The following is a 1,153,433-nucleotide window of genomic DNA, read 5'->3' as shown; positions in this document are numbered from 1 at the left end:
CCTTCTCCTACACGCCTTTCTCCCTCAGCTCCTTTCCCTTTTGTCCAGGGAAGAGGGAATCTTTTCTACTCCTCAGGGACGATCACTTGCCCCAGAGACAATCTTTCTCCTGCTATTGGCTTCAGAGGTATTGCCTGGAATTATCTTATGAATGGGTTTTGGGTTCCCAAAATAGGAAAACACACCCTTTTCTGCATTTTTTTTTCTCTCTTGTCCTCATCCTCCTGCCCCAGCTCTGCTTCAAGGAATACATCACAAGGAAACACCTTGTGTTCCTTGTTCACAAGGAACCCCTCCAGGAAGGAAATTGGTTAGTAACTTAAAATTTAATATTTCAAAATATTATTCCACCAAATACATTATCTCCTTCAATAACCCTAGGAGGTAAGTGTTCCTATCGTCCTCATACTACAGACCAGAGGCTGTCTTGCTTTTGGGCACATGGCTGGTAGGTAGCCCAATCAGGATTGAACTCCAAATTTGACTTGGAGCCTGTGCTCTTAACTTTCAGGCATCATCACCTCTTTATATCTGTTATTCCAATGTTATGATATTAGAATCTAATGAAAAGATGTGATCTGTGGAATCAGCGTATCCGCGGTAAACATAGCACTTAAAAAGAATCATTAATAAATATGAGTTCTAAGAAATATTTATTTATTCCAAGACAAGTCAAGTCAATGTCTACCCGTGTTTCCAACTTTTTTGTGGAGTAGGATAAAGTCCTTTCCCAGGCAAGCTCCTGGGTCTCATACAAAGCAGGGAATTTGGCTAAAAGTGTTCGTCACAGTTGGGGAGGTTCTCCGACGTTACCCCAGACCCAGCTGGGACCCTTGTAACACGTTCTCCTCCGTTCCCCAAAGCAGCTCTCTCACATGCCCTCTGCTCTCCCTGCCACCATGCCGGCCACCCACACATGTCACTTCCCCCTCCCCTCCTAACAAATGACTCAAAACCTGCTGATAGGGAAAGTACAAGCCACCCAACGACAACCAACTCAACTTCCCACCACCATTTCTAAACCCTGACCCCCCCACCACGCCTATCCCATCCTCCTGGGTAGAACCCAGGGTTTGGATTCCAAACCTGCTCACTTTCTCAGGAATCTTGAGCTATTGATATTTCCCCCTCTCTTCTGTGAACACCTTTCCCTCACTCACTAAATCCATTCATCGATATTAAAATGCTTAAATCTCTGGTTAATGGATACAAACAAACAAACAAAAAACCCAAACACCATCCCATGACCCCTGCTTTTTTTTTTCTTTTCCCCTTCTCTGCCACAAGTCTTAAGGAATTGTCTACACTCGGGGTCAATCCTTTTTACCTCCCACTCCGCACCCCACCACATCTAAGTTTACGCTACCAACACTTCTCTCAGTGTGGACATTAAGGACACCAATGACCTCCTAACTGCAAAATCCTGGGGACACTGCTCACTCCATTTATTTCTTCACCTCTCAGTATTTGACACTATTGTTAACTATTTCTTGAACTATTCTCTTTACTCAGCTGAATTTTCTTTTTACCTCTTTGGCTGTACTTTCTTCTTCTCCTTTTTTAAAGTTTATTTATTCATTTATTTTGAGAGAGAGAGAGAGAGAGAACACAAGGAGGGGAGGGGCAGAGAGAGAGAGGATTCCAGGCTGGGTCCACGCTACCAGTGCAGAGCCTGACATGGGGCTTGAACCCATGAACCATGAGATCATGACCTGAGCCGAAATCAAGAGTCAGACGCTTAACCGACTGAGCCACCCAGGTGCCCCGGTACTTTCTTCTTTTTAAGCTCCTCTTCTACTGGCTGTCCCTTTTCTTTGGGTTCTATCCTGAGGTCTCTGTATTTCTCGATTTAGACACTTCCCCGGGGTGGCCCCATCTTCTCCCTTGTCCTCAGTTACCGCTTATTTGCGTGGGACTTCCAAATCTCTAATTCTGGCCTGGATCTCCCTTCTGAGCCTTATACTGAAATACATATCAGTCTGTCTCCCCAACATTTCCACTTAGATATCCTACAGACACTTTACTTCATGCTCAAACTCAGCTGTTCCAAACTCACCTGCTTTTCCCTCCCAACCTGTTCTTCCTGCTGGTTTTCCCGTGCCAGCAAGGAATGGTCCTACCATTCAACCAGTTGCCTAAGGCAGAAATGTGGGTGTCATTCTCAGCTACTTCTTCCTTATTTGTACCCCATTTCCAATCAAGTCAGATAATTACACCTTTATTTTTTTTATTTAAAAAAATTTTTTTAACGTTTATTTATTTTTGAGACAGAGACAGACAGAGCATGAATGGGGGAGGGTCAGAGAGAGGGAGACACAGAATCTGAAACTGGCTCCAGGCTCTGAGCTGTCAGCACAGAGCCCGACGCGGGGCTCGAACTCACGGCCCCGCGAGATCATGACCTGAGCCGAAGTCGGCCGCTTAACCGACTGAGCCACCCAGGCGCCCCGATAATTACACCTTTAAAAGAAGATCTGCAAAAAACAATTCCCTTTTTTAAAAAGTTTATTTATTTTGAGAGAGAGAGAGGGAGAGAGAGAGCAAGTGGGGAAGGAGCAGAGAGAAAGGGAGAGAGAGAGAGAATTCCATTCAGGCTCCACACTGTCAGCATGGAGCCAGATGCAGGGTTCAAACCCACAAACCACAAGATCATGACCTGAGCCAAGATCAAGAGTGGGACACTTGACTGACTGAGCCACCCAGGCACTCCAAGTCTGAAAATTGTACCTTTAAATATCTCTGAGGGCACCTGGGTAGCTCAGTAGGTTAAGCGTCAGACTTTGGCTCAGGTCATGATCTGAATCCAACCCCACATCAGGCTTTCTACTGTCAGCACGAAGTCCACTTCAGATCCTTTGTCTCCCTTTCTCTCTGCCCCTCCCCTGCGCTCTCTCTCTCTCTCTCTCTCTGAAAAATAAACATATATATGTGGAATCCACTCTCTTATTTCCATTTCCACTATTGCTGCCTAGGCAAGCCCCAGCCTCCTCTGACCAGGATGACTGCAATCATCCCCTGATTGGTCTGTCTGCCTCCAGTCGTGTCCGTCTCTAATCCACTCTCTCTCCTGCAGCCAGAATAAGAGAAGACCCAAACTTCTTGGCATGGCATTCATGGCCTTTTGTGACCTGGCCATCTGTCACCAAGCACTCCTCGCTCCCACATCCCCCACACAGTCTTCTATCTGGCCTTGATGCACTGATAACTGGATTCCCTGCTAGAACTCTGTCCTTAGTCTCAATCTGACTAACTCCTCCTCTGGGACATCTCTCCTTCAATAACCTGTATGTCTGCATATGTTTCTACCAGCGTGGACTGGGCTGAAGTACTTTCTAGGCATGGTTTTCAGTCCCACACAAAGCTGGGAATTTGGTTAAAAATGTATGTCATGGTCATGTGTAGTGTGGATCAATATATCAAATACTGCCTGCTTTCCTACACTTCCTTTGATCATAGTACATTCGTCTGTTTTCTCTCTTTAGACCTAAGGCACTTGAGACCATGGCAATCAAGTACAAGGGTTGAGAACTCAGGCTCTGGAGCAAGATGGCCTGGATTCAAATTCAGACTCTGCAACATCCTGGGTCTGTGATGTTATACAGCTTGCTAACTTGTGCCTCAGTTTGGCCATCTGCAAAATGGAGATCCTAACAGTATCTATCTTCTGGAGCTGTTGTAAAGACTGAATGAGAAAAGCTACTAAAATATTCCAAGTAGTGTCTGGCATACAGCAAACGTCAAAAAGAAGGCTGTTGGGGCGCCTGGGTGGCTCAGTCGGTTGAGCGTCCGACTTCAGCTCAGGTCACGATCTCCCAGTCCGTGAGTTCGAGCCCCGTGTCGGGCTCTGGGCTGACGGCTCAGAGCCTGGAGCCTGCTTCCGATTCTGTGTCTCCCTCTCTCTCTGCCCCTTCCCCGTTCATGCTCTGTCTCTCTCTGTCTCAAAAATAAATAAAATGTTAAAAAAAAAAAACTAAAAAAAAAGAAAAGAAGGCTGTTATTATTTTGAAGGCAAGTACTGTATCATTTATCTCTATAGAGATATTCACTAAACATGTATGAAATGAATACATGAAGATGTTTGTATCTAAACTTGTCACCCAAGTTCTTAAGGTTAACCCAAAAGTGAATAGTAAATACATTACTCAGAGCACTCTGCATAAAAATTACACCAATATGGTCGCTGGTCTCTTGGAGCTTTTTGGAAATGAGGTCATTCTATTTCTACCCAAGCACTCAGGGAATTATACTCTCTTGAGAAGGGAGGGATGTAAGAATCAAACAGGACACCTCAAGGTTCCTGAAGGTGGCGTGACTGACTCTGAGGTAATGTCTTCTTTACATAAATGTGAGGCTTAAAAGCAAGGAAACATGAAGGAAACTGTTTTAACTTGTTTTCCAGTAATTTAAGATGCCTGGGCCCTCCGTTTTCCCAGTGTAACAGACACCTGTAATCTCCCTCATCCTGTTCAAGGAGAGGGCTGTGTTCTGCGGGTGCCTTTCCTTTTAGAGTCATACGAGTAGGCTTCCTTCGGGGCAAGCTTGCGTGACTTAAAAGTCGATTGTTTAGAGGCACTCGGGTGGCTCAGTCGGTTAAGCATCTGTCTCTTGATTTCGGCTCAGGTCATGATCTCATGGTCGTGAGACGGAACCCCGCGTCAGGCCCTGCGCTGACAGTGCAGAGCCTGCTTGGGATCCTCTCTCTCTCTCTCTCTCTCTCTCTCTCTCTCTCTCCCTCCCTGGCTTGCACGCATGCTTGTGCTCCCCCCACCCCCCACCAAAAATAAATACATAAACATTTTAAAATTAATTTTTAAAAAGTCAATTTTTTAGAAGTAGTGCCACCAGATGCTTAGTTCAGTCAGGCGTGAGACAGAAATAAAATTGTTTCACAGGATAGGTTTGTTTCCCCAAAAAATAGTCCCAGGGGGAATGGAGGTGACCGAAGAGAAGTTTTCAGAGTATGAGAAAACGCTGGACCAGATATATGTGTGGCTCCACGCTCCATATATATACATGTACATGTATATATATGTGTGTATATATATTTATGTATATATTTATACATTTATATATGTAAATAAATGAATACGCATCCCGCTCATCACTGCTTACCTTCCTCATTGGCTTGCCGCCTCTTCTAGGGATAGACAGACACTGACACAGTATTTCTGTCTTCATAAAGAAAGGCTAGCATCTAGGGAAATAACCTTGATAGACTGAGCTATAAATATAGTATTAATCAGAGCAATTTGCTCTTGAAGTGTGCCCCCTTTCTCAATATCCCAAAGCAACTCTAGGAGAGAGGTAAAAAAGCACAATCACTAGCCATTTAATGAGTGTGCAAGTAAAGGTCAAAAACCCCAACAGGGGGGAAATTGCCAGAGTCCTGTCTCCGGAGAAAGTGATTTCTCAAGATCCGCTAAATCCAAAGAGATCCGGCAGGCAGTGCCCCTTTGCCGAACAGTCCTAGTCTCCTAGAGCAAGGTACTAATGAAACAAGGTTAGCAGTTTAATCCACACATAACGAATCACCTCTGCTCTCTGCCAGAGTGATGGGCACCACCCTGACTCCTGGGCCAGCCGTCTTGCAAATGGCTGTCCTCCAGAATGTCTGGGGCAGGAGACTGGCTAAGGATAAGTACCAGCCTGTTGTCATTAACGGGAAAACAAAGTAGCAATTCACTGTGACGGGCCCGTTGACACGAAGAATGGCGTGTTGCATTGATTTGTTCTGTACTCTCATTGGACCTGAGCATTGTTTTTCAGGTCAAATGAATGCTCTGTCTCCTCCAACACGACCAGTCCTCTAAATGTCCCCACAATAAATGTCATCAAGTGGACATTCTACCCGGTGAAAAGACTATGTTGGGTGTGAAGGTTGAGCACAGAAAGGGGAGCCCCTTATTCCTCCTTGCAGAAGAAAGCGGCTCTACGGCCGGCCGGCCGATTTAGCTGCTATTTTACAAGTCAAAAGGTGGCCTTTCAACCGCCAGCACTGGTCCCTCCACGTGAGACTAAGAATTGAGCTGCTCTCTCTCCGCCTCTAGTGACCTGCTGAGTAATAAAGGTTTGTGGAGTTGCTTTGTTTCTTTCTCTTTTTTTTGTTTTTAAATGAGAACTAAGCTGACAGTCTTCCTGACGGTGGGGAGGGCGAGGGCAAGTTAAAATCCTCCTCCAGCTCTGCGGGGAAGGAAGACGATGAGGCTCATTCCTGTCAGCAGGTGTGAGTCAGACACACAGGGAGCAGCAAAACTGAGTAAGTAGGTGCCATTTTGTCGCCAATGTTCCCACCCCCACCACACAGAAATAAATAGTTTGAGAAAATGATCCAGGATGGCTGGGAGTCAGACTGAATAGAAGGTTCCCGTTGAATGCGGCTTCATTATGCAACTTTCCCTTTCATTGAGGGATTCCAACTCTTGGTGGAACCGATTATGATGAGGAAGGGCTGACAGCCCTGGGAACCAGCAAAGCTGGCCTTTGATTTGTCGCTTTGAGGCCCAGTTTTATCACTGAATTGTTAGTTGAGCGTAAGCATGCGAACTTGGCCCGCTTGAGTCTCAGTTTTTCAATCTAGAAACTGGCATCCGCAACCTTTACCATTAACGTTTATAAATAGTGCCTGAGGTGACGATATCATCATGCCATTTTTTAGTCAGCCCCCAAACCTCCCTGGAGATACTCTTGTCTCCCTGTTTATTTTACACCAAAGGCTTACCTTTCCCTCTGTCCTCCTGTGGTCACTGCAAGAAGGACGGTGCTTGGCTACATGTATGCATAGCCCACACTAGGTGAGCCTCAAAGGAGCCCACTCAGGACGCAGCTGTCCCATAACCAATCTTCTAGTGAGAGAGATTGGAATTGAACCTCGTAGCTTTTTTTTTTTTTTTTTTTTAATTTTTTTTTTTTTTCAACGTTTATTTTATTTTTGGGACAGAGAGAGACAGAGCATGAACGGGGGAGGGACAGAGAGAGAGGGAGACACAGAATCGGAAACAGGCTCCAGGCTCCGAGCCATCAGCCCAGAGCCCGACGCGGGGCTCGAACTCACGGACCGTGAGATCGTGACCTGGCTGAAGTCGGACGCTTAACCGACTGCGCCACCCAGGTGCCCCGAACCTCGTAGCTTTATTCTGTATCATCTATCATTTCTGCACGCTTAAGCGTTGTTTCATAAGCTATATGCAGTTCATTCTGAATAAGTTTTAGAAGGAGGAGTTGCAGTACCTAGTTCATCGCAGAGAGGGAGAGAATTGTCTATGAACCTTTTCACCCGTGGGGCGCCTGGGTGGCTCAGTCGGTTAAGTGTCTGACTTGGAATCAGGTCATGATCTCACAGTTAGTGAGTTCGGGCCCTGCGCCGGGCTTTCTGCAGTCAGTGTGGAGCCTGCTCGGGATCTTCTGTCCCCTCTCTCTGCACCGCTCCCCTCTCTCTCTCTAAACTAAATAAACACTGAAAAAAAAAAAAAAAAAAAAAAAAAAAAGCCCTTTCACATGTCTTATCATGAATTTCAGAATTTTAAGCACAGAATCACATCAGATATTATCTTACAATTCTGCGATTCTCAAAGTATACATCAAATACAGGGGCACCTGGGTGGCTCACTCGATTAAGCTTAAGCGTCTGACTTCGGCTCGGGTCATGATCTCACGGTTTGTGAGTTTGAGCCCCACTTTGGGCCAAGCCTGGAGCCTGCTTCCGATTCTGTGTCTCCTTCTCTCTCTGCCCCTCCCCTGCTCACACTCTGTCTCTCTGTCTCTCTCTCTCACAAAAATAAATAAGCATTAAAAAAAATTAATTTAAAAAGTGTACCTGAAGTACAGACTTTTGGGCCCCACTCCAAATCCCCTAAAGCAGAATCTCTGGGGCTCTTGGGCAAACGTAATTGGCAAATCTGCCACCATGTCATTCTGAAAGGCACACTTGGACAAGAACCACAGAAAACGTTACTTAGATTAAATCCCTCCCTCCCTGCCCCTGCCCAGGGGCCCTGGTGGAGCCTTCCCTTTTCTCAGGTAATGCTGATTTCCTTCTGCCAGCTATGCAGGCCCAAGGCCTCAGTATTGTCCTTGACTTAACTTTTATTCTCACACCCCATTTGGGATCTATCAGCCAATCTTGTAGGTTCTGTCTACTTCCAAAATAGATCCAAGAGACAAAATAGATGTTTACATACTTAGGATTCATCACTTTTGCTGATACTCTTATATGGTCTTTTTTTTTTTTTTTTTCTTCTCCATAGCAGCCAAGGTGACTCTGTTAAAACATTAAGTCTAATCATTTCATTCCTTGGCTACTCCTCCTGTGGTTTACTTCTTTCATTCAGAGTATCCTTAGCCCAGCGTTCGGGGCTCTTCAGACCTGCCACCTGTCTGCCCTCTCCTCCTGTACACACGCTCCTACTTCAGCCGCAGCAGCCTCTTTGCTCTTCTAGGCATGGTTTCACCTCAGGTCCTTTGCACGGGCTCTTCTCTCTTCCAGAAAGGCTGTCCTCCACTGACATCCACATGGCCAATTCCATCACCTCCCTCTAATTGTCCAATGGTCACCTTCTCAATGACCACCTCCTGACTACTCTGACCACCTATTGCAGCCCGCCTCCTTTACTCCCAACTCTCCCAATTGCTCTTTGATCTACTTTTTCTTTTTCCCCGAAGCACTTATCACCCTTTCATATCTTACATAATGTATGAATTGTATCTTCCCTGGCTAGAATATAAATAAGCCCACAAGCGCAGGAATCTGTGTTTGTTTCCTAATATATCCCAAGTACCCAGAACACTACCTAGCACATAGTAAATGCTCAATAAATATTTGTAGCAGTTCATGAATGAAGACTCTCGAATCCCAACAGTACAAACCAGGAAAGCCATCTACCTTCCAGAATGCTGTCTCAACAAAGTTTGATTCTAATTCTGTTTGCCACTGTGGCGACAATCAGAGCTTCTATGATATTTTAAGAACTTTACAGTGCAGTGTGAGACACTGTATAAGACACTATTCCTGTTTTTCAAATCAAGAACTGAGAGTTGTTGGACTCCTTCTATGATGACAACAAACAGCTAAATCAAAATAGTTGCTAGAGTGAACTATACTTCCATTAAAAATAAAAATAAAAATTTTTTTTAAATAGCTGCTAGAAATTTCACATTGGCCGCAGGCCTGCATGTTATTATGTGAGAAATGGGGTGAAACAGAATATGGCATTAGTCCCGTGACCTCCAGCTTGTACCAGCTAGGTAGGGGTTGAAAGCCAAACTGTTGCGGGGGTTGGGGGGGGGGGGCTCCTTCTCTGAAATGAGTTAGTAATAGAAAGTCAATTCGTTGCAGAGAAAATGCTAAGAAAGCCGAGAGAGATCCCACTTCACATATCTATTTTTATTTTATTGGACTGTATCACAATCTCCCTGCGGTTAGCTCTGCAGGCCAGAGAGATCGAGAACATCCCAACAGTGGTCCGAGACGGTGGCTTTGACCCCTGGTTGGAAGCCGTGTCTGGAACCTCCCCCATCACAGGACAATGCTCTTCATTAACCCCCTGCCACATTTCCCAGAGAACAAAAGCTCCCCACCCCGCACCGGAAAAGCTTTTCCAGGAGGTATCTCGTTGGGGAAGCGCCAGGCACACCATGGGGAGAGGAGAACATACAGGCTGTTCTGAGCTCTGCAAAGAGACACAAACTGTGGATTCTCTGGGGACTCGCAGAGGTTAGCGGCACATTTTATTTCCACGTGACAAGCGTGTGCTTCACACACGCTGAGGTGGCCAACTTCAGAGGGCCCCTTCCCTCCTCCCTCACCCTCAGCTGCTAGCTGGCCCGGGTTAGGAACCTTGGGGCAGAGGAAACTGGAATAATCTTTAGAACTGAGCATCGGCAGGAGCAGTAGGGAAGGAACGGGGAGTTTATTTCAGGTGACAGACATTGAGCAGGCCCCTGTTTTTTCCTGAGACTATAATAATATTTCTGGAATGGGGATGCTTGAATCATATGTCTCTTCACATCACTGTGTGGGAAGTCTCAGTTATGAGCCCAACAATTGAAGAGAGGGGGGGTGCTTTGTAGGACGTGGTGGGGGACCATGCAAAGAGTCCGGAAGCTGGGGGCGGGAGGGGAGCTGGGTGCCAGCAGAGAGGGCAGGTCAGGGGGAAGGTCTGCCTCACCTGAGCCTGTCTGGGGGAAGAAAAGTCTTCTCTTCACAACAACTTTGCTTCCCTTACCCTCCCCCCCACAACCTCCTCCATTAAATGTGTATTTTGAAAAACACAGAGGAAAAAAAATCTTGTTGAAGTGTCTCTTCCTGAGTAAGTCCACCGTCAGGAAAGGAAAATCCAAACGCTCCAATATTCTATTTTTGTGCCCAAGGCTCCAGGCCCTGCACACAGACCCTTCCTTACTCTGAAGGAGAGGAAACTGGGCGTGAGGCCTGCTGTCCTCACAGAGGCCGGAATTGAGGAACCTGTATTACTCGAAGGCCTGTTCTCCACAAGTCTCCGTTTTAGGAAATAAAGATAGAGTGCAGGATGCCTGGGACGGGCCTGAGGGTGGAGTTAGTAAGGAGAAAAAAAAAAAAAGTGCCACTCTGATTATTCTCTAGGTAAACAATTGTGGAGCTAGACTTTAATTGGAGCGTTCAATCAGCTGCATTAGCATTCTGCTTCTTTTGGTCATTTAGGTTTGCTGCCTTCACCTGCCTCTCCGCTACCATGTACATAAGGATGGGAGGCCTGCTTAAGGGTTCTACGGTTTGATGTGTGGGCCAAGTGAAAGTAATAAGTCAGTAATAAGAGCAATAAAACAGCAGTTACCCAGGCAGATAAGGCCTCTCTTTGTACATTTTGCATGAATTTTGTGCCTCGATTCACAGGTCTGTTGTTTCCCCCCTGGATTGCCTTGAACCAGCTCAACGGTGGTGCTTAGGGCGTCCAGCCTAGGCAATGGGGTTCAGACCACTCTTCCTTTCGGTCTGGTGTGGCCCTTCCCCCCTCCTCCACTTTGCCAGAGATCGCCTTTTGTGAGGACCATGGTGCATGCCGAGGATGACTGTCCAGTTTGTGACAGTCACGTCTTTTAGGTTATTTCTGCCTCCTCTATTATCTGGCATGTGAAGCAGACCTTAAAAAGAGACCTCCATGTTTCAAGGGTTTCCTGGGAAGCTGGCGATCGAGGATAGAGGAAGGAAACGAGAAAGTTCCAATTAAAGAAAGAGACTGATGCCTCTGGCTCTGTTAGCTTATTAATACACTGAGGTAGCCCTAACCCTGGCACAGGCACAGCCTCCTAAAAGGCAGATCTGGTCACGGCACTACCCTGCTCACAACCCCTCAGTGACTCCCCAGTGCCCTTAGGGTAATGTCTGGATGTCCCCATGAGGATTTACAAGGCTGTGCGTGAGCTGGCCCCTGTTTGCCCTGTGACCCAGCCCCCGCCCTTCTTCCCCACCACTCCGCCAGTTCTACTGAATTTCTTTCAGTTCCTCAAATGTGGTCTGCTTCCTCTCTTCCCTAACTCCCAAACACGCCTTTTCTTGCTGCTCCTAACTCATCCTTAACTTTTTACATTGAACATTTCTACCCCAGGGGAGCCATCCTTCACCCCGCTAGCTCTGGATTAGTTTTCTCTAGGAGCTTCCACAGACCTCCTACTTAACCTATCACTTACACACTACTTTGTAATTACGCGTTTGCTTGTCTGTCTCTCCTCCTGGATTGTAAACACCCGAGGGCAGTGCTAAGGCATCTGCCTTGCCCACTGCTGTCTTCCCAGTGCATGGCCAGTGCCCGGCACATGGTAGCACCCCACAAGTGTTTGTTAAATACATGGGCATTATGCCAGTATGACAATAGAAGTCCCAGTGGTCCTTCCCATGTTTGCATTGGCCATGTTTATTTTAGTTAAGTCCCTGCTGACACATAAGGAAGGGCCCTGAATTAGAAAGGCATGTTGTAGTTGGGCTGCCCGGACCTCCATTCTCCTTTCCTTCTCCCATCCCACCTTTTTTTCCATGGTGCCTTCCCAAGGATCCTTGGTCTTTCCAAGTTATCTCAGCTAGCTTAGGCCCCCTGTGGAGTTCCTTGTTCTCATATATACTGCCACCTGTCTCAGATTAAGTTATTAGCTATATTTTTTACTAATTTGAAAATTAATATATTTAAAATTTTTTTAATGTTTATTTTTATTTTTGAGAGAGACAGAGCACGAGTGGGGGAGGGGCAGAAAGAGAAGGGGACACAGAATCTGAAGGAGGCTCCAGGCTCTGAGCCGTCAGCACAGAGCCGGACATGGGGCTCGAACCCAAGAACGGGGAGATCATGACCTGAGCTGAAGTCAGACGCTCAACCAACTGAGCCACCCAGGCGAGCCAAAAATTAATATTAATTACAAATATTTTTAAGTGATTTCATATTTATGCCTCATCTTTCCCACATTTTTCTTGAGAGTAGGAAGAATGTCTTATCAATTCTTCCAATCCCTAATGTTGCGGTACACAATTTGTAAATATTTAATGAATAAATGTAGGATGATTGGAAGTCTAATTTTTCTCTACAAGTTGAATTTATTACAGCACCACTATGGAAACGCATGCTAGATGTGTTTGGTGATGTGGCAATTGGACTACAGTTTCTTAAAGGAAACTGTGGTTCCAGGATGGGCTTGGAAACTGTAGCCCAGAACTCTGTGGGCGCAGCAGCCCTGCTTGGTTGGCAGGAGCAGAGAGGCCACAGCCTGGGAAAAAAATGTTGTTCCAGGGTGCCCTCTAGTGATCCAAGGCACCACTAGGTCATAAGCCAGGGCCAGAGGCTCTTGAACTTCAGCAGGAAGCCAAATTATGGTGGGAGCTGATAAAGCTAGAGATGCCAGGATGCCAAGCCAGAAGGGAGACTAATCCTTTTAATCACCATCTTCAGGGACCTGATGCACAGTCTTCAGATCACACTGTGAAATACCGAATAGGTGATGCCCAGCAGAGAGAATGTTCCAGATAGGTAATCTGAGGACACCCAATCTCGTTCTTCTGCTTATAGGGATGTATCACAGACTCCTTGCTCACTGCTCAAGTGTGGCCTTCAGTGAGAAAGAGAGAGTACAGATACACAAGAGCAGGAAGCAGCATTTTTAGCTGGACCGTTGAGCAAATGTCCTAGAAAGGATTGTGTTACCTTCTTTTGATGTCTGTTCTCTAATCGAATAGAAGGAAGCCCCCCTTCCCTTTTTGTGCCCCCCTTTTGTGTGTGTGTGCCCTTTCTTTTTTCCTCTGTTGAACACATGTCCCATGGCCAACACTATGTCAGACTATTCACGCATATCGTCTTTGGAAATCCCTGGAATCATCACAAGTGAAGCATTCCTTATGCCACATAAGCAGAGGGAAGGATTGCCAGACAACTGGTTCAAGCATAGTCAACAGCTAGAATTTGCTTTCTTGTGTTCTGTACCTAGGCCCCATTGAGCAAACACCTAGAAAGATAAAGCAACAATCCCATCCTTTTCTCTATTGTAAAAAGAGCTAATTCCTGCTCAGAAACCCAGTAGACAATGTCTGTCAATGACTGAAAAAAAATTGTATCTCTGAATCACCACCCGTACTTCCTCCTGCTTGATAATTTCAGTTGAAGGCTGTTGCTTTAATTAGGGGCTGTTAGCACATTAAAATGTTTGTTGAACCTTGAAAGGTGAGAAATTACTCTGATTTGCAGTCTAATACTCAAGTCTAATTATTTTATGTGCTTTTTCACGTACTAATGGCACCTACTGAATTCAGTTAAATGGTAAAACCACGTTTATAGAGTGTCTACAATGTGTCTGGACACTGTGTTGGGCTGTGAAAATATAAAGGAGGCTAGGTAATGCTGAGGGCCTACCTCACTGGGGTCAGAGCTTAGAGGGGACACTACCTCTGATGCAATGTAACGAGTACCTTTCCAGAAACATGAACCCAGAGCTAAGACAGCACAGAACAATGATGTCTCTCCATGGGAACCAGTTGATAGAGAAATGCTATCACAGGTCCACCATAATATTCTAATAATTGATGAACATTAGTACTTGCATAAGGGATTGGTAAACCCATGTCATTCATTTTAAATTGTCTTGGGCAAAAGAGTTATCATATCTCTCTTTTCACAAATAACAATGTTTTCTTTCACACCCCACCCCCATGATTATATCTTTAAAACAAAACATGAGGTGCTGGCCTTACGCCATGAGATTTCAGCCCTGCTCATTTGCTTGCCTGGAAAACTTTAAGCATAGGCTCACAGAGCCCTTAATGAGAAAGCTCATTAAAAAGCCGTCTGAAATGGGGAAACAAATTGCATGCACAGCACAGTCCCCTCTTTCCTCTTCGTTTCCTTCTCCCCCTCCCAGTGTTATAAATGACAAGGCGAAGTGAGTCATCAGGTCAAAACAAAGCACTGCAGAATGGGTTTGTCTCTACCTTGTTGCTTTGATGACATTTATCTTGCTTCCCCGCAGCACTAAAATGTTGCCCAAACAGCAGGAGGGCCTCGTGCGTGTAATGATGGCCTTGGTAAAAGCCTTTGATTGTGTGTATTTGGGTGGAACTGGAGCTTGTAATTGGATGCACGCTTTGTCTGATTTCAGAGCCTCTCCCTAGAAAGCTTGTTTATTCCCCGTGAAGGGGGAGGGTTCCTTCCTTCCAGGTGTATCTGTGACTACCTTATGAAGGTTTCCTCAGGAGGCTCACTTCAGGATGGTAGTGATCGTATTCAGGACTGGCCCAGCTGCAAAATGTCGTATTAAGTCACTCCCTACCCCTTCTTAAATCAGGAGTTTCATGAGCGAGGAAAGACTTCCTGCCCTCCCGGCCCAAGCGGAAGTGATGATGATGACGGTCCACTGGGAGGAAGAAATGGGAGGTGGGTTTTTTTCCCCCTTCCTTCTTCTCTTATCCTGTAGTTTGCAAAAGGAAGGCTACAAACACCAAACAATCCTTCCACACCTGGTAGCAAGGCACTGTTTGTGGGGAAAAGGAAGTCCTTCCTGCCACCTTGCCTGTTGATTTATACAATTTGCTGGGGTTGAACATTTCCAGTTACATACTTACAACGTGGCTCTTTTCTGCTCTGAGGTAGAGAAACTGTCTCTTTTAAAGTCAGAAGACGGGGCGGCTGGGTGGCTCAGTCGGTTAAGCGTCCGACTTCAGCTCAGGTCACGATCTCGCGGTCCGTGAGTTCGAGCCCTGCGTCGGGCTCTGGGCTGATGGCTCAGAGCCTGGAGCCTGCTTCCCATTCTGTGTCTCCCTCTCTCTCTCTGCCCCGCCCCGTTCATGCTCTCTCTCTGTCTCAAAAATAAATAAACGTTAAAAAAAGAAAAATTAAAAAAAAAGCTTAAAAAAAAATAAAGTCAGAAGACTCGGGTTTATCACGTGTTAGCTGTTTGATTCTCGAGAATTTTGCAAAACTCCTCTAAACCCAAGGAGTTTACATGTCTACCATGTGCCAGGCCCTGGGCCAGGCCCTGAGAATGCAGAAATGGGGAAGTCACTGGCTCTGTCCTGAAGTTGCTCATAGTTTCCTGGGGAGCAGAGCCACACCAACAGTCCCAACAGTCCCAACACGACGTGATCTATGCTTTGCCGGAGCTTGGCTGGAGCCAAGAGAGCAAGGGGAGGGGACTATGCGTCTTTCTGAGGTGGGGGAGAAAACCAAGAAGGTGAGAGGTGGGGATACTGTGGTTAGGGAGGCCCCACAGATGGGAAGTTTGAGCAGGATCTTGAAGAAGAAAAGAGAGTTCACGTAGAGAGAGAGAGAGAAGGGTGGTGGGAGGTGGAAAGGGCATGACTGAGAAGGAGAGGGCTAAGTAGGAGGGAACTCACAGAGACCAAATGCTACTGGAGGCTGATGACTGGCATCCATTGGACTGACTGGGCATCAATAGTGACTGCAGCAAGAACTTCAGGGCACTTAGGGGAAGATCCCGGAGGAGACCGAATGCAAGGAGAGTAACGGGAGCTGCTTTCTTGACCGTGGGGAGGAGATTGAATAGGGTGTCGGCTGGAGGGGGATGAGGGATGAAGGAAGGTCATTGTTGTTTTTGTCTGTAATTGAACTTGGGCGTGGTTCTATACCCCAGGGCAGGAGGCAGTGGAGAGGGAGCAGTTAAAGGCGAGAGATGGGATTAAATAGAGTTAATTCCTACCAAGTAGAGTTCTTCTGAGGATTAAATGAGATCCCCCTAGGTGAACCCTTTTTGTAAAGAGATACACACGGTGAAATATGATTATCCTGCTATTGAAATAAAATCTCCACACATCACAAGGCTGCTGAGTTGGGCAAATCTCCCTTATCTCCCTTATCACTTGGAGGCTCTGATAGGCAAGTCTCCCTCTCCATAGCCTTTTTGTGCGTGTGCTGCTTTCTTACTTCCTCTTGCCACCGCTTTAGACTTAGAGCCCAGGGATGAATGAGCCCTCCTTGACATTTCTTCCTGCCAACAACACAACTCACCAGTCCTCCTGGATCACAACAGGAAGCCGGGGGCTGATAAGTGAGAAGCATTAAGGCAGGGGCACAAGCCTTCTTATTGTTAGGAGGTGGGGCTCACATCCAGACCTCTTGGAACCTTGCTTTGTCAGTTGATCAGCTTTTCATCAACCAGTGATGACCAGTGGCCCCCTTTTCCTTCTTCATTTATTATTATTATTGTTTTTTAAGTTTGTTTATTTGGGAGAGAGAGCAAGCGAACAGGGGAGGGGCAGAGAGAGAGGAACAGAGAGAATCCCAAGCAGGCTCTGTGCCGTCAGCACAGAACCCAATGTGGGGCTCAAACTCGAACAAACCTCGAGATGGTGACCTGAGCCGAAACCAAGAGTCAGACACTTAACTGACTGAGCCCCCCAGGCTCTCCTTCCTTCTTCATTTATGAGCTGCAAGTTCCACTAGGGCAGAGATTTTTGTCTGTTATGTTTAGTGCTGTATCCCCAGGGCCTAGAATAGTGTCTGACACATGGATGGTATCTAATAAATATGTATAAAGTGAATGAATTCGCCCATTCATTCATTCATCCTTTCATTGATTCAATCAAAATGAGGGTGTCCTTTGGACCAACCACCAAGTTCATTCTAGATAAATAGTGATAAGTAATACTTGCTATCACTTAAATGTATATTCTCAGTCGGGTACTTTACATACATTAGCTCATGTAATCACAATCACTTTTCAAATGGGGCAACAGAGACTTGGGTGAGGATATGTGGCTGGGAAGTGGGTGAAGCTGGGATTCCCGACTGCCCCACTCCAAAACCTATGCCCTTTCTACATCACTATCTGCTTCTGCAGCCTGGTCTCTCAACACTCACCAGCCAGCTCAAGCCATAACTTCAGTCATAGCTGACCACTTACAATTTCTTGAACATGCTACATTCTCTCTCCTGCACTCCTTTGCCTGGGACTCACTTAGCTGTGCCTACTGTCTGCTGAATTCTTCCTCATCTTTCCTCTGGGAGGTTCTCTTGAAATGATGGTCTCCAGCTGGGGGAGGTTGACCTTCCCCTGTGCTGTCCCAGCCCCCTTTGTAGCCCTCTGTCACAGGACCTATCACTGGCATCTCTGATGCCTAATTAAATGTGCCTCGCTCCATTAGATGGTGAGAGGTTCAAGGGCAGGGACTGTCTTCATAGTAGGAGCTGCCATTTATTGGGTGCTGCCATGTCCTCTCTTACCTTGTTTAATTCTCACAAGTACCACCTGAGGTAAGGATTACTATGCTCACTTTACACATGAGTGTATGGAAGCCCAGAGAGATGAAATAACTTGCCCAAGGTCACAATAAGTACATAGCTAAGCCAGGAATCACACGTAGGTACATGTGATTCCAAGGCCCAAATTATTTTTGCTCTGCTGGTCTCACAACCATCCACGATGCTCACAGCTTAGCTGCTGGAATAGAAAGACAAATACTACCCGAACAATGAAATTAGCAAGCTAATACAGGTTTCTACAAAGTTCTTTGGGAAGACATATGGAAGGGAAGAATTTGTTCTCTCTGGGGGAGGAGGGGTTGGAAAAGTTTCATAAAGTTGCCAGAATGCTTGGGAACTTGTAAACTGGTTCCATAATTATGGCTGAAGGTGGAAAATAGATCCCTGCATCAAGCACCAGTGGTTAGTTTGCGGGGCCATGGCAGCCATTGTCCACGTCATCACTGCTTCCAGATTGGCCCATCCGGGTGCCAGGAATTTAGCCCAAATGCCTGCTGGTACCTGCCTAAGCGATGGCAACCTAGTCAGCACATTGTTTCATTAAAATCCCGTGTGTGTGTGTGTGTGTGTGTGTGTGTGTGTGAGTAAAAACTATTTCACATAGTCACAGTTTTTATCTCACATGCTATAAATTTAAATGAAATCAATGCATTTTCAAGCTTATGGCTATGCGAAATAGGGTAGTAACTCCTAATTATATGTTCTCTTCCTGCTCTTGTCTCTTAACTCCAGGCATCCCTGGAGGCAGCTTTCTCTATATTCTCTCCCTCAGGGAATTCGTCCATTTTCTAGGCTGGAACTACTGTAAAATTCCTATACAATTAAGCTTAAAACTACAAGCAAAGCATGGCTTTAAAACGGATCGTACAAAACCTCCTTCGTCTGCTCTGGAGGGTGGTTGTGAGGGGAGGCACGGTGGGCGGCTGGATACCCGGATACCGTGTTGCAGCTCCAGCATCAGGCAATTAGGAGGCTTCTAAATGGCTCCATTTCCTAACTGCGTGGCCTTGGGCAAGTTACTTACTTAACCTCCTTAAGCCTACATTCCTGATCCATAAGAGAGGGAAAACAGTATACCAGTAGTAGGACTATTGTGAGAGCTAATGAAATAATGCAAAAGCACTTAGCGACTGGTTTGTAATGTTACCAGTTAAGAACGGCAGGGTGAAACAATTTGGGCGACAGTGATTCGCAACCTATGAAATGCTATGAAAATGTGAAATATTATTATGATGATGTATAACGCCAAGTGAATTCCAAAAAGCTCAGTAGAAAGAGAAGCAAACAGGAAATCAGGACAGCCAGATCCTGACACTACTCTTGCCACTAACTCGCAGCGTGACCTTGGACCAGTCTCTCCCTTAGCCTCCTCTTTCTCGCTTGTAAATGAAGCAGTTGGATTGAATTATCTCCAAGATCAATCCCAGCTCTGAAATTCTATGACTCCACGAATGTTGGAGCAAATAAGTGACATAGCAAATCTTACACAGTTCTTGGAATAGAAAGGAAGGTCAATATGTATTATGTGTATCAATAACCAAAGTTCATCTCTGTGGTTGATAAAAGTTAATCCCAACTGCAACAATCAGAAAGAACAATCTGCAGGAATTCAGTGAGAAGGCAAACTACTCCCACACACTTCAGGAATCTTGGAGGACGTACTTGTGGCAGAAGGTAACGATTTATATCTATTTAAAAAAAATTTTGGGGGGGGCACCTGGGTGGCTCAGTCAGTTGAGCGTCCGACTTCGGCTCAGGTCATGATCTCACAATTCATGAGTTCGAGCCCCGCGTCAGGTCCTGTGCTGACAGCTCAGAGGCTAGGGCCTGCTTCGGATTCTGTGTCTCCCTCTCTCTCTGCTCTTCCCCTGCTCACATGCTGTCTTTCTCTCAAAAATAAATAAAGATTTAAAAAAATTAAAAAAAATATATATTTTTTTTACCATTTGTTCATTTTTGAGAGACAGAGTGCGAGCAGGGGAGGAGCAGAGAGAGAAGGAGACACAGATTCTGAAGCAGGCTCCAGCCTCTGAGCTGTCAGCACAGGGCCCGACGCGGGGCTCGAACTCATGGCCTTCAAGATGATGGCCTGAGCCGAAGTCAGAGGCCTAACCAACTGAGCCACCCAGGTGCCCCTGGAGAAAGCATTTTAACTGTGGGGATACTTTTACATCTTCAGCATAGTCCTGTTCAGTGCTTTATATTGTTTGTATATCATTTGTCCATTATTCTGTGAAAATATAGCTGTTTGTGTATTCAGCTCTGGCTTTCTTCTCCGTCCTCTGTCCTCCAGCAGCTTCTGGATGTTAAATATTATCTCTTCATGTGAGTTGTACCAGAAGGAAGAGTCATCTGTTACTCTTTTACTTCCTAATGAGCCCCTCAAACTGGTTTGCAGGGCAGCTATGGATTTTTTCTTCTCAGAGGACCGATCAGCTCAGATATAGCTGCTCGGTCTTAGTCTTCCTCAGGGCTCAAATTTTATTCTTCCTGTCCACTCTTCCGCTGTACCCTCAATTAAAACAAAATAACCAGAAATGATAACAAAAACTAGACGGAATGGTGTGATGGCAGCACTTTGATGGATAGGCTAAATATTTCTTTTGCTACTATAGCAACTACTGTTGCTGCCCTGTCACTTACCTTTGAAGCTCTTTGGAAATGTGAAAGTGATTTTGCATATAAATGCTTCAAATCATCTCAATTAGTTAAGATACTTTCATCTCCCTTCAAGATTCTTCTTAAAGGGACTTTCACTATTTTCTTCAGATACAGTTAGAAATGTAGAAGGCAGTATTGATAGATTTTCCCAAAACTCACTGATTTTCATATTCTCTGAGAATGACAAGGATATCATGAAAAGCACAACAGAGAAAATCTCCATAAAAATACTTAATCGAAAAGAAAAGACTTGATGCTTAAAGATACTTTCAATTATCTGGAATATTGACACAAGATAATTGAACGCTCATCCAACAATTCATTAGATAAACATGTGTTAAATGCCTAAAAGGGTTGCGTGTGCAAAGTACTTCAAACATAAAGGATATGAAGAAACGGTTGCTGCTTTCAAGGAGTTCAACTAAAAATTGCTTGCTTTATATCTCATATAAATACCTAATATTTTACAAAACATTTTCCATATGTAACAACTCATTTTGTTCTCAGAACAATCGACGCTTGTTTCGCACTTCATAGACTTGAGATTTCTTGTTGCTCACTGTTATTTGGCAACCAGAATGTTTTCTCGTCTTCTCACTTTGTCGCCCTCGCTCCTCTTTGGCCTGAGTTTCCTCCTGAGGCGGTCAGAGTTAGCTAAAATGACTTTTCAAATTCTCTGTGAGTGCTCTTAAAATAACAGTGAGTCGCTACTCCATTAGGGATCTAGTTCTTGGATTCCTTTCCCACCAAAGCTTCTAGGCCATAATCTCAGAAGTTCATTGCTACTTCATTTTGCCTATTTTCCCTTTATTCCATTCCTGATCATTCCTTCCAGGTCATTTGCTATCTTGGACCATTATTTTCACCAAAACATAGAGGATTTAGGAATTTGGGAATTATCCGGTCCCATGCTTTCCCTTTGTAGCGGAGGATACTGGGGCCCACAGCCATCAGGTGTCCTACCAAAGGTGGCATGAGACCACAGACAGGTGCTAGAGCCGGGCTTGAAACTGAGAGGCTGTGTTCCTTGACCAGATCTCTTCTAAAGACATCGAGCTATGTTTAAAAGCCACCTGTCAAGTGAAATATTCTTCCCAGGAAAACGTGCTTCTCTTGCTATTTAGTTACTGTTAGAAATCTACCCAGTTTTATAATATTTCACTGATCATATTGTTAAGTTTTCAGTTTTTCCAGAGTATTCCTGTTCACTTAGGAATTCTGTAGTCACTGGGTCAATTATTGACCATCTATGTGCCAGGCATAATACAGGCATCAGGAACATAAAAAACGACCAGCTTTGGGCCTGACTTTAATCGAAAATATTTCTTGGATCTGTGTATGATCATTCAACAATGGATCAACTACTAACCATACAGTTTTATGTTAATAGTCGTGCAAGTGTGAGAAAATTAGTAACAAGAATTGAACTCCAGTAAAGTGCTGATGCAGACATTAAAGCCTTTACCTGCGCATTTAGGATTTCCCATGTGCAGAGGACCCAACAACCGCTATTTAAATGTCACCAAGTGTGCTTTTAAAAGTCTCCCAAATTTGCTAGCAAAATGTGAACGATAGCTTAAGGTCGGATGATCTATTGCTTTTACTGTTTTCTTTCCTCTCCAGCGGGCTCCACCACCAGGGAGCCAGGGGCCTTAGGGGCTCGGACGCCCCGGGGTCCGCGCACCCCGCTCAGACACTTGGGGACGCACGGCGCCCCGCGGGTGGGGTGGCCCAGGGGTGGCCCGGGCGCGGTTCCGGCCACAGGGGTCAGCCGGGTGGGACGCTCTCGCGCGATCCCGGGGGCCAGGGCGGGGCCGGCGCTGTCCCGCGCTTCCTGCCACCCCGGGCCACCGCTCCGCGCCTCTCCGCTCCGGGCCATGGCGGCCGTGGCTTGGGGACGGTGCCTCCCTCGGGTGTGGTTTCGCAGGTGGTGCCCCGACTTCCCCCTGCGCTCCGAAAGTCAGCCGGGGGCGGGGGGGCTGGGCAGTAACCGACCCTTGCTCTGTGTTGCAGGAGGGCCGGGCCTGGCTGCGGCCGCCACTACCGCGCCGCGTTCTGCGCCGAGCTGAAGCAGCCCCTGGCCATCGAGGAGGTCGCCTCCCGCCCCGTCCGGCCTCACGAGGTAGGATGGTGACTGGCCTGTCCCCGGGATGCCTGACACCCACTTTCGCTCTCCGCTTGGCAGCCACCACACGCTCCGCAGGCTTCCGTCCTGAACGGAGTTCCCAAGTGCTCAGCTAGGGGGAGGCCGGGAGACTGGAGCGCAACTCTGTCCTGGGCGGGAAGGGCCCTTTCAGGGTTCACAAAAAGGCCACAAGTGCTGAAGGAAGATTGCTCCCCCAAATTCAAACGCAGGCCTCTTTCTGAAGGCTCCAGAGCTGTTGCCTTAGAAAGAGACAATTCTGATTTGCACGCGACTTTTCATGACCGCATCAGGTTATTGGTTTAACAAACATAAATGGACCCCATCAATGGCTTCCTCTTCAGCGTTAAGCATTTCCTGATCTGTCCTTTCTCCTCCCCCAGACCAGTCCGGCAACATCTGTCCTATAATTCTTCCTAAACATGTGCCTTGTGCCCTCCTTCGGTGTAGCGCAGTGATTTGGGGTGGGGTTAGTTTAGGATTGTGGGCGTTTCCGGCGAAACGTGGAAGTCACTTTGGCCCTGCCGGGTGACCACGGTGACCACTCTGGTGACACAGCGTCATCTCTAATGGAGAATGAGAACCTCTGACAAGGTGGAGCAAACAGTGAGCCTTACTGTCAGGGATCCCTGGTGAGAGGCAGAAATGCGGCTGCAGCCCAGAAGCATCACTAACAGGGACCCTGTTGCCAAATGGATTATTTGGGCAGGTGTGTGATGGCAGCCTGCTCCCTGGGATTTGGGTGCTGAAAGACATTTATTCTTGACTCATCCCCGAAGCAAGGTGGAGTGGCTTGAGGACCTACGTGTGGCATGCATGTCAACAACTGATGTGTCATGCACGCAGTGTGGGCGGGCTGAAGGCTGGGCTCCTTTGTCCTGTTATTTGCCCAGACACTGCCTGGGAAGGAATTAGCTCATGAGAGTTGGGTCTATGTGAGTTTACTCACCGTTAAATCCTCATACTCTGGAATGGTGCCTGGCACACGGCAGGCGCTCAACACATTGTTGAATGGATGCATTTTGCCCGTAGAGACGCCTTCTCACCAACATGGCCACCTCTGCACTAAACTGGAAATGGAAGCAAGCACGTAGATGGATGTCAGCGATTCTGTCTTGCAGCCTTCGTTTCCTCCTGTTTCTTGGCCCTGTTCTCTAACTTCAGCCGGTGTCAAAATCACCTGGGACTTGTTAAAGCAGATTGCTAGGCTTTGTCCCCAGAGTTGCTGATTCCCTAGGTTGGGGTGAGGCCTGAGAATTTGAATTTCTAAGTTCCCAGGTAGCAGTAAAGCTGGTGGTTCTGGAACCAGACTTGGAGAACCGCCGGCTTACAAGAGTGTGGGCTACACTGCTTCAGGCCTGCCTCTGCTCTAGCACGGTCATGAAACACAGAAGCTGGGGATCTAGAACCAGCCTCCAGGGTAATTGCTGATCCCCACAACAGCTGGTCATGTTACCCTTCTGCTTCAAATCCTTTAATGGCTGCCCACTGCTCCTACTGTGAAGACTAAGATCCTCAGTAAAGACTGTGGACCCTTGGATGGTGTGTGTGGTCCCTGCTCTGTAGCCCCATCTCTTTCTCTTCTTTGTGCTCTAAGCTCACTGGTTTTTCTTTTGTTCCCATCACAGGGCCTTTGCACATGCCGTCGCTTTTGATCGTGTCAGGCTTTCCCTCTCCTCTTTTGAATGGTTAACTCTTAGCTGTTCCTAGTTCCAGCGTTACTTACTCAGAGATGTTTTTCCTGACGTCTCCAAAAGGTCAAACCACACCATGATGCATTTTCATAGCACCATATGTTTCTATAACATTTTTTTTTGTAGGAGTTGTAATTTAGCAAATAAATCATCACTATTATTTGTTTGATATCTGTCTTCTCTACCATACTCCTAGCTCCACGAAGGCAAGAACCTTGTCCGGGTTGTCTCATGATGGCACACTGGCACTTCGCATATATACTTGGCATACAGTAGACGTTCAGAAGATATTTTGGTGTAATTGACTGAACTCTGTCTCCATGGATGCACACCGCTCCACTTTGCCGCTGTGTTTCCTTTGTAGGTCAGAGTGGACGTCCATTTCTGTGGAGTTAATTTTGCTGATATTTTGGTCTGCCGTGGTCAGTATCAGGAAAAGCCTCAACTTCCCTTCACACCTGGTGAGTCTGAAGGGACCAAGTGACCGGTTGGGAAAGATGATACAGAGTTTTCAGAATCATGTGCTTCATCTCGGGTACGACCCCGGTGGTGCTTGCCTGATGGCAGTGATGCCTCTGATGTGTCAGCCTCACCACTAACTAAGAAGCTCTGGGGGCACTTGGGTGCCTCAGACGGTTAATAATCTGACTTTGGCTTGGGTCATGATCTCATTTGGTGAGTTTGAGCCCCGCATCGGGCTGTGCGCTGTCAGATCCTCTGTCCCTCTCTCTCTGCCCCTCCCGTGCATGTGCTCTCTCTCTTTCTCTCTCTCAAAAATAAATAAACATTAAAAAAAAAAAAAAGGAACTCTGGATAGTGAACTTCTTGAGGGAAGGTTCTATACCTGTTCTGCCCCCAGTTATATCCCTGTTTTTAGCATTGTGCCTGGCTCATTGTAGATCCTCAATAAAAACGTTAAAAATGAGGAAATGAACAAATGAAGTTTTACATACCATGTCCACCAGAATTCTGATCAGAATCCTCACTGGCCCTCATCATTCCCTTTCATTCCTTGTTAGTGCCTCTGTTTTTTCACTGAAGGATCATAAACATCTGTTTGCAACTAAAGCTCTCAGTCCTCACAAACACATTCCTAAAGAAATCTAGTATCAAAGAATCAGAAATAAGAAAAAGAGTTTATACATTTCTAGCAGTCCACTGTCTGATTTTAATTACGCCCAATCTGATTACATTTAGATCCTGAATATGTGGACAAATGACTGCTTTTTGTTGTTGAAATTTATTTAAAGAGATAGAAGTATAGCTCACTGTGTATAGAGTACATGTATATTTTATATAGACATATACTGTTAAGGATACAGCGATTGCAAAATAGTTGCTGTGTTTTGGCCTTGGGGTGTTTGGTTGTGTCTCAACATTTGGAACCATTTCCCTCTGTTTGCATTTGCTGACATGCTGGATGGGGGTGGGGAATGTCATACTCAACTGAGTTATTCCTCTTGAAGCTCAAGTGGGGAATATGTGATCATTAAATTCAGAAATTTTGGAGGTGGAAGAGGAAAGAGCAGACTACATCAGTTCATCCAAATTGAGCCAAGTACTTATGAATAAATATAGTTCATGTCCTCATAGCCCTCAAGAGAAGAACCGGAAACAGATAAATGCAATCTGATGAACATTGTAAGTGGGGTGCTGTAGGGAGCCCAAAGCCCCAGTGAGCAGGATCAAAAGTACTTGTGTGCTAGAGGCACCTGGGTGGCTCAGTCGGTTAGGTGTCCGACTTCAGCTCAGGTCATGATCTCACAGTTCATGGTTTCGAGCCCCGTGTTGGGTTCTGTGCTGACAGCTCAGAGCCTGGAGCCTGCTTTACATGCTGTGTCTCCCTCTCTCTCTGCCCCTCCCCCACTCACTCTGTCTCTCAAAAAATGAATAAATGTTAAAAAAATTTGTTTAAAGGTTTATTTGTTTTTTGAGAGACAGAGACAGAGCACTAGCCAGGGAGGGGCAGAGAGAGAGGGAGTCACAGATTCCAAAGCTGGCTCCAGGCTCCGAGGTGTCAGCATAGAGCCCGACGCGGGGCTTGAGCTCACAAACCGCAAGATCATGACCTGAGCCGAAGAAAACGCTTAACCGACTGAGCCACTAGGTGCCCCTAAATGTTAAAAAGAAAAAAAGTACTTGTGTACCTGTGATTCTCTGTGCTTTTGCCCATTCTTGAAATTTTCCTTTGTGTCTGGTAAGAATAGGACTGCCATAGCTTTTCAGGTTGTGATCATGAAATCTTAAGTTCACTTTCCTGTGCCTTGGGTATGAAGCTCTTCCCCTCTAGCCTGGGTGGTGGGGGAACACTTAAGCCCTCTCAGCTCTAGAAAGCTGACAGGATGGCCTGTTGATCACGCTTTTTTCATCTTCATGGTGCCAGGCTTTATAGATAACCTAGTGTTTAAACAATTTGTCTTAGGAATGGAGTTTTCGGGGACAGTATTGGAGACAGGCACAGATGTCAGCACAGTGAAAGAGGTAAATAAGTTGAAATCCAGGGAATTGATGTGTGTGTAGCTGTGAGAAACGTGCTAACCTCATTTGTAGCTGAAGGGTCTTGCTTCTCTTGGCCTTCGCCAACAGACACCAAAGCGAAAATGAGATGGAGGGGGAAGAAGCTAATTCTGAATTGGAGGCAGGAAGCCAGTGGAAGTTCCTGGCTTCGTAAAACTTTTTATTACTAAACAAGGCAGCACCTCAGCCTTCAGTTACTGAGAGGAGAGAAAATTCTCAAGTTTCAGCCTCTTGTGGAAAAAAAATAAATAACCCTGGGATTCTAATTCCTATCAACTTTTTCCTTACACTGTCCTGTCATTGTCCAAAATGTGCTCCTATTGTCTTGGCATCCTGGTGGGGATATTGAGGAGGTGGCTGAATTATTTACTAAACATTAACTCTGAATAGATGATTAAGGCAAATCTGTGTCTTATGGGGTCAGAAAGAAAGATTGTCTTTTTTGTTTTGGTGCATTTGGGAAAAGGTAAATGGCAAGGCCATGCATTTGAACGTACCCTTAATGGTATTTTCTCTTCAGGGAGATCAAGTTATTGGCGTGAGTGGCTTTAATGGTATGGCTGAAGAATGCATCATTGATCACAAGGTATCCCCACCTCTCAATATTCATGTTTGGAGATTTTTTTCCTCCTTTCTTCTCTTTAATTTCCACCTAGCTCTCATTTCTTGTTAGCCTTCTTTCCCTCTTTTTTGTATTTGTATTCTCTTTTGTATTTGTATTTGTTTCTCAGCCAAGCACTTCTTTCTTTCGAATGCTAAACCCGTTTTCTATATTGGTGTGACAACCCTTGCACAGAGCTTTGTTTGTGTGGAGTGGTGTAAGGAAGAAGGGCATTTTGTTTTCTGAGTCCTGCCTGGAGCAGCTGGTTGGCTGTCCAATCGGACCATAGGTAGTTTGGGTAGAAAAACTGGTTTGAGGCATTGAGCTTGATACAATAGCTTTCTCCCCTGCGTGAAGCTTGTGAAAGAGTCCTGGGCATGGAGCCAGCCAGGGTGGAGGGGTAGGGTTGTACAGGATGGGAACGGTGGCCCCTAGTGGTGAATAGCATACACTTTTTTTCACAGCTTTATTCAGGTAAAATTTGTATAGAACCTTCCAGTTCATCCCCATGACAGTGTGGTTCCATTCTTTGAAAGTGGGTTCCTTCCTGAGCCAGATGCCAGCCTTAGGATCTTCGAAGACTCGTACACCCAAGTTCTGAACTCTGTCACAGCTTGCTTGGTTTTAACTTCTACCCTGGGCATGGTTCCTGACAAGCTTGGTTTCCCTGCAGATCAGTCAGTCAATCAGATCATAATATTTACTGAGAAGCCTCTGTGAACAGGTACATGTGCTTAATCCCTAAGTTACTGTTATCTCTTTTTATAGACACTGTGGCAGATTCCAGAAGGGGTCCCCCTCCGAGAAGCTGCTACCTTGCCTGTGTCTTATGTCACTGCTATTTTGGCCTTGGAGCATCGGGCCTGTACTCAGCCTGGGTAAGAGACTACGTAGACAACAGAGGGCTAGGTGGTGTCTCTGTCTGATATGAGAAGTGCCCACCAAGGCCTTGCCCCTTCCTCTCTGCTCCCTGTCCAGTCTATGTGAGAAAGGGCCAAAGGAAGGTAGTGACCCAAGAGAAGGGTCTGTTGATAGTGGGGATATCCTTTTGTCTGAGATGGAATGGTAGACTATGAACTTGGCCAATAGGAATTGGGAGAAATCTGTCTTTCAAGCCTGGCCACTCTGGAGATCACCTCCTAGCAAACCTTAAATTTTAGAGTTCGTTTATGTAAACTCGCTCCAGTCTGGTTTTAACACAGTCCTGTGGCATTTGTTTCTGTGAAGCTTGGTTGTGTGTGCCTACCTGGGGTATTTCAAACTCAAATGTGCAGAATTTTCCCACTTTACCTGAAATAATATGCCTCTTGCCCTTTTTAGAGAGCCTGAGCATTGAATTGAGCAGTGACCATTACATGATCGATGCCTTCTAAAATTCAGCAACGTTTAACGTGAGAATGATTCTAGGGCAGAATTTCTGGAGCAGAAACCTCTAGAGAGATTAAGGAATATTTTTCCTGGGAAGTCTTCAACCAGACCAAATTCACACAGGTCAAGCAGTCACATACATAACCCATCTCCAAAGTCTGGAGAGTGGGTGTCCATGAAGGGTTGAGTGAAATGGCCTCGAAGTTCTCTTCTGGCTTTAAAATGTTCATGAAATCATACGGTTGCATGATTTTTGAAGCTTTCCGAAGTAATATTCATCTTTCTCTGGCAGAGAAACTGTTTTAGTGACAGCAGCAGCTGGAGCCACAGGCCTTGCAGTGATAGATGTGGCAACAAATGTTCTTCAGGCTAAGGTATTTGCATGTTAGATTCTCTGTTAAAAAAAAAAAAAAGTCATCCCTGGGGCGCCTGGGTGGCTCAGTCGGTTAAGTGTCCCAACTTCCACTCAGGTCACGATCTCGCGGTCCGTGAGTTCGAGCCCCGCGTCGGGCTCTGTGCTGACAGCTCAGAGCCTGGAGCCTGCTTCCGACTCTGTGTCTCCCTCTCTCTCTGCCACTCTCCTGCTTCCACTCTCTCTCTCAAGAAATGAATAAACATTAAAAAAAAAATCATTCCTCCAGTTTTCAAACCTACATAGAATATATTCATTCATTCATTCATGAGTATCACGCGCGAGGCACTGAGGAGATAAAGTAACCCAGATTAGGGTCTTGCCATCTGTTTGCCTGCAGACTGATGAGGGGACCTTGGAGTAGATCACTCTTCCTTCTGGTTACCAAAACCTGGCAAGGCCTGACTTGCCCTGTGGCTTCTGCAGATTCCATTTCCTCTACCTGTAATGCTCTTCTGAACTGTCTGCCCCCGCACTTCAAATTTAAACTCAGATGTCATATTTTCAGGGAAGTATTCTTTGTCCCTCAGGAGATGGTAATCTGTCCCCACATCCCAGCCCCTGGCTGTTTGTATATGGTCTCGTAGCATCCTGTACGTCTCTTTCATGGTACACTTCAGTGTGGTCTAGCCTTTGCTTTTGTCATTTTTGGATTAGTGCCTCCTTCCTACTTGACTGTAATCCCCATGAAGGCCGGAATAGTGTCTTTTTGGCTCATTTATTGTAGTCCTAGCACCTGGCATGGTACCTAGACCATAGCAGGCACTCAATAGCTATTTCTTACATACAATTTTTTTTTTTTTTGAGAGAGAGAGCAAGTGACCACATGAGTGCACATGGAAGGGTCAGAGAGAGAGAGGGAGAGAGAGAATCTTAAGCAGGCTTTACGCTTAGCACTGAGCCTGACGCAGGACTTGATCTTACCACCTTGAGATCAAGACCTGCACTGAAATGGAGAGTCAGCCACGTAATCAACTGAGCCACCCAGGCGCCCCGAATAACTTCTTAAATGAAAGAATAAACAAAGGAAAGAAAGACCCAAGTCCTTGTAGGGGTATCACTCTGAGGCTGTGGGTATCAGATAAGGAGGATTTCTTGGAGAGAGTAGACATTTAAGCTGACTTTTGAAGGACTGGTAGCAGTTGAACGGAGGAAGAAGGGAAGTGAGGGCCATTTTAGTGGTGGAAGGGCAGATCAGAGGACAGAGACATGGAATGTCACATGTTGCATTCAGGGAATTGCTGGTAGCATCTGTGGAACAAAGGGTCTGTGTGGGGAATGGTGGGAGGTGACTCCAGGGAGGTGGGCAGAGACCAGATCATGCACCGCTGAAGAATTTGAACATTTATTGGAAGCCATCGAGAGCTATTAAAGACTTTAAACTAGGAAGTACCGTGATTGTATTTGCATTTTGCAAAGTTCATTCTGGTAGCAGGGGGGATGAGGAATGCGGCAAAGTCAGGGGTGGTCTGGAGGCATGTAGAGCAGCCTCTTGGGGGTGATCCAAGCGACAGGTGATGATACTGGAACCGAGGCACTGGAAGCAATGAGTTGAGAGATATTGACGTAGAAAAGAATAGAGTTTGATGCCGGGAGAGCATTCCCTAATACAGTTGAGGGAACAAGGACTTTGAAATTAGTCTGACCTAGGTTCAAATTCCAACTCTGCCTCTCGCTTAATTGCTTCAGTTTCCTCATTGGTAAAATAAAGCTTTCCTCATAGGGTCGTTGTGGGAATATTGAAATTACACGTGCAGCACGCCTATTAGAGGGCACGGCGTGTCGGTGAGAATCTCTTAAAAAGGGATCCGGTTATTATTAGACATTGAGTGGGAAGGAGCAAACTAGGTTAACGTGTGGATTTGCCATTTATTGCAGTTGAGAAGACAGGAGGAACTGGTGAGCTCAGGTTTGGAGGCATTAAATGTGAGGTTTCTGTGGAACGTGCAGTTGGGGTATCCAGAAGGCACCAAGATACACAGGTTTGGAGATAACTGGATTGCCTTGGAATTTCTTCTGGTGGCCCCTCTCCTTTCTCGCATTAAGTTCTTTTGGGGAAGCACATGTGAGTTCTGAAAGCAATCTTAGGTACCAGGAGGCTCTCCATGGAATATTAACACATTTCATGTCAAAGCTAGGGCTTTTAGCACCTCTCAGTGGGGAGACCAAAATTAGTCTCATTGTCTAGAACCACTGACTATTTAACATTTCTTGCAAGATAAAATTGCACCATTTGTTTTAGATCATTATAGTAGGTTAAGTAGAGAGAAAAACTCATTTTGATTCAGATATTAAAATTAACCCAAGCTGTATTTTCTTTAGCAGCCATAACTGTTTTAAGCAAATGCAAACAACAGCAAAATAATAAAAACAACTTTAGAAATCTCATCAGGCCACCTACTTGTAACGGGTTGTTTTGAGAGCACCTTCCATTCACAGCATTTCACGTTGCTTTCAAAGTGCCTCCACACCAATTATCTTTCCTTGGATCCTAACACACCACTGGGAGATGGGTAATGTGTTTATTACCCCTATTTCACAGATAAAGAAGGTGAGCCACCAGGGGAGACCATGATTCGTGTCAGGCCTCCCTGGCACCTTGTGAGAAGCGAGATTGGCCTCAAGTCCCAGACCCTAGGCTGGTGTCAGCCCTCTGTGGCTCTGTGTGCTGATGACCGTCAGTGAATTTGCAGCTACTTGAGGGTTCCCCTGGGGAGTATCTGAGCGTAGCTTTTAGTTTCAAAGAGTGGTGGGTGAGTGTGACATATCTTAAGGGCATTGATGTCCTTGTGTGTTTGAATGCATGTTCTGGATGTCACCTTGGGGCCAAACTGCTCAGGCTGGTGGGTGCTATCCAGTGATGCGGCACTTTTAGGCGGTACTTACGTGTTAGAAGTACTTCTGGAGACTTCCAAACCCCAGCCTCCTCCCACTGTGGCCCATGGCCATCTTTGCCAGGCTTTCAGCAGGGCTTTCTCCCAGAGTGGTGGAGTGGAAAAGCGTGGGCTTTGGAGGCAGGCAGCATTGGGTTTGCATAATTGTTCTACCACTTAACTGCCTGGCTAATTCTGGGTTAATTACTCAACCTCTAGATCTGGGTCTCCATCTATAGAATGGGAGGAATTATACCTCCCCCATAATGTTCTTATGAGGTTTAAATAGAATAAGTGATTGTGTATGTGTAACAATAGAGTCAATTTATCTAACACTTTGTTTTCCAAGTGCTTTATGTACAGTATTCCATTTGATTAAAAATTCTTTTTAATGTTTATTTATTTTTGAGAGAGAGACGGAGCATGAGCAGGGGAGGGGCAGAGAGAGAGGGAGACAACAGAACTTGAAACAGGCTCCAGGCTCTGAGCTGTCAGCACAGAGCCTGATGTGGGGCTCAAACTCACGAGTCGTGAGATCATGACCTGAGCCGAAGTCGGACCCTTAACCGACTGAGCCCCTCAGGTGCCCCCCATTTGATTTTAAAAATAAATCTTGTTTTATAGATGGGGTAAGTTTAGGGAAGCTGGTGGACAGAATAGAGGTTAAAGCATGAACTCTGGAGATGGATTACTTGGGGTTGGATCCCAGTTCTGCCTCCCATTAACTCTGTGACCTTGGGCAAGTTACTGAACTTCTTTTGCCTTTGTTTCTTTATCTCTAAAATGGGAATGCTAACAGCGTGTATATCATTGGGCTATTAAGACTAAGTGAGTTATTAATATACATAAAGCATTTAGGATAGTACCTGGCACATAGTAACATTAAGTAAGTATTATTTCTTGCTAAGTAATTTGTCTTAGGTAACACTGCTAGTTAGTAGCAGAGTCAGGATTTGAATTCAGGTCTTTCCAACTTCAGGATCTTTCCACTGAGTCATGTTTTACTCTCTGGGAAGCCTTTCGTGATCTAGGTCTAGATTGGATACCTCTCCTCTGCACTTCTGAAGCTGTCTGTACTTCCCCATCATCATACTGCTTTATCTTGCTACCTTGACTCTAAGCTTGGGTATCTTTATTACTTGACTCATAGTAGGTATTCATTAAACGGTGGTTTAATTCATATTTGGAGAAGACTTTCAGACTTTTTTTTTTTTTTTTTTTTGAGATAGAGAGACAGAGCACATGAGGGCGGGTGGGGAGAGAGGGAGGGAGAGAGAGAATCCCAAGAAGGGTCCGCACTGTCAGCATGAGTCCAATATGGGGCTGCAACTCATGAACCGTGAGATCATGACCTGAGCTGAAATCAAGAGTTGGACGCTTAACCTACTGAGCCACCCAGGCGCCCCATTGGGTAAGACTTTCTGAGTGTCCCCTGAACCATCTCCTAGCCAGACTCATTGGCGTTCCAGGATTCCCGGAAATGTGGATCCCATGGCCAGTGGGGGTGGGGGGGACAGAGGGGCCAGCGTGATGGTGCTGTCTGTTGGCCCTGACGTGTGGGATTGAGGCTGATGCTAGGGCAGCAAGGTGACGTTGGCTTCCTTGTTTAGTACTCTTTGTGGTTGGAGGCTGGGTGCGTGGGGTGAACCCCTTTTGATACATATTCTGGATTGTCGAAAGCTTTGTATTCTTTCTGCAGGTAATAGCTGCAGCCGGAAGTGACGAGAAGTGCAGGCTGGCGATGCGGAAGGGTGCACAGTCCATCGTGAACTATAGTCAGGGCAGCCTGAAGGAGGCAGTGAGGAAGCTGGTGGGCAGTGATGGGGTGAACGTGGTCATCGACGCTGTGGGAGGAGATGTCTTCCTGGAGGCTCTCCGCAGGTGCATGTGGTGGTCTTCCCAGAGGGGGCTGGACCTGGGGATCTGCTGAAACCTTTCTAGACCCGTCTTCCTTCTGGCCTTGCTCCTCTTCCATTTTTGCTGCTCACTTTTCCTATAGGCATTGGCATCAACGAGAACAGCTGAGTGGGAGGGTGAAAAGCAATAGAAGCAGAGGGAAAATCAGGAAATGCTTAAATATAGAAAAACAAGATATCCAACTGGAAAATATCCAAAAAATGACTGTAGACTCTCTAGTTAGCAATATCGAATGCTTTAGAAATTATTCATGTGTTAAATTCAGCCATGCCGGCCCCCATTAACTACTTTATATACATAGTGTGGGTAATTCTTGAGATCATCGTTCCGATGTTAGAATGACTGGCGTGGCCGTTCCCTAGCTATCTGTGCACCCAAGTGTGGACTCTTTTGATCTCACTGGTTTCAGAAGCAGCCAGCAGTATAGGTGTCTCCTTGGCTTGTTTTTTTGTTTTTTTGTTTTTTTGTTTTTTGTTTTGTTTTGTTTTTGAGACAGAGAGAGACAGAGCATGAACAGGGGAGGGGCAGAGAGAGAGGGAGACACAGAATCTGAAACAGGCTCCAGGCTCTGAGCTGTCAGCACAGAGCCCGACGCGGGGCTTGAACTCACGGACCGCAAGATCATGACCTGAGCTGAAGTTGGCCGCTTAACCGACCGAGCCACCCAGGCGCCCCTTGGCTTGTTTTATTAAAAGAAAATCATTGGAGTTAAGGTGGGACTGTTGTATCTACACCAATTATCCTTCTGTTTTTATTTATTATTATTATTATTATTATTATTTTAATGTTTAATTTTGAGAGAGAGAGACAGAGTGTGAGCAGGGGAGGGACAGAGAGAGAGGGAGACACAGAATCCAAAGCAGGCTCCAGGCACTGAGCTGTCAGCACAGAGCCCGACGCAGGGCTCGAACTCACGGACTGTGAGATCACGACCTGAGCCTAAGTTGGACGCGCAACCAACTGAGGCACCCGGGCATTCCTGGTTTATCTCATTTTAAAGTTGAGGAAACAGAAGCAGAGAGAATACCTTACCCGCAGAAGGGACCCAGTTGGTTCTATAGCCCCTGAGCATCACTGCACTGTGCTGGGTACTGTGCTTACAGAAGCAAAGGAAGGGGTGTGTTGACTCAATGGAGAGCTAGGACAGAGAGCTCCTAACTCTTACCTTTCTCTTGCCTTCTAGGTAATGAGTAAAAGTGTTGTGCCAATGACTTCTTACTTCCCTCTAATGAAGAAAAGCAAAAAGCAAAAGCCAAACAAATATATATGCATTTTGGATCAAAGGTGTTTATAAAATGCATTTTTATAACTTCTTGCTTAGTGTGAAACTGTATCATGCTTCTCAGAATGGGCTGCAGGAAACTTGTGTGAATTTTCATAGATTATTCAAAATTCTCTGGAGAAGCACATAACTTTAAGGACTCCTAAAGTAAGTTTTCTTTTTACAAAGCAAATGATGTTTCATTAAGGTACCTATCTTCTTATTCCTGTTCCTAAGTTTAAAAATCTTCTGAGTTGTCTTTTTTATTTATTTATTTATTTATTTATTTATTTATTTATTTATTTATTTATATTTGAGAGAAAGCAAGCAAGCAGGGGAGAGGTAGAGAGGGAGGGAGAGAGAGAATCCCCAGCAGGCTCTGCGCTGACAGTGTAGAGCCAGAGGTGGGACTCGATCCCATGAACCGTGAGATCGTGACCTGAGCAGAAATCAAGAGTCAGACGCTTAGCTGACTGAGCCACCCAGACATCCCTGAGTTGTCTTGAAGTATAGCATATGGAATGTTTCCTTCTATGAAGTAGAGGAGTAGTTAAATAGATAGCCTTAATTCTTTCTTTCTTTCTTTCTTTATTTTTTTTGCAAGTTAGAGCATGAGCAGGGGAAGGACAGAAAGAGAGGGAAACACAGAATCAGAAGCAGGCTCCAGGCTCCGAGCTATCAGCACAGGGCCTGACGTAAGGCTCGAACCCAGGAACTGTGAGATCATGACTTGAGCTGAAGTCAGACCCTCAACTGACTGAGCCACCTACGTGCTCCCCTAGCCTTAATTCTAAAGTCGGTCCTCTTATAAAACTGGCTCATTCCTCTGGCCTCCTACTGTCTTGCTTATGACTTATTTTTATGGTTCCTACTGAAGAATGCAGAGTGATACAGGGCGGGTCACCTCTGCCAGTTTGTCAAGTTAAGAGGAATTCCTAGCTGGGGGTTTAATGCATGCTGCTTTTTTAAGTTGTGATAAAATATACATAACTTAGTACTTATCATTTTAAACACTTGTAAATGTACAATTCAGTGACATTAAGTATGCTCCCAATGTTGTGCAACTGTCCCCAACTGATACTCTATACCTGTTAAATAATAACTGCCCCTCTCCCCCTCCCCCCACCTCCCTGATAACTTCTACTTTTTATCTCTATGAATTAATGTAGATTGCTTTTTTTCATTCTACACTTTTTACTGTGGCTAAAAAAAAAAACATAACATAAAATTTGCTATAGTAGCTATTTTTTATATTAACCATTTTTAAGTATATAGTTCCATAGCGTAAAGTATATTTATATTGTTACGAGGTAGATCTCCACAATTTTTTTCATCTTGCAAATCTGAAATTCTTTACCCATTAAACAATTCCTATTTCTCCCTCCACCCAGCCCCTGGTAACCACCACTTTATTTTCTGTTTTTATGACTTTGACTACTTTAGATCCCTCAAAATAGTGGAAGCCTACAGTATTTGTCTTTCCGTAACTCACTTATCTCATTTAGCATGATGCCCTCAAGGTTCATCTATGACATAGCATGTGACAGGATTTCCTTCCTTTTTTTTAAAAATTTTTTTAATGTTTATTTATTTTTGAGAGAGAGAGAGAGAGACAGAGACAGAGTGTGAGTAGGGGAGGGGCAGAGAGAGAGGGAGACACAGAATCTGAAGCAGGTTCCAGGCTCTGAGCTGTCAGCACAGAGCCCGACACGGGGCTCGAACTCACAAACTGCGAGATCGTGACCTGAGCTGAAGTCGGATGCCCAACCGACTGAGCCACCCAGGTGCCCCAGGATTTCCTTCCTTTTTAAAGCTGAATAATACTCTGTTGTATGTATATAACACATTTTGTTTATCCATCCATCAGTTCAGGGACATTTGGGTTGTTTCTACCTCTTGGCTATTGTAGATAGTGCTGCTATGAACGTGGGAGTGAAACTATCTCTTCAAGATCCTATTTTCAAGGTGCCTGGTGGCTCAGTTAGTTAAGTGTCCAACTTCAATTCAGGTCATGATCTCGGGTTTCGTGAGTTCAAGCCCCGCGTCGGGCTCTGTGCTGACAGCTGAGAGCCTAGAGCCTGTTTTAGATTCTGCGTCTCCCTCTCTCTGTCCCTCTCCCCCGCTTGTGCTCTCTCTTTCTCTCTAGTAAATAACTAAACTTTAAAAAAACGTTTAAGAAAAAGACCCTGTTTTCGGTTATTTTGGATAGAGACCCAGAATGGCATTGCCTGATTGTATGGTAAGTTCCATTTTTAGTTATCTGAGGAACCTCCATACTGTTTTCCACTTGAACCATTTCACATTCCCACCCACAGTACATGAGGGTTCCAGTTTCTCTACATCCTTGCTAACTAGCCATTCCAATGAATGTGAATATACATTGCTTTGTATAATTTCTTCTTCTTCTCTTTTCTTCCCTCAGCCTGGCCTGGGAGGGCAGGATTGTGGTGGTGGGTTTTGCTGGAGGAACCATTGCTTCTGTGCCGGCTAACCTTCTGCTCCTGAAGAATGTCTCTGCTATGGGGCTGTACTGGGGCCGATACAAAGAGCAGAACTTTCCCGTCTTCTCCAGAATCCTGTCCTCTGCTCTTCAGTACTGCCAGCAAGGGCGCATCCAGCCACACATCGGAGCGGTTTTTAAGCTGGAGGAGGTGAGATGCTCTTAAGGGATGTGATGTGCCTAATGCCAGCACATAATCTGTGTCAAACGACTGGGTAGTTTCTGTCTGGAGCCCATAAATCCTCCTTTTATGCAATGAAAAGGTGAAAATGCAATGCAGAATAATGGAGTCTCACGGGCTGCAGGGCCACAGGATTTCTCCCCTGTCTTCTGGTTTGTATGGCCGTAGCCTCGGGCCTAGTGAGCCACCTGGGAAACCGAATTTGCGCAGGCCATGAAGAAGCTGGATATTGAGACTGTATGTATGTCATGGTTTTCTTAAACAGGGGGAAGTGATGGTGCTTTAGAAAATAATTTACCCATGTTTAAATGAACTCTGAACTCCACAACATACAAGTCTAAGAAGCAAGCATTTAACTTGACCTTTGATTTTAGAATACAGACGCTTTAAAGTACAACCAGATGATCTAAGCCGAGGTTCTGAGAACAAAACACTGTATCATACCCAGCATCATAAGACTGTAATTCATCCATTAGTCACTGTAGTTAATTTTGTTGGCTATTCACTCCCTTCTTTCATTCCCCCTCAGTCCCATTAATGTGGCTTAGACTTCCTCCCCTGTAATTGTGTGCATGCATATGCAATATAGTTGTAAATGTGAATCTGTTAGGTATTCACTGTGAATTCACTGCAAAACCTTTTCTTTTCCTTTTTTTTTTTTTTTTGGCTTAATTTGTTTTAACATTCAAAAAACTGTTTTGGTAGCTTGAGTCGGCCCTGGATGGGGCAGCGTTTTGTTCCCGTGCAGATTAGTTGAGCCCAAGCTGTCAGTGCCAGACTTTACTGCTCACCAGCCTTCCATTTTTATTTTTATTTTTTCCTATGCTGGGGCATATTCTTCTCAAACATGGTTTACTTTCTTCTTCTCCTTTTTGGTACGTCAGTCAAGAGGGTAGCATTTGGTGGTAAAAAGAGAACCTGACTGGCCATGGGAAAACTGGTCGGATTCTATTTCCACCTGTGCCTTCAGTTGCTCCTTCGGGGAAGTCTCCTCTGCCCTCCGACCATCAGTCTCCACGCCTCTGCAGCAGGTTATGTACTTCAGGGGCGGCAGTGTGCGGGGGTGGGCAGGTGACCCGAGCTGCCTGGCCTCTGGGACCCCATCTCTGCTGGGGTCTGAGTAGCTGCACATTTTTACCTTTTTGTTCATCTGTTTCTTGCGTTAAAAGGTTTTGTGGCTTAAAAAACTTGAAAACCACCAGTTTCCAAAATTGCTGAGTCCCCTTCCGTCTTGTGACTTTTATCATGTGCCTGTGAACCGAGGTTTGCTTTACCTAAAGCTCATGTATACCTGTCGATAGAAGATGAGGACAGTTAGGACAGGTACGGAAACACTTGCTAGTTTAAACAGTCTCTTCTCTCCACTGACGTGTTCTAAGTGCTGCTCAGGCATGGGAGAAAGCCAGAGTTGGATTATTGTTTTAATCACTCACACTGAAGTTCTCTGTTCTTTTTTTTAATTAAAAAAATTTTTTTTAATGTTTACTTATTTTTGGGAGATAGAGTGCGAGCAGGGAAGGGGCAGAGAGGGAGACACAGAATCCCAAGCAGGCTCCAGGCTCCAAGTTGTCAGCACAGAGCTCGACATGGGGCTCAAACCCACAAACTGTGAGATCGTGACCTGAGCTGAAGTCAGATGCTTAACCGAATGCGCCACCCACGTGCCCCTCTGTTCTCTCTTTTTTAAAAGTTTACTTATTTATTTTGAGAGAGACAGAGAGTGAGCAGGGGAGGCGCAGAGACAGGGGGAGAGAGAGAGAATCCCAAGCAGGCTCCACACTGTCAGCACAGAGCCAGATGTGGGGTTTGAAGCCACAAAACTTGAGATCATGACCTGAACTGAAACTGAGAATCAGACACTTAACTGACTGAGCCCCCCACGTGCCCGAAGTTCTCTCTTCTCTTAAACACAAATTAGCTATCTAATTACTACCCTCCTGTCAGCTTGTCCTCTCCTTTCCAATGAGGGCTCCACATGTAGGGTTTTTCTGATTCTTCCCACACTGCTGACCTTCCTGCTATCACCGGGCCCTCTGAGACCATTCTCCCTAACAATTTCAAACATTTCATTCACACACTGTCCCTTTACTATTTCTTCTCTTTCTCTGTCTCTTTTTTTCAAGATTCAAACCACATAGAGGAATAGTAATAATATAATAATGGCAGCTCCCGTAGGTTAGGTGTATACTATGGGTCAAGAACGGTGCTAAACACTTTTACATGTATTTTCTCATTTCATCTTTGTGATGCTCCCTTGACGTGTGAGCCATTTTTATCACGTTTTACAGATGAAGAAATCAAGACTTGTAGGGGCTAAGAAACCTGCTCGATATTATATAGTAAGTGACAGACCTGGAATCCAGTCCAGGTTGGTTTGAAGCCAGATTCTGGGCTCCTTATGGCTAAGGCAGACCCTCTCCTCATACAAACGAGGAAGTTGCTTCTTAGAAACCTATTCTATAAAGTTTGTTCATCTATCAGAGAATTATTACATGAAAGAGCTATCTTATAGTTAAAACAACCAGGAATCTTGGATTTTTCCAAGCAGTACCAGAATTTATAGATTTTAGGGTTTTTTTAATTTAATTTAATTTAATTTACTTTTTAAATTTATTTTGAGAGAGAGTGAAAGAATGTGAGTTGGGGAGAGGCAGAGAGAGGGAGAAAGAGAATCTCAATCAGGTTCTGCCCTGTCAGCACAGAGCCCAAATCAGGGCTCGATCCCACAAACTGGGAGATCACGACCTGAGCTGAAATCAAGAGTCAGACATTGAACCAACTGAGCCACCCAGGAACTCAGGTTTTATTCTTTTAAAATGAAGATGATTAAATAAATATATGTTGTTAATTTGACTTAACTGTAAAGCCTGGGTAATATTTTTTATGTAAATCAGTTAATGTATTAGAAAAAAATTATTTATCAGAACCTGTCTGGGCTTGGAAAATGACCTCTGTACGTATATATACCAGTATATACATATAATATCAGAGATGCTAGTGTTTCCTAGTTTGTGTTTTCTCCTGAATATGTGGACTTATAGATTTGACCTTGGTAGTTGATATTAATATGACCACATACTTTGTACCATAGTCTTTTTAGTAGGCATGGGTATGAACTTCTGTAGCCCTCTGTGCTTTTTGTTCATTTACTCGTAATTACTCGATACTTGTCATTCCTATAGACTATGAACTCCATGTGGGCAGGGGCCATGCATCTCTTTGTCTCCAGATTCTGGCAGGTACTCATGTATCTGTTGAATGACTGATTGAGAGGAGGGGGCTATAGGGTTAGACCACCTGGGTTTAGATCCTGGCCCTACCTCTTAACTGGCTATGGGCAAATTACTCACATCTCTGTGCCTTAGTTTCCTCATGTGTAATAGGGGCAGCAATATACTCTACATACTAAGGTGATTATGAAGATCACATAAGGTAACACGTGTAAAAGCACATAACAAACTCTTAATATATTGTTTAAGGCAAAATACCTCGCCATCATAAAATGGTTAGAGTTGAGCTTTTTCACTTCCCATGAACTATAACACATATGTTGACATTTCATGGGCAGGATTAAAGAAACAGCCTTTAGATTTTGAATTTTAACTAGAATGTATTATTTGCTGAAGGGTTGCACCCGTGCTGTGATGGGTGGGCCATGAATGTGTCCTGTGATCTGTTCAGAGGATGGCCTTATTTAGATGTGCCAAGTCTGTGTTCTGTAGGGAGAAGCTCACACACATCTCAACTAGACAATATTTAAACCCTAGAGATCTGAGCTTGATTATTATACTAAGGTCAGGTGAGGTCACTACATGAATAGATTTGATATATAGAAATTGTTTACTTGAAGTTTCCTGAGTGTATGTATGGAATATTCTTTTTTTTTTCCTAAGGTACACTTTCATGCCCAGCACAGATCCCAACATGAGGCTTGAACTCACGACCCTGAGATCAAGACCTGAGCTGAGATCAAGAGTTAGATGCTTAACAGACTGAGCCACCCAGACACTCCTATCTGTGGGCTATTCTCTTTTTTTTTATTTGTTAATTTTGAGAGAGAGAGAGAGAGAGGGAGAGAATGAGAGAGAGAGCATGAGCAGTGGAGGGCCAGAGCGAAAAGGAGAGAGAAAGAATCCTGAGCAGGCTCCACACCGCTGGTGTGATGTGGGGCTCGAACTCATGAACTGTGAGATCATGACCTGAGCTGAAACCAAGAGTTTTACACTTAACCAACTGAGCCCCCAGGTGCCCCATATCTGTGGAATATTCTTAAAAATTAAATTACTCTTTAAGTTTAAAAAAATTTTTTTAACGTTTCTTCATTTTTGAGAGACAGAGAGAGACAGAGTGCAACCAGGAGTGGGGCAGAGAGAGAGGGGGACACAGAAGCTGAAGCAGGCTCCAGGCTCTGAGCTGTCGGCACAGAGCCCGACACGGGGCTCGAACTCATGAACCGTGAGATCATGACCTGAACCGAAGTCAGATGCTTAACTGACTGCACCACCCAGGCTCCCCTATGTTTAACTTTTAATAAATGACCAACCGTTTATGAGAATGGTTGTATTCTTTTGCATTCCCACCAACAATATGGGAGAGTCGAGTTGTTTGCCATCTGCCAGAACTTTGTATTGTCACCTGTTTTCTTTAATGGTGGCCGTCCCAGTAGGTTTATAGTGGTATCTGACTGTGGGTTTAATTTGCATTGCTCTATTGATCTTGAGTATGTTTTCACATGCTCATTTGTCATCTACCTCTTTTTTGGTAAAATGTATCGGCTGACTCTTAAAAGAAGATTCAGATGAACATGTATTAGAGCAATGACATGAGGAGTATAATGCAACTCTGACGACATATCACTAACTAAGCATTTTTACCTTTTGAAAACAATCCCACTCAGTCCTAGATATGGTCATTCACTCATGAGTTTATTTTCTTCGTCAGCATTCACTGGGTACCGTGTGTATGCCAGTCAATAAAAACAGACTTTAGGCGTTTGTTTTGTTGGGAAGATCTCAGGACAGGGTTACAATAGGGGGAAAGAGTTGGATTCTAAGGAGGTATGAATCAGCATGATATATTTAGGGAACTATAGCTTATTTTGATTATTCCTGCTTGATAAGCTAATTAAAAATTCTAAGAGCAGAACCTAAGACAAAAGCAATATCCTCACCCTGCCCCCATATTATTCTGAGTTGCATATCTCCAGAGACAGATTTAATTATGGCTTCACCCTGTGCGAGGGAGGGTTCTGGGAACAGCCTGGGTGTCTATGTAGGGAGCAGTATGGAACAGCCTCCCTCTCTGGGGGCAGCCTGTAGAATACAGGGGGAAAATGTCCCCAGGCATCTGAATTAGCTATCAAAAGAGTCTGGTCTGATGCCATGCACTTTCCTTCTTACTTTCTCACTCAGAGCCTTATCACACTCTGAGCATCCAGTCCGGGACAGCACTGGTTGCCTGGATAGAAACCACAAGGTAGAAAGGAGACAGAGTTGGATTATTCTTAGAAGTAGCTACAATCACAGCAGAAGTGGCAAATGGACATAGAAGTCCAGAAAAACAGAAGGGAAAATCACAGATGTTCAAAATTATGAGATCCCCAAATCATGGAACAAAAAGTTTGTGTTTCCCACCAATATTATCTTTTAAAGAAGTTAGATAAATATGTATAGAACATACATATACATACATATGTATGTATGTACATATGTACACATATGTACATACATATGTATACATACATACATAAACCAAGTGATTAAAAACAAGCTTTCGCACTTAAACGGACAACTTTCTTTGTATGTCAACATTAATCTGTGGGAGATTCCTCATTTCTCTAGGAAGCCAGTAAAAGAGGTATCGCTATCTCGAATCGTGCTTGCTTTCGGAGTATTTCCTATCTTTGGGCTGAGACAGATCTCCAGGAACAGGCAGCTTCAAACTGACGGTGAGATACAGCTGTAAGTCGCCTGGAGCTGTACCTCTGAGTGATCAACAGGGCAGGGATGCATGTTTCAAAACACGTGTCTTAGACCTCTTCAACCTTTTCTACCTCCTTTGAGTATGTCTAAATTTACGTGGATTGGAAAGGTGTCTGTAAGGCACAAAGCCCTGCAAGACAGATGTTTTTGAAACCAGAGATTTCATGCTGCAGAGAATTGATTGTTTGATTGATTGATTTGTTTTTCTACTTATTTTTTTCTATGCTTTTTGGGAAGAGTTTCCATGGGAAGGTTGGCTATATTCATATTCCTCATTTCAAAGCCCAGTTTCTTTTTATTACTATTTTTATTTTTTTTACATTTTATTTTTTTAATGAATATGATTTATTTCCGAATTGGCTTACATACAACACCCAGTGCTCATCCCCAAAAAATCAAAGCACATTTTCATTGTTGGGCCGTCTTCTGCTTTTAGGTCTGTGTATTTCTGGATATCTGTATCTACTTATTCCCTTTATTCTCGTTGCCCACTACCGTTCACTACTCTTGTTTCCCTCCTCAGAGTCAGTCTCTATAATGTGTTTGATACGTATGCTTGGATTATGTTTCCTTGTAAAACATACAATTTTTTGTGTGTTAGTTGATTTTCAAGCGACACAAATACCTAACAGCATAAGGTTGTGTGGTAGACCTTGTTCCGTTTCTCCATTTTTCACTCAGTGCTGTCTTTTTAAGCGCCACTGATGTTGCTGGTGCTGTGCCCGGTTCATTGCTTCTCACTGCTGCCTAGAAGAGACCGGTGTGCACCTGCCATAGTTTACAGACCGGCTTCCTAGTGATGCGCTCTGGCCTTGACCTGATTCCCTGCCACCATAATCAGCACTATAATACACAGTCACACGGTCTCACAGTCGGGACTGTGCAATGTTGCTTTGGGAGCATTTTCCCAGGAGTAGGGTTGTTGGGTCATAGGATGTATGACAGCAAACCGCTCTCCAGGATGACTCAACTGGTTCACGCCCTCACCAGCAGTGCACGCGGATTCTTCTTTCGCCAGCCCATTGATATGTAGCATGGTCCTACTTTCTGATTTTTGCCAAACTGACGGGTGTAAAGTGGCATCTTATTATTTTAATTTGCATCTCCCTGATTTCTAATCAATGTAAGCATCTCTTTATAGATTTGGTAAACATTCAGGTTTCCACTTCTTTGAATAGCATTTTAAGCCCTTCATGCGATTTTCTGCAGGGCTTCCTGTCTCTTTCTTACTAATTTGCAAAATTTCCTTGTGTAATCTGCAGTTCTCAAATTTTAATGTGAGTATGAATCACCTGGGGATCTTGTTAAGATGCAGATTACGATTCAGTCAAGGTAGGAAAGGGCTCAAGATGGTGCATTTCTAATAAGCTCCCAGATGATACAGAAGCCTCAGGTCCTTGAACCACCCTGTGAGTAGCAAGGTTCTAGATGCTAATTTGAGACTTTGCAGAAGTCTGTCTCTCCAAATTTGTCATTGCTCTGTCATCTCTGTCTAGATTTAATGTAATCAAACACATCAATATTTTGCCTTGTGGGTTAGTGCTATTTGGGACATATTTAAAAAGTCCTTTGTTATATCTGGGTCACAGTGATCTTCTCTGTTTTTCTCTACTAACTTTGTACTTTTATTTCACACTATTTCGTGCTTTTAATCCATCTGAAGTCACCTCTGTATTGGGTATATGTTAGGTAAGCAATTTTTAGTTTTCTACTTACAGTGACCTAGTTTTCCCAGACCAAATAGTTCATTGTTTCTCCATTGATTTATGTTGCTACCTTCATCTTATTTCAAGTTCCCAGATACACTCTGTTTTCTCTTCTATTCCCTTGGTTCAGATACCTGTTCCTATAACAGTATCATACTGTTGTTGTCTTTATAGTTGTGAAGTATGTTTTCCTATCTGAAGGGCCACTATTCCAACCTTTGTTCTTTCTTAAACTCCTAAAGATTCTTTGTGACTCTTTATCCTTTTAGGTAAATTTTGGAATAGATTTGTTTAGTTCCTGAAAAATATCTGACTGACATTGGAGTTTCATTGACATTAGAGATTAATTTGGGGGAGGTACTGATGTTTTTACAATGTTGTCTCATTTGCGAAGAGGGATATATTGCCATTTATTCAGATGTTTCATGTTTGTAAATAGATTTCAAAGTTTTTCTCCATAAAGTCTGTGGGTCGTTCTTAATTATGTTAATTATAAGTACTTTACTGCTTTTGTTGCCTTTGAGAACACTATTTCATTTCTGTTTTATTTCCTACTTGATTATTTTTTATATAACTGGAGTTGGTGGGCGGGGCTGCAGTCAGCCCTGATGTCTGCCCCCAGCCCACCATTGGGGCCACAGTCAGACTGGTGTGTGCCTTCTCTTCCCCTCTCCTAGGGGCGGGATTCACTGTGGGGTGGTGTGGCCCGTCTGGGCTACTTGCACACTGCCAGGCTTGTGGTGCTGGGGATCTGGCGTATTAGGTGGGGTGGGTAGGCAAGGTGCATGGGGGCAGGGGGGCAGGCTTAGCTCCCTTCTCCTTAGGTGATCCACTTCAGGAGGGGCCCCTCTTCCGTGGGCCTCTCGTCTGCGCTTGGCTCCGGAGACTCCGTTCTGCTAATCCTCTGGCGGTTTTCTGGGTTATTTAGGCAGGTGTAGGTGGAATCTAAGTGATCAGCAGGACGCGCGGTGAGCCCAGCGTCCTCCTATGCCGCCATCTTCCAACCCCGGAGTCGATTATTTTTTATATAGATGTCAGTAATTTTTGTTAGCTGATCTCTATCTCACAATATGCTGGCCTTTCTCATTTGCTTATCTGTTGCTTTGATTAGCTTTTCTATGTAGATTATTACATTCTGTGCAAATAATGACACTTCTGTTATCTTCTACTGTTTGCTTTTTTCAATTTTAATTTTGTGCATTTGTTATTTATTTTATTAAAAATCAGTAGACTTTACTTACTTTTTCAGCAGTTTTAGGTTTACAGAAAAATTCCACAGAGAGTATGTAGCATTCACATATATTCCTTCTCCCACCACCCAGTTTCCACTAATATTAACATATTGCATTGGTGTGGTACATTTGTTACAAGTGATAAGCCGATGTTGATACATTATTATTAACTGAAGTCCATGGTTTACATTAGGGATCACTCTTGTGCTGTACAGGTTATACGTTTTACCAAAACGAATGTATACTGTCATGTATCCATCATTACAGTATCATACAGAACAGCTTCACTGCTCTAAAGAATCCCCTGGGCTCCATGTATTCACCCCTGCTCCCAACCCCAACCCCTGACAGCCACGGATCTTCTTACTGTCTCTACAGTTTTAGCTTTTACAGGATGTCATGTGGTTGGGATCGTATAGTATGCAGACTTTTGAGACTGGCTTCTCTTACTTAACAATATGCATTTAGGGGTGCCTGGGTGACTCAGTCAGTTAAGCATCCTACTCTGGTTCAGGTCATGATCTCACGGTGCGTGAGTTCGAGCCCTGCATCTGGCTCTGTGCTGACAACTCAGAGCCTGGAGTCTGCTTCGAGTTCTGTGTCTTCCTCTCTCTCTGCCCCTCCCCACCCCTGCTCACACTCTGTCTCTCTCTCTCTCTCTCTCAAAAATAAATAAACATTAAAAATTTTTTTGAAAAAAAACCCAATATGCATTTAATGTTCTCCCATGTCTTTTCGTGGCTTGATAGCTCATTTCTTCTTCTTAATTTTTTTAAATGTTTATTTATTTTTGAGAGGGAGAAGAAGAGAGAGACAGAGCAAGCATGAGGGAGGGTAGCAGAGGGAGAGTGAAGGGAAATCCCAAGCAGGCTCCTCACTGTCAGCACAGAGCCCGACGCGGGGCTTCATCCCACGGACCGCGAGATCATAACCTGAGCCAAAGGCGGACGCTTAACTGACGGAGCCACCCAGGCATCTTGCTCGTGCCATTTCTTGAAACAACCGTCCCCTCTGCACTGAGTTTGCCTTTGCTCCTTTGTTAAGGCTCAGTTGACTGTCTTCGTGTGGGCCTGTTTTGGGCTCTCGTGTGTTCCGTTGATGCACTTATTCTCTCTCCAGTATCGCACTGTTTTTATTACTGTGGCTGATTTTTAATTTATGTTTTATAGCCTTGTACTTCTAAAAAAAAATAGGATTTGAGATAGATTGCAATTTCGGTTACACTGGAAACAGGACAATTTTAATAAGAAGATAAAAATTGTAAAATATTAAAGTATTGATTCTTCTGGCAGTGGCTGCATTCTTTCAAGAGCTAGAACACACAGAAATATTACAATAGAGTATGGAGCGGCCTGAGGACTTTTTACCTGCTGTCACTTATCTGACGACGTTGAAAATTGTTAGTTTGGACAGAAAAATTCTGAAGTTGGGTTATTCTTAAATATTATTATTTTCCTTTCAGTTTATGGTGATTGTTCAGCTAGTATTGCATAGTTAGTTGTATACAGTTCATTGGAGACACGTCTTAATATTTTAGCTATTTTAAGACTCGGCCTACCAGAGAATGCTTATTGAAATGTGCAACTGTGTGGGGCGCCTGGGTGGCGCAGTCGGTTAAGCGTCTGACTTCAGCCAGGTCACGATCTCGCGGTCCGTGAGTTCGAGCCCCGCGTCAGGCTCTGGGCTGATGGCTCGGAGCCTGGAGCCTGTTTCCGATTCTGTGTCTCCCTCTCTCTCTGCCCCTCCCCCGTTCATGCTCTGTCTCTCTCTGTCCCAAAAATAAATAAAAAAACGTTGAAAAAAAAAATTAAAAAAAAAGAAATGTGCAACTGTGACCATATATTTTTGAATTTTTTTTTAGGTCAATGATGCCTTCCTTCATGTGATACAGCGCAAATCCATGGGCAAGGTGCTTATCTCCCTGAAATAAACCCTCACCTCAGCAGCAAATTCAGCAGGTCCAAATCTAAGCTCCTCATCTTTCCAAAAAACCTCCTTTGCCTCCAGTGTTTCTAAAGGTGTGACCGCTTTCCTGATTAATCCAGGTTCAGAATCTTTTAGAGGCATCTTCGATTCTGTTTTCTTATTCCTAGTAAATAGTGTGACACATACTGTATAGTCCTACTTTGTCTGTATTGGAGAGGGAAAGGAGGCTGTTAGTAATTACACCAGGCAAGCAAGGTGTCCCAGGCAAAGCAGGATGTATGGCCGTTCTGTTCACAATGCCTCAGTAGCCGGGTTCTGTGATCCCCACCTCTCAAGATATCTCTCACCTCCGTATCCTCTTTTCCATTCCAACCAATTATGTTTCATCTGCTAATTCCAGTAACTTTCTGACTGGCTTTCCAACCTTTAAACGTCCCCCACCCCTCCGTCCTTGTGGTTATACATTGTTGCCATGGTGACCTTCCTAAAGTACAGCTGTGACTGTGTCTCTTCTCAGAAAACCTGCAATGGCTCCCCTTGGTCTACATGGTGGAGTCCAGACTCCTCAAGCTAGCATTTCTTTGTGTCCATGACCTTGCCATGCTCTGCTCTGCAGCCTCAAGTTACACAATGCCTCTGGTCCCTCCATGTGTACTTAGATTTCCTGCCAACCCCCCTTTTCTCTGCTCAAGCAGTTTCCTCTGCTCCCTTGTCCCTGTCAAGCACGAACCTTTCTGACTTCCAAGACCGACCTCTGCCATGAGCCGGCCCCCTCAGGAGGCTGGTCATTTCTTCCCTTCCACCTTCCTGTAGCTTTTTCCTTGGGATTTGTCACATTCTGCCTGGCACCAGAGGGAGCAGCATGTCTAGTAGAATGAACACAGGATTCTGAATCTAAGATGTGGGTTCGCATCCTGGTCTTACCACTTCGGAGGTGGTTACTTAAGGTCTGTGAGCCTCCATTTTCTCATATTACAATATCTGCCTCACAACGTTGTCGTGGGCGACACATGCAGCAATTGGGCAAATTATCCGGTGCGTGGTGAGCTATTAGCAAATGCTGGTTACTTTTACTTCTTTCTTTCCTCCTTTCCCAAGGTAGCATAAGTTTTTTGAAAGAGGGTACCATGTCTGATTCACCTTTGTACCTCCCACAATTCCTATCACAATGAGTAGTAAATAACGCCATAAATGGAATTGATTTTAAATGGTCTCCAAGTCTTAAATTGTGGGAGTAAGTTAAGAATACGCCAGCCTGGAAACAAACCAAATGTCCATCGACAGATGAATGGGTGGAAAAAATGTGGTGTATACACACAACAGGAATATTATCCAGCCCTAAAAAGGAATGAAATTCTGACCCATGCTGCCACATGATGAACCTTGAAGACATAGGCTAAGTGACATAAGCCAGTCACAAGAGGACAGACATGGTGTGATTTCACTCCTAGGAAGTACCGAGGGTAGTCAAATTCATAGAGATAGGAAGTAGAATGGTGGTTGCCAGGGGCTGGGGGGAGGACAGACTGAGGGGGTTATTGTTTAGTGAGTACAGAGTTTCAGTTTGGGAAGATGAAAACGTTTGAGGGGTAGATAGTGGTGATGGTTGCCCAACAATGAAGAATATAATGTCACCGAACCGTACATGTAAAAATGGTTACAATGGTGAATTTTATGTTACGTATGTTTTACTACAACAAAAAATGTAAAAAAAAAAAAAAAAACCCACAAAAAACCCCACAACATATTGCCTCACATCTAAGTGAATCCAGGCAGAGAAGAGAGCAGAGTGTGAGTTGAGTGCCCAGCTTAGGTTGATGTGAGCTCCATTCTCTGCCCATGGCCGGTCTGCGGGGCGAGGTCCTCTACATTTGTTTGTTGTTCTCTACTCGTCCTACTCCATGAGTGATAATTCCCAAAAAAGTGAGTGGTGGGGTGGGGGTAAAACAGACGCCTGACACCACAGGGATGGGGGTACTTTTACTCATTCTTGAGGAGAATAAGTACTTTTATTTGTTCCAATAAATGCGGTAAGAGGCTTTGTTTTCTGATAAGTCCTTCAGGCCATTTGGAAACACCTATCTTCTCAGGATCTCCTCACCAAAAGAGCTCTTGCAAGGACTGAATTGTAAAATCGGGAGTGAACGTTTGGGGAAAGAATTGAAAACCGAGAAAGTAGCAGAAGGTGGGGGGGGGGGCGGGTGTCAGGGAAGCCACCCCTGTGTCTGTTGTGGGACCTTGTGGTGCTTCTGTGAGGGCCAGAGCCCACGCTTCACCTCTTCCTGCAAGCAGGGGAGGGATGGGAGTGGGGGGGGGCAGGACAGAGGATCTGAAGCAGGCTCTGTGCTGACAGCAGGGAGCCCGACGTGGGGCTAGAACTCACAAAACCGAGAGATCACAACCTGAGCCCAAGTCAGGCGCTCAACTGACTGAGCCACCCAGGCGCTCCCAACCTTACTTCTTCTTAACCTGAGCTGGTTTGTATTTAAATGGAAGTTGGTCTTCAAAAATATCAAGACACCAACTTTGAGGCTAATTAAAAAAATTTCCTGTCACCCCTTGGGATAATCAAAGACTTGCTTGGCAGAGAGAAGCACGAAAGATCAGGGTTGGGAAAAGTGTGCAAGCCCAGTGGGGAGCTACCTTTCCTTCGGTTCAGAGCTGATCAGTAGGTGTCACCAGTAATAAAGATCGATTGCCCTCAGCTCACTAACGTCAAAATGACTTAGATTGAAAGAGGCAGTCGTTAAAGAGAGCGAGTTTCTTCAGGTTGAACAAGTATTGGTTAGAAGCCCTAATGACCTGCTCCCTGCTCGCCGTGCTCCTGCTTCTTTGGGATGATTTGATTTGAGAGCATTTGACTCATATTTTAGTCACTGGCCGTTCCAGCGTCTGAACCATTAGCCTGAAAAAAGAACCAATGCAGCTCTGAGTGACCGTATTTATTCGATACTCAAGATTGTCCCCAGCTCTTCCCCGCCGGCTGGCTGCCGGAGAAATCGCTCCCACACACCTACCTCTTCTTTTTCACCAGCTGTGGGTCTGTCCACCTGCACACACTTGTCTCAACAACTCAAGCGAGGTATTAACTATGGGATGACCTTGTCTCTACATCGTCAGGATATTTGTCCCCGCTCCTTCCTCTGCAGCTGCGGCAAAGACCGCAAAAGATTTGTTACGTAGCAAGCGAAAGAAATAAACGTGTCCTCGCGCCATCGCTTGTGTTCAACAACAACAGCAACAAAATTAAATAAATGAGGAAAAATTTGCACTATTACTTCTCCCGCTTCATTTTTCTTCTTGGATTGTGTAAGTGAATCAAAGAGCAGTGAGTTTTCAAAATAGTTATTGTTTATAAAAGGCATGGGAAGGGAAGGCCCAAATTAAACAAATGCTGGCATGTCTAGTTGTTCTCTTCCCCTGGCTTCTTTGTCACAGCTTATTGCTAGATGGAAGCCCTGAGGTGGAAGGATGCCGACTTCTGGAACTTTGCTATTGTTGAGAAATCCTATACAGAGTGATTATTATTTTTAAAAAATTTTTGCTGTATGTAGAAATAGTTTCTTAAACTTCAGTGAATTGCCTCGTTATTTTAAAACCGGTGTTGTTAAAATGATCACAAAACAATCATTGAAAAAAATCAAAGCAGCAAAAAGTTTATGAGTAGAAGTTGTTATCCTATTTTTCTCTAACCTGCCTGCCTTTTTTTTTTTTTTTTTAATGCTTATTTATTTTTGAGAGAGAGAGAGAGAGAGAGAGACAGATTGCGAGCAGGGGAGGGGCAGAGAGAGAGGGAGACACAGAATCCGAAGCAGATTCCAGGCTCTGAGCTGTCAGCACAGAGCCCGATGTGGGGCTTAAACTCAGGAACTGTGAGATCATGACCTGAGCTGAAGTCAGATGCTCAACCAACTGAGCCACCAGGTGCCCCATCTAACCTGCCTGTCTTACTCCCTTTCTCCAGGGAAACCACAGTAAGCAGTTTGGTGCTGCTTTGGTAGATCCTTTAAACACGTACACACGATGCATACACACAGAGGTTTTGTTTTTGTTTTTTTTTTTAAATAAAGACATACATAGTTTTTAAAAATAACCAATCATCAGGGCACCTGGGTAGCTCAGTCGGTCAAGCGTCTGACTCTTGGTTTCAGCTCAGGCCATGATCTCCCAGTTTGTAAGTTTGAGCCCCACAACGGGCTATGTGCTGGAGTGTGGGGCCTGCCTGGGATTCTCTCCCTCCCTCCCTCTTTCTGCCACCCCCACCCCACTCATGCACACGTGTGCGCTCTCTGGCAAAATATATAAACGAATTAATTGATCATAGTATGCACACTGTTCTGTATTGTACTGTTTTTAATCAGTATGTCATAGACATCATTCCATATTAGTAAAATAGACATCTCGTTCTTTTTAACAGCTGTTTAGTGCTCCATAATGAGGATATGTATCATATGCAACCACTTCCTTATTAGTGGGCTTATTCATTTATTCACCTTGATGTGATACACGTGGCTGTGCCTCTGTGTGACAAGCTCAGCACAGCACAGGGAATATACACGATTCCCTGTGTATATTGGTGGGCAGAAGTTTACAAATTTAGCGGGGGAGATGGACGTGAATTAAAACCACAAAACCATGCCAAATTAGTGTCGCATAAAGTATAATGGGGGAATCTAACTCAGGCAGGTCAGGAAAGGTTTCCCTGAGGAGAGATCCTTGAAACTCTGAAGACGGAGGCTTCTGGAACATTGAATTCTAGGAATTTAAATAGGGAAGGAAGGGAGGAGTGTTCTAGGGCCCCATGGCAAATGAAAGTCTGTGAGTGAGAGGGGTTGAGAGAAGGAGAGAAGAGGAGTAGGGCTGGAGGGGGAGCAATGGAGGCAGGTGTTGTAACATGAGGCTGCAGACAGGCCCAGATCAGGCGGGGACCTGTGGGCCAGGTATGGTTTGTGCCCTTACCTTAAAAGGATGGGATGCCATGAGGTGCTCTAGGGAGGGGTGGGGTGGGGGCGGCATGAGCAGCACAGCATTTTTGGAAGAATCCTCCTAGCTATAGTGGGAGAAAGTTTTAGAGATGAACAGAACAACGAGGAGTCCATGAAAATCCCAATGGGAGAGGAGGGTATCTGGGACTAAGGTGGTGATGATGGGAAGGGAGAGAAATCGACAGGACAGAGAGCTCTTCGGGAGGTAAAAGCGAAAGAACAGGCAGGGTTGGTGGAGGGGGAGGGAGGGAAATGTCAGGATGTCTCCTAGCTTCCTGGATAGGTATTTGAGAGGAGGAACATCAGAAGAGAACCGAGTTTTGGTGGTGGCAGGGGATATGATGGGGTTAGATGCACAAGGTAAGGTTGTGCATATATTGAGACATCAAGGAGATGTGAGCTGTGCAGTTTTCTGTACCTGTCTCGTGCTCAGAAGAGAGGTGTGGCCTAGAGATACGAATTTGGGCATCATTTGCGTGGAGGTACCATTGGTACCTGTGATGAGATTGTAGAGACAGCACGGAGAGAGAAGGGAAGAGGGTCTAGACTGACTGTAAACATCTTTCCTCTCAGTAGGACTGTAGAATATCGTGACTGCTCTGTGGACCACTCAGAGAGACTTGGACGGGGATAGTTTGGTGATTTCACATGAACCACAAGAGGTTATCAGGAAGGCTGTATTGCACAGGGAATAAAGCACCATTCTCTCAGTAGAGGACCAGCGACTGGGCTCTTAAATCCAGCTGTTCGGCCTTGGGCTAGACTCCTCTTTTTAATTTTCTCAGGTAAAACAATGAAGATCATAATATGTTTTTTCTACCTTGCGTGGTTCCTGTGAGGGTCAAATGAGATAATGTATGATAATGCGTGAAAGCACTTTCTAATTGTCATTTTCGTAATAGATTATGAGGTCGTCTAGCACCAGTGTGTTCAAGTTCATTTCAGAGTGGAGCAAAAATGTGTATTTTTTTTTGGCATCTGCTGGGCTGATATGGAGCAAAGGAATTGTTTGATTTTTAAAAGTGTCTCTCAAGTATTTCTACACTCTATTGTAGCTGAAGTCATTGTGCTCTTTTATATGGAATAATGGACAAAGCGATGGGAGCCCCACGATCCGACGTACCTCAAAGACATACAGAACCAGACAAGGTCTAAAGAAGGACACCTAAATTGATCCAGAGGGCAGAGGGGGTTCTTTTGTGAGGGATGATGAAAGAATTGGGGCTCTTCATTCTGGAAAGACACAGGCTGAGAGGGGAATATGATTGAAATTTGGAAAATAATGAAAATCATAGGATAAAAATATGAACGTATTAAATCCCAGAGCACAAGAACTAGGGACAACTTCATCATTTTAAAGAAATAGCTTTAGGGCAAAGTAAAAATAGTACTTCTTTACACAGGAATACTAAGCACATGGAACTTACTACTCTCAAAGATTGCTAGGACCAAAATCAAATATTATAAGAGAAAGACATGTATTTCTGGAAGATAGATTCATAGATTATAAAATGAAATTAAAAACAGTTTGGGTAAGTCTCCCCAGTTTTGGACTATGGCACCATGGAGAGTGGCCATGAAGCTTTCCTGTTTCCATCTGGCATCCTTGTCCAGATCAAGATTCCCGAGTGGATGTGCCAGAGAGGACAGAGCACAGAATTTGAGCTCAGAGGGCCTGGCTGCAAGTGACTCTCGGGAATCACTTCTTTTTATTTACTTTATTTATTTGTATTTATTTATTTTTTTAACGTTTATTTATTATTGAGAGACAGGGAGACATAGAGCATGAGCAGGGGAGGGGCCGAGAGATGGAGAGACACAGAATCCGAAGCAGGCTCCAGGCTCTGAGCTGTCAGCACAGAGCCCGACGCGGGGCTCGCGGGGCTCAGACCCCCAAACTGCGAGATCGTGACCTGAGCCGAAGTCAGACGCTTAACCAACTGAGCCACCCAGGCGCCCCGGGAATCACTTCTTTTTTATGTACCTCCATTTCCTCATCTGCAAAAAAGAAGAAAAAAAGGTAATATCAACATTAAAACCTGCTGCACTATTGTAAGAGATTCAACTGAAGGGATGTCTGTGGCAGTGTTTTGTACTTGGTAAACGTAGTAGCCGCAGGGGCATGAGAATTGCCACTTTTATTGCTGAATTTCCAATTCTATTTCCTTTAGGTGGGTTGACCTTCACCTTGTCCTTCCTGATCCTGGCCTTGCTGGGGAGCAATATTTGCCAGCTCAGAAATGAAGGAGAACACTGAGGATAGGGACACTCCCTGGTCCTCTAGGGAGGGAGGTAGAGAGAATACAGACATCTCTTCTTTCATCCCTTGTTCTTCCTTGCGAAGGTAGAGAAATAAAGGTGAGGAGGTAAGCAGAGGGGTGCCTGGGTCAGTCAGTTGTGTCCGACTCTCTCTCTGTCTCTTTTTAATGTTTATTTATTTTGAGAGAGAGAGAAAATGAAGGGTGGGGGGGGAGGGGAGAGGCAGAGAGATGCTTAACTGACTGAACCACCCAGGTGCTCCTAGCATCTGACTCTCGATATCAGCTCAGGTTGTGATCTCATGATCTTGCAGTCATGGGATCCACCCTGAGTTGGGCTCCACACTGAATGTGGAGGCTGCTTGGGATTCTCTCTCCGCCCCTCCCCCGCTCACACATGCAAATGCGCGCTCTCTCTCTCTCTCTCAAACAAACAAACATTATTTAAAAAGATAAGAAGAACTTTGAAAGCATCTCTCTTCTTTGGATGTTTTGGGTGGTGAGATGCCACCCAAAACCTGGGGTATTCTGGTCTCTGGGCAACTTCAAGGGTTCTCACAGATCTTAGGAAAACTAAAAAAGGGGGGTAGAGGGCTGGAGGAGGAAAAACCATGGGGATTGGTTTCTTTTTTTTTTTTTTTAATGTTTATTTATTTTTGAGAGAGAGACAGAGACAGAGCATGAGCAGAAGAGCGCAGAAAGAGAGGGAGACCCAGAATCCGAAGCAGGCTCCAGGCTCTGAACTGTCAGCACAGAGCCCGATGCAGGGCTCAAACCCATGGACTGAGAGATCGTGACCTGAGCCGAAGTTGGACACTTAACTGACTGAGTCACCCAGGTGCCGCCCTGGGATTGGTTTCTTAATGGCATCTATAGGTTTGGGATTTAAGGGAGAGACAAAAATATGACTGAAATTTCCTTTCAAGATGGCCACTGCAGTTTGCTATGCTGGAAAGCCGATGGAGATCTGGAGGGAAAGAATGTGTCTTGCCTGGACACACTCTGAATATGACGTGTATCCCTAAGGAATCCAACTTCACCAGAGGAGATCCAGGAACAGCAGGAAGAGAGGACTGATGACAAATAGCTTTTTATTTCCTCCATAGCAAATATGAACGGCTTTGCCAGGCTTCCAAGCACCCCACCGTACAACTTGCCCTGACCTCATGTCCCATGGAGAAGAGTGAAAGGAGAATGGTCCACTAGCCAAGACAGCCAACGATTTGAATTGTGGCCTCGGCACTAATTAGCTGTGGGCTCTGCTTCTTGTCCATAAAATGGTGGTAATAGTAACCCCCTTGTCCTTGAGTTGTAATGAGGTCAAAACGAGGTTATATTTGTGAAGCACTTAGCATAGTGCCTGGCACTTCATGGGCCCTAAATAAATGTCGGCCTCTGTCATGACCCATTAGTACCTTCTACTCTAAGGAGATGGATTGCTAGATAATGAGCTCTGTGAATGCGGGAACCGGGTGTGCATTGTGAATTTCTCTGCACCAAGCATCGTCATTCCTTTTCTGTGCAAGTTATATCCATTCAGGGCCCGCTGAAGGCTCATTTCCTCTGTGAAACCAGCTCGGATTGATCTCGCTCTCGTAGGAATTCCCATAGCACACAGTTCAGCCCTTAGAGAGCCATGGATTTGCATAGTCGTCCTGTTGCATTTGTATATATTAGGCTTAGCCTTCAAAGACATTCAACAATTTAGTGAACATTTGCTATGATCATGGCCTTGGGTTAGAGATGCAACTAGGGAATAAGTTCCTTAGTCTCAGGACCTATATCTGACAGGGGACCCATTGTGGGACAGCATCCATCTTGCTGTTCTCATCTGCTGCTCTGGACACATGACACAGTGGGAACGCTTTGCAGGAACCTCTCCTTTTGAGGTCCTGGGAGGCATATTTTCTGGCAATTGCAGTTTCTTCATTCCTGGTATCTCGAGTTGATGGGAAAGCTGTGCAGGGGGTTTGGATTGCTGCTCATTTGTCTCAAAAAAACGTAAAGCGATACTCAGGATGTTTTTTTTCCTCTTGAGAACAGCATTCGCATGTCAATCGGTGCCAATTTCACATTGCAGGTGATTGAAAGATTCCTCTTCCTTTCCTTTTGTTCTGCAATATGCAAACGCCAGTGGCGGAAGCTGGACCAGGTCTACTGAGTTTCTTTCTCCATTACTTCTCTGAAGAAAGGATCAAGGGCGATGTCTTTTTGAAGGCAGGTGTGGGGAAGTAGCACTCGCGCGTCCTTGTCTCCTGTCTTCGGTTTCTGCTCACGTCTTAGGCTCACTTTCTGATGTAGATTCAGGCCACCTTTCTCGGTTCTGATGGAGTCAGGAACCACTGGGGTCCACCGGGGACCCCCTTGCTGCAGCTTCCAAGTGAGGGTCAGTAACCTAGCTGTTCCCATTGAATAGTTCCCTTTTGACTTCAGCTTGTAAAATTTCTGATATGTTTTCATTTTTATCCTCTCCTTTTCTTTAAAGGTTATTTTTAAGTTAAAAATAACCATAAGGAGACCTTGTGATCCTCTTCTCACTGACCCAGATATTTTAAGAGCTGGAGGACTGACAGCAGCCTCTCATCTGGGGACATAGGCTGGCTCTCAGGAGCCAATTAGCTAAATGTAATAATAAAATATTAATCCTATTTCCCACACATAAAACACTCTCCTTGTTTTTCCTTGCCTATCCAAACCCTACTCACCCTTCAAGGCACTGTACAAAAAGCCATGGACTTGAGGATAAAAGACTTGGGTTCAATTCCTAGCTTGGAAACCTACAAACCATCTGACCTTGGGCAGGTCACTTTATGTGTGTGGACCTTGGTTTCTTCCTCTGGAAAACCCAGATGCTAATGATCTCATAGAGGGAAAGTTGAAGGCTTCGGGCCCAGCTCAATGACTGTGGTACACAGAACAGGCCCCAAGGAAATACTTATCAAACTCCAGAAAGCCCATTTTGAGTAATCCTGGAATCATTAATCTCTCCTATTTTTGGATTTCTGTATTATTGACTCTATCTACACTATAGAATTCAACAGTTAACTATACCTTGTCTTTAATGTGTGTTTTCAATCCTCAACTGGTGGGTAGGTTCTTTGCAGGATGGTGCCTTTTTATTTTTCTCTTGTCAATGTTGCAATACTAGGCACTTAATCCCTGATAATTGATTGATAGAGTATATTACCCATCTTACTAAATTTGAGTTCTGTAGCACAATAGAGGTTATTTTCTTTGTCTTTATCTCTCCAGTTTCACTGCCTAATGCTAATGGTGAGAGAGTAGGAAATCTTTTAGGCTTTCATTATCTTGTCAATTTGTAGCTTCTCATCAAATATGTGCTATTCATGTGTTCAAGATATTGCTGACCTGCCATGAACACAAAGTTGATTTGAATTGCTTATCCACTGTAAGGATAGGTTTCCACTAAGTCAGCTTTGTTTTCTCACTTAGGCAGGATTGAGGACAGCCCACTATGTGCCTGGTGAGACCTCCCTTTCCCTGTCCTGGAACTGAGGTCTCTAAAGCAGGCCTATAGCTTGCCTTCTTCTGCAGTGACTGGCTTTCAGTGGATTTAATAGCAGTCCCAAATGCCTGTATTCTCTGGGTGACAACAGTGCCCTGGCTGTCACATCACCTCCACAGATTACCCCACGAATGGTTGTGGGTTGAGTTGTGTTTTCCAACAAAAAGGTATGTTGAAATCCTAGCTTTCAGTACCCACGACCGTGACCTTATTTGGAGCTGGGGTCTTTGTAAATGTAATCAAGTTAAGACGAGGTCAGACTGGATTAGGATGGCCCTAATCCAATGACTGTCACCCTAATAAGTAGAGAGAGATTTGGGCACAGAGGAGGACAAGTACATGTCAGCATGTGAAGACAGGCACAGAAATTGGGTTGATGCAGCACAAGCCAAAGGATGCCTGGGATGGAGGGAGCCACCAGGACCTGGGAAAAGGCAGGGAAGGATTCTCCCCTAGAGTCTTCAGAGGGTGCGTGGCCCTGCTCACAACTTGATTTCAGACTGCAGCCTTCAGAACTATGAGAAAATAAACTGTTACTTTTTTTTTTTTTAACGTTTATTTATTTTTGAGACAGGGAGAGACAGCATGAATGGGGGAGAGTCAGAGAGAGAAGGAGACAGAATCCGAAGCAGGCTCCAGAGCCTGACACGGGGCTCGAACTCAGGAAACTAACACACTGCCTTAGAGTCTAAATACAATACAGAAGGGAGGCTTTAATTACAATCAATTACGCATCTTCCCCTGAAAGGCCTTGGTACTAATCCCATCATGCCTTGTGATTACTCTTGTGACTCCCTCAGTTTAACACCCCTGGGCCTCCTCCTCCACACAGTGCTGTCCTATCCTTATTTGACTTTATCTCCCACCCTCTGTCCTCAGCCACTTCTCTAAATGCCCTCCACACCATTCTGCTCTGATACCTGACTCACTCCTGAGGATGGAGATACCCTGCAAGAGCTCCAGGGCCTGATGGCGGGGTAGGTGTCTGCTTTGCTCCTCATGGCCACTTTCAGCCCATTGTTCCTCCCTGACCCTTCCCCAGCAGCTCTGAAGGACAGGCCATCCATTCTCCATAAACCTCCCATGCTGGGTCAGCCACTGACAAGCAGTCACTCCTCCAGTGCAGCCCAGGACCCTGCTGGCTCACGTCCCGGCTTTTCACCACTCCTGTCCTCACTCTTGCTGGTTGGCCTGATTAGATCAGTCAGTCCCAGCCCTGGCTGCACTTTAAAATTATTCGGGGTGGGGCACCTGGGTGGCTCAGTTAAGCCTCTGACTTCGGCTCGGGTCATGATCTCATGGCTCGTGAGTTGGAGCCCTGGGTCAGGCTCTGTGCAGACAGCTCAGCCTGGAGCCTGCGTCAGATTCTGTGTCTCCCTCTCTCTCTGCCTCTCACCCGCTCGTGTTCTGTCTTTCTCTCTCAAAAATAAATAAACATTTTAAAAAATTTTAAAAATAAAATTATTTGGGAAACTTTTATGTTTAAATGTTTACTTAGAGAGAGAAAGAGAGTGCACAAGTGGGGGAGGGACAGAGAGATAGAGGGAGAGAGAGAATCCTTAGCAGGCTCTGTACCACCAGGGAAGAGCCTCTGACACGGGGCTCAAACCCACAAACCATGAGATCATGGCCCGAGCTGAAATCAAGAGTAGGATACCCAGCCAACTGAGCCACCCAGGTGCCCCTGGGAAACTTAAAAAGCTCAGGCACTTCTAACCCTTCCCCGTCCTCCCAACCCATTGAGCCTGAATGAGAGGATTGGAGGCTTGTGTGTGTTTTGATAGCTCCCCAGGTCATTCTCCCACCTCAGCCGACTAGCCTAACAGTAACGCCGTGTTCCTCATGATTAGCACTTGTAGTACTAATGATTAGTACTACAAGTGATTAGTACTTGTCGATTTCTGGCGCCCCTCTTTGGCCACTGCCTTCTCACTTCCGGCTCACTCCCGCCGGAACCCCACTCCAGCCATTGTTTGGTTTCACTAGGTCCACCAGGCCATCATCCCTGTACCTTGTCACTGTCCATCATGGCCCTCAAGGGCCTTGCCTTCCACCTCGCTCACCTGAGTCCATGGAGCAGGCTCCCTTGCCCCTCTCCCCTCTCCTGCCTTTACCTGGTGAGTCCCCAGATCTGACAACACTCTCTACTCACCTGCTCATGTCTGCATCCAAGCACCAAACCTCCAAAAGCGGCTGGATAAAAATACACAGCAGGCTTCCCGGTCTTAATTTTATGAACCCAGAGCTCAAGTGGACTCTCAGTGCTGCCCGGCAACCCTGCCCTCATTTCCCTAGTTAATTCGCTTCCCTGTTTTTAAGAGGCTCTTTTTTTTTTTTTTTTTTTTTTTTTTATTTTATTTTTGGGACAGAGAGAGACAGAGCATGAACGGGGGAGGGGCAGAGAGAGAGGGAGACACAGAATCGGAAACAGGCTCCAGGCTCCGAGCCGTCAGCCCAGAGCCTGACGCGGGGCTCGAACTCACGGGCCGCGAGATCGTGACCTGGCTGAAGTCGGACGCTTAACCGACTGCGCCACCCAGGCGCCCCCTTTAAGAGGCTCTTTTACACCTTCTGTCTCCAAACCAGCTCCCTCCAGTATCCAGCCTTCTCACTCTTTCTTTACCTGACCTTGTTCCTGTCTCAAGACATTTGCACTTACAGTTCACTGTGCCTTCCACACTTTTCCCCGGATCTTTCCATAGAACACCCCTCCCTGGATTTATCTTAGCTTCTCAGGGAGTATTCCCTGACTCATCTACCTAAAATATGCCTCCCACCTCCACCCTGACACTCCATTCTCTGATTCCTTCTTATTTTCTTTACAGCACTTACCACAGTCTGATATTAAATGATGGATTTATTTTTGTTTGCTTATCTGTCTCCCCCACAAGCACGCAGGCTTTATGAAGGCAGTTCCCTTCTGGTCTGCCTAGTTCACATCTGAATCCCCAACACCAGGTACAGTGCCTGGCGCACAGTAAGCTGACAGTGAATGAATGAGTGAATGAATGCATGAATGAATGAACAAAGGGATAGGTCTGTGTTGCGTATTTTTTTTTTTAATGTTTTATGTTTTGAGAGAGCAAGAGGGAGCATGAGTGGGGGACAGGCAGAGAGATGAGACAAAGGATCCAAAGCTGGCTCTGTGCTGAGATCAGTGAGCCCAATGTGGGACTCGAACTCGTGAACTATGAGATCATGACCTGAGCCGAAGTCAGACACTCAACCAACTGAGCCATACAAGTGTCTGATTTGACTCTTGCTAGCTGTGAGGTTTAAAGTGCATTACTCACTCTCTCTGAGCTTTGGTTTGCTTATTTGTAAAGAGGAGAGGATCTTCTTGGTTGGTGAACATGTAGAGATACAAGGAGAGTGGCATACAGGGAGAGGGCATGGAATAATAATAATAATAATAATAATAATAATAAATATTATTAGGGTACAGGTATAAACCATGGCCTGAAGCACTCTTCTAAGTGCTTTACCTGTAATGATTCAATTACAGTTGACTCTTGAACATGAGTTTGAACTGCATGAGTTCACTTGTATGTGGATTTTTAGATAAATACAGTACAGTACTATAAATGTATTTTCCTTATGAGTTTCTTTTTCTAGCTTACTTTATTGTAAGAGTACAGTATACAATACGTATACCATACAAAATACATGTTAATTGACTATGCTATCAGTAAGGTTTCTGGTCAATGGTAGCCTATTAGTAGTTAAGTATTTGGGGGGAGTCCAAAGTTACACAGGGATTTTCGACTACACGGGAGGCTGGGGAGTGGTTGCTACAACCCCCATCCATGTTCTTCAAAGTCCTACTGTACTCTTCACGACAATCCTGGAGGTAGTTACTGTTAACTCTGTTTTACAGGTATAGAAACTGAGGTCGAGGGAAGGGAGATTCAGTGATTTATCTGACATCAATGGATCCAGAGAATGGCCAAGCCAGGACCCCAGCCTGGTGGTGTGGTCCCAGAGCCCACACACATAACCGCTGTGATATGCCACCTCTGCTCAGTCTTTTTGCCCTGCGTGTCTCTTGGGGAATTCAAGATGCTTTTCCATCACTTGACTCAGTCTTCTGATGGGTCAACATGAGAATTTTGGTCTGCTGTTTGTAAGTAATTTAGTTGAAGGGGTGGAGCTTGTAATTCTTTCAAGGAGAAACATTTGTACTTGTCTTTGGCCATGAATTTTGGCTCAGCAAACTGAGCCAATACCTCCAATCTGCTGATGATATTTGAATGAATGTGCCTATGAGAGCCAGAAGGTCTGTATTTGGGAGCCTAACAATCTTTGCATTTTCCACTTTCTATTAGTTGTTTAGTTACATACAGGTAAGTCTAGAACTTCCCCAATTTCTCCAAGATGTCTGAGCTAGGCAAAATGCAGGTTTATGAATATATGGATGTATGCTTTTCGCACATTTTCCAAACGTGTCTTTTTTAAGTAAGGGAAAATGAGACTACAAGATTGTCTTTAGATCAGGGTCGTGAGTCCCATGTCAGTTAAGGCCCAATATTGTCAATAACAGCCTGAATAGTATAAGTATTCTCAAGTAAGAAGGCTTGTATTTTGAATATTTTCTTCCATCACTTTTACCATGGTAATTTTTCAAAATTACCATATTTGCCTCTTCCTCTCCTGATCTGTTATAACATTTATTACTGGCATTCCGCATTTGACATTTATTTGCATTCTGCTTTTTGTGGACGTTTATATGTATCCTTCATTTTGTCTAGTTGAGTGATTACTATCAAGATGAAAGAGAACAAACTAATCATCAGGCAAGATAGCAAATGCAGTTCATATTTAACTATTCTTTGCATAAATCTAAGGAGGTGATCTTTGCATACAAAGCAAGAGCATAATTAGGAGTGTCTTCTCTAGTTATTACAAGTCAATTAGGCAGGATCTATCCTTTTTTAAAATCTTTTTTTAATGTTTATTTATTTCGGAAAGAGAGAGAGAGAGAGAGAGAGAGACAGAGTGTGAGCAGGGGAGGGGTAGAGTGAGAATGGGAGACACAGAATCTGAAGCAGGCTCCAGACATGGGGCTTGAATTCATGAACCTGAGCCAAAGTCAGACGCTTAACCAACTGAGCCACCCAGGCAGGATCTAGTCTTAATATTTACAGCACAATGTTGTGGGATGGTCTCTGAGAGCCAAAGCCCTAAATTCTACCTGTAGGTCTTTGGGCAAGTTTTTTTAACCTCTCCAAATCTCTGTTTCTATCTAAAATGATGGGTTGAATTAAAAATCCTTTTAGAATTAAAAAATTTTGGACTTTACTTTGGATTATTTTTGTAGTTTTTCAACTAAAAGAACAACACTTCTTTTTAAAAAGTTGTTTTTAAGACAGTTCTATAATTCAGAAATTTTACCTAATCAGTCCTTTTCCTCATTTAAGTTTAAAATCAGGACCTTCCCCACTTCCAGGGTAATGAATAAACACATACAATATATGCCTTCTGATTAATACACATATCTGCTTGATACAGAGCCCTTATGGTGATGGGACGTCGTGAATTTTTTATGATTGCCCCAGTTCAAAAAAACTTCCATCTTGTTGTTTGCATAATTAAGATAAGTTAACGTCCAAGTGTATTCATCTATCTCACTTCATTTCAATTCAGAAAATGCAGTCAGGGAATACACAGTGACCTTTCCTGTGTTTTAATTATGTAGATTGTGTTGGTTACTTGGTCACTGATCAATGAGAGCTAATTTCCCAATTTTAGGCTCTGTTGCTGGAGTGTAGGGATTGGTTGGTGGCTTCCAACTTCTCTCTTTTCCCCGATTGGCATTTCCCCAAGTGATCTGTGGTCACCCTCAGGCGCCATCTGAGACACGATGGATTACTGCCCTCTTAGCAACACTGCTGTGGGGTCTTTCCTCTGCACATCACAGAAGGGTGAAGAAGTGACCCGCCTCTGATGCCAACCTCAAGGACAGGAGGGCTGTGTGAGGTCTGGGCTCGAAAAGTGTTTTACATTTCTCTTTGGCATGGCTTGTCTGTTCCACATAAGCCCGAGAACATCTTTAGAATTCTGAAGTGTTTTGGGAACACACAGAGGAAAAAATAAAATCTGTTTAAGATTCAGCACAGGGGTTCAGAAGCATAACAGTCCAGGCAAGTCACCACTTGTCAATAATTTTTACATAATAGAAACAGCTTTATTGTTTCTTTTGGTTACGTAAATAAAAATGTTTCCTTGAAAAAAGTTGAAGCATACATAAAATGATGGAGAATAAAAATCAAAGTCAGATGGCATTCCAGCACCTGGAGACATCTAATGAACACTTCGTAAACTTAACATGTGCTTCTCTTTAAGCACACACACCATTCGCATACAGATAATTTTAAAGGAATGGGATGTAACAAATGCTGCTTATTGTGAAGGCTTGCAAAAAGTTACTTGCGCCCTCATCCATTGCCCATGCAAATTCTCTCCCTCAAGCAAAGGAAATGTTTTAACTGCCCGGTATGTGTCTTTTATATACTTTTATCTATGCACATACACAAATACTCATATAATTACATATATATATATATATATGTGTGTGTGTGTGTGTGTGTGTGTGTGTGTGTATAAGGTCCCAGGAAGGGAGATTCAGTGATAGCATATTGGATAATATCATCTCAAAGATGTCATAACAACCCGAAATGGGATAATATATACTTTTTTTGCTTGGTTAAAATGCTATAGAAACCCCTCCAAGTCAACTGCTGTATCTCTAACTTATTTGTTACTAGATATCCTAATAGACCATGACATAAGTGTTTCATAATATATTCAACCATTTGCCTATTGATGAGCATTCACTTTTTCATTTTTTTGAAATGAAATTCACTTCACTCCAAGCTCATGATGTTTAAATGAACTAAACTCTATAATACTGATTCAAAGTCTCCAAATTTTACTTTTTCAGTTTCTAATCCTGATTTTTTTTTTTTTTTTTTGTCAGTGATGAACTCACTTTCATGAGTGTTTAGAAAGTCAACCTAATATTTAGACGCACGAAGGAGGACGTGCACTTTCTCTGATTTCAGGTAGTGGCGTCTTTTACGAAGACCTTCTCAATATGGTGGTCAGATCATGTTTCCAGCCTCAGGATCTACATAGAAAATCATTCCGTTGGGAAACTGCTGCTGAAGCAGAAAGGTTCTGGGCGGCTGACGTGGCATCAGTTCACACTGTCTGCCAGCTGTGAGTAACAGCAGGCTGTCTTGATGGGATATGGCAGAAGCAGCAACAGCAGCCGCTCCTGGTTTAGGGGCAAGAGATGTAAGTACTTATTTTCACCATTAACCAAACCAAACTCAAACTGAAGAATGCTAAGGGGGAATACAATTCCCACGAGAGACTCTTCTAGCAGATTCATTTGAGAAGCATTTGGTCTCAACCAGAGTAGAAAGGCATCAAGCTGGCACATGGTTTTCAGCAAAATGAAGAACCTCACAGGGTCTTGTCTTACAAAACAAACTTCAACTGTGGCTAATGCTGCTTTCAAACTCCTTAAAGTGCCTGCATACTGCCGCAGGGGCTGTCCCCTGTGGGATGGCATGCATTGCTAATGTGCAAAGAGAACGTGGGATTTCAACTTGCATAAAAATTTTAGGCAGGTCTGATTGTGGGGAGATGGAAGGAGCCCTCAGCAGTTACAGTGTTTGGGGCAGAGAAGGGAGCCTGTTAAATATTTTAAGGAGGATTCAGGTTGGTTAGGGTTGACTTGGACGCAATGTGGAAACCTCTGTTCTCAAGCTCTATAGATGACTTGGGGTGGGGTGTCTGCCAACCCAATGACAAATGAAACCCTGGCATGGACCCCTTAGCAAGAAGTGGCTCTACAGTTGCTGTTCCCAAGGCTTCCACCCTGGAAGGCGTGTCCAGAGTCTCTGGTATTTGCAGAGTTCATAAACCATGTGTTTATGGGTTGGTGATTTTTTTTTTCTTTCTGTTCTGTTGAGACCTTTTACTCTGACGTTTATCTCTGCATGACCTCTGCATATCTCACAGATGACCAACAGCGATCCACCCTGAGTGTGGCTAACTGACTAACACAGTTTTGCTTGTCACCTCTCTGCTGGGGACAGCTAAGTGAACTATGTGAAAGAGGTTCCTGGCCCTGCGGAGTTTGCTGCCCAGCAGGAGAAACAGATGTTAGGAGAGGACAAAAGAATAGTGGGTGGGGAGTCAGGAGACCTGGAATCGGGTCCTGGCCTCGATCCCAATTAACCATATGGCCCTCTGGGCTTCAGTTTGTGTACTATAAAATGAGTGGGCTGGAAAGGATAACCTCTTCAGTAACTGATTCCTCACCTAGTGTGAGTTTTCCCTTGCTGAACAGATTTTCACACGGCCTTAAATTTGCTCCACATCTAATTTGGGAACAGGGCTGGGAGGGCCTTTATTTATGAAACAGGCCTCACTTATCACCAACCAGGCTTTATCAGATTGTGATTGTTAGGTAATAGAAACTTGAAGGAGCCTCCTGGATGGGCCCACTTACAATGTGATATTGGTAGGAGGAAAGGTTGCTTCCAAGAAAGAAGTCCTAAAGGTAGCAATTCCATACAGATTCATCTTAAATATCTGAGTTTCTATTTTCAAATGGTTATTGATCGGGACCAGTTACCTTTTCAACTGCTGCTGATCTTTGAGGGGGAAAAGACACAAAAGCCTGACACGAAGGAAAACGTAAACTGCTTGAAATAGGTGTGATTCACAGGCTACAGCTTGAAAGAAATTAAACTGAGTGAAAAATAAGCCAGGCTGTGGTTTCAAATAAAATAGAAAAAATACCATTAAAAAAAAAGAAGAAAGAAAAAAATAGAAAATATCCACCATTGGTGACTATGCAGTGCATCCTCAGCTTCCTGAAATCTATCACCATCAGCTCAGTCAGTTTTGGCCTTGGAAATTGTGGGAGTTTCATTAACATGTTTTAATAGAATGATGGATCACATGAATTTCTTTTTTTAAAAAATCAATTTCTTTGATATAATTAGTATGCATACTTTCCCCCCTCCCCCCGCCCCCATCAGCTTTGCCTAGCCTCACTCACAAAATTAGCCACATGGTCATTCTTATGTCCCTCACTGCCCTCTCTCTCCTCAATGGCGTAAGTATACTTCCTGACCCCTGAGTAATCCCTTCTCTTGGGCTATGAACTCCATACCCATTGGCCTCCTGGGGGACCACATCCATCAGTCATTCCCTTTATTACCCCATCTCTTCTGTCTCTTGTCTAATTGGCTTTCCACTATAGTGTCTCCCATTTTATACCAACCATCCAACCAATCAGCCCAGTGAACAACCCCTCAGGGTTTCTCCTCACCGTCTACCCTTTTCAGACCATTCTGCCCACCCTATGGGATCCAGGGAATGCTTTCAAGTTCTTATAGAACTTGATCTCTTACTGCATTTTTTCTCTTTACCTCTTCCTCTTTCTTGACATGCTATCCTTCCTTGATTTTCTTGATGCTGTTCTAACTTATATCTTCTCAGTCCACACGGACTTCTTTTTCTCTGATTTTACCTTAAGTTATTATTATTATTATCATTATTATTTGAAATCTGTGCTCTTCCTCAACAGTCTCATCCATATCCATGATTTTAATTATGACTTGGGTGCTGATAACACCTAAATCAAAGCACATACAAATCTTTAGGAAAGAAGCAACATACAAACAAATCTCACCCACCACAAATGTGAGTTCCTGCAGACTTCTCTCAGGAGCTCCTGACTCATTCACTGCCTGAGACACCTTGAGGACATTGTCCGGCAGGCAGCTCCATTTGCCATGGCCACCTCAACTTTCCTTTCCACACAAAACCTGCTTCTTCCAGTTAAATACATTTCAGTCTTCATCAGGGACATCACCAAGCCAGAGCTGTGTAAATTCAACTAACCTAAAATTCATTTATTCTGCTTCCTCATTCTCTCTCGAATCTGACACCCACCCCTGCTCACACATGCCTTTCCACCAGCGCTTTAGTTTGGCTTGCATGGACTTTAAAAAGAAGGATGTTGGCAACTGCCTCTTAAGGCTCACCCTGCCTTCAGTCTGGCGCTCCCCAAACCATTCTTTACATTGTGACTTGTGTGATTTTTTAAAAATGCTCCTCATAGTATTCAGCAAAAAATCCCAGACCTTCATGACTCATTCCCAGCTTGGCCATACGGACTCTTTTCTCCCATTTTCCTGAATAGGCATTACCCTCTAGTCCAATTGAATATGGTGGGTCACCAGAGCCTGCCCAGCTGAACATCCCCTCCATGTCCTTGTACCTACTGATTCCTCTTCTGGAACAACCCCCATGCCCCAATTCACCCTGTTAAGTGCTAATTATCCAATAAGGTTTCGTGAATGTTTCTATCTCAGGAAGCCTTGCCTGAGTTGGCTGTCTTTCCCGGATCATATAATAACTTTTGTAACAATTATCATATTTTATTAAAGTGATTAATTTACTATATTTGCCTTTTCAGTTGATGGTAGAAATCTAAGAAATAGAATTGTGTCTTATTTCTGTATCCCTAATGCCTACAGCAGCATGAGGCACATAATTTTTCTTCAGTAAACTATTATTGAATGAATGAATGGTGGACAGATGGCTGTCTGTGGCTTTAGGCTGATATTCTATTATCTCAGTCAACTCAATGGGAAACACATTTCTTTCTCAATAGTCCAAGTGTAAGTTTGGGGAGGATGCTTCTTGGATGTTTCCCTGGGCATGTGCTAATTGCTGAATTAATCACTGTAGCCAGGGAGCTGCGAGACTCTTACTATCTAGGTATGAATTTTGCTCATTGTTAGAGAGAGGGATATGGTCAGTCCCATACATGCTATATAAACTGATAGAGGCAGGGAAGTTCATCACAGAAAAACTGATGATTTGTTACCAGAAGCCAGAGGATAGGATGCTCGGCAGCTACAGCCCATGTTCGCCATATTGTGTGCAGACAGTCTAGGTATTGGGGAGAGCTGGGGCTGCACTTTGCCTCATGTGGCTGGCTGAGGCAGCTAAGAGAGTCTCTTCAGTCTCAGCTCGTATCACTGCTGTCTTAGTCTGCTCCACCATTAGATGGTGGATTATAAACATATGGGTGGGTTATGAACAATGGGAAATTATTCCTCACAGTTTTGGAGGCTGGGAAAACTAAGATCAAGGTGCTGGCAGATTCGGTGTCCGGTGAGGGTCTGTTTCCTGGTTCATAGGCGACCTGGTTCCTCTGAGTCTTTGTGTGCACTGTGTCTTCACATGGCAGAAGGGGCCAGGGAGCTCTCTGGGGCTTCTTTTAGAAGAATCCTAATCCCATTCAAGAGAGCTTTATCCTGTGGCCTAATCACCTCCAAGGGTCTACTTCCTAATACCTTCTCACTGGGGATTAGATTTCAACATACGAATTTTGGGAAGACACAGGCATAGTCCTCAGCAACTTATTTTTGTATTCTAGGCTCCAACCACACTACACATAAAACCCACTGATGATATGCTGAAGACACAGGCCCTCCTTTGTCTCGGAGCCATTTTAATATCCGTCCTTCTGTGGGGAACACATTCTCTCTTGCTCTCCTTCCCCTACTTCCAGGCTAATGTACTCAGTTTCTCACCCATTTCCTGGTTATTAAATAGGAGCAGGGACTCTTTTGGGTTCCTTTGGCCTAGTCCTTCTGTTTTATTAGAGAAACTATGTAGAGTCAGCTGATATAGGAGAAAGCATTTTTATTACAATAAATAATGAACTCATATTTGTCTCACATATTATTTGTTGAATGATGGAAATAATTATTTTCACTCTAGGGGTAAGGCTATATACTCCAGTCAGTTTCATTTAATGACATCATTCATTCAACAAATGACACGGGGACCAGCATGAGGTCATGGTGTCATACTGTCAATGTCATGGTGCTTGCATCTTTAGCGAGAAAGGAAATATTCTCAGGAAGCTTGTACGGAAACTACATCACAGAAACAATGTCGGGAAAGGCAGTAAGTATTTACTCAGCATGCCAAGACTCTCTAATGCTCATTTATGGGATCCTCCCAGAAAATAATGAACTTTGGCCATCTCCCTTGTGATACCTGCAGACATTTATGCTTAGAAAAGAAACTTCTCCATCATCTTGACATGCCCTTCAGTGTCCTCCAGAAACTGAAGTTTGAACTTTGTTTTTTGGCATCATAAGTGGCTCCTCTGGAAATTGCCCTGATGTGCTAAATTGAGCATTAGAACAGCACTCCTGGGGATCTTTGCTATATCTGCAGTCACTTATTCCAAACTGAGAGAACAGGGACATGAGCGCCACCAAAATACGTGTGTGCACTCACGCTCTGCACAGGCAGAGGCTATTTCTGTCCATGGAACAGTGGGCAGAGGAGGAGAACCAGCAAAGTGTTATGCACCTTTGCTGACTAACAAATGGGACGAGGAGAAAATACAGGAATTAATCTTTGAGTTCTTATTTTTATGACTATATCTATAACAGGTTGAATGAACCTATTTACACGGATAGATAGCTTTGAAGATTGTAATCATTGTATTTCCATAGAATAGATTTCTGAATAATTGCATTTTTGTGTTAAATATGTCACAAGGCTATTCCTAACCAGAATGCTTTTCATTTAAAAAATGTTTATTTGTTTATTTAGAGAGAGAGCATGAGCAAGAATGAGCAGGGGAGGGGAAGAGAGGGAGGGAGAGACAGAATCCCAAGCAGAGGCTCTGCGCTCTCAGTGCAGATGTGGGCCTCGAACCCACAAACCATGAGATCATAACCTGAGCCGAAATCGAGAGTTGGATTCTTGACCAACTGAGCCACCCAGGCGCCCTCTAGCCAGTATGCTTCCCCGAGCAAAACTTTGACTAGAAGTCCTGTGGTTGATTTTCCTCCACTTGATGACGTACTCACACTATGTGAGTTTGGTGAAATCTCCTACACTTTCTGGTTTTGCTTTTATTGTCCTCAAACCAACACACTCTCTACTGATGCCACTGGGTAATGAAAACAATGAACCAAAGATGGGCATCTCTGGGGAAAACACGTTGTGAATGTAATGGATAATTACGGTGAGAGAGAGAGGGAGGAATACAAATAGAAACCAATAGTCTCAGATTCGATTCTAACCCAATAATAAAGAACAGTTAAGATAAAAAACTAAATATGAACTGCAGTAATGAAGACTCAGTAAGAACATATACCCTGAAGAGCGTAGAGACTAACTCTACTGCTGTTCTCTCTGAAACAATGACATTAACAACAAGCATTTGTTGAACGCTTCATACATGTAGGTGCTGCGCTAAGTGCTTTTCCTAGGTCATGCATGTATTTATTCATCAAATATTAATTGAACACCTATGACATACAATGGGCTGTACATTATCTCATTTATCCTGCCACAACCTTGTGAAGATATCTATTATTATGCAATCATTTAACAAACGAGGATGCTTAGCCTGAGAGGTTAAGTAATTGGCTTGATGTCTTCCAGCGAGTCATGGAGGTTTTGGGACTCAAACCCAACTCTGACCACAAAGCCTGAGCTCTTGACTGCACCATAGTCACAAGCATGGCATGTCACGCCTTTAACAAATGTAAGGAACTTGGAAAAGGGAACGGCAAAGATTTTTTGAAAACCCACTTCCCCCTTTAACAATCACTTTGGTGTCTGTCCATAGTTCATTTCATTTCATGCACATTACAGCCCTGTGATGTACTTTCTGGACTTCATTTTAAAGATGAGGAAACTGGGTCTCATAGATAATCAGTGATTTTTCCCCCCCTGAGACACATGGCTGGGAACTGGCATAATTAAACCTAAATCCAAATTTCAATTCCTATTTTCTTTCCGCTGGGCCTTTGCTACTCAAAATGATTGAGGGAAGGAAATGTAATCAGGAAACATCAGTGGGACTGGGGCTGTGTAACCTGGAGAGGAGAAGGGGGCTGAGCGGCATGACCGCTTTCCCCAGTTCAAAGAGTTCAAAGGAGAGCTTGAATCACACATGTGTGTTCTACATCAGGAAGGGCATCTTGACTCTAAAATATTGGGGTGGGTTTCCATAAGGAGCCCGAGGACTCACCTTCATTGGAGAGCCAACTCTTCCTGCCCCAGGTAAACCGAGAGAGTCGCAGAACTCCTGGGCACCCTATGGAGTCTTATGTGGTAGAGAATCTGAATCCAGCCACGGAGCTTGGGGGGGCCACGGAGCTTGGGGGGGCCAAGGGTCTGCGCTGTGAGCGAGGACTTGGCCTGAGTCTCCCTGGCGTGGATACTGCTTCACCTGCAGGGATGGATGCTTTTTAGAGATTCTTTCCAGCTCATCAGTATGTGTCTGGATGTCTGTTCTTGTTCAGAATGTGTCTCTCAAACGTTTCCAGTAAATGGCAGGGAGCGATCTGGGGGTGCAGGGCATGTGCATGGAAATGTGTGAGTGTGCGTGCATGTGTCTATTTGTCCTACTGCAAGTGTGAAATTTCTTTGGAGTCTCATGCTTCATAGTAAAAATTAATACAAATGTGAGTTTTATTCCTTGATATTCAATAATACAATATTTGTATTTGCTCAAACTTAAACTACACTTTATTTTATTAAAACATTTTTTTAATGTTTATTTATTTTTGAGAGAGAGAGACAGCGTGAGCGAGGGAGGTACAGAGAGAGAGAGGGAGACACAGAATCCGAAGCAGCCTCCAGGCTCCGAGCTGTCAGCACAGAGCCAGACGCGGGGCTCGAACCCACGAACTGTGAAATCATGATCTGAGCTGAAGTTGGATGCAACTGACTGAGCCACCCAGGTGCCTCTAAGATATATTTTAAAATTGCTTATAACTTAAAATTGGTGCTTATCCTGTGGCATCCTGCACCATCGCTGGGGCTGCACTTACTGTGCTGCGGTGTGAGAAGCACTGGGCTGTGCATTGTTGAAGTTTCTAATTCTGATGATCTTGCTTTAACTCATTCCTTTTGTCCTATGCAGTATTTGACATCATTTCTCTATTTTCCCCTGATCTCCTGGCTCAAAGGGGGGGGGGCACTGGATTAAGAACCTGTAGATTTCCCAGTGGTAATAGATACTCAATTAATCCCTTACTAATGATTTGTGCATAACAGTTCCTAGGCACTTTACAGCATTTCCAGGAAAATAACATTTATTGAGCATTTACTATACACCAAACATTTTGTAGGTTTTAATCTCATCAAACCCTTATAATACCTCTGTGAGATAGCTTCTGTTATTATCCCCGTCTCACAGATGATGAAAAGGAGACAGACTAACTTGCCGAGTTCACGCAGCCAGGAGGTAGGGGACCTGGAGCTGAGATTCACTTCCCAGGCAGGCTAGTTATTCTGGGGTCACCGGAATAAGTTGTCCTGCTCCTCTGGGGAATTCGGGTCCTATTAGCCTTGCTGGCTCGGAGAACACACTGAGCATATTACAGCCCTTTCTTCTCGTTAGTGGCTGTGTGAGTCACCTCAGCCTGTTGGCACTTGGTGTGAGGTCAGAAGTCACAGATCCATCTGCCCCCTGGGATTGGGGGCATCAACAAAACGGGGTGGAGGGTTGGAGAGAGGGGAAGGTGGACCACCTCCGCCAGCCCAGGCTCATAGGGAAGAATGGGGTCATTCTTTTTCTTGAGTGATGTACTTCTTGGCTCTTGGCAGTGGAGGTGGATGTAGGGAGGGCCAGTTTGCAGGCAGCCGGGCAGGTGGTATTTAAAGGAGCTCTTGTACACAGTGTTCCTCGCTCCTGTAGGAAATCTGCTTTGTGCCCAAACCTTCACTTCACTTGTGGTAAGAGCAACAGCAACAGTCCCGGGGTTGGCAGGTGGCTCACGGTGCCCGTGCCAGGCTAATTGTCTCTGGCCCTCGGACCACGCTTTCCTGGCACACGGTCTTCCTGGTAACTGGAACTGCTGACTGGCACGTGCTGTGCTGAGGGAAGGGGTCAAAGCCTTGGCAGCCAATGACCGGCTGCGGCCACAAGGCCCACATCTCCAAGGCTGGCTCCAGGTGGTAGCTTTGCCGCAGTCAGGGGGCTACTCTGTGTCCAACCTTCGCCCCTGGACTCATTCTTAGAGTCACAGCCAGGAGATGCCTGCGAGGAGAGCCTCGGCGTCTCAGATGTTGTTGGGGATGCAGGTGTGGACATTATCCAGTTATTCCCGCTGTTACGAAGAGGGTTTTTTGTTTGTTTTTATTATTGTGATTTAATGTTCTTTTTTTTTTTTTTTTCCACCTCCCCCTTGGAGCACGTCTCTTAAGCATCTGCGGGGACCTCATTTTAACAAGGTGTGCAGATGATTTGCATCGGTTTCTGTCTCCTTTGTGTCCCACATGCCATCCCTTTAACCACTCTCTGGTCAGTCCCCTTAACTCACTGCCTCAACGTTCTCTTTTCCTTTCTCTAGAAAGCCTGTCTCAGAGTTTAGTCCTCTATTCAGGAGGTGGAAACTGCTGGGTGGAATCTGACGGTTAGACTACTGCTGCCGTCGGCTTAAGGTGTCCACTCATATACAAAGAAACTCTTGACTGAGCTCGTGTCATGTGTCAGGCACCATGCTAGGCACGTGGATTGTCACGTGGAATGGAGCACAGCTGGTCAGTGTGCCCGTGGAGCTTCAGGTCTAATGACAGCTGCATTTCCAATGTGCTTGTTCCTCTGAGCCCATGTTCCTGTTAAAGCCCACTCCCACTTTCCACACTGGCTGATGCAAACCCTCCTAATGTTTCTCGAGTCTGTTACCAAATCCTCCCTGATCTCCAGCCAATGGAACTTGGCAGTCCATTCCACAGAGAATTCTCCATATCTGGTGCCTTTATGCACAAGCCTCTCCCCACGTGTGCCCATCTCCACCCCCATCCCTTTCTCAAGGAAGAGGTGTCCTTCCTTTTAGCGAGTTCACTTTGTGTTCCTATACTCTGGATCCCATATGAGCAGCCTCTTTGGGGATTTATTCCTTTAGAAAGCGTGTTTCCTTTCTCTGTCTCTATGGGAATCAGCATATAACTCTCTTTGGTCTTGTCCACACTACAACAGCTCTTCAGAGCTGAGTGCCCACAGCAGCCCCAGCTTTTGCCCCTTTTCTTCGCATCCAGTCTTCTACGTACACTGATTTGACTTTCAGTCTCCTTTTTCTTACTCTCCACTCTCTGTATGAGTGACTTCTGTGTCGAATACCTCACTCCCTTGACCAGAGTTCTACCGAAGTTGGCCGTGTTATGATCATCAAATCTCCTGGTTAAATCCACTGACGCCAAGAACACTTCCGCCTGTTGCCTTTTTCCACATTTCCCTGAAGTTTGGCATTGTCGACCGCTCTCCTACTTTTGAAGCCATCACCTCCCCTGGCTCCTGAGACACCATCTACCCCTGGCTGTCTGCCTACCGTTCTGACCCTCCTTATTCTTCTTCATGGGCTCCTCTTCTGTATCCAGCTGTGGGGGGTTGGTGTTCCTCAGAGCTCCTTTCTAGGACCTGTCTTCTAATTCTAAGCATTTTTAAGGCAATACTACCCATGCCTATGGCTTCAATCACCATGTCTCCCTCCTCAGACCTGTCTCTTGAGCTCTAGACTCTTAGTGTCTACTAGTTCTTGACCACTGATTACCTCTGCCCACGGGCCCCTCAGTTAGCAAGTCCGACACTGAAGTCATCATCTCCTTACCAAGCTGGCTCTTCTTCCAAGATTATTATCCCCCCAAAAAAGACAGTGTGGTCCCCTCTCTATGGCCTAGAAACTTGGAATCGTCCTTTACTTCTCTTTCTTCATTTCATATATTCAACAGAGTATCATTTCATGTCGATTCTATTTTATAAATATAAATACATATATATGTATATATATTGTATTTCTCTCCTCTTCTCCATGTTTGGATGTCTACTGCTCCACTGGACTGAAAGCTTCTATAGGGCAGGGATTATATGTTATTTATCTTTATCTCCTATGAATATGACAATGCTGGACATATAGTGGATGTTTAATAAACATTTGTGTAGTGAATGAATGACTTCTGGAATTTTCTTTCCAGAAGAGAAGACTGAGAACAGTTAACCAAACTTGGACACTGCCCCATTTTAGCGTAACTGTTGCATAGGGGTGCATAATTATTGCTGACATTACAATGACACATTTGGGCATAGCACTGATTAAAAATAACGTTAGTTGATTTTTTTCTTTAAAAATAACATGTTTATTGTAGAAAAGTTAGAAGAGAAAAAGAACATCATCCACAATTCCATTATCCAGACAAACAGTTACTGTTAATCTGTTGACATAGGACCTCTCAGTTTGTTTTCTAAATTTTCACTTTGAGTAAAGAAATTGGGTCAAGCCTGAGGCACGTCTCAGCCACTGAGTTGTCCCGTGCAAGAGTAAGCAGTAATTAAATCATAGTGCACACAGCTTCGTGGCAAATCTGACCTGGATCTAGGTGGGTGTTCACATCCACCAGCACTAATCTGGTGGGTAGAGATTAACAGCATTATTAGCAGTGATGATACTTTTGTTAGATGTCAAACCAGGGTAGTTATTCCTGTGAAAAGCAAGATTTTCATCAGTGGTCTGGCATTTGGAATGGGGAACAGAGACTGGGAAAGGAAATTCACATTAATTAGCAAGCAGCCCGGGCTCCAATTCCAGTGGATAGTAGGAATGAAGAGCAGGAATCAGACATGAGGACAGGACACGCAGGGAAGGGATAATGTGAAATCTGTAGCTGTTCTAGCATGAGGAAGACTACGGGATGATGCAAGGGCATTGCCAAGGACTTGGGGTGTCAGGACTAATTTTAGCCCACCTCCTGGTGGGGACGAGATGCTAATGTACTGTCAAGCTGGACAAATCTGGTTAGAAACCAGGAGGAATTGAGCAGCCAGGCTGAGAGACTTAGTAACTGTAGATATGTGGGGCTGGTAAAAGCAGGGATTGATAAATCCCAAACCTTTGGAGTGGTGAGATCTATTTCATTCTATGATCTATTTCATTCTATGACCCATATAGCTGTTATATGCCATATGTCGAGATAAAATAATTAAAGCTAATTAAAATTAATTTTGGTTGGTGAGTGTTTGAAGAGTTTCATAATAACTCTTGAGATAATTAGAGATGCTTTGGGATGTCACAAAAGGAGCATTTGGAATAACTGGGCTAGATGTTTAAACCGGAGATGTGCAGTGAAAGCTAGTAACAGAATGATAATTCTGTAGTTGGAAGAACACTGAATCAGGAAGGAGGACTTGGGGGCTGTTCTCCGTATGCTGTTAAACTGTCCCTCTGAAATCAACAGCAACCACCTTGCTTTGTAGCATTTGGGGGTTTCTGTGTAAAATTTCCCACCAGGGTGGATTCCAGATTACCAACGGTTTAACTACTGGCTCACACAATTCCTGAATATTTAAGAATCAGCTCTTGGAAGCCTGGTGCAAGGGAACTCCCAACAGACCATTGTAATCCTGACCGAGCGTCCAGTTAGCTTTGTGATCTTGGGTAAATCAGTTCACTTCTCAGGATCTTAGTTTTATTATCAGTAAAGTGAAGTCACTAAAATAACCTCAAGGTCCCTTCCAGAGTTGGCATTCCAGTAATGTAGCTGGTGTTAAGGGTAGGACTACCATCGTGTCATAAGCCAAAAGAGTTACATCAGATTTTCATGAATGCTATTGTGATGTGCTGGAACACATAATTTGATACCTGGGTCTGTGTCATAATCAAACCTCTTCCGCTTCCTGCTGTTAATGTGTATGTCCTTCGCTAGTATTTCTTTTTAGGAGGGTTAAAAATGGCAGTACAGCCAACAGCTCACCAGTGGGAGTAAGAAACCATTACCAGGGTCAGAGAATTCTACACCCAGTTCGTTGGCAGGCCCTAGGAGTCGGCTGAGGGTCTGAGACAAAATCGTATAGTTTAGGGACATCGCCTTATCTGACCATGAGATCCACCCGGGTGGTCTTCCCTAGACTAACAACAGGAGAGGGTAACCTGCTCTTGCTTTTTGAAGTCAAGGCCTGTGTCTTTCATAGTTAAGTGTCTCAAGTCCTGGTACATAACAGGGCCCCAGTAAGTATTTGTTGAAAGAAAGAATAAGTGATTTGAGGCTTTTAGAACAAATTCTGAATTTTTAAAAATTTTTCCCCAGCTTTATTGAGACGTAATTGAAATATAACACTACGTAACCTTAAGGTGTATAACATGATGATTTGCTGAATTTTAAAATAGTAATTCACAAGTGGACATGAGCTTCTCCGTGTCTGCCTGAAGAAATGCATTTTTTAAAGACAAAAAATTGTTTTCTTTTTGTAATAGAAAACTGACCGGTGCCTTCAGTTCGATACATTTTCCTTCCATCGGACAACACGAGTGATTACACAATCAGAACCCGACAGGGAGAAACATGAATGAGAAAAACCCAAACCAGACAAACCAGCTGTTTACTACCCACCAGTGAGTGTCTGCCTGCTTCAACCAGTGGAATTAGCTTATTTTTTTCATTAAAAAAATTTTTGTTTTTTAATTTTGGAGAGAGAGTGAGAGACCACGAGTGGGAGAGGAAGAGAGAGAGAATCGTAAACGGGTTCCACGCTCAGCACAGAGCCCAACGTGGGGCTCCACCCCACAACCCTGGGATCGTGGCCTGAGTCAAAATCAAGACTCGACACTCAACTGACTGAGCCACCCAGGTGCCCCAGCTCATGTGTTTTGAAAGGAAAAGATCATACTTATTTATAAAGCATATATATTTCTCTATCAGGTGCCACTTTACTAACATTTAATCCTCATAGTGACTCCCACAAGCTAAGTATGGTTATTTCCCTTTTAGAGAGGAAGAAACTGAGACTCCGAGAGGTTGAGCATTAGGGCCGACAGTTGCAGCGCCATGAGTCAATGCCCCAAAGGTGGTGCTCTTCTCACAGGCCAGGCGGCCTCAGGCTTTCTGGATTTCCTCTCCCTGCTTTCTCGGTTCCTTGTTTGCTCTGGGATTTGGATGTAAGTCAATCTGGCTCAGCCCATGACCAGGCAAACAGAAGCACCAGCCTCCGACAGGGTTCCGAGCAAATACGCCAAGTCAGGCCTGTCCCAGGCTGGGGTATCCGGGCTGTACTTTGCCCTAGTGAATCAGCTCCATGGAAGCCAGGCGGTTGCAACAGATAACTGACTGGCTGTAGGTCTGAAGGCCAGGTAAGTCTTGGTAGATGTGGCGCCTGGACTTTGACATTCTCCAAGAGGAGAGAGACACTTGTGGGCCTGGAGAGAGCTGAAGGAAGCCACGCTGACGGAAGGTGGGAAGCCGTCTGAGCAGGTGTGTGGGGATGCTCGCTCCCTTGCTTTCTTTCTCTTGGCTCAGCTGTACTGTCAGAATGGGAAAGTCAATATCACCCTTGCTGGGGCCAGGAGGGTCACTTATGTGAATGTGGAAGTGTGGCTTGTCACTGGAGATGTGATGCCTTCACTTTGAGAATCTTGGGTGCCTTTCATTTGGAGTCCTTTTTTTTTTTTTTTTTAATGTTTATTTTATTTTTGAGAAAGAGAGAGCATGAGCAGGGGAGGGGCAGAAAGAGAGGGAGGGAGACACAGAATCCGAAGCAGGCTCCAGGCTCTGAGCTGTCAGCACAGAGCCTGACGCGGGGTTCGAGCCCACGAACTGTGAGATCATGACGTGAGTCAAAGTCAGATGCCCAACTGACTGAGCCACCCAGGCGCCCCTCATTTGGTGTCCATAATTATAACCTGAGGTCTAACCTATGAGAGTTGATATCTCAATAATAGAATGATGTGATTTCAGTGAAGAGATTGGGTTTTGTGCCTTTGTGATTGGAGAAGGGCTGTCTAGTGGATATATCTGGGGACAAGACAGGCAAAAGAGGCTTTCTTCTTGTTGAGTTTACTTGTGTCCAAATAGTATTGAGTTCTATAGACCTTCAGGGAGGACCCAGGTGCCCTTTCACTGTGTTGGGGCACTTGGATTTTGCTGGGATTTTTTGGAAAAAGCTTTCATCGCACCTGACTGTTTTCAAGGGAGGGGGCTGACACTTTAGGAAGGAAGGTGGGAGTTTTTCTGAGCTGTGATAGATCTGAGGTGGAAGGCACTTCTGTGCCTTGCCCTTCTGGTATGTTCTGCTTACAGCTCTTGGCTCAGAGCTGTGGACCCTGGCTCCATGGCATTCAAGCAGAGTGATATCTTGATTTCAACATATACCCTTTGACCTTTTGTTCCGATATGATTTTTTTTTTTTTTATATTAGGCTGGGAGTTTCAGGAGTGGGAGCAAATTAACCATATTTGATCCAAGTCTTTCAACCTAAAACAGTTCCCAGGAGAGAAAAAATGAGGTCTGATTGAGGTAATATATCCTCCTGCCATAAGAGAATCCCCAAGTCACCAGTAAGGGCTGACACGTGCTTTCTCTTTGGAGGCAGCTGGATGCAGGTTCTTCTCCGTGACACGGGGTGGAGGAACTTGGAAGGCAGTATGTCTTCAGAGCTATTTCTCATTTTGAAGGATATGTTGGGAAAATTAGTTTGATGCTAGGAGACCTCCAGATTTAAAAGTCTCCAGCCAGGAAGATTAGTGAGACATGGCTTTCTGGCTTGCCATGAAAGCAATCCCAAACTTGTCTCCCCTAGAGGAAGGGCAGGCAGGGCCACATCATAGGGCCCAGTTCTTCTAAGAGGTTAATTTAAGGATTCAGAAAAGATGTCTCTTGAGATCCATTTAAGCTTCTTTTTGTTTAGGAAATGTCTGCATCCATTCATACTGCCCTAATGTTATCTCTGATATCAAACACTAGCTACTTGTTTCATTGAACAATTACTATATACGAGGCAGTGTGTTGGGTACTTTTCATAAGTTGTCACTGACTCTGACAGTAACCCTGCAAATGAGTCGTTATGGTCCCCATTCCATTTCTCAAGGAAACTGAAGCTTGAAAAAAATGAACTAGCTAATAGGTGGCAGAGTTAGGATTTAAACTCTGGCCTGTCTCTATGCGCACTTACTTCTCTGATAGCAGGGGACCTCCACGGTAATTGTTGAATGAATAATTGCTGGTGGGGATAAATGAACAAACATGTATTTAGTTGGGATACTTTGATGATGTTTTGGAGCTTAATCTATGACTGTTCTCTGTCTCTCCTGCCTCCTACACCTCTTGTTCCTCCAAATATTCTTTTTAATTTTTAAAGCATCATCAGTATAATTGTCTAGCCTGTTATTTATTTCATGTGTCTGCTTGAGATTTTCCCCCAGATATCTCTGTATCACTGCCCAGGTGTTTTGTTTCAGATAAAAGATTTTGAGGACTGTAGATGCTTTATTCAGAAAACCTAATCAATCATCATGTTTGGATATAAGCCTAAAATGATGTTTTTTTTGTTTTTTTGTTTTTTTTTTTTTTTTGTCTGCAGGAACAGAAAATAATTACATAACTGAATAAAAACACGAGGGAAATTCTGAGGGTCAAGGATGGAATTTTGGGCTCCTCAGTGGCCACCTCAGCCATGGGGGAGGCCCACAGCACCATCAAAGGATCCAGACCGAGGGCTTCAGAGAGATGGAAACCATCGGCCCGTTCCTCGCTCTTGGTACAATGGAGAGAGGTACCATCAATGGCAAGACACGCACAGGAGCCCCCAGCCGCAGCAGGACCCCAGGACGGACAACCAGCAGCCCCATTATGCATCCAGGCCTGGGGAAAGGCGTCAGCCTGTATTGGGAGTTGACTATTATGAAGGTGGTTATCCCCGTCAGTTGTATTCAAGGTATGGCTCTCACGCTTGGAGTTCACCCAGCTCTCCTACGTGCTTCTCAGTAGATCGTTCTCTTCCTTCTTCCTTTTCCTTTTACTCTTCCTCTTTTTCTTCTTTTTCCTTCTCCACCCTATTACATTGACTTAGCCAAACACTTTCCCCTCCCAAATTCGATTTAGGTAACTGAAAATAGTATTTCCCTCCTTTTTGTTCTCTGGTGGGGCTTCTTAAAGAGGCAATCACAGCGTGACTGGGTATTAGGGCCAGGGCAGAAAGTAGAAAGAATGATGGATCCAAGATAGCAGATGAGACCCTTTGACTCGGGGACGGCAAAAGGCAATATTGGCAGATTATGGAAAATTTGTCTTAGAGCTCCTTATAAAAACTTCTCAGTGTTGTTCACGCTGACACCACCAGCACCAAGAAGAGACTCAGTGCCTAGAACAGTACTCAGCGTGTGACTGGCATACAGAAAAAATATGCATGGGATGAGTAAATGGGAACATTTAAAAAAAAATGAAATTGACCTGAAAGAAAGCAGGTACAAGCTTGTAGTCTCCAGGTTCAGAATGAAGAGGTCTCCGTGAGGTAATGCTAGGAGAATCTGGAATTCCTGTTCGTGAATCCCGATTGATAACATAGGATTTAATATTTTATGGGATATTGGAAGTCATGTATGTTTTACTTCAGCTTTTCCAGGTGGAATGATATTTACCTGCCTACAGATTTCGGGTTGAAATTATGACGATTACTGTAAGCCTTTGCTCCATGAAATATTAAAGAATTCTTAGTTAATAAAAAGACTAACAACGTGACATTCTTTCCTCAATCTGTTTTGTATTGTTGACTTCTCAAAGAAGGTATGTCGAGGACAGAGGCAATGAAAGCAGTCAGATTTAAGAGAGTCCAATGTGACTTCTTCATCTCATTTCCATCTGTAATATGCATGGGACTTACAATGGAGTGTTGGGTACCTACACAGTCATCTCAGGAAAGGATATTCTTTTTTTTTTACATAGCATATTTATTTATTTTGAGAGAGAGAGAGAAAGAGACAGAGACAGATATATAGAGGGACAGAGAGAGAGAGAACACATGGGGAGGGGTGGAGAGAGAGAGAATCCCAAGCAGGCTCCGCACTGACAGCACAGAGCCTGACATGGGGCTCGAACTCAGGAACCGTGAGGTTGTGACCCAAGCAAAAATCAAGAGTCAGAGGCTTAACTGACTGAGCCACCCAGGTGCCCCAGGAAGGGGTATTCTAAGATAATTTCAGGGCAGGGTTTTCTAAAATAACATCATGTATTGTTGGATGTATGTATTTGAGGAGTAGGGGAAATCAAAGAGAATGAGACACTTGATTTTGCTCTAAAAATCCCAGCCTTGTTCTGAAATAAAGGCCCTCCTCCTGCTGATTCTGGATCTTCTGTTTATAGGATCTAGAATTAACTGCAATTTTAAAGCGGGTTCTAGACTGAGGTCACAGATTTGTCCTCTGAAGTTATTTAGTTTGTCAAGTCCTCCATTGGTTTCTCTTTTTACCATCCTTGAATGACTGACCTTTGTGATATTTTAGGCCAGGCATTGAGGATCCGTATCAGAGCTATCATTCTCCAACCCTGAGGGAAGAATATGCTTATGGAGATTATTACTACCACAGACCCCCGCAGCAGCTACAGGAAGAAAGAGGTATGGAATAATCTCCGAAGAGCCTTTGGGGTGGTGCAGCTGATCTGGTAGACAGGGCGTGCTCAGAGCCTCGTCTTGGCCATCCTACTTGGCTGAGGTAGAACCCCTGTCCCCACCCACTTCTTCCTTGGCCAGATGAGGCCACAGCAAAGACACTACTGCCAGATGTCTTGAGGGGAAGAGACAGAAAGGAGTCATTTTCCTTTGTATGTGTCAGTGATAGCCCTGAAACTATCATTATGTTACCAGTGTCATGGCTAGTTCGTACTTCGTCCACATTTTTTCCTCCACTCCACGTTACAGCCAAGATTACAGTCTCTGACCAAGTAACCGTGAAGTCAGTTCTTAACAATGAAGTTGTCAAGCGTGTGGCTGGGCTGTGATGAGTCTGACCGTCATTTACCTTGAGGGTGGCAGATATGCACCCACAGGAATTTATACTCTGCCAATACTGAGGCTTTAGGTATGTGTCGATGGCAGCTTCTGACCTGCCTGCAAAGAGAAATCTGTTTCAAAACTGAGAACGCACACCCATGATCCCCATGATTATACAATTGTATGGAGCCAAGGTGGTTGATTCAGGAAGGACTGAGGAGCGTTCTGTTGACTCCCATTGTTAGCGCTCACGTCTCAATTTTATTCAATTTGGCAAACATGTTTTTTTATCTCTGGTGCTCCGGTGACTCAGCCCCACAACTCGCTGCTGTCTTCCTAAACTTTTAGGAATGGGAAATGACCTGTCTTGATCTTGTTTTCTCTGAGGGTGCAGTGCCAAGGCGAGAGAGTCCTTATATGTGGCAGGAAGATCACCGAGATCAAAAGTACCTCAGTGAGCATCATCACGAAAACCAGAATAGTCTGTAAGTGTGAAAGGAGAGGCCAGCTCAACACGATCCAGCCAAACTCACACTCTGTTAGGCAAGTCTATGGAATCGGGTGCTCGTCTCTGTCTCCAGAACCCCCGTCTGCTTCTACTCTGGCCACGGGGTTGTGGGAGTAGCCCAGGGTGGCCCAGGCCAGCTGTCGGTGGAGTCTTAATTCTGAGAGGCAGCTCTCAAACTTGGGGTCAGCTGAGTCCTGTGAGGTTACTTGAGGTCCACCCTACACGAGAGCCTGGATTCCTTATTGGCCTCAGAACAGATGTGGCTTGGCCGAAGTTTGCAAAATCGGGTCCTGCCCGAGGCTGGGCTGTTTCTCCTCTGCCCACTCCTGTGCGCGGAGAATGGGATAGCCCCCGGGAAGGAGTGAGCAGAGAAGAGCATTTTACACAAACACCTGTTCTGGTGTCCTTCGGCCTGGTGCCTTGACCGTGTCTGACCGACTCACCAACCCAGCTGCTCTGATTTGAGTCATTACAGGGTGTGAGGCTGCAGAGACCAGCCCTTCTCCACAGCGTTTGGGTTACTTCCAGTAACTGCACTGTGGAACCCAGAAGCTCCCGTTTCTCTGGTATTGATAGATTGGGGTGGCCGAGGGAGGACAATGCTCTTCCCTATGGCACACAGGCCACCTGACACTGCCCACGCTCTGCAGCAGAAGTCTGCAGCTCACTCTGGCTGGCTTGCCCAGGACCCCCCTCACCTGCTCCTGTGATTTTGCTGTAGATCCAAGAGTCGGAACTCTTATAAAGACAGTCCTGCTTCTAACACTAGGCCGGAGAGGCCTGGGGACCTGTTTCCGGAGAGTCTGCTAACGGGAACCCAGAAGAATGAGGTAATCTGAAGGGACACGGGGGCTGGTGGACTGTGACAGTGCATCATACCAGACAATGAAATAGGGGCAGGGCAGGGCCCTTGGGAGTGGGGGTGGCCAGTGGCCAGAGGTCTGAGCGGTGACATCGTCCCCTTTCTATGGAGCCTCCACTCATACCTCCTCCTTTCCTTGCCTTCCTGGGGCCCTGATCTGGCCCTTTGGCATGCGTGTGTGTGTGTGTGTGTGTGTGGCTGGATCAGGAAATGTCACCCAGGTCACTCTGAGGTGCTGGCAAAGAGGAGAGGCTGTCACCGGTACCCCAGTGGACTGGCAATTTGGTTTACCCAGCAAGTGGGGAGTTGCTAGACTCTCTGAATTCCGGTCTGAAAAGCAGAGCTTGGAACCTCTCTTGACTCTTCCAGTGCTCGCTTCTGAAATCTTACCGCGTATACCAGCTGGGTCACACAATGGCGTTCTTATATATTTTAAAAATAAACTTTTAATTTTAGAATAATTTTAGATTTTTGGGAAAGTTGCAAAGATACTGCAGAGACAAGCTATTGATTTTTGACAGTCTTATACCAATTTTGTTTCCAAGATTAGATATGTATGATTTTTGAGAACATTTTCTCCTGTATACCTAAGGCTTAACAGTGCAGGGTACAGACTATGTGATATATGCCCATGGTATCATCAGAGAGCCTAAATCATTTGTCCAAGGTCACAGCAGCTAGGTATCGATAAAACTGGGATTTGAAGATTTATTTTTTAATTTTTTTAAATTTTTATTTATTTTTTTTAAAGAATTTTTTTTTTAACATTTATTTATTTTTGAGACAGAGAGAGACAGAGCATGAACGGGGGAGGGTCAGAGAGAGAGGGAGACACAGAATCTGAAACAGGCTCCAGGCTCTGAGCAGTCAACACAGAGCCCGACACGGGGCTCGAACTCACGGACTGCGAGATCTTGACCTGAGCCGAAGTCGGACGCTTAACCAACCGAGCCACCCAAGCGCCCCTATTTTTTTATTTTTAAGTAATCTGGACGCTGTGCAGAGTGTGGCTTGAACTCACAACCCCAAGATCAGGAGTCTTATGCTCTACCAACTGAACCAGCCAGGCGTCCCGACAAAACTGAGATTTGAATTCAGGTCCCGTGGCCTCAGGGCCTACACTCTTCCCACTAGGCCTTAATTCATTTTTTTTTAGCCAACACCTGTCAATTAAATGATCACTTTTTTTTTCTTTCAACACATCCACATGCAGTGTATTTATTTGAAAGTTTCAATTTTGTTGCTTTGAAGGAACACTCGAGAGGACCATTTCTCTGAAAGTGCTTCTGATCCTTCCTGTGTGTTTTTATTATCTTTAACTTCCAGCCATCGCTGGCCAATGAGTCCAGCCTTCTCCGGCAGCATGAGTCTGGTCTCAGCTCTAGTGCCTACGAGCTCAGTCAGTACATGGGAGCTGACTCGGAGCCCTACGATCCTGTGGCGTCGGCAGCTTGGAGTCCAATTCAGGCTGGTGGGTACTGCCATGATCTAAGCAACTGGTTGAGTCTTGTGAGAAGAGGGCTGGGTGACAACCTCTTGGAAAGTCACCCTTCCCCTGCACTTCCAAGAGTGGACTGCGGCTGCCCTGTTTACTGCCAGGAGTTTCTCCTGGGCAGAGAGGCCACTGAGGCTCCATTTCTCACCTTTTCTCTTGTACTGGAGATTGCATCATAGCTGATTCTTGGAAGGGAACCCGGCTTGTAGGCGTCAGGATCAGGCTGGGAGGGGAGGCGCCCGGATGTACTTTTGTATAACAGGTGAAGAGAGCGAAGGCAAGAGTCAGTTTGGTAAAGCAAGGGCAGGCCACAAAGCATAGTTGCTTTGTCTGGATGTAGGATACCTGTCATGAGTATTCGACTATGAGAGCCAGAGTCCCCAGCCTCTCGCCATCGCTGGGAGTCTGGGCCTGGTGTTTTGCCATTTGGACCAAACTAGCAGATTCTCACATTATATTCTGACATATTCTGAGAGGCTTAAATCTGACTTGTAGCATGGGCTGCTGCTGCTTCTTCTTCTTCTTCTTCTTCTTCTTCTTCTTCTTCTTCTTCTTCTTCTTTTAAGTAAATGTTTATTCATTTTTGAAAGAGAGAGTGTGAGTAGGGAGGGGCAGAGAGAGAGAGGGAGACAGAGGATCCAAAGCAGGCTCTGTGCTGACAGCAGACAGCTTTATGCAGGGCTTGAACTCATGACCTATGAGATCATGACCTGAGCTGAAGTCGGACGCTCAACCGACTGAGCCACCCAGATGCCCCTGCCTGGGCTTCTTCTAATTATGTCACCTGCCCTGAGTCTTATCCTGGCCCAGGTGGAATTTGGAGAGAAATATGTCAGTGGTGTACTTCTAAAGTAAAGAAAAGCAGCAGCAGTAATGCTAACAGTGTCCACGTGTCTGTCGGTCAGAGGATGTCTCAGCAGCTGGTCCCAAGGCACCCATGAAGTTCTACATCTTTCATGTGCCTGTGAGCTTTGGGCCAGGAGGTCAGCTGGTGCGTGTGGGTCCCAGCTCTCCCAGTGATGGACAGACGGCCCTTGTTGAACTGCACAGCATGGAGGTAAATGAGATTCTGTGTCCCGGAAAGCTGGCATTCTGCCTTCTGCTTTCCTTGACCTGAGTCTGGACATCTCCAGCAATGGGATGCCCTTGTGGGGAACTGAATCAGGCATTCCGTGGTTTGGGGTATGTTTTGTGAAAGAAAGGTAGGGATCTTCTCTCAAAGGAGTGATGCTAGATTTGTTTCTCCTGAGATGCTATTAGCTCATTTTCGACAACTGGAGAACTCACTTTTGTCCTCCTGTGTTCTCCACAAGGCACTGAGCCACAGCCCAGGGCCACAGCCATGGGTTCTGATATTGGACTTGACTGACAGGGGCTTTGGGTGGATATAGTCTGGGACACCAAATATGATTTTTTTTTGTTCCAGATTATTCTTAGTGACTCTGAAGAACAAGAAGAGATGAGGACTTTCTCAGGACCCCTGATCAGGTAAATTATCTTACGAGCTGCCAAGTAGGGCTTTTGAACTTACAAAATCTGCCTGCCCAGATCAGCACTTGGGGGATTTGTTCTTGGCTTCCTTAAAAGAAAATGTCTATCCCCCTTGGAGTAGAATACTCTGTGCAACAAGATTGAGACAAATGTGGCCTGGGCCATTTTGACAAACAATTTGCTAGCTGAAGGGCAGAAAGAAAAATTAAGATTAAAAATCTGAGAACAGTTCTGTTTTGCAGGAGCTACGTGGTAGGAGGTTTTAACATTCTCCGCACTTAACAGGTACTGGCAGAAAAGTGGAGCACAGCCTGGGAAATCATAGACAAGTGGATCACAGTGGAAAAAAAAATTCTTGCCTTTTTCTAGAGAGGACTAGCATAGTCTGTGTTGAGTTATTGGACAGTGTGCAAGTCTGCCCTCTGCAGGACTGAGCTAGAACTGCTTTTAAATTCTTAGTCAAGTTTCTGATAAATATTTAGGGCACTCTGGTGGAGAGAGTCCTGGCTGGAGTCAAGAGGAGCTGGGTCCTTGGCCCACTCATCCCACTAACTAGAGGTCTCAGGGCAGACAGATCAGCTAGTCTTCTTTGAGCCTTAGTTTTCTCTTTCAGAAATGATGTAACACTGGTTGTGCCTACTTTAAGTGGTGGCTTTGAGACGCAAGTGAGATAATGCATATGGAAGCCCTTTATGTATCATCATCGCTATTCTATAAACTTATCCTGAAGCTTCCCCCTCCAAGGAAAGCCCATAGTATTTTGACAGTTCCTTCAAGTAAAAGTGAGTGTCAAATCTATTTCTTACACACAGGTATACAGATGGGGGATAGAACGTTGAGCTGGCTGTGTGGACACTGGGGGTGCTGGTCCCAATTGGATTGATTTTATTTGAATGACCTGGAGCAAATAATATTGCCCATTTATTGAGCACTTAATATACGTTGTTAATTCCTTTTATATGGAGGTAGTTTTATAAGGTGAGACGTGGCAGGCTAGATTTAAACGCAAGGTGGTCTGACTCCAAAGTCTGTGCCCTTGCCTGCTACCCTGGGCAGGGTACCCTGTGGGTCTCAGTTTCCTCATCTGTAAGTCTGTGCCCTTGCCTGCTACCCTGGGCAGGTACCCTGTGGGCCTCAGTTTCCTCATCTGTAAAATGGGGAGGGTGTGTGAGAGAATTTCTGAAGTCCCTTTCTGTTCATCAAGGAAACTACGGACTCAGTGCCCCAGCCCTGGGTTGTCAGGCTTCTATCTCAGTCCCCCCACCCTCTACTAGCACCCTCCCTCTGTACAAGGAGCCTGCAGTGCTGTGAGGCGAAAGAGTCTGCCCCTCACCCTTTGCTCCCTGAAATCTCTCCATAGGGAAGATGTACACAAGGTGGACATCATGACATTTTGCCAGCAGAAAGCAGCTCAGAGCCAAAAATCTGAGACACAGAGGAGCAGAGACTCAGCTCTACTGTGGCAGTTGTTGGTTCTCCTTTGTCGACAGAATGGGGTAAAGTATTATCACTCCGATGGGTGAGCAGGTGCAGGCTGGATTGAAATTTAAGTCTTTCAGGGATAGAGAGGATTCGGCTTATGACATGATTATAAAAGATAATGTTAAAGAAGCAACAAATGGCCCTAAGTGGGAAAAAATTGCTCAGATGTCAACGCAGTTTGCTAAAGATGGTCTTTTCTCTGCCCTTCTCCCTGGCCTGGGGTTACTGTACCAACCACATAACACAACTGTAAGAGTGGGCCTATTTCTGGTAATCTTGGTGGCTCCTGACAGGCAGAAAATCACCATGAGAGAGTGAAGCTGAAGTGTGAAATACAATAGTCCAAGAAAGGGCTGTCTTGTGTTTGGAAGTTGACCTCCTCATGAAGACGGCAGGTGCTCTGGTGCCCTCCTTCTTCAGCAGGGGCTGCCGGCCCGAGGACAATAGGATTCTCCCTCAGGATGACCCTCTTTGCCTCGCAGTCCATGGTGGGATCTGACATCGCGGAGCTGCTGATGCAAGACTGTAAGAAGCTGGAGAAGTACAAGAGGCAGCCGCCAGTGGCCAACCTCATCAACCTGACCGACGAGGACTGGCCGGTGCTGAGCTCAGGGACCCCGAACCTGCTCACCGGGGAGATTCCCCCCAGCGTGGAGACGCCTGCACAGATCGTAGAGAAATTCACTAAACTGCTCTACTACGGCAGGAAGAAGGCAGGTGTGGCCCTTCCATGCTTGTTTTTAAAAAGTAACTACGCCCCCATCGCTCACCCCTCCTCCAATTATAGGAGTAATTTATACTCATTTTATAGCACCTAAGAAGCTCAGAAAGGTGTAAAGAAAAAAATTATATAGGCTTACCATTAAAAGCTAACATCTGGGGGCGCCTGGGTGGCTCAGTTGGTTAAGTGGTCGACTTCGGCTCAGGTCATGATCTCACAGGTCATGAGTTCAAGCCCCACATCTGGCTGTCTGCTCTGAGCACAGAGCCTGCTTTGGATCCTCTGTCCCCCTCTCTCCCTGCCCCTCCCTTGCTCTCTCTCAAAAGTAAATAAACATTAAAAAAAAATCTGTTAACATCTTGATATACTTAATTCTAGCATTTTTCTATGCACATATATTAAAGATAGAATTAAATTACATATGCAATTATTTCTATTTTTTCAGTTAAGATTTTATGGTGTAATATTCCCATGGTATTAAAACGTACCATTTTAACAAATGGACAATATTCTATGATATGAATTTTAAATATTTTATTGATCTAATACACTGTTTTTGAATATATAGGCTATTTATAATTTTGTCACCCATTATAAATTACACAATTTGAACATCTTGTCATATAAATCTTTGGATTATCTTCTTGTTTTTTTTAGGATAGATTCCTAGAATGGAACTATAAGTTAAAGGGTACGCACTTTTAAAAGCTTCTTCACATATACACTAAATTAGTTTCCAGAAAGTCTGTTTATAAATGTTATCCTCACCAGCTATATCTCAGGTATGCCTACCAATATTGAATACTTTAATTCAACAGATGAAGAGATGCCTTGTTTTTTTGATATGTAAATTAGATGATTTTTATTCTTATGTTATTTATTCAAAAAAATTTAATTGAGGTATATGTGACAAAATTGCAAGATATTTAAAGTGCACAATGCGATGATTTGATGTACAAATACATTGTAAAAGGATTTTCCCCATGGAGTTAATAACATTAATCACCTCATATACTTACCTATTTTTTTATGCCTTGTTTAATTTTGAAGTTGAACTCACATTTTACAGAAGTCTTAAAGAGAGTTTAAATACTGGAATATATAATTAAATCAATTTGAATCACTATGATTCAAAACTCAAAAGATAAAAGGCATGTAAGAGAAGAGATGATGCCCCCACCCTCTCAGCCTGTCTCTAAAACAGGCTGTCTCTAAAAGATCCAGAGATGTTTTCTGCATGTAAGATTATGTTCTCCTTTTGTTCCTTATAGCTTACCATATATTATTTCTTTTTTTAATATTTTAGTTTAAAAAATAAAAAAATAAAGATTTTTTTTTTAAGTAATCTCTACTCCCAGCATGGGGCTCAAACTTAACAATCCTGAGATCAAGAGTCAAACACTCTAGTGACTGAACCAGCCAGGCGCTCCCATATACCATTTCTTCACCTTCCTTTTTCCATTTAACAAAATATCCTAGAAAACACTCTATAACATGGTTGCGGTTGTTTTCTGTAAAAGGACAGACAGTAAGTACATTGGGTTTTGCAAGCCATGGGGTCTCTGTTGCCACTACTCATATCTGCTATTGTCTGATAAAAGCAGCCACAGACAATATGTAAATGAATGGGTGTGGCTGTGCTTTATTTATATACATAGACATTTGAGTTATACATAATTTTCATGTGTAATGAGGTGTTATCCTTTTTTTTAAGTTTATCTTCAGAGAGAGAGAGAGGGCACATGGGGGAGGGGCAGAGAGAGAGGGAGAGGGAGAGAATCGTAAGCAGGCTCTGTGCTAATGGCGGGGGGGGGGGGGGCTCAACTTACCAACCGTGAGATCATGACCTGATCTGAAATCAAGAATCTGACGCTTAACTGACTGAGCCATCCAAGTGCCCCAGTGTTATTATTTCTTTAATTTTTTACCAATCATTTAAAAATGTGAAAAGTTATTCTTAGTTTGTGGGCTGTACCAAAATGGGCAGTGGGCTGAATTTGGCCTTCAGGTCACATTTTTCTGAACCCTGTTCTTTATAATATATAAATATCTTCCTCCTTATTTTTATGGCTGCATAGATTTCTAAAGATAAATCATAATTTATTTAATAAAACCCTGATAGATTGACAGATTATTAACAGTCTTTTGCTACTACAAATAGCACTGTGATAAGGACCAATGTCGTTTGCTGTGTAGGAGAATATACATATGATTTCTAGAATAGCTTCTGGAAATGGAAGTGTTGAGTCAAAGGGTACATGGCTGGAAATTTTGAGAAGTATCAACAAATTCCCTTTTTTAGAGGTTGTACCAATTACTCAATGAACAATATATGAGAGTTCCTGTTTCCCTACTCTTACCAATTTGGTGTTTCCAAGCTTTTCATATGTGCCAATCTGAAAGGTTAAAAAAAAAAAAAAATATATATATATACATATATATATATATACATATATAAAATTTAGTGGAGTTGTTCTTTTCTCTTGTTATAAATGAAGTTGAATATCTTTTAATCTGTGAATTAAAATTTTTAAAAATATTTATTTTAGAGAGAGAGAGAGGGAGAGTGTGCATGTGCGCATGAGTGGGAGAGGGGCAGAGAGAGAGGGAGACACAGAATCTGAAGCAAGCTCCAGGTTCTGAGCTGTCAGCACAGACCCTGATGGGGGGCCCAAACCCATGAACTGTGAGATTATGACCTGAGCTGAAGTCGGACGCTTAACCGCTTAACTGCTTAACTGCTTAACTGACTGAGCCACCCAGGTGCCCCTAATCTGTGAATTATTTTGTCATGGATCTTCTATGTTGTTCTGTTGGGTGTTTGATCTCTATTTATTGATTTGTAAGAGCTCTTTACTTTTTAAGGACTTTCTGTACGAAATTACTTTTGTGGGGTGATATTTAGAAAGGCTTTCCTACTTTAAAACTAATTTATGAAAATAAGTTTCAAATACTTTTGTGACTTCACCTTTACATTTGAATATTTAATCTCTGTTTATCTGTACATGATGTTATATTTTATTTTATTTTTTTCCAAAATTTTATTTAAATTCTAGTCAGTTAGCATTCAGTGTAATATTGACTTCAGGAGTAGAACCCAGTAATTCATCACTTATACATATAACACCCTGCATTCATGTGATATTATATTTTAAATGAGTGGTAGACATGATATTCAGTGAAAATTAGTGGGATCATATGATAACCATCCTCCTGTTCACTATATAGTAGGGACCTGGAGTTTCACAATTTATTTATTCGGTAAACATTTGTCAAACAGCCACAACTTCTAAGGCATTGAATCCAGTGGGGGATACAGAAATAAATCAATAAAAATCTCTTTCCTTAAGAAAGATTAAGTAATGACCATAGCAATAACAATAACAAAAGCAAATATTTATTTATTTATCATTATTATTTGTTAATGTTTATTCATTTTTGAGAGAGAGAGACAGAGTGTGAATGGGGGAGGGGCAGAAAGAGAGGGAGACACAGAATCCGAAGCAGGCTCCAGGCTCTGAGCTGTCAGCACAGAGCCGGACGCGGGGCTCAAACCCACAAACCGCAAGATTGTGACCTGAGCTGAAGTCGGACACTTAACTGACTGAGCCACCCAGGCGCCCCAAAAGCAAATATTTAAAAAATGCTTTCTATGTACCAGGCACTTACTTAACATCTTACATGCATTGTCTCATTTATCTTCATAGAAGCCCTGTGGGTTAGGTTCTATTCTTGTTTTATGTACTGACAAATGAGGAGAGTTAGTAAGTAACAAAACCAGGGTTCAGATCTAGGCAGCCTGATGTCTGAACTTGGGCTTCTGACCATCCACTGCACCACCTGCCATACCTATAGCCCCAGAGGTGAGCAGGGGATAGAAGGAGTACTCTGGGGGCTCAGAGTGGTTCATGAGGAACTGGAGACCAAAATGTCTTTAAAACCTTTATTAATATTGACTGGGGTCTCATTTCTGGCACTGTGTCAGATTAATATCCTCAATGTAAGTTCTCAGTTCACTTATTCCTAAATTATATTTTTGGAGATGCAAATTTTTGAGCAAAGTGGTGATTCCCAACCAATTATTAGTAATTCCCTTAAAAAAATACTGTTGTGGGGGCACCTGGTGGCTCAGTAGGTTGAGTATCCGACTTCAGCTCAGGTCATGGTCTCACGGTTTGTGAGTTCGAGTCCCATATTGGGTGAGCTCGAGCCCTCTTTGGGGATTCTCTGTCTCGCCTTCTCTCTCCCTCTCTCTGCCCCTGTGGGATTCTCTCTCTTTCCCTCTGCCCCTTGCTCACTCACACTTTCTCTCTCTCAAAAATAAATTGAAAAAATAGAAAAGCTATATTTATAAAAAAAATACTGTTGTGAATTAGTTTAACCTATGTAAAGAGTAACTCAATGTCATTTTTGCTTGTAGTGGATATGAAGTTGAATTTCCTAATTGTGGTTGTTTAAATTTGTTCTCTCCCTTTTCAAATAAGATAGCATGGGAGATGTCAGGATGATCAAGGAAATTTGTGCTTGGAAGTGGAGTTACCTCATTAGTGACTTCCTGTCCAAAAAATCGCATTATTTGAGGGCACTAAAGAAATTATTAATACCAGGTCAAAACCTCAAATATATAATTCTGAAAATTGAATGAAAAGGTGAGTGTGAGTGTGTGTGTGTTAAAACTTACAGCCTCTAACCCATCTCACCAAGTTAATGGTGTCATTAATTTGGCATATGAAGTTGATAGATAACAAGCACTAGATAGTTAACAAGCAATTAGTTATAATATTAGGTGGGGCAGGTCGACTGCTATGCAAACTGGCTCAAACATGGTGGCAGCTACTTTCTATTCATGTGGGCATCCTGGGCAGGTGAGCAGAACGGTGGGTCAGCCCTTCTTCCCGGAGTAGTTCAAGGCATGTAGGAGGCTGTACCACCTGAGCATATAGTCTATATGGAATGAGAAGCCATCTTCATTCCAGCCAGCCAGATGAGGAAAAGGGCATGGGGGACCGGGCACAGGACTTCTATGCACCAGATCTGGATGCAATATGGCCATTTCTGTTGCCATTCTAGAGCCTGGAACTCAGTCACTTCTAGGTGCATGGGAGGCGGGAAAATGGGGTGCAGTTCTTTGCCCAGGAAGGGGACAATGGCTTTTGGTGGGGAGCTAACAGTCTCTGCCACAGTTGTTAAAAAAGAAACCGTTCCTGTAACACGCCCCCATGAATGTCATCTTGCTACCTGTACTTTGAGACTCAGTCCTTGGGGCGCGGTGCTTCTCTCGTGTTCGGTGCTTAGATTCGTAAAAGTATCATGTGACTTCTGCTAAAGAGATAAGGCTGACTGGAAGCTATGTTTGAGGGGCAGATGATGAAATAGCAGAATGTATTTGATAAAGTGAAGGCTGGAGAAGGGACATCTTAGAGAGAAATAGGCACCCGTTCTTCCTTTGTCCCTCTCACAGATGACGCTCCGAGCTGGGAGCCCAGCTTGTACAGCTCAAGGGCAGCAGTACCCAACCATCGACATTTGTTGTTTGTGGGAAGGTGAATAGGGCCATGCTGACTGTGACGTGCTTTTGTTTTCAGGAAGCCTTGGAGTGGGCCATGAAGAACCACTTGTGGGGCCACGCTTTGTTCCTCGCCAGCAAGATGGACCCAAGGACCTACAGCTGGGTTATGAGTGGGTGAGCAGGCCACTGGCAAAGAAGACCTAAGGAGCAGAGAGCAGAGAGAGGCCCGCCAAGGGAGGGAGTGTTGGGAGGCAAATGCAGGATGTGCTGGGAAGCCCCATGCACCAAGCATCCTTCCAGTTTTTCTCTTCTGACCTGGACCTAGCATATCGCTTCTCCAGATTCTTACAACCTAGACATGGACACATTCTTTCTACCTGCTATGTTAAATATTCAGTTTAGTAATATTTCTCAGGGTCTGAGTTTCCAAAAATTGCATGGGTTTCTGCAATCCGGTAGTTCTCTTTGGGAGGGGCTGTTCTAGATAGTTCCATCAGTGAGGGAATAGGTGACCACTTAGGGTTAACTGACAGAGCTTTGGGTCTGAGAGTTAGTAGCTGTCTACCACTGAGTCTTGCAGTGGGGGATGTGGGTGCTGAGAGGAAGGTCGGGATATGGGGGAGCAGGAGCTGTGCTAGGAACAGGCTTTATAGGACAGGGGATTACAAGCAGAAGTCTTCATCTAGGGCAGGGGACATGACGAGACTGAAGGAATGTGTTTAGTCAGAGATCATGCCAGCACACCGAGACCGGGAAGAATGCCCAAACCAGGATGAGACAGGAATGGAGGCTGACCACATAGCCAGGAGTTTGGAATAAGGGGAATTAAATGGGGGGGGGGGGTAGGGGTGCTGGAGAAGGGTTCCTGAGTAAGCCCCTCCAGCTGCAGCCAGATCTGTGGGTTGGCAGGGATAGACATGTGTTAGGGGTGGGGAGGGCCGGGGGGCCCTCCCATAAGGGGCAGGCTTGGATCAGACCGTGAGAAGGATGTTCCCTCAAAATGTTCTCTTCCTGTGTTAGTCGAAGCTGTGAAGCTGTGAACCTCTCAGCTTGACTTAAGTTTAAATTGGCCATAAATTGGCTGTCGGGCAGATGGCTGAGAAGATGGTACCTCCCTTCAAGGCTGCCACACTACCCTTCTCCACCACAGCCTCCGTGGAGTCTCTCTTCTACTCTAACCCTCAGTCTTCCCAGGGACTGGTAACACCTCTGTGCACTTCATTATGTTCAGGATGGTGAGGAACCCTGGAGTTTTATTATGATAAGCGCTCTGAGCTCCCGAGGCAAGGGTGCTATTAAATAAAAGACCGCGTTCTTCCCCCGTCCTATAAAGCCTGTTCTGAGCGACGATTTTCCTCTGGGCTTTGGAAATGAACATCCCACAATCCCACATTGTAGCATACATCTCTGCGACAGATTTTTGCCTTGGGCCATTGATTTTTGATGGGGCCCGGTGAATTGTGAAAAATATCTCTTACTGAGTATGCTTAAATCTCAAATCAGCTCTAGAGCTTATTATATCCTTGTTAAGCATATCCCACGGTTTGTCATCAGGAAGATCATTTCTGGTCCCTGTTCTACGCCTCTTTGGTTACTGAAAATGGCTATTTAGTGCATGTGAGTAAACGACCCAGGCTAGTCACGAGCCAGAAAACCAGCCCTGGAGGCTGTGGGCGTGGCACGAGGGGAACTGCTTCAGGGGACTAGAAGTTGAGGGTGACTGGGTAGGAGGGGCCCGCAGAGAAGATGTTTGGGTTAACTGCTGGGGCTCTCTAGGGATCTCTGAGATGTGCAGCATTTCCGTGACAAAGAAGACCTATAGAAATGGTTACTGGAGAGTTGGGGCATCAGTGCCAAAGTGCAGAAAACACCCCCCAACAGAGAGCCCCATCTGTGGTGGAATGAAGATCCTGCCGATCCCCCCAAAGTGGGAGCCAAGCAGAGGCACGGCAGAAAAGCAAAGAGAAGTTCATGTTCCGAAAGAAGCTGCTGAAGTCAAATAGAGAACTACGGGGGGTTTGCCCCGCTGGCAATGGGTCAAAGGCTCTCTCGGCTTGGTCCCCACTAACGGTCGTCTCTCTCTGCAGCTTTACCAGCACGCTGGCGTCCAATGACCCACTGCAGACCCTCTTCCAGTTCATGTCGGGGAGGATCCCACAGGCAGCCACGGTATTCTTTGTGACAGACCTCCTTCAATACCCCAGTGTCCTAAGGGTTTTGGGGGGGGGGTGGGGACAGCTCAGGAACGAGGTGATGACTTTAAAGATTAAAAATAAGTGGTAATTGCACCTGGCCCAATTCATTCATATGATTTCATTTAATACACAGAGGAAGGAATTCCTACCCCCGTTTTACAGAGGTGGGAACTAAGGTGCAAAGGTGTCTTATGACCATAGATCACTGAGCGAGGAGCAGTGGAGCCAGGATTGGCTCCGTCTGTCTGATTCCAAAAACCTTGTCATTTTCACAATACCATAGCTGCCTGCTCAGTGTGCGTGAATAGCAAGAGAGCCAGACTGTCCCCAGGCTTCCTGCAGTAAGGCCACCGTTCTTTCCCCCCCTGCACATCCATCCTGCAAAGTTGGACATATTTGGTCTTACATGCTGTCTAGAGTTGGAGATGGCTCAAGTCTGAGGCCAGCTTGATAGTTCCCTATGAAAGTATCTTTTTTCCCCAAAGTATCCTTCTTTACCTTTGAAATCTAGTAACTTTACCAGGATGTATTGGTGCTGTCAGAGCAGTTTTGTTTTTTTTTTTTCTTGGGACACAGCATACTGTTTTAATACGTGCATTCATATTTTACCTTTCAAGGAAGTTTTCTTGCGTTATATCCTTCGATATTTGTTTTGTTCCATTATTATTATTTTTTTTCAGGAATTCCATATGTGCACATTTCATATAGATATGAACTATTTACGTATACATGTACAGATTATATTCTCTTTAATTAAAATTTCTTTCTTTCCATCCTTCCTTCCTTTTCTTCTTTTTCTTCTTCCTCTTCTTCTTCTTCTTCTTTTTTTTTTTTTTTTTGCTCTTCTCATTGCCATCCTATGTGTCCCTTCCTGTGTTTCCATATTGATGAAAGAGACACTGTCTCTTAATTTTTGTGCCAGTTTTATCTTGATTTCTCGGATTTTTCTCTCACTTCTTCCCTGAGCTCTGCAGGTCACATTGGCCTCTTCCTGTTGTTGTCTTCTTCCTGAGCTCTTATCACTTAGCATTAGTGATAATGCCCTTGCTTCATAGAAGAAATTGTTTCGTGATTTTACTTAAATTCATGATGAAATGTTTGGTGATATCTCTTTGTTTTGTGGTAACATTTTTCCAGTGAATGTTCTTTCTACCTTCCATTAGTTTTTCATATTACTTCCTTTCTTCTATCTTTACAGTGTATTTGTACAGATTTTGTGCTTGTTCCTTGACAGGAGTTGAGTCTTCCCTGGGCCAGTAGTTTCTGGTAGGTTTGTGCTGGGGAGGGGCCAGGGCCACATTGCAAGCTATCTGGCATTTCCCACATGATCTGGGGTTTTCTGTGGGTATCTGTGTAGCCTTTCCTTCTCCTAAGTCGGCAGAGATGGCTGTGGGATCCTCTCCTTCTGGAATTCTCTCTCTGCTCCCTCCTGCACTCTGTTCAATTTCCACTACCTTTGGCAGCCTTTTCTTATATTTTGAAGTTTGGGTTTTTGCTGTCACCCAGTTTTAATGAAAATGGACTTCACATTTTTGCTTTTCTGTTCTTCTTATTGCTTGGGGACGATTCCTAGAAAGGAAAAGAGAGATGATGACTTTCATGCCCCATCATCAAACCCACTGGCTATACTGGAACATGGAGTGCTCACAGTTCAGCGGAATGCCATGCACCGCCATGACGGTGCATCATGTCACAAAGCACTAAATGCAGGAAATTATGTAATCAACATATGGTCCACTGGGTCTCACTGCAGTGGTAGAGTTAACTAAATGTTCCCTGTGTTTAGGTGAGAAAACTGAGGAACAGGAAGTGATGTGCCAAGGCGGTATTTGATCTCAGTGTTTGAGAGTGACCTAGCATCTGGCACCCAGGAAAAGGCTGGCTGTTAGTTACTTGGAATGAGTGGAAAAGACACGGCGGCCGGAAAACCCAGATGTAGGCTTCTATCACAAGTTTAACCAGAGCCTGCTCCTTGCTGCTCTGTGAGCTTGGCTTTGTTACCTAATCTCAGAGCCTCAGGTTTTCCTCTTTGTGGGCATTTTGATGCCTAAGCAAGAGAGTTATTGTGAAGAGTAAAGGAGAGAGAATATCTGAGCAGATCAACGACGATGCTTGACCCGTTGGAGTTAGTCAGGTGTATGCTCTCTCTTGCACACTCTTTCTCTCCATACGTCTGCTTTACAGTGATTTTTTTCAAATCACCTAGGGAAGAGATAGAAGAATGACTTCTAAATGTTTGTTCTTTTCAGCAAGGATTTTTCTTTTGCGCGTTCCTTTCGTTAGAGCGAGAAAGGGCCTGGCTTATGCGGGGATAATAATAGTACCCAATGCGTGTGACCGTTCTAGGAGAAACGCTTAGCAGCGGGTATGGTTCACGGTCAGAGTGCAGTAAGAACTGCTCTTCTTGTGATTTATCATCATCATCACCCTCATTTACACTGCATTGCCCAGATAAACAAAGAGTAACTATAAAATGGAGTTGGATAAAGCATCTTTTGTTCCTGGGGATAATTACAAAGACCAAATAATTAGGGATTGTTTTGACTTCCAAATCTTAGCTATCACTATCGATCTCTTGCTCTACCCATTCCAATAACAAACTGGAAGATGGACTGGTCTACAAATCACCTCCTTCCTTTTGCTGGGCTTCCGTGTGTGTGTGTGTGTGTGTGTGTGTGTGTGCGTGTGTGTGTGTGCGTGTACATCTGTGTATATGCACCTATGTATAATTTATAAAGGGCAAACAAACTAAGTGCAAAGCACTATGCTATGTGCTTTACCTAGCTATCTTATTTCATTATCAACAATAACTGTTATGTAGAATATAACTCATATTATGATCTCCACTTAAGAGATGAGGAAAAAAGGTTTTGAGAAACGTGCTCAAAGTCACACAGCTAGTAAAAAGGCGGGATGCCAGTTGAATCCAGGGCCTGGGTTGTTTCTGTGATGTTCTATTGCTTCTTTATAGATATTTCCTGTCCTAAAATTCCCCTTCATTCCGGAGAAGGGAAGCCCAAGCCCCACCATTTGTGTGGGGCATTTCCCCACTTCCAGGGTTCTGTGTGCACCCTGCTGCCCCCTGGTGGAGCTCTGCTGCCCTTGCATTGTCACCAGAGGGAGCGGGCAGAGCCCTCAGCTGGGAGCAAGATGAACGGGGACTGGGTGCGGGGCTGGGCCACTTGGCCTGCTTTTCTCCAGCCGTAGGAATTCAACTTAATAGGGCTGTGAAAATTAACTGAGGTCATGTGTGTGAAAGTCCTTTGTAAAACCAGAAAACACAAGCCATTTGGTAAGGTATTAAGGGGCCTAGGGTTGCCCTGACTTCTAACAGGCTGATGTGGATTCTGCATATGAACCAAGGATGTTTGGTCTTCCTTCTCCCACTGAAACATCAGGGTTTGTTTTGTTTTCTTTTTCTGGATTTGTCCCTAGCTGTTGGGGTCAGGGGTACCAGGAAGAAATTTGAAAATCAGTAAGTGATCAAAAGTGTCATTTTATTTACCTATAGCCTGAGGTTCCTACGAATGCATGTATGCGTCCGTGTCTGTCTGCCTGCCCATCCTTCCAGGAGTCTTGTCTTTTTGTTTGTTTGTTTGTTTGTTTTAAGTTTACTTATTTATTTATTTTGAGAGAGGGAGAGCAGAGGAGGGGCAGAGAGAGAGAGAGGGAGAGAGAATCCCAAGCAGGCTCTGCACTGTGAGTGCAGAACCCAAGCAGGGCTTGAACTCATGAACCGTGAGATCATGACCTGAGCTGAAGTCAGGAGTCAGATGCTTAACCGACTGAGCCACCCAGGAGCCCCAAGTCTTGCTTTTTAAAAGGAGATCTGGAAATCAGTGACTGGCAGCAATGCAGGTGGCAGAAGCCGGCCTTCCCCGAACTCCTCGAAACCAGGAGACAGACAACAACGTTCTTCATCCACGTTGTGGCCCGTGATCCTTCAGCCAGTAAATCTTCCATTTTGTCTGCTGCCTTCCAGTGCTGTGGGGACAAGCAGTGGGGAGACTGGAGGCCTCACTTGGCCGTGATTCTGTCAAATCAGAGTGGGGACCTGGAGCTGCATCAGCGCACAATTGTCACCATGGGGGACACTCTGGGTAAGCAGAAGCCAGCCCTGCCCCCTCCTCTCCTCTAGGCTGTGTCCAGGCCACTTTACACGTCTATCCTCAGGCTTTTAGGTTCTGTGCAGGGCCTGCGTCTGTGCCTCAGGCTTTCCTCTGACCCAGAGGCTCAGTGTTTGGGGGTCGGAAACTCCAGAGAAAGGAGTGTCATTCTTGTCTCTCCGTTTCCCAGATTTTCTGCTGCAATGCAGTCCAGACCCCTGAGACTCGGGCTGGGCTGCTGCGGAGGCTCCCCTCAGCAGCTGGTTTTCTATCCCTGGTCAGATTCCCCCCAGGATGGAGCTAACACACAGGGAACCTCGCCTCTTGTTATGGTTAGCCGCACGGCGACCCAGCTCAGCCAGAGAGGAACTTCTATTTTTGCCTGAACTACCCTGAGTAATTGCGTAGGCTTTACTTTTATTATCTCTCAGTGAACGTGTGCCTTATAAACACTTAGGGGTTACAGAATGTTCCAGACCGGAGGTTCTCAAATTTGGTCAAGGGGCTGAATGCCTAGAAATCATGATACTCTTTGTTAACTTTGTGAAATATTGCTCTGTTAAACGGAAAAGAGCGATGTGCAAGGTAGCACCAAGTCAGACAGCAGGTGGGTCAGCGGCCGATGGTTAGAAAGGGAGGCGGGTTTTGTTTAGTCCTTCCTGGGCACCTGGCCCTGTGCTGAGTACGTCACCTACTTGAATTAATTCAATTTTGAGGTAATGGAAAATGTATGGGAGAACATTCTGAAAATGGGAACAGGCTGGTCATTATTGGTAGTTTTTATGAGCCCTGCGAAAAGTTTTCTATTGTTTGATTTTAGCAGAGGAAGCATTAGTGCCCCCAAGGAGTCTAATTTAAAAAACAGCTACTTCTTTGCTCAGGTGTAGGCATCTGCTCTCTTTTCACCCTCAGGAAGGACTTAAAATGCTTAGAAAATTCCTGATCACGAATATACTAGGAAAACACGAATCAGTGATGTATTCTGGCTGAAAAGAATTGAAATGTAATGTCCGAAGCCAAAAATGCTGGTGGGAGGGGACAGTGGGGTTTGGGGCCAGCGACTCTGGCCTTCCCTCCCCCTAGGATTCTCCCCTCGGACCCCGAGCCCCCTCTGCCATCTCTCTCCCACCCGCCCCGATGGTGGGTCCCCACACAGTCATGTTCCGTGACTGGGCCTTGCTCTCCTCCTCCTGCAGCTGGGAAGGGGCTGGTGGAAGCAGCCCACTTCTGCTACCTCGTGGCTCACGTGCCCTTCGGCCACTACACCGTGAAGACAGATCATCTGGCCTTGCTTGGCAGTAGCCACAGGTAGGGTCTCCTCGGGGAAAGGGAATGGGAAGGACGGTTTCCAGGGAATTGTTTGAGGGAGGCCTTGTTGGGTCTCATGGCTCTACTTTCCATTTTCTTGTATGCATTTCACCTACTGCTGCTCCCCTCCTCTGGGGCTGTTCTGCACAGATCTGGGCAGGGAGGTGTGCCCGGTGGGAGCCGCATCACACCTCCAGGGGGCCTCAGGCCCCAGCCCTGCTCCCCAAAACTGCGTGTGGGTCTTTGAGGTGTATTGCCCCCTTCTGACCACTTGGTGGCGCCCTGGCTCCATGACCAGACATTATCTCTTAAGAACTGTCAGTGCGATCGATCGGGGTGGCTTGAGGTTCTGTATTAGGCAGCCCTGGGCTTGTCTCAGAGTCAGCTCTGGGCAGAATTGGAAATTGCAAGAAGTTTATGTTTACTCCTTACACCCCTACACTGACGGTGCACAAACTACTCAAAGTCCAGCCTGTTACTTATTCTTTGTTGGCCATAACGTTAGCGTTTTCACACAGAAGGATCTTTTTTTTTAAGTTTATTTATTTATTTTGAGAGAGAGTGCGAGTGGGGGAGGGGCAGAGAGAAAGGGAGCGTCTCAAGCAGGCTCCGCACCATCAACGCAGAGCCCGACGCAAGGCTCGAACTCACGGAACTGCGAGATCATGACCTGAGCTGAAGTAAGAGTTGGACGCTTAACCAGCTGAGCCTCCCAGACTCCCCTTCACACGGAAGGATCTTAATAAGCCTGTAGACAATGAGTAAATGGACAAAAAAGATCGGTTTGCTTCTTAGCAGTTCTCCATGTTCTGGATCTCTCTTCCCCGCCCCCCCCCCCCACCCCAGTCATTTTATTTGCACTATTTCCTTTAATCAGTACAAATTTATCCTATGAATAAAGTATATGTTTAATCTTAACTTTATAGAGGAGGGAAACCAAGGCACAGAGAGGTTAAATAACTTATCTAAGATAGCACAGCTAGTGTGCAGTCACGTGGGACTTGGAATTCAGGCTGTGAGGCTGTGAAGTCCTTTCAACTGTTGTGCAAAACTGCCTACCTCTGTGGAAATGTACAGCCGTGGCCAGCTCTCTCTGGGTCGTGGTCTCTGACAGCATATAGTGGGCTTGTCAGAGAAGACCACCTGTGCCAAATGTGACAGTACATGTGCACGGGTTAATTCGTCTCCCTCCTATGTTTATATGGTACAAGGACATTTCTGGAGATAACCTGTGGTGATCGAGATTTCACACAGCACGCCAAGCCGTCAGGGCCCGTGGAGGGGTCTGGTAGCCCCTGGGATCACATTTGGCCAGCCCACTTCCTCATTGCCTCATTGGCGGAATGAACAGCCAGCATAGGGACCGTCCTTTGATTTTTGGCTCAGCTGTTGTCCCCATTCTTGGCCATGCCTTCTTTTCTGGGTGCTCTCGAGAGCACCCTCTTATGCTGTTTTGTTGGGGCCAGGAGTGGCCTTGCATAGATGCACGTTCTAGGCCTTCAGGGCACTAAGGTGAGCTCTCAGCATGTTAAAGAGCAGGGCCTAGTGCCCTTCTGAGGAGGAGGAAGGTCAGTTTGCCTTAGGTGACCCTCCAGCAAAGAAGGTGGAGGACCCCCCTTTCTGCACTTCTGGTGCAGGGCTCTGCTCTGTTCCTTCCCCAGCCCCAAGGAGGAGAAAGAGGAGGCAAAACATTCACTCCGGAGGCCCCCAGTCTCTTTCCCATCTTGGAGTCACCCCAGGGATCAGCCCAGGGCAGGAACTCTATCTACCTTGTTCGGATGCAGCTGGTGCTTGTCTACTAGGATTTAAGTTCCTCCCAATCCCCCCTCAATTTCTTTTATTGTTATTCCCTGGCTGTAGTCAAGAGTTTTTGAAATTTGCAACAACTGAGGCTATCCAGAGGACGGAAATCTTCGAGTATTGTCAGATGCTGGGCCGCCCCAAATCCTTCATCCCTTCTTTCCAGGTAACTGAACCCACCCGAGGGCACCGCCTTAGCTGCGTCACATGGCCGCGAGCAGCTGGGTTTCCAGAGTTGCTATTTGGCACAGGGTAGCTGGGCGAAGTCATCTACAGCACTTTTCCTCGTTAGCCTGAGCGTGGGAAGAGTTAGGATTTCTTTCTAGGTCCCCTAAAAGTCTGCATTTCAAGATACGAAAGCAAATCAATGCAGCAGCCCCTGTTGCTGGAGGCTCCTGCCTTGCCCCCAAACAAATGGAAATTGGCCCGCGACCTGTCGCACCTGCTCGCAGCAAGTGCCGCTCTCCGCAAACAGCTCTCCCTTCTCCTCCTCCCCTCTGGCCATGCGGCCTGTGGGGGGGGGGGGGAGCGGGAAGGCCCAGCCCAGGGGGGTTTGCCCAGCCTGCTCCCTCCTTCCGACGTGCTCCTCCCATCTCTTTGAGTCTCCTGGCTGCAAGTTCCTTCCCACTCCGTCCCTGCCCTCACCCTTCTGTCTTCCCCTCGGGGCTTCCGCTGTGCGGGGGAGGGGGGGCGCGGGCCCTGCAGGTTCTACTCTTCTCTCAGCTTCTCTGCTTGATGACCTGATGTTACACCTCCAATTCATCAGGACTCCTTCAGTGCCCGTGTGGAGAGTGCGCCTGGCAACACAACACGCGCACGCACACTCACAGCCCACAACACAAAAAGCACAAAAATGCTCGAAAATGACGGCCTTCGTGTATAGTAGCTTCCTTCATAGTTTTACCGAAGACTCTCCCTCCCCAGCAAAGCCGAGCAGATGAGCTCCTTTGGGAACAGGTCTCTCTTCTCTCTCTCTCTTCTTTGGTCATCCCACCTTTCGGTCACCTTTGGGCAGACAGGAAGGAAGTCAGCTTTAGCGAGTGTGTTCTATGTGCCAGCAGGGCGCTATTGTGCTTTGAGTATTATTTCTAACCCCGCGAGTTGGGCATGACTCCCTTTTGCCAAACGGGAAACTGAAGAGAGGGGTCACATGCTGTGGGCTCCTATCTCTTGCCTGCCATTTGTTCTAAGAACTTTACATGGATTGTCTCATTTAATCTTTACAACAACCAAGGGGTGAACAGTATTATCCCCATGCTGTAGTGAGGAAACTGAGGCACAGGGAGGTGTGGTAACAGGCGCAATGTGGCACACCCAGTGTAGAGCTGGGATTTGAAGTTGGGCCTGTCTGATTTCCAAACCCTCATGGCTCTACCTTGCTGTGCCCCTCATGCTTCTGTAAATAGCTGTCTGCCTGCATCAGAGTCATTTCTTCTTCTTTCCTATGTCTCCCCTGGTGCCTAGTCCTATGCTCCACAAATGCCAGGCTTTCCAGATTACGTGGGCTTGTTTATCAGAAGTAACTAGTCTGGTGCATTCCCGTAGTGACTCGGTCTCCAGAGACTGAACTGATGTGACTCCCATCCCTTTCTCAGCGATGTGTGACCTGTAGGCTGGATTTGCAACTGTTCCCCTACGCAGACCGAGTAAACCAAATGGCACGAGGCCCTCCTTGATATTTTGGATGGCAGAGTTAGCTGAAGCTGGCAGTCAGCTGACTTATCTACATGTCTCTCCTTCTATCCTGCCCGGATGGACTAGTCACTGGCCCCGCTCCTCTCCACAGGTGTATAAGCTCCTTTATGCTTCCCGTCTGGCAGATTATGGCCTTGCGTCCCTGGCCTTGCATTACTGCGAAGCCATTGGCACGGCCCTCCTTAGCCAAGGAGAGAGCGATCACCCTGTGCTATTAGTGGAACTCATCAAGGTGAGTTTCTCAAAGGGTTCTCTGCAGGTGTTTTATCTTCAGTGTTCAGAGAAAGCTATTGTTAAAGCAGCTTAGACTCCACAGCCCATCTCCTTTGAACATGCTGGAAAATTGGAGCCCATGGCTGTCTTTGACCACGTACGCATGCCCAGGCATGATAAGCAGAGTCCTGACACCACACAAAGAAGCAGGCAGTGGGCGGGGGTTGTTGGGATCGGGGGGGCTGGAAAGCAGGCGTGTGCTGTGCCAGGAATTTATTCTTGCATCCGCTTTTCTGGGACAGTAAAACCACATGTTCCGGTCAGCCGTTCTAATTATAAATGCTGGACTTAGAGTATATATTTTAGTGATTAAAACAGGAAATGAGCCTTATTAAAATGCTTTTAAATGCATGGAATACTTTATCACATGTGGGGTACATTTAAAAACGACAACATAACATATCAACGTTTAGTTCCAGGGGAAGAAAATGATCGGGCAAATAGTGCCAATTAATTGAAGAAAAATCCATTAGCTGGAGAGTAAAAAGACAGCCTGTTGTCAATTTTTGCTTTGCTTTAGACAAGGTCCAACTGTTGGATTCAGCAGCCAGCAAAATCTGTGGTGCTGAGCCCCCTGCCCCTGAAAAATGTAGGGGGCTCAGGGACTCAGAATGGAGGGGCTGTCCCCGCCCCATGGAATTCTGGGATTGGAATTAGCATTTTAGCAACAGTCCAGGTGATTCCTAGGAGCACCCAAGTGCAGTACTTGAGAAGCAGTACTAGAGGAGACAACTTTGCAGAGACACAAAGCTGGGTAACAGTTTCTTCTTATATTTTATTGCATATCTAACACCAAGATGGGTTAATTGTTTATTTATGTTGCAGTTTCAGGAAGGTATCTGCTGGATTTGCTAATCAATTATTCTTGGTAATCTAATTTGCAAGGGAGTTAAGACTGTCTTTCTCCTATTCCCCTGTTGCCTCTTTCCCCATCATCTATGTCTGCTTTCCCCTCTCTTACCTTCGCCCCTGACCCGGTTGGGAACCGGGCACAGCTAGCGGAGAAACTGAAGCTGTCAGATCCCTTGGTTGTAGACAGACGCAGAGACCGGGACCTGGAGCCAGACTGGCTGGTGCAGCTTCGGAGGCGGCTCAAGGAGCTGGCGGTGAGCGGGGTTGGAGCCGGGATGGTGGTGAGACCTCTGTTTCTCTCTCCGTTCCCCTGGAACAGAGCACTGACCTTGGCAAGTCCCCGATCCCACGGAGGGCCATGAAGTCCCCCATCCGCGAGACACAGGTTGACCCGGGAGGGGGTGGCGCTCAGCCCCCCAGCTGTTGCCTGTCCCTCGGGCAGAGATGGTCTCCTGGGTTTGCCTGTGAGGCCCTGGGGCCCTCTTGCCAATCACCCTTGTCTTTGGTCCTAGAAGCTACATTTATGAGCATTAAAGCTTTCATCTCTCTGTTAGGAACAATGGATCACAGTGGACTCGTGTCACTTTCATGTAATGTAGGGCAATTGCTTAAAAGATTTCCGGACCTTTCCTTTTTGTTCTGACAACTGCAGAAGCTGCTGGTAGTAATTGTACCAGTAATTCGAACAGGCCTGCCTCCATTTTCTTTCTTCCAATCTCTATAACGACGGGAGAGGGTGGATTTTTCAAGGCACACACGTCCCTGACTCCCATGGGCTGCACGCACGGGGCCCTGGGGCCCTTCCAGTTGCCCCTTCTTTGGGGAGACGCTGGGAGATGCTGGTCTCCTGGTCCCTGCCTGCTCTGAGCACACCCAGGAGAGATGCAGGGCTGAGGCCTTGCCCTTGCCCCTCCCCCACCAGCCCTCAGCATCCGGTCCAGATTCTCATACCTCGTCACTCCGTCTGAAGTTTCTTTTTGACTTAATTTTTATTTTTTTATTTAAAAAATTTTTTTTAATGTTTATTTATTTTTGAGAGACAGAGAGTGAGCAGGGGAGGGGCAGAGAGAGAGAGAGGGAGACACAGTATTTGAAACAGGCTCCAGTCTCTGTGCTGTCAGCACGGAGCCCAATGCAGGGCTCAAACTCACAAACCTGAGCCAAAGTTGGACGTTTAACGGACTGAGCTACCCAGGAGCCCCTTGACTTAATTTTAAACCATTGTTCCCTGTTCTTGCTTTTCTTTGTGTAGTTTAAAAAGATGTTACTTTGTGTTTAATAGCAGAAGGTCACAGGAGACACTGGGGATCTTTGTCCTGCTCACTCAGATGCTTCTGGAGTCGGAGGACCATCAGGTACCTGTGCTGATGACCTGAGTGCAAATGGCTGACTCTCTGGGCCTGATCGTAGAGATAACAGAACTTAGAAAATATTCGCCTGGCCCTTCCTGGGGGGTACTTCCTTGCCTGTACAAATCTGACCTTGTCCCCACAGCTCTGTCTGGCCACAGCCATCCTGACACTTCTAAGTTCCCACATGTTTAGAGTTTCTGCCTCACATTCAGGTTTTAATACTCACCATGTTGTATCGTGATCTCATTGTTTCACCTGCCTCTGTACCTTCTCCCCAGCTGATGTGTTTCTTGAGGCCAGAGAGGGTGGATTGTCTGTGTTTCATGTAGGTGTTGGAAACATAGGAAGATTTTTTTGAGCTATCAGTTTTGATTTTTGAGCTAACAATTGCTATAGACATGTGACAAATGTTTCAAAATGTTGCCAGCACATGCCTCCTTTCCCCTCAGGATGCCCCTGAGTGCTGGGTCCAGCCAGCATTATTACCCCCAATTAGCTCTGGGCCCTTTCCCCAAGTGACCACACCCCTCTGCCCTGTGGTGGGGTCAGGACAGGGTGTCATCTCTTGATTTCCAGCCGTTTCCCACTCGCGGGCATCTTCCTCACGGAGGATGAGCTGGGGGAAGGCAAGGAAAGCGGGCCCTGCTTTCTGTTTCTCAGCTTTGCTGCTGTTTTCCAGCACCTTCCAGGCAGAGGCCTGGAGGGGAATCAGGCCAGGGCTTCTTGAATGCTGCTTCCACCGGCAAGCAGCCCTGTCCCTTGTCACCCAATTGAGCATGTGGGTCAGCAGCCCCACTGGCCCAGTGACCATCAGCCAGTCATCCACACCACAGCCCATCTCATTAGCAAAGTGGGAGAGCCAGAAGGAATCCCACCACACTCGCTTCCGGGGCCGATGCTCTGGTTCATTTCTGTGGTTCTGATTTGGGTTTTAATGGGAAATTTCTAAGCTTCAAACACCCAAGTCCATTAGGAAATCCTTAAAGGAGAAAGTTTACCCCCAAATAAAAAAGTGTGGAGTGAAACAAGGAAGGTAATTTCTATCCTCCTGATGTGCTGGTTCAAGGCTCAGAGATCATACAAGGCAGTGAGGGAAATAATTTTGTGAACTCTAAGTCACAAGCAGTGACAGGTGTTACAATCACTGCTGTGTTGTATTTGTCATCACATTAATGGCAGCCACATCAAGCGGCCTGTCCTTGTGACTGCTTTCCAAAGAGGACATGGCAGGAATGACCCTGGTGTGATGGGTCCACGCTAATGTCACCTTGCAGGTCTCAGTCTTTCTTCTTTGCCCTATGTCCTTAGGAAACACTTTCTACCATGATCTTTTAGGACGTCAGAGCCACTCAGAAGCCCTTGGGGACCGCAGAGCCTTGTGGCCAACACCGGAGCAGATGGGGCCAGGCCAGCCCAGCTCACAACACCCCATTCCCCACCAGCCCAGTTCCTGTCCAGGAGGAGGAGGTGTGGGGCAGATGGGGGTCCCCGTGCCTCTTTACTCGGTTCCTGAGGTCTGTCTGCCAGGGACTGGTGGCTGTATGGCCGTGACAGGCCCTTCTGGAGGAGAAGCCTGGGAAGAAGCCCAGCAGATATATCCACCTCCTGGTAAGACCTGCCAGCTAGTCTGGAAGCCTGGGGTGAGGAGTGTTGAAGGGGAGGAAGCAGATGATGGAGGTGGGCGGGGTCAGAGGTGGGGTCAGAGCTGATCAAGCCCTGAACAGTGGGTGTGCACCTGACTGAGGGCCTGCTCTGTGGTAGCCCTGGGGCTGGGACTCTGCGTGCCTCCGAGGGCTTGCCCTTCCATTGCAGCCTGCCTCTCTACTGGACAATCATAGTGAGGCTCACAGCGGTCACTCCTGCCCTCCTCTTGGATGCAGAGTTCCTAGGAGAGAGGCTGCAGGGTGGAGAAGGGAGGAAAATGCCACTTGCACCCAAGTGTGATGAGCAGTGCTGAGTCACCAAGCGAATGCTGGCAGCCAGACAGGGGGATTACATCGTAGACCTTCTAAGATAAGGTCCTGTCCAAAACAGGAGACTCAAATGGAGGGGAAGGTCAGGGAGGAACCCTGTGAGCTAGCTCCACGTGACCCAGGTTTCCAGGATTCCTAAGGAACAGCCTTGGTTCAGGGTAGAGGTCAGGTGACCAGCATGTCCTGGGGCAGCTGGAAGAGGGTTGTGCCCGTGGATTCACATTTATGCGATCCAATTGGTTTGGACTGGATAGGCTGGGACCTCCAGCTGCTTTGCAGTTAGAAAAGCCGACAGTAGCCACGTTCCTTCTTCAGATTAGATGGGAAAAGCACAAGTTCACATCACTGTGTTTGTGTTTTGTGCCATAACAGAGAGTATAGTATCTGAAGGAAGTTTCCAGCATCCGGATGGTCAAAAGGCTGTTTCCAAACCCCAGGTGAGAGGACAAAGCACAGCAGATGCTGACGGCTACCTCCTCTAATGCTTCTAATGCTTCAGGTTTTTTCCATTTGCCCAGATTTCTTAGCCATGTGCAAACTCCTTCTTCTGCCTGGCCCCAGCTCTCCCTTCCACAATGCAACTTGTTTCTTGCTATACCAAATCCTAGCGGTGGGAAGGAGGGCCGTGTTCTTGTTTCTGTTCAATCCTGCCAACCGGTGTCCATGGGGGGAGGGGTGGCAGGGCTGAGTTTAGTTTTGGCCTCTGAGATCTCTGACACCTCCCTCACTGTCCTGACACCTCTGACACCTCACTCACCACGCCCTGCCCTGTCATGGGAGACTCTGATGCTTATTTCTTTAAATTTTTTTTTTTTTAATGTTTATTTATTTTTGAGAGGGACAGAGACAGAATGCGAGTGGGGCAGGTTAGGGGCAGAGAGAGAGGGAGACACAGAATCCGAAGCAGGCTCCAGGCTCCAGGCTCCAGGCTCCGAGCTGTCAGCACAGAGTCCGACGCGGGGCTCGAACTCACAGACCGTGAGATCATGACCTGAGCCGAAGTCGGACGCTCAACCGACTGAGCCACCCAGGCGCCCCTGATGTTTATTTCTTTATTGTAATGTTTACCTTGCTTTTTTCCCCAAGAGGGACCTTTGTCAGCTGTGTCTTTTCTCCTCAGTTAGGCTGGGAGGTTTTGGAGGTGGCCATGTCTAATTGACCATTCTATCTAGCTGTCGAATGTGCCCTTCCCCCAACAATGGCCATTGCTGGTCCCAAACTTAAGATGTTCTTCAGCTTTGCCTGGTTGGAGGCTTACATTGTATACATTTGAGCACATATGTAGTGGTTATACCTAAAAATGTCTCAAGTAGGTACTTGGCCACAGGACTTAAAAACTTTTATGCTTTACTTTTTTTTTTCTGACTGAAAAAGTAGTACATTATTGTTACAGAAAACTTGAAAAGTAAAGAGAAAGTATCATATAAATAACCAAATATCGCTCATGTGTTCTTAAATGTGTATATGAAGTTTTATTTCCTATTTGTTATTTAATACTGTAAAATGAGGTTTTCCATGTCATTCATAAATGATTTTTAAAGTTTTATTTGTTTACTTATTTTGAGAGAGAGGGAAAGTGTGAGTGAGGGAGGGATTGAGAGAGAGGGAGAGAGAATCTCAAGCAGGCTCCACAATGTCAGCAGAGAGCCTGAGGCAGGGCTTGAACTCACGGTTCATGAGATCATAACCTGAGCCGCAATCAAGAGTCGGATGCTTAACCAACTCAAGCACCCATAAATGATTTCTAATATTGGTATGATAAAGTCCATTGTATGAAAGCACCATCGTTCATTGGTTCCTTCGTTCACAAATCCCGAGATTCTGTCGTATCTGTAGCACTATCACAGGGTTGGGGAGACGCAGGGAACCAGACAAATCCTACTTTCAGTTTAGTGGAGGTGACTGCAGATGAACGCTGTATGCATAATGGATTTTATCTGAGATGGGGTGTCAGTAAGCATACCTCTGGGGAGGCCTGGAGCACAGGTCAGAATGGGGGGCCGACCTGAGCCAGGGAGGTGTCTAAGGAATGATCCTTCAAGGCAGAGGGAGTAGCAAGTCAAATGGGACTCACTTGGTGGGTGAAGGAAGGAGCAAGGGACTCACTGTGTGTAGACAGTGGGGAGCAAGGGGCTGAGAAGCAAGGCCAGGGCAATAGAGACCAGACCAACAGGGCTTTGTAGGCCACAGGAAGGAGCCCCAAGTTTTGCTCACCACTCCCGCATTGTTAAACATTTGAAGTGTGTGTCTCTTCCTTTTCTTTCTTTCCTCCTCTCTCTCTCACTGCATATTGCCTTCCCTTCCCTTCACATATAAAACACAGCGGTGGACATTCTAGTGATGGACGTGTAAGCCTGGTCTATTTCTTGAATTATTCAGTCAGGAGAAATTTCTAGAAGGAGAGGCTGCTTAGGTTGGAATCCTTGCTCTGCCAATTGCTAGCTCTGTGGCCTTAGGTTGCTTAATCTTTCTGTGTCTTAGTTTTCTCCTATATAAATGGGATGATAACAATAGTACCCACCTCGTGGGACAATTGTAAGGATTAAATGAATCACTGTATGTAAAGTGTTTAGAAACAGTATTTACTACACAGTAAATTCTATGTTCAGAATTAAAAAATGAAGTTTTTTCTAGATTTGCCAAAGCATTTTCCAAAGGTTGTACCAGTTATGCCTTTTTTTGAATACGAAATGGAAACATAACACAAAGGGACAAACATTATATGGTTCTACTTATATGAGGTACTTAGAACAAGCAAATTAATGGACAAAAAGAGTAGAGGCTATTACCGGATTGGGGGAGGAGAGAGTGAGGAGTGTTTAATGGGCACGGAGTTTCTGTTGAGGTTGATCCGATGTTCTGGAAATGGATATTGGTGGTGGTTAGCCAACATTGTGAATGTACTAACGTCACTGAATTGTATGCTTAAAAATACTTAAATTGGTAAACTTCATGCTATGTATATTTTACCACGCACACAAATAGAAAGGCCCATGGACACATTTTGCTGCCCTCTGGTGCATTTGTTCACAGTTGATCTTGAGCAAGTCTGCCAGGAATGAGCTCTAGGATGAGTTAGGGCCAGTGTATTAGTCTCTGTCCTCTTGGGTGTGTGGGTCCCCACAGGCAGTTTCCTGTTCTCTTCATCTCCAGCGGTAGCATTCCATATCTTCTGCTCCAGGCCTCGGCATCGTTGTGGAAATCTGATGTGGGGAGGTAGCATGGCAGCCAAAAGCCCATCCAGTTAGGGATACCACGGGGACTGGGATTGGGCTTTGGCCTTGTCCTAAGACCTTCCGCAAACCATTTCTCAGCCCTGTGTGGTGTGTCCTCATCAGTCAGGTGTGATCCTGGAAGGCCTGCCTGCTGATGTACTGAGTGGGGCTGGTGATTTGCCTTTGTAGCCTGTCAAGTGCTATGAAAATATTAGTTCTTATCTTCTTTAATTCTAGGTGCCGCTGATTCCCAGATCACGAAACGTTTCTGAGAGTTCCACCGTTTCAGTCAAGGAGGATGAGGAGGAATCCTCCGATGAGGCAGATAAAAAATCCTCCCCAAATCCAGCACAGACGGAAAAGCTAGGAGATGTGAAAGAGAACACAAAGGTGGCAGTCTTTTCTGTTGCCATCATTCCCCCCACCCCCAACTGGGGGGCAGGGTTGGGAATCTGGGCTTTGGCCGGGCCTCTGACAACCCACCATCAGACTGGGGTCGGCTAATCTATTCGGCCAGAGGAGCGCACCACAGGCCTTAAATCTCCCCCCTTCCCTTCCAGAGCTCAGGGTTTGGCTGGTTCAGCTGGTTTCGCTCGAAGCCCAGAAGCGACGCATCCCCTTCTGGAGAAGACTCGTCCGACAGTCCCGACTCTGAGGTGAGCATGAGGGTGTGAGGGCAGGGACGCTTCCGCCCTTTGGAGGAAGTTTCCTCAGAACCTCTGAGGCCCGGAGGTCTCATCTGGCAATTGGCAAAGGCAGATGATGAAGGGTCTTAAAAATTAGGACGAAGAATATTAACTTTAGGGGGCCAGCGGTTGTCCGATCATTGAGCAGAGCAGTGGCAGGAAGAAAGTGGAGTTTTGGGGTGAGTGCCCGGCCACAGGTCACAGGTTGAGGCCGCTGTTGAGGGCATGGCGGGGATACAGCCGCCGGCATGAATTTGTTAACCACTGGCATCACCAACACTGCCTTTCTTTCTCCACTAAGCAGGAGACCTCCGGAGAATCTTCTCCCCCTCAGGCCGGGCCCGGCCTCTCACTGACATCTCTCCCAGAGCCCCAGTCTCTGCCAGGAGGCCCCTTCTCTGGGGCCACAGGTACCGCCAACCGCATGCCCTCTGGGCTGTCTGTGGGCTCTCTGCGCTCCTTGGCCATTGGGGGTGCCTCTGGGAGTGGGACTCCTCAGCCCTGGGCAGTGGACACAGCCCCCACTCGTTGTCTTCTAGGCGAGGGCGGAGTGCAAGGACCCGCGTCCGGTGAGGGAGCGGCCGAGGGCACAGGCAGTGGAGGCTTGTCTGGGCCTGAGGTGAGCCGTCTTGGGGCCGGAGCCTGGGGCCCCACCAGATGCCTGTGTGAGGACTGCACACTCGGGGTGGGCTGGAGGCGCCATCTTGTGAGGGTCTGACTCGGGGAATCAGAGAGAGCTTCTGCACCAGTTTGCTAGGGCCACCGTAACAAATGTCCCGGACTGAGCAGCTTAAACAGTTACTTCCTCACGGTTCTGGAGGCTGCAAGTCTGAGATGGAGGTGTGGGCAGAGGTGGTTTCTCCGGAGACCTCTTTCGTCGGCTTGTTAGATGGCAGTGGTGTCACATGGTGGCTCTTCTGTGTGTGTTGGTGTCCAGATTTTCCCTTCTTATAAGGACACCCGTCATACTGACTCAGGGCCCACCCTAATGACCTCATCTTACCTTAATCACCTATTTTTTAATTTTATTTTTAATTTTTTAAAGGTTTTATTAGAATTTTTTTAATGTTTCTTTATTTTTGAGACAGACACAGAGCATGAGTGGGGGAGGGGCAGAGAGCGAGGCAGACACACAGAATCCTTAGCAGGCTCCGCGAACCCACGAACCCACGAACCCATGAACTGTGAGATCATGACCTGAGCTGAAGGCAGACACTTAACCGACTGAGCCACCCAGGTGCCCCTTTAAAGGTTTTATTTATTAAAAAAAAAAAAAGTTAATGTTTATTTATTTTTGAGAGAGAGAGACAGAGTGTGAGTGGGGGAGGGGCAGAGAGAGAGGGAGACACAGAATCAGAAACAGGCTCCAGGCTCTGAGCTGTCAGCACAGAGCCTGATGCAAGGCTCGAACTTGCGAGCCATGAGATCATGACCTGAAGGTTAGACGCTTAACCAATGAGCCACCCAGGTCCCCTTTAAAGGTTTTATTTTTAAATAATCTCTACACCCATGGTGGGGCTTGAACCCACAACCCCAAGATCAAGAGTCAGATAATCTACCACCTGAGCCAGCCAGGCACTCCCTTAATCACCTCTTTAAAGACACTACCTCAGGGGCATCTGGGTAGCTCAGTCAGCTAAGCGTCTGATTCTTGATTTCGGCTCAGGTCACGATCTCATAGTTTTGTGGGTTTGAGCCCCTTGTTGGGGGCTCTGTGTTGACACGTGGAGTCTGCTTGGGATTTTCTCTCTCTGCCCCTCCTGCACTTGGACTCTGTCTCTCTCAAAGTAAACAAATAAATCTAAAAAAAAAAAAAAAAGACAGTGCTTCCAAATACATTCTGAAGTACTGGGAGGGTTAGAATTTCAACACACGAAGTTTCAAGGGGACACAATATCAACTTCCCATATCAACTTCCTCAGGTGAGATCTAGAGAACTGCCTCTTTCCCTTCCCCAGAGCTCATTAGTGTCTTTGGCAAGGGCTGTACACAATTCTTTTTTTTTAATGTTTATTTTTGAGAGAGAGAGAGAGGCTGAACACGAGCAAGGGAGGGGAAGAGAAAGAGGGAGACACAGAATCCAAAGCAGGATCCAGGCTCTGAGCTGTCAGCACAGAGCCCGATGCGGGGCTCAAACCCACGAACCACAAGATCATGACCTGAGCTGAAGTTGGATGGTTAACTGACTGAGCCACCCAGGTGCTCCCCCACCCCCTGCTTTTTTTTTTTTTTTTTTAATGAGGGCTGTAAATTCTTGATAAATCTTGCACACGGTACAAATTTCACGCTAATTGCCAGGAAAACATTTTTATTTCCTGTGGTTGGGTTAGAGCACTCTTGTAGTATTTTAGGCCTCTCAGAGAATATGACATTACATCCAGGGTTGGCTGTGCCCATGTGGGTGATGGCTGTTTGCTTGAATTACCTGAGTTCTAGCAAGAATCCCTTTCTATCTGCATCTCTTGACCAAAGTTGATGTGCAGGGAAGCCCTTGATTTTCTGGAATCAGAAATGGTGATTGATAGGATTTTCTATTGATTTCCATCACAGGGTGTTTCCTCTGAGTTTTTCTACAACCCTGGTGTTCTGCTCCCCCCACCCCCTTTGAAAGGAGGTGTTCCTCTCTACAACCCATCTCAGGTCCCCCAGGTAAGGAAGCTCCGAAGGAGACAGGTTAGGAGCACAAATTTTGGATGAAGGTGATCCAGGTTTATAATCCTAGTTTGCCACTTACCATGTGTGAGTTCTTGAGCAATGCCTTACTTGCCCTCTGTAAGCCTCAGTTTCTGCATCTATAAAGTGGGGTTGGTAGTAGCTACCTTGCAGGGTAGGTATGAAGATTAAATAGGAGCATGCATGTGAAGGACCGCACACAGAAAATGGTCAATCAGTGTCATTATTAGTAATACGACTCTTGACCTTTCACAGGTCTTGAGACTTTGAGAGACACATTGGTGTTGGTACCAGTGGTATGGAAATACCATTACTCCAACCGGGGGGTGAGGGGATCATTGCAACCTTTGAGAGAAGCTAAACTTCCTGCTCTTCAGGGACCTGGGGCAGACCCATCCTCTAATGTGCCGAGTTGGCCTCCCCCCCTTCATAAAATTGAATTTCTTCTGCCACATCCGAGAGGTATTGGGTGAAAGTAACTAATTAGATTATCACAAAAGGAAGCCACATACACCTCGCGTGTTCAGGATCCTCTAGCTCAGTCCTGCTAGCCAGCCCTGGATGGAGTCCTGCTTGGGGCTATAATCTCATGTGACCTTTATTCTTTTCCAGCTCTCCATGGCTACTAGCTTGAATCGGCCGAATCGCCTAGCCCAGCGCCGCTATCCAACCCAGCCGTGATGAAAACCACACCCGTTCCAAACTGGTCTCCTTCCTTGATCTCCAGCCCCTCTGCCATATTGGGGTCCCCAAGAGGGTTGTGCTGGCCTGTTGCCTCCCCTGTCACGAAGAAGGCAAGAGGACAGGGTCTTCTAGGACACAGCTCAGTCCAGTCTCTTAACATTGGCTTCAGAATGATGGAGAGTAGTCGGGTAGAATAGCAGACCGGAGGTGAGCAGAATGCCATGGGGGAGATTCAAGATGGTGGCTTCAGATCTTCAGGAAAGTCAAGCTTAAGAACCCCTTGGCTGGAATCAATGAGAACCCACTGGGCTCTGAGACAGGAAATTATTTGGGGGAGGCTCTCAGAACAATATTCACAACTAACTTTGGTTCCTCAGTCTTAGTTATGGACCAATTCGTGCCTCTAGTTAGCAGAGCTTTTATACTGAAACTTGATTATTGCTTCCTGTCATAATTCCCTCCACAGTGACATTTCAGCAGTTTCCCTCTTGGTCCTAGTTTTGTGCACATTTTTATGTGCTTCAGATTAATTATATTTCTCTCACTTTCTTAGCTGGTCCTATTTTTTCACATTCTGGCATCTGGCTATCAAGTTAGATTGCTATAGGCATCATATTGTCATGGTAACCGCTGAACCTAGTGATGCAGATGGATGGAACATCAGTATAATAAATGATGGGGGATGTTTCCTAAAAATGCACCCCTTCCCTGAGAGAGGAGAATGCGTGCCTGATAGTGTTAACCCCGCCCTTCCTACCTCGGGCCTCTGCGGATTGATGTTCGCAGGGTCACGGGAGCCAGAGGGAGGCGGGGAACATCTTGGAAGCTTCCAGTTCTCTTTTCAAACCCAAAATAGGAATGACTCTTGCTGTTTGTCAGATTTGCTGAAAATTGCTCCTCACAAAGAACGTTTTTTGTATGTGTAATTGTACATACAGGTTTTGTACTCTAATGCAGTACAGTTCTGATGTTGATAGCGATTAAACCAGATCATTTTATAGCAAATGCTTGTCTCTGGCTGATTTTTGCAGAGGGAGAGAGCATCCAGAGCACATTCATCCCTGAAGTGCTTCTAATAATGGTTTCCTTGTGTGATAAGGTGCGTATAGCTGGAAAGAGCCCTTTGTTAACAAAGAATCTGGGGACTGAGCCTCTTAACTTCCAAGTCTAGTGTTATTTTTTCAATTGAAAAAATATGGACAAAAGCGCCTCTGATGCAAATCAGTCACTCCACTAACTAAATATTGCATACTCTGTTCTCTAAAAAGTTTATTCATCTCTCAGATTAAATTAGGAAATGTCTGCATAAGTGTTTTCTAGACTGAGAAGGCCCTCAGTCAATGCTGTTTCCTTACTTCCCCTAAAAGACTGCTGCTCCTTCCCTCTGGTGTGCTGACACCCAGTGGCGGTACTATGGCAGTCGTGTGTGAGTTTCACAGGACCCAGACTCGGATCTCAAGGCATCTCAACCTTGTAAACTTGGGCAAGGTTATTTCACTGACTGGTGCTTCAGTTCCCTCAACTATAAAATGAGGATGAGAATTACGATAGTAGCTACCACATAGGGACATGCAAGAATGAGAACCAAAGTCTTAGAAAAGTACCTGAGGGGCGCCTGGGTGGCTCAGTCAGTTAAGCGTCCGACTTCGGCTCCGGTCATGATCTCACGGTCCGTGAGTTCGAGCCCCGCGTCGGGCTCTGTGCTGACAGCTCGGAGCCTGGAGCCTGCTTCGGATTCTGTGTCTTCCTCTCTCTCTGCCCCTCCCCTGTTCATGCTCTGTCTCTCTCTGTCTCAAAAATAAATAAAACGTTAAAAAAAAAAAAAAGTATCTGGAACAAACCAAGCACTCTATAAGTGTGGTTTAAAAAATTATTGGTAAATAATATAATAAGTAAAATCTAGACTGTCCTGTCGCCTACCAAGTTAAACTGTCATTTAATATATTTTTTTAATGTTTATTTTTGGGAGAGAGACAGAGCACGAACAGAGAAGGGGCAGAGAGAGGGAGACACAGAATCCGAAGCAGGCTCCAGGCTCTGAGCTGTCAGCACAGAGCCCGATTCAGGGCTCAAACTCACAAACCGTGAGATCATGACCTGAGCTGAACTTGGACACTTAACCGACTGAGCCACCCGGGTGCCCCTAAATGGTCAGTTTTTCATTCATGATATAGGTAATGGAACAGGAACTTAAAACTACTTTTCATTCAGTGTCCTTATTACTGAGTTTTTCTTCATGCACCTATCTGCCACCAATGCCAGATCCTGTGGCTTAGTGCCCCTGGGAACAAGGGCTTAAGGGAAGTCCTACCCCATAAAAAGAAGCTCTTGAGAGGAGGAGAGTGAGGGCTGAAGAGGAAGGCAGAGACAGCAGATGCTGGTGTGCTCACTTCCTCCTCCCGTTGGAGTTATTCATGGAAAGCCAGGAGTAAAGCATCAACAGAGCAAGCACTGAGCTGAGTTACTTCCTGGGCAGAGGGATACCCAGCAAGGGACTACTTTTCCGAGGGTAAGTCAAGGGGTTTTATGCACTAGAAAGGGAGGCCGTCATGCTATGTTTGCTAATTCATGATTGAAAGCTTGTGCTCTGCAAAGTCAGGTGCATCCATTAGTCTGTACATGGTTGGTTAAACCAAGTCCTGTTGTTCCTTGGGCAGGAAAGAGCCCTCAGCTGGGTCCAGTGAGGTCTGATGAACCGGGGTCACTCAGAGTTCTTGGTTGTTTATCAGCTCTTTTTACTCGTGGTGATGGTGGGGAGGTTGCTGAAGGTCATGATTCTTTTACAGCTTCAGCTGGCGGAAACCAGTTTTGGTGAAACAAAGCAAGTGCAGCTGTAAGAGGAAAGTATTTGTTTCCTTCTTTAGAAGGTGGAAGCTTTGGGGACCAGAGCAGGTTGTGATAGAAATCTGCTGCTAGGGGGCACCTGCGAGGCTCAGTCGGTTAAGCGTCCAACTTCAGCTCAGGTCATGATCTCACAGTTTGTGGGTTCGAGCCCCAGGTGGGGCTCTGTGCTGACAGCTCAGAGCCTGAGCCTGTTTCAGATTCTGTGTCTCCCTCTCCTTCTGCCCCTCCCCCCACTCACACTGTCTCTTTCTCAAAATAAAGGCATTAAAAAAAAAAAAAAAGATGCCTCCAGGGCTGGGGAGCCTGAGAGCTTGGGGCTTGTGGCCTCTTCCTTATCTGTAGCTTGGGAGAGGCTGCAGGGTCTGAGGGGAAGCTGGCTCTGGCCTAGCAACTTGTCCCACATGACTTGAGAGTCCTAACAGTTTGGCCTCAGGGACGGTCAAGGTCTGAGGCAGAGCTTCTAGCGCCCTGCAGCCTGGTGCCCGTGGACCCCAGCAGGGAAGGATGGCTCGGTGTCCCTGAAGGCCACAGGGGGCCGGCTGTGCCCCAGCCAGACACCTGCAGAGAAGAGGGCCCACTGTATCAGCCACAGGCCTGCCTTCCCGTCACCATGAGCCATGGCGGAGAGAGAGAGTAAGCAGAATTCTCTAAGGGAAAGCTTTACCCACAGACACTATTTCAAAGGGAAGAGCCTGAGACATCAACCTGCAAGTGTGTTTCCTCCCCTGTTCTTCAATGGGGTGTAGGCTCGGACAAAGAATACTTACAGGGAACAAAGATGCTACGTTTTCCTTAAAAAACTGAGCGGTGATGTGCAAATTTGCGATCCTGCAATATACATATAATTTAATATTTATATGAAAACATTTAAACTTAATGTTCAGTAATTTGGAAGAGAACAAACCGTTAAATTCCCATTTAAGTGTCTTTATCACATATCACCATTCCAGCCCTTCTGTCTAATCCCCTTACATGCCTATAAAACTGCAGACCAGCCGGGCTTCCTCAGTCACCTGCATCTACTCCCCTGTCAGCCTTAACTCAAGCTTCAGGTTGTGCAGGATCAAAGCCTCCTCGAGCTTTCCTTCCCCCCTAGAAATCTTTTTTTTTTTTTTTTTTTTCCTCTTTGGTCTCTTCCTCTGGGCAACCAAGAGGAAGGGCAAGAGACCGCCTCCACCTCTCCACAAAAATCGGAATATTTTCTTCCCAAGAGGAAATATGCAAAACAGTCTTCGGCTTGAAAAGAACAATAGGGGTGTAATTTGGGTCTGAGCGCTCTCTGGGGTTTCTCTGATACTTTCTTCCCACCCCTTCCCAGAGAGTGGAATGGAAGTGATGTTCGCCTCTTCTGTTTGCCAGCTGAAGCTGGAAATTGCACAGATCACGATCTGCACGCCACAGGGTGCTGGCCACTTACCTGAGGTTGCAGCCAAATGTGGTCCCCAACGCTGCCGGCTTCCCGTGAGCGCCTGAATCAGCCACTGCCCATTCAGGTCCTCCAGAAATGGTTTCTTTATGAGATGTAAAGTTATTTTGAATGAGGGTTAACAGCATAGTGAAATGTTCTCTTACAACCTCACTAAGTAGAGGAATCTGCTTCCCATGCTTTCGTCCTTTCTGTACGCATCTCTGGGTAACAGCTCTTCGCTGGAACTAGGTCAACGGCAGCATAACTTGACTGACCTGTACAAACTGCCTGTTACTTGAACGTGAGGCGTTGTCCTGGTCTTGATCCGCCTTAGAGCCGATTAAGTATCCAATTTTTAAAGAATCTCAAGAGAGGGGGATTCCTCGGCAGCCCAGACTTTCACACCCTCAACATTAGGAAGTTATTCCTAATACTTTATACCCAAATCACTCATGTGGCTCTTTAAGACTCTCAGCCGGTCCTCAGTGGAAATGGAGAACAGCTGCTTGCCGCCACCTGTGCCCAGAGTTCTTTCGCATTCTGGAAGGCCATTAAATCCTGCCTCAGCTTGTGAAATGAAGGTTCACAAAATGGGGTTTTCTTGATTAGAATTGGGGGTGAAACTACCTAAATGTTTGGAGTCTCCTGGTAGCTACAATGGCCAGACATTCCGAACTTCACTAATAGCAATAATACTTCTTGACTGTTTACTTTGCATCGGGTACCGTGAAATGCAGTCCGTGAAGTGCCCAGTATTATGCGACATTTTATAGAAAACTCCAGAGAGATTAAGCGATTTGTCCAAAGGCACACAGCTAGTAAGGAGGGAGCTGGGGTTAGAGTCCAGGTAGTCTGAATCCAGCCCTCAGAATCTGGGCTTGAAGCCACATTGCCCCTGGCCATACGTACATTCATTTGTTCAGTCATTCATCAAACAGTAATTGAATGAATGACGTTTCAGGCACTGTTCTGCGTTCCCAGCATGACAGCCTCGACAGTTAAAATACTCTTAGTCTAGTGAGGGAGACAGACATACAGACACAGCATTTACTACATAACATAAGAACTTTTAGACTTAAAAATGTGTTCGGGGGCACCTGGGTGGCTCAGTCGGTTGAGCGCCTGACTCTTGATTTCAGCTCAGGTCATGATCTCACGGTTCATGGGGGTTGAGCCCTGCGTCAGGCTGGGTGCTGACATCTCGGAGCCTGCTTGGGATTCTCTCTCTGCCTCTCCCCCGCTCGTGCTCTCTCTCTCTCTCTCAAAATAAATAAATAAACATTAAAAACCATGTTTGAGGAGCTTAGTACCTCGATACCCCTTAATAATATAGGGGTTTCATCTATTTATAGAGCTTGGGGGCTAATACGTAATATGTTCAAATTGCACCACCTCTCGTAGGCTAAGATCAAAGTTAAATTCACTGCTCGCGTATACAATAGTAAGTGTGTTGGTCAAAGTTTAGAGCGGCATCGAGGTGTGGGTGTGCGGGAAGTCTGAGGGAACAAGAGTAACAGTGCACTGTGATCACAAGTGCCGTGGAGCAATGGCATCGAAAGAGAGAGAATCTGATTCTGACCTGCCAGACTGCCCCAGAATCCCCTGTTGCTTCCTGCCCTTTGCACGATTCTGAGGCAGGAAAAGACTGACTATCACAGTGGCGCTTTCTGAAGGGCGGCGTGCGAGGTGGGGCCTGTGTGTGATTTTGTGTGTGTGCACACATGGGGTGGCCATCGCGTGAAGATGGCTTCTGAGTGTATCTCTTCACCTAAGTTCCACCTCTGCCTTACATTTCCTCTTCTTCACAATTACTGCTTACTCTCAAGAGAGGATTACTTAGAAGCCTCTTCATTAAGCGTCATCCAAGTGGCTGACACTATGTAGATATCCATGGAGTCTCACTGTACTAGAACAGGATGTAACAGATCATATGTCATTAACTCCGAACACTTGGCTAGGAAAGTTTAGATACTTTCTTGCTTTCCTGCCTACCGGGTTCTTGGAAATCAAAGGTCTTGACTTTGAAAACTTGTCTCTGCGTACCAGGGGCCCTTTTTGGAGTGTAAAAGATGATCACCAAGTGTTTTTTGTTTTGATTTTCCACTGTCCTTGCGTTCTACAATCATGATTTAGGGTCCCAAGGAGATCTCATTGTCCTGGAGCAGAAATAATTTTGAGTTTTGGGCTTCAAGATTTTATTGCCACTTTTGGGATAGTTAAATAAATACCTTGAATTAAGGAACAAATCGAAGCCCCATAGTCATGACTTCATGTTAGTTTTCAGCTTCTTCTCTTTGCAGACAGCCACAACTGCCCCCACCCCTCCCGCCACAGATGGTGTTAGCCATCCCAATAACGCACATCAGTTAATATCTTGAGTCAGGATCCAATTGAAGGAGCTTGTCTAACAGGTACATTGCCGACAACCTGAGATACATTGACACTTGCTAAATCGGTTTTTAAATGCACTAGAGTAGTTTGCAATTTAAAAGCAGTGGATGTGAGGCCCCTAACATAAAGAATTATTTGCAAAGAAAACAATCACTCCCAATTTAACACCCTGTAGAGGCTGACTTTGTAGTCTCAGGGAAGAAGATTAAGAAGATTTTCATTCTAGGTTCCCACCCCAGTAGCTGAACTGGTGACCTGAAGTAAGTTAATTGAATTTCTCAGTGTCCCCAAACTTGTCAGTCAAAAACTTGGATCCACTCATTCAACAAACATTTTTTAGGACCTTCCATGGGATAGAGAAATGAAAGTGACGTGCTAGCTCTCAGAGCGCACAGAGTTGTCCCAGGTGCTATTGATGTATTACACCCTGGTTCTGCCTACCTGGAAGGAGGCGGTTGGGAAGGTTCTGGAGGGGGTAACTTTATCCATGAAAAGACCATGGTCCAGAGAGGTTAATCAATTTTCCCAAATCCCCTTAGTTAAAGTTCTGATTTTCAGGCTGATGAGCTTTTCCTTTGAATATGAAAACACAATTTAAAATGCAAAGCTTTTTATTGTCGCAGTGAGGGTGTGGGGTTTATTTTTGTTCATTTTAGTTTTTTGTTTGTTTGTTTTGTTTTCTTTAAAGAGAGAGAGCATGCATGAGGGGGGAGGGGAAGAGGGAAAAAGAGAGAGAGAATCCCAAGCAGGCTCAATCCCCACCCTGGGATCATGACCTGAGCAGAAATCAAGAGTCAGTAGCTCAACAGACTGAGCCACCCAGGCGCCCTGCATGTGTGTGTGTGTGTGTGTGTGTGTGTGTGTGTGTGTGTGTGTGTGTGTAGTAATAAAAGCATTGACAACAATAATAACAATAGTATTATGTGCTAAGTATTGATACAAGAGTGTAAGTTTACATGTGTTCGTCATTAAATTCTTTTTTTTTAATTTTTTAATGTTTATTTATTTTTGAGAGAGACAGAGACAGAATGCGAGTGGGTTGGGGCAGAGAGAGAGGGAGGCACAGAATCCGAAGCAGGCTCCAGGCTCCGAGCTGTCAGCACAGAGCCTGACGCGGGGCTTGAACACACAAGCTGTGAGATCATGACCTGAGCCGAAGTCGGACGCTCAACCGACTGAGCCACCCTGGCGCCCCTGTCATTAAATTCTCTTAACAACGAAGTGGGTGTTCTGAAGAAACTGAGCACAGAGTTCAAGTAATTTGTATAACGTCACACAGTCAGTGATGGAGCTGGGAAAGCATTGTGGTAGGTGCCTCTTCTTTAATCTTTAAAACAACTCATCGAGGTGGATTTATTAGTCTCACTGCCCAGAAGAGGAAATAAAGGCACAGAGAGTTTAGTAACTTCCTCAAGATCACACAGTAAGTGGAGGAGCTGGGATTTGAACCTATGTACTCTGGCCCCAGAGCCAAGGCTCTTACCTCTTGTTCACCTAGTTTAAGGTGGTTGCACCTGTTCTGCAAACCCAAACAGGACCACTGACCCTCATTCCCAGCCTTCCAGTGCTGTCTCAGCCAGGGTAAAACTCTCTTCTTCTGTTTCCCATGTGCAGCTGAGGAATATTACTCATTATCTTGAGTGTTTATGCGTATGTCTGTTTTGTCCGTTAGACTTGTGACTTTTCAGGGACAGGGTGATGTAACTTACCCATCTTTGTATGTCCAGCACCTTGCACAATGCCGGTACCTAATACAGCCTCAAAATTCAAAATAGACCTGAATGAATCGTTTCTCGTCACGAGAACCTCAGAACTGTTTGTAAGGAAATGCCCACAAATTATGTCTGGCCTAGAGGTTGCCATATGGGGTCATCTTATTGTTAGAATTTGATCCATTTCTGCATCTTTAGAAGCTGGGACAGCTCTTGGTATATAATAAATGTGAAAAAAAAATCTGTGAATGAATGAATGGCTTTGTAAGGGAGGCCAAATGAGAGGATCGCCGCAGCTTTTGGGAAACTGTCTACAGGAGAGATGATAGATGTTTGGAAGGAGGAGCCCGGGGCCCCTTGCAGAGACCCCCCACGCAGGCAGCCTCTGTGGCAGCTGATGGAAGAAAGGTGCCCCCGTTTGAGGTCAAGGGAAGGGATGTCCTGCATTTACGACTCTTCATTTGACCCTCAGGGGTGCCTAATTTTGGCAGAAGAATGTCTTGGTTTTAAAAGGTACTTCACCCCTTTACAACCGGTATAATTGCTGTTGCAATGCTTTGCCCCAGCAGTGTCTTAATTAGGTCAGATTTCATACCCTGGGCTTTAACTTAATCCTCCCGTATCTGCAATTCTAAGGTTCCCTACTCTTGGCATTGCCAGGAAGCGTTCCCATTTTCTAGATGGGGTGGGGGGGACACTCTGCCCTAGAGCCTGTTTTTGCACTCTTCCGGGGGGTGCAGATGGGGTCCAGGGGAGCTAGGGGGAAGGAGATGAATGTGCCAAGCGAATCATCTAAATTCTTCTAAAAAAGAAAATCCCATTTCTTTAAAATTTATCTTAATGTTTTTATTTATTTTTGAGACAGAGAGAGAGCACGAGCAGGGGAGGGGCAGACACAGAATCTGAAGCAGGCTCTGAGCTGTCCGCACAGAGTCTGACGCGGGGCTCAAACTCATGGACTGTGAGATCATGCTCTGAGCCGAAGTCGGACGCTTAACCGACTGAGCCATCCAGGCACCCTAAGAAAAATCCCCTAAGTCGCCCTGTTCTAAGCACTGTTTGGATATTGCTTGGATAATTGCAGGATCCAAGGCTCTTCGTGTTTAGTTAAATTATATAGTTTGGCACTCTGTGCGTTAAAAAAAAAAAAAAGCCACCTTTTTATTACCCGCCTTTTATCAAGCAGAACACGCCCCTAGAGTTATATCCTTCCTCTCCCCACCATGCCACCCAATAATGAGAAGTAAGCCATTTGCCAAGAAAACAAACACAATATAAAAATGACACAAATGCATAATCCCCAACCCAGAAGGAAAAGAGCATCTGCCAGCTGGCGGTGTAATATTTATCCAGAAGAGAAGGTGCCCCAACAGACTGAAATTCCTCTGTGGGATGGGGGAGGCTGAGGGGAGGTCAGTGATGGAAATCACCTGTATGGGCCTGGCCCAAATGGGGACACGGTGGAAATCAATTCAGCGAGCTCCATGTGGCTGTCCCCTGTTATGGGTGCATTCAGGAAGCACCTGAAGAGGCCATCAATCGGTCATGTGAAAGGGGAGGGGTGGGGGGGAGAGAGGAGGTAATTGGAAGTCAGCTTGACTGGGGACTTCTCCTCCAGCGGGAAGTGTAGCTAGAGAAATACAGGACAGAGACATCCCCAGGTAAGGCAAACTGGAGCTTTAGCCCCGGCCTTGGGGAGCAGCGTGGTGAGAAAGGAAAATCCACTCTGGCTGTAGCATTTCAGACGAGCCTCTTTGCTAACTCATGGTCTGCTTCTGGGCTGGGACAAAATTTTACTCCTCCCGCCTGAGAAATGCACTTTCCGTGGCCTCAGCTGACTCAAAGCTCGCACTGATTTATATATAACTTGCATCTAATTCCTTAATCAAATGCTCTTCGAGTGAATAGAAATTCTGTTATTAGAAATTGTGCAATGCATGGAAGCTAGTCAATCTTCCGTTTTATTGATAAATTGGAATGTTAAAACAACTATGCTGGTCGGTATGACAGTTCTGTCTAAGAAAGAGGCAGTTAACAGAGCTGTGTAAATCAGAAGGGTCCTGAAACTGTGGTTGGGGAGACATGATATGGCAAAACGTCTACCAATAAAGTGGAGTATTACAGCAAATTACCCAGTTTATACATGCAGGCAAAGCTTCGCTTCTCATGCCATGTTTGAAAGCCAATAAAGCTTGCAAATGTGATGGGAGCCACTATTTCTGCCTCTGTGCAGCTGTTTATCAGCAGCTTTTTAACACATTTTCACATATTAATGAGGCAGCATAGCAGTTCCAGAATTAGAACAGTGGGATGTATCATTGTCTGCCTTATCTGAAGATACGCCTGCTGTCAGCGTCGTTACCAGGGTGTGCACAATGAGAATGGAGTTTTGGTGGGTGTTGCACGACCCCTCCTTTCCTGGGTCCCGAACCCCCTCATCTCTGAATCTGCTCATCTCTGCGCTGCTTTTGTGGCATTTGGGCATTTTGCAACTTTGCCTCCTTGTTTCATGATTTATGCGTCAGTAAGCCTTGAAAATTCCTCAGTTGCTTTCCCATGTGTTTCCTAAAATAGTCCCTGGCATTCAGTAGGTACTCCATAAATGTTGAATGAAGGAATGAATGAGTGGCCAGGTAGATGGATGAAAGTGTTCCTTCAACTATACTTCAAAAAAGAATAGAAAAGAAAGTGTTTGCTCAGTGGCTACCCTCTGCAGGCACCCATCACCTGTCACTGTGGCTTCAAGAAGCAAAATACATATAATGCGTGGCTTTCCTTGAATTTGCATACAGATGGCGCAATGGCAAATGAGATCTCTAAACCAAGAACTGTCAAGGACGTAGGAGCCTTTGACACAGAGATTCCCAAACACCGGTCTGTGTTTGCTGTGGCCAGAGCGTTGCAGTTTTAGCCCTTCTTCAGTGAAAAGAGAAAAAGAAGCAGTGATTTTTCATAGAGCTAACATGAATTCTCTTAGATTTCTGAGATCGGGTCCTTCTCTATTATTTGACATTGAAATGCCATTTCTTTTTTAAAATAATGGTAAGGGACTCTGGCATTTTAAAAAATGCTCTGGGGCGCCTGGGTGGCTCAGTCGGTTAAGCGTCCAACTTCAGCTCGGGTCACGATGTCGCGGTCCGTGAGTTCGAGCCCCGAGTCGGGCTCTGGGCTGATGGCTCAGAGCCTGGAGCCTGCTTCTGATTCTGTGTCTCCCTCTCTCTCTGCCCCTCCCCCATTCATGCTCTGTCTCTCTCTGTCTCAAAAATAAATAAAAAACGTTAAAAAAATTTAAAAAATGCCTTAACTTGGCAAAACAAAAACTTCCTGAGTCTCTCACTTTTTTTTGTTGTTGTTTTGTTTTTTTTTTTGGTTGGGGGAAAAACTGGCTCATTTCAGCGAATGCTAAGACCTGTCAAGTGCTAAAGTACGTCTCTGTCCTGTCTCTTCAGAGCAGGCATCCGGGCAGGATCACATGAATCTTGTGGGAATGCCATCACTAAGCTATGAGAGATTTCTGAAATCCAGGTCAGTCGCTCTAAGAGAGGAGCCAAGAGGTCAGTAGACTCATGTCTCATGCTTCCTTTTCTGCTGCACATGTAGTTGCTGCTTTGCCCTTAGGCGGGACATATATGTGCCCCGTAGTGAAAATACAGAGCACCTCTCTGAGCTCTGAGCATTCTAGCTGGTGTGAATTGTGGGAAAAGAAAGCGCTGCGTAGGCACACCTGCACAGTCACGCCTCCTTTCTCTGAATTCCCACGGCTCTTACCGTCTGCGCCACAAAGCACAGCCCTGGCTTTTTCATATTGTCGTCTGTGCCGTGTTTATTATTCTTACCTCCCCTAAAGGATAGGAACACACGACTTGAATCCTGTTCCTAATTGAGAAACCGGTTTGTTTGTTTGTTTCCTTTTCTTGAAAACACAATCTTTTCTGGAGGCTGTTGGCCACTCATGGTTCTACACATGTCGGAGAGATGTGAGATTCTGTTGACCCGGTTTCCCGCGCTGGCTCTGTGACTGATGGATGACACTGGACGAGTGAGTGCTGAATCTCACGGACTCCAGAGCCCTGTCGCTAAGAGGAAATGACAGTCCTGACCTGCCTCGCTGCGAGAAGTGTCCTATGCATTAACTGCCTAATGATGCTAATGCTCTTTGAGAATATAAATGTGAAACATTATCATTATGGGTAATACTAGTCTTCAGTTTTTAAATGTTTTTCCTCAAAGGGGAGAGGCAGAAGGATTATTTAAAGAAATAGTGAATAGAAGGCTACCGTTTGTGCTTCATTTATGACTGACTTTGATCAGGATGGCATAAGCAGTGGGAATGCGGTCTTGAAGTCCTGAAGGTAATTATTTCTACTTCGGGGCATGAAGTCTTTTCTTTCTCTTCCTCCCAACAGGGAAAAAAGAAAGAAAGAAAAAGCTAGGAAAGCTAATGCTCTTAAAAAAATAAGACGATTTCTCTATGTCAGGTCTGGAAATAGTGTTTGCTAAAGTTGCTGCTACAAAAGCAGCCCAGCTGAGTAGACAGGAATTGGCACAGAGCTGGCCTCTGCCTTTACCATCTTGCCATGGAAGGAGCCAGAAGCAGGAGAGGTCATAAGATTTTTTTTTTAAAGCTCCTTTAGGTTTTTAGAATTTTAAGAGTAAAAGGATTCTTGTAGATCCTGTAATCCTTGTCCAGTGTCCTTTCTACTTGTGACAGACATTTGTGGCTCCCTGGTGGTATGTTTCCTGTTGCCGCTGTAAAAAAATGATCACAAACCTAGTGGCTTGAACCAATACAAATCTATTATCTTACAGTTCTGGAAGCAGAAGCCTGCTGAGTCTTAGGGGGCTAAAATAAAATGTTAGCAGGGCTGGTTCCTTCTGGAGGCTCTAGGGAGACTCTGTTCCTTGTCTCTTCCAGGTTCTGGGGACAGCCCACTTTCCTTGGCTTGTGGCCACATTGCTCCAGCCTTGCTTCCATTATTGCATGGTCTTCTCTTCTCTGTCAAATCTCTCTCTCTCTCTGCCTCCGCCTTATAAGGAGTCTTTGATATATTGGCCGAGAAAATGCCAAGTGTAATGGTCCTGACGTAGAGCATGCTTGGTGTATGAGTAACAGTTGAGAAGTCAGGATGCTGAGGGTGATGCAAAGGGAAGGGGCAGTAGAAGAGCTCAGAGATGGGGGCAAGGGCAGGTCATATAGGACATAGAGGTCAGTGTAAGATCTTTGGCCTCTGTTCCACAGGAGAGGGAAACTCCTACTGGCTTTGAGCAGAGTGACTGACCTGATCTGACCTACATTTTCCGAGGACCACTCTGGATGCTGGGTGGAGACTGTGACCACTCAGGTAATAGAACATGGTGGCAGGATCGAGGTGGTGGCTGTGGGGATGGTGGTAGGAAGTGGTGGAATTCTGTATACGTGTTCAGGGTCGAACTATTAGAATTTGCTGATGGGTTGGCTATTGGGGTGTGAGAGAAACAAAGGCGTACAACCTAGATTTTTGGGTCTAGAAGGAGGAAACTGGGGGAAGGCCACAGGAAGAGCAGATGTGGGGAGAAGATCGAGTTTGGTCTGGACATATTCGGTCTGAGATGTGTGTGGGAATTACAAGTGAGGATGTGTCAAGTCTATGCAGCTAGATTTGCTAGTCCCAAGTTCAAGGGAGAAGTAGGTAAAAAGTCTTCAGAGAATACATACTTAAAACCTATCATGTCTGCTTATTTGTCAAAGGGCAAAGACCAAGTCCTTTAATATGACATTTAAGGTTTTCTATGGGCTGGGGTCACTTTCTTCTCTCATTGAGCTTCTCCTACACCCAATGCTTCAATCACTGATAATCTCCAAACCCTATTATGCTTTTCATGCTTCATAGTCTCCACTTGTGTTGTGCCCTTGACCTGGCCTGTGTTTCCCTTCCTTGCCTTCAAAATCCTGTTAATCCTGATTGCTTCTTCTGATTTCTTTAGCTGAAATCCACCATGCCCTCCCCTGTGTTCCCAGGTAGACTGTGTTCCCTGTCTACTTATATTTGACTACTCACATTTAAGTCTATATCCCCTCTAGATTGTAAGTTCCTTAATGGTAGAGAAGGACCATGGTTCACTGATCCTTATGTCTCTAAGACATCTCCATGATAGAGGTAGACGTGGGTGTGGGATCCTAAAAACCATAATCCCCAAGCAGTCACTCTTCACCACTACTGGTTTCGAGGCAGACTTGTGTGGAGGACATGGCCAGACAGTAGCACACTATTGATTCCTACAGGGGTTGGTCAAAATCCCCATGTGGAACTCATGGCCTGGGGGAGCTGGCTTCAACATGCGAGTCACAGTGTTGTCTTGGCCTCCTGAAAAGCTCAAAGGCTGGACTTCAAACTGGCTTCCTGGGTCCCTTTCCCTGATGCCCACCCACAAGTCTTGACCACTCTCTGTGAAGGTAAGAGGGCAAGGACAATTGAATCTCACAGGGAGAAGATCTAGGGAAATATAGCCCAGAGCACAGCTGGCTTGAGTCATGTCCATGAGAGACTTGGGAGAGGAGAGTTGGTAGGAAGCCAGAGGCATAACTCATCATGCTAACCAGATATGAGGACACGATCTGGAAATAAAATCAGGGACTAAATAAGGAGGAGCGAGAGTGGGTCGGGGATGCAAGGGCATCTAACTTCTTGCTCACTGCACGGGCCATTCCACTTTCCATGATTCTGTAGTGTCCCAAGCCATGTCCCGCATGAGCTGCAGTGAGGACAGCCCTGAGTCCCACCACCAGGTGGAGCCTGTCCTTGCATCTAACCCTGATTTTTCTCCTGGCAAACGCTGAATAAGGTTTCATTGGATTTGCTGAATTGGGTAAATCCTCAGAACACACGCATGTTCCCAAAGGAAAGAGCGGTTAGTCTGCGTCAATAATGGCAAGTGCGGTGAAAATGTAAGAGGCTTTCCCTGAGATCCTAATATAAGATATGGTATAATGTAGTGGGAAAGAGTGAGGGCTCTGGAGCTCTGTGATCTTGGACAAGTTAACCTTCCAGGGCCTCAGTTTGCTCATCCATAAATGGAAGTGATGCCATTTCTCACATCATAGGATCTGTTTTGTTTTGTTTTTTGTTTGTTTGTTTTTTTGTTTTTTTTTGCATTAAATGAGTTAACATTTCTCAATACTTAAAACAGTGCTGGGCACATAGTGACTAACCAATAGTCATAGCTATTCTAACTATTTCATAAAAGCGAGTTAGTTATAGAATGGCAGAGGGTAGCTATGTCAGAGGACCTCTCTAAATCTTTGTTTTAGGGAGGTTTGAAAGTTCTAAGGAAGAAAGATACTTTGTCACGTCGTCCATGTCTCTTACCTGAGTATTTCTCACTGCCATGCAGCCTATTTCTTGGCAGCTTGAATGACCCTTCTCATCCAGAGGGAAATCTTATTGGAGCTGGTTATGGGGCTGTTATTTAGACAGCTGCTTTTTGGCATGATCCCAAGTGAAATGTTTGAGCTGGCTCCTTCCTCAGGCTCAGAAGTCACCTGGTTAATGTGAACTTTGATGGTCGTGGGATGCTCAGCTGGCGTCTCTGGCTTGTGTCACACCAGGCAGGTGGTCTAGGACCAAGGGCACAGCAGTTGGCAGCAATGGGCGTTGGAAGGTTACCAAGGCCCGGGCACACTCTCATCAGTCTGTGTGTGTGGCCTCTCCAGATGGGTAAAAAAGGATCTTACCAGGAATCTCTGAAGCAGTATTTTCTTCCCAGTTTTTCTGGCTTTCATGGTTCAGAATTTCATTTCCATCTGGGTAGTTTGAGGGTCTTGTGCCATGCAGGCTTTTGGTCTTCTTCCTGTTAACATTTGTCTGGCCAATTAGAACTCTGATGTGGAAGTCCTACATGCCTTTCTGATGGTGTCCTTTGAATTCTTCTATTTACCTTTTTAAACCACACTTCCCCCCGTTTCTATGAGGATCATCGCTCATCGTAAGAGGCAGCTGGCAGGGGCAGAGGGACTCTTAAGTACATACAGATTTTTGTTTTGATACCTGATTAATTCAACCCCCCTCTCCCCATATTCCAGTGTCAATATCTCCTGTCACTTTCTGAATTCCAAGAGGGGGTTTAATTTTGGAATCAGAAAAACAAAATCAATGCTTAAAGGCTTCTCTTTTTTGAACCCTATTTAGGTGGATCAGTTATAATCTTTTATTTCTATGATATGTTTTACATAAGAATATTCATTCAACAAATATTTACTAACTGTTGGGGACGAGGCTGGTTTGAACACTGAAGGGGAATATCAGATGTATATTTCCATCTCTATGCCTACACATTTAATAGAGATTACGATCTAATAGGGAAGACACAATACATGCAAAAGTGGGGAGACCAGAGTGAAGAAAAGGCTGAGACATAGTGCTCGAGGACCTCGGGACTTTGGCTCAGTTTGTAATAAAGGGACATCTTTTCCTTTCCTCACAGGGAGGAAAGAATTCTGATGTCACTAAGATGTGTGAAGGCTCATTTCTCCTTCCTAGAGTGCTCGTTCAGAGGGGGTGGCCCATACGTAGACTCTGCCCGGGACATTGCTGCTTGCTGCCCGCCAGCCCTTTGGGGTGACCCTGTGGCCGCCTGCGGGGTCCCGTGCCATCTTCTCCCATGAGGCAGCTGAGCATGAGCAGATCTGGGTTCCACTCCCGGCTCTTCCACCTGCTGGGTACCCTTCTGGGTACCTTTGGGTGGGTTTCTCAGCTTTTGTGAACCCCGTTTCACTGCATGCAAACCCAAGATTGTGCACTTTCCTCGCGATGTAAACGTGAAAATGAGTCATCTGTACCATACATGGTACACAGAAGATGAGCGGTTCACGCGAGTTCTCTCTGCTCTTATACCAAGATTTCCTTTCTTCTTCTTCTTCTTTTTTCCCCCCTCTTTTACTCAGCGTGAATGTCAATGAGTTTTTTTTGGGGGGTTGCAGGCACATCTGAAATTAATATCAGCCAGAACTTGAGTATGGTTGCCAAACCGTGAGCTCCTTATGCTGACACGTGGACCCCAGGAAGGGACTTTTCTCAGTGCTAGGTGATGCTAATTGCCATCTGATCTGAAGCCAGAGTTGCTTTCCTTTGTTTAATAATTTACATCTTCTCTGAGAACACCGAGCTAAAGTTTAAAATTACAGAAAGGGATGATTTATCTAAATGCCAACAAAGCTAAACAGCAGTAAAATCACCCAAACCCCCCTCTGTGGGCTGCCACTCACTCACCACCCGAAATGCCAGGTGGCACTTGAGGGAGGGTGCACACGAGACCGAGAGAGAGTTAAGCCCCTGAGATGTTGGGTCTCCGTCAAGGCTCGCTCTGTGGGAGCCACGGGCTCGTGCTGGCGCAGGAGCCTGGTGGGGGCTCCTCGAAACAAGCCCGCGACAGCACTGTGCCCCATTGCATGTCAGTTCCTGCACTGTCATTTCCGTTTATTCTTTTATCAGGCATTTACTGAATTCCTACTAGTGGCAACCCTTTGCTGGGCATCATCACAAACTTGGAGATTGGTATGCTCAAGCTGCTCAAAGTCAGGTGCAGAAAACGTACATTAATGGCCAAGGATCCCTTTCCTCCCCCTCCCCACCCATGCTCCCAAGTAGCAACGGGGCAACAGCCTCCTCCAGTGTTTTTCCTTCTCTGTGGCATTTTGGAAGAGTGGGAGTTGAGGAAGTTGAGGGAATGAGATTGGAATAACAAGAATCAGCGTTTAAAGCAATTATAATGTGCCAGGTTTGGCACTAGGCTATATGTAAAAATATATATCAGTTAAATATGTATATATGGTATATCTGGAAGGAAAAAGAGATTTATGACCTGTAGGTGGAAACATCTGGAATTTTCAGGAGTGTCCCTTCCTCATCAGAGTGAGAAACCCTATTTCACTCTACAAAGACGCATTAGATAATAAAGGGCTCTTTGTATTTGTGCCTTGACTTAGCGGGAAAACTCCGTACCATAATCTGACTTTGATCACTCAGGCGCTGAACGAAACCCTCTCCACTTTCATTAGGACTGTGATAGCTGAGGCATCACCTGTCAGAACACGGTGACAATGAGCTGATCTTTGCACTTTCGGTTCCCTCTACCTGGAAGGCTGTTCCCCAGCATCCTCATGGCTGGCACATCCTTCCTTCCCTGGCTGACTGCAAGGATACCCCTCTCAGGTCTCCCCCGGGCACTATGGTTACACCGAATATCCCTGCTCCCCAACATTCTTGCCATTCAGTTTTTCTCCATAGTGTAGATCCACATCTAACGTGCTGCGTTTTACAAATTCATTTTGTGGTTTCATTTGTCTTCCCATAAGAGGCAAGCTTCATGAGGTCCAGGAGTCTTCTGATGTCTGTCCCCTGCTGTCTTTTCAGGACCCAGGATAGCGCCTGGCTCGGAGCCTGTGATCAATAATTATCTGTTGAATGAATTAACCTGATGCTATTAGGAAGCGAGGCCTCTGGGCTGCCTGAGGGTGGAGTGAGGCCTTTCCTACCATGGCAGGGTTAGGGCATGTACCACTCATTCATTGATTCGGGTCTTTATTGTGCCTGGCACCGTGCTGGGCTTTGGGGCCACAGATACAACGAGACCTGGCTCCTGCCTCCAGAGAACCCAGTCTGCTGAGGGAAAAAGACGCGTAAATCGTAGGAATATAGTAATAATGGTGATGGCTCACATTTAAGGGAGCACACAGCTGTGTGCCAGGTGCCGTTGAGGCACATTCACATACACAGCATTACCTCTCCTGCTCACAACAAAACGAGGCATTGCTCTTTTGTCCCTTTGGCAGATGAGGGAACAGAGGCACAAAGAGGCCACACCCCCAATTACAGAGCAGTGTGGGAAGTGTTGTGAGGTGTGAATGGGTGTGTGGAAACAGCTTACATTTTAAGGCATTCCCGGCGTGGGGAGGGGCAGCGGGCAGCTCTGAGAGACCTTGGGTGTAACCCCGCTCGGCTGCCCATCTCCACTGACCGGCTCCTTTAGTTGCTGGATGCTTCTCCCCTCCTGCTCCCCTGCACTCCCGTTCCTGCTGAGGGGCTGGGCGGGGGGGTGGGGGGGTGGAACCTGGTCTCCCCTGAGCTCATTAAATGCTCTACTCTGACCATCGTGACTCCCTGCTATTTTGATCTGAGTCTGGGGCCCCTCCGGGGCGTTAGAGCAGGCAGGATGATGGCTGAGCCCAGATATTCCAATTCCCCACTCTGTGCTCTCAAAGCTTGTGACCTTAGACACCCCGTACCGAGTCCTGGTATCCTCTGTGCGAGGGGAGAGACCATGAACGGCCCCACATTCCACAAGGGCTCGCTCTGCAGGGGCCCACCAAGGTCTGCATTTGCCCAAAGGGTCTTTTGGGAGTTTCCAAAATGAGAAAGTTGAACACCTTCAACCTTCTCACCTTGCCTGCGTTCTCCTCAATCCCTTCTGGGTCTTGGGTGACCACCCTTTGTGCTTCAAAACTATAGGAGGTCACTTGTCTTCCTCACCTAATGATGTGTTACAGAAAACAAGCTTCCGTTACTTGCAAAAGTGTGACGGGAACATGAATATTAATAACTCCCATGGGTTTCCTGCGAACATCCATCACCACGGCTTAGAAGGCTTGTTCTGACTTGCCTGGTATGGGGGTAACTGCTCAGCAGAACAATGATAAAGCATTCATGAACCCAGCTTATGCAGAGCTCTTTCTGGGGCTTTGAACTCCTGTGCTCCTGTGGGGCTGAGGTGCCGAATGTGCTCTCCTCCACCTGGGGTCCGGCATGAAGATGTTGGACTTCTGTCAGGGACAGGACCTGGCAGATGTGCCAGGACCCAGTGGAGCTGGAGCAGGGATTTCTCTTTATCAAAAAGAAAGTTCTCCTTGTTGACAGCATCTTGGAGAGCAGGTGCATTTGATCTAAACCGCCTCAGGTTGGAGTGATGCTGGAATCCAGAGCTGGAGAGCTGGTCCAGCACAGATTCAGAGAACAGCAAAGCTCAGAGACCATCATGTTGGGTCAACTGAGGCCACAGAAAGAAGAGGGAAATCAGTAGTAGGGCCAGGATTAGAGACTCTGGAGGTGACCGTTTTCCTTTGAGAACCCTAGGACAAGGGACATCAGGACAGTGTCACTCTTGACATTTATTCAGGGTTTCCATTGAAATTTGTTATATGTCTTCTCAGTGAAATTCCTTTTCTTCTGGAACTGCCCCAATACATGGCATTTTGTGCTCTCTGGGTCTCTGGATGCCTGTTGAGGATCGCATAGGGTTGATCCAGGCTGTAAAAGAGTTCATAGGATTTCCATCTCAGGCAGTGCTGTTCTAGTAAAAAGTGCTCCCCGGATCTGAAGGGAATTCCCAGAAGGGTTGTAGAATGGTTACAGTGCGAGGAGATTGGAGTCCCTGGGGTTGAGAAACATGACCGCCCTGTTTCTTGGGTTCTGTTGCCCCCAGGAACCCCATGTGATCTTTGGGGGTTGGGCTCCTGGTTTGATGGCTAGTCAAGAACACTACAGCTTGGGTCCCCTAGCTGAAAAGCCACTGTTGAAATTTATTTTAATGTGTATTGTGTGTGCTTTTTTAAGATTCAGGATTTAAAGATCATCCATATCTGTAGCTCAAAGAAATAAAATTTAAAACATCTTTTGGATTTTCTAGAGAAAAATGTCTTCTTAGGTAATTTCAATGTGATCAAGGCAGCATCTGTTTTGCTGAACTTTAGGTCACTCATCAAATCTATGGTATTAATGAAAATGCTCATTTTCTTGGGCAGAAGCATGCAAAATCTCTCTGCAGTACAATTAACAGTGGTGGGAAAATATCTGCCATTTCTTCTGTCAGATTTTCCTGTAGTTGGAGTTCCAATGTCTCGCATCAGAGCAGACCATACCAATGAAAGTCATGGAGACAGTCATGCTTTCTCTCTAAAAGACTTAATTGCAGGAGACCACTCCCCTTCAGAGTTCTGACACAGGTTGCTTTGGGTTACAGCCGTTTCTGCCTAGCAACGTTTACTTGGGAGTAAGTACCAAGTCTCACTTGTGTCACGGTGAAAGGAGTGAATGAGTTCGAGCCAGAAGATCTACAGAGTGAATCCTGGTTCTGAAAGTTGCCAGCTGTGTGATTCTGTTCTTTTTGACCTTCAGTCTTCCCATCTATAACATGAAAATGAAAATAATTTAGAGAATTGTCCTGAGGATAATATGAAACATCTGCATTGCTAAAGGGTTGTTGGTTTGCTGGATATTGTATAGAAATAGAGTTAGTCAGATTTCTTCTCAGGATCTCCAAGAACGTTCTTTGAACCACCCATAAAATGGTTACTGGGTATGTGCACTTAAAGCTTATAGTATAGGAAGGGTACTTTTCCAGTCAAAGGGGAAAAATTGCCTTGGTGATTATAGCAGATGGCTATCAATTCTTTGCCCCTTTCTCCTTGGCCAAAGAACCCTGATTTTGTTTACACATACACCCTCCTTCATCATAACCACAAGTTTCTAGGGAGGTGAGCTTTAAGAAGCAAACCTTGCTTGGTCTTAGCCAGTGGTTCCTAAACTTTAATGTGAACCAGAATCATCTGGAGGGATTGCTGAAACACCAGTTGCTGGGGTCTACCCTCAGGGTTTCTGCTTTAGTATGTCTGGATGGGATGAGAGAGAATTTGCATCACATGATGCTGATACGGCTGGTCTGAGAACCATACCTTGAGCGCTACTGTCTACATCAGTCATGGTGATCCCATTCTCCTTGCTAATCATTGGTTGGATACAGATACATGGTACAGTGCTAACCAATGAGGTGTGATAAGTCCACTGGGGGCTTACAGGAGAGGTTTCTCCACTCTTCAAACGCAATATGGGGAAGAGATGGCTTCCTTTTTACCTCTGGACCTTGTCTCTGGATGGAACACCTGGGACTACTAGATATTTGGGATTATGAAGGAAGCAACCCTAAGGACAAAGTGGGCACTCTGAGAATGATGAAGCAAAAAAGGTAGAAAGCTTCTGGGTCCTTAATAATGTCATTATGTTGCCCAAATAACTGGAGCTATACATTTCTTATTTGTTGAGACACTTTGAGTTGGAGTTATCTGTTCCTTTCAGTCAAAGGGAACTTAATGGAAAAAGTGATGATGTTATACTTTCTTTCCCTTCATGGGGACATCTGGGTAGGTTATGTGACAGGAGTGCTGAACCTTGTTAAAGGTGATGGGAGGTGCCTGGCACTAGCAATTGTAGTCATCTATGAGCCATGTACCTATGTCAAGTTCTAACAGGAGAAGAGTCAGGAAGGGAACGATTTTAGGGAGGGGAGGAGGTAGTGAGAGTGAAGGGCTCACAGGCTGTGAGATGTGACCGACCATATTAGAATAGCTTGGGGGCACATGGTAGGTGGAGAGGTGTGCTGGGTGCCTTAAGAACAACACACTTTTGAGGACTTCATGGTCTGAGTAGGCCATGACGGGTGGGAAGGGGAACCCAGAGTTGAAAACGACAGCTGAAGAAAGGCAGGCTAGGTGGGTCAGAAATGGAAAACAGAAAATGAAAACATGGCAAGGGGACTTGAGAGCTTGTGTGCTCAATGAGATGTTATGTCCCCAAATGATACATTATTTTCTGCTGTTTTGACACCAGTAAAGATTTTCTCAGTTAAAAGAGAGCATGGGGTCCTGAAGTGGCCTTTATCCAGTGGTATATATGTTATCTGAGGCAGCCAGTGATATCACAATAGTTACTAAGAATTCTGTTTTCCTCAAACTCTAGGACATGTTGCAAATGTGTCCTTCAGTCACCTGTAGGCTTGACCTGACATTTCTGGTTGTTTGTCCCACTCCCTTCCTCTTACTCTCCCGGGTGTCTTCTGTGGGCCAATTCCTGCCAACCGTACCTGGAAGCATTACCCACTGTGGGTCTGCCCCTGCCCCTCTGCCGCCTGCTGGGCCCTGGGGGGTCTCTGATCTCAGCAACATTGGTGTTGCAGCAATGGAAAGATGAGAGCCTTGTTCTCCAGGTGCTCCGTCTAGAGGCAGCACTATGCAGCATAAATACAATACAAGCCACAAATGCAAGCCACGTGTGTTATTCTAAGTTTCCTAGAAATGACGTTAAAAAAAGTCAAACGGAAAATAGATATTAATTTTAATAATATATTTTACTTATCCCAGTAGTTCTCATCCAGGGAAGATTTTCCCCCCCAGGGGGCACTTCCTAATATCTAGTAATGGCGCTTGACAATGTCATTAGGCAACTTTTGGTTGTCACAACTGGGAGGGTACTGATGGCCTCTAGTGGGGAGAAGCCCAGGATGTAGCTACATCTCCTGTGAGGCACAGGACAGCCTTTGTTGTGGCCCCAACTGTCAATAGTGCCAAGGTTGAGAAACCCTGATTTAACCCAATATATCCAAAATGTTTCATTTCAATATATCATCAAATATTTAAAAAATCATGAATCTGAGAGCTTGCCATTTTAAAGTCCTAAGTTGTAAAATCTGGCGTATATTTTATGCTTATAATACATCTCAGTGCAGGGCAGTCATGTTTCAACTGCTCAACCGTCACACGTACCTGGTGGCTAAGGCACAGGGGTAGGGGGTGCACAGTAAAACCCCGGCGCCTCTCCACGACTCTGGTTTCGTGGGCAGGGCAAATATGCCGAGACGCAAGGTCCTCTGGGTAAGATGCAAGGTTCTGCCCCCTGTGACAGAATCACACAGTGAGGAATTGAAATAAAAGGGTTGCGCGAGGTCTCTGATTATTAAGCTCGGTAGGCATGCAGGCATTGTTCAATATGTTTCCAACAGCATCTATCCGACTCCTGGCATTACTTCCCTGCAGAATGCCATCAAGAGGTTGTAGTTTCTCACTCTCCCGAGGCAAAGGTCAGCATACCCCATTGGGAGATGAGCATGAGGGCGAGTTCGTCTCGATGCAGCTTGGAGGATTTAGGTATTGATCACTAAGGCTTTCGTGTAGTTAAAACAAACAACCAGGCAACACCCTTTGGTTCCTCCAAAGTACTCTATAATTTTATCCATTTGAAAAATGAGAACTAAAGGTTTTCAGGTTAAAGAGAAGGCGATCGTGTAGTAATCAGAGCTTTAGAACAATCTCCGCCGACCTTGGCACAACACTTTGCACTCTGTAATCCCCAATTTGAGGGCTTTGCAGCATCTCATTAGCCTGGAGTAGCAGGACACATAATTCTGTATTGAGTGAGTAATTAAATGTGACATGGAAGCCGGTGAATGGATTAGCAATACACCCAGGGGTCCCCCAGAGGGGGCCTTTCCTGTTTCTGCCCATGAGGGAAGGCAGAGAGAAGCTTTGCCGAGCCCTGTAAGGTGGGGAAACGTGGTGCAAAGGCCAAGCAAGATTTCCTGCGTCATCCCTGGGCCAGGGCAGCGAGTCGGTAGGTATGGGGACAGGACCTCAGGGAAGGACCCTTATGGAAGCCAAACCCCACCTGTGAAGCAACAGGATCACCTCTGGGGTGCTGCTGATCCTTCCTGGGCTACTGGGAACCCATCCTCCGCTTTCCCAAGTAGGCTGCTCATCTGTCTTCAGTAGGGCAAGAGTCTGCTGTGTTTACTTGAAGTCAGAGTGAAGAATGCTGCCTGTTGTTCCAGAGCGCTTGGAAACCTAAGCATACCTAACAGGCCAGGCTTTGTCTAAAATGAAGGAAGACAAAAAGAGCATTTTCTCATTTTTGTAGTATCGATAGGACACTTATTTTCATAGAATTGAAGGCTTGGAGAAGGGCTCACATAGTTCACCTTTCTGTTTCCGGAAACCCTTCACTCAGCTTTCCCACACACCTAAAAATCTACCTTATTTTTCCAATCTGCCTGGGAAGGAGTTTATAAAAATCTCTTTGGAAGCAAATTCAATTTCTCATTAACGCTCAATGAACATATATCGAGCACAGACTTTGTGCAGGGAATTAGGAGCCAAGGAAAGAGGAGAAAACACAGCTTCTGCTTTTAAGGAGCTCGTGAGAGAGACATAAAAAGATAGAGTGACAAGTGCCAAACGAATATGGCACAGCCATGAAAGCCTGTAGGAGTTGGGAAGAGGATGCTGATTTGGGCCTCCTGGGTGGGGGCAGGAAGGGGAAGATTTCCCGTAGTGGTGAAATTCGAGTTGGTCTTCTGGGGTTGGGCAGAGGGGAGCATTGGTGTGTGGAAATCTCATCCTATGTCCTCCCTTCCCCTGTCCCCCACTTTTTAAAAAAATGTTTATCCATTTATTCTGAAAGAGAGAGCAAGGGGAGAGGCACAGAGAGAGAGAGAGAGAGAGAGAGAGAGAGAGAGGAAATCCCAAGTAGGCTCCACCCTGGCAGCATGGAGCTGAACCTCGAAATCATGACTTGTGCCAAAACCAAGAGCCAGATGCCCAACCAACTGAACCATCCACGTGGCCCCCAGCCCCCACATTTAAGTTGAGTTTCTCTAATGTTTTATAAGCAAGGCCAGGCACTGTAGTTACACAGTGGATCAGGCTCTGTCCCAGCCTCTAGGAACTCACAATGGACTGACGCAAATTCCCAGGAACTTGACCTTCCACAGAGATGGGACTCAGACTCACAAACTCATTCAGGTATTTTACTGAGCACCTGTTCTATTCCTGGTCCTGGGCTTGATACAAAGGATATAGTGGGAAACAAGACAGACACAAGCCCTGCTTTATAAAGCTCAAGGTCGAGTGGGGTGGGAGACGACAAATAATTACAAGAGTGCAAAGAGTTACAAAAAAGGAGAGAAACAGGTCCTATGGGTTGTATAGAGCAAGATATTCGACCTGATCTGGGAGAAAAAGGCTTCTCTTGGGAAGTCCTATTTAAGCCAGCAGGCGAATGCTGAACTGAGTAAGCCAGGTGAAGGCGGACAGGGGAACAAGGTGGGAAGAATGCGTCCCTCAGAAGGAGGAGACTGCACAGAGGACCAAAGTGGAAGGAATGTGGAGTTTTTGAAAGAAAACAAAAAACAAAAAACAAAAAATGGAAGTTGTCCATGACTCCTGCAGCCGGGATTGGATGAAGTCCGGCAGTAGTTTGGGCTTGGCCTTTTTGGGTTAGCAAGTGATCACATGTTCCCTTGGCACAAGGTCAAAACAAATCAGAGCTGAAATAAACATCCTGTCTTGTTTCTCAGGACTAGGTGTTGTGGAGGACCGGTGAAGACCACGTGTGCCACGTGTGTCCAGTCTAGTAGTGTCCCTGCCCTAGTCCCTGCTGCCTCTCCCTTCCTTCCCCATCAGCCTCTTAGCACAGGCCTCATGGATGCCCTTGACCTATAAGCTCCTCCTCCACTCCTCCTGGGTTAATTTTGACCATGAAGGAAGTGCTAGGAGACTAAGTTTTTCGAGAGCCTGGCATACAGGACACTCAGCAAGTGTGTGTTTCTGCGGCACCAGAAGGAGTGCCTGGCATTCAATTCTTTTAAACTTTTTTTTAATGTTTATTTATTTTTGAGAGAGACAGAGAAAGAGTGTGAGCAGGGGGAGAGGCAGAGAGAGAGGGAGACACAGAATCCAAAGCGGGGCTCCAGGCTCCGAGCCGTCAGCACAGAGCCCGACGCGGGGCTCGAACCCACAAACTGTGAGCTCATGACCTGAGCTGAGGTTGGACACTCAACCGATTGAGCCACCCAGGAGCCCCTGTGGCATTCGATTCTTTGTTGTGGTGGGCTGAGCTCTGAATACCTGAGAAAGCTCCAAGTGGAAGCCTTTCCAAATGCCGCTGAGTTCATAATTGGGCTCCTGCCTCAGTTTCCCTGCTTAATATTCCAGTTACCTGCTAAGGTTGGAGATTTGCCCAGAAACTCCAGTCCCTAGTGTTTATTGAGTACCTGCTGAGTGCACAGTGTCAGGATGTTGAGGGTGGCGGGCAGAATAAGAAATAATCACACCGGAAGACCTGGCCCGTGACCACGCACACTGAGTGTTTGTAACAATTTAATGTACTGGATTACCGTCAGTATTTGGAGAATGTGAAAATCGTCTTTTTCATTACTTCAAAGGAAAAGATGATTCTTAATATAACTTTTGAGTAATTTCACCATTTAAAAAAATCTGGTCTGTGTAGATGCCAACGATTTCTTCTTTGGTCTTTCTGTTGACAGCAGTTCTAACATTCATTATATTTTTGTGTTAACGGAGTTCACATGAGGTGGAAAGTGGCACCAACAGGAGATGGAATAGACTCCAACATTCTGGATTTGTAAAAAGTGTTTATTTATTTTTGAGAGACAGAGAGACAGAGAGACAGAGTGCTAGTGGGGGAGGGACAGAGAGAGAGGGAGACACAGAATCTGAAACAGGCTCCGGGCTCTGAGCTGTCAGCACAGAACCCGACGCGGGGCTCGAACTCACAGACCGTGAGATCGTGACCTGAGCCGAAGTCGGACGCTTAACTGACTGAGCCACCCCGGTGCCCCCCCGCCCCCCCCATTCTGGATTTGACATGCAAAGCTTTCACCATCCACCTCCAACCTCCTTCCGCAGATCCTTTTCATGATCTCTACTCTCTAGCTTTCTTCTCCCCATTTTCGGTCAACCAGCCCCCCCCCCCCCCCACCTGGAATGCCCTTCCCTTTATCTTCATGTGTCCACGTTCTCTTCCACGAAGTGCTCTTCTCTTCCATTTCCATTCACTTTCTCTCTTTTCCTTTGTCTCTGACTTCTTCCTGTACCCCAGGTTTCCACATTTTTTCTCATCTGTGACTTGGTCCTCTGCACAGACTCCTGTCCTCACAAATCACCTATATATAATAAACACTGATTTTTGAGGGCTACCCTGGAAAGCTGACAGACCATCTTCCTGATTGTACAATTTAAACTGTTCATTTTTAAATTTGGGAAATATGGAAGGCTGAAGAACACAAGGGTCTCCACTGACTATGGAGGAGTGCTCAAGAGCACGTAATGTTGGGCAAGTTCCTTAGCCTCTCTGAGCCTTAGTATTCTCATCTGTGAATGGAAAGGGTAAACTTCATGTTGTGGGCTTGCTGTCTCTCATGAATATTACATGGAAAAAGGTTAGCGCAGTTTCTTGCAAGTAAAAAGCCCTCAACATTTGGGGGACTATTGTTATTATGATAAACATGGTAACAATTTCAAACTCTTATTTATAACGTTACTTCTATTAAAAACACTTTGCAGATTCTAACCGACAATCTCGCAGGTCAAATTTGGATCCAACTTGTTATCGAGCCGTGGACTGCTTCTTCCCCCAGAATGGAGAAGGGGCTCGCCTTACATCACAGAAGCATTCACAGGTGACAGCAGGAAGGGGAACAAACATACTTGACTTTCTTGTCTGTGCCTTAGAATTGTGTCGAGCAGCTGAGCACAGTCATTTTGGTGTGAAACCAGCAGAAGGTGAGTACTGAGGGCTCAGTCACTTGATTCGGTAACAGGTGCTGTTTATAGCACCCAAGTTCTTTCCTGGAACCTCTTCGTATTTGCGACGCGGGCCATGTGCTAAGAGTGCAGCCATGCCATGTTTTGTCACCATGTGACACACCAGTGGCAGACACGGCCTTTGGTTTAGACATGATGGAATCATGGGTCCCTCCTCTGCCCACCCAACCTTCTGCCCTGAGCTACTAAGGCTGTCAGGGTAACTGGCTCACATCCTGTTAGGAGGAATTACCGTGATCACTAATGGGTAGTTAGGGGCGGTATTCCAGTTTCAGGGCTTTCATGAGCCTTGAAAACTAGTGAGAAAATATCCGTTTATCAGCCAGTCACTTAGAGGACACCACACAGAACGATGTTTCAAGACTTCCAAATGCATAGAAGTCATATATCATAATGGAGCATAAAAGTTACACGTGAATAGGTTGTAAAACTGAACAACTGTTTACCTCAGTGAAGGTTTTATTTACATGCCCTCCAGCAGATACTTAACTGTACTTGTTACGAACCTGCCGATCACAGGCTTCAAGCAGAGCCTGATTAAGTTGTGCCGGATTGGGTAGACGTCAATTGCAGTGTGATTTTAGGGGCTCAGAGAAGGCCTCTCTGGCTCCCTCCAAAACTCATTTTGCTTGCTTGATGCTTCACATTTCTTGAAAGGAAAGCTTTATTCTTATAATTACAGAAAATTCAATTTGACCAATTCAACACCGAAATCAACATGAAATACACAAATAGCTGCATTCTTTGCGGAGAGCTTGCAAACGTGGCCTCTTCTTTATCCTCAAACACTCCAATAAGTTGGATCATTGCCCTCAATTATGAGGAGGGTCCTGTGACTTGGAGAAGTTAAGTGGCTTTGTCTGAGGGCACATGAAGGGCATGGCAGAACTGCCTCCTTCGTGATGTTTCCACGAGAGCAAGCCTCTTGCGTTAAATACCTTACAGAAGGAAGTCCACGACTTAAACGCATACGAGCCTGAGAGCCAGTTGTGAAAGGTGGAGATGTGAACGGGAGCATTGGGTCAGCAGTCTTCCTGGGCCCTACTCAGCTTGGGCAGGCTCTGAGGTCCCCTCCTGTGCAGTGCCCCTTGCCCGTTCCCCTGTTGGCCCTGCCCAATGGCCCAGAGGACCATGAGTGTGCATATGCACTTCCTCCAAGCTTGCTGAGCTCACCTCATCCCATGTTCACAGTCCCTACTGGGACCAGAGCCCTGCTCCAACCCTCAGGTCCTTGGAAAAAGTCCTGGAAACCTGCCACTTCCTTGCCAGTTCTCTCCCCCAGGAAGCTAAGCTGCATTCCTTCTGCTCTCACCCTCAGCTGGGATTTCATTTCTCTGGACAAATCTGTCAGAATTGGATGCTGATTGTTGCCTTTTCCCTTTGACTCCTGCTTTTTCAGGAACTACCAGTTCCTTCATTCACTGAACGCATTTTTATGGAGTACCATAAATGGACACAGTCTGGAGTTGATTTCCCGTGGCTCTCAAGGTAATCCTACTGAAATAGGAGTTTGCCACCCACCTTTAGAAACTGTGCTGTGTGCTACTGTTGACTAGCTCACCAGATGCCCTAAGGCTGGGCCATGGGTCCCTCCATCTCCCATTCACTGTCAACCCACGGGGCCTGACAGCCTGGGGGGACACTGAGAAGGCTGGAGGTCGTGGTAGGTGATGGTTGGGGATGGAACATGGGAAATGGGTTCTAGGAGACCTTTAAGACAATATGGGGATTTCTTAATATTACCAAGGTCTGGCTGATTGTAACTCCAGGTGAGTCAGTGAGCAAGCCGCTCTGCTGGGTGACAGTCACTGAGCCAAAGAGGAAATGGGATAATTTACAGAAAAGGGTAATAAGGAATGACCTTCAGCCCCATTGTTTTATCATATTATTTCACAAGCTGCAACCCTTTAATTTCACAGATACCAGCGGCAAGACTTGAATGAATCTTATCTGAATTTCTACTTTTATTTATTTCCCCGCTAGCTTCATTTCCAAAATCACCTTTTCTGAATGACAACTCAATCAATTCAATAACATGTAATTTTACACAGTAGGAACCCATTCCCGTATCCCCCTTTATACTTGGAATTGTCGGCTGCTTTCCTGAATAGCCTGTGTGTGTTTCAAAGGCAAGTTATTTTCATCTCCAGACTCCCGAGACAGGATGTCACCATGGGATGGACACGATTCTGACTGAAGATTCTCTCCTCTTCCCCTCTTTTTTTCACATGCATCTCTCATTTGTCTCACCTAGAACTGCCAGCTCACGTTCAATTTCCCACCAGTCCAGTTGTGTTAAGGAATCAGTGGCTTGATCAGCTTCATTTTAGAAGCTTTCTGAGATGGTGGGGTGTTTTTCCTTCTTTCCCATGCTTTTGGAACCCTGCCAAAGCAAATGAAGGTAAAATTAACATGTATATCTTGGCTTTGTTTTTCGGAGCCGGGTAACGTGATGGACAGGATTGTATTACAAGAGGAATTAAGGAGGAGATGGGCTGCACACATTGGTTGATCCACAGAGTCTGTGGGTAATGAACTGGGAAAAAAAACTGCTGATTGAAAATTTGAATCATTAAGAGCTTTGAAATCAACAGCTTCTTTTAGAATTTCAATCTTCTGTGATTTGCTTCGAGTCAGTGCTACAGTGGTCTGAGCCACAGGCCAAATGGTCAATCAAAATGAGCAGGGTTTGCTCACGGCCTCTGTTGTTTCAGAAATTATATTAAACACTTAAAAAAAGCTGCAGTAACTCTTCCAGGGCACCCGAGTGGTCATGAAGGTATAGCACTCTCTGGACTTTCATTGATTTAGAATTTGCATTTCTCATTATTTGCAAATGACCCTCCAGGTTCAAAATATATTATGATTTGTATTTTTGTTGAAGCATGAATTAGAATTGCACTTGCTGGCCGGGATGCTGGACTGTAGTGTTGGTGAATGAGTCTAACACCCTGCCCCCAGCCGCTCAGAGAAAGTGTTTTTCCCCCATTGTATATGCATGTTATGGGGGAGCTTATGTGATATAGTGAATTGGGGAGATTTGTAAAGGTCTTGGAAAGAATTACGCTTGAGTGTCAGGCTATGTTGTGGGGTATATCTTACTCTAATGAAAACAAGTTCTGCGATGCCCTCCTTATCTGGACATTAAGAAATGACTTATTTTGTAATCAGTCTGTAAAAATAAAAGGGTGCTGCCGAGCAGATAATATAAGTGTTCCCACATCTATCCACACTAAAACTCATGCTGTTAGCTCAAAGGTAATTTCCTCAGGTCCTTGTTCAGAATTGCCCTCTGCCCTTTTCTCTTTAGTTTGGGCCTTAGATGCAAAGAATTGCAGCCATCATCCTGAGGAGCTCATGGCATGCACCTGTTCATGGTCTCTCACTTGGGTTAGTTTATTATAGTCTTTCTCCCCTTCATGCCCATCTGTACACCTATTGTCTCCTTCATGTATAGTAAACATGCATCCCAATGTGTTGACAATATGTCATTGAAATGTATGATCTTTAACAGTTTTTTTAATGTTTATTTATTTTTGAGAGAGAGAAACAGAGACAGAGAGTGAACAGGGGAGGGGCAGAGAGACAGGGAGACACAGATGCTGAGGCAGGCTCCAGGCTCCGAACTGTCAGCACAGAGCCTGACATGGGGCTTGAACTCATGAGCTGCGAGATCATGACCTGACCCGAAGCCAGACAGTTAACCAACTGAGCCACCCAGGCGCCCCGAAATGTCTGATCTTTAGATTTACATGAGGGTACTTTAGTATATGCCTTTTGGTTTTACTGCTCCTACTCTGTATAATTTTTCAGAGTTTATCCGCTTCGGTGAAGGTGCACCTGGATAATTGTTCTGCCGCATCATCTTCCACAGTGTGAGTCTGCCATGCTTTGCTTACAAGCCTGTTGTTGGCTCACTGCTTTGCTGTCACAAACAACACTGTAAGGACCGTTCTTTTCTACATACGGCCCTAGGTGAGTGTTCCTGGGGGGCTAGCCCTGGAGTGGGATCGCAGGTTACAGGTAAGTGCATGCTCCATGCCATGTGGTGCTTCCAGTTTGGTCCTCAGAATGGCTATTCCACTTTCCTCTCCCATCAGGTATGAGCTGGCTTTCCTACATCCCCACATAAATAAATAAATAAATGCCTATTCATATAAATATATTTCTTTGATGTAGTTTACCATGTTTCTGGTGATTAATGATGTAGAACATTCCTTCAGATATTATTAAGTCATTTGGATTTCCCCTTCTAGGAATTGTCTAGTCATATCCTTGTCTATTTTACTACGAGGTTGCCTGTCTTTTTCATTAATTTGCTGGGGTTCCATGTGTAATAATTTATTTTTCTTTGTAATTTTAGAGAGAGAGCTCATGAATAGCAGAAAGGGCAGAGAGAGAGAGAGAGAGAGAGAGAGAGAGAGAGAACTTCAAGCACGCTCCACACCTAGTGCAGAGCCTGACTCAGGGCTCAATGCCACAACCATGAGATTGGCTCACAACTGAGCCAAAATCAAGAGTCAGACCTTTAACCGACCGAGCACCCAGGCACCCCTAGAGTTCCATGTATATTTTAGACATTAATTTCTGTCACTTTTAGTTGATACGAGTTTACTCGGATAGCTTTCCTTGAAATTATTTTGTAAATGGCAAATGTTTTATTTTGGAATTATTTCAGGTTTACTAAAATTTGTAAAGACACTACAGAGAGTTCCCATGGCCCCTTAACCAAGCTTCTGCTAATGTTAACATCTTATATAACTTGGCACATCTGTCAAAACCAAGAAATTAACATTGGTATAATACTATTAACAAACCACAGATTTATTCAGATTGCACACATTTTTTCACCATTGATGTCCTTCTGCTGTTCCAGGATCTAGTCGGGATACCACATTGTGGTCAATTGCCTTCTCAGTCTCTCTCTTTTTTTCTTGGTCTCTTTTGATCTGTGACAATTTCTCAGTCTTTCCTCGTTTTTCATGACCTTCTTAGTTTTGAAGAGTACCGGTCAAACATTTTGTAGAACGTCTCTCAATTTGGGTTTGACTGCTATTTTCTTATGATCAGACTGGGCTTATGCATTTCTTGGGAGAACATCCCAGAAGTAAAGTGTGCTTCTCATCATGTAGCAATATCAGCATGACTTATCACTGGTAAATGTTAACCTTGAACACTCGGTGACATCTGCTAGTTTTCTCCATTGTAAGGTCAAAAGTTTTTCCTTTCCATATTCTATTCTTGGAAGTAAGTAAGTTCAGCTCACACTGAAGGGGAGAAGGAATTAAGCCTCACCTTCTAGACAGAGGAATATCTACATATATTATTAGGAAGTCCATAAGGAAGAAGGGATTGTTAATTTTAACGGAACCAAAATTGCCTATTTTTTACCGTATGGCTTGTCCTTTTTAGGTCTTGTCTAAGAAATCTTGCCACAAAGATATTCTATATCTTCTTTACACACATACTCACCTAATACATTATTCATCTTTAATCTTTAGGCTTTTAATTCATCTGGATTTTACCTTTGTGTAAGATGTGAAGTAGGGCCCAAATTAGAAGTATATCCATATAGTTTTTTTTTTTTTTAACTCTTTTCCTGAACTAATCCTTCCCCACTGATTTATCATGTCAACTGTCCCATATATTTAATTCTCAGCTTGGAACTCTTTCTGGGCTCTATTTTGTTCCATTGGTCCATGAATCCATTACTGTTCCAGGGCATGATAGGATCATACTGTGGCTTTACAGCACACCTCCATATCTGGTAGAAAGATCTATCTTCCAGAAAGATCTACAGCCAAATCTCCAGAACCTGTGAGTGTGACTTTACTTGGAACAAGAGTCTTTACAGACACCATAAAATTGAGGATCCTGAGATGAAATTTGCTGGGATTACCTGAATGGGTCCCAAATTCAATGACAAGTGTCCCTTCCCGGAGGCAGAAGAGGGAAAGATGCAGACATACAGAAGAGAAGGTCATGCAAAGACAGGGGCAGAGATGGGAGTGATGTAGCCACAAGCCAAGGAAAGCCAAAGTAATGCTGACATCCAGCAGAAGGTGGAAGAGGCCCGGAATGTGTTCTCCCCTTGAGCTGGCAGAGGGAGCTCAGCTCTGCCAATACCTTGGTTTTGGACTTCTAGCCTCCCAAACTGAGAGAATAGATTTCTGTTGTTTTAAGCCAGTTTGTGGTAATTTGTTAACAGCAGCCCTGGAAAACTATTCTAGATATTGATGGCTTCTGCCCCTTGGTTTTCAAAATTGTCTTCATTATTTTTTTTTAAGTTTATTTATATTTATTTTTGAGAGAGAGAACGTGCATGCAAGTGGGGGAGGGGCAGAGAGAGAGAGAGAGAGAGAGAGAGAGAGAATCCCAAGCGAACAGCACAGAGCCTGACGTGGGGCTCGAACCTGTGAACTGTGAGATCATGACCTGAACTGAAATCAAGAGTTGGGTGCTTAACCCACTCGGCCACTCAGGTGCCCCCAAATTGTTTTTATTTATTCATATGTTCTTCCATACTCATTTTAATTCTTTTTAAAATGTATATTTATTTATGTTGAGAGAGACAGAGTGTGCATGCACATGTACACACAAGCACATGAGCAGGGGAGGGACAGAGAGGGGGAGAGAATCCCAAGCAGAGTCCTTGCTGTCGCACAGAGCACGACAAGGGGCTCGATTTCATGAACCTTCAGATCATGACCTGAGCCAATATCTAGAATCAGATGCCTAACTGACAGAGCTACCTAGGCACCCGTTCCCTACTCATTATAGAATCAATTTGATGAAATGTTTAAAAAACCCTGCTGAAATTTTGTTTATAATTCCATTAAATTTATGAACTAATTTAGGTGGATAATTTACATCTTTACAGTGTTGAATAATCTCATTCAAGAGCATTGGGTTTTTCTCTACTAATGATTGACTGTGTGATTTTAATGGGTTTTAAAAGTTTCTCTATAAAATCCTGTGTATTCTTTGTTATCTGAAAACATTGACAGTTTTGCTGTTCCCTTACAATCTTCATGTCTCATTGCATTGGCCAAGACACTGAGGACTATGTAAAGCAGTGGCAATAATAGTAAGTACCTTTGTCTTATTCTGGTATTAACAGGAATGCATTTAGGGGCGCCTGGGTGGCTCAGTCGGTTAAACGTCCGACTTTGGCTCAGGTCACGATCTCGTGGTTCATGAGTTCGAGCCCTGCGTCAGACTCTGAGCTGTCAGAGCCTGGAGCCCGTTTCAGATTCTGTGTCCCCCTCTCTGTCTGCCCCTCCCCCGCTCATTATCTGTCTCTCTCTCAAAAATAAATAAAACATTAAACATTTAAAAAGAAATAAAAGGAATGCATTTAAAACACATTGATTATGATATTGTAATAGTGGGGACAGACGGTAGCTACACTTCCAGTGAGCATAGCACAAGGTAGAGAGAAGTTGAATCACTATGTTGTACTCCTGAAACAAATGTAATATTGTTTGTCAAAATACTCCAAAAAATTGGAAAAAAATGCATTGATTATGTGTGAGGCTTCCGGTGGGTTTTTTGGTATATCTCCTTTTTCCTTTATCAACTTAAGGGATTTTCATTTTCTTCTTGATTTAAGGGGATGGAAAAATAGACCCTACACTGTGATAGGAGTAGATGCAAAGTTACAGTTTGAAGGTCAAGGACATAGTGGCCAGTGGAAAATTGTGATCATTTTGCCCACTGTGACCATCTATGTACCACACCCCCACTAGGTAATTTATTAGCAATATTTGGCACAGTAAATTTCTGGGTGGAAAAAAGATGATGGGAGTGGCAGTTGTGGAGTCAGGGACTCCTTGGCCATGAGAGAAAGATCCATAGTTTAGAGATGGGCATCGGTGGAAGGTAACTAATTGCAACAGGGACGCCATAGGGGCAAAATACACTAGTGTGTTGTGAGGCTTTTGTTTTTCAGAGAGTAGATTTCCAGTAGGTAAAACCTTGTATACTGTGGAACTGGCCAACAACTTGAGCCCCAATCCATGAGCAAATATACTGGAGGCCAGGCACTATCCTAGTGTCGGGAGAAATACAAACAATAAGACAGTTTGCCCTCAAAACACTTCCTATCTGGGGGTGCTTGGGTAGTTCAGTCGGTTAAGCGTCTGACTCTTGAATTCGGCTCAGGTCATGATCTCAAGGGTGGTGAGATCAAGCTCCGTGTCTGGCTCCGTGCTGACAGCAAGGAGCCTGCTTGGGATTTCCTCTTTCCCTCTCTCTCTGCCCCTCCCCCACTCACATTCTCCCTTTCTCTTTCTCAAAATAAATAAACAAATATTAAAAAAAAACCAAACACTTCCTATCTGTTCGGGAGCCACAACAGTCCCCGGAAGAGGCCCAATGATACAAAGTGAAATGTAACAGATGTCAAAAGAGAGGTCCACAGAGATGGCAATAAAACATTCAGCTTTTAAGAGAGATTTAAAAAACTTGAATATATCTTCAATATAATGAAAACCAGTGGAGAGGGAGATTCACTTTTCATCACTAGGCCAGCAAAGTATTTAAATTCTAAAAAGCAAGGAACGTTTATATTAAAATTTTGTCACAAATGGCACCCTACTAAGTGAATGTCCTAGAGGTATGAGAGAATTATTGTGACTTTGAAAATAACTTCCCACAATTTGGTTCTGTGAATTTAATGCAAGAGACATGAACAAGTTTCCAAATCTTCTGTACTTGAATCTCTCTACTTGCAAACCCCTAATAAGAAAACTCAATGGATGTGTTGACATGAGAATTAGCTAATAGAAGCCATTGCAAAGCACTGTGGAAATCTTAAGTGCTGTGGAACTAGGTCAATAATGCATATTGGCTTTTCTCCAGTTGCCCCTGAAAGGGAGGAGTTCAATGACAGTTGAGTGACCATTTAACCTGCTAATCAGGCAACTGGCGGGATGCCTGGTGATAGATGGAAGAAGATAATTTGTGGAAGACAGAGATAGGGGCAGTGAAAGAGACCAGATCCCGTGCTTCTCGCCCAGGGCATTGTAGGCATTTTGGGCAGGACACGTCTTTGTACATGGCTTCTTAGCTTGTTGAGGATATTTGGCATTACTGACCTTTGTGGAAATAAACCCCAGTTTACCTACCTCTTGTGAACATAGCGACACCCTCGCTAAAAAATGCCAACTGATTTCCGAATCCTGTGCCCCTCCTCTGGTTGAAAATCATTGAGTCAAAGAGCTAGGAACCCTTAGGAAATAATATTTTCAGGGGAGTTAGAAAGACCAGAGTTTGAAGATGCAATTAATGGGGAAAGTGAAAGGTCTAATTAGAATGACAACAGTAATTCAGTATTTGAGTGGATTTCAAGTCAGTTCATTTTGTACAGTTGTGCCAGACTATTCTTCTTAAAAATTTGCTTTCATCTCATCATGGCTCTGCTCTAAAGCCTTCAATGGCTCCCTGTTGCTCACAAATGCAGACCACATCCCGAATCCTGACATTTGCCTGCCCTCCAAAGCTCATTTCCAACCCCCCATATTCCATTTTCTCATGTGGACCTTTCTGGTTCTAGTTAGGAGAGCCTGATGAAAGAAACTTGAACAATCCAGAAAGACTAAGATGGGACATGAACTGATGTCAGACTGTTTTGTGGTTGAAAATTTTAATGAAGAGTTTCAAATAGGGCCCATCTCAAGGCATAGTCCTTCGTCAGTCTGGTTTTAGTGCTTGTTAGCTGAAGCGCCCCCGAGTTGCAGCGGGTCGCTTTCTCACTTTCTCTAGTGTTCTGATCACATTCCCACCATCGGGACATCAGGCGTTTGTCTTGTACCTGTATGAGAGCCTTTGCTTCCATATGTATCCCCCCCACCCCCTTCCATCTGGTCTTTGTATAGGTTGTCATTTCCAGCAGACTGGACTTCAGTAGTAGATGTTTCAGTTGAATACAAGCTCTATTGCTGCCTGAAAAACTTGTCCATCTGAGGCTTCAGGGTCTAGAAAGGAAGTATTTGTTACCCATTTGGTATGATGAATGAATCTTCTATTTAGCATTGTCCGAAAATCGAGAATATCTGTAATATTGCCCACAGAGAAAGTATCATATAAATCTAAATACTCTTAGAATTTCTAACTCATAAATCAAAGCTTCACTTTTCATTGATGATAGAAATCTGGGACTCTTTCATCTCTGCTTCCTCCCTTCTCTTCCTAACCAGTGCCATATCCTGATGACCTTACCTCCTAAATAGTTCTGAAATAGCTTCACTTCTTTCGATCCTGCCAATAGGTCCTTAGTTCAGGTTCTTACCAGCTCTCACTTGGATTATTACAAATAATCACTAAATGATTTCTGCTTCTAAACATTCTCCCCTGTTTTCCCCCTCCAGAAAACTCTCTTGCTTTTATCCAAAGCCAACTTTTACCGTGTTACTCCCCTGCAAGAACTGTTCAATGTTTCCCCTTTCATCCCAGAGTAACATCTAAATGACTGTAGCCCTTTCATGATCTGCTACCTGCCCATCTTCTCAGTCTCTGAGAAGACCCTGTGCCCTCCAGTGCTGCAAAATGACTAGAGTTACAAAATCACCCTCTAGATTTTTTATGCCTGTGTTCTTTTTAAGAGCACCATTCTTTTGTTGATGACTACTCATCCTTTAAGACCCTTCTCTGGGGTCACCGCCTCCTGGAAGCCTTTCCTGATCTCCGTGCCTGGCTTGGATGCCTCTCTGTTCTCTGAAAGCTCCCTGTGCGTTGCTCTGATGCAGCACTTCACACACTGCATGGGAGTGATCTGTCCAGCTGCCTGCCTTCCCCTCTTGACTGTGACCTGGCAGCTAAAGTCTGTCTCTGATTCATCTCTACATCCACAGTCTCCAGCCAAGCGCCTGCCGTAACACTGATGGTTGGTGAATGTTTTCTGAAAGGTTGAATTCAAATTTGTAAACTTTCTGAGTGGGAGAGGCCAAAGACAAGTGTGAAGTTGAGAAACATCTGGCAATTCGAGGTGGTACGGACAATTTAGACATTTTGGGCCCCAAGTCACCAATGTTTATGATCTCTCAACAAAGGATCAATCCAGAAGATTCCATTGGACCTCTGACCTCTTTCCTGCCCACCTGGAGGAATTTGAGGCAGGTCCCGGAGCAGAGCAGATCTAGGATGCTTCTGAAGACCGACATAGCTTCATCAGGAGGAGCTGGTGAGCTGTGCTTGTTATCAAAGCCTCTAGGGAGTTAGTTGTCTCTTGTGTTGGGGGACTGCTGAGGGCTGTGTGTGTGTGTGTGTGTGTGTGTGAGTGTGTGTATCACATGTGTGCACATGGTGGTTTTGATGACAAATAGGGAGTTTTGAAGAAACGCCTGGGCAAACAGAGAACCATCTCAATCAGCCTGATGGCAAGGTTCCTGAGACCGTGATGATGGAGGCCTTTGTTCATTAATTCTCACAGCTAACACTCCCTGAGCACCCACTACCTTCCCGGCCGTATTCTAAGTGCTTCGTGTGTATGAAGGAATCTAATCTTCACAACAACCCCACGAAGCACGTACCCCTATTGTCTTCGTTGTACCGATGCGGAAACACAATGTTGAAACGATATGCTCACGATCACCCAGCTGGGAAATAGCGAAGGCAGGGGTGACCCCAGGCGGCATGACTTGGGAGCTCAGGTTCAGATTAACCTGCCTGGACCCTTCCTTCCTGCCTGTTGGTTGCCATCACAGTCCACAGTCAGTGCTGCTCACTTTCTAGGAGCCCCAGTTGACAACCGGTCACTAGGAGTGACAAGGGACATTGCCTTTCGAGGAGATGCAGGGAAGTCTCAGCAGGAGCACATGCAGAGCTGTGATCTGTGAAGAAAGAGCCGAGAGCACGGACGGGGTACCGGACTCTGGCTGTGCCCTCTCGCCCTAGTTAGGACTGTGAGGGGCTGGTGGAGTGAGCCCTCCATGTGAGGAGCCTTGGAGTGAACCCACCGAGGCTGGAGATGGCAGTGGAGTGATGTAACCCAGAGGGGGAGGCTAGGTGCGTTGGCTTTAGCTCTCACGCCCTGCGAGGTGATTACTAACCCTGTTTGCAGATAAGGAGGCAGCCTCAGTCAGGGAGGTTACCTGATGCGCTCAACCAATGCCAAGCATTGGTAGGTCTCTGAGCTGGGGTTTGAATCCAGTTCTCCTTGATTCCAGATCCCATCTTTTTAACCCATACTCACTGCCTTTCCTGTATCATGTCTTCTCTTTTCTTTCCTTTCCCTTTTTTTTTTGGATAGAATTTCCTCTGAATTCCTGAGGGCCGAGGGAGAACCATGGCCTATTTAGTGGACAATATGGTGGAAATATTTTCCCAGGATCTGGGGGGAGTGTCAGAATAAGGAGGATCATGATATGCACATATAAAAATAAGGTCGAATTTGCTTTTAACTCCTAGATGTCTTTACTGAGAATCACCACAAATACCGTCTTTCTTTCTCAGCTTTTCCACATGCCCGGGAAGTCGGTGTGTGGGCGGGAGGTGAGACTGCAGAGCCCAAGCTCCCCTGTGTGGCCGGAAGGAGGGTTCAGTGTGAAGCCCAGCTGGCGGTGGGAGGCCCAACAGCGGAGACCCTGCCGGTCAGCAGGTGTGGGCACGACATCCTGAAGGCAAAGGGCGCTCACACAGTATTGCTGATGAAGCAACGATGATGAAATTAATTCATATTTTATGTCGGTTATTCCGGACTCAGGTGCTCGGCGGGCGGGGTTGGGGAGACGCTAGGAGACAGGAAGGAGGCCCTTCAGGAATGGGGACAATGTGATATGGGTGGACACTGGAAGAGACAGTGGAAGAGACAGAGACGGCATTAAGATGCTACTAAGAGAGGAACAGGATTTGCTTGGTCGTGGGGGTGATGCTACCGTGAGATGAGAAGAATAAAGCATTGAAACAGAACTGGGGAAATCAGAAATGGGAACTCATTTGGGGAGAAAAAGAGCTTAACTTAAAACAGTATTTTGGGTTTTTTGGGGGGATTTTTAAAAGGATCGAGTTGGAAGTGTTTTCATTGCGGAGATCATCCCTTGCCTTTCAGAGACACCATAATTTGGGAAATGCGAATCTTTTGCCCATCTATTCAGGACTCGTGAAGACAGAGATGAGCCTTCTGCTTCCAGTGATCATGGGGCCCCCAGATGAAGCCAGCCTCAGGATAATAAACCAGGTAATTATCTCCATCCTTCCTGTGACAATAATGGTGTCGAAGCAGGCAAAAATTCATCAGAGGAGGCTTTGGAAGTCCCCGGGGAGACTCGCGATAAAGGGGCTGATTGTCAGAATCCGCCTCTGCAGCATTATACCCAGGCGGCATGATGACGGCCAAGGGCCACACGGTGCCCCCAGAGTAAAGCACTGTGGAGATGAAACTGAGACAGACACCTACATCCTAGCACGGCACCCCACCAAGTCTGCCTGGATGGTCCGGATCAGTAATTAGAAACACAGTGCAATAAATATTGAAAGAAACTTCTGTAAACATTCTAGAGGACAATGAAATTAGAAATAATAAGCAGATGGGCTTTTATTCAAAGCAAATCATGCCAGATGGACTCAGTACCTCTTTTCTTTCTTTTTCTTTTTCTTTTTTCTTTTTTTTTGGATAAAAGTACAAAGTTGGTGGATGAAGGGAAAATGGCACGTTTGATGTCATATGTTTGAAGAATGTTAAAACATTTGAGTCTTCCAAGAAGTCTGATTTGCAGAATTGGCTCAGAATGCCTGGAATAGAAGCACATACCTGACAAAAAGTTGGATAAATGCTGCTAATTGGACAATAGAAAGTGCTAGAACACTGGGCTGGTAGGATAGCCTCAGGAGGAGTCTTGCAAGTGACCACACACCTTTGGAACCTTAGAGATCTTTGGTCCCAACCCTCTCATTTAAGGATAAGGAAACTCAGTCAAAAGGAGACAATGACTTCGCACACCTGGGACTAGAACAAGGATTATCTTCAGTGTGGGTGAGAGCTCTCCTCTCTACCCAGCATCTCTCTTATCTAGGAAAGGAAATAAATGTGGTCAAGTACAATTCTTTTTTTTTTTTTTAATTCAAGTGTAACTTATAATACCATGTTACATTAGTTTCTGGTTAGGTACGATTAGGAAATAATTGGACTTGGAACAAATAAAGCTCAAGATATAGACCGTGTCCCCAGAAGAGGCGTCAGAGTGGAGATGGTGGTTGAGGAACCACTGGGAATGCTTCACTACAGGCCATGTTTCTGAGACCCGGGCAGTTTTCAAGCCGCCTTCAATGAGATTCATTCATCATTGCTGTGAAGCAAATAGTGCCCGTTTTGCAGGTGAGAAAATGGCAAAACTCGAGGAGATTCAGTGACCCCCTGACTAAGGGGGAGCAGCAGGCATACAGCACAGTGAGGACCGAAGGCAGCAGCCTGTGATTGTATTCAGGCTCGCTCTCACCCCTATTTGGCCTTTGGTAAAATCCTGATGAAGCCTGGCCTTCCTTCCTGCACTGTTCTTTCTCCAGAAGGCTCCTCTCTTCCTCTGCTTTCCCAGCTCACGTTGCTGCCTTTAGAAGTTCCCCAGATGCCAGGTGATCCTAACTTCACAGAGTTCTCAGGAACTTCTCCCATTCCCTCCCTGTTCCTCCTCCAGTGTCCGGGTCTCCTTTCCCACTCCTGCTAAGCTCTGTGCTCAGCCTTCTGTTACCCTAGAAGCATGAACTTTGTCTAAACTAATTTCCACCATGGCCTGTATAGGCCACAGTTTCACCTTCAGGAAATCACTTCACCTCCTCAGCCTGTTTCCACAGGTAAAAAAAATGAAACACAACAGTGACGCCTAGTTTGTGGCTCATGGCACATTGTGACTTGCAGTGAGGACCATGTGTGTACTCAGCTCGTCAATGCCAAATACAAAGTAGATGCCCAATGTGTATGTATTGGAGGGGGTTAGGTTGGGAACTTTCCTCAAGGTCCCGCCTTTTTTTTTTTTAAGTTTGTTTGTTTATTTAGAGAGAGCACACATGAGGGAGGGGCAGAGAGAGAGAGGGAGAGACAGAGAATCCCAAGCAGGCTCCAAACTGGCAGTGAAGAGGGGCTCTAACTCACAAGCTCATGAACCCAAGAGATCATGCCCTGAGCTGAAATTAAGAGTCAGAGACTTAACCTACACTGAGCCACCCAGGTGCCCCCTCAAGGTCCCTCTTCATAGTTCTTCCTTTTTTGTTGTTGTTTTGTTGTTTGGAATCTAATGTGTTAACTCTAAAAATCAGATTCCTCCCCTCCCTAGGGTTTACTGTTTTTGTTTTCGCTAAATTTTTGTTTGATTGTTGTCGGCTGCCTCTGCTGAGGACCAGCCTGAGCTGTGAACTTAGGATATTCTCAGGTGTTTTTTGAGCCTGTATCTTTCCCTGTGCACGTGCAGTGACTTTCTGATTTCCCCCATATACACAGTTGCTTTTGAATATCTTAGTCTTTGATGTCTGGCTCCAAAAAATTGGAAAAAGAGAAAAATAAAAGGAGAGAGAGAAGGGTGCCTGTCCTTTAAATCCCCTGGAAGTCACTTCTGCTGTAGGCCAGAGGCTCGCATCATTGGAGGGAGGCACAAAAACAATGACTGCCCGCCATTTTGTCTGCACCTCTGGGAGTAAAAGTAGCATTCAGTGATCAGAACACTGATTCACAATACCCAAAGGACAGGGTCAGTTTTGCCCAGCCTGGCTCCTGCAAGCTGTGTATACTGTGCAGCTGCTTGCCGTGGGAGTGGCTCTTTCTTTCCTATGCAGAATAATCTATTTCCCCTAACCCATATCTGAACACCCCTACTCTACCCATTAAACAGAGAACTTTCTGGCTATCAGGATCTAGTCCTTTGGGTGGGTGGCAGGTTGAAGCGGGAGGTAGAATGTTAATAAATGATTTTGTTCCTTTTACACATAAATTTTTCCCTGTCAGCGTATGGAAGAGTTTTTGCAACAGGCAATTCTTTTTTTTCTTTTTTTTTTTTTGAGAGAGAGGAATCATTGAAATGCAGGGGTGAAAATGGAAGGCTGCCTGCATTTCCTTCTACTGCTGAAATATAGCTCCTTGGTCTTTACTGGTCCAGGTTTTTAGCTCTGAGTGACCCATGAAGCAACACTGTTAAATAAAACTCGAACTTACTTTTTGCCTTTTTTGTAATAAGCCTCATTACATGCTTGGTAGGAAACACCCTGTCTGCCATCTGCTATGGACTGAATATTTGGTCCTCTCAATATTCATATGTTGAAATCCTAACTCCCAAGCTGGTATTAGGAAATGAGGTCTTTGAAAGGTGTTTGGGTCATAAGGGTAAAGCCGTCACGAATGGCATTAGTGCCCTTACAAAAGAGATCCCAGAGATATCCCTCTTTCCTTCTACCACATGAGGACACAGGGAAAAGATGGGTCTATGAACCAGAAAGTGGGTCTTTGTTAGATGCTCAGTCTGCTGGTGCCTTGATCTCGGACTTTTCAGTCTCCAGAAGCATGAGAGATAAATGTCTTACTGATAGCCAGCCAGTCTATGCTATTTTCTCAGAGCAGCCTGAGTGGTCTAAGATACCTCTGATGTAGTACTATTTTTTTCTTTTACTTACCTTCTACAGAGGGGGCATGGAAGCTGAAGGAATGCCCTTTCCCCTTCACCTGAAATGTAAGCCATTGGAAAGAGCAGTGTCTGGGAGTGACTAGACCCGTATTTGTGTCCCACTTCTGTCACCTGGGAGCCTCAGGCAAATGTCTCAGCCTCTCTGCTGCAGCTGGTCCTGGGTCAGTTGAAGTCCGTACACTATGACCTCCCCCAGGGTGGGAAATATAGCTTGTTTATAGTGCTTGACATAACGGGAGCAAATTTAGTAAGCATTTAGGACTTCATACCTTTAAATGTTGCTGAAACACATCCTCGTACACACACATCCATCACCAACAAATATCACTGCAGGGAGTGGCAAATATGTCTTGCATTACTTAATATAATCATTATAAGAACTCTGCAATGAAACTATTACTATCATCACTATTTTGCAAGATAAAACTGAACCAACACTGAAGCTAATGTAACATTACATGTCAACAATACTTCAACAAAACAAACTGAGGCACTGAGTTATTAAGCAAAGTCAGGATTTGAACTCAGGTCTATTTGCCTCTGTTCTTTTAATCTGTATTCAGGATCTAAGCTCCTATTTTATAACAACACTTCACAGTTGAAAAGGGCTTTTACTTTTTAAAGGTAACAGCCATGAGGCTTTTTTGCTTTAAGGTAGAGTAAGAAGGAGCCACAGATTTTTTTTTATTAAGTTTTAATTTTAATTCCAGTATAGTTAACATACAGCATTATATTAGTTTCAACTGTACGATATAGTGATTCTACACTTCATACAACATCCAGTGCTCATTATGGTGAATGTACCCCTTCATCCCCATTACCTATCTCACCCACCCCCCACTTCCCCTTTGGTAACCATCAATTTGTTCTCAAGAGTCTGTTTCTTGGTTTGTCTCGCTCTCTCTTTCTCTCTCTCATTTTTTCCCCTTTGCTTGTTTGTTGTTTCTTAAATTCCACATACAGATGAAATCATATGGTATTTGTCTTTCTCTGATTGGTTTATTTCACTTAGCATTATACTATCTAGCTCTATCCATGTCAATGAAAAAAATGGCAAAATTTCATTCTTTTTATGGCTGAGTAATATTCCAGTGTGTGTGTGTGTGTGTGTGTGTGTGTGTGTGTGCGCGCGTGTGTGTGTGTGTACACGTACCACATCATCTCTATCTATTCATCTATTGATTGACATTTGGGCTGCTTTCTTTATGTGGCTATTGAAAATAATGCTGCTATAAACTAGGGGTGCCTGTATCCCTTTGAATTAGTGGTTTTCTATTGTTTGGGTAAATATCCAGTGCTATGATTACGGGATTATAGGATAGTTCTATTTTTAACTTTTTGAAAAAACTCCATACTGTGTTCCACAGTGGCTGCACCAGTTGGCATTCCGACCAACAGTGCATGAAATTTCCTTTATCTCCACATCCTTACCGACATTTATTTTTTGTGTTGTTGATTTTAGCCATTCTGACAGGTGTAATCTGATAACCCATTGTGGTTTTGATTTGCATTTCCCTGATGATGAGTGATGTGGAGCATCTTTTCATGTGTCTGTTGGCCATCTGTACTGTCTTCTTTGGAAAAATGTCTGTTCATGTCTTCTGCCCATTTTTTAATTGGATTGCTTGTTTTGTGGGTGTTGAACTATATCAGTTATTTTTTTAAATTTTAATTCAAGTATAGTTAACATACAGTGTTATATTAATTTTGGGTAGATAATCTAGTGATTCAACAATTCCATACATCACCCAGTTCTCATAGAGTTGTATCAGTTCTTTATATATTTTGGACACTAACCCTTTATTGGATATGTCATTTGTAAATATCTTCTCCCATTCTGTATGTTGCCTTTAGTTTTGTTGTTTCCTTTGCTATGGAGGTTTTTAGTTTGATTTAGTCCCAATAGTTTAATTTTACTTTTATTTCCCTTGCCTCAGGAGACATATCTAGAAGCATATTGCTATGACTGATGTCAGAGACATTTCTGTGTGTGCTCTCCTCTAGGATTTTTGTGGTTTCAGGTCTCACATTTAGGTCTTTAATCTATTTCAAATTTATTTTTCTATATGGTGTAAGAGACTGGTCCAGTTTCATTTGTTTGCATGTAGCTGTCCAGTTTTCCTGACACCGTTTGTTGAGGAGACTGTCTTTTTCCCATTGCATATTCTTTCCTCCTTGCCAAAGATTAATTGACCATGCAATCGCAGGTTTATTTCTGGGCTCTCTATTCTGTTCTGTTGATCTATGTGTCTATTTTTGTGCCAGTATATACTGTTTTGATTACTACAGCATTGTAATATAACTTGAAGTCTGGAATTGTGATACCTCCAGTTTTGTTTTTCTTTTTTAAGATTGCTTTGGCTATTCAGGATCTTTTGTGGTTTTATAAAAATTTTAGGATTGTTTGTTCCAGTTCTGTGAAAAATGCTATTGGTATTTTGATAGAGATTGCATTAAATGTGAAGATTGCTTTTGAGTAGTATAGACATTTTAACAATATTTGTTCTTCTAATACATGAGCATGGAATATCTTCTCATTTCTTTGTGTCTTCTTCAGTTTCTTTCATCAATGTTTTATAGTTTTCAGAGTATAAGCCTTTCGCTTTTATGCTTAAGTTTAGTCCTAGGTATTTTATCATTTTTGGTGTAATTATAAGCAGGATTGTTTTCTTAATTTCTCTTTCTGCTGCTTCATTATCAGTATATAGAAACACAAATGATTTCTGTACATTGATTTCGTATCCTGTGATTTTACTGACTTCATCAGTTACTAGTTTTTTGGTGGAGTCTTTAGGGTTTTATACACAGAGTATCATGTCATCTGCAAATAGTGAGTTTTACTTCTTCCTTACCAATTTGGATGCCTTTTATTTTTTTGTTGTTGTCTGATTGCTGTGGCTAGGACTTCCAGTGCTATGATGAATAAAAGTGGTGAGTGGGCATCTTGTTCCTGACCTTAAGGGAAAAGCTCTCAAATTTTCCCCATTGAAGATCATGTTTGCTGTGGGTTTTTCATATGTTGAGGTATGTTGCCTCTAAACCTACTTTGTTGAGGGTTTTTATCATGAATGGATATTGTACTTCGTCAAATGCTTTTTCTGCATCTACTGAAATGATCATATGGTTTTTATCCTTTTTCTTATTGATGTGATGTATCATGTGGATTGATTTGTGAATAATGTACCATCCTTGCATCCCAGGAATAAATTTCACTTGGTTGTGGTGAATTGTTTTTTTAATGTAATGTTGGATTTGGTTTGCCAATATTTGGTTGAGGGTTTTTGCATCTATATTCATCAGAGATACTGGCCTGTAGTTCTCTTTTCTCATGGCGTCTTTATCTGGTTTTGGTATCAGGGTAATACTGGCCTCAAAGAATGTGTTCAGAAGTTTTCCTTACTCTTCTATTTTTTTTTTTTTGAAAAGTTTGAGAAGAATAGGTATTAACTCTCCTTTAAACGTTTGGTAGGATTGTCCTGTGAAACGTTTGGTAGGATGGCCCTGTGAAGCCATCTGGTCCTGGACTTTTGTTTGGTGGGAGTTTTTCACTTTACTTGCTAGTAATCAGTCTGTTCAAATTTTCTATTTCTTCTTGCTTCAGTTTTGGTAGGTTGTATTTTTCTGGGAATCTATCCATTTCTTCTAGTTTGTCTAATTTGTTGGCATATAATTTTTCATAATATTCTCTGACAGTTGTTTGTATTTCTGTGGTGTTTGTTGTTATTTCTCCTCTCTCATTTGTGACTTTATTTACTTTAGTCCTTTCTCTTTTTTCTTTTAAGAAAATCTTTTTCAATGTTTGTTTATTTTTGAGAGGGAGTGAGAGAGCATGTGTGTGAGCAGGGGAAGGACTGGGAGAGAGAGAGAGAGAAACAGAGGACCCAAAGCAAAGCAGGCTCTGTGCTGATGGCAGAAAGCCTGATGTGGGGCTTGAACCCACAAATCATGAGATCATGACCTGAGCTGAAGTCAGACACCTAACTGGTTGAGCTACCCAGGCACTCCTTCTCTTTTTTTCTTGATGAGGCTGGCTAGAGGGTTTCTTGATGAGGCTGGCTAGAGGATTTTTTTCAAAGAACCACCTCCTGATTTCATTGATCTGTTCTATTATTTTTTTTAGTTTCTATATAATCTATTTCTGCACTAATCTTTATTAATTCCTTCCTTCCTTCTGCTGGTTTGGGTTTGTTGTTGTTGTTGTTGTTGTTGTTCTTTTTCTGGCTCCTTTAGGTGTAGGGTTAGGTTGTTTATTTGAGATTTTTCTTGCTTTTGAAGTAAGCCTATATTGCTATAAACTTCCCTCTTAGAATCATCCTTTTGCTGCATCCCAAGGATTTTGGACCATTGTGTTTTCATTTTCATTTGTTTCTATGTAATTTTTTATTTCTTCCTTGATTTCTTGGTTGACCCATTCATTGTTTAGTAGCATGTTATTTAGCCTTCACAAATTTGTGCTCTTTCTGTGTTTTTTCTTGTGGTTGATTTGTAGTTTCACAGCATTATGGTCAGAAAAGATGTATGATGTGACTTTGATCTTTTTGAATTTGTTGACACTTGCTTTGTGGCCTAAATTGTGATCTATTGTAGAGAATGTTTCATATGCACTTGAAAAGAATGCGTATTCTGCTGTTTTAAGATGGAATGTTCTGACTGTATCTGTTAAGCCTATGGTCCAGTGTGCCATTCAAAGCCACTCTTTCCTGGGGCGCCTGGGTGGCTCAGTTGGTTGAACTTCCGACTTAGGCTCAGGTCATGATCTCACGGTCTGTGTGTTCGAGCCCCGCTTTCGGACTCTGTGCTGACAGCTCGGAGCCTGGGGCCTGCTTCGGATTCTGTGTCTCCCTCTCTCTCTGCCCCTCCCCCACTCATGCTCTGTCTCTCTCTGTCTCAAAAATAAATAAACATTAAAAAAAAATTTAAAAAAGCACAAAGCCACTCTTTCCTTATTAATTTTGTTTGGATAATCTGTCCATTGATGTAAGTGGGGTATTACAATTCCCTACTATTATTGTGTTACTATTGATTAGTTCCTTTATGTTTGTTATTAACTGTTTTATGTATTTGGGTGGACTCATGTTGGGTGCATAAATATTTACAATTGTTAGGTCTTCTTGTTGGATTGTCCCCTTTACTATTATATAGTATATGTCTTTGTCTCTTGTTACAGTCTTTGTTTTAAAGTCTATTTTGTCTGATATAAGCATTGCTACTCCAGCTTTCTTTTGACATCCATTTGCGTGATAAATGTTTCTCCATCCCCTCACTTTCAATCTGCTGGTGTCTTTAGGTCTGAAATAAGTCTCTTGTAGGCAGCATATAGATGGGTCTTGTTTTTTTATCCACTCTGTCACCCTGTGTCTTTTGACTGGAGCATTTAGTCCACTTACATTAAAAGTAAATATTGATAGATATGTATTTATTGCCATTTTTTTTTACTTGTTTTGTGGTTGTTTCTATAGTTTTTCTCTGAACTTTTCTTCTCTTGCTCTCTTTCATGGTTTGCTGTTTTTCTTTAGTGATATACTCAGATTCCTTTCTCCTTATTCTTTGCATATCTATTACTGGTTTTTCATTTGTGGCTACAATTAAGTTTGTATATACCATCTGCATATAATAGTCTATGATAAGTTGATGGTCACTCATGTTTGAATCCATTCTTTAAGGAGCCACAGATTCTTAAAAGGAAGCTCCAACAGACATTAATTGGCAAGGGGAAAAATCTCGTCCTTGAGATGTTTTTCTCTATAACCATCCCTCCAGAACCCCTCCAACCCCTAGTACTTGACCTGGTTTACCTTGGTACGTGGGCTATTTCAGGGTTTATTCCACTCCTGGGTTCAGATGCTCTGTTTTTCCCACTCAGCTAGAGACTTCAGTGAAGTTAGTACAGATATTAAGCCCCTTAAATACATGCTGTGTTGACCCTAAGGGTACCCCATGAATAAGATGTGGCTCTTCTGTTTCTTCTAGGGACATACAATCTAGCAGGGGAGATAAAGAAGTAAAGAGTTTCTATGAGGACATGATTATAGGGTGCTGGATAAGCACATGGTGGTGTCACAAAACTCAGCTTTGAGGAGCTGGGAGACTTGGGCTACAGGAAGTGGTGATTGTGCAAAGACCATAGGATATGTAGGCTAGCGTGGGGTAGGGCAGAAGGAACAACCTAAACAAAGCCCCAGAGAGCACAGAGAATATTTTAGATGTATTTTACTAAGATTTAAAAAAAATGTTTATTTACTTTTTGAGAGAGAGAGAGAGAGAGAGAGAGAGTGCACAATCTAGAGAAGGGCAGAGAGACATCCCAAACAGGCTCCATGACGTCAGTGCAGAGCCTGATGTGGGGTTCAAACTCAGGAACTGTGAGGTCATGACCTGAGCCGAAACCAAGAGTAAGATGCTTAACTGATTGAGCCACCCAGGGGCCCCTAGAATATTTTAGATTTAGAGACTGAAGTTTTCTCTTGATTCAGAGCTGCAATATTTCAGGGGAGAAAAACCCACCCTTTCCCCCACCACCATTCCTCAATTTCACTCAATAAGGCCACTGTACTTATTCTCTGGCCCTAAGATCAAATGTTCCACCCCACCCCCCACCACCCACACAGGTAGTGTTTCAGCCTCTCAGGCATCGACTCCTAATGAGATCAGTTAGTCCTCTAGTAACTGATGGGCTCTATGGCACACTTGCTCCCTATAGAATTCAGTCTCAAAACAGTAATACCACATGCAGGAACTGCCACTGTATTTACCTGACACATATTTTTACTCAGTGACAACTGAGTGCTCAGATACTCAATTAATATGTTGTGTGTGTGTGTGTGTGTGTGTGTGTGTGTGTGTGTGTATAAAACACATAAAGAACATCCCAGGTAGCTTCTACTCACTTAATTGTCATGTTTCCTCTTAACCTTCACATGGTTAATAGTAAGCAAATCCTATATAGTTTTTTCTCTTAAATCTTTCATTGCAATCCCCAGCTGAAAGGGTTTTTCCTTTGTACTTCTTTGGTAGGTTTGATTAATGTCTTCAGAAAAAGAAAAGATTAATTTTTCTCAGCCCATAATTAGCATTACTGCAGAGGGACACAGAAGCTGGAAGCCACGGAAGCAAGCCTGGGACAATGGCTTCAGCCTGTGTGTGACCTCCACACCCACGTGGAGCCAGCAATTAATGGGGCAGCCCCCCTTGCATTGAATCTTCAAGTCTGTCCTATTAACTATCTTTGCGGCTAATGACACAATTCCTTCTATTTTCCCATATGCTAGGAGAGGTCTCTCCAAATGTCCTGCCTATTGTCCCCAAAGCAAAAATATTCCTCACAATGTGAAATATTGCACACACAACTTTTTCTGCTTTGCTTTTTTTTTTTTTCCTTCTCCCCCTCAGGTTTTGCAGAGTAACTCTGAAACCAGCTTCTGCAGTGAAGTGAATCTGCCCAAGGGATATTTTTTACCCTGAAAAAACACTAACTCCCCTAAGAACTGAATAGTTTCTTTTTGCAGAGCTATCTTATTGTTATTTGGGACTGATGGACTGTCAGTCTTTTCTGCTGGAAACAGAAATGCTAATCAGGCCTTCAGCACGATGGGACTTGGGGCTCACACTTCTAATGCTTTTCTTAGGCCCACGTGGACAACGGTTTTGCTGAATCTTGTTTTTGTGGGTCCTTCTGGAGATGCAGTCTGTAAGAAATTTTGGCAATCAAGAGAATGTTGTTTTAACCGAGCTCATTGTAGTACATTTTTCACCAAATTACATTAGCATATAAAACTTGGATTATTGATTTCTTCTTTACTTGTTGTGAGTTCTGGGCAAAAGTCCAGTTTACAGAAGCAAAGAGAACATACACACACTTGAGTGGAGAGTCGATCCTTTATTTATTTCTTTATTTTCTTTATGTTAGAGACGGGATGAATGATCTACGAAGGTAATGTGACTTTGTACTCTGATTTTCTCCGCCTAACACCTTCATTAGGCTGTACTCAAGACTTCCATGGTTATGGGCATTCCAGTTTGAATCCAAAATAGGGAGGGACAGGCAGGGAACCATTTGCCAGGGGCAACAGAGTACTTACCGGTTATTAAGCACCTGACGAGTGTCAGTCAGTAGACGGCACTGTACTTACAATATCTCCTCTGGTAGACAATGCCCTCACTTTGCTGATGAGGAAATTGAGGCTTCATGAGGTTGCGGGATTTTGTTCCCAGTCACCTCAAGGCAAGTGCAAGATGAGTGACTATTCACTTTGGAAAATGGTCTGGCAGTTCCTCTAAAGGTTAAATATAGAGTTACCCAGCAATTTGACCGTATATACCCAAGTATAAATGAAAGTATATACCCAAGATAAATGAAACTTGTACAAAAACTTGTACACTCATGTTCCTAGCAGCGTTATTGATAATAGCCAAGAAGTAGCAGCCACCCCAATACCCATCAATTAGTGAAGGGATAAATACGATGGGGTCTACCCCCATAGTGGAATATTATTTGAAGTATTGATACACGCTGAGGCTGCGGGGACCTCAAAAACATTGTACTAAGTGAAGTAAGTCAGTCATAAAGGACCACATATTGCATGAGTCCATTTACATGAAATGTCCATAATATAGAGAAAATAGATTGGCTGCCAGGGGATGGTGGGGGGAGAGTTTGGGAGAAATGGCGAGTGACTACTAATGGTTACAGAGCTTCATTTTGGGGGATGAACCCCCCCCACCCCCCGATTGATTCTAAATTTGGTTCTAAGTTGATTCTAAAAGAGAATTGGTCTTAAAATTGATTGTGTTCATGGTCGTACAGTCCTGTGAATATACTAAAAACAACGGAATGGTATACTTTAAATGGGTGAATGGTATAGGATGTGACTTACATCTCAATAAAGTTATAAAAAGATTAGTGGCTACTGTCCACTGCTGGTGTAGAGAGGCAGTGCCACTCCACTTGTGGAATAGCCCAAGATGCTCCTAATGATGGAAAGCCACATACCCGTAGCAGCAGCCACGTCTAGCTTTAAAGTATTTACTGAATGCCTGGCACTGTGCTAAGCACTTTATATGCATTATCTAATTTCATCATCATGTAACCGCATGAGCTCAGCGTTACTCTCATTTTCTAGAAGAGGACACTGAGGCTTAGAGAGGCTTAGTAATTTTCTCAAGGTCATGTGTCTAATAATTACTACAGCTGCCTCCTACTGAATAAAAACCTTGGAAACAACTGTATGGGTTTTTTTCTTTGTTTTTTGTTTTGGGGGGTTTTTGTTTTTTGTTTTGTTTTTGTTTGTTTGTTTGTTTGTTTGTTTTTGGTCTAAGACCCAGTATTGTATAGTAATGACTAAGAGTTGGATCGGTAGGTAGATGGCCTGGGTTTGAATCAGAATTCTGACTCCTGGGTCCTGCACAAATGTGAGCAAGTTGCTTAAAACTCTGTACTCCATTGAGAAAGTATTCAACTCACAGAGGTGAAGATTAAGTAATATATGAAAAGCATGTAAGGCAGTGGCGGGCACATAGTGAGAGCTCGATATGTGTGAATTATTACCAGATGCAGTCTCTTTTGGAGGGTGGGGGTACAGCAGAAAATAAGTCACAGGTCGTGGGTCAGCTGTGGTCTAGGGGGGAAGACAGGCAGACCTACTGAAATAGGAAACAATGGTGAAAGCAGGCAGGAGGCAGAGCGGAAGCACAGAGGCGGAGGGACTCGTGATTAATGAGGGCCATTTGCGCTTGTGGTCCTAGATCTTCGGTCTTTTAGGCTCTGGTAGGAGTGTGTTTACAGCAGCAGGATTTTCTTTCCTTTCCCTCAGGTTGCAAGCATACACAAGAATTATGAAATCTGGTTGGGGAGTTTCATGATTGTGCTTTTCCTGACAGCATGGTAAACCCTTAGCCCTTTAAAGGGCGGAGGAGAGAGTAGAGCCCAGTCTTTTATTGGGGCTTCTCGAATATTTACCATTGGTTAGATCCGTAGGCTAATACATTAGAAACTTAATGCTTTATTTATTTTTGAGACAGAGACTGAGCATGAGCGAGGGAGAAGCAGAGAGAGAGAGAGACACAGAATCTTCTGAAGCAGGCTCCAGGCTCCGAACTGTCAGCACAGAGCCCCACACAGGGCTCAAACTCACAAACTGAGATCATGACCTGAGCCGAAGTTGGACACTTAACCAACTGGGCCACCCAGGCGCCCCTAATATATTAGAAATTTAATCAGGAGATGAGGTCGCTAAGGGAGTGTGAGGTGTGTTCATACTCTCGTGGGTGTTTTCTCACCTTCCAGTTTCATGGAACCTCAGGAGTGTGTTGGAGATTAGCTCTTGATTGATGAGCACGAACTGTAAGACTTAGAAGTAGATGTGTCTATGTTGATGTGTCAACATAGTTGAGAGGAAGCAGGAATTCATCACAGAAGGCTCGGCTTCTGGATACGAAGGGGCAGAGGAGAGGATAACACATGGTCCGAAACTGATGCTTATGCTCATGCCTTCATTCCCAGCAGTGCCCCTGTCTGGTGTGTGGCAGGCACTTAGCAAATGTTTGTTCACTCTGAATAAATAAATGGGGTATATTGTAGGTCACATGTTGAAGATAACCTCTATGACCTGCAGATTCTGGGTTTGTTTACCCTCTGAGGTTTTATCCAGGGCAGCAAGGAATCGGTGAGACCACCTTTGTCAGAAGTCCCTGAGAGCAGTCATCTATCCTTGCAAAGAGTAACCCAGAGGACTTGGAGGGGCATCTGGTAGCCCACCCTGGCTGCTGCTTAGAGTCACTTGGGAAGCTCTTGAAACGCATGGCTGCCAGGCTGGACCTCACTCCAGACCAATCAAATCAAAATCTCTGAGGGCAGGGCTTGGGTGTTGGCATTTTTCTTTACAAGGACTTCCCAGGCGATTCTAATGGGATCCAGGGGTGTGAAGCACCTGACAAGAGCATCCGGAGATGGGAAGGCTGGAGGCATCTGCCAGAAGCCCTGGTCTGTGGTTGGCCAGAGGTATACTGCAGGTCTCACCTGGATGAGGGTGGAAGTGGGTTGGCTACCCCTTAAGTTTCCAGGGTTTTTTCTTTTTTTTTTTTTAACTTGTTTTATTTTTTATTTTTTTAAATTTATATCCAAATTAGTTAGCATATAATGCAACAATGATTTCAGGAGTAGATTCCTTAGTGCCCCTTAGCCATCCCCCCACACCTCCTTTAGTAACCCTCAGTTTGTTCTCCATATTTATGAGTCTCTTCTCTTTTGTCCCCCTCCCTGTTTTTATATTATTTTTGTTTCCCTTCCCTTATGTTCATCTGTTTTGTCTCTTAAAGTCCTCATATGAGTGAAGTCATGTGATTTTTGTCTTTCTCTGACTGACTAATTTCACTTAGCGTAATACCCTCCAGTTCCATCCACGTAGTTGCAAATGGCAAGATTTCATTCTTTTTGATTGCCAAGGAATACTCCATTGTGTGTGTGTGTGTGTGTGTGTGTGTGTGTATACACATTTCTTTATCCATTCATCCACTGATGGACATTTGGGCTCTTTCCATACTTTGGCCATTGTTGATAGTGCTGCTATAAACATGGGGGTGCATGTGTCCCTTTGAAACAGCATGCTTGTATCCCATGGATAAATGCCTAGTAGTGCAATTGCTGGGTCGTAGGGTAGTTCTAATTTTAGTTTTTTGAGGAACCTCCATACTGTTTTCCAGAGTGGCTGCACCAGCTTGCATTCCCATCCAGGGTTATTTCTAAGAGACCTCTCTGAGGTTGGACTGAAGACAGCCCAGCATGGGGGCAGGGAAGGTGCTGGAAGGATGGCTGCAGAGAAAGGAGGTAAGCTTTAGTAATTGGAACGGGCACTGGGCTTTCAAATCCTTCACTGCTATGATTTTGAGATTTCTCTTAGCCTGAGATGAGGTACCTGGTGAAGGAGGTGGGGGTGTGGGGATGTAAGGAAGGGGAAGGGCACTGAGGTATCCTGGGACCCAGACCTTGTCTCATTGAAGGAGCTGGGCTGGGTCAGCAGAAGGTTCCACTGCCTCTTGGAAAGGCTGAAAAAGTTCCCTTGAGATCTGGCTCCCCTCAGCAGCTGCATCAGGACCTGGGACTCTTACTGTGAAGCCCATTAAGATGATCAAAGAGTCACTGGAGAGCTGTGAGAGCCTCTGAAGAGTTTGCAAAGTGTGACTGTGACCATAGGAACATATTTCATCTGGCCCTGAACCACACAGCTGAGGGATGATTCACTTGTATCTTTTCTTTTCTTTTCTTTTCTTTTCTTTTCTTTTCTTTTCTTTTCTTTTCTTTTCTTTTCTTTCTGAGGGTGAGAGAGAGAAAGAGAGAGAGAGAGAGAGAAAGAGAGAGAGAGAATCTTAAGCAGGCTCTACACTCAGTGTGGAGCCTGACATGGGGTTCGATCTCAAAACCATGAGATCATGACCTGAGCTGAAATCAAGAGTGAGTTGCTTAACCAGCTGAACCACCCAGGTGCCCCACTTGTATTTTCAACATTACTAAGGTATCGGTCAGCCACACAGCTCTGAGCACTCCTCTGGTTAGCAAACAGCATCCTAGAAAAGCTACCTGAAGTTTCTATGGGCAGCTTGTCTCCTTTGAGATGTAAACTCTCCCTCAGCGTAGGATGCTCTTGGATCCCTTACTGAGTTTGAGGATACCAGGGAAAATGTAGGCTCAGGGAAGGAAAATTTTCATTGTACTTGAAGCAGGAGAATTAGATTATCAACAAAAACCCTTCTCTACAATGCATTCTAGCAAACTCTGTGCTTCTTGCTGCTGCCTCCTTTTCTGGAATCTTTCTTCAACCCCGCCCCCACCCCACCCCCCCTTCCCATTACCTCTCTCCCACTCTCCTCCCTCTGGATGATTCCATCTCAGCCATATGCACTTGATAGAATCTCGCACACAGGCACATTTATTATTGACCAGCTTCTTTATCTTGGATAGTATGTCACAAGTAGTCAAGACTATAGCTTTTGAAGGTAGTTTCACAGATTTAAGATGAAGAAACAGTATCCATATAGTTCCAGAGTCAAGGAAGTCTGATAGCCAGCCGTTGGGGTGTGTGTGTGGGGAGGGGGATGTAAGACTATTGGAGAGTGGAATTTTACTCACTGGAGCCAGCTTGGACTTTAGATATGAAACGTTTGATTTATAGTTTCTATTTCACTCTGATAGAAAACTCTGCTTACCCTTATTGGAAGGTCGAATGTGTTGGGTTCTTTAGCTAAGGTAGCTGTTAAAATTTATTTCACATTCAAGGAAAGGGGCACTTGTTATTCACCATGTTCCCATTTTAATTATGATTTTCCTGGCATCATTTTTAACAAGAATAACCTAAGGCCTGCAAGGAGTGATTTCCCCTAATCAGTTCTTAAACCCGCCCTCCCCCCTCCAACTAACGGCTGCAGCTACGGCTACACAGACGAAATGAAATGGGGAATTGAGCAATTACCTGGTGAATCTGAACAGTGTAGAGTCAGCAGTCAATTAGAATAGTTCAATTACAAAAATCCTTTTTTCTCCCTTCTTCTTTTGCTCTGTAGAATTATCACCTTAACTCTTGCTTCTCCAACTGCCCCGTGTTGAACCTCGTTCTCATCATTCTAGCTCTGCTGACCCCAGAGCACTCTCAGCTAGATGCCCTGGGCTCCTCTGCACGCATCTCCACTCCTCCCCAGAAGAGGCCTCACGTTAGTCCTCCCCAGAGAGGGTGGGCTGAGAATTGAGAACCCCTTTCTGTCAGGCTGACCCCTGAACTGTCACCTCATTTCCCAGGTGGGAGCCCACATCCCCCCCAGGCCTCTCAGACTGTGAACCTGGGCTTCTGGAATGTTCCCTCATTCTGAGATTGCCTTTGCATACCCTGTTGGCTCTTCACTCTACACCTGGGGGGATGATGCTTATTCTTGCCAGCTTCCCTCACCAGGGCCTGGTTGGCGCCTCACCCTAGCCTGTTGTGACGAGGGTGCCTGCTTTCAGGCACAGACCTCACAGATGCAGGCCACAGACCTTCTTTGTATGTCCGTGTTCTCCTAACAGGTTAGGGCTTCCAAGAATTTCCTCTTCGCCACAGTGTCCAACACTCATCTGCCTCTTGACTAGTGACTTTCTTATGTGGTAGATCCCCACATATGGGTGTCAGCCACGTCTTCTTAACAGTGGCCTGGATATTGGCCTTAAATATGTCTCCTCTGGCATATCTTGCTGAGAATATGAGCCATAAGTGTCTATTTATTTACTTAGATATTTATTCATTTATTCCTTCACTTAATACATGTTTATTGAGCGCCTAGCATCTGCCAGGCCCTCAGCTGCTGGGGACTCAGAATTAAACAATATGTATTCCCCTCCCCCCATTTTATTGCTTTTGACTTTTTTAAAAATTGAAGTATAATTAACATACAGTCTTATATTAGTTTCGAGTGTACAATATAGCGATTCAACAAGTCTATATATTACTTGGTGCTCATCACCATATGTGTAATCTTAATCGTCTTTTATCTATGTCACCCATCCTCCCACCCACCTGCCTTCTGGTGGCCAACCGTTTGTTCTCTGTTTTTAAGAGTCTGGTTTTTGTCTCTTTTTTCTTTGTTCATTTGTTTCGTTTCTTAAGTTTCATATATGAGTGAAATCATATAGTATTTGTCTTTCTCTGAGTGACTGATTTCACCTAGTCTTATGCCCTCTAGGTCTATCCATGTTGCTGCAAATGGCAAGATCTCATTATTTTTAATGGTGGAGTAATATTCTATTCTATATATATGTATGTATATATAATGGGTGGACACTTGAGTTGCTTGCATACTTTGGCAATGGTAAATAATGCTGCAATACACATAGGGTTTCATATATATTTTCAAATTAGTGTTTTCATTTTTTAGGGGAGGGAGATACCCAGTAATGGAATTACTACATCATATGGTAATTGTATTTTGAATTTTTTGAGGAAACTCCACAGTTTTCCACAGTGGCTGTACCAATTTGTATTTCTACCAACAGTGCACAAGGGTTTCTTTTTCTTTACATCTTCACCAAGAACAGTTATTTCTTGTCTTTTTTATTTTAGCTATTCTAACAGTATGAGGTGAGGTGATATCTCATTGTGGTTTTAATTTGCATTTCCCTGATGATTAGTGATGTTGAGCATCTTTTTGTGTGTCTGTTGGCCATCTGTATATATGTCTTCTTTGGGAAAATGTCTATTTATGTCCTTTGCCCATTTTTAAATTAGATTGCTTTTGGTGTTGAGTTTTATAAGTTCTTTATATATTTTGGATACTAACCCCTTATTGGATATATCATTTACAAATATCTTCTCCCATTCAGTAGGCTGCCTTTTTGCTTTATTGATAGTTTCCTTCACTGCACAAAAGCTTTTTATTTTGGTGTAGTCCCAATAGTTTAATTTTGCTTTTGTTTCCCTTGCCTGAGGGAACGTATCTAGAAAAATGTTTCTGTGGCTAACATAAAAGAAATTACTGCCTATGTTTTTTTCTAGGGGTTGTATGGTTTCATGTCCCATATTTAGGTCTTTAATCCATTTTGAGTTTATTTTTGTGTATGGTGTAAGAAAGTGGCCTCATTTCATTCTTTTGCATGTTGCTGTCCAGTTTTCCCAGTGCCATTTGTTGAAGAGACTGTTTTTTCCCTATTGTATAATCTTGCTTCCTTTGTCATAGATTAATTGATCATATAAGTGTGGGTTTGTTTCTGGGCTCTATTCTGTTCCATTGATCTATGTGTCCTTTTTGTGTCAGTAACATACTGTTTTGATTACTGTAGCTTTGTAGTGATCTACAAAAATCTAGGATCATGATACCTCCACCTTTGTTCTTCTTTCTCAAGATTACTCTGTCTATTGGGGGTCTTTTGTGGTTCCATACAAATTTTAGGATTATTTGTTCTAATTCTTTGAAAAATGCTGTTGGTATTTTGACAGGGATTGCATTAAATCTGTAGGTTGCTTTGGGTAATATGGACATTTTAACAGTATTGGTTCTTGAGTGTAGAATATTTCTCCATTTATTTGGGTCATCCTCAATTTCTTTCACTGGTGTTTTATAGTTTTCAGAGTACAAGTCTCTCACCTCCTTGGCGACATTTATTCCTAAGTGACAATATATACATCTTACCCTTAAAGAATACGTATTTGTTTGCTAGGGCTTCCTTAATAAAGTACCATAAAATGGGTGAAATTTATTGTTTTTGCAGTTCTGGAGGCTAGAACTGTGAGATCAAGTAGTTGGTGGGACTTATTCCTTCTGAGGTCTGTAGGAAGGATCTGTTCCATGCTTCTTTCCTAGGCTTGTTGATAGCTGTCTTCTCCCAATGTTTTCATATTGTCTGCCTTATTTGCATGTCTATGTGTCCAAATTTCCTAATTTTTATAAGGACCCCAGTCATATTGGATTAGGGACCTACTCTGCTACAGTTTTAACTTATTATATCTACCCTGACCCTATTTCCAAATAAGATTCACATGCTGAGGTGCTGGGGTTAGGACTTCCACATATTGTTTTTTGGGGACACAGTTCAACCTATAACAATATGCATCCTTTTATGAAGGTGATAAAGATAGAGATGTATACATATATGTTCACTGTGGACCTAGTGTGGGGAATAGCTCCCTTTTCTTCACTTTTCAGGCTGACACACCCTCAAGACAGCCAGTATTTATCAAGCAATAACTATGTACCAGGAGCTATTTATTTTTTGAGCACTTTCTGTGTGTTGGACACTATTCAGTGATTTACAAGCATTGATACAATCCTTTGAAGAAACTGAGGCCCAGAGAGGTCAATTAACAGCCCAACTTCACATGATAAGGAAAGAGAAGCAGATCAGATATATTTTGTAGGAAATGAATTACTTAAACCTTCTATCCCTGGCTTCCTGCAACACCAGCCTCTCTATGGGGGATCTGTCCATTGTTTTAGAATCTACCCCTCTCAGGGCACGGTCGGCAGAGATTACTGCTATGTGCAGAAGCCCTATTGCTCTAGGCTTCTAATCCTTGTGGCTAGAGCCTCTTTCCCTATGTACTCTTAAAATAGGTACCTCCCATCTATTTTGGTCCTATTTATTGCCTTCACTGTATCTTTATATGATTCTTTTATTCATTTGCTAACCTGCTAAATGTCTGTCTTCCTGACAGAACGTAAGGTCCATTAGGGCGGGGATCAGCATTGATGGTGCCTAGCACCCTGCCTGGCCCGTAGAGGCATTCCAGAAATACCTTCGAGTAACTGGATTCTGCTACAGAGAAAGCAGATTTCTTTGGAGCCTTCTCAAAAACAAGATTTTTTTTTTAAAGCACAGGGGGGTGCAAAATGACTCTAGGAACACATATATTAAATAATTGAGTAAAAATGAGACATTTGGAGCATCATTGCTGGTCCCTAGCACAGTTGTGGAGGACATTGAAGACATAACTCTCTGCACTAAAGTCCTATTATGGCATTTTTAAAAATAATTATCATCACAACTGGAGCAAAGAATGCTTATATAGCTCTAGCAATGTAGTTGCAGGTTTGTTTTACTTAGAATGCTGACTTATCACCCAGGCCACCACAGCACTGTCTCTCCTCACAGTGACCCACTCCTGCCACTTGTGGCCAAGTCATCAAGGCAAAGTGACCAGTCTGAGGTCACTTTGGAGGAGCGTGTAATTCATATAATCTCTGTGCCACTGAAGTGGTGAAGCAAAGAGGGTGTAGCTGGCGGTTGGAAGGCCTGTGTTCTCACCTGTGAGTTCCCACAGGCAGCTCGCAATTTCTGTGGACATTGGGTGTCACCATTTGGAAAAGGGGGTAAATTATTCCTGTCCTGTCTGCCTCACAGACCATTGTGGGGTTCAATTAAGTTAATGCACAGAGAAGTGCTTCTGACCCAGCACATACACATATAAAGAATAATTACCTGGGAGCCACACGGCAGAGTGGAAAGAACGGGATTGTTGGTAGCTGACAGACCTGGGCTCAAATCCTAATTCTACTATTTATTAACTCTGACTTTAGCTATTTAAAAATCTCTGTGCTTCAGTTTGTCATCTGTGAAATGGGGAGACTAACACTAACTTTGCATGTTTATGAGGATTAAAGGGGATGATATTTGAGAAGCTCCACGTACATCGTAGGTGCGGTAATATTTTCCCATTCCTTTTACTTTGTCACTTAATCAGATCTTGCCACTGTATCAGTTTTCTAGTGCTGTCATAATGAATTGCCACAAATTTAGTGACTTTAAACAATACACATTTATTATCTTATAGATCCATAGGTCAGAAATCTAGTGGGCTCTGTTGGGTTCTCGCCTGTTTTGTGAGGCTGAAATCCAGGGGTTGGCAGCCGCTGGGGGATAATCTGCTTCTAGGCTCATTCATTATGTTGGCAGAATAGAGTTCCATGTGGTTGTAGGACTGAGGTCCCACTTCCTTGCTGGCTGCAGGCTGGGGAATTATTCTCAGCTGCTAGAGGCCACCCAACTCACTTGGCCTGTGGCCTCCCTCCTCCACCTTCAAAGCCAGCAACACCTGGGGGAGTCATTTCTCACACTGCATTGCTCTGTCCTCCTTTTCTGATGTGCTGGTCCCTTTTTAAGGGCCCATGTGATTTGATTATATTGAGCCTACCTGGATAATCTGGGCTAATCCATATCCCTGTCTGAAAAGTTAGTAACCTTAATTTCAACGGCAAAGCCCCTTTTGCATGTGACCATACTGTGCCAATGTAATATATTCACAAATTCCAGCAATAAGAACGTGGACATGTTTTTGGGTGCCATTACTCTTCCTACCACAGCCATATGTTGATAGCCTATTGTTCCATATATATTAATAATGTCTCCTCAACAAGATCTAATAATCTAAATACTTAACGTCTGGCATAGAGTAAGCTCTTGATCAATATTAGTTTCTGGTTTTGCTTTCGATAAACAGATGATAATAAGTCTCTTATTTTCTCCACAGGTCCTAGCAAGGTCAACTGGTTGAGGGATACCTCCCTTACTACCCCTCTTTAGGTTTTTCCAGAAGACCTTTCTGATCCCAGCCCTTGCCCACCAGCTGGACTCAGTGCCAAGCCTCTGTGTTCCTGTATCACAATACTTACCTGGCTTAATCTTTCATATCTCTTTCCTTGAACCTCTTCCACCAGATCCCGAGCTCTTTGAGGACAGAAACAAACACTTTTTTTTTCTGGTATCATTTAGTAGAGCGTCTGGTACATAGTAGGTACTCAATAAATGTTTATTAAATAAATGAATGATGAGAAAATCTGTTATTAAAAAGAATTGATCAGGTGATTACTGGTTGGAATGCATCCCTTAAACAACACAGATATTGAAACATTCATTTAAGAAGGGGACGATGCATGCCAATAGACACTGTACTTTCTAAGCGCGTTGTCTTTACATACAGGTCTCTTGAAAAATTAATATTGGCTGTGTTTTCGAGCCAGTTAGGCCCAGATCTTGTGGAGGAAGGCAATTCTAAAATTGCTGCAGGCTCCTGGTGACTATTGCCTTTGGAACTTATTGAATGATTCTGTCACTTTTTTTTTCCTCTGAATGCATCTGCGAACAAACACACACCGTATTGAAATGAAGCCACATCAGTTTGGCTTACTTCTCATTTGCTTCCTTACTGGGTCTTCTTGTATCTAACAGCAAAATTGGACCCTGGCGCTATTTCTTTCAGAAATTCACAAGTAGCTCCTCCTTCTGCTTCTTGGTTGGTGTTGTTTTCCTTCACATGTCGACTGCTCATTTTCTATCTATTCTGTGATGTGTCCTGATGATACTGCAAGGAGTTAGTGGTCAATAATGATCAAGTAAGAGTGACGTGCAAGGGCGGGGTGTTTGCCATTGCTGTGTATGTGTGTGTGTGTGTGTGTGTGTGTGTGTGTGTGTATTCTGTTTTAAAATTTTGTCTACTTTGCTTTGTCAACCTGCTCACGTTGACTCCAGATCAGCCTGGGCCAGGATCCCTTCACAGCTGTTTTGAGCTTGGCCAGTCCTTTTGCAATAATTGCTCCCACTCAGGGACTTTGGTCTTTTGATAGTTATTTTTAGGTTCAATATAGTCTCCATTATTTTAAAGGAACAGTTTTATTATCTGAAACAAACAGCCACAAATGAAAAATTGGAGCCAAATCACAGGCCTCAGGACCCAGATGAGGAATAAAGAAAAATTGTTTATAACCATAAATGCTTTCTTTGCAGTTTTCCTTCTGTCTATCGGGCTGGGGCACATTTCCTACTATCACAGACCAGTGATTAGGCATTAGATTATGTCTAGATGTTATAAATGTGCTGCCCTCTATTGGAAGTCTGGGAATCTTAATTTCCTTTGGATTCAGTGCTCCCTTTTGGAGTGACAGTCAGCTCAGGTGTGAGGCTCGCGTGGGCCATTGAACAGTTTTAGTGAAGCCCGTTCGCAATGGCTACTTTTGATTGACCACCCTCGCACAATTACTTGCAATGCTGCAAATGCTTATTGAACACCCACTGTGTGCCAGTCATCATGGGCGGTCCCTGATCGACTCACTGATGCCTACAACATGCTTTCTGATTTCCAAGAAGCATAAGACAGACTTATACACAAAGAAGAAGAATGGGAAGCTGACTCCATGAAATTCTACAACCCCAAGAACTTTTAAGTGCTATGTTAGCAGAGGCATGGCTAAAGAGTTAGGACTCAGTACTGGACCAGTTGTTGTCTCCATGTCTGGCATATGGTAGCTATTTCCTATGTGCAGCATGCATGATTTTCGGAAGGTGATGTAATTAGAACATGGTGGGGGGCGGGGATGGTGGGCATCAGGCATGGCTTCACAGGCAGGGATGCAGCCAGAACCTCACTGGTGTCTTCCTCTCCTACTTACACTCTGAGCATTAGTAGAAACATGGCGTGTGACTTCAGCTGCAGGAGAGAGGGTGGCAGCGTGATCAGGAGAAGTAACATACTGACTGAGTATCCAGTAAGACTTTGTCCATTAGCAGGCACAACAGACTCATGTGCCACCCATACCAGTGCAACATGAGCCTGTCCTATATATGTGTATGTGGTGGCCCAGCTCGCCGAGTATGAAGAGTGGGCACTAGGGACCCATGTGCACCAGCCACCTCAGTCCCTCGCCTGTCCTACAGTTCTTGCTCCCCTTGAGGAATTCACTCCTCCGTAGAGTGTCTGAACAAAGAAAAGTTTTAGCTGCCCTTGAGGCCAACTCTTGAGCAGGGCCTACAAGGCCTTTCTTTAACCTAGGCCTTGACTACCATCCCTGTCTCCTCTCCCAGAACCTTCTTCACTTTCCTCTGACTGATGTAAGCTGCTATTAGTTTCTTCTCACACCTCCATGCCTTTGCACTGCCTTTCTCTCTGCTTGGAATGACCCTCACAGAAAGTTTCTACTTTTAACATGTAGCCCAAAGGCCACCTCCTTTGGAAAGCATTCCTTGGCCTTTGTAGGCAGTGAAGCATTCCTCTGAATCTCCATAACATCTGGTCATATATCTGTTTTCATACTTACTCTAATTCTCCAAGTAGTTTATTCTCTGCCTCTCTCCCCAGAGGTCAAATACCAGGCTATATTAGTCATTTTAGCTCTTAGGGGCTGAACACATGCCTGGCACCTGGCATTTAGTGAATGATATTTTACTAAATGAAGTGGATTCAGTGAAAGACTCTAAGGAAGGAATAATGCAATGTTTTTCATCTTTTATATATAAATACCTACCATGGTAGGATAGGTCCATTCTCCATAATCTGCATTAGTGGACCTCAAGAACTGCCAAAGGAAGAACCCTTCGCAAGAGTGAGGGAGAGAAAAAGCCAAGTAGACAAAGCCATGGCCTCTTGAGCAGACCAGGAGACAGACAGGGTGCAGATGCTTGTTCATAAGGAATGCCCCATGAAAAAGAGATGTGTGTTAGAATTACAATTAGAATAGGTAGAATAATTTGGGGAAATGCTGTTTACTCTTTTCTATTAATTCATGATTACCTATTCATCCCTTCATTTAATGAATATATTTTAAATATCTACTATGTTCCAGGCATTGTTGTAGGCACTGGAGACACAACAGTGACCAGCAAATTTCAAAGTCCCTGTCTTCATGGAGCTTACATTCTACCTGGTGTGACAGACAGGCAACCAATAAAATGAGAAATTGAAGCATATAGTATTTTAGAGAAGAGTATTAACTCTTACAGAGGGAAAAATAAAGTGGGAAAGAAATATTGGAGGTGTGGGGGAGGGGAGTGTTGGGATTTTGAAAGGGAGGTCAAGGAAGTTCTTGCCAGATGTTATGTTTGAGGAGGGACCCGGAAAAAGAGAAGGAGTGAGGTGGGAGGTGGGTGTATCTCTGGCTAAAGAGCAATCAGAGGAGAGGGAGCTGTGAGTGCCCAGGGTTTACAGAGCCTGGGGGCCAGTGTGGCCACGGCCCAGGGAGGGAGGGGAGAAGATGTGAGATGTGGGGGGAAAGTCATGCAGGAGCAGTATTTAGGGTTTGGGGTCATAGGACTCTGGCTTCCATTCTGAGTAAAAGGGGAAGCAGCTGCAGGGTTTCAGGAAAGGGGTGTGGTGACCTCTTGAAGTCCATGAGACACTCCACCTAGGTGTTGGGTTGGGATTAGATGCCATCAGGGAAGGGCAGAAGCAAGCACGCTGGTTAGGAGGCTCTTCAGAGAATTCAGGTGAAGGATGATGGTGGCCTGAACCCAGGTGCAGAGTGGGCTATGAGAAGTGGTTGAATTCTGGAAATAGTTAGAATGTAGAGCTGATGGGATTTGCCAATGAACAAAATATGGGCGTGGGAGAAATAGAGGAATCAAGAATGGCATTAAGCTTTTGACCTGATTAACTTATGGAATGAAGTTGCTGTTAAGTGGGGTGGCAAGACTGAGGGAGGAGGTTGAAATGAGGTCAAGTTTCAGATGTTGCTCAGATATCTTGCGAGAGTTGGGAATAGGCAGTCTGGCGTTCAGAGCAGAGGTGTGAGCCAGCGATTCAAATTGAGTAGTTGTCAGCATATATGCAGTACTTAAGGCTAGGAGACTGGGTGAGGTCACCCAGGATATGAGTGTAGGTGAGCAAGAGAAGAGAGCCAGGACTAAGTCCTGGGAGTCATGGAGAGTCACCCTTAAATTCTCAACTCTGACAACCCCTGAAGAAACAAAACAGGTTGAACTTGCCTTTTCCCAATATATTTAACCATAGAACCCACATTCATCTTCATAATCATGGAAATGATATTCCATTGATCTCATTTTGAAGAAGGCCACTTTAGGCTTGGGAGGTAGCCTGGGGGCATAAGGCGAGGAACTTTCCTTGTTCTGCTAAAGGGTTTGGACTTTATCTTCCAGGTGGCAGGGGGCCACTGAGGGATGTTAAGAGAAGAACTATCAGGATTAGAAATGTTGGTGGCAGTGTGGAAGGTGGCTGACGGAGGGGAGTCTGAAGGAAGAAGACAAGAAAATAGGTGATTGCAATACCCCAGGTGAAAGATGAAGAAGCCCTGAGTGTAGTAATTGTCAATGGAGAGAAAAATTAGATAAACACATATTTAGGAAGTTTAGAATCTATAACATTTGAAGACCAATTAGTTATATAGTGGGTGATGAAAAGATTCTATGATAATTCTAAGGTAGGATGGGATTTTCTATCATTACATGAGTCCTTTAGAGAGGTCTATCAATGCAAGCTACAAGCTAACATTCCATGTAATTAACTTTTCAAAAATTTTAATGTTTATTAATTTTTGAGAAAGAGCGAGACAGAGACAGAGTACAAGTGGGGCAGGGACAGAGAGAGAGAGGGAGACACAGAATTAGAGGCAGGCTCCAGGCTCCAAGCTGTCAACACAGAGCCCGATGCAGGGCTCGAACTCACGAACCATGAGATCATGACCTGAGCTGAAGTTGGACGCTTAACCAACTGAGCCACCCAGGCGCCCCTACCTATGTAATTAGCTTTCTTTTTTAACATGGTAAAAACATATATCTCAAAAAACAAATGCGAATTAATGTCCAAATGATGTTGCCTTCGATTTTTGTTATTCGTAAAGTCGTATTAGTTTTTTTCGTTAGCACAAAAACATTTTAAAATGGTACTTAATGGAGTATGATAAACTGTATGTGCAGGGGATTTTAATGGTATTTTCTTTAACATTGATAGTTGTGTTTTGGTATTGGTGTGTTCTCATCTTTTATGTTTGCAGAGTACAGATTTAAAAAGAAAACAGGTTATATTGACTAGAAAAATGTTCCCAGTGACTGGGTTAACAACTTTTGTGTGTGTGTGTGTGTGTGTGTGTACACGTATATATATATTTATATACACCATGTTCTCCAACATTGAATAAAAGGTGGGAGACATTTCCAACATGGTTTATTTTGATTTTTCTGTGTTTAGAATGCTGGCTGGAAAGTGCTGACATTCCCCTGGCTACTCCATGAGCCCTGGAAAGAAAGGATGTTTCTGTCGTGCAGCTCTGGTATGTTTGCAGCTTGTTTACCTTTTTAAATAGCCTCTTGCCTGCAATAGTGACGTCTCTCAAATAACCTAAGTTCTGTATGCTGAATTGATAGGCAGAACCAAGTTGTTCAGGGTTTTATGAATGATGCATAATGTCACATCTTGATGGCTAATGAAGCAGAGAGGAAAGACTTTCAGTCTGACATCTAATTAATTCTTAAGAAAAAAAATGAACTTTTTTGGGGGGTAGTAAATATTGGTTCTGTTCACAAATGTTTCTGATTCTCTTCCCTCTAGGCACATTGTAGGATTGAGCTTTTCAGTCTGTGTGAGAAAAGACTCATCATATGACTGACTTCAGCCAATGAAGCATAAGTGGAAGTGACATGCATCACCTCTGGATGAAAGTCAGCAAGAGTCAGTTTATAATTTCCCACATTTCCTTGCCCTTGTCATGGTGACCATGAGGCTTCCAATGATGGAGGCTCTATTTGTTTTTGTTCCTGAGTGAGACAACGTGGGGACGAGTCTCTAGTGGACTTGCAAGGCTTTATTGTTTCAAGCGACTGAGTGTTGGGGTTTGTTACAAAGCCCATACTGACTAATGTGCTTTTAATTCTTTATTTACACATTTAAAACGCTGCTTACATTTTCTGATCAGCATATGCGCATTATGGGGAACTTTGAAAATACAGAAAAGTATCAAAAAGAAATAAACACGCACTGAAATTACCTATACAGAAATAATTTCTGTTAATATTTTGATGTATTTTCTTTCTCTCTTTTTCTCATAAAACTAAGATCACACTATGTATACACTATTGGTGTTTTTGGTTTATATTATATCAATAGTCTTTAAAATATATCATCTGTGGCACAATATTAGTGAAGGAATGTTGTAATCTATTTTTATATTTGTGTATTTCCTATTTATATTATATATTCAATAACAAAATAACATTTTACTTTTTTTTCTTTTTCTTGTTGTAAACAACATCCCAATGATACATTAGTACGTATCTTCACTCAGATGGCTGCTTATGTCCTTAGGGTAGAAGCTAGAAGGAGAATTACTGGGCCAAGAAATATAAATATTTTTAAGACTTTTGCTACCTATTACAAAAACTGCCCAGGAGAAAGGTTGTACCAATTAGCACTGCAGCAAGGAGACATGGGCCATCTCACCACCTCCGTTGACGGCTAGAATTCCTTTTAATCTCTGTTAATTTGGTAGGTGAAAACACTATCTTGTTGTTTTATATTTGCATTTCTTTGATTACAAGTGATGTCGAACATTTATTTCATATGTTTATGAGTCATTTGCATTTTTTCTTCTGGGAATTGTCTAAATGGATTTTCAAGTCCCCCAAACACCAAACTGTTAAACAGAGAGCAACGCGGGAAGCCAGCAGCGCTGTTCTGTTGCCACGGAGCCTCAGCACGTGTTTTTGAAGTGTGAGTGTTGAACAGGCTTCTCTTATTCCCTCTCATCTTCCTTGTTTTGATTATTTTCTCTCCAGTCATCTCCCTCCACAGCCTATGTCTCCCTCAAGCCTTGGTCTCGCTCCAAACATTTTATTGCACCAGGCGGCAGTCGTGACCGAACCTGAAATTTTGGAGAGAGAGGGACAAATGACATCAAAGTTGGTTTTCAGGGGGAACAGCATTGTTGTGGAAAAACCCACGAAGTGTCTTCCCTATGAAAATCCCTCCGTACCCAACTGATACGTTCCCATGACCATGACCAAAAGGTGGTGGGCACATCCTCTCTTCTACTGGGTCAGTGGTTAAGGGCCTGCTCCTCCGGCTTTAGGCTTGAATCTACCACCCCTGGCGATAAAGCTTAAATTACTCTTCCCGGAAGCGTTCTTGTTTATCTCATAGACATTGCATCACCCCAGATTGTCTATTTGGTGCTTTTAAGAAAGGAGAAGAAAGAGTCTGAATTTCCCCAAAGTGAGTGTTAATTTTTAGCCAGTGTGAGATAAAAGACAGATTGAAATGGAGCCAGAGGGACCTGCCCTTCACCCTCCATCTTCATTGGAGCTGGAAGCTCACATTGGTATGTCAGACAGCAGCTGGCAGGCTCTTTTATCATCATTAATTGTCCGCTGAGTTGTCACAAGGAGAGGGTAGAATTCAGGTTTAATTACATCTGTATCATCTCTGATAAAGTTCAGGAGATTCTGGTGGTACAAAACAGGCGTGGGCCATGATGTGCCAAGGATAGTCTGTGAGACAGAAGCCATGTGTATCCTTGAGGGGGAAAAGGTGAATTAACTGAATTCTGAGGGAAGGAAGGCTTATCAAGGCTGGAAAACTCTCATGAGACTTGGTGATGGGGATGAGGGGGAGGGCCAGCTGCTAGTGGCATTGAGCTGGCTGAGGGTAATTTGGTTTATTTGGGGCAGGGGTAGTGAGGCTTCACAGGGGATAAGCAAAGATCCGTTCAAGGAAATTTGCTGGTTTTTTATGGACAATAACCAACGGCCAGGCAGGGAGCAAGGAAATGCATTTAGTTTTAGGTAAAACAATAGCACCCCCCACTCCCATTTCCTTTATGAAATCAGTCTCTGGATGGTCTCAGATTTAATTCTGGAAATGCTGGTGCAGAGCAAGGCTTCAGTGACAAGGAAGCTGGCTTTGGCTGTAACAGGAACTAAAGTGCAGCTTACTGGGAACAGCAAGGGGCAGGTGGCAGGGAACTGAGTGTGTCAGTAGCTCATTGTTCCCCCAAATACATCAGTAGTTGCTAAAACCTGTACCACGGTTAGGACAATGTCCCTTCTGCCCGGCTTAGCCCACGAGGTCTCATTCAGATCCGATATGAAGCCCTGGGGACCTCCCTATCTGCTTCTGGTCCTCTCCTCATTGACTGCCATTTGAACTTTGTAGCTCAGAACAAAGCTTTGGCCCCTCATTTCCCTCCTTCGCCGCATAGATCTTGTGCTTAAGAATATTAGCCCTTGGTTTCATCTTCTCTCACTTCCTGAAAGAAAATCTGAGGCCATTTCATGAGCTCTCAGTGGTAGAATTAAGTGTTTTCAAAGAATTGTATACATTGGCCATCTGGTCCTCTGCTTTTCAAAAGGATAATTTCAGTGCTACTCCCATATCTTAGGAAGAGCAATTTATTTTAGTCCTTAGGCCCTTTTTCAGTATTTAGGGAAAAAAAGTAGATCACGTAAATGCAACCTGAAAAATCTAAATATAATAATTGTGTGTGTGTGCGTCTGTGTACTATACATAATAAAAGGGTTTTGCACATATTCTAAGCTCTACTAAAAGAAAAGTCTTCCTAATCTAAAGTTTGTGGTGTTTTATGTTAGCTTTCTCACTCAAACCACATAACTAGTCTTTGCTCTGATTTTTATAGTCGGGAACAGAGCTTACAGGGTTAAGTTTGGAAAAGTAAGTAAGTCAAATTCAGAGTTCTTAGAATTTAAAATATATGTTGACTAAGATACATAAGAGGATTAATACTGAATATAAGAAGATATTTATGACAGTTATATATTTCATATATATGAATATGTATTCCATATATATATATATATATATATATGTATGTATATTTACATGTGATTGCAAGTTTCTTGAAGTCAGAGCTCTGTATTTGTACCTCTATCCAGGAACACTAGGCACAGGCCAATGCTTGATGAATACGCACTGAATGTGTAAAGTATGTGTTGAATGCGTTCAACAGATTTTGCAGTTATATACCCTGAGGGCTAATCATGTTAACTGGGGTATGAGCAGAATTGATGCTGAGTGCCAAAATACCAAGTTGTGGCTGAGCTCATCCCAGGTCATGGAACCCACCTGAGCTGCCCCTGGAGTATGGAGAATAGAGGCATGTGCCCGGGCTCCAGGGCTGCAACTTTGCCCTGCAGGGGCTGGTAGCTGGGTGTAACTCAGGTGGACTTCCGACTAAGGAGAAGGACATGCATACACGTAAACAGGGAGGGAGGTCAGGTAGTCACCTGCATTTTTCTTCTACTGACTTCCGAAGTCCACTCTGTGGGACTGATTTCTTATCTTCACCCAGTGAAATATAGACATGCCCTATGACATTTCTGTCCAAGCCAGAGTAACTCAAATGGTTCCCTCATTGCTTCAAGGTGCCAGCATCATCTCCGGATGGAAATTAGTATTTCTGATCCTATGTTATAGTTAAAACTCAAATTTTGTTTTAAAATAAAAAGTTTTCTTGGGTCGCCTGGGTGGCTCAGTTGGTTGAGTGTCCAACTTCGGCTCAGGTCATGATCTCACAGTTTGTGGGTTCGAGCCCCACATTGGACTCTCTGCTGACAGCTGAGCCTGGAGGCTGCTTCTAATTCTGTGTCTCCCTCTCTCTCCTGCCCCCCCCCCTGACTCACACTCTGTCTCTCTCTCTCAAAAATAAATGAACTTAAAAAATAAAATAAATAAAATGAAATGACATGACATGACACGAAATGAAATAAAATAAAAAATTCTCCCTTTTGGGGCACCTGGGTGGCTCAGTCAGTTGGGCATCTCACTTCAGCTCAGGCCACGATCTTGCATTTCATGGGTTCAAGTCCCACGTCAGGCTCTGTGCTGACAGCTCAGAGCCTGGAGCCTGCTTCAGATTCTGTGTCTCCCTCTCCCTCTGCCCCTTCCCCGCTCGCTCTATCTCTCTCTTCCTCAAATATAAACATTAGAAAAAAAATTCTCCCTTTCTTTCACTTCAGGCTTATTCCAGGCAGGAGGCCATGGTCAGGGAAAAGGAGTGTTCTCAGACTTCTCTCTCTCCCCTCTCCTCCATGGCACTTCTAATCCTTTTTCCACATTCCTCCAACTCTTGGGTTTTGATGAAGAAGATCATGCATCCCAATTTACTCAGGCTGGTCCCAGTAGCTTGTTGTCTGGGCCTCGTTATTAACAGTTCCCTTTGTATCATGGCTTCCAAGAGAATTAGAACCAATAGGATACATATTTATCCATATATCTACGTTATACATACATACATACACATATACACACATATAGCTTACTTGTCTCTAATGGTGCAATCTTACACCTTGATGTGGGTGAAGGGATTAAGGGTTGAATAGATTTGTTTCCCTCCTTTGAAATTTGACACCATTGCAAAGTGATATCTGTGTTTCAAGACTTTAGCCTAAAGCCCCATTTTCTCATTCTGTACAGACACACACAAATGGACAGACGGATGTACATTTATCTATAAATATCATCAGTTGGCGGAATCCCCAGTAACAAAGAAAAAGTAGGTAAGGGGATTGTGCCTCACACTGCCCTTCTTTCTTTTCTCTTTAATATTGCCCTGGATGTGTGTTGTGATTTCATTTTACCAGCAGGTGTGTGTGCGTGTGTGCGTGTGTTTGGAGGTGGTGGGGAGAGGGGGGCAGGGTATGACTCCCCACAGCGTGGTTAGTCTGCACCTTCATATTCCCGTGAGTTCAACCCTGGGTCCCACATCAGACAGGCTGTCTGGATGCTCTTTAAACTAAGCAGCAGGATAGATGCTACTTCTGGCATCACCCTTTGCTACAAAGGCATTGAAAACAAGGCCTGAGGCAATTAGGACATCAAATAGTCCTGTGGCTCTTATAATACCTAAATATTAAATATTTAAAAAGGTAAGCAGGCTTGAAATTTGTAATGGAAGGAAAATTTCCCTTTAAGTCATTAAGGGGTATGAGTAGCCCCAAGCCTTTGAAAAATAGTTGGAAAAGTTTGAAGAATTCATAACTCAAAAGAACCTCGGTTACGTTCATAAATATGTAGAGCTTAGAGTAATAAAATAAGGGCCAATTCAGAGGTACATTTAGGAAGGTGACCAGAGCATAATTAAAGTAACTGGCTTCACAGCAAATTTGGAGTTCTGTCTCCAGGAAAGTGGTTACTATGAGACAGTCACAGACAACCCTGAGAAAACGAGCGCACAAACCCTCATCAAAGAAGAAAATAAGCTGAGGTGGTTAAGAGAGCAGATTCTATAGTGCGAGGGAACAGATCCTAATCTGCCTAAATAATTTACGATCTAGGTGGCCTTAGGAAACAAGTAGAACTTTTCTCTGCCTCCATTTTCTCACCTGTCAATTGGGACCTACCTCCTAGGGTGCTCGTGACAATGCTAGCAGTGTCTTTGATGCAAATAAATGCTTAGTAAGTATTACTAAATCTAGTGATAATTTTTTTTTTCTCCTAGAGGCACCAAGAGTCTGATACAAAGATGAGTATTTCAAATAAAGAGCATCTGTAAGAAAAAGCCAGTGGATCCAAGCTAATAACAGACAGCAGTTCAAATTTTTTATTGATTGGATTTGATTATACAGTCACAAAAATAAATAACTGACTCAGTTTCAGATACAAACAAGACAGAAGTGTGACAAAGAAAGTGTTTAGTTCTACAAAATAGAGGGAGTGACTTTCAGTTTGCTCTGTTTTGTGTGTGTGTGTGTGTGTGTGTGTGTGTAGTTTACTAAATCTCCTTTTTCTCCAGAAGAGAGAAAAAAATTCCACAAAGATTATTTCATCTTTTGATTATATTGTTTTGTATTGGTTGATAGATATGCCTATTATAGACTCAATTCTTGAGTCATGAAGATGTGACCCATATTAGTTAGCACAAACTGTGTGTTGTAACCAACACCCCCCACACCTCATTGTGGATTGTATTAGTGGAGGCATACTTCTCCCTTGTGCCGCGGCTTCCTGGAGATCAGATACATCTTCTGAGGGCTCTGCTCCAGTGTTGATATGGGGGTCTAGACCCATTTTGTCCTGTGGTTCCCATGTTTCCTATGGCTTTTCTGATGTTCTCCACTAGGGCTTCAGCTTTCCTCACTGATGAGCAAAGCTATAGAATGTGGATGATTGTGGAATATTTTACCTGGCTTGGAAGTGGCAATCATCATTTATTTTCATATTCCTTTGGACAGAACCTGGTCACATCGTCCCACCCTAACTGCAAGGGAATCTAGGAAACGTAGATTCCCTGTATTCCCATGAGGGGAAAAAGGGACTGGCGAGCATTTAGTTAGCCTCTGCTGCATGACTTTCGTTGATGTGAAATTAAAGAAGGGTGTTGTATGTAAGCAATGAATCATGGGAATCTACTCCCCAAAACCAAGAGCACACTGTGTATACTGTATGGTAGCCAACTTGACAATAAATTATATTGAAAAAATAAAAATAATAAAAAATAAAAAAATAAGAAAGAGTTTTTGTATTGGGTAAGGCTTTATAGAGTGGGTTGCAACAAGGGAAGTTTGGAGACCTTGGCCACTGACTGGATCAAGGCAAAAGCCCTTTGTACTTTAAAATGTGAATGTGCACATTAACATGCACAGCAGAGTGAGGACCTCTTTGAGTAGGATGCCCCCTGATCCACTGGGTAGGCGAAACTCATTTTTTGCTTCCTAAGGTCAAGATGCTGAGGAAGTGGTGGTAACCTTATGCTTTCTAGATGTTCTCATAGCATCAAGACCCTTCCTGATAAACTCCAGGGAACATTGAAACCCCTTTTCTCTGGCTAATCTAATTCAACTTGATGTTAATTGTTATTGCTTATCTCTTCTCTAGAATTTCCCCTTAATGTGAGTCTGTCTGGATCATCCAAATGGTTCTTGCCTTGCCCTCGTTCAATGATTCATCCATCAAACAGCTATTGGGCATCTACTGTGCAAAGACAATAAGAATAGTTTTTGGTTATATCTTCAGATAGTAAGATAGCTTTACAAAGGGGTAGAAACTTTCAGTTCAAGAAATAATCTATTCAATAATAGTAATTTGTAAAGGTACAACACAGTGTCCTATAGGAATAATTATGCTATATGGCTGCTAGCGTCACATTTGAGTTATTAGCTCCATGAGAAGGTGGGCAAATATGGCAGAGTGTTGATTAACTTTGAGAAGAAAAACTTGAGACTGCCCTCACAGAGGTTTCAAATGCCAATTGGGCTATATAATGTATGGCTGGGTACTATTTTGGTCAAGGCTGGATTGTCTTGGCCTTTCATATTTCTGTTCCTTTGTTTCTCAACCTCAGTCAACGAGAAGCTGGACTGGATAATCACTATAGTTCTTTGAGTTGGTCATTTGTTTTTTCTGCCATCTAGCACACTTAAGGAGCAGCTTTCCTTACTTCTTCCCTGCCCTGGTGTGAGCCCAAGAAAAAGGAAAAGCAATTTAATTTTAATGTTATCTGAAGTCAGACATAATTAGGAAGACAAATCTACTGGAAAAAAAAATCTGCATTCCAAAGCCAAATACTGTGGTGTTGGCAGTCAGATCAAGCACCAACCTAATGCATTAACTGTGCTCTATGAGGCTTTCACTGAAGGTAATAGTTATGTTTCAAGAGGGCATGATGTGACCCATGGTATTTCCAAATTCTCAAGAGTAACAAGCCATGAAAAAATAGGATTTATTTGTATGCATGAGTTCTAAAAATCATCCTTTGATTTTTCATGGTACGAAGAGTATCATGCTGAAGCAATGTTATCAGCGGGCCATCTAGGTTGTTCAAAATACCGATTTGTGAGCCCCATCCCACACTTTATTAAGTTCAAATTTCTGAGATAGAACCTTATAATCTGAATTTCTAACCAACTCCCCAGTTTGAGAGTTCATTAAAAGTTTGGTGACCATTAAACAAGTAGTCAAATCACAGAACTGTCCTCATCTACAGAAGGAGAATATTAACACTCTGCTGTCACACAGCGCTGTTGTACAGGTTAAAAGGAAATCATGCACCTGCAGCCCTCTGCCGAATGCAAATTCCCCTGCAAATATAGGCTTATGTTTTTATCCTCAGGGGCAAAAGTTGAGACAACTGACCATCGTTTGCTTTTGTATTTTCCACTTCCCTCCCCTTGGGAGTTTAGGCACAGAGAGTATCAGAATGTGATGCATTTATTCTGGACCCCTTGCTTTAGTTGAGTTTATGTCAACTGCAGTAGCTCCAAAGTGCATGTGAAGTTAAGTATAAGCAAAGTTCCATTTGTGCACTTTACGATTTTAAAGGGGACAAGCACAACGTTCTGTTGATCAGGGACACAAACAAAGCTATTAGCTCTAGGTCTAGGGAAAGGGAAAAAAAAATCACTTTTCATATTGTGCAACCAACCCTAAATCAGGTCAATCTCTCCTTCATTGCTGGCTAATATCCAAGTCACAGTGAAAAGCTGATGTTTTTGTTTAGAATGGATTTTTGCAGTGTTTATAAACCAAGACTCCTTGAAATTTTCATTAGGAGGATCATACAGTTCACCTCTTGTCCTGCCCTTTATCCTTTCTCCTGGAATAGTTGAGTGATTTTGAAAATTCTCACTAGTTTAATTGATTAGTAAGGAGAGTTATTTTTGAAAGTCACCTTCTGCAGAGCAGAACTGAGATTGACATACAGTCAAGATTCTACGACCTTGATTTATGCAGCATAGGGAGTGATGAGAATGTGACCTTCATTACAGCTTTGAATGTGTGAGGAAGGGAAGGGAAGGGAACTGTCACATATGAATTCATTGCCAGCCCTTTGCTTGGCACATAAGTCCTGTTATGTCATTGAATCCTAATGAGTTATAATCCTGTGACATAGGTATATCCATAAGTGAAGAAACTGAGGCGCAAAGTGGTTAACTTGCTGGTTGATGGTGGAGCTAGGATGATTTCTGTGTGACAGACCACCCCAAAACTTGATGGCTTACAAAGATAGCCATCTAGTAATGCTCACAAGTCTATGGCCAGTATTAGTTGTCAGGGCAGCTGGATAGTCCTGCTGATCTGAGTCAGGTTCAGCTAAATGTGGTTGAGCGTGCTTATGCATTTGCAGCCAGTTGGCCAGTTGGCTGATGTGTGTGTGTGTGTGTGTGTGTGTGTGTGTATCTGTGTCTGGTTCAGGATGGCCTCTTGTGTGTCTGGCAGTTGGTTAACTGTTGGTTAGAGTATGAAGGTATGGAAGACTGTATGTCCCAAAGATGGCCACTGCAATATATCCTGTGTTATATGTCCTTTTTATAGTGGGATATCATGGTTTTCTCCTTTATCCCTTTCCCTTGAATCTGGGAAGAGCTTTGTGACAACTTTGACCAATAGAATAGGCCAAAAGTAATGCTGGGCCAATTTCTAGGCTTAGCTTTGAGAAACTGACAGCTTCCATTTTCATCCTTTCATGACTTTACTCTTGGAGCCCACCTACAATGCTGTGAGGAAGTCCAGCAGCCACAAGGACTGTCCAGCCCACAGTCCCAGCCGAGATCCCAGCCGGCAGCCAGTATCAACCAGAAGACAGGTGAGTGAGTAACACCTAGATGACACTGGCTCCTAGATGAGTCACCCCCAGCCTTCGAGCTGCTCCAACAAATGCCATGTGAAGCAGAGATGAACGGTCTCTGCCAGGACCTGCCCAAAGTGCTCATTTGTAAGGAAAATGAATGATAATTGTTTGAAGCCACTGAGTTTGAGGTGGCTTGTTATGCAGCAATGGATAACTGGAATGGAGTTACAGTGTCACTCAGCAGGCTGGACGGGGCTTGTTTGCATGCAGGAACTAGCAGGGGTCCTGCAGATGCACAAAAGGTCTCTTGAGGCCTAGGCTCCAAACTAGCTCACTGTCACTTTCACTGTGTTCTGTTGTGTAGAGCACATGACAAGGCCAGACCAATTCAAGGGAAGGGGAAAAAGACCGCCTTTGGGTGGAAGGAGCTAAAAGTCACATTGAAAAGTGCTTGGAATAAAGGGAGAAATGAGGCCTTGTGGCCACGTTTGCAAGCTACTGCATTATGCAACCTCCTAACGTGGGCAATTCAGGTCAGTAAGAAAGGTGAAGTGACACTTTAAAAACCCAAGAAATCTTAATGATTGTGTTTCATATAACAATATATATAGACAATAGGGCCTGACTTCTGGCAAATTTGGCCATATAGACTATCACTCACATAAAAAAAAGTCAAGAAAATAGCTATCACAAAGGCCATCCATATACTTTACTGATAGCAGAGGCATGCTCTCTCCCCCCTAAGCCCCACTGAAGTAGCAAGGAACAGAGCTTGGAAGGAATGGGAACAATTTTATTCCTTTATGCTGCAGAATACATAGGGCCTGTGTCAAAACCTTATTTATATTCATTAATTGATTGATTTGAGAAACACACATTCAATGGGGCTGTCAAGAGGTTGAAGTGATGGTTTTAAGACTATTGTCAAGTCCCCTTCTGGGTCTAGGACCATGAACACCAACCTCCAAAGATGGATTATTTTGGAGAAGACAAGCCAGGTTCACTGGGGCAAACAACATATTTGGGCCAGCTTTGGAGTAAGTTTCATGACTTTTTGGAGAGGGCTGACTTATGGAAAGGCACCAGTCAGTCACCAACTTGCTGGGCTGGGGAATGCAGGCATGCCTCTGGAGTTGGGTAGAGTCAGAACAAGGCCTCTTTTGATTTCTTCAGACTAACCAAACCAGATCCACTTCAGTTCAGTGCCACCCAAATCAACAAAGAGTTATCAAACACCTCCTATGCTCAGTCACTTTTGTGGGTGCTCAACACACAGAACTGAAATAGGATCTGGGCCCTGCTTCAGAGGTGTTCATGGTCTTGAAATCTGTTGGCAAACCAATTCTTACCATTCAGTTTCTCCATACTTGATCCTGTCAACAGGGATGTGAACAGGAAGCACTGGAGAGGGTCTCTGAATTCACTCTGCGAGAATGGGATGGTTTTCTGGAAGCCGGGATGAGAAGAACTTACCTAGGGGAAGGGGGGAAAGGTGCCTATAGGCTGGGGGAAGAACATATGGAAAGACTCGGAAGCAAGACCGAAAAGTCTGGATGTGTGTGGGAGAAAGGCAAGAAATACATTCACAGAAGAAGGTGGGAGCCTGAGAGAAGGGATGAGATCAGATGTGGTTGTAGGAATCAAGAATGCGGAGAATGGATTTAAGGGAGAAAACAGGGAGCTTTGAGAGGGGATTGTGGTAATTCAGGCCAACAGAGGGCCCCACGTGTAGTCATGAGACTGGACATTTTAAAGACATTTACTGTCACTGGATTTGGATTAACTGGATCGGGGAATCCAGGGTGATGCCCAGATTTGGAACAATGGGTGGCTGGTCCTGCCATTGTCTGACACAGCGAACAGAAAAGGATGGGCAGGCTAGGGTTGGGAAAATGCTGAGTTTGGCCTAGGATATGCCATATTTGAGGATCCTTAGACATTTAGCCTGAAAAAGTGTACCCTGAAGTCGTTTTCTGGGTTGTTCCAATTCCTATATTCTCCCTCTCTCTCCTTGTCTGCTTTTATCCCTGCCTCCCTATCCCTGACAAAATCCAAATCTCCAAAACAAAATAGTGAAAAATGCGTTCGAAACAGTCTCTATGTTCACATGGAGTATTGTACATGTCTCTAGCACCTCCTACGTGGCATTATATCCTCCCTGGAAAGACCTGCATGTGTACAGCGCATATCCACAAATGACTACTTATAAAATGTTGCCAAACACAGGATGAGCACACTTGCATACACATCCTGCAGATTAGAGGCATGGGTTTGTCTGTATCTGCCTCCAAACCTGAAAGCTATTACATAGTTTTCCAGTTGTAGTGCAGGGAAATTTCCTTCTATGGCCTTATACATTTTATAATTTATAAATTACAACTCTGATTTGTATCTCACAACAGTCCACGAATATCCACGGGAAAGATACGAATTCCATTTTATTGATGAAGAAATTGAGGCTGAGAAAGCGTGTGACTTAACCACTACGGTAGATCCGGAACATGCAGCCAAGCCTGTTTGCCCAAGTCCAATGTTCCCTCTGTCCCAGTACCTTATCCTTCTTTGGGCAAGAACAGCCAAGAAACGGTGAGTTCCACAGGGATGAAATTGGGTCTTCTAAATAAGCATGTCGTGATTTGACCTAGGTGATGTCAGCCTCTCCTACCAAACTGAGCCTTCCCCATTGTATCCTTGGTTGTTTCACTGGGCAGAGGCTGCATCTGGGTGTTGCATTTGTCTGTTAGGCCCTTTACTAAGGCTGTCTGGGTAGAATGGAATCACTACAATTCTTTTGGGAGCACTAAATATAATATAATATAATATAATATAATATAATAATAATATAATATAATAATAATATAATATAATATAATATAATTACATCATATAAATTATATTAGCTATATATATATATGTATATGTGTGTGTATGTATATATGTGTGTATATATATATATATATATATACACACACACACACACACACACACATATATATGATAGCTTTCTGCTTTTATGCATAGGTACTATTTTTCCTTGCCACATATTTCTTTCCAGCTCAATAGCTAGTGAAACTCAAGTACCACCACTAACCCAAGGGCCAGACTCCATGTCTGAAACTGACAAAGCAGATGGGCAGCTTGGTAGCCCTTCACTTACAGCCTGAGTTAACAGGGCCAGGGGTCAGCAGGGGAAAAGGATGGGCTAAAAATATCTCACTTTCCTTGGTAACTTGCTTGATGAGCCTTGGTGTGCCACCTGCCTTGCACTTACAAACAGTTTCCAGGAGAGGGTATATTTATTATTTATTTATTTCAATGTTTGTTTATTTTTGAGAGAGAGAGTGAGTGGGGGAGGGGCAGAGAGAGGGGGAGACAGAGAATCCCAAGCAGGCTCTGTGCTGTCAGAGCAAAGCCTGACGTGGGGCAGGAACCCACGAATCGTGAGATCGTGACCTGAACCGAAGTCAGACGCCCAACTGACGGAACCACCCAGGCACTGCGAAAGGGTATATTTTAAAAGGATATGTTACAGGGGCACCTGGGTGGCTCAGTCAGTTAAGCATCTGACTTTTAGTTTCGTCTCAGGTCATGATCTCAATTTTGTGAGTGTGAGCCCCATGGCAGGCTCTGCCCCTTCCCCTACTCATGCTCTGTCTCTCTCAAAATAAATAAACTTAAAAAAATAAAATAAAAGGATATGTTACAAACATTTGCTGGCTGATTCCATGTCCTCAGTGATATAATGGGAATGGTATTATACAGTAGACAGTCTATTATGGTAGCAAGGAAGGGGAGAAGCTAATGAAATATAATTCTAGAGGACTTTAGTGATGTAAGATAAAGGATGTTCAATGTAAGTGTTGAGTGTATACAAAATATTTATAGTACACACACACACACACACACACACACACACACACACACATATATAGAGAGAAAACTGGTTCCCAAGAGGCATTCTTTGAATAACTGATGGTCATATTAAAGTCATTTGAAAAATACAACACCAAGTTCCAGCATGAACAAATGGGCATATTCTCATGAGAATAAGAACCATTCTTGTTATTTATTCTGGGGCAAGATCCTCTCCATTTTAAGAAATTGCCAAGTGATAGTGGCTTCCTGGGCTATATTTCCCTGCCCAGTGGTTCCCTCAGAGCCCTGGAGGTTGACTGTCACTAGACAGGTGGGGGACCACTGAGCCAGTAGTCAAAGAACCAGTATCTCGGTATTCTTTAGGCCATAGGCCTACTTTATGATCTCATCTCAATTTCTCAGTAGTTCACCCTTTCAAGCAGGGATGTCATTGGGATACCTGAGAACAGCCTGGGGGAGGGACATATGTGGGAGCCATGGCAGCTTCAAAGCCTTACCAAATGGTGTCCAAGAAGAGCCTCAAGGATGGAAGAAGCACAAAGCAGCCAGCTGGATTCCTGGTCACCTCGCCCTGAAGCCCTCTGGGTTTTCATGGACTGGGCAGCAGCAGGAGACAGGCCTATGGTTCTTCATAGCCCACGATCCATGGTCAGAAGCTCCTGCTCTAGTCTTTTGATGTTCCAAACCATGCACTCTTTTTAGCTTGGTCTGAAACAGTTGAAAAGCCATTCCTTTGTTGAGAGGCGGTGTGGCTTTGTGAAAAGAGCCCAAACTAGCATCAGAAGTCTCTTAGGTTCAGCTTCCTTTGCTGACTGAGTGACACTGAACAAACCAGTTTAACTGTCGAGAAGTAATTTCCTATCTAAGATAAGGAATGAAATAATTATATATGGAGAATGCCTACCTGAGTGATTGGCTATAATCAGAACTCAAAAACAGCAATCATTATACTTAATATTACTATGGTGGTCAGTGCGGCTGCATGAAGGTGAGGATGAGGGAAAACCCCACCCCTTGGTCCCCAGGCTCCAGAGCAGAGCTTGTTTTCTGACTGTCCCTGGGCTGTCCCCCGCCCTGCCCCGGTCCTTATCACACCCTCACTGCTGGACTTCCCTTGACAGTTCCTTGAGGAACTGTCCATTCTTGTCCCCTTGACGATCACTCAGCTCTCTGAATGCACTACAGTCTGCCTTGCCAGCCAGCTCCAGACACTCCCAAATGTGGATGCTTTTTCTCATTCCCTCCCACTCCTTCCCCAGGCTCAGTGTGAAGCAATAGAGTGTGGGATATTTGGTGTCCAGATAGAAGCCTTTTGGCCAGGCTGCAGATGGTTTTAGTAACAATAATGACAAAAATGTCGTAATAGATACCAATTACAGAAGATCTGCTGTGTTCTGGTGCTTTCCCTCATCAATTCATTAGGTTCTTATTCTAATCCTTTTGGACTCCAAGACCACGTCTGTTCCACTAAACCTTGACCAAATGTGGGGGCCCGATCACCACCCCCCTTCCTTATGCACCATTCATTCTTAAGGATTCCCAGGTCCTGGAGTTTCAGATCATTTATTCATTTGGAATCAGCTAAGGAGCCACAAGAAATTAGTCTCATTAACTGATAGTCACACCGGGTTTCCTTTCTACATCAATCAACACCTCACAGCCCAGTCCCATGGGGACTATTTCTGGAGTCTAGTCTGTCCCAGACCCCACTAGACCCTCTGGTGTCAGCGTTTGGTACAGAGCACGGGCCCATCTGTACAGCTGCCGGGTAGCTTCCTGTGGGGTGTGTTATCCAGGCAGAGGGCTTTTTCATGACAATGTGAGCTCCAAGGAGTCTGGGGAGACCCAGGGCTGCTCCAAGATTAGCATCTTTTCAAAGACAGAGTCTGTGTTCTGAGCACAGACTGTGACAAATGCCATAGCCTATAGCAAGGGTTAGTTTGAGGTATCAGCTGGCAGAAGACCCATGTCTCCATTAGTTCCCCTCTTTGAAGAAGGTGTGGGGGAGGAGAAGATGGGGAAGGGGAGTTTGAATGTGGTGGCCACCAGACATTGGACATTCTCACAAAGGCACACCAGACCGTTCTTGTCATTGGAGAGTCATAGTGTCATGCCACAATCTCTGCACACACACACACACACACACACACACACACACGTTCTGCTGGTTCAGCCATCCTCCAGAAAGCAAAGCGTATGGCTTGCTTTTCCCAAATTGCCTGGTGTCTCTTCTCATCTCCTTTAGATGTACAGATGCTGCAGACCTCCTTCTCCAGATTTCTCCTAGTGCTTATTTCTGTCCTGGTCCTGTGCCACGCCTGACTTTCCCCCCCCCCCACCCCTTTGCTTTGAAGAGTGGGGACCCTGCTTTGTAGGATAACAAATAGAAGTGTCAAACACATCAGCACTGCCGCCTGCAAAGATAAATGGGGTGACACATGGAGCAACCTCTGTGGATCCCGGGGCCCCAGCAGGAGCTGACATTGTGACAGATGGGGGGACAAGTGGCACTGACACAATCAGGTCATGTGAATGTCGAGGGGGTGAGGGTGGTGTCTGCTCCTCTGCTGGCTCCCCCTCCCTCTCTACCACGTACATAGCATGTTGCTGGAGATCATAAAGAGATAGCAGGCAGGTCACTGCTCCTCACCAGGCCTTATGAATCTTCCCTGTCAGTGGCACAGGGCAAGGAAGAAGGCTGTCTGCAGAGCTTCCTGCTGTCTCAGCAGTGACAACTGAGTTACCTCGCAAAGAAAGTTGGTCTTAGGTAAAGACCTAGGCAAAGTTTCACATTCAGCCTCATCTTTTTCCAGGCCTGCCTGTTCGATTAGACTGTCCCATCAGTCCTTCCACATACCCAGGAGGACCACCTCATCTCTCATGCAGAAACCCCTCCCAGGCCTTGCCAATCAGCCCAGGCAATGGATCTTTCCACTCCTTCCTCTTAAATTTGAGGTGGTAATGGTTCAGTTTCAATTTCCTTCTTCATTCTGCCTAAAGAGAAGTTTTCCTTTACTCATAGGTGTTATTCTGAGCTGAAATATTCTCTGGGTCTCTGCCTTTAATATCTATTGCTGATGGGCCACCTGGGGCCCAAACAGTCAATTCAACTCATTAAATGTGTAGTGAAGATCTACTTTCTGCAAAGCAATGTGCTGATGGCTATGGGGTGGGGGCAGGCAGAGAAATGGCTGCAGAGATGAATAAGCCATGGCATGTCACGTTTGGGGAATCACAGCTTAGCTGAGAAGATAGACATGCCTGAGTAGCTATAGTATAAGGCCAGCCATGAACAAGAGGTAAAGGGGTACAGTGAGAACAGAAGGAGGAAGATTAACCTTGACTTGGGAACAAGGACATCCTCGAGGAACAGGTGGAATTCGGCAGGGCCTTGAAGGCTGAAGAGGGTCTGGATGGGTTGAAATGTCAGGGAAAAGGCTGTAGAGGGGAAAGTAGGAATTCAACCAGAACAGAGATGCAGAGTGTTCTGGGGTCTGGACTTGGCTAGATATGACTGTGTGTGTGGTGTGGAGTAGGGAGGAAGTGGAAGAGGAAGAGAATGTCTGGCTGGGAGGAAAGATCGGGCACAGCCTTAGGAGTTTGAATTTCATTCCATATTCAGCTTTGGGTTGGGGGACAGGATGCTACTTCACATTCCATTTTGTCTCTCATTGCAGGTTTCTCAATGGAATTGGATACTTCCCTTAGAGATGAGTAAGGAAATAATCACATAGTTCTCTTAGACGCTTCAAAAACTGGGGGGGGGGTGGTGGTGATGAGCAAACAGTAGAGAAAGAGAGGACAGATGGGAGGACCCAGTGGATGGTGCCTTCGAGTGGAATGAATGGGCTTGGGCCAGCTACTTAAACTCTTTCATCCTGGTTTCCCTGTCTTAAATAGGGATAACATATAATACCTGGCCTCACAGGGGGATAATAATACTTCCGCCATAGGCTGTCGTGAGGCTTGTTTGAGAAAATGCATGTGAAGTGTTTGGCATAGTACGTCTCGATACCTGGTGGCTATTATCATGATTATCCCCTGCCTCTTGATCCGATTTAGTAAGCAAGGGCTCTCAGACACTGGGAATGGACAGCTGCATGGAAGCAGTGCCTGGTTTGCCCACAGGAATGATGTTGCAGAGGGATGCTCGAAGTCTAGATGATGAGGAGACTTAACAAGATCAATACCACTTTTGGAAAAGATTATATGCTATACTAGGCAGCAAATAGACCATTGAAACTGGATTTGAAAGCATTTATGGAGTCTATTAGAGATGGTTAAACATATCAACACAGAGAAAAATAAATAGTGTCTACGCATGTGCATGCACATATGCAGCCTACTGGCACTCTTTCTGTGTTCCTCTTTCCCTCCCTTCCTGCCTCTCCATTTGCAGGTTTAGGTAAGTAGGGCTGATCAAGTACCATCTTCTGAGAAAACTACTACCTCGTATTGTGGCTGCACAGGGCTAGCTGTTTAGAGTATGTGAGATTTCAGAAGCTGAATAGGAAGCGATGCCTCAATTTATAGTGGGCAGTGGATGAGTTCTCCCTGATTAATAGGCTGATGGGTTTTCCAGGAATAACTTAGACCTTTTGGTTAGCTTTTTAAAGTTACTGGCGAGCAATTTAGTGCACTGGAGCAATAATTTCATGTTCTCTGGTGGCTTGAAATAATTAGATTATTTTGCGGAATGAATAAATGAGAAGTTAACTCACTGGCATGGATCGCTGTGGTAACATGATTTATTTCTTGTAAAGGTGAATGCTCTAGGGTCTTGACCCTACAAATAATTGTTTTGACTTCCTCCCCTTTCTCATTTGTAATATGTTTGGGTCATTTTGTAGGGGAGGTTGCTCAGTAAAGTGAGAAGAGCATATGGACTTTGGGATCAGCCAAATCTTGAATCAGTTTTTACTGGGTGGGTGACCTTGGGCCAATCACTTAACATGCCAGACCCCACTTCCTAATCAGTGGTAATAATACTTTCCTTATATGACAGGTGTATGAATTAAGTCTGTTACTAAAAGGAAAGCCCCTAACGCAGCTCCTAGTCCACATTAGACATCTAAACAAAGAGTGGGTTTGTTTCAGTCTCTCTCCCTGCCATATTATTTTCAAATGATTAATGTTTATACCAAGGATAAACATCCAGCACATTAATTAACTATGGTTTTACTCATTTTTAGGTTAGAATAAACCTCTGTTTTGATAAAGTGCTTTAATGAAAATGTTTACTGAGCTTATGCTCTTGGATGAAATGAAAGGTGCTTGACCCATCCAAGGCAACACCTCTATCTCCAAACCAACCAAAGATTACCTCGATATATAGAGTTTAAACAGAATCTTGATTAGGGAATTGGCTTTGTATTGTCTTCTGTTATGGTGTTATATACAACAGACACTGTACAGCCCTTAGATAAAGTACGGCCCTTAGAAAAAAATCAGTAATCAAACTGCATTGGGAGGTTGTAGGGCCATTAGTGTTTTAGTCAGTTGGTGATAGAAGCAGACTTTGCTTTTCACAAATTTACTGGTTTGTGATACTAGCAGCCTACCCAGCCACAACAGGCCCAAATTAATTCAGTAGAGTGGGATGGGGATGTGTGCTCTTAGTTCCTGCTAGAACATTACAGCATTGGAATTCTTGTTACGATTTATTCCAAGCCTCGAATCTGTATGTCACTTATCCGCTGAATTGAACAAATTGAAAGTGATCACATTTAGGAACTATTGGTGGGAGGTTGGTGCTTCCTCTGCTTTAATAACATCTTGAGAGCTAACGGGGTTCACTGATGTTCCTCAAATCTATCCTACCTCCCTCTGCACAAATGAACTCAGTTGGAAGTCGAGTTTATTGATGTTTAAATGAGTATATTTGGCTCACTGTAGTGTCTATCTAAATGAATGCTGCTTTGGTGCATTGAAACTTAATGACTTACTCTGCATCCAGGTGAGAGAGGGAGATGTTGTGGCATTCAGGCAGGGGTGAGGACATATGGAACACATGTCTCCCAGCCAAGAATAGTTGCGATTTGAATTAATTTCTGAAATAAGGTTATTTTGATATTGGGATAAAGAAAGTTTAGGAATATCCTACTGAGGCTTGGAAAAGTAAAATAATAGCTGGGGGTGGGGGGAAGAAAGTAGGAGGAGTGCCCAGGATGGACTACTTACATATGTCAGTGTTTTCCTACAACTTCAAGCTTCCCCTTAGGGGACAAAAGATGTAAGCCATTTGGTGACTGAGCTTAGAATTTCTGAGGCAAATCATGGAAACCAAAGTTCACTTCCTATAAATACCAGTGATGTTATGACAGAACTCCTTCCTTGACTCCACATGCTCTCCAGCTACTGTCTCATTTCTCTGATATTCATACACAAAATTTTCAAGAGTTGTCTGTACACATTGTTTCCATGTCTTAACTTCCCAATCTCTCTTCAACTCACTCAAGTCAAACTTTTGACCCTACCAATTGATTGAACTCAGTTTTGCCAAGATAACCGGTGACCTTCAAGTTACTAAATACAATGGCATCTCTTCATTCTCACCTTGTTTGGACCTTCAACATCTTGGGACAATGTTGACTATTTTCTCCCTATTCTACTTTCCTGGCTTCCATAAAAATTATTTTCCTGACTCCTCTGACCTCACTGACCATGACCCCCCCAATCTCCTTGGCTGGCTCTTTCTCCTACACCCAACTTCTAAATACTGAGATTCTTTACAGCTTGGACTTGGCTCTTCTTCTCTTTTTCTTTCCAAAGTCTTGTCCTATCTGACCTACTCAAGTGCCATGTATTTAAATATGTTTACACTGATGTGCATAATACTTGTATCTTCTTTTTAAATTTTTTTTAACGTTTATTTATTTTTGAGAGAGAGAGAGAGCGAGTGGGAAAGGGGCAAAGAGAGAGGAGACACAGAATATGAAGCAGGCTCCAGGCTCCGCGCTGTCAGCATAGAGCCCAATGTGGGGCTTTAACCCACGAACTGTGAGATCATGACCCAAGCCAAAGTCGACTGAGCCACCCAGGCACCCCAATATTTATATCTTCTGTCTCACCTCTCCTGAGTTCTAGACTTATAAATCCTGTTGTCTACGTGACACTGTTGCCTATAGACATTTCTTACTGAGTAACACCAGAAAGGTACTCTTGGTGCCTCTTTCCCGACTCTTCACATGAGTTGCAATGTCCATTGCTATTCCTAGTCCCAGCCTACATCATCTTCCACCTGGACTAGTGCACCCACCTCCCAATTGGTTTTTCTTCTTCCAGTCTTCTTCTATATTACAGTCCACCCTACACACAGTGGCAACTCTAGAATAAAACCCAAGTTCCTGTCATATATACCAGACCTTCCTTGCTCTGGCCTTTACCTCTCTAATTTTTTCATACCATGTTTTCAATGTTTCCATCTTTATTAACCATGCTCCAGTCATGCCAGCCTTCTTTTAATCCATTGAACATATCATACTCCCTTACACATCAGGGATTTTGCACATGCTGTCCCCTTTGCCAGGAATGGTAATTTACGTCACTAATTTAATGGCATTTATTATGAGCCTAGTCAGTTCTAAGTGCTTTCCATGGATTAACACATTAAATTCTCCCATCACCCACGTAAGACAGGAACTGTTATTCTTTTATTTAACAGATGAGAAAATTGACTCATATTTAGTCATCTGAATGCTCTTTCCCCCTTTTCCTGTAACAACTTCCTCTTGTTCTTTTAGGTCTTAGCTGAAATATCACTCTTCAAGGATGCTTTCCTTGACTCCCCTATCCCAAGTGCTAATTTCATTCTCAGTACCTTGTTTTGGCTTTTATAGCATCAATTATTGCTTGCAATTTCCTTGTTTACTTGTGTTTTGTCTGCATGGGCTGGGGTTATGTCTTCCTCACTCACTGCTATATCCCCATAGCTCAGAATGGCACCTGACTCTTAAATCTTTGTTGAATGGATAAATGATGGAATGAATGACTTTTCATGGAACTTAATCAGTGAACTGGGGATAGGATAGGAATAGGATAGGGATAGGATAGGAAAGGGAAAGGCGTGGGTGGGTATATTGTATGGAGACACTAAATGAATCATAGATGTGATACTCTGGTCCACATGACTTGTTCCATTTCATTCTCTTCTTCCTGAAACAACAACAAAACTAAACAAACCAACAAAAATGAATGAGAAAGAGCTTAAAGGGAAGAGAGGTTACTCATCTGTATTTCTCTGATCATGGCATAAGCCCTGAAGTAACAAATACCTACCAGGCACACACTCCGTGGGAGACATGGCATAGACAAAAGTGCGGAGGCAGGAATCAAGTTTCAAGGGGTGACTATAGCAGTCTGTCTAGGGTAGAGGGTTTGAGTATGTGTGCAGTGAGAGATAACTTCAGGAAATTAGGTTGTAGCTCTGAATGCCGGCCTAGGGAGTGTGGATGTGAGTCACTGAAGGTGAAAAGCCACCAGAAACCTTTGTACAAGTTTAGGAATTACTGAGAATCATGAGACTCTCAATATATTACAGATATTAAATCTGTGGCCTAAAGGCCTTTCTGTTATGGCCTCAGCTTGTATTGAGGGAGGTTATAAGAAATGTATTTTCTCTATGCCATTTACTGTCCACCTCTATGAGAACCCACAGTTTCAGTGCCAGTAAAGCTATGTTAGATAAAGTTAGCATATATTTTCTTGTAGCTAATTGTGTTTCTGCCTTTGCTCGGGTTTATAGGAATCAGGACCTCAAATTTAAATGATTTAGATCATTGTGCATGTCTTTTAATCTTGCATTTTTCTCTCCTATCATTCCATGGCTTCATGTTACTGTTAGGTGTTATTTCTTTTTTTTAATGTTACTATTTTTGTTTTTATTTTTATTATGTATTTTGCATATTTTTATAACTTCCCATAAATCCTTTTTTGCTACAATGAGTTACCCTTTGAGTAATATATACACAAAAGAAAGGTTTCATAGGCTTAGACATGTTTTGGGGGTATATTATTCTTGTCTTCGCTAGTGTAAAGGTGACATTTATTTATTTGACATGGGATTGGTGTATGGGTAATTGATTGTACCTTTTCCTTTAAAACAACTTGCTTTATCCTTGTAAGTCATTTGGTCCTCAAGAGGATGAAACAGGATTAATGGAGGAGAAACACTGGTATAGCAATGACCCTGCCTTAAATTTCATGGGGCCTGATGTAAAGAGTATTAAATGTTCCTGGGGAGTTGCTGTCCAACCTTAAAAAAATAATTAAGTGGTTACGGGGGGAACCATGTTCCACCTTGACTCTCTATCCTAAATGGGCATCTGTTCAGAGGTTTAACACGCCCAGGTCCCTTAGCATTTTCCTTTCCCTTTTAACTTTCCAATTTCCCTCCTCCCCTCATCCCCAATTGAAAGGAGGATTAAATTGTCTTTGGGACAGTGGTTCTCTAAGTGTGGTCCAGGGATTTGGGGGATGTCCTTAAGACCACTTAGTGAGTCCCTGAGATTGAAACTATGTTCAAAACAATATTAAGGCATTGTTTATTGTTTCTACTTTCCATATTCTTAGTGTACCATGGAATTTTCCAAAGGCTACAAGACATGTGATGTCACAAGAGATGAAAGATAGAACCAGACATGAGAATCTAGTTCTTTTCTTTAAGCTAGGCATTAAAGATATTTGACAAAATGTAAAACATTGCCACTCTTTTTACTGAAATTATTTTTATTTGAAAAATATAATTTTTCAAAAAGAAAAATGATATTTATGTTAACATGTGGTGGGTTTACTATAGTCATATTTAAATGAATAAATCAATACATATATCAAAAATTTCTTAGTTTTACTTTTAAATATGGTAAATATTGTTAGCATTAACAGTTATTATGGAAGATGAACAAAAAAAACCCTACATTAAACAAAAGCCTTTTGGGGTCTACAATAATTGCTTAAGAATGTAAAAAGATCCAGAGGTCCCAAAGTGTGACAATTGCCACTTCATAACTACTGGCAAACCCATAGAAACATTTCATTTGTGAAGGGGAGGATGATTGAAGAATTAAAGAAATAGAATACAAAGGTGGTATTGGTGAGGAAGTTAGGCTGGTGAGGAGCTCACATTAGACCAGGGCTCTTGGAGGGCAGAGGCTGTGACCTGCCCAAGCCATCTTTCTCCTCCCCACGGTACAGCATTATATCTAGCACACAGGAGCAGCAAAATACAATTTGGATAATGACTGAATGGATGAATGAATGGGAAAACACAATTCATCCTAGGGAAAAGTGCATTTGACATGGTATACTAGGCCTAATTAGAACCAGTCCTGCCATCAGCTATTTGGGTGAGCATTCATTCATTCATTCATTCAGTTTGTAATTCATCCATTTATTCAATAGTTATTTATTGAGTACCTATTATGTGCCAGCTGCTATGTATAAGTCACATTATGCCTTCAATTTTCTCATCTCTAAAAAGGAAGCTCGAATAATCTGTGAAAACCCTTGTAGCAATGTCTTCCTCTGAATACCACCAGAACTCTATCTTTGTCTCTCTTGGATAAGCTAACACAAGAAGGAAGATAACTTTCCTCAGGCAAAAAGCATTGTCTGCTTTAAGTACTACTGCAGAAACTTAAGTGGCAGATGGTCTACTGCCTTGGTGTTTTACAGATGGAAACCATCAGGTTTGGATATGAAAAAAAAAAAAAAAACTTGAAGCACGAAATCAGCTAGCTCCATCTAACTTCCTAGATCTATTTGGTATTAGACTTTAATTGAATAATTTCAATTTAGAGAATTTGGAGACCCTACTAGTGTCTGTCTAGAAAGATGATGATCAAAGGTCTTTTGTGAGAAATCTGAGATTTTGTGCAGTGAATGCAAGAGAGGAAATGGTGTCATGTTTGAAATGGACTGTGACTTTGGGAGAATGAATGCCCCTTTTCCTTTAGTCATTTGTCCACAACTTTCATTCTGGTTGGCAGAGTTTTAAACATTAAAGCTTCATTTGCCTGTTTCTTGGAGCCTTGTGTTAGGCAGTTTCCATTAGATTAGGCTGCAGTAACAAGCAACCCCCACATGTCAGTGGCTTACAACAAAAGTTTATTTCTTGATCACATTTCAGATCATCTGTGGGTTGGAAGGGCACTGCTCCTACAACAAATATATTCTTCCTTTAACTAGGTTGAAGAAACAGCCACCATCTGGGATAACGGTTCTTATGGAAAATGAAAAAGAGACATGGCTGAATCACACAGTGGTTCTTCTGTAGAATGTGGCACGTGTCACTTTGGTTCACACTGAGTTGGCTAAAGCAAGTCTCATGTGGCCAGTGGTCAGTGGGGGCAAGGAATATATTTCTTTCACAAGGAGTCTTTGTAAATTGATGTTGTTTGGTGGTAGAAAGGGATGCATATTTCTTATAGAAAGGGAGAGGGAACAATTGAGAACAATAATAGAATCTAGCAGATCATTTTTTTAAATTGAGGTAAAACTGATGTGTAACATTATGTTAGTTTTAGGTGTACAACATAATTATGCCATATTTGTACACATTGTGAAATGATCACTATAATAAGTCTAGTTAACATTTGTAACCTTACATAATTACAATTATTTTTCTTGTGATGAGAACTTTTCAGATCTACTCTCTTAGCAACTTTCAAAAATGCAATACAGTGCTATTAACCATATTGTACATTATATCCTAAGACTTACTTATATTCTAACTGGAAGTTTGTATCTTTCACTTCCTTCACCTATTTCTCCCATCTGCCCACACCTCCAGCAACTACCAATATGTTCTCTATACCTACAAGCTTGGGTTTTTTTTATTTGTGGGTTTTTTCTCTTCTTTTTAAATTCCACATTTAAGTGAGATCATATAGTATTTGTCTTTCTCTGTATGACTTGTCTTTCTCTGAATGACTTATTTCACTTAGCATGATGCCCTTGAGTTTCATTATGCTGTTACAAATGGCAGGCTCTCATTATTTTTTAATGGACATATAATATTCTGTCTTCTTTACCTGTTCATTCACTGATGGAGACTTAGGTAATTTCCATATCTTGGCTATTGCAAATAATGCTGCAGTGAACATAGGGTGCACATATCTTTTCAAATTACTGTTTTTGTTTTCTTCAGATATATACCCAGAAGTAGAATTACTGGATCGTAGGGTACTTCTGTTTTTCCTTTTTTGAGGAAGCTTCTTACTGTTTTCTATAGCGGCTGCACCAATTTACATTTGCACCAACAACAAGGGTTTCCTTTTCTCCACATCATCACCAATAATTGTTATTTCTCATCTTTTTAATAATAACCATTCTAACAGGTGAGAAGCGATACCTCATTGTGGTTTAGATTTGCATTTCCCCGATGATTGGTGATGTTGAGCACTTTTTCACATACCCATTGGCCAATATGTATGTCTTCTTTGGAAAAATGTCTGCTCAGATCTTCTGGCTGCTAACAACCAAAGCAACAGTTTTGGGCCCCCTATCTACACCCCCATCATCCGTACCCACACTCTATGCTCCAGCTTTGACAAACTACACTCAGTTCTCTAATCAGCCATCCTGTTCTTCAGCTCCATGCCACTGGCCATGTGCCTTCTAGAATGCTTTTCCTCACTCAGTCTACTTGGGTCCTTCATGCTTAGCATGAATATGCATTTCAAGTTACTCAGTCTTGATGTTGTTCCTGGCCCTCCAGGAGAATAAACTGTCCCCTCTATGGGCACCCCTGAGTCACACTTCAAATACTAAGTTATGCTCTTTTCTTTTCATGTTTGTCTTTTCTGCTAGACTGTTAGTTTTCTATGGGCAAGAACTCTGTCTTAATTATCTCTCCATATGGTACATATTGCCTGGCCTGTAGTAGGGGCCCAAAAAGTGCTTTTTCAATCAATAATCGTGATAAATGATAGACTACAGGAAGGGGTTGAATAAAAGGTAAGATATGATAAGCAAAAGCCACACAAAGATTCTAGAATTTAAGCCTCAGGATGAGAAAACAGAGAGTAGGTCTGTACTCTGCACCGTGAGGGGGTCAACACTGCCTTGGGGAAAAGTGGCTTTAGTGTATATATGTCCTTAGGAAGATAAATTTATCGCACACACAAAAAATCCTGAGTTACAAAGACCTACAGATTGGTTTTTCCTTTATGTAGTAAATAGGTCCTTTACGGATGTGCTAATTAGGCTCCTAGATTCTGAGATGTCATGCTGTTCCTGGGGTAAGACAACCCCCTGAAACTGAGTAGGCATGCAAAGGTAAGATTAAACAAGTAATTCTCTTTGCCTGCTGCACACACCATTGTTTAGCTAGAAAAATTAAATTCTTATTCAAGCTTCTCAGTGGGTTTAATAAATGTTTCAGGTGCATAGAACCACGTGTGAGGCAGGAAGGAGCAAAGCCATTTGCTGGGAGTGACATATTTATTAACCTTGCTGAGGAATGTAGGACCTGCATCTGGGATGCTGGTCAGGAAGTAGGAGAACCTGGCAAAGAAGGATACAGAGGATTCCTGTAACACACTTGCTCTGTCCCCTGTAGCACAGTGTAGCTGGAAGGACAGTGCTTCTGTGATAGTATCAGGAGACCTGGGTTCAGATGCCAGCTCTGTGGTTTTGAAACTTGTTACCTTGGACACATCACTTGTTACACTTTGCCCCCCAGTCTTGTCAATAGTCGCCATTTTGGGAGAACCTTTTATGTACTATGCACTATAGTTTCTCTGCTTTAACCTTGTTAGGTTCTTCTTATTTTTATTTTTTTTTTATAGTGGTAAAATATACATAACATGAAATTTGTCATTCTAACCATTAAAATTTTTTTTTAAGTTTATTTATTTATTTTGAGAGACAGAAAGGGAGGAGCAGAGAAAGAGAGAGAGAATCCCAAGCAGGCTCCACACTACCAGTGCAGAGCCCAACACGGGGCTTGATCTAACGAATGATGAGATCATGATCTGAGCAGAAACCGAGTCAGATGCCTAACTGACTGAGCCACCCAGGTGCCCTAACCACTTTTGAATATAGAAGTCAGTGGCATTAAGTACAATCACAGCGCCTCTGCTTTAATCTGGCATCAACCCCGTGAGACCGTGTGATCATTCTCTTCCTTTCACAAATAGGGAAACTGAGGCTCTGAGAAGTAAGAAGATTCTTAGAAGATTCTTGATGCTAAATAAAGATTCTTGGTAGCTATTATTATTATTTTCCCTTCAGGACACAGCCCAGAGATCCTATTTAAAACCTTAGAAAAGGAAAGGAGAGAATGTAAGTTCTAGATTTATTAATTTTCCTGATGTATTAGCAGAGATACATGTAGCAGCCAATGGAGAAAGTGAAAATAGCCAGTACCCGAACAGTCTTGCCTTCCCTGCACCTGGCAGATGGGTGTCTAGGCTCCAGCTTCAGTGCTGATCTCCCAAGGCTGACCCATTCCAACCACTGCCCCTGGAGAAAGGAAATGAATTAAGCTTTTCTTCAGACACGTTTGTATTGATTCTGTCAGTATCGTGCTGCTTGCTGACAGGAGATAGATGGCTCATAACGCAGCTGGGCACAGCACATTACGTCCCCGTCTCGGGGCTCCTAAATCATTTCGAAATTTTAAATTCCCTAATCAATATTTTATGGTGAACACAAGACAGTGATCAGGCCTGCTTCTCTCCAGGGCATGTGCTCACACACAGGGACCAGTGGATGTGAGTGACTGGGGGGTCAGCCCCATCTGGGCAGGATTGAAGGCTGCATCCTCCTGAGGACAGTCACTCTGTCAAGCCAGGACCAGAAGAGCCTCAGAAGTCATGTGATCCCAGTGCACTCCTTTAGGGGCAAGAGACCTGAGGACTTCAGAGATGACGAGGCTGATCCTTGGTCACCTGACTCCTTGCAAAAGAGTCAGGTTGTATGACTTCTAGACCAAAGCTGTTTCTGTGAAACCGTGCCTAGCACAATGCCTGGCCCATAGTAGATATTCAACAAATATGCGTTTGGTGTGGAACAAATGCTAACATTCACAAAAAGCCAATGACTGGGCCAAATAAGGCCTTATGGTTCTTAAGCACTCACTAAGAATCAGCCTCTGCTCTTAATTCTTTACTTGTAAAATATCAGTCCGTACTCACCGGCCCATGAAGTAGGGACTATCATTATCTTTATTTTACATATGGCAAAACTGAGGCTCTGAGAGATGGCCTGCCTAAGGTCACATAGCTGGCAAGTGAGAAGGAACCTGTATTTGGGCTCAGACCCTGTGCCTTAACCACTGTGCTACATTGGCGCCCCCCTGACCCACCCCCCTCCCCTGGAGAGATTGAGTTTGTTCTTTCCTGGTTGTATTTGGACCTGTATCCACTCTGCACCTGTGTTTCATCACATGGAAAAGACAGATAAAAGAAGAAAAAGGATGTTGGTTCTGTAACCAGCTGGTGGATCAGAAAGTAAGCAGTTGGCTGTCAGATCCAAGTTTTTCAATGATACTTAGTGAAGAAAGATGCTGAAAGCAAAGGCCAGGCTCCTCGGTGTTTAGAGGAAGTAGCAGCTGGTTGGGGGAGGACAGGACCTTGGTTTCCTGAGGTTTGTAGCAGGAAGTAGGTGCTCAACAAAGAAATTTCAATGATGCTGGCAGTCAGCAGGGCTGTTTAAGTGCTGCAGTAGAGAAAGAAAAAACAAAAGAAAAACTCCTCCAAACCCCATACGCTGGCTAATAAGGCCTTCCATACAGGATCTGGTCTCTCCCTGCCTTCTCTTGGGGTTTGCCCCTACTGACTGTGCTCCAGGACTCCTGCATCAGGACCTGCTTTACACCAGGTGTTCCCTTGGTCCGATGTGCTCATCCACATAATTTCCCCACTTCTGGCTCTTGCTTGTGATCTAGATCTCAGCCTACAACATCACTTGTGCAGAGAGGCCTGCCTTGTTCACCTAGTCTAAACGGAGAGCAAGGCCCTTCATCCTGAGTGTGTAGGCCAGCGCCTGACTTGTGGTAGGTGATGAGCAAATACCAGCTGAATGAAAGAAGGGATTTAGGGATGTTTTGGAGAAGGCTTCTCAGGTATCAGGCAGAGCACACTGCTCCTAGACCTCGGTAAGAAGAAAAAGGATAAAATAGCCCCACCAAAGGGTCATTGGCCTGTGAGTGACCATCTCCTCGGTCAGGGATCTCACTTGCCACCTGCTAGGGAAGCTTAGGCCACTTTGGGGCAGCTCTGATCCCTGCAAAGTTCTTCCTTACTTGGGCATGAAACCCGACTCTTTGTAGCTTTTACCCACTTACTGGTCTTGATTCAAATCCTGGGGCTACCTGGAAGCTATCCTCCATCAGCAGAAAGCTCCCAAGGCACAGAAAGCCCCACCGTTGTGGGCCAGCTGTGCAGGCCAGAAACCAGAGGGAATAGCTGTCGGGTCTGAGCAGCAGGGATCTTATGATACACCGTGTAGCAGTTTTAGCTGTCAGAGTTAGCTTGCTTTTCCCAGGAAACATGCAGGGAATTCTGGGTCAATGTTCTTGCAATCCTCCTAGAGCAGTAGGAGGTTTTGCCAAGAGCAGGGGAAGGAAAGCCAAGGACTTGGCTGTTTTCCCTTTAAAAAACCCTATTACAAATGTGGCGATAAGAATCACAATCTCTTCCATGCTCATGTTGTTTGATGTGTTGCAAAACCCTTTCAGGCACATGATGGGGTGTTCTCATCAATCTTATCACTGCCTCTGGAGAAGAAAAGACTTGCATAAGATACTCTGCCAGCAAGAATTCAACACCCATGCCCCTCCCCCAGTGCTTTACTCACACACTATGGATGACTTCAGGCCTATCTGTGATCATGGAGTCATGCTTCTCAAACCTGGGTTCATAAAAGTCACCTGGAAAGTTTGTTAAGATACAGATTCCTGGAGATTCTGGTTCCATAGGTCTGGGGTGGAGCCCAGGTGTAACAAGCATCCTGGTGATGCTGATGCTGGCGAACACCTGTCTGGATGGCCGCGACCAGCTTCACACCATTGCCTCTCTCTGAACTCCAGTGAGTAGCAGGTAACTGTAAAAAGCATGCTGCATAAGGTGTCTCGTTTGATCTTATGAGGAGATAACTACATTTATTGTTTCCATTTCACAGACGAGAAAGTGATGGTGCAGAGAGGTCAAATAGCTTACCCGTAGTCCCTCATTTGGTAAGTGGCTGAGTCTGAATTTTGCTGGACATCAGAGCAATGGATTTAACCACAACGCCATACTCCTTCCTGGAAGTGAGAGGGATTTCTGGCTAACCGGGTCTCCTGTCCTCATTGGAAGAAGGACCCTGCTTCCCACTGGGCCCTAAGATGAAAGCTGAGGTCCCTTGAGTCTAGAAAAGAGACTAAACTTCTTTCCAGGTGTCCCAGCTAACCTGACATCTAGGTGATCTCTATACTGCCCTAGTGCAGGCATCAGACCATACTCACAGGATCATGTTAAACTTCTGCTAAGCTCCAAATGCTTTTGTACAGGGCGGAGCAACCCTGGGCAAGACTGCCAAGCAAGTTTGTTGTGAAAACCTCCGTCCCTATGCACTCCTGCCTGTGCCCCCTGCCTCCCCTCCCACCCCCCATTCTTCCCTCCATCTCTATGTGCTCCTGCCTGTGACCCCCTGCCTCCCCCCCCACTATTCCCCCTATTCCTCCCTCCATCCCCATCCCCGCAAACCCCCTGGGTTCCTCTGCAGTTTCCCCGGTGAGTGATCCTCCTACGTGTTCCTCCCCATATGCTGCCCACTTCCTGCTCCCAGCTACTACGGGGTCCCCACCGCTTGCTCCTCCCTACGGGGTCCCCTCCCGCTTGCTCCTATGTCCCCTACTAGACTTTTGGAGCCTTCCTCTTTTTGATCTTTTGAACAGAATGACAATTATTAAACTCTCAAAATGCAAAGGTTAGCAAGTTCACGAGCAACTCCTTCCACAAGTCTTTGGAGAAAATGATGGTGAACCAATAGAATTCATGTCTAGATGCTGAATTTCTGGCATCAAGATGGGCAGGCAGGAGGATTTGGGACAACGTTCTTCCTTTCCTCCTTTTACTTTCCCTTCATAGCACTGAGCACAACAGTTGTCTTGTATTTTATCTGTTGGATTGCCTGTTTAACCACTGCCTTCCCACTGAACTGTAGACTGCATAGGGGAGTACAGATTTGACCTGTTTTGCTCTTACTGTTGCCCAAAACCAAGACATGTAGTGGGTCTGAAACTTAGTCACAACTCAGATGTGCTAACTGTACTGTTATTTTCTTAAAACTGTCACTAGGCATCATTTTTTTTGCTATAGTGAAAATACTTATTCCTGACAATTAAAGGTAGCTTAGTCAAATTCTGTCTCGATTTGTAGTCTTTTTTCACTACCCAGACAGTAAAAAACGAACTTATTTATTTTACTTTTTTAAAAGTTTATTTATTTATTTATTTATTTTGAGAGAGTGAGAGTGAAGGAAGGGCAGAGAGGGAGGGAGAGGAAAAGAACCCTAAGCAGGCTCTGCACTGCCAGTGCAGAGCCTGATGCAGGGCTCAAACCCATGAACTGCAAGATCATGACCTGAGCTGAGATCAAGAGTTGGACCTTAACCTGACCTAGCCACCCAGGCACACCCAAACTCACTTATTTTAAATTCAAACTTTCTATCGGCATCCTTATCCCTCATCAAGTGTTCTCTCTTCTCCTACCTAGGGTGGCACTCCCTGCAGGAAGGAGTTATGGAATCATGTCAGCGAGAGGGAGGACGGTTCCTGTCTGGTTTGTGTTCGGGCTTCTGGTCCTGGCTGGCCTCTGAGGTGGAGCAGTTGGTCCATCCCGGTTTGGGAGCATTACCCTCTGTTCTCACTGCATTGGTGGCCTCCATATCTGCAGCCCGTGTAATGTGTGGCCTGTCCTTCTGGTTCAGAACAAGTGACCCTGACCAATGCCCTATGAACTCATGACAGGGGGCCTTTCTTTCCACTTGGAATTCTGTAAGCAACCACCTGGAGAGGTGCCCCAGAAGGGATAGGCTGAGTCCAATCAGGACACTCATGCCACAAAATTCTACTCCATGATTTTCCTTGAGCTTCTCCCCTTCCAGTGGAGGTAAACTGCTCCCACCTCATGTCTCCATCCTGCCTACTTTACAGAATTCAGAAAGACTCTTTCATCTTCTCAAGTGCCAAGTTCTCTCACTGGAAAACCAGGGCTCTCAAGATTATTGTCTTCTCTGTGAACTTAAAAAATTGAACTTGAATGTCAAAGTCTTCTTCTTGGAAAATTTAATTCCTTGTTCTCTCTTCTACTCCATCCTACCCCAAGTCATGGGTAACTCAGTCTATGAGGATGGAGGGCTGCTGGGCAACACAAGCCACCAAATCACCAGAAATGAAAAATGTGTAGAATAACATTGCCAAAAATTATTCTGCTTAGCTTTAGGCACAAATATTTATGGAATAAACAATAGTGTAGGCTCAGGGTATATTCTGGGCTAAAATTAGGGCTCATTTTGAGGTCCTGAGAGCCTTAGAATGTTGAATAGATGAGGACTGATTGGCACTCTTAAATACAACATGCCAGGGAGAGCCCAGGGTAACATGGTGATGATTATGATGGTAACATTTAATTTACAAGTGTTTTTCCTACAAACTATTTTATAATTTATCCTTCGTTTTATTAAGCAATACATTGTATGAAGCATAGTGCTAGGACATGTTCCTATGCAAGGAGACAAAATTTATTAAGTTTCCAGCATTGATAAATTTTCCTCTTTCTCTAGCCCATCAAAAATAATCTTCTTGGGGGGCGCCTGGGTAGCTCAGTCGGTTGAGTGGCCGACTTTGGCTCAGGTCATGATCTCGCGGTCTGTGAGTTTGAGTCCCGCGTCGGGCTCTGTGCTGGCAGCTCAGAGCCTGGAGCCTGTTTCAGATTCTGTGTCTCCCTCTCTCTGTTCCTCCCCCATTCATGCTCTGTCTCTCTCTGTCTCAAAAATAAATAAACGTTAAAAAAATTTTTTTTTTAAAAAATAATCTTCTTGGGATGCTTAGGTGGCTCACTCGGTTAACCATCTGACTCCTGATTTCATCTCAGGTCATGATCTCGTGGTCCTGGGATCGAACCCTGCATCAGGCTCTGTGCTGAGCATGGAACCTGCTTGGGATTCTCTCTTTCTCTGCCCCTCTCCACTCTCAAAATAAATAAACAAAGGAATGTTTATTATTAAAAATTTTTTTTAACATTTATTTATTTTTGAGACAGAGAGAGAGCATGAACAGGGGAGGGTCAGAGAAAGAGGGAGACACAGAATCTGAAACAGGCTCCAGGCTCTGAGCTGTCAGCACAGAGCCCGATGCGGGGCTCGAACCCACGGACCATGAGATCATGACCTGAGCTGAAGTCGGACGCTTAACCAACTGAGCCACCCAGGCGCCCCACAAATGAATGTTTAAAAAAGAACTGAAATTAGGAAGTACTTTAGGGGCACCTGGGTGGCTCAGTTGGTTAAGCATCTGACTTCGGCTCAGGTCATGACCTCATGGTCCGTGGGTTCGAGCCCCGCATTGGGCTCTGTGCTGACAGCTCAGAGACTGGAACCTGCTTCAGATTCTGTCTCCCTCTCTCTCTGCACCCCGCTATGAATAAGTGTTTAAAAAACCCAGCTTTATATATATGTGTGTGTGTGTGTGTGTGTGTGTGTATATATATATATAATATATATATATGAAAGTATTTAAAAAATTCTTGTTATCAAGCCCAATTTTCTCCTCTTGTAGAAATGCAGAGTCTCAGGCACCATCCCAGATTTGCTAAATACAAACCTGCATTTTAATGAGTGAATTATACACATCACTGAGAAGTTAGAAGCTCTACTATAAATAATATTCACTCATCTCCTACCTTCTGATGCTGTGTCAGGTGTCCACTCTGCCCCTGATTCTTTGCCTCCTGTCCTGTCCTCTATCCCTTCTCTCCAGGGAAGATGGGAGCTGGGGCTCCTTAGGTTTATCTACCTTATAAAAACTTGCTCTGCTCTGTGCTGACAAGACATTTGCATTTCAGAGGCTTGTTTAGCTTTGCACTACACTTCAGCACAGAACTTGAAGTTTCTCCAAGCAATGGTTTCTTGGGGGAATGTTGTCATGAAGGAGCGAGGCAGCTTTTCCTTGGTGACATTCTGTGCCTGAAGATCTGGATCTGGGCTTCATATTTGTTGCTCTCCAACTGTGCTGATGAGATCGTTGTGATCCTGTTATTCTCGCTGAACACAAACAGAGCTCATTGAACTTGGAAACTCCCCGACCTGGGTCTCCAGGTGGGGGTGGAGGAGTCTGTCCTGCCCCTCCCCAGGGAGTTATCCCTCTCCTTGCATGGATGTTCCCTGTAGTCTACCTACTGGGGACAGAGGTACTTGATAGTGGCTGGCTATTGTGCCCAGTTGCTGATTGAGATGAAGCATCATTTGTAACAGTTATTTTTTATTTAGCACCTTCTGTATGCCAGGCACTGTGCTAGGTTTACGATTTTCATTTTATAGCTGATGAAATTAATTCTGAGAAACATTAAGTGATGTCCTCAAGGCCAAATGGGTAGTAAGTGGCTGAGCTGTGATATAATTCCAGGTTCATACTCTGAACTCTGAAATTCATCCTTTTGCTAAGTCACTTTTTTTTTTTTTTAAAGAAATGTTTCTCTTTAACGGCGGGTGATTCCTAAGTTCTCTTAGGCAAAAAGGGACAGACTCTCACAATCTTGAGTTTTGGGACCTCTAATGCAGTGGCTCTTAAATTTTAGTGCACATCAGAATCAGTGGGCGGGCCCGTTAAAACACGTATTCAGCAGTTATGGGAGGGGGGTACAGCATTTGCATTTCTTACAAGTTTCCTGGTGATCCTGCTGCCACTGGCGCAGGCCACACTTTGAGAACCACTGTCTTAATGGTTTGGGGAAGTGTGGGAAGCAAGGCACCTGTTGTTCCCAGCCTCTCCAGCCCATGGTGCTGGTGGGGCAATGCTGCCTTAACACCTGTGGCTTGCTTAGTGCTTCCTGAACATTATTTCACAGGAGAGCAGAAGGATGGTTATTTGCATGTGTTTCAATGTAGTGTCTCACATCTGGGTTGTGTTTAGGCTGGTGCACTGCCCTCAACTCATGAGGGTCACCTGCTAACAAGCTGAGGACTTTAAAGGCATACAGTAACATAAGTAAAGTCCTGGAAACTGAAAGCATGTTGATTTATGGGCATTTCCCAGGAACTAGTGATCCAGTTCAGAGGGGAAAAAACCCTGGCTCATTCTCCCTAGATGGCTTCTCTGAAATTTATAAGATTTGTAGAAATGGGATTCACCATTTGCCTTTCCTTAGAGTTATTATTTTTTAATCTGCATAGCCAAGGTTCCAAACAGGGTCTGCTTTGAATTTTTATCATCAAGCATGTTTGGGTGGACCACTAGGGGTCCATCTACATGGCAACCCAATAGGCATCCGGTCAGAGAGAGTCCTAATGTATGGAACATTGGGGCTAATAGCACTGGGATGTGCAGTTAGATAAGGGCTGGTTATGAATGCTGGCTCTGCCATTTGACAGTTGAGGGTCTATAGGCATATTACTTAACTTGTCTGGGCCTCATTGTCTCCAGAATCAAGGCTGATATAAAAAATATTTAGCCAACAGATACGGCATGGGCATCAGCTTGTCAGAATGGATGGAGGCCAAATCAGAAGCAATGCCAGCTGTAAATAAGCCAGAGCCAGTGTGGACGACTGGCTTGCATTTTCAAATACGATGTGGGTTCCATCTGTGGTTTATCTCTGTGCAGGGGATATGGGTTTTTACTCAGTAAGGAGGAGGTTGGTGTTGTGTGTGTGTGTGTGTGTGTGTGTGTGCATGCATGCACGTGTGTGCTCTCAGAGAACAGCAGGAAACTTTCGTGGGACTGAGGCCACACATATTCTCTGTTGAGGGTCAGGAGGGATACCTCTTTTGGAGGCCTTGGAACATGGCCAGTTTGGCCTGTCCCACTCCCTTTCCACAATCTGGTAGCCCGCGGATATGAAGCCAAGAATGAGAGAGGATCCCATTGGTCAATCCATCTTACAGTGCTATCTTTGGAGAGAGGCAAGGCCAGAAGCTATTGAACATACAGAATATATTGAATTTATAGAAGCTATTGCCTGAGATATTGAAAAGTACAAAAGAGTGTGTAAAGGCCTCCTCCCCCAGAGTAGAGGACCGGAACGTTCTTTGTACTGTCATACAGTCATTGGCTGTTCTGCTTTACCTCTTCTAGGAAATAGGACAATGCTAGTACCTACCTCATTGGCATGAACTGAGAGGGAAAGGAGATAATTAATGTGAAATAATGGCACACAGTAGGAACTTAACAAAAGAAAACTTTGTGTTGGACCACGATCTCCTAGGCCATGTACTTAATGCAGCAGGAACTCTTTGAGACTTGGAGGGGGACTTAGTCTTACTGCCCAAGGGCCAGTAGAAGAGGGGGTTTTACCTGGGATGCCGTATGGACCTTGCTCATTGATACCTAAGCAGGTCCTTCTGGGAAACTTGTTCTAAGTTCTAAGACAGATGAGCCATTTATTATTCTGGGAGAGTAAGTCAAATAAAAGTGCTATTGAGTTCTAACAAGCAAGATGGAGGAGGTCTTCCTATTTGGGGCCTCATGAGAGAATATCAAGGTTGATGGCAATAGTGTCTGTCACCTCTGTACAAACAGCTTGGGCAGCTGCAGAGGCCACGGTGTGGCTGGCCATGGGGTGAGTGACTGGGTCAATGTCTGTGGAGATGAAGGAGGGTGGCCGTGGGGCAGTTGCACACCTCAGTGTCCTCCCCAACCTCAGATGTGGCCTCTGCTGGCCCTTGTGGGGGCACATGGCAGCCACGAAGGAGCAGGTGTAAAGAGGGGCTACTTTGCTCCGGTTCTAGGGACAATCAGTGATTCAGGCCCCCGGAGCCCTCTGAGAACCTGGGAGAGGCAGGCGTCCAGCCACGCGGCAGGTGGAGACGCAGAGCCAGAGCCTTTAACGTTCTTGTGCTCTTCTGGGCCGCCACTGCCTGGGAAACAGCCACCGACTACGTCTGCATCCTCAGACGTTTCACCCTCTGTCGCTCCCCTCAGCTATCTCAGATGCTGTAGTCTTTACCCTACCCCTGGATTAATTTACAAGTTTGGCTGCTCTATCCGCCCCCTGAAACTCTTTTGTCTCTGGAGTCATGTGATTTGCTCCTTTGATCATCCTCTCACCTCCAACCCCCCTCCTTGGAAGTCTCCTTCCTCCACCTACATCTTTGCCTCTGGTACCCATTCTCATTCTCACTCTGGGAAACTCTGGACTCAAGAGTTCAACTGCCACCTCATGGATGGGCCCCTAAATCTCCATCGCCATCTCCAGCCAGACACTCTTTCCTCAATATCTGGATGCCATCTGTATATTCTTCTTCGGTTCCTGCCAGGGCCATTGCACCAACCTCCTAACTTGGGTTCTCACTCCAGGCCCACTGTCTTCTAACCCACATGCTTCCTGCTGCCCAAGTGGTTTGTTTTGCTTTTTTCCAAAGTACCCATTAGATCCTATCCCCAAGCAGCTTCAACGACTCACCAATACGGACAGGATAACTGCCTCGTATGGTTTAAAAGCATCTTGCTCCTTGGGGTCTACTTCCTTGCCAGCTTCATTTCTTGTTACTCTCCCACCCCTATCTCCTACTCTCGCCTAACTGAACTTGTTCCATTTCTCAAATATGCTGTGTTTCCACCTCCTCCTGCCTTTAGACATGCTGTTATCTTTTTCCAGAATGTTCTTCCTCTCCTGTGTGCTGGTGAATTCTTTGTCATTCAGACTAGGCTGTAGAAGCACCTCCTTTGTGAACTGGAATGTGACAGACATGGACATAGCAGTCACACAGGACCCTACGCTCAGAAGATCCTCATATTTGGTTTAATGCTCTTCTGTCACCATGTTAAAATTCTGAGAATTTTTTTTTGACAGAGGCCCTGCATTTTTATTTGGCACCGAAGCCCATAAATTATGTATCTGGTCCTGCTGACACCCCCACAGCAACATATACACAGCACAGCCATGACACTTATTAGGTTGTATTGTGGTGGTTATTATCTGTCTGCTTCACCCACTGGCCTGTGGACTCCTTGGGGGCAGAGACTGTGTCTTGTTCATCTCTATTCCCCAGCCCACAGGACAATGGATGACAAACAGTAGGGGCTCAATAAATGCTTGCTGACAGAATTAATTCATGTCTGTGGGTCCTTTTTTCCCTGAGTCTGTGAGAACAGCCTTTCCCTTTTGAAAACATTTGCCATGTGAAAAGCAGGCACCAGAAACTGTGAGCTCCAGTTTCAATTTGCTTTTTTTTTTTTTTTTGAACTTGGCTTTATGATGTAACATAACTCCATTTACTTCTTGGAGCCCCAGTTTCCTTATCTGTAAAATGAAGGGTACGATGGAACAGCCCAACACATGAGGGGCCGCTGGGCTTCAGCTGGCTGGCTTCTCCACCTCCACCCCCTTCCCTAAAACTGGGTCTCTCAGGAAACTTGAGCGTCCTCACCCTTTGTCCTCATTTCTCCTCACCTTCTCTCTCACTCCCCTTCTTTTGTTTTTCATCAGGAAAGGCAAGGCCAGACTCTTCACTCAGCAGAAGCAGTGTTTGTTGACATTTGGAAAAAAAAATGAAGAGAAAAGTCAAAGATCCTTCAGAATCTTGGTGTTTGAATATTTAAAGGCGATGAATGCTAGAAACATTGACAGGTCTTGTGTCAGGCTTCATTCTGATCCCTCGGCCCATTATTTAGTCTCTAAACAACAAAAGTAGCTCCACTCACAGGGGCCCCGTGCAGAACAAATTTGCTGTTCCGCCTTCCCACCAGTCCGCTCCCTCCCCCAGCTGCCCTACTGCTCTTGGACTGTTCCTCACCCAGGGTGTCCAGTGTCTGGATGAGGGTGATGACATGGGAGGAGGACCAAGGAGAAAGACCTCGTAGATGGGCTCTGGGACCCCCGCCCCTGTCTCCACCACTTCCACTGCTTTTCCCTAATGGGTTTCTGTGTAAGAGGTCACTGGAAAAAAGGGGTTGTAATGCTAGAAAATGCATGAAAGCCTCTGTCTACTGACCCAGGATCAGATCTCAGTTTGAGTGTGGGGCCTTGGCAGGTTGTACTGACTCAGTGGCATGACTCTTGTCAATAAAAAAGAATCCAAATTACTTAGGCTTTCTGTCCTTACTCTCAGCCGAATTATCGTGGAGGAGTCGGGGTCCTGGGCTGGCCTCCTCAGCCATGTTTCCCTGGCCGTGGGCTGAGTTTGGGCTCAGGATCAGATGCCTTGGCAAAAGCTAGGACAGAGCTATTGGTAACATTGCCACAGACATTAAATGGCCTTAGACTCCACTTCTTGACTGAAGGGTTTGTGTACTTGCTAGGAGGCCATGCAGTGTGGGCCAGGGGGCAGGGGAGATCTGTTCTGAACACCCCTGTCCTCTTATCCCCAGATCCAATAATAATGATAATAATAATAATAACAACAACAACAACAATAAGAAAATAACTTTTCCCCAGAGGACCTTCTGGTCAGCCCAGCCATGAAAACCATGGAACAGAGGAAAGCATGTGATGTAGAGCAGAGATGTCTGAGTTTGAGTCCCTGCTTTGTCATTTAGCTAGCTCTCAAGCAACTAAATGGGCCTGGTGCTATGTTACCTCCTGCAGGCAATAAAAAGGAATTTGCATTCTAATTGGGGAGAAAAAAATCTTAACTTTCTGGGTAGCAAGACGGTTCTCTCTCTTCATCTTTAGCCCCTGAACAAGCCAGAGAGAAACCCAGAAATGGAGGAGGCGGACCTGGGCACAGTATCTTTCACCATGCAGGAAGGCTGGGAGGGGACAAAGGTAGAATGATCAGCTCAAAATTGCATTAATGGGAAAATTGCAATAATGGGATAAATGTGTGTCTTTCTAGCAGCCCTGGTGATGAGTTTTGGCAGGATGTGAATCCTTGCAGTTTGAGATGTGTCTGGTATATTTAGATATTTGGGGAAAGAGCAAACTACAAACTTGGATGATAAACCCTAAAGTCCTTCCTCCCCCCCATGGACCCAGAGCCCCCAAACACGTCCAACAGCAGAAACTGGGGGCAGAGTAGACCTATCGTTGACTTACCACAGACAGCAGAGCCTGAGCAATGGACGTCTTGGTGCTACATAATACGTGCAGGGAGGGAGTGGGTTCTGGGTGTGTGTGGGGAGGGTAAAGAAGGGAGAACGTCAGGAAAGGGTTAAATAAGATGGGGACTGAAGGAGGGGTGTCTGGGTGGCTGTCAGTTAAGCAGCTGACTCTTGACTTCAGCTCAGGTCATGATCTCACGGTTCATGGATTCGACCCTCGTGTTGGGCTCTGCACTGTGGATTGGGGACTGGCTGCTTGGGATTCTCTCTCTCACTCTCTTTCTCTCTACCCCTCCCATGCACTCTTTCTCTCAAAATAACTAAAGTTAAAATAATACGGGGACTGAAGGAAAAGGATGAAAAAGCAGCTTAGGAAAGAGGGCTTGGGATCCAGCGAGTGTCCATGTGCCAATTACAGGCATTATGGGAGTTCAACCTCAGAGAAGGGAGGGTTTCTTGAGGCACCAGGGATGCCTCAAGGAGCAGGCAGGATTTGAACTGAACCTAAAGGACCAGAAGATTCTGCAGACAGGCGGAGGGGATCGGTGAGGCCATTTCATGTGCGAGACTAATTTGGTGAAGCTGGCATGTTTTCAGTCCTAGCCTCTTTTGCATCCTCCGGTCTCCACCCTCCAACTGGGCCCATACATTTCACCTGGAGCTGGCAGGGGCCGTGGCTCCTTCTCACCAACAAGCCTGGAGCATTTACTCAGGCCTGGGATTGGCCTTTTCTGGGGTTTGGAGGAAACACAAACAAGCCACGCCACGCCTGGGAAGTCTAAACAGAGGAAGGCATATTTCACATTTCCAATTATGACACAATCTGGCCGGTGTAGAAGTGGGAGCCTGTTGACTTTAACGGCCCAGCTGCTCTCGTCTTCCTGACAGCAGTCGAAATATCCTCTAAGCAGAGGGGAGAACAGTGTGAAGTTCTGATGAGAGTCCTCCAGGATGGCCATACAAGAGCAGTGGTAATGTGGCCCTGGGGGCCTCTGTGCTCCCGTCCTGCACAATGCATTTATAAATGTCAGTATTTGCTGAGAGGAATAAGCCCCATATTTCTTACAATTCCCTAAGAAATGTAATTTATTTGAGCTTTCCATTGCTTTCTTTTCCTGACCCCTTCTCTCCCTCCTACCTTCCTTAAGAGGAGGCAGCTGGAAAAAACCTTTCTTTTTTTTAATTAAAATTAAAAGAAAATTTTTTACATTTATTTATTTTTTGAGAGACAGAGAAAGACAGAACCCAAGTGGGGGAGGGGCAGAGAGAAAAGGAGACACAGAATCCGAAACAGACTCCAGGCTCTGAGCTGACAGCACAGAGCCCGACGCGGGGCTCGAACTCACAAACCATGAGATCATGACCTGAGCCGAAGTCAGACACTTAACCGACTGAGCCACCCAGGCACCCTTATTAAAAATTTTTTAATGTTTATTTATTTTTGAGAGAGACAGAGTGTGAATGGGGGAGGGGCAGAGGGAGAGGGAGACAGGATCTGAAGCAGGCTCCAGGCTCTGACCTGTCAGCACAGAGTCCAATGCAGGGTTGGAACCCACGACTGACCTAGGCAGAAGTTGGATACTTAACTGAGCCACCCAGGTGCCCCTCAAAAGCCTTCTTTCTTTCTGACCATCACAAGCTGTGCCTGCCTGCTTTCCCCAACCCTCAGGCCTTTCCCTCTCTTCCTTAGATCTCTGTGCAAGGCATTTCTCTCTACCAAGAAGGGACAAACCCCTCTCCCATGGTTTTTCAGATAGGGCCACTGAACCTGCTTTTGTCTCATGGGTTTCTAACTTCTAATTACCTTTGAATGCCTCACCTTCTCCTTCCTATTCACCTTTTGAACCCCATTACTTGTTTCCTGCCTTATAAAAGAGGCCATACCACAACATTAATTGCAAAGCAATGGAAAATGTAAGTGTAGTAGAAAATAGGATTAATCTCTCTTCTAAAACAAGTGTATGGTTAAAATGGTTTATTCATTTGCAGTTCAATCCCTTGTTCCACCAACAGAAGAGCTGGTACAGCTGCTTGGGCTTCCTGGTGAGGGTTGGTATTAGCCACCAAACCCTCTTACCAGTGTTCATATTTGAGGTCTCACTGTAAAGCAGTTAAGTGTGATTTTTTTAAGCATAAATATACCAGTATCTTGTAAGATGAAAACTACCCTCTTCAAAGTTGTGAGCTTATAAGTACTCCACATGTGCCACTTGTGTGTTTAGAAATGATGATGCAGTTCTCTATCAAAGTTTCATCTGGTTCTGTTCATAAACCACCGAAATAGGTCAGAAAGTTCGGTAATTTTAGCATCTAAGTTATATTGGCAAGATAGCTTCTTCCACGTGAAAGTGGCTTAAAAAGTCGTTGTCAGGTCACGTGTCCCGATTTTTGGCTTCAGAAAGTATCACTCACCACAGTAACCATACCCTCAGGCCCACGGTGCTGCTGTTCCGTAAGAACACTCATCAGACTTCAGGATCAGTTTACACAGTAATCCCCCCCCCCCCCCCCCCCCCCTTATCTGCCGATTCGCCTTCCGCAGTTTCAACAATCCGCAGTTAACAGCGGTCTGTGGGTGCCTGGGCAGTTCAGTTGATATAAGCGTCGGACTCTTGATTGCGGCTCAGGTCATGATCTCACAGTTCATGAGATCCAGCCCTGTGTTGACACTTGTAGAGCCTGCTTGGGATTCTCTCTCTCCCTCTCTCCCAGCAGAGGATCCACCTCCTGATGAATCATCGAAAGGTCAATAGTAGCCTAACTTTACATCACAATGCTGCGTCATTCACCTCACTTCCCTTGGCATTTTCTCGGCTTGTGTCGTCACAAGGAGGGTGAATACAGTACAATAAGATATTTTGAAAGAGAGCCCACACTCCTGTAACTTTTATTGCATATATTGTGACAATCGTTCTATTTTCTTTTTATTGTTGTGAATCTCTTACTGTGCCTAATTTAGGGAAAACAGTATGGATAGGGTTCAGGACTCTTAATGGTTTGAGGCATCCACTGGGGGTCTTGGAATGTATCCGCCGCAGATAAGGGGGACTATTGTGTTCGTACAAGAACACCGCATTCCTCTTTCCACTGTCATCTTCATATTGGCCCCAAAGTTTTCTGCCTGCTTTATTCCAGTGATGTTTGAAGGTCTCCTGTCTGGAGATGAAACTTTACTGTAGCCAAAGGTATTCAAAGAATAGCTGTAGACTCTGAATAGGATTCCCGGAGAGCATTCTCAAAGTCTTCTGAACAGTTGTAGCATCAAAAAGAGAGACTTTTCCCCAGGGGTCCGCCTTGAAGGAGATGGTTATTGGGTTGGGGGGCAGAGGAGGCATTCTTGCTTTGACTACATGCACCTGTGTAGAGGGCTGTCCTCTAGAACAACACTGCTGACCATTCACCACCCTCTCCCTACCGCCTGCCCATTCCTCCTGGGGGCAAAGGATAACTGAATCTGACCTTGAGTTGGGGAGAAGGACCGGGTGAGGGTGGCTCAGCCTCTTCTGGGCTCTACTCTCCGATTTGCCAGTCTGCAGATCTCTTAGCCTGAGGCAAGATACCTGCCCTGGAGAAGTCTGTGGGTGGGTCTGATTAACTTGGAGGTAAAGTATTAGAAAGCCCTCTTGGCTGTAGATTCAAAACCTCATGGTCAATAATGTTGGCAATATTTTGAATTTTATCTGTGTGACTCCTGTGTATCTCTCTCATTCGGCTTTAATCTCCAGATGATAAAGAAAGAGGTGTTATTTATTAGCCTTTTAAAACACCATCAACTATGTTCATTTGGATGTATAAATTTCTGTTGCCTGTATTAGGAGACCAACTTCCTGTGTTATAGATACGTCTGATATAGTAAAAAGTAAGGAGCCACAAGAGGGAGAGTCTTCCTTGGCCCTATCCCTTTACTTTATTTTAAAAATTCCTCCAGGGGCACCTGGGTGGCTCAGTTGGCTGAGCATCCTACTTTGGCTCAGGTCATGATGTCGCGGTCTGTGAGCTCGAGCCCCGCGTTAGGCTCTGTGCTGACAGCTCAGAGCCTGGAGCCTGCTTAGGATTCTGCCTCTCCCTCTCTTTCTGCCCCTCCCCCGCTCATGCGCGGCGCGCGCGCGCGCGCGCGCGCTCTCTCTCTGTCAAAAGTAAGTAAACATTAAAAAATTTTTAAAAATTCCTCCAAAAATATGGAAAAAGAGAAAAATGTCCATTTCCTGCTATGGAAGTTTCCTGTGAGCAGCTTTACTTGGCCTTATAAAAGAAGATGATTTTCTCACGTTGGGTTATTTTTAGAATTGATGGAAATGCACGACTTTTGCTGTGATACTTATTTCCTCCTCGAATTAAGCTCCAACAGGGCAGGACTGTGTTGTTTAATTGATCACACCTTCTTTTGCTGCTGGTTGTGTTGCTGTCTCTCTTTGCCTCCTCACTGAGGCTCAGGTGTGCTTGCAGAACCTTAAGTGAAGGTATTCTGGAGAGAGGTCAAAGGATCTTTCCCCCTGAGGACTCGTGTTGCAGCTACACTCTAGGAAGACTTTCTTTTCTTCCACGGTGTCCTTGGGCCCTTTCAACCCCAAGAGCAGGGAGGACTTAGTTCACCTGTCCATGGGGGCTGGGAGAACAGGACCTTCACCCAGGATGGATGTAGACTTCCCCCCTAGCATTGTGTGTGTGTGTGTGTGTGTGTGTGTGTGTGTGTAGGGCAACTGTGTACATCGAGCTCTGCTAGGAGCTGCAGGTTCTGACCTGGGCACTCTGAAGTTGGGTCTCAGACTGGTGGAGAAAGTTCCACTAGCTTCTCCCACAGAGTCCCTCAAGGCTTCCCCCCATATTTGTCTTGGTGCTCCTTTGCTCAGGAAATAGAAGTAAGTTGGAGATGGAAGTGTGGGGGAACCATTGTGTGGTCAGCCCACCATCTTTCCAAAAATCTTCTGGATTCCAGCCTAATCAGGTATCTGGCCCTTGTCTGTCTCCAAGAAGCAAATACCGTTGTAGTTTATAGCAATCACCTTAGAATCCCCAGGCACTTGACAGCATGTTTGGCCCCAGTGGGGGGGGGGGGGAACCATATCAAACCCTCTAGCAAGGGCGGATTCGGTTGATATGCAGTATAATCTGACCCCTTCCTAGCCTGGTCCTGGTATTTGTCCTAGTGGCCCTCTTTTCTTGGTGGTCTTGGGAATCTCTTCTTATCTAGTCCAGTCTAATTTCCCTTTGGGCTTTCTCTACTCAGCTCTGTACTTCTGATTTCTTTGCCTCTGGTCCCTCTCATCTCTGGACTTGGGTTTGAAGCTCCTTTTCAGGGCAGGGTGGGGGGCTTTGTTGTGTTTGCCCCACTAGATCTAGTCTCCTGTAGAAAGTGCCTTTTTATAGACCCCAATCCCTGTCCTGGACCCTTGACTGGGGACCTGGGTGGAGCCAGCTCTGCCCTCTCTGGGTGGTAGAAATCAGGTGCCTGATAGTTAACGTGACAGAACTGGGGGCTGATGTGGGGGAGTTTTGCCTTGAATTATAAGCAGTCCCTTCTTATTGGTAGGTGGGGAATTGAGTGGCCACATTCTGTGACATTTTCAGAGTGAACATTTTCAGAGTGAGTTTGGTAATGGTTTTGGATACCCCAGGTTGTCTCCAGTATTTTTATAGCTTTCATGAAATTCTCAAAATAAAGTTGCTTTTACTTTTATTTTATTGAAAACAGAACAGTAAGGTGTAAAGCTGGATGAGCAAGAAAAGGATTATCAAACAAATCAGAGAAAACTTCTGTAAGATTCCTTTCTGTCCTACTGTCCTTGTGTCTATGGCATGTGAAAATTAGGCCAAAAGAAGCTTAAGTAGGGAAAAAAGATTTTAATAGTAGAGAAGCCTTGCCTCTTGATGTTTTATTTTTTCCCTCTTCAAATACCAAAACCAGACCCATAAGTCTGGGTGTTTAAGTTTTGTTTCTAGGACACACAAGGGAATCTAGAGTTTTTAGAGCTATAAGAAAGTTAGAAGTGATTTGACTCAAAATGCCCGTTCTGTACATGAAGTAACTGATAACCAAATTGGTGAGATGAGGCAGCCGAGTCTACACAGATGGTTCGTGGCAAGTGTGGAAGTGGGTGCCAATCTGCTGACTTCCCAGCTAGTTTCTTGTCCACTCGTGTCCCTTCATGACCAGAGGAGGGAAAGGAGGAGACAGGGGTCTCAATGTCCCTGTTCTCAAGTAGACACCAAGGAGGCTGAGTCAAAACTGAGAGATGGGAGAATGCAGAGGATGAAAGAAAGGCTTGGTACTTTAAATGTCAAGCTTAGGTCAGCTGGTTGAGAAAAATGCAGAATTCATATGTAAGCGCTCACTAGATTTCTCTAAATTTTGCAATATGAGGTGTGTAAGTCATGTGTTTAAAACAGTATCCAAAAACCTCACAGAAGCAGTTATGAAATATTTTGTTTTACTGGCAATGGGACAAAAAATAATTGGGCATTAAATCAAGGAAATGGGGAAAAGGGAGCTGCAAATCAAGGAAAATGGTGGAAAATTAGGTCTTAGTGGAAAGAAATGTGTACATATGAACTGCCTGATGCTTCAGGGAAAGAAATATGGTACTGTAAATCTCCTCTTTAACCCTTTAAACTCAAGGGCTGAGTTGTTCCTGCCTGCCTGCCAGTGTCTGGGGAGCCAGCCACTCTTGGGGGGGGGGGGAGAATTGGCTTCTCCCTGTCCCCTATTGTCAGAAATGGGGTGTAATGATTTAGACACAGCTCCTGTGTGAAACAGGAGTTAGAGATCCATGCTGTGATCATATTCCTAGGACTATCACAACATCCTCCTTCCTCTTGCCTCCAACTGGTGGAGGGGGGCTTCCTTCTGATGGCAGCCTGGACCCAGGGAGGAGACACTGCAAAGCCTTTCACTGGAGGGCACTAGGGCCCTGCCGATATGCCACCTGGCTTCATTAAATCCCGCTGAAAGCATGCGTTATTATTTGTCTACTATATACATAATTTCTATAAATTATATATTAAAAAATAAATAATAAACACCTTTTTAATTGCATATCCCCTTTTTCTCTTGTCAATTAAAGTGAACTTGCAAAGCTGCTTAACACAAAAAAGCTACACAGACATCAACTCTTGTTAGATGCCGTACAAGCTGTTATACTGATTTTCCCATAGCTGCGAGGATTAATCACAGATAATCATCACAAAAGGATCACACCCATATAAATAATATAAAAATAGCAAAATGCCCAAAGTGGAACTACTGAGAAAGAAGAAAATCACTTAAAAATGGATAGCTCTGAGTTACCACTTAGGGGTGAAGAAGAGGACAAGGACAGGGGTCAGTGCTTGCTTTTGAAAGAGCCCGGATCTTGTCCATTTGATTAGGGACTTTGGACCAGAAAAGTGGCTGAGTGACTGGCCCTGGGATGCAAGCAGGCTTTTAATCCCTTGGCCTTGATGATATTAATTTGTCAGAGAGCAGCCTTTAACTCCTGTTGCCTACATGTGAAATAAGTCATGAAACTTCGTAGAGACAGGGAATGTGCACAGCTGGGAGAAATGATTCAAAGCTTCAGCAGAGTTCAGGTTAGACATGAGGGAGAACTTGTTTAGAGAAGGCCAAATGGTGACTTGATGGCAGAGGAAAGAATGGAGTTCCCGTGCCCAGAAATGTCTAAAATGAAAGTCAGTTCCCTCACATGACTTAGGCTGGGTCTGGGCTGGTAAATGGACAAGATGGCACCTGGGAATCCCCATCAGCTTAAGTTCTGTTATGTCTTAATTTGGGGAGGTCATTGAAAGGGTGTGACCTCTGGCTGACCCATGAGATGGACCCCAACACTCAGAGGCCCCTCACCCCCTCCCTGTCCTTTGAATGTGGGTCCCATTTGCCTTTCCGACTCTCAAGGACAGAGCCCTGAGATGGTGATGTGATGTTAGGACCATCTGAATGGTGTGTGTGGTCGAACCCAGTTAAGGCCTCCATATGAACTGTGAAGATATGCAGGCAGTTGTGGAGATCTACTCATCTTGAGGTCCCCAGAGGCAAGCTTCTTATGTAAGTTCTCTTTGTGTATTAAACCTGCCATCTGCCAACCTACAGTGGCCGCCTCTTTCCTCCTTGCTGCAGGCCCTCTGAGTACAGGGGCTGGTTCCAGATTACACGCTCTGAGTACAGGGGCTCATTTCAAGAGTACACCTGCCTGGGATGCTCCCAAGTTTCCAAACTAATACTTGTGTCTTTTCAGGGCATGTGGCAGCACTTAGACTAAGTCCACATACAAGTTCATTAAAGAAACAGCTGTGGCATACTGCCCTCGACTGGCACTCTGTGGCAGATAGAAACCCACATGGCTGTCTGTGATGTGATGGTCCCAGTGAAAGGAGGGTAAGCATGATCGCCTGCAGGAAGGGAGAAGAGGTAGGAGCAGGATAGAACTCACCTTCTGCATGCTCACCGTGGGGCTTCAACACAAGGGACTAGTGTGCGTGATCTCCAGTGCTGGGAACCAGCAGGAGGCCTGACAGGTTGGGGCCATATCCCAGCCTGAAGAAATTCCTATAAAATTCCAGAGAAGGGCTTCATTCACCCTCATCTTTGCTTGAGACCCCCTCCTGCTGCAGATGCCCACCTGTTTTAGCAGGGAGCACATTACATGCTTTACTTTAGGGATACCTGGCTTAATCATATGGAGACTCTTTTTTTTTTTTTTAATTTTTTTTTTAACGTTTATTTATTTTTGAGACAGAGACAGAGCATGAACGGGGGAGGTTCAGAGAGAGGGAGACACAAAATCTGAAACAGGCTCCAGGCTCCGAGCTGTCAGCCCAGAGCCCGACGCGGGGCTCGAACTCACAGACCGCGAGATCATGACCTGAGCCGAAGTCGGCCACTCAACCGACTGAGCCACCCAAGCTCCCCTGGAGACTCTTAATCTGTATCACATACAAGATTATCCTCATTCCTTTTTGAGTGGGACACACGAGGAACAAGGATATATGGCACAGGGGTTGATAAGAAGAGGTATTCATCTTTCATTTTTTTTATTAAAAATTTTTTCTAATGTTTATTTTTGAGAGAGAGAGCGAGAGAGAGCACAGACAGGGGAGGGAGAGAGAGAAAGGGAGACACAGAATCTGAAGCATGCTCCAGGCTCTGAGCTGTCCAGCACATGGGGCTGGAACCCACAAACTGTGAGATTGTGACCTGAGCTGAAGTCGGCCACTTAATGGACCAAGCCACCCAGGCGACCTTGACTTCAAGGTTTTACAAAGCGATGGGAGTTTGAAGTCATTTTTTTAAAAAAAAAAGTTTATTTATTTATGTTGAGAGAGAGGTGGGGGGAAGAGCAGAGAGAGAGAGGGAGAGAGAGAGAAAGAGTAGAGGGAGGGGCAGAGAGAGAGAGAGAGAGAGAGAATCCCAAGTAGGCTCAGAGCTGTCAGTGCAGAGCTGGGTGTAGGCTCAAACTCACAAACCATGAGATCACTACCTGAGCCGAAACGAAGAGTAGGACACTTAACCAACTGAGCCACCTGGGCACCCCTGAAGTCATTTTTGAAGCTAGAAAGGGCAGGGAAGAGGGCCTGGGAGCAAGGGCGCATCATATGTGGAGAGTGAAGATATTGACATAATTATGCCATCTTAGAACCAGGCGCCGTGAGACAGGACCGGCAGGCTAAAACTCACGGCTGCCTGTTTGAATATTGCTGCACTGGTGTTTGAGGCTGTCGTGTGCCTTCTCTGTGTGGAGCAAATGAGAAGAAGCTCAGGTGAGATCTCCACAGGTAAGATCCAGTGAGGTCTGAAATGCTGCCCTTCCGATCACTGGCACGAACTGGGCTTGTACTCAGGCCAGACTGGCTCAACGTTGGACTGTACAAGGCTGGCAAAGCAGCATCTTCGTCAACACTTACAAGTTAAATTTTAAAAAGAAGAAACTTTGCCCCTGCATCTTGTTTTCTGGCAACCTGTATGGCTGGTCTTCCAGCATCTGGATATAGAGCTTTACCAGCGGCCTGTGTTGGGATTCGCTGATGCGCTGAGCCCTAGGCTGTCTCCCAGAGACCCCCGTGATCACCTGGTGCTCCCAAAAGCCGAGACTGGGGGTCTCTTCTCAAGCTGTCCTGCATGTTGCTTTCTGTTTTAACCTTCAGGTAGTTTTTCCCTTCCTCCTTCTAATTTCTTGATTTGCTTTGCTTTGGAATCATGTGGTTGTCAGTCCTGAAGACGGCGAGACAAGGCATCTGCGGGCTAATGAACAGCTGCGGGAAGATAATTAATGCTCTCCCACCTTCCTTGCAGCCTTTACCACCTCACCACGACAAAGCCTGCAACATCTGTGCTTCCCAGCAGCCGAGCTGTAAAACACCCTTCCCTGCTCCTCACAAAACAACCATCAGATGGGCCAGCGCCCACGTTAAGGGCAAAACTTACAAAATGCTACAAAAGATGAGCTGTGTTACTCCCGAGTCACAGATGTTGAGTCTTTCTGTGAGAGGACTGTAGAGAACTTGGTTTGGGATGGGCCTGGTTCTGGTGTGGTGTGGATGGGGAGGTAAGTGGGAGGGTGGGGGGAATAGCTTCTTTCAGGGAAGGTTGCTGAACCTGCAAACTTTTGAGCCGGTCAGGAACTGCTTTGACAGTCACTAGAGGAGAAGGCAGGGTCATCTCAGACTTCTTAGTGTCTTATCCAGGGGCAATATTGAAAACAACGAATGGAATAGCACAGACACCATCCAGAGCAGACTTTAGTGGTGAGCACTTGGCCACTGTGGTGTGTTCCAGCTGCATATCAGCCCTGTGCTCACATTCCACGATCCTGCTTCCTTTAAGTGTAATAACATTTACTGAGTACCTTATTTTTAAAAAATGTTTATTTATATTTATTTTTTTTAATTTTTTTAACATTTATTTATTTTTGATACAGAGAGAGACAGAGCATGAACAGGGGAGGGGCAGAGAGAGAGGGAGACACAGAATCTGAAACAGGCTCCAGGCTCTGAGCTGTCAGCACAGAGCCTGATGCGGGGCTCGAACCCACGGACCATGAGATCATGACCTGAGCCGAAGTCGGACGCTTAACCGACCAAGCCACCCAGGCGCCCCAGAAATGTTTGTTTATATTTAGAGAGAGAGAGAGAGCGGGGGAGAGAGAGAGGGAAGGAGAGAATCCCAAGCAGACTCTGTGCTGTCAGCACAGAACCCCATGTGAGGCTCGATCCCACAGACTGTGAGATTGCAATCTGAGCTGAAATGAAGAGTCAGATGCTTAACTGACTGAGCCACCCAGGCGCCCCCTGAGTACCTTTTTTGTGCCAGAAATGGTTTTAGGTGCGTTTGATAATTTTGCACATGAAAGGTATGACCAAAATTGCTTTAACAATAATGTTAATTTTGTTTCCTGGTTTATGAGTGCTAATTTGCATGTGTAAGACCTTAGCCCCAGCTGCATTTTCAGGATCGCAGCCTGTTTGAAGTCTTAACCATCACCACCCTCCATCTAGGTATTTCTGGGCATTTGCAGGAGGCATCTCATCATTGATCGTTAATGGGCCTTTCATATTCTCCTAGTTCTGGCTCCTTATGGTGTCCTTAACCCACAAGACACTGTAAGAGGGTACCCCATGGCTGGTACCCTCCATGGGAAATTACTTTCCTGACTGGGGTGCTGTCTTCTGATACTCTTACTTGCAAACTCTCCTGACATTACTATGCTAATAAAGTACATCAGGGTTGCACTTTGTCCTCTATGCCCTAGTGTGGCATGACTGTGCCTGAAGTATTACAAGTATTCCTATGAAAGCAGTGCCTTCGCTTCTGCTTGTGGGCCTGGCCACTATTAAGCAAAGCCCAACTGGAAATCTTACACCTAGGATCTTACTTCCTTATGTTCCTTATCTCTCCATAGCTGGAGCCCCAACTCTCTCTCCTCGTAGGCCATGTTCTCCCCATGCAAGCAAGTATCTGACATGAGGGCTGTGGATGTCTCTGGCCCCACGCAGGCCCTTTGTGGCCTGTGTGGTTACAATCACCTAGCATCAAGTAATTCAACTAATGTCAAGTCTCAAATTGCCTTGCCTAGGGGATATTTACTGGTGTGGCTCAGTAAATGATGTGGCATTATGCAAATGTCCAAATAAGTTTGAATAGGAGCAGGGAGACTCTTTCTACCAAACAGACTTTAAAATCACTGTCAGCTCAGAGGAATATGGAGGCTTCCCAGACAACCTACTGGTCAGAGCCATGGCAATGGAGCACAGCATGAGAATTTGGTGCTGTAGGGTTATAGAGGCACAGCCAGAATTTTGCAGAGAAGAGGAGAGCAGCACCTTTCTAGAAATTAACTGAAGTCAATTCCTAAAATATTATTTGTTGGCCAAGCGGCTAAGACAAAATTCACACTACAGTTCAACCTTGACGAAGCCATAAAGGCAGAACCATGTGGGGCCAGGAGAAGAGAGCCCAGGCCCAGGATAGTTGCTGCTCACTGTTCATCGCCGTTCTTCAGAGAGGAGGCATCAGAGGAGGATATCAGAAGTCTTTGCCTCTCTTTATAAATTCTCAATAAGTCCTTTTGTAAAAATATCCTTAATAAATTTCCATGTTAAAAAACTCTTTTGGGGCATCTGGGTAGCTCACTTAAGTGTCTGACTCTTGATTTCACCTCTGGTCATGATCTCACGATTCCTGAGATCGAGCCCCATGTCAGGCTCTGAGCTGACAGCACAGAGCCTGCTTGGGGTTCTTTCTCCCTTTCTCTCTGCCCCTCTCCCAACTCGTTCTCTCTCTTTCTCTCAAAATAAATAAACACTAAAAAAACAAACAAACAAAAAAACCACAAAACTCTTTTGAGTGTTGTTAAAATTCAGATATCTGACCAGAGAAGACACTATGCAACTAATAGAGTTTAGTCTCTGGTGCCTAGACTTTGCAAAACCATTATTTATTAAAAAAGTTTAATTCTTTCTGAATGTACTGAAGGGGAGCAGATTTGTCTACCCCAAGATATACCTCTCTGGCATAGCGATTATTATAAACTGGTTATTGTTAAGAAAAAAAACCTCTGAAACTGGTTTTTGTAAGAGATAGTTACATTTAAAAAATGAAATCTCCACTTACAATGGTGTCTCTCTCGCTGTACCAGGAAGAGGAGGCCGACTCAATCTCTAGAAGCTCTTATCAAAGGAGAAGGCAACAACTTAAATATGCATAACAACGTCCTTGTTTACTGTGCTCTTCCTGCTCACCTCCCATAACTGACTTTCCGCCTCCAACATCTTCTTTTCTCTTTAGCTGATTGTGGTATTTAACGGGATAGTTTCAGCCATTTGGGGAGTTAGTTTTTTTGGCTCTCTAGGAGGTATACATGTTATTAAACTTTTGCTTTTTTTCTCCTGTTGATCTGGCTTGTGTTGATTTAATTATTGGACCATCCAAAGAACTTAGAAGGGTAGAGAATTTTTTTCTCCCCAATAGGTCAAGTAATATTACTCTTCATTATCTTCATTATTTAACTTTCTTCCTTCTTTTTTTTCCCCTTGATCTATGGGTTCCATTCAGCTTGAGTCTGGCAAATGAACTCTTCATGATAATTGGCTCCAGAGAAAATGGAATGAAAGGCAAGCCCTGGCCCTCAAGCTGCTCATTGTCTAGTGGGGGAAGTGGACAAGTAAACAGTATAGGATGTGATTATACAGAAATACACTAGATGCAGTAAGAACATATGGAAGAGATGCCAAAACCAGATTTGGCAGGGGAGTGTTAGGGGTTAGATTAAGGAAGACTTCAGAATGGAGGTGACTCCAGGGGTGGGCTCAGTAAGTATGAGTTAGATGAAAGGGATTCTCTGAATGAACAACATATACAAAAGAATGAAGCCTTGGAGAGCACAGTGATCAAAGAATTGTCATTAATTTACTACAATTCAAAATTTTTATGTGAGTGTATCAGGGTTGAGTTATGAAACTTGGAGAGAGCCTTGTAAGTGAAGGATTTCATGTTAAGGAGACCATGGTTTGTTCAAAAAAAAAACAGGATACCACTGATCGATTTTAAGCAGGGGTTGACATGGTTAGAGTTGCTTTTTAGAATGCTCACTGCTCACATAGGCTCCAAGTTTAGTAGTAGCTGATGTGGGAAACAAAGGCAGAAGGAAACAGCAGACAGAATTAAATGTCCTTATAACCTGCAGCCCATTGGCAAATACTTGAGGCAGGCAGAATACTTGAGGCAGGCTGAATAAAATGTTTCTCCAGGAACTCCCTACTGTCTTAATGCTTTGCTAGAGGGAAAAACAACCTTAGCTTGACAATAGCTAGGCCTCCAGTATCTTATGAGTCTTCTTTAGCATATGAAAATCTTTTTGGAAACTTCCCCTTGACTATACCTCCCCCAACTCCCAAGTAAATAACGAGTCCGGAGGTGGATTTTCCTGCCCGTGGGTCTTGTCCCTGTGTTTTCATAAAGTCATCTTTTTGACACCAAAGACGTCTCAAGAATTCTTTCTTGGTCATTGTTTCCGGACCCTCACCACTACAAAAAACCTCATCAGTAGCTGCATCATTCAGTATTAGTTAGAGCTCAGACAGAACTCTGTTGGAGACTAAAATGAGTAGTTGCATTTCCTAGTTTCTCCATAGTTTTTCAAAACCCACAGAAGAGTAACACTGTACCATTTGTTGGAGCCATGAAGCCTACAGGATGGACACGTGAGAGGCCTTGATTGACCATTCTCAGTTTAAATGTTTAGACCAGCTCCAGCATGGAGAACTTTTAAGGTGCCCATTTCTGACAAAGTTAAGGATTGAAGAATAATGTCAAAGAGCCTCAATTCCTTGTCCTTAGAGAGCTGTCTTGGTCTTGGCTGAGGACAATATGTTGACATGGACTGGAGTTATCATTACGAGTGAAAAGATCAGGAAGCTGCTGGTTGGCTTAAGGAAGCTTCACTGGTTGGTCAGATAATACTGTTCTCAGCCATATGGATTTTAAGAGTTTTTATTATCCAGCACACCGTTATTTGGACAGAAATAATACTTTTTTTTTCCCCCTGCACTGTTATTTCTGAAAATGTGATGTATTCCTTCATTGCTCTACCTGCCTGGAAGATGTATTTCTAAAGTCAGGCAGAAGAAAAGTGGATGCCTGCTATTCACAATGCAATTACCATGACAAGTATTTCTAATTGCCACTTCCCTTCCTCCAAGCCATCTTTTCTCCAGACATTGTGGATTGCTGGTAATCTTGGGTTATTATCACCCTGAGCTGCTAACCTGAGTCTTGACAGTCCTCCTGGAGACCAATGTCAGAAATAATTACAGCTGAAGAGAGGTGATTCTTCCTTCGTTATTAGCAGTTGCTGGTGTTGGTGTCTAACATTGATTAGCAGTTTGAAGCAACGCATTCTTTGGGCTCCAACACCACATTTTGTTTCTTCTTCTGTGCCTTAGAGGACAGCATACATTGTTTTTCATTTCCTACCCTCCCTTTGCCCTTTGTGTCCGTCTGTGTGTCTTGAGAAGGTTCCTTTCATGCTCTAGTGATTTATTTACTTCTAATGTTATTCCCTCTTTCTTGTTTTTCAAACAATTTGCTGGTTGTATTGGTGAAGTAGAGAGAATTCGCCTCTTGGGATTGGATGCTGTGTGTGGTTGAGAGAGTTTTCCAAGAGCTGAGATGGCCATTTAGCACCCAGTAACCTAGGTCTTCAGCAACACAAGTAGGAGAAGACAGAGATGAGGCTGATTTGAACAGGAAGTAGAGGCAGGCAGGGGTGCTGCTTGCACAGATGCCTGATTCCAAGAAACCCACTTCTTTTCTTTTATACAACCTCTTACCCTGCTCATTAGCTGTTGGGAGACTGGGATTGCCATGGGGAGTGGGGGTGTGAGAGAAGTTTATAACTGTAGCTCTGGGAGGGGTTTGCTCAGCAGTTGTTTTTGTCTGCTCTGGATGGTGAGTGAAGGCATGTACCCTGCTCAACAGCTCATCATTAAATGTCACCCTGTTCTGATGGGGCTCTTACATATGGTTGTAGAAAGTCAAAAGAACTTCAGGAAGGCAGTATGAACATAGGGAAATTCCTTCTCGAAATTCCAGTTCTTCCTTCTTTCCTTCTTGAATGAGCTGGGCAGGAAAATGTCCTTAAATAGGAAATGGTCTTCTTTCCTGGTCTGTTCATTCTTCTCAGGATTCACCAAAAGCCAGAATCATAGTGCTCAAGTGTATTTTAGGTGTTTTGTGCTATAATGTGATTGCTGTGATTTATTGAGATTCTTCCATATTTTAGTCCTTGGATAGACACAACTTCCTTGACTGTGGCTCTAACTCTTTGAAAAGGCAACTGCCCTAGAGGTCCCCTGGTAATTGGATTTGTTATACCATGGGGTTGGATGGCCACTGGAAGCCCAAGTGGCTGTCTCAGTGTGAATTTATTTGCTCATTTATACATCCATTCAACAAACGTTTATGAAAATAGTGCGTCATACTGGGTGATAGTCTAGGCATTACTGGTATTTATTGATAATCTATTATGTTTCAGGAGCCTGAACACATGTTGACGGAGTGGCCGTGTTGCACAGAGGTTACTAACATGAGCTTTGAACTCAAACAGATCTGTTTGAAGTCCCAGTTCCATCAGTTGGTATGTGTGTGTTGTTAGACATGTCCACTATCTTTTCCAAGCCTCAACACACTTATCTATGAAATGGTGGTCATATTAATTCCTATTTGGAGAGGTTGCTGATAGAAATAAATGATTTGATGCATATTAAGTGTTTGTAATGCCTGGAGCATCATACATTTATGTTATCTGGTTTCATTTAATCTTAAGAGCCTGAAGAGTAGGTATGATTACGCTGCCATTCTACATAGAGAACCCAGTATTACAGAGTTAGGGGAATTTGTATCCTAGACTTTTAGAACATTAAATCACTATGTCCATACTTACTGCTTTATAGTGGAAACAGCTGAGGGCAAGAGAAGCCATGGACTTGGGTCCTCTGACTCCCAGGCGAGGTCTCCTTTGTTACTCAATGTTTCCCCTCACTTGCTTTACAATCTCCATAGCCATTTACAAGGAAACTCTGAACTGTCTGCAAATGTCTGTCTGACCACTACTGTTAGCATCGGCCCACCCTTATTTGAAGGTTGACTGCACAGTTTATATTTTCCAGACCATTTTCATCTCCTCTCTCTGTGCTCTTTGGGCCTTTCCATCCTCATTAACACCTCTACCAGAAAGGAAATGTAAAAGGAAATAAAACTTAAGCCACTCAGTTTTGCTCCTTATTAGCAGCTCTTTTTAAAAGATTTGGCGGATGGGGAGGCTGACTTTTAGCTACAGTGGGGTTTTTTGATTATAGCAATGGATTTAAATTAGCTGGGCTACCTTTCTTGCTGTTACCATGGATAGATGAGAGTCGATTGTCTGAGCCCCAGTGGGCCTGTGGCCAAAGAGACCCCCGTCAGCCCAGCCAGCAGCTCTGGCCCTTCAGGCTTGCTGCCCTCCCTGCTGTGCCTCCTTTACAGACCCTCCACTAGGGGCTCCTCATTCCATATTAGAAACAGACCTCTCTAAGGTCACTGTGCCCTTGGCCATGTTAGTTAGGACCGGCACATTGTGAGAGGAGCCCCCGGATTTGTGCAAGGTGGTGGCCCTGAGCTGACCTGAATTGGCAAAACACAAAGCTGGAAATCAGAACATGTCAGACATTTCCTTTCATTCCTGTTATGTTTTAAAACCTAGCTCCTTTTCGAGTTACACTTCACTCTTCCTTGGAGAGTGCCCTATTTCCTTTGCCAGCAGGTCCTTAGGGCCTCCCTGCTGCTTGTTACCTGGATTTCATTTGGCCAAGGGCTGGGAGGGGGGCCTGGCAGCCAAGCTTCTGTTAACCTTGCCAAGCAGACCTCCTTCTGTCAGGTTTTTATCCTGGGAGTGTCAGGAGGATACAGTCCCCAAATGATTGTGCTCTTTTGGCCTACTCCACTTCTTAATTCTTCTGCCCGGTTTAGCATAGACCTTCGACACCTCCTCTTGTCTTTTATTACCTAAAGGCTTTCTCTGTGATTTCCTGCAGCCAAGTATGGGCTGGATTTTAATGGTGGATGTGATATTGAGCAGCCACTTGGGAACTAGGGATGGCCACTAAATGGCCTCAATTTCCCTATTTGTAAAAGCATAGGGCTCTTCTAAAAGACACCTATGGTCCCTTGGCACTAACTTTCTATGACTCTGTAAATACTTGTTTCAGGAAGTTTCTCTTCAGATTTGTGGAACCGAAACAATATATAGGCAGGAAATCAGGCAACTGGTATGTAGGCTAATATTTTCATTAATCGTATGATTTCAAATTCTGTATCTCATTTTTTTCCTCATAGAGTCTTCTGTTAAAAGTCTTAGCAGTATTGTAAGAAGAAATGGGATGCCATCGGTGGAAACACTTTTGAGTGTTTCATGAAATAATAACATTATTATTATAAATCTAAGCTATAAGTACAAGTATTTTAAGATTTCTCTGATGTAACAAAAGAGTAGTTTCTTTGTTTTTAGAGTCTCTAGGAAATGCTCCACCAGAATTTAGGGATACTTTTTTCATGGTGTATATTTAGAGTTATAAATAATTGTTTTTGTAATTAAAAGGTTTTATGAAATGTTTGATAATTTTTGGCAAAATTAAAAATGGTTTCTTATTTATAGGTAAGGAGATCTAACTCAGGAAATGTTATGTCCTAGAGGAGAAAATACCAGCCTGGATCCTGGGTTCAAGTCCCAGCTCTGTCATAATTAGACTAGAAGCCCCTTAAGGGCAGGGCTCTCTTTCCCCAGCACCCAGGATGGCACCTAGACCGAATCCCTGCTGCCTGAGGTACTCATAAATATAATAAATACCTAATAATAATAATTAAAAGAAAGTATAATACATAAAATAATAAAAATAAATAACTGGGTGACCTTGGGCACCTTGGTTAAATTTCCCAGGTCTAATTTCATGAACTCAGAAAATTCAGGGGTAGCAAGAGCACACTGTATACACTGTGTGTTAGTTATCTTGCCAATGAATTTTATATATATAAAAAACTATATATTATATATTAATACATATGTAACTATATAACATGTATATAGTATATATAGTGTGTATATATATATATATATATATATATATATAAAACTTCCATGGATTTCCTCTTTTTGTCCTGTTTATTTCTGCATCACTATCCTCCATCACCACCAGGTAGAGTTCATCCTGCTGAAAAGGCCTGGGCCTTCCTTTCTTTGTAAATCCTCTGCAAACAACCACTTGTGACTGGGGTCCAAGATGCTGTAGGTACAGCAGTCCTGCTTATCTGCTGTTTCTCTTTCGTGGTTTCAGTTACTCACCTTCAACTGAGGTATGGAAGCAGATGATCCTCCCTCTGTGAATTGTCAGAAGGTCCATAGCAGCCTACCTAGGTCACAAGGTCTGGGTCATTCACCTGACTTTATCTCATCCTGCAGGCATTTTATCATCTCACATCATCACCAGAAGGATGAGTGCAGTACAGAGATTTTGAGAGAGAGACAAAGAGAAACCACATTCACATGACTTTTATTATAGCGTATTGTTCTAATTGTTCTTATTTAGTGTTATTGTTGTCAATCTCTTACCATACCTAACTTAGAAATTAAACTTTATTATAAGTGTGTACATACAAGGAAAAACATAGTATATATAGGGTTTAATACCATCTGTGTTTGGAGCATCCAGTGGGCATCCTGGAATGTGTTCCCCATGGATAAGTTGGCGGGGGGGGGGGACTACTGTATACAGAATATTTAAGAAGCTTCTGTGAACACAGCTGGCCTTAGTGGGGATATATAACCTGGCAGGATCTGATTTGCATGTCCATTTCCCCCCAACCCTCCCTTTCTCTTCAAAGAAATTTGAGTTCTTTTATTCTGGCCCTGGCTCCCACAGGGATTTGGAACCGAATAACATATTTAATAATTTCAGAAAGAGAGAATTTGGGAGCTGGGGGATGAGAGAGGCAAGTTGGTCGTCAGAAATGGAGCTTTTGGGGTTGAGCCTTGGGGAGAAAAAGAACACTGCTGTCTGTGTTTGGGGAGGAAGAAAAGAGTGGGGAGGAGGGAAGGGAAGGAGGGAGATAGGGAGTGAAGGCTGGGGATGTGGATGGGGGTGGGAGCATCAGGGGCTCAGAGCTGGCTGGATCTAGCTACTCCTCCATGGAGTTCCTGGGAGAGAGGCCTGGAGCCTATACCCTGTGAATTGGGGAAGGGGGTTGAAGACCCTCTGGTGAGCAGTGAGGGTCCTGCAGGGTGATGAGGGGGACCATGAATGTTATAAGTGGAACCCATGGCTTTTCCTATCAGGAGCATTTGATTTACTCCGTGACTCAAGAACCATAAATGTACTGGAAAAAGAAGTTAACAAACAGGTCCCTCTCTTCAATTCTGTGAGACAGCCATGCTGTATAAGCTTAACAGATATATTTTAAACTCTGCTGGGTTTCTGATTATAAAAGTCATGCTTGTTCATTGTAGAAAATACAAAGTGCATCTAGAAGAAAATAAAAATCACCTAGAACTCTCCTTCTGAGAGATGACCACTGTTAACATTCTGTGTGGAGCTGTGCAGTTCACACACATGCTTCTAACAGACAGGATTATGACACCTGTGTCATTTTGTAGCTTGCTTTTTTTACTTAACAGTAAGTTCTGAACTTTTTTATAGGTCTTCAATATTTGCTTTCAACATAATTTTTTAAAAGTTTATTTATCTTTTGAGAGAGAGAGAGAGAGAGACAGAGAGAGAGAATCCCAACCAGGCTCCATGCTGTCAGCATGGAGTCCAATGTGGGGCTCGATCCCACAAACCCTGAGATCATGACCTGAGCCGAAATCAAGAGTCGGGTGCTTACCTGACTGAGCCACCCAGGTGCTCCTGCTTTCAACATAATTTTTAATATATACCCTTCACTCTTAGCTGGTTGGTTCTTCATGGCTGTCGATGCCACTGACAAGCTTGGGGGCAGATAGGAGTTCAACAGCTCTGCTCTTCTCCGTGTGGAAACTACCTCCCTAGGCTTTGTCCCACCTCAGAGCTTGAAGAGCTCTGTTCCTTGTCAAGGCAAGTCATTGTTCTTGATTGTATTCCCGCCAAGAAACATGCCTGCACTGGCCTCCACCCCACACTGTTTCCTGTCCATGGGCGTGCCCCTTAGTTCATGCCTCTTAATTCCACCCACTTAGTAGATGTCAGAAGAGAGCTCTCAGTTATTTTCTCCCCTCTGGTGTCTCTCCTCCAACCTGTATTACATGTTATTGGCATATTAGTCATATTAAGTAACAGCCATGAACTCTCACTCCTCTCCTCAAAAACATTTAGTGTCTCCCTACTGCTTACCGTCTCAAGCCCAGACACCCTAGGCTGGCATGCAGGGACTCCCTCTCTCATGTATGGCCTCATTTCTCACACAAGGGAGGAAATTTTGGTGCTTCTCTGTCTTTTAACCAAATCCAGTTAGTCACAATCTCCTGTTGAATGTACCTTGTAGGTATGATTGGCCCTTCTGTCCACCTTCTTTGCTCCGGCCTTAGCTCACACCCTCATAATTACTGAATTATAAGAGACCTGTCCCTGGCTTTCCTGCCTCCAGTCCTTCCCCCTCTGCATTGCTCTTCACACTGCACACAGAATGCTCTTCTGAAGTGAAATACGACCATTGTACATTCCCTTAAAATGTGTAATGGCTTCTCATAGAATTTGGAAAAAGCCCTAATTTCTTAGCATAACCTAATAAAGGCTCTTCCTGATGGGGACCCTGCCTCATGTCCCTTTACTACTTCCTTGATGTTGGGCTTAAATCGCAGGAAGTGTCTCCAGTCCCTGTGTAACCCTGAGGCATTCTCCAGTCCCCTTCATACTGCCCCACCCCTCTTTTGTCTTCCCTGCCCTCCTTCGGAGATTCTGCCCCTGCCCCTGGGTTAAATGGCTATCTTAAGTACTTCTGCGGCAACTTGTTCTCCCTTTATTCTAGCTTCAGTCACATTGCTCTGAAGTTGTCCCTTGTCTGTGAAGTAAGGAAACTTAGGATCTTTGAGGGCAAAGATGGTGTTGAATTTGTCTTAGTATTTTCCCAACACTCGGTACAGGGGATACAGCATTGTGTATTCAATCGGTTTTGGTTTATGGATGAATGGGTGAGTCCTAATATTTTGCAGGAATGTATCAAGCATTCAGACACAGAGAATTGGCAGTGGGTACTTATGGTTCCTCATTGGCAATACAGGCAAAAGGACAATTGAATCTAACATGCAACTCCCATGATTGCTCTAAGTCTTCATCCTTATGTCTGTGCTTGAGGCTGTTGATATATGTTCTCTTTCTGGGCTTTTTATGTTCGGGGTTTCTTTAGGTGTTTGCGTATGCTTTGTGGCTGGGGCACGGTGCAGTTCGCTGTGATCCCAGAAGGGAGAATCCATGCCTAGGAGCCTGAGTGGGGTCATCACTAGCCCAGGACCACTTTGATCTTTGCCCGTGATTTGAGTGCTGTGTTCCTGGGATGTGACAAGCCTAGGGTCCTCCTACTCTATCACCATCTTCTCTCCAAAATCCACCCATGATTTACTAGTAATGATGACAGTGATGATGAAAAACATAAAAAAAAGTTTTATTTTTATCAAGTCCAGGCTGAGGATGTGAGTGATACCTTTATTCTATACTGGTCACAGGGTACTTCCCTCATCCATAATAAGCTTGGTGTGTCCCTGGTCCAAATCACTAAACATTATCACAGTTGGCTTCTAAGAATCCCCCATGCTTTCATTCTTGGCTCATGCCAGGGAAACATTCAGATCAGGTTGCCCTTCCTTTTAACACTCTCTAGTAGTTTCCAGCTGCATTTGGATCTGAGGTCTCTGTAATGACCTATGAGTTCTTGCCATGATCTGGATCCTGTTCTCCATTCCAGACAGATCCCACATCCCTTTCTTCCTTAATCACCCCATTCCAGCCAGGCCAGAACTTCTTCCAGCTTCTTCTTTCAGTTTCTGATCTCTTTCCCACTTGAGTATCTCCTTTATGCTGTTCTCTCTGCCTAGGATTCCCTCCCTCTGCTTTTTGCACAACTGATTGCTTCTCTCATTTCAAGTCTCAGCATGCAGTACCCTGACCACTTTCACTAGTGGGTCCTCCACTATATTCTATCACTGGATGCTTTGCATTGTCTTCATAGCGTTTCTTACCAGCTGTAATAATTATGAATTTATCTTTTGGTTCATTGCTACTCTTCAAATTTTAGGTCTAGCACTTACTGGCTGAATGACCTTGGGCAAATTATATAACCAACTTTCACCCACATCACCTCATCTGAAGATGGAGATAGTTTTCTTGAGAGCTATTACTTTATGCCAGGTACTGTACTCATTATTTAACATGGATTGAGTTAGGCCTCCCAGCAGAGGGGCACAGAGAGAGTGCCCAAATTGCCCAGGGTCACCCAGCTAGTTAATGGCATAGACGAAATTTGAACCCATTCAGTCTGGCTTCAGAGCCCATGCTCTTCCCTGCTCTGCCAGGCTACGTGCAAATGTTCATTGAATACATAAATGAAAAGCTTCCTCCTAAGCTTTCCTGATTTTTCTCTGAAAGTGTTCTGTATGATAGGAGTGTTTGCCAGCTCTCCAGATCCATGTAGAATGCCTGGATGCCCCCCACCTTGCCCCACTTACCCTACTTAGAAGGAAATGTGGCTTCTTTGGCCCCCTGAAGGCTGGATTCTGAGCCGCAGCCCCCAGGGTGGCCCTGATGAGGTGGAGGCAGGGGCCCCCCCGCCTTTGTGCAGCAGGAGCTGGTTTCAGACAAATACGCTGTGTGTGCTCCTGGCAGCATCTGCTGCCTACAAACATCCAGCTACAAGGAATTCACTCTGAGTTGATTCTTCTTTTCTTTTCCTTGACAAAAGGCGAGAACTATGCAGGAAGGGAAACCTTTACTCTGAAAAGAATTGTTAAGTGCCTAACCGGCTTCACTGTTCCACTGATCAATTCAGAGGACCCAGGAGCCTGGCAACTGGGGCAGGGGGCTTGGCTCAAGAGGGCCCAGGATTTGAAGCCCCACTTTCCCCAGCAGTCCTACCATATAAGCCCCTGACCTGGGGAGTGAGAGGTGCTGTGGAGACACGGGCTTTGCCTTCAGCTGCCAATGACAGATGTCATCACACACAGGTCCATATTTCCATTTCCAGTGCCTGCTTCTCCTTTAAAAAAAATTTTTTTTTATATTGACGACCTATAGGGGTTCCTTTGAGCATCTCTCCTAGTTGATGAACCCCACCTTTGGGGGTTTGACTACAAGTACTGCCCTCCTGCTCGATCCTTCATTTTACCAGATATATCTCTGTGTACCAGGCTTGTAGCAGGGATCTCGTGAGTGAACACACAACCCTCAGTGACTCTTGAATGACCCTGAGCAGGTCTCTCCTGCAGGGGAAAAGCATTGGGAAGAGAGGATGTGGTGTGAGCAAAGGCATAAGATCAGGAAATTGTGTACGTGATTAGGAAATCATGAGCTCATGCATTTGACTGCAGATAGGATACTAGTGAGGGAGTGTGTGGGTTATTCTCCAGATGCCCCTTATATCTATTTTTTGCCTTTCTCCTCCCTGCTCTGTGCTCCAGGAGGGAGACTCCCGTGGTTCCATCACATGGCCTTCCTTACCCTCAGCTTTCCTGTCGGAATTCAACAATGGGAGACATGGCCAGCTGGCAGAGGAAGGGGGAAGCAGAGGTGGGGTTATTTATTCCCTTTCTCCTCACCTCCCCCTCCTCCCACCCCCAAGCTGCTGGCGTTCTGGCAGAGCTACTGTCCACCAGTCCTTGAGCCACACTGCTGTCGCAGGCTCTTCCTTCACCTGCGGCTATCCCAAGGGACCGGGGCACACTGTTCCTAGCCTTCACCCCTTCAGGCCTAGCCACAGTATGGCCTTCCAGTGGTTGCTGGTTCCTGTGGGGTTCACCTCCGCTTGCTGTTCCTTAAACCCTACTTACAGCCCTATCTGGAAACGTGGAAATCATTCAGTGTTTCTGAACACAAGAAGGACTTGAGCAGAGGTATAAAGAATAAAGAGCAGTGAATGCGGGAGATGGTGTGCACGTGGAGAATGAACATAAGTGGGCAGCTGACCGGATATGTGGAAATGGAGAAGGAGCCTTTGAAGCTGGGTCCACATCCCTAGGGCCAGGCTGACTGAGAGCATGATGGTGCCACAAGCAGAACTGGGGGAGGGAGGGGAATTGCTGTTACCTTTGGTTTGAGAGAAGTTGAAAATACCTCCAACCTTCCTCTAAAAATTGTGGTCCTCATGGTTATCCCCTCCGAAGGGCTGGGTAGTATGAAGTATTTCATCAGCCTCCTCCAGGCCGGTCTTAGCTCAGGCAACACCACACACAGATGCTGCCCTTCTGTGGAGGGGGCTACTTAGTAGTCACCCAGTGCAGTTGGGGTACTTTAGAGGGTTAATCCACCATGAGCACCTGGGGGTAGCTGGACAACAAGGAGATCTCAAGTATTTTTTGTAGCAGAGGATTTTATTTAGCAATGAGTTGAAACAGCAAAACACATCACACGAGAACACTGTGAAGGAATACAGGCTACTTAGAAGGCTGAGAGGAGAAGGAGGTTCATTCTGTGTGACAGCAGAGGGCAGCTCTGAGAGTCACGAATGGAGGCGTCTGAGAGGTAGGCTACCACTTATAATGGAGACAGCCTTCTAAAGATTGATTCAGTCTGCCTATTGGTGGGATGAGCTCCTTACAGAGTGATGAATGCCTGGTCCCAAATGGGATTAAGTTGAAACTAAATGCTTGCTGGCCACTGACTGTAAAAAGACTTCCTGTATTGTGCTATAAATTGGGCTGAAGAAAGTCACATCATATTCTATTTCCCTCAGTTCCAGCCCAATGATTCTGTGATTTTCCTGTTGCCTAACTACAGGTGCAGAGGTGGGTCGATGTCCACAAGACTAAAACCAGCAGCTGTCCAGGTTCTTGGCCTTTCGTTACAGGTATGTTCTAGAGGGAATCAACAGCACAGAGAACAAACAGAAAATGCTTTGTGGGTCAGAAGCTGAATAATCTTACTTGTTTCTATTTCTCTGCTATGGTCATCTTTGTCTCCTTTAAATAATAGGCCATTTCCTATCGATTCAGATTAACAGCATGAGTTTGATTGGTCAACCATGTGGGGACTATGTGGAAGAGAGAACAAATATGCTTTGATTCCCTAGTGGTTCTACCAGCTGGGGAGTTTCAAAGATTTCCTTTTAAATCTCAATTGAAGATGGGATAAAGGAAATGTGCTATGATGAAAGCATGTCTGGAACATAGAAAGGTGGCAAATGAGGAATTTCCTGCTAAATGGGGGCAGAGAAGAATCTCTGTTTGGGGCTGAAGGGTGTTAAAAAGATACATGCTTATCTAGAAGCACAGTATCTTGAAGGAATTCAGATTTTTCTACTTCAGTCTTCCATTTGATAAGCCCTACATAATATTCATAAATTGACTTTAAGTTTATAGACTGTTTATGTGCATTATCTCGTTTTATCTTGTGAGGCAGATGTGCCAAATAATACTTGCCAGTTTACCAGTTGAGCAACTTGAGACTTGGAGATGCCAGGTTTCCGGTCCAACACCATACAGATCATTAGTGGATGAGCTAGACTTTGAACTTTAATCTTGTAGTCTTCCTATCACATCATAATGAGAGATTAGATTGTAAACTGATCCTAAACACTTATTGTGTATTTATCTTATGCCAGACAGTGGGCTAAGCACTTTATGTGGGTTACAACAATTCCCATTTTCCAGATGTGGAAGCTGAGAATGCTCCTTCCAGCTTCTGGCTCTACCAAAGCAGAGACTGTAGTTGAGTCTCAGTGTTGTTACAGGCTTACCTTATATTTAACACCAGGATGAAAAAAGAAATGTCAGTAACCTTCAGCTCAGTTGAGAATGTGCATGTCTGTGTGAGTGCTGGTACGTGTGTGCCAGGAGCCCTCCCAGAGCTCCACACTTGTGTCTGTAACTGCCTCCTGGCCATCTCCACTGGTTTATACTCCCAGAAACGGAAATGTTCATCTCTCTGAAATGTTCAGCTAACCTCCCTATCTCCTCTCCAACACTGTCCCTCCTTTTGCCTTCTCTGTCTTGGCCAGTGCCATGACTCAAGCTCAACACGTAGAGCAGGTGTTGGTGGTGAAGACCTCTAGATTTGACTTCAACAAAATTGCTCCTGACCATTCCAGCCTTTCCATTCCTACTGCTGTGCCTTAGGTTGGACCAACATTACCTGACTTTGGCAGTACCTGTCTAGTGGAGTCTCTCTACTCTTCTTCCATTCCTACAGATTATCTCAAGTTATATTTTCCAGAGACATAGGTTTTATCCAGTTGATCTCTTTCTCCAAATTCTGCATTAACTTCCGGTTTTAGTTATTCATTCCTCAGATGCTAATTGAGCAACTGCTAAGCGTCAAGCACTCTTCCAGGCTCTGGGAATACCAGAGTGAACAAAGCACAGAGCCCTGTCCCTGTGCCACTTCAAAAGTACACGCTCTTCAGCCTAACAATCAATGTCACCTACAGTTTGGCTCAACTCATTTTTCTGGCCGTTATCGTCTCTGCACAGCTGCAGGTAATATCCACATTCCTTGTCATCCAGTCATGCTGAGTATTCCTGGTGCCTAGAAATTTGTGCCTAGTTGGGTGATTACCTGCACCTGGAGCTCCACTCACCTGTCCAGATTTCCTGTGACGGCACTCACCCGCATCTCTTCCCTGAATTCTTTCCAGATCTAGTCAGAATTAATGTCACTGATACCTTGGGCACAATGTTTCTGTATGTTATGGTTATTATCACAGCCTGCATGATTTCTGTATGTGTCTGTTTCCTCCTTAGACTGAGTTCTTTGAGCAGAGGAGTGTGTTACCTGTATTTGTATTCTCAGCCCTTTGCTCAGTCCCTGGCACGTAGTAGGTGCGTAATAAATTTTAGCCACTTTGAAATATTATAGTCTTGATAGCACCCCTAGTCCCCCATCACCTACCTCCCCCTTTTCAAAGATCCTTAACAGACTTATTTCCACTGATAAATACATCTTGCGCGCGCTGGTGCACGAGTTCAGAAAGGCACTTTTTAGCCTCTAGGTGGCAGTGTTACTGTGCTCAAAGGGAAGGAGTGGAGCAGCAGGCCAGGAAATTGTATCAACCCCTTAGGGTACCTGCCTTCCTGTCTCCTCTTCCTCTGTCTTTCCCTCCTCCCTTTCACCCTCCCTCTCTCCTTTCTTCTTCCCCCCTCCCCGCTCCTCCCACCTCCATTTCTCTTCATCTATTAAATTTCTTCACAGTTTTTTTTGAAACACCAAAGCGTATTGTAAGCCCTGAAGAAAAGATACAGTGCCGGCCGGAGACCCTGTCTCCTCCCTCACACACTTTGTGTAGAATTGTAAATTTTAATATTTCTACTAGATTCCATTTAAATTTTGGAGGTGTGAGGGATTATGATCTTCGGAGAAGGGGAGATAGGAAGCAGTTGTTTTTAGAAGCAGCCAAGGAAATAATTCAAAATGGCCTCACGACATGTCTGGCTATCTACCTCCATTCCTGGATGTGTCCTAGGTGTTGAGGTAGAGCTGAACACTCAGCTTTTCCAGGCAAGTCTGAAAACTGACTTGTTGACCACATTTAAGGAGGGCATGAGGCTGTATCAACAGGGGATGTTTCCATTCAGTTCCAGAGGAAGGTGGCGGAGTTTGCTGGGAGCCCAACTCCAAGGGGGAGAGGGAGCAGGAGAGGGTGGGGGGCCAAGTAGGGTGGATGTGCAGGCTCCAACAAATCAAGGGAATGCAGCTGGGCTTTGCTGTCTGGTAACGAATCTAAATCTCTACCTGCCTATTTTTCCAGAGTGCCCACTGCTCTAACAATTCAGCATTTTAAAGGAAGATGGTGGAGGAGGGAATTGGTAATTTAAGCATGAAAAATGTCATTTTGCCTCAGAGCAAACTGCCTTTCTATGCCCTGGCTCCTTTTGTGTGGTTTGGATTTAGGCATATCTGGAAGATCATTTGCCCAATACTAATAGGAAGTCTCACTGTGCTCGTTTGTTATGAGATGTAATGGGACTTCCTCTCACTGTGGGAATAGCAGCCACCTAGTGCCACTGGTTTCTATTTTTCTGTCACCAAGAGAAACACTCTGTTTCTCTCTCTCTCTCTCACACACACACACACACACACACACACACCAAAGAACTCCTGGATTTTGCCTTTGCACGTTTCTCTTTGAGACAATTAAAATGCAACCATCTTCTTCCAAATCCCATACTTATATTCTTTCCCTGCTTTGGGTTTAAGGTCATTTGGTTTAGAAGGGAGGCCCTTTGACTTGCATGGAGTTAATTAATCAGACTCTTTCCTCCTGCTAAATTCCTCAGTATCTTTGCTTTCTAAAACAGGAGCCCTGTTTTCCTCTCCTTTCTCCTTCGAGTAGCATGTGTTTATCACTTTGGGACCATGCATTTATTGTTCAGTTCTTGCATTCACTGTTGTTACTTATCGTTTTTTTTTTAAAATACAGGGGCGCCTGGGTGGCTGGACTTCGGCTCAGGTCATGATCTCACAGTCTGTGGGTTCGAGCCCCGCGTCGGGTTCTGTGCTGACCGCTCAGAGCCTGGAGCCTGTTTCAGATTCTGTGTCTCCCTCTGTCTGTGATCCTCCCCCGTTCATGCTCTGTCTCTCTCTGTCTCAAAAATAAATAAACGTTAAAAAAAAATTTAAAATACAGATACAACTGTAAGAGGTTTAGAGCTTTACTTGACTTTTCTGTCTCCTTATAAAAGTATGTTTCTTTGGAGAAATCTTTTTTTTTTTTTCTATTCTGCCCCAAATTCTTTGATCAGTGCCATTGATCTCTGCCACCTCTGGGTATTTTGAGGCCCATGTGTGAGGTACCATGTTCTCCTGAAACTGACTAGGGCATGGCAGCCCTCACTGTTGGGCTCCCAGCAAATTCTGCCAGTTGTCTGTTGGCGAGTAAACTTCTTTCCTCTCTATCTTTAAATTGGGGGAGAATGACAAGAATGTCAGATAGTCAAAGTCTTTATAGTTCCCCAAAGCTCCTTGAACAAAATAATACCTTTCTTTTCTTTTTCTTGCCTTCTCAGATGGTTCCTCAATGAGGTTCAAGCTGCCTTATGCCTGGGCCACAGCTGGCACCCCCTGTCACTCATTGCCCTTGTGTTGAGTTTCCCTTGTGTTGTTGGAATGCTTGCAATTTGACTGGTGCTCCAGAGCCTCGAGAAACATAAGGAAACTCACCACCCACCCGTGGGAGGTATGCAAAGATTGCCTGCTGGGCCTCTCTGACAAAGGCTTTCTAACAGTTTTTAAAAAAATTGTCTGTGATGGGAAGTGAGGCTATTCAGAAGTGATGGCCCACAGGGTAGCCAACAGCCTGACATGTGGCTAAGGAAGAGGAATCAGACTGGCTCAGTGGTTGACAGTATGGGTTTCCAAGTCAGTTAAATTTGGGTTCCAATCCCCAGTCCATCATCACTGTGTGGTAGAAAATGCCCTTAGCCTCTCTAGGTCTCCTTTCTTATAGAAAATAGAGAAAGTCATGGTACCTCAAAAAGTTATTCTGAGAATCACCTAAGATAATGCAGGCAAAATTCTTAACACAGTGCCTGAAACACGCCAAGGGCTCAGTGAATGTCATTTGTAATCTACAACTAAAATGTTGACTCTTAAGGGTGGGAAGGCACCTTAGCGATCATCTGCCCACTCCATCGTCTTACAACTGAGCATGAGGCACCCTGGAGCTGTCCACAGTCACTCAGCCAGTGGATGACAGGCAGGTCTCCTGACTCCTAGCCCAGCATGCTTTCTCCCTCAGCTGCAGACCCTAGACCTCCCTTCCTGTTCTGATGGTGGTAGCGGGTGGCAACACACTGGTTATGATTACATACTCATTCGTTCAATAAATATTTATTGAGTGATGCAATGACAAGAATACACAGATCCTATATTGAGCAATCCTGCTGTATTATAGGGGGAATAAAATACTCACCAGTAACTAAAATTCAGAGCACTATAAGTACTCACTAAATAAGGATTTAAAAACGTACCACGGAGGGCAGAGAAAAGAGGCCCCATAAAGCTGAATGGGAAGGTAACAGTGAATACTTATTTGGCTCCTGTTACGTGTTAGGTGCAGTGGGCATCCAAACTCTAAGAGCAAGAACTGTCTCTTATTTATCTTTGCATGCCCAGCACCTAGCATGGTGCAAGTGTGTGGTAGGTGGGTAACAGATATTTCTAGGGGGATGAGTGACTCGAAGTTCTGTCTTCTATCTGTAGTCTAGAGGCCATCATGAGGACCTGAGGACTAGCTGGCAGCACCACTGCCTCTGCTTCTCCTTCCTCTGCTGCTTGTTGCTTTCTCGGTCTGTGCCCGTGGGTGCCCACAGCAGGAGAGCAGCCCTCAGAAGTCAGCCCTGTGGTAGGCACCATAGTTGCTCTGCCTTAGGGAGGACTCGGCTCATAAGTATCTGACTTCTCCCCAGGGGCCTCTCTCCTTTCTACCAAAGCCCTTGTGTCCTGCAACCCACGCCCACAGCTCTCAGCACTATGCTAATCTAATCAATGATTCCATTTTGTCATGTTATTGCCCAGCTTGGCTGCTCTGTTAGAAAGCAAGCTGAGAGCTGTGATCTGATTTCTAGTGGGTTCTGCTACTTTGGCTGGAGGATTGAGAGGAACTGTGTGGGTAGATTTATTTCTCAAATAATCTTCCCCAGAAACCTGTGTTGGCTGTCTTTGTGGAACAAATGGATATTGTCAGTGTTATTGATTTGACCTTTTCCCCTCTCCTGGTGGACAGTGTCTGTGTCCTCACTGCTCCATTTTCTTGGGTGCAGTGAGACAATTTAGAGCCATTTCTAGGAATCCTGCTCTTCCCTTTGGTATTTTGGAGGAAGAAAAACATTTTTTTTTAATTGAAGCATGATCAACATATGATATTCTATTAGTTTCATGTGTATAACATGGAAAAAATTTTTGACATAAGCACAATATAATGATGTTGCAACGCCCTAGACACAACTCTGGTTGTGTGGCATGCTGGAGTCCATGGAAAATACTTCGGTGGAATGATGTGGGCTTTTATTTCTAATGGTGGTTCCTTGTCTCCTGGGAACCCAGCTAACTGGTTGGGCTTTTCAGTGATTTGTGGGTGGTATGGGAAGGAAAACATTCTGATTTTTCTTCTTATTCTGCAACGAGAGAGGAATGCAGGCTCAGATAATATTCTTTTCACTCTAGTACTGAGGTTACTACTAACATTGGCACTGTATGTTCCTCATGTGGGAGGAACACGGGGAAGCAGAAAGTTCTCAGAAGCGTCAGGCTTGGGTAGCATAATCAATTTTAAAAGGAAGAGCCTTTATATTGTTTTGGATTTTTATCATGAAATTATACATGTTCATTAGAGAAAAAAAACATTAAGCAACCAGATAAACAAAATCAAGAAAGAATTATTAAAACACCACAGCGACGCTAACAGCTCACAGATACTTAGCTTTCCAGCCGTAGCATGGCCACCTTTCAGGGTCAGAGGACAGAAGAGGCATAACTACTTCTCCAACATCAATTAAAAATAACCAGGGCTGCTTTATGTGAACTGAAGTTAATAATGAAAATATCTTGTATTTGTGTACTTAATGTATTTATAAAACATATTTAAGTATATCATCTTATTGAATCTTGTAATGACCTTCTTCTGATTTATGTTGTGAATACTCTCATTTTGTAATTAAAAAAAAAACCCCAAAACTGAGATTCAGGAAGGTATAGTGACCTCCTCCAATTAAATAACAGATAAGTGGCAGATCTGGAACTTGAACTGAGGTCATTTGATTTCAGAACGAAAGTTCAATGTATTAGGTTCCAGCCACCTTATTGTTTTATGGGAATCCTGTGTATCGGTGATTGCTACAATAATGCTGTGTAATAAACCACCTCAAAATTCAGTAGGTCAAAATAAGTATTCATGCTGTTACTTGTTGGTCCACAGATTGACTGAAGTTAGCTGATCTAGCCTGGCCTCACCTGGGTGCTCTGCTTCAGACTTCAGGTTGGCTGGATTTGGCTTAAGCCTGTGCCTTGGGTTTACATCTGTTCCATGTGTATTTATTTTGAGGACCAGAGAAGAGGATGCTTTCTCATGGCAGATCACTGGAATACAAGATCTATGATGAACTATGTGAGCACATAGTAGGGAAACGCCCTATTCTTGCCATACCTGTTGATATTCCAGTGGTCAGAGCAAGTCACATGGTCATGCCCATGCAATGAGGAAGGATATACTACCCACAATGGGAAGGGAAGGGGGGTGAATAATAATACAAGCCATCATCACAATCTGGCTTTTTATTCATTGTTTTGTGCATGCAAAATATCCTTACTCCCATCCCAATACCCTTAAATATCATCTAGTTAATATCTAGCTTAATGTCTAAGATCTTGAAATTATACCAAATCTTCATATGGCTTCTATTGACTGATACTTCTGAAATAAAGAGATAAGTTATTTGCTTTCCAACCACCCAATATTCAATATTAAAAGGGACAGAATACCTGAAATAAATATGGCTAATTGCAAAATGGAAGAATAGTAGGCAGACTGAAGTCACTGACCGCAGTCATTCTGAAGTCCTGTTGTGCCAGTGTAGCCAGATTTCCTCTCATCATGTAGGTATAGAGTGTTCTTTTAGTAGGCCAGGGATTGGCAATGGTACAGGGCCACATAGTAAACATTTTAGGCTTTGCAAGCTGTACTTTATCAGTTGTAACATCTCAACTTTGTGTTATGGCAAAAGCATCAGTAGACAATATATAAATTTATGGGTGAGGTTGTGTTTCAATAAAACTTTATCTATTACATCAGGGGAGGTAAGGTTTGGTGTGTGGGACATGCTTCACTGAGCCTTGGACTAGACCCTCGTTCTGCTCGGGTGGCTCATGGCTCACCGGGCCACTGTTCTTCATGTCTTTGGCTCCAGTATTTTCAGACACCATGCATGGCCACCTCTGAAGAGAACTTTAAAGAATAAGCCGTTCTTTCTGGATCAGCAACTTTTTCAGCCTGCTCTCTGCTTATAGAAATTTGGGAGCTAGAGTTCTTTTTACAACTCAGACAGTTGTAGTCTCAGGTCGATGTCATTTTACCAGTACAGGTATCTCAAAAATTTTGAGTTTCCTCCATGTGATTTCAGTCAACTCCATGTTTGTTACACCTGTGGTTCGTTTGGAGACAGATCTCTTGAGACTTCGTTTTGGCTGCCTTGGGTTTATCAGGCCTCTGTGGGATCATGCCTTTTATATTTCTTGGAACTCTTTGTCCAGTTGAAAAGTACTGATAGGCACCACTTTTGTCCTTTCAGAAGTTGTAACAAAGGACATGACAATCATACACTTGATTTGTCCTGAGGCTGATAGGATGGCAAGATAAAGACCGTTTCACTTTTCAAACCTGCAAGTCCTGAAATTTCTGGGCTTTCTATATTTTCTCTCAGTATTGCTTGCACGCTGGTCAGTTTCCTTTATAAACTCAACATTGTCTTGCAATACCTCATCTAGCTAGTAACAACCAAATTACACTATCAACATTCTGCCTTGACACTTTCTTGTCCAATGCTTCAAGTTCATTAGGCAGATTTCTGTCCTCCATGCTATCACAGATGAGTTTTGCCAAGAGCTTCATCACTAAATAACGCGGATGGCATGTTTCCAGCTTTCCGTAACACTTTCCTCATCATCTGCCTAATCACCAAACCACAGTCACATATTTTAGGTTCTCATTGTGACAGTACTCCACTTCTGATAACAGTTTCTGTGTTGGCCAGTTATTGCTACAGTAATGCTGTGTAATAAACTACCCCAAAACTCATGACTTCCAATAACAAGCACTTAATCTCACATTTGCAGGTCTGCTGTTGAATTGTCATTCAGCTGATCTAGGGTGAGTTCAGCAAGGGGCCTTGTTTTAGGTTGCATATGACTGGGGTTGGCTCCAGGCTGTTCCGGGCTTGGGTCTTTTCCAGAGGAGTCTGCTTTCAGTTCAGGATTATGGTAGGGACAAACTCTTCCTACAGCATATCAGTGGAGCACTATAAGTTGAACCACACATTTATTATTATTTTTCTTTCTTTTTCTTTTTAAATTAATTATTTTTAAAATTTACATCCAAGACAGTTAGCATATAGTACAATAGTGATTTCAGGAGTAGATTCCAGTGATTCATCCCCTATGTACAACACCCGGTGCTGGTCCCAACAAGTGCCCTCCTTAATGCCCCTTGCCCATTTAGCCCATGCCCCCTCCCACAACCCTTCCAGCAACCCTCTGTTTGTTCTCTATATTTAAGAGTCTCTTCTGTTTTGTCCCCCTCCCTGTTTTTAAATTATTTTTGCTTCCCTTCCCTTATGTTCATCTGTTCTGTGTCTTAAAGTCCTCATATGAGTGAAGTCATATGACATTTGTCTTTCTCTGACTAATTTCACTTAGCATGATACCCTCTAGTTCCATCCACGTAGTTCCAAATGGCAAAATTTCATTCTTTTTGATTGCCAAGTAATACTCCATTGTGTGTATATATATATATATATATATATATATATACCACATAATCTTTATCCACTCACCCATCGATGAACCACACATTTAAAGTTTGTGCTTGCATCATATTTACTAACATTTTGGTGGACAGAGCATTTTATGTGCCAAGCCTAACATCAGTGGAGCAGGGAAGTTTACTCTGACCTCAGTGGGAAAGGGAAGGGAATGACTTGTTTTGCTAAATAACAATCAAATGATTAACTAGGATTCCCTTTCAAGATATTGACATCAAAAGGAGAAGGAAAGAAGTAGACATTTATCAAATGCCTTACTCAAGGCATCTGGTTTTTCAGTTGACTTCTTACCACAACCTTATGACCAAGTTCTGGCCAGTGAGATGCAAGTGATGTGTGCTTCTGGATTGTATCATTAAAATAAATGGGCTTGTCCTCCCACTGCTCCTTCCACCTGCTGCTGGATGGAATGTGACAGGGGGAGTCAAGGAGCCACTTTGATCCCCAAATGGAAGCCATGTGTTGGTGATGGCAGGCTGCCTTCCCAATCCTGGATTGTTATCTGGAAGAGAAATTGTGATCTTGTTTAAATCATGTTTTTTTCTATCCTGTTACAGCAGCTTAGAGAGTACGTAATACTTCTTCTAGATTGTCACACAATAGGGGGAAAACTATCATGTTTGAACCACTGCATTTTGGGTGTCTTTGTTGAAGGAACTTTGTTTGCTCCTTAAGAGAGATTATATTACTACTATTGATGGTTGTTGAAGGGATCAAGTGAGATAATATGAAAAAAACAAAAAAAGGAAACCAGCAGACTTTCTAAATAAATGGCACTTGTCACAATAATAATGTACTAGATTAGTGATATGGTTGGTATAAAATAGAAGCATATTTAATGTAATGTACAAAACACAATATAATATGGTAATGATTATTAGAACTACTACTAATCAAGTACTGGCCATATTCAGTGCACATTCGTGAGCTCTCTTGAACCGTCAATCTTAGTTCCTGGGGGACCTCCTCTTTCTTCTGCCTCCATCCCCCGCAATGTAGTAGTAGTTGTTTCTGTCATCTCCTTCAGTTGTGGCCCACTCATATTTCAACCAGTATGTCCATAAATAGTCCTGAGAATAGTGAAGAGTTAGAGGTGTTTGAGTGGGAGATCTTAGGCCTTAGTGAGATGTTTTGAGTACGGTTGGGGTATTGGTTTCCAAAATAAAGGTGAAGTGTTATGTATTCTGTCCCTTTGGCACCACATTTTCTGAACTTTTAAAATACAGCTCAGTGCCTGCCAGACCCCTCTCAAATGCATGTAGGTGGTTCAAGGAAAATTCATCACCATTTCTGGAAAAACAGCCTTACATTTAATAGCCTATGGACAGAAGATCGATAACCTTCTCTTTGCAGAGGAAGAATAGTATATTTTCATTATATATTCAGGGTTTATAGGGAGATGTCATGAGACTGGCAAAGAGTGACTCAAGTGCCTCAAAGAGAAGCCGTCCTGCATCCCTGCAGTGAGTACTTGCTGAGCATTCTCACAAGCCAGATGCTTCGCTGGGGATACAAAACTGAATGAGATGTGTTTTGTACCTACAAAGAGCTCACTGTCTAGCGGTTGCAAGTAATGTTTAAGAGAATGGACTATGGAGTCAGTCTAACTGGCTTCAAACCCTGGCTTTGATGCTCAGTGGCCTTATGACCTTGGGAAATTCACTGATTTGTGCCTCTGTTGCTTCTTCTGTCATACGGGGATACTGATGTTAATGCACTTCATAGGCTGGTTGTAAGTATTAAGTAGTTCATACGGGTAAAGCACTTAGAATGCTACCTGGCACATAGTTACTCTTATGTGTTGGCCACCATTATCCATTGGACTGTAAGCTCTGTGAGGTCAGGATGTCTTGTCTGCTTCTCTCACTGCTGTATCCTTGGCAGCTAGATTTAGAACTTGGAACGTGTAGGCATTCAATAAATAGTTGACTGAACTTGTAGATATTCAATAATATTTATTGAACGAGTAGATGATTGGCATCAGCTGTTTGTTTCTTGTAGATCCTCTACCCTCCAAAGAAAGGGTAATATTTACTGAACACTTAGTATCCTCCAGACTCAGTGCTAATTGATCATTCAATTCTCCACAAACTTCATGAGTTTGTTAACATCATCACATTTTACAGATGTGGAAACTGAGGCTCAGAGGGATAAAGTAACTGGCGGGAAGCCACAGAGATGCTAACTGGCAGATTCAGGATTTGAACACGGTGCATTTCTGTTCAGGTGCTTGTGCCGTTGAACCACCGTCCTGTCCTACCCCCTGATGTCCCTGTAGATGGCCGAGCTGATGGCTCCATCAGCACCCTCACACACACGAACCATGTCTCCTTGCATAGGTGCCACCTGCAGTGTGCAAAGGGAGCTGGATACTATGGAAAAGAAAACACACAGAAACCTACATGTGGCATCTTGGCTGCTGGGTACTCTTCACATGGTTTATCAGCTCAGAAATAGAGAGCAAGCTTTGGCTCTTGAGGGCTGAATGGCTCATTGCCTTGGCTGCTCCTGTCTTCCTTCATGTTCAGGAAACAGAAGATACAGTCGAACTTTGAGCTAATGGGTCTGTTCCATTCATTATTTACCCAGGACAGTGTTTTATCATAGAAGCTCCTAAGTGTTTGACAAGGAAGAAAGCATCTCACTAGTGCCTGGGAGGTTATGAGGTAAGCAGATGGTTACTGTTTTCTTCTTTTCTTGGACAGAAGCACAAATGTCTCAGAGAGCGTGGCAGAAGCCTAAATTCTGGGGACTCCAGCAAGCAAGTGGGGGTAATCCCTCTCCCTGTTTCTTTACCCTTTGATAAATGTAAAATAAACCCCTCTGTACCCTTCTGCTATAATGCAGGTGCTGTCAAGTTGGTATTTACATGCAGTACAGTCCTACAGGGGCAAGAGAGAGCACGAGTTCCTAAATGTACCTTGATATACGTTCTTGACTTAGCAGCTGCCCCCAGCCCTGTGCATGTTGGCAGAGTGAATGGGATAGCGATGGTGTCCATAGACGACCTGGCACCTTTAATCCTTGGCCAGTGGACCTGACCAGTTATGTGTACATAACAAGATGTAATATAGTGTTAGAAAACTCTAGTTAATTAGCGGGTGCCTGGGTGGCTCAGTCTGTTAAGCGTCCGACTTCAGCTCAGGTCATGATCTCTTTCTCAGTTCATGAGTTTGAGCCCTGTGTTGGGCTCTGTGCTGACAGCTCAGAGCCTGGAGCCTGCTTTGGATTCTGTGTCTCCCTCTCTCTTTGCGCCTCCCCCACTCAAGCTCTGTCTCTGTCTCTCTTTATATTATAATTATATAATTATACATATAATATATATATTATATAAATTATATATATTATATATTATATATATTATATAAATAATATAAATTATATTATTATATATAATATATATAATATATATTATATATATTTATTTATTTATATATATTTTATATATATTTATAATATATTATATATATATATAAAGAAAACTCTAGTTAATTAAATCTAGGCCTTTCATCTCTAGAACCAATGGCTGGAAGAACCATGACCTGATTAGTTAATAATATCCCTCCTGTTGAATGGGAAATAATAATCACAATAATAGTAACCACTATTGTAACAATAGATAATATTTACTGAATGCTTCTGTTGGCCTGCATAGAGCTAAGTGCTTGCATGCATTATCTGATTTAGTCATCAAAACAATCTTAGGAGGTTTTCATGTAACGAAAATTAAGCACCTGGTATATGCTCTTCAATGTTCTAGGCATTTGGGATAGATCAGTGAACAAAACAGCAGGAGAGAATAAACAATAGACGTAATAAATGAGTCATATGGTATGCTAGAGGTGATAAGTACTATGCAAAACGAAAAAGTAGAGCAGAGAAAGTGGTATTGGAATAAGCAGAGAGAGTTTGCAATTTTACATAGAAGGGTCATGGAGGAGGTTGGACAAAGGCTTGACAGAAGTGAAGGAGTGAACAGTAAAGAGAGCTGAAGGGGAGGGCACTACTAGCAAAGGCCAGAGATGAGAGCCTGCTGGGTACTTCCAAGGAACAACAGTGAGGGGTGGTGTGGAGGGCAGAGCACTGGGAAGTGAATTGCAGGAGGGGAGTAGGAGGTGCCATGGGAGAGGTAATGGAGGGCACCAATACTGGGGGAATGCAATGAGGAGCCATCGGAGGCTGTGAGCAAAAGCATGCTGTGATCTGACCTGCTTGGCTGCTAGGGGAGATTATTAGTTTATCATATTTATAGCTGAGGAAACTGGGATGTAGATGGGCCTGGTAACCTGTCCAGGATGACAGAGCTAGTTAAGTGGAAGGAAGAGCAGGATAGACTCCCAGGTCTGCTGGATTTCAAATCCCATGCCTTTAATGACTAGACTATCTTATCTGTATAACATGGTCAAAAACGCCCTTTCTTTCAAACAGATAATTTTCTTTTGATCCTCATGTTTTCTTTCTGCTACACCCACCCCTACTCTCCTTGCCCAGCCATGCTAGGACATGGTAATTTTCGGTTCAGTCTTGGAAAAAGCTTTAATCTCTTGCTATTAATGCATCCCCTCACCTGTTTTTTTAATTAAAAACTTTTTTATTATTGCAGTTGGCATGCAATATTATATTACTTTCAGGTGTATAGTATGGTGATTTGACAATTCTATACCATTACTCAATGCTCACTATGGTAAGTGTAATTACCAATACCTGGTTTTTTTATTTGCCAATTCATCTGATTCTAAGAGAGAATTCTGTAAGATTCTTTTGCTTTCTTTTGTTACCCCACAACGGGAGGAGTGAGTGTGTGCCCACTTTGGGACTAGAAGAATGATTCCAGGCATTGGACACTCTTAACATCCTCTTCAGTGGCCTGGGGAGTTGATGGCAGAGGGATCATAGCCACTCAGTGGGAAATTGGGGCTCTATTTCATTCCTTTTCCTGGAACTAGCACTTCTGTCTCAGTAGGGGCCCCTTTAATGAATCAATTAAGGAGGGTATTATTATTGGAAGCCGTTTTCAGCCCAATTAAGACCTTGCGACATGTCAGTTGGGATAATAAAAGTGAGTTAAGTCTCAATTTTTCTTTATTAGGGTGTTTATTAGAAGATTGAAATGTTCATTAGGTGGAGTAAAGTGATACAGGCATCCTTTGCTCATCAGAAGCACAGTGGAACCTGCACCGCACTCAGGGTTAATGCAGAGGTCTCTTCTTATACGTAGAGCTGAGTTCTAACTCTGCTTCTGCTGCAGGTAAAAATAAATTTGTGAGGTTCACACTCAGTTTAGAGAATTTTCTTTTGCTTCATGTGATCATGGAAAATTGGACTATGTCTACATGCGTAGGAGTAAGATAGTGGGTCAATATTTGGAATATTGATGAGCCAAACATGAGGTTTGGGAGGGTGGAAACTCAAGCCAGATCCCAGAATCAGCCCAGAGACTAAAATCACAAATTTTTGTAAAGTATATAATTTTTGGCCGTAACATTTTTCAATTATAGAGAAAAATATAAAGAGTAAATTGCTAACACTCATATATCCTCCCAGACATACAAATTTTAACATTTCCCCTATATTTACTTCCATTGTTTGCTTAACATTTTGGATATAATTGAAGCCTCTTATGTAATCCTCCCTGCCCCCATTACCTGCCTCTAACTCATTCTCATGAGTGAACTACTCTCCTGAATTTGGTATTTATCATCCCTTACAGGTTTTTATACCATTATTCTATATACTGTATGTGTGCATTTATAACAATACAAAATATTGCTTTACTGTCAAGCTTTGGGTAAATTTTAGCATATGGTCCATATATGTCTGCAGCTTTCTTTGATTCATGCAATATTTTGTTTTTGAGATTCATCCATGTTGACATAATCAGGTTTAGTTTATTTTCTTTGTTGCATGCATATTTACCTCAATTAACTTATCCATTCTCCTGTGGATGAATTTTCAAGGTATTTGCAATTTTTTTTTATTACAAATAATCCCACAGTGAACTTCCCTGTGTATGTTTTCTTGTGTATACTTGCAAAAATTTCTCTAGGCTAGGGTTTCTCCAATTTAAAATAAGAAAGGAAGATTAAATCATTGTTGCACTATATGCTAATTTGGATGTAAATTAAAAAAATAAAAAATGAAATTAAAAAAATAAAATAAGAAAGGAAGAGATGCATTTTATGTTGCAATTTAGTAACATGCACATTTGCATAATCATGAACACACACACCACAAATAAAAGTTTATAAAAACAATACATCCTTCTATCCATGAAGTACTGTGATATGTACATTGATATCTGTTCTGTCTTACCCCATCCTTTCTAATCCCCTCCTAATCTATTTATTCTTTTCCCTATTCTGTTTTATGTGAGTGTCTTACTAAAAATTGATTCCATAACCCAGGAATGGGTCACAGAATTCAGTTTGAAAAACACTGTTCTGTGATGTTTTATGAAGAAGTGAGAATTTTGGTCATCTTGGACTTTACCTAGATCTTGATAAATTGTTTTCCTAAGTGGTATATGCTTTATTTAAAATTTTCTGGGTGTTTTGCTCTAGGTGTGTCTGTTTTAAGCAATCATAGTTGTATTTAAAACAAATTCCAATGTGATATTCTCTGATGTTTTATTGAAAATCTAGTCTGTATACATGCATAGTGATATATTTGGACTTACTTTAATATTTTTATTTTGTGTTTTTATCATCTTTCCCCCTTCTTTTTTTTCTCTTCTTGCCTTCTGTGGATTAATCAATTTTCTGTATTTCCACCATCAACTTCTTACGTATTTTCTGTTGGCTTGGAAAATAAAGACTGTAGTACTGTTCTATTGGTAGCTTCCTCTACCCTTTAAAAAAATCACACTTGACTATAAGCATTTATAAATAATTTCAAGTTGTTAAGTAATTTTATTCTTCTTTTGAACATAATATGGACCTAGCACCCTTTTCCAACCCTTGCACCCTATCTTGTTACTGTCGTCTAATGTTTGGCTTTACCTGTTTTTTAAAAACAGAAAAATGTTACCAGTTTTTATGGCCAGCAGTTAACTAAATTTATTGACTTAAATTATTTTCTGTTCTCATTTTTAATTTCCTGTGTTGCCATGATTTCCTTCTGTATTCATTTCTCTTTTTGTTGAAGTATATCCTTTTGTGCATCTTTTAGTAAGGAGATATAGATAATATATTTTTTTGTCTTTTTTGTGACTAAAAATTGCCCTTGTTTTGTTCCCACTCGAACAAACTGGGTCTGTTTTAACTGGGTCTGTAATTCTAGGGTGACATTTTTTTTCCTCAGCTTTTCAGAGACACAACTCCATTGTCATCTATCCTCTTCGTCACTTGTGAGAAGTCTTCTGTCATCCCAAATGTCATTCCTTTGTAGATAATCTGGCTTTTCTTATGGTAGCTCTGAAGTATTTTTCTCTCTTTTCTCCCTGATGTTCTGCAGGTTTACTAGTGTCCGTTTTGGATTTATCTGTATTTTTCTTGCTTAGTAGTCAGAGAGTAGTCTTGATGTGGGGACTCTTGGATTACTCATTTTGTAAGATTCAAAGTCTTACCTGTTCTGGTACATCATTAGAAATCTCTCATTCCATTTTCTGTATTTATTAACTACTGTTTCACTTAATTTTTGTTGCCAAAATAAGTCCAGTTAACATCCATCACCACACATAGTTACAGATTCTTTTTCTTGCAATGAGAAATTTTCCTCTTAGAAACTTTCAGTATTATTAGCTATAGTCGTCATGCTATACATTACATCCTGAGGACTCATTTTATAACTGGAAGTTACACCTTTTGACCCCCTCATCCATTCCTCCCTCCTCGCCGCCCCTCTGCCTTACTGCCTCTGGCAACCTCCAGTCTGTTCTATGAGTTCTTTTTTTTTCTTTTAGATTCCACATACAAGTAAGATCATAGAGTATTTGTCTTGAGGTCCATCCATGTTGTCACAAATGGCAGGATTTCTTTCTTTTTATGGCTGAATAATATTCCATTTTATATATACATGTATCGCATTTCTTTATTCATTTACCTGTTGATGGATACTTAGGTCGTTTCCTTATTTGGCTATTATAAATAATGCTGCAATGAACATAGGGGTGCGTATATTTTCAAAATAGTGTTTTCATTTTCTGCAGATAAATACCCAGAAGTGGAACTGCTAGATCATATGGTAGTTCTATTTTTAATTTTTTGAGGAACCTCAAAACAATATAGCCATAGTGGCTGTACTAATTTACATTCCCACAAATAGTGTATAAGGGTTCCCTTTTCTCCACATCTTCACCAAAAATTGTTATTTCTTGTCTTTCTGATAATACTATCCTAATGGGTGTGAAGTGATACCTCATTGTGGTTTTGACTTGCATTTCCCTGATGATTAGTGATGTTGAGCATCTTCTCATGCACCTCTTGGCTACTATGTATGTCTTCAGAAAAATGTCTTTTCATATCCTCCGCCCCTTTTCAAAATTAGATTGTTTATTTGCTATTAAGTTACATGAGTTCTTCATATAATTTGGAGATTAGCTCCTCGTCAGATATATGACTTGCAAATATTTTATCCCACTTGTAGGTTGACTTTTCATTTTGTTGAAGGTTTCCTTTGTGTATAGAAGCTTTTTAGTTTGATGTAATCCGACTTGCTTATTTTTGTTTTTGTTGCCTTTGCTCTTGGTGTTAAATCCAGAAAATCATTACTGTCAAGACTGATGTCAAGGAGCTTACTGCTTATATTGTCTTGTAGGAGTTTTATGGTTTCAGGTCTTATGTTCAAGTCTTTAATACATCTTGAGTTATTTTTTGTGTATGATGTAAGATAGTGGTCCAGTTTTACTCTTTTACGTGTTGTCTGTTCAGTTTTCCCAACACTTATTGAAGGGACCGTCTTTCCCTTTCCCTATTGTATAATCTTGATTCCTCTGCCATAAATTAATTGACCATATATGCGTGGGTTTATTTCTGGGCTCCTTAATCTGTTCCATTAGCCTATGTGTCTGTTTTTATGCCAATACCATATTATTTTTATTATTATGCTTTGTAGTAATACAAAGTTTGAAAGCAGGAAGCATGATGCTTCTAGCTTTGTTCTTTCTCAAGATTGCTTTGGCTTTTTGGGGTCTTTTGTGATTGCATATTAACTTTAGGATTCAAATTATTGCTTAACACTTTAATATCATATTCATCCCATTTGTGAAATTCTGGTGTGGGTTTTATGTTACTTCTGAATGATCTGGCATGAGAGCTTCAGGGTTCTCTTGATTTGTCTAGGTTGGTTTAGTTGTGTGAACTCTGTGGTTTGACATGGGTCTGAATCTCTGGAATCATTAAATGGCTGTGAGATCTTGGGTAAGTTACATAAATTCTATGCCTTAGTTTTCTCATGTGTAAAATAGAGATACTAATTGAACTGATCTCAGGAGTTTATTATACAGATTAAATGAGATAAGGCCTATGAAGTGCTTAGTTTAGTTTCTTGACATGATAAGCACTAACTAAAAATAAGTGATGGCTAAATAAATAAATGATGGCTGTAATAACTATTCTTCCATCTACAGATGACTGTGGACATAGTCCATCTGGATGGGAAGATTGCTGGAGAACTATTATGAATGCAAGGTGGGGATAAGCAAGGGGCAATTGTGAGGAAACCAACAGAGTGAGGAAAATTTAGGGAAGACTAGAAAGTAATAAGGGAATGTCCTCTGATTCATTTGTCTCCTAAATTTTATTAATTCCTCTAATATGAGTGGCTTTTTCATATTCCAAATGTAGCAGTTAATAGGAAAAAAATGACATTCTAGTTCTATTGGACCAACACCAAGAGCTTAAATCTAAAGGCAACTGGCGGACAGTGGAAAGAGCACTATTCTTGGTAAAGGAAGATCTGGGTTTGAACGTGGCTCTACCTCCTTGAATCGGTTATGCTACTTCCCTAAGCTTCAGTTTCCTTATCTGTAAAATGTAAATGGTAATCCTGCTTCTAAGGGCCTTATTGAAGATGAAATGAGATAATGTGTGTGTAAATGCAGGATACCTAACAAGTACTCAGTGATTTTTTAAAAACAGAAAGTCAAAGAGATTTGATTTGATGACTTATGCCCAAAGCACTGCCTCCCTGGATCTCAACTTCAACTTGTATTTGTGTAACTCTGCCTGCAGGCTGGCTCCCCTCCACTTTCCCAAGATTTTTGCAGGCAGGAAGCAGTATAGGGACGTTGTAAGTTGGTAGAGAGGTGCTGTAGTAAAGGTGGTGGAGCCCCATTTCACATCTGAATGGTTGATACTGCTCTATTTTGTGTGTTCAGAGATGGGAGTGATCTACCAACATTCTGAAGACTTGTAGTTAGAATGCGGGGTCGAGACATGTGGTATGTCCTACTTCCTCTCTGAGTTTTCTCTCCCCCAATGTTAAACTCTACTTGGAGGCTTCTGAATGCTTTTCCTTACGGAATTCTTTTCCCTCCCTCCCCATACTCCTTTCTATCTTAGCCTCCCCCCATTTTTCTCTTTTAAGTCTCCTGTTTGATTTCCTTTGCACTGAAGAGTACACACAGGGCTAGGGAGAAGGGATAGACCCCTATCAACACCCAGGAAAGCGACACTTTCATGGTCTTTGAACAGGGAGCGTGCCAAGGTCTTATTCAAATATATTTTTTTCCCTTTCACTTTATTCTGGACTCAAGTGTGTTCTTACTGCAGTAGACCTGTCTGGTGTTATTTCCAAAGGGAGTTCTGTGATCTTAATTCAACCCTAACCCTAGCCCTAAACTTCTTTTCAGAATCTTCAACACAATTTTCTCTGTGAGAAGGACATGCTATAAACACTGTTAAGAGGGATGCTAGGGATGGGGTATCAACACAGTTCAAAGTTCGGGCACCATTTTGAAAGAAGATGACTGAAGGATACTACTGTAGAAACTAAGACATTCACATCTATTAATGCAAGAAGGAAATTGTCGAAATAAGTGGTTCCCAAACTAGCTATGTATCAGAATATTCTGGGGAACTTGTTTTAGCTTCAGATTTCTGGTCCCTACTTCAGACTTACTGAACCCGAATTTCTGTGAATGGGATCTGGTAATATGGAGTAACATGGGGCACTGAGCAGGGTGCAGGTGATTCTGATGCAGCCTAGAGTTGAGAAATACTGGACTAAATGACCCTGTCATCTGTCATAGTGTTACACTGAATTAGGAGTCTCAAAGAATCTTAGATTTCAGTTAATATTTCAAAAATATTTTTGACCTCTTTCATTTTGGTCAAAGGAGGGATGAGTTGGTTCATGTAATATCCTGACAGATCTCTGAAAGATAAAGATCATAATCCTCTAATTCACTGAAAAGCATCCCCCAAACTAATAATAATAAAAAAAACCACATCCCAGTCTACCCAAAGCTAGGCACATCATGATTAGAACTGGACTCTCACCCCATCAGAAGGTAGGAAAAGCCCATTGATGAGGGTAGAAAAATGGATGATAAATTTACTTCATACTTTAGAGCAGTTGTCCTCAATATGGCAGAATATTAGATACATTCTGCAGAGCAAGTCAAGTCAGAATCGCTGTGGTGGGCAGGTGTTGGTGTTTTCTTAAAGAGCACACCCAGGTGATTCTAATATGTAACTGGGCTGAGAACCACTGGGTTAGAGAAAGAGATGTGCTCTCAGGGGAAAGGATAGAAAGGCAGGTTGTTAGAGCAACACAAGTGAATCTCCCTGGCTAAGAATAGCAGCTCCTTTCTCATTTAAACAATCAAGGTGAGTGCGCTTGTTCTCCGATAACTCTGAGCGGACTAGGCAGGGACTGAGAGGTAGAAGAAATGAAACAGGACATGATTTGCACTTTAATTTGGAAGAAAGCTAGAAATGCTGATGAGCTCTTTCTCATGCCCTAAAATGTGTTCCTGTCCTTATTCACACCCAACATCCCCCCAAACTAGTAAGTTAGTCGCTCTGAAGTTTAACCTAACCTCCAAGAATCCAAAATAGGACAATATTTGTAATAATTATAGTGTGAAGCTCTTTTGATGAAGCTAACCTGTGAAGCAGGCAGACTGCAGGGAATGTTATCCTTACTTCTCCACCCCCGCCCTGCAAGAAGCCTTCTTGTTTCCATTTGGCCCACCGCTTGGGAGCCAGCTGCAGGCGCCCGGAGCGGTTCAGGCAGAAGCCCGGGCTCCGTGGGGGAGGCCAGCGGGGCCCCTCCGAGGCTCCTAGCGGGCCGGAGGGTGGGCCTTCGGAAGAGAACGCGCCGGCGCAGCCCGCAGCCTGCGGAGGTGAGTCGCGTGCCGGGCGTCTTGCGATGAGCCGCGCGGCCTCGTGCAGGAAGTGGCCGTCCGGAAGCCACCGAGCCGGGCGTCCGCGTGGCGGCTCCGGACCCGCAGGTCCGGGGGGCCTGGTTCGGCTCCGCTCGGGTCCCGCGGCGGTGGGACCCACGTCCTCGGGAGCCACCAGGTCTTGGCCGAGCGGCAGCTCCGAGACAGGTGGGGGCGAGGCCCGCAGGTGCCGGGGAGCGGGCCGTGGAGTCGTTCGGGTGAGCCCGGGAGCTCGTGGCCCACGGCGACGGGGCGTGAAGCTCAAATGTTGTGGCTGCTGGCCGGGGCAGAGGGTCGCGGAGAAGACGGTTCCGGAGGCTGCGGCTGGAGAGGAGGTTAGAGGCTGGTGGGAGGCCGGAAAAAAGGGGCGTCTCTGGCTCACTTGTGTCCAAACTCTGGGGACGCCAGAGACAGGTCCAGGGGATCACCAGCTGCTGCCTTATCCTTAGTTTTTAGGAAAAAAATATGGAAGCTAAGCCAAGTATGGAAGGCAGGAATTTGAATAGTGTTGAGGTCTGTTGAAATAAATTTCTGATTCAAGATGGAGCCGCTTCTGCCCAGGGTGACACCTTGGAAAATGGAAATTACATAACTTTCTTGTCCCTGCAGATGCTCTCCTTGACTAGAAAGGCAGTGTATCTGGTCAGTCAGTCCTCAAATACCAAGATGACTCTGGGCCTTCTGACTCCAAACGAGGTTGACTCTGTGGCGCCAGCCAATCATATTTTTTATATGTCTATTTAACTTGTCCTTGTTTTTTATTTTTTATCCTATAATAGCTTCTTATCCCCACACCCCCAGTTTTGCAGTTCCCCTAAAGGAGACTGTTCACTTTAGCAAGTGTTAAAGTTTGTATCACCTACATTGTTTACTCATTTTTTAACACTTTTTGTCCATGAGGAATGGGATCTGAAACTGGCCACTATTGGCTTTTGGGACAAAACATACAGGTGAGGTGCTGTCTGAACTCTTTGGGTTCGTTGTTCTCGTTACCAGGGCAGGGCTGCGGGCAAGTCACTCTCACATTTGAGATCACTCCCTAACGGGATGAAAACTTTTGAGGTCTAATCCCTTAGCACCTTTCAAGTATGTATCACAGCATTATTAACTATAGTTGCCATGCTGTACATGACATCCCCATGACTTATTTATTTATAACTGGAAATTTGTACTTTGACTCCCATCACACATTTCCCCTGCCCCTTTGGCAACCACCAATCTGTTCTCTGTATCTATGAGCTTGTTTTTTGTTTTGTTTGTTTTTAAGATTCCATATATAGGTGAGATCATATAGTATTTGTCTTTCTCTGTATGACTTAACATAGTTCCTTTGAGGTCCGTACATGTTGTTGTAAATGGCAAGATTTAATTCATTTTTATGGCTGAATAATATTCCATTGGGTATATATGCCGCATTTTCCTTATTCGCTTGTGCTTGTGATGGACACTTAGGTTGTTTCTGTATCTTGGTTATTGTAAATAATGCTGCAGTGAACATTGGAGGTACATATATCTTTTTGAGTTTGTGGTTTTTTTCCTTGGATAAATGCCCAGAAGTGGAATTACTGGATGATACGGTGGTTTTATTTTTAGTTTTTTGAGGAACCTCCATTCTGTTTCCCAGTAGTGGCTGGATCAGCATGCATTTCAACCAGCAGCGCACAAGGGTTCCCTTTTCTCCACATCTTCACCAAAAATTGTTATTTCTAGCCTTTTTGATACTAGCCAGTGTACTGGGTGTGAAGTGATAACTCATGGTGGTTTTGGTTTGTATTTCCCTGATGATTAGTAATGTTGGGCATGTTCTTATGTACCTGTTGGCCAATACGTTTGTCTTCTTTGGAAAAACGTCTCTTCAAATCCTCTGCCCCCTTTCTTAGTCAGATTGTTTATTTGCTATTGAATTTTAGAAGTTCTTTGTATAATTTGAATATTAGCCCTTCATCAGATATATTACTTGCAAATATTTTCTCCCATTCAGTAGTTTAACTTTTCATTTTGAGTTAATTTTTGTGGATGGTGTGAGACAGCAGTCCAGTTTCATTGTTTGGTACGTGGCTGAGTTCTCTGACTCTTCTTCGGAAACAGTTCTCCATTGATTCCAGCTGCACTCACCCATTTTTGCTGCTAATCCTAGTTTTTCAAGAAGCAGCAGAATGGAATGTCTACCATCCTTCCTTGGCCTAGCACGAGCCTCCGCTTCCAGGATTACAGAGCCCTTAATGAGAGCAGCACCACAGGACAGCTTGTCGGGAGGTGCTAATGGCGCCCTCCTCTCCATTAGCTCCATTTAGGCTGCAGCAAAGTAGAGCAGTGTGCTCGTGCCGGTGATGTGGCTGTGACACAAGCCACAGCCTATGTCCTCCCTCCGTGCTCCTACCATATAGACGTTCTGGAGCTTCTCCCTTCCTCTGCCACCCCCATTGCCTCTCAGGCACGCCACCGTATGAAGTCTACAGGACACAGTTTCATTCCCGTTAAATGCTGCCTGCTGTTGTATTGTCTTCTCCCTGCAATGGACTGCGCACGGAGGGCAGAGGACTTGCTCCCACCACTTTGTATCTGACCATAATCCCAGTGGGGGTCGGGGGACCGGGGGGCCGGGCATGCTTGCTGGTGGAATGGACTTCCCGCCAGTGTCCTGCCTTCTTCATTTCTCCCTTCCACCTCTTGCTTCTAGTCTACAGCAGCAGCCTGCTGGTAAAATGCTCCCTTCTAGCAACGCTGTTTCAACCCACGTTGGAGAGAAGAGATTTGACCCGAGGAACATTAAGACCTCGCTGAAGGGAAAACTTGACCAAAAAAATTCTAATGACCAGCCGAGTCACCATCACGATGTTGCAGTGTGGCTGCAGGAGGACTCCCATTGCGGGGTGGGGGTGGGGTGGGGTGCTGAAATAGCTTTCTTTTTGAAGGCACTGTGGGAAAGAGGGTGACTGAACTGAGGAGGTACCCTGGGATTGGGGCAAGCTGGTTGCAAAAGGCCAACCAGAAGTGCGCAGGAGCACTGAAGGCTGAAACCAAAGCACCCCTCCAAACTGGAGTTCCCTGAGTGTGTCTCAGAGAAAGGCTGTGCTGGCAGGTTTGGAGAGGAAGCAAAGATGCTAATGAAGCGTGAACTGGCTGCTTTCAGCAGAGCCTTCCGGGCACCACGCCACCATCTCGCTTTCTTTCCTACCCATTTATTTATTTATATTCTTAATTAATGGAAATTTCAACTCCCATTAGATCAAGAGAAGTCAGTAATAAACAGCCGCAGCTTTAAGCAGACAGAGCTACTGGGGAAGGGCAGAGGCTTCTCTTTATGCTCCTGGATTCCAGTCACATGGCTGGCCTGAGCTCAGGAGAGAAAATCCATATGCTAGTTCTGTGTAGGAGAGCCAGGAACCTGTGTCGATGAGCCTCTGACCTCCATGGGTCATTTGTGAATTTCTTTTTCTTTAAGCATCGTTGAGACTTTCCCTCTTAATTCCTCTCTTGGAATCAGACAGCCCAGGTGTGAATCCTGCCTGGCTGTGCAACCTTGGGCAAGTTAATTAACCTTTCTGTGTCTCAGCCTTTTCTGTTAAAGAAGGTAATAGTACCTAAATGAGGTAATGTGGGTGCAGCACTTGGCATGGTTCCTGGTCTGTAGTGAGTGCTCATTGGGTTTTAGCTATTCTCATCATCATCATCCAGAACCCATATGTGCACGTATGAACATTGCTCCTCTCTCAGGGGCCTCTGGCAGCCCAGCAGAAGCTCCTTTCAGGAGCAGGGCTGGTGAGCACCCACTTTCAGTATCCCTGATACTCCCTGCTCTGGGTTCTAGCATTTAATTTGGGAATAGCATTGTGAGTCAGGCTAAGGTGGGGTTTTGAATCCATAGCTTTCAACCTCAGAACTACTGGTGTCACTTATGAAGCCCCAGACCTCTGGGTATAATTCAGGGCTCAGATGTCAATGTGGGATTTTGGCCAGTGATGGGCTGAGACATGGTGGAGTGATGAGAGCTGGAAGAAATAATTGGTATCCCATAGTGAGAGAAAAACTCCCAGCCCAGCTTTAAAGGAAGGCTTCAGCGGGATGCCAGATACTAGGCTGAGCCTGCAGGGCAGGGTCAGGAGGGAGGGTGATCGCCACTGCAATCTGATGTCATGCCCTGCTGGTTTGACTCCTGGCTCCACAGCTTACTGGCTGTGGGACCTAGGACAAAGCTTGTAACCTTGCTAAGCCTCAGTGTCCTGACATGAAAAATGAGTATGAGAATAGCCGTGTTCTTCCCATAGTTGTGGGTAGGATGACATGAGATCTCATACGAAGTGATTCATAGAATGCCTGGCAAATTCCCAGAAACTGGTAGCTGTTATCTTTAGACCTGTCTTATCCATCCCTGTGTTTTCAATGCCCATGACGGTGTCTGCTTATAGTAAGTGCTCAAGAAATATTTAAATAGTCCAGTGGAGAATGTGAGACTTGGGACAACCTACTAACGTTTTTGGGCTTGGTAGCCCTAATGAGGGGTCCTGCTAGATGGCCTTAAATGCCACATACAGATCCAAATATAGGGATTCTTGCCAAGTGCACAGATGCCTTCTGGGGCTGGTATCCCTGGGCCTGAGGGTGGTATGGTGTGTTACTTCAAAGAACAAACTTCTCTCTTTCTTGGGAAGATGACGTTATGTATTGACAAAGGAGAAAGTAATGAAGGTCTCAGGTACCACTGGAGAGAGAAATTTAAACTGCGTTTCAGTCTTAAATTACTATCACCCTTTTGGATAAAAAGGATCTACTACTAGTTATCTTGAATACACTATTGGATTTCGTTTCTAAAGGGAAAAAGTAAGGCAAAAGGTGAGCAAGACATTAGTTGGCATTAAGAAAGAACCGGAGCACAATTGGGGAGGAATTGTTATTCCATCTGGTAAATGTGCACTCTCTCCTCACCTTGACCACCTCCTTCACTTTGCGGCTCACCTCATCTTGGATAGGACACAGCAGAAATAGAAAAGGTCCTTGGAAGGGCAGAACAGATGGATATGGGGGAAGGGGCGACTTCCACACCAAGAAAGATGAAACATTTCGTTCTGAAAGGAGCAGAGGAAAGGGGTGAGCACTCTCTGAGGTGGTGAGTGTAATGAATGGGGAGCAGCAAGCCAATTGCAGGCTCCCTCTTGCCCTTTCCCCTAATCGGAGAAAGAGGCAGCACTTGACAAAATTAAAAGGGAGCAAATTTAGAACTGATGAAAGGAAATGCTCTCCACTCAATGTGTAATTAACCTGTGAAGGAACCTAACCCGCTCGCTATTAACTGAGGCAGGCGGTGAGCTGGGCTCTCAGAAGGCTGGAAGAATAACAGCCGTTTGGGCAGTTAGGCTGGTGAAGCCTGCAGTTCCTGAGGTCATTCATCCTGTGCTGTAAGACATGACATGATGACCAAGTTGAGAAGAGGCAGGTCCCCTGGAATGCAAAAAAAGTGGAGGTGAATCGGGCCTTTAGACAGGGAGGACATTAGCATGAGGAGGCTGTGGAAATGGTCCAGGAAAAAGCTAGGAGACTTGGCTGGGGTCACACAGCCACTTCGCGGTAGAGCCCCGAGCCCTAGCTTCCTGTCCTGAGCCAGTGCCCTCTCCCACACAGTGTGTGGCCCCCAGAGGGCTTTCACCTTACTCTCCCACACAGTGTGTGGCCCCCAGAGGGCTGCTCCGTCTGTGCTCCCTGCAGGGTTAGTGGGCAGTGGCTCCCTCCTGAAGGGTATGGCTGGAATCTGGGCCTGGGAAATCAGGACAGTCGAGGTGGGCAGCTGTTCTGGGATGTGTTTGTTCTGGGCAGGAATTCTGACCCACTTCATATCTGAGAGATCTTGAGTCTCCTGGAAAGAGCAAGCAGGATGGTAATACAGAACAGAGTAAAAGCTTGTTTTTTGGGAGGACGTCAGTATTACTGCTGAAAATGCTGCCTTCGCCACTTCCTAGGTGTATGACCACGGGCGACTGGCTTTACCTCTCTGAATCTCAGTCTCATCAACTCACTACTGCCTTCTTCATACGCGTGTGGGGGTTCACTGAAAAGCAGGTAGCGTGCAGTGGCACACTAACCATTCAAAAACTGGCAGGCAGTATTCTGATTAGAACTGGAATTAGCACGGGCTTACCCTTTAGGAGAAAACCTTGCTTTCGTCTTTTAGATTTATTATCTCTAGCCTTTCATCTCTCATTCACTCAGCAACTACTCTTTGAACACCTAGTATGCGCTGTGTTAGATGCTAGATATCCAGTGGTGAGTGAAATATGGTGCCTGTGGTCTTGGAGTGCACAACGAAGTGGAGGAGACAATCGTGCCAAAAGATGAAAACAAAAACACCAAACACTGCAGTACTGTAGACATGTGCTGTATTGGAGGTGGAGATTTATAAAGCATTGTGGAGTCAAAGAAGGAGTTTTTGCCCGTTAGATAAATATTTATTAAGCACTGTGTGCTAAGCACTGTGATAGGCATTCACCAAATTACTTACTTGTCAAGTAAATCTCCCCCCTCCCCCCCCCCCCCCCCCAGGAAAAGTGACATCTTGGAAAGGCATTCTGTTACTTATTGGGAATTCCAGAAAACATTCCAAGAATCTGAGCCTACACTGACAGCGTCATCAAACATAGCTTCAAGGGAGCATTATTTATTACCAGAGGACATTCTGAATCACTCAAAAGTGGTTCAAGATAGTTTTTTGTTGTCTTGGTGAAAGATGCTGATCAGGAAGCCCCAGAAAATGATCAAGAAAGACTCTGGAAGAAGGTCTCTTGTAAGAATTTTGTAGGCCCTGGGCCCTCTTACATTTGAAGCCTCACCCTAGATCTTATCAAACATCTCAAGTATATGATGTGATATGATATGAAATGCCTCCATATCCCCAGTAAATTTATCTCTTTTTCTTTGCTATTAAATTTAAAATTATTTTCTAATTTTGCTTTTTAAAATTATTTATGATGAGTGATTTTTAGAAATTACATTCATATTCAAGAATTCTCATGGGATGAGAGATCTTAAATGATTTTCTAATATAATGACTTTTTTGATGAATACTAAATGGAACAATTAATGAAGTTGACATAGTATTACATCGTGTAGACATTCAATTAAACGTTTAATTTTAGTTTTTTGTATTTGGAGCTACTTCCTTTTTGTTTTTTTTAGTTGTAAGACATTTGTGTAGGCTTTTGGGGAGCTCTCAGACTGGAGGCCCGGTGCCTCTGAATGGAGGAGCCTTGGGGTAGCAGTGGGCATCTTCCTCTGGCCAGCTCTTAGCTCCCACCCTTTGTCTCAACCTTGAGGACCCCTGAGGATGATCTGATGAGGTGGTTCCCTGGGGATTGCTGTTAGTGAGCCATGCTACAGTCGATTCAGGTCCTGGGTGGTAACCTGTGAGGCAGTTGTTGGTGAGGCTTTTTCCCAGGTCTCAAATGATGCCGATCCTCTCTTTGCTTGGCCCATCTTCCTCCTCATTTGTCTTTCCCCTGTTATGCTTCTTTTCATCCTTTCTCTTTTTACCTTCTCTCCTGCCTGTGGTTTTGTGTATCACTGGGGTAGCCAATGGCTTCCCTAGACCTGCCCCACTCTGCTGGTGCCATTGAAGTCATTTCTGATCCCAGTGAGAGCAACACGCAGGAGGATAGCCACAAACCCAGCGCTTGTAGAATTCAAGACAGTTTTGGAGACACTTTGATTAAAACTGGAAATACAAAGTGCTTGCCATGTATTTCTTTACAAAACCAGCATCCTAACGTTTTTGCAGAGTAGCCAGTGTGAAATGAGCTGCTGAACTTTTGTCCTTGGTAAAGTTTGACTGAGCAGAGGGACTGCTAGAATTTTCTTGTTAGACTATATTGGAAGAGTCCTTTGCTCTACCGCTATTGCCTCTGTGAGGAATGCCCTTTTCCTGTCTGCCTGGTGGCTGCATTCCTCACATCCCAGCTGCAGGTCACCTCCCGGTGAGCCTATCCATCACCTCCCTGGGATGATCTGAGTGCTCTTTCTTTGGGGTGCCCTTACCAGTGTTCACACATTCATTAAAGCAATGCCCATCTTCTGTCATAATGGTTTGCTTTATCGGCACATCTGACTCCCACTGTAAAGTCTTTGTGGCCAAAGGCTCTGCCTACCTCCATCTCTACACCATCAGCTCTGAGCACAGCAGTTGGCATATAGTGGGATCTAGGGGAATGAGATAACTGGCTGGAATCCATGGACCCTTCTTTATGCACTGATTTTGAGTCCTTTTCAACATTGTCTAGCCAAACCAGGAAAGACTGCATACCTGCTATAGCTCCAGGAAGAAGTCATGGTGAACATCCATTCACCTTCAGTGTCTCTTCCTCAAAATGTCCCGAAAGTATGAATCATCAGCTCCAGGATCTACCACCACCATAGATATTTTTAAAGCTGGGATAAAGAAGCATGGGTGCAAATAGGAATAAATATCTCTGGCCGTAAAAATAAAATAAATCAATATCCCTTCTCTGTGGCCAGAGATGCTTAATAGGCAAAGATCACTGCCAGATTGTAAAAAATGTGTTTAGCAGGCACCGAGGGCAAATTTAAGCTGTAGGAATGAATACCCCAACTGCTTTTCTCATCTTAGAATGAAATAACTTTTTCTTTGGCATTAGATAATGAATATACATCTGCTCCCATGGATGTGATTCTGAAAGCACTGGTCTTGCTTCCGGGACCTAGGTCGTGTGAGCTGCTCAGGTTCGCTGGCCACTTTAGCTGGGGTTGGAGATGCGTCTCAGTCTCTTCCTTTGGCCTGGCAGGCCCCAGAAGTCCATTACCAACCCATTCAAATGCATATTTTCATGTACCATCATCTGAATAGAATAGGATAAAGCACCTGCTGACACCCATGTCTACTTTCCTGATCTCCTTTCAAACTCCTTTCCAGGCATTTCCCCCTTAGGACCGCTGCTCAGGTCTCACGAGGTTACTTGGACCTTCCCTGGATGTGCCCTGTGTTTTCTTACCTACTTCTGGGTATGTCTCTCTGTCAGCCTGGAATGTCCTTTTGCCCCACCTTGTACGTGGGACTTGCTCTTCAAAGCTCAACCCAGAGGTCACATCAGTATATCTCTGTGCTCTTCTAACTGGGAACCCTCACCTTCCTGGAGGAACTGATTTCTCCTTAATCTTTGATCCCACATGACCTTACGTGTCCCTTAATTATGGCTCTTACTACATTCTGTCATAATTTATTTCTACGGTGATTATAATAATTATTCCATCAGCAAATCCTGTCAGCACTACCTTCAAAATCTATCCCAAGTTCGATTACTTCCCACCACATCCACCTCTACCACTCCAGTGCAGACCACTGTCATTTCTCATCGTGATTACTAAGCTCCGTTTGACCTGGTCTCCTTGCCTCCGTATCTGCCTCACTACAATGTGTCTTCTACATGGAAGCTAGACAAAAAGGATGAATTAAGTTGTGTAATTTTTTCTACTCACAACTCTCAGTGCTTCCCACATGTAATAGGATTCTCCAGAGAAACAGAACCAATAGGATGTGTCTCTGTGTAGAAGGAAATTCATTTTAAGGTATGGCCCGCAAGATGGTAGAGGCTGACAGGTTCTAGTCGGAAAGCCTGTAGTCTAGAGACCCAGGAAGAACAATAGAAGTCTGAGGGCAGTCTGCTGGAGAATTCATTCTTGCTTGTGGACGCTGGACTCTGTTCCAGTCAGGCTTTCAACTGATTGGATGAGGCCCACCCATGTTATGGAGGGCAATGTGCTTCCTCAGGATTCACTAATTTAGATGTTAATTTCATCCCGAAGCACCCTCCAAATTGATACCAGGCCATGTCACTGGGTTCTCATCATGTTTCCACCTGGTCCTACATGAGTGAACAGCCTCTGTCTCTCTCCTCCTGTTCCTGTGTTCCAAACATTCCAGCCTCCTTGATGTTCTTTAAACATGGATGGCACATTCCTGCATCTGGGCCCTTCTTTCTGCTCTCATAGAGGGCTTAGAGGGATGCTCTCCTTTCAGATAACAGCATGTCTGTCTTTTTTTCCTCCCAGATGCCTTTGTTCAAGTGACATCTCCTCTGAGAGGCCTTCACTGCCCTGTTTCCTCTCCCATGTTATTCCCCTGGCCCCTGTCATCCTTTGGTTGATTACTTTGTTTTATATTTCTTCATGGTTCTTACCCAACACAGTATCATGTGTTTATCATGTTCATTTTCTGTCTCTTCCACCCAGAGTGCAAACTCTTTGGAGGCAAGGGACTTCATTTGTTTTGGTCACTTTTATATCCTCAGTACTGAAACCAGTGCCTGGCACATTAGAGGCAGTCAGTAAACATTTGTTGAATATATGAATGTGTTGAAAATGTATTAATAGCTAACATATATTAAATGCTTACTATATCCTTTTATGTTTATAAAAACCTATGGGGTAGGGTAGATTCTGATCTTTTTCTAGACTGAAGGATCCATGAAGGCTGGACTTTGTTGGTCTTTCTCAGTTCTTTATCCCAACAGCTAGAACAAATAATATGTACTCAAAAAATGATTTGCTAAATGAATGCAAGAACAAGGCAACATCTTCTAGTGTAGGAGATTGAAGCATAGAGAGGTGAGCCAACTTGTCTAAGCCACTCTGTAAGTGGAAAAGCCTGGGCTCCAACCTGGGTGATCTATCTAACCCCACGACACAACCTTGAGTGGTGTCTGTGTCCTGACTCAGCTTTGATGTCCATGGGGATGGTGGCTTGACCTGTCTGTCGTTATTCCTCCAGTTTGTGGCACAATGCTGACACTAAATGAATGTGAATAGAATGCATTCTAGTTCTCTCATCTTCTAAGCTCTGCTGTGACTGAGGTAGACCCTGAGGGCTTCGAGGGCAGAACCCCCAGGGAGTGACATTGCACTCACCTCTCAGTGCAGGCATAGGGGTGAGGAACTCAGATGTTGCAATGGAACAGACCCAGGTCCTTCCAATGGTGTGATGTTGGACCTCAGTTTTTCTGTCTGCACAATGGTGATAATAGTAATGTCTATTTCCAAGGATTATTTTTAAGCTGAACCAAAATAATATAGGTAAATGGTTTCAGTCTGAGCCTTGCACACTAATTGTTCAGCAAATGCTGGCTGTTGTTATTCGCTGGCCACCTCCCTCTGAGCTTCTGTAGCACATGTCTTGTTGCTTGCACCCAGCATGTCACTTCTCAGATACCACAGTACATCATTTGCCTCAGGGTGGGCCTCTGAGACACATAGGTGGGTACAGGCCAGGCCTCACACTTTTGTGTTCTAGAATAGGGTGATGGTGGTGCATTGTGCCCTATGGGTATTTAGTACTTAAATAAATTCATCCCTGCAGCTCCCACAAGAGAGCTCTGTGTTGCCAGATCTCCATGATGATTCCATGAAAGTCTGAGGCAAGTTTCAGCTGACAGACTTGGCGGTTTTTGTCTATGCCAATATTCTAGGGAATCTTGGGTCAGGCAACAGTAGTTTAAGCGACCTGAAAACAGAGTAAAAATGTATCCCTTAGCACATTCCTTCAGGCTTGTCAGGCATTTCTTTTTACCCAGGAGAAGAATCATAGTAATGTAACCGTCAAACAGAAATATTGAAAAATTCTGCTTTGACCTCAGTTCCCAAACATGTGAAGTGCAAAGTCAGGGCACCTGGAATTCCAAAGGAATGTAGACCATATTGACGAGAGTGATGTGAATAAGGGAATAGGGAGTATTGGAGGAGAAACATTCCATAAGATGGTGAATGAAGGAGACATTTGCGCAGAGATGTGGATGACATGAGAAACCGAGTTATGCCAATCTAGGGGGAGGAAGAGCAACCAGGCAGAAGGAATAGCAAATGCAAAGGGCCTGAGGTATTGAGTGTTAAGTATGTTTAAAGAACAGCAAAGAGGCCATTGTGCTGGAGCCTAATGAGCAAAGGGAAGTGGTTAGAGATTAGGAAGCTAAGAAATTAGGGGGCTGGATCATCTGTAGCTTCCCATTCATTGGATTCTGGGCAGTCACTGGGGAGTCCCAATATAAGTATGTTCCATATAAATGTGATAGTTCTATGTAAATACTTTTCTTAAAGGTCTCTGGCTGCTTTGTGGCTTGCAGGGAGACCAGAGTGAAAGTAGGCAGACCAGGAAGCTTTTGCATAACTCTGGGTGAGATAGTTTGGTGGCTGGTAGAGGTGGCAGCGATAGAACTGCTTCCTTTTGAAATATATTTTGGAGGTAGATCCTGTGGCGTATTTGGATGGACTTGAAGTGTTTGAAGTGGTGCACAATATGAAAAGTGGAGAGCTTTTCTCCCTGCTCTCTCGGAACAACTGATCGAATGATTTGATTCAGTGAAAGGGAGAGAACACAGATGGAAAAAAGCTCTTGGGAGACAACTGTGGGAATCCATCAATACTGGATATGTTAAATTTAGATATCCCAGGGAGATATCAAATAGGAACTTGGAAAAAGAAGCCTAAAGGTCGAGGGGCAGGACAGAGCTAATGGTATACATTTTGGAATCATCATCCAGAAATGGGACTTAAAACCATAGAAGTGGATGAGATATAGAGGGTGAAAAGGAAGAAAGGAGGAGGAGTGACAGAGCCTCAGTCTGGGGCACCTCAGCCTTTAGAGGTTGGAAAGAGGAAGAGCCAGCAAAGGATACTGAGAATCAGCAGTGATGTTGGGAGAAAACAAGAGTGTGGCGTTGAGTTAAAAGTCAAGTTATGTTAAAAGTCCATTTCAAGGGAGGGAGTGATTGCCGCATCAGACGTCTCTGGGAGGTCAAATAAGGAGAGCAATGAGAATTGAGTATTGGGGTCAATACAAGCATGCCCATAGAAGCACTGTTGTTTATTTTTAGCAAAATATTGGAAACATTCCCAAATGTCTATCAACAGGGGAATGAGTAAACACACTGTGCTGTGTTTGCACAGTGGAATTTTATTCTGCTGAAAAATGAATGAGCTAGAGTCATGTGGATGAATCCCACAAACACAGTAGTGAGGATAAAAGTTGGGGAATGTGAGCAGTTGAATACCGTGTATAAAGTTTAAAGTATGCAAAACGAACATTGCTTAGAGGAACCTACATAGTAAAAGTACAAAGACATAAATGAAATGTAAGAAATTTAGGATACTAGTTATTTTAAGAGTGGAGGAAGAGAAAGTGATTCAGGAGGGATACACAGGAGACATTCAGAAATATTGGTAATATTTTGCTTTCTTAAGTTGGGTGGTAGGTACACAGATAATCATTGAATTATTTATACTTTTCCTATGTGTAAATATTGCCTAAGAAATTCTAAATGAAAAGAAAAACAATAATCTAACCACCGAATTTGTCAATACGGACTAGGACAAAAGCATTTTCAGTGAAGCATTTATAGGGCAAGCTGATTGAAGTGGGTTTGAGAGATAAAGGGAGGGGACAAGTGAAAATGATGAAGACAGACAACTCTGGAGTTCTGGTTAGAAAAGCAGAGAAATGGAGCGGTCGCTGGAGGGAGATGTTAGATAAAGGAGGGTTTGATTGACAGAGGGACTCCAAATATAAAGTTGGCTAAGGCCAAGTAATGTGTGAAATTAAAATATAGTTTATATTTAATTATTTATGTTTAGCAGATCGTCCAAACCCCCTGGTTTTCCCTTTGGTGTTTTGGCATTTGACTATCGGTGTTCATTAGCATCTTCACCGAGGAGAAAGAACTCAAATCAGTCCCTTTGGATACTGGCAAAAATAATTTAGTAGAAGCCTCAGTTGGGGAGGAGTTGGAAACAACTCATTTAAATGAGGTTTGGGATTAGTTGTGGATTAATATAGATAGAGCATTGAATAAAAACATCACACAGAATATGCAAATTAGTTCAGGTGTTTTGGAGTGTATGGTTTCTGGAATTAGGAAGATGGTTCAGAATGGTGTGCAAAGGCCACTTATAACCGTAACTTGAAAGAAAAGTTCATGACGAAGGTAAGTTTGGGGAGGCTTTTAGTGTAATTGTTATTCTGCATATTAAGATCTGTTGCTGTTAAGGAATGGGCATAGTGTGGTGGTAGTGGCTGTTGTTTGTACTAGCTGCTGGGGATTTATAAAGATCCTTTCACCCTATCTCTTAAGGCTCATCTAAGATCAAGGATACCTACTAGCAAAATAATGATTAGAATGATAAAATGTAACTTAAACGGACTATAATTCACAGAGAATCTATTGTGTGCCATAGGCATTATGGCTGATTGCATCAAACCCTCAGAGCCTTCATGCAAAATAGGGTCTGTTATCTCCATTTGACAGGTGAGGAAACTGAAGGAGAACAGAGTTCCATAGACAGTTCTAGAACTGGGATCAGAACCCTAGATGTCTAATTCCAAAGCCGGGGCCCTTCCCATTTTTCTGTGCAGCCTCGATCAGGCCCTTAACATGATCAGTTTAACCCCCCTCTATGGGGCTGCAGTTGCTAAGAGGGCCAGTCATCTTGCTTCCTGGTGTTTTGTGTTGCTGCTGACCCTGAGACAGTACGGGTAGGAGTGACCACTGCAGGAAATAGAGCGGTAAGTCAGCTGGAGGTTTTGAAGACCTGCAGGGCATTGGGAATAAAACTGTGACCGCACATTTTGAGGCCTTTTACTTTGTAGAACATCCTGTGTTTCTGAAACATCCACAGTGACTGTTGTTCTCTATTATTTAAATGAGCAAGTGCCCTAGTTTCAGGAGGAAGAGATTTGTTTTTTTCATCAAATTTACTGCACATCTGTTTAAAGAATGTGGCAACAGTATGCATAAATCTCCGATCAAAATATTACAGAACAAGCCAATTTTATCATATTAAAAATGTATGGCCAGACACAATGTGCTGAAAAGATGAAATTACCACGTGGTGCCTTTTCTACTCTGCTTATATTGGACTGTTTATCCCCAAATTAAATCTTGTACAAAAATATACCAGACAAAAAAGGAGTTAAACTTGGCCCGGAACAATTATACTGATGTTATAAAAGTATGTCTGTATAATATACCAACATTGCAAATATATTTTTTATAGCAATAGAATTTTTGTAATGCCTTAAAGAGATTCAGAAACATTCAAATTATATATGCTGTTACATATAATGATGTTTTATGGATATTGGATAATATTATAATATAGATGAATTTTAAAACCCCTTTACTAGAAAATCTTCAAATGTTTTCTAAGTAACAGGAAGTCTCCCTTTGGATGATTTCTAGTGCTAATTGGTATTTTGTTTCTTTTGGGTGAGATCAGCAAGTCAGCGAAGATCCAGCTGGCCTTTTGTATAAGCAGGCTAATTCCTTCAGGTTTCAAGATGGGGACAGCCTCATTTTTTAGTAAGTTTTTAATTTTAATTCCAGTACCATTAACATATAGTGTTATATTAATTTCAGGTGTATAATAAAGATATCTTCTTTATCTTGTTTCTTGGAATAATACCACTACCATCATACCATATCAAGAATTTATGACTGCCTTCTAGTTACAAATACACTATTAGTCATCCTCTATACAACATTTAATTCTCAAAGTAGCTTTATCAGATGATCCTTATTAGCTCATTTTACAGATGGAGAAACTGAGGTGTAGAAAGTTAATTAATTTAGACACCAAGATCTCTGCCTTTGAGAGCGTTGCATGTCTGTAACATTTGATTTACCGCATTATTTTAGCTGTATCATCTTGGGTGGTACTCACAACAGCTCTGCTCTAGATGAGGCAGCTGAAGCATGCCATTCAGACAAGCCAAGTGGCCCTCTCCAGGTCACCAGTGGTGAAGCCTGGCCTTTGGATTACTGACTAGAGTTTTCTACCAAACTTCACAGAAAACTTCACTCACCATGAAAAGAAAGCCCTTTGTTGACTGGGTCTGTGATCAGCTCCAGGGGAGATATGGTAAAGAGATGGGGAGCAGGGGAGGAGGAAGGGCTCAGAGAAAAAACACTTTGTGTAGATATTTTCTCTGCCAGCCAGTCTCCACAGTCTTAAAACTGATTCTTACGAAGAGAGATTGCAAGCAGAAACTGAGGAGCGCCTGGGTGACTCAGTTGGTTAAGCATCAAATCTTTTTTTTTTTTAATTTTTGTTAACATTTGAGAGACAGAGTGAGTGGGGGAGGAGTAGGGAGAGAGAGAGAGAGGGAGACACAGAATCTGAAGCAGGCTCCAGGCTCTGAGCTGCCAGCACAGAGCCTGACACAGGGCTTGAACTCACGGACCATGAGATCATGACCTGAGCCGAAGTCGGACGCTTAACCAACTAAGCCACCCAGGTGCCCCAAGCATCTCACTCTTGATCTCAGCTCAGGTCTTGATCTCAAGGTCTTGAGTTCAAGTCCTATGTCAAGCTCCACATTGGGCATGGAACCTACTTAAAAAAAAAAAAAAAACAACTGAAATGTGTATTTCACACAAACCATCTTTGAAATATTGGGAAAACCCAAAGTCTGTCTTTTAGAATTACAAATTTGGATCATGGTTTCCTGGGGTATATTGGAAGAAGGGAAGCTGAGGAAGCAGTTCAGAGTGGTACAGGCAAAGGGAGTCTTGGGATGAGATTACACATGGGAAATGGCTCTGTCACTAGGGAAGGTGTCAGCACCTGGTACATGTGGCCAACACTGTGGGCAGGACTTGAGCAGGACCGCAGAAAAGGCACTGGCCACGCCGTGTGTTGCAGGCACTTTGTGGTATCTCTGGGTTCTTCCAGGAAAAGCTGGGAAGACTCTGGGGAGGCATGGCACTGAGTAGGCTTTACAACAATAATTCAGGACAGGGACACACACACACACACACACACCCTTGCCTTTGGAAGAAGAGAAGAGTATGAGGTGCTGGAGACATGGGTGGGAAGTGAGATCAGGGTGACCAGAGGGTACTAAAAATGGGCAGGAGCAGAGGAGGATAAGACGAGAGAAGTGGGGTGGGTTGGGGAGGTTCTGGAATAGGAGTCTCAGATGGGTAAAGTTACTTTGCTAGCCACTGGGTGTCACTTGACAATTTGTGAGCAGAGTAGTAGAGTAATCAGAGCTCAGCCTTAGGCAAATGATTTAGGAAAGGAGGTACTAAATGTCTTAGAGTGGATGGAATATTAGAATAGGAAGATACTGGTTAGGAGTCTTTTGATTGTACACGGATACCCCATTTAGCACAGGGCATGGGTTTCTGGTAATGTACGTGCTAACTGAATTGGTTCTACAAAGACTCAGTATAGCATGTCAGCCAAGGAGTGATTCAAGTAATGGAGTATGGAGTATAAGACACACAGGGAGTGGGGAGGAGTTGAGACTAGTGAGGTCAGTGGACTGGAGACCTCTGTGAGGGGGAGGAGCTGGTATAATGAGAGTCTCTGAGTGAGGAGCTGGACGGATGGCACGTTGTAGGATTATAGAGTACACTCTTCGGGGATAAAAGAGTTTCTGGTGGAGATTAGAAACTGGATAGAGAAGTTCTTGGGGCCGGGGTTAGAAAGTCAGAGAACTACTCAGGAGTTGAGTTTGGGGCCAGTCAGGATGGTGGCTGACTTGGGGGAGGCACTGCAGATTTCAGTGAATGAAGCACAATGTCCATGAGGGTAGTAGATGACCAAGCTGAGGACAACGGCCTAGCTGCCACAGGGAAGGGAGCCGGGTTGGATTATGTAGGAGGGTGGAATGATGGTCTGGGAGTTGCTGGTTTCGGGGTTTTGGGCCTGGCTGGTGATCCTGAGTGGCATGGGGTGTTGGGTGAATGAGAAGCCACCTGAGTTGGCTACAGGAGAAGTAGGATTCTCAGAGCAGGCACGTCAAGATTAAGGTGGTAAAGGGACATATGGTGAAGTTGGGGGCGTAAGGGAATTTAAGGAATGGAGATTCCAGAGAACATAGGGCAAGGATTTGGGAGAAATGTGAGTGCCAGAAGTTGGATCAGGGGAGAAGAAACACCCAGCTACTTGGAAATGAGGGAAAAGAAGATGAACCATTGTAGGGGCCAACTGAGGAAGGTAGAGTCATATGGCTTCATGTTAGCCAAGGCAAGAGGTCCTGACAGCCTGCCTGGGGTGAGGTGCAGCTTGGCCTTCAGGACTGATCTGCAGCCTGAGAGGGAGGCCCGGTGTTTGGGTGGCAACAGTGTGGAGGGGCATTCAGTGGGCTCACATGCACTGGGTGGGTGACATGCTCTGAGCATTTGGGGCAAGATTCCAGGACTTGAGATGTAGGGCTTGGCTCTGACAGGGTGATTTTGCTAAAAAAAAAAAAAAAAAAGTTCATGTCACGTCCACGCACAGTACCTCTCCCTTCATCCGAAAGTGAAAGTGCTATACCATAGTTTTTATCAGCCCTGTAAACATCCGGCTCCTGCCTCCCACTTGAGACTTCTGTCTTGCCTCTTCCTTCACAAATTGTATTTCAACTATCCTGAGATGCTTATCCTGGATATTTTTTGCAGCTTCTGACTGGAATTCTTTCCATCCTACACATCTTCCTGTCTCCTCTGCATGCCTGTGGCCCTACAGCCTCCACTTTGAAGAGTTAGCTCAGACTTCTAAGTTAGACTACTAACTTCTAACTTCTAAGTTAGACTTCTAACTTCTAAGCTCTAACTTCTAAGACTTCTGCTTACCACCTTGGGCTGGAGTAGATACCTCATCTCTCACAGATACCCCATCTCTGTTATTATCAGTACCCTCTTGTTACCTCGGTCCTTACACTTGCCACATGACGGTCTCCTTTTTATAGAAAGCCTCCATCAACAGCACTTGACCCTTAGAAACTTTTGAGCGAGACTCATGTCTTATTCCCCGTCACATCCTAGCATCTTTCATGATACCTGGCACATGGAAGACCCTCCATAAGTTCTTAGAGAGTGCCTGAGATAACAGGAGCACCATTAATTAGCCCTGTGAGGAATAAAATGGAGGTATGGATTCCAGAGGCATCGTGATAGAGAACTGACAAGAGTTAGCAAAAGTTTCAGCATGTGTGTGTCTGTGTGCACACTTGGGAGTTTAGTGGAGGAGAAAAGCAGGTCTCAAGGCTTGGGTAATGGGTAAGATTGCCATACCATTAGCAGAAACAAGGATCACAGTGAACACACAGCACTGGGAACGAACCTGATGAGTTTTGAAACTGATGGGGATTGAGGCCCAGACAGGACACACAGATGTCAAAAAGGCAACTGAAAATGGTAGCCTGGGTGGAAGGTGATAAATTCAAAGTAATGAAAATCAAGGGAGAGGAGATACAAAAGTAAATGGCCAACAGTGTTGTGACAGAAGAGCAGTCACTGGAGATTCACCCTCTTTTCTCCAGTCATTTAGTAGAACAGAATAATTGTTATTATTATTATCCTTCTTAATACATGAATCCTACAGACTGATGTAGGCTTTCTGTTTAAACATGAAGCACAATAATCTCTGTTACTTCCTCTCAACTTCCCAACAATTTTATAAAGTAGGCAGGGTGGGTTTTATTCCCATTTTGCGGTTGAAAATGAGACACCAGGTTAGTACAGTCTCAGGAGGGGCAGAACAGATAACAGAGGGGTTCTCCCAATCTCTAGCTGTTGCTCATTCCACTGGGCCACCCTCCTTCCCCTCAGAGAGTAAGAGACCTGTCCTGCACTCCCTGCAGCCCTTGTCATGGAGAGAAGTCACTCTGGCAATCTGCCACACTGGTGGCATGTGACCATTTGCAACTGTGAGGCCAACAGCTTCACAGTTCCATCCTTGAGTTCCGTCAGACCCTTGGGTGGGTGCCATCTATTGTTAATTTATTTGTTTCTAAATTTGTCAGTTAGGTTCTAGTGCTTTACCACCACATTTTCCTTTTCCCTAATCTCTAGGTTCTGAAAGACAATTTGTGGCTAAGACTTTCTTTAGCATATTTTTCAGTAAGCTCTTTTTAAGTATAGCTGGGGTTTATGTAGGACCAAGACTGAATTTATACTGGCTCAAAACTCAGAATATTTTATCTGTTGCACTTTATATTCAGATAGGAAGTGGGGAAAAATATTTCTCTTCTCCTGTCAAAGGTTGTGGTTGAGGTTGGGGATTGCTCAAAAATAACAGTGACCTCTTACTTGGTGATACTTACCCCCTCCTCCCTTTACTCATCAGCCCTATTATCCCCATCCTTCTACTGAAACTATTAGGAAAATCTTCAAATGATCTCTTGAATATCAAACCTAAATGACTGGTATTTCTTTTGTCCCAGTGGAGTTTTCTGTGATATATGTTTTTTTTAAGGCCCAAATCCTAGGATTCATCCTTGATTCTTCCTTCCCTTTTGTTTCCATCATAGTGATGATGATCACCTGTTTTTTGTTTGTGTGTTTAGCTTGTTCATAAGGTGAGTTGCATTGGTTGATTTTTGAATATTATGTCAACATTGCATTCCATGAATAAATTCTCCTTGGTCATAATGTCTTATCCTTTCTATATATTTGTTGATTTGTTACAAGTTTGTTTAGAAATGTAGCGCCTATGTTCATAAGGATATTGGTCTGTTGTTTTCTTTCCTAGCGATGTTTTGTTTGGGGTATTGGGATAACATTAGCCTTATAGCCTGAATTGAGAAGTATTTCCTCCTCTGTAATTTTTTCGAGGAAATTTGTTTTAGAATTGATGTTATTTATTTCTTCAGTATTTGTTAGAATTTACCAGTGGAGCTATCTGAGCCTGGAATTTTCTTTGGGGGAGGGTTTTCAAGTACAAATTCAATTTCTTTAATAGAAATAGATCTATTCAGGCTACATAATGTATTGCCTTATTTTATTGAATTATACTCTACTCATTTACTTTTGAGTGAGATTCATTGTGTCTTTCAAGATATTTGTCCATTTTATCTAACTTGTTGAATTTATAGGCATATAATTACATATTCTTATTATCCTTTTAGTATCTATATAATCTGTAATGATGTCACGTCTCATAACCAATATATCAGTTAGTGCTTCCTCTCTCTTTTTTTTCCTGATTAGTGTTGCTAGAGGTTTATGATGTTACTGACTTTTTTTTTTCATTGAACTAGCTTTTGGTTTCATTGCTTTTTTTTCCTATTGTTTTCCTGTTTCCTATTTCATTGATGGCTGTTTGACCTTTATCATTTCCTTTCTTTTGCTTACTTTGGCTTAATTTTCTCATTTCTTTTTAGTTTATTAAATTTGAAACTGAGGTCATGGATTTGTGACTTTTCTTTTTTACTAATATAGGTGTATGTTTAGTGTTATAAATATCCCCTTGAGTACTATATTAGCAGCATCCCACAAATTCTGGTATGTTGTGTTTTCATTTTCATTCTGTTCAAAATTCTTTCTGATTTCTCTTTTCTTATTTGGCCCATGGGTTGTTTAGAACTGTGTTATTTAGTATCCAAATGTTTGTGGGATATTTTTCATAGATCTTTCTGTTATTGATTTGTAATTTAATTCCATTGTGGTCATGGAACATACTTTGTATGATTTGAATCCTTTTAAATTTATTGAGACTTGTTTTATGGCCCTGAATGCTTTTTTAAAATCAGAGGAATTAAACTTTTGGGGATATCATTTGTGACGGTCAGTCAGCAATGCCCTTGTTAGCAATTTACTGCTTTCCAGTGGACAAAATCCAAATGGGCTCCTCCTCATAAAACTCCCTTTGCTTCCTTGCTTCATCTCCCCAAACCTTTATATCCCTGTTCAACCTAGGACCCTTCTAGAGCAAGAATGAAATTCGCTTACCTTATTTGATAGAATGGGAGGGGGAAGTGTGGAGTTAGGCTGCATAAAGTCAGAAGAGAGGGAGAGAGGGCAAGTAAAGAAGTAATCCAAGGAAGGCTGAGCTCTGGCTATAAAGAGACATTTTATTCTTTGGTTCATAAACTGACTCTGAAGGCAATTTCAAAAGTGTTTTGAGCAATGGCAACATTACCAGGTGAAGAGTTGTAGCCTTGGAGATTACTTTGAATGACAGTACTCATTTGGATGTATGAGTTCTTGAGTGCTTTAGAAAAAATTAATCATTATTTTTAGCTAAATATGTAATTATTTTAGTGAACATTCCAAACTCACTGAAGTACAAGCATGAAGCAATTTTCCTTTCTCTTGTCGCTGCTTTTAACCATTTTTGTCCAACTTTCCTTTCTTAGAATGGTATCAAAGATGTTTTCCTGTAGCTTTTTGGCCACTTTGTTATTAAAGTCTAGTACAGTCTTACTGAATTTGCTAGTCCCATTTCCTGGACTGACCATGGTGGAGGGATCTGCGAGGGAGAGGCAGGGCCTTCTTCAGCATTCCTTTGATCTTCCAGCACGTCGGGAAGAGGATCAAGATTAATAAATGGACACATATCTCCTATCTGACTGTTGCTTACCATCCTGCTCAGCCAAATGAAGTTATTTTGGTGATAAGGGAGAGACCCCAAAGAATCCATTCTAGAAACTGGGACAGCCTGTGTACACGGAAGGCTGGCATCACATGTCCCAGGTGAACATTTGCTTATTCAGTGGTCTCGATGATCTGCATTTAGCTGCAGTTAGCCCAGGTAACTTGGAAGGTCTTTCCTTTCAACCCACAGGAACCTCTAATATTCCTGGTATCACAGTGAATGTTTAGTTACCCGAACTTCTGCTCCTCTCTCTGTCTTGCTGTCTCCCTTTCATTCATTTTTCTCTGGGTCAGATAGGTATCAAATCTGTTACATAAGCAGATATTCAACAGGGAAAAGAGGCCATTCTCATTTTTTTGCTGCTATCCTCAGTCTCTTAAAATACTTCTTTGAGCCCCCACTTTTTGGAGGATGATAGGAACATAAGATGGAAGTGAAGGGAAAACTGTTTACTCCCTCCTTTAACGGGATGGTCAGGATGTGCTAAATTCTGTTGTGGTGACAAACTCCCCTAAGCCTTGGGAGCTAAACACAACAAGTACAAAAATCTTGTTTCAGTTACTTGTCTATCACTAGTTGGTAGGGAGGCTCTTTTTATCATTGCTGAATAGAAGATACTATCTGAGGGGTGCCTGGGTGGCTCAGTTGGTTAACCATCCGATTCTTGCTTTTGGCTCAGGTTGTGATCCCTGGGTCATGGGACTGAGCCCGGCGTTGGGCTCCACACTGAATATGGAGCCTGCTTGGGATTCTCTGTCTCCCTCTGCCCCTCTCTCCCATTCTCTCTCTCCCATTCTCTCTCTCTCTCTCTCTCTCTCTCTCTCTCTCTCTCTCTCTCTCTCTCAAAGTGAAAAAAAATTTAAAAAGATACCATCTGAATAGTGCCAGACACTGTGCCAGAGGGAGGAAGATGAGTTCTGGGAGGCCCCATGCTGGACATTTTCCACTCTGACCTAGAAATGACACATGGTCTACAACTAGTCCCATGGTCCTATCTTGACCAAAGGGTCAGGACCGGCAACTGTTCTGTATACCCAAAAGGGAGAAGAACCAGAAACACTCTAGCAACAGTACAAGTGACCACCATGTTGGTCTCCATGCCATGCTTCCCAGTGCTTCTCTCTCTCTGCTTGCACACTTCCCCTCATTGGTCATCTGCTTCCATAGACAGTTGGGATGTGGGGGTGTCATGTAGGTGGCTGAGGCAGTGGTTAAAGAGGCAGAATCTTACTCTGCTTATTGTTAACACAGACATTCGTGCCACACACATTCACATGCATATGAATGACAACTGTATAGCAGGACAGTGTTCAAGACAAGTTATAGGGATGGAGAAACTTGGGTGTTCCATAATTTAACTCAACACTGGGCATATTTGAATACAGTTTCCACTGTACATTATACTTATTTGAAAAAAAAAAGTTTTGTGAAAAACAATGTGGCCAAAGTTAAAGGGATGAAGCAGAGAAGATTTGGTTTATACATTTTAAGACCCAGGTATGTTTCACATAGAATAAGGGTCAGTGTGAATCCAATGACTGAGGTGAGGCTATAAAATTTGATGAAATGGCTGTTTAAGAAATCTGGAATCCTTTTTACTTTAAAAATCCCTGACTGGTAAATAATGTGATTGCAACATCTGTACTTACGATAGGGATTTCTATTGAGAAAACTGGATAAAAACAAAAGTTAGCAAATAGTTGGTAAAAAATCCTTAAGCCTTTTAAAATTCCATGTTCTAAACAAGGGTGCTATGCATCTTCTAATTTGTTGTAGTTAAAACCACCATGCCATTTTTACTTGCCAGGCATTTCCTCATATTTGATGTCTGTGTCCCAGAACATTCTGCCCTCCTCCATGAATCTCCCCAGACCACTCCAGCCCACGCTCATTTCTCCCCTCCTTGAACCATTGCACTTGGGGGTCATTGTCATACAGCTGTCCCCTCTGTGAGCCTCAGTAGCTGAGCTCAGTGGTCATTTGAAGGCAGGGACCACACTGTGTTTGAAACCCTACAGGGCAAGGATCTTATTGATGTTAGAACAAGTAAAGGACAAAAAAGGATCTATTGGAGGTGTTAGGAGCCCAACAGGATTGCCAGACATACAGACCTACAGTGTACTCACCTAAGCAAATTTTAGTTAGAAGACAGACATTTCAGTAACATTTTAGTTTTTGGTGGGGGTGGGAGGATGGTATGTTGATTTTGGAATCTGGGTCTCAGACACATGGATTTAAGCTTCTAGGCTGCAGAAGTCGGCTTAGGGAAGATAGGTGTGGGGGAAGAGAAACCGAACAAACCTTAATCTCTTACAATTCCTACATTACAGTGTTTCAGCAAATATTTTGCAAAAGGATTTTCTAGATGAACTTCAGACTGCAAGAGGTTCACTTGGTGACTCAAAGAGCTGTGCAAATGATTTTTTTTTTTTAAGGAAATGAACATTGTTCAGCTGAAACTTAAACCTCCATTCTCTTTTACTGGCCTGTCACATTGCTTCATATGTTTTGGTCAGACATGCTTGCCAGAAGAAAACAATATTTATAGGATTGTAGGACTGTAATATGGAATCCTGGTATCTGTCATTTTATGCTTATATAAAAATTCTAATAATAGAACCCTGACTGGCTTTTGCCTCTTTTTTGGATTTGGTAGCTCCCATGAAAATAGCAATTTAAAAAACTAGTAGAGTTTAAGTAAGAATAACTCGAGCTAGAGATCTTTTCAACTCTATCTCCTCTTGACTGCAGTCTGAGACACTAAACCCAAGGGTTGTTTGAGACAGTTTTGGTTTTCTGTTATATTCTATTACTCACTAAAGTACACTGGAATTTTTCAGGCCATGTGACCAGATTTTTGGGTTTGTAAACAAAGTCTTTATAAGAAAGAATCCATTAATGCAGCAAATATAGCCTGTGAGCCACATCCTGTTTTGGTAAATAGTTTTATTGGATCACAGCCATACTTGTTCTTTACATACTTTCTGTGGCTGCTTTCTTGCTACAGTGGCAGACTTGAATACATGTGTGTTCTTATAAAATGTTTATTTTTGTTTTGTGTGCACGTAGTTTTAGTTTTTGAAAGAAGTATGTGTCTTGTATTATGTATCTCATATTTCTGGCTTTTCCACTAAGAACTATGCTTTATGATTTCTTCATGTTATGTATATAAATATCTATTGCATCTAATGCTGCACAATACTACATAGTGCATATCCTCCACGTTTGATGCAACTTTCCCGGTGACAGATGACCATGTTTAGGTCATTGTGTATATCCTACTAGGTCACCACCGTTCCAGGAGCTGCCATTTGCACAGACTACAAATAACACATCAGACATCTTGAACACATCTTGGACTTAGGTGAAAAAAATTTCTTTCAATTATATAATCTAGGAACAGACTTCCTGGGTCATGAGGTATGTACCTTTAGTTTGTATGGACAGTGCAAGACTGTTTCCCCTGAAAATGGCATCGGTCTGTATTTCCACCAGCAATGCAAAGGAATTCCAACATACCTGCATTCCTTGCTCCAATGCTTGGCATTATCCAGTTTTCTAATTTTTGCTAGTCTGATTGGTATAGAGTGAAATCTCCGTGTTGTTTTAATTTGCATTTTTCTGACTACTGATGAGTTTGAGCATCTCTTGATATGCTTCTCATGTTTTAGATTTCCTCTGTATGAATTGTGTGTTTATATTAGTTGCCCATTTTCCTAATGGAGATGCTCTCATTGATGTTAATTTATAGCCATTCTAGATTCTAGATATTAATTTTGTACAGCTTTAAACACTGAAAATATCTGTCTTCTAACTAACTTTGTCCATGGTGTCATTCAGTGCACAGAAATGATATATTTTGTTGCCATAAAATTGAGTTATTGTTTTAGGACTTACCCCTAGAAATTTTATTTAGAAAGTTCTGCACACTTACATGACAATGATTTTCAACTCTATTTCTTCTAGGTTGTATTATTCAGGGATATAGTTTTATTTTACTCTAATGAGTCAGTTTCTGCCAATGACTAAATAATTTTCTTCATTGATTTATAGTACTAATTTACTGTATATTTCTATCACATCATAGATCTCTGTGTTTTCTGTTCCCTAGGTTTATTTACCTGTTTTGTGTAATACCACAGGGATTTTTTTTTAACTTTAAGCTTTACTCTCTTAGAGACTTTCAAATATGCAGGACAGTGATATTAATCATAGTTATCATGATGTACATAGGGCATTTAGAAAAAGCTTTTATAAAAATATTTTGCAAGGAAAGTTCCCCCCCCTTAAGTAATTTATTTTAATGATGACTTATAGATTGGTAGAGGTTATTTTCCATATACATGTTAGAGTATGTTTATTGTGTTTCACAGAGATTTGACTTAAGCTTTTAATTCAGTTGTTTTAATTTATATATTAACTCAGAGATAACCAACATCTTTAAACTACTAAATCATCCTGTCCAAGAACATGGAATCTCTTCATTTATTTGTTATGTGCATATTGTCCTCTCCAGTGTCCTTTATTTATTTGAGTTTTACATTTTCTTTGTAGAGGTCTTTTTATACTTTTGATGAAGTTAACTTCTAGATACTTTGGTAGTCATTGTTGATATTGTGATTGGTATTTTCCTTTTTTTAAAATGAAATTTTCTAAGTTGGGTTTTACAAGTACAGAGAAATTATTTTGATTTTTTTTATGTTGATATTATATCTGGCACTTGTTAATTGTATTGGTACTTCTAGGTAGATTATCAGTCACATCCACATAGCAGACAATTTAAATGCTTGGTTCCAATCCTTATACTTCTTATTTTCTTCCACTTTTTTTGGAACTGACCTTCTACGTTAGGTTAAAATAGTAGTGATGACGGAATGCATCATCATAGATGTCAAATCTTACTAACTGCTCTCCCTGCATCAGTTGATATTATTATATAATTTATTGATAAACTTTTAATAATTTAGATATAGTTTTGTTATTTTTCTTCATTCTGAATATGGTAAATTAGGTTGTTTGATTTTTGATGCATTCCTGGATAACGTCACTGGAGTTTGATACACACACGTACATATACCATTGTTGATTCTGTTAGGTACTATTTTAGTTAGTACCTTAGTATCTAAATTGATAGGGGAAATAGTTCTAGAATTGTCTCTTCTTACACTGTGTTCATCTGGTTTTAGATTTTTATATTTCATTTTTATTAGGAAACAAGCAAAACATCTTTTAAATTTATCAATTTTGTTGTTGTTGTTGTGTGTGTTCTTTATTTCACTGATTTTTGCCCTACTGTTATTATTTTCCTACTCTTTATTTCTTTGGGTTTGCTCTCAGGCTCTTTCTCCAGCTTATTTAGTTGTGTGTTTTGCTAATTTATTTCTAGCTTTTCTTGTTTTATGATTTATTTAAAACTACAAATTTTTCTCTAAACACGGACTTACTAATGTCCCACAGATTTTGACAGGTGGTGTTTTAATTATCATGTGTCTTGAATATTTCTTAATTTCCTTATCTTTTCCTGTTTAACCCAAGAACTTTTTAATAAAATGTGATTTCATTTCCAAATGTTACTTAAGTTATCCCTTTATAGAAATTTCTATTTCTATTTCATTATTGTTGAAGAACGTTGTTTGATATCGTCCTTTAGTATTTATTGAGATTGCTTTGATGATCTATATGTGGCCTACTTTTGTAACTGGGATGTAATGAGAACTGTATTTCCATTTATTGGGATGGAGTTCTCATATATATTCTGTATATATTTGCTAGGATATAGTAATTTGTTATTTAGGTTTTTGATAACTGTGCTGTGTTTTCTTCTGTTTGGTATATTGGCTTCCAATATATCTACCACAACTACAATTGTTTTTTTATTTTTTTAATGTTTGTTTATTTTTGAGGGGGGAAGGTGCGGGGGTGGGGGGAGGGGGGCGGGGCAGAATCTGAAGCAGGCTCCAGGCTCTGAGCTGTCAGCACAGTGCCCTATGCGTGGCTCAAACTCACAAGCTGTGAGATCGTGACCTGAGCCGAAGTTGGATGCTTAACCGACTGAGCCACCCAGGCACCCCTACAGTTGTTGATTAATCTCTTTCTTACTGTGGTATAGACAGTTGTTTCTTTATATATTTAAAGTTGTATTCGATGCATAAATATTTATGTTGGCTACATCTTCTCTGTTTCCTTCCCCCTTTTATGAACTGGTGACATTCTTTGCCCCTTGAAAAGTTATTTAGCTTTAAATTCTATCATGTCCAGATAATATCACTACTAAGTGTTCTTTTGGTTCCATATTTTACTAATACATCTTTTCCATCCTTTTATTTCTAATATATCTGTGTATTTTTAAGTATGTATCTTGCAGTCAATATATTGTTGGATTAAAAAAACATTAAGACAGTTTCAGTATTTTAATTAATGAGTTTAATTTGTATTCTAATTACTATTATGTTAGAACTTAATTCTATCATTTAATTTTTCTATTTACTGTCCTTTTGTTTCCTTTTTCTTCCTGCTTTTTGTTGGTTTTATTGATATACTTCTAATTTTGATTTTTGATGGTTATTCTTAAGACCCAAACATATTTATTTATCCCTATTGATTTTTGAAGTCTTTCTCCTCCCCTCCCTCCCTCCCTTTCTCTTTCTTCACTCTCTCTCTCTCTCTCTCTCTCTCTCTCCCCCTCTCCCCATTAGTAACACAAATACTTTGGCATGCTCTTAAGTCCTTTAGTATCTTAGCCCCCCTATCTGCTAGGTTGTTGTTAGGATCAATTATGATACTATGTGAAAATACCTAGCACAAAATAGGTATCTGATAACACTATTCCCCTTTCAAAGAAGGAATCTTTCATCCTCAAACTCATGTCAATAACTGAAAGTTTTTCTGTTGAAACAATCAGTATCAATGTATTTATTGAACTCCTAAGTGTTATAGTACATGGAAAATAGAAAATGGCACATATGCATGACGTCTGAAGAGCTGTACCTCTGTGCTGTTATTTTAGTATGATGGGACATTTTTGTAGTAGTCTAGATTTAAAGTATAAATGTGAAGACATGGAAGACACAGAGACATGGGGCTTTAGTTCCTCTTTCCCTTGGTTCTTGGTTCTTCCTTTGCTCACTCAACAGTGATTAGGTAAAATCTCTTTTAGAATTCCTCATAATGGTATCTAATGGTAGTTGAGATATCAAGTTAAGTTACTAAGCTATCTGTTACTTATTTTGATAAATACATCCATGGGAACTGTCTAGAGTAAGTTTCTTCTGCTTGTAGCTAAAGGATCCTAATTGATAAAGGCATTCTGGTTCCCCATATTGGCTTTTATAGTACAAACTGTTTTGAGGTTTCTAACACAGGTTAGAGTCCTCACTCTTACTCATTATAATAGCTCCTTGGAGCCTTTTCAGAAACAAGATGCTAATTTAGTAATAAGGTTTTAATTAGGAAATAACCATGAGCATTTGTGAATATTTATCCTGTTATAGATGTTTTATAAACATTCATCGTTTACTCCTTTCCAACAATCCTGAAAGGTAGATGCATAATCCCAATAATTCAGATGGTGAACCTGAGGATGAGAGAGTTTAACTCATCCAAAGTCAGGTAACTAGTATGTGACCGAGGGAGGATTTGAACCTGTCTGTGCTCACTCTGGTACTTTTCTTCACAGTACCAGAGCTGCTCCAACATGGCTTCAAAAAACTTAACTGAGGGGAAAACCCCATACACTTGTTTGTGAATCCTCCCTCATTTTATTTTAACCCACTGTAAGGGCTCACTTAGACAACTTATCAAGGACACATCTATGGCTGAAAGGTCAGCATCCGTCTAACTCATTTCTCTTGTGATTCAAAATCATATTGAAAATCTGATCTCCTGAGAGATGAAACGCTGGTGGGTTATTGCATTTCTTGGTTTTCTTATTTAAAAATAATTAATTTTGTCCATAGTTCCTTATCTCTTTTTCTTTCCCTAGTGCTGAGGTGGTGGACTGGGCTGGAGGCTGGGGAAAGGAACTAGGTGGGGGAGGCAGGTCCAGCTTTGCTTTTATTGGCATTGAAGGCAGTTAATAGCTTAGGGAGAATAGGCTCCCTTGCTGAACTTTGCTGCCAGCATGGCCTCTAAGGAGGCAGGGGATGGGGTTGGGGCCTGCCTGGGGCCATCCCTTGGATTGGGGAGAGAGGATACTGGAGCAAATGATAGCAAGAGGCCTCCTTTTTTTCCCCTTTATTACCATCGGTAATATTACCAAAAAGGTAAATGCAAAACAAGGAGATTATAATGGGGAAAAGTGGACAACACAGCCCAGGGCCCAGGCCCAACTTCTCAGGGCATTTCCATCTGTCCCAGGGAGGCTGGTGCCTTCTGTTCCTGCCTCTTGCTCCTGAAGCAGATCTCTCTCTTATGAGATTCAGAATCTCCCAAGAACCAAAGTGTGCAGTACATATTCCTGAAAGTCACAGTGACAGGTGGGAATGTGGCCAAATGACCCACACCATTCATTCATCATTCCATGTAACAGGCTGCTGCTGTGCAGGGTTCCTGTGGGCCAACTGGTCCCAGCCAGCTCCTGAGCATCCTGACTTCCTCTGGGATCTGGTGGTTTTACCTGGACTGACCTTGGGCTGGGGTGCTGGAGAGTTTCCAACAAGTGGATCAGTTTTGTCAGAAGACCTGCCTAATATTTTATTTTGTGCTACATGTGCACAGTAAGTTCATTTTATTTTCAAAGTAATTCTTTACTTGTAGGTATAATTTCCCCTATTTTACAGAATCAAAGATTGAGGTCTAGGAAGTTAAATAAATTCTCTAAGACCCCACAACTAGTAAGTGATAAGAATGGGATTCAAACTCATGTGTGGTTCCTTATCTTTTTGGTGATGTTGTTCCCTCTTAGCTGTGCTGTTTACCCTAGTTGAGAGGACAACCCCTCCCTAGCCCTTGAGGAATGCGAATGATGTTGAGAGTGATGAACAAGGATGGTGATCATTCCAGGAAGAATGAATAAACCTTCCACTGGAAGCTTTTGGATATTGTTTGAATTTCATCTTGTCTAAGTTACAGAAATTAATGAGCTACTAGATCTGGACCTGGTGTGCTTTGATAAAAGGACTTATTTTTAGTGCCTTAGCATTTAAAAGGATCTGTTATAATTTCATGCTTAAATAACACTAAATAAGGGTCTGTGCTTGTCTAGCATAATTGGAAGAAGCAAAGGAAAAGGGGAACAGTTACTTTCAAACAAATGGCATGAATGCATCTTGGGAGAAACTTGAAGATAGAGAAACCCCCAAATAAAACAAACACCACGGGTTTAATTATCCTCCTTGGAGAGCATTTCCTACAGGACAAAAACAGCTTTCAAGCACACGAAGACCTACAGGCTAGGCTGGAGATGTATGGGGTAGCAGTGGGAGTTAGCTGCGGATAGCAGGGTTGCCTCAGTTAAGTAGTGATCCTATCCATCAAACAACCTACCTGAGTTGCCTGAGGAGGAGGAGAACACACAGGAGTGAATTTTCCTCCCTTCTCTGACTCTCTCAGGGATGATTTGTTGACTTGTCCTTTTGCCTTTAACACCACCGCCCTCCTGGCCTCTGAGACCACCTGTCTCAGTACCCCAGGCAATGGGGGAAAAGGTGGCTGAAATAAAGAAGTATGGGAGAGGGTTGAACCAATGGCATAGTAAAAGGACTGCTCTCTCAGACCTCTGGATCAGCTCAGGGTCACTAAGTTGCTTTCCTTCCCCGCTCTAATTGCTTTCCCTGCCTGGGAGCCTCTTAGTGGCGCATCCTCTTCCACGTAGCACCTCTTGGCCCCACCCCTCTCATAGCCACGCCCCTCTCCCCTCAACCTTCCCCGAATTCTGCCTCCCGCCTGCCTTTTTCTCCCACAGTAAAATTTTGCTCTCTCTGTGCATTTGCATTTCTGCTGACTGCAAGGATCAGTTTAATTTCATGGGTGTCATTTCCTTCAAGAAATCTCTCTCTGAGCAGCGGCCCATCGAATCCCCGATAAAACATATTTTCCTACAGTAATGATTTTATGGGCCCATAAGTCATGAATTTATTATGATCTCAGCCCCTGCTGCTGATTGCTGTAAAATGCAAAGTAATTAACAGCGAGCGGTAGCAGTTATTCCCACCTGGTAACGTGTTCCTTCGTTCGCTGATGGGTTTGATTAAAGTAATGACTAAAGAGTGAAGCCCGGCTGTAAAATATTAGCATGATTAATGCTGTATCCTAAATAAGAAACAAAACTAACGGGCACGGTCTGAGGAATTAAAAAAAAACACACAATCTTTCCCTTTCCACCCTCTCCCCCCTTTAAGCAATTGTTCCGGCTCATTTAGAATATGTCTTCCTTCCCATTAAATAATGTATGGATTCCAAGGCCAGGGGCTGGCTAGCAGAGCCTGTCACACAGTTTCCATAACATCTTAGTGTTGGTGTTAATTTTTTCCCCTTTCCTCTTGGATTTGCAGAATGGAGCTTGGATGGCAACATACTTTGAGCTGGAGCCTAAATAGCTCCTTTCATTTCTACATGGGGCCTGGGTCTTCACGGTTCATCTGGGGCATGAGTGAAAGGGCTTCTGGTGACTTTGCTCCTCTGTTGGACCGGTTGGAGCTGGGAGAAAGTTTTGGGGTGAGGGGTTAGTAAAACCAGCTTTAACCAGAGAGGGATGATTAAAGTTGCTGACCTTCAGGGGCACCTGGGTGGGTCCGTCAGTTGAGTGTCCAACTTAGGCTCAGGTCACGGCCTCCTGGTTTTTGAGTTTGAGCCATGCATGGGGCTTGCTGCTGTCAGTGCAGAGCCTGCTTCAGATCCTGTCTCCCTCCCTCTCTGCCCCTCCCACTGTCGCACTGTCTCAAAAATAAATAAAAACGTTAAAAAAGTTGTTGACCTTCAACTTCACCTTTCACAATGTCAGGAAAAACTTGTTTCTAGTACCACCTTTGTCTGGGGACAAATAAGAACTCATAAAAATGCCTACAAGTGGTACCTAAACACTTGGAACATCCTTATTCCAGATGATGTGAAGATGTACACTTTTCTTAAAACCCCACCTTCCCTGGAAGGCCAGGTTGGAGGCCCTCTTGACTGTGGGCTTGGAGGCAGTTCTGCATGTGGAACTCCAGAGCATTTTGCCCTCTCAACTGTGAGAGCACCCCACCTTCCCGAGAAATAAGAGGCTGTAAATAGGTATGGCCCTTCAGAAGTAAGCTGTAGGCAAGTAGAGATGGAGAGGTGGCCTGCTGAGGAGGTCATGGAGATATGAGAGAGATGTGCCTTTGCTCTCCTGCAATTCCTCCAGTGACCCTGGAATTAATTTCACAATGACCTCTGTAGGCTAGGAGAGAAAGAGACAAAAGGAGGCAAATCAGGATTTGCGGGAGTGTGTGGGTAGGAGGAGAATCCTCCAGCCTTTGGTTCTGGCAAGATTTAGGAGGGTCTTTTTTATGAGAGGGTTGTTTGGCCACGTGTTGGAAGACTGGGGCTATGGGAAGACAATCTCATTTCGTTAATTTATTATCAGGCACCTACTATACACCAGGCACAGGGATACAGTCCCTGCCATTAAGAAACTTACTGGCTAGAAACTCAAAGGGAAGAGGACAAAGAAAACCTCACTGGCAAAGAACAGGAGTAAAAGGAGAAATGGGAGTGTTGAGAAGGGCCTCGTGGCCATCATGGCCCTAGGGAGCAGAATGGGTGAGGGGGCTGGAGAGAGAATGCCACCCTGCTACACAGGAGACAGGTGGCTCTGGGGCACCAGGGTGGCTCAGTCAGTTAAGCATTGGACTTCGGCTCAGGTCATGACCTCACGCCTCATGCGTTCGAGCTCTGTGTCCAGCTCTGTGCTGACAGCTTGGAGCCTAGAGCCTGCTATGGATTCTGTGTCTCCCTCCCTCCCTCCCTCTCTCTCTCTCTCTCTCTCTCTGACCCTCCCCCACTTGTGCACTTGCTCGCTCTCTCAAAAATAAACATTAAAAAAGAGATGCTATTTTATTTTATTATTTTTTTCAATATATGAAGTTTATTGTGAAATTGGTTTCCATACAACACCCAGTGCTCATCCCAAAAGGTGCCCTCCTCAATACCCATCACCCACCCTCCCCTCCCTCCCACCCCCATCAACCCTCAGTTTGTTCTCAGTTTTTAAGAGTCTCTTATGCTTTGGCTAAGAGATACTATTTTAAAAAAAAGGAGACAGGTGGCTCACAGAGGTGGTACTATTCGTGAATCTGGAAGGCAAGAGACCACCTTTTCTGGGAGCAGTGGGCATCATTCTGGCTCACAGCCATAAAAAGCAGAGAGAACAGTGTCATCAGTATACATCTCTCCTTGTTTCAGGAGAACTCAGAGGCTTTCAAAATGCAACAAGGTACTTGTGGAGGAAGAGCTGAGGCATGTATGAGACCGTCTTAGGGATTCAGGGACCTAATTGTGAAGAAAGAAATGACTGGTCCAGGGCTTCCATGAGGGGTAGATGTGAGGTCAGACCCCATTAACCAGTCAGTGCCCATTTGCATAGTGCATTGTGTTTCACATGCCAAGTTTCTGGAGGTTGTGCTTCCGAACTGACAGGCCACCTGGTTGTGTTTGGGCAGACTACAGACAGTGGCAGTTTTCACAACTCTCCTGTGAGTCCCTGGAACGTCACCTGTGCCACCCTAGGAAAGTATCTGACAGAAGGGCATCAGGTTTTTCCTGCAGCAGAAAGATAGCTGCTTTCTGGCTGGGGGGTATTCCTGCATTTTCCTAATCAGGTATGAAGCAGCAGTGAGGTGAGGTGGTGGGTCAGGTGAGAAGAAATCTATAAAAATATTTAAACTTTTTCCTCTTCCCTTCTTAATAAATTTTAAAAAATACCCTTGTTGCGTGAGGTTTCAGAAAAAATATAATAAACATGGGCCTTCCTGCCTTTACTCCTCCAACCCTTGCTTTTCACAGGGTAGATGAAGGAAAAGTTATTGGGATTGAGGTGCTGGTACCAGGAAGATAAATGCAGAGCCCTCCCTCTCTCCACCGCTGAGCAGGTCAAAAAATGATTGCATTGGGCGTGAAGGATTTATGTCTGCCGTGAGTCAGTCAGAGTGTCGGGGTAAATCAAGGCTGACGTTTTTAGCATCTGGGAAAAAAAAGCAATTGCATTTTATGTCTACATTTTGCTCGGCTAATCAAGGTGCGGAAGAGACAGTCTGCCTGGGGAAACTTTTCCACTTTTTATTATTTAGGTACGGTTTGGTTTTCTCCATAGAAACACAGAGAAGGTCTATAAAGGCTTCAGTTTAGAGTCAAGAAGAAAGAGAAGGGCCCTCCCTGTCAAATTTGATTTGGAGACAGACAGAGATGTTGGCAGAGGAAGGGGATCTGGGATGGGGCCAGACATGGGGGTTGTCTAAGCTGTCTTAGAATCAAGGAAGTAGATGGTCGTCTTTGCGAAAAATTTCTCCTCTCCACAGGTCTCCAGCAGGACCTATCATGTCACTGTACCATTAGGGAAAAACTGTGGTTCAATGCTTTTGACTAAATTGGCCAGCTATTAATTGACTACTAATCAGTCTTTTAACTGAAGGCACCGGCAAAATAAGTAGATCACTTAAAACTGTTGAACTAGCTGATGTGTATTGACATAGTTCAAGATCAAGCCACATTTAATGTGTGTGAGGGAAAAGAAAAATGAGCAGATTTACTAGTGATATTTCTTTTTAGCTTTCCTTTTCCAAGGCTAATTATCGGTTTATCTAAGTGCTTTGCCTTAGTAAATGAGAATGTATTTGGATTTCATAAGTCTTCTATTTTGCACCAGGGACTAGATTCGGCAAATATACTTTCATGTGTTAATGGGTAGTAATCATGATAGCTAATTTTTTTTGAGGGGGAGGGGATCTGGCATCTCATTAAATCTCCAATGCTTCAGAAGATAGTTATGATCTCTGTTTTACAGATAGGGAAACATGGGGCTTAGAGATATACTCCAGGCGTGCATTCCAGGACTAATATACTCCAGTTTATACCCAGTTTAGATATACACTCCAGGTTATATCCAGCTCTTCTTAGCTAGTAGGAGCTAGAGAAATTCTTTGAACAGAGGCAATTCTGTTTTCCCAGTCTTCATCCCTAACTTTTATCCCTATTGTTTCAGATTTGATCAAAGCAGAGATGCCCAGTTAGTCTAACAATGTTGGGAACAAGGGATTCAACAGAAACAGATTTCATGAATGACCAGGTTTTTCTTTTCATGGCCCTGAAATAGCTTGGGAACCAGCCACTGGTCCTGAAAGTGTGTACTTATGGTGATGATGATGATGATGATGATGATGATAATAGTTAAAATATATCACCTCCTTGCCATGTGCCAGATGCCATGTTAAGCTTTTTATTTTTATTTTTTAGTGCTTATTTATTTTTGAGAGAGAAAGAAAGAGCACAAGCAGGGGAGGGGCAGAGAGAGAGGGAGACACAGAATCTGAAGCAGGTTCCAGACTGTGTGTGTGTGTGTGTGTGTGTGTGTGTGTGCACGCGCGCATGTGTACACATGTCATTGCTTTGTGATGTCTGATATAAGAGATTTCTGGGTTTTCTTTTAAAAATTTAAAACCCTTCCAGGGGCACCTGGGTGGTTCAGTCGGTTAAGCATCTCACTCCAGCTCAGGTCATGGTCTCACAGTTGGTGGTTTCGAGCTCCACATCAGGCTCTGTGCTGACAGCTCAGAGCCTGGAGCCTGCTTCAGTTTCTGGGTCTCCCTCTCTCTCTGCCCCTCCCCCACTTGCAGTCTGCCTCACTCTCTCAAAATTAAATAAACATTAAAAAATTAAAAAAAAAATTCTAAACCCTTCCTCTATATGCATGTATTTAATTTTAAAAGAATGGAGAAGAAAATACTATTTGAAATTTCAATCAGTGCTTCCCTGCCCAGGGCCCTAAGACCCTTAGAAGTCCGTCAAGAGGTGATGAAGACCTTAAAGTTATCTTCAGTGTATCAAAAAGCCAAATTAAAATTGATTTAGTGATAATAAGACATCAGGGTGGAACTCAAACACCAAGCTTATGGAATTATATTAACTCAGGTAATACGGGTTATTGCACACTGATTATTCTTTGATGAATAAAGATAGGGAAATAGAATATTCTTTAGTAAAGATTGCTAATTAGGCAAAAACATATTAAAAAATAAGAAACCTTGTAGAGAAAAGAAAATAAGGGTCTTGTGATAGAAAGCCTGGGAGCCCCGATATAAAGGTTTCTTTTTCTTTTCGTTCCCTGTAACTTGGCTATTTGTTGAAAATGTTAGCAAAATATCTTCAAAGCCCAATGAGATAATTTATGTAAATTGTTATGCAAATACTAGGGTTTTTTGTTATTAATATTAACAGTAATAGTTATGGTAATAATCTTGCTTTGGAACAGGTGATTTCAGGTAACAATTACATCAAGACGTTTATTTTAACCTTTTCATTTCTTGACGTTGTATTGGTTCTCTTCTTCACCATATCCAGCATTAGCATAGGTGTTTCCCGAGTGCCGTGGGCTCTGTGTACGTTCATGTGTGTGTGGGCATGTGTAGCGCATGCATCTACGTGGCTGTGTGAGTGTCGTGTTGCCCTCACCCCCTCTGTCTTGTGCAGCTGCACCTGACAAAACTCTTTGTTCCCAAAACTTGTTTGAAATGGTGATAAAGCATTTGGGTCGTGGTGTGGGTTTTTACTCCCACGTTTTGCTGTTAATTAGACAAACCTCACCACCAAATCCTCTCCTGCCTCTGTGGGGGCTGTGGGGTCTATGAGAAGCTAGATTTGAAAATCTGGCTGTTATTGTCTTGGGCCTGTGCCTATGGACACAAGGTGGTTTGAATGTCACAAAGAGGTTGTAAAATCAGGTGTCCCCAGGTATGCCCCCAACACACCCAGCTAATGCCAAAAATGGATTTTACTTAATTCTTCCTTTTTAACTAGTTGTTTTTATGCACTTTGGAGACAGTCTGAGTAACACTATTAATTGGGCAGAGATTAGCACATAATCAAATCACATCTGCTTTAAAAAAAAAATCAGAGCCCTCTTTATTAAAACAGAATAAAGTGTAAATTAGTCTGTAGCAACCTAACTCTGTACTCCTGGTAAAAAAAGGATATCAAGTGGAATAAGATTGGCTCTAATTATCAATCACTTCTTAGTCTGCCTCTGTACTTCTTTATATTCCCATTATTTCTTCCATGGCATTTTCGGTTTCTTTTCTCTTTATCATCACCGATTTCTCCCTTTCTTACTGCATCATTCCTACCTGTTTGCACACATGTTGTAGTATTTTCCAAGTTAACATCCAGTCAAAATAAAATCCTGTCTTGGGGGGCACCTGAGTGGCTCAGTCGGTTAAGCATCTGACTCTCGGTTTCAGCTCGGGTTGTGATCTCACGGTTTCATGAGTCCAAGCCCTGTGTTGGGGCTCTGCGTTGGCAGCGCAAAGTCTGCTTGGGATTCTCTGTTTCCTTTTGTCTCTGCCCTTTCCCCACTTGTGCTGTCTGTGTCTCTTTCAAAATAAATAAACTTAAAAAAAAATCCTGTCTTGACCCCTTATTGGCTCCAGCCAATGTCTCAATTCTTTGCTTCCCTTTAGAACCAAACTTTTTTTTTTTTTTTAAGTTTTATGTATTTATTTTGAGAGAGCAGGCAGGGGAGGGGCAGAGAGAGAGGGAGGGACAGAATCCCAAACAGGCCCTGTGCTGTCAACGCAGAGTCCCACGTGGGGCTTGAATGCACAAACCCTGAGATTGTGACCTGAGCCTAGATCAAGAGTCGGACATTTAACTGAGTGAGCCACCCAGGACCCCCAGAACCAAACATCTACAAGTTGTCAAATTGTGTTTATTTCCTCCCCTCTTCCATTCATTCTGCAGTCTGCTCCTTTGTCCAGAAGGTGGCTCAAGCTCACTGACCCTTTCCTCACACTGTCCAAGGACAGCTTTTCAGTGTTCATGTTAATCAGTCTCTGGCCACCATCTCCAGGGCTGGACACGTTTCCCCTCAGCATGGTCCTCTCTTGGCTTCTGTGAATCCACACATTTCCTGGTGGTCCTTTTCCCTGCTGGCTACTCCCTTCAGTCTGGGCTTTCTGAGTGGGGTTGTGCTTGAGGGCTTAGCTCTGGGCCTTCTCCTGTGCCTGCACTTGCTTCCTACATGATCCCCTCTATCCCTGTAGCTATAACTGCCATCTGTAATGCCAATAACTCATAAACTTAAGTCTCTAGTCCAGAAATCTCCTCTGAGATTCAGACTCCTATATCCACCTGGCTACTTGATGTCTCTACTTGGGTGTCATCACATCAGGTATCTCAAAGGAAACATGTAAAAATGGAATTGTTCATTTTCCCCTCTTACCCACTCCTTTCCCAGAATATCCTGTTTCCATAAATGATGCCAACATCAATGTAATTGTTCAAGCCTGAAGCTCTCAATTCACGAATAAGTACTGTCACATCTATTGCATTCATTTGTTCAATTAGCGGTTATAGTCAGTTCTCATTATTTGAGTTAGTTTTGTGCTATAAAGTCATAGAGAACACAAATTTAGGGAATACTGGACCATTGCCCCTAGGGAAAATACAGTGTTCTTGTGAGCCTCTGGTCACAACATCTTTATCAGCCGCTCAGTAGGTTTTATGTGTGTTTTTGTTAAAAGATGCCTTTATTTTTTATTTTTTATTTATTTATTTATTTTTATTTTTTTCAATATATGAAATTTATTGTCAAATTGGTTTCCATACAACACCCAGTGCTCATCCCAAAAGGTGCCCTCCTCAATACCCATCACAAAAGATGCCTTTAATATATATTGTTGATTCATTAACATTGAACTTGGGTCAATGGCATTACATCTCATTTCTGAACAAGGTTTATCTAACAAGTATTTTCTCTGCAAGGCCCATCACAGCCATTTGTCACTTAGGAACCCTAAGAAACACTTGAGCACTACACTTAGGGACTCTTTTAAATGGTAAAAACGCCAGCAGAAAGCATGAAAACACAAAGTGGCACTAAATATACAGGGAAAAAGACATTTGTTCATGCAGCAGGAGAGCTGAAACAAGAAAGCAGAGTGTTGCCTTGTTGGACCTCAGCTAGGAGCACGTGTGTCAGGAAACTCAAATTTCTCACCTGTCTGCATGTGTGCATATGTGTGCCATGAATACTGATTTTGGGATAAAGTTTAGTGAGTAGGCAGATTCACAAATAGGGAATCAGTGAATATTGAGGATTGACTGTATTAATAGTTATGTGCCAGATGCTGTGATAGTGACATTACTCTGCTAAGCAAAACAGACATGGTCTGTCCTCTCATGGAATATACTCACTCCAACTGATGAGTATATTTTGAATTCATCTGCCTTTCTCAGATTCTTCCCCCAGATACCCTAGTTCTTACTGCCAAATTTCTCATTTGGGCAGTTACTTATTAAGTAACCTCCTTCAGTCTTTTCCCCTTCCATTCTCCAAAAATAACCACAGTAATCCCCTCAAACATGAATTATTCAGATTTCTGCTTTTTAACTTTTAATGGCTTCCTATTTCTAATATTTACCATGATGGCGGTCGTGTTGACCTCTGTAGCCTCCTCTTGAACCACAGCCTCCCTTTGCCCCTGCTTCCACTACACTGGCGTCCTTTCTGATTCTCGTGTGTGCTGCGTTCTTTCTTGCCTCTGAGTCTCGTATGCCTGTGCCTATAAGCACTCAGTAAACTCTTCACCCTCAGATCTCATGCTCTAGCTTTCCCTGAACACATGGTCTGCCTTGTTATTTTCTATACAAAGATACCCTCTTCGTTTTTAACGTGCTTGTTATTTAACGTTCTTACATTTTGGCTTCTTTACTGTGTCACCCCTACCAGACCTGAATTCCATGGGGGAAGAGACCCTGTTAGTTTTGTTTGCCACCCATTCCTTGTACTGGGTTACAGTAAGCACATAATCGATACTTAGTGAATGCACGAATTAGTGAATCACGGAATGAATGGCTAAGGGTGTCAAAGGACTGATGTATAGCAGCTTGTGTCAGCTAAGGTAGAAAAGCCCCAGTATTGTCTTCATCCAAATTTCTTTTGCTGTTTCCAGTCATCTTAAGCAGCTTTATTCTAGTTCCTTACTGTGGATTTATAAGTTGCTGTTTTTGTTAGGTCCAGTAGCCCATCCTCTACTAAGCAGAACTGGGTATTTGCCATTGCAAACTACTTTTTTGAAGCAGGTTTCCATGGCTCACTGTACCACCATGGTCCTCTGGGTATTCCTGATGCTGTCCTAGATAGTCAGTGCCTTTGGGGGACTCTCCCCAGACAATTCCGCATGTTAGCACACTCGCCAGTATATCAGGCTTACAGTATGTCCTTTCACAAGTGAGCAAAAGCCCTCATGGGGACCAAGTCTTATAAACCACCATCTGAACCTAAGCTCACCTGCTGTGGGGCTTGTGCTCACCCAATGTGGGGCTTGAGCTCACCTAATGTGGGACTCGAACTCATGAACTGTGGGATCATGACCTGAGCCAAAGTCAGAGGCTTAACTACTGAGCCACCCACGTGCCCCAGTGAAGAACTTTTAATAATCAGCTGCTTAAAGACAAAATAGGCTGCTTGAGTAGGTAGTGAACACACACTCCTTCAAGATGCTAAAGGGCTATTGCCTGGAATATCAGAGATAGTATTATTGTATTTGATGAGTCAGTAACCTCAGAGTTTTCAGACTGTGGTCTGTGAATTACTTGCATCAGAATCGTGTGGGTGCTAGTGGGGCAATGGGATTGAGTAGTACATTGAATAATTTGCCCATCCCCATGTAGTATCTTTGTGAAAAACTACTTCCTGGACTCTACCCCGGCTCTTGGCATAGATGCTCTGGAAGATGAAGCATGGGGAATCTGAAGCTTGAAAATTCTAGCCTAGTCTCTAAAGTTATGCTCTGCCTTCAGATTTTGGCTCCATGATCCCATAATTCTATATTCAGCATCCACTCAACAAATTATTGGAAATTTCTAAGTATCAGTCACTGTTCTTGGCTTTAGAGATTGTGATGGTTAACTTTATGTGTCAGCCTGGCTAGATTGTGGTACCCATTTATTTAATGAAACACATACCTAGGTGTTCCTCAAAGGTATTTTGTAGATGTGATTAACGTCTACAGTCAGCTTAAGTAAAGGAGATTACCCTTGATAAGATGGGTGAGCCATATCTAATCAGTTGAAGGCTTTAATAGTAAAAACAGTTTTTCTGGAGAAGAAATTTTGCTTCAAGACTGAAGCAAATTCCTGCCTGAGTTTCCAGCCTGTTGGCCTGCCCTACAGATTTTAGACTTATTAGCTCTCACAATTGCATAAGCCAATTCCTTAAAATAAATCCATATACTATTAAATACACATACACACACACACTTAAAAGATAAAACATAATCTATATATTATTTTTTATATAATATATGTAATATATATAGGTATATATCTCCCATTAGTCTGTCTCTAGAGAACCCTGCCTGATTCAGAGATACATCTGAGAACAAAAAGAGCCTCTGATCTTATGTAGTTTAAATTTTAGATTCCACAGAGAGCTATTATATTTTCAGTGGTTTAAAATTTATTGAAACTTCTTTTATGACCCAGCATATGGTCTGTTTTGATGAAGATACCATGCACACTTAAAAAGAATATGTATTCTTCAGTTGTAGGTCAAGGTGGTTGGAAAATATAATTTAGGTCACCTATGTCTCTACTGATTTTTATGGTTGTTGTTGTCTGAAGTGTTCTATTAGTTGTTGATAGACGGGTGTTGAAATACCCTACCATGTTGTGGAATTGTCTGTTTCTCTTTAAATTCTGTAAATTTTTGGTTTAAGTGTTTTGTAGCTCTGCTATTAGATACATGCCACATTGATGATTATTATATCCAATTGATGAATTGATCCATTTGTCACATTGAAATGTCCTTTATCTTTAATGTTACTTTTTATCTTTAAGTCTGTTTTATCTGATATTAAAATAGCTGCTCTGGCCTTCCTATGTTTTGCTGTTTGCCTAGTATATACATTTCCATACATTTTCTTTCAACCTATCTCTTTTGTTTGTTTCAAGTTTTTATTTAAATTCTAGTTAGTTAACATACAGTGTAATATTGGTTTCAGGAGTAGAATTTAATGATTCATCACTTACAGACAACACCAAGTGCTCATCACAAGTGCCCTCCTTAGTACCCATCTAGCCCATCCCCTGCCCATTTCCCTCAAGCAACTCTCAGTTCTTTATAGTTAAGAGTCTGTTTTTATGGTTTGCCTCTCTCTCTTTTTTCTCCTTCCCCTCTGTTCATTTGTTTCTTAAATTCCACATATGGTTGTAATCATACAATACTTGTCTTTCTCTGACTGACTTATTTTGCTTAGCATGGTATACTCTCGTTCCATCCACATCATTGCAAATGTCAAGATTTCACTCTTTTTGATGGCTGAGTAATATTCCATTGTGTGTGTGTATACAAAAATACACACGCATACATATACACACACATATACATACATACATACATACCACATCTTCTTCATCCATTTATCAGTTGATGGGATGTTTGGGCTCTTTTCATAGTTTGGCTGTTGTTGATAATGCTATTATAAACATCAGGTGCATGTGCCCCTTGGAATCAGTATTTTTGTGTCCTTTGGGTAAATAGTGCAGTTGTTGGGTCATAGGGTAGTTCTATTTTTAACTTTTTGAGACCCCCCCCCCCCCCACCCGCCCAGTACTGTTTTCCAGAGTGGCTACATAAGTTGACATTCCCACCAACAGTGTAAGAGGGTTCTCCTATCTACTTCTATTTAAAATGGGATCTCCTATAGGCAGCATATAGTTGGGTCTTGCTTTTTTAAATCCATTTTTACGATTTCTGATTTATATTGGAGTGTTTAGTCCATTAATGTTAAATGTAATTGATATGTTTGGATTTTGGTTCATCTTTTATTTTTTTCGCTTTGTATACTTTGTTTTGTTCTTTCTCCTCCCCCTCCTTATTTTTGGATCAAATAATTTTAGAATGCCACATTAATTTATCTATTAAATTGTTATTTTTTTTTTGCATTTTTACTGGTTGTTCTAGAGACTACAATATAAATTCTGAACTTTTCACAATCAATTAAGGGTTAATATTGTACCAATTTTTATAAAATATAGGGACTTTGCAACTGTTTAGGTTCATTTACCTCCATCAACCCCAACCAGTCCTTTATGCTATAGTTGGCATATGTATTAAATCTATATTATAAATCCTATAAGATATCTATGTGTTGTAATTATATAACCCTATATATTATCATTTTTCTTTAAATAGTCATATGTACTGTATAGAATTAAAAGAAAAAACAGTATTTTTTAATTTACTTATATATTTGTTATTTCCGGTATGCTTCATTCCTTCCTAAGGATGAGTTTCAGTCTGGTATCATTTTGTTTTATCCCAAAGAGCTTCCTTTAGCATTTAATATAGTGCAAATTTACTGATGATGAGTTCTTATTTTTAGAAAATACCTGAAAATGCCTGAATTTTGCCTCATTCTTGAAGGGCACTTTTGCTGGATACAGAAACCTGGGTTAACAGTTTTTCTTATAGCATTCTAAAGATGTTGTTCCACTGTCTTTTGGATTGCAAAGTTTCTAACAAGAGGGCTATGGTAATTGTTATTTTTTGTTCTTCTGTATGTAATATGTTGCTTTCCTCTGTATGATTGCAAGATTTTCTTTTCTTTCTCTTTTTACTGTTCTTTTCTTTTTCTTTTTTACAGTTTGTTTATGATATGCCTAGGCATAATTTTCTTTACAATTATCTTATAGCCCTGAGATTCTCGATTCTGTTTATCATCAAATTTGGGGAAATTTTGGTCATTATTTCTTCAAATGTTTGTTTTGGCCCTGTTGTCCCTCCTATTCTCACAGTCCAATTATGCATACATTAGATGTTTTGATAATGTACCCCCACATTAAGGTTTTGTCCGTTTTATAATAAGTTTTACCCCTAATCTTCAGATTGGATTATTTATCTTCAAGTTCCCTGACTCTGTCTTCTGTCCTCTCATTCTGCCATTAGGCCCATCTCATGAATTTTAAACTTCAGAATACATGGTTTTTAGTCTCTGAATTTCCAGTTTAAAAAAAAATAGTTTCTCTGCCAATATTTCATATCTTTTGTTCATTGTGCACATATTTTACTTCATAATTTTGAGCAGAGTTATAATACTTGCTTTAAAGTCCTTCTCTGCTAATTCCAATATTTGGGTCGACTTGTTAATCTCTGTTGATAACTTTTTTTCTCATTCCTTTGAATATTCACGGTTCTGAGAATATCAAATATTTTTTTTTATTGAAGTAAAGTTGACACGCAATGTTAACATTAATTTTAGGTGAACAACATAGTGATTCGACAGCTCTCTGTGTTATGCTGTGTTCACCACAAGTGTAGCTACCATCTGTCCTGATGTGTCACTGTTACAGTATCATTGAATATGTTCCCTGTGCAGTGCCTTTTATTCCTGTGACTTACTGCTTCCATAACTTGAAGCCTGTATCTCCTACTCCCTTTCACCCATTTTGTCTGCCCCCCTAACTCCTACCCCTCAGGCAACTATCAGTTTTCTATATTTATGGGTCTGTTTCTGCATTTTGTTTGTTTGTTTTGTTTTTAAGATTCAGTATATAAGTGACATCATACAGTATTTGTCTTTCCCTGTCTGACCTGTTGAGAATGTCAAAAATAATTTTGACTTTACCCTCAATACTGTCAGTTTTGTTGTGGACACTCCAGACTTAGTTTTATGTCTTTGAAGACTATTGACTTTTTGTTTTACCAGACAATTAATTTGGTTAGATTTAAACTACACATCCTGTCTATTGGCCAGTCACCAAATGTAGTTATTTTATCCTTAGCTGAACTGCTTTTCAGTTTGTCTGGTACTGGGTAGTTTAAGGGTGAGTGAGCCAGAGGCTTGAGCAAGGGTAGACTTTATTCACAGAATGTGGGGGACGATCTATCCAACTCTCTTTTCTTTCTGGGATACTCGCTTTCCAGTGACTATAAATGTGCTAAATTCTGTCTTCTTGTTCTTCTGGCCAGAAAGATTATGGTTTTCTGTTTTGACTACCTAAGTTTAAACCACCCTATAAAATTCTATCTCTTTTTTAAAACTTGTAAGAATGGGAAACTCCTTCCATGCAATTCCTTCTTCAAAGTCTTGACACCCCTCCAAAATCTGCTTGCTTTGATTTTCCACTCTTCAGAGTCTTCAGGTTATTGTTTTTTTTCTTTGAATTTTTTCCCCAAAGCTTATTGTTCTTTGTGGGAAAGTTAATGTCACAGGAGAACTGTGTTTCCTGGGCCATGTTGGAAGTGACACTCTGAGATTTACCTTTACTTTTGGGCAGACATCACTCTAGTCTCTCATAAAACATGTGCCTCTTGGAATAGAAGTAGATAAAGGATAAAGTCAGACATCAAGTTTTTGGTGGCCACTACCCCAGAGGGACAGAAGGCATTGCTGGCCATCATGTCAGGCATCTCCCGGAAATTAATGAGGAGGGAAGTGGCTCTGCTTTCTGTGTGTTGTGATAGGTGGGATCAGAAAACTCTTGAGCTTGGCAAAGAGAGTGATACAGATCAACTCTGTGCCACAACTCTCCTGGTCTATGATAGTAGGTACAAGTCATCTAAGATTGCTCACTGGAAAAACTAACACGATGATAGCTGTCCACGGGGGGTGGTAAAGGTTCAATAGGGTAGAATGCTTCCAGGCCTTTGGCGCCTACTTGGTACTCTATATACTCCTCTCCTCTTCTCTGTACTTTGGAAATGACCTAGTTTGCCTTGCAGTGCACATCTCTGTATGGGATCTTGGGGAGAGCCAAAGTTAAGCCAGGATCATTGATGCTTAAAAGGGGTATTAGGATGAAGAACAAATATTGTGAAAATGTCGATACTGTCCAAAGCAATCTACATATTCAATGCAATCCCTATCAAAATAACACCAGCATTCTTCACACACCTAGAACAAACAATCCTAAAATTTGTATGGAACCAGAAAAGACCCCGAATAGCCAAAGCAATCTTGAGAAACAAAACCAAAGCAGGAGGCATCACAATCCCTGACTTCAAGCTATACTACAAAGCTGTAATCATCAAGACAGTGTGGTACTGGCACAAAAACAGACACTCAGATCAATGGAACAGAATAGGGAACCCAGAAATGGACCCACAAACGTATGGCCAACTAATCTTTGACAAAGCAAGAAAGAATATCCAATGGAATAAAGACAGTTTCTTCAGCAAGTGGTGCTGGGAAAACTGGACACGCAGAAGAATGAACCTGGACCACTTTCTTAACACCATACACAAAAATAAACTCAAAATGGATGAAAGACCTAAAGGTAAGACAGGAAGCCATCAAAATCCTCAAGGAGAAAGCAGGCAAAAACCTCTTTGACCTTTGCCACAGCAACTTCTTACTCAACATGTCTCCAGAGGCAAGGGAAACCAAAACAGAAATGAACTATTGGGATCTCATCAAGGTAAAAAAGCTTCTGTACAGAGAAGGAAACAATCAGCAAAACTGAAAGGCAACTGACAGAATGGGAGAAGATATTTGCAAATGACGTATCAGATAAAGGGTTAGTAGCCAAAATCGATAAAGAACTTCTCAAACTAAACACCCAAAAAGAAATAACCCAGTGAAGATATGGGCAAAAGGCATGAATAGACACTTCTCCAAAGAAGACATCCAGATGGCCAACTGACACATGAAAAAATGCTCCACATCACTCATCATCAGGGAAATACAAATCAAAACCACAGTGAGATATCACCTGACACCTGTCAGAATGGCCAACATTAACAACTCAGGCAATGATAGATGTTGGCGAGGATGCAGAGAAAGATGATCTCTTTAGCACTGCTGGTGGGAATGCAAACTGCTGCAGCCACTCTGGAAACCAGTATGGAGGTTCCTCAAAAAACTAAAAATAGAACTACCCTGTGAGCCAGCAATTGCACTACTAGGCATTTATCCAAGGGATACAGGTGTGCTGTTTTGAAGGGACACATGCACCCCCATGTTTATAGCAGCACTATCAACAATAGTCAAAGTATGGAAAGAGCCCAAATGTCCATCGATGGATGAATGGATAAAGAAGATGTGGTATATATATACAATGGAGTATTACGTGGTAATCAAAAAGAATGAAATCTTGCCATTTTCAACTACATGGATGGAACTGGAGGGTATTATGCGAAGTGAAATTAGTCAGAGAAAGACAAAAATCATGTGACTTAACTCGTATGAGGACTTTAAGAGACAAAACAGATGAACATGAGGGAAGGGAAACAAAAATAATATAAAAACAGGGAGGAGGACAAAACAGAAGAGACTCATAAATATGGAGAACAAACTGAGGGTTACTGGAGGGGTGGTGGGAGGGGGAATGGGCTAAATGGGTAAGGGGTACTAAGGAATCTACTCCTGAAATCATTGCTGCACTATATATGCTAACTAATTTGGATGTAAATTAAAAAAATAAAAAATAAAATTAAAAAAGGGGTTATTAGGATTTCATTGAGTTCTGGAGTGGGTTTTTTATTATTATTTTTATCATATGGTAAATGAGCATGGGCTGTGAAGTCAGAGACCTGGGTTTGAATCCTACTTTTGCCAATTACATACACTATAACTTGGGCCAGTTATTCTGTCTGAGCTGCAGTTTTCTATATGTGAAATAGGCATAGTAAAATTCCCCTCATAGGGTTTTATGAATATTAAATGAGAATATACATAAGGTTTCTAAAGCATCCACCATGGCCTGCTACATGGTGGGCACCCAGTAGATGTCAGCTATTGTCATTATCATTGTTGCTGTGAAATAAAAATGGGGCTAACGTAAAACCACTGAGTTTTAAGCTGAGAGAGATTCACTGGGAAGAAGGAAGGTAGGCATCAGGATAGGAGGAAGTCTGTTTCCATAAGTGGAGAGAAAAGGGGATGCATTTTGGAAGCGAGGCTAAACTATTCATGGGAGAGAAATTAATGTGGGAAAATCCTATGGAGTTGTGCCAGTGGAGTAAGTCAGGCTCACTCTGGACCTCAGCCTTGAGGGTTAAACATGAGATTAAATATTTAATGTCCATTCATAATTAGGTCCTTAGGAGCCCTGTGGAGCATTTCACTGGCACAGCCATTTTTCTCTCTCTATTTACATTTCCAGCTCTCTGGGAATCCAGCATTGATTCCACAGTCTGATGTGCCTGTGTGGAACAAGAGTTTCCCAGCAAAATCATAGCCCAGTTATTCATTTGCAGGTTTGGAGGACAGAGGGTGGTCATGGTGGCCTAGGGATCTGTTTGCAGCCTGAATCCAGGACTAGGGGCTTGAAGGAGGCATGGCGCATTTTCAGGTTGTCAGGAAAGTGGATCTCTTCTAATGTGTGTGGCATACAGGTGGCAGGAGAAATGAGAGAAGGGTCTAAAGAGAAGAAACACATCTGGGGATGAGAGTACTGATAACAGGACCAGGAAGCTCAGTATCTCCAACAGGAGGAGTAAGAGACAGAGGAAAGGGGCGGGCCTGCTGAATACAGCTTTGGGGGCAGGTGGGATTGGCCTTCAACTGTCCCCATTTGTCCTAAGCAAGGCAGTTGTTGGCACAATCAAGCCCGAAGGTAACAAGCTGGTCTCAGTAGCCTCAGATTTATTCATCTATCTTGACTCATTTAATACATATCTCTAGCTCTGGGGCCTCTGGATCTACTCCAAACCACTATCTGGCATTTAATATGCAATCAGAAATTCCCTTTGATAAGGATGCCAGGTTAGAAAGTTGGAGCTTTGGACCAAAACTTGGGGACCCAACCATGAATTTTCTGTGAGTCCTTAAGGAACATCTTCTTTTCATGTCTCGGCCTCTCTGCCTTTTAGTATCCTGCCTGTCACCCTCCTCTCACAAGTGAGGATGGGTATAGGGGTGCCCGGTGACCCTCTGACCTCTCTACTTCCCTCACTTCCCACAGGCACCTGAACCAAATCAATAAAAGAACTTAGAGCCCACTGTGGACCTCCGTCTCCTTTTCTGTTTCCTTTCATCCGATGGTTCCGCCATCCCCTTCATGGAAGCATCTTGCCTGGCCTCCACCTCTCCCTCATGTACTTTTGTTGAGTCTACCTCATATGAATTTCCAAATGTATCTACTTTTCTGAAATACCACTGCCACTAGCTTGGTTCAGACCAGAGTTGTGCCTTGTTTAGGTAACAAGAGTTTCCTAATTATTTTCCTCCTCTTCCTTTCTCCCTATGCCCCACATGCTGCCAACATGAGTGATCTTTCTAAAATGTGCACCTCATTCTGTCGGGCCTTGCTTTCAGTGGTACTCTGCTGCCAGCAGGTTAAAATTCAAGCACCTTGCATGTTATAGTCCCATAGCCTTTAATTGGGCCCCTGCCACCACCCCACGCTTCCCCTCTTATTATATTCCCCTCCCAACTCAAAGTCCACACCGGACTCCAGTTTTGAGAAACCACTCACAGTGATCTTACTTATTTCCTGATGGTCCCTGTGCCTGGAACACTCTTTTGTCTCTCCCACTGCACTTCTTTGAGCCTGTGTTTTTCCTCATTTGGCAGATTTCAACTCAGGACTTCCACAGGAATGTTTTCCCTAAATTTTCAAAGCCTGGATGCGGTGTCCCTCTTATGTGTGTTTCCATCCTTATTCTTATCTGAATTTTTCAGCTGTGAGCCCCATGAAGGCCAGGGCCCTGTCTGCCGTGCTCATTTCCACACATCCACCTCCTAGCATTGTGCCTGGTGCAGAACAGGGGCCTGGTACATATTTGTTAAATAAGCAAATATAAAGAGTTTCTCAACTATAAGCAGTGTGTGTGTGTGTGTGTGTGTGTGTGTGTGTGTGTGTGTGTGTTTGGGGAGGAGGAAATGTGTTAGTAAAGAAGAACCAAATAAGGTTGTTTGATTTCCGAAGGTCATTGGCATTTTCCAACACCCTGTGCCCCTTTCTAGGGTTAGGAAGGAGCCTCTATTGGTCACTCATCCCTGAAAACGTCTGGAAGACCTGTTTCATAAGATTGACTGTATCAGTTTGTGGGGTCTAACTTTGAAGGCAAAAAATGGCTTTTAAGAAAATGCATGGTCTAACAATTCCTTGTTTGCTCATCTGGTAGGCCTGCAAAGAAGGGTCTGAGAGAAATGGGCCTTCAGTGGACCAGAGTGACCCTTCTGTGACTGTAGGCAACTGAGCTCAGAAATGGTCTGACTGGTCTAATTGCCCTGACCACATACGGGGAGCATGTGTTGAGCCTGCAGCTTGGTTTCCTCTGTTCCTGGATGATGAGGCTGCGCCCTCAGGCTCCTGATAGGTTGCCAATCTCATCCATAGTGTTTGAATGCTTCCCTGCTGCTAGGAGAACAGAAAACAGTGGCATGTCAGCGTGGAGGATAGGCCCACTGGGAAGACAGGAGTTGGGACGGAAAACTTTTTATTCTGTCACCTGATGTAAAATCAAGGTGACATGGTGAAATCACAGGAACTAGATTAAAAGAAATGTCTCTGCTCTTTTGTGTACTATAGAGCTGGTCTAACTGTGGCAACAATATTATAGGTTTTTATAGCACCTTTCTTCCCTAGGGCACTGGGCACTTTAGTGTCTATTAAGAGGCTTTCAATTGAATGGGTTCTCCCAGGACCTCAGTCCTGGTATCATTTATTTATTTTGTAGCATTAGCTTTTTCTTTTATTATAGTACATGATAAAATGGGTTCAGAAACAGTCTGTATTGGCATGAACACAGCACTAGATAGAAGTGTGTGTATGTGTTGGTATTAAATTCAGCCATTAAATATGAGATGGAATAGGAGAATATGTGATAAACAGAAGGAAGCCGAATAAATAAGAACCAATTTTGCACAAATCATTACAATCCATTTGTGGCATTGTTGGGAAATCAGGGCCAGTTTATACTTTGGAAACTGTGAGTAATTGGAAGGAGGGTTTCTTTCTTGTGCACAAAGACCATTTTTTCCCCAGGAGAAAACTTTCCCCTGTCCTTAGAAGTCATCAGCAAATGTGTAAATCTGAAACATGTAAAATAGACTCAGAATGAGGCCACCAAAATGACTGAACCTTTTTTCTCGTTCTTGGAACTGAAGTGAAACCAGCACTGATAAGCTTGCCTCTACTAAGACGTCTGGAAGAGTGTGATTTACAAATAGTGGAAACCAAGATAGAAAGCAAGCAAACATTCATGATGTTTTTATGAAGCTGTTTACTGAAGAAAAAGTTAATGCAACAAAATATAAATATGTATTTAGTTGCAGAGCTAAGAAAGGTTGTTGAGAATGACTTGAAGTTGTGGTGTGGGAAGACCAATAGGTGGTCAGTGGCACACAGTTATTAAATACTTAGAGGGATGCTCATCCAAATGAGAGTTCCACAGTAGTTCTAGTCCACATGTATCACTTCTGCTTCTGGCCAAGATAGAGTAACAGAGGCTAGATTTACCTACTTGCATGAAACAACTGAACAGTTGGACAACTAGTATCAAACAATTTGTGAGATGTTAGGCTTCAGAGAAAAGGGATAGTGGTCCCTGAAAGGGAGAAAACAAATGATATGACTCTTCTGATTATTCCAGGGTACTGCAGAGAAAGATTTTCCAGGCCATGCTACATGGAGGGGAATTGCAGAGGAACCTTGCGGGTCTCCTTGGTTTGAGCAGACAGAGTTGATAGTTTAGGGAGGCCACTGTGACTGGATTTTGCACGGCTGAGTGCTGTCAGGAGACAGCTGCATAGAGAGCTTTGGGGATCTGCAGACAGTCTCCCTGCAGTCTGCATCTGGGTACTTATCAGCATGTGCTTATAAGGAAACTCCCTGAAGCTGGGGATGGAATAACTTGAGAGGATTAGAAGGGACAGTCTCCAAAACTCAAACAAGACTGGGAATATATTCTCCCACCTGAGTGGAAAATCTCGTAATTCATGAGACATCAGGTAGATGGGTCAGAAGGGTCCTTCTCCAGCAGTGGGTTGAAATTAGTCCTAGACAAAGCGCTGCTCTCATCCTGCCTCGCAAAGCTTAAAAGAGTGGCTGAAAAGGATCAAACTGTTTCCAACTAAATTAATGATGAAGCAGAACAAAACTCAAGATTATTAATAGAAGTACAAAAATATCCAGCACGCAATAAGATAAAATTCACAATGTCTGGCATCCAATAAAAAATTACCAGGCATGCAAAGAAGCAAGAAAATATATGATCCATAATCAGGAGAAAAATCAATCACTGCCAACCCAGAAATGGCATAGATGACAAAATTATTAGACAAAGACATTTTGTATGCTGAAGAAGCTAGACAAAAGATTGAGCACATTAAAGATCATATTGTGGGAAATACATTAAAAAACTTTTAGCGATAAAAATTACAATTTATGAGATGAAAAATACACTAGGTAGGATTAATGGCAGATTACACAATGCAGAAGAAAAGATAATTGAATGTGCAAACACAGTAGAAACTATCCAAAATGAAGCACAGGGGGAAGATAATGAACAGAGCCTCGTGAACTGTAGTGTACTTCCAGTGGCCTGAGATACATGTAGTTGGTGTCCTCAAAGAGAGGGGAGCAGAGCAGCAAAAAAAAAAAAAAAAAAAAAAATTGAAGGTATAGTGGCCAAACATTGTCCAAATTTGATGAAAACTATAGATCCATGATTTCAAGGCTCATCAATGCCCAAGAAACATGAAGAAAACTACACCAAAGCACATCACAATCAAATTGGGTAACACTCAGTGATCAAGGGAAAAATCTTGAAAGCAGCCAAAGGAAAAAGGATACATTATGTATAGAGGAAAAAAGTTCAGGATGACAGCAGATTTGTTGATCAGAAACAATATAAGAAAAGAGAGTGGGTCAACATCTAAAGTACTGATGGAACAGTAACTGTTAACTTAGAATTTTATACCCAGTGACAATGTTTCAGAAGCTAATGCTAAAAGATTTTTCAGATGTACAAAAACTGAAAAAACTTGGTACCACACATTCTTATTACAGGAAAACATGTCCTTAGACAGAAGGAAAATGATACAATGGATGTGAATCTATACAAAGGAATAAAGAGCATCAGACATGGTAACTCTATGGATAAATATAAGACTTTAAACAATTATTTTAATTTCTTTAAAAGAAAATGATCCTTAGAAACCCCAGAACTAGACTCACAAATGTATGGCCAAGTCATCTTTGACAAAGCAGGAAAGAACATCCAATGGAAAAAAGACAGTCTCTTTAACAAATGGTGCTGGGAGAACTGGACAGCAACACGCAGAAGGTTGAAACTAGACCACTTTCTCACACCATTCACAAAAATAAACTCAAAATGGATAAAGGACCTGAATGTGAGACAGGAAACCATCAAAACCCTAGAGGAGAAAGCAGGAAAAGACCTCTCTGACCTCAGCCGTAGCAATCTCTTACTCGACACATCCCCAAAGGCAAGGGAATTAAAAGCAAAAATGAATTACTGGGACCTTATGAAGATAAAAAGCTTCTGCACAGCAAAGGAAACAGCCAACAAAACTAAAAGGCAACCAACGGAATGGGAAAAGATATTTGCAAATGACATATCGGACAAAGGGCTAGTATCCAAAATCTATAAAGAGCTCATCAAACTCCACACCCGAAAAACAAATAACCCAGTGAAGAAATGGGCAGAAAACATGAATAGACACTTCTCTAAAGAAGACATCCGGATGGCCAACAGGCACATGAAAAGATGTTCAACGTCGCTCCTTATCAGGGAAATACAAATCAAAACCACACTCAGATATCACCTCACGCCAGTCAGAGTGGCCAAAATGAACAAATCAGGAGACTATAGATGCTGGAGAGGATGTGGAGAAACGGGAACCCTCTTGCACTGTTGGTGGGAATGCAAACTGGTGCAGCTGCTCTGGAAAACAGTGTGGAGGTTCCTCAAAAAATTAAAAATAGACATATCCTATGACCCAGCAATAGCATTGCTAGGAATTTACCCAAGGGATACAGGAGTACTGATGCATAGGGGCACTTGGACCCCAATGTTTATAGCAGCACTCTCAACAATAGCCAAAGTATGGAAAGAGCCTAAATGTCCATCAACTGATGAATGGATAAAGAAATTGTAGTTTATACACACAATGGAATACTACGTGGCAATGAGAAAGAATGAAATATGGCCTTTTGTAGCAACGTGGATGGAACTGGAGAGTGTGATGCTAAGTGAAATAAGCCATACAGAGAAAGACAGATACCATATGTTTTCACTCTTATGTGGATCCTGAGAAACTTAACAGAAACCCATGGGGGAGGGGAAGGAAAAAAAAAAAGGTTAGAGTGGGAGAGAGCCAAAGCATAGGAGACTCTTAAAAACTGAGAACAAACTGAGGGTTGATGGGGGGTGGGAGGGAGGGGAGGGTGGGGGATGGTTATTGAGGAGGGCACCTTTTGGGATGAGCACTGGGTGTTGTATGGAAACCAATTTGACAATACATTTCATATATTGAAAAAAAAAAGAAAATGATCCTTTAAAGCAAAAATCATAGCTATGTTGGAGTTTGTAACATATAGAAGCAACGTATGTGGTCACTGGTATGGTAATAGCCATTGCATAGTGACAGATGGCAGCTACACTTGTGTGCACAGCATAATGTTTAGAGTTGTCGAATCACTGTGATGTTTAACTGAAATATACTATTGTGTGTCAACTATACTTCAATAAATAAATTTTTAAAAATGTGTGAAGATAGTATCACGAAAGTTAAGAGACAAGAAATGAAATTTTTGGTTGCTAGGTTCTTGAACTGTATGTGGAGTGATACAATGTCACTTTAAGGTAGGTTGCAATAGGTTTAAGATGTATATGTATTATGTAAACCATAGTCTAGTGTCGAAATAAACTACCAAGAATTCTAGCTAAAAATCTGACAAGGTAGATAATATGGAATCATAAGGGATACTCAACTAATCCCAAAGTAGGGGTGATGGATATTCTCTTGATTGTGGTGATTAACGAGTATATACATACGGCAAAGCTTATCAAATTGCACACTTTACAGATGTGCACATTATTGTATGCCAATTTACCTTAAAGCTGCTAAAAGGATCAGATAGGTTTTATTCAGTTTATCTAAAATAAAATATTTATTTTTAAAAATAAATCATTCCATAGCTCAGATTAATGTGCCAGAAACACAACTCCACAATTTGGGAAAGCACAGCATTTACAAGAGCTAGAAGGTATGTTAAAAACCATCTAGACTTCCTTCTTCATTTCATTTGTATGAAAATGAAGGTCCAGATAAATGTGAGTTGCTCCAGCTTACTTATCAATCATCTAATATGAGCAGTAATAAAAAGGAAGCGAATTCTGACTTGTTTGTCTTTGCATGAAACTTCCTGGGTGCAGATCCTCTATCTGTCTATGGTTATAGACAAAAACCATATCTGTCACAGTGTGTCCCAGGGCAGGAAGAGGACAATGTTTTGACTGAGATGCTGGCAACTCAAGCTTAGAGCGGAACAGCACTAGGGCTAACTGGGAATAGCAACAGCTGAATTATGTAGTTAAACCCAAGGCAGCTGCCTTGTTACCAGTAACCATGATCTTCTTGAATTCCTTAAGCAGTGGCTTCAAAGACCGAGGGTATTAAACTTCAAAAAAGCACGTTTGGGGAATTAATCAATCTAATAAATATGGTGCAGAGGGAAGAAGTATTAAAATCTATAAGGGGATGGAATTTTGAACATGTGAATAGACACTATAATTAAAGCATAGTGGATTACAATTGCTCTGGAAAAGACGATTGGAGATTGCTTGCTCTTTGCAAAGTGGATTTACAAAGGGTGGCTTAAAAACCTATGAGCAAAAAAAAATCTGACTTGGAAAGGAACAGGAGGGAATCAAATGAGAATATGCAACACAAGTTAGGGCAGCCAAAGAGCAGGGTGAATTAATGTGAGCAAATGAGAATGAGAAAGGCTTTTCTGAATAACCAGGAAAAAACGGAGGCAAGGGAAAAGAGAGGCTGGCTGATGGATGAAGGCGATTATAAGATTAAAGATGACTTTGAAAGTTGCTGAGGTACAGCTACATTCCCTGTCGCCCCCTCTGCCAACTCTGCTCTAATAAGAGAGATGAAGGAAGTAAACTCGGACAATTAACAGGCAATGAACACTCCTCCACAGGAGCATTTGATAAAAAAGCAGGGAAGGAAACATGGTACACCTTTGGCTTTCCATTAGGAAATAGCCCTGCTAATCAAAACTGGAAGAGAGTTCAGGATGGGGAGCTTGCCTGAGGAGAATTTTTGGTGTTTGTGTAGAATTAAATAAACTAGGAAAAATATCAGCCTTTGGAAAGCTAGAAACACCTTTGCAATAAATGTCTGCCAAAACTGATGTCAGTGTTTAGCAGAATAGTGGAATTGATTTGGACGTAGAAAAAAATCTATAAAAGTATAAAAATAAACATTGCTATAGTTGTTAAATAGCCTAAGTTTGGGTATTTAAACTAAATTAGTCATGTCGTGCTTTAACTCTTAAGCAAAATTAAAAAGAAAGAGACTATATGGCATGAGCAGGAGAAATGAAATGGTCTGTCATAACTTCCTTTTCTAATAGAGATGTGAAGAAAATAAGTCTGGGTTGTCATTTTCCATTTGGGGCTTTAAGGACTCTGGACAACAAGCCCAAGTCATTCTCTACATGTTACGGCAATAGGCATCTACCTACTTCACTTGACCTCAGGAATCTGTGAATCCCACTTCCCCCAAAGTACTTCCCTACTCCATCTTCCAGGAAACCTGGCATTCTCCAGGTTCATCTTTCATTGGATGAAAACATACTTTCAGGTTATACCTTGCCCTTAAATACTGTTTAGTACAGGGATTGACTTGGGTTGATTTTCTTGAAGAATAACTAAGAGCTACTACAAAGGCTTAAAGGAATAATAAGAGCTAACATTTATGGAGCGCCTCAGGTACCATGCTAAGTGATTCACATAAGGTTATCTCCAATCCTCTGGCCAATCCTTTGAAAAAGGTACAATATAATTCCATTTTGCTGAATGTGAAAACAAAGGCACAGGGAGATTTAGACAGTTGCCCAGGATTAAACAGCTGATGATTTAGAAAGATAGGGGACAGGGCACTATAGAAAAGAAATGGGACCAGTCAATAAAGGAGGGGGACCCAAAGACCAAAAATCCCACCTCGTATGAGAAGTGTTCTCTGACTTTCCTGTACTGGGGTAGAACCTAAAATTCTATGACTCTGTAGTTCTATTAGAGAGCAGGGTCCTGGGAGAATGAATTAGAAGATGGGTGAATTTTGGTGGGATATGGGCAGGAGACTGCAAAATGACATAAACTGCGACAGGGTCCCTGCAATGAGAAAAACTGCTGACTCTGGAGCAGCTCAGGTGCCTCTCTTGGTGGCTTCACTCCCTTACCCATGCTGGCATGGAACTCTCTACTGGTTTCTAGATAAAACTCTTTCCCACAGACCTAGGAAAGACACTCTTATCACGCACTTTTTCAGGAAACACCAGTGTATTATCTTGAAGGCTCTGTGCATTTGTGAACCTTTCATCTTATTGGGACCCACGAAGGAAGCAGGCTATGGATGTCTGTGTAAGAGCTGAGAATAGGTTTGTGTGGGCAAGACTGGGGACTCAGGTTGGGGGTGGGGGCTGGAGGGAAGACCTATACGGTTGGTCTTGAGGCTTATTTGCTCCTGCTCTTGGTAGTATAGCCAGAAGCTGGATCAACCATCTGGGTCAGCTCCCTAGAAAGCCTGACCGATACCAGCAGCTGATCTCTTCAGTCCTAAAGCTCTTTGTGGTCACACAGTCAACTAGGTGTTCCTCAGCCCCCTTTGCCTATAAACTTTTTTTAGAACAGTATGGGATAGGTTCTTTCTACTAGAGCCCTTTCCATGGTGTACCCAGCTTTGCTGTATTCAGAAGCCTCTCTCCGGGATGAGAACCTGTACACTCTGCTATTCTCCCAGTGAACTGCTCAAAAGAAGTCTGATTTTATTTTCTGTGGCACAGGTGGTGGTTGTACTTTTATCCCCTTTGCAGAGCTGGACGATGGTGAACTGCGTGAGCACTGCTGGGAGGGTGCCCCCTGGGACTGAAGAACAGTGTGTGCGGTGGGGAGGGTACTCAGGCACTATCTGAAGGTGCCTGCAGTTAACAGCAACAGAGCAGAGATCAGTCCTGAATTCTGAGAGGCAGCCTTGGTGGTTCCCAGAAAAATGATCACTGAGTAACCAGGAGGGGGAATCCAAGCCCATGCTAGGACGATAGGAGTTTAGAAGCCCAGGTTGAAGCATTTGGACAGCAAGTGTTTTGAAACAGGTAAGCAAGTGGGGATACTCACACAGCCCTAGATGCAAGAATAAACTAGAATAGCAAACAACCCCCTGATGTGTGATGCACGTACATAGATCTTGCCAGGAAGAGCTGACCTGGTCCAGGGCAGGTTCAGGCATGGGCAGGCAGAGGTGTTTGGTCAGGGCTAAGTGTATTAACAGAGAGTGGGCCAGGAAATGGAGAAGTGCCTGTTTGCACAAGGCACCAGAACTAGGCGGAGCCCAGGGGCAGTCAGTCAGAACTTTCCAGGAAGACCAGAGGAGAGGTCAGCCCTGGTGGCGTGTTGGACAAAGCCTACGGCCGTCTAGATGGGACTCTGAGATTCGTTTTAAATGGTCACAGGTAGAGACAGCAGGATGTGGTGTTATCTGAGGTCAGCTAATGGAGGATCGAAAGCTCAGCAAATTCCAACAAAGTAAAGAGGTTCAAGCCAGTTAATCATAAAATACTCAGGAGAATGCTAAAGAGCTCTGACCTGGACAGAGTGCCCTGCTGAGTGAAGACTTCTCTCCCAGGCAGCTCCTCAAAACCCTTTTGTCCCTTCCTCAGGATTTCACCACCGGTACTAGAGGATCTCAGCTGGTTAGGGAAGCTCTGTTTCTCTTGGGGACTGAGGGGAGGGAGGAATTCCCCCCATTCCTCTTGATACATTGGAATCTGAATTCTGAGGGAGGGCATGGTCTTTGAGTGGAATTTATTTCTGGGGACTTTGGGGGCTAAATCCCAGGAAAGGTGGTGGTTATCCTACAGAGACTCAAACTTTTCCTTTAATATCCAGTTCCTTCCTATCTTTCTACAACAGAGATAGTGATCCGGTCACCTAAGCCCTGAGGAAAATAATAATATTGGTTTATTGATGTATTCCTTTGCTTATGCATTCAGTGACTATTTATTGAAAAGTTATGAGGCATGGTGCTGGGGGTATGATGGCCAACTAGTTAGGTGCAGTCCCTGCCCTCTAAGCACCTTATAGCAAAGTGGGCAAGACAGAAGTAAAGAGCAATTGTATTGCTGTACAATCCATGGGATATAACGGGAATATACATGGGTGCTGTGGGACCATAGGCGAGAGGTATAGGTATATCTATCTCTGATGTGGAGGTCAGGGAAGGTTCTAGGAGGTAGTCAGTCTCAGACTCTGAACTGCTCTTGGTGGCCTCCCTTCCTCGCCCATTCTGGCACCAAATTCTCTATTGCTTTCTAAGTGAGCCCCCCTCCCATAAACAGGCAAGACTGTTACCATCATATACACTTACCTGAGACACATTAATGTATTATCTCTAAGGTTCCATGCATTTGTAAACCTTTTATCTCTAATTGTGGAATGAAAGATTATTTCTTGTTCAAAGGAATTTCAGGCTTCAGCAAATGGATATAATGGGTACTTTTTCCTGTATTTTTAAAAAATTGTGAGTGGGAGAGTATGCTTCATGGAAAGTGAGCACATAAAGTATGATTATGAAGGATCCAATCAGACCAATTTTTTCTGCATAATGTAATACACCATCAAAATTAAAAGACAAATTCCAAACTGGAGGAAGTATCTACATGTAGTAGATGAATTCTCTCCTAAATGCATAAAAACCGTTTAAAAATCACTAAGGAAAAAGATAAACAAGCATGTAGAAATACGAACACAGGACTTGAAAAGACGATGTCATCCTGCTAATTTATAGTTTTTACTTGTACAATTCTTGCACATGAAGAAAGCTCAGAATTGTTATGGAAAATTTACAAGAAAGTTAATCTGACACATTGTAGTGATAGACGTATTATTGCGTTGCATGATAATTAGAGTTAATTTGCATAAAGGCTGTAATTAGTATTACTTTCAGCTAGCCAAAGTTTCAGTTCTTTTTCTCACTTTTAAAGTTTCTTCGTAACTATAATTATTGTCAAAGATGTCAGTTTTCCCTCAACACCCTTATGTTCTCTCTCTCTCTCTCTCTCTCTCTCTCTCTCTCTCTCTCTCACACACACACACACACACACACACACACACACACACACACACACACACACACGTTTGCGCGCCCATATGAAGGGAAGGTAGTAAATATCCCAGGTCAGGTTCCCATATCTCTGTTGGCTCTACCTCTTCCCATGACTGAAGCTTCCTTTGTGATCACCTAAGCTCTCCTACCTCTGGAGCTGATACTTATTGAACAATAGGAAGTTTCCATCTCTTTCCCTCTCACACTTCCAAGGTATCCTTTTGCTAAAGACCTCAAGGCAGAGAACTCTCTGCTTTGAGGAAGTGGGCAGTCTTTCTAGAGGGACAGGGACAGCAGTGAGGGGGTGCACATTTGGTGAAGGGGCACAAACAGGTCAGTGAGGGTGACTCTGGGGAGGGGAGATGGAGAGACAGAAAGACTGGACTGTATAGGCCCAGGGTATAGGATTCTGGAAGACCAAGGAAGGGAAGGAGGCTCAGATCCTCTGGTTCCAGGACCAGGGGCTTTGATGCCAGAAACCAGTAATTATAGGATTTTCTTCCCTTGAAGCCACTGTACAAAAGAGCTTCTTAGGAAGCAACACAGATAAGTGCACTGAGGACAGCTGAGTGAGGAAGAAAGCAGAGCAGTCACAGCTCTCTGACTCAGGCTGTCTCCTCTGACCCCCGTCCCTCATGTTCCTGAAGCAGTACTGGCTTTGGGTCCCCCAAGACTCAGTGTGGTTTTGTAGGAGCCCTAGGAAGCTCCCTTTCACGTCTGTGCACCCTGTACATTTCCTAGTTGATGTGAGAAATTCCTTTCATGGGACATAAAATCCTTAATTCTACAATTAAAGATAAGAGCCTTAAAATTACGTAGGAGAACTAATGCATTATTATGAAGGTGTTTTATCAAGTTGTAAAAGACTGGAGGTTATGGAATCCTCTTCTGTTTTTGACTGAAGCAATGAGAAGGCAGAAGGACCAGGAGATCAAGACTGGGCAGACGACACTGGAAACAACCACATCAGGGTGACTCTTACCCTGGAATCTTAATGAGTCATCAGGAGTCTTTAAGAAATGAAAATGCCGGAGGCCCAGTGTCCCTCTGGCTCATATTGTAGAAGTGATGTATCAAGCTCAAATCAGAGCAGCAGGAGAGGAGAGGTGGGGGTGACAGGGAGCAGACTATACTTAGTAAACAACTATCCCCCCCCCCCCCCCCCCCACGATATCCTCGGATCCCTTTACTCTTTCCAGGGCATCTGAAAACTGAAGATCAGAAGCTTGCAAGGTTGTGAGGATCTGTTCTCGTGCTTCTTGGTGGTTCTTGCACAGTTGCTGGCTCCTGCATTTTTCTACTGAAGACAGCTGGGAGGGAGTGAACATAGAGGTCTTGGGTGGGGAACCAGCTGCTGGATAGTATGACCAAGATCAGTTTTTCTATGACTTACGTTATTATTCATGTATAACCTCCTCTTTATCTTATGGCCCCCTCTTGATGTTTTATAGTCTGTCTTGTAATTACACAGGGGCTGGTGCACCCTTTGAGTATTGTGAGGATGTGCCTGTTCTGCTATTTTAGTCTATGCAATAGTTTGTACTAGGATTATTAAATAGAAATTATCAGACCCAAGAAATAGGAATTGGAAGGTTGAAAAGGTTAATGAGAGAGCCATAAAGAAGCTGGTGGACTGTTTACAAACATTGCTTCACACTGAGGCTATTTAGAAATTTGGAACCTCTATGAGTCCCTAGAGGGAAAGGGGATATTACATGTGCAGATATTTTATTTATTGTCTTCTCCCCAAACGGTAAGTAATAAACAGATGAAACCACAAGGTTATAGAATTATATTACCTTTTGGCTGTGACCAAGTAAAACTTTAATTTTCTAGCTAGAGATAACAGACAACTCCTATTACTCAGAGGCAGGGGAAGGGCTACTGTAAAATCTTCACATAAGGGGATTTGTTCTGGGCTTTAGTGGCTCCTAGTGAAAAATGCACAGAGGACTGGGTGATCTAGGGGACAGTTTCATGGATTAGGGTAAGCTCCCTCCCAGAGACAAGCTAGTGAGGTTTATACAGTGATGCCTGAACATGAACTGAGTGTTCTAAATTCTAGTGGTTGACCATGGCTTATTTCCCCATTCCCAGCTCGTCATGCCCAGTCCCTAGCCTCACATTAAAAGTTCAAAAGGCTAGCAGACCATTGCTTGATTTCCTCCTGGCACTCCAGTCCTATAGGATCTGAGGTTAGCTGTTCCTGGCTATACAGGAAAGGACACCAGTGATAACTGCATGTTTATAAATCATGTTGGATTAAACCATTTTGCAGTAGTAAACAACTCTGATATCTTAGTGTTTTAACAGCAAGGGTTTATTTATTTATTTATTTTTGCTCCTGCAAAATCCATTGTGGTTTCCTGCAGCTATCCAGGAAGCTGTCCCCACCTACCCATCCGTCCATGGATCTGTCCATCCATCGATGCATCCACCCATCCATCCATCCATCCATCCTTCTTCAGTAATTTTGGCCCTACCATCGAGATACATAGCCCCCAAACTCTCGACCAAAGGGAAGGATGGAGGCTGGAGAATGTCACTGAGACTTTTTGCTGACTCATCCGGAATCACTTTTTATGTAGCTTCACAAACTAAACTTCATAATCTTACATGTGACCAAGAAGGAAAAGAACTGCATATTGGCAAGCATTACTGTAGTCTACCATGGCGTTCTTTGCACGTGCAGTAATTTTGAAAACTAATGATAGGGGCTATCTATATTATTATGTCTCTTTTTCAGAGCATGACGCTTGGATTGAGAAAAGCTAAGGACTTGTCAGAGAGCCACTGGGTCAGTCTTCAAGGTAGGTCAGCTTCACTGTCATACATAGGGTATTTGTTTGATTTTTGTGTCAGGTAAAGGAGTGGCTTATTTGTTTATATTTGTTTCTGTGTTCTTGTAAAATGTGTGTTCATTTGAATGGCCTTTCAAATGTGAATGTGTTCTTTCAACTGTGACTTACCATTTCTCAAACCTCCTTAATGATCTCTGACATGACCTTATAAGCATAGTGAAGGGAGGAGGGAAACAATTGTTAGGTAAATATAGTCACTTTATGGAATACAGGCAGAAGTTCCCCAGTAGTCTGGGCTATATCTTTCCCTTTTAATAATGTAGCCAATTGCCCAGCCCTATGTTTTGCCTCTGCTAATCATAGTTAACCTTAGATAGGGTAATTAAAGAATGTCTCAGGGCCTCAGTTTTACCATCTATGAAATGAAGCCAAGGAGAGTTTCCCTGTGTCAGTAAGGGATGTCCTGATGTTTAATTACTTCAGTAGGCAATCTGGAAAGAGACTCATGATTTCCTTGGAGGCTAGAGCTTTGCAGATATAAACTCTTATCATCCTTATTTTCCTTGTGACAGGTTTATAGCCTGTGGGACTCACTTGGTACCTGTCACCTACCTTCCTCTTGATCCCTTCCTATAGAGCTTTATCTGTTACTGCATCTCAGAATCAAAAGAGTGTATAAAATCGGGCTCATGGGGGATGGTTCTGGCAATGCATTGTTTTCTCCAGGACACCATAGGTACTGGGCTGCCTCAGCAGCAGAGTCACTTTAGGAAAGGCTAAAGTCTGGTCTACTTGTGGTCACATCCAGTCTACATGATTTGGTTAGTCCCTACTGTGTACTAAGTACACCCACTGTGTACCACTGTATCAAAAAATGTGAATACCTTCCCAGATGAGAGGACCTTATCTGACTTGTCTATCTTTCCTAGCTATTGGCTCCCTTGTCCAAAGTTTGTAAAATAGCATCTTCTATCACTCTCATTTGGATCATTTTTCCCCTTAGCCTTTTGTACTATTTGCCATCTTGCATATTGGTTTATTATTTACTGTCCCCTTCCCCACTCCACCCAACAACATGGACAACTGGAATGTAAGTTTCATGAGACCAAGAACTGTTTTGTTTACTGTTCGTTTCTCAGGGCTCAGACAGTGCCAGGAACATAGGACACATTTGTTGAGTGACTGGTTGATAGGTACTCTTGAACACTGACTCTTCTGTGTATGTATCCGATAAACATGTGTCTCTGAATGGTGTGTGCAGTGGGGAGAGTGTATATAAAAAAGTGACACCAGGGGCACATGGGTGGCTCAGTCAGTTAAGCGTCTGACTCTTGGTGGCTCAGGTCATGATCTCCATGGTTCGTGGGTTTGAGCCCTGCATCAGGCTCCACAGCTGGCAGCCCTGAGCCTGCTTGGGATTCTCGCTCTCTCCCTCTCTCTACCCCTCCCCCACTCATGCTGTCTCTGTCTCTTCTAAAAAATAAATAAACTTACAAAAAAAGTAACACCAATACCTTGCCTTAAGTAATAGTGTAGTTAGTGAACAAGGCTGCGTTGCAGGAGATGAAACTCTGTGGCTCTCCCAAGTGACTCTACTTGTCCTCATTGTGCTGTGCCTTCTAAACTCCCCTTGTGCAGTACTTGTCGGCAGACCGTTTTTCTTTATTCTCCTTCTTAAATTGAGACTCTCTGCTCTAGCAGTTAACAGCTGTGGTATTTTACCTCCAAGTTGTCTGGCACCCAGTAGAGTGGTGAAGTGATCCCCGGTTAGCTTATTGATATCCATTTGGTACCTTTGTCTTGTGGACTAGCTCCTTCTCAGCCTGCCCCAACGATTCTTTAACCCTGTAAGTCATTTTAATCTGAGGTGCTCTGCAGATGAAAGTTATGCTGCATATGCCATATAAATTAATATTATGATGCTGAGACCATTCCATTTGTCTAGGGATTTGCATCGATTTACTTTTTATGAGTAAAGTTTTATTCAACTCTTAACAGTGAAACATAAAACTGTTACAATTATAATGAAACCTATAAAAGCACAGAGGGTATTCTCTGGCAAAATTTCCCAGAAGGGTGTGATGATACCTCTGAAAACAGATTGAGGAAAGCTTTGATCCGTCATTTTCAAAGGTCCTCTTGGCATATTTTTGGTGATTGAGACCAGGGCCCCAAACCAGTATGGTTTATAACTTTGACTCACAACCTCTAAGTAACATCAAAATTTGAAACTCTGAGTGTTCACAGGGGCTTAAAGATGGTCCTCAAAAAAGGCAAACTTATTTCTACTACCTTTGCCAAATATGGAGCAGGTTGGGTGCAGCAGTCATGGTTGCTGTAGGAAACAGATGGCAGGATTACATTGGGATCATTTCAGGAGATTTTTATTGAAAGAATCATTTTTAAAGGTATGATGTAGAAAAACTACCAGCAACAGTGCAAGAACCCTGGAGCTAGCAGCAGTGGGCTCTGGTACCAGCCCTCAGTCTAAAAAGGAGTGTGTGTGGGGGGCGGGGGAGATATATGGTTCCTGGAACCCTAAGACATTAAGAGCTTCTGGGGAGCATCATTTGACTGTGGTTGAGATTGCTGGAACACAGACAGCCTTGTAACAGCCCTTCAGGAGGGAAACTGGGGAAGTTCCTCACTATTCTGGTCTGCCATTACTCCTGATTGACCAAACTCGACTGGAAGCCAGAGGACACATAGGTGAGAACTTGTGGGAAACAGAGTCATGTAGAGCATAATTAAGAGTGAATCTGCATGGGGACAGCAGGGGTGGAAAGGCTTCCCTTACAGGGAGGAAAAGGTCAGTGCCAGGATCTCAGTCATTGTAGCAGTGAAGATGATACTTCTGCAAGCTGCTATAAACCCTGGTGATGCAGAGGCCCACTGGGAGGTCTTCTTAGGCAAAAACCAGTTATATAATTTTTTGCTTCCTGCCTTGTTTTCTGACCGTGTCAGGGCAGGGCAGAAGGGAAGGAGAAAGAGAAACAAGAACCCTGGGACAGTTGGGCTCTACAGCTAAGGGTAAGGTTATTTTGATATTTCACTAGTCAATAATGTCACAAATGTCACCATTAAAGATTCTACCTTTTTACTTCTCTGTAGATGTTAGAATTCCAAAGCTTTATTTTGCAGCTTAGGGTTAAAGGGAAATGTTCTGGGATCATGGCAGGTCTTTGTAACGTTCCTGGTATGAGTCATCATTTGCTTGCGTCTGTCTTCATCAGCCTCTCATAAAAAGCTGTGGTCATCTTCCTAGGCACTCAGAGAGGATTTAGAGGGATGAGAATAGGCAGGAGTGGGTAGGGTTGGTGCTTCTTAGGGTCTCTGGTCTTGATGAAGAAAGTGGTCCAGAGACCAAACAAGTGTGTGAACCATGAACCAAAGCAAGAATTTTCAGCCTTTGTTTATTTGCTGCATGGAGCTGATTTTGCCTTGTATGCTTAACTGTTCTGCCTCATCTCTTCACTGTTTCTCTTAATGCTGACACAGGAACTGATGAATTCTTATTTATTTGTTTGTTATGAAACCTAATGAATGCTGTTTTTACCCCTCTGTTCGTGATACATTATCATTAATCCATGTAAGGTTATTCACTCATTCATTCATTCACTCATTCATTCATTCATTCATTCATTTCCTTTTGCCCCATTTCCTTCTCTGTACCCATAGGCAACCATTCTAATTTTTTTAAATGTTTATTTCTGAGACAGAGAGAGACAGAGCATGAGTGGGGGAGGGGCAGAGAGTGAGGGAGACATAGAATCAGAAACAGGCTCCGGGCTCTGAGCTGTCAGCACAGAGCCCAACGCGGGGCTTGAACTCATGAACTGAGAGATCGTGACCTGAGCCGAAGTCGGACACTCAACCGACCGAGCCACCCAGGCACCTCAGTAGGCAACCATTCTAAAGTCTAATGTGCATCCTTTGGTTTGGATGTATTATCTTAAAATGTAAATTATTGTTTTGCATACATGTATTTTTCTTTTTTTAAAAAAAGACTTATTTTTAAGAGAGAGAGTGTGTGTGTGTGTGTGTGTGTGTAAGCTGGGGAGAAACGGGGACAGAGGATCTGAAGTGGGCTCCCTGCTGACAGCAGAGAGCCTGATGCAAGGCTCCAACTCATAAACTGATGAACTGCGAGATCATGACCTGAGCTGAAGTCAGACCTTAACTGATTGAGCCACCCAGGTACCTCTTTATGGTTTTCTGATTACTACTAATTTTGAGCATATCTTCATATGTTTGGTAGCCATTTAGATTTCTTCTCTGTGAATTACATGTTCCTATACTTTACCCATTTGCAAACTGATGTTCCTGTATATATATTTTTAATGTTGACTTGTTACAAGTTCCTTGTATGTTCCAGGTAGATTTTTTTTGTTTGTTTGAGACATTGCAAATCTATTCTCCCAATCTGTTATCTCTTTATAAACTTTTTGATGCCCTTTGTTGAATAGAGAAGTGTTTAATTTTGATGCACACTCTTCTTTTTGGTCTTTATGACTTGTGCCCTTCTTCATACCTAGGCCACACAGATACTCTAATACAGCTTTCTTCCAGCTTTATATGAGATATTAAGTAGAGGTCTCATTTAATTTTTGTCCATGTAATGAGCTAACTTCCCCAATCTTGTTCACTAAACACCATTTTTCCTCTTTGATTTGTGGTGCCATCTTTATCAGGCATTAAGTTCTCATGCATACATGCTCGCTCTCTCTTAGCTCTTACTGTTCTCAGTGGGACAGTGCTTTTCCATTGTCCATATTTTGTCTTCAAGTCAATATCCTCTTATTTTCATTGCTAGGGCTTTATTACTATATTTAATATCTGATAGAATAACTCCCTGCTTCTATCTTTTAAGCTTCTTTTTTCTTTTTTTTTAATATTTATGATTCTGTTTATTTATTTATTTTTTAATATATGAAATTTATTGTCAAATTGGTTTCCATACAACACCCAGTGCTCATCCCAAAAGATGCCCTCTTCAGTACCCATCACCTACCCTCCCCTCCCTCCCACCCCCCCCATCAACCCTCAGTTTGTTCTCAGTTTTTAAGAGTCTCCTATGCTTTGGCTCTCTCCCACTCTAACCTCTTTTTTTTTTTTTTCCCTTCCCCTCCCCCATGGGTTTCTGTTAAGTTTCTCAGGATCCACAATAAGAGTGAAAACATATGGTATCTGTCTTTCTCTGTATGGCTTATTTCACTTAGCATCACACTCTCCGGTTCCATCCACGTTGCTACAAAGGGCCATATTTCATTCTTTCTCATTGCCACGTAGTACTCCATTGTGTATATAAACCACAATTTCTTTATCCATTCATCAGTTAATGGACATTTAGGCTTTTCCCACAATTTAGCTATTGTTGCGAGTGCTGCTATAAACATTGGGGTCCAAGTGCCCCTATGCATCAGTACTCCTGTATCCCTTGGGTAAATTCCTAGCAGTGCTACTGCTGGGTCATAGGGTAGGTCTGTTTTTAATTTTTTGAGGAACCTCCACACTGTTTTCCAGAGCAGCTGCACCAGTTTGCATTCCCACCAACAGTGCAAGAGGGTTCCCGTTTCTCCACATCCTCTCCAGCCTCTGTAGTCTCCTGATTTGTTCATTTTGGCCACTCTGACTGACGTGAGGTGATACCTGAGTGTGGTTTTGATTTGTATTTCCCTGATAAGGAGCGACGTTGAACATCTTTTCATGTGCCTGTTGGCCATCCAGATGTCTTCTTTAGAGAAGTGTCTATTCATGTCTTCTGCCCATTTCTTCACTGGGTTATTTGTTTTTTGGGTGTGGAGTTTGGTGAGCTCTTTATAGATTTTGGATACTAGCCCTTTGTCCAATATGTCATTTGCAAATATCTTTTCCCATTCCGTTGGTTGCCTTTTAGTTTGTTGATTGTTTCCTTTGCTGTGCAGAAACTTTTTATCTTCATGAGGTCCCAATAGTTCATTTTTGCTTTTAATTCCCTTGCCTTTGGGGATGTGTCAACTAAGAAATTGCTGCGGCTGAGGTCAGAGAGGTCTTTTCTTGCTTTCTCCTCTAAGGTTTTGATGGTTTCCTGTCTCACATTCAGGTCCTTTATCCATTTTGAGTTTATTTTTGTGAATGGTGTGAGAAAGTGGTCTAGTTTCAATCTTCTGCATGTTGCTGTCCAGTTCTCCCAGCACCATTTGTTAAAGAGACTGTCTTTTTTCCATTGGATGTTCTTTCCTGCTTTGTCAGAGATTAGTTGGCCATACTTTTGTGGGTCTAGTTCTGGGGTTTCTATTCTATTCCATTGGTCTATGTGTCTGTTATCATGCCAGTACCATGCTGTCTTGATGATTATAGCTTTATAGTAGAGGCTAAAGTCTGGGATTGTGATGCCTCCTGCTTTGCTCTTCTTCTTCAGAATTACTTTGGCTATTCGGGGCCTTTTGTGGTTCCATGTGAATTTTAGGATTGCTTGTTCTAGCTTTAAGAAGAATGCTGGTGCAATTTTGATTGGGATTGCATTGAATGTGCAGACAGCTTTGGGTAGTATTGACATTTTAACAATATTTATTCTTCCAACCCATGAGCACGGAATGTTTTTCCATTTCTTTATATCTTCTTCAATTTCCTTCATAAGCTTTCTATAGTTTTCAGCATACAGATTTTGTACATCTTTGGTTAGATTTATTCCTAGGTATTTTATGCTTCTTGGTGCAATTGTGAATGGGATCAGTTTCTTCATTTGTCTTTCTGTTGCTTCATTATTAGTGTATAAGAATGCAACTGATTTCTGTACATTGATTTTGTATCCTGCAACTTTGCTGAATTCATGTATCAGTTCTAGCAGACTTTTGGTGGAGTCTATCGGATTTTCCATGTATAATATCATGTCATCTGCAAAAAGTGAAAGGTTGACTTCATTTTTGCCAAGTTTGATGCCTTTGATTTCCTTTTTTTGTCTGATTGCTGATACTAGCACTTCCAACACTATGTTAAACAACAGCGGTGAGAGTGGACATCCCTGTTGTGTTCCTGATCTCAGGGAAAAAGCTCTCAGTTTTTCCCCATTGAGGATGATATTAGCTGTGGGCTTTTCATAAATGGCTTTTATGATGTTTAAGTATGTTCCTTCTATCTCGACTTTCTCGAGGGTTTTTATTAAGAAAGGATGCTGAATTTTGTCAAATGCTTTTTCTGCATCGATTGACAGGATCATATGGTTCTTATCTTTTTTTTATTAATGTGATATATCACGTCGATTGATTTGCGAATATTGAACCAGCCCTGCGTCCCAGGAATGAATCCCACTTGATCATGGTGAATAATTCTTTTTATAAGCTGTTGAATTCGATTTGCTAGTATCTTATTGAGAATTTTTGCATCCATATTCATCAGGGATATTGGCCTGTAGTTCTCTTTTTTTACTGGGTCTCTGTCTGGTTTAGGAATCAGAGTAATACTGTCTTCATAGAATGAGTCTGGAAGTTTTCCTTCCCTTTCTATTTTTGGAATAGCTTGAGAAGGATAGGTATTATCTCTGCTTTAAATGTCTGGTAGAATTCCCTGGGGAAGCCATCTGGTCCTGGACTCTTATTTGTTGGGAGATTTTTGGTAACTGATTCAATTTCTTTGCTGGTTATGCGTCTGTTCAAGCTTTCTATTTCCTCCTGTTTGAGTTTTGGAAGCTTGTGGGTGTTTAGGAATTTGTCCATTTCTTCCAGGTTGTCCAGTTTGTTGTCATATAATTTTTCATAGTATTCCCTGATAATTGCTTGTATCTCTGAGGGATGGTTGTAATAATTACATTTTCATTCATGATTTTATCTATTTGGGTCATCTCCCTTTTCTTTTTGAGAAGCCTGGCTAGAGGTTTATCAATTTTGTTTTTTTTTTTCAAAAAACCAACTCTTGGTTTTGTTGATCTGCTCTACAGTTTTTTTAGATTTTATGTTGTTTATTTCTGCTCTGATCTTTATTATTTCTCTTCTTCTGCTACGTTTGGGGTGTCTTTGCTGCTCTGCTTCTATTTCCTGTAGGTGTGCTATTAGATTTTGTATTTGGGATTTTTCTTGTTTCTTGAGATAGGCCTGGATTGCAATGTATTTTCCTCTCAGGACTGCCTTCGCTGCGTCCCAAAGCGTTTGGCTTGTTGTATTTTCATTTTCGTTTGTTTCCATATATTTTTAAATTTCTTCTCTAATTGCCTGGTTGACCCACTCATTCGTTAGTAGGGTGTTCTTTAACCTCCATGCTTTTGGAGATTTTCCAGACTTTTTCCTGTGGTTGATTTTAAGCTTCATAGTATTGTGGTCCGAAAGTATGCATGGTATGATCTCAATTCTTCTATACTTATGAAGGGCTGTTTTGTGACCCAGTATGTGATCTATCTTGGAGAATGTTCCATGTGCACTCGAGAAGAAAGTATATTCTGTTGCTTTGGGATGCAGAGTTCTAAATATATCTGTCAAGTCCATCTGATCCAATGTATCATTCAGGGCCCTTGTTTCTTTATTGACCATGTGTCTAGATGATCTATCCATTGTTGTAAGTGGGGTATTAAAGTCCCCTGCAATTACCACATTCTTGTCAATAAGGTTGCTTATGTTTGTGATTAATTGTTTTATATATTTGGGGGCTCCTGTATTCGGCACATACACATTTATAATTGTTAGTTCTTCTTGATGGATAGACCCTGTAATTATTATATAATGCCTTTCTTCATCTCTTGTTACAGCCTTTAATTTAAAGTCTAGTTTGTCTGATATAAGTATGGCTACTCCAGCTTTCTTTTGATTTCCAGTAGCATGATAGATAATTCTCCATCCCCTCACTTTCAATCTGAAAGTGTCCTCAGGTCTAAAATGAGTCTCTTGTAGACAGCAAATAGATGGGTCTTGTTTTTTATATCGATTCTGATACCCTATGTCTTTTAGTTGGCGCATTTAGTCTATTTACATTCAGTGTTATAGAAAGATACGGGTTTAGAGTCTTGTGATGTCTGTAGGTTTCATGCTTGTAGTGATGTCTGTAGTACTTTGTCTCACAGGATCCTCCTTAGGATCTCTTGTAGGGCTGGTTTAGTGGTGACGAATTCCTTCAGTTCTTGTTTGTTTGGGAAGACTTTTATCTCTCCTTCTATTCTAAATGACAGATTTGCTGGATAGAGGATTCTCGGCTGCATATTTTTTCTGTTCATCACATTGAAGATTTCCTGCCATTCCTTTCTGGCCTGCCAAGTTTCAGTAGAGAGATCCATCACTACTCTTATCGGTCTCCCTTTATATGTTAGAGCATGTTTATCCCTAGCTGCTTTCAGAATTTTCTCTTTATCCTTGTATTTTTCCAGTTTCACTATGATATGTCATGCAGAAGATAGATTCAAGTTCCGTCTGAAAGGAGTTTTCTGTGCCTCTTGGATTCCAGTGCCTTTTTCCTTCCCCAGATCAGGGAAGTTCTCAGCTATGATTTGTTCAAGTACACCTTCAGCCCCTTTCTCTCTCTCTTCCTCCTCTGGAATACCAATTATGCGTAGGTTATTTCTCTTTAGTGCATCACTTAGTTCTCTAATTTTCCCCTCATACTCCTGGATTTTTTTTTATCTCTCTTTTTCTCAGCTTCTTCTTTTTCCATAATTTTATCTTCTAGTTCACCTATTCTCTCCTCTGCCTCTTCTGTCTGAGCCGTGATCGTCTCCATTTTATTTTGCAGCTCATTAATAGCATTTTTTAGCTCCTCCTGGCTGTTCCTTAGTCCCTTGATCTCTGTAGCAATAGATTCTCTGCTGTCCTTTATACTGTTTTCAAGTCCAGCGATTAATTTTATGACTATTATTCTAAATTCACTTTCTGTTATATTGTTTAAATAGTTTTTGATCAGTTCATTAGCTGTCGTTATTTCCTGGAGGTGTTTTTGAGAGGAATTCTTCCGTTTCGTCATTTTGGATAGTCCCTGGAGTGGTGTGGAACTGCGGGGCACTTCCCCTGTCCTGTCTTGAGTAACTTGTGTTGGTGGGCGGGGCTGCAGTCAGACCTGATGTCTGCCCCCAGCCCACCGCTGGGGCCATAGTCAGACTGGTGTGTGCCTTCTCTTCCCCTCTCCTAGGGGTGGGATTCACTGTGGGGTGGCGTGGCCCGTCTCGGCTACTTGCACTCTGCCAGGCTTGTGGTGCTGCTTCCGTGGGATCTGTCATATTAGCTTGGGTGGATGGGCAAGGTGCACAGGGGTGGGAGGGGCAGGCTCAGCTAGCTTGTCCTTCAGAGGTCTGCTTTGGGAGGGGCCCTGTGGCACCGGGAGGGAGGCAGACCTGCCGGAGGGATGGGTCTGCAGAAGCGTTGGGTGTTTGCGCGATGTAAGCAAGTACCCTGATAGGAACTGGTTCCTTTTGGGACTTTGGCTGGGGGATGGGTGAGGGAGATGGTGCTGGCGAGCACCTTTGTTCCCTGCCAAGCTGCGCTCTGTCCTCCGGGGCTCAACAACTCTCCCTCCCTTTGTCCTCCAGCCCTCCCGCTCTCCAAGCAGAGCTGTTAACTTATAACCTTCCAGATGTTAAGTCCCGCTCGCTGTCAGAACACACTCCGACTGGCCCCTCTGCTTTTGCAAGTCAGACTCGGGGGCTCGGCTTTGCTGGCGGGCTGCCCCTCTGCCCCGGCTCACTCCTGCCAGTCCATGTAGCACGCACCGCCTCTCCGCCCTTCCTACCCTCTTCTGTGGGGCTTTCATCTACACTTGGCTCCAGAGAATCCATTCTGCTTGTCCTCTGTTGGTTTTCTGGGTTATTTAGGCAGGTGTGGGTGGAATCTAAGTGAGCCACAGGACGGGGTGAGCCCAGCGTCCTCCTGCGCCGCCATCTTCTGCAAAAGGTCTAAGCTTATTTTTTCAAGGTTGACTTAAATATTTGTGGATCTTTAATTTTCCATGTAAGATTTCAAATGAGTTTATTGAGTTTCTCAAAATTCCAGCTGGTAATTTAAATGAGATTGCATTGAGTTTATAGATTAATTTGGGGGAGAACTGACATCTTTATGATATTAAAATCCTATTAACTTTTATAAATTGATCTTGTACCTTCCAGACTTGCTGAATTCTCTTTTTAATCAGTCTGTAAATAATGACAGTTATGTCTCTTTCTTGAAATGCCTTATTTCCATCTTACGTCTTTTTTTTTTCTTTCTTTATAGTGTTGGCTAGGACTTCTAATACTATGTTAAAAAATGTTAGTGCTAATGATGACTTTCTTTTCTTGCTGTCAATTTTATAGGGAAAACGCCCAAAATTATTCATTAATTATAATGTTGCTATAGGTTCTTGTGATATGACCTTTAAAAAGTTAAGGAAGTTGTCTGGATTTCTGATTGAGAGAATCATATTTTTATTTTTAAGTCTGTTACTATTATAAATTACATTTATAGATTTCTCTGATTTTTTTAAACTACTCTTTCAATACTGGAATGACTAATAATCATTTTTTGTTTTTTCTTGTGCAAAATTAAAAATAAAAAGTGCAGAGAATAATATAACCATCTCATATACCTACCACCTAGGTTCAATAATTATCAACTATGGTCCATCTGCTTCAACTATTGTCCTTTCTTCACACCCCCCAGACTGGATCATTTGAAGCAAATTCCAGACATTCTCCATTTCATAAAAAAATGCTTCAGTATGTACCTTTCAAAGGAAAGATCTTTAAAACCACATAATTACTAGATCATTAAGATGCGTTTATGTTTAACCATTTAGCAAGAGTTTTATTTAGATTTCTCATCTACATTTAATGTGATTAATTTCTTACATTATCTTTATTTGATTTTAAAGAAAATATTGGTTATTGTTGCCTCATTAAATTAGCTGGTTTTTTTTTTTTGCTTTTTCTTTTCTCTTGAAAAATTCTTACAACTTAGAAAATAGCCAATCTTGAGAATTTTGGCAGTTCACTATAATCCGAACGTGGGGATTATAAATTTTTTTGGAAGAAGAGGTCTTTAACTTAAATATTTCCTTTTAAATATATACTTATCTGCCCATTCAGGTCTTCTATTTCACCTTGCACTAATTTTGGCACTTGACATTTTCTATTTCTTCTGTGTCTCAAAGTTATTAATATGTGTAGTTTACAGTATTATTATTTAGGTCTTTGTTGTATTTATAGTTATTTGCTGTCTTTTCCCTGTATTTTATTTACTGGTCTATTTCCAATATTCTTTGATCAGTTTTACCAGAGTTTACTTTCTATTGCTTTGATTTGTTCAAAGAGCCAACTTGAACATCGAGACTATTCAGCTGTGTTTCCTTTGCCTATGTCATGCAGCACTTCTGCTTTTTTTCTTATTTGAGTGTATTCTGCAAGAGTGGTTTTAGTGGGGATTTTTGTATGTCAACCTCCTGAAGTCTTAAAAAGTTGAAAATATTTTTATGCCCTCATACGTGAATTATAATAACATTCTAGTTTTGAAATTATATTTTCCTTCAGTGCTTGAAAATTATACTCCATTACATTCAAAAAAATTCCATTATCATCTTGTTTTCATTGTTCTTGAAAATTCTAGTGTTAACCTGACTCTTTACTTCACAGGGAACCTTTTACCCTTCCATTTTGGAAGCTTTAAATATTTTTCTGTGCTTTAACATTTTAAGATGTTATTATAATGCAAATAGGTGTGGGTTTTTCCTTATCTGTCCTATTGGGTCCTCTAAGAACCTTTTCATTCTGAAGGGTGTTACCATTTATTAATCCTGGAATATTTATCTACATTATTTCTTCAAATATTTTGCTTTTTCCATTTCTCCACCCCATTCCCTCAGGGTTCCTATTATCTGGATACTTCTACTTGTGTGTTCTGTAGTCCTAGCTTTAAGATTTTTCTCTAATTATATTTTCTGTCTATTCTTTCCTGTTGCTTTTATGAAGAATTTCTCATTCTGATCCAATTCACTAATTCTTTCTCTAGCTCTATTCCACCTGTTATGTATTACAACTACATATTTTTTTTTGTATCTAGTATTTCACTTTCTTTGTAAAATATCTTATTCTTCACTAATATCATCCCACATCTCCTTAAGCCTAGTTATCTTACTAATGTTGTATTCTTCCATTTGTTGAAATGTTTCTGCTTCAGATAGCGTATGATGTTCTGTTTTTGTCTCTCTTTACTAGACTCTAGTTTTTTGGGTTTATAAACTCATGTTCTGCTGTGGATATCAGCTAATCTACCTGGTAATATTTGTTGGACAAGGCCAACTATCAATATTAGTCTCTATTTAGACACATTTTAAACAATGGGATGTGTTGAGCCCTAGGCCGTAGCACAACGGGCACCATTAAAGCACTTTGTATCATTATCTTTATTGCCTGTCCCCTGGGCAACTTCCTTGGGTGGGGTTCTCCTTTAAATCAAATTATTGGGGAGAAGCAGTCCTGGGATGAGTCACTCTCCACAGAGTGTAATTCTTGCAGGCAAGGGAGTTTGGGGGAGGAGTTGGTGGGCGTCAGGATACTGAAAGGCTGAGGCTGCTGCTCATAATTGTGCAGGTGGCTCCCATTCATGGGAGGGGGGAATGGACGCTGCCACCCACCTCCAGTCTCAAGCTGTGTACCCTGGTGTGAGGCCGTGCCTGTCTGGAGGCAGGGGTGCCTTTTCCTAACACACACACAGCATTACATGTTCCGGCAGTGGCTTTCCAGGAGGGCCTGGTCAGCTGCTCCGCTTTCGGCATCTCCTCACGCCAGCATGTGTCGCCACTGCTTATTTCGCTGCCAACGATTGTGTGGAATGTAAAAGGACTTTTGGGGGGTGGAGGCTGGTGATAATTTTCTCAAAACAGTGAGGGAGAAAGTCAAGAGCTACCGTGAAAAGCTTTTTTCCAGTCTTCTTTCTCACTGTTACCTCTCATAGCCTTTTATCTCAGGATGCAGTGCACTCCCCACGTACCAGTTCAAAACAGCTTCCAGCCTCCCATGAGATTCACATGCTCTTTTATTAGCTCCAAAGAGTCACATGTTCCTCCTGCTTATTCATATACTCCAGGTGGAATTTGAAGGAGTCAGCAAGTACTCGGTCATCATCCTCATAAGATCCAGAAGCCTGTCTATCTTTAAAAATATTACTTACTGTGACTTTTGTTTTGACAAAAATATTTTTGAGGGGCTATTTCTTGAAGACCTTTGAGGCAAGTAAAAAAAAAAAAACAAACCTCAGATGTGCCCAAATGAGGGTCGGTTTGTGTATTAACAAGGGTTCTCCAGAGAACCAGAACCCAAAATAAACAAATAAATAAAGGAAGAGATTTATCATGAGGAACTGACTCATGTGATTATGGAGGCTAGGAAGTCCCACCATGTGCTGTCTGTAAGCTGGACACTCAAGAGAGCTGGTGGTGGTATAATTCCGGTCTGAGCCTGATAGCCTGAGAACTGGGGGAGCCAGTGTTGTAAACCCCAGTGCAGGGGCATGAGAAGGCTAGTGTCTTAGCTGAAGCAGGCAAGCAGGAAGCAAAGGGGTGAATTCCTCCTCCCTCCAAGGTTTGTTCTGTTCAGGCCCTCAATAGATTGGCTGGTGTGCACCCACACTGGGGAAGGCAGTCTGCTTTACTGAGTCCACCGATTCAAATGCTAATCTCATCTGGAAAAACCCTCACAAACACACCCAGAAATAAATTAATCTTGGCCCAGTCAAGTTGACACCTAAAATTAACCATCATAATTGGGAATCATGGTGTTAGAGGCGAAATTGGGTAAAGAAAAATGAACACTAACTGCCCAGATGACAAAACTCAGAAGACCATGACTCCATCCCCACTAAATCAGTTATGCTCTCTCGTCAAGTTTCCTTGTCTCTGAATTGAGAGTGAGAATACATGCCCTGTTTCTCTTACATGGTTGTTGTGCTGCTCAGTAGGATGATATCTGTGGAAGGCGCTCTGTTCACCACTACACACAGGAAGAGAGAAAGCAGCAATATTTAACAGGAACCAAAGAGCATTTGAAATGATATTAACTCTCAGGAGACAGGATGTTCTTTGGCTGGGAAGGCGGTAATCCCTCCCCTCAGCGACCTCAGTGAATTTCAGACAGATCTTCAAAGCAGATCAGGTCTCTGCAGCACAGAGTGGTGAAAATACTCCAAATTCTCTGACCTCCCTAAGCTGGAGAAGGTTGGCATCAAGGACAAAAGCTTTCAATTGCATTGAACATGGCCTGGACAGGTTCCAACTGGGTAATTACTTTAAGTTTACTTACAATTTCCCCTTCAGTGTTGAAGGGATACAGCTTCCCTCACTTCCTGGACTTGTGGGCTGTTGTGTGTTGCAAGGCATATGTTCAACAGCTGCCCCAGTCACCCACCTCGGCCGACACCACATTTTAGTAATGAAGTCGGGGCTCAAATCGGGAAAAGACGATTTTTTTTTTTATTAGTGTGCAGGACAAATGTGGCGCCTCTCTGAACAGAAAGGAGAGTGTTTACCATGTTTTTTTCTTAAATCAGAAGCAGGAGGAAACAGAGCAGGATTTTGAGAGCCAGCTTTGAGACGTGCTGTGGCACGAGTCAAATTAAAATCTATTAATTTCGTCATGATCAATAACCACATCAGTTACTCTTTGATTATGAAAAATACATCTCTTGAAAAGTATGGTGGAAAACAAAATTTAATCTAAGGAATTGTGTCCTCTGAACATTTTATGTTGTAAAACTGAGGATGTTTGTAGGCAGAAAAATACCTCCACTCTGAAGGGGTGAAGGTAGGGTCTGTGGCAATGAGGAATTTTACAGGACTGCAGATCAGAAGTTTATTTTGAGTAGTCTCAAATATGTTACCCCTCTGCTCCTCTCCCACTCCTCATTTTCCCCATTGTCTAGTTAACGTAGTGATTTTGATGCGGGCGCTTAACTTCTGAGCACATTCTTTCATCCGCAAAATGGAGATAATGCTGGTGCCTGTCTTGTAGGGCTCTTGTGAAGAGTAAAGGAGGTTAATACTCCTGGCACATGAAAGAGCTCAATAAATGTTAGTAATTATTGCCACTGTTCTTATTATTCATCTCTCAGGTCTTAAATACCACTTTCTTTGTTACCACTAACTTCTCCTTTTCCAAGACCAGGTTAGGTGAATGGCTTTATGCTTCCACGGAACACCCTATATTCCCTATAAAAAGAAATAACAGTTTCTTGAGTCTATGCCAGGTTTTCTGCACTATTTGAATTGTTTTCCATGTATATGATACTCTCACATTTTACATATAAAGGAACTTAGGTACTCAGAATTCATATAACTTGTGAGGGGTGGAATTTAAATACATTTATTTTTACTTCAAAACTCACATTCTTAACTATGACACTTATCACGTTTTGTGGTAATTATTTATATTACTTTCTTTTCTTTGCTAGACAGTAAACTCTGTGTGTCCACCAGACTCTCATCCTTTCCAAAGCCCCCGCTAACTTACGTAGTTTCTCTCTCTCTAAAACCCACTCATGCCCACACCTTTCTTACCTTTTGACTCCTCGGTTTCACCTCAATGGTAATTTCTTTCTCTGTGTTCTGGACTTCTAGTGTAATCTCTGTTTCAAGGTCAGTTACATCAATATTGCCCTTGCTAACAACTAGATATGTTCTCATCCTTCTGACCGTCTACCACTGTGTGTATCAATTTGCAGTTTTGATTGCAGGTGATTGAAACTGTCTGTTATAATTTTACCCAGAAAGGGCGTAGATTGGAAAGATATGAGGGGCTCAGAGAATTGATGAGATCAGGCATAGACTTAGAAAATTAGAAGGAATCAAGGATCCTCTTATTGTCCACTGCAGTGTCCGCCAGTCCCCACCTCCTTGTCTTATGTGTTCAGGATTCAAAGTCGTAGAGTCTGATTGGATGAGCGAAGAGACCAGTGCCTTTTTTCTAGGATGGCAAAATATAGGAAGAACTGGGATCTGGGTTCTTTCAGCTTGTGTGATGGAAGATGGTACTTGGAGGCACTGTGCCTTCATATACAAACCCATGCCCAACATCATAGAGAAACAGGTGGAAGGATATTTCCTCATAAGGTAAGAGGAGGGATGCTTGGCAGCAAAAAAAAACTACATCTGTCCACTGCACATTTTAGTTGTTACCTGTGGTCACTCTCACCAAACTGTCCTCTGTCAATTCTAATTTCCTAAGGTCGGAAAGGCTCTCAGATTTCAGCCCAGCTTTACTTATATAGCATGTGACCTCACTTTAGAAGCTTCCTTGTGCTGATTCCTTTGTGTCTTTTTGGTTCCTATACTGTATGCCCCTATGGAGGTCTACTTGTTTCCTCAGGCTGAACACAGGCCTTAAAAATTGGGAGCACAGAATTCCCTGTGGGCAGTCATAATTATCCCATCTTATTTACATTTCTCTTTTCAGAAATACCTTAGTGTCTACTTATGTCAGACCAGTATTCTTTATTTCTGTGTGCTGTTATGATGATTATTTCCACTTCCCTGACTTTGTGGTTCTAGACCTAGTTCATGAGTCTTGTGTAGTAGCTTCTCTCTGGCCAACCAAGTCTTGGATTCTGTCTCCAGAATCTTTCTGCACCATGTCCTGGGCCTATACATTGTCACTGCTGGCTCAGTCCTTTTGGAGTTCCCAAACTCATGTTGATGGTGGCAGGAGAAACTAATTTAATGTGACCCTTGTAACTAGTTAGAGGCCCAAGATTAGTCATACTTTTTAGTCCTGGTCACTTCTCTGTCCCAAATTCTTTAATACATGGACTACCCTACCTCTTTTCTCAAGAACTAACCTTCAGAATGCAATCTCGATTCTAGTGTAAAGCTTTTAACTTGCCCCTTTGTGCCAGTTCTGTTTGGTAATACCTCAGTGGTTTAGCCCTTTCCAGGACTGTGAACTTGTCTTGTGTTAGATCCTGACATTGACCTTGAGCCCTGCTGGCTGTGACACATTTCTCTGTGCCACCACCTGCTTGTTTGTTGATGCCAAAGGCCAAACATGCTTTTAATATGTTCTAGGAAGAAAATGGCTGCAATTGTGGATGGGTTGATAAAAATATAGCCAAATAGTCTGGGGTGTTGTGAAATAATAAGAGTTCTCTGAACTTCACTAGTTAGAACTCTGATACCTGTCTCTGTTTCTGTGTTTGCTTCAAAGCTCCTGTTTCAGTCATCACTATTCAGCTTGGTCTTTACCTTTTTGATTAGATGCTGAGTATTTTTCTCCTATACTGTGGGATCTGATGCAACACTCCTCTGGGTTTTATTTTCCTTCTTTTCCCCCCTACTCTACCATAGGAGGTATTTGAAAATGACTTTGTCTTCCCTATCAGAATTCTTTAGCCTGTCTGGGAGAAACCAGCCCAATCACAGGGGAAGGTTTTATGTCATGTGTCCTTTATGTATCTGCACTGTTTTGTTGACTATAGGGCAATCTGACATAGACCGTGTTCCAAGAGAGGACACTTCTTCCTATTAGTTCTTCCAGACCTTCTCCACTCTCCTTAAGTTTCCCACAGTCCTCTTTTCCTCCCAGCAAAGTATTGCTTTGTGCTTTTCTGAGACGATGGAAGCCATCTGGCAGTTTCTTCTTCTCCACCTGCTCCCTCAAAGTCTCTGCCTTTATTCTCCTCCTATCTTGACGAAGGAGGAGTCACTCTTTGCTAAGCTCACTCCTGGCTCCACTAGGTAGTGCTAGTTTCTGTCACCTCTTTCAGAATGATGTTCTATCAGGTGCTGCTTTTCCTAGGCATTTTCAATCTCTCTTCCTCCCTGTAGGATCATTCCCATCTGCCTTTAAGCTGGCTTGATCTATTGCCTCCAAAAGAATTGTCCTCTGTTCTCTCCTTGCCAAAAACTTCTTGAATATGTGGTCTCCACCCACGGACTGGGCTTCCTCACCACTATTTCACTCCAAATGCCCTGAAATCTGGCTTCTATTGTCACCAAATTCTGAAGTTTCTCTCAGGGTTCATTGCTAACCTCCTAACTGCCAAACATAAAGGCTTATTCTCAGATTTTATATCTTTTGTTCTATCACCAACACTTGGTACTCTTAAAAGTTGATCTTACCTTTCCTAATTGAAATTATTTTTTTTTCTATATGACCACCTTATTTTTTTTGAATATTTGATTGCTATTTAAAGTGTCCTCTATTTTCTTTTATCTCCCTTCTTGCCAAATAGATGTTATATTCCTTAAGGCTGGGAGCTGTGTGTTATAGATATACATTGTTGTTCAAAGAGCATCTAGCATCATGCTGTGTACCAAATAGGTGTCTGATAAAAATTTCCAAAACAAAGAAAAGCACTATTCAGAGTGAATTATTCATTCACTCATTTATTTATTTATGAACAAATACTTAGTATGTCCAGTGAGGAGTGTATACATGTAATACACAGTTGTAATACAGAGTGGTAAGTGCTCTGATGGGGAAGCATTTAGCTGGAGGGGTGAGAGTCAGGGAAGGTTTCCCAGAAGAATTAACATGTAAGAGTTAAGAAGGAAAAATGAGGGAAGAGGTAGCAAGTGTTCCTAAAAAAGAACAGTGTGTTCAGAGGCTAGTGCACATGAGACTTTGAAGGTACTTACTGAAGGGAAATGAGAGCCATGGAGTATAGTGAGCAAGGGAGATGAAGCAAACAGGTAGGTGAGTTGTGTCTAAATCAAAACAGGCATTTTACCCCCTTCCCCATTTTTAGATATTTGACTACTGTTTACTATTTAATCTTCACAGCTTTTTGAGGGCAGGTGGCACCTGTTTTACAATGGAGAAGCTGAGTTTTGTGGAACTAAAACTCAGTAAGTCAGTAGAAAGTCTGAAAATTTCAATTCTTGATGCAGCTTCTTTTTTTAACCTAAGTAACGAGAATAAGCTGGGTAAGATATGAAATCATAATTAAAGAAAATCCATCAGAGAGCTGAAGATGCAAAGAAGCCTGTGTGAGTTATATTTGAGAAGAAAGGAGACATATGGTTGTGTTCCTCACTGGGAGAACAGTAGGAAAGAGAAGATCCCACCATAGACAGGGGTAAAGAGAAACCAAGTCGACTATGGATTTTAATGACCACGTGGGGACTAGTGTGGGTACTTAGTCATGGAATGTGTCAGTATCCACCTGCCAACTTCATCTTTCTTTATTAAGCACACGGGAAAGAATTTCAAAGGTGGGAACTGGGCAAGAGAGCTGACAGAAATTCCCTTGAGAAACATGGGGTCTTTCCTAAGAGAAAGGCAAGGACCTTCTCCAAGTGCAATGAAGTGGCCTGATGAATGCTAGAGGAGAGCATCTGAACTGAACAAATCCTCCACCTAGATGTATGGGGTTTTCCTGACTACAAAGTAATAGCCCCCTGAAGGCAGGCGTAAGTATAGGAGAATTTATAGCCCACTGAAGGCTGGCATAAGTCTCACTGAATCTCTCACTGGATATTCCCCCAAATGCACTGAAGATGCTCCCTGAAGGCTGAGGGAAGAGCAGCACAGGTGGAACAAAATCCCTTCTAGACACTTCAGGTCTTTGCCATTGCTGCAGCCCTCTAAAAACTAGAGAGAACATCAGAGTTCAGAGTGATCTCCTGAAGTACATAAAGTTAGAAGTGGGGCTAGAAAGAAAAGGTAACTCCCCAGTGACCCAAACACTGGTGGTCAGGCTGCAGAGCAGAGATAGCTCATGGTTCTGAAAGTTGGTGACTGGGATTCAAAGCATTAAAAAATCTCCAGAGTCTCCCTGGTGTTCATATCCCAAGTTGTGCTAAAGGAGATGTTGTAATCCTGCTCTCAAAATATTTAAATCCACTTGTAAACTAATCTAAGTAAAATTGCAACAAAGCCCAGTTTGAAACAGATTAGATTGAAACAGACCCTTACAGTAGTGGCCTGACAGGAGAAAGGATGCATCATTTTCTGGGACCAAATTTTTTTTTAACACATTTTGTTTTCAACACACAGTGTCTGGCATGGTAAAAAATTATGGTCAATGGAAGAAACAAGAACATATGACACATAATCAAGAGAAAAAGAATCAATAGAAACAGACCCTTAGATGAACAGAATGTTGAAATTATCAAAGAACATTAAAATAGTCAATAGACCTAGTAAAACAAAGGTGAACAACATGCAGAAATGGGGGAATTTCAAGGAGGAATAGAATCTGTAAAAAAGGACCAAGTGGATATGCTAGAAATAAAAATTAAAAAAATAAAAGAAATGAAGAGTTAATTCAGTCAGCATTTCAGTTATCTATTGCTGCATGACAGAGTGCCACAAGCAGGGTCTTTAAAGGATAACAACTTGAATTTTTCTTACTCTGCTATCTGGGTTGAGCTTAGTTGGGCAGTTCTGCTCCATGTGGTATCTGCTGGGCCTCAGATTGCCATATTGGTTTCTTCACTCATATATTTGGTGCTCAGAATTGCAGTTCTTTTACCAGTATAGTTTTTCAGAAGAGTTGGAAGCTGACTGGTCTTTCTCTCATTCTTTTAGGCCTCTCCAAGTTGCTAACTTTGGCTTCCTCACAGAATGATGGCCCTAGGGTAATTGGGTTTTTCATATACTGTGCCTAGTTTCCAAGAAAGAAGATGTAGAAGTTATAAGTTCTCTTAAGGTCTGGATTGGTAAATCCTATAACATAATTTCTGATGCATTCTCCTGTTCAGAGCAAGTCTCATGTTTGACCGAGATGTCACCACTTAGAATGTGGAATAGCATGTGTGTACAGGAGAGGAAGAATTGATGGTAGCTATTCTGGAGACCATCTATCCCATTCTTTCCTCTGGCCACAATAATTCACTTCCCTCCAATGTGAAAACTATACCACAACCTCCCTTCCAAGGCCACAAAAGTCCCTCCCAGTTATGGCATCAGGCTCAACTCCAGCATCTCATGATCTCTATCAAGTCCAGATGTGGATAGGGCTTCTCAAATGCACTTCTTTTCAATCTGGAGGAAAAATTACTGCTCCCTCCTCCCCCATCCAACATAAACAGTAAGACAGTGATACAGTAACTGTACTAATCACTCCTATTTAATAAGGGAGAAATGGAAGGCATATAGCTGTCAGTGGCCCACAGCAATTATAAAATCCAGTTGGGCTTATATCCATAGTACCCCCTGCTCTGGAGACCATGGGACATTTCATGATAAAGGTACAGTTCTGCTTTTTGAGACTGGTTCTCTGCAGCTTTTGCCTTTGTCCTCTGGGATCTGGACTATGATCTCTGAGGTATCCTTAGGAAGTGGTCTAATTTTTCAAGTCAATAACTTTCTTAGCCTTCTTTAAATGTCTGTTCAAGTCTCCTTTCTTTCTGTGCATTTTAGTCCAAACGTGTGTTGCTTTTTAGTAAAATTATCTTTAAAACTTTATAAATATTCTATGAATCTTATTGGGGGTTCACTTCTACTTTAGAAAGGCACCTATAAATCTCTTTGAGATAGACCTCTTTCCAGTTTGAGCTGCAAGTTAGGGTGCTTTAGTACAATGCCCAAAAGATCCTTAGAAGGTTTTTTTGTTTAGTTGATGGTGTTTGAGACAATGCCACAAATCCTCCTGAACTCTTAACAAGAAGTCTTGTAGCCGCTCTTAATTTGATCTTTACCTTGAGGCCAGTTGTACTGGCAGTGCCCTGCATTTGGTCTTTGTGCTGAATTTATTCTTACTTAAAGAACTTTTGCCAGCTGAAAAAGCTGGGAATTAAAAGAGCACCAGTAGGGTAAAGATCTCTGTTCATTGAAATGACTCAGAAGCAACAATAACCCGGCATCTATGAGCACCCCTAGTACCTAGTTTGTGTTCTCTAAATACTATTTTTAATTCAAAGAACCCAGGAGTCCTTGGAGAAATGGCTGACTCTAAGTTTAGAGCGATAAATATACAAGATTATTTTGAGCATCATGTTATGCCAGAAAACTGGCAAGCAATCAAAGACTTATGGGTCACATCAATGAGAATGTGGAGAAATTGGAACCCTTGTACATTGCTGGTGGTAAAATGGTTCAACTGCTGTGAAAAATAGTTTGGCTTAAAAAGTTAAACAGTTCTTCAAAAAAGTTAAACATAGAATTAACTTAGCAATTCCACTCCTAGGTATATATCCAAACACAGTGGCTTAAACAGATACAGATATGCTATTGTTTATTGCAACATTATTTACAACAGCCAAAGGGTGGAAACAATTCCAAGTGTCCATTGATAGATGATAAACAAAATGTAGTCCGTACAATGAAATATTATTAAACCATAAAAATGAGGGAACATAGATGGATACATGATGGAAATAGATGAATCTTGGAAAAGTTGTTCAGTGAACTAAACAGACACAGAAGGACAAATATTGTATGATTCATTTATAAGAAGTATCTGGAATTGTCAAACTCCTAGAGACATAGATTATTGGTTATTAGAGGCTGGGGGTGTGGATGAAGAATTATTATTTACTGGGTACAGAGTTTCTGTTTGGAGTAATGGAAAAGTTGGAAATAGTGGTGATTATTGTGCAACATTGCAAATGTAATTAATGCTACTGTACATTTAAAAATGGTAAAAGTGGCAAATTTTGGTCATGTATATTATACTACAATAAAAATATTTTTAAAAAGCTAATAGTCGTGTCAAAAGAACAATGAAGCCAAATTGTGAAGTCTTCCAGCTGGCTCCATTGGAAAAGTTGATCATTAAAAAGAACAATAACTACATTTAGTTGAAACACATGAAACATATAAGAACCCATGACTTCAAATTGATAATAAAAAGTGGTCAGTGTTGGGTCTTTCTAGGGCACAGTTCATTACTCTGAAGATTGGTTAAAAAATGGGAAAGAGTTACACAGTTATCTTGCCTTTCCCGTAGGAACTGTATTCAGGAAAATCAGTGGCTGGTAAAGACAGGTCCTTTTTACAGAATTCGTTAATGGAATTTAAAATTCTCATTTGCAACCTGCAATGAGACAATGGGTCATCAGTTGATCAAGTCATGCACAATTTTATTTATTTATTTATTTATTTATTTATTTATTTATTTATTTATTTTTTATTTTTTTTATTTTTTAATATATGAAATTTACTGTCAAATTGGTTTCCATACAACACCCAGTGCTCATCCCAAAAGGTGCCCTCCTCAATACCCATCACCCACCCTGCCCTCCCTCCCACCCTGCCCTCCCTCCCACCCCCCATCAACCCTCAGTTTGTTCTCAGTTTTTAACAGTCTCTAATGCTTTGGCTCTCTCCCACTCTAACCTCTTTTTTTTTTTTTTTTTTTCCTTCCCCTCCCCCATGGGTTTCTGTTATGTTTCTCAGGATCCACATAAGAGTGAAACCATACGGTATCTGTCTTTCTCTGTATGGCTTATTTCACTTAGCATCACACTCTCCAGTTCCATCCATGTTGCTACAAAAGGCCATATTTCATTTTTTCTCATTGCCACGTAGTATTCCATTGTGTATATAAACCACAATTTCTTTATCCATTCATCAGTTGATGGACATTTAGGCTCTTTCCATAATTTGGCTATTGTTGAGAGTGCCGCTATAAACATTGGGGTACAGGTGCCCCTATGCATCAGTACTCCTGTATCCCTTGGATAAATTCCTAGCAGTGCTATTGCTGGGTCATAGGGTAGGTCTATTTTTAATTTTCTGAGGAACCTCCATACTGTTTTCCAGAGCGGCTGCACCAATTTGCATTCCCACCAACAGTGCAAGAGGGTTCCTGTTTCTCCACATCCTCTCCAGCATCTATAGTCTCCTGATTTGTTCATTTTGGCCACTCTGACTGGCGTGAGGTGATATCTGAGTGTGGTTTTGATTTGTATTTCCCTGATAAGGAGCGACGTTGAACATCTTTTCATGTGCCTGTTGGCCATCCGGATGTCTTCTTTAGAGAAGTGTCTATTCATGTTTTCTGCCCATTTCTTCACTGGGTTATTTGTTTTTCTGGTGTGGAGTTTGATGAGCTCTTTATAGATTTTGGATACTAGCCCTTTGTCCGATGTGTCATTTGCAAATATCTTTTCCCATTCCGTTGGTTGCCTTTTAGTTTTGTTGGTTGTTTCCTTTGCTGTAAGTCATGCACAATTTTTAGGAGAGAGGTTAGTGAAGAATATTATAATGGCAGAATCCACTGACCCCATTGTTCAATCTTAGCATCAGTGAAAATGGGACCCCAAATACTATATACCTTATGATATGGTGCAATAAGATGCATACAGCACCAACTATGAATCTTTTTATTAAAAAAAAATGTACCTGAATCTAATCAAACCTCCAGCTTTAACCTCCAGTTTATAGTAAATACGGAGGATAGAAGAACAAGTTCAGTAACACCATGAGGAAGCAATCAACCAAATTTGGAATATAGGACATTTTAGAGAACTGTTGACCCAGTTTTACTAACTGTTCTGAGAAAAAGGATGAGAATGAAGAAAAGGGAGGAGTGTTACAAAATAAAACCTGATAACCAAATGCAACGTGTGGACCATGTTTAGATGCTGAGTAGAACAACCAATTGTAAACTGACAGATTTGAGACAGTCCAGGAGATTTGAATATATTTACATTGTTTCATGGTAATAAATACTTGTCAGTTTTTTTTAGGGTTAATAATGGCATAGTGGTTATATATTCATAGATGGATAGGTAATGTTCTTATCAGTCAGAAATCCACACTAAATAATTGGGGCAGAATGGCATGAAGTCTTTAATTCGCTTCAAAATTTTCCAGGGAAAGCAAAAATAACAAACTTGAGAAGATAGATACAAGATTGGTAAAAATATCAATTGCTACTGAAGGAAAATGTGGGTGGGTGTTCATTCTATTATTCTTTCTGCCTTTGTGTGTGTTTAAACATGTTAAAAAGTTTTCAAAATCACTTATCTTTTTTTTGAATAAGAAAATACAACCCAAAAATACAGAGTGGGACCGCTCCCAAGTGGGAGCACTTGGCCTAGTTTTGAAGCCATAGTAAAAGTAATTTAGAGAGCCATCAGCACATGCCACAGCGGAAAGGAGCTGTGACACGTGGAGGCTCTGCTTGGGAACACAGAAATATTTTGATCGGCAGGTTTGAGGAGCTGAGATCGAATTGAATTAGAAGACACGGCCCGCATACAAACAGTTGGATCATGTCAGTGAGGACTTTATGTTCCTTTTGTGCTTCTGGCCTGCCAGTCCCCTCTTGGTGCCAACAGCTCCGTCTCTCACAAGCTGGAGGCCGATTCTTCCTTCAGTGAGTTAATTTTAAATGAAATGAAAACCCAAGTCATAATGTTTGGTTCACTACACAGGCAACAGGCACTGTCTGCCTCATTAATGATTAACACAGCAGCTGGTAATGTCTTGCAGCTGGTTGACCAGTTTAATGATGCCAAAATTTGGCTACATTCTCCTCCTGCCCTGACCAATGCAAGGATCCGCTTTCTTCACAGTGGCCCAAGCTTGGTGCTCGGTGGATACCTCCCCTGCCAGTCTACATGGATTATCAAGAAGGAGTAGGATTTCTTATACTGGGACCAAGCCCAGTACAGAGGCTCTAATGTTTTTTCTGGGCCAGACACAAAGAATGCATGACCCAGAATGCATTTATCTATGGTATTGGAAGAAACAAGATGTTAGCTACTAAGAGGCAAGGCTGAGTCTCAGAAAGACTTACGGGTCAGTGTTAGTAGATTCTGCCCCTGGAAGAATGTCTAGGAGGTCTCAGGCAAGAATATAATTAAGAACTTATTCTTCCAAGAGGCACATATAGGGTCCAGAATTGAAGGTTAAAGAGCAGGTTGCGGCAGGCAAAAGTTTTGAAATCCAGGCTCAGGTAAGCTACAACAGAGATGCAGCTTCCATAACACTGTGATGTGAATATCAAACTTACTCTACTTACATTTCTGCAAAGTCCCAGAGCTGAGAAAGCCTGAACCCAGAAGTGTGAATGGGGAAATGCTTTTGGTTGACTATGGCCAATCATGGCATTGAAAGGCAAGCAGAATGGAAGAAGATGAACAGGTGGTCTCTGATGTCAGCAGCCTGACTTGAAATCTTAGCCTTTCTGTTTATTATTGGTGTGACTTTGGACAGGATTCTTAACCTGTTGAGATTCAGTTTCCTCATGTGTAAAATGAAACATTCAAAGAATCAAATAACTAATGAATAGAATAAAAGCTATTACAGACATTTGGAAGGTCTCAAATATTAGCTTTATTTTTTTAAATCAGGTATACATGTTTATGCATACTTTCTTAGTTATTTGGGGAGAAACCCTGGGATAGAGATAGGTTATCTTGATATTACAGGTGAGGAAACCGAGGCTAGGGATCTGTCCTGTCATTCCCTGGAAGTAGAGACTAAGCTAGTTGTGCTTTCTGTACCTCTCACTGCCTATTCTGCCACAGTTCACTGATTTCTTAGTCTGTCCTGGTATCACTTTTAGCTCTAGCATCTCTGATGATCTTGACCAGCTCCCCTGAACTGCTTTTGCAGAGCAACTCCTAATTTACAGCAGTGTACCACGACTTCATAATTGAAGGTACTGTATCAGTGAGAACAGAGCTCCAACCTGGGGGCCATCTTTGTCCTGGCTGCTTGACTTTCTTGATGCCCCTGATTAAGATATTTAATCTGCTGACATTCTAGACTGTGAAGACTGATTTTGAATTAACTACTTGTACATTTAATTTGTTTTTTACCTGATGCATGTGAAGACTGGTCTGTGTGCCTGTTCTGTGACCTAGGCTATTTGGTTTTCAGCGTTAGAGTTTTCAAGGACACAAGAAAAGAGTAGGGTTTTGGGATCACACTTTCTCCCATCCCTGCCCCAGCCTCCTGCTCACACAGCACACAGACACGTGCACACATGCACATGCAAGCCTCTGCACTTTTGTGTTGGAAGGAAGCCTCCCGGGGCCAGAACAGACACTATTTCACTTGGAAGAAGTGTTTCATTTCTACCCTTCTGCAACCTTGTCAGGGTAAGATAAACGGAAGCTGTGACTTTTCAATGCCATCTGGTAAGTTAGATTGAGCATCAGCACGGGGGTGCATGTCTGTTGTGCTGAAACAGGCCTCTCTAGGATTGAGTGGCTGACATTCCCACAGGGCTGTCCAGGAAAGGGGGGCATTTCTGAGCCCTGCCTCACTGAAAGGAGTGTCAGGGATTAGCTACCCGCCTCTGCTCCAACCATCACTGTCACCTTTTGGATGCACTCATTCTCTATGAGTCATGCGTGTGCTCAGTCCCACACACTTGCCTGGGGTCCTGGCAAAGCGCTAGTTCAGTTAATGAGTTTAATAATCTCTGTGCATGCCAACATGGGGCCGGAACATCTAGCTCCTTTTTATCCAACCCCAGGCAATTTTCCTTCGTTTCCACAGTAGCACTAGTAGAACCCAGCTGATTGCAAGTCCCTGCATTGAAACCCACTATCAAAGTGAAAATTAGGGATGAAGAGAGCCTTCCTGTTTGTGTCTTCCAGAAAATCTGTAGCCTCTTTCTCTAGCAGTCAGAGTTGAATGATGAACAAGTCCCCAGCCCAGGAGGAGACCACAACATCTGCCAGTGAGGTTGGCAAGATGGCAGTATATAGTCACTTCACTGGTGCAAGTGCCCTGGGGCTGGGGAAGGAGAGGAGTGAAGGCTGTGTCAGGCCAGGCTCCCCTCTCCATCTCTGGCCCTTGGCATGTTTAGGTGACTCTGTAAACTCGGTCACTCAGATGTGCTTCTGTGTCCTTCCTCCAGCCCTTTTAGGGGCCAGTGCTGTAAGCCTAGAGCTCCTGCTTGTGACAAGACCCAGTCTGCTGGCAGAAGCTAAGCCTGGAGCCTAATCGTTGCCAAGAGAGAGACTTTAGATGGTGTGGTGGCTTTGCAATGTGTAGACTTGGGCAGGTGGAACTATATTTCCTAGAACTCCCTTTCCTGTAAGTTTCTTGCAAAGGTAAGCCACAGGCAAGATTCATGAGTGAGAATTGGGGGGTGCAAGTGAAGCAGCGGCCATTGTGTAGCTCCTGTACGTTGTTAGCTCCAAGCAGCCACTGGGCCTACAGGTGCCGCACCCTCTTCTGGATCTTCCAGTCTCCCTGACTCTAAGGCCAGATGTGTGTATTTGGCTCCGTGATAAAGGAGCCTGGCTTTAGGAGAGCCACATCACCAAGGCCAGAGGCAGGAATCAGCCCATCTTGTGGCTTCTGAGTTCCTGCTGTTCTTACTTTCCCCCACCCTCCTGACTGCCTGCCCGCCCCACGGTCTCCAAGCTCTAGCATCAGCTGTGAAGATAGAAGAAACCTATTTAACCAGGTTTCAGGTTGCATAAAGTCCAATCCCTGTCTTTCTGTCTGTCTGCCTGCCTATCAACAATCCTAGTGGTTCTGCTTCTTTGAACCCTGATACAGATTGAGATAGAGAAGTGAACCCCGTGAATTCCCATAAGACTGCCGCCTGGGGACTTGAGGATAGTGTTCCTGTGACCAGACACACACAAACATGTTTTCCCATTTTCTGTTCTGGGGAATGGACCCCAAATCTTACATGGTCCACACATAGGAAGTCATGTTTAGAGGATGAAAAATGTATTAATGTTGCAAAAGCCTCTTTCAGGTACCTATTAAGTGTCCCCTTTGCTGTACATGTATTCCTCCTTTTCATCCCTGCTCCCCCTTCTTCATTTGAATCTTTGGGAAATTCGAGACTGTCTGGTCCTGAATCATCCTCAGCCTAAAAGACCAACCTCTCCGCAGGAGCCAGGTGGGTGGGAGACTTCAAGGAAAGGGCTCAGCTGGGAAGTTAGTGCAGAAGACCCTGATAGCAGCCCCTCCAGCGTGGGGCAGGCAGATGAAGGAGGGAGCATAATTTGCTTTCTCCTACCGCAGTGTGGGAACATCACAGACCTGTCGCTCAGTCCAAGATCAGAGAAAGTTCCAAACAAGAAGCCGGCTTGGTCCAACTGTTTCCCCTGGCCCCCTGCTGACTGCTGGGAGCTAGCTGGGAGATGAAGGCTGACACTCCCTTCCCCTATCCCAGACGACAGAAACAGGGCCCCTTCTCTCCCATCACGAAAGGGAGAGCCTGGAAACACTGGTACCTCTAATTTGCCCTAAGTCCCTTGCATAGGATGTGAAGTGTGTTTTGCATTTTGAGGTTTGATGGGTAGGCCGATGCCCTCTGGTAATTTCTCAGCACAAAATAATGACAGTTCGAATGAAATTCAATGGTTACATTCCCCGCCCCCCCCAGCTCTTAGTTATTGTTTTGCACCAGCTCATTACTTCCCCTAGTTAAAATTGGTAGCAGAAACAGAAGGGGTGAAATACTACCAAGGGGACTATTCCTTCAGTGTTCATAGCAGGTGTCTCCATTAGGTTTTCCCCAAGAGCCACATCCAGGTGTAGCAAATTAGTTAAGAGGGCCATGGGTTCATTTGCATGTGATCTGCATATGGTTTCTGAGGACCTAGATAAACAGTGCTTGTACGTTTCAGGCAATTCTATGTTTAAATTCCGTTGCTTTTTTCTTGGTCTTTTCTCCTTGTCCTTTTCTCTTGTTTCTCCCTACAACTCCATGGTTTGATGTCACGCCAGAATCCACACAATCACATATATGGAAGAACTTTGAAGGGCGAGGGGAGAGCACGGAGAGCTACAGGGGGAAGATGTCTGTGCTGCTGTGCCCTGGGGTCTGTTAAAGCTGAAGACACAAGGTGGGGAGGGAAGTTGGAATTACAGGAGCCTATTCTTGAAGAGTTTTCTCATCTAAAAGAGCAACAATGATGAAAGTGGTATTGTTGATGATATCCATGACAATAATAACCATTGAGTTTGGCATGCCATGAAGTTCCTACCTCTCCAGGCTACAATACACTCAGGATTCATCCATTTGATCTCTACATTAATGTAAATGCTGGTTTATTTCACTGATCCACAACCTGTAATGGAAAAGTCAAGGCTGAAGTCAGAGCCGAGCGTTCCTGAGTAAAACAACATTCTGCTTTCAAAGTATTCTTCTAGGATTCTTTAGGGGTCTCTCCCAACTCTCCCACTCAACTGTCCTCACTTTCCTTTCCTTTCCTCTCCTCCTTGCTACCATCAGATTCAGGGTCTGTTAGGAGGTTTATTTTCCTTGCCAACAGCCTGCGGGCTTAAAAACACAAGCTCACTCTTTCCTTTGGCTGAGCTAAAAGAACATCTCCATCTGATTTCCTTAGGGACTCGATACAGTTTTCTCTAACTTTTTCTTCACTTTATCTCTGCCTTTGTCTTTTCGACATCTGTCTTCCTTCCCTGTTTATTTCCCTTTCCCTCTCCCTCCCTATTCTGCACTCTGCACAGAATAACACAAAACTCATTCCACACTGCGCAGCAGCGGTAGGGAGAGGAGCAGAGCAGTGCTAGGGACTGCCCTGCAGTGCACAGGGCAGTGGGGGTGGCACACGTCACGCTAAGGAAGCTGGAGCCCTGTAACGATGGGTACAAAATCCTGTGATTACACACTCCATAAAACCTGCCCCGCTGCAGCTGGGTTCCATGCCAGGAGGATTAAGCAAGTTTTGTTAAGACCCTTAAAGAAGCAGTGAGTGGCAGCAGTTACTGGCGCTGTCGGAGATTTGTTGGAGTAAAGCACCATGAGGCCGCCTGGCCTGGTTGCAGGGAGGAGAGAGCCATTATCCAGCTCTGCATTAAAGCCTGGACACTGGAGAGACATGGAAGCCAGGATGCCAGGGTGCGGTGGGATTAATTGACCAGCCTTTCGGTACCAGCAGACTCCAGGGAGTCTACAAAACAACCTTTTTGTATTCTTTGTGTTTGACTTGTGTTTAATTTGTTCTGTCTTCAAGCAGTTCTAAGTGCTTTCTGTGCCCCACACAGTATTCAGCTGATCCCATTTGATCCTGCACCTCCAGCTGAGGATGGGTGTGGCAGATACCAGACATTGTGGACCAGGATGTAAGAACCCCTTTAGTCCCTGTGAAGTCATCTCTAATCCAGGTCAGTCCTACATCTTCTTAAACGAGTAGAAATGATTGGCTGCCTCCTCTGATTGATAGGCAAGAACACCAGTGGGCACAAGGGACATTTGCAGAGTGCCTCTCTAGCAGATACCCTTTCAAAGGATCTGGGAGAGACCTTGGTAACATATTCATGTGATTATACGTTTTGAATAGAAAAGTTTTTGTTTTTGTTTTGTTTATGTTTTTAGTGCAGTTGCTTAAGATTGCTGTCTCTTTCAACTCCAAGTTCTCCTCTGTTTTGCTTCCCTTGTGCAGGGAGATGTTGCAATGTCTGTGGGCATTTTGGAATTCCATTAAGGAGAAGCTGCGGTGAGCCATCTCGTTTGTGTTTAGTGGGTATGATAGTATAGGTTCCACGCATAGTTATGTTATTGCCAGCTGCCCCAGTATAGGAATGGCTGCCAGGATTATTTTTGCCACCTGCTGTGCCATCGCCAGCCTCCAGAGTTGTAGGCCTGGAAGTCCTATCATGATATGAAGATGTGCTGTTTTGCCTGGTACTGGATGTGTGTAGTTAGTAGAGGAGAAACAAGTTTTGAAATGGACAGTTAGAAGCTAGTCTATGGAAAAATCTTTTAAATCTTTCAGCTCACATTTTCACATATGAGAGAAACTTGGCAGAAGTTTTCCCAAGTTTTCCAACAATACTAAAAATGTACACGGCATTGCTAATTACAAGTATGAAGCTTGAAGAAACTTCTATAAATTATTAATAAATGCTCACCAACTATGTAGAGGAAAGATTAAATTGTCTTTCTGTTCTCTCTATGGAAACTTATAACTGCCATATGAAGAGGTGATTTTGCATTTAATAATGTATGAAAAGAGAAGCAATGCAGAGATTTGTCAAGCAATTAATAATAGTATTAGTTTACTTTTTAAAATCTGGAAACTTTTGCTATTTGTGGTATTTGTCAGCTTTTAAAAATATATGCTTTATTGTGATTTATTTTCTCATTCTAAACAGATATTTACTTTCACACTTAACTTTGAGTTTGTCATTTTATATTCTTTTCTAAAACATAAATTCCCAAATTTATAAGCTTTAGGCTCAGTAAAGCCTGAATCCACCCCTGGATAATTGACTTGTTTTTGGAAATCAAGGCTCAGGAGTTCTCCTCCTTTCTAGGGCAGGACTCTGTCTACCTCACTGTAAGTCTGGCATTAAAGCTACAGGTAGACCTAATGAATGACCCTTCCAATCCCTTGTTTTAAACTCATGTACAGAATTGAAATCCCCTGGAGTATCTTGCCTTTCCTAAAGCTTTCTTCCCCCACCCTAGTCAGAGTTGAAGCTTGTAAGGTTAAATGGAAAGATCCCTGGGATAGTCTGATTCTAGTTGAAAGTCAGACACTATCTAATCGGGTGAATTTGACCAAGTCAGTATATCTTTTTAGACTCCAATTTCCTCACCTCTCATCTGAGCATAATTATGATAGCCTGGTCTTTCTTACAGGATTATAGTAGGTGCCACTGAGATGAAATGAGAGACTGAAGTTGTCTGAGAAGTACAGAGTGCTTTAGAAACAGAAGGGATTATGTTTTATTTATCAAGTCAAAGCAACCATCTTCCAAACCTAAGATTTTTAGGTGCTCAGATTGGGATTCCATGTGAGTGAATATTCTCTACATTTTTCCTGACAATCGCAACCACTTTGCATTTTATAGATCTGGTGCAGAAACCCATGGACCTTTATGGTGGCATGGTGGCATGTGTGATGGGGCAGGCAACCATATCTCTTAGATGTTGGAGGGTACTGGAGGATTTGGTGTATCAGAGGGGGTTTAATTCACATTCTCAGGGGCTGCTCCTTTGAGGTAAGCTCCTCCTCTGTGCATTGAATATTCTGATGCTTCTAATTGACTTGAAAATATCTTGTCCCTCCTTTGAAATGTCACCTAGTCCTTGTCAAGTGTATTTCCAGGCAGTCAGGATCAATACATCATTTGGGTTAAGCATATGAGATCGTGATTGATGCCCCAGATGAGTGTAGGTTTCACTCCCAGCAACAGTCCTGATATTAGATGTTGCTGAAACCCATTCATGTCTATGAGCAGAGATCAATGATCTACAAGACAATGTCTTGAGAAGAGATGTAATCTAGAGTGGAGTTTATCACAGCTGGACTTCAGGTTCAAGCTAGTCAGAGGGTCCAGGATTCAAAGTCAATTCCACTTCAACAGTTACTTGCTGGGTCTCTGTTTTGTTCTAGACACTGTCCTGTATGTGATGGGATGTAAGGAAGATCAAGCTTGTCCTTCCTCATAATGAGCTTACAGTATAAAGAGCAGTTAACATACATATATGACATAGTCATGTCAATTGTGTAGGGCTGTAACAGCAGTAGGAAAACAGCTTTCAAGATCCAAGGAGGTAGAGATAATGTCCTCTTTGGCCTTCATTTTTCTTTATTTATTTATCAAGTGGGAAAATCTTGAGTAAAAAGAGACTTAGGTATAGGCATTGCAAAGTTAACCCTTTTACCCAGCTTAGTCCAGAAATGAGTCTTTGTTTCTCCTGTTTAATGATCAGACACTCATTTTCTGTGATGCGTTAGTCATTGTACCAGGTCCTGCTGAGATGAAAGAATATTTACTCCCCAACTTCAGGGAGCCCGTGATCTAATTTGATTGTCTTTCATATAGGAAGAAAATACTGCTGGCCCTCAGGGGTAGGACATACACAGTATTGGGGAGCACTTGTGCCCATTTGTGGCCACTTTCCCACTCAATTCTTCTGTCCCCAGGTATTCTTGGTTTTAGGACAGTGAAGCAATTTTCAAGGATGTGTCTGTGGATGTGGACCACCACAGTCTGATGCATGTGAAGACTGACATACAACCGTGGCTTCCTCATATTATGGCCCTAGTTATCTGCTCAATCAGTCTCCTGCAGCATCCTGCAATCCCTGGGGCTTTTATCCTTACAGGGCTGGTACATGTATCTGGATCTGGATCTGCAGTCTAGTCCCATCTCAGTCAGAAGGAGCTGTTTGTTTCCTGCCCTTCTTTGACTCTGCCTAAATACTTGCAATCAGGGTGGGGTGTGTGTGTATCTAGATGTTACTATCTTGTAGGTAGAAGGTTGAGCTTTCTTGAGATGGACTCAGAAGGGTAAGGGATAGTAATGGCAGTGGACCTGGAACAGGCTGCCTCTCTAGCAATCCTTTGCTTGTTGCCAGAGCCTAGCTTCCTCTGTCCTTCCTGTTTGGCCCTGCTCTCACACCCTAGTTCTGGTGACTCTCCCCATGGCTGCCTGCTTTTCTGGTCACTCTGAAAGCTCTCCCCGTTGCTATTTGTGTGGACATTGTGCCTTGCTAGGCTTCTGGCTTCTCTGATGCCTGGATTTCCTGCGAGTTTATACTGTGAGGTGATTCTTCCCATATGAAACATGGAACAAGGGACATCCTGAGATGGGAAACCCTGCAATTTACTAAGACAAAGGGACGCTAGAATAGGTAGTAGTTAAAGGAGCTAATGAACAGAAAGCCCTTAGTGGGGTCCTTTCAAGTAGTACACTCTCAGTAAATCCTGTTGTTGTTGTTAGTAGCAGTAGTAGTAGTCATGCTGTGATTGTTTTTACTATTATCATCATAATCATTTTTTGACACCTGCTATCCTGTCTTCACTCTGCAAGAGAGAGAAACCTAGCAGTGCTCCTTGAATGTCAGTGTGCATACAAATCTCCAGAGGACCTTGTTAAAATGAGGATTTTTATTTAGCAGCTCTGAGCCTCTGAATTTTTTAAAATTTAAATCCACATTAGTTAACATATAGTGTAATAATGATTTCAGGAATAGAATCTGGTGATTCATTACTTACATATAATGCCCAGTGCTCATCCCAACAAGTGCCCTTCTTAATACCAGTCACCCATTTAGTCCATCCCCCACCCACCACCCTGCTAGGAACTCTCAGTTTATTCTCTATAATTAAGAGTCTCTTATAGTTTGTCTCCCTTCTCTGTTTTTATCTTATTTTTGCTTCCTTTCCCCTATGTTCATCTGTTTTGTTTCTTAAATTCCACATATAGATGAAATCATGATATTTGTCTTTCTCTGACATATTTCACTTAGCATAATACACTCTGGTTCCATCCACATTGTTGCAAATGGCAAGATTTCTTTCTTTTTGAACCCTGAGTACTATTCCACTGTGTGTGTGTGTGTGTGTATGTGTGTGTGTGTGTGTGTGTGTGTGTGTGTGTGTGTATAGATATCTATATATATCTATATCTGTCTATCTATATCTCTATGTATTTATATATCTCCACATCTTCTTTATCCATTCATCAGTCAGCGGACATTTGGGCTCTTTCCATACTTTGTGAGGCTCTGAATCTTTAACAAGCTCTCAGATAATGCTGGTGTTCCTGGTCCACGGACCATAGTTTGAGTAGCAAAGGTCTAAGGGACGCGGAAAATGGAAGGAGAAAGAGGGTAGGGTGTTGAGGAAAAAGAATAGGATTGGGGTTGTTCAGTCCCTGAGTACCTCTGAAGTCAGAAACACAGATCGGGGACAATGCTGCTGGAGGCCTTGTAAGTTCTGCAAGTTTATTAATTTTTGTAATTATTATTAAATAACTGATTTTATATGGAAATAGCAGAAAAACAGATTAAATGAAAAGGATGCAAAGCTTGTTATCCATCATGTTGTAAGAGGAGACTCCATTCTACTTAGCCATCAGTGGCAGAGAAGAGGAACCTTTGTCTTGTCCTGGGTGGGTTATGGCAGGTTTCGAGAAGACCTGAATCTTCAAGTTCATGGAAAGAGAGAAAGAGGAAGGTTGTAAGAGCCTAGGACAGAGTAGTGATCCTACATAGGTCATATTTTGTGTGATCTGTTTGGTCCTTTTGGACTCTTGCTTCCCCCAATTTAATAGATTATAAACTTGTTGGAGAAGATGGACTTCAAGCAGAAATAATTTGTTTCCTATCAGTACTTTGCTAATGATAGTGTCTCTTGCAATATTAGAGCTTGTTTAGGGCCAGATATTATTTCATATAATCTGCATAGCAATTCTAAGAAATAGGTATTGCTTTATTCCAATATCATTCTTACCAAACATATTTTGTTTTGCCTGTTTATTTTGTTCATTGTCTCCCCCAACTAGACTGCAGGCTCTGTGCAACTTTGTTCTAGCTTCCTGGTCACTACTGTAGCACATCACAGTGAGTAGTTGGTAAATATGTATTTGTCAAACAAGTGATTGGATGGATGAGAAAATCAAACATTAGGAAGGCTTGCCTTAGGTCACCCAGATGGTAAATGCTGTAGTCAAAACCCAAATCCTGTGCATCTTGCTCTACAACTCTTTCCCACACTGTTGTGCATGCTCCCTGTGATTTTAGCTACTTCCTAAGCTCACTGCCATGAGCTTAGGTAGTGAATCACACCATTCTAGTTGAGTCCTTGGCCACTGAGGCCAAATTGCTATGGGTACCACCTAGGTATTTAACATTAGCTATCAGTGATCTCTATGAGGTCACAGTAGGACTGACTGATAAGCCAGCCCCAGGTCATGGGTACTCCCAGATAAGCTAGGGGAAAATGCTTCTAGAGATCACACACCCCAGTATGCTAGCAGTCAGCTCAGAGTTAGGTGTTCCATATAAGGCTCATATCATCTTTTTCTTTATGAGGTTTGCCACTCAGCCCCAACAGAGGATTTCCTTATTCACTGTTGTTTTCGGCTCCCAAGGAAAACATTATAAGGTACATGTTTGAATTGGAAAGGAAGCAGTCAGGCAAGCCTCCCAAGTGACACAGAGTCCACAGGCAGAGAGTATCCAGCTTTCCCTATTAGACACAACAGTTGGATGATGACAGTGGTCCTTCTGCTGACTATTAGGCACTGCTTTAACATATTAGAGACTCGGGATGGCAGCTTTAGCAGAACATCAGAAAACGAAATCAACTCATTTCCTAAAGCTAAATTCTGAAGTCAAAATTGGCATCTAAGAATCTCCTGACACAAAGTTATACAGAGCTAGGTGACCTTTATTGAGCAAGCCAGTCACATCCTGCCATACCACAACCCTGGGCCAAGGATCCAGGAGACTGATGCTGGGGATCCCTTCTGAACCATGCTCAGAGGTATAAAAATGCAAGTGATTACACCTGCCGCTTAACACATTCCAAAATGCCCTGAACATAACCAGGCCCAGTGGGCATGAGGCCAGAAATGAGATCCAAATTGATAGAAATAAAATGTGCTGTGCCTTGAGATTGTTGTAATCAGGAAAGGAAGAAAGAAAAGGATGTTGTTCTGTGCCAGAAAACGGAAACTTTCTATTTTGGATATTTTAAATAGCTTTTCTGTGATGGAAGCCACGATTCATGAAAAGTCAACATCAGAGAATTATCTAGGCTTTTATCATGTAATCAAGACAGGACATCTTCTAATTGGTTCATTATGCAGCTACCATGGCGCCAAATGAAATGCTCAATTTTTTAATGGCTTTATCCAATGAAAGATAAGATCTGTTGTTTTTATTATGTCCCTTGAAAGAAAAGCCCCTCAAATTATCCTTGTGAGAAATTTTTGTGCATAACTGGATTCATGAATTTAGAGGGACTCTAAAATTCCTGTAATGCAGTCTAAGAGTTTACATGGCTTAATGATCAGTGAAGGGGTTAATTTTCAGAACCCTTCTCCAGTATATCGTAAATATGGAAATGAGAGCAAAGAAAACAGCTCTCAAATTTTGGATGATCAGTGGCTCATACCTTACCTGCAGCTCGTGAGTTCATTTTGTAACAAAGGGTTGAGGAATTTTCTGCTTGAGGTACATACATCACAACAATCTCCAAACCCAAATGAGGGCCTAGCTCCATCAGGAATAACGAATGTCCAGGCTGTTTCAGACCATAATTTATTTCTGTGCCCAGAGTTCATCACATGATCCACCACCACTGCTCATTTTCTGAAAATAATTTCTCTAGATGTCCATGGGCTTCCAGCTCTCATCACCCAGAACAGTAAAGAATAGTCACATCACCTCACATAATTTATCCCAGTGTCCACAAATCTCTCCAGGTCTCCACAAACAAAGCAGAATGCAAAATGCAGAATACAATTGTTCATCAGTGCATGAGCATGTCTCCAAGTGCATCACAGAAAAAGTGAATAAAGGAGAAAATTATGGGCATGGGGCTTTTAACCTGTGGCTCTGATTTTACCCTTGCCTCACTCTAAAAAGAATGGATCTCTGGCTACAGAGAGATTACCCTTGTTTCTCGTATGAACTCCCCATTGTAGATGGTCTAATGCAGTTTGGTCTAAAATCAAACTGGAATCTTAGTTGTCATGGGAAATACAAGAAGAAGTAAACAGCAAGAATCATGTTTCAGGCCAGATATAGGAAGTTGCATTTAGACCTTGCAAGAAGAACATGTCCCACAAACATCACCGTGTTTGTTTGCTTCGGAGTTCCTGGTATTTGTGGTCAGAGCAACGTTACAGGAGAGATAAAAGGACAGGAAATCAAGGGTATCATGCCTTGAGTTAAGGTGATTACATCTTTTTTTGCAATTTCTTTCAGGTAAATATTATGTTAGGAAAAGCTAGAAGGGGAAAATTACAGTGAAAAATTTATCACAAGTATCATCAAACTCAATAAATCAAGTCCCATGGAAGAAGTCATTCTAATGTCGCTCTTATGTTTTAGGAAAGTAAATCAGATGGTCAAGAAATACCAACGAAATAACTGTAATCATTATTTAGGAATTTGTTCATCAAGAACCAGTCACTCACTTAGTTTGTGCCTACACAATTCCTTCTTCTGTTTCAAGCCAGTTATATGTCATAACTAAAGAGTGACCATTGACTTTTTGCGTGCTTCTCCTATCCTTCCACTAACACTTTATCTTCCCACTGCACCTTCTCCATCAACTAGAACATATCATCCCCTTTTGTCAATCATGCTGTCTTGTTCTTACCGTCACGCCCAAACAGCTCATTATTTTGAAATTATAAGTACCCATCTCTCTCTCCTATTTGACTGTATATCAGTCATCATTGCAACCCTGTGCCTAGCACACTGGTAACTATATAGCAGGCATTCATGTAAATTTTTATTTATTTATTTCTTAAAAGAATTTATTTTTTAATTTACATTCAAGTTAGCATATAGTGCAGCAATGATTTCAGGAGTAGATTCATTAATCCCCTTATCCATTTAGCCCATCTCCCCTTCCATAACCCCTCCAGCAACCCTCTGTTCTCTATTTTTAAGAGTCTCTTATGTTTTATCCCCCTCCCTGATTTTATATTATTTTTGCTTCCCTTCCCTTAAGTTCATCTGTTTTGTATCTTAAAGTCTCATATGAGTGAAGTCATATGATATTTGTCTTTATCTAATTTCACTTAGCATAATACACTCTAGTTCCATCCACATAGTTGCAAATGGCAAGATTTCATTCTTTTTGATTGCCGAGTAATACTCCATTGTATATATGTACCACATCTTTATCCATTCATCCATCGATGGACACTTGGGCTCTTGCCATACTTTGGCTATTGTCAATAGTGTTGCTATAAACATTGGGGTTCATATGCCCCTTCGAAACAGCATACCTGTATCCCTTGGAAAAATACCTAGTAGTGAAATTGCTGGGTCGTAGGGTAGTTGTATTCTTAATTTTTGAGAAACCTTCACATTGTTTTCCAGAGTGGCTGCACCAGTTTGCATTCCCACCAGCAGTGGAAAAGAAATCCTCTTTCTCCGCATCTTCGCCAACATCTGTTATTGCCTGAGTTGTTAATATTAGCCATTCTGACAGGTGTGAGCTGGTAGCTCATCATGGTTTTCATTTCTATTTCCCTGATGATGAGTGATGTTGAGCATTTTTTCATGTGTCAATGGTCATCTAGATGTCTTCTTTGAAGAAGTGTCTATTCATGTGTTTTGCCCGTTTCTTCACTGGATTATTTGTCTTTTGGGTTTGAGTTTGATAAGTTCTTTATAGATTTTGGATACTAACCCTTTATCTGATAGGTCATTTACAGCTATCTTCTCCCATTCCATTGGTTGCCTCTTAGTTTTGCTGATTGTTTCCTTCACTGTGCAGAAGTTTTTTACTTTGATGAGGTCCCAATAGTTCATTTTTGCTTTGGTTTCCCTTGCCTCCAGAGATGTGTCAGTAAGAAGTTGCTGTGGCTAGGGTCAAAGAGGTTTTTGCCTGCTTTCTCCTTGAGGATTCTGATGGCTTCTTGTCTTACATTTAGGTCTTTCATCTACTTTGAGTTTCTTTTTGTGTATGGTACAAGAAAGTGATCCAGGTTCATTTTTCTACATGTCACTGTCCAGTTTTCACAGCACCATTTGTTGAAGAGACTGTCTTTATTCCATTGAATGTTCTTTCCTGCTTTGTCAAAGATTAGTTGGTCATATGTTTGTGGGTCCATTTCTGGGTTCTCTATTCTGTTTCATTGATCTGAGTGTCTGTTTTTGTGTCAGTACCATACTGTCTTGATGATTACAGCTTTGTATATAGCTTGAATACAAACTATATTCAATATAGTTTGTATATTGAACTATATACAATATATAGTTGTGTATATTGTACAACTATATACAATATATAGTTGTGTATATTGTACAACTATATACAATATATAGTTGTGTATATTGTACAACTATATACAATGTATAGTTGTATATATTGTACAACTATATACAGTATATAGTTGTATATATGTACAACTATATATTGTGGATTGTGATACCTCCTGCTTTAGTTTTCTTTTTCAAGATTGCTTTGGCTATTCGGGGTCTTTTCTGGTTCCATACAAATTTTAGGATTGTTTGTTCTAGGTCTGTGAAGAATGCTGGTGTTATTTGATAGGTATTGTATTAAATATGTAGATTGCTTTGGGTAATATTGATATTTTAACAATATGTGCTCTTCCTATCCAGGAGCATGGAATATTTTTCCATTTTTTTGTGTCTTATTCAATTTCTTTCATAAGCTTTCTATAGTTTTCAGTGTGTAGATTTTTCACCTCTTTGGTTAGATTTATTCCTAGGTATTTTATAGTTTTTTTGTGCAACTGTAAATGGGATCGATTCCTTGATTTCTCTTTCTGTTGCTTCATTGTTGGTGTATAGGAATGCAACTGATTTCTGTGGATTGATTTTATATCCTGTGACTTTGCTGAATTTATGGATCAGTTCTGGCAGTTCCTTGGCAGAATCTTTTGGGTTTTCCATATAGAGGATCATGTCATCTGCGAAAAGTGAAAGTTTGATCTCCTCTTGGCCAATTTGGATGCCTTTTATTTCTTTGTGTTGTCTGATTGCTGAGGCTAAGACTTCCAATACTGTGTTGAATAACAGTGGTGAGAGTGGACATCCCCTGTCTTGTTCCTGACCTTAAGGGGAAAGCTCTTAGCATTGGGTCTTTCATATATGGCTTTAATGATCTCGAGGTATGTCCTTCTATCTCTACTTTCTTGAGGGTTTTTATCAAGAAAGGATGCTGTATTTTGTCAAATGCTTTCCTGCATCTATTGAGAGGATCATGTGGTTCTTGTTCTTTCTTTTATTGATGTGATGAATCACGTTAATTGTTTTGTGGATATTGAACCAGCCCTGCATCCCAGGTATAAATCCCGCTTGGTTGTGGTGAATAATTTTTTTAATGTATTGTTGGATCTGGTTGACTAATATCTTGTTAAGGATTTTTGCATCCATGTTCATCAGGGAAATTGGTCTGTGGTTCTCGTTTTTAGTGGGGTCTCTGTCTGGTTTTGGAATCAAGGTAATGCTGGCTTCATAGAAAGAGTTTGCAATTTTTCCTTCCATTTCTATTTTTTTGGAACAGCTTCAAGAGAATAGGTATTAACTCTTCTTTAAATGTTTGGTAGAATTCCCCTGGAAAGCCATCTGGCCCCGGACTCTTATTTTTTAGGAAATTTCTGATTACTGATTCAATTTCTTTACTGGTTATGGGTCTGTTCAAATTTTCTATTTCTTCCTGTTTCAGTTTTGGTAGTGTATATGTTTCTAGGAATTTGTCCATTTCTTCCAGATTGCCCATTTTATTGGCATATAATTGCTCATAATATTATCTTATTATTGTTTGTATTTCTGCTGTTTTGGTTGTGATCTCTCCTCTTTCATTCTTAATTTTATTTCTTTGGGTCCTTTTTCCTTTTGATCAAACTGGCTAGTGGTTTATCACTTTTGTTAATTCTTTCAAAGAACCAGCTTCTGATTTCATTGATCTGTTCTGTTTTTTTTGGTTTTGATAGCATTGATTTCTGCTCTAATGTTTATTTCCTGTCTTCTGCTGGTTTTGGGTTGTATTTGCTCTTCTTTATCCAGCTCTTTAAGGTATAATGTTATGTTGTGTATCTAAGACCTTTCTTCCTTCTTTAGGAAGGCCTGGATTGCTATATCCTTTCTCTTATGACCACCTTTGCTGTGTCCCAGAGGTTTTGGGCTGTGGTGTTACCATTTTCATTGGCTTCTATGTACTTTTAGTTTCCTCTTTTTCTTGGTCAGCCATTCATTCTTTAGTAGGATGGTCTTTAGTCTCCAAGTATTTGTTATCTTTCCACTTTTTTTCTCGTGGTTGATTTTGAGTTTCCTAGCATTGTGGCCTGAAAATATGCACAGTAAGGAACTTGGTCTTTTTGTACTTGTGAGGGCTGATTTGTGTCCCAGTATGTGATCTATTCTGGATAATGTTCCATGTGCACTGGAGAAGAATGTGTATTCTGCTGCTTTAGGATGAAATGTTCTGAATATATCTGTTAAGTCCATCCGGTCTACTATGTCATTCAAAGTCATTGTTTCCTTGTTAATTTTCTGTTCAGATGAAATGTCCATTGCTGTAAGTGGGGTGTTGAAGTCCCTACTACTGTGGTGTTACTATCAATGAGTTTCTTTGTCTTTGTGATTAATTGATTTATATATTTTGGTTTTCCACATTTGGAGCATAAATGTTTACAGTTGTTAGGTCTTGGTGGGTAGACCCTTTAATTATGATATGACGCCTTTCTTCATCTCTTGTTAGTCTTTAAAGTCTATATTGTCTGATATAAGTATGGCTACTCCAGCTTTCTTTTGGTGACCATTAGCATGATAGATGGTTCTTCATCCCCTTACTTTCAATCTGAAGGTGTCTTTAGGTCTAAAATGGGTCTCTTATAAACAGCATATTGATGGATCTTGTTTTCTTATCCATTCTGTTACCCTGTGTCTTTTGATTGGAGCATTGAGTCCATTGACATTTAGAGTGAATATTGAAAGATACAAATTTATTGCCACTATGTTGCTTGTAGAGTTGGAGTTTCTGGTGGTGGCCTCTGGTCCTTTCTAGTCTTTGGTGCTTTTTTTTTTTTTTTTTTTTTTTTTTTTTTTTTGGTCTTTTCTCCTCTCAGAAAGTCCCCCTTAAAATTTCTTGCAGGGCTGGTTTAGTGGTCACTAACTCCTTTAATTTTTGTTTGGGAAAATTATTATCTCTCCTTCTATTTTTAATGACAGCCTTGCTGGATAAAGAATTCTTGGCTGCATATTTTTCTTATTCAGCACATTGAATACATCCTGCCACTCCTTTCTGGCCTGCCAAGTTTCTGTGGATAGGTCTGTTGCAAACCTGATCTATCTTCCCTGGTAGGTTAAGGACTTTTTTACCTTGCTGCTTTCATGATTCTTTCCTGGCCTGAGTATTTTGTGAATTTGACTGTGATATGCCTTATTGATGGTCGGTTTTTGCTCAATCTAATAGGAGTCCTCTGCGCTTCCTAGATTTTGATGACTGTGTCTTTCCCAAGTTAGGAAAGTTTTCCACTATGATTTGCTCATATAACCCTTCTACCCCTTTTTCTCTTTCTTCCTCTTCTGGGATCCTTATGATTCTGATGTTATTCCATCTTAATGAGTCACTGATTTCCCTCATTCTTAAGTTATGCTCTTTTGCCTTAGTCTCCCTTTTTTTTTCTGCTTCATTTTTCTCCATAAATTTGTCCTCTACAACACTGATACACTGCTCTGCTTCATCCATCCTTGTCACTGTGGCATCCATTTGAGATTGCAGCTCAGTTTTAGCATTTTTTATTTCATCCTTCCTAGCTTTTATGTCTGCAGAAAGGGATTCTAATCTGTTTTCAACCCAGCCTAATATTATTATCGTGATTCTAAATTCTGTTTCAGTCATCTTGATTGTGTCTGTGTTGATGAAGTCTCTGGTTGTCATTTCTTCCTGTTCTTCCTTTTTGGGTAAATTTTTTGGTTTGTCATTTTGAAGGAAGAAAAGGAATCGATAAGGTAAAAAAATACAATTAAAAAATTTAAAACAACACATAAAAAAATCAAATAAATGATGCTAGATCTTAGGTGTGTTTTGGTCTGGCTATTGAAAGGAGCTTGATAGATTAGAGAAAAACAGGGAAAGATAAGAAAAGAAAAAGAAGAAAGAAAAAAGGAAAATGTTTGAAAATTTGAAAAAATTAATACAATGAAATAAAATAAAATGAAATGGAAGTAAAATAGAGTGTGGGAAATTTGCAAAAAAGTAAAAAATACAGTAAAAAATTAAAAATTTTTTAATAAAAATGGGAAATAAAAATAATTTTTTTCTCTTTCTGAATTCAAGAATGAGAAAAGAAAAAGAAAAAAATTAAATAGATGAACCAGCGAACATACTGAAATACCATTGAAATTACATCAGTTTCTCCTAGAAGTCAAGCTATGAAGCACTTTATAGTCCGTAAACTAAGCAGGTGGAGAGACTTGTGGTGTTTCTGAAGAACGTGGTTGGCCCAGTTGGGCAGGGCTTAGTGTAATGGCTAAACCATTGTCTACTAGATGCTGCTGCTTAGTTTACTGGGGTGGATTGTTGTGGCACATGTAGGTTTTTATGTGCATGCATGAAGGGTGAAAATGGCACCCGGTCTCTGGTATCAGAACTCTCTTCTCCCTGACCAGCAATCACGCACCCCTCGTTTGTCTCCAGCTTGAGTCCACTCCCCGCTTTTACACTGTCTGTGACCAAGCCATCAGGTTGTCAGGCGGCACCTCCCTCCTGAGTTTTACTTCAGATGTGGCTGTGTTTCCCAACCCATTATTTCTGAGGGACTGCGGCTTTGACCCGTTCAGACACCCTGGGGGAGGGTCTCACTGAGCAATGGCTGCGTGTCCCCTTGCCCCCAGGAATGTTCATGAGACCATGCTGCTTCTGATGAGTAGAGACTGTGGCTAGGTCCCATCCCGCCCCAGAAAAGTTTCACATGATCGTTTAGCAGCATTGTTTCTGGGATTATGGTAAATCACAACACCTATCTGGCTCTAGGCTTGTTCTTGTCCCAGCACCAGTGAATGTGGTTATTCTCCAGGGTCTTCTGGGACCTTTGCCTGTGGGGTGGCTGCATAGCCTCTATCAAATGTCCTCCCAGCAGGGGAATTGCCTCTCCCATGTGGCCCAAGGACACCTTGGATTTCGCTGTCTGCTCCTGGGGATTTTCCCTTCCCACTAGAGCACTGCCAGGTATTGACCTATGGAGTTTCATAGTCTGCACTCCCCCTGTTAATAGAGTCTCACTGGAATTTAAATCCTCTTTCTCCTTTCTCCCTTGTTTTGTTCAGTCCTTCATGTACTCTTTCTTTTCTCTACAGCTGCTTTCGGGCAGAGGGGTGGATGATTTTCCATATCCCATCCCACTGCCTCCCTCCCCCACCCCCCATCTCTGTCTTCTCTCTGCAAGCAGAAGCAGCTCCCTGTCCTTTGTGGCTTCTCTCTCCCCCATTTGACCTCTCTGCGCTGCATACCTTCTGAGTTCTGTGATTCAGGTTGTGCCGATTGTTGTGTTAACCCTCAAATCAGTTTTCTAGGTGTACAGGGTGGTTTAGTGTTGATCTGGCTGTATTTCAGGGATGCAAAATAAAAAAAAGCCTTCCATGCTGTTCCTCCATCTTGACCCCTCAGTAGTTCATGTAAATTTATTGAATGAATAGATTTGGAACCAAGGAGAAAATCCCATTTTCAAATATTCTGTGCGCATACATCTATGTGATCTCTAAGTTATCTTTAATAGATTGAAATTTGTAAGTTAATCATTATCTATACACTATACACAGGGTTCTTTGTTTTTTTTCTTAATTATAAACTTGTTGCATTTAGATACAGTTAATTGTTTAGCAATGTATGATTTAGCAATGTATGATTTAGCAATGGAACTTAAGAAGAATCTTCCACCTATAAAAGTCAAACTCACATAAACAGAGCATAGAATGGTGGTTTCCAGGGACTGCAAAGTGGGGAGCTGTAGGTCAAAGGGTGCCAACTTCCTGTTACAAGATGAATAAGTTTGGGGGATCTAATGTGTAGCATGGTGACAGTAGTTAACAATACTATATGCTTGAGAGTTTCTAAGAGAGTAGTTCTGAAATCCTCTTACCACACCCAGGGTAATTATGTGACATGATGGAGTTGTTAAGTAACCGTATTGTGGTAATCATTTAACATTATACATGTACACTTAATTAGCACCGTTGTATACCTTAGATTTATCCAGTGTTATATGCTAATTACATCAGACCAAAGCTGCAGAGCATGGGGCAGTGGGTGGAGAAAGAAGAATCTTCCATCTGGAAGTAAATGGTTTTTTTTGTTCTCTGTGAGTTACATTGTTAGGAATACTCTGTTAGGTCCAGGAATGGGCCATTTACTAAACGATGCCCTTTGCTGACAAATCCTAATTTTTGTTTAGAGAGGCATTGTGTTTTCTTTTTGTAGGATACTTCTATAAAATTCTAAAAGTTCTAATAAATGTCAGCGAGTGAGGAACTGTGGATATTATTTGAATAGTAGTGTTCACAACCAACGGAGGCGAAGGGATTTGTCTTGTACACAATTATCTACCAGTTTGCCCCAGTTCTTTTCTTTTTGCCTGAAGCCCTGTCCTTGGCTGTCTGGAAGTATGAGGGTCCTAGGCTTAGGAAGACCTCACATCTTCAAAGAAGGTCAGGGGCCTTTCCATTATTTCTGTCTCATAAGTGTCCTAAGGCCTCTTTCTCTTTCTTCTTTTACTTCAGGTGCCCTATTAGAAATGAAACCAACCCCTGCATTTTCCTTTTTTTTTTTTGACAGAGTGGACCTTCTGTCTTCTGCTACATACCTCTCTGAAATTAAGGGGTTATAAATGTACTTCTAAGCGGCTGCTGCTGTGTTTTTATGATGGGTGGCAAATTAATTTCTTACCTGTTGATGTTGGACTATCTTTTTCCCACATGCCAGGTGTCAGAAAAAGCCTCTCATTCTCCAGACTGCTGTGCTCAGTTACCTTTGCCTTTCCTTGCTCCCTTTATTTATCTGTCTCCCTGGCTTTGTGAGTGACCTTGAAGAGAATGCTTTCTTGAGTGTTCTAGGGCTCATCTTATGGGTTGCCAGTGGTCATTGGATGACTTAAGGTCCCTAGTTCTTACTCTGTTATTCCCACTTCTCTCCCACCTCCAATCTATAAAATATTATTCTCTTTTTTTTTTCTGGAAGAGGATGAAGTGCATTGTGTCTTGAGAATGGGTACCAACACCTATGGTTAGCTTTTGGGAGTCTGCTTATTGTTACTTACAATACCTGTCCTCCCTGCTCCTGTGTGGATGTGGGAGACTCCCAGAGCTTACAGCCTTGGGCTGTAAGAGTCTCTGTCCAGCCTCAGGAGGCAGAAGGGTAGAGAAAAGAGGCAATAAAGCCATATCAAGTGTTACTCTTTCTACATGATAATCCAAGGCAATTTAACCCAATTATTATTTTAACCTTCAGAATGTATCCAGATCCCCTCCCCTGCCCCCCTAGAAAGAATGCAATAATGACTAATTTTAGCATAGTACTTTGTGGTTTTCAGTTCACTTCAGGATATTGTCTGTAATACCATTTTCAAAACAGCCCCATAAAGTAGGCAAGGCTGGTAATATTATCACTCTGTGCACACTTCCTTCATCCTCCTTTTGCTTTCTATATTTATACATCAACATCAAGTGAACTTTGAGCAGGCCTTTGCCATTCTACTCCACAGGTAAGAAAACTGAAGCTTAGGGAGGTGAAGTGACATGCCTAATGGATGAAAGTTAAAAAATTCAGGTCTCAAGCTCATGCTGTCAATATGCTTTAAAAAAATTAACTTTTTTATTTTGAAATAAGTGTATATTCACATTATTTGTACAAAGTAGTACACAAAGATTTATATTACCTTTCTTTACCCAGTTTTCCTCAATGGTAACATCTTCCAAAAGTATGGTACAGTATCACAGTCAGGATATTGACAGTGATTTAGTCAAGATACAGAACATTTCCATCACCTCGTGGATCTCACTTACCTCCTTCCCCTAACCCTTCTTTAGCTTCTGACAATCACTAATCTGTTCTCCATTTTTATAACTTTGTCATTTCATAAATTGTTATAGAAAAAAAATAATGTGGTATTCATCTTTTCAGGATTGGCTTTTTCCCTTAGCATAATACTCTGAAGATGTGTCCAGGTTGATGTATGTATCAGTAGTTTTTTTTTTTTTTTTTTTTTTAATTGTTGACTAGCATTCCATGTTATGGAGGTACCACCACAGTGTGTGTAACCATTCATCCATTGAAGGACACATGCGGGTTGTTTTTAATTTGGAATATCAAAATAAGGCTGTTATAAACATTTCTGTAGGTTCTTGTATGAATGTAAGTTTTTATTTCTCTGGGACAAATGCCCAGGAGTGCATTTTCTGGCTTCTATGATAGTTGCATGTTTAGTTGTTTCAGGAAGTGCCAAACTATTTTCCAGAGCTGGGTGTACCATTTTATGTTCCCATCACCAATTCATGAGTGATCCCGTTTTTCCACATCCTCCCAGCCTTTGGTGTCACTATTTTTGATTGTAGTCATTCTGATAGATGTGTAATGATCTTATTGTGATTTTAATATGCATTTCTTTGATGACTAATTATGTTGAACATATTTTTACGTGCTTATCTGCCATCTCTATTTCCACTTTAATGAAATGTTCCTTTATGTCTTCTTCTGCTTATTATCTAATTGCCTTCTCTTTTTTGTTTGTTTTTATTTTTATTATTTATTTTGACTGTTGAGAAGCTACTTGTATATTCTAGATACTTGTTCTTCATTACATATGTGGTTTGTACGTATTTTTTTCCCAGCCTGTAGCTTGTGTTTTTAGCCTATTAGCAAGATCTTTTGCAGAGCATCATTTTTAAAATTTTGATGAAGTCCAGTTTATCAGTTTTTCCTTATATGCATCATGTTTTGGTATCAAGTCTAAGAACTCTTTGACTAGCCCTAGATTCCAAAGATGTTCTGATATTGTTTTCTAAAACATTATAGTTTTATATTTTACAGTTAGGTCTATGATATATTTTGAATTCACTTTTGTGGAAGGGGTAAGACCCAGGTCAAGGTGGGTTTTGTTGTTGTTGTTGTTGTTGAATTCTGATTTAATTTGATCTAGTATCATTTGTTGAAAAAACTCTTTCCTTCATTGAATTACTCTTGTACCTTTATCAGAAATAAGTTGGGCATATTTATGTGGTCTATACCTGGGTCTTCTTTTCTGTTCCAGTGATCCATCTGCTGATTTCTCCACCAATACCACACAGTATTGACTACTGGGGTTTTATACTAAGTCATAGAATCAAGTAGAATAGTCTTACTATTCACAATTGTTTTTAGCTGTTTTAGTTCCTTCACTTTTCCATATAAATTTTACAATAATCTCTATATCCACAGATTTAAAAAAAAATGGTAGAAAATTCATTGAACTTACATATCCCTTTGGGAAAAATTGGAATCTATACTATGTTGACTCTTCCAATCTGTGAACATGGTATATCTCTCCGTTAATTAGATCTTGTTTGATTTATTTCATTAGAATTTTACAGTTTTTAGCATATAAACTCTGTACATATATTTTGTTAGTTTTTTTGAGTTATTATAAATGGTATTGTGTTTTTAATTTTGGTGTCTCCATGTTTATTGCTGGGATATATAAATACAATTGCTTTTGTATGTTTATTTGTATTTTCCAACCTTGGTGAGCTCACTTATTACATGAATTAAAACATTTTTTGAGTTAAAATATTCAAAAAGTATTTAATATGGAGTATTTTCATATGAAAAAGAAATTCATATGAAGACAGTCACATCACCTAAAAATTAGAGACAGTTCTATTTTTTCCTTCCAATAAGTTTATAATTAACTTTATTTTCTTTATTGCATTGGCTAGAACTTCTTGAACTACTTTGAATAAGTAGTCAAATATGGAAGGACATAGCTAAAGCATTGCTGAGAAGGAAATTTATAGCACTGAATGTATACATTAGAAAAGAGGAAGAGTCTCAAATCAGCCATCAAAACTCTGCTCAAGAATCTAGAAAAAGAAGAGCAGATAAACCCAAAGCAAGCAAAAGGAAGGAAATCATAAAAATAAGAGCAGAAATCAATGAAATGGAAAATAAAAACAATAGAGGAAATAGAAGAAACAAAAATCTGGTTAAAAAGATCATTAAAATTGTAACACTTCTCACAATATTGACAAAAAATAGAGAAGTCATAAATTACCAGTATCAGGAATGAAACAATTTTCAACAAGTTCTACCAGAAAATAGAAAAAGAGGAAATACTTCCCAATTCATTTTTTAAAGCTTGTATTTCCTTGATACCAAAATTAAACAAAGTACAAAAAATAAAACTTCAGACAAATATCCTTCATGAGAATATGTTTAATAAAATATTGGCAAATCTAGTTTAGCAATATATAAAAAGAATTATGTTCTATGACCAGATGGAGTTTATTCCAGGGATACATAAGATGGTTTAATATTAAAATATCAAACATTAATAAAATGGAGTTTATGCCAGGGATCCATGGATGGTGTGATAGTTACACTTATGGTAAACATAGCATAATGTATAGAGTTGTCAAGTCACTATGTTGTTCACCAGAAACTAATGTAACATTGTGTGTCCACTATGTATACTTCAATAAAAAAATAGATAATCAATGTGATACTGTATTTTGCTTACCTCCCTACCCCTCTCTCTCTCTTTCTTTCTTTCTCCCTTTCTTCCTTTCTTATCAGTTCTTTTGTGTTTAGAAAACTTCTTTAGCTGCTGTTTTTAGGATGGATATACTGGTGCCAGATCGTTAGTTTTTCTTCATCTGAAAATGTCATGATTTTCTGTTTACTCCTAAAAGATATTTTCACTGGATATAGGATTCTGTATTGACAGTTCTGTTCTTTCAGCACTTGAAAACTATTGTGCTACTTCCTTTCACCTCCATCACTTTTGAAGAGATATATGCTGTCGTTCAAATGTTTTTTTCTGTCTGTAGATGAGGTATTATTCTCTGGCTGCTCTTAAGATTATTTCTTAGTCTTTAGTTTTCAGAATTTGACTATGACATGCCTTGGTGTAGTTTTCTTTAGGTTTATCCTTTTGGGGATTTACTTTAATTCTTTTTTATTGTAGCGAAACATATATAACAAAGTTTTCCATTTTAATAATTTTCTTTATTTAAATTTTAGTTAACATATAGTGCAATATTGGTGTTAGGAGTAGAATTCAGTGATTTGTTGCATACAACACCCAGTGCTCGTCACAAGTACCGTCCTTAATACCCATCATCCATCTAGCCTATCTCCCACCAATCCCCCTCTATCAACCCTCAGTTTGTTTTCTGTCATTACAAGTCTCTTGTGGTTTGTTTACCTCTCTTCTCTTCCCCCACATTTCCCATGTGTTGATCTGCTTTGTTTCTTAAATTCCACATGTCTGTGAAATCATATGGTTTTTGTCTTTCTCTGATTGACTTATTTTGCTTAGCATAATACATTTTAATAATTTTTAAGTATACAATTCAGTGGCATCAATTACATTTGCAGTGTTGTATAACCATATTAACTATGTATTTCTAAGCCCTTTTTATCACCTCAAACAGAAACTCTGCATTCATTAAGCAAGCACCCTTCCTTTCCCCCTCCTCCCAGCCTGTGGTAGCCTCTAATCTACTTTGGTCTGTATGAATTTGTCTGTTCTACATATTTCATGTAAATGAAATCATGCAGTATTTGTCCTTTTATGTCTGACTGAGTTCACGGCTCATCCATCTTACAGCATGTATCAGAACTTCATTTTTTTTGGCTGAATGATATTCCATTGGATGGGTATTCTACATTTTTAAAAATCTAGACTCAAGTTTTTCATATGTGAATGTCTGGTCACTCCAACTCCATTTACTGAAAACACCATCTTTTCTCCATTATATTGCTTTGTCAAAGTTAGTTTGAGTATATTTATATAGGTCTATTTCTGGGTTCTCTATTCTTTCTACTTGTCTGTTCTTTAACCAACATGTTTGGATTACTTTAGCTTTTTAGTAAATTTTGAAATGGAATGCTGTCAGTCCTTGGCCTTTTTTTTTGTTGTTGTTCAATATTGTGTTGGCTATTTGGGGTCTTTTGCCTCTCCATGTAAACTTTAGAATGAATTTGTCAACATTCAGAAAACAACTTGCTGGGATTTTGATTTGGATTACATTGAATCTGTGGATAAAATTGGGAAGAACTGACATTTTGACATTATTGAGATATTACTACCCATGAACATTTATCTCTATTTAGTTTGTCTTTGATTTCTTTCATAGAGTTTTATAGTTTTTCTCATACCGATCTTGTGTATATTTTGTTAGATTTATACCTAAGTATTTCATTTTTAGGAGTGCAAGTGTAGATAGTATTGGGTTTTAAATTTCGAATTCCACTTGTTCATTGTTGATATATAGGAAAGCAAATAACCTTTGTGTATTAATTTTGTATACAACGTTTGAGGAATGTTTTATCGATCTTTTTGGATATTCAACCTAGATTGTCATATCACCTGCAAAGACAGTTTTATTGCTTCCTCCCCGGTCTGTATATCTTTTTTTCTTTTTTTAATTTTGCTGCCTTTGCTATGGATCCCAGTATGATATTGAAAAGCAATAGTGAGCAGAGACATCTTTGCCTTGTTGCTGAACTTAGTGGGAAAGCTTAGAGTTTCTAATGCTTAGGTATAATGTTCTGTGTAGATTTTATATAGATATTCGGTATCAAGTTAAGAAGGTTTCTATTATTTGTTTACTAAGATTTTAAAAAAAATCAATGGATGTAGGATTTTGTCAAGTAATTTTTCTGCACATATTGAGATGATCTTGTGATTTTTCTTCTTCTCTGGCCTTTTGAAATGGTAGATTGTATTAATTGTTTTTCACATGTTGAACCAGCTTTACATACCTGAGACAAATCACACCTGCTTGTAGTATATAATTACTTTTTTACATTGTTGGATTCAATTTGTCAACATTTTGTTGAGAGTTTTTGTATCTAGGTTTATGGAATGTTTTCATACAATTTTGAAGTTTTCTTGTAATTTGTTTGTCTGCTTTTAGTCATAGGGTGATGCCGTCTGTCCTCATAAAATGAGTTAGGAAGTATTTTCTCTGCTTCTGCCTTCTGAAGGAGATTATAGAGAATTGGAATAATTTTTTTCCCTTAAATGTTTGGTGGAATTTACCAGTGAACCAACCTGGGCCTGTGCTTTCTATTTTACAAAGTTATTAATTATTGATTCAATATCTTTAATAGCTATAGGCCTATTCAGGTAGCCTATTTCTTCTTGTGTGAATTTTGGCAGGATGTGCTTTTTAAGGAATTGATCCATTTCATCTAGGTTATCAAATTTGTGGGCATAGAGTTATTCATAGTATTTCTTTATTATCCTTTTAGTGTCCGTGGTGTCTGTAGTGATGACCCTTCTTTTGTTTCTGTTATTAGTGATTTGTGTCCTCTCTCTTTTTCTCTTAGTTAACCTGGCTAGAGGCTTACTGATTTTATTTTATTTTTTTAAAGAACAAGCTTTAGTTTCAGTTTTTTCCCCATATTGATTTCCCCATATTGATTTCTGTTTTTCCCCATATTGATTTCTATTTTCAATTCCATTGGTTTCTGCTCTGATTTTTTTTTCTACTCTGATATTTATTATTTTTTTCTTCTGCTGACTTTGGATTTATTTCACTATTTTCCTAGTTTCCTTGGATGGACATTTAGATGATTAATTTTAGATCTTTTGTCTTTTCTAATGTATGCATTCATTGCTATAATTTCCCTCTAAGCACTGCTTTTGTTGCATTCCACAGTTTGGGTAAGCTGTGTTTTTATTTTAATTTACTTCAAAATATTTTAAAATTGTTCTTAAGATTTCTTCTTTGACCTATGTGTTATTTAGAAATGTGTTCTTTAATCTCCAGGTATTTTGGAATTTTCCAGCCATCTTTCTGTTACTGATTTCTAGTTTAATTCCACTGTAGCTTAAGAGCAGACATTGTATGATTTCTGTTCTTTTAAATTGGTAAAATGTGTTTTATGGCCTAGAATGGGCTCTATCTTGGTGAATGTTCCATATGAGCTTAAGAATAATGTGTATTCTGCTGTTTTGAGATGAAATAGTCTATAGATATCCATTATATTCAGTTGATTAATGGTGCTATTGAGTTCAACTATGTCCTTACTGATTTTCTGCCTGCTGGGTCTGTCCACTTCTGATAGAGGGGTGTTGAAATATCCAACTATAATAATGGATTCATCTATTTTCTCCTGGCAGTTCTATCAGTTTTTGTCTCGTATATTTTGACACTCTATTCTTAGGTCCATACATGCTAAGCATTGTTATGTCTTCTGGGTGAATTGACCCCTTGATCACTATGTAATGCCCCCTCTTTATCCCTGATAACTTTCCTTGCTTTGAAATCTGCTCTGTGTGAAATTAAATGTAGCTACTTCTGCTTTCTTTTGATTAGTGTTAGCATGGCATATACATTTTCCATCCATTTACTTTTAACTATATGTCTTTGTATTTAAAGTGGATTTCTTGTAGGTAATATGTAATTGAGCCTTATCTCTGATGATTTCTGTCTTTTAATTGACGCATCTAGACCATTGACATTCAAAGTGACTATTGATATAATTATATTAATATTTGTCATAATTTTTAATGTTTCTATTTGTTGCTCTTGTTCTTTGTTCCTATTTGTGTCTTCCACTTTTTTTCTGAACTTTGTTGTTTAATTGAGCATTTTAAATAATTTTCTAACTTTCTTAGCATATTAGTTCTTTTTTTTGTTACTTTTTTTAGTGGTTGCCCTAGAGTTTGAAATATACATTTACAACTAATTCAAGTCTGTTTTCATATAACACTCTGTCATTTCACAGTGTGAGTACCTTATAGTAACAAAATAATCTTGATTTCTTCCTTCCTATTTCTTTTGTTTTTGCTGTCATTCATGTCACTTATACATAAGCATACATAGCTCTCATTGTATATGTTAAATTTACCAATATTTGAATATATTAATATTAAACATGTATATTAAATAACCATAAAGCACAATAATCAAAAACATTGTGGCTATTAATATTTTGAACAAATGTATCTGTTATATCAGTTAAGAATGAAAAAGCTTTTTAAAAATTTTTTAATCAATGTTTATTTTTGAGAGAGAAAGAGAGCACAGGTTGGGGGAGGGGTAGAGAGAGAGGGAGACACAGAATCTGAAGCAGGTTCCAGGATCTGAGCTAGTAGCACCACATGGGGCTTGAACTCACAAACCGTGAGATCATGACCTGAGCTGAAGTTGTACGCTTAACCAACTGAGCCACCCAGGAGCCCAAGAATAAAAAAGCTTTTGTAACATTTTTATTTTATCACTTATTTCTTCTCTGATTCTGTTACTTTCTTTGTAGATCTGAGTTTCTGACTTTTATCACTTTTCTTCTCTAAAGGACTTCTTTTAGCATTTCTTGCAAGGCAGGCCTGTCAACAACAAATTCTCTCAATTTTTTTTGAGAAAATATTTTTCTCACTTTCGAAGGATAATTTCGCAAGGCACAGAATTCTAGGTTGGTATTTATTTTTTCTGTCAACAGTTTAAATATTTTATTTCATTCTCTTCTTGCTTACATAGTTCCTGAGAAGTCAGATATAATTCTTTTCTATTATAGTCTAAGTGTTCTTTCCCTCTGCTTTAAGGATTTTAATTTTCTGTCATTTGAAAATGATCCACATAGGTGTAGTTTTTCTATCATTTATTGTTCTTGGTGTTCTCTGAGCTTCTAGATCTGTGGTTTGGTGTCTGACATTAATTTGGGAAAATTAACAGTCCCTATTGTTCCAAATATTTCTTCTGTTCGTTTCTGTTTCTTCTTTTCTAGTATTTCCATTGCACATATATTACACCTATTTTAGTTATCCCAAGTTCTTGGACATTCTGTCCTGGTTTTTTCTGTGTGTTTTTTGTTTTGTTTTGTTTCTGTTTGCATTTTGGTTTTGGAGGTTTGTATTGAGATATCCTCAAGCACGGCATGTCTTTCTTCAGCATATCCAGTCTGCTAATAAGCTTATCAAGGGTGTTCTTCATTTCTCTTGTGTTTTTTATATATAGCATCTCTTTTTGGTTCTTTCTTAGAATGCCTGTCTCTCTGCTTCCATTGCCTGTATGTCCTTGTATGCTGTTTTTATCTGTTGGAGCCCTTAGCATATAAATCATAGTGTTTTAAATCCTGGTCTGATAATTTCAACATTCCTGCCATATAGGAGTCTGGTTTTGATGCTTGGCTTAATTTTTTCAAAAAAATTTTTTTTCTTGATAGAAGTGACATGATGTGCTAGGTAAAAGAGAGTACCACAAATGGGCTGTTAGTAATGTGCAGTTGGGGGAGAGTTCTAAGTCCTATGATTAGGTCTCAGCCTTTTAACGAATCTTAGTTTCTCTAGGCTGTAAACCCCGAATGTATTTCTCACTCTGCCTCCCTCCTGCTGCCTTATACTGAGACAAGAAGATTAGAATGTGTTGGGAGTTGGATACTTCTCTTTTCTCACAGGGAAGGTTAAAGGGGGATGGTTGAGTATTTCCCTTCCTCCATGTGGAAGACTAAAAATGGCTGGGGTTTTTTCTTGTTTGTTTTGTTTTTTAATATTTCTCTTCCCACTGAGTTAGGCTCTGATAAAACCTCAACAGGTTAGGCTCTGGTTAAATAACTTCTCCTGAGGGCAGACCTTGTTAGGTAGAATAGAGCCCTCTGGCATTTTCCAAAATGGTTCCTTTTCCCTGCCCCTTGATGGAAGCATGAGAAGGATTTTGTCTGCTGCTCACTGTGAAAACGAAGTCAAGCTCATGGAGGTAAAACTCAGAAATATGTGAGGCCTCCTATGAATGCATCTCCTTGGGGTTTTTAACTGTCAAGAGTTGTGCACACTGAACCTCCAGCAGTTGTCAACTACACTTCAGGTTTTCCTTCTGAGCACCTGTTTCTTTGGAGGTTTAAACTCCTGAGTTTCTGCTCAGGTTAATCATGATTCTCTGTATTCACCCATCAATCTCTGCAGTTTTGAGGTCAGTGGTTTGTCCTGTAACCTTACTTCTCTTTTGGATCCAAGAAGATTTATTGATTTTCTGGTTTGTTCAGCCTTTTTACTTATTGTTAAGATGCAGTGGCAACTTACAAGCTTATTATATGGTGGACCAAAAACTGGAAGTCAAAGATACTCTTTTTTTAATTTTTTTAAAATTGTTTTTAAATTTTAATTCCAGTATAGTTAACATACAGTGTTCTATTAGTTTCAGTATACAATAAAGCGATTCAGCACTTCTGTGAATCTAACACCTCAGTGCTCATCTTGACAAGTGCACTCCTTAATCTGCATCACCTATTTCCCCCGTGCCCCCACCCACCTCCCCTCTGGTGACCATCAGTTTGCTCTCTGTAGCTAAGAGTCTGTATCTTGGTTTCTCTCTCTCTCTCTCTCTCTCTCTCTCTCTCTCTTTCTCTCTCTTTCTCTCTCTTTCCCTCCCTCTCTTTCTCTCTCATTTTCTCCCTGTGCTCATTTGTTTTTTAAATTCCACATATGGATGACTTTCTTTTTCTGACTGGCTTATTTCTGTTCTATGTTCCAGTTCATTGATTCTTTCTGTTGCCTTATTCATTCTGCTGTTAATTTTTTTAATTTGGTTTTTGTACTTTTCAGTTCTAAAGTTTCCAGTTGGTTCTTCTTTGTATCTTCTGTTTATTTTCTGGGGATTTCTGTTTCTTTGTCTAGATTTTATATTTTTTCATCTATTTCAAGTATGTCTGTAACCTGTAATTGAAGCACTTTTTATGATGGGTGCTTTAAAATATTTGTCATATCATGTAATTCTAACATCTCTGTCATCTCAGTGAGGGTATGTATCATCTTTTTTTATTATTCAGTTCAGCATATTGCTGTTTCTTGTTATGATGAGTGATTTTCTACTTAGACCTGGACCTTGTGGGTATTCTGTTAGAAGACTCTAGAACTCAATAAAACTCTGAGTTTTAATTGATGTCCTATGAAACCCCTCTGGAAGGTGAGGAAGGTTCACAAACTCATTACTGCCATATGGAGGTGGAAGTTCAGGTTTCCCACTAACCCTCCACTGACAGCAGAGTGGAGGCTCCTTGTTAATGCTGGGCAGGGGTGGGAATTCTGGCTTCGGTCTGATACCTCTCTGGCTGTGGGAAATAAAAGTTCCCCATTATTGTTCCTCACATGGTCTATACTACCTAGTGGGGGTGGCCTTGTTACCACTGGACAGTGGTGAAAGTCCTGACCCTTCACTAGGCTTCTGCTGACACCACCCTCGTGGGAAGGGGAGGTCTGTCTTGGTATTTCTGGGTGGAGGTTGAAGTCCGGACTCCTCATGATATCTCTGATGTCACTGTTCACAGGGGTGAGAGGAACTCATTACCATCCAATTGGGATGGCAGTTGCAGCCCCTACTCATACTTCTTGGACATCCCCAGATTCAGTGGGTTAAGGTGTCCTGTGGGTTAAAGTGAGTTATAGCCTTGTCTAGGCTTTCCACTTGGCCTTTGCTGAAATGGGTGGGGATGGGGCCACAGTTTTACCTGTTGTGTTTGGCATAGAGTGATTATTGTCTAAAAGTTTTGTCTTTATAGTATTCCCCTTTCTTGGTCCTTTGTTTAGAGAGAGTTGACTTTTGTCTGCACTTGCTGGCATTTCCAGACTGCCAGCTTCTTCAGCTCCTACTCTGAGATATATGAGGCCAAAAGGAGACCAGAGAACTCAACAACAGTGTGTCATTCCTTGGGTTCTCTAGTTCCTAGTCAGTATCCCTTCTTCCATCATTGGGAATTTTATGTTTATTTTATATATAATTTCTAGAGTTTTTAGTTGTACTTAGGGGAATAGGTTAAAACATATCTTTTCTGTCTTACCAGAACTGTCCATATACTTTTAGTAATACTTAAACTTTCCATATACTTCAAAGTATGGTTTTCATATTCTCCTCTTCCAGACTAGTAGCTCCTTATTAAATATCTGGATCAGTATTTTTAAAACTACAAGCTGTGGCCCACTGATGAGTCATAAAATTGATTTGATAGGTCATGACCAGCATTTTTAAAAGTGAAACAAAATATAATAGAGTGGAAGATAAAGTACCCCATATGCAGCAAGGGGAATAATTGTGTCATCATATTTTTGATTGCTGTGTGTGTGTGCACACATGTATGTGTGAATACTGTGTTGCAAAGTAACATGTATTTCTTATCTGTAGGTTAGACAACAAAGTTTGAAAGCCAGTCACTTACATGGCAAAGAATGGTGAGAGGGAGAGGAGAGAATTATTTAAGCTACATTAGATACAGGCCCACAGGCACTCGTTGGGTTAGGGGATTGTATGTTAGCTCGGTACAGATTGGACAGAAGTGCTCTCTGCCCCAGAAGGACTTGCCTGTAGGTTGAAAGGAAGAGAACACAGTGTCACTGTTGGCCCTGAACCCAAGTTCCTTCCCACAGCCTGAGCTTGGCAGCAAGTAGGTTCTTACAGGGAATGTTTGGAGGAGACTCCTTTGTACTCCAGACATGGATTCATCCAAGCAGATTTTCTTAGGAAAAGAAAGTAGATTAGTGCCGTCCACTCCAGCCCCAGACACCTGCATGTCTGAGTTAAAAGCAAAGTCTTGCTGGGTACTTCTTGGGCTCTGCTGACACTTGAGTGAGGCCAGGGCAGTAGGGAGAGACAGGAAACCAGAACACTGGTGCATAATCCGCAGGGCTGTTCCTTGGTGGGGAGAGTAAAAAATAAATTTCTCAAAACAAAATAGTAGAACTTCAAGACCTGTGTTACTGAAGGATAAGCACAAGAGGTTGGATATAAATCAGGTAAATATAAAATGGCCAGAACACCTTAAATTTCCATGGAGTGCTCCATATTATCTTCCTTTAGCAGACTCTTTGGAAGCTATTAACTCACGTGATCTCATACTAGATGAATTGTATGTGTCCTAGAGATTCTAACAATGAATATTGATTGCCTATTTTGGGCAGGGCTCAGTGCTAGGCACTTTTACGTGGGTACTGTTATGGACTCCTTCAAATACCCCTGTGAACAAGTGTGATTAGCCCCAATTCACAGATGAGAGTGATGAGAAGTTAAGTAATTTGTCAAAAATTTTGTAAGTGGCAGAGTCTGGATTTAGACCAGGTGAACAGAGCTCAGGTCCAGCATGCCTTTTACTGCACTACAGTTGCTTTTGTGAAATGAGGCCATGAGAGACTGCAACCAGTCTCCCTGAGAATGAAGAGGCCCAAATATTTTTTAAAGGTCTACAGGACCTACTGTTGATATGTAGGCAGTGAAAAGGCTTCATGATATAGGACTCTTTCTGCAGCTTGACTATTTAAAGAAAATGAATCATCGTCCCTAAAACAAATTTTACTGGTTAAAAAGAGATCACCATGAAATCTACCAGACCATAAAACAAAATGTGAAATATGACAGGAGATAGAAGCAATTTCATCTAATACTGAATGGTGTATTTTCAGAAACAGCTGTAAATTAAATAAAGGAGCACATATTTGAAACTGTTTAAGCCTTTAACAAATATTTGGGACAGTGAAGCTGTTATGGGAACTTACTGTCGGTGATAAAAGAACCAGTAGAGATAAATTCTGGTTAATAAATCCTGTCATTTTGTCAATGGAGTAGAAAGTACTTTCAGTAAGAGGTTCATGATGCAGGACACATTCCGGAAACCCTGTCTTCAACATCTGGAGTAGGTGGCATGGTCTAAACCCACATATCAGTCTGCTGCTACCATTTCTGTTCTCCTCTAGTGTTAAACAACCAAAGAAAATCAAAACAGATACCTGAACAATCCCTACCTCAGCATCAGAAATAGCAAAGTGGTTCCTGAGCAGATTAATAAGGATAATACTAAGGGCTGAAGTGCAGACTGAGCAATACAGGTAGAAACCTTAATAATTGACTCTATGTCAGCTCTGAGTGGCTATAAAGGATTCTTTGGGGACAGTGTTTTATAAGGCAACACAATTGACTGAATCAGCTAGACCAGCTCTCTTAGCCGAGTTGGGTGGGGGTGGTGGTTGGGAAGGCTTGAACGTCTAAATCAGATGCATTATTCACTATGCACAGGTTTAATTAAAAAGGGGGGAAAATCATACGCTGTAACCTTCTGTAGGAAAAATGCCTTTTTTTAAAACCATCGTTCCAGTGACACCTGGATCATTACAGTGAAGAATTTAAAATCTAATCACCCGCAGGGTATTTACACATGTTATCACAGGAGCTTGGAGAGCAAATCAGGATAGACCTAGGTGCTTTTTATTTAACCTGCAGTCAGTCTTGTCTTTTCAGTTCCTCAGATGCAAATACAATATCATTATGGAGGTAACTCAATTTACATAGATGTATTCCTGAAAACCAGATGTGCTGTGTGAAAGCCAAATTGTTGTGGATCAAATTACGTTTTATATCCTAAGGGAACTTGTTATTTAAGCATCTGTGATGCTTGCTATGACTTAAAGCATTGGCATTTATAGGCCAAATGGTTGTCTCTGTTCTAAGATGGTGTGTCTGTGTTACAGTCAGGGTCATGTTAGGTAGGCTATGCTGTGGGAAAAAATAAGTGTCATTGACTTAATGCAACAAAGGTTGATTTCTTATTTTTATCAGAATCTGATGCAGGTTGAACGTGCCCCCACCCCCCCACCACCCCATGCTGCTGTCTTCCAGGTACCCAGGGACTCCGGGACCCCCAACTGTTTCATTCTTGCAACTCTAACATTTCAGTGTCATATGACCACAAATAGATGCACATAGGCAGAAAAGATAGCAAGGTGAGTGCCCAGGAAGTCAAAATAGTTTGGTGACCACCCTAGCATTTGCCACTGTGTGATTGCTTCTGTGGGTTTTGGAAGCATTGATGAGACTTTCTGGAATAGCCAATTGATTTTCAGAGCTCTTGGTACATTACACATTCAGTAATACTTTTTGTATACAAATATAACTGTTCATTAAAATAACGATAAAGGCCATCTCTTAGAAAAGATATATTGGCCATGAGATTCAGGAACCAGAGGAAGAAGATCCATGGGAAAGGAGTACTGGCCCTCACAAGGAATGTTGGCACAAAATGCGCTCTGTGCGGTATCATTAGTCATAAGTGCATGCTTTCTAGTTTCCTTTGCCTTGACTTTATAGTCACCTCCTGGATTAGTCTCAAATTGCTCTTCTGACTCTGGTCCTCTTGTTTACTTGTGCTTGGCCTGCATGTTCCTGACTTGGTCCCCAACCTCAGCCTACAACCCTGATCCTTCCCTTCATTCTACATCCTTGATTTGTAATTGCCTTCCCAGTATCTGACCATTGTCCATATTCTGCTCATATCACTGCTCTCAGATAGCATATGCTGCTGTGTTCCCTAAAGCCTGCTCAAGGACATCACTCTGGCAATTCTTCCATTCTCCTCCATCACCAAACTTCCCCTCTCCACTGAATATCCCCTCTCTACTGCATTCATTGTTTCTCCCATCCTAAAAGAAAACTCCTCTTGACCTCAATTCCCATTCTAGTAACTATTTAATCTCCTTCTTATTACTTCAAAGCATGTTAAGTTTTAAAAATTAACTTATCTCCTCCCATTCTCACCTGAAAGTACCTTAATCAGGCCTTCACTACTGCTATTCTCCTGAAACTGTACTTGTCAAGGTCACCTTTGATTTCAGTGTTGCTAAATCCAATGGTTACATTCAGTCTTCATCTTACTTAAAATCTCAACAGCACTTGACACACAGCTGTTCACTCTCTTTTCTGTGAAACTCTTTCTCTTGGCTTCCAAGATAATCACACTTGCTTGGTTTTTCATCTACTTTTATAAATGTTCTTTCTCAGTCTTTTTATTTTCCTTTTCCCCCTGTTTTACCCCTTATTTCCTCATCTAAAGGAACTGAGTACCGCAGTGCTTAGACCTTGGATCTCTTCATTTTTTCTATCCATTGTCACTTCATAGGTGATCTAGTCTAGATTTATGGCTTTAAATAGCATCTCTGTGTTGATGTCATCCAAATTCTTCAACCCAGTTGTCTTCTCTGAGATTCATACATCCTACTGCCCACTTGACATCTATACTTGGATGTCTAATAGGGGCTGCAAATTTAACATCTCCAAAGCTAAGCTCTGGATCTTTCTCTAAACCAGGTTTTCTTACTCTCTTCTCCATTTCATTTCATGGAACTTCATGTTTTTAAATTGCTAGGATAAAAAAATCTTGATACTCAGCTTTAACTCTTCCCTTTTTCTCAACAACAGTCATTGATCCATCAGAAAATCCTGACAAATTCTTCTAAAATTTGACCACTTGTCACAATTCCCATTATGTCTCACTTATGTTATCACATAACTCCCTATCTGATGTCTTGCCTGTGTCTTTGTTCTCCCTGCCTCCCTCTAAATCTATTCGTACCAAAGCATCCAAAGTGACCCTATGAAAATATAAATCAAGTCATATCATCCTTCTGCTTATTACTGTCATTGGATTCCATTGTCATCAGACGGAAACCCAAAGTCCTCATGATAACCTGTGGGGCTCTGTGTGACCTGGCTCCTGGCTCCTGGCTATTTCTGTTCTTACTCTTGCTCTTTCCACTTCAGCCGCTTTGCATATGCCAGGCAGTCTTCCCCTTCTAGGTCTTGACCCTTGCTGTTTCCTCTGGCAGGTGTGCTCTTTTCCCAGCTATTCACATGGCTCACTCACTTTCCTCATATCTTTACTTAAGTGCAGCATCTCTGATCACTTCCTGATCACTTATTGAAAAATTTCAATTAATTCCCTGGTATTTTCTGTCCCTCTACCATGATTTATTTTCCCTCTTGCCATAACATATTCTTTTTTTTTATATTTTTTTCTAATCTTTATTTATTTTTGAGAGACAGAGTGTGAGCAGGGAAGGAGCAGAGAGGGAGACAGAGAATCCAAAGCAGGCTCCAGGCTCTGAGCTGTCAGCACAGAGCCCGACGCAGGGCTGAATCTCACGAACTGCGAGATCATGACCTGGGCCGAAGTTAGACGCTCAACCGACTGAGCCACCCAGGCACCCCGACTTTTTTTTAAGTTTATTTATTTATTTTGAGAGAGAGAGAGTGTGAGGGGAGTGGAGCAGAGACAGAAGGAGAGGAAAGAATCTCAAGCAGGCTCTGCACTGTCAGGAGAGACAAGGCTTGATCTCATGAACCATGAGATCATGTCCTGAGCCAAAATCAAGAGTTGGATGCTTAACGAACTGAGCCACCCAGATGCCTCCAGACATACCATATTCTTAAACTAATTTTATTTTTAAATTTTATCTTCCCCATTGGAGTAGAAGCTCCATGAGGGTAAGATATTTGGCTGATTTGCTTGCTCTTGTGACTCAAACAATGCCTGAGATATAGTAAGTGCTCAAGAAACATTTGTTGAATGGAAGAGCAAATCAGTGATAGGATTGTGTTCCCAAAGGTAATTTGAAATTCTGCTATTGAGAACATTGTTCCTATTTTCCCACAGAAGTAATGATATTCATGGCAAGTCAGTCCTATGCCATTGGCTCAAAATCTAAGTTCTACAGTATGCTTAAAACGAGGGGCTTTTGTTGAGGTGTCATACAATGTTCCCTAGCTAGCTTTTGCCACTGAGACATACTTGGAAGCAATTGATCACAGTAGAGTGTTGTGAGGGCTATAAAAGAGGAATTGCAGAATTGAATCCAGTGGGAAGCTCAGAAGAAGGAGGAGTGATTTTGGAATTGGAGTTAACTTCACAAAAGAAGTGGGTGTGTAAGAATGGATGAAAGTTTGCCTTAGAAAAGGAGGGATATTTATTTATTTATTTATTTATGAATATAATTTACTGTCAAATTGATTTACATACAACACCCAGTGCTCATCCCAACAAGTGCCTCAATGCCCATCACCCATTTTCCCTCTCCCCCACCCCCCCCCATCCACCCTCAGTTTGTTCTCTGTATTTAAGAGTCTCTTGTGGTTTGCCTCCCTCCCTCTCTGTTTGTAACTATTTTTCCCCCCTTCCCTTCCCCCATGGTTGTCTTCTAAGTTTCTCAAGATCCACATATGAGTGAAAACATATGGTATCTGTCCTTCTCTGACTTATTTCATTCAGTATGATACCTTCCACTTCCATCCACATTGCTGCAAATGGCATGATTTCATTCTTTCTCATTGCCAAGTAGTATTCCATTGTATATATAAACCACATCTTCTTTATCCATTCATTAGTTGATGACATTTAGGCTCTTTCCATAATTTGGTTATTGTTAAAAGCACTGCTGTAAGCATTGGGATACATGTGTCCCTATGCATCAGCACTCAAAAAGGAGGGAAATTTAAGAGGCAGAAGGAATAGTATATCAGATGTCATAAGTACAAAAGTATATGGTATATTCATAAAAAGAACAAATTTTATGTGACTGGAATATTAAGAGAGGCGAGTGAGTTGTAGAAATGCCATGAGCCATGTTAGGGAACTGAGATATACTCTATCAGTGCTAAGAAAGGTTTCTGGATTGAATGGAGTTTTGGAGACTGAAAAGAAGCAAAAACTCATTGCTTCCATAAGAAATTATCTTAACACTTTGTGGCTTATCAGTTGTTGGGTTCTCAAATTTCCTTTGGTTTCTAACTAATTCAAAAAATTAATTGATTGAGCTACTTCAAAGTTTAAGTAATTACTAGTATCTAAAATCTTATGTGCTTCTAATTCATTGTGATAAGTAATATGCTCACTTTTACCTTATTTTCAGAATGTCTGACCTCTGGAAGTCCAAATAGGAATTTACTGCGTTTTACCCAAACATCATCTTTATGATATCCACATACATTCTGGTTAAATACTGGCATGTTATCTTTATGATCATAGCTACTCAATAAAGTCAAATTTGAAATTTAGGAAGAAACTGGTGACCTGGATAAAGGCCTATCAAAAATGGAGGTGCCAGAAACCTGGGAGAGATAGCCAAGGGAAAAGACAAAGGAATCTAGATTCAAAATGATCGTGAGCCTGAATCCTGAATGCTGAGTCTACACCAAGAAGAAAAAATTTAAATGCAGAAAAGCTTAATGTCCTGAGTGTAGGTTCAGAAATTTAATTATGTGAGTCAAGATTGCGGAGGGGGGGCTTGAGCTGGCACCTGATAGGAAGCTAACTAAGTACCAGGTACCATTCTGAGAGCTCTCTGTAAGTGAAACCATTTAATCCTAACAGCACCCCTATGAATAAGAGAAGTTATTTTCCCCATTCCACAGGCACCAGAATTCTCCCAATATCATATACCCACAGAATGGTAGAGGTAGGGTTGAACTGATACTGGTAACTACTGTGCTGTACTCTGTGGTAGCAGTTCACGCGAACATTTTAGAATAACAGGGCTTGTAGGAAATTGAGAGATCAGGATATTCATGGATTCTTTGTGCTTTCTGGGCAATGCCTTTATAGGTCCCCTCCAAGAGCTGCTCCAAGAGCAGTGGGGTGAGTAACTGGGTGGGCAGAGATCCAATGAGGCAAACAAAACCAGCACACTTCCATTGGTTCTGTTTCCCTGTTGGGGATACAAATATGGTTCCATTTGAAGTAAGAGTTCACACAACTCTTTTAAAGAAGTGCCTTTGACCTTATAGCCTAAGCACTTGTATTGTTCATGAGGATGCCATGGCCAAACTAATGAGTGTAATATGAGCTAACAGTGAAAGGGGCCTTCTTGAACATAAAACCCATTTTTCTTTTTTTTTAGTATGATTCCATTTTTTAGAAAAAAATTGTTGTAAGAACATTTAATGTGAGATCTAACCTCTTAAATTATTAACTGTACAGTGCATTATTGTTGGCAATATGTACAATGCTATACAGCAGATCTTTAGAACTTGTTTCCCTTGCTCAACTGAATCTTTATGCCTGTTGATTTGTAACTCCCTATGTCTCCCTGCCAGGCTCACCTGGAAACTACCATTCCACTCCTTGATTCTGTGACTTTGACTATTTCACATATTTCATATAAGTGAAATTATGCAGTATTTGTCTTTCTCTGATGGGCTTATTTTACTCAGCATAATGTCCTGAAGGTTCATCTATGTTGTCACGCATGGCAGAATTTCCTTCTTTTTAAAGGTGGAATAGTATTCCATTGTATGTGTATCCCAGTTTTCTTTATCTATTTATTTGTCAATGGACATTTGGGTTTTCTTCCCACATCTTGGTGGTTATAAATAATGCTGCAATGAACATAGGATAAAGCTATTATCGCTTTGAGATTCTAATTTCAATTCATTTAGATAAATACGCAGAAGTAGGATTGCTGGTTTACATAGTTCTATTTTTAATTTTACATACTGTTTACCAAAGAAGCTGCATCATTTTTGTTCCAACTAACAGCGCACAAATAGTCTAATTTCTCCACATCCTTGCTAATGCCTGTTAACTTTTTTTGATAATAACCATCCTGATAAGAGTGAAGTAACATCTTATTGTGGTTTTGATTTGCATTTCCCTCAAGATTAGTGACAGCATTTAAAAAAAATGTACCTATTGGCCATTTGAATGTCTTCTTTGGAGAAATGTCTATTCAGGGCTTTGGCAACATTAAAAAGAGCATTTGTGTTCCACGTACCAGAGATGACTGTTCTTTCTTGCACCACATTGGAATAATGTACTTAATTCAGGGGTTGCATTGTAACTGAGCTGCAGAGTGGTCCCCAGAAAGGCAGACAGCATGCTGTGTGGTCTGGAACATATACAGAAAAGACTGAAGTGGTTAAGGATGTCTAGCCTGGAAAAGAAGTGAAGGAGAAGGCTGACAGTTGTTTCAAACATGAAGGGCCAATTTGTCCGAGAAGGAAAAGTTTGAGGAATAAAACGCTTTGGTCTCAAGATAAACATAAAGAGTGCTTTAATAGTAGAATTCCAGAAATGGAAAAGGCATCTCATGAGGTAGTAAGGTCCCTGTCGTGAGATATATTCAAGCCAGGTGGTGAGCACTGTAGAGATGCTGCTGAAGTGTTTCCTCCAATGGTTGGGAGGTTTGACAAGTTAGCCTCTGAGATCACTTTCAACTGTAAGAATATATGAGTCTAAGAGGTCCTCAGTCCAAAGGGTAAGCCATTAAATCTTTACACTCCATTTGATGTTACAAATACCATTTTAGATTATATTCTTTATCCAAGGTCATTTACCATAACCCTTTATATAAATCAATAGATAATATGATTTTAGCAATTCCCAGCTGATCTAACAATATATCAATTCTAAACATAGAATACGCATTAGATTTGGTTCACAGATCAAAGAGTTTTAGAGCTATGAGCTATGAAGGCCTTAGAGATTGTCTGATTCAATCCTTTTATTGCAGGATGACAGAATTGAAGCAAAGAGGCAGCGTGTCTTCTCCTGCCTTACCTAGGTCCCTGCAGAGGCATAAGGAAATGAACAGACTCAACCCCGTCCATTTCTAAGCCAGTATAAACTAGGGCAGGACCCTTAGCAACAGTCTTTGGCTCACATCTGGGAAGGCCTAGAATTTGTTGAATAATGATAGTCGTGGTTTATCAAGTGCCAGTTCTGTAGCAGACACTATTATGGGTGTTTTGCAAACACTGTGAAACTTAATTCTATGAGACCAGGATTATTATTTTTATATTACAGATGAGGAAAGTGAGGCTCTGTGATTTACCCCAGGTCACAGAGCTAGTAAGGTGGCAGACATCTGATTCTAATACGCAAAGGTTTAACACTAAATCTTATGTTCTTACTTACCCACTTCATGTTGCCATTCAGGCATAGCCCATATCTGCTCACCTTTCCTGGTGTACTTTCTTTGCTCACCAGATTGGATCTTCCTAATACAGGCATTCTCCTGGATCATGCCTGATGTAACTACTCCTTATGGACATAGGGTATGGAGCCATTGACCTGCTCCTCAGGACCAGGTTTGGCAGCCAGGCCATCACCATACTTTTGAAGGTGTAATTTTTCATAGTTTTCACCTTGTGTTAGGACAGGTGAAGTAGCTTGCTCAAGGACACAAATAGTATAAAAGAGATCTGGGACATGGGCCCCAGAATTCTATTACTCAGCATAGTGCACATTCCTCTATCCTTCATTCTATTTCCCCATAAAGCTGTAAATAAGATATATACTTTTCGTTTTTTAATTTGAGCTTCACAGACTAATACAAAGTAAAAAGCCAGGAATTATGTTCTGTTGTCTTCTGGCACTGACTATTGGCTGTGAAGCCATCCAGGATAATATGGGTTTCTAGTATCCTTGTAGACAACTCAATATTTTTCTCCCTTGTATAGTGTCAATCTTCAGGCTCAAGCATTTTCCAATTAATTAGAGAGTTTTCAAAGTATTCTGTACCATTTGGTGTATTCTATTTGTTACAAACAATTGATGATGTGTATGGTTGATCTCTTTTGTCTTCCATAGCTATCAGCTACTCTTGAATCATTTTAAAAAATTTTTAATATTTATTTATTTTTGAGAGAGAGCGAGACAGAATGCAAGCAGGGGAGGGGCAGAGAGAGAGAGACACAACACACACAGAATCCAAAGTAGGCTCAAGGCTGTGAGTGGTCAGCACAGAGCCCGATGCGGTGCTTGAACTTGTGAACCATGAGATTGTGACCTGAGCTGAAGTCGGATGCTTAACTGACTGAGCCACCCAGGTGCCCCTCTTGAATCATTTTACTAAAAGATTTCTATTCATTCCTCTCTTAGTTTCTTTATTTATATTTAGAAACTACTTAAAACACTTGCAGAATGTTGAAGTTTTAACTCCAATAGGGGTTAGTCCTATTTCTCCTTTCAGTTCTGTCAGTCATTGCTTTATGAATTTTGAAGCTCTGTTATTAGATATGTGCACAATTAGGATTGTTCTCTCTTCTTCAAGTTCTTACCATTAAAAAAGTCCTTCCTAATTCATGATAATAGTCCTTGTTCTGAAGTCCCCTTTTCTGAAATTAATATAGCCACGTTAGATATATATTTTTTAATTTTTTAATGTTTATTTTTGAGAGAGAGAGTGTGTGAATGGAGGAGGGGCAGAGAGGGGGACACAGAATCCGAAATGGGCTCCAGGCTCTGAGCTGTCAGCACAGACTGAGCCACCCAGGTGCCCTAACTACATTACATATTTTATTCTGATTGATAGATATCTTTTTTCATTGCTTTACTTTTAACTGATTCATCTAGTTTAGTTTTCAGTTAACATTAGCATGCTCTTTTTCTGTTCTCTTACTCTTGAGATACCTGTATTGTACTTAAAGTGAGGTTCTTGGGGCACCAGTGTGGCTCAGTCAGTTAAGCGTCTGACTTCGGCTCAGGTCGTGATCTAACGATTTGTGAGTTCGAGCTCCCTGTTGGGCTCTGTGCTGACAGCTTGGAGTTTGGAGCCTGCTTCGGATTCTGTGTCTCCTTCTCTCTCTGCCCCTCCCCCACTTGTGTTCTTTCTCTCAAAAATAAATAAATGTAAAAAAATTTTTTTTAAATAAATAAAGTGAGGTACTTGGGGTGCTTGGGTGGCTCAGTTGGTTAAGTGTCTGACTCTCGATTTTGGCTCAGGTCGTGACCCCTGCATCTCGCTCTGTGCTGACATGACAACGTGGAGCCTGCTTGGGATTCATTCTCTTCTCTCTGCCCCTCCTGCTCACACTCTCTCTCTTTCAAAATAAATAAACATTAAAAAAAAAAAAAAAGTAAGTTTCTTATAGGCAACATATAGTTGGGAAATTTTTTAATACACTGTATTTCTGTTTTGTGATTAGTGTATTTGAACTGCTTATATTTACATTATTTATATATTACACTAAGTCTGCTCTGATGATCTGCTTGTTTTTTTTCAAGTTTTATTTAAATTCTAGTTAGTTAATATACAGTGTAATATTTCAGGTATACAATATAGCGATTCAGCACGTCATACAACCCCCGTGCTCATCATGGCAAGGGTCGTTAAGGATCATCCTTAATCTCCATCACCTGTTGCATCTATTCCCTCACCCATGCCCTTCTGGTAACCATCAGTTTGTTCTCTATACTTAAGAGTCTGTTTCTTGGTTTGCCTCTCTCTTTTTCCCCCCTTTTGCTCATTTGGTTTTTTTAATTAAATCCCACATATGAGTGAAGTCATATGGTATTTGTTTCCCTTGTCTCTGTTTCTTCTTGTGAGTTGCAATGTTCTGTAGATATCAGATCAAGTTGGTTGCTAGTATAGCTCAAGTCTTCCTTGATTTTTATTTTTTCTGTGCTGTCTGAAGTCTCTACTCTTCTGTATTCTCCTTTGCATTTCCGTGTGAATTTTGGAGTCACTTTTGCATTCCTTGAAAGACTGCTAATGTTTTAATTGAGATTGCATAAATCTCTATATATAATGTAGGACAACTGATATTTTCATGGTAGAGAGTATCCTTAACTATGAATATGGTACAAATTTACATTTATGTAGTTCTCTTTATTGTCTTTCACTTTTGGTTTGTACTTTCTCCATAAAAACATTGCCCACGTTTTGATATATTTATGCCCAGGTACTTTATATGTTTTTATGGTACTTCAAATATTTAAAACTATTTTCTGTTTACTGCTGTTACAGAGAAGTAGAATATCTGTATATGAATTTTAGTCTAGCTGCTGCCATATTTTCTTACTAATTCTAGTAATTTGTCTGCAAAATCATTTGGATTTTCTGTGTAGATAATCAAAGCATCTGTGAATAATGACAGTTTGTTTCTATGATTCCAATCTTTATAGCTTTTATTTTCTTTAATAATAATATATGGATTAGGCTCTCCAGTGCTAAATAGGAGTTATCTTATTAGGAAACTTTATCCTGTTACTGATTCTACAGAAAATAATACTAACAATTCTCTATTGAGGTGATGTTTCTTCCAGATTTTTGGTAAGATGTCATTTACTAGGTTTAGGAAGATACTGTATACATGTACTGTTCATGTGTGTCTTCAGAATTAAGTTCATACTAATCCCATAAAATGAACTAATGCCAAACATTGCTCTAGAGATTGGGGATATAGCACAGAACAAAACAGGTAAAAATCCTTACCTTTATTTTCTTATGTTTTGTTGTTCCTTGAATATTTGGCAGAATTTACCTATAAAACGTTTTGAGACCAGTGTTTACTTGGTAGAATATTTAAAAATTACTGGCTCAGTGTCTTGTATGACCAGTGTTTTTCTATTCTTTTTGGGCCATTTTTGATAAATGATTCAGGAATTTGTAGATTTTCTCTACATTTTAACATACACTGGTATACGATTAATGATAATTGATATCGTTTATCTCTTTGCTGTATTACTAGTTGTATCCCTCTTTCAAATATTATTACTCTCTTTTTATATCTTTATCTTAATTTTATTTTTTGTACTTTTTGCATAGGTAATGTATTTATTTATGTGGTTAAAATTCAGGAGGCCAAGAAGGATATACAGTGGAAAATCTCTCTTTTTTGTTTTTCTGCCATTAAATTACCCTCTAATTACTGTTATCAATTTCTTGCATATCCTTCTAGATTAGGATACATAATATATCAGTAAAAATAAGTATATATAAGTAAAAAGTTCAACATTTTCTTAATTGGAAATATGCTTTTGTTCTTCTAAACTCTTGCACTCAATAATATATGGAATAGTAATTTTCCATATTGGGAAAGATCAATGCTTTCATTTTCTTTTGTGGATACATAGTATAATCCTGTATGGATATATGTAGTTTATTTTATCAGGGTTTTTTTTTTTTTTTTTTTTTTTTTTTTGTCAAAGGACCTAAATTTTATACTATCTTATGCTACTGACTTTGAACATTTGTCATTCTACACTTGTGCAGATGTATCTTAGGATAAATTCCTAGGAGCAAAATTATTAGATCAAAGGGTACAGGAATATATTTTATTTTACTCATTTTGGGTAAACCAAATATGCATGTGAGTACAATTCAAAAGAAACAAAGGGGTAAATGGTGAAAAATAAATCTTCCCCATATCCCTTTTGCCAAGTTCTTCCCAGAGGCAATCACATGTTTCTTTCCAGAGATATTCTAGGTATATACAAATATATATGCGTATGCAGGATAACTTCTGTTTCAGATTGCGTTTCAGTTTGTGGGTATCTAAAAGGTTTTGCTTATTATTTTGGCCAAAAAAGAATTACCAGGTTTAATGAATCTACTCATTTTGAGAATCTCTTTGTTGTCTTTCAGATTCAGCCTTACACCTTTGGACCTCATCAGGACAAATAATGTCCTCTATTGACTTTTATTATGCCCACTCATATATTTTAGAAGAAAGAGGAGCTATTTTTATGCAATCCTTAATTTTTGTTGTCCAGAAATTTCAAACATGATACAATTTGAATTGTTTCCTATCTTACACCTCCTCATCTGATATCCTCTTGGGGATGATTTCATCTTTCTTTTGCACCGGGCTTTCATTTCTTGTGTGTCATGTATTTCTCTTTCTTGATTTACTTCCTAGCTTTGATGGGATACATTCTTTAGTAGTATTCTGAGAAAGCATCTGTAGCAGGAAAAAATTTTAGATTATCTATGTCTGAAGACATCTGTACTTCTCCCATCCATTTAATTGGTATTTGGTTGGTATAGAAATAGAATGTAGAAAACATTTTCCTTTAGAACTTTGAAGTCATTGTTTAAGTGTCTGTTAGTTTAATATATTGGTATACAGATATCTGAAGCTATTGTGATTCTCGATCCTATCTATGTTACCTGTTTTTTCCCTCTAGAAGTTTTAGGATCTTTTTCTTCTTCTCAGTGGTCTGAAATTTCACAGCAATATGCCTTAGATTGGGCTTGCTTCCATCCATTGTGCTGTACCCTTTTCAGTCTTGAAAATTGTGTCTTTCATTCCTGATAAATCTCCTTGAATTATTTCATTGATGATATTCTGCTTTATCTTTTCTCTCTTTTTGGATGCTGGACATACTGAAATGGATTTCTAATTAGATTATCTTTTTTTCCTACTGTGAATAATTGTCTTTTTACTTTATGGTAAAATTTCTTAAATTTATTTAGCAGTCCCCCTTCCTGAGTTTTATTTCTGCTATTACACATTCAGTTTTGTTTCCTACATGTTCCTTTTATTCTCACATTCTGCTATTACTTCATTAAAACTTTGTCTTTTCTTGTATTTCTGAAGATATTAATGGTAACTTAAAACTTTTTTTCTTCCCTTTCTGAGAAATCTTTGCTTTATTTAAGTTGCCCCCCTCCCATTTGTTCAGTTTTATTTGCCTTTCATGTTAGAGGCTTTCTTGTATATCTGATAATCTTTGGTTGTATATTAATGACTGAGAGCCAGAGACTAAAAATTTATTTAGAAGCTCTCAGCATTTGGTGGGTTTTCAAGTTTGAATATCACTGTTGGCCAAAGAGTGTGAGATGTCTTGTGGGGAAAGAATTTTGTTAATAACTTTGTTTCTAGTTTCCTAACTTATTCTTTCTTTATTAATTACTTTCTTGTACTTTTTTGGGGTTTATTCTCTTGTTTTATTCTCCCTCACTTCCTGGGTTGTTTACCTTATGAGGTTTTACCCCTTCCTCTTTTCTAAGTATTTAAATATATAAAAATTTTTTCTAAGCATCACTTTGCCTATGACCTACAAAGTTTGATGACAGGTAGTTTGATTGTGGGTCTTCGTCCTCTACCCGTGAATTATTTAGAAGCTTGTGTGTGTGCACACATACATGTGCACACCTTTGTTTTCCATTCATATGTTTGTTTTTTAAATTGCATTGTGGTCAGAAATATCTGGCCTTTGTGATAGTAATTATTGAGAACAGTTGCATGTTGGAGCACCTGGGTAGTTCAGTCAGTTCAGCATCCTACTCTTGACCTCTGCTCTGGCCAACATCTAATGGTCCTGAGTTCAGACCCCAACTTTGGCCCCATATGGGGCTCTGTGCTGACAGCATGGAGCCTACTTGGGATTCTGTCTCTCCCTCTCCCTGCCCCTGCCCTGCTCATTCTCTTTCTCTCTTCCCCCCTCCCTCCCTCCCTCCTTCTCTCTCTCTCTCTCTCGCTCTCGCTCTCTCAAATAAACGTAAAAAAAAATTTAAAAAAGGGGGATGCCTGGGTGGCTCAGTCATTTGAGCGACTGACTTCAGCTCAGGTCATGATCTCATAGTTCATGAGTTTGAGCCCTGCGTCGGGCTCTGTAAGGACAGCTTGGAGCCTAGAGCGTGCTTCAGATTCTGTGTCTCCCTCTCTCCTTCCCCTCCCCCACTCATGCTCAGTCGCTCTCTTGCTCTCTCTCTCAAAAATAAATAAATATGTGCTCAGTTAGTGTGTGCTCAGTTTTCATAAATATCCCCTGTATGTTTGTAAAAAAAAAAAGTTACCAAATTACTGGTTGCATATCCTATATATGTCTTATATAACCCAAGTTTGTGTACTGTGTTGTCCAAATATTTCATACTCTATCAATTTCTGAGAGAGGTGTGTTAAAATTTTGCCATACCATTATAGATGTTCTTTCTCTAGGAAGTTCTTTCATTTTTTGTTTTATGCATTTTAAACTATTTTATTCAGTATATTCAAATATAAAATTGTATCTTTTGGGGGAAGCAAATACTTTTACCATTATGAAATTATTTTCTTTATCTCTGGTAATGCCTTTGCTTTAAAGTCTATCTTTGCCTGATATGAACACAGCTATAGGATTTTTCTTTTGGTTTATGTTTATGTCTTATATAATTTTTCCATAGTTTTACTTTTAGTCTTTTGTGCCTTTATGTTTTAGGTATATCTCTTATAAAGACTTCATAGTCTTTTTTAAAAGGTCCTTTTTGACAATCTGTGCCTTTTAACCAGAGTGTATTTTATTTATTGTAATTACTGATATATTTAGCTTTATTTTTTCTGTTTTACCTTATGATTCCTTTTTGTTTTGCTTTTGCTGTGTTCTTTTTTTCCTTCCTTTCTTTCCTTTATTTTAATTGATGCAAGTATTTTTTTCTTCTCTACTGACATATGTATGTATATATATGTTTTATTTATATTTTGTTTGGTTGGTTAATACACAGTTCAATATCAGTTTCAGAAGTATAATTCAGTGATTCGTCACTTACATAAAACATTCAGTGCTCATCACAACAAATGCCCTCCTTAGTACCCATCACCCATCTAGCCCATCTCCCACCCATCTCCCTTCATCAACCCTCAGTTTGTTCTCTGTCATTAAGAGTCTCTTGTGGTTTATTTCCCTTTCTTCTCTTGTATCCCCTACTTTCCATATGTTCATCTGTTTTGTTTCTTAAATTCCACATCTGAGTAAAATCTGCTTTTGAAGATTTTTATTTCTTTTAAGTGGCTACCTTTGAAATTTTTAAAATATATGCTTAACACAATATAAACTTAATTAATATTTTTACCTCCCTCCCCCAAAATATAAGACCTTAGAATGGTTTAATTTTAGTCACCTCTTACATTGTCTAGATGTCCACCCTTTTAGCTCTCTCTTTTTTATTAGATCATAAATTAGACACTTTTTTATCATTTTATAGAGTCAGTTTTTATATAAATATAAATACATATATATTTACTTTTTATTTCAGTATATGTGCTGCCAAAATGAACACAATATATTTACTTTTTATTTCAATCATATTCTTTCTTGTATGTTAGACCTTCTTGCTGTTTCCTTTCTTCTTGAGACACATACTTTAAAATTTTCTTTAGTAAAGATTTAGTAGTAGTAAAAAGATTTTTATAGCTAAAAATATCTTTATTTCATCTCTGTTCCTGAGATATAGCTCGTATTAGTGTACAACTTTAGGATGATGTATTAAGCATGAGCCCAAATATTCATTTTTATAAAATGCAGGGTCACATTATTTTCAGGTTGAGACAATTTGATTGAACCAAACTGGCTACAGTTTCCCTAGTTGTAGCTGTATGATGCAAATCTGTGTAGATCTCAGAATTACTTAGGCACAGTCTGGTGGCCAGATGTGTATATCAGCTTAAATATTGATGGGACATTTCTGGGCCCCATGGTAGGCTGAGATTTCCAAGAGAGTAACCATGATTCTAAGGATCTCTTATTTAGTTGGGGAAATTGAGAATCATCTTTTTTCCACTTTCCTTACCTCTTTGACCTTTGATCTGTACATGATAAGAACTGGAGCGAGAGAAGGAGCCTATCTTCAATTGTATTATATATGTATCTACTTATGAAGAAATGCATTACTCTTGGAGATGTTACTGTACTTACTTTTTGTCATCACAGGAGAAATTACAATGTTATATTCTGAATCCACTGCTGCTGTTGGGATATTAGCTATCAATTTAATTACTATGACTATGCAAGTAATCTCTGGTTTCTTTTGAGGTCTCTGGGTTATTTTTGGTGTTCTGAAATTTTACTGTGGTGAATGTTGCAATTGTCAAGATTCCTAAAGTGAGATTTCATGTCTTTCAGCAGTTCAGGAGAATTCTTGCTCATTGGCATTTGAATATTGGCTCTTTTTTGCCTTCTAGTTTCAGTGTCCTTCTGAATGCTGGACTCATTAAATCTGTGTTTGGTCTTCTGAATCTGTATTCTTGAGTTTATTGATTTCTATTTAATGTTTGCTATTTGAATCATATCTCTGAGCCGCATTTTGCATATTTCTTATTTTCTAACTCTCACTTTGATGTATTTATTCTGTTTAATCCTTTCATTGAGATTTTTAAATTTTTATTTATTTTTTACTTTTTATTTTTTTTAATTTTTTTTAACGTTTATTTATTTTTGAGACAGAGAGAGACAAAGCATGAACGGGGGAGGGTCAGAGAGAGGGAGACACAGAATCTGAAACAGGCTCCAGGCTCTGAGCTGTCAGCACAGAGCCTGACGCGGGGCTCGAACTCACGGACCACGAGATCATGACCTGAGCCGAAGTCGGCCGCCCAACCGACTGAGCCACCCAGGCGCCCCTCATTGAGATTTTTTTAATGGAGGTGTAATTAACATACAATGAGCTGCACAGTTCTTAGATATTCATTTGATGAGTTTAGACAATGTATATAATCATTTAACAACCACCCATAACAAAATAGAAAACATCACAATTACTGCAAAAAGTTTCTTGGTCTCTTTCCAGTTACTTTTGTTTAACTTCTCAGTTATTTCATTGTTAATTTCAAGAAGTTATATTGAGTTGTTTTTAAAATCTGCCTGGTCATGTTTGATAGTCTGTTGCTCCTTATTTAAAATTTTTTTTTAACATTTATTTATTTTCAAGAGACAGAGTGTGAGTGGGGGAGGGGCAGAGAGGGAGGGAGACACAGAATCTGAAGCAGGGTCCAGGCTCTGAGCTGTCAGTGCAGAGCCTGACATGGGGCTCGAACCCACCGACAGTGAGATCATGACCTGAGCTGAAGTCGGACACTCAGCCCACTGAGCCACCCAGGCACCCCATGTTGCTCCTTATTTTATAAATTCCTTTTCTAATTCTCTAACATACTAAAATAGCTATTTTATAATTCTCTATCTGATAATTCCAATACCTAAAGTCTTTTATTATTGTCACTATTATTCCTAGCTGATTTTCACAAATGGTGGCTTTTTTACCCTGAATTTTGTGACTTTTATTGTGAACTTATACTTATTGGAACACATTTTATGAGAGGTTTATGAGGGCTAACTTGGAGGAACTTCACCAACATACTCCCTACCCCCCAGAACATTTTGTGTTTGTTGTTTTATAATATTTTCTCAAACTCTTATTTTTCTCCTTTGAATGTATGTTTCAGTTTTTTAAATTATTATTTGGTAAGAGAGATGTCAGTAGTATATAAGTTTTTGAAGATAAGAATTATTTTTTAGGGGTGACCAGTAGCTCAGTCATTTAAGTGTCCTACTTCAGCTCAGGTCATGATCTCATGATTCGTGAGTTTGAGCCCCGTGTTGGGCTCTGTGCTGACAGCTCTGAGCCTGGAGCCTGCTTCAAATTCTGTGTCTCCCTTTCTCTCTGCCCCTCCCCCATTTCCTTTAAAAAGGAATTACTTTTAAAATGATATTCCCTCTTTTTTGGTGATTCCTTTTCAAATGTATAATGTAATTTTCATGTGATTTTGTTCATGTCCCTTTACTCAGTTCTTTATTTTGGTCTGGGGGTCATAGCTGCCCCCAGTTTTCAGCTTCTAAGATGTTGGTTCAGCTTAGAGGAAGGTCTCAGAAATTACAGGCTTTCTGTCTTGTGATCTGGTGACTACGATCATGGTGTCTTCCTCACTGGATTCATCTCAGTGATTTCCCTCGGCTAGGGGTTAGGGTCAGCGACAATAAAATGAGATGTCGGCATTGTTTTTCCTTAAATGTCTCCTCCTCTGAGTACCGTATTGTTCATCTGCTTCTCCCAAACATTTTTATATCATTTTATTTTTTTATTAAAAATTTTTATTTTAATTCCAGTTAGTTAATATACAGTGTTAGTTTTAGGTGTATAATATAGTGATTCAACAATTCCGTACACCATCCAGAGCTCATCATGACAATTGCACTCCTTAATCCCCATCACCTATATTACCCTTCCCCTAACCCCCTCCCCTCTGGTAACCGTCAGTTTGTTCTCCGTAGTTAATAGTTTGTTTCTCAATTTCTCTCTCTCTTTTTTCCCCGTGCTTGTTTGTTTTGTTTCTTTAAAAAAAAAACATTTTTTAATGTTTTTTTATATTTGAGAGAGACAGAGTGCAAGCAGGGGAAGGGCAGAGAGAAAGGGAGACAGAATCTGACGCAGGCTGCAGGCTCTGAGCTGTCAGCACAGAGCCTGACGCAGGGCTTGAATTTACTAGCCATGAGATTATGATCTGAGCTGAAGTTGGATGCTTAACCACCTGAGCTGAGCCACCCAAGTGCCCCTTGTTTTCTTAATTCCACTGAGTGAAATCAAATGGTATTTGTCTTTGTGTGACTGACTTATTTTGCTTAGCATTATACTCTCTAGTTCCATCCATGTCATTGCAAATGGTAAGATTTTGTTCTTTTTTATGGCTGAATAATATTCCATTATGTATATATACCACATCTTCTTTATCCATTTCATCAGTAGATGGACACTTAGGTTTCTTCTAATCTTAGCTATTGTAAGTAATGCTGCTATAAATGTAGGGGTGCATGTATCCCTTTGAGTTAGTTTTCATATTCTTTGGGTAAATACTCAACTGCTTGATTGTAGGGTAATTCTATTTTGAACTTTTTGAGGAACTCATACTATTTTTACAGAATAGCTGCACTACTTTGCATTCCCATCAACAGTTCAAAAGTGTTCCTTTTTCTCCATATATTTGCTAACACTCTTGTGTGTGTGTGCTTTTGATTAGCCATTCTGACAGGTGTGAGGTGATATCTTTTGATTTGCATTTCCCTGATGGTGATGATGAACATCCTTACATGTGTCTGTTGGCCATGTAGATACCTGCTTTGAGGAAATGTCTGTTCAAGTCTTCTGTCCATTTTTAATTGGATAATTTGGTTTTTGGGTGTTGAGTGTTATAAGTTATTTATGTATTTTTGATACTAAACCTTTATCGGATATGTCATTTGCAAATATCTTCTCCATTCCGTAGGTTGTCTTTAGTTTTGTTGTTTCCTTTTCTGTGCAGATGCTTTTTATCTTGATGTGGCCCCAATAGTTTATTTTTGCTTTTGTTTTCTTCAAGTTCCCCAAACATTTTTGACCAGTAGTTGGTTAACTAGCCTTTCCTGTATAATTACTTTTAAGGGTCTTATTGAGGAACTGAGGAGCTAGCTATGCCAGCTCCTAGAATTCTCCTTCATCTTGGTCTGGGTTTCTCACTATTTGGCATGTATGCTTCATTGTTTACAGTCGTTTTCTTATTCCCAGAGTTAAAAATTTTTTGTTGTTGTGGGGCACCAGGGTGGCTCAATCAGTTCAGTGTCCAACTTTGGTTCAGGTCATGATCTCACGGTTTGTGGGTTCAAGCCCCGCATTGAGCTCTGTACTGACAGCTCAGAGCCTGGAACCTGCTTCAAATTCTGTGTCTCCCTCTCTCTATGCCCCTCCCCTGCTCACACTCTGTCTCTTTCTGTCTCTCAAAAATAAACGTTAAAAAAATATTAAAAATGTTGTTGTTGTTGTTGTTTTCTGGAGTTAAAGAGATTATGAGTAAAAATGTCCTTCCTTACTCTGCCAGCTTTACATGGAAATCCCCTTACAATGTTTACTAGCTTAACAGTTTATCAAAATTGAGTAACCAGCTTGGGAATAAGAATTGTGGGAAAAGCCAAACGATTAAAATATGTTGGATTACTTCAGTATCTGTTTTACCTCTTTCCTGGAGTCACCTCCTTTTCACTAACACAAAATAACGACACTTGGACCATTACTCTTCCAGTCTGGCCAACTCATATTATCGTGGTTTGCTTTGGTATGTATTTCTGTGGCAGAGATGGCAAAAGCTAAACCAAAATTCCTGCTTGAGCTTCCATACTGTTGGGTTGTCACTGTAAAGCAGCTCCATATTCAAGAGTTACATGTCCCCATTCTTCTGCATCTAGGAAGGCCATGTACTAGTTCTCACCAATGGAATACAAACAAAAATAATGATGTCACTTTAAGGCCAAGGATATTAAAAAGAGGTGCGGCTTTTCTGCCTTCTATTTTTCCATCTGCCAGAGCAGAACAGATGGTTTCAAGGCTCTAGAGGAATAACAAATGCATAAGATGTTTCATGGAACTTGGGTCTTTCACCAAATGGAGAAAAGCAGCTTATCTACTAGGAACCCCTACATTGGATTTGCTATTTAAGTGAGAAATGCACTTTTATTTTGTAAGGGTGCTGAATTTTTGGAATTGGTTTGCTGTAATAATGCTGTGTGCCTTACCCTAACTTGCATAATCTAGATATTTATTTTGAGAGACCTATTCCCTTTTTTTTTTGGTGGTCAGAAACAGGACATCAGGTTAGATGTTCCATGCTATCAAGCATACCAAGACCTTCCATCATCTTTAATGCTCATCCAATTTTGAGTCCTTAATGAAGTTGCCTTTTGACACATGGCTTTATATAATGACATATATCTCTTTAAGGTTTTATTTTGTTTTATTGTTTAGCATATCGCCTGGGAGATGTTTTTCTAATATAGTAATTAAGAAAGTACATTCTTAGGCAGTCCACAGCATTAAAAACATTTTTTAAATTATTTTTTTATTTTAGAGAGGTGAGGGGGGGAGAGGAGCAGAGGGCGAGAGAGAATCTTAAGCAGGTTCCATGCTCAGTGCAGAGCCTGATGCAGCGCTTGATCCCACAACCCTAGGGTCATGACCTGAGCTGAAATCAAGATTCGAACCCTCAACCCGCTGAGCCACTCAGGTGCCCCAGTCTACAACATTTTATGGAAGGGCAGAAGTGCATCTTATCTCCCTCTTTAGACATTTTATAAAATGCTTTTTTTTTTTTAATGTTTATTTATTTTTGAGACAGAGAGAGAGCATGAACGGGGGAGGGGCAGAGAGAGAGGGAGACACAGAATCGGAAGCAGGCTCCAGGCTCTGAGCCATCAGCCCAGACCCCGACGCGGGGCTCGAACTCACGGACCGCGAGATCGTGACCTGAGCTGAAGTTGGAGGCTTAACCGACTAAGCCACCCAGGCGCCCCTAAAATGCTTTTTTAAAATCCCAGAAATTTTACATATTTTACGTCTCCTATATTTTTCTATACCAAGAGTTATTGTTATTTAATTTCTTCCTGAGACTTGATACATGGTCTAGTACTATGATTTTGAACCCTGTAATATTCACTTCTAAGGGTTTTGGTGAAATCTGATGTCCTTCTCACTTTCTTTCTAGTTCTGAAGTGAGAACACAGTGGATGCCTGGCAGAGATTTCCTCTATCCATGCAACAGTCACTTATCATGATAATTTTAGGTGAATAGTCTGACTATTGTCAGTTGTGAACTCTTGCTATAATTGGATATAAACATAGGGTTTCATTGAGGTGATCAGATTCCAGGCTTACAAGTTAGTGCAAGCAGGAAGGGAGAGGAGTTGGAAATCTTACTAGCTGTTTTGAGGTGGGAGGGCTGCTGGACTCTGTTTCTCTGACATTCAGAACTCTTCCTACAGTCACTGTTCACGGCAGGCTGAGTGTCTGGGAAGATGAACAGGAGAATGGATTGGGTGACAGCAGCCAGGAATTTTCTTATATGCCTTTATGCAGTGACTGAGTAGGCATGAGTTACTGTTCCTGGCACTGAGACTTAGCAGGTGCAATAAGACGAGAGGGGGAAATTTGTCCTGTGAATGACAGAGGGCACTGACAGCTTGGCACAAACAGACTTAGAAGACTAGTGTTTCTGCTGTGTGCCCTGCCAGTTCGTCTAGTCCTGATGAGTCTCCCTGGAGTGGCTAACATGACCCACGTGCTCCCTAGAGCTGGTACAGAGGAAGTTCATGCTCTATTCTGCCTCCTTCAGGATTATGAAGGGGCCACCCATTCTTCCCTTTTAAAGTTTCAAGTGTTTAATTCGTGAATCTCTCATCTTAAAGCATTTCCTACCGGATTGACAAAGCATAGGGGTTAATTAAAGCTGCAGAAAGAGGCAGGCTGTTTGGTTCTTCCTTACATCGGGCTGGGAGGCTACAGTCTGGCCAGTTTGAGCACAAACTTGGAGGGCCTCCCAGCTGGAATGGAATCAAAAACTTCTGTGCCCTCAGGTTTGTTTACTTTTGGCATTATCCAATGTTTTCTGTCCTCTGATTCTTAGGCAGGAGGCTCTGAATGGCCCTGACCCAGCGTCCAGTTTAGCACTAGGAAGAATTAATGCAAGTGAGATCAGCAACATCCGGGTTTTTTTTTAAACCCTGAAACACACAGGGGGTGAGGGCTGGGCCAGCTGTCTGAGATATCCCCTGAAACCCCCAGTGCAGCTGGATTTTCCCCTCCCTTGTGCCAAGCAGGCCTATCATTATTAGATCACACTGCTCTTGGGCCATGTGACAAGCATACTATGGGGCAAATAATACAGTAAAGAAGAATGGAAAAGGAACTGCATTTTGTTTTCTTTCATTCTCTTTGCAGAAAGCCTGCAAGTGTTATGCTAAAATCTGCCTATTGATTTTGGTATAAATAGTCCTCTTTTTCTAATCCAGATGCAGCCGTGTGCCCCTCTGTTCAGGGTTGGTGATTCTCTGTGGTGTCTTGGGAGTAATAAGAAGATTCCACTGGAAAGAATGCAGGCAAATCAGCCCAGCTGAGATTACATAAAAGGGGATGGAAAATTGGAGAAAGTATGTAATAAACCTCAATATCTAGTTGAGTGTGATTTTTAACAAAAGGCTCTTGCATTTAGCTCAATGACTTAAGATCTTTAGATAGTAGCTAAATACATTTTTTCAAACTTTTCCAGCCCTGAGCAGGAGCCATTTCAGTAGGCAAGGTAATTCTACTGGAAAGGCATAAGCCGCTAAAATCAGAGGCTTAGGGGTAGATTTTAGCTCCTTGGTGATTTGTATTTAGAACTTCAGAGCCTTGGGCCCTGCTAATGAGCAGCTAGACATCTTATGGGGAAGTTATATTTCCCAGATCTAGGAGAGAGTCCTCTTGTCTTGAAAGATCTGGTGAATCTTTGATTTATCCATATATTTTTACTATTCCATAGCTCCACTATTCTTGGACTCTTATGCATGCCCCCCTCCCCTTATTAATTTATCTTAGCTTCTGCTTTACTTCTCCAATGCTACCCATAGCTCTTTCCCTCCTGCCCTTAGATTTTGGCCTTGTAGAGGAGCGTTTCCTAAGTGTGTTCTCATCAGATCTATGAGATACTGCACAATAAAAGCCTTTATGGTCAATTTAGATTGAGAAATAACGCATACTTCACAACTCTTTTGGAAATTTGTAATGCAATTTTTAAAAGTCACTGAAGGAAAGTTATTTTCATTTGTTGACGTGGATATATGTATATTTATTTAATACCAAAGTGTCTACTAGCTTTAGTTTTAGAATTACTAGTTTTAGAATTTGCTTTGGGCATTAACACTGTAATGCCCACAGGCTGAACAATCTGTCTAGACCAGTAGACATACAGGTTACTGAGAAATGGCCATGGATCATCAAACCCTCTGAAAAGGCTTACTTTTGAAGGCAAAGGATGAGCATTGACTAATTGTATAAATACAAATGAAAGGAATCAAATGTTTAGTAAAGCACAGACTGCCTAAAATAAGGTGAATTGGCTGCTGTCCATTGAGGAGATGCTGAAACAGGGATATTCATGATCTTGATAAAAATGGATCCCTGACAGAGCCCTTAAAAAGGAACTACTCAGAGGGGCACCTGCGTGGCTTGGTTGATAAAGCTTCTGCAGAGTGTGGAGCCTGCTTGGGATTCTGTCTCTCTCCCTTTCTCTCTGCCTCCACCCCCCGCTTGTTTTTTCTCTCTCTCTCTCAAAATAAATAAATAAACTTAATAAAGGAACTACTCAGTGAGTGAATTCTACATGCTTCATGGAATACATAGATACAAAACCTATGTAGCACAAGAGACAACATGGGGAAGAAGAGGCACATACTGGATAGAGAATTAACAGACATGGGAATTGGTCTCACTGCTCCTACTAATTAGATATGTGAGCTGGGACCAACCATTTCATTTCCCCAAGCCTTATTTGTCAAATAAGATGATTAGACAGGATGCAAGTCCATTTCTAGTTCTGAAAGTCATAGTATATATAATGACTTTTCAAGTTGGTCTGTATGTGAGCACAGTGGAAATCAAACTGATGCATACTTGCCCCAGCTCCCTAGGCTTCTATTCCCTTTTATTTTGGGGAGATGTTATGCGTTTGAACCATATGTGTTGCACTAATTGGTAAGAGTATTCCATTCTGAGTCAGTAACCACAAGTTTGGGAAAGAAGAGAGTGCCTGAGACAGGAATGTTGCAAGTATCTTGCAAATTTCGGTTACCTTTATTGAGAAGAACTCCTTCTGCAGTCTGAAAGGAGACATTTTTTTTAAAAATGCGTTTAGCAGATATTTAATTAATAAATACCTATTATGTACCAGGCTCTGTTTTAGACACTTGGGGCAGTGTGTGTGTGTGTGTGTGTGTGTGTGTCCGCGCGCGCACACGTGCAAGATAAAAGACAAAATTCCCTACTTTTGAAGAGCTTATATCTTAGTGGAGGGAGAAAGATAATAAACAATATGCCCAATAACTAAGTAAAGTATATAGCAAAAAGTAAATTATATACTATGTTTTAAAATGCTAAATTCTTTGGACAAAGGTAAGGGGGAATGGAGGGTTATAATTAGAAATAGGGTAGTGTGATAGAGAACCCAGAAATGGACCCACAAACGTATGGCCAACTAATCTTTGACAAAGCAGGAAAGAATATCCAATGGAATAAAGTCTCTTCAGCAAGTGGTGCTCAGAAAACTGGACACGCAGAAGAATGAACCTGGACCACTTTCTTACACCATACACAAAAATAAACTCAAAATGGATGAAAGACCTAATGTTAGACAGGAAGCCATCAAAATCCTGGAGGAGAAAGCAGGCAAAAATCTCTTTGGTCTTGGCTGCAGCAACTTCTTACTTGAAATGTCTCCAGAAGCAAAGAAACAAAAGCAAAAATGAACTACTGGGACCTCATCAAGATAAAAATCTTCTGCAAAGCGAAGGAAACAATCAGCAAAACTAAAAGGCAACCAACAGAATGGGAGAAGCTATTTACAAACGACATATCAGATAAAGGGTTATTATCCAAAATCTATAACGAACTGATCAAACTCAACACCCAAAAAACAAATAATCCAGTGAAGAAATGGGCAAAAGACATGAATAGACACTTCTCCAAAGAAGACATCCAGATGGCCAACTGACACATGAAAAAATGCTCAACTTCACTCATCATCTGGGAAATACAAATCAAAACCACAATGAGATACCACCTGACACCTGTCAGAATGGCTAACATTAACAACTCAGGCAACAACAGATGTTGGTGAGGATGCAGAGAAAGAGGATCTCTTTTGCATTGTTGGTGGGAATGCAAGCTGGTGCAGCCACTCTGGAAAACAGTATGGAGGTTCCTCAAAAAACTAAAAACAGAACTACCCTATAACCCAGCAATTGCACTACTAGGTATTTATCCAAGGGATACAGGTGTGCTGTTTTGAAGGGACACATGCACCCCCATGTTTATAGCAGCACTATCAACAATAGCCAAAGTATGGAAAGAGCCCAAATGTCCATCGATGGATGAATGGATAAAGAAGATGTAGTATATATACACAATGGAGTATTACTTGGCAATCAAAAAGAATGAAATCTTGCCATTTGCAACTACGTGGATAGAACTAGAGGGTATTATGCGAAGTGAAATTAGTCAGAGAAGGACAAAAATCATATGACTTCACTCCTAAGAGGACTTTAAGAGACAAAACAGATGAACATAAGGGAAGGGAAACAAAAATAATATGAAAACAGGGAGGGGGCAAAACAGAAGAGACTCATAAATATGGAGAATAAACTAAGGGTTACTGGAGGGGTTGTGGGAGGGGGGGATGGACTAAATGGGTAAGGGCACTAAGGAATCTACTCCTGAAATCTTTGTTGCACCATATGCTAACTAATTTGGATGTAAATTAAAAAAAAAATAAAAAATGAAGTTTAAAAAAAGGAATAGGGTAGTATGGGTAATTCTCATTGAGAAAGGGATATTTGAGCTTAGACCTGAAAGTGAAGGAAGGATGCTGACAGCAGCAACAGTGCAGAGGCAAGAGTGTGCCTAACAGGTTCTAGGAATAGCAAAGCAGCCTGTAAAGCTAGAGAGGTGTGAGCAGGCGGGTATGTTGCAAAGGAGGAATCTAGGATGCTTTGGCTGGCTGGGAAAAATAACCATTGAGCCTACCTACTAGGGCAGTGTCAATACCCAACAGCAGCATAGCCTGGCCTCAGACTTCTCTCCTTGTAGGAAGCCTTGAAGGATTCTTAGGAATGGCATTCCCTGCCTGGCCTGAGTTACCGAGTTAGCGGGATATCCATCCTCTCCCCAGCAATAAAGCATCCAGGCTTTGCATCTGTTAACAGTCTCCCCTGTAATTTATGCATTGTGTGGTTAGTTTAAATGCTGACTCTATCATTATCTGAGTTTATTACCATTGCCATTTGCGTATGTTTGATGGGGGGGCGGGGAGGCAGGAAACCTCTGGACAGATTCCAAGTTGGAAGTCTGCATCTCTCTTTGCTCTTCTCCCCCAGTCCTCTGTCTTCCCCAGTGCCTGGGCCGTGGCCAGCTGTACATTATGCTATGAAATAGGTAAGTGTTCTTAGTAGCCTTGTTGCTCTCTTCTGTATCTGCCTCCTTTCCTATCCCTACCATGACTCTCCCAACATTCCTGACTTCTGAGAACCCAGTGAGATATAGTGTATCTGCCTCTCTCTCCATCCCCATGAACCATCAGCACTGACTGTCAACCAGGACCTGATAAATTTGCTCACATTAACATAAGCCTGGTGATTACCTCTTGTGGGGTAGGGTTCTGCTTTTTGACAGGGAATAAAAAATGTACTCTTTCATTTTGCCATTTCATGTGTTGAGTTAGAATGAGGAGGGCATGGGGGTGATGGGGAAGTTTCTCAGCATCCTGGAACCCTGAAAATTATTACCAAATGGTAGGCAGCCACCTACCATTCAGAGAATCAACCTTGGCCCCTGCTGCCCACTTACCTCCAGCTCGGCTCTACCTGCTTTCCATAAATCACCTTTCTCCAGGATTTCACTGCCTTTTTTTTTTCTTGTTTTGGCTAGGAATCCTTCTGTAGATAGTAAGATATATAGTGAAATGTTTGTGAGAGTCTCTGAATTACTCTTCCTCTTGAGAGTTGGGAAGCGGTTCAAGCCATAAGGGAGGGGTGGAAGGGATTGTTGTGCAATGGCCAGCAACTTGGTTTATTTCACAAGATTATGTTTTTTGTGTTGCTTGCAGTGTGAAATACTGTGCACAGGTGCCCCCATTTGATTCAATTTCAACCCTCATCATGATTGATAGTCCCACCTGATCACCGCCAGATCACTTTGCTGTTCGCCCTTGTCTGCTGGGCTGCAGTCTATGAGCAGGGAGCCAGAGCCAGACATTTTAAGGACTCAGAATGAACAAGCATGTCTGTCTCTCCCTTCTCTCCAAATGTTCACCCATCTAGATTTTTTATTCAATCAACAAAAGTCTGATCCATATTTCTTTGAAAAGAAGCACTGCCAGAGCACAGAGAGTGGTATTAAACTGAATGGAGGAGTTACAGATAATAGAGATGCAAAACCTTGGAAGAGCTAAAATGAGTGAGAGGCATTTTATGACCCATTTATGACCTCATGTCTCCATGTTCATACCATCAACTTCAGAGTCATTGTAAGTTAACACAGCAACCATCAGTTATTGAATATTTATTATGTTGTCACTCTTAGAAGTATTTTATGAGAATAGATTCTTTAAATGGTCTCAACCACCTTAAAAAGTCACTTATTATTTCCACGTCTCAGATGACAAAACTGAGGTGTTTGAAAGGTTTGGTAACCTGCCCCATATATAAGCCAATCAGGGAGGCAGAAGTCTCTATAGCCAAATAAAGATAAGTGGTTAAAATGTGTATGTATAAATAAAGATAGAATTTTAGATAGTAAGACACCTAAGCAAGAATCTAAAGAACTTCTTTACATAGGAACCTTTCCTGGTGCCTTAAGATAGGATTCTGCCACATACTGACTCCTCAGGAACAGATCTGCTCAAATAAGCCACCTCTGCTCAAATAAGTCACCCTTAACCTGATGCCTCCTCTCTGTTGGGTCTCTTTCTCTGTTTTTTTCTATCCCAATAGTGACATCTGGCTACTCCTGAGAAGGTGCCTATAGGCAAAGGATGCAAAGACTTCTTTGTTAGTGAGTCTGAACACCACCTCCTCCAAGAAACCTTCCTATCACCAAGGCATAGATCTCCTCCCTCTGTGCTTGCAAAAGCACATTGTGTCTAATTCAGCTAATAAGACTGTTCCTGTTACTCATACAGTGCTGTGTACAGCCCATCCTTGTGAATGCCAGGCTTTGTGCTAAGACTTTAACATTTACCGACCCATCTAATCCTCCCAATAACCCTGCGAGGTTGGTACTATTGCTAGGGTACAGAGGAGGAATTGAGGCACAGAGAGATCAATAACTTGCTAAAGGTCATCTAGCTAGTAAGTGGCAGAGTCAGGATTGAGAGCTAGGCAGTTTGCTGTCAGCACCTGGGCCTTCATCGCATTCCCCTTCCATGGTGGGTTGTAGCCTATTCCCAAGGCTTTTGTCCTAATTAGGCTGCAGCCTCAAAGGGAGGGAGTGTATCTCGAACATCTCTTTGTCCTCAGCTCTGGGCACACTGCCTGGCACCTAGCAGCACCTGAGAGTTATTTGCTGAGTGATCAAGTGAAAGAAGAGTGGTTCCTGGAGACGGACTGAGAGGCAGCTGGGGCAAACCACTCAGATTTGTCTCTGCTTTAAGGCACTAAATTGCTGTCTGGACCTTTACTTTTAGGACAAAAAAGTGAGAGGGAGGGGAGGTATTGCAGAATAAGCCTTGTTTGACTCAGATCTTCCCTGACACTGTGACTGTGCCTTCCTGCCTCTCTTCTGTTTGCTTCTAAAAACCTACTCTGATTTTCCCCCACTTGGGCTGCACTTACCTCATCGTCCTTTGTCCTGTCAGTTATGTCTCCATGTGGCACCTGTTACATCTTGTCATGACAGTATGTGTCCCTTGCCCCTTCTCTACCACTCTGACAATGAACTCCTTGAGGGAATGACCGTGTCTTCATCATCTTGTGCCCAAGTGTCTGATCCAGAGCCTGGCCCACCACAGGCCTTCAAGGCATGCTTTCTGAATGAAAGGATGCTTACTTATTGCTAGACCTGGTACAGGCAGGCCAAGAAAGTACAAGAGCGAAGGAATTATTATGCATTTGAAAAAAAATACCTAATCTCTCGCCCAAAGAACATAGAATCATTTACTTGTTTCTCATTGTCTTCCCTCTCTTTCCTTCTAGCTCTCATCATTTGATAAGCAATGCAGACAAATTCTTTTCTTAGGATTGGTTAAAAGAGGCTGAAAAGGTGGTTTGATTGGGTGGGGGTGGGTAGGGAGTTAGAGGAAACATAAAACAATAAAGATGATTTAATTTATATCTGATCACAGCAACCAGCTGGCTTTGCCATCAATTATTACACCCTCGAAGTTATTAAAGAGCACCTCTGTCATAGGTACCTTATTAGCTAGGGATTTATGGAACACAGAGCCACAGCAGGAAATATTGATATTTCCCTCACAACATCACCTGTGGATGTCTGGGTTGTCTGTCTCTCAGCCCTATCTCTTCTCATGTATCCTCATTCTAAGGCCCTATCACCTCAGGCTTGAATCCCAGAATGTTTTGCTCCTAAAGTAGGCATGATGAAAACAACATCCCTCACTTGTGCTTCAATTCATCTGGTGGGTTTCACACTTGTGGCTATTATATTCCTGCTTTCCAAGCAGAAAGTGTTCTGGGCTCATTCAAATACTTCTAGAGTATTCTGTGTCATAAATCACCTCCTTTGATAGGACCTCTGGTTTCAATCTACTTTTTAAGAGAAAATTCTAGACATCAGATCTCACTATATATGCATGAAGTAGCATGAGTCCCAGAACCTGAGACCTTCATTCCTTGGCCTATGCTCTGTCTTCCCTCCTTGAAACCCAGAAGCCCCAATGCAAATGAGTCTCAGCCTTCACCTAAGGAAATTTCCAGGTTCCTTACTTGGGTCTCTGTACTTAATATAAATAAATAAGTTGCCTTGACATAAAAGGCATATTTCTTTTTAACACAATTAGGTGCTTTTCTCATCACTAGAAGCAATTTATTCCTAATTATAACGAATTATTTTGTGTGATATTAGAAAAAAAACCCCACCAAATAGCATTTTAAAATTTGGAACCTGGGTAGGGAGGAATAACAATATGGAGTCATTCATGTCGATTCAGGTCAGTTGTATAATTTTTCCTTTGAAGATAACATTTTTAAGAACTAAAAGAGTTTCCACATTTTGATCTTTTGAAGTACCAAAGTGACAACACAGGCAGAAAGAGATGACACAAGAAAAGTAGCAATTTAGTTACTTACCCAGAAATGCAGAGTTAGGTGTTATTAATGAGTGGCTAGATCACACTTGACATTTTACAAAGTGACTTACATTCACACCTGTGCATGTGGATGTGTGCGTGCGCGTGCGCGCGCACGCACACACACACACACACACATATATGTACACACACACACACATATATGTACACACACACACACCACATGTAGAGTAGAAAAAGAGGACAGAACTAGGTCTTCGTCTTGAGAGGCAGAATCAATTGTGAATAGTGCCCGTCTTGGCAGGATGGAATAAGTAATGTAAATGCATGAAATGGACAGATCAGGAATTAAACCTATGAATGATGAGCATTAGCTGGGCTACGTTTATATGCATACACGTCAGTCACTCTGTTTACGGCTGCTGAGCTCATGGTGTCTCAAACATCAGCTACGTGAAGTGGGTGGTGGATTTGGCTCTTTATTATTTGTTTATTTTTTTACCTCCTTTATTGAGGTAGAAATGACAGGTAAAATTTGCATATTTTTAAGGTGTATAACATGATTTTATATATGGTAATCTTCCGTTATCCGCAGGGGATAAATTCCGAGACCCTCAGGGAATGTCAGAAACCAAGGATGGTACCGGACCCTATGTATACTATGTCTTTTTCCTATACATACATATGTATGATGCAGTTTAATTTATAAATGAGGCACAGTAAGAGATGAACAACAATAACTAATAAAATAGAACAAATATAACAATATACTGTAATATAAGTTATATGAACATGGTCTCTCTCGTTAATATTTTGCTGTACTTACCCTTCTTCTCATGATGATGTGAGATGATGACATGAGGTGAATGACAGAGTTCATGATGCAATGTTAGGCTGCTGTTGACCTGATTATGTCAGAAAGAGGATCAGCTGCTTCTGGACCACCAGTAACTGAAACTGCAGAAAGTGAAGCTATGGCTAAGGGGAGAACTACTGTGCATGTACATTGTGACATGATTCCCACAGTCAAAATAATCAACACATCCATCACCTCACATAGTTTTTTATTTTGTTTTGTTTTTTTTTGGCGAAGAGTACATAAGATATATTCTCTTCGTGGATTTCAAGTATACATACAGTATTAACTATAGTCACTATGCTGTACATTAGGTCCCCAGAGCTTATTCATTTTATAACTAAAAGTTTATACCCTTTAACTAACATCTCTCCATTTCCCCCAGCCCTCAATCACTGGTGACCACCATTCCACTCTGCCTCTGTGAGTTTGACTTATTCATATTCCACATATAACTGAGGTCATACAGTTCTTATCTTTGTGTGTGGCTTATTAAACTTAGCATAATGTCCTCAGGGTCCACCCATGTTGACACAAATGGCAGGACTTTCTTTTTAAAAATTCTCTTGCATATATACACACACACACACACACATACATACACATACATACATACATACACACACCACATTTTATAATCTATTCATTTATCAACAGATACTTAGGTTGTTTCCCTATTTTTGCTACTGGGAATAATACTATAATGAACATAGGGGTGCAGATATCTCTTCCAGATACTGATTTCGTTTCTTTTGTGTGTGTATGTATGTGTGTGTGTGTGTGTGTGTGTGTGTGTGTATATATATATATATATATATATATATATATATATATATATATATCCAGAAATGGGATTTCTGGGACATACGCAAATGCTATTTTTTATTTTTTTTTTTGAGGAACACCCATATTATTTTCCAAATGGCTATGCCAGTTTACATTCCCACCAACAGTGTACAAGGTACTCTTATCTCCACACCCTTACCAACACTAGTTATCTCTTAACCTTTTGATAATAGCTTTCCTAACAGGTGTGAGATGATAGCTCATGGTGATTTTGATTTTCATTTCCCTGATGATTAGTGATATTTAGCACTTCTTCATATACCAATTGATCATTTATATGTCGTCTTTGGAAAAATGTCAATTCAAGTCCTTTGCCCATTTTAAAATAGGGTTATTTGGTTATTGTTGATTATATTGTTGTTGTTAGCTATTGAGTTGTATCAGTTATTTTTATTTTTTGGCTATTAACCCCTTATCAGATACATGATTTACAAAGAAATTCTCCCATTCATATGTTACCTTTTCATTTTGTTGATTGTTTCCTTTGCTGTATAGGAGCTTTTTCGTTCATTGTAGTCCCATTTGTTTATTTTTGCATTTGTTGCCTTTGCTTTTGGCTTCATTTCCATACACACAAAAAATCATTGTCAAGGAACTTTTTCCTGTTTCCGTCCAGGAGTTTTATGGTTTCTGGCATAACAGTTAAGTCTTCATTTTAAGTTAATACTTGTGTATGGTGTAACGTAAGGGTCCATTGTTATTCTTTGGTATGTGGATACCCAATTTCCCCAACCCCATTTATTGGTAACACTATCCTTTCCCCATTCCGTATTCTTGGCACCCTGGTCACAGATTAGTTGATTATATATGAGTGGGTTTCTGGACTGTCTGTTCTGTTCCATGGGTCTGTGCATCTGTTTTCATGCCAGTACCATATTATTTTGATTACTATGGCTTTGTGATATAGTTTGAAATCAGGACATGTGATTCCTCAAGCTTTTGTTGTTCTTAAAATGTTTTAGTATCTGGATTTTTTCAGTTCTACAAATTTTAGGAATTTTTTTTCCTATTTCTGTGAAAAACAGCACTGGAATTTTGATAGGAGTTGCATTAAATCTGTAGATAATTTTCGGTAGTGTGGACATTTTAACAATATTAATTCTTCCAGTCCATGAGCATGAGATATTTTTACATTTATTTGTGTTTTCTTCAATTTCTTTCATTAATGTATCACAGTGTTCAGTGCACCTATCTTTCATCTCCTTGGTGAATTATTCTCAAGCATTTTATTCTTTTTGATGCTATCATAAATTGGATTGTTGTCTTAGTTTTCTTTCCAGATAGTTTGTTGTTACTGTATAGAAATGCAACCGATTTCTGTAAGTTGATGCTACATCTTGTAATTTTACTGAATTGATTTATTAGTTTTAACAGTTTTTTTTTAAGTAGAGTCTTTAGGCTTTTCTCTAAGATCCTGTCACCAACAAACAGACAATTTTACTTCTTCCTTTCTGATTTCAATGGCTTTCATTTCTTTCTCTTGCCTAGTTGCTGTGGCTAGAATTTCTAGCACTGTATTGAGTAGAAGTGGCAAGAATGGGCACACTTTTCTTGTTCCTAATTTTAGAGGAAAAGCTTTTGACTTTTCACCATTGATTATAATGGTAGCTATGAGCTTGTCATGTGTGGCTTTTATTTTATTGAGGTACATTCCTTATATACCTAGTTTTTTGTGAGTTTTTACCATGAAAAGATGTTGAGTTTTGTTAAATGCTTTTTCTTCATCTACTGAGATAATCATATGATTTTTATCCTTCATTCTGTTAATTCAGTGTATCACATTTATTGTTTTCTATGTATGTTGATCCATCCCTTGCTTCCCAAGAATAAATTCCACTTGGTTATGGTATGTGATTCTTTTAATGTGCTGTTAAATTCAGTTTGCTAGTATTCCATTGACTATTTTTGCATCTATGTTCATTAGTGATATTGGTCTATAATTTTCTTATGGCATCCTTAACTGGCTTTAGTATGAGGCTAATATTGGCCTCTTAAAAATGAATTTGGAAGTATTCTCTCCTCTTGAAATTTTTGGGAGAGTTTGATGATTGGCATTAATTCTTTGCATGTTTGGTAGAATTCACCAGTAAAGGTATCTGGTCCTGGACTTTTCTTTGTTGAAAGGTTTTTGATTACTGATTCAATCTCTTTACTAGTAATTGGTCTGTTCAGATTTTCTTTTTCAGCATGATTCAGCCTTGGTAGGTTGTATGTTTCTAGGAATTTGTCCATTTCTTCTAGGTTGTCCAATTAATTGGTGTATAATTGTTCATAGTAGTTTCTTATGTATTTCTGTGCCATCAGTTTTCTCTTTATCAATTATTAATGACTCTTGAGACTCCTAGGCATGTTTCTTTCACAAAATAGTTGACCAATCCTATTAAAGCCTTTTAAAGAGAGGAAAGGAGAGTCAGAGAGGGGCCAGATCTGTTTAAGGTCCCATAATTTTTCAGTGCTTGAGGTTAGACCTTCCTACCAGGACTTCTTCCTACCATCACATGGTACTTTCCAGGCTTGCAGGGTTCACCACTCTTTGTCACTCTCTCCATCCTGGTAGTGGCCATTAGTTATGAATGTAAGTGCCCTGTGGTTGAAATCTACATCATTATATTGTTTTCATTATTCCAGAGCAATCAGATGTACTGCACTCCTTTAATAGGTCAAGGACTGTGCCTACCTGTACACCGAATACAGAATACACTGTAGAACTCCCAAAATGGAAGTCTCATCCATTTAGGAGATACTCATTGAGTGCCTACTCTGTACCAGACCCCTTTCAAGCATTATAAATGAAGCAGGGTATGAGACCAAATCTCTACCCTCATGGAACTTATGTTATCATCAGGGAGACAGAATCCCCAGCAGTCACTAGCTGGAGATGGGCAGCTGCTCATTTTAGGGAGGCGTGCGGCCCCTGTGGTCCACTGTTTTGAGATACCGGTATCCTAATACCTACCGACTAATCTTGTTTCAGTTTCCTGCCAAGCCTCTGATTCTTCAATCTCAGATTTTAAGTTTAAACCCCCTGAGTCACAACTTTACCACCATAGAGTAAGAACCTGATGACTTTCAACAGTAAGAACAAGCATGATTTCAAGTTCCGAAGTCCCATCCAGCTGGGGTCAGTCTCTGATATTAGAGGATGAAATAGATCAGGCTTTGTGATCAGGTCAGATACATGAGGAGACAAATTTAGAATAAGCAAGGGATACCTTAAGTCACAACTGAGGGACGTTAGAGGTGTAGAAGTTGGTGGAGGAGGGAGGGCAACTTTAATCAGAGAGAGTGATTATGGAATCAAATTAGCCTCTCATTTTCATTTGCAGAAGGAACATTCAATTCACTTAACACCACTCCACAGATCCTTCTACTCTCATCTGTACCCAGGGGAAAACAAATTCCAATGTAATAGAGCATTTGGACAGCAGTAGACTATCACAGGGAGAGCATGTAGCTAAAAATGAGGAGGCCTGAGTTTCAGTCTTGGCTCTACCTCTACTAGCTTTGTGACCCTGAGCACAGTGCCTCACCCCTAGGGGATCCAGTGCCCATCTGCTCAGTGTGGAGATTGGATTAAAACATTTTAAAGGTCTCTTAGCTGCAAAATGCTATACTTATTATTTTTTTTATTGCATATCTCCATACTATGGCCTACTAGTGCATAAAGTTACCATTTTTGAATTACTATAGTTCTGTTGATAAGAGTTTGAGATTTGGAATCAGGCAAACCTGAATTCCAGTGGTGACCCTACCCACATATCTTTGGGCCAGTTACTTAATCTTTCTAATCCTCAGTTCATAAAACAAGGACAGTGATAATACTTGTCTTAAAGAATTGTTCTGTGGGTCAAATTGTTCTGTACAAAGCCCTTTGTACAGTGCGTGGGACATAGTAAGACTCAATAAATGCTTAGCTGTTACTATTTAGTGGTCTGATTAACTAAAATGTTCAGAATAACTTGGGTATTTTATCTCTTTTTTTAAAAATGTGGGGCAGGTCTCTTTTTGAAAAAAATTCCTTGATGACATGGCTGGGGAGGTTTATTTGTGGGTAAGCTAAGTAATGGGGCAAGACTGAAATAGCTCTATGGAAATAAAGCATTTAATGTGGGAATGAATGAAGTTGCCACCCAGAACTAACAGCCAGAGTCCTGGCTGAGCTGTAATTAATTAATACGATGGCCAAGATTTATAAGGATATTTTAAGAAGTAGCTGCATTGCACAGAGCCCTGGATTTTATGCCTGAGCTGAAGTAAGATCAATGGGAAATCCATTCAGTCCCATGGTTTAATGGGTGTGGATGAGGATTTGTCCCCAGAGTTGGGGCTTTGTGCATTGTGGCTACCCGGGTGCTTTCCCTGGGGTGGAGGCTAAGGGAAGGTGAGAAAAGTTGATCACTTGGAGCCAGAGGAGAAAGAATGATAGCCTGTTCCTCTTTCCCTGTTAGAAAATGCAGAGAAGCGGCTCCCAACCCAAACTTTTCCAGAAGGCCTCTCTTTTAATGCCTAGTTATATCCTAGCTAGAAGGTAGGATGTTTACCTCTTCTCTTTAGGAAGACTTTGGAAAGACTACACTGAGCACAGTGTACGTCCCACTGCCAGGAGCTTGGGTACCTGAGATGACAGATCAGCAAACCACAGGCCTCTGCAGATGGCTTTGCTATCAGCAGGGATACCTAGTGCTTGTCCAAAGTTCATTCCAGGGGGCCATTTGCATCCTGGGGCCCTGCGGTAAACTGGAATTTTGTGACTTGCCTCATTTCCCTTGGTGGCAGAAATAATGTCCTTCTAAGACCTCTACAACAGGATTTGGGGATGAAATCCCCCTAATATATTTGGGGATATATGTTTTCAGTTCCTCTTTTACTTTGTGCTCAAGGAGGACTGAAGAACCAGAGTACAGCTATCTATGTCTCCCTGGACTTTACTTCTGAGTATGAGGCCATAGAAACATCTGATTTAGGCTCACCCCTGGGGAAGGTGATTTTCCATTTTCCCTTGGTCCATGTTGAACTTTTTTCTGCTATGTCAGCTTTGTTCATGTTCCTTCTGTCTGCATGTCCTTCTCCCTGGAGCCCAGCTCAGCTTCTTTAAGGGTTCTCTCCTGGGCTAGCAGTGACCTTGGCTGAATATAAACCTGGCACATTCTGTTCTCATTGTTCATGGATTTAATACCTGGCTCCCTGCATGTGACTTGCTTGTAATTTTTGTAGCTTCTTGGTCCTTTCTTTTTCATAATTTACCCATTCTTTAATCCTGCCTCTTAGAAATACCTCTTAGGAAATACTCATAAACTATTTCTGAGTTTCAATTATAAATCTTGTTTTGTCTTCTGAATGTGATTCTTACATTTCTTTCTCACTTACTCCATGGGCAAGGCCCCTGGTGGTGAGATCTATCCCTTCTTCAGTCCCAAGGAGATCCTCCATGCACTTATATGAAAGTTTACATTTTATTAATGATTTAAAATTGTAGCTCATCTTCAAAATCTAATTGGAACCCCTTCAACAATACTATAAAGTAACTATCATTATCCCGGTTTTACAGATAAAGAAAAACAGAGGCCCAAGAAAATTAAGTGACTTGCCTAAGGCAATCCAATTAGAAAATAGAAAATTAAGACTTGAATATGGGTCTTTTTGATTTTAAGTTCAGTTCCTAACCCACCACATCATCCACTGTATAGAGATTGGGGCTCCTGCGTGTTTTTTCCTCATTTTCTGTGACCTAAATCTCTAGCTTCATATCAATTTAAGTCCCATTTTTTCCTGTTGCTTCATCCTCTTGCCAAGATACCACAGGTTCAGGACACAGAGACTTTGCCTTTCCCATGAAAAGTCATGCAAAAAAGTGTGAACTTATCCTAGACATAGGGCGTTTAAATGGCTTCTGATCCAATCAGTTTTCTGTACTTGGTACCAAAAAGACAACTGAGTAGAGTTGCCTCACTAGTAAATGCAAGGCACAGGTAATCTTTGTAAAAGAACAGATAATCTTTATGTCTAATAGGTTAGGAAATTACACAGTGAGCCAATCATTTACTTTGATGAACAGTATTTATTACATATCCACTGAACACCTAAGTATTATGTACCATTGGACAAGGGCACAAAGAAATAGCTGTAAATAGTTGCTAAAGATCCTGGAATAATCAAGACACAGACTTGGCTTACTGAATCATAATCAGCATTGGAGAAGGAGATTAAGGGAGATAAATACCTGTTAAATGTTACTACATAATACGTGGAGTGTGACGTATGTGACACCTTAGGAAGGTGTCAGATCTGAAGGGCAAGTCTCTCTGTTGATGCCTCTCTCCTCAATGCCTCACATGGTGCATGTGAGACACTTGCCCCAGCTATTTTGAGAGCAAAAGAATGCAACCATGAAAGTAGAGAAGAGAGTGGATGACTTCCTTGGAGAGGTGTGGAGAAGGTTCAGAAAAAGGCTTTGCACATGAGGTGATATTTAAAGGGGTCCCTACAAATGAGTAGGAATTTATTTTAGGGAGAAGGGTGAGAAGAGGCAAATGTGGGGTTCTGAAAGAATAGGACTCATGGGAGATGTGGCTAGGGAGGGCCTGGGTGACGAAGGCCCTTGGGTGTCCTGCTAGAGGATTTGATTATGCTTTGTAAGTGCTGGAATTAAGGCTGGGAAGTGACAGGATTTGGCCTGTATTTAGAGTGGGGCAGGGACTGAGGCAGGTCTCCATGAAGGCACCATGGCATTCTTCTCTGCAGCCTTGTGGGTGTTTTTAGGGCAGTAGAGGATGAAGCCTGATCGGTGAAGATGCTTTTAACTGAAGTGGGGAATTTGGAGTGCAGAAGAGTTGTGAGCATGGGAGCAAGGGAAAGGGGAATGGAGGTCATGGATTTCAAATGTATCCTATGCTGAATTCCAGATGCCTTTGGGAAATCCAAAGGGATGTAGTCAGGAGGCAAGTTGTGACAAAAGACTGGCTCTGTGGAGAGAAGTGGGATCTAGGAATTTATATATAGAAGTTATCAGCATGTAAGAATTGTGCACTATTGGTATGAATGAAATCACCTTTGGGGAAGCATTAAGTGGGCTTAGAAGATGCTTCTTGGCATTAAACCATCTCTTATACTGATAAAGCAGTCTAGAGTGTTGAGTCCCCTTTGCCTAGAGGCATCTTTTCTTTTTTTTAATTTAAATATAATTTTGCTAACGTATAGCACAGTATTGGTTTTAGGAGTAGAATCCAGTGGTTTATAACTTACATACAACACCTAGTGCTCATCACAACAGGTGTCCTCCTTAATACCCAGTATTCATTTTAGTGCATTCCCCACCCACCTCCCTCCATCAACCCTGTTTGTTCTCTATCATTAAGAGTCTCTGGGGCGCCTGGGTGGCTCAGTCCGTTAAGCGTCTGACTTCAGTTCAGGTCATGATCTCACAGTCTGTGAGTTCAAGCCCCGCATCAGGCTCTGTGCTGACAGCTCTGAGCCTGGAGCCTGCTTCAGATTCTGTGTGTGTCTCCCTGCCTCTGTCCCTTCCTTTCTCTTGCTCGCTCTCCCTCCCTCCCTCCCTCCCCCTCCCCCGCTCATGCTGTGTCTCCCTCTCTTTCTCAAAAAACAAGCATTAAAAAAAAGTCTCTTGTGGTTTGTTTCTCTTTCTCCTATCCCTGCACCCCTTCCCATATATTCATCTGTTTTGTTTCATAAATTCCACATATTAGTGAAATCATACGGTATTTTTCTTTCTCTGATTGACTTATTTCACTTAGCATAATACAGTCTAGCTCCATCCATGTCATTGCAAATGGCAAGACTTCATTTTGATGGCTAAGTAATATTCCATTGTGTATATATGGATTCAGGTAGAAAGATCTTGAGATTATTTTTATGATTCAGTTCTTCATCTTCACCAATACTAATCAAGTTAATTCAACACCATGACCAGGCCCGAAGTGTAGGAAAGTCACTGTATTAGGTACTGTAGGTTTTACAAAAGGAGTAAACCCTCCCTTCAAGGAACTTCTAACTTCTTAGAGAACAGTAAGCAAGTGACTGTAAGGCAAAGTAGAAGAAATTACCATTTACGTTAACAAATAGGATGCTCTGAATGTTCAAAGACGAAGGGATTAGTATGTTTGCAGAGGACAAGGAAATGTTTCATAGAGAAGATGGTCTTGAAGAATGAACAGATTAATGATCATCAGTTGCTAGAGATTAGTGATAGAAGGAACAATAAAATCAAAGTGGCAGAGGATTAAATTCAGCTGGTTTGTAAGAAACACTGTGAGGCAAACCTGAGAAGGTGGGTCAAGGCCTTGAATACTAGGGTGAAAAGATTGTATTTAATTTCATAGTTTGAAGAACTCCAACTCTCTTTCAACAACATTTCAGAGGTCGAGCTAGGCCTTCCCCAGTTCAGAACAAATGGGCGTTAGAACTGTGATCCTTTTTCAAGGAGAAAGTTAATTGATTGGCATTACAAAGTCATCATACATAGTCAACTAAAATTGAAATCCACTTCTGAAGACAGATGCTGTTTGTTCAGGACTAAGCCACAGCCCCCATTCCCATTCCCTTAGATCCAGATCTGTATTTTCTTGGCACAAGATTCCCTTGAGGGGACTGCTCTTGTTTTTCTCGTGAGTCATTTGTTATCTTAAATATTGGCATCTGTGAGATAAGAGTTTTCTAAATCACATTTACAGAATGCTTGTAAACACTCTTCATGTTTAGAACAGGTTTCTTCATTGACCTTGTGCCATTGATGTGCTTGAAGCTATTTCAGGGCATTAAATTCCCCAAAGCTTTACCATGGAAACATACTCCCAGGTCATAACTCTTCCCTCTGCCTGGGCATGGGCCCCAAACGTTTATGTGGCGGCTGACATAACCAATCCAACAGGATTTTCAGTAAAACCTGAGCTGCCATAGGGATACAATATTTCTTTTCCTAATTGCTCATCATTTCATACTATTTCTTCTAACAGCAATTGAAGATGACATTACACTCCCTTTTATGTCAGTTGATAATGCATAATTCACTCGTGGAACAGCCAACGACTGTATTTACTAACACATTAAAAAACATCAATGTGTATTCAGGCTACAGCCATTTTTACACCAGTATTTTATGTGTGCATCAAATGGTGGAATTGTGAAAAAGGGGCTTCATTCTTATAAAATGCATCTCCCACCCTTATAGACAGAATGTACAACTGAAGGCCTGTGAATAAACAGATGCACTGGTTATTCTCTGTACCACACCCCAGTGACCCCCATCCCAGCCTAACTCCATTTTCTGTCCTTCCCTGCCTTGCTTTGCTCTTGGGAGGCTGTCTACTGCAGATTGCATCACCTGGGCCCCTCTGCCACTGGCCCTTGATTGAGTTTGGCCAGTGGGAGACACCAGTAAAAGACCAGAGGAGAGGAGAGAGATTATGGCATTTCTTTCTTGCTCTCTCCGTGTTTTTCTCTCTCTCTGTTTTGGTGCTGTGTTTCTGGCAGTAGCTATACCCTGCAATCACTGTAGCCTTTTTTGGGTTCTGATTGCCCTAATTCTTCCCCTTGTCCCTTCTACCCTGGAAGTGTAACAGCTTTCATCAGATTTTAGTCCCTAGGTGCCTCAGTATCCCCACCCATCACTCTATAGGTAACCCCTTTACAGAGATCTCTTCATTAGAGCCATTTGGGGTATATTGCATTTTCCATTGAGATTCTGAGGGAAACACAATATATTACAGTTTCCAAATAAATTATTTGGCAAATAAGCTCTCTGTTCACCTTGCCCATAACCTGCCTGGACCTTTCTTTCATGGCCATCAAGGGGCTCACTATGGAAATATCAAAAGCAATTAATTATAGAAAATTGAAGCTTACTTCTAAAAAAATGGGGTCAGAATATTCTACTTTGAATGAAGACACTATATTGTAGGTTTTATATGCATAGCTTATGGGAGCATATAAGATGATAAAGTTTTGATGTGAATAATGTGTTCACTGATGAAAAAAGGTCAGAGGAAGAGGTGTAGTGGATCAAATCCATGTGATTCAGCAGACATATATTTTTAAGTGAGAAAAGAAAAGGTAGGATATTTAAGAAACACAACAGTTGAATATAGGGGAAGGGAAGGGATGATAAGATAAAGAAAGAGGGAGGTAAACCATAAGAGAGTCTTAAATAGAACAAACTGAGGGTTGCTGGAGGGGAAGTGGGTGGGGGGATGGGCTAAATGGGTGATTAAGGACACTTGTTGTGATGAGCACTGGGTGTTCTATGTTAAGTGATGAATCACTGAGTTCTACTCCTGAAACCAGTGCTACACTGTAAACTAACTTGAATTTAAATAAAGAAAGAAAAAGAAGGGTAAGTGTAAAAGGAATATTGAAAAATACCCAAAGCTCTTCCTACATACACTGGTTCTTGAAAAAGGTTTGCTAGTACTGATCTGTGTGATTAGGGTAGGATGGAAGGTTGTGAAATTACATCCAATACCAAGTGCTCTTTTATCAGAAATGCATAGATTGCTCAGTATGAGAATTCTGGAGATCTAGATCCACTCTCAGCTCTGCTGAGAGAGCTTCACCACGTCACTGAGCCTCAATTTTGCCATGGACAAATGGGGATAATTACAGCCATTTTAGCTGTTTCATAGGATCTCTAGGATTATAAAATTTAATTATAGACATGAAAGCACTGGGGTGCACACACATGTTATACACTACTAAAATAAGATCTTAATGTATTTTATCTCATTAGAAATTAAGCCTAAATGTTTTTTCCTCTTTTAATGTGAAAAATATACATATTTGGAAGCCAGACTTGTTGCTCGAGGCCATGTCTCATGGGGCTCAGTAGGACCGAGAGTTCCAGAAATAAACCCTAAAACCATTTTGCCTGTTTGATGTCTTATACACAGAGGAGGCTCAATACACATTTGTGGACTGGATTTATTTTATCTAAAATTGGTCCAGGTATCATTAACATTTTAATGACTGCAATGGCATAGACCTAAGTGACTTTTTCTGTCATGCCTCAGTTTTGATTAGATCACAGCTAAATTAGTGGGCAGGTTCTCATGTTCAGAATAAGGACTGAAAGTGATAGATAGTTCTCACTGGGCTTTCATATGATTAACAATACAGAAAGTGCTGGAAATTATTGTGTTTAGTGACTTTGTAGAGCAAGTAATGAAGGAATATTCAGAAAATTCTGAATTTGGTAGAAATAACAGTAGGCTTTTAATAAAGAAGAGTGGATATAATTGAGATAGTCTCTTCCTACAAAAAGTGGGAAGAGAGAATCTTTACCATTGAAATAGCATAATCTCAGCCATCAGAAAAATCTTTATCGCCAACTGCTTGACCTTGGAGCAGCTTTTTGTAAATCTCTCTGGGTCTCAGTTTCCCCATTTGTAAAACAGATGTAAAATGGCAAGAATGATATATATTTTAGTGCTTTCATTGATCAAATGCTGAGCTCAGTGCCTGGCATAGACTAGGTCCTTAATAGCAGTTATTATCTGTGAAAACAATAATCTGACTTCAGTTTGCCATCTTTTCCCCAGGTTGTATTCATCAGTATAGGCTATACTTTGTTAAAGTAAAACTTTGAAATATGTGTGGCTTAACATGAGAAAGGTGTATTCATTGCTCATGTCATATTGTGACATGGATTAGGTGGTTCTCCTTCAGGAGGTGACTCAGGGATCTGGGATTCTTCCATCATGCAGTTATGTCAGCTAAGACCCATGGTTTCAGTGGAAAGAGAAGCAGTGGAAAATACTGGCATGTAGCTTTTAAGAGCCAGGGCTAGAAGTGGCCTTACATCGCTTCTATCTACCTTTCATTGGCCAAAACAGAGTTGCATAGCCTCTGACCTAATTGCAAGAAAGGCTGGAAAATTTAGTTTTCATATGTCCTCAAGAAAATAAAAATGATGTATGTCTGTTACACAGGGGAGGTATTAGACTCACTGATCCTAAAACAATAGACTGATAAAATGCTTGTTTGGTATATTTGGTAGTTTTCCCAATTTTTTATGTGACAGTATGTCAGGACCTTGTTTTGTAAAACTCTCAGTCCTTGGAAATGATCAAGCACATTCTAGTCCACCATGAAAGGTGCAGCATGAAGGGACCTGAGGCTTGAGCTTCCTCCTGCCTCTGCCCTGGACAAGCAGAAGCAGAAAAGGGGGTGAAGGTTATCAGCCTGGAGAATGAGGAACATGTGGCGAGGAGTCGTTTGGCTGCAGGGATCTGCCAGGAAGCAGAGGTGATGTAAAGCTGCCTTGGGCTTTAGCAGATAAAGCAGGAGGCCAAGAAGATCCTCCAGGATTAAGAAGAAGAAAAGATCTGGGGTTATCATGGTGGTTAGAGGAAGAAAAGAGGTCAGCTCCCCTTGTGGAGGGTGTAATGGCAAGGCAGTGTCAGAATCAGTACTAGTAGTAAAAATCTCAGAAAATAGTCACTCTAAAACCCAGGAGGAGCCTTTAACTTAGAAGAAAGGTTTTACTTGTCCCATACCTTTTTTAAAAATCATGTTGGCCCAACTGTATTTTACAACCTTTTTTTTTCTACCAATAACATTTACATTTGGTAAATGTGGGGGTGGTGGTAGGATCTAGACTTTATATTTGACATTTTACTGATGATACAATTTTAGTGTAAAATGCATGGAAAATTTGGGCCTCAAACTCTTAAGCATTGCTCACTTCTGTATATGCATTTACTCTGAGTCTACTGTAATTAATTCTTTTCTTTCTTAAGCCTCTACTCAAGTAGTATCTTTCTTTTTTTTTTTTTTTTTTAATATATGAAATTTACTGTCAAAGTGGTTTCCATACAACACCCAGTGCTCATCCCAAAAGGTGCCCTCCTCAATACCCATCACCCACCCTGCCCTCCCTCCCACCCCCCATCAACCCTCAGTTTGTTCTCAGTTTTTAACAGTCTCTTATGCTTTGGCTCTCTCCCACTCTAACCTCTTTTTTTTTTTTTTCCTTCCCCTCCCCCATGGATTTCTGTTACGTTTCTCAGGATCCACATAAGAGTGAAACCATATGGTATCTGTCTTTCTCTGTATGGCTTATTTCACTTAGCATAACACTCTCCAGTTCCATCCATGTTGCTACAAAAGGCCATATTTCATTTTTTCTCATTGCCACGTAGTATTCCATTGTGTATATAAACCACAATTTCTTTATCCATTCATCAGTTGATGGACATTTAGGCTCTTTCCATAATTTGGCTATTGTTGAGAGTGCTGCTGTAAACATTGGGGTACAAGTGCCCCTATGCATCAGTACTCCTGTATCCCTTGGATAAATTCCTAGCAGTGCTATTGCTGGGTCATAGGGTAGGTCTATTTTTAATTTTCTGAGGAACCTCCACACCGCTTTCCAGAGCGGCTGCACCAATTTGCATTCCCACCAACAGTGCAAGAGGGTTCCTGTTTCTCCACATCCTCTCCAGCATCTATAGTCCCCTGATTTCTTCATTTTGGCCACTCTGACTGGCGTGAGGTGGTATCTGAGTGTGGTTTTGATTTGTATTTCCCTGATAAGGAGCGACGTTGAACATCTTTTCATGTGCCTGTTGGCCATCCGGATGTCTTCTTTAGAGAAGTGTCTATTCATGTTTTCTGCCCATTTCTTCACTGGGTTATTTGTTTTTCTGGTGTGGAGTTTGATGAGCTCTTTATAGATTTTGGATACTAGCCCTTTGTCCGATGTGTCATTTGCAAATATCTTTTCCCATTCCGTTGGTTGCCTTTTAGTTTTGTTGGTTGTTTCCTTTGCTGTGCAGAAACTTTTTATCTTCATAAGGTCCCAGTAATTCACTTTTGCTTTTAATTCCCTTGCCTTTGGGGATGTGCCGAGTAAGAGATTGCTACGGCTGAGGTCAGAGAGGTCTTTTCCTGCTTTCTCCTCTAAGGTTTTGATGGTTTCCTGTCTCACATTCAGGTCCTTTATCCATTTTGAGTTTATTTTTGTGAATGGTGTGAGAAAGTGGTCTAGTTTCAACCTTCTGCATGTTGCTGTCCAGTTCTCCCAGCACCATTTGTTAAAGAGACTGTCTTTTTTCCATTGGATGTTCTTTCCTGCTTTGTCAAAGATGAGTTGGCCATACGTTTGTGGGTCTAGTTCTGGGGTTTCTATTCTATTCCATTGGTCTATGTGTCTGTTTTTGTGCCAATACCATGCTGTCTTGATGATGACAGCTTTGTAGTAGAGGCTAAAGTCTGGGATTGTGATGCCTCCTGCTTTGGTCTTCTTCTTCAAAATTACTTTGGCTATTCGGGGCCTTTTGTGGTTCCATATGAATTTTAGGATTGCTTGTTCTAGTTTCGAGAAGAATGCTGGTGCAATTTTGATTGGGATTGCATTGAATGTGTAGATAGCTTTGGGTAGTATTGACATTTTGACAATATTTATTCTTCCAATCCATGAGCACGGAATGTCTTTCCATTTCTTTATATCTTCTTCATTTACCTGCATAAGCTTTCTATAGTTTTCAGCATACAGATCTTTTACATCTTTGGTTAGATTTATTCCTAGGTATTTTATGCTTCTTGGTGCAATTGTGAATGGGATCAGTTTCTTCATTTGTCTTTCTGTTGCTTCATTGTTAGTGTATAAGAATGCAACTGATTTCTGCACATTGATTTTGTATCCTGCAACTTTGCTGAATTCATGTATCAGTTCTAGCAGACTTTTGGTGGAGTCTATCGGATTTTCCATGTATAATATCATGTCATCTGCAAAAAGCGAAAGCTTGACTTCATCTTTGCCAATTTTGATGCCTTTGATTTCCTTTTGTTGTCTGATTGCTGATGCTAGAACTTCCAACACTATATTAAACAACAGCGGTGAGAGTGGGCATCCCTGTCGTGTTCCTGATCTCAGGGAAAAAGCTCTCAGTTTTTCCCCGTTGAGGATGATGTTAGCTGTGGGCTTTTCATAAATGGCCTTTATAATCTTTAAGTATGTTCCTTCTATCCCGACTTTCTCAAGGGTTTTTATTAAGAAAGGGTGCTGGATTTTGTCAAAGGCCTTTTCTGCATCGATTGACAGGATCATATGGTTCTTCTCTTTTTTTTTGTTAATGTGATGTATCACGTTGATCGATTTGCGAATGTTGAACCAGCCCTGCATCCCAGGAATGAATCCCACTTGATCATGGTGAATAATTCTTTTTATATGCTGTTGAATTCGATTTGCTAGTATCTTATTGAGAATTTTTGCATCCATATTCATCAGAGATATTGGCCTGTAGTTCTCTTTTTTTACTGGGTCTCTGTCTGGTTTAGGAATCAAAGTAATACTGGCTTCATAGAATGAGTCTGGAAGTTTTCCTTCCCTTTCTATTTCTTGGAATAGCTTGAGAAGGATAGGTATTATCTCTGCTTTAAACGTCTGGTAGAACTCCCCTGGGAAGCCATCTGGTCCTGGACTCTTATTTGTTGGGAGATTTTTGATAACCGATTCAATTTCTTCGCTGGTTATGGGTCTGTTCAAGCTTTCTATTTCCTCCTGATTGAGTTTTGGAAGAGTGTGGGTGTTTAGGAATTTGTCCATTTCTTCCAGGTTGTCCAGTTTGTTGGCATATAATTTTTCATAGTATTCCCTGAGAATTGTTTGTATCTCTGAGGGATTGGTTGTAATAATTCCATTTTCATTCATGATTTTATCTATTTGGGTCATCTCCCTTTTCTTTTTGAGAAGCCTGGCTAGAGGTTTGTCAATTTTGTTTATTTTTTCAAAAAACCAACTCTTGGTTTCGTTGATCTGCTCTACCGTTTTTTTAGATTCTATATTGTTTATTTCTGCTCTGATCTTTATTATTTCTTTTCTTCTGCTGGGTTTAGGCTGCCTTTGCTGTTCTGCTTCTATTTCCTTTAGGTGTGCTGTTAGATTTTGTATTTGGGATTTTTCTTGTTTCTTGAGATAGGCCTGGATTGCAATGTATTTTCCTCTCAGGACTGCCTTCGCTGCGTCCCAAAGCATTTGGATTGTTGTATTTTCATTTTCGTTTGTTTCCATATATTTTTTAATTTCTTCTCTAATTGCCTGGTTGACCCACTCATTCGTTAGTAGGGTGTTCTTTAACCTCCATGCTTTTGGAGGTTTTCCAGACTTTTTCCTGTGGTTGATTTCAAGCTTCATAGCATTGTGGTCTGAAAGTATGCATGGTATAATTTCAATTCTTGTAAACTTATGAAGGGCTGTTTTGTGACCCAATATATGATCTATCTTGGAGAATGTTCCATGTGCACTCGAGAAGAAAGTATATTCTGTTGCTTTGGGATGCAGAGTTCTAAATATATCTGTCAAGTCCATCTGATCCAATGTATCATTCAGGGCCCTTGTTTCTTTATTGACTGTGTGTCTAGATGATCTATCCATTTCTGTAAGTGGGGTGTTAAAGTCCCCTGCAATGACCACATTCTTATCAATAAGGTTGCTTATGTTTATGAGTAATTGTTTTATATATCTGGGGGCTCCGGTATTCGGCGCATAGACATTTATAATAGTTAGCTCTTCCTGATGGATAGACCCTGTGATTATTATATAATGCCCTTCTTCATCTCTTGTTACAGCCTTTAATTTAAAGTCTAGTTTGTCTGATATAAGTATGGCTACTCCAGCTTTCTTTTGGCTTCCAGTAGCATGATAAATAGTTCTCCATCCCCTCACTCTCAATCTAAAGGTGTCCTCAGATCTAAAATGAGTCTCTTGTAGACAGCAAATAGATGGGTCTTGTTTTTGTATCCATTCTGATACCCTATGTCTTTTAGTTGGTGCATTTAATCCATTTACATTCAGTGTTATTATAGAAAGATACGGGTTTAGAGTCATTGTGATGTCTGTATGTTTTATGCTTGTAGTGATGTCTCTGGTACTTTGTCTCACAGGATCCCCCTTAGGATCTCTTGTAGGGCTGGTTTCGTGGTGACAAATTCCTTCAGTTTTTGTTTGTTTGGGAAGACCTTTATCTCTCCTTCTATTCTAAATGACAGACTTGCTGGATAAAGGATTCTCGGCTGCATATTTTTTCTGTTTAGCACACTGTAGATATCGTGCCAAGCCTTTCTGGCCTGCCAAGTTTCAAAGGAGAGATCAGTCACGAGTCTTATAGGTCTCCCTTTATATGTGAGGGCACGTTTATCCCTTGCTGCTTTCAGAATTTCTCTTTATCCTTGTATTTTGCCAGTTTCACTATGATATGTCGTGCAGAAGATCGATTCAAGTTACGTCTGAAGGGAGTTCTCTGTGCCTCTTGGATTTCAATGCCTTTTTCCTTCCCCAGTTCAGGGAAGTTCTCAGCTATTATTTCTTCCAGTACCCCTTCAGCACCTTTCCCTCTCTCTTCCTCCTCTGGGATACCAATTATGCGTATATTATTTCTTTTTAGTGTATCACTTAGTTCTCTAATTTTCCCCTCATACTCCTGGATTTTTTTATCTCTCTTTCTTTCAGCTTCCTCTTTCTCCATAACTTTATCTTCTAGTTCGCCTATTCTCCCCTCTGCCTCTTCAAGCCGAGCTGTCGTGGTTTCCATTTTGTTTTGCATTTCGTTTAAAGCGTTTTTCAGCTCCTCGTGACTGGTCCTTAGTCCCTTGATCTCTGTAGCAAGAGATTCTCTGCTGTCCTGTATACTGTTTTCAAGCCCAGCGATTAATTTTATGACTATTATTCTAAATTCACTTTCTGTTATATTATTTAAATCCTTTTTGATCAGTTCATTCGCTGTTGTTATTTCCTGGAGATTCTTCTGAGGGGAATTCTTCCGTTTGGTCATTTTGGATAGTCCCTGGAGTCGTGAGGACCTGCAGGGCACTTCCCCCGTGCTGTGGTGTATAACTGGAGTTGGTGGGCGGGGCCGCAGTCCGACCTGATGTCTGCCCCCAGCCCACCGCTGGGGCCACAGTCAGACTGGTGTGTGCCTTCTCTTCCCCTCTCCTAGGGGCGGGATTCACTGTGGGGTGGCGTGGCCCGTCTGGGCTACTTGCACACTGCCAGGCTTGTGGTGCTGGGGATCTGGCGTATTAGCTGGGGTGGGTAGGCAAGGTGCACGGGGGGTGGAGGGGCAGGCTTAGCTCGCTTCTCCTTAGGTGATCCACTTCAGGAGGGGCCCTGTGGCAGCGGGAGGGAGTCACATCCGCTGCCGGAGGTTTGGCTCTGCAGATGCACAGAGTTTGGTGTTTGCGCTGCGCGAGCAAGTTCCCTGGCAGGAACTGGTTCCCTTTGGGATTTTGGCTGGGGGATGGGCGGGGGAGATGGCGCTGGCGAGCGCCTTTGTTCCCCGCCAAGCTGAGCTCTGCCGTCCGGGGGCTCATCAGCTCTCCCTCCCTTTGTCCTCCAGCCTTCCTGCTTTCTGAGCAGAGCTGTTAACTTATGACCTCCCAGACGCTAAGTCGCGCTTGCTGTGGGAACACAGTCCGTCCGGCCCCTCCGCTTTTGCCAGCCAGACTCGGGGGCTCCGCTTGGCCGGCGAGCCGCCCCTCCGCCCCGGCTCCCTCTCGCCAGTCCGTGGAGCGCGCACCATCTTGCAGCCCTTCCTACCCTCTTCCGTGGGCTTCTCGTCTGCGCTTGGCTCCGGAGACTCCGTTCTGCTAATCCTCTGGCGGTTTTCTGGGTTCTTTAGGCAGGTGTAGGTGGAATCTAAGTGATCAGCAGGACGCGCGGTGAGCCCAGCGTCCTCCTATGCCGCCATCTTCCGGACTCGAGCCAGAAGGACAAGTAGTATCTTTCTATAAAGCCTTCCCTGCGGATTTTTGCCAGCATGGTCTGTGGCTAATGTAATGTCCACATTACATTACCAGACATGTAATGTCCATGTGGCATTACCAGACATGTAATCACCGGCCACGTTATAAATTTCTTGGTTTGTTTCATGTTGTTTAATTCTAGGATTAGTATTGAACTTTTATTGTGATCATCTCTGGGCTCTGCAACCTGAGCCCCAACACAAAGCATCATAGTCGATGCTCCATAAATGCATCTTGTGTTGATGAATACATGCCATAACCAGACAAATTAGAGGTAGAAGCTGAATTATGTAACAGGAAATGAAAACATGCCCCCAAGCAGAGTTGCCTTTGTAAGAATTCAGATTTGGGAGTGTGGTGTTGGAGTTATCTCTGTTGGTACTTTTATGCATCATTGGGAGGAGAGATGCTATTCACAGATGCAGCATCCTTTCTTCTTAAGTGAAGTGACAGGGAATTAAGCTGGAGCCTCATCAAGCACATCTAGAAATACCCATTTGTCAATCTCCTGTTGGGAGAATGAATCATACTGTGTGACTTTAAGAGGAAATTAATGCTATAGACGTATATAATATTTTCCCAGGAACAATATTCCTGGGATAACTATAAATATAAAGGAATTTCTACACTCATGGGAAATAGGATTATTCTGACGACACCTGGAGATTGGAGAAAGAGAGCTTGTGGAGTAGGCAGGCATCTGTCTACCTATGTGAAAGCCCAGTGTCTGCAGTGCCCACTGGATTTAAAATCCTGCAGTACATTCTGTGTCAGGCCCCATGCAGTCCCAGTGCTTACTCCTCAGAACACAGCTCTCTTTAGACTCTGATCAGCACCAGAGGAAACAACCTGGCCAGCCACCCGCAACCTTCGACTCACCTGCTTTTCCTTGGATTGAATAAAAATATATTGGGCATTAGCTGCTCAGGTACTGGGAAGAGAGAGCTAAGTGGGCTCCCAGTGAAAAGGCACATCAGAGAATATTAGTAAAATCACAGTTTTTAGAGGCAGATCTAAACCTCAGAATCCCAGGACTTTGCATTCTCTTTGCTGTTTATATTGAACTGTTCATTTCTTCTATGCTAACTGTGCATTAGGTATTATGCTAAGTTACACATATTATTTCATTTCATCTGTATAATATTCCTGTTCTCATTTATTCAACAAATCTGTATTGAACACCTGTTATGTGCCTGGAAATGTCCTAGGTCCAGAGAGTACAATAATGTATATTATGGACAAAAATACTACTCATATTGACCTTACCTTCTGGTAGTTGAAACAGATAATAAGCAAAATAAATAAGTAAAATAATCAGTGTGTGAATCGGTGATAAGGTTTAAGGGAAAAAACAGGGTAGGGAAGGACAGGATGGCCAGGAAGGCTTCAGAGAGAAGGTGAATGTTGAGTACAGACCTGAAAGGGGAAAGGAGTAAGCCATGTAAGTACTTGGGGAAAAGAATATTGCAGAGACAGGAAGCCTAAAGTGCAAAGCCCCAGAGAACAGCAAGGAGGCCCTTGGCTATCATGGGAATGAGCAGAGAGCAGATGCTGGGAGGTGAGATCATGATGCCTTATAGGTACCCCATAAGGAATCTGGCATTTACAGTGAGTGAGATGGGAAACCATCCGATAGTTTGAGCAAGTAAAAGATGCAGTCTGACTCACTGGCTAATGGCTTCACTGAAGGTGTGTGGGGCAGAGAGAGAATTGGGAAACTCACACAGTTGTCTGCATGAGATGATGGTGGCTTGGACAAGGGTTCTAGAATTGGACTTGGTAAAAAAGAGTTTAGGGGTGCCTGGGTGGCTCAGTCGGTTGAGCATCTGACTTTGGCTCAGGTCATGATCTTACAGCTTGTGGGTTCAAGCCCCACGTCGGGTTCTGTGCTGACAGCTCAGAGCCTGGAGCCTGCTTCAGATTCTGTGTCTCCCTCTCTCTGCCCCTAACCCACCTGCATTCTGTCTCTGTCTCTAAAAAAAAAAAAAAAAAAAAGAGTTTAGGTTAAGGATATGTTTTAAAGGTAGAGCCAACAGGATTTCCCTGCACATTGGATATGGGGTATAAAAGAAAGATGATGATAATAAGGGTTTAGACCTAATCAGTTGGAAGAATGAAGATGCCAGGTAATTAGCTCAGAAAAGAGGATGGGAGAAACAGGTGTAGGGGAGATATTAGCAGCTCTATTCTACATATGTTCAGTTCTAGGTGCTGGTGAGATACTCAAGTTTAGATGTGGAATAGGAGATGTACAAATACGGAGTTAGGGAAGAAGTTCACATTATAAATATACATTTTAGTATCATCAGCATATGGATGATGTTTAAAGCCATGAGCGTGGATAAGATAACCAAGGAAATAATAATAATAATAATAATAAAAAGAATAAAGAAACTAAGACTTAGGGCAGTTAAACAACTTACCCTATATCGTGTAGCAATGGCAGATCAGTGACTTAAATCCTGGTCTGTCTGACCACCAAGCCTGGCTTCTTCACCAGCAGAGTGTCCTGCCTTCTGTGATGGCTGATAATGAATAGTTTCCCTGGACTTGACCAACTGGAGAGTTGGATCTGATGGCAGAAAAGAATGATCCATTGGAATTTGGAAGAGTCCAACATGGAGAAACCAAAAAGACTCCTGTTCCTTCCCTAGTTCTCCAGAACATGTTGACGATAATGTCTTACATTAAAAAAAATATTTATAGAAGAGTGTACTAACAATCCTAACTCTTTACTCTTCCCTGCATCCGTGCCCTTTGCCTTGGAACATTCCAGTTTCACCCACCACAGAGGCAGATCATGCCCTTCACCCCTTACTTCAGGTTCACCAATGTGACTTGTTTTGGCCGATGGAATGTTAGAAGGCATCATGTGATCCAAGGCTTGAGAAGCTCTTGTGTGACTGGCTTGCCCTATTATGCCTATCCCATGGTCCTGGGAAGAACATGCCTGGGCTAGCCTGCTGATTTCAGGAGGAGGATGAGGAACAGATGGACCAGAGATGGTCTGCCTCTCTGAGCCCTGCCTGGACCAGTCAACTCCAATCTGACCACAAGACATGTGAAAGGGGTTAGTATCCAAAATCTATAAAGAAATTATCAAATTCAACACCCAAAAAACAAATAATCCAGTGAAGAAATGGGAAAAAGGCATGAATAGACACTTTTCCAAAGAAGATATCCAGATGGCTAACAGACACATGAAAAGATGCTCACCATCACTCATCATCATTGAAATACAAATCAAAACCACAATGAAAAACCACCTCACACCTGTCAGAGTGGCTAAAATTAACAACTCAGGAAACAACAGATGTTGGCAAGGATGCAGTGAAAGGGGAAGGAACACTTCTGCACTGTTGGTGAGAATGCAAACTGGTGCAGCCACTCTGGAAAACAGTTCAGAGGTTCCTCAACCAATTAAAAATAGAAATACCTTATGACTACCTTAAATACCTTATGCACTACTAGATATTTATCCAAAGAATACAAAAATGCTGATTCAAAGGGGCACATGCACCCCAATATTTATGGCAGTATTAGCAACAATAGCCAAATCATGGAAAGAGCCCAAATGTCCATCAAAAAATCATATAAATCCATCATATAAAGATGTGGTGTATACACACACACACACACACACACACACACACACACACACACACACAATGGAACACTACTTGGAGATCTAAAAGAATGAGATCTTGCCATTTGCAACAACGTGGATGGAACTAGAGTGTATTATGCTAAGCGAAATAAGTCAGTCAGAGAAAGACAAATACCATATGATTTCACTCACATGTGGAATTTAAGCTACAAAACAGATAAACATAAGGGAAGGGAAGCAAAAATAAGATGAAAACAGAGAAGGAGACAAACCATAAGAGATTCTTAAATACAGTGAACTGAGGGTTTCTGGAGGGGAGGTGGCTGAAGGGGATGGGCTAAATGGGCAATGACCATTAAGGAGGGCACTTGTTGGGTTGAGCACTAGGTGTTATATATAAGTGATGACACATTAAGTTATATTCCTGAAATCATTATTACACTATATGTTAAGTAACTTGGATTTAAATGATAATAAAAAAAGACGTGTGAGTGAAGCCTGCTGAAATTAGGAAAGCTGCTCAGAGAAGCCCCACTGGTTCAGACAACCCACACAAGAGGGAGGAGAAATTAATTCTTTAAGCCACTGAGTTTAGGGCTGTTTTTCTAGGCAGCACACTTTTTTTGTTTTTGGCAATAACAAACTGATATAGCACCTTTCAAAGTACATCCATAGACGCTGCCTCATGTGAATCTCATGGTAATTTTGTGAGGCTGAAACCACTACCCCCTTAGACCTCTGGTGGAAGGAAGCTTAAGCTCAGAGATGTCTCCTGACTTGCCATATAGTATGTAACTAGTAAATGAGAGAACAAGAATCCAAGCAAGGGACAGCTTCTGGTCAAGTCTCCTGCCCTCATGTGTTCACTATTTTCCCTTCTTCTTTGCCAATCAGAGAGCCTGGGGCCAAACATTTGGAAAGACAGTTTGCTCTCATGAGATCCTGGGAGCAGCATCTTCCTTGTCATTCTAGAGCTCCTGTTTTACATAACTAGTTCTTGATTTATTTTATTGGTGACTTACACATACACATGCATAAACTCACTGGGTGAACTAAATCTTGCTTTTCTCATATGGCTTAAGTGAATCTATTCAGGCCAGTGACAGGGTGGAGAAGGCTCTGGCCCTAAGCTCAAGGAAGACTCCACCCCATTCTCCAGACCCCATGACTGAAAGCTTTCTCTCACTTCCATGGCCTCTGCATCTACACATCCAACAGACTGCATCAAAGTCCAAAGACGTCTCTATTTCTCACAGCAGTTCTCCTGGGGAGCATGCTGAATTCTGGGAAAACACTTACATGAATGGCACAGTGGTTTGTCTGTCTCATGATCCACTTCCTTAAAATTAAAGCCATATTTTAAAAAATTTTTTAATTTTCTTTATTTCTGAGAGGCAGAGAGAGACAGAGTGCGTGTGGGGGAGGGGCAGAGAGAGAGGGACACACAGAATCTGAAGCAGGTCCCAGGCTCTGAGCTATTAGCACAGAGCCTGATACGGGGCCCAAATTCAGGAACCATGAGATCATGACCTGAGCCAAAGTCGGATGCTCAACCGACTGAGCCACCCAGGCTTCCCATAAAGCCATTTTTTAATTTTCTGCCAACGAAGCAGGGGTTCATATGTTGTCCAGGGAAGCCTTCTTTGTTATTTGTGTTCACAGGATGTTCCAAGTTAGAACATGACCTAAGACTTCAGATAAATGAAAATGGTTCCTCCTGACAAAAAGGTTGGAGTTTTTAATAGATGTTAAGAGTGGCATCAGCCTTCTGTGGCTGTGGCAGGGGGTGCTAGATGGGGATGGGAGTGTCCTCATAGTCTAGAAGACAGGGCTCTCTCATCCTCACCTTTTCAGTTTCAATCCCACTTTCCTGTAGGCAAAACCCCACTCCTGTGAGGCGAGCCTCCCCACTGCCTCCCCTCCCACCACACTAGGTGGTTTCCCACCTTTGTGATTTTATTCACACCATTCTCCTGCCCCAGTTTCCCAGCCACCCCAGTTATGTGGCAGGTACTGTCTGGGTGCTGTGAAATATATAAAAATGTCTTCCTTTATGCCCCTTTGCATTTAAGTAAATAGACACTACTAACAAGTAAGATGTCAGTGATGACAATAATAGGTGATAAGAGTTACAGAGAAAGATAACAGGTGGGTATTAGAGAGTCATGGGGGAGAGGGCTGCAATGTTAATTAGGATGTTCTGGGAATGTTTCGCTGAGAAGATGCCATTTGAACAATGACCTGAAGGAGGTAAGGGTGAGCCCGACAGTCACCTGAGAATTCAGTGAGTATACCAGGTATGTTTGGAGAATATTAAGAGCCTCTGTGTGATTGAAATGGAGTGAAGGGGTGGGGGGGCGTGTTGAAGGAAAGTAGTAGTAAATGAAGGCAGTGAGACAAGAAGCCCGAAGAGTGACATGTCTGACTTAAGTTTTAATTGGACCTTCCTAACTACTGTGTGGAAAATAGTCTGTAGTGGGGGCAAACCCGAAAGTGGGGAAACTAATTAGGAGGCAATTACAGTTATCCAGGTGGGAGATGATGGGTTTGGCCAAGAGATAGTGATGGATACAAGAAGTAGTAGTCAGGTTCTGTATGTATTTTGTAGGTAGAGCTGATAGAATTTGGATGGGAGTATAAAAGAATAAACAGGGATGACTCCAGATTTATAGATCTGCAAGGTGAGTATCTGTCCTTCAAGGGCCAGCTCCAGCTGCCACTACTCTAGCAAGACTTCATCGAACACTTCAGAAATCTCTCTGTCTTCTAAACAAATATCATTTATGGGCCATTTATCAAATACTGCTCTGAGCTAAGAGCTTTTCCTTTTTCATGCTTTTATGTCTCTTCTTCCCAACAAGTTTGTAAACTGTTAAAGAGCTGAAGCTGTGTCTGATGCTTCTCAGCATTTCCCAAAGTTCAAGAAGTAGTGTCTAGCACAAAAGGAATACAAGTTGTCTTCTAATTATGAATTGCTATAGGATTGTGGAGTCTTAGTATTCCTATCCAACAGGCATGTCACAGCCATAGGGTGTGTGTGTGTGTGCGTGCGCGTGCAGAATCCAGGGACCAGACACAAGTGGAGTGGAGTCAGGGTAGTGCAGGTGCACTGGCTAGACCAGGCTCTCACAGTAGAAGGTATGCTGTCCTCTTCATACCAGACTGCACCCCGGTGTAATCCACATGGTATGGTATTAACGAGAGAACTTTCCAGCCATGGTAAATGAAAAATATAAAAATAAAATGGCTCTAAGCAAGGGCTGGAGTGATCTCTAGCTTCTCTTAGTTCTAATATTCAAAGTGGTTCAAAAGTTCTATTTACACTAAGTGAGTCCTCTAAAACTTTTGGTCCGAAACCATTTTTTTAAGTTACTATTTATTATCTTGAAACCTTGTGGAATGTGTGTGTGTGTGTGTGTGTGTGTGTGTGTGTACACATGCACACGCACGTGTGTAGTTAGGCTTCAAGACTGATTGGTCATTCTGAATTCTAAATAGCCAGAAAAGGAGGCAGATGGATGAAGCTCCAGGAGGTGAGAGATATGTGACTGCTTAGTCAGTTTTTGTCAATTGGTTGATAAATGACCCTTAGGACTAGGAAGTGAGATCCCAGTCTCAGAGTCAGCTGAGAGGCCTAGAAAAAGGAGAGTCTCCTTGTGAGCTCTTCAGCTTCTAGACCAGTGTTTTTCATCCTCTGGATTGAGATATAGTAGTGGGTTATGAGATCAATTTAGTGGGCTGCAACCAGCATTTTTAAAAATTGGAATAAAACAGACAATAAAATATCAAAGTGTCTTCATGAATGATGGTTTTATTTTGGGAAACTTTGTTTTAGTGTTGTGTATTTATGGATGTGTATGTGTATGTCCTAAATAACAATGTAGAATCTATTTCAAATAAGCTTAAAATACATTTTAAAAAAGGGAAACCACTATTCAAGACAATTTGGAGGCAAGTGAAAGATCTAATTTAGAGGGAGACCCTTCACTCTTTGAGCCCCTTCCCCCAGTGACCAGCACACTGTGTCCTGGGTTTTCCAGGAGGTAGCCAGCCACGTGGTCTACACTCACACATGAATCTCTTAAAGGGAATTAGTGCTGTCTACAGTCACAGGTAACACACACACATGTGCCAGCACATATGCACACCTTCACTTGGAAGAGCACCCCCCCCCCCCCCCGCCCAGCTCTGGGAGACATCCCTGAGCCCTGGTAGATTCTTAGAATTGAGCATTCATCCAAGGATGAAATTCAGGAAAAGGGGGCAGTCGATTTCTTGCCTGAAGCTGCTGCTAAAGCTTCATTAAAGAGGTCTCTCCTCTTCCCTCCCTACACATGCCACTGTTTGCTGGAGCCACACATGAGCCCTTATTTAGCATGCACTTCTAAGCAAGGAGCATTGACTTCCTCTTAATTGAGGCATAATAATTAGAGCATTAGCACATTAGGAGGGTGAGACAGCATGTTTAGCTTTTGTGATTAATTATCTGAGGATTGTAATAAGTTGTTAAGACATTAATTATGCTGGCATGTTTACTGCGCTAGGTTGCACAGGCAATGCTTTGCCGTGGCAAGTTGTAACATGTCTAAGGAGGTAGCCGTGATGGGAGGCACAAGTGGGTTGGGTCACCTACGTGTGTCTGTGGAGCACTGCAGCCCTGTCTGAGAGAGCTGGAGTCAATGCCTGCTTATCTTCCTGGTCGTGTGTGGACTCAAGATGTAGAGGAATTAGCTTTTCTTTTAATGCTGACTCAGTGAAACGAAGACACTTGAGCTCTCCAAGTTCAAAGCTTTTCAACCCTAGAGGTCAGTAAAAACGTAAAATATGTCCTACTCTAGACAAATACAGACTTGTGGGTCTTCCCCTCAGGCACAAGAATGCATCTGTCTGTTGTGTTGGTGGGCAGCCTGTCCTAGGGAAGAAGAGATACCAGTGGGGAGAACCCTGGGCTCCCGAGCTGGGCAGGAGCAAGGAGGGAGGTCCTGGAACCTCTGGACAGAAGCATGAGAGAGAAGGCACTGTCTGTGCTCTTTCCGATGTCATGGGGTGGGACCACCTGTGCTGGAAAGGCATAACCATAGGCTGGGTGTGCAGAGCATGATGGAGGCAGACAACGGTACTTCTAACTTAAAGAGGTAACAGAAACTTACTACTGGAGAGATCATTTACTAGTCCATTGTTTCAGGCTCTTTATGTAGACTTTCCTAGGAAGTCGTTACTTGTTCTTGCTGAGAGGGGAGGTCAGCGAGAGAAGCCCAGGAGGTGCGTAGAATGCACATGTTGATCTAATGTTAAATGAAGCCACCACCAGGCTGTATAACTACACTCATGCTCAGCTTAGGTGAGTGGACTAGTGGGAAGTGTGGCTTTAAAGGTAAATAGCTGATACATTTCTTCAAGATTATTTTGTTTAATGTTATAAATGCCACATTTGTAAAAAATCAAAGATTAGAAATAAGATTTTATTTAATCTCTATTACTCTGCCTTGAATGGTTATTTATATTGTAATAAACATGTGTAGTTGCCAAAGGATGTAGTGCTCTTCCTAAAACTGTCTACATAACACACTCATATTAACTCCCCATTAATTTTCTCATTTCCCCATTTATTTAGCAATTTGAAAGTTCTAAATAATTAGTTTTGTTCTTAAAATTAACAGCTTTCACAATCACCATTAATTTTTGAGGCATTTTAGCCTTGCATTAATAAATGTATATTTAAACCATAACTGACTGATAGAGTTTCAACACATAAAGCATATAAGGAGATGTTCATTTCAAAGTCCGTGTGCAATGCTTTCATATATTTGAAAGTGAATACCCAGATATTAACAATAAATTCGAATGACATGGCTTTTTTTTTCTTTAAAGGAATAATCGTGAATAGAAAAGCTGGTGAACTAGGTGATCACACACTCAGTGATCACACATACTTTCATGGGTCCTGGAAATTATGTTGAAGCGGGCCTTTGCCTATTTAGCCTTCCAATGGCCATAATCAAACAGAAGAAGAGATTTTGGCCAAGCCCCAGGTCTGAAGGCTGACTTTGGTATATCCCAGTCTAATTTATGAAAATGCGAAGGCAGCTTCTGCATAGGGTAAATTACCTTCATCAGGAGTTTGGGGCCGGTGTCTTTAGGGCAGGGTTGAGAAGGCGTCATTTAAACAGAAAGACCTGATGTCCAAGACCACAGCGGGAGTCAGGGTGGAACCTGGACAGGAGCTGCTCACCCCTGCCGCCATCTTGTATCTCTGTATCCAGCCTAGTCGGGCCTGCGGAAGGAAGCAGGGGAGGGTGATTTGGCAGCCTGAGCTGGAACTGGTAGGAATCACCAGCTTTCAGAGCCCCAAGGAGGCCTGTGGCCTGGAAATGTGGGGAGGTGTGAGCAGAGCCCTGGTACCCCCTCACACAGAGAGTTCCTTTCTCAGCTCCCTTTAAGAATGTTCTAAATTCAGAGCAAGTCTTTCTGAGCCTTTTTACCTTGGAGTTCTTAGGGTCTGCCCTGCCAGGCTGGGCCAGAGAGAGACCTTTTAGACTCCAGAACATACCCCTGACCTGCAGGTGGAGGCCTAATGGGTTTCAGATGCTACAGAGCATACAGTCTTTCTCAGCTCAGAGCTTTCCCCCTCACTTTCCTGCTCTTTCTCACTGCCTCATTCTGCTCAGAGCAAGGTGTAGTTTGCTGATATCCCACTAGACTGTTACTAGAGCTTCGAAGTTGGAAGTTATCGTGACTAAATACATTTCAAGTCTTCCACACATATCTGAGTACAGCAAACATTAAAAATTAATGCCTCTAATAATAAAACCCAGAATAACAATGCTGTTATTACTAATTGTAATTTATTGCAAACTGGTAGTGTGTTGAGTGCTCTGAAGACCATAAAGGTGAAAAACAGCCTTCTTTGTACAGGTGAGTGGGATGAATGATCTCCTCACTCCTGAGATTCCCTGCGCAAGGATACTTCCTTGCCCAGCTATCTCAGGAACACCTTCTTCCTGGTTGTAGGCCAAGGATGCCCCTCAACGGTGGGGGAAGAAGAAGGAAGTCTTTGAGCCATTTAAAGGGGGTGATGATAGGGGCACCTGGGTGGCTCAGTTGGTTAAAGCATCCCACTTCAGCTCAGGTCATGTGAGTTTGAGCTCCGCATCAGGCTCTGTGCTCACAGCTCAGAGCCTGGAGCCTGCTTCGGGTTTTGTTTCCCTCTCTCTCTGCCCCTCCCCAGCTAACTCTGTGATAGAGACTCTGTGTCTCTATCTCTCAAAAATAAACAAACATAAAAATTAAAAAATAAAAGGGGTGATGATAACCATTCCTTTTTGTGGTTCTGGGGGCTATGATTCACATGGCTGATAGCAGCTAGCATTCAGTACTATTATCTTTTCATATATGCTGTAAGTCTCTCTGCTTAAGTAATGTCACTTGAGATTTAGACTGTTTTGTATCTTACAGTGCCTATTACAGAGTCTTAAATTTTTTTTAATGTTTGTTTATTTTTGAGACAGAGACAGAGAATGACAGGGGGAGGGGCAGAGAGAGAGGGAGACACAGAATCTGAAGCAGGTTCCAGGCTGTCAGCACAGAGCCCGATGTGGGACTCGAACTCGTCAACCATGAGATGACCTGAGCCAAAGTCACTCAACCGACTGAGCCACCCACGCGCTCTACAGTGTCTTAATGTACATTATTTTAAGAGATCTGAAAATGGAATTGTGTATGTGTGTGGGCAGGTCTTTTGCCCCTACTAAGTTATAATCTCTTTGAAGTTAAAGACAATGTCTTATTTATCTTTGTATCCACTGTTCTTAGCAGTGTCTTCTCTATTAACATTTTTTTTTAATTAAAAAAATGTTTTTAATGTTTATTTATTTTTGACAGAGAGAGAGAGCACGCGCGAGCCAGCAGGGTAGGGGCAGAGAGACAGAGACAGAATCTGAAACAGGCTCCAGGCTCCGAGCTGTCAGCACAGAGCCTGACGCCCAGCTTGAGCCCATGGACCACCATGAGATCATGACCTGAGCCGAAGTCAAACGCTTAACCTACTGAGCCACCCGGGTGCCCCCCACCTCCTTTTTAAAATTTTTATACAGAGAGAAGGTGTGAGCAGCAGAGGGGCACAGCAGGGCAGCGGGGGGGCGGGGGGGGGGTGGAGAGAGAGAGAGAGAGAGAGAGAGAGAGAGAGCCTTAAACAGCCTCTAAGCTCAGCATGGAGCCTGACAGAGGCTCCACCTCACAACTGTGAGATCATGACCTAAGCCGAAATTAAGAGCTGAAAGCTCAACCGACTAAGCCACCCCGATGCCCCTCAACAAATATTAATCAGTTACATATTAAGCTGTGTTAACTTTTCTCCTAGCTCTGATACTCTTACACATTAATTAGATACGTGATTTTCTACTCATTCATTTATGAAATATAAGTTTTTGCATTATACTAAGGTCTGTGCTAAGTGCCAAGGATACAGAGGCAAACCAGACAAGGCTGTACCCTCTTGGAACTTATTTTCTAGCAGGACAGATGATAATCGAATAAGCATGTGAACAGACAGGATGACTTCCAGCCACGGTAAGTGCTGGCTGGTGAATTGTGAGTGAAGAGCAAGTGTTGGGGGGAGGACAAGGCTACTTCAAAGAGAGCAGTTGCAGAATGAGGGAATCCAGACTGTGGCTCCCTTGGTATCTGCTCTACTCCTGGCCCCGGGCCACATGTGCTCGACCCTCAGTGACCATCTGTGGAACTGCTTCGAATGGAATGGTGGAATGGAAGCCGCAGAGAGGACAGAGAGCGTGAGGACAGGCAGAGAGCCGAAGTCACTGCAAACTTGAGCAGTTTAATGCTTTAAATAGGGTTCTGGTCAGGGGCTGTATGGCAGCCTCGTTCTTCATTTGAATTTACTCCCTGCAGAATTAATTGCGGAAGTCCTTCAGAAAGCAGCAGGGAAGTATTACTTGCCCAGAAAACATTCTGATTTAGTGTGAGGTTTGTGCTTATGACATATTTCTGAGAGGAGGAACCCGATTTTGTAGGCTTCATATTTCTTGCAGAGCCTATTAGAGTACTTAATTTATACACACACACTGATACATATGCGTACGTATATATATAGGTGTGTTTGCATGTGTTTCTGTGTGTTTGGTTGTTTGATTGGCTTGAGGTCTAGAACCAAAGAAGGAAAAGGATTTTTGGTTTCTAAAAGGCTGTACTCTCTGTCCCCTAAAAGAAGATGTGCCACAAGAATGTCAAAAGACAGTTTAAAAGGAGAAACACAGGATTATGCGTTCCTCCTGGTTATTGCATATAAATTGCTTCTTTGCCTGAAAGATCATGTTCCATGGGGACCAGCAAGTGACTGGCTTAATATTGTTGGTCCCTGTGCCACAGAGTGAATTCAGTTCTTCTCCCCAGTAGTGGGGTGATTGTGTCTAGAATGCCAAGCACAGGAGGTGGGCATTAATTAGGGCTAACAGCCTATAATTGGAGTTGCCTTTATTCCTCCTTCCATTCTCCAAGCCTGAGACTGTCAGAAGGCTCGTTTTCACTGAAGCGTCATAATTAACGCAGAACCTAATGTGAAAGGCAGATGAGGTTGAAGCCCAAAATAGCTCAGAGCTCCCCAAGGGTGTATGTGTGCAGAACTGTGGGGAACAGGCATGGGGAAAGAGGAGACTGGCATGTAGGTTGACCTCCAAATGTTTCCCTTTTAGAGAGGGAGTTTGGGGGTCAACACTGCCATCTCCCTTTTATATTCCTAAAAGAAGAACTCTAAACCCCTGAAATGTTCATGGATGGACTAGCATTTCAGAATCCTGGGCTACAGAAGTGGCAGGAACCATACCCAGTCAGTCTCAAATCCTCTGCTTTGCTTTGTTCTTGTTTGTAAGGGAAGATTTGCTCCCTCACGAGGCTGACATATTTTTGGGGTGGAAGCCCTGGGACCTGGGAAGCTGGGAAATGTAATAATGTCCGCAAAGCTATTGGAGTGCCTTGGAAGAAAATTCACGATATTTCTTTAATTAATGCCGGTCTCCCAATTCCCCTGAACTCTGAGAACCCATTTAAGTGATTACTTCGCGAGGAGCTAGTAGAAAAGCAAGGCTAATATATTTCTTCACTTGGCAGCACCCACACAGCAAAGGACCCTGAGTGCACTTACCATCGCTGTCATCTTCTCACTCTTTCCCCCTTGGTCCTGCTTAGAACATAATGAACTAAACACCTGCAGTTTCTCTCCTAAGAAGATCAGATTTCATGAACTTTCCAGCAGGTAGCTTGTAGCACCCCTGGCACACATTTACACATATGTACTTAATTCTATGCCATTGGAGAACTGGGAGAAAGGTGGGATGGTGGGGGTGCCTCTGCCACACCGCTGTTCTGGGTCTCCAGTTAGGAGAGAAGGACAACAGGAAAAGAGAAGACTGTTGAATGCTCTAGGTTCTCTGCACCGGGCTTTCTTGGAGTTTTCAGACAACAAACCATTGGCTTAATTTCCATCCTGAGCCATTTATTGGAAGTGGATCCCTAAATATATGCAGTTTCCCTCTTCCCATCAAGGGGAGGCACCAGAGGAGGGTCACATGATGCTAGGTACAAAGAGAAGAAAGACCATGTTTGCTAGCTTGAGATGGGGATGATTGGCATGTTGGGGATATTGCCTTATTGCATTTGCTGCTACAGGGTGACTTTGGGAACCTCAAGCCATACAGCTCTTCTGGTGAAGATGGGAAATGAAACCCAGATTACTCACAGCCAGCTGCAGATTCACAAATGCTGGAGGCACCCACATGCAGAAACCAGCTGCCTTGTTTCTGTTGTGTGCTCATATGCCCTCGGGGGCTTAAAAAACTCTTTTAGGCAGTAATCTACTAAGTCATTACATTGCTTCATCAATAGATTTCTCTGGATTATTAGGGTTTTTATTCTCATGCTTGGCCATATTGGAAAAATTAGGGATAAATCGTTCTCCCCATCTCAGAGTAATCAGGCCCTGAATTATTATAGACATTGTTTTCTGATTTTTCAAACTTCTGCTGACATTTAGTAATTTACCTGGGCTGAAATGCTTGCAGGTGCAAATAATATGAGCCGAAGCCAGCCAGTGTATACTTCTTCAAGTTACTTGGGAAGAGTCACTGGGTAGCTGTGAGCATGAGCTTTGGAGCCGACTGGGGATCATACAGCCAGGGGGAGGAGCGGTGTTTAGCGGGCACACACTGGCTGATGTGGCCGTACTGAGCCTCTTCTGATGGGCGGGTACCTCGTGTTCTGGTTGTTTCGTTGCTTGAGTATCACATCCGCATGCAGCCTGCTCTTATTTTGACAGTGGCACCGAGGTGTTTTGAAGGAAGGATGGTGTTGCTGTCCATATACTGAACCTTAAAAGCCTGGAGATACGTACCTTAAATATATACAGTGTTTGTTTTTTAAAAGAGGCTGGAGGTAAAACTCCAGATCTCTGCACTTTCTCCATGATAAATCTTTAGTGGGCTAGCATTCTTCACTACTCCCCCCCCCTTTTCTAAAATGTTTGAAAAGTTTTCCAAAATATTAGAAGCTAGAGAAGCCTGTTTAGGTTGTTTTCAGGAAACCCCGAGTTTAAGAACAACTAGACACTAGGAAAGACACATGGGAAGAGATTAGCGGTTAGGGCAGTAAGCGGGCCAGCTGTGAAGGGCACTGAAAATTGTGCTGTAGTTGTACAGGAAGGAACACCAAGGACGTGAGTTAAAGCGTCAGCTCCATTGTTGAACTCCCCACGTGACCCTTTAAAAGTCCCATCAGCTCTTTGTTCTCAGTTTCTTAATCTGTCAGATGGGGAGAAGACCTCACTGAAAAGACTCAGGTTCTTCCCCCCTTTCCATTCTGCATCCTCAGACTGTCAGATGGTCTCCTGTCATGGATGTAAGAGGGTTGCGGCAGTTCCTAGTCTCACAGAATCATACACAGGTGACTGAAGGAGTCCACAGATTCTAAGTCGTCACGGGCTGTGAGTCGCACCATTACTTTATACACCACCACAAAAGAAATAGCACTGCCAGTTAGATTGTGACAAGCTGTTTATTGTCAGATGCATCCCGAGTTGTCCAATCAATGAAATACAGTACATTTTCCTAGTATCTTTGTGCTGTTTCAAAGGGGCATATGCACCCCCAATATTTGTAGCAGCACTACTGACAACCGTCACAGTATGGAAAGAGCCTAAATGTCCATCGACTGATGAACGGATAAAGAAGATGTGTATGTATATATATATGTATACGTATATATATATGTATATATATATGTGTATATATATGTATACATATATATATATATATACACACACACACACACACGCACATACACATACAATGGAGTATTACTCAGTGATCAAAAAGAATGTAATCTTGCCATTTGCAACAACGTGGATGAAACTAGAGAGTATTATGGTAAGCAAAATAAGTCAAAGAAAGACAAATAGCTTGGGGCTTCACTCATATGTAGAGTTTAAGATACAAAACAGATGAATATAAGGGACGGGAAGCAAAAATAATACAAAAACAAAGAGGGAGACAAACCATAAGAGACTCTCAAGTACAGAGAACAAACTGAGGGTTGCTGGAGGGGAGGTGGGTGGAGGAATGGGCTAAATGGGTCATGGGCATTAAGGAGGGCACTTGGAATGAGCACTGGGTGTTATGTGTAAGTGACGAATCAGTAAATTCTGTTCCTGAAATCATTATTACACTATATGTTAACTAACTTAACTTGGATTTACATAAAAAAGAAAAGAATGTCTCTAAAAACTTTTGCCATGCCACTCCTCTTCTAGCAGCAGACTTGCTGCATTCGAGCCCTGAAACTAATCCCTGCAAGTACCACTGTAGCTGCCTTGTTTTATGTTGGTCCTCCTATTCTCTTGCCTCCTGGGCCCTTGGGTGTTCACAGCTACAGCAGCAGCCTGGCCAGTCCATGTAAGCCCATGCCATTTTGCTGAGTCTCTGGCTTCTCCCACCATGTGTGCGCTTCGGTGAAGCACCATGCCCGCAGTTACTCCTTACGGGCCAAACTCTTTGCGGTGGGAGACAGAGACTGGGAGAATGTAGATGAGTGCTTCTCTGTTCCGCCTGCGAGGGCATGTTCTGGAAGTGTGGGTTTTTGATGTAGCTTGTCTGGAGACATCTGGAGTGCCTCAGTAACTCCGTGTCTCTTTGTGAAATGGTGGCCACCATGGAAAAGCATCAACTTTTAGTTACTTCCCATTCTTCCTTGCGTCCCTTCCCTCCTCCTTCACCCTTTATGCCCTGGCGTCACACCTCCCACTGACGTGATCACACGTAAGCCTTGCCCAACACCCTGTTTCTGGGGAAGCAGGCCAACACAACCACCACAGTCACCTCCCACTAGTCAGGATTAGTCCTAGCTCCTTGGGAGAGGAGCGGACTTCAGAAGAAAACTGAGGCTTTCCCAACATGGAACAGAGAAGACGTGGCTCTAGAGTGAATAATCAACAGTGTTTGATTAGCGCCTGCCCTGCTTTACTGAATTGTTTGAAACTTCAGTGAGATACTGAGTTTTGAAGGCACGTAGTCAACCATAAAATAACATAAAAATGCAGAGTTGTCCTTGGACTTATGACTATTCACAAGTTCTAGAGCATCCCCATTAATTTACTCATTTAACAAGAATTATTTAAGGAGCACCTGCTATTTGCCAGTCATGTGGCTGGCATAGAGAATACCAGAGTTTCTGCCCTCCAGGAGCTTCTTGTCTATAGGTGAAATGAGCAAATAAACTCCGTGTGATTACAGTTTTCTAGAGGGAACTAGAGGGTGTGTTGTAAGTACCTAGCTTTGGGGAATCAGAACTTCCTGGGCAAAATGATACATTAGCTAAGAGCTGGAGGATGAGTAGGGGGAAATGTGGTTGGGGGTGGAGCGGTGTGACAAGTAGAAAGAAAAGCATATGCAAAGGAGAAGAGGTAAGAGAGGGCTTGCTGTTAACTCCTTTTTGGCTAGAATACTAAGTGCTGGTTTACAAAAATATGGATACCAGAAAGTGTGGTTTGAATTGTGAAGGCAATGAAGAGCCGCTGAAATTTTTAAGAAGGCTGGTTTAAAAAAAATCTCTTCAGTGATGGTAGAATGAGTGGACTTTTGATGGGGAGGGAAGTAGGAAGCAAGGAAGCAGAGATACCACTATGTAATGAGGTATTTCCTTTTATTTGCTTAAATCAATTTTGAGTTTTTCTTGTTATGAGTATTTTTCATAATTTAAGATTTCATGAATATTGCAGACTCCACATATGTCCTTAATATCCCCATATATGTGTCCTAAAGGAGAGGTTAACATTTTCAAGTAAAGGGAAGGGATCTTCATGGCCTTTGCCCCACACAATCATCAGCTTAATGGCTCTTTTTTGTCTGTGCTGTTAGTTCTGATTAGATCTCGGGGGCACTAATGAGTGCAAGGTCAATAATGTGACTCCCCAGGAGAGCCAATTACCCCTGCAGAGACAAGAACCACAGACTGAATTTCTACACGTGGCTGGTCATCGCAGCCGTGAGCCACCGGTTACAAAGTGTACAAGGGGCATATCCACTAGTTGACTCTCTTGTCCATATTTTTACTTATTCATTCATTTGTTTATTTATTCTTTCCTTCCTCTCTGAGTGAGCTCAGGCTTCCATAACAAAATACCATAGATTGGGTGGCTTAGATAATATGCATTCATCATCTCACCATTCTGGAGGCTGGAAGTTCAAGATCAGAGTACAGGCTGATTCAGTTCCTGGTGAGGGTTGTCTTCATGGTTTGTAGGTGGCTACCTGCCTCCTTTGTGCTCACATGACCTTTCCTCAGTGCACAGGAAGAGGGCGAGCAAGCTCTGTGGTGTCTCTTCTTATCAGGACACTCATCCCATCATGAAGGCCTCACCCTCATGATCTTATCTAAACCTCATTCCCAAAGTACCCTCTCCAGATACCATTCATCTTGGTTAGGGTTCAACATACGAATTTGGGGGGCATATAAGCATTCAATACAAAGCATTCAAGTACAATATTTGAAAGAATACAAATTCTTTCTCCCTTCAGTCATTTTTCCCCCATTTAACCTGCATGTATTAGATACGTTCTATGGATGAGCTACACTGTTAGGCACTACTGGTAAAAAATTAAACTAGTATAGACCTTGCTTCAAAGAGGTCTAGCGGAGAAAGAGGAGAGAAAATAAAAGATGCCGGTGTGGTGTGAGTGCTGAACAAGAGTTGTGCATGAAGTGCTGTGAAAGTACAGAGCAGAAATATAAACCTACATAAACCTAATAACTTTGTGGTAGAAAGCAGAGAGATGAAGGGAAAGGGGTGGGAGGTGGCATATTTTTGAGGAGAGAGTGTTAGGAAGGAAACTCTCCGAAGGAGAAGAGATGCTTGAGCAGAGTGTTAAAGCAAAGGAGACATCAGCCTGGCTGGGGTATTGGAGGTGGGGTTGGGTTTCGTACTCCAGTGAGAGGGGCCCTTCAGGAAAAGTACTAAGGTATGTGACAGCATGGTGTGTGTAGGGAACAGCAAGCTTATTACCATGAAAGGAGACACCTGGGTGACTGTGGGGACAGTCAACAGATGAGGCCAGGAAAGTGGGCAAAAAAGCACATCATGAGAATCCCTCTATGGCATGGTGTGAAGTTTAAATTTATCTTGAAGACGTTAAGAGGCTCTGAAGGTTTTAAACAGGAGAATGACATACAGATTTGCATTTTTGGAATGTGAGTGGATTTAGGCATGTGGAGGGTGTTTGGATAAAGTTCATGGGACGCCTGGTTGGCTCAGTCAGTTAAGCATCTGACTCTTGATTTCAGCTCTCAGGTCCTGATCTCACGGTTTGTGGGTTCAAGCCCCATGTTGGGCTCTGTGCTGACAGCTCAGAGCCTGGAGCCTGCTTCGAATTCTTTGTCTCCCTCTCTCTCCGCCCCTCCCTCCCTCTCTTCCTCCTTCTCTTTCTTTCAAATAAATAAATAAATGTTAAAAGCTTTAAAGAAAAAAAAAGGAAAGGCAATTACAGTGGTGTTTATGTGTGAATCTCCTCTTGGTGTTGCTTGTCCTGTTCATGGAGGATCAGTAGCAGTATCGATTTTGCCCATGCGGGATGTCACATACAGATAATTAAAACTACTGTGGTTTGGTTAAAGAAAGTAATGAATATAGACAGTGTTCAAGAGAAGATGCTCACTCTATGTAGGGGATAGTTTCTAAAGACTTGGTGACTAAGGAAATTTTTGAATTCTCTAGTAAAATGTTCACCTCCTTTTAGCCCCTTATTTATCTAGCATATTTTTTTTCTTTAGTTGCCAAGATGAATAATATCAAGCATTCTGAAATAATACTATCTCTAGGTTTGGGAAAGAGCCTCATTTCCCTATGTCAGAGAGAGCCTGGCTTGTCACTGTATATGGTGACTAATGTTATACGGTCAGAACTGTGAGCAATGGTGATGGCATGGTCTTAAAAGTTTTCTTCTGATCTTGAATTGTGGAATCGAGAAATAAATGGGGATATTATTAGATTTTCTAAAATTTCCCAAGAAGTTTCTATTTTGGATTCATAAAAGTAATGTGACATAATTCAAAGCTTCCTATCTTTTTCAAGTGAACATTTATTCAATGGAATTTACTACCGTGCAGATAGTATGGTAGTAAATGATATTTCCTCATGTTGTTCAAAAAGAAAAAAAAAGCATGCTGTTCACTCATCCCACCCTCCCTGAATAGAGGAAGAACATTTAATCTGCATGTCACTTTCTTTTGCCAGAAGTCAGTAACCCCCAGTATTTTTAGCTCCTTTTGAAAGTCCATTAGTAATGTTGCCTTTTTTTTTTTTTTTTTTTTTGGAGACCTTTCCTGCCTTATGTACTGACATCAGCGTATTTCTGGTTTTCCGCTTGGACCTGTGGAAGAGTGTCTGGGTCTGTTCCTCTTTTATTCGCCTTCCTGTTCATAAACCCTAACTAGATTTTCTTAAATCTCTTCCTGTCTTTCTACTTTTTATTCAGTAAGTCTTGTTCTTGTTTATATCCTCTCGTAATGGTAGAGTTGTTTCTAGAAGATACATCATTCCAAAGAGCCGCCCACATGTGTCTCAGATTCAGGCTCCCACACCTGTTTTCTCTTCACCAATTATGTGACCACCTCTCAGAGGTGGGACGAGAGAGCTGTACTGAAACACAGAATTTGTAGGCACATAGTGATGAACGCTGGATTCAAAAGAGCTATAATTCTACTTGCCAGTGTGATTGCCTGATTTTAAATCCAGGCAGATCATAGGGTGAAAACAACTTCCAGTGGAAATGTCTTAATAGTTTGTTTATTAAACATTTAAGGGGAACCTAAAAACTTAACATAGAATGAATGGTGGCACTTCGATTTGAAATTAGGGTTTAGTGTTTGTGGAGTGAGATCAGAGAGAAGCAAAAACGGAGTGGCTCTCACTCCAGGGTGTTCACTTGCTGTGTCTTCTGCAAGAGAGGTGATACTCATTAGGTGCAGGCATACCCCGTGTATACTGGCATTACAGAGTTAAAAAGCAAAGCCCTACGCCTGTTGGGATGAGTACCGGGTGTTGTATGGAAACCAATTTGACAATAAATGTCATATTAAAAAAAAAGAATAAAAAAAATAAAACTCGCCCATTCCAATAAAAAAAAGCCCCAGTTATACATCAATAAAGCGAAATAAGACTACATTTTATCACACGCTAGCTCTTCAGTCTGTAGCTGAGGACATTTATTATGTGAGGCAGGAATAGCCACAGACGATCAGGCATTGCAGTAATGAGAGTTTTTCCAGGCAGTCCAGAAAATATTTATTCCTCATCTAGAATCGTGAAAGGCTTAGAGCAAAACAAAGCAAAACTGCTCTCTTGGGGAGGAGGAGGGGGCATTTGATGAATTATACAGGCACAGTCACATGGCCCCTTAGCCTGCATTGCCAGTATGTGTGCTGTGGCAAGTAAGAGGTGGAATCAGGAGCAGAAGCGCGATGGAAGTGGGCGCAGTCTTCACGAGCCGATGGGGGAGCTGCCTCCAGACGGGGGGCATTGTCAGCACAGTACAGTTTCAGTACTGGAGGGCTTTTTTTTTTCCTTTTCAAAGACTGACTTCGTTATCTCCTTCAAAATATATATGATGAACTTTAGACGATCCCGCTCATATACAAATATCAGGAGGAAAACACGTTCCAAAGAAATGTTAATTTTAAAGAATTATTTGCTTTGTAAAATTTTTCTACCACAGCTTGATTCTATTTGGTGAAGCAGAATTTACATCATGTGACATTTACAAATTTTAAGCGTTCATTTTCCTGAATTTTGATAAATACACGTCACATCGCTTTCATCGCCAACAAAATTCTCCCATGCTGATTCTAGTCAGTTCCCATGTCCACCTTGCAACCAGCAACCTGATCCCATCACACAGCCTAGTCGTGCCTGTTCTTGAGAATTCTGTAAGTGGAATCATACACTAGGGCCACTGTTTTCTTTCTGGTTTTACACAAGGCAGTGTTTTAATACTAATCCATGTTGTTGTGTGTTTCAGTAGTTTATGCTTTTCATAATGGGTAATATTCCATTATGTGGATAAATTAAAATAAACTTATTCTCTTGCGTAGGGACATTGAGATTTTTCTAATTTTTGGTTATTGTGAATAGAGCCCCTATAAATATACAAGTATTTTTATGGGCATACATTTTCATTTATTTTGGTTACATATATAACAATGGAACTATTAGATACAGGTATGTGCGTATTTAAATTTTTAAGAAAGTGGGGTGCCTGAGTGGTTTAGTCACTTAAGCATTTGACTCTTGGTTTCTGCTCAGGTCATGATCTCACGATTTGTGAGATCAGTCCCCACATCAGGCTCTGTACTGAGTGCAGAACCTACTTGGGATTCTCTCTCTCTCTCTCTCTCTCTCTCTCTCTCCCTCCCTCCCTCTCCCTCTCCCTCTCCCTCTCCCTCTCCCTCTCCCTCTCCCTCTCCCTCTCCCTCTCTCTCTCTCTCTCTCCCTCTCTCTCTCTCTCTCTCCCTCCCTCCCTCCCTCCCTCTCCCTCTCCCTCTCCCTCCCCCTCTTTCCCCTGCTCACACTCACTCTCTTAAAATAAATAAATAAAAATAAATTTGTAAGGAACTGGCAAACACTTTTCTTGAAGTTACTATTTTCTCCTTCTGCCAACAACAGTGCATGAGAATTCCACTTGCTTCACATTCTCAGCTCAGTAGGTATTGTCCGTCATTTTAATTTTAGCTCTTTCAGTGGGTTTGAAATAGTGGTATTTCGTCCTTTTAACTTATAATTCTCTGATAATGGTTTTGAACACCTATTTACATACTTCTATGCTATTTCTGTGTTATATTGTGTCCTCATACCTTTGTGTGTAGGTGACATGTCCATTCAAGTCTACAGTCTACTTTGTAATGGGGTTGTTTATCTTTGTATTATTAGTTTATAGGAATTCTTTATATATTCTGGATACAAATTCTCTGTCAGCTCTGTGTGTAGCAAATATTTTCTACCAGATGGCGACATGCCTTTCTTATTTTCTTTGTACTTTCTTAACAGTTCGTATACATGATTCTTTTTTTTCCTATAATCTATTTATTTTTTATAAATTTTATAGCCAAGTTAGCACATAGTGCAACAGTGTTTTCAGGAGTAGATTCCTTAAACCCCTTACCCATTTTAGATCATCCCCTCTCCCACAACCTGTCCAGTCACCCTCTGTTTGTTCTCTATATTTTGAGTCTCTTATGTTTTGTCCCCCTCCCTGTTTTTATATTATTTTTGCTTCCCTTCCCTTATGTTCATCTGTTTTGTATCTTCAAGTCTTCATATGAGTGAAGTCATATGAGGATCTCTTTTGCACTGCTGGTGGAAATGCAAGCTGGTGCAGCCACTCTGGAAAACAGTATGGAGGTTCCTCAAAAAATTAAAACTAGAACTACCCTGTGACCCAGCAATTGCACTACTAGGTATTTATCCAAGGGATACAGGTGTGCTGTTTCGAAGGGACACATTCACCCCCATGTTTCTAGCAGCACTATCGACAATAGCCAGAGTATGGAAAGAGCCCAAATGTCCATCAACAGATGATGGATAAAGAAGATGTGGGGGTGTGTGTGTGTGTGTGTGTGTGTGTGTATGTATATATGTGTGTATATATATATATATATACACACATATATATGTATATGTATACATACATATATGTGTATATATATATATATACACACACGCACAATAGAGTGTAACTTGGCAATCAAAAAGAATGAAATCTTGCCATTTGCAACTATGTGGATGGAACTAGAGGGTATTATATGCTAAGTGAAATTAGTCAGAGAAAGACAAATGTCATATGACTTCACTCTTATACAGAATTCTTTATTTTTTTTTTTGCTTATACATGATTCTTAACAGTACTAGTGCTTTATTTTGTTCCCTGTAAGAAATACTTGGCAACCACAAGTTTGTGAAGATATTCTTCTGTCTTTACCTCTAGGAGTTTTTTAGCTTTTATACACACACACACAGACACACACACACACATGTATGTATATATAATTTTGTTGAATTGTATTTTTGTGTATAGTGTGAAGCAGGGATTGAAATGTTAGTATTTCTTAGATGTTATCCAGCTGGTCCATTCATATGTGTCAAAAAGACTTTTCTTCTCCCCTGTTGAATTATCTTGGCATCCTTGTCAAAAAATCAGTTGGAGTTACCACGGAGTTTCTCTGAGTTCTTCTCCATCCTGAGACTTCAGCAGGCCCTTCTCACCTGCACCTCAGAGGGAGACTTGTCTCCTGCTCTGACCCCAGCCTTTCTCATATTCTACTGGAAAGGCCCATAGAAAAGACTGAGAAGTGGGTACAGACTCCCCTGGAGCCTGAGGCTTCCAGAAATCATTACTTGCCATACCCACCCTGAGCTTTAAAAATTTGAATTCAGCTCTTTGCCTCTTACTGTTTTGACAGCAGCTGCCTCCCCATGTGACCACTTCAGCAAGAATGCAAGCAACTCTGGGTCCCCTCTGAGGTCTTGGAACCTTTTGGATTTTATGTTACTATTTTTTTTAATGACTTCGGTTTTGATTTTGTGGATTAAGTAGCAGAAGCCACATGCCCAGTAAATTATTTATTTCAGATGTTGTATGTTATCTAGATTTTCTATTTGGTTTTCATTTTAGTTTTTATTGCTATTCTGAGATTTCCTCATTGGTTCACATATTCCATCTTTTCCTTAATATCATTGTGCATAAGGTTAGCAGCTGTTTTAAGGTCTTTTTATACAGTTTCCAGCATCTGTTTCTATTGATTGCTTTGTCTCTAGATTAGTTACGTTTTCCTGCTTATTCATATGTCTAGTGATTTTTACATTTAATGAAAATTGATATAATGGGGGTTAAGTCTTCTGTCTTGCTATATATCCCATCTGTTCTTTGGTCCCCTTTTCTTTTACTCATTTCTTCTAGATTAATTCGGTAATATTTATTTTTTTAATGTTTATTTGTAAGAGAGAGAGAGAGAGAACGAGATCGAGTGGAGGAGGGGAAGAGAGAGAGGGAGACAGAGGATCCAAAGCAGGCTCTGTGCTGACAACAGGGAGCCCGATGGGGTGCTGGAACTCACGAAGCATGAGATCATGACCTGAACCAAAGTCAGACACTGAGCCACCCAGGTGCCCGAGTTCAGTAATATTTACAATTCCACGTTAGCTACTTATTTTGTTTTCTTTGGTTTGCTTCATTAGCTATAACTCTTTTCTTTTGTAGTCATTGCTTTAGGGTTAATAATATGCATTTTAAAGTACTTTCAAGTAATATTGTTTATTATGTCATATAGTGTAAGAGCCTTACAATGTTATACTTCCATTTTCCCTCCCCTATCCTTTTGATACAATTTTCATCCATTTTAGTTCTACATATGTTATAAACTCAGCATACCGCTCTTATTTTAGCCTGTTAAATAATCCATTATCTTTTAAGGAAATTTTAAAATTAAGAAGTCTTTTTGTATGTATCTGTTTATTTACCATTTCTAGAAATATTTCTTTTGTATAATTGCTGATTTCCATCTGGTATTTTCTTTCTTTCTTTTTTTCTTAAGTATTCATTAATTTATTTTGAGTGAGACAGAAAGAGAGAGATTGAGAGATTGTGCAAGCTGGGGAGGGGCAGAGAGAGATGGAGAGAGAGAATCCCAAGCAGGCTCTGGGCTGTCGGAGGCTCGTCTCACGAACGATGAGTTCATGACCTGAGCCTAAATCAAGAGTTGGATGCTTAACCAACTGAGCCACCCAGGTACCCCTGGTATTTTCTTTCTGATTGAAGCGCTATCATTAACAGTTTCTGCAGTGTTGATTTGCATAATAAATTCTTTCAGCTAACATTTGGCTGTTACATATGCAAAAATTTTTTTCTGTACTATGTGTCACTTCTTCAGGGACTCCTGTAATATGTAAATTGGATAGTTGAAGGTCCTTGATGCTGTTTCTTTTTCTTCTGCTCTGTGTTTACCTTTGGTGAGATTCTGTCGCTGTGTCTTTAAGTTTACTAATCTTTTCTTCTACTGAGTCTAAATGACTTTTAATACCTACCAGTGTACTTTGTCACCTCACACATTGTAGTTTTATCTCTAGAAGCACAGATTTGGTCTTTTTAATGCCTTCCTTATCTCTAACAGTTGTAACCTTTATTCTACATATTTGAACAAATGAAATATAGTTATAATAATTGCTAATGTTGTTGTCTACTAATTCTGTCATTCATGGCATTTATATATCTTTTTCCATTGATTTTATTTTTCTCTTCATTATGGGCTTTATTTTTTTTAACTTTTTTCACGTGTTATAATTTATGGTTCGATGATCGCCATTTTGTATATTACCATGTTGGACTGCAGGATGATTTTATATTTTTATAAATGTTCCTGAGCTATGTTTTAAGACACAGTTAAGTTCCTTGAAAACCATTTAATTTCTTTTAGGTACACTTATCAGCTTTCTTGGGTGGCACCATAGAAGCTTTTATCTCGGCATGCCTTTCTACCACTACTACAATACCCTTGTGAATTGTGCAGTTTTTCTACTCTGGCAGTGGGAACATGGATTTCTTCTGACCATGTGTGAGCTCTGATATTTTTTTCCACTCTGTTTCTCTCGGGTGTTTCTTTCCCCAGCTTTGGGTAATTTTTTTATATGCATACTCTGAGAGTATTCAGCTGAAGACTTAAGGCAGTTCTCCCTCTTTAAGTGAAGATCTTTCCTCTTCAGTACATTGTCATTGGAACTCTGGTCACATTGGCCTTCCTGGTATCCTGTCTGTATCTCTTCAACTCAGAGAAACTCCCTTGCCCTGCATTTTGGGAGCTAACTCCACGTAGTAAGGTGGGACGATTGTAATCCTCCCTCATTTGTCTCCCTTTTCTCATGCATCATTGTCTTCTACTGCCTGATATTCTGTGTTTTGAAAATCATTGTTTTATATATTTTGCACATTTTAAAAATTGTTTTAAGTGAGAAGGTGGATCCAGTTCCTGTTACTCCATGTTGGCTCAAATGGAGGTATATTTTGATGTAATTTCACGTGCACAGAAAAGTTTCAAAAATACCTTAAGGTATTCTCATGTACCTTTTACTCATTTCCACCAGTCGTTTACATTTTGTCCATTTGCTTGCTCTCTCTTGGTGTCTCTCTTGGTGTCTCTCTCTCTTTCTCTATTTTTTCCTGAAAAAAAAGTTTTTGAGAGCAAGATCAAGACATCATGTCCCTTTATACTTAAATATGTCATTAAATATGTCAGTGTGCATATACTAAGGAAACAAGGGCATCCTCTTATGTAACTAGATTAGAGTTATAAAAACCAGGAAATTTGATATTAATACAATAATGTCATCTCATCCTTTTTATCAATTGTCCCAGTAATGTCCTGAATAGTAACTGATTGTTCCAGTCCAGGATCAAATCCAGGATCCTGAATTATATTCAGTTGTCACATCTCTTTAGTGTCTAATTTGGAACAGTTCTTCAGCCTTTCTTTGTGCTTTTTGACCTTGAAATTTTTGAAGACTTTCAGCCATCTGCTTTGTAGAATGTTCCTCAGTTTTGATTTGTCTGATGTTTCTTCATGATTAGATTCAGGATATGCATTTTTGGCAAGAATACTACTGAAGTGATAGTGTATTCTCCTCAGTGAATCTTATTAGGAGGCACATAATGTCAGTTTGCTCCCAAATTGGCTGTGTTAGCTTTGATGGCTTGGATAAAATGGTATTTTCTAAGTTTCTTTACTTAAAAAATTTCCCCTTTGTAATTAATAAGTAACTTCAGTGAAATATTTTAAAAATCTATGAATACACAACTATCATCAAACTTTTGCCTACCAGTTTTAGCATCCAGTAATAATTTTCTAATTCCACCAGTCTCCCTATGTTAATTAGTCGGATTTTACTATAAGGAAAACTTTCTTTGCTCTCCTATTGATATGTTTTTATGATGGAAGACTCTTAGATTTTTAGATTTTATTAATGTATTATATTATAATACATATGTAATAATATATATGTGTAACATATATTATAGCACATTATATTCTTTATTTAATTAGATATTCATCCCAAGTTTGATGAGTGGAGAATCCCTCTATCTTCTGTTGCATTTTGATAGGTCTTCATGTTTTTTTGAGTATTTTTTTAGTTTTTGTACCAATGAGATACTCCAGGCATTGCTTGTTAGTTTCTCTGCATTAGCCCTGGAATCATCATTTCTTTATGAGCCTTTGGTTTATGGTAAGGATAATAATATTTAGAAACCAAGATATGGGCACAGTGTGTGTTTATTGTTACCAAAGTGCCATCACTTGGAAAACCACGCACACGCATGCGCGTGCGCACACACACACACACACACACACACACACATTCTTAATTCTACCTGCATCTGTTTATTAAAAAGCATGAGTTTAGGGGTGCCTGGGTGGCTCAGTCGGTCAAGCAGCCGACTTTGGCTCAGGTCATGATCTCGCCATATGTGAGTTAGAGCCCTGTGTCGGGTTCACTGCTGACAGCTCAGAGCATGGAGCCTGCTTTGGATTCTGTGTCTCCCTCTCACTCTGCCCCTCCTTGACTCATGCTCTGTCTCTCTCTCTCTCTTTCAAAAGTAAATATTAAAAAATTTTTAAAGAAAAGCATCAGTTTATTCTTACACCTTTAATTCTAATCAGATACCATGGGATATATCTTACTTTTCCTTGTCCCCATATTTTAAATCCATTTTCCAACAATGGGAAACCTGGCTTCAATATTCTCAATATATTTGTTCATAGTATACTTGCAAATGTTTAATAAATTTTTCTTCAAAAAACAAACTGAAACAAAAATATTTATAACATTTGCTTATTTTTTATAGTGTGAATACTTTCTCCATGGCCAAATTCAGTCTACCAACATGACTGCATCAGCGAACACAGAACTGGGAAGAGATGTTCACACTTGATGGGGTGAGTTAATGGCAAAACCTACACACCATAGCACGCAATGCCAAGAAGTCGTATCATAATTACAAACCCCTATCTCTGTAAAAAGCAAATATATTAACAAGGGTCCAATATTTATAACTTTTTAAAGTAAAATGTACATAGTGAATTAAATCTTATATGTACAATGTCAATGAGTTTTGATATGTAACTAACACGTGTATTAAGATACAAAACATTTTTATCACTCTAAATGTTCTCTGATAGCTTTTTCTAGTCAGTGAGACACTCAGAGGAAAGCACTGTTGTAATTTTTGTCATCAGAGATCAGCTTTGACTGTTCTAGATCGTCACTCTAAGTAAAATGATATGATACAATTTTTTTTTTGATCTGGCTTTTTTCACTCAGAAAAATATATGTCAGAGTCATCTTTATTAATGCATATGTAAGCAATTTTTTTGTGTTGCTGGGTAGTATTCAGTCCTTTAAACCTACAATAATTTGTTTACCCATTTTCCAGTGATGAGTGTTTGCATTCTTTTTACTTTTTTTGGTTATTATGAAAAAAACTATAAACATTTCCATATAATTCACTTTGTAAATAAATGTTTTTATTTCTCTTTGATATATATCTAAAAATGAAATTGCTGGTTTATAGGGTAGATGTTTGTTTAATTTTACATGAAATAAACATTTTTTTAATTGTTTGTATCATTTACACTTTCATCAGCAATATACAAATTTTGGGCCAAAGTTCAGTCTTTGCAGGCTTCTTACTTTAGCAACTCTATTGGGTGAATGGTAGTATCTTAGGGATTTATTTTGCATTTTACTAACTACTGGTGATGCTGTGAACTTTATATGTGCTCATTAACCGTTGCATGTATCACTTAAGTTTTTAGAAATGTAGTGTCATAGTGTATTTTTCATAATATTCTCTTAATTTCTTTTTAAAATCTGTAGTATGTATAGTAACATCTACTTTTTCATTATTTCTGTTGGTAATAAATTATTTCAGCCTTTTTATTTCTGAAAAGGATATTTTGTTTATAAAAGATATTTTTGCTGGATATTGAGTCTCTAGGATTACAGCAATATTGTTACACTTCATGTTTACTGATATTTTCTTCTACAATATCTAATGTGCCATTTTCCATATCTAGTGTATTTCTATCTTACACATGTTAGAATTAATTTCTATAATTTTGATTGAGCTGTTATAAAACATCCTGTAAGCCTACAGTAAACATTTGAATTTTTCCTCTAGCTTCTTGAATATGGAGAATAGAATTATAGTAACTATTTAAAAAACATTGTCTACTAATTCTGTAGACATGTCTTTTGGGGGGATGGTTTGGATTGATTGACTTTTTTTTTATTGCTGTAAGTCTTCTGTCTACCACTCAGCTTTTTTGCATGCTTCTAATATTTAATTGGTTGTCATACACTGCAAATTTTACCTTGTGGATGGTAAGATATTTTTACTATTGTAAGTACTATTGAGGTATTTCTTCTTTTTTTGACACGGTTAATTTGCCTGGAGACAGTTTGATCCTTTTAGCTCTTCAATCTCTGTGATTCTGGGAGCAGGACAGTGTGTAGTCTTGGGCTAATTTTGCTCCACTACTGAGGCAAAACCATTCTTATGATTCTACCTGTTGCTCCCTAGATTATGAGGTATTTCCACTTTGGCAAGTGAAACTGTCTTCAGACCTAGGTGAGCTCTGGGGACTGTTTTCCTGGTTGGTTCTTTCCCTAACCTTGGGTAGTTTCCTCACATGAATTTTAGGATAAATAATATGAATATTTGGGAGAGTCCTCCCACTCTTGTTTTCTCTCTTTCTCAGCAGCTCCCTCCTTTGTGTTATTCTGACCTGTGTATTCTAGCTGTCCTTGCCTCCCCATTCTTGCAGCTCTGTCTCATCAATTCAGAAAGACCAATAGGTTCTGTCTGGGTTCTTTTCCTTTTACAATTAGGAACCTCTTCCACACAATTGGCTCAAGATTTCATAAGGTTTACTTCATTTGTTTCCATTATCTTAAGGATCTCTTTTATTCACTGGCTTATAGCCAGTGTCTTGAAAAACATTGTTTCATGTATTTCCTCAGGTTTTTAGTTGTTTCAGGTGAGATAGTAAATCTGGTCCCTATTCTTCTATCTTGGGTGAAAGTAGAGACCCATATGTCTTTTAAAAATTTACGTGAGGAGGGGAATGGCAGAGTAAGGAAGTCCAAAAGTCTATGCTTCCAAAAAAAAAAAAATCAATGAGAAAAAAAACTGTTAAAAACTATCTGGGTCAAGAGGAACCTGAGTGGCTTCGTGTTTAAGCATCCAACTCTTGATTTCATTTCAGGTCATGATTTAATGGTTCATGGGTTCAAGCCCCACATTGAGCTCTGCAGCTGGCAGCATGAAGCCTGCTTGATATTCTCTCTCTCTCCCTCTCTCTCTGCCCCTCCCCCTCTAGTGCCTTCTCTCTCTCTCTCTCTCTCTCTCTCTCTCTCTCTCCCCCTCAGAAATAAATAAAAACGTTAAAAAAATTTTTTTAAAAACCTTTCTGGGCCAACATTTTACAGAATCTGGAAACTAATCAAAAGCTTGCAAAAACCAGGGAATACTTACTCAGGAAAACCTAGCTTGATCTAAATAATTACAGTGAGCTTTGTGGTATTTTAAACTTTTTTGGATCCTTCCCTACTCTCTAACACAGTGGTACCATTGAAAATTAAGTTTGTATTCTGGCACTAACACCAGAGGGAGCAGAATGAACTACATTAGCAAAAATTTGTAATGGTGTTGACCTGTCTGGTGCCTCCTTAGTAGGTCAGTTCAAAAGGCTTGCCTTTATCATGCATAACACAGAATTATCCCACTGCTCTAGCAGCTACCCAGGGTGCATTTGTCAAAAATGTTTATAGCCAAAGATACTTGTTGTTGCCATAAGTAATGGATAACAGTTAAGGCAAACAGTACGTCATAAAAACAGTTAGGAGGAGAGATTGATGAATGAAATGTTTTGGGGAATAAGAAATCTGAAAAACTCTGACATATTCTTGGAACTATTCACCCCTAGACTGTGCATATACTCAAGAAAGCCCTGAGGAGGTCCTAACTCTCAGTTCTGTTTTCTGCCTTGTTCAAGCAGGTAGTGAAGGTTAAGGCAGAGATGTAAATTATGTGGCTGAATGTAGAAGGCATACACACATAGAGTTCATCTACCAGACTGGGAGGTTTTTTGCATTCCACACCATTCGGGAAATCCATGTCCCATCACTATCTGGCCATTAAGCAAATGGAACAGAGACTTCAGTGGGCATAAGTGACAAAACCTACAGATGTTACAAAATTAGCTCAAAAAGTCACTAAACAAGAAACCAGCAATAATTACAACAGACAGCAATGGCAAACCTATGGAGCAGGGAGGGGAATGTGATTTCCAGAGTTGCTGTATCATATTATTCAAAATATCCAGTTTTCAATAATTAGAAGTTATGCAACGAAATGAGAAAGTCTGACCCATATACAGGAAAAGCAAATTAATCATCAGAAACTCTTTCTGAGGAAGCACTGACATTGAACTTATTAGACAAATACTTTAAATCAGAAGTTTAAATATGTTCAGTTAAGGAAACCATGTGCAAGGAACCAAAAGGAATTATTGGGGCACCTGGGTGTCTCAGTCGGTTGAGCGTCCGACTTCAGCTCAGGTCATGATCTCACAATTCGTGGGTTTGAGCCCCACATCGGGCTCTGTGCTGACAGCCTGGAGCCTGCTTCTGATTCTGTGTCTCCCTCTCTCTCTGCCCCTCCCCTGCTCACACTCTGTCTCTCTCTGTCTCTCAAAAATAAATAAATGTAAAAATTTTTTTTTAAAAAAAGGAACTAAAAGGAATTATGAAAATGATATCTCAAATACAGTACATCTGTAAAGAGACAGAAAATTTTTAAAGGAACCAAATATTTTGGTATGGATAAAAACAGTAACTGAAGTGAAAAACTCACTAGGGGATATCAATAGCAGATTTTATCAATAGAAGGAAGAATCAGTTAACTTAAAGATAGGTGAATTGAAATTGTCCAGTCTGAGGAATAGAAAAAAAAGGAAGGAAGAAAAATAATCAGAGCCTCAAAGACTGATGGGATACTGTCAAGCATATAGTAGGAGGCCTAGAGGGAGAGGAGAGAAAGGTGAAGAAAGAATGTTTGAAGAAATAATGAGTGAGGCCTCCTAGAACTGATGAAAAATTTGAATCTGAATATCTAAGAGTCTCAGTGAACTCCAATTAGATAAGTTCAAATAGATCCACACTGAGATACATTATAATCAAACTGTTGAAAGGCAAAGAATACTGAAAACAGCAAGAGAAGTGACTTGTCATAAGCAAAGGATCCTTAATAAGATTAGCAGCTAATCTTGCCTCAGAAACCATAGAGGGTAGAATACATCAGTATGATATATTCAGAGTACTGAAAGAAAAAAGAAACTGCCAACCAAGAATTCTATCCAGCAAAACTATCCCTCGAAGATTGGCAAATTGAGACATTCCAAGACAAACAAAAACTGGGAGAGTTCATTGCTAGCAAACAGTAACTTGAAGGGACACAAAGAAACAAAGAACACCAGTAATGATAACTACAAATGAAATTATAAAATTTGTATTAATGTTTTTTTTACTCCTTTTTTTCTATTATTTAAAATACAGTTACATCAAACTATAATTATAAATCTGTATCAGTGGGCACAAATGTATAAAGACATGACTTGTGACAATAACATAAGAGGGGACAGTTTTTTTATATGTAGGAGGAAGTTTTTGTATATGTAAAAATAAATAGGTGTTGAATTATAAGTTAAGATTGTAATAAATTAATATTGTTATAAATAAAGATGTTAAGTATAGTACCCAGGGCGTCTACTAAGAAAATAACTCAAAACTATATGATAAAAGAATAAAAATAGAATTAAAATGATAAACTAGAAAATATTTAACACAAAATAAGATAGTAATAAGAGGAACTGAGGAACAAAACTGATGTGACATATAGAAAACAAGTAGCAAAATGGCAGAGCAAATCCTTATCAGTAATAATTAAATGTAAATGGATTAAACTCTCCAGTTGAAAGACAGAGATGAATAGAATGGATTAAAGAATTATGGTTCAACTACATCTCTATAAGCGATTCACTTTAGATTTAGATACTCAAATAGGTTGAAAAAAAAGTATGGAAAATATACTCCTGAAAACAGTATACAAAAGAGAGCTGAAGTGGCTAAACTAATATACAAAATTACTTTAATCTAGAAATTATTATGAGAGACAAAGGACATTTAAAGGGTCAATTCATCAAGAAAATATAACAGTTATAAACAATAGAACTACAAAATACATGAAACCAAAGCTGACTTAATTGCAGGGAGAGATAGTTCAAAAATAATAGTTGGAGTCCTCAGTATTCTGTTTCAATAATGGATAGAACAACTTGACAGAAAGCAAGGAAATAGAAAGGTAAATGAACTACACTATAAACCTACTAGATCTAACATTCAGGCATTCTTCTGAAGTACACGTGGAACTTTGTATATGCCAAAGATAATTGAAAACATATATTCACACAAAAACTTGTACATGAATGTTCACAGCTATGTTATTCAGCATAGCCAAAACAGTAGAACCACCCAAATATCCATCAACTGATTAGTGGAAAAGCAAATAGTAGTTTTCTTATAAAATGGGATATTATTTGTCCATAAAAAGGAAAGAAGTACTAATGCATGCTACAACATGGATGAATCTTGAAAACATTTTGCTCTGTGAAAGAATCCAGACACAAAAATCCACAATATATGATTCCATTTATATGAAACATCCTGAATGGGAAAATCCATTGAGACAGAAAGTAGATTAGCAGTTGTCATAGGCTAGGGTAAGAATGAAATGGGGATGGCAGCTTAATAGATGTGCAGCTTCTCTGGAGGGTGACAAAAATATAAAAATATACATTAATGATGGTTGTATATCACTGTGAACATACTAAAAACTCCAAAGATTATACTCTAAAATGTTTAAATGTGAATATTATATTCTTGGGAATTTTATCTCAGTAAAAAATAAATTTAAAAACTTAAGCAAAGAAAACATAGTCTTTTATATTTGTGTTTTTTGATTATTATTCCTTTCTGTAGATCTGAGTTTCTGATATCATTTCCCTTAATTTATTTAAGTCAATAAATTTTTACTTAAGGAGTTTTACATGTGAATCCTTCCACTCCCAATCACTGTAGTTTTTCCAAAGTCAGAATCATTACCTTCAAAATAACCCTTTTAAAAAGAACTTTTGGGGGTGTCTGGGTGGCTCAGTCAGTTAAGCATCCAGCTCAGGTCATGAACTCCCAGTTCATGAGTTTGAGTCCCACATCAGGCTCTGTGCTGACCACTCAGAGACTGGAACCCGCTTCAGATTCTGTGTCTCCCTTTCTTTCTGTCCCTTCCCCCACCTCAAGAATAAATAAAGAACTTTAGTTCAGTCTACAGTTGTCACTGTCAGTCCAGAATTATTTCAGTTGGGCTTCTTTGAGCGCCATTTGAACATGGACATACTTCAAAAATTCCCCACCTGTAACCTTTGGGATTCAGCATAACATGTATCTCAGTATAACCACTCATTTCCCTTTATTCTAAAGAACTTTTTTGTTCTCTAGTACAGTTCTGCTGGAGATGAATTATCTCAAGAATTTTTTTGAATATTTTGTCATTTAATTTAAAGGACATTTTTGCTAGCTTTAAGATTCTGGGATGACAATGTTTTTCAACACTTTAAAGATGTTATAGGGGTTTATTTCTACGTGAAGCTAAATGTAATTTCTTTTGCTGTTTTTCTGGATATTATGTTTCTTTTTTCCCCTAAGATTACTCTTACGATTGTATCTTTATCTTTGGCCTTCACTGGTATGATTATGATATGCCTAGATGAGTTTCTCTTTGTGTTTACCTTTATTGAGATTTTGGAGATTCTTTGTTCTGTCACTTATTTTTCCCTAAACTTGAGAAATTTTTCAAGTACATTTTCTTACATTTTATATTTTTTACTTCTGAGACTTTAATGAAGAGAGTATTACACAGCAGAGTATTTTCCTACATGTCACTTAATATGTTTATTTATGTCAAATGTTTTCTTCCTGTTCTTCTACTAGCTTGTTTGTATTGATACATCTTCAAGTTAAATGACTCTTTTTCTTCTTTCTCCAATATGCTGGTAAGAATTTCCATTAAATTTTCATTATAGCAATTGTGTACACTTTAATTCTGGTGGTATTTTTGTATTAATCTTTTTAATGGTTTCCATTTTTCTGCTGAGGTTTCCCACATGAAAAAATTCTTCACAGATTCTTTTAAATCCTGAACATACTTTATGCCACTGATATGAAGTCCTTATGCTGTTTATACCATTTGATTCTTTGGGGTATCTGCTTCTATTGAATGCTTCCTCTCTTGACTCCAGGCATATTTTTCCGTTTCTTTGTAAATCTAGTAATATTTTATTCTTTTTTAAATATTTATTTTTATGGGGGGTGGGGTGGGCAGAGAGACTCTCACGCAGGCTTTCTCTGTCAGCACAGAGCCTTTCACAGGGCTTGATCTTAGACTTTGTGAGATCATGACCTGAGCCGAAATTAAGAGTTGAACTCTTAACCAAATAAACCCACCCAGGTTCCTCTAGTAATATTTTGTTCTAAACTGGACTCTGGGTGTATGGTGTTTTAGAGACTTTGAACTCTGCTATTTTCCTCTGTTGAGTGTTGATTTTTGTTCTAGCCTGAAGCTAATTGGGCTGGATTTAACCTCCAAACAGTATCTTCCCTGTTGTGTTCAGCTAATGAAATACCCTCTTAGACTTTTTCAGTTCTGTTTTTAACTAAGTCCCTTGAAGTTTTCCCCATGAATGTGTATTCTAGTGATCAGCCAAGTGTTGGGCAGACTTTGTATTCCAATATAGAGGTTTATCCCACCCTGTGGCTCCACTCTTCATATAATTTTCTCCCTAACCCACTAGTCACTTTGACAGCCCCAATTTCTTCCTCTGATTACTCAAGCTGTAAGACTACAACTTTATTCTACTCTACACCATATATACTGAGAAATGGCCTTGGGTGAAGAGTCACATATATAACTCTAACCTAATGGACTTCACTCTCCAAGAGTCAATTCCTGTAAAGTTTCTGCCTTAATTACTCAATTAGTTTTTCAGGCTTTCTGTAATAAAGCACCACAAACAGGGAAGCTTAACCAATAGAAATTTATTGTTTCATAGTTCTAGAGGCTAGAAGTCTGAGATCAGTGTATTAGCAGGGTTGGTTCCTTCTGAGGGCTGTGAGGGAGAATCTGCTCTATGCCTTCCTCCATCCTTCTGGTTTGCTGGCAATATATGGCACAGCTTGGCTTGTAGGTGCATCAAACTCTGCTCTCATCTTTACATGGTGCTCTTCTTTTGTGTGTGTGTTTCTGTGTCCAAATATCCTGTTTTTATACGGACACCAGTATTATTGGATTAGGGTCTATTTTTATGACCTCATATTAACTTGATTACTTGTGTAAAGACCTCTTTCTGCATAAGGTTGCATCCTGAGATATTGGGGGTCCGGATTTCAAATAATCGTTTTTGGGGGAAATCACAGTTCAACTCAGAACAGTCACTCTCCATTGCCTTCCGGTTGTTGTTTATAAAATACTTTGTCTATATTTTATAACTTTTTTCTGCCATTTTGCCTCTCTATGCCTCTTCTCTTTGGCAGTCATGAGTCTGTTCTTTGTATATATAAGAATGTTTCTTCTTTTGTATATGGGTGTATGTATATGTATGTGTGTGTTTGTGTGTGCGTGCCACATGCCACATTTCTGTATCCATTGGGTTGCATCCATAGCTCAGCTATTGTAAATAATGCTGCAATAAACATAGGGGTGAAATATATCTTTTTGAATTAGTGTTTTCATTTTCTTTTGGCAAATACCCAGTAATAGAATTACTAGATCATATGGCATTTCTATTTTTAATTTTCTGAAGAACCTCCGTACTGGTTAGCATAGTGGCTGCACCAGTTTGCATTTCCATCAACAGCATACTTGTTGTTTCTTGTGTTTTTGCTTCTGATAAATTCTGACAGGTATAGGGTGATATCTCATTGTGGTTTTGGTTTGTACTTATGATTAGTGATGTTGAGCATGTTTTCATATGTCTATTGGCCATTTATATATCTTCTCTGGAAAAATGTCTAATCACATTTTTTAAATTGGGTTATTGTTGTAGGATTTTTTTCTTGGTGGTGAGTTTTATAAATTCTTCATATATTTTGGATATTAATCCCTTATTGGGTATATCATTTTCAAATATTCTTTCCCATTCAGTAGGTTGCCTTTTCATTTTGTTCATGGTTTCTTTTACTATCAGGTTTTATAGTAGCTATCTGTGGATATTCTGCCATTATTGGAAATGGGAATTATCTGAAAATTTTTGTTAGCAGGTAGACATTGTGTATAATATATGCTAGACAGTTTGTTTTGTCTTCCTTTATACAACGTTAGTTTTGTTTTTGCAGAGAGTTAAATACTGACTCTCCTTAAAACTTTCAGATTTAATTTTATACCTTTGTGTGTAGGAATCCTCTCTAATTTGTTCTTATGCTAGGCTGTGGCCCTTAATCTAGGCAAAGCGTCTGCAAATTTTGGCTCATGGAACTAATCTGACCTGAATTTTTTTTTCCTATGGCCCATAGCTAAAAATGTTTTTTTTTTTTCATTTTTAAAGAGTTGAAGAAGGAGGAGTAGAAGAAACAAAGATGACTATATGTGGTTGTAATTCTGAAAATATTTACTATCTGATTCTTTACAGAAGATATTTATGACCCCTGCTCTGAACTATAGACTTTTTAGTGTCACAAATGAATAAAGAAGTGCTCAGTGAGGTCTTTCCACCTAGGCTGGGTTGGACTCTATCTCCTAGCACCACATCACCTTTGGTGATGGGAGCGGCACCACATGCATGAAGAAGGGACAGGAGCAGACCCCACACCAAGCACTCCAGGTACCAGGGGCCTGCACTTGGAAGACAAGTTCCCATAACATTTGGTTTTGGAAACCAGTGGGTTGTAACCTCATGAGTTTTTATAGGTACAGGACTCTGGGGACTTTAAAAATCAGTGGACTTGTTTTGGGAGAGCCAGAGAGCAATAGGAAATTAAGCCTGTCCCTTTAGAGAGGCAGCATAACAAACAATCCCACGGAGATACTGCACAGAAGTAGAAGTTTGAAAAGCACCTGAGGTATATGTAAAGGAGGGTTATTTACTAATCTCAGAGCATGTTTTGGAGGGGCGAGGATCTTTAGAAGACTTCTCCAAGAACAAAAGAGCTGGTAGGAGCCACTTCTATCACCCTTCTCCCAAGTCTGAACAGCTTGACACCTGTGGGAACCAGTGCAAATACCGTCTACCCGCATCCCACCCCTGTATTCTCCTGCAGATTCACCCATTCGACCTGCCCCATGTGGCAGGAGTCCCTTCAAAGCAGTTCCTGCCATGTCTCATCATGCAGGCAGCCCCAGCAGTGAACAGCCCCACCTCCAAAGTGACTCCTTCCCTGGGTAGAGGGGAAGATAACCATACACACTGGTTCCACTGCAGTCCCAGAAGCTAAACCATATAACTGGCAGTGCAGAGAGAGTACCCTGCTGATCCGTGCACCTGTAGCCCTAGCACATGTCCTGGGGGTAGGTTCTGATCTGACTGCCAGCCCTACCTACCAATACCAGCCTTTCAGGGAACGCACAGGAAAGCAGTCTAGCTCAGTGCAACTACAGCCCCAGCAAATGGGTTGAGGGCAGACATCTGATCTGACTGCTTACACTGCCCAACTACAAGCCCATGGTGTAGGCACAATAGGCAAAGGGAGCTATTGTAGCCAAATGGACTGAAGGCAAACTAGGCTCAGCCACAACAGTAGAGCACATTCAACCCACATAGGAGACACTCCTGAAGCTCCTGATTTTGGTGAGCAGGGGACATTGTGCTAAAGTGCATCATAGGACCTCTTCTCCATCAGGATAGTACTTTCAAGATCAGAAGACATAACTGACTTTCCTAATGCATAGAAACAAACAGAGAGTTAAACAAATTGAGGATACAGAAGAATATGTCTCAAATGAAAAAAAAAAAAAAAAAAGAAACAGGACAAAACCACTGCAAAAGACCTAAGTGAAATTGAGACAAACAATATTCCTGATAAAGAATTCAAAGTAATCATTATAAAGATACTTACTGGACTTGAGAAAAAAGTGGAAGACTTCAGTGAGACCTTCAACAAAGTGAAAGACAGTATAAAAAAAAGAGATGAAGAACTCAAGTGAAATTGAAAGTACACTAGAAGGAATCGATGGATTAGAGGAGGCAGAAGAAAGAACTAGTGAACTAGAAAACAGAGTAATGAAAAGCAACCAAGGGGAACAGCAAAAAGAAAAAAAAAGAATAATAAAAGATGGGAATAGGTTAAGGGAACTCAGTGACGTAATCAAGCCAGGAGGCACAGAGAGCTCCCAACAAAATCAACCCAATTAGATCCACACCAAGACACATAATAATTAAAACAGAACAGTAGTGATAAAGAAAGAATTTTTAAAGCATTAAGAGAAGAGAAAACAGTTGCATGCAAGGGAAACTCCATAAGGTCCTCAGCTCATTTTTAACAGAAATTTTGCAGACCAGAAGGAAGTGGCATGGTATACTCAAAATGCTAAATGGAAGAAAACTTGAAATCAAAGATACTGTACCTGGCAAGACTATCATTCAAAATAGGAGAGATAGAATTTCTCAGACAAACAAAAGTTAAAGAAGTTCATCATCGCTAAACCAGCCTTACAAGAAACATTAAAAGGAATTCTTTGAGTTGAAAGAAAAGGCCATAATGAAGAGTAGGAAAATTGTGGAAGGGAAAAATTTCACAGGTGAATACAAAATAATAAAAATAATACATTAATAACTTATAAACCAGGCAGAGGTTAAGCCACAAAAGCAGTAATATCAATTATATCTGTAAAAATAAGACAAGGGCTTCACAAAATAAAATGATGTCACATGTGATGTCATATGCATAAAAAATATCATAGGGGAGTAAAAAGTTGGTGCTTTTAGAATGGGTTCAAATTTGAGCAACCATCAACTTAATACAGACCGCTATATGCGTAAGATGATATATATGAGCCTAATGGTAACTATAAATAAAAAATCCATAATAGGATACTGGCACAAATATAGATCAACGGAATAGAATAGAAAGCCCTGAAACAAACCCACAATTATATGGTCAATTAATCTTAAACAAAGCAAGAAAAAATATCCAGTGGGGAAAAGTCTCTTCAACAAATGGTGTTGGGAAAACTGGACAGCTACATGCAAAAGAAAGAAACTGGATCACTTCCTTGCACCATACACAAAAATAAACTCAAAATGGTTTAAGCACATAAATGTGAGACCTGAAACCATAAAAACTCCTAGAAGAGAGCACAGGTAATAATTTCTCTGATACTGGCAGTAGCAACATCTTTCTAGATATGTCTCCTGAGGCAAGGTAAACAAAAGCAAAAATAAACTATGAGAATATACCAAAATAAAAATCTTCTTCACAGTGAAGGAAACAGCCAACAAAACTAAAAGATAACTCATAGCATGGGAGAAGATATTTGCAAATGACATACCAGATAAAGGATTAGTGTCCAAAATATGTAAAGAACTTCCTAAACTCAACACCCAAAAAACCAAATAATCCAATTAAAAAGGGGCAGAAGTTATGAACAGACATTTCTCCAAAGAAGACATCCAGATGGCCAGCAGACACATGAAAAATGCTCAGCATCACTCATAATCAGAGGAATACAAATCACAACCACAATGAGATATTACCTCACACCAGTCAGATGGCTAAAATCAAGAACAGAAGAAACAATAAATGTTGGTGAGGATGTGGAGAAAACAGAACCCTCATGCACTGTTGGTGGGAATACAAACTGGTGCAGCAACTATGGAAGACAATATGAAGGTCCTCAAAAAAATAAAAACAACTACCCTATGACCCATTAGTTGAACAATTAGGTATTTACTCAAAGAATACAAAAACACTAATTTGAAGAAATATATGCACCCCTATGTTTATAGCAGCATTACTTAAAGTAGGCAAACTATGGAAGCAGCAGCTCAAGTGTCTAGTGATAGATAAATGGGTAAAGAAAATGGGATGCATATATATATATGTGTGTGTGTGTGTGTGTGTGTGTGTGTGTGTATCCCTACATACTCACACACAATGGAATATTATTCCACCATTAAAAAAAGAATGAAATCTTGCCATTTAACAACATGGATAGATCTAGAGTATATAATGCTAAGTGAAATAAGCCAGTCAGAGAAAGACAAATACCATATGATCTCATATATATGTGGAGTTTAAGAAACAAAACAAATGAACAAAGGGAAAAAAAGAGACAAACTAAAAATCAGACTCTTAACTATAGAGAATAAACAGATGGTTACCAGAGGGGAGGTGAGTGGAGGGATGGGTGAAATAGGTGAAGGTGATTAAGAGTACACTCATTTTGGTGCCTGGGTGGCTCAGTCAGTTAAGCGTCCGACTTCAGCTCAGGTCATGATCTCACAGTTTGTGGGTTCGAGCCCTGCAACGGGCTCTGTGCTGACAGCTCAGAGCCTGGAGCCTGGTTTGGATTCTGTGTCTCCGTCTCTCTCTGCTCCTCCCCCACTCATGCTCTGTCCTTTCAAAAATAAATAAAGATTAAAAAAAAAGTTAAAAGAGTACACTCATTTTGATGAGCATTAATATATGGAAGCATTGAATTACTATACGGTATGCCTGGAACTAATATAACACTGCATGTTAACTATACTGGAATTAAAAAAAAAAAACTAAAAAAAAAAAACCCCTATTATATATATGCAAAAAATAAAGAGAAAGGTCTCCAAGCATATTACTAAAGAAAGCCATCAAACCACAAAGTAAGAGAGCAGAAGAAGAAATGAGCAGAGAAATACAAAAACACCTGTAAAACAAGTAACAAAATAACAATAAGTACATAGGTATCAATAATTACTTTGAATGTAAATGGACTAATTGCTCCAATCAAAAGGCATAGGGTAACTGAATGGATAGAAAAGCAAGAGCCAACTATGTCTGCTTACAAGAGACTCACTTCGGACCTAAAGGCAGGTGCAAATTGTAAGTAAAGGAGTTAAAAAACATTTACCATGCAAATGGATGCAAAAAGAAATCTGGGGCAGCAATACTATATCAGACAAAATAGATCTAAAAACCAATTTTTGTAACAAGAAACAAAGAAGGGCACTACACCATGATAAAGGGAACAGTCCGACAGGAGGATATAAAAATTGTAAACATTTATGTACCCAGCATGAGAGCACCCAAAGAGATAAAGCAACTACTAACAGACATAAAGGAAGAAATTGACAGTAATACAATAATACTAGGGGGACTTAACACCCCACTTACATCAATGGATAGATCATCCAGACAGAAAATCAACAAAGAAATAGTAGCTGAATGACACATTGGACCAGATGGCCCTAACAAATATATTCAGAACATTCCATCCCAAAATAGCCCAGTATACATTTTTTAAGTACACATGCAACATTATCCAGAATAATCACATGATAGGCCACAAAACAAGTCTCAATAAATTCAAAAAGACTAAAATAATATCATGTCTCTTTTCTTTTTTTTATTTATTTTTTAATGTTTGTTTATTTTTGAGAGAGAGAAACAGAGCATGAGTGAGGGAGGGCCAGAGAGAGAGGGAGATACAGAATCTGAAACAGGCTCCAGGCTTGGAGCTATCAGCGCAGAGCCTGATGCTGGGCTTGAACTTGGAACAGCGAGATCATGACCTAGGCCAAAGTTGGACGCTTAATCAACTGAGTCACCTGGGAGGGAACCCCTATCATGCCTCTTTTCTAACAACAAAAATATGAAACTAGAAATCGGTCACAAGAAAAAGTCTGGAAAGAACACAAATAAATGGAGACTAATGACATACTCCTAAACAATGACTAGGTCAACCAAGGAAATAAAAAGTAAGTTAAAAAAACATGGAGAAATATGAAAGTAAAAATACAGTGGTCCAAAATCTTCAGGATGCAGCAAAAGTTGTTCTGAAATAAGATTATAGCAACATAGGTCTACTTCAAGAAGCAATAAAAATCTCAAATAAACAACCTAACCTTACACCTAAAGAAGCTAGAAAAAGAACAAAGAAAGCCCAAAGCCAATAGAAAGAAGGAAATAGTAAAGATTAGAGCAGAAATAAATGAAATAGAAATTAAAAAGAAAGAAAACCCGATAGAACAGATCAATGAAACCATGAGCTGGTTCTTTGAAAAGATCAACAAAATTGATAAACCATTAGCCAGATGTGTGTGAGAGAGAGAGAGAGAGAGAGAGAGAGAGAGAGAGAGAGAGAGAGAGAAAAGAAAAGGGGGGAGAGGGGAGGGAAAGGACTCAAAATCAGAAATGAAAGAGGAGTGGGGTGCTTGGGTGGCTCAGTTGGTTAAGCATCTGGCTCTTGCTTTTGTCTCAGGTAATGATCTCATGGTTCATGAATTCGAGCCCCACATCAGCATCTGCACTGACAGCATGGAGCTTTCTTGGGATTCTGTCTCCCCTACTCTCTCTCTCTCTCTGTGCCTGCCCAGCTTGTGCTTTCTCTCTCTCTTTCTCTCTCAAAAATAAATAAATAAACATTTTTTTAAAATGAAAGAGGAGAAATAACAGACACCACAGAAATACAAAGGATTATAAGAGATTATTATGAAAAACCTACAATAAATAGATAAATTGGTAGAAACATGTAACCTTCCAAAACTGAATCAGGAAGAAATAGAAAATTTGATAGACTAATTACTAGCAATGAAATTGAGGCAGTAGTCAAAAAATTCCCAATAAACAAAAGTCCAGGATCAGATGGATTCACAGGAATCCAACCAATATTTAAAGAAGAATTAATAACTCTTCTTCTCAAACTATTCCCAAAAAAAGTAGAAGAGGAGGAATGCTTCTAAAGTCATTCTATGAGGCCAGCGTTACCCTGATACCAAAATTAGATAAAGACACTTACAAAAAAAGAAAACTACAGGCCAATATCTCTGATGAACATAGGTGCAGTATTCCTCAACAACATATTAGCAGACTGAATTCAACAGTACATTTTTAAAAAAGTCATTCACCACAGGTAAAATTTGTTCTTGGCATGCAAGAATGATTCAGTATTTGCAAATCAATCACAGCACATTAATAACAGAAAGGATAAACACCACATGATCATCTCCAGAGATTCATTTGACAAAGTACAACATCCATTCATTATAGAAAATTAATAAAGTAGGTTTGGAGGGAATGCACCTAACGTAATAAGGCCATATATGAAAAACCCATAGCTAACATCATACTCAAGGGTGAAAAACTGAGAGCTTTTCATGTAAGATCAGGAAGAAGGCAAGGATGTCTACTCTCACTACTTTTATTTAAGTAGTATCAGAAGTCTTATCCACAGCAATTAAACAACAAAAAGAAATAAAAGGCATCCATACCTGTAAGGAAGTAAAACTTTCACTATTTGCAGATGACATGATACTATACATAGAAAACCCTAAAGACTCCACCAAAAAACTACTAGAACTGATAAAGATACAAAATTAATATACAGAAATTATATTTCTACACACTAATGAAGTAGCAGTACAAGAAATTAAGAAAACAATTACATTTATAATTGCACCAAAAAGAGTAAAATACCTATGAAGAAACTTAAGGAGGTGAAAGACCTATACTCTGAAAACTATAAAACACTGATGAAAGAAACCAAAGATAACACAAATAGAAAGTTATTCCATGTTTATGGATTTGAACCAATACTGTTAAGATGTCCATACCACCTAAAGCAGTCTACAGATTTAATGCAGTCCCTATCAAAACACCAGCAGCATTTTTCACAGAACTAGAACAATTAATCCTAAAATTTGTTTGAAATCACAAAAGAAAAAAATTCTTAAGGAATAAATCTTTAATCTTGGCCACACTGATTTCTACAGATAAGAGTCATTGAAAATTAAATAAAAATTTAAATTATATAATACAGGGGAACATTCCACCATATGCACAAGTCAGCATATACCACAAACATCAGGGAATTGGATTGTTATGAATTTGAGATTATCAAACAACCTAAGAGGTATATCTGTAAAATTATTAAATAAATGAAAAAAAAAGATAACTTAGGAGAGCAAGATGCTATTTAAAAAAGACTAGGCAGTTTCAAAAAGGAATTGATTAAAACTTACATAGAAAAAAAGTTACGTAAGATAAAACATCATTATTCTGTTAAGCATATCCTTCCCAGCTGAAGAGGGAATTAGTGAAATCAGAAAAAGCTTCTCAGTGGTATAAAAAAATGAAAAATTTGACAGAAAAGTCAAGAGATGTAGCAAAGAGAATATTCTTTTAAAAATCATAGAACTGGGGTGCCTGGGTGGCTCAGTCCGTTAAGCGTCCGACTTCGGCTCAGGTCATGGTCTTACGGTCCGTGAGTTCGAGCCCCGCGTCAGGCTCTGTGCTGACAGCTCAGAGCCTGGAGCCTGTTTGAGATTCTGTGTCTCCCTCTCTCTCTGATCCTCCCCCATTCATGCTCTGTCTCTCTCTGTCTCAAAAATAAATAAACATTAAAAAAAAATTTTAAAAAATCATAGAACGAACACTCCTGAAACAAAACAGTAAAAGTAAGTAAATTTTCTAAAATGTTAAATCCATATTCCAGTGAAGAAATGGGCAGAAGACATGAATAGAGAGTTTTCAAAAGAAGACATCCAGATGGCTAACAGGCCCATGAAAAAGATGCTTAGCATCACTCATCGGAGAAATACAAATCAAAACTACAATGAGATACCACCTCACACCTGTCAGAATGGCTAAAGTGAACAACTCAGGAAACAACAGATGGCAAGATGCAGAGATAGGGGAACCCTTTTGCACTGTTGGTGGGAATGCATACGGGTGAAGGCACTCTGGAAAACACTCAGAGAATTAAAAATAGAACTACCCTATGACCCAGAAATTGCACTACTAGGTATTTATCCAGAGGATACAAAAATTCTGTTTCACAGGGGCACATGCACCCCAATTTTTATAGCAGCACTATCAACAATAGACAAAGTATGGCAAAAGCCCAAATATCCATCGACTGACAAATGGGTAAAGAAGATATGGTGTGTGTGTTATTCCACCATTAATTTCTACAACTCATTAACAAAAGTAAAACAGCAAATAAGAAACAGGCAAAAAGTCTGAGGAGACACATCACAAAAGAAGATGTACAAAAGGCCAATAAACATGAAAAAGTATCCAGTATCTTTAGTACTCAAGGAAATGCATACACAATGGAATGTTATTCTGCGATCAAAATAATGAAATCTTGCCATTTGCAACAACGTGGATGGCCCCAGAGTGTATTATGCTAAGTGAGATAATTCAGTCAGAGAAAGACAAATATCATATGATTTCATTCCTATGTGGAATTTAAAAAACACAAAAAATGAACATGGGGAGGGGAAGGAAAGATAAGGTAAAATTATGGAGGCAAACCGCAAGAGACCCTTAAATACAGAGAACAAACTGAGAGTTGCTAAGGGGAGGTAGTAGGGGGACGGACTAAATGGGTGATGAGTATTAAGGAGGGCACTTGGGATGAGCACTGGGTGTCATATGTGAGTGATGAATCACTGGATTCTACTTCTGAAACCAATACGACATTGTATATTAACTAACTTGAATTTAAATAAACTAATTAAAAATAAAAATAATAATAAAATGTTGAATCCAAAAGAACAAGCAGAATTGGAGAGAAGATTGTGAAGAGAAGTAGCAACAGAACTAGGAAGAATAAAAAAGATGAGTGAGTATTAACTAATATAGAATACTGGAGAAAGACAATGTGTACTAATGCAATTGGAGTAAGTGAAAAAGGAGGAAGATTATCGACACTATGGAACCTCAGAAAATCTTTGGAATTGGAGACATAAAATACGTCTGAAGACTAGTGTGATATGGAGCTGAAACCAGAAAGAGATTGCAGTATAGAAAGTCTAGACTCAGGAATACAAAGTGCTCCTCAGAGTGTTAGTGCTGTACAGAATACATGGTTATTAAGTGAAAGTTTACATAGTGAATGATGAGGTTTCCACCTCAACTGCCAAAGCACTAGCTGTTGAGTATTTATACACTATATGGAAAGACCATTCATGAGCCTAGTACTGCCTTATTCTCAGCTGTTTGGTCAGTGGAGACTTCTAGATGTACATCTGTGTGTCATCTTTTAATACTCTCAGCTATTTTAGCTTCCCCTCAATGAGTGCAGCTTAGACACCTTCTCCAACGTGGCGGGAGTCGCAGCAATTCCAACACTCAGTTCCAGTACAACCAGACTCAAAGAATTTATCAACAAAGTTTCCACCAAGTCTCTGGCTCTTTCTTCTATTTCCTGCCTGGTGATGGTAGTAGATCAGGGTGTTCAAGGGTGAGACAGTTGGGAAACCTACTATGGTTGTGCTTAACTTACATGATGAATAGAAGTTGAGCCCTGGTGAACAGAAAGAAAAGGAAAATCAGTTTTATGAATAAAACTGCATTTTTTTGGAGGGACATGTTTTTGTTCTTCTGCTCCTTTGTTCTTCCTAGGAGTAGAATTTCTGGGTTATAAGGTAGGTGTATGTTTACTTTTATAATAGGCAGCCAGATATTTTCCCAAAGTGGTTGAACCATTCAATATTTCCAATGCAGTGTATAAGAGTTCTGGGTTACCACCATTGGGTACTGTTTATTTTTTAAGCATTTTAACAATTTTAACTGTATGATTTTATTTCATGGTGAATTTCAATTGCATTTCTTTTTTTTTTCTTTTCTGAAATTGTTATTTAAATCCAAGTTAGTTAACATATATTGTAATAATGATTTTAGGAATAGATTTTAGTGATTCATCACTTACATATAACACCCAGTGCTCATCCCAGCAAGTGCCGGGCAAGTGCCGTCCTTAATGCCCATCACCCATTTAGCCCATCCCCCCACTTAACACCCCACCAGCAACTTTTAGTTTGTTCTCTGTATTTAAGAGTCTCTCGTGGTTTGCCTCCCTCTCCATTTTTATCTTATTTTTCCTTCCCTTCCCTTCCCTTATGTTCATCTTTTGTGTTTCTTAAATTCCACATATGAGTGAAATCATATATTTTTCTCTGACTTCTTTCACTTAGCATAATACACTCTAGTTCCATCCATGTTGGAAATGGCAAGATTTCATTCTTTTTGATTGCTGACTAACATTCCATTGTATATGCATTTCTTTGAGGACTAAAGATACTGAGTACTTTTTCATGTTTATTGGCCTTTTTTACATCTTCTTTTGTGGTGTGTCTCTTTAGCCTGTTTATTATTAGGTTGTTTTATTTTTAACAATGTGTTGTAGGAATTTTTTTATATTAACTAGATGATAACCCTTTGTGAAGGGTAAGTTTTGCAAGTATTTTTTCCTAGCCTGTGACTTAACAATGTTTTCTTTTTTTTTTATTTTTTGAAGACCAGAATATTTTTATGTATGTATGTATGTATGTATGTTTATTTATTTTTAAAAAAATTTTTTAAATTTACATCCAAATTAGTTAGCATATAGTGCAACAATGACTTCAGGAGTAGATTCCTTAATACCCCTTACCCATTTAGCCCACCCCCCTCCCACAACCCCTCCAGTAACCCTCTGTTTGTTTTCCATATTTGAGTCTCTTGTGTTTTGTCCACCTCCCTGCTTTTATATTATTTTTGCTTCCTTTCCCTTATGTTCATCTGTTTTGTATCCAAAAGTCCTCATATGAGTGAAGTCATATGATATTTGTCTTTGACTAATTTCGCTTAGCATAATACCCTCTAGTTCCATCCACATAGTTGCACATGGCAAGATTTCATTCTTTTTGATTTCTGAGTAATACCACATCTTCTTTATCCATTCATCTATCAATGGACATTTGGGCTCTTTCCATACTCTGGCTATTGTTGACAGTGTTGCTATAAACATGGGGGTGCATGTGCCCCTTCAAAACAGCATACCTGTATCCCTTGGATAAATGCCTAGTAGTGCACTTGCTGCGTCATAGGGTAGTTCTATTTTTAATTTTTTGAGGGACCTCCATACTGTTTTCCAGAGTGGCTGCACCAGCTTGCATTCCTACCAGCAGTGCAAAAGAGATCCTCTTTATCTGCATTCTCACCAACATCTGTTGTTGCCTGAGTTAATGTGAGCCATTCTGACAGGTGTGAGGTGGTATCTCATTGTGGTTTTGATTTGTATTTCCCTGATGATGAGTGATGTGGAGCATTTTTTCATGTGTCAGTTGGCCATTTGGATGTCTTCTTTGGAGAAGTGTCTATTCATGTCTTTTGCCCATTTCTTCACTGGATTATTTGTTTTTTGGGGGTTGGTATTGAATTTGATAAGTTTTTTATAGATTTTGGATACTAACCCTTTATCTGATAGGTCATTTGCAAATATTTTCTCCCATTCCACCAGTTGGTTGCCTTTTAGTTTTGATGATTGTTTCCTTCACTGTGCAGAAGCTTTTTATTTTGATGAGGTCCCAATAGTTCATTTTTGCTTTGGTTTCCCTTGCCTCTGGAGATGTGTTGAGTAAGAAGTTGCTGCAGCCAAGATCAAAGAGGTTTTTGCCTGCTTTCTCCTCAAGGATTTTGATGGCTTCCTGTCTTACATTTAGGTCTTTCATCCACTTTGAGTTTATTTTTGTGTATGGTGTAAGAAAGTGGTCCAGGTTCATTCTTTTGCATGTTGCTGTCTAGTTTTCCCAGTACCACTTGCTGAAGAGATTGTCTTTATTACATTAGATGTTCTTTCCTGCTTTGTCAAAGATTAGTTGGCCATACGTTTGTGGGTCTATTTCTGGGTTCTCTATTCTGTTCCATTGATCTGAGTGTCTGTTTTTGTGTCAGTACCATACTGTCTTGATGATTATAGCTTTGTAGTGTAGCTTGAAGTCTGGGATTGTGATGCCTCCTGCTTTGGTTTTCTTTTCCAAGATTGCTTTTGCTAATTGGGGGCTTTTCTGGTTCCATACAAATTTTAGGATTATTTGTTCTAGCTCTGTGAAGAATGCTGGTGTTTTTTTGATAGGGATTGCATTGAATATGTAGATTGCTTTGGGTAATATTGACATTTTAACAATACGTGTTCTTCCTATCCAGGAGCATGGAATATTTTTCCTTTTCTTGTGTGTGTTGTCTTCAATTTCTTTCATAAGCTTTCTGTAGTTTTCAGTGTATAGATTTCTACCTCTTTGGTTAGATTTATTCCTAGGTATTTTATAGTTTTTGGTGCAATTGTAAATGGAATCGATTCCTTGATTTCTCTTTCTGTTGCTTCATTGTTGGTGTATAGGAATTCAACCCATTTCTGTGGATTGATTTTATATCCTGCAACTTTGCTGAACTCATGAATCAGTTCTAGCATTTTTTTGGTGGAATCTTTTTGGTTTTCCGTATAGAGTGTCATGTCATCTGTGAAGAGTGGATGACCAGAATATTTTAATTTTGATAAAACCAATTTATAAATTCTTTTATAGTTACTGATTTTTGTATTCAGCTTAAGAAAACTTTGCTTACCCCCAAGTTGGAATGACATTAATAGTATCAAAAGTAATGATGATTAATATTAATAGTTTTAGCTTTTACTTTCGGACTAGAAATCACTGTAAATTAATGTTTCTGTATTATGTGAAGTAAGGATCAAGGTTCATTTTTTTCCATATATGTGTATTTAGTTGTTCATAATTCATTAATAAGATATTCCTTACCACATTGGATTGCTTTGAGATTTTGCCAGAAATTAAGTTACCATGTAACTGTGGGTATGTTTCTGATCTTTATTCTGTTCCTTTGCATTAACTTATTGACTCTTACGTCATTGCCATGTTTCTTGATTACACTATCTCTATTAAGTCTGAAATCATGTGGTGTAAATTGTGTAACTTTATTCTTTTTAAACATTATTTTGGATATTTAAGTCTTTTGCATTTCAGTATATATTTTTTCATATTATCAATTTCTACAGTAAGTTGGCTGAAATTATTTAAATTGCATTCAAGAAATTTGTAGAGAATTTTGGAGGTTAAATTATGGATAATTGACAGCTTTACAATATTTAGTCTTGCCATCCATGAACATGGTATATCTTTCAACTTTTTAGGTCTCAAATTTCTCTGCAGTGTTTTCTCATTTTCACTTTACATATATTAAATTTATTTGTAAGTATTTTTGATGATTTTTGATGATTTTAGGAATAGTTTTCACTAAATTTTATAATTATTGGTACAGTGTAAAATATTATGGATTTTTGTGTATTAACTTTGTATTATGCAATTTTGATAAATACACTTATTGTTCCTAATAGATGTTTTACAAATTCCTTACAATTTTTTGTGTTAAGCTTCATATCATTTGCAAAGAGACAGTTTTACTTATATTCTTATTTTTATGTGTTTTACATCCTTTTCTTCACTTTTTTCTATGGCCATCACCTCCAGTAAAATGTTGAATAGGAATGGTGAGAATGGACATCTTCTTCATAATCTTATGGAAAAAATGTTTAGTCCTTTATCACAAAATATTACAATATGTTTTTTTTTATAGATGACTTTTATCAGGTCAATGAATTTCTGTTTTACCTCTAGTTTGATGAATACTCATAAAAATCATGACTTGACATTAAAATTTGTCAGTTTTTTTCCCTGCATCATGATTATATATCAATGGATCCAATGTAGTTACCATTTCTGTTAAGTATTTCTGCACTTTGTTCATGAAGGATATTAGTAGTTCTTGTTCTCTTTGTCTCTCTTTTTGCAATGTCTATTTCACGTTCTGGTATTAGCATCATTCTTGACATAGAAAATTAGTTGGGAAGTTTTTTCCTTTTTTCTTAAAGAACTTGTTTATGTTTGATTTTATTTCTTCCTTATATGTCTGATAGAATTCACCAATAAAATCACCTGAGACTGGTGTTTTCTTTGTGGAAAAGATTTTTTTATGTAATAAATTGATTTTCCTAAGCAGATATAGGAGTTTTCCAATTTTCTGTTATGTCTTATTCAGTTAAGTGTATTTTTTGAGGAATTTGTTCATTTTTTTAAGCTGCAGAATTTATAAGCATAAAGTTCCCTATTATCTTTTTCAATGTGAGTACATACTTTAGGGAGACTCTCCCCCTCCACCCCCACCCGCAGATAGTTGTAATTTGTAATGGACTTGTTTTACTGGATGAGTAGTATGTCCAAGTTTTAATCAACTGTATTTTTTTTCCTGTTTTTTTTTTAACTTTCTGTTCTCATTTTTATTATTTCCTTTTATCTTCACCTTATAACCAAGTTTCCTTAATTTTACTGTTATAAATGTAGAAATAGATATAGCTCAAAAAAAAACTTTTTTAAATGTTTATTTACTTTTGAAACACAGGGAAGAGAGAATGAGACAGAGTGCAAATGCACACACAGGGAAGGGGCAGAGAGATAGGGAGACATAGAACCTCAGGTAGACTCCAGGCTGCCAGTGCAGAGCCCGGGGGCTCAAACCCATGAACCATGAGATTGTGACCTGAACTGAAATCTAGTCAGACACTCAGGTGCCCCATACCTCAAAAATTTTTTATAAGAATTAAATGAGAAAATGTTCTTTGACACATAATACTAAATTAGTGGTATTCAGCATTTAGATACCACCTCATACCAGTCAGAGTGGCTAAAATTAACAACTCAGGAAACAACAGATGTTTGTGAGGGTGTGGAGAAATGGGAACCCTCTTGCACTGTTAGTGGCAATGAAAACTGGTGCAGCCACTCTGGAAAATAGTATGTAGGTTCCTCAAGAAATTAAAAATAGAATTAACCTGTGACCCAGAAAGAGCACTGCTAGGTATTTATCCAAAGGATACAGGAGTGTTGATTCATAGGGGCACATGTACCCCATTGTTCATAGCAGCAGTATCAACAATAGTCAAATTATGGAAAGAGCCCAAATGTCCATCAACTGATGAATGGATAAAGAAGATAAGGTTTATATATACAATGGAATACTACTTGGCAATGAGATAGAATGAAATCTTGCCATTTGCAGCAACGTGGATGGAACTAGAGGGTATTATGCTAAGTGAAATAAGTCAGAGAAAAACAGACATCATGATTTCACTCATATGTGGAATTTGAGAAACTTAAACAGAAGACCATGGGGGAAGGGAAGGGGAAAAAATAGTTTCAAACAGAGAGGGAGGCAAACCATAAGAGACTCTTAAATACAGAGAACAAACTGAGGGATGATGGAGGGAGTGGGGGAGAGGGGTAGATGGGTGATGGGCATTGAGGAGAGCACTTGTTGGGAATGAGCACTGAGTGTTGTATGTAAGTGATGAATCATGGGAATCTACTCCCGAAACCCAGAGCACACTGTATACACTGTTTGTTAGCCAACTTGACAATAAATTATACATACATACAGACGTACATACATACATAAAGTGGTATTCATTATAATAATTATAGTGATTTTCCTGGTACTTCATTTGAGGTTTCTAGTTAAGAATGATTAAGTATTTTCTTTCTGTATGTAGACAGGAGAAATTTCTTTAAATTTTTTTTATTTGCGTGTAGTTGATAGACAGGGATACATTAGTTTCAGGTGTATAACGTATTGATTCAGTATTTCTATATGTTATGCTGTGCTCACTACAAGTGTAGCCACCATCTTCACCATACAATGCTATTACAGTATCATTGACTGTATTCCTTATGCTGTGCCTTTTACTCCTATAATTTACTTATTCATTCCATAACCACTATCTTGTATCTCCCATACCCCTCTCTGCCCCTTTCCTCTGGTAACTGTCAGTTTGTTCCATGTCTTTATAGGTCTGATTCTGGTTTTTGTTTGTTTATTCATTTGTTTTTTTTCCCAATTCCACATATGAGTGAAATCATTTGGTATCTGTCTTTATCAGTCTGACTTATTTTACTAAGTGTAAAAGCCTCTTTGTCCATCCATGTTGTTGCAAATGGCAAGATCTTATCCTTTTTTGTGGCTGTGTGATACTCCGTGTGTGTGTGTGTGTGTGTGTGTGTGTGTGTGTGTGTGTGTGTACGTACTGCATCTTCCTTACCCATTTGTCTATCAGTGGACACTTGGGTTGCTTCCATATCTTGGCTATTGTACATAATGCTGCAGTAAACATAGGGTGCATATATCTTTTTGAATTAGTGTTTTCACTTTCTCTGGGTAAATACTGAGTAGTGGAATTGTTAGATTATATGATATTTCTATTTTTAGTCTTTGGATGAACCTCCATACTGTTCTCCATAGCAGCTTTACCAATCTCCCTTCCCACCAATGGTGCCTGAGGATTCCTTCCTCTTCACATCCTCACCAGTGCTTATTTCTTATCTTTTTTATTTTAGCCATTCTGACAGATTCAAGATGATATCTCATTGTGGTTTTGATTGGCATTTGATTAGTGATGTTGGACATTTTCCCATGTGTCTATTGGCCATCTGTATGTTTTTAGAAAAATATCTATCCAAGTCCTCTGCCCATTTTTTAAATCAGATAATTTGGGTTTTTTGTTGTTTGTTTTTTGTTTTGTTCTGGTGTTGAGTTGTGTAAGTTTTTTATATACTTTGGACATTAACCTCTTATCAGATGTATCATTGGCAAATATCTTCCTCCATTCTGTAGGTTGCCTCTTAGTTTTGTTGATGGTTTCCTTTGCAATGTAAAAGGTTTTTATTTTGATGTAGTTCCAGTAGTTTGTTTCTGCTTTTGCTTTTGTTTCTCTTGCTTGAAGAAACACTTAGAAAAATGTGCCATGGCCAGTGTCAGAGAAATTACTGCCTGTGTTCTTTTCTAGGATTTATTTTGGTTTCAGGTCTCACACTTAGGTCTTTAATCCATTTCAAGTTTATTTTAGAATATGGAGTAGAAAGTGACCCAGTTTCATTCTTTTGCATAGAGCTGTCCAGTTTTCCCAGCACCAGTTATTGAGGAGGCTTTTTCCCATTGTATATTCTTGCTTCCTTTGTCATAGATTAATTGACCATATAAGTATGGATTTTATTCTGGGCTTTCTATTCTATTCCATTGGTCTATGTGTTTGTTTTTGTGCCAGTATCATCATACTGTTTTGATTACTACATTTTTGTAGTATGTCTTGAAATGTGGAATTGTGATACCTGCAGCTTTGTTTTCTTTCTCAACATTGCTTTGGCTATTTGGGGTCTTTCATGGTTCCGTAAAAATTTTAGTATTATTTGTTCTATTTCTATGATAAATGTTCTTGGTACTTTGATAGGGATTGCTTTGAATCTGTAGATTACTTTGGGTAGTATAGACACTTTAACGATATTAATTTTTCAGTCTATGAGCATGGAATATCTTTCCAATTGTTTGCTTTGTCTTCAGTATCTTTCATCCATGTTTTATAGTTTTCAAAGTGTGCATCTTTCACTTAACTTGGTTAAGTTTATTCCTAGGTATTTTATTCTTTAATGCAATTATAAATGGAATTGTTTTCTTAATTTATCTTTCTTCTCTTTTGTTATTAGTGTATAGAAATGCTACTGATTTCTGGGTATTAATTTTGTATCTTGTAACTTTACTGAATTCATTTATTCTAGTAGCTTTTTGGTAGAGTCTGTAGGGTTTTCTATGTATAGTATCATATCATCTAAATGTTTATCTTCTTTACCAATATGAATGCCTCTTTTTTCTTTTTGTTGTCTGATTGCTATGGCTAGGATTTCTAGTACTATGTTGATAAAAATGGTGAAAGTGGTCCTCTTTAGAAAGGAGAAATTTTAACCAGGTAGAGTACAACAGCTTAATAGTTTGAGGTCTTTACTGAACAAAGTCACTAATATTTATAAGGCTGTATGCCCTTCAAAATGGAAACAAAACAGGGACCATCCCTCCCTGAGTGAGACAATCTTCTCTTAAGCTGTAGCTTCAATTTCTCACTGTCTGATGAGGACATTTTTATAGGACTGTACTGAGTCAGCATGCCAGTTCCATTTATGTACCTTGAGTGAGATTAGCCTTGTTTGAAAAGAGGTAGGGATTCATAGAACCTTACATCTATGGAAGCTTTGAATAGAGGGGAAAAACTCATAGAAGATGGGAAAGTTGGAACAGAGAGTTGCAGTGGAACTGCTTCTCTTTGAAACCCAACTGTGTTGATAGGCCCATACTAGGCCCTTTATGTATTTAGCTGCTGATACTCCTGATATCATGTGACATAGATTATGGTATCATTTTAGAGATGAGGACATTCAAAGTTTTATGAGCTATAAGATGGAGTTCAAATTTAGGATTTTAAGACTCAAATGCCCATTTATTAACACTGCATAAAAGCTTATATGTAGATAGCCCTCCAAAGTAAATGAAGAGCAATGCACTTGTTCAAGTATTGGTGTGGTGTCTAATAGTGGTGTCACCTGGAGTACTGATTAAGCATACTTGTTAATGCTCATCTGCAACCCCAGGCTTTAAAATCTGCCATGATGCAAAGTGGGGGGCAAGGTCTACAGAATCTGAAAAAAAAAATTGGAGAGGGGTAGGAGTGGGTCTGTACAGTAAAACAACTGTAGAATTCCCAATTTATGTTTTATTGGGCGGTAATGAGGGCTGAGGGGGTTTTAAAAGTCCCCAGGAAAATACAATGGAATATTATTTAGCCATAAAACAAGAATGAATTCTTGCCATTTGCAACAATGTGGATGGATCTAGAGAGTATTATGCTAAGCAAAATAAGTCAGTGAGAGAAAGATAAATATCATATTATTTTACTCATATGGGGAATTTAAGAAACAAAACAAATGAGCAGAAGGGCAAAAAGAGAGAGAGAGGCAAACCAAGAAACAGACTCTTAACTATAGAGAACAGACTGATGATTACCAGGGGGAAGGCTGGTGGAGGGATGGGTTAAATAGGTGATGGGGACTAAGGAGTGCACTTCTGATGACATCAGGTGTTCTATGGAAGTGTCGGATCACTATATTGTACACCAGAAACTAATATTACACTCTATGTTAGCTAACTGGAATTTAAATGAAAACTTTTTAAAAAAATTCTCCAGGAAAGTAAAAGTTGACCTTGTCTTACATACTTGATACATTAAGTTGAATATGAAGTTAATATTTGTCTATCAAATCTGTTTTGATATAATTTTAATGTTTTATTCCCATTAGAAAATACACACACTGAAATTCAAGGTCTTGAATACAAGACCCAATAAAAACAACTGTTAAGCATCCTAACATTTACCTCAGAGAAGCATTTTGTTTCTGTCAATATGTAGTCTACAGTGCATTTAATTCTCTGAGGACACTCTGTGAGCAGTTGGCTAAACCAGTAATCAGTCCACTTGATCTTGCCCGGTCTGATTAAAGTATACCTACAAGAACACAGACCCTGCCTCTTACAGTTGAGGTGAGGGAGACTAGCAAGTGGAACTTCCTAGCCCAACTGGGGCATGTCCTCGGACCCCACTTTCCTTCATGATATGAAGGTCAGGAAGGTGGCAGAGGACAGCCCATTTGCCCCTTTACATGCTGACTCTTCTGTTGTTCTAAATCTGTTGCTCTCTTTCTCATTGCACACTCATTCCTTGGTGGTTTTGTCTCCTCATGTCTCACTCACTCCCCTTCCCTCTTCCTCCTCTGTTTTTCTCCCCGCTAGGGCTACCTTTGGTTCTTTTGGTTATAGCTCTTGATAAATGACATCAGATATTTCTTGACTGTGTTGGTTGTAATCTTACTCTAGAACCAATTACTGAAGAGTTCAGAAACTGAAAATTCTGCAGGAAGGTGCTGATAAAGACTCCTTTTCAGAGAGAATGAGCCATAAACTATTATTCATTCACTCAGCAAATAATTTATTTTGAATCAATCCCTGATCTACATTCTTCAACAGAATAGTAAAGCAAAAGCAAAAGCATGTACATACAGAGATTTATTCTTGGCAGGAGAAGGAAAGATAAATAATTTTTTAAATTACATAGTATATTGAAGATGCTAAGGGCTGTGGCAAAAATGGGAGGAGGGCAAGAAGGAGGAAGTGCTGTGAAGTTACAGTTGTAAAAAAAGGGTTGTAGGATTGGCCTTGCTGAGAAGATAACATTTGAACCAAACTTGATGGAGGTGGAGGTGCAGGAGTAGACTGTGATTCTCTCGAGGAAGATTTGCAGAGAAAACAGCCAGTGAGATGAGAGTACTCCTAGAGTATTTGGTGGAAGACGAGGATATACAGTTGGAATGCAGTGAGCGGGTCTGAATTTCCCAATAAAGTTGCCATTGAACTTTTATGTCTAATTTCTCAGGTGTTCAATAAGCATTTGTTGGTACTAAAGACTGATTAATTGATTTCAAAGATGAGCTCTTACAACATCAGAAAGAACATAGGTTGCTAGAACCAACAGGGGCATGTAACAGGTTGTTGGAATATCATTTCAGGCTTCAGGAGGTGGAAATCTCATGCTGATTACTGGCACTTTAGCAAATGTTGGCACATTAACTCATTCGAACCAGGCTGCATTACAATACCACATACCTCTAGTGGGTGAAAAGCAGGAAAACAACTATACTTATCAAAGTCAAGAACACATTTCCTGTATTTTATACTATCTTTATTTTCTCCCTTCTCAGAATTTACTCCCAGCAAGTACCTCCAAGCTTATTGAGAAGTTCTTGGCCATATGACCTTAGCTTCCTCACCTTCACCTCCACTTAGACCTGTTCCCCGACAGCCTTTTCTTCCTTCTCACAAGGCTCATTTTCTCTAACTTCCTCACCTCAGCCTTTTTTTGGTGTTGCTCCCAAACTTCTACTCTCCATAGAAGCTGCAGATTTTCCCATTTGACGAAATCCCTTCTTCTGCCTTCACATGATAGGAGTTTGTTTTGTTTGTGTTGCTTGCTCCTGGATACTCAGAACCTGGTACTTCCTAGCATCAAGTACACATTCCTTAAGTATTTGTGAGTGAAAAGAATGGTAGTTCTTTCTTGTCGTAAAGAAAATCTTAATCTCTTTCTGGAGGTAGTGGGAGACATATGTGCATGTGGATGAGAAGCTCCCCTTCCCTTTTCCATCTCTCTCCTAACTCCCACTTTCCTCTTTTCCTAAAGAGCAAACCTTCCAGGGGGCACCTGGGTGGCTCACTCAGTTAAGCCTCTGACTCTTGATTTTTGACTCCATTCATGATCTCATGGTTTGTGAGATTGAGCCCCATGTCGGGCTCTGCACTAACAGCATGGAGTCACCTTGGGATTCTACCCATCTCTCTCTCTGTCCCTCTCCTGCTCTCCACCCCTCTTTCAAAGTAAAAAATAAACATTAAAAGAAACCCCAGCAAACCTTCCTGGTGCCCTAAGCCCTGAAACCCCAACAGACCTTCCTGGGGCCCTAAGCCTTGAAGTTGCACATATGTCAAAGTTACCCATGTCTTGTCTTCCTCAACCCAAAGCCCTGTTCCCTCAATGGAGGGCATTTCCCTGAGAAGAAAGGAGGGAAATAATCTGATTCAGGTAATTTAGTGTGATGTTCCAATAATTACATCAGAGCCTTCTTGGGAATATCTGGATTTCCAAAAAAGGAGCCTTGTTAATCTACATGATATTTTTGTGTTGGAAATGTTATGAAAAACTGCAAGTGAATTTTAAGAGATGTCGGTAGTTTGGGAAAAAAACATTGCCTGTTTCCCTTTATGAGAGATATTTCCTTAGAATTGCTTTGTTTGTTTGTTTCTTTGTGAACCTGCCTTTTTTTCCTTCAGAAAATTTTAAGTGCTCTGTCTGTGGGTCTCATCATGGTTATTTTCAAACATCCATTTACAGATGTCTTTTTGCAGCTGAGGCATTTCTGAGTGACATTTCCCATCAGGTCTGCAGGTGCATCTAATCGACCTCTGTGATTGTCCCACATCAGTGCCATGAAGGCCAAACAAGGCTCTGTGATTGTGGGGTGGCAGGCATTCCCAACCAATAGGTTAGCTCTATTTTACTCAGCATGCTCTTCAGCTAAGAACTCGTATTTTAAGGGCCACTCATGGGGCAAAGGGTACAGGAACAAAGTGTAGCTTGGAAAATCAGTAGTTCTATTATTTGATAGAGAACCATTTCCAGTGGTTTTGGAATCAGGGCAAGATGTATCTGTCCTGAAGGGCCTGACATGTCTGAGGTAACCACAGTGGCTCTCTAAATAGTGGAAACACTCACAGGATAAGGCCCTGTGTACAGGAAATGTAGACACTTTCAAATTACTTTAACTTCTCTGGTTTCTTGCCAGATTGATTTCTTTCATTAGGGGAAGTTACTTCCATCTACATACAGTTCTAGCCTCAGGAGGTAGGAGACTGATTTAGTGGTCTTAATTTAGGAGTGTCCTGCATTTTCAGGAATTTATTGTTTAATATTTGAATGCCCGTATGTGACATTTGGATTAATCGGCTTGATTTGGGTATAAGTCTTTTGTGAGTTATGCCCCAAGTTGAATTTGAAACACAGTTTCCAATTAGTGGTGCCACCATCTTGGACATCAAGCCTAGAGGTAACAGATTTGAACACTATTTTCATCCCAGTCCCCATTTAAGACCAATAGTAGCTTTCTATTTCCTATTTTCTCTGCCTTAACTTTCTTAGTTTCACATCAGAACCCTAGAACAAAGGTTTTCTGACCTCATCTCTCTTTACTCTGGGCTAGTGCCTTCAATGGAGGCATTACTGGTCCATACCTACCCCCAGGGAGAGATTTGGAAGTATGGGGTAATTTTAAAAGTCTCTATTACTCAGGGGCAGGACCAGCATTTGTTGGGTGGAGTTTAGGGATGCTATAAGTCCTGTGTTGTGTGGCAGTCCTATAAATCAAGAATTGTTCCCAATATTAAAAGGCACTCATTGATAAATACTGCCTCCCTTCAGCAGCTGTACCATGATCTCTCTGCCCTTGCTTATGTTCTATGTCCTCACTCCTTATTTTTTATCGGGATTTACCCTCTTTCCTTTACACATCTATACCTATCCCACTGAGACATCTATTCATACTATACTGTCTGCCTCTCTGAACCATCCTTAAAGGCTCAGCGTTATGTCCATATATCCTCAAAACCTTTCCGAATAATGCCACCCTGAGCAACCTCTCAATGCCATGAGTCCCCTTTCACCTTTGAGTGCTTCACTTTCAGGAGAATCAGGCACATTCTTTTGTTTATTTTTTAAACCTTCTGCCCTGAGCTCCTAGAGTGCAGTCTCATGTCTTTCCCATTGTGGGGTCAGTCTAGTTCTCTAGCCCTTTTTCCAGCTCATGGGTTGACTTTCCTTCTCCCAAACACAATGTGGCAAACTGCTGTGAGTTTACCACTGCTTACTTCCTTTTCCTCCCTTGCAGGTGGGTGTGGTGTTGGAATTGAGGTCTAGTCAAAGGAATGTGGGCAGAAATGAAGTGTATCACTTCTAGGCCTTCTTGTGAAAAATTTCCTTGTACAGTCAGTTCTCCTTACTCTTTCTTGTTCCTGCCCAACAGCTAAAGGGAGAGGACTCCACAGACCTAGAGGGGGAGAGAGCCATAAGATGAAAAGAATTGCGCCCTTAAATGGCCTACTCTCTGGGAACATCTGAATTGGACTGTCTATGAACAAGAAATAAACTTTAATTTTATTTAGCCATTGGGGATTGTTGCATTTTTGTTATAGTGGCAGGTATTACTAACCTACATGCCATGCACTTTCTCATCTCCATGAACTTATGTGCATTGTTCCCATTGCCCTGAAAGGATTTCCTCTTCACGGCGCTTACATTTTATGCTTCATCTAAGTACCTGGATCAATTCCTACCTCTTCCATGAAGCTTTCTATGATTTCACCAATTCAGAGTGACTTACTCTCCCCAAATTCTTGAAAATGACACGCACTGCTTTACCATTCAATCATCAAATAATATTATGCTGCACATATTTTTATTTAACTTTAATGTGTATATTCTGTCTTTTCTGGTAAAATTTAAGACCTTTCAAAATAGTGTTTTTGTCTCATGCTTTATAATATTAAGGATGTTGTTGGTGCTTAGAAAATAATTATAAAATTGTTATTATTTTACTCAGGCCCTTTTTTACATCTTATCCTTTACTTTTGACACAGCTTATACTGTAATCTTTTGCTCCTTCCATGGATGGTTTTTGTTTTTTAAAGTTTTTATTTACTTATTTTGAGAGAGAGACAGAGCGAGTGGGGAAAAGGCAGAGAAAGAGAATCCTAAGCAGGCTCCATGCTGTCAGTGCAGGGTCCGATCCCACGAACCACGAGATCATGATCTGAGGCAAGATAAAGAGTCAGATGCTTAACCAACTGAGCCACCCAGGCACCCCCATGGATGGTTTTTATGTCACTTCTTTTTTGTCTACTCAGAAATACAGATGGAAGATTATACCTTCCCAACATCCCTTCTTTTTCATCCTATTTACTTTAGTGCTGCTTATTTGTGTAATGCATGTTAGTTGAAGAAACAAGTCAAATTATTTCCTCTGAATTTAGGAAAGAATATAGGTAAAGCATCCTGAACCTCCTGTTTTTAGAGATGTCAAAACACTGTATCATGTTTCTTTATTTTCTTTGCTATACATACAGGCAGCTGATTATTGTGAATGAGGTCAAACATTACCATATCGACTTCTGTCCAACAAAAGAAAAGATTCTTAAGTCTTATTGTAGTGTGATCATCACTTTTGCCGGATTCATCTTTTGCGTTAATGTATCCTCATGGATATGTTCTCTTTCAAGTTGGTGAGGTAATCTGGTGAGACTTTGCTTACAGGGATTTGTCTGTAGGAAAGCCTACTGAGGCGAAGGCCTTGCCAAGAAGTCCAGTTATTGACTCTGCTCTTTTTTCTTCTCCACGGAACCTTGAGACCCCATTCGTATATCAGTCGTGACCATAAAGAGGAGACACATGGGTCAAGTTGTGGAAGACCTGGCCCCTTATTCCAACAGCTTGATCCTCAGCAGCCCACTTCTTTCTGCATCACTCTCTCCACAGGAAAATGGGTCAATATATCTCTCACTTCCTTTTTGGTGTCTTTTTAGAGTCAGCGTGGTAGTATTAAGAACCATATAGGTAAATTTTGACTAATGGACAGATAGTAGGCAGAAAGTCCCATAATATGTTGGTGTAGGAGAATCTTTCTGAATCAGTGTTAAACAGAACGCTTAAGTATCTAGTCTCAGTTACTTGGATGTACCAGGTTTAGTTCTAATAACAGGTCTGCTTCCTTGCGTACATCCCTGAGTTTCTTTCAGCAGTGAAGGGGGCAGATACTAGTACAGAAGGGCTAAGGCCAGTGACTGGGAAATTCCTGAGTAGCAAAATGAGAAGGCTCTTTCAGTGAGGAAGTGAGCAAGGAGTTAAGCCAGGGCTCCAGTGGTTGGCCTAACAGGGAGAGTCATGTAGGAAGGAGACATTTATGGCAGAGATAGGAGAAGTGATGGGAGTGGGAAACATCTAGTGGCTCAGAGCAAAGCGATACAGATTTATTAACTAATTAGTTTTAATTTAAAGACTTCCACTACTTTTCTATAAATGGTCTCATTTACTAATTATTTACTATGTCTGCTCAACTTCACTGCCTGCTTATTATGAGAAAGCACAAAACTTGTTTAAGTTAACATTGTGTCTATCACAACAACACAGGGTGAGATGTTTGGTACATACCTGCCAGAGGACTGTAGTCTGGTTTTAGTTTCTGTTTATTCCATTCTATTTTGGTTCAGATTCTGGGATGTATTTTCAGCTGTTCATTCCCTTATTTCATTCAATGGACTTGTATTAAATGCCCAATAAGAGCTAGAGATACAGACAAAGTTCATAGTCTCACAGAGCTTACATTCTTGGGGGAGGAGAAAGTCTGCATGTATGTACTTATGATGTAAATATATGATATTTAAGCAGAGTCCTGAAGGAAGTGAGGGAGGAAACCATGCAAACTTCTAGAGGGAGAGAATTCTAGGCAGAATGATTGCTTAGTGGCAGAGATAGGGTATGTACGTGTTATGTTGGAGGAGCAGCAAAGAGGTTAGTATAACCAAAGTGTTGTGGCACCAGAGAAAGGTATAGGAAATGAGATCGAAGAGTTAGATTAGGGCCAGATTACTTAGCATTCTTAGGCAGTGATGAGGACTGGGATTTATTCCAGGTGAAATGGGAAGACATTGAATGGCTTTGAGCAAGGGAGGGAGCTAATCTGATTCCCTTCTTGAAAGGATTCTTCTGGTTGCAGTGTAGAATACAGATATAAGGGGACAGAATGCAAAGGATTTTTTGCTTTGGTCCAGAGAGGAATGATGGTGACCTGGAAGAGAGGGTAGTGGCAGAGGTGGCCTTTTCCGTAATCACTCCCAGTCACTGTCAGGGTAGAAGGATGATACTCTGTTTCACAAGTCTGAATGTCTGGCATACAGTACCATATTGAAATTAGAGCACCCTGGATCTTGCTCTTGAAATTGTGATCTTGTTATTGCTAGGGCCTCAGGTCCTGATCACAGCTGGATCTGGAATCTAGGAGTACAAAGGAAGGAAGTCAGAAAAGTTAGAGGAGAAGCAGAAGGTGGAGAAAGAAGAGTAATGGGATCTTGTTTCTGGTTACAGGGACCCCTAACAATGCCCTCCTCAGCCTGGAAGACATAATCCAATATGGATTACTGGAAGCTGTGTTCTCACAGCCCATTTCCTTCTCACCCGTTGGCTTCCATGCCCATCAGTGTGTTAGATGCCTGCTTTGCTGCGTCAGCAGTGATGTCGACATGGGCATTCAACACTGCATTTCAGTTATCGCCCTCCTTGATTTTGCATCATTGGGCACCATGTCCTTTCCTGGTGTAGACACCACGCTCTACACAACACCTGCCTTCTACTTCCCCCTTTCTCCCTCTCCTTTGTAAGTTCTTTCTCTGTTAGCTTTTCCAGCATTGGTGTTTCCCAGGATTTTGTCCTCTGACCCTTTATCTTCTCACTCTTTCCACTGCCCCTGGGGCTCCCACCCAGTTCTGGGGTTCAAACTATCGTGTGTGTGCAGATGTACCCTCTCTCCCCATATTTATTCCTAGTCTAAATTCTGAATTTAGCCTCAGACTGCTATATCAGCTGCCAGCCAGTCACTGCTACCTGTTTGTCCCAGCATCATCTAAAATTGACAAATTAATTGACTTTGCAGTCTCAACCTTCTCTAGGATTAGTCTGCTTTTCTCTTTATTTTGTCTCTAGGTTTGTCGTGCCATCCTGTATTCCTCCTCCTTTCTACCCAACCTCTGGTGCTATCAGTCATTCACCCAATCTGGATGATTTTTGTTTCCTAAACATATTTTAGTCCTTCTCCTTCCCCTTCCACTTCCCCTCTGCCTTGCCTTCCCTTCCCTTCCCTTCCCTTCCCTTCCCTTCCCTTCCCTTCCCTTCCCTTCCCTTCCCTTCCCTTCCCTTCCTTCACTTCCTAGCTGAGGCTGTCATTATCTCTGACCTGGGCTCCTACCTGATCTCCTTGCCTCCCATCCATTGTCTTTACTGCCTCAGGGATCTACCTATCTTAAGACCTGATCATGTCATTTCTTTGCCATAAACTCCAAAGAGTTCCTATCACACGTAGTGTCCTGTCTGGTTCCTCAGGAGACTAGGCAGGTTGTTCATCATCTGATCCTTGCCCATCCTCCAGCAGGATGCCCCGCACACTTGTCCCCATCTTCCATTATCCTTCATACTCTCCATCATTGTGTCATGGCAGAACTTCCTACCATTCTCCACTCAGATCAGGGTTCAGGACGGTGCTTATGCTGTGTCCTCTGCCCAGTAAGCCCTTCTTCCTTACTGCCTGGATAATTCTGAGTCTTTAAAACTTGGTTCAGTAACACACATCCCCTGGGATGCCGTCCTTAGTCTCCCCAGGATAGGTTAGATGCCCTTCCTCCCTGTCTCTGGTGCCCTCATAGCATCCTGTCCTCATAATTGTAGCATCAGTAATCTTAGTGATATGCGTATATGTCTGTTTCCCTTTCTGAGTCTTCATTTCCCTATCTGTAAAATGGGGATAATAATAGTACTTATCTCAGAATATCATTTGGAGGATTAGATAAGGTAATCCATGCAATGAATTTATAATAGCACCTGATGCATACAAAACCTATTTGTTAATGGCCATTATAATAATATCAACAATATTGTTATTATGCAATAATTAAAATAATTATATAATTAACATTATTAATAATAATATTAACACATTATTGAGGGAAAGGACTCCCTCCTAAACAGTGCTTCTCTAACTAGCAGACCACTAGGCAATTTGAGAGTGATATCACAAAGTGGACATACCTGAAATAATGTGAGCTGTTCTTTTTTCTAATGTGAACTGTGAATAGTTTTAATTATAAGAAAACATGGATGGTAGTTTGAGATGAAAACACAACCCCTGGCTGCAACAAAAAGCTCTTGGCCCAGTAAGAGAAAGGCCATCGTTTTTCAAATCATGTTTCCAGTTCCTGAGAACAACATTACAACAAGTTAAACAGGTATCAAAACCATCTAAATTACTGACCCTGAAGGGCTTGGTGTCCAAAGAACAAAGGCATACCAGAATAAAGTCTCATGTTAGAAAATATGCTGGACCAGGAAAATATAGAGGAAGGGAACAGACCCTTATTGAGCAGCTATGATGTACTGAGTATTTTGCACATACTTATCCATTGAGTAACCACAGTTCCATGAATTAACTGATATTACCCTGCTTACTGATGAGGCACAGAGAGGCTTGTAATTTGTCGCTCATTACAAAGCTAATTTTGTGACGCTGAGTGAACCACTTGGCTTCAGTAGACAGCTACTCTTTGCTTTCCTGCTTTGTTCAAATTCTTCAAGACTCAGTTTAAGTCGTTCCTTAGGAAATTTCCACACCTGGCCATGTCCACTGCTATCATCGCATTCTGGGCTTTTACCTCTCATCATTCTGCAATTTAGTGTGACCAACCATCCCCCCCTGCTCAGTTTGTACACCCATGAAAGTAGGTAGGGGTTGTGTCTCTCTGGTTCACACCTTTGGGACCAAGAACTAGTGCACGTCTTGGCTTGTAGTAGGTGCTCAGTGAATGTTGTTTAATTAGTGTTCTTATCTTTAAAAAGAGACATATAGAGCGTGTGACCTGCAAAGTTCCCTCCAGTTCTTTGTTTCTGGTGCTAATGTTCAGACCTAGCAAAGGCCGAGACCTGAATAGGACTTCATGTCCTCAGACAGCTGATGCTGTAGGAAGGGGCATGCCTGCCCATGGTGTGGGCTTCAGTTCTTGTCAAAAATTCCACCCAGGTTTTTTTTACTTCTGAGCAGGTGCCACAGGGGCTTTTCATCTTCTTTCCCCGCCCCCGCCACCCCGCCCTTCCTGGAGAGCCTGGAGACAGCCTGCAGTTGCTTTCCTCTTCAACGCTGCTGCCACTCATTCCACCCTTGAAGTCCTTCTCTCCCCAGATCCGAGTAGGAAGTGGGGTGTAATCTTTGTGCAGAGACACACACACACAGCTCATTTCACCATACAGAGTTTTACTATGAGTCGGCACAAAGTCAGAGTTTGGGGAGCCAAAATTGTAAATATAGGGAAGTTATTAAGCTGAAAATAACCTTTGCTAATTAGCCAAGACATGACTCTTGGTTTCTAGTTCCTGCCCATGACTGGCCCCTTGGCAAACCAGATAGGGCTGTTTGCCATCTGGTCCTAGGGCTGCCAATCCTAGTTCTTGGAACCTCAATTCCTAATCTTTAAAATGGGGACAATGGTATCTATTAGGTTGCAACATAAAATTGCCATTTTCGTAGGTCAGAGGGGTCAAATACTGACAATTTCATAAAGCTCAGCTTAAGACATCATAGGATTGTTGTCGGTGAAATGAATAATGGATGTAGATTACTTATCATAATGCCTATCACAAAAGTACTCAATACATGCAACTAAGATGATCCCAATGATTTTTATCTGAGACAGTGACTGAGGTCTTATTGGACTTCTGCCCTCAGTTCAATTTTTCTAAGTGGCACCAACCAAATAAATGCCTAGCTTTATCTGACCATTGCCAAAAAAGCAAGCAGACAGCCCCAGAAGGCACTTTGCCCAGTATATTGCCTTGAATACGGTCCTGGAAAAGAATGACAAGACTCTGATGTCCCAGATGGACACGTTCAATCTTCAAAACCCTTTATACTGAAAGAAAACTATTCTCTGAGCATCTCCATACAATGAATGGTTACCTCAGAGGCATTTTCTCACACTGCCCACTTAATATTACTGTGACCCCAATTGGGTCATTTAATATTTGAGTGGCAGATCATTCATTTTCATATTCAAACAAATGTATATTAAGTATTTGCTGGGTTTTAGGTAATGCCATGCTGCTTTCACAAACAAAAGTCTATCCTCATAGTAATATTGTCCATCATTTTCATCCATTCCACAAATATTTATTGAGCATCTATTAAATGTCAAGGCTTATGTCAGACAATGGATAAAGTGTGGATGAAATTAAATATAGCTCCTGGGAGCTTCTCGGAGAGATACTGTACTAGGAGAGATAGACACTAACCACATAATCTTATGCAAGTAAGTATAAAATAGCAATTGTGGGAAGTATTATGGATGAGAATATATGCTCTTATGGCAGCAAGAAATACAGAGCTTTGACCTAGTTTGGCGATATAGGGCAGAGCTGCTAACTCACACCATGCCTTTGAGAGAATTAGATAACGATGTCATAGGAGATGCAGGTCTATGTCAGAATAAAGGGATTGGCAGGTGGAATATGACTCACTTCTACCCATCACTTGCTCCTTAGCCAATGCTCTTGTGTGGGGTGAAGGCTGCACAAATGTATATGGCAGCTTGAGTTGGGAGGGCTTCTTCAAGAAATTGATGTTGGAACTCTTGTTTTTGGAAAGGGGTAAAACTAATTATAAATAAAGAAAGATGCATACTTGTATTTGATAGAGTTGAGAGTTGGAGTAATGCTCCAGACAAAGAGAACTGTGTATGCAAAGGCCCTGTGGCAAGAAGAAACAGGATCTACTTGAAAAACAGAAAATATCCAGTGAAACTACAGATCAGAGTAATAGCAAAATGGAAAGGAAATTTGGAGATCAAAGAACAGATTAGAACTTCTGGGCCTTGGAAGGGATTTTGGTCTCCATCATGAGAACAATGAAGGGTCACTTAACTGTTTGAGGTTGATGACAATGACATAACTAAATTTTTGTTGTAAGACCACTTTGGATGTTAGAAAGAAAATGGATTTGGAGAGAGCTGGCAATAATGAATACACAGAGACCTGTTAGGAGGATGTTGAAAGTGAGAAATGATGATAGTTTGTAATAGTGTGGCATCCAAGGAAATGGAGAAAATGGTACATATTCAATAAATATTAGGAGCTAAACTTGATAGAGTTGCTGATGGATTGAATACTGGGGACAAGGAGAAGCAGCAGTCAAGGATAATACCCAAGTTTTTGGCTTGTGGAACAGCATGGATGGTGACCCCACAGCCTGAGATAGAGGGCTCTGGAAGAGGGCCATGTGGGGCAGGGGAGGGGAGGGGCTGGGTTGGGGTTTCTTTGGCATCATCCAAGTGGAGTTGCCAGGTCCGCAAATGAGAGGAGAAATCTGTGTCTGAGATAGAAATCTGTGAGGTGCCTGCACAAAGAGGATGAATGCAACCATCAGTGTGATTGAGGCCATCAAGGAAGAAAACATAAGTAAGACAGGGGGGCTTAGAAATGAGCCTTTAGGAGTCTCAAATTTCCTGGCCTGATACAGGAAGGGAAACCTTCAAAGTTCTTTTCATATCCATTTTCCAGAAACCAAGGCTCAGAGGAGTCGAGTAATCTGCCCAAGGCAAATGGCTGGCAGATGGTAAAGGTGGAATTTAAATCTCAAGCTTTTATATTCTAGAACTCTCACTCTCCCACCATGTCATAGTTTCCAGTCTTTAAATACTTAGTTTTTAAAAAAACTTCAAAGGATATTGTCATTATTTCATTTAGCATTGAATAACTCTATATTCTTCAATATAACTATTTTTTTTTAAGCCTAAAAGATCCACTCAGCCAAGGGTGAGGAGAGAAAGGCAAAGTAGGTGCTGTAAGGAAGGATAAAACACAGAAACTCATCATCCCCTGGGAGCCTGGAGTTCACCAACTTGACATAATTAGGTGTTCACTTAACACTCAGTAATTAAATGACTTTACACCAACTTCTTTATGAGAGAAAAAATTCGTGTGAGGTGCAGCAGACACCTTCGGGCTCTTTCACAAAAGCTGCACCATGGCTGGGTTTTGAGGCTGGCTCCTGCTGAGTTACTAACTGCACTGTCACACCTCCATGGAACACACAGGCACTCCTCTCTCCCAGGCTCAGGTCTAAGAGCTGAGAAACTAGTCCCACCAAGTTCTGGAAATAAGGTGCTGAGCCTCTGCTGGGTCTGTTTTGTGTAGTCACTTCTTTCACTAAAGGATATTCCCCTGGCAGTGGACAGCATGGGAGTTAAGTCCAGGGTTCTGGGAAGTAATCTGGGACTTAGAAGGTTTGGTGAGGAGCTTTCTAAGTTTACCCCATCCTCAGATGACTGGGTGGCATTGGGTGTGTCTTCTAGATTCCTTCAGATTTTCTCCTTTTCTTTATAATTAAAGGTCAGAAGAGGATTCTGACTTGGAAACAGCACCAAAAGGAAAACCGAAGAGAGGGGCTTAAGTGACATGCTCCATATGAGCACAGACCCAGAAGGGCTGAAAATTTCACTTTAATTTCTTTAGGGCAGGAAAGTGATTCAAGAATTTAAATGCTAGTGAAACCCAAAAAAGTATTCTCACCTACTCACCCACTTCAAACAAACAAACAAACAAACAAACAAACAAACAGCAGATTTTAAAATGTATTACCCAGAAATACAATACTTGGAAAGAGTCCAAACTGGGCAGAATTTGGGGCTGCACAGAAATTGCAGACAAAGTTGTCCCCTCTGGAATAGCCACTTTATATTCCTTGCTTTGGCTTTGCAGCAGTTCTAATTAACATTCATTTACCATGGAATGGGCCTCTTCTTCCAAGAGCTCATTGGGAACCTGAAGCGGCTTCTTCCTAAAATGACCGACTTTCATTTGGTAATGATGACTTTGGTTGGCTTACCACAAAAGCATTCAATTGTAGACCTCAGACCATGGAAGTGACTAGGAGCATTGGGCTATTTATAGTCTTTAGAATTTTTTTTGACATCTGTGAGTATCTGTGGGTGGGATGAAACAATGAAGAAAATGCTGGGCATAGAGTCCAAGGACTTTACATTTCAGCCCCTGTGCCACCATTTGCCAGCTGCATGACCTTGGCTAAGTCCTTCAATTCAGTTTAACCAAACCTGTATTGAGTGTGACTAGGGAGCTTGGCCACCGCTAAACAGTGACGTATTACAGGTTATTAGGTCAAGGAATTTGGATTTTTTTTAAGGAACCTGGGGAGCCAGAGGACCATCTTGAGCCAGAGAATGACATGATCAGATGTGTGTACTAGAAAGATCTCCCTGGTGTTAGTGTATAAGGCAGATTGGACAAAGATAAGGATAGATACAAGAAACCATTCAAGAAACTTCTACAGTTGTCTAAGTAAAAAATGTGAATGCAAGAACTACTAGGGAAATGATAACAAACATGCAAATGAGGTGATAGATACGAGGTGTGTTAAGAAAGTAGAAAAGGGAAGACACTGTGAAGGTTGGATATGAACATAAAGGAGAAGTTCAGGATGACTTATAGATTTTTGGTATGGGCTACCCAGTAGATATGGCTACATCATTGAGTTAATAAATAAAAGGACCTGTTTTATGTTTGATGATGATGAATTTGGTTTGGAAAATGCTCAGTTTGAAGTTCCTATAGAGGATTCTAGGTGGAAATGTTTGGTGAACGGCTTTGGTACAAATCAGGAGAAAGTCTGAGTAAGAGGTAAAGATTTTGAAGCCATGTATTTATACGCAGTAGATGAAATTGTGAATACAGGAAACCTCATGCAGACAGGGTGTGCAAAATGAAAAGAGAAGTAGACTGAGTAAAGAACCTTCTGGGAACATTAAGCATTTAAGAGGCAGATGGTGGAAGAAGAGCCATGAAGTATAATAAGGAGCTATCATATTAGGTAAAGGAGACTAGAAGAGGTCATAAAGAATCCCAGAGAAGAAGGTGTTTCAAGGAGAGCCTGGCCAACAGTGTCAAAGTCATTGAGAATTCATGTATGATAGGAGCTCAAAAATAGATGCCTGAGATGGGTTGACAAGATGGAATGAGAGGTATTTTATAAGTTCACTTGTGGGAAAAAAGATAGATTATATGGTGGTAATTACTAATGAATGAAGGGATAAGATATTTTTATTCAGAGAGAAGAGACTTGAGGCTACTCATATCCTCATATGCTAGTAAGAAATAGCCAGTGAAAGAGAATTTGCACAGAAGAGTTTATTGATGGGGTTGGAGTTCTTAGGCTGGAACCTTCTTTAAGGAGGAAGGTTGAACTTTAGGCAGGTCTCTTTCTTCCTCTAAGACCAAGGAAAGAAAATGAGAATGGTTGTGGATTTAATCATCTGTAACAGAGTGGGTAAGAATTCATGAGTGTTACCCAGTGATCACTGTTGTCCTTACCGTGAGGATGGGAAGCAAAGTCAGTTTCAGACTGTATAGGGGAAAAGGGTAGATTAGGAGTTCAAAGAATGTTACAGTTTGTAGTAGCTGTAAATTGGACAGTCTCAGAGCAAGGAAATACACAAAGACTATAGTTTATCATTGAAGATTCAGCTGAAGTTGAACGCCTTAGGGCAAGGGTGGCATCAATCCAGAAGATAGTGGATTTTCTCCATTAGCACCAGTTGCTACAGTGTAAGCGTACAAAATGTGGATGTTTAGATTGACCTGTTCTAGGGACTTTCTTTAAGGTAGATAACTAAAGAACCAAGGTAGAAGGAGCTCGAGTTGCAAGCCAGAAAGATGTTGATTGATGAACTATAGAATGTAGACTCCCTATGAAATTACAGAAGTTCACAGGCCTGGTAGACTGGAGAAAAGTGACGTATTAAGAGGTGGGCTATAACCCATGGGATTGGAGGATAATGGGGAAAGAAAATCAGAGAGCTTGACATTTTGAAGGGTGAGCTTTAAAAAGATGGAATTTAAACTTTGGCATGGAGCAGATTGGGGTGTGTCATGGCAGAGCAGTGGGAATGGGTTGTTACCTAGAGTGAAGGACAGAGCTCTTGCAGTCAAAGGGATCAAGGAAATCTGGAGCTAGGTTATCGAATTGATGGTCTATAAATAGAGGAATACAGGATCATGGAGGGGCATGGGGTGAAGAGAGAGAATGCTAAGATGCCACATAGAGATGGAGTATTATCTACAGATAACTGAATTATAATGTTAGGAGTTTTATAGAACCCCATAGAACAGTAGGTATAGCCACCCAGGCTTAGGAAGCTGTGGACCCCTGAAGACTTCTGGGGAATGAGAGACAGACCCTTTCCAGATTATCAGAAAAAGGAAAGAAGACATGCTCTTTGAAGACAAGTCAGCTTCTAAAAGGAGGACAGGAAGAGATGGATATATATGTATGCCTAGGTCCATAGCCTCATAAATCATTTAGATAACCACACCTCAGGCAGGAGAAAAAAAGTGTAGGTGTTAAAGCTAGTGATACTTTCTCTGCATGAAAGAAAGTATAAGGATTAGAGACAAAGATTTTTTTCCCCCTCTAAAGTCTTGAGTAAGAAAAACAGAAATTGTTCTAGGTATTCCAAGTAGACAGACTTTTTCTTTAAATTGAGGCATATTTATATACAGTAGATATCCAGAATAGGAATATTGGAAATAATCCAAACTTATAATAGCAAACCTCTGCCATGTAAAAAGGTTTAACAATGATGATGGGTTACAACAGATCAATTCAGCACATGTCCCATGCCCCAGCACACAACCTCTCTGGGCTTCAGTTTCCTCATATGTCAAATGATGGTGGGCTTGATGATTCTGAAGTCTTATAAAGTCTTGTAATATACACAAGAAAGTGATGCAGACAGTGGTTGATTTCTAAGTCAAAAGAAAGTTCTATGGTGAGGTGGGACACTAAAGTGGTACAGGGGAGCTGGGAGAATGATGATTCCCTCTCATGGTGCCATGGCACTTATGGCATGGAAGTGAATACTTTCTCATTTGAATAATCTGCAAGTGAAAACATCCTTTCACAGACAACCTTATTTCCATTTAGTAAGAAATGGAATGGCTAAAAAAGTAGAGGTTTTAATTTTCTACAAAATACAGTTTCTAGCTCTAGTGAAAAGAGCTGGCTGGGAAGAAGGACAGTGGAGGGAATGCATGTCAGTGAAACAGTGGTGGAGGATGGAATGGAGATAATGACGTGGTTAACTTCTACCACAAGACAGGACGATCAAGTCTGGTCCAGCTTGACCTACCCAACTAGTGGATGCTTGCAGGGCATCAATGTGGCTCCAGTGAAGGGGTAATCTGCATCTCTTTGTCAGGGATATCGTGGTTGTAAGAAACAAACAGTCTGAGACTACTTTAAAGAAAGGGATCAGAGAAAATTTATAAAACACAGGAAAAAAGGAAAGCTACATTCCAGGAACTAGAAAAATTGAAGCCTAGGCTTCTCTGTATATTTCTCTGCAACAAGAATTTCCACCCCCACTTCTGTCAGCACATTTGCTCTGTTCTTTTCTCTCTGGAGGTAAGGTTTATCTGTCTTGGCATATATGAGGTAGGAAGTGGATTCTGTGGTTATAGTTCCTACTTGATCTTGCAGATCCTATGCCCACCATCTTTTAACTAGGTTCTCCATGTCCCAGCTCCAAATTCCTAGGAGAGAGAACATAACAGCTCACTTTGGGTCAATAACCTATTCAAGATTTAGTCAGCTTTGTCCTAGGACAGAGGTTCACTTGACCCCAACATGGAAGGTTGATTCACACTTCAACTAGGTCCATGGTTCATAGACAATTCTCAGAGAAAAAAGCATGAGCTAGACATGGGTCCAAGAAGTCTCTATAATGCAGACAAAGTCTGAAAGAAAAGTGTAGACCCTGGGACCTGAAGGACACAGGAAAAAGCAAGATAAGAGGTAAGGTCATAGAGGTAAGGTCATAGAACCTATCTATTTGGTTCCTCTAAATTCTGTAATGAATGTATCAATCTTCTCTGTTTAGAATTGTTATAAGAATTGGTTAAGAGAGGTAATATGAAAATGGAACATAAATATAAGATTATCTCTTGAAACTAGATTAGGTGATTCTCAATCTAGAAAATTTGAAATCATCTAGTTGTGTTGTAACCTGGGTTGTTCTTGAGTTTCTATTCTCATTCTTGGCCTCAATTACTAGAAATCTTTTGGAGTCACATATTTTACCTCCCAATCAGTATTTTTTGTCTTTATCTACTTGATAAATACACCTTTACCGTTCTACTATATCTTTGTGTGTGTGTTTCCAGGCTCAAATCAGATTCTTATTTAGAGCCATTAACCAAGACCTCTTCTGTACTCTGGGAATGGCAGGATCCCTTCTTTCGCTGCTACCAGATAGAAGAAGCGATCGTTAATATCCCATCGGCCTCATGGTGGACCTTATGCTTTGAGGGTCTTCTGCACATAATCTATAGTCCTAACCATGAGTGATAGGGTGAAGACACTAATGATCACCATGATCCCTTGCCAGCCCCATGCCTAACAGAACCCACATGGTGATCAGGGTTCTGCCCTATTCCTGAACATGACCATCCCTGTCTTCTCACTGCACACATTAGAACCCTGACAGAAGTTCAGGCAACCCTTTTCATGAATAATGGGGAGGTTTCCTGAGATAGGACAGAGTGAGAAGACCAATAATTGGTCGTTCCTCCTTTTCTCACTAACTCATTCTTGTACCACACAAGGGCTTGGGGGACCTCTGCCTCATAGGTTAGGACTTTGGAAAAGATCCACGTGCATACACCCTCTCTCCTGACACTTCTCTAATTCCTCAACCTCCTCTTGTCTTCCTTATGCATCAGTCTTAGGTGTTTTCTCCCCAAATGTGAAGTGGCCAATCTGAGACCCATGAGACCCATGAGAAAGGAATCTAGAGCCTCTGTGTCCACTTGTGTTTTGAAAACACTAATATTCCACATTTCAAGTAGATAAAAAGTAGATTCTTCCCTCTTCCTTCGGGTTTGTTGACTCTAACTAGGGACAGACTGGCTCTTGAACAGAGTGATGGTGACAAAGATGCTTTGATTCCAGTTCCATATCTTCGCTGCTGAGGACTGGGATCAGTTTCTTCCTGAGTTTCCCAAATTCAAACACTTCTTGGATGGTAAGCTGAGGACAAGCAGTTTAGTACCTGAAAAGGGATAACATATTTTTCCTATCTACATAACTTTAAATCTGTATCTTCAGAAATAAGAACCCTGATGGTATTGTGTAAGGAGCATTGTGTGCGACTCCTTTTATAGCCTATTTTTATTACAAAGAAGAATCACATTGGTGGGAAGTGGCATCTGAGTCCCATACGCTGAAAATGCTACTCCCAAGTAGATTCTTTTCGATCCCTAAACTTTTTCTCTGATAGAAGAAAGTTTGTTCTGACACATCAAGATTTATTCTTCTGGAGTATTGTATATCTCCTGTGCGTGTATGATTGTCATCAAATACCCCCTCGTGCAGGCAATAGGTCAGTTTTCCTCGGTGGGGTCCTATTGTGTAGCTTTGTAGCACAAAAGGTAAAGTGACCTCTGTGATATCATTACTAGCCCTCATGAATGAAAGTGTGGCCAGGTCCTGAAGAAAGCCCAGTCCTTCACCATTACTGTAGACAATATAGTTTCCCTCACATCCTGCCCCTATTCCTCCTGCAGTTAAATAGTATAAATGTGCTCTATCTCAATAGTGTCTGGAATACTCTTCTTCAGTAAGCTGTAGGCTCTAATGGATAGATGGAAGAGACAAGGGAAGAAAAAAGAGGGAAGAGGAAAGAAGATTAAAGATCTCAAGGGTTTTTTTTTTTGCTAATTTTCAGTAGAAAATAGAAAGAAATCCAGTGCAGTTTAAAGTAATGAATCAAATGAAAGTTCTCTTCAGAATACAATGATGATCTGCCTCATCATAGAGAAAACAAAGTGTGTGTATTATTACCTGAACAGTTTATGGGAAGGAACAGGTATTTGAGGAGAGTCAAACTGCCCACAGCCACTTTAAATAATATCGGGCTTGAAAAATAAAATGGGTAACTCAGTTCTGGTCCTAAAGGAAGGTAATTCTTGAGATTAGATTTATGAAGGGAATATACAGAAAACAGCACAAGCGGGTCACGTTAGGCTTTATGTGAGCAAGAGCCAAAATACAGGCTATAAACCCTGGGATAACAGGAGACAGTAACCAAGGTAGGTGGCCTATTGCTCTTTTTCCCTTAAGATGAAGGATGTCTCATTGGAGAACTACACCTCTTGGTTCAGCTGTGAGTTTATGGATTCCTTCTGTGGGCCAGCAGTTTTGTTTTTGATGTGTCAACGGCTGCTGCTGGTACAGAGACAGTAGCCCAGACCCATGGGTAATTTCTTCTCTGTAAGCTCCACTCAAGGCAAGAATGCTAGGTTTCTGATCCTTTTCTTTTTTACTAACGTGCTTCCTGTATATCGTCAGCCATCTCAACTTCTTGTTCATTTTGGTCTTGAGCTGTTCGCTCCAGGGCTTATGATCAGCAAGATCATACTGAAAGAAAGAATAAGGAAGTGAAAGAAAGCTGAAGTTCAAAGCATTTGATTATAAGCTCCTCCATGGAGTTCCAGGGTGTTTAGAATATTCTGCACAGTGTGTAATGGTAATTGATGATGGTGTAGCTATACAGTAGCTTTAAGTGGATGTCAATAGAATAAGGAGATACTATCTGCTCCCTATTCAGTTTCTAATTCTCCATCAATCCTGCTCTCTTGGTTGCTCTGAAGCTGCCATCTCCTCTAGGTGATGTTTAGGCCTGTCCCACCCCTCCTCTCACATACCTTATGAAAAATGGTTGTGCCATCTGCAGCTGTCATGAGGCTGTGGAATAGGGAGTACGGCTCAATGAATATACAAATGTGCAGCTGGACCACAGCCCCTTCCAGAAGGCAGCTGCAATATCAATCACAGTGAGCTCACACTTCTCAAGTAGCAGGCTGCCATTGGGGGCTGCCATGCATAAGGGACTGGAGAGAAATAGAAGAATGTGAGAAAGGTCTCAGTGGAAATCGGCCCTGCAGTATGTGGAAAGGTTGGCTGGAAAGACAATGCCAAGAGTAGCATGTTCTGAAAAACCTAATTGCTTGGGCTCTTGCAGATCATGGAACAAAGCTAAGCACAACATGGGGTTTATTGAGTTTCAGTACATTTGCTTCCCTTTGAGCTGATGGGAGTCTCTCCCTCTCCCTCCAACTCCTGCCTCTCTCAGCACCTCCCATTTTCCAGGCACCGGGCAAGGTTCTGGAGCCACAGTTGTAGTTTTTGAATCAAACAAAATCTCTGCCCTAAATTTTAAGGGTGGAGAGACATGGGGGTTGGCAGTGATGATGGGGAAACAGACTTTATAATAATGAAAAATAAAATAAACTACAATGCAATGTGCTGAATTGGAATGGAAATAGATACCAGAATCTGTGAGATGTCAAGAGGCAGAATGGGTAAGTCTGCTTTGGGGTGGTTTTTCAGAGGTGACATTTGAATGAAAATCTTCCAGCATGAATGGGTGTTCCTTAGGAAGGTCAGGATGAAGCAGGGTAATAGCGGATGTAAGGCTGGAGGCAGGAAAAGTGTGCATTGATCCTCTTTTGCTGCCAAAATTTTAATCAGCCCAAATTATTGAATGTTTTCCTTCAAGCCTCTCTTATTAAAGTCACTGCAAATTCTACTGGTATACTTGTCTTTCACACATCTGGCTTCACCCCAAATACATCTGGCCCATGCACTCCTGGGTCCCCATGAAAATAAATAAAATAAATATAAATGTAACTACTTTTCTTCATATTCTCTCTCTCTCTCTCTCTCTCTCTCTCTCTCATGTACACATGCATAAGCACACACAGACATACACACTAAAGAATGTGGGCAGTCCCTAGGGATGGAAAAAGCAGAAACTAAACAAAACGGATTCTCCTTAGAGTCTTCAGAAAGGAACACAGCCCTGCTGACACTGAAACCTTGACTTTAAACCCAGTGAGACCCATTTCAAACTTCAGACCTCTTGAACTGTAAGATAATAACCTTCTGTTGTTTTAAACCCTGAAGTTTGTGGTAATACATTGCGGCAGCAATAGGAAATTAATATAGACTCTAGTATCTGGAAGTGATGTGCTACGGTAACAAATAAAAATGGAGAACTGGCTTTTAAATTAGGGAATGGACAGAGGCTGGGATAATAAAGTTTTTGGTAATAAAAATGTGTATGGTAATGATCCTGCTAATGAGGACTCAGAAAGAAGTGAGGAGTATGGTAGAAAAGGTATGTAGTCTTAGAGAATGCCTAAATTGTTATGAAAAGACTATTGGTAGAAATACGGTGTTGAAGTCACTGCCAGGGGAATGAGGACTCGAAAACAAAACGTATAAGCAGTGAACTGGGATATTTAACTAAGGAGATATCCAAGCAAAGCATTGAAGGCATGGTCTGGTTCTGTTGCTCTTTATAGCAAAATATGAAGGCAAAGAGATAGATTGAGAGAATCATTGTTAAACAAGAGTGAGCCAGGCCTTGGTGATTGGGGAAATTTTCAGCCTATCTGGATTACAAAAGACAGTAAAATTTGGTGATTCACAGTCAGGGAAGTATGCTCTGGAGAAAAAGCCAAGGACATGGCTCAATACTCTTTTGCTTGTGCCTCTGAAGGTTAGAGTATCTAGTCACACAGAAGGCTCTTTGAAGAGATTAGGTATGTGAATCCCCTCAGCCATCTCAGGAGAAGCCAGGAATATAAATGAAATTATCTAGGAAAGATTTGTGAACGTCTTGTTTAATAGAGTTCTCATGACATACACAGGAGACATATGAAATATTTGAGAATCTTATATCATTAGAAGCATGTACCTTTCATGAAATCGGAAGTAGGACTGAGAGGGCAGAGCCATTAGGGCAAAGGGCAGAGCTGAGAATCACCACGGATTATCCCCAGGTTTTGAAACCAAATGGAGGTTTCCTGGCTGGATTTTGAAATTGCTTGGGAATGACAATTCCTTTTTTTTCTTCATTTCCTCCCTGGTTTTTTCAAGTAAGTGTCTGTAACTGTTACCCTTTACCTTTCCCAATATTGTCTTTTTGGGAGAAGGTAACTTGTTACTTGCGTTTCACAAATTGATAAGATGTATGGATTATACCTAGGGTTTCCCCCATAATCTCATTTTGATGAATTAGGATCAGGTTTCGGTTTCATTGGCTTTTTTGTTTTCAGTTTCATTGGTTTCTGCTCTACTTTTTGTTATTTCATTCTTCTGCTGGCTTTAGGGTTGAGTTGCTCTTCTTTCTCTATTTTGCTAAGGTGGAAGCTCAGGCTATTGATTTCAGATCTTGCTTCTTTTCTCATATACACAGTTAATGCTACAATTTTTCCTGGAAGTGCTACTTTCTCCACGTATGACAAGTTTTGGTATGTCGTATTTTCATTTAGCTAAAAATATTTTTGGTTTTAATCTTGAGGTTTATTCTTTGAGCCATGTGTTATGTAGGAACGTGTGGTTAAATTTCCAAATATTTGGAGATTTTCCAGCTATCTTTCTCTTTGGATTTCTAGTTCAATTTCATTATAATCTGAGACTATACTTTGTATGAGTTCTCTTCTTTTAAATTGTCTAAGTTATGCTTTATGACCCAGAATGGGGTCTATCTTGGTCTTTCCGTGTGAATGTGTATAAAATGTGTATTCTGCTATTGTTGATAGCATATTCTACAAATGCCAATTATCAAGTTGATTTATAATGTTGTTTAGGTCAACTATATCTTTACTGACTACCTGCTTGCTTGATTTCTCAACTGCCGAAAGAGTCATATTAAAGTCTCCAACTATAATAGTGGATTTGCCTCCTTTTTTTTTCAGGGATACCAGCTTTTGACACTGTGCTGTTAAGTGCATATACATTTAGGATTGCTCTGTCTGCTTGGAGAATTGACTCTTTTTTTTCATTATGAGATGCTCTTCCTCATGCCTGATAATTTTTCCTGTTCTAAGGACTCATTTGACTGATATTAAAATAGCTACTCCAGTTTCCTTGTGGTTATTGCTAGCATGGTATATCTTTTTTTCCATTAAAGAAAGTCTATTTGACTATTTATATTGAAGTGTGTTTCTTGTAGACAACATATAGTTGTTTGATTGGGTCTCTGTCTTTTAAATCCCTCTGACAGTCTCTGTCTTTTCATTAATAAATTTAATTCATTCACATTTAAAATCTTTTTTTTTTTTACTTTAAAACTGTTTTATTTTTATTTGTTTTGAGGGAGAGAAAGATAGAGAGAGCAGGGGAGGGGCAGAGAGAGAGGGAGACAGAATTCCAAGCAGGCTCTGTGCTAGCAACACAATTGCTCAATGCAGGGCTTGAACTCATGAACCATGAGATCATGATCTGAGCCAAAATCAAGAGTTGGATGCTTAACCGACTGAGACACCCAGGCACCCTCCCCTGAAATCATTATTGATGTAGTTGATTTAATATCTATCACATTTTTAACTATTCTCTATAAAGTTACATTTGTTCTCCCCCCCCCCCATCTGCTTTCCTGGTTTGAATTAAGTGTTTAAAATGCTTATCTCTTGGCATATCAATTATACTTATGTAAAAAAAATAGTGGTTGTCCTAGACTTTGAAGTATGCATTTTTAATTAATCTAAGTCCATTTTCAAATAGCACTATGCTGTTTCACATGTCGTATATCTTCCTTATGACAGAGTATTCTCAGTCTCTCCCATCCACTATGACACTGTTGTCATTCTATATTTGCTATAATCACCCAATATGTTGTTAATATTATTACTTTGGACTGTTACCTTTTAGATCAATTAAGAACAAAAAAGGTAAGACTTTGACTCTATTCCCTTCCTGCTGCTCTTCCCATTGCTTTGTATATATATTTGTGTTTTGATATACATCATTTTTCTTCTCCCTGAAGACCTTTAAAAATTTCTTTCATGGAAAATGTGCCCAAGATGTAATTCCTCAGTTTTTGTTTGTTTAAGGAAATTTCTGTTTCTCCTTCACTTTTGAAGGGTAGTTTCACTGGCTATTGGATTTTAGGTTGGTATCTTTTTTTTTTAACGCTTTAAATATTTCAATTCACTCCCTTCTTCACTTGCCTGATTTCTGATGAGAAATCCACTGTAGTTCTTAGGGAAGGTGATAGTTCTCTGATTTCTTTTGGGATTTCCTCCTTGTCTTTGGTTTACAGAAGTTTGAATATGACATGCTTTGCTGTAGTTCTTTGTTATTATTCTTGTCATTATTTATCTTTCCTTTATCTTCTCAGATCACTGGATCTGTCATGTGGTGTTTTTATTTAATGTCACAAAGTTCATTATTTCTTTAAACATTTCTTTTATGCCCTTTTCTGTCTTTCCTCATCTTCTGGTATTCTTATTACTCATATACTACGTCTTCTGAAATTGTCCCACATTTCCTGGATGTTCTATTATAGGTCTGTTTTTGTTGTTCCTTTTTTTTTTTCTCTTTGCATTGTAGTTTTATTGAGCTATTTTCAACCACACCGATTCTTTCTTTAGTGTGTGTAGTCTACTGATAGGCCCATTAAAGGCATTCTTTATGTTACATTGTTTTTAATTTCTCACATTTCCTTTGGATTTTTCTTAGTGTTTCCATCTCTCTGTTTATATTACCCATCTATCCTTGCATACTGTTTACTTTTGCATTTGAACCCTTCACATATTAATCATAGTTATTTTAAATTCCCTGATACCTCTGACATTTGTGTCATATCTGAGTCTGGTTCTGAAGCTTGCATTGTTTCTTTCTTCTTTCTTCTTCTTTTTTTGGCTACAAGATGGACATGTATCAAGTAACCCAATACTGAAGTACCTAGGCCATTAGTGAGAACATTTATATTTATCTGGCTATGAGTTTGTCTATGCTCAATGTTTGTTGTAGCCATAGGTGCCTTGAGACTTCAGATTCCTCTAGTGTCTTTGTTACTGTTTATCCTCTTGATTTTGAAATGCTCTAAGTACTCCTCTTAAGAGAGAGCCCTACATCTTGCAATTCTTTCAGCTATCAACTGCTTTTCTTTGGATCCCTGTTGTGTGGTAGTCTGATGTTGGGGAGAAGGAGCGTTCTATAGTCCTGCCACTAAATCTCTTTTACTAGGCTTGTGGCTCTGGATTGTGACTCTCACAGTATTTTTTTTTTCTGGTGGCTTTGTTTTGTTTTGTTTTGTTTTTCCTTCATCCCTAAAGTGAGACAGTAAAACTAGAGGGGACTAGAGTGGGAGGAACACTCTTCCTCAGCTGGAATGGGGCTTTGGTAAATGTTTTTCCCTGGAGTGTAGGTCTTCATTATAAAGAATGCTCTGAGTGCATTTCTGAGTGATTTTGTCCCCTCCCCACCCTTGTGAGAGCCACAAGCATATTTTTCATGGCTCTTTGCTGTGAGGACCTGGAGGGATGCTTGGAAGTAAAACCCATGAACATATGGTATACCCCGTAGACTGTGATCTCTAGGATTTTCTCATTCTCATGCTAATCCACACTCAACAGTCAACAATTCATCAAAATTACCATTTAAGTGTTCCTATCAGTTGCTCCAACAGTTTCTGCTTCAGGTAAGCAGCTCTTGGATGGATCTCTGAATGAGCCTGTGTGTGCACATTGGAGGGTGGCAGCCTTGCAGACTCAGTTCCCTGGTGGTTTTAAGAAGAGTCATTGGTTTGTAGTTTGTCAAGCTTTTTCTTGTCATAAGGACAAGTGCGACAACTCCTCAACTTCTTACATGTTAGAGCTGAAACAGGAAGTTGTCATTGTTATTTTTGTTACCATTGTTATCCCAACTCTTTAAGGAGGCATATTAGTTTAAGGGAGATAGAAGCTGCCGCTTTATATTTCTCAGTGGTCAAATTCATTTTTGCATTTAGTGTGCCAAAAAGGAGAGCTCAGGTTTTGACCATTCATTTCCCCTGTAAGTATCTATTTGAACCTGATTTATCATCAGAGTGACTATACCCACACTGAAAAAAAAGTTATAGCTTTGTTTTGCCTTTCTGGACGTCAGCTACCTTGCAATCCCATCTCTTTGGAGTGCAGCTGAAAACCAGAAAATAAGCAAAAAAAGGTCTCCTGAATAGTTAATGTCACAAGTACAGGTGCTGAATTTCTTAAAATATAATTTTGGTAGAAGCAAAACTATATGCAATCCATATATAGGCTACGAAGTATAATGATCAGCACTGATGAGTCCACCACCTGTCATAAAAACTAGAGCATCGCCAGTACCTCCAAAGCTATCTCTCATCTGCAGGACTGCTAGCCTCCTAGGGAGAACTACTTTCTGAAGGTTTAGGCCCATAATTCATCTGTTCTTTGAAAAACATTTTCTTACATATATATTCCAAGACAATATAATCTTGAGTATTGTTTGGTTTTTAGCTTTACTGAAATAACATATCGTGCTATATGTTGTCTTCTGGACTTGCATTTTTCATTTAATTAATTACTTGTACTCTCTGTGCCCAGTGGCCCTCTCTGCAAAATGGAGGTAATAATAGTACCTATATCACTGCATTTTTATAAGAATTAAATAAGTTAATATTTGTAAATCACTTAGAATAGTAACAGACATACAGATCGTGCTTTGTATATTTGTTAAAGAAAATGTACATATATTCATTTACACTGTGGATCTATTTGGAGTTCATCCATTTTTACTGTTCACATATACTATAATTTATTAATCCAGTCTCATGTTGATTGGCTTTTGGATGATATCAAGCTTTCTGTTATTGCATATAATATCAATTTGAACGATTTTACTCACATCTTGTCATATGCCTTTGTGAGAGTTTCTCTAGGGGTATATCCACAGTAAAAGTGCCATATTACAGGACTTGAGCATATTCAGCTTTAACACCAGAATGATTGTACACATTTACACCTCTATTAGTAGAACATTAGAGGTCTTGGTGTTCCCCATACTTGCTGTCATTTGGTATTATAAAATTTAGTGGGTTTTGCACTCTAGATGGAGTAGAATATGGTTTATTTTGTGCATTTCCAGAATTTCAAATGATATTGGGCATTTTTCAAACTCATTATCAAGTTCCTTCTACTGTAAAATAATCATATTGTTTGCCCACTTTTCTGTTTGGAGATATATATGTGATTTTTTGTACTTTATATATCTTCGTATTTTTCTTTTGTCAATTAAATATATTGCAGTAATCTCACACTCGATACTTTGTCTTTTTGCTTACTTTGCGATTTGGTTGAAATAGAAGCCTTAATTGTAAAGTGGTCAAATTAATATATTTTATATGCTTACTATTCTTTAGAGCTTCTTTAGGAAACTCTTTTTAAAGCCCAAGTTACAATTATATGTTTAAAATTGGAGGTTTCACAATGAAGTCTTTGTAATTAATGTTGTATATGGTATGAGGTATAGATCAAATTGTATTTTTCTCTAGGTGAATTGCATGTATCCTAATATCTCTAATCCCTATATATTAAGCCATTCATTTTTTACATTTATTTGCAGTGATACCTAAATCATATATAAAACATTCATATTTGCAAAGGTCTATTTTTGAGTCTTGTATTCTGTTCCTTTGTTTAAATTATCAATTTATTTTTTTAAAAAAATAGTTTATATTTTTGAGTAATCTTTACACCCAAACTTGGGGTTTCAGTTTACAACCCTGAGATCAAGAGTCCCATGCTCTACTGACTGAGCCAACCAGGCACCCATAAATTTTTAATTTTCAACACCAATACCACATTAACTTAATTACACAGATTTTAAACACATCTTGATATTTGTATGTTTCTCTTCTACAGGAGAGCCCTGGCTATTCGTCACTATCCCATATTTGTTCTTCCATATAGATTTTAGAATAGGCTTTCTGTGAACCTTAATATTTTATTGGAATTACATTCAGTATAAAGATTAATTTGGTTAAATTTGATATAATATTGAACTACTATCCGTGGACATGGCATATATATCTATTTTTTTGGTCTTCTTTAATATCTTTAAATAAAATGAAAATTTTTTTACCATAAATATTGATATTTTACAAATCCTTGATAAGTACCTTCTTTTTCCTTTCCTTTTTTTCTTTTTGTTTCTCTTTTAATTTTTGATTTTGTTTTTTGCTACTGTAAAGAATCTCTTTAAATGGTTTTTAAAAACAATTGCTGCTAGCATATAGAAATCATGTTATTTTGTGTATCAATTACACATTTAGCAAATTTGTTAAACTTCTAAAAAGAATTCTAACAATTTGTCTGTAAACAATCATGGATTTCTCTATGAATAGTTACATCATCTGTAAAAGTGGTTATTTTTCTCCTTTTCCAGTTCTTCTTTTTATTGCACTGGGTAGAACATTCAGTAAAATGTTGAATAGTCAGGTATAGTTCTATCCTTTTCCTGGTTTAAAATGGACTTCTTTTAAATCTTTCATATGTAAGAATGACATATCTGTAGACTTGGGGTAGGTAACCTCTTTCAGATTAAAAAGGTCACTTTGTAGTTCCAGTTTGTTGTTGTAGTTAGATACTGAATATTATCAAATGCTTATTTCTGCATCTATTAAACTAATAATGTAGTTGCACTGCTTTAGTATGTTAATAAGTGAATTTGCTTTTAGATTTTCTGAAGTTAAACTACATTGCACTCCTGAAATGAAGCCAAGCTGTTTATGGCATCATATTTTTTATATACTCCTGGATTAATTTTTCCACTGTTTGTAGAAGTATTTTAACTACTGATTTGAGTTCTTTAATGGTTACAGGCCTTCTAAGGTAGGTTTTCACAAGTTTGTTTTTCTATGATTTTGCCTAATTCACATACTTTTTCACAGTTTTTGTCATTAAGCTAGTCACACCACTTTCTTATTGCTTTTAATTGTCTGGGTTTTTAGGTAGTTATCCTCCATCATCCAGCTTAGTATTTTTTTTTTTAATTAATCTCACCAGGAGTTTGTCTCCTCATTGGTCTCTTCAAAGAGCCATTATTTGATTTTCTTAAATCTTACCCATTATTCTTGCTTTCTGTTTTTATCTTTATTACCTCCCTCCTTTTACTTCCTAAATATTTATTTTGAAGTGCTTTTCCTATTCTCACCACTACTTCTTGTATCTCAGACCTTCCTACTGAGGCCATTTTCCCTATTCTTAATATCTATCTTTTGGAAGTCTTTTTAATGAAAGCCTACTTGTGGTAAACTTGCTTAAGTTTTTTGTGCCTGGAAGTGTCTATATTTTTTTTCTCAGTCCTTCAAATATTATTACATGTCTTCTAGCTTTCATTATAGCTCTTGAGAAGACTGCATTAAGTCTTTCATTCTTACATAGGTGATCTGTCATTTCTCCCTGACATCTTCTAGTATGTCCTTTTGCCTTTGGTGTTCATGTTTTACTACAAAATAGCTACCTGAGGGTTTCTTTGTGTTTTTCTGGCTTGTGTGTGTTTTTATCTCTGGATTCTTGGTGTTCATAAATTCTAGAAAACTATCATTAATTATTGTTTCAAATATTCCCTCTCTTGTTTTCTCTGATCTTCTGATGAAAAATTAGGCCTTTTCATTCTATCCTTCTTGCTGCTTGTTTTCTCTTTCACTGGTTTCCTTTTTGTTGTCTTTCTGTTGCTTTCTGGGTAAGTCTTTCTTCATCTGTAATCAGTCCAGGGTGCTTTTAATTTCACTGATTATAGTTTTTACCTCTAAAAATTCTATTTATTTTGTTTTAAAGTTTTCCTGGTAATTTTTCTTTCTTTCTTTCTTTCTTTCTTTCTTTCTTTCTTTCTTTCTTTCTTTCTTTCTTTCTTTCTTTTTATTTTTTATTTAAATCCAAGTTAGCTAACATAAAGCGTAATAATGATTTCAGGAATAGAGTTTAGTGATTCATCACTTACATATAACACCCAGTGCTCATCCCAACAAGTGCCCTCATTAATGCCCATCACCCATTTAGTCCATCCCCCCACCCAACACCCCTCCAGCAACCCACAGTTTATTCTCTGTATATGGTTTGCCTCCCTCTCTGTTTTTATCTTATTTTTGTTTCCCTTCCCTTATGTTCATCTGTTTTATTTCTTAAATTCCACATATGAGTGAAATCATATGATATTTGTCTTTCTCTGACTTATTTCACTCAGCATAATATACTCTAGTTCCATCCATGTTGTTGCAAATGGCAAGATTTCATTCTTTTTGATCACTGAGTAATATTCCATAATGTATATATACCATATCATCTTTAGTGGATGGACATTTGGGCTCTGTTCATACTTTGACTATTGTCAGTAGTGCTGCTATAAACATTGGGGTGCATATGCCCCTTTGAATCAGCATTTTTGTATCCTTTGTACAAATAAATACCTAGTAGTGCAATTGCTGGGTTGTAGGCTAGTTCTATTTTTAATTCTCTGAGGAACCTCTGATCTATTTTCCAGAGTGTCTGCACTAGTCTGCATTCCCACCAGCAGTGCAAAAGCATTCCCCTTTCTCTGCATCCTCACCAACATCTGTTGTTTCCTGCATTAATGTTAGCCATTCTGACAGGTTTGAGGTGGTGGTATCTCATTGTGGTTTTGATTTGTATTTCTCAGATGATAAGTGATGTTGAGCATCTTTTCATGTGTCTGTAAGCCATCTGGATGTCTTCTTTGGAAAAGTATCTATTCATGTCTGTTGCCCATATCTTCACTGGATTATTTGTTTTTTGATTGTTGAGTTTGATAAGTTCTTTATAGGTTTTGGATAGTAACCCTTTATCTGATATGTCATTTGCAAATATCTTCTTCCATTCTTTCAGTTGCCTTTTAGTTTTGCTGATTGTTTCCTTCACTGTGCAGATTTTTTTTATCTTGATGATGACCCAGTAGTTCGTTTTTGCCTTAATATCCCTTGCCTCCAGAGACATGTCAAGTAAGAGGTTGCTGTGACCAAGGTCATATTGGTTGCTGCCTGTTTTCTCCTCTAGGATTTTGATGGCTTCTTACATTTAGGCCTTTCATCCATTTTGAGTTTATTTTTGTGTATGGTGTAAGAAAGTGGTCCCAGTTCATTCTTCTGCATGTTGGTGTCCAGTTTTTCCACCACCATTTGCTGAAGAGACTGTCTTTTTTTCCCCACTGGATATTCTTTCCTGCTTTGTCAAAAATTAGTTTGCCATATGTTTGTGGGTCCATTTCTGGGGTCTCTATTCTGTTCCATTGATCTATGTGTCTGTTTTTGTGCCAGTACCATACTGTCTTGATGCCTCCAGCTTTGTTTTCTCCTCCTCCTCCTCCTCCTCCTCCTCCTCCTCCTCCTCCTCCTTCTTCTATTATTATTATTATTATTACTATTACTATTATTATTATTTTAATTTTTATTGTGTATTTATTTTTGAGAGAGAGATACAGAACATGAGCAGGGGAGAGGCAGAGAGAGAGAGAGGAAGATGCAGAATCTGAAGCAGGTTCAAGGTTCTGAGCTGTCAGCACAGAGCCCAATGAGGGGCTTGAACCCACAAACCTCAGATCATGACCTGAGCCGAAGTCGGTCACTTAACCAGCCAAGCCACCCAGGTGCCCCTGGTTTTCTTTTTTAACATTACTTTGGCTATTCAGGGTCTTTTCTGGTTTCATACAAATTTTAGAATTGTTTGTTCTAGTTCTGTGAAGAATACTGGTGTTATTTTGATAGGGATTGCATTGAAAATGTAGATTGCTTTGGGTAATAATGACATTTTAACAATACTTGTTCTTCCAATCCATGGGCATGGAATGTTGTTCCATTTCTTTGTGTCTTCTTCAATTTCTTTCATAAGCTTTCTATAGTTTTCAGAGTACAGATCTTTTACCTCTTTGGTCAGGATTTTTAGTGCAATTGTAATTGGTATCGATTCCTTGATTTCTCTTTCTGTTGCTTCGTTATTGGTGTATAGAAATGCAACCGATTTCTGTATGTTGATTTTGTATCCTCTTTGCTGAATTCATGTAACAGTTCTAGCAGTTTTTTGGTGGAGTCTTTTGGGTTTTCCACGTAGAGTATTATATCATACTCTGTGTGACAAGTGAAAGTTTGGTTTCCTCCTTGCTGATTTGGATGTTTTTTATTTCTTTTTGTTATTTGATTGCTGAGGCCAGGACTTCCAACACTATGTTGAATAACAGTGGTGAGAGTGGACATCCTGTGAGGAATAAGACCCAGTTCTGTCCTCTTTTTCTACTCCACATGTGGTATATACAAGAGTGTATATGTATGTGTGTGTGTTCACGTGCACCCCCACACACAGGTGTGAATGTAAGTCACTTAGTAAAATGTCAAGTGTGATCTAGCCACTCATTAATAACACCTAACTCTGCATTTCTGGGTAAATAACTAAATTGCTACTTTTCTTGTGTCATCTCTTTCTTCCTCAATTCTTCCTTGTCTAGTTCCTGACTGTAGGGGGAAAGCTCTTAGTGTTTCGCCATTGAGGATGATACTAGCTGTGGATCTTTCATATATAGCCTTTATGACCTTCAGGTATGATTCTTCTATCCCTACTTTCTTGAGGGTTTTTATCAAGAAAGGATGCTGTATTTTGTCAAATGCTTTTTCTGCATCTGTTGAGAGGTTCATGTGGTTCTTATTCTTTCTTTCATTAATGTGATGTATGACATTGATTGATTTTAAATATTGAATCAGCCCTGCATCCCAGGAATAAATCCCACTTGATCATGGTGAATAATTCTTTTAATGTATTGTTGGATCTGGTTGGCTAGTATCTTGTTGAAAATTTTTGCATCTATGTTCATCAGGGAAATTGCTCTGTAGTTCTTCTGATTTTTAGTGGGGTCTTTGTCTGGTTTTGGAATCAAGATAATGCTGGCCTCATAGAATGAGTTTGGAAGTTTTCCTTCCATTTCCATTTCTTGGAACAGCTTCAAATGAATAGGTGTTAACTCTTCTTTAAATGTTTGGTATAATTCCCCTGGAAGCCATCCGGCCCTGGACTCTTGTTTGTTGGGAGATTTTTAATTACTGATTCAGTTTCTTTACTGGTATGGATCTGTTCAAATTTTATTTTTCTTCCTGTTTTGTTTTAGTAGTTTATATGTTTCTAGGAATTTGTCCATTTCTTCCAAATTGTCCAATTTGTTGGCATATAATTGCTCATAATATTCTCTTACTATTCTTTGTATTTTTGTGGTGTCAGTTGTGATCTCTCCTCTTTCATTCATGATTTTATTTATTTGGGGCCTTTTCTTTTTTTGATAAGTCTGGCTAGGGGTTTATCAATTTTGTTAATTTTTTCAAAGAACCAGCTCCTGATTCCACTGATTTGTTCTATTGTTTTTTTTTTATTTTGTTATCATTGATTTCTGCTCTAATCTTTATTATTTCCCTTCTTCTGTTGTTTTTGGGCTTTGTTTGTTCTTTTTCAAGCTCCTTTAGGATTGTATATTTGAGGTTGTATAGTTGAGACCTTTCTTCCTTCTTTAGGAAAGGCTGGATTGTTATATGCTTCCCCCTTATGAACCCCCTTTGCTGCATCCCAGAGGCTTTAGATTGTTCTATTTTCAATTTTCATTGGCTTCCATGTACTTTTTAATTTCATCTTTAATTTCTTGGTTAACCCATTCATTCTTTAGTCAGGTGTTCTTTAATTTCCAAATATTCATGGTCTTTCCAAATTTTTTCTTGTAGCTGATTTTAAGTTTCATAGCATTGTGGTCTGAAAATATGCATAGTATGATATCAATTTTTTTTACTTGTTGAGGGCCTTTCTGGCAATTTGATTGGATTTTGTTTCATGTTTATTTTTACTTTATATTTTTGAAAATACCTGATTTGGTACTTATTTTATATTCTTAATCTGCTGATTCTGGTACCTAAAGTCCTTGAGGTTCTAAAATCTTTGATTCCCTCCCCTCCCCACCCCCAAGCTTTTTGTTTCTAATAGTTTATTTCCATGGGTGATTGGTGACTTTATAAAAATTGCGAGTCCACAGTTGATTTCCTTTAATCTGTTTTAATCCTGAGGGTCTAATTTTGGTTTACTTTTAACTCAAAACCTTGGTTTCCAGACAGGATTTGTATTAACTTCTTCAGAAGCTGGGGACACTAGTGAGTGGGATGTCTTTAACCCCCTTATAGGGTCCTGTCTTAGTGCTGGTATTTCAGTTTGAGCTCCATCCCTACCCAACCCCCACACCTTGCAGCACACCCTGGCTGTAATGTCATAGTTTCAGGCTGTTATTGGCATTTGTCCCCATGGTACATCTGAATTTGCCATAGGGTATTGTTCTCTCATAGTGGAAAGGCTTTCAGAGTGTCTGGTCCACCATAACATTATTACAGTCATTACATTTGATTTGCTTCACTCATAGCAGAGTCCTTACACCTTATTTTGCACTCATTTTTTTATATTTTATGCTTAATTATATGATTTTCTGAACAGCAATGCATTAATAGGAAGGGAAGAATAAAGGTTTCTAGAAGCAGGCTTACAGAGAGAAAGGAGATTTAATGCCTAAACTTGAATAGCAAGAGAAAACAAAAAATAGGAAAAACAACAAAATATTGGAATAAGAACTCAAAAATGACAAAGATTTGGGGCTATTTGGTAAGAACATAAATAACCCACAAGCATAAATACAGAAGCAAGATGGCATGGGTTGGGGCACACCTGGGCAGGGCCCATACTCTACCTTAACATGCCCCTTTGTCCAGCCCCTAACCAGAATTTTCCTGAAATAAAAAAGGAGAAAAATTGTACTTGTTAGAAATATGATAGAACATCAATGATATAAATTGTTAAACATAGGTGATGATTCTTTCTTTATGGAATTGTTAAAAATTGCAACATTTTTATGAAGGTAAAAAGCAAAATTCTGGATGTCATTTTTGGGGAGAACAACAGCGCATGTCACTCTGGCTTCTCTCTATAGACCCCACTACTGCGTTGAAGTCTTCATGTGACTGTAGCACAGTGTGATCATTTTATGTCTGCTTCATGATCCTGAAGAAAGGTTAAATCATGTTCTGTACATTATGTTAAAGGAATGGGAAAGTACATAATGCCTTTTAGAAAAATTTCTGCTTAAGATAGCAAAAACAGGAAACTCAATGTTTTTCTGGAAAATTCAGAAAAGGAGTTTTTTTTTTTTTTCTGGATGATACTTCCTGTAAGAATTTAAATAATGATTTTATTGTACACTTTTTTTCAACCACCTTTCTATCAGTTTTTGCAGGATAACACGCTACCTTAGAATTTAGTGGCTTTGAACAGCTGTTTTTTTCAGCTCACAACTTGGGAATTTCTGCTGGTCTCAACCAGCTTCAGTCCCGCACTTCAGCTGACAGGCAGTGTCTCACTCATGTTGTCTGGTGGTTGGCTCGTGGGTAGACTGTCCCTTGTCCAGCAGGTTAGCAGACCTGGTTCATGTGGTAATGATTTCAGGGTTCCCAAGGGCTCTAGAAGCTCAGGTTTGGAACTCCGACAGTGTCACTTTTAGTCAAAGCAAGTCACAAGGCCAACCAGATCCAAGTGTTAGAGAAATAGACTTCTCTTCATGGGAGGAGTCACAAAGCACTGTGGCCAGTTTTGCAACTTAGCAATGCCTCTTTGGTGTAGCAGAGCAGATCAATCTAACCCCAGGCTTTGCAGTCTACCATGGGTCCTTCATCAGGAACCTGTCACCCTGCCTCTGCCTCTGCACTCCCCGCCCCCCCTTATAAACCCTGGGTCATGTTGAGACTTGAGATGAACTCACATGGTAGTTCAAGATGAGTTAAAGGGGGAGTTCAGACAGCAGGACCTGTTGGCTCTTCAGAATTTACTCTTGATCTGGAGATGCTGATTTGAGACCACTTACTTCCTCTGTAGGTTGTGAGTGTTGGGGGTTCCAGGGGGCTCCTAAGCGCGGGGTGGGGAGTATAGTGCTGTGTGTAAGTTCATTTGTCTGAACAGGTGCAGCATGCCGCAGAGGTGAGGGGTGGTGAGGGGAGAGTGTGAGGACATAACCTCCCCACTTGCAGGCCTGCTTGCGTTCTGCCTCTTCAGATTGCTCTCCCTCCTTCCCCGCTCCGGCTCTGTGTAGCACCACATGGTGGGAAATCGCAACTTGTCACTTCTTTGGGTGTGATGGCAAAATCTTGGTTCCTTGAATAGAACAGTTTAATGTTAATTTGCAGTCAGAGAAGAACTGTGGAAGTGTGTGTGTGTGTGTGTGTGTGTGTGTGTGAGCACGTGCATGTGCGCAAATGTTTGTGGGGGTGGGGGCTGATGTTCCTGAGACTGGATTCAAACTAAATCATGCTGCATCTGTGCTAGAAGAGACATCTACCTAAAATCTTCCCACATCCTCTTCCCACACTGTAAGCGCCATCATACTGTTATCCCCCTTTGCTCATCACTGGCCTTGAATTTCTTCCCTCTCCAGCTGAAATTGAGAGAGATTCTCTTAACGTTTCCTCAGGCAAATCCACCCCCAGAATGTAACTCTAATTTTCTCTAGTTACAGTTAGCAAACTCTGCCCTCAGTTTCTTTATTTCTCCCCTTTTCCTACCACCTTGAATCTCAGCTTCCTTTTTCTTATTCTGTGTACACTGTGATAGTTTTCTTTCTTCTGTAACACTCTTCTAAATAAACAAACAACAAAGGGAGATGGAGGAAATAGCAAAATACTAAGCAATTTTTTTGACAGGTTTTTGTTCCTTATCAGAGCATTAAGAATCTAGCTATAGGCAATTCTGTTGTAGGTAATGTACAAAGCAAGTTACACAGATATGATCCTTGGTGCTAGAAATTTAATTCTTCTAAGGTATGTTCTTCTTGTATCTTTCCTAAATTCAGAGTAGCTTATGGGCAGTCATTTTGTATTAGATTGAATTGTGTGAAATTGCTGGCGCTCAACAATTATTGTTGTACAAAAATGGCAGTTTCATATGGTTCAAGCTATTTTGTCAGTCCACTAATATTTTTAATCAGTTATTTGGTGAGGCATTCGTCTGCTCAGTCTACATGAAACCAGAAAAGAAATCACCCCTTTTCCCATCTTGCCTCTACTATTGCAGTTGTTTCCTATAGGGTCTCTTTGCTTCTGTCTGAACCCCCGCCCACCTGCTAATCAAGTCACTACCTTCCTTAAGAGCATCAGTGATGCCTAAGAATAAGGACTAAATAACTTAACCTGGCATTACAGATATTTTCTTGTATGAGGCCCCGGTTGACCTCTGCAGCCTCTTATGCTTTCACTGTGTCCCATATACCTTTGGTTTTAGCCACATTGCTCCAAGAACTGAACAGGTGGAACAAATCAGGGCTGTCCCGTATCTGTGAGTTTGTTTGTGGTTCCTCCTCCCAGAATCCCTGTTCACTACTTGTCTTCTTGAGAAACCCCTGCATACCCTGGGAAGCCTCACTTCTAACGTTACGTACTTTTCTCTGCTTCCTTAACCCACTCCAGAGTGGATTAATTGCTCCTTTTCTTGGATTCCCATTATATGGTACTCCTAAAACTGCTATCCCATTTCCCCATGATATTAGACATATTTGCACATATGTATGCTTTGCTGGTTTTGAATCCTCTAAAGACTTGGCCTGTATTTTAATCCTCTTTGTATCCCTCGTGTTGCCTGGCCCATAGCAAATGACCCATCAGTGTTGGTGAAACGGATTCCCTGTCTGCAAAATTCATCAGCACTTTCATTTCCTATTCAGAATGGAGAAGGGAACTTGGAGGCAAGCAAGTTGCTAATATTCAAGTTAATGAGCTTGCAAACATTCCATTTAAGTTTGGATAGAGAGAAAATACTCAGGGCAGTTTTGTTTTCCCCAAACCCTTTACCTGTCCCAGCTGTGATTAGTTATTTTAGAAAAGATTAATATATCTTTAATCCAACTACATCACCTGTTTCTCACTTATTTTAAGCAGCAGAGAACACCTTTCAGATTTAATGTTGGAACACACAATAATTTTTATTTAAACATCACTTTATAAGCAATGAATTTTTGTTTTCTCCATTAATCCAATTTAACTTAATCCTCACAGTACCTCAAGGAAATGCAGCTGGCCAAGAATATAGTGGTTCCTCTGGGTGATGAAACTCCCTGCTTAGTTCTGAGAGACTGAGATGTTCAAATTCAAATTCAAATTCAGTTTGCTTTAGGGCTAGCCCCAAATGCTAACCCCTGAATTGTAGGGCTTTTTTTGCTAGTTCTTTGACTCCTGGGTCTTAGCAAGTACCAGAGGAAGCTCTCTGTTTCGAAGTTGGGAGAGTTCAGCCACAGAAGGGGCCTAAACCAGTGACATTGTGGCTAGGCTTCCTAGGGCCCTGCCAAGGGCAGTTAGAAGCCCCAGCACCTGGGGTGCAGAAAGCATGGGTCTGACCCAGTGGGAGGCTGCAGCCTGATTCCACATCTTTTTCTGAAAAGGCGAGGATAGGTTGGGGGCGTGGGCACACAGTGGGAAAGGAGAGCTGCCGCAGGCAGAGCCACCAACGGCAGCAGCCACAGCAGCAGGACTGGCTGGGGGAGCACCATTGCCAGCAGCTCTGCGCTAACGATGCCCTCTTCTCCCCACTCAGCAGTAGCTCTTAGGCAGACAGCAACACAAGTGTCCCAAAAGGGATCTGTGTGACTGCTCATTTGTGCAGTGGTTTTCCATTCTTCCCATTCTATACTCTTAAAGGAGTATAGAAACTACTATTCAGGCTTTGGCTCTGGGGCCATTTTGGGGGGACTCTGCCCCACCCTACCCAGTATTCACTCTCATTTCTCACTTTAAGTCATCTGGATGATCTCTTGGGGAAGGAGAGGTGGAGAAGAGTGAGTGTTAGAAGTTAGGTTGATGGTAGTGTTTCTAAAGCTTGGAGATTTAGACCCATTGTTATGTTGGGCTTGCCCAAGGGACCTGGACATCACTGTATTTTGTAAAAATTGACTTAAGCCAAAAACATGTAGGATTTACAAACTCTAAATCCACAAATTCAAATATCTGTTTTTATAATTCAGATTAACTATATCATATTTCCACAGATAAATTTAATATTGAGCAATTCAAGATAAACTCAGTCAATCCAGAGTTTCTCCCCTTCCTACCTCTCTCCTCGAGGGCTTGTAAATTGCCAGGATCCTATGTATCATCAGCGTGATTGAGGTCCTATCTGGTCTTTGGTCTCTGCTACATTTTCCTGGCACCCACTGAGATGTTTGCATGTTCACGTGATCTGGAGTGAGTTGAATTTTCTACTCAGATCATTCCGTCCCTTTCTTAAGAAACTGGGAGGCCACTGAAATTCACCAGTCCTATGTAGTCTACTTCCTCAGGTCTCTTGGGTACCTGAAAAAATTCCATATGCTTCCCTAAAGGTGCTTCAAGGATGGGGAAACCAGGGTGTGGTGGGGGGCAGTGCGGTGCTACTTTAGGGCCTTCCTTTCTGTGCACTCACACTCATTTTTACCCTGAAGCTGCTGCTTCATGCAGACATGGGGATTTCTGGTGCCTTGACATTTTCCTGGGTTCTATTTGGCCTGTAAAGCACAGATCCTCACTGATCTTAGACTCTCAAACTCTTTTGGATTTTCTAACCTCCCCTTCACTAATGTGGAGGCTTAGGGTGTGGCTTAGGGTACAGGCCAGGACTTCTTCTTAGAGAACTCTTGGCATCTAAGCTCATTTCTTCTACCTTTTGAGTATCGTCTCTCCCTCCCAGGGATGGACTCTTGACTGAGTTGGGATAGGATGGTCTGATCTTTCATCTTTTCTACCTAAGCCTGTGTTTATATGGAACAAACTTTACCCTCAGAATCTTCTAAGACTTTGGTTTTGATACTCAAAAGCCAAGATTTTGGAACATAAAAGTCTTTTTTTTTTTTTTCTCAAAAAATTGTCTCTGGTAATCATTTCAAAACACTGTTTTGAGACTCAAAAACTATACTGTCCTTTAGTATTTCTGTTCTAACTGAAATACTTAACATAGATGTATATTTCTACTAAATGCAGGAAAGAGCCCTGGGAGATGCCAAGGGAGGGAATTGGCAATAAGATCATTGGAAGTGTCAGGGGAACCACAGCTAATACCTCACATTGTTCTTTTGTCACACTTGTAATAAGGTCTTTCTGTGTGTTTATGAGACCCACAATGGTAGATCATTTTTCTAGATTCAACATATGGGATCATCTAGGAAGCATTATACATTGTTGTAGCAATCACGGAGAGCAAGGTCATGAAGAATCAGGTCTCTCACAAGATTGAGTCCCTATTTCAAGCTTTGGGATATGGATAGTACTCGTTTAGATGAATTTCACATTGCATTGGACCCCCTAACTTGCTCTCAAAGTAGGCACCAGAAGAAGCCAAAGTATGCTTCAAGAAGAGCCATTATCATCCCACCCATCATTAGAGCTTCATGAGACAGACCATGGTCAGAAACCTATCACTGGGGATGGGTGTTTAGGCCACTACTTCGGTTTTCACTTCCTTGTAATAAACACATAGTTCTCAGAGAACTTTACATTAAAAGAGATTGATCAATTAGGACGCATTGTGAGAAACCATTTCCTATATGCATGTATTTTGCCTCCTGTCCTAGGAACTAATGAGAAGGAAGTTGGTGAATGGAACAAATGACCAGGGAAGAGTATACAGAATGAGAAGAGAGCAGGGCCAAGGATGGAATGCCGGCACCAATAATGTTTAAAAGGAAGAAAGATCTAAAAGTGTATGGGGTGAATCCAAAAATGGAAAAAGAGAGCCAGAACAAAAAACAATCTGCTACAAATATCAGAGAATACATCTCAAGAAGGGGAAAGTGACCCAAAGTGTTAAATGCCCCAAAGGAGTCAAGCAAGAGGATTGCAGGTCAATTACTGGTCTTAAAAAGGGCAACAGCCATAGAGTGGGGAAACTGGGAATCAAACTACTGAGGAGTGAAGATGAGGGAATGATGAATGTGAACCAGTATGTCCCAAAGGATATACTTTGCTATTATTGTGCCAAGGAACATGCCATGAGAAGAGAGGTCCTGTTTGGTTTTCAGTTCTTTGATTATAGCAGATATCCAAATGTTGGCTTCCTTATAAGTTCTTCAGAGACTGCTGTCCCACTGTCCCATTGCTGGGGCCTCCCTAAATATTCCCAATGTGAGTGATGACTCCTCTGGCTGGTCACTTTCAATTCTTTCTCAGCCTTGATGACAAATCTAACTTCTGATAATCCACCCCACAACGCTTGTACTTACTGAGGTCATTTCATTATCCTAATTTGAATGAACTTGTAGGTGAAGTCTCAAGTTCAGCTTCTTTCTACACGTGCAGATGTGGTCCTTGAACAACATACATCTTTCTCTGCTGACAGTGGCTCCCTTGGGAGGACTCTCTCCTTGCTCCATGGTCGGAGGAAGTTCCAGCTAACCTTCAGGCTTTTCCAGGAAAGTGTTAATCAGGGTTAAGGCTATAGTTAAATGGTTTGAGCAATCAAGCAGGGCCCTGGGACTCAGAAGACTGAGTGCTTGATGGGAAACCAGAAGCAGACTCCCAGTCACCTTGGTTGGTTTCATGACAGATGTGTGTAGGTGTGTATGTATCTTGATCAAATCGTTAATCCTGACATGTAAACATAACAGAAGATGTGTGTGTGTGTGTAACTCAAATTACTTACCAAGACATTTGTGGTGCCAACATCTTTTGGTAGTTTTCTTTATATTCCCAGTCAGCCAAATAATTTATCCCAGCCATATGCAAAAGATGCTGTCTTTTGTGGTCACGTTTCCAAAGTCAGAGAAGTCTAAACCTAGAATTTAGATGTAGACTCTTGTATTGGTGGCTGTCCATAATAATTTTGCAGTCCATTCTCCATCTTTGGATTTTGAATCACCTTCAGTATTAATTGTGACATTTATTTGCTTGTTGCTGTTGTGCCCTCAACATTTCACTTCTCTAGATCATCATGATGTGATATTTCTTCCTCAAATCAAAATAGAGAGATACAAATCTATGAGAAGTGTGTGCTACTGGCATTTATAGAATTTTTTCTAGTCCAGATACTCACCAAAATATGCCTTTTATTGGCCACAAAGCATTTGAAAAGTGTTTTATGTTTTATCGCCACACACTAACTTCTTTTTCAAAGTCTGACATCTCCTTATCTCCCAGTTTTACCTCCATGTATGTATGTGTATTCACCCACCTGTACTTTTATTCCCTGTTTTGAATTTCAGGAGAGTTTTCTGGGCTCAAGAGGTTAGAAGCTGTGGGAGAGTATCACTCACCTGTGCCTACAGTGTGCAGGGGGCTCTTTCCTGCAAAGTTCTTCTGTGTTTAGTCCCTCCTCTTCTCCTCTCCTTTCCCAACAACCTGGACATACCACAAAGGAGGTGCTTCTCACCATGTACCTCATGACCTGTTGATATGTTTACACATCCCCTCACCCTGACTGTAGTCTTCATGAGAACAGTGACCTTGTCTTGTTAAGTTTCTATTTCCTGAGTCATACACAGTGCCTGACACATAGTAGGCATTCACTGCATGCTTACTCTAGGGCTGGATTTCACTTTGGTGGCCCAGTGTCAGGGCTCAGACTGAGAATACTCCCATAGTGAAGGACCTCCTGGAGTTTCCACTTACATATTGTTACATAGAATGGTATGATGTGTGTCTCTTCCTGTGTGTGTTCAGGGGAGTGTTGTATTTGAGAAGGGACTAAAGAGAGAATTGAAAAGAGAATAAAATTCTTTGGCCTTCCTGATAAATTGAACTGAGAAGGACATGAACTTTCTCTCTGCTCTGAACTCCTTTTGCACCTGCTGCCTGTACCACTCATCTTAGTACTTAATTAGCACATTGCCTTAAATTAAAGTCGCCCAGGATCATAGAAGGGTCTAATCTGCATAGTTACCTCAGGAATTCTGTTATGCCATAGCAGGTTACACGGGGTTCTGTCTTCACCAAGGCTCCTCAGTCACTGGGGAAGAACTGTGATAGGAACTTTGGGGAACCCAGGAAAGGAGCTGAGAACAAAGCCTGCCCTGCATTCCCTTGGGAAGGTGTCCTAGGAAGTCAGAGAATTTATCCTGATGTGGGAAAAGTCAGAGGACTGTGCTGGACCTCGGCTCTCAGGGTGAGGAGCAAATGAGCAAGGTTTCCAGTGGATTTCTCTGGGATTACACCAACTCTTCCTGCCTGGCCAGTCTCAGAGATCAATGGAGTTGCAAACATTTGGCAATTGAAAAATGCCACAAAAACTGTTCTCTTGGGTGGGCAAACCTCCTTTTCACTTGGGGAAGGGGGCACAGGTACCTTCAGCCGAAACCGTTGGAGGGGGTTCCTAGGGGAGAAGGGCAGAGATGTGTGGGCAGACCCCAGGGCCTTGGTAAAAGGGAGCTGAAGCCTGGAGACCAGCACTCTTCTCTTACTTCTTTCATTAAGCTGCTCTGACACAAAGAAAGAGGTGGGTACACTGAGGCCCTTTTCACCTGAAGGACACCAGTGGCGATACTAAGTACATTGCGAGCCAAGCGGATTCTTGGTGCAGGCTTGAGTCAACGCCCTTGGTCTGAAATGGACTGAGAAATTAAGGTGACAGTTCTTATTTAACCAGTTCTTTTAATAAATCTACAAACCATAAAATAATAAGGAACAGAGCCTTTTAGTGAAATCATCACAGCACTAATTCCAAGACTGAGCTTTTATTTGTTGTTCTGTTGTTGTTGTGATTATTACCATCATTATCTTCCCTGGGCTTTCTCTGAGCAAGTGACTCTACCACCTGAATTTTTAAAAACGCCAGTATAACTGATGTATATTAAACAGTTATATCTTTTAACCAACACATATAATTAAACATACAAAACATCCTGTCACACCCATTTGCCAAGGCAGTTGCTATGTTGCAAATTATGGCCCAACACATCCTCTGTTTCTCTCCAGCAGCTTGTCTTCCTTGAGTTGCCTGGTGCTGGATTTTCTTCTTCCTTTTGCTTCCCACAGCCGTGGTAGGAGCAGGGCACTTAGACTTTCCAGATGATCCACTACTTCTGATTACCTGCACCATTGCTTCCCAACATTATTAGCCTCTGTAATCAAACATTGACTTTATACTTGTCCATCATGCATCCTCAGTTAAGGTCTGAGGGCGGAGGCGCTGTTTGATCTGTTGAGTGCCTAGCACGGTGCTGAGCAAATCGCGGGTACCCTGGACACACTAACTGGATGCCAGACTCAATGCCAGATGCCGGCTCTTTGATTTGGCGCCTCTCAGGTCTGTTTAGCCACAGTTCACATCCACTGAGATTTAGACCCTGTTTTATAACCCACATTCTTCTGATCTTGGTGTGAAGAATGTGCTGGAACAGCTCTTGGCTATGACCCACATTAATATTAAGAGCCTCTAACAGTGGACAGAGACCAGAGATGAGCTAGGACTTTCCGTCCTAGGCATGAGGACAATTCAAGTGTATTAGTCCATTTCCCCTGTCACCTGTGACTGTAATGCCTAATGTCCCCACCCACCCCCATCAGAGTGCCATTCTTTTTATTTCTCTTTCTCTCTGGAATGGTGTATTTTTTAAATGTAAATACACCCAGATAGGTAACCTAGTAAGTAGTTACTAGCTTCTTAGTGTAAATAGGCTTAAGTACCAAATTCAAATGGGATTTTTAAGATGGGAACTCAGGTAGAGATTAAATGTTTGTTTAAATATCTATGGCTAAAGGAGCCATTCTACATGAAGTGGAGACCAGGATAAATGAAGGCCACACAGTTTGAAAGGCCTTTAAGGATGAACACAGTCCCTAATTTGGCTTTAACTGAAGGGCAATCAATGTGTAAGTAGAGGTGGTGGGAGGTTAGTATGTCCAACCTCAAAAATAAAAACGAGGAACAGAAATCAAATGTAGTTTTCAGCTACCATCTGAAGGGGAATCATAATTATAGCCTAGAGACTAATGCTGTAGAAACTTTGAAGGTTTTCTTAAGATTTGTAACTTCACTGTCTTTATTGTCAGTGTTAGTTTTTTTGGTGTCGTTATTTTTTTTTTCAGTAGTTATTAAAAGTAAACCCTTAAAACCAAAAGGGCCTTTATGGTTATTGTGGGGAAAACAAGGAAGAGGAAAGAGCCGAGCAGACCATTCTCCACACCAGTGCCAGATCTTTGGGAGAAAAACCACATAGATGATTCATAAAATGAAAAGAACAGAAAGGGGGCTGAGGAAGCAGACATAAGTCTAAGAAAAGACTCTGGGCTTAATAATAGAAGGGCCCATTTGGGGGCAGAAACCAAGGCTTTCTACATCCTCCAGAAGGTAAAACAAAGCCATATTGGAGAACAGGTACTGAACTGAAGAGCAGGGGAAGTCTAGACTAGCAGAAAAAAGAGCTAGCCAGGAAGTAGGGGAGGTACTCTTTCCGTGCTGTTTTGTCTAAGGCTGGCCTCCAATAAAGCTCAAGGGAGTAACTTCCCATGAGGTCCAAGGGCCTCCAGAGTGGAAAGAAAGCTCTTGGTTTCAATTCCAGGCATGTACGCTTCTTCTTGAAGTGAGTTTAGATCACGTTTCAGCAAGTGTCCTCCTGCAGAGAAAGGTCTTCATGTTAAAAATAAAGTTCACTGGAGACACACTTGATATTTCCAGTGGCATTTCTACCTGTCCAGCCTGGGGAGGTCTTAGCTCCATTGTCCATCACTGCCTCACCACACTCCCTCATGCAATTCAAGTTGCTGGGTTTAATCTATAAAGTTTTAACAGTGTGGAGCCTAATTGTTTCCAAGGTCACCCCTGACACTGTGCCTCCCCCGCTGGATGGAACCACATTCCCAGTGCTGATTTGAACTTGAGAAGAATAGAGGTAGAGTGTTTTTGATGTGGGGTGAAAGGATGATGGGTGGGGGGGGGGTGAAAAGGTATCTTTCAACACCCTTTTCTTCCCCATGGGTTCAAATCCCTGATGTGCTACAAACACATCGCTTGTTCTTAGGCAGTGAGGTCAGAAGCTTGCCATCTCAATTTATCTGCTTTGCTATAGGATTCATGACAAGTTTTCTTTAAAAAGAAAAACGAACAGAGTGAAAATATGGTTTGGTTGCCTCATATCAGACATATATATAGCTTATTGGATATGCATTTTTCATTTATCTGTTTGTTGGCACGAATGTTCCGTGACAAATTTGATAAATATAATTCCCCTTTAACCTGGGTTGGGTAGATATTTCAGGCTTCCATGTTGAAACAAAACAATGAGAACTTTAAATATGCATACTTCCCAAATTTTGCAGTGAACTTTGGATTATTATAATGTGATATATTAGCAGAGATTGTAAAAATAAATGGGAGTGTAGTGAATGTCATTCATAGGATGCCATCCTTTTAAAACTGAATGGTACTACAACATTCTACCTTAATTCTTCCTGAAGTCATCTTTTTTTAATGTTTATTTATTTTGAGAGAGAGAGTGAGCAAGAGAACACAAGAGAGGTAGGAGCAGAGAGACAGGGAGAGAGAGAATTCCAAGTAGACTCTACACTGTCAGCACAGAGCTCGACTTGGGGCGCAAACTCAGGAACCAAACCTGTAAGATCAAGTCCTGAGCTGAGATCAAGGGTCTGAGACTTTACCAGCTGAGCCACCAGGCGCCCCTGGAGGCATCTTTTGAAAGTGTCTTGGAGATGACTGTCCCTGATTGGATTGAGGGCAGATTTGGGCACGCGTGAACCCTGTGAAGGATACAGATGCTCAACTGCTCCACCCCTTGGAATGGGAACAGAAATCTTGTGAGATCTGCCTAAATTGGTAGCAAACTAATTAAATGGAGAGGCAGAGTTACACAATAAATCTTGCCTGGTATAAAGCAGGCTATGTGTAGGAGGAAGCGGGGGCGCCCTGTGGAGGGTGGAGAGACAGGCCAGTTTAGCAGAGATGGCACCACGGCAGATTTGATGAAGATGCTCTCAGAAGTAATTGTCTCTGTCGCTTTTGAACCCTCTGGAAAAATAACCTGAAGCACCAAGAGAAACGAATTTTCCCTCAAGTCACAAGGGAAGAAATCCTCAAAATGACGATTTTATTCCCCACAGTGGAAGAGAGAGAAAAAGAAAGAACCGGAAAGAAAGAAGTATTTTGCTTTCTTCTGCTTGGAAGTTTGAAGAATGAAGCCCACGGGCAGGAAGAGAGAGTCACCGGGTGGAGGGGATGGACGCAAGAAGGAACTCAGACGGGCCGGTATCTGGAGTGATCTCACTCTAATTTTCTACATGAGTGCGAATACAGCACGGGACCATCAATCACAGTCACAGCCAGCTCAGAACGTCACCTTTCGCTGCTGCTCCTCTCACCTCCTCCTTCCCAGCCTCCTCCCCCTTTGAAAAGCAGGTGTATTATGTGTGACTAGAAATTTGACTTGCTACTTTGATATGCTATGTAATTTATTTTTTGTTGTCGGGCTGTTTTCTTTAAACTAGTCTTACATTTCAGCTCCTCTGGGTGTTACTCCTTCTTTCTTGTGAATTTCAACACACAATTCGTGCAGACTCCCTTAGCAAACATGTAATGAGCAGGAACTATACTGCTCTGTTAAAACCTGCTTATAAATCCTTCTTATTGAAGTCTAAGTGGCCACTTGCTTAAAATGCCACTTGTTCTTGGAGATACCTGTATTTTCAAAGATTTTGAGGACTTATGGCTGGGAAGTTATGTCAGAGAAGAGAGACTTCCAGGGATGATTTTTGCTGGGGAGAGTATTTGAGACCAGAATTCTCCCTCACCTCCCATAGTGGCAGGAGGGGGAATGATAGGGGGCCCCCATCCTTCGGAAAGATGGCCTTTGGCTGCTTCCTAGGGGGAGGAGCTGGGGGTAATGAGGCTACACCGTGGCAGGAAAGCAAATTCCTTGTCTAAAACGGACTGTTTGGGGTTTTTCTTTTTAAGGCATTGCTTCATTGGTACATCCCTGTCCGTCTCTCTGATCTTATACTTCTGGCAGGCTAATCAGGAGGCTGTAGCTGAATCATCTATTGTCCGTGGGGCACTGGCCACGCTCAGATGCATCGCCTTGTATGAGAGCTCTTTGGCGAAACTGGTTGCGTTCTGCCCCAGTTGCCATCTCCCAGAGCCCCGCAGCTGCTGGTTACCATGAACACCTCCTTTTGGTTTTGTTCTCAGAATGTCACAGTGACCGGCTTGCAGGTGGCATCCTGCTGTAGATGCTGGCACAGATTTTAAACCAGTATGCTGCCTGTACTGATTTTTCCCTATTATTTGTTGCCAATGAGTCATTTTGATCTACCTCTCCCTCCTCCTTTTTCCTTTCCCCATGCATTGGGCTTCTTCGGAATCACTCAGGCTCAGTAATTAGAGAAAGAAACACCTCCTTTAATGCTAATCCCAAAATTTCTAGGTTTCCTTGCACTCAAATTCCGCCATGAGCAGCCTGGGCCTTCTGCATCTTGCTGACTCCCTCTATCCCCGAGCCCATATGGCCCCGAGGCCAGCCAGTCTTCCCGGCTTTATGCCCAGCATAAACATGATTTCCTAGTCCTTCTCTTTTGCTGAATCTGCTGAATGTGAAAATCACATGGATCCCACTGACGTCAGACTTTGGGTTGTAATACTCCAGGAGCTACCAACCCCTGAACAGTCCCATGGCCCTTACCTCTCTTGCCACCATTCATCAGGAGCAAGTTGACTTCATGTTGAAATAAATGAGTTTTTCAGGTGCTGCGAATAACATTTGTTTTCTGTCCGTGGGAATATGAGTGTGGGATGGAGTTGAGAAGGACTGGGTTAGATTTGGGGGGCCATGATGCTTAGTAAGGAGTGAATATGATTTCCTAGGAAAAGTAACACAACAAAATGAACTCTTCGGAAGTCTCAAGAAAACCTTCTGGAGCCATGTAGAAAGGGTGTGACTTCTGTTGCAAGAGGGAAATGTCAGTGGAGCAGTGAGGAGGCAGTGGGTAAGCAGATAAGAGAGACAGCTTATATTCAGCAGTTATGTTGAGACTTACTTTGCGCAGTACTCATTCTAGCACCCAGAGAGCAGGAATACAGCCAACATTTACTCTAAGGCAGTGTTCTAAGTTAATTTATACATGCTTTGTTTCATTTAATCCTATAGCCATGCTACAGTGGAATACAGTAATATCTCCACTTAAAGAAGCTCCTTATCTAAAATGACACAGCTAGTGAGTATTGAAACCAACCTTTGAACCCAGACAGTCTGTTTCCAGAGTTTCACTTTTAACCTATGCTAATTCTATGTAATGACAATACTTCTGTCTCAGTGCCTTTTCTAATACTAGCATAAAGTATGCTCAATGCTTATTTGCTGAAAGAAAATCTCTTCTCAAGAAAAAAATAAACCCAATTAAATCTTATCAGAGGAGGGAGTGAAGGATATGGGATGCTGTCAACAGTTACTTTTTCTCCCGAGGACTGTAGTCTCAGCTGGGTGGGTGTTCAGGGTGGGGACTACATAGCACTGTGGAAGGGACCAAGATGTCTGCTCCATGTTTCAAAGGACGTGAGTTAGGACAGAATTGGGACACAACTTCTCCACTCTAGCCACTTCAAACCTTTTAGTGTTATTCCTTGGTCACACCATGCAGAGTCGCCCCTCCATGTACTGGCTTTTATCTCCTATTGCTTGCAGTGCACTCTCCTTTTTACCCCACAGGACAAACAATAATTGTCTAAAGATCACCAGTCCTATATTTTTTTTTTTTCTCCACTTCACCTTCTCGATTCAGAAGTAGCTATCTTTTCACATTTCAGTTTATATCCAACTTTACTATTTTGCCGTGTAACTGTTTACGATCTGTTTTCCCCCACTCAAGTGAGCATTTTGGAGGCAGGGTCATATTGCATTCATCAGTATATCCACAATACCAAGAATGTCTGTAATACCAAGCATAGTGCTGGTTGCATACTAGATGCTTATTAATACATATTACACTGAATTTGGTTTCTTGTTTGCTGGACTTTTCTTAGTGCTCCAGAAGCTCAGCAGGCATGCATGGGTGCTCATTGCCAGAACAATTGCAGGAACCTCTCATCTTAACTGGCCATCAGCCGCAGCCACCTACTGCATGGGAAGGTCAAGTTGATCTAAAGATACAAGATTGAGTGGAGAACAGGCATATGAAAAGATACTCAACATTACTAACCATTAGGGAAATGCAAATAAAAAGAACAATGAGAGGTCTCCTCATACCTGTTAGAATGGCTATCATCAAGAAGACAAGATACAACAAGTACTAGCAAAGATGCAGTGGAAAGAAAACCCTTATATACGGTTGATAGGAATGTCAATTAGTCCAACCACTGTAGAAAACAATATGGAGAGTTCTCAAAAAATTAAAATAGATCTACCGTAGGATCCAGCAATTCCACTTCTAAGGGTGCACCCAAAGGAAATAAAAACAGAATTTCACTAAGATATAGCCACACCCCTGTTTATCACAGCACTAGCCAAGATATGGAAGCACCGCAGATGCCCATCAATGATGAATGGATGAAAGAGATGTGATATATATACATAGTGGAATATTATTCAGTAATGAGAAAGGAGGATAGCCTGCCATTTGTGACTACGTGGATGGGCCTTGAGCACATTTTGCTAAATGAGCTTAGGCAGAGAAAGACGAATACTTTGTGTGTCACATGTGGAATATAAAAAAGTCAAACCTATATTTAAAAAAAACACATTAAAATTGTGGTTACCAGGGGATGCAGGATGGGAGGTGGTAAGATTGATGGTGTTTAAGGGTATAAACCTGTAACAAGTATTAAATAAGCCATAGAGATCTAATATACGTTATAATAAATATAGACAATAGTATTGTAGCATAATGATGTGATAAATATTGCTTTAGTGGTAATTATAATATGTGAATGTATCAAAGTAACACACCGTACACCTCAAATTTGCAAAGTGTAACACATCAAATTTATTAAATACAAAAAAAAATAAAGGTGCAGGATTGAGGAAGAATACGTCATGAACTTGACTAAATGATTTTCTTAACCAGTGTCAGCCCATTGAACTGTCCCTTCAATTTTAACTGTTCCATCCAACCAGCTTACTCAGCTTTTCCGGGGCCTATTACTTGATCTGAAAACATTGGCAACATTTTGACCTCCCATCCACCTTTAAGCCTGTTATAGACAATGCGTTTTCTCTGGCTTAGGTGACGCGTCTTGGTTATATCGGGGAGAAACATCCGTTATGTCTATGTCTTGGCTAGTATCAGCCAGAATTGGGAATGTGCCAGCTTTCACTTCATTGCTAACAGACTCCCTAATTAACCTGCTAAGTCTAGTGCACGATTCACTGTTGTTTTAGAAACGACATGCATAATATGTACACTTTTTCTTTCTCTACGCTTTTTTTTTTTTTATATGTTCAGGTTATTAGATAGTCAAATTCTCTTGGGTTGTGTACTGAACCTTCTCAAAAGAAGTGAAGATTTGAGAAACACCCAGTGGAGTTTGGTTTCTTTTGACAAGACTCACTTTTGCTACATCTTCCCTTTGATAATTGAGTTCTTCTTTGCCCTACTATTTAAGTACATCAACTCACTTCATCTAAAGTGTCTCCTTGTAATGTCTCCATTCTCATAAACTACTATTTGTAAAATAAAAGGCTGGAGAAGCCCCTTGGGGGAGTTTTCCTTTAAAAGAGGTCTGTATAGTGAGAGTAGAGGCCATGCCTTTTCATGGTGCTTGGGCTATGCATATGCATGCCTCCCCTTTGTCATGCTTGAAATAAATTTGCTACCTGTGTTTTTACTTCATGCTTTGCACATAGTGCCCCAAATTGCCACTCTTTGGGAGGCTAAGCCAAGGACGTTGTGTTCCATTTTCATGATGAAATGCAGATTTCCCATTGAACCTAATCAACCTTCATTTCAAAAGGTTGACAAGGCAGATACTTAAAGAATTCAGTTGGTTAAATTTATGGTACTGAAAAGAGTCCATTCCAAGAATATTCTCTGATTCCTAAGCTGTGGAGTTTTATTTGATTGTGAATTAAATTACATTTTTATTCACTTCAAGTCCTTGCTTTGCAATTTTGTGTCCCTCAAAGAGAGACAAACTTGTTGACAGTCAATGTTGGTCTCTGTAACATTCTGTCCTAGATTGAAAAGATCTACAGTCTGGCAGTCGTGCTTCCACTGGTTGATTTTTATACCAGCTAATAGATTTGAGATTTTTACACGAGAGAGCATGATATCTTTGTGGTCGGGAAGGAGAACTAATGTACTTTGAAATATTAATAACCATGTGCCAGGAACTGTGCTGGGTTTTATTATGTGATAAATTATTTTCTAGAAATTTTGTGGGTGGGTGCTATTATCCTGGTTTCACAAATAAGGGTATCTGGACTCGGAGAGTCTTTTAAGTTCTTTGCCTAAAGCAGATACTTAGCAGAAGAGTCAGCATTTGAACCTAGACTTGTCTTTCTACAAGGCAGGATTTTTTATATTTTTCATTCTACCAAACTCTTCCTTGAAAATCCGTGTTCACTGGGGCAGCCCAGCAGCACTGAGAGTAACAAAGGAGACAAACTTTTGCCTGTTTACCCTCAACGTGACCTCAGAATTCTTCTCAATACAACGTCTAAGTAGGCACCACCAATCAATTAGTGTTAGTTATGCACGTTGAGAGTTATTTGGCATTCCTGTGTCTAAAGTTATCTCCACAGCATGCAGGTGTGAACTTTATTGCTAGACCATAGGATCATAACCCTAACCTACTCTACCAGAGAAGCAACTCTAATGAAAAGGGGATGTTAATACAGAGCTGCAAGATATGAAGCCATTGATGTGGAGAAGCAGGGTGGGTGTTAACAAGAGGCATTAATGACATAAATAAGTGACACACAGAGAAATCATGTTGTTTGTCATTCATCCAATTTTGAGTTCCTTCTGCTCAGAGGCTTATTAACTTTGGAACTATCTCAGAAAGGTATATAAAACCAGACTTCTCTCCCATTCTAATTTATTCTTTTAGGTTAAATATGGTGTATCATCATGCACCTGCATGAATCCTACATGATTGCTTGCTCCCTCTCACATAGTTTGTACATGCTCCTTTTTTTTAAGGTTTCGTTTTTAAGTAATCTCTACACCCAACATGGGGTTTGAACTCAAAACCCTGAGGTCAAGAGCCATTTGCTGTACCAACTGAGCTAGCCACGTGCCTCTGCCCACGCTCCTTAACATCATTGTATCTTTGGTTACCCATCCAGGATCTATCTTCTGCCTTCTAGATCACATCAGTATCCCTTGCTCACCTCTTCCTCTAGCAACATCAGCATCCTAGTCATACACTTTGAACATTCAGGTCTTCGCTAGCATAGGAGATTTGTTCAGGAGTCAGGATATCCTAGACTATGGGTGGCATATATGGCTTGAGTCCCAAGGTCAAACAACATGGCTTGTGGATAACATTAACGGTAAAAATATGCATGCCTTTCTCCCCACACTCACAATTTTGGAACACTTGACACACTATGTCTGTGCAACAAGAAGGTTTATTTTCCACATATAACTCAGCCTGCTTCCAAGCAGGGTTAATATTGTCAACAGCAAGGTCTTCATTTTTCTGAAGTGCAGAATAGGCTTGGTTATGTGAAGTTGAGGGTACAGCCCTGGAGCCAAGAAGAATTGCTTTGCATAATGAAGGGGAAAGAAAGTTGAAGTTTCTGGGGCAAGGAAAGATCCAGGAATAGTGACAAGCAAAAGGGCAGTTGTACAGTCATATGCAGAGAGACCATCAGGATTGACATGGCTGAGAGGGGAATTTGAGGTACAGACATGTTCCAGAGGGAACATTTAAGAGGTCTGCAGTGAGAGATTGTATGTAAAACTTCTCTTTCATCATTTGTTGATGCCAGCCCCTATTTTAGGATGACTGGATTTTTGATGGGATTTAGAAAGGTGCTAAGTTCTATATCTAGCATAAGGCAAAAACAGGGAGTAGGTTTGTGTGAAGGAGCTGCAGGAATTGTGGAAGGGGGACTCAAACAATCCAAGATTTATTTTATTTTATTTTATTTTATTTTATTTTATTTTATTTTACTTTTTTTTTAAGAGAGAAAGAATGTGTGGGTGAGCAGGGAAGGTGTGTGGGGATGTGGGGAGGGAGAGAGAGAATCCCAAGCAGGCTCCACACCTAGTGTGGAGCCTGATGTGGGGCTGGATATCATGACCATGAGATCATGACCTGAGCCAAAATCAAGAGTTGGATGCTTCACCAACTGGGCCACCCAGGTGCTCCTAAGAGAGACAATTTAGAGTTTGTATGGGATTGTTTGAATCAAGGTATCTACATTATCAAGTTCAGCCTTTCCCAGTATGGTTCCTTGCCTAAAGCATAGAACACAGAAAAATGATTTTAGGAACTGTTTTCTCAAGATTGATATGACTAATATTATTCTAGATGCACTGAAGAGCAGCCAAATTATTACATACCTTGTGGATGCTTTAGGCAAGATTTGTCAAAGTAGTACTGGGACCACATTCAGCCCACTGCCTGTTCTTGCATTTATGTATCATCTGTGGCAGCACTCATGCTACAGCAGGAGAGTTGAGTAGTTGGAACAGAGAACGTATGGCCCACTGTTCTGTGTTCTTTTACGAGGTGATCAGGTGCTGCCACCAGAGGAGCCACATGAGAAAGATACCAGAGTGCTCAAGAGGCAGAAGACAGGAGTGGGTGAAGTGCTTAGGTCACTGCCTTATTAGGTTTCTGCTGGAAAGGCAAAGCAGAATGAACAGTTTAGGATTGGTTAGTTTGAATAATTTCAGTGGGCTTTGGGCCATTGGGTTAGTCTCTAATTGTTTGCTTCCTGGACCTGGGATGATTAAAGTGGAAGCATATTGCCTTTTGGGGAGCGCTGGCCCGATAGAGGAAGTATGTGGCTCTAGAGTGCATAGTTTACATATCAGAAGAATGTTTCCAGTTGGGCCCTTCGTTTTCTCTAAGAATTGGCTAGTTCCGGGATTGGCATCCAGAAAATACATCCAGAAAAGTTTTTTTAATGTGTCAAAACATTGCAATATGCATAAAATTAAAAATATATACAATATACCGACAAAGTCTAAAATATGTTCTGTCTGGCTCTGTAATGAAGTTTGCCACTGCATGCTTTAGGGCAGTAGATCTTCATTAGGTCTTCATTTTTTAGTGAACCCCTGTTGAAAAAGGCTGACCTAGTACATCTGATTCACCAGATGACCAACTTAGAATGAAATTGCCAACTTAGAATTGAGCTGGGATTGTGTCCCTACCAAGAATGCCAAGTTCTCAGATATGTACAGCCAGCCAGTAGTTATTTATTACATAGAGGATGCTAGCCTTCACCGAAGACTATAATTGAGATTAAACATATCTGAAAGAATCTAGAGCAAAAGGAAGGAAATGTGGTTGCAACTTTTCCAGAATGGCGCTCAGTTGACACCCTGACCTATGAGTTTGAATCCAACCCAGAAAAGAGTTCCCTTGAAGGAACCCCTCATGGCCATGGGTTTGTCAGAGCTGAGGGGAAACTCAAATATACACGCAATCCCCTTTCTCAGAAAGAGAGGGTTCATTCTCCAAATAAACGCTAATGCGGTGATGGTAGTCCCAACCATCAGTATTTGAGACCCCCTTTGACCCACCCTGCATATACGGAACCCCTTATTTTGCCTTTTCCCATTGGAGCCTGTGTACCTGGCACCATGGACAAAGTTGATGTGGGCTGTTTAGAGATACAGTCTCACTGGGGCTTCATGTGCAGATATTTACCAGTCCTGTGCCTCAGTGGCCCCACCATTGCCTTTCTCTGGGGCATTGTTTAATCATAAACTATCTTTTGAGAAAGCTTTTACCCTTGCCCTGACATCCCTTTTAGCTAGATCATTACCCTTGGAAAGTTCCTAAACTTAAAGTTGTGATTGTCATTTCTGAAGTCTGTGCCCCTAAGCACATCTACTATGTGATTCTTATTTTTCCTGTGCATTTGGATGTTACAGGCCTTAAGTAACGTTTCTTTCTCTCATAATTTTTTTCTGCAATAATGGGATATGCCTCTGGTGCTTCCTTTTCCTTGCTAGTTCCCCTGTGCCTTAGAAAGTCCTAGCTAAGGCTTTGACAGTTTAACCTTCTTCTTTAGTTAGTTCCTTTCCTTCTCTACCCCATGGAAGGCTGGCGATGTTTACTGGACTGAGTGCTCTCTTTTCTCCTTTTTGATTTCTGGCCTAGACAGGAGTGATACTCAATATTTAACCTTCAGTATAGCACAGGCACCAACCAATGAAAAGAGATCCTAACCAATTGATGCATTAAGGGTGTGTTGTTATGAACCAGTGCATTGTTGCTGAGTATCAGTCCAGCCCTAGACACTGGCTTTTAAAAAATTTATGCTTATATGTATATTTTTTCTTCTGGGAGCCCTTACAGTGAAACATGAAAAGTCCGTGTGTTCTAGTCAATAAGATCATCTATTTTCAAGCAAATCCCCATCCAACTTCTTAACCCTGAGTTGGTTAACCTCATCTAGGAAATATTATCTCAGCTGACCAACATCTAAAGCAGTCCAGGAATCCGTCTTTTGTTTTCTTTTCCAGGTCCCTGTTAATATGTTTTATTTGTTCCTCTCATTTCCTTAGAGGCCAGATTTAACACAATTTTGAGCCTACTCCAATAAATGCCTGCCCTCAGTGGTGTGCTGGAGCTGGCTCACGTAGGCTCACAAGAAGCTTCATTGTGCACATCTTTTCCCAAGTCCATGTTCAGTGATATTGGCTTCAAATCAGCCATGGAGGGAGTATTCAGAAATCGGCAAACACTACAAATAAGGCTATTACTTTTTTTTTTTCCTTTCTGGAGAGTGGGTTGTTACACATTAACCATCACAATACTGCATCCCCAACTATAATAACTGAGTGACCTTGAAACTCACCCCCAGTTAATGCTGTGAGTATTTATGTTGGTCTTTATTAAAGTTGTCTATTTTTATTCTGAAACCCTTTATATAACTGTCCCCACGCTCAAGAGTTTTTCCCTAATTGCTCTTACAAGCAGAGACCATCTTCATCTGAGCATTGGCATTGAGCATTTTGTATATCTAGGCTCCCTTTAGGGAAACACTACTGGTCAGACTAGGCCCTTGCTCTCTTGTTCTGTGGAATTTCTTTGGACTAGAACGACCCTTTTGCGCATAGAACAAGTAAAACATCTCTTCGCCTTTCCGAATCCTCTCTTTTGGAGCCACTTGACCCTGGAACATCTGTTTTTCCCTTTTAATCTGTCCATTGGCCCCAAGATTTTCTTTTCTTATTTGGTTTGGTTTAGGTATTCCTCTAAGATCTCCTAAGGAAAGCTTTTCTTCCTTTCTCTGAGAGCTCCTGATATGATAATAAAATAATGCATATTTTTAAAGCAAATTAGGGGTCCCTGGGTGGCTCAGTCAGTTAAGCATCTGACTCTTAATTTTGGCTCAGGTCATGATCTCACAACAGTAAGATCAAGCCCTGCATCGGGCTCCACGCTGGGCATGGGGCCTGCTTGGGATTCTCTCCCTCCCTTTCCCTTTGTCCCACTCCTGCTCTCTTTCTCTCAAAAAATAAAACAAAATTAAAAATTAAAAACAACAACAACTTAAGTTTCTTTTCTGCTCAAACTTGATTCTTTGGGACTATTCAGATATAGGCCTTTTTTTGAGACTTTTTTTTCAATTCCTTAATCCAAGAAGATACTGTGTCTTTCATGAAATAAAAATGTCCACTGATAAAATCTACCATCTTGGGAATCTAATGTATAACATGGTGATTATGGTTAATAATACTGTGTCATACATTTGACAGTTGCTAAGAAAGTAGATCTTAAATGTTCTTACTATGAAAAAGAAACGGTAATTATGTGACATGTTAGAGGTGTTAGCTAGCAGTATAGTGGTAAACATTTTGCAGTATATCTAGTGTACCAAATCAAGGCATCATACACCTTCAACTTGCACAATGTTGTGTGTCAATTTTGTCTCAGTAAACCTGGAACAAAGTAAACTCCACTGTCCCTCTGTAGATGAAGGCAAAGTCTGGGTCTTTAAAACCTGAAGCCATGGTCGAAACTTATATAATTAATAAATCTAGAGCCAACCAGTATTATGACCCAGAGGACAACCATTGGAAACATATAACATGCTGCATAATCTCGGAAGTCGCCCCTCCCCACTTCTCACACTTGGCTCTGAACACAATTCAAAATAGCATAAAAGAGCTAATTCCTAGAATGCAATTCACCTCTTTTCTCTTAGTCATCTTTCAAGCGTAAACTTAAATATCACCTCTATAAAGACTTCTCTGACTCCCAGTGGCAGAGTCTTCCTTGTGTACTTTCTCCATTCTGTTTTATTACACTTGTATTGTGTAATAACTCTTTCGTTCTTCCACAATACTAGGAAGTCATCTTAGATCAGACACCTTTTATTCTTCTTTATATTCCCAGAACTTAGGACAAGACATAGCTGGAACTTCATAATGTTTGATTAGTGATAGAATGCAACATTTTTTTCTAGCATTTACAAGTTTACTTAAAAAATTAAGAAGTGTCATGGAGAAACTAATGTCATTGGATTCACTGTTCCATTTGAGAGCTATTGATCTTTTCTCTCTGGTCCAGAGTAGAACAAACTAACGGTAGTTATGCTATCATCGAGAGGAGTCTTGGTTTTCTTGTCCCTCTCTAGTGGGCCAAAAATGTGCTTTGAGTTTTACAACCCGATGGTGATGGGAGATAGATGCGGAGTAGCATCTTGCTTCGGTGGTGCAGTGACTTAGCCTAATCGATTAGCACACCCATTCTTTTATGGCCTATTGAAATGAATTTACGACTTCAGAAAATCTGGATTTCACTCTTGGCTGTGCCATTTAACACTTATGTGTCATCTAATCTTGGTGGGGTCTGGATCCATATCCAAGAGTTAACTTGAGGATCATACAGGAGATGTTGTAAACATTTATTCTCTAGAAATCAGTGTTTTTGTGTGACTGACTATTGCTAGAGTCAGCTGGAGCTAACTGTAGATGTGGACCCTGAATAATACAGAAACTCCATGTAATTATGAGACATGTGCCATTTCTCCTCTGACATTTCAGGATATTCATCTTTCTCAACACAAAAACAGTTAACCTGGAAATGGCCATGCTTCATGGCTCATCCTGAAGTGAGTTTTTTTTTCTTTTTCAAAAGTTTGATACAATTTCACAAGCTTCTCTGCCTCTAAGACCACACAGCCTTTTTTCCCCCCTCCAAGTCCCCCTTTCAAATAAAATACTTCAATCTCTTTCCTGTGATTGTGTAACTCAGAAATGTCTAAAGCTATAAGCTTCAAACTTTGCAAGGTTGTCATCTTTACTGTGAAAGAAAAAAACAAGGAAAATTTGAAGGAGAAAACTTCCACTGTTTTTTTTTCTTTTAAGTTAAATATAAAAAATAACATGGAGTTGTTATTTACATGTTTTCATTCTCCTTGCTAATAACATCATTGTATTGCCTGAGGAGATCCCATATCACCATCCTGTTGACATACAGGATAAAGACATACTCCTATTCTAATCAGGGATGATACATAAAGTTTGTTCTAGTCTTGCAAGCCATAAATGTTTCTCATCTTCTGTTAGACTAATTTGTATCCAGGTCTAATATCAAAGTCAATTATGGTAAAAGAGGTGGTTGTCTTCAGGGTACCTTGCCACCCCAGAATCCTCCCCTATTTTAGCACAAATGAAATTCTAACTTCAGATTTTCCTTTAAGTAGCTATACTTTTTGCAAAAAGACAAATAGTGGGTATTACCTATGGACCACTCTGAGCTAATAAAGAATCTGAAAATATATTTTAAAAAAAATTTTAATGTTTATTTTCATGAGAGAGAGTACAAGTGAGAGAGAGACAGAGAGAGAGAGACAGAGAGAGAGAGAGAGAGGGAGGAAGACAAAGAATCGGAGCTGTCAGCTCAGAGCCCAATGTAGGGCTCGAACCCATGAACTGTAAGATCATGACCTGAGCTGAAGTCAACACTTAACTGACTGAGCCACCCAGGTGCCCCTGAAAAGAATTTTTGAAGGGAGTTGGAGGAGGTTGTATATATATGTAGACTGTGTGTATAAAGATTAGCAAAAAGGGGGCTTAGAAGGTAGAACGAAGAGGATGAAGAGGTTACCATTTAATTGACCTATTTTATATATGAAGGAAGGGACATGCATGAAAACCTTGGTTTGTGAGTAACTTGTTCTGTGAGTGTTCTACAAGATGAGCAAACATTTATAATAAATTTTAACTTGATAAACAAGTGATATCTTACAATATGAGTAGTACATGATACAGAAAATCACATGATCACCACTGAGCCAATCGTTCTTCTCTCTCTCTCACTGTGGGATTGTGGGTGATCATCTCACATGCTTGGATGCTTGGTCTCAGGCCTCAGTGTTTGGTGATTTTTCAGAACGTTGGAAGTTGCCGACAACTGGTTACTAGTGTATTTTTTGTCACTTCAAAACACCTATGGACAGTCCTATGCTTTTCTGTACAAGAGTAAGCTTAGGAATGCTTTGCTTCATTCTAGGTAAGGCTTCCTGCAGACCTTTCTTCTGCTGCCTTATTGCCAGTCATATTAAATACAGTATGTGACAAAAGTTTATTTTTTTATTTTATTTTTTATTTTTTAGAAGTTACATCCAAATTAGCATATAGTGCAACAATGATTTCAGGAGTAGATTCTTTAATGCCCCTTACCCATTTAGCTCATCCCCTCCTCCCACAACCCCTCCAGCAACCCTCAGTTTTTTCTCCATATTTATGAGTCTCTTCTGTTTTGTCCCCCTCCCTGTTTTTATATTATTTTTGTTTCCCTTCCCTTATGTTCATCTGTTTTGTATGACAAGAGTTTATTAATACCGTACTGTTGTCAACATCCATGTGAGTGTATACAGTAGCCCCCATGCAAAAAAAGATTCCATTGAGCCAATAGATAGCAGTGATTCCATTAGTGATAGTGAAAGTCATCGTATACAATATGCCTCCCTCACACCAGCCACAAAGGTTTTTAAAGGTCAGTGCAGGTTAATTTGTTTTTCGTTATATTTTGTATTTTCTTTATTTTGTATTATATTAAACTATTGTAATCATTTTTATATGAATATTTTTGCATTGTGGAACGAATCATCTGAGTTTCCATTGCTTCTTATGGGGCAATTCACTTTGATATACAAGTGCTTTGGATTGCAGCATGTTTCCAGAACGAATTATGCTCACAAACTAAGGTTTTACTGAACTTAGCTGCAGTTCACTTATAAGGAATGAGAACTTCAGAGGGCAGTCTCAAAGTATAGGGAAGAGCCTGGAATAGACAAAGCAACATGGAATGTGAGATGAAGAACAGAGAGATACCTGGAAGACTTACATCTTTGTCTTTGTCCAAGAGTGACAAACATGTGAGGCATGGCAAGTTTGACTAGCTGAGGTTTCCTATGGAATGATGCCCAGTGTCCTTACCAGATTTAGTCAGCAGCCACATCTCCACGTACCAAAGACAGAGGAGATAGAGGTCCGGGTGGCCAGTGAACCTCCAGGTACTCTTTTTCCTAGATTTCCTCACCAAGAGCAATTCACAGTTTGTATTGGCTAGAAAAAAAAAAAACAAGAAAGAAATTTAAAAACAAAAGATCTAGTGTTGTTGCAAAAGACGTGACTTACAAATTCTGCAATGTGACAATAAGTTTCATATATTAAAATAAATAAATAAACAAACAAATTTTTAATAGAATTCTATGTATGGGGAACTCAGAGTTGAAAAAGAATGTTGGGTATTTGGGCTGCAGGAAACTTGCTCAAGTTACATTAGTAGTGGACGTTTCTTGAAAGGGCACATGTGACAGTAGAGAAGACAGTATGCTCATGGGAATCCACATTCCTAGGTAGTGCTAAGTGCTAGAGTCCTCTCTAGTGTTCCCCTGGGAGTAAGAATCTACAGTTCTGCCCTAACACTGTTAACAAGTGTCCGGTACTTTCTGTTTATGCTTCTCCTTGTGTCTTTTCTCATTGCCCATCAACTCTTGGGATATCCAAAGTGACTAGACAGATTCTGGAGTTAAAATACCTAGTTAAAACACCTAATTCTATTCCTCACTAATTGTACATGTTACCCAACCTCAATCTTCTCATCTGTAAAATGGAGGCAATAGTGATACCTCATTGGTTGTTTTAAGAACTAATGAGTTTATATTCTAAAGCCCTATTGCTAATATATTCTATTTTCCCCTCTTCTAACTCTGGAGAAAGATACTAGATTTCCTAGAAAATTGTGTTACCTCTATTATGTAGGTTTTTTTTTTTTTTCCTGAGAGTATCAGATGGGTGGTGACCAGTGATTGACCACAGTTGGGTCAGGTTTCTGTGATGTCCAATCCGTGGCCAACCCTTGTTTATAAAACAGCCTATGACCATTTTCATTAGGAAAAGGCTGTGGGTAGACAATTTTCCTTAGAAGGGATTATGAGTGTGGCAAGCTCTGACTGGCAAGCCCATTTTGGGAAGAATTAGTGTAAAAAGGATGCTTTATCTAATTAACTAAATCTGTCCATCATGGTGCTATTAAAATCTCTGACCCTTCTTTCTTTCTCATTTAACTCATGTAATTAGTTCAATTATGTGTTTCTTCAATTATTATAATTATGTATTTTTTATTGAAGACATTCTTAGATGGTATGATGTTGACAAAATGATCTTTAAGCTTCCTTTCCATCTTGATAATTCAGTTAGGATGTCTTTACAATGATTCCTGTTAGTTTGGAGGGCAAGGGCCTTGTCTTCTTGTTTATGGCTACATTCCCAGCATTAGAATAGTGCCTGACATGTGATAAGTGCTCAATAAATATTAGTTGAATGAATGTATAAAAAGAAGATTTGGAAGAGGGAAATGGTCAGGCAGAGTGATACTGGGCATACATTTTATGGTCTTTCTCTAATGTTTAATGTCTAATGTTTTTCTATTATAAGATAGAAAATTATCCATCATTCATTTTTTACTGGTGTATTTTCCTTACTGGACCAAAATAAACCTTCTGGAGGTCAGTGCAATAAGCTAAGCCAGGCACTGAACAGGCAGGAATAGAGGATGGAGATGTTTACACCCAGAAGTTGAACTGGTGTATTGCTGATAACTAGAAAAAGCATCACCGAAGTCACTCTGCTGTTGCCATGGATACTATCTTGGGTGCTCTGAGATGTCATTACACAGTGGAAAGAGTCATGCAGAGTTGGGCTCAAATCCCAGGTCTGCTCTTCTTTGGCTGTATGTCCTTGAACAAGTTATTTAAACTCTAGAGCCTCAATTTTCTTATTTGTAATAAAATGCAGAGTTGGATTGAAAATGATAATGGTGGTTACCATGTAGTAAACATTTTCCATTACCCAGCACTAATCCTTCTCAATTATTCTATGAGGTAGGTGTTATTATTCCTATTGACAGATGAGACACCCAAGGTACTGAGAGGCAAACTAATTCGTCAAGGTCATAACAACTGATAATAGGTGGAGCTAAGATTTAAACCTGGGTTTGGCTTTTGCCTCATACGTTGAATAGAGATAATTTATGTAATGTACCTGGCCCATACGGGCATTTAATAAGTGGGAATGTTAAGATTACTTCTCAGTATATACTGCCCTCGGGACTTTCTCATCCTCAGTGTTTCTTCCCATGTCAGAGAGATTTAAACACCCTCCTTTCCACCTCACCCCATTTCTTTACACAAACTCATGAACTTCAAAGACCTTGTAAATGAAGTAGACAAGAAGTGTCTACTTTTTAGACACTGCCGGGAAAGGACAGTCCATTTCCTTGGTTTGAGAATCATTTAGGGGTTCACATGTATCTTATAGTGGTGTGCTCAGATCCCCAACAACTGGGTAAAAATGGGTCAGGTAGGCCTTTATCCCTAAGTAAACACAGAAAAATGGGTGTTCAAACCTTTCTCCCACTCACCATCGTGCATCAGCATTGCCTTTTCAAGGGTTCTGCGCTATAGCCAGGAAAGATTCTTTATAAAACCAAATTTGATTCTGTTCTCTGGATCAAAGAAATGATTACACCCTGGAGGGCTAAAACTATTATACATGAGGAAAGAGAAGAAGAGGGTAAACGCTGAGATGGGGAATAATTACTGCCAAAGGTGAAGGAGATTGACTGGGAGCATGATACTGTATAATTGAGGCAAAGTGAATAGAAAAATCTGTGCTTGTTTCCAGCATGCACATTCAGAGGTCCTTGGCGACTGACGTGTACAGCAGGTGGGGTGCTTAAATGTTTGCTTCTCTTGGATGTTTGCTTTTATAATCTGCTTTTATAAGGCCTATTTAAGGAGTCCACTTTACTGCTGGCAGGGGAGTGGAGCACAATAAAGCTATATTTAAGAAACAATCCCAGTTATCCTAAGTTTCTTATGGCATTCTTTGAGTGTTAAATCTGCAGACGAAGGTAATGTGCAACTCTCTCCCGACCTTAAAAAGAATTTCTGGTTATGGTTGAGTTTCCCAACAGAAGCTCAGATGGTGGGGTGAGTGGCATGGGAAACCAGAGAACCTGACCTGGATCTATCTACGTGCATAATTTTCTGCCTCTGTGCTTTCTGTTCTTTATTGGGAGCTGGAGTTTGTTTTCTGACTGCTCTAGGAACTTATTTCAGGGTCTCCTTCTGGACTCTGGGGAGAACTGTGTATCCCAGCCAACAAACTGTATTTGACAAATAAAGGGCATATCAGGGTTCTAGTTGAAGAAATTCTGTCTCCGATCTTGGCTTCTTTACCTACCTTCACTTTCTAGATTGTCAGTTTCATTTCCATGATGAGACTATGCTCAGTCTGTGTGTGATACGGCTTATCAAAGGGAGTATGCCGTTCTCTGTGAAGTTTAGAGCTCAGCCTGGTGTTCCCTGATCCCCTTTCCTCCCTCTTCTCTTCTTCCTCTTCCTGGAAGTCCTGCCTCTCCCCCTCTCCATCCGCTTCCTCCTCTTTCTCTTCTTCCGCTTCTTTCCTTGGTGTCCTTGCCCACACTTTTATTTCTTATCTATTCTACTTTCTTCACTTCATTTGTTACTTCACCTTGATTTTTTCCTCCATATCTCAAGCCTAACTCATCTTCTGTAGTTTTGTCCTGCATGTCTGTTCCTTCCCCCTCTATGATATTTTCCATTTTCTCAATATTATTTATCACATTTTCAAAAGAACATGCATCATTCATGGTCATGAAACCCCCAGGGGACAGAAGCAGAAGTGAAAAAGCTCTGTTCCTCAACACACAGATGGACTGACAAGAGGGGAGGACTAGCTCCGGGACCCCAGACAAACTAGCCTGGGCTGAGTGCTCCCCAGTCTCCTCTGGATGCTTCTGTGGGTCCCACTCAACAGGAGACATTCACCTGTCTGACCCTTTAGAGAAAAACTTTGAATTGATTTGCCTGCTGGTTTTTGTTCCCACCCCCAGTAAGTCTGTAATTATTTGCTCTTGAGGACAAGCATTAATATTGTTTAAAGTGCTGGCCCACTCACCATGCTCAGAAACATAACGGGAGTGGCAGCAGAGACAACACTGCAAATTGTTGTTGAGGAAAGCTTTGATTCTGAGAAAAGCAGAAAATCAGTGGTGGGAGCCAGACAGAATGAGCACTGGTCAGCAAAAGAAGAAAAAAAAACCATGGGGTGCAGACCTCGTGAAAGGTACCATGAAAAGTACTGCAGCCAGAATGAGTAAAGAGGTAGGAGCAAAGCCCGTGTGGCTGGTGAGGGACTGACACAGATGGGCAGAGCAGGAAGGGGAAGATTGGTGGGCAAGAGGGCCAAGTTTGGAGACCTATGATATACTTAGAAGTGCACTTCCCAGTCCTCCTTCAAAGAAGAAATTGTTGCCCCCGCTGCAGGGAACGCTCTCTGCAGACGGCTTTCAGCTCTCAGTCCATTAAGGGATTGGATTAGCTGCAGAGAGCCTCTTGTCAAAGGCCACATCTTCCTGAAGTGACCTACATCTAAAGACTGATAGAAGTGGGAGGAAAAAGGCTCAGCCACTTCAGGCCAATGCAGGACAACTCTGTTGGGGCATTTTAGCACCAGAGTTCTTCATGAGATTGGCCAAGGCTGTCTTTTGGGTTTGTGTTGTAGCTCAGCTTCTCCCTTTACCCAGTCTTCTTTCTTTTTTTCTCCCACAGGTACTTCCCTAATCAGTATCCTCCATACTGACCTCCATCCTAGTCTGCTTCCCAGAGAACTCAGCCAGTGGTAGTTGGTGCCCGGGGGTCCAAGAAAGCAAGTATTAAGATGGAATTTTGGAGCCAGATGACTATTTCCCATTTGGTAAGGAGAATTCCCTCAATGAAAGAGCACAGATAGCTTCTGGCACAAGGAGGAAGTTCGGTTATTCAAAGTTTCACTAGGGTGGGGTGGTATACCAGTGGAAAGGAATCCTATGTATTAAGGGTTGGAGAAATTGTAACCAGAATAACAATGGAATTGCGTGGCTGTTGCTAAGCTCAATTGACCCACTAAACTACAGGGTAGCAAACCATGACCCATTGATGAAATTCTGCCCATTGCTTCTTTTTATAAAGTTTGATTAGAATACATCCATACTCATCCTGTGTATTGTTTATAACTGTGCTTTTACTACAAAGGCAAGTTGAATAGTTGTGGTAGCAATTTTATGGCCTCACAGCCTAAAATGATTGGTGCTATGTGCTATCTATCCCTATAAAGAAAAAGTTTGCTGACCACTGCTCAAGTAAAAGAAAAAAAAGAGAGAGAGAGAGAGAATGATTAACAAGAAACTGGGAAACCAAACGTGAAACCCACAAGACCTTTTTGACACACTACAAAGAGGCTGTCATCTCAGGTGGTGGGAGGGCAGAGAGAGCTATGGGGCCAAACCAGGACTTCCTCAGTGTAGTAACGGAGCTCCAAAGAAGGTTAAACTCCCTGTCAAGGGGGATCTATTGAGTTCAGGGCTCTGGTTAGGAAAGAAGAGGACACTAACACATTGGATAGGGATAGCTGGATATCAGTATGATAATAATCTTAAACTTCTAGGTTCTTCTGAACTCTTTGAGCCTATGGAAGTAGCCCAACAATCCCCACTAAGAGCTAACATATTCCCTTGCTTCCTTGAAGCAAATGCAGAGACCTGTCCCTTGAGAAACAATGTATACTCCCATCAGGATCTGCCTCATCTCCCCTCTTGGCCCCTAGACCTATAACTCACAGCCAGAAGTGTTCAGGGCCTGCAAGGGAAGGAGAGACTATACTTTTTTTTTTTATGTAATTTATTGTCAAATTGGTTTCCATACAACACCCAGTGCTCATCCCAACAGGTGCTGTCCTCAATGCCCATCACCCGTTTTCCCCTCTTCCCCACCCCTCATCAACCCTCAGTTTGTTCTCAGTATTTAAGAGTCTCTTATGGTTTGCCTCCTTCACCTCTCTGTAACTTTTTTCCCCCTTTCCCCTCCCCCCTGGTCTTCTGTTAAGTTTCTCAGGATCCACGTATGAGTGAAAACATATGGTATCTGTCTTTCTCTGCCTGACTTATTTCACTTAGCATAACACTCTCCAGTTCCATCCACGTTGCTACAAATGGCCAGATTTCATTCTTTCTCATTGCCAGGTAGTAGTCCATTGTATATATAAACCACATCTTCTTTATCCATTTGTCAGTTGACGGACATTTAGGCTCTTTCCATAATTTGGCTATTGTTGAGAGTGCTGCTATAAACATTGGGGTACAGGTGCCCCTATGCATCAGCACTCCTGTATCCCTTGGGTAAATTCCTAGCAGTGCTATTGCTGGGTCATAGGGTAGATCTATTTTTAATTTTTTGAGGAACCTCCACACTGTTTTCCAGACTGGCTGCACCAGTTTGCATTCCCACCAACAGTGCAAGAGGGTTCCTGTTTTCTCCACATCCTCTCCAGCATTTCTAGTGGAGAGACTATACTTTTAAGGGAGCTTCAGAATTAGCCAGAAAATACTTGCAGGAGCTGGTAGAGTATATGTAGGACTGGATTCCTAGGGCAAGGGGACTAAAATATATGGGTAGGTAAGGGGGATTTTTATTTGAATTAGGAGTATTCTTCAGAGACACAGGATTAAATACCCTACCAAAGACTCCAGAGATATGGCAGACTTTTTACAAAGTCTGGAAGCATTAAAAATTAGTAGCCCACACTGAGTAAGGCTTAAATGGCAGAATTTCCATGGAAAAAGATGGAGGAAATGATCCAAAGACTCCGGGAAATAGCATGCTAAAATGGATGTACTATGTAAAGCTAAAAACCTCACCAGATGATTATGTGCCATGGGAAGACCCAGAAGATTTACCAAGGCCCCAGGGAAAGTTCTGATGAGAGGGTCAACAGCATCAAGAAGTCCTGTGATGCCTCTCCTTTATAGGCCATGGCTAATGGTAGGAGAAACTATTACAGAACAAAGCTCCCTGATAGCAATGGTCTGATTGGATTCCTAACACAATCGAGGCCAGCTAGCAGCACTTGACTGTCAGAAGCTGGGTGGATATAATTTTCATAAAGAACTGCAAGGTTGAAATGGCAGCCAAGAAGATGTGATCTCTAGAGAGTTGTGAATTGTTAACAGACTGGTATCCCTAGGGGCAGAATAGATGTGTATGCCCCAAAGATATTATTCAATTTGTATCATCAGAGGATATCAAGGATGGATCATCAAGAGGCTGAGGGCAGTCATCCCAATAAAAAGTCATGGTTCTTGCCCATTTTCTGGATCTGAGCCAGTTTTTGGATCTCTAACTGGTTTAAAGGGGAAACAAAGCCTCTGGAAGAAAAGACTACAACACCATGGCAATGTACGCAGTAATGATTCTTCCAGTTCTTCCCCAAAAAAGATGTATAACAATTTACTCAGGGCATTGTGAAGAGGGAATACTGTGTCAAGGACTGTTGGGCATAGTGTTGAAGTTAACATTGACATCTGAAGACATGAAATATTTTTGTAGTTCTCTTAAAATAGAGACTTATGGGGTCAGGGTAAAACATGGACTTTGACAAAGGTCTAGCTTATTGTATGTTTCTTGGTTTGTGAGTCACCCTGTGGTAATTTTCCCCGTCCCCCAAACTATAATTGGACTAGAAATACTTGGTAATTGGTACAACCTCCTCATTGTGTTTTTGACCAGTAGGGTAAGAATTATCTATAATAATGGGGAAGCTCAAGTGCAAATGCCTAAACTTCCCTACCTTTGGACAAGATAGTAAGTTAAAAATTCTACATTCCAGGATTGGGTGGAATAGAAGTTAGTGCTACCATAAACAATACAAAGGAATCAGGAGTGGTGGTCCCCATCATATCTGCATTTACATTCCTAGTCTGCTACCTGTAGAAAAACCAGACTGATCCTACCACAAATTCAACCAAGTTGTAACCTCTATTACAACTGCCATGCCAAATGAGGTATCTCTTGCTAAAAGAGGCTAACATGGCCTCAAGTATACAAAATATGTCCATTGATTTGGTGAATGTTTGCTTTCCTATCCCTGTTTGGAAAAGAAAATCAGAAATTGTTTGCATTTCTGTGGATTGGACAGCAATATATATTTGCATTTTGCCCCTAGGGCCATGTTATGTTTTCTGTTTTCTGTCATAATACAAACCAAAGAGATTTGGGTCATGTGGATACATCAAAGACCACCTCATTGATATACTGTATCAAGGACATTAAGCTAATTTGCTTTAATAAGCAAGAACTAACTAGCATGTTGGAAATCTTGGTAAGACATGCTTTCAAGAAGGTGAAAGAGGGGCCTACAATATCAGTAAAATTTGTGTGAGTCCAATGATCAGGGGCATTTTAGGAGCTTCCCTCCAAAATTAATGCAAAATATTGCATCTTCTCCCCATCACAAAGAAGAAAGCAAAGACCTATAAGTCTTTTATGATCCTGGAAGAAGTATATTTCACACCTGAGAATATTGCTTCATTCATATAGCAGTCGATACAAAGGCTGCCAGCTTTGAATAGGGCTCAGCACAGGAAAGGGTTCTTCAACAGGTCCAGGCTATGAGCCACGCAGCCTGCCACATAGGTCATATAATACAGCAGACTTTATCATATTAGAAATATCAGTGATGAGAAAGATGTCATGTGGAGTTTATGACAAGATGCAACAAGAGAATCACAAGATAATTTGGATTTCTGGATTTAGGGCCATGCTATCTGCAGTGAAGAATGATATTACTTCTGAGAAACATCTTCTGATATGCTAACTTTCACCTTAAAATGCTAGAAAAAGAAGAGCATACTAAACCCAAAGGAAAACGGAAAGAAAGAAATAATAAAGACTAGAGTGGAAATAAATACAGAACAGAAAAGCAGTAGAGAAAATGAATACAATAGAAAGTTGGCTATTTGAAAAGATCAAGAAAATTGACTTATCTTTAGCTATACTGACCAAGTTAAAAAAAGAAGACTAAATTTGCTAGAATCAGGAATGATATATGGGACATCACTACCAACCTCACAGAAGTAAAAAAAGCTTATAAGGGACTAGAATAAATAATTGTATACTAACAAGTTAAATAACCTAGATAAAATGGGTAAATTCCAAGAAATATAACAACTAATGACACTGAAGAAGAAGTAGAAAATATGAATAGACATAAAACAAGTAGTGAGATTAAGTTAGAAAAAAAAAAAGCCAATTAAAGTCCAGGACCAGGTGGCTTCACTGCTGAATTCTAAAAAGTATTGAAAAAAGAATTAACAACAAACTTTCAAAAAATCTTCCAAAAAATTAGAAGAGGCAAGGATACTTCTCAACTCATTCTACGAGGCCAGCACTACCTTAATACAAAAATTATCTCAAAATGTAGGTGATACCTAAATTTAAGAGCTAAAACTATAAAACTCTTAGAAGAAAATAGATGTCACTCATCATGACCTTGAATTAGGCAGTGGTATCTAAGACATGACACCAAACAAAAGCTACCAAAAAAAAAAAGATATATTGGACCTCATTAAAATTAAAACAAAACAAAATATTTGTTCTTTAAAGGACACCATTGAGAAAGTGAAATGAATCCGTATAATGGGAGAAAATATTTGCATATCATATATCTGGTAAGGGTTTAGTCTCTAGACTATATGAAGGACTTTTACAATTCAACAATAAAAAAACAACGATTTAAAAGTAGGCAAAAATTTCGAGTAGAAATTTCACCAGTGAAATTGACCTATGGGTACATCAAATGATGCTCAACATCATTAGTCATTCAAGAAATGCAATGGCTATAATAAAAAAGGTGGATAATGGCAAGTGTTGGTGAGATTGTGGGAAAATTAGAATCCTTCCATATTGCTTTTGGAAATGTAAAATGGTGCAACCACCTTGGAATATGGTCTAATGGTTCCTCATAAAGCTAAATTTAGAGTTACAAGATGACCCAGAAATTCCACTCATAGGTTCAATAAAAATTAAAACATGTGCCTTCACAAATACTAAAAACTAAACACAAAAATTAAAAACCACTGAGGTGTTCACTTTGAGAGGTTCAATTTTTGTGGTGTGTGAATTAGAAATAAATAAAGCTACCCAAAAACAAAAGAATGAGGCATCTGGGATGCAAAATTTAAGGAGACACTTATGTGTGTACAAACCCCCGCTTAAATTTTGTGCCCTTGTTGTTTTGCTTGCCTCATCCTGGATCTGCCACTAAAGTTCACTTCTAAATTTCCCACAGGAAGAAATGCCCACTGAAATGCTAGAGAAGTTGTTCCACAGAAAAGCATATGAAAAGTTGACCAAGTGATAGAAGAGGTGGACTGTACTGGATATGGGTACATGCCCTCCCGATTTCTCCAAGGAGTGCCTTGTTGCACTAGTAGCAGAGAGTGCTGTGAGAAGCTGCAGGTGTCAGTCTCTTCAGAGACTTTCTGAGCTTCAGAAGCCACTTTTCTCAAAGCAGTGAACTTTCTGAAGCATTTCACATTCACCAGCTGACAGAAGAAACAGTCTAAAGGCTCAGCCATTCCATCCCAGTGTGGAGTACTCTGATGGGTCATTCTAGCTGCACAACTCCTCCACAAGTAGTCTGAGGTGCTTGTTCAAACCATCATCAGAACTCAGTTTCTCCCCCTCCCAATCCAGCTTGCTCGCCTTCTTTCCACTGTTGTCCCAAGAGCATTTCCTAATAAACATTCTGCATGCTCAGGTTTCCTGAGAACCTAATCTGCAACAGGGTCTAGGGAAATTATAAGCAAATAAGCAAAGAGATGAACAACAGACTGTCCTGAAGTTGTTCAGGGTCTTTGGACAGATGTGGGTGATAACCTTTGTAATCAATCATGTAACTTTGTTGCAGAGCTACTGATTATAGTCTGGAACTCTTCTTAGAGTTTTTCAGCTTCCCCTTTCTGTTTCTTCTCTTCTTTCTCCTCTTCCACTCACTCCCTTACTCTGGAGCCCCTGGTTCCTGCTGCACGTGTGTTTGCCCTGGGGGTGAGGAAGGCCTCCCAGCAGATCTGCCAAGCAGACCACTGTGGCCTGGATGCGGGCTCTGGGAGAAATGTATCTGTGCTGAGAAGCTGAGGGTTTTTGATGAGCAGACCAAGGACCTCAGGGCATCGGCCATGACCACTAATGACCATATTAATGTGGTTTTGTAAAGAGTTTCCAACATCTCTTATGCAATGGACATTGCTTCTAGACTAACTCTTATTACATATAGAATCAGAGTCTAGAACCTGTTACCATTCTGCCTCCAACTAGCCCTGGCCAGCCATAGGCAGAAAGGGAGAGACAGTAGTCCAAACAGTGTTATTGGGGGATTTAGAGAGATCCTTTTGTCTGTTTTCTAGCTCCATGGTTAGTAATGCTTTTTTCCTTCTAGGCTTGAGGTTTTGCCTACCTATCCAAGAATAATCTTTAGAAAAATGAAATGGCAAAAAAATTTTAAATAATCTAAATTAAACTTCTGCTTATTGCTTATGTGATTCTGACAGTTACAAAACTTCTGTGAGCTGAAGTTTTCTCAGGTTTAAAATGAAATGGGAGTAACTGTGGCCCACTTCACAGGGATTATTAGGAAGATAAAGGTAACAATGGTGAGAGTTTCATATACTGTCAAGTACCATATAATTGTAAGAGGTTATTATTTTCAGCTGTTCCCATTTCATTGTAAATACTGTAAATGATATTACTGTCAGTTTTCTCTCTTTATCTGAGGACATTGAAAAATGGGAGTTTTATACGAACTATAGAAATGAGCCCTGAAAGCATAGTCTTTAAAAATGGGAGTTTTAAAGGCAAAGAAGGAACGGATGATTTGGGAGAAGTTATGTGATGTACTTGTCAAGAGTAAGTCCAGGCATGTGTCTAACTAAGAGGCAGAATGTACTGGATGAACCCAAGAGATAGTGAATTGGTGGTGGGGAATTGCTGGCAACAACTAGTTCATCACCTTGCAGTTCCCCAGGAGTGAGCCCTAGACCACATAATGTCTAAAGAGAGCCAAGTACAGATAACCCGATTTGTTCCTTCATTCATTCACCCCCTGAAAAAACAATTAGCCAGCTTTCGCTTTGTGCTTGACACCAAGAGAGTCGAATCAGACACAGTCGTACAGAGAGGTGGCAGAGACAGGCTAATAGATCACCCATTTCAGCATAATGTGGCAAAGCCGTGACAGCGGTAACAAGGCTCGAAGCACAGAAGAGGAGCATCTATATCAGATTAGGAAGCTCAAGAAAGGTTTCTTGGAAGAGGTGATGCTCCAGCTGAATTTAGAATGATGAGTAAGTCTTAGATGACGTGGGGGCGGAGAGAGTGTTGTCCTCGAAGAGGGAACAATATGTGCAAGGACTGGGAGCCAAAAGCAGTCTGTTGTATTTTAAGGAACCACAAGTAGTTTCAAATGACTGTTTTGAAGGTGTGTGGGGAGGGTGGGTGGGAGGAAGTGAGGTGTGTGTGGAGGTGGGAGAATAGAGAGGTAGGGGAGGGTAGAGCCAGAATATCTGAACTTGATCCTGAGAGCTGTGTGGAACCTGAGCCTGGGGACAGTGACACAGTCAGAATTATATTCTAGAAAGAGTAGAATTGCTATGAAGGTGGTAAAGCCCAGAGGGAGGACGCTCAGGATTCTGCACAGCAGCCGGGAGGGCATGAAGTGGGCAGTAGCCTGGCCTTGGGTGGGGAGCGAGGGGAGTAGATAGAGCCGACAGAATCTGCACAAGTTGATGGCACGGAGCTCTGTGACTACATGTGGAAGTGGGAGTGTGACAAGTTAGAATGCACCCTCAGAAGCTGAACAAACATACAGATAATTTGGGTTTGGTCCCTTGACACTTTCTATTAAAACCTTCCTTTACCCCACTGGGGGTACAGGTGTCTGCTGATGATCTGCCTCTTTCAGGCTCTGGCATGAGGACCAAGTGGCCATCTCTGTTCAGTTAAACAGAGGACTGAGCTCACCACCAGTCATGCCCAGTCCATTATTTACTCTAAGAAATCAAGCTTATCTAAAACAGACTTGCACAGAATGGAGTCTCCAATTTCCCACATTCCCTGTGAAGTCCCAGATTCCCTGTCCCACTCCCCCCCAACAGAGTGGCATGTGGGGGCCCAGAGCAGCCCCTCCATAGGGTTGTCCTCTCCACCTTATGTTCCCCTCCCAGCACACACGCCCTCCTCTGTCAGGAGTGACAGATGACTATTTTGGTCTTGGGATTTCCTCTTCAGAGTGTGGCTGTCACTTCTCCAGTCTGTGATGAATGCATTCTAAAGAACTTAAAGGCTGTTTGACTGGGGCTGAGGCATCTATTTTAGGTTAGAATTGCTGACATTCCAGGAGCATTTTTTTTAATAGAAAAAAAGAATATTAGAAAGCGGTGTTCTGCTCTCTTTTACATAGCAACACTTCTGTGCTACCTAGTGGTCTGGGATGGTGTGGCACATTGAGAATCCATAGATTGTGACCTGGGATGGGTCATCAAAATGGCCACAGCATCTGCCCAGTACTCCTGCCATGGCAGTGTGACTTTGTATTTCCTCCCATTAAGGGGAGAAAAATTTCTCTTTTTTCTCAGGGCATTGAAAGAATGGGAGGTTTTTTTTTTTTAACAAGTTTTTAAAAATATTTATGTATTTATTTTGAGAGAGAGAGGGAGGGGTAAGGGACAGAAAGATAGAGAATCCAAAGAGGCTCCGCACTGACTGCACAGAGCCTAATGTGAGGCTCAAACCCATGAGATCATGGCCTGAGCTGATATCAAGAGTCAGATACTCAACCAGTTGAGCCATCCAGGTGCCCCAAAAAAATGGGAGTGTTAAAGGGAAAAAAGGAAGGGAAGATTCGGGAGAAGTTGTGTGATTAACTTGGGGCAGCACTCAGGGAGGACAGGTCTACGTTTGTGGCCAACTGGGAGGCAGAATGTGTAGGAGCCATTTGAGAGACAAGGAGCATTGGGAAGTTGCTGAAGAAAATAAATTAATTGCTTCTTAGTTCTCTAAGGGAAAGCCCTGTACCAAAGAGTGTCCAAAAAGGGCCATGTGCAGATTACTTCATTTATTCACCCATTAATTCATTAACTCATTAATCCATTAAGGTAAAAAACATTGATCAGCTTTCTGTTTGTATCTATCAGGTACTGTGAGAGGTGAGTCTGAGTGTAATATGACAATCCTAGCTGAGATTTGCTGAACCCACCCCAGCCTAGGCCAAAAGAACCACCTGGGAGAATCATGACTTAAATAATGGGAATGTTTATAAGCCTCTAAGTTGTGGTGTGGTTGATGTGCAGCAAAAGCTAAAGTATGATCTCAATCTAAAGGATATGTATTTTGGTCTTTATTTCCCTAGAAACCTCCTTAGCCCTCCCCCACCCCTAAAAATGGGTAATGCCAGATTTTAACGTCAAAAAGCTCCATGCCATAGAGCAGAGCAAGAAAATTTCATGAAAGCAGAGGAAAATACTTGCACCATCATTGGAATATAGAACACAACCAGGATTAATTTTTTAAGGGTATGCAAGGAAGGCTAGACCCCAATAACCTTTACAATTTAGAAGCTTACAAATATAATTAAAGACATTGATTTAATTTTTTTATTGCCCCAGGTAATACTTGATTTGGTGATTTTTTTCTATTACTTTTTTACTACACATTTTTAGCTCATAAAAACTTTATACTAAGTTTATTTATCACGGAAAAATTGTCTTTCCATTCTTCTGGGTCATCTGCAAATTTTATGCATTTTACCAAAATGAACCATCTGATACCCCTGGAACACTGTGAATCTTCCAAAGGTTCTCTTTGAGAATAATAACATGAAATATAAGAATAAAAATACCAACTATTATTGTAAGTTTACTACAGACTAGGTACGCTGCTTATGGCTCTACATTCATTATCTCATCCAGTCATTTCATCAGCCCATATGAGGTAGAAATCACCCTCATTAGCGATCCCACTTATGAGGTAACTAAGGCTCAGAGGCCTTTCATTGGGAGGAAGTCAGCAGAAGGCAGCTGTGGCATTTTAGGGTGTTGTGCTGATGCCCTACTCCTGGCCCTTGCTTTGTACTGCTGTGTTGGGGATTGAACCGAAACTCTGCCACTGTTCTCCATTATCGCTCTTGGGCCAGCCCTGCAAATTCTCTGCACTTCAGTTTCATCATCTGTAGCATGGAGGTAACAATATACAGATGCAGAAACTGAGGGATGAGATATGCCATTTTGTATTAGTGTAGTAGTGGCTATGGAAGCTCTCTGGGGATGGAAAATAGTATCTTGCACAGTCCCAACCACTCAGACACACAGACACGCAAGTGTGCATACACACATAACGGTTGCTTGCACACACACAGGTGCACAGGGACAGATATATGCACACAGACCCAGGAACACATTATAAAAGATGCACTTAAGCAGCACTCCTTTATTTTTTTCAATATTTAGCAAATATGGCCAAAGGAAAGGAAAATCAATAGATAATACACGAGAAAATGAATCTTCAATTCCTTAACAAGGAGGAAGGGAAAATGTATAAAATGTTGACATCAGGCTCAAGGCCAGTGAGGAGGGCTGCCCCTCTGGTCTCATAAATCCCACCTAACAAGACAGAGATTACCAGTCATAAAGCATCTCATTCTCACATGGTGTCATTTCCATAAATACGGTATATAAAGAACACAATGATGAGTGCTAACTCAGATCACTGGGGAAAAGACAAATGTTCATAAAGGAGCGTTTGTTGTCAAAGTGAGGTTTTAGAACTTGTCTCAAAAGAGGTCCCAAAACAGCTATGAAGAAATAAATACACATTCGTGTGTGTGTGTGTGTGTGTGTGTGTGATAATAATTTTTTCTTTAGTATTTCCCCATCAGCAGAAATCTAGACTGCTGAGTAAGGAGGCCAGAGGGACATGACCCTTGCATTCACAGCAGCATTAACTGCCCTTTTTTCCTTATGTGTGTCCTAAATGATGTCACTGATAGGCTTTTTACCAGTCCACACTTGGGGACTGCTGGAATGCAGTTCAGGCTTGTTGGAGGATTCCTGCCCAGGTCACCAAAGCCACCTTCTGGTTAATGGTGATCTTTCTAATTAAGAGAACTTCCGCCAACACTCTGCTCCATGAGCAAGAGGGGGCCTTTGTAAGAGGCAGTGAAACCAATCTTACAAGTCTGTTATCTCCTAGTATTTTTGACTACTTGCCACCTTAGACAACTCCTACTATTCCAGTCTCATCTCCTGTGGGGTATTTCATAACTTTGAACAGCTGATTTTCTCAAAACCAGAAATCCTGAGGGTGCAGCGACAGCTCAGTTAACCTCCTTCTGCAGCATTTCCAGAAGGCTGTCAGCTGACCCCCCATGGACAGCTGCAAATCATGTAGATTGTGCAAGGAATAGTTGTTTGGTTTTTTTTAAGGGAGTTGTTACTATAGGAAAAACTATAATGCATATATTTGTGTGTGTGTGTATCTATCTATCTGTATATATATAGATACACACACACCGTATATACATATGTGTGTGTGTGTATGTATATATATATATATATATATATACATATATATATATATAATCATATATGCATATATACACTGCCTACTTAAGTTTCCTACCTATCCACCCACTCTGTTCTTTTTTCTTGTGTCCTAATGGCAAGAACAGACACTTGACCATGGGGCACAGGTTAAGCTTTCATATTCCCTAAACACTTAAACCTGTGTTTCCTCCCTTTCCCACAACAACCACTCCCCCCTCCCAGCTCCTGCCCCAACATCTGCCATGGTACACATAAACAATGCACACAGAGCACAGGGACCTAGGTGACCTAGGTATCAATAAAGGTGTCAGAGAACTGGGATTATACACATTCAGTCATTTGTTCACACACGCATCCAATGGAAATTTATTCCAGGCACTTTGCTGGGTACTATGACATTTCAAAGGTGAAGATGAAACGTCTCTGCCCTCAAAGAGCTTTAAACTCTGGTAGTGACTTGGGATTACATTATACCTGAACTTTCCATGATAATGTTTTCAGGGACTCATTAAAAGGGGGAAAACTCATTAAAAGGGACCACTGATTTAAAGTAGGACAGATAAAATTGAAGGATTGGAAAATGGGGACTATCAGGGAAAGCTAGAGGAAGCACTATTATTTAGCACAGAAGGGAAATGCTGAAGTGATGACTTAATAAGAGTATTTAAGTGTATAGAGGATGGACTCCATTATGGATCTATCACCCATGAATTTATCTAAAACCCTTTTTGAACCAAATTATCTTTTTTTTAGTCTATGCTATCTCTAGGGGTAATGAGTTCCTTATGTAGACTGCCTGCTGTGTGAAATAACACATCCTTTTGCTTCTGAAATTTCTTTCTTTAAGCTCATAGGAACTCCCCTCATTCTGGGTTCCCAGGATTTGATTAGCAGTCCTCATGTTGTGTGCCCTCCCTGAACCTGGCATGATTTTGCAGCCTTCTTTCATATTTACCTTCAAGCCCCTGCTTTTCTGAAGAGTCCTTGTTTTTCCTTATGGAGAAGACCCTTGAGTTTTGCTATCAAATTAGCTATACAATCTCCTGAGATTTCTTTAGTTCTTGTGTGTCCTTTTAGGGGCATGGTAAAAACGACAAATGTATTAATTAATCGAAAACACATTTCTCTCTACATTTTAACGTCTCTAAAATCAAGGTATGTTCTACAGTCAGTGTTAAGAAAGAAATACGTCAGAGTTTAATTGGCAGCATTTTTCCCACCTTAACAGTAAGGAAAAATACTGGCATGCCTTGATGCTCACCTTCAGTTTCATGCAATTTGGCAATAATATGCTGTTGGTCTTTGTGGGACAGTAGATGATAGGACACATGGTAATGTTTATGAGATGCCCCTTGGATTCCTCAGGATTTACTTAATTTGTAAATTTGTTCAGTGTTTCTTGAGGTACTTTTTTTCCCCACCGACATCTTTGTTGTTTCAGAGGCCAAGCCAGCTTCTCTGTTATTTAAAACTCTCGGTATAACACCACATACCCATCAGCACCTAAATGATGCTAACCAAGAAGATTGGTGAGGAAGCACCTGTGTTCCCTCCCTTCCCCACAACAACCCCCCACCCCCAGCCCTTGCCCCAGGCTTTGATTCCTAACCTGGCTCCCCAGGTAAACCCTACAGGATATTTTCCCCCCATTGGTTCTGTCTAGAAGGACAGAGAGAGTCTTTACCCCTCATCCTCCCAACTGCGTTTGAATATAAAAGACAAGAGAATGTCAGGATGGAGCTCTGAGTTCCTTGGGAAAGGGAATTGCAGAAAACAGCACGGTATCATTATTATTATCGTGTTGACCGTGTCCCTTGAAATCTCAGCCATTCTGGAGAACGGATTTTCAACTAAAGTGCAGCTCTATAATCGGAGCTTAATTGGAGGCAGAGTCTGTTCAGCAAGCTTCTCGGCATGATTCTCCTTTCTAAGGCAGATTGTATTTCACTTTGCATAATGAGGCAATCTATCTATTTACTGATTATTTCCTTATATAACTTGATCACTGAAAAGAAGTTACCACCAAGATGTCAAACAGCTGACTAATATGCATATTCCCAGTTCCCGATGTGCAGAGCACTTAAGATCCCTCTTCTGCTTGCAGATTGAAGTTTGTGCACACTGTATGTCAGAGGACACATTTTGCTAGAAGGCAAGGTTTATATTCCTGGCATTTTATATATAAAGCCAGGAGGAAAAGAAACAGGGTAATGTCTCCATGCCTGGCATCTTGAAGGTATGAGAAAGGATGGGATATTCTTAGGGTTGACCTAATAATCACACAACTAACATTTGCAAAGCACTTTATAATTTCATATTAATTTATTCCCTACACCACCATGATAGAAATAAGCAAACCAGGTATTATCCCACTTTGATTATGAGAAAAGCAATAATTGAAGCAGTTAACTTGTCCAAAAATACAGTCAGCAATGAGCAGAACCAAAAATTGAGTCCAGGTGTTTTGACTCATAACCCTGCGTATCATACTGTCTCCCCATGAAAGCTGACTATATTTCAGGCCTTCCCCCAGCCCTCCTGACAGCCACAGGGGCATCTACCAGTACTGTGTCCTTAATGGTTCAGATAAGGGAGCCAACAGGCTTATACCAGTTTCCTTAGATGATTTCTTCAATCGTCTAATTTGTTTTATAACATAGGCCAGAAATGCTACCTTTCTCCATTGTTCCTATAGCATCTCCTTGCTTGTTTTCTGTGTAGAGCTTATCCTGATATGTAACTTTTCTGTGTATTAATATGTCTGCTTACTATCTATCTCCCCTGTGGAATGTTAGGTGCATGTGGCTGTATGTTGTGTACAGGGCCCCACACGGTGCCTGACACATAGTAGGCCTCCAACAAATATTTGTTAAGTGAATGACTGAATAAAAGGTGCTTGAAATGGCTAAGTTTGCCAATCAACACTAGAGTTAACAGCTTGGACTTTTGTAAGTGAGCCATTTTGCTATAGATTTTATCTCCCCGAACAACAAATCTGTGTTCAAGGTGGTGGTCATAGTTTTTTGTAGTGTCAATCCAGCATCTTGAATCGTTCTGCCAGGAATGCCGTATAATCTGCATTTAATTATACATTTAGTGTATTATAAACCTTGGTTATCTCATTACAACTGGAGGGAAATTAAAAGGAATGCCGAATAGCACACTAGGGACCACTGCAGCAGTATAGTCTAGACTTCAGGATAGCAGTGGCTATATTTATGGTCTTCTTCGTGGGTTCAAGTACTTTCATAATTCTTGATATTAACTCAATGAACCCTCCAATTTTCATAAACTTATGTAAGCAACGTTGGTAACGTGGTAAGAAAGAAAGCCTGTATGCAATGTAGCATGTATCTTGTACATTCAGCAAAGCTAGCCCTGTCCTCTGCCCATAAACCATCTCTTGTAAAGCTCAGCAAAGCTTCAGGAAAAATCTGTATCCTCTCTCAATAGCATCAAGTCCCTTGTGCAGACATTGTGCTGTGTTGGTCGATGTGCTTGTTAAATTGACCTAGTGCTTATGTTTTAGTTAGAACTGATGACAGTGACTTAAGTCAATATTACTTATCACTGTCCTTGATCTGCTCCTCAGGATAGGAACTGCATGTATCTGCTTCCAACAGGTTGGGCGAACATCAGTAGTAAATAATACATTACAAATATAGGTCACCTGCTGATTGGTGGCAGCCATTGGCAGCTACAAGTTTGCTTCCTGTACATCTGAACCGATAATATTTCCTTCCTCCATCCTTCCAAACCACCCCTTTCCAAATGTATCACTTTGGGGTGGTTTTTTTTTTTTTTTTAGTTTATTTACTTATTTTGAGAGAGAGGGGCGTGGAGAGAGAATCCCAAGCAGGTTCCGCACTGCCAGCGCAGAGCTGGATATGGGGCTTGAACCCACAAACCATGAGATCATGACCTGAGTCAAAACCAAGTGTCGGATGCTTAACTGACTGAGCCACCCAAGTGCCCCCTGTGTCACTTTGCTTTTAAAGAATCTTATTCATCACTAGTGTAAAAACACAAAATCTAAATTTAACCTCATCTGCCCTGCAAAATATGACCCCTAATGTGAGACACCTTGGGGTATTTAGACATTATTTTGCTAAAAAATAAAATCGCCCAGTGTCCTCAAGTGATGTGAATAAATATGAATTTGTGAATCAATGTAAATGAAACAACATGCTTGTCTTTAGAATCATACTATGTTTGAGGAATTAGGGGTTCATGATCATCCATCTGATCTAATAATCCAGTGGCCACTCATTATGGAGGAGGAAAAGGAGACCTAGAGAAGTGAAGTGGCTTGTCCAAACTCATGTGGTTACTTCAAGACATGAATAGTGTTTCTTAATGTCCAATTCAACATGATTTGTGGATGCTAGAGAAGAAGATATGGCTGGGTTTGTAGACCTGTCAGTCTTGGGCTTGTTCTACTCACTGGGATTAGTATTTCTAACATTTCTTTCTGAGTAGCCATTCTTTGTTTTTGTGAGGCTGAGGTTCACTTCATAATTCTTGAGGTAGCATGTTATCTTGTAGAGAATGCCTCTTCTTACTCCAGCTGTGTTACTAGAACAGACCATGAAGAAGAATCCCTTCATTATAGTGTCTGTTTGGCCTGACTCAGGGATAGGAGCAGTTCAAACGGAAACACCTGCCTGTTATGTTCTCCTTCAATATCAGATTAATTGCTAAGGCTTCATCTACTAAGGTCAGTGCCCTTGATTTTAAAAAGTAGCAGCTCTCCATAAGGGAGAATAATTTTAGACACATGACCAGCATAATTTGGTTAAATCTCACTCTTGAGAATTGAATGAAAAATGCCATTCCCCATATTTATTACATAGTTACAATAAAGAAATTAAAAAGATATTATTTATTATATTCACAAGATAGGTCACCAGGAAAATTAAATTTCAATCTCATGTTTAGAGATTACTTTCATTTTTAGCTTTGAGGGCAGGGCAGCAGTAGAGTTTTTAGGGAAGTGGATAGATGAGGAAATTGAAGGAAGATTCTTCTGCACTTTGATTGGTTCATCTGCACCTGACTCTGGTCATCTCTTATTTTCTCAGAGGAATATGCCTATGATACTTTATGCTTCTAGATTTTTAGTTCTTCTTTCTGATTCACATCCTGAGCCACTTTACAGTATAATGTGCCAGTGGGCCAGACGGCATCATTGATTCTCTGAGGTTTCTTTAAAGGTGAGCATCTAGTGACTTTGAGCAGAATTATCAGCATGCACTGATAAAACTTGGTGCAATCAATGACTGTGTGAGTCTTCCTTAAAACAAAAACTAAGGGGCACCGTGTGGCTCAGTTGGTTAAGTGTCTGACTTCAGCTCAGGTCATGATCTCGCAGTTCATAAATTCGAGCCCCACGTCAGGCTCTGTGCTGACAGCTCAGAGCCTGGAGCCTGCTTCGGATTCTGTGTCTCCCTCTCTTTCTGCCTCTCCCCCACTCATTCATATTCATTCATATTCTCTCTCTCTCTCTCTCTCTCTCTCTCTCTCTCTCTCTCTCTCTCCCCCCCCCCGCCCTCTCTCTCAAAAATAAACATTAAAAAATTTAAAAAGCTAAAACTAAAACGAGAAAAAGCTGAAGAAAAAAGAAATGACAATCCAAATGTAGTAAAATTCCAAACTGAGTTATGCTAAGAAGTCCCTATTTAATATGCCTATATGAAAGGGCAAGAACTTAACCCCATTCAAACTAACCCAGAATTTGACAGGGTTACTTTGTTGCTACTGAATGTCTACAATGTGATGAATTGCTTTAGGGGTACCCTTCACTGTGGCAGTGGAGACTAACCACGCTTTGGTAGCCCTAGACTTATCCTAGTAGACTATCCAGGGGTGGGGATTTGGGGGGAAAGCGCTACTTTTGTAGCAAAGTGACCAAGAGCTTGGGCACTGAGCAAACTGCCTGGATATGAAAAGAGGGCCACTGCCTATTAGATATATGACCTTAGACAAATTGGTTGTGCCTCAAAATTTTTACCCATTGTCCATAAAATAGGAACAATAACATCACTAACCTCACGGGATGCTGAAATAATCAAATGTACTAATATACATAAAGCACTACAATTCCTGGTACATAGTAAGTGCTCAAAACGTTATACTTAGTATGAATGATTATTAGATCAAACTGTCTAATAGCAATGTTAAGGAGGAAGCAAACCATGAACATCCATCAGTTTCTTGGCCTTCATGAAAACTGCTCCACAAGTACAGTGGAAACATTGATTTAGAAATTATTTCTGGCTGTGCTGTCTTGGGCTGATTGCCTTACCTCCCTGAGATCCAGTTTCTTATCTGTAAAATGGAGTATTAATATATACCTAACGGGGTTGTGATGAGGACTAAATAATATCATGTAGAGGAAACATCGTGCCTAATATAGAGTAATGGTTAATGCCTATCACTTCCCTCCCCTCCCCTCCCCTCTCCTCCCCTTCCCTTCCCTTCCATTCCCTTCCCTTCCATTCCCTTCCCTTCCATTCCCTTCCCTTCCCTTCCCTTCCCTTCCCACCACCGCTACCAATCCCCTACAGCCAAATCGAGTCAACTGAGACAGAATGCAATATTTCTGAGTCAGAGTTTTCAAAATAAGAAGGAAAATTCATTTGATTATTATTCCAATGAATATTTATTGAGAACCTACAATGTGTCAGGTCCTGTGCTGGGCACTTGAGATATAATGGACAATGGGCCCTGCTTTCTTGGAGTTTGCATTGTACTGGAAGTGGCCAGCCTTAGAGGGTGAGAGATCCTTACTTTGATATTTAAGGGATAGAAGGAAACATTACTGATTATCATCTCTTATCAAATATCCAAGGAAATTTTTGTTTGAAGAGCAGGTTGTCTTTAGATTCTTCTCTTTCTTTGAGTTGGACTGCCAAGCTCCATCACGCCACAGCTCCTGAGCTGGTGCTTCACTCTCCATGGATAAAATAGAAGTCTAAGGGAGCTGCATGTCATTGATTAGGCTAACTTCAGTGTCCCATCTGTCTTCGTGGCTCAAGATCTTCAGTTGCAGTTCCAAAATCCTTCAGAACTCAATACCAAATATTGGTTCTCACTAAGAGCTTGCTGGCTGATTTAGCAGAAATTTGAAAAGGTGGCTGCATGCCATAGTGCTTTGTAGAGCTCAGAATTACAAAGTTCTTCCCCTGGGAACTGAAAGTTTAACTTTGTCAAAACTATCTCAAACCAAATGAGGAATTTATAAGAAGAAAAACTGATCTGTGGGAGGGAGGAGCATGGCAGTATGAGAGGAGTATGAGCTTGGAATTGGATGAACCTGAAATCAGGAGAGAAAATTGGTTAGAGGTATGGGCTCTGGAGTTGGACATATCTTGGTTCCACTATCTTACTAGCTATGTTACTTTGAGGATGTTCCTGAACCATCCTGTGCCTCAGTTTCTTGGTCTACAAATGTTTAAGGGAAGAGCAGGGAGATGCTGTTCCAGGATCATGCTGGGCAATACAAGTGGGGAGGGTGCTACAGGCAGGGAAAGCCATGTGTTTATTGAGTATCTAGTATGTGTTATATTCTTTGCTATGTGCTGGGAAAAGAAAAGATACAGGGGAAAAAGAAAACATTAACTGATTGAGTACCAGATATCTCCCACACATTAAATCTTCATAACATCCTTGATATATGGTAACTTACATGATCCATAGTTTGCAGATGAGGAAATAGAGATTCCAAAAGTTTATACAGCCAACAAATGAACAGAGCTAAAACTCAAACATCATATGAACTTATTCCCAAAATCTATACTCTGTTCACTCTTCAGAAGGTGAACAAAACCATATCTTTCTTTCAAAGTGTTCACCATCTCTTATATTAAAAAACACTATGATTATGTATGTAGATGGTGTGGATTTCATAATTACAGACTCCATTGTGCAAATTGAGCTTTATATCCTTATATCTGAATTTACCTTAAATCTTGAGTCTGAACATCCACCAATGGGAGGAATTTTAGTCTTACCTGTTTAAGATAGACAAAATCTTTTAATACCATTTTCCTCCTCAGATTTTTTGTATAAATAGTTTAGGATTTTTTTCTTCTTTTCCTTAACCCAAAGGTGGTCTAAATTCCAAGCATTCAAATAATCTGGTATTTTGTCTGTCATCATTCTCTGACATTGCTCACCTTTGCTGAGGAGAAGCTCATCCACCTCTGTAACCAATGCCTCTCTGCTGATGCTCACAGTCCCTTCATGGTCTCAGCCCCATCCTGCCATCTTGACAACCAGTCTCCTTGACATTCACATGGATGTTTGTTTCTCATTAGTCTTTTCGACACATTCCAGCTCTTCAGGAAAATATAGGACTTCTCACATAAGACAGTTGATTATTGGGTGTATAAACTATCAGCCCCTAAGTTGTGACTTTGGGTTTCACTTAAAAAACTTAGAGCTCTCCATATGTTTATATCAAAGAGTCATTTTAGTGTCCTGTCACACTTAATGAATAGCATGAAATTTATCTCTTATACCTTCATCTCCCCTACAGAGAGAAAGTCTTCAGGTCAAGAATGTTGAGAATCTGGAACACAGCTCAATGCCTGGTACATGGTGAGTGTTTAATAAATGCCTATTTGGAAACAGTGTATTAATGAATTTGTGAATACTGAAAAAAATACTTTAAAACTATAGATAGATCTTTCTGGGCAGATGTTAGTGGTATCCAGGAGTTCTTTAATGACCTTATTTTTACTTCACTCATTTGTAATAAGACAACACAGGGGCTAAGTTCAGGAAGAAAAATAGAAAATCATAATTAGGGAGATTAATTGGGAAAAGAAACAAGAAGACCAATATTGAGCACTAACTATGTGTGAGACCCAGTGTTAATGCATCTACATTAACTCTGCAAAGAAGGCCTTGCGTGTGCTGGTCAAGCTTTGATTAAAAAAGATAGCTGAGTTGTTTTGTTTTCTCTTAGTTTAGACAAAATTACTTTGGACTTTTAGAACATTTTGCCTTTAACTAAAACTCAAGGGAAAAGTTCACGGCAAACAATCTCACCTAAATAAAGATACAAATTTTCCAGAATGTAGGCGTTAAATCCAAATCTGAATGAAATCTAGCTACAAACGAGCTATGACGTATTTCCAAGCTACTGAGCTCACTAAATCAAACTCCCTAAATTCTGAAGCCCAGAGGGTTAACTCTGATTGGTGTTTCTCTGGTGAATTGTGACTCTGGTAGGAAATAATGTAAGAGACTTGGCATCAGCTGCCGTGTTTGAACACTGAGTAAATACCGGTAGAATATGAAGAAAATAAGTTTCAGAGAGTTTAGAAAACTTGTAGCAGACCCAAGTTGTATACCCAAGGTCAGTGTGTCAAGGGTTAGGACATGCTGGGGGGCATAGCAAAGGCGGGGAGCCTGAGTTGGAAGGGCAGGCTTGATATTCAAAAGGCCCAGTTGGACAGAAAGCACAGGCAGAAACACGACCAAAGAAGACTTCAATATCCAGAATCAAAATGTGTGTACAGGTGAAACCTGATAAAGACTTCAGGGTAAGCACAAGAGAAAAGGCAGAATCTGGACTTTGCCGGTTTGGAATAGAATGTTTCAAGGCTCAGAACACTCCATAGCAATATCTGTTACATTGAGTATTGATCCTGGGACATGGACTGTCAGCTTATGCCTGGGTTTGAAACTGCTTTCTTGGCATGAACAAACAAGGCAAGTGGGTGGATAAGGCATGGGTCTACGCATGAGGAGGCCTCATACTTTCTTGGGTGACACAAAAATGAGTTTGATGATATATAGTAGCTTTAGCATTAGAAATGGAAATTTGGATGAAAGTTTATCACCAAGACAGGAAACAGAAATGTGGAGGTCAGGAGCAGGGCTGGGCCCATGAATCTGCCTAAAAATGGGTGATGAGAAAGAGTCAAGCCAGTGATAGAACTCTTGACCTTAACTTGGAATTTTCAGAGAAGTTCAGTGGCAGTAGAGTTTGGGATCTAATGTATCTGTCAAGTAACTGATGAAAAGGGATGTTCATGTCCTAGATTTTGAAGGTATTCTTTGTAGCACCTATAAAAGTGAATAACTTCTATGGTTTCTCAAGGGTTGGTAGCTAAATAAAATGAGCTACCTATAATTTGGTGGAGCGTGTTATGATGTGGATCATTCACTATAGAGATAGGGTACAGAAAAGACTAAGTTATGGGTCCAGATACAGAAAGGAATTTTCTCTTCACCCTTTGTGACGCTGGGAAGCCTTTAATTTGAGAGTGACCTAGTTTTTATGAAAGTCTGAATTCCTAAACTTCGCCTAGGGCAGCTCCTAAGTTTTCTCATTTGAGAAATGAGATGGTGCTACCTTTTTCTGTGTCCAACAAACAGATAAAATACAAGCAGCCCATCCACTATGTCGTTTATTAAAGCCACTACACGTTAGCCCATAGAGCTTACCCATTACCTCCTACACTTTGCAGCATTAGCATGGGTCTTCCTTTAATGGCAGCAAAGCCATTATCTGAGGAAGAACATACCTCAGCCTGGGGTTTGGATTTTTAATTTTCTGTAGAATATCTAGCTCACAATCCAGTTTCTTCCTGATTTGGGGGCTGTTGATATTGGTTTGACTGGAGAGGGGGCGTGCTTTTCAGGTGGTGTTTGGAACCACTGGACTGCCTTATTGAATGCCAGCCAGAGCTGCAAGTCCCCGCTCTGATTTTTTTTTTTTTTTTTTTTTTTTTTTTTTTTTTGCACATCTACCACCAACATCAGGTTTTATTAACAGGGGAGACAGCTTTCTAATGAAATATGGCCCTTAACTTCCTTTTATATTTGGTAATATCCTGAACTCTTTATCCAAATGAAGCATAAAGCACTTACAACTGTGTTTTGCCATTGCACTGACCGAGGAATATATTCATTTGCAGTAACATGGGATTCAATGGAGTGGAAAATAAGCTCTGAAAATTGCTCTTGCCACGAAATTGTATCAATAAATAGGAAAAGCCCATTTAGATTTCACTGACCAATCTCCCCCCTGTGACAAAAATTAATATGGCCAAGTGGTGTGTATTGAAGGTAAGAAGCAGTAGGCACCAGAGGCTGAGCAAGCCACGTGTCAAGGTTTGCCTGGTTTAGCTAGCCTATTTTACTGTTCACAGAGCCAACTGAGGGTGCCTTTGTGGATGTAGGGTGAACAATGAGTGGGAGGTAGGTATAAGCCTCTGGGGGATGAAGCAAGAGGAAAGATGCTGGAAGCAGCCACCTGTAGGTCATGGACCACGCTCTTCCTGTTGTATCTCTGAGTGTGCAGAGACTAAAGTCTTTCCCCAAAGGCATCTAGCCCAAGTTAAGAAAATGCAAAGCAGGCTCATATTGTACTTCTTTGAGTCAGTGTGGCTTCTGGCTGTTAATTTCAATACACCATATTCTCATAATAAAATTCTAGCAGACACATCCGAAAATAAGCACATGCTTGATCTGTGGTTTATCCATGTGGAGATGAATAAAACATCAAGTTCAGGTGTAAAGTAGTCAATTATGATGTTAAAATTTTGTGGAAGAAATAAAGGCTTGTGATTGATGATATGGAAGTAAAGTTAAACTGAGAGTCAAAACTGACAGTTCCTGTGTGAGTTTAGGCAAACCAAATAATCTCTTGAACTTGGTTGCCATATTTGCAAAATGGACCTCATAATGGCTCTGCTGCTTGATTATCAGAGTTGTAGTCAAATGAGATTGTGAGCATCTGTAAACATTTAGGGAACTTTATTATTCTCTACCATCAGCACTGACGTTGAAAAACTAATCATGAAGGTAAATCATACCTCTTAGAGCTACTCCTTTGTGCCACTAGGGGCAACATTTTGTGGCCAAAAAGATAACGGACTTGGGAATCTGAGGAGCTGGATCCAGTATTGCCTCTCCTGCCACCACATCATGAGCCCTCAGGCAGCTACCTTCACGTCTCCCATTTTCCCATCAGTATAATGAGATGGCTGTACTGGGTTATCTCTGAAATTCCTTTCCGACACTAAATTTTGTTATGTCTTGGGTCAAAGAGGTAGCATAATGGAAACCCAGATCATAAGCTAAGAATGAAAGAGCATATGTTGTAATTTCTAAAACGAAAAGATCACAGCTCTCTTGTAATTTGATGCTAAATAACAGGTCATGGAGGAAATTTTGGGCAGGTTTTAGAGAGCCGTACTCTCTAGAGTAAACTTGTCTTGAACCAAAATCACATTATTTGTACTGTTACCTGAAACCTTCAGATCTCTCTTTTTAATCCTACCCTTTTGAATCTTGAGTCATCTGTCCAATGTCAATGAAGCTTGCTAGAGGTGGTAGAGTCCTCTCCTTTCCAGATACCTACTGAGATTCTTCAGTCTTGGCAAAGATATAAAAACTATACTTTCATATGCCCATTGCCCCCCTGATAGACGCTGGCTATATTACGTCCTCTCCTTGCCAATAGAGGTGCCTTGGGGACCTTCTCTTATTCTGGATATGCACAATAACATGCAGGAGGGTATCCCAGGCCTCTTGCATGTTAACTAAGCCCCCTCTCAGCCCTCTAAATGCTTGTCAGGAAACCTTGACAAGTGGTAACTCCATGTGGCACTCAGCATGGCAGAACAAGGCTATTTTCTCCCTGTGTATGCTCTTGCCAGACTGCCCCTTCCGCCCTGCAGGGTTTCTGCTGCTCTCATTAGAGTCTAGCAGATGATCACACAGACTTGTAGCAGGTGGAACATGGAGGGAACAATGACTTGTAGTCTGTGTCCCATTAGCAGCAACGTGGGTGAAGAGTCTGTGCTGTGTTCTGTGGCTTCACGTGCCAGTTATTCTCTTGGAGAAAGTGCAACTCCTCAGTCAGACCTGGAGAAGCTCTATCAGTATAGTCATTGATGCGTAGCTCAATATGGCGGTCACTATTGAGATTCTAACTTTGGCTGCCTTGTTTAAACCATCCACGGTATGTCTAGAATCAGTCAGTGTTCTTTTGTATTCATGAATGAAGTATGTGAAAACATTCTCTCTATAAAAACTCTATAGACAGGGTTGGCTGGGTGGCTCAGTTGGTTAAGCGTCCAACTCTTGATTTCAGTTCAGGTCATAATTTCATGGTTCATGATATTGAGCCCCATATCAGGTTCTGTGCTGACAGCATAAAAGCTGCTTTGGATTCTCTGTCTCCCTCTCTCTCTGCCCCTCTCCCACTCATGTATGCTCATGTGTACTAATGCTGTATCTCTCTCTCTCTCAAAAATAAACAAACATTTAAAAAAACTCCACAACCTAAAGTCTATCTACCATCACCCATCATCCCATTTCTCTACCAGAGAACACTGTCAATCAATTAGTTTTATGAACCTATAGCTGTATGTAACAGGATGATGAATGTGAGTGCAGCTGAAGTGTCTTTGAGAACCTCCCTGCAGGATTCTCTAAGAAGCTTTAGAACTGACCCTGCTACCATCACCCTTTAAGTCTCTCCTCCAGATGTATAAGAAAGGAAGTGAAGATGTGATTTGTTGGTTTAGAGAGAGTACTGTGGGTCTTCCCTTTTATCTCTCTGGGGAGTCAGAAGAGGTACTCAGTGAAAGGAAAAAGTCTCCAGGAGAACCACACTTTTATATTTGAAGAATGTTGCAAGAAGAAACTGGCCTCTAATGCCCTAGTTGGACATCTGCTTACAGAGTGGATTTGTTGGTCCTCACTCAGCACCTATTTAAGCAGGGTAAAAAGAGAATTGTATACAGAGGACAGAATGAAGCAGCTGTATGTTATTTGGTTTGGCAAGGGTGAGTTTTCTGTACCTCAAGTGGACATAGAGGAAGGTAGCTTGAACATTCGTATTATTACCCTGACCAAAATGGCTGGCTTCCACAAGAAGAGACCCTGTCAGCAAGAGAATCAGGTATGAACCTCTAAGAAAGTGGGTCAGGAGAGGTCAAAACAGAGCTTTTCATCTGTTTCAGGAAGAAATCACTCATGGTTCTCAAAAAAGATGCTGGCCAGTTCAATGGCATCAAGACTCCCAATTCACTCTCTCTACTTCTGGTCACTAGAGGGAAGAGAGAGACCTAGAAGAGGAAGGAGGAAGATGGGCAGCAAAAGAATAAGCCAGGCATCCTCATCCTCCCCATTCCAGGTCTCTCCAGCTGGGGTCAGGCTGAACTAGGTGGGACGAAGGGTGTGAGATAGATTATTTAAACCAGGATAAATGGAGAAGACCAACCTGGGCTGTTGAATATGCGAAAGTAATTGGAAAGCTATGGGATCAGTCCTGCACATCATTAAGGGCTAGAAGGAGGAGATTCAGTACAGTTAAAGGTAGTGATTGAAAAAAAATAACAAAGCAATTTCACATCTGTATTGCAATAAATCAGATTTTCCAATAAACCGGTTATATGTAAGATATAGTGTCATTTGTGTTTCTTAACATTAATAATGTCATAATGTATGTATCACTGTGTAACATGCTTTTTCTACCACAGCAATATGTCTCAAAGATCTTTATATGTCAGTACACTTGGATTTTGTTGTTATTTATAACTGCTGCATAGACTTTCACAGTAAAGCGTTCCTAGAGTTTATTTAGCCATTCTGTGACTGGAGGTTTTTAGCTGTTGTGGAACAGTGTGATGATTGGGCACAGACTATAAGAGAGGCTAAGGTTTGGCACAGATCTCTAAAATAAGGTCATACCTTCTGAGCCGATTAAGAACTTGTCCAGGATTTCCAAATCCCTGATGCTCTTTAAGGCTGGGTTCTTAGTTCGCAGAAATTGGAGAAAGTGGCCGAACAGGTTACCTAGGGATGGAATGTCTTCTCTTCTTCATCCTCTCAGTTATTGTTCTTCAAAACCCCCATCTGACTGAGGGAGAAGCAAAGCCAGGGATTTCAGGTCAACACTCTGTTTCCTCACCTAAAAATTGAATTTGTTCCTTTGCCTTCCAAATTTTGCTTTTGTGGCAATTAACCAATAATGTCAAAAAAGTACTTTGAAAGTCCTGAAATGGAGATTCATTACAAACTCAAGGATTTATTGAAACAAATTCCCCTTACCAGTTGGGTGTAATATTTCATATACATTTATCAGATACATATATTTTAACCTCTAATTTACGTTTTTAAAGTAATATATGCTCATAACAGCAGAATATTTTTCCGGTGATACTTTGCCTCATTGCCAGTAATTAGAACAGATGTAAGGGTATCCAAATAACTATATGCAATATTAAACATACAATGCTGAGTACAGAATATATTAATGATTTCACATTTTGTAGGACTCTAGTCATCATGGTCAAACATCCATAAATATGTCTTAAAATTTAGTGAGCTCCTCCTCCTAATACTAAGAATTTTGTTTTTTATTGGCCTTTTACAGCCTCCCTCATGAAGCTTTAAAGTGTGAGCATAACGTAATGTAGAAGCTTGTCAAATCAGTATGTTGTGCACCTGAAATAATGTAACATGGTATGCCAAATATACTCAAATTTAAAAATAAAAAATAAAATAACAAAAGAAGAAAGAAGAAAGAAGAAAAAAGTCATGCTTTTACACGATGGAATTCTTTCTCTAAAATACCTCGTCTTCTCTCTTTTCTCCTAACAGCTGGAGAATCTGGAATTCTCCTCCTCCCTCTATGGATTTGGGCAGTTTTCTTTCATTTTTCCCATTGTCTTTTGTATTTGATTCCATTAAAATCCTAGTGTTACATTTTTAGCAACAAACACGTTGTTATTATCATGCACCAACCCAGGTTACCTGATGGCATGAGTGGGTTTCTAGTCAATGTTAGGATACATAGCTACTGCAGATATGTTCTTCTGACTTATAATTCTATTCCTGGCTCTCATTTGCAGTGTCAGTCAAGTCCACAGGATGGCCACTGGGCACTTAGAAGGTGAGGAAAGGCCTTCTCTTTCTCAAAAGCTTGGACTTCAGATGAACCACATGCCAGTAATTTTAGCCTTTTTTTTTTCCCTCAGACGAAAAATAAACACAAATCACTTGGCATATCTGACAGTCTTCAATGAGAAGGATTTATAGAATCACGCAGCTAGCAGAGAAACTAAGAGCCCGCAGAATCCATTGCCTTGTCTCAGACAGGTCAACAATTGGCATTGCATGTAGACTGGCTCTCTTTTTATAGCTTTTCAGAATAAGTGATTGTATTCTCACTCCAGATGAAAAAATCTAATATTTAATAATCCTTGTGGTAGGATGTTTCTCTTTTAACCTAAGAAGGAGAGTTGGAAACTGTTGTTCCTTGTCTGTATAGATCCATAGCCCCTGGCCGAGACTTGGCATTAGTAGGGGAGATAACTTGCTACATTTGAATATACTATTTTTTTATGCCAATAAGTGTTTTTATCATTTTTGTGGTTTTCTTCGATACTTTATCCAGATCTCCAGGGTCAGATCCAGAAATGTTACCCCTTCTGTGTTACCATGGGTAGAGCCAGCAGAATACTAAGAGGACCCTCAAGATTTCCTAACAGTAGGTATGTGTGGAAAAGATAGATAGGTTCCTTTGTTTTTCATAGATTCCCACTGACTGAATATCTGTGAGAGGAATGGAAGGAATTTACTTTGAGAGCCTATCTGTATCAGTAGGAAATCAAATGTAAACTTTTGAACAGTTTCCGTGGAGGTGAAGGCCGACAGCAAGTCTGTCGCTTCATTCTGCTTTCTAGCCACTGTTTCCCTCATGGCTTGATGTCAGGCAGAGCTTGCTCTACTGTTGCATCCTTTGTGATGATACCAGCCACCTGAAGCTAGTTAGCCAGAGGGCACAGGTCCTGGCAGGGTCACATGGCCTGTGTCCTGGGGCTGTATGCCGTGGCACAGAGCGTGACCTCTCCTTTGACGTTTTAGTCCCTCGCCTGCATCAGTTCATCTTGGGGGAAATAGTCCTACAATTGATATATGATGAGTGATTAAGCACAGAGTTTGATTACTCAGATTCTTTTTTATAATGAAAAATGTGCATTATTAGTATTAGGATTTCTTATGCCCTCCCTGGTAGATTTCTTCCCAATATCAAGGTAACAGGCACATGAGTAGTAATTTAAAGTTGTTCATAAAAACAAAAAGGACTTGAAAAGTTTTACAAGAAATACCACATACTCTACAAAAGACCAGATTTCTTTACTTGAGCACATTCCTATTGAGCTGTCATTATGTGTCACACACAACGTGATATACCTACCTTCAACGTCCTAGCCTAATCAGAGGGATCCTTTACAATAGTTGATATGTAATGTTAAATAATGCGGTGGGAAGATGTTCTAGATCAGGTGTGCCTGAGCTGAGTTTGGAAAAATGAGCAGGATCCAATTTGGTAAAAGAGAAGAGAAGGGCTAGGGCAGGTAGTGAAGAAAGAGGGAGTAGCTTCTCCAGGGAACTGCAAATTGTCCAGGAGGGTAGAAGATAGAGTGCAAAGAGGGGAATGAGAAGATGAGGTTGAGGGGATAAGTTGTGCAGGGTGGAGAATAGTTTATAAAGCATCTGGGAGTTAGCCCGAAGACAATAATTAGTCATTGCAGGGCAAGGATATCATCATATTTGTGGTTTTAAAAGTCACTTCGATGGTGGAGCAAGAGGTTTGAAGAAGACTGAATTGATGGAGGCAAAGAAACCATTTAGAAGAGTGTTGATGAGGGGCGCCTGGGTGGCTCAGTTGGTTAAGCACCTGACTCTTGATTTCGGCTCAGGTCATGATCTCATGGTTTCTTGAGTTCGAGCCACTCTGCGCTAACAGCACAGAGCCTGCTTGGGATTCTCCCTCTTTCTCTGCCCCTCCCCCATTCACACTCTCTCTGTCTCAAGATAGATAGATAGATAGATAGATAGATAGATAGATAGATAGATAGATAAAAGAGAGAGAGAGAGAGAGAGAGGATTGTCGACGTAATTCATGAGATAGGCTTGAATCAAGTAGTAGCATTTGTGATGGAGAAACCCATATTGGAGATGGAGTTTGAATTCTATTACAGAGGAAGAATTAATAGAATTTGATTGATTGATTATGGCAGTTAAGAAAGAAGGAAGTCCAAGGATTGGTGATGAAGGAGAAGGCACTGAGTTGGGTTTTAGATTTATAAATTGTGAGATGTCTATGGGCAATCCAAGTGGCAATGTCCAGCAGGTCTGGATCTCCGTTTGAGAGTCACCAGCATGTATCTGTAAGCAAAACTATAAGAGTGGGTGAAATCGCCCAGGATGTGTGCAGAGAATACATTGCCCTTGCTTTCCCCTAGAAGATAGCTCTTCAGGTACTGAATATGGGGTGCAACTGGGGTGCAACATTGACAGTGTCGTTTCCTCTTGGACAGTGGTGCGCAAACACTCTTACATTGTTCTGCTTTCTGGACCCTGCAAACTGTCACCTTCTATTATTACAATCTCATCAATATTTCATGACCCTTTCTAGTTTCCAGGTTGATATGGGCAGATGTTATCTTCTTGACAGCATAAATAGGTGTCTTGATTTGGATATTAGCCATGCTCATACCCCAGAGTAAAATGAGATTAAAGAAAAGCCCTTCCGCTGTATGTTGATGCCTCTGAGGCAGCTTCTCTGGTGACGATTCCTTGCCTTGTGGATGTGGAGGCGGTGGTTTTAGTTTTAACTCTGTTCCTTGACCACCAGAACAAGATTCTGAAACCTTTGTCACTGTGTTGGTTTCCACCAAATAGTCCATAGATCTGTTCATCCTTGACCGCTTGTAAATTGTTGTGAATGTTTACAGAAATGGGGGAGGGGAGAGAAGGGGATTTCAAAACTGGGTTTTCTAAGGCCCGACAAAAGAGTAAATATTTTTAGCTTAAAAAAACCCCAACATTTCAGAGTGGCAAATAAATGCGTCTCAGTGTTCTGGTGATTTGAATGTTCTAAATGAGGAAGCACTGGGAGCAGCATCTGTGCCTGTCTCCGCCACAGCTCTCATTCCCTCTGAGGCACTGGGAAGTGAGACGACTCTGAGCACCAATTGCTTGCAAATTTCTTCTTCTCTTCCGAAAAAAATTTGTGCTAGCAGGTCCCCCAATATGCAGATGCTGCCTTGTTGAGTCAAAAGAACATTTTAAGTAGAAGCGTTTGCATTCTGGGGACTAGCTCCTGCACTTCTAAAATGAGACTCCGTTGAGAAGCCAGATATTCTTCCCAAATCATTAGAGTGGATAGGACGTGATTCCATTCCCATTTTTTATGCTATTTTACTTGTGCTTGATTGGAGAGCCTGTTGGAGATACATGCCTGTGTACGAGAGAAGTGCTTTGTCCTTATGATCTAGACAATTACGCCAGTTCTCTGCCTCCTTTGGCTAGTGAAGATTAGGCACAGCTCTGTCTGCACATGTGGGGGATGAGGGGGCAGGATGGCATTGTGGACTTGAGCTAGACTGTAGTGACTCACCCCTGGCTAGTTCGACTTCGGGGACATGGCTTCTGCACTAATAAAAAATGCTGCCAATCACAGTGTTATATTGAAAGGTTCAGTACATTGTGTCCAGAATAGTCTTTATTTAGATGGTAAAAATGTCAAAAGAAAAAGCACAACCTGAGTCTAATGGGCTGATTGAACTCAAGGGAGAGGTAGGTGGGGGTGGGGAGAGCAAAAGAGTAGTTTCTAAGCAGAAATATGACAGCAAAGACACGTTCTGGGGATGGACCAGCCATTTATCATGGCAAAAAGAAGGTCATATGAACTCATTTTGGAGTTCAGAGTGGTGCTGAAAACAGAAATTAAAGAACTGTAAAGATGACTCGAAGTTTTGGTAGCAGGTATCTGGTTCAGCACTTACACCCAAACAGTTTACCACATAGGTTAAGAAATGGCCGACTCTTTGCAGCCAGAGAAGAAAGCTGATTCATTCAGAAGCCGCAGCCTAGCGTGAACCGTGGCATCGGTGCCAGTGAACTGGCATTGGCATTGCCAAGTGCATTGTTAGTACGTATCTGCATAGATTTTTTGTCTAAGTTACAGTTGCAGCAGGTAAGTGCAGTGACCTGAAAGCTAAGAGCAGTCTCAATGAATAACTGTCTTTCCTGACATCATTCCCAGACTCAGTCTGGCAAATTATTTTTTACTTTAGGTTATCTGTACTCGGGTTATATGCCCTGCTATGGCAGGAAATGTTTCAGGTTCTCCCTCTCCCTCTCCCTCTCCCCACCTCTCCCTCTCCCCCTCTCTCCCTCTCTCCCTCTCTCCCTCTCTCCCTCTCTCCCTCTCTCCCTCTCTCCCTCTCTCCCTCTCTCCCCTTCTCTCCCTCTCTCTCTCCCTCTCTCTCTCCCTCTCTCTCTCCCCCCCCACTCTCTCCCTTTCCCCACCCTCTCCCTTTCTCCCTCTCTCCCTCTTTTCCTCTCTCCCTCTCTTTCTCTCCCTCTTCCTCTCTCTCTCCCTCTACCTTCCCCCCCCTTTCTCTCTGTCTCTCCCTCTCACACTATCTCTTTGTGTCTTTCATATACACATGTACATCCCTGCAGGTCACATGACTTATTTTGGAGGCTATACAACTTCTCTGAATGATCCAGAATTTTGCTGGTATAGGTTGCCACAGGGTGTGACGTGACCTGTCCCAGACTATGACCATCTAAACAGAAGGTAGGGGTGTGGAACATCTTTGAGCCTGGTGGACCAAGCCATTAGTATTGGGAGTAGTTTATTACGCAGCAAAAGCCAATTGTCACAGCTTTTCAGGTGAATAGAATGCTTTCATTTCTTAATTTTAACGGACTTGGGAGAAGGGTGCTCAGAGGGAGCAGCTGCAGCCCCAAATTCCACATCTCAACTCGCACAGTGACACGAACTCTGCTACCTCTTTACAGGTGCTATGTGGACAGACTAGAATATTGCCTGCCTCCCTGCTTACTTTCATTCCCTCATTTCTTTCATTTGTTGGTTAATTTTCTTAAAGACTAATATGCTCTTTTAGCGGACAGATGTTGTGCATACAAAGATAAAAATTCATAAACTAATGAGGACATACATGGAAGAAAATATTACAGTAGATGTAAAAAGTGCTACTGGAGACGTGTGCAGTCTGTTGAGAACACAAGGGACAAATCACCTGCCTCTGAGGACCAGGCATGGGTAGCTTCCCTGAAGAGGCATGGTTTCAGGAGTATCGCATGGGCACTTCAACAGTTATTCCCCAGCTCATGCTGGTGCATTCAGTGTGGATTTTCCCACTCAGGAAACCCAATCTATGCTATCTATGTACTTTTTATCTATGTACTTTTATAAGCATAGGGGATGGGATACAAAAACTAATTAGGAGTTAATGTTTTTAGCTTAATTCCAGTAGTTTGGCAACCCCCTCCCCCATTTATAAGATACAGCTATCTCTAAGAGGAATTTCACTTTAATATCAATATTTTAACCTTACTGTGTTTCCCCCCCTCCCTTCCTCCCTTCCTCCCTTCCTCCCTTTCGTTGTTGACAGAAAGGGATTGTTGCACGGTGGTCCCTCCATATGGGGGAAAGGCAGAGGCCCAGAGACTAGACTGATTGACTGGATCTAAGTGGTAACCAGGAAAGGACTCCATTGTGAACTGGAAGATCTGTTTTTAAGTCTTTTCCCTTCTGAGTGTTCAAGATGATGTAAATATACTGTATTCTATCTTATTAAGTTGGTCCCGGTAACCAAGGAAATGGCCTCCATTCCCATCCCTAAGATACTGTGAGATGGTGTCTCAGGAACTCATTGCCTTGATAGCCAGTACTTTGGCGGATATGTGTAACCTCAGCTCACAGGTTATTCCTTAACGTGTTCTCTGCCCATTAGTAGGGCTGCCTAAAGCTGTCTCCACAAAAACTGTTCTCAGACATCCTGTTCTGCCTCAGCCAATCACTGACTCCAGCACTTTCTCTATTTATTTGTTAGCATTTGAAGGAATGATTGTATCATGTGAACAGACCTACCAATGTCATTTAGTCGTAAGTGATGAAATTACTTTAAACAAACAAAAGACAACTAAATCATGAAATGATAGCTCATACCCTAGGAGAACCTGGAACCAGAGCTGCCACGTGTCCACACATTTTGTGTACTGTCCAGGTGCCAGGGCATAACTAGAAGCTGGAATCCAGTCCCTCCTCCATTCTCAAAGCTGTGTTCTTTGACATGAGGTTATGTCCAGTCAAAGAGACCTTGTGCTCACCTCCAGGGCTAGGTCCTCCTCTCGAGGCGGTGCCTTTACTTAATTGGTCTGCTCAGAGTAGACGCCCATCTTCTACCTCTTCTCTGCTCATCCTTGGCTCTTTTATTGCAATAAAAGCCCCACTATAAATGTGGAAACATGAGAAAGAACATGATGAATATAGATGATAGAAGGCAGAAGCTTTACCAGATAATTAAAAGTGTTTCTTTTGGAACCAAACCATAGGAACAAGATTAAATTAGGAAAGATATTGGAATTAATAAATTAGGAAATAAATTAATAAATTAGGAAAGCTATTGGGGCGCCTGGGGCTCAGTCGGTTAAGCGGCCGACTTTGGCTCAGGTCATGATCTCGCGGTCCGTGAGTTCGAGCCCTGCGTCGGGCTCTGTGCTGATAGCTCAGGGCCTGGAGCCTGTTTCGGATTCTGTGTCTCCCTCTCTCTGACCCTCCCCCATTCATGCTCTGTCTCTCTCTGTCTCAAAAATAAATAAACGTTAAAAAAAAATTTTTTTTAATAAAAAAAAAATTAGGAAAGATATTATTGGGAATATTTCTTGATTTGAGAAAAGACCTCACATTGGGATGACCAAATCTGCTCACTTTTCAGGTAAAATTAATAAAACGATACCAATACCTAGATACAGCCGGGCACAATTTTTGAATTATGAAGAAGGAAAGAAGTCCTATGAGTACCTCTGAAAAAAGGAATAAAACAAATGGGGAGCTTGTCTACAGAGGCATTATTATTAGACTGGTGACAATTTAATTTCTTCAACAATAAATGCTAGAAAACAATGGAGCAACATCTGGAATTTTGGTAGCTATGGGAGGAAAGATTATTAGCGCAAGTCTTATATCCAGCCAAACAGTTCTTCAAATCATACTCATGTCGGACTGGTAAATATACTACTGACTAATTCTTTTTTAAGAGGTTAATTGAAGACATTCTCCAACTGACTAATGAATTTTTAAATAATTACGTGGGAAGTCATTATGAAGATACAAATCTGGTTTAAATGTTGGAAGATCGCTTTGTCTGCTGTAAGAATGAAGTAGTGGGGGAGCAAAGAGAGAATCTGTGTTCCAGGTGAGAGATGATGATATCCATGTGACAGGTGGAAGAATGGCATATAAAAGGGTATTAGCAGTAGAAAAAGATATCAAGTGTTCTAGTTTGGGATGTGTCAAATCTGAGATGTTAGCAAGGCATTCAGATGGACATATCCATCTGAGGGTTTGGTGATGCAATTGCTGAGGATAGAGAAGTTGAAGGTACAAGTACAGCACATAGCTGAGGAATATCAGCATGTAGATGATATTTGAAACCATGAAAACTGATGATATCATCACGAGAGAGAATGTGGGGAAAGAGAAAGACCAGAATTGAATACTGAGCACCATGCAAAATAGGGCAGACAGTAAGCCAGCAACCACACTAGACCTGTCAGAGCATCATTCCTGGTGGGGGCAGGGTGGGGGAAGACTCTTAGATACAGGCATTGTAGCAGATATTCAAGTTCCTCATTGCTTGTTACATTCTAGATCAAGGCCCAGAAATTTTGCAGGGCCAAATATTGGACTCCAGTGCTTGGGCTGTGGGACTTGTAAATTGTCTGGCAGAAAGCACTGACCCTTCACCTGGCACAATCAGTGGCTTTATTCAATAATGTATGAATGTCGGTCCTTTGCTCTAGTCTAACTCTGCCACCTCAGTTTATGGTTGATGCAGTGTTGGCCCCATCTGATACGGACAGGTGACTGAGATCTAAGCCTTGACTGATGGAAGCCCTGGTTTACAGCCAATTTCCATGGATCTTTTGCTAGAGTTCTGCAGGAAATACTCTCAATCTCTTCTAATTCCCAAAGGTGGTATCTGTGCATTATATCCCACTGTCAGAAACCTGCACCATTGTAGTCCTGAGAGCTGTGACACTCATTCACTGATATCACTTTAGGAGGCACTGGAAGATGGTTAGTTATGGTCAATTGACTTCTCTTTGGAGGCAGTGTCATTTTGAATATGTGAGGGGCCTCTCCTTCTGGAAGTATCCTTACTGTTTGTCCCGTACTTGAGGTCACTTATCATGGCAGGGACATTGGAGTCATCCTGTCACATCCAGGCTTCTCTAACACCATTGTGCTGTGATTGTTGGAAGCATACATTTGCACTCAAGATCAATAAAGCTGCATAATGTACATGGAAAGCACACGACAGGGTCTCTGGGTCCAGAAATCCCAAAACACATGGGAGAAGATCAAAGTAATGTGGGTTCCCATAAGTCACTTGATGGGCTGGACTGCCAATAACCCATCAAGAGAAGGTAGTGTCTCTCAGTGGGGTCTGCCCACTCAATAGTAAAGGGTGCGGTCTGGACTTCACAACCTCCTGAGGGAGTCAGAGTAGTCAGAGGAGTGCCTCTAATTAGCAGAATCTAATTAGAAACTGTCTTTTAAGTAAGTCTGAAAAATGTAATTTTAGGCTTTCTAGAGAGAAGAGCTGAGAATGGCAGCAAAGGTACAAAGTTTAATAAATAACATCCAGTACAGCCCACCCCTTTGGATTCTCAGTGTCCAAACATATCTTCCATTCCATATCTAACTTCTAAACAACAACATCAGTGTCGTGCACCCACCTAACAACATGTGTTTATATATTGCATGAGTAAAGGGTTATTCTTTCTCTCCCCAAAAAAGGAGAGATACAAAATCTCATGTGTCTATGTGTGGAGAATGTTCATTCCTTTCCTAGCATAGCCAAAAATTCACTTTAATATTCTGTAATCCTAAGAGTAAACAATAATTACTACCAATATACTGCATATAAGATAGCAAGGAAATGAGAGAGTCATGAAAATGGCATAAATCATTTCTGCTCACATTCTGTTGGCCAGAACTTAGAGGCAAGCAGCTGGGAGGGCTGTACCCAGGAGAAAAATGAAAACTGTTTAGTGAACTATAGCATTGCCTCTGTCATACCAAAAACAGAGTGTTTTAGGAAAGAGGGACTCCTGATTAGACACATGTATTTATCTCCTATTTTCCCAACCCTTGAATTATCCTCTGAAATGACAGTAAAGGAGTAAAACAGGTAAAGTTAAGAAAGACAAAGAGAATGAGAGGGTGAAAGACAATGAAAGAGAGATACTAACAAAATGTTGAACATGAAAATCAGATGAATTAGATGGAGAAGTAGTAAATGTTTGAAAAGAAGATGACAGGGAAAGTAGGTGATATTCCCACCCTCCCCAACCCCTCTCTAAAAACCTTAAGTATTGGAGGGACGCGGGGCATTGGTTAGCTCTAGTCACAATAATAAGGTGTGACAGTCATCAAACCTCAGCGGCCCATAGAAGTCTTTCGTTGTTCCCACCTGTGAAGATTATCCGGCCCGCCCCTGTGTTTGTGGGTCGGCTGAGGCTGTTGTCAAGGCTGGGCTCCACCAGGCCTCCTCAGCTGGAGCGTCTCTGCTCCAGAAGCCTCGTGTCCTCTCCCCAAGGCCACTGCGCAAGCACGCCTGTGCCGCCCTCATAGTGAGGTTAGAGAAACGGGGACAAAAAATGGGGTGAAAATTTCAAGACCCCTTAGGGACCAGGCTCAGAGTTGGCACACGGTCACTCACATCTCATTGTATTGGCCAAAGCAAGTCACGTAACCAAGCCTAAATGTGAGGGGTGGGAATAGACTCTGGGTCTTTAGTGAGAGGAGCAACAGTCACACACCGAAAGGCGTGGACGAAAGGAGGGTGAAGAATAGGTCCATAAACACAGGACCATAGCAGGACTGAGAGGATGGGTTTGGAGATGAGATGGATTGCTGCATGGAGGTCCTCCGAAGAGCAGCGAGAATCCCAGATTTCTCTCATGCCACAAATAGCAGAGGTGGGGAGGTGATTGCTAAAACAAGCATAATAAGTATAAGCCTGCATTTTGAAAAGTAGAGCACCAGCTTCCTTTCCCCATTTATCTCCCAGAACTCTAGCAGGTCTGGAGAAGAACTTGGTAGTCTTTTCTGGAGAAATGGGAGAACGAACCCAGAGAGCAGAGCTCCCAGTAATACTCACTGGGGGCTGAATTTGTGGAGGGCATGGAAAATGAAGCAAGATTTCAAAACAATCAATTGTTAATTGTATATGCAATTATATAATTAATCAGCAATGTAATTACATAACTAATAAACGATATAAGAATGACAAATATAAAATGATATATGCGAACATTTTTAAATAGTAATGGGTTAGAGATGGGAGTGGCACCAACCTATAAAAGACAATTCTTTTAAGAGATAGCGATGAAAAATGAGGTGGTAGATAGAGCAATATGTGGGTTTAGTATTTTAAAATCTATTTCATGATACAGAAGAGAATAGAGATAGGGCATAATTGAAGGCTCACAATCTTTGAGAAGATAGGGATCTGATATCAACTAGAACACAGGTAGTTCCAGAGACTTCAGGAGGCTCAGCAGCATGTATCTCTGTTGAGTAATTTGGAGATTCTTAAGTTTCTTTTTGTTACTTTGCAACATCAGGGACTTCTCTCAAGGCACACACACACACACACACACACACACACACACACAAAGCCTGAAGTCAACATATAAAGTGCTAATAATAATTATATCTATGAGGTGGGATAGGTGATTATGTTCATTATGCTTTTCTGTAGTTTGCAAATTTTATATAATAAGTGTGTTAATTTCAAATCTAGGGGAAATGATACCTATCTACCTGTGTGTCTCCTTATTTATTTCCTTCAGATGGTCCTGGAAGAGCAGGTAGACTACTGAGGAGGTGGTACTTTAACTAAATTGGCATAATTTACAACAACCTGTCTTTTTAGGAAGGATTTTGCCTGAGGGGACGAATGGATGGTGTAGCAGCATCCGGGAAAGAACCATCCCATCCCTTCCCTTCTTCTGCTCCTCTCTGCACTGTGCCCTTTCTTCCCCACATCACAGTTGTCTCAGCCTCTCTCTCGCTGTTTCACATGTTTTGTCTCTCACTCCCTCAGGCTATTTTCAGATCGCCCCCTCCCACTGCCTGATCTATTTTCATGTAAGGAACATGATTTCTGAGAGTCCTACTTCATTTTTTCTGGTCCCCCTGTGGACTGGCCTGAATGCACATTGTCAGAGAATTATGTTGCACCAACTGCAGGGAAGGAATTAAATTACTAATAGATCATTCTCTCTCAGGACAAAGAAAAAAAAATGCAAATAAACACTGTCTCGCCTCAACTCCCTGCTAGGACCCTCAGACTCTGATTCTCTGGCCTTCTGGTCTCCTTCTTAGTCTCAAACCCAATGGGCATAGATTAGAAACTCTACCCTTGACTAACCATGCGACTTTGGGGAGGTTTTTATGCCCATAAGCCTAGGAGCTCTTTTCCTTAAGATGGGAGTGATAGCACCCCCACCACTGAATGCAAGGCTTGGAAAGCAGCTGCCCCAGCTGGAGGAGAGGTCCAGCAAACAGCCCTCTCAGTCCTGTGCTTCCTACTTGAGCTTCTTCCTACTTCCTCTGTTTGTTTAACTGGCAAACTGCAGTGCTCCTGTCACCACCTAAGGGATGTCTGCCTTTATTTCCACAGTTAGATCTGGGCTAAGCTCAGATACAAGTAGAGACAGAAACCAAGAATCTTAGCTATAAGACAACGGGAATTGTGAGCTTCTCTGTTAAGGAAACCATTCTCAATTAAAACAAACGTATAATAACTTCCCCAACTCCCACACTTCCCTGGATGATCTTAGGTATTTATTCTGGCCCAGATACTATACTTTTTATTTTAACCTTGTTTAAGCCTCAAGAAACTCAGTGAGGAATTATTATCTTAATATTATAGAGAATGGAGTGAAGCTCTGAGAGGTTGCTCAAGGTCAATTGCTGGTAAGTACTGGAGACAAGATTTGAACCTACAAAAAAATCTGTCCTCTGTGTAAGCTCTTAAGTAGATGCCCTGCCATAATTGTACTGTAATTTCCTGTCCGTTTTGCAAATAGGGACACGATAGGAAACTGAATTTAAAAGCACTAATTAATCCAAAACACTGACATATCTTTAGTTATTTCCCTGTCCTCTTTGAAAACACTCTTTCCTCTCTTTGTTTCTTATTTGTTACCTTCTTCTTAACCTGTGATTCAGTGGATGGCCTTTTGGGATTGCCAAGGGATCCATTCATTCATTTGTTCATGCCTTCTGCATCTCAATGTGCACCGTGCTAGGACTTGTTCAAGACAGTGATAATACACAGATATTGATGAAGTCACAGTCTGTGGGGAGAGAGATGTGAATGTGCTGTGACAAAGTCCTACGGGAGGGGAGCACTGAAGAATGCAAAGTCTGTGCACTTAGGAGTGGATGCATCATGTAGGAGGGTGTTCGGCTGCAAGTACCAGCAAACCCAGTTCAGAATTTATTTATTCTCTCACAAAACACAGTGTCCAAGTCATGGTGGTAAAAGTTACAGCGTGGCCAGGGCACCAGCTCCATTGTTCTGTTCTTCTCCCAGCTCTGCCCTCTTTTGTGGGCTGGACTTGACCCGAGCTTCCCTAATGGCTGCAAGGTGATGATCAGCAGCTTCCTTGTTTGTGTCTGAAAGTAAAAAGAGAAAAACTTCTGGTTACACCGTGGAAGAAAATCTCTTCCCTTAAGATCGTGTACCCATTCCTAGGACTATAACATCTACCTGAGATACTGTAAAGGAAGGAAATTCTTTTTTCTTTTCTTTTTTTTTTTTTAAGTAGGCTTCACACCCAGCGCAGAGCCCAGTGTGGGGCTTGAACTCACAACACTGAGATCCAGACCCAAGCTGAGATCAAGAGTCAGATGGTTAACCACTATGCCACCCAGGCGCCGCATAAAGGAAGGAGATTCTTATGATGGGCTTTTGCAAAAAGACCCCTTCCCTGAAATAAATTTGTTTTGAGTAATATTGATGGTATGGGAAATGGTATAAGGAGGAAGAGACTGGATGCTGGATGGGTAGCCAAAAAGGTCCACAGCAGTAGGGTTGAGGGGGAAATGACATTTAGGCTGGTGTTGACAGATGATTAAGAGGTTGCCAGAGAAAGGTCAAAGTGCACTTCCAGGAAAGGAAACAGCTTATGTCTTTGACCTTGTGCCAAGAACCCGGCACGCTTGATAACGTGGAGTGGAAAGAGCCAAAGAGGGCTTCAAAGAGGTGAGGGCAGTCTAGGAAGAGTTTTGCATCCTTCGTAAGGCATTTGCTTCCTGTCTCCAGACAATGGAGAACAAATGGCAGGTTTTGTTATACAGCCGGGAATGCAGGAGAAATTTTCTCTTGGGATAATTAACTCCATAAATGGAAGTGTAGGGAGTGGAGAGGCTAGCAGGAAGAAGACAGCTACAAAGTTTCAGGTGAAAGATTCAAAGATTAGGAGTTCCTAGCTATGGCAAACTCGACATGGATGCGAAAGGAGGCAGAGGGGGCCTTTCCGGGGTGGGGGTTGTCACGTTTCCTCCTGAAGTCCCTGGTCAGGGTCACAGCAACATCGGAGTAAATAACCATGGGAGAGTGAGGCTAGCCGTGCACATCTGACCCCCAGCCAGAGGGCCAGAGATCCCAGTTGCATTCAGCTCCCCTGCTCCAGGACGTATCTGGGTCTGCAAGTGTTTACCCTTTGCACAGAGGCTTCCCAGTTAATAACCTGAGACTCCTCATCTCAGGAAGAGAGTTTCAGCACCCACCCAGTGGGGCATAGTGTTCCTCTCTGGTTCATGGTCAGATGTTTCTTCCCTTCAGTTTCACTCTGACGCTGGCAGATTTCTGAATTTACCAGGGGCTGAGGCTCATTCATATAACAGGTAGTCAGGAGGGGTCTGGGACTTGGGTATCGAGGCAATTAGAACATTTCCCACTGGGACTTGGGGATCGAGGCAATTAGAACATTTCCCACTGACAACAGCTAACAGGGGAGAAGTCTCTCGTCCACTCCTGGCCATGGTCTAGCAGTACAAAACCTGGAGTGTGTCTTCCTTGGTGGTCTATTATTTTAGAATTATAAATCTTCTGGAAAAAAATGTTTCCACCTCAATAAATGACTAATCAACTCCTACAACTCTATTCTAAGATGGAAATTTAGCTTGGTGGGAGAGAATTTACTCACTGCGGTAGAAGTCACAGGTGGGAACAGTGTCCCACCTATGGCATAGCATCAGGAGGGGGCACTCTCCTTCATGAATTTCCCTTCTGTAATGGCGCATTTCTGCCTGTATACAAACGTGCTGTCCTATCTCACAGAGTAAAAACAACAACCCGAACAAAGACCTCACAGACATCTTGTGTTCTGCCACTGCTGCTCCATTTCTCCTTTTCCCTCTAGAGGAAAGCAACTCCAAAAAGCTGCCCAAACTCTCTCTCTGCTTTCTTGCCTCACAGTCTCTCTTTAACCCATCCTACTCAGGTTTTTACATTCATCACAGTATGGGAGCTGCTCCTATCAACATTGCAATGACCAATGGTCAGTCTTCAGTCCTCATTACTTTGCCCCTTGAAACCTTGGACACATTTGGCCATTCCTCCTTTCTGAAACTCTTTTTTTTTCCACTTAACTTTCAGGTCAGTAAACCTTTCTGATCACCTGCCCACATCACTGGCCATTTCTTGATATCCTTGGCGAAATCCTCTTCTTTTAAGTGGTCCCTAAAGGTTGGGAGTCTCCCAGATCTCAACCTTGGACCTCTTTCCTTCTCATATCTACTCGCTCCCTGAGCGAGTTCATCTAGTTTCATGACTTTAAATACCATTCGTATGCCAGGGATTCACAAATGCACTCCTTCAGTTCTGGGCATTGAACTGGTTTATTCAGCCACTTATAAGATCCCTCCTTGTAGACAACCTGTGATATTGTCTGTCAACTGTAACAGAGAGAGTGTTCTCCAAAAGCGTGTGTTAGTTACTTCAAGCCACAGATAGTTGCTCTAATCAGGAATTTGCACTACAGCTGGCTTCATTGCATAAAGGCCATTCTCCAGAGGCAGCCACTACAAGCACTTCAGCTATCTTTAACTCTGATCAACACCAGACATTTTGCTAATTAGCATGCTGAAGTCAAAAATGAGTTTTCATTTGTGCAATTAGTGGCTTGTTAATCAGCATAATGGATGTTAGAAATGGGCTTTCATAGGTCAAATTAGAGGTAATCAAGATATGGGAATTGGCTAAAATATTTTAGGGACATTCCCTACCCACATAAAAACAGGGTATAAGAATCTGGCAAGGCTAATGGGCTGTACATTTAGGGATAGTACCTGAAACTTGATTCTTAAACAGTTCTGTTTCTAGTCATTAGAACAAAGAATTTCTGGATGTCTGACACCGCCTTGGAATATGATCTTCTGCTGAATAGACTTCTCATGCCGTGCAGTGATTGGAGCACTGGAAGGCCAGTGTGTTGGGACTACATCAGGCTTACAGAGCAGGTGTATAAATTGCTTTGTGCCTACTTGTTAATGACATTATGTCTGCATATGTAGTGAAATCTGATCTGAGACTTGCTTTCATTATAACTTGGTAATGAGGTTGTGGGGGCAGTAACTAATTCACCCATTTCAACTTTTTCTGTGGCTGTAGTTGTATACCACAATGAACCTAAGAGTTGTGCATTATCAAACTGGCTTCTGTCAATTTTCAATACAATTCAAACATAACATGGCCAAAATAGAGCTCTTTGTTCACCATCCCCCAAAATGTGTCTGCCCAGGCTTTGCCTTCACGGTAAACAGCACCTACATTCACCCAGTCACTCAGGCCTGAATTTAGCACCTTGCCTGGACTTTGCCTCACACCCCCAGCCTATCCACCCATAGGTTGTTTTGATCCTGTCTTCAAAGGATATCAACTTGTGCACTTTTCTCTATGTCCATAGTTCATCTCTCATCTCTACTACTACAGTGGCCTCCTAATAGGCCTTCCTATGTCCATAGTTACCTCTGGTCAGTTCCCACAGAGCTGCCAGAGTGTCTGTCTACAATGTCAGTGAGATCACATTACTCTCCTGGTTTCACCCCTACAAAGCTTCCTATTTGAGTTAGAATGAAATTTCAACCTGTTGCAATGTCTTCTAACACCCCTGTGATCGATCCCCTGACCACCTCTCCAACCTCATCTTCCCATTCTTGTCTCACCCCACTGCTACAGTATTTGTTCTTCTTCTCTCCAACCTCTCAAACTCATTCCTGTCTCCGGGCCTTTACACTTGCTGCTCCCTCACCAGAAATATTCTCCCTGCACCTCTCTGGTCATATGTCACTTGGCCAGAGAGAACTTCCTTGCCAACCATGTGCTCTAAAATGGCCCTAATCCTGGGGCGCCTGGGTGGCTCAGTCGGTTGAGCGTCCGACTTCGGCTCAGGTCACGATCTCGCGGTTCGTGAGTTCGAGCCCTGTGTCGGGCTCTGGGCTGATGGCTCAGAGCCTGGAGCCTGCTTCCGATTCTGTGTCTCCCTCTCTCTCTGCCCCTCCCCTGTTCATGCTCTGTCTCTCTCTGTCCCAAAATAAATAAACGTTAAAAAAAATTTTTTAAATGGCCCTAATCCTGCCATTTTCTATCCTATTGCCTGCTCTACTTTTCTTCTTAACATATATCTTGTGGAATGGCATCATGACATATCTTTGTTAAATATATTGTGATCCATTTCCCCAAAGAGAACAAAAGCTATATGAGGGTGAAGACTTGAATCTTGTTAGATACCGTGTCCCCAGTGAAGACAACAGTGCTAGGCACATAGTAAATGAGTATCCCTTAAATATTTGTGGAATGAATGAATGGTTCCAATATTCTCACATATTTCTGTTTCTCCCATGTTGTGATGTCAAACTCATTGCAGTTGGAAAGGCAGTTAGGGAGCGAGATGTTTCTTTGTGAGATATACTTATATGCATCCATTCACTCACGTACCTCATCTTTCTTGCCTGCCTTCTGTCCATCAAATCCTGTGGTAGGTGAGGATGCAACTGTGAGAAAGCCAGAGAGAGTTTCTGCCCTTGTGGAATTTAGAGTCATAAACTCTATCAGAGTCATAAACATTAAACAGCAAGAAAATAATTACAATTATTATGAGAGATACAAAGAAAAAAACACTAGAGTACCAAGATAGAGGGAACATACAGAAGCTGGTTCGAGGAAGCATCTCTGAAGAGGTGACCTTATGCTGAAGCCTGAAGGATGAGAATGAACAGGACGTGTAAAGAGGATGGCAAGTGCAAAGACCCTGAGGCAAGAAAGAGGTCAGCTAGTTCCTAGGACTAAAAGACCTACATAGCTCAGAGCTGTGAGAGATGGGAACCACATTTGATGTTGAAAAGAAAGGTAGAGACTGAGCCACCAGGGGAAAATGGAAAGTAAGAACGTCAATTAGAAGGCATTTGTGATGGTTGAACTAGACATGATGGCAGTGGCTGGGAAAAGGGAAAGATGTAGGCACACTGGAAACATTTTGGAGGTGGAATCAGTAGGAACTGGAGAAGGATGGAATGCGAGACATGACAAATCTCCAATAAATATGTGATTTTATTGCATTATGGGGGGAGGAGGAGAAAGAAGAATATTTCCCAGATTTTATGGCATTTGCAGTGGCGGGGAAGGGCATTGTCCTTTTCTGAAAAGATGGGGGAAGACTGGGAGAAACAGCTTTGAGAAGGAAACTGACTCCTGATTTGAGCATATTAAGTGCAAGAAGGCTGCAGCACATCAGTTGAATATGCAAGACCAGAGTAGAGGGGACTGGACTGGAGATAGCGATTTTGTGTCCATGGGGAATATAGATGGTATTTAGAGCAGTGGAAATGGAGAACTTCACGCAGGAACGAAGAGAATACATCCCAGAAGGTCCCAGGAAGTCTAACAATCTCAGTCAATAGAAGATGAGAGGCTTAGGAGGAAATTTGACACAGGCAAATATAAGCAGATCCAGGATAGTGTGATATCCTGGGGACAAAAGAGGGAAGTGTTTCTAGTAGGAAGTTTGTTAGGTTGAATGCTGGTGAAACACTTAGAAAGATGAGGAGAGAAGAGTGCCGATTGCATTTGGCAACATGCAGGTTGTTAACTCTGACAATAGCAGTTTCAGCTGAGTAGTAATGGAGGTGGAAGTCAGATGTTGGGTGAAGAGTAAATTGGAGATGCAGAGAGTCGAGACAGCTTGTGTAGAAAACCTTTTAGGAAGTTTGTGAAGAGGAACAGAAAAGTGTTGCAGTAACCTGAGAAGTAGGTGGAGTCAAAGGAGAACTTACTAGCATTTTGTAAAGATGGGAGATTATAGGATGCATTTGATGCTGCTGGCACCACTCCAGTCGAGAGAGAGAGATTGTGCAGAAAAGAGAGGTAGACTGCCTTTAAAAGTCAAAAGGGAATGGGGTCCAAAGTAGAAGCAGAGATTGATTGGCTTTTGGGAAGAGGGGAGTTTTTATTTTATGGAGCTCAGGATGTAAATAATACTTCCTTTTCCTGTTTCATTGCTCAGACCCACAAGCTGAGGAATAATAGATGGGCAAGTATTCCTGCATTCTCAAATGAGGCTCAGCATCATTTATGCAGGACTTGGGAAGACGTGAACCCAAACCTGTTTCTGTCCCATTATTCTATCAGCCAACTCCAGGCAGCATAGGAGAAGCTGGTCGTGGCTCTCTCCTGGTGTGTCCCCAAGACATGAGAGAGCACAGGGGTGCTTTCCCTCCACCTCACACCAATGCAGGAAAGGCTTCATGTAACCGCTTGGGAAGCTTGATATGTGTCCCCTCGAGATTGAGACACTCAGGGACCTACTGACTTCTCTTGAAAAGCCTGTAGATAAAGGGCTGTGTGCAGTGGTGGGAGCAGCAGAGCAAAGAGGGCTTCACTGGTAATGGCCTGCATTTCCAAAGTCACCAGGTTCAAAAAAATTTTTTTCCTCCGGGCCATATGTGGACCCACAAAAAATAGGTAATATGAGAACTTATTAAAAGGAACTTTCCCAATAGGAGAGTCTGGAGAGAGGGGGCACCCCGAGAGAAAGTCTGTGTTGATGGGTCCGAGTCCAGGGGAGAAGAGGGGATATTCCCATGTCAGAGACCTGCACATGGGGAGATATGTGAAGGGCCCACAAAAGCAACTCCTCACACTGGGCCTTCTGATACACAAAAGGCCCACATGCTGTGATACGAACACACCAGCAAAGCAAGATGTGGCACTGTCTCTGACTGCTCATCTCCTGAGCCAAGCTCGAGAGGATCAGAAACAGGCCTAGAGAGTGGGAAGGAGGTGAAGGAGAAAAGCAAGAGCAGAAGTGGACAAAGAGTGAAGAAACCATTTCATCTCCCTTCATTCCGGGCATCGGGGCCTGAATGAGTCTCCAGCTGACAGGCGGGGTGGAGCAGTGGGGGCACGTAAATTGGATGAGAAATTGAAGCCTTGAGATAGGACTGGACTGGACTTCCCAAACATTCTACGAGCCAGATATTTCATGAATGCCTGGAAGTGATGAAGAAAATGGAAGATATGACCAGCAAATGTCCAGCAGTGAGGAAGAACAGTTCCACAGAGGGAGTATGAAGGGGCAGTGGGGAGAGAGAATAAAGTTGCTTTCTGCCTGCCCTTTTCTCATTTCAGCTTGTTCAGTAAACTGCTTATAGTTTACATTTGTTTTTATCTTAAAACTTTGTGATGTTTGGTACTGTTGCAGTCCAAATAAAACCTGTGTATGACAGTTTGTAAGCACTGTCATATTTCCTGTTCTTTCATGTTTTTGACCAGGTCTGTGCATTGAAAAGCATCTACAAACCTAGCAGCTAGCAAAAATGAACGACACAGGGAAGGAGAAGTACTGTAGAGAGGAATGGGGCCTAGGGAATGCATGGCTTCTTAATGTTTTGGAAACCCTCTGTTGGCCAATCAACATGGAAATGGAGAATACCAGTTATGAATTCTGTGATAGACCTTAGCTACAATTCTTCCCCTACCCTGGGCATCACAAGCCTACACTACAGAGTGTGGCCATGAGATGGGGATAGGGGACATGGCAGTGTAACATGCCCCCACCTCACATTCGTACATACTAAGCTAATGCCATTTACTAGATAACTACAGAAATATTTTGAGATTTCCTAAGTCTGTAATTTATAATTTCTTGTCAAAACTCTTGGTACAAATAGAAAGGCATCAACCTGTCATCTTAACATTAACAGGAGGATAAATGAGGGAAGAAACAGAAAATGTGCTTCACAAAACTGCCTTCCCCATCCTGTGTCAGATCCCGGTAATGAACACCAACACAAGCCATTTGCTCTAGCAAGGAAACCACTTTTCAAAAGGCTTCCGTTCAATTCATTAAATATTTACTGAGTGCCTACTATGTGCAAGAAAATAATAGCAGGTCAGCTTTGACCAGAAGGACATGAACTCTCTAGTGTCTAATCTTGTCATTTGGAATTATGCCTGAGGAGCAATATGCTAGCCTCAAGCAAAATATCCTGTCAGCAAAATAAGAGCTTCCTCAACCCAAAACAAAACATATGAGAGAAATATAAAAACAGAATTTCAGACTGAGAATAGTCATATGCTAGAGCAAGATAAATGTAATTGTACTTCATTAAATGTTTGCTTTCAAAGTGATTCCCTAAGAAGGAACCCAGGATTTGTGACTTTACGTTGTATCTGAAAATACCACAGAATCTTGGGTTTTGGGAGGGTCCGCAAAGGCCATTCATATCACAGTTCCATGTGTGGCCCGTATCTTCCTTAGAGTAGGGCCCTTTCTACATGGTTCATTCCACCTAAGTGTGGCCACTCATGACTATCATAACCAGGTTCTAGTGCTGTGAGTTGTCCCAGACCATATGCAAGTAAGTGCTGGAACCTAGAAAGGTCTGTGGTGCTGACAAAAGTTTAAGGTTCTGGTTATGCAAGGCACATGGATGTGGGTCTGAGTTGGTCTCTAATCGGGAAGTACCACGGTCATAACAACAGGTGACAGCACATGAGAAGTGAGGTCATCAGTAGAGGGCCAATTGCTGGTTATGAAGACTGACATCAAGTCAGAATCTAACTGGAGGAGTCCTGAAATAAGCAAGAAAAACATTCCTGAAGACCTGAGAATGGGACACCCCGCATTAGGGAAAGAAGTCTCCACGAGCACAGTAAAATCTTTAACAAGACTTCCAGAAGCCCAGACTTGAACAACCAGTAAACATCTCTCCCTTCTTCAGTGTCCTCTTTGCCTGGATCCTCTTTGCCTGCTGGTGAGGTTCAGTTTTCATCATCCAGTAGAGGAGAGAGATGGAATAGTAAGATCTTCACAGGGGATGGGGAGATTCCGTCCATGCTAGGAGAAAACAATTTTATGTAATTTTCCTAAATGTAGTGACTTCCTCTTTAAATATTTTATTCTTTTGATTTTTATTATTCCACCTTCTCCTCGTTTTTATTCTGTCTTTTAGCCCTACCTCTTAATTGGTCTCTGAATATCAAAATCTTCCAAGGCTCAGTTTTGAGGTCTCTTCTTTCTTTCTATCCCTAGTCCCATGACTCACGTCCCACCTATGTGTTAATGATTCCAGATCTTTGTTTCTCCAGCCATGACCTCTTTCCTGAGCTCCAGGCTCATTTAGTTATCCCTGTATGATTTATCCACTTGCGATTCAAGTTGGAATGTCAACATAATATATCCAAAACACGACTCATGATCCCCTCTATTGTCCACAAACTGCTCCTCCCAGTCTTTCCCCAACTTGATAAATGACAGCACCAGCCAACTGAAGAGTTAAGTCAAAAACCCAAGCGTCATTTTTAATGCTCCCTTTTCCTCTCTGCTTCCCTACTCAACATCCACTTCATCAGTAGCTCCTGCCATTTCTATTTATAAAATGTTTCTGGAATCCATCCATTTCTCCCTATCTTTTTTTTTTTTTTTTTTTTTTTTGGGACAGAGAGAGACAGACAGAGCATGAATGGGGGAGGGGCAGAGAGAGGGAGACACAGAATCGGAAACAGGCTCCAGGCTCTGAGCCATCAGCCCAGAGCCCGACGCGGGGCTCGAACTCACGGACCGCGAGATCGTGACCTGGCTGAAGTCGGACGCTTAACCGACTGCGCCACCCAGGCGCCCCCATTTCTCCCTATCTACAGCATTGCCATACAGCTCCAAGCTGCCATTCTGTGGCACCTGAACTTCTACTACAGGATTAACCCCCCTATATTCCATCCTCTGCCCAACAGACAGGGGGATCTTTTAAAGAACAATTTATATAATTTTACGCCTGAACAAATCCTATCCAAAACGTACACAAAAGTCTCCCATCACACTTGGAATAAAATCCGAAGAGGCTTTGAATGAGCTTCCTCTGGTCACTTCTCTGACTTCATCTGATACCCCATTCACTTTCCTTCAGCCACACTGGCCTGCTTTCTTGTCCTCAATAGCCCATGCTCAATCCTGAGTTACGGCTTTTGCACTTGATTTTCACCCTTCCCAGAAGGCTCTTCCTAAGACTGGTTGCTTATCATCTTTGTGATTTGAAAATATCACCTCCTTGGAAGGTCTTCCCCAACATCCAATCCAGTGAGCTCCTCCCCCACCATGTGCCCTTCCTCTTGATCATGTGCTACCTTTTTTCACTGCACTCCTTTCCTCAGGGTACTAATCATTATCTGAAGTCATTTATCTTGTTGATTATCTGTCTCCCCATTATTAGAATGTGAGCTTCAGGAGAACAGGGACTTCATTTTGTCCCTTATTCGATCCCTGTATCTGTACCTAGAATGCTGCCTACTAAACATGGGTCTTTAATAATTATTTACTGAGTAAATGTGCACTCTACCTGCATATAGCTTCCACTCATTGATTTGTTGGAGATGTGTTTCATAAGCCTGTGTTCTTCTATTTAATGGCCCTTCAAATACTTGGAGGAAGTCTTTATCGTCATGCAGCTATCTGTGTGTGTGTGTGTGTGTGTGTGTGTGTGTGTGTGTGTGTGTGTGTGTTTGGTGGGGGGGTGGGCTATGGGGTGGGGGGAGGTCTGTGTGTTTCTCCTGGATATTTAAATCAATTCTCATATGAAAGGATTTCCATATACTTCACTATCCAGGTCACCTTCTCCTGGATAAACTCCAAGAGAAGATTCTCCAGAGTTAATTCCAGTGGTGACTAAAAATAAACTGAGTGACACCAAAAATAGGTAGCAAAAAAAAAAAAAAAAATGCTTTCAGGCTGGGATTAACAGCCAACTCCTCTCTTGGTCTAACGTATTTTTCTGTAATGCAGAATTTAAGGCATAGACAATCTTAAAAGATTTTCTTTATTCCTCTTTCCCATAGCAAACAGCTCTCCCCTAGGAACCCCAAGCGCTCAGCCTTAAACATGTGTTATTGACTTCCTTGCTGACTACTTCCCAAGCTCTGATCTAAGGAGAAGCAGAAGACAGTCTCTGCTTGTATTTCCAGCCCTAGCCGCTCCTCTGGACTTCAGACTTATGCATTCACCATCTCATCTGACATCTCCCCCACTCGTCCCATAGGCACCTTAAATTCAACACATATCACAAACTGGACTTTTCTTCCCCTGCTCCTAACCTTTTATCTGTTATTTCCAGTGCCTGTGATACCAACATGCATGTAGGCATACAAGCTCCAAAATTCAGAGTTATTTTAAATTCTTTCTTCTTCGGTATTCACATCCAATCAATTTCCAACTCTGAAATTTTACCCTTCCCGTCCTCTTTATTTCCACACCCTTATCACAGGCCTTCACGACCTCTTGGTTGTGGCCTCCTGAACCAGGCTCCCCACTTTCCCACCTCTGCCTTGCTCCATGTAACCCCATTCCCGACACCCCTGAAAGTCATGGTGGCTTTCAGGGCCCCTTTTTATGATGAGGCCTAAACCACCTAACGTGGTGCCCAAGGCCTTCTTAGTCCTGACCTATCTGCCTGTCCAACAACATCCACCATCTTCTGAATTGTGCTTAACTCGGAAAAACTAAGGATTTCCCCCAACACCACACACTTCTATTCTCCGTGCCTTTTCTTTTCCCTCTACCTGAACTTCCCTTCACATTTTTCTTCGCCTAATACTAACCTTCAAGGCCTAGAAGAGCAGTTATTTCTTCCAGAAGCCTTTCAAACCTTCTGCTGGGCTATCCATGTCCTGGGTCGACTGTCGGTATCGTGTGCCGTGTGATTCTCTGCCTAAGCCCCCAACATCAGGTATTGAAATTATCTGTTTTTGTACACCTCACAGGCTGATGACTCCTTAAAGGCAGGAAATGTCTCTTAATTATCTCGGTCCCTGTTCCCTAGGACCCAGCTAAATGGCCAGCACAGAGTAGGCATTCCACAAACGTGTGCTGATCCAAAAGTCCCTCTGAGAGGCTGAAACTTTAAGAGTTCTCGATAGGAAACTCTTAGACCTAAAACACCATTGGAGTACCCTTACGTGACAAAGGAAAGTGTTCATAGTTCTCCATTATTCATAGCCCCTGATGTTTCAAACCTTGTATTCAAAAATACTTCTAATATGACATGACATGCTACAGCAGAGTGGTTAGTGCTGCAATGATATGTGTGACCTTTTACTTTTTTATCTGTGGCTAAACCTATATTAAATAAGATGGATGGTAACATAGGTGTTCACGGTCATTGCAATGAAATTTCATGTGATCTTACTGTAGATAGCTATTAAACAACAGAGACTCCAGGAAGCCTTGTTACTTACGTACATATCTTAGTCCCCACTACAGTGTTTCCACCTGAAAGATGAGGCCTAGGACTCATTTATCCTTGAGGCTCTGAGAGTCTCTATCACAGTGTCCCACGCAGAGAATGAGCTCCATAAATGTGCATGGAACTGCACTGAGGCCGCTACCTGGAACGAAGCTCCTTCGAGGCACCACTTTGGTTTGCGATCGTCTCGCGAGAATACGAGAGTGCGACTATGGAGTGACCGTTTCTTCCTCCTTGCGATGAATTTCCTTGTCAAGTGCCTTTTTAAAAGGCAGGTGAAGATAATTGCAAGTCAGCGGGAAGTGCTGCCAAGATAGGACCTCCGGGAAGGCCTGGAGACCAGTGGTATTGTGCGGCGCTGCTGACACACGAGGTCTGACTGATTCGAGTAAAGAACGAATTTGAAATTAAGATGAGTAACGACATCAAGCACTTACAGCCCTAGCGAAGGGCTTTGTTACCAGACCCTGGGAGAGACGAGGACACCTCTGTTTCCCTCTCAGCCTCCCGCCGTCCTGTCAGACTCCACAGCCGTTGAGTCGGACCCTCACAAGCTCAGCCCTTGAAGGCTGTGATCCTCTTAAAATTGCTCTCTAGGTAAAGCACAGCATCTCTGCTACCTTTTGAATTCCACAATATCAGTCTTCCCCAACATTCATTCATTCACTTGGTCACGGGCCATCCATCAAACGCAAGTTGCAAGTGAACATTTAAGGAGTCTACAGCCAATATTCTCCGCAGTATTTCCCGTGGATGGTCTGCAGGCCCATAAAACAAGCGGTGAAGACACTCGTGTAAGGGACGTGGCAAGCAGTTACTTGGGGGAGAAAGTGACTCTGAGTTCAGAAAGTTCTCATCTTTCCACAGTCTGCAGGGTCTCCTAGAGACCCCTTGAAAAATAAATTTGTAGAAAGTGTGAATATTAATTTGCTCTTGCCTTCACACAAGGAATTTTTGCAGTGTGTAGAGGAGAAAGAGTGATGACTCTGGATGATAGAGCAAAGCAGGAATTCTCAAGCTAGTAAAATCCTTTCTCTGTACGCCACAAAGGTGACTTATAGGGAGTGCTTTGGGAAGATTTAAGAATCATAGCTTTCCTATCCTCTTGTCTCTGATAGTAATAAGCACTGTTATGTTCCTGTAATATAATTGACACAGAGACAGATATGAACCTAAAGCCTTGATATTTCATCCTTCTTTTGTCACTTAAAAGCTGACATTAGAAATATTATTTAACTTCTCCTAAACTCAGTTTCTTGTCTGTAAAATGGGATTGTAAAATGTACCTTACAGGGGCGTCTGGGTGGTTCAGTCGGTTAAGTATCCAACTTTGGCTCAGGTTATGATCTCGCAGTTCCTGAGTTCGAGCCCTGTGTCAGGCTCTGTGCTGACAGCTCAGAGCCTGGAGCCTGCTTCAGATTCTGTGTCTCCCTCTCGGTCCCTCCCTCACTAGTGCTCTGTCTCTCTTTCAAAGAATAAATAAACATTAAAAATTTTTTTTAAAGATGTACCTTACAGGTTAGCTACTAGGATCAAATGAATGAAAAAAAATACTTGTTTGGTACTGAATCCTTGTTTGACCTAGTTCTCAGTAAAACGCATTAAGATCTAATGTTTGGGATTGCACAACTTTATTTTCCTTTCTTTCTTTCTTTCTTTCTTTCTTTCTTTCTTTCTTTCTTTCTTTCTTGCCATTAATGATATTTGAACCCCCCAAATGGACTGAAATATCTGGCATTTCTGTAAAACTTTTAACCCATGAAAAGTCACTTAAAAAAAAAAAAAAGATCTCCCCCTCCACACAGGTGCATCAGAGCTCAAGCAAACAAGCCAAGGAAAGCCCTGTGATGCTGCAGGTTCTGCCTTCTCGAAGCAAACTGCACAGTAGCACTGAACATCTTATCAGGACATGACCTGTGCTGGCCTCTAGGCTATGCACTCGAAATGCATCCTCTCCTCTAATCCTCAGTGTAACTTAAGACTATTGAGTTCCTCAGCACTGCCCCACAGCCCCGCAGTGGAGTCTGTACATATGGCTAAGGCAGACCACAGACAGCTTGCTCTGAGAAGGAAGGCTTGTTATCCCAAGTCTGAACCCTGAAGGATGCTAATTAATGAGCAGTCTGTGTCCCTTGCTATCTTGCTTCCTTTTTCCATCATTCTCCCTCTTGCTCTATTGTAACTTCATATGAAGGCCTTGTGGTCACCCGCCTCCCTCTCTTGGTTGTGTCTTCCACAGCTTGCCACAGTGATCTTCAGAACCTGGGCCATCTATGGTCCTGGGGTCTCTGGAACCCCAGGTTTTTGGTCTTTCCACTGTCTGAGGACCCACAGCACTCAGCAAATAGCATTGTGCTTGCTTTCATGAGTCTATCCCAGGAGAATGAGAGAGCCTGGAAGTTAGGAGCTCCCCCTCATCCATACCCCTCATTGTATCTGCTGAGTTGTGTGGAATGGGGACTCCTTTCCCCTCACTTTCTGTTAGGTGATTCCCTACCCTTGGATGCACATTTACAGTTACATGAGGGAGTTTTAAAAATATCCATGCCTGGGCTCAAACTGAATCCAGGGGAATCAGAATTTCTGGATTTGGGGACTGAGTCTCAGTTTTGCTAAAGCTCCCATGTGACCCTAACCTAGAGGCAGGGCCAAGAGCCAGAGTATTTGTGTTTGTGTCCTGGTGTCTCTCTGTTGCCCCTTTACTCATCTCACTGAGTGTAAGAGGAAGACTGGCCTCCTCCTCTTCTTCTCTGGACCCTGCTGAACTGCAGACAGCCTGCCTGCTCTGCTTCTGGCCAAGACTTGAGATAAACAGTCCATGCTCTGCCCTTGTGGACAAGGCCTGCAGTCCTCCCGTGCCACCTGCATCTGGACAGGTGGGCTTATATCATTGTGGAATCCATTCTTAGGAAACCCACTCCTACCCCAACCTAATACTGGATACTGGGAGATTTTTTTCAATGCCAAATTTGACATTTATGTCTCCATTTGCCTGACAATATCCCATCAGTTAGTTTAGAATTTAGGAAGGGAAGATACTTATTATCTCCTCCAAATCAACAGCATCTTCTTTTTCTTGCCTGGTGCCCAGGCCATATAGATGCTCAATAAATATTTGTTGAATGAATCAATTCCCGGTGTACTTCCAAGAACATCCATTCTCTAAATTTCAGTCTTACTTTCTCTCTGTCTCTTTCTTCTTCCACAAGCTACAGATGGTATAAATGCTGCAGTCCTTGTGAAGACTGAAAAAGCAGTCAGACAGATGTGTTGTTCATAGCTCCCTAGTCAGGCATAACTAAACATTTACATTTATTACCAATTAGAGGGGAAACAGACTGTAGTTTTATGCACTGTATGTGGCTGGATATATTTCTTTCTGGGATCTCACTAAAAACTTCAGAATGTATCATTGGATCTCACTCTCCTTCTAGCTCGAACCTCATTGAAAATGCCATTTAACTAGAGGTCTATCAATGACAGCACATATCGACACATCATTCTTCCAGCCACCCATGGAATGCCGTGGAGGTGGAAAAACAATGTCACAGAAGGGCAGCTGACTCAGTGTGATTGAGTTGAACCCACTCCACCGAGAGTCTGTAGCGTGTTACAGAATTGATGGAGTTATGGTAGCCTTTGTTGAAGGCGATGCATGTAAAATTGTTGATGGTACACAGTATACAACAGTGTGTGTGAGCGCATAGAATTCTGCTGTGTTTACAGCCCTTTTTCTACTTATGGCAAAATAGAATGAGTGAAAACAGTGCCAGCAGTGACTTTGGAGTTATTTCCACAGAGCATCAGACCCAACGCTGAAGAATTCGCTGCTTTTAGCTGAGTTCCACCTAATTTGCTATATATCTGCCATATAAAATACTGACCCAACCTCATCAGAAAATCACAGGAAAGCACTGACCGAGGTATAGAAAACGCAAGTTCTGGTCTCAGCTCCTGGTAACTCAGCTTCTTGACCTGCAAAGTCAGATGACTGCCCCCAGGAACTTTCACTAAGGAAATAATGAGATTTAATTAAAGATTTAAATAAAGATTTCATCACATAGTTATTTATAATAGGGACAGTTTCAAAGCAACCTGAATGCCAACAGGGCAGGGACTACTTAATATATTATGGAAAAAACAGATGCCATTTAAAAATTGTGGTTTTACCATAATGAGGTATCACTCTACACCCACTGTAATGGATGGCTATCACAGAAAAAAAAAATGCTGGTGAGAATGTGGAGATATTGGAACCTTCGTGCATTGATGCTAGTAGAGATGTAAACTGATCAAAAAGCCATAGAAAGCAATTTGGTACTTCCTTAAAAAGTTAAACGTAGAATGACCATATGACTCTGTAGTTCCTCTCCTTGGTGTAGTCCCAAAAGGACCAAAACACAGGTAGTCAAAGAAGTACACGTGCACACTTGTTTACAGCAGCACTACTCACAATAGCCAGAAGGTAGAAGCAGCCCAAATGCCCATTAATGGGTGAAGGGGTAAACCAGTTGTGGCATATACATACGGTAGAGTATTTTTGATCCATAAAGAAGAATGAAGTATTGATGAGCCCTGAAAACATTATGCTAAGGGAAGGAAGCCAGACACAAAAGGTCATGTATTGTATGATGTCCACGTGAAATATCCAGAAGAGGTGAATTAATAAAGACAGAAGATAGATTGGTAGTGTCCAGGCACTGGAGGAAGGGAAGAATGGGGGAAACCTCCTTAATGGGTCTGGGGTTTTATCTAGAAGTGACAAATGTGTTGGACCTAGATAGGGTGGTAGTCACACAGCATGAATGTACTAAAGGCCATTGAATTGTTCACTTTTAGATGGTTAGTTTTATGTTATATGAATTTCATGTCAATAAATTAATTTTTTTAACATTTATTTATTTTTGAGAGACAGAGGCAGAGCATGAGCAGAGGAGGGGGAGAAAGAGAGGGAGACACAGAATCTGAAGCAGGCTCCAGGCTCTGAGCTGTTTGTTAGCAAAGAGCCCGACACAGGGCTCAAAGTCATGAAATGAGAGACCATGACCTGAGTTGAAGTCGGACACTCAACTGACTGAGCCACCCAGGCACCCCAATTAATTGTGGTTTTTGAGGGATAGTTTTATTGACATGGGAAAATTCACATTATGTACATATTGTTAAAAACGAGTTAGAATCTCAGTTTTGTAAGCTTAAAAGTGTATGTGTCCATGTATGCATATGTATATAGAAATGTGTGTGTGTGTGTGTGTATATATATACACACACACACACACACATACATATGTTCACCATACATATGTTCACCGATATATACAAATATTTAAATATATATATAGCATCCTTCCCCCTCAGAAAAGAAATCCCGAACTCTGATAATTGAATTATAGATTATTATTTCATTTCCATACTCTTCTGTATATCCCTTAAAATGTGCAAATGCCAATTTTATAATGTGAGGGAAAAGACAGTATTACTGAGGAAGAACTGGGTTACAAGGCTATATTACTAAAGTCCTCTCCAACTCTACGGCTCTAGAGGTCTAAATGTATTACATTTACTTGATTGCCCATTAGATGTGCAGGAGAAGATAAGCCTTTTGGGTAGGCACCTAGGAAATGGTGATTTAAGGCAGGCAGGCAATACTGGAGCACTGAGACATTCAGTTTACATACGGTTGTGTAGACAGTCTGCGTGCACAACTTCAGTCCTGATCATGTCGTTCCTTAGTGACGCCGCTAGAAGGACATACGTATCTGTTATTCAGCTCCAGAGCCCATTCTCTCTGATGGCTCCTTTAAGAATTATGGTAACATTCATGGCTCTCATGTGGACTGTTTTCATAATATGTGCATCTGAAAATAAAATAAATGTCCCCATCCTGCACAGCTACTCTAGCTGAATTCCTACTAGTAAAAGAAAATTGAGTCGCTTGACTCTTTTCTTTATTTTTTAAAAATAACATACATCATTGATATATTCCAATGGGTGGTATCTTAAAAATGATCATCTCTTGTTCCTCTTGTCACTTGCTGTGGGATCCTGAACTTCTTGCTATCCTCAATTCAACCTCTTTTTCTTCCTATTACTCAGTGTCAGTGTGACTTACCAAGAACACTGAGAGTTAAAAAGAAGAGTTGGAGGTAATGGTCATGCAGTCTGAACATTTTACTCCATCTTCACAGATTTTGTTTGTTTTTGGTTTTTACAATTTTATCATATTTAGTGATTCTCCCCAAATCGTAATTACCTTTGTGGGTTGAGAATCCTCTGTCTTCATCTTACTACCATTGGCTCAGTCGGTATTAAAAGAAACTGGGTTATTAAAATATTTGTGCTAACTGCTAGGAATTTACCCAAGGGATATAGGAGTGCTGATGCATAGGGGCACTTGTACCCCAATGTTTCTAGCAGCACTCTCAACAATAGCCAAATTATGGAAAGAGCCTAACTGTTCATCAACTGACGAATGGATAAAGAAGATGTGGTTTATATATACAGTGGAATACTACTGGCAATGAGAAAGAATGAAATCTGGCCATTTGTAGCAACATGGATGGAACTGGAGGGTATTATGCTAAGTGAAATAAGTCAGGCAGAGAAAGACAGATACCATATGTTTTCACTCATATGTGGATTCTGAGAAACTCAACAGAAGACCAGAGGGGAGGGGATGGGGGGAAAAAAGTTACAGAGAGGGAAGGAGGCCAATCATAGAGACTTTTAAATACTGAGAACAAACTGAGGGTTGATGGGGGGTTGGGGAAGGGGAAAGTGGGTGATGGGCATTGAGGAGGGTACCTGTTTAGATGAGCACTGGGTGTTGTATGGAAACCAATTTGACAATAAATTTCATTAAAAAATATAAATAAAATAAAATAAAATATTTGTGCTAAGATGATACTAGGAGATTTATTTCTGCTGGTAGAAAAGTCCTTCAATGGAAGGAACATGTACTTGGGCCTGTGAGGAGAAGGGTAAAGCCTTTAGTGTTTCCAACAGAGAGAAGATTCATAAAGAAGATGAATTCAGGTGCTGTTTCAGAAGGAGTGTGAGTCAAAATGCATGAAGTAATTCATAACACAATAAGATGCGAAAGGTTGAGAGCATGTTCACAAAATCCTGAAAATACAGATGCTGAAGAGTCATTGACTATTCTCGTATCCACAAAAGAGGAGTTTTGGGGAAGTTTTGTCAACAGAATCTAGGGATGTGACCAAGCTGTGTTTTGAGAGGATGGGAGGTGAATCATTTTGAGCTCTACACTGCTTTTTTTTTTTTTTTTTAATTTTTTATTTTTTTTTTAATTTATTTTTGAGAGAGAGACGGAGTGTGAGCAGAGGGGGAGACAGAATCCCAACCAGGCTCCAGGCTCTGAGCTGTCAGCAGAGAGCCTGACTCAGGGCCTGTACTCGTGAACTGCGAGATCATGACCTGAGCTGAAGTCAGACGCTCAACTGACTGAGCTACCCAGGCATCCCAGCACTGCTTCCATAAAACGAGACAGAACAGAGTTGGATTCCTCAGTCACCAAGAAGCCTGAGATATCGCTCTAGATTCTACCTGGAGAAAATCCTGAAAGGAGAAGGGAGGAGTGGTTAAACACCTGACATGTGTCAGCTTCATGTGTGCCAAACCTAAATGAATAATGAGACTCATTACTTATCATTATAGACTTTTATAGAGCTGTATCTCAAATAACATCCGCATCAGGCAATGGTGTAAGCCTTCTAAATGTCTGAGGGTGTGCGTGCTGTTCTGAAAGTTTTTGGGGGGAAGGTGCTTGTGGATAAAGGAAAGTCTGGGGATTTTAGAAGAGACTACATTCCTACCTAAGTCCTCCTCTGCTTTTTTGGTTGAATGGTAAGCTGTGAGCCCTCAATTGATAACCTGACACACTGATTACTGTTTTCCTAGCTCTTTTTTTGAAAGGACACTAATCCAGCCGCAGGGGAAATGAATAGCACTGGGATTAACCAACAAAAGATATTCCCTCCCCTTACCTTGACCTAGATCTTCAGAGGAGGTCACATTTATCAAGAGGATGCTATGGTATCCTAGCTAGCCAAGCAAGTCATTCGCAGGGCTTGCCTGACCCACTCTGGAGCTCTTTGGTTTCACTTAACATGCACACTGGGCTCACTCCATGGATTCCCTGCCCTAAGACAACACTTCACAGTTGTCTACATTAAATTGTACTGTGTTCTCCACCCTCAAGTCACTCTGGGAAAAAAAAAAAAGTTTTAAGGTCCCTCTGCATCCAGCACGTGGGACCCAATTAGTTGCTCTGTCTGCAGGTTTAGTTGATCAAGAGGAAGATCTGATACTTCAGAGTGGATACGCTTCTCTAGCATCATCACCGTGTGGAGATTTTGTGAGCTGCTGTGCTATAAGAATGGCATATCGTGTGCTTTAAGCAGCATGAAAATCGGTCCCTGTTGTCACTTGTGGCACCGCAGATGTATGCTTCTCCTGTTGCACTACTTAGGGAGCCTTCACTTGATACCTGGGAACTCATTATTAAGGTGAAGAGACAGGAAGCAATGTCAGGCATGACAGCTTTGAATGGACATCATCTCAATGCTAACAAAAACCTCTCACTTCCCAGGATTTCTCTGTGGTAGTAACACCAAGATATATTCCTCCCATGGTGCTGTCTTTACACTTCAAAGAATTAGTTGAGGGCAAAGAACAAGAGAAATATGAGATTTGCTTTTCCCCAAAGTGTCTTGATTTTAGAAAATGAATTGGGCTGCCCCTCACATAGGAACAGCATGCTCTGTTTTTCTAGCAGTCAGGATGGGTTTATGTAGAACCAAACACACATATTCTCCTGATCTCCCTTGTGGCCAATGCTCTAAGACAGCTGGTTGGAATTAGAATCCGAGTTTGTTACCATCAGAAGAAATAGAGCTGCCGTGCCCAGCATTATGCAGAATTAAGATCCACACTGGGAAGTCCGGAGTCGCCCTAGAGAACCAGAAAGACGTTGGGTTCATTTAATGATCCAAAAACAAGGTCAAATGGAGGGAGGGCACTGAGGGATAATGAGACAAACCAAATCAGTCTGTGGAGGTAAGAGGAGCAAGAACAAAAGGGGAGCAAAGAGCTGGGACTCTAGGAGACAGGACCTAGGGAGATCCCAGTGCCTCTACCCCACAGCATCTCCTTGGCCCGGGGCTGTCTTTGATGGGCTGGGTACAATTTAGCTACTGATAACTTTTCTACTTCAGACATGGTGGTGAACGCCAGAAGGGTTAGGGGGTTGATAGAAGTAGTCAGAGTGGGGGCCTGACCACCAGATTTCTGACTCTCAGTCTGTGCCCTTACGCAGGGCTGATGGCCACAAGGAGCTGGGGAAGGAGGCCCGAGCAGAGCTTTTCCTCTGGGAAAAGAGGCCAAGGAAGAAAGCCTGGACACATTGTCTCCACTGTGCAGCAGAAGCTGAGGGCCTGTCCTCTTATCTTCCTCCCCCAGTGCCCGCCTTTCTTCTCTCCTCTGCTCTCTGTCTCTGCCCTCTCCTCCCCACCCCCTACCCTTGTTCTTTCTATTCCTAGCCCCACTTCCCCCAGCTCTAAACTTATCTTTGGATTTTAGTTTTATCATAACCTTGCATCTTTTAACTTCCACATTTTAATCTCTCACCTTGATAGCTCTGAGCTTCCCTTTGTTTTCTCACCGGTTTGCCTGGCCTTATTTTTCAACTCTTAATCATGTGAAATCTTTAGCCTAACGTTTAACTCTTTCCTTTGTCTTACTGCTTTCACTTGTCTCTAACTCATTTTAAAGTTTCTGGTCTTTTATTTTCTAGTCTGTATTTTATCTGTTTTCTAAATGCCCTTTGCTCTCTTTTCTCCCTTTTTTTTTCGTTGTCCTTTTTTGTTTTGGTTTGGTTTTTGTTTTAATTCTCATCTCATGGTTTGCCATGTTCTGTAATGACTCTGTGACATACCAGCCCCGTGGTAAGCACAGTATCAAGAGCCCACATTCCTGAAAGGGAGACAAGAAGGCTGTCCTACTCTTGCCTCTTGCCAGGAGTCTCTCTCTCTCTCTCTCTCTCTCTCTCTCTCTCTCTCTCTCTCTCTCTATATATATATATATATATATATATATATATATATATATATATCTTTCCCATTTCTCTCAATAGATTTCCTAGTTTAGCTGAAGATGACTTTAAAAGAATCTTGCCTTGGGAGACTTATGGGTAGAATCTCCTAAGAACCAAAATCCTACTGTTCAGATAGCATGTTTTACTTGCTGAGTATTAGTTATTTGCAGCTCACACTATCCAGGCATTTTCAGAAAAGTCATGCGTTTTAAAATCTATGTTCTCCAAGGTTTGTGTCATCGGCATGTGAGTAAATCATCTGAATGCTTTGCCCTGGGTGGTTGGGACTCTCGTCTCCCGGGCAGTGCTTCCGGCCCGACTTGGTAAAGAGCCAGGTAGGGCTGAGTGGGGAGAAAGAGGGTGGGATTCTGATACCTTCCTGACATCTCTTTACTCCTCACTGGGCTGTTTGCCCGCATCGGGGGTGATCACAGAGGAGGTGCCTACCTGAATGTGAACACCCCACCCTACCTTGTTTCCCGCATCATGAGAACAAGAAGTCCATAGCAGGGGTGATTCTGAACAAGGTTTCTAAGTGACCGGACAACAGAGGCTCTCCAGAAAATCTTCAACCATGGCTCCTCTTACTTGCCAATATTTCTAGACTTCCCAGCTCTCACCACCTCATGACAGAAGAAGACTGGGGTGTGGGGGAGTCTCATTTTTTCTAAACTCTCTGAGGAAGAAAGGATGACAGTACTCCCCATCAGATGCATGTTACAACCACCTTTTTGTCAACTAAGCCACATGGGCTGGTGAGATACCTCACTTGAGGGCTAGTGCTTTTCCTCAGAATTGGAGAGCTCCAATACATCAAAATAAGGTTTTCTAAAGCCACAGCCAGTAGGTATTGAATGACTGCTATAGACAGGTCTTAGTTTTGGATGCCAAGGAAGTGATATGGTATATAAGTTTTAATCCATATTCAGGGGCCTTATGATTTAGTTGGTGATACAAAGAAATACGCCTAAAATAATTATGTGGCTTACAAGGTGTTCACATCTGTAGACACTTCCCTCCTTCCTCCTACATCTTGCCTGAGACCTACTCATCCATAGGTCAAACTTCCAGGTTACTTTCTTGAGGAAATCTGCCTTTTCTGAGTTAGGTAATTCTCTTATCGATATTCACGAAAGCCTTCTCTGACCTTTATCACTCTGTGATTTCCTACATTTCTGCTTGTTTTGTCACTAGACAGTAAGCTCTTTAAGAGCAGAGACTGATTGGCACACTGTTTTATTATCAGCATAGAGAGATGCTCAACAAGTATTTGCAAATGAATGAATGAATCAACAGGAAAAGGTAGCATATGTTACATGAGGAAAGCATAGAAGAAACAGCATATTTTGAATTTAGAAGGGAATGGAGAAAGTGATTCCCTGAGGTACTTGGTAAAATTGTGTTGCCAGTGCAGTATGAGTGATCTGGCAATTTTTGTGACCCTAGGCATCTGGTTGCATACTTAGTCACTTCTCATCTGGTGTCATGTTAAGTTAGAGAGTCCCTTGATCACTAGGAAGGTGATGTGGGTTGATTAACATTCCTCTGGAAGAGGTAGCACTGTGATTCTAACTGAGTCTAGTTCCAAATCTGTGTGTGTGTGTGTGTGTGTGTGTGTGTGTGTGTGTGTGAGACAGTAACAACTGAGCCAGATGACCTCTTTCAGCCAGCCTCTGTCACTAGTATTTCCTGAAAGCCACTGCATGTAGCAGTCTGTGGTGTGATAGAAAGGACCTAATTACCACAACCCTCCCTCCAGCTTATGTTCTGGGAGGGCTTGGGCATACATAAAAAAAATATGTACAGAAATACCTCTGAGCATAAGTGACACACTCAGAGAAACCTTCACAAACAAGCACAGTGCAAAAAGGACACAGACATGAAAATAACCAGTTGGCAGCTGGCTCAAGCCGAATAAATAAATCACATGGAAGGGGGGGAGAGAAATGCCTGCAGATGTAAGGACCTTGGAAGCCACGTAACTATTTTCTGCATATTTCTTGTATCACCAGCTATATCATAAGGTCCCCAAAGGCAGAGACTAAAACACACACCATGTAGCTTTCTTGGCACTTAATGCTAAGAGCTGTCTACAACAGACATTCTGTACTAATTGGCTGCTGCTGAAGAGAATCCCATTTTGAAAGAGACCACGTGGAAGAAGATACGGTGAGGGTATCTGGCAGGGCCCCTCCTCCTGGGCACAGTTCTAAATGGGAAAAGAGCCTGGTTTGCTGAAGGAGACCAGAGCGGGTGGTTGTGTGGGGATAATGGCAAGTATATTGTGCAAAGTACAAAGGGGTAGTGGGAGTATGTGTGTGGGGTTGGTAGGTGAGGGGATTCCTGCTGACTGGGTAAGGAAAAGTGGGTGGGGACCGTGAACAAGGGACAGCTGCTGATGGACAAGAAGGGAGAAGAAGGTTAATATCATGAATGAGCACCCTCCTGGAGGAGCTGCTTCCCTCAAGTGTCATGGAATCTGTTCCATGGAATCTGTGCATGGAAGGAAGGCTTGGCTAGGGATTTGTGAGCTCGTGTGTCACAACTGAGAGGGGAATCTGGGAGGGTGGTTATGTCATAGGGTTTGTTATGATTCTTCTAGTTTAATAAATTTGTACCGAGGATCTAGTGGGGGCTTGGTAGATAGTGATAATGGAAGTCATCCCAGCCTCCAACCAAGAGGCTCTGTGAGAGTGGGAAGGGCTGTGATAAGAGGTTCAAACCTCATGAAGGGGGCTTTTAGGAAAAGAAGCAACCGGAGGCTTTTGAAGTGTCTGAGATGGGCTCACATGGTGCTTGAGAAAGATGACTTAACATCAGAGCCCAGATGGGAGGTGGGGAGTAGGACTGGAGCTGGGAGGCTGGCCACGCGTTGCCACAGCTTCAGGAAGGAGATGTAGCATCTGGCCTTCAGTGAGGGTAGAGACGAGAAGTGACTGCAGGAATGTGTCCAGTTCTGTTTTGATGTGGTGACACTGAATGATGAGAACAAAGAAGGGAGAAAGGCAGCCACTTAGTTTCCGTCTTTATGAGACTAATCTGCTCAGGGGGGCTTCTCAGAGCTGCTTTGTGGAGGGAGCACAGGTCAGGAGTCTGCTAGACTAGACTAGCTCTAGTCTTGCCTGTTGGACCTTGGGAGAAATTATTTTATGTCAACTTTGCCTTATTTATCTTCAGATTAGGACATTTCAGCCTTAAAAGGCCTATGATTTACAATAGTACTTCGGTGGGAAACGTATGTAATGGGTGACATAAATTAATGGTATGCTAAATTACGCTATTGATGGCAATAATGACTGGGACTCATATGCTGATTTACACTTTACAAAGCATTTTTGCATGCATTATTTAATTTCAACCTTACCACAGCCAGTGAGGTAAATATAATTATTTCATTCATATTTTATAAGTGAAGAAACAGAGATCTGGAGCCTTGTCCTAAGGCCATAAGGATAGTAAGTGGCTGAGCCAAGATCCAACCACCTCCCAAATCACAGCCTACTGTACTCTGTGGGAACTTAGAATTATCATTTATTTATTTAACATTAGCTGTGAATTCTTGCTGCATGAAAACTAGCATTAGATATCATTGTTGTTGCTGTTGTCATCAGGACATTTTTGATTCACTGATTCACCCATCTACTCACTTATCATAGGTTTACGGATCACCTACTATGTGCCAGGCACAGAGCTAAGCACCGGGATACAGAGAAGAATAGAGCACGGTCTCTGCTCAGGAGGACCCAGTCCAAGGAAGGAGTTAGGTTGCCAGGGTAAATCAAAAAATATTCACAATATAGCATGCTAGGTCCTTATCTGTGGAGCACGTGTAGAGGGTGTGTGTGGAGGTCTGTTTCATAGAGGCACCACCTCCTTCCGCTCACAGACCAAATCTCTAGCAAGTGGCTCAAGAGGCCTTCCTTGGTCAAGCCTCCTCTGACTTCAGGTCACCATACTATGCTTTTCTCAGAATCGTGCCACACCTGCTACCACCATTTGGTCTGTGGTATCTTAACAGTTTATTTTCTGTTCCTTTATTCCTTGTTTCCTCTGTGTTTCCCTTCCATCTTCTGTAGAAGGCTCTGTGGTATACACGATCGTTTTTGCAGGTAAGTACTATAGGTAACATTTGCTATTCATTCATAGCACCAGGGCTGAACATGGTAGGCAATCAATAAACATTTGTTTGATTGATGAAGATTCCCCGTTAGAGAATGCACAGGGCAGAAAGGTGCCAAAATGAATCCCCTAAAAGGGCAGGAGAACGAGGTCTAGTGCGGTTGCAGCGCTGTCCAGGAGCATTTTAATGTGACGACTGGAGTCCACAAGCCCATCGGGGACCCCCTTCAGTCCATGTGTCAGGGGCTTAAACAACTACATTCTGAGCATGCAGCCTCACCAGGATAGGGAGGGAAGAGACTTTGGCCCTTTAAAGTCAATTTTGTGAAATAGATCTCGATCCAGCAGGGACGATGTTAAGAAGCAATTAAAAAAAATGATTGTCATTATTTTTACCTGCATCCTGTTTCTGGCTGTGCCGCTATCTTGTGAAGGGGTCTTGGCACATATGCGGTTTTTGAGTGCCAGTTTTCCCATCTGTAAAATAATCCCTGTCCTTGATCCTCAGCTCACAGAGGTGTTTGGAAGCCCAGGGAGGTAATGTCTGTGCTGTGCTCGCAGGATCCTGGACAAAAGGCATTGTATAAATAAAGGCGATCACTCCTATTATAGCGTACACAGTGGTTCAGAAGTGTGTTTAATGCCTTGTCCCCTTTCCTTCTGTTTCCTTGCCCTAATGTCTCCCCTATGCTTGTACCCAGGAGCACAACTGTTCTGATCTAGCTGCAGTCAGATTAATTGAACAGGAGCCTTTGAAATCCCACCTAGTTTACTCAGCCTGCTTATCTTTCAAGGCTTTTGCAAGTTCTTCTCTTTATTGAGAAAGGGAAAAAGGAAAAAGACATCACTTGGAATGACAACTGCTTGGTTCCTTTATCAGGTCAGCTTTTTTCCTGAAAGGTCCCCCTGCCCCTCAAGTGATCTCATCCCAAACTCCCCCCCACCCTGTGATGGCTGGATGCAGGAATCTCTGGTTGGGTTGCCTTGGCAACAACTTCTGTTTGTTGCAGGTTCCAGTTAGTGTTGGGTCCTCATCATTGTTTTTCCCTCTGCCTCATGATACAAGAGAGGCAATCAACTCTGTGAATTAGGTAAAACAAAGGAAACAGTCCAAAGAGTGATAGGAGGGAAAGGGAAGAGCAGGCAGAGAAAACCCCTAGAGGGGTCACTGTTGGGTCTTTAGAACCTACCAGGTAGTTATACATTGAATGAAGACAAAAACAAAAAGCCAGGAAGCAATTTATCTAGAGTGATTTGAAGGCAGGTATGTGGAGATTTTGATGTGATAGTCTAATTCCAATGAGAATCATAAGAACAGGGGACTTCCTAAGCAGAGCTGAATCTCTTCCAGGTAGACTGAAGAACCACACTTGATACATGTTCTCGCCCTCAATGAACTTAGACTTTGGGAATCCACTGACATTTACTGAGGGCCTGCTCAGAGCTGGGCTCTATGGCTAACAGTACAATTTGGTGAAAACCTTCCCTAGTGTCCATGTAGCACACATGTCCTTCAAGCACAAACACTATTCAAGTGGTTTTGCTGAATGTCAGCTTGTTATTTGTTTCTGTTTTTATAGCATTTCTTCATTTGGAAGACGTGGCATATGTCTACAAGAAAAGACAAGTTCAAGACCCATGAGTTTGAGAGAGGAGAGCATTCTGACCCACCTTAACTGCTATTCTTCGAAAACCTGCACACGTAAGTAAGCAGCTATTTATTCTTTATGTTGATGCCAAGTACAACTCTTACATCACAGTAAGAGCAAGGTGGATTGAATAGGAATGAATTAGTTTTTTTTTTAATTTTTTTTTTTTAACATTTATTTATTTTTGAGACAGAGAGAGACAGAGCATGAACAGGGGAGGGGCAGAGAGAGAGGGAGACACAGAATCCAAAACAGGCTCCAGGCTCTGAGCTGTCAGCCCAGAGCCCGATGCAGGGCTCGAACTCACGGACCGCAAGATCATGACCTGAGCCGAAGTCGGACGCCCAACCGACTGAGCCCCCCAGGCGCCCCAGGAATGAATTAGTTTGAATGCCAACTACAGGTGTAAACAATGTATACACTTCTCATCTTTTTATTCGTTCGCTCACCAAAGACTAGTTATTCGCCAGGCACAGTCACAGGCACTGGAAGTACAGGAGTGAGGAAAGCAGTAGGACATCTCTGCCTTCAGAGACGCCGTGCCCTCTCTCGTCCCCACATCAATGCTGGTGCTCGCCAAGTGCTCCTGCATTAGCAGAAAGATTAAATGGAGGATCTAGAGTGGCCACACCTGAAATTTACCACAACATTACACAACTTCAGGGTTGAAGGGGCCTTCAGAGACCTTTATCTCCAACCTCCCACTTAAAACCCGAATTCCTGGTTCAAGCATTCCTTGGAGGTGGGAGCCACCCTCCCGCCGTTCTCTCATCTGTTCCTTCTTGTCTAGCAGCACCTCTGCTGCCCGAACTTTCCCCAGATCTGTCCACCACGTCTCACCTGTCACAACCAGTGGTCTCCTCGCAGGTGCCCCTGCTTCCATTCTTCTCCTCCTCCTTAATTCCTTCTCCACACAACTGGCAGAGTGGTCTTTCAGAAACAGAATTCAAATCGTGTCTTCTCTGCTTAAAACCCTCCAAAGGTCCTCTTTGCACTTAGTTTAAAATCCCAACTCTACCCCGTTCCATAAATCACTGACATGCTTAGACCTGCACAGGCTCTCTGACCTTACTCCCCTGACCTCCTGGCATAACATATACCTCTATCTAAGGAAAAGTGCTTTGACTGCTTATGTTGTGTACTGTCCTCAAACTGCCCCCCCCCCCCGTCGCACACACCACAACACACACTAAAATCCAAGCTCCTTGGCAGCCTGTAGTTTGATTTGTTCATATCTGTTTTTTTAAGTTTATTACTTTTGTGTGTGTGTGTGTGTGTGTGTGTGTGTGAGAGAGAGAGAGAGAGAGAGAGAGAGAAAGAGGCAGGCAAGGGGCAGAGAGAGAGAGGGGGGGAAAGAGAGAATCCCAAGCAGGCTCCACACTGACAGTTCAGAGGCTGAAGTGGGGCTTGAACCCACAATGGGTGAGATCATGACCTGAGCCAAAATCAAGAGCCCAACACTTAGCCAACTGAGCCATCCAAGTGCCCCACCTCCATTCATGTCTATTTAAATTTTTTTTTTTTCAACGTTTTTTATTTATTTTTGGGACAGAGAGAGACAGAGCATGAACGGGGGAGGGGCAGAGAGAGAGGGAGACACAGAATCGGAAACAGGCTCCAGGCTCCGAGCCATCAGCCCAGAACCTGACGCGGGGCTCGAACTCACGGACCGTGAGATCGTGACCTGGCTGAAGTCGGACGCTTAACCGACTGCGCCACCCAGGCGCCCCCATTCATGTCTATTTATAAACGTGTCTCGTGTATTAGGCATTCATAATTATTTTTGAATTAAAAAAATCTAGCGTCTTTAGTATCTTTTTAAGAGTGACAAGGTACTATCTGTATTAGGGTACCCAGTGTATATATGATTCCAAAGTTTGTTTAGTTTTTCTTCTATTGTGCAAAAGTTTCTTTCTCTGCCACACCAACCCATTGACTTTGTTCTGTTATATGCAGTTAACCCATTTCCTGTCCATGGAAGTTCATTTAAATATTCACATGGCTTAAATATTCACATCCGTTCTCCAGACTAAACACACAGAGTCCTTTAACCCTGTAAAGGTCTTGTGCTGATTTTCAAACCCTTTTCTCTCCTGCCTCCCTTTCTCTTGAAAACTACTGGTTTGCCTAGTTCCCCCTTATAGTGTAGGGCTTGGCTCAGTTGGGTATCACAGCAACCCAAGGAAGAAAAGATGAGCCAGTTAACAAGAAATGTTTAGCTGCTGAAAAAGAAACTTGATCCAACGTTATAAAATGTTTATCGATCACTTTCTCGAAACTGATTTCATGTCTGCCCAATTAAACCTAATTGAGGCCTCTCATCTGCCAAGCCAAGTATACCTTCTATCAGATTTTGAGCATCAACTCGGTGTGCATATAGGTGGGAAAAGTTGAAACTAATTCTCTGTTCTTAATTGCTCCTAATACATGTTGGTCCCCAATAAATGTGATATCAAAATAATTATAATAAGATTATATGGAATCTAAGACATGGTAATTAATGAAGAAGTATTTGAACTGTCAGTGGTGTCTTGAGCCCTAAAGGGAAAAATAATAACCTGACAATATAAGTGAAATATGAGATCAACCAATTAATTAGAATAATTTGATCTGGTGCTCTGAAAGTAGGCCAATTAAAATGCATTGTTGTTATTTAACATTAAGTAAGGTGCTAGATCCTGAACACAGTTGGAAAGTAGACCTTATTCCTACCCTCAGGGAACTTAAAGCTAATTTAACAGTTGCATATAAAAGGGCAGAGGAATGGGAGGGGTGGTGTTGACTTGATTTACTTACTGGAGCTCCTTCTCTGGCATTGGGTTGAGGCTCAGGAGAGCTGTTACCACCCCTGTGCTCTTCTGACCTTCTCTTCCCTCCTTCTTCTAGCTGTTCTTGGAGTGTGGGAGGAATCCCTTTGAGTTCAATAGAGTTCAGAAGAAATGGGTTAAAAAAAAAAAAAAACTTCCCAGAAAATACTAAGTTTTCTATAGTTGAGCTAGTTAGTGGAAAAGAAGAACCCAGATATTGTTAGTGCCTTTGATAATTCATTAGGAACAATTAATTGGCTACTAATGAAACAACAGAAGCAACAATACAAAAAAACTGAAATCATTTTTCCTTCTAGCATACTTAAGGGAATGCATGTGCCTACCCTCAACTTTAATGAGGGTGCAAAAGATAAAGCACAAAGTAGCCCATTAACTGTGCATTTAACTTTAATGAAGGCTGATCTCTGCAATAAATAATAATAAGTGTATTTATAATTTGCAAAAAAATCCTTGAAACTTTTTTAAGCCTATTCCTCGTGAAAGACTAAGGTTTCATGCTCTCCCCTCCAACACCTTGTGTACAGTGTCAGATGATTAATATTTTGATGTCATAATGCTGTCCCTGAAAAGAGAATCTTCCATTCCTTCCATCTCACTAGAAGGAAACATAGAATGCCCTCCTCTCCCCCTTTCCTTCTCTCTCTCTCTCTCCTCTCTTTCTTCTTCTTCCTTCTTTCTTTCTCTCTCTCTCTCTCCCTCCCTTCCTCCTTCCCTCCCTCCCTCCTGGAATACCTGTTTCCCTTTGGGGTGCCCTTTGAACTGCTTCTGTAACAATTCAAGTAGGTTGTGTTGAGATATTCATCTTCCTCTCTTCTCCTTGGGAACCACTGTGCCATTCATACAGAAGATGTTAGGGAGATCTGCCTCTGCCTAGATACCAACCATGGCTCTCTGGCTCAAAGGAGACTCACACTAAGGTTTAGAGCTGACAAACATCATGCTTTCATTAAAGCACTCGGCAGGGTAATATGCCAAAATGGATGATAATTTGCTAAAATGTGTTGTAGGATGTTCAAGCACACTAAATTATTGTGCTTAAGGACAAAAGAGCTCTAAACTCATCTCCTAAGACTATTACCAATTCACCAAGCAACATGCACCAGCATCTACCTATATTCCACTTATGTATCCATGATTCTAGATTAAGAAGTACAAGGATTTGCCTAAAGCAACAGCACTGTCCACAGCTTGACTTGATTTCTTGATGCATATTTACATGAAAACAGAATGCTAATGGTAATAAAAACTCTGAGTAATTGTTCTCTTTCTTACTAAAGTTTACTAAAACTAAGTGCTTTCCATGCATCATTTCATTAAATCCTCACAGCCTGTGAAGTAGACATCATAATTAATTCCCATTTTATAGAAATAAAGAAATTAAAGTCTAAAAATTAAGTAACATGGTAATTTGCAGAAGAAAACACTCAAATCCAAATCTGTCCAGAATGAATTTTTCTTCTTTGAACCTCTGTGCTTTATTGTCTCTTTGTAAATAACATGCCAGGGTATGAAGGCAGTAATCGTTGCTTGGGCATACATGGTTATGATAACTTACACATCATTGCTTTCTCTAATGTACACGTCAATATGCTTAGTCCTTTTGTCTACCTATTTAGTCTCTCCTTATAATCTTTACATGCACTGTAGGCATACTTGATTATTGTAATAATTTTACAACAAATTACTGAAACCTAAAGGTGTTAAGCATCTACATGGTGCCCACTTTTTCTCCATTGTGTCCATGGTCATATTTGTACTATGTCCCCAGTCATCTAATTAACTGAGATTACTTATGTAAAATTTTACTTTATTTTCCCCATCAGCCCAGTCTGAAGCAGTAAATTGTACCTATACCTCTGCTTAGAAAGAAGAAATAGAAAAGAAAATGGTGTAGTTTTGTGTTTTTTTTTTTGACATTTACAATGTATCACTTTCTTTGTCCTGAGGGCTAAAATAATATTTGAAATTGCAGCAAATTGGGATCTCAGGGCCAAATCTATCTTCTTCTGTAGAGTTTTCTACTCTTCCTTGAAATTCCTTGGTTTTCCATTTATTTAGTATTGCAGATTTAAAGTTTGGATCCCCTAAGTAATCTGTACAAAAGCCCCTTTCTACCTCAGTTCCCCAACCTAGCAATCATAAGCCACACACCCTCAGGGAAGCTTTGTTTGCTTGGTTTTCATCTGATGATCTTGAATTCTTAGCACTCAAAGGGGAAAGTCTAAGGCACAAATGCCATGGAACATGGAGGAAATTATCTGAGCGTTCCTTAGGCTAGTGAGGTAACAGTGTCTTCAGGTAATAATGGGTGAATTATCCAGTTCCTGCCTTCATTCCGTGACACCAATGGCTGAGGGAAATTATGAAACAATAATCAGAAGGCCTTGATAACTGATGAAATGTGGAGGACAAGAGAGAAAGAGGTCAAGATGATGGAAACATTGCACTTAGGTAAGTGGGAGAATGATGATGTTATTAACAGAAGTGGAAAGTCAGAAGGAGGAGCCACAAGGGATGAAGGGAAGAGGGATAAGATAATGATGAATTAGCTAGAAAGTTGTTGAGTTGGAGACAATGCTGGAAAATTAAGTACTAAGTGTCTGGTGGGCAGTTTGAATGGTAGAAATAGATTTTAGGGAAAAGGTCCAGGTAGGAGATAAAAATGTGAAGGTCATGTGAAAATGAATGATGGGGCACCTGGGTGACTCAGTCGGTTGAGTGCCCCACTCTTGATTTTGGCTCAAGTCATGATCCTGTTATGCCCAGAATTCGTGATCCCCAAAGGTCACCAGGGAGCCGAGTCCGATGCAAAAGCAAAGAGCCTATTTATTTGAGCTAGCTTGAGCTCAATCCCCTACCTGCACCAAGGCAGCGGTGAGATGCCGGAGAGAGAGAGCGTGTTTCAAAAGCACAAAGTTTTTATAGGGGTCTAGGGGGAGTTGGGGGGGTGATGGTCGTGGCCTTAGCCGATTGGCTGAAGAAGGATCAGAGTCCCGTTGCGCAGGTTGCCGGGCATGGGTTGAACGGGAAGTTTGAAGGGTGAGCGGGAAGTTATTCAAGGGGAGGAGGCATGGTCTGAGGTTTGAGCGGGAATTTCTTTCTGCGGTTTTTCCGGAAAGGGGGCTATGTCGGGGACATAGTCACTCAAGATGGAGGACACAGAACAAAATGGAGTCGGCCGGTCTAGGTCCGCTCTTTCAATCCCAGCTCATGGAATCAAGCCCCATGTCAGGCTCAGTGCTGAGCATGGAGCCTGCTTGAGGTGCACTCGCTCTCTCTCTCTCTCTCTCTCTCTCTCTCTCTCTCCCTCTCTCCCCCCCCCATCTCTCTCTCTCACCTTCTGCCCCTCCCCCACTCACACTCATGTGCGCTATTTCTTTAAAATTAAAAAAAAAAGAATGACGTCTCTGGAGTAGAAAAGAGGAAAAAATGAGGCTTGAACCTTGAGAAATACCCTTGAACAAGTAGTCAACACAGAAAAGCCAATTAGGAAGTTAGAAAAAGAATGGACCATGCATGGGGAATAAATAGGGTGGTGCCACAGGGTGGGAGCCAAGATATGATAAGGTTTATTTCCTGATAGGACTGTAAGGACTCAATCAGATTAAATATTTTGAAGCAGTTCTTAAGTGTCAAATGATATACCTGTTTTGTTTTTACCTGTAAACTTGCTCTTTAAAGCCAACATTTGAGGAGGTAATTGAATGTTTTGAAAGGGATTGGCATCAGTACCTGTAAGACCTCTCCAAACAGCCACTCCCACCAGACCCTTTTACTGAGGAGGATACCTAGTTAGGACACTCCAGCAAAATAGACACCTTATAGCTGAATTTAACCATATAAAACGGCCATTTATTTTGTCATATAAAGATGGTCTTTTCATGTGTTCCATCCAACCTGAGCATGGTTTCCCAAACCTGCTCTGATGAACTTGGTCACCTTTGAGCTTCCAGAAGTCGTTTTACCATCTGACCCAGATTTCTTCCCTATGCCTCACCCTAGCTCCCCTGGTCATTCTACCTGGGGTCTTTTGAGGGCTGGAGAGGGGACATGATTGATCAGTGTTATGCAACTAAGGAGCCACAAGGCCTAGATTGAAAACCTGTTCTCCTAATTCCCACCCCGTCCACTCTTTTTATCTCCCTTCTGTACCCTTTCTCTGAACTAAGCCAGCATATTCCAGAATTCAGGACTGTGGCAAGTGATGACTCTGACTCTCTCTCTTTCCCTGATCTGAACACAGGAGAACATTTTCAATTGGTCTAACATACCAGGCACTCTCTTCCCACTACAGAGCAGGTAACCAGATTACCTGAAATCTGGGGCAGAAGAAGGCTTCCAGTGTGTCATCATTCTGATTGACATGCAGACCCTCCTCCATGGTCTGGCAAGTTTTATGGTCAGAGTGAAGAAAAGGACAAAGGGAATTATTTCGATTATGCAAATCAACAACCCAATCCTGAACTTCCTTTTGTACACAGAGCCCGAGCATTTGCATGCCTGGTCAGTTGTTCAAATGACCAGATTTCACTTGGTCTCATTAACATGCATTCCTTAAAATGTATATTCGCTCAACTAATGTAATAGCTTGGTCTCTGCAAATGGAATTCTTCCCAAATGTGCAAGTGGCTATAAGTAGTCTAAAAAGTTTTAAATGCACAGTAAGGACCTTGTACATATAGCCTGTTGATCATTAACAGAAGTTCTACAAAACGGAAGTCAGCAGAGAGAACCATTAAAGAGCAAATAGGGCAATTAGGACCTGCCAGGCTGACTCTCCCTGTCACTCCACATGATTCCTGCCTCTTTGCCAACTCCACAGCAGTTAGAGGAAGCTGACATATATTCTTGATGCTCTGGTGTGGTTTCAGGGAAGGGAGATAATTCCAAGCCACATCTTTATATCCAGAACAACACATAAGAGGTTAAGATTATGCTTGATTACTCAAAAAATTTAGCCTGGCCTTGTATCTGCCCCTCGAAATGATCATTGGGTTCTGACTTTTTTTTTGCCTCTTCACTTTGGTTTCTCGTAACATTCACCCCTCCCCACCTCCATGGCTACTTTTCATAGATGCGATTTCATGATGAAAATTTGAAAATAATGTGGCAGAAAAGAACTGCCTTTCTTTTCTCAGAGAAACATTAATAAAACACCTGTGAGCCATTTCATTTTAAATAACCAGAGAGAAAGATGCATATGTAAAAAGATTGATATAATGTTGGATACATTAAGATAAAATTATTTTACCATAGTTGTATTGAAAACTGTGTACAGTTCAAATTTGTATACATTTAATACATGTGATGCCTATTTTATTTAAAGCCACAGTCCTAGGAAGACCCAGCAATATATTTCAGAAAACTGAATGTTAATTTTAAAAAAGCTTATAACTTTGGCACCTATGGGATACTTCAGAAAGTTAATTTTCTCCACAGACTATGGTAATTTTAACAAGAATATCCTAATATGACTCAGATGCTCAGGAACAACTTCCATGTATTGAAAATTGGGTTTGAAATAGGATTTTAGGCTGTCATTTTCATAAATGAGATTATATTTTGTACATGTAGTCTCATTTTTAATAATTTTTAAATCTGAAATTAATAAAAAAAACTCCACTGAAATTTTTTTAAGGGAAAAGCCACTGCTTACCTTCCTCTGATTGCTTCACTCCATAAAAAGCCTCTTAGGGCTTCATATAGGAATTACATCTTTTCAGAGCCTTATTGCTATTATTTTGTTAATATACTTTATAAAGATAACAAAACTAAGTATATAGATTTGCTATGGACTGGAAGTTGCCTAGCAAGTTTTCTGGCAAGTCATAGCTTGTTTCTAAAACCATCATAATTATTCTTTGTGGGATGTTGAGAGCTTGCTTTCCTATATGTGTTTATTAATAATTTAAACATTTTTATAACAATTAGACGGTTATTTGTGGGGTTTGGACTGAGATCACTAGACTGCTAGGGCACTTGATGAATGGGCTCCATTCCTAAAGGTCAAGGTAGACCTGCCTCCATGTCAGTTACTGCTACAGGTGTTACAAGGATGCGTCGAAGGTAATAACCAGGCTCGAGGGATAGAACATTTTTAGAGGATTGTTTTCTCTGTCTTTACCAGAACCTCATGCCTTTATTTTAGTGATGTATGTGAAATAAAGTGGCCAACATAGAAGACTTGTAAAATATGTGTTGTTTCTTCCCTCATTTCTACTTCAAAATTCCTCCAAAGGGCTTCTCTCAGGATGGTCTGACGTCTTCCTGGGTTCTGGGCATACTGTTGGATGCATCACCTCAAACCATATTAAGCCTGTTTGTATATTATGCATGTATTTAATGCACCCAAATACCACATTAAATCACATTTGTTTGTGATTATAGAAGACTTATGGCTGAACATTTGAGATAACAACTTTTATAGATATTTAAACATTTATTTTTGCCTTTCACATTTGTTTTCAAATTTTGGAGGTGTTTTTTTGTTTTGTTTTTATTTTTGGGATCTCAAATAATTTTGAAGTCATTGGGAAACCTGTAGGTCCTAGGTACTGAGCCAAGAGGTCTTTCCTTCCGGTCTGCCTTAGAAGAAAAGTATCATTCCTGCTGAGCAAAACTAGGCCCTTCTCTTATGCCTTCAGTACTAGCCCTGGCACCCACTTAAAGAATGTCTACCATGTGACCACGTGACTAAAAGCAGTGGTAGTGTAAAGTGAGAATGCCTACAGCAGAGGGAGAACAGAACTATCTTTTCTTAGGAAATGGCCTAGGATGACTTCACAGAGGAGGCGGCATTTATAGTGAGCCTCATGGATAAATTGGAATTGGCTACATGGAGACGGGTGGGGGCAAGGTGCGCATTCCAGACAACCAGCATTGGCAAAAAGCACAGCTTTCTCCAAGATCTTAGTCTCTAAAGTATCTGTACCTTCTTGACTGTCAAAAACTCTAGAGACATGGGACCAATTTTATTTTCCTCCTACCTCTCAGATTGTTCTTTCTCTGGATGCCATTTTACTCCAAACCCCATGAAATTAGATGCTGTTCTCCAGTGATTATTCTTGTCTCGTTTTTTTCTTTCTCTTTATGTTCTCCTTTAGTCATCTGAAGCTTTCTCCAGATTATCAACAATTCACCCTAAGGACTCTCCCCTTCTCAATCTCCAGAGCCAAACTTTCTTCTAAACTAAAGGTATTTTGTTTTTTATTTTTGTTTTGCATTTGCATGGTGGACATCTGCATGCATCCCAAATTAAGCATATCATTTCTTCCAGAAAAGTCTGCCCTTTGCTCTGTGCTCCTTATTCAGATTACTATGAGATTTTCTCAGGCATTTAGATCTAAAATTCTGAGTCATCTTTAACTCCCCGCCTCACCCCACCGCATCCAAACAGTTTATTGTCCTTTGGCTGACTCCTTTTTGTCTTTACTCCCTTCCCATCCCACTCGTGCCCCTAGTTGATTATTCATTCTCCTCTCACATAGATTATCACCTAGCCTCCTAACTAGTCTCTCTGTATCTATTCCCACTAGCACAGACTACACACCTAAGTTACAAAATCCCCATTTCTGATTATATCTCTCCTCTATTAAGGATGTTAAGGACATTCACTATCTAACAAGTAAGGTTCAAAATGCTCTGGCCATATTTGAGGTCTCTACTATCTATCTTTCCAATATAAAATCAAATATTCATTCCTTTGTTCCATCAGAACACTCATTTGCTGCTTGCCACAGGCACGTAGAAATTTTCAGTCTTCATCTTTTTGTCTAGAAAACCATTGCCCCCCCATGTCAAAATCTGATTTTTCCTTTAACACTCCACTAGAAGACTACCTCCTTCTTAGAGCTTCTCCTTATGCCTTGCTGTCCTTGCTATTATTTATTTCCCATCTCCCACAATTCCACGTCATATTGGAAAGGAATTCTCCCTCTTTTGAGTTTACACTTAATTTTTTCATTAGCAAACTCCACTGTGTTTTCTGTGTATAATCCTACAGCATTTTAGCTCTTAGGGCAATTGATTCTGGAGACATTCCTCCATAAATATCTGGTGGATGAATGAGTATAGCCTTTATAGATTTTTTTTTTCCTCTAACAAGTCTGCCTTCACATCTCTAAGTCAATTGAAAGAATATTATACGTGGAGTGAATTTATGTATGCTTGCAACAAGTTATTTTAGAGAATAATTTGAAAGGGTGCTTATTTCTGGTATGGAATTACAATTTTTTATATAACTCTAAAAAGAGAAATTAAACTGGTGATTGGATCATTTTTGTGATATCCTCTTACAGAATATTTGAGTTAAAAGTTTGTATCATAAAACAGGGGATGAGCCAAGGACAATTAGCAACAACTATAATGATAATTTAATTATCTGTTGTTCATTGAGAATCAAATATGTGCCACATACTGGTCCATATGATATGTACACATTATTTCTATCCTTAGATTTTACAGATTTTCAAATTGAAGCCCAAAGAGATTGACTTCAATTGTCTAAGTACTCAAGATTACTATTTAAAATCCATAGTTAGGTCTTAACCTCTGGATTAAAATCAACTCCTCAAAATATTTCTAGTTACTTAAACATCATACAGTTCCAGGTACCTCCCTTTTTCTCTAGTAAAACCTATTCCATTTTTCGTCAACCTGTGATTTGCCTGTGCTCTATGAGTGTGAAGTCATTGTTTCCTGACTATGCATTTGTGTGGTGGTTGTTCCCAAAGGTCTGAAGAAACAAAATTATCAATGTGTGAACAGTCAGGGATGTTCCTCGTGGTGGTTCATCTTCTGGTACAGTCTAGCAATGCCTGCATCTGAAAGTGATGTGCCGTTGCCCACAGATCTATGCAGCAGGCACAACTCTTTCTTTGATATTGGCATAATTTAATATAACATCTTAAATCTAAGGAACTTGGCCATTGTCCAAAGAAAGAGTCTGCACTGATCTGTTCCGACAGTGGAAATGTCCACCATTGGGTTCCACCCTGGAGCTTTGGGAGTTCACTGTTACGTTATAAGAGCTTACTCTCGGGAGTCCCAGAGGGGTAAGGTGGTGAGAGTGAGGAGCGTGGGCTTCAGATCTTGGCACTGCTGCTTTAGAGCCGTGTGACTTCAGAGTGCCTCGGTTTCCCTGTTTGTATCCTAGGTGGGAAAGAGGGCAGGAGAGGAGAAAACGTCATGTAATAGAGTGGTGTGAGGATTGGGAAAATCTGCGGACCTGGTACATAGCTGAAGCATTCAGCAAATGGTAGTCATTACTGCTCTTAGTCTCGCGGGAAATGCCTACTCCCCAGCAGAAGGAAGGGTCCTGTATAGGTTTCCTGGGACTGCTATATTACCATAGACTAGGTGGTTTAAAACAACACGGTTTATTCTCTCACAGTTCCGGAGGCCAGAGCCCGAAGCCGAGGTATTGGCAGGGCCATCCTTCTCTGGGGGCCGTGGGGGAAATTCATTCTTGGCTCATCCAGCTTCTGGTGGCTACTGGCATTTTTTAATTTCTTGCCGCATCACTCCAGTCCCTGCCTCTTTGGTCACATTTTTTTCTCCTCTTTTGTCTGTGTGATCTCCTTCTGCCTCCCCCTGGTAAGGACACTGGTCATTGGGTTAGGGCCCACCTGGATAACCCAGAATGACCTCATCTCAACTGCTTTAACTTAACCACATCTGCAAAGATCAAAAAAGCTAGCATTTGTAGCATTCACAGGTTCTGGGGATTAGGATATGAACATACCTGGGCGGGGGGTGGGGGTGGGGCTCTCCAGGTCAATGCAGTACAGGTCCAAAAGGAAGGGATGAGGTATTGGGTTTGTTTTCTTTTGGCAGGTGAAATATGTGCAGTGGGCAGGGTGCTTCCCAAGTGGGGTGCTGCAGGGATGCTGCTGACAGCCAAGGAGCAGTGGAAGAGGCTGGGACAGCTTCTCGGAGGGGAGGATAAGGCTCCCAGAGAAGCAGTCTAGAACAATGGGAGGTGGAGGGGGGCCTGGACGGGGGGGGGGGGGGGGTGGTGGCTAACTCCAGGTGTAGTCTTGTCCCCAGCTCACAGTGTAGCAGAGGGCAGGACCTCACTTCTCTGTGGGCCTCAGTTTCCTCATTTATACAATGAGAGAATATTGGAGCAGATAAGAGATTTTAAATAGACTACATACAAGTTGAATACTTTGTGTCTTTAAAAAATCTGAATATTTAAACATTGGCAGACATCATGTCAAAATTAGTGTGGCTTCTTGTGAAAGTCATCTGTGCCAGCCATAGGGCACTCGGTCTTCTTTATTGCCAGTGGGTTTTAGGAAGTGTGGCCCCACCATTAGAATGAGCCATCTGGCTTGCCACCTCTCCCACCACACCCTAGTAGCTTCTGACACTGAGACTGAGTGCAAGTAGCCCTTTATCATCCTGTCACACTGCAGATTTCCTGATGGTAGAGAAATACTTGTCTTTGTCCGTGTTTCCATCTATGGAGAGATCCAGATGGTTTTTCCTGTACCTGGCTGAGCGCACTCACTTATATGGCCTGCCTGGGCACCCTACAGTGTTGTTTTTGTGATGGCTGAGTCAGAAGACTGAGATCACTGCTCATCTCTATGACTCTAATGATCTAGGTGCCAGAAGGAAAGGCTGGGGGTGACAGAAAGTGACTTGACCTATGACTGCAAGAAGCTCTCCACACCCTTCCAGGCACCAATCCACCATGTTCCGGGACCTGTCACAGGGCTACTTCTCAATTCACAGAATGAAGTTCTTGGCCCCTCTGCTTGGGCCTTCAACCAGATGCCTCCACCCCAGTTTCCTCAGTCCTCAGATTTCTTTTCCTCGTCTTTCCTCATGCTTCTATCACTCCTGCCACAAGTCTTTTTACCCTTCAGCTCCTGCCAATGAGCACCCTTGCTGTGGCTGTTTGGCAACTTGCTACAGCGGCCTCTCCTTCATCTGGACTTCACTGCACTCTCCTGCATGATTCATGGCTTAGTTCTGCATAGCATTTTTAGAGCCTTGTTTGCAATGGGAGAAAACTAGGAAAACAAAGCAGCATATTGTCTTCAATCTGGTCCCTCTCATAAGGGGGCTAGTTAATTTTTTTTAATTGTAATCCTCCAGTAATGGACCATCTGAAAAGACAGTCTCTCTCTCAGTTGGAGCCTCCTGTGACTTAGGAAGGAGTCATGTGCCCTGCTGTCACGGCTGAGCCTGCCTGGCCACTTTTCAGGGAAGCTGCCCCCACCCGTTCCCCTAGTCTCCAAGTTTGACTATTACTTGTCCTTTCTGGAGGTCCCTGACTGAAGCTGGAGAATGATGCCATCTCATCTCCCCTCATCCTTAACAAAGTTTTTTTTTTAATGTTTATTTATTTTGGGGAGAGAGGGGGAGAGCACACAAGTGGGAGAGGGGCAGAGAGAGGGGGACAGAGGATCCAAAGTGGGCTCCGCGCTGACAGCAGAGAGTTTGGTGCAGGGCTCGAACTCACGAACCACGAGATCATGACCTGAGCCAAAGTCTGATGCTCAGCTCACTGAGCCACCCAGGTGCCCCTTTAACAAAGCTTCTTAAACCACTGTGGGGCTGCCAACTTGCCTAGAATGCTGGATCCAATGGTAGTCAGATGAATAAACTAAGCATGGAGAGGGGCCAGGTCTCCCCTAAGCAGAAGAAACCACCGCTTTCATTTTCATTTCTATTTTTTTTGGTATTCCTAAACTTCTTTAACAGGTATCAGGCCAAGAAAGTTTTAGACAGTATATAAACTACAGACAAGTTTTCTCTCTTTGGGATCTTTAAGTTCTATGTCGTTCAAGTCAACAAACAGCTGGGGCATCTCCTTGGTGCTTTGGCCGTGCTTGTGTTCAGTTTGGAGGCAACAAAATGTGGCACTAAGGCTGATTTTACAAAACAGGTACACGGGATGGGCAGAGAAAAAAAGTGAAGCTTGGAGGCAGGACAGAGGGAAAAATTTGGTGACAGAGAGGAAGGCAGATTGATGATTGAGGCAGGAAATAATGTTCCTGGAAGTTCGGTTTGTAGGTGACAGTACATCTAAAGTGTTTGAAGACTCTGAGGTCAGGGAATAGTTCTTAGTTTTTTTTTTTCATTTTTTAAAAATGTATTTTCGAGAATGTCTGCAAGTAGGGGAGAGGAGGCAGAGGGAGAGAGAGAGAGCGAGCGAGCGAGAGAATCTTAAGCAGGCTCCATGCTCCGCACAGAGCCCTACATGGAGTTTGATCCCATGACCCTGGGATCATGACCTCAGCTGAAATCGAGAGTCAGATGCTCAACCGACTGAGCCACCCAGGAGTCTCAGGAACTATTTCTTGAAGACCTGTGTGGTTCCCTCAACGGTGTGCACTCACGTCACATGATGTCCTATCTACCTTGCTCCCATTTTTCTCTCTTCTCTGGTGCCGTTCTTAGCCCAACTGTTCAAGCCGGAAGCTCAGATTCCTCCTGACTCCTGCTCTCTTGTCACTCCCTCACCGTCTCCAGTCCCCAGTTCAATTGTTTCTGTTTTCTAAGTGTTGAATGCACTCCACTCCTCTCCTCCACTGCCTTGCCAGGGCTATCCAGAACCTTCCTAACTCACCTCTGCCGTCAGTCTTTTCCCTTCTCAGCTCACCTTCTGCCATAACTGCCCATTTGATCCCATTGATAATTGGCCTGAAATCTTAAACTAAACAAAACAAAAACCAACAAAACATCCCAGGATCCTGCAGAACCAAACCCCCAATCTTGAACTGGCACACAGTTCACTGGCACACATGCTTTGATCTATAGTCACAGTTCCGGGCGCACTAGATTTTGCAGCTTCTTGAGCATGCCATTCTGTTTATTCAGCACCTTCTAGTGTGCGTGCCTTGTCACGGAGCACCCTTCCATTGCTCCTGCACCTGCTAGCCCTGTTTATACCTGGCAAACTCAGCTCATCCCTAGAGACCACCTCAAACATCCCCCTTTCTGTGACGCCTCCCATAAGTTGCTTGTTACGGCTCAGTACCTGGCACCCCTGCCCTGCCCTTGCTTTCTTCTCACATCACTATGCATGGACTTCTGCTGCCCCTTAATTACCTGGACTCCAACCATTTGCATACAATTCTGATCCTACCACCAACCTGGGAACTAAAGAAAGGGTAGAGCTCTCATTAATTTCCTTCTCTCAGATGTTTAGCAGTGGGTTCAGAGCATTAGTAGGCATTCATCATATTTACGCATAAGCTCAACATTTCCAAATCATCTATTATGCATCAAGCACTGTTAATACAGTGGGGATATAGTAGCGAAAAACTCTGGACAAACTCTGTCCTCATGGAACTTACATTGTGGCTGAGGATCTAGAGGGTGAATAAGATGAAAAGTAAAAATGTCACTTGGCAGTAGGTGCCAAGGAGAAAACTGAAGTCCACCCAAAGGAAGGATCTGAAAGAAATGTCTGTTGAATGAATGAGCCATTCTTTCTCCCTGGTTGGGGATTTTACAAAATTCTAGGATAAGGGAAAGGAGGGATACACTCGAGATGAGTAAATATGAGAGAAAGTAAGAAATCCAGATACCACACATTAATGTTTTTAAAAACAGACTTTGACCGTCCAGTGCTTCCCATCTCTGGGACAACAGGATTTTGGTTTTTGGGGTTTTTTTTGGCTCCGTTCCTCCCACACAAACCCCAGGGAACTCCTCATCACAAGGCTGCCTATCCACCTTTTTCCCTCCCCACCAATAATTGGCAGTAAAGACGTTAAGTCACTCCAGCAACCTGTCTGCTGTCCCTCCCACACTCTCACACACACCTTTATGCACACACACACACACACACACACTCTCTCTCTCTTCTTTCTCTCTTTGTCTCTCTCTCCCTCTCTCCCTCTCTCCCTCTCTCTCTCTCTCTCTCATACACATACTCACCATCACACCCCTCACACATACCCTCCCACATACTCACTCTCCTGTGCATTCACACCCTTACACACATTTACCCTTGCACACTCACATTCACATATTCACACACGCACACACACTGACACATACATTTGAACACACCCTTTCATTCACATGCAAGTCTCTTACACTCACCCTCACATGCACCCTCACATACTCACACCCACTCTCAACACTCACACATACCCACACACCCTTTCACTCACATATAATCTCCCTTACATCTTCACTCCACATACACACTCACTCACCCTCTTACACACTCTCACAAACACATATACTCTTACATACCCTCACACACTCAGACGCACTCTCACACCCACACATGCACTCTCACACACATTTCCACACACACAATGTTCACACACACTCTCACACACTTGGATCCACCCTCTCACACCCGTGCACACCTTCACACACACTCTCAAACATACTGAAATCCCTGTAGTAGAGCTTCACGGATGACTTACAACTTGAAATTCGTTGTTGAAGAAGGTCCTCCAAATCAGTCATATCACAGAATCAACCGATTGTTATCTTTTCCTTCTCTCGAGTATTCACTTTGGAGTGTATTAAGTTAAGGACTGAACGCAGGTCACAAGTCAGTTTTCACGAAGCCACCCTCGGGCTCTTTCTGCCAGCTCTGCCCTGTGAGAACTCTAGCTTCCTCCTTCAGATGTCTGTGGGTGACACTACCCTTCCTCCCCTGTGGCTGCCTGACCTAATCCACTGATCTCCTCTCATGGTGGTGCCCCTGTATGCACCCTTCTTCTTGGGAGAATAAATTTTATAGTCTGGAACTTCCACAATCTGGGATGTGGAGGGCAGCTGTCCGCCATGGCCTCATGAGGACTTGTGAGCGTGCCTTTGGTCTCTGACACAGGAACACCTCTGTTCTTCTCGAGTGGTACATTTATTTCCAGGATCCCTCTTCATGTCCCCCAAGAGGGTAAGAACTTCTTTGATCTGACCAAGTGGCCCCGCCCTGCCTGGTATTCTCTAGTGAGGCTTCGCTTCATTGGAAACATTATTGTCCAGTCAAGGAAGAAATGAAATTACTCTGAAGTCAGAAATTGAATTAATTAAAGCAATTATTACTATCATCCCCAAGAATAAGCTAGGGTTGTTAGATAAGATTGTGGGATTTTTTCTCCTCTGGATGAAAAAAGAATCTTCTTTCTTTTCCTCCCATTTTTGAGCCTCAATAGGTAGAAAAGTAGCAGCACATTTCAGAAAAGGATTGGAAAATGAAAAAAGAATGATAATTCATTATTCAGTAATCAATTCCTCCTGCAAAAGCAGCAGATTCTGCAGAGAACGTAGGACTGTGAGGAAAGGCAAACCCAGACCCTGCCCAGCTTGCACCTCTGGGGCGAATGTTCTCCACAGAGACCTTATTAGGAGCAGAAAGACAGGGAACCAGCATGGGGTACCACTTTTCACAGCCTCTGTACCTTTGTACCACACATTAACATGCAGAGTCATTGTTTTATGGGCCAGCACTCCCTCCCCTTCAAGCTCCACTCTCAGATTAAGAAACCACCATATAATTATCTGCCTTAAGGTTCCAGAATGGATCCCTCTCTACTGGGGCCTCTGAGTACAGAGAAAGATAAAGCCTTTGCATGAGGACACGCCTGTGAGGTAGCCTCTCTTTGTCCATCTGCTCCTGCTCTGTGCACTTGTACTAGGCAGAATGAAAGATGGCCCCCAAGATCCCCAGCCTCAGGTGCACACATACCTCCTCCTACGTGTTCCAGCAAACACTAACGTAGGTGCTGCTGTGAAGGGATCTCGCAGATGTAATTAAGGTCTCAAATCTGTTGACTCTAAGGAAAGGAGAGTGTCTTGGAAAAGTCTGACCTAATCAGAGGAACCCTTAAAGGGGACTGGGCTCCTCCTAAAGAGTTTGAAGTGTGAGAGAGATCGAACACAAGGGCGACTGTCCACTTCTGGCTTTGAAGGTAGAGGGGCCATGGGGTGATGTCTAGGAGCTGAGGGCAGCCAGTGGCTGACAGCCAGCAAGGAAATAGGGGCCATAGGCCTAGAACGGCAAGACACTGAATTCTACCACAACTGTCATGTGAGCTTCAGAGAGGACCCTGGGTTCCAGGTGAGAAAGCAGACTGGTGACACCTTGATGTTAGCCTTGGGCAGAGAACCCAGCCATGCCGTGTGAGGACCTCTGACCTGCAGCGCTGCGAGCTAATAAAATGGTTTCTTTGAAGCCATTAGGTTTGTACTTACTTGCTCCGGAGCATAGTAAACCAGTTCAGCTCTCGGGGGTCCCCACAGCACTCTGCTGACAGAGCTGCACGGTTTGCTGTGCACAGCGTTGCAGGCATGGGTTTGTGCTCTGGCTCCCCCAGGTCTGAAGCCCGTCAGAGGCTGAGACTCCACATGTCTGGCCTGTGAGAGGAAGTGCTGTGCAGTGGATAAGAGCTCCGAAGTCAAATAGACCCTATCTGAATAGCTTTTGTATCTGCTGTCTGGGGCAAATTCATCTGCTGAATTTCGGTTTTGCTATTTATTTATTTGTTTGTTTGTTTGTTTGTTTATGAGGGTAGGGAGGGGCAGAGAGAGAGGAGGACAGAGGATCTCTCTGTGCTAACAGCAGAGAGCCCGATGAGGGGCTCGAACTCATGAACTGTGAGATCATGACCTGAACCAAAATCAGGAGTCAGATCTTTAACCAACTGAGCCACCAGGTATCCCAGGTTTTGCTCTTTCTAAGACGAAGCTAATGACATCTGCCTCTTGGGGTTGAGAGGATTAAATGAAACAATCTGTATAAAACGTTTAGTGCCATCCCACCATGATGTAAATGATCAATAAATTTATGGGAATTGTTATTATTTGCTTTCAATCCATAAATATATATGAAGCAGCTACTTTGTTCCCTGCTAGATGCTTCTAGGTTCAAGGGATACAATGACAAATAACACCAAGCTCTGGCCTTTGAGCATCTTATAGTCAGTTTAATCCCAACAGTGTCTTAGATACAGTTTGGTCCAAAGAGGGAACTCGGTATCTTGGAGGTGACTGATGTTAGGGAGTGGCCTGTGAATAGATCCAGGCCATACCTAGAGCCCCCATATCCCCATCCCGTGGTACCATGGAAGAAAGCAGGTGCTTTTTTTTCTTTCTTTTTTTTTTTTTTTAAATAATTCCAAGCACATCCTGGAAAATCATGCTATCAAAACAGAGCCAGCATGAAGATTAATTCTCAAAGTTGTTTGGTAGTATGAATCTCCTGGAGGGCCTTATTACAATACGGATCCAGGACTCTACCCAAGACAAAGGAGGGGACTGGTCCATATTGCATAAGCAGCCCATACTGTGATCCTATTCCAGTTACCGCTTGCTGTGTAACAAACTACTCCAAAACCTACACGCTGAAAATAACAATCATTTTATTATGTATGCAGATTTTGTGAGTCAGGAATTTCAGCAGGGCCTGACTGGGAAGTTCTTTCCCATGTGGTGTTAAGGTCACTTGGTGATATTCAGCTAGCAGATGAGCTGGTCTGAAGGGCCCAAGATGGCTTTGCTTCACATGCCTGTCACCTTTCTAGGGATACAACTCAAGTCTCCTAGAAAGTCTCCCAAGAGAGAGGAAGTGTCCCTAGAGACCAGTTTCTCCAGGCCTAGACCCCAACACTGGGTTGGTACATGACACCTGTGTCCTGTTGAACAAAGCAATTGCAGTGCCCACCCAGAGCCTAGGGGTCAAGACACTGACCCACCTCCCAATAAAGAAAGCACGGCCACATTTAATCTGCCTCAGAGCCCGAGCAGAGTTAGGAAACACTGTTTTATAGAATATTAAATGGCTAAGGCCTTCAATACAGAGTTTCTGGGCGTTCTAGAATAAAAGTCAGCAAACTATTTCTGCAGAAGGCCAGATAGATAGTCTTCGGCTTTGTGAGCCACATGTGGTCTGTCACATATTCTTCTTTGTTTTATTTATAACTCTTTTAAAAATGTAAAAATCATTTTTAGCTTGTTGGATATACAAAAACAGGATACAGGCCAGATATGGCCTATGGGCTGTAGTTTGCCAACCTCTGTTCTAGAATAATCTTGCATCACACTGAGTCTGGCTGAACTGTGAATATGGTGACACCCTCTACCCATTGTGTCCCCTGAGTAGCAATAACTCAGAAAATCTTAGAGCTAGAAAGACCTTGGGAGTCACCTGCTCCAATCCATCCATTCTAAAGATGTGGAAACTGAGGTCCAGAATGGTTAAGAGACATGGCAGAACCATGGTTAATTAATAGGAGATCCCCAGAGATCCTTTGGCCTCCTCATATCAGGCTGTGTCTCAATTGCTGCTTTTCTAGTCAGCAGAAATAAGAGATTTAGGACTAAGGGTTGGACATAGCAGCAGTGAAGTATGTTTGCACCCTAGGACCTTGGAGCGTATATGCCCCTGGCTGGGGTCCAGGTTACAAGTGGAGGCCAGTCTAGCTGCAGCACTGCTTGGCCTATCTCTGGCTACTGCCTGGAAAACCAGAGCGCAATCTGTCGCTCCTGTCAGGATGGATCAGCAGTGTGGTGAGGATGCAGCACACATAAGGAAAGGGGGCTATGGAGAGGTTACACATGGGCCTGTGCAAGCTGGGCCAGAATATCCGTGCTTCCCCCTGGAGAAAAGCGATCAGGGCTTTATGAATAACTTCTCACCTCCTTTGTGGGAGGTGCTGTTTAGCGGAGCTCCCCACTGTGCCAGGTTCCCGAGGAAGCCTCTGATTTACTAGTAGTTGCTTGAATACACCATGCCTCCTCCTGTCTTTATGTGTTCGCCGTCTCTTCTGTCTGGGACACTTGCGGTCCTACGTGCTTTTTGGGAAAACTTAAATATTATCTCCTTTGAGAAGGCCCCCTCTGACTTTCCTAGGAAGGTTAAGACACTTGTTCTGGGCTCTTACGCCTTTTTAATTTCGTGTAAATGGTATAAATGATCTGACCCTAAGTCACCCAGTAAGCTTGACCCAAGTTGTAACTCCTTCCGGTATACATCTTTTTTTCTAGGTGTTCATTCATTGTGTTGTAACTATTTATTTTCATGTCCGTGTCCTTATTAGGGTGTAAGTTAATTGATGGCAGGGACCGTGCCTTTTTGTTTCTTTGTTTTTTGTTTTCGTCAGCCCCAACGATAAAGCCTAGCACAAAGTAGGTGTTTAAATAAATGTTTGCTGAATGAAGGAGTATGTGAATTTCTGTAAGTGAGTGTATCCACAGTAAGTAGTAATACGTTCCTCCCAGGCCAGGGTGCCAGGGTGCCAGACCACTCTTCCTGCTTGGTAGCTCACGCCAACATGTTCCTCATTACTGGCTCTGAAGAGGTGGAATCAATTGAAATAGTTGCTGTGAGGAGCTTCCGAAGTATCCTCCTTTGGGTCTTACCCGTCAGAGTTGTTTCTTTGAAGAGTTGCTTAGGCACAATTCTGTTCAGGTGGCCTTGAAGGATGTGATTTGGGTATATCCATCTCTCTCCCCCAACATCCTAGACACTGGGTGTCCAGATTGATCATATGTTCTGGATCTTTCTAAAGGATGGTACACAGGCTCAACAGTTGGCTTTTGCTAGCTTGGTTCATGGAACATTTGAGAATCTTTGCTTAGCATATAGCTCATATTTTAGAGGAGTAGACTTAGAAACTCCTACCGAGATCCTCTCAGATGTGTCTTGGCAGTGCATGATGCTCTTTGATCATGGTTTTTGATTCCGAGTAACTAGACCCTGGCTGATCATTATCCCTTTCCACATATCAGTTTTATTTTTTATATCGATTCCTGCCTTTTGCCCACATAATATGAGCTTTTATTAAATCTGTCCTGACCTCTTTGCAATTGCGATGCAGAGTAACAAGCCATTATTGTTTCCCCAACAGTTCCAGGAGACTCAACCAATTGTTTAATACGATATGGATTCTAGGCCCCCGGAGGGATGCGTTCTCCGTGCCAACAAAGAATGCTTTGCTTGTCTGCTTGCAGGGGGAAGGGATGTTTGGTGATTGGTACAGCCCCTCCCGGCTGCCCATCCCTACAGCTATGCTGCTGTTGTTCTGCTGTGGTTAAAAATAACTAGTTGGAGGGAGAATGTGGGCTTGCAGTGGCATCAAACTATGTAGAGAGATTTAAAATGCCGTGGACATGTTCAGACATTCACCAGCTCTCAGAAACCTCCCCTTGCTGATTGGTTTTTGTGCAGGCATGGCTCATTCGGCAGGGAGCATGGGTCATCGGGGGGAGGACAGTGCCAGGGCAGGAACTAAGACTTCATATTTTTATTTACAATGTGTATTTGTCCGTAGTTTTGCTTGTTTGAGATCTAGTCTACTTTCTCCCCCCTCACCCTCTAGAACCTGGGGTGTGAGTGGGGGGTGCTTAGACTATGACATTCATTTAGCTGGTGCAGTTGCATTTTGGCAAACTTCAGGGCTGTAGAAATCCCAGAATGCCCACTGAGGACAAATAAAAGAACACAACGTCACACAGGACTTTTGCAAAAGAGGCGAAAGTCCGATAATGTAAGTCTTTTTGATTTTCAAATGCAGTTGGATCTCATTGTGGACATATTACTTGTGACTCTGAACCTCAGTGGGGGTAATGTAACACTTCGCTGGGCCCCTCACGTATTGTCTAGCTCTGGCAGAGGCTCCTGTAAAAGTCAGGGTTGGCCTGAGGCCACATTAATAGGCACCGCCCCTGGGGGCTCGCTTCCAGCTCCAGTGCTCTGCGAGGGGGTGGGAGCCTCAGAGACGGACATGCGGGCGGCCTCCGAGTGTCTCCCTTTTGCCTGTAGCTTGGAAGTGCAGAGTGAGTGTTAACGCGGACTCTGGGTCCTCCAGCAGGGAACCGGTATGGGGGAGGCCAGCAGCTGTGCTTGGTGAGACCCTGGCCAGTGGCTGGAATGACTGACCACGTCCCTTTACCCTCCACACGTTCGCCAAAGGGTCGGCTCTGGTTGTATTGTAGGAACATGTAGAAACATTGCCAGTCCTAGGGCACCTCTTACACTCCTTCCCTACTCCTGAACGGAAACAAAAAGTGCTTGTCTTCTGTAGTGAGAAGAAGCAGTTTCTTTGATGAGGGTGTCCAGGAAGGCATTTCCTTAGTGGCATTTTCTAGAGGAAATAACGGAAAGCTTCCCTCTGAACAACAGCCCAACCACAAACAAAACACAGATTCCATAGCTGCAGAAAGTATCTGGTCTACCAGTAAGCCCTTGCTAACTACGGGAGGTAGGGCAGGCAGAAGGTGGGAGGTGTAGAAAAAGGGAGAGGGAGAGAGGTGGGCAGGGGCAGAGGAGAAGGCAGGGCAGGGAAGGACTTGCACAGTCAGGAAATATCTGCCATAAAACACTCTAAATCACGGTCTGTGAACTACCGCCTGTGAGCCAGATCCAGTCTGTTGCCTGTTTTTGTACAGTCCACGATCCACGAATGGCTTCTGCATATTTAAATGGCTGAAAAAAAACCAAAAGAATAATATTTTGTGCCATGTGAAAATTATATGAATTTCAAATGTCAGTGTCCATAAATAAAGTTTTATTGGAACATAGCTATGCCGGCTGGTTATTGCCCACCACTGCTTTCGCGCTTCGATGGCAGGGTTGAGCAGGTGTGACAGAGACCATATGGCCCCCAAAGCCAAAAAAATGTACTCTCTGCTCTTTTACTGGCAGATTTACTATCTGCTGACCCCTGCACTGGAGAGTATCTTAAGCGCTGGCCTGTCAATTCGATTTAGTAGTCTAAATTTCCCCAACAAGAAGCCGCTTAGCAATTATTTGTTATCGTGTGTCTTTTCTGGTCAGTCGGGGCCACCGCTGCAAAGACAAGTGCAGAACAGTATTCCCTGTTCTCTTTCTATTCTGCTCTGCCCCTCAGCCGCCTGCACAACACTTTGCTCGGCTCATGCTGCTCTTTTTGGAAGCCAGCCTGCCAGTGAAACTCAATGTACACGCGATTTTCATTTGAGCAATCACATGGGGACTACATCCAACTTTCTGAAATATCACAGAAAAAAAAGTTATATATGGCAATATGTGTGGAACGTGTTACAATGATTTCCATTTCTTACAAAGAATCTATAAGCACAGCACGGCCATGTTTGAATAATCAACTGTGTATTAATCATACTGTGACATGTGGTCTTAACTTCATCATAATAGTGAATGCTTCATATCATATGTTATAGATTGTCTTTGGCTAATAAATCACACTTGTGGCATATATTTCGTATTGCTGCAGCAAATACTGCTATATTCGACACAGTTTGCACCTCATGGAGCACATATTAGGTATTCACAGATGCACGTTTTCCCCAATGGCATTTTTTTATCCAGTTAATGCTTGCAGAATGGCTGGTGGACAAGAAACTAACGTTACCCAGCCTAGAATTGCCTTTATTTTCACTACTTTCCACCAGCTAGATCTCTCTTTAATTAGGTTCCTGGGTAAACTAGCCATTTTTTTAAAAAAAATTATTTATTTATTTATTTATTTATTTTTTGGCAGTTTGCTTTACTTCTAAGTGACTGGCTGAATCCTCATGTTTTCCCCAAGGAACTTGTTACATAATCCAAAGTTAGGTTTTTAACTCAGGGGAATCTAGTTCAGTTAGAAGGATAGGAGTATATTGAAAGAGAGAGGGAACAATAATACAGTTCTAAAACTGCCTCGTGCAGGAGCCCCTGTGAGTGCTGGGGAAGGGGTGCTGATGTGGCCACTGGGAGGTGGACAGAGAGAAGAGCTATGGGGGAGGGTTGGGTCAGGGGAAGGGGGAAGAGCAGAGATGTTCTGCTGAGAGACTGTGTGAGAAAGGAAGATGGGAGCGGGTTCAAGGTCAGAGAGACAAAATGGCAAGTGAAGGTGTTTGGAAAGAATGTCAGCTGAGAGCAGAAAGAGGCTGTGGGTGCAGCTGTGATTTGAGCGTCAGTGTGAATGCGTGGTCCATGTGTGACTAGATGTCTCTCCTTGCACGTTGCTCTCCGAGAGAGCCGTTGCACAAGGGAGAGTGTGCAAGACGGTGGGCGGGGGTCAGAAGGAGCCTTTGAAAGAGCATTATAGTGCAGGCAAGCGATGGAGTCGGGCTTGTGGGCACGTGTTGTGTGGGTGTTGGGAAGGAGAGAAAACAGAAGGACGGGGCAATGCAGAAAGCATTAATTGCTTCCCGCCTGTTTCTGTAACCTGACCATAAACGCAGTTTCCCCATCAGGCTTTTTAATGGACCGCTGAGGTGAACATGTGGCTCTGCACCCTGTCAGGAGTGATGGTATTGAGGCGGACAGCCCTGGGGCTCCGCTCCCCCCCTGCAGCTCATCATGTCTGAATTAAAAAAAGAATTGTTTGGACAAGACTGTTAAGTGAATGTTTTTCCAGCATTAGTGGGAGAGCTTAAGGAGCTCCCATTGGATGGAAACAGCATCTAACCACCTCGGGCAGTGCTGGGAGAGAAATTTATATAACAACATGCACATAGCATCCTTCCTTTGCTTCCTTGGCTTCCTGCATTCAGGTTGGTCTAAGGCATCCATCCAGATCCCTGCCCGGGGTTGAACATACCCTGCACCCACGTCCTGAATTGTCCAAACAGCATAGGGCCTGTTTGCACACTCCAGGTTGGTCCGTTTCAGCAAGATTCTGAGTGAGCATGTATGTGCGTGCGAGCACAGGGATCCAGCACTGAAGAGAAAGGACCCCTGGTGATGGAAACCCTCCAAGCAGCCATTGTTATGGCAAAGGGTTTAAGCAAAATTTTCTGCAGCAAAATTTTGTGCTTCTCTCTGTAGGAGCCACACAGAACCACAGAAATCCAGCTCCTGGGATATTCTGTTATTCCACACCCAGGCTGTTTCCAGAAGAATGCACTAGGGGAAGCAAAAAAAAGAAAAAAAAAAAAAAAAAAAAGGAATTGTCCAAGCTCACATAACGCAGAAAGAAAAAGTCACATGTTAAATAGTTTGGGCTCTGTATATTGGGAAGCGGAGGAGGAAGCTAATTGGGAAGGAGGCGAGACCCAGCTGCTCCACTAAGGGGAAAAAAGTGCCGGGATTCTTTGTGCCTTGGAGCAGGCCCCTCTGATGCCACCTTGCTGGGACATCTGCACACCTCAGCAGCAGAGGCGTCTGGAAGGAGAAGCTAGCTGACATAGAGCTGGAGAGAAACCCACTGTGCCAGCAGAGAAGGTGGGGCCAAGGAGGAGAGAAATTGTTGTTGTGGCTGAGAGCATTCCTGGGTTCTGCTTGCTCCATTAACTCTGCGGCGGGAGAGCATGGGTCCCAGCCAGTGCAGGTGTGAACACTCAAGTCCTCACTTGGAAAATTGGGCCCCGGAGGCAGGAGCTGCCAGCTGCTCAGTGATGGGCTCCGGTGCCTTCCAAGTCTGGGCTGCGCCCAGCATCCCTACCCCTGCTCCCCTTTCCCGGCAGTGTGCTTGGCCCCCCGCCGCTGTCCCCCTCCCTCCGATCCTTTGCAGCTTCCCATGTAATTTGCTTGTAACAAGCCTCATAAAGTTTGATCGTGCTTGCTAGGACTGCAGACGGACGAGTGGAATGAGCTCATGTTTCTGGCAGTGGAGCACGAGGGTTAATGCGAGTCCCAGAGGGAGCCGCCTGCCTGGGCTTTTTCAGGAATGGGAGGCAATTTAACAACCTTCAGACTTTCAAAGTGTCAGGAAAGTAAAACCTGACATGCTCTTGGTGGGTTATATATCCCCGGTCTCTGAATTCTTATGGTTAATCAGCGACCTTTTATAAGTCCAACCCCCTCTCTCCTCTGCCTCCATCTCCTGGGACCTTCAAGTCATCATAAAATAAAACCTTTCTTGTCACCTCCTCTCCTTGATCCATTGTGCCCATCCAGTGTCTCTTCGGTCACTGTCCACATTTCCAACCTCTCCCACATCCCTCCCCGTTAGTGTTGTGACACTCTCGCTCTGCTATCCTTCCCGGGACTCCTTACCTCCTTCTCCCTCTCCTCCTCCTCCTGCCTTTTCTCTTTCCTTCTCCTTCTCTAATCCTCTATACATTTCTGAACCTCTGCCATATGGCTTATTGGCTTGACGTCTCACTGGTACTTGGATAGATGAACAGGGACCAGAGCAACGGGGTAGGCAGTTTCCCAAGGTGAACGAAAAAGCTTTGCTCTTGATTCTTCTAATCCACCCAAGGCACCTGTCAGTTTAACAGACCTGTGTAGAGCACCATTAGGTATAGCCATCATGTTAAACACTGGGGCTCTCTCTATCATATACCTTGGAACCTGATACCACAGCCGTTATTGCTGATCTTATCATTAAACGATCTTTCACAAAAGTACTATTATTAATGTATATTTAGTAATGTACTATTAATGAAATGTATTTGCAAGCTTGAATAGCTCCCTCTATATTATTCATTTAAGTAAATACATCTCTTTTGGGTACCTTCTGTGTATCAGTCATTAAGCTGATCTTTTGGGATCTAAAGTATCTTTCATGAGACTTAACAAAAATCTCTGGGGTAGCCACACCCCCTCGGTAGATACTCATTGGCCAGTCCCAGGATACAGAGCTAATGAATGGACAGCTCAGATTATTTTCAGTTACAGCTAACGTTCTTCAGCATGGCTTCTCAAACTTGGATGTATGTTGGAATCACCCGGGAAACTAAAATACACTGACGTCTGGGTCCCACTCTCAGAAATTCCGATATCATTTATATGGGGTAGGGCCTGGACTCGAGATTTTTAAAAGTTCTCCCACGTGATTCTGAGACACAGCAAAGAATCACTGTCTAGGGTACTTTGTAAACTGTACTGCATAGTGTTGTGTGGTGTTGTTTTCATGCTTGTTTGCACGCAAGTCAGCCTTGTTTCCTCCACGAAGCTGCAAACAACTTGAGGACTCAGCTGAGTCTTCCGTGTTTTCTGTGCGGCCCACAGGCTTAGCACAATGCTGAACGCACCATAAAGAGACAGCAACTACTTGTTGGATTACTACACGCATTGTAACAAGTTGGAAGGTGGGGTTCGGTGGCAGGAAAGATCAGCAAAGGGTCTGAGTGGGCCTGAACCATTTTCTGCAACAACTCCCCCAAAACACCACACAACAAAATGTCTCCCTTTCAAACTTCAAACAACCTCCTTGTCCTCTCTCTCAGTTCTCCCCACTTTTACCTCTTACGGGATTCCTTCCCCCAGGAGATTTCTCTCTCTGTTTAAAACGTTTTCTTTTCCTTGGGGCGCCTGAGTGGCTCAGTCAGTTAAGCACCCAACTTCGGTTCAGATCATAGTCTCTTGGCTCGAGCCCCGCATCATTCTCTGTGCTGACAGCTCGGAGCCTGGAGACTGCTTCATGTTCTTGTCTCCCTCTCTCCGCCCCTCCCCTGCTCATGTTCTGTCTTTCTGTCTGTCTGTCTCTCTCTCAAAATTAAAGATAAAAAAAAATTTTTTTTTAAATCTGCTATTTTCCAAACTGCTAACAGATGCCAAGTTGGCCTTCCAGAACCCTCTCCTCCTTCCAGAGCTGAACCTGAGAAGCCAGTCTTTGCCACCGGCACGGGGAGGACCCAGGCCTTCAGTCCTTCCACTTTGGCCCTCACTGCCAACACAGGCTTCCATGTCACAGAGCAGAAGCACCGTTATGAGCAGACCCCAGAGCCTTCAGAGGAAGGCGGCCGAGGCAGCTGCTCCCACATAGTGTGAGCGAGCACTCTCCAGAATGACTTTTCCCCGTCCTTTCTGCCAGCGGTGGCTCTTTGGAGCAAGCGCCTCAAAACTCTTCAGGCCTCTCCTCATTACCTGCTTCCAAAGGTGCTTCCACACGTTTAGGTGTTTGTTACAGCGCCCCATCATCAGTGCCAATTTCTGTCTTCATCTGCTCGGGCTGCTGTAACAGTTACTGAAGCCACCAGCCTGAGTGGCTGAAACAACAGACATCTAGTTCTCACAGTTCTGAGGCCTGAAAGTCCGAGATCAAACTGCTGGCTGATTCTGTTCAGCGAGGACTTGCTGGCAGATGGCTGCCTTCTCTCTGTACCCTCGCGTGGCAGAGAAAGATCTTGTGTCTCTTCCTCTTCTGTAAGGGTACCGACCCCTTCATGAGGGCTCCCCTGTGATGATCTGGTCTAACCCTAGTAAATCTTACCTCCCGTACTGTCACACAGAATGGCGGAGGGCACCAACATTCAGCCCATGGTGCACTGTGTCTGTGGGGCAGGGATGGGATTAGAGTGTTCCGCTCAGATGAACTCAGAGGATCATCTGTCAGCAGGGCTCCTCGCCCAAATGTCTCTTAGGTCTAGGAAGATGTAAAGTACAATAGCTCCAGCTTCCAACATCGTGGAGTTTTGAGAGATGGAGAGGGGGAAGGATTCATCTGTTCATTCAAGTAATCAGTCAAGTTAACATTTACTGAGTCCTTTTGAACAGTGTTAGTTCTGGGAGCAGAGATGAATATGCAAACACTAGTCTTTAAAGGAGCCCCCAATGTAATGGGGGAAAGACACATATATAAACAAATGATGGTGGAACGCTCAGGAGAGGTTCCCATGCAGTTTTGTGGTGGGGAGGGTGGTGGTCAGGGAGGGTTTCTGGGAGAAAGTGAGGTGAAAGGTTATATTTAAAAGAAAAGAAAGTATCGGTCGAGTAGGTGGGCGCAGGAGGGTGGTAGGGCCCCCACACAGAACTCCATCTGAAGAGTGGGAGCCACAGCGAGTTGTGGAGGAAGGGGGCAGGAAGAAAGGGTAAGATGGCAGCATGAGCTCCATTGTGATTGCTCGCCACATCCCCATGCTCAGGGACGTGACTGACCAGCCTGCACCTCAGGATCTCCTCTGCCTCTAAGCATTTGGGATGTGATGGTGGCTTCAGTAACAACTGCCCAGGCACTCAGTGGATTCCCAGTACCACCACCTTCTACAGGCACTGTCAGATTGAAGTTCCAAGCACATCTCCCGAATTGTGTTGGGCTTGTCTGCATTGAAAGAAAATGGTAGGCAATTTCTAGTTGTGTGTTATATTCTCTTTGAGAACTGTGGTTATGCCCACAACAGGCTACAGGTCCACTAATATATTTTAAACCTCCAGAGAGAGAGAGAGAGACAGGAAGGAAGGGAGGGAGGGAGGGAGGGAGGGAGGGAGGAAGGAAGGAAGGAAGGAAGGAAGGAAGGAAGGAAGGAAGGAAGGAAGGAAACCCAAAGTCACCTGCTCTCTCTTGATGTCAGAGATTTTTATGAACAAAATGTTCCATAGCTTTATTTCTTCAAGTTCCACCCAAACCATGGGTCAGGATCTCCCATGTGACACTGGAGCTTCCACAAGCTATTTCCTCCCCTCCCCAAGTCTCTTTTTAGCAGAATGAGTGCAAAAAATATCCCAGAGCTGAGGCCAGAAAAGATCCCATGAATAAACCTTTGTTTACTTTTTTTAGCATCATTACAGGACCTTCTGGAAATTCCATGTGTTCTGTTTGCTGAAGGACCTTGAGTTCTCAATAAAGCTAGTTTGCAGAAGCCCTAAGGGAATTTTGTGTCCCTTGCCACAGACCCAGGTATAGGCACTGCTGTCTCATTTCTGGATGTAGAGATCGGGATAGGGATAGGGATGGAGATAGAGATAGATTTTTTAATGAGAACTCTGACCAGCTTTTGGAGAAAGTAAAAAGCTTATTTCTGTTCATCCTGGGTTATCTCCCACAAACCTGATTTTTGCCAAATACAGTGGAAACGTCAGTGTCTGTCTGTCAGTGGAAACAGCCATTTCCCTTTGCAGAAAGAGATGGCAAAAGAGGAAGGGAAGGACTGTGGGTAACAAGAACCAGGCACCTGTAAGGAAACAGGGACTTTATAGACTTTACGTTCATGACAACCAGGGAGGCAGGAGAGAGTGTCCCCATTTCACATATGAGGATATAGCAACTCAGGTCATTTGAATAATTTGCCCAAGATCACAGAGGTGGGAAGTAGCAGAACTGGTTTCTATGGGTCTGCACACAGGGCAGCCTCCTAATTAATATCTGTGGATTTCAGAGTCCATGTGCAAAATTAGCTGGGAGGAGAGAGGGCCTTCTCTGATTAATTTCGGAGAGTGATTAACGAGGAATGTAAAATTTGATAAAAAGAATATGCCATCAGATTCGTAAAATGCCTATCTACCTTAGAAAACCTTCCGCAGCCTCTCTCTCAGCACAGAAGGACCAAGTGAAGTGTGGATTTTTCAGCTAGGGAAGCTGCAGCTTGACATGATCGTTGGATGAATGAGCAGTGGACTAGAGGAGGAGCACAGGCCGCTGGCACCGAAGTCAGAGGCCCTACCACTATATCTGTGCATCTCAAACGTTGACATGCTTCAGTTACCACCCCAAATCCACTGTATGACCATTTCTGGAAATGGGCCACAGGATCCATATTTTAAACTCCCAGATGGTTTTTTGTGACACCAAAGTTTGTACTAAATTTTTTGGTTCCTTAGACTTTGTGAGTCAGAAGACCTAGTCCCTCCCTTGCACTAAGGTCCTAAGGACCTTCCAGTCTACTGGTATCTTCTAAGCTAAAAAAAAAAAAAAAAAAAAAAAAAAGTTCTCAAAGGAAGACAAGAAAATACCCTGTGTTCTCTCTCCCATTTTTAATAAGCCTCGCCATTAGCTAGTTCTTCCTATGGATCTAACTATAGCTTTTCTTTATTCAGTTTTCCCCTTTTTCTCATCATTAGGAATAGAGAACATTTGACGGCCATCCCTCGTGCAATAATGGTCCCTATAATTGAAAGCAATTCATATGTCTCTCTTCAGAATCCTCCTACCTCAGACTGAATGCTCTGTCCTTTTAGCATCAGAATTATGAAATATTTTTAGACTGAGGCATGGACCCTGAGGACAGCATCACAGAGAAGCTGCAAAGATCTGCTTTTTCCAATGTGACATATTTTGAATAAATATTATTTAAGAATCCAACTGATTTCACTTAAGAATGAAAACGGACATTTTCAATTTCCCCTTGTTGCCCTACATTTTATCTGTATTTTTTAAAAAAACCCTCACCTAAAGTTATAAAGCATATAAAAATTGAAACAATAATTTTTTAAATCATTGATCATAATGATACACTATTTATGCAAATCAATGAAAGTGGTCGAACTTCTCTTATCCATTGCTCAGTTAAGATTTATAGCTTCCCATTGTCTTGGGGAAAGATTGGTCAGACAAGCTCACATTTTCTCCACCTTTCTGTAGGTTTTCTTTTTTTCCTTATAAGAAGGAGCAACGGTAAAAGGTGGGAAAAACACCCTCTTTCTCCCAACACAAAACCCAAAATGATTTTTTTTTCCAAATCACTGTGAGATAATTCCAGTTTGAGCTTAAAAATACAATTCACGTATATATTTTTTCATGACACAAAAGATCACAGAAATGCCCTAGGGGGAGGAAAAAACTGTTTGGAAGATATGACAAGGTTAACAGAAAAGAGCAGAGGTCTTCCTATGCAGTCAAGTCACTTTGACAAGATGCTCCTGTTCTAGCACGTGGCTAATGTTTGTGCCCACTTATTCTGTGACACTTCTGGTACCATAGAGGCTTTGGACTTTCTTGGCTGTATTTTTGTATTCCAAAAAGTTTACAGTATGGCTAGATTCAATACCCAGACAAATTCTAAATTCTGAATCCAGTTTAAAAAAAAAAAAAGAAAGAAAGAAAGAATGACTAGGTGGCTACTGCTTCTTTCTTTTTGGTCTTTTCGTTTTGCTTCTTAGAAAAATGTAAACATTTAGAAATAGCCAACTAATAAAATTGTTTGAAAAGGTGTTGTGGTCAGGGCATTCTTCCTTCCTAGCTCTACCAAAGGACCTTCCATAGGCGGAATTATTCAGCAAGAGGCCATCCCATGGAGAAGGAAGTGCTGACATTAACACAGGGGATTGGCATGCAGAGGAAGTGCCTGTCGGCAGGAAATATGTACAAACATGGTGCTTTATGACCCGTAGATGCCACTCTTCCCATCGCCAGCCAACTTTATCTGGAAAGCCCATTCTGCCTGATGTCCTAAATGTCACATACAAAAGAGCTTTTTTGTTCCTAAAGGATCATTTCCTTACTCAAGGCTTTTGGCCACCAATGCATAAAATCTACAAAGAAAAACAACAAACCATGCCTGGGAAAGACATCACTGGCAGCACCTTCCTCTGGCTCAGGGGATCAGGGCAGTAAAGGAAGACAAGACAGAGATAGCCAACCCTTTCCATCACAGCCAAAAAACAAATGTGGTTTGCAGATGCCTTGGACAGCGATGGCCATTTGGCTCAGAACTGCCTACATTTGTTTCCCTGTCAACCTCACACATACTCCGATGGAAATAATCAAATGCACTCTTGCCCTACCCTGACCTGAGCACATACGCACTTAGAGGACTCTGCTCACACACAATCAGCTGAGCAGATCGGATATTCTACCACCCACCGTAGGAAACCTCATGAAGGGAAGATGTGCAAACATTCCTTCAACCCAGTAAGTCTTCTTAGAGAACCATGGTTCTAAGATCTCTACAGAGAGTGGTTTCTTTGAAATAAGACATCACTATTCCATTGGGGCCTAGAATGCCAAATCAGATCAAGATAACATAAAGAGAGCCTTTTGCTCCTTTAGATTGTAAACTGATATGGTATTGGTATTATTTTGTGGTATCTCCTGCTTAAAGAAATGCAGTGTCTTGAATCTACACAGAAATGTGCTCAAGAGGCATTCCCAAAGGTTGGCCTAATAACAATAGTTTCCATTGGCTTCGTCACTTCGTGTTTTTGGTGTTCCTGCTTTCCCATCTTCCTCACCTTCTGTGTTGTTGTGGTCCAGGAGCTGACTCTCCCTCCTTAACCGTGACCTTTGTACTTTGCTGAAGAGATTCCCATGGGGGTCTAACTTTCCTCTTGGTTTTCTACCAGCCTAATTGGAATTGAGTTAGCGATGGCACTTAGTCTTTTAAAAAGCTTTAGTTGATGTTCACAATCTGAAGAAATGTCAGTGGTGGCCACACCAAGTAAGTGGTCAGGCTGATAGGAGCCCCCATGCACGTTGTGGTCAGCCATTCTCATTTCTCCAATGACTCCTGGATTCTAAAGATTTTTTTTTTTTCCAGAAGATAGTTCCTGTGTGCAAATCCTCCATTCAGGCCAGTTCAGCAAATGTTTTCCTAGTGGTAAGAGAACCACGTGTTCCATGTATCACTGACCTGGGTGCCATGGAAGAATTAAAGAAGTATGCCTCATTTTTTCTGAGGCACCTACCAATTGAGGCAAATGAGACTCAGCTACACGTGAAACCATCACAAAGCATCAGGATAACGCTCATAATCGGGCACCGAACTCTGATGCAGAGTTAACAGTAAAACATGAGTTCAAAGAAGGATAAACCAATGTGGATGGCCATTCTGGAGGGTTGAGAAGGTTTGGGGTGAGTGAGAAGACGGGGAAGGCCATTCAAGGTATGGAAAATATGCTCAGCTGTGTAGCAGTCAGAGCTAACCTACTTTCATCATAGCCATCTCTACATACTAAGTGAAAGGCTGCCTCTTTGGAATTTTGTTTTGCCCCTTGGGAAGGTTCCCAACGTGAAGGTGTGGCAAGATCCCATTTGCCCATGCACAGGCAATCCAAGCAGACAGTGCTGGCGATCTTACAGCCTGGTTCTATAGGCATAGTAGGAGTAAATATCTGTCAAAACCTTGGCAAGTGGAACATTTCCAAATGATCAAGTGTCAAGATTTCAGTCCTGGGTAAGCCAGTTAGCTTTGCCTGTTGCACTACATGGGTTTGTGCTGTTAACCCTGGTCCAAACATCCCATGTTAGTCCTAAGAAGCCTGGGTGATAACATAAATGGATTATGATAAGTCTGCCACCAGCGTTTAAAAAAATTCCAGTTTATTACTGGCTATGCCTACTGATGTTGTTGTGTTGGCCCATTCAAAGGTTTTGTGGGTTTTTTAATCCGGTTTTGTTTTTATAGAATGTATCATTAAAACATACTCTTGGTAGCGGTATAATACAGTGGCTGAGTATGGGTACTAGAGGCACTTTATTTGGGTTAAAATTGTAGCTCAGCCCTTTCTGCTGCATGACTTTGGACAAGCTACTTAACGTCATTGTGCCTCGGTGTTTTTAATGTGAAGAATGGGGATGATGTACTATTTTGATAGGATTGTTTTGATGACCAAATGAGGTAGTATATATAAGAGGAGTAGAGGAGGGCCCTGGGTGTGCCATAAAGTTCAAGTCATCATGATGACAATGGGCATTATTGATCCAGAATGGACCTTAGACAGCATCTAGTAAAATACTACAGTTTTGAAAATAAGGAAACTGAATTCTCGAAAGGTAAAGGGACTTGCTGAAGGTCATTAGAATGGATACAAGTACTTTGGGCCCCTGACTCATTAGAGAAAAATTTACACGTATGTGTTATCTTAACCTTAACAAAGCACATTCACACAATGTTATCCCCGGAGTCCTCCTGTTATACCATGTGCCTCTCCAAACTGAATTGCTGAAACATTTGTCAGGCACCCAAGTATAAGAGTTCCACAGGGAACGATTCTCAGTGAGTTCCAGAAAGAGGCACTTGTGTAATGAGATGAGGGAAGGGTGTAGGGAGGGCACGTCTCAACAGTGCGGCAAACAAATGTGAGGCATTCAGTGCCGTGGCAAAGTTACGTTCCATTATTAATTTGATGCTGTGTTAAATTAGCCATTTTTGTGAGCAGCAGAGAGAATTCCTTCAGGGGGAGCTGCCCTATATTCCGTGAGCCCAACTGTCCCAACAGGCTGTCAAGACAGTGCCTGTTTCTCCCCAGTGATCAGGAGCAGATGACTATAATGATAGTAGGTTTGCCGCGTCTGGCTTGTGGGAAATAATATCTTTGGTCACTTGAGGCCTGCCTCCCTCTGTACGTGTGTCCATCCCGAATCAGGCTCCACTCCATCGATGACCAACCAACTGATGCGCCACAGTCCTTTACTTGGAAGTGTCTTTTGGACAGGCATCAAATTCCTTTAACAGTGCTTTTTATTCTTGAAGCAAGATGGAGAAAAGTATGTTTTACTAGAACTTCTCTGAGGGAGACCACTGCGTGTTGCTTGATAAATCACTTGGTTTGGTGGGTTGAGACCTCAAATTTCTTTATATGAAATAGCAATAGCCTGATTAGGGCAGGTTAGGGGCAGAATTACTTGAGACGATAGAGGAACAAAAGACTGACTTTGTGTGTGGGAATTTGGTGTAAGAACTATAGTAAGAATATTGGAGAGTTATATCTGGTGAGAGGATTTGAAATATTTTGCTCTGGAGTGTGTCGTGTAAACTGTCCTTTACTGTTTTTCTTATGATTCTTCAGTAAAATCTATAAATAAATGATGAACTGGACTTTTCTTTTTCTTTCTTTCTTTCTTTCTTTCTTTCTTTCTTTCTTTTTTTTTTTTTTTTTTGGAAAACAGTGAAGGAGTCAGTATTGTGATAGAACCTGGCAGAGGGCAAAAGGAAAGTTGGATTAAAAAATGTGCTGAGGTACCCAGTGACAACCTGAACAATAGAAGAATTCTTCTTTCTACCAATAACTAGTGAATTCTTTAGGAGGAATGGCCAACCTTCAATTTCCCTAGTTTTGGAAACATTTTTCTTCTTTTTGTTCACTAGATGTATGTTACGGACTGAATTATGTCCTTCCAAAATGGATAGGTTGAAGCCTTAACTCCCAGTGCTCCTATATGGGCAAATAGGGACTTGGGGAGGTAATTAACCTCTTTTTTTAATTCTCAAGTTAGTTAATATACTGTGTAGTCTTGGCTTCCGGAGTAGAATCCAGTGATTCATCACTTACATGTGACACCCAGGGCTCATCCCAACAATGCCCTCCTTCATGCCTGTCACCCATTTCCCCACCCCCACCCCATCAACCCTCAGTTTGCTTTCTGTATGTGAGAATCTCTTATGGTTTGCCTCTGTCTCTGTTTTTGTCTTATTTTTCCTACCCTTCCTCTATGTTCATCTGTTAAGTTTCTCAAATTCCACAAACCTCTTATAAATGAGGTTATAATTGTGGGACCCTAATTTAATAAGGTTAGTGTCTTTATAAGGAGGGGAAGAGCTACCTAGGCGTTCTCCGTCTCTGCACACACAGAGGAAAGGCCATGTGAGGACACAGAAGACAGCTACCTGCAAACCAGAAAGAGAGGCCCCTTCTTGAAACCAGCCGTGCTGGGAACTTGATCTTGGGACTTCCAGCCTCCAGAACTGTGAGAAAATGAGCTTTTCTTATTTAAGTCACCCAGTCTGTGTTTTTTGTTTGTTTGTTTTCTGACAGCCCGAGTAGACTAATACAGTGTGTTGTTCCATGAAAAGTACACCCACTTCCTACCTGTTGGATGTGGCTTTATATTAACTTTTCCTGCTTCTTCCTTTACCTAGAATGCTGTGCCAACCAGTGTCTCCTCTTCTCCTGGAGAGACAATTTCTTATATAAGCTTATTTACTGTTGAATAGCGCTGGTGTCCAGATGTGCTCTGGTTCTTCTGTCCCTCGGTAACCAGAGGAGAAAACCAGTAGGGGATGGTAGGAGATGTGTGTGTGTGTGTGTGTGTGTGTGTGAGAGAGAGAGAGAGAGAGAGCGCAAGATTTGCTACAAGGAGCACACTTATGCAGAGAGAGAGAGAGAGAGAGCGCGCAAGATTTGCTACAAGGAGCACACTTATGCAGTGAGAGAGAGAGAGAGAGAGCGCGCGCAAGATTTGCTACAAGGAGCACACTTATGCAGTGAGAGAGAGAGAGAGAGAGAGAGCGCGCAAGATTTGCTACAAGGAGCACACTTATGCAGTTGCAGGAGCAGGCTTCATAATCCTGCAGTCCGCAGGGCAGGCAGTCAGGAAGGAAAGAGCAGCAGCAGCCCCAGCTGCTGCTTCATGCCAGTGAGGTGAGTCAGCAGATCTGCAACAATAAGGAAAGCATAGAGACCTCAGAACGTAGAAATATTTTACAGCTTACCTTCTCTTCTATTGCTTGGAATCTTTTCTATTCCAGGAGGGCTTAGTCCCTCTTTAAAGGGCTTCTACCTGATTAAGTCAGGCCCATCAAGGATCATCTCTTTTGATTAACTCAAAATCAACTGATTTGGGACTTTAATTGCAGCCAAAAACTCCTTCACTGTAGCATCTAGACTAATGCTTAATTTAAAAACTGGGGAAATCTGTGTGCATATTACAAAATGGCTACCTTCTCGCTTTGACACTCTGGTTCTCATGAAAGAATCTCCCACGTAGCCCACCCTGATCAGAAACATACTAGAAAGGGAGTTTGGAGGAGTGTAGGTTAGCTTACCAGGTTAGCACATCCCAAAGCCATCACAGTGTTCAGTGCTTACACATGTGTCCTTATTCCATAACATATCTAGGGCTGGTCTGTCAGAAGAATCTTCCCTGAATTCCATGGAAAAGACCACCAGGCTTTAGAAAGACATGCTCTCCTCTTCTGTTCTTCCTCTACTTGTCTTCTTTGGTATTAAATCCTGTCCAGTTTCACCATGGAAGTCTTTGGCTCTGTTTGCTGGAATGTCCTAGGAAGGAAGGATTTACGCTTCTCATCCTAGTGGTTTGCGTTTTTGTAGTCCTTCCAGTTATAAACTGGGGTTGAATAATGGCTTTACCACTTACAAGCTGTGTGAAGCTGGGCCAATCCCTTACTTCTCCAGGGCTCAAAAAATAATCATCTCTTAGAGTAACTGTGTAGCTTAAATTACCAAATAAAGATAAAACACTGTATGTTGCCTGCACACGGTAGAAGTTTGATAAGTAAAAACACATCATAATCATTGTCATCTCAATATTATTATTTTGTTGTTGTTACTTTCTCAAAGTCTTTAAAGACAATCACAGGATACGTTCTTTACCAGACCCAGAGCTGAGAGTTTATATCAGTTGGTTTGCTGCTCACACAGCAGCAAATGGGTACCTCAACTTTCTAGTTACTTTAAGACATTTACTCACAGGGGCTTCTAATTGACATCAGCCCTTCATGATTTTCTCAGAAAAATTGCCTACAGCATTAGCAGCAGCAATGATAAATATAATAATAATTCCACAAAACCTCCATGTGTGCTAAAGGATCCAATGACAATCTGAACAGCAGGAGAAAAGTTTCTTCCTACCAATTAATGGGAAGCCAAGTCTAATTTGCCACCTGCACCACACTTTTGAACCTGTCAGGGAGAAAGGAAACCAGTGAACCTTCATCTTGTCACTAGTCTTCTTAGGGACTGCTCTCTAAAGCAAATGAAAATAGCATTCATTAGAGTAAAAAATAGAAAGTCTGTGTCAGCCCCCTATGTTCTCTTCTTGGCTAGAAGCAAAGTCCATCACTGTCAGTGAGGAGGTGGTTCCCAAAACCCACTGGACCTGTCCATTCGTCTGATGTTGGACGATGAATATTCCCTTAAATGCTTTAGAAAAGTTGAAAGTGTTAAGTCATTAGTTCTCCTGTGACTTATGAGTCAAGGGACATTAGAATCATAAAGAGAGTTTCACTGTTTCAGAGTCCTCAATCTGAGAAAATGTGCCAAAGACCAAGATAAATTCCAAGTAAAGAAGATAGTACGTCCGAAATGGGTTTTTTTTTGACTCTCCTGAATCATCTAGAGTAACAGTACAAACATTTATACACTCTATGGGTAGTTAATTCCTTATTAAAACAAACACAGACACAAAACAAATAAGCTCACAAACCCCTTCCCAGTAGGTATTTACTAATACTTCAGAATTGTTCAATTTCTTTTCATTGGCACTTTGCTTACAAATAGGGATGCAAGCACTGGAAGCAAATGAGTACTATAAAACCACAAAGTTAAAAAATATGGATTATAGTTTATTCATTCAGTAATTCATTAATTCAACGCATATTTAGTAGACCTACTATGCACCAGGAACATTGCAAGGCGTAACTACTTACATCCTGGCCATTTTTCCTTAGAAGAAAATAAACATATATTTATTGCGACATTTATATAGAAACTTTATACTATCAACTTGTAATTTATTGATGATGTACCTAATCAGAAAGAACAAGCTCTTATAGAATATTTCTTGCAAATTATGGTAATCTAATTCTCGTCTTATCCTCATACCTTGATTAAAATTACCTTCTTCCTTTGTTATGAACTCCAGATCCCCTCGTGCTGCTGCTGTTCAGAACTGGCTCATGCCTCTGGACCCTTTTTGCCCCAGCAGCCTCTCTGGGGGGTGCTCAGCTGCCAGAGACCCCGGGACATTTTGCCTTTGTCCCCATTATTATTGGTCTATTCATACTGTTGCGGGTTTAGAGCCAGGTGCTAGGCTCAGTTGCAACCGTGTGCCCTCCCTACCTCTTCTACCCTGCCACACTGCCATCTCATAGTGAAGAAGGGATGGTATAAATGGACCGCAGTCGAAGAGATTTACTACTGAGCCAAGGTCTGAGACATTCTCTTTATCTCTTAGGGGATGATATTTCTTCTGACGTCCTGCTTTACGTAGTATGCCACTTAGAATCTGGCACTGCTCTGAGAAGGCCTAGGGCATATGGCGTATACCAGGAATGGGGGGTACATGGAATCTCACTCCTTGGGGAGTTTCACCAGAGTGGGTGAGGAAGGGCAGACTGCTGAGTCTGGATTGTGTCTATAGCTATTTATTACCAGCTACCCAACTTCTTTTGATTTAGAGGGACAGATTTCACTTGGCCTTTAAATTTCCAGGTCTTGGCTCTATTCTTTCTGATGCCCCTGTGTCTTCTCTCTTCTAGCTAGGCTGACACAGAAAGAGTAAGAAAAGCCATACAGAGCCTGAAGCCTGCTTCCCCCATGAGTGCAATAGTTCTTTCTCTCTCTCCCCCCACCCTGCTCTCTACCCCCCCCCACACACACACCTTTTTTTTTTCTTGAGAAACCCTTCAATTTCTGTGTTTCTGATCAATACTTTATTCACAGAGACTCAGGTTGTCTCTAGCAACAGCTTTGGCTTAAGCATATCATCAGACATACCTTCTCCTTTCAAGATTTGATTTCTATAAGCATGTATCTCTCATCACAGAACATTTTCCAACCACATTTATAACCAGGAGACAATGAATGAGTCCTCATAAATGGAAACAAAGTATTTTTTTAGGTCAAGCTGTGACAACAAGGATGTTTTATTGGACCTATGCAATTATTATATGATTCTCTCTTTCTCTCTCTCTTTTTACACACACACACACACACACACACACATAGATATGTACATATATATGCATATGTACACATATATAATAATACATAAGACAATGTAAATATTGCCTTTGCCTGTCTATAATACTGGACATAATAGAAATATGTTCTGTTCATAAGATATTAGGATGAAGAAATAAAAAATTAAGGTAAAACAGGGGAAAAAATAATTGAATGTATTTATCTTGCTACATATTCTTCCAAGTGCAGAGAACATGAATGCAGCCAGTAATTGAGGACTTCCTTGGGCTACTTGGGCATCACTAGATGTACCATATGGGCCCATTTATGTATTAAATAGAGTACTCTTTCTAAATACACCTATTTAAGACTCTGGGTTTCCCAGGTCCGAGGAAGCTCAGGATAAGAAGAATTGAAACTGAAATCCAGAAAAGTCTATGAAAACAGCCTGTTCCCAGACCACTCTTCTTAGGAAGGAAAGATCAAAGAAAATATCCAAATTAAGTATATTCTAATTTGGAACATTGCTTGCAATTAGATATATAATTTTCTATTTTCGAAAACCATTTACAGCTCTGCCTTAAATAGGTTTCATATATATATATATATATATGTATATATATATGTATGTATTCATGAGTATATTCATATATATGTATTCATGAGTATATTCATATATATATGTATTCATGAGTATATTCATATATATATATTCATGAGTATATTCATATATATATACACAAACACACACACACACACACACACACATATGGCTCTGATTCATAAGCAGAAGGCTTTTAAGACAATTAGTCATTATGGGTAAAACCTGTATAAACTTTATATCTCATACTAGTTCTGGAAAAGTCCTAAGAATGACTTTGAACTACCTAAGGACCTTACAGGTCAAATATAGTTCGGCCAAACTCAAATCTCATGAGAACCAAACCTCTCATGATTTGCTTTGTCCCTTGCCCTTGTCCTGGCAGGACCATCTAAGACAGATGGTCCTAGAGATTTCTGGCTCCAGAGGGGGCCCTTTGACCTCACTAGTTCCTTCCAACTCCAGAGTTTCACTTAGCCCTTTAAGAGATAGCATAGAGTCTTCCTAGAGCTGTGGTTCAAAATTCCAGGGACGCCATATAGACTGTGGCTGAAGATTATTTCTGTTAAAACATAAGTGTGGTGTCTTCATGATTTTTTAAAATCTTTGAAGATGTACAGATATTAATTTTTAAATGCCAGTGCTATGAATCCATGAAGGAGAAATCCTAAGGGAAAAAAATCCCTGATTAAAGAAGGAGTACTAATTCCCTTTGGACAAAGAGACAGAGGAGACACAGGAAGAAAGGAGTAAAATAGGGGGAAAAAACACATAGATTTGAATGGAATGATGTGGTAAATAATAACTAATGTTGTGGCTGAATTGTGTAGAAGCTAATACAGTCTGCATACGGACTCATGTTGCAGGTTGAAGAAAGCAGGTAGCTAAGTCAGAATGTCCCTGGCAAGAACCAAGGACACATGGTAGGCCAGGAAGCCCCAGTGCCATCAGCATAAGGTAAACTAAGGAAACAGAGGAAATAGGAAGAAGTATTACTTGTTGAACTATTTAGTGATATTAACAACAGAGCTATTCCACGTTGTAACACCTCAACATGTAGAAAGCATGAACTTCTTTTGTGGAAACCACTAACTTCATTAATTGATTCAACAACTGTTTATTAAGGACTTGCTATGTGCAAGGCATGATGGTTGGTGCTGCAGGTACAATTTAGAACAAAATAAAGCCCTTGTCCCATGGAGGTTTCCATCACATAGGGAAGATATAATACATCCATAAATATTTAAGAATAAAAGTTGTGATTAGTGCCATAAGGACAACAAACAGGGAGCCACGACTGAGGAAAATGAGCAGAGATGGGCCTACTGTAGTTAAAACGATGTGGGAAGACCTCACTGAGAGAACTGAAAAGTAAGGAATCAGTCAGAGAAAGAATTGTAAGAAGGGAGTTGCAGCCAGTGAAAGCAAAGGAGATAGCAGGCCCAGAGGCCTAGAGGCCGGAACAGCTTGGTGTGTTCTAGGAGCCAACAGCACATAGCCGAGTGGGAGACGTGTGATACTGCTGAGCTATGAGGGAACAGCAGGCAGGGGGAGTTCAAAATGGCAGTTTTAGGGGCGCCTGGGTGGTTCATTCGGGGGAGCATCTGACTTTGGCTCAGGTCATGATCTCGCAGTTTGTGAGTTCGAGCCCCGCGTCGGGCTCTGTGCCGACAGCTCGGAGCCCAGAGCCTGCTTCGGATTCTGTGTCTCCCTCTCTCTGCCCCTCCCATCCATGCTCATGCTCTATCTCTCAATAATAAACAAAAACTAAACTAAACTAAACTAAACTAAAATAAAATAAAATAAAATAAATGGCAGTTTTATTGCCAGAAAGAGCTAGATCGGAGGGTGTGTTTTAGATCTTTGGGTAGATGGCTTATTGACACACTTCAGAATAAACCTGCCCACCTAGGCTGAGTCAGAAGATAGCAGCCTTCCCAGTTTACCCCATGGAAAAACAGAGAGTAGGAGTCTTCCCGGCGAGCAGGCTGCACAAAGAGAGAAAAGTCCAGGCTCAGTTCCTTCTCCCAAACGCATCAATAAGAAGTTATTCTTCTTCCCAGAGGAGCAGAGGCCAGGAAGCTTATTCAAATGGCAGTCCCTCCTTTTGGAGGCTTGAAGCCAGAGAAAGAGGTTCCTCCACAACAGCTACTGATGTTTGTGCCTACCTGTATTTTTAGACTAGAGAAGGCAGAAAGTTAGAAATAAGATAGCCACAATGGAAGGGAAAGGACTGTGACTTTTGGTGGGAGAAATGCCCCCCAGTCCTCACAGTTCTGTTCTTTGGATGGTGCCGACTGACAGCACCCAGCAGAGATTGTGGCAGAGACTGGGGAAATAGAGGTTCTTCTGGTGTTGATCACAATTGTGGCTAAGCCGGATTTACAAGAGGAAATGCTGCCCCACAGGAGGTAAGCTAGGCTCAAGTCTTAGCAGAGCCTTCGTCCTTTTAACTCATGCCTGTTGTAGTTATTCGCATGCACTTATGTGCCTGGACCCTGTGATTCCCTGTCCCTTCCACTAGTTTGTGAACCTCATTGGCTGCTTTCATATGTATCCATAATGTCTCTTTGCCATTACAGAAGTTCAAGTTTTGCCCCTACCTTGTGGGGCAGTTGAGCTTAACAAGCAGAAGAGGCAGACTGGGTACAAAATGCGGCTCAGCAGCTCAACCAGCAGGGGGACGTTCAACAGTGGACTGAAACCCTCAGTTTCCTCAGCTGTAAAATGGAGATAATAACGACACAGGCTTCCTGTAGGGTTATTGCAAGGACTCAGTAAGTTACTAACAAAGCACTTGGAGCAGGGCTAGCACATTGAATGTGCTCAGCACATGTCAACTCTTATTAATATGTATGTGCTGTATTTTCTCATCTGTCTGAAGCAATTATAAAAGTTTTTCTTTTTTCTTCTGAAGTATTTTTATTTATTTTTGAGAGAGAGAGAAAGCACAAGCAGGGGAGGAAGGGAGAGAGAGAGACTAAGGATCCGAAGCAGGCTCCAGGCCCCAAGCTGCCAGCACAGAGCCCAACACGGAACTCAAACTCACAAACCATGAGATCATGACCTGAACCAAAGTGGGATGCTTAACCAACCGAGCCACCCACGCACTCCCAAAATTTCTCCTTGAAAATCTTTTTTTGCTTCCTGCTTTGTCTCTACATTTTTTTTTCCTGTTTGCTGTGGTCTCTTTCGTGAGGCTTTCCTCTAATGTCTTGCGATATATTAACAGTGAGGAATCGAAATGCTGATTGGATGCTCTGTGTGTTTGCAGCTGGCTTGCACACAAGGGGGATTCATGATAAGTAATCTGCTGGACATTTCACTGTAGAGCCTCCAAGGAGTATAAGTCTTGGGCTGCTTTAGTGTCTTGTCTCAGGGGTCCAGGGGCCCAGGTTCTCCAGTGCACTGTGCCAACTTCCCATTCAGTCCACTGTTTTCTGTACATGCAGCTGCCTGTGCTGGGTCTCATGTCCCGGAGCCCAAAGTCCCTCTTCAGAAACTCTGCATCTGACAGCCACCTAGCTTTGCAGACTAATAGAGGGTATCTGGGAACCTGCTTCCCACGTAGACATTTAACAGATACTTTCAGCCCTGCCCTCACTCTCACTTCCAGAGGTATCGTGGCTCACAATTCCTGGGCTTTGCTGGGCTTCCCCAGGTACGCGACCTGCCTGCTTTTCTCACTGTGGGCTTTGGGTTTGGCCTCCTCCGACATGCTGAGTTTACTACCATTTGTTCAACTATTCTCCAGCATGAAAATTTTGTGTCCATTTCCCCATTTATTTTTCTCTTGACCCTTATGACTGTGTGCAGCCTTAAAGACATCCTTTTATTGCCCCGTGTGTGGAGTTGCAGGAGGAGACACATACACAGGTGTGGTTATCTGCCAGTCTTTGCAACTGTACTTCTTCTTCTCAATGCATCTCCCGTGATTCTGGGTTCCGCGCACCATGGTGAACCATAAATAATAAGGGCCACAATCCAGATAATTAATGCATAGACTTTCTTAGTCTGTGAAGATGCTGCTGCAGGTCGTCAGTGAGGGATCTGAACTTCAGGTCCTGACAGGGGACTTCCCTGATCTGCCAGCAGGCTCTCAGTGCTACGGGTAAGTTGTGTTCGTAGACCAGACAGCAAGGCTCAGGTGAGCAGTGTGTTTTCCCCATGCCTGCCATATGACCTTGGCTAATTGCGTCTCTGATTTCAGCCCCTTCCCTTGGGAAGAGAAGGTACCTCTGCTTCTAAGTTTTGTGTCAGGCTTAGAAATTATAAACTGAAAAGTTCTGTACAAATAATGGGAAACACTAAATTTTAGTTGTTCCCCACTTCTGGGCTCCCAAACACATGAGTCTGTGCCCATTTATTTTACAGCACAAACTACACTAGGGTGAAATTTCTGTTTTCTGGGTTTTCTCCCATGTTAGACTGAGTGGCTTTCTAGACAGGTATATTGGCCATGATTTGCTCAGCTCGGTATCATCAAGTCATAACACTGGCATGGTACACACTAAATGTTCACTAAAAGAGTGGATGAATAAAGGGAGGCAGAGCTATCTGGCACTAGGATTGAGCCCATAATCTTGGCCTCTTTGGTTGTAACTTCTAAGCAACTACATACACCATTGGGTTCCGTGACTGAGAAGACCCATTCTTCTTAGGCTCTGAACAGCCATCGGCTCTTTGACACTGTCAGCCTTGAGTGCCTGGGGGCAGACCTGGAAAATGATACTCCTGCTATGCCTGGCTGGATGTCCTGTTACCCATCCCTTGAGCCATATGTTTAGCAACTTATATTTAATAAATATAGCGGCAGAATCTGATTATAGCGAGCCCAGTGATAGCTAAACGCGATCACCAGGGAAATAGAGTTAGAATCCTGAATCGTTTTTATGTATTGCAGTGGGCAATTGGAATGCCTGTTCCATATGGCGCTGACTCTGTCTATGGATTGCACAGCCCATTCCCCGTCAGATGGTCCCATTTTGGGTCAGTGATGATGGCAGGGAACAATGTGTAGAGACAGGTGATCCCCAAGGGGGTCCATTAGATTTCAATTGTTTCCCGTTGCTGTCCCGTTGCAGACCGATGGACTTTGGCACAGCTGGACTTGCATCCTTACATTTTTAATCGGCACATGGGTATTTACAAAGCTGGCTCTGTCCAGGGCTTCAGAAAAGCAGAGACAATGGTGGAAAGGGAGCAAATGCCTCATATAAAGGTTAGCACACACTGTTTTCATGCTTCCAGAGGTAGGGATGGGTTCTTTTATCTGTACCAATTCACCTGTTTCTGGCTGTCACTGTTCTGAGGAGGATCCACAAAGCTGCCGGGTGCTCAGCCAGAGGGGAGGGTGCTGCCTGCCGCTCAGCCTTCAGAGTGACGTCTCCCTCCTCTGACCACCCTGCCAACCCCTGGAATGCATTCTCCTTCCTTGTGGAGGCTGCCCGGGGAGGGTTTGCCGTCCTTTGCCCTGACAGGAAGCAATGGCTCCCTCTTCCATCACTGAAGGGGAATTATACATACTCCCTTAAAGATAACCCCCTCCAGCTCACCTGTTTAGCTTATTAATAAAGCAATTCTGTAGCTTCCAGGGCAGCACGAGTTGGGAGGATAACCTGGTATGAACATGAGGTCACTCTTTGAAAAACGGATTCCATTCAGATCCCAAGAAGAGACACACACCCCTATCTATGCCTCATGCTAGGGCTTTTGTGAATGCTTTCAGTCTATTATGGGAGGCTGGCTTTGGTACATTATGAATATCAATAGAGTTCACATCACCATTCTCCCTACTTAAAGGAGCGTTCATAGAGTATTCACCCGCATGGTAGAAACAATAAGTCTGCCTCCCTCCCCGGCCCCTCTCCCTTCCTTGTCAAGAGGAATCAGCTCAGTGAGGAGCGTGCAGCCTAGCTTTAAGTAATTGCTCTGAAACCTGGCCTCTTGAGCCAGCAGCCACTTTTTTCCGTCTGTCATGTGGCCTTCACAGGTTCTGTCTTCTCTAAACATTCTTTCTATCTTGCAGCTATCTTTCTTTCTTGCTCCTTTTTTTGGTGTGTGTGTGTGTGTGTGTGTGTGTGTGTGTGTGTGTGTGTGTGTTTTCTATGAATTTACAGCCAGGCTAATTTAGACAGGGGCTCTTGAAATGTCATGGTGACTCGTTGCTCAGTGACCAGGACACCAGGTCTTTTGCCCTCCACAGAAAGGTTGAATCACCTTCCAGCTGGAGTTTATAAATGTCTTGAAGTCATAGAACCTTCTTATTTAAAACTAAAATTAAGCCTCCTTGCTTGAGCGGTAAAGCCTTAATGGCCTACATGAGGCAAATGGCAATAAAGCAAAACAAGTGCTGCTTTATAGCCAAGCATTCATGTGAAAGAGGTGTGTAAAATAATGATAATAGTCATAACAACAAGTAGATATTAGGGAAGGAAGGCTGGAAGTGGGGGATGCAATAAAACGCATCTTTCCCATTATTGTGCTTCTTTATGTCACTCCTACAAAACAAGAGTCGCGTATTTGCTTCCTGGGTCGGGGTACCTGCACTGATCTTGTGCCTCCTGTTTTGATGTGGTCCTTGAATATACAGAGCTGCGTATTGAAGATGAGGCTGTCCTCTGGAGCCAGATGAAAGGAAGTATGGGTCTCCTTGCCTTCTCCCGTGTTTGTGTAATGCCAAGGTACCCTGTAATCAGGCGCAATTACTCTACTGAAGCCCACAGGCCGTCATCCAAGTCTTGGGCATTGCAGAAGAGCCATCTCAGACAGACTCCTTGCACAGGCAGGCCTTGCTTTCTAGAGAGAAGTGTAGAGACATTTCAGTATGCTCTGGGGTATTGGGGTTTGTATAGATGTTTGGAGCGATATGGTAGTGGTTAGGAGCTGGGCAAAACCATATCCCTATAGCGTACCCCAGTGGGCCCAACCCAAAAAGTCCTTTGTTGGCAGGATCATCCAGTTTTATATTCATATCCCGTTGACATTCCTCTTTTGCTATCCCCAGCCTTCAGGAAAGTCTTATTTAAATATTCTCCTGATCTTAGCTCTACTACAGAGTTGGCAGGACAGGATCCTGGCTCATATTTGGTCAGAACATTAACTACGAGCAGCTCTGTCCCCAGATGTGCGGTAGGAGCCCTAGTAATTAACAAAAGATTTCCCTCAGGCAGCATTTTCCAAAGTGGGTTGCGTATAATATGAGTTCTGTTTGGATATTAATAAAACTTATGGGGAAAAAGATGCCATGGTCAACCAAGTTTGGGGAATGTTGGGTTAAACATCTTAAAGGAGTTGACTCTTAGCAAGACTCCTCAAGGCCTTTTTGCTAATTTCCTGTGGCTGCTGTAACAAATTGCCACCAACTTGGTGGCTTGAATTCTCTCACAGTTCTGGAGCCTAGAAGTCTGAAGTCAGTATCCCCAGGTTGATGGTCCCTCCATAAGCTCTAGGAGAGAATCAGTTCTTCCAGCTTCTGGTGGTTGTCCACATTTCTTCACTTGTGTCCATCACCCTAATCTTCAGAGACAGTATCTTTTTTTCTAATGTTTATTTATTTTTGAGAGAAACAGAGTGTGCGTAGGGGAGGGGCAGAGAGAGAGGGAGACACAGAATCTGAAACGGGCTCCAGGCTCTGAGCTCTCAGCACGGAGCCTGACGTAGGGCTCAAACTCATGAACCGCAAGATCATTACCTGAGCCGAAGTTGGAAGCTTATCCAATCGCACCACCCAGGTGCCCCAAAGACAGCATCTTTAGATCTGTCCCTGATCCACCTTTACATCACCTCTTTGTGTGTGTGTGTGTGTGTGTAGGAGAGAGAGAGAATGAGAGAGAAATCTCCGTTTCTCTCTTATTAAGATACATGTGACTGAAATTAGAGCCCACCTAGTTAATCCAGGATAAACTCCTCTCAAGATCCTCAAGTTAATCACATCTTTTGCCATATTAGGTAATATTCACAGGCTCCAAGGATTAGAAGGGGAATATATATTTTTGTAGGGTCACCATTTAACCTACCACAGTCTTTAATACATCACAAGCATTGTGCATCTCTAGGATTAGTAAGAGTTGTGCAGTGTTTCTCAAACCTCAGTGACAAAGCAACACTCATTTCAGGAAACTTCTGTAGGATTGGTGTTCTGAGGAGCACACTTTGGGAAATTTCACCAAGGGAAGATGAATCTTGGGGGGAAAAAAACAAAGTCAAACAGTCCAGCTCCCCTTCTCCCTATAGATCTGGGATTTATTTTACCAGGGAAGATGGCACTTTCTTTGCCTCAGGAGATAATATTATTACACAGATAAAATATGAAAAAATATCAGCAATTTCACAGGGACATTTAAGCCACACTCCACAGATGATGTAACTCTAGGGAATAGTTAAAATAGCATTGTATTAGGAGTTTCAAAATTTGGTTGGCTTCCTGGCTCTACTGCATACAAGCTAAATGATGCTGAGGAAGTAATTGAACTTTTCTAAGCCTCGGTTTTCTCACTCATGAAATGGGGATAATAACCATACTTGCCGTGTTATATCATGTGAATGCCAAGTACAAAAGCACTTCATTAAATGTAAAACTTAACACAATCTAAGGAAGTACTTTTATTCTGTGAACCTCCCCCCGCCCAAAAAAAAAGAACATCCTGTCCTATAGGATGATGGTAATGGTGGGGGTAGATTTCTACAGCTCTTCCCTGGAGGTCAGGTTTTTGCTCAGTGAGAGATCATAGCCACACGACTGTTCTATTTCTGTTACATGCGCAATAAGTGTGGGATGAACGAATTCTCCTTGTCTCGATCACTTCTCCCCAGTGTCCATTCCACGGAATCATGGGATCCTTGGGCTGGAAGGGCCCTTGAGATATCATCTAGAGCAGTAGTGCCCCAGCACTGATCTGAGGACTAGCAAAGGCTGGCTACATGAGAATCAGCTAGGAGCTCATCAAATGCCATTGCCATGTACCACCCTGGAGATTCTGATTCAGTAGATCTGAGGTGGTGCCCAGGAATCTGTATTTTTAACAAGCTCCCAAAAGATGTGGCACACTGATCTAGCCTTTCCCACTGTCATTGTACAGAACCACTCCTAAAACATTGCACTAAATAATCTATTTCTTTTTAGAGACCTCCATGGAATTTTTAGAACTTCCTTTGCTAGAGATGCTCTTTGTACCAAGTGGTCATATGAGAGAGCCACAACTCAGTGCATCTTGGTTCATTCATTCTTTCATTCGTTCGTCTATCTATTCAAACAAACGTTGTGCACCTACTGTGTGCCTGACACTGTGCTAATTTATTCCACTGCATACCTTCTCAGGAGATCTCTTGTCATTGCAAACCCCATGATTTAAAGCCTCTTATTTCCCCTTTTTGGCCTTGAATAAGTAGAGATATAGAAAGACTCTCCTTTCTGCTTTACTGTTTGCTTTTCTCTTTTCCAGGGATTATCTTTAAAGTAAGAAGGAAGCTTTTCCCATAAATGATGAGTCCTTGAATTCCTCCTAATCATTGATCAGATAGTTTGGAGGGACCTCAAGAGACCCAGTTCTCAAAAATGTAAGTTTGCATCATCCCCATTTTACTATTTACAAATAAACCAAATAAAAGGCAGGAATATTAAGTGATTTTCCCAGCATCAGAATCAGGAAATGTAGGGCTTAGATCTCTTATCTCTCCCCCTTTTTTTTTCTTAAAACAATGTTTATTCAGAATTTTTTTATCCTAAAATAATGTATGTGAGACCAGTATTCTCCCATTTTAAAAATACTACCTTTCAAACATGCATCTGGCTGGTTTGAGGAATGGGCCTTTTCTTCTTCTGCCAGGCTCATAATTAGTTATTGACATCTTCTGATATTCACTAGTGTATGCTTATAAATAAATATCACATGCCCCTAAACTGAGCCAGCCAATATCTATTAAATGGTGGACGAGTAAAATGTTGTTAGCTGTCCTTTATTTTCCTGGGCTGCAGTGGGGCCTAGAGGTTTTTTCCTGGGAGTTTCTCTAGCCCTGGAGAGTGGAAAGGGTCCCACCCTCCTCAAGCCTACTTCTCCTGTCTCTCTGTTCCATTCATCACCAGCAGCCTCTAGTGTCGATAGGCACGCAGGTCTCCAGGCAGTTCTGAAAGCTGTCATGAGATCTGCTGGCGTACGGGGTGTGGCAGCTGGGAGCCCCTCTATCCCCTCTGGTACTTGCCTCAAACTTCACAGGGTCCAGGACGGTGCTGCCCTCCCGTGGCAAGTCACATCCTATGGCGGGGGCAGGTGGAACAGCCCCCCCACCCCCCGGTGGACCCATGTTTCTGACCTGTGTGGCAGAGGATCGGGATAATCACAGAATTTATATTTTTCATTTTAAACTAAGTCCTACCATATCTTATTGAGTTCCTCCTTTTAAGGGTCTTGAGATAGAGGTGCTGCCTTCCTTGGCTTACAGCTATCCAGAGGTTAATGGAAGGAATGTGTAGACACCAGAGGAGACCCCAGGGCCAACAGCTAGGGACGTGGGTCCTGGGATAGATGATGGGAATAGGATTATGGTGGTTTTCATAGGGCAATGGGAAGCTGGAGACTTGCGGGATTTCTGGGCCAAACAAAATTAGATGCCTGGTGGTCTCAAGGAAAGGGCAAGAGGCTCTATCTTTGTTTGTTTGTTTGTTTGTTTGTTTGTTTGTTTGTTTGTTTATGTGCCTTGCATTTGTTTAAGTGCCTCTGACACTTGATTTGCTGAAGCTGGTGGCCTCTTTTCTTTTCTTTCTTTCTTTCTTTCTTTCTTTCTTTCTTTCTTTCTTTCTTTCATTAAAACACTTTTATATACAATTAATATCATGAATTTTCACTGCATTTACTGGGAATCTGGTCATTTGAAATAGCCCCTTATGCTGTTAGCAGTGAAATATGAAGTTGAGAGGATCTACAGAAATGAACTGTTTAAATGTCAACAAATAGTACTAATTCTGAAATTTGTGAAATTCCTACCTTTTTTTCTCCTCCCACTCTGTCACTTTATTTAATAGTTGGTCCAACTCTTTTGTGTACAGATATGCAATGTCCTCCTCTTCCCCCTTGCCCCAGCCCACTGCCATCCCCTACCACCCCCTTTATCCCAAGAGAGCCTCAATTGGCTCTGTTTGCAGAACTGTGAATTTGGGAGCAGCCTCATAGCTGACCTGACTGTTGGTGCTTGTCCCCTGAGTGTTCCAACGGTTTATTTGCATATTTCCTGAGGAGGTGAGTGGAAGGAAGCCCCCAGTGTCAGCTGCCATGGCCAACCTTCCGGGATAACTGGAGTGGAATGGAAGGGCGTGCCTCATTGTGTCTCAGCTTTGGATTTATTTTGATGCTGGGAAATGGGGGGTGGAAGGGGAAAGTGTAGGGCAAAAGGAAGACAGATGAATGGTTAATGGAGGCTGAAGTGGCAGATTGAGAGAGAACACAAACACAATGGGCAGACCGATGGATTGATAGATTGGACCCAGAGATGTAAATAGGATAGTTTATCTAAGCTGCTTAGAGTCTCTCCTTCCTATCTATCCATCTATTTATCTATCTGCCATAAGCAGGAACTGATAGGGGAACAGACAGATTCCATGAGTGGGATGGATTAGCGGCAGGCACAGGAGCCTCCTGGGCATTCCAGACTTCGGGAGAGGGAAGGGCTTGGGGACCTGGGGACAGATAACAGGTGCTTCCCAGGAGGGCTGCCTGCTCCTTCTGTGCCCCAAGTGAAAACATGATCAGCGCCCCAGCGAAGAAGCCTTGCTCAGGCCTCAGAGTACGGGGTCACCTCCCTTCCTGCCTCAGACCCCTCTTCTGACAATTTGCAGGTGTTCTGTTCTCAGACCCCAGAAAGCGGACAGCTGCCAATCGGAGGAGGAAGCCAAGAGAGCAGGGCTTGGTGCTATCATACATTTTTATCCCAGCGCCTTGCTTTAAATTCCAGTCAGGCTTCCAGTCTTGCAACAACAGGGGAAAGAAAGAGGAGGGAAAAAAAAAACCTGAAGGAAAGCTAACCGTGCTCCTGCTGTTCTGGAAAGCTGTCAACTGTCAGGTCTGCTTTAACTGACAACCTGGTCTCCAGAGCCCTGGGAGCCCAGCCTCAGGAGAGGGGAGGGCTGGCCTGGGGTGGAGTGCTGAGGGGTTGTTGCCCGCTGCCCTGCACTACCTACCCCCATGCCCACCCTGCCTAGGCCTGTCAGGGGTGGGGCCCTGGGCTACTCAGCAAGCTTGGGGGAGGGGCGCAGGGACTAGGGAAGTATGTTCTCTATTCTCCGAGCCATCCTGGGGAAGAAGGGGAAATGGGGTAAAAAGACACCTGTGTTATAGAGAAGTCAGGCAGTCTCAGGACCTCCTACCTTTGCTGGGATAGGATGGGTTCCTGGGGCTAGGGAAGGGTGAAAGGAGGAGAATTTAAGAGGATTCCAGAACTCACTTCAGGCCCACAGGTGCAGGAGAACCCACCTTTGCCCCTATCACACTGGGATTGAGTAGCAGCCAGAGACTAGCTGGCCTTCCCCTCTTCTCTCCATGAGCTGGCTTCCAGAATCCTCTTCCTTTCTCCTCCTCCCTTTCTTTCTGGTGGGCTCATGTCCCTAGGTATGAAATTCCAGTGCATCTCAAGATCACCTTTGCAGGACAAACTCCTGTGTCAAGTGGGAAGGCATGGCTGGGCTCCATTCCAATCCCCACTACTTACCATGTGACCTCAATTCCCGTCATCCCCACGACCTTCTTAGCTATGTGACCTTGATTCCATTCCCCACTGCTTTCTCACTGTGACCTTGATCCTAGTCCCCACTACCTACTTATGTGTGATTTTGAGCAAATAGGTCTTATCTCTAAAAGGGAGATAATCTTTAATCCACTGATCAAACAAAATTGCGCATATGGAGACGTTCCATAAACTCTAGGAGTCTATAAGACATTATTCTTTCCTGATTTATCTTTGTTTCCTTGACAGCCCCTAGCACAAAGACTTACACAGAGTAGGCACTCAATAATAGTCAAATGAAAGCTAAATGAATGTAGTAGAGGAATGTTTCTCTAAATTTGATCATAGAACATCTGGACCCCATTGCAGAGCTACAGAATCAGACACTCTGGGATGGGGCCTGAGAATCTGTACTTCAGCTGGCTGCACAGGTAGTCAGTATTTCAAAACTTGGAAGTTTCTACTTGAAGTAGGAAAGCAGAGGGCACATAACAAGGTTTTGTGATGATTTTTAAGATCATAGACTATGTCATTGTTGAATTCCCAACACATAGCACAGTGCCTGATAAACAGAGTGCTCCCTCAGGACAAAGTTTTCTTTCTTGAGTGTCACGATCAATATTTTGGTAGAAAACACGCTGCCAGAGTTTCACCAGTGAATAAAGCACACAAGATAATTTTAAGACATTGCTGAAGCACAGCCACAGACTTCCACAGGGACTTCACAGGAAGAGGCACCTGGGACCCCAAATGTAAAGGGGTGCTACTCTAGGGTTTATAGAAGCACCTCCTTAAACTTTGTACCATAGGGGCCCTGCCTGTCTTACCCTATCCTGGCCCTGGGCCAAGGGGCAGGGTTAGAGAAGGTTTCTGGAAGCAGTCATCAAGTCTGAGAAGACCAACAGGAAGGAGTTTTCCAGGGGACTCCTGGGGAGAAAGACATTCCAGGCAGAGGGAAGAGCATGAACAAAGTAGAGGTGCTAGAAACATAGTGGTGGTGGTGAGGAAGCACCCCCATGCAGAGGTTAGCAGGAATGTAAAATGAAATGTGGAGGCTCAGGAAATAAGGGGAGATGAGGGACGTAACATGGAAGGACTTGTCAGCCATATTAAGGACCATGGGATTTGTCCTACTGGTTATGGGAAGCAGCAGGTGTCATGGTCAGTTTGTGCCTGTAACAGAACATTCTGGTCAATCTCTAGACACTTCACTATCCAAGTCATAGATATTGTGAGGTACAAAGGCAAGCCGCACGTGTAGCTCTGAAGTTTCTAGTAGCCACATTAAAAAAGGAAAAAGCTGTAAGTGATGAATCACGGGAATCTACCCCCAAAACCAAGAGCACACTGTATATACTGTATGTTAGCCAACTTGACAATAAATCATATTAAAATAAGTAAATAAAATTTTAAAAAATTGAAAAGGAAAAGAAAACCTGATTTGGATAGTGTATTTTATGTGACTTATAGCCAAATATAAGCATAATCATTTCAACATGTAATCAGTATTAAACAGTATTAAGATATTTTATATTCTTTATTATTGTACTAAGTCTTCAACGTCTGGTGTGTAATTTGCACTTCTAGTACATCTTGATTCTGTCTAGCCACATTTCAAGTGCTCAGTAGCCACATGTGGCTAATGGGTATAATATTGAACAACACATGTCTAGAGGAAGGAATCTAGATGTCAAAAACCAGAGGCTGGATTTTACAAGGTCAAGGGAAGATGATGCATTTCTTTTCTTTTTTAAGATGACATATTTCTAATGCAGGGTGTTGGTAATGAGAAGAGAGAAAAAAGAAAGTGATAGATTGTCAGGAGACTTAGCTTTTCCTAACAGCTTTGTTTGTAAAATCGATATATAGTATTTATCTTCCTGGGTGAAGTAAAGATTCATATATGTAGAGCACCAGCTCAGGCTAGCAGGGAATGTATGTTCAGCAGGCATTCTGTCCACGACCCAAGCTGTTCAATATCTCCAGGAACAAGAATTGACCCCTTACTTGCATGAGGTGGTGTTCAAAGTGCTGGAATGGTATAGTACCAGGTGTAGACTACAAGCACCAAAAGAAATCACAGCCTAGTAGCCCCACTGCACCTTCCCAGGTGTCTCTCTTAATAGCACCCGGGTGAAGGGAAGTTAGCGGCTTGCTGTCATGGGGAGGCTGGGAAGAAGGGTGTAGTAGAGCCAGTCCAGGAGAGGCAGAAAAGCAGAACTCCTGACATTCCGGGCAGCAGCCACTCTGACTATCAGCAGCCAGCAGTTGGCAGCAGCTCCAGATGATTGAGAACTGAACAGCTTAATTGGAGGAGTGCGAACATTGTGGAGTGCCAGGCTGGCATGGTTAAGTGCAAAAATGTTTCCCCAGAGCCCACATTTCTTGCCTTAGGTTGATGTGCCCATGCTGTCTTGGGGAATGCCCCTGGCCAAACCCCTGTGCACAGACCATCAGTTTCTGTATTGCTTGGAAGAAAAAGGAAATGCATTTCTGAATAGATGCAGGATACAGCCCTCTAGACAGAGTTGCTCATGCTGTGGAGAGAAGCTTGGGGCAGGGCAGGGAAAAGATAGGTCATTCTCTACCTAATGAGAACTCCATGCATGGTGTCCAAAGAGTAACAGGCTACACATCTTAGATTCATTAAGACCCTTCTGATCATAGGGAGGTTCTGACTCTTCTTATTTCCACCAAGGTGATATTCAAATGAATATTCATTTATTTTCAAAATGATGATTTTGGTTAGCTGAAGTCACTGGGTGGGTGCTGAGAATCTAAAAAAAGTAACCAAGTAATCAGTGCCTGGAGCTGGTGAGAAACACAATTCAGGTTCCCTTGGGTTCCCTCTGCTCACATTCATTTGCTATCCCTGTATTAGAGTAAGCCAACTGCTGTAACAAACAAACCCAAATGCCACTGGGATAACAACAAATGATTCTTTGTATAACAGTCTGATTTGGAAGAATAGCTCCTCTGGACAGCTTTTCTTCCCAGCAGACATCCGAGGATACTTGTGCTTTACACTTTAAGCCTCCAGTCTTCACTCCTCATACCTTTCCTGGCTTCTCACAAGAGAGGAAAGAAAGAGGAGGATTGCATGTGGAAGCATCCATGGGCCAGGTCTGGGAGTGGGTACATGATCTCTGTCTGCTTCCTTTGTCCAGAGTTCAGGCACATTGCTCTACTGAACTTCAAGAGGCCGGCAAATACAGACTAGTGTGTCAAGGAGAAATAGGGAAAAGGCTTATTGAACATGTAGTCAGTCCTTGCCACAGTCACTTTCTCTCTTACTCTCTGTCTCTGATGGGACTAAGATAGACTGGGGTTCTCACTTGACCCCGGAGGCTTGAGAGTCAGGATACTACCGGAGAGGGGCAACATTAATTAGAGGGTGATGACCTGGAGTTTCAAGGTGATTATTAATCGGGACAGTGTCATGGTCAAGAAGTTGTAATGCCAAACTAAATTTTTTCTCTCTCGTATTCCAGACCTATTTTGTCAGATTGTGAGCCAAAGAAAGGGAACGTTGTGCAACCGCAGTGCCAACAGAGCAGAGGGCTAGGCTAGCTTTCCCATTGCTAATTGGCATCAGGTTGTCACCCGTGGCCTCCACTTGCCAGCCAAGCTTAGTGGATCATGTGTGGTGGAACTGTAGCAGGAGGGTGTTTTCTTTTTGCTCTAAAAAGCAATCTCAAATCTAGAATAAGCAATATTGTCTGCAAAGGTGTGGAAATTCCAGTCTGGTAAAAATGTCAAAGACAGGCAGTGGTCCTGGTGGGGTGATAATAGCGATGGTCATTGTGACAGATGTTGTGGTAGACAACAGCGTCCCCTCTTCAGGATTGATACACAAATGGCCTAGCTTCTTAGAATATCTACTGACCACTCACAGTTTACAGCTATGTTTGTCAGTAGGAACTGCCTTGCCCAAACTTAAGCCTTCCCTCTTGCACATCTCCCGGGTAGCCCATGGCCAGTGACTGCCTGCTTGGAGATTTAAAAGCCTAACCCTCTTGCCTCACTTTAGGAGAGTTCTGAAGGGCCATTCAGGCTCTAGAACTCCCCATAGAATCTGCTTCGGTCTCAGTTACAACTTCAATACGAGTGCGTTTCTCTTCCTTCCCAAACTTGCCTTCTTCGCTTCCTCACATATGTATACCTCAAGAACTCTCCCCAGTAAACCTTCTGCAGCCAATTCTCGCCTAAGAATTCTTTGATACAAAAAGCAGTTTTAGGAAGTTGACTTTCAAAATGGGACTTTAGAGATGGGTCAGTCATTGGCTCTCTGGCTGTGCAAACCCCATCACTGGTTGTAGCTGGGGTAGAACTAGCCTGTGAGGTATTGTAGCAGTGCAGCTGTTGAAAGAAGGGTAACTTCTGTGTGACTGTTAACTTTCATCAGCAGTAGACTGATGTGGGATATCCATAGAAGGGGGTACATGGTGTGGTGCAGTGTTTCTTGTGATTGAGAGGGACAAGGGAGATGGTAATTATAAGGACCATGGAACTGGGTGATTTGCTGAGCACCATTGATTTTTGAAAGATAAATAATGACAGGCTCAGATGATTAATCATCATTTCCAGACAAAATATGAAAGCTAGAAGGCCTTAGTAGCATTTAGGGAAACCCTAATCTCCTACAGCCAGAGTACCAGGAGAATAGAAAACTAGGCTCAGGACTTAATCATTAAAGTAGTAGAGCTTCAGATAGGATTGAATTCTCAGATTCAGTAAGTCTCCTATGCCAAGTGCAGGTCCCTAATGGGAAAGTATTAGGGTGCTGAGACTTGGAATAGGGCAATTTGAGTAGACCTTAGTACCTTGACTTGCTGGACCTTCAGAAGTCCCTTCCTCCCCTCGGCCTTGATAGATCATAGCTCTCCCCTTCCTTGAAGATGATGCAGAGACCTCGGTTAAGACATTCACATTACAAGACACTGCTTGCCTGCTTAAGGAAATATCCCCTACCCCTTCCCCTGGCAAACAATCCAATAAGGAAAATCAAATTCCGGTACAATCAGACTAGAGATGCACTGAGAATTTTATGGAAGGAGTGTATACACCAAAGTTGTTATGGCATAGCTAACATGTCCCTGTAGAGGCTACTAGCATATGCATGGGACTGAATCCTGGAGTACCTGATCAGGAGGTGTGGAACATAAGGTTGGATAATCAAGAGTTTATCAATATTGAAATAGTCTCCATTTTATATGATTTGATGCCTTAGCAAAGGCCCTGGAGATGATTGTTACTAGAAGGGCTGTTAGGATCTGGAAAAAGCAAAGACCCACACTATGTGAAGTAGAAATGCCAGAACTGCCATGGTGGATGGTGAATCAAGAGATCAAACAGCTCAAAGAAGTTGGCACACAGAGTGCATATACTGTATCAGGCCATAAACGTGCCAGTGGAGTATGTTCCATGGGAGGGCCTAAAGGACACTCCAAGGAATACCTGGTGAACGTGGGTCAGCTCAGTGATAGCTGTTCTCTATAGGCCAAGGCTGAAGATAGGACAGGCTAATACAGAACTAGGCTTTCTAGTAGCCCGATTAGATCCTCCAACAATAAAGGTCCAGGTGATGGCACTCAACCCTCAGAAACAAGGCAATTGCAACTATTGTAATGAAGCAAGGTGGCCCTGATATCACAATATGTGGCAATATTTAAGCGGTATCTGGCTTTGGCTAGAGGGAGAATCTAACCTGCAAAGAGCTATGGTGATATTCATGGAACTTGGTATTTCCAGAGGCATGTTAGATGAGCAAAGGGGATATTTCTTAATTTACACAGGCAAAGGATATCAAGAATGGATGATAAGAAGGCTGAGGGAAATCTCTCAAATTAAAATCCATGGTACTTTGTCAAGTTTCCAAACTTCAGTCAGTTCTCAGACCCAGAACACCAGGGGCAGAAAGAGATGCTGGATTTCTATGAAAAGGAATCCTGCAACTCCATAGCAATTGTATTCAGTTGGAAATGTTCTAGTCCTTTTGCCAATGGACTATAGCCATTTACTCAAGCAACAGCCCATTTGGGAAAAAGCAATACCCAAACTCTTCAAGGACTGTGGGACATGGAGTCAGAATTAGCATTGATATCCAATATGGGACTCAATATGCCATAATAACCCTCCTGTTACAGTCGAATCTTAAAGATCAATGTGGGGGGAGTATTGCCATACAGAAGGGCTGTATGGGGCCAGGGAAGTAATTGAATCCTGGAATCCTTAGGTCTGGCTTCACAGATTCCTGGAATCACAGGCCCACCTGATGATCATTTGCTGGTATAATTGGAATAGACATACTTTTTGGAGTTTGGCATAAACCCTTGGAGTTGGTATTGATTCCTTAACCTGTACAGTAGGAAATTTAGTAGAGAAAGCCAAATGAAAACCGGTGCAACTGTGCCTTCACCCCAAGTCAACATAGTAAATAAAAAGATAATATTGCAACCTGGTGAGAATGGTAGACATTAGTGCTACCTTCAGAGAATACAAGGGTGATGATCTATGATAAATCCTCATTTAATTCACCAGAATAGCCCCTATAAAAATGGAATGAATCATGACTGAGTGAATAACTACTGTAAATTTAATCAAGTACTGTCCCCAGTTGTAGCTGCAGAGCCAGATGTGATTTTACTAAAGCAGATGAATATAGCCTCCAATGCATATTAAATGACCGTGATCTGGTGAATGCATTCTTTTCCATCCCTACAAGAAAAGAGGACCCAAAGCAGTTCATATTCATGTGAGATGGACAAGAGTATATAATTATGGTCTTGTCTTAGGTTTTGTTAATGATTTGGCCCTCTGTTGTAATAAGACTATCAAGGAGATGAAATGTCTGATAGTCCACAGAACATCACACTGGCCCATTATATTGACAATGCCATGATAATAAGACCAGATGAAAAAGAAGTGGCTACTATGTGGAAGCCTTGGCAAAATACATGTGCTTCAGAAAGTGGAGATTAAAGCTTCAGGACCCCAGCATATTAGTGAACTTCTTAGGGATCTACAGGTTCTGGAGAATGCCAGAACATCCCTTCCAAATGAAACAACAAAGAATTGTATTTTACGCCTCCAACTACTGAGAAAGTAGCATAAGTCTTAATGGCCTCTTCAGGTTCTGGAGGCAGCATATTCTATGCCTGGAAATACCACCTTCACCCATTTGCTGTATAACATTAAAAGGCTGTGAACTTTGAGTAGTATCCAGAGCAAGAAAGAGCTCAGCAGAAGGACCAGGTTTGAGAAAATGGTCTGACACATGAGCCATATAACCTAGGAGACCCTATGGTACCGGAGCCATCTATGGTGGGAGAAAATAGTGTTCAGAGTTGATGGGAAGCTCCAGTCAATAAATCACAATGTAGACTTCTGGGGTTCTGGAGAAAGTCCCTGCTACCTACAACAGAGGATGATCACCATCAATAAGCATTTACTGATGTGCTACTTGCCCTTGGGAAATACAGAGCTTCTGACCCTGAGATACAAGGGATCCTATGACCAGAGCCATCCATCATGAACTGGGTTCATGCAAAGCCCACAAGTCGCAAGGTGGGGCCAGTTCGGTGGCAGTGCATTCTAAGATGGATATGGTACATCCAAGATTGGAAACAAGCAGAGCTGGAGAGCACACTATAAGCTAATCAAGCAGGTAGCCCAGAGCCCCATGCCATCAATCAGTTTGCACTCGTGTATCTCCTATAGTTCACATCTGTGGCTTAACAGACGGCCTTTATGATGAGATAACAGATAAGTAGAAAGGTCCAGCTTCATTCATAGGTGAGCTGTGATGGACAGTGATGAGGGGGAAATCCTCCCCATGGGCAGAGCTTTGATGTTAAGTGCAATTAGTCATCAACTTTGTGTAGAGGAAGAACTGACTTAAGGTAAAAATATAGATGAACTCGTGGGCAATGTGGAATGACATGGTTGGTTAGTTGGTTAAGGGCCTGGAAGGAGAAAGATTAGACTATCAGAGACAAGGAATGTCTGTGAAAAAGGCAGGTGGGTGGATCTCTGGAAGTGGACAGGAAGCATAAAGGTTTTCGAACTACATGTGAACAACCAGCAGAGAACATCTACTATGGGTGAGGGACTAAACAACCAGACAGAATGACTTGGTCAACTGCTAAAAGCTAATCTCTTTCATTGGCAGTCCTAGTCCTGGCACTATGGAAGCGTGAACTGAATAGCTATGGGGGCGAGTATGGAGGCTATGCATGAGTTCTCATTCATTAATGCCGATCCAATTACTGTTACCATTGAATGGAGACAGCCGAGAACTTGGGAGATAGGCTAAGAACTTTGAACAAACACCACAGATTATTGATTATTCTCACCTTCTTACCATGTTACTTTTTGAATGCCTTTGTTTGCCCACAGACAGTGCTAAGGGTGATCCATATTTCCGAAGGCCAATCTGTCTCTGCAATAAATTTCTCAGATACTTCCAGTAAGAGCATAAAGAAGTTCTCCTCCTCCCACAGGAGGCAGCAGGAACAAGAATGCATTGGTTGAAGAAGAGTCACTAAGAATAAAGAATATAAGAAAACTACATTTGAAGATGATATGCTCTAGTATATAGAAAATTCTAAGGAAGCCACACACAGAAAAAAAAGCACTAGAACTAATAACAAGTTCAGCAAGGTGGCAGGATGCAAGATCAATATAGGAAAATCGATTGTATTTCTATACACAAATAATGAACAATCCAAAAATGAAATTAAGAAAACAATTCCACTTATAATAGCATCAAAAAAGAATAAGATACTTAGGAATAAACTTACCAAAATAAATGTGAGACTTTTAAGACCAAAACCCACAAAACATCATCAAAAGAAATGAAAGATTTAAATAGAGAGACATTCCCTATTTATGGATCAGAATAACTAATACTGTTAAGATGATGATACTCCCCAAACTTATCCATATAGTTAACATAATTCCTATCAAATCCCAGGTCTCTTTTTTTTTTGTGCTTTCACAGAAAATGGCAAGCTGAACCTCAAAAATCATATGGAAAATAAAGAGACTAAGAATAGCCATAACATCTTGGCAAAGAAAAAGAACTTAGAGGACTCACATTTCTTAATTTCAAAATTTACTACAAATCTACAATAATAAATACACTGTGGTATTCACATAGGGTTAGACATACAGATCAATTGAATAAAGAGTCCAGATCAAGTCATATTTTTATGGTCAATCAATTTTTGACACCTGTGCCAATACAACTTCTTAGAGGAAGAAAAGTCTTTGAATAAGTGGTCCTAAGACAACTGGACACTCATATGTGAAAGAATGAAGTTGGACCCCTGTGTCATACCATGTCCAAAAATTAACTCAAAATGGATCAGAAACCTAAAGGTAAGAGCTAAAACTGTTAAGATTATTACAAGAAAACTTAGGTATAAGTGTATGGCTTTTTAAATACGGCATCCAAGACATAAGCGGCAAAAGAAAAAGTAGATCAATTGAACTTCATCAAAATTCTAAACTTTTGTACTTCGAGGACACTATCAAGAAAGTGAAAAGAAAATCCACATAATGGTAGAAAATATTGTATTTTTAAATCATATGATGTTTGTATGTCATACATATTATATGATTTCATTTGTACAAAAATCGGGGGAATAGGTAAATACACAGAGATAGGAAATAGATGAGTGTTTGCCAAGGGTGGAGGCTTGGAGAAGAATGGAAAGGGACTGCCAATAGGTACAGGATTCTTTCTTGGGTGATGTAAATATTCTGCAATTAGGTAGTGGTGATCGATGCAGAGCTTTTTGAATAAAAACTACTGAATTGTGCACTTTAGAGGGGGTGAATCTTATGACCTTACAATATCTGAATCGTATCTCAATAGAGCTGTTGTTTTTAAAAGAAGAAACAAACAAAGGGCATTGGACCAGGAGACTGGATGTGGAACATGCACATCAGGCTGGCTCATCATTGTGTCTATGAGTATGTGCCTAGACACGTGTTGCTCCCACTTCTTAGAACATTCTTTCTACCTTTCTTTCTGCCCATCCACATCTTATACTTTGGATATAACTGGAATATAAACTCTGCCTTCCTCATATCTGTCTCTAAAAACCTTATGGCAGTCCTACACCCTGGTTCCCCATTAAAGAATTCAACTAGGAATTGACTGCAAACCATACTTGCTAAAAGTGCACTTAAGATGTGCTATTTGAAAAAGACAGTCTAATGGGCACGTTAACCAGCTATTCTCTTAGGTACCTCTAAGCTCTATCACTGTAATGAGTTACATCATTAGAAACAAGGTACCTGGGCCACGTGATCCAGCCAGGCACAGGCATTCTGGCAATGAGTGATGTTATTATATTCTCTGCTTTTATACAGGGTCTGTATAAGAAATACCCACTTGAATGGCTTATCTACGTCTGCCGTAAAACTGTAATTGAAGACTTTTCCACTATATTACCCAATGACCCTTATGCAAGGGCCTGGATGATAAGTTTCTCCTTGTTTCCAGGAAAGAGTGTGCTTCTGCAGGTGAGTCACGTGGGTATTTCCTTTTCCTTTGCTTTGCTTTTCTTCCCTTTCCTTAAACATAGGAACCATCTAATGCCATAAAAACAACCCACACTTGAGCATTATGTACTGCGAGCCTGCGTCCTTTCCCATCTTTGACCATCAGAGCAGCCTGATATTGCCCCTCTTTCACAGATGTGCACACTGATGCTAAAAGAGAGTAAATGGCATTCCTGACCCCTCACAGCTGGGAAGTGGCAGAGATGGGATTTGAACCAAGGCAGCCAGACTCCAGAAAGCACGCCAAATCCAGCTTCTGCTGTCACCTTGCTGTATAGCCTCCCCACAAGGTATATTTTCTAAGCCATCCCAAAAGTTTTTGAATTAAGAGAGTGTACATACTAAATACATGTTTGCTTTATTCCCCACATCTCCTAGCTGAATATGCTCAATAAATAACATTGATTGATTTATTTCTCCAAGTGCTGAGATCCTTGGAAGAATGACCCCCTATAAATTCTGGTGGCTGTTTTTATTAATGATGCAAGGGTAGTAATCGCACAGGCTGGAGGAGAGGAGGACAGAACTGAAAACAGAAATAATTCATTTTATTTCTTAGATGAAGTGCCTAGAAATTGCATGGCACCTTGGCAGTCTAAAGTCTGGGCCTCTGGGTGCTTGCACATTGCTGGTGGGGATTTAATCATCTTATCTGATGTGTGTTTCCACAGAGTGACAGGCACTCCCTGTCCCACTTCTGAACAGATTTACTCTGTCTGATAGGCTTGGGGGAAAGACCTTTACTCAGCCAGCATGATTCAGCTGGTCTGTGGGGCTGCTTATCTGTAAACACATTCATAAGCAAGCGAGCTCTCAGCGTGCAGAATTTTGATTTACTTAAGTTTCCCTTCTTTCCTCTCTCCTCTCTTTTCTTACCTCACTAGTATATACAGGTCAGATACCTGGCTCCTGTGTGGTTGAGAAATTGGATGCCAGTAGAGCACCAAGATTCTTATAAGTGAGGACCTCACCTCCTCGCCAGACATTATTGACCTTTTGGCTTCTTAGCCCCTACGGTTTCTGGTAGACCCCCATTTTAGAATCCCGAGGGCTGAGGAAGACGACAGGCATGCTCTCTAGGAACTGTCTCCTCTAAGTGTGGTCTTTGGACCAGCTGCATTAGCATCACCTGGGAGCTGTTAGATGTGCAGAATCTGGGGCCTTACTCAGGCCCGCTGAATCAGAATCTGCAAGTGAATCATATGCACGTTCAAGTTGCAGAAGCAGTGGTTTCAGAACACTGCACCCTCAAGGCGTGGAGGCAGCTGCTCTACCAAACAGACCTGGCTGTCCTTTGAGTGTGCCTTGGACGGAATAATAAGGTGCTGATGTGGTGCTCGGGAGTCCCAAATAATGGCACCGACCAGATGTAGTGTGTACCTTCGGGGGCGGGGGGAGGGGCTCTGCTGCTGCCATAGCTCCTTTCTGCTCTCTGAGAGGGGGCACACACATTGCACGTTAGGTCTTTCCCTCCACTGACATGTAAAACATATGGAGACCTGGGGTATTGCTTCCATAGTGATTAGAGGGTTCGCAACAAATGTCATTAGTGACTCCCAGGGAGTAATTTTCTCCCTCTCTGTATATCATCAATACTTTGTACATCTCTACTAGAGAATGCACCACTCTGGATTGTGTCTGCATCTCCATCCCCTACATTATATTTTACAATTCTCCGTGGCCCAGAAACACATAGAGGTATTGACTATTCTGCACCTATCCTAGAGCCTAGCACTTACCATAGGGAGGGAGGAAGGAAGGGAGGGAAGGAAAGAGGGAAGGATGAAGGGAAAGAGGAAGGAAATGGGATTTAGTTTTAGGGAATTGAAGGTATATATGTATTCTGCAAGCTGGAGAGGACTCGGCAAAAGTATGCAGAGAGGTGAGCATCCAGAAAGAGAACGGAAAGAAAAGCCTTAGGGAAATCTTAGGGGGTGAAGTGTTTGGGTTACACATAAGGGGATAAGTCAAGAATTAAGATCACTTAAATATAAGTGCAGAGCCAACATGTCAATTCAGGTCTGACTTAATGGCCTGCACTGTCTCCTGGGCCATACTGCCTTCAACGACATGAAAGGATAGCACCAGAAGGACCCCTAGTATCTGTGTAAGAAAGTCAAGTGACCTGCTGACAGTTATAGAGCTGGCTGGTGGCAGAAGCTGAACAAGACTCTAAAAAGGGAATGTGTCTATAGCCAGTCACAGAACCTGAATTTCTCAACTTATCCTGCCAGGCCAGGAGCATAGGCCTGTTGTGTCTCAGTGGCTCCTTTGGTCTGTATTCTTGCTCTACTGCTAGACAGAACAAGCACTCTCAGTGCACAGCAGAGTGTATTGCCTCATTACTGTTCTCTGCCGTGGCCCTAGACCTAGGTCATATGTTTACCACAGTGACTGCACAGCCTAGAGCCTTTGCATGTTGTTGTTACCCAGACATCTCTACCCTTCACAATAAAGATGCTTTGCAGAAGTTATCAGATTTGTAATGGTATTCAAACTCAAACTGATGGTAGAGAAAACAGCAAGAAATTGGAGGCAGGATGCTGTAATTAAAAAATCACTGAGCTGATAGAGTTATCAGGAAACCAGCAAATTGATCCCTGCATCTCCAGCCTTGGATGGAAATATGTCTACCCCATGCTTAAATCTTCTCAGGGGAGAGACTTAAGTCTTTTCCTTTCAATTGCTACAGCAGCTGATTACTTTTGTTAGAATCACTCCCAGGAAAAGATGTGAGGATTCTCCCACCTCTCGGAAGTTCTCCTCTCCTTCCCAGAAATGTGTCTTCCTTTCCCCACCCTCATACTCCCAAGCCCTGAAACTGGGTCTCTGTCACCCCCTAGGACCCAAATGTCATTTACTGGAAGAGAGAGGTAGAGATGAAAGACTGAACTTCTCCCCTTCTGATAGATACAACCTCAGGCAAGTGCTGTAACCTCTTCCCCCTCATGTCAGAAATGGGTAGGACTGGATGACCTCAAAAAATCTTCTAGCTCCAAAAATCTAATCCTCTATTTTGCCAGTGGGTTAGCTTCTAAGACTTATTTCTTCCTAAGGGCATTTTAATTTTCATACAAAATACAATGGCAAAGAAATCTCTCTCTTATATACAAGAGAGCAGACTTGCATGATGAAATTACAGGCTTTGAAGGTGATATTTGGGGGCAGGACATTCTGTAGGCAATATATTCCATCTACTCATAAGGCAGCTCTCCCCATCATGACCACTATTTTCATATTTGTGAAAAGAAGCCAAGAATGGAATCTGAACTATTTGTGATGCCCTGTATTTGAAGAGATCTTCATTTATGTTTGGCTGTCAATGCATGAATATGCTTACAGAGCTTAGCATTATTATTATTAGCACGGGGGATTAAATATGTTATTTAGTATTAGAGGTATTAGTCTCGAGCATTAGGGCAGATTAGCTTTTGATGTATTCATTCTTTGGGGTTACAATTAAGGCCTGGATTCCTGATTGTTATATCCATTTGTCTCTTACTTCTCCATTCAGTTCACCAACATTGACAGACAGCCCAGGACTAATTAATTAATGACAATTCTTTATTTTCAACTGTGTATAAGAATAGGTTGTTCACATCTTCTGATTATTGTAGACTTTCAAGGTGACAATTTTGACTGGGACAGCCTTTTTGTATTATGGCATTCTTAGCCTAGCTTTCTGAGAACCTCTGTGCTGAATGTGTGGTCTCAAGCCTTTAAAAATCTCTTAAGGAATCTTGTCCATACTTTACCACCCCCGCCACCCCCACTGTCTTCCACCTGCTTTCTAGAAGCAAAATCTTTGGTCTGTTGCTTTGATCCAAGCTCTGGTACACCAGACACCCATCACTGTCTCACAAGAGTCAGGCATCCATCACAGAGAACAGATGAGTAGGTCAAATATAAACATTCCTTCTACTGTGATTAATAATGTATTTTAGGCCTTCTATCAATATGGTACTTACATCTGGGTTTATAAGGGCACTCCTAAATATTTACCAATGTGTAATAGTACTTTTAAGTGGAGTTGATAAACTCAGCTTCATGGTTTAAGCCTTCTAGCAGGCAAGAAGTGGAAATCTTTGTGATTGGGTGCATCTGTTTCTAAAACCTGAGTATGTCACACCATCATCTTTCCAGAGCCTTCCTAAAATAAGGAGACACAACATCCTTCTAATAACTCTATAGGTATGCTTTTCCCCCAGTCTGGTCTGATTCAGAGACTGATAGCTAAGGTTTCCTACCCCTCAACTGTGGGACCGGCCCAGGTAAGACGTGAGCCCCCACATACTGACTCTCTTCTCACCGGAGCAATTACCTTCATGGTACTGAAGGTGCTCACTGCTAACTTTGTGCACGGCACATTCTCAACTGCTTTCCTCCTCACTCTGAATATTGCTGTACATGGTTTGCCATTAATTCATGGGTGAAAGCATGTGCCCACCCAGTCCTGCAGCGTGGAGACATGCACAGTCAGTGCTAAAATCAGACTCTGGGATCTCTCTTGCACCTCTCAAACCCTGTCAGTGGAAAGTATCAATGCCTTCCTACCGCTTGCAACCCCCTTCCCAACCAAAGCATACTCCTCTGGCACATCAGTACCCCATTGATGAAGAGGACATCTGCTGGTTCCATCTTCCACAGATGAGTGGCTTGGTACAAATTCGTGAAAGCAAGCAGTGGCCCAGTAGAAATAGCCAATATGTGCATTACCCCCTAGGTTATCCCATCACTCTGGATTTCTGCCCTAGAAGCCTCCAGGGGAACTTTGAAGAAAGAAATGCTGGAGGCTGCTTGTCTACCAAGGATTTCAGGTCGTTGTGGATTGAGATAGGGTACAATGACTAAATATGATGCTGAATTCTTCTCTATGCAGCAATAAACGTCGAAGGCTCTTGGGTGCATAGACACAACCATCCTTTCTGTCTCCCAGTTCATTTTGTACCAACTGAGATATAGCCCACGTAGGGAATGGAGTACTTAGTATTTATGTGGTGACTTTCGCCTGAAGAAATTGGAACCTGTGGAGAGTAGAGAGGAAGTGGTTCTCCAAGAGATCTGCTGTGAAATGCTTCTCGGACCACCTGGGGGAGGCACTCTGGGGAGAATGATGCCTCATTCTGTGTGGCATACATCCAGCCTGCTTTTTAGGCTGGGAAAGTGGTAACCAGAATAGAGAAAACCAATGCCATGTCTGCGTCCTTCCCAGTTTCTTCAAAAGGCGATCACAGACTAGAAGATGCTGAGTATGGGAAACTCTCCTGATGCCTGCAGCAGTGTTGGCAAAGAGGAGCCCTCCCCCCTACCCCCAGCCCGCCTCAGTACACATTTGCCCAACGCAGAGGCTGCAGCTCCCCTGTGAGCAGGGACCTTCACATCACTCCTCTGATAGCAAGGAGTCCTGGCTGTAGGACTTGTGTTAGTTCTCCTGTCTAGGAAGAGGGGGCAGGGTAGCCAGATAACTCCGGGACCCGGAGTTCTGCCTCACTCCATTCTTCATGTAACAACCCCCGCCACACACACCCCAGTCAAGCCAGACATGCATTCTCTTTTGAAAACACACTAATCAACCAGCCTCCCCCACGGCCTATCCACCATCCATGGATGTCCATGTATCACACACAGAGCAATTAAAAAAAAAAATCCAGGCAGCCCAGGGAACCATAATCTTCTTTTGTTTTCTCTTTTCTGTTTTCCCCTAAAAAAGGCCTTTTAAGAAAATATATTAAACCAGGTAAACTTTTACTCATACGTTCATGTGGCTGGAGCAGATTGACAAAGAAAACAATCACAAAATAAATATTTTTGTTTTGTTTTTAAAAAAGAACATTTCCCTATACATTGTCTCTTTCTAACTTGACAGAGCTGCTTTCTTGGACAGGACAGGTGCCATTGGAAGAGGAGTTCCGGCTGGACCACGAGGGGAATGTGGAACAAAGTAGGGGGGCTGAGGAAGCAAGGGGGCTGGAGGGAGGGAGGAGTGGAGAGCAGAGCAAGCCTGCCTGTCTGCCCTTACGGTCCTCTGTTGGTGTCACCTTGAGTGTCTCAGGGGAGCCGGCTTGAGAAGCAGTGTCTGGGAGGGCACAGAGGAGGCAGCATACAAAAAGTAAGAACCAACGCTGGGGGGATCACGAAACAACGCCATTTTAAGAAACCTGGTTAAAAAGAATACAAAAGTGACTCGATGGTGGGGGAGGGGGAACTGCTCCTGTTCCTACCCCCATGCCCCCTCTTGCTTTCTTGAATGATAAGAATCACTTTTTAAGGATTTTGTTTTCATGGTTTGGCTGGTTCTTTTTCTTAATCTCTCCCTTGGCTCCTCTCCTTCAACTGCATGCATTTGAAAGCACCGACTTCACAGATTCGAGGCTGCTGAGTCGTAGCCTCCCTGTGTGAGAGAGTGTATGTGTATGCGCGCGCGTGTGTGCACGCACATGGTGAGCGTGTACACATGTGTGGTGATGGTCTCTTTCTCTCCTGCCTGCTTTAGTCCAAGCCCTGAGGTCCCATCGGCTGGGTGCGGAAAGTCTCAAGGGAGAACCCTGTTGGCACTAAGGTGAGGGCTTGGATGATCTTTGCACCCTGGATTCATGGATCACCTCCCTGCCCAGCACTGGAGTGGGGCCCCCATTAGCTACACAGTTTGCCTGTCTCATACTCCACAGGGTTTGGCAGCTTGGAATTGAAAGCCCTCAGGGAGGACTGGATCCTGCCCACCTCGTTGTTGGCCAGCTTGAGCCGATGCCGGAGCAAGCAGGAGAAAAGGTCAAGCCGGACTTTGCCCGGGGGAGAGAGCTGGTTTACCCGGTCCCTAAGCTCTATAAGCTGCAAGAGGGCAGAGTCCTGGGAACCTTGAGTGTACGGGTAGTCTAACTGGAGAATTAAGTCCCGGATAGCATCCGGGTCAAAGGGGAGGCTGTAGCCAAAGACCTGCAAGGTGTTGATTTTCATGTAGCCCAAGTTCTTGGAGGGATCGGTCATCTCCAGGGGCTCGTAGTAGATTGTCTCATTGGAGCTGTCATCCAGGGACTTGATTCGGCTCCGTAGGTAAACATGGACTGTCTCAAAGAAGGTCTTCCACCTGTTCCCCAAGGTGATAGTCCAGTTTTGGCACTGGGCAGCTGCGTCCACGTTAGTCCTTTCCCAGTCGGGGAAGCTGCCCTCATTCACGGGCATGAACCAGCTCTCAGAGTGGCTGCCCCCAAACGGGTTGACGTAGATGGCCATGACAGGCTCCAGGGTGCTGTTCTTGGTGAGGCAGATCTGCAGGGACAAGGCCAGCATCACGTGCACCAGCCCAGGCTTGTACTTGTTACTCTTCAGCGTGAGCAGCATGCGCTTCCTCCAGGAAGGGTCAAACCAGCTGCCCAGACGCATGTCGTTGCTGATGAAGATGGAGTGCACCTCGATGCGGCTGTCCCGCTTCTGCAACAGGTACTTCAGCTCCAGGTCCTGCAGGTCTGTCTCCAGCCCCAGAAAGTTCTCCAGGGACTCAGCCACCTCTGGCCGGCACAACCCCTGGGCCAGCACGTAGCCTGGGTTACAGCCCCCACAGCGTGTGCTGTTGTCCGGAGCACAGTGGGCACATGCGGGCCCTTCGCCCAAGGCACAGGGGATGGGGCCCTGGCAGGAAGACTGGTCATAGGGGCAGGTGCAGCTGTGGCTCTGTTCCAGGAAGGTGCCGGGGAAGGTGCTTTCTCCACAGTAGAGGAGGGACTGGATGCGATTCCACCAATAGGGCAAGGACCTTTGGGAAGGGAGGTAAGAATGAATAAAGAATCACACAGAGACACACTTTGGCGTCTCTCCTGAGGGTAGGAGGAGACTGACTAATAGGCAGGGAAGGTAATGAGAAAGATAAAAGCCCCGAGTTCTCTGAATGATGGAAACCCTACTGCACCACTCTGGAATGATCGAGTAAGGCCTAGAGCTCAGCGTCTGTCTGATGGATCAGCACCAGAAATGCTTGACATCAGACTTGTACTGGCAGCAGCCGGGCTCATCCCTCCCAAGTACCACTTCCTTCGCTTATTCAAAAGCCTATAGAAGATCTCCCACACCCTCTGTACCAAAACATCTAACGTAGTTTTCAGCTTTTTAAATAAGACCGTCCGATCCCTAGTTCTCCAAACTTCCCAACTCCCATCCATTGCTTTCCCACTTACCATCCCTGTCCTTCCTGTTCCCACTGCTTCTGTCACTCTTTCACCACGAAGAGGAATTTTCTATGGCTGGCTCCCTCTTTAGACTTAGATTTCCGCTCCTGTGATACCTCCTCAAAGAGGTCTTCTGTGACACCCTTTTTGAAAGAACCACCCAGTTGCTCGCTCTCTATCACATCAGCCTGTTTTTATATAATCCACAGCAAGGATCAGGATTGGAAATTATTGTTTATTGTTTCCCTGTTCACAGATGGCTTCTCTGAAAATGCCACGAGAGCAGGAACACTGCATTATTCTTCACCGACATGTTCTCAGAAACCAGGATTGTTCCTGGCGCTTGGTAAGCATTTAATAGTGATTTCTTGGAAAAAAAAAAAAAAAGTGAACCCCTCTCAAAAGCCTCTGCTAGTCTAGGCTCTCCACTGACGCTTCCCTTCTTACAGGTGCCTCTGTCAGAGCCGCATCTCCGGGTTGCGAGGCAGCCTCCACGCCCTGCAAGGCCCCGTCTCCGTGTACCATTTCTATCTTCTCCCACACAAGCTGGCCGAGACTTCCTTCTCGAAGGTAGCTCTTCTCTCGGGCTTTTGCTTTTACTAGACCATGCCTCTGATTTATGTTCCACGAATGTGGATTTAACTAGCTGCCACATAGGTATCATTTTATAGTTTTTGTGTTTCTATATATTTATTATGTCTTCCCGAGGACCCACACACACACACACTGACTGCCTAATATTAGGATACGCAGTGTGCACTTGTTGAGTAAACGAGCGTGTGAGTGGATGTGCAGTGAGTGCCTATGATGATACAGCTTGCCTCTGCTCCTGAGGGCGGGGTTGGGGTGGGGCTCAGCTTTCTTTCCTTTTGTGACTCAGAACTAATCCCTTGTTTGAAGCAACCCAATGTGTGTATATTCTCACTGTATGTAATTGGTGTGTGAGCTTCAACTCCACCCCTCTGTTTCCTGAAAAAACTTCTTAAAATAGAAATGAGTGAGAATTAGAGCATGACTAGAATAACATTTGAATATACTATAATTTATAAAAAGTAAAATCAGCCTCTGTTTGCTCTCTCTGATGTCAGACACAAGTCACAAGTAGGTGAAGAGAGCAGAGGATCTAAAAGGCCTCATATGGGTCACCGCCACCAGATCTGCCATGCTGGACAGAGGGCCCCCCGGCCTCAGCAGCCTCAGGGGAAGGTGCCAGGCTTGGGCCCGGGTAGCTGGGGTGCTCACCTCTCCTTGGGCAGGCGGAAGCGAGGCTGCCGGTGGCAGCGCTTGCAGAGGTTGAAGAGCCTGCGGACAATCCGGTGGGTCTTCTTGAACAGCAATTTCAAGCTGGCTCCCAGCTGCTGGTAGCGGTGCTGAAGGCTGCTGTCCATGGCCCAGAACTGGGAGATGGCTGTGGAGTTCAGGAACCTGTCTCCGGGCAGCCTTTTCAGCAGGGCCTGGAATTCCTCTGTGGGCAAGGACGCAGAGCTGAGCTGAGGGGGAGTCACGCAGACTCTGGGACGGCAGGGCGCTCCCCACACCCCGCCGGCCCTCCGGACTCATTGCCTGAGGAAAGAGGCTCCATAGCCATTCTCCCAGGCCCTTGTATAGATTTCTTTTTAAACTGCTTTATTTGGAAAATAAATAACATGCCATAAAACAGAGCTTCAGGATTCTTTTCCATCTTTCCTGTCCCTTATATGCTTCTGAATTTCAAAACAGATTTCCATCACAACCCAAGCAGGCCAGAGGTCACGCTTTTGCCAATGACCTTGGGATGTACCACTTTCTCCCTTTATAACTTCCTGTAAGTCATTCACAACACTGTCACAGGCTGGTATTCTTCAGTGACACCACAACATCCTGTGGAAGGTGGAAGGCAGGCACAGCCGGCAAATGTGGACCCAGGGAGACTGAGCACCCAGCTCAGAAAGCTTCTTAGAAACTTTCCAGTCCCTGAGACCAGCTGCTCCTGTCCACATCCTTCTCTCTGACTCTGGAATACCCTTTGTCTCTTTCAAGCTTCACCTCTGGGCCAGACACCCATTCTTTCCTGTAGCTAATCCAGAAGCAAGATGCTTTGTGGTCCTTGCTGCCTACTCCAAGTCTGTGCTCTTCCCAGAGCTTCCTGGGCACAACACATTGGCTGAATTTATGCCCAGATCTGCTTTCACTTGGGACCTGCAGCCACTGTCTCCTGATGGGGGCCCAGATAGCCCTCATTTACTCAGCAGTAAGTGACTCACAGTGGTGAGCACCCGAAGTCATGCCCCACATTAAGCATCATTGAACACATCCCACCATCACAACTCCTGTGCAGCTGGTGTTGGGGGGACTGGAATGTTCTCCTTAGCAACTAACTACCTCTCTAGGACTTGAAATGTCAATGCCTGGGGCCTCAGCTCATTCTGGTTTCTCAAGCACCTGGTTCTTCATACCCCTCTTCCCCTTCCCAGTGGTTGGAGAATCATACTTAGTGATGGCATTAACAACTAGCATGTACGTAGGTTTTTTTATAAAACACATAAGCTTACAAAAGAGCACAGGGAGTAACAGAATAAACTCCCATGTGCCCACCAACTAGATTTAGCCACTTTGCCACATTGACTTCAGTCTTTTGTTTTGTTTTAGAGAAATTCTGCAAAGAAAATATACAGTCAAAGGCCCTAAACTTCCCTTCTATCTCCCATCTTGATGTAACCACTCTCTTGGGTGTTTTCTTTATCATTATATTTCTTAATGTTTTCTGCATATGTTTATCTGTAAAAACATTAAGTATTGGCCAGTATGTTTTTAAGCATCATATAAATAGTATTAAATATGTGTTATATTTAATAATATTGTATCATAGTATTATTCACATAATATGTATATAAAACATTTTTCATTTTCACTTTGTTTAACCCAACATATTTCTGAGATATATCTATCCACATAACTATCACTCATTTAGTGTTGAAATGTATGAGTGTATCAGGTAGAGATAGTTATACATTAATTTTATCTACATTATCCCATATGAGCCTTCCATCCACCTATTATTATCACTTTCCTTCTCTTACAGATGAGGAATGGCGGTATTCTGAAGCTGCATGGCTCACATAAGGTCACAAAGCTGGTCAGTAACAGAGTGTCTCGGTCTTTGGGGGCTGCTCTCAGAAAATACCACAGACCGAGTGGCTTATAAACAACAGAAGTTTATTGCTCACGGTTCAAGAAGCTGGAAGTCCAAGATCAGAATGCCACCACGGTCAGGTTCTGGGGAAGGCCCTCTCTGGGTCACGTGTGGCTCACTTCTCACTGTGTCTTCACATGGCCGAAGGTGAGAAGGATCTCTCTGGGGCCTCTGTTATAAGAGCACTAATCCCTAATCACCTCCCAAAGGCCCCCATCTCCCTGGGCATTATATTTTCAACGTATGAATTGGGGGGGGGGGGCGGGATGCAAACATTCAAACCAGAACCCAGAACAAGGATTCAAAACCAAGCCCTAAATCTGCATCTCAAGGTAACCTTGCTATTAGCTATACGTGTAACAAGCAAGGACTAGTATGTGCTGGGTGCCTCCTAGAACTATTCTACGTACTTCATTCATCCAGCAAACATTCCTTGTGCACCTGTGCACAGGCAATCTGTAGCAAACGTGTATCAAACAAACCAGGCAAGTCCTAATGCCCTCAGATATATCCACATTAGCTCATTAAGTCCTCGTGACGCATGTCTTTGGTGGGGATCACGTCCGTTTGCACAGATAACAAGAAGACAACCACCTGAGACTTGAGGTTGTGAGATAACCTGGTAGGGGCCAAGGACACAGGTAAGCGGATGAGGCGGGATCCAAGGTGAGTTCCCCACCTTCTAGTCCCGCACCTCAGAGCATGTCCCATTGACAGGGAAGTGTGGGCCCGCCAACTGCTCACCTGACTCCTCAAACTGCCGGTTGTGAGTCACCCAAGAGTCCTGGATCTGCAGCAGGCTGTCCTCCATGGCCTGGATGTCAGCATCCGGACAGTTGCATTCTGGGAAGGTGGGGCTGCACTTGCACCAACAGTCATTCTCCTTGCAGACGAGCTCCCCCTCAGAGCTGCATGTGATATAGCTGAGTGCCGCCGCCACAAAGCGCTCACGCAGGTACTCGGGCAGCAGCACCTGTAGGCCTAGGGAAAGGACGCATCAGGGAATTGTGGGGCAAGGACCAGTGGGGACCTGGTTTCCCACACTTAAGGCTGCAGGATCGCCAGCTGGGGTTCTGCTGACTTGGGCATTCTGGGCCCAAGAACGGTCACCCCAGGGCCTAACTCTATGGAGCTGATGGGGTGAGGGGCTTACCGCTGCCCCAGTGACGGGTGGGAGAGGGTCAGAAAATGCAGATGAGGAGCATCGAAGCCCAAGGGTTCGGAGAACCCCTCTCATCAGCCAAATTGAGAGCGTGCATATCATTTGAATGGCCTTATTGGCTGCACATCAGCATCTCTAGGATGGAAATGGGAAGGTATTTCAGATAAAAGAAGACCTTACAATCTCATGAAGGAGGAATCAAGGCTTGATGGGCTTTTTGCTCTGCTTCAGCTAGCCATCCTGTTTCTGGCTTTGCTAAGTCACAGACGTTCTGGGATGTCCCACCCCACCCTTGACGACCAAGGAGACTGCTCTGGTCAGGAGGCAGGGACAGGCGTTGTTGGTATGCAGTGGCCAGGCACCACACCAGGTGCTTCCCAGATAACGATCGCAAGTGACTCCCTGGGCACCCTGAGAATCCAGGGCCGATGGCCACGGTGACCTGCCCACGTCGCAGGACTAGTAAAGTTGGCTTGGTGTCGCACTCTGCCGTGGTACCATCAGCTTGTACTGCACGTCTGGGACTGGCTGCCCTGCCTCAGTGTGCTTAACTCGCACTGAGATTTGGAAGTTCAGTCAAGCCTGGGTAGGTAGGAATGGCTCTCCGCTCTCTCTGCTAATTAGCTCCTCTGATCTTGGGATATAATCCACTAAATTTCTCTAGGTTTCAGTCTTCCTATCCATCCGTGGTGGTGGGTTTTAGTTTACCAGGAGCAGAATACACCCCTCTTTGGCTTCAAGCCACACACAGTGGCTGTCGGAAGCACATCAAGGGATGAGTGAAGGACACGCGTGCCTTTGGATGCCGCCTGGGCCAGGTTCGAGGGCAGACCTGCAAGAGGCTGCCCCAGTAGGGACATCGCGAGAGACGGTGCCAGGAGAGTGGGGGACGTGAGAACTTCGGATACGCTGAGCTCCCCTTTCCTCAAATATCTGCCAGCTCTTTATCGTCACACCCTTGACCGTGTCCTTGGCAGGAAATCAGAGAGCCCAGAGTATGCATCCTAGTCTCCGTGGACCTGAAAACATAACTTAGCACGGCAGCACCAGCAGAAGTCCTGTTTGAGATCCACCTCCTATCTGAACTGCCCCTCAAGTTTCCTCTCTCGATGCTGTGCCTGCAGTGGCACTGGAGCGGCCCTCCCCACATATCCGGTCCACATGCTGCCTTTCCACACACACCCATCCAAGTCCTTTCTCTTCACCTCCCCCACTACCTCCCTCCTCCTCACTATAACACTTCCCATTGCTATAAAATAAGTGCCCCGAGCAGTGTCTGCATGAGTGATGGGCTATAAAATTAAATGGCATAAACTATTCCAAATGAACCACCAGACATTCCGAACTTCACTCATCGCTAATTTCCAGACACAAACCCAGCCCGTCTAAGGACAGAGGAGAAGAGGGATGCTAATTGCATTAGGTGGCTCTAAATAAAGCAGTCTTTTACTCCTTTTTATTATATATTCCTTGATTCCAAAAGAACTGATGGGTTGCATCTGGCTCAGGTTGCCTGGAATTTGTAATCGTAGATCCTGGGTGAGGGCTATTGATTTTATAATACCAAGACAATAATATCTTAAACAGAGTCCAATTCAGTTAGGCCTCAAGAAAAAGGAACTTTTCCGACTGCCAAACAGCCCTGTCTGAATCCGTTTGCATCGCCCTGCCCCCAGGATGCCTGCGGGGCAGACAGCAGGAACTAAGCACCTCCCCTACCTCCCCTTACCTGTCCCATCGCCTTCCTGTTGGCAAGTGTGTTTTAGCTAGTTCTGTCTCCAGCGGAGGGTCCCATTCGTCTCAGACTGTTCTCCTGGCCTTGATCCCCCGTGGAGGATTACAGACCAATCACAGAAAGTAGGGACCGCTCTCAGGGTAGCCAATAGTCCCACGGTTTGTAAAGCTCTACGGTGGCCCCATAACCATCTGCAAAGACTAACCGTACCCCAATGTGTCCTTAGGACAAAACCGAGGGTTCTTTGGGCAACAAAGGAGATCATCAAACTAGACCAAAGCGTATAAGGGTGAATGGGATACTCCTGCAGGATAGTGACTGGGGGTTGGGGAGGACTATGAATTCCGAGGGTTTGGGTGTTGAGTGGTGCTAACAATGGTCTTGGATGCAGGGTAAACCATTTCAGAAGTTTTCTCAAAAGAATGAGGGAAAGTTGTTAAATACACATCCCAGACGTCCTGGTAGCTCTTGTCTTAAATAGGGTTTAGCCAGGGGTGCCTGGGTGGCTCGGTTGATTAAGCGTCTGACTTCAGCTCAGGTCATGATCTCATGGTTCATGAGTTTGAGCCCCGTGCCAGGCTCTGTGCTGACAGCTCGGAGCCTGGAGCCTGCTTCAGATTCTGTGTCTCCCTCTCTCTCTCTGCCCCTCCCCTGCTTGCTCACACTGCACCTCTCTCTCTCTGTCTCTCTCAAATAAACACTAAAAAAAAGAGAGTGAGAGAAGGGTTTAGCCAAATGAGGCACAGAGGGCTTTTTCCTGCTCCTTGGTGGTCTGAGTTTTTCACCCAGTGTGACACCCATCACGGTACAGCTTACCCAGTAACTGCACTTTGTTCTCCGGACTCTGTACCAGGACAGAGCTGACTGAGTCCAGATTGTCGTAGTTGCTGCAGCCCAGAGGGCCCGTCCTGGTCTCCGTGACCTAGAGAAGGAGGGCACAGTGTGGATTTAGAGACCATCCCTACGGGGAGACCATCCCTATGCGCAGACCATCCCTATGCGCTTCCCTCTCCGGCCATCCGATCTCAGGCTCTGTGTCCTGTCCTTGACCAGCCAGAGGACAGCATGTGTTTCCCTACCCCGGGAGCAGAAAGCCACTTTTCTTCCCTGTTCTAACACACTCTCAGCGGCAGAGGGCTGGCAGCGGCAGGTGCACACAGTGGGAGGCTTTCAGAGGGGGCCAAAGGGAATTTGCGTCCGGGAAGAGAAGATTCAACGTAGGCTGAGGAAGCTGGACCTCTGAGCTGGAGTCCCCCCCTCTCCCTCCCCCAGAGGGAGACAGGAGGCCAGATGTGGAGGCTGTCAGCCGGCTGGCGAGCCCAGCTGCATCCACTCGGCGTGGTGCTCACAGGCTTTAGGGATCCCGAAGATGAAAAGCACTAGAGAAATATGAGTTATGAGTATTATTATTAGTATTAAACATTTAAGTCCCACCTCGGCGCTGAGACGTCCTTAGAGAAAATCAGCCATGGGCTTACTGCATATTTTAATAAGTATATTAAATATACATAAACTCTTATAGCCATGTAATATTCCAAAACACCACAGAATCATTTTAAAATATTATAAAGTTGGCCTATCAGTTTTTCCCTGATGTTTTTAAAGTATAAGATGAAAAATGGGGAGCTTTAAATGCACTGAAATAATTCCATAATAAGAATGATGGGGACCTGCGGCCTTTTCTTCTCAGGATCTGCGAAAGCTCTGCCAACAATCAATCAACCAATCAACGAGTATTTATTGAGCAGCCACTGTTGAATTCTATACAATTCATCAAACATTCACAGAACGCCTTTCCTGGAGTTCTTCAAGGAGTCAGCCCTGATACCCGTGACCTTCTGTCCTGGCTGCCCTGCAGCAGGCACACGCGTTGCAGTTTCCCATCCTTTACTGAGAACGTGGGGTGAAAGTCTGGGTCCTCCACACACCAAACGCTCCACAGGGGTAAGCCCATGTTTATTTTGTTCACCATGTTGTCAGCCGCGATTAACACAGTGCCTGGCACACCGGGTATTTAATACATTAGAGAATGTGTAATACGTTCCAGGCTTTGGGGGGTGAGAAATGAGCACAGAAATGCACAAGTTATATGCTGTGTCCTCTAGGGAATTACAACCTGTGGGGAAGGCAGGTGCATATGCAACGGGCCGAGATGCATCCAAGTGGAGCGGAAGCTATGTGTCAGTGAGCGCTGAGGAAAACACAGCTCTAAACAAAGGGAACACGAGGGAAGAAGGGCAGAGGAGACTCAACTGAGCTGGTCCTTAAAGATAAGTAGAAGTCTTGTTGAATCACTATATCGTACACCTGGAACTAACATGATACTGTATGTTAGCTATACTGGAATTAATATAAAATAAAATTAATAGTAATAAAGATAAGTACAAGTGGACAGCGAAAGAAGGGAAGGCAGGCACTCTGAGAGAAAGGGGAAGGGGCACCGCGGGGGCTCAAAAGTATAGTGTACGTGACTAGCGCCCTACAAGCTACAAGGTGAAGTAAGCAGGTGAAGAGCAGAGTGTAAATGAACTTTTCAAAGAGAGTTTAGTATATTTAGTTTTAAAAAATACTCATGGAACAGAGTAATTCAATGAGAGATGATTTGATACTGACTGGAAATACAGTAGGGAGAGAGACGGGAGAAATCCTTGTGATGTAAAGTAGTCTGACTAGGCTTCATGGAAGAGGTGAGCCATGAAGGATGAATGGGGAAGGCAGAGAGATTTAGGAGAAAAGGGGGGTAATTACAGACCAAGAAGAAGGGGCAGCCTTAGACACGGTGCATGAAGAGCAGAAAAACCCAGCCTGAATAAAGAATGGGACCGAGCCCATGACATGGGCAGGAACGACCTCTCTACAACTGCCAAGTTCATCCTCCAGGATCATCCCATTTAACCCTTACAGAAACTCTGAAACAAGTCGCACTACTAGCACTCTCCAAAGAAGGAAAGCAAGGTTCCAAGAGTTACGGTGTCCAGGCCACAGAGCTATGCGCAGCTGGAACGGGATCTTATCGTTTGAATCCTAGCACCCAGTCAGTGTCCCTCCTGTCTCCTCTGAGGGCACATCAGAGGACTTCAGGAAAATAAAGGGAGTTAAAGCCCTTTGGATGACATCACTTTTAAAAACAAGTGTAAACGGCGCAGTTCATCCAAAATAGCTTAGTGATCTGCCCTCTGTTGAGAATGTGAACACAGGGCAAAACAAATGGTATAGACTTGAGATCACAGTATCCTAATATTACAGATGGGAAGACCTTGGCCAGATGAGTTAAATTATTTGTTCAAGGTCATATGGCTAGTTGCCTACAGGGCTAGGATTCATTCAGCTCATTCATACACTCATTCATTCATTTATTCATTTAAGAAATATGCAAGGAGCATCCAGAACTCACACTGAGTGAGTGAGGCACAGTCACTTCCATAAGGAGTTTCCAGACAAGTAGAAACATGTCTCTCTAATCCCAGTGTTCGGGCTGTTACACATGCACTTGCCTCCCTCCACAGGTGGGCACCAGGTGCTGAATAATGTCTCTGTATAGAGTGAGTGGGTGATTGGCTAGCTGTCAAACTACAGCAGGGAGGCAGAGCCAGGCTTCTTTCAAGGTAAGGTCGTCTTTATCTCTATGGTGTTAAAGTCCCTGTAAGAGGAGCCCTGGCCGAGGACTAGCCCGGGTCTTCTGGAATGTGGTGGACTGAACGGCAGGGTAGGATGATGGGTGAGATGGCGGGTGGGTCTGGTCTTTAGGACACTTGCCTGTCCCCGCCTCCATCTAAGCTGTTCACACTGTCATTGAGTTTTGCACTGGCTTTTCCATCCACCCACCCCTGAGCTGGTCGCTCACCAGCATCAAGTCCAGGTAGGGAGGGAGCTACATGCCTTACATAGGAGTAGGATGATCCCTCAAGGAGGATAACAGAGAACAGCCACTCTCCTCTCCTTTATCTCAGCACAATCCCTACCTACGTACTGCCAACCCATCTGCTTCCCCACCACCACCACCGCCATCTTGTGCAGTATTCTGGGCCTGGCTCTGATGTGGTTTTTTGACCTTTACCTGGCTACTCCCAAAGGTTAGTTCCACAAGCGGACAATCAAATCGATAAAGGCATTGAAAGGATGTGGGTAGCTTCCCTTTGTTAATTGCGCCACGAGGACTGGCATGAAGAAGAGACAAAGGCTGTGATCCTCAAGCTCATTTCCTTATAAGGAGGCACACCAGATCTCCAAGAGTGAGGAAGGCACTCCGATTACATTAGATCCCAACGTCCTTGCTCCTTCCACTGCTATTCTGCTTTGAACCACCTCTGTCCTCCCTAGAGATATAAGGAGATGGGAAGAAGAAAGGGAGCTGGAGGGGGTCCTCTTGCAGATATTGCCTGGGCACTGACTTGGTAACAGAATGCCCGAAGGCCCCTTCCCCCAAGTGATGAAAATACCAGAGTCTCTGGAGGGTTAGTCCAGAGAACCCTGGGCTTTCTCTGTAGCGGAGGCAGACAGCTTTGGCAGATTATAGAAGAGGCCCATAGAGGTAATGGAAAGTGCAGTTCACTCAGGCACACACATTCAAAGAGCATCTCAGATAAGCTTTCAGAAAGGGAAAATAATTGTGTGCTAATTGGTCTGTTGACAGAGACTGTCCTGCCTTCAGAAAGCCCTGATGGATCTCAGGTTCATTAGCACATCCAATTTTCCATAAATACTAGGTTGTGCGAACACTCACTCCAGTGAGTCTGCTCTCCTCCCCCTGCCCTTTGCCTCCCCCGCTGCTCTTGTCCTACCTAGGGGGACACCTGCAAAGCTAAAAGGGACAGAAATGGGCTTCTAATTGTGAGCGATAGGGCTGGGCAGGGTGAGCACAGCTGATGGTGTGTGTGCTTAAGAGAACTGCAAATTGAATCCCAGGCTGTGCGCTGAGGAATTCAGACAAGTCTTTTTAAGGATGCTTTGTGAGAACCACTCCATTTTGCCATCCTGGGACCCATCTGAACTTTTGTGTGGGCTCTTTTCAGTAAGCCCTGGAACATATCAAACCAAGTCCTTCCCCACACTTCGATTAAGTAGAGGGTGAGCTGCGAATGAGAACAGGGTCCTCTGCTTAATGGCTCTGATCCCTTCCCAGGCATCACGGACAGGAGGTACAGTGTATATATTCAGCCCTTTATAGTTTTCCAAGTGTTTCCATGTGAACTGTGTCATCGGGTGTCACCCCAACCCCATGGCAGAGACAGGGGTGGGATTCACAATATTAATCAGCAGGTAAGACAGGAGTGGGTGGGCTAATCAGAAGAGGTGCCAGGGGTGGTACCAGCAGCATTCTGGAGACCTCCCAAGGTCCATTCAACGGGAGACCTGGGGGCTCCAAGGGAGAGAGAACAGTGGTTACGATGGCACCCAGGTGATTGGGTGCAGACTGTTTACCAGCTGATATGGAAGTGGTTTAATATTCTAATAGCTGGTGTAGCCCTGTCAGCTGAAGCTAAGCCCTGGGTACAGGTGAGTCAAATAGCTGGTAACTCACTGACTTCTCAAGGTCATAGAAGTGGTAAGCATCAAGACTGAAGCTTGATCCCAAGCTTTCTCCCTTGAGCAAGTTTGTTTCCCACTAAACCAGGCAGCGAGCCTTCACCTACCAAGCAGTCTATTTAGTGCCTCACTGCGTGCCAGCCACGGCGAAGAAACGGTGTGCAAGCTACGGAGTCCCAACTGCTCCAAGCCCTCCTACCATGCCTGTGGGTGTGGGGACGTGGCAGTGGGGATGCACACAGCTGGAATATAATATGACAAATCCTGTAAGAGAGGTGTGCACTGAGCAGGGTAAACCTTGCAACAGAGTGAGATGTTCAGTAGGGTCTCAGAGGAATGTGTCAGATAAACAAAAGGGGCATGTTAGTAAACTAGAGGTGGCTAACAAGGGGGGAAAAGTAAGAGTACACCTGCTTACAGACATAAGAGACAGGCAGAGAGGCTGGAGGGTTTTCCCTTCCCCAAGGCTGAGCAGGTGAGCAGAACCCTTCATGCCACCCACCTCGATGCAGAGTAATGGCCTCGGTGGAAGCCAGCTCTACTCCTGCAAAGGCATGTTCAGTAGAGGGAAGCAGGTGGCAGAGGCTACAGCCCCAGTAAAGGAGTGTCAGCTAGCAGGGATACGCTGCGGGATGCATCCAGCCTACTGGCCCTTGCTATGCGGATCTGTAAAAGCATGATCAAGCAAAGGAATGGTCTCTGGTGGAACATTTGACAGTAGGATAAAATGGGCAGGTCAACCCTATCAATCAGGTGAGCACGGTGGTGGGATAGGGAGCCAAGACCTCCCGTTGCTCCTCAGTCTAGCAGGGTGTTCTTGGACAGGTCACGTGGTTCTCTAGAGCTAAGTTATGTGAGCATGAGGACGAGGAGGAGTGGAGGTAGGAGAAAATAATCCTGTTTTCTCCTGTTTTTCTGAATTGCATCCCATGGAAGGAGTACATTGCACCCCTCAACAGAGAAAACTCCAGGTTAATCAGCTCAGTGGAAGATGAATTATCATCCCACATTCCATGTGTGATTGGAGGAGTTCCAAAAAGAACCTTCCAAGGATGGCGGCCCCACTTCTGGGGAGATGGGCAGTGGCTCCAGTTCTGGAAAGTGCATCCCCAGGCACTACGATAGATGTGGCTTTGGGTACCTTCCTGCCTCTCACTGTGCCACCTGCAGACTTTGCCAAAGAGATGAGTCCGGTAAGCCATATTTCAGACTATGTATTGAACTCTTTATAGTGGACTAAAGTGAACTCTGAACAAAACTTCCCTCCAGAGAAGTCAGAACTGTGACACTGAGAGAAACAATTTAAAGGGTGATGGTGGACACCCTTAAAATTCAGAATAAATAATCGTCAAGCATTACCAAGTGCCAGGAACTGAGAATACAGCAGTGAACAAGAGTGGTTCCTGCCCCAATGGCACCAGCTGAGAGATAAAACAGAAAAATAGTATTCAGTCCGGGCCAGAGTCAGCGTCAGCTCCAGAGCAAGGCAGAGCTAAATGTAAGCTGAAGTCACTGGCGTACAGAAAGGTCTAGAAAAAAAAACAAAGGAAATAACTTGGAAAAGAAGCTAGAAGGTGAAGCAGATGAAAAAAAAACAGATGACATGTGTTCCAACAAGAAATGGGGTAACCTGGGAGCCTTACTGCCCTTTTATAAGACCCATGTGTCTGGACCTTGTCCTTGGAGATATGTGATAGTCTTCACCGTAGTCCTCTTTATAAACCATGTTTATGCTCAAGTGACTTGGAGTAGCTTTGTTTCTTTCAACTAAACATGTTTATATGCCCTTGTACATACACTGAAAAGAGCATAACCTATGTGGAAAACAGTGACTCATTCATTCATTCATTTATTCTGTCAGTCAACAAACCTTTACTCATTCATTACCCATAATGGAATATGCTCTGTACTTCTACTGGGAACCAAAGATGAATAAGAGCCAGTCCCTCCCTCAAGGACTTCATGTTAGCTAGCAAATACAGTTCAAATGATAAGCCCTATAAAAGAGGCATCTGCTTGATACACCAAAGAGAGCATTTAACTACCTTGGGAGTCAGAAAAGGCTTCCCCAAAGAGTTACCTTTTTGACTTGAGCAAAGAAGAGTGAGGGAGAGACACTTACGTAAACAGACAAGCAAAGCAAACAGCAGGGGCTTTGGATAAAGACTAATAGTTAGTGGGATGCCTGGGCTGCTCAGTTGGTTGAGAGTCCAACTCTTGATTTTGAACTGTGATCTCACAGTTCCTGGGGTCAAGCCCCACATCTGGCTCTGCACTGACAGTGTGGAACCTGCTTGGGTTCTTTTCTCTCTCTCTCTCTTTCTCTGCCCATCCCCCATTCATTCTCTCCCCCTGCCCCCCAGCCTTCTCTCGCTCAAAATAATAAAATTTTTTTAAACAGACTAACAGGACGGGCCTACATGATAGAAATTGTAAGTGAAGGGTTGATGGGGGAAACGGGTTGAGAAGAGACAAAAGAGACCATTAGGGATAATCTTCAATGGCTTTATGGTTTTGTTAAGATGAGGAATTATTCTTTTTCAAGCTCCATTTGTGCTGTGGCTCATGCACTCTCTCTGTTTTTTATTTGATCCTTACAGAAATCCTTCAAGGTAAAAAATATTTTAATTATTGAACAGTTTTAAGGATAAGAAAAGTGAGGTTCAGAGTAGTTTGGTAACTTGCTCGCAGCCCACATGAGCAGTGGCACAGCAAAGACTTTTGGGTTCAACCCTATGTTCTCTGCATTGTCACAGTGCCACCGTGGCTGGGGCGCAGTGGTTTAAACGGGGCCAGGGGGGATGGTACATGAGGCTTTGCACTCATGCAGGCAGCAGAGAGGGCGGATAAGAGAGAGGAGCTGAGAATGGAGACGGGAAGACTAGTTAAAAAGATAATGCAAGAAAACTGGGCAAGAGTTGATGAGGTCCTGAATTAAGGGGATGGCATGGACGTGAGAAGGCAGTGAGGGGCAAGTTGAAGATATATCCAATGCCGTGATTATAGTGGTGGACCATGGAGTCTAAGTTAGGCAAATAGTGAGGCAAACGAGGCCATGAAGGGGGAAGAAAGTGAAAAAGCTGGTCAGGTAAAAGGACAGGAAGGCACATTAATGGGACCTTTGAGTTGTTGACCCAGACCTACCTTTTATTTACAGATAAGACCAATTCTTCTCCCACTTTGACACAGCCGACTCACTACAGGACTGAAGGGGGAAAGGGGCTTCCCCAGAGTTCTGTCTTCTTGGTAAAACCCACTCCATGTTACTAATAGTCTTCTTTCATCATTTTAAGCTGCTCAGAGACCAGAATCCCAAAGGCACCCTAAATCCCTGTTAACTTCAGCCACTGTCCTGTCTCAGGCTCTCACTCCAGACACTGCACCTCTCTTAATCTGACCTCTTCAGGTAACTTCCATCGTGCTCTCTCGGTCTCATGATCAGTCTTCAGCAAGGTCCTCCATAACCTTGATCTCCTCTCAAGAGTCTGCTTCATCTTTTTGCATTAAGCACAGTCCAGAAGATGCTGAAAACAGGGGTTCCCTTTCAGTCTTGCCTAGCAGTAGCTGGCTGTGTTCCCACACCTCACATTGCTGGGCAGAGGAGTGAGGTGCGTTACCACTGTCCTGGACACTGTTCCCCCTCCTCTCTAGTCATCTCTGGCTCCTCTGAAGCCAGAACCATCAGGACTTTATCACCCATGACCCCTCCTTGTTGCTGTCTATTTCTCTTGTTAGTCCCATTCAGTTGTTAAGGATTTCCAGTATTAAGCTTGCTTACCACTGTCTGTTATCACCAAAAGGTTTGTATCTTTCCTGTTGACCTCAGCATCCATGTAGAAAACCCTTTAATACCCTGGCCTCCCAGGTCCCTAGCCTTCTCCCCTCTCCGTTCATCTTGTCCTCCAGCCCCGTCTTAGCCACCCACACTCATGGCCATGTTCAGAACCTGATTTGTTTTGCTAATTGCACTTTCTCTCCAATCTCAACATAAATCATCACACACTTGCACTTCCCCTGGTCACTTCCCTCTAACAAGTATCAAACCTACTTAGACTTCCAATCTTTTGACCTAACCAACTTTTCACTTCCTGCCATCCCTTAACAGTCCCAAATCCCTTGGTCCATCACTATAATCACTGCTTTGTGTATATTCTCAACTCCCGTTTTGTTTGTTTCATCTTCACGTACACACACGCACACACACACACATTTCTGTTCAATCAACTCTCCACCTCCTCCACGCCTGCCTGTACTTGAAGTGCCAAATGTAGCTGATAAAGCTCACAGCTATGCTGACTGTTCCCATGTAATTACGACCATGGGTCTCAAATGGGCTCTCAGTGCTGCCCAACAACCCACAACATTTATCTAGTCCATTAAAATACCTAACTCCTATTCTTCTGAAACCATCCCCTGCATTCTTCTCTCAGTAATCCCTTCTCCTTCCTTTTAGGCAAGGACTCTGCTTCTTGTGTAATCAAGGAAATAGGATCAATCAGAAGGGGACATCCACATCCCGACCCCCAACGGCTACATCCTACTGCATGTGTCCTGCGCATTTGAATGCCTCCTGCTACAAAGGATGAGACGTTTATGCTATGTAAGAACCACCCCTCCCGCCTGCCCAGTTGCTCTTGCAGTTGTCTCCTATCACTTCTGAATTATTTTCTCCCCCTCTCCTGAATCATTTCAATTAACATGCCAACATTCTTGAGTATCTCTCATCTTAAAAACAAAAATTCCACCTCTCTTGACCTTATACCACTCTCCAGCTATCGCCCATTTTTTCTGTTTGCCTTTACAGCAAAACCCTTAAAGAATTGTCTCTACTCCTCTGGTTCCTCACTTTGTTTTCTCTCTTGAACCTTCTGCACTCAGCCTTTTGTACCTGTCATGACACTGAAATCACTCTTATCTAGGTTGCTAGTTACCTCCATGTTGCCAAATTGAAGGTCCGTTCTCTATCTGACTGTTTAACAGCATCTAACGCAGTTGTCTGCTCCTTCTTCTATGAAACACTTGCTTCATATCGTCTTGTGATATGGCTTTGATTCTCTTCATACCTTTCTGCCTGGTGTCAGCCTTCTCTGTTGGATCCTTCTCCCAGTCCCCATTTCTGAATATTGATGTGCTGCACAACTCAGCCTTAGGGCTGGGCAGCCTTAGGGCTGCTCTACCAGCTACATTCACTCCTCAAGTGATCTCATCTCATCCTTTCTCATGATATTAAATACCACCTACATGTGTGTATATATTTGTATGCCAAAATCACATCTTCAGTCATGACCTTTCTCTCTGAAGCCTAGTGTTTATATTCACCTTCCTGTTAGATACCTCTACTTGGATGTCTAATAGGAATGTCAAATTCACTGTGTCTAAAACCAAGCTCTTGATTTGCTTCTTTCAGATTGGCGTCTCCCCCACTGTTGTCCTTCTCAGTAAATGCAATCACTGTTCATCTTGCTGCTCATGCCAAAAATCTTGCAGTTAATCTTGAGTCCTTTCTTCTAATTTATTAGCTAAACCTGTAGGGCTCTACCATCAAAATATATCTTGGCATCTGCCAAATTTTCACTACCTCTATGACAGCCAGCTTTGTCTGAGCGAGCCACCATTATTTCTTCCCTTGACCATTGCAGTAGTCACTGCATCAGTCTCCAGGATCCCTCTGTCTCCTCTCTTCCCTGATCAGTAATGCCCTCATGATCTTCACATCCTTTATTGATCTCCGTCTCAGGCAGTCTACCGTCAGGGGGAGATAAAATTTTCTCTGCAGCCTCATCTCCTACTTCACCCCTCTTGTAACGGCACTCCTGCTACATTATGCAGTGTTTCTGGATCGTAACATGCACACTCCTGCTTCAGGGCAATTGCACCTGCTCTCACTCCCATGTGGCTTGCTCCCTCCCTTCATTCAGATGTCTGCTTAAATGGCATTTTTTCACACAGGTCTTCCCTAAAGTGTGGTGTCCCTGTCCCTGTCCTCCTCTTGTGTGTCATCCTCTTGCCTGGCTCCACTTCTTCATACCATTAATCCCACCTGACATTATATTACATCTCCATCACTAGAATTTAAGCTTCATGAGGGCAGGGACTTTATATGTATTCTTCACTCTGGGATTCTCAGTACCTAGAGCAGTACCTGACACGTAATAGGTGTTCAGTAAATATCTACTGAACCAATAAACAAATGAACAAAACCATCTAAATTTTGGGTGTGATAAAAGCAGAATATAAGATAAGACTGACCATTCCTTGCCACCTTAATTTTACATTTAGAATAAAATAATCCAGCATTCTCAAGTATCGTCATTGGTCTTCTCTTCCCTATTACAATATGAGTTTTCCTAGAATTCTCCTAGATATAAGTAGAGAAGATAGGATGGAGGTTATGATAATTAATGTTATAGTAACTGCTGGATCATTTTCCAACATGCATGGCATCATATCACTCCTCTGCTTAAAACTCTCTGGATGTTTTCCATTGCACTTTGACATATTAAAATTCCTTTTCATGGCTACATAATCTGATTCCAGTCTACTTCTGACCGTCATATTGTACCAGTGTCTTCTTGTTCACCTTACTATAGTCACAACAGTCTTCTCTGTGTTCCAAGGCACCAAGCCGGTTGCTGCCTCAGGGCCTTAGCACTTACTGTTCTTGCTGTCTGAATACTCTTCCCTCGGGTCATTCAGACTCAGCCTCAAAGTTTAAACCCAAAGTTCCCTCCCCAGACCAATCTGGCTAATATTAGCTGCTCCTTTCCCACCCCAGGAAATCCATACCTTATGACTCTGCTTTTCTATCTTTATCTAAAATTACTTTGCTTTTACCTGTGTAAAATTCCCATCCCTCACTAGAACGTAAGAGGTGCAGAATAAGGACCTTGTCTGCCTTTCTACCAACAGTCCGTTGGCTGGAGACTGCCTCCCAGTAGAAGCTACATGACTATCTGCTGTGCAAGTGAAGACCTGGGCCACCTTTTAGGGACGGTTGTGCCTCGTCTCAGAAAGCTTATTCCCCACGTCCATCAGTCGGGTCTGACTGATTTGGAGCTGGCTAAGACCCTAGCCTCCCCCTTGCTTTCTCTCTGCTGTCTGCCCTCCCTCTCCCAGTACGCCACAGGCTGTTACCTTGATGGCCCCCGTGGCTATCTGGATATGGTGCAGCCGCCTCAGTGTGCTCTCTCTGTCGATGAAGTAGGAGGCTGCGAGCTGGTGCAGGGTCTCCAGGGACACGGCAGAGCTGTTCCCACTGCCCCCAACTACAGGTGCACTTCCTGCTGTCTCTGTCTTGCGGCTCAGTTTCCGCTTGTCCACAAAAATGGTTAGGGACTCTTCTCCTAAAGCAAACAACATGGGTCCATTGGTGAGGCCTTCTGAATCCCCTGCCAATTAGAACATGAAACCCTTGGCCAGAACAGTCAGAGCTCAGAGGGAGCCCATTGCCCCTGCTGACGACCTCTTCCTCATCACTGTCTTCAGAACAGTCTCATCACACAGTGCCCAAGGTGACCGGCATCACTGCCTGAGAGGCCCTCCTCCTTTTCCTTCATTCTTTAACTATCCCATAGCTCATCCCCTCCCCTCCAGCTTATCCATTTAACATCCTTTATTGATCTCAGTCTCAGGCAATCTACCTCCATGGGGGAGATAAAATTTTCTCTCTCAAGTTGTTTATGAGAAGTCACCATGGATATTTCTGCTCCCTCAGAAAGGGCAAAAGCCTGGAAGCTCACGTACCCTCTTCCCCATCAAACACTCAACACCTACCACATGCCGGCAGCTGGCCTGAACCCTTGGAGAGATCCTTTTTGTCCATCAGACAGTGAGCTAAATGTTATAATAAATCTTGCTTTCTTCTTCCCAGGGCAGAGAGAACCCTGCCTCTTCAGAGCTTTTGATTTGGCCACAGGTACACCATCCCCACTCCCAACCTTGTCCCTATCCAGCCCAGAATCACTAGAATTGGTTTGTCCAGTTACCAATCTTTAGGGAGGTAAGCAGGGGTCAGGGACTCAATGGACATTTGCTTTTTTGCCCATGGGTCTGACAACTAGAGCCACAGCAAATATTAGGATGTGGAAAAGCCTCTAGGTGAGAAGCCTCTGTCAAAAGAAAACTAGGAGCGCCCCCTGCTGGCAAGTGCTTAGTAGGAGCCTGTCAGTCCCCCAACCTCCTTACCCCGCACCCCCTCCTCAGGAGGATGCTTATAAGCAAATAGCAATGTTCTAGGTAAATTTGGATGTCAAGAGATTATACCACTCTCAAAGGCACCAGAAAGAAAAATATTTCTCAGGCAATACCAGGCAAGGAAGAACAAAGACCCAGGAAGACTCAAGCTATACTCCTTGGGTCTTAAAGCTATTTTCAATGATCTGACAGCCAATTAGTGTAAGATCATGATGTTGCTTACCTCCAAGGGTGGCAGAAAGTAAGAAATGAGTGCCGTACTTTTTTATCAGGTTTTCAGTAACCTGTTGTAAGTTGGGTCTCCTTCCGAGGAGGCGGATGTTCCGGATAAATTCTGGGGCAAGAGGCAATGGCAAACTGAAGAAGTCCCTCCTTTCCAGAGCCAAGTTGTTTACTTTCCAACGGGCAAACTCCCTGGAGGAAAAGTCAAGGGATGAAGAAAAGCTCAATGTATTTAAGAACAAGAAACATAAAATCTGAAAGAGGTCATGTTCTTCCTCCACTTGTACCCTCCTCACTCCCCTCAGCACACATCCCTCCACATGGAGGCACCCACTGCCTGCAAGAGGCTGTTTGGCCTTCCACCCAGCTTCCCATTCCCAGGCTGTCAACTGACTTCCATCAGAACCTATTCCCATCTGCTTTCTCACTGGAGTCTCTGATTTGCTTACTCATATGCAGGTAGTCATGTAGTAGTGTAGTACGGGAAAACAATTATGCAAACAGTGAAAACATGAGAACAATGGATTGCAGAGATATGATTTAGTCACAGTTGCCACTCAATGGATGAGTCACATCACCCATCATGGCCTCAGTTAACCATTTGAAAGTAAGGAGTGTGGTCTACAACAGTGGTTCTCAAACTTTTGACCCATTCACACTCTTAACACATGACGGAGTCCCCCATATTTATGCGGCTTATCTCTATTGATAATTACCACTTTAAAAATTAAAACAGAAAATTTTAATTTATTAGTTCACTTAAAGATAACAGCAGTAAATCTATTACATATAACATAAATGACTTATTTTTATTACCATAACCATATGTTCTGAAACAAAGCCAATTTAGCAAGAAGAGTGGTATTACTTTGCATTTTTGCAAGTGTCTTAATATTTGGCTTACCAGAAGAAGGCTACTTTCTCATATTTGCTTCTGCATGTATTCTTACGTAGTCTTTGTGGATATTCACTAAATACAACAAATGTCGTTCCTTAAAGGTTACAGAGTGGAATCTGAAACCACATCAACGCACTTTTTATACTCTATTACATTAAAATCCAGTGTTCTATATTGTATTTTGAATGGATCTTTTTACCCTTCGTGCTTTTGAAACATCACGCATTGGTCATCCAAAAAGTATGGGATCACTGAATTATTCAGGTCTTCCACATTGTGATACTTCATTATATAATGTCAAACACCGTATTTGTTAATATCACAAATCCCATGCATAAAGTTGCTAAGTACTGGAACTGCTACTAAGCTCATAATGACAAATATAAGTTTTCCAAAATTCTAATTTTCATTTGAAAGCTTAAATTTTATCATTGGCAACAGATACTGTTAGCTGTTTTCCTTGAAGAGGTAGGCTTACTTTATCCCCCGCCCCTTTATTTTTTGAGAAAATGTTTGCCAGACACTAAAGTGTCTAAATAACCACAGTTTATCTGTTGGCTGTTCTTTGAAGAAAAATTCAGTTCCAATGAAAACGCGACTAGTTCAGCTTACAATTCAATCACAAAAGCATCTTTCCCTGAGACAATCATCATTCTTCAGTAGCCTTAGACTCGTTTTATGTTTATTTTACATTTCATCATACAAAATACTAAAAAGATGTGTAGGGGTGCCTGGCTGGCTCAGTTGGTAGAGCATGCAACTCTTGATCTCTAGGTCATGAGTTCAAGGCTCACATTGGGCATGGAGCCTATTTTAAAAAAAGGTGTATACTTAAGGGTCAATATCTAATAAAATTAGTAAGTTTAACTGCTTCAAGGATGTTCTTATGTGAATCTAGCATAAAAACAAGCATGTATGTGTGTGTGTGTGTGTGTGTGTGTGTGTGCGCGCGCTTAGGTGCAAGTATGTAATGATGGAGATGACTGGTGTGATTTGGTGAGACTGCCTTTATTCAAACACAGATGCCAGTAGTTTTATTCACCACTGTTTTTTGTGCCATCAGTGCAGATGTCAATATGGACATCCTGAAAAGACCTAAGAGAACCCATCTTTTGAGAAGCCCTATTCTATAAGATGGCAAAATTCCAAATTCCTTTCTACTCCCATCTAGATCTTTAATCTTCATATTAAAGACACATTTCCAAGGGGAAAGGGACACATTTCCAAGGGGAATCTGTCCTGGGATGAAATTGAAAGGATCACATCCATTAGTGAGAAAGTACTTTTCCATAGCCTTTCAAATTATACTCATAAGGACCAGCTCCATTGCCTTAGGGAACAACAAAATTCAAGGTCTTCTCAACCTTCTCACCTATCCCCACTCTGCTCTTTATGACAGTGCTGAAGTTTGGTCTAACTTTCTCCCCAAATCCATGGACTACAAATGACAGGGCTGCAGAAAAATAAAAAGAGCTCCAAAATAATAAAAATCCATGCCCAATTTAAACCTATAGAATTCTCCCACCTAACTATAGAGACTGAGACAGAGAGGAGGGGCATGTGCCAAATATTACCAGGGAAACAAAAGAAAAGAGACAACTAATAATTCAAGGTTCCAGCAAAGTCTTTTAAAATTCCCATTGTGTGGCTTTATTTAACTAAGAAGGCAAGTTCATAATAATACATTATCATTTATTTCCTTTGTACAGGAAATGCTAAACTTTAATTAAAGTATGGGATATTTGTCAAAGTGTTTTCTATACCAAAACCCAATGCAACATGATGAGCAATCACTTGATCTCATGTCTAACTGGCCAAATGGCCAATCAAGACAGAGTGACTTAATAGGTTAAAAAAACAACAGCAACAACTATATGCTGCCTACAAGAGACTCACTTCAGCATTAAGGACACCTATACTGAAAGTGAAGGGATGCAAAAAGATACTCCATGCAAATGGAAACCCAGAAGAAGCCTGGGGTAGTTATATTTATATCAGATAGAGTAGACCTTAAGCCAGATTATAACAAGAGACATAGAAGGGCATTATATAATGACAAAGGGATCAACTCATCAAAATACAACCTTTGTAAATAGTTATGCACCCACCATGGGAACAACTACACATATCAAGCAAACACTAACAGATCTGAAAGGAGAAATAGCAGTTCCAACGATAGGAGGGGACTTCAATACCTCACTTTCAACCATGGATAGACCATCCAGATAGAACATCAACAAGGGAACATCAGCCTTAACACTACATATTAGACCAGATGGACATAACAGATATATGCAGAACATTCCATTCAATAGCAGGATAAAACACATTATTCTCAAGTGCACATGGAACATTCTTCAGAGTAGATCATGTGTTAGGTCACAAAACAAATTTTAATGGATTTAAGAAGACTGAAATTATATCATGCATCATTTTCAACCACAATTGAATGAAACTAGAAAGTACAAGAGGTGTAAAATTCACAAATACATGGAGATTAAACAACATGCTTTTGAATAACCAACATGTCAAAGGAGAAATAAAAAAAGTATCTTGAGGCAAATGAAAATGGAAACACAAATACCAAAATGTATGTGATGCAGCAAAAGTAGTTCTAAGTGGGATGTTTATAGTGATAAATGCCTACACTAAGAAAAAATAAAGATCTTAAATAATAACCAAATTCACACTCCAAGGAACTAGAAAAGAAGAACATATTAAACCCAAAGTTAGTAGAAAGAATAACAAAGATTAGACTGGAAAGGAATGGCATAGAGACTAAAAAGACAATAGCAGAGATCAATGAAAATAAAATCTGCTTTTCAGAAAAGATTTTGAAAAATAGACAAATCATTAGCTAGACTAACCAAGAAAAAAAAGAAGACTCAAATAAATAAAATTGGAATTGAAAGAGGAGACATTACAAATGATACCACCCAAATACAAAGGATCACAAGAGACTATAATGAACAATTATATACTAATAAATTGGACAATCTATGAGAAATAGATTAATTCCTAGAAACATATAACCTACCAAGACTGAATCATGAATAAATAGAAAAATCTGAACAGACCAACTACTAGAAAGAAGATTGAATCAGTAATAAAAAAACTCCCAACAAACAAAAGTCCAGGATCAGATGGCTTCCCTGGTGAATTCTACCAAACATTTAAAGAAAAATTCCTACCAGTGTTTCCTAAACTCTTCCAAAAATGGAAGAGGAGGGAAAACTTCCAAACTCAATTTATGAGGCCAGCATCACCCTGATACCAAAAACAGACAAGGACACTACAAGAAAAGAAAGTTATAGGCCAGTATCCCTGATATATATGCAAAAATCTCCAAAAAAACTATTAACAAACTGAATTCAACAGTACATGGAAACAATCATACACCATAATCAAGAGGGATTTATTCCAGGAATGAAAGGATGGTTCAACATTCGCAAGTCAATCAATATGATACATCACACTAGTAAAACTAAGTATAAAAATCATATGATTATCTCAGTAGATGCAAAAAAAAAAAAAGCATTTGAGAAAATTCAACATCCATTTACGAAAAAAACCCTGAACAAAAAATGTGTAGAGGGAACATACTTCAACATAATAAAGACCATATATGACAAACCCACGGCTAACACTAGACTCAATGGTGACAAGCTGAAAGCTTTTTCTCTAAGATCAGAACAAGACAAAGTTGCCCACTTCTGTCACTTTTATTCAACATAATACTGGCAGTCCTAGCCAGTGCAATTAGGCAAGAAAAAGAATTAAAAAGCCTCCAAATCGGAAAGGTAGAAGTAAAACTCTGTTTACAGATGACATATCATATATAGAAAACCCTAAAGACTCCACCAAAAAAAACTTAGAATAAACAAATTTAGCAAAGTTGCAAGACACAAAATCAATATATAAAAATAAGTTACATTTCTACAAACTAATGACAAAATATCAGAAAGAGAAATTACGGAAATAATCCCATTTACAGTTGCACCAAAAAGAATGAAATACCTAGGAATAAATTTAATGAAGAGTGCAAGAGGTCTGTCTATACACTGAAAGTTGTATAATACATTGATGAAAGAAATTGAAGATGACACAAATAAATGGAAAGATAGTTCATGGATTGGAAGAATCCATATTGTTAAAATGTCCATTCTATTCAAAGCAATCTACAGAGTCATTGCAATCCTTGTAAAATTTCCAATGGCATTTTCCATAAAATAGAAAAAAAGCAATCTTAAAATTTGTATGGAATCACAAAAGACCCCAAATAGCCAAAGAATCTTGAGAAAAAGAACAAAGCTGGAGGCATCGCACTTCCTAATTTCAAACTACATTACAAAGCTATAGTATCAAAATATTATGGGCCTAGCCTAAAAACAGACGCATTGATAGTGGAACAGAACAGGAAACCCAGAAACAAAACTCACACATATATGGCCAATTAATTTGTATCTAAAGAGCCAAAAATATACAATGGGGAAAGGACAGTCTCTTCAGTAAATGGTAATGGGAAAACTGAGTAACCACATACAAAAGAATTAAACTTGACCCCTATCTTCCACCATACACAAAGATGAACTCAAAATGAATTAAAGACTTGAACTTAAGCCCTGAAACCTAAAACTCAGAAGAAAGCACAGGCAGTAAGCTCCTTGACTTGGATCATGGTGATGGTATTTTTAAGCTGATACCAAACCCAGCTTCCCTGCTTTGTGGTAGGCCACACATAGGCTTCATCAACTAATAAAGAATTTCTATCCTATCAATTAAATTACTAGGAGAAATAAAAAGCAGGCATTCTTCCATTTTTCATAATTTTTTACAATGGTCTAAACCTTCACCAAAAGGAAAGATCACCTTACCATAGAGGTAGCTCCCACTTTAATTAAATTTAATAAATAAAAATTGGTGGTCACATTGCTTGCTTAGTCTCTTTATTCAAGACTGCCAAAGAGTACCTCCTAGAAAAAGCCTCCCCTGACCATCCCATCTCAAAGAGCACCCTCTCTCTCCCAGACTCTGTCCCATGCTCTGCTTTATGTATCTTTTTTAGCACTCATCACTGTCATAATATATTTTTAAATTTTCTTTCTCTTGCAGTAAAACAAACTCTATGAAGGCAAGATTCTTCATATTGATTCTTTTGGTCTTATTCAACAGCAATAGAACAATGCTAGTACTTCTAACAACACAATAATGGATGTTCAGTATATCTTTGTTGAATGATTGGGAGATTCTCTCATTTATTTTACTTATTCAAAATAGTCAATTATTTACTGTCATAGCTCTACTAATCCTTTAATTGTTTGCAAATTATTGACAACTAGATAAAAAAACTTACTTAAATGAACCAAGCTGTGGAAGCTCAGAAAGCTAATTTGCCTGATGTCACACAACTATCAAGAGGGAAACTTGGGCTATTAGAATTAAAAGGAATATTTTAGTCCTATTTGCCAATCTTTTTCATATTATTGTGTACATTGAAAATTCTCCATGGGATGCACTGGGATCAGACAAGAGGAGATAAGCAACATATGCTGCCCAGATTTTTCCCAGTTGCCCCAAGAGCAGAAGGGTCAACCTATGGCCATGCCCATACCTATCCATATCCATTTGCAGTACCACCAGGTGCCAGCAAGCATAGCCGTTGAGAAGGTCTATTCCTCTCCTCTTACGTTATGATTGAAAACCACAAAACAAGAGAGGGAAGCAGTTTGCTTAAAGCAATATAACTAATTTGTACCAGAACCAGAACAAAAAGCTAGTGTCCTGACCCCACCACAGTGCTTTTAACAACCATGATGGTAGTGACAACAGCAACAGCGAGACCCGGAGAGGTTGAGAAAATCATTTGCATGAAGTTACAGAATTAGAAAGTGGCTGAGATTAAAACCCAGGTCAATACCTCACTGCTGTTTCTGTAACGCTATTTTCCCTGTGTAGACTAAGTGTATTTTATGGTATTCTAATTACTTTTAAATGTTTATTACCTTTCAATGAAAATATTTCATCACCTGGAACATTTCATTCTTTTGGTTCTCTATGTAAACATGAATTGACTGTACATCCAAAATACATACAGCAAAGCAAAACCTTTTTGGATGAAGGTGGCTTCAGCACACCCATTTGCAGAAGGAGAAATTGAGACCTAGTTAAAATCAAGTCCATATACAGAGTACCATGGGAGAAATCAAAGATAAAGGCCTGATTCCAACTCCTATGGCTTCTCAGGAAATCATAACACAGAATAACAAATGACTTAGAAAAAGTGAATGATACTGTCTTAGGAAGCATTTTATGAGCAAATAATAAAAAATAATGGTTAACATTTAATGAATTCTTAGTATGTGCCAAGCATTCCAAGCATCTTACAAGCATTAACCAATACAATATTCAAAACACCCCTACAAGGGGGAAAATATCATTATCCTCATTTTATGGGTGAGGAAATTGAGGCACAAATAAGTTAATTTGCCCACTGGGGAACACCCAGTAGGTGGCAGAGTCAGGGTTTAAATAGAAGATGTCTGGCTTTGTAGTCCACAGTTTTTAGCACCATGCTAGTCTACCGACCCTGTGAGACCCAAAAGAACAACCACGATTTTGTGCGGGTATCAGCCCAGAATTAGGCATAGGCCTCAGCTGCTGGCAAGAAAGTTCAGGCTCGGAGGGTGCCTGGTGGTTTTCTCTTCTACTTCGCTAAGTTTCTTCCCTGCCCTTTGGGGGCCCTTCATTGAATCAAAATAATGGGGGAAACATTTGTGAAAGAAGTTTGAGCCAGAAAGTGGTAAAAATGTACTTACAGAACTTATTAACCTGGTTCTTTCCAGCATCTGAAAACCTCAGAAGGCAATACTGGAAGGCAGCCTGAGCTATTCAGAGAATAAATGTTCATTTCCGATTTCTCGTTTAGCAGTTTTTTTCCAGTAATAAAATAATCAAGGCTCTTTTTTTTCCCTAGGAAAAGGATGTTTTCTATATATCAATTATATTAACACACTACTTCAATTAAGCCATCATCTTTGTTTCAATTAAGACATCAAGTAAATCTCCATTTCAATTTAGCCATTTCTCTTAAAATCTTCCCCCACTGTGTTTGTCAGGCAGTAAACAGTCTGAGAGAGCAAACGTCTCCAACAGTGGTGAAGCCCCTGTGGAAAGTGCCTTTAGAACAGCAGAGACCACTAAAGGGCTCCCAGGTTAAAGCAAAGGGTGACCAGAACGCTCCAACGTGGACTCCACCTGCAAAGCTGTTCAAGTGGTACATGGAAAGGGTGCCCCGATAGGCTGCTATAAGAAGTTGATTCCATTTTCCACCATATTTTAGATTAGCCCAGAGTGAACAACATACATTTTTGTCAAAGGGTTAACATGCCCATAAAGTTATTAATAACAACCAAAACAGAATTTAGGAAAGGTATAATCCAGACCGGAGGCTAAAACCCAGTGTGTTACAGCATTTGTACACACCAACACAGAGAATATGGTAGGCAAAATCCAAAATCTCTCTATATATTCTGAAACGATTGTAGCTTTCTGTGTCCCAGACTGCTCAACCCTAATGGTTCAGATCGCCCACAAATGACGTTTCTAGTTGTCCATGAACTTAGGGATTTTCCCAGAACCTAAAGGGCCTGTAATAAGAAAGCAGAATCTCAGCCATGCCAAGCTCGGGCAACAGGAGCTTCTGCAGGACTTTGAGACTGGACCAGCTCTGGGTTTGAAGCAAAAGGGGCTCTGATGAGAATACTAACTGGCTACAAGGTGTTCCTAATTTGAAAGTTGTAAGTAAAGAATGTCTCCAAGTCACAGCCTTTAAGTCTAATGTCACCCACCACGCCATGGCACTGCGTTCCTCCAAGTAATACAAGGTCAACGAGAACTCTGGCTGCACGTGTGCCCCCCTGCAGGGCCCCAGGCTCCTGGCTCTGAAAGACTTGGAAAGAGCACAGCTGGGGATCTTCCATCCCGGTGCTGTTTCCAGCAGCTCGGTGCGGAAGCACCACCTTTCTGGCTTGTAAACTGAGAATACTGATCCAGCCCCCGTGAAGAGACATTACCTAAGAAACCTCCCTTCCTTATGAAGCCTTCAAGGAGAGAGTATTTTACAAGGAAATCCACAGTCTAAAAATAAAAACACAACTATACCTCAATGAGGCTGAAATCTAGTAATCATGAACACTGCAACCTACCACACGGGTACTTGTGCCGAGACCTTGGGCTAATAGTGAATTAATAGTTAGCAGTTTTCCAATAGACCTATCTTTCCATTTCTGTGTGGAAAGCATGTTCAGGCACCTTTCCAAGGCCACCACTATGGCTGTCATTTGGAAAGTCTCATTTCCTGTACCCTGAATATGCAGCTCTACCCACCCCCTCTGGGGTGGCCCCCTTGCAGGCTTGGCACAACCCCGTCCCAGCATCAGTATGTCCTTGAGTATTAGGAGCCCATTTGTTCCTCCTGAGTTAGACCCCAGGTTGTGTTTACTGGGGAGACAATCAATGCCGTTTCCAGCAGAGCTAACCAATCGTCACCTGCTCACTCAGGCGGCAGTTCTCAGAATAGGCGCTGGGACTCCCAGAGAGGTTGGGGAGAAGTCTTATGGCAGCTGTGGAGCCCAGGATGCCCACCTCCAAGCACCACTTTTAAAACAATGGCAGAAAGAGTAGGCTGTCATGATAGGAAATACTGTCCTTCTCTCTTCTTTGGCCTTCCTGATCTATTTCCAATAACCTCTTTTGGGGGGCCACCCTCCTCCAACCTTCAGTGTTCAAAGGGACTGCCAAATGCTGAAGGGACTGAGTTATCATTCTCCAAAAGGTTGTTTTTGGTAGGAACCATACTTGGAAGAAAAACAAATATGACTGGTTTTCCTTGAAAAATGAAGGGAGACACAGGACAGGTCATTGAATTAAATATTTAAGAAATTTGGAGCAAAAAAAAGATGAATTGGCCTTAGCTAAAGACACAAATAGTTTTCTTGCCATTTTTCCTGTGACTTTACTTTGTCTATGTGAACTGTCAACCAATGGCCATGGGAAAATTTCTCACATACCAACCAGTTCTGGATAAATGCAAATGTCTTTGTTCTCAGAGCTCACCTTTCTCTTGGAGAGTTGCCTTTCCCCAGCTAGCTTGAGACTTGCCAATTTGACACAGGAATTTCAATAAACACCACAGAGGACTGCACTGCTTATTTTCCTGAAGAGTCCCAGATCACAAAGAAGCCTTTTTTTTTTTTTCATCCTTCTGACAATATACCTCACATCCAGGGCTACTGCTCCCACCACAGGACTCGGGCCACCATTGAGTTATTTACCTCAGTGAGATACCTAGATGGTTTCACATTCTTTAGCTGGACAATTTTAGGGACTGAGGGATATATCATGTTTTGGCTCCTGTACAGAGGCAGTATTTCTAGACACATCACATCATCAGGAGATTTCTATCTCAACAACAGATTACTGTAATGTACTTAGCTATTAGAGCCTTTACTGCTATAATGAATAAGACATGATTAATCTGAGCTATAAAAAGAAATTATAATAAAAACCATAATCTCTTACATTGGTGTAAGCTTTCCTTTCATTTTTAAAAATGTTTGTATACAATTTTCACACAAGCTCAACTATTTTATCTATACAAGAACCTCGGGGAAAAGGAAGCAGAAATATCATTACTCAACTATTAACCTTTTATAGGTTAAAAATGAAGAGACAAAGAAACTGAAAAAAAGTGACCCAAGTCTCCTTTTATCAGTGGTAGAGTTTGACAAGAACCCAGACCACCTCATGAATGATTTTCTGCCTTTGACTATGACCTGTGCTCAAGTTCAGGAATCCCGGTACGCCTCTATCATACTTCCCAGGAAATCCTTTGGCCTTGTTAACCAGGGAGAAATTCCAAGACAGGAAGGCTTCAGTCCAGGAGCCCGCTGGTTAAATAATACCTCAGTCCATGCAACCCTAGGAGGCACCAGAGCAGAGATGGGGCCAGCCCTCCCCCAATGCCCCTGTCCTTCCCACTATCTAGTAGAATTCAAGAAGCCTAGCATGTAGGTAATTTAGCAGCCTGCTGTGTTCTCAAACAACGGCCCGTAAACAATGATTGGCCAATTTCATTCTAATCTTCCCAATTTTGCTCTAATTAAAATCAAGCTGTAGCTTTCAAACAGTTTAATTAAGGCTGATTGGGAAAAATGGGGAGGGGAGACTCAAGCTTAGAGGAGGAGGACTGGGTCACTGCTTGGCGAATCTCACACTGTCCATTTGGGACTTGGGGGATTGAAGAGGGCACTGAGGGCAGTGTGTTTGTAGAATCAATGTGAAATACAACATACTCATTGGAATGAAGGGCCAGTGAATCTGTGAGACCAGAATGAACTGAAAGGGGAGCTAAGATCTGTGTTTTCCCACTCAGAAACCTCAGCTCTGTTCTGACCTCCCAACCTGCTCCCCACAGCTCATCTGTTCGACTGTGGATAAAATGGCTCTGCTCACCACTCTTTGCCTCCCGTCGTGCGTGTCTTTGCTCAGCAAGCTAACAGCCCGTGCCATGCTTCTCCCCAGCAAAGGTCCATGGGCTTCCCATTATCTACTTAACTCTAAGAGAATTCCCCGAGACTGGCAGCTCCTTCCACTGTTCTACAAGTTTATTCCTTTTGCAATGAGATAGCCCTTCTGGAATTTGGGTGATTTACTTTTTATGTGAACTGATCTTTGGACTAAGTATTTTTTGTTCCTTCAATAGCTTCTAGATTCCTAGGCTCTTATGCTAAAACTTCTCTGCATGCAATCTAGCTTGTTAATGTGTTTCTTTTTAAAGATGGCAACCAAAATTAAACACAATTCAGTAGCTGTGTTCTGAGCCATGGAGAGTATAGGATACAGTTTCTGAATACATCATTATCATCATTATAACCATCATCATTGTGTCTATCTACTGAACTCTTATGTTACCAGTCATGGTAGTGGATGCTTTACATACTTTTAAAATCATCACCACAACCTTATAAATATCAGTGTGGCAGATTGAATCTTCATTCTCACCTATAGTAGAATGCCCTTTGATAGGTGACTTCACAGTACCCATCACTCATACAGATGGACCTCATTTCCCTTCCCCATTGACATTGGACTTGGCTATGTGGCTTCACTCTGGACAAACAGATATGGACAGAAGTGACCAGGCGCCAACACTGGGCCAAGACCTAAAAAGGCATTGCATATTTTTTTCTGGCCTGCCTGCCCTGGCCATGAGCACTGCTTCCCCCACTTAGTGGCAGGTGCTTCTCTTTCAGCCTGAGACCCATGATAAACATCATTGGAGAAAACACCACATGGCCCCCTTGCAGACCTGTAGCCTGAAGCATACTAATGCAGTCAACCTCCAGATACATGAGCGAGAAAAGTGATATTGTTTGAAGCTGAATATGGGGGTTATGTTTAAGTCCATAATTATGGCAGTAGTTAACTGATACACTGATTTACACCACAACTTTAGTCCTATTTTATAGCTGAGCTAGCTGAGGCTTAGATAATTTAAGTATGCTAGTCAAGGACACACAGCTAACCAAAAGAGTGAAGATAGTCTATGATCTTTCATATGTGTGTGTGTGTGTGTGTGTGTGTGTGTGTGTGTGTGTGTGTGTGTAAAGGAAATATATTTCCTTTGTTAACACACCTGAATATTTCATTCCTTTTTTGTTTTAGTAGTTGTATACTAAATTCATTTAAATTTTTGTTATTTTTTTATTGAAATATAGTTGGCACATTTGCATTCCTTTAAAAAATTTTTTTAAATATTTATTTTTGAGAGACAGCATGAGCATGGGAGGGGCAGAAAGAGAGGGAGACACAGAATCCAAAGAAGGCTCCAGGCTCTGAGCTGTCAGCACAGAGCCTGACACAGGGCTTAAACTCACAAACCATGAGATCATGACCTGAGCCAAAGTCGGACGCTTGACTGACTGAGCCAATCAGGTGTCCCGCATTCCTTTTTTTGAAGAAGAAAGTATTCTTGGCTAAACAGTAATCTTATGGTCAACCAGAACCCCACGTTTTTTCCAACCCAATTTGTTTTTGTTTCTGTAACTGCTGAGCCAAGCCACCTATTATCTTACATTTGTGAACTTGACATTTTGAACTTAAATCTTGGGCTTTGCACTTCACCACCTTATTGCATTCCATCCCTCATGGCAGACTGGAAAGTGTTCTCTAAGCTATTTCTACTTTCTCCTTGGGTTCACAGATACACAAATTTCCCCAGCTTCCTCTGCATTTAAATGTAGTCATGTGAATGGGTTCGGGCCAGTGGAATGTGAACCCAGGCCCAACTCATTAGACCTTTCTCTCTTTCCTTGTTTACCAGGACCCAAAGGAGGACACTGAGACCCTAGATGATGACAGAGTGACTACATGGACAGAGTCTTAATCTTGAATGATTTCATGAAGCACTCTCCTTTTAACCATCTCATAAATTGCACTGGACTTGAGCAATGAATAAATAATTAAATAAATCTGTATTAACTCACTGAGATTTGGGGACTGTTTATTCCAGCAGTTAACCCACTCTAATACCTTGATCATGCTGATCCCCTATTCCAGCCTGGCAAAAGAATCTTCACTCTTGATTTTATTGCCAATCTTGATAAGGGTCTCTTTCAATTACCTGATTTTATTGTCTATGTGGTCAACCATCCATGCTTCCATTTCTCCTCAGCTCAGTAACATTCCCATATGGATCTCTCTTTTTCTTGTTTTCTAAGTCTATATGGAAATGGTGTTAGTTCTGAGCCCTTGACTTTTATGCTGTAGGATCATAGTGTGTGAGTCCTGCTCTAAGGGAAAAGTACCTGTCACTGTGAAAGATTTACTTTTAACTATCTATAACTATAAAATCAATGAATAGATTAATTCAGGCTATAGTTAGGGAGAAAAAAAAATGTGGGTTTTAAGTGATAAATTTGATTAATGTATGGAAACTCCAGTAAACAGAATTTGATAAAGACTGCCCCTCCTTTCTTTCCTCTTTCTCAATTAAACTCTCTGCATTTTCTCTTTTCCCCTCTTCTCAAGATTCCCCATTCTATTGTTTTCTATATTTACTCTCAGGAGACCCCTCACAAAGAATAATGCACTTACCTGGAAATAAACCAGACTGTGCTTTTAGTTATCACCAAATAGTCCTGATAAAGAAAATCCTATTATTCTACCCATTCTACTGATGAGAAAAAATTAAGCTCGATTAAAGACAACTTGTACAAGTTCACACTAGAAGTAGCAGGACTACAATTTAAACCTATACAGTATGATTCTAGAGCTGGGAGCCTCAACCACTTGTTTTCTCCTTCCATCTAATTCAGTCCCAGAACATGCTACTCATACTGAGGGGTTTCATTCTCTTATTATATCCTTAACATGTGGCAGACATGGTACCAGGAACCAGAGATAAAAGGATGAAATAAAACATATTCTTTGCCTGAAGGAGGGCAGAGCCAAGAGAAGAGCAAGTAAAGACATATAAGTAAATAAATACACAAGATAAGTTATACAGCAGAAATATGAACACATCAATGGGGAATCGTAAGTAGGAATGACCAACTAACTCTCTTGCAGGAACCAAAGAAGACTTCATAGGGAGTTGACATTTAAGTGGGCTTGAGAGGTGAGTAGGAAGAGAAAGATGGAAGGAGCTTTGCGGGAAGTGGGAATGAGACATGGAAAGACACATGGCATCTGAAGGAGTCTTCTGTATCTGGGAAAATCTGGACCTGTTCAGTGAGACTGGAACAAAGGACAGCGGGAAGAAAGTGTGCAGCACAGTCAGCAGCCCAGGGTCAGTGTTCATTGGATATTTGTCACAAGAGGGAATGTGTGGATTTGGAAGGGACTCTCATGCCAAGAAAATGTATTTGGGTTTTATCCTTTGGGCACAGAAAGACCAGCAGAGGACCTCAGGCAGATTGGACTAGAGAAGACAGAAAACTACAAGCGGGAAACAGTGAAGCCAGGAGAAGAAAGAGGAAGCTGGCTTTCAAAGACAGCTCTGAGATGGAAGGCACACAACTCAAACGTGGGGAGGGGATGAGGAAGAGGTGGGAGTTACAGTGCCCGGTGGCTGTGACATTCCAGCTGCCATACCAGGAAGCACAGCAAGGAATACAGGAGACATAAGTGTCATAGGAAACATGATGAGTGCAGTTCTGGCTACGAATTTTACCACAAACCAAATCTAGGTGCACAAAATCAGATCAAATGGGAGGTAGCTGCAGTTCCTTGAAAAGCTGAGGAAAAAGTTAGGATTTTTTCCCTCTACATGTAACTTGGATGAAAAAATCTGTATTCTCCGACCATAAGCCCAGCACATATTTCCAACTTTTCTTGAAGTAATGATGCTTCAGTTCCAGAGAAAAGTCACCACATTTTCTGAGGCGTGCCTGCGCCCTAGAACCCCCATCAGTAACCTTCGAAAACTGCCTAGAAAGCAAGAAGTTAAAGAAGTCTGTAGGGAAGAAATGCCTGATCTGAGAAATTCCAGCATGGTGAACTCATAGTGGTCCATGACAAAAGCCTTGAGTGCTTTGAAAGATGAGCAAGCAAGCAAGCTCTCTGGGAGCCAGAAGTGGAAGAAAATCTTATGTCAAAGTAAATTTCTGATCTTTTCCTTATGCAGAAAGATGGAAAGGTGGACTTGGGCAAAAGAAACAAGGATGGTTTGAGAGAAATAACATCGAGAAGGGGAAGGAGAAAGAGAACTTCTGGAGGGAAGTTACACGGTGCCGACAAGTCTAAGAATCAGGAGAATAATCATCTCCAAATATCTAGAGACCTGTTGTGAAGAAGAGGCATTTAGACTTATTGTCAAGAAATAAGAAAGCAGAGTCAGGACCAATATGTGGAATTGTGCAGAGAAAGGTCTTTCTAGAATTTAGGGATAATGAATGGAAATTGGCTTCAGTGAACACGCAGGACTGGGTGTGCTCAAGCCAAGGCTGGCCGACAACCTTCATGGGGATTTGTAGAGTGGTTGTCTGCACTGGTCAGGAAACATGTGGTCTCTTTTTTTTTTCATTTTTTAATATCTATTTATTTTTGAGAGAGAGAGACAGAGAGCACAAGTTGGGGAGGGGCAGAGAGAGAGGGAGACACAGAATCCAAAGCAGGCTCGAGGCTCTGAGCTGTCAGCACAGAGCCCGATGCGGGGCTTGAACTCACGGACCGTGAAATCATGACCTGAGCCAAAGTCAGACACTTAACTGACAAAGCCCCTCAGGAACCCCAGGAAACAGGTGATCTTAACATTTCCTTCTAAGTCACATATTCAAACATCACTGGGTACCAGTCTGCCACCCCATGCCCTCAGGCCTCTTTCAGACACTGCCTTTTCAGCTTGGGCCTTGTGTCCCAGACCAGCCACTAAATCTGTGGTTCCTGAATTTAGTCTCCTGACCCACAGACATCAACATGGACACTGCCCTACTTAGTGGTAACAGAAGGCAAAACATGTACTATCAGCCTCGATAGCCACATTTCTTCTATTGATTTGAGCATGACTTTCCAGATGACAGAGGCTGACATTCATGGACTAGCACAGTCCCCCCTCCTCTCCATCTTTACCAGACGCACAGCTTAGAACATATACAGAACCAGCTGGGCAAAGGCTGGCTTACTGTGCTACAGTTTACCCCGTTACTAGTAAACCAACTATGCAGCCCATGTTGAGGGATCATTACATGAGGGTGTTTACGTGCTTCTGTGGATCCAGGAGAACTCACTCCCCAAAGAGTCTTCCTTCCTGTCCCTCCTCCGTCACTAGCAGGTCCCCAGGTAAAGTACAGTCTCTCCTGGCACACCAGGACAATGAGAATTCTCCCAGGCACAGGGGCTGATAATGAAGGGTGGTACACCACTGGTCCTGGCTACCTCATTTTTCTCCTACCAGGGCCTCCTGCCTGGCCACTGAGACTTTTTGTTCACTCTGGCTCACTGTGACATCCAGAGCTTGTTCATTCTTTGCAGCAAGAGGGAGAAAGAGGCGCATTTCTAGGCTCAGGGAGGATCCTGTTACAGTGGCAGAACCAGGGAGCATTAAACAGGTGCAGAGGTGGAAAAACAGCAGGCAGAGGGAGCTGTGCCAGACCCTTCCATCTTCCTTGAACCAGGCCCCATGTGGAACAGCCCTCATCTGCCCACAGCTACCCCTGTAAATCCCAAAACTGCCTTGGGAGCCCCAGCCTCCAGGTCTCTTTCTTTTCCATCTTTGGTGTACTGTGGATGCACACCAAAGGATATGCCACTAGTGTCATTGTAAGGAACTCCAAATTTACAAAGCATCCTAATAAGCAGAGGTTATTTGCATCACCAGAGTTTTTTTCTGGCTTTATGAAAATATTCCTTGAAACGTAAGACATTTCCTAGTGGATACGTGTGTTTACAAATCAGTAGCTACCTGGTCCTCAAGTCAGGAGCTATAGATTTACTTAACACTGGATTTTTATAAGCCATTGCCAGGCAAAAAAAAAACATAAGATACTGCATTTTGGAATGGCATTAAGTGTCCCTCCAGTAGAGGATTAGATTTACAGAAATTTAACTTACACTGCAACCTTATAGAAATATGCCAGCAGTGTAGAGGCTATACATACAGAATTTGCTGTGGGTGAACTGTTTCAGGAAGATTCATCTGTAGCTTCCTCTCACTGAGGGTTCCCCAGAGCCCAGGCGCAGATGGAGAACTCTGGTGGAAACAGGACTACAGGATCTCTGAGTGAGATGGCCCCACTGAGTCCCCTGAGGCCCATCTTCTGAGTCCCAAAGATCTGCCAGAATGCCACATGGAATGGCAGGAGGGGCAGAGAGCACGGGTGGCTACAACTGGGGGTACCATTTCTCTGGGAGCGTTAAGAATCCCAGGCTCAGGGGAGGAGTCAACATGGTGGAGAAGTAGGGTACCCGAAGTTCCCTCGTCCCCCAAACACAGCAGTGTTGAGGCCAGAAGACTTGGAAGTCCAGGAATCTGGACTACAGAGTGACAGAAACATCTCCAGGCATCCACAGGAACAACTTGGCGGGCCATAGATGCATGATTGAGAACTGGGAGAGATAAAACAGGTGGTGAAGGCATGGAAGGGAGGGATCCTCTTCTGTGGGGAGACAAAAAGAAAAGAAAGAGGCTGTGGAAGTGTAGGGATTGTATTTGGACAAGTGTAGGGATTGTATTTGGACCCGGGAATGGAAAAAAACAAAGAACCAATTTCTAACTTGTTCCAGGGTTGCAAGGCTTTCTCTGTACTGGGGCCACCCTGTTTCCATGCCTGGGAAGGAGGGGAGCCAACCCCAGGCTCAGCAGCAAGCTCAGAAATGCAGTGAGAAAGAGCAATCTCCTCCCTTGAGTGTCGTGGGAAGAAGACAGATAGCCTTCAAGGACAAAAGACCGTGCAGGAGTCTGCCAGCCAGAGGCCCTTTGTCAGCTTGCTGGGCAGAGTGGCACTTCACTGGAAACGGGGAGGGGGGGAGGGGGAGCTGAGCAGGAGTGGCGGGGTTTGAATCCCAGCCTAGTGCCTGGGAAGCACTGGAGACTGTGGAGCTGGAAAAACCAGCCTGCTTGTGCCTGCATAGCACTGTGAGGATGGCCTGAACAGAGTGATCTGGTACACTCAGTCTGGGGAGGAGAGACTGGGGTGTTGCCATTTTTCTCCCCATCAACAACAAGGTGGTGCTTCAGGGAACCAACAACAGGCCCATAGTGGAAGCAGGATCTGCCTACACCAAACCACGCCCCTCCTCCATGCCTGGTAACTGCATATCTACTGGAGCAAGATTGACACTGACCAACCAGACAGTCCCTCCTCCAGACCAGCATAGCCACTGGTTCCAAGGGACCATCAGATACCCATCCAGTGGTTTTGCATTTTCTGATTTGATTCTTGCTCAATTCTTATTATATATATATATATATGATGTATATATATGTATACATATACATACATATATATACACACACACATGTATACACACACACACACACACACATTTTCTTTTCCTTCCTTTGCTACCTCTTATTTTTCCCTACTCTTTTCTAGTTGTTGGTTTGTTTAAGCAGACATTTTTAATCTATTCTTTCTACACGTCTTTTGTACCTCCTTCTTTATTTTCCTCTCTCTCTCTCTCTCTCTCTCTCTCTCTCTCTCTCGATTAATCCATATAATTTCTCTGATTCTCTGCCTGGTCAATTTTTTTCTCTCTTTTCTTTTTCCCTACCCCTGTCATTTCTGTCTTTGTATGTAATAAGGCTTCTTCCACCACCTCCCTTTTACAATTTTTTCCAGGGTTGCTTTAATGAACAAATCAAAGCACACCTGGTGGAAAGTCCAAACCACCACTATGAGTAGGGAGATAAAACAACCAGAGTCACAACAACAGAGAGCATGCAACACACTCCAAAAACACCTCCTGAAGGGCCAGACCCTGGATAGGGTATAACCCCTTTTTAGGATAGTAGTGCTAAACATGCAGGATATATAACAAGCTATTAAAACACATAAAGGACAGAAAACTAGCCAAAATGATGAAATAGAAGAATTCTCAAAAGAAATTCCAGGAAGAAATGATAGCTAGAAAATTGCTCAAAACAGATATAAACAATATATGTGATAAAGAATTGAGAGTAATAGTCATAAGATTAATAGCTGGGCTTGAAAAAAGCATAGAAGATAGCAGAGAATCTATTGCTACAAGAGATCAAGGAACTAAGAAATAGCCACAATGAATTAAGAAATGTTGTAAATGAGGTGCAAAATAAACTAGATGCAGTGACAGCAAGGATGGAGGAAGCAGAGTGGAGAATAAGTGAAATAGAAGATAAAATTATGGAAAATGGTGAAGCCAAGAAAAAAAGAGATAAGAAAATACTGGGCCATAAGGGGAAAATTAGAGAACTGATTCAATGAAACGTAATAATATCTGTATCACAGGAGTTCCAGAATAAGGGGGGAAAAAAGGCACAAGGTTTACTTGAACAAATTATAGCTGAGAACTTCCTAATCTGGGGAAGGAAGAAGACATCCAATCCAAGAGACACAGACAACTACCTTCAGATTCAATAAGAATACGTCTTCTCTACAACATATCATAGTGAAATTAGCAAAATACAAAGATAAAGAGAGAATTCTGAAAGCATCTAGTAGCAGGCCTGTCCACTGAAACTTGGCAGGCTAAAAGGGAGTGGCAGGAAATATTCAGTGTGCTGAATATTAAAAATATGCAGCCAAGAATCCTTTATCCAGCAAGGCTGTCATTTAGAATAGAAGGAGAGATAAAGACTTTCCCAGAAAAACAAAAACTGAAGAAGTCCATCACCACTAAACCAGACCTGCAAGAGATCCTAAGGAGGACTCTGTGAGTGGAATGCTGCAAAGACTACAAAGGACCAGAGACATCACCAGAAGCATGAAACCTGCAGATACACAATGACATTAAATACATATATTTCAGTAATAACTCTGAAAGTAAATGGACTAAATACCCCAATTAAAAGACACAGGGTAACAGAATGGATAAAAAAGCAAGATCCATCTATATGCTGTCTACAAGATTCTCATTCTACACCTGAGGACACCTTCACATTGAAAGTAAGGGGATGGAGAACCAGCTATCATGCTACTACAAGTCAAAAGAAAGCTGGAGTAGCCATACTTATATAAGACAAATGAGATTTTAAACTAAAGGCTGTAACAAGAGATGAAGAAGGGCATTATATCATAATCATGGGGTCTATCTATCAAGAACAGCTAACAATTGTGAATGTTTATGCCCCCTATGCCCCCAACTTGAGGAACCAAATATATAAATCAATCACAAATATAAGCAGTCTTGTTAATAAGAATATGGTAATTGCAGGGGACTTTAATACTCCCCTTACAACAACGGCAGAAAATCAATAAAGAAACTGGACCAGATGGACTTGACAGATATATTCGGAACTTTTCATCCAAAAGCAGCAGAATACACATTCTTCTTGAGTGCACATGGAACATTCTCCAAGATAAATCACATACTGGGTCACAAAACAGTCCTCAATAAATATAAAATAACTGAGATCATACCATGCATATTTTCAGATCACAATGACATAAATCAGAAGGAAAAATCTGGAAAGCCTCCAAATGCATGGAGGTTAAAGAACATCCTACCAAAGAATGAATGCACCAACCAGGCAATTAAAGAAGAAATTAAAAAATATATGGAAGTAAATTAAAATGAAAACATGACATTCCAAACCCTTTGGGATGCAGCAAAGGCAGTCCTAAGGGGAAAATACATTGCAATCCAGGCCTATCTCAAGAAACAAGAAAAATCCCCTATACAAAACCTAACCATACACCTAAAGGAACTGGAAGCAGAAGAGCAAAGAAACCCCAAAGCCAGCAGAAGAAGAGAAATAATAAATATTAAATCAGAAATAAACAATTGGAATTAAAAAAAAAGAAACACCAGAACAGATCAATGAATCTAAGAGCTGGTTTTTTGAAAAAATAAACAAAATTGATAAACCCCAAGCCACAATTCTTAAAAAGAAAAGAGAGATAACCCAAATAGATAAAATCACGAATGAAAAGATCCCAACCAACACCACAGAAATACAAACAATTATTAGAGAATACTATGAAAAATTCTATGCCAACCAACTGGACAACCTGGAAGAAATGGGAAAATTCCTAGACACCACACACTACCAAAACTCAAACGAGAATAGAAAATTTGAACAAACCCATAACCAGTGAAGAAATTGAATCAGTTATCAAAAATCTCACAACAAATAACAGTCCTGTGCCAGATGGCTTCACTGGGGAATTCTACCAGACATTTAAAGCAGAGTTAATACCTATCCTTCTCAAGCTGTTCCAAAAAAATAGACACAGAAAGAAAGCTTCCAGACTCATTCTATAAAGACACCATTACCTTTATTCCAAAACCAGACAGAGACCCTACTAAAAAGGAGAATTACAGGCCAATACCCCTGATGAACACGAATGCAAAAATTCTCAACAAGGGGAGGAGCCAAGATGGTGGAACAGCATGGAAATTTTTTTGTGTCTGAGGTCCATGAAATACAGCCAGACCAACACTAAACCATCCTGCACACTTAGGAAACAGATCTCAGGATTAACATAACAATCTGCACAACCTGAACCACAGAATTCAGCAGGTACATGGCGCAGAGATGAACTGGGGGAGAGAGAACTGCGGAGGGCAGGGAGCCACTTCTGTGTGCAGACAGAGGACAGAGATGGGGGGTGGGGGTGGAGGGACGGAGAATACGGGAAAAGCACTCCCCCCAAAAAAGCAGCTGGAGAGAAAGTGAAAGTGGTAATAGTCGCAGGGACTGAACTAAAAAGCGAGAAAGGAGGAAGGAAAGGGTTTAAATTCCATTAAGACTATAAACAGGGTAGTACAGAGGTTGAAACTCTGCAGCTCCATACCTGGCGGAGCTCTGGTGAGAAGGGTGAATCCCTAGGAGCAGAGTGGAGTCCAGGGTCTTCAGGCCACAAGGGAAGAGCCGGTTCCCCTGCCGAGAGGACATCTGGTAGAGGCTGTGTGACTTCCCCAAAGACAAAGGCGCCAGTGGACCCAGGAGAACAACCACATTCACTGGTGCTGGAACAAGGTCGCTGGGGGTGAAGCCTGGTGACAGATGTGTGTTGTGATTTGCCATAATCCCTGAAATGCTGCTGCTACACTATCTCGTGAACTTCCCTTGGGGCGGGCTGGCACCCAGCCTCAGTCTCTGGGCCTCGGCAGCAGCACGGTCCCACAAACGTTCCTGGATGCGGCCGGAACCTGGCCATCGATCAGTGAGACCCTCCTGCAGAGGAGCAGAATGGGTCAAAGTCGCAGTCCCTCAGAAATAAGGGGTTGGGAAACACAGCCACATCTGAGATAAAACTCAGGAGGGAGGTGCTGCCTGGGGCTTGGTCATGGACAGTGTAAAAGCAAACAGTGGACGGAAGCTGAAGACAAGGGACAGGTGCACGATTGCTGATCGGGGAGAACAGAGTTCCAATACTAGAGACTGGGTAGCTGGGGACACCATTTTCACAGCTCCCACACATGCGCATAAACACCTACAAGAGCCACAACAACCCACCCCAGTAAGCTAAGCAGCGCCATCTAGTGGAGAATGGAGCCATTACACTAAGTCCTGCCCAACTGAGTCAACCTCGCTCTTCAGGAACACAACTCTCTCCACCTGCTTAGTATATGGACTATAAAGCGCTTCATAGTTTGACTTCTAGGGGAAAATGAAAGAATTTCTGTCATATTTCAGTCTGTTTGCCGGTGCATCTATTCAATTTTGGTTTTTTTTTCTTTTTTCGTTTCTTTTCTTTTTCTTAAATACAGAATGAGAAAAAATCATGTTTTATTTTCAATTTTTATTAAAAATAGTTTTCTTTAATTTTTTTACTTCTGTGTAAATTTTTTTTCAAATTCTCTTTTACTTCCATCAGTTCATTTTATTCTACTTCAGTGTATTCATTTTTTCAAATTTTCAAACGATTCCCTTTTTTTCTTTTCCCTTTTTTCTCTAATCTATCAAGCCTCTTTCAACACCCAGACCAAAACACACCTAGGATCTAGCATAATTTATTCGATTTTTTTATGTGTGTGTTTGCTTTTAATTTTTTGATTTTAATATTTTTCTTTAATTTTAATTTTTTTACCTCATTAATTCTTTTACTTCCTTCAAAATGATGCCCCAAAAGAAAGAGCAGGAAGTAATGACAGCCAGGGATTTAACCAACATAGATAATAGATAATAATAGATAGATAACCAACATAGATAATAATACTAGCTGGAGTTGAAAATAGATTAGAATCCCTTTCTGTGGAGATAAAAGAAGTAAAAGCTAATCAGGATGAAATAAAAAACATTATAACTGAGCCTTAATCTCAAATGGATGCCACGGCAGCAAGGAAGGATGAGGCAGAACAGAGAATCAGCGATATAGAGGACAAACTTATAGAGAACAATGAAGCAGAAAAAAAGAGAGAGACTAAGGCAAAAGAGCACAATTTAAGAATTAGAGAAATCAGTAACTCATTAAAAAGGAACAACATCAGAATCATAGGGGTCCCAGAAGAGGAAGAGAGAGAAATAGGGGTAGAAGGGTTAAGTGAGCAAATCACAGTGGAAAATTTTCCTAACCTGGGAAAACACACAGACATCAAAATCCAGGAAGCACAGAGGACTCCCATTAGATTCAACAAAAACAGACCATCAACAAGGCATATCATAGTCAAATTCACAAAATACTCAGGAAAGAAAAGAATCATGAAAGCAGCAAGGGGAAAAAAAGTCCTTAACCTACAAGAGAAGACAGATCAGGTTTGCAGCAGACCTATCCACAGAAACTTGGCAGACCAGAAAGGAGTGGCAGGATATATTCAATGTGCTGAATCAGAAAAATATGCATCCAAGAATTCTTTATCCAGCAAGGCTGTCATTCAAAATAGAAGGAGAGAGAAAAAGTTTCCCAGACAAACAAAAATTAAAGGAGATAGTGACCACTAAACCAGCCCTGCAAGAAATTTTAAGGGGGACTCTCTGAGGGGAGAAAAGATGAAAAAGCAAAAACAAAAAATAAATAAAGACCAAAAGCAACAAAGACTATAAAGGACCAGAAACTCCCAACTCTACAAGCAACATAATGGCAGTAAATTCATATCTTTCAGTACTCACTCTAAATGTCAATGGACTCAATGCTCCAATCAAAAGACATAGGGTAACAGAATGGATAAGAAAACGAGACCCATCTATATGCTGTTTACAAGAGACCAATTTTAGACCTAAAGACACCTTCAGATTGAAAGTAAGGGGATGGAGAACCATCTATCATGCTAATGGTCAACAAAAGAAAGCTGGAGTAGCCATTCTTTTTTTTTATTATTATTATTTTAATGTTTATTTTTGAGAGACAGAGAGAGATCGAGCACGAGTGGGGAAGGAGCAAAGAGAAAGGAAGACACAGAATCTGAAGCAGGCTCCAGGGTCTGAGCTGTCAGCACAGAGCCCAAAGTGGGGCTCAAACTCACGAACTGTGAGATCATGACCTGAGCTGAAGGTGGTGCTTAACCAACTGAGCCACCCAGGCACCCCTGGAGTAGCCATTCTTATATCAGACAATCTAGACTATAAAATAAAGACTGTATAAATAGATGAAGAAAGACATTATATCATAAATAAGGGGTCTATCCATCAAGAAGACCTAACAATTGTAAACATTTATGTGCCAAATGTGGAAGAACCCAAATATATAAATCAATTAATCACAAACATAAAGAAACCCACTGATAATAATATCATAATAGTAGGGGACTTCAATACCCTACTTACAACAATGGACAGATCATCTAATAAAAAAATCAACAAGGAAACAATGGCTTTCAATGACCCACTGGACCAGATGGACTTAACAGATATATTCAGAACATTTTATCCTAAAGCAGTGGAATATACATTCTTCAGTGCACATGGAACGTTCTCCAGAATAGACCACCTACTGGGGCACAAATCAGCTCTCAACAAGTACAAAAAGATCAAGATCATACCACGCATATTTTCAGACCACAACACTATGGAATTTGAAATCCACCACAAGAAAAAAATTTGGAAAGGTAACAAATACTTGGAGACTAAAGAACATCCTATTAAAGAAGTAATGGGCTAACCAAGAAGTTAAAAAGGAAATTAAAAAGTTCATGGAAGCCAATGAAAATGATAACACCACAACCCAAAACTTCTGGGATGCAGGAAAGGGAGTCTTAAGAGGAAAGTATATAGAAATCCAGGACTTCCTAAAGAAGGAAGAAAGATCTCAGATACACAACGTAACTTTACACCTTAAAAAGCTGGAAAAAGAACAGCAAATGCAACCCAAAACCAGTAGAAGACAGGAAATAATAAAGATCAGAGCAGATATTAATGCTACTGAAACAAACAAACAAACAAACAAACAAAAAACCAGTAGAACAGACCAATGAAACCAGAAGCTGGTTCTTTGAAAGAATTGACAAAATTGATAAACCACTAGCCACTTTGATCAAAAAGAAAAAGGAAACGACCCAAATAAATAAAATCAAGAATGAAAGAGGAGAGATCACAATCAACACAACAGAAATAAAAACAATAATAAGAGAATATTATGAGCAATTATACACCAATAAGATGGGCAATCTGGAAGAAATGGACAAATTCCTGGAAACATAAACTACCAAAACTGAAACAGGAAGAAACAGAAAATGTGAATAGACCCATAACCAGTAAAGAAATTGAATTAGTAATCAAAAATGTCCCAGGAACAAGAGTCCAGGGCCAGATGGCTTCCCAGGGGAATTCTACCAAACATTTAAGGAAGAGTTAAACCTATTCTCTTGAAGCTGTTTCAAAAAATAGAAATGGAAGGAAAACTTCCAGTCTCTTTTTATGAAGCCAGCATTACCTTCATTCCAAAACCAGACAGAGATCCCACTAAAAGGAGAACTATAGACCAATTTCCCTGCTGAACATGGATGCAAAAATCCTCAACAAGATATTAGCCAACCGGATCCAACAATACATTAAAAAAATGATTCACCACAACCAAGTGGGATTTGCACCTGGGATGCAGGGCTGGTTTAATACCCACAAAACAATCAATGTGATTCATCATATCAATAAAAGAGAGGACAAGAACCATACAATCCTCTCAATAGATGCAGAAAAAGCATTTGACAAAATACAGCATCCTTTCTTGATAAAAACCCTCAAGAAAGTAGGGAAAGAAGGATCATACCCCAAGATCATAAAAGCCATATATGAAAGACCCAACACTAATATCATCCTCATTGGGAAAAACTAAGAGCTTTCCCCCTAAGGTCAGGAAAAAGAGGGATATCCACTTTTGCCTCTGTTATTCAACATAGTATTGGATTGCCTTTGCAATCAGACAACACAAAGAAATAAAAGGCATCCAAATTGGCCAGGAGGAGGTCAAACTTTCACTCTTCGCAGATGACATGATACTCTATATGGAAAACCCAAAAGATTCCACCAAAAACATGCTAGAACTGATTCATGATTTCAGCAAAGTTGCAGGATATAAAATCAATGCACAGAAATCAGCTGCATTCTTATACACCAACAATGAAGCAACAAAAAGAGAAATCAAGGAATCAATCCCATTTACAATTGAACCAAAAACCATAAAATACCTAGGAATAAATCTAACCAAAGATGTGAAAAATCTATACACTGTAAACTATAGAAAGCTTATGAAAGAAATTGAAGAAGACACAAAAAAATGGAAAAATATCCCATGCTCCTGGATAGGAAGAACAAATATTGTTAAAATGTCAATACTACCCAAATCAATCTACATATTCAATGCAATCCCTATCAAAACAACACCATCATTCTTCACAGAGCTAGAAAAAATAATCCTAAAATTTGTATGGAACCAGAAAAGACCCCAAATAGCCAAAGCAATCTTGAAAAAGAAAACCAAAGCAGGAGGCATCACAATCCTGGACTTCAAGCTATACTACAAAGCTGTAATCATCAAGACAGTATGGTACTGGCACAAAAACAGATGCTCAGATCAATGGAACAGAATAGAGAACCCATAAATAGACCCACAAACGTATGGCCAACTAATCTCTGACAAAACAGGAAAGAATATCCAATGGAATAAAGAGTCTCTTCGGCAAGTGGTGCTGGGAAAATTGGACAGTGACATGCAGAAGAATGAACCTGGACCACTTTCTTACACCATACACAAAAATAAACTCAAAGTGGATGAAAGACCTAAAGGTAAGACAGGAAGCCATCAAAATCCTCAAGGAGAAAGCAGGCAAAAACCTCTTTGATCGTGACCACAACAACTTCTTACTCAACATGTCTCCGGAGGCAAGGGAAACAAAAGCAAAAATGAATTATTGGGACCTCATCCTGCACAGTGAAGGAAACAATCAGCAAAACTAAAAGTCAGCTGATGGGATGGAAGAAGATATTTACAAACGACATATCAGATAAAGGGTTATTATCCAAAATTTATAAAGAACTGATCAAACTCAACACCCAAAAAACAAATAATCCAGTGAAGAAAAGGGCAAAAGACATGAATAGACACTTCTCCAAAGAAGACATCCAGATGGCCAACTGACACATGAAAAAATGCTCAACTTCACTCATCATCTGGGAAATACAAATCAAAACCACAATGAGATACCACCTCACATCTGTCAGAATGGCTAACATTAACAAGTCAGGCAACAACAGATGTTGGAGAGGATGTGGAGAAAGAGGATCTCTTTTGCGCTGCTGGTGGGAATGCAAACTGGTGCAGCCACTCTGGAAAACAGTATGGAGGTTCCTCAAAAAATTAAAATTAGAACTATCCTACAACCCAGCAACTTCACTGCTAGGTATTTATCCAAAGGATACAGGTATGCTGTTTTTAAGGGGCACATGCACCCCAATGTTTATAGCAGCGCTATCAACAATAGCCAAAGTATGGAAAGAGCCCAAATGTCCATTGATGTATGAATGGATAAAGAAGATGTGGTGTGTGTATGTATGTATGTGTGTATATTCAGTATTCCATACTGAAAAGTATGGAAATGTATACTACACACATACATACATACAATGGAGTATTACTCGGCAATTGAAAAGAATGAAATCTTGCCATTTGCACCTATGTGGATGGAACTAGAGGGTATTATGCTAAGCGAAATCAGTCAGTCAGAGAAAGACAAATATCATATGACTTCACTCATATGAGGACTTTAGGATACAAAACACATGAACATAAGGGAAGGGAAGCAAAAATAATATAAAAACAGGGAGGGGGACAAAACATAAGAGACTCTTAAATATGGAGAACAAACAGAGGGTTACTGGAGAGGGTGGGAGAGGGGATGGACTAAATGGGTAAGGGGAATTAAGGAATCTACTCCTGAAATCATTGTTGCACTATATGCTAACTAATTTGGATGTAAATTTAAAAAAATAAAAAAAAATTCTCAACAAGGTACTAGCAAATCAAACTCAGCAGTATATTAAAAGAGTTACTCACCATGATCAGGTGGGATTCATTCCTGGGCTACAGGGCTGGTTCAATATTCATAAATCAATCAATGTGATTCATCACATTAATAAAAGAAAGGATAAGAACCATATGATCCTGTCAATAGATGCAGAAAAAGCATTTGACAAAATGCAGCATCCTTTCTTAATAAAATACCTCAAGATGTCAGGATAGAAGGAACATACCTTAACATCAAAAAGGTCATATATGAAAAGCCCAGTTAATATCATCTTCAATGGGGAAAAACAGAACTTTCCCCCTGAGATCAGGAACATGACAGGGATATCCACTCTCACCACTGTTGTTTAACATAGCGTTGGAAGACCTAGCCTCAGCAATCAGACAACAAAATGAAATAAAAGGCATCCAAAGTGGGACAAAGAAGAAGTCAAACATTCACTTTTCACAGATGACATGACACTCTATATGGAAAACCTGAAAGACTCCACCAAAAAGCTGCTAGAATGGACACATGCATTTAGCAAAGTTGCAGGATACAAAATCAATTACGGAAATCAGTTGCATTTCTATACACCAACAATGAAGCAACAGGAAGAGAAATCAAGAAATCGATCCCATTTACAATTGCACCAAGAACCATAAAATACCTAGGAATAAACCTAACCGAAGATGGAAAAGATCTGTATGCTGAAAAGTATGGAAAACTTATGAAAGAAATTGAAGAAGACACAAAGAAATGGAAAAACATTCCATGCTCATGGATTGGAAGAACAAATACTGTTAAAATGTCAATACCACCCAAAGCATTCTACACATTCAATGCAATCCCAATCAAAATTGCACCAGCATTCTTCGCAGAGCTAGAACAAACAAACCTAAAATTTGTATGGAACCACAAAATATCCCAAATTGTCAAAGTAATGTAGAAAAAGAAAATCAAAGCAGGAGGCATCACAATCGCAGACTTCATCCTCTACAACAAAGCTGTAATCATGAAGACAGTATGGTATTGTCACAAAAACAGACACAAAGACCAAAGGAAAAGAATAGAGAACCCAGAATTGGACCCACAAATGTATGACCAACTACTCTTTGACAAAGCAGGAAAGAGTATGCAATGGAATAAAGACAGTCTTTTCAGCAAATGGTGCTGGGAGAACTGGACAGCAACATGCAGAAGAATGAAACTGGACCACTTTCTTATACCATATACACAAAAAAAAAAAACTCAAAATAGATAAAAGACCTAAATGTGAGACAGAAAAACATCACAACCCTAGAGGAGAAAACAGGCAACAACCTCTTTGACTCAGCTGCAGCAACTTCTTACTTGATACATCTCTGAAGGCAAGGGAAATAAAAGCAAAAATTAACTATTGGGACCTCATCAAGATAAAAAGCTTCTGCACTGCAAAGGAAACAATCAACAAAACTAAAAGGCTACTGATGGAATGGGAGAAGATATTTGCAAATGACATATGGTATAAAGGTTAGTGTCCAAAATCTATAATGAACTTACCAAACTCAACACCCAAAAAACAAATAACCCAGTGAAGACATGGGCAAAAGACATGAATAGACACTTTCCCAAAGAAGACATCCAGATGGCCAACAGACACATGAAAAGATGCTCAACATTATTTATCATCATGGAAACACAATTCAAAACCACACTGAGATACCACATCACACCAGTCAGAATGGCTAACATTAACAACTCAGGAAACAACAGATGTTGGCGAGGATGTGGAGAAATGGGAACCCTCTTGCACTGTTGGTGGAAATGCAAACTGGTGCAGCCACTCTGGAACAGTGTTGAGGTTCTACAAAAAATTTAAAATAGAACTACCCTATGACCCAGCAATAGCACTAGTAGGAATTTATCCAAAGGATAAAGGAGAGCTGATTCAGAAGGGCACATGCACCCCAGTGTTTATAGCACCACTATCAACAATAGCCAAATTATGGAAAGAGCCAAATGTCCACCAACTGATGAATTGATAAAGAAGATGTGGTGTATATACACAATGGAATACTAATCGGAGGTGAAAAAGAATGAAACCTTGCCGTTTGCAACAATGTGGATGGAAATGGAGGGTATTATGCTAAGTGAAATAAATCAGTCAGAGAAAGAGATATCCTGTGTTTTCACTCATATGTGGAATTTGAGAAAGTTAACAGAATACCATGGGGTAAGGGAAGAGGAAAACAGTTTTAAACAGAGAGGGAGGCAAACCATAATAGATTCTTAAATACAGAGAACAAACTAAGGGTTGATGGTGGGGGGCGGTGAGTGTAGGAGAAAGGGGAAAATGGGTGATGGGCACTGAGGAGGGCACTTGTTGGGATGAGCACTGGGTGTTGTATGTAAGCAATGAATCATGGGAATCTACTCCTAAAGCCAAGAGCATACTGTATACACTGTATGTTAGCTAATTTGACAATAAATTATATTAAAAAGTAATAATAATAGGCGCCGCTGAGTGGCTCAGTTGGTTAAGCATCTGGCTTCAGATAAGGTCATGATCTCATGGTTCGTGAGTTCAAGCCCTGCGTTGGGCTCTGTGCTGACAGCTGAGAGCCTGGAGCCTGCTTCGGAGCCTGTCTCCTTCTCTCTCTGCCCCTCCCCTGCTCATGCTCTGATTCTCTATCTAAAATAAATATTAAAAAATAATAAATAAATAAGTAACTGTTTAAAAAAAAGAATCCCAGGCTAAAATTATGCATTTGATTCAATAATATTTAACAGTTAGATCTTCTATTGTGTGGCTTGAGTTCTGGCTCTTCCTCTTACCAGATGCATGACATCCTGTAAAACGTAGTGTCTTCATCTGTAATATATGTATACAGACAGCATCTCCCTTGTAGGTTTCTCATTAGGATAACTGTACTATATATATAGTTATATATATAATTCTATAGTTATTATTTATTAACATTAATATTTAATAATAGAATATCTTGCTTTCTTTCCAAAATTAAATAGAAATTTTGCCCAATGTCTCCACTCTCAGAACAACCTCTTTTCTTTGCCCCCTACCCACCTAATCCCATGGGGAAATCGGGGAGGTTGGTACGAGCCAGCTATCCTATGGCTCACACTCATCACTGTGTGGTCGATGCCCTGAGATCTCTGCTCACAAACAGTTCTTGTCCCTCCGTCACCTATGCCCTCCAGTTGACAGTCCCTCTGAGAGCTTCCCCCTTCTCACCGTCAGCTCTTGCGGAGCTCCACCAGAGCTGGCCCATCCACAGTATCCAGCGATGCCTCCTCCAGTGGCTTTGCTTAGGATTGGGCAGATCAGTCCAGCCAAGGTCACCAGCGGGCTCCAGTTGGCTCTACTTTGAGTCAGGGATGGATGGTGGGGATAGGAACCCTGCCTCTGACTCAGGTCCAGACCATCTCTCACCCAGCTTGGTGGTAATAAATGTGTTCTACTTGCCCTCAGCACCTTGTGAGTACACTCACCTGCTTCTAATCCTGGAAGAGGTGGAGGATTGGTGTGGGAACCACACTCCCCACACGCAGCACCCTGTGCCGCTTCAGAGACCTCCCCACCTCCAGCCACCTGCTCCGGTGAATCTTCCTCGAGGGCAGAGCCCCCTGAGGCCTGGGCCACGTCTCTTTCATCGCTGTGTCCCCAGCACTTGTGGAGTGGCCAGAATACTCACATGCTCAGGAAATATGTGCTGAATGAATAAATGCCCTGCCACGTGCCATTCACTGTTCTAAGCAACACGGGACTGAAATAATTTTCTTGTGGGAGATGTGGGAAGCCCTGAGGTAGGATAAATGTGGCAGAAGCGGAATAAAGAAAAAAAAATGAGAATCCCTGACCCAGAAAAAGCTCTTCTCTTGAGGAGAAAAAATAAAAAAAGAAAAAGAAAAGGAAAAGACCACATGACGAGCCAGTGTCCCTGTCTGCCAGCATCTGTGTCGTGATGGTTTCTAGATGAAGCCTACCTCACTCACACACACAGCTCTAAGCAGCAATTCATTCATGAATAAAATTAATTATTTCTCGAAGCAAAAATTAATCCTCTTTTTCTCTGCCCGACTGACTCAAGATCTCACTACTAAATCTCCTCTGAAAACAAAACTGATCTTGCTTTTCTCCCCTTGGCCATCCTGGATTTTTCCCTTCATTTCTTGCACATATTTATTTTTACATTTTCTCTTCACAGACCATCTTTGTAATCTTGTTTCAAGCCAGGGTGGACAACCTGGGTATAGCCCTCAAAGACATAAAAACATTTGGGACGAGAGTCGTTTTGCCCTTGGGGAAACTGGAACTGGCATCCCAAGAATTCACTCTGACACAGCATCCGTGGGCCAAATCTGTCCATCAATCATCGAGAATGTACTAAATGTCGTCTTCTCCCCAGCATGAGATGCAACCTTCCAACATGTTCTCCAGTGTGTGGACTGTCACTCAAACTGGACCGCTGAACTCCTAGAAATCAGCAGAACCCTGGTTTCTCTCTTTTGTAGCCTGCCATCATACCCAGAATCATGTTTTGCCCAAAGGAGACTCTCCATAAATACTTGTAAGAGGACCGAGTGAGCAAATATGCAGTGTGGTAAACTTAACCTGAATTTGATTTTTTTAAGCATAAATGATGCAGGATTTTCAGATGAACTAGTAGCTTTACTGGGCCTTAAAGCACTGCTTACCACTTTTTCACCAGGGGAACATTCACACCCCTTTTTTCCAAGGTAGAAATGGAAGGAATTGCATTTGGCTCTACCTTCTCTGGATATACAATTACTCTACTTCATTTTTACTCGTCTCTAATACATGAGTAATCCGTGCCCCTCCAGGTGCGAGTGTTTTGAAATTGAACCCTGGAAGAAGCCAGTGCCTAAGAGGCCCTTTTGGCATTTTGGAGGGACAAGTCACGGCAGAAATAACATAGTGTCACAGAGCAGGTGAAGGAGAGACACAGTCACATGCTTCTTGACATCTACATTAAATACCTGCGCCTGGCTGCCTAGTTTCTAAACCACAATTTGTGCTCCCAGGACGTTGGCTACACTGCTCCCGTGCCCACCACACCATTCCCCCAGCTCTCCACCTGGACAGTTTCCTCTCATTCATCAGAGTTTGGTCTATACTTTCCCTTTGATTCCAGCTTTCCTTGACCTTTCTGTGCAGAGTTCTCCAAACGTACTTATCTGTAAGTTTCATCAGATCAAGAACGGTGTCCTTCCTTGTCACGGTGTACGATCGCAATCTTGTAGAAGCACGAGCACAGAGTCGGCCCTCAAAAATACTGATTGAATGAATTTTGCTCTGTGTAATGCTCTTAAATTGCAATTATTTATGTGCTGTTTCTTCTTGCTCCAAGAGAGCAGAACACTTTCTCATTCAGTTATTTCTACACAGTGGAAGCTTCGTATATGTCTGTGGCATTGTGTAGTATGTTTCCACGTCACAGTCGGAGACAGGACCCTGCCGTCTGAGGATGAGGCTACGCAACACCCGATTCGGGGGCCTTCCAGACATTTCGGGAAGGAAATTCCTTGGGTGAGGAAAAGGCTCATTCCTTAATCTGGGTCCACAGCCCAGATTAGATCCTATATGTCAGAGGTGCTGTACCTTTAGCTAGCACCAAACTCTTGGTTAAAGTAAACTCTGTTTTGTTCTGTCCCTTTCCTGACGCCTCACCTGTGAACAGAAAAATAGCACCTGTTGCCAGATCTAGAGGCTCATCGTTGCCACCTTGCCTCTAATTTTGCTCTGATTTGTGTGTCTTTTTCTAGTTTGTAGACCATTCATTTCTCTCCTTCCATCCCAGCTCCCTTGTCAAAATATAGATCCAGTGAGAAGTTGAGAGATCAACCAGTTCACTTGGGTGAGGTCCCTTCTCCAGAAGAGCTCCCCTTCTTCCTGCCTGTCCCATCCACCTGAGAAGCACGGCCTCCCTCGTGGTGCCCTGAAGCTGCATGATAACACAGCCCGTCTCTACCTCAGTTGCTGTAATGAACGCCTCGGAAATCACTGGGATTTACCCAGGCAGCCTGAGGTTGCCTTTGGTTGCCGTTTATTTATGTGGATTGTGATCTCTTAATTGGAGATGGTGCCTCTCCCAGGGTTCGCTGTTTATCCAAATCAGTATTTGTTAGTCCGTGAGACGTGAGACGTGGTCCGGATGATAAATCAGCTCTGGAGCTCCTCCTGTGTGATTGCTTCCACAGCTGCTTTCCGATTCTTCACCTCTCCATCTCCCGGGAGGCACCCACAGGCTGCTTCTAGGCCCTCCAGCCTTTTCTGCTTTTAAACTTTTCTCCCAGCTGCTGGATCTATTCTTACACGTTCATGGGCCTTGGCACTAATAATTCCTGAACTTAACCTCCCTTGACTACTATTCTGTTTCATTTGTAACATCTCCAGTAAATATTAATGCATCGTGGGGGATGCTGCCTCCCCACGGAGGCTTCTGTCCTTCTCCACCCTGCTCAATCCTGCTCTTCTCTCTACCTCCCAAGCTCTTAGCGCAATCAGATATGGTACTTCTCAAGCTTTCATGTCATACTGTTCGTCTGGGGCTCTTGTTAAAATGCATATTCTGATTCTGTAGGTCTGGGGTGAGGCCCGGGATCCCGTACTGTTTACAAGCTCTCACGTTATCACAGATGCTGCAGGTGCACCAGGCACGCTTGGAGCAGCACGGATCAAACATTTGATTGTTCCTGTTTCTCACTTCCCTCACATGTGAGCTATTGCCAAATCTTATTTTTCATCCTGATGAATTGCACAAAGATTGTCTTTTCTTAGGGTTGTTGCTCTGGTGTCTACTGAAAAGTTCTTTGCCTTCACTGCCCTAACTCACCACATCATCCGGTTCTGTCCCTGCTTGCCCCATTGGATATTTCCAGATGCACCTGCTAAAAATGCATTCCTGCCTCAATGCTACCTACCTTTGGGTACCACTCCCCTCTCTTGTTTTCCAGCTTTGTTCTACTTTGGTTCTCAAAATCTGCAAAATTTGCCCAGAATACGATGAAAGTATAATATCCTTTTTGTCAATGATGACACCTAATTTCTTTCTTTTTTGTTTGTTTGTTCATTTTCCTCCCCAAAGGCTTCTAATGTAGCCCCAGACCCTTCCTTCCTAAATAAGCAGCAGATAGAAATGGAGGCAATAATGACTAACTAAGATCAATAATTTGGAATTATACCTAGTTTTGCTTTCCTCCCAACCACCATATTATGCTCATTGTTCTGTATGATTTCTAACTTTTCTCTCTTAATTTTAATTTATTCTTTCCGAGTTTCAAGCGTTTCATCATAGTGGCTTGGATTTTTTCCAATCCCATGATTATCTCTCTATTAAAGCTTTAATACAAAAAGAAATAAAAAAAAAAAACCAGACTGCTCATTACTTTGATTTGTAGCAAGGGGAGAATGGAACATTACCGCTAGAGTGTTTCGAGAAACCATATTTACATTTGCATCAGCTCAATTTAGGTGCCTGATTAGGTTGCGTGGTATAATGAAGATGCACTTACCAGTCAGAGGGAAGTGGCATGGGCTAGAGTAATGGGCAGGAGACCTGAAGTCAGGAGCCCTGGGTGCTATTTCTGGCTGTGACCTTGAACAAGTCCATCTCACTGCTTTGGACCCTAACAGCCCCCATCTGCCTCACAGGGCTGCTGTGAGAGGTGGGGCACTTATGTGTATTTCTAGTGGGGGCTATGGAGTCAAGCAAGGGAGGGGGCACGGAGGTCACAGATGGAATTGGAGACAAGAGCTCTGCTCCTCTAGCTCTTACGACTAGCCTGTTAAGGGACAGAGTCTGAGAAATGGGCTGATTGCTCAGATCTTGATCTAACAGGGCTGGAAGACATGGGGAGAGGTTGATTAATGGCATTTAAAAGCTTGCCCCAAGTTGGGTATCATGGCCAAGCCCATTCTGTTATTTAGGAAGGCTTGACAAGAGTGCCTATTGTCTTTCTTCTCATAACCGTGCCATGCCGAGATTGCTCGTTTTGTCCCTGGGGACAAGAAGTTGGCAGTGACTGGCTTCTGTAGGATGTCCTGAGGAAGGCCTGCTCAGTTAACAAGCCCTGACTGTAGGAGAAAGATTTTTACCTGTGGGGACCAGTGAGCGTGTGCCCCAGAGATGATTCATTCATCCTTTGGTTGGTTTCCTCTCCCAAAGAGAGAGAGATTGAAGGATAAAGGTTAATATGCTTTTTCCCCCCTCCTCGTCATATAGTCTGTTGAATGTGGACAGACTTCAGCAGACATTATCACAAAGCACCCATGGCTCTTACCTCATTACCATTCTTTCATTGGCTAATATTTGTTGAGGACAATCTAATAATAGGGAATATTCATTAAATACTGTTCTAGGTGCTTAACATGAATTAACTAACTTAATTTTCACATCAATCTTTTAGGTAGACAACTATTATTGTCCTGGCTTTATAAATAAGGACATTGGGAAACAAAGCAATTATACAGTTTCCCCAACAATAGACAGCTAGTAAGCTGCAGCTCCAGGACTAGAACCCGGGTCATCTGGCTCCAGAACTTTCACTCTGAAGCATCTATGCCTACATGAATACAAACTTGAAACAGACAGGGCAACAATCTCCAGGGGCCCACGGTTAGAGGCCAAAGCTATTCTAGAACAACCAGGCATCTTCTCAAAGGGAGAGCACACTCTGATATCCATGTAAGAATAGATGGGATTCAGAGCTTAATATTAGAAACTTGCTTTTTGCCAGTTATGATCTGTTTACACACAAGAGAAGGAGGGCCTCTCTCTCATTGTGTGAGAGAGCTTCATGGCCTCTGCACCAAACATTCTAGCCACATTGGGAGATCTTCTTCTTCCCACACCACAGTTCATCTCCTTTCTTCTACGGAAGGCACATGTGGATACCATCTGATTTCTACCTCCTGAAAACTTTCTTCAAGAAACAAATAAAACACTAATGCCATTTGAAACCCAGGATTTCACCACAGAACTGATGTTTTCTGTAAGCATTTTCTCTCTCTGCCCTTCTAGACAAAATGCCCTTCAGGTCACTGGGGACGACCCTCAATGTATATTTTACCAGTTTTCTGCGACCACTTTAGTCAAAGTAAGCAACATCTTGAATTTGCCAGAGAGAATTTCCACTGGAGACAAAAGAGGAAGGGCTCAAAATGAATTCCCACAGGAGTAATGTAGATCCCTACAACAGTATCCATGGATCCACCATTTTGCTTAATAACTAAAGGCAAAACTCCCAGAATGCTCCTGGAGCAGCCGTGTGTGACCATTCTCTCTTCGCCCCACCAAAGGGTCACCCATCAGAATGCCGCATTCCTGTCAGAATGACTGGTTACTGTTTCCCCAAGTACAGGTTCATGTGCAATAACTGACCCCAGAGAAACAGAATGGCACAGTGTAAGAGCTTGTCACATTAAGTGATCAGAAAACCATTGCCAGCTGATAGAACGGTTGATGGTGCAGAAGTGATTACAGACACTCCCCATGGGCCAGCTCGGAGCTCCCGCCCAAGCATCCAGCAGCTGCCAGGCTTGGGGCTGGGACTCAATGAGAAGAAAAATCTACTCAGGGAGAAGTGATAGTTTATTCACTCCAGTTTCTATAGCCCTTTGAAGTGGATGGTGGTGTTGGGATTCCCAGCCTAACATTTCAGTTCCAATATACTTAAAAAAAAAAAAAAAAAGTGCTTCTAAAAGATTGGGATGAACTGAAAAGTCTAAGGTAAATTAAATCTTGTTTTCCTGGACTGGAGGGATTTGCTGCTTAAATACATTCTAGGGTGAATTTTCTCTCTCTCTCTCTCCCAGTCTCTGAGGATGGGAAAAAAAATTCTTTAATAAAGAGAATCATTATTCTGAATTTACTTTATAGAAAATTTGTGGGGGGGTGCAAATGTTCAGTTTCTTGTACATTTACTGAACATCAAGTCAAACTCTTCTGCCCATTTACCTTCACCTGAGCCGGCGTTAACTCTGCCTCTCCCAGCCTGAGTTGGCGGCATTCTGCCTCAGTGGCCCCAGCAAATTTCTTCCGTAGTCTTTAGAGGATGGCGCGGACCAGAGCCACTGAAGCAGAGTGTGAACTGCAATCCCGTCCAAGACCAGACCGGATCCAAGCACGATGGAAGAAAGAGAAAGGGTCTGAAAGGAGAGCTGGGTGGGTTGCTCCTGAGAGCGGACTTTCTCTGTCTGTACCAGCCCCTCAAATGCCTGATCTTGTCCCTTCCTCTGCATCCACGTGTGGGAACCCAGGACAACAGCTTCTATAAATGGCTGCTCTTACCATTTGGGAACCTTCCAGGGATGAATACCCTGAAACCTTATTTCTGAGACCTTATACTAGCCTCCACAGACTGCATAGTTATCGCAGAAACTTTAAAAAACTCCCAGAAACAGAAAAATGTCTCTAAATATATCGTAAGAACCCAGATTCTGGAGTCTGGCTACAAGGAAGCTAATCCTGGCTCCACCCTTACTAGCTGTGTGCCCTTCCTCAAGTTCCTTAACTTCTCTGGACCTCAATGAGCTCATTTGTAAAAAGCGGATAATAACTGTCCTTCCAATATAGGACTGTTGTAAGGATTGAATGAACTCGTGTGCATAAGCCATGAAAAGTGCAAGATCTAGCAAGGGGGCCAAAAATTTCAGTATGTTCATATGACTAGAAATGCATTTGCCAAACGGTTAACAATAGCAACCTCTAGTTGCTAAAAGGAACAAGGGACGTTCTGGTTTTATTTCTTTTTGTGCTTTTTCCTATTTTCTCTCTTTCTGTTGCATTAGAAACTAATTTGTAATTGGAAAAATAGATGTCTTTGATAAAAGAAAAAACTTTCAGCAAAGCTCCCAGGGCTGTCTGAAGGCCACGGGCAAGGTGAAGAGGACAAAAGAGCAGTGACAACAGGGTGAGTGGGCAGAGGGATGAAGGGGAAGTTTTTATTCAGAGATGCACTCGTGGGAGCCCTGAGGCTGGCTGGGTCACCCAAGGTGAGGATTTTGAGAACCCTTCTATTTTTGACGTGCTTGGCCCAGCAGCCAGGCTCATCCCTCATCAGATGAGCCCGGCCAGCCTCATGGCTGACTTTCAGCTCCGACGCTCCCCAGGATGGGCCTAAAGGGCCAAGAAGACATAGCCCTTGTCCACGCACAAGGCCAGCCGCGGCTGTGGTGGGGACAAGGATGAGGGCAGACTTGCCCCCTGACCTGGAAGATCTCCCCCGACCTCGAAGGCAGGAGCTGGAGCTGCCCTTCCTTCATTTGCATGTCTAAGTAATTACAACTCATGAAAGTATCTAACCCATTAGTTAAAACCCGGCCCCAGCGTTTGACTCTGACCTCCTGCGGCAGCACGGGCCACACGCTGACTCCATGCTGCCTGGTTTGTCCTCAATTTATAAGCAGCACAGCCTATAAATAGAAACCCTTTTGCTCAGTTCCCCAGGAGGCATCAGCAGGTTTTCCAGCTTGTATGTGTTTTCTTCTTTCTTTTTTTAAAAACCAACATGGGAGGCTTATTTTCCCTGCCGGCTGCTCCCCCGCCCTCTCCCCCAGTTCAGTCTGGGGGCACGGGGAGCTGGCACAGCACCTGCAGCTCCGGACGGTGGGCGGGGAGGGGGGGCGCGGGGGTGCTGCCTGGCTCGGGTCCTGACCCGCCGGGCCCCACTCACCTGTAGATCCTGTACCTGGTGGTGAAACCCTGGCGGTAGCGCTCCATGAAGTCGGCATACTCCTGGGCGCGGTGGAAGGGGCCGCGGTCGGTGAGGAGCCAGTCCAGGGGCGGCTGGCCGGCGGAGGGGGCATGCTGCTCGGGGAGCGCGGCGGCGGCGGCCGTGGCCGAGACCGCCAGCACCCAGCCCGGGAGGCCCAGCGCCAGCAGGGTTGCCCATGGGGCCGCCGCCCGCCCGAGCCCTCTAAGCCGAGTGCCGCACTGCCGCCTCATGCTTCTCCCGGGCGGTTGGTTTCTTCATTCTCTCGCCACGCTCCCCCGCTCTGTGCCGCTCCTCCAGGGCTCCTGGAACTAGAAAAGTCCGACACGGCGATGTCAGTTGGACACCCTGGTCTCAGCCCGCACGGGCCTGTGCGCCTCGCACGTCAGGAACCCCCTTATGCTAACGACACCTCTTCATCGCAGGCACTGGGCAAAGTGCTCAAGGCACGTGTTCCCTTCGATCCTTAAAACAATCCTAGGGGGAAGACCGCCGTCCTCATTTTCACACGTGTGAGGGTGAGGGTTAGGGAGATAAAGAGGGAAGGAAGAAACCACATTTGTGAACCCTGGAGGTCTGCCCAGCCGTTCCAGGAAGTTGCTTCCCTTCCTGTGTTGACTCAACGCCCTCTGCTTCTGTCTCCCTCCCTCAGAATGTTCGCTGGGGGTCCGTCGCAGGCCCACAGCGTCCCCACTGCCTCGAAAAGCTTGAGGCCAGGTGAACGGAGACCCCACTTCTCGGGCAGCCAAGCGTGTGGCACAGAAGTAGGGAGGTCCCGTCGTTGCTGGGAAGCTGGGTGAACTTGAACAAATCACTCCCCTTCTCTGGCTGTAGTTTTCTCCTACAGAAAATAAGGGGGCTTGATGAGATAATATCTAAGACTCCTTCCAGCCTTCAGGATCCGATCCCTCTTACTGAAGGCCGCGCAGGAATGGTGTTAAGAGCGGGAAATCGGATGGCCTACCATCAGAGAGCAGATCTGAGTACACACGAGGCCTGTAGTTCTGTCTCCACAGGGCATGGGAGCCCCCTGATGGCAGGGCTGTGTATTCTTCTGTCCCAGGTCCCGAGAGCAGAGAGCTGGTGTTTAGAGACCCTCCTTGAAGGAGTGAATGAGCATATGCCCGGCCTTCTCTGAGTAGAAGGGAAGGGGCCAGGCAAGAAGATTCTGGCTTTCAAAACTCCTGACTGCCTGTGACTCCTCATATTTCATATGGCCTTCGATCTCCAGCGCCTGCACCTTGTCTAAGAATAAACAGTCATCTTTACAAACCTTTGGGCAGACACAGAGGACTGATTCGATCCTATGGAGGTCCTTACGATTGCATTTGTCCCTCAGATCTTGAACAGCACATGCCGTCTCCCCTCGCCAAGAGCACTTCAGTGCTAGAATGTGCTAGGATGCCTTCTAACCCCCACCCCCCAGGACCTGTAATCTGTGGCCTTGAGGACTTTCTCTGGCTGCCAAAACCAAGGAGACAGGCTCCTTCCTTGGGGATGAAACAAGGATGTTAATTCTCTGGTACTTCCAGAGCCCTGTAAGGGCAGACAAAGTAGCCTTCAGCATCTGATTCACGCCCCCTTCCAGAGTCCCCAGTGTCGTCTGCAATGGCTCCAGTTCAACAAAACCACCAGACTTCCCTTGGACCGGTGTGAGCCCTGAAGAGGCTTCCGGGAGGCGGGGCCAAGCATGAATCCTGGATACACAGAGCCTAAAGGCTGGCCCGAGTGTGAGAGACCCGAGCCTCAGCATTTGTACAGGATGCTTTCAGGAGGGTTGTGGCCTCCTCTTGGAAAGATGCATGAGAATATGCACCTTCAGACTCACTCCTCCACCCCAGCTAGGAGGTACTGACCCCCTACTATGTGCTCCTGGGTAATTCTTTAAAAAAATTTTTTTTTAATGTTTATTTTTGAGAGAGAGAGAGAGAGAGAGAGACAGACAGACAGGCAAAGCACAAGCAGGGGAGGGGCAGAGAGAGGGAGACAGAATCTGAAGCAGGCTCCAGGCTGGCTCTGAGCTGTCAGCACAGAGCCCGACATGGGGCTCAAACCCACAAACTGCAAGATCAGCCAAAGTCTTAGCCAAGTCAGACGCTTAACAACTGAGCCAAAGTCAGACGCTTAACAACTGAGCCACCCAGGCACCCCTGTGCTGGGTGATTCTTAGAAGCTGCCCCAGTTGATTCTCACAGTAAGTTTGTTACAATGGCGTTATTATTACAGGTTTGCCTCTCACCAGGACTCGGTGGAGTTGCGCTAGGAAGATGCAGAGACAGAATATGAGCTTAGATCTGGCTCCATGTCCAGACCTTGCCAAGAAGGCTGTGCCTACCTAAAGAGCTGGTGCCACCACAAGACAGATCCTCATTTCGTGCACTGGTCGAGACAGAGGCCAAAAGAAGAATACAGAAGTGACACTGGCCTTACTGGGTCTCAGAACATAGCACAGAATTCTGATCATTAAAATAGGTGATGCTGGCACACAAACTGGATGGGCAGATCAATGATATAGAACAGACAGCTCAAAAATAGAGCTCATTATCAACAAGAGCTAAGCATACACATATACATATGAAAACATTACAGACTAATTGGGTAGGGGATGGAATATTTTAAACATCGCATTGGGAAATTAGTTCCAGATGGATTAAAAAGTTAAATATAAAAAATAAAATCATAGAAGGAAGAAAAATCCCTGAGTGTTTTATAATAAGCATGCATTACTCTTGAATCAGGGGAAAAGTGATATAAACTGAAAGGAGTCCGCCTTGCACATGGTGGGGGGGGGGGGTAGGACCTGTTTTTACAGGATGTAATCCAATGAGGATGCCCAAAATATTTCTCATTTGATCATTCACACATTCATTTCTTGAGAAGCATAAATTGGGAACTCCTAAGACACTATGCTAAGCATTGATTATACAAAAGCAAGGGCTCACTCCATTATCTGAAACTCTATTGGTGATTAATTCCTCTTATAAAATACTGTTCTGTTTTTAAAGGCATGTTGACAGAGGGGAAGGGAGAAGGGTCATTTTGGAGACTGGGGCTACTTGACTCTGCAGGCCAAGGCAGCAAACACTATGAAGTGGAAACACACTGACCGGTGGGAGAACACTGTGGAAGACAGTATTCTAAAATGGCCCCGTGTCCTTCTGTGCACTCCCCCACATAATCTCCATGTCCTTCTGTGCACGCCTTGCATAATCTGCTCCCTTTGAGTGCAGGCAGGACCTATGAATATGGTCAGATACTACTAATCAGTTACTAATCACTTAATTTTGAGTTGTTCAAAGGGGAAAGTATCCTTGGTGGGCCTGACCTAATCAGGAGAATGAGAACCCTTAAAAGAAAGTGAAGTGTCAGAGAGACAAGCTCCTGGTGATGTGAAGAAGGCAAACAGCCATACTGTGAATGGCCTATTGGGGGGCATGCAGCAAGGGACTGTGGGTAGCCTCTAGGAACTGAGAGCAATTCCCTGTCAACAGCTAGTAAAAAAAAAAAAAAAAAAAAAAAAAAAAAGAGAATGACAGTCATAGCCCAAGAAAACAAATTCTGCCAACAGCCACGTGAGCCTGGAAGAAAACCCGGGGCCCCAGGGAAGCACCGCTTCCCTGACTGACACCTTGATTTCAGTCAGGTGAGACCTGGAGCGAGAGGACCCAGCTAACCCATACCCGGATTCCTGACCCCCAGAAACTGCAAGATGGTAAATTTGTACTGCTCGATGCCACAAAGTTGGTGGTAATTCATTCCACGGCAATAGAAAAAATAATACAGACAACATAAAAGATGGCAATACTCCTCTCCCGTCCTGTGCAAAGCCTGGTCTGGTGAGGGGTTTCCGTGCTCCCTGAGGAAAAACCATCTGTTGTTCTTGGCACGCGAGAAAGCTAGCGTGGCAGTTTCCTGAGCAGAGTGATGCTGCTCACCTCCATCCCCCCCGCTGTCTAGATTACAGACCCCTCAAGGTCAGAGTTCAGGTCTTTGTTTTTATAATTCCAGCCCTCACACATAGTTCGTCCTCAAATTTATGTGACGACTCAATTCCGTGCGTTTTATAGATGGATCACGGTGAGCCAGGGACAACACGTGGCATTGGCTCAGCTCCTGAACTTCTTGGGCCCTGTGCTCTAACACGGGGTGGGGGGGGGGGAAGGAGGGGGGGGCAGTGGCGGCCGCCACCTCGCCTGCCAATCAAGAGTTTTCTGAGGACAGGTGTGAAAGGCCGTGTGCTCTTTGAAAGAAAGGAGATACGTTCCGTCAATGTGTGCTTCTTGCCATTCTTTGTAATTAGGCTTTTTCAGAGCTCACAATGTGCTGGAACCTGCCTGCTTCTAGGAGTATCAGCTTTGGAATCAAATGGTTTTGATTGCCGGGCCAAGTCTGCTGAGTGCAGCAGGATCGCCTGAATGCAGCGCTGACTGCTCCCGGGAAACATTTGGCCTTGGAATCCTACGGCTTCCGCTTCGTCGCTTTTCCTCGGCATCTGAAGACATCCCGACGAAAAGATCTCTTTTCAAGAGGGAGAAGTTTTAAACCGGTTTCAAAACTTTCTCTTAAAACATCTCTAGACTGTGTTCCCTCACCTTTAAAAAAAAAGACAAAGTAACGGCTGCACTGACAGTTGTGCGAGAATTAGGCTCTTTCAGGGGAAGGGCTCTGGGGCCATTTCCTGTTTACGCTCCACAAATAATATCACTAGGGATTTTGTAACAGCAAACGTCCAGCAAATTATAACCATCTCAATTCTCCTGACTTCTGGTGGGATTGCTAATATTCAGCAGGTTGAAACAATTAGCACCTTCCCCACAATGCTTCCAAGGGTCGTTTTATGCTAAAGCTGACTGTGTAAGTAAACCTCCATGTTCCGCGTGAGTATTGTTAAAGTCATGGCTGAGCTAGCTCCTTGAGGAACAAAATACAAATGTACTTGTGAGAGCCAAATAATTCCATTTACTTACACTACACCTACGACAGAGTTTTACACCTACACAAATAATAAATTAGCCTTGGACCAAAGGCACAAGTGAAATAAGTTCATCGAGCCGTGAATAAAAGGGATTACGGTTTTGCCAATAGAGAAAATCAAGTACAGACCAAGTCACGTGAGAAGCAGGCAGAGCGGCCTTTGAAATGGAGAGAATCGTATCTCCACCACTCTGTCAACCAGCTGAGGACCTGGGGGGGGGACAGTGTCATGTTCTCCTGGTGATCTCAATCTCCATTTATGCCCGGACCTGTCGATATGCAGAGCAGTTAGGATCTGGGGCGTCCGCTGCTCACGTGCTAAATCTTGGCAAATGAGATAGGAACAGAGTCTCCTCAGGACTCCTGGGTGGCTCGGTTGGTTAAGCGTCCTACTCTTGATCTCAGCTCTAGTCTCGATCTCAGGGTTGTGAGTTCAAGCCCCGTAATGCACTCCACCCTGGGCGTGAAGCCTAATTAAAAGAAGAATTTTTAAAGAAGTAGAGTTTCCTCTCTGAAAACTATTCTAGAGGGAAGGTCGCTTATCAGAGGAGTTGAGGGCACGGCCAAGCTAAGCTGCTGTTAGAGTCCAGAAGAGAAGGAGAAATAGAAAGTGTCATTATAATTAACAAAATCATTCATTCTGTCAACAATTGTCATTAATAAATGCCAGCATAAATCACTTAATATTTGTGTGGTAGTTACTGCTTACGAAGCACAGGTGATAAAATTACACTTGAACTTCATCTTCCAGATTTTATCCCCTTTTAACAGATGAAAATGCTGAGGCCAGGAATGGATGTGAGCTGCAAGAGGGAATCAGGTGTTTCAGCGGTCGATCAATATCTACCTGCTTTAAAACATTTTTTAATGGTGATTTATTTTTGAGAGAGAGAGAGAGAGAGAATAAGCGGGGGAGGGGTGGAGAGAGTGGGAGACACAGGATCTGAAGCCAGCTCCAGGCTTTGCACTGTCAGCACGGAGCCCAACGTGGGGCTCAAACCCACAAACCATGAGATTATGACCTGAGCTGAAGTTGGACGCTCAACCAACTGAGCCACCCGGCCGCCCCCAGGTCTACCCTCTTAAGATCCTCCGGTATCACTTAACGTGATTCACATCGATAAAACTACGTAGGCTTTGCCACTTACAGGTTCCCTTGGGAGCAAGTCACTTCCCTCTGGGAGCGTCCTCTGGTCATCAGTGAATTGATTTCAGAGGTAAGATGATCCCTAGGATCCTGCCCGGTGCCGAAATTCCATTATTCTATGCAAACACAAGGGGCGCAAATATATGGGGAAAGGCATTAAGATTTCAGTCCTATTTGGGAGGAAACTCTGTTTCAGGAAGGGAGTGAAGCATATAAAAAGTGAGGTATAAAGCCAAAATCCTTGCCCGTTGGAGCAGTGACATTTCATAAAATGATTAGGCAGTGACATTAAATAAGTTTTCAAGCCATTTGAGTGGTTAATTGGCCAACTCTATTGAGGAGATGTTTTCTTGAATAAATCTGAGGGTGTCTTTGGTAGACACTCACAGAAAGCGTGATTTGTTCTTGTCCTCCACCACATGTTGGTGTGAATTCGGCCTCCCCTTTGTCTAGAAAGGGCAGACAGACAAGAGAAATGACAGGGCGTTCTGGGGTGGAGATTCCTAAAGGGCAGGTAGATGTGGAGGGCTGTTAGTTCACCTCAGTGACTTTCAGTCTCCCCTCTCGTCGGGATGAGCTCCAGCCTCCACAGAGACTAACCACGGCGCGTTTGCCCTGGTCATAGGCTCCTGGTTGCCCTTCCAAGAGCTTCCGTCCTGGCCGTCGTTCCCCGCGTGAGCCCAGGCAGATGTCACACCCCGACGGCCATGTCTGCTCTAGGCTCCGTGACACAACCTTCGGTTTCTCCCCCCAGAACCGGCCCGGAACCATCAAGCTACATTTACATTTGCTGCATTTCCCGACCGCTGGTCAGGAAACAACTTAAAATAGGTGAGGCATATGGATATCCTCCCTGCGTAAGATCAGGGGAGCAAGATTAATGATTATGTGTGCAAAGGTAGGAGCTAATTATAATGACTGTTTCCTAAATGTTCTTACATTCATCTGAGACCTCTAAGAGGAGAGGGTGGAAGAGGGGAAGGGCCTCGCCGAGGTCACTCCACAGAGAAGCAGAAGGGACACTCACACATTCGGACTCCGAGACCTATACCGCAGCTGTCCTCATCCTCACCCACTTCTGTCCTTCAAACAGCCAGTTGTTAAGCAATTCCTATGCACAAGGAATGTCCTAGGTGATGGCACTAAATCTGATGCACAGACCCAGAACTTGCCCTCACGGAACAGGAAGAAAGTATAGGACTTGGAGGTCCTAGGAGTTTAAAAGAACGACACACACGCATATGCCCATGCGCGCACACACACAGCTTTAGTGACAATTAGACTTTGTAGGCTCCACCCCCTCAGGGCTCCAAATTTATAGGTTTCTGCTGTGTGATAACCAGCCCTTCACTTGTCAAGGGCGGACTCATCTGTCAGTCGTAGAGGCTTCGTACGCGCCTGGGGGATGTCCTTGGCACTTTCCTTGGAGAGACAAGCAACCTGACAGGCTTTGCCTCACACAGTAAAGCCCGGGTCTCGGTGTCTGACCAGGGAGGCCCCTATGCCCCAGAGCTTCTCTTGAGGTCACGGAGGCCTCCAGAAAAGGGAAAGAAGGCAGTGCTGATCAAACAGAACCTCTAAGCGAAAGGTTGTCTATTTCAAAGCCTTTAAAACCTGGTCTCCATGCAGATCAACCTTCCTCGAAACCACTTCCATTATACTCCTTTAGGAAAGAACAGCAGTTCCTTGTGGCCCTGAGCTACATCTGCCCTCCTCTGCCACACACCGAGACCCCCGCCAGCGGGTCCATGGAGAAGCACCACAAGCATAGGCCAGCAAGTCGAGCTGCCCGGCTTCTCACACTGGCTCCAGCTCCCTGGCCTCAGTTTCCTCTTCTGTGATGTATATTAAAAAAGGGTAACAATACTCATGCCTCCTCATAGGGTTGTGGGGATTAAGCGAGCTAACATTTACAAAGCCTCTAAAAAGTGCCTGGCCTGTGGTGAGTGCTGTGTATGTGTTCGCTGTTATTTCTTCCAACGCTTCAATGTAAGTATCAGAGCCAGAAAGAGTCCACAGGCACCACCTCATCCACTATGGGGTTTTGTTTGCTTGTTGCTGTTTACAGGTAAGAACACTGGAGCCTAAGAAGGTAAAATCTCTGTTAAAGAGATGTCCCCGTTAGCCTTTGGGGATCTCTACAGGTCACTCTGAGTGGCCTCACCGGTCTTCCTCCCCAGGCCCTCCATAGTTAATGACTCAGAAGTGGGCAGTCCATCTGCCTTTCTCTGTGGTCTCTGTCACCTGACCCTTTGTTATCTGCCTGTGGGCCCTAACACTGTGTTCAATTCTGCCTCCCCCTCCTCTCCGTGAGTCTGTGTCTGCCTGTGACATCTTTTAGACTCATTTTCTCCAACAAACTTCTCAAAGCTTGGCTCTGTGTTCATTACTTGGTAACTTTGCCTTCTTTGGGTCCCTGATTAATTTCCATCTGATCATGTCATAGAACTGGGGGGAACAGGGTGAGATCCTGGAAATTAGCTGGAAATCATCCAGTGGTTCTCAGCAGCCTGGAGTGTGTGCGGTATATGTGTGTTGGTGAGAGTGATGATGGGGGTGGGGGTTGGTACAGAGACAGAGAGGGAGGGAAAGGGAGAAATAACTGATGTCCTAGGTTGGGGTATATTTCTATGTTTTGAAATATTTTGCAAATCCCTCAAGGAACTTTTGATGCAACTGTCCAGTGCGAGCCAGTGATGGAATCCCCTTCACAATGGACAAGAGATGAGAAAACATAGGGCCACAGAGGTGCGGTGAGTTATTCACAGTCACGTCGCTGACTTGGGGGCAAATCAGGACGTGAACCTGGCCTCCAATGCTATGCCTAGAGCTTATTCTGTCTATTTCACACGTGTCCGTGAGAAATTGACATTTCCAGAAGTGGGAACCCATGAGTTCCAGAGCCCCCATCGTCATCATCACCAATTATTGCACAGGCATCAATTACTATGTGCCAAACACTGGTCTTTAAAACTTTCCATTCATTGACTCATTTAATTTTCACAGAACCTTAGGAGGTGGATGTTGTTATGCCTGTGTTACACTGGGGAATGCTCAAGAACAGAGAAGCCAGTAATGTTCTTCCAAGAGAGTCCTTAGTATGGTCAAAATGACCTAAAACCTAAGATCCACAGACTTTATTCTGTTAAGGAAGCTGTAGTCACAGAGGTTATCCTGGATGCCTCTAGGTTACTCACTCTCATTTAAGAAATTGCTACGGAGTGATGAAAAGTCTAAAATCTTAGAGTTTAAAAGTAGGTCTCGCCCAAAATCATTTTCCTGATGTGGATAAAGACATTTAAGCCTTCTGCTTTTGGGGAAGCTGTGTGGCTCCTGTTTAGATGGCCTGTCAGCATGGCCTTAGGAGAAGGCAGTTACATATCACCTGCACTATCTTAAAATTCATAAGGTCAGGCATGTTCCCCCAACCTGGCCCTGGGTGGACGACCCATAGGTGCTGGTTTCCTGCACAACCCCTGAGTTACTGCGCTCTTTCCTCAGACCCTCCAACCAACTGGGCCTGTGCCCAAGGTCCCCATCCCCTCCTTTCTACCCAATCTTAGCGTGTGCATCTCAGGTAAGGGGTTCGCATCCTTCTTGACTCCTGAACCCGCTGCCCTCAGCTCCCCTACTTGCTGTTGTAGGAGACAGACCTCCAAGAATTGCCTACCCTTTTGCCTAATTCTGAACTTCCCCCCAAGCTCTTTTTGTGTTCCTCTTGATGCGTGCTGGCCAAAGCTGGTCCTCCTGCGACCAAGATCATGCCAATTGCCGCCTGCCTCTGGATGTGCCCCTCCCTGGGTCCAGCTACTGAGTCATTTGCTCCAACCCCTAGCAGACTGCTGGTTCCATCCTCCAGAGAGGAAACCTTCTCCATCCCTGCCTCCTTCCCACCAGCCCGGCTTCCGCTGCTCAAGCCCCAGCTCGCTTCCCAGCAGAGCCAGCTTCTATATACACACAGGACAATTTAAGTATTTCTTTCAGGCCTGAGAAGCCAAAATAAACCTAAGCCAATCACGTAGAAATTGCTCACCACCTTGCGGGCAGCCCCACCGAGGTGGGGCTGACGAGCAACTCTCCATCCTGACCCTCGGCCCTCAATGCTACTCTTGCTCTTGGCTTCCCGCCATGCCTGTCACTGAATCTGAACTTTTAGCCCAAGCTCTGCCCTATTTGGGCCTTGGCACAGACCAGAATGTAAAATGATAATTCCCTGAGCTGTGCCAAACAGCACAGAGCTCCCGAGATGTTACAGATGCAGCTGTGACCAGCAAACACATTGTTTCCGGGATGGTGTTTGTAAATATATGAGCTGCCCGACAGCTTGTGGAATTAAATATAGATGCTACATCACAAAGTCTAGCTAAAATAAACTATATGCTGCTCAATGAATGTCAATAAGTACACGGAGAAAGAATCATTATCCCTTTTCTGCAGCACAGTCCAAGGAACCCATCCCTAAGTGGGTTTTTCTGTTTGTTTGCTTGCTTTTTGAGGAAGGCAACATTTCCCCCCTCCCCCCGCCCCCACCAGGCTTTTGACTGGTCCCGGTGGGCAGCCGGGGGAGGGTGGCATGCAGTGACCGAGTGGGCACGATTGGGAAGGTTGCTGCGCTGGGTGTGGTGTGTATGGGGTGGTGGCCAGAGCCAGCCCATCTGAGGTTCCCGGATGGACCAGGCAATCACAGTCAACCTTTCGGGATTGCTGGCTTTGAGAAACCATTTTTAGAAGTACGGTCTGAAGCGCACTGGCGGGTTCGAGAGACATGATGGAAAGCAAGCTGATCCATCACGGCCAGTCCTCTCTCCCGTTCTTGAGCCGAATGCCTCCCCTTCCCTCGCACTGATTTCTACTGGCTGCTTGTATATTAGCAGCCTCTTAAGTGAATAACGGCAGGTTACCCGAAGCTGGCGTTCACACACTAAAATCGGCATCCCGAAGGAGGTTTCTGAGCGCTCTCGTTCAGCCTTCGGCCGAGAAGCCTTGTTGCCTTGCGATCCTGGGCGTTACGCAGAGCCCACGCTGCTCTGCCCGGACTGCCAAAACCCCACTCCAGGAGGTGGTGCAAAGTGAAAGGCGCTCTGAATTCGGGGCGATGGCAGTGTGGCCCCGAGGAGTTCAGGTTTGACTTGTGCGGATCATTTTGAACGTATGCAACTGCCACGCTGTTGCCCATTGAATGCATTTGTCCGTGCGTGTTCCTCTCTGGCTCTTTAGCACCAAGTTCTCTCTCCGCTACAAAGGGGAGCCGCAGACTTAGGTAGACCGTGGCAGCTCCAGCACCGTCTGGGTCCTTGTGCAAAAAGGTTTCCGAGTTTCCGGTAGAAGAGCTAGAGTAATTCTCTACAAACCTTAATGCAGGCTTCCTTCTGGCTCACCCTGCCACGGACTACCCAGACTGCTTCTGATCAATTAAACCCTTTGGAAGATGTGGCGATAAGTTTCCCCACTTCCTTCCTTTTAGGAAAGCTAATAAATAGCTATTCGTTCATCCGACTAATGTTTATTGGACAACAAACATTTAGCTAGAATGTAAAATGCACGAAGGGGACAGTGGAAGGGAGGCTGGAAGGTAACGCTGGGATTTCTTTCAAAGAAAGGTGAGGGCAAATCCTTACAATAATTCTCTCGCGGCAAGCCTGATTAGCCAAAGCCACACTAGAATGACTGTGCTGACCGGGATTTACAGATGTCCACAACTGAGTGACAACTGAGGCTTGACTCTGCAGCTTCTGATTCAAAGCGAAGATCATTCTCAGCCTAATTTTGAATTGTATCATTGATTTTCAGTCCAAATCTTTGGAAAAACAGTAGAGAGTAACTCCTAAGAACTTGGAAAATTAAATCAAATATCCCATTCCTCAAACTTGGTAACAGAGAATACAGTTAAGACACAGCCAAGTATTTATTCTGATGGGTCTCCAGTGTGTGTGTGTGTGTGTGTGTGTGTGTGTGTGTGTGTGTGTGTGTGTGTGTGTGTGAGAGAGAGAGAGATTTGCCCCATGAGACCTTTATCAATTTCCAGAGAAATATTTGGTTGCAACAACTTGGAGAGGGGTGCTATTTCTCGTGGGTAAGGCCAGGTAGCTGTTAAGCATCCTATAATCCACAGGACAGTTCTAATAATTCCCTGACTCCAAATGTCAGTAGTGCTCAGCTCTGGCTTAGGCCAACAAATTCTAATGATCTCAGACTCATACAGTATTTCTGAATACTGGAAGGCCAAGTTTTTAGAAAAGTTTTTCATGCACACCTAGTTTGCCAACATATGTCATAGCGGTGAAGACCAAAACTTCTCATCCCCACAATCCCTCCTTCTAGGCTTCCTGTTTCCTGTTTAATTGGTCCTTGATAACAACAACAACAGTTAAAAGACCTATTTATTGAGTTATTATTTTCTACTGGGCACTGTGCTAAGCACTTTACTATCAACAAAGTAGATAGTACTAATCCACAAGCAGTTAATATAAGGAAAATGAGATTCTAAGAGACTTAGAAACTTGTGCACCTCTTTCCCTTCCTTCCTTTTTTCCTTCCTTTTTTCCTTCCTTCCCGTTCAGTCAGAAAGCCAATAGGCAGGCCTGTGCAGCGGTGGGGGGGGGGGCAGGGGAACTAGCAAGGATCTGGATCCATGTAACGCAGGTAGTTGAGTGGAGCAGTAGCCCAGTGAAGTCAGGAAATTGGTTTCATACGGGGCGGGGGGGTGGTTAGCCAATAAGTAAGTATATTAAGGATAACAGGAGCTAAATTTCTTATGGTCAAAGAGAGGAGTTGGAAATATGGAAAGAAAAAAAGCTAGAATAAACACTCTGGTTTGGCCTGATTAGAAGTATGAATTCATATTTCTAAATCTAGATAGAGAAATAGAAGGATAGAGAGAGAGAGAGGTTGACAGATGAACAGATGGGGAGATAAATAGATGTCAGATAGATAGACAGAAGTGTGTGCGTGTGTGTGCGTGTGTTTGCACATTAAATATAATATGATATTCTGGGTTGATTCTGGAATAGAAAAAAGGATATTAGTAGAAAATGGATGTAATCTAAATAAATTTTATAGTTTACTTAATAGTATTGCACCTATGTTAATTTCTTATTTTTGACAAATGGACCACGGTTACAAGATATGAAAGGAGAAGCTGGATGAAGGACACACAAGACCTCTGTGCTCTTTCAAACTCTTCTGTAAATATAAAATTATTCCAAAGTAAAATGTTTATTTAAAATTAAAGTGTATATATGCATATATATATAATAACATATTATTGTATTAAATTATATATGTATTAAATGTACATATGTATGTATATGCAATAAAGTACATATGTGTATATATGTCTACACAATAATGTATACATATTTATATGCGATACATACACATACACACACATACAAGCTATCTCTCCCAATTCTGTCCACCCCAAGTATGTCCAGTAGGACTCACCTCACTTTAAGATCTTGGTTTCTAAGTCCTATTCTTTCCACCAAAAGGAATCAGGGATTGTTGGAGAAATGAATGATTACAGGCCTGTGGCAGTTAAGGTGTAACATGAACTTGGAACATCTTTTTATGACAGAAACATCGGTGTCCTGGCAAATTTTTAACATCCAGCTCTCTGGAAGAAAAAGTTCTGATCGTAGCATTTGCCAGTTTCCGTGGTGCAAATACTTCCCAACATGCCTGATTCCAAGCTACCCACTTAATGTTAATGACTCACACATTTCCTGAAAATTTTGCAGTGGGCTCCCATAAGCCATTGTAAGCTCTAGCAAACTACTGGGTTCATATGTGTATATGTATCTCTAAAGAAGGATGGATACATGTCAAAAGGACACAGAGCCAGCTTGAAAAGGTTCCCGTCATGAATTCTGGGACAATTTGAACATCAAAATAAATATTGATAGTAATGGATTATATTCCTTTGAGCAAAATAAGAATCTATGAGGCCACATAATTTACACACACATACAGCAATACCCAGGGAGGGGGAAGCTTTCTTATAATTCTTATAAAAGAATGACAACTAGTAAATGTAAAAAAAAAAAAAGGATAGAATTAGAAAACCATCATTTAGGAATTCTCACGGTGATAACCCATTCAGAAAAGAAACATAAATCAGTGCTAAACTGTGCAATACCCCCATTCTTCATCAAAGAATATTTCACAGTCTCAGAAGATCTTCCTCAAAATACGTACTAGTTATACAAAGAAAAAAAAACTTTACAGTGGACAAACTGATAGCTGCCATCTTACTCTAGTGATCCAAGTTAACATCACCAGGATTTATAACCTTTTAAACTTCTTTTTAAAGTTTATTTATTCATTTAGAGAGAGAGAGAGAGAGAGAGAGAGAGAATGGGAGAGGGGCAGAGAGCAAGGAGAGAATCCCAAGCAGACTCCGTACTGTCTTGTGCAGAGCCAATGTGGGGCTTGAACTCATGAACCATGAGATCATGACCTGAACCAAAACGGAGTCTGATGCTTAACTGACTGAGCCACCCGGGTGCCCCTAACATCACTAGAATTTAGACAAAGAGAAATCATGTGCCACCTGACAGGATCCAGTGAGATCACATCGCTTCTAGCACAGTCCAGGCAAAAAATCCCAACTTGAATTCAGCATGAAGAAACATTACACAACCTAAATTGAGAGATATCCTATAAAATAGCAAGCCCATAATCTTCAAAAATGTTAAGGTCACGAAGATCAGAGAATGACCGAGGAACTAATTGTTCCAGATTGAAGGGCACTTTAAAAAAGACACGCCAACTACAAGAAATGTACAGTCCTGGGTTGGCTTCTTTGTTATAAAAGACATTATTGGGTCAGTTGCAAAACTTCAATAGGGTCTCTGGATAAAGGGCATCTGGCGAGTTCTTTGTACTCCCGTATGACTTTTTTTATGAGATTGAAATTATTTCCTTGTACAAAGGAAAAAGGAAAAAAAAGAAATTCATACATGATTACAGAGCTCACGCAACCAACACTGAAACCATAGTTGTTCTAACTCTGACACGTGGGCGAATTACCGATCCATAATTCAAAAATATGTTTGTCTATTGAATTGTAGAGGGATATCTAAGATACAGACGGATCTTTCTTATTTAGGACAGACAGACCCTCATTATTTACATCTTAGGAGATACAGCTAGAGACTTGATACACGTGGCTGTATCCAGCATTGTCCAATAAAAATATAATGCAAACTACACAGATATCTTAAATTTATTATCAGCTACATTAAAAAGCAGATGCAATCAATTTTAGTGATATATTTTATTTAACCTAGTGAATCCAATATATTGTCATTTGAAATAACTCTGTATGGTGACAGATAGTAACTAATCTTATCATGGTGAGCTTTTCATAATGAGTGTAATTGTCAAATCATTACATGATACACCTGAAACTAATTTAATGTTGTATGTCACCTATATCTCAATTAGAAAAATAAAAACACAAAGTTTTGTCATTTGAATATGTAATATGAGAAAATTATTACCAATATATTTTGTATTTTTTCACAGTGAGTCTGAAATCTAGGGTGTATTTTACACTTACAGCTCATGTCAGTGGAGATGCTAAGTTTTCATCAGAAATACTTAATTCTTGGGGCGCCTGGGTGGCTCAGTTAGTTAAGCGGCCAACTTCGGCTCAGGTCATGATCTTGCGGTTTGTGAGTTCGAGGCCTGCATCGGGTTCTGTGCTGATAGATCAGAGCCTGAAGCCTGTTTCAGATTCTGCGTCTGCCTCTCCCTCTGCCCCTCCCCTGCTTGCACTCTGTCTGTCTCTCTCTCTCTCTCAAAAATAAATAATAAACATCAAAAAAACATTTTAAGCGGTGCCTGGCGGTTCAGTTGGTTAAGCGTCCGACTTCAGCTCAGGTCATGATCTCACGGTTCGTGAGGTCAAGCCCCATGTCGGGTTCTATGCTGTCAGCTCAGAGCCTGGAGCCTGCTTCAGATTCTGTGTCTCCCTCTCCCTCTCTCTCTCTGCCCCTCCCCTGCCCGCACTCTGTGCCTCTCTCTCTCAAAAATAAACAAACATGAAAAACATGTTTTTTAATTTTTTAAAAAAGAATACTTGATTCTTTGTTTAGATTTGAAATAATTTACAGTTGAAAAAAGAAATCACATACCCAACGTATTCCAAGCACACTTAAATTTTTTCTGATAACTGAACTGAGCAGAAGTTTTGAAATTTAAATTAATGAAAATGAGGTAAAATTTCAAAACTTAGTTTCTTCGTCACACGAGCCATACATCAAGGGCTCAACAGCCCCATATGGCTCATAGGTACCATATCGGACAACACGGGGTGGGATAGGTCCACAATTCATCTGCTCCTATGTATCCCTGTACATTAGGGATACATTGCTCACACCATTCGCCTACACAGAGACTCTGTAACTTTATACCATCCGGAGCAGGATACTCTTTCCATCCTGTTGCCCTTAAGCATAAAGACTTTGAGTGAAGCACGGTTCCATAGACGTGAAGGGACCAGAGGTCCTGGCTCCTCGTTTTCTGCCTCCGCCTACTAAATTAATCGCCCTTAAATCATGGCCGCCTCCGGACTAGCACTTGGGTAAATAAATAGGGGAAATCCATGGCAGAATGGTACCACAGAGGCAAGTTCTTTACGATGAAAAGCACAGGCATTGATAGTTCAGTTTATTTTTATTATTAGAGGCCAAAAGCGGCGGACGTTGCCATCACAAAGATTTTGAGCAAGTCCCTACATTTGCTATTTTGGCTTCTCCATGGTAACAATAAAGAAGACGCTCTACCCTCTTCAGACCAACCGTCACACACCTCCAGTACCGAATGAAAGGAGCAAATATTGCAAAGCTGTGCTCTCCCCAGAGAAAAGTGTTACAAGTCAATTTATACTGGTAGTTGTTGCCAAGTGCTGCAATCATGGATACCCTCCACTCCCTTTGTTAGATTTTAGGTACGTCCAAATTTTCTACAAAACAATGCGTTATTTTTGTAATCAGAAAAAAAAACCTTTTTCTAATTAAAAAAGTAATGTAGGGGCGCCTGGGTGGCTCAGTCAATTGAGCTTCTGACTTCGGCTCAGGTCATGATCTCACGGTCTGTGAGTTCAAGCCCCACATCGGGCTCTGTGCTGACAGCTCAGAGCCTGGAGCCTGCTTCAGATTCTGTGTCTCCCTCTCTCTCTGACGCTCCCCCACTCTCGCTCTGTCTTTCTCTGTCTCAAAAATAAAATAAACATTAAAAAATTTAAAAAAAAAGTAATGTAAGATATTAGGAGTGCAGCTCTATTTGTCCCATCATCTCTATGACTGAGCAAGACCTGAGCCAGCTGCCCTGGCTAGAGAGCTTCAGCTACTGATGCGAACAGCCGGTCAGCTAATCCTGCCATTTTCAACCATCTCAGCCGCTCACACTTGGTTGTTCCCCTCGTGCGAGGCGGAGCTGGGGTTTAGTGGAAACAAACAGAAACAATTCATCACACTCATTCACAAATGTCGCTGCTTCCGGCTCCTTCAGCCCTCCTGCCGCCCCACCATCCTTGATATCCTGCCAGATCTACATACAGCCTTGTGCTTATTCAGTCCTTGGCCAGGCTGCCCATGGGGATGGCCCGGGCAGATCCTGGAACTGGCACTGGTGATTCAGCAGGATGGGGCTTTCTGTCTCACTCCATCCATCCTCGCTCTGTGCCCTAATGAGCGGCCCAAAGGCTGAAAGTGCCCTCCTGACATCGCAGCTGGTGTGGAGGACCCGGGGAGCAATTACCCATATGCTTTCTGGGCTCACTGTCCCCTGAAGTTTCAATTAAAGATGCTCTCAGTTCTTCTGTCTTGTTTTTCTCATCCTGACTTAGAACCCTCCCCTCCCCTATAGGGCCACTGAATACCCGCGTTCAGACTGTCGTTGCAAACGCCAAGAGACACCATTCACTCCATAGTCTAAGCAAATGGTTCCCTGTGTTGTTGAGCAAAACACAGTTGTATCCCGTGCAGTCGTATCCGAGGGCCTGCCGCATCCTGCATTTTCTCTTCGCCTCCGGAATGACAGTTAAGCCACCACGCTGCTGATGCACCACGACTGTAAAGGGATAGAGAGAGCGCGTGCAAGCAAAGACCCAAAAGGCAAAGGACAACAAAGGTAGAGTTGTCGGACCACGTAGGACACCTCTGGGTACCATCCACACGCCCCCAGAGTAGAGTCCCCTGACGTGGCTTGAAAGGGTTCAAACATTCGAGGCAGTGACACAAACAGGGAATGCGGGGGAGGAGACGCCGGGGAGTAATGTGCACGGTTTACAGATGTAGCAGCTGGGAGCTATTTCTCTCAAGGGCAGTTATCAGCAGTTAGGGGGTCACAACTGCCACCACCATGGGCATGGAGGGAATGGTAAGCGTACTTCTTCAAACACTTAAATTCCCATTTTCGTTTTTGGTGTATTCACAGACACAAAGCTATCCCCGCCCCCAACTACAAAATGCCTCTCAACATTGTTCTTGAACCGACCCACACACGGCCGCCCCTCGTTCCACAAACACCACTGAGCTTGACTTCGGCAAAACCCACAGCAACTTTCCACTCTCCAAACCAGGACCTTTTAGTACTTGCAGTACCTGTAGCTCCTACTCACTGAGTAGTAACTGGGTGCTAGGCGATGTTCTCTCTGCTTTACATACACTGTCTCACTAGATCCGCAGAACAATAAACAGCCTTGCGTTCTACTGTTATTTTACCTTTATGGACGAGGAAATGAAGAGCTAAAGAGATTGAGTAATTTGTCAAGGTGCCGGCGTTTTATGGCCGGGACGGGTTGTCTGGTCCAGAGCCGGCTTGTAACCACTGGGTTCTACCCTCCTCAGTCCAATTCTCCCTCATCACCCTGGCTTCTTTGCAGCTTTAGGCACTGCTGGCCTCTCCCACCTGGCTTCTCTCTCCCTTTGCTTCTGTTGATCTCCGACTTCTCTTGCTTTGCCTGCCTCCCCCGCTCCGAAAGCAGGTTCCTGCTCACTCATATCATCCTCTATCCATTAGCACAGCTCTGTCCTCTCCTGCCCTGCAGGTCGGGGAAAGGAAGCAACCAGGAAAAAAACTGTAATAATGATAGAGAAAACTCCCAGCAAGATGGCGACCACATTGGCAATTGACATCTGGAATTCTAGACTTGTAGAAGGGCCCCATGTTTCATAGAGGAAGAACCAGAGTCCAGACTGTGATTACAAGGTTTAGGTCTATGTGGCCAGTTAATAATGGGCGGGCATTAGAATCTAGGTAGGTGTTTGCCACCCAGAGACCTTTCACTGGAGCCCACTCTTCCAACAAAACTATGGCCTTAACAAAGACCCGAGGGGCCTATTATCCACACAGGACTTCCACGCTTACGGATCCAGATCCCGATCCCAGGGCAACATTTATTTTCCGCAGCCCACTCTTCCCCTTCAAAGCCTCTTTGTACCCTGAATTTCCACCCTCCCTTTCTCTTCTGTCTACCTGCCCACCTGCGATCTGGGTTTTTCCAAGCTGTTAGCCCTCTGGCTCTACTAACATCTTTCTTCTTCTATAGGGTTGTTTTCAGCAGGATGCAAAGGCCATTAGTAAATCAATAACGTTTTATTTAGAAAAGGGGGGGGAAGGACCTGGAGTTTTTAATTCAGACCTAGCAACTCCTGGGGCATTATCAGGAGCATTCTAAAATTAGGCCTTTGAAAAGCATGATGCTGCAGCTGTTGGAACTTGATAGCTTCCTGCCCATAAACAGGAGCAGCTTGCCATGGGTGGGATCATTAGCCGAAACCTCCCTCTCCTGTGGTGGGTATGGCTTCCTCTAACTCTAATGCCATATGTGCAGTCTATTGCTTTAGACCTCTTTGTTTTACTCCTGCCTCCTTCCCCTTCTCTCCATTCATCTCTCTCCCGGTCTCCACACGTGTCCTTTTTCTTCTTTCTAGGAATCTTTGCATTTCCACATATCAGTGTGTTCCCGTCCAAAGCAGCAAACACTTCCACCAGGGCAGTCTCATCAATGAAGCCACGTCAAGCATCTTAAGCACCAACCTCTCTATGTTCACAAAGATGACCCTCCAAAGGTCAGCACGTGCCATGGGACCAATCTTTGAGGACTCCTGTCATTGTTCTGCCCCTACTCCTGTTCCAGCCTCACTGCCTACGGGCAGAAAACAGTCATGGATCTGCATGGGTATGAATGGGACAAGAGAAGTGATGGCACGGGCACACACGTGAAGGCCAATGTCATGGTGTCTGAAACAACACACTTAAGATTTGACCCTATAACACTGCAATTCTGCATTTCCTTTGATCTAGCAAGTCTATCTCTGGACGATTGTTCTGAAGATGCACACGGAGATTCAGCTACAAGGATGGTTTATTGCTTGACAACAGCGGAGAGAGAGAAACTGAGCTACTTATGTTTCTGAAGTATATTATTTACCTATTACTGTGTAGCCATGAACACAAAACTTAGCAGCTGAAAATTAAAAAAAAAAAATGTTTACTATCTCACACAATTTCTGTGGGTCAGGAAGTCGGGCTGGCTCTGGGTCTCTTACCAGGTTGCATTCATGACGTTGCCTAGGGCTACGGGCATCTGAATATTTGGGGGTAGAAGACCCAAGTCTAAGTTGGTTCATTCTCAAGGCCAGCGGGTTGGCGCTGGCTCTTGGTAGGAGCTCTCCATTACTCTTCATTCACACAGACCTCTCCGAAGGACAACTCAAGTATCCTCGCAACACGGAAGCTGGCTTTCTCCGGAGTGGGTGCTCCACAAGAGAGCAAGGCAGAAGCCACCACGATGTTTACAACCTAGCCATGCAAGTTGCGCACCACAATGTCTGCTGCAGGTACCACTCATGTAGATCTAACCGGGTACTCTGGGGGAGGGGACTACCCAAGGGTGTAGATACCAGGAACGGACACTCGTTGAAGGCCATCTTGAAGGCTGGCTACCACATATGGGGACTACTTAACCAGGAGCAGCAGCCCCGGTCTCTCTCCTCACCAAGAATTCTTCATTCTGTGAGTTTGAGAGAACATTGAAGCTGGTCTGGGCCCGTTAGTTCTAGACTTCTTTGTCTTTGCCAGCTGTCTGCATGCAGTGGATGTGCATGCTGCCTGCTCCCTGTCATCCAACAAAAGCGCAGGAGCTCTGCTTCTGTGGCACGGCAGTCAGCTCGGAGGGGTGGCGATGGGAGGGCTTGTGTATCTAAGCCTGATTTAGTTCCAGATCTAGGTCACATTCTGTACTTCTCTCTTCCAGCAATGAAGCTCGTCTCTACCTGTGTCTTATTCTTCCATGGATTCCCAAGTTCCAAGTGCTTTTTATTGACCCTTCACACTCCTGATTATGTTTTATATTTTAAAATGTGGTCCTTATGATAGTGGAAAATTCAAGACACCTAAATGTTGTACAATAGATTGAGCAAATTATGGCATATCCATATAATTCAGTATAATACAATCATTTAAAAGTATGCTATATAAGAAGATTTAGTGACACAGAAAATTGCTTAAGATATATTAAGTGAAGAATACAGGTATGCAAGTTATTGCTCTATTAAAAATAATGTACATATGCTTAAAAAAGAACACCACACAGATACCATTTTGGAGCCATGGTATGTATGTATGTATGTATATGTGTATATATACCAAATACCAACTGTAGTTATCATTGGTTGGTAGGCTTATGGGTAGTTAAAATTTCCTTCCTTTTGTTTTTCCTAAATTGCCTACATTTTACATTCATTACCTCTGTAGTGAGGAAAAAAAGAGAGAAAGTTTGCAGATGCTATAGTTCAGGGGTTCAATTAAAAGTAACTATGGGGCGCCTGGGTGGCTCAGTCGGTTGGGCGGCCGACTTCAGCTCAGGTCACGATCTCGTGGTCCGTGAGTTCGAGCCCCACGTCAGGCTCTGGGCTGATGGCTCAGAGCCTGGAGCCTGCTTCCGATTCTGTGTCTCCCTCTCTCTCTGCCCCTCCCCCGTTCATGCTCTGTCTCTCTCTGTCTCAAAAATAAATAAAACGTTAAAAAAAATTTTTTTAAATAAAAAAAAAAAGTAACTAAAGGTTTCTGACATCCTTTATTGGAGAGAGAGTCAGGCATTAGAGTGACTCCCACATCACCTCCATAAGTTCATTTGACACCACTGACTAATGCCTCTTTCATGAACACGCCCTCCTCTTGGTTTCCTTGACCCCATACTTTGTTTTCTTTCTGCTTTCTAACAGGCCCATACTCCTAGACCAAGTCATTAAACATTAGAGTTTCTCAAAGTACAGTTCCAGGCCTTTCCCTCTTCTCCCTATATGCTCTACCCTGGGAGGTGTCAACCCACATTTGTGGCCACAGAAAGCAGTTACCCATAGATTATAAGAAATTCATGCCTCAAGCCCAGGCCTCCCTCCTGAGCTCATAGGATTTGTGTACAACCTGAGTACTTTAACTGACATCTCAAAACTTTCTCAAGTCAGTAAGTGCAAAATCAGCCTCATGATCTTAAGTGGCTCATGATCTTAGCAAAGTGAAGGGCAGAATAATATGTTCTTGGGGTTCTCAATCCTGGTTGCACTTTGGAATCACCAGGAAAGCCTTTTTAAAAATACCAATGCCTGAACCCCTAACGGTCTGATTAAAAAGTGTGGGGTCACGCCCTGCAGCGAGTATTTTTTAAAGCCCCCTCAAAGGATTTTAATGAATGGACAGTGTTGAGTGCCATTGATATACTTATTCAATAGAAACCTCACAGTAATTTTGGTATCTTCCTCTTTCTTGTCCCTTAAGTATAACCTATCCCTAAATCCTACCAATTTGACTTCTAAAATGTTGCTCAAAGTTAACCCTAAGTCTTTGTTCTCACTGCCACCACCTTAATCTAAACGATCTTCTCTCATCTGGACTTCCAATGCTTTTTGCATAATGCATCAGATCTGAACATATCATCTCTTTTTACTTCCTGTCGTGGCCCCCAGTGAGTCAGATCCTTGTATAATTCCCTCCTCTTGAGTACAGGAAGGGCCTGTAGCTTGCTTCTAATCAACAGAATGCAGCAACAGTGATGGGATGTCACTCTCACTATTACATTATATTAGGGAAGATCCCATTTTAGCAGACTGGAGACAGAGATTCTACTGCTGGCCTTGAAGAAGCAAACAGCCAGGCTGTGAACTGCCTATGCAGACGGCCATGTGGCAGTGGCCTGTGGATAGCCTCTAGGACCTGAGGTTAGTCTCCAGCTGACAGCCAGTATGAAGCTGAGGCCCTCGGACCTAAAACTGTAAGGAAGTAAATTCTGCCAACAAGCGGCAAGGTCGTAAAAGTGGATTTTCCTTAGCTGAGCTTCCAGGGACAATATAGCCTGGCCAACACGTGTTGCCACATGAAGCCCTGAGGAAAGGATCTAGCTAAGCCATGCACACGTTCCTGACTCATGGGAACTGGGAGATCACTAATGTGAGTTGGTTTAAAGCACTAGATTTGTGCTAAACTGCTATGCAGCTATAGGAAATAGACCTTTGGGGTGTCTGAGTGGCTCAGTGGGTTGAGCTACCAACTCTTGATTTCAGCTCAGGTCATGATCCCAGGGTTGTGGGATTGAGCCCTGCGTTGGGCTCTGTGATGAGTGCTTAAGATTCTCTCTCTCCCTCAGCCCCTCTCCCCTACCTGTTCTGTCTCTAAAAACAAACAAACAAAAGAAATAAAGGGAAAAGAAAACTAATAGACCTGCTCATTCTCAACCCCAAAACACAGCAATCATTCAACAGCTTCCCATCACTCTTAATATGAATGATCTGGCTCCTCCCACCTCTCCAAACCCATATGTTCTACCTTGCTCTGTGCACTAGCCATGTAGACCTTCTTTAAAGGCCTGGGATGAGTCTAATAGCCTTCAACCACAGGGCATTTGCTCCTCACATTGCCTCTGCATGAGCAAATGCTCTTGAGGGCTCTGTTCATCTATTTCTCACTCAACCCACTTCTTTAAGGAAGCCTTCTTTGAATGTCCCTGTCAGGGTCAAATTCCTGACTACAAGCACCTGTTAACATTGTCTCTCTTTTACTCATAAAACTTGCCAATATAATTTTACATATTTGTTTGGATCATTATTTGATCAAAGCGTGTCTCCCTTGCTAGTCTGTGAGTTCCATGAAGGCTGCATTATCACTTGCTTTGGCTTGTCATTTTAACCCCAGTATCTAACACATTACCTAACATTTAAAGTGTTCCTTGGATAGATGGATGGATGGATGGATGGATGGATGGATGGATGGATGGATGGAGGAAAAGTGAATTGGATATGGCTTTTGTACCCCACTTCATCCCCGTGCATTCATATTAGAGCACTGGATCTCACCTCACCTCAATGGATCCAGGTTAGATGAAAGTTTATAAGCCTAGGATTCAGGAGGAAAAAAACTACAACCAGAAAAATACCCAACAATTGTTAATTCTTCAACAAAAGTTGGCAAGCAACTATATGTAAGGCTATGTGTTAAGTGTATGTGGGCTTCCAAGAAGTACAAGGCAAAATCTCTGGCTTCTTATAATAAGCAAGGACCCATTTTAGGGTCTCGAGAGAAAACTTAAGAAACCTTCTCTTTTATTCAAGAAACAGTCCTTTATGATACAGTTGGTGAAGTTAAAATTGCCAGAAGACTCCCGTTCAAGCTCATCCTAATCAAACGAGAGGCAAGGTAGGAGAAAACGGATGATCTGCACAGATGTGCCCTCCTAAGTTTAAGCTTCTAGAACTCTTGAATGTCCAGGTTCTATTCAGCACCTGTTTTATAAACTATGAGTCACGATAAATACTATTTTTATATCTTAGACTTATTCCACAAAATATTGACGAATTTCTACATGCTGAGCACTAGTCAACTACTTCTTACATTTACATTCTAGTGGGATAGAGTACAGATGGCAAACATATCAATAATTAAACATATAACATATCAGGTGGGAATAGTTCCATGAAGAAGAGTGCAGCAAGGCAAGAGGATAGAGAGCAACAGTGTGTGTGTGTGTGGGGGGGGGGGTTGTTATTTTATATCAAGTACTCAAGTAATAGGTATATTTGAGCAAAGACTCGATGCAAGTGAGATCAAGAGGGCATTTGGAGCAATAAAGCACATCAGGCTGAGGGAGAAGAGCGGGCAGGCATGAGCCTGCTTTGCCAGCGAGAGAAACAGCATAGAGGCTGGTGTGGCAGCACGGCCACAAGGGAGTGAGGGTGCAGGAGAGCATGAGGTCAGATAGATAGAGGACAACCAGATTCTGTAAGAACCACAAGGCGTGAGCTTGACCTGAGTACAACGTTATGCTGGAGTAGGTTTGCTAAGGCTGCTCTGTTGAGAAGAGAATCTATCTAGAATGCCAAGGGTGGAGGAAAGATGAGGTCAGAGGTCAGAGGTCAGAGGTCAGAAAGTGGACTGAGTAAAAGATGACACCGCCTTGGACTAGGGAGGTCACTGTGGAGATGGTGAACGAGCGTCAAAATCTCACCATAGATCATAGGTGGAGCTGTCAATGTCTACCGAGGCCTTGGCTGGAAGCATAAGGGAAAAAGGAGTTGGCCATGCTCTAGAATTCGGTACTTTTTTTAATGTTTATTTGTTTTTGAGAGAGACAGAGCACGAGCAGGGGAGGGGCAGAGAGAGAGGGAGACACAGAATCCAAAGCAGGCTCCAGGCCCTGAGCTGTCAGCACAGAGCCCGACACGGGGCTTGAACTCATGATCTGCAAAATCATGACCTGAGCCGAAGTCGGACACTTAACCCACTGAGCCACCCAGGAGCCCCAGCACATTTTATTTTTAAAGAAGACACCCTTCGATCTCTTTCCTGCCCTTCTTTCATACGTCATCATCAACAGAGTCATCTTGGGATATGCCTGAATCCCAAATTGCTCAGCCTAAATACAATTTTCAGAGTTAGAATGCTAAGAAGCCCTTTTTACCCTGAAAATGCTGTCTTTTTTTTTTTTTTTTTTTTTTTTTTTGCATCTCCACTGAGGAAAGATGAGAGAAAGCACTTCAGCTGGAACATGACGGAGGCCACATGGAGACAAGGGAAATCCAGATCAGAAGCTAACAGTAAGGAAAAATGAGAAGGAGTCCTTAAAAGAGCCCTCAATTCCGATCTGCCTGGGACATCTGGGGGAGGGCTGGGCGGTTCCCCAGTGTCCTCTCCTCTCTGTGATGTGGGCCTCAGAAGGAGCTGGTGATCAAAATTATCAGCTAATCCTCCTTCTTCTCCAGAGCAAGCTGGGCTCATGCTGTGCAAAGTTGCCCTTAAAAAGTCAAACAAAAGCTGCTCCAGTACATGTGGCCAGAGTTGGAAATGCAAACCACCACCCGGCTGCAAATAGATCATTCATTGATCTTCCTCAAGTTTGGCCTACAACTGCTGTCTGTCAGAGAATTATCATGCTGCCAAGTTTAAAAGTTTGTTACGTTGACCCTACAAGGGCAATAAGGTATAAGGGTGGGGGACCTTTACATTCGCTTACCCCACCTCCACCCCCATCTTGCGATGAGCAAAATATCTACGGGTGGTTTGTTTTTTTTTCCCTAAAGTATTACCTCAGGGATGAAAACAGAATACAACATCCATGTCTGTGTGAAGCTTGTACATATGGCGTGTGACTCCGTATCTACAAGAGTGCACTTCTCCAGGATTAGCACGGGAGATGTCAACAGGAGGGAGGACAGAGAGAAGAAAATACAATTCGTCTTTCTTTTGACTCTTAGAATCTCCAATTGCCCAACTGCCATTTTGCAGGACTAGCCTGAGCCCATGACACCGAGGTCACTCCCCTTGCTAAAAGGTATAGTTTCGTTTCACAATTGTTGGACCACGAGCACCTAGTATGTGTCAGGAGGGACTGGGGGTACAGTGAGGGATGAAGAAACAGCTTCCCCAGGATCACGGACTCTCTTCCAGCATTCTGGGACTGGTCTATGCTCCTACACTTTCCTTGACCGCCCTTTATTTATTTAAGTTTATTCTATTTATTTTGAGAGAGGGGGTGCAAGTAGGGGAGGGGCAGAGAGAGAAGGAGAGAGAGAATCCCAAGCAGGTTCCTCGCTGGCAGCACAGAGCCCTACCGGGGGCTCGAACCCATGAACCGTGAGATCATGACCTGAGCAGAAGCCAAGAGTCCCATGCTCAACGGGATGAGCCACCCAAGAGCCCCTTCTTGCCCATCCTTTGAACCGAGTAGGCCCCACCCTGCCATTCTTGGAAGACTTTCCTCCTCATTCCCAAGCTTCCCGAGCTCCCACATTTTCCCTGTTGCCCATCCAGCAACGCGGCCCCCATTTACAAACCTGAGCTCCAGACCTGCACGTGTGTGCGCGCACACACGACACACACAGATGTGGTCATTACTGTGCTCATTAAAAGATGAAATCGGCACCTCGTGCTGTCGACAACAAGGAAAACAATACAGAGTCTGAGGAACATTCATTCTGCTTCCCCCTCCAGTTTCACTGCTCGGAGTAAGAAGCGTTAACAGCTTAGTGCAGGTCTTAACGTCCTCCAATCCATGCTCATCTAAATCTATATGTAAGTCTGTTTCTATATGTACACATTTCTATATCTCTATATACATTTTCCACAGACATCTTAATTTCAGTGCATCTTAGATTTAGACGTTAGACCCAATTTTCTATGACCTTACTTCATGTTTGCTTTGAACTGAAAACAAGCAAGTTTCCCAACTCATCAATCGACGCCCCCCCCCCCGCCCCGCACCAAATCACCATACTCCTTTCCATCCTTTTCTCCCCTAATAGTGACTGTTCTAAATGCCAATCTGGTCTGCTTAACATCTTCCATTGGCTTCTCACTGCTCACATGAGAAGGTCTGAGTGTCTTTCCCTTGTATGCAAGGGCCTTTAGGATCTGGCTTCAATCTCTCTTGTTTTGGTCACACCTTACACGCCATCACTGCCCCTCATCCAACAGCTTATTCCCCATCCTATTCAGCTCTGCCCCGGGCAAAGCCCATGCTTTCTCCTGTCTCTGCTCCTTTGCATATGCCAGGCCCTCTTCTTGGGTGGGGGTATGCATTAGCCAGATAAGCCTGTTATAACAAAATATCACAGACTGGGTGGCTTAAACAACAGAAACTTATTTTCTCCCAGTTCTGGAGGCTGGGAATCCGAGACCATGGTGCCAGGGAGAGGGAGAGGGAGAGGGAGAGGGAGAGGGAGAGGGAGAGGGAGAGGGAGAGGGAGAGGGAGAGGGAGAGGGAGAGGGAGAGGGAGAGGGAGAGGGAGAGGGAGAGGGAGAGGGAGAGGGAGAGGGAGAGGGAGAGGGAGAGGGAGAGGGAGAGGGAGAGGGAGAGGGAGAGGGAGAGGGAGAGGGAGAGGGAGAGGGAGAGGGAGAGGGAGAGGGAGAGGGAGAGGGAGAGGGAGAGGGAGAGGGAGAGGGAGAGGGAGAGGGAGAGGGAGAGGGAGAGGGAGAGGGAGAGGGAGAGGGAGAGGGAGAGGGAGAGGGAGAGGGAGAGGGGGAGGGGGAGGGGGAGGGGGAGGGGGAGGGAGAGGGAGAGGGAGAGGGAGAGGGAGAGGGAGAGGGAGAGGGAGATCTTTTCTCTCTTCCTTTTCTTAGGACACAGCTCTATGGTATTGGGGCTCCACCCTATGACTTCATTTCATCTTAGTTACCTGCTAAGGATCCTATCTTCAGATGTAGTCACATTGTGTTTAGGGCTTCAACATATGAATTGGGAAAAGACTTTCCTCCTTTTTAATATTTTTAAAAAATATTTATTATTTTTGAGAGAGAGAGCAAGCAGGGGAGGGGCAGAGAGAGAGGGAGACACAGAAGCTGAAGCAGGCTCCAGGCTCTGAGCCGTCAGCACAGAGCCCGACACGGGGCTCGAACTCACGGACTGTGAGATCATGACCTGAGCTGAAGTCGGCCACTTAACTGACTGAGCCACCCAGATGCCCCAGATTTTCCTTCTTCTCAGCACAGAAGTTAAGAGTGGGTGCTTTGATCTAGACTGCCTGGGTCTGAATCCTCCTCCTACCATTTAGTCTCTGAGTGACACTGAGCAGGATACTTAACCTATTGGTGTTTTAGACAGAGCAGAATCAGAATCAACTGAAGGGATTATTAAAACACAGGCTACAAAGCCCACCCAACTGTTTCTCAGTCAGTAGGTCTGGGGTGGGGACTGAGAACCTGCATTTCTTTTTTTTTTTTTTTAAGTTTATTTAGTTTGAGAGAGAGAGAGAGAGAGAGAGAGAGAGAGAACAAGCAAGGGAGGGGCAGTGAGAAGGAGACAGAATCCCATGCAAGCTTCCATCAACGCGTAGCCCGACGGGAGGCTCGAACTCAAGAATTGCAAGATCACAACCTGAGCTGAAGTCAAACCAACAGAGCCACACAAGCGCCCTGAAGAACCTGCATTTTTAACAAGGTCCCTAGTGATGACGCCACTGCCTGGGAGGCACCGCATTTGGAGAACCACTTCCCTACCACAAACTGGTAGGGAATTTGTGCTAATATTAACACCTATCTCCTAAGTTTGTCATTGGGATGACTAGATGGGTTACCAAGAGTTCAGAGCAGCGCCTCTTTATGCTAATTGTCCAATGAATGTTTGCGGTCACTATTATCCTTTGCCTGGCAAAAGGTACGTTTGTCATCACTCATATTAAATTTCACATTTGCTGAAAAGCTTCCTTGATATTTCCTGGTTGAATCTGTAGTCTCACACCTCTATTTTCCCTACCCCATTACAGAACTTACCACATGAAATTGTAACTACTTGTGCCCTACACGAAAGCCCATGTCTTCCATGGACTGAACTGCTTGAGGTTGGGAACTCTGTATTATTTCCCTTTGATTTCCCAGGATTTGCGGGACAGAGAGCAGCTGCCCAATGACTATGCTCCAATTGAAGAAACCAGTGCAGAGTGCCCCACATCTGTGAGTGTGCACACAGGGTGGGACGGACTCGGATTGTCCTCTAGATGCTCACCTAAACTCTAACATATGCCGTCTCCTCCTCTGGCAGTGGTTCTCAATTAGATCACCTTCTACACCAAGCACCTGGGCCCCTCCCCAGACCAGTCAGTGCAGCGTCTCCAGGTCTAGGGCCTGGGCACTAAGTTTTCCAAGTTCATCAGGTGATTCTAATGCATATCTAGGGCGGAAAACAACTGGGCTAGGAGAATGCAATCTGTTAAAATGTGCATCTCCTGCAACATTAGCAGTCTTCTGCTCCGGACCATACATTTGTTTCTCTTATCCCAATATAAATTGCCAGCTTTGAACAGTTTTGAAAAGGGGTAAATAGAGAAATTAGCATTTGTAGAGCACTTTACAGTGTTCAAAGCACTTTCGTACTCAGCGCGTCATCAAAATCTTAAAATAACCCAGTGAGGAAGGTATCATTATTCTTTACAAATGCTTTGAGGCAACAGCCCAGGGAGGGGGATATACACCAAACCCTCTTAAAAGAAGCAACAAATCAGCAAAATGCCATCTGCCTGGTTTTTTGCTCTTGGCCTATCTGTTACAATGCTACCTACAGACCATCGTCCAGGACTTGGATTCCAAGCATTTTTCTCCACTTGGCTTTCGGCATATCGGGTTCTATGGCTGGTCGATGACTTCTGCTTTGCCCCTTGGCATCCCTAGGTAGGCTCGGCTCTTTGCCAGCTGCTTTCCAAGAACTGACTCCCTCTTGCTCGCAGGCACTGGTGTTGGTTTGACTCCACTATGCCCACTGAGAGCATCCCACAATTTCCCCAATCTTAACCATAGTTAAGGAAACTTCAGTCCGGAGGAACTCAGTGGCTTGCCTAGATGCACACAGTCAGAGAATGGCAGAGCTGGGATTCAAACCCAGATGAAGTAAGAAACAACTTAGGAGGGCTAAATGCTTTAAGGTAAGAATGGACAGGGAAGAGGGAGAAGGGCGCGACGAGGAAAGAGAAGGCACTGAGCATGTGCTATGCCCAACACAAGTCTGCCCAGGGCCACTTCTGAGCTTGTGAGCAGAAGCTTAGACTACAGAATAGTACCACTACTGTTTTAAAATGGGTGAAAGGAGGGGCGCCTGGGTGGCTCAGTCAGTTAAGCATCCGACTTTAGCTCACGTCACGATCTCACGGTCCGTGAGTTCGAGCCCCACGTCGGGCTCTGGGCTGATGGCTCAGAGCCTGGAGCCTGCTTCCGATTCTGTGTCTCCCTCTCTCTCTGCCCCTCCACTGTTCATGCTCTGTCTCTGTCTCAAATAAAAACGTTAAAAAAAATTTAAAAAAATAAATAAAATGGGTGAAAGGAGTCCAAGGGTAAAAAAATAAAAAGTCAAGTTAGTCTGATGCCCATCATAATAAAAGAATCACAATTACACAATAAGGCTAACTTTACTGAATGCTTATTTTCATAGAGCTGGTAAGTCCTTAAATAAGAAAATACCATCAGCCTAGAAGTAAATATAGTCCAGAGACGACGGGTGAAAAGCAGAAAGAAAAAAAACCGTTAAGGTGTACTGGCAACACCTTTTCCACTACAAAATCAAGAACAGGGTAAAAACAGAGTAAGTAGCAAAAAACATAAACATAAAAATAAATAAAACCACATGATAAAGCTGTTGTGGAACGTGGTACCCGCAGGAGGTTCCAGAACATTGCTCCTTTGGGGGATGGATGCCATAGTTCTCCTACATTGTGTTTCGGGAAGTGTTCAAACACACATAATTTGAAAAATAATAAAATGACAGTGTCACGTAGAGGGCCTTCACGGGCCATGAACTGAGTTACTGCGTTTTGTTAGGGTGAAAAAAAGGGGGGCGGGGGGAATATTAGAGGTCCAGCGTCCTTTGTAAGGGTGAGTGCTATTCCTTACAACCTGTTGGAGTCAGTCTCGCATGCGTGTGAGGGTGCCGTCAGCAAGTGAATTTCATTCCATATGGTGGCAACACAAAAAAGCATGAGAACTAATGATGTAAAGGGATATTTAAAGACATGAAAAAGGGTGTAGAAAAATAAAACAGTCACAATAGTCTGCTAAATAGGCTGGAATTTAAATCTCCAAAAAAAGTAGTTTGCTCATCAAAGATGTCCCTCCGGTACATTGTTTTATTTCAGGGATGTGGCGGCGACCCAAAAATATTTTTGGAAGTACCTCCAAAACCCGAAGCACATTCTTGTAAATATAATTAACAGTGGCAAATATTTGTCCTTGGAGGGAATAATTTATGTTTAGATTAAAAGTCAGAACCAAATATGATGAATAACAAAGACTGTAAAGATGAGTTGGGAAAACCTTGGGCTGTAAGCCTCCTCGAGAATGGGGAGCATTTCTTTTATTTTATACATTCGGGTCCTGCCATACTGCTTGATGTAGGATAAGTGACCAGCAGGCGTTTGATGAGTGGAAAATATTTTGCTATGAGACCCAGAAAGTAATATTTTAAAAAGAATATCCAAAAATACTCTGATTAGTAGGGCATCATTGGAGAAGGCGTTAAGCCTGTCAAGGAGACCATAGGCCAATTCTGGGTCAACTCTTATTGGGTAATGCGGGTCTTGACGTACATGCTTCATACCCTCGCAGGTGTAGGCGTGAACGCACCTGCGCGTGCGCGCGCGCGCGCGCACGCACACACACACACACACACCGCTTTATAGTCCTACCTTTTCTATTCATATGCAAATATGTGCAAGGCATCCCTATATGTATGGAAAGAAAGTTAAATCTTCTTAGTCATGGGTAGCTGTTCAGGAGAGAGGGAGAAATGAAGGCTTATTAAAATCAAAAGGGGATAGAAAGAGATTTGATACACTAAATGGTTAGACACAAGGTTTTGCCTGCAAATTAAGAATGTGTCTCATTCCCCCAAAAAAAGAAATAAAAAAGAAAAAAAAAGAATGTGTCTCATCCCTAGTTGCTGATACCAGGAAAACGGGCATTTCTCATCTTTGTGATCCTGTCCATTCACACATTGGGTATCGTGGGCAGGTGGAGTCCAGGTGGAGTCCAGGACCTCTGTCCAGACCTGGCTTCTCAGAAGCATATTATTGGTGGAAAGAACCCCACTACGTATCCTCCTCAAGTCGTGGGTGTCAAAATAATGGGAAGCAAGCTATTCTGTTAATGAAAAGAGGTAAGACTGAGATCATATTACAGAGGAAGATTTTTAGGGTATTGGGAGGACCAGAAAATTTGTTTTCCTATAAGTTACCTTAAAAATGTTATTGAGGAGGGGCACCTGAGTGGCTCAGTTGGGTTAAGTGGCCGATTTCGGCTCAGGATATAACCTCATGATTTGTGAATTCAAGCCCCGTGTCAGGCTCTGTGCTTTTTCAGATTCTGTTTCCCTCTCTGCCCCTCCCCTGCTCACACTCTGTCTCTCTCTTTCTCAAAAATAAATAAACATTAAAAAATGTTATTGGAGAAAACAAAATAAAAAAACTGCCCATGCCTCTCCTATTGAATACTGCCAGGACATAAATAACACCAGTGTTACCCCTTTTAACATGATACAAACAATAAGATCCACAGCGAAATATTTCCTAAGTGTCATTAGCTTCTTCTTCACTTGCCGGTCTCAGTCTGGTCCTAACACCAGCATTTCTATTGTGACAAGAGCATGCCAAAGTCCAGGACCACGGGAAGAATGGACTGGGAAGAATGGGACCCCAGTTACAGGTGTGGCTTTCGCCAATAACTAGCTCTGTGACCTTGAACAAGTTAGCCCTGAGCTTTGGTTACCTCCTGAATAAAATGGGGTGACTGGAATGACCACAGGTGAGGTGACTGGGTCTCCTTCCATCACTGGCAGGCTAATACTTTTTAAATACAGTTTCACCATGTGATGGGAAAGACAAGCCTAGAACAACACAATTCTATAAATGGACCCAACAATGTCTGCTGAAAAGACCTTGCCTCTGTTGAGGGCACATGCTGGACATGGCAAGGTTCTCACAGTTAAATCCTACTTGAGGGATGCTTGAGTGGCAAGGCTCAAGTTCAAGAAGGACACACTTTTAATCCTTCTCCATGAAGAGAGACAGAAATAAAGATTTTGTAAAGTTGCCCAACAAGGGGAAAACTAAGAATTTCATGCAATTATATGGTTCCTGAAGGTTCTGCTAATTGAATTACCATAGGCTCTTGTTGGGCATTCCTGACCATGTCCCCTATAATTCCATTAGTATTACCTCTGTGGATCCTATAAAGGCCATTAACATAAGGCAGATATTTGCTTTCAATACGATAACACAGATGATTTTGTCTAATTGTCTCCCTAATCCCTCCCCTCACAGCCTGGGAAATCACTTGCAGTTGCTCAAATCCAGGCATTTGTTATTGCTGATCAAAACAGCTTTGGAAACATGACAGTGTTACTGAGGAGATGTGGCTCCTTCCCTTCACCCACCACATGCTCTTGTCTTCCAAAAGGATGAAATGAACATTTGTACTGACATCCCTACACTGGAACCATAGAGAGGAAGGAGAAAAGTGCACAGAGCCTGTCCTAGACCTCGCTACACCACCTGGGAACACAGGCCTGGTCTCATGAGGAGCTGATGCCTCACAACCCAAGTGGGTTTCCTCTTCCAAGGCTCTTCTAGCCCACATCGGCCGTGGTTTGCTATTTGCTGGGCAGTTACCTCCACTGGAACAGGCCCATCCGGCTGCCCCTGTAGGCTGTCTCTTACCGTCAAGTCTGTTATTCTTGGGCTCCTCGATCTTGAATATTCCTAAATCTGGTCTTTTTTTAAGTTATTCGGGGTCTTTGCTTTTGTACCTTGTTTTTGACTACCTGATTACTCATTCATTTCTACATGCTGGCTCCGCAGGGCAAAACCTGATTTCTTTTGCCCTTGCTCATTGCTCCAATGAGATATTTATAGGAAGGCTTGGGTAAAATAAGTTTTAGTGTTCTCTGAATTACATTTATTCATGTTCCACTAGCCCACCACTATAAATAATCCAAAGTTGAACATAGGGTCAGCCCATGGTCAGTGTAGTATAAAACTTGGAAATCAGTTGTACCAGGGAGATGACTGATGTCCTTAATAAGAATAGAGCTTGGGTGGGCTCATTTCCTCTCCACAAATCCACACACACACACACACACACACACACACACACACACACACAGAGGCAGTGTAGCAAGGGGAAAAAAATAAGTTAAGACTGAGTTTGGAACGAGACGGCTTTCACAGTGGGTCTCTGTAATCTCACTTATATTTCTGCAACTCATTTCCCTCTTAGACTAATCCTTTGCTAATTACCAGACCCATCCACCCACAGCCCAAGTGGGCATGCACAAGTACGTACAGAGGCATGATAACATGTACAGTTGGCTGTCAATGAAGGACTTCAGGTCTCTGATCTTAGTGCTAAAGGTTTATCCTTCCCATGTTAAAGGAGGTTCAAATCAAAACACTCTTAACTTTATGAGATTGGTGAGAAACCTCCATCAAAGATGGGAAGTAATGACAGGAAATGAGACCCCTATTATCTCTGCTCATAGCAGAGCAATTATTGGAATAATTGTTCCACTAGTGATCACGAATCCCACACTTAAACTTGTTTCTCCATTATTTTCATTATTCCAATTGATCGATGACACTTTAAAACCTATTTCAAAGAAATATGGTCTTTCATTATCATTTTTTATTTTTTAATGTAAGATTAAAGCAAGCTATGTATCAAAGAACATATAAGAAGAAATGCATATTTTATGTAACATAGAAAATAGATCTGATCTTCACAAGGGCTATTCACTATAAATTTCTAGTTACAAAATATGCAGCTGGACAACTGAAAATGTTTTGTGTTTCTAATCTAGGTTTCTTCTGTATACATTATAGGTGAAAGACACATGAATCAAGTGAACCAGCTTTGGAAAGGGACCTGCCAGACCATTAAGTCCTACATCCCCAAGGGCTACTGTACTTTGTTCCCATCCTCATACTCTCCAGAGTTTTATCCACTTTCACTTCAAATGTCTTAAGCAATGCATTTCCTGGAGAAAAAGGTCGGGGTAATAGTGGTTGCTGTTAGAAAGCCTTCCTGACATAAGCCTTGGCTGCTCTTTGAAATTCAGCCCAGGGGCGCCTGGGTGGCTCAGTCGGTTGGGCGGCCGACTTCGGCTCAGGTCATGATCTCGCAGTCCGTGAGTTCGAGCCCCGCATCGGGCTCTGTGCTGACGGCTCGGAGCCTGGAGTCTGTTTCAGATTCTGTGTCTCCCTCTCTCTGACCCTCCCCTGTTCATGCTCTGTCTCTCTCTGTCTCAAAAATAAACAAACGTTAAAAAAAATTTTTTTTTAAATTAAAAAAAAGAAATTCAGCCCAGAAATGCTCTATGTGCAAATTACTACTCATTCAATTAGGACACAAGTTCTGATAGGACTCTTTAGCGATAAGACTCTGGATTAGTAAACTAGTGCTCTGTGGCAAACAAGCAAATGGAAATATTATACTCTCCTAAAGGGATAATGCTCTCTGGACACATAACAACACCACCGGGACCCTCTGCCATATTAAGATGTTGGATCTTCTCTGGACTGAGTGAAACGTTGGGCTTTTGCTCATTGGCTTGGGATGATATCATATCATAACATTCATGGGCCAAGCAACTGTGTTAAACTCTGAATCACCTCACTTAATCTTCACCACAGCCCTGTGAGAGACACAGTGGTCGACAACATTTTCTATATGAAGAAGCTTGGCTCTGTTAAGTGACTCACTCATGATCACATCACTAGTAGAGCCCAGAACTGAAACCAAGCCATCTGACCCTAGAGTCTGTTCTAACCACACCCTGGATCCAAGCAGACAGACTGGTCCCCCAAAGCTCACTTCCTATCCCATGAAACTGTAGTTCATTAGTGAAGGAGGAACCATCAGATGGTCTGGTCTGCCTATAGCTGCTTCAAAGGGGATCCACATGCTTTTCCTGACTGACTCCCACTAGGGGAAGAAAGAGGAGAGAACAGGAGCCTGCCAACCTCGACAGATGGTGTGTAGGCTGTTCTGGAGATGGGAAGAGAGAGATTTTTGCTGGCTGACAAAGAACAAGGGAAAAAGATTGGAGAGAAGTGTGACATAAGCAGAAAGAGCTAAACTTGAATTTGAAATACATGTGGTAGAGAAGATTGAGGGATAGAGACTGATCTAGGAGACAGATGGGTAAATAGACTTAAAAGGACATTATTTTAAATGCCACATAACTCCAGTCTAGTGAGAAAAAGTGAGTGAGGAGATACAATCAGAAATGAGAGAAGTAAACTCCTCTCCATGGTGTTTCTGTAGTCTTTCAATGGATGGATTCAAAAGACCTGTGACTTGTTCCCCCACCTGCCAAGCAGTTAAAGATCCATATTCATGTCCAAAGGAAACTTTCCCTAGTCATTCTAGCTTGGAGTCAGCCTCACAGAGGAGAAGATGGGAACTTTCTGAGGAAGCTTAGAATTGTATCAGTCCTATTCATTGTCAGCTGAGTTCCAGAAAGGGGACATTAAAATGGAATGGAATTTCTGTTCAGTTGAAACTTATGGGTAAACCACCTGTTACCAAGCTTCAAGGAACCCTCCCGAATCTTGGCTGAGGGAACACTGATGGTGAGTGCTCAGTGTCCCACATACTCTTTTTGTTTTCTCTCACAAGCCTGGCTTAAGTTATTTATGCACATGACTTAACATTAAGATGGTTTATTCATGAGATTGCCTTAGGAGACAGGAGACAGACAACCTGCTTTTGTGAGGGTCTCTCTGGAGATTGGCAGTTACACAATGTATTGTTACTCCGTCAGGCTCTATGAGGACAAAACATCACAATGTAGAGGCCTCTGTTGAAAATAATGATCTGTGCTGTGTAGGTCCCAATTTGAGAAGCATTTATATTGATAAAGTTACTTGAAGAAAACAAGTCCAGATTCTTCAGCACCAGACAGGGCAGGTCTGTGTTAAGGAGGAGAGATCAGTGTCTTTGTCTGTTGGATCTTCAACAAGCCTGCAGGTAATTTACCATCCAGAAGGTAATTTACCATTGTTGGCTATGGTTCTTCTCTGGAAGACATCAGGAGCAACCAAATGAATCATTCTGCCATCTCTCAATACCATTCACTGTGGACAGGTGCTTGACCAGAGGCGGAGCAGTCTTGGATCCTGTTCTGGGAGGTGTGGTTACTAAAGAACATGATTACCAAATGGACCTTGTGAGAGAACTCCATGGCAGAAAATCTTGCTGACTACATCATAAGAAAATTACTTTTTTCAGGTACCTTTGTTTCAGCTTCCTTAATAGCAGCCTTTGGTCATTTGTTTGGATTTGTGGAATCAAATCTAACTGGGGCCTATTGCTTTCAATTAAGGTCACATAATGTATAACTGCAATTCTTAATTTGCATTAAGACTCTTAAAACGTTTTGTCCCAGCTAGGACTGCACTAAAGACATCAGTTGTGTCTGTCCTGTGTCCTGTGTCCGCCTTTTTCACCTCCCCCAAATTCTTCCGAGCTACAGATTTCCCTATAATTAATTGGTGCTGTGTCCTGAGTTAGCTTAATTGAAAGCATCACATTAATAAAACTTAGAAGAGGACGTCTTATAAAGGTACGTGTAAAGAGGGTGAGTTTTATTGCAAACGTATACACTGCAGTTTCTGCTTTTACAAAAAAGAACTCTCAGCAAAGATAGGTGTGAGTTTATTTTCCATAAACAATTACTGAGTTCTTAACCTATAGAGCTCTGGGATTAAGCATAAATGTAAACTATGGTACATTCTCTAAGCTCTTAGGGAGCCTACCATGGGATAAAGCATGCATAGCGTGGAAGTTAAGAGGTGATATAACAGTTAAATAGGTTTCAGTGCACCTGGGTGGCTCCGTCAGTTGAGCATCTGACTCTTGATTTCGGCTCAGGTCATGATCTCATGGTTCATGAGTTCGAGCCCCCTGTTGGGCTCTGTGCTGACATAGCACAGAGCCTGCTTGGGATTCTCTCCCCCTCTCTCTGTTCCTGCCCCATTCGTGCTCTCTCAATCTCTCTCAAACATAAATAAATAAATAAATATTTTCAAAAAAGAGTTAAATAGGTCTCAAGGAGCTATTAAACAAAATATATTAATTTCCCACTGTGGGGAAAATTCTCCCGATAACCACATAACCACTTTCCCACCTTCTTGTGGACTTTGCGCAAATGTTACCTTGTCATTGGGTCTTGCCCTAACTATCCCATGTAATTGTGCAACCCTCCTCGACTGTTCCAATCTCCCCTGCTCTATTTTTTTTTTCTCATAGCACTTACTATCTTCTAGCAAAAAATACCACTCACTTATTCATAATGACTCTTGCTTATTTCGTCTCCTCCCACAAAAATATAAGCTCCATAAGGGCTGGGATATTATTTTCTGTCTATTTTGTTCACTGCTCTATCTCTGGCTCCTAGAAAATGCCTGGCGCCTTGGAGAAGCTCAATAAATATTCGTTGCTCTTGTTATATGAGCTTGGAATTGAAAGATAGGATGAATACGAACCTCAAGAAGGTACAGTAGCTGCTGTAAGGAACTCACAAAATGATACTAACAACAAAGATAAAAAATAATACAGCCACAAAGATAGTTATTCATCGAGCAATTTTTATGGGACTGTCGCTGTGCTAAGTTCATTATTCCACTATTTCATTTATTTTTCAACAATAATCCTTTTAGACAGATATTATCTCCATTGTATTGGTAAGAAAACAAAGGCTCAGAAAATGTAAATCATTGGTCCCAGATAACGCAGCAAGAAAGTGTTTGTGTGGAATTTCTGTTCAAGTCTCTCCCTCTCCCTCCCTCCCTCTCTCTCTCTCCAAATTCATGATTTATCTTATTCTTTTAATTATGGAACTTTCCCAAACGTATACGAAAGTGGAAAGAATCATGTTATGAACCCCTCTGTACCCCCACAGCCACTCAGCTTCAACCAATAATGATAAATCTGCAGCCAGCCTTCCCAGAGTTTGTGATCTTAAGCACTTGCTATATGATCAAATAAAAGGAATAGAATTTGTATTCCTCTGAGAAGAGTGGGGCTCTCCACATGGGAGTGCTTAGAAAAGCCCTCACAAGGTCTGCTTTAGTTAAACTAACCCCCACACTCCTCGTCCTCCTCCTCCTCCTGCTCCTCACGGTTGATTACCCAGGCTTCACGTGAAGCCCGCAGGATTGAAATGCTCAGTCCCTGCTCTGGTCCTGATCCTGTGCTCGGCATGTCTGAGACCTGATCCAAAGGAAAATTATTTTGAGAAGACTTATTTTGGTGAGTGTATGTGCTCAGTTTGGGAGGGAGGGATTTTCCACTAAGCTCATTAACTGCCAAGGGGCTTCAGCATCCATAGGAATAAGTTCAGAAGGAGAGACCTTGGAAGACCAGCTCTTTTGATGGGCTCCTGGGGCTGGTGCCTGATGGCAGGTCAGCAGCCTGGATGCACAAAAAGCCTGGGTGGCTCAGTCGGTTGAGTATGTGACTCTTGATAACAAACCTGCCTAAATTTCAGCTTCCTGATCTTAAAGGGGGCAACTGAATAGTCTACAATTTGTAGAATGTCTAAAAGGATGCTTGGCAAGTGTTAGTTCTTTGGAAATCGGGTTGGGAAATTCTCCGCCGTTATCCTGTGACACTTCTCCAGCTTTCATTAATAAAGGAGAATCCAAGTTCCCTAGTGGGATATGTCTATAACTAGTATTATTCACATTTTTATAAAGAAGGAAATTAAAGTAACCAAAAACTCCTGGCTGGATTGTAAGTTCCAGTGACCCACATCCCACCTGCATTTTGGAAGAGATCCAGGATCTGGGAGCCAAGATGTTTCTTTCTCAATTCCCTCTCACTCCCCAGGACCATGACTTTGACCTCCTGTTATCTCCTCATTAACACCTTTGAAGGAACTGACAGGAAAGCTCTACTCGTCCTACATACGTACACATATATGTACTTACATACCGATTTATGCCTTGCCACAATGCAGGTCTCATTAGTCTCCCTCCTCTTTTTGAATTAAGACTAGGAAGCCGAGGGCCAAAGAGGTGAAGTAAATTGGAACTGTGTCACCCAGCCCAGCTTGCCCCTTCAGGGACTCCTTCAATGGTCAGGTACATGAAGGGGTTGAGACCAGGTTAGCCTGACAAGGACCAGGCGATTGCATTTCATATGAAGGTGTCAGCAGGATGGCCAGATCTTCAGCCCAGTCCGTTATTTGGTAGGCACAGGATTCTGCAGCTAATTGCTCTCCATGAATCATCCTTGTCAGGTTGTTTTGCTAAGCATATTTTGTGTTTAAGTACAGCAAAATCTTTCAGAGGTTCAAGCGGTCATTATAATAAATTCTCTGATGAATAAGGGGCAATGATCCCAGGCCCTCACGCAGGAAGAGAATCCTGAGGCACTGAGAGGTAGCTGGAGCTGTCATTCCTCCCTGGCAGAAATTCCCAGAACCTTCGATACTGCAGGAGAGGCTGTCTGATAGAGCAGATAACAGGACAGGCTCTTGAGGCTCACTGCCTGGGTTCAGATCCTAGTCAACTATTTTCAAACTCTGTGATCTTAAGCAAATAGTAGCCTCTCAGTGTCTCAGTTTCATCCTCAGTGAAATGGGGATGAAGTGTCTGACTCATAGGGTTATTTTGAGAAGTAAATAAGGTAATACATATTCAAAAATGCAGAACAGTACCTGGTGAATATTAAATGCTTAACCAATGATGGCTATCATAACCAACACTTCTCCGGACGATAAGATCTTCCCACGGTCAGTGGTTCCCCCACTAACATGGTGCCACACGAATGTTACGCATTCTCTCCTTGGGAAATCTGATAATAGTGGAGCCGGGCGGCTGTATCTCCCTTGTCCAGTAGATGCTGCCCATCCCCCCATGACAATGGTTTCCGTATGGAATTCGCCCAAACTGCATAGGTTTTTCACCATAAAGTTAAATGATTAAAAATGTCAAGGTCAAGACATATTGGAAATATTTGTCTAAATAAAGTGAAAGTGTATGTTTCTTTATCGCAAAACATTTCAGAACCTCTAGCCTGCTAAGTGAATTATAAACCTCCAATGGTATAGGAGAGGGCAGGTGGGAAGAAGAGAACCATGACCCCACCTCTTCCAAGCACAGACCTTATTTCCTTCATGACACCCATTAACTGCTTAAGGGACACTAATGTTCGGCCAAACTGAACTGGGTGACATTTTATTCGGTTTGCCTTAAAATGGTGTTTCTCAAAGGGTGGTCTTTAGATCATCTGCTTATTAAAACACAGTCTTCTGAATTTTATACAAGACCTATAGAATCAGACTCTCTGAAGGAGGAACTGAAGATTCTGCATTTTAACAAGCTCCCCAGGTGCACATTAAATTTTGAGAACCACCGCATTAAAGAAAACACTTTCCTGATTTTGGAATTCTATACATTTGAAATCCTGAATACAAAATTTTTCGCAACAGGAAGGATACTTGTTAACCTCCCAGAAGCCTGTATTTTATTTAATGAAAAGTGGATGCTGTGGGGGTAGATGGTGAGGTTGTTTAATTGAATAAACATTAAAAATTTTTCCCTGTGCTAGATAGAAGGCTCAGATCCTGGCTACAAAATGTTTACAGTCTACACCTAAGAAGAGAACCAGGGACACTGCTCAGTTTCTCAGCTGCAGTCACCTGAGTGGTCAAGTTCACGTGGGATACAGGGGGCTCATTCTGGGAATCAAAGTAGGGAGTAGAAGAATTAATTTCTCTTCTAAGTGATTCAGTCACCAATCAACCACCAAGATACTGTTTTGGGTTTTTTGTTTGTTTTGGTTTTGATATCCAGAAAGAAATGCAGTAAAAAACAGGACAAAGAAGTCAGATAAAGCAAAGGAGGAGCGTAGGAAGTAGGGGAGGGGAACCTAATAGCTAGATGAATTATGGGAAGAGGAAAAAAAAAACAACCCAACCCTGCTGACTCTGTTCAGTTTAAGGTGAGAAATAACAGGATTAGAATGTCAAATTGCTGAGAGTTGCAGACCTGAACCATAAACCTTCTCTAAGCTGTTCAGCTTTTTTTCCTCTGCAGTCACTAATTAAATATTGCCTTGAAATAAATAATAAAATGAAATAAAATAAAATAAAATAAAATAAAAACAAAAAGCCAAAGGCTTTTTTTGAGTCAAATAGAAAGCATGTCATTAGCCTGTGATGGAGATGGGTCCCTGGCTGACCTACACTAGGAGCCAAAAGTGGAGGAATCTACGGGAGGGACATCAAGCTAATAGAGAGCTTGTCTCCATCTTAAACTTTTCATGATCACTTTCTAGTTCACACGCAACTTCTGTAGTATCGTATTTTCATATGTAATCTCGTTGTCCTAAATGGTAGTAACGGGGAATATGTGGGCGTCCCCTTTTAGTGTGACCAGAGGATGCTAAAGGCTGCTATCAGGAGTCCGAAAAGCATCCGTGGGTCCAGCAGGAGAAATGACCAGGCAAATTTCACCAGATCAGGGTGGCTGAACAATTCAGTGTCCCTTGCACTATTCTCCCTGTTTTGTCCAGACAATATCTTTAAAAACTGTTCACCTTCTTGCACATACAGCTTGCTCTTCAGGTAGGTTCCTAAGTCTGTCTGCTCTTGCTCGCTTCATGAAAACACAGTGTGTGTTCCAAGCTTGGTGGTTGGTATCTTTATGATAAAATATCTGACTCTAGCACCTGAGGCCACAAGGAGTCCATTTGTCATTTCACTCTCCTCTCCTGTGTGGAACGGGTCTGCCACCAAATAGGGATTTAACCGACTAAAGCCCTAACAGAGATATCACCGGCCCTGTGTTCTTTGGTTGTTTGCCTGAGCAAAATCTATCATTACTCTATATGCATACGGCATGTGTCAACTGTTTTAAAATTAGCCAATTTTCCTAAGCATAAAAATGGATTTTTGTCATATCACATGAACCATATATCACAGAAACAAACCAGTTTTTGTTGTGCCTTTTTTTTTCTTTTCAAAATGCATTAAGTCTTTTTAAGTCACTGCCAAATCCATTTTGCTCACTGCATTTGTGAGATACATTTAAAGAAACCAAGCAGAGGCAAAAAAAAAAAAAAAAAAAAAAAAAAAAAAAAAAAAAGACCAAGACAAACCCAAAAACTCCATGCAGTGCTGTCACCTGGAAAGAAATCTAGTTCATTACCAAACTGACCACACCTAGGAGGCTGCACTGCTTCACCTGCTTTTAACTAATAAATAGGACCTTTGTATGCTGCCCTGCACTGAAAGTTTGGGATAGGGCAAAAATGGTAAAAACAAAAACAAGATGGTTAGGAAAAAGAGCTGTCATTTACTGAGTACTCTGCATGCACCGAACATTACAGGAAGTGCTAATTCTCCATCATTTCATTTCAGACTCAAAATAATCCTGTGACACGAGTTTTACTGCATCCATTTTACAGATGTGGGAACTGAGGCTTGTGTGGTTACCTTGGCACAGTGCATAGCTAACACATAGCAGAGCCTGCCAGACATGTGAACCCAAGTGAATCATCCCGGGGCCAGAATCTCTAGACGCCTAGATCATCTCACATGTGAGTGAAAGCCCATCAGACTCCCAGAGACGTAATACTGACATCGGGAGGCCGTGTATGGCAACTCCTGCATTCCAGACTTCTCCTAATGAAGGCTACATGGGAGTCATTGTGGATTCTGCCGCCTCGGGTTTCTCTCAGTCCCCACTTAGCTGTGGGAGAGGAGGCAGGAGAGACAGGGTCTCCTGTGTGTGCCCATCACCAGCACCAAGCCCTGCTTTTAAGGACTGTGGGTGAGAGCAGGCCTTCTTTGGGCATAATGCCCCCAACATCGCGAAGATTAGGAGTAATGCAGCATAGGTCCTGAACAGGCAGCTGTCTGTATGGCTCCCTCTGAGGGGCCTACAAATTCCTCTCAAAAGGGAAAAGACACAAGTCTCCTACTTGGGTTAAAATATGTGAATTTGTCTTCAGAAGTGCTCGAGTGTTAATTGAGAGGGCAGCACATTGCATCATTATTAGTCATTAATACTTCAGGACAAATTAGTTGATCAGGTTACTGAGAGGCGTGGAGGCCCTCAGGGAAAGACATCATTTGGATGGAGGCGGTGGGGAGTTGCCCGGAGGGCTGACGGGGCTGTTGCAGGGGCTAAGAAGCTGGCAGCAGCAGCCACTGGCATTGGAAGGGACAATGGGTGGGCGCAGGGAGGGGGAGGGTCGCCAGTACTGCTGCTACCACCCCCACCCCACCCCACACACAACCGCCCTCCGACCCGCCCTTGTCCCTTGGGAGATTACGGGCTTGCACTTCCACGCACGGGTCTTGGGAAAGGTACTAGCCGCGGCAGGCTCCCGGCAAGGCTCCCTGCCTGCACCTCTGCAACCGGGGGGCTTGTAATGCAGCCTTTTGCCTCTAGGGGTCTCCAGTGCCCCGAGGCTTCGGGAGGATGTTGCCCTTGCTCCGTTATCCCGCAGGGCTCAAATCCCAAAGGACAAAGATCGCGGAAAGGGAAAGAGGCCCGTGCAGGGAGCCCCCAGGACCCCATTCCCCGCCGGAAGGCTGCTCACCCATCTCCCCTGCTCCTGCTTGATGGCTTATTTATAGCACATGCTAAATGGCTGAACACCAGTGAGGGGGAGGCAGAAATTAACCGCCCCCGCATTCCTTACTGAGTGCCTAAGCATTTCCATACCTCTAAGGGTATTCCAAGGACTTCCTTCCACAACCCCACCCCACACTCTCCCAGTAAGCCCCATCTCCAGGCTACCAGACCTCAGCTGAGCAGGAATCCCCCACACTTCCTCAGCCCAGCAGCCTGGTGCCCAGGACACTCTCTGCCTCCTGATCACCAAGGTCTTGCCACTGAGACTGGATGGACCCTGATGGCCAGTCCCTCCCTGAGGTTAGGGATGAGGAGGGCAAGGGGCTGTGAGGGAGGACCTCGGCCTGGGTCCCAGGAGACCTCAGTGCACTAGAAAGCAGAGTCATTGGAGGTCAGAGGGTCCAGAGAGAGTTTTTCTTAAAATCTCACCACTGAGGAGTATTGGGAAAAGTAAAACACAAACAAAAGACCAAAAAACCAAACAACAACGACGACAAAACAAAACAAAACAAAACCAAAAAAACGTTGACAGAGAGAGGCAGTATCACTCCTGATCCATTCTTGCAGAGGCTTCAGGTTCGCGGCTATACTCTGGCTTTCTAATCCATCCTATGACTTGAGTTTGAAGCCCCACTCCACAACTCACTAGCTGTGAGATCTTGGATAATTGACTTAACCTCTCTGTACTTATTTTTTCTCATCTGCCAAATGGGAATAATATCTACTTTGTAGGGATTTGTTAAACTGAACTTACGGCCAGTGATACCGTGACTAGCACCGTGCCTGACTCAAAGCAGACATTTTATTTCTACGCGTCGAATTTCATGCACCTTCAATCCAGAACAAGAATGAACAACAGTCATTAGTCAATTCACAGGTGTTTGGGGGCTGGTGAGAGTTTCCTATTTTAAAATCAATTTCAATATGTCACCCATTATTTTACATGAATCGCCAAGTCTTGCTTTTTAAAGGAATTCTGTAGTGCAGTGGTTTGCAGCGTACCATGAACAGACTTTAGGTCCCAAGGATGTTCCTCAAGGACCACATGCAGATGAGAAAAGACAAGTGACAGGTGACAGGTGGGGGAGCTCCAGGTCCCCAGACCTGCTCCAATCAGGGAACTCTACTCTTATCTGCTTCATCTATTGGGGTTCTGGGTAAGGGTTTATTTGATTAGACTCGTCTCCTTCTTTAAAGGTTAAAAACCACTGCTAATATGTCCTTGCATAATTCAGGGAAAACTTTTCCTCCAAGCCTAGGGACTCGATTCATTTTATTTGTTTTAAAATTGCCTGCTCTTTTGAAAATGGAACGACACCTGTATTCAGAAACACAGGTACTTGAAATATTCAGCCCGCACATACAAAATACCCCCGATGTGTAAGGCATTGCACTTGAAACTTGACAGCATTTTTGAACGTGTAGTAACTCTTGGCTTGCCCCACAAATCCCCTAAGGGTTTAACAGTGCTTCCAGTCCACTCCTGACCGATTTAGCCCAGACCTTGGAACAGATACCCTTACCTTGACCACAAATGTGCCCTTTCCCCCGGACATGACCTAAGACCGTGATCACTTTGCAAAGCCCAATGTGGAAGAGCATGAGCTCTGGGACCTGACAGACCTGGGTTCAAAACTAGGCTCTGCCACTTCCAAGTGGTGTGACCTTGGATTAGCTCTTTAATCTCTCTGAACTTTAATGTCCTCATCTACAAACAGAAGAGAACAACTCTTCTCAGAGGGGTGTAGGATGATTAAATGAGACAATGCCTGGAAAGCACTTAGCATGCTGCCTGGCATATAGTACTATTGCCCGGAAGTTCCTGACTCACTGGCATCTAACAGCATATACTACCTGACTCCCACTGACCGCAGCTAAATGCCATCATTGCTCTCCACGAAAGTCAATGTCTGATGAGCTTTAATACTTCAGGACACGAACACAGTAGCTGCCATTTTTTGAGTGCCCATTGTGTAGCAGACACTTTGCTGATATTTTTCAATCCTCTTCAATCATCATGATACTTGTGCAGATAAGGGGTTACTGTCTCCACTGCACTAGATGGGGATACTGAAGCTCAGAGGGGTTATGAAATGTATCTGAGCTCAAACAGCTAGTGAGTGGCCAAGATTACACTGAAGCCCAAGTTTGCCTGACCCAGAAATCAGGGGCCTTTCCTCCCCACCTTGCTGACCCTTGGAGTTTTCCTGTGCAAAAGGTAGAGGGCATGGTGCAGGGGGCGAGAGCCCTGGGTCTCAATGGCAACTCCTCTGTTCTTTGTCCTCCTTATTTTTCAGTCTGTAAACAGGAATGATATTTACTTCATAAAGGCGGTAATAAAAATTAGGGACACCTGGGTGGCTCGGTCAGCTAAGCGTCTCTTGGTTTCTGCTCAGGTTTGTGAGTTCAAGCCCCGCATCAGGCTCTGCACTGTCAGTGAGGAGCCTGCTTGGGATTCTCTCTCTCTCCCTCTCTCTCTGCCCTTCCCCCACTCGCTCTCTCAAAATAAATAAATTTAAAAAATTAAATACAACAATATAAGTAAAAACAAGCCTGGTACAATGTTTGTCATAAAGTAGGCTTTGGATGTACATTAAATAGGTATGAACTTGTCCCACCAATTTTTTTTAGCCTTATTATGAGAAATATTCATAGAGAAGATATATATGTATATATATGTAGTGTGTTGTATATAAATATATATGTGTGTTTGTGTATATATGTGTGTATACATATACATGTGGATATACATAAAACACATATGAAAAACTGTAACACAAACTACCACCCAGGTGAGGAAACAGAGCACCCCCCACCCTGCACGCCCCTCCCTGATCCAATTCCCTTTTCTCCCGCCAGTCCAAGTCACTTCTCGTCTTGTTAAAAAATAATTTTCTTTTCCCCTTTTGCTCATGCCTCTGGGTTGTCTCCAGCCTTTTCGCTGTGCCTGTGCCTGTCACTTCACTAAGGTTCTGAGTGATACGTCATTCACAGGAGAGAAGTGAAATAAAGTGGTTCAGCAGAGCGGGGATGCGTGTGTGTGTGTGTGTGTGTCCCTGTACCTTCTACCTTTCTGGGGAGCAGCAAACCAGACGCCTTGTGAGATATGTTTTAAACCAAAAGAACAGAAGGGACAGGTGGACTGATGGCAGAGGTTTGGGGAACAGTTGGACAATTTGTCACTCCCCAAGACCACTCAGGACTGAGTGCCTACCACCAGCAGTGGACATCACAGCAGCTAGAGCCTGGATTACAAACAGCATACAACTTCTTTTCTCCTGATCCTTCCCTACCCTGGGATTTCTACCTTCCTCAATTGACAATCAGGTTTCAATTTAAATGTGTTCCCTCCTTGGGGCTCTGGGTGGCTCAGTTGGTTGAACATCCGACTTCGGCTCAGTTCATGATCTCGTGGTTTGTGAGTTCGAGCCCCATGTCGGGCTCTGTGCTGACAGCTCGGAGCCTGCTTGGGATTCTGTGTCCCCCTCTCTGTCTGCCCCTCCCCCACTCATGCTCTGTCTCCCTCTCTCTCTCTCTCAAAAATAAACATTAAAAAAATAATAAAAAATGTTCCCTCCTTGAAGAGACCCTCCCTGACCACCACCTCACTCACTCTTATAATACTCCATTTTAATAATCTTCATTACCAACACATGAAATGATCTCATTTATTTGTTTATATGTCTATTTTTTCTGGATACCACAGTAAGAAACAATATAGGTTCAGAATCGAAACTGGGTTAGAACACGAAATACCCCCTTTACTAACTGTGTGACCTTGGACGAAATGTTTAACCTCGCTGGGCCTCCAAGTCATCATCTATGAAATGGGAATGTAGGACTTATCATAATGAGAATTATAGGATCCTTAGGTGAAGTAAACGAGTTAATGTATGTCAAGCTTTCGGCAATGCCTGACACATAAGTGCTATTCAACTGTTAGCTATTATCAGCAATCTTAATAATAATCATTATTACGATTCTTACCCTATCTTCCCCCTGGAAGGTGAGCAACTTGCTGGCAGAGATTTTGTCTGTTGTTCTCTGTGGAATCCCCAGTGCCTAAGAAGAATACGTGGCACATATACCTAATAATATACTAAATAAATATTTTCTGAGAAATACGTCTTTGAAAGCCAATCCCAACCGTACCGTTAAGTGCAGGAGATGGCCACATAAACAACTCATGATAGTGCGATGGGTACAGCACAAAAAGACAGTTTGAGTGAAATGTGTACAAGTACAGAAGAGGAGGGAATTCATTCTTTCTCAGAATCTCATGGAGGTGTTCACAGAAGAGATCATCTTGACAGAGTCTTGAAGGTCTGAAACCCTGGAGAAGCAGGACAGGTCAGGGGATGGTCCTGCAGGAGAACCACAGCTACACCTAATGGTCCTGTCGGTCATTTCCGGCAGCTGGAGTGCTAAGCGGGGCGTGGACAGAGGCATGGGGAGACTGCTAGGCCGGCTTGTGAAGTATCTCCTGTTTGTCATGTGAAGACATTAGGGTCTTACCCTGACTGCAGTGGAGGATTACAATTAGGGAGAAGCGTACTCAAGTTTACCATCTTGAAAGTTTGCCCTAGCTGCAGGGAGGAGACTGGACTGGTTAGGCTTTAAGAGATGAAACAGGGAGACAGAGCATTGGGAAACTCCAAATGAGAAGGAATGAGAGCCTGACAAAAGAGTGGGGTGGGGGGGTGAGGGTGGAGGGAAGGGTGGCTTTGAGAAACCAGTAGGAGGTAGACCTTGTCAGGCCTCTGGGATTGATTGGATGTGGGTGGCTTTGTGAGAGGAAGTGGAACCCAGGACAACCTGTATTTCTTAATTGTGCCTCTGGGGGTTTGGGTGAGCCTTTAGCCAAAGCAGGGAATTCAGAGAGGGGACTCATTTTATGTGTGAAATTTGTACATAGTGAGTTCACCTTTGGACATTTTAATCTTGGCAATATCAAAGCGAAGACCTTTGGTAGGAAAGGAGGTTGACATGTGTTGAGCATCAACCATGTTCCTGGAACTGTGTTTGGAACCTTATGTAATTTGTCCTGTCTAACATTTAGAACAACACTTTGAGAGATGCAGCATTATTCCTTTTTATTTTCTAGATGATGAAACGGAGGCTCGGAGAGGTAATAAGCCCTACTTTACACGGTTAACCATGAAGAACAGTTAGTAGACCAGTTTGACTAAGCAAGACTGAATGAACGCATACAAGAGAAGGATTAGAAAATAAATTAACAAAGGTAGTTTGGGGACAGATCATGGAAAACTTTGAAAGGAAAATCAGAGAATCGGGTGAGAGAAAGCTTGGAAAACACTTTGTAAACTATAAAATGCTGAGCAATTTGTGGAGTTCGAGTTGTCGCCAAACCACACTGCAATTAAAAATAATAAAACAATAACAACGAAGGGCGCCCGGGTGGCTCAGTCGGTTGAGAATCCGACTTCAGCTCGGGTCATGATCTCACAGTTCGTGGGTTCAAGCCCCGTGTCGGGCTCTGTGCTGACAGCTTGGAGCCTGGAGCCTGCTTGGGATTCTGTGTCTCCCTCTCTCTCTGTCCCTCTCCCACTCGTGCTGTCTCTCAAAAATAAAAAAAAAAATGTTAAAAAAGAACAATGATAACAATGAGTGAATTATAACGTTTAAATCTGTAATTATTAAACAAAATTCAATCATGATGCCTTCCCCCTCAGTCTTCTTACTGATAGGTCCACAAAAGAATACTGAACACATAGCAGTGACCCTTCTCTCTCCCTACCACACGAGCAACATATCTGGTTTGAAGGAAAATTCTCCCAAGGAAAGATGATAACGTGGTAGAGATGAGAAGAAAGACGGAGATATGAAAAGCAAACACGCCTAGCTGGTCCCAGCTGCTGTGTCCTCACACTTTGGGGTGAAACCCTCAAGATAATCTCCGTGGTTATTTCCACTGTCAGGCTGAAACTCAAAAACATTAGGATAAAATGACCAGGTCTGTCATCTGTGAGTTGTTTGAATGTCAAATGAGGGCTGCAGTGCTCTGTAAATGCTTTGGGTGGGCTGAATCATAGTCGATGAGGTGCCCCTCAAATGTAAATCAAAGGAAGCCGCGTGTGTCCTCCTCGACTCTCGATTTCAGAAATACACACCCTGAGGCCCCCTGGGCTGCTTGGCATCGCTCCCTCCACGTTCTTTCTCTTCATGTCTCTGGCTCCTCTTATCTCACGCCTCTGTCCTTTGTCTACATTACCTGACACTACTCTACAGCCCCTGGCCCAGCACCATCCAAAAGAAATGTGATGTGAGCCACGTACACAATCTCAACTCTTCTCGTAGCCACATGAAGAAGCACAAAGAATGGGGGTGAACCTAATCTCAATAAATTTTACTTAACCCCAGCTATCTAGAAGATTATCATCTTAGCAGGTAATCAATATTAAAAATTAGTGATGAGACACTTTGCATTCTTTCTTTCAAACCGTGTTTTCAAAATTCAGTATGCACTTTATACTCACAGCACGCATTTCAGGTGCTCGAGAGCCACATGTGGCCCGTGGCTACTGTATGAGGAGCACAGTGCAGATTAGAACTCAGTCTTGTGAGGTGTGAAATTGCCCATTCCCTTGCTCAACCCTGCATTCCAGACATATCTGCATTCCACATGGGTTCCAGGAAAAGGGATGATAGAACTGGGTGTTGAAGACTCCATGCTGTAATGACGTTACTCAAGTTTATCTCCGTCTGCGTGGCAGAGTAAAGATCTCAAAAGAGATCAACCAGCATTCTCATTGGCCAGATGATCCCTACCCACCGCAGCCCCCAGTCCGAAGCATAGGTGAGTGGCCTCTCTTCACTTCCAAAGAGAAAAGCCTTTAACCCCACAACCATTCCCCACACACCCATGGGCCTGGACCTCTGCCTTGGCCCCCGACATGGCATGGATACTTCTTGAACAGAAAAAAAGGCATCAGACCCACTGTCCAGCTGCCTGATCACTGAACACAGAAAACAAAGGCGACAGGGAGGCCTAAGGGAAGATTTTAAACAGAAAGTAAACATCCTTTAGGACTGTCCTCAGACAGCCCCTTTGGGGCTAAGGGATCCCACAAACTAAGTTCTGGGGATTTTCCTCTTGACCTGAGGGCAATTATGGTGTGACTTTAGGTAGGTCATTCTACTCTCAGTGCCTGTTAGGAACTGCCTCCATCTTGGAATGGGGCCACCCAAGCAACAAGTGACATGCAGGGTGAATAGATGTCTCAAGCCAAGTGCAGACCAATGAATAGTGTGGTTGTTCTCTCACAGAACCTATGGTTTGCCTTGACCTTTACTCTAGGAGACAAGGCTCGCTGCTGGAGCAAACTGTGTGGCTGACTGGTCACAGCCATCTCCTGGCAGTCTGCAGCCCATGGCCCTTCCTTGAAGCTGCCCAGGCTGGCAGCCTGCCTGGTTCCCTCTCCTGCTCGGCTGAGCAGCACAGCACCCGGTACAGCTGCGGGCGGTTCTGTGCCCCACCCTCCTGCTTTCTGTGGCCTCCTCCTTTGTGACGGCTACAGCATATGTTTTATTAAAAGGGAAAGAGGAGGGAAGGCAAGAGGTTATGCACATGGGTGTGCTCAAGAATCTTAAGATTGAAAATCTTCTGCTCAATGCTAAATGCCTAAGGGCTTTGGCATTTTGCCAGTTTCAACTAAACCCCAATAGGGACATCTGGGTGGGGAAATCGGAAATGGAGGAAAATCGAGACTCTCTCTTAGGAGATTCTGTTTCTAAACCACGAGGAGATTTCTCTGTTTTCTTGAAATTTGCCTGATTCTTCCCCAATATCTTCAACCGAAAATTTTGATACAATGTTGATAAGGTCCCTGACCTTGAGCATTATTTTTCTCATCATGTATGATTAGACTTGAGGGTGGTTGGAAGGCTAGGTAATTTTCAACGCCTAATGAGGTATCCAATGTCTGAGAGTAGCTTCCTCTAGGCCAATAGATGCTTTAAGTAATTAACTCAGGTGTATGGTATTTCCAGGATCCAAGGGAGAAATGACCCAGGGTAAACCCCAAGGAAACGTGCAAGCCTCGAAATTTCCAGCATTCTAACTATGCCTCAGTTGGCATCTCTGTTAGCTGGAATCCTTTCTCCATTTCTTCCTCTCCAAGCAAATCCCACCCCGTCCCCCATGGCACAACTCAGATTCTCCTTCCTCGGAATACTGATAGCTCTCGTTATCTGTACAAATCAATCATGGATTAATTAGGTCAGCCTCATGAATCTCTTGTATTGAACTGCTGTTGAGAATGTATATTGTCGTTAATCTTTTTCCCAGATGTAGCCTCTTTTCCTAACTAGACTGTAAGATCACTGAGGGCCAAGGCAAGGTCTTCTAAGACTTTTATCCCTCGCAGCGCTTAGGTCAGGGCTGGAGGCAAAGCCCTACGTCACTGCCACTTCCTATTCCTGTGAAGCACAGAGCAATCGAATGAAATCTCAGTTACCGAGATGAAACCATTCCTTAGGAGAAGTCGGGGGAGTCTGGGGTTGGTCCAGGAGGGCTGAGCCCCAGACCCCATTCCATGGGACCCCAAGTAAAGCAGTTCATCCTTCCAAGGTTCTCGGCCCTTGCTTTTCCAAGAAGGAAAGCTCCACTTCTTAGGGTCATCAAAGATAAGTGAGACAATCAGCTGTGCGAGGCTTAATTAGATGAGCTCCCTGAAATGCTCTTGGCCCATTGGAAAAGGATGCCACTGTAAAACGGATACAAGCTCTTCTTATTTAAGAGAAAGAGTTGAATCGCCAAAAATACACTGCACAGTGGGGAAAACAAAACACTAACCAGGAAACCTCGACACTAAGCATCCCCGTCAGCAGAAAGTGCCCACGCAGCTGTCTCAAGTCCCTCCAGATTACCTCTTGTTTGTGAGCTAGGGAGGGATTCTGGAGCACCGTCTCAGAAGGGATCTCTTATGTGGTGCTCCCCGGTGGCCAGCCTGTGCCTTGGGAAAGGCGATCAGAAGGAGTTGATGACGCAGGGATGTTCTGTGCCCTCTGGCCTTGCTCAGTAAACAACCTGTCAGTAGGGCCAGAAGGGAACGCCCAGAGGATGATCTGCCCCCATCCTTGAGCCTGGCCCAGTGCTGGTAGAGCACCCTCCCCAGTCCTTCCTTCCTTTCCTCCTTCCTGGTGCCCACACTGCAGTGTACATCACTCCATTCTGGGAGACAAAGCCAGCCCCATTTTTGGAGAGGAGGGAGAAGAAAGAGTCAAGGATGATTCTGTCTTCTCCATGGCTGCTGCCCAGCTGTGAAGCCCTTTAGATCCAGTCCCCACCGCCCCCCCGCCCCCAGCAGGGAAGACCGGGGTCTGACATCTGCTTCCTTTCCCTCAAACATTTCATAGCATCTATGTTCTGCGCCTACCAGATCTCATCCCTCCTGAAAGAAGCAAAGCATGCATCCTTCCCCAGAGTGAGCAGCAGCTATGATATTGCTAAGATTTCAGGATCACTGTGGCAGCCTTGCTTGGTCATGTCTCCAGTGCTGCAAAACAACTTATTGGGAGTGAGAGGGAACTCCGGAGGGTCCTGCTTCAAACGAATAACATACACACAACTGTGTGAAATCAAGAGGGAAAACACACCAACTCCAGCATCACTCTGCTGTTGCCTGATGTCAGCAGACTGCCCCCCAGGGGATTCTGTAAAATACTTTAGCTGCTCGGTTAATACTGGCATTATATGCATCCTAGAGAACATGGTCAGAAAGAGTGTCCCCTCCACACGCACATGTGTGGAGAAGGACAGAGGCAGAAATGCTTGACTTATGATAAAGCTTTTATCCTCCTTGATTGGTCTACGCGGACATATCATTATTCCTGCTGAATAAGGCCCAGATTATCCAGCCATACACATAGCCTGTTACAATTGCTACCCTTTTAACAAAACATTTGTTCCTGCTCCGGGCACCCAGCTCCCAGGGCTAAGAAGAGCACACACACACAGGTCTTTACAGAGGGGTCTGTTCAATCATGTTACAGTGCATTAGCTTGATTATTAGTTAATATTTGGCTTAGGTCTATATACCCTGGATAAATATGTACCATGCAGAGGGACTGCTTGGTGAGGAGAAAAGTCCTCCGGGCCGGAACCACGGCTCCCAAGTTCACGCTCTTACTAGCAAGGAACACTCCAGGCATCTCTCCTAGGCAGAGCTGTGCACGCGTGGTTCTTTGGGCAGCAGCTTGCCTCCTGCATACGGCTGTGAGCACAGGCACACACATAAACACACGCACATACCATAGGCAGCACCAGACTGTGGACCCAGATGATCACAGAACCAGGGACAGGGATCGCTCTATAATCTCAGCCTACCCCTCCTTCCCAGCACAGCACCGCTCTCTCCCCGTATCTCCAGCGTGCTGCCAGGCTCCACTCAATCGATGGGGCTCTGCCACCACCCTGGGGAGACTATTTGCAACCCACAGGGTTGCACTCTTCAGAAATTTTTTCTTGGCTGCATGTGCCTGGGAGAAAGAAGCTGCTAACCGACATGCCACGGGCTCTAGGAGCATGTGAATCCTTCCAGCTCTAGGAGCATGTGAATATAGATGTACCATGCATCACACCCTCAGCAATTGGGGGCCCTTCCCAAACACAGCGAACAGCCTATACAGTTCAGCCCAGCAGCCGCTGAGCAGGCGAAAGTCCCCGTCATCTTCTGCAATTATCCAGCCCGATTGGATTTTCTGACGCTAATGGGAGTTGCGCTAACTTTGAGGACTTAAACCAAGCAAAAGCAATATAGGTCAGGCAGAGTGCCCAAGCCCTGTGACAGCCATGCAACACCAGGGAGGCAGTAACAGGGCGATCCCCTGCTAAACCCCAAAGTCCACTGCTCAGCTCCACAAGGCAGAAACTAAGAGGTGGGATCATTCCCTCTAACTGCCAGGCACCTGGGCAAGAGGGTGGTAGGAGGGCGAAATGATCCATTTACCAAGGGACACACGGAAGGACAACGAAAAGGGAAGAGAGAAATATTACCAAAACCCTGCACTGTTACCTTGAATCCTTGCAAGAGCCCTCCTTGCTGTATCAGCTGCTCCCCAAACCTCCACCGACTGGGAGGAGACTCCTAAAAGATTCCAGGGTTTTGTGCAACATCTCCAGTGGCAGCTTTCCAAAGTTTTTACTTCATGATTTCTTGTGGCTCTTTCTCATTTGGGGAAACGCGAATGCCTCCCCCTCAGCGTTTGAGAGGGAGCGGATGTCTCTTTTCAAATAATTCTCTTGCTCCCCGCTTTGCTGCTGCCGCCGCCGCCGTTAGACCACTTGCCTGCTGCCTTCCTGCTGAGCAGCGAGGGTCCCTGTCGCCCAAAGCATGTCTGAAGTGGGGCTTCAGCGCCAGGCCGGGGCGCACGCGGGTGGAAGAGGGAAGGAAAGTGCAAAACCCAGCTGGGGGAGTCCCCTGTCCCTCCACGGAAGAGAAACCCAAGATCTTGCTTTCCTTCCAACTCTAAAGAGACTCACCCGCCCGCTCCTTCTCCCGAAATCACTGCCTTGCACCTGCGCGAAGACAGTTCCTCCGGCTCCACTGCTCTGCCGGCCGCCTGCAGACCTGCCCCTGCGCTCGCGCGGTAAGGCAGGTGCACGTCCCTGGGCAAGTGTTAACGGGAGCCTCCGAGCTCAGCGGAGGCGCTGCCGGAGCAGCCGCGAGCAGCTTCCGAGGCAGGTGGATTCCATCCCAGGGCTGCAGCCCAGGCGCGTCCCTGCTCCGACTCCGCGCTCCGTACCTAAGCAGTGTCACCTGCAGACTCAGACACCAGATGAGTGTCTTAAGATAACAATGCTGCCCTACCAGCCCCTCTCTTTCTTTCTTATGCACGTAGGTTGGCGGCCAATGAGACACAGCGCCACACTCCCCACAGGTGCCCATTGGCTGGGCGGCTGGGCAGGGGGCGGGCTCGGAGTCTCACCGGCTGTCTCCTTTGGTTAGCTGGCAGGCTGGGGTACCAGCTCTGTTAACCCTCCCGGCTTTGCAGCAGGGACTTTTTGGTGTGGGTTACGAAGCCTTGGATAAATTCTCGGCTGGCTGGGGAGTTGGAGGGTGTAAGAAGGCCGCGGAACAGGAAGAAGCTGGGAGCTAATTACATTTTCTTCTAATCTTCCTGAGTTACAATAATCATTTGTCCCAGACCATTTTGTTTGCTCGCTTAACTAGAACTCCTAGAGATAGGGACCCATTTGAGCCATTTTCCTTCTAATTTGAGGTTTTATTCAGTTGTTTTGTGCATTTTAGCCTCTTGGTCCTGAATTGCTTAATTAGAAATGAGCCCCCAAGTGAGAAATACTTATCTTACAGTGCGCGCGCGCACAGGCGCGCGCGCACACACACACACACACACACACACACACACACACACACACACACACACCCAGAGATGTGAGAGAGAGAGAGGGAGGGAAAAAGAGCAGGAACTCAGTAAGAAGAGTAGAGAGAGACTCTGAACAGCTAAATCAAGAAACGTTCTGTCCCCAAAACCAGGATTGTGAAGACAAAGGCAAAGAGGAGAACTTCAGGTTTCTGGGAAGAGATTAAAGGGGAAAAATGTCCTGCTTCCAAAAAAAGAGAATTGTTTTGCCTTTGGTGCTCTCCTTCTGTGTGTCTCTTTTTGCTTCAGTGTGTGTCAGGAAGAGGGACTGTTGATCTCCATTTGGTTTTTAAAGGAAGACTAAAGAAATCAGAACAGGACCAGCCTTGTTTCTGTGAAGCAGGTGCTGTTGCTGAGCCTGTGAATTGAGGGGTTGGTGGGGGGAGGGAGAAAAGGCAAGACTAAGGAAAAAAAATTATTAACTTTGGATCAAAGAGTGTGAAATAGATTCTTGACGTCCTAATGGGGATGCACAGCTGATTTATGTCCAGCTAACTAACATACTCCACTAAATTTTGGCAAGAGCATGGGAGAGTAATTGTTAAAGAAAAATCCAATTCAACAGAAGAGCTAGGGGCTGGAGCTGGCAAAGGAATTTGGGGAGTTCACACCAAGTCTTGTGGTGGGGAAAATAGGGAGAAAGAAAAAAAAAAACATAGAAAGGGAGATAAGTGTTTTTATTTAGCTTCCTTGAATGAAGAGCGACATCAAAGATTATTTTGTAAAAAACTAGAAAAAAAGTAAAAGAAAGCAGAGGTTTAATGAATGCCCAAGTAGTACACATCAGGATTAGCTAAAAAGCATCAAGGAGCCAGATGTTCTGAATGAATGGGGAAAAATTAGAACTATTTCTCCTATGGTCCCCCCCCCCTTAGCCCCACCCATCCATCACTTTCACCTCCTCTGTATCTTATTATACAGGTTTGACCTTCCTTCTTCTTACTGTAGGTATAGAGTTCTAAGCCATGTTAAAAAAATTAATGAGGTATAATATACATTAAAAACTCCACAAGTGTAGAGTTTGATGAATTTTTGCCTATATATGCATCCACAATGACTATCTACATCATTTCTAGCACCCCGGAAGCTTGTCTGCACTTCTCAGTCAAAATCCTCCTCACCCCAGAGATAATCGCTATTTTAATTTCCATCATCAAAGACTGATGGCTACGTTTTCTTGAATTTCATAAATATAGAATCTGCATGTATGCCTACTTTTGTGTCTGATTTCTTTTGCTTATCATTATGTCTGTGAGACTCATCCGTGTGTCTGCTTGTGTATTTTCTATTGTTGTATAGTATTCCATTGTGTGACTATAAGCCATGTATCTATTTTCCTAATGACACATTTTTTGATTCCCTTTTTTTTGATTATTAAAAGTAAACCTGCTATGAATGTTCACGTACATTTCTTTTGGTGAACACATGCAGTCATTTACCCTTGGTATACACCAAGAGTGTAAATCACTTCTTTTGCTTTTGGCTACTACAAGGGAGACCATTTCATGAAGGAGATTCTGAAGCTTACTTTCTATCTGCAATAATTGAATAAAGAAATAAGGTCAAAGGCTATCACACTACTGAACACTAACTAAAATGCCTAAAATGTGTCAGATCCTTTCGATACATAGCCTCATTTTCTTCTCACTACTCTAAAAAGTATGTATGTTTCTATTTTGCAAACAGGAATATCCAATGCAAGACATTATGTTAGGCAGTGGCCCTGGGCCTTGTAAGGTGGAGAGTACATGCATTTAAATGCTCTCTATGAGGAGCTATGTGAGACAAGAATGTGGTAGAAGGACCCACTACGTAGATGAGGCTGGAGATTGGTCTGTGGAGATGAGACACGACCTGGAGAACACAGAGCAGTGCATCCCAGTTGGACCAAATGGCATGGGAGGACTGGAAATGGAAAACAGGCTTTAATTTGATTGGAATGGAATGCATATGTGTATTGTTAGGGGAGAGGGGATAGATTAGACATTAACAGAACCTGCTATTGAATACAACTTGGTGAATATAAGTATTTGCACTGATCTGTGGCTTGTGGTGTGGGCAGAGATCACGGACTCCATTTCACTGATGGGGACACAGAAGGTAAGAATGGTCCAATCTGAGGGTGCCTGGGTGGCTCAGGTGGTTAAGCATGGACTTTGGCCTAGGTCATGATCTTGCCCTTCTAGAGTCTGAATCCCACATAGGGCTCTGTGCTGACAGCTCAAAGCCTGGAGCCTATTTCAGATTCTGTGTCTCCCCCTCTCTGTCTGGTCCTCCCCCCCACCCCCCGTCCTCTCAAAAATAAATAAACATTAAAAAAAAAGAATGGCCCAATCTCACTTCCAAATAAGCAAATTACAGACTCTAGACTTGAATCCCAACCTGTTGTTTCACTACATCATGTTGCCTGTACACAAAGGTAATGATTGAGATGCTTACAAGTTTCTCCCAGTTCCATTTAAATGGAAAACATCACAGGATACAGATGGTCTAGCTTTTGTGAACTTCAACCTTTCCCCTATCTCTAGGTATTTAATTCTCTAAGAGGAGGCCATGTGACATTGTATCTATGTTTACAGGAATCCTGTGCCCTGAAAAAATCTGACCTCAATTTATTTGTACAGTTCTTTTGTCTGATCTTTCCATAGAGAAAGACAAGAGGTCTATAAAGGCTTGAGTCAACAACTTCCAACTATTTCCAATTCAATACTCATTTTTTTCAATGACCATTTACTCTACACACTTTTTCTTGTAAATGTGAGTAGGAAACCGTGTAAAAATGACTGTAGATAGGCAAAGAATACTAGATATTGACTTATTAGAAAATCAACCCAAAACGGTTCACATAGGGTTTCTAAAGTGACTCGACACTTTAGAAAATTAGAAAAAAAAGGATTTCAAATAGACTATATGGTACTCAAAAGCAGGAGTATTTTTCCTCTAGAATCTGTCTGTGCCTAGCCTAATGCCCAGCATATGGTAGGTACCTAAATGTTTACTGAATGAATTACTGTGATATGATAATCCATGGGTGCACCTAAGTGTAATGTAACTGTTGTGGAAAGAGCATTAGGCAAAGAAGTCTCCTTTGCGGTCTTAGCTCCACCCCTTCTTAGATTGATCTTGGGCAAATCACCTATTTCGCTGGCCTCAAGTGCCTCCTGTGTTAAATGAGAGACTGAACTAACAGATGATTTGGTAGTTTTATGCCATTTCTCACATTTTATGACTAAGTATGTTTTCCTGGCATCTACTCTAGTTTTTCAATGGTAAACTTCGCATAACTAAGTTCAATAGTGTTTTTTATGCTAGGGAGAGTAGGAAAAAAGGTATCACAGGGTCTTTCTCTTCCTCAGTACCTCCTAGGGAAGTAATGAAGAGGATGCGTTTCGGGAAGATCATTAGCTGACAATCTTTTTTGCAGTGGTTAGTTCTCAGAGTATGGTTCTCAGCTTATCAGATTCAAAAGACAACTTGTAATAAAGTATTTTTGTTCTTTTTCTCATACTAAACAGGTCTTTCACCCCTTGAACATGGCTCATTTTCTCTATTCTCATCCATCAACTAGAGTAGCCACGGGACATATGTGGCAAAAGTTGTTGTTTTTTTCTTTTAAAGGACATACATTCATATATGCCAATACATTAACACCAGGTACAGTGAGAATGAAATTGTTTCTAAAATGGGGATCCTCTTTGGAGAGTGAGGTGCATTAAATTCCTGGAGAGCAGGAACTACCTATAGGAGACTTACAACACTATTTAAGCAGCATTGAATAAATGATGGAGGGGCAAACTTTTTTTTTTTTTTTTTTTTTTTTTTAGGGGCAAACTTTTAAAAGAAATTATTGGTTATCACGTGAGAGAAAGTTCAGTAAAACATCAGATTCCAGCACACACAAACTTCACTCTTCTATCACGGTTTATTGCATATAGTCATTGTTTTGTTAAGGCAACACTGCCCAGCACTAATGGAAACACACCTTATATGGGTTATCGCCGTTATCTACACTCTTCTACTTCTGATGGGGCTGGGACTGACTTGGTCCATACCGGAGGGACATTCCTTTATTCCGTTCCAATTCGTTAGGGGTACTTAAGACACTTTGTTTCCACATGTGCTTCCAGCTCTGATCTATTTATTGGATTCTCTAAAATTAAAGGCTCAACAATTTCTTCCAGCTAGTTCTACTTTTTCTGTAAGTTATAGCACTCCCCACATCATTTTTATACTGGTTACCAGAGATAACATTTGTAACAGAAATGGAACAAAGGAGAGAAAAATCGCCAATAAAACTTCTGGTCTTCAGCTTCACTGTATACAGTGCATTGGCTTTGTTTTGCTGTTCACATCTACCTCTTGAGATATCTACAACCCACGTATTTCCTCTAAATATTTCTGCAAAGTAGTGCTGAGTAAAAATATATACGTCCATATTTCTCAGCACCCGTTTATCCAACATATATTTGCACAAACAGTGGGTAAAAAAGAATGGGGCCACCTACACCGACAAGATAACGGGGGGCTCATTTGCATCTAGAAAGACCCCCCCCCCCACCTGCTCTCAGGAAACGCCTTTTAAGGTGTGTGCCTGAGTGCCCTTCCCGAGCCATCCGGATGATGATGCGAGAGGGAAGATTTTGCATTGCAAAGACCGATTTTTAAAAAACGCTGTGCAGGTAGTTCCTAGCCAAGAGCGTGCTCGTGCCGGGGGAGGCGAAGGAGGAGAAAGGCGGCAGCACCGGCAGCCTGCTGGGGGCTGACCTGATTCCCTAGAATCCTCAGCTCCCTTCCTCTCTCCTCCGACGTCCTTCCTTCCCTTCTCTCCTCCTTCCCCCCCTTCCCTTCCCCAGCGAAGCAGCTGCGAGGAACAAAGAACGCGGGCGCTCCGGGCAGCAGCGCGCAAGCCCCGCGCACGGCGCGCGGCGTCTGGCTCCGCGGAGCTGGGCTCTCCCGGCTCCACGTCCCTCCGCAGCCTCCCCCGCCTCCCGCGCTCGCTCGCTCCCGCCCGCTCGCCGCCTCCCCCACCTTCGCGGCGCCGGAGGAAGGCGGCCGGGGCTCAAGATGGCTTTAGCCGGGCTCTGCGCCCTGCTAGCCTGCTGCTGGGGGCCGGCGGCGGTGCTGGCCACGGCCGCCGGCGACGTGGACCCATCCAAGGAGCTGGAGTGCAAGCTCAAGAGCATCACGGTGTCGGCGCTGCCCTTCCTGCGCGAGAACGACCTGAGCATCATGCACAGCCCCTCGGCCTCCGAGCCCAAGCTCCTCTTCTCGGTGCGCAACGACTTCCCGGGAGAAATGGTCGTGGTGGACGACCTGGAAAACACGGAGCTGCCCTACTTCGTGCTGGGTGAGTCCCGGGGGAGGTCGAGGCGGCCCGAGGCGCGGCCCGGCGCCCCCACCCCCCACCTCCCCTAGCTCCACACACCCACTAGCCGCCGACCTCCCCTCCCCCACAGCTACCTCCTGGATCCGCCCCGCGCCCGGCCCGCCCTCCACACCCACCTGCCGGCCGGCACCTCCGTGCCCCCGGCTTCTCCCCGCTTCCGACCTGGACGCCGGGCCCTCGACCTCTCCGCGGCCGCCCTGCCCCACGGAAGCGGGTTGCAGGGGTCTCTCTGAAACCTTTCCCGGCCTTGACCTCCCCGCTTTCCTTCAGGAGCAGACTGACAGAGCACTTCTTGGAGGCTACCAGCTCCACTCCCATAAGCCCTTCTCCCCACTCTCTGGCCACATGCTCAGTTCTTGGCTTCACACCCCCTGGACACCTACGGCATTTCCTGGGGGGAGTTAGAAACAGGTATCTGGCCCCCACCTTGGCAGGCGTGTGCAGGCCGGATTGCACCGGCTGGATCTCTAGGCTGCACCCTCTGAGAGGGTTCTTTATCTTTCACCAGATTACTGACACTCTTTCTGGCCTTCCTTCAGAACACTCAAGTTTCCTCTACCCCTGATGTCCATCCTGTCAAGTCCTCCCTCGGTGCCTACGTGCAACAGTGTCCTCATCCAGCCACCTCCACATGTCCATGTCACATCCCAATTCCTCGCATAAAGAAATCATCCGACTGTAGTCTCTTAATGTTGGCATCTTCTTTGTTCCCAGTGCTACCTTAGGTAGGCATAGACGTTCCTGCACCTAGAATGATCTCCCTGGGTAAGAGCTCTCCGTTCCTTCCTTTGTTTACATCTCTCTCCCAGTACCCCTATTTTAATTTTCTTAGGCCACAAAACTCCTTCAGATCCTGGAACCTCTACGTCATTTCTGATTCACCTCTTTTTCACTACCAGGCTGCAAAGATATTGTGGTCCTGCTCCAGCATCTTGCAAAGCACCACAGGTTCATGTGACTTCATTAACCAAAATTTCTTTTCCTACTCCCTGTGCAGATGTATGTCTCCCCTGCTGTGCAGGCCCACCATGCAGTCCATTTCTTTAGTGATGCTCTAAATCATCCTTCTTTTGCCCAGGCGAGAATTCAGAGATAACCCAATTCAAAGTTCGTCTTTAGATCCAAAAACTGAAAAACAACGAAACCGTCCAGGAGGCTGTTCCATCTACTTAATGTACTACCAGCTGGAGTTCACTTTGTAGGAACATGGCTTCCTGATGGCCATATGTAGGTGACAGCCACATGTGGAATGTCATCTAACATCTCCCTCATGCTCTTTATTCGCCAGAGAGCTCTTCATAGTGAAAGCGTTAAGAAGTGGGTGAGTAAACCTCCACTCTCCAACCCCCACAGAAAAGCAATTTCAGAAATTGCCCGATCCTTTGAAAAGTTGGTTTGCGTTTCCTAGAGTGCAGCTTAGTTGACCCCATTAAGTCCAGCCTACACTCTGGATGGCATTATTTATTTTTGCATTAAAGACATACCAATAACATAATAAAAGCTGGGGGCTGGCTGGGAATGGGGACACTGGGCATATGCTACTCATTAAAGTGTACAGAAATTGCCGGGTTATTCAGTGGTTGTAGATTTTGTGTGGAAGTCATGCTGATGTGCAAGTACAATTTGTTCATCATAATATACAAGAATGAATATAGGGAATTCTGTGTTTCTAAAGAGCCCTGATTTGGGCTCTACAATCAGTGTTTACTGTGCATGAGGAGGGCTGTGTGTGGTGCATAAAAAATGGGAAACTGGACTAGCAGTTCTTCAAAATTTTCATGTCCTTTTTTGCAGAATCCCAAAGCCAGGGCCTAAAGCCTGCTGGGATCCAGTGTGCACAGTGAAAGACCAGATGTTAAAGAATGGGGTTTCTGCACCTCTATGCAAAGCTGCCCACTGCAGCACCCTGCTGGAGTTGCTATGGTAACCTCCTGCAACTTGGCATTTACATACAGGAACAGACACACTCTCACTTCATGGCCAGATGCATTTCCTAAATGCATTGATTGTGTCTCCCCCTACCCCCTGTCAGTGGGGGCATGTTCAGAACCAGAGATGTGCTGATGCCTATCCCTTCTGGCCCAGTATTCCCAGGGGGAATAAGAGTGACTGTCAGCTTGTGTAAGGGAGCAGAGCTAGTCCAGGTTCATGGAGGAAAGATTCAAGTGTATAATTGCTCTTGAAGTTAAGTTTTGTGGTCCTGGATTCTGTCGCTCGTGGCCAATAGTAAGGGCTGTAGTGACTTTGGTTTTGAGCTTCCCCTACTCTTATCTCTGGAACTGAAGTGTGCTTAAGCCATCCTCTAGAGGAATACGAGTTCACTAGTCCTGGGAAATTACTGATCGTTCACTTGCTCAGCACTCGTAGGCATTATTAGGATAGACAAGTGAAAAAAAAATAAAAGGCCCCTGCCCTCGGATTCTCTCTAGTCAGGGAAAACAGACTGAAATACCTGTAAGAATTGGAAGAAATAACACTTGATCGTGTGGTATGGGTGTTAAGGGGTGTGGGAATGCTGGGGAAGGAACTACTTGCATGGTAAGAGCAGACTCCATGGATGACATGGGCTTCATTAGCGACCTTGACCCAAATCAGCTCCTTTGATTTCCTTTTGTCTCCAGGATCAAGTCCTGTTTTTTTCAGTGAGGCAAACAAGACTATGTTCTGACTCCAGCCAACGTCCCCAGCCTCATGTCCCTGCAAGACTTTGCATATGCTGTTCCTTCTACCTGGAATGCGCTTTCCCCCTTCTCTACTTGGCACCCATCTGTTCTTCCTTTTAAACCATGCACACTTGTTCACCTCTCTAGGAAGCTTTACCCGTCCCCCAAGGCACATGCGTGTATCCCACTTCCGTCCTCTTTGTGCGGATTTAAAAAGTCAAAACACGAACGAACAAGATTAAAGATGGATTCAATTTGGCTTGGCCAAGGGGAAGGTGAAGCCATCTCAGCAGTGGGTGGTGATGAACAGGAATACGGGATGGCCCGAGTGTGGTGCAGTACTGGGATCGCCCTTGTGGGAGGAGAGTTGTCCGGACGGTGTGCGGCTCGAGAGAGTGGAGCATAGTTCTCCACTTAGAAGCCAGGCAGTGCAGGGCTGATTTGACATAGAAGGTCGTGAAGCCTGACTCCCAGCAGCTACCTCAGCCAGCAATGCTGTGGGTTTTGCTTGTAGGATGGGTCATCCTGTGGGGCAGTGTTGGGGGTGGGGTGGGGTAGTGGGAGCTCTTATTGTCCAAAGTGTGCAAGGGCCACGTGTAACTTTTCAGTTGTGCTTTGTTTCGCTACCTGTAATTTTAAAATGCTTTGAATTGGAATGTTTTTAGTCAAGGCCTGCCATCTCTAGATTGTCATGCTTCCCTTTTCTTTATGGTATTTATCTAGCAACTCTAAGCCAGGCAGTCTAAACCTGCTTTCAGAAATGTTGGGGAAACTCTATAATGTTCCAAAGTAAAGACAGTTTCCAATTTAAGATCTTTATATGCATAGACCTGTGGACTAAAAAGAGGCTATAAAATAACCATAGGCTTCTTTGTTTGATTGTTTTTTGGAGGGGCATGGGTCTTAGGTATTGCAATCCAGGAGATAGAGTCCATGGAAAAAGAAAGTATGCTCAAATTGCAAGCAGAGAGTACAGGTTTGTAAAAGCAAAACCCACATGGTGAGGAAACTTGTTTTGAAAGAATTATGATTGGTGCTGACAGAGTTAACCCGTTGGCTATTAAGCTAACAGGTGTTACATTGGATTTCAGTCCAAAGTAGAAAGATATGTTCCAGGAGGTGGTCCAGTTGTAATGGACAGGTTGCAATTGATGATCTCAAAAGTTCATGGTGTTCTAGAGAATTGAAACAGGAGAAGTGAGTGGGCCCTGCTTCGTCAGTATCCTCCCCACCCTATTTTGGACAGACTCCCTTAGCAATGTGTATTTCACGTTGGAAGTTTCTTTAAAAGGCCTTATTACTCTCTCAGGAGAAGATAAAATCATGAAAATTTCCTATCTCAACTAAAATTTTGTATCCGAGCTCTTAAGACTGTAGACCTTCTTGCTTTGGAGGTATGTCTGATTTTGACACAGTTGCTTAACCTGCATTGAAGTGTGGTCTTCTGTGCTGTGAACAGAACAGATTTATCAGTCTCACTACTGTTGAGGGGTGCTCCTGTGTTTCAGACCCAAAGATTGAGCTCGTGCATGTGTGAAACTTAGCGAAGAAGGCTGTTTCTCCTGAGCCTTGGTGTTTAGTTTTAGCTGCCATGGCTTTTGATAGAAGAAGGTACTCCCGAAGATAAATCAATCAGCCTGCAGAGATGTAGTACGTTCCCACATGCAAGGTGCAGTTTAAACTGTCTGGAACAGTCCAGTGTGGTGGTTAAAAGAACAAGCTTTGAAGACAGATCTGGTGTCAACTCCTGGCTTTTCACTTCTTCCAACAGTGGAGAAAAGTAAGGATCAGAGAGGTTAAATAACTCACTCAGGGTCGCAAAGCTCACAATTGATGGATCCATTACTTGAACTCAGGTCGATATGACATTTAAACCTTTCTCTTAGTGGCGATTTTATGCCTTAAAATTTTTCAAAATCTGTTCTTTTTCATGATTGGATAAAAGAAGGCTCGGCAATGGTGTAGGATAGGGAAAGTACGCTAACCTACTTTGTACGGAAGAATCCTTCATGACGTCTACGTAAATACCTTTTGAATATCCTTGCCCATTGAGTGATTTCTCACCCAAGCCTTAATGCGGAAGAGAGTGAACTTCATCAACAAATATTTGCCTTAGCAGATATACTTACTCATCGAAGCAGAGATGGGGATTCTTGTTTCATTTATAGTGTCCAGGTTTGGGGAGCCATGTTCCATGATGTGTACAGACGGCACCCTCTGTGGTGATGAATGATGTAGGATCCGTGGGGATGAAGATAACCTGTCCAGTGCTCTTCTTACAAAGACCCCGCAGAAATGCAAACTGGGAATCCCAGAGAGACGGCTCCACAGATAAATGGAGCCATCCAGAAGGTTTTAGCTCCTTGTCCCAGGCCACTGCCCTTTGTATCAAGTAGCCTTGTGCTTTGAATCCACTGTCAGGGCCCCGTGGAGCTGCTCGATTAGCAGTTACTGAGCTTTTTTTTTTTTTTTTTAATTTTTTAAAAATGTTTTCTTATTTTTGAGAGAGAGAGTGTGAGTGGGGGAGGGGCAGAGAGAGAGGGAGACACAGAATCCCAAGCAGGCTCCAGGCTCCGAGCTGTCAGCATGGAGTCCAATGGCGGGGCTTGAACTCACGAACCGTGAGATCATGACCCGAGCTGAAGTTGGATGCTTACCAACTGAGCCATCCAGGCGCCCTTTACTGAGCTTTTTAATTGGCTTCCAGTGTGATAGTGGGCATAATTTTCTACCTTTCTGCAAAAGTTGAGCTTTGCTTGTTAGGAAACAACCCTGCATTTTTTTTTTTTTCACTCGTCCGTCCAATTCTCCATTTGAGAAGAAACTTTAAAATTTCTTGTCCTTCCTTTTACTCTCTGTTACAGTCAGCTGCTTAGGTTAACAGTAAATAAATTTATATACAGTGACAGCCCATCTAAGACACCAGGAGGATGAATGGTAGCAATCTGAAAGTAGGGTCTCCTATACTTACATAACTCAAAGCAGAAGAATGCACTAATTTACAGTATTGAGAGGATTATTATTTATAGTTTGTCTACAGAAATGTAGATTTTTACATCAAAGGCATTTTGAATGCCAGGGTGATGAATTTTACAACACTTCAGATGCTCTTGTAGATATACTGATAGGTTTGAATTCAAGTCATTGGAGTTTTTGAAGGAAAAAATGAAATACAAGTTTAATTTCTTTGCAGTTTTTTGGAGTGAAGATTGAGGTCTTGTTTTATAGAGCATATATATATATATATATATATATATATATATATGTATGTATGTATGTATTTGGAGGGAGTTTTTTTTGAGGGCGGAAATGCAATTAAACCCAAAAGGCTCGAAGTTTCTCAGATTAACGTCAGTTTATGGGCACAGAACTTGACTTCCTTTCAGCGGGGACACGTCCCATCTTTATTTCTCCACTTTCACACTGAGTTGAAATATATGCACACAAATGGCAGAAAAAAGCTCTTTTATTTAAGCAAGTTAATCTCTCAGGACAAGTTAAGGCCTCTGGTAATTTCTAATGTACCACAACTTGTCATCTATCATCATTCTTTTTATTATAAGTATGTAATAGTTATTAACTTATTTTTTAAATTGCATACAATTTAAAATTTTGAGACAACACGATGAGGTGCCTCTGTTGATTCCTGGGTTTCCAAGGAACAAAATTTGTACAAATTAAACTGTTGGTGATAGTTGTCTAAATTGATATATGACAACTTTTATAGAACAGTTTGGTATCACATGGTAAAGTTGAGAACATGCATGTCTCACAATCCAGCATTTCTACTTCCAGGTATTTACTACACAGGAATTTTTATATGTATATTGTTAACCTTAAAATAAAAGTTCTTGTGGTGCCTGGGTGGTGTAGTCGGTTAAGTATCCGGCTTCAGCTCAGGTCATGATCTCGCAGTTCGTGGGTTCGAGCCCCATGTTGGGCTCTGTGCTGACAGCTCAGAGCCTGGAGCCTGCTTTGGATTCTGTGTCTCCCTCTCTCTCTCTCTGCCCCTACCCTGCTTGCACTCTGTGCCTCTCTCAAAAATAAATAAGCATTAAAAATAAAGTTCTTTTACCAGCAGCAATGGGTTCATTTGGGAATGGCAGAGAATTCCAAATGAGGACATAGAAGCTATGGCAGAACCATAGGCAAGTCTAACAAAGGAGAGGAACATTATTTTATGGAGAAGACAGAGGAAGTTGAGAGGGGTTGTTTTGAATGACAGTCCGTTGGTGAAAAGCAAGGATTCAGGGTGATGATGATTTCTCATTGTCTGAGTTGCAGGGCTAGTGGACTTCTTGTAGAAGATTCAGTGTACATCTTTTCCTGTTGGGGCCTGTGAACTGATCATTCTTTCCTATGAATGATTCTTCTGTTGGGGTTTGTAATTGATAGTTCTTCCTGTGATTGACATTGAGTGGTAGGGCTCCCCCTTCTAGCCTCCCCCGGTCACTTCAATGAGGTTTGTCTTTAGTAATTTTCACAATACACAGGAATGTTGTAGTAGCCTTTTTAGTCGTAACAAAATCTGGAAGCAACCAGTGTCCATTAATAGGAAGCTAGAAGTATGGAGGTGTAACAGTCATCCAATGGAATGCTATCCAGCCATGAAAATAAATGAATTGCAGCCACATACACCAACATGGATGCATCTTACAACTGTAATGTTAAGTAAAAAATAAGCAACTAGCTGAAACATTCATACATCATATTGGGGCACCTGGGTGGCTCAGTTGGTTAAGCGTCTGACTCTTGGTTTCAGCTCAGGTCATGATCTCATGGTTCATGGGTTCGAGCCCTATATCAGGCTCTGTGCTGTCAGCACAGAAGATTCACTCTCTCGCTGTCTCTGCCCCTCCTCTGCTCTCTCTCTCAAATAAACATTAAAAACAAATACAGCACGGTCTCATTTATATAAAATTCAAAATAGCAACACATTATTTGAGGACATAAAGATATACATTTTTTATGAAAAGCAAAGAAACAAAACCCACAAAATAAAAGTTGGGTGTTATGTCTGGTGGAAAGGGAAGATAATGTGAAGGCGGAGGGAAAGAAGAGGGGCTTCAGACATTCTGGCAGTGTTTCATTTTTGTTTTTGTTCCTTGTTTAAAAATAAACTTACATTTTTTTTTAGTGTTTATTTTTGAGAGAGAGAGCATGAGTGGATAAGGGAGGGGCAGAAAAAGAGAGACTGAGAGAGAGAGAGAATCACAAGCCGGCCCTGCACTGATAGTGCAGACATGGGGCTCGATCTCACAAACCATGAAATCGTGACCTGAGCTGAAATGAAGAGTTGACACGTAACAGACTGAGCCCCCCAGACACACCTAAAGTTAATTTTTTGTAGTAGTTCTAGATTTACAGAAAAATTGCAAAGATAGTACAGAGTTCTCATACCCCACATCCATTTTCTCCTGTTAAATAACATCTTATGTTGGTATGATGTATTTATTGCAGTTAAAGAACCAATGTTGATACATTACTATTAAAGTCCATCCTTTGTGTAGATTTCCTTAGTTTTTACCTAATATCCCTTTTTTTCTTTCCCAAGATCTTAACCAGGACGCCACATTACATGGAGTCATCAAGTCTCCATATACTCTTCTTGGCTGTGGCTGTTTCTCAGACTTGTTTTTGATGATCTTACCAGTTTTTGATGACCTTAACAGTTTTGAGGAGTATTGGTCAGGTATTTTGCAGGGTGTCCCTTAACTGGGATTTGTTTGTTCACAATGAGACCGGAACTATGTGTTTTGGGGAGGAAGCCATTTTTCACATCATGTCAAGGGCACATTCTGTCAATATGACTTAGCATTGTTGCTGTTGCCCTCCATCACCTGACTGAAGTAGAATTTGTCAGATTTCTCTACTGGAAGTTACTCTCTTTCCTTCCCTTTCCATGCTGTACTCTTTGAAGGAATTCACTGTGTATAGTATATACTAAGAAGCTGGGGAATTGTGGTCTACCATTTTGAGAGCTGAGTAGCTACATAAATTATTTTGAATTATTGTACATGAGAGAATTGTCTCTTATCCCTCATTAATGTATTTATTTAATCATTTATTTATATCATATGGACTCACAAATACTTATTTTATACTTTGGGTTATAATCCAATACTGCTTTATTGATTTTATTGCTGAAATTGTTCCAGCTTTGGCTAATGGGAGCTCTTTCAGTTGGCTTCTGTGTGCCTTTGAGGTAACCTCATCAATGTGGGCATTTGCTTTGTTTTTGTTTTTTGAGCACTTTGTTACTTTTTATCTCTTTCTGCTCCAGCTCATTTTGTATATGCCTACTATGCCCCCTAGCCCCTGCCCCCAGAGTTCTAGAATCAGCTCTTTCTCTAATTAGCCCTGATTCTTTAAATTAGAGATTAGTATTAAACAAGATCTAGGCACTGTATTTATTTATTCTGGGGTATTGTAGCTTGTAGGATCTCAGCTGACAGAGCAAGGAAATAACATGTGTATATACTAACTCCTATGTACACACATATTTATAAATATTTCTATAAGTAACCATCTGTATCTTATTAAGCTAAGCATGAGTTCATGCTGATGTGTCTGGCTCTAACGCATTATCTAATCCATGGATCATTCTAGTCTCTTGCCTTTCTTTAGCCCAGCCCAGCATTGAGAAATCTGGTTCTGTCTTCCATCCATTTTTTTAATTGTTCACTTCCACTGTGCATCTGTGGCAGTATCAGAATTGTTTACCCATACCCCAGTGGGAACAAACTTGATCAATTAGAGTATAATTCTTACATACAGCATCTTTTGTCTTTAGTCTTAAAAGACCAGCCGAAGGCATGTAAGTCAGGATGCCCCCCCCCCTTTGTGAGGTTGTTTCATGTATTTTTGATAGAATTAGAGTTCTGTCTCGTTCTACATTCCATCCCAGGATCACCCAGCCTCCTAAATGATTTTTCTTTTAATTTGCATGCATTGAGAGGGGCTCTTTGTGCTCTAAAATTCTGTGGGTTTTTAACAAATGAAATGCATACTATCAAATATCTGCAATTCTAGGATCCCACATGATAGTTTTAATGCCCTACACAATCCCCTGCCCTTCACCTATTCAACCTTCCCTTCATTACGTCCAAACTCTGGCAACCACAGATCTTTGCTGTCACTATAGTTCTGCCTTTTTCAGAATGTTATAGAATTATAATCATACAGTGTGTACCCTTTGCAGACTTGCCTCTTTTCATTTAGCATTATGCATTTAAGATTCATCCATATCGATTTTTTTTTTTTTGGCTTGATAGCTCATTCATTGTTATTGTTGAATAATACTCCATTGTATGAATATACCACAGTTTGTATCCATTTACCTGTTGAAGAATATTTTGTTGCTTCTAGTCTTGGGCAATTAGGAATACAAATGCTGTAAATATTCGCATATGCGGTTTTGTGTGTTCTCTTTTTGTTTTTGTAATTTCAGTGCAGAGGTTTGAGTTAATCATACTCCTCAGTTTACAATACATTTTGTCATAGGCCTATGAAAACCCTCCTTCTTCCAGTGGTTCATATATTTGGCTCTTTGTTTCTCTTTATCACTGCTCCCAATTCCCACCTACCCTTCCTCACAGGCAAGCACTCTAATTTTCCTAATGTTTATCTTTTGGTGGGGGGGAGGGCTATGTCTTCTTGCAAAATGTGAGTAGTTGTTTTGTGTTCCTGCATTTGTGACTTAACTAAATGGTGATGTAATATATGACATTCTGATTCTTACTCTTTGCGCTCAGCGCTTTTTTTTTTAAGATGTCCTCATGTCACTAGGTGCAGATAGAGCCCAACACTGTCTAACTGAACTTTCCATAATAATGAGAATGTTGTACATATGCCTTATGCAATATGGTAATCCTGAGCCGCACGTGGCTCTTCAGCACCTGAAATGCAGCTGGTGCGACTGAGCAGCTGAATGTTTTACTTTTTAAAAATTTTCATTAATTTGCATTTGAAGAACCTCACGTGGCTCATGACTACCATATCGAATAGTACGTTTATAGTACATTATAGTGCGTATACATTATGGTACGTGTAACACATATAGTACATGTGATATATGCAGTATTATCTATTTTGTACATACTATACAATATACATATGTAGTAGATATAACTATATAGTATATACAGTGTATATGTGTGTAATTCTACATACAATATGTATATAGAACCCTTCCATCATCATCGCAGAAAGGTTTATCGGACAGTACAGGTGTAGCCCAATGGTTCTCATTGCTGCAGAGGACTCCATGACAGGTATCCATCACATTTTACCAGTCCCCTCAGTGATGGACACTGGGTCGCCTCCAGCTCTTCATCCCCATAAATAACGCTGCATGTGTCATCTTTGTGCATCTTCCCTCAAGGACTGTTGTTAAAATTTCTCTGGGATGTGTAAGCGGGAGTGGAATCACTGACTCATAAAGATTATGTATATTTAATTTGACTAAATACTGTCAGATTGTGCTCAGAATGGCTGTACCAGTCTGCGCACTCATCAGTAGTATTTGAGGGCCACTATACCCCCATACCCCCACCAACACTTGTCTTTATCCAGTGTTCTCAAATTTGTCAGTTGGCTAAGTGTTAAGTGATCTGTCGTTGTTACTTCATATTTTTGGAAGCACTTTAAACACTAAGGAGATTATCCCTTTGACTGTAATAGAAGTTACAAATAAACTTTTTCCTCAGATCAAGAGATTAATGTCTCTTGATTTTGCCCGTGTTTTTGTTTAGTTGGCTGGTTTTCCAACAGCTTTTGAATTTTTTTAAGTTACTATTTATTTTTGGCTTTCACACCTTAAGTCTCAGTCGGGAAGTTCTTCCTCACTTTAAGATAATAAAATGATTCATCATTTTTTTCTCCTTATATTCTACTGGTTTCATTCTTTGCATTTAAATATTTCATATATTTTGAACATTCTAACATACTCTGTGAGACATAACCTTATCCAGATGTACTGTGGGAAGTACCAAATTTAGCTCTCCAGATGGTTACTCAGATGTCTCAGTACCATTTATTAAATAGTTTGTGATTTCCCCTTTGATTAGAGGTGTCATCTTTATAACATGCTGAATTCCTTAATACATTTAGGTCTATCTGAACTTCTGTTCTATTACTGTGTGTGTGTGTGTGTGTGTGTGTGTGTGTGTGTGTGTGTGTGTATACGTGCCTATCCATGTTTTAATTATTGAAGCTTTACAGTATATTGTAGTATGTTTTAATGTTCTGTAGGATTAGTCACCCTCTGCTAGTATTCTTTTTCAGAGTTTTCCTAGCCACTTTTTTTTCATGTAAACTTTCATGGGTGCCGGGGTGGCTCAGTTGGTTGAACGTCCGACTCTTGATCTCAGCTCAGGTCTTGATTTCAGGGTTGTGAGTTTGAGCCCTGCATTGGGCTCCATGCTGGGTGTGAAGTGTATCTGAAATAAACAGACACTTTCAAAGAAGCTTGTTCGGTTCCTGAAAAAAAAAAAAACAGGAAAAATAAAAGCTGGGTATTTTTGTTTGAGATCTTGTTAAAATTTTTAACTAACTTATTTAGGGAGATTAAATCCTTACGATGTTGAGTTTTTCTGTTTAAGAACTTGGTATATTTGCATTTGGTCGGGACTTCTGGTCTGCCCTCTAGTAGGGTTTTCAAGGTTTTTCTTTCTTGTCATAAAGTTCTTGTACATTTCTTGTTGGATTTACTTGTAGGTATTTTGTCTTTCTGTACTCCTGTAAAAGAGGTATTTTGTATATACCTATGTAGTAGATGTATTATGAATTGTGCATATATATATATATATATATATATCCTAAATGATTACAGTTTGTGTATATCAAAGATACCGATATTCATGTGTTAATTTTCAACTGCCGCTACCTTACTAAATTCTTTAGCTATTCTTGTGTTTCAGTTGGTTCTCTTGCGTATTTTAGTTAGGCAGACATATAGGCAAATGTTGATCGTTGTATATTGTCCCCTCAAATTTTTATTTCTTTGGTTTCATTTTCTTGCCTGATTACACTAGTAGTAACTACAATACAATGTCAAATAAAAACATGATAATATAATTTCTTGTCTTTTCCTGACTTTAATGGTAGCAACTGTACTGTCTTGCCATTATGGTAATTGCTTTTCTGTTAAGATAGATAAACGTTATCATGTTAGAGAGGAATCGAGTGTTTCTTTCTTTGTTGAGAATGATTTTTTAAAAATACTACAATTTCTTTAGTATTTATAATCATGTGATTTTTCTCCTTAGACTAATTAAAAGGATGAATTATATAAGTGGATTTTCTAATATTGAACTATCCTTGCATTCCTGAAATAATCTTCACTTGGTAAATAGTGAGTGGTTGTTTTCCTTTAATATGTTGTTGGAGTCTGTTTGCTAATATGTATTAAGGGTTTTTCTGCACCAGTATTCCTAAGTGAAGTTAGCCTCACATTTTCTTTGTGTATTCTTTGCCAAGATTTGGTATCAATTTTACATTTACTGTATAAAATAATTTTTAACTTTCCCTTCTTTATTTGCTCTAGAGCAATTTATATAACATTCAAATGATCTGTAAAGTGTATAGTCATAGCCACTGTCCTACACAGTGTGGTAAATGCAATGACTTGAGTTAAGAACTGATTGCTTTGTTAGTCAGTAATGAAAAACTAAATCAGACAGGATAGTAGGAAATTCTTTCCAGAGAAAATGTTCTAAATTGAAGTTAAAGGATAGTGGGATTTAATCTGGCAACTATGAGGATTCTAAGTTTTCAGGAGAAGTTACGAGCTGTAGCCTAAGGGAACAGGAAGTAGAAAGTGTAGAAACCAAAATGAGTGAAAAGGAGTGCAGTTTAGAAATATTTAAGTGCCCTCTTTGGGATCTGTGTGAGAAGTTGACAGCCTTTGGTTGAGTGGGCGTGAAGCTAAGGATAGAAACCGGAGAAGTGCCCAGAGAGACTCTTTCATTGCTGCTGGCTTCTAGGTGGCTTTTGTAATTCTAAATAGTGAGAGAATACTTTTAGTGACTATACCACACCATGTAACTTCATGAGGCAGCATTTCCAGTAAAACCTGTGTACATACAGTGTCCTCTGGAGACGTGCAGTGCAAGTCTGGGCACATCTAATGGCCTGCACTGATGGCTTCAGATTGTCCTGTTCTCCCCTGTATGTCTACTTTTCTCCCAAATGTTGGGAATTAAAATTCTCCTGCTCATTTTTCCCTCTTATAGTCTCACCCTGTGCCTTGGACTTACTCTCTTTCTCATGTTCCCCCTCCTGTGTTTCCCACTGTCCTCTGGATGGCTCTTTTCAGTCTAGCACTAATCAGAATGCAACCTGGAAGGGTGCAGAGGTAAAGAGCGGCTACTTGATTGAGAAGTGTCCTCTGAACACCTTCTCAGAATGTTGTCTAAGCACGTAGGAGGGATGGCCGTGCCCTGCTTTCTTCACTGATGCTTCCGTACCAGGTGTTCTTAGCCTCAACATCATGAATGGGCTCCTGAGTCCATTAAGTAGAAGATTTGTGTGTTAAGTGCAGTTTCCTGGAAAGAGAGTCCATAGCTTAATCGGATTTTTAAAGGGGTCCTCTAAGTTGGAAAGAGGTTAATCTTCTGGAACAACGAGCCCTCTAAAAATAACTTAAAGAGGAAGAGTTTATTCTCTCTCAGATGACCATCCCAAGAGACGTGGTGCAGTTTGGAAGGGCAGCTCCATTCCACGCACTTTTTCAGCACTCCGGGGTCCTTCCGTCTTGCTGTTCTGCCTCCCCGCCAGGTCATCATCCTCTTGTGCATGGACAAGCAGGTTGACCAGCACCTGTTTGTACTTCTAGGAAGGAAGAAGGCAGAAGTACAGGATGACGATATTCTTTTTGTTTCAACAAGTGAGACACACATTGTACATATATATACATCTACTCCTGTGCCCTTGTGAGAACTTTGTCACCTGCCCTAAGTCCAGGCAGGTGGTGCTGGGAAATGCAGTCTTAGCTAGGTGGCCACGTGCTCAGCTTCAATTCTTTGTTGTTGTTGTTGCAATGTTTGACATTTTTATTTTATTTATTTATTTTTATTTTTTTATTATGAATATAATTTGTTGTCAAATTGGGTTACATACAACACCCAGTGCTCATCCTCAATGCCCGTCACCCATTTTCCCCTCTCCCCCACTCCCCCATCCACCCTTAGTTTGTTTTCTGTATTTAATAGTCTCTTGTGGTTTGCCTCCCTCCCTCTCTGTTTGTATCTATTTTTTTCCCTTCCCTTCCCCCATGGTCTTCTGTTCAGTTTCTCAGTATCCTCATATGAGAGAAAACATATGATATCTGTCCTTCTCTGACTGACTTATTTCACTCAGCATAATACCTTCCAGTTCCACCCACGTTGCTGCAAATGGCATGATTTCATTCTATCTCATTGACAAATGGTATTCCATTGAATATATAAACCACATCTTCTTTATCCATTCATCAGTTGGTGGGCATTTAGGGTCTTTCCATAATTTGGCTATTGTTGAGAGTGCTGCTATGAACACTGGGGTACACGTGCCCCGGTGCATCAGCACTCCTGTATCCTTTGGGTAAATTCCTACTAGTGCTATTGCTGGGTCATAGGGTAGCTCTATTTTTAATTTTTTGAGGAACCTCCAGACTGTTTTCCAGATAACCTGCACCAGTTTGCATTCCTACCAACAGTGCAAGAGGTCAACTTAAATTCTAAGCAGGGATACAGAATAGGTGTTTTGGAAAAATAGCAGTCTCTGTCACAGGGACGTCAAAAAAGTTAAGACCCATCCTTCTAGACCCATACAATTCTGCTGTCCTTCCGGAAGATGCCTCCTTTTTGGAAGTACGCATCAGCAGCTTCATCACCTCCTGCCCCTCCTTGTCCTTATTCTTCGTACTGCCACTCTGTTTTCTTTCTCTCTCTCTCTCTCTCTCTCTCTCTCTCTCTCTCTCTCTCTCTCTCTCTCTCTCGCCTCCTGCCTTTACCCAAGAACATTTCCATAACTATATAGACCCCATCAACAAACCTATTCTTAAAGGGCAAGATAGCAAATACTTTAGGCTTTTCGGCCCATATGGTCTCTGGTGCAACTACCTAACTGTATCTTTGTAGCAGAAAACCAGCTGTAGACAATGCAAAAATGAATGCATGTGGTTGTTCCATCGAAGCTTCATTTTCAAAAATAGGCAAGTGGCCCATATGTCATAGGCTGCCAACCGCTGACGTGGACAACATATCCCATTTCCTACTTTGTAAATTCCTTGCCTTCTGGCACTTCATTGACCTTCAGAACCCCATTGTATTCACTTGTAACTGTGGCCACTAACCCCTTACGCCTAAAAGTCCTCCAGTTCTGAAACTGGTCAGCTCATACCACAGATTCCTCTTTCCAGCGCTTTCCTGCTGTCCCTTTCACTCTGACTGGTATTTGACCCTTGAAATTCACCATTTCACTGATCCTTTTATTTTCCCCATGTCTATTAGAATGCTTCTGGCAACTCTTCCTTTTCCTGAAGTACCTTTTTTATTAGAATCCTCAATTTCATTGCTTCTTGTTATTGTATAGCATCTACTAGTAAATGTCTAAATTTGGATCCATTTCCCCATCCGACATGCTTTACTTTGAGCCCTAGACTGAATGCCAAGATTTGTATGTAAATTCTCCCATTTGTCTGGATTGATGGTTCCATAAATATCTGGATTCCAATTTTGATGTGGTCCTTAACATTGCTTATTAATTTTTTATTGTCCTTGATCAACCTCTCTTCTCATTGCCTTAAGTGACTATTTTAAAATCTTTAGTAGATAGTTAAGCTCACAACCTAATTTCTATATCTTTACACTTAGCATACAGCTTTGCCTCATACTTTACCTAATAAACAAATTGAGTCTGATGATCAGGCATAGTTTCTGTGCACCCCCTACCCTCAGACTTGTAGATATGCTTCCACATTCATTCTTAGCTTCTCATTTCCACCTGCCAATATTTTTTCAAGTAGCTGCTAAGTATTGGTGATGATACTAGGCTCTCAGGATGCAAAATAGAAAAGATAGTTCTGTGTTCACAGAACAAAGAATTTTGCCTCTTCTGGGGCCTCACGTATCTGTTATTCCTCTCTTCTAGATCTTTACTTTGTCTTGCCCATTCCTTTTCTTGGATCTCTCTCTTCAGTCTATCCTGGTTTAAAAAAAAAATTGTCTGCTCCCTAGTATACCCTCTTAGCAAGCCACCTGATCAGTCTCTCTCCCTGTTCAGAATGGCTTTTAGCTTCCTGACTGCTTCATTGCACTGAGATGCCATGTGAAATCCAGGGAACGCTCTCTGGCCCCATCTTAGTGACCCACTGCTGATTGCTCCTACTAATCTTCCTTGAAATTGTCTCTTCCTTTTCTGGATAACACAAAACCTCTTTATAGGTGGGAAGGTACCTTGTAAAACTGAAAGAAAGCCAGTGTGGCCAGAGCATAAAAATGAAAGAGTCCTCCCCAAATCAGCTGGTGGCATTTTCAGAAGCTTTATTATTTTCCCATTTATAATATTATATTGACTTCCTGGACCTGCTGAAGAATGCTCACGATTCTTAGCAAGGTATGGAAGGCACTCCATGATTTGGTTCATACCTGTCAGGACCATGTCAGATCAAGCTCACATTAGTTTGGAATTTTTCCATTATGAGTAAGAGAAAACTGAACTTGAACTGAAGTAATTGATACAGGGGATCCATAGGCTCAGGCCTGTGAAAGTGGTAATCAGGTGTACTGTTATCTGGGCTTCAACTTTGTGTCTCTGCAGTTCTCATGGCTTTGGCCTTCCGTGTGCATGGTCTGCATCCTTAGACTGGTAGTAAAATGGCGGCTATGGTTGCAGGCACCACCTCCATATGGAGTATGTCCAGAGGAAGAGTCAAGATCGCTTTGAGAGCTGGCACAAGCCTCCCCGCGGCCCCCTGCAAGCCCCTCCTTGCAGTTCACTGGGGTGAATTGACTTAGGCCTGCCCATCCCTGGACCAATCTCTGTGCCAAGAGTGATGCAGTAATGGCTCAGCTTGGACTAGTCGGGGCTCATTCTTGGAGCCGAGGTCGTACTCCCGGGCTGCATGGGGAGAGGGAGTCACTTCAGTCCCTTCCACTTCATGCTTGATGAATGCTGACCTGTTATTTTTCTTGTACCTCTACCTCCCTTTCCAGTTCCTTTCGTTCTTCCATATACATCGTAGATACAATGTCCTCTTCTGAGGGTTGTTTGCCTGCTGTGTTGTCTCCACGCATACCTCCCTAGTAATACTCCCTCAATCTGAAATTATTTTCTTCCCCATTTGCCTATCCCATGAAAGAATAGGCTCCTTCCAGGCAGTGTCTTAATCATCTCTGTATCCTCAGCTTCCAGCACAGTGCTCACTTGTTTGGCACAGAGCACGTTTGTTGTGAAAACACCTTGAGCTTGGTTCCATTGACCTTCACCAGGCCAACTCCTGAGGAGCGTTGGCGTTTAGCTCAGTGTTTTATTTTATTTTATTTTTTGTTTATTTATTATTATTTTTTGAAATGGCCTTCATATTCAAGCCATTTAAAAATTTTTTTTGATGTTTTGTTTATTTTTAAGGCAGAGACAGAGTACGAGAGGGGGAGGAGCACAGAGAGAGGGAGACACAGAATCCAAAGCAGGCTCCAGGCTCTGAGCTGTCAGAGCCCAATGCGGGGCTTGAACTCATGAACCATGAGATCATGACCTGAGCTGAAGTTGGATGCTTAACTGACTGAGCCACCTAAGTGCCTAGAGCTCAGTGGTTCTTAAAGTGTCCCACCGACCTTTTCCATAGATCGACAGGACCCCTTCCACAGGCTCTTTGAAGTGAAAACTGTTTTCTTCATGATATCAAGATGATCTTTATCTTTTTCACGGGGTTGATGTTTGCAAAAGCAGTGTTGGGAAAAACTGCAGGTGTCTTAGCAGGAATGGTCGCAGGGATGGCAAACCGTACAAGTGTTCACTGAGTATTTCACCACACTCTCGCTTGTTCCACGAATCCACTTTCACTTGCGGATATCCTAGAATGAAGCAATGTAAGTGATTAATTTATGAAATTTTGGCCCTCGAGCATGTGTCCTCTTCTGTTCTCACCTACCGAGTGGGAAGAAGCACACATATGACTTCTGCCTGTAAACTCAAGTGCAGGTGTTTCAGTTGCAAGCTCAACTATCTGCTTTTGTCACATACCGTGATTTGTGCCTGACAGAACAAATGAGCTGTGTTTATTCAGACTTGGGAACTTGGCCGACATTTTCTTGAAAATGAACAAAGTGAGCTTGGAAAATAACTGACAATATTTGTAGCGAATGATAAAATCCAAGCTTTCAAGAGGAAAAAAAAAAAGGAATATCATAACAACTTGTGAATGTCACAGCAAGCGTGACAGCTTTTCAGTACTTATAGACTTGACTCATGAGACTGGTAATGCTATTCATGAATGGGAGATTTTGCAGTTGTATAATGAACCATGGAAGATCTGTGGAAATCCATGAGCCAATATTTTTGAAGTGACCAGTGCATGACGTTTTAAAACTGTGCACGAGGGGCCCCTGGGTGGCTCAGTTGGTTGAGCATCTGACTCTTGATTTTGGCTCAGGCCATGATTCCAGGGTTATGCGATCGAGCCCTGTGTGGGGCTCCAGGCTGAGCATAGAGCCTGGTCAAGATTCTCTCCCTCTCCCTCTGTCCCTCCTTTCTCTCTCTCTCTAAAAACACCCAGAAAACAAACAAAAAACCCCCACAAAACTTCCAAAAACCACAAAGCTGTGCATGAGTAAAAAAGTACATTCAAATTTCAACATGGATAATGGACTTTAACAAAGAGTATACAATATGTTCCATGTATGGTTTCTGTTTCCACATGGCCATTTGCCTTTAAGAAGTTAATACTTCCTGAGCTTTGGTATAGTATCAGAAAAGAATATGCACAGTTTTCTGAAATTGCTATTAAAAGACTCCTCCCTTTTCTAAATTCATCTCTCTGTGAGGCAGGATTTTCTTCATATACTTCAGCCATAGTATTTTGTAGTATATTTAATGCAGAAGCAGGGATGAAAATCCAACTGTCTTTCTTTTTCTGATTTAAAAAAAATGTAATTTATTGTCAAATTGGTTTCCATACAATACCCAGGGCTCATCCCAACAAGTGCCCTCCTCCCTGCCCGTCACCCACTTTCCCCTCTTCCCCACCCCCCCCATCTGCCCTTAGTTTGTTCTCAGTCCTTAAGAGTCTCTTATTCTAATTTTGTTTAATGTTTATTTATTTTTGAGAGAGAGACAGAGCGTGGGTGGGGGGAGGGGCAGAGAGAGAGGGAGACACAGAATCCGGCTCCCAGGCTCTGAACTGTTAGCACAGAGCCCGACGCGGGGCTTGAACTCACGAATCATGAGATCATGACCTGAGCAGAAGTCAGATGCTTAATTGACTGAACCACCCAGGCACCCCCTAACTGTCTTGTATTTAAATAGCTGGATATTTAAAAGAATTTTGGAGAATTTTGGAAAGATATTGTCATTCCTCTCACTATTTCTTTTATCATAAAAATATTTTTCCATACAATACATGGTTTTTGTTAACATGTGGTGGGTTTCTTATTATTGTTTTTAAATGAATTAATAATTAGGGGCTCCCGGATGGCTCAGTCAGTTAAGCGTCTTACTTTTTTTTTTTTTAAATATATTTTTTAATGTTCATTCATTTTAGAGAGAGAGAGAGGCAGGAGCAAAGAGAGAGAGGGAGACACGGAATCTGAAGCAGGCTCCAGGCTCTGAGCTGTCAGCACAGAGCCCAATGCGGGGTTTGAACTCATGACCTGTGCCAAAGTCTGACGTCTGACCGACTGAGTCACCCAGGTGCCCCAAGCGTCTTTACTCTTGATATTGGCTCAGGTCGTGATCTCACAGTCATGAGATCCAGCCCCATGTCAGGCTCTGTCTGCATGGAATGTGGAGCCTGCTTGGGATTCTCTCTCTCTCTCTCTCTCTCTCTCTCTTTGCCTCTCCCTCATTTGCTCATGCACACACAAGCATGCTCATGTTCTCTCCCTCAAAATAAACAAACACTAAACAAATAATTATTTATAACATTTCTCAGTTCTGGCTTCAGATAAATACCGCAAACTCTGATAGACGTAGCCCACATAGAACAACAAAAGCTCGTTGTGGTTCCCATAGTTTTTAAGAAGGAAAATTTCTTGCCATCAGCTCAGGGATAACACCACCCCATTAGGCTCCACTCCCTGCTCCTGACCTGTTTTGGTTTCAGCCCCAAGAGTACTTATTTAGTACATATGTAGTCCAGTAATCTCGCTTAGAGAGTGTCTTCCAGAATTTCTGAGACCGAGAAGCTGGAAAATGGCTCACCTAGCTCATATGGTGCCTCAGCCAAGAGCTGCCCCTGATGTCCCAGGGAGAGTTAATTATCTTCCACATGAATTGTGGGCACTTGATTTACGTCTGTTACAACACTTTGCAGGGAGCAACAGTAGTTTGTACGCCTGTTGTTCCTAGCCTGTGGTCCTAGTGCTGGCATATCTCTGGTACCTGGTTTTTGGTGAATGAACAGAAGAACGAACGAACGAATGAATGAATAGAGGTTCCTGGTCTCCTCGTTCTACTCTAGCTCTTTTTTGTTACCAAATTTTAGTGTGTGTTCTGTGGTTCCTCTGGAGGACAGTGCTTTATAGGATCATAACCTGTACCAAGTAGGTGTGCCGTATTTAGCCCCCATGACCTTCATGTGTGGGGGATTTTTACCAGTCAGCAAGAAAAAGTGGTTGATTAAGAATCTCAGAATCATGGTGTTTAAAGGTGCTGGCTTACAGAGGTGGTGGTTTTTTTTTTTTAAAGTCATGTTCTGTAAGACTTTGGATATATTTTACAGTGAGCCTGGAAGGCACACTGTTATCATTACTTAAAGGTCATGGGGGAGGCCCGTTGAGCAACTATGACATTTTAAGCAATTTCGGCTCATTTCCTAGGGGGTTTGAGATTAAAGGTGAGGGGAATGGCTGTTGTTCTAGACCCACTTGGAAGAGTTTGCACTACCCTAAGACAGAGACTCTAAATCTGAGGCATTTTCACCTTCATGCATCACCAGAGGATCAGGGCTGAAAGTTGACTTCTCCAAAGTCACAGGTTAAAGGAATCCAATGAATCATCCGTGTTTCTCGAATCTTGGTTCTGGGCTTTGCGATCCTGGGGATTAGACACTTGGGGATTTGAGGACGTAGCGTGCTCTGAAAGCATCAAGGCCAGTGCTTCCCAAACCTTTTCATCGCAGGAGACCTCTAAGGAGACAGTATTTGTGGGTCTCCCTGGAGTATCTTACATGTTTTCTTGAGGTTGGAGGTGATGGGGTTAGTGACTGTGGCTTACGCCAGACCCCATCGGCTACCCCGACGGTTGGAGGTGAACGTTGTGGCATATTTCAATTCGTGTGTAGCATGTCAGTATGCTGTGGTATACCAACTGGGAAATTCTTTTCTAATTTAAAGTGTCTTTGTGGGAAGGAGGTGGAGTCTCATCGTAGCCTGTGTGGAGCCCTTGTGTGCAGCGAGAGATCAGAAACAACCTTCCCAAGCATCTGAACATTGTGGCACCTCCGAATTGGACCAGATTGCCCCTACACCATTGGGGCTGTTATCCAGTAGGCTAAACCAGCTCAGGGATGATGCCACCCCATTAGGCTCCACTCCCTGCTCCTGACCTGTTTTGGTTTCAGCCCCAAGAGTACTTATTTAGTACGTATGTAGTCCAGTAATCTCGCATAGAGAGTATCTTCCAGAATTTCTGATGGCATCATCAACAATAGGTTATGGTCTGTGGAAACATGTTATAGCCATAATTTCCACGGAGACTTGGTAAAGTTCTAGCTAAACCTGAAGGCGAAGAAACTTGACATTTTGTTTACTTGTGGGACCTGGTTCAATGATATTATTGCCCGATAAGTGGTGACTTATTATTTGAAATAATGTTAGGCTTATGGACACATTGCAGAAATAGGGCAGGTAATGCTCTTGTACCCTTCCCTCAGCTTCTACCCTTCCCCAGCTTCTCCTCATTCACATTTTGCCCAAATGTAATGAATGACCAAAACTAAGAAATTAGCATTGGTATGAGAATATTTCTAGGTAGGACATGGGCTGTTATTTTAAAAAATATATGAGATTCAAACATATATTAGAAAATATATATGATATATATATGATATATATGAGATATATATGATATATATATGATATATATGACATATATATGATATATATATATGATATATATGATATATGTATGATATATATGATATGATATATATGATATATAAGAAAAATATATATATTAGAAAATATATATTTCTAATATATTAAACATATATTAGAAAATATGTGTACTAGGAAATAATAGGTGTACGAAATTAATTTCGTTGATTTTTGTCACTAAGCTTCAGATTAATCAGAAATTGATTTGAAGTAAAGTAAAATTTCAGGTGGTGTTTCAACATGGAAGAATTAAATTATGAAGGTATCCCTTGAATGAGTGAGATTTGGGGAATGTCTGTGAGAGTAAATGCCTAATTTGGAAATTTTAAGAATTTACCTCCTTCTCTTTCCTGCTTGGCTCGGTGCTCCTTGGATGCTGGTTTCCCAGGGCAGGCGTTATTGCTCCAGAATGCCACTGCTGAATGATTTGTGATCTCCATCCAGCACAGTGATGACGGTCGAGCCTAGAATGACGTCCCTGCACCTGTCCATAGCAAAGTTGACTTCCCAGTAATCCTCACGTTACAATGTAGATTGATGGTTATGGTGGTGATGATGGAAGTTAATGTTCTTCCTCAGCCTGGACATTGACAAAAACTTGGAAATGTGCGTACTAAAGGGAGACTTGAGAGGGAAATGTAAATTACCCAGTTAATGGGTTTTCCCCAATATAAATGCAAAAACCGCTTTCGTCTTCAGGTCACCATGTAAATCACATGGCTGCTTGGCAGTTTTACATTCTGCCGGGTTCTGTGCGGAGGTGATTACCAAGAACTCTGGAGCAGGGTGGCTATTTGAGTTTAGATAGCCATGAGGGGTGTGCAGAAGGCTAGGAAGACCTGTGTTTAGTCTGGAAGGGAATTTGCTGACCACATCTGTCTTCTGAAGTTCAGTTTTTCTTCCTGCCTCGGGAGTCAAACTCACTGTAAATAATTTGTGACTCTTCTTTTTTTTTTTTTTTTAATTTTTTTTTTAACGTTTTATTCATTTTTGAGACAGAGAGAGACAGAGCATGAACAGGGGAGGGGCAGAGAGAGAGAGGGAGACACAGAATCAGAAGCAGGCTCCAGGCTCTGAGCCATCAGCCCAGAGCCCGACGCGGGGCTCGAACTCATGGACCGTGAGATCGTGACCTGAGCTGAAGTCGGACGCTTAACCGACTGAGCCACCCAGGCGCCCCAATTTGTGACTCTTCTAACTCAGTCTTCCTTTCTGTGTTTCTTCTCTTCTCCCTCCCCCCCCCCCAAAGAATCCTGATTTCCTATGTATGTTTTCATTGTTAGTGAGTGAACACCTGGTGAGACATAGGGCTTAAACTAAGGTCCCCCAATTTCATTGTCTTCACAGAAGTCAGTAATTTGCGAGATTAAATAGTGACCATCGGATAGAGCAAAAGTGCTTTTGTTACAAGATATACTTAAAATTTTTTAACCTCAGTCTTTCTCAAGGAAAGGAAACTCAGTCCCAGTGATTCTCAGATGCTGTTGCTTATTATCCCTATTTTTTTTAAATACAGGGGTGCCTGAGTGGCTCAGTCGGTTAAGCATCCGACTATGGCTCAGGTCATAATCTCACGGATCGTGGGTTCGAGCCCTGCATGGGGCTCTGTGCTGACAGCTCAGAGCCTGGAGGTTGCTTTGGATTCTGTGTCTCCCTCTCTCTCTGCCCCTTCCCCATTCACACTCTGTGTGTGTGTGTTTCTCTCTCAAAAATAAACATTTAAAAAAATTTAAAATATAAAATCGTGGATGTGAAGAGTAACAATGATGTATCAAGGACTATTTGATTGGTAGGTGCTACCTGACAGTCTTCTTCTGTGTTTTGCTTCGTATTTGCCTGGCTTTCCAGACCATTCCACATCAACTGGTATTGCAAAGTAATACCAAGTCCTGGGGGTGTTCTGGAATAACAGGAGAGGATTCTGATTTCTAAATGTCAAGCACATGAACTGTAGTTAACTCACTCCTTCATTTTTTCATGGCTTTTGTTTACTAATTTGCTTCTTTATTTTATTTCATTTCCTGTGGTTGTTTATCATATAACAATTGTTGGCTACAAGCCTAATTTTAAAAACTACGACAGCAATGTGGCCACGGAGCCACATGCTGACCACCTTGCCTGGAATTTGTAAATTTGCTGGCAGTGTGCCGTTATTATTTTTATTGCTTCAAATGACAATAACTACTGAATAAATATGACCAAAGGGAGCTGTCACCAGAGTATGTCTGCATAACCACTAGAGCTAGGGCTCATGGTATCATGATGCACACTCAGTCCCCTGTGGCCCTTGTTATACCACAGACCCTAATACCGCCCCATAGACACATGAAGGACATTCAGCAAATTGGCTGAATAAGCATAAACGTTTATGCTTATGTGGCAGGCGGGAGCCGCTATACTCGTGTCCTGCTAACCACTGATACTGATGCAGACTAACTTGACTTCCTATAGACGAGTGAGGCAGTAAAGCCCACTATGCTTTGGTCTTGCCCGCAGGTGCTATTTGTGAGATACTAACTGTTGGGGTTGAGTGAACTCAATGAATGTCACCCAAGTTCAGGACCAATTGAGAGACAGAGGGACAAGAGTTAGACAGTTGGAAATGAGAATTACCACCTTTGTTACTGATAACACTATGCTGGGAGACATGGCTTAGTTATGGTCAAAGGCTTGCATACCATTCTTTTTGACTAAACAGACTCGTGTCCCAAATGCCATGCCTCCTGTGAGACGGAGCTGGCCCTGGTAAGCCCCCACTGAGTAGAGAGAGCAGAGCAGAAGGTATGCTTTCTCCAGGCACGCAGACATCAAAAATCCCCAGACAGGAGGGGAGGGGCTGAGCCCTGCCAGCTCAGATCTTTTCCTCCACTCACCACTCAGATCCATTCCCCTTCTCCTCGCAAGGAATCCAAGGGCAGAAAGACCAGCACTGCTGTCCTAATAGGGACTTCTGACATAGGGAAGCATGACTCCAGGGGAAAGGCGGTTCCCAACCACCCTCAATACACTGTGTGCCAGGTCCCCTGCTAAGAACTCTACCTGCACAATCTCCTACACCACAGCTATCCTGTGAAGTGCTTTGTATTAACATGGAAGCTAAGGCGTCATAAGGCAAGACGTGTCCTCAGGATCACACAGCTAGAAAGTGAGTGAACAAAATGCATTGTTTAGTCTACCTTACCCCAAAGCCTATGCTCTTTTTTTTTTTTAAATTATTTTAATCTTTGTTTTTGAGAGAGAGAGCGAGTGGGGGAGGAACAGACACACACACACACACACACACACACACACACACACACACACAGAATCTGAAGCAGGCTTCAGGCTCCGAGCTGTCAGCCGGAGCCTGACACAGGGCTGAGCCAAAGTCAGACACCAAAGCCTATGCTCTTAACCAGAGTTCTGTGAAGTCTCAGATGTTTTACATTCATAGTACTTCTTACCTTGGTGTGTACCTGGACAGAATGCCACATCACTCGATTTTCTTGGTTTCACTATCTGCTCAATGGAGAGAGCTACCAAGTTATCCTGATTTAGAGGAGAGAACTCTTACAAAGAATAGATCATAAATAACATAAAGAATGTTTGTAAATTACATTTAGCCGACACACACATGGATTCCCAGTGAATCCACATATGGATGAAGGATATACACTTTAAATGGGGAGAACAGTGTGCCCTGGTGCTTTTCAAAATGTTCTTTAAAACAAAATCTTTAAAAATGTTTATTTATTTTGAGAGAGAGGAAGGGGGGGGTGGGGAGGGACACAGAGACGGGGAGAGAGAGAATCCCAATCCCAGGCAGGCTCCATGCTGTCAGCCCAGAGCCTGATACGGGGCTTGAACTCATGAACCGTGAGATCATGATCTGAGCTGAAATCAGGAGTTGGATGCTTAACCAACTGAGCCACGCACACGCCCCTCAAAATGTTCTTTATCTTGTGTGCTGATCCATGCTGGGTGGTAGAGGTTAGCCTTGCTTCCCAGGAAGTGGTCAATTGGGTCACATGGTGCTTGAGAGATTCTTTCATTCATTTGTCCATAAAATGCATGTATGGTGTCCTCTCCGTACCAGGAGATTTGGGGCTGAATCAGGGGATGCTCGGAGGGGGACAGATAATGCTCACATGATCCCCATCAGAGGAAAGGTGTAATGTCTGCTCAGCCATGGTGGATTCTTGAGGGACGTTTTCTGCCGATGTGACTTTCATGCTTCTCAAACACACTTTCACTGATTTGACTGCCAAAAGTAAAACACTGTTTCTTTTCCTCTGCTCACAACCCTTTGGACACCAGACGTCTGGGGATTTTTCTCACACCAACCAATTCTCCACCTCTCTGCACACTTAACTGGGTGTCTTCATAGTTTATGACACCACCTACCCAGAGTTAGTGCAGACTCCACAGGTTAAGGACTTGGTTCCACAAGACTCCCTCCCTACCGCCACTTTAGATGCCAGTCACAACCCAGGTTGTCACTTGTAATTCTGACCAACCAACTATAAATTGGGGTTCCCACAAGCCCCTCCTCAGATTTGATAATTTGCTGTAACAGCTCACAGAACTCATGGAAACACGTTCACCTGTTTATAGTATAGGATATGATAAAGGACATGAATAGCCAGATGAAAAGGGACATATGTGGAAGGGTCCCAAGCATAGATGAGGTGCGCCACCCTCCTAGCACGTGATTGTGTTTGCCAGCCCAGAAGCTCTCCGAACCTTGTAGTTCAGGGATGTTTTATGGAGGCTTCAACACGTAGGGGTGGTCGATTTCGGACTCATTGTCCCACCCCTCTCCCTTGCCCAGATGATGGGGGTGAGGCTGAAAGTTCCAAGCCTCTAATCATGGTGTGGTCTTCCTGGTCACCAGTTCCCATTCACGAGCCTAGCAGGAGTCACCTCATTGGAACAAAAGATACTCCACCTCCCAGGAAAATCCAAGGTATTTAAGAGCTCCGTGTAAGGCACTCGCGTTATCTTCATCCCTCAGGAAATTACAAGGCTTTTAGGAGCTCTTTGTCAGCAGCCAGGGGCAGAGGCCCAAATACATATTCCTTTCTATGTCACAACTGCCTATAGCATCACCACAATGATAGAATTCATTCATTCACTCATTCATTCACTCAGTGTAGTGCCTCAGGGTGGTTGTAAAGCCATATATTTACTTTTCAAGACTCTCTCTGATTAAAGCCAATTGGGAAAAAAAATTTTTTTTGAGCTCAAAATGGCAGTGTTTTATGGAAGCTCTCATTTGACGGTTAGGGAGATTTGACTTATTTATGAGTATCTTGTCTTCTTTTTGTGCCAAGGCAAGCATCTTTCAACCATATATGGCAAACTTTCCTAAAGTGACTTATTTTATAGGTGGTAAAAATACCATGATAAAGAAAGCAGTAGGGCGCCTGGGTGGCTCAGTTGGCTAAGCATCTGACTCTTGATTTTGACTCAGGTCATGATCTCAAGGGTTTGTGAGTTCGAACCCCTCCTTGGGCTCTGTGCTGGACAGTGTGGAGCCTGCTGTCTCTCCTTTTCTCTTTCCCTCCCTTGCTTTCTCTCTCTCTCTCTCTCTCTCTCTCTGTCTGTCTCTCTCTCTCAAAATAAATAATTAAAACTGAAAAGAAAAAAAAAAAGAAAAAAGCAGTGAGAGTGCTTGGGATACCTAGATGGAACCAAGGTCTGTGATTCATCCTGTTGGGAACATTTTCTCAGAGGGGCCCCTGGAAGAGAAACAAGGAGGACAAGTGGAGATTGTTCTGACCGTGTCCCACCCTCTTGCTGCTTTCTGTAGACACTGTCCACTTTGAGTCTTCTACTTGTAAAATTGGAATAATAATTACTATCAGATAAGTCCTAGGAATTCACTAGGTTTTTGTCTCAATTCTAATAGATTTCCTGACAGTCAAGATTCTCGGTCATTTCCCCAATATCTTTGCACACCTGTCCTCATTACTGCATCCAGAGTGCCCTCTTGACCTGAGCTATAAGCTTCTGTTTAGGGGAGAGACATCAGTCCTGGTTGGTTCATATCATGTCTTTCCTTTCAGGATGTTCTTTTCCCTTTCTCTACTTCCTGAAATACTAGTCATTCTGCAAAGAATAGCATGGGTCCCTCTCTTTGATAAAGGCTTCCCATAATTGCAGTTTCTCATGTAGATATTCCCCATCTCGAGAGTCCCAGAGCTCCTGGTATCTAACTGTATTCTTTATATTACTTAACTGTTCGCTCTGTGTTTATGTTTCCTCCCAGCTAGATGGTAAGCTCATGTATGGGAAGCCCAATTTCTTATTGTTTTAAATGTTTATTTATTTTTGAGAAAGAGAGAGAGTGTGAGCAGGGGAGGGGCAGAGAGAGAGGGAGACACAGAATCTGAAGCAGGCTGCAGGCTCCCAGCTGTCAGCAGAGAGCCCGACGCGGGGCTCAAACTCGTGAACCACGAGATCATGACCTGAGCCAAAGTTGGGACGTTTAACTGACTGAGCCGCCCAGGCGCCCCGGGAAGCACTATTTCTTAGATGTCTTTCATTAGAGCCCTTGTCTTTTGTTAGAGGCTAGAACAATGCTGTGCTCATCACAGATGCTCCACAAATACGTAGTTACAGAATAAACCCACGAGTCCTCTTGTGCTGAGATTCACTAAATCCTGAGCTCCCTTGTTGACTCACACCTGGAAGGGCTTTTCAGTGGATCGTTCTTTTCTTCCTAGCCCTTCTGTGTGCTGGAGTGGAAAGCTTGAACTTTGGTGTCAGAGAATCCACCACTGACGTGTTAAATGACTACAGCCAAGTTTTTATTCAAAGCCCTGAAACCTCGGCTGTCTCATCTGCATGGGAGAGATAATACTTTTCTCCTAAGAGTGTAGGAAGTCACTTTCGAGGAGAAGCTGGCACGGTGTTTGGCACTGAGGAGGTACCTCTTCTCGCTGCCCCCTTGGACTCCACTCAGGCTGCACCTTCTTCACTGCCTTTAATCAGTAGCTCCCGAGTGCCCATTCTGTTCAGTGGAGTCCTGATTAATGAAAGCTTCCTAAGGAAGCTCAGCTTGGTGCAAACAAACTCACAAAAACCTCCTCTAAATCTTGTGAAGCAGAGCTGTCTGGCTGCATTAGCATGACAAAACCACCCCAGGACAGAGCTATTTGTCCCCGTCCAGTTGAAGAGGGAGCCATGTTGGCTCAGCAAAATGACCCAGTGCTTTAAATATATTTGGATTCACACTGTTTTCTTTCTGTGCTCTCCCTCTTCCTTCCCCTCCTCAACAACCCAATTCCTCAATAGCTTTGCCTCCACTCTGCCACAGAAACTGTGATGTGACATAATTAATACTCTTTGATTAACTGATTGTAGTTGAATGAGAATGAGTTTCAACCAGTACGTTACCTCAGCACACTGGTGGTGTGAGAGACTTTGTCCCATGATAAGAGAGCTCCAGCATCAGCAAGCAGAGAGATTTCCTGGAGCAGGAAAATTCTGCAGTCCCAGTCGGCTGGCTCTAAGGTCAACCTTTGACATATCCCAAATTTAGCATTTTTAAGGTGATCGGGTATATTGACTCAGAGGTAGTAACATCTTCCTTCTTCCTCGATGGCTTGGTCTCCTCCTCTCTGGGGGGGAGTTGACTGGGCTAGGTTCTGGGGCTTGTTCTAGTGGCTGGCAGGGACTGGGATCCAGCCTCTGAAGGGTTCTGTTCCTTGTCATTGGTACCCTGGAAGGTAGCTCCCCTCTTGCTTGAGTGATGGCATCTGAACCTCATTCTAAACCCTGTACACTTTATTTTCTATTTTGAGACCCAGGGATGCACATTGTACATTTTTCAATACACTAGATATTTTATTTTTTAAAAATGTTTTAACGTTTATTTATTTTTGAGAGAGAGACGGAGCATGAAAAGGGGAGGAGCAGGGAGAAAGGGAGACACAGAATCCGAAGCAGGCTCCAGGCTGAGTTGTCAGCACAGAGCCCGACACGGGGCTCGAACCCACGAACCGTGAGATCATGACCTGAGCCGAAGTCGGATGCTTAACAGACTGAGCCACCCAGGTGCCCCTAGGTGTGATTTTAATCAGCATTTCATTAACAGATTTTCCACACTCTGCAAATCCTCATAAATCACAACAGGCAGAGTGGCATGGTAGAATGATTATCAGGCCAAGAGATAGGAGACCCAGGTTCAATTTTATCTTTGATCCTCTGTTCTCCAGGCCCTGCTCTGGGCGTTGGGCAACCAAAGACCATGAACACTGAGCCTCAGCCTTCACAGACATTGAAGGTTTCTGTTCTAACTCTGCCTCTTGGTAACTGTGACCTTGGATTAGTGCATTTACTTCTCTACATTGTGTATAGAATAACGGCATTGGAGTAAGTGAATCTAATACTCATTCCAGCTGTAGATTTTATGAATCTGTATGCAGCAGACCTGCCTCAGAGAATTAATACTTCAAAGTGATATTTCCTACTGTAGCACCCCTGTTTGTCTGACATCCTTGAACCCTTTTCTGTGTTTCTTCTATGGTTTCCATCTTAGTTGATGATGTGTGTAGCTGAGAAGCAGACCTCTGCTCTTCAGTAAGAGACACTTGCTGGAATTAGAGGTAGCCTAGTTCCCTTGGTTTCTCCTTTCTGAATCATGTGTCTCTCTTGAGTCTTCCTTCTGTCTTCACCAGCGCGTTGACTTGCATGTGTTATTAATACCTCTTTGTTTATCTTACCCAAGAATATAAGTGCTGGGCGTTTGTGTTGTGGCTCTTTCGAATCACATTTCCATAGACTTCTTCCTTACGCTTCCTGATTGTCCACACTCGTGTTTTCTCACCCAGTGGTTTGCAACCAGCAGCGATTTTATCCCTCCTCCCCAAGGAACACTTGGTACTGTCTGGAGACATTCCGTTGGCCACCACTGAGGGATCCCTGAGACGGGCATCTAGTGAGTGCAGGCCAGGGGTGCAGTGGAACATCTTCCAATGCATAGGGAAGCCCCCACAACAGCAAATCACCAAGCCCAGCATGTCTGTAGTGCTGATGTTTAAAAAACCTTGTATAATCATTTTGAATGCCTTAGGTGAAGAAACCAAATATGTCCGTTTCCATGTGAGAAGCAAGCAGTACGGTGCTGCCTGACAAGACAGAGAGGTGTTATTCATTTTTGTTTGACTAACAACCCCCCCTGGGGAGGTAAACGGATCCACAGTGAGGGCACATTTCTCGGTGTTACAATCGTACAAGCACATCCAGGAAGGGAGGTCTGCCTAAAACCACAGTGTGATACTTCCTAAAATACTTCGAAACATCTACAGACTGTTCTGCTGGGATTCTTAACCAAATGCAGTAAGACTAAAGGCCCTCAGGCAGTCCAATTGAGCTGTGTTCAAAAGCGGATGCTTGGGGAGAAGACAGCCACCAGGACTGCAGCGATGGCTTCTGAGGCACTGGGCACCTGCTGTGAGCCAAAACCGTGAGCAAGAGCCTTGAGTAGGGTGAGATTTAACTTGATGACAAATTTTAGCACAGTGTCAGGCCCTCTTAATGGGCAACAGTGATGCTTGCTTCAAGAGGAGAGGTTGGCTAGACTGGCATTCATTTTGCTTTATTTTGTAATCCTCAAGTTAGAATTGATGATTCTCTCCAAGCCTGTGATAAACTGTTCTAGAACAATGCTTGTAAACTTTAATGTGCATATGAATCACCTGGGGATATCATTAAAGTTCAGAGTACCTATAAGTACTTCTGGGGTGGGGACCAAGATGCCACATTTCTTTTTCTTTTCTCTTTTCTCTTTTCTCTTTTGTTTTCTTTTCCCTTCCCTTCCCTTCCCTTCCCTTCCCTTCCCTTCCCTTCCCTTCCCTTCCCTTCCCTTCCCTTCCCTTCCCTTCCCTCCCCTCCCCTCCCCTCCCCTCCCCTCCCCTCCCCTCCCCTCCCCTCCCCTCTCCTCTCCTTTCCTTTCCTTGTCTTTTCTTGTCTTTTTTTTGTCTTTTCTTGTCTTTTCTTTTCCTGTTTTGAGAGAGAGAAAAAGCCTGAGCCGGGCAGAGGGAGAAGCAGGCTCAACACCCATCGTGGAGTCCAACTCAGGGCTCTTATCTCATGACCGTGAGATCATGACCTGAGCCAAAATCATGAGTCATACGCTTAACCGACTGAGCCACCCAGGTGCCCCAAGAGGCCACATTTCTAACAAGCTGTAGGTGATGCCGTATATAGATACAGGTGCTGCTGGGCCGTGGGCATACTTGAACTGACACAGTTTTAGAGTGTTAAAAGCTGGAGAGTATGTTTAAAGGTCATTTAGCCCAAGCCTGTATTTCACAAATGATGGAAGTGAGACCTGGGGACTCAAGGGCAGTCCTAGACACAGTATGGTGACCAGATGTCTGTGCCCAGCCTAGTCCCCACTCCCTTTCTCACTCTGGCCTCACTGCACAACCTTTGGCAAATCACAGGCTGTTGCCGGGTCTCAGATTTCTCCTTTTAGAAACAAGTGGGCTGTGGTCCCTATGAATTGCGCTGTGATTTCCTCCGTGCCTCTGTCATTTGGATGCTGACGGTCACCACTGCTCATAGCTCCTTTCCTGTTGCCTCTGGCGGGGGTCGGGGGAGGGGGGTGGTGAATGTGGGGAATGCAGGAGGCACACCGGACAGATCGAAGATTGCTGGGGATGGTGACGGGGTGCCGGCAGGGGGCGCAGGTGCCGTCCTCATTTGATGAGCACACCGCCTTGAGGTGGGCTTTCACCTTGGTCACAAATGAATCCGGGCACCCATCAAGCTGGCTCAGAGCCCCCGCTGATGTGATGAGATGCACAGAGCTTAATGTGAACTGGCATCCCTTGCTGCCGTGACACAAGCAACAAAGCAAAATCAGCGCCCCATGGCAGTGAGCACATCCCCCCGCCCCTCTGCAGGTACCGGAAGTTCTCTTCGAATCCCAGGGATGGTCCTTCGATTAATATTGCACCGGAAGGCAGCAAGGAGAGGGAGAGAGGAGAGCACACGCAGACCTTTGCCTTCGTTCACTTGAACCCCTTCATTATTCATCTGCTGTAATGTCTGCCCTAGTATCTTGCTGCTTTTCAAGTCGTTGTTATAACTAACCACCGTGGTTAGCTTTGGACATCCCTCTGGGAATTCCTAAGGCATTTCTCACAACTCATTCAAAAATAATGATGATACCTCTTCTCGTGGATGGTTATTATTGCTAAAGTTTCCTTTCCCTCCCGTAGCCATTCTTAACACTTCCTCTCTGTGTTCCATAGCAGCATCCAGTGAAGACATTTTTAAAACTTGAGGAAAAAAAAATCAATATTTTAAGCAATAAAAATCCATTGTTTCTCACAGGATTTTCATTTGAGGATTTTTGCAGACATCAGACAATAAATCTCCTTTGGATCCCTTTTAAATTATTAAGGAAAGGTGGCTCTTTTCATTCAGTTTCGAATAATAGCAAGACTGAAACACAGCACTTCAGCGTTGGCCTAAATTCAGTCCTGCGGGCTGGTGGGAAGTGGACCCACTTCCAGAATAGAATCAGGTTATCTGGTTGAAATCCAGACACCTTGTGATTCTCCACGCGAGTGAGGTTGTTCCCAGTAGTGTATTAGGCAGGACGCCAGGGGTGGGAGACCAGTGTTCTCTAACAAGATCAGAACTGTAAGAGCTGATTAGACCCGTGAGATGGGGCAGGAGTGGATAATGAGTGGTGGAGAGGTCAGTTCGGTGCTACTGCTTTCCTGGGCCTGCATTTCGGAAGCAAGAAGGCACTCAGTGAAATGAAAACGTAACCCATTTAGTGTTGATGAAATGACATTCTTGTGTTTGCAATCCATTACTAATCTGTGGATCTCAGTGCTCCTTGGAAGCACAGAGGCCAGCGACGTTCGTGGAATGATGAATTTTGTAGATGTTCGTGCAGGAGACTGGGATTTTGTGGATCCAGAGATCGGTGCCATCGTTTCTGCCACCGTCATCTGCAATCAATATGTGCTTTCAGCATACACGCCCTGGGTGACTACGGTGGGCACGGCATGGTCCTGGGCACAGATGATTTTGTCTCGCTAGCATCTGATGCGTGATAGCTACCGAAGTTTGTTGAAGGGGTCAGTGTCTGAATGAGTGAATGAGTACCCTAAGGCAAATGAGGCCTGTTCCTTGTCCTCATCAGCTTTCAGAAGACTGTAGTCTGGAGCAAATCAGTCATGTTCTTGTGCCTCACTTTCTCCGTCTCAAACATAATAGAAACAAACTAGACCTTTACAGGGTTAACCTGCGAACTCATTCATCCTCGCCCTTTCAGATAAGTAGAAACACTTGCCTACCGATTACTAAGGAACGTCTCAGTCGTTGCATTAGCTGGGCTGTGGGTAGGATGGTGGTCTTTATCTTTGTTCTGTTGATATTCAGTGGGAAAGCGATAATAACTACAACATACGGCCCCATTCCTTTGCCATCATTGTGTTTTGATTGTCTCTATTCTTGCCTTACTCCTCACCAGTTAGAGGGAAAAGAAAGACAAGGATGAGGAATTTGGGACTATAAGGCATTTATGCTTACATGGCACATGGGATTTTGTACCATGTGTTTTGTTAGGTAGAGGAGAATTAATTCAGTGTCCGAAAAAATCCTAATATATTTTTGAGGTAACAGAATGTTGTGAAAAGAAAAGAGGCTGGGCTTGGTATCCAGGCAGACCCTGTTTTGAATTCGGTCTATGTGTGATTGCAATCCAGTTACTTAACTTCTCTGAGCATAGGTTTTCCTCTGACCACGGGGAAGTCTAGATCCAGCAAAGTGCTTCGCCTGTTCTGATTATTATTTAGGTCAATGCTTCGAGGTATCTTTGCACATGCCTCGGTTGGCAGCTAAGGTTGTGTGTGTGATAAGAACGAGATCCAACATATGTTCATAACTCTAGGACATCAGGGCCTCTTTAGAAGCTATCTTTAAAAGTATATGGTGGGATCAGTTGTGCTTTATGGACTAACCTAAAAGGATTCTTTTCCTGGAGAATCTGACCCAAGCCAGGTGACACAGAAAGGTAGAACAGCATCGCTGGACCCCCTCCTTCATCGTTAACCCCTTTCTCATTCTGGGCACGAATACCCACCAATGCCACGATCCTGCTGGGGATCCGCGTAAACAAACGTGTGATTCCAGGTCTTCAACAGACAGTTCTGCTGGTGTGTGCCACATTACACCTGTTAAACACAGGCAGTTTGTTCAGCAAGTTCTAGAACATGTACCGAGGCAGGGTCATAGGCAGAGAGGAACTACATTAGCTTGGTTTTTTCCACTGGGGCCCTTGGAGTCTGGGGACCCAGCTGTCACCCGGTTTGTACTCACACCTTGGCAGGATTCTGGATTATCGCTTCCCGACTACTGTTCTGGATGCTCTGTTAAAGGACCATCTCAGCGAGGACCTGAGCCCCCTACTGCTGAGAGGAACCTGCACTGCCCTCCTGGTGTTGGGTTTAGGAGTGTTGGTGTCAGGAGGGGGCGTGCTGGGATTTAGCCCCAGGATCACGCCATCTGGTTGGAGGCACAGGATGGAGGAAGGCAGACCTTCCCCACTCCTTTTTGGAGACTGTATTTGCTCTCTCCCCTTCTCTACTTGGTGACTACTAAGTCCAAATGGAAGGTAGTGACTGGTAACCCGAAAGAAGTGCTCGTCTTGGCCGAGGTAAGAATCTCATCTCCTATTCCGGGAGAAAGGCATGGGATAGGTTGTGTTTCTGTTCATTTGTTCACATGTTTTCAGAATCGCAGTCCTTCCCTCCCCTCCTTCAATTACAAGGATAATACATGTTCACGGCATTTGTGTCAGAAGAAGTAGGAAAGCATAAGGAAGGAAAAAAATCACTCAACTTCCACCAGTGAGAGGTGACCCTGTTGACACGTAGGTGTATTTTCTTCTTTTTAAGCATAGTTTTTACCTACTTGAAATACCGTTGCATATATAACTTAAAATCTTGGGCTTCCACTTAAATTTTTAGTATAAACAAATACCCATGTTATCAGAACCTAAAAACAGTTTTATAAGCTCTGAGAAGGCAGTGCATGGGTGTAGACAGTTTACTATTAAATTCTCAGGGCCTAGCAAATAAGTATTTGGTGACTAAAATGAATAGGAGTATTCTGACATATGGATGTTCAGTATTCTGATAATATTGACATTTCCAGTTTGTTTGCTTTTATACGTAATATGTCAGCAATCACCTATCACAAAATTCTCTTGTACTTATTATTTTCTTCTGGTAGATTCCCAGAAGTATAATTACACACTCGGTCAAAGAGGTATGAGCATTTTTAAAGTTCTTGGAACTTAGGACCAAACTGCTTTCCAGAAAGGTTGGGTTAATTTATACTTCCACAAGAAGTACGCGAAGGGGCACATGTCACTGTACCCCAGGCAGATCGTGAGGGAACACAGACATCGAGGGCCACTTGGGCCGCTCCATCCATCTGGAGGGTGGATGAGAGCAGCTTCGGGTGAGTCGAGGGGAAGGTGGTTTTTAATGGGATCTGAAGAATGAAAAGTGCCATGTACTTTAATTTAAAAATCTAGTTAGTACAAACTGGGGCCGAGAGTAAAGAAAAAAACCTTTTAGGGAAACTAAAATATAAAGCTTTCGCCTGCTCAGGGGACGGACCAGCCAGCCCCCAAGAGCCTTGGAGAGGAGCCTCCATGCTAGGAGCTAACAGTAACCTTGTCTGCCTTCACCACTCAGTGTCAAACACTTTAACGTGGACGAGGCTCACGCCAAGCTCTCTGGGTGACACTAATCCCTGATTTAATTACCCTTGACAGTGTGTGATGGGCCTTAACGAGCTAGAGTCCCTAATGAGCTACATCTTGGGGTTTTGGAGCCTTACCTGAAGGGCGTGGCCCTCACCCAGGCTGACTCTGGCGGAAGCAGAAAACCAGCTCCCAGCTCAGGGATCTCAGTGCTAGTGACAGAGCAGTATCCGGTGACCTGCAGAGTATGCATCTAAGTGGGGAGATGACACACGATATTTCCCTGGTCCTAAATCATTAGAAAGTAAGAACTGCAGGGACGATTTCAGGAGTGTCAGCATTATGTGGGTGCCTTGCCACTTTCTCTGCCACTCAGTCATCTTCCTGGGGACAAGCACTATTTTTGCTTTTAAGCTGTTCATTACAAGTCTCCTTATTGGCATGCCGTAGGGCTGGGACGGGAGGGTGTGCCCGCCAAGTACTCTGGAGTGATGTCCCTAGCCTTATAACCAGGGTTACATAAACCACCCTGTCCAACACTGGGCAAGGTTTATTCCTCATCCTCTCTGTTAAACGAGGTAAGATCACTGCTTTGAAAAAGGAACTTCAACAGGAATAAACAACAGAAAAGAAAGATCGAGTGAATTTGAAAAAGTAGATCAAGTTACAGAGTAGGATTTAGCCATGAATAAGGTTGTCTAGTCACAAACTCTGTGACCTTGTTCATTAACCTTTGCGAAGTCTGTTTCCTCATTTGTGAAATGCAGAGAATAGTACTCACATTGTAGGACTCTTGTTAACGTTAAAAGACAGAATGCGCCTGGGCGCCTGGATGGCTAAGTTGGTTGAGTGTGTCCGGCTCTTGGTTTTGGCTCTGGTCGTGATCTCATTGTTTGTGAGATTGATGTCAGGGCAGAGCCTGCTTGGGCCTCTCTCTCTCTCTCTCTCTCTCTCTCTCTCTCTGCCCTTCCCTGTGCACTTGCACAAGCTCGTTCTGTCTCAAAATAAATAAATGAACATTTTTTAAAAAAGACAGAATACACAAAGAAGAAAATAGAGCATGGCCTCTAGCACCTTCTTAGGGTTCCAGAAACGGGAGGTGCTTTGTTGGTGTTGTTAGGTTCTCATAATTTTCCTGTTCTTTTCTTTACTTCGCTTTTTCCTCAGGTGCACACTTTGCAGAGACATTCTGACTCCCAGGCTGCAGAAGATTTGGGTTGGCAGTGCTTCTAGATCTGACAGTGGCATAGATCTTACATCCTGCTTCCTCGTCACTGGGTTCCTCCGGTCCTACAACGGCTGTTCTGGAGCCTCTTTTCTGCATGCCCCACCTCCCTAAACCATTCTCCTATCCTTAAACTGATTTTACTTTGACCTTGACGCTATCATTATCTCGGCCATTCATGTCTGGTCCTTAACACCCAGGATATGAATTTCTTGGAATTCACATCAACTTGTTCTAGGAACTCAGTGATTGCACAGCTCTTACACCTTCAGCATTTTTTACATTGTCTGAAGCTGATTCGTCACTGTGCTTCCCCAGTAAGATGAATCTAATCTCACCATTTGATGAAACCTGGCGTCTTCATCTACTGGTCTAGTTGAGCACATTGACCTGGGCTTAAAGCCTGAGTGATCCTAGTAATGGCACCATCTTTCTTGGAGCACATCTGCACCTTTGACAATCAGAGGCCGATTCTCTAATCTTAAAAGCATACTTCTTTTTTTGACTCGTTATCATATTCCTATTTCACGTTGATAAGAAATTCCAAACCTCATATCATAGAGTGGAGATAAGTGATTGCCATGTCCTAAGGCCAGTGGCTGATCCAGACTTCGCTGGGTCGGGTTGCTAGTTGAACCTACTTTTTCTCTTTAATCCAGTCTATGAAATAAACCAACTCTTTCCCTCAGGTGCTCCCACGGGGAATTAGTCCTTTAGAGTCTCGTCTAATACCCAAGGAGTATAAACACACAGTTGAAATCACAGAAGGGAATAGTCATTTTATCACAGATGTTTCTTCTAGACTTCAGTTTGGGAGTTGCTTATAGATCTTGTATTTGGTGCATATGTGCACAGACAGGCATGTACAACTTCAAAAATAGCAATGGTACCATGAGCCCCCCAAACTAAGGGGAAGAATATTTTTTTAATTATGGGCTTTTTCAAAAGTTACTTGTTTGACTTTTGAAAACAACGTGTGGAGAATCTGAAGGTAAACATTTTAACTTTCTAATAATGTTAGACTTTGGGAATTTTGATCAAATTAAGCAGACCTTAAATGTGGTTCGCTGTCTCTGAATTCACCATAGAAAGGCCAGTTCCGGGCATAGAATCCTTCTTGTGCATAGTAAGATTCGGGGTGAGTATAGCCTACACAGGTAAGAAAGAATCTCTCCAGTAGTTGTGCAAAGAGTGAAATGGAAGCTTGCTTATTTTCTTTTTTCATACGGTACTTCCAAGTTATGACTCCTCTTCAGAAATGTATTTTTTGCTCGAATTCATCTAATGACAAGGGCTTATGTGAATAATCTTAAATCCCAGGTAGGATCGTAACTAAGAAATGATGAAGGCCTCCGTACGTTTTTGCTCTTCATTTGAAACTTAACATTTGTATTATTATCATTTTTTTTTTTTTATCGGAACCTGATGATTGCTTCACCGGGGCATTGCGAGTCACTATTTGTGAAGAAATTGCATCTTTCTGGAATAAAGGTCATTTTCTGTTGGTGCATAAGTTGACATGAAAAATTACATCGACAGCAGGCATTTATGTTTTGAATCATATGCGTACAGAATGTGGTTGACCTGACAAACCGTTTAAATAAATCATCAAAATGGGATGCCATCCATCCAACAGTTTTGAAAGAACTTGAGAGTGAAATTGTAAAACCGTGGGCCAGATGTGTCTGATGGCGCCTCTAGAAGTAACCTGATTCACGGGAAGGCCTGTGTAGCTGTCAGAAACTCCTAAGGAAATGCAGAAGGGACCCCGGGCCGGCATATCACCCTTCTATTGCAAGAAATGGGCGGAGCACTTATTGACAGAGAGTCATTGAAAGGCTACAAAACCACAGCCAAAGTGGAAGAATAGCCTAGTGGTTAGGATATTGGGTTTCAGACCCAGACACGGCGGGTCAGACGTGCTGAAGCTGTTCAGTTGTGGAGAAGGTACTGGGTGTGTGAAGAACAGGAGAAAATACAGTGACATGGGTGAAGAACTGGCCTAGATGTCAAGGAAAGCGATAAATGGGTGCTTCTCGGAATAAAGAGCATTAACCGAGGGGTCTTCTAGAAACCACTACTTCAAAATTTTCCATTTAACATTTTAATATTTTTATAGAAGAGAGAGGCCATAATGAAATTTCTTTAGTGTGCAATCGACATTAAAGTCTTCCACATACAGGAATGTCAAGCCAATAGAAATAAATTTCAGAAATATTGCAGAAGATTAGATGAGGGAGTTGAAAGATAACTTTTGTAAAAAATTAAAGTTTCATTCTTTGCCACTCAGATGATTGTGGCCTGCCTGCACAAAATTTGTCTGATGGTTCCCATGATTGTTTACCCCTCTTCATGCCTTTGTTGCTTGTTATTTATGTTATTTATTTGGCATGGAGCATATGTTAGCTTCAAAATGTTATTTACCTTTTTCCATTTATACCTTGAATCTCCAGTCATATTGTCTTTTTCTTTCTGGTATCATTAGATCCTTAATAAACCTTTAATGGTATTCTTCTTTTAAATTTTTTAAAAAATGTCATTTATTTTTGACACACACACACACACACACACACACACACAGACAGAGAACGAGTAGGGGAGGGGCAGAGAGAAAGGGAGACACAGAATCTGAAGCAGCCTCCATGCTCTGAGCTGTCAGCACAGAGCCCAACGCGGGGGCTCGAACTCACAAGCTGTGAGATCATGATCTGAGCTGAAGTCGACGCTTAACTGACTGAGCCACCCAGGCGCCCCTAATGGTATTCTTGATGCTTACCTTAGCCCAGATTCCCTAGAAATTGGGACCTAAGGGGTAAGTTTTGATGATTGTTGGCAAGGCATGGAGCACAAAAGAGGCAGGGCAGTGAGCAGGAAGGACAAGAAGAGTTACGTGGTGATGCGTTAGGATGATGGCCTTTGCTTCATGACACCAGCAAGAAGACATAGCAGGTGACTTGGTACCTGCCAAATGTGGGCATATATCTGTGGATAGGGCTCTACCACACCTTGGAATAGTTTGTGGAATGGGGAAGGACAGATCATCTATCTGCCTGGCTCCTTCCCTTCTCCTTTCTCCTCTTGGTTAAGGTCTGCGTCGAAGCTTACTCCCCTTTGCTTCTGGATTGCATGAACTGGCTCCTGCAGTGGCGACTCAGCAAGTCAGGTCTGCAACCCTAAAGCATGGTGCTACATCTGATCCTGAAGTTGCAGGTGATGCCAAGACTCAAGGGGTATGGCTGATTGTCCTGGTTGTATGTCCCCAGCCAAGGGGGAAGGTCTGTCCCTCCCAGGTAGTCGTTGGTTAGGGCCATGCTGGATTGGATCAATTCATCAGTCACAGAGGCTGTTGAGGTGGAAGCAAGCAGCTGAGGGTCTTAGAGGCAGATGAGACCAAGGCAATCAGACACTCAAATGCTGTATCTGATAGGAGAAGGGGGAAGAAGAGGAGGAAGGGGAGGAGGAGGAAGAGGAGGAGGAAGAAGGTTGGTGTTAAAGGAGCACTGCCAGCAAGAAACAGAGCCAAGAAAGCACCTGAAGAGGTCATCAAGCATCAACAACAAATAGAGGCAGTTTTTAATGTAACGGTAGGTTCAGCCCTCTTTAAAGAGGTGAAGGCCAAGAGACGTTCTAATTAAATGAACATAGATTTGTTCGCAACATCTTGGAATATTAGAAATGAGGGGCATCCTTTGAAGCTTGAAGGAGAGACTTAATTTGGGAGAAACGAAAAGGGGTATTATTATTACTTAATACAGTGAGCGGGTGGTAAACACACAGAATGCATTACCCTCCGAGGTGACACTGTCAGAAAATACAAATTGGTTGAAGAATAATTTAGGCAAGTTTATATTTTATGGAGCCGTAATCGGCTACTAGGAGGAAATTAGGGTGTTTAGGGTACTAACCCTAACCTTTGGAGATTGAGATCACAAAAGACGGTAATGTCCTTCCTTTAATATACTTGGTGTCATTTTCAGTGACCGAATCCTGCTCTGAATGGATCATTGGTCTGAGCCAATACAGAGTGTTTTACATGCCTATTTTTATCATTAATATCCCTGGTAATTTCAGGCACTTTTTTCCTTTTCATGAGGCAAGCGTGGGGAGGTTATGGAGGGTACACAGGCACTGTTGTCTCCAGACGTAGGTGAACATCCTGCCTTCCTGCTGAGGGGGTTATGTTCACAGTAAGGATTTCTCTGACGTTGCCAGCACCCAGTCTGTTAGTATTAAATTCTCCTCTCCAAACCGGTGGGGAATTAAATGGGCAATCAGTCCACTGATCTTTGCGTAGTTATTTGAAACGCAAATACAATGAGATACATTGGTTTCTTCATCTTCATTCAGAACTCTGGTCCTTTGCCTAAGTTAATCTGTATATGTAGGTTTCCTTCTCTCTCTCTGTTTATCCAAATCCATGCATTGAAAGGCTCAGGCCACTCCCCATTTCTCTATAAAACCTTCTCTGACCACTTCATTCCTCGCGGCCTTTCCCTGCTTTAAGTCATTTGACATTTATTGTCTTTATCATAAATACTCAGCTTTATGCTGTCTTGAATTCGTTGCTAATCACTTTGTTTGTACATAGATCATGTCGCTCTAACTAGATTTTAAACCCTTGTAAGCCCTGGGGTGCGATCTCCTAGTGCTTACAGGCTCCCTGGCATGTAGCAGAATGCCAGGCACCTGGCTGATGCTGGACCAACACTTACTGAGTGACAGGTTGGCAGGTGAGAGAGGCACGTAGGTATGTCCTGCCATCCAGACTAGGGATGGCGGGCAGCTCTCCATAGCCCCCTGTGAAAATGCTTCCTCATTGCTTGTGGATAAGGAAAGCAGTCCTTAATTTTCACTGAGCGTAATAAAAGTTACTGCCCCTTTTAGTGGTGCTAACTCTCTCCCACTCCTCCTCCTCTATCAAAACATGCCGGTGAATCCTGAAGACCTCCTAATTAGTGATAAAGAAAACTTCATCTCCTATTTGATATTAAAAAGGATTCGCCTTCCCTGTCTTTGTCCTCCTGTTCCTCTGGGCAGTGGCTTCTGTGGTAGCTGTTAGCAGAATGCTTCGGGCTATATACATCAGATTGGGAAATCCGTCATTGCTACTTTCCAAGCTCAGGTCTGAGACGATGCAGCAGAGTTTAGCTAAAACAACATCCACCTCCCACTCACACCTTCATCAAACCTGTGGTGGGGTCTCAAGGGTCTTTGTCTTCTCTCTCCTGGAGAGAATTTAGAGGGGAGGGATTGGCCAGCAGTAGGAGGCAGAAAAAGACTGGGGACAAGAATGACTTGAACAGTTTGGCCTGGAACATGCTCCCGAACTTCTGTCCAGATGCTTCTTGGGAGGATGAAGTGCGCTGAAGGCACATGAATGCACGGGAGGGGAGCCGGGGCTCCATTGCTACCTGCTTTAAGCTAACGCGTTCCTCGGAACAGGGAAAAGATGCCCAACCCGTGCCCTGTGCTTCTTAGAAAGAGGACTGTGGTGTGCGTGGGACGGAGAGTCCAGCCCTCCGCAGGAAGCGGCTCCCAAGCCCTGCCATAATCAGATGCACAGCTGAAAGGCTTCCTCGAAAACATCTCCGTCGGAGAGAACAAAATTAAATGCCCTTACATCAAACCTTTTACACAATGGACCTGGCCTTTCCTGGGCAAGATGGAAATAGACTTGCAACTCTGGGGCTTAATTCTTTTACTTCCCCTCACCGATCAGCCACTGAACTCGGCTCCCTGCCTGGGGTTAGCTCGCAAGTCGATCCCCAAGCCTCCTGAAGGCTTGGCTGTGCCAGTTCTCGCTGCACCACCGGCCAAGATGTGATCAGCTCACGGAGCCAGGATGGGTAGGATGCGGCTTGAAATGAATAGCTGCTGTCTGTCGAGAAAGTCGGCCGTTGAGGACCCTGAACTCCTAGCACAAAGGAAGAAGGAGCCCGTGGGCCACGGGGGTGGGATGAGGGTGGAAAGTGCAGCAGGAATGAGGGTCCGTGTCGTGTGATCTGTGATTACCATTTTGGGGGTGTTCGCTTGTGGTTATACATTTTTGGGGCCTCTGTGGTCCCCTCATCTGTAAAAAGGGAAAAACTGCACATACCCTGCTTCGCCCATGGGCTTCTGATGAGAAGCAGACGCTCCGGAGTATTTTGCAAGAACTCTATAAACCACAAACGCTGTTGCACCGTTGCGGGGTATTAGTTGGCCATGATTAGAAATAAAAGTCCAATAATGATTATTAATTGGTTAATTTTTCCTCTTTACCATGAGTGCTTTGGAAATGGTTGTACATTATTTGTGCTAACCTTCCGTGTTTTCTGTTGACTGTTGGAATGAAGCCAGACCCTGTACTGTGCGGGCTTGTTCTTGTCTGAAACCTCGCAGAAGATTGTACTTCTTCATTCCCGACTGGTAACCAACTGCGGTCAAGTCCAGCTGCAAGGAGGCTTATGTTCCCTGGAGTGTTGAGAGGTTCCCTGGCCTTGAAGCTGGTGCTCCAAGGAATTGCTTCAAGCTGTGACAATCCCCAGAGGGAAGAAGGGTCCAGAAGAGGTTGTGCTGTTTAGTGTTTTGGGTCTGGCTCAGTATCTCAGGGGATCTTCTCTCTCGGCCTTTCCCATAATTTACTGCAAGTGGCTCAGAAGACCTTTTAGATCCCGGGCATTTCTGCCCCCAGTTCTTTGAAATAAGGAGGATAGTTCCCGTCACCTCCCTGGCGGGAATGCAGTGAGTCTGATGAGTTAGGTAATGTCTGGACAGGACTCTGGCCACTGTGAAGTAGGAAGAGTAGGGTGGCCAAATGCAAGTCTCCGGGCAGTGACATGGGTGGTCAGATCAGCAGATGGCAAGCCTGGGCCTAACCTTGCCAGCAAGGATCTGAGCTGAATGTAGGGCTGTGGGGTGGTGAGGACGGGGGGCAGGAAAGAGAGAAATGAGAGCATCCCCATTTTGCTCCTTGAAAGTCTCCTCTCTGGCCTCCTTGGCCTTCCAGGTTCAGGGCCTGGCCTGCCGCTGGATTCCAGAACGAGTCAGTCACGTACTCGTGAGCTGTCATTGCTCTGCTTACACGTCCCCAGATACTACAACTAATCGGGTTGACGGGAAGCAAAGACAGTTCCACTCCGAATTCTGCTTTAGTGGCACTGTGCTCTGCCTATGGAAGAGCAGGGGAGGCGTGGCTCCTGTCACTTCTGGTCCTGTCTCCCCGGTACCCCCAGCCTCTGGCCGCCCACGTTAACACCCCCGGCTTTGTCTCTGTCCCTCAGTAGCGTGGGGCTGACCCTCATGACCTCCTCGGTGCAACTCCTTTTAAAACCAATTTGGCAAAAGGAGAATGGGATTTGGCAGGTAACAGTAGTGTCCCCATCGATCTCTTTCTTAACCCGGTGACCCCCAAGTGTTCCAGGTAGCCTCCTTCCCTCAGCGTCTCCGCCTCTGCTGAGGCCAAGAAGCGAAGCCGCCAGCCCTGTGCTAAGTGGGTCAAGAGGGCTTCTCTTTCGCTGGCATCTGCTTTGCTCCTGTTGACAGCAGTCCTGAGTGAGTGCTCACCGGTCTGGTTCTACCACCACTGTGCCTCTCGCCGGAACTCGTGACGTGTCCAGCCTACCTCCAGGGTCCGGTCTAGGTCTTCCCACAAGCCCCAGCTCTTGACAGAGGCACAGGGAGACACTCCGTCAGCCTGTCTTTTTCCTGATCTTGGGGCCTCTTAGATCAGGGAGTCATGTGTGATGTGAGAGCTCATAAAAGCCTCGTTGGCAGAAGGGAAGGAGGTGTAGGTAGGACAGCTAACTTTTACAGGTCACGTTTTCTGTGCAGAGAGTAGTCAACTGCTTATCTCCCTTCATTTTCAGCCCAAGCCCCACAGAATGTGCGAGTGGGGAGAGGAGAAACTTGAGGCTCAGGGAAAATAGCCTTGCCCACCACCGTCGCGCTCCATCAAGGGGCAGGGCTGCTAACTCACGCCCGCTCCGTCTGCTCTCCGGGCCCGTGGGCCACCACGAAGGCCCTTTTCCTGCCTTGATATCCATTTGGGCCATCCCTCCGTTTCCCTGCTGAGCATACGGCATGTGTCATGGTTCAACGTCACCGGCTTTTTTTCTAGGGCCATAGATTTCTCAGTCTTTTACTCACGGTCCTCCTTGTAAGACACCAGTGCTCTATTCACCTCTGCAAGAGTGCGATGCTGTCTGGCGGCCCTATCTCTGAGTCCCAGTCAAAACCGGAAACCTTGGGGCACCTGGGTAGCTCGGTCGGTGGAGCATCTGACATTGGCTCAGGTCATGGTCTCGCAGTCTGTGAGTTCGAGCCCCACGTTGGGCTCGCTGCTCTCAGCCTGTCAGCACAGAGCCTGCTTTGGATCCTCTGTCTCCCTCTCTCTACCCCTCCCCCGCCTGCACTCTCCCCCAGATAAACAAATCTTTTCAAAAACTTGGAAACCTTTTATCCTCCTAAAGATCGCACGTAGTTTACGTGGTCCATAAGGTCACCTTGGATGTTCTGGCCCCGGCAAGGCTGCTCCTTCCATGAAGAACACAGCAGCCTCAATGATGAACAAGGGCAGAAATGGCGTTTCTAAATCCCAAATCTTTAGATTCCTCGGGGATGAAAATGCTCCACACTTGCAAGCCACCTCCACTTGTGCCCCTCGGTCTGACAGCAGCCTGGTGACGAGCAGTGGGACGACCAGAGGACATCTTGGTGGTAGATGTCCCGAGCTCCGCTCGGCAGAGAGGGAGGCTTGGCTCAGGGTCCCATAGGCACAAGCAGGACCCTGTCCCAGGGAGTCATCTCCACCGCATGCCCCCGCATGGAGCACACGGTCCGGCCGGCTGAAGCCCTCTTGCCAGCGGCCAGACTTGCAGGAGAGCTGAGGCAAACACCACCCTGGTCAGAAAACCCGAGAGTTGGAGCCTGTGTATGTGAGCTGGGAAGGGCGAAACTCATTATGGAAGAAAGTGCTGTCTCTTTGCAATGGAGGACCCTCCCTGTGTCTGGGAGTCATGCATATTGCATCAAAAGACTGAGCTTATTTAGAAAAAGGAGAAAGAAACCTAGAAGCTGAGAGAATTAAATAACTCCTGGGAACTAGCCTTAGGAAGGTCTTTTCAATTTGATTGTGAAAGTAAGTTTCTGTCGGGGTTTTCGCCTTGGATTTTTGGCTTTGTGTGAATCCCAAGATCAAGAAAAACCCTCTGGGAGGCCTGAGGTGAGGAGAGAGCCCTTTGTGAAAAGATGGCAGGCGGGGGAGTCCGGAACCGGTGGGCCTCACGGCACCCATCAGGTTTCCCTGTGCTCGGTTTCTCTACTCCTTTTGTGTAAAATTTCCCAGTGTTTAAAGCTCTTCAGCGTGGCTGGGGACGTTTTAGGTTCAGTCTCATTGTCGCAGCTCTGCGTTTCAATACTTCAATTAAATACCAAGTAATCACGCAAACGTGCTTCTAGGGGGTTTTGCAGCCCGCGATCAGCTGGGGGCCCCTCTGCTGCCCTGTGTTCCTGCTCCGAGGCCACTTTCCTGCCCTTTTTATGTGGAGTGCGGCAACTAACCCTCAGCGAAATGTTCCTGCTTTCGGGTGCCACACGGAACGGGGAGGAAGAGGCTGCCCTCTGCATTATTTATGGGGTGTTTGACCGTGACTCTCCGGGTGGCCACGCACCATGGCACCTGGCTGTGTCTGGGTGGGGCGGGGGAGGCGGGAGCGGCTCCTTCAACACCTTCCCCCGGATCCGCTCTATTTCTTTCCCTGCCATTTTAGGACAGAGGGACGGCTCATCGAGAGGAGGCCGGTTGTGAACGGACCTGCTTGGGGCAGTTCGGTGTGATATGGGAATGAGGCAAAGTGAAGGAAGAGCCATAATAACAAAAGGCAAAAGGAAAGGCGAAGGAGGCACAGAAGGCAGTAAAAATAGTCCGGAGCTAAATCTGCATTGTTCTGTATGGGCAAGGCCATTCCAGGACTGTACGGAATTGCAGGAGAACTGGCTCCCAGAACTCAGCTTGGTGTCAGCTTTCACAGCGCTCCCGAGGAGTGAAAGGTTTGGGGGAAAAGGAGAGGAGGGGGAACTAAAATACCCTTTACATCTTTGTAGCTTCTTTTGAGTTGAGAAAGGACTCTTTAGCCAGAGCCTCCATCCAGAACCTTGTTTCCATGGCAACCCCTTGCAGCCTGCAAAGCTGTGACGGCCCATTCTGGAGCTAGTGTTGCTGAACCAGAAAATGGAATAGGAGAGAAGTTTTGTTCCCTGGATTATTAGCATTAGCTAGGTACACGTAGAGGTGTGTAGGAACCCGTGTATTCAGCAGCCAATGCTGCTTTTCTCCTTTGGCCTTAAACATGAATTCTGTGCCTTTATTTAGCGTTTACTGTGCACCAGCACTGGGTAGGTTCTAGGGATACAAGAGGTGATTGAGACATACTCTTTGACATTGATGAGGCTCCTGGCTGTGGGGGTGGAGTTACTGCACCAGGAGATCGATGCCACAGAGAATCTATGTGCTGGGTATTCACGGGTGCAGAGGAAGGCCTAGCTAGCTAACTTTGGTAGAGGTTGGGAAGGCTTCCCAGTGCAGATGACGTTCAAGAATTGAAAAAAGGGAGTGAGTGGGAGTTTTCCAGGTGCAGACCGTGAGGAGCAGGGAATCCATGTGGGAATAATGTCTATTAAGCGGAAAATAAAGCAAATTATGACTTTTGTTTCTTGACCGGTTCCTGAAGTAGATTTTTCTCTTTCTGGAGCTTCTGCCCACCAGCTGTTGAAGGCTCTGACCTTCTGAGTGATTTAAAGTCTGTGGACTGGGGCGCCAAGCGTCAGACTCTTATTTTGAGTCAGGTCGGGATCTCTCAGTTTGTGAGTTCAAGCCCCGCATCGGGCTCTGCGCTGACAATGCGGAGCCTGCTTGGGATTCTCTCTCTCCCTCTCTCTCTCTGCTCCTCCCCACACTCTCTCTCTCTCAGAATAAATCAACTTAAAAACATAAAGTCTGTGGACTGACAGTATTACCCAAGACCTCATGGGGCTTTCACCTATACACTTGCTTTAAGAGACAAACGCATTTCCAACATCATGTGGAAATACGATACTGGCAAATCAAACGCCGTGGGGGGCTCAGAGGTTGGTCAGGGCTGATTTTTAAAGCTTGTGATTAAATATTTGAAAAATATTTTGTTTGGGGATTAGCATACTTTCTTCCTAAGACATCCCCACCATTAGTTTGACTCTCTTTGTAATGATTTTTTTTAAAGAGGGATATACCTGTTCTGAACTACATAACTGGTCTTTACTTTATGCTCCTAGGAATATATTAATTTGCATATCGATGCCAAGAATATAAAGATAAATCACTTCTTTCAGAGCACTGGAGAGCAAGGCCCACCTCAGTAATGTTCCACAGAGCCACCCCCCCCCCCCCGATCAGCATCAGTCATCCTGTGAGCACTCCGTGCATATTAATTGGTGATAATTGAAAAATAACACCCATCATCCTTAGAGAAGGATATCGCCTCAGCTGATTGCACTTTTATACATAGGTTGTTCTTATTACCTAGAGTCACTAAATAATCAGATTGTCATTATCACACTCAGTACTACCACTAATATATAGTCTTTTTTATTTTATTTTACTTTATTTTATTAAAGCTTATTTTTATTTCTTTTGAGAAAGATACGGAGCTCAAGGGGGGGAGGGACAGAAAGAGAAGGAGACAGAATCCCAAGCAGACTCCACGCTGTCCGTGCAGAGCCCGATGTGGGGCTTGAACTCACAAACCGTGAGATCATGACCTGAGCCGAGACCAAGAGTTGAGACACTTAATCAACTGAGCCACCCAGGCGCCCCTAATATATGGCGTTTTATTCATTCATTCAACAGCCATGTTCAAGGCAATATGGTGGGGATGTAAATACGAAAAAAAAATGAGCCCTATTCTCAAGAATCTTACAATTTACTGTGTTTGTGGGAGGGTGGAGATGTATATAAATAAACACGATACACGGCAGAATGAAGCAATTGCTGTACACACACACAGACACACACACACACCCTAGCACTGTGCCTCACACATAACATGTTTTGTAAGTGTAAAATGATTGATAGGATAAATAAACCTGCTGTAAAGATGCATAGAAGAAATGATTCATTTTGATGCCTGTCCAGGGTTTTCAGGACGGAAAAGCTTTATAGAGGAAGTAACATTTACATAGAAATTTCAAAGCGTGAGTGGTGTTTTGTAGATAAAGAGGAGAAGGGCAGTGTAGGTTGAGGAACCAGCCTGAGCAAGCCTGGGAGGTGTGATGGCATGCCCCGTGCTGGGCCAATGTGAGTGGTCCAGTGAGGAAGGGGACACTGTGGGACACCTGGAAATCGGGCACTTGATTATGGGTCTTTGATGTCATCGTGCTTAAATGTTTGGATTTTTTATTTTTATGGTGGGGAGGGTAAGAAAGGAGTAGCCAGTGAAGATTTGAGTAGCGACTTGATGCTATTATGTTTATTGTTTATTATGTTTATTGCTTCTGAGTGCTCCCCAGAGCTCACCCCAGAGGTGAGGCTTCTTGTCTGCTTTGTTCACTTACATAGCCCAAGGGCCTAACCCGGTGCCCGGCACACTGTAGATCCTCACCAGATGATTGTTGAACGGGATCCTCCCAGGGCTTTAGGGATATGTTTCTGGGAATGATATGAAATTAAGGGAATGCGAGGATTTCAGGCAGGAGAGTCAAGGTAGAAAGTTTTTCCAGAAGCTTGAGTGGATACCTGTGAGGCTGAACTTGGGAGACACTCAGAAAGGAAAACTGGACGTAGGGGGGCTGAGGGTCAGATGCATCCTCTGTATGTTAAATCAGTGACCTGCTGGGACTGCTACGAATTGAACTGAGGCCCAGACATCTGCGGGTAGAACTTGCCTCCTGCTGGGGGAAGGGGTGTTGGGCTGGGGCGAGGCCGAGAAGAGAGAGATAATGGCTTTGTTTTTGGAAAGGTTGAGTGTGACGTGTCTTTGGGAAGTTCATGTGGACACTGGCTTGGAAAGGTTAAGTTTGAGGCGCCCTTGGGAAGTTCATGTGGACACTGGTTTAAAGGGACACTTGGGTTGTAGACCTCACTATGGGACAGGAGGACTGGAATGAAAGGTATGGGAGTCATTGGGATCCAGGTAACAAGTGAAGTAAGGGAATGATGGCCTAAGTTTCATGAGGAGGGAGCTGAAGGATGGGAGACTGAAGGAAGTTTGCATTTAATGGGCAGCAAAGTCAAAAGCCTGAGAATTGGTGGGGAAGTTAGGATGAAAATTAGGAGAGCAAAGGGTCAAGGAAGTCACAACAGTGTTTTCTGATTGAGGATGGGAGCAAAGAACTCAGTTTGGTGGAAAACCAGGCGGGGTGAAGCCTGGTAGGAGCCCATTGGATTGGACAGCCAAGAGTACTTATAATTAAAACGAAAGACAAACAAAGACGGTATTAGTAATTTCAGTGGAATGGTAGAGGCAGAAAACATCACAGGACGTTGAAAATGTTGGATGAGAAAGTAGAGTTCAAATGTAGACAGCTTTTAAAGAAGTTTGGCAGTGAAGGAAAAGAAAGAAGGGGGTTTAGTTCCAGGGGAAATCAGTTGCTGAAAGACACTGTATTTTTTATGAAGAGAAGTATGTTTGTGAGGCAGTGGGAAGGAAGCTGTTAGGTAAAGACTTAATCAACCCTTGGTTGTTTCTGTAATACAGGAAACGGATCGTGATTCTGAGAAAAGCGAAGACGTGCATTCATCTACACGTAAAATAACACATCTGAGCACAATTTTAATGGGATAATGTCAAACACGATGCATGTGTAGTCTTACTAAGAATGATCATTTTGGCAGTCTCCGATCTTTTTCTACAGAGAGAGGGCTGCTTTCTGTAAATGCTGTGAGGTTGAAGAGGCAGTGACGTCACCGTGTCTGTGCCTGTCTCACCGTGGCCTGGTGATGGCTGTGTAATCCAAAAAGGATGAAAATCAGGTCACATGGAGCGAGCACCTGAGAGGCCTAGAAAATGTTGGGAATCCTAGATGTTGAGGTACTTTGGAAGGTTACCGGATCTTTCACCTTGTCCTTTAGATGATTCTCGTGAGAAGTATTCCAGAACTAAAATATCCTGCCCAGTGCTTATGTGCCTGGAACCTACCGTGGTAGCGGTAACAGTTCATATGGGAGAGGATCTCATAGAATTTTATGTGATTGTTCTTCCTGTGTTTAGACTCCCTAGAGAGTAGAGTTGGCATAGAAACAAATGGGAAAACGTTTTTTTCTTTTTTCTTCTTTAACCGAATAATATGGCCAAGTAGAAACAAGTAATTTTTTTTTTATCCCTTTCTTGAAAGTTGAAGATCTTGTCACGTATCATCAGAGTGCTGGCGTAAAATCAGTGTTAAATAAACACGGAGTTGACTGAAATGTGAGCAGAGAATTCTGTACATTTCAAGGCCCTTCTCAGTCCAGAATCCGGAGACCACCGTGTTACGCTGAGAAACAGAAGTTGACAAAATATCTAATGGTAGGGAGGTGGGTGAATAAACCATGCTGTGTCTCTGAATTCATCATGTACTGTGATTTAGCAGATTCAAAAGCACGGAGGAAACCCAATAACATGTTCAAGGGAAAATCCAGGATGCAAATCTCTATGTAGTGCGCTACAAATTTTGTAAAATTAAGTGTTGCACATAAAGATACGTTTGCATGAAAAAAGACCCGAGAGAATATTTTACCCCAGAAACTATAATGGTCATCATCTTTGGTGATGGGATTACGAGTGATTATTATTTTCTTTGTTCCGTTTTTATGCACTTGCCAACTTTTATGTAACGAGTATACTTTATTTTTATCATCATAAAAGTTATTTGAGCCTAAGCTTAGATATCACGAAAGTGTAATTGCACATGTACTTCCTCATATGTGTCTTTTTGTTTAATTTTCGTCTGAATGGGGTCTGGGTTTGGGGGCCTAATTTAATAACTCCTGTGGGCTTCCATTTACAACCAAATCTCACTATGAATCAGAACAGGTTCTGTTTGGACTCTGGACTATAGCAGTTCAGAACTGGCCTGCTGACCAGAAGTTTCCTCGTGGGTGAAATGGGTGGGCACCGAGATCGGGGAGATGGTGGTGCTGCTCATGGTCTTTTGGACTTGGAAGGGGCTGCCGTAACTGCTGCCCTCCTGCTCCTCTCCCTGCTTCTCCTCCTGATCTCACTTTCTTTCCCTTCCTTCTCTACCCTTCCCCTTACTCCTCCTTCTCCTCTCCTCCTCCTCCTCCTCCTCCTCCTCCCCTTCCTTCTCCTCCTGCTCACCCTTCTTGTCCTCTGCTCTTCTTACTCCTCCCCTCCCTCCTCCTCCTGCTTTTTCTTCTCTTGCTCTCTCTACTTCTCTTCCTTTTCATCCTCACCGCTTCCTTAATGGCCAGGTGCTCCGTTTCCGTGCTTGAACAATGTGCTGGAGGATGAAGAATTCCATCATGGCTCAGGAGGAGTTCATGGGCGTTATTGATAAGAGGCACCAGGAACCAGAAGAAAGGCAGAAATGAGCATTTTGACTTTGGCACCCAAATGAGGCTGTTTAAAAAATTGATTGAGAACCCAGGAATGTTTGTGGTGACGGACGTGTTGTGTCTGTTGACTGTGGGGGTGGATACACGAGCCTGCACATGCGTAACATTGCATAAGATAAAGACATGCCTACATATACTCGAATGAGTAGAAGTAAAACAAGAATTCTGAATAAGATTCGCGATCGTATCAGTGTCAATATCCTGACTGTGATATTGGACACCATGCTATAGTTTTGCAAAATGTTGCTGTTGGGGAATCTGCATAGAGAACAAATGCTATCTCTCTGTGTTATTATTATTTTTTTTTACAACTGCACGTGAATCTACAATTATCTCAAAATAAACATTTGATTAAAAAATAAAAATTATGGGTGAGCCATTCATGTCGTGAAGATCCATTGCCCATGTAGCTCAGGATTCTGCTCTGATAGTAAACACAAAGGATTCCAAGCACGTATTGATTAAGAAATCATTATGTGTTAGGCACTACGCTAACTAGGCACTTGACGTGCATTATTCCCTTTCATTCAGTCCATCACCCTTATGATAGGTATTGCTGTCCTCATGTGACCTATAAGGAAACTGAGGCTCAAAAAGTTCAAATGCCAGCTAGTACTTGCAAAGTAAGGAGCGAGCACAGGCAGTGTGATTCCAGAGTATGCACACTTCATCACTAAGCGACACTCCCTCCGTGTTCTGTCCAGGAGCATGTTGGCCGAGAATGATATTTAACTCAGAGCAGGTAGGGGTGCCTTGTCTCCTCCCAGCCGTCATTTCTTTGCATTGATCCTTCAGGGCCTATTCCCCTGTGGGTTTATCTAAATTCTTACTGCGGTTATTTATATGACCAGTTTTACTATCTCTAGTTTACTATCTCAGTTTTACTGTCAGTCAGGTTTATGCACTGCTTGTAGGTATGTCTTTTTGAATTGATCTCTTTCTCTGAGGTTTCCATGGGAAACTCCTTACTCCCTTTCCCCCCGCTAATTTATTTACCAAGATTGGATGGGGTTTGTCTCCGTCATCTGTTAGTGCAAGGCATGTGATCGAATACGGATGAATTCCCAGCCCAGAATTCTCCTAGCCCAGAACTGGGAGAAGGTGGCAAGGTTGGGAGGGCCTGGAAACTGGTGCCAGGGCAGAGCCTTCTGGATCGAGGGCTGTGGTTAAGCCCCTGTAGCTGAGAGCAAAGAAGAGAATTTAACCAAGTAGGAGCGCTGGAAGGCAAGAGACAGAAAAAGTCAAGACCCAAACAAGGCTAACTCTGGGACCAGCACATCCAAAGGAAGCAAGGTAGTGGTAGGAGAAGGAAAGGAAGAGAACACATCTAAGGTCAAGAGGATGACAGTGTTGAGGAGTCTTTTTCCCCAGCTGGAATTGTCACGTATGCTTCCCACAAGGAACGGCCAGCTCCAGGACACTGACGGCAACAGGCGCCACCAGCTGTCTCTGGCTCTGAGTTGCTCTTAAGACTTTAATCACCGGCCCTCGAATGTCCTAACACGATATGTGACTTTTGTTAGTTCTGCGGGGGAAATGGCCTCTTTTCTGCCACGTAGAAGCTGGAAAGGACCTTAGGTGTTTATGGCCTGGTTTGGAGCAAGTGCAGGGTTTATGAGTCATTGTCTCCTATGATCGCTGGGAACATGTGCAGAGAGAAGGCTGGCGAGTGGGGAGGGCTGCTGGCCTCATGCACGCCAGCTCTGTCTGTGCCTGCCTGCCTGCTTCCACGAGATGCTTTGTACAGGCTTGAGAAAGAATTGGTTGGCTAGTTAAAGTTAGCTCTACAAAGATTGCCTTACAGGGAAAATGAAAGAGAAGCTTCACAACTAGTCACAGGGGAGAGAGGTCACGGCAGAGGGAGGAGCAGGAGATGATGTGGGGAAAAAATTAATGAGAAAGAGCACTGGGCACGATAACAGACTGACTCGAAAAAGAGAAGAGAGAAAAGGATTCCGCCCTGGGATTGGCTAAGTTGTGTGAAATGTAAAGATAAAAGTTAACACAGTCATCCTCTTAGAATCGGGATATATCTGCACCTCCTGCTTTTCTCCTCCACCCCCCTTTCCAGGTTTAGCCTGGAAACCCAAGAGCCTTAGGGATGTGAGATGAAGAGAATAGAGATGCCTGTTTGGGAGGGAGTGAACTCCACTCATTATGGCGATATTGATCAAATGCAGTTGGGAGCCATTTTCCCCATGGGACCTCATTACCCACATCATTCTTGGAGTCAGTGTCCCAATCTGGTTGCCACTGGCATGGCACCCACCCCTGTTGGACATGGGCCGAATGCAGAGTGTCCGTTAGGAACTTGTCCCTGGTGAGCAGGGCCTCAGCTGGCCCATAGAAGAGGTGTGGCGGGTAGGAGTGAACAGTTCCGGAAACAGCTAGTGTGAGTTCTGTAGGGAAGCAAATTTTGTCAACCCAAGATAAGCCTCTTTGGTATATTGATTGTTTTAAGCTGGTTATTTTTAAGGAAAAACAGACACAAGAGAAAGTCTTAAAACTGAGTAGAAATTACTCTTTTGTAGGAGACATTGACTTGTATAAGGGAAATCTCCCATCTGTAAGGGTGTCTCCCTCCCTGTACCAGGAAGAGGGGCTTGAGTCATCTCTAGAATTTCTTATCAGTGGGGAAGGCAGTGAACTTAAATCTGCATAAAGCATTACCTGTGTTTCCTGTGCTTTCCCTGGTAACTTCCCCTGACTGACTCCCCACCCCAATATCCTCCTTTGTCTTTAGTGAAAGATGGTTTTCAAGATGATGGCTTCAGCCATTTCAGGAATTACTCAGTTTTCCTGGGTGTCCCATGTGTATAGGAGGTATACATGTTATTAAATTTTATTTGCTTTTCTCCTGTTACTCTGTCTGGTGTCAGACTTTTTCCCTTTTTATTTTTTATTTATTGAAAAAAAATTTTTTTAACATTTACTCATTTAAAAATTGTTTTATCATTTTTTTTAGTTTTTATTTTTTAATATAATTTATTGTCAAATTGGCTAACATACAGCGTGTAAAGTGTACTCTTGGTTTTTGGGGTAGATTCCCAGGTTCATCGCTTACCTACAACACCCCGCGAGTTAGAAGATCTTGAAGGGTAAAGGAAAATTTCCTCCCCAACAGTGCTACAACATATTTCTTCTTCCTTTGATGTGAAAGATTCCCTACACAAAAGCCACTGTCAGCTGCAAGAACGTGGTAATAAGTTGGTTTTTTTTCCCCCTGCCGAAGTAAAGCAATTAGTATAGACTGTGCAAACACCTAAGTGACCCCAGTGGTAACCAGAGCAATTTGCTGTGAAGTTGGCTTCCACTGAAATAGCAAAACATTCCGTGGAAGTCAGCCTTGACTCCAGATTGCAGACACGGAGGAGGGTCCCTTGCCCTTCAGCTCTATAAGGAGAGCTGAACCCTTGGAGGGAGACAGGGGGCCGGGAGTTGGGGTGGAGGGGGTGGAGTGCAAAGCAGAGCAGTGGAACGTGGCAAAAGGTTGCAAAACAACTTTGTGCCAAAGACCTCCAAGTTGCTGGGAGGTGTTTGGCTCCTCCCCGGGCCGAGCGCTGTCACCCCTAGGGATGTGGGTCTGTCGGAGGGCATCGTGACCATTTGAGAACTGCGCTAGCCTCCACGGTCATAGGAGACGTGACAGAATTCTCCCTCCCAAATGGGGACTGCTTACTGCTGCTGTAGAATCCTTCGTTTGCCGAGCAGTTGTCCACATGTTTGCAGAACTGCGCTGAGGGCTTGGGGTAACGCACACATGGTAACTAACCTAACACCCCCACTCACCTACCCCGGTCCCAATCTCTTACATGCCCTCACTCCCTAGCTTAGCAGCTGTAGCAAATTACCATCCCATCAGGTAGAACAATCGCTAAATACTTTAGAAAGCGGAGCTTCCACTGAAGCCATCTAGCAGAAGCATACCATGTGTAGGCACATGCTGGCGGGGGTTGCGGTATAAATACTTAGATCATTCTATTCTTAATAGTGGTCTGCAGACCAGCAGCTGTCAGCATCACCTGGGAGCTTGTTCGAAATGCAGAATCTAAGGCTCTCCCCCAGACCCAGTGAATCAGACATGTGTTTTAACAAGATCCCAGGTGATTCAGGTGCACATTGAAGTCTGAGAGGTACTGCCTTAGATGTCTTCAGTGCCGCTTCTCACAAAGGCATAACCGTGGAGCAACTTTGTCTTGGAATCAGCCTTCGATCCAGACCCAAGCTCCATTACCTAATGATGTTGATCAAGAAACTGTTGGGGTGCCCAGGTCATGATCTCATGGTTCATGAGATCAAGCCCCACATAGGGCTCTGTGCTGACAGTGCAGAGCCTGCTTGAGAGTCTCTCTCTGCCCCTCCCCCCAATAAATAAATAAACATTAAAAAATACTGAACTTCTCTGAGACTCAGTTTCTCCTGTATAATATCACAAGAGACGGTTGTGACAGTTCAGTGAGCTAATGCATATCAAGTGCCTGACAGTGCGAATGGTTTAACTAGCACTCTCCCCGCTACCTGTCTTCTCATTAAAGGGATTTTATACAAAATACCTTATCCCCTGTCCCTAAAAGGCTAGCTGTTATAGAAACTGGTGTTCTCAAGTGTTATGAGAGGGTTACAAAGAATTTCACTTTGGTTGATCGATCTTACCTCTCTTAAACTCAGCCAGGCTTTCACAGCAGTCTTTTTCTAAATCATGTCTACTTCATAATTAAAGGCAGATATCGGCTTATTTCCTGGTCTGTTGAGCCTGTATTAGAACCGGGAATCCAGAACCTTTCATATTTCCTTTTCCCTAAAGTGGACTGTGGTGCAACTGCTCGGGCGTTGGGCTTCAACAGTCTTGGGTCCAGACTCTAGCCCTGCCATTTACCACAGTATGACCTACAGGGGCTGTCACATCCCTGTGAACCTTTTTCGTGTGGAACATGGAGCTGATGAGTCTGTATCTCATAGGATCATTGTGAAGAATAAGTGAAAAGTCATACATAGCACCTAGTAGGTGTTCCCATATGCACCTATTTCCTCCTCTTTTGTATCTAGAAATAACTCTACGCATTTTGGGGGATGATTAAACTAACATTTATTCTAGAACATCACTGGAAAAGGGAAGTTTGAATGTCTGGGACACATGCATAATTTTTTCTCCTCTTTGACTCACTGGCCACTTTAACATCACGGCTAATGTTACGTTAGACACTGCAGCCCAAACGGCATAGTGATGCATTGGTCTTACGACTCGTTTTAATAAAGTAACTTTGAAATGTTACCTACTTTTACATTTACAAACTCGTTCCAACTTAGTCATTGTTTGATCTTTCTAACTTATTCAAAAGGTCTCTTTGTAAGTTATCTTTCCTCTGTAAGCCTTGTGATGGCCTTTGGCCAAAAGCTATAAAATTCTGACCTTGGAAAATCTCTATTAATCACTTTCGCTCATGTCATGTATGGTTCATCTGTACCCACCAACTTTGAGTTCTCAAAATACTGTATTTCGGTGAGGCAGAATTGAATATTAATGTGTTTTATAGGTAGATAAATAAGGGAGGGAAAAGATAGAGAAGGGAGGGCAAATAAGTGAACGGTAATAAGTAGAATAAGGGGAAAATATTCAGAAGTGTAATTAAAGATGAAAGATGCCTTCATCTGAGCTTTTTAAGGAAGTGGAAAAGTCAATGAGTCTGAGAAACTTGGCTGGGCTATCTATTCTAGTAGATTGGAAATTGAAAGATGAAAGAAAGCTCTTCTACCCAAAGCAGTGAAACAGCAGAATCATATAATATTATGAAAAGGAGGACCCATGAGGGATCTTCCAGTCTTTCTTCTTTATCTTGAGACGTGTTCACACTTAGTTCCAGACAGATGAGAACCCATTTTTGCTTTTAAACAATGCTAGGAAAAGATATTCTGTGGTCCCTCAATTGCAATCAACATCAAACAATTTTGAATGTTTGTAACAATTTCCAGTCACAGAGAGCTTGTCCTGAAATCTAACTTAAATCTGTTTCTTGCTTAACAATGATTTTTATAGATCATGGACTGCTAAGGGCTGGGGTTTTAAAAATGCCATTCTAGAGCATTTGCACTTCTGATGCAGTAAAGTTGTCAGTCTTTTGGGATAGTGTGTGTGTGTGTGTGTGTGTGTGTGTGTGTGTGTGTGTGTGAAAGAGAGAGAGAGAGGGAGAGAGAGAGGGACAGGATTTCTTTTTGTTACAACCACTTTAAAAGCTCTGTAAGGTGTATTGCAAGCACCTAACAGTTTGTCATAAATGTAACTCAGTGATTTTATACACACCTTCCTAGTATTTATTTTCCTCTACTATTTCTTGAACAAATGACTTTCTTAGATTTACGACTCATTTTCTGCAAGCTTCAAGTAGATAGTTTTAAATGTATCATACCATATTTGAAAAATCAATATTCATAATTTAATGAATTTCAATTTTATCTATTCTCAGTCTTAGTTTTTACCAAACTGATGAGGCCTGACTTTCTCCATCTATTCCAGAAGTTCTTCAGAATCAAATAGCCACATGCTCTGTTGGATTTCCTTCTATTTTTTTCTGCATGCCATTCTGTCTCATTTTCTAGCTCATCCTTCCCTACCTCAACGCAAAATTGGAGTTCTTTAGGACTCAGCCCTTGCCTATTGCTGAACACTCTGCTTTTATCTCCACCGGTCATCTTATCCACTCTCTTGATTTCCATTGCAACCTCAGTGCCTACAAATGGTAAGGCTATACCTCCAGCCCAGATAGTTTTCTGAGCTCGAGAGCCGTATGTATTATCCGTCTACTGAAAATGATCATTTGTATACCTCCCAGATGCTGAAAGTTCACGCGACCCAAACTGGATCTGCATTTCTTCCTTTACCTTTCATGCTGCTTCCTTCTGCTTCCCCAGCCACAATAAATGACACCACCCATTGTTCACAATAGCCCAGGCGTCCATCAGTAGATGAGTGGGTAAACAAAATATGCTATTTGCATCCAGCGGAATGGTATTCCTCCTTAAAAGGGAAGGAAATTCGACACAACGTGGATGAACCTTGAGAACATTATGCCAAGTGAAAGAAACCAGACACAAAAGGACAAATGCTGTGTGATATTCCACTTCTGCGCGGTGCCTAGAACAGTCAGAACATAAAGGCAGAAAGTAAAGTGATGGCTGCCAGGGGTTAAGGGGAAGAGGGGAACAGGTATGGGGAGTTACTATTGAATGGGTACAGAGGTTCATTTGGGGAGGACGAAAAAGGTTCTAGAGATGAACGGCGGGGATGATCATGTACTGTTGTGAATGTACTTAATGCCATTGAACTGTCCACTTCAAAATAGTTACCATGGTAAATTTCATGGTATGTGTCTTAGCCACGATTTTTAAAAGACAAAAAAAGTAAGGATACATGTGAAAGGACACCACAGAGACCAATCAGCCGAGTCCTGAATGTGAAACATACTTTAGGTTCATGCTGTAGGCCACGTTTCTCTTGGGGGGAAGAGGGAGGGACCATTACGGAATAGAGGAGGCCTGAGAGACAAAAATTAACTAATTAATTTAAAAAATGAGTAAATAGGAGTGCCTGGGTAGCTCAGTCAGTTAAGCGTCCAACTCTTGATTTTGGCTCAGGTCATGATCTCACAGTTTCCTGAGTTCGGGCCCCGCATTGGACTTCGTGCTGACAGTGGGGAGTCTGTGTGGGATTCTCTGTCTCTCTCTTTCTCTGTCTCTCTCCGACTCTCACTGTCTCTGTCTCTCTTGAAGTAAATAAATAAACTTTTTTTTTTTTAACGAGTAAATAACACCATCCTCCACCTAGGCTCTTAAGTCAGGGACCTGGAGGGGTGCCTGGGTGGCTTAGTCGGTTGAGCGACCGACTTTGGCTCAGGTCATGATCTCACAGTTTGTGAGTTCGAGCCCTGCGTCGGGCTCTGTGCTGACAGCTTGGAGCCTGGAGCCTGCTTCAGATTCTGTGTCTCCCTCTCTCTCGGTCCCTCCCCTGCTCATGCTCTGTCTCTGTCTCAGAAATAAATAAATATAATAAAAAAATTTTTTAAAAAAAGTCAGGAACCTGGAAGTCATGCTTGAATCCTTTTGCCCCATATATCCACCCATATGTGTTTGCACATGTATTCTGCTCATGGGAAATCCCCTGGCTCTGACTTAGAAGCAAAAAGCCCCAACAGAGTTGGATAAGGGAGAAATTTTTATGTTTTAAAGTTGCGAGGAAAGGGGCCCCTGGGTGTCTCAGTGGCTAAGCGTCCGACTTCAGCTCAGGTCACGATCTTGCAGTCCGTGAGTTCGGGCCCCGCATCGGGCTCTGTGCTGACAGCTCAGAGCCTGGAGCCTGTTTCAGATTCTGTGTCTCCCTCTTTCTCTCTCCTACCCCACTCATGCTCTGTCTCTCTCTTCTCAAAAATAAATAAACGTTAAAAAAATTTTAAAGTTGCAAGGAAGACTTTACAAAAAAGGCGGGCCTGTAAGGAGTGGCCTTGAAGGCTGGGTGGTGATGGGGAGTTCCTTCTAGATTCTATCTAAGATTCTAGATAGAGGGACAGAGTGAGGATGTGGCAGAAAGAGGCTTTGCGTATGAGTGGCGATGATGGATGGGGAGCTGCCGGGAAGGCTTTTTATGGGACCAGTCAGTCTGTTGGTGCCAACTTCTTGTAGAAGTGGGCCTGCTGGCGTGGCACGTGCCCTGTTACGCCCAGTTGGGAGTCACATTTGTTTTGAGGGTGGGCTGATGAGTGTACACACTTGACATTCTGTGATGCAGGGAGGTCAGAAAGAAATGTGATCAGATGTAACTCCGGAAGCTTCTGGAAAAGAGGGGTGATGCTCTGCAAAGGAATGCGGGATCTGAGTGGACTCTGGCTAGGATGCTTGTGAAAGGGTAGGCCTTAGAGGGAAGCCAGCGATGTATCTGATCAACTTGGAACTTTAAGGAGAAGAAGGGAAGGGGAGGGGACATTTGCAGCAGGCGACCTATCTTCTCAGGCTGTTTCATGGATGCAAGCCAGAGGAACACCTAAGGGACATTGCTGTCACAACACATGGCCACTACACACTGGATAAGTAGGGACTCTCTATTGAAATGCAGCAAATCCCATTCTGAGAATTAGGATTTCTTAACAGGTGAAGGGTAAGCTTCTTAAACACGTTCAGATCAGGTTCTTGTGTTTCAGGTGCAAGTGTGATGGGGCATCAGCCCTTGGTTAAATTGGTTGCAACCTCTTTCCTTCCCCAGATCATTCTTTGTTTGAAATCTCCTCCCCATGATAGGTTATTGCCTTATATCCTCCTTTCTTTCTTTGAGCTATAGCTACAGTTTTTATCTATATCCATCAACCAATGTCCCAGTAGAAAACAGTTTATATATTCCAGCCGAGTTTTCTAGAAATTACCGAGGGATTACTAAAATGGTACAGAAAGAAATAGTGCAGTATGCAGAGGTTAATGACAGCAAAGTGTGGTCACCAGCCTTAGGCCTGAGGGGGAGGAGAAGGGGCCGTTCCTGGAACCCAGAGACAGTGAGGGCTTTTGGAGAGAACTGTGACCCCCACAGAGGCATGCAGCCAGCCTGAGGCCAGTCCAGGGGGAGTCTCACTCTTTATCTCTCTGCTTTCATTCAGGTCGGCCTCCCTGGGCACAGAACAAGGTGAAAGAAAGTGGAGGGCGGATCAGAGCAGTGAATGGAACATCCCTATTGGATTTCCATGTAGAGATCTTTTGCCGACTCTGCTGTGGTGTCACTGTTTATCCTGAGTACAGTTTTTTTTTTAAATGTTTCCCTTAACTGATTTTGCTTTTAATAACCACATGCGAAGTAACCGCTTGAGCTAAAGCCGACCCTGATTTTGCTTTTGTATGGTCACATGTACTTACAGCTAGGTCAGGCAGGCCAGTCTTCACCCGAGCTAGGAACCCTCTACCAGAACCTCCCACTATATAGTACACTTGGGAACAGTCAGCTCCGAACACAGGTTGTGATTCAGGAGGTCTGGGGAAGGGCCGGAGAGTCTTCATTTCTAACATGTTCCCAAGTGACGCCCATGCAGCTGGTGCACGGGCCACATTTGGAAAAGCAAGGTACTGCACGATTTGACAATGATCTCTAGATAAACTGCCAGCTGCCCCGAATTAGCTAGGTGAGGCAGTGGGAGGTCCACCTTCCTGCTGATGGCCTGCCATCTGCTACTTCATTATTTCTTGGCTTTGCCACTCGTTCCCAGGGTTCAGGGGTCCCACATACTTCCCCAAGCCTCAGTGTTTCTGCCTTTATGGAATAGAGGGCTGCTCTTCTTCCTGGGCTTGTGAGAGGATAACAGCAAATGACTGTGTTTATCTTCTGGGAACGGTGTCTTAGAAGTCCTGTTATCTGCCTCATGTTGCTGCTGTTTATTTGAACACCATTCAGCATGGTGTTTACCTGGCCAAATACGCTGATGATGTTTTTGGCGATTGGATCAGTGAGTTGCAGGAAATAAGCCTGTAATCCTTGGAGCTTCCCTTTAACAGGACAAGGTATCACAGGCTAAAATTTGAGGGTACCCTAACATCTTGCTGGCCCTACTGTTCAAAGGAATTTCAGCAGAACTCATAAATAGCTCTTCTAAAGTAAGTGCCCACCTCATAAGAGGCTGAGGCTCTACAAATACAGGAGCGGGGAGGGACTTGTTCCTCTGAATTTTATTTCAGACAGGAAGCTGCTATATCAGCAAGCAGAATTCTGAAAGCCAGGACCTAGGGAAGGTACAAGCTGGAATACAACGGAGGTTCACTCTGGGATGACTGTGGATGCCACTGGCTGTTGTGTCCATGGGCTGAGACAGTAGTGGGGCCAGTGGAGTAAAAAATGTGGGAAGTTAAGGTAGAGAAGTGTGAAGGATGGATTATGTCATAATTGGGAAAACCAACAACATTTAAGAAAACGATTTTGGGGCGCCTGGGTGGCGCAGTCGGTTAAGCGTCCGACTTCAGCCAGGTCACGATCTCGCGGTCCGTGAGTTCGAGCCCCGCGTCAGGCTCTGGGCTGATGGCTCGGAGCCTGGAGCCTGTTTCCGATTCTGTGTCTCCCTCTCTCTCTGCCCCTCCCCCGTTCATGCTCTGTCTCTCTCTGTCCCAAAAATAAATAAAAAACGTTGAAAAAAAAATTTAATAAAAAAAAAAGAAAACGATTTTGACCTAAATTAAATAAAAATACGGCGTGCTTACAATATGGCTACACACAGGGCTCCTGGGTGGCTTAGTTGGTTAGGCAACCCACTCTTAATTTTCGGCTCAGGTCATGATCTCATGGTTTGTGGGATCTATCTCTGCATCGGGCTCTGTGCTGATGGCTGGGAGCCTGCTTAGGATTCTCTTCTTTCCTCTCTCCCTGCCCCTCCTCCCCCAGTCGTATGTGCGTGTGTGTGTGTGCGTGTGTGTGCGCACACGCATGCACCTGCGTCCTCTCTCTTGGTCTTGCTCTCGCTCTCAAAATAAACAGAAAAATAAAAACAAAACAATATGGCTACACATTTTCTTTCAGATCATCATGCCAATTCTGAAGAGCAGCATTAATTAAGGGCCCAGACTCTAAATTGCCCGGGTTTAAATCTGGTGTGCACCAGTTCCTGGAAATGTGGCATTGTGAAGCTTTTAACCTCCCTGTGCTGCGTGTTCTTTTCGCGGTGAAATGGACATGAAAATAGTAACAATCTCATAGGGTTGTCTTGAAAAATAAAGGACTTGATAAATGAAAATTACCGAGAACAATGCCGGCATAGACTGATTTTTCAATCAGTGCTGACAATAATTATTATTATCATGTAATCAAGTTCGAGTTCCTGCCTAAATGGGAGTTCTTTCCACGAAGCCATGTTGTCTCTTCCAGCTTGGTGAAAATGCAGTTTATAGTGGGATGGGCAAGTTAGTCATGGTGGAAGGGAAGTCTTAAGAGTGTTGAAATACCCACAAGACATTTTCCCTTTTTGGGTACAGCACAATAAGCATCTATCTAGGAAGGAATATGGGGGAAATGATTTGAGATTGTGAAACACAGTGGTCATGATTCCTTAGTGATTCGTAGGAGCTAAGGTGAAGGAAATCATGCTTGCAGCGGTCTATCAGAGGTCTCAGTTTTTGGCACAGTTTTTTTTTTTTGGCGGGGGGGGGCGGGGATAATAAGGAACTAAACTCTCTTAAGGAAGCATTTAGCCCTTGAATTTGTAAGGAATTTCAGGTGAGTTCTGTGAGACTCAAAATGTAATTACTACCGAGTACCCAGTGTAACATCAAGTATTGGCTAAGTCCCATACGAGCATATTATTTAATCCCCTCTCTCTCTTGGGTGGAAGCTAAGTACCGTCACATAATCCCTCATCAGTGAGGCAATGATGGGCCTAGAATTCCCAAGTGACTTCCTATTCAAGGGCGCACGACAAGTCAGAGAGAGAACCGTGGCTTGACTCCAGAGCGCGTGGGTCCCCATTCTGCCTGTTAACTCTGTGAGCCAGGCGAAGCGGTCGAAGGGGAATGCCCAGATGGGAAAAAAGGAAACTCATTTCAAAATGATACTTGACGAAAGGTAGTGGTGATCAAGAAGGGATAAAGATAAGGCCCAGAGGAGTGCTGTTTCACAGTTGTAAAGCCGAGGAGACGTGGGCATCATCCCATCTCAGGCTCTTCATCTGACAGATGAAGAAGAAAGGGTCTAGACCTCAAGGTCACTTGGGGCTCGTGTCAGCGCGGAGACAAGAACCCCTTCCTGGACTAACATTCATTCTGTGCTCTCGCTTTCTCCACAAAGGACAGTTGCTTTAGCTGCGAATGAATGGCTGTGAGTATAAGCGTCTGTGGCATTCTTTCAATAGGAACTAGTTAGACTGGGAAAATCACACTTTTTAATTATTGAAATCATTTATTGATGCTGAGACACTGTTTGTTTGGTGAACATATGTGGAGAATATTAATGGATATTATATATTACTAAAGCTCCCCCTTATTGACTTCTGCGTCACAATGTAAACACGCGTAGCCCAATAAAACATGACTTTGTCTTAATAGCATTATGAATAAATTATTAAGGGCTCTTTTTTTTTCTTCTGCAGTAATTTTACTACTTTTTTTTTTTTAAACAAACCTTCCATAGGACTGTAATTAAAAGTAAAGGAATGTGCAGCACTTTTTAGCCATAATCCTCAGGAGATTAATAAAGAACTGTCAAAGCCCAGATGAAAAAAAATGCTCTGTGTGCTGAGGGGCTCCTTGAGAATGGCGTTCAAGGGGGCCGTGACCTCTGCTGGTGCACGTGTCTTGCCAGCTGTGGCTGAGGTTTGTGCTGTGGAGAACTTGCCCAGAATGGCTTGTTGGATGCCAGTGGGCATTGCCAAGGCCAGGGAGTGCATTGTCCACGTCTAGCCTGAGCCCGGCCCAGGGTAGACCGTCGTGGAATGCTTGTTGGATGAGTTACTGCACTCCGAGCCGTGCCCTTTACCTCCAAAGCCATACTGTGGTTTGCATTTCTTACTGAGGTGGCTTAGGGATCTGCTCAGAGCTCGTATACACTGTGAATAACTGCCATCAGAGACAAGAGGTCCCCATTTAATGAGCAAGGGCTCTTGTGTCAGCCAGACCTATATTTTAGTGATGGCTTCACCGTCTTAGGCAAGTTACTTTGCCACGTTGACCCTCATTTCTTAAAAAATGACAGTACCCACTTTTCGGGGGCTGGTGCGAGTACTCTGTGATAAACATGTAAAACGACCTAACTCAGGACCTGGGAGGCTGTTATTAGTCACTCTGCTTGCCAGCAGATGGAAGGAAGCCTTAGAGGAGAGTCACCTGATCATGAGCTGGCTGTTAAGTTCGATTTATCTATTGTTTTGCTATTTTTGCATGACCACTGAGTATCTGCTGCCCTGTCACTGTAGCTCAGTGCATCTTCCTCTCTGTTCTCACAGTCATTCAGTCGTACTTCCTAGTGTCTGTGGCTGCTCTCTCCTGACCACCCCTCCAGTGCCGTCCTGCTGATTCTGCTGGAGAGAGTACAGAGAACAAATGTCCAGCCTGTGATTTTGTATGCAAAGGGTAGGGCTTAACCGTAGAACTCTAGCCTGGCAAATTTCACTCTGATTTTTTTTTCTGGCTTTTTGATCCATTCAGTCCCCCAATATAATTTCACATCATCTGTTTGCCTTAGCATCTCATTATGAGTTAGGAAGTCGCTCTCAGACCTCTGCTGGGAGCTGAGAATATGTGCTCTGTGCAGGACCAACACCAGGCTGCATTGCCCAAGGCTCCCTGTACTGATGGTCACGTGATTCTTGGCACTTAGATGGTGCTTCTTTATGCACACATTAGCTAGTTCTTTTAATACCTTCAAGGACTGGTAGGAATTGTTACAGTCTGTTTGCATTGGTGGGGAAACTTAGGCATGAAGGGTCAGATGCTTCTTCTAGGACATTGCAGCAGCTATGGTGGTCAGGAAATAGTTTTCACGCGAGGCCATCTCCAGTCTGAGTTATGATACCCTGAAACAGGTATACGGTTTCCCTGAAGGCTTTTGGGTTGGCATCATTGGGATTTTCCTCTTTGGGCATTGGCCAGTACTGTAGCACTAGGAACGATTCCTTCTGGAGTCTAAGAGAAGTTAGATGCATAGAATGTGGACATTCATTCTTTTCAGGCCCGCCCTTTGGGAAGTCTCTCACAGACCACCCCTTAGATACCATTGTTTATTAAAGAATATTAGGCTGGATTGAGAAAGTGGTCAGACCAGTGATGGCAGTTATTATAATCTTGTACCCTCACTACCCCGGCTATTTTTTTTTTCAGGCAGAAGAGTGGTTGTGTTTTTCGTCGCACTTGGAATAATCCATGATGTTAGGATAGAACTGACAGAGTTGAAAAGAACCCTTTTGGTTCTTCTCTTTAGGGAATGCAGACATTTTGACAAAGGGCCATTGACCTCCGTGGAAGCTAGGTGATCTAGAAGGAGCCTGATGAATCAACGGTCCCGCATCTGAATCTTTCTTCCCTCCTTTAGTGGCAGTACAACTAGCATAAGCTTCGTCCTCTCTGACTTTGTTTCCTCCTCTGTAAAATGAGTGCAGTAGTGTCTAGCTTTGAAAGCTGCTGTGAGGGTTACATAAATGTGTAACACTGCGCTGACTCGTGATGGGTACTTAACAATCGATCCCCATCCTTCCTTTATTACAGTCAGAGGAAAGACCTCTGTGCTCCCTCAACAGACCTTACAGATGGAGCACAAAGGACAGACGTCCAATCAGTCCATGTCCCCAAATGATGTATGTTCCCCAAATGTACCTGACTCCTCTTTGTAATCAGTGGGACACATCTCAGGTGCCACAGACTGCCAGCAACCAACTAGAAATGACAGGCGTGAACTCACTCATTATCCTAATAGGTCCATTTTTAGTATATGAAAACTGAGACCCCCGTCTTGCCTTGGGGCAGGAAGAAGTGAGTACCTTGGTTCCTGCATAAGAGTGTGACATTTCTACATTTGGGTTCCTCATTTGTGGGCTGGTGACCAGTTTCATAAGCAGTGATGAAGGAAGAGCAGGGCAAGGGAGGAAGGCTGCCTGTGGGTACAGTCATTCCCTATCTTATTGACAGGACATCTCTTCTACTAATTTGTCATTCTTGCCTTATCATGTTTTCATAGAAAAGTTTTAGGACTTCAGATTTTTTTAAATGACATATAAGCAGATAGGTCAATGCATTTCAACAAAGGTAGCAACCTGTATACCCAGGGCCCTGATCAAGACACAGTAGGATTCCTCTGCTTCTCTGTACCCCAAACCATCCTCCTTGTGCCCCTTCCATTCACCCCCGCCACCCTTGGGGAAACACAAACTTGATTTGCAACGGCATGCATTAATCTGATCACTTCCAAATTTTCTATACAAAACCATACGGTGCAAACTTTTTGCCTATGTGGTTCCTTTGGCCCTGCATGATTTTTTGGTGAAAGTTTCTTCATGTTATTAGAGTAGCTATAGTCCACTCATTATCACTGCAAAATAGTATTCTGTTGTGCAAATCTATCACAACGTATTTGTCCAACCTACTGCTGATGGCCATTTGGGTGGTTTCCCGTTTCGGGCTAGTTTAAATAATAGGGCTGCTGTGCATGTCTTTTGACTGATGTATAAATGTGTTTTAGTTAGGTATAAATCTATGAGTGAAATTTCTGGCTTACAGTGGATGCTAGTGCTTAGCTTTCATAGCTGTTGACAGACGGTCCTCCAAAGCTAGATCTTTGGTTTTTAAAACACAAGGTCATATTTTTGGAAAGATTGGGAAAAGACCCCCAAACCAGGTTCGCCTCAGTAATCAACTGATCTTATGCTCAGAAATGGAATCATCTTCTTCAAGTTGTAGATTATGTGCTGCTCACAAAGGGAGTTTCGATACCTAGGTTCTGTCACAGTAGTTAGTAGTTAGCTGTCTTTACCCAGTGGTAATGGTTTCCTCTCATCCTGAACTCCAGAAGGCAAAACATTTTCCATGGAGGTACAAACCTTTCTGTGGATGTGAAAACCTCAGCTTGTTCATTTTTATGGTACAATAAAAGCCCACTTTTTAAAATTGGCCAGCAGGGGATTAGGGTATCAGTAGAAAAATTCTATGTGTATGCAGTTTCTCAGCTGTCCTTATCCGCCTTGCTCTGTTCTGGAAATGTATTACCAGGAGCTGTCACCTGCCTTAAATGTTTTAATGAATGATATTTAGTTGCCTGTGGCTTTTTTTTTCTTAGCAAAATACATAGAGGTTTTTTTTTTTAAATACAGAGAGAGATAGAAAATAAGAGATGTTCTGCTTTAACAAAAGCATTACTAAATGCCAACTAACTGACCTCATTTCCCTGTTTCCAGCACAGTGAAATTTCATTATCGTCATCATCTGCATTAACTAATTTTTATTATCTGTCCATAAAGTACTAAGGGGTTTATAGTAGAGTGCGGTGAAATGAAACACGTGTTGGGATTGGAATCAGGTGCCTGGGAGCAAGTCTGTCTGCCATTTACTAGTTGGGGGGTGGGGGGCAGGTATCTTTGGGATTAATCCCTTTGCTTCTTTTTCACCTCACTTCCACTATTGTAAAAAGGAGTGTTTAGATTCCATGATCTGTAAGAATCTTTTTAGCTTTATAAAGCTACAGTTTGAACTTTAAGCAATTTGGAAACATTGATCAAATGCGTATAACCAAATTTTCCTTTTAATGAAGTATATGCTTTAAAAAAAATCTTCATAGCTTAAGAAGATAAATGCCCACACTTCTCTGAGATCAGGGACCTTTCTAACAGACTTTTTAAAAATCAACAAGATGCGAATGCTTCTCCTGAATGTACTAAGGCCAGTAATGAGGACCCTCCTACCTCCTTGTGGTACTTTCCAGACTTGAGATTGCTCTTTATTTAGTAAAGGGAGAAGTGGAGCAGAGAAGGAGAAAATCCAGGAGACAACCATATTGGCAAAACCTTGAATCGTCCCAATCTCAAATCTCTTCTTAGCTTTTATTTTTAATATTAATATTCATGAAATGTTAAATATTGATATTAATATGTATTTATTAAATATTAAAATTTATTTCAGAGAATATCCATTAAGGGCTAACTATATGTTAGGGACTTAGAGTTTCAAAACTGGTTCACAGAAACCCACATAGTCAGTGAAAGTCTCCTGTGTCTAAAAAACATAACTGTATTTTATGTGATTTTCCTTTTTAAAATAAAAAGAAATGGAAGATAGTATATGCTCATCGGAGGAAACTTCAGACCTAATTTTTTTTAATAGTCTGTACCGATCGTAAAATACAAGCTAGGACTTTAAAGAAAGATTATATGTTGATTTATTCTTTTATGCCTGCCTGTTTTCCCTGGAATATAATTATATTGAGAAGCTGGTAAGAGCAATGTTTTTGGAGGAAAAAAGGGAGTACATAAAAAACAGCTTTGGAGTTTCTTCAACATAATACTTCGTGTTTAATTTTTAATTATAGCAGTACAAGAGATTATATCCAGTGTGTTGAGAATTGATGTTGCTTAATGGGAATGTATATTCTTCCCTAGTAGTATATGTATTATTCATAGAAAAAATGGTCTTTCATGAAAGGGCAGCTGGTCCTTTAAGAGACAGGAACCTCCTGAGTTGGAGTAGCCGCTAAGAGTGGTTTTGATTTGCTGCCCGAAGTGCACTTACAGGCTCATTTCACATTAATAGAAGGTGATCTGGGTTCCTTCATGACCCCTTGGAACCTAAATTATAGCCTGGGTCATTTAAGAGATTGGGGATGAGTCGACTATATTCACTTCTTTATCCTGGGGCTGATGGAGAGGGAGAATGGAGATCAGTTTATCACGAGAGATTATAAACAATGATTTTTAGAAACCACTCCCCTACTGTGTCCTGTTTCCTCCCCGCTGCCTTCTCTTCTGCATTTCTAATGTTTCTCCTTGCTCCCTTCTTTTCAGTCATTTGCTTCTTTGACATTGACTACCACGGCACTTAACGCCGCATAAGGAAAAGTCCTATTATTGCTGTACAGAGAGAGATTGAGACAGAGCAAAGTGACTGATCCAGGCGGTCCAGAGCAGTAATAAGCAAGAATAGCTACCATGTGGGCTTTGCTAAATGTCGGGCACTGTATTTTTAAAATTTCATCTTTATGACAAACCTTCCATAGAGGTATTATAGCCACGTTCAGATGAGGAAACTGAGGCTTAGATTCATTAAGGAGTTGTGAAAAGACATCCAGCTGGCAGATAATGGGGCTAGGGTGTGAAGCAGGCTCTAACCCCAAAGACTGTGCTGTGAGTGTTGCACTTGTCAGACTGAACCTATATCGAGAGATTTCTATATGAAGTGAGATGAAGGTATTTGGCAGCTGGGAGAAAAATAATAATGGGACTTTTCTCTGAAAATGCTGCAGCATTTTCCTAGTGGCAGCAATCACTGGAAAAATGATAGTGATGAGTAAAAATGATGGGAGTTTTGTTAAGACTGGGGAAGAACTAAGGAACTGAGGAAACCATTTATGATCTCGGTATGGGTGGTTCAAAACTGGATTTACTCTTGGAAGTTAGCTGTATTGGCTCTGAGGTGTTCAAACAGACTTTGGTTGTCTGAGGTTCCTGCCTCTGATTGACCTCCAAGTTTCCTCTCGGAGCTAATGTCCAAAGAGGGGGGGGGGTCATAGGTCTGCAGAAATGCCTGCTGTGATCTTGTTAACGGGCTGATCTGTAAGAAGCAACAGGAGTAAGAGCAGTCACTGAGCCACATCTTCTTTCTCAAGATTGTTGTACCAATCCAGATTCCTTGGTGATTCCCTGTGAGTTTCAGGATTGTTTGTCTGTTTCTGCCAAATGTGCCGTTGGGATTCTCACAGAAAATTCATTGAATCTGTAGATCACGTTAGGTAGTGTGACCATGTTAATACTATTAAGTCTTTCAGTCTATGCACAGGGGACATGTTTCCATTTTAACTTCAAAACATACTGCAAAGCTATGATACATCAAAGCCATGGTAATCAAAATGGTATGGCGTGGTCAGACACACAGACCAATGGAAGCAAATGGAGCTCAGAAATAGACTCAAGCAGGGGCGCCTGGGTGGCTCAGTCGGTTGAGCATCTGACTCTTAATTTCAGCTCAGGTCATGAGCCCAGGGTCGTGGGATCGAGCTCCATGTCAGGCTCCATAATCAGCATGGAGTCTGCTTGAGATTCTCTCTCTCTCTCCCTCTGCCCCTCTCCCCTGCTCACATGTGCTCTCTCTCTCTCTCTCTCTAAAATAAAAAGAAAGAAAAAGAAAGAAAGAAAGAAAGAAAGAAAGAAAGAAAGAAAGAAAGAAAAAGAAAGAAAGAAAGAAAGAGAAACTCGAGCATACATGGTCCAATGCTGTCAAGACTACACAATGGGGAAGGAAGAGTTTCTTCAATAAACGGTCCTGGGAAAGAATGAAGTTGGATCCTTGTCTTACACCATACACAAAAATCAACTCAAAATGGGTTAAAGACTTCTTTCTGGAAGAAAACATAGGAAAAATGTTTCATAACACTGGTCTTGGCAATTATTTCTTAGATATGACATAAAGAGCACAGGTAACAAAATGAAAAATACCTAAGTAGGACTCCATCAAACTAAAAAGCTTTTGCATGGTAAAGGAAGCAATCAGTAGTGAAAAGGCAAGGTACAGAATGGGAAAAAAATATCTGTAAACCATCTGATAAGGGGATAATACGCAAAATATATAAGGAACTCTAGTAACTCAACAGTGAAAAGCAAATAACTTATTTTTAAAAATGAGCTTAGGGGCACCTGGGTGGCTCAGTCAGTTAAGCATCCAGCTTCGGCTCAGGTCATGATCTCGTGGTCCCTGAGTTTGAGCCCCGCATCAGGCTCTTCTGCACTGACAGCTCAAGCCTGGAGCCTGCTTCAGATTCGGTGTCTCCCTCTCTCTGCCCCTCCCCTGCTCATTCTCATTCTCTCTCTGTCTCTCTCTCTCTCTCTCTCTCTCTCTTTCTCTCTCAAAGAATAAACAACCATTTAAAAAAATTTTTTTAAATGAGCTTAGGACTTGAATAGACACCTCTCCAAAGAAGATATACAAATGGTCAACAGGTATATGAAAGATGGTTGATCTAACTAATCATCAGGGAAGTGCAAATCACAGTGAGATACCACCTCATAACTGTTAGGATGGACATTTTAAATAAATAAATAAATAAATAAATAAATAAATAAATAAATAAATAAATAGTGTTGGCAAGGCTTGGAGCAGTTAGAACCTTTGTACATTGTTGGCAGGGATGTAAAAAACAGGTGAAGCCGTTAGGGAAATCATGAAGTTTTCTCAAAAGTTTCTAAGTATAACCACTGTATGGTCCAGCAATCCCACCTCTGGGTATTTATCCCGTACCCCGCCAAAAAAATTACAGAACAGGATCTCAAAGAGATATTTGCATTTCCGTGTTCATTGTGGCATTATTAACAATAGTAAAGATATGGGAACAATCTAGATACCCACTGACAAATGAATGGATAAAGAAAAAAATACATCTATATGTCTGTATGTATCTATATCTATATCTATATATCTGTCTATCTAATTCAGCCTTAAAAAAGAAGAAAATCCAGTTAAGTGCTGCAACAAGGATGAACCTTGAAGACATTATGTTAAATGCCATAAATCTCCACAGAAAGACAAATAGTGCCCGATTCTATTTATATGAGATATCCAAAGTAAAACTCCTTGAAGCAGAAAGTAGAATGGTGTTGCCAGGGGCTTTAAGCGGGGGGAGAGGAAAATGGGAAGTTGCTCTTCAAAGGGTAGAGAGTTTCAGTCACATAAGATGAAAAAGTTCTCGAGTGCTGTGCACCCATGTGTATATAGTTTACTATATTGTACCCTTAAATATTTGTCAAGAAGGTAGATTTCACATCAGGTATTCTTTTACCACACACACACACACACACACACACACACACACACTGAAAATAAAAGTACACACTGAGGATGTGAGAATGATAAAAAGAAAGTGAGGCAGTGGGCTTGAGATGATTATGTACATTTGAGCTGGCGAAGTCCAAGGCGGTGACCTGGAGGAAAGGGAGCACTCGAATTAGACTCAGGAAACAATCACGTGCACAGGCAATCTCTCTTCATGCACATTTATGGCGCATTACATCGTCTTGAGAGGCAGGGTGTACCGTGGCTGAGGGCATGTGGTTTGGTATCAGACAGACCTGGTTTGAGTCTTGGCTCCTCTAATTATGAATTGAAAATTCTTTTCTTTTTTTTTTTAATTATTTACTTTTTTTAAAATTTATTTTAGAAGGGCGAGGGGCAGAGGGAGGGAGAGAGAATCTTAAGTAGGCTCCATGCTCAGTGTGGAGCCTGACATGGGGCTCGATCCCACAACCCTGAGATCCCGACCTGAGCTGAAATCAAGAGCTGGACGCTCAACAAAGTGAGCCACCCAGTCTCACTTTAATTTTCATTTTTATTCCAGTATAGTTAACGTACAGTGTTGTATTTGAATTGAAATTTTTTTTTTAACTTCTCTGAGCCTTGCTGTTCTCTGTACAGCAGAAGACAATATCTATATCAATCGAGAAGATTAAATGAGATCATTTGTGTAGCAATCTGAAATGAAAATGGTGATGGCTGTTTATTAATGTAGACGCAGGGCTGGTACACGAGGCTGGAGGGATTGGATTATAGGAGTTGCTTGAAAGTTCCTGAAATTTCAGGCAAGGATATTTCTATGAGGCAGGCTCTCTTGGGAGCCAGTGTCCGTACCAGTATTTTTATATAGAACTGCACTCCAAACGTAAACCCCAATATATAAATTTTTAATTGAATTCAGAGACCTAACAATCGGATGTACAAAACACACAGCTGAAAAGTCAGCTGTCACATACCATTAAGAAAAAAACCGAACTTTGCAAAAAACAAAACTCTGTTAGTCATTCATCTGTGGGAAGTGATTGAAATCTTTCCTTCTCTGTTGACTTTTCCTTCATCTTTTGATGAGATCTACCCATGTGTCATTTTGCAGCCACCCAGGTCCCGTTCTGAGGCAGGAAGAGCCCTCGAAGAGCCAATCTGGAGGGTATGTGCAGGGTCATCTTTGGCTTGCTTTCCATTTCTGTTTCCTGGGCCTGCTCTTCCCCAGAGGTCAAATGTGACAGCTGGAGTATTAGCTCACCGGATGGAAGTTCTCCTTTTTCTCTTGAGCTGCCAAATGATATGACTGTGGTGGCCCTAGGATTTTGCAGTTCTTCAGAATTGGTGATAATGGTTTTAGGGGGGCATGTCATAGAAGGTTTCTGTCTTAGATTACCAAGCGGCGACCTCCTGTGCCAGGGATGGTCAAAGTCATTGTTCTTTTGGAGGTCCTAAGGTGATGGGTATCACATACGGTATCCTGCGCTAAGGGTTCAAATAAATGTTCTTTAAACATCAGCAAGGCATTTGACAAGGTCTTCCACACTAGCTTTCCAGATACTATGGAAAGAGAAGGCAGAACGCTGGTCCAGCAAAGTAGATGTGTCCGTGGTTGAAATTTGGGAGTGAGTTCTAATCATATTTTTTACTCAGTGATTCATTCATGGCAACAAATATTTATTCAGAGCCTTACAATGTGTCCGATCTTTTTCTAGGCACCTGGGATACATCAGAGACCAAAAGAGACAAGGCTCCTGCCTTCGCAGGGCTTATATTCTAGTATCATGCCACAGGGCTCTTCAGTTCTACCTTGCTCAGCATTTCCATAATCAACTTCTGTAACATTCAAAGGCATGTTTGTCCTACAAAGCCACCATCACAAAGACAGCGTAGCGCTGGTAGAAGGATAGGCATATAGAAATGGAATAGAATTAAGAGTCCAGAAATAAGCCCTTACACTTACAGACAATTCATTTTTGACAAGCATGCCAAGACAATTCAGTGGGGTTGAATGGGTTGAAATGGTTCTGGGGCAGTGCAAAACACCATAGCCCATGTGTTAAAAACCGAAATTCAACGTAATAAATTTGAAGATCTAATTATTAAATGACTCATGAATTGAGCAGCATTGCATCTAGCAAGTAGAAAGGAGCCCCATGGAGCTGCAGAAAAGGAAAGGCTTTTTAAAGGCGGAGAGGGGGTGGAGAAAAAAGGAAATTGTTTGCCAGGAATGCATTGTTTTAGGAAAGGTCAACCTCCTAAGGAGAACAGAAAGGGTCTATCAGTAGATTACCTCATAGTGTTGACCAGAAGATTCCATCTCTGCTGGTTAAAAGTTACATTCCTGGGGCTGGGGTTGGGGTAGTTAAAACCCATTCAGTGTTGGTTTGTTGGGGTGGGGCCCTTAACATAAGGGAATCCATTTGGAACCTGTGGTTTCCTTTATAACATGCAAAAGAATGAAGTTGGACCTTTCCCTCCTACCATATACAAAAATTGACTAAAGCGGGTCTAACATCTCAATGTAAGGGCTAAAACTATAAAACCTTAGAAGAAAACATAGACATAAGTCTTTGTGTTCTTAAATTAGGCAGTGGGTCTTAGTTAAACATGATAGCAAAGGCACACGCAACAAAGGGAAACATAGATACAGTGGACTTCATCAGAATTTGAAACTTTTGTGTTTCAAAGAATACCATTAGGAAAGTGAAAACAGACCCCTGTTTCTGTGGGTTATAGAGTAACCCAAAGTAAAATAGTAAATATTTACAAATCATATATCTGATAAAGGATTTGCATCCAGAATACATTTAAAAAGCTCTTATAACTCAGCCCAATAAAAAAGACGATCCAACTAAAAAATTAGGAAAGACTTAAGTAGACATTTCTCCTAAGAAGATAGACAATGGTCATTAAGACCATGAAAAGATGCTCAACATCATTAGTCATTAGGTAGCTACAAATAAAAATCACAATGAAATACCCTTTCATAGCCACTAGGATGGCTATGATCAGAAAGACAAACAAGAATATATGCTAAGAAGGATGTAGGGAAATCGGAACCCTCATACATTGCTGGTGGGAATGTAACATGGTTCCACTGATGTGAAAAGCAACTTGGCATTTCTTCAGAAAGTTAAGCCTACACTTTGTATATGACTCAGACATTCCACTTTGAGGTATATACTCAAGAGAATTGAAAACATCGGTCTGCACAAAAACTTACTTATGTTTGTAGCGGCATGATTCATAATATTGAAAAAATGGAAACACCCAAGTGTACATCAACTGATGAATGAATAAACAAAATGTGCTCTATCCATGCGCTATACTATTATTTGGCCCTAAAATGAATGAGGTACTGATGTGTGCTACAACATGTCTGAATCTTAAAGACATTATATATGCTAAGTGAAGGAAAGCAGACGCGAAAGGCCACGTACTGGGTGAGTCCCATCTCTACAGGATGTCCATAATAGACAAATCCGTAGAGACCTGTGAGTATATTAGAAATTACTGATTGTACGATTTAAAAGAGTGAATTAGTACGTGACTCATCTATCTATAAAAAAGACATGCTTATCATAATTATAGGTTACATGAAACCAGCAAAGGGAATATTTGCATTGGGCAAAGGCAACAAAGTCAGTACTCAGACGAACCTTGACAGATTGGACAGCTGGGCTAAATCTGACAAGGTGAAATTTAGTAGGAATAAACAGAGAATCCTAAAACTGCATTCAAGAAAAACAACTAATAACAGCCCTATAAAAATAATTCCAGGCTTTAGTTCACAGGGAGCCTGATGCGAGTCAACAGAATGTCACATTCCTAAAAGGTTAATGTAACGTTTGCAGCATTAATAGAAGTATCGTTACTCCAATGAGGAATTAACGTCATTTTTTTGAGAGCCAGTCAAATGGCACCCAGACTTTTGAGGTCAGTTCTGGTTGTCGTGTTTCAGGAAGCGTCTAGCTCAGTGGGTGAATCTAGTGCAAATACACATTGTACTTGGCTCTCACAAAGTCTGTTTTCTCCTTTGAAGGTGTTTTGGTGAGAAAGGGCTCCCCGCCTTCACTCCCAGCCCCATCCCTCCTTCATTGCCTTAAGCAGGGCCAGGCTCGCACATGTATGCTACCCACCTGCTTATTACTAATGTTTGAGTTTAGCCTCCCTCTCTACCCAATCTCAAAAACAAAGACATGTAAAAAAAAAATGGCGAAGGGGTCCCAAGACATGTTAAAAGAACTAGTTATGTTTGATCAGAAAAAGACTGTGGGAATGGACCTCAAATATTTGAAGGTCTTTCATGTAGATGTGGGGAAAGACAAATGAATACAGTCAGGGATGGATGAGTTGAGGCTTCAGAGGAGATGCTTTGATTCAATGTAGAGAGCGTTTCAGATGAGCTTCCTGTGGGTGGGTGGTTTCTATTCAAAGGTGGAGTGTGGGTTGAGTTTCATTGGCACAAGCTAATGACCTTTTAGATGGAATTTATGATCAGATGTATATACAGTGTAGATGAGCTTGGTAATGTCTTCTAGTTTTAGGACTTCATCACGATGCTAATTGTCTGCCCAGCAACCCCTGCCAGTTTATCTATTAGACTCTCCAGCAGGGACTGGAAACAGAAGACTAGCGTATGGATCTTGTCCTTTCGGAAGCTCACAGCCTAAAAAGCATAAGAAGAATACCAACGCCATGGAGTTATTTTGAGGATTAAGTGACATAATGCTTGTAAAGTAATGTCTGTGTCTCACGTTTAGTGTATATTCAGTTAATGTTAGTGAGCTTTCAAGTTAGGAGGACAGAAAAGCTAAGTAAATATACTAAGTGTGATATATATGTATAGCACATAAACAGAGTGCTGTTATGTGGGTTACTGGTTGTTGGGGCTGTGAAGTCCCTCCATCTAGGACATTGTCACATGGTAATGGTTGGCTTCTGTGATAAAAATGAAAACGGTCAGTTTAACTGTGTATGAGTCATAAGTCCCGGGGCCTTTGTGGTGTGATGAATTGCACTGATGATACTGGTGGTGATTGAGGGGTGTGGTATGTGTATGTTTTTTCACAAAAGTGTACTTTTATGCTCATGTAAACAAGGCTAAACTAATATATGGGCAGCTAATGCTTTTGGTGTCAGAAGTGAAGAGGATGCCCTATTTGTTTTTTATTTGTTTGTTTGTTGCATGTTGGGTGTTTTTTTTTCCTTTTCTTTACTTTTTTAGTTTGCATCCAAGTTAGTTAGCATTTAGTGCAATAATGATTTCAGGAGTGGAATCCAGTGGTTCATCCCCTACATATAACACCCAGGGCTCAGCCCAATAAGTGTCCTCCTTAATGCCCCCTGCCCGTTTAGCCCATCCCCCCGACCCACAACCCCTCCAGCAATTCTCAGTTTGTTCTCTGTATTTAAGAGTCTCTTATGTTTTGGGGAGCCTGAGTGGCTCAGTCGGTTGAATGTCCAACTTCAGGTCAGGTCACGATCTCGCAGTTGACGGGTTTGTGCCCCACGTCAGGCTCTGTGCTGACAGCCCAGAGCCTGGAGCCTGCTTTGGATTCTGTGTTTCCCTCTCTCTGCCCTCCCTCACTCATGCTGTGTCTCTCTCTGTCTCAAAAATAAAATAAACATTAAAAAAATTTTTTAAAAAAGAGTCTCATGTTTTGTCCCCCTCCCTGTTTTTATATTATTTTTGCTTCCCTTCCCTCATGTTCATCTGTTTTGTGTCTTCAATTCCACATATGAGTAAAGTCATATGATATGTCTTTCTCTGACTAATTACACTCAGCATAATACCCTCCAGTTCCATCCACGTAGTTACAAATGAGGATGCCCTATTTGTATTAAACAAAGTAAAAGCTTCACTCAACCACTGACTGATAACACCCTAGGAAAGGTGACCATTTTCAGTGACATCTAATTTTTATTTTAGTGTCTGATTTCAAGCCCTTTGCTGACGGTCAATTTTGATGGGGTGTTGTAGGGTTGTGGAAGAACCCCCGAGGGCCCAGTGTACGGATGGTACTGGGAGAAGGCCAGAGGGTGAGTGAGAGCGAAGGCAGAGCAAGCCTTTCTGCCTGTGCTACGAGTGAGTAGTGAGTGCATGTGGGAGAGGTTGGTACAAGTGTTTAGGTATATGTATCCTGAGGGCATCAGATTAGGTTCCAGTGTTTTGTGAACTGGACCCTGAGACTTGAGGAGCACTCCTAACGGTTGATGTTATTTGTCTCAGGTATTTTCAGGGTATGGTGCATCTCTCTCTCATTCTCTCTCCCTCTCCTTCCCATCATAGCTATGGATCCAAGATGAACACATTCACCAAAGGATAATAGGTGGCTTTAACTTTCCTCCATAGGAGCTTTTGTGACTGGAAGGGTCACACCTGGTCGCACTTAGAACAGTCTAGAAACTCTCACGGCACCTTCAAGGACCAACGGTGGTCTGAGTTTTCCACTGAGCAGGAAGGCTTTTGGCATCAGACAAATCACAGAGGTGGGGGAGCTCTGTGCCTCCACATTGGTGAGGTGAGGGCATGGGCTCCTGGGTCGCCTCTTCTGCTTTTGAGGAAAGGGACTGGCTGTGGCTAGTTACATAAACCAAGAAAATCACCAACCTGTGCTCCTTTCTTGCTCGCTGCCCGTGTGTCTGCCCCTCGCCCTTCCCACGAAGGGCAGGCGAGTGTGGTAGCAGAAAAGGGAGAAGCAACACAGGCAGCAGTTCTGACTCTGGGTCAGGTGAAATGGTTCCTAGGGCATGTGCATTACTGTTTTCTAAACCTCATTGGAAGCCTTTTGATGTTTTTAATACCCTTTTGATTAAAGAAGGAAGGAAGAAAAGAAGGAAGGCAAGAAAAGAGGAGAGAGGGAAGAAAAATTCCACACGTTTGTATATATTTATGTGAGCTTGGAGAAGGGCGTGCAGAGGTCTGTTTTGTCGTTTAACGTTAGTTATTTCCGGGAGTGAGATCGCAAGGCAAGCGAGGCGGAAGTTTCGCTTCAGAAACTTCTGAATTCTTTGACTTCTTAGAAAGAGCATGTTTTAAAATAGAAACGCTTACAATAAGTGTTCAACTAGTGTAATATCAACAGAGTATAGGATTTTTTAAAAAAGAAATCGCATCTTTTGGTTTGTTGATAGCTCCAAGAAACGTGGCTTTTTCCCTTGTGACTGTCCTGCCCACCTTCTTGATTTTACCGATGGTGACACCAGCCACAGTTGGCAAGGGAGCCAGTCGGGCACATGGTGAATGTTGCAACTCTTCAGGCCTCTCTGTGTCTTTGGCTTCCTGGCCTGATTCTCAAGCTCGAGGGAGCTGCCTCCATGCCCCCGCCCCTTATGAAACGGTGAGCACCCAGAAAGCGTGGCTGGACACTTAGTGAATATTGTTCATCTCCGGCACTGGAACTTGGTCTGTCTTCTTGTGGTTGGCGGGCCGGCGGGCGGGCAGGCAGGCAGGTGCCTCCGTGTGTAGTAGTAGGAAGCCTTCCATTCTCCTTAGGTACTTAAGTAGATTTCCAGTCCAATTCTGTCACGTCTGGGGGCTTCAGATACATTTTCAACATCCAAGCCTCCAGGCTTGTACTAAACTGCAACTCTGAGGCACGTGAGCTTGGCTCCCCATCACTATTACAGGAGGTGAAGATAGAGAAAGATTAGGTGATAATAATACCTCACAGGTATACAACTTCTTTAAGCCAAAGCTCTTTGCAAGGAGCTGGGCAAACCCCAGGACCAAGAGCCCGGCTCAGCAGGTGCTGAAATGCAGCCAGGCCCTGAATGAAGCTACCTCCAGGGTCAGCGAGCCACTCTCGGAGAGACCTTAACTCCAGACTTCACTTGGTGAGGTGCAAATGAAGCCTGCATCTAACAGTGGCAGCGGGAATGCTTTTCTGAGGCAAAATGTAATTACCAGAGGAGGAGCTGGCCTGGCAAGTGGGGATTAACACTCCCCAGCTCCTACGGGCACCTTGGGCTCTCTGAGCGTCTTCAGCAAGATTTGGGGTTTTATGCCTCCACCTGAAAGTTGGCTCTGTGTGACACACGGTTGAGGACTAGCAGACGACAGGGACATTGATTCATCGCAAGCAGGGGAAGGGATTTACTAGTATTACTTGTGAAACCCAGGCAGCCTGAAGGTGGAGAGGGGATTGGAGGAGGTACACAGAGTATGAAGGTTGTAAAAGCGGCCATGGTCACCTGCAAATAATAAATAACGTCCGGCTCCTGCTGAAGGGGCAGAATTCTGCACGTGGCTTGCTGAGCACACTGTTGAGGGTGGCATCGTGGGTCCTGTGCTCTGTCTTGGGCCCCAAGAACATCACTGAAAGAATGCTCTCCTCTTTTAGGTGAAGCTAAAGGTTTGGGAGGCTGGAAATCCGGTTTTCTGTTTGCCCCGGTCAGGAGATGTGGTGACTTTATGCGAGCCACTGCCCATCTTCCAGCCTGATTCTTCATCTGTGGCTTGGAGAGGTTGTGCCAGATCAGGATCTTTACAAATTACGTTTCACAGCGTCCCAGAGATTTCATTAACATGCCTCCACTGCCAACAGGAGGTCGGGGATGATGGGGCTCTGGGCCCATTATCCCTGCTGGGATGAGAAGCATTCTTCTTTTATCTTTGTTGACATAGTAAGCATCTCCTTAAGGTTTCTTTTGAAGAAAGAGTTTTGCTGGTAAAAAAAAAAAAAAAAAACAAAAGTTTGATAATAGATGCTGTTTTCTGGTTCCCTCTGGCCTGTAATAGTCTATTCCCTGCAAATAGCTTTGGCAGTTTTTACAAACAAAACACCAGAGTATGCATATTAGTTACCCTCAAAGATACTCAACAATCCATGGTATCAGAATAAAAACTATTATTTTCTTTTCATTAAAAGCTATCCCTCGGTCCTAGAAAAATTAGGAGAAACACAAAAAAGTAAAGAAGAAATTTGAAATCGTAACCCTACTCCCCAGAGATGAACTGTAACCATGAGTTGCATCTTTTGTCAATTTTCTGTTCATGTGATGCTTTTTTGTAGAAAATGGAATTCATATTTTACACGGTTTTCAAAAAGTCCAAAGACATTTATTTGACCTTATGTTATAAGTGGCTTGCCATGTCATTAAATGTTCTTTGAAACATGGTGGTCCATGGCATTTAGCATTACCTAGTATTCCATCCTGGGTCCATACCACCATTTATCCATCCCTTCTTCAAGTGCTGAGCATCTAGATAGATCCCGGTGTCTGCGAGCTCAATTCCAAGGGGAACATTTGTGGAACAGTTTTTTTCAACCACATGTGTACAGTACATTTAAGGTTTAATTGTTGGTGTCGTTGTTTGGCTTATTTGTCTGTTTAGCGTCAGGGCTATGGCTGTTTTTTCCCTTCTTGAAAATGTGTGTGTATGTCTGAAACTAGTTGATGTAAGAGAGCTGAATGGGGAGAAAAGAATTGTTTGAACGGATCCATGAGGCTACAGAGAAGGTGCCACTAGAGATACAAGAAGGAGGAAGGAAAAACACTAGGGGAAGGTGTGTGCTGGCCAAGCGGGTGGGAATGGTTTCTCTGCTATCCTCAAAGACCAGGGCATCTGACAGCCCCAGTCACACACAGGAGTCCTTGTGTCAGACCATCATTATTGAGTTTAAGAAGATATCCCCTGTCAGAGGAACATAAAATTGGCCGTGTAGATCCCCTCAAGGAGTGTTGTGAGGGGCTCTTGAAGTACCACGTGAACAGTAAAACAACCTGATTACCAACTTTGACATTGCCACTAACTGACCCCACGAACTCGTGGCAAAACTGTTATCTCATCAAATAATGAGGGGGTTCCTCTAGGTCAGTCATTTCCCCTGAGGGACACCAGCCCGCCTGGGAGCCATTGAGAGACTAAATGGTGTCTGCGTGGTACTTGCAGTGTTTATTAGGAACCTGATAGAAACTCTACCCTTGCTGTTGAAGAAAGAGAGAAGGAGAAAACCAGGGAAGCTCAGATTTATCCAGTGCCTTCTCTGCGCCAACCATTATGTGATCCAGGCTCTTAATCTCAGCCACCTCTCACAACAGTCCTGGGAGGCAGGGATTTTGCAGGTGCACTTTACTGCCTTTGCTGCACTTTACAGGTGAGGAATCTGAGGCTCAGATCAGTTGAGTAGCCTGTCCAGGGTCATATGGCTAGTAAGTGTCAAAGTGGGATTTAAACTCCTACTTCCTGGCTTTAAAACCCATGATCTTGGCACTGGGCCATATGGTCCCAGTCAAATGTATCTTTGAAGAAAAAGAGAAAAAATAAATTATTACTGAATAAATACATTTGGTAAACAGGAAGAAAAATGAACAAGGTTCCCAGTCAGATAAAATTTAAAAAAAAAAAGATGCCTTATAAATCTGGGACTATTTCATCTCCAAGTTCTACTCCAGCATATACAACCAAATGCTTTTCCTTCATACCTTTTAGGTGTCAAGGAGTGTGAGAAATTCTTTAGTCCACTCATCCAATCATTTTGTCTTATAGATAAAAAACTAGGGTTCAGAACAAGGTTAACTGACTTGTTCAGTATCATTTAGATGGTTAGGAGCAGAAATGAGGTAGGAACCAAAGTCATCTGTGGTCAAATGGACAAGTATTAGCAATACCTGACACAATGCCTAGCACGGGTTAGTAGCAGTCCAGGGCATATCTTAGGCTTACCATCTACGATTCTATCCCTCTCTTGTATTCATTCCTTCATTCCTTCAGCATTCACTTGCTGTGCCCACGCCATGTTTTCAAGAAGCTCTTGGTCCAGTTAGAATTTCATCATATCTTACGCCTGTGCTCATCCACTCATGCTCTGTGTCATTTGGTAAAGAGTGGGTTTAGCAATAAATGGGAGAGTAAGTAGAGGAAATGAATTCATAAGCTCAATTTTTTGAAGGGTTGGGGAATGAATGAGAGTAAAAAAGGCCATGAGAAAAATCAAAACCAAGATCAAAGTTTTTTGTTTTTTATTTTTTGTTTTGGAAGATACGGAGGTGAGAATGACTGTGAGCATTATTTAAAAAAAATTTTTTTTTCAACGTTTTTTATTTATTTTTGGGACAGAGAGAGACAGAGCATGAACGGGGGAGGGGCAGAGAGAGAGGGAGACACAGAATCGGAAACAGGCTCCAGGCTCCGAGCCATCAGCCCAGAGCCTGACGCGGGGCTCGAACTCACGGACCGCGAGATCGTGACCTGGCTGAAGTCGGACGCTTAACCGACTGCGCCACCCAGGCGCCCCTGTGAGCATTATTTTAGACCAAAGAGGAAGAGATACTGGAAAGACAGAGTGAAGGTACAAGAGACAAGATAGTAAAGCCTATCTTCAGAGTCCTGTCCAGAGACGGAGAGGGTGAAGAGCCTGAGTCGCGGGGTTGAACTTTGGGAAGAAATAGAATAGCTTTCCCTCTAAGATGGATAGGATATGAAAGGAAAAGGGAAGATATGGAAAATCTTGAAGTGAAAGTCAAGAGCATTAACAGAGTTCAGTTTTCCTGTAGGTAGATTGGGACTGGGGCAGTAGGTTCGAGTTATGAAAACAGGAATTAGGATCACAATGTACCCACTCTGGGGGCGCCTCGGTGGCTCAGTTGGTTAAGCGGTTGACTTTAGCTCAGGTCATGATCTCACGGTTTGTGAGTTCAGGCCCCATGTCGGGCTCTGTGCTGACAGCTCAGAGCCTACTTCAGATTCTGTGTCTCCCTCTCTCTCTGACCCTCCCCCGCTCTCACTCTGTTTCTCAAAACCGAATAAACATTAAAAATAAAGCACACTTAAAGAATGTACGCACTCTGGAGATTTCCATCTGGGGAGGGACACATTCTTTGGCACCTCTGCGACTGGGACGTTAGTTACACTAACCCTGGGGCGCTCACCCAGCAGCCTCTGCCTTCAGTGGGACGCAGGTAGGGCCTGGGATTGTGGTAAAGCACGACTAGATGGTTCTCCTGTCTTTGGTCTGTGCACTCATTTACCTTTCTTTCCTCCTGAGTGGAAATCATGATCCTGCCAAGCATTCACCCCCTGATGGTTTCTGAAGTATGACTGTGAGAACTTACTTCCCACCTGTGATGGGGAACTAGAGCAGCACGGAGCTTTGCAGTCAGAGGCACCTGGCGTCCAGGGGGCAGTGGTCACATTTTTGCAGTTATTGTAAGGAGGCTTCAGGGTAGTTACTTCCTGTCTCCACAGATGACTAAGCTAAAAGGAGCAGGCTTAAATGACAGCAAGGGAGAATTGACTCTGACAAAAGACACATATGCCGTGGATGAGGATTTGGAGGACCTTATTTGTCTGGACACCTGAGATGCACAAGAACTTCCTACAGGGGTTTGGTCCAGGTGGTTAAGACTCCCTTATGGAGCGATATTTATTTTATAATCCTGGTATCCAGACCCCAGGTGCTTATGGCTGGAAGTGGTCCACTTAGGAGACTGTGTTGACACTTGAGGATTTGGGGAAGTTACATATGCGCATGTGCGTGCACGTGTGCACACCCACCCACCCACACACAATACACACACACAAAGGGGAGGGAGGTTAGGAGAACTCTTCTGTTGCTTTCCTGATATGCAGTGGGCCTCGGCAAGAGGCAAGTCTTTTATTCCAGGGGCAGAAATCTAATCCTTAGTCCCAGTTTTCTACATGAAAAGCCCCACTTACTGCATTTTCATTCATTTCTGGCTTTTGTACTCTGAATTCCTCATTTCCAATACCTAAAAACAATTTCTATTGTGAAGGATGAGAGGAAGGAAGCATTTTTTGCCCCTCAATGACACCTGACCAGATTTGGCGCAGAGCCAAGGATGATGCCTTTGGACCTGCAGATTTCCTACGAGAATCGTAGAAAATCCTAAGGGCTGTCATCTCCTGATACTGGGTGGGGCCACACAGAGGGCAGTCGATCACTAATGTTGAATTTGTATGTGATGAGCGATACATTTTATACTCCGTCCAGACAACCAAAAACATATGGCCCTGGACTCCCATAATAAGGAAAATATACTGATCCGTGGCCAATTGTTGTCATCAGGTCACTAAACCTATTTCCCCAGATATAAAATGAGACTATCTTGCCTCTCGGTACAAATGTAATAAAATCTAGTGATGCAGCCATGAAAATAAGCACTGGCCCATAACCCAAGGGCTTAAGAAGTCAAGGCTAATGAGAAACGGGCAGTATACAAAAAATAAATTGAATTTCCTCCTCTCTATCTTGGGTTTAATAGGAATTTGGGTGTATTTTCCACAGAGAGTGTCTACATGGGCCTCGTGCAGGTGGGAGGTAGAAAAGTGGGAAACATGGTGCGTTGCTAAGACGAAGAGTGGGTAAAATCATAAATGGGGATATGGCCAACGAGAATTTTATGGTGCTAATAATTCTTCCGTCTCCTGGTAGGTAATGAGGTGCCAGGATCTTAGGCACAATTTGTAGTGGTGGAGCTCCCTCCAGCCTGAGGAGAGAGAGCATCGAGGGAGCCAGGAGTATTTCATGCCGGGTGCCGGTGTTATTTTCTGGTGTGCCTCAAAAACACCTCCCCCGGACACCAGAGAAGTGGGAGGGAAATCCATCCTATTGTGGCGTCTTTGAAGGCATGAGAAGGGCCATGTCCCGGCACAGAGACCTGCCTCTGTTCTCGCCTGCCTTTTCTTCTTCTGTGAAGTCTCCCTGCCGTACTCTTTGCACACACGCCCTCACGACAGAGGGATCAAGGGGCCACTTCAGAGGGGCTTAAGCTTCAAACAGCCTTTTCCAAAAATAACAAAGGTGGAAGGAAGAAAAGGGAGCCGGTTGTGAGGGAAAGCCGGAGCCCGATAAAAAAAGCATGAAATGAGACATTGTAGAGGAGAAAATAACCGAAGAGGGCACAGAAGCCCGTCCCTCTCACTTAACAGAAGAGGAAAACTGAGGCATAGAGAAGCCTTTTCCTTACAGGAAAGTGTTGTCCCGTGGTCATCCTTGGGCCCAGACCTTTACACGCTGCACACTTCTAGATGAATCATCCGTTCCTGTGGCTCCAAGGTACCATTTCGCCTGCCCAACCAGGGAGGAGGATGTTCCCACGTGCTTCCGACATGTGCATTCACGTACCCATGGGTGCCCCTGCCTGGAGGTCCAGTGTGCAATTCAGACTCAGCACATGGGAAGTTCCGCTCCCTCCCCCACACCTGCTCCCCATCTTGTGTGTCTTCTGGGGGTGGGCCTCACACTAGCCTTTCAGGGTTATCCACATGCGTTCCCTTCCCGTCATCCCCAGACCCGAGCAGTGACTCGGTCTTAATTTCCACCCCCTTCTGTTACTTCTGCCTTTTCTCTCTTCTCCTGTCCATAGTACAGGCCCCTAACCCCTCTTTGCTCCACTTTTTCATAGCTGGTTCTCCCTGTTTCTGATCTCAGCTCTTCTGGTCTTTATATGCCACAGCTACCTGCTTAAAGGCCCAAATCAGCCTTGTGTCTTACTCCCTTTTGCCAGAAAATAAAGCTCAAACCCTTCAGCGTGTCACACGGTGTCCCCTGTGACTCGGCCTCCAGTGAGCGCTCCGGCTACGGCCTGCCAAGTGCCTTCTTGATGTTCTCGGAGAGTGCTCTGCTATCATTATTCCGTGGTTCCATTTTCTAGCCAACAGCATGGCCGGTGTCTCCCTTTGCCACATACACTCTGCTCAGACAACCACACTTATCTTTAACCCTAGTGCAGATATCGCCTCTTCCTTGAAACCTTCTTGATTCTCTCCCCTTCAGACTCAGAGAACACACTGGTGGTTGCCAAAGCGGAGGAGAGGTGGGGGAATGGGCGAAATGGATGAAGGGGATTAAGAGGTACAAACTTCCAGTGATCAAATAAATAAATCATGGGGATGGAAAGTACAGCATCTGGAATACCGTCAATAATACTGTAATACGCTTACCACGGTGAGCATTTTGTAATGGATGTAATTGTTCAATCGCTATGTTGCACACCTGAAACGAATTTATAACTAATTTCGTATTTAGTAATTTTAACTAATTTAATATTACATGTCGGCTCTACTTCAATGAAAAACTTAAGGAAAACATCAGATTTGGGGCAGAATGGTCCATGGAATTGTAATAGGGTTGCATGGTGACGGGTGGCTCACAGAGCGTGCCCTCGTCCAGTCACTGTGTTGTACACCTGAAGCTAATGTAACGTGTTGACCATACTCCAGTTAAAACAGAAAAAAGAAGTTCAGGGAGGAATAAACCATGATGTTAGATGTTGCTGGGTGGTCGAAGTAAAGATGTGAAAATGGTCAAAAAGTTTTTAAAAGAATGGAGTATACCCTCACTCTGTCCTGTGGCTATCGCTCCCGCAGCTCCCTCATGGCATTCCTAACTGTTGTTTTCCTTCTTTCGCCCTGCCCATTCCAGAACGTAAACTCACGGACCAGCTCACTCGTGTTTGTGACCTTTAGGGTTTGGCGTGAAGATAAGACTCAAGAGAATACTTTGAATGGATGAGTGAAATTTACACAGTCCACTTGTGGCTCGGTTCTTCCTTCTTCTGGTTCATGTTTTTCCTACTTCATGTTGTCCAATGAGAAGACCCTGGCACTTAAAATGGTACCATCAGGTGCTCCTGGCTGGCTCAGTCAGAAGAGCATGCGACTCTTGACCTTGGGGTAGCGAGCTCAAGCCCCCTGTTGGGTGTAGGGATTAAATAAGTAAACTTAAAAAAATAAAATAAATAAATAAAATGGTACTCTCAATGTGCTTTCTCCACACAATTTATCTTATTTTCAGATTGAAGCGTTAGAACTCATCGGCTAATTGGAAGTAAATGAAGACGGGTCTCCAGTTTCTGGTTTGTTATCTCTCTTGTGGCTCAGTTATATTTTAATTGTCCGAGGAAGAAGGATACATACATATATTGAGTGCCTGCTACACACTTCACACACGGTCTCATTTAATCTACACACATCCTTCGAAGTGATTATTGTTACGTACATTTTACAAATGAAGACACAGAGGCTCTGAGGTTATATAACTTGCCTGGGATCCTACGACAAGCAAATGTCAGAGTTGAGAGTCTAACCACGTCTGTCTGATTCTAAAGTCCATTCTCTTTCCCCTTCACTACACTTCCTCCCTAGGGAAACAGAACAGAATTAGGGACATAAAAATCTCAAGAAGTTTCACTAAAAGACATTCCTCTGTGCCTCCAATAACAAATTGGACTAAAGAGGCAGGTGCTCTGAACCCTCACTCTAACCCTGTTTCATGACATGATTTTGAGAAAGTCAATTAACCTCTTGTTTTCCGTCTCCTTAACTCACAAATATGGGATGTGCAGACTTTCCTCAATTAATCAATTAATGAAAAAGAGTTACTTCATAAATTAGTTTGTGCCGTTTGCTACAGAAATGCTTCTGCTGAATTACTAACCATAAAAGTGACCTTATTTCTATAAGAAATTAGCGTTGGTCTGAAGGAAATAAGACAGCTGGTCTAGTGAAACGTCAGGATGTGGATCCAAAATTGATTCCCTTTTTATTTCATCTTATATAACATCTTTTTCCCTTTGAAATTAATTTTTTTTTCTTTTTTAAAGTAGGCTCCACACCCAAGGTGGGGCTTGAACTCATGACCCTGAGATGGAGTCGGATGCTCTACCCACTGAGCCAGGTGCCCCCATGACCTCTTTTTTGAGGTGTGTGATACCTGTCTTCTTTTATGCCTGGTGATAGGGCAAAAAAGGAGGAATAAAGAGATGCTTAGGAGGACGAAGAGGAAGTATGGCTGTTGAGCATTTTAGCTGCCAAATTGATTTTTTTCCCTAGGCCTAATAACTCCATGGTGGAAATGGATATTTTTCCTTGAGCATTAAACACATAACATTCAGAGCATTCATTGGACCTCAACAGCCACCGGCTGTTGACAGAACTTGAACGTTGACAGTGCGGAGTCTAAGATTAAATATACTGGACAGAGCAATAGAGAAAATATTCAAAGTAGAAGCATTTTAGAATATAAAAATTATATTTTCAATTTTTTTCTGGATTCTGAGAAGCAGTATAACAGAAGGAGCCTCAGTCTGAGATGCTTTCTCTGGATTTCTTATGAGCTAATGCTCCGTGTGACCTTGGGCAAAATATTTAACTCTGAGCTTTTGTTATATTTTAAATAGGGGGTGTGGAGTTTCTGCTGTTGAAGGGTTGGACACCAGTAAGATGAGGACAGTATCTTTTTCTTTTTCTTTTTGTCTTTTTTTTTTTTTTTTGAAAGAGAGCATGAGTGGGGGAGAGGGGCAGAGGCAGGGAGACAGAGAGAATCTCAGGTAGGCTCCACACTCAGCTAGGAGCCTGATCTGTGGCTGGATCCCACGACCCTGGGATCATGACCTGAGCCAAAATCAAGAGTCGTGAACCCTCCACCAACTGAGCCACCCAGGAAAGGACAGTATTTTTAACTTCCTTCATAACGCCTCTATCCTTTGGTTTTGTAGTGGCTGTGATACTGAACTTGGCCTCCAGCCACCTTTAGAGCATGCCTGATGAAGTAGCAGCAGGTCAGCAGAAAGGAAATGTTTGAGGCTGCAGATAATGGGAAACAACGGGAAAATAAATGGTGGCTGAGATTTTCCTTAAAATCATGGTCCCTCTTTCAAAATAAGACCTAAGTAAATAGATTTTTAGATTGCAAGGAAGAATTAACCCCAGCTTCTAGAGGCTAAATTCCTAAAGGATGAAACTCCTTGAGACATTCCTATAGCAACTCCTATTTACATTCAGGGGCACGAGGCTGGGAGAAACCTAGCGTGGCCCCGACACTGAGCCTTACAGATTGCCCCCAACCCCCACGTGCCACCATTCTTCTGGGACCCGGGAAAGACACCAGCTCCTTCACCGAGGGTCTGTCATTTTTCCAGTTGGAATACGCCCTCAGAGATTCAATCCACTCTTTCCTTGTTTTATAAAAAGTCCAACCTTTATACACCTAATATGATTTAGTCCTGGTTTAATTTCCTGAATCTTTGTGCTGCTTTTTCTTCCTGGCTCTCATGTTCAGGGTTGCCAGTTTCTTTGTCCCTGCAGGTGCAGACAGATTAGCATAAAGAGTAAGTTGCAGAATCGGAGAACAGCAAATTTGATTTCAAAAGCCATTTCAGATTGAGGTCCATTTGGTGGCATTAGGAGCAAAACTAATAAACAAACCAGATTTTTTTCCCCTCCTCAAATTGATTTTTTTTTTTTACTTGACGGTATCCCTTTAGAAGTAGAATATCTTATCAAATTCTGATTTTAGCTGTCATGTACAGTGCTTTTTTTTTGTTTCCTTTCTCCTTGTTGCTGACTGTTAAGTTATGTGGGTTGGCAAAGGAAAATCTTTTCTTTTATAATAAAGAAGAATGCATCATTATCTACCTGCGTGTTTCATGATCTTGCAGATGTAGTATGTTGTGGTTTGACGTTTGTGCTATCGTGACTCCCATTTTACAGATGGGAAAAAATTAGGAAGAGACTTTCAGGACCGTACTTTGACTTGAAAAGATACAATTCTGGGTCTAGTTTACTCTTTGACTAAACAAACATTGTTCATGACTTCTCTCGCAAAGAGCGATATGTACTTATTTACCTGTCGTTCCGGGGGGCGCGGGAAGAGTCCGCTGTAAGCTGAAACAGAAGGACCAGAGGAGGCTTGTGCTGTGTGCCGTGATCAAGGTCATCTGGGGAGGGGCCAGGGTTCAGAATGCACTGAGCAGTTCAGATTTTCTGAAGGGTGTTCACTCTCAGTGGGGAGGCTCCTGTGGTTGATTACAAGGCGCAGGGACTCAGTTCCTCAGTGAGGGGGGAGTCCTTGTTAGGACTCGCACATGTCAGCAGGAGGCAGTGGCCTCGCAGGAATGAGGGAGCAGGACGCATGCCCCTGCCAGGCCTCGAGGCAGGTGGCCCTGGATCCGGGATAGCTCTCGGGGCTCCGCAGAGGGCCTCGGGGTGTTCTCTGTGTCATCCTGCCCCACACCTGCTTTTCCGCGTCCCTCTGCGGTCTTGCCTAGCGTCTTCCCTCTTCGCCCCATGTCTTTTCTCTACCTCAGAGCTTTGCTTACTCATGTTTTTTGTATTTCCTCATTTCTCCAGCTTGAAGTGGCCCTTATGGTGCAGACTCCCCATCTGTGTGTTTTACTGTGCCTCTCTCTGAGCTCTGCTTCTGCTGATTTGTGCCTGACTCGTCCATATTCCCCAGTTCAGATTCCTAAGAATCAGAATCTGATGAGTTCGTCTTGTGCTGATCTATGTCATGGGTCGCTGCCCGGTCTATAGACAGGCTGCCCTTGGTGACACGCCCCCCCCCCCCCGCCCCGAGAGGGTCAGGTGGAAAGAAATGCCTACGGAAGGGGCCCTTCAGGCACTTGCCTGCTCTTCTCTTCATAAACCTGTCCCTCAACCTCAAGTAGTCTGCCAGCCTGTGAGGAATGATTTCTAGGAGCTAAAATATTTTCAAGGTCAGAAAAGGAGAAATCACTAAAGTGACCATAGCTACGAGACACTGTATTAAGAGCTTTACATTTATTACTTCATTTCCTGCTCACAACAACTTTATAAAGTAGATATAATCCTTTTTAGGCTTAAATAACCTGTTCAGGGCAAACCAGTATTAAGGAGGATGGTTCATATGCAAACGCAGTCTGTCAGACTCCGAAATTACGCTGGCAAATTCTACTCCCTCCATATCTAACTAGGTACCTTTAACTGGCATTTTCTTCGCCCGAGTCACATGAAGCGTCTATGAAATCATCTGATTGGAATTGGAGCCATGATGAGGAAGCATCCTAAGTCAGGGCTGGGATGGAGGGGAGCAGCATGGGCAGGTGACAAAGGTCCCTCCTCACCAAGCAAAACTCGCTGGTGTCGGGACTGTGGATACCGGTGCCTGGCGAGGTCATCTCATCCCCAGCAGACGCTGGGGATGCCACGTGGCAGCCTCCTGTGACTGGTATTAACACAGATCCATCATTAATATTACAAATGTGCGCACCTGCAGACTTAATTGCTTCAATTTTCTTGAGTCACTGATAGGTTTATGGCCCGCCTCAATTCCAGTAAAACTGAAGCAATCTAGATTGGATGAAAAAAGTGTCTTACTCCAATCAATCTCTTGAACAGACCCAGACTCCAGCCCTGATGACAGACTTTCTTTCTAGACAGGGTAATTAAAGAGGCAGAGCCAGCTACTTTTTAAAGTCCCTTCATCTTAGTTTTATCATCTATAATACAATCTTAGAAACTCTAGACGGGAAACATCTTTCCTTCTCCCGTCCCTTCCCCAGATGACTGGCCCTCCCTCTTGGCAAAGGCTGTATGCCCTCTCCATCTGTCTTACTGCTGAGGCCACTCAGTGTAGGCTTTCTGGTTTGTTCCTGAGGGGATCGTGGATGTGCTGAGGGGTTTCTGTTGTAGTTGGGGGATCCATCACTTAAGATCGAAAGGTTTGCCCACAAAAAGAAAAGCCATCTTTATACCGGAAGTTTTTTTTCCCCACCAAATCCAGGTTCAGCTTTTCACGCAAAACCAAAGAAAACACAAAGGGGGATATTATGGATTCCTTACGTTATTGAGGAAACCTCTAGCAAAGAAAGCAAAGCTACCTAGTGTGTATTTTGTCCCAAGGGAACATTATAAATATGGAAAATAGTAAAAAGAAAAACCCACAGGGATTTGGGAATCATTAATAGATTTTTAAGTGACCAAATGTGAAATAATGTGTGTTAAATAGAAATTAATTGACCAAAATGTTTGTTTTTGGTTACCATCAGGGGTATAAGAGATCCCCACAAGGTGTAACAAAATGGTGCCGGTCAGAAAACCCTCAAATCCTTTCATGATTGTGGAAGGGGGGGGGACCGAGAAAAGTAACTGATGAAATGACTTTTCTCAGTTGTTATTGAAGAATTTGTGAAATCTCAACAGACATCTTACTTTCTGAAGATTTAAGTAGTAAACCAAGTAACAGTGAGTACTGGTGACCTAGAATAACATGGAGGTTGGGGCACTGATTCCCTGTACAGTCAAAAATCTGTGAATAACTTTTGACTCCCCAAAAAGTTCACTAATATCCTATTGTTGACTGGAAGCCATACCAATCACATAAACAGTTGGTTGACATGTATTCTGTTTGTTGTATGTATTAAGAGACTCTATTATAAAGTAAGCTAGAGGAAAGAAAATGGTATTAAGGAAATCATAAGGAAGAAAACATACATTTACAGTACTGCATTTACCGGAAAAAAATTCGCTTGTGAGTGGATCTGTGTAGTTCTAACCCATGTTGTTTGAGGGTCACCTGTACTAAGTATACCCCAAGCCAGGGAACCAGAAATAGGTAAGTTATGGATGTGGCACAAGATATAGCCATGAATCCTGAAGAATTTCAGAGATGAAGTTGGGGAAAACGGTGTGAAAATATCTGACTCAGCGTCATCTGACAGACCCTTCCTGTTTGTAGGAATTCAGCCCTTATTGGGGGCCAGTCACCAAAGTTGAAAATGATGGATGAGATCTCTAAATACTTCAGTGTGAATTGAACTTAGCGTGAGTGTAAGGGGTGGGTAGGCAGGAGTGTAAGGAGTGGGTGGGCAGAAGCAGTGGGGGACATGGCAACACTGGATGTCTATAAAGGGAATCAAGTCTTAGTGTCTCTGTCATAGGGGTGTACCATACATATGCATCAAGGGGATCTGCTTAGATTTGCAAAGAGCTTTACTAGGTTCTATCTTTAAATTTTATTTTTTAGGGGCACCTGGGTGGCTCTCAACTCAGTTGGTTGGGTGTCTGACTCTTGATTTCAGCTCAGGTCATGATCCCAGGGTCATGGGATCGAGCCCCGTGTTGGGCTCCATGCTGAGTGTGGAGCCTGCTTAAGATTCTCTCTCTCTCTCTCTCTCTCTCTCTCTCTCTCTCTCTCTCTCTCTCCCTCCCTCCCTCCCCCCTCCCTCCCTCCACCGCTGGTGCTTTCTCTGAAATATCCATAAATACATAAATAATCTACTTAATTTTTAAAATTTACATCCAAATTAGCATCTAGTGCAACAGTGATTTCAGGAGTAGATTCCTTAATGTCCCTTACCTATTTAGCCCATCCCCCCCTCCCACAACCCCTCCAGTAACTCTCTGTTTGTTCTCCATATTTAAGAGTCTCTTATGTTTTGTCCCCCTTCCTGTTTTTATATTATTTTTGTTTCCATTCCCTTATGATCATCTGTTTTGTCTCTTAAAGTCCTCATATGAGTGAAGTCATATGATATTTGTCTTTCTCTGACTAATTTCACTTAGCATACTACCCTCCAGTTCCATCCACGTAGTTGCAAATGGCAAGATTTCATTCTTTTCGATTGCCGGGTAATACTCCATTGTATATATATACCACATCTTCTTTATCCATTCATCTGTCAATGGACATTTGGGCTCTTTCCATACTTTGGCTATTGTTGATAGGGCTGCTACAAACATTGGGGTGCATGTGCCCCTTCAAAACAGCATACCTATATCCCTTGGATAAATACCTAGTAGTGCAATTGCTAAGTCGTAGGATAGTTCTATTTTTAATTTTTTGAGGAACCTCCATACTGTTTTCCAGAGTAGCTACACCAGTTTGCATTCCCACCAACAGTGCAAAAGAGAACCTCTTTCTCCGTATCCTCACCAACATCTATTGTTGCCTGAGTTGTTAGTGTTAGCCATCTGACAGATGTGAGGTGGTATCTCATTGTGGTTTTGGTTTGTATTTCCCAGATGATGAGTGATGTGGAGCATTTTTTCATGTGTCGGTTGGCCATCTGGATGTCTTCTTTGGAGAAGTATCTGTTCATGTCTTTGCCCATTTCTTCACTGGATTATTTGTTTTTTGGGTGTTGAGCTTGAGAAGTCCAAGATCTATAGATTTTGGATACTAACCCTTTATCTGATATGTCGTTTGCAAATATCTTCTCCCATTCTGTCAGTTGCCTTTTAGTTTTGCTGATTGTTTCCTTCACTGTGCAGAAGCTTTTTATTCTGATGAGGTCCCAGTAGTTCATTTTTGCTTTTGTTTCCCTTGCCTCCAGAGACATGTTGAGTAAGAAGTTGCTGCAGCCAAGATCAAAGAGGTTTTTGCCTGCTTTCTCCTCAGGGATTTTGATGGCTTCCTGTCTTACCTTTAGGTCTTTCATCCACTTTGAGTTTATTTTTGTGTGTGGTGTAAGAAAGTGGTCCAGGTTCATTCTTCTGCATGTTGCTGTTTTCCCAGCACCACTTTCTGAAGAGACTGTCTTTATTCCATTGGATATTCTTCCCTGCTTTGTTAGAGATTAGTTGGCCATATGTTTGTGGGTCCATTTCTGGGTTCTCTATTCTGTTCCATTGATCTGAGTGTCTGTTCTTGTGCCGGTACCATACTGTCTTGAGGATTACAGCTTTGTAGTATAGCTTGAAGTCTGGGATTGTGATAACTCCTGCTTTGTTTTCTTTTTCAAGATTGCTTTGGCTATTTGGGGTCTTTTCTGGTTCCGTATAAATTTTAGGATTATTTGTTCTAGCTCTGTGAAGAATGATGGTGTTGTTTTGATAGGGATTGCATTGAATATGTAGATTGTTTTGGGTAGTATCGACATTTTAACTATATTTGTTCTTCTTATCCGGGAGCATGGGATATTTTTCCATTTTTTGTGTCTTCTTCAGTTTCTTTTATAAGATTTCTATAGTTTTCAGTGCATAGATTTTTCACCTCTTTGGTCAGATTTATTCCTAGGTATTTTATGGTTTTTGGTGCAATTGTAAATGAGACCGATAGCTTGATTTCTCTTTCTGTTGCTTCATTGTTGGTGTATGGGAATGCAACCGATTTCTGTGCATTGATTTTATATCCTGCTACTTTGCTGAATTCATGGATCAGTTCTAGCAGCTTTTGGTGGAATTTTTTGGGTTTTCCATATAGAGTATCATGTCATCTGCGAAGAGTGAAAGTTTGACCTCCTCCTGGCTGATTTCGATGCCTTTTATTTCTTTGTGTTGTCTGATTGCCGTGGCTAAGAATTCCAATACTATATTGAATAACAGTGGCAAGAGTGGACATCCTTGTCTTTTGTTCCTGACCTTAGGGGGAAGGTTCTTAGTTTTTCCCCATTGAGGATGATGTTAGCGTTGGGTCGTTCATATATGGCTTTTAAAATCTATTTTTAATGGTAAGTAACCACCATATTTGTTGGTGATAGAGCCTCAGTTGTGAAAGTGGTATAACTGACAGTCTTTACACATGATTTAGATGATACTAAACTTTATATACTAAAAAGTCAAGCTGATGGAGACAGACTGCAAGGAGATCATTAGAATCCATGTCAAAGGACGGAGCAGAGGGAGGTGATTTTCATGCCATCAACATCAAGGCAGTGCCCTCCCGCATACAGGGTCTGGTTACAGTTATAAAATAAAAGGCTGTCTGTCACATTATTAATGATTCAGAAAAATAGTCTAGAATTCATTAAAATCATTTGCTGAAAACACGGAGCCAGTATGCTATCCTGGCTAAAAAGGAGGAACGAAATGTCATCATGAAGTGCCTGGGAAGCCCAACAGTTCTCTACACTTATGTAGAACCAGTTGACTTTCTACCAGGCATAAAATAAGTTATTCTTGTCACTGATCTTTAAGGATCCTATTAAGATTAATAACTACAACTCCTATTTCTCATGCTTTGAACCACTTCCATTTGCATTTTCACTTTAATCACCCTGTAAGGTAGATGTTGGTATGATTTCCATTTTTTGAAAGGTAGAGAAACTGAGGCATAAAGATTGCAGAGTTAATAGGTGCAGGAACCTTCTCTCAAACTTAGGGTTTTCTGATACTGGGATCCTTCTTGTCTCTGCTATGCTGTGTGCTCCACTCTGGGGAACACATTTATTGACTGCAGCAGAAGTATGAGAACGGCAGGTGCAGTTGTCAGGAGGAGGTGGGTACGGTTCTATGAAGGCAGAATAAAAAGCCTGGCCCATACTGGACACAACAGCCAAAAATGTACCAAAGAAATATGAATGAGTCTACTGATACAAAGGTGGACTCTTAGAGGAATTTTCGTCACTTAAAGTATGTGTGACCTTGTTCACCAAACACTCAACTGCTAGGATTCAAAGCTCTATTTGAAACCCAAGGAAGGTGAGCTTAGGGCAAATGAAAGGAAGTACTCCTTCGCCCAGAAGGTATTATTCATACAGAACTTATTTCCCAGGTGTGGTACAACCAGAAAATATAAGTGTAGTAAACAAAGACACTGGAAATTTCATGAATGAAAAAGACATAGTTGCTAAGAAGCTGAGATCGACCTTAGCTTCTTTTTAAGATTTTATTTTAAAATAATCACTACGCCCAATGTGGGGCTTGAATTTACAACCCCGAAATCAAGAATTATATGTTCTACTGGCTAAGCCAGCAAGGCACCCAACCCCAGGGTGATCCTAGCTTTAAGACCAATGTCCTAGAGGATATGAGCCTCCTGACACAGAATTGCCTTCCAGCTCTGTGCCTTTTTGGCCATAGAATCAGCCTCTAACTAATGGGTCAGTGCTACTAAGTAGGGAATGAAAATGTCAGGGCCACCTCCAGGTTAATTTCCTGATCTTTGGTACCGATATGGTGTGCCAGGATCAGCTAAGAAGGAAAACTAACCATGGGAGGTTATCTTGCAGTGGAAATATGTGTGGAACATTGCTGAAAATTAAAAATGAAATTCCAGAAGAAATGTAACTCCAGTTAAAATATAAGAATGGTAGCAAGGCTGTGGCAGAAAATCAGGAGAAAAGGGGCAAGGAATACATAGGGAGCAAATAGGTTAATTAGGAATTAGTCTTATAACAGGGGGTATATACTGGACCCCCCCCCCCACCCCGGGGAAGAGGCAGGGAAGTATAGTGGTTTAGAATCCAGACTCTGGATCTAGACATCCTGTTTGAATCCAGTCTCCTCTACTTGCTAAGCATATGATGCTAGGCAAACTGCTTAACCTTTCTGAACCTTCGCCCTCTAACCTGTAGTTGTTCACCTCATGCAGTGGCTGTGAAGGTGAGATGAATCAGTGTATTCAACAGCCCTTAGATAGTGCCTGTCATATTGCAAATGTGTCATAAGCATTAGCCATCGTTCTGAATTAGGTTCAAAAACCATATGTGTTTGGGGCTGATGTTTATACATGTACCCATACTTCCTATTCTTGACTTGATCAAGTCACAAAAGAGAATATATGGATAGATTTTCAGGTCCAGTTTGTGCCTCACCATTCCCCATTCTTATGGCCATGGCAGATGATACCAAGGATTCTGCCCGACTGATCTCACCACGGTGTGTCTGCAGCCTCTTCCTTGGTCACCGATGGAGTCAGTGTGCTGGCTTGGGTGCTAATGATCCCTCCCTAGATCTTTCACTTAGAATTGGTGAGTGGACCATGTAAGGCTTCAGGAAGAATGTGTTCCTTTTCTAGAGTCATGTTACCTAGTCTCTTTGTGCCTCACCTCCCTAATCCTGGGGTAATAATAGTACCTACCTTATAGGCTGTTCAGTAGCTTAAGGAGCATGTATGTGTTTAGCTCAATGTGATAGCTGTTGTGAAAAAGAATAATAATTCTCAATTGTCCTACTTCATTTCTGGCAGATTCAGCCTGGTCTTTACATCACCCAGCATTGTGTGGACACTAGGCACTTGTGGAGCATGAACATTACAAGTCTTGTAGATGGAGTCGAGAAAAAAGGGAAAAACCTCCTGGTGCCATAAAGTATATATGATAATATAAGCCCACAGATTCGGACATGCCCCACAGAGCAGTCATCCGCACAATAAAAGGGTAGAAGGCCAGAGCAGGTGTGAGGATTGGTGCCATTGATTAATGCAAAATGGCAGACAGACTTCACCTGTTTTCTGAAAATGAGTCCTTCATGAAGAATACCTTACTCATATTTCTCGCTGACAGCCTCTTAATGTGTGTTTTGTGTAGAGGGCCTGGAGAGGAGGGGAGGGCTTTAGAATTAAGAAAGAATATAGAGCGGGCTATAATGAAGAAAGAGAAGAAAAGCACAAAGATGTTAGCAACTGGTCTTGTCAGTGTCTGTCCTTCCTGTTTAAGCAGCAACATCTTATTGAAATCAAGGGACCTTGTATTCCTTTAACCCACTCTTGTTGGGACTAGATGGCCAGATCCACGATTCCCTGGGGAGGTCTGTCTGTCAGGTCATTTAGAGGTCATCTTGACCCCTATTATAATGAGCATTTACCCAAATAAGCCTGCAGAAATGAGCCCAAGGCAGTGTCGAGAGAGTCTTCAGACCCATAACTGGAAGAGAGGAAGAAGCAGATCTGATCTTCCAAGGGAGTCTGTCATGGGGAAATCACATCAGATTGCCATGTGATTTGTAGACTAGTGCGAATTGGTTAATAACTCAGTTTCATTCCTGGGCCTGTGAGTCCAAACTCTTCAAACTCCTGACAGTGTTTACTCCTGATGTATATCTTCTGTATATCTAATTCATTAAGCTCAAATACAAGCACAGTGGTTCATGATTTCTCAGTATAAATAAACATCGCTCTGGTAGACAGCACAGTTTGGTAGAAAGAGCATTGAGCTCGGAGTCAGAAGACTGGAGTTGAGCCCTGTTATCTCCATCTCATTAGCACTAACCCTTGTGATCATCACTGTTTGGCCTTCTGACTCTACCTTTGTAGAGCCTACTGCATAGGATTGATGAACGAAAAGGGAGGGGGCCTTATAAGGGTGGGCTTTGCAAGTTGTAACGCAGTGATGATAATAAGGAATTTTTCCTGTGCTTGAGTCTTTGTAGAATTCCCTCCCACTCTCCTTTCTTAGGCTGGACAACACAGCAGAGATACCAAAGATTCGTAGCATTTTTCATCTTCAGTCTGGAGGAACCTAAGGTTTAGTTTCCAGTATGGCAAGTGCAGATCGTAGGAAGATGCCAACTAAAATCAGAGAATTTTAGAGGGAGAAGAGGCTTTAGAGGTCACTTGACACCCCCTCCCCCTTTTCTGTAAGAGGAAATGGTTCAGAGAGAAGAGCCTAGAGAAATGCTTGTCTTGCCCACCTTTGTATGTGCAAGAAGGCAGTGCTCATGGTCAGCAAGGTGGGCTCACAGGTCTGTAGGAATGGGCCAGAAAGCTTTGCTCCCCAGGATTGAGATGAGAAAGACAAGTTCTGCTTAAGTTGCAATACCTCTTAAAAAAAAATTAAGTTGCAATACCTCTGGCATTTATGATAACAAGCACTTAAACAGATTTCGTCTGCAGAAGAGGACTCAGTTTGCTCACAACCTCCATTTGGTCCTTGCTTCTTCCTTGACCGCAGTCACCACACCCTCGGCCCTCCAGGGGGACCTGCCTGTGTGAATTCACGAGTCTCTTGGTAAGTGCCCGACGGCAAACTCATTTGCGCGCCGGCCTTGAATGGGCATGGATGGCATAGCCTCCCTCGGTGAGAATCTCTGTGGCTGGGTCTTAAAGCAGAGGTATGTATATAAAGGGGGGTTTTATGAGAGAGATCTAAAGAGTGTTCAGTGTGCTAACAAGCATTAGAGAAATATACACAAGTGACTTGGCCCCATTCCTCACTGGACCTGAGCTCATTCCTGGACTTAGGGTTCCCAGGCTTCTGAAGATTCTTAAGCAGCTGGAGTCATCTATTTTTTAAAATTAATTAATTTATTTTGAGAGAGAGGTTGAGAGAGAGAGAGCTCAAGGGAGGGGCAAGGAGAGAGGGAGAGGGAGAATCCCAATAGGCTCTATCCCACGACCCTGGGATCATGACCTGAGCCGAAATCAAGAGGCGGATCTGACTGAGCCACCCAGGTGCCTCCCAGTTGGGGTCATTTAAAGGGACCATTTGCTTAACTCTGTCAAGGATTATTAGTCACTTTTAGAATTTATGTGAGTGGCTCTAATAATGACAACAACAAACCATATTAACAATGACAGTGAAGGCACTGATGTTGATCAGTGCTCATCATATGTCAGATACTGCTGAGCACTTATATTATCCTGGGGTTGAGATTTACAAAGTGAGAGAATGGGAATTGAAATAGTGGAGAAGAACAGTAGCCTTGCAGTCAGGGGGCCTGGGCATCTTTCCCCCTAATTAGTATTTACTAACTGGGTGACCTTGGTCAAGTAGATTGACTTTTCTGGAACCCCTCATCTGTAAAATGGGAATATAAATACCCACACTAAAGCGTCATTGAGGCTTAAGTTAACCCGTGAATGTTGAAAGGGCTTCTTAGCAGAGCCAACACGTAATAGACATATTACTTGTTGAGTTGAAACACAGATGATAAGAACAGAAATACAAATGGATGAGAACTAATAAGAAATGGAGCTCAATCAAGACAGTTTAGGACAAGCAGTGGGTTTTTCTCCTTTTTATGTCATTACGGGTCATCTTTTGTCATTAACGTTTTCTCTACCCATCCCTTTTATAAGGTGAGAACCATACAGGGGACCTCATTGAAATAATTCAGGGTGAGAACTATCGCAAATGCTAAACTCTTTGTTAATAATGAAGGACTTAAAGGATGCGAGACAGGATTCCGAAGGAGCAGAGCTCTCACTTGTCTGAGAAGAACTCTCCTTGCAATCATCCTGCATCCATCTAGTGCCCTGGCTTTCTAAAACACAGGCCGCCATATTGCTTCCAATGCCACACTGCAGGGAAGTGGCCCCCAAGGACTTACAAAGCTCAAATCAGAATTCCAGTCATGAACCTGCAGGCTTCAAAATGACTTATTCTCATTACAATGTATGAAATGATCCGTAAATACATATTTTAACATTACAGAGTTTAAATATTATTACACATCTTACTTGATGTCAGATTTTGTTAAATGCGTGTCGTTATCTCAATTTACAAAGGTCAGTCGGGTGGCAGTGGAGAATAGAGCTGGATATATTTAAAAATTTTCTTACCAGTACATCTGCAGCTCAGATAACCCTGGCTTTTTCAAAGAGCTTTGGGCTTTTTTCCCCCCTTTCAAATGAGACTTTAATGAGTATCATGTGGATAAACTCTTTGCGGAGGTTTGAAAAGATCCAGAGAAACACTGTAGTAGGAACAAGCAAACCATTTTGGATGAAATCATAAGCCATTTGAATGCCTCCTCATCTCTCTGGTTGTGTCAGAACCTTTTGGCTGCGTTTTTCTGCCACAGGAATGTTTTCATCTCCATGGCTAGGTAAATAGAATGTTCGTGTAGTTGCTCGATTGCTATTCATGCCGGCACAGAGTAGCAGAGAGTGACCTACTTCCAGCAGCATCCATAGAAAGCTTTGCTGCTTTCCGTCACGTCTGATTTTAAAATCTACCTTCTGTTTTTTTGTTTTTGTTTTTGTTTTTTGTTTTTTTGTGTGTGTGTTTTTGTTTTTTTGCATCTTCTGCCCCGACTCGGCCCCAGAGACACCATACCATGGACTGTCAAGTCTATTTCTTTCTCTAATCACTCTTGCTTTCTGTGTTGGTTCATTTTAGTCTATCATAAACCTCTGTTGGAAAATGAGATGCGGGTGGGTGGCTAGCCTTAAAGGCAGTGAGCTTTTCTGACCTATTCAGAATATAGTTCTGTAAGGTAGGACTGCCGAGAGAGATCAGGTGAGGTTTTCTTACTGAGACTACCCTTCTCCACATCAGCCTTTTGGAAGCATCTATATGTGGATGCTTTCTTATTGGGGACCACCGACTGGAGTTTCCAGAGGTCACTCTCATGAGTTTCTGTACAGCCAGTCCTTACTCTAGAAGTTGACAGGCTGGAGTGAGCTAGAAGCATTCCATACTCTCAAGAGGAAAGGCTGATTTGAAAAACTCCCACAGAGACTTATCCAGTTGGCATGCAGAAATATACTTAGCTTTCACCTGATTTGGGGTATGACTAGAACCAAGTGTCACGTGTGGCTTTGTGTCATGGAATACCATGGTCACAGCTTGGGAGTCCTTAGAGACCTCCTGGTCCCATGATTTGAAGATGATAAAAAGGAGCTCCAGAGAGATTACTACAGCTTTATTCTTCCAGCTCCCCATCCAGTGCTCCGTTCAACCCGCCATTCCGTTTCTCATCACTGGATCATTAATGCTTTGAGGCACTCTTGTTTTTTGAGAGCACGTGTCACCAAGGAAAGGAAATAGAAATTCAGTTATCCTTCTCCTTGTCACAAGTGGAAATTTCTATCCCAGATCTGCAAGTCAAGAAGGTTCTAGTTACTTGAAAAAGAGATTCTTGAAATTTTAATCCATTTTGCTGTGGAAGGTTTGCTTGTGTGATTCTGTGTCCATGGCTCAAGCCATGAGATGATAAGAAACAGCCCCATGGCAGATAGTGAATTGAATAGAGGAAGCACATTGAGAGTTCCATTCGCAGTAGGACTTTGAACATCTTTACAAAAGAATTTCCTGGCTATGCTGTCTCCCATTTTGTTGTTCACTGAGCCAGGCCTCCATAGGTGCAGACTTCAGGCAAACCATCGGTGTTTCTGGCATCTGTGCTGGTTGAATTCAGGCCCAGCAGGGCACCTTATCTTATGTGTTTCTTACTGTGGGCTGTGGGATTGTATCACTTCAGAACTCCCTACCAGATGGTCCCTGTAGCGAGAGGTGTAGAGGCCCAGCCAACTCAGCCCGAGGGACATCGTTTCTCTGGCTAGCCTCCTTTTCTTACTTCTCTTGACTTTGTCCTTTCTCTCTGCATCCTTCTCCTTTGTCTGCTCTTCATCTGTCCCTTATCTTTCTTCACAGATGGCCAGGACACTAATGTGCTGCTGTCATTATGTTATGGAACAAGTTGGGGTCTTCAGAGGCTGCCGTTCCAGAGACATTAAAGACTTGGGTCACGTTTGATACCAGGGTAAAGATTTGCAGGATAATTAGCGATCCTCTGCTGTTATTAACCCCTGACTCAAGCAGGTTATTTTCTTACAAAGGTGTTGAAAGTTAATGCCACTGTTATAGTTTCAGTTGGAAGACCATAATGAAACCATGTGGGAACTGGCACCTACCATCAATAATCTTTCAAACTCTGAAATCAGGCAGGTGGGGGTGGGGTGGGAAGAAACATCAAAAAAGAGTGGAAGAAAGGGAGGTAATTATATCACAGGCTTACCTTTGGTTACCTTAGTGATAGTCACTGATGGACAAAACCCATTTGTTATCATTCGTTTTGAATAGTTGGCTTATCCCTGCTGAAGTCCTGAGCTCAGTCTCCATCACATAGGGAAACTCAAAATGGCCACTGTGGTAGCACAGGGTGGAGAGAAGGCTAGTTTCCACTTTTAGAGATGACCCTTTCCCCTGCAATTTTTTCATCAAGAACATGAGGCTATTCACAATATCATAGTTAACAGAATTGAAAAACAGCCAGGCAAAACTGATAATGCATAGATTACCCCCTCCAGTCTCCTCTAATAGCAGGGAGTTTCGTGGTAGTGCATTTTATTTGTCTTCCAATTGATCCAGATCTTTTCTGACTCTGCGCTGGGGAGCCCCCTCAGAAGCTGTATTATATTTGGTTAGAGGAAGAGTTTCTAAGATTATCAGCAAGTTTGGAAATCCTGATCTAAACAAGGTCTTCTAATAGTCAGTAATGGTCATCAGGGGGTGTCGCCCTCAACCTTGAAAGACTGCAGGGTCAGTTCAGCAGGTGCCTCAATGAGAGGCTTGGAATTGACAAGTTCATGCCTCCTCCTGGCTTGACCTCACCACCTGAACAACCTCATTACTACTTAGCTGGGTTTAGCTGGAAACTCAGCCTTCTCAGGAGTGAAAAAAGGGCCCAGAAAGGCTTAGAGTGCTCTAAGCCACTCTGAGTTATTCAGTGCATTAAAGGGTCTTTGAGAATTTTCCCAGTTCAAATCCACATTTGACTTTAAATTGCCAAATTCTTTGGAAGAGGGCATCATAGATCTGGTGTTCAGTGAAGTTGTCTTTCGGGGGAAATTCTGATGCTGACATGCTATGTTGTTCTAGTGGCTCAGTTCAGGGATGCTCAGCGTGAGGGGACACCTACGGAAGGGGCACGGCACTTGGATGGTAGGAGGAAGTTGTTGTGTTTGGAAAAGGAATTTTTGTAGCAAGCTTTGGGTATCCTAAGCTAACCCCACAAAAACACAGTGCTACAAGTTCACAGGGCACATGCTAACATTACAACAATGACTAACTGAAAAGTGATTTTGGGGGTGCCTGGGTGGTTCAGTCGGTTGAGCGTCCAACTCTTGAGTTCGGCCTGGGTCATGGTCTTACCATTTGTGGGGTCGAGCTCTGCGTCAGCCTCTGTGCTGAGTGTGGTGGAGACTGCTTGGTATTCTCTCTCTCTCTCTCTCTCTCTCTCTCTCTCTCCTCGCTCCCTCCCTCCCTTCCCCCTCCCCCCTCCCCTGCTTGCCCTGTCTCTCTTTCTCTAAAATAAAAAAATATGATAATAAAAGTGATTTTATCTCACTCTCCACTGTGCCTTTCCCCACTCCAGCTCATTCTCTAGCATGACTGCCTCTGCTTACCCATCTTCCTGCTTCTCTATTGCATATGCAGAAGCTCCAGGATTTCTTCCTTAGAAACCGCGTATCTGCGTCAGCAGGAATGAGAACCTTTCTCCCCAGCCTGAGGTCCAGTCCAAGAAGGGGCCTGGCTCTTAAAGGCTCTGATGAAATCATCCCAAACCTGTCCACCCTGTGCTCAGAGGGAAAGGGGAGGTGGAATGCAGGGAAGGCCTGAGAGAAGAGTGGACATTTCTTGGCACGTGCAAATTACCATCTTTCTAGGCGGTCATGTGAAGCACCCTGTTCTGGACTTAGAATCGTGGAATGTCAAGTTACAAAACGGTCTTGAAATTCATGTGTACAGCTCCTTCTTACGTAGGTAAGGAAACTCAAAGCTAGGCAGTACATTCAAGGCTACTCCAGACCCAGATCTCTTGAGTTCCAGCTCAGTATTTTGGTCACTGCAGAATACGGGATCAGAGTTACCATGAGATTGGGGTAGAGTCTAGTCTGTCTGCCGCTCTCTTTCTGGGTCTTCTTGATCTTTCTAAATCCTGGCCTTATTCCCTTCTCTGCTTAATGAGTCCGGGGGTGACTTTCCATGAGCTCGGAACTGCTTAAACTGGCATTCACACCTTTCACACCTGACATCAATCTGCATTCCTTCCCTCGTCCTCCATGACTCCTCTGCACTAACGCTACCCTTCTGCAAACAGGCATCAGGCCGCCGTTTCTTAGTACACATTCTCTTCATATGGAGTTGCCTCCAGCGTCTCTTCCCATTATATCCCATGTCCAGCCAGATCCCACCCTCCCCCAACTCAGCATGGCTGTTACCGCTTGGAGTACTTAGTCTTGGCCATGTCTTCAGTTTCTTCCTAGATCAAAGCCTCTTTCAGGGTAGGGATCATATAGCAGTTTGCTGAATGTGGCCAATGGAGTGTGCTCCAAAAATCTTCATTGTATACAGGAACAAATGGCGTCCTGGTTTCTGTGTATTCTAGGCAGTTCCAGAATTTTGGGAGGTGCTGGGAGACGTGAGGCTCGTATAGGGGAAGAATGGACACGTTAAGAGTAAGGGCACCCTTCCCTTTCTGGAGATCTCCATCCCACAGCGTGCTGTTGGCAATGGTGCCCAGCCCACCCGTGGTATCTTGAAATGGCTGTGGAGGCTTCTGTAGGCACTTGTTTTAATCAGTCCACTATGGAGCTCCACTGCGGAGCACACACAGAGCAGAGGCTCAGTGTGAGCCTTATCCACAGCCCTCAGGAGGCTTTGGACCAGAGTAACTGTCGCCTCCCGTATGTACCTCTTGGGAGTTTCAGGGAAGGCTTGCATTGCTAAAGCAATTTCTGAGCATTTCTTCTTCTGGAGACCCTTTGCTAACATCCAGGCCAACGTGATTACATTGATGTTCCAAGCTCTGATCTCAGCTCCATTGGTGACGAAATTCACAAGACGTTTACTGTGCCCTGTGGTTTTTCATCGGCTGGCCTAGGGCAGATTCAGCATAAGTAAATAAGTTCCTGGTTTAGCATTTTGGCCCTCCCATGTCAGATCCTGCCAGGACAGGGAAAAAGGCCAAAGGAGAAGCTATCATTCTGCAATTATCTTGAATCTTAAAAACGACAGGCACCCTCATGGGCAGGCATGGTGCTCTCCTTGCTTTACCCTTTTTTTTTTTTTTTTTTTTTTTTTGCCCTCTACCATGAGTCTGGTCTGGGCAGGATCAGGATATCACTGTCTGTGGAGATGGGCATGAATATCTCACAAAGAGGTTCAGAGGGCTGGCCTGGAAGCCAGGGTCAGAGATTCTGTGCTCTCAGCTCACCTCCCTGTGGGAGCACTTTGTCAATAACCTGTTCGTTCCCTGATACCACCACTCCTGGGACCCTGGAGCAGAACGCCTTCAACCTCAGAAATTGTCTTGGACCGCCAATACATATAGGTTTCTTTTTGGGCTGATGAAGATGTTCTGGAATTACAGTGGTGATGGTCTCACAACTTTGTGAATGTACGAACCACCATGGAATTGTATACTTTGAAAGGACAGATTTTATGGTATGAGAATTCTATCTCAATTTTGAAAGAAGTCATGGAGTACTTGGGGAGCCTGGGTGGCTCAGCCAGTTAAGCATCTGACTTCAGCTCGGGTCATGATCTCACGGCTCGTGAGTTTGAGCCCCGTGTCAGGCTCTGTGCTGACAGCTTGGAGCCTGGAACCTGCTTCAGGTTCTGTGTCTCCTCTCTCTCTCTCTTTCTCTGCCCCTCCTCTGCTCACGCTCTGTCTCCCTGTCTCTCAAAAATAAATCAACATTAAAAAATGTTTTTTAATAAAATGTTATTGATAAAATAATGTTTTCAATTTTTTTTAAATAAAGAAGTCCTGGAATACTAAGACCTTGCACAACAAATAAAAATACTGCCGCTCAGAACCTGCTAGAAGACCACACGCACTCCATACTCAAATGTGCTCTCTCTCTCTCTCTCTCCGTGGTTCTGCAAAAGTCATGTTGTCTGGTGTGTGTTGGCAATGGAGGGGATCTGATAGGACTACTTCTGTTTTAGCTCCTGTTCTGTGTCAGGCTGGCATGACCTTGATCTGGGTGTTTACTTGTCCTTGCTTCCACAGTAAAAATGGAGGTAATGAGCCTGGCCTAGTTGATGAGAGTCTCCTGGGAAAGAAAAATCCATTTTAAGCGCTTTGGAGGTATGAGGTGCTAGATTCCTTCTAAAGAGTTACAGGAAGGCCTGAAGTGGCACCCAACATGTATGGAATTAATCCCAGGCTGGCTTAGAGCCGGTGTGGGTAGGAGGCTGAAAGCGTGTTGCTCTGAGTGATTGAATTATGGTGTTGGGTGTTCTATTATAAGCTGTTAGTGCTTGTGAGTTTTGTCCATGCTGAGGAGACTGGTCTCTTCCTGCAGCGGCAGGGAAGGCACTTGGGGGAGGGATGTGCTTCCCAGGAGGAATCTTCCTGGGGCTTGACCCATGGTTGGGAAGTAGCTTGTGATTGGGGCACTTGTAGTGACATGTCGTGTGGCTGCTGCTGGGAGGCACGCCCAAGGGTTTCTCTTCACCTGGAAGTCTGGAAGGCCACGTTAGAGGAAAAGTGAACTCGGGAGTCCTGTGTCACTCACTGCCTCACTTAACAAATGGGGCTGTGCCTGCGGAAAACCAAGACCTGGATGCGGGGGATCTTCCATTCTTACACCCTGTGCAGCTTCTTGGCTGCTTGAGCTGGTCACTTCCAGAGCACGGACAGCTCGCCATCCTGGTGGGATGTTTGGGCGCCAGGCGAGTGGGCGAGGGGCTGAGGATGAAGGGGGTCTCTGATCATCCTGTCTTTGCTGTCCCCTCATCTCCCGTCACACACCCATTTACTCTTCTCCCTGGTCTGGAGGGTATTAGGAAGAGGTAGGGAATGCTATCTGTGTCTTTTAGGGATAGGCTAATGACCTGTGGCTCCTGTGAATTCTTTTCATCAACCTACCCTGAGCGGACCAGCCAGTATTCTTCTTCCTCGTCCTCCTTCTAATTCTCCTATCAGTGTCTGCATGTCCCCTTTCCACAACTGTACCTGTTAAAAGGATATCCACCACCCTTTAGGACCCAAGGCCACTACCATCTTCTTCCAGATTTCCTCCCCTTCTTCCACCTCAACCCAGGCAAGCCTACTCTTAAATTGTACGTTTTCACATGGTGTCATTATATACATGGTGTAACACCTCCCACATTCACATTCACCCAAGGGTGGATTGCTTTGGAGAACTTGTTGAGGGCCTCATTTAGATTAGTATCACAGTGCCTAGAACAGTGCCTGGTGCACAGTGAATGCCCAATGTATATGTTAAGTCAATTAATGAATAAATACATAAGTAAATAAATAAAGCAGAACATCATTTGTGCCCTCCTACAAATAGTGAAAGATATTTATAAACTCCATAAATATTCAAAATTGCTTCCCTCTTTATGGTGCGGTACTTGATGAGAATACTATTCTAAATGTGTCTTATTAAATCTTTTTTATGTCCGTGGAATTATTATTTTTTTTGGTCAAAGGTGATAAATTTTGGGAGAAGAAGCCATGCCTTTTAAAAAATGAACTTTTATAAAGCAATGCATTGCCAAAGTGTGCTCAGTGGAATATTAGTTCCCTAGGGTGGTAATAGTTGTTAAGGAAGAAATGATTTTGAGGCCAAATGAAGTTTAGGAAAGGCTGGGCTAATCAGGTCTCTCTGTTGTGAATTATCTCATAGCTTCGATGTGATCTTGCTTAGGAATATTAGCAGGAGAGACCCATAATAGCATACTTCTGTACCAGTAGCTTAGCACCTGCAGTGTGAAATGCATAGTAGGTTTTTGGTATTTTGTTGTTAATTGTTGATGATAGTCCGGTGCCTCCATCTCGAGCCTTGAGAGCAGGTGAGTGCTTGTGTCTGTGCTAAGGGCCCAGGTTTTCACCACCCCCTCTGTGTGTACCAGCTCTGCTCTGCAAAACTGAAGAGAAAAATTAAAGGGAATTAAAAAAACATCCCTGCCACGGCGAGTATTACACATCTCCAGTGGGCTATGCAGCAAATGATTGTGGTTTTAGAAATATTCTGTCAGCCCCAGTTGCTCTGCAATAACCTCCCAGGACTGTTCCAGATGTGCCAGTTCTCTGCACAGTAATTACCAGCTCTTTCCTTGGTAGATTCACTGGTGTCTAGGAGTAATTGCTAGGGAACTCACATTTTCAAATTTACAAGAGGCAAACAACCTTCTATTTACCTCCGGGGTTATCAGGGTATTCAAACAGTGCTGGGTAAAGGATGCTATTGATCGTAGAAATATGGGGAAGAGCTCAAATTTTCACCTTGGTGTTTTTCTCAATGGGTGAGAGTCTGGCTCACTCAATTATGGAGCAAAGATCTAGGGGGTGGATAAGTCTCTTCTTCTCGGGGCCTCTTCCCTTCCTGGAGATTTGAAACCTGACCTAACCATAGCTGGAACCCTTTGTCGTCTTTAGCTGACACCGGCTGATTGGTACCATTGCCTAGGAAGAAGATGAATAAGAAGATCCAGATTGGGCCAGTCCGAATTCTGACCTGTGCTTTGGTGTTTGTCCTCTAGAGATCTCAGGAAACACAGAGGACATCCCTCTGGTGCGCTGGAGGCAGCAGTGGCTGGAGAATGGCACTCTGCTCTTTCACATTCATCACCAAGATGGTGCTCCCAGCCTCCCTGGACAAGACCCAACTGAAGAACCCCAGCATGAATCAGCAGAAGAGGAATTGAGGATCCTGCACATCTCAGTCATGGTAGGAGCAGCGTGGCTTTAACCTCTCAGGCCGTAGCTTATGTTATCTTGACTTTAAGAGCCTTGGCGCCGTGAACGTAGCTCTACGAAACTCACTCCACAACGATCATTGATCACGTTAATAAGTAAATTTCCCATTTGTGGGAAGTGTCTCCACCTGGGGTGAAATATAAGTGGTAGTTATTTCTATACCACTGTTACCCACCTGTTCTCTTTGGGGACATGCCTAGACATGGAGTAACTTTTACAAACGAGAATATCAGATGGTGGCAGTGGATTGTCTTATAAAGGCGTTCTTCAACTAGTAGATCAGAATATCTTGTAATAGTTGCTCCATAAATGTTTGCTGAATGACTGAATTGCCAAGCTGCTTGCTGCTACCAAGCCCTCTCTCTCCTCTTCTAGCCAGGAGAAAGTCAACATTTGGCTTTCTGTCCTCTTACAACAAAGGGCATATCAATAGATATTTGCCCCTCCCTGTAACCTAGCTCAGAACTGTCACCATCAGCCTCCCTTCTCCTCTTCAGAAATTTGAGGCCTCAAAAAAAATGATAAGATTCTTCCTAAAATTCTAGGAACTTGTGTTCTAGAATCTCACTCAAAAGTAGATGGTACAGTGACAGGCAGGGGTTTTGTCTGGTGGTGTTTTGTGCACTGTTGTGTTCTTAGCACTCAGAACAATGCATTCACATAGTTAATGCTTAATAAATATTTGTGGAAGAAATGAATGAATTTCCCAGTGGGCATAGACAATGTCTGCTTCCCTTGGCATCTTATATATTAGTATGGTATTGGTAAAACCAACATATCGTCTGCTTCTAGGGAAGCCTGAGAGCAAGTTGAGGCCGGACTGATTATTCATGAGCCATATATACAGAAGGCATGGGCTCTTTCATGTTTACAAAACTACATAAAACCAATCTAGGTCTTGATCTAAACTTTATCTGTTACTCTGATACCAACACTACGTGCTGTTTGGTTTTGTTTATCAAATTGGGAGAAATTGAGCACACTTCAGATACATAAAAATTCCCATTATCCAAATATTTGACATTGAAACTCTTTCCATAAAATCTCTGATGAAATCTCAGAATGTAAGTCTTCCACTGATCTCTGCACGAATAACTAGCTTGATAGATTGCCTGCATATACACAAGCTACTTTATTTAAACTATATGGTCAAGAAAAGAGTCCTTAAGAGCAAATGGTAAACCTCAATGTTTAGATGTTCTGGAAGGCAGGCAGGTAAATGAGATTGCCATGCCTCACATTTACAAATTTATTGAGGTTTCTAATATGGCAGTTATGGTACTTGTACATCCTTAATTAAAGACTAGCATTTCCTCTCTCAGGGAAGATTGTCTTCTGTCATGTAGCTTGTAGTTCCCAGAGAGCAGTAAGATCGGGCAGATCAGCCGAATCAACCCTGGCATTGACTGGAGTGACAGATGTAGAGGCCACGTTGCCTTCACATTTATGATATGGTCTCACTGAAAACAAGGGCACAATGGTGGATTTCCCCCAGCCATTCACATCTTCCCATCAATGTGACAAGCAGTCGTCATTGTTCTGGATGGTTTTTGTTTTGCTTTGTTTTGTTTCTTTTGGTCTGAGACCATTTCAAAGAACTAGTCATCACGCCAAGGAAATGTTTAGGGTGAAAGGAAGTGTATGGAGATTCTTAAGGACTAATACTGGGTATGATTGTATCTGAAAGGCCCTGAATATAGATGGTCAAGACAGGCAACGTATCAGAAGGTGTGTTTGGTATGGGGCTTGAGGGAGTAGTGGGAGGATCCATGGAAAGACGGTCTAATGCTGGTCCTCGTTGCTGCATCACGAATCTTAGTGTAGCAAGGATCCTGTCTTCAAGTATCCTGTCCTTTCTATCCTCAGAATGATGTGCTCCAATAAGTTCTCTAGAGAAGTATACACATGGGTATTGTGTGTGTGCACATGCATGTGTATGTGCACACATAGATGCATGTTTGTGGGGGGTGGGTGACCGTGGAGACAGAAATGTGCAGATCAAGGATGCCAAAGGATTTGAGGAAATAGTTTGTGCCCTTAAAATATAACAGTCCCTATGAGAAGCCCTCCGTTACTAATGCTTTGTTTTTTGAGGCCTCCCCCCACCGAGTGGGGATTAATGGACCGTGGGCGCTGAAATGGAAAGAGAACAAAAGTCAGCCTTCAACCTGTGTCTGAAGTTTTTCCTTCATATGCTACTGGTCACCCATAGACCAACGATGACATTCTGTCTTCCAAATAAAATGGAAGAGATTCTTCCTTCAGCTTTACTTTAGTTTATTCTACGTTACTCTTCACTATGTTATTATTCATCAACCTTGCTGGAGGGGGCAAAGGTTAAAAGAGCATGGGCAGGGGGTGAGGGCAGGCAAGTCTTGTGTTTGACCTCTTGCCTGTGGATAGGCCCCTGTCTCCATGAAAAATTCAGGAAAGCCTTTGACCTGTGCAAGCAAACAGGGAGCCCAAGGTGAGGTGAAGATGTAAGGACTCCCTCCCGTCCTTGGCAAAGACGCGGTGGTCAGGAGAGTCTCTCCGAGTCCAGCTTGCTATCTTACCTTGCCCTGCTCCCATTCCATGCCATACGCTCTCGCGCACTGCCTCTCCTGTCCTTAACATTCCATTCTAGACACAGTTTCAAAGTCTAAAGTTGTGTATCTGCCCTCAGCTTAGAAATCAAGCCTGAGGGTATCCTGTTTGAAGATACCGTTCCTAGAATCTCTGATGGCTTCTTCTTAAGAGACTCGGGGACTGGTAGACTTCATCTGATATGCTTTATACCACATCCTTCGGAGGTGAAGTAGGCAGCCATTTGAGGCATCTGGAAAGAGAGCATTATAAATGTCAGAAGATTTTGCAGGCCTTTGACTAGTAACACTGTTGGACAGCAAAATGCACTTACATGAAATTTTATTACCCAAGCCCTGTTGGTTATGAAATAACAATAGCAGAGCTATTTTTCATTAACTGTAATGATCGATACTGATGTGGTTTTCAGTTCGGATCCAAATAGCATAATTTGAAAAAGAGAAAAGTTAAGGTGATTATCAAAATATGAATACACCCAACCTTTTCTCTCTTGTTAAGAAAATGTATATTTAAAAGCTTAACTGGTAATTCTAAATATTTCCAATATGTGCAGAGGGAATTAATGGTTCTGTGACAACCTTCAAGTTTACATTTCTCTGATTTTGTGTTTACCCTTTTCCCATCCATATTGCCTCAATGCAGGGACCACTGTTTATTTTTATATTTTGCATTTACTGTGTTTAGTTTTAAGCACAAAGTATAAGTAATGAGAGACTGAAAGGCAAAGGAATACCTTTTTTGTATCCTTATGACACTCTGTGAATGAGAATTGGCGAGTCCTTGTTTCCACTGCACCCAGTGTAAGTATACCATCGGTAAAATGGTGGACTTGAGGGAAACCAGTACCTCAGCTGGGGACTTGGCAGTTGAAAACTTTGAAAACCCTTTTGCTTTACTTATTTTTCAATCACATCCTAAAATTTTTGAATTAGTTTTTCCAAAGAGGTACTCTTTCCCTCCTGACATCTTAGATTACCGCGTTGAGGGTCAAACAATGTATTGTAACCTCCAGCATGATTCAAACTGGGCGGAAGAGATTTATTGTGAATCTTGCAAGGTAATTGACATTTAAAACTACTGAAGCACACAGGGATACTCTTGATACTCTTTTGCAAACTCTTGAACAAGTGAAAGCCAAATCATCGAATGGAAATCAGTTGTGTGAATTTAAATCCATAAATCAGAGAATTGTTCAGTTATAAGCACATCCTTTACTCCACAGCATAGAAGGTCAGGTTTAAATATGACTTTGGTTTTTTTAATGTTTACTTATATTTAAGAGAGAGAGAGAGAGAGAGAGAGAGCGAGCTGCGAGTGGGGGAGGGGCAGAAAGCGAGGGAGACGCAGACTCCAAAACAGCTCCAGGCTCCGAGCGGTCAGCATAGAGCCTGACTTGGGGCTCGAACCCACAAACCATGAGATCACCACCTGAGCTGAAGTCAGGGGCTCAACCAGCTGAGCCACCCAGGCACCCCTAACATGACTTGACTTTAGATATTCAGACTCTGTGGGTTTAAATTTCCATGTTGTACTTTTGCTAATTTGCCATATGATCTACATTTTTCTTCTTACGGTATGCAAAAGAATTGAATGGTGCATAATAGCACTTTAATGTATTATCTATATATTTCATCTTTGTAATTAAAGATGGCAGTGGTAATAGACTTCCTATATGTGTATAGGTTGGTTAAATACAGTGTTCACAGCAAGTAACCTTTCAAAAATCCTTCAGTTTGGTATATATATTTTGCAGTCATAATTCCTGCTGGTAGGTAAGCTTTCGTAGTTCAGCCCTCGTAGGCGCAATTCACAGTTGTGTGGAAAAAAATAATGTTTGAGCGTTTGTCTATCTCCCTGGAGATTTGGGGACTGGAGCCCATCAGTGAAGCCTGGGTCTGCTCAAGACCACTAGTCCCACCTCTGTGGGGCCCATCGGCCAGTGTCTGCAGGTCCGTGTGGCCCTCAACTGCTGGCTCCTCAGGTGTCTCCAAGCACCTTGTCTCTGGGAGCTCCAGGTGAGCCCTAGACACGTGGTTTTCTTTTGGGAGAAACAGCATAAAGAACCAGGTTCAGGGACAAAGGAGGCCACAGGTGTTACTGTGGAGTCCCAGCATCCAGGAAATAGAATGGACACTTTAGAGAAGTTGTATCCTGGGGAAGTAACGGCTGGGCCGGGTTAGTACAAAGCCTACGGAACATACCTATGGGAGCTTCCAGGGCTGTGTTTCCACGACTGTCGCCAACTTTGTGCCAGAGGACCCATCCTTGCTCTCACTTGTGCATCCTCGCTCAAGTTCAGTTCAGCTGCCTATGCATCGTGTGTTACTTTGCTTGAAGCTGTCTTCACTGCACTTGTAAAGCTCAGCCACGTCTAAGGGCAGAGAAGAGCATTTCTAAGTATGGTCATTGCTATGTGCCGTCAAGGCCATCGGTTTATTATTAAGTGTCTGTGGGCATAGGAGAGCTAGATGCTTTTTCTGTCAGTCCCTTTTGCCTTCAGCTAATCGGTTACAAAAATTCATTAGCAAATTCGTTAATCAGGGTCACTTTTACATCTTCATTGTCAATTTATATTGTTTGCTTAGTTCAACTGAGGATGCCCTATCCTTCTTTTTGATCTTTAGAAAGAAATGGAAGGGCACCTGGGTGGGTCAGTCAGTAAAGCGTCCGACTTCGGCTGAGGCCATGATCACACAGTTTGTGGGTTCAAGCCCTGTGTTGACAACTCAGAGCCTGGAGCCTGCTTCAGATTCTGTGTCTCCCTCTCTCTCTCTGCCCCTCCCCCACTCATGTGCATGCACGCACTCTCTCTCTCTCTCTCTCTCTCAAAAATAAATATTAAAAAAAATTTTTTTAGAAAGAAATGGAGGAGTTTAGACATGTCTTGTGTTACCACAAAAGATAGAACTAGAGTGATAACAGATTCAGTCCAAAGAACTTTTCTAGCAATTCAAGCCATCCATTATGGGGCAGGACTGACTTACTGGCCATACTGTCCCCTTGCCAAAGCCATTGTCTTGTACTTGGCCTCCTACTAAGAAAATGGTGGGCAGTTCATAAAATAATAGCAAGATCCCTACAGACAAAACCTCCTTGTGCTTGGGTTGTTACTGGCAGACTGATGTGCAAGAGAGGACATGCCAGGGCCCATTTGGGGGCTCTCCCAAGTGCCAAGGGAAGGTTGGTTTTTAAACCTCCCCACTTGGCACCATGGTTTGGCTGTGCCTGTCTTGCCAAGGCGCATTAGGTGCAGGTACATGGGAGTCCATTAGCCGTTTCAGTTGTTGGGCTATTCCCAGTGCTGGCTCTGCTCCCATATTCACACGGGTGTGTGTGTGTGGGGGGGGGGGGCTAGGATGTGTGGAAAAGAAACACTGGGTTTAGGGTTGGAAGGTAAGCTTCAGAGCCTGGCTTTATACGACGTCAGGTAATCTGCTGACCTTTTGAGAAGCTTCTCACCTCAACTGTGAAATGGATACATTCACTGCTGAGGCTGTTTAGTTTCCAAAAAATGGAGATCCACTCAGGCCTTCTCTGTAAGGGCGTTTGACTATAGTAACTCACATGGAGGTAAGGTAGACAGGAATCTTCTCTTTTTTTTTTTAATGTTTATTTATTTTTGAGAGAGAGACCGAGCACGAGCGGGGGAGGGGCAGAGAGAGAAGGAGACAACAGAATCGGAAGCAGGCTCCAGGCTCCGAGCTGTCAGCGCAGAGCCCCACACCGGGCTTGAACCCACGAATCATAAGATCATGACCTGAGTCGAAATCGGATGCTTAACCGACTGAGCCACCCAGGCGCCCCTACAGGAATCTTGTAATTAAAAAAAAAAATCCTCAAAGTAGAATTTCATGAACTCTGGAGCTGAAAGGTTGTGCAGGATCTGGGAGTCACCCTGTCAGCCCCCAGCATCCACGGCTGGTTTGTGGTTTGGCTCTTTGACGCGTCCCTCTTTATTGTTCCCATTGCCATAAATTAGCTCCTTTGTCCAGCGTACTCTGTAAATCTCATCCCCATTTTGATGCTTTTCAATGTTTGTACTATCCATTTATTCACCAAGTCACTTCACTTGTGACCCCTCGGGACTTCTTGCACCTTTACGTGTCCATCCCTGTCCCTGTGGCTGCCAGGTTCCCTGCTTTTCCCCATCTCCCCTGACTCCTTAGGGAGACAAGCAGAGGGAAGCTAGTTACCATAGTTCTTGTTTGTTGACAGCTTTTTTCCTCTCAAATCACCCCGTGGGAGGCTATAACCTTAACCTTCTCCCGTTGGCTGTGGTTACAGGAAGGTTGGCTTAGGTGGCACAGAACACGACTAGTCCTGTTCCAGGCCCAGCTCGGAACCACTTTCTTTAGCAGAGGAGAGAAGCCATGATCCCATGATTTGCTTGTTCAATGTGACGGGTGTGCTGCAGGGAAGCCTGGGTGGCTCAGTCGGTTAAGCGCCCCACGCTATTTTCGGCTCAGTTCATGATACCAGGGTCATGGGATCAAGCCCTGCATCGGGCTTCATGCTGGGTGTGGAGCCTGCTTAGGATTCTCTCTTTCTCCCTCTGCCCCACCCCCACCAAAAATCCCCCGAAAAAACACTACTCTAAAGTACTTGCGGTATATATTACCGTATGTTTTATTCTCATCACAACACCATGAGGTAGGGATAATTATCATCCCATTTTATAAATGAAGGGACCAAGGGCCAGAGAAGTGGAGTAACATACCTAAACTCAAACAGCTGTTAGGTTACACAGCCAGGATTTAAGTCGAAGCAGTTGGCAGAGTCCAGACTCTGTTCTCTAAGAAGCACCAGCTCATATTCTGGCCAGTCGTGGGTGCCCAGTAAGTATTTCTTACATGTCCTTTCGTCGGTTTTTGTTTTTTTGTCCACTTTTGACTGCTGAGCCTCATCTGATGCTTTTCCCCCATTGTTGCTTCAAAACCAGTAACTCTGTGAGCACTAGGACCCACAAGCAAGTTGGAATATAGATCTTTCTTCCTGTGGCTACACCAGACAGCTAACCCCAAAAGCTCAGATTCCGTTCAGCTTGGCTACACCCACCTGCTAACCTTGGCTTCAGCCACACCGCCTCACAGCTGGCTGCGGGCTTATTGGCAGGGAAGGGAAGAGGGCAGTTAGGGACTTTTCACTCTAAATTGTGAAAGTCATATAACAATAAATGTAGGCTTTTTCAGGTACATACTTTCACATCTTTGCAGTTTTTAAAAACAAAAAAACATTTTAAAAGCATTATTGACCTGTCATTGATTTAAAAGAAATCATTGACTCATTCATTCATTTAGATATGGATTCTTTACAAGTATCTGTCAGGCTAAGGAGGTAGAAAATTAATAAGACAACCTTTTGCTTTCAAGGAACATTTAATGATATTATTAACACTTAATATTGGAGGATGGCCTTTGGCAGAACTGGGAGGCAGGTAGAGTGTCTACCTTCTTTTCCATTTCTTTATATTTTTTACATCCTTTTTACAGTTTTGTTCTTCTCTTTCCTGAAGCTCATGGAGACCTTAAGCTGCCCCCATTTCTCCAGACAGCAAGGCGAACAGCTAAGAGGCCACATTTTCATGGTACTATTTTTTAACAACATGATGTAATACTCTGTTCGGCAATTTAGCTCACTTGATATAGAAGCCAACAAATTTTAAGTACTTAGTTCCAAAAATCTCTGAAGATCCTTTTGAAAGCGGGAGTCATAATCTCTGTGGGGTTTAAATCGATAACAAGAACTGGTGATACTCATAGTAATGAAGCTAACATTTTTACTCGCTGGGTCCCAGGCGACGTATGGGATCACTTTCATGCATAATATCAGTCCACTCTCTAAAAATCTAGTGAAATAGATGGTAATTCTCCCACTTTTCAGATACGAACACTGAGACTTCGAGAAAGTACATCACAGATCCGAGGTCTTATAGGTGGAGCCAGGATTCAAGGCAAACGCATCCGACTCCAGACTTCATTCTGCCGTGACTGTGCCGCTTGCTGGCTTCAGGGTCAGCCGGTTTGTTCAGTTTTCCAGGCTGTGGGATAATTTTGCTTCCTCTGGCTAGCACAGTAGAGACCCTTCACTTGATGAACATTGGGAAAGCTCATAGAGAACTGGGCAAGGAAGGTGCTGTCATGATGCAGTCTCTGAGCTACATCAAAGGGTGAAGATCTGCACTGAGCAAACGGATAAAGCATCGCAGAGAAGCCTGGGGTTGACTCTGGACAGAGGTCATCGAGAAGCCAAGACTCCAGAGAAGACTATACAGTCCGTGTATTGAACTTCAGGGCGGGAGTTTATAGCAAGACTTTGTTATCAGAGAGACTAGTTTAAATCCCTGTTCTACCCCTTACTACGTTTTCTAGTGTCCTTGGGTCAGTTGCTTAAAACTCTCTGAACTCACTTTCCTCATTTATGAAATGGGAATGATAATAGATTCTGCTTCTTAAAGCTGTTTTGAGGATTAAATGAGATGATTCTTACTAAGCACTTCCTACAGTGCCTGGCCCGTGGGAGGTGCCCAGTAAATACGAACCAGGTAAACCCTTGGGGTGCCGGGCAAGCTGCCTGTAACCATTCCGTGCGCAGTGTGTTACTCCAGGGCCCACTACCTTATGGAGCCAGAAAAGCAGCTGGGATCATGGCAGCCCCTTGCAGGAGTCCTGGAGGAGTTGTGCTCAGGGTCAAGACTGAGGCAATTAAGGTCATCAGGGCAACAGAACGGGCCCCTTGTGAAGCCGGGATGTGGCCGTGTACATCTAGGGCATTGTTAAGCCACTTCTGTTTCACTGTTTACAGGGTTTCCTAGCAGCTATCCTATGGTTTGGGAGGACGATCCCAGCTCCAAATTCCCTGGAAGAACTTCACTAATTTATTTATTTATTTTATCAAACCAAATGATGTCATTATGGGAATTTCTGTTCTGCTGAGGTATCTAAGAGTGTTGTTACTCACGTTCACGATGGGGAAGAGAAGGCATGGACTGATGGGAGACGTTTGTGGCCAGCACTGGTGAAAAGGCTCAGGGTTCTTTGTTGTTTTTAAATTTTTTTAAACATTTATTTATTTTTGAGAGACAGAGAGAGACAGAGCATGAGCAGGGGAGGGGCAGAGAGAGAGGGAGACACAGAATCCAAAGCAGGCTCTGAGCTGTCAGCACAGAGCCTGATGCGGGGCTCGAACTCGCAAACCGCGAGTTCATGACGTGAGTTGAAGTCGGACGCTTAACCGACTGAGCCACCCAGGCTCCCCAAGACTCAGGGTTCTTAATCTGAAGGCTGTTATCTTTCCTCCAGCTCATGCTGCCTTCTTCTTACCTTCTGCCCATGTCTGAAGTTTCGTGATTCTTTCACTGACCCGAAATTTGCCTTTAAATCTGACCTCAAGCCTACACTCAATGGGTGGTTGGTGGGGACAGAGTAGCTTTGGGTATAGTGGATGTAGGCAGCCATGTGCCCAGAGACAGAAGCCTGTGTGGGCAATGGCAGGAAATCAGGCCACGGATCTGTAAAGTGCCAGATGATAAACACTTGCAGCTTTGCAGTCTGTTTGAACTCTGGTACAACTACCCAACTCTTGCCATTTTATAGTGCCGAAGTAGCCATATGCAATAAGTAAATGGATAAATGTGGCTGTGTTCTAATAAAGCTTTATTTACCAAATAGGCAGTGGGCACCATTTGGCCTAGAGGCCGTAGTCGGCTGATCCCCATCTAGTACATTCTCTTTTGTCTACAGCGCGTAAACAGAGACTGAAATCTTAACAACTTAGTGGAAGTGTTAGAGTACCATTTGCAGAGTGAAAGATAATAGTTTGCTCATTTTAGTCAGACTCCTATAGATTGATTATAATTGTCACTTAAGGCAGACATTGACAGAGATCGTTCTTGCTACAAATTCAAGGCACAAATTCAGGTGAGATACAAGCATATTAGCCTCTCCTGAGAGGTATTGATGGGTTTAGCGAAGACAAAGTTGATGAAAACAAAATATGCTTAGACTTGACAAGGGAATTATAAACAAGGTATGGGTTAGGAAATATGCAGTTTTTTTTTTCCTTCCCTATGAGGCTGATGGCTCCTGCTTGGTTTCGATTTTGACATACACAGTAGACTTTTGTGAAATGTTTAGATAGGTTACAACAGCCCCTTATACAGAAACACCTAATGTTGGTGGACATGCACGCAGAGAAGTTTATTACGCTTCCAGACAGGTCATGATACATTTGGTCTGTGATATGTAAGGACTTTACATTTATTTATTTTTGAGAAATGGAGTGAGACAAAGCGTGAGTGGTGGAGGGGCAGAGACAGGAGACACAGAATCTGAAGCAGTCTCCAGGCTCTGAGCAAGCGGTCAGCATGGAGCCTGATGCGGGGCTCGAACCCACAAACTGTGAGATCATGACCTGAGCCGAAGTCAGACGCTCAACCGACTGAGCCACCCAGGTGCCCCGATACTTAAGGACTTTAAGAGTTAGTGGTGGCTGTCTGCCTTGCTTATAAATAAGGCTGAAGGTGGACGAGGCATTTTGAGAGACCTCACCTCATAAAATCGCCTTATCGCATACCCTGTCAAGTATGAGCCCAGGTTCATTGGAAGTCTTGCCTGCATGAGAGGCTGATGTCAGTAGCTCTCCTCCAGATTGCACAGGAGTCTCCGTGGTACATCCGAGGAGGTCGGGAGCTTCCTGCTGCTGCCTTGCTATTTATGATTCTCCTGATACCTCTGTCACTGCTGCTGACATCCACGAATAGCAAGAGATGAGTCAAATAGCCTTCTAACTTGGGCGAATCAGATGCTCAGTTAATTGATATATTGAACTGTGGCTGACAGCAGTGAGTGCCTCATGGAGAAGTATCTGGGCCTTCTGGGCTTGGCTCCCAGTCCCGAAGTTTGCTTAAGGTGAACTTAAGGGGACTTCTGCAGCCCCCTAAAGCACCATGGCCATATGAGATCCCTAAGAGATCAGACAGCAGGTGTTTGTTAAAGGGCTCAGCCTTTTGTTTCCTCCCTTCCTATATTCTGTCTGAGCAAGAAGGTGGAAGAATTTGGGACTGAGACGCATAAGCATTTGGGACGTAGAGGAGTGAGTGTGTCAGAACTTGACCTGTCTGGGCCTCAGACACATTCTTACGAAGGAAGGTAAGCCACCCTACAAACAAACGCAGGAGGGCTCTGCCTCCCAACGGTGATGTTGAAGCATCCCAGTTTGATTCTTTTTATTCCCTAAATGATGTGGCGTGTACACATGCAGGTCACCGTCCCTGGGCTTTCAGCTGGCCGCCTCGGGGGCTCTGCTGACCAGAGCAGGCGGCCTCGGCACCTGAGAGTTCCAGCCTGTCAGAACATAGCCACCATCCTTGGGCCCCGCCTGCGGTTGGAATGGGCAGCACCAACGTGTCCCCGCTGGGGCTCTGCCCGGAACTCCCAGAACAGAGTGGCGCCACCAGGCTGTGCTCCCCTAGACGGCATTTTCTCTTCTTCCCTCAACAGTGATACATGCTGGGCCAGGGAGACCAGGGGAGCATTGAATTAGAAATCAGGAGGCTTTGCTTATGGGCCTTTTCCCCACAAAAGTCTGTGAAACTGCAGGCATATGTCTTCACCTGCCAGAAGCCTGTTCTCATCTGCACATGAGTGTTCTTAAAACTTTAGGCATTCGGATTGTGCCATGGTTTTTTTTTTGTTTTGTTTTGTTTTTAATCTGCCTTGGTATTTTCTGAATATTTTTATTTACATTGACTGGCTTTTCCGGTTTGAACTTATTTTTGCCTTAGATGAAAAGGCCAACAAAACCAGGGGTTTGATGTTATCGTTAATGATATCGGTACAGGTTAGGAAAAATATTATTGTATAAAAGAATGAAATGAAAACATCCCCTACTTTTGCCAGCCATTGGCATGGCGCCAACTAGGAGCACATGGATGGGCTGTGGGCACTCTGCCTTGGGAATCCCAAACTGGATGACCTTGTAAGTTGCTTCCAGCTCTGGTATTCCAGGAGTATGAAAGTGAAGGACATACGGGACACTAGCAACCCCAGTTAAAACAGACTTCAGAGTAATATACAGAGAAACTGTATTCTGCTCCCTGCAGCAACTCTGTTTTTCTTTTTCCCATTTACGAACGTGGGATGATGGTCCGCGGGGAAAATGGCGGGCTTGTCTGCCTGTAGGTTGGGTTGAATGGAAGTGGTTCTGCCCAGGGAGAGAGCTGTCACTTCCCGCTGTGCTGACCTGTCGAAAGGAGTTTGGTGGCTGGGAGCCTTTTCCCGTGGCCCAGTGGGGCCTGTCCTCAGGATTTGCTGAGCTGCTAGCCCAGGGCCTCTTGTGCTCAGCCAGCCGTCCTCACAGTCTCCCACGGAGTCTGCCTGGACACGCCCCCACCTTTGCCTCAGGGAGGACACTGGGAGCCTCCTGGGGTCGGCCTCAGAGTGGAGTGGCTCCTGGACCACGGGAGGGAGCACATCGTGGGAAATAAAAGACCACAACCTTCTGCTTGGGGGATTTGGTGCATCTTGGAGTCACCTCTGGAGCACTTGGAGTCCTCAAAGAGGACATTTCTCCTTCTACCCAGAATGACTGCGATGAAACCAGAGGCGGAGTGATTCTGGCAAGCACAACCGAGCCGGTGGTTTTATATTTCTTCCTCCCCTGACGGCCTCAGTGGCCCTTTGTGCTCTCTTCTCAGGACAGCACTTGTAGGTCTGCTTTGGAAGGAAAATTCCTGATAAGATAGTGGGTTCTGCCTTGCCAAATAACAGGACACCTCCCAGACTTCCCTTCTGGGAGAGCTCTCCTGGTTCTCAGGACGGCATCTGGACAAGGTCGAGGACAAGTCAGTGCCACCTCTCTCAGTAATGAGAGGCCGTCTTCAGTCTCTAAGGCACTGGAGACCCTGCTGTCTTTCTCTTCCCTGCTTCCTCTTCCACATGCCCTTTGTGAGTTCCTTTGCCTCTTTGATCAAACTTGCATCTGATGTTCATTTTCACCTGATTTCATCTAATGAAAAAAATTGGAGTGGGAAGTGGGCCGTGTAACCATTCCTGTGTGGGACTGTGAGTGTGTTCAAAGGGCTGCGTTTGCCTCCAGAATTTTATACCAGCGTTTATGTCAAAGGCTGCCTTATCCAGTTAATATCCTTCCACGTCACTAGGGTCGCAGAGAAAGAAGAGTGAAAAGGAGAAAAGTAGTTCTTTCGCTTGAGAATCATCTACACAAATAATGCATTTTATTATTTGGGGAGAGAGGGATCTGTCCTCCTACTCATTCTTATTGCCCAGGATGCCCTTTTCTGTACCCTCTTACTCACTGCTGCTGCACCTGCCGTGGCCATGTCTTCCTGGGCCCCTCCTTCCCCTCCATGTGTATGCATTCAAATCCTACCTCTCTTTCGGGTCCCGTTTCAAATGTGTCCACCTGGCCACCTCTCTGCATCATTCAGCTGGAGACCATTCCTCCCCCTTGGTCTCCTATGGCCGGGCGAACAGGAAAGGCTTCTTTGAGCCTTTCTTATGGCTGGTGTCTGTTTCCATCCAAAGGCAATTTTGATGAATCTTGTCTTCCCTACCAGACTCCAGGATCCTAAATGGCAGGATCTGGTTTTGAGTCTGATTCATCTTTATATTTCTTACAGCTACCAACACGACGCTTCACACAAGGAATGTCCCCAGTTGGTGTTTGTGAAATGAGTAGAATTTGTTTGTATCATGTTTTTTTTTTTTTTTTCACTTGGTCCTTATAACTGCCTCTGTCTCCAGCCTTGGCCTCTCCTACCAGCTTCTGACTTACATATCTGCTTGGGTGTCCCACATGCATTGTGAACAGTGTTTCCCCACCCACCCTGTCCTCCCCTTGTGCCTCCTGTGGTGACAGGGCCACCAACACCGTCACCCAGGCTAGACCCCCTTTCCTCCCCCTCCTCATTCATTCACTCCAGCACCAAATTCTTCTCATTTTAGTCTCCAGATGCCACTGGAATCCTTCTGTACTTGTCCCCTCTGCTGCCGCTGGTAGGACAGCCTCCCTCCCCAAACCCCCCCCCGCCCCGCCCCCTCCTCTCACCAGATTGCTACAGGCGATTTCCACCTGTTCACGCTGCCTTCTGACTTGCTCCCCTCAAAAACTTCCCTCTTTCGGGGCTCCTGGTTGGCTCAGTCAGTTAAGCATCCAATTCTTGGTTTCGGCTCAGGTCATGATCTCATGGTTCATGAGTTAGAGCCCCACATCGGGCTCTGTGCTCACAGTGCAGAGACTGCTTGGAATTCTCTCTCTCTCTCTCTCTCTCTCTCTCTCTCTCTGCCCCTCCCCCACTGTCCCTCAAAATAAATAAATAAACGTAAACAAAAAACTCCCTTCCCATTGCCACCAGGCTGTTCTTAGCAAAGTGCGGCTTGCACGGTATCATCTAGCTCACAAAACACCTGAAGTAATTCCCTTCACTCTGAAAGGTCACTTCCCAGCTAACCTTTTCATGGCCTGACCCTCATCTCGTCTCCTCGGTTTCCACTCTGTCCTAGCCACACTGACCAACTCGGTCATGGTGCCTGGAAGTCCCTTGCTGTGTCATACTTCTGTGATTTCACGCGTGTTTTACTTTTGGCTTACAATGTCTTTCCTCTCTTCTGAGTGGAGTTGCTTCTAACTACTGGCTTTAAAATTCGCCCGTGAGTTCCCTGGAAAATGCCCTGACCCCTTTCCCTCTAGGCAGGGTTGAGTCATGCTCTGCAGTCCCTGACACGCCTTCCTGCCACGGACCTCATCGTCATCTGTGCGTGCGGCTGTCTCCCTGAGCATGAACTCCTTGCTTGGGGGCAGGGAGGGGGTGAAGGTGAGGAGTTCCGCATCTCTGCATCCTAGCGGAGCCTCTGGTCTTTGCTAGGAGGCCGAGAGGGACTTTGGGAATGAACGGCCAACCCCATGAAGAAGGCTGAGCAAATCCGACAGACCGCTGAGGCTCAAAGGTCCGAGGGCTGAATGACTGGTAAGTGGCGCCATTGGGAACAGAAGCTGGTTGCTGGTCAGCTCGCCTTCCCTCGTCTTGCAAGACCTTTGGTGGAATGTTCTACTCTGGTCTCCTCTCTGATGGTTGTGGCTCCCTACTCTTCCACTAAACCATCACCTCCCCTCTTCCCTTCACGTGATCATGGAACAGGAAGCCCAGGGAAGACTACCCTACCCACCAGAGCTGGCTAGTCACAAGGCCATCTCTATCCATCTATTCATCCGTCATCGTCTATGGAATGTTTTAAAATTGTTTTTTAATTGATACTGAGCAAAATCACTGTGAGATATTTTCAGAGTGAAGACTTCGGTTTTGAGTGTTCCAGGGCATGGGTGAAGGACTGGGGTAGTACCCACTAGTGTTATAAATTTAGAGGGCCCCTCCCAGGACCTGAAGACAGGACAGTCCCTGACCCAGCCTCTGGACAAAGCAAACGGCTCGCCTTTCATATCCTCGGTGGCTGCGTTCACACCTCTGCAGTTCTCGGCCACGGTGCCGGGTCCCCATCAGCTGTGAACTGTGGCAGCTGAATCTGACGCTGATAATAGTCACGGTGTCAGGATTTGTAACTGGTTTCCTTTTCTCCATTAGAATAGAGTCTACATTATAAGTGCCCGATAAAAAAAAGTCGTTCTCACTCAGCTTGCATTCTGGTCTGGTTTCTTGACCCAGAGGAAACTTCGCTGGGGTTACAGCCGGCACTGGGTGTGCCTGTGGGGTCTAGCCAGTTTGTAGCCTGCATTCGTCATGGTGTGGTGGCGGGGAAGACCGTTGAGAACGGCTGGTCCTGACAGTGTGTGGCCCTCTGCTAAGGCAGATGCAGTTTCTGCACTACAGAACGGAGTTAGCGAGAACTCCTACATCCTACCTGCAGTCACTCTCTACAAGCGGAAAGATAAATGCAAATATATGTGCATACATAAATACAGATAATGCATATATTAATGAAAACAAAAAGTAAAGCTTTGGTTTCCAGGAGAGAGGACTTTCTTCACACTCTTCCCTTTGTAAAGCACGTAGCAGAGGTTTTCCTATAATTAGGTGCTCATAGATGTCTTATAACTGCACTTAATGTGCTGATCATTTTGCAGTATATACAAATATCAGATCATCATATTGTACACCTGGAACTAACATAATGTCATATGTCAGTCATATGTCAATCATAAGGAAAAAATGTGGTGACAAATTTCTTTAACCTCTCTGGTGACGAGACGCGATTCACGCGGAGTTTTGTGGAGTAAGCAAGTACAGGCCAGTTAGTTTTTCTAGAGGAAAAATGGCTGTTGGTTTAAGTGAGGCCCCTGCCATCTCACAGCAGCTTTGCTGATGGCACAAAAAGGTACAAGTCAGAACGAGGTTGGATAAATGGAAGCCATCGTGCTTTCTGGAAGCACAGCTAACGTCCTCTGGATGACGGGTCTGTAGCATGGACCTCCCATCTGAACCACCCACCCTCGTGGGTGAGGATGCTGACGTCCTACCGGAGCTGACTTCTTCCTGGGTGGCTCTGTGCCGAGGGGACCTCTCAGCACTGGCCAGGGAGCCACCAGAGAGGAGTGAAGTTGGGCTCCCTGATGGAGGCCTTAAGTCTGAGTTGACAGACAGCAGGAAAGTCATGTTCTGTGTGCTGTATCAACCTGGCCAAGCCAACCTCACTTTAATTAATCAAGCAGTGCACTGTCCATGCTGAGAATGGGGCTGTGGAAAGTTTTTAAAGTGGGGTCTCTGCCTGCATGTGTAGTCAGAGCTATGATATGGGACATAGCAGAATTAGGGATTAAAGATTAATTCAGAAATGCCCACATATGCTTTCAGAGTGGGGACAAAACATGTCCTAGGATCGTAGAAATCAAACTCATTTTTGGGAAGGAGAGGAACTTCTGGTGGGGGCCGTGGCGGGGGTAAGGGGCTTAGGCAAAGGGATGGTGAGGGAGGGCAGGTCAGGGGAGGGAGAGGGCAAAGGCTCTGGGATAGGCAATAGGCATGGGCGTGTGTCCTCTCTCTCCCTCCCTCTCCCACTTACTCCTTTCAACCCACCTTTCTCTCTCTCTCCCTCCCTCCCTCCCCCTCCCTTACAATAACACTGAATCTTAAAAATAGAAAAAATAAATCACCTCTATTAAAAAGTAGAAAAATAAAATCCCATGAACGCGGTGATCTGAATTAAATCATAATGGTGCCGCTGGTTGGCTGGGAATGGCCCTCCTGGGGTCAGCAGCACATGCCCGCCCCAGGTACAGAATAATGTCTTGTCTGGAAAGATGATGTCTGTCTCGTCAGTTGCCTTGGAAGCAAGAACCCCTGACTATCTTTGTATCATGAGAGTGTCTCTGGCCAGAGCAGGCTGACCTGTGGATTCACACTACATGATCCAGCCACTGATCAGTAAATCAAAACTATAGCAGAGTTGGGCCTTTTGTCACTTTCCACGGGGTTGGGGTGGGGGGGGGGCGGACAGAGGGGTGAGCTGGGGCTCAGCTTCCAGCTTCCCTCTGCTTGGGCCCATCTTTGGCTGGTGAACACTGGGCCTGTGCCCAACGACCTGGTAGAGGTGACTAGTTTCCACCCAGGAACAAAGTGAGCCACGGACAAGCTAGTGAAGAAATCAAGTTACAGGTGTCCAGTTCTGTACTCAGCCTCATCACCTCCCCGTCAGAAGCCAAATATAAGAGAGAAATCCTGGAAAACCAGAGGAACAAAGCTGACATCATGCGGCGATGGGTGGGTGGGATGCCAGGGAGGGAGGAGGCAGAGCAGGGCAATTTTTTTTTTTTTTAATTAACAATGGGGAGGATTTGAAGACTTGACAATGGCTTTGCCTGCAAAAATATAATTAGCCAAAGACCATGTGCTGCTGATGTTGGAGGTGGTAGTTGAAGGAAGCCTGCCCTAATGAGGACGTCAGTGCCTCACTCAGAGATTGTCTTCCCAAACCAGTCCTCTTCTCCAGATTCTGTGCTTGATTAGTTCCAGAGAAAAATTGAATTATAATAATTTTTTTAAGAGGCAGAAATAAGAGCCACAGCACTTAGCGCATGGCCCAAGAGGAGACTCTTTTGACTGTCAGTCTTCCCTCTCCCTCCCTTCTTTGATATCAGACAAAGCTTGTTGGCAAGAGTGAAGGGCTTGGAAGATATCTTGGCATAGGATACGCTAATTGCGTTTGTATGTCAGCATCTCTGCTGTCCTTAATTCCTTCGCCTGCTCCCTTTGCTACAGTTCTTCAGCTTTAATATGCATCTTACTTGGATGCCAAGATTGAGTCACAGCTGGATTGTTACAAGAGCTGTGGCCACGAGTGCCCGTTGTTCTCATCAGCCTTGTGGGTGAAGTACGTTGCAAGTGAGAGATCCTTTATGAGCAGAAAGCTGTGTGTGAGAGTTTTGCTGACTTCTGTATTTGACTAGCTTTGAATGACTTGCATTGGGAGTGACCGTTATCATCCTTTGAGTTTTAATGCAAGACATGACCTGCAAGGCTTTCTCTTACCTTCTTCAGGTCTGTTGGCCAGCCAACTTGTAGGTGACCCGACTGCGATGCAGTCCCTGGCCTCCTTGAAAGTGTTCAAGTCTGACACTTTCTTCCAAGTCTGTTTTCTACATGTGCTGTTATATTATGGAAAACATCCACTGCTCCTCTTAGGTCTCTGATCCCAGACTAAGGGCTTCAGGTGGCAGAGGGACCTAAGTCTGTGTGCACGTATGGCAGACTGTTCTCAAGGAAATGCTTGAACATCTGTACCTTGCAACCCTTAAGACGGCTGATTTCACTTAGAAAATATCCACCCAAGGGGCGTCTGGGTGGTTCAGTCGGTTAAGTGTCTGACTTCGGCCTAGGTCCCAATCTCGCAATTCGTGAGTTTGAGCCCCGCGTCGGGCTCTGTGCTGACAGCTCAGAGCCTGGAGCCTGATTTGGATTCTGTGTCTCCCTCTCTCTCTCTGCCCCTCCCCTGCTCATGCTCTCTCTCTGTCTCTCAAAAATAAATAAATGTTAAAAAAAATAAAAAAAAAAACATCCACCCAAGAATAGGTATCTCCAATAGATTTCCCTTGCCTGCGTCAGAATGACACAATAGATGATCACAATAGATTTCCCTTGCCTGGTAAATACAGCCACCATTGGCACAATTAAATTACTGCTTGAAATGATGCATTTGGTTAACCCTGTGATCAAGCTCAACTGAAGAAGATTGGGGGCGTCCAGGACATCTACCGTGTAGACTGTCCACAATGCAGACATTTGGGAATCCTTACTTGTATAATCCTAAGAGTTATGTGTAGGTGCAAGGCCATTCAGGGCTTAATTTAGAAAAGATGGAGGTTAGGGAATTGGGGCCCTGGCCCAGGCCCAGATGGTGGGCCCCTTTCTACTCAGCCAGGTCATAGAACATCATTAAGACCAGTGGTTGAGTCTTGATTTGGCTTTGTACTAACTACCACACGAACCTGAGCAAGTGACTTAACCCCTCTAATCTGTTTTCTCATCTAAGAATGGAAACAGTAATTTCTGCTACTTATATTTATTGGTAGGATTAAGTAAAATAATGAATGTAATTCACCGTGTGCTGTGTTTGGCACATGGTAAATACTTTACACATGGTAATTATTATTCCTTCTTCATTGCTTCGATACTGAAGGAATAAGGCAGTGTGTCCATAGAATTACAAAATAAGACAGGAATTTAGTAGGGGGGCATGGATTAAGCATGTGTAATGGGATTGCTGTAGATGCCGAGAATGCTTTCATAGTGATTTGTAGCCTTTGAGATCTTCACAAAACTAACCCTCAGCTTGGTAGGTTTGTCACCTCTCCTAGTACGGACACTGCACCGTTGGAGATTCCACTGAGAGGAATCTCCTGGGCAGAGCTCCTGAGTATCTGACTAGACCCTAACACACCAGACCTCACGGCAATTATTATGACCAAGTTGTACCTTCCTGCGTGGGACAGGAATATGATCAAGACCCACACCCTATGTGTTGGGTCTTCTACCTAGCCCATGACTAGCAGGTATCTCTGAAGAGCACAGCTTTTAATGATCCATCTCAGCTTGTTTTTTGTTTTTTGTTTGTTTGTTTGTTTTCCGGAGAGGAAACAGAGCTTTTAAGTCTTCACTGGTTCAGAAAGTGATATGTACCAAATTCAGGGAAATCTTGCCATCTCGAATCTCTCCACCCTGCTATACCCCACTTTTTTTTTTCAGCTGAAGTCATTGGAGTCTTGACAGGTACCTTGCATACGGTCTGCTCTCAGTGACTAGTCATTAATGTTGTTCATTTGCTTGCCCCCAGCTGCTGCCCACAGAGCTATTAGGTCTTTGAGACCTCTAACCTCCCCTTGGGCTGGGCTGCCTGACTTTTGGGAGATGAGAGGAAGAGGGGTTTAACAACTCCATTATGTTTAGAGAGAAGGAGGGTTAAAGTCTAATGGTCATTAGCATATCCTGTGCCAGCTGCCTCTTCTGTTACTTGTTCAATAATTCCCTTAATGTTTGGTCCTAATGGAGCAGATTATTGTTATTATTTTATTTCATCAAGATCACCTACTGCATAAAAACAAAGAGGAAAGGAGGAAAGGAACGTGGCCAAGAATAAGCATTGAGCATTATCCAGCTGGAGATATTTATTTATTGGCTTCATGCTTGGCTTGTGAAGTTTTGAAGGGCTGGTGCACATAGCCCATGGAGGGAGCCTGTCTCACGCAGCTCTGCCCACGGGTTGCTGAGACAGCGACCTGGAGTGCTTTTGCTTCTCTTTGGACCCTTTTATCTCCCAGCCTGCCTCTCGTGCATAGTACATGCGTTTGTGCACGTGCACACACGCACATACCCCACATTACATGTGGGGCCAGCCTCTTAACACAACACTGATTGGGGGGTCCCATCCACAGTGTCTGACAAGGCACCTCTTAGAATATTGCCCCGTCTATATCTAGAGGGACGGGAGGACCTCAGCTTTGCCCAGTGTCCTGATTCCTCCATGCTCTCCCACTCTGCTGAGATCTAGGCAGGTCTTTGGAGTTAGGGGACCCGTTAGGCTAGCCTTGGACCGGGAACACCCTGCATACAGCAAGCTGCTTCTGCCCCCCCCCCCCCCGCCGCTGCCTCACCCGGCTGCACCTGGCTTTGGCATTCTCATTAAGGCAAACAACAGGCGCCTGGTGCCACTGAAGATCCGAGAGCTCTGAGCTCCTTATGAACAAATGCACTCCTTCGTTTGCTTTGGGACAGCAAAGTTAAGGTTCTGAGGCAAGAAAAAATCCCAAGAACCAAAAAAGCAGCTCTATAAAAAGAACCTGAAAGAGGACAACTTGAAATAGCCCGGGCTGACTCCAGCACGCTAGCCTCCAGCCACTTTCCCTAGAGGGCTTCAGGCTCTCATTAATGAACCTCCTGAAGGCTCATAAAGAAATGGATGACCAACTTCCTGGATTAAAGAAGAAGAATAGTGAGCAAATCTAACCGAATTAAATCTTTGGACCTGGGAAAAGCCACCAAATAAAAAATAAAAGGCTAGCAAGCTGAGTCTCCTCCGGAGAAGAACTTTATTCACAGTGTCTTCAGATTGGAAGAGCCTTCAGATGTCAACCTGCCCAATCTGGAAGACTCTTAGTCTTAGGGATTGTCTCTTGCTTATGGAAGGCTGTCTGTTTGGTCCCCGTCTCTACCTCCCCAAATGGCGTTTTAATGAGGGAAGGTCTTGGAAGGCCTTCTATTTCTTCCCTTAGCTTTGGGTTCTTGCACCTGGAAGCATGGGGAAGGGGTCCTAAAGCATTTGATGGCAGCCAGCTAACATAGTATCCTGCCCCAGTGAGAGGCTAACCAGGCAGGGCAGCTCTGTCCCCCACGTGGGATGTGCAATTCACGTCAGAAGCCCCAGAGGACATATTGAGGCCTCTTAATTAACGTGGTGGCCCGTGGCAACTGGAAAGCATTTCCACACGATTAAAGACTTCGGAAAACCCCCAAGGGGAGGTAATGTTCCTAATAATTTATAAATTGAACTCACTACTTAATATGCTTAACATGTTTCTCTCGTCTTCCATTTGGGAAAGAGATGGGCAGGGGATAATGGATTTCTGTTTGCCAGCCACCACAGGAAAGAGAATCTTCAAGAAGAACAAACCAAGAGGCTTTCTCTTCTGGTTTAGGTGACTCCTTCTGGCAGTAAAGGGATCCTCGAGGTCAACAACATGTTACCACAATTTTGATGACATCATCTAATTTTCAAAGGCCTTGTTGTGCCTTTGGGGCTTCCTATCACGCGTTCCATTGGGCTAGGTAGGGTTGATAGCCCACCTCTGAAGGATCAGTTCCATTATTGCTGTGGTCTGTAGTTATTGGCTTTCCTGCGCAGGAAGAGCTCAAAGACATTTTCTCCACCAGTTTAGAGCTATTTCCAGTTTGACAGGGATCAGTGTTAACAATCAGGAAGTTTTCAAGTTGGAAGAGTCCATTCATTTCTGTCAGTCGCTTTATTTGCTAGATGAAAGCCTGGGGAGGGCGCAGAGGAGTTAATACAGCTTGCCCAGAGCCCTTCTGCTGGTTGGCCCTGCAGTTTTACTGGTGACCTCCATGTTCTTAGTAAATGAGGTCCGGTTTTGCTCAGAAGCACAGGGTCAGACAAGACCTTGAAAAGTCATCTCTGTACCTCATCTGTTTACTGCCCCTGAAACATTTGGATCTAGATTTGAGTATGGCCGGCGATGCCATGCAGACTTGCACAGTTTTCTCCTGTTGGTCTGTCTCCTTTGAAAGCCAGAGATAGATGTAAGTGATCACTGTCATACATGAGAGAGGCCCTTTGCCCCAACAACCCTTGGGCATTGTTAGTGGGAGAAAATAAGAGACATGGACCACCAAACTTGTCTATTTCATTCTGATTTTCTAACACCATTTAATTCCTTTAGGAATATAATTTGAATTCCGTGTGTCCAGTTGCCTTGAGGGACAATTAATTATGTCTCAGACTCACTCTTCTGGTTACTCCTAGGGTGAAACGGAGCTTTGAAATGTGAGTTGATTGATTGGCTGCAGTCCCTTGACAGATGGTAGCTGGACACATAATCTCAGCTTTTACATTTCTCTGCCAAGGGTTCACAAAACCCAAGTGACTCCTAAACTTTAGTGACATTTGATAGATGGAGATTCTGTATTCTGGGATTTACTGATCATATGACATTGATACCAGATAAGGGAAGGACTCCACTGGCCCCGACGTGTTCCCTAGGGTACTACCTCCAGTCCGAGATATCTTTACCTACCCCAGTTTCTTCTGTTATGAGGAGCAGTGACATTTCCAAGCCCTGGTGAGTTGTTCTCATCTTCCTTTTGTGCCTGAGTTTACCTTTAAAAGCCAAATTATAGGGACTGTTTCCTCTAACTTGAGTGTGAAGCCCACGAGCTCAGGAACTATACCTGTATTTTTCACTGCAGTATCTCCATCCCTGTGACCAGTAGACAAATGCCTTGCTGAAGTAAGTAAAAACTTGTTGAATGATTGCGTAATGAAATGAATGGATGAGTTACATAGCAATTGTATAAAGCTTTGCTTGCAAGCACATAGAAGATGTCTATATTGAAATACATGCACAGTTGACCTCTCCTCCCTCCCTCCCTTCCTTCCTTCTTTAGTTATTGTACACCTTTGTGCCATGCACTGTGCTTGGCCCCAGAACTTAGTGGCTCCTGCTCATGAAGTCTGTACTCTAGTAGATGAGCTGGACAGGAAAACCAAAGAAAAGATGCTTGTGGTCAGAGTTATGTGGAGGCTTCCGTGGGCAGTTTAGTGAGACTAGGGAAGAATCGGCTGAGGCTGTGTCACTGAAATGACTCGGAAGGGCAAGTAGGAGTGAGCTTAGGGTGGGAGGTGCGACGTAGACCCAGGATGAACACACAGGTCAGATAATGAGACAGTCTGGGGTTAGCCTGCATGATTGGGATGAGCATAAACGGAGATCTGCCTAGAACGTTCTGTCCCAGGGCGATCATCATCAGTGTTATGTACAATGTTGTTACACAAAGGTTTCAAAATCTGTAAGCGATCTGACCAACATCATACTATTCTCTCAGGTAAGTGCTGAAAAATGTCAGTGTCATAATAAAGTAAAAGCTGGTTTCATTTTTTTGATCTCTATTAAAGCCAGTAGAAATGATTTATTGATTTCTAAAGAAAACATATTTTTAAATGCCACTTTTTTTGCATGCAACTTGTTAACGGATGTGGAGTTCTGATCTACCCCAAACGTGCTTCTAGTTATAAAATGTTAATAGTTTTGAGAAAAATCGATAGAATAATCAGAAAATTCATGAAAAGATGAATAAAGAGCAAAACAATTTCATATCTTGCAGTAATTGTTATTTTTTCTCGAATGTTCAGAGTTTGCAACTTGTTACCTGTCATTGGGTCCAGATGTACCTTAATGCGTTTGCCTTGTTTTGCTTCGTTTTGCATACCATAAAAATTGAAGCTAACACACATAAATGAAGAATACCCTCTAAGCACAGCTAAGGTGATACAGAAATGCAAAGCCAGGAGCTCATGTGTGAATTCCTGCATGCTTTCTGTAAAGCCTCGTGTGATGACGTCACCATTATGACGTCTTGTCTGGGATCAAATGCATGGAGGAAGTTTGTTCCTCCCACTGAATTTTATCATCAGACAGGATGTGTGCAGCTTGCCTTTCCCTTTTTGACTTGGTTACCAGGAAGCTCCTCGCTGTAGCTCCTGGTTCAGGCACTCTTTCCATTTCATCTGCCACCTCTTTGTTCTGTTAGATCCCTTGAAAGAAAAATTTTAGAGCAGCTCTGACTTAAATTGAAAATGCTTAAAATTCTCTGTGGAATTTGGTTGAAAATAATGCTAAAAGCAAAAACTATGGTTTATCACAGGAATGCAAAAACGATCGAATGTGAGCACTGGATTTCCATGTCATCACTGTAGAAGGAAAGTTATCAAGGTGGCTATATCCATGGCTTCTCCTAGTATAGTGGAGGGTCTCTACATTTTTCCCTACCCAGGACCTTCTTACTGGATAGAGCAGATAAGCAGTTCAGAGGAATTTGTGTATAGTGATTTTTACAAGTTATTATTATGACAAAATGTTTTTATTATATATTCATAGCATGTAACATTATTTTTGTGATTATTTATGTATGAATCCACGATTAGCAAGTCCTTGCTAAGGGTCGTGACATCTGCCACCAATTTGGGTTGTAGAAGCAGAGAAACCTTACCACAACTTGAATACTTACATCGACAGTCCCTTTTCATGTCTATGCCGAGCCTCACCTAGTGGCTGGCGCCCATTACTAATAACCGATTAAGAAAAACCCAAGGTTGTTAGGGTCACTGACTCTAAGCAGGGGAAACATTTCAATAAAGCAAGGTTAGATATGCTAAATACACTGGCTTAGCCAATCAGAAACTTGTGTTCTAGCTCCCTATAAGTTATTATTTAAAATAAATAAATACTACTTGGCAGTGAGAAAGAATGAAATCCTGCCATGTGCAGCAACGTGCATGGAACTGGAGGGTATTATGCTAAACGAAGTAAGTCAGAGAAAGGCAGGATACCATGCATGCTTGCCTCATATGTGGAACTTGAGAAACTTACCAGAAGACCATGGGGGAAAGGAAGGGAAAAAAAGTTACAAACAGAGAGGGAGGAAGGCAAACCATAAGAGACTCTTAGATACAGAGAACAAACTGAAGGTTGATGGGGGGAAGGTTGATGGGGTGGGGGGGGAGAGGGGAAAATGGGTGATGGGCCTTGAGGAGGGCACTTGAGCACTGGGTGTTGTATGTAAGTGATGAATCACGGGAATCTACCCCCAAAACCAAGAGCACACTGTATATACATTGTATGTTAGCCAACTTGACAGTAAATTGTATTTAAAAAATAAAAATAAATAAAAAATACTTAAAAAATAAAAAAAGTGTATGCATTATATTTAATTAAATAAATAAGTAAATATAAAATATTCCAAATGGAGCGTCTAGAGCCACACATGGTAAAAGGAATGTTATTTATTTATTTATTTTTATTTTAGAGACAAAACGTGAGCGGGGGAGAGGGGCAGAGGGAGAGAGAGAGAGAAAGAAAGAGAGAATTGGAAGCAGGCTCCATGCACAGCCCCGACATGGGGCTCGATCTCACGACCCTGGGATCATAACCTGAGCCACAGTCAGGAGTCAGAAGCTCAACCAACTGAGCCACCCGGGTGCCCCTGGGGAATTTTAGATGAACCTAACAGAGCGGTGCCATGAAAAAGGATCAGGTCTAGAACCACTTTGGAGCTGTCTAGTTTTATAGTTTCTCTGGGCATTCGTTTCTTCATCAGAAAAGGAGGGGCTGAACCTAGAGGTTTTCAGTGGGTCTCACAGTTGAAAGAGAAAACAAATTCTTCGTGGAAATTTAACTAAATTGAGACCTAATGATGTCCTCCAGGCTTGTGGTGATGTGTGAGGCGTGCTGTCTTATTTTCGCACAGAACTCTTGAAACGTGAGGGTTGGGTTAATTAATTAATTAATCTTGGGTTTGGACGCTTAGTGGGCGCCCCGTGAAAGGTCCTTTGTTTATGACGATGCCTCTTTGGACCCGCTGTCAGCTACATGTGCACTTTGAATAGTTTCTGTTTTTTGTTCGAGAAGGGAGGGTAGATCTAAGTTGGATTATCCACACTCCCCCCACCCCACCCGCTTACGATTTGTGAGACAGAAGCCAGGGTGTGTGTGTTTCCAGTGAGCAACCCCGGAAGCCTGAGCATCACTGGAGCCTGGTGGTTAAGAACAGAGGCTCTGCCATGGGAGGGGAGGCCTTTGGTTCCCATTCCAGAACTGTTTCTTTGCTGTGTGCCCTTGGACAAGTTACTTAACCTCTGTGCCTTAGGCTTTTCAGATGTAAAATGGAGAAATAGTTGACCCTGCCTCCAGCAGCAGTTAGAAGTCAGAGCATTTAGAACCAACGTCTGATACACGGGAACAGCCCCAGAATGGACAACTGTTCTTGCTTGATTACTGCATAATATGGGGGATGAACCTTCGGCCTGCCTCCGATCAAAACCGGGAGAAACTGAGGGGAAGCACGGAGGGGCCCCCCGAATACCTCAATGTGAGCGGGAAAGATGGAGTTTCAGCCCTTCCTGGGAGATTGATGTTTATATTGCTCTCACGGCTCTTTAGGGAATAAAATTACCTCTCGTTTTCACTAGCCTAATTCAATGTCTGACAACTCGTCTCACTCGGGAAGTTATTCTTTCTGTGTGGCTTAATTGCCCATTGTTGCGGTTTCAATTTGGGGTGAAGGAAACGATGGCGGGTCTGACTCCCAGATAAAGGGCCTGCTGAAAACACTAGCGGGTGGGACTCCGGCAAACGGGGGGCGGGCTCTGGTTTGTTTGCGGCCCCCTGGGCGTGCCGCCCCCTGGATGCGTCTGCAGGGCTGGCGGGCTGCAGGGAGGTGGCAGTCAGCCAGGACCCAGAATACTTGTGTCGGGACCCCCACCCACGCAGCAGCCCAGGCAGCTTCATGTTTACACTTTCTGTGTACTTGCCTGAGAGATTTCACCAGGAGAAAGGGTTCCAACAGAGAAAAGAAAAGTCTGAAGAACCTGGCGGCCAGTGTCTGTCCCCAATAAGCCGCCTGACGTGACTTGTCTGTCACCTGGCAGCTGACTCTGTTGCTTCCTGTGTCAGCTTCTCTGTGCCTGAGCACACGGTGTGTGTACGCACGGGGACGTGTGCTCCTTTGCTCCAGGTGATGGTCAGGGAGGGAGGGTAAATGGGAAGATGTATGGGGAGAGGAACTTTGTAAATTCAAGATACAGTTATCACGAGACTGGAAAAGGCTCCTGTTGGTGCGTTTGAAGGAATGATCTTGACCCAGCCTGGGGTGGGTGGGGCACTGGGAATCAATAGGGGGTTTTCATCTCTAGCCTACGTGACGGGGTGGCAGTGACCGAAGCCCGAGTCGAGGGCAGAGCCATCTGGCACGCCCCCACCTAGTGAAATAGGTTTGGAGAGATATTGACCAAAATCAAGGGACTGAATACAGATCGTGCATGGGAAGGTTTATGCCCGCCGAGCCCCCGTGGATGTCGAGGTCAGGTGTTCTTTGTCGCCGAGCATGGCGTGTTGGCCACTGCTAGACAACCAAGTGGAGTCCTGGCGTTTAAGGAGAGGCCTCAGAGGATGGCCTGGGAGCATAAGAAGGTTGCGAAGGAAATGCCTTTGCGAGCCTGGCCCTAGGACACAGGTCTCGGTACCTCCTTCGAATTGTAAAAGAATGAGAGATCACTCAAGGCCGCATGTGTGGGAGCAAGCTGTCCCCTAAAGCCGTAGGGATCCAAAAAGTCACGTGCAAATGGTGAGGGTCCTCCACACGCTTGCTTGTGCATGCCTAAGGGACATAAACATAGCTTTGGATTGGTCGATGGCCTTCCCCTACTCCAATGGAAACATTTCAGGTTAGGCTGAGGATAGCCCAGATTCCGTGTGACACAGTCTGTTCGGCACTGCGCACAGTTCCCTAACTCAGTCCTCAGCACCCCCTTCTAGACAAGGAATCTGAGGGGACTTGCTGGTCATTGATGTCGCCAGGGTTAGGACCTATACATGGCTGATTTTAAGGTGAGAGACAGGAAGAAATGAGATGCCATCCTGCTGCTAAGTTGCTGCTTAAGCATCCTGCTAAGTTGCTGCTAAGTTGGCTGGAAACCAGCTTTATGTGTAACAGATTTGCCTTAACAAACTAACCCCCTCCCCTGTTTCTACAGCTGAAGTGATACACACACGCAAAAGCGCACACACGCACACACACACACACACATCGAAAGACTTCTCTTTCAAATTGTTTGCTAAGCCAGAAGCAACTGTGGATCACTTAAATGAAGCACCGGTCATCGCAATCCCATTTTTCTCCATTTTCCTTAAGCACCCATCACGGCAGACTGTCCCTGCGCCGCTGAGCGAGGCTCAACTCTAAGTGCCTCCTGCATCTGAATGAATGAAGGAGTGAATGAGTGAGTGAGTGATGGACGGTGGTAGGGGGAGGGCCGGTGCCTCTCCGCGGGACGAGCTCGCCCATCTTCCCACGTCTGTCTGCTGTCTCTTCCCAGGGTGGCATGATCGCTCTCCTGCTGTCCATCTTGTGCCTGGTGATGATCCTGTACACGCGTCGACGCTGGTGTAAACGCCGCCGGGTGCCCCAGCCCCAGAAGAGTGCCAGCGCTGAGGCAGCCAACGAGATTCACTACATTCCCTCCGTGCTGATCGGCGGGCACGGGCGGGAGAGCCTGCGCAACGCCCGCGTGCAGGGCCACAACTCCAGCGGCACCCTGAGCATCCGGGAGACACCCATCCTGGACGGTTATGAGTACGACATCACGGACTTGCGCCACCACCTGCAGAGGGAGTGCATGAACGGAGGGGAGGACTTTGCCAGCCAGGTCACCCGCACCCTGGACTCCCTGCAGGGCTGCAACGAGAAGGCGGGGATGGACCTCACACCAGGTGGGCCAGTGGGTCCTCGTCCCGGGGAGCTCGCGAGTGAACCGGGAACAGCAGTTTTCCAATCTTGGTGGCTGGTTGTCGTCCATAATGGCAGACGTGTGCCCCTTTCCCCGGGGCGGGGTGGGGGGGGGGCAAGAAGAGCCAGCTTTTCTGTGAGACGATGGAAGCTGTTTTCTAATGTGGGGAATCAGAAGAACAAGTATAAACTGAATCCCCCTCCACTTCCGCTTGGCATTGGGAGCACAGCTGCCTTTACATCCAACAGAAGAGTGGGTCTAGATAGAGCCCTTTTCATATCTGATAGAGCAGCCCCCAGGGGAGGAAGAAGCTAGCGAAGAAAGATCAACGTGTGTGTGTGACAGTTTTGTATGTGGCACGTTTGCTTCGGCAATTTATTTTGCCACGGAGGTGGAAGGGACAGGGGTCTCTGTACTTTTCTGTGACTCTCGAGACTTTGCCTGGGGTGGGGGTGGTGAGATGTGTTGTCTTGCCCATGGCTCTGTGGTCTTTACAAGGGTTTTCAGATAAGATGCAGTCAAGCTGTCCGACCTTAGGTGCCTCGGGTTTCTACGAGACGCTGGGTGGAAAGGACTTGGACCTGATCAGGCTGAACCAAATCGGGGTCAACAAGGTGCAGAGAGGAAACGATTGTACTTTTCCTTTACGGTAGCTCTCCCGTCTCTCTCTAAAACTTCCATAAGTAAGCCACGCCTCATAGATAAAACCCCAAGACCGTGATCCCTCAAAACTTGGCTCAGTTATCTTTAAAGAAGACGTTTTTGGTCCTGAAAATTGCTTAAGATGCATGGACTTTCAGTGGGGCTTGAAGAGAGGGAAATCACATCATAAAAGTTTCCATTCTGCTTGGTATCTAGAAGAGATCCTCCTGTATGAATAGCCACTTCTAAATGAGATTTAAAGTCAGGGGACTCCTTGAGGATAGGAGACATGTCGTCAATGTCTCACGTCCCCCATAGCACCTGGCATGGTGCTGAGCCCACCAGGTAGCCATGTGTGACTCAGGGGTTACAAACCCCAGTGCATTCAGGAAGCGGCAGGGAGCCCAAACGTGTGCAGTAGTTAGGTGGCAGATAATAGGGAAGGGTGTAGACTGGGGTGGAGGGGCAAGGGGGTGTGTTCTGCCTGATTGCCCTCAAATTCGGCTTCTTTTAAAACTCTGTGTCGACCAAAAGAAAGGAATCCGCAGCCTGTATCTAGCCAGAGGGCCACAGGTGGTGACCGTAATCGATAGCAGAGTCAGTTGACTTGGATTTTCAGTTGTAATCATTCTTTTTCTCCCCTCTCTCAGTTTTGTTGGCCTCCAGAAATCAGAGAGGAGTGTTTCAGTCTCTGACAATCTCTCACTTTAAAGGTTCCTTATTTCAATTCTGTGAAACTCCGTTTACTTGGTTCATGCAGATTTCGTGGCTCTCGCTTCCTTTTGGCCTTTTCTCTGAAAGATTTTGCCTTGACTCTCCCTTACGCAGGAAGCGACAATGCTAAGCTGTCGCTGATGAATAAGTACAAAGATAACATCATCGCCACCAGCCCCGTGGATTCCAATCACCAGCAGGCCACCCTGCTCTCGCACACCTCCAGTAGCCAGAGAAAGCGGATCAACAACAAGGCAAGAGGTACCAGTGTCTGATGTTAGGGCTTGGAGGTGGATTATGCGGAGAGGCAGAACCATTAATATCCTGGACCCCCCACTCTCAGGCACGGCTGGGGCGGGGGGTGTTTTTGGCCCAGTCTTTCTGGAGGCTTGTTAAGTGTTACTTACCCAAAAAATATATCAACCCTTTGACCAAGCGATTTCATAAACAAGAATTTATCCTCAGGAAATAATTGGACAAGTGCGCAAAGATGTGTGTAAAAGGCTGTTCATCACCACATTGTTTAAAAGAGCGAAAAATTGGAAATAGCTTAAGTGTCCATCAATAGGGAATCCGTTAACTACCTGCACATCTGTCTGCTGTCCAGCGGCTTACCATGCACCCATTTAAGATGATAATATAGATCCATATTTGTTAATATGGAAAGTTGCCCGCCCATTTATTAAATGGAAAAAAAACCCGAGGCTATAAAATTGAAGGTACAGCAAAATGCCATTTTTAAGGGGACATTAAGAAACCTTTATCTGTTTCTGTATCAGAAAAAGAGAGCATACACGTCGAATGTTAACAGATTTTCTCTGATTGCCAGGGTTTAGAGGACACTGGTTTGTTCCCTTTACACAGGTCTATGTATTTTATTACTTCCTCTTTTTCACGTGGAATGTATATTAACCCTAGAAAAAAAAGCAAAAACAGAATGTCTTCGCTTTTGAGGAGGGCAGTTTCCCTTCCTTCCTTTCCCAGCCTCCATCCATGAAGGTCCTCTCTGGCAGTGCGGCTCTCTGTCCCTCCTTGCGGGGAGCACGGGCAGGGCGGGGAGAAGGTGCCAGTGAGTGCCGTCGCGAAAAGGTCCACTTCTCCAATAAATCGGTATATCAGGATGCTCCAGTGTCCGTGGCTACCCCTCCCAGATTGTCAGTCAACCCGCTCTTGTTTCTATCGATTTTTCTCTCGAGCTTGCCCAGTGATTGGGTGTCATGAAGGAAAAACTGAAGATGTCGACTTTGCTGTGCTGCTTTTCATTACAGCTGGTTCTGCCTTCCTGAACCCCGAAGGAGACTCTGGCACAGAGACAGAAAACGACCCCCAGCTGACTTTCTACACCGACCCCTCCAGGAGCCGGAGGCGCAGCAGAGGTGGGAAGGATGGAGGGGTACAGCGGGTGATGGGGCTCTGGGGAGAGGAGGCAGGTTGCTGCAGAGGTTCTGGGTCGGGTTGGGGCCCGTGTGGACCAAGGCCAGTTTCTGCAGGAAGCGTTCTTGGATCCCGACCGGTGTTTCCTCCTAAGGAAGAAAGAAGAGCCTAGAGTGGAAAATTTCGGAGAATCATCTCTCCCAGATAATGGCACTCTCAAACAAGTTTTGAAGTTGTTTGAAAGGCTATTTCTTGGTCAGAAGACTCTCAATTCCTTCTGGAAGCCTCAGGAGTCCTCTTTTGGTGTTTAGACACAGGAAATAAAGTTGATAAAGTGCATTATATGTGAAAAAGCAGACAGTGCCTGTGCTCGTGCTTACCCAGCCACACCAGCCTGGGGACTGGGCGAGGCGGCGGCTGTGGGATGGTGTGTTTGAGGAATGATCTGTGGCCTGACATACGTGTGTTGTGGGATTTGACCTTTTATCCTCTATCTGGAAGAACCGCAGGACCCCAAGCCTCCCAAGTCACCTCCTCTCTCCCGACAGGGCCCCAGTTATTTCCTTCACTCCCCTCACCACTGACAGAGTTGTTATTCCGCACAGCCGGTATCTGTTCCAGGCCACCTGATGTTCAGGTATGGCTATTGTAGATACGTTGTAGATATCGCCACCGCCTATATGCCCTTGCTGGTACCACTGTTGTCACCGAGGGAGGTCTGGGTTCCACAGGCTTCACCATTGACTTGTTGTGGGATGTTGGATAAGGACAACAACTTCTCTGAGCCTCCCGTTTCCCCACATGTTAAGCGTGTTTAACAATGCATCATGCACAGGGCTACCGTCGGGATTAAATTATATTAAAATGTGCCCTTTTTGGTGACCGCCAGAGCGCTATGCAGTCCCATTGTTGTGGCTCCTAGACCTCTCCACGGTGTGGCCTCGGGCTTGTACAGCACCCCATCTTAAAGAATCTTGGACAGGGGCCCCTTGGGATACAGTGGAGGATATTTGAGTGGCGTCCCTCCTGTTACGCTCCATAGCATTTCCCCCAACCAATGATCGACCAATGCCCCCCAAAAGACATTCTCATTTGGCTCTCTCCTACCTCCACTTGAGTTTCCTCCATGCTGAGGGCCTTCTCCCCAGGGATTGGAAGCAGCCCTTTTAATTCCTCATTTCCAGTTTCTGTAAGCTTTGCTAATATCGGGACAAAAATCCTTCCCACCATTTTTCACAAGAGATGAGTGGGGCTCTGGGCCTAACGTCTGATGCCCCAGTATCCCTGAGGGTGAGAATGTGGATCCCTTGATCCTCTTTACATATTTATACACAGCAGATAGTCAACCTAGGCCCATCCAACCCAGAGCAGGGTGTGTTCTTCTTTAAGAAAATCCCGTTTTAGGAAAATCCGTAGTAATGAATTCGAATGAGTTTCTTTGCAGCATAAAACTGTTCCTTTAAAATACCGAGCTCTCCGAGTACATCAACTGTTTATTGCTATTAACTAGACTGTAAGCTTCTTAGGGATGGGCATGTCTAATTTATTTTTCCAAAGTGCCTTGTGAAGGATTTTGCCTATAATAGATGCTTGTAAGTGTTTGTTGAATTGAACAGAATACATCAATCAGGCCAGCAAGAAATTTTATAATGCACCTGCCATAGGTCAGTCTTTGTGATAGGAGGTAGAAACGTGAAAACATGGCACAGTGATAAGGCTTAATTTAGTATTATAAATAAGGTAAAGTGAGTTCTCAGAAGACAGAACAGGTCATTCTACCTGGCAGCAATAGGAGGCAAAGAAGGAGAAAATAAGGAGATCTGGGTTATATACAATGTATAGAATGTCTTGAAAAAGGAGGCTCTGGGGTAAGGGCGTTCTAGTAAGGAAAATAGCGTATGTGAAGCCTTGAAGGCACAAAAGAACCTGGTATTTTAAAGCAAGGAAGAGTAGTTCAATATAGCAGCTATAATCCGGGGTGTCAGTATATGGGCACACGGGACAGTAGGGATGGGGCAGGATAACAGGCCAGCTACCAAAGGATTATATGTGTACCATGAGTTTGCACTTGGTTCTGTAGGTCACAGAGAACGACTGGAAATTTTGAAGCCAGGTAGAGACCCTGGATGATGGGTTGACGATGCAGAAGGACCAGAGAGACGGGAAGAGGAGTAACAAATTATTGCAGTCCCATGAGTAAACAGTGACAACGCTGTGTGATAAAAGCTATAACAGCAGGGTGCACCCAGGGCTAAAGGAACAGCCCGGAATGAGTGAGAATCTGCTCTTAAAGGTTTCAGGGAAGTGTTTACAAGGAGATGTTGTTTGAGCTGAGACTTGAAGAGTAGGTGTATGCCAGGCTGACAAGGTGACAAAGTGGCATTCTGCGGAGGAGGAGATGATATGTGCAAAGTCACAGAGACATAAACGATAATGGTCTAGTCAGAGAGTGGTAAAGAGTTTACTAGAATGAAGCTTATCGTGCAGGCTTGCGGTTTGCTAGGAACTAAGGCTGGAAGATCACACGCCTCGACTGGAGGACTTGAACCTAGCACTGCAGGTGGCATCACAGAAGGCTTTTAAAGAGCACGGCCCTGGTCTGCTCTGCTTCGTGAAGTGTGCCTCGGGGCCGGGGTGGAGGGTAGGCGAGGGTGGGGGAGGTTGAGGCAGGGAGACTGGGCAGATGGCTGTTGCCGCAGTCCGGGTGTGCGATGCTGGGCGTGGGTAGGGATGGAGAGAATGTAGGCAAGAGGAACTTTGGACACCAGTGGAGAAAAGATTTAATGGCACTGGAGGTGGTGGAGGGTGTGGCTTCTGGAACAGAGGATGGAGTTTTCCCACTTGAGAAACCCAAGTAGCCGAGGGTGCCGTTCTTCAGGTGATGGAAATCGGAGGAAGAGGGAGAGTCCGGTCTCGCATTCGAGCGCCTGGGGGATATGCTGGAGGTAGATGTGCTCAGGTCCGGTCTGGGCCTGAGTGGCCCAGGGAGATTTGTAGGTGTGGGAAAACAGACCCCTCGTTGAAAGGCCGCTAACATGAATAGAATGTCTGCAGGTAGCAAGGGACCGAGGACCCAGAGTCTGCCTGCCACCCTGGAGTCTGTCATCCCAGCTACTGCCGGCTCGCCCGCTCAGGGAACGTGCTGCCATAAAGGGTGGGTGCAGCCGTGGACCCAAACCTTCCCTGCGATCCTGAGAACAGCAGTTCCAAAGACTCCCCTGGCCCCCAGAGATTGAGCAGTGCCTCGTCTGGGGGCGAGGACCTGTTCCTTAGTAGCTGCTCGACCCTGGACATGCCCCGTCGCCTCTCTGATTGTCCCTCTGTGGGGGCTGCCTCCTCACATTGTGGTCACTTTAAATGATACGAGCCACATAAAGCCTGGGCACTGGCGCCTGACATAATTACGCTTCATGAGTTTTAACTATTGCTGTGAGGTTAATCTCTTTGAGACTTATTCTCCTTACCTGTGAAGTGGGTAGTTGCTATACAGACTCACAGATTCATCCTAAGGAAGCAAATAATAAAAACAAAACAAAGTATGCAACGCACTTAGCACACTGTCTGACATAATAGATGCATTTTATTTCTAGCACTAATGAATGCCAACGCGGATCAGATGATGAGAAAATTACAAAGGACACATATTTGTTGGCAACTTGCTTTCTTTCCCACATCTGTTCTGCTTCCAGGTGAAAGGTCCCTCTTGTTAACTACCATTTATCGTCTCCACAAAACCCAAAACGAAACCAACAAAAACACACCAAGAAAACCTTCCTTCCCGTTCCTGTCCACACCTGCCTGGGAAGGTGTCTTCTTCTCAGCATTATTATGTTCTCACTAGGCTGCCATTTATAACCTTACCCCAGTGACTGCAGGACTGGGGAGACCCTTCTGGCATGGCAACATCCTCTGCTCATACAGAGAGACTTTCCTCTTTCCAGGCCCTAGAGAGGAAGAGTCACCCAAGAGGTTGGAGCTCAGCGGAGGGAGTGGAAGGGGAGAATGCCCTCCTTTCTATCTATGATTTCTTTGTGAACCTGCCCCAGGACGAGTGCAGAGAATGTGCACATGACTGGCCATTGTTCACCCTGAGGGCCACCAGTAGGCTAGGCCCCTGTGACTCCAGCTGACGACATGGTGTTCCTCGAGGATGAAGCTCACGGGTCGTGAGCTGAAACATTTCCTGCCTGGGCTAGGTTTGCCCACTGCCTCCCCCGTTTGCTGGGCTGGGCAGCAACAGGCCAAATTGTCCTCCCGCTGCCAAGATTCTTACCGCCACGTGTCTTGCTTGTATCTTGCTTCCAGTGGGCTCCCCCCGAAGTCCTGTGAATAAGACCACCTTGACGCTGATCAGCATCACCAGCTGTGTAATCGGTCTCGTGTGCTCGTCCCACGTCAGCTGCCCCCTCGTTGTCAAAATCACCCTGCACGTCCCCGAGCACCTGATCGCCGATGGTGAGCTCACTTCCGAGGATGTGGCTTCCTCCCCAAAGGGGAAGTTTTCGAGTTGGACAGGGAAGATAGGGAAGCTGGGGGGTCACTGTTACTTGTTACTGTAAGCGAGGGAAAAATAAACCCAGATAAGTGAGGCTTAGGACAAATTTGGATTGTCCACAGATGAGGACAGAAAGCAGGTTAAAAAAAAAAACAACAACCATAAAACTGAACAGATTACCTCCTCTTCTCTGTACCCACTCCAGTTTCTCATTTCTCTTTGTTTTAAAATAAGCCCCTGTCTTTGTAGAGAAATACAGAGCATGCTGGATACAGGTAGATCGACACTGAGATTCCTGGCTTTTGGGAAGGGAGAGGCTAAGCGGAGGAGAGGAGGTGATTACAAATCAGCCATGCTTTGGTCTGGGTATGCCCGGGTGAGAAACTCCTAATTGCAGTAACTTGCTAAAGCCTAGAACACTGAAGCGATAATTTACTTTCATCCAGGGGGACCCCAATATAATGAGGGATTGAAACAGGTTCTGAGAGGCCCTGAATTTGTGAAGCCCAGAGCACCGAATTGACTTGTATAATGTCTGTTCTCTCTGCTGCTCTAAGGCTGAAGACAGGTGGGGACTGTCCCTGGTGTGAGAGGGCCTGCTATTTCGTGGCATGTGGAGGAGACAAGGCAGCGGGTCCCTGTTCCTTGGGCGAGCGCTAGTGCCTGTGGCTGGGTCTGATGGAGCCATGCCATGGCCATCACAGAGCTGCTGTGTCCCAGGATTCCCTCGGTCCACCCTGATAGAGACGGGACGGGGCAAGGCACCAGGGGGCGGTGTGGCAGGAGGTCCAGGTGGTGGCCGAGCCTCCATCTGCTGATCCCTTGCTCGGGGGCTCATGACAAGCTGGGGCTGGTAGGAGTAGTGATCTCGGCTTGGGGTATTCTGCAGAGCGTCCCTTACTCTGCCTTCAGTGACGTGTGTGTGTGTGCACACGTGTGCGCATTGTATGCACACACAGGCACACCTCCTCTCTCTCTCCTGCAGGGAGCCGCTTCATCTTGCTGGAGGGGAGCCAGCTGGATGCCAGTGACTGGCTGAACCCAGCCCAAGTGGTGCTCTTCTCTCAGCAGAACTCCAGTGGGCCCTGGGCCATGGACCTCTGTGCCCGGCGGCTCCTGGACCCCTGTGAACACCAGTGCGACCCCGAAACTGGTAGGCGGGAGCACCGGGCAGCGGGTAACTGTCAGAGTTCATGCCTCTTGCAATCACTCCCCTAGAAACCCAGACCGTCTCTCCCAATTTTTCCATTGCCTTTGGGAGTCTAGACCATGCAAGCTGCCGGTATAGTGTTGGGCCCCCGAGCATGTGGGCTTAAAATGTGTCATCTTCTGGCAGAAGCCTTGGAAGTATCTTTTCTGGGACCCCCACTCTGTATGGACCCGTTTAAGATGACCTCCACACCCATTTGCCATCCATCCATTGGATGTCAGCTACTGGGGCCAGACTCTTTATGCATGTTTATCGCAGAAAATTTGGAAAAGTTAGGAAAGCTTATTGAAGAAAATGATAATTATCTATAATTCTATCTTCTGGAGAAATCATTTTAAAATCGTAATGTCCCTTCTGATCTTTATCTGTGCATGATTTTCAGAGACTCATAAGCACACGAAGTCCAATAGCATTTCCCTGATTTTTTTCACTTTAACATTTTATCATGAAAATTTTCCAGAACCATTAAATAATTGTCAATAACATAATTTTAATGGCTATTTGGTATTCCATTGTACGTCTATATCATAGCTCACTTAAATAGTTCCCTATTATTTGACATTTAGGATGCTTTAAATTTTTAATTTTTACAAATACTACCAAAATGAATATCTTTCCACATAAACGCAGGGCACATCTGAAGTTATAGTCTTCAGATGAATCTTAGGAGAGGGGTTACTGGGACAAAGGAGAGAGACATCTTCCAGGCTGTCATGTTACCAGATGGGTGGGGCTTCCCTGAGAGGGTCCATATTCATGCACGGCTCTGAGAGCTTTGTGAGCTCCAGGAAACTGAGGAGTGTGGGCCTCTTCTTCCAGGTTGCTGTGCGCTTTTCTTGCAGAAAGGGTTCATCTCCAGTAGTCGTTATAAAGACCTGGTTCCAGTAGATTCGGTTCTACAGATAGATCCTTCCCAGAGAAATAGTATGATGCCTTAGAACAAAGGAAGGGGTATAATGATAGTTAAGACCCCCAAGGGAAATGTGGGGAGTTAGGGGCCAACTGCTCCCCCTCTCCGTACCTCACGTACAGCCCCTCACCTCCACTACATACCACACACATATGCCTGTGTATGTGCACACACATACACATATACATACGCATCACACATTCACACACACGTACATATGCATGCACGTGCATACACACATGTGTACACATACATGTGCACACATACACGCACACACACGCACATATGCATGCATGCATGTGCACACACGTACACTTACACACACGTGTGCGCACATAGTTACATATATACATGCACATGCACGTGCACATACAAGTACACACATACATACACAGGCACACACATATACAAACGTACACACATGCATATACATACACAGGCACACATAAATACATACATACACGTGCTCACGTACACACACACACACCCCCCACGGGTGTATCTTCTTCAGGTGCTGGGGTGGAGGGATATTAGTAGAGGTTGAGTCCAGGAGATATAGCCTTACTTCTGTCACAACCATTGCTAGATGTCTTTGGGAGAGTAACAGGTGGCGACAATGGCTAAAGTTCACCTTCTTAGGTCTAAGAGTTTTCACCTGGGCCCATCACAGGTCTTCCAGGCCCGTGTGTGGAAGAGAAAGTACAGCATTTTAAACATCTGATGTCTAAGACTGTGCCTACTTACTGCTCCTCCCACGCTGTCAGGCAAACACCAAATCAAACAGATGGGCTGTGCACCCTGCCCGAAAGCCAGTGTGCTCGGGAGAACGGAAAAAGCGGCTCATGTCCAAGACGGGGCCTCTCTGTGCAGCAGGTCTCTGGTCCCCACCACTGACTTGGATTGGGAGATCCTGGGACAAGCTGAGCTGTTAAATTCACTTCTGAGAGAACCATGATCCCCAGAGGGCCTTGGAAGGCGCCACTGAGGTGTTATTTATTTATTTTTTCATGAATATAATTTATTGTCAAATTGGCTCACATGCAACACCCAGTGCTCATCCCAAGTGCCCTCCTCAACACCCATCACCCATTTTCCCTTCTCCCCCACCTTCCCATCCACTCTCAGTTTGTTCTCTGTATTTAAGAGTCTCTTACGGTTTGCCTCCCTCCCTCTGTTTGTATCTATTTTTTCCCCTCCCTTCCCCCATGGTCTTCTGTTAAGTTTCTCAAGATCCACATATGAGTGAAAACATGATGTCTGTTCTTCTCTACTGAGGTTTTAAAGAGCAGAAAGCACTTTTAATTACATGTGGGGAGAAGGGATTGGTGTTTTATGCATGGAGGGGTCTTAGAGAGAAACGACCTTCTTACTTTAGATCGATGTGTGAATTCCCCGAGAAGGTGCATAACTCACTCAAAGCCCCCACGGCTTCCTAAGGCATAAGTCTGTGTTCTATCCATCATGAAGTCAGAGCAGAGGTGGGATTATCAAGGGTTGCTTGATTTCCCCAGACATGTCAGATCCAGCATATCTGTCACTGAAAACTATGCAAACAACCATCATTATACTGAGCATGCTCCCCAAGCCAGGAACCGGGTGCCTGCTTGTCCACAGCGAAGTTCCTATCACCTCCCTCTTCAGTCTTCCTAGACGTCTCATTGCTAATCCTTGCTGAAAATGACTTTGGGAAGCCCTCCTCTGCCTGTGGCTTCCCCGTATCTGTGACAATTAATGAATATCCAACTGGAAAGCCATGCGGGAGACTGCAGAGAGGAACCCAAACCCCACAGCAGAGCTAAGGTGCATCGTCTTCATTTGGGGTAGCAGCTGAGAAGTGCTGCTGCGGAGACTTTTGTTTTCATTAATGCTGGAATTGGAAACCCTCCCCCTTCCTGCCCTGCTTCTTCCCGCACGTGGGATGATGTGGTCATCCCACACGCTCATCAGTAAGAAACTTTATCGCCTCCCACACTCCGTCCTAGAGCCTTTCTCCAAAGAGCTGAGTGTGGGAATTGGCTGCAAGTCAAGCCGACGTTATTTTTGCAATCCTCCAGCTAACTCACTTGGAAATGTCACCGTGTTGGGACGTGTGCTTTCCCAGCCATGCCGAGAGGTCTGCCCATATGGAGATGTGGAACAGTGCAAGTGCACGTGTGTACTTGTTCACACACGCACACGCACGAACACACAAACCCGCACGCCCAGTCACTGCAAAGGAGCATCCTCTGGGGCCTGGAGCTCTCCTTAGGCAACCTTCCAGAACGTTCCAAAGTTAAGCATGCGTTTACGCATCACCTGCACAGTGGTCCAGAATAGCAGCTGTGGTAGGCAGAATATCCCCCAAGGATATTGTCCCCCTCTTCCCCAGAACCTGTGAGTGAGTTACGTTACGTGGCAAAGATGAATCCGGGTGGCTAAACAACAGGCTTTAGAATGAGAATATTCTGGGTCAACCAGGTGGGCCTAGTAAAATCACTAGGGTCCTTAAAAAGTGGAAGAGGGAGACAGAAGAGGAGGCCAGGATGATACGACACGAGAAGGACCCCACCAGCCACTGCTGGCTTTGTAGCTGGAGGAAAGGGGCACGAGGCAAGGAATGTGGTCAACCTCCAGAAGGTGGAAAAGGCAAGGAAACAGATTTCTCCTCTCCAGGCTCCAAAAAAGAATGTGGGCCTGCAGACACCTTGTTTGTAGCCCCCTGAGACTTATGTCAGGCTTCTGATCTACAGAACTGTAAGATAATAAAACAGTGTTGTTTAAGCCGTGAAGTTTGTGGTCATTTTTATGGCACCTGTAGAAACAGAAGGTGGGAAATGGCAGAGAAAGAACGAGCATCGTTAACGTTACCCTTTGTAGCTCCCAGCCCAGTTCATAGAGGTGGCTACATGGATCTTCTAAACATGCATCAGGGGTCTCCAGAAGAATGAGCTGGAGGAAGCCTGCTGATCTGTTTTCCATGTCAGCCTCCCTCCTACGTTGTAGCAACACACTTTTTGGGAGAGATGTAGCGTACCTGGAGCTCTTAGCCCAGTGCCTGGAAGCCCTCGGCCAAGTGCACGCTGACATTCTCCCCCAGATCTGCCCAGGTTTGGAACCGTAGGTGTGTCTCAGGTCCGGGTGGGCTAACGGCAAACCACTGAGGTTGAATGGCTTAGTGCTCTGGTTGGATCCAGCCAGAGGTTGACTTTTGCTGTACTTTCTAAGGGTTTTTGTTTACAGTTGTATGTTTGCCCGATTGCTTGTTTTCTGATGGAAACACAGACTAGCTGGATTTAGCAACTTCTCTCACTACTCCATCCCCGGACTTTGTTCTGCCAGTTGGGCAGCTGTGGAGGCATCACACACACTTGCTTGATTTCACAGCCCCCGTCAATCCTGGCCACAGACGCTGACTGCCCTTTGCAAGATATGTAGCTTTTATGTGTCTACAAGCAGCACGGGCATCCAAGCTAAATCAGATTTTACTGGCTATCCAAGATTGCCATTCACCAAAATTCTTTCTACCCCAGATCTTTCTAGAGGCCAGTGCTAACCATAGAGAAATGTGTAAAACCTGGCGAGGACCATTGGTCCAGTTTCCCAGACTCAGTGGAGCCCTCCTCCCCTTTCCTTGATCTGAACCACTGCTTCTCTCTCTTGAACTCAGTTTGGCAGAGTAGCATGGCTTTCAATTTTGTTCTTGCCACCTGGATCACCCATTCATTCCAAACTCCATTAAAACCCCTTCCTTCAGGATGTGCAACTGGCGTACTTCCCTGTCTGCCCTCCCAGGGTCACATGGGACCGTTTGACTCTGGGCCCGCCTCTTGCCTGATGTCTCCACAGGGGAGGAGACCAGGAGGTTAGATGTTACCGTAGTCCAGATGTCTTACAGAGATTGCCCTTTTTAGATGGAGCACACCAGCCAGTTGCATTTAATAAAAGCCAACAGCCACCTGGAGGATAGGTAAGTCAGGGCTTTTGGCCACATCAAGTCCAGCCCAGTCATGTCGGAGGAGCCCTTAAGTCAAGGTTGATCCTTTGATGAGATTTGCACCTCACCCCTTCACCTACAGAATGGGGAATGAGGGAAGGCAGGGGCACCATGCAAGTTACCTCAAGGCATTTGACCTCAAGGGTAGCAAACACAAATCAAGTGTAGCCATTTCCAGGCCTTGCCTGGATCACCTCTTGGTGGGTTTCTACTCTCTGGCAGTGTGGTGGCCTGTGCGTGCCTTCTGCAGGGCACAATCCATCCCGGTTGGGCACCTCTCCGTGGCCGTGACACGTCTCTCCATTGGATTCCTGTGAACACCACCACAGAGCCGGCACGTCATGTGTTCCCCGCCATCTGTCACAGCAGATGCAGAGACTGTAACACTTCGAGCTTAGGAGGGCATCCAACACCCTTGTGGGGTCTTTAAAATTCACAGCTAACAGTCGGAGCTTGTGCTCGCATGAAACCCCTCTTAAAGTCAAGATTTAGCATTTGGTTGCCATAGCAACTTCCCTCATCAAGTCTGAACTCCTTTTCCGTGTAGATGGCCCAACTGGTTTTGAGGAGGAATACAGAAGGGGGGAGTTTGGTGGGTTCCGGAAATGAGGATCGTTTGAGAGGCAGATTTTGGATATCCTCAGACTCTAGCCTGGTATGTTTGAAAATGTCTCTGTTGATCCGGCTTTGGGCCGCATATGACATTAGATGGAGGGAAGCTCTATCTGTTGTCGGCAGCAGGTCCCCACATGGTAATGAGTGATGGAACCTCACAAGGAGATAATGACTGTGAAGGCAATTTGAGAAAGGTGAATGTACTCTACAAATGGTAGGTATTGCCATCATTAGGAAAATCAGGCTTTGCTTGAACTCTCAGTTGTTACTGCATTTATTTTTACATGTTTTGCAGTAACTAGATCTCGAACGTGGAAGGACTCCCTTTTTGGTCAATCCTTAAGTCTAGGGCATGGCCTCTAGCCAAGACCCTTCTAAGAGTCGGAGTGATGGGCTCAGCAGCCTCATGAGGTTACTTCCTGTTTTTCAACGTCCTACCCATGCCTGATGTCCATAGGGACAGCTGGGAAATGATCTCCTGAAGGGAGAAGCCTGTCTGTGAACTAGACCCACTAGTTGCCTTTTATCTCTGCATCTTGAGAGTTGGTGGTGGTCGTGTTGTCTGTAAATTCAGGGCAAAATTTGAAATGATATAATCAGTTTTCCATTTTGCACTGTTTATAAAATCCCTGCTTATGCAAATAAACAAAACAAAACAACAGCAACAACAAAAAACCTAACTTTGTTCCTGCCCTTGTGTGGCTTATAGTCTAAAGTCCATGCTTTCTTTGGAATTGGTAAGATAGGAAGGCTGACCCCTTAGTAATTTTCTTCTTTTATGATCCTCTGGTACTTGCCTTCTTTATCTTCCTCTCTCCTGGAGAAACGTCATTCATCTGAAAGCTTTATTATCATTTCCCTGATTTCTAGCTTTGTTTTCCTATGTTCCACTCCTAGCTCCCTGACCATTCTTGGGCACAGCTCAGCACCACTGAAGCCAGTAACTGTGAGCCTATTGTGAATCTAGCCCACGTGGAAGCCTGAGTTTCCCATACAGGAGACAAAGTACTAACCTCATACGCTGTGTGGACACCCCCTAAACTAAGAAGTGAACTAATTGTCACTCCACTCCTCAGCACCTTGAGCTAAACAGGTGTGGGGGAAGAGAATGGGTGTTACCTGGTAGTGGGGCCCTGATGGTCAGTAGCTTATAGGCCCATCTGGAAAAGAAAGATTAACCTTAGATCCTAACAACAACAACAAAAAACTCCTTCCTTTAGAACCTACCCAGTCCCTTCGCTCTAGGACGGTGGGGACCCCTCGCTTCATTTTTATTATTTTTTATCTTGGAAAGCAGAAAATCATACTCCAAGCTATGTATATCCCTTTTTAGAGTCTCTTCCTAGAAAGATGAAGAAACCTTATGTCCCTTGTCTTTTCAAGGCATGCCACTTTTACTATTTACAAATGGTGGGAAGTCATACCCTGTCCTTCTACTACCTATGAACTAACCAGCCAGTGACAGAGTTCACACGAGTGCTGCACTGGCTCCGGTCTCAGCAGTTTAGGGATACACAGCATTGCTTAAGGATTACTAATATAAGGGCACAGCAGCAAATGTTTCCATGATCAGTACTAAGTGGAGCAATGATTCTTAATCCTTGGGGGTCTTGATTTTGCTTGTAAATCAGAAGAATGTTGTGGAATCCTGCCGTGAGGAGATGTGCGCGCGCATGCGCGCGCACACACACACACACACACACACACACACACACGGTGTTGCATACAGTTCCAAAGGGGTTGTGGACCGCTTGGTATATTAATGGAGTAACTAATGGTAAGGAAACATAGTAATGTTCTAAACAAATATAGAATTGTGGATGGTTCTTCTGTTTAAAAGCTCCAAAATAATTAGCCATTTTCATTTAAAAATGAAAACCCAGAGTTCCTAGAAAGCCATAAGAAGTATAAGTGACCTCTTCTAAGTATGTCATTGTTCTATGGGCTAATGGCCTGGCATGGTGTGAATAAAGGTCCAGAGATGGACCGTCATAAGCTCAAATATGAACTCTGCCATTTATAAGCTGTCTCCAGATCCCTCAATTTTTCTGAGCTTCAGTTTCCCCTATCAGCATAGCAGAGCTAATAATACCTACTTTTCAAGTTTCTTAGAAATATTTGATGAAATACATCGCTTATGTGCTCTTTAAATACTTATTGATCACCTAATATGCACCTTGCAGTAGACTTGGCGCTGAGAAAACATGGTTGAAAAAGTTCTTTTGCTCAGAGTTCTTGTTCTTTGTGTTTACCGAGCACATATAGTAGGCTCTTTGCAAATGTTAGATTCCTCCACTAGAGAAAATTAGCACGTAGTGGAAAATGGGGAGATTGGGGGTGTGTTCATTCCGTGGGCAGTAGAGATGGGGATGTGTGACATAATGGGATTTATGGTTTCTTCCACACCATTATTAGAGTCTGAGTTTAATCTGATCATTTCACGTTCATTTTCTCAAACAGACATGTTAATCAATTCCTTCATGTTTCTTTTCCTTCTTCCTACCCTGCTTCTAAGGGGAATGCCTTTGCTACGAAGGTTACATGAAGGATCCAGTACACAAGCATCTTTGCATTCGGAATGAATGGGGCACAAACCAGGGGTAAGTGAGGGGATGGCAGATGAGCCGGTTCCCAGATGTCACCCTTCTTCATGCAGGCGGGACGCGGAACAATTGCGTGTAGAGGAACGGAGCTAAGGGGTGGTTATATTCTGAATAGCGAATGGGTAAAAATGTCACCATGCGTTTCCATATTTATACCATTCCAGTGACGTCCGTGTCATCTTTTTCTCCATTTACGAGTTCAGAGATGATGCCTCTGACTCGCAGCCCCACAGCCTCCAGCTGGGATCTGAAAATCAAGCTGTCCCTCTCCTCCTTTGCATTCTACCGCCAGCCACCAGGATTCCACAGGCAGAACTTAGCTGTTGATTTTGTTGGAGACACACGAAGCCACACAGACTCCCGTGGAGCTCTCCCAGAGCTCAAGGGGCTTTGTGAGACTGACGTGAGGACACACTCGTTTCCCCCACCACTGTCAGCAAGGGGGAATTGTGGGAATGCTCGGTACCAAGTAAGGGTATTTTGCCCGGATCCCCAGTAACCATTTCTTTCAGAGACCTTTGCTTTCCCCCAAGCACACATGACTGGGATAGAAGTTATCTTGTCTTGTATTTTTCTTTTATTTTTTTTTACATTAAAAAAATTATTGTGATGAAATACACACCTCATAAAACTTACCATTTTCATCATTTTTAAGTGTACCATTCAGCGGCATTCAGGACATTCGCATTGTTGTGCAACTGTCACCACTGTGCATCTTCTCTTGCTTTTTAGAAGCAACTTTCTACTTTGTCTTGGGTGCTGAGAGCTTGCTTTCTGCGTTGGCTCCCCCATGGAGCAGAGTGGATAGAGAAAGGGGTCGATAAACACTAACTAATAATAGCAGTCGATGGAACAGGGAAAACTAGAAAGAGATCAAGGCAAAAGCCATCTGAGAGTGATTGCTTTTCTGCTGATTAGAAATGTGTTTGCAGCCTGACAAGGTGGAAAAAGGAACCACCATCATTTCGCACATTGCCATGGAGGACTCATATTCCCAGGGTTGATGATCAGCCCCCTCTGTGTGATTCTGAAGAGACCAAGCCTAGAATATTGAATGTAGTTCTGGACTCTCAAAGCAATAAATATAGAGACAAATGGGTGAGAGTTTGGAGAAGAGCAATAAAAATGATTGAAGAGCCCAAGAGAGTGATTTATGACAAAGGGTAGAAGAACTCAACTCAGAGAACTGGCCAGCTGATGACTAAGTCAAGGCGTGATAGATGCCCATCGACGTTAGAAGAGGGCAAATGTTCTGGAACGGGTTGAGGTTGAGGAATAAGGACAAGAGGGAATGAAGTTAGGGAAAGGAAATCTGAGTCACAGGTCAGAAAACTTGAGGAAGTCAAAATGCCATGAAATTTTTCTGTTAGTGAAAATGAAGGATTGCTCTGTTTCCACTGAACCTGAGATCGAATCGGAGAGGCTGCCCCCCACGATTTGGAGGAAGGTGTTAGTAGAAGGGTAAATGCACATGAGGTAGCGTCTTGTTGAAAGATGGGTGGGGAGGGCAGAAGGCTTGGCTGATAGATGTCAAGCGGCGTATGAATAAAAGAGTGCCACTCGCTGTTTAAAGTCCCCTTAGTCCCCTCACTCTCTGACCCCTGACACGTTTGCATAGTGGATGGGGAGCCAGGATATTAGCTTCTGTGGTGGCTGAGCATCTTGGTTGGCTAGGATTCTTACTGAGTAAAATGTTGTAAAGGGTGATGGATAACCAGCTCTCTATCTCTTAGCCTGCAAACTTGCTGCTGAAGAAAACAACGACAAAATATCATTTCGCTTTTTGCCCTGAATGATCCAGGCTGGCCCTCTGCAGTGATTGGATTTGGTGGCTAATCGCTCAAGCCTCCACATCCCTCGCCTTGCAGACAGATCATGCGAGGACGGGCTTGGCCTCACTTGGTAATTGCACAGGGTTTGTCGTTCCCTCTGGCTGCGTGTAGAGGCAGTCTTAGGATGTAGACGAGAGCCTCCAGGGACTTGGTGGAGGCCCCACGTTGGTGTCATTTAAAATAAGACAGGCTAAAGCAGCGAGTCGCAGACTGACAGGAACATTAGCCCCAGGAAACAGACAAGGAGACCTAATCTGTCATTTCCATCTCTAATTTCCATTATTCTCTGATCATCACTGTCTGCGAGGTCTCGTTTTGGACACTAATAAAATAATGGAGCAACTGTTAGGAGGGAAAAAAGTGACTGTCTTGGGGATAATGGAGCCAGGAGTGATAAGCAGCATGCGTTTATATGTATATAAAAAAGTGCCAGACAAATGACTGCATTTTCCCCATAAAATGACAAGATGAATGAAAAGTGGAGGATGCCATACATCTTGATTTAAATCAGGGCTCTGATGCCACGTTTCTCCGAATGATTCTTGCAAAATTAATCGAAATTGATTTGAACGTGAAGTCTGTCACTTGAGTTGAAACCTGCCTGACAGATTGCCAACTAATGATACGTATTGGGGTATTATGGAAAAATCGATGGTGGGCCTCATTTTCCTGAATATTTAATGTTCCGGAAGGTGGAGATAAGCAGCGTGTGTGGGTATTTATGTTTTTCACCTGGGATCCTTGTATTGCGCATATAAAAATGGCTGAACATTCTTTTGAAGTAGAACAAGCAAATCCCAGGCCGGTAATCTTTAAAGTGAATTCCCTTGTGAAGAATCTAGGCTAATGTATAAGGGAAAAAGTAGCAATAAGCATCCGTTATTTCAGGCAAGGAACAAAATGGATTAAGGACACAAATGCAGAAAATTACAAATGGATGATTTGGTGAGGCAGAGAAGTTAACACCTGTAACTTCACCCAGCCTCTGCCTTGTGCTTTGGTTTACCTAGACCCATGTGTGGCTGCGCGTGCACCTACGTGCACATGTGTGTGGTGAATGTGCGTGCATGGTGTGCGAATGTGTGGCGTGCGCATGTGCATGTGGGTGAGTGAGCGGATTAGTGTGTAGAAATCCTCTCACTACTGTGCAGCATCATTCATGGTTTCAACAAATATCTCCTCCATTACCTATTGTACCAGGATGAGCTAGATTGCTAATTATAAGAAGAAGTGGTCTCTGCTCTGGAAGAACTAATAGTCTAGATAGATAATGGGCACATAATGAAAAAATTACATTCAATTCTAAGACCTATTAAAATAAAGGTGTGAGCAAAGGTCCATGTGATTACAGTTTAAGGGGTGACTTATGTGACACCTGAGAACCGAGAATAGGATTTCGTGGAGAAGTTAGATTGTGAACTGTTCAATGTAGCAGCTAACATAGGTAATTCCGAGCAAAGGAAACAGCATATGCCAAGGCGTGGAGATACAAGAAGCATGGCTTTTCCAGGAGTAGCAAATAAATAGCCCAGGGTAGCTTAAGAATGCAGTTAACAGAGACAGGAGAAGAGGATGATACAGTAAGGAAAGACTCGCTCTTGAAGAGCTCTTGCTTTCTAAGGTTTGGGACACGAAAGTTCCATATACGTGCCCTTAAAATTGTTAGCAGGAGGGAGAAATTCCAAGGTGTCTGTATATTTGGTGGGATATTCCCTCATTATACATTATCATTCTGGGTCCTTCAAAATAAATTAAAATAACCCTAAAAAGAAAACAAAACAACACACACACGCACACGCACGCACACACAAAATGGAACAAACCCACACATATCCTCTTGAGACTATCTAAATGTGTATTTATTTATCTGGATTCTGCACGTAGAACATAGTCCTAAAATTATTCTGTAGATAAAGTTGTCAAGATCAAACAGCAAAGAAGGACAGAATAGGGCACCATATATATAAGGCACGTGAGTCAAAGGGGTTGCCAACAACCATTTTTTGGTGACTCTGGTTCTACCGAAAATGCCCAAGGAGAAGTGAGGCAGGTTGAGAAATGTGTGAGTGGATCCGGGTGGTGAATCTAGTCACCGTAGTGCACCCAGGTGACAGGATCAGGTCACAAGTTGTAAAACTGTTGAACTCATTACACAAGAGGCTCCTGTTCAATAGAAGTAAAAATAGCTTCAAAAAGATTTAAACGAAGTCATGAATGACAGATTTCTAATGAGTTACTAAAAGAACATGGGATGTTTGAGGTTACATTTTTGGTCTTCGAGGTTGGCAACAAAAATCAATCATTTCCTGCCACAGCATCCCGGTGACAGGGTTGTCCAGCAGAGGACCCAGGATAAAAGGGTCTTACCCCCAGTATGAGGCTTTACCATGTCTTCTGTCTAACCTGTATGAATTCACTAAAAAACCCTCAGCCTCCTATCCCTGTGGCTTTATAGATACAGCCAGAGACTATTAGAGTATGTATTTAGTATTTGTTTGCTAGGACAACAAGGACAAATGGAAAATTTTCACAGACAAGAAATGAAACCAATAAATGAGGCTGGAGGAGGCAAGAGAGATTGATTTACATGAACACATTAGAGGAGGGAAAAAAAAACAAATTTATTTAGCTACTTTGGAGATTATTAAGAAAGGCTATCAATAGTTTTTTGTTGTTGTTAAATCAAAAGTGTGCCCAAGGGCTTCTAGATACATTTTTCAGGACACCACATTAGATAAAATTCATGCATTTGAAGATTCCCTGTAAATAATAGCCTGACTTCTTATTCTGGCATCTCAGATACAGAGGGCAACACCAAGGAGATTTCCCACTAAAGAACCATCACATATCACTAGATTTCAATGCGGAAGGGTTGTGATCGGGTGATAATTCATGAGAGGGGAAGAGCCGGCAGTAGGAAACGAACAGGTGTTTCTCTAAGGCTGTAGAAGCCATTGTCAGGAATGGCCCTGCTCATCAGAACCTTCTTTCACTGGCTGCTCAAGAGGCAACACGTTCACCATGGCATCCCCAGATAAGAACACATGTGTGCGTGCACATGCACACACACGCTCTCTCTCTCTCAAACAGCCCACGCTGCCTTAATCTGGCCTTTCCATTGTGCCAGGTGCTTACTGTTCTCTCCTTCTATTTCTACCACGTCTGCCTGCTGCACCCTCCCAAGAGTGACTGCCTGGGGATTCTAAATCCATATAAGGAGCAAATGTCCCACCCTGTAGAATCCAGTTTCCTTTTCAAGCCAAGAATGAGGACGGTGTCGGTCATGGTTAGCTTCAGTCCCTCTTTCTGGCTCAAAATACATCCTTGATGGCAGTAAATGGGAGGGGGGCTGCCCAAATGATGCCATTGGTAACATTTGTCTGGAGACAACTCTCAGTACAATGACCAGAGCTCAGTGGAGAGGATGCCTCTGCCTCTGGGTTCTAGGTATCGAGCAGAGACCAGGCTCCCCCGATTACTCAAAATGATCCCAAACCCACTCTCACCTCCTGACCACCTAGAACTGAGCAAAGACCTCCTCACAGCTGTCTGACAGAGGGCCACTGCTCGCCCATTGGATGGCAGCATCTGGGATGCCGACGTGCATCTCTGATCCCAAGTCCCAGTCTTGGGCGGTGTTTGGCCTACGCTGACCTGCCCAAAGTCTCTTCAGAAGTGACTCAGACAGAGTCAGACAGTCCTGGGTGACATACAACATTTCCTGACTTCCCTTTGTCCATTTCTAGCTCACTGTCTGGCTTTTATTTCCCCACCCACGTGTCACTGATTTCTGTGTCACCGATGCACCATTCACCTTCCCCCACCCCCTCAGACAAGATTTCCAAGCCAGCCTGGTACTGCTCTTTGTATCTCTGGGTGCGCTCCCCCCCACCCTGCCCTCCCGACCGCACTGTCTGTGCCAGCTCCTGTCACTGCCATGCCATGCACAAATGGGATTATCTCCCCATTAGCTCTCTTTTTGTTCTCCTTTTCTCTGTTTCTCTGTGTGTGTGTTGTATGTGACTCTTTCTAATTATACCTAACTTATTCACATATTCCTGACAAGGGTTCCCAGTGTTTGGACCCTTATTTCTCATTCTTCTTTTCTTCCCTCCTTTTTTCTTTGCTTCTGTCTCCCCTACTTCCCCCAGGAGTCGATGGAAACGTGGCTGTCCTTTCTCCCACCCATTTCAATGTCAAACAGATCTTCATCTTAGCTCGTAGAATTCAATCTAAAGCTCCTAGTTTCCTCTCTCTTTAGAAGCCTCGCTGTAACCTGATTCCAGCTGAAATATTGTCCATGGAAGGAGAACCAACCCCTCCCTGGACAAGCAGGCGGGAACTGAGCAATTGAACACAGATCTCCACCCGCCAGGACCCCCTCAGTCAGGTGTAATGGGATCGGTTCCCCCACTCGGCTTGGGAAACTGCACCTCGTTCTCGGGGATTTTCTCAAGTGAAAACATGTTTGACTTGACCCATTTTCACAAAAAGCGTGCGGTCAGTCCGCTGAGTACAGTGCTAGACCTTGTATGTTGCAGATAGACATCTGGCTAGAAGAGCAACTGAAGCCTGAAACCTAGCCCGTGTTCACCAAGGCAAGCAAACCCTGAGACAAAGGCGATGTTTGTCCAGATGGGCCCCTTTTTCTAATTTGCACAGAGGCGCTTAATGAGCTGCGCTGAGCCTGGCTGTGGTCATTTTAGGTGGTGCCCTTTGCTCCCCTCTTAGAGGCAACGGTAACCTTCTTGGTTACTTAGGATGATACAGAAGCAAAATACGTCATTAGTAATTGACTCCCCAGTGCATCTGAGCAGCTTATTTAAAATACGGATTTCTGATTTCTGCCCCTAGAGATTTTCATTTCACAGGTCTGGGAGAGAGTCCACAATCTGTACCTACAAAAAGTTTCCCCAAATGCTTCTGAAGCACAGCCAGAAGCATTTCTTAATGCTTAAGTCTTAAGACTTAAGAACCCTTCCTGAGCTGGAAGTGGAGTCTCCAGACCCCTTGGGAGGGCACCCTCTTGTCATTGTACCCACCCCCTGCAATGCAAGTAACGGATTTGTAGACTGTGGCTGAGTGCATCCTAAAGGATCCTTGAATTTTACTGATTGGGAAATAGAGAGCCAGGGAGGTGAAGAAACTTGCTTAAGGTTACAGAGCCGGTGGCCACACTTGACAGTGATGGGTGGGTATCGGAGCTAAGTCAGTCAGGTAAATATAGGTTTCAAAGGGAGTACAATGTGAATCGCATAGAACACCCTGAAGGTCAGTTACCAGCTGTAGATGAGAGGTGGACGTTCTGTGCTCTCCACCAGCTTCTCCGAACCCTCCTCCCCCTGGGACAGAGGGGCCTCACTGTGCCACCCTTCCCTGAGTGACGAGTGTCTGCAGTCGCCCCCTGCTATACTGCCAACCCCCTGGAGGAGGGTGTAGCTATCACAGTGTTCTCTCTGACTAGTCCAGTCACGGCACCAAGAGACTTATTTTAAACAGTGCCGGAGGCGGGAACACTCATATTTCCTCCAACATGACCACCAGGGTGAAAAAAAAATCAACCTCAATTTACCCTCCCATCTGCTCAAGAATGGAAGATAAATTGTTTCAATTTTATAGAAATGAATGTTTTATGTCTTGCCCATGCTTTCCAGATAGTGTCCTGAATTTATATATTCTACTGAATGCATGGCTATTTTCCACTAGGAATGCTCGCTGGACCTTCAGCTTCCTTGGGTTTTGGTCTAAGAATACTAGGTTTGAGAGTGCTGTCATTTTCCCTGGCTTTGGAGGTCTTGGCTATATATCTTTTTTTTTCCCCTCTAAAATAAATAGAAAAAAAAATCCACTCATTATCCCATGCTCAGAGAAAACTACCATTACCATTTTGGCACATTTCCTCCCAATTTCTTTTGCTATGCATCAAAAGTTTTGCTTCCCACTGCCCCCCTCGATTCTGTATATATTTTTGTTCTCTTTCATAATTTAACAATAAGCATGTATTACTCTTATAATCACAGAATTTGGAGGAAAAAGATAAGGAAGGAAGCTTTAAAAGTATCTTTGTGGTACATTACTATTGTCAGGACTTTTTCCACGAGAAAGTTATTATTATTATTTTTTTTAATCAGAGAGCGCGGCATAGGGTAGAGGGGCAGAGGGAGAGAGTGAGAGTTTCAGGCAGGCTCCATGCGCATCATGCAGCCCGACACAGGGCTTGATCCCATGACCCTGGACTCATGACCTGAGCTGAAATCAAGAGTCAGATGCTCAACCGAGCCACCTAGGCGCCCCCATGAGGAAGTTACTCTTAATGGCTAAACCTTCCATTTTAACCTGATTTTAGAGGAAAGGAGAAAGTGGTTCAGGGTCTAGCATTCTGGTCAAACTCTAATAAAACATTTCTGTAGGTCTGGACAGCAAAGGGCTGGATGAACCCCAAGCAGTGAGCCTCACATTCAGCACAGTGTTTAATGCAGTACAACTTCAATGTCACTGAAGACGTTGAGCCCTCGCATAATGCTGATTAGTAGCTGTGATAATGCTGGACTCAGTGTTTGTTTTTTAATATCACTAATCTTGATAAAAATCCTACAAACTGATTAAGAGGTGAGTAGTTAGCAGTGGTTATTCCACCTACAATTTCTGTGAAAACAATTTTAGTAAAAATAATCGTAAGGTTTATTCTTCCTAGAGAAGTATTTTTGGATTCTTATTCAGACGTTCATCCTGTAATGATCTTTTTGAAATTTTAACTTCATGTAATTTCAGAAACTGGAGAGCAAACATTTTGTCTCTACATATTTGTTTTTTGCCTTTTCTTTTTATAAAAGGGATGCATGTAACTGGTAGAAAAATTAGGGAAAACACACACACACACACACACACACACACACACCAGTAAAAAGAAGAAAATCCAAACCACATGAAGTACCATTCCCTGGAGGGAACTCATTGTGACCTTTTGTTTGTTGAGGTATATTTTTTTTAACAAAAATTGCATCATATTGTTATAGGTCTTGCTTTGTTTTACACACACACACACACACACACACACACACACACACATACACACACACGTATGTATAATGAAAACGGTGCCTAGTATTATTTGAGACTCAATAGTATGATGACCAGAATCACAGAGTGGTAAACAGAACTGTCTGATGCCAACATCTAGGCTCTTATTAAACCATGATGTAGCTTAACAATTGGGATAATCTTTTTCCAACCTTATAGGCTCCTTTCCATCAAGCTTATTAACCATTCCACAAGGTTTTCCACACCAAGAGTAGCATTATTTGCTTGAGGAGATACAGCCAAAATCAAGCTTTCCAGTCAAGGTTGCCCTTTGGATCCAAGACCCTCAGATGTAGAGGGCCCCAAATTTCAGTTGTGCAGGACCTTGGACAGCTGCTCAGAGCCCCAGTGTCGCACTAGCCTAGTTAGCCTGGGAGGTGGATGATCCCATCAGCTGCCCAGACCACAGTTCTCAGCATGGACTTCCTCCCATCCTGACGTACAACAGGGACTCCTTCATTTGTAGCCACAGGAGAAGGGTGACTTTAAATGGAGTGAGGTCTTGCCATTGTGGGATGGTCATAAATGGGAACACAGTCTACACTGAAAGCAGCCCATGTGGAGAATTAACATCAGTGCCAGGGAGCCATAATACTTTGCATGCCTGGTGTTATAGTACTCCCCCCACACTCTGCCCTTCAAGTGCTATAGTAATAGAATTGATATTAATATTAGTAATAATAATAGCTGACACTTCCATAGTCCTTGCGATGCACCAGCCACTCTTCTCCATATTTTTCTTGTACTAACACATGTGATTCTCATCTCAATGCTATGAAGTAACTACTATTGTCACCATTCTATAGGTGAACCTCTTGAATATTGCAGCAATATTGAGAGTCTCATAAGCCAAAAAAATAAAAAGAAAAGAAAAAGAATCTTGGTCCCTAGAGAGAATTTTCTTGCGTCTAATCCCTCAAGAGCTAGAGTCTCGAAATGAAATGAAAGCCAGAGAGAAGCCACAGTTCAGCCTTGGGGCTCTAGGGGCAGGGGATCCATGAGTTGACGTCTGGATTAAAACAATGGCAAGTGTGTGGTCTGTAGTTAAGCATCTCTTTCAAAATGATGTAGAGTCCCAGGGAAAGCCACAAGTCACTAGAGGGACCTTACTGGAGACCTAATAAACACAGTAAATGTCATTGGCTTCTTGCCCAATCCAGGTTTGAAAAAGCACTCAGACACATCCTGGGGGCCCCAGGCTGGTAACTGTCTGTCGGGGCAGGCATCTGCTACTGACTAGCTCTGTGCTGTGGCCAGTGTGGAACCACGGCCATGTGTTCAAGTCAAGATGGCCCATTACTATAGCAGGGGACATGGCAGAGCCTGTATGGATCACATTTACTCATTTACCAGCACAATCGAGGGAAAATAAAACACTTACTCAGGTCCTTGTTTTTCACAAAGATTTCAGAGCTCTTGCCCAATAGGTCAGGAGTGGTATCTTCATGTTTGAGACATCCATCCATCTTCCCCAAGCTACTTGGCCTAGCAGAAAGGTTGTCTGGAATATGCTCAGAGGTTTTTCCTTCCAGGGATAGGATTGGGTATCGTTAACTAAACTTCACTTAATAGCCTTGATAAAACCATTTCATCCGTGCAGGGAGGCTGTGGGTTCCTCACTTCCAAGAGGATTAGTGTTCACCCGCTTACATTTTCAACTGTAAGGGAGGCAGCAGAGCATAATGGGAAGAGCATAGCGTTGGACTCAGACACATTTGGGCTCAAATCTCATTTCTTTTATTTAAAAGCACTGCATTTGGGGCTGAATTTGTAACAGTTCTGAGTCTCAACTTCATCAGTAAAAATAAGGATAGTAAGTATCGACTTCATAGAGTTGTTATAAGGTTTATGAGGAAAACATAAATAAATATGTTGTACTCAATAATGCTAAATAAAATATGGAACCTCTCAATAAGTGATGGCATTGAGTTTTGCACTGGCATGGCCTCATTTATGTTCTTTGACCTACCACCAAATGATGTGATCTTAACATCAGTTTGGCAAGTTGGGTTTAGAATAACCTACCGCTGGAATTTAAACTTCACCAGGGCATGAACAATGCCTCGAATTTCACTGCATTGTCACATCCTAACACACTATTATCTCTTACCTCCTGTAAATAATAATGGGTAATACTCACAGGGTGCTTTCTACATGAAGGCATTATTTGTAAATGCTCTGAGAATGTTCATATCGTTCCCTCTTCACATTGTGCAGATGAGGAAGCCATGACATAGAGGGTCCAATAATGTGCTCAAGGGCACACTGTACCAATGGCAGGAGATGGAATGTCCCCAGCAGTCTGACCCTGTGTCTAGGCTCTCAGTGTGATGGATGAGGACAAGTATGGCCACCATGTGGCCTCTCAGGGTAAGGCCCTCCCAGCACCCAAGGCCCCAGCACTTGTTTCCAGCCTGATTGAACTGCTTGCTTCCTGACCATACTTACTTTTTACTTCACCCCCTCCCCACTTTTCCTCAGGACATGTCTTCCCTTTCAAGTACTCCCCCCTTATCCTCTCAGTTAATTCTATCCATTTGCCAAGGTCCTGCCCAAATACCTGCTCCTCCATAAAGTCTTCCCTCCTTCACCAGTTGGAATTCATCTCTTCCTCCTTTGGACTGCCTCAGACCTTGTGGCAGTTGCTACATTATGCCTTGGTATTTCTATTCCTCTACTGGTCTTGACTCCTTGTAGACCATAAGACCTTTGGAGCAAGAGCGTAATTTTGAGTCTCATTCTCAAGCACATACTGTCAGACATAGAATATGTGCTCAATAAAAATTGAATAATTGGTGAGATTTCAAGCATTATGAGAAATAGACTATCAGGGAGGACATTTATGTCAGGGGCAGGAAGGATGGAAGGTCGTGATACCACTCACAGCACATCACTTCCATGGAGGACTTCTTCTGTGCCAAACACCCTATTCAATCTTCACGGTAGTCCTGTAAGGTCCAGTCCACTAGGAACTTAAGTGAAGAACTGAGTTCGTACAGCATATTGGTTAGGACTGTACAAGCATACCCCTTGAGTCCAAATCCTGGTTCTACCACTTACTGGCTCTACCCACTTCCCTCGAGCAGATTACTTAAGCTCTCCGTGCGGTAACTTCCTCTCCTGTGAATGAGGATAATAATAATAATACCCACCTCATAAGGTAGGTAAATGAGAATCATGGAAAGTGAGAGTATCTAATGCATGGGAGTTAGCATCAGGCATCATAATACCTGCCAGGCAGATGGTTTTCAGGAGGGAGGACTTGCTTCCGTTATTTAAAATCTCTCAATTTTGACCATTGACCAGCAGTTCCTGCCCAGGCTGGGGTTGTTGTTGTTGTTGTTTGGTTGGTTGGTTTGGTTTTAACTTTCTTTCCTCTCTGTCAGCATCAAAGCAGTCATCCTGAAGAAACACCCCTGCTCGTCAAAGCTTCGTCTCTCCCTTTGCCAAATTGTTTCCTAACAGGCAGAGGGGGGTGCTGTTGGACGTACAAGCCTAAACTCAAGCCTTCTTCCTAATTACACCGCAGTCAGATTTTCCACGCAAGCCCCTAGCGTGGCAGGATGCCCTCTTTGAAGTCATTAGTCTCCACAGCAGGGAGAACACATCATCAAAGGCTCCGTTTCCCAGCAACCCCTGCTGTGCCCTTGTGCACCAGAGGAAGACTCCCGTTTCCCAGCAACCCCTGCTGTGCCCTTGTGCACCAGAGGATTGCAGAGGGAGAGAGCAGAGCCTACAAGTGCATTAAGTCTGTTCTTCTCTCCTCTGGCCCTGAACTGCGATTCCTTTGAACTGAAGCCCAGGGACAGGGCCAGTGATGCTATCGCAAAACCTCTCCCCATTCTTTCAGTTTCAGCCAATTTAGCAATTAAACTTGCTAGGGCCAGGGATGGGGGATGTGGGGCATGGTTAAGGTTCCAGTTGGTAATCTAAGACGCTGAAGAGTTGGGAGCTGGGAAGGGAGGCAGTGGTTCTGAGGCTCCAGATACTGAAAATGTAGTTGGTAATGACTATGAGGAATCTGCAGTGAAGTTAAAATTCTGTGTGTGTGTGTGTGTGTGGCGGGGGTGGGGGTGGGGGGTCCCTACACTTCAACCAGACAAACCTGGATTTTTTTAAAAAAAATTTTAATGTTTATTCATTTTTGAGAGAGAGAGAAACAGAATGCAAGCAGGGGAGGGACAGAGAGAGAGGGAGACACAGAATCCGAAGCAGGCTCCAGGCACTGAGCTGTCAGCGCGGAGCTCGACGCGGGCCTTGAACCCACGAGCCATGAGATCGTGACCTGAGCCGAAGTTGGACGTTCAACCGACTGAGCGCCCTACCCGCCCAGACCTGGATTTTTATCCTGGCCTTACCTCTTACTTGCCTCTTCATTTCTGACTTTCAGTTTCTTGATCCCTTTAGAGTTCAGTGGCTACTGTGAATGAGATGTTTCACGGAAACATTTACTTAGGCCTAGGTCTTCGCTTTCAGCAGGAACCTGGGCCTTATTTCAGCCCTGATGTCCGAGGCCTCTGCCGAGGCTAACCTGCCCTGTCTTCGGAAGATCGGCTGGTGGAGCTCCATCATGGGTTCTTAAGTGGTGGGGGGACGTCTGAGTCCAGCTCTCTGGGGGCTGTGCTGAGGCCGAGGGACGCCCCAGTGGCCTCCAGCAGCGAGCATCTCCTCACACACACACGGTCTCACCTGTCCCACCCATGTCCCAGGCCAGCACTTTATCCCTCACCTGGGTCGCCACGCTAGGCTTCTCACCTGGCTCCCTGCCTCATGACTTGTCCTCAAATCCATCCTCTTCGGCCACCGAAAGATCTACCCAGAGGAGCTGTTCATTTTATGCCCTGCCCCCAAATTCACCAGGGGAGCCCACGGCCCTACAGAATAAATGTGCGGTTTCCCGCGGTGGCCTCCAGCCTCTTTGCGACCTGGTTGCTGCCAGGTCAGCCCTATCACTGCAGTCACTCCTTGCCTGCACTGTTATGTTCCAGTGACACTGAATCTGTTGTCCAGCCTGTGTGTCTGTGCTTACCATGTGGGCACCTGGTTGTGGGGTGTTCTGTGCCCGCAGTGGCTTTTCCTAAACCCTTCCCTAGCCCACTGCCAAACTTTTCTTGCTATTCCCAACTTAGTGTAGAAGTCTGCATCCGGATAACCCCCTCCGAGACACCTAACTGATGCTACCCAGTGTTCTTCTCTGGTCCTGTGACTCCCCATACCTATCTCGGCCACTTTTTTCACACCGTAAAATAACGATCTGATAATTCTCATCATCTGTTCACTAATCTGCCTCTGCTATTCCACCTTGCAAGTTCCTCAAGTTCAGGACCATGTCTTACTCACCTTTGCAACTCTATGGCATTTCCTGTCGCATTCGGTATTAAGCGCTGAGTGCACGTTTGTTGAATGAATAAGTGATTGGTTGCCTGTAAGGGTACGCGTGCAAGTTCTGTGTAAACCTTTCCATGGTTTTCCCATTGCATTTCCTGGTGCTTAGGTCTCCTTAGCCACAAAAGAGAACTCAGCTTATTTTTATTTAGTATTTGGCATGGTGTTCCTTTCCGAGTCAACTCGTTTGTCTTCCAAGGGCCACTAAAGCAGTGCACTTTCATGATTCATTCACTTGAAAAACATTTAGCGATGACCTTCCATGTCTCAGGGATTGTGTTAGGTGTTCCTGAAAAGAAAAGATGAATGATATTAGCCAACAGTCATGTAGGGTTTATTATATGCTGGGCACTGTCCAAAGCACTTCACATTAACTCCGTCTTCACAACAACTTTATGAAGAAGGTACTGTCACCATCTCCCCTCATTTTGCAATCGATGACATTGAAGAACGTAGACTGTCCTAGCCCGAGTAGTCTAGAAACAAAACCTAAATGTTAAGGCTTTCTAGGAAGGAACAATCCCACGGGAGCCGAGTGAGGGGAAGAGATGACTGAGACAGGACGGGGCTACATTGGTAAGCTGGCGACAGCTTTACAAGAGGTCAGTTTTTGGACACATGGGACAGTAGTATAGGCAGGCCTTGTGGAAATGTGTACCTCTGATCAGTCCGTGAGGGTGGAGGGTAGACAGGAAGAGGGTGCAATTTATCTGCTGATTCTTTCCAGTCTCCTAGTTCTTCTGGGGGATGCTAACTTCTGTGGACATAACACAGCGTTGGAGTGAATGGAGCCCATTCTGTTCACTTCCTTCTCACGCCCACCCCCGCCACACACACGTTACCGCCCAGCTGAGGCTTGGATGAGGGTCAGCCTCAAGTGAGGAAGTGAGGGATCTCGTTAGAATTACAAAACTTCACACTTGGCCTAAGGTAATATACAAAGTGCAGGAAGTACAGGATTAAGAGATTGAAATATAGGAAAGTTGGAGGCTGTAAGTAGTCAGAGGAATGAATGAATGAATGAATGAATAAACGAATGAATGAATGAGCAAGTTGAGATGAATCGAAGAATGAGAAGGAAGCACAGACTGAGGTACATAGGTGCGGCAGTGGCTCCACTGATAACCCGAGTGCTAATGTGAGTCTCCACAGCAAGGTGACAAGCTGACAGAGTCCCCACTGACCTAGGCTAGGCCACCTAGAGTGTACTTGTGAGACAGATACAGCCAGACTTTACAGCAGTTGGTTCTCCGGAAGGAGAGTCTTTCTGGGAGAGCTCCGAGACGCTTTTGGCAGTGGGGATGGGTAGTGTCCAAGGATAAATACCCTGTTCCCACGTACCCCTAAGAACTGGTCTGAAAACCCATCTCAGAACGCTCCTGCTTTTGCTCTGCTCCTAGTTCCTGCCACAGCAGATTTAAAAGGCTCTTCCCTGGGGTTTCCTCGCACCTGGGTGTAGGCAAATGGGAGAATAATTCGGTGCTATACTGGCATTCTTGTCTCTTTCCCCGCTGGACTGGACAGTGGTGGAAAACTCCTTGAAGACACAGACTGTTTATTGGCTCTGTTTCTGCCTTGTTGTGTTTGCGACGCCTAGGCCTCTCAGTCGTACAGTAGGTGTTCAATAAACATTAAATCAATGGCTGAATTAATGAACAAATAGTACCAGGTGGCTGAGAGATCTACCGTAAGGCCTTTTTCAAAAAGCAAAAGTAGCAAATTTTTCTCGCCTCTCTCTTTTTCTGTATCCGCCGCCCAAAGTAATACCTGATGATAGAGATTGCAAGAAAGGTCATCTTAGGAGAGATACTAAATCTTATTGGAAAGAGGAAGAGAGACAAGGTTTTCTTTTGCCATTTCATTCTAGACAGTTGAGAAGGATCCTTTCTGATCCTCATCTAGTCTGCCTTTTCTTGGCAGGGGCCTCAGGGGTCCAGCCACGGGTCCTTAATGAGTTTGGATGCAGAATTCTCATTCTCTAAGCTTGTCTTTGTGGCTCTCATTCACGGTGTTCAGAGTGTATGTTTTTCCTTGAATGCGGGGTTCAACCCAGGAGGTTACTTCTCCGGTTATCTTTCAGCTCCCCAGAACCGGTATTTAACAGTGTGGAGAAGCAAACGATTCTGGTGGGGATCTGTTTCAGTTCACTCCTGTGGGTGCAGGTTAGACGCTGAGGTAGTGATCTGATTGTCACTTCTCTCTGCCTGTCGAGGGCTTTACCTACACTTTACTTCCTTGGTTCCCCGAGGACACACGGAGGGATGTGGTATGCCACAGCAATCTTACAGGGGCTCCGTGAGCAGAAACAGGGATAGCTGTCAGATACCCTACTTTCTACCTTCAATTTAGAAATTTAGAATTTAGAATTTAGTATTCATTTTTTTTCAAGTAACCGCTGAATTGTTAGGAGGTCAATAATACTAATACTTAAATTGTTTGGACCTAACTACTTAATAAATGAAACTAGTAAATACTTCTTTGGACCTGGAAGAGCTGTGAAAATTATTTTGTCATTTGGGGCACGGGGAGTGCGGCAAGTCCAGGAACCTCTCCTTACTTCATGCGGTGACCCCAGTAAGGTGGGCATTATTTTCTCAAGTTTATCTCTGAGGAGACTAACAATCAGAGGAATCTGAAAGGCGTGTCAGTGGTACAGCCGAGGTTTGAACCCAAGTCCACCAGCCCCCGAAGTCCAGGTGCCTCCACGGTCTCTCTACTGCAGAGTTAATGAAGACCCGATCTTAGACTGTCCGAGTTAATATGGGCTTTGGCAGGAATTCAGCCCAACTTACAACCTGCCCAAGCCACACCCCTGATGAGCGGGAGGAGTTAGCTTAGAGATCTTGTCTCCTGAGTCTCAGTTCTGTATTATTTCCTCTCCACTACATACACTTCTGTCTCTTCCCAGCCTTGGGCAGCCACCCATTATTGCACTCCACTTTCCGTGATTGAAATGATGAAGGTGTTTTATTACCTGAAGCACAGAGAAGTGAGGTGCTCTGGGGAACAGCACCACAACTAATTATGGCAGTGAAGGGTGTAGTTTACAGGGAGAGATGAAAAGAACAATCATGCAGTGTGTAATTTGGCTAAAGCAAGTGCAAATGGGATGTGGCGTCATCTGTTAATATCTAAGTGGTATAAATGTCAGAGGAAAGGGCAGGGAAGTTATTTAGGGGACATAGGTAGGAAACGTGATAAGGAGAAAGAAGCGAGGCTGAAAATGCAATGTTGATATTTATGTATTGGCCGGTGCAGGGAGGGTCAGCTTTCTGTAAATTTGGATTGGGTGGAGCTTTCTGGAGAGGTACCTCATGACACTGACCCCCGAGGAATTATCTAGATAGTTTTCTCTATTTGGGATTTTCACAGTTCCTTAACGACTGCAGTTCTGCATTGGTCCTCGACTGTGTCCTCTGCCCTTCCTTGGGTTCCTTCCTGTTCATTTATATCCATTCCAGGCTCTTCTTCCCTTTTTTTTTTTTTTGCTTTTTCCCTTTTGCTGCTTTTTGTCCCCTCATCCTCACAGTCACTTTTGATTTGCCTGCTTTCCTCTCTGGTTATTCTCGCCCGCCCATCCCCCTCCTCGTCTTTCTCTGATACCTGGCGTAGTCCAGGTTTCCGGGCCTTTGCTCTTCCTCTCTCTTCTTCCAAAGTAGAAGACGAAATTTGCCACTCCGACAAAGAGAACAAAAGCTGCGAGTCCCTGCCCAAGTTACAAGGACAGCATTTTCTCTTTTTAGAGTTTTTAATTTTAAAAGGAAAAAAAAATTGCAGCTTCTTCTCCCTCCTCCTGCTGTGCGTTCACTGCCTTCTGGGCTGGGAGCGTCAGCTGAGGGACAGCCTGATAAAAAGCTACTCCTTGGTTCTGATCATCTCTGCTCTCGTGTTTCCTTCCAGCCTCAGCTCCTTTATGCTGCATTTTTCGGAAATCCAGGCAGAGAATGGTAGCATTAGCATTTTTAATAAAGGAAGCTGGAAGAAGAGAGAGGCGGCTCAAGGAAGCTGAGGGAGGGGACGAAGCCCAAAGGCACTGACAGTCAAAACTGCCTTTTGGAGCCAGGGCGCTGTGGATGGGGGCAGGGGGAGGCGGACAAGAGAAGGGGCCGTCTTAGGAGAAGCATTCAGGCTGATATAATTGGAGCTTTGAGCACGAGCAGTCACAGTTGGGAGGTGGGAAATCGCTGTGCCGGACTGAGTTTGGCTCAACTTGATGCTGAGGCCTGGCATTGTGAAATGTTTTCTAATTTAGCTCATTTTCCCTGTCTTCCTGGAATGAGCCATTATTCGTCCATTACTGGTGAAAATCATGGTCCTGGCTAACCCCTTCTCTTCTTTTCTCTTCTTCCTCCTCCCCCTGTGCTCTGTAGGAAGGGAGAAGAAATAAACAGGAGGGAAGGGGCCACACCTATTCTTGCTTTAGAAACAGCGAGTGAACCTTGGAGACCCGGAGTGGCTGACATCATCTTTGCCTATTTCATTTTTCCAGGGATACGAATGCAAAAGTTTAATGGAGTTGCTAGGTTTATGTTTTGTCTGTGAGGCCATTGTACCTCTGCAGGATGAAGCTTAATTGGCTCTTTTGCCACCACTGAAAAGGAGAAAAAATTTCTCCTTGCAGAGTTTACTGTTCTGTAAAGAAAGTGCCAGTGATTAGATCTAATGCTTTTGACAGCTGGATAAAAAGTTGCTAAGTAAGAGTAGATTGAATGCATAAACCTGGAGTCAATCAGAAGGTAATACAAATCCCAAACACCAAAAATGAATGGTCTTACTCCAGTGTTCTTCCCTGTCACGCTTACAACCCTATGCGAGGACAGCAGCGGCCCATGTATTTTCCCAAATCCGATTCCGTAGAAGGCCAGGACAAAGCCAAAATTGGGGAGTACCTCTTTGTACTCCTGGGTTTCAGCCTAGAAAGTGCTTAAGACTTCTCGGTTGGTGAAACGTCAACCTTGATAATTGTAGACATTGCATACATCCCATTGTTCGAAGCCTTGCGGTTTTAACAAAAGAGTGACTATCACAGCCAATGTTCCTTATACATAAAATCAATCACTGTAGCCTCCTCTGAACAGACAAAAGAATGTGTGTGTTTGTGTAAACAGCAAGTCGCATCTGGGCCCTGCCTCATGATGCTGCAGCTTGTTTTCCTTCATCAGAGAGTTACTCCTCTCGCCCCCTATGTTTAGCCATGACGGTGTATTCGTACCAGACATATGAAGGTACATGTAATTATTAACTGCAACTCTGAAAACTTTCCAAGATCTTCATACCAGAATATCTTTGAAGAGTGCAGAGAGGCGAATAAAATTATATTTCTTAGATCCCTTCAAGGAATAAATGCTGCTTCCGATCTTCAGATCCAAGGGTAGAATTAATATCAGTTGGAGACTCTCAAAAACATTTAGATTTGGATAGAATGTAGGTTTATACCCAGAGCCAAGTTTTCTTGAAGGAGTCAGGAATTAATTTGGAAATTGCTTTGTTATTATACCTAGGGAAAAGAGGGTTGTTTTTTTTTAATGTCTCTTACTTTGCAAATAACCTCAAGTGAGACCTTGGTCTTTAGCTTTCCCCACATTAAAAGTGTCCTGGACAAAGGTCAAACCTTTAAGCATCTGAAAAGAAAGTTGTGTTTTTTTCCCAATAGCACCCTCGGCAATCCCTACCCCTTCGTGGAGGTTTTGGCAGGGTCCTTGATTCCCTTCTGTTACTAGACTGCCTGTTTTCCCGGGGTGATCTGCCCCTCTCCCAGAGAATCAAACGTGATCTGTACGCTTGTGTTTTCTAAATCTGTATCTCTAGCACGAATCTCTTTCCTTGGTTTCAGACTCCATTTCCAACTGCCTTCTGGATATTTGCTCATGGATTTCCTACAAGTATCTCAAATTAACTTGTCCAGAATGGAACATGAAGCCCACACCTGCCCTGATCCCTGCTCTAACTCCTACAATTCTCGTGTGAAGAATTGTAGAAATAGCATCAACAATCACTTGGTCTCCCATATGAGAAACTTGGGGGTCATTCTCCATGACCCACCTCCCACAATTACCTTCTGCTTTCTCTCTTTCACACACACCCTGTTAGCCCCCAGATCCTCTTTGTTCTTCTCAGAAATCTCTCTCAAACCCAGCGGTTCCTCTCAACTCCCAAAGCTACAGCCTTCCTCTAGGACAATCCATTACCTTTGACAATTGCCAACATCTTTCCAACCACTGCCATTGCCATTAGGCACCTGTTGAGAAGGAGGGCGGATGAGAAGGAAAGAACCTGCAAATAAGAGGAATTTCATGATAGGCAAGTTCATATGGGCAGATTGTGAGGAGAGGGGGCAGAAATGCCCATGGCCTGTTCGGGAAATAGAGTGATAGGCAGTGGATCTGATAGGACAGGCATAGAGGAAAAGTGTGAAAGGTGGGCGGGCAGTGACCAGAAGGTTTTGAATTTCAAACAAGGAGTCTGGATTTCCCACAGTAGAAAATGGGAAGCCACAGAATATATTTTGAGCAGGGCATGGGATGATGGAAATGGTATTTCGGGAAGGCGTAAGAGGCATTAATGCAGGGATCTGCGAACTGTCATCCTCAAGCCAAAGCTGGCCTGCCACCTGTTTTTGTAAATAAAGTTTTATTGGAACCCAGCTGTGCTCATTTGGTTGTATATTGTCCATGGCTGCTTTCCTGCTACGAAGGCAGACTTGAGTACAAATGCAACAGGGACCATATGGCTGCAAAGCCGAAAATATTTATTATCTGGCCCTTCACAGAAAAAGTTTGATGACTCCTGCAGACGATCGGGGCTTCTCAAACTTAGCACTTCCTGACATTTTAGGTTGGCAATTCCTTGTGGGGCTGGGAGCTGTCCTGTGTGTTGTAGGATGTTTAATGATGTCCCTGACCTGCAGACATTGCCCAGGCAAGAGAGAAGGTGCGCACGGCCCCCCGCTAGATGGTGGTACAGCCAGCAATGTAGGAGGCAATTTAGGCCAGTCCAGCAGGTAAGGGTGATGCCAGTAAACATTTTCAGCGTGCCTCGCACGTGTCTGCCACTAGAAGGCCTTTACATTTATCAATTCTTTAATCTCTCAGCAGTCCTGTGAGGTGGGTACTGTTTTACCATTAGTATCCCATAAGGTGACTATGGTTATTATCATTGTTTTACAGGGAAGGGAAGGAGACCCAAAGGTAAAGCGACTTCCCTAAGGGCATCCAGGTGATAAGGGGCAGAGCCATGTTTTGAACTTTTGAACTCACGTCATCTGGCTTCTGAACTCCTTAACCATGAGATTGCCCTGAGTGACATGAACCAAAGACCTGATGCATCCTGGTAGCCTCGAGAATACAGGCATGGTCAGAAAATAAGTAAATAAATTATTTTGAGCTATCCCTTTCTGTCCACTTCCAAAGCATTTACTTCGCTCTGACCCCAAAGAGCTAGAGAAGGTCTTCTGGTGTCTCTGCACGGTGAAGGTACCGCCCCCTCCTATTCCTCACCCCCGTGCACCCCCCTCCCCCCCCCCCAGAGCTGTATACGTCAGGCATAATACACACTCACTGGGACTGTCTGCATCGTCATGGTCCCCTTTCTCGGTATTCGTGTTCTCCGTCGCTCTACCTTGCTTTCTAACTAGTGATTTCGTATCGGTTCTTATGAAGAGATAACAACTCCTTTCCTGTGGTTTGGCACCGTCTTCAGCTTTGTTTCCTGCCTGGACCTGGCAACGGTTCTGTCATCTTCCTGACTGTGCCGTCCGTAGAGAGTGCAGATGTTGTGAGGACAAATGGGCGGGAGATAAGCCCGGGAACATGAAAGAAGCTGGAAGGTGTTCATACAGGGAGACAGTCCTTCTAAGGGACAAAAGAGCAGGTTTGAGCATCAGCTTCAGAGGCGGTGCTGGGAGCCGGATCTCGGCTGCCATCCCTGTCAACCAGTCCCCCCGGCTCACAGGCCTGCTGAGCTTATCCGGGCTTGCTTCAAGGTGAAGGTTGGGGTTGGCCATGTCTGCAGCGAGAGGAGAAAATGCCCCGTCTTCGTCAGGCGTGTTAGGCCCTCTTTATTCAGATGGAATGGATAGAAAGAAAAAAGAGAACGTGTTGGAGAGAGGGAAGCAACGAAAGAGCTCAAGATTACAATTTGGAAGTAAACGAGCCCAGCTGATGGAGAACAGGGGCCAGGTAGCTGTACCCCAAGGGACAGGATGGAGCAGCTGATACCCATCCAAGTAGGGGGACTTTTGGCACCCAGAGCGTTGGGCAGAGGACCGAGGTGCACAGGAGGACCCGGCTTGGGGCAGGCCCCAGGGAGCGGCAGAGGGGAATGGCGACTGCAGGAGCTCATGCTTCAGGTCTTCTGGGCCACTCAGCCCAATGCAGACTCCTTACTCTTTTGTAACTGCCAGAGCATGTGAGGGTGTGGTGGCTGCTGAGGGCAGGGATCATACGGCAGAAGCAAGACCTGCGGTGGTCTTGAGACCCGGGAAGAGTGGGACCAAGGACCGGGGGTGGGAAGAGAAGCATGACAAAGCAGGGTGGGCGGGGCAGCCCAGGACAGAACAGTGCAGAACAGGGACAGGACTCTCTGCAGGTTAATGGAGGTGGGAGTCGGGAGCCGGGTGGGGGGAGCGGGGAGGGGGGGCTCTGGGTTCTCCTCACTGAGATTTACTTGCCCCAGGAAAAGGCATTTCATGTTATCCAGGCTTTGTTTTGCCCCTAGGAGGGGAAAGTGAGAGAGGGCCTTTGGTGTGCACAGAACGATTTCTCCAGGCCAGACAGGTGTCCTGAGGGCAGAAGTCCCCAGGTGCGAAGCAGAAGGTGAGAACTTAGGGAAGTTGCGGGCACACTGTTACTTTCCCACCACTGCATGAAAGCTGGACTCGAAGCCTGTGTGGGAGAGGAGGGCTCCCCAGGAAACTGGCCAAGGCAGGGTTTGCGTGCAGGCCGGATTCTGGGGAGATTCTCCTCAGGGGCAACAACCGTGACGGACTGAGAGAAGCAGATTAGGCAGGGGGAGATGCTCCCCTGTCAGGCAGTGACAACAGAGGCCCTGCCAGCCCTCCAGGAGCTGAGACAGCCCTTTAGAGATGTCCCAAATGGAGAGGCCAGGGGCCTGGACTTTTGGTCCCCACACGGGCCCATCCCTAGATGTGAGCTGCCCTGAGACAGGGGCCTACGTAAGGCAAAGCAGCTCCCTCAGCTGAGGGCAGGGCCCGGGGTGGGGGGGGGCCCAGGTGTGCTCCATCAGCAGCCACACTCCCAGTGCCTGGGTCCTGATGTGGGTATCCGGCTGGTGGCCCAGAACGTGCACAACAGCGGGCAGAGTGGGAAGAACGTGGACGTTCCCATCCGCCTCTGACATAGGTGCCAAACTCGTGAGGAGTGTGACAGCTCTTATCTACGCTGTGCCTAAGGTGGCCTTGCACCAGGTTGGTGGGATCAGAGTGTGCAGAAAAGGGCCGAGTGGGGCGAGAGGGTCGTCAGGAGGCTTTGTGAGTTTTGCTCTGTGGTGTGTTGGTCTGGCCAGTCACAGCCTTCAAGGTTTAGAACAGGGCCATTCAGTGACAAGCTGGACAGCGCCCAGATGAGAGTGACTGGAGATCGGTCAGGTAAAGTTCCTGGAGGTGCTCAGTGCAGAAGGAGGAGAAGTGAAGGGAGCACATGGTAATAACTGTAGCAAGAAAGTGAGCCTTGCTCGGTTTTGCCCCAGAGAGCCAGGCCCAGGACTAATAGGTACAAATGAGAAGGAAGCAGATTTTAATTCAGATAAGAAAAGCGTTGAATGCTTAACACCGTTTCAAAATAGAACGTTCTGCTCGAGGAGGCAGCAAGCGTCCTGTCTTCTGAAATCTCTGCAGTTTGGGAGCTGAGGCTCACAGTGGTTCAGTGGACACGTGGCGGTGGAGGTGGGTAAGGGATGTGGCCTCTCAGTACTGGGTTTTATGGTCTCCTAAAATCCAGTTTTTTTCCCAGAAGTCTGTGATCATCTCCACATCCCCAGTAAGGCTCCAGCCTGTCAGCTTTCAGCAATGATGGCAACCTCACAGCCGGGCAATGAGTCTCATTTCTGGATGGTTCTAATGGAGGTAAAGGCCTTCCATTTCCTTTTCCCCAGAGCGATGCTTACCATCCCCCATCACTTAAATTGGAGAGAGAGGAAATCAAAAGCCAAATGCTGCAGAATGGCACTCTCAAACACTCCGTTCTCCTTGCTGTCTGTGCTGAACAATTACGGAGCCTCGGCCTTTGTTCCTGGCCGCTGCACCAGCAGTGTGGAGGGAGAATAAAGGCCCCATCTTGGAGAATGCTAAAAGACCCCAGAAATCACAGAGCTTTCACGGTATCAATGAGGCACGGAGGACAGCCCCCGTCCGCTGTTGTGTCTTTCTCTATCTTGCCTCTGGCTGGGCCGTTACAATCACTGGACTTCCTCAAGTCTCCACTGGCAGTCAGAATGGATTACGCTCTGGCTGGAACATTCTACAGTGGCACAATCCGACAGGGGCAGGCCCAGCAGCTGTCATTTGTGTGTGTGGATCTCAGGCTGGTAGGAGATGCAGGAGGGATAGCCACGGGGATCTGAAACCTTTTGTTTAGTCCAGAGGCCCAAGGCTGCCCAACCACTGTGCCCAAGTCCAAGGTCAGAGCGAATACTTTCCAGGCTTTAAGTGCGCGTGTGAGAAAAGCTCGTGTGCACAGCGCGGGGGCACTGAGATGCAAAATGTAGGAAACGTATCTTGCGTTGATGAGTGAGTTGCCTTCAGCAAAACCTGGCCTAGGCAAGGAAACATTCCCAAGCCCCAAATCAGAAAAAGTTTTGGGAAAGACGAAAAATCTGTGAATTTTAACCACGTCTGTGAACATTTTTCATGGGAAAGATAAGGGCCGTGAGTGCAGAATGAGTTAATGCTGCCAAACGGATTAAGAGGAATAAAAATGGTGTTTACAAATATACCAGGGAAAAGAAGCACTTGGGAAAAATAGGTCCATAAATAAGTAAAGAGGATTGAAATCTACTGCGAGTCTAACAAGACTGAGGCACCGAATTGCTTTTTTCCTATCTGTCTTTTACATGAAAAATAGCAAGAAAAAGCAGGGGGCTGTGATGATTTTCAGGGGGAGGCTGTGACTGTGAGGTGAGGGAGAGAGCCCAGGGAGGGTACCAGGGCCACCGTGGGGAGCTCTTCAGGGGCTTCCCGAGACCCACTGGGGGGCCCAGAGCCTCGGCCTGGCCCGCGTCCTGCCTCCTGACCTGCCTCGCCTTGCGAAGGCTTCACCTTCCATGTCCTTGGCACATCAGCCACATCGGGCCACCTGCATTTATCCAGCAAAGCGCCTTCTCAGGCTCTCTCCTGTTCCTGGACTGCAGCCACCCCCACCTGGACGTCATCAAACTTCACCTGTCCTGACATCACCACTGCTCCTTTTCCGCTTTACCACCCCGGAAGAGTCCAACCTTTCCTCTCTTCCAGTCTCCTTTCCAAATCCCACCTCCTCCTCCTCAACTCTAGCTTTTCCCGCTTGCCCTCAGCCTCGCCCTGCACTTTTCCAAACGTCCACTGCTCACCTCCCTTTCGTTATGTAAATATATGCATATGTGTAATTCTCCCTCTAGACCTTGAACTCCTTATGACCTAGGCCAGGTCTTTGTGCTCTGTGTTCTGGGCATCTTTCGCAGTGCCGGTCACAAAGCAATGCTATTGTTCTCTAGCCGGGCTGCAAATTAGAATCTCCTTGGGTGTACTGAAACATGTCCATGGCCACACCCCATATCAGACCTATTAAATCGGACATCTCTGGGGCAGTCGTGGGGTTGAAAGCTCCCAAGGTGATTCTGACGCCCAGTGAAGCTTAACGCCCTTAGTACAGGTTCTCGGAGTGTGATTCCCAGGCCAGCAGCATCAGCTTCTCCTAAAAACTTGCTAAAATGCACATTCTCCAGTTCATCCCAGACCTCCTGAATCAGAAACTCTGAGGTGGGGCCCAGCCATTCGAATTTCAGCAAGCTCTCCAGGGGATTCTGATGCCGCCGTGGCCGAGAACAGCTGTTGTACTAGATGCATTCAGCAGTCACTGAATGGGATTGGAGAAGTAGTCACCGTGATTCATCTGCCCTCAGTTCGCACGGCTGTGATTACTTCCTGGAATACATGCAGTTGATAAAGCCTTGGTTTTGGAACCTTGCTCTCTGCCTTCCTCCTGCTGCTTCCCCATAGAAGCCAATTAACCCACTGATTTACCTGGTTCCTTCATTAGACTATATAGGTCCTTGAGGAGGGGGCTATGTCTTACTTGACTCCACTTCCCCAATGATGAGTATGGTGTTTGACACATAGTAAGCCCTCAGTAGCTCTTTGCTGAATGAATGCACAAATGAAGAACCATACATGTTAATTGTCCTTCTAACTGATGTCTCAGGTCACCAGTATCTTCGGGTTCTTCTCGATTTTAGGTGATGGCCGGCAGAGCCACTGCTTGATGGCAGTGTATTTTAAAAGCATCTCACGATTAGGCCGTCGAACTCAAGTTCTTCACAGCCTCCCTAGCCTCTCCTTGTCCCATTCCATCCTCCCAAATAGTCTACTCTTGGACTTCGTTTTTCAGTATCCTCCCCTGTCTCTCTCCTGGCTCTATATGCATCCTGAGCTAGCCTAGACCTCACATGAGCCATTTATGAAAGTACATTCACAATCACCCCCAAATCCCTACCCTTTTTTCCCACTGCCCCACCTGCCTAGCTTGCTCCAAGCTTTATAATGGCTGTTTCTGTTTGTTTCTGTGCTGTTCTGGGGCTTCCTCGAGCTGGGGAGAATCCTGAAGAAACTTGCTAATGGGTAGTCCTTCTGGAATTCTAGCCAGGGACTCAGAGCAACGTCATAGTCTTCTTACTCATCTCTCGTCATGGGCCAGAACCCTCTTCCCCGTCCTCAATCATCCAGTTCTATCCTGGCTCTGATGCTCAGCCCATAACTTCAGATCTCACTTAGCAAAGTCAGAGCTCTGTGGCTCAGGGTCCTTGCCCTCCTTGTGTCTGCGTGCGGTTTCTCCTCATCTTTGCCCTTTTGGAAAGTGGCTGTGTCCTCAGTGCCACAGCTGAACTCTGCCTCGATTTGTCCTTTCGACTCAGCTCGCTTTCCGTAGAGTCTTGCCCCTCCGCCGACTCTCTCTTGCATCTACTATTACGCCTGGCCAACTTCTATCCCTTATTCAAATGTTAGGTGGTCCCTTGACCCTGTTATCTTTCCATATCATTTTTCTCATTTCCTTTTCTGCCTTAAGGGAAGTATCTATGTATTTTGTCTCTGCTCTTATTGTCAGTTGATGATGCTATTATAATTATTACCTTGAAACGTCAAACTCAGTCTGGCAATCACTCTCTCCCCCCCTCCCTCTTACACACACAGACACCACACACATAGACCTTGCTGTTTCTAATGTCACACACTTCTGCTGATCTGTAATCACCCAACTCATTCACTCATTCTTTCCCCATGGAATGACATTCGTGCCGTATGTTAGGCTCTGCCACTGGCTGCAGAAACCTTGGGGATTCCTGCCCTCAAGGCATGTGTACTCTGGTGGGGAAGGCACTAGGACAAACAATAAAACAAACATGTCCCAGAATACTTACAGGCCGTGAGAAGTAGAGTGAGGGAAACAGACGGCTCATCAAGGATGGCTAACGGGAGGGAAGGGCAGGGTCACTTGAAATCTGGAGCCTTGGAGGCTGAGAGATGAGAAGGTACCGGCCAGAGCAGGGGGGAGGGGCAGAGGCTCCAGGCCTCACTCGCCCTGGATGATCCCGGCCCATTCCAGAAACCTGACTGTAGAGTAACAAGCAGGGAGGTGGAGGTTACTGATGAAGTTGGCCAGCCAGAGCTAAGCAGGGGGCCAGGTCGTGTAGGAAGGCCTTGAGGGCCAGGACAGGAATTTAACAGAGGGGAGTGGCATGATGCAATTTGTATGTAAAATTCCTCTTAGCGCAGGGCTTAACCTTCCCCTTCTCAGACAGGCTGTCCTTGACCACACACACTCAAGACCGCATTCCTTCCTTCAGAGCTTTCTCCTCAACTGTGATTATATTTATTCATGAGTATAAACTCCATGAAGCAGAACCTCACCATCTTTGCTTTTGTTCACATCTGTATCCCCGGAACACAGAGCTTGGCCCATGCCAGCCAGTGAATACATATTTGCTGAATAAGTATGTGGACGAATGAACGAATGATCTTACCTCGCTTGTCTTCCGTATGGTTTTTTGGCCATGTAACCTCTCTGAGCCTCGGTGATCTTATCGCTGAAGCAGGGATGAATGGGTCTAGTGAATGATTGATCAGGGGCCGGTGTTACCTCTATTCTGCTCCTGTGGTCTCTATTTTCGCTCCCACTCTCCATCTCTGTGCTCCCCTCTCTGGGCAAGGTCAGCCCTGCTTGTCTAGCTGCCTGCTGCACATCTTGCCCAAGCTCACGGTTGAAGCTCAGCCTTTTCAGTCTTGCCTTCTCACGTCTGCCTGGGGATGTGGACACTTGTGTGGGTTCGCCCTTGCAGCCAGTGCCGCTCAGTGCCCCCCGCCTTCTCTGGAAGCAGCAGGGTGGAGGTGATCCACTGAGGTCCTAGCAAGAGCCGGGACATCTGAGAACGCCACACCTGAGCCCTGGCTCTGCCATGTGTTAGCTGTGAGAGTTTGGCTAACGTTATTGAACCCTCCTAAGCCTTGCTTTCCCCATCTGTGAAATGGGTTTAATAGAATGCCTATGCATTTGTATGAGAATTACATGAAGTAGTAAGCAGCAAGCACTTGGTTCATTGACTACTAGTAAATGCACAATAAACAATGGCTTTTATTTGCTCTGCCATAAAAATTGACAAACCAAACACCGTGGATTGTTTACTTGTCATTCTTCTCAGACCATGATTTGGAACAGGGACCCAGCCTTTGATCTGTGTGTCCCAGCACACCCCATTATGCCTGGCTCCTCAGAGGTGTGTAATAACTGCTCAAGGAATGACTCACTACATTAATGAAGTCCTTGATGGCAGGGAACGTGTATTAATCATTTCTGTGTCCCTTGACGGTGTTTAGCAAACTGTTTTTTACATGGCACTTGGATAATTAATATGTTTCAAGTAAATAAATAAATGAATATGTGAAGGAGAAATTGAATTTATCGTGAAACAAATTAGTAGAACTGAAAGAAACTAGGAGATAGGAAAGGACGTTGGGGAAGGGGTAAAAGCTCCATACTAAATACAGGTCCTCGATGGATATCGTTGTGATTCTTCTCTGGTTCATTTACACTGTCAGTTTCTCTTGACGCAAAATCATAGGCAGATAGGAAGCTACCTTTTCACCTAGGCCTCCTCTGCCTCTTCTCTTCTCTTTTGTGTTAATGCTGTTGGCTCCCCCCTACCTTCTCACGGGAATTGAATGCAGGTATCTCTGGAGGAGGAGGGAACCCCAGGTTTGCACCCTCCTCTTTTACAGGGAGGTCACCCTCCGTGGTGAATAGGTGCCGCACTGCTTCTCTCACACAGAGATGGATTTGGACGGATCCATTACCAAGCTCGGGTCCGATTCATCTGTGAGCCAAGATGGGTGTCCGGGGACACGCGGCCCAGGCTGTGCCCATGGACAGTGGTAAGCGAGACTAACAAGCTTTCAGAAGGATTGAACTTGAAACCCCGGCTGCATTAGCCCAGGGTAAAAATCAACCAAGCCTTCGGATTCAGAGGCCAGAGAGAAATGGAGGGAGAGAGCTTCCATTTGGAAAGGACAACTGTACTTCAGTCATTGTACTGAAACGGTATTTATTCATTCATTTAATCTGCTTATAGCCCTGTAAGTAACAGGCAGCTATTATTACCACCATTTCACAGTAAAAGAAAGAGGGATGTGGAAAGGTTAAATATCTGGTCAGTTTCACAGGGCTGGCAGGGACCTCAAATCTAGGCCTTGGACTCACACCGCGGTCTGCCTGACTCGAGCCACCCTCAGAAGCTGGACCGTGGGGTGACTTGTGTGAGTGATGGGAGACCCAGTGCTGATTTCCTCTACAAGGGACCCTGCTCTCCACGGCCCCGTCCTGCACGTCGGCTTTCAGTGTCCAGAGCAGCTGCCAGGAGGTAAAGAGAGAAGGAGGAGGAGGAGGAGAGCCATTGTGAGCCCTGCCAGGCATCTGACTCCCCTTCCCCCAAAGCAATTTTTGCAGCTGGCTGTGGCCAAGCGTGAGGGTTTGTGAATGTGTGTGCTTGTGGAACATGGGCTCGTGTGTGTGTGTGTGTGTGTGTGTGTGTGTGTATTATGGGGGGGGGGACATCTGTCCCTGTGAATGCATTTATGAATGCATGAAAATCTCAATGCTGCATACTCTTTTAATGCAAATGTTGATTCACTGAAGTCAAAATGACTTGACAGTTAAAAAACAAAACAAAACAAATGTACATCTCGTGTACTCGTAATGAGATTTGGGATATCTTAATTCATCAGGAAAAGGGACAGGAAAGAACTCAGTATGCTTCATCTCTCATTATTATTCAGAAATTTAAAAGCAGGTTCCAGGGAATTCTTGGGCTAGGTTGCAATTTCTGTTTTTATGGCAGTTGTATTTTACAGAATGCCGGACTGATTCGTAAAGGTTGGCTGGGGTGTGAGCGGGCACATATCAGGTCAGAGATTCTCAACCTATTGTGTGCTTTCCAATCACCCACCTAACTTTTTAAAAATACTGACGCTTGGCTTCACCTTAGATATGTGAAATGAGAGCAACTAAAGTTTGACAACTATTATCCCATATGTAGGATGAATCTGATGTACCCCAAAGTGTGAGAGCCGTTCTACTAAGTGTCATTTCTAAAAGATGCAAGGAGAAAGGAAAGTCAGTAGTTGGGTCAATGAGAGAACATTTAAGAGGAAGACAGATTGGGGCGCCTGGGTGGATCAGTTGGTTAAGCATCTGACTTCGGCTCAGGTCATGATCCCGTGGTTCGTGGGTTCGAGCCCCACGTCAGGCTCTGTGCTGACAGCTCGCAGCCTGGAGCCTGCTTTGGATTCTCTGTGTCCCTCTCTCTCTGCCCCTCCCCTTCTTGCTCTCTCTGTCTCTCTCTCAAAAGTAAATAAAAAAAAAGAGGAAGACAGATAAACAAGTGACTTTACCACTTGGTGTATGTCAGAATTGCCCCACACAAACACGGGAAAGAAAGCAGGGGATCCCTCCTGTGAGCTATAGATAGCACCTGCACCACCTGTCACTGCACCTGGAAGCCAGTGGTGGGCAGGCCAGACCAGCACCCAGTAGCATCCCTGCCTGCAGACGCAATGCTGTCTTTGTACGTTCTCTCCAGCATCCTTGTGCCTCTGATGGAGAGGAGGGGGAGCAAGGTGTGGGAGAAAGTGTGGGCTGTGCTGTCCGTGATAACACTCACCTATGCCCCTTACTAGCTGTGTGGCCTTGAACAACTTACTTAACCCTGCTGAACCTTTGTTTACCTTTACAACATGGGGATAGTAACCGTAGGCTGGATAGCTCTCCGGGTAGCTGTGCCTGCCTGGCATGTGACAAATGTTCAACAAATGGCAGCTATTATTACGAGCTTTTTTCTGACCTATTCAAGATTTCTTTCTCTACTTTATACTAGCCTCGATCCCAGAACATACAGGGGAACTCCAAATCTCTGCGCCAACTTTCTCCATCTGAGGGCAGATAGACTCTGCGTCTGCCTTCTGTGATGGCCCCTGAGTTATAGAGGCAGGCATGTATCTCTCTCTCCATAAGGCAGGTGTTCAGGGTCAAGGCAATGATGTCTCCTGCCTTACTTAGGGTCCATGCTTGTGTCCCCCTGAAATGCTTTGTGTTGACAAAAAGGTTAAGCGTGGATTCTAGAGTTGTGTATGTGTGTGTGTGTTTATATGTATGCATCGGTCAGTATTCTACAGAGAAACAGAACCTAGAAGCTGCAGACACAAATATAGAAAAAAAGATTTATTGTAAGGAACTGGCTCATGTGATTATGGAGGCTGACAAGTCCCAAGATCTGTAGTCAGCAAGCTGGAGACCCACGAGAGCCGATGGTATAGTTTTTGTCCAAATCTGAAGGCCTGAGATCCAGGATAATTGATGATGTAGTTCCAGTTTGAAGGCCAGCAGGCTTAAAACCCAAGAAAAGGCAATGTTTCAGTTCGAGTCAAAAGGCAGGAGAAAACTAATGTCTCAGTTCAAAGTTGATCAGGCAAGAGGCGATCTCACTAACTCAAAGGAAGGTTTAGCTTTTTTGTTTTATTCAGGCCTTCAACTGATCAGATAAGGCCCACCCACACTAGGGAGGGCAACTTGCTTTACTCTGTCTACTGATTGTAATGTTGATCTCATCTGAAACACCTTCACAGAAACATCCAGAATAAGGATTAACCAAATATCTGAGCACCCTGCGGCCCAATCAAGGTGACACATAAAATTCACCATCATACTGTGCCTTTGTCTTTGCCTATTGCCCCTTTTTTTCAAGGCTGTATTCTTCTAAAATTGCGGGGGGTGGGGGGGCAGGAAGTCTCAACATTTTGTTCATTATTGCCATTTTCAAAATCATTTTATATCTAAAATTTCTTCAAGAAAAACCCTTTTCGACATTTAGAACCAGCATTCCCGATAATGTGTGAAATATAAAATCCAGCATTTATTCAGAACTTCCATATATCCAAGGTCATTATGAGTAATTGGCACATATTTTAGATCATTTAATCCTGTGCAGTTGGTCAGGTGGGTACTGTTAATGTCCCATTTTATAGACAAGAAAACTGAGCCACGGGGAGGCAGGAATTCTGCCGGCTTCCACTGTTTTACCTGTGGAAATTAATTTAATTTCTGTAAAGCACACACATGCACATACACACAAAGTATAGAATAAAACTGCAGAAACCCGATTCACGCGAATGATCAAAGATTATCAATGATCATTTCTACATACTTTGTTTTACGGAATATGCTATATACCTCATGGTTTTCATTTTTCACGTAAAGAAATTGAGACCGTGGGGCACACGTGTTCACTTGAAGTCATAGTAGCAGAAGGGAGTTGGGATTTGTAACCTCCACCTAGGACTCCTTCCCTTCTGTCGCACTGCCTATAAGATGTCAGAGGGTTAGTTGCAATAGTAGCATTCTGGATGGAACACAAAGTGTTCGTGCCTAATTACTGGAAGAGGGGCCAAGCAATAGGCAAGAGGCAGGTAGGTGGGTGGATGTGGAGGTACAAGCTTTTAATCTGATTGCCTCTGCTTTCTCAGTTACGTAGGAAGCAGATCATTAGCCGAGGGTAAGGATGGGGGAGGAGGGGTTGGAGGTTTTGAGGAGAAAGAAGAAGGTTTGAAATATGATCTAGAGAGTGGGGGAGTGAACAGACAAGGAAAATGTGGTGTGATGTAGGCAGTATTCAGAACCCACTTGAGGTCACTGGTGTGGGATTTAAAATGAGACCGATCATACCAGTTGCCAACTGCATTCATTTGCGCAGACAGGACTGGAGCCACAGGGTCGTTGAGCTGAACCAGAGTTGGAGTGTTTTAGACAAGTATGATAAAGCGGTGGAGGGGCGAGAGTAGGGGTTACATGTGATTCCAATAACGGGCCACAGAATTTAATCTAAGTGAAGAGGGGGAGAATACGTGAGGTTGGTGAGGGTCAATAAAATGGTGGTTGGATGAATGGATTTTAAGTCTCGGGAGCGTAGATAATTCTGGTGTTAGGAGGAATGATCTAGGAAGGTGGGAGGTGATGATCAAATATTGGGACTCCTGAAATTATGACCAAGGAAGGGTTGCAGACATTGGTAGTCTAGGCGTTACCATGGGAGTAGGGGTGGAGGACAGGCTCCTTTAGGAAGAAAAGTCAAGGTGCTGAGTGGCTTAAGAATTGGAAGCATCATCTTAGTGGCTACTGAAGTCACCAAAAATTATGGCGAAGTGTCAGAGAGGACAGTGAGCCAGACACTGAAATGTCAGGGAAAGATGGGGGCAGGATGGGATTGGGCATGACGGGAGCAAGTGCATGGAATGTTCTGGTGGCAGGATTTCATGACCTTAACCAAGGGCAGAGGGCTAGTCAGTGGTAGAGCCGGGTTTTAAACCTACGAATTTGGTATTTGTAAACCTACAAATATGGTATTCTGCTACATAAAAACTTCTAAATAACAGACATTAAATAATGAATAAAGTCGTATCAATATTTAATTTGTTTTTACATGAGATTTACATGCTTAAAGGTAACATGAGTTTGTAAAATATACCACGGTTATCACGGTGGTTTTTGTTTTGTTTTGTTTTGTGTTTTTGGAAATGTAACGTTAGAAAAAAATTAAGTAGAGCGTAATGTTAGAAATGCATTTTATTCATCACATGGTGGTGTTGGTTATAATGACCGTAGCTACTAGCCATTGAATTTGTTCCGTGTGGCAGGTGCTGTGCTAATATATACACCCTCATTTATATATGACTCCAGCTACTGTTTTCTCCACATTTTATAGATGAAGATACTGAGGCTGAGAGAAATTAAGTGCCTTGCCCGAGGCCGTGTGGCACAGTGGGACTGCGTCCTCCCAGACTCAGACCGGGTCTGGCCTCATTTGTCATGTCATCTGGCTCTTCACCGAGTGCCTGTTCTGTGATGGCGTGATGTTAGACAGTGAAGGGAGAGCAAAAATGATGGCAGGGCTCTTTGTATCTGATGAGGGCAAATAGTAACTGAATACATAATACATTAATTAGATTTATAGGTTTTCTGAAGAAAAGTGCAGGGTGTTTTATATAATAAGGGGCATGACCTAGTCTTGGAGCACCAGGGAAGATCTATTTGGGGAAGTAATTATTTTTTAATTAATTAATTTATTTCTAGGGGTGCAGAGACAGAGAGAGAGAGAGAGAGAGAGAGAGAGAATCCCAAGCAGGCTCTGCGCTGTCAGCTCAGAGCCCGACTTGGGGCTCGATCCCATGAACCCGTGAGTTCTTGACCTCATCCTAAATCAAGAGTAGGACGCTCGACTGACTGAGCCACTCAGGCGCCCCCTGGGAAGTAATTTTTAAGCCAGACTTAAAAGAATAGTATAAGTTACCCACAGAAATGAGAGGGGGAGAAATTCCAGGTAAAGAAAGAAATCTGCAAGGGCCCCCAGGCCCTAAAGCATCCTATGGATACATCAAGCATCATTATCCTTATTATTTAACTTGTGACAAAGCCATGGGTTTAGCAAATAATTGAGACATCAGTCGTTCCAGTACTTACTTCTTCCAGAACTGGTACTGATTGTGAAGACAGTGGCACATAATAATCTCCCCTTCTTATCATTAGGATAAATTGAGGCATGGAATGTTTCAGCCAACGGCATAGCTGGAAAAGTCATTTTTACCATTTTTCTCTTCACCTTTTCTCCTGTATATCTTGCAAACTACCTTCTTTCCAGAAGCATTTTTTAATGAACTTCTGTTCTTTCTTTGTTTCACCGTTCCCTGCTTGCAAATGCATTTACCTAGCCAGGGAAAGGAACGTTTGCTCAAAAGCCTGTCATATTACATATGGGTATGATCTTCTAAACCAGAGCCCCGTAGTGTAGCTCTAGCTGGGCTGGAATTTCAGAGACTATGCTTCCACCCTAAACTTAGCTGAATGTGGGCCAGAGGCAAGCTTAAAAGGATGTGCTTTTATGTAACTATGGACACATAATTTTCATTTGTAAAATACTCTCTTTAGTGACAGGTGGAGGAAAATATAAGTTCAAAAGAAGCTCCATGATATGCCTTATTTATCAATGCCTACAGCTGAAGCATCCTCTCTCCTCACTGAACTGTGTACACACACACACACACACACACACACACCCCACATACACGCATACGTACATACATACATGTATGTATTCTCTCTGCTTTCTCTATCCCCTCTGCTTATTTCCTTCCTTCCTTCCTTCCTTCCTCCCTCCCTCCCTCCCTCCCTCCCTCCTATCTATCTATCTATCTATCTATCTCTATTCCCCCTCTCCCTCCCAGGCAATGAGTTTTGAGCTCTCCACAAGGAAGCCCATTACCAGACATGCCGACCAAAAGCTTTCAAGCTCCATTTCCAGGTGCCACTGTTAAGTGGAAGGCTGCACATGATCGAAAAGCAGAATTTGAAATCTTTTGCAACAGAAATGGTCTCTTTCTGCACTGGGAGAGCTAGTGTGAGGGCTCATCCAGTGGAGCAGACCATGCAGAGTGTTCACTGACTCACTTAGGTCTAGGTGGTGTCATGGAAGAAATGCCCACCCAGTCAAGTCAAGACAAGGCCACAGCCAACTTCTGGCCCAACCCAACACCAGGACCAAAGGGAGAACCCCATGAGTACTGATGTGTCTTGGAGAAGAAGAGGAAGGGGTGAGGAGAGTAGCTGAAAGTTTGGGAGTTGCCCGGGGTTAGGAAAGGTTCTGCATAAACTGGGTATTGTGTGAGCCAGGGAGAGAGGAAGAGGCAAATAAAAGATTGCGAATAGTTCTACCATACCAGTTTGCATTACTGTGGGACTTGTCTGCGGCACAGACTGTGTTTCTGCTTGAGGCAATGGTTCCGGATGGTTCCCCTGCTGGCCTGTGACCCTGAATCTAGGCCGTCTATGGCTGCCACACAGGAGGACAGTCTTCAGGGTCTTGATTTGTCAGAATGAAGAAATTAACAAATCAACTCTTTCCTGACTTCTGATTCTGCTAATTTTCCCAAACTAACAAGAGGGGACTGGGTTATCCAATGCAGGACAGAGAATGTTGGAGCCCACACCTCTGAGTTGAAGTCAAGAGAGTAAAGCTTCTTTCCAACTGCAGGTTTCCACCTTCTGCCCCACATCCATCCTGATGCTGTCCGTGGGCAACTCCCCAGCCCTGTGCTCTTTCCACAAAACTCGTATTGGCTCAGTCTGCTCAGCAATGCCACCCACTTCTGAGGGAGGCAGCACTCTTGCCCCACAAGCAGGTAGAAGCTGGGGTGGAAATGTGTTTGACATTCACCCTCCTCCCAGCTCCAGCCCTGAAAACCCAACAGGGGTTGCCTCTGCTTAGATGCCTCTCCTTCCCTGGCCCCAGAGATTGGTCTGCTTTGCTCACATGATTCGGGACCTGTCAAGCAGTTCCTCCATGGATTATGTTTTCCTAATGAGGAGGGGAGACATCTCCTCTATGGCCTGACCCTGGAAAGACAGGAGTGGCAGCTGCTGGAGACCAAATCTCCAGCATGGGTGTTGGCCTTTTGAGAGAATAAAGCCTGAAAGGTGAAAAACCAAACAAAGAGAGGAGAGGGACAATTTGAGGGCCTTGGGGCCCAGTTTCCAGGCACCCCCCTCCAACGGCAACTTCCATTTAAACCTGGATAGGAGAGTCTCCGTGATGGGCCTCTTTCTGGTGAGGCCAGTTCCATTGTCTTACTTGGACTTGTACCCAGACAGCCCTGACACAGAGGCCTTCCCTCTTTCAGTTGGTCAGGGATAACTCGGCCCCAAAGCGGTTTTGGGGCTTTCAGGTCCAGCTCTGAAAGCTGGTGTTACCCCCTGCCTTTTCCTGTATGCCGCCCCCACCCCCGCCGTAGCCTCTCTGCTCATGGGCACCAAGCTCCCCGCTGCTGTCATCCCATGCCCTGCCAACCCCCAGCCTTCCCAGCGGCCGGGAGGACTGCTGGACCACTGCAGTACCACTTAGCTGGTCTCCTGTAACTCAGTCCCTCCTCCCGTTTACTCCACTCTCTTCTGTCTGGCCAGACGTGTTTCTTCAGAAAGACCGTAGATTCCTTTGAGGGCAAGAATCTCTCCCAACTCCTGTTGTCTAGTATCACAGTTCACACCCAATAGGCGCTCCATAAATATCTGCTAAATAAATCAAATAGGCAATCCCACCTCTCTGATTTCTCTCGCTGTTTCACACATGCTCTTCCCCCTCTCCCTATACTTAATGTCAACACGGTATAGTCACGGTCCTGTGAAGTGACCGCTGGGTGGGAGGTGGGGGTGGGGCCTTGGTGTTCCCATATTCATCATTGCCTCCTCTCCAGGCCGCACGCATACATGTACAACCCGAGTTCAAGCCTGGTATTGCCACGGCATTCACACCCTAGGGCAAGACACTCGTTCCTGTATAGAAATTTGAAAACCTTCTTATTAGAATATTTGTATTTGATTCGGGTAACTGCTAAATTTAACTAATGTAGCCAATGCTTGTAGGACACTCACTAAATGCCAGATCACTGTTCTGAACCCTTTAGCTATATTAAATAGTTCTGCCTCGTAACAACCTCGCCAAGTGGATATAATTGTTACCATCCGCCTTACTTTATAGGTGAGGAAATGGGGACACAGAATGATTAAAGGACTTGCTCAAGATCGCACAGTGATTCGTGGCTAAGCTGGAATGTGAAGTAGGCAGACTGGCTCCAGAACCCACATCCTAATTGATGTACCCTGCTGCCTCTCATTGTGATCTGGGCAAGCTCTACCCTGCACATCTGCGCCCTTGGATTCTGAGTTGTCTTTCTCGATCTCCAGGCCCCTCGAGAGCAGGAAGGCTCTTTGACCTGACCTACCTAGCAACATGCTGATGTGTGCTTAATCAGTGGGCTCATTGATTTATTACCTCTGGCTTGAATACAGGTTTATTTATGTTCTTCTACGCAGTTAATTGTTCACATTGTAATCAATGCCAGTCCTAAAATTTGGCTCCTCAACATATATTTTCAAACAACCTAGGACCCATGCCAAGAATTAACTCTAATTACACATCGTACCAGTTTCGAGCACTAGAGATGACTAGAAGGCAAAATGTGTGTTATTTAAAATTATTAAACTGATAGTAAATAAAATGCTATTTTGCCCAACAGAGAGATAAAGTTACGTCTCTCTCTCTCTCTCTCTCTCTTTGTATTTCCCCTTTCTAGGTGTCAAGGATCACATGGGACGTTTTCCCCTCATGAATTCTAGACTGTTTCTTCAATTAATGCATAATTTTTAGCAACTCATAAGCCACCACTCGCTGTTCAGCAAAAAAGAATCATATTCAAACCCCTCTCTGTGGGTTCACCTCCAATGAACAGAACAAACATGAAAGACACATGGGGGAGAGCTGTTGATTTGATGCAGGGGTTATTCATAATACAATGTGGGGTCCTTTTTGGAGCCAACTCTAGTTGCTTCAGGGTATTTCTAAATTGAATTCCAAGAACAAAGTGTTTATAAATAGTAAGCATAAAAAAGAATGCATTCATCCCAGCCACTTCGGTTTATAGTCCCAGGAGCTCCCCTTGCAAATACTGACTCCTTTGGCTAGTTAATTGGCTAACTAGTTGAGTTACGTTGGTGGTGTCCAACCCTGTCAGACTCAACACTCTGTTTTATGACAAATATTTTTAACCCCTTTACATGAAATAGAACAAATATTTTAACCCCTTACATGAAATTCACAAGTAGTAAAATCTATATACGCAAGATTTCAAAAATAAATGTAATGCCTTAACAGTGTTTAAAAGAGGCAATATTAAAAGAGGCAAAATTGTTTAAAAAGGCAATAATTTATAATGATAGAGTAGCTTCTAATGTGTAAATGCTGTGGTACTATTGCAACAGGAGAATTTAATAAAGTTGACAGACACTTGCCCCGAATGTAGATTCACCATAATGTAATAAGTAAAGTAACATATGATGTACGATATGTCCAAGAGCAGTACCCACTGATCCAGATGTGCTGTATTGGTGATTCAAAGATCGTGAGCAGCATTGCAGACAATGATATGATTTTCCAAACTTATGAACACCTCTTGGTAAAATTTCTAAGTAACAACGTATAATCTTCCCTCGATTTACATGATAGTTATGCACCCAGAAAATTTGTCATAGGTTAAAGCAGTACAAGCTGCTCTGTGCTTATGTGTAAATGGAGTTAGCATCTTGGCTCAGGTCACGACAGGCAAGTTTTAACCTATGTAAATGTGTAGTGAGACATTCTGTAGTTTGTAGGACATACGGAAATGCTTTGTTGCACAGAGCTATCTTGAGCGCTGTCCGATTCTAGCCTTTCTAGCCCTGCCCTCTAAATGCCAGCAGTGTCCTCCAATCGTTGTGTCCAATGGTTATGTGGGAGAGCAACCATAAATGTCCCCAAATGCACTCTCTTGGGTGATGGCACCCACACTGACAACCACTGGGTTGGTTCCTAGCATTAGATTTAGCCCCAAATCATAATTATGTCAATTTATTCTGCTGACTTTTTCTAGTCTCCAGTAAAATCCTCAATCATTGGGTTCCGTGGGAACAAGGGCTCAGTTCATCCAGAGTGTACAATATTTAGTACCCAGCACAATTGCGGGCTTTCCTAAGTCTGCCTCAAATGAGTAAATACTTTTTGGATTAGACATTTGGGTTAGTCAAAAGATATATGTACTATTTAAATAAAATAGTTTTGTTACTTTCAATTATAAGTGACAGAACCTAGAAGCTCATAAGGGAGACTTGTAGTTAAGAATCATTTAAAAAATACCATTTCAACTGTTTCTGTTTGGAGGAATGGCATTAAAATGTTTGAAAACATCTGGAACCTGTCAACCTTCTTGTCATTTTGAGGAGGGAAGGGGAACATGTCGAGGACCCTGTATGAGCTGTGCCTTTGGCCTACGAGGTCTGCTTAATCTTCATAGTGGTCTGGAGGCAGCTATTACAGACTCTATTTTTACCAAAGAGGAAATTAGACTCAACAAGGCAACTAACTTGCCCACAGTAAGCCAACAGCAGAACAGAGTTTGAACTCAGAACTGTCTGACTCCAGAGGCTTCGTCTTTCCCAAGAAGTCATGCTGACCCTCCTTTTTTAAGTGAGGCAAAGCTAAGTGTCAGTTAAATCTACATCAGAAGGACCGTGAATTACAGCTACGTGAGGTCCACCTTAATATAATTTTACTGTTTCTGTAGTTGTGGTTGTCATGTCTGTTACATTCCACTTTCCTAGTGGTTCGGTGATTTTTATGTTGATCCTGTTCTTGGTCTGGCTCCAGCATTCAGGGTCTTACGTGAGCTCCCGTCAGTGGGATCCTTGAGGGCAGGGATGAGGCCTCCGTGTCTTTGGGTCTCCAGTACCCAGCATGGTGCCTGGCACGAAGTAGATGTTCAGAGAGTGTTTGTGGAGTTGACTTTAATTGAATGATGTTTCTCCTTTTAGGCCTTGGCCTTACACAATATTTCAGCGGGGCTTTGACCTGGTTTTGGGAGAACAGCCTTCTGATAAAATATTCAGGTAAGTGGCTGTCTAGGGACTCGCTTATGTATGTCTACAAGCCCCATGTCTCACTTGGCACTGAACTTTCTTCCCTAGAGATAAAGTAGAAAATGGGAAGCACATCTAGCTGTTCTGCCCCTCTCATTACAAAAGTGCTGGCCCCGGACTCACGCCCAGTGACAGCGTGGAGCACTCTTGAGGGCAGACAGCCCTTGTTTGGGTCCTGGCTTCCTTGCTTGCCTGCTCTGTGAGCCCCAGTAATTTACTTAACCTCTTGGAGCCTCCAGTTTCTGCGTTTGCTAAATGGGGCCGCGTTATTTGCCTGGTTGTATTGTGGTGAGGAATGTATGAGATAATGCAGGGAAAGCCCTTGGCACAGAAACTGGCACAGAGCAGGCAATTAATGTCAGTTTCTGCCTCTCCCTTTTGCATCTAATTTGCACCTTTTTCATCAAGTCTTATTCAGAATCTGTCCTGCCCCTGCCTCCTCCTTTTCTCAGCTCTACTTCATTATTATTTTTCTTTTATCTACCACCCTCCTAATCAAATTGGATATTTCTAGTCCCTCCCAAATTTCTACCTACATACCTGGGAATAGCACATGCTAGAAAAGTCAAACAGCAGAGGAAGAATTTGGGTGCCGCCGTGAACTATTGGATGTTCATGAAGTTTAATTCACGCGAGGCTTTAACCGGAACACAACTTTATTTCCAAACTAAGATCTTAGCATGCGTTTATTTTGTCAGCGTGTCCTTCATTTAATGAGTATTTGCTGACTACCGGCAGAGTACCTGAGATTGCTTGTGGCCAGGCAGTATGGATGTGAATACATGTCCCTCTACGTGCATGCCCTCTGATGGAGGAAGTAAATAGTCCTGCCAAGGATGCATTAAGTTAGTGCAGGGCTCTACTGGAGAAAAGGCGAGCCGTGTGGGGCAAATGGAAAGCTTGTTTCCTTTTTCTTGCACTTGTACAGAGTGCTGAGTCTCCATATTCTCCGCTTCCTTTCCGGTCCCTTCCCTGGACCCTTCCTGTCAGCCTGGCCTGGCCTAGGTGTTAATTTTGCTCCTGCATTTGCCCCCTAGAGCAGACTCCTCTACCCCAGCTTCTCTGGTTCCTCCTCTGTGTTGGCCCCAGATGGCCTGGGTTTGGCCCCTGCAGTGTTCTCTTAAGGCATGCTCTTAGCAAGAGCGCATATTTATAGAGCTGCTTCTTCACAGGGCCTCCCCTTGCCTTTTTCCCTCCTGAATGTCTCTCTCAGGGGAGGCTGGGTCACATTAATGGCATTGGCCGCAGGCTGCTTTTGAGGATTCGTGCTGCGCAAGATGTCAGCTATATTCCTTAGACTATGACTTGGGCATTTAAACTTTCCAACAAGGATTTATCGTTTGGCTGACTTTTTTTTCTCTCTCTTTTTCTACCACTGGTCTGCTAAGACCTTCCAAGGGTGATAAAGCTAAGGCAGATGGAGAGCCTGGTGGAGTTCAGCAGATTGATGTGCATAAGTTTCCTCTCCCCTAAAAGTCAGAAACCAACACTTTGAAAAACCGGGGCCTTAATGAAATTGCTATTAGAGCAGAACCTGTACAAAAACTGTGCTTCCATCCCCACAAGTATTTATTCTTTTCAGATATGTTAGCTGCCAACTGCGTGTGATACCCACGCACTGCAGAGGGGTCAGCTGAATGGTTTGACCCTTGCAGTTATTTCAGGAGCCAGTGGGGTAATTGATCATGTTGGCCCTAACGTGACAATAACTTGCCTGTCTGGTAAAAGCAATGGGTCATGATTTACCTATTTTAGGTATTAAGAACTTTCATCAAAACCACCCTGGGATCGGAGTAAACCACCCGCCAATGGCTACTGTGGAAAATTCTATGACCTGGTCAGTGACTGTAATCTCTTCAAGAAGCTAAGGACTGTTTGCTTGCCATTCTGTTCACCCATGATTTAGTATCCCAATGAATTCCAAGCCACTGCACATTTCTGACATTTGAATCGTTCCACATTTGAATGCCAATGTACAAGGCTGTTTTGTAAGTTGCCCTTCTCCTATGAAAACTTCCATTCTTTTTTCTCTTTTTTTAGTAGAGAGAGAGCAGGAGGGGCACAGAGAGAAGGAGAGAGAGAGAATTCCAAGCAGGCTCTACACTGTCAGAGCAGAGCTCATTGTGGGGCCCGAGCTCACGAACCGTGAGATCATGACCAGAGCCGAAACCAAGAGTCAGACACTTAAGCGACTGAGCCCCCCAGGCTCCCCGGAACCTTCTGTTCTTAGTCAAATCTATTCCCTACCTGATCCACCGTCCCCGGCAACTTGAACACTTCCTGCTCTACACTTCTGCTCATCCTCTTTCCTCTAGCAAGAATATATATTCTTCTTCTAATATAAACATTATCCGTTTTCATGGTCTGGGTCAAATCTTAGTTAAGCCCACTATCTACTGAGCACCTACCACTGCAAGGCACCGGTTTAGATGCTGTAGATATGACCAAACAAATATGATTGACATAGCCCATGGCTTCAAGAAATTTACAATGTCATCCAAGAATTGTTCTCCAACCCCGATCTTCCAGGAGAATCCCAGCATGCTTCAAAAATGGCCAGTGATCTTCCCCGGCACAAACCCATTAATTGAAAAGTTCAGGGGCATGGGATCAGGCCACAAGTTTTTTAAAATCACCATGGTTCTTCTGATCTCTACCCAGGATTGAGAAACATTGCTCTCAAGCTTCTCCAAATCCACAAAGACTTTCCCCACCTCCAAACATCTATAACATACTGACTGTAATATTTATTTGTCAATTATTTCATCTCATGTTTCTTTTTAGTTGCCTGTTTATTCCAATGAAATGATTGTCTTCTTGAGGGAAGGGGTAATACCCTACATGGCTTTAAATATTTACTATCTAATATATGATTTTGAACACAGTAAATCTCCAATAAATGTCTGTAGCTGATCATTTCAGGTTTTTCCGAAGGGCTTGAAACCAGATTAATAAAGACCTTGTTACCCAACCTAACCTTGGTAATCTGCAATCCCAAAGAATCTGGGAAGGGCCCAAGCTAGACTCAAAGGGTCCATGGAAGCTGAACCGAGTCTCCTCTGCAAACCCAGAGACATTCTTTCCATTATGGTGAGGATCGTGCCATTTCACTAGACCCTCTGGTGGCAGGGATTGGCACAGACCAGATTTCTCTCTCAGACACCCTCCTTCCAAATGTGTACCTGTGTCCCTGGGAACAACATCTCATCCGGAATGGCCGGACCTGGGGAAGAGTGAAGATGCCAAGAGCTAACCGTCAGTTTCCCCACATTCTGTTTAATGCCAAGCCACAGTGAGAGTACAGGCTTATTATGCCCAGTGCTCTCTGGCAAGGGTTCGCTTCTGAACAGAAGTTTCAAGTGCTAGTTCAACAGTGTCGTGTGCAGGACTCAGCCTACAGCTGAGCCATCAACTGTGGTGGTCACCACCAGCTGTCGCAAGAGAAGGCCCAACTTGGGAAAGCATTCCAGATGCTCTCCCAATTTCTCTTTGGTGGCTTTCTGAAGTCATTCCTGCCAAATCTACATGAATGAGGGACAGATGAGATTTCAGGACACAGCTTTTTCTCTGACAGTTTGTTCTATATTTGGTTTTTGGAGTTACTCAGTAAATTTTGCAGAGAAAAGAAAACTTTAGAATTTCATAGGCATGAGCCAGTATGGGCTGGAAAGCTGCTGTGAGCCATACTTGAGTATCAGACCAATCCCTGTCTTTCCCACTTATGGAGAGGTGACCTTGGGGAGGTTGCTAAACTCCTTAAAATGTTAGTTGACAAATTAGTAAAGTGTAGCCAAATGGCCAATCTGAGAAGACTGTATTGAGGGTAAATGGAGCAGCATACAGAGCACCTGCTGTGTTGAGAGTTCTCAACTGAGGTTAGTCTCAGCCACATCTGACTTTGCTTCCTCTTACAGGGTTTCACCTCGGCCCTACCAGACATCGAAGATTACACTGTTTTTCTTGTTAATGTGGTACAGTGTTATGTCTCAGAAACTACTGTGCCCTTTGGAGGTTCCTCACAATATGAAACCCAGATCCATCTTGACCACTAAATCCATTCAGACCCAGAGGTTGACCCACATCCTGCTCTAAGTAAAGGATGATCTTCGCCATCACTTCTCCCTTAAGTTTGACAATGGAGATTATATCCATCCCGGAGCCTATGGAAACTAGGGAACATAACTGAATCTCATTATTGAACAGTCAGTAAATATTTATGGAGTGACCTCCTTGGGCCAAAACTTGGTGGTGGACAGTGCGGATACAAAGATGGCAAAGAAACCTCCCCTGCCACGCAAGAGAGCACATTCTTCTGAGTGGTGATAGACATGAGAAGGTGGCCATGAGTCACCATCTCTGGGGGCAGCCAGGGACCATGTGTGTGTGCACAGAGGAGTGTCCTTTGTTTCAGCCTGAGGTTGAGCATGAAGATCCTGGAGGGCCTTCTGGAAGGGGTGGGGATTTTAACTTAGTTTTAACATGGCTGGAATGCAGCAAAGAGAGGGAAGCAAATTCTGAAAGGATTCTTAAGAGCAAAGCAAAGAGGTGAGGAAATTAAGGCGACTTTAGAGACGACAGTCCGATTGCAGGGTAGAAGCACAAAATGTGAGGCGGGGGTTGGGGAAAGAAGCGGCTGAAGAAGGGGGTGAGGATGACACTGTTGCAGATGTAAACTTTGCTCTGTGGGTCCAGGGTGCTGTTGAACAGTTTCAGTTGGGGAAAGAGGTGGCTTGCTTTTCCCTCTGAATTGTTGCTGAATGCAGAGGAGGAGGGGAACACTGAGACAGAGGGACGTGGAACTCTCTCTTCCAAAAGAAAAATTAACCGTCAGAAATATGCTAGAACTGCCAACTGTTTCCGAAAATCTGTTTCATAAATTATAAGCTACAGGTCCCAGATTTGTTGCTCTGCATCAGTGCAAACTTGTAATTTTATAACCAAAATAGAAAACAAAAATTCACCTCTGTGTCCAAATCAACAAATAAACTGCTTCCTCCCTGGTACCATTCACACTTGTGTATGTTCTCACTGAAACAATAGCTTACTTATAATATTAGTGGTGTCCTCACCCCCGCCTGCCTGTTGTAATATTACCCTCAAGAATGTCCATTCTGAAATGCCATGTCAGTGCAACACCTTGCATGTTGTTGCCTTCGAACCCACTCCACCTCTGAATCTCAAATTCCGGGCACTTAGGGGCAATCATTTGCCCTAATCGGCTCCTTAATCTTGCCAGATGAGAGAGAGAGAGAGAGAGAGACAGAGAGAGAGAGAGAGAGAGAGAAGGGGCTGGCATGCCTTCCGTTTTGCCAGCTGCTTCACAGAAGAATGAAGTGGCAAGTGTCTTCTTCTGTCCCCTACTAACTGGCCTCCCTCACCTGGTGCAGACCCCTCCCTGCATCCCTGCACAGACCCAGCCCCATCCCACTTGCTCAGTGGTTTTGCCTTTCCCCTGGGCACCCGCCTTCTCTTCTGTCAGCTGTTCCAACACCCAGGGCTGCCTGTCCATTAGGGAGTGGGTGAAAATCACGCGAGCCTGGGTCAGTGGGCATTCTCCGCGGCCAGCATTCCAGAGGACTGCATTTCTCATAAAAGATCGCAAGCCATCCGTCTCGTTTCCTAGCATCATCTCAAGCAACCCCAGGGAGTGGAGAAGGGAGCATGTGGGTTAAGGGAGACGGATGAGCAGGATTCTGAAGCGGTGCTCTGTGACCAGCGTGCTGATCAAGCCAGGGCTGGGTTCTGTTTAATTGTATGCATTCTTCAATTGCTCCTTCCTCCACATTAAGTTGGAAGGGGCCGCCAGACTGCCACAGCCTTGTGATATCCCACCCACACTGGCTTTTATCCCATAGACTATTTTTGACTGTGAACACAGGGTATTTGAATGCCTTTGAAATAAAATGAATGAATAAATAAACAAATAATCTTTCACGGTTTTCTTAAGCTCTCCCTTGAAATGCTGATTGATTCTTCTATTCCTTTCAGCCCTTGTTATAAGAATTAAAAAAACAAAAAACAAAAAACTCCTCTGTCTCCTGAGGGTTACTGCCATTAGCTGAGGATGTGGGTAGGAGTGTGGCAAACACATCCAGGCTTGCCCCGTTCTCCTTCTTCTCTTCTCCCTTGGGCTGCTGCCTTCCCTCATTTCTGTGTGCACCACACAACCTGAAAAGAGGGAGCTTCCGTCTTCCTTTCCCTTGGAGGCTTCCTTGAGGCACAAGAAGAGAAGCCGTCGCTACCACTGTGGGTGTGCAATCTGAGGGCTGGGGACGGTGGGAGGCCAGCCTGTCTCTTCAATTAAAATGCTTCCAATTATATCTGACATAGGGTTGAGGAAGCCCAGCTTTACATCTGAAGGAAACTGGAATTCGATTTCTTAGGGCTTGATAAAAACCACTTCAAACAGCTGGTGAGTGGGCGCCATAATCCGTTCCCCCAACTGGCTGGACATGTGCACAGGCGTAGGCCTCTCTGCCTCTCTGGGACTCCGTCATCTTATCCATGGCATGGCGGCCAGCTCCCTTTCCTGAAGAGGCGGCGAGGGCCGAGAAGGAAGCCCCTGACAGCAAAAGGCCAGGTCCCCTGACGGGGTGGTTACTCCCCAGCTGTAACCCCCTGGTGTTGGGTGTCCCTGCAGATTCACCTACACCCTTGGGGAGGGCATGTGGTTGCCCCTCAGCAAGAGTTTTGTGATCCCACCGGCTGAACTGGCCATCAACCCTTCGGCAAAGTGTAAGACGGACATGACAGTGATGGAGGACGCTGTGGAGGTCAGGTGAGTCCGGGCCCAGGGTGCTGGGGCCACATTTGGCTTGGGGCGCTGAGTGAGGAACTACCTGCCCGTGCCAGGAGCTAGGAAAGGAGTCACAACGAGCCGAAAGGAGAAGTTGGCAGGCTGCCTTCAGATTCCCTGTACGCAGTGCCAGGATCTACTCTATCTGGGTCAATATTGCACACCCCAAGGCTCATGCTCTGGGAGAGGACATAAAATTAGAGTTTGTAAGCACTTCCCACATCCCCTAAGGACTGACAGGCAATAAAATGTTAATTTCCTTGCCCAAGTTTAGACCTCCTTCTTTGACCAGGCATTACAGCCTTGGCTCATTTCCCAGATATGGAGAATGTCCATAATTTGTTAGTTCAAGGCTCAGAATGTGGCTGATCTTTAATTTTCGTGAGAGTGAGACGTGCTGCGGGTGACTAGAGAGGAACTTGGAAGGTGATGCTACTTGATGTACCTGGAGTTGCCTTGACTCCTCGCCCTCCCCCTGTGTCTCCCCACAGAGAGGAGCTGATGACCTCGTCCTCCTTTGACAGCCTGGAGGTTCTCTTAGATTCCTTTGGGCCAGTGCGCGACTGCAGCAAGGATAACGGGGGCTGCAGCAAGAACTTCCGCTGCATCTCAGACCGCAAGCTGGACTCCACTGGTTGTGTGGTACGTCTGCCCCATCAGGCTTGTGATTCCAGTGGGTTGGGGGGCGCCCAGGATAACACATAATGCAGATATGCGGATGCAAATACACTGTGAATGAAAGACCAGGTGCCTGGCTGGCCCAGTAGGTGGAACGTGTGACTCTTAATCTCGGGCTCTTGAGTTTGAGTTCCACGTTGGGTGTAGAGATTACTTAAAAATAAAATCTTTAAAAAAGAAGAAAGAGAAGGTTGGGGGACCCGGGCGACTCAGTCGTTTAAGCATTTGACTCTTAATTTCAGCTCGGGGCATGATCTCACGGTTCGTGAGTTCGAGACGCGCGTTGGGCTCCAGGCTGACAGCGCGGAGCCTGTCGGGGATTCTCTCTCCATCTCCCTCTGCCCCTCCCCTGCTCACTCGCTCTCTGTCTCTCTATCTCAAAATACATAAATAAACTTTTAAAAGTACTTTTAAAAAAGAGAGAAGGTCAAAATGATCCCTCCCTAGTTGTCAACCACTGTCTAGTCTAAATTGCGAATTTTCTCTTGACAGAGATGAGAAGCTAATCACTAGTCAATCAAGAATTTATAGAGCACCTACTGTGTGCACTATAACTATCCTAGTGAAATTTCATGGATCACATAGCAGGATTCTTTGTTTCTAGTCTTACAATCTAACTGGTGAGGGCTACCCCCAAACAATTTGAGAATTAATTAGCTGCTTAACACTATGACATTGACTCTAATAGCAAATAGACTGTATTGACCATAATAGGAAATTCTACCTTTGTCTAGGGTCAGATCACATTGGCTGTAATAGGAGATTTTAGGAGAAACCTACCTAGGACCAGAATGATGAAAGAAGTAAGTTGCGCCAGGTACGGTAGGAAAAGTAAAAATATGTCCCCTTTGCCACCATAACAATGAACTCTACTTCACCGAAGGTGGTTTTCTGTTTTGTTATCGGCTATGGAGACTTTGGTTACATGTAAATATGCGATGCCAGGACCTAAATAGGCCATTTGGTCGAGAGCGGACTAAGATAGCTCTTGCACTGTGGATAAAGAGTGACTGAACCATGCAGGTAAATGGAGGCAGGAGCGGATGAAGCCATCAGCTGCCCGAGCCTTTATATTGGCATTTTCATGCTCAGCAGCACTGTTTTCTGTTACCAGCCCTCCTTTCTTTTAAGGGCAGAATGATGCAATCCTCACAGAGAGGAGAGGACAAAGAAGGAAGACAGACAGGAAAGCCAGATGTAAAGTGGGCATAAAGGAGAGGGAGAGATGGTTTGTTGAGACACATAGTTCTGTTGTGTTTCTGGGGCAGGGCCAGGAGCCTTCAGCTGAGGGAGAATACGGTGCCTCGTCTTGCTTCCCAATCTGACAGCTGTGTTTCAGGAAAGGGACCCAGAGCAGGGGCAAGCTGTGAGGAGGCTGGGCCGAATCCCTCTTTCACACACCCCTTCCCTGTCTCTGAGCACCTGCTTGGTCCCGGGAGCTGTGCTCCATCAAAGACGGATATGTGCCTGGGATCCAGGGTGGGACTCTCTCAGCCCTAAGGCCTCCCAGGACTTTCACAGATCAGGCAGCAGCTGACAGGAGCCCAATTCATCTGAGGAGGGAAAGAAAGGGAAGAAAAGAAAAGGGAGAGAGCTGAGGGGCAGATAGGCGGAGACCTGGCCGGTCCATCAAAGGAAGGGAAAGCAAAACAGGACCACCGGGCAAGGACAAAGAGAAGCGCTCTGCGGGTTCTGTCTTCCAGAGGCAGCTGTGGGGGGGGGGGTAAGTTGGTGTCCCACAGGGCTCCCCTCCCTTTGGCTGGTCCGCTTTCAGACGTCTTAAGCAATGAGCTTCCCAACTGGGTCCCTTGGGAGACAATTTCACTGATGGAGCTCCCAGCCGAGCCACATTTTTCCCTACCGTTCAACCTGCATTTCTTCATTCAGATTTCAACCTTGCGTTCCTTGCCACTCTCTCAGGTCCCTCTGAGTCCTCAAACACTGTGTGCACGTGCACGAATACCTTCCCCCCGACCCCGGGCGGTCCCAGCTGAATTGGAGCGCGCTCACACCTTCGTACACTTACACATGATATGCTCTCCACCTCTCTGCCCCTTTCCTGAGCCCCGAACGGTTGCCTGTCAAGTGCCTTCTGTTGGTGATCCTAGCCCCTTTTACTTGGCACGTAGCCTTGCTGGTGTATTTTTGTACTTTTAACACTGTAATCTGTGAGACGAAGCTAGCAGGAATAGTTCTGATGAATATGCATTTGCAATAAGGCCGCGCTGCGTTTTAGAGTTGGAGCCGCGGCAGAAAGTCACACAATTATACCAGTGCTTGGGATTAGCATAATACTTTGAAGTCACTGGTCCACGTGGCTGTTGGGGCTGGGTGACTGGCAGGCCATCCAACGGACTGTTTTTCCTTGGCCATCACGCGCGTGATCCCTGAGACAGGAGGACTGGAGGGTGAGGGCCGATGTGCCGCGTCTCGACCCTTGTGATCCGGCTGAGACTTACGGTGAGCTGAGCCAGACGTCAGCACTGTGCGAGAGCTCTGATGTTGATAGCAGAGCCTTCCAGAGTCGTCTGGAGGTGTGGGCCAGGGCCAGGGGCCTTTGGGCGGCACCAGAGTGCCGTTTGGGTGAACTGGGGTGCCGTTCTCCTCTCCACGTCAACCCTGACATTCAGTACTCTGGGTGCCCAACCGAAAGCCTTCTCAGGAGAGGCATGTTTTTGTGGAAGGAGAAAGAGGTGAGGAACTCCGAACACACTGGCCCTGAAGGAACCTGGGAAAGGGGCAGGGATGTGGGACAAGAGGAGGCACCTGTGTATTTTCCCGATTGGATGCAAGCCAGACAGGTGGGGCTGGTGCACATGGGCTGCTCAATCTTCATTCTTTCTAGGAAGGCAGGACACGTTTCTCGGTTACGCATGGACTCCCACAGGGTTAATTGCTACCCAGTTAATTGCCCTATTGTTTATGTTGTCTCTGAGGACAGGAAACAAATGCCCGTGAAAGGCACAGACCTGTGGAAGCCACCGTCTCTCAGTCCCCAACCAGAACACTCTCCCAAAGCGGGGATTGTTGAACCTTTGGGAAGGTTCCCGGAGCAGAGGTCAGCCACCCGCTGCTGATAACTTGGGTCTTACTTCTACCCGTTGTCCTTACTGTGCCGAGGTGGGAGCTGTAGTGCCTCCCTGGAAAGCACCAGAGCAGGGGCTCTGTGTCCTGTGAAGTTCCCTAAGGTCCTGCGAAGTGACTCTATTGGTGTCCTATTGTTGCTGTAACAAAGGACCACAGGTTTAGTGGCTTAAAACAGTCCTCATCTATTATCTTACAGCTCTCTAGGTGAGAATCCAACAGGAGTCTCATGGGGCTAAAATCAGTTACCTGCAGGGCTGCATTCTTTTCTGGAGGCTCCAGGGGAGAATCCATTGCCTTGGCTTTTCTAGCTTCTAGAGTCTGCCCTCCGGTTTTGGTTCCTGGTCCCCTTCTTGTATCTTTAAAGGCAGCTACGTTGCTTTTTTTCTGGCCATTCTTCTGTAGCACCTGCTCTCTGATCTTCGGCTTCTCTCATCCGCTTTTAAGGGCTCCTGTGATGACGTTGGGTCTACCTGGATAATCCAGGATAATCTCCCCCTCTCAACTTGACCTGCAAAGCGCCTTCTGTCATGTAAGGGGACGCGTTCACAGGCTCCGGAGGTTATATTGCTGACACTCTTGGGGGCCACAGGTGGGAGATGGCAGTGGGATTGGGGCAGACGTGGTGGGCAGGATGCTGGTCCCCATTCCCAGCTTGAGCCAGGCCATCCTTCTTCTCATCCAGCCTACCTGTTGAGTTTTTTTTTTAAATTTTTTTTTTTCAACGTTTATTTATTTTTGGGACAGAGAGAGACAGAGCATGAACGGGGGAGGGACAGAGAGAGAGGGAGACACAGAATCGGAAACAGGCTCCAGGCTCTGAGCCATCAGCCCAGAGCCTGACGCGGGGCTCGAACTCACGGACCGTGAGATCGTGACCTGGCTGAAGTCGGACGCTTAACCGACTGCGCCACCCAGGCGCCCCCTACCTGTTGAGTTTTAAGTTAAAACACTTAGAACGTTTGAAAATTATTTCCAGTGCTCTAAAATAACAGAAAGCCCATGCTCTACTGCCCCTTCCTCATCTCCACACTCTTCCTGAAAGTGGCCAAAAAATGCCTCTGCTTTGTACACTATCCGTGTGCACTTAGGTAAGCAGACCGTGGCCTTGGAAGGCAAGGGGTCAGCTGTCCCGCATTCCCGTGTAATGAACACATGACCTTGCCTGCCAGAGCATTATGCTCTAATGAGCTTTGAATTACCCAGTGACCCTGCCGCCCTTCTGTCCACATGCTGCCCACAGTGGTTTCCCACCAAATGTGTCATTTCACCTCTGCTGGAGCACATATGTGCAGAGACCATTACAGATGACCATATCTCTTTCTCTCCGTAGGACAGTAAGCAGAAGCCTATGCCTCAGAGGCTTTCAGAGAAATGGGGGCAGGAAGCTGAAACATAAATTTAATTCCACCAAACTTTCCCCTTGGGAGAAGTCCTGCATGGCTTGGGTTGGCATGTCAGAGCCCATCGAAAAGTCAGGGAAATCATTATTTGTAAAAGGAAGATCAGCATGTAGTAAAGGGGAGCTTGTTTGGAGTAGACATTATGGTTGGATATCTTATGAATCATCCAGGTAAGGCAAGGCAGGTTCACCTGCGGGAAAGTGTTCCTCTTCTCCCAGGGGCCCCGAACATGCTCACGTGTCCATGACTCCTATTCATCGGCTAACAGCATCTGCCTCATAATCTGGAACAGAAGGGTGTATGTCTTGGGCCTAGTGAGATTTGACTAGACTCATAAGTAATTAATCAACCAAAAATCATTGGGAGAAAAAGAGGGAAGAGACAGTGAAGAAAAGAAGTTGAATGGGGGGGGGGATCATTTTAATCTCAGCAAATGATGCCTTAGACCAGTAATAAGTCAAGAAGCCATGAGCATCTCATGAAAGATGATTAACCTTGTGTAGTTTAGGGGTCGCTAAAATATGAGCTCATTTATTAGACCTTCTTGATGGGGGAGGGTTGTTGCCATAATAAACGGAGTTTTCTTTTTAAGCCCCTCGTTTCTAAACGCTCTGGGACTGCTAAATGTAAACTAATATGAGAGGAGTTAATACATGACTTTGGGGCTCCATCCTGAGCAAACAGTGCTCTTTTAAGGAGTAAGTGGAGAGTTTGTGCACAAGCCAGGAGGTGAGAATGGCCAACACTTGCCAAGAGAAAATACCAGCTCCTCCTGGAGGCAAGATTTCTCTCCTGACAACTGGGCTGTGGCTGCAAATACTTCTAAGAAGAAGGCATGGTTTGGAGCCAGTAGTTTTTTTTTGTATTGAGATTCAGATTTTGAGGAGTCTAGAATGTGACCACAACAGTACAAGGAACATGTGGGCAAAAACAAAAACAAACGTCAACCGTGGGAAACTTGATTGATCGGGCCTGTTGGAGAATGGGTGTTCTGGTTCCACCAGGGTTGAGAAGAAAACTGTATTTTCGGTTTCGGCCTTCTTTTTCCTGGAAATCTTTCAAGAATATTTTTCCCTGAACTGCAGACCAAGTGAGTTACAGTGCAGTGAGGATAATTGCATCTTTTTCAGTGATTGAGGAGCTTGTCTTGCCTTCAGGGTCATCCCTCTGGACGTTTTGAGTGTTTTTGCCTTATAAATATTTGTACCCATAATGTGTGTGTGTGTGTGTGTGTGTGTGTGTGTGTGTGTAAAGGAGAAGGGTGAGTGAGAGACACAGAGAGAAATATAAATAAAAAGAATATTAGGCTAAACCTACAAATCCATAATTGATCCCAGAATGTACTCTGGGAGTTGCTCAAAACAATCAAACAAACAACAAGTCTACCAGATTGCTTTACCTGTTGATGCATTGAATTGACTTTATTTCATTAGGGATTCCAATGAGTCCACGTTTTCTCACACCTGAGAAGCAGCACAGCAGAGTAGAAGAGACAGACTTGAGCTTTGAGGTCAAATAGATCTAGTTCCAAAATCTGATTCTGCCATTTTCCACCTCTGTGACCTGAAACAAGGTACTACTTAATCTTTCTGAGTCTTAAGTTTGCTCATCTGTAAAGTGAGGTGAGAAAAAGTCTGTGTTGTTGTGATTGAAGATAATATATATTGATTGTCCTGCACACGGAATTGCTTAACTCCCAATGGCTGTTATTGTTATTTTCGCTTTACTTATAAGAACAACAAAAGCAATGCAACTGGGACAAGGCAGCTAACCATCTTCTCTCCAGATCTCCCGAGAGACTGTAAATATCAGGTGGTCCAACTTGGCACAGCAGTGGGCATCCAGACATCAGGGCCAGGCAAGTTGTGGATATGCCAGGCTTTGGAATTCTGGAACAAAGCCTGCTTGGGTTTCCTTTGGTGAAGTCTTCGTCAGAAATCACGCTTAATGGAAAAAAGCAGGTGGAAAAAAAAGCGGGTGGTTGGGAAGGTGGGAGTCCTGGCAGGTGAGCTCGCCGATGCAAGGGTGGAAACCACACGTGGGAACGACTGGCTTTGTCTCTACTTTGATGGCTTTTCTTAAGCTTCACAGAAGGGAGAAAAGAAAAAGGACTCCTAGCAACCAGGGCAGCCCATTTAATTCCAGTCGAACTTCCACATCCATGCGGGGCAGCCTCACAGTGGTGAAGCCAGCTCCCTTCTGGTGGCACATCTGCCCTAACAGCTGGATGGCCAAGGAGGTGGATGGGTGGGGGTGCTAACAAAACATGGGGTGCCATCCTCAGCTGCCTCATTTGCTTGTTTACCATCATCTGGAACATCTGGGTCTGCACCGCATGGGGCAGCCCTTGGAAGTGGCTTTGAATGCCCTCACCTTCCAGCACTCCAGCTGGCTTCGTGGGGAGGAAGGGGATGGGCCAGCCTGGTAGCCCGGTGGGCCGGCCGAGGGGCCATTTGTTTGGGAAATTGCAGAATTAATGTCAGCAAACAGTGTGCATCCTGCTGTGATCTTGCAGGGAGGGGAGGCGGGTTTTCCCAGGCCCACCTGCGGCAGCCCCAGGCTCCTAGGCCAGAGTGCTTGGCAGTCGAGAGAAAGAAGCAGCCAGGCAGCAGGGCAGGAGGAGGGTGGGAGGGTTGACGCTGTTCCACCAGGTTTTGAACGTTTCCCAGTTTGGTCTTGGAGGAGCGTGTTCGTTAGTTGATAGTGTGTGTAGCACGGTCATTAAAAGCAGATCATCTCTAGACAGACCCCCAGCTCGGCCCCACACTAGTGGCTTGGCCCTGAGCAGGTTACTAACCCCTCTTCCAGCCATAGCGCAAATGTGCCGAATCTATTGAACAGACAGAAGAAGCAGGAAGGTGAAACACATTCATTGACTTTTTTTGGTGGGCCCCAGTGCCGTTAATTGGCAATGTTAATGGTTTCCGCATGGATTAAATGAGGACCCTCCTATAGGGTGCTGTGAGACGAAATACCCAGAGCACCACCGTAATGCCCAGCTCCTAGTAAGTGCTCAGTAAACAGTGACTACGGTGCGAGAGACGGATCGCTGTGGAAGCTAATGATGGGGCGGCCGAGTCGCGGACCCCCATACTCAGCCTGCCAGGTTTTAGGTGTGGTCCTGCCTGATCGGCAGCGGGACTTTAGGAAAGTTAAGTTTTCTGTGCTGCGGCTTCTTTGCCTGTCCCATGGGACCGATCATGCTCCGTACTTCAAGGGGATGTGTCGAGAGCTGAATGAGTAAGACCGATGAGTTAGACCCGGCCTGGTGTGTGAGAGGGCTCCCCCTGCTCACCAAGCCCCTTTGTCTTGCCCAGATTCTGGCTGACATCTCTGCCTGGATTATCTTTGCTGGCACTCCTGGGGAATTTACTGAGGACGTAGCTGTGCAGAGAACCTAATCGTTGCACAATAAGAGCATCCAGGACACTGGGACAAAGCCCAGACCCAAGCGCAGCACCTGTGGGTGTTCATGTAGCAGAAGCCCTTGTGTCGCGTCCTCCGCAGGCGTCCTTGAGGCAAGAGAGTTGTGGGTCCGGCCACTCCCTCCAGGAGAGCAGTCAAATCTCCCTCCAGGGTCACGGAGAAAGTCCACTTCCTCCTTCCAGCTGGAAGTCCTGGCTCTGCCCGTTCTCTCCAACACCGTTGTCTATCTGGTTGGCAACATGTTTGCATGTTAAAAAAAAAAAAGTCCTATTAATACTAAGTGCAGACAGTAGCACTCCCTCCCCTTAGTCCAACTAGTCCAAAGAAGTCTCTGCTGTTGCTGTTCAGTTCTGCCCCACCGCTGCCACCCAGTTGGGAGGCCAGCACACCTCACTCTTGTCTTGCTGTGACGTCCCCTTCTAGCCCGTGTAGAGGAACTGGCTTTAATGCAAATGTGTGTGATCTGTGCCCAGAGAAAAGAAGCAAGATGTCAAAAAGGTCGCTTGCTTTTAATGGGAGTCCAGCACGGTGGGAAATTTGTGCATTACTTGCCAATGTTAATGGTTTCAAGGCTGAGTGCTAAGAATAGGCATGAGTGGTTACACTCTGGTTCCCTGAGAACTCAGTCCCCTGATTCACCTTCCTGCGTGGATGTTTTTTTGACTGTTCCAGTGCCCGTCCGGACTGAGCCCCATGAAGGACAGCTCTGGCTGCTACGACCGCCACATTGGGGTGGACTGCTCAGATGGCTTCAATGGCGGCTGTGAGCAGCTGTGTCTCCAGCAGATGGCGCCCTTCCCGGATGACCCCACCTTGTACAACATCCTCATGTTCTGTGGGTGAGTCGAGCCGCCCGTGAGGCTGGGATGCGGGATGGTCAGTGTTAAAGCCAGGAAAGTAAATCTAAATGAACCAGTCACCCTAGGCCAGCCCTTAGGCTCTGAAGAAAGAGCCTGCAGGACCGGAAGAGCAACACTTTAAAAGTCAAGAGTTGAAAGGACCCTCAGGGAAAGTCTAGTCCCATCCCCGTGGGAGAGGAAGCTGACCGCAGTCATTGCCAGCATACCCCAGAATTTTCCAAACTGTTCTGCGCAACTATGTTAACTGTGTTTTGTGACACAAGGGTTTCATGGCCCAAAAGCTTGGGAAAGATTGTGTAAAACGAATTAATTCTCAGAGAAGGGGAGGGGGAAGTCGTTGGAGGAGTGGAAACATGATTAAACTGCCCCCAAAGCCCCAGCGTTTTATGCAGCCACCCTCCCCCTGACCTGGTCGTTCCTCGGTGCAAAGAGCCCTCATTTCATTTGTTCCCAGGATAAATGTGTGAGGGAACAGGGCAGGCAGCGCCACCCCATTTTACAGAGGAGAAAACCAATGCACCGTGAGGTTAAGATGCTCCTCAAGACTGGGAGTTGGTAAGCGGGAAGATCAGGATTAGAATCCAGGCTCTCTCTCTCTCTCTCTCTAATTCTGTGGTTCCCTCAAAATTTACATTTATACCACTGACTAGAATTATATTTAAAGACCATTGCATGTTATATTTATAAAGTAAATAACCATTTGGCCCATTCTTGTACACTCATGGTTTGCTTGTCTGTCCTTTCCTCCGCTTTCCTTCCTCCTTCCCTTCTTCTCTCTCCCCACTCCTTCCCTTCCCTCCCTCCTCTCCCCCTCCCCACCCCTGTCTCCCCCGCTGTCAGGGAGGGTGCATGCTTTATGCCACACACCATGCCAGCTCCCAGACAGCACAGATGAATGACATATGGTTCTTGCCCTCAAGGATCTCATAATCTAAGAGTCTTGCAATGAAAATCAATGTTTATAATAATAAAGCTATGCTAGCTTGTCGCTAAAAGCCAGTGCCTGCTGAATAATCATGACAGGATTATTGGGTGGAGTGCTAATGTTATTTTATTGTATTTCATTGTATTTTGTTTCTTTTGAATTGATAGTTTTTACCTTCAGTTTCTTGTAAAATTCCCTTCTGTAAGTGGCAACTTGTTCTAAATTGCAACGTCTCTATAATGTCGTGGGGTACGGCTGGCCCGCTTCAATTAATAGAGATACTTTCATAAATTATTTAGTAAACATACATATGGGCATCTGGTCTGTGCAGAGAACCTAGTTAAGTGTTAGATACAGGAGAGACCGCAGGATAGGTGACTGGCCTCTGCCCTCAAAGGAGTTTACAGTGGGACACATGTATGAACACCAAGAAGGAGGGGCGAGTGGGGCAGTGCGGAAGGGGGAGCTGTCAGGACACTTAGGAGGGACTGAGAGGGGATCGGCCGGCTTCACGGTTCTTTCCAGAAACAGTGAGTTATGGTTCCAGGAAGGAGCCACTTCACTGTCTTGTCCCAGACGTAGGCTGGAGCCGTAGAATCTCTTTCTGATCTCAGTCAGAATTTGGTACGTGTGTGATAAATTAGCACTCTCCAAGCCCCTGTATATGGCCTGCCAAAAGAGTTCCAAGACTTCACACTTTTGTGTAAAGACTAAATCACAGGCACTTAAAGAGCTATAGTTCATACCGGTTAACACAAATCTGTAAATGACAAATGCGGAATATGAACCATTAAAGTTGCGGTAACACGGACCTCATTCGTCCCTCTGCTGATGATAGCGATAGCAGGATTTGATGAGTATTTGCTGTTTGCTGGGACACTGTAAGTTCTTTAAGTTCGTTGTCTCACTTGATCTTCTCAACAGCTCTGCAAAGCAGCCTTTCCCCCTCCTTTTACAGATGTAGAAACTGAAGCTCAGAGAGTTTAATCGACTCACCCAAGGTCACCCAGTAAAGGGCACTGTCATCGCTTCTCACCACTTAACACTGTGATTATTTGTTCCTCCATATAGAAGAGAGGTCTTTATCTTGTTACGAAAATTACCATAGATAGTGATAAATGATGTGTTTTCATGTCACGAACATCTATAAATTCTAAATCCGGTATATTTTAAGGAGAAACCCACATTAAATTAATCTGCTTTTTAAATGACGGGTTTATCAAAGTAGTCCTTGAACTAACAAATTACATTTTTCTCAGTATAACTACAAATAAGGTCCCATTAATGACTGCTGGGTCACTGAGCCATATTTACCAACATCAGTACTGCTCTTCCGTTAGAGTAACTGTACATGCTTAATGGGGAGGGACGCCAAGGAGGTGTTCACACAGCGTGCCCTAGCGTCTATTTAGTTCAGGAAGGCTACTCGGAATGGAGGGGGAGTTTAACATGGGACGATCTTGTGTTTGGATACATTCACCCAGAACACAGTCGGAAGATGATCGATCTTTCTAATTTCCTAGTTGACTTGTCACAGGACCAGATGAGAAGGTTATTAATTTCTTAAGCCTAGTGTCATTCCTTTTGCTGCCTAATTACCCTCCAAACAAATGCAGGGTCTGGCCACACTGATGGTTCTGGAGAAAGGTTCTAGAATAGCTCAGATTTCAATGTGGTAACCCGCTTACAAGCTTATGGCCGGTGACTCTTCCCCTGATCTGTTTGGGAGAGGATATACTTAGAGAAGGAAGCATTCCGAAGCTCTGAAAGCACTTGTCTGCAGAGGAAAGGTGAGAGTTTCTGTATGATCACATAATGGAAGGAGACTCGGTTTGTAGGCTTAAGAACCTGAGTTCTAAAGGGGCCAAAATGAACCTGGGAGACTCATAATCTTTACCACCCAGCACTCTCCCAGAGGTGTTTCTTCCCAATCTGTTGGGTTGAGTTGACTGCGTATCTCATTGATGGAACAGCTTTTTATCTTGAGTTTTCCACCACGGTAGGTGCATCGAGGATTACAAGCTTGGTGTGGATGGACGCTCTTGCCAGCTCATTGCGGAGACCTGCCCAGAGGGCGGTGACTGTGGGGAAAGCAGGGAGCTTCCCATGAACCAGACCCTCTTTGGGGAAATGTTCTTTGGTTACAACAACCATTCCAAGGAAGTCGCTGCTGGGCAAGTGCTGAAAGGAACATTCAGGTGATTCTCATGTCTATAGAACTGATTATTCGGCGCCATTGGTGGGTCTTCTTCCTTGAAGAGCTTTAAAGTCAGCATAAAGCTTTGTATCTTAGAGCAAGGGGAACGGCATCCTAAAAGGACAGGTTGTGTTCTCTCCCATGGTCTTCTCTTCTTTCCAGAATCTGGGAACCGTGCTTCCTCAGGGTGAAAAAAAGTGTTAAATAAATTTCTGTCTTGCCCAGGCAGGGACTGCAGATTTCCCATGGGAGCCACCAGGGAATCCTCATGTTCTGATTTGCTCTGAGTGGAAGAATCAGTGTGTGAGTCAGTCTAGAATAGTAGTCCTCAAGTATGGCCCAAGGATCTTGAGGGTCCCTGAGATCCTTTCAGGACCTATACAAGGTCCTGCCTCTCCGAACTACAGAGAGAGAAAGAATGGATTTTCCTCATTCACTTCAACCCTAACAGTACATTACAGTAAGTTGCATGCGGAGGAGAGAAGCCAGCTGCAAAAGAAATTTGCAAAAAATATAAACTAATGCCACTCCCCTCATCATTTTTCACAATATGTTCATTTTTAGATGGATTAATACATATTACAAAAATTTCTCTTTCAATTTCTAATATGGTAAATATTGACAGATAAAATCCAAATAAACAAAAGCTATGTGGGGCCTTCATTTACTTTTAAAACTACAAAGGGGTCCTGAGAGCAAAATATTTGAAGACATTGATTTAGAATACTTCTTGGAGATTCTCCATTTGACCCCTGTTCCTAGTCTGTCTTAGGCTGTTAGAATACATCTTCCTCAGAGCCCATGCTTCCCAGGAGACAATGATGATGATGAAGGGGAGGAGGAGGAGGAGAATGTTATAATATGGACCAGTAATCGGTAACATCCTAGGCCTGGACCCTTATGAGCAAACCAAGAGTAAATACCCAAGCCAGTTCTTGGAATCAGTTGCTTTTTCTGTTACAGACAGTAGACTTTTCCCCTTTTAGGCTGGGACTTCATTTGCCAATGGCAAGCAGTGAGATGTCATAACTAATCTTGCGGTGGCTGGAATCTACTCTGTAGTCTGGAAATAAGACTGTGTATGCCCAGATCTTGGGGAGTGTGGATCAGGAGGTAGGGTCTGGGATGGGAGGAAGGGAAGAATGTTCTCTATCTTCTGAATAACCTTTTCAGCTGATTTATGTCTCGTCTGTTCTGGCCCTCACCCTACCTCTCACACCCTGTCCTATTCCAGGCATGTCCAGCAAGTGGGGTTCAGGAGGAGGGAAGCCTTTTGGTCTAGGAAGAATTTTTTTATTGTAGGTTGAGATCTAGATTGCCCACCAAGAAGTGGGATTCACCTTAACACTCAGAAATGACCATCTATTCTATTTCCAGGCAAAACAACTTTGCTCGGGGTTTAGACCAGCAACTGCCAGATGGTCTTGTGGTGGCCACTGTTCCCCTGGAGAATCAGTGCCTGGAGGAAATCTCGGAGCCCACCCCTGACCCCGACTTCCTGACTGGTGAGTATGTCCTGCCCCACTCAACTGGCAAAAAGCAGGCAGCTCCTGATGGTTTCATAAAATCAAGACTCTTGACCTCATTTATTTTGGTTTTGAAACCAGCCAGGGCACCTGGGTGGCCCAGTTGGTTGAGTGTCTGACTTCAGCTCAGGTCATGATCTCGTGTCCTGTGAGCTCGAGCCCCGCATCGGGCTCTGTGCTGATGGCTCAAAGCCTGGAGCCTGCTTCGGATTCTGTGTCTCCCTCTCTCTGCCCCTCCCCTGCTTGCACTCTGTCTCTCTCTGTCTCTCAGAAATAAAAAAAAAATGTTTAAAAAAAATTAAAAAAAGAGAAACTAGTGAGTAATTTCCATAATAAACAATAAGAACTTAATCCTGAAACACTGGTAGGATTATTTGTCAGTAAAATTGCCAATGTTTTTATATAATCATCTGCAAAATGGTAGTGTTAGTACTTTTCCCTGTGAGTCTCATTGGGTTGCTTTGAAAACAAATGGCACAGCACATATGTAATGGTTTAGAGGTCTCGGTGGATTCGAGAAAGTGAAGTCAGAGAGAAGGTGGATCCATAGCCTAGGATATCTGTCACTGGGGCCTCTGGGTTGCCTGGCAGGTACTTATGGACCAGCACGAGGGAGGAGAAAATGGTAGAGTTTTGTTGTCGAATGACCCTGGCTTTGAGTCACAGCTCTTTCTTTCTAGCTGTGTGATTTGAGGCAGTGCAGTCTCTGGGGGGCTCATGGGCCTCATCCTAAGTTGGGGATGATGGCCCTCAATGCTGTTTTGAGCCCGCTGGCATTCTTCCCCTGGGGTCATTATGGAACTAAAGTATGGGTTGATTGGAAGAGGCAGGAACCTCAGGGAATGCTCCTCCATTTTGGGCCTCTGGAGACCTACCCTGTTAACACATCCTGGACTGAAGAAGACACTTCAAAAGTCCAGTGGACCCCTAAGGGACGGCCGACCAGGAACTCAGCATCACTTGCTATAAAGCTGGATGTGAGCTCAGTTACACTGCTGCTGTGCTCAAGTCTCCATTATTCTTCTCGCTTCCTCGTTCTGTGTCTCCCCCATCCAATACCTTTCTCTCCTTTTTCTTCCCTCTTCTGAAGAATGGATTGTGCTGAGGGCAAACCTTTTCAAGATATCAAGTTCATGACCTTATGGTCCAAATTTTATTTTAGACCTGAACCAGATTAGAAGTAGGTCTGTCTGAGGGAGCATTGCGTAGCAATTAATAACGTAGGCTCTGGAGCCTGACAGCTGGGCTCAACCCTTCCCTGGCTGTGTGATCTCAGACAAGTTACCTACCTTCTCTGTGCCTCGATATTTTTACCTGTGAAAATGAATAGAAAAATGTCTTCCCTATGGAATGGATACAAGGAGTAAATAAATTCATATTTGTAAAGTGGGTAGAATATTCCTGGTGCTCCGTGTCTAGTGGTAGGCAGTCCGGTTTTCTCATTTCCGTGTCACTTGCTGAGCAATACTTCCCATGTGTGTGTGTAAAATGCCCGGAAAGAGAGGGGTACAATGACACACAGAAATAGGACAGGTTCCACACCAAAGAAACCTGTCTCCTGTTTAAAGGTCCACCGAGACTTCATGCGTAGTAGTTTATTGTGGAGGTGAGGGGACTTTGCTTCAGTCGCTAGGCTGGGAGGACAGAGAGGAGTCCTGGATACCACCTGAGGCATTTTTGGAGGAGTGAGGAGAGATCTGAGAAATATCAGAAGAGCACGTTCGACTCTACATCTGTGGAAATGAGGAACAAATCCAAGCCCAGTCCTCATCCCAACAGAAACTTCTTTCCCTTCTGTACCCTTGGGCCTCTCCTAGTCTGGCATAGTGGACATAAAAGGAGTAGAAGGATGTCTATATAGATCATTTACACTTGTCATGGCCTTGAGAGAGTGAAGTCTAACATTTGTTGCACAAAGGTTCAATCTTGCTTTTTTAAAAGCCCAGAATGACTAGAAGAATTCAAGAGACGTTTGACCAAATGTCTCTTATATTAACTTTCTAGTTCTGGTAACATTTTAATCGTATCTTTCCTGAGAGTCACATAGAGAATATCATATCATGTTGCCCTAGGTGCTATTTTAGGTTATAATGCCCATAAACCTACAAGCTTAGAAGATTTTAGAGCTAAAGTGATCTTCAGAAGCTTCAATATCAGCATTTACAAGCATGGTGGTGTTTTTTCATGAAAAACCAGTGCTCTACTATAAATAGGTTCTTCCTTGAAATATTGTTTAGAAAGACTATAGTATCTACCTCTCAGCAATTTGCAACTCCTTAGCATAGAGAGAGCAGGTCCCAAGAAGCCCTGTAGCAATGAAATCCCTTCTGCCTCACTTAACCCAGCAATTCCCAAACCTGTTTAACTAGAGAACGTTTTACACCTAATAACCATTTCCATCTTTCAGAATATTGGTTGGAAGAACATACTGGAAAATAATTGATTTTTGTGCTTTATCTTGCTGAATGCTTCCCTCTTCATCACGGAACACACGGGTGGCTCAGTCAGTTCAGCATCCAGCTTCGGCTCAGGTCATGATCTCACGGCTCATGAGTTTGAGCTCCGCATCGGGCTCTGTGCTGATAGCTCAGAGCCTGGAACCTGCTTCAGGTTCTGTGTCTCCTTCTCTCTCTCTGCCCCTCCCCTGCTCATGCTCTGTTTCTCTCTCTCTCTCTCTCTCTTTCAAAAATAAATAAAGCAAACATTTAAAAAAGTAAAAAAAATAAGAGTTGAGAACCCTGAGCTTTGCCAGCCTTTTTTGTGTTGTAAGTTGTGTGGAAATAAATGAAGAGCAGCCAAATTAAAACAGGTGAAGGCTGTTTATTCAGAGCTTGCTATAGCAAGAGACTTAGCCTCTGTCACTTGCATTTTGGCCAAGACTGAAGGGCTGACAGAGGAGTAGGAAAGCTGCAGAGGAAAGAAGGGAGGGCCTCGGATGTGCCCAGGTTGGACGCTTTTGGTATGAGGGTGGGCCAACTACCTGGGAGTGAGGCATTCCAGGTAGATGTTTAGGGGCACGTAGGTCGGACCTAAATTGGGAGCAACAGCAAAGATAGGAATGCTGTCAGGTATCAGTCAAGTCCTGGTCATGTTGGGCCACTTTTTACAGGGCTTATTGTTTGGCTTCCTGGACTGGTTGACAGAGATAGTGGTCTGACTTCTAGAAGTCTGATTTATAGACAGTAGACTAGCTTCTTGGGGTGCTTACTGTAGATAATAGTTTGGTTTCCTGAGCTTTTTGCTGCAGATTAGGGGTCGGAGTTCTATTTTTATATATGGTCTGGCCAATGCCTGTCTGTATTTTGAGTCTCTCAGTTGAGAAAAAGAAGAAACCAGAGGCAGACCAAGGAGGGAGAGGAGGCTGCTGGTTACATTTATGGGCCAGTGGGTGCCATAATTATTAAACCTGCGTAAAGATTTAGAGCTCTGATCTTTTTGGAACTTCTTCGGGTTCATCTGAAGGAAATAGACTTTTAAAACTTCTGGGCAGAATACATTTCCCTGACATTTCAAATAAAATAACAGGAGAAACCAATCTTCCTTCCTTCCTTGTTTCTTCCCTCCCTCCCTCCCTTCCTCCTTCCCTTCCTTCCTTCCTTCCTTCCTTCCTCCCTCCCTTCCTTCCTTCCTCCCTCCCTCCCTTCCTTCCTTCCTCCCTCCCTTCCTCCCTTCCTTCCTTCCTTGTTTCTTCCTTCCATCTTTTCTTCATTTCTTTCTTTCTTTCTTGATTGTGCATAAATCAATTCAGTCATTCCTTTTTTCAAGCATAGATAGGGGAAAGTATGTTCTTTCTAAAGAAAACATAGTCAGATATTTTGTTTGAAAAAAAGAGTCATTGAGAGATGTGTCCCAAATAATAAAAATAAAAATAAAATAAAATAAAATAAAATAAAATAAAATAAAATAACATAACATAACATAACATAACATAAAATAAAATAAAATAAAATAAAATAAAATAAAATAAAATAAAAAACTAGAACTGACTGCATGTTAAGGGCACACTGAGAAAGAATCCTATGACCCGGCTAGAAAGCATATACTTTAAAATACCCCTTTCTTCCTAACTAATGGACATATTATCCACATGCAGGCACAAAATAACACCTCCCAAGCACTGACAGTTCCGTAACTGTCTCCTGATCATGGTGGAGCCGAAATGCACTCGGTAGGATTGTTGTTCAGCAGCTAAGTGACAGCTAAGTGACAGTGAACTTGGCTCATCCTGAGTGAATATGGGACACTGTTACCCCTTCCTAACCCCTGACATCCCTGCTGTAATTTTCTTTCCTCTGTTGTTCTGAACTAAAGCCTAGGAATTTATAATAAAAGCATCTATAAAGAAATGTCAAGCTTATACAATTAGGGGTGATGAGGCAGAAGACAACATTATAGAAGCCGCGTGTGGTATAATACTTTATCTTATCCCAACATACCTTTATACCCGTAACTTTACTGGGTTCTGGCAGCTCACCTGTAAAGCAGGCGAGGTGAATACCATTATCGCCACTTTTCAGATAGGAGAGTGGAAACCTAGGATTTGCCCAGCCCAAAGTCACACAGCTGGTTGGAATCTCAGGATTGAAAAGGAAGCAATAGATCGCCTCTGCTAAGCCTCTGCCTTTACAGACGAAACCTCCAGCAACCAAAAGATCCCCCAGCTAGGTCGCCAGAAAGGAACTCAGCCAGGGGCCCCTCTAGCAACATGGCCAGTGTTAGAACTGCTTTTCCTGCCTGTTCCTTCTCCCATCAGGAAGCAGCTCCATTAAAGGGAATGTTTTCCAATATACTGAAAAGGCCTCATTGATTGGACTTGCTCACTTTTTTATTAATAGTCTTTTTGAAATAACCACAAGCTAGTGAGCTGACGTGACTAGAGAACGCGCGTTACGTACAATAGTTCTACAAAGAGTGCACGTTTTGTGCTCTACCGAAATGTGCCTTTGAGGTATGTGACCGGGATGTTAATCCTGTAAAGTTACAATTTCATTTATATGCCTTTAAAATTAACATAAGGGGGTGGTGCTCGAGTGACTCTGTCGGTTAAGCGTCCAGCTCTTGGTTTCAGTTCAGGTCATGATCTCACGGCTTTGTGGGTTCGAGCCCCGCAATGGAGCCTGCTCGAGACAGCAATGGAGCCTGCTTGAGATTCTCTCTCTCCTTCGTTCTCTGCCCCTCCCCTGCTCATGCTGTCTCTAACTCTCTCAAAATAAATAAATAAACTTTAAAAACTAAAAATAAAATTAACATAAAGGTTAAAAGCCAAAGTATGACTGTTGTCACCAAGCTTAATGCCCTGAAAGAAGAACATTTGAAAGAAAAAAAAAGTACGGAAGACCTTCTTTTAGTTTCAAGTAACTTATCTTTGATGGCCTGACATGAAATTTAAGCGATTGATTCATTAAGTGCCCCTTCTGACCTTTTTTTCTTTTTGTCTCACCAATAATTATTCTTGTATGAGTCACACAGAAATGGAAATTTGGTAGTCACTCAGCTAATTTGACCAGAGTTGACAAGCAGCTAATTAATCCCACCCCCTCTTCATCCAGTTTATGTATTAAATTAGTTGATTTCGCCTCACGGAAGCATGGGTCAAAATGGTAGGGTAACTCACTGCGTATGTGTTATCGCCATTACATTTATACACATTATATTAAAACACACTATCTATCTAAATTTTCTATACATATTGCCATTATATTTATGTACATATATGTATACGCATATGTGGTACGCATATACCATATGTATATGTACACATATGTATGTGTACATCATGTACATATGCGTATACGCATATACATATATGTACATAAATGTATATGTACATTATGTACATATGTATATGCATATACATATATGTACATATATGTAAATGTGTACATAAATGTGTATGTACATATATGTATATGCACATATCACATACGCATATACATATATATTTATTCCTATAACTTACACACACAGCAAATATTAGGCATAGAAATGAAGCTAAAATTGGTTTTCTAAACTTAGCAAGGTGTTTTTTTTTTAATTTCTTACAGCATAATTATTTTGTTTCTGTAGAGTTTTATATTTATCATAATGACTGGAATTCAAATAGGGTGCCCCTCCTTCTCCAAGGTGCTCAAGCAAGAATAGCCTGTTTTATCTTCTCTAAGCACCTACAAGGATGTGCTTATTGAGAATGACTTTGGACAAGTGCCTTGGCTTCTCAGAGCCTCAGTTCTCCCATTGGTAAAAAGGGAGACCACAAATAAAGTGTCTGTCATACTGTCTGGCACATAGATGGCACTCAATACAGGGCCACCCTGCCCCTTAATGACTTAGTCACGCTGACCCTGTCCCTCCTGGTGAAGAAGAAATAAGCATTATCAGCTTCAGAGTAATTAAAACTTAAATACTGAACACAAATCAGTTAAATGGGACAGAAAAATCAATGTTATCAGGTACGTGAGCTGAGTCAATTACTGCAGCTATTAAAGAGAGTGAAAATCTGGTGTGTTACAGTAAGCCTAGCATTTCATATAAATTTACTCAGGGAATATTGTAGTAGAATGGTTAAGAACAGGGGCACCTGGGTGGCTCAGTCGGTTGGGCATCGGACGTCGGCTCAGGTCATGATCTCACGGTTCATGAGTTCGAGCCCTGCGTCGGGCTCTGTGCTGACAGCTTGGACCCTGGAGCCTGCTTCGGATCCTGTGTCTCCCCTTCTCTCTCTGACCCTCCCCCACTCATACTCTGCGTTTCTCATTCTCTCTCAAAAATAAACATTAAAAAAAAAAAAAAAAGAACGGTTAAGAGCACCACCCTGCCTCAGAGACATCTGGATCTCCACCCTGGCTCTAGCTGGTGGCTTAGGGCCCTTATGCAGACACCCTCTCTGAGCTTCAGTTTCTGCATTTATAAAACGCAGATAATAACACCTGTCTGGTGACAATCAAGTGACTTTATACATGCAGAGTGCTTAGCAAAATGTCTGCCACAGAGTAAGGGTTCAGAAAATGATAGCTGTTGTCACTGTGATTCCAGAAATTCTCTCCATCAAAGAATGCTTTCTCATTCTCTCACAATGACACCTGCTAACCTAGTAGACTTGGGACCTGTGAATCAATTGCACACACTGAGCCCGCGTCTCCTCTACCCCTAGGGATGGTGAACTTCAGTGAGGTGTCTGGATACCCTGTGCTGCAGCACTGGAAGGTCCGGTCTGTGATGTACCACATCAAACTCAACCAAGTGGCCGTCTCTCAGGGTGAGCACCGCAGCAAGCCGTCCGTCCCACTGGCTCCTGGGGCTTAGAATTCTTTCCAAGGGCACAAGCCTTTTATCCCATTGTTGAAGAAGCAGTCTAAAATGTAGCCACTTCAGCGAGATACATAACCTATTCACTCAGATTCACCCTTAAGGACAAGCCCCTGGAATCAGATCCTTGTCTAAGTATAGATTAAATTATTGCACATTTTATCATGGACTGAAGAAGAGATGGGAAGGGCAAGGCGGGAACCGCTGAAGATAAACACCTACTTTATCATTCTTCCTGGGGTCACACAGTGTAGAGAGAGGATGTGCAAAAGCAGACTTTGTAGAAATTGACAGAATAAAACCGTCCACATGCAAAGAGCATGACTTAGAGTTTTCAGACAATGAAAGAAATAAGGGCAAAGGAGCAAGAAAGAGGAGGATGTGGGAGAGGGGATAGAAAACAGCTTTTATGGTCACGAAATACTAGCAGGTGAGCAAAAGATAGACAGATGATAGATAACAGAGAGAGCTAGCTAATAAGTTAAGGAGTAACGAATTCCAAAACTCAGGACAAATTGAGCCAAAACACAACAGTGAGGTGCTCGTACAAGTGTCTTTACACTTTAGCGGTCAATGCCTTGAATCAAGTTATTCCTAGCACTTAAGCTATTTGAATGTGTGATTTGCAGATGGGAAAACTGCTACAGACAAGGCCTTAATACAGGTGCGCACCTCCATTCCACGTCATCCCCTGGGACCAGGAGAACGTTACTCGCATTGTTTCTCCAAAGCTACCTAAAGAACATGCCAGATGTGAAGTTTATGCCATAGGGTCTTGTTTCTCTGTGTTGGGTGGAAAGGTAACTAGAGCCAGATGACATTGTTGGCACAGGAAGACAAGGAGAGGGACCTTTGGGTCAGCAACAGAAAGGCAGAGTCTTAGCGCCAACAGGAGAAACGTAAAAGGTAGGGGACAGGTAGAGAAGCATAAAGAGGAAATGAGCCATATCCTCACGGAAGTAAAGCTTTACATCTAGGGAAAGAAACTGCATTAAGGATGTAGAACATGTCCATAGGACACAAGGGGGCCCAGAACTTTATTTTAACGTGAAAGAGTTCTTGGCAGGAAGGGATTGGGATGGGGAATCTTCCTGAAGTAAACTCTGCTGGTACAGAAAATCCTTGAAAGAACTAAGCTGCTCTTCCTTCTCGGGAAATGTAGCAGTAGAGAATTTGGCCTGTTCACGTGCTGAGTTTGCACCCAGCACAGGTGCTGTGCACATCAAGGGCTAACAGGGGGACATCTCTGTTGCCACATGCCTTTCAAAGCCACAGGTGGCATCACAGGTGATGTGGACTTCTGCACTAAGGGTCTTGAGCCTGGGCCGGGCTCGGCCTTGTCCTGTTAGGACACAGGTGTGTACAGAGAAAGTCAGACTAAAGCTGGCCAGGTTCAGAAGGCATTGGGTTTGGAAAATTTGTTGTGGGCTCTCTTTCTGACAGGTGTAATTCTCCTAAACAGGGAAAACGAATCTGTGGAGATGTGGCTGGGGAGGAGGGTGGGTGGGGGGGAACAGATCCTTTCCTCCATTTGGTATTTCCCTGTTCGTACACTTTTGATTTTCTGAAATAAATATGAAGAGTGTATTAGGGACTTTCCTTACTCCTCTTCTTCCATTATCTTCCCATTACCAATGTCTGTGTCTGAAGGCAATATGCTGTCTCCAAAAACTCTTTTGGTCATTACCCACAGTTAGAATACATTTTTTTACACTGCGACCTTGTGCATATGCACACCCCCACATACGCACAAAAGAAGTTTCATGAAACAGTACATCATCTTACGATGTGAAATGTTCTTCGCTGGTGTTTGTGTTTCTATTTTAGACTATGCTATTCTTTTTTTTTAATGCTATTATTTGAGCTCACTAAATTAATTTGATGTCATGACTTGTGATTTGAAAAAGAAAACCCAAGATTGACTGAATCAGGGCGTTAGATTTGGCAATGTAATGCCTGCATGAAGCTAACAGCATAACCAACTGCCTTGAAAAGATACTCATTTAGGGACTAAAGTGTCTGATGTAGCTAACTGGAGAAGTTCACCTGATACTTCAGCCAGCTCTCCAGCATCACTTTGGGCCACAGAGGTACTTCTGCTTTTGAGGCTGAATGGCCTGGGAATCCAGATGCTCCCCACCCTGTGAGACCTCACTCTTACTTTTGGGTGATGTTTCTCTGTAGCCCTCAGCAATGCGCTCCACTCCCTGGATGGAGCTACGTCTCGTGGGGATTTTGTGGCCCTGTTGGACCAGTTTGGCAACCACTACATCCAGGAAGCTATCTACGGCTTTGAGGAGTCCTGTTCCATATGGTACCCAAACAAGCAGGTGCAGCGGCGACTCTGGCTGGAATATGAAGACATCAGCAAAGGTGAGTGATGTGCTCACCAGCATATTCTACACCCTTGCAGGTACGGCTGTCTAGGTGCAAATCATGGGACCAAAATAAAGGAGTCTGTTGGCAAAGGACTAATTCAGATACTGTCTTGATGCTTTGCGCCCATCCTTAAAATTGCCAGGGTTGGGATGTTTGGGGAAACTTTAGATACAGGATGGGGTCAAAACTGTATGGTCACTTTGTGAGTTACCATGAAAAGAGTCCACTAAGGGTATTTACCAGTCCCTGTGCATTCATGGCAAGGGCAAAGTATTCGACTGTTCTCATGGAATGTGGGAGGAGCAAGAGAGTGTCGCAGTCTCCACCACTTTCTGCTTCTCACCCCATCCTGCCCTATCTTTAGGCCCATTTTTTCCCCACTGATTTGTGCTAAGAGGAAATCTCCATTGGCTCAAGTGTTTATAAAGCTCTGAATAACAGCCTTACAAATAAATCCTTGTCTACTCTTGGATAGCCGGTTAGTATTCTGTCCAAGTAAGTATAAGAAATTGGAGTTATTCAAACCTTTTGAATTCACCTTCTGGTATGGGAGGAGTACTGGCTGGCAAATAATGTATTCTGATCAACCAAGACTGATGTAGAATCGCCATTCGTGGAATTTCTTCCGAGCTTAGCCTCATGGCATTCTGATGAGGCCGAGTTATAGATGTGTGAGTTGCTAAAGGGCAAGCCATGAAATTAGTGCAATGGAAACTCAAGAAGTAAGTCATCCTAAGATTTAATGATCAAGAGTCTCTCTGAAATGAGGGGACCCCTATGTCAGCAGTGCTGGACTGGGAAAATGTGCCCCCATGGCTGAGATGCTCTTCACTCTCTGAGCTCCATAGAAACTTCTGTTTTGTCTCACTTGATGGGTAGCAGAGGCATGAGGGCCTCTCTTCCGGCTCATCCTTTTCTTCCAGAAGCAGTAAGAGGCTTGTGTCTGGGCTCCCAGTTGTTGCAGCCATTTCCCTCCAAGCCCTGATTCCTCTAAACCCAAGGACATAATCACAGGCTTCTAGTATCCTTTCAAACTTCAGTCTCCTAATACTGTTCTATTCCAATTTGCCAAGAAAGGAGTGTCATGTAAGCAAATGTAGATAAGACCAGTTCCAGCTGGCAAAGCTTTCTTACATTTCTATGCCAGAGCCTAATGATTGAACCAAAAGGCTAATTCCTTCCCTGCTTCTGTTTGCCAGTGGTTCAGGGATGGCCAGGTTCTATGACTACAGGGAAATGAGCCTGACCTTCCCTTGTATTCCTGGTTCTGTTCTTTGCTTCTATACTGAGCACTGCAATGTCCTTGAAGTTAAACCCTGAGCCCAGGAGGGAGGTGTATCCATGACCTTGGCACTACACCCATCTTGATCTCAAGCCATTCTCAAGTTCATTTTGTCACAGTCCAACTGGTGACTCTAGTTCTCATAAGTATTATGTATACAATACTTTGCCTGTTATTGATCTCAGAAGATATTCAAACATTTTTGTATGTCTACTTTGATATCTCTCAGTTATCCATGCATACCACCCCCCTCCCAAGTCTTACCTCTGCGTCATAGAGTTTATCTCTTTTATTGTTTGGTCTGCTTACTACTCTTAAATATTCTTCTCCTCTGTAGGGACTAATTTCCTTTTCTTCCAAAAGAAGGATGCTCCTGATGAAGACTTATAAATACGTAAAACGAAGGAAGATTTTCTTCCACTTTTCTGCACTCTGAGAGGGTTGCTCCAGGATGGGATTTATACGCTAGGGGTGACGAGTGTTCTGAGAGGGCTGGACCTACCATGACATAAAAGTGCCATCTTCTTGGACTCGAGTCCCTTGATTATATGTTCTTGTCCACTCTAACTTTCAAAACCTTCTAGTGAAAGGGATTCTCTATTGCTCACTTTTGCGCCTGTGATCAGATGCCTAAAATTGCTCACAGATTGAATAGGAAAGGAGATTTATTAGGAGTGAAACGAAATGGAAAATGCATAGGACTTAAGGGTTGGGTCTCTAGAATTCGTCAGGTGACTTTTGCTTCGTCAGTTAACGGCCCGGACCTCCCCTGTAATGCCCTCTGTGGTTCCTCCCAGCTCCGAGAGTGTATGGATCCTTACACGTTCCTCTTTATGTGAACAGCTTTCTCAGGTCAGACATTAGAATAAAGACTGCCCTCTTCTCTGTACAAATCACTGCACAGTTTCTCAAAGGTAGGTGTCATGCCTTATTCAACTTTAAATCCCCAGGGTCTGACACAGAGCCGGGCACATGGTAAGTCTCCAATAGTTGTTTACTGTGGTTGTTGTTAGTGGTGATGGAGGCAGTTATGGTGACAGCGGGTGGTGATGGCGGTGGCTGCGGCTGTGGGAATGGTAGGAAAAGCCCTTCTCATGCGGCAGCTTTCCAAGTGGGTTTTATTATAGACATGCAAAGTGCTCTAGTTCTGCCTGGCTGACGGAAACTCACAGATGGATATTTTTGGCCAGATCCTCAGAAGCCAGCCTTTCATTCATCACGCACCTATTTGTCACACTACCGCTACATGGTGTGGCCACACCAATATTGAGGAGTATCTGTCTTTCAATAAGTCTGACTGAAACCTGTGAAAAATAAACTCCCACTTATTGTTCAGGATTAGCATATCCTAATTTTTTTTTTTACAGAGCAAATAAGGACTACCAGATGTTGAGTGAGTAGTTTGTATATCTCTTCTCTTCTTCCTCAGATTCTTTTTTGACTCTTCAGATTATTATTATTTGCTTTCAATCCCTGTCACCCTACAGAAATAGTGGAGAAGGAAATCAAGGGCTTCTCGGTCAGAGGTTTACTTTTCCATTCAGTGACCATTGTATCTATGTCAACTGAAGAATTTGTCCCTCTTGACCAGGTCTGTCATCTTGAAAATTCTCTCTTCCGTTCAAGTCCCTGATTCTATTCCCTCTAGATTCTCTTCATAAATCTTTGGCCTTTGTTTCTCAGCCTTTTTCCCCTTCCTCCTCTGAAGAAATTATTTACACCTTGCTTGTTTTCCAGAATTTCATCTTTAATGTTCATCTCTTCTTCCCCGTTGCTGGGTGATTCTCTTCTGTGTCTACCTTAGCCTACATCTCTGAGATTTTGAAACCTTGCCCTTGAGTGTTGAGCATTTCTACCTGGATATGCTCTAGGGACCTCAGCGGTCACCATCTCTTTTCTCTGTACCCACTAGTAGATTTGTGCACTGCAACGATGGGTCAAAATGCAAAGTGGGGAGTACGTCTAGATGCTCTCCTCCGTCCTCCACACTCACTCATTTACAAAGTTCTGTTCTTCTTACCACCCAAATACTTCTTCAACAGGTGTAGGTTCTCCTGTCCATGTCTCGAAGCCGTATGAGCTTATGGTATCAGCTCTCATAAGAAAAACTGAAATTGCGTCCTCACGTGTCTCCTTTTCTTCAGTTTCCTTCCACTCTAGTCCACTCAACATCATACTGTTATCTTCTTAAAATGCCACTTAATCATGAGACTCTTCAGCTTGAAGCTGTTCACTCACCCCTGGCTGCCTTCTCAACGTGAGCATGACCTCACTCCTGGTATTAGTTCCCTTGGGCTGCGATAACAAATCACAAACTAAGTGGCTTAAAACAACATAAATTTATTCCCTGACTATTCTGGGGGCCAGAGGTTCAAATACCGTGTCAATAGGCCAAACTAAAGGTATCAATAAGGTGGCTCCTTCCGGAGGCTCCAGGGGAGAATTCCTTCCTTGCCCCTTCCAGCTCCTCAAGACCACTGTATTCCCTGGTTTCTGGCCGTCTCCATCTTTAAGATGTGTCACTCCAATCTCTGAGTCACCTGGCTGTCTGCCAGGACTCCTACCTGCTTCTTCTTTCCTTTTTTTTTTTAAATTTTTTATGTTTATTTTTTATTTTTGAGAAAGAGAGAGACAGAGCACAAGCAGGAGAGGGGCAGAGAGAGAGGGAGACATAGAATATGAAGCAGGCTCCAGGCTCTGAGCTGTCAGCACAGAGCCCGACGCGGGGCTCGAACCCACAAACCGTGAGATCATTGGCGCTCAACCAACTGAGCCACCCAGGCGCCCCCTGCTTCTTCTTTCTTGTAAGGACCCTTTGGATTACATTGGGCCCATGCAGATAATCCAGGATAATCTCCCTATCTCAAGAGTCTTAATTTAAGCATATCAGCAAAGTCCCTCTTGCCATTCACAGGTGACTGTCACAAGTTCCGGGGATCAGGCCCTGGGCATCTTTGGGAGCCCTTTCCAACCTGCTACATCTCTGCCCTCTGCAGCTGCTGCATCACTGACCATTCCATGCCCCAAGTATCCTCCACTCTGATGATAACAAGGCTGCTCGCTCTCAATCCCAAACCCTTGCATTTGCTTCCAGACAGTGAAAGGCTTTAGAGGCTCCCTCCCTGCCCCAGTCCAAGGCCCTAGATATGTTTCTGTCTCACTCAGAAATTTTTTCTTGGGTCCCTGTCTTGTCTCCTCTTGGGGCTCCCTGTTTTTCTCTTTTCCCAGGTGTCCGTTCAGTTGTCTAATTTCTGGAAGGATCTCCCTCTCTCCTTAGCCCCTTAGGATCAGCAAATGAGTCTTTCCGGCTCTGAATTCTGTTTCTTGCTTTTGTTTTTTAATTGCCCTCTCCAGCTCTATAAATTGCCATTTGCAATTACCGATACCCAGTCCCAGGCTCAGGCCCCAACTCTGGGTCCAGGGTCAGGGTTTGGAAGAGGGCTTGGAGCCTTTTCCACACGTCTGAGCCTGTGGGCATGTGCTGCCTGTCTCACCTTGTCCTCTGTTCCACCTCCATTCCACAGTCCCCTCCTTCCTGCTCTCCCAGCTGACGGAAGCTCACGTGCCACCCCTCCCACCACCCCTTCCCAGATCCTCTGGGTGGAGTTCTTTGCTGCCTCTTAAAGCCCCTTGTATCCTATCCTATCCCCCGGCAGCACTCTTCTCATTTCTCTGTGTGGCCATTTCCCTGTAGGACTGTCTCCCGCGATAATGGATGGCACAGCACTTACCCTGTTTCTCTCTCTCTCTTTCTCTTTTTTTTTTTTTTTGGTTTAAAAAGATTATTTATTTAAAAAATCCAGAATGTATAAAACAGAATAAAGTGAAAAATAAATCTCCCTCCCACTCTTAGTTCCCAGTGTTCCAGTTCCACACCCCAGAGGCAGCCAGGCAACTGTTGCTAGTTTACTGTCTATCCATCCAGAGAGGTTCCATCCGTAGCCATTTGCAAGTGAACAAAGCAAATTGCAGAAGAGTAGATATATTAGGGTCTCATCCGTTTTAAAAATTATACATATAAATATATGCCAATACGCACTATATAAATATATATGTATAATCTTCTAATCTGTCACTAAATATGTATATGTGTATACAGTATGTCTATGTATATATATACCTACATAGAGAGAAACATATGTATATAATCTCAAAATAGCTTTGTGTGTGTGTGTGTGTGTGTGTGTGTGTGTATACACACATTATCTGTTTGCTCCAAGATTAAGGCTATGGGGTAGAGACTTTTATTTTTTGTACTAAAAAATTCTGTATTGCTTTTCCCACAATAAGCACGTGCCACTTTTTTTTAATGTTTATTTATTTTTGAGAGAGACAGAGCATGGACAGGGAAGGGGCAGAGAGAGAGAGAGGGAGACCCAGAATCCGAAGCAGGCTCCAGGCTCTGAGCTGTCAGCACAGAGCTCGATACAGTGCTTGAACCCATGAGCCGAAGTCAGACGCTTCACTGACTGAGCCACCCAGGTGCCACAAGCATATGCCACTTTTACAATAAAACTCTTTTAACACATGGGAAAAAATACATTCTGAAAAGTTTGTGTTACCGTGGAGCGGAGACTTACAAAGGTAACTTAAAAAACAAAACAAAACAAAACGTACAATTGTATCTACAGAGAGCTGAACTTGGGATAGAAATCTGGGAGGAAGTGCAAAACAATGTCATCATTTCCTTTTGGTATTTGACTCTGCATCCCTGACGCAGTGCCTGGCATATAATTAGCATTCACTGTTTTTGAAGGAATGAATCCTTTACTTTGTTCATACTTCAGAAGAAACCAGTAAAGAGTTACAGATATGTAGATTCCGGAGAAATGACCAAAGGAAAAAAAAAAAGGAAAGAAAGAAAAGAGAGGAAAAAGAAAACATCGAATCTTCTTCAAATAAGAACTTCCAAGGGCTTAATTTTCATCCTCAAACTGACACACCCAGTACATTTTCTTTCTTTCTTTCTTTCTTTCTTTCTTTCTTTCTTTCTTTCTTTCTCTTTTCTTTTTTTTCTTTTTAATACTCCATTCAGGAGCGGATTTCCTCAGGGCTTTCTTCCTTTCCTTTTCCAATACCACTTCCATTGTTACTTAAGATCTGACCTTTGTCATTATCTTTTCTTGCCATTGCCTTTGGTGCATGCACATCAGTGGGGTTATCTGGGTTGACAGGTGGGAGTTAGGAAACTCTTCCTGTCTGCTGCACTTTCTAGTCCATAATCCACTGAATTTTTGTTGTTTATTTGTTTCTAGCCAGTTGCCTCCTCTCCGTGGGGAAAGCTAAGAAGAATAGCTTCTTCTTCTTCCATGATACGGAGCTGAGGGTTGTATTGGGGGTGGGGGTGTGGTGGAGAGTAAGGTGACTCTCTAGCTCCAAGTCTTAAGTCAGATTAGAGTCAAAGGAAGAAAAGTAAACCACCTACATGGCATTGTGTTTTTACCACACAGGATGCCACGTTTTCCACTTCCCATCGATTTGTTTTTGGGTGGATAGAGCCCGAGACAGACTCAGCTGGTCCCTTTCCCCAGAATAATGAACAGATGTCTGCCATGGCTGAAGCAGAAACAATAGCTGGATCGGCCGCCAGCCTTCTGATCCTGGTCTGTGAGTGCTGGTCAGCAGAGACCCAGGGTGGGACACGTGACGCTGGTGCACTTTGCAGGCTAACGTACATAATCGTGGTAAATGGCATGAAAACCTGATTAAGTTCAGGACGCGACATAGAAATCCAACAAAGAGCAATAAAACACGTTTCTATAATGCTTTATGCTTTACAACCCTAGGTTGCAAGCCAGTTCCAAAGGCTCTTTTTCTGCACGTTTACAACGATGAAGTTAGCGCTCAAGTGGCAAGGCAATTATGGCATATAGCTATTTTCTTTAAATGATTAATTAATTCGTTCCTCAAACATTTGCTGAGGGCCTGCTCCACGCAAAGCCCTGTAGTGAGCAGAGAGGGGATTTAGGTTTAGAGGAGACAGCTGTTCTATGGCTTTCCCAGGCAGACGGCCTGGTGAAGGTGCTGCTGAAGCTGAGCCTGGTGGTGTCATAAACAGAGGCTTTGAAAAGGAGCTAAGCTTTCCTAAACATATGGGTGAGGTTTAATTTGAATCTTCAAGTCCCCTAGGCTCTGATGCAGAGTCCAGAGTAAACTGGATCTTTAGGCTGCAGAAAGACACCACTGTGAATAATATTACCAAATAGCATGTTATATAACTTTTCTCATTTAATCCCTAGGTCTTACCCTCCCCATTTTATAGATAAGGAAACCAAGTCTCCGAAAGCTTAAATAAATAACTTGCATGCAGTCACATAGCTAGTAAGTGGCAGAGTCAGGACACCTTCACCTCCTGACACAGACTGTGGGCAGCTGCATGCCATGTTGCCTGCCAATGGTACAAGAAGAGATTAAGGTGGGAAGTGTAGTGGACAAGATGGAGGTGGGGCCAGGACGTCATTGAAGCCAGGTCACTGGTCTAAGATGAGCTCGACAAGGCCAGATGTCAACCCTCGTTAGACTGCATAGTGGATCTGCTGCCTTTCACCTTGAGTTTTCTGGAGTTTTTGATTGTTGTGAGTTCGGGGGGCCATGAGCAATGGCACAGTGGCCGCAGCAGTTTTTCGTTTTCCTATATGGCGGCGTTTCTCAAAATTTATTGCACAATATGTATCACCTGGGATCTTGTTAAAATGGGAATTCTGATCCGGTAGGTCGGGGTGGGGCCTGATATTCTGCATGTCCTGACAACTCTCACTTGATGCCAATGCTGCCTGTCCAAGGACCTGTTTTGAAGAGCAAGGTGATAGACTTGTCTCAAAGACCCAACAAGGAATGGGCTCCCCCACTGTCCTTGTTCGTCCTGTCCGGTGCAGGGGCTTTAATGATGGAGCCATGGCACGGTGGCCTCCAGGGGTCTATCCTGGTGTCATCCCCACAGAGGAGTGTCACAGATAAGAGGACTCGACTGAATGGTTTTCACTTTGGTCCAGGACTTTTCTCTGATTAAGCCATTGATCGATAGGCTTGTGTGCCGAATTGAACAGTCCTAAGCCCTCAGGTGCTAAAAGGAATTGGAAACATGCCAGTAATCAGGACTAAAGGTGATAAGCTGATTTTTCTAAATTTTGTACTATAGGCAACACTGTTCTCATCTTAATATCTCAAGCGTTTTCTAGGTATTTTTAAATTTAGTATTTATGAGGCCCCGGTTTTTTTCTTCTAGAATCCACAAATGGTTACAGAATTTCATAGTTTAACATTTCATAGTTTAACATTTAACATTTTCGTTAATGGGACAATTCTGGTAGTGATATCAAATTCCTTTCATATAATTATGGGCCTGACAATAGTGACATATTGTGCATACCTACAATTTAGTAGTTAATTATATAGTATTCTGGATTATTTTCTACTCCAAGCATGTAAGCTTTGCCCTCACAACTTGATTGATTGCTTCTTGGAAGAGGGCTTATTCATTCACTTAGTCAACACCTGATTTATCTAAACATTGGTCTAGGCACTGGGTATATAATGATGAATGACACAAAAAACTTTCCTGCTTTTGTGGAGCTTATATCCTACTGAAGAGAGACAGAGAGTGGCAGGTGACAAATAAATGAGAGCAATAATTCTAGATAGTGAGAGAGAGATATTATAAGGAAACTGAAACCAGGTGATGTGATAGAGATTGGCTGGAGGACTGGGGGCTGATGAAGATGGTGGCCACAGAAAGGCCTCAGTGATGATGATAAGGGCGTGAAGTTGAGCTGAGACCTGGAAAAGACAAGAAGGAGCTGGCCATGCAAAGACCTGGGACAGAACCATCCAGGCAGAAGAAATAGCAAATGCAAAGGCTTCATAATTTGTTTTTAAATTCTCATAGCTTCTAGCATAATGCTTCTAGGAGGGCATATGAAGTTATTTGGTAAATATCAGACTGATGATCAATATGACTGTGGAAAACAGAGGAGCCTGGATTCTCTGATGGAATATGAAGAGAAGAAGCTCCACTTCGAGCCCAACTTGTTCTGTTTCCTAGATTCAGCAAGCTGAGATGGGACCGGTATGTTTAGCCCATCCTCCTTATTTTGAAATTTTAATTCCAGTATAGTTAACATACAGTGTTATATTAGCCCATCCCGTGTTATCCAGCATGTAGATCAGTGCTCATGTGGGCTGGCTGTGGTAGTATAGACCAAGAGAAATAAGCATAAGGCACAATACATATATCCACCAGTATTTTGATTTCGATCTTAAGTTATGCGCTCCATTCCACAACTAATAGTTTAATCTCTGAAAAAAATGTCAGAAATAAATGTACAAGATAGATGATGATGCGAAGGGATATTCCACATCAAATGTGAAAATCTACGCTTGACCTCACTTGGGGTTTTCATGTCTTTGGGGATGAGTGCCTGTTTCTTAAGTAGTAATAGGTCTCTATCGCCCATCCGACTCTAAGGCAGCGTGTTGAGGGAAAAAGCACTGGGTAGGGAGTGAAGACCTACATTCTTGGTCTCAGCTGAACCATTAGCCAGCCTTGGCCTTGGGTAAATTACTTAACCCTCCTCAAAATACTCTTCTCACCTGTATAATAACTACCTTGAATCAGGTGATACTTCTTAGAATTTCTCCTACTTCTAAGGTTCTGTGACTCTGTATACTCAGCCAGTGTTTTCTACTTCTGATAACAGAATGGAACATTTAATTATGCCTGGCTCATGGCTAAATAGGTTAATGCAACTGCTGTTATAATAAAAGGAGTTTTAGTGTAGTTGCTTTTGTAGTAAGTTCTAAAGTCAGACCGATTTCAATCAAAATTTTTATTAGCTGGGGTGCCTTGGTGGCTCAGTCGGGTAAGCATCTGACTTTGGCTCAGGTCATGGTCTCAAAGCTCATGGATTCGAGCCCTGTGTCAGGCTCTGTGCTGACAGTTCAGGGCCTGGAGAATGGAGCCTGCTTTACATTCTGTGTCTCCCTCTCTGTCTGCCCCTCCCCTGCTCTCTCTTGCTCTCTCTCTCTCAAAAATGAATAAACATTAAAAATTTTTTTTTTAAATTTTTATTAGCTGTAACTCTTGAGAAGTTTCTTTAATGGCTGTGAGCCTCAGTTTCCATGTCTATAAAATAAGGCTATTAATACTTATGTTACAAGTGAGCATTGTGTAAAGATTGAACATAATAGTTATATATGCAGCACAATATCTAGTATTCTGTAAGTGTTCAATTCAGTATAAGGCTTTTTATTATTACTATTAGAATTATTTTAATAAATTTGCAGCTCAGCTTTTTTTTTTTTTTGAACAAAATAGTAACTGATAAGAATTTCAAAGGGATATCAGTAAAACTTGCCCTGGGTAAATTCTGTGCTTCACAGAAACGCTGATGTATATTTTACAAGTCACCTACTCATCAGGCTCGTGGAACAGGGGGCCCAAACCTTCCTTCCAAACATCAGGATCAGCATCACATCCTTTGGCAACTATTTTCAGTTCCAGTTGTAGCACCCCCCTGCTGGGAAAAGATCAGGAAGTAAGCACAACTCTTTTTTTGGTGGGAGTAAGGGGTGGGGACTGTGAGAATGTGCTCTCTGTGGAAAAGGATCCCTGGGGAGCCCTTTTTGATAAGCAGCCTGGGTGTTTCTGCCTTTTAAGTGCAAAGGAGCTGCCAGGTGCATTCCACAAAGGGAGAAAAATTCATGAATGTGTCCAGCTGTACCAGCCTTTCCTTTTACCTGTGATTCAAAGCCTCTGCCGTCTAGTTCCACTGCCTGCATACAGATGCAGACACTGATTCCTCTCGTGCCCCAGAGATGGGTCCCTGGCCTTATTTACAGCCAGAGTTCCAACGTAAGTGATGTTGGGGCTGAGAGAGAACTCGTTAGCAGTTCGGTGTTTTGTTAGACCCCTATCTTTGCCTGGTTTCCATTAACGGACGCTTTAGAGGAACATCTACGGATCTCTGGGTTCACCCCGCATGCCTACCCCATCTCCAGCAATGTGTAACACCACGCACAGCACCTAGCATCCAGTCGGTCAGTATTGGTGGAATGAATATAGGAGTGAATGCCATACTTTTTCTCTTCCTCTTCCCTTTCCAAGGGAAATGACAGCAGAATGGCTAAGATAACATCTCCTTGAACACCTTGCCCCGAAGCCCCCGGCACTAGTCCACCCTTTCATTGTCCCTTCCCCCTATCTCCAGGTTTGATTGTTTTGAGTGTGGGGTGGGGTGGGGATAATGTCCTGTCCTGGGGTTTGGCATTAGAAGAATAGGCTGGACATTAAAATCAGGTGATCAGCACAAGGTAGGACTAGGATTAAATACTAGAAAGTGGAGTCAATCCGTGTGTGGACCTTCAGTTTGTGATTTATTATCCCCAATTTCTGTCTACCAGTTAATGTTCTAGGAGCCAATAGCAGCCTTTCTTTTACCACGTTTCCTGACATTTCTTTTATAAAGCAAGTAGGAAAGTTTTCTTGGGAAAAGGGCGGGATAGGTATTAGGTGCAGCACACAGCTTGTATTTAAAATGAAACACAAGACGTAAAACCATTTCGACCTAAACCAACAAATCAACAAGCCGTGTCCATCGGAGCTTCTCTGTGTGGCCACTAGCCATTTCTGGTTCGTTCCTAATCGCCATTCCTCTGTTGTTAGAGGATTCTTTCTGAATCTCACGGAACTCTTGGGAAGTTGGGTCAATTAGTAGAAGGTATAAATTAAAGAGAAAATTAAAAAGTACATAAGAAAAACTGATGTCAAAGAAATCATCAAGAAATGGATCAGGTAAGTAAGTAATTGCAAAAAAAGTGGGAGTAGTCGACATCACGTTGAAACCTGGCCCCGGCTGCCAGCTAGCTACACTACAAAACCTAGATGATTAATGCTGCATCAGTCAAAGGCTCCAGAATATATCATCTCTATCTCCATTACTGATGAGAGGAAGATAGTTCTCTGATCAGATCAACGTCCCTCTTTTAAAAATTCCCACATGCACTTTGACTTTCCTGCCGATATGTTGCCGTCAGCAGAGTCCGTGACATGTAGACCCCGGTTAGCAGCACGTTGAGGGAAGGCTGAGTTCCTTTGCAAGGTACGGATGTTTACGCATTCATGCAGAAATGTGCATTGAGTGTTTACTGTAGATCAGGCACAGTGGTAGGCATCAGTGGTTAATAAGAGAGGGCTCCTGACCCACTGTGGAATTCTAGATGCTGAAGGAAGGCCTATTTTCTCTGCCAGCCTTACCTTACCTCTTTCTCTTCCTGCAACTGGCTAGTCAGTATCTGTGGGACAGCATGCTTGAGCCCTCAGGGGGACCCACAGACGAGGCAAAGGAAGCCATCGCAAGGTCCAAAACACACTTTCCACCTTGGGAGTTTATCCTGTTCCTTGGAAGGTTTCTCGGGGGCAGGCTTATGCACATTCTGTCAACTTCCAAAGAGTCTGGGCTCATGGTGGCTGCCCACAGGAGGAATCTGGGACACACGGAAGGAGGGAAGCAAAGGGACCCGTGTGCAGAGCTTTACGTGCAAGACCCTTCACGACATCAAGTGTTTCTGGGGAGAGATGCTGCTGGGCTGGACTGGGCTGTGCCTGGGACATGTGGGATGCCCAGACCTTGCAGCTTTGGGAAGGCTGTCTGTTCGCTGAGGCGGAGAAGGGGTGGCGCCTGCCTACACAGGGTTCGTGCCTGCGTCACACCGGTCTTCCCCTAAAAACCAGTGTAATTAGACAGCGCGGCTAAATCATAACCGCACGAGGCCCATAGACTTGATGACGTCCGGCAAGGGACAGTGGCCAGTCCACTTAGTTGGAACGTGATGTCAGCAAAGAGCCCTCAGTTTAAGGCAATTGCAAAACCAAGCAGGTTCAAAAACATTTTTGGTTTTGATGATTAAAAAAAAAATGGTAACAAAGTAAGAAAGAAAAAAGCAAGTAGAAAGAAGCATTTCTTTCGCTCAGTTTCTTAGTAAATCTGCCAGGTAAAATACGTGCTTTGTAGGTGAAATGTGAGTGCCCGTGACAGGGAAAAACAACCTAATCGGGTAAACCAACAGCCTGGACTCCCTTGACACTTTTCTGTTTCCTTGGGGTTTTTCTTTAGTCAGGTTGATTCCACAGGGGCAGCTTATAAAGTCTCTCTTTGTGCGTGCCTTGGCTGCCCGTGCTGACTGCCAGGGCCCCTCCCGTCAATTTGTTACAAATCCAGTCGATTACTGTGGTAATTGGTTCTATATATATTGATGTGTTGGGGGCATTTATGGCTTTATGCATTTTTATTTGGTCTGCTTTGACTCCTCCCTTAGAGAGCAGGGACTCGGCCCGCTTCTTTGTGACTCCCCGTAGATGTTGCCTTAGCTTCTGCTCACCGTGGGTTCATCTTCAGTATTGATCACAGTAATGTGGACGAGGATATCCGGAGACGCCAGCCTCCAAGCTTTACTGGTCCCTGCCTTCTTTTACAGGGCTGAATATAAAGAAGAGATGTTATCCCTTCAAACTTTGCACAGTCTCTCTCGTCAAGGGTCATTAATATGTTGGAAGCTGGGTACATCACGTATCCTGCATTCTTCGGGCAGGCAAAGGGCATTAATAATCTAGAGATAAAAGCAAATTGGGGGGGGGGGTGCCTGGATGGCTCAGTCGTTTGAGCATCCAACTTCAGCTCAGACCATGATCTCGCGGTTCATGGGTTCAAGCCCCGCATCGGGCTCTGTGCTGACACTCAGAGCCTGGAGTCCGCTTCAGATTCTGTGTCTCCCTGGGAACATTGCCTGGTTCATCTAGAAAATCGTAAAATATTAAAACCACCAAGGCACTGAGAAATCATTATAATGGTAACTTACAATTGTTAGTACTTCACATATACCATATTTCTCATCACTTTATGAAGGGAAGGGGTAGGTTATATATTATGACCCTTTTTGGTGAAGGGTCTCTTGTGAGTTGTTCTCAGTCCCTCTGAATTGTGAAACCACGAAAGGCCCCTTGCAGACCAGAGTTGCATCCCTTGGGGTATCTGCAAGGTGAATGTGTTGTCCCAGATCGCCCCGCCCCGGGTCCTGAACACTGGAAGCCTTCCTCCCCCAGGGACATCTGCCTGCTGACATGTACCCTTGCAGTAGGACTCTGCCGCCCCCCACTGGCCGTCTAGCACCCCTAATTCCAGAGGGGAGGACCTGAGGCCCATGATGTGAAGACACTAGGCTGTGGTCACACAGAGAGTGGCAGAACCCAGGCTTGGTCACTCATTGTCCCAGTCTCAACAGAGCTATGGCATCTGCTTCTCCATGTGCTGAAGCCCAGGAGGGCTCTGGACGCCGGTTCCACTGCCCCGGTGTTTCTCTTTGAATTTTCGATCCGCCGTAATGCTGACCCAAGATGAGCGCCCCATCCCGTAAGGATGCCAGATCTGCCATGACATGATCTACTCCTAACAGTTTCCTTATGGCTGGGCGTTATTCGCATACTAGCAAACAAGATAAAATCCTTGCTCAGCCCACCTCTTAGCTGGCCGTCCCACCCCTGGAGAGAGGGTTCCAGTCTACAAGTTAGCAAACACTCAGCACCTGCTGCTAAAAGTGTACTGAGTGCCAGGCCCTAAGCCAAGGGTTGAAAGTATGCTGGTGAGTAAGAGCCAGGCCCTGCCCTCAAGTCATTCATAAAATACGTGGGAAGGTGTCCAGCAAACCTGAAGTTGTAATACTGTGATAAGAGCTGTAAGAGACCTGAGAACAGAAAGCACCGAAGAGGGCCTCCCGCTCCAGACTGGGGCAGGACTGAAAAAACCCTGCTGAAGGAGATGTTGCCTGGATGGAGAACTGAGGGTGAGTGGATGTTAGCAGGCAGGCTCTGGGTCAAGGACATTCTCAGTAGGAACAAAGCAAGGCACAGGAGACCCGGGGCCGGGGCGGGGGGCGGGGGGATGGAATTCAGGGGAAATGAGGCTAGAGAGAGGCCAAGGGACTGGTGTAAAGGGCCTGCTGGCCATCCCAGTTGCCTTAGTTTTACCTTAAAGCCATTTGAGAGTTATTGAAGGATTTCAGCAGAGAAAAGGTATATTCCCAGGATGCTTTAGAAGCACACACCCGTTAGCATCTTGGAGGATAAGTGAGAGATATAAAGCCTATAGATAGGATGGCCATCAGGAAAATTTTGGAGTAGACCGGTCCGAAGTGTGGAGGGTCTGGACTAAGGGGAAGAACAAGCATATGGTGGATGTGACAGTAATTTGGGAAATGTCCCCCAGAAGTGACTCTAGGGATGAAGAGGGTAAGGAGGGGGTAAATGGATGGAAGTAGAAAGCCCTGGGGCCCTGCAGTGATTTCTCTCATCGTGCAACAGCAAGAATTTAAAGCTCTTTGGCTCAGGGCGCCTGGGTGGCTCAGTCAGTTAAGCATTCGACTCTTGGTTTCAGCTCAGGTCACAATCTCACAGTTTGTGGGTTCAAGCCCCACCTCAGGCTGCACACCGACAGTGCAGAGCCTGCTTGGCAGTTCTCTCCCACTCCCTCTTTCTCTGCCCCTGCCCTGCTCACTCTCTCTCTCTCTCAAAATAAATAAACTTAAAAAATTAAACTAAAAAAATAATAAATAAATAAAGCTCTTCGGCTCAGACATTATACCAGGCTGATACGGATTTTTGAGTAGCAGAATTTTTGCTTTTTGTGATAGTACAATTTGCTTCTCGATGCTGACAAGGCTGGGGATCCAGAGAGCGCAAACTCACCTTTCTGGAATGTTCATCCTAGCAAGATCTCACTTGTGGGGGGCTCCTGAACTGCAGTCACACCTTATGGAGATATACGGGAGGAATGGGGAACCTGCATTTTCACCTGTATTCTTATCTCACAAGCAGCCTGTGCTATGGCAGGATGCCAAGGAGAGGTACCTTGAACCCAGATCAGTCGTTTGGCCTAGCGCAGGGGGAACGAGGTTAGCGGTGACGTGTGTGATCTCAGGTGTTCAGGTACAAGCGAGTCCATCCACCGTATTAAACATGACCGTAGTTTTTCCTGCGAAAGCAATCTGGGTGGAGATGAACCTCGGGTGTTGGTGAAGACAGAGAACGGGCAGGGCAAGGCGGGGAGATTCAGGCTCGTGAAACCTACTGCTGCCTCCCTGCAGTAGCTAGAGGTCATATTTCTGTAAATACTCTGATTCTTGCCATTCTGAGCATATGTCTCCTTGTTATCTTTTAATTGGTTTTTATTCTAAATTTAACACTAAACAGTTTGTGATGGTAGCGGCTGTGAGCACTGGTGTGGTGCATGTTAATTCCAAGGACATGTGATACGTCAGGCCTTATCTGTGCCCTCCCTCTCCTCCCCACATCACACCAGCCTGCATGAAGGAGCTGCAGATTGCTCATCGTGCCCTTTCCTGCCCGTGTTGTCACGTTTATAGATGTCAGGTTGGGGGGAACAAAAGAAGAGTCATCTAAAATCGGAATGATACCGCCAGAAGCCCTGCATAACGGCAGGTGAAAGCCAATAGATCGGAAGGTGATATCCGCAGGCCCATGATGTGGGAAATCCTGCATCCCAGGAAAGGCCTTCAGAAGTCGTTGACAACCACCCGGCAAAATGCAGTCATTGGGGGTGTTCTGGAGAAACCCAGGGAAGTCTGACTTCAAAGATCTCGTGTATCTATGATGTGGAAGGAAACATGGTGCAGACTGGAGAGGAAAAGTATTTGGCTGAGCAGTTTTAGAACAGGTGACTCACAGCCTCTGAGCCTCGGTGTCCTCATCTGCAAAATGGGATAAGGAGAATATGGCAGAACATTGTGAGGACTAAGAGTCTTGAGGCTGTTAGAGCATCTAGCCCATAGTAGGTCCTCAAGAATGTTCACTGTTAAGCTGTTTTCCAGTAGCACACCCGTCCAACAAGAGATTCTGCAAGAAATGAATTCCACGTTCGCATTATTTTCTAACAACGTTGGATGCGGTATTTCTTTTTTGGAGATTTGTAAAACGTATTAGGATTCTAAAGGCTTTCTGAAGATATAAAAAAAAGCCCAAAACCCTGCTTAACTTTCACTTCGGTTGTTCGTTCACATTAAAGCTTGAACATCTTTTTATTTGTCGCTCTATTTGTTACTTGTAATAATGTTATTAGCAGATCTGAAAAACAAAAGTTCTATGAAGTCTACGTAGAAAAAAAGCTTTTGTTACAGACCTTCTGATAAGGTGAAAGCTTTAACCTCCTCTATCCAGATAGGGTGCCAAATCCTCGTATTTCTTCTGTAGTTCCCCCCACCTCGGTTTGCCCCTTGTTCTTATACATGAGAGTCGCCCCAGTCTGACCGCAGACTGACAGTAGTAACAAGCAGCCTTGTTACTACAGCCTCGTGGCTGATCGCTTTGGCTTCCAGTCTCCCATTTGTTCAAACATTCAGTCATTCAAAGTCGGTCTACGTTTCACTACCCACTCCATCTTCCTCACCCACTTCTGTGCCCCATGCCACTTACCGTCAAGCTCTGGCAGAGGCTTGTCCCTAGCTGTTGCCCCAAGCCTAAAAGTCCCAGTGTGGTTTTTCAGGGGCCCATTCAGTGCGGCCCTACCCCATCTTGTGTCACCTTATCTATGTAAAACGTCTGTGGCATAGACTTAACACTCTTTAAAGACCTCCTTGGCCACCTTCGCCTCTGTTTTTTGACCTGATCATCCACATTGTCCCTGACAACCTCATCAGCCCCTGTCCATTCTTAGAATGTGGCCTTCCAGGAAGCCTTCTGAGACTTCTCTGTCCCTCCAGACTCCAGTAACGCTGACAATCTTAACCATACTATGCGGGATTGATTGTGCACCCTAGGATCAGGCCCAGGTGCACGTTGCACTTCCATTTAGACCTCTGTGACCTTGAGTAAAGTGACTTACCTCTCTGTTGCTCAGTCCTGTCATCCAGAAGGTAGGGACAGTTTCAGCATCAATCACTACGGTCCGTATGAAGAATTGACAGTGTTGAATCTGGCCTGGACGGTAAGAAATCCAGTCATTTGTGTTCTGGAAAATGGCTTACCACAAAGAACTACGCTTCCCTATGAGACTGTGATAAGAGTCATGGTTGTCCCCTTTATTTATGAGAAGGCCAGATACAGACCCTCAAATCCCCGTTCTTTTCTTTATAAAGGATTACCCAAACTGCTTGTCCCCACGGATCTATCAAAACAAAATGCTTGCTTATCAAACTTTATTATACCCCTGGCCTTTGGCCCACAGTCAACCTGACGGAACATACTGCCTCTTCGGAGAATAGGCTGGCCTCACACCTCTTCACCACACCTGTTTCTTTCTAGCTTTGTTAATTGCCTTCTGTAAAAGAAAAAAAAAACCTCTTTTTGCCTAACTCTTGAGATGCTTGCAGACCTTACCAGAGCGTTCTCCCTATTGTAATAATCCCTTCTTCCTATTGCAATGGTATCCCCACTCCACCCGTGTACCACGCAATAATCCTTTTGGATAATACCCTCCTTACTAAGTCCGGATTTGCTGTTTCGTGGGCAGAGTATATACAAAGTGTTCGGTAGAGTGGCAAGATGTCTAAAGATCAGCTGTTGTTATTACTACTGTTACCACATGTTTGTTAGTCTTGCTATCTCAAATAGGTTGCACATTCCTGGAGGTCAGTATCTTATACTTGAGCACTCTCCACAGTACATACCATGATGCTGGGCACATCACAGATCTTTAACAGTTGCATATTTACTGACTGATGAAGCTGTCGGGATCATATCTGGAAGCCAGTGATCCACTGTGACCCACAGACGGTGTGAAGGGCATTCGGCTCTTTCAGAGAAGGAAGGTGATCAAGGAAGGATGGAGACCACCACCTGCTATCCTAAGAGGTGATGGAAGGACATGGAAACTCCTGTTTTCCTTCCGTCTTCTCTAGCACATTAAATTGCTTTTAAACAAGAGACAGGAGGTCGCACAAGAGAGAACTGCCGCTCAGAGTGGTGAGCAGAGAAGTTAGCAATGTGAAGAGAATGATGAATGTGAGCATGCCCGCTTCCTGCACGGGCTAGCAAGGTCCACACGTGGGCTCTGGGCGGTCATGGGGGCAGCGGGCTCTAGAGGTTGGAACGAATGCTTGAAGGCTGTCCTTTTTCCTTCAGATATGGGAGAATATTACATTCTGGAAAGTAGAAGCTATCAAACACTATATCCACCCCCTGCATGACCTGTGAAAAGAGAGAACATGATGGTAACAGAGATCTAAGATGAGTTCACTGTGAGCAAGCCATGATGGCAAACCTCATACTCCTTGTAAAGAGTTTTTTTAGGTCTTTGAATGCCTCTGGCTAAAGAAAACCTATTAATTCCACCATTCCCCTGAGCTGCTTACCATTACTAGGAGGTAGGGTGGCCTAGTGGTTCAGAGCAGGGTTTTTGAAATCTATATGACCTAAGTCCTCTAAGCTTTACTTCGGATATCTAGAAAATGGAAATGATATAGCATCTACCTCACAGAACAGGTTAGAGTTCTATGAGAGCATGTGTTGTAAAGCATCGCGTGTATAGTGAGAACTCAGGAGATGAGGAGTCCGCAAACTATATGACCCACAGGCAAATCTGTGTTTGTATGGTCCACAAGCTAGGGATGATTTCTGCCTCCTTAAATATTTGAAAAATAAAGATAAAAGAGGAAATAACATGTTGCGATGTGTAAATTATATAAAATTTAAATTTCAGTATCCATAAATAACACTTTATTGGAACAGGGCAATGCCATTCGCTTACATATAGTCTGTGGCTGCTTGTGCACTACAAAGGCATAATTGAATAGTTGCTTCAGAGACTGGTGAGCCACAAGGCCTAAAATATATACTCTCTGGCTCTTTACAGAGAAAGAGTTGCCAACTCCTACCATGAATGGTAGCTCTTGTTATTAAGGATGCTTTCATCCCTCAAGGCCTAGCCCAACAGCTCCCTCTCCTCAATGAAGCTTTCCTCAATGATTAGAATGGTCTAATCATCCTGATACTGTCTGGTCCTTATCTGATGATTTGGTTTAAAAAAAAAGGCACAGAAATTCCATATATCTGTCTTATCTCTTCTACAAGGTAATACAGCCTTTGAATGTAGGGATTACACATAATTCATTTTGGTATATTCAAAAGACTTGCACAGTACCTTGTAAATAGACATTCAATAACTTGGTATTTGCTCTATTAAATTGAATTGAGTTCCAGTTTGGGTCTTTTGACTTTTGCTTGATGTCAACCAACTTTTTGATGGAAAGAAAGTCCTAGGAGGGCTGAAAACAGAAGCACAAGAAGGATCTAAAAAGATTTGCTCTCAAAAAAAAAATAAATACTGGTAACAACCTTGAGATGAGTACTTCCCACTATACACACAAAATTTCAGCCTTGGTTGCTTGTTGACAACATTCACTTTCTTCTGTTTCTGAAAGTACAGTTAGATGTGCCCCAGGGATTTGGAAATATCAATGATTAATTTTCTTATCAACCATCTTAAAGGAGTCCTTTTGTCCCAGCTTCCTTGATATCACTTAAGTTCCTGGCACTGGGGTGAGACTGTATTTTGTTAGGAGTATGTGCACTTACACATACACATGCACACAGGGGCAGACATCTATTACATTGTGTGGCTTTATTTGTTTGACATTAGACTAGAATGAAGACAATATCCGAATTGTCCTCCAGTAGACTTGTTACCATAGGAATGAAAATTAAATCCAAGATCCTATAGCTACAAGGTTTAGAAAAAGATAGGATTCATGACTCAATATATCTGAAGTGGCTTATCTTCTGTATTTCTCTGTGGGTTTTTGATTCCAGATTGATATAAGGGAAAGATACCCCTGAGGTCTTCCTGAAACCTAGGAGGGATTTGCTTTTTCTCTCTTCTGTGAAAATAAAAAAGAATCTAGAAGTCCTAGCACTCTCTTAGTACTAACCCCTAAGTATTATAGATCATTACTCAAGGTCCTTAAATACTGCCATTTATATACTACCCACCTGTGCAGGAACCATCCAAGTAGTATTGAATTTCAGGGAGAAATATTTTGTAACTAGAAAGGTTGGTTTGGGGGATCAAAATTTAATCTTACGTAGCATTTTTATTTGAAATAGGTAAAGCTCAGCATGGTCACCAGCATCTTTTCTACCCATTTGCCCCCATTTAAAAAAAATTTTTTTAATGTTTATTTATTTTTGAGAGAGAAAGAGAGAGAGAGAGAGAGAGAGAGAGAGAGGGCATGAGCAGGGGAGGGGCAGAGAGAGAGAGGGAGACACAGAGCCCAAGGTGGGGCTCGAACTCACGAACTGTGAGATCACGACCTGAGCCGAAATCAGACACTTAACCAAGTGAGTCACCCAGGTGTCCCCTCTTTCCCCCCAGGATTAATGAAAAGATCACCCAACTGCTGGAGGGATGGGTTTCCAGCCTTGAGGGTCACCTTGGGACCATAGGGACCATGTCACTTTGAACAAGCATACTACTAACAGTGATGCTTGAGAGGCCACCATTAGGCAAACCAGCCACATCTTTTGATTGATTGTCATGCATCAAAGGTGTACATGGAAGCACGTGGTCACAAACGAATTATGAATTTAGCATCATCTTTTCCTTCCCCTCTCCCATCCCATGGGGCTGTCATGACTCCAGTACTAAAGCCAGTGGGTCAGCCACATTCTGGCTCTCCTCCCTCCTGCCATCTCAGGCAGGCAGCTCAGTACTCACAGAAGCCTGGACTTAGGCATGGCTTCCTTGGCCTCACTTTTGGGGGGCAAGTAGTGGAGCCCTTCCTCAATCATAGTCTGTTTCCCCACAATGTGGGGGATTTCTGATCCCTTAACTATGTAGGAACGGACTTCCTGGCAACCTTGGTGTGTTAGGTTCCTACAGATCCAAAGCCTGCAAGTTTAATCCTCACTACTGAGTATTCTTGTTCTGTCTCTAGCTCATGAAGATCCTTGTTCTGTTTTTGATCGTGAATGTATGTTCACTTTTCATTCATTTTGTATGTATTGAGTACCTACTGGGTTCTCAGACTGTGCTACAAGACTGGGCTAGGTTTTGGAGATGTAATGGTGAACAATGGCTACCATTGAGAGCTAAGTTATTGGAGGCCAGGCTAAGGGTTTGACATGTCTTATCCCGTTTAACTCTCAGAACAACCCAGTGAGACAAGTTGTGTTATTCATCAATTTAACTCATAAGGGAACTGTAGCCCAAAGAGTTTAAGCGTCTTATAATATATCCCAGACCTCTGAATTTGAACCCAGGCCTAACTGCCTCCTCTCAGGAGATGAGGAATTCTGGGTGAAGAAGGTCTTTGCCAGCTGAGGTGGTGGCCTGAGATATGATATGCTTACAGTGTCTGTCTCAACGGTTTATGCTGAGACAGATGGGGCTTCACCCCTTTCTGGCCTTCCCTTCATTTTCAACACCAGACATCTGCTTTCATTGGTGGTCCAGTATCAAAGGTCTCAGAGACGGCCCTCCTCACTGACCATGTCCTCACACATCATTGGGTCTGGGAGCTTCTGCTGGCTCAGTGGCTAGGCAGGGCCATTTCTGCCTGGCTGTTGGCTGGCTGGCTGGCTGGCTGGCTGTTCTCCCCATCAACCATTAATTTCCTTATTGAAATAAGAAAAATTGTATGTGTGCACAAGAGTGAGGTAGACTTTAATGGAGACTGTGGTGTCAGGGCTTTTAATGGCCAAAGTGACAAGATGGCCTTCTTTATGGGTGATGACAGCTGGGCCCTGCTACATGAGTAACAGCCTCTTTCTTCCTTGGCTGAAAGAAACCTCACAGGTCATTCTAACATTTGTAATCATCTTGATCTCTGCTCTTGCTATAAGCATGCAGGGAAGTAGAGTAACATCACAGTGTCACCTTGGTCGGACATAATGATAAAGTTCTCTTGAAGGCATTTGAACAAGATGAGTTAATAATGAAATGTATTAATAAATACACACCTTTATACTCACTGTCTGCAGGAGAGCATTAGATCTGGCTTCTGCATCTGCCCCTCATTTTATTGTCCCCCTGAACAGAACTGTCTGCATGGATGTGGCCTTCTCACGTCTCCATGAAGTTCTTTATGAGATGAATGTGCATGATTGACTAGATCTATGCTTGGTCAAGAGTATAAAGTTTTCTGACTTTGATTATTATCACCTAAGTAGGACTGACCACACAGTGTGGTTTTTGTCTGGCAAAATCCAGGAAGCACCAACAATAGAATTGGATGGCCAACAATAGAATCTGCTGCTGGTGGCAATATCCTTCTCAGGGTCAGCATGCGGTCCTCTTGACTGGGGAGCACGCTTGGTTACTTCTGGAATAGTTCAGGCCAATGTCATCAGAGTCTGAATCAGTAGTTTTCAAATTAGGCTGCTTGTGCCTGGGGCTCTGAGTAGATGCTTGAATGGCTCCATAAACAATAGAGTTGTTTATTTTTTACCAAACAGTCAAGATGCCAAACGCCTAGGAATCTATTCCCCACTTTAATTTCTTTTACATATTGGGATAACGTGGAGAATTTTTAAGAAGTGTTCTGGCAATATTTATAAAATAAATTACTCTTGTGTAGGGTGTCGAATCCCAACATGTCATGTGAGGATGGCCGCATTATCCGAAGTCAGAATCCTTTGGTATGTCTGATAAGATGCACATCCCTGGCCCTGCTGCACTGATTTAGAGAAAGACCAAGAAGATGAAGTCACAGAAAGTAGCAGTTTAACATCTGGCTGTTAAAAGGGACATAAAGCTCTTCTTCTGAAGAGCCCTCATCCCTGCTTCCCTGCCCTGCCATGACATCCCTAGCAGTGGCTATCTGGCTTCCATACGAATGCTTCTGCCCACCATCTCCTAGGCGGCCCATCTTACTTCGTATCAGTTGTAAGTTATTACAAGATGTGTCCCTGAAGGAATCTAGAGTCTTACTTCAGTCTCCCCCATACCCAGCAAAGTGGATTTCCAAATTTCCTCATGGGCATGCCCTAAGCCTGTCTCTGAAGCCTCTGATATCACTCCCCATCATATCAGTGTCTGCTTTTCTATCTACTCTCCCACCTCACACACTGGAAAAATGAGCTTTTGGCAAAAATGTGTCTGTGCACATGAGCACTGAGTACTGTACTGACAGAGAGTAGGCACTCAGTGAAAACCTGTGGCTCAGTAAACTCATTCTCTCCCATTTCCTTCCTTGGATCTTTATTCTACCTCTGAAACATACAGAATTCATGTGATCCCACGTCCATGTGATAGCCCTTCAGATCCTTGGAGAGAGAGAGCTCCCAAGTCCGCTTCCAGGTCTCCTGGTATCCATTCCAGACTCCGCCCACCATCTGCTTCAACCATTGTTGATAGGATACCGGGTCCATGTGCCCCAGAACCCTGACTGCCCTCCCTGTTGTCAGAGTATGTCTCTCCCTGACTCACCCAGAAGTGAACCAGCTCTTGGAGGGTGGCTTGATGTGACACCACTTCTGCCCATCACTGCATGGGCAGTGCACTCTCTTAAATACAGCCTGAGATTACATCCGCCTGCCACTCGTTGCTGGCCTGTTCATCTTGCAACCCTTGCTTTCCCGTGCATCTGGTTGTTTCCACCACTTGCAGCCAGGCTGAGCCAGTGAGCCCTCCCTCACAGACCAGTGTGGGTTACAGCTCTGGGTGAATCTATGTCTCATAAGGAGAGTTTGATTAAGGTTGGATGGGTGGCTGCAGGGACCATATGTCTGAGAACAGAGCACAGGTCACCGAGAGGTGAAAAGATCCTGGTCCACTCAGCACATTTGAAACTCAAGAGAGGAGGACCAAGAGGTAAAGGACTTAAGCAGAATCCAAATCACCACCAGGAGCCACAATCTATTGGAGCCCGTGGCTCCAACGGGCAGGACAGCAGCATAAATTTCAGTGAGGCAAAGCTAAGTGGTAACGGACTTTAACTTCTGTCATATATAGTTAATTTGCAGAATAAATTGGTCAGGGCAGCAAAAGGACTTAACATCCATATTCATTTGAAAAACAGAAGCTAGATGAGTATCAAGAGGAAAATGGAGACCGTTACGACATTCCCTTGCTGGTTGGAATAGTATTATTATTAAATAATATTTTTATTAAAAATTTCTAGACCGTTTGGTAGTTAAAGATATTTATACACCAGCCTTCGCAGTGTCTCAGCAAGGCATTGAATCTCCCTCTGCGGAGCCACATAACCCCCAGAGGCTCCCACCTGAGTGTAAGTCATGTCAGCATCCCAGCCACTCTCTCTGTCTCTCTCTGTCTCTCTCTGTCTCTCTCTCTCTCTCTCTCTCTCTCACACACACACACACACACACACACACTGTGCAAGCCAGGCTCTTGTCATGTGGAGCAAAGGCAAGTACTGGTCACATGCCAGTTCCACCCATCTCAGAATGTCAAGGAGTTTCTCTCCATTATGCTTGTCTTGTCCAGATTTGAAGTCTGAAGGAAAAGAGAGGACAAGCCCCCAGGTGGAGCACATAAAGGGCAGGAGACTGAATACATGGAGGAGGAGGTGGAAGGAGTCACACACAGAATGTCCCTGAGGGGATGGCTCTGGCAAAGCGAAGGGGACTCCTGGGCACCCCTGACTGGGAAATGATACTGCCTGGGAAATAGGAGGAAGCATCGTTAATTCCACTCCGGAAAGGACCGGAAGCTCAGAGAGGCCCACACTGGTCCTGGGAGCCGTGTCTCTCTGGTCCAGGCTTCTCCCTCCACTTGTGCCTGGGCTACTCCCCAGAGTGATCCTGGCTCCTTCTGCCCCTGAGTGGTCTGAGGGTGCGCTTGGCTTCCCAGCACAGCTTCCCAGACAGGACACACAAGACTGGGGAAAAGAGCTAACCTGCGGACAAGAGCACGGGAGGCTCTGCTGGGAGCCCGCTGAGCGTGCCCACTCACTCGCGTGGTCTCTCCACTAGTGGAGGGTCGCAAAGAGCCATCCCACGGGTGCTCCTCATTTTCCCCTCTCTCTGAGCCCCGTCCTCCGCCTCCCTCCCCATGCCGCTCTGTCAGCAGGGATAATCCCGTGCAGCTCTGTACATCCACAAGGCTGTGACTCTGAATCTCGATGTCAGGTTTATTTTGATGTTGACGAGAAACTGCACAGAGCTGCAGCGGGGCCTTGGGATGCTGAGGGAGCCGAAAACTTCTTCTCTCTTCCCATTGCCTGGGGCCCTGGGAGGAAGTCCAGCAGGTGCACGGCCAGCCCCCAGGCATCACTGGCCGTCGATCAGGGGAGAGCTCAGTGGTTGATGTCACAATGCTACAGGCTATGGACACTGCAGTGGAGGGACTGCAGCTCTTACATCCTGAGTGGTGTCTCCCTAAAACTCATGCCCACCTCATGTGACCTTACTTGGAAACGGGTTCTCTGCCGATATAATTCACAGAGTGGGTCCCAAATCCAATGACTGGTGTCCTTAGAAGGAAGAGGGAAACTTGGAAAATTTGGGCACAGAGAAGGCGACCGCATAACAGCTGAGACCAGGATCGGAGCGGTGCAGCTTCAAGCTGAGAAACTCCAAGAAATGCCATGAGGTGAGCCACTAGAAGCTGGCAGAGGCGAGGAAGGATTCTTCCCGAGAGCTTGCAGAGGAAGCGTGGCCCTGTGGACACTTTGATTTTGGACTTTGTGCCTCCAGAACTGGAGGAATAAATTGTTTGAAGCCACTCTGTTGGTGCTGATTTGTTTTGGCAGCCCTAGGAAATGAAGGGGGAGAGACTTGATAAGAACAAAAACCTTGGAGAACCGCTCAGAGTCGCATGAAAGGCATCTGGTGAATAACGTGTCGGGCTGTAAGAGGCAAATGAAAAAATGGAATCACGTCAACATTACAAAAGGGTGTTCGACAGTGTGCACGTATATTCATTACACTTCAGCCAAGGCTGAGCAAGTACCTGCGGAGGACCCAGTGCTGGGCTCTGGGGACATATGGGTGAGTAAGGCCCCATCCTGGAGAAGAGTGGGACAGACAAGACATGGAACCAAACTCAGTCTGATGCAGTGGTGGGTGCTCTTCTGGACACGGGCTCCAGGTACCAGTGGAATTACTTCTATTAGGGACGATGGGAGCAGAGAGGATCTTAATAAATATATAGGGAAGGAAGGGGGCGCCTGGGTGGTGCAGTCCATTAAGCTCAGGTAACCTTGGCTCAGGTAACAATCTCACGTTCGTGAGGTTGAACCCCACGTCAGGCTCTGTGCTGACAGTGCGGAGCCTGCTTGGGATTCTCTGTCCTCCTTTCTCTCTGCCCCTCCCCCACTCATTCTCTCTCTCTCTCTCTCTCTCTCTCTCTCTCTCTCTCTCTCAAAATACATAAACTTTAAAATAGATAAATGAATAAATGTATAGAGAAAGGTGGAGGGAAGAGAGAATTTTTGGTGTGTGAGGACAGTGATACCAGCCCCATCTCCCATATGCACTTAGTAACTGTTTCCAGATAACCCCCTGAGCCACATCAGGTTTCCTGGCCTCAACTTTATGGTGAATCCTAATGAGGCTTTGTGTTACGGACTCGAGGAGTTACAGGCGGTGAGAGACCAGAAAGAGCTACAATCCCTTTGCTTCTTGCCACCCCTTTGTATTTGTTGAATGCTCACCAAGTGCCAGGCATTGGGTGAGAACCAGGCAGTTTCTGGCCTACTGGGGACTGGCAGTCTAGCTGACGAGAAGGGTTCATGTTTGACAAAGCTTTAGGGCTTCCTAGGAATTCTTGGATTTTATTATCGATCCTCTTGAGACACATGGGGCTGCGTAAAGATGGGTCTCTAGGCATCCTCAAAGCGGCGGTTCATGGAGCTTTCTTCATTTTTCCCCTTTTCACTAAGTTCAAGATTAAAGGGGGTGCAGATGGAGTCACAGCCAGGCAAAGACCATCTTTGTGTTTTTATTAATCCTTCGGCAGGTGCTGCTATTCCATTTTTTGGACTCAACCTCTCCTCCTAAGTGGACCATCACTATTACTGACCAAAAAAGAGGCTGACAGAGGCTTTGGTGAGTTTTGGTCAGAGGTTTGGTCAGTTCGTTACTCGATTAACTGTTCCCATGCCAAAGAGGACTAACGACTTTTGGCAAAGACAGAGCACTGCACCCTGCACCAAAACTTCAGTCTAACGTGAACCCAACTAGCCAGGAACCTCAACCAGGCAATCGTTTGTTTGACAACGTGCCCATCAAGGGGAGAGGGAATCGTAAGAAACTATAACCTTAGGTTATCGATCAACTTTTCAAAAGCCCTTTGGGGTATATGTACCGTTTTATTTCTGTCTCCTACAGCTTCTAAATCTGCACAGTCATAATTGATAAACAAAACGATCACCTGAGGTGCCTTGAGGAAAGGCTTAATTCTGTTTGGTAGGCAATGCTTCACGAGGCAGGCAGAAAATTGGAAAACTGCATTTTTAGAGAAGAAAAATGTCAACAGGAATTGGAGGAAAAGTAAGCATTTTCTGGCTAAGTATCAATTAAACAAAAAATTCAATTTTCCAGAAGACACCTTTTCTTCAACCCCACAGTTAATTGTGCTTTGCCAAGGTGCCCAGTGGATGTTTGACGACTGCTAATTATTTAACTGGACCTCACCACACCCAGAGATGCTGCTCATGCCTATAACAAAGACCATTTGCTATTTCCAGAAGCTTCCTGAAGAAGTACCAAAGAACTAGATCTGAAGTTTCAGAAACTTTAATTTGAGGGCCAAAAGAATACATCCTGACATAGGATATTTTTTAATTGTGAATTCATGTGTAGGGAAGGGCAGGAATATAAACTCTATGTCCAACATGTTGGACAGTTGTGAACCAATGGTTTTCTAGTATTTAATCCCAAAAGCACATCCCCAAAGATGTGCTTCCTCTAAGCTCATGGGTAATGATGAATGTGTGCCTGGAAACGTGGGTGGGCTCCTGTGTACAGGCTGAGATGGGGCAAGGTAGGAAAACTGCAGAAGATACAGGTTTCCATGTTTCCTCCTTAGGGCCATTCTTGGGGGCTAGAGTATCCCCCCCGCTCTTGCTGTTACAACCACTGTCTTTTTTTATTGGTGAAGTAGAATGCACGATGCTGAATCCCAGTACAAATGCTGTCACTCACGCCCCCCACAGCGATGTGCCTTCCACCTCAGCCGCTGTCGGATACCCGCGGCCTCATGGCCCAGGACACCAATCATATCCATTTGCCACTTTGTGACATTAGTGGCTGTAACGCTCCCACATTTACTAGTCACGGGAAAACCACTACCTGCTCGTCGGTGCCACAATTGGCTGCTCCTTTTTTTAAGCTTAACTCCTTCTATCCCAAGGTAAACACTCCATGTACAGCCATAGCCTTTGAGATTTTGCAAAAGTACACTTTTGCAAGGTGTACTTTTGCGGTATTTCCTCAAATTTTTGCAATCAGATTATCTCGGGCCAGTTCACATTTGTCCCTGAGAGGGGTGGAACTTGCTCTGGATGGACGTCCGTCTTTTTTATAGGAGAAAACCAGAAAATCTCAAAAGAACCCAGGACGGCAAGGCGAGAAACAAATTGAAACCCTGCCTGTCTGGTTAGTACCTAGTCACGTCCTATACAAGTCATTATAAATGATTTATTAATTCGACAGACGTCGGTAGACATTCAATACATATTTGCTTAATGAATTGTCGAATTCATTAACTACTTGTTAGGCAATAACAACACTGTGGGACATTACAGTGGAAGAACTAGACACAGTTTTGCCCCTCAAGGAGCCCGTTTGGTGGCAGGCAGAGCAGGCAAGTAGACAGGCATCATGAGAGTAATTAACTTCGGAGAGGCCTCACTGTGTCCCAGGTACGGCAAAGCTCTCTTCATGGATTATATCAGTTCACCTCCACCACAGCTTTATGAAAGCAGTTCAGTTGCTGTCTCTTTTTTATGGATGAGAAAGCCCAGGCCCAGAAAGGTTCAGAAACTCACCCCAAATTGTACAGCAAGCAAGTGCTAAGGTCAGAAGTCAATCCCGGGCAGTCTGACTCTGACCTCACACTTTATTTTTTCAACGTTTTTTTTTTTTTTTTTTTTTTTGGGGGGGACAGAGAGAGACAGAGCATGAACGGGGGAGGGGCAGAGAAAGAGGGAGACACAGAATTGGAAACAGGCTCCAGGCTCCGAGCCATCAGCCCAGAGCCTGACGCGGGGCTCGAACTCACGGACCGCGAGATCGTGACCTGGCTGAAGTCGGATGCTTAACCGACTGCGCCACCCAGGCGCCCCCTCTGACCTCACACTTTAAACTGCTGTGCCACTGGGGCAGCCGTGGGCGAGCAGAGGAGTGGATGGTTTGGGGAGGTAGAGAATGTGGAGACTGGGTGATTGGTTGGGAGGGCAGGGAAGAACCAACAACGAAGCCCAGCCTCGCATGCTGAGCAGTGAGGAAGCTGGTGCCATTCGCTGGACGAGCACCTTGGAGAGAAGAGGCAGGCTGATGGAGAGAGTGTGGATGAATGACCAACAGCAGTTTGGGACATGTTGGCTTTGAGGTGCCCGTCGGACATTCAGATGGATTTCCAAGCAAGCTATTGACAAGGCTCTGTTAACACCGGTGGGAGAGGTCCCGGCTAGAGACGGGGAGTTGGCTGTGGTTAGGATAACGCTTTGTTCTTGCCACTGGATCCTTCGAAGCTTTAGTACGAGGCTAGCAACTGTTTACAAATACTTCGGTTTTATTCTTTATGTTTGACTTGTTTTTAACTTTTAAGTCTATGGTCGTGGTTGTTATATTCACCCCCTTTACCCTGCCCCCCAAAACATATATCCATGGAGAGAGAGAGAGAGAGAGAGAGAGAGAGGAGGGATATGGATACACTTGAAATGGGTAGAGGAGTTTCAAAGATGAAACCCAATTGAAACATAATTACTGACCCCAAACACTCGCTGTCTCCTACAGAGGAGTAGAGAGAAGTGGCCAGTTTATGCCCTGTCCCCTTCTCCTTGATTATTAACCCATCACATTGTACTTTATTCAGGTCTCAGAGACTGTCTTACGGCAAGTCTAGGAGTTCATTTTAAGTCATCCCAAGTGACCTAAACCTCTCTGTCCAAAGATATGACCAAACATCCCGAGAGACTGATCTGAGCCGGAGGGCGTGGATGGAAATGTGAATTCAGATACCTCCAGGACACCCTTTGTGACCAGGAACAGGCTGGCGGCGGGGAGGGTGGTGGAATGCAGGGTGTTGGGGGGCTCCAGGGTGCGGTTTGCCATGGCTGTGCTTCATCTGCCCCACGTCAAGCTTTCTTTCCTGTAGATCCTGTGCCGTCTCCAAGGGCTAGGATCTAATTAGTTTGCATTTGATTTCTTTGCTGCCTAATGAACTACCTCTGTAGTTCTGGCTGTGATGTCATTAGCATCTCATTGCCTTGGGCACCAACTCAGGAGAGAGAGTCTTAAGCAGTCCCCGAATCCTACAGGAATTGTACCAATTTACTTCATAACAACTAATCCACCTCCATGACCTGTCAGTTCCTACCAGCAGAGCAGACCCTGTATGAGGATGGGTCCCTAGCTTTTATCATCCTCGTAGGCTCCTGAGTCTAGGTGGGTCAGTATGTACACGCCTAAGGCCATGGGCACATCCACAATGAGATTCGGAACATTGAGGATGCCAACATTCTCATTCCACAATATTCTATTGAGGAAATTCATCCACTGGGTGCTGTAGGATACAGATTTAGCCTAAAGCAAATGGCATTTATTTATAGCAAACTGTATTTGCAAAATGCTTTGCAGTTTTGGGGTTGTTAACTACATTCCAGGTTGGCTGTTCTTCTACTTATATGAAAGCTAAGTGTCATGGCTGGACTCCAAAGCCTCCCTGAGAGCAATTCGATGAATTCTGCAAACAGGGATAAGAGGGGGCCACGCCCCTTCTGGGCACCTGGATGCCCTTGATCAGAAGGCACTTTTGCCAATTATAATCTTTTATGCCCTTAATTGTAGCTCCTTTCTTATGTCCAGAGTCTCTGTAACTTGTTGAAATCGCATATTCATTTTATTAAGAGACAACGTAGTGACTTAAAGTACTAGAGAATTTCCACCAGGGATCTAGAGGGCAGAAGAGGCAAGAAGTACCTAAGGAATGTAACCAGAGTAGGAGGTGGAGGGGGGAGCCATTGAACAATAAGGAAATAGGGGGGTCTCCTCTCTGACTCTCCATGCACTCTCTCTGCCTCCCGCTCCAACACTGAGGGGGAGTTAAAAGCAAATGTCAAAGATCAGACTCCCCTAAAGCTTTTAGGATTTGAACTACTCTCTCGCTTGCCACAGACATGATGTTATAGGTGCTCTCTTTGGGCAAAGGGAGATTTATCTGGGCTTTCACCACCGGACTCCATCATTTTAAGGAGTATTTCCCAATTGTGCCTTTAACTGCGCATGGAAAATGCATTTCCTCTTTGAAAAATCTCTCTCACACACACATCTCTATTCTTTGCTGGAGCCTGAATGGATGGCTTTGGGAGTTCGCTGCTCATCACTTCTGTATAAATCCAGCTCCTCTCTAGACAGCTCCGTACTGCATGACCAGGGGGCTAGAGGGTCCTTCACAGGGCCTGCTTTCTATGAACCTGAATATTTTCAGGAGAAAGAAAATAGGATTCTGGATCAAAACAAGAGTTTGGTGGTCTGCCACCATCTTCTTTTGCATCCTCCTTCCCACGCCTCTCTTCTCCCTAACCGTGCTCCTGCCCGGATATCGAAGGGGATTCGTGGTATCTTGATTTTGCTTGGGACAGTCAGCAGACAGCCACCAGGGAATAGCCTCTCAACTGTTTACAGCAATTACAAGTCTTAAGGATGGAGTGCTGGAGGGCTGGGAGGTGGTCACTCAGCTCCACTGTGTTTGGGGATTCGGTGCCCTCTAGTGGCCACATCTGGCTGTCACAGCGGTGCACCCTAAGTGATAAATGGGCAGGTGTCCTACACCTGAATGCGTGTGGAGTGTGTGGTGGGCAAGTGGGGGGCAGAGTTCCTGGATATTTGGGGATTCAAGGCGAGAGGAAAGGAATTTGGTGGCATATTATCTCCACTTAGAAGTGTCATTCCATGTGAAGGATATTGAGGGAGGATTTTCATTCTCAGTCTCTCAGAATTACCTGTCTTGCTCTCTATTGTTTCTCCTTAGGATACATTTTCTGGAATTAGGCTACTCATTAAATTTTTTTCTTATTCCACTGGAAAAAAAATGGTACTGTCACACACTTTTTTAAGTTTCCAGGTGTTACTTTTCCAAGTTTATTTTCTGTAGTACCAGAGTGGCCACACAGAATTCATTGCAAGATTTTCCCTCTCACAGAAGTCATTTTACACTTGATATCGCCATCTAGTGGTCATTTCATGGGACCTCTTTTCCCCGCCTCTGTTGAATACACTCCACAAGGAGGGCTGTGGGTTGATGAGATGAATCTGATCGGAAGGGTCACGAGGGCCCTCCAGGAGACACTCAAGCTCTGTGGCAAGGTTTGTGCAGCAAAAATTTTTAAATTTTGTTTTGAAAAGACGCACTGTGTTTTCACTGATTTTTTTCTTTTTTTTTTTTTTTTTTTGGAGTTTCATTCATTTCCCCAATGAATGAAGGCCTTTTTTTCTAGAAATCGTATCAAGAATCCAAGACCTCATTCACTTCTTATCCCTGCCCAGTCCATATAGCCTGTTGAAGAAGACTGAGGCCTGGCCAGGGGCTGGGTGAGGAGAGTCCTTCCAGATGGTGGTCATTTTACAAATACTCTCAGCCATGGGACTGAGTTGCATAAGCCTGAATGTCAATCAGGATTTACATGTGGCTCAAGGGACCTTGGGGCTCGCTGGTGTGGGCTCCTGGGCCTCCCTATTTGATAACATCATTCTTGGTTTTGGTACATGTAGTTATGCAGTTTTTATAAACTAGGAAAGGCTTCAGTTCCACTCTGGGTTTGTTATTAAACAAAAAGCAAATGTGAAATGAATTGTATCCCGTGTTTGCAGTCACTGAGAGAATCCTTTGTGTTAGTGAGCAGGAGGAAAGCCATGTCAGTGGAGTCTCTGGATAAAGATGCCTCATCCACATAATGAGGGTGTTCATCTGGGAGACAACAGTGCTGAAATGTCTCATGACATTTCCAAACGGGCTCATATTACATAACAAACGAGACAGGCGAGCAGAGCACTCCCTGGACCCCACAAGAGAGAACCTTGTTATCAAGTCAATGAGTTGTATCCCGGTCACCTTCTGGAACTTTCCAACCATTTCCCCCAGAGATCTGGCCCATCAAGTACTGCATTTCCCCCAGATCAGGCCAAGACTACCAGGATGAATGTTCTAGATCTGCCCCTTGTTTCTAAAAGCTCTGTGGCCTGCATGAAATTGTCTCATGTTCGAGACTGCAGTGGTGTCACAAAAGGCCAGGGGTGTAGAAAGGAACCCAAGGCAAAGGTAGACTTGGGTCAACGGACCCTACTTCCATCTTCCTCTGGAATGAAGAGGTTAAATGGGAAATCATGAAGGCTTGGAGGACAAATATCAAGCCATGCTTTCTTCCATAGGGAACAAAGTATTATGTTCGGGTAAGCATTTCTCATCTTTGACACCAAAAATAAACCAAAAGTTTCTCTAACTACCTTTTTTACTCATCAATCAAGGGCGATGTGAATCTGTCTCTTTGGAGTGCTTTGGAGTGCAGATCTTTTTGAAAAAGCCAGAACTCCCTCCCCATATTCAATACATTGATGGGTAATGAAGCAGAAAAGTCCTCTTCTTCCCCCAATGACTCAAAGGCTTTGGAATCTGGCAAAACTGGATTCAAATCCCAGCTCTGACCACCTACTACCCTTGTGTGATCTTAAGGCTCTTGACCACACTTTCCTCACCCATAAAATGGATGCAATGATGGAAGTCCATGCAGAGAGTTCTTGTAAGGGTTGAAGGAGGCCTGGACTGGATCTCACTTCATAGTTTAGGTAAATCTTACCTGTGGTTATAATGAAGACTGTTATGATGGTGGTTGGCCATGCACTAGCCACTGGGGTGTGTGCTTTAAAAACATGTTGTCACTTATTCATCACACAACGCTAGAGGTAGTACTAGGAATATCTTCATTTAATGGATGAGGGAGCTGAGTCCCGGAATAATCACTGTTGCTACTGTTTGTATTCCTGATGACAGTCCTAGATCCTGCACATGCATTGAAGATGCCTCCCTCTGAGGGGATCAGTGGAGCTGATGATTCTCCGAAAGGAAACAACCTGATCTCACATTTAGAAGGCTGTTTCCAACTCTGTTGGTTACTGGGAGGATGGGTTCCCCATATTCAATGGGAGGTCAGAATCACATCCGTAACCTGCCAGTGACATTTCATGACCTCCCTACGACTTGACTCCGGCACTCGGGCCACAAGAACATGCAAGACCTTGCTCTTTCATGATCCTTGCTCACTGTTCCTTTTCGTTTTGTGTCCGGCAGGCAACTCTCCATCCGATGAGTCGGAGGAGCGGGAAAGAGACCCCAAGGTGCTGACGTTCCCAGAATACATCGCCAGCCTGTCAGAGTCTGGCACCAAGCGCATGGCAGCTGGGGTCCGCATGGAGTGCCAGAGCAAGGGACGATGCCCCTCATCCTGCCCCCTGTGTCATGTGACATCCAGCCCTGACACTCCTGCTGAGCCAGTTCTGCTGGAGGTGACCAGAGCAGCCCCCATCTATGAACTGGTGACCAACAACCAGACCCAGAGGGTAAGAGGCCTGGGACCCTTGACTCTGGGAGGCCTGAGCAACAACAGAGGGCTTTCCAGATGGCCTGGGGGGTGACAGGGTGTAGTTGAGCTCCCTGCTAGAATATGGATAGTGAGACTTTTTGTTGAGCTAATCCAGGCACATTATTTGTTTAGATTTACATGTTTGCATATGAAATCAAATCAGTGCATCCACAACACCCATGGTAATGAGTCAGGAGTCACAACTCAGCATTAGGGTAGGTCCTTGAGCAACAAGGGCTGGAAAGAAAAAGGTGGAGAGGGAGGCGCGGCATTCGTAGTCACTAAAGGCCTTGTTCAGAAAGCCTCAGGGGACAGTCATGAGAGGAGGTTCAGCTCCCCTAACAGATCCTGAGCCTGGACCAGCTGCGAGGTTAGGAGGAGTGCATCAGGCCCAGGTCCCGAAGGGAAGGGTCTGGTCTTAGCCTGGAGGGGATGGTTTTCTGCCCGTCACTTTGACTCTCAGAACAAAGACTATAAAACACCACATCCATGCAAATCTTCCGCCTCAAATAATGCTACTAGATGATGACATTTCCCAGCAGCACCCCCTTTCCCTCTGCGGCTCCCTTTCCAAAGGTGCTGCGAGAAAACGAATGGACCCAAAGGGATAAGCTGGAGACATGTGGCTTAGCTCATCTCCTAGCTCTCTGATCTCCTCAAGGACAGACAGAACAGAGTGGGTCAAACACACAACAGCAACGGTGATGACGATGACAAGAATAAAAACACGAAAGCTCAGGGTGTGGGACTTTTGAGACTACAGGCAAAGGTGGCCTTGGGGACAAGACTTAGTAGAGTCAGAGCAGAGAGCTGCTTGCCTGCCTGAGAGGTGTGTCCATCGAGGTGGGGCCATAATTGCTTTCTCTGTCCTCCTTTAAGGGACACCTGGTGTATCGTGTTGTTTCATAGGTGATGCTCAGACCAACAAGGACAGATTTTGCACACGTGGGCTTCCCTCACCTTTCCGCCTCTGCCACAGACATTTCACTGAGTGTTTGAAGACAAGGTTTCTCAAAAGAATAAATGGTTCCTTTGGCCTATGAATTCCTCTTCAGTCTGGTAGAAGTGACTGGGGAGGAGGAGTTGGAGAGAAAGGCCCACGAGAGGGGGGTTTACAAGGATGATGAGGAGGAGGGGTTGGTGTCACTGTGGAGACCCAAAGCTGCGGTGGCTTTAACCCAGCGCCCTTACCTGTCTTTTGTGAGCACCCAAGGCTGCTGGTGCCCCAGGATCACCTGTGCACTTGCCTGGGAACAGCAGAGGCAGAGAGCACACTCCCAGCCCTGTGCTGTGGGGCAAGGCGTGCAAAGCTGCAGAATAAGGAAGAGCCTGGTGGGAGAGGAGGACAGAGATTCATGGCTTCCTGCAGGGGCGTCATGAGCATGATGGGGAAGCTAGAGGAATCTGTCTTCATCATCCCCCTCTCTGGATCTCCTACTTGCCACATCTTGGCCCCTCCCTGTCTCCCTGCACTGGTTTCACGAGAGTGGTTGGGAGATACCAGGCATCTGGCCGTATTTTGAATATTTTAATTTCTAAACGCATAGACAAGGTGGCCGAATAGGTTCAGTCACCATCACGTATTTGTTCTTTCTCATTCCTCAGACACACTCTTTCTTTTCTGCTCATTCTCTCTACTCCTCTGCTTTTCCTTCCAATTTTCTCTTTCTCCCAAAGAATGAGGATGTGGAGTGTAGAAGCAAAGGAGGGGGTGGGGGTGCTAAGTCACAAAACCTGTAAGTCAGCGTGTGTTCTTATCCCTACCTCTCTGGCATGTCTGGAACCAATTTTCTAACCTCTCTTGGTCTCCTTGGCCTCCTTCTCTGGGACCAATCTATGATGCCATATTTCAGTCTGTGATTAGAAACAGCCCAGAAACCAGGAGGTGGAGCCGTATAACCCACCAGGTGTCCCAGACCCAACAAACTTGAACTCACCATCTTCCACCCCAAACAGCACAAACATTGTGCTTCAATCTCAGTGAATGGGATTCTCTTCTACCAAGTTGCCCCAAATGGAGACCAAGTTTGCTTCCTTTTCTTGTCACTCCCTGACATCTGTGTATCACCAGGGATCACAGATATCTTGAATCCAGGGGTGTCTGGGTGGCTCAGTCGCTTGAGCGTCCAGACTTCGGCTGGGGTCATGACCTCGCAGTCTGTGAGTTCGAGCCCCGCGTCGGGCTCTGTGCTGACAGCTCAGAGCCTGGAGCCTGCTTCCGATTCTGTCTCTCCCTCTTTCTCTCTGCCCCTCCCCTGCTCATGCTCTGTCAACCTCTGTCTCAAAAATAAATAAAAACATTTTTTTGGGGGGTGCCTGGTTGGCTCAGTCAGTTGAGTGTCCGACTTTAGCTCAGGTCACGATCTCACGGTCTGTGAGTTCGAGCCCTGCGTCGGGCTCTGGGCTGATGGCCCAGAGCCTGGAGCCTGCTTCCGATTCTGTGTCTCCCTCTCTCTCTGCTCCTCTCCCGTTCATGCTCTGTCTCTCTCTGTCTCAAAAATAAATAAACGTTAAAAAAAATTTTTTTAAATAAATAAATAAAAAAAACATTTTTAAAAGTTTAAAAAAAGAGACAAATACCTTGAATCCATTCTCTTGTTACTGTACCCCCATCACAGCCTAACTATTTCAGTCATGCACTGTAACATCAGGCCGCCATCTTGTTACAGTAACCTCTTGCTGGTTTTCCTGTGAGACCAGTCAGAGTTTTCTCTCTGATGTGGATATCTGCTCCTACTGCAGCAAGATAATTCAGTGGTTCTGCAGAATCTGTTACATACAATCTAAAATCCTTAGCATGTCATTATAAGGGCCCTTCATTGTCCCAACGGTGTCTTCACTTACACGGTTAGGGTGTACCCACTCTATACTTTATGTTCTATCCTCCAAATTTTAACTCTTTGTACCTCCTTAAACACATTTTCTGTTGTGCATCTAGCCCTTCACACTTGTCACTCTCCCTCCCAGGAATGGCTTGTCATACATTTCTGTCACTGGCAAACTCCTGCTGTGAAGTGTTTCCAGGTTTCAGCTCAAGCATCACCCGCTGTGACAAGCCTTCCCTTGTTCTCCGAGGCCAACCCATGTGCCTTCACGGCACATTGTCTGTATCCATACATCTTCTGGAACGCGTATCACCTCCTATCACAAGTGTTCACATGGTTCACTCTCCTGGAGACCCTGAGAAGCACTCGTTCTTCTGTGGAACCCCAGTGCCGAGTTGTAGTGGACACATAGTGAGCACTTTGCTGAATCAATGAATGAAATGAATAAATGGAGGAATGAAGGGACCGGTGAACTTGGCTCGAAAGTTCAGCTGCTTTCCTTAGAACAAAATAATAACAAAAATGGGAAAATCCCATTTCTTTTCTGGAATCAGGATTAAATCTCATAACAAATGAGGACTCCCCAGGCAATGCCTGACACACTGCAGATACTAAGAAAAACGTTTTTTTCCCCTTCCTTTCCAAAAGGCCTTCTTCTTGATTCCTCTCTTCTACCCTGTCCTGCCTTCTCAGCTAGCTATGGCCCAGGATTGAGGGAGTCAGAACTCGTGGAATTGTGCAAGTCAAAAGTGGAAAGTTAAAGCTTTTGAAGAAATGTTTGTTGTCATAAGTGTTGGTCCTTACTCCTTTGGGTTGGAAATCTGATAATGTTGTTCCCCTATTTAAAACACTTTAATGGGACACCTCAGTGGCTCAGCCAGTGAGTGTGTGACTCTTGATTTCAGCTCAGATCATGATCTCATGGTTCATGAGCCCCGCATCAAGCTCTGCACTGTCAGTGTGGAGCCTGCTTAGGATTCTCTCTCTCTCTCTGTCTCTGTCTGTCTGTCTCTCTCTCCCCTCCCTCTCTCACTCTCAAAAATTAATAAAGTAAACTTAAAAAAAAAGCGGGGGGTGGTGCCTTGGTGGCTCAGTCAGTTAATTGTCTGACTCTTGATCTCGGCTCAGGTCATGATCTCACAGTTCATGAGATCGAGCCCCAAGTCTGGCTTTGTGCTGACAGTATGGAGCCTGCTTGGGACTCTCTGTCTCTCCTTCTCTCTCTGCCCCTCACCCACTCTTTCTCTCTCAAAAATAAATAACCATAAAAAATAACCACTTTAATGGCTTGCGGCTGCCCTCAGACTGTGACACTGCCCCTCACCATGGCCCACACGACCTCTGTAACACGCCCCACCCCTTCCTATTTGCTGAGAACCTCTTCCCCCTTCACTCTGTCTCTTAGAGCCAGAGCAACCTTTTCTCCGTTGATTTTAGAGGTCAAGTTTCATCCAGGCTGAAGTCTTCTTAATATTGGTTTTTCCACCTGGAACACTTCCCCATCTTTTGTAACCAGACTCCTGATCTGTCCCTCCAAGTTCAATAAAAACACATCCTCAGGGAGGCTTTCCCAAACTCCTCTGTGAGACCGGCCGCCCTCCTTGTCCCTCCTGCCACATTTCACCCTTTTCCGTTGGAGTCCCCACCACCCAGTTGTAGTTATTTGGCTACTTATGTAACTTGTGCTTGTTTATTCTTTTGCTGCAAGATTTATGTGGGCAGAGACTGTATAGGTCTTATGCATCACTGTATCCTTAACGCCAAGCACAGGAAACACCCCCACAGGTGCTTAGCTAGTAATTGTTGATGGAAGACTGTAAATGGGCAGCCACAATTTCCTCTCTATTCTACCGATCTCAATGAAAGTCTGTTTTCTTAGTTTAGAAAAGTATACTTTTGATTTGAATTTGGTTCAGGCAGGCAGAGCATAAAGTGAGCACCTACCGTGCGCCCGGCTTCATGCTGGGAACTGGCAGATCCAGCGTTTATGAAGAGAGCTTTGCTAGAAAGAGCCTGAGATGTAGCATGGGTCACCTTGAGCTCAGGTTCTGTCACTGCCCCCATTCACTAGCCCGTGACCCTGAGCAGCTCACCTCACCTCTTTGACTCTAAGTGTCCTCCACTGTCAATCATAACCATTTTCCAAGGAGCTCAAACTAAAGTGTTAGCCCTACAAGGGCCTTGAGATTCTAAAACTGCACACATATTATAGTGATACTCAGGAATTGGCCCCTCCTCCCTAGACGCTCCCAACCTGAGGGATTGGGATGAGGAAGATCAATATTGACCCTTATTTTCAACTATGTCAAGTTCTGAAGCAACGTAACTTGGGATACTGGCTTTCAGCGTGGGCGTTTTGATTTTTGTAGGGCTTTCTCTCTCTCTCTTTTTTTTCTTCTTCCCCTCTTTTTTTTTTCTCCTTTTCCTTCCTTCTTTCTTTCCTTTCTCCCTCCCACCGCCCCCCCCGTCTCTTTCTTTCAGTTTCTTGGCCCCAAATTTTCCATGTGGGTTTGGTAAGAGCGGGTCAGAGAGAAGAGACTCACAGGAAAAGTGGCGGCTGCAATAGATGGGCTGACCCAGAGAGAAAGCTGACCTTGGCCAGCTTGGCCAGCCATGTGCCATGCGGCCAGCCTCCCCCTCTGCCCATCCCTGGCCTGGGGTTGAGGCAGCAGCACCCTGCTGAGGGGTCAGTGCCCGTCAGGATCTGCTTCCTCGCCAGAGAATTGCCCCATCTCAAGTTCTGCTCCTTGACTGGTCTAATTTTATCCTTTTGTCCTTTCATTTAATAGTGAATATCTGCTATGAAAACACTGTATATAAAGAATTGTTCTAGGCTCTGCGGCATTTATAAGCTTCCCCATAAGACCCCACTCTGTCATTCAAACACAATAATAATTGCTGACATTTATTGGTGACTGCTGTGTACTATTTATATGCGACTAGTGCGTGCATAGCACAAGTACTATGCTATGCCCTTTGGCGTATATTATTTCATGTGATCATCACAACCCTGTAAGGAAAGTGCTGTTTGTCTCCCGTCTTTCCAGTGAGGAAACATTTATGCAGTTGGCCCAAGGTCCCACGGCAGTGATTGGCAGAGCCGAAGTCCGCACCCAGAGCAGACAGCTCTGGAGCCCGGTTCTTAGCGTGTCGGCCGCACTTTCTGCCCTCTACCAGGAGAGAGAGGCCTCACACACAATCACAACCCAAGGCAGAACTGTGTAATTATCGTACGTGGGGTACAAGGTGTGCTGAAGGAATGAGGAAGCCATGCTGGGCAGGGTGCAGAGGCCACACAAGGAGGCACAGAGAGGCATTTGAGAAAGGGCCAAGGACCTCAGGGCAGAGGAAAGGGAGGTAAGGGCAGTGTATGGGACAGAGGTTACTGTCGCTAGGGACCCGGATGTGGAATGACGGCTGGAGTAGGAGGGAGAAGTAAGACTTGCTTCCAAAGCGACAGCCCTTCACCTGTCACATTAATGAGAGAGAGGCACCCTACAGGTCCTGCGAGGTCTGGCTTCCCAGAAACGGTGTCCAGGGATTAGGAATTTTAGCTCAAAAAATGGTGAGGCGGTGCCACAGCCTACTGCCTGGATATTATTTAGAACCAAGCAGAGCCCTGGCGCGCCTGGGTGGCTCAGTTGGTTAAGTGTCCGACTCTGGCTCGGGTCATGATCTCTCGGCGTTGGGCTCTATGCTGACAGCTCGGAGCCTGCTTTTGGCTCTCTGTCTGTCTGTCTCTCTCTCTCTCTGCCCCCCCCCCACTCGTGTGCTCTCTCTCTCTCTCCCTCACTCTCAAATATAAATAAATGAACGTTTTTAAAAATGCAAAAACCAAAGAAGCAGACGGAGCCTCGATTCTGTCTCTCGACTGTGGTGGCCCAGCGCCGACTCCTGGACGCTCACTCTCTCCCCTGCCCTCTCTTGCAGCTCTTGCAGGAGGCCACCATGAGCTCCCTGTGGTGCTCAGGGACTGGAGACGTCATCGAGGACTGGTGTCGATGTGACTCCACCGCTTTTGGAGCTGATGGACTCCCCACCTGTGCGCCTCTCCCACAGCCTGTGTACGATTCCCCTTCTCTGCCTCTGTTGCATGCACGCCTCCGCACGCTTCTGCACACGTAGATTACAGAGGGTCCACTGTGTGCAAAGCAGTAGGCTGGGTGCTGGGTAAGAAAACCGCGAGGCAGTACCTGCCCTCGGCGAGCTTTCCATCTTCCGGGGGAGGCAGGCACACAGAGAAGCTGTAGGTAGAAGACAGACAATAAGAGTTCTATGAGTTCTATGAGACGTTTCAGCCAAGTGTGAAAGGGAACGGTCAAGTCTGAATTTGGGGAATGGTGAAGCCTTCATGAAGGAGGTGGCCCTTGAATCTCTCCCTGAAGGTGGAGGGGGTAGGACAGCACGTGCAGATCAGAGGATAAAGTGGTGTCGCAAAGGAGGAAGTGAGAGGCCTGTAGCGAGCCGCTAACTAGGCCAAGGATGCCCTGGGTGGCGGCACCGTGTGGAGCCATTAGGTACTGTTATCACTTTCATTTAAGAGATAAGGAAATGCATTCAGATGTACTGAATTTTTCCAAGGTCACTGAGCAGGAAGGAGAACCACCACCTAAGAAGCTGGGATCTCAGCTGCGATAGTGTGGGGAGGATAGGATAGAAAGATGACTTTAGGTAGAACCAGCAGGGGGCAGTGGGTGACTTGTTGGTGGGAGGGGGAAAGAGGGATGAGTTGAGAATGGATGTTAAGACTCCTGCCCCTGTGGCTGGGAAGATGAATAGGCCACAGCTGAAAAAAGAAGCAGGCTTGAGGAGGAGGCTCTGTTCGTGTGGACCCGTCTTGGGGTTCTGTCAGGGCAGTCCTAATGGAGATAGATGTTCAGTGGTCAGAGGGAAAGACAGTCTGGAGCTCTGTAGAAAATATAGACACTAGGGGGCGCCTGGGTGGCTCAGTCATTTAAGCACCCGACTTCTTCGGCTCAGGTCATGATCCCATGGTGTGTGGGTTCAAGCCGCACGTCGGGCTCTGTGCTGACAGTTCAGACCCTGGAGCCTGCTTCGGATTCTGTGCCTCCCATTCTCTCTCTGCCCCTCCCTGACTAGCGTGCTCTCTCTCTCTCTCTCTCTCTCAAAATAAATAAACACTTTTAAAAAAAGATAGGCACTAAAGATAAGATTTAAATCAACCCCAAAGAAATGAGAGATGCAACCACAGCTATGAGAAGGGCTGCTCCAGAGTAAGTATAAACTGGGAAGAGGAGAGTTGGGGATGAGCATCAGGGGGTATGTGCCTTTGAGGAGTGAACAGAGTACAGAGGGCTGCTAGGGTGGTTCACGGTGAACATGTCCAATTTCCTTGCCCTCAGGGGAAGGCTGAACAGAACTGGTGAAATTCCTGTAAAGGGCCTGAGGCAGGAACCACCTTAGCCTCTACTGTGGCATCTGCCCTGGAAGTGAAGCACAGACATATGGTGTCTAATAAAGAGTGCTGGCAGGAACAGCCAGACCTGCGTGGCCCCGTGGGTTGGTGAGGCAGAGAAAGCCCAAAGGGAGGATCAGGACCAGCGGGAACAGGAGGGCCGAGTCAGCAAGAGCGAGCCGGCAGGAGGAAACCAGCACGTGGGAGGCTGGTTCTGTTGGACGCTGCCCTCTGGCCTGTTGCATGGGAGCACAGGTGGGCATTACCAACGGGCCAGGATGAGCAAGAAGAGAACCGAGAAGGAGGAGGACACAATAGTAGACGGTCAGTACAGACCAGTGTTGTCTACACGACCTCTCTCTAAGGGTAGTTTTAGATACACCGGCCCTTCGTTTCTTGCTCTTTACGGCCATGACTTGGACCTCTTGAGTCAAAAGAGAATCAAGCTCATTGTCAGTAGAAGTCCTTTCTTTTGGTATAAAGGGGGCCACTGGAAGCAGATGATGCTTCTGGATGGATTCACCAACTAAGAAAATTACCTTTGACACAACACTGAAGCCGCCAAATAGTTATCACTAGGTGGACACAAGAGCCAACCATTGGTGTCTTAGGGCTGATTTTTTTCTCCAAACCTGTGTTTACTATATGTCATCGCTAAAGATCAAATTGGGCTAACTTTCCATAAGCAGAGGTTCCATAAGCAGGAACCTCTATTAAGGACATCACTTCTTGTGTCAACTTTAATCACTTCTTTAGTGGCAGACGTTAGTTTCTTTGATGTTGACTGGTCATTGGAAATAGAAATGCACTCTGGTTTTACACGAGTCTCTGTAATCACGCACGCTATTTTTCAGGAGAGGGGGGCTTCAGTCCATATTTTCAAAGAATCTGAGTTCTCAGAAAGGCTTAGTTACTCACTTAAGCTTCCTAATGCTTTTTCTTCAAAATAGCACTCTGCATATGACTCTAATTAATGAATTTGTCAATATCCGCACTGTTTTGGGTCTATTCCATCTTTAATGTCATATGCAAACTATGAGCTCCTTCATAGTAAGCCACTAAAGAGCATGTGTTTTGCATTATTTTCCCACTGGTTAAATTCCTTGCTATTGCTCCCATAGCTTCCCGTGATTTCTTCTTAAAGTTCTTATCACACATTATTATAAGCACATGTATAGTTGTCTATTGACCACTCCCCTGCATCTTTAGCCCCAAAGTCATTCTTACAATAGGTGTTTAACAAATATTTGCTGAATTGAAATTGACTTTTGCTTTAGTGTGCTCCATCCACAGCACCTTGCGCAGTGATCCCTGAGACCAGTGACAGGCATCTGTGACCTGAGTAGAGACCAGAGGACAATGATTGTGGGAGGTTGTGAGATATGGGACCCGAGGCCAAGGGTGAATGGCAGGGATGCATGTGAAGGAGGGAGACTGGAGTGAACAGGAACTGGGAACATCCCCAGAAACCCGTGGTCTAGGAAGAAACAGGGAATTGGAAGCTAGTGAGAAACGTGAGACACACATACAAAGTCAGAACAAGGCAGCAAATTGAAACCACGGGGACCATTAGGAGATCCATACCACCAAATGTCAATAATGTGTCTTGAGTACAAAGAGGTATGAGATGGGAAGGCAAAAGAGTGGCCAAAATAGACAATTTGCATGGAAGGAGGAGACTATGAACTGGAAAAAGCAAAGAAATACTGGAGTTGGGAATCAGGATATTCAAAGAAACCCGAGAGCAAAGAAAGAAACTGAAATCAGAGTTTGCAGACACAGGACATCACCCCGAAGAGAACTTATTAACATGTTGTCACATCTCTCTTGTCCAGTAAAGCCCCCATGTGTGTTGCCTCCACACCGAGCCTGTTGCAAAGCCTGGCCAGCAGATCCATAGCAAGGATGGAAGCCAGCGTTCCCCCCAACAGGGCAGATCCTGGTAACACTATGGAAACTGAGCTGATCATGGCCTTGTTAATGCAGGGCTCTCCAAGACACCACCTTCACTGAGCCTTCGTATGAGCTTTTTTAAGCACATTTTCCTATTTTCAAGAGCAAATCCAGAAACTGTATTTCCAAGCCATATAAAGGGCCACCCCGAAAGCCCTATCCATTGACCCTATAAGCCCTATCCATTGACCCTGTAAGATGCAGGGGTTCATTCATTTTTGAGTCACTTACTTACAAATATAGGTTGAGTTCCTAACCTGTAACAGGCACTTAGAGTAATAAAATGTAGATTTCCGGGATCTTCAAGAACCATTGGTCTCTAGTAAAGGAGACAGGCGCTCAGAGAGATCATTGTAGCAGTTGGTTAAGAAAGGTTAGAAGGAAGACTTCAGGGTGTAACAGTTGAGAAGATGGCCAGTATCAGAAAAAAATTGAAGGTATCAACAGGGACCCCATGTGTTGTTTCTTTCTGTATGCACTCAGGCTGAGACTCTCCACGGTTCACGAGCCCAGCAGCACCCTTGTGGTCCTGGAGTGGGAACACTCAGAGCCTCCGATCGGGGTGCAGATTGTAGATTACCTCATCCGTCAAGAAAAGGTCACTGACAGGATGGACCACTCCAAAGTGGAGACAGGTGAGCATCTCTGACTTCGTGGGCTCATCTTGATCCATTGGTGAAAAGAAGAGAGAAGAAAAACGCCCTGCCTCCTGGCCTTTGCTCCCGGTCCCCTGTGTCCCAGGGCAGTGCAGGAGGAGCGGGGACAAGCTAGAACAGCCATCTTGCCCACATAAGAGTTTTTGCATGGCGAGCTATCTGACAAAGTCTTGTTTTGATTTTGTTTTTCTTTTTGTTTATTACAGAGGTGTCCATTTCACTGCCTCTAGGCACACTCACAAAGAAACAACAATACAGTACACTGGTTATCCTAGCCCACAATTAGGAAACAATTCTGTGCTAACCACTGCCATGATTACAGAAAAAAAAAAATTCCTTTGCTAATAACCCCCCTCCAGGCACAAGCATGTGCAAACAGATGTGCTTACCCCGTGTCTTGTCCTAAAGCAAACTCTGCTTTCCCAGGTCCAGCTAGAAGAGGGAAGTCTTAAAGAATGGGAAACGCCCCATGAGAAATGTTCCATGCCTTAGGATTTTGCTGCCTACACGTAGGGAAAGGTCAACATAAATCGTGCCTAAGACTTACGCGTGAGTGTGGTTGCCAATGGGAGAGTGGCATCCACAGTCCGACTCAGGGTACATGGCTTCTTTTGAAACCATCACTCGGGCTGAGAGACCTATGCCGTGCCTTCGGGTGTGGAGAATGTCTCTTGCTTCCCCGAAGGCTCTTTTCCTGCTGTGTACAGGTACTGCAAAGGTCTGGCAGTGACCACTGACCACAGCAGCTGTTCTCTGCCCTCGCCAAGAACATTTCATAAAAGAGCTCACAGATGGGGTATGCATGTCTTGCATCCGGAGTTGTATCTGCATTCACTCTGGACAAACGGCTCTAAATTGACGAAACACGAAACAAAAGAGCCAATTCCTTCTAGGTCTTTTTTCTCTGCAGCAATTCGAGAAGACTGGGGACCAAGCAGTGTTAATGTTAAGTTCTCATTGAACTGACGCCATGCCCTCACCGCTTGGCCGTTGTTGTTTCTCATGGCCTTTTCCGTTCCTTCCCCCTGGGCAGAAACGGTGCTGAGCTTTGTGGACGACATCATCTCTGGAGCCAAGTCTCCTTGTGCCATGCCCTCTCAGGTGCCAGACAAGCAGCTTACCACCATCTCTCTGATCATTCGGTGCCTGGAACCGGACACCATCTACATGTGAGTGACACACATCCGCCTAGCGATTCTTTACCCTGAACGTCCTGAGGCTCTAAGCTCCTTCTGTTTTGTTGCTTGAGTTCCTTCAGAAACTTGGGGAAATATTTTGAGTTTCTCAAGTCCTCTCCCCATCGGCGTTATGGAGAGCTTTCTAGGGCCTGGAAAGGGAGGATGAAGAAAGACCGGATAGCCCCATCCTTCAGAGACTCTGCCACGCAGAGAGGACAGATACAAACAAGTCACTTTCATATCGGGTAGGAAGAAAGAAATGCTAGATGGGAGAACAAGGAACGTGTGGTAGAAGGCAAAAGGAAGGAATGGTGAATTCTGACTAGAGTGGACATCGTCTGACTTGGGTTGTGTACGATTTCCATAGGTAGAGTGATGTTGGAAAAGGCACAGCAGCCTAGGGAGCCAGCAAGGGCAAAAGCAAAGAGGCATGAAGGTGAGTAGCGAGTAGTCCCATAGAGCAGAAGCAGATGGTGAGTAAAAGGGAATGGAAGAAAGTGAGTCCGGAAAAATAGAGTGAATGCTGTAAGTCAGGGGAGATTATTCATTTTGTTAGATGAAAGGTGTAGAATGCCAAGAACTCTGCTTTTTTTCTTTAAATTTTTTTTTTAATGTTTGTTTATTTTTGAGAGAGAGAGAGAGAGAGAGAGAGAGAGAGAGAGAGAGAGAAAGACCCAAGTGGGCGAGGGGCAGAGAGCGAGGCAGACACAGAATCCGAAACAGGCTCCAGGCTCCGAGCTGTCAGCACAGAGCCTGACATGGGGCTCGAACCCATGGACAGCGAGATCATGGCCTGAGCCGAAGTCAGATGCTCAACTGACCTGAGCTGAAGTCGGAGGCTCAACCGACTGAGCCACCCAGGTGCCCCAAGAACTCTGCTTTTTTAGAAAGCTAGCTCTAGTGACTTTGAGAGAGTTTCTAGAGGTTAGAGATGGTCAGCACTTTTCTTCAAAGGAAATACAGTGGACTTCTGTATCATGGCACTTGGAACAGCCCTGTGCTCTCAGGGAGCTCTTCCTCATTTTGCCCTGAGCTCCTGGAACAATTGTCAAATATTTGGTGAAGCAGAGACGTAAAAGACTCCAAAAGAGGGAGACATGGAAGGAGTGTAAGTCATGATGGGAAAATTGGCGGGGAGGGGGAGAAGCAGAATTCCTAGTGACGTCATTCTGGGACCTTTTGACCCCATCGGTATGAAAAACATGTAACAGTTTACAGATGAGGTCACAAGAATAGAGTCAGAGTAGCCAGAATAAATCATCTCCATTTCCACAGTTAAAGAATTCAGAGGTGAAAAGCCCTAGAAGTGTGAGTGGCATTGATTGCAAAATGAACTTAGATGCTCAGCCTGCATATCTTCAATCTAGGAAAAAGAGTAACCAGGGGGCCATACGAGTAAAGTACATAAAGACAAGGGATATTCTAGAGGAGCTGGGAAATACAGAGAGCCTACTTGTGATTCTTAGCGGCTCTCGTGCTGTTGGGCAGCACGAACCCTGTATGAGCAAAGCTTCTTAGCTTTAGGAGCAAAGATTAGGGAGGGTGGACCACCTCGCCTGCTGTCAAATGCCTCCAATTCGGTGAAACTGGAATTCTCATTTCTAACAAAGGCTCAATAATTCCTGCCACTAAGTCACAACTGTTAATTAGGAATTTTGAAATTCCTATGAGCCAGCCCTTACCCATCTTGGGACCCTCCTCATGTTGGCCTGACTGGGCCATATTTCCTGATCAAAGACCGGAGACCGATACCTTCTCCCACTCTGCTATCTTTGGGGAGCTTCCAGTATTGCTGTCTCGTAAAACACGAACTTTCTGTCCGTGTTGATTACCGGGGAAGTCAGAGACCCCGCCCCGGGGGGGGGGGGTGGGGGGGGGTGGCGAGAGAAGTAGCAGCCAGCTCTGCGGCACTCCACTAGGTGGCGCTGCAGATCACGCGAAGAGGGCCGTGGAGGGCCCGGGAGAGTCGTTCCTCTCCGCAGAGGATCAGGAGAAGCCAGACCTTCAGTCCCTGTGCAAGGAGGGAGCCCTGGATTAGTTGTTGGAAACACTTGGCCCCTAGCCTGGTTTTGTTTTTAAGCACTAAGTAATTCTAAGCAAGATTGCAACTAAGTTTTCTGATCATTAAAATGGAGAGGTCAGCCTTCGTTTATGGAGTGCTTACTATGCGTGGGAGCCTCGGGGACCCTGTGAGGTCGGGGTTTTGCTCCCATTTTATAGTTGAGGAAAACAGAGGTTCAGCAACACGGAGTAACTTCCGCAGAATTGCAGGCTGGTTGTCTGGGGTGTGGCGGTGGTTCAGAATTGAATCGGGGTTTGCATTTTCTTCACTCACAGCTTCTCGCTCCCCAGCCACTCCAGGCTGCTGCCATGACCTCATTAACTCACACGAAGGCTTAGGGCTGGTTCTTCTCCTGGGCTCCACGGAAGGAGACGTGCATTTCAGCCCAGCTGGCTTATTTTGCCATCCTATCTGTGCATTTTGTTTAATGCATTAAAAAAACATTCTTCTGAGGATTCTCGGTCCACAGTACAAAAATGTTTAAGAATCCCCGGTTGAGATCCCACAGTTTGTGAGATCGAGCCGCGCGTCGGGCTCTGCACTGACATTGTGGAGCCTGCTTGGGAGGCCCAGAGGATGAGAAACTCCAGTGACCGCCATTGCTGAGGATCCAAGCAGCCACTGGGAAGCTGTGTGGGGCCGGTGTGGCACAGAGGGACCACTCAGACCTAGGAGGAGAGGGCTGGCAGGGAGAGAAGGGTAGCAGGGTGCCGGAATTTGGACCAGGGTCAGATGAGGTTTAGGACCAGGCAAGATGGTGGATCTGAACCAAGGAGCAGAGGCCAGTGGAACAGACTGAGCCGCCTTGTGGACATAGGAGGGAAAGCCTAGCACCGGCCCCAGCCTGACTGACAGCCAGGAGCCCAGGCAGTCCTGCGGGGCCCACAGGTGTGGTCTGGGCCCTGCCCCCAGGCAGCTCGTCACATTCTCAGTCCCAGCAGCCCGCGTTTCCACTTGGGGCTTCTGGTCCGTGGTGGGGTGGAACTAGCCGTACATGGGAAGCAGGCCCCCAGCCACAGGCAAGTCAGGACCCCTCAACGCTGGCTGTTCCGCTTCTGACTTCAAAAGGGAGAAACTGTCCTCGGCCCTCTGTGTCACCGTGCCATCTGAGCACAAGACAGGACAGAACAGAATGAACGTGATTTACTCAGTGTCGCCGGTTTCCGGGTATTGTCCTCGGTCTTTCGGGACGTAATGATCTCATTTCGGCCTCACAGGGACCTGCAGGCGGGTTCATCATCATCCCGTTTCACAGGTGAGAGAAAGTAGAGCTCAGAGGATTTAGCTGTAACTCCCCACGGTGGGGAGTGGGGCCTCGGACCCGAGTTCTGACCCCAGGTTCCTTGGACACATACGTCTTCGCTCGGCTCAGTGGCCGTCAGAGTAGAAGTAGAAGGCTTGTTAGAGCACCCCTCTGGAGTTTCCAATTCAGTAGGTCTGGGCCGGACGGGAGAACTTTTATGGCTGCCGAGTACCCAGGTGAGGCCGATGCCGCTGGGCTGAGGGCCCCCCTTTGAGAACCACTGCTCGGTGCCCTGATGCCTTCTGCCAAGTAGTATACCCGAAGCACCCCGTTACAACCCAGGACCCGCCGGGAAGCCACGAGAGGCTCTGGGCTACGCACCTCATGACGTGAGTGGTAGCAGCACGTTGACACAAGGCTGTGAGAACGGCCGGGGCCAAACCCGCCCAAACACAGCTTGACTGTCAGCCAGGCCCTCAGCTTCTGTCTGATGACAGTTTCCTCCCCCTTCTGCCAGGTTCACCCTGTGGGGCGTGGACAACACCGGACGGCGTTCCAGGCCCAGCGACGTGATCGTAAAGACCCCTTGCCCCGTGGTGGATGATGTCAAAGCTCAAGGTGAGTGACGCTGGGGCCGGCAGAGCCTGCGGGGGGCCGAAAGCGGGAGTAAGGGAGTCAGACAGAACGTGGGTTCCGCGGAGAAGGGGGAGGATTCGAGGCCCAGCCCAGGGGCGGCACCTGTCTGATCGCCTCCGCCTCTGCCTCTGGTGGAAAGCCTCATGGTCTGCCGCTATTTCACACGGTCTGAGAGTCAGACAGCTGGCACGACACGCTGACGAAAGCCCTGGGCACGCACAGGCGACAACACCAAACGCTTGGGTGTGCACCGAAGTGCCCGTGACCTCGGCCCTCAGTACCCTGATCTGGGCACTTGCTGGCTTCATGTGTTTGTGCACATCTGAAGGGTTATTTTGAATTAAAGCATAAGAGAGTCTGCAGGTGGGGAATTAATTACCGTATCTCCCCCCCCCCCCAAAGATGTTTCCAAATCCTTAATTCTGTATTTCAGAGTATCCGTGGGCCAGTCCCTTGGTAGAGAATTGTCCCTCTTCAGTGCACCGGAATAGGCCCTTGTCACTTAAGGGGTTTGCCTCCGTCAACATCCGTGGCACAAACAGCCCACTTGCTAGAGATCCCCTTCCAAATGTTGCCCCCTGGCGTGTCTCGAGAGCGTCCCCTGCTCTGAGGCTTATCACGTGGCCTCCAGAGCCAGGATTTGGCCGTCCCGGGCACCCCTTCTGCAGAGCTCTGACGCCAAGCACAGTGCCCTGTCCAGCCACCGCCGTCTCTCCGGTGGCCTAGGGCCGATTTGATTTGCACGTGAGTGGAGACACGGGCCGACTGTGGGAGCTCCAGCCGTGCAAGTTTCAGGAAGGGAAGTGGGGTGGCCAGGCTGATTGCTGGCCCCGCCGGTGGCCTTCCGGGTGGCTCCTGGCTCCAGGTGTATCGGGTTGCCCGTGAGGGACACGGCCCCGCAGCGTTCCAGGGGCGCGCACAGTGATGTGAAAACACACGGGGAGGAGCGCCCCAGACCTACGTTAACTGGAACCACTGACGCGGTAGCCCTCACAGCTCCTGGAAGGATCCTCGCAGTTACCACCTCACTGAACACGTGTGGCCTGTGAAGAGCGCGGTTATTTTCCACACAGCGATCTGCCCCTGCTCGGGCCCCTTCTTAAAACTCTTCAAGGATTGCCATGCCTTTCGTGACAGAGATCAAAATACTCACCAGACACACGGGACCTGATTGAGGCGACCCTGGCCCACTTTGCCAGCCTCTTCCTGTCCCCTCTCCCCATCAATCTCTGCGTCTCTGCCTCACCACCTTTCTCAGGTCCCCCACGCCATTTCCGCTCGCTCCCGCCGCCGGTCTCGCCTCCAGTGCTCTCCACCCCCAGCCCTGAGCGAACTGATTAATTCCCCTCCACCTGCAGATTTGGGATCCAGTGTCCCTTCCTCAGGACAGGCACTGCTGGAGGTTCCGCAGCACCACGTTACTTTCCTTTGGAACATTCATCTCCGTTTGTTAGTATCCTCACGGGCCCAGTATCTCTCACTGGACAGTGAGTTCTGCTAGAATGGAATATGGTTTGTTGGCTCACTGTCACGTCCCTAACGCTTCGAAGGAAGGCAGCATGGTGACCGACTGGTGACAGGAAAATTTAGGCTCTGGAGTCAGACCATCCAGGTTCAGATTCCTGATCTGCTGGCTACTTGACCTTGAGCAGCTGACCTCACCTCATGTCTCCGTTTACTGATCTATAAAATGGGGGAAGGGATAAGACTACCCTACCTGATAAGAGTCTAATAAGAATCAAATGAGTGAATTTACTTTAAGTCTTTTTCTCGTGCCCATCCCGTAGGAACGGTGCAGTAAATGTTAGGGAACATACATTCTAAGATGGCGCCCCTCATGGCCAACCTGATACAACTGGAGTCAGGAGCCCAAATGAGGTGATGTAAAGGGTATGAGCAAATTGCTTGGCCACAACATTTCTCTGGATGAAACTGGCTCAGCTTAGAATTCCAGCCTCAAAGTCTCCGTGACTACAGAAATGCCGCCGCTAACCATGCGGAGTCTGCTTTCCGATAGGGACCTGGTAAGCATTTACTGAATGGATTGCCCCCATTTTATGGGTGCAGAAATTGAGATTCGGAGCCGAGTGAACAGCTGACCAGGGTCACAAAGTGAGCAGCTAACAGCCTCGGCACTCAGACCCATTATTTGACATCAGTTCCCACTTTGCCTATAATGTTAAATTAGATATTTAGAAGGTCATTGTGTAAAAGAGTGAAAACCTGTCTTTGAATGAATAAAAGACCTACATTTTAAGCAGAGTGTTCAAGTTAGGTGGCGGGGGGGAAAAATCCCCCTTTTTAGAACTATGAGAATCCACTGGGACGCTTCTCTCCAGAGTGAGCACTGCCTGGCTGATAGGGTATGGACCAAATGACTTTGGAAGGTCTCGAAATCCCTAGATGATGAAACCAGAGTCTGGGGTTGCAATGAGAGGCTATCTGGACAGGACCGGTGGCCCCCTTATGTCATCATCTGTTGATTTCTTACTCCAAGCCAGAGAGGAGCAGGTTGTGGGAAGGTGCCCCAGTTATTTCTGTTTTGGAAAATTTGCTGATGTCTCTGCCGGCAGAAGTAGGCCCTCGTACTTGCCTGCGGAAGAGGCCGCAGGCTGGTGGGGCATCAGGGGCGGGATCAGCAGGTAGGAGATTTGTAGCACAGTGCTACCTGCGGGAACAGATGGACAGACCGTGACACTGGACCAAAGAATGGCCAACGTAGAGAGCTGGCCTGGGAGAGACCACTCTTCCGCTTCTCTGTGGGGCTCCTTTGGGTTAATTCAGCCCCCAAAGTGAATCAAGACGTGCGGCTGCCCCCTTGGGCTCCCTGACAGAGCAGAGTGTCTGGAAGCCCAGCAGACCAGCTGGGAGCAGGAGAGTCAATTTATTGCTGAGAGAATGACACAGCGTCACCAGGTGCTTTTACTCTTCAGCCAAAAGGGGGTCCTGTAGGGGGCAAACGTGCAGATTAATGGCCTGGACTAATTGAGGGGATCCTCACAAATTAATACAGTTCTAGCAGCTGTACCGAAAAACCATATGCTTTGCCTCCTTCAAACCCAGATGGTGGTCATAAATATAACTCACTTGGGTCTGAGTTTAAATCTAGTAACAAATGGGAATTACCTTTTAAGTGACCCGGAGCATGACCTCGGCTCCTAATTACCCAGCAGGAAGCTAGACTCTCTCTATTCCTTGTACGCACACTTTTCCCATGAAGAATTTTATCACATCATGACACTAAAGCCACTGAGCCAGTGAGTTTCTCGTCATGTTCTCCCGAAAGCACCCTTCCCGGGAGGAACGAGCTAGTGTCCATGATAAGACCAGCCGGGTCTCCAAGCTGAGGGCAGAATCTTAACTGGCATGGTTTGGGAAGAGGGTGGAGAAGAATGCACGCTGATACTGGGGGAAAATCATTGCAGAAGGAGGAGCAGCACGAAAGAGATGCTTGGTGTGTTTAAAGATGTGGAAGGAGGCCCCCATGGTGGAGAGGGATGGGGAGGAGAGAGGGCAAAGAGGAGTTCAGAGGGACGGTGGGGCGGATCCCGTGGGGCCCCAGTGCAGGGCTGAGCATTCAACCTGGGATTCGGAAGGGAAGCAATGGAGCCCTTCAAGCGGAAGAGGGACGTGATTGGACTTCACATTGTCCGGGAGCATTCATCTGCTGTGCTGAGAGTGGACTCCAGATAGCAGGTCCGAGATAGAAGTGGGGAGCCAAGGCTGTGGCAGTGACAGAGGAGAGGGGACGCTTGCGAGGGCCGTGGTGCCAAGTGGGCCAGTCCTAAGTTATTTTGATGGTAGGACCAAGAGGATCTGCCGATGGCTTGGATGTGGGACAGGAGAGAAAGAGGTCATGCTAGGCGTCATATGTTGTGAGAAGGGCTGGGCAGGGGTGTGTTGAGAATGCCAACGGAGCACAAGCAGAACTACCTAGCTCAGTGGCTTGTGACTGTCCCCCCAGCAGATCCCAGGAGCCTGTGTGAAGACAGAGAAGAGACAAAGGATGGAGCAAGCCGGCCGAGGGCACAGGCCATGGGCCATGTGGATGGTGCCAGGTAGAGAAGGAGGCAGTCAGAGCCGATGCCTGAAGTGAGCGGTGGTTTCCATCACTGAAGGACAGATTTGACGGCAGGAAAAAGTACAGGAAGTTTGAAAGGAGGTTGTGTTGACAGTATGTGATCCTGGGATTTACTGGGACAAAGCTGGAGAAGGTCTCAGACAGGATAATTGACTCCTGATGGCTGGGGGATCTAGTCTTAAAGAGGACTTTCATGTCGACAGTGAAGTTGCCCTAAATGGTGATGAGAAATGAGGTGGAAAAGATGAATTAGATGCCAGATTCTTTCGTGGAAGAATGGTCAGGAAATAAGCAGGGGGAAATAGGAAGAGGCAGGTGAGTTTTTAAGGTGGAGGGACATTTATGTATGTACAGAGAGAGCAGTAAATTGTTTGCAAGTACTCATGAGAGGCTGAGAGGCTGCCCTTCTCTGGGGGCATGGGAGGATTCCTCTGTGTGGGAGAATGCTTCAGGCAGGTTTCTGCCAACACAGGGACATTAGGAGCGTTTGCCAAGGTCAAGGGGAAAGGGAGAGCTATTTGCCATATTGCCGGTCCCAGAGGAAGCAAGGAAACCCTTGAGAGAATTAATTTGTCTACAGTAGTGGTTCTCAAAGTGTGATCAGACCAATAGCAGCAGCCTCACCTTGGAACCTGCTAGAAAGGCAAATTCTCAGGTTCCATCTGGACCTACCGAATCAGGAACTCCAGAGAAACCATTAATCTGTGTTTTTCACAGGACTTCCAGGTGGAGAATCAAATTTTATTCCCAGGGCTGAGAATCACGGGTGTGAAGGCAGCACAGAGCAGCCGGGGGAGGTGAGAGGCTGCAGGGGAAGGGGACAGAGGCTGGAGGGTGGGGGCGGGCGGTGTGGACAGTGCCAAGAAGGACAAAGATAGAAGCCAGGTGGGGTTCCTTGCCCTCATGTTTTCATATAGAATTCTGTGATCAGTTACTTCATTGTGGGGCCAGACAGACCCAGGGACTCATGACAATGGTGCCTTAGGACCTCCATTCAAGGAACTTTCGTTATAGCAGCAAGGAAGCCATTAGGAGGTATAGATGCTTCCAAGATTCTTATTTATTTCATAGTAAAAAGAGCAGCCACTGGGATGCCTGAGTGGCTCAGTGGGTCAAACGTCCGACTTTAGCCCAGGTCATGATCTTGCAGTTGGTGAGTTCGAGCCCCACATCAGGTTCTCTGCTGTCAGCGTGGAGCCTGCTTTGGATCCTCTGTCCCACTCTGCCCCTCCCCTGCTCTCACGCCCTAGTGCTCAATCTCTGTCTCTCTCTGTCTCTGTCTCTCTCTCTCTCTCTTTCTCAAAAGTAAATAAACAAAAAAAAAAGAGCAGCCACTGCTGGGGTAAAAGAAAGTTCACTTCTGCCCCAGGAATCCCCCCCTCATTCAAATAAGACTATTTCCCACAGTCTCTTGGACTCCTGTGTTTCAGTATCTCTCTCATGGCATTGGGAAAAGCTTAATCTAGTGATGAACCAGTAATAATCATAATAGTAAATAATAATAATAAAATAACATCCACCATCATTCGACTCTCACTCATCTTACTCCAAACATGGTGGCTTATTTGCTGTTTTCAGATATGCTGCCCGCCATAGCCTAGGAGCTCTGTGCTGGCTTGCCTCTCCCTGGCATGCTCTTCCCCACGTCTCCCTGCAGCTCATCCCCTCCCAAGACCTCCAGGTCCTGGCTCCAGGGTCATCTTTTCAATAAGACCTATCATGGTGGGGGGGGGGCGCCTGTGTGGCTCAGTCAGTTGAGCAACTGACTTTGGCTCAGGTCATGATCTCGTGGTTCGTGGGTTTGAGCCCTGTGTCAGGCTCTGTGCTGACAGCTCGGAGCCTGGAGCCTGCTTCAGATTCTGTGTCTCCCTCTCTTTCTGTTCCTCCCCTGCTAGTTCTCTGTCTCTCTGTGTTTCTCAAAAATAAATAAACGTTAAAAAAAATTTAAAAAAATAAGACCTATCATGGCCACGTGTTGAAAAATCTCAGGGCCCCACACAGCTCCCCCATTCTTCCTTCTTCCTCTTGACTCTCTCCCACTTTTTTACAGACTCTATTGTACTTGCTATGGTTGTTGCTCCCCTAAATGCCTCCTACCACTGGACCGTAGCGCCTCAAGGGTGAGGACTTCTGTCAGTTTCTCCCTGATGTAGCCTGAGTGCCTAGAAAAATACCAAGTACATGGTGATTGTATTGAATGGATGAATACATGTATGCTTACTGTGTCCAGACATTGTGCTGAAGAAAGGCTTTATGTTTAACACCACTTAGTCCCGCAATAATCTCGGAAGGTGTATATTATTCACCGTCACAGAACAGAAAAGTCAACTAGGACCCAGAGAGGTTAAGTAATTTGTCCAAGGCCACACAGCTAGTGTGGTGGAACTCACCTTCATATGATGCTATATGCCACGGTGCCTGTTCTTAACCATCCTCTGTGTCTGAGGGCTTAAGTCCCAGCCCTGTTGGTTTATTCTGCTCCCTAAGAGGTATCGTTTCCCTTTTAAGAACTAGTAACTCAGCTTGATTTTTTGTGACGAGTTATGTCTGTAGACTCCCTGCCATCCCTCCACCTGCATTTTAAGTATTCCTGAACACCATGCATTTTAAAGAGAGGAAGGACGTATCCCTGTTTTGGATAGCCCAAGACTTCTGTGAAGCTGAAAGCTGGGTAAAATGATAACTAAAAATACCTTGTATTCTTTTCCATTCTTTGAGTTAATGACTTCTTGAGATGCTATGAAAGTTAATGAAATAACATCTCTAAATTTCGTCCGTGGAAATAGGAGGAACCAGAAATACTCACGCGCCAGGAACCTAGCATATAGATCCCTCTGAATATAGCATCGCGCTTACTGATGTAGGCTTGTAAGCACACCCTGGAGTTAGATTATCTTGGTTTTAGGAGATTTATGGTGGCATCCGGGCGTCTCCCACCTGGCCTCGGGCATATGTGCTGCTGCTAATGGAAAGCATCAGCCTTCTCTAGTTGGATATTACTGTTGTGTTATGAGAATAGTAAATACACCCGAAAACACCTTCTCAGCCATCTCCGTTCCTCTGCGGAGACAGTCATTACCAGGGCCTGGGGCCAGGGATGCTATTTCCCATCACCAGAAATAAGAACAGAGAGGCATCAATAAACAGAACCCCAGCCCTCCCTATCTGGGCTCTGGTCTGATTGCCCACATTCTTCCTCCCCTGGTCTTTCTTCTCTCAGTACACATTCCCCTCCTCTCACTGCAAACAATACGGCTCTTAGACTGGTCTCTCTGTTCCTGTCTCTCTCGGCTCCAGAAATGACAGGCTCCCTGCATACTTACTGGGAGTCCCTCTTTCTCGACACCTAGGGGCCACCTATGGGTCTACTAGAAACAGTCACCTCAGATGTGCATCCACCAGGATTCTGCCTCCTGTGTCTCAAATTGGTGAAACACTCCAATCCCCTGAGCATTAGTGCCAAAGAGTAACGGAGGACAGACGTGGTTTTAAATCGTGACTCCAGCCCACACTGGCTATGTGACCTTGGGTGGGTGACCTGGCCTCTCTCCGAATGTCCTCGTGTGTAGGATACAGACATTCGTATCCATCTTGCAGTGATGGTGTGAGGATGAGAGTTTATATACGTAAATTTCTTGACAATCGAGAGACCGTTAATAAGTAACTAGAGGTACTCGTTATATTCTAAGTCACTGTCCACTTTACCTCTTGATCCTATTTTAACAACCTGAGAATTTAAAAATCCTGAATATCTCAGTGGATTTCTGGACTGAAGTTATTTTTAACGCAGTTAAGGTGCTGGCCATCAGAGTTTGATTGCTAAAGGATTGGTAGAGCGTGGGATAGAGAAATATCACTGGATAGATCATGAGTTCTATTCTTTTAGCTAAGATGTTCTTTAACTACTATGTTGTTTGGCCCTGTGCTGGGCACTCAGGACATGGAAGAAGCTCTGGCCCCCGTCCTCATAGGCGATGGGCAAGATAGAAAAGTAAGGAAATCATTGCAATGTCTGGACAGAGTAGGAGTAGAAATTTTCTTCCTTCCAACCCATAAAACTCCTACAACAATGACTGTCATTACCAACAGTCCCTGAGTTCACTTGGAGTTGTGACAGCGAATCAGGTTGCTATGCCTTTTGGCTAACAGGAGGTCGAGTGGGCAAAGTTCTGTCTCAGAAACCTGTAGACTTAGTTTCTTCATCCTCAGATTTAACATTGGATCTGAGACACAGTTCTGCTCTCCAGATCTCAGTTCCCAGCTGTTTAGGAAGGAAATGTGAACAAATCTCCCTTCTGACAGGTTTAATACGAAAACATTTAATGATAAAGTGCTTGGAGCTCCATAGGAAAAATGCCAAGGCTATACAAATTCATTGCCACTTTGCCACATCACCAAGTTCAGTCTTAGCAATGTATGCCTTGGAGGAGAAATATAAGAGTTCTAAATTAAACCGAAGGATTACTCATTTGGAGCTGCAGGATGTATTGGATTCAATTTCTGTGTCATCACAGATCTGCAAACGTGTTTTCATATCTGGTCGGGGGGGTGGGCTTGCAAAGGCTTGGTGTTCCTGAAATCCTAATCGTGGGGCCAAGGTTGCCTTAGAAATTGTGACCATTCACCGCTCCGGGTTCTTCACGCTGCCCTGGCATCGCCTGACTACCTCACTTCATCCCTGAGCCAAATCTCTACCCGCTGCCACCCAGGGATTCCCAGTAGCTTTTGCAGGACCCACTTGGTACCCAAGCATATGCAAGCCGGAAGCGCGGGAGAGCTAATGGCTCATGAAGGCAAATGTGAGAAGTCCCTGCAGACCATTCACAGATGGGAGCTGGGGGTAAAGGCTTCCATTCTCCTGGGACAGACTGGTGGGGCTCTGGTAGCTTCATACATCCTGTCCTGCAAAACTTACCACCTGCTCCCTTAGCACACTTCCCTTAGAGTCACTCAGCCCCCTTTCTCGCTTCATTTCCTTCCTCCCTCCTTCCAGCTTCCCTGGGATTGCACTTGCCAATAAAGTATTAATCTGAAGTCTTTTGCCTCAGGCACTGTATTTTCAGGAAACATGGGCAAAGACAGAGACTGTTCTAACTGAAATTGACCTCAGCAATATTCCATTTGAAGGTTTTCATTTTATAGAAAAGAGAGCTACAAACAATGGGGCAGAGATAAAGTGAGTTACTCAAACCCCTGTCTCCAGCCTCCAGGTTTGGTATTTAAGCAACATCTCTCTCTCTCTCTTTCTCTCTCTCTCTCTCTCACACACACACACACGGATATGTATTACACACATCTACATACACGTGCACACTCATATGTTGCACGTGTATACACAAACGTTAAAAATCTTATTTATTTACCTTTGTTGTCCTCCTCAGAGATAGCAGATAAGATCTACAATCTCTTCAATGGCTACACCAGTGGGAAGGAGCAACAGACGGCCTATAACACCCTCCTGGATCTGGGTTCTCCAACCCTACACCGAGTCCTCTACCACTACAACCAGCACTATGAGAGTTTTGGAGAATTCACCTGGCGGTGTGAGGATGAACTGGGCCCCAGGTAACTAATAAACTTCATTGCCTCTCATAAAGACTTCAGCTCTTTGAAATTTGGTACCTCCTACACCATAATACTGAATCCACGAATTCACAGAGATTTCCTGGGTGAGCTTAGTTGCTTGTAGAAGGAAGTTCTGTGCTTTTACACAGCCCAGTTCATATAGATTAGTTTTGGATAAGCTGTATTTAAGCAGCCAAGTCATGAATACATTTCTTGAACTCTAAAAAAAATCTTTGCCCTTGACCTGTTTTACCCACCTCTTTTTCACGCTGACATGGCATTCCAAATGCTAAAACACAGTAGGAGCCAGAAGCCTAGTCTTGTGAAAGAAAATTAGGAATTTTATTGAAGGGGTTATCCAAACATATTTATTGCATATGAACTTTGCTTATGCAATATGCATTGCACAGGCGTATTTTCAGCTCAACTGCACATTCTTTTGAAAGACAGCGTGGTGGTCAGTACCCACCTTGACAGCTATCTTGGCCAAAGTTAGGACAATATAGTGTTTCCCTGGCCCTGAAGCTGCAACTTTTCAATACTCAGTCCCTACTGCTTATAGGTTATACAACTCAGATAACATTCTTAGAAAGAGACAAATGGGGACGATGTGTGCAGATACTAACTTCATTTTGTTTCTACATCATGGCTATATATTCCAAGAAAAACAGATTTCAGCAGAAGCACTGGAATGTTCAGATAGACGGTGTAAGAGGCTTTTCACATGGAATGTTGGCACCTGTATGTCCTTGAATTAGTTAGGAGTTCATAAAGAAAAAAGGGGAGAGCCAAGGACTAAGAAAAAAAAAAAAGAAGGAAAGAAAATGAAGACAATCAACACAATGGAATCCTCTAGCACTTGAAGAATCCTTGCACTCCTGCCAATAGGCTGCACGAAAGTATCACCCAGAAGTTGTCCCACCCATCTGACCTCTGAGCGAACTGGAGGGAGGCCCAGTGTCAGAGTGCTTCTTGTGACCTGAAATTATAAACTCTCGTAGAAGACCATTGTTCAGGACATTCCCTCCTGCATTCTTACTTTTGAAAGAAGGAGGAAGTTTAGGAGTATCTTCCAAAATACAGTGATTTGAAGTGTAAGTTTAGGAAGAATCTTTTCTGCATTTCATAAATTATTTCCTGCAGTTTATAGAGACTGGTGGTTCTTGGGCAAACAGATGCCAGAGCTATGTCACAGAGGGAAATACATAAGGGGCTTTTCATTTGTTTTGTCTCAGTTTCGGTAAAAAGCAAACCCTGGGTTAGAGAGAAGATACACATTAAGATATGTCCCCTCCGGTCTATACATTATTACTCCTGCCCTTATTATTATGTATACCTAATATTATCCCCTCTCTCCACCTCTCTCCCCCCACCTCCCTTCCCCCTCTCACTCTGCTCCCTCCCTTCTTTCTGCTCCCCCCTCCTTCCTTCTCCCTTTCCTCCCTCCTGACATTTATTGAGTGTATATATACGGTTCTTGGTTAGGGAACATAAATGTCACAATTTGAATAGCACTAACATTGCATATATCATCTTGATTTCCAAGGGCATTAGGATTGCTCTTAAAATTTCTCTCTTGTACCTCAAGAGTCGGGAGGAAAATTGGTTAATAAAGAAAGGGAGCAGGGGAAGAATCGTGGATCCCCCTGTAAAGCAGGGCGTGCTGCTGACCTGACACTCTCTTCGCAGACTCTCCTCCCTGGAGACCCTTCCATGTGTGATGCTGGTTTCTCAAGGCTATATATTAGAAAACACTGTGTAATTTCATTAGCTTGTGGAAATCAAGTTTTACTTTCCAGTGTCACGGATCTCAGGGAGAACCACAGGAAGGGAAGAGCGTTGTGCCTTGAGATGCATCGGCCCACTTTGGAGCTCGTCTTGAGAGTGAACAGAAGAGGGTCTGTGGGCTACATACTTCCTGTGAGCAGATAAGTCTGTTCCCTTAACTTTCACGGAGGCCTCCAGATTGACTTGCGGGTTGAAATACTTTGAGAACGACATTGGTTGTTCTCACCTTCCAAGAATTTGTCAACAACTAATGACATGTAGTGGGGTAGATTAAGAGGAAGGGCCACCAAAGTCCCTGTTGATGACGACTTCTGGAAGCCTGTGTGGCTAAACTGCAGAGGCTGAGAGGCAGAGGAGAGACGGTCTGCATCAGATGCTATTTCTGCGGCAGGAGGAGTGTCTGACTTCCTCTGACCCACCACTGACATCGGAGAAAATACCACTGCCCTCCGATGACCTCACCCTCTCTCAGCCCCTTGACCGTGCTGCTGAATCTCCACACCTTTCCTCCAGCATCATCTCTGTGCCTCTCAGCATGGCCTCCCGGGAACGCAATGAGATCGCCCCCGGTGGTAGTCACAGCCAGACAGGAGGGGAGAAATGAAATGAATGTGGCTATTGTTCTCTGAAAGGTCATCCTGAACGGAATGCAGAAACTTCCATCTTCTGGAAAGAATTGTTGATTGGATTAGAAAAGAGTGGTTCTTCACATGAGAAGTTAGCTTAGCCGCTGATAAATCCTGCAAGGGGTGCTGTTCACTGAGCTTTTCACGACGGCATTTTACAGCCTCCCACGAGCTCTTTCAAATGAGAAATGCCGTGGGTCTCTGAGCACTCAGGCCTTTGTAGAATGAGAGGAACACAGCTGAGTGAGGGAAACGTTGCTCCGTCGCTGCTTCTAAGGGCCCAGAGAGGCGGTGAGTCTGACAGCTGGCTGTCAGGCAGCCCCTCTCTCTGACACTGTAAATGGGCCCAGGGAAGAAGGCTGTACTCCAGTGAGATGGACTGTGGGGCTGCTTCCCCGAGGCTGCTCATGGAGGCCCCCAGGCTCTGGTGTTGGCCCAGAGGGATCACTGCACTCCAGTGTGCGTGAACTTGGGGCAGCCTCACTCTCCTCTGTTCCTTTCTCTCTCTACTGGCGATCTGCAGCAGCTCAGGTGCCCTCTCGTCCCCTCCTGTTCCTCTCTCTCTTGATTGGGGCGCAATGGCCATGGCCTCCTGGCCTTCCAAGATAGAAGTCGGAATGGAGCATGAGCTCACCTGAAGGCTAATTAGGTCACGTGTGCCACCGTGAGTCTGCATTTCCCCCAAGAATGGCCCTGCATCAGTGTGCCCTGAGGGCATTGCTGTCTTGGCCCTTAGTTCACTGCCACTACCTCCATACGGGCATAATTCATTACACTGATATCCTCCAAAGTTCAGTATATCAGCTGTTTCTGCTTAGTTCTGAAATAGCCTGGAAAAGGCAAATACTCACTCACATGCATTATTTGTCATTTGATGACGGTAAATTGCTGGCTGTAAAGAAAACGGATTTGATTTGTCTTTCAAAACTGCCAACTCTATGATTTTCAAAGGGCATAAATTCCCACTAAAATATCAGTTATTTTCTCTTCTTTATTTTCCCTCATGGCATTTTGTTTCTCTCTTTTGTTTTGGTGCCTGTCCCACTTGGCACGGCCAGACTGTTCTTCGATCCGCCCATCTGTCCATCCAACCAGTTGCTTGACAGATATTTATGGAAGACTCCTGTTCTAAGTGCCCATGCTAGACCAGCAGGTAGAACATACTAGGCTGTGCCCTCTTGGAGTTGAAAAGTCTCACTCTAGGGCTGCCTGGGTGGCTCAGCAGATTGAGCGTCCGACTTCAGCTCAGGTCAAGATCTCGAGGTTCGTGAGTTCGAGCCCCGTGTCTTTCTCGCTGCTGTCGGCGTGGATCCCACCTCAGATCCTCTGCCCCCCTCTTTCTCTGTCCCTCCCCTGCTCACACTCTCTCAAAAGCAAATAAGGCTTTAAAAGAAATAACGAAGTCTCACACTAATAGTAGTATCCTCCACGCTTGATCCATAGGAAAGCTGGCCTCATCCTTTCCCAGCTAGGCGATCTCAGCAGTTGGTGCAATGGCCTCCTTCAGGAACCCAAGATAAGCTTGCGACGTGGCTCCCTGAAGTACCTGGGCTGCCGCTACAGTGAGATCAAGCCCTACGGACTTGACTGGTCAGAGCTCAGCCGGGACCTCAGGAAGACGTGCGAGGAGCAGACCCTGAGCGTCCCTTACAACGACTATGGGGACAGCAAAGACATCTAGCGCCATGAAGCCAGATGGTGTGGCTGCCGAAACGAAGCAGGAGAGAGGAGAGGAACATCTGGGTTGGTTTGTGGATTTTTAATATTTTTTAATGGAACATTAAAACCTCTAAACCAGGGAGAGGCAATAGCTAAACCAGGGAGAAACTGATCCTTGCTCCCGGTGGAACTTCTTTGGTATGACATTCTCCATCTGCATGGTCGGTACAGCTGCCATCCGGCAGCTTCGTGCAGTATTTCTCTGCAGGGGATTACTTTGGGGCTTGTTTTACAGTTGATTTGTTTCATTTAATTTTTTTCTTTTCCCGTGAGTTTCATCAAAATGCTCAAGAGTTCTGCCATGCTTCCCATGAAAGGTCTATCAGGTCGAGGCACCCTGTGCTCACTGAGTCCCTGAGTCCGTTAGCTGGGGACAGAGATGAGGTCAGAGAGTTGCTAGACTGGCCTCGGGCCCTGGCCTCAAGCGTTCCTCAGGAAGCATCTCACTCTGGGAGCCTAAGCTCTGCTCACAAAGACCACAGGAAATTGGGAGGGTGGCCTCTGTGCGGGTCTCATGGTTTCCCCCACGCCTTCCTATTGCTTGTTTCACACCTCTCAGGTGAACTGAGCCTCCAACATGGGTCCCAGCAGGCCTTCGGGATTTTTTAGATCCTCACCCGTTCTAAGACAGGATTAGAATGAAATCTCCTTCTGGTGGATCTCTGCCTCTCCTTAAGACAATACGATCTTTAAGAGGCGACAAAATGCTACCTGTCAAATGCACCTTCGAAACAGTCTGCCTGGGAGACTAGTTAGCAGTCATATTCTAGAAAAGAAGTAGAGTTGATTATTCTAAAAAACTCCTGTGTCTCCAGGATGAACTTCTCCAGACCACATATGTACGTCGCACGCCTGGATTCTCTTTAGTGTCAGAGTCACTTAACCCTGGGCAGAGAAGGCCTGACCGATACCCACTCTGGTCCAGGAAGGGCTGATACCTCCATGTCAGTGTTTCGGTGAACTAAAGCTCTTACTGATCACACACACACACACACACACGCAACTAATGTCCATTTCTCCCTTGCTAAATTTGCCTAATTATGTCGCTAGTTTTGCAGATCCTTTCTCTGGATGGCCATCCACGGGAGAATACCACTGTTTTCACCTCCCATCCAGCTGCCGGGAGTAGCCGAGGTTCTGTGTAGGCAAGTAGAGGCCGGGCCCTTGGCTCCGTCCCATGACCCTAGTGTGGTAGCCACAGATATAAGTGGTGGCCCAGTTAAAAGGAGAGCCAGCCTTTCCGTAAGAGCTTTGAGGGCCATGTGGCCCACACACCTCAGAGGCCTCGACACACACTTCCAGTCACCCTGCCTTTGACCGGGGCTCCTCATTTGGAAACACAAGAGAAAGGTCAGGAAAGAGATGCAGGACGATATGGAACTCTCCTGGATTTTTTCCAAATAGTGATGACAGATCCCGTTCGTGCTTACCGTGTGTCAGAGCTGCTCTGAGCACTTCGTACATCCCTGAATCCTCAGGACAGCCTCCCGCCCCCACCACCAAGGAGGTGCTGTTCTCGCCTCTGTTTCAGTGATGAGGAACCCCAGGCAAAGAGAGGAACCCCATTAGGCGGTTTGCCCCGGATGCCTCCTTTACCACTGCCTGGGCCCCGACAGGAACAGGCCAGTTTGCCTGTGGCATGCAGCTGTCCCTTCTCTAAGCTCCACAGGGACCCGCCCAGAGAGCTTTCCCTTTGCCACACCTGCCTGGGACAGATGTGCCCACGGTGCACCCTGAACTCAGCCACCGGAGCACCCCTGGGGACCGAGGGGTCTGCGGAGCGAGCTTCCCCCGGGGTCTGGCGGCGGGGCCTGGGGTGAGGCTGCGGGTTCGGGAGGGCTCACAGCCCGCCCTGCGTCTTCCCGTAAAAAGACCGAAAGATTTGTCTCGAATTCTGGAAGGTACCTGCCTCAGAAATTCCTCCACTTCCGGAGCCGAGGCCAGCAGAAAAGTCGGCCCTCCCGCTCATGGGCAGTGCAGGGCCGCAGGTGGGATGCCTAAAGGGACATCGCTGACCTCCGCCAGGGAGGACAGTGCCACAGGCAGCTGGTCCCCAACCGGTGGGCGAGGCTGAGAGACAGGCCATCTTACCCCCTCTGTTCAAGTCCGCCCGGAACACGGGGTCTGTGCAGCGTGGTGGGGGCCGCCAGGGCTGCGCTGACTTCCTGGCCCCGTGAGCCAACGGGCTGAGGAGGGAGGACGGCGAGTGGCGTCAGGGTCACACTTCTTTGACCCCCCTCTTCTGTTTATTAAAATAAGGAGGCTCATTCTCTCCCAGTCTCCCCTCCTCCTCCCCCAGGTCCCTCCAGCTTTGGATCTGATTTCTCGTCTTCCTCTCGGGCCCCACCCTGCCTCCTTCATCCCTTCCTTCTCCATGACTCTCTTCCTCCTTCTGTGTCCCATTTTGCCCTCCTCGCGGTACGTGTGCTCGCACACACACCTCCACACACGCACACCACATGCCCTGCACACCCGTACATCACACACACGTACCACACTCATCACACATACACTTACACACACACACGAGACGTACATAGAGCACACACACACGCGTTACACACACAACACACTATACACGTGCACTATGTGCAAAAGTTATACATACCCATACATCATACACGCGTATACACATACACTATACACACACACTCAACACATATACATCACACACATGCATTATGCACACACAATACACACACATATACATCACACACACATATATACACACACTGTATACACACACACTCAACACATATATGTTGCACACACATGCATTATGCACACACAATAGACTACACATACATAACACACACATCATGTATACACACACTATGTATACTACACACACATACTATATGCACATACACTATACACACCTACATTACACACACACGCACACACATGCACTATCCACATACATTAAACACACACTAGACACACAGATGCTATGGCTGGGTCCCATCATCCACTTTCAAGTTACAAGGAAGGCCAACATGAGTGGGGCAGGATTCTAACTTCCTCTGAGGATTTAACTGCAGGATCTTGGCTCCTGGGAAAACACTGTTGATCATGCCCTGGTGACCTTTCCCAAAGCGTGCCTGGAGGAACCCATCCTGACTAAAAAGGGTGATGGTACCAGACCAGTATTAAAACTCAAATTTCCAAGCTGACAAACAGGTCTTAAGGAGTCACTTATACCTGCCAACCCTCCCCCGGCTCTGGGCTCCCCCTGAGACCCTGGCGTTTCCCCTTAAACATACATGACCCACCATAATAGCATTAGACCTTTAACTGAGTATGCAGTCATCTTCCATGGAGTTCAGTCCATTCATTATTT

General features: G+C 43.3%; 6 protein-coding genes and 4 long non-coding RNA genes across 17 annotated transcripts; 6 read left to right on the top strand and 4 right to left on the bottom strand.

Annotated features, from left to right (window-relative positions):
- Positions 1-22,137: 22,137 nt before the first annotated feature.
- On the top strand, positions 22,138-48,881 carry LOC102956063 (quinone oxidoreductase-like protein 2). The gene is made up of 10 exons (XM_042976686.1): positions 22,138-22,311; positions 22,398-22,506; positions 24,586-24,682; positions 26,644-26,702; positions 27,259-27,324; positions 28,108-28,217; positions 29,000-29,081; positions 33,692-33,873; positions 37,593-37,821; positions 48,632-48,881. The coding sequence occupies exons 1-10, from the start codon at positions 22,262-22,264 to the stop codon at positions 48,698-48,700; spliced, it is 1,053 nt and encodes a 350-aa protein (XP_042832620.1). The 5' UTR covers positions 22,138-22,261; the 3' UTR covers positions 48,701-48,881.
- A 30,979-nt stretch (positions 48,882-79,860) lies between these two features.
- LOC102957083 (protein transport protein Sec16B) lies at positions 79,861-121,124 on the top strand. The gene is made up of 26 exons (XM_042976570.1): positions 79,861-79,924; positions 82,885-83,238; positions 84,803-84,915; positions 85,685-85,775; positions 86,520-86,628; positions 87,987-88,131; positions 89,061-89,212; positions 89,582-89,643; positions 91,007-91,142; positions 91,611-91,841; positions 97,435-97,532; positions 99,446-99,527; positions 103,536-103,653; positions 104,856-104,967; positions 106,828-106,933; positions 108,554-108,694; positions 109,731-109,841; positions 110,870-110,942; positions 112,275-112,547; positions 113,285-113,349; positions 116,365-116,517; positions 116,688-116,783; positions 117,118-117,223; positions 117,353-117,432; positions 119,364-119,462; positions 120,099-121,124. Exons 2-26 carry the CDS (start codon positions 82,943-82,945, stop codon positions 120,165-120,167), a joined length of 3,117 nt encoding a protein of 1,038 aa, XP_042832504.1. The 5' UTR covers positions 79,861-79,924; positions 82,885-82,942; the 3' UTR covers positions 120,168-121,124.
- A 107,765-nt stretch (positions 121,125-228,889) lies between these two features.
- On the bottom strand, positions 228,890-233,842 carry LOC122235760. Its single transcript, XM_042975701.1, has 6 exons — positions 233,767-233,842; positions 232,010-232,359; positions 231,350-231,417; positions 229,766-229,819; positions 229,517-229,615; positions 228,890-229,045 (listed from the first exon to the last, which is right to left on the bottom strand). Exons 2-6 carry the CDS (start codon positions 232,311-232,313, stop codon positions 228,890-228,892), a joined length of 681 nt encoding a protein of 226 aa, XP_042831635.1. The 5' UTR covers positions 232,314-232,359; positions 233,767-233,842.
- Positions 233,843-239,588: 5,746 nt separating this feature from the next.
- On the top strand, positions 239,589-734,772 carry LOC102959460. The gene is made up of 19 exons (XM_042976372.1): positions 239,589-239,722; positions 257,329-257,398; positions 294,664-294,746; positions 310,283-310,469; positions 343,987-344,050; positions 375,837-375,956; positions 487,034-487,124; positions 604,176-604,237; positions 611,518-611,558; positions 612,063-612,159; positions 650,298-650,414; positions 652,341-652,466; positions 662,341-662,431; positions 718,087-718,239; positions 726,694-726,783; positions 726,887-727,007; positions 729,499-729,756; positions 734,197-734,450; positions 734,612-734,772. The coding sequence occupies exons 7-17, from the start codon at positions 487,107-487,109 to the stop codon at positions 729,537-729,539; spliced, it is 957 nt and encodes a 318-aa protein (XP_042832306.1). The 5' UTR covers positions 239,589-239,722; positions 257,329-257,398; positions 294,664-294,746; positions 310,283-310,469; positions 343,987-344,050; positions 375,837-375,956; positions 487,034-487,106; the 3' UTR covers positions 729,540-729,756; positions 734,197-734,450; positions 734,612-734,772.
- Positions 624,225-636,885, bottom strand: LOC122235888. Its single transcript, XR_006214002.1, has 4 exons — positions 636,523-636,885; positions 632,904-633,136; positions 628,738-628,793; positions 624,225-624,410 (listed from the first exon to the last, which is right to left on the bottom strand). It is a non-coding gene; the product is annotated as an uncharacterized LOC122235888 (long non-coding RNA).
- BRINP2 (BMP/retinoic acid inducible neural specific 2) lies at positions 724,164-844,685 on the bottom strand. 2 transcript variants are annotated; one of them, XM_042976371.1, is made up of 9 exons: positions 843,942-844,685; positions 787,120-787,469; positions 746,449-746,639; positions 745,167-745,375; positions 733,323-733,428; positions 730,354-730,590; positions 727,680-727,902; positions 725,212-726,028; positions 724,164-724,436 (listed from the first exon to the last, which is right to left on the bottom strand). In XM_042976371.1, exons 2-9 carry the CDS (start codon positions 787,389-787,391, stop codon positions 724,428-724,430), a joined length of 2,064 nt encoding a protein of 687 aa, XP_042832305.1. In that variant the 5' UTR covers positions 787,392-787,469; positions 843,942-844,685; the 3' UTR covers positions 724,164-724,427. The 2 variants fall into 2 exon arrangements, with proteins under 2 accessions (XP_042832305.1, XP_042832304.1); XM_042976370.1 differs by having other exon boundaries at positions 724,164-726,028.
- On the top strand, positions 734,805-759,872 carry LOC107178964. Of its 4 annotated transcripts, none has more exons than XR_006214000.1 (4): positions 734,805-736,111; positions 736,457-739,225; positions 742,486-742,632; positions 759,728-759,872. It is a non-coding gene; the product is annotated as an uncharacterized LOC107178964 (long non-coding RNA). The 4 variants fall into 4 exon arrangements; XR_006214001.1 differs by having other exon boundaries at positions 734,805-736,579; positions 738,969-739,225; XR_006213998.1 differs by having other exon boundaries at positions 734,805-739,225.
- Positions 824,784-832,275, top strand: LOC122235889. Of its 2 annotated transcripts, XR_006214003.1 has the most exons (4): positions 824,784-824,886; positions 825,144-825,283; positions 825,401-825,544; positions 831,684-832,275. It is a non-coding gene; the product is annotated as an uncharacterized LOC122235889 (long non-coding RNA). The 2 variants fall into 2 exon arrangements; XR_006214004.1 differs by lacking the exon at positions 825,144-825,283.
- A 5,664-nt stretch (positions 844,686-850,349) lies between the features above and the next one.
- On the top strand, positions 850,350-1,152,755 carry ASTN1 (astrotactin 1). 3 transcript variants are annotated; one of them, XM_042975952.1, is made up of 23 exons: positions 850,350-850,657; positions 965,247-965,434; positions 995,175-995,568; positions 997,056-997,202; positions 998,210-998,317; positions 1,002,621-1,002,770; positions 1,003,796-1,003,963; positions 1,012,034-1,012,118; positions 1,053,616-1,053,690; positions 1,060,361-1,060,498; positions 1,061,008-1,061,158; positions 1,069,780-1,069,946; positions 1,072,896-1,073,090; positions 1,074,467-1,074,594; positions 1,081,766-1,081,870; positions 1,084,105-1,084,293; positions 1,120,054-1,120,322; positions 1,127,101-1,127,234; positions 1,131,023-1,131,174; positions 1,132,229-1,132,364; positions 1,136,196-1,136,296; positions 1,145,777-1,145,960; positions 1,149,818-1,152,755. In XM_042975952.1, the coding sequence occupies exons 1-23, from the start codon at positions 850,375-850,377 to the stop codon at positions 1,150,053-1,150,055; spliced, it is 3,885 nt and encodes a 1,294-aa protein (XP_042831886.1). In that variant the 5' UTR covers positions 850,350-850,374; the 3' UTR covers positions 1,150,056-1,152,755. The 3 variants fall into 3 exon arrangements, with proteins under 3 accessions (XP_042831886.1, XP_042831888.1, XP_042831887.1); XM_042975954.1 differs by having other exon boundaries at positions 1,003,796-1,003,987; XM_042975953.1 differs by lacking the exons at positions 1,136,196-1,136,296; positions 1,145,777-1,145,960; positions 1,149,818-1,152,755 and adding an exon at positions 1,132,741-1,132,817.
- Positions 946,140-956,791, bottom strand: LOC122235803. Its single transcript, XR_006213849.1, has 2 exons — positions 956,582-956,791; positions 946,140-946,585 (listed from the first exon to the last, which is right to left on the bottom strand). It is a non-coding gene; the product is annotated as an uncharacterized LOC122235803 (long non-coding RNA).
- Positions 1,152,756-1,153,433: the final 678 nt, after the last annotated feature.

The sequence above is a fragment of the Panthera tigris genome, chromosome F3, assembly GCF_018350195.1.
Source record: "Panthera tigris isolate Pti1 chromosome F3, P.tigris_Pti1_mat1.1, whole genome shotgun sequence".
Classification (NCBI taxonomy): Eukaryota; Metazoa; Chordata; class Mammalia; order Carnivora; family Felidae; genus Panthera; species Panthera tigris.
The sequence above is the reverse complement of the archived record's forward strand: the minus strand, read 5'-3'. Positions and strand labels throughout refer to the sequence as shown.

Bases quoted from the DNA above. Each gene is read 5' to 3' on its own strand.
- LOC102959460 (XM_042976372.1), top strand. The intron at 604,238-611,517 runs GTGAGTGTTTAA...TCTCATTTGCAG, and splicing joins AGCTCAATGCCTGGTACATG to TGTCAGTCAAGTCCACAGGA. The intron at 662,432-718,086 runs GTATTTTGTTTT...GCTTTTATACAG, and splicing joins AACTTTCTTCTAAACTAAAG to GGTCTGTATAAGAAATACCC.
- LOC102957083 (XM_042976570.1), top strand. From the start codon at position 82,943: ATGGAATTTTGGGCTCCTCAGTGGCCACCTCAGCCATGGGGGAGGCCC. The intron at 97,533-99,445 runs GTGAGCAGGCCA...CTCTCTCTGCAG, and splicing joins TACAGCTGGGTTATGAGTGG to CTTTACCAGCACGCTGGCGT. The intron at 112,548-113,284 runs GTAAGACCTGCC...GTGCCATAACAG, and splicing joins GCAGATATATCCACCTCCTG to AGAGTATAGTATCTGAAGGA.
- LOC102956063 (XM_042976686.1), top strand. From the start codon at position 22,262: ATGGCGGCCGTGGCTTGGGGACGGTGCCTCCCTCGGGTGTGGTTTCGC. The intron at 22,507-24,585 runs GTAGGATGGTGA...TTTCCTTTGTAG, and splicing joins GCCCCGTCCGGCCTCACGAG to GTCAGAGTGGACGTCCATTT. The intron at 26,703-27,258 runs GTAAATAAGTTG...TTTTCTCTTCAG, and splicing joins ATGTCAGCACAGTGAAAGAG to GGAGATCAAGTTATTGGCGT.
- ASTN1 (XM_042975954.1), top strand. From the start codon at position 850,375: ATGGCTTTAGCCGGGCTCTGCGCCCTGCTAGCCTGCTGCTGGGGGCCG. The intron at 850,658-965,246 runs GTGAGTCCCGGG...TTTGTCCTCTAG, and splicing joins GCTGCCCTACTTCGTGCTGG to AGATCTCAGGAAACACAGAG. The intron at 998,318-1,002,620 runs GTGGGAAGGATG...TCTTGCTTCCAG, and splicing joins GAGCCGGAGGCGCAGCAGAG to TGGGCTCCCCCCGAAGTCCT.
- BRINP2 (XM_042976370.1), bottom strand. From the start codon at position 787,391: ATGAGGCGGCAGTGCGGCACTCGGCTTAGAGGGCTCGGGCGGGCGGCG. The intron at 746,640-787,119 runs GTGAGTGGGGCC...CTTTTCCTCCAG, and splicing joins ACCAGGTACAGGATCTACAG to GGAGTTTGCCCGTTGGAAAG. The intron at 745,376-746,448 runs GTAAGCAACATC...TGTTTGCTTTAG, and splicing joins ACTTTCTGCCACCCTTGGAG to GAGAAGAGTCCCTAACCATT.
- LOC122235760 (XM_042975701.1), bottom strand. From the start codon at position 232,313: ATGGCCATCCTGGAGGACTCTCATCAGAACTTCACACTGTTCTCCCCT. The intron at 231,418-232,009 runs GTGAAATGTATG...ACACACACCCAG, and splicing joins ACGGCCCCTGCCAGCTCCAG to AACCCACTCCCTCCCTGCAC. The intron at 229,616-229,765 runs GTGAGGAGAAAT...TTCATTTTACAG, and splicing joins GAAGGGGAGTGAGAGAGAAG to ATAAGGAAACTGGGGCTCCA.